This window comes from Sceloporus occidentalis, unplaced genomic scaffold (genome assembly GCF_023333645.1).
Source record: "Sceloporus occidentalis isolate IW3139 unplaced genomic scaffold, rSceOcc1.0.p SCAF_2, whole genome shotgun sequence".
NCBI lineage: Eukaryota > Metazoa > Chordata > Lepidosauria > Squamata > Phrynosomatidae > Sceloporus > Sceloporus occidentalis.
Window position 1 is genome coordinate 124,847,527 of NW_028316982.1, and position 1,100,845 is coordinate 125,948,371.

Sequence of the window (1,100,845 nt, forward strand, 5' to 3'; positions counted from 1 at the left end):
CCTTGATCATCATATCTGTCTTTTTTGTCAAAGAGCTCTGGTGTCACAATAAACTACAATTGCAAGGATTCCCTAGCACTGAGCTAGGGCAATTAAAGTGATCTCAAACTAGATTATTTTTGCAGTGTGTTTTGGACCACAGTCATGTCTAATTCTGATCCTGTCCTCTGGAAATCTGTCACTCCCCTATGTTTTGATGTTAATTAATTAAGTTAATTGAGGGCAGACAACTTTTATGCTGCCAACTCAGTGTGCAGCAAGTGAGGTACACAGGACAAAAATGGGAAGCATAGAATGAAACTTTAAAGCAATTGAAAGTGTGGGATGACAGAGGTGGGAATGCAAATGTTTGTGAGGATGTCTGTACCTGTGTTCATTCCTAGTTTGTAGCCAGGTGCAAGAATCCTTTTAAAACCAGAATACAGATCAAGGGTACAGCTGTATCTAGGCAGAAAGAAAATGTGTATACATGTGTGACAAGATTAATACATGCTCACATTATGGAACCTGTAAATGTACCCCCCCCACACACAGACACACAGTGTATATGGAGAGGGCCATCATGGTATTTTTTTTCTACTGGGCATTGTATAATATTGAACTCTTTTATATTGTATTATGCTGGTCACTGACCGTAATAAAATTTCATTTCATCATGGTATAGCAGTTTGAGTGTTGGACTGTGACTCTGGAGACCAGGGTTTGAACCCCAGCTCAGCCATGAAACCTACTGGTTGACCTTGGGCAAGTCACATTCTCTCAGCCTCAGAGGAAGACAATGACAAAGCTTTACTGAACAAGAAAATCCATGACAGGTTCATCTTAGGGTTGCCATAAGTTGGAAATGACTTGAAGTCAGAAAACAACAACAGCCAGAGCATACAGAGCATAACCTGCTTTGTCCTTAAGGAGCTGTCATAGGAAATTCTGAAGAGGATATTTTGTGTATGAGCCAATGCTGAGGGACAGAAGAAGACATGAAGGAGGGAAGAGACTGAGGAGAACACAGGGAGAGTGTATCAAGAAAAAGCCTAGGGACAGTGGAAAATAGAACTATGTCTAGTATCTCCAATGCAGCCTTCATCCAGCAGCAGCAATGAGGCCAGAGACTGGGCAAGGCTTAGAGCTACATCCCAACCCAGGCCTTTGTAGTCAGAGATGGCCTGAAACTGAAAATGGATATCTAATTTACTGACTGATTATTTTTATTATTGTTTATTATCAGAGCTATTTATATTGCTTACTTTCCCACTTTCTTTCTTTTTATTAAATAAATAAATAAATAAGCTATACAATTGAATTGCTTATAATTATAATTCCTCCAGTAAAATTTGTTATATTTCCAGAAGCTACCAGCCTCACATAGGTGGTACAGTCCACAAGGACTAAATGTCTCTCCATACAAAAATGTTCCATGCACATAGATAGCCTGGAAGATTCTAACATAGTCTGCTCACCATTGTTCTCATGTTGTATGCGACCTGTTCTCTGAAGCTGTAGGGCCAAGAGATGGATCTGATAATATCTATGAGAATTATGCCCCTATGTCCTGTTAAAAGGTTCAAGATGCAAAAATTCACAGAGGGTGCTTGATCATGTGAGCATCCTCTCATCTGCTCCCACTGTGTCTCTGACATCTAAAAAGCAAAGTAATCACTTCCACATCTTTTCTTTGAAAGATATGCTTCTGCTATCCTTTGTCCTCAAGGAGACTGTTTTTCCCCATGGAATGGGGCAATGGACAATGAATTAGACTGTTCAAGACTTTTAAAGTATCATTTGCCTTGTGCTAAAACAAAACAATTTGTGGACAAGCACACTGTTGCTCCCTCATTTCTAATCTATTTATGGTTCCTCTGTGGTACTACCTTCTGAATCAATGTACGTTTACGAACATTTTTCAGAGGCAGGCCACACAGAACATGTCACAGTAGTCTGGTCAATAACTTACCAAGCCATACATTGTGATAATTGTATGGATGGAGGAGAGCCATTAATGAAAAAAGAAACTGAAAAGAAAATCAGATCTGAGCCTAAACTCTGCAGATTTTCCATTAGGAAATGGTTTAATACAAAGCAATGTAAAATCCTGGACATTGCTCCAACCTCAATGTACTGGTTACCATCATGCTAAAATGCCTTTTGTTTATAAATTATCACTGCACTGTGGGACACATTCCTCTTTCCTTCAGAAACACCTAGTGACCTGTTATTTTCTTTCCATCCCCATCCAGTCCATTTGATCAAGGCTTTGGAAGCCATCTCAGGGAACATGGATGGCATTGGCAGAGGACAACTGAAGCAAAGGCTGTCTTCTGGCTCTCTTCCACCCACTGGTGGTTGATGGCTTCTGTGCTGGGGGAGCTGAGTCTGTTGCAGGTTTTAGCATCAGTTTTAAAGGTGCTATCCAATGTGCTGAATGCTACCCTCCAAATATGTACAGTGCCTTGGATCACATCTCATATGGAAGTCACATCTTATATGGAAGTCACCAGCCACCAGTGGAAGAGTCAGAAACTATCCTTCACATAAGCATGGTCAGGATCACTTTTCCACTGCTCCTCTCAGGCTTCAGCATGCCACAATGGGAAGGGGGGCCAATCTTCAATCCACAGACCCTATTTGGCATGGGGATGGGAGGGGGGGTATCAGGCACTGGCCCTTGCAAATTTGAATTTTTTTACTGTATTTCCTAAAATGTTTCTTTATCTATTCTTGCCAGTAAGGACGGTTCGACAGTGGAACACACTCCCTTGGTTGGATTGGCTGGCCTCTGGGGGTCCCTTCCAACTCTGGGATTCTGTGACTTAGGGAGCTGGGCATGTTCAGCCTGGAGAAGAGAAGGTTATGAGGTGATATGATAGCCCTGTTTAAATATTTGAAGGGATGTCATACTGAGGATGGAGCAAGCTTGTTTTCTGCTGTTCACAAGACTAGGACCTGGACTAGTGGATGCAACCTACAGGAAAAGAGATTCCACCTCAACATTACAAAGAACATCCTGACAGTAAGAGTTGTTCAACAGGAGATGATGCTGCATGGAAATGTTGTGTGGTGTCTTCCAATTCTTTGATGATGATAAACGGAGAATTGAGCCACATTATATGACAAGGCTGACTATTATCCTAGCTTCAAGTCACAGGGTAAATGTTCCTGACCTTAGGCAGACCAAAGAATGAAGCTTTATGTACCGTATGTCCTTCCAATCAGCATGCATAACAATGTGGATACACACACAATGTGCTTGTGATGGTGGAGAACTTTGACAGTGTAGCCACTATTTGCTGTTTGCCATACACCTTTATTTGTTGGTTGATAGTGGCTAGTTTGTAGTACCGTGATGTGCCAGTGTCTGCTATGAATTTCTGCTGTGATGTCTGTTATGAATGGCACAATAAAGCACCTGCTGTAACATGAGCAAATATTGCCTTTTCTCAGAAGGAAAGTTTTCATATTGGATCCAGAGTTCAAAAGGGATCCCAGTTCAAAGACTAGAAACAAGTCTAAAATTTGATTTACAGATCTCAAATACTCTCATGGTACTGTTCTATTTAAAACCTAACCCACAGTGTTTGGCTGCAACCTAAAGTGATCCTGCCTCTTCTTTCCCTCCCTCCATAGAAGCCAGCCCACAAGAGCCAATATCCTGGCAGTCTTCTCTTGCCATGCTGTCATCTGCAGTGAGGAAAGAGATCCTCCCCTGGGTGTAACTGTGCTCTCTGAAGAATAGAACTTACAGCTGCCTCCAACAATGGCCAGTGCCTCCATTCTGTAGCTGTCACCCAATGAATTGGTATAAAAGAGGCCACTGAGCAGAGCACAGAGCAAACTCATATTGCTCCTGTTGCTGACCTGCCTGCTTTGCACATCCTTTGTGCTCCTTTGAACAACGCATCCTCTGCTAGAAGACAAAAAATAAACATCTGCTTGGTATATAGTCATGAGCTCTTCACACCTAAGCAACAGAGCCGAAAGCCATTTCCAAGCTCAAGAAGAACATGAACTGGACACTCTGGGGAAGAATGCATGGGACAATCCTGTTTATAATGGTTCACCTTCCTCCTCCCTGAAAATCAGGGCTATCTACAACCCCAAATCAATCCTAGAAAACCCTTATGAGAATATTGAGAAACTGTCTGACTCTCTACCCTACCAAAAAGAAAGAAAGCAAGCTGAGGAAGTGAAGAAGGAGAAGAAGCCCTTCCCTGGATGCTGCTTCTATATCTTCAAGGGCATCCGAGGTAACTGGGTGGGGTGAGGCAAAGCAGAGTTTGGAAATTTAGAAGACAACCAGCAGTTTATGACAGCTTCATACCCAGACAGGAGGGAGCAAGAAAGTAATGTCTTTACACCAATTACTGTAGAATTATTTTGTTGTTTAGGAAAGTGGTTGTTGTCTAGGACTTGGTTGTTTGTTGTCAACTGAACTGTGTCATCAAAAGACAGAAAAGCAGGAATGGATTTGGGAAGGAGGAAGTTGATTTACCAGTAAACCAGCTCAGGGCCCAAAGAATCTACTACTCCTCTTTTCCAACTGAGGAGTCCAAGCTCAAAGCTGCAACCCTCAAACCATTTAAGGTGAACAAAGCCAATGTAATTTTCCTGAGCTTCAGAGAGATGTAAGGGAGCAATGTTATAGAAGCTCATTTCAGAGTAAATTCCAATGTGCTTAGTAAAGTTTGTGTCCATGGGCTTCATTAGCAAGTTCCTGGACTTAATTAGTTTGATTATCACATGTAGAAAAGATGTTGAAAATATCATACATACTTAGCCAATCCTGGCTGTCTGTACAAACTGAAAATGGAACACCTTTTGGATAGGTATGTGATGATTTAAGAATGAATTCTTTGTTATTGTGCCTTTTGGAATGATGCGGCTCAGACTGTGAGCTGAAAGAGGATGAGAGTGTTATGAAGACTTTAGTGATGAATTTAAAAACACGGGATAGGATGTTAGATGACTTGGGGCAGCTTTTTGAACATTAAATGGAGAAAGTTCAGTCCTGCTCAGGACCTGAGGCATTAAGGGATAAGACCTCTGGCTAGATCATCTAGACATTTGCCTTTGATTTTTGATTCATTGCTTGCTTTCTCCTTATATTGCTATACTCCCTTGCTTGAGCTATCTAGAGTGATTTATTCTGCTGACATCTTTTTACCTTTTTTATTCTTTTTTTGGGGGGTAGGTCACTACTCTATACATGTTATCCCATAGTTGCTGCCCTTATTGCTGAAATGTTGAACAGGCTCCAGTGTGCACCAATCCATGAACAGCAGAAACATATAAACCACATAAACATTCTGGAAGGAAATATGAGGGTATATGTAAAAACACTCTTTTGCACACTCTGCTGTTTCCTGACATATCTGCTTTTTTTGCTAGCTATATTGTCAGATAAATGGGACAGATAATAGAGGACAAGGGAACAGAATGCTGCGCAATTGCTAGGAAATTGTAAGACATACACTCCCTGGCTATGTCCTTTTTCACATTTACTGAACCTGGTAAAATGAGGTGTCACATGAACATAAGTTGGTGGGGACTGTCCCAGGACTTAGTTCTGTGTTATTCATTGCAGAATAATTACAGTTGGCCCTCCACTTTGCAGCTTTGATTTTTGTAGATTGGATTATTTGTGGGTTTGATTAATATGTTCTCTCTAGGAATCTCTAAGTCCTCCAGAGCAACTCTGCCAGAAGTTGACCATAGAGTTGTGCTGGAGAGCCTAGATGTTCCTAGGAAAAAAATTCTCTAGGCATCTGTAAGTCCCCCAACATGATTAACTTCTGACAAGTATTGACCACAGAGCTGCACTGGAGGACCTGGAGCTTTCTAGAGAGGTGGTGCTCAGGTAAACTGAATAGTATTTTTGTTTGTTTGTTTTCAATTTTCCCACATTCACTGGGGTCTTTCACCCCTAGCCCCAGCTAATGCACAGGGACCACTGTAATTACAATATACAGTGCACCTGCATCATATGTGGGCACACCATATGTGGCTTTCAGCTTACACTGAAGCCGCATGCTAGAAGTGGCAATGGTGCATGCGCTGCATGCATGAGCCCCATTGTTTTCAATGCCTTACACTGGGGGGGGGGGGTCTGGAACGGATCCCCCACATAAGGGAAAAGCCCACTGTATGTGTTTATAACAATTTACTTCCAAGCTCTGCATTTGAACATAGTTACCATATCTTATGTGTATGTTGCCAATTCCCCATCCTCACCCTCAAATGCCCTCAGCAGGAAGAGATGGTATTTCATAGTAGCAGAATCTTGCAGTTGGCTATAGGAAACCAAATACTTAATAAAGCTATTGGAGATTCAAGGCTGGAACCTTGCCCAATTATGGATAACCTAGACAGACAGAGGAAAATGTTTTTGCCAACAGTATAAACTAATTTGGTTCAGCAAATTCTAATTTTGAGTGCAAAGTTTTGAGTTTAACGTTTTAATTTGGATTCTGAACATGAAAACATTTTTGCACTTAAAAACTGGAGTGCTTCACATTACTTACTATTTTGCTATTAAAAATTAGTGAAAAAAAGTCAGTAACGAATCCACAGACTCCCCATGTAAAATATGTTAAGGGAAATTAGTTAATAATGGGCAGCTTGGAGTGGCCTCTGGCCATTCCAGCTGTGATCAGCCCCTAATCGGCTCGGCTGTAGCAACTGGATGATGCAGTCCAAAGCCAGATGCTGCTGTGGTCCTAAACAGGCCACCAGCAAGAAGCAGCTTTTTGCCATTCCTTTTCTGGCCAGCTGCAGGCCATCTTAGGCTGCCTAAGAGAAGCTTCCAGCTGCAGTGGAGGTGTGTGTCATCTGCATGCCATGCCTCCAAAGCAACCAGAAGCCGCACATTTTGGCCCGTCTATTCCAGGCCGTAGTTGTTTGTGTTGTATAGGAAGCCATTACATGCAGCAGGGACGTAGCCAAGGGGGGGAGGTTCTTAGGGTCCAGACCCCCCCTTCCATTAGAAAAATGAATGGTGTGTGCTGCTGCGCCGCTGCACCCAAGCCCTATTATAATGGTGGCACTTAGTCTGGACCCCCCCTTCCTAAAATCCTGGCTACGTCCCTGCATGCAGAACCCACAAAAAGTTTCTAATTAAAGGGTCAATAAACCTAAGATATTTTTGGGAGTCCATGGTAGTGATGCAGTGACCTGTTTATATTGGGAATAGTGAGTGTGGAGAAGGAATAATATTCAAATTGGAAAAAGATAGCAAGATTTAGTCACATGTCCAACCCATTATAAATCCCATTAATTCTTCTACTCTAAGGTCCAAAACATGCTGCAGAAATAATCCAGTTTGAGACTGCTTTAAATGCCTTGCCCCCATGTTAGTGAATTCTGGGAACTGTAGTTTTGTGAGACATTTAGCCTTCTCTGTCAGAGAGCTCTGGTGCCACAATTCCTAGGATTCCCTAGCACTAAACCAGGGCAGTTAAGGCAGTCTAAAACTGGATTATTTTGGCAGTGTTCTTTGGACCCGAGACTAAAAATTTGATTTATAGCAAAAGCAACCGTCAGCTCACAGTGAGGAAAAATATTAGAGGTAAAATGAAATCTCTTCCAAAAATCCATCTGAAAGATTTCTTTCATGAATGTTTATAAAGAATATTCACAACATTATAGACATACAATACTGTATGGTGTCTTTCTCATTCTTAACTATTTGATATTTATATTTGAAATTCAATGGCAGTTAAATTCCATAGTCAGCTTTTGAGAGCTTTTATTTAATAGTCAGCCTGCAAGCTTAGATTTAGTAAATGACAGTATAAAATAGCATGGCTTCTATCTGTATATCATCATCCCTTGTTAATCATATCCAGGTGATACCATTATCAATCATTACATGCCAGTATCTTCTGATCTATCAGGCAGCTTCACACATTACTTGAAAGGAAACACATATTTTGCAAAAGAGGGGACCAGGAGGCTTCTTCTTCATCATCATCACCATCTTCTTCTTCATCATCATCATCTTCTTCTTATCAGCCTGCCCTTCTCCCAGGACTGGGACTCAGGGCAGTTTACAACATTAAAAAAAACAATTCAATTTAAAACATACAAAAATAGTACATAAACACTATTCGTTCATTAGCACTAACATATGAACACTAATGTCTTATAATTCTATGGAATGGAAACAGGAACATGTCTCAGTGTGAATTTCTATAGTGCAACAAAGGCGCAAAACTAATTCATAGAATAGATGTCAGGATTACACCAAGCAAATGATATCTAAGCAGACCACTGGGGATAGGATTAAACCAGATCAAACAGCCACAATCCCAAACATATTTGGAAAATTTGTTCAATACTGTCACAGCGCTGAGAAAACCTCATAAGATTAAGCAGTGCAGACAGTATACATATTTCTGTTGCACACAGTATAAACTTGCCAAAATTATGCAATTATTGCTTTCAAAGAGAAATGTTTTAAACCTATAGGTCCAAGGTTTATTCAGATATGCCAGAAGGCGTTAAATCAACCTGTGGACCTCTTTTATGCGTGGAGGAACTAAATCAGAACCCAGGTCTGGCCCTCACAGAGAAGGCTATAGAAAAGGCTTTTTATATAATTAAAGCAATAACCAAGGGGCAGAACTAATGTGTTCCCTCACTCATGTGTAGATTTAAACTCATTTTGCATGCCTGAATAGAGCTCCAGTAGGCTTTCAATAATTTTGTCTAGCTGGTGGTCATAACTTGTGGGGGAAATTTTGGAAGAATGACATATTATTGTTACATTCTTATGAAATATTTTTTCTTATACAACACAGACTAGTGTGACAAGAATATGGGGGTGCATTTAGGGAGAAATAAACGATTGGTTGAACATGGCAATTTTTAATAATTACAGCCTGAAGAGTCAGGTTATAAAAGCTGAGACAGACTGTGGCTTGCTCTGAGATGGCCAACGTGTGCCTGGCCTGTACTACCTATAACTACTTGCCGAACTTGATGTGGTTGAATGTTCTTTCATGCATATCCTCCAACTGCACTGATTTGGCAAAGACAGTCCTGATTAATCCTCTGTCATCCCACTTTTTCAGCTCCTATAAGATGTCCCAGTTTCACTCTCCTCCTCCCATGTTCCTCTTTTGTCCTCAGCTTACTTCATTTACTGCAAATCAGGGGCATCACTAGGGATTGTGGGGGTGCAGGCCCTACCAGGTGAATGACTAAGAGGGGAGTGACACCACTGTTCCCCACACTTTGGCAGAAATGGCTTTTTGGCAGAAATGACCTGAGGCATTTGCCTGCATCCCTTTAAAACACTAAAGAGATGGTGTGAGACAGGCAAGCTTCATTGGGAAGAAAAATGAGAAGCCCCAGGGTTTTTTAAAAAAATAAATAAAGTGATTAATTTTTTTAAAAAAATAAAATATTAAAATTTTCTTTAAACATAATAATAATAACAACAATAATAATAATAACATTTATTTATATCCTGCCTCTCTACAAAATGCAATCGAGGCGGCTTACAAGATTAAAAATATACAATCCAAACCCTCAACCCACCCACCCCTTAAAATACAATTAAAGAATGTAGAATTTAAAACATAAAACATACTTTAAAACAATACAATAACTGGGGTGAAGTCAGAGGTCAGCAGTTATATTTTCCTTCTGATAGCCGGAGAACTATTCAGGAAAGGCCTGCCGGAAGAGATCCGTCTTTATAGCTTTTTAAAAGCTGTTTAGAGTGGTAATATGACGGATCTTGTCCGGCAGGCCATACCCCAATCTGGGAGCTACAGCTAAAAAGGTCCTCTGGGGGGTCATAAACAGCCTTGATTTTTCCCTGAGGATCTAAGTGTGCGGGGAGGATTATATGGAAGGAGGCGGTCCCGAAGATAGGTTGGACCCAAGCCCTTTAGGGCTTTAAAGGTAATAACCAACACCTTGTACTGGGCCTGGAAACTGATGGGCAGCCAGTGGAGTGATCTTAAGATCCGTGTTATATGGTCTCTTCTGGATGTACCAGAGACCAATCTGGCTGCCATGTTCTGAACTAATTGAAGTTTCCGGACCAAGCACGAGGGTAGCCCCGTGTAGAGTGCATTGCAGAAATCAAGGCGTGAGGTTACCAGGGCACGTACTACAGTCTCAAGGTCCCTGACTTCCAGGAAAGGGTGCTGCTGGCGTATCAGTCAAAGCTGATAACAGGCGCTCCTAACCGTCGCATTCACCTGATTTGTCATGTGAAGCGACAAATCTAGGAGCACCCCCAGACTGCGAACAGAGTCCTTTGAGGAGAGATTGACCCCTTCTAGGCTTTTGATCAAACAGTTAACTAATGGTAATTCAATTAATTAAAAAAATGATTCTCAAACTGGGGGGCAGGACCTCCAGGGAGCAGAGGAGTTGCTCAGTGGGAGTGCAAGACCTGGAGGCCCTGATCCCTCCTCCTATTCCCAAATTTTATCTGTTCTGTAGGGCAAGACAAAGCGAAGGAGGGAGCTTGGAGCCTCTGCCTGAAGGCAGAGGAAGAGGAGGAGGAGGAGGAGGAGGAGGAAGAGAGTTGTTGTTCTTTTCGTTGATTGTCCTTGTGTCAATCTTGACACATGGTGACACTGTGGATAAGCTATCTCCAAGACCCCTGTCCTCCACTGCTTTGCCCAACTCCTACAAATTCATACCCATGACCTCTTAATAGAGTCCATCCACTTAGCATGTGGTCTTCCTCTCTTTTTACTTCCCTCCATCTTTTCTGGCATTATTGTTTTCTCCAATGAGTCGTGCCTTCTAATGATGTGTCCGAAATATGACAGCCTCAGTTTTGTCATCGTTGCTTCCAGGGACATTTCTGGCTTGAGATCCAGAATCCATTTGTTTGTCTTTTTGGCTGTCCAGGGTATCTGCAGCACTCTCCTCCAGCACCACATCTCAAATGAATTGATTTTCCTCCTATCTTGTTTCTTAACTGTCCAGCTCTCACATCCATATATGATAATAGGGAATACAATGGCTTGTATGATTCTAACTTTTGTGCTGAGTTGTATATCTTTGCATTCTAGGATCTGTTCTAGTTCTTTCATAGCCACTCTCACCATTCTTAATCTTCTGATTTCCTGACTGCAGTCCCTATTTCTATCAGTGTTTGATGCCAGGTATGAGAACTCTTTTACTACTTTTATTTCTTCATTGTCTAGGTTGAATTTGGCTAGATTCTCCATTGTTATTTTTGTTTTCTTTATGTTCAACAGTAGTCCTGCCTTTGTACTCTCTTCCTTGATCTTCAGGTGTGGGAGATTTCTGTTAGTATTATGGTATCATTTGCATATCTTGGATTGTTGATATTCCTTCCTCCTATTTTCACTACTCCATTTTCTGTGTTCAGGCCTGCCTTTCTTACAATACATTCTGCATATAATGAGTTTATCACATGCGAGGCAAAGCACCTAAATCCCATGGATAAATGGAGTTTAAATCTCATAATTATCCAGCAAGAGTGGAATTGCTTTCAGACATGTTGGGGCACTTTGGAATTAACCCATCATTAACCCCTGCAAAACGCAACAAAAATCACACCACCTTTTAACTTCAGGATTTTCCCAAACTTAAAAAGTGGTGCTATTTTGTGGCTTTTTGCACGGGTTAATGTCAGGTTAATGCTGAAGTCACGCAACGTCATCTGAAAACAATCCTGCTCTTGTGGGATATTCACAGATTTAAACCCACTTTATCAACAGGATTTGAGCACTTCCCTTCTGTGTGATAAACTCCTAAACTGAACAGGTACGGTGGATAAAATACAGCCTTGTCTGACCCCTTTCCTAATTGGGAACCATTCTGTTTCTCCGTGTTCTGTTCTGACAGTGTCTTCTTGTCCTGAGTACAGATTTCTCATCAGGACTATCAGATGTGTTGTCACTCCCATTTCTTTAAAGGTATTCCATAGCCTTTCATGATCTATGCAGTGAAAAGCTTTGCTATAGTCTATAAAGCACATGCTGATTTTCTTTTGGAATTCCCTGGTGTGCTCCATTAGCCCTCATATGTTTGCAATGTGTCCCCTAGTGCCTCTCCCTTTACTCAGCCCTGCTTGAACCTCTGGGATTTCTCTCTCCATGTATGATTGGAGTCCATGGCCCTGTCCATATGGGCCCTTTGTGGCGTGTCCACGACGTGCTAGGGTTGCCTCAGGGCAGCGCATGCACACGCCCCACAGCCCTAGCATGTCATGCATGCCCGCAGTTGTGCAGCGCCATACATACGGCGCGCACAACAATTATGTTGCAGTTGTGCCACCTCTAAACGGCGCTGTGCAGCTGTGATGTAACCGCACCGTCTTTGGTGCTTTGCGGCGCCACAAACAGGAGCCGCCTTTGGGAGCTCCTTCTTTGCTGTGCAGCAGCGCCACACAATTTGTATGCTATGCTGCTCCTGCGCAGCAAAGAGAGGTGCCGAGGAGGCACCTCTTTTTGGCGGTCTGTACACCGCCTATGTTGCAGAATTTTAAGCATGATTTTGCTTGTGTGGAAGATTAATGCTTTCGTCCTATAATTGCTGCAGTCTTTTGTGTCTCCTTTTTTGTGGATGGGAATGTGTATTGATTATTTCCTATCTGTTGGCCATCATTTTGTTTTCCATATCTATTGACATATGTTGGCTAGCAGTAGAGTTCCTTATAAAATATTAAAATATGAATATACATGAATGTGTGATTTAAAATATGCACACTAAACAAGCAAAATATTTTTATTCATATACTATGTCAAGCACGAGGAGGAGGGTTGATGTCCACATGTAGATGTAAAGGAGGTCACAAGGGTAAAAAGTATGAGAATCACTGAATTAAATTATTCCAGTTATTAGGCTGTATGATAGGTCCAAAACTTACTGCAGAAATAATCAAGTTTTAGATCTTTATACTGCCCTGGCTCGGTGCTAGGGAATCCTGGGAATTGTAGTCTATTGTGGCACCAGAGTTCTCTGACAGAGAAGGCTAAATATCTCACAAAACTATAGTTCCCAGAATTCCCTAGCACTGAGCCAGGACAGTTCATACAATCAGAGAATCATAGAGTTGGAAGAGACCACAAGGGCCATCCAGTCCAATCCCCTGCCATGCAGCAACTCTCAGTCAAAGCATACCCAACAGTTAAAGCAATCTCAAACTGGGTTATTTCTGCAGTGTGTTGTGGACCTTAGTAAATTAATCTCACAGCCTCTAACATTTAACAATTTCAAATTGTTTCAAAATATTTTCCAAAACATATGATCTGAGCATTAAATCAACGAGTATTTCAGATTCTCAGTTATCTAACAATAGTGACAAGTAAAAGAGATTTGCGTGGAGCTTGTAAATTTACTTTTGAAAGTAATTATTTATGTAAGTTGTTACAGACCTTCCTCTAATGATTTACAACTGCAGTGGCTCAGCAGTTAAGACATTGACTCTGAAGATTACAAGATCAGCAGATTGGCAGTTCGAGACTCGAGTGCCGCATGACGGAGTGAGCTCCCGTCACTAGTCCCAGCCTCTGCCAACCTAGCAGATTGTAAAAGTGCAAGTAGATAAATAGTTACAACTTCAGTGGGAAGGAAACAGTGTTCTGTGCAGTCATGCTGGCCACATGACAATGGAATCATCTTTGACAACACTTGCTCCCTTGGCTTAATAACAGAGATGAGCATGCCTACAGTTGGCCACAACTTGACAACCTTGTCAAAGAGGAAACCTTTACCTTTTTAATGTTGTAATAAGAAAAGTGTATGAGACTTCATTCATTGCTTTTAACTTCCATTATGGGTGAAAAACTGTAAGCAAGTATGAACATTGTCTAAATTTTGAAAAAATAAATCCTCTCACAATGCCCATCAAAGTTGTTCTTTGCCCTGTGGGGGAAATTTGTTATCCTTTTGTTACCCACAAAACTAAAATGTTACAAAGAATGTTGCTACTTGTGATGTGTTACCTCTAGATTGTTTTTCTCCCCTAATATTAGATGTTTTTAGCTTGGTTCTGGTGCAAATCATAATTTCTTGGATTTACATTATGCTGACAAAGGGACATGCTCTTCCTTAATTCTTAGGCTATGTCTACTACATGAGTCACTGTTTTACATGTGGGAATACCTTTTGACTGGTCATTGGCACATTGGACACCTACTGTAATGGAATAGAGCAAGCAAATTGGTATATCTGTTGCAGTTTTCTAATAATTCTATCACTTTAAAAAGTGGGGAAATATGAAGTTTTTGAACCACACAGAAGAGCCAGAAAGAGCTGTATGGCACCACTGTGCATTAGTCAAGCTTTTAGCCCTCCTTATCACAGAAGATTCTGAGCTATTCCAATTTGAGTGCTTTCGATTAAAGGTGTGGAGCCATATCCACCTCTAAGCTTTAAATCTAGGAGTCCTTAGGGCTGAACCATTTGAGATGATATGAAAGGAACAGAAAACCCTTTGGGTATTGATTTGGGCACACCTACTCAGCTTTTAAGTGGAAATTCACATTTGAGTGAGAACAGCAGCAACAACAAGGCATAAGTACTGCTAAAACCCTTTTATTCTATTAGGTAGCTCATCAGCATTGAGCTGATCAAAGAAATGAACAACTTTCAAAAGGAACCCAATCCATGAAGTTCTTGGTCTCAGATTGAAACACTGAATCACAGAGTTAGAAGAGGCCTGATGGGTCCTCTGTTCAGTGCAGGATCCCCAGCTAGTGTCCCTGGCAGGTAGCCGTCCAGCCTCTTTTTCTAAAGACATCCAGACAAGGAAACCCCACAACCTGTCTATACTAAACTAGTGACCTGGTTGAAAAAAAGATGTAATATTAGGTAGGCAGGCTATGTTCTTGACAAACCCATGCTGTTTCCTACTGATCACTGCAATGTCATCAAGATACTTGCAGACAGACTCATGTATAACGCATTCTAGTATTTTTCTTGGTATTGATGTCAGGCTGACTGGCCTGTAGCTTCTGGGATCTTCTTTTTTGTCTTTTTTGAAGCGAGGGTCAACCTTTGCTTGTCTGTAGCTCTCTCGCAACTCACTCATTCTCCAAGATTTCTCATAATGATGACGAGCTGTTCAGAAAGGACACCAGCAAGTTCCATCAGTATTCTGACATGCATTTTGTTTGCTCCTGTACTTATGAACTCCTTTAGGCTAGCTTGGTGATTCCTCACTAATTCCTTATCAATCTTGATTTCCAATCCAATCCAATCTTCTTGCCAAGGTCTCTGCTGCTGCATACGTGGAAGCATATATTTGGGCCGAGGAGGGGGGGGGGGGCGCTGGAGCAAAATAGGCACTGAGCAATTCCACCTCTTCAGTATTTTACCATCCTCACTGAACCGTGGCCCCACTCTCTCTTCGGTCATTTCCTTGCCTCAAATGTATCAGAAGAACCCCTTTTTATTGCTCCTTGGCTTCATTCCCAATTGCTTTGTCATCTGAATCAGTAGATTAGTTCGGCAGTGGAGTGTGGTTCACACTACATTTGCCCCGATCACATTTTCTTGCTGTGAAATAAAATAAAATAAAATAACCCACTTGTGGTTCACACTGATGAATGAATTGATACAATTTAAACTGTTTCCTGCAGGAGTCTCTCAAAATAACCCCCTTGTAATTCACATTGGCAAATGAATCGGTTCAATTTGAGTGTTTTCAGCGGGATTTTTTTTCCTCTGTCTATCACTGCAATCCATTTACATACCTCCATATGAGGGTCAAAGGGTGGGCAGAGACTTGCTGTTCATTTCTGCTTCCCCACTTGGTGACTCTTCATCACGTCATAGTAAATCAATTCTGATCTCCATCTCGTTCACACTGAATCAATTCATGAATTCGATTCTTGAAACAAATTCTTGAAATTAATTTCAAACTACATCTGGTTCACACTTGCACTGAATCGATTTCTCAAAAAAGATGCAGAAAAAATCAGCATCAAAAATCAGCATCAGCATCGGTTTAAGTGTGAACCAGGGTCATTTAAACTGCTTCAAACTGATTTGCAAACCAGTTTAAAACATAGTGAGAATGAGGCCCTTGTTTGCCTAGCTAGTTTCAGCTTATTCTGAGCTTTAACTTTCTTCTTTATGTTCCTGCAAGCTTGGGCTACACATCTGTACTCTTCCTTGATGATGTATCCTTCCTTCCAGTCTTTACACATATATTCTTTTCTCCCCCCCCCCTTTTTTTTTGCCTCCTCCTTGAGTTTGTTGTGCAACCACATTGGCTTTTTCAGGTGTTTCCCTCCCCCCCCCCCTTATTCCATGCTATTGTTTGTGCTTGTACTTTTTGTAACTCCTTCTTCAAGAACTCCTACTCTTGCTGAGTGTATTTTTCCTTGAGCATCTCTAGCTATGGGATTCCACCCAGTATTTGACTTAACTTGTTAAAATAAGCTTTAAAATAAGCTTTCCTGAAACCCAGTGTCAGTGTTTGACCACTCTGGCTGTCCCACAGTTGCAAATTCTAACACTACATGGTCACTTCCTACTAAAGTATTTTGATTCAATTGATCAACTCCTTCCTATTGATTAGGATCAACTCACACCTATTTTGAAAGATCTTCACTGGCTGCCTATTTGCTTCCGAGCACAATACAAGGTGTTGGTTATTACCTATAAAGCCCTATATGGCTTGGGCCCGAGTTACTTGAGGGACTGCATCTCCCCATATAATCCATCCCGCACACTTAGAACATCTGGGAAGAACCTGTTGGAAATATCATCCTCCAAGTATGTTGCCACATCCCAGATGGCCTTTTCATTAGCAGCCCCGAGGATCTGGAATAGTCTTCCCAATGAGCTCCGTCTTATGACCCCTCTGGAATCATTTAAAAAGAGCCTTAAAACCTTTCTCTTTTGTCAAGCCTTCCCCCCTGAAGAATGAAGCTTGTATCTCTGATGCCATCGATTCTCTGCCTACCCTGGATATCTATGTTAAGTTTTTTGTACTATTGGATTTTATTTATGAGATGGTTTGTAATTATTTTTTAATAGTGTGTAACCCCGCTTCGATCCTATGGGAGAGGCGGGGAAACATAAATAAAATTTATTATTATTATTATTATTATTACTTACTTACTTACTTGGCATCATTGAAAACAATAGGGGGAAATTATTAGGGCCTTGATTTGCCATGGAGGACAGGATGGCTGATCCTAACTGGGTCACAACTGTTCACTATTCTGACCAGCTACTCATCATTCTCTATCTCCCCAGTATTTCCTGAGGGACTCACTGATACTTTTACCACACCTCACTCTACATTTCTCCCAACTGTTATTTGCATCTTAAGGTGACACAGTTACTAAAGTCATAGACAATGCTATCTAGAATAAATGCCCCATCTGTCTTGTGCATGGATCAACCCTGAAGTGCAGCTCAATTTAATGTCACAGCCACTGGGAGGATGTTTAATTTAATATTAATTGCTGTACAAAACTCTAAAAAGGCATAAACCCTATGCTTAACATGATGTATAGAAATAAAAATAAGCAAAATTCCTACTATTTTTTTTCTGTTTACAATCTGAATTTCTACAAAACTTACTAATATGCATGAAAGATAGATATGAAAAAGGAAATATTAAACAAAGGACATGGATAGGGGAATAGGACTGGAAGTAACAAAACAGGGGCCAGAGCTCATATAGAATATTGTTTGTCTAGTTTTAAACATATCTCAACACTCATTGGGGTTAGAAATTTGCTTTCTTAACAATTAAATTCCACAGTGAAGTATTCAATTCAGCCTCAGTGTAAGTAGGGGAAGGATTACAGCCTTATGTGCTCAAGCTTATAGGAAGTGGTCACGCTGCTGGTTTCCACAGATATCTTTGATCTGAACACATAGCCTTTGAAATGGACTGTCTAAAGCTCCATTTTTCTAGAATAATCCCATTTATTTCAGTGGGAACATGTTAGAGCAATTGAGTTGTTGATTCAATGACCACAACAGGAAACATATTAAGCATATTATTCACCACTTGTCCTTCTTATCTCTATCTTTCCAGGACTTTGGGGTACAACTCTGACTGAAAACACCGCTGAGAACCGAGAACTTTATGTAAAGACCACATTGCGTGAACTGTTGGTTTATATTGTATTCCTGGTGGATATCTGTTTGTGTGAGTAGTGTTGTTTCTCTGGTGCTGCTTCTGCTGTGACACTTTTTTCATGGTTGCTATCTTTTTGTATCTTACATGTTGTATGATCAGTTGTATGTTGAACCCAGACTATGCAAGATGCCTATTTTTTAGATAATTATTTTTTAACAATACAACAAATTCTTGAAGGACAGATCTATCAGTGGTTGTTAGCCAAAAGCCATCATAGTTAAATGGTGTGTATTTATAATGTGTCCCAGTCCTATTCACTAGAATGCTCTAAACAACTTCAATAAAAGTCTGGAAGACTGGGTCATTGTGTTCAGTGAGATTTCCTCTATCGTATGCTCTGCCAGTTTTAACTGTTTGTTTGTAAGGGTAGTGTTTAGATGTGGTAGTGGTTCTGTTTGTGAACTGGTGAATATTTTGCCCAAACATCTTCCTACCTGAACTAGCTAACACAGACTTAGAGCCTTATCACCTGACAGAAGAAAGCCAAGAGGCAGTGAGAAAGAAGCAGCTTTCTCTTTGCACCTCTGCAAGCTGTGGTACCACTTCTGTTCTCCTTCCAGAGGGAGACGGGCGTGCAAGCATGCTTTTTGCCAATTGATATTTCTAGAATGACAAAAGATGTGCTTTTATGACTGTTTCTCTCGGAAAGAGAATGGAAGTGCTTCAACAGTATGTGGAGAGGCAAGGTGAAACCCACTTCTCTCTCGCTGCCTCTCAGCTTTCTTTTATTATAAGGCTCTTAATACTGGTATTAAAATCCCAGTACTTTTAAAAATGGTTTTTATGAGACCACCTTGTTCAAACTTCATTGCCTGCATAACAACCATTGGGCTGTTCCTGCCAGGCCCCACACTATCAGCTGTACATACAAGATCTAATTTTCTCCACCAGACAAGATTGTGATGGTCTGAGTGTAAAGGATCTGTATGTATTCCTTTGTGTATTGCCTGGTGTAGCAAAAAGGGGCCATGGATGTGGCTGAAATCTACCCAGACATTTGCAGAGTACATGCCTATTCAACAAAAGTTTACAGAAGTAAATCTGATTCATCTAAATGACACTAGTGAAGAGGCAACCAGATATCCACTAGAAAGAAGTGCCACAATTGAGACACCAACACCAAGAAGGTCTCACCTTGTGCAGTTATCACACCCAGGGACACCACAAGCAAAGCCTCGTCAACTGATTTTTCAGTACTGGGGAAGCATTTCAGGTTTTTCAGTACTGGGGAAAGCAATCCTTCAGGTGATCCAGGGCTATTGCTAACTCATTGAATCATGTCCATTACTTCCTTGAAAACCAGTATAGTACTTTGAAACATCTGGGATAAGTTCATTCTCACTGTCCCTGTGTCAACATGTGCTACAGAATTCTGCATAAGTCCAACCTCTGGACTATCTAAGGCCTGTTACAGACTGCCAAAATAAAGCTGCTTTGGGTCTCTTTGGAGGTATGCTGTTTAAATTATGCATGCATCCTAAGAATCCGGAAGCTGCACCAAAGCTGCACTCCAGTGCTTAGGAATAGAGTGTGGCTTTGGCGCAACCTCCGGGCTCTTAGGACCCATGCATCATTTAAATAGCATACCTCCAAAGAGACCCGAAGCAGCTTTATTTTGGCAGTCTGTAACAGGCTTAAGAAAAAAATCCATGTATACACATTCCCATAATCACAGTGGAAAGTTATTAGACCATAGTCTATTGTTATTTGGTTTATTCAGCCCAGGAACATCTGCAGCTGGAAAATAGACTTCTTGTTGTTGTTGTTGTTGTTGTTAACTGCCCTTAAGTCGTCCCTGACTCATGGCAACCCTGTGGATGAGACATCCCCAACACACAGATATACAGATCCTCCACTATTAGGTCTTGTAGGTTCATGCTTATGACCCCTTGATTGAGTCTATCCATCTGGTATGTGGTCTCCCTCCTTTTCTACTGCCCTCCACCATCCCTAGCATTATTGTCTTTTCTAGTGAGTCATGCTTTCTCATGATGTAGCCCAAGCACAAGAGCCTTAATTTGGTCATCTTGGCTTCCAGGGAAATTTCTGGCTTTTTCTGCTCAAGAACCCACTTATTTGTCTTTGGGGCCACAGGCGAGGTGAGGACATGTGAGGTGGCCTTGGTGACTGCTCTCAGACTATGGAATTCCTTTTCATGGAAGACTAGGCTGACCCTTTCAGAACTTTTTTTGCTGGCAGATTATTATTAAAACAGGAATTTGGTGGTTAATACATTGTGCAGGAATTTTTATTCCACATTTTAATCATAATTATTATGTATTTTAAAAGCTTTATACTGCTTTAAATTATAAGTATTTTGCATGATAGCTAATTTAATTGTTTTTAAAACTTTTGTATCATCAGGTTTTTTAGTTTTAACTTTGTTGTAAGCCACCTTGAGTCCCGTATTGGGGAAAATGTAGGATATAAATTAAACAAAAGATAAAGTAAATAAATACAGTAGCAATATCTCACTGATTCCCTGAGTCTTGGCTAGAATCTACATCATCAGCAGTCCAAAATGTGAGCCAGTAACACCTGTGATACATTATCATTAGCACCACCAACACTACATCACATGATCACTTATCTACTGTTGTAGCCCTTGAAATGACCAAGGGGCTTCTGCCAGCTCATGAAAGTTTAGAAGCAATGTATCCAAGATTTAAGAAGTTGTGCCAATACAAGTGATTACATCTAAGGAAAATGGCGCACAGCATCATGGCGCAGCCCTGGGACTGCATCTAGATGATGCAGCACAAAAGGGTGTCACAAAGCTGCCTCACCGCAGCTGTGATGCCCTTTTTAGGGTGCAAAAGGAGCTCTTTTTTCTGGCTCCTTTTTGTGCTCCCTAGAAGCTGGATTGGGGCCATGGCATTTGGTTGCCATAGCACCAATCCAGCCAGTAATGGGGCGGCTGCAGACCACCCCTTAGTCTCAAAGGTGCAGCAAGATCTCTCTGCATGTTCACATGCCAGTTTGTTTTTGTAATGAAAAGAGGCATCCATTCTTAGTTCTTAGGAACATCAGCATTTTCCTTCAGCTTTTTGGAATTGAAGATAAATGCTAAACATTTCCACCTCAATCTGATGTTTCCCTTTTAAATCCCAACACAGGATGGGGTGGCCAGAATGATAACATGGATGGGTAGATTTAATGCAGCTCTGTCCAAAATACTAAAGCATTTTATGTGGGCATAACAATAGCTGTTTGTTTTAGGAAGATTCATTATTATCTCAAAGGAGCACCTGTGATGTCTCATAGGGCAACAGATTATATTTCATGCACTTTGCAATGGGGCAGGTACACCAGTCATACTTATCACTTGCAAACAGCAGCACAAAGCTCAATTCTTCTTCTTATGCAGTGCTGATGTTCTGATCCAAATGAAACAGAAGCTTTGAACATGTGTTTGTGCAGCATGCAGAACTGTTTTTCTTTCTTAAGAATTCATCTATTGAATTTAGTGAGTATTTACGTATCTGTACGCATGCATGCATGTGATAACTTTCCTTTGTGGGGTAAGCAGAAGATAGTTACTGAATGGATGGAACATTTATACTGGGGGTTAGGACTGCATGGGTCATAGACAACTTACACAGATTCACTGCCCCCACCACCACCAACTGTTCCTGTTTACTATGAAGAGTTAAGGAAATAAAACTTTCTCTTAAGAGAAATTGGGACAGTTGTTTTTAATGCAGTTCTTTCCCTGTGGGTTTTTTTTGGACAGTAGCCTTTTTACAAGAAGACTAGGCATGATCCCAGTAAAGTAACCTTTCCCTTAGTGGTGTTGATTGTGTGTCTTCTGATTTATGGTGATCCTAAGAGGAACCTATCATTGGTTGTTGGTTTTGGTTTTTGTTTTTGGCAGAATTTGTTCAAAGTGGGTTTGGTCTTGCCTTTCTCCAAGGCTGAGAGAGTGGGACCTGCCCAACGTCACACAGTGGGTTTCCATGGTTGAGTGGGGATTCGAACCCTCATCTCCAGAGTCCCTTGGTAACTTCCCCATTTACTGACATCACCTATGTCATTTTTGCATGGTTGGAACCACCAGAAAAAGATAAGAAAACAAATGATTTTTTGAAGTCTGTCAGAACGGGGGGGGGGGGGGGGGGACACTCCACAATAAACCATGTAAAGGTATAATCAGCTGCGCCTGAATTGTTGCCTGGGTCCATCCCAGATGCAGCCCGGGTCATCTAAGCCGCTTCGGCAGCCATTTTTAGAAGCCTTTTTCAACATGGAAGCTTCCGATTTCTAAAAATGGTTATGGAAGCAGCTTACAGGATTCAGGCTGCATCCAGGATGGATTCAGGTGGTGATTTGGTGGTGATTTATGTGTGATAGGACCCAGCTGCCTCCTGAATTAGTACTAAATTCAGGAAAGAATATAATAGCTGTTCTGTTGATTTCAAAGAATGCAAGATAGAAAATAGGCAAGGTGATATATTTCTATTGCTGTAGAACAGGTGTGGAAGACGGTCAAGGGGCAATTTTTTGCCTGTAAGATCCTCTGGCAGTGACGTCAATTACCAAAACAATAAAGGTAAAGGTATTCCCCTTTAACAAGGTTGTCAAGTCATATAACAATGCAAAAAATAAAACTTGAAGTAAGTAGAAGTCTACTTCTGGTAAATGTCTAATTAACAATTTGTAAGCCACTCTGATACCCGTTTGGCTGAAGAGCGGGGTATAAATAAATAAAGTAGTAGTAGTAGTAGTAGTAACTGGGGAAATGGATCTATTAAAAGGGGATGGCCAAAGATTTAGATCCTCTCAACGTTTGTTTACTAAAAAATCTGCCTATGTCCTTTGGGAGGAATAAAGGAATTTCCTCAGGTTTTAGGGCCCTGAACTTACTGAATGGAAATATGCCTCTCCTTTCCTAAAAAAAAGTATGGAGTGGGTGCATATGGGGAGGAGTGGTTCTGTTGTGCCCTCCTGTGTGAAAGCATACAGATGAACACTTCAGTCTATTTCAAGGGTGAATTGCCTCTCCTAGAGGCTTCCAAGAGAGGCAAGTCACCCTTATTTGTTTGAAAGGTATGAGGGAGAAAAGGTGATTGGGAATCACAAAACAACCTTGTATGGGCAGCCTGCACTTTGTCCACTGTTGCTATGGCTGTAGTGAAGATTTTGCCTTTCTATAAGGTGATTGTAGCACAGCAAAGTCCCGCCAGGATAGACGTGGGATCTAAAACTGATCCTATCACACTGCCCCATAGCTGGGCAGTAGGCAGCCCATATGCAACCTGGGCTTCTTGCACAGCTTTTCAAAAACAGGATTTTCCCATTTGTAAAATAAATCATTCAAGACTTCTGAGAAGTAATCTTGTTTTTTCTTATTATTATATAGTGACTTATGGGATGACAAGTTCAAACGCCTATTACTACACCAAAGTGATGTCTGAGCTTTTCTTGCAAACTCCTTCAGATAGTGTTGGATCCTTCGAGACTATTGGAAGCATGAGTGACTTTTGGAGCGTGAGTAACATCAAGACTTGGGTGCACTGTGTTTCCTGGTTCAGATTATATAGCAAAATGAAAAGTATTGGGTTAACTGCCAATAGCCAACTGGCTATTTTAAATTTGGCTGAATAGTGACTACCCAGGGCCTACAACCAAAAAATGATTTATTTTTCAGTTGCTGCAGTCTTTACCCTACTTTTCTTGATTGAATGAACATGTGGAGTATTATCACAAGTCAGTATATGTGCAATGGATTGTCTGGGGAAATGTATATAGTTCATGTAGTAGTGGTTTATTCACATGCTAGCTAATAACTAGTTCAGACCTCCACAACACACAAACAAGCCCTCTTTTTTGGTGACTGTAGCTGTTATATCCTCCCAACTCCCCCACATATCGAGAATTTAAGATGCTTTACTATCTTTCCTGCCCCTAAGGTACCTGTTATGCAAGGCCCTAACCATCTATGAAACTTGCATTGTATACCTCATATTTAACCATCTGAGAGAGACAGGTTTGTGTGTTCTACATAAATTCTGAGTAATATAACTGTCTTAAATAAGTGCTTCTGATGTAGAAGGATGCCTTTTCCCCCATCGTGCCAAGGACTCATCATATTTGTACCCATGAACTACAATTGTTTCCTTCCTGGAAACTCACCCAGGGCCAGCAGTTGGTGGCTCGCAGGCTGGCATCAGTTTAGGGTCATTACTCTGAATTATTCTGTCTTGAATCACATGTATATCTTCTCCCTTTCTGCCTGTCTCCATAGTATGCACAAGGCCCTTTATTGGACAGCCTGTATTGGACCAAGTGGTATAACAATAAATCCCTGGGCCAGAGCCCTCAATCCTATATCTACTACGAGAACCTGCTGCTTGGTGTGCCACGAATTCGCCAACTGAAGGTCCAGAACAACTCATGTGTGGTGCATGACGACTTTAAGGAAGACATCTTTGGCTGTTATGACGTATATAGTGAGGAGAAGGAGGATAGATCTCCCTTTGGACTCTTGAATGGAACAGCGTAAGTGGACCATAACATCTGTTTCTGTGAATTTACACAGGCTACAGTTCTGAAGATCCTCCCTGCTTTTGGAATGCAACTTTGCAGTCTGGCCCTTGTATGCTGGCAAGAGATTATTTTGTGTTATGGTTGGTTCATAAAGCTTTGTTATTAACTGCCCTTGAATTGACTCTGACTCATGGCAACCCTGTGGATGAGGCATCTCTAAGCCCTTCTGTCCTCCACTGCTCTGCTTAAGTCCTGCAGACTCAGGTCCATGAGCTCCCTGATTGAGTCCAGCCAACTGGTCTATAGTCTTCTTATGTAGGTTGACTTACAGTCAATAGGGCCGGCTCTAGGTATTTTGCCACCCTAGGCGAGAAATATTTTGGCACCCCTGTCGCCCGTCATAATTATTTTCACCCCTTGATTTCCGCTGTTTCATTTGTTAAAGGTAAACATGACATAAAACTTAGGTTCCAATCTCTTGTCATCTAGTATTGCGGATTAGTCAAAAAGCCAATTAGGTTTTTACAGGTTAAAGACTTTTTTTATTGCTGAGATATTTGGAATGGAGACTAATGCATCCATATTCCTTTTGCAAGCTGGAAGCATTATTCATTCTAATTATGTGGAAAAATCTGGATCCCATCCCCATGAATTTGTGGGGTAGTAGTGGTCCATATATGACCCCTAAAAACTAAAAATCTTCACCCAAGGGGCAGAAAAGGATGTCATAAGAAAGAGAAGAAAACCAGTAGGGTCACCAGGTGAGAGGACCAGGGCTGCTGCCACACTGCAGAATTAATGCAGTTTGACACCACGTTAGGTGCCCTTGGCTCCCACAGTAACCGGCTGTCCTAACTGCAAAGGAGGACAAGGCACTGCAAAATGTAGGTCTTTCAAGTAAAATGGAGGACATGACTAAGTAAAAGCTAAAACCCCTCATATAAATATAAATTCATGCATCTTAGTGATGCTCAAAAGGGAGGACATTTTTGGAATTCCTCCTGGACAGAAGACTGAAGTGTAAGGTATACCCCAGAAAAAGAGGACATCTGGTCATCTTGCTGGTTCCATGCTATGGAGCCCTGGGATTTGTAGTTTGTTGTGGCTCCGCTGCTCTTTGACTGAGAAGGCAAATTCTCCTCCAAAAATCCAAATCCCAGGATTCCATAGCATGGTGCCAGGGCAGTTAAAGCGATGTCAAATTGCATTATTTCTGCAGTGTAGATGCAGCCTATGAAACAAGGATGGGAGTGGCTTCAGGGCGAGAAAGAAAAGACACATAGTAGGCACACCATTTACAGCGCTTTAGAAATAAACTATAATAATAACACCACCAAGAGTGGGCAAGCCACACTCTCTCAGCCTCAGAGGAAGGCCATGGAAAAGCTTCTCTGAACTCATACTGCCAAGAAAACCCCATGGTAGGTTCGCCTCAGGGCAGGGCAGACCTCCTCCTCCTCTTCCAGGACATGTCCTCCATTCCAACCTTCTGTCCAGGAGGTATTCTAAAACATCCTCCATTTTGAGCATGACTAAGAAGCATGCATTTACATTTCTAGGAGTGTTTTGAGCTTTTCTTGAGCCCTGTCCTCCCTTTTTCTTGAATGTCTTCCATTTTGTGGTGCCTTTCTTTGTGGTGAAGACATCTGGGAAGAAGACCAAGCTTTTAAGGTGGATTGTTGAAGCCAGTGTGGGTAGTTGTTTGAGCATTGGACAATGACTCTGGGTTCAAATCCCAGCTCGGCCATGGAAACCCACTGGGTGGGGGCATCACACTTTCTCAGCCTCAGAGGAAGGCCATGGTGAGCCTCCTCTGAACAAACCTTGCCAAGGAAACCCCAAGAGAGGGTGGCCAGGAGGCAGAAAGGACTTGAGGACACACAGCAACAAACAACAACAGCAACAACAAGAGGGTCTAGGAATCAGAGAAAAGGGTCAGTGATGGAAGGGGGGCAAAGGTGGGTGGATAGGGAAGGAATAGGGCAAAAGTCTGGGAAGGAGAAGGAGTTAATGGGGGGGGGGTCATAGAAACCCACTGGGTGGCTTTGGGGGAGTCACACTCTCTCAGCCTCAGAGGAAGGCCATGGCAAGCCTTCCCTGAACAAGTCTCTCTCTTGGCAAGAGAGAGAGGGAGAGAGGAAGGAAGGAAGGAAGGAAGGAAGGAAGGAAGGAAGGGAAGAAGGAGGGAAGGGGGAAGGAAGGAAGGAAGAGGGAAGAAAGGGGGAAGGTAGGAAAGAAGGAAGGAAGGGAGGGGAGAGAGGGAGGGAGAGGAGGAAAGAAAGAGGGAAGGAAGGAAGGAAGGAAGGAAGGAAGGAAGGAAGGAAGGAAGGGGAAGGTAGGAAAGAAGGAAGGAAGGAAGGCAGGCAGGCAGGCAGGAAGGAAGGAAGGAAGGAAGGAAGATAGAGGGAAGGAAGGAAGAAGGAAGAAGGGAGGCACTCTGCACTTCACAACAAACTCCAACTCCCAGAATTCCATAGCCTTGAGCCAGAAAGAGTTAAAGCAGTGCCAAACTGTGTTAATTCTCCAGTGTGGATGCAGCCCAGGAGTTGCAGAGAGCAGCAAACTTTCAGCCTCAGCAAGCAGCTCTCTCTTCCTGCCACTCGGAGGCTGGCAGTGCTGCTGGCTGCTCTGCTTGCCTGATTCTATGATCCTCAGGCTAAAGCCACTCTCTCTCTTTCTCTCTCTGGCGCCCCCTAGAGGTTGGCGCCCTAGGCAGCTGCCTAGTTCGCCTATATGGACCAGCTGGCCCTGACAGTCAAGTATATACAGTAGTTAAAGATTTCCCATAGACCCACCACCTTTCCCAGCATTATTGTCTTTTCTAATGGGTCATGCCTTCTCATGATGTGGCCAAATTATGACAGCCTCAATTTCATCATCTTGGCTTATGGGGAGACTTCAGGTTTGATACTGTATGTTCAAGGACCCATTTGTTTGTCTTTTTGGCCATCCATGGTATTCTCAGCACTTTTCTCCAGCACCACATCTTAAATAAGTTGAGTTCTTCCTATCCACTTTCTTCACTGTTTCCCTCTCACATCCATACATGGTGATGAGGAATACAGTGGCTTGAATGAACCTGTAGTGCTCAGCTAGATCTTGTCTAGTTCTTTCATAGTTGCCCTTCCCATTCCTAGTCTTCCTCTGATTTCTTGACTGCAGTCTCCGTTCTGGTCAATATTTGATCTAAGCTATGGGAAATCTTTAACTGCTGTATATACTCGACTATAAGTCGACCTCATGTATGAGTCAAGGGCAAGTTTGGGGACTACAATTATGGATTTTTATATGACCCATGGATAGTTCAACTGTAAAACTTGGAAACTCCTTCAGCAGCAAGAGGAAAGCAGCAATCAATACAAGGCTTCAGTGTTTCAGCCTTCATTCCCAAGACAGTGAAGAGTGCAGGTGGGAGAGGAACTGTTAAACTTTAAAAAAACAGCAATCAATCAGTCACCAAGGACTCTGTCTGCTTGGCTCAGGACAGAAAGAAACTGCATGGGGAAATCTGAAAGAGCTGCTATCACATTACCTTACTGGCCCGTAAATAAGTTGATCTAGGATTTGTGGATCAATTTTGGGGCATACATTTTTTGGCTTATAGATGAGTATATATAGTATTTTGATTTCCTTGTTATCTAGGTTGAATTTATGTAGATCCTCTGGGGTCTTTATTTTTATTTTCTTTATGCTCAGCAGTAAGCCTGCCTTTGCACTTTCTTTTTTAACTTTCCTAATTGTCCCAAGTCTCTTATTTTTTTCCACTAGTGGTATTGTGTCATCACCATATCTTAGATTGTTGGTATTCCTTCCTCCTATCTTCACTCCTCCGTTCTTTCACAAAGTGCTGGAGAAGTCCAGATGAGGTACAGGATGCCATGATCAGGTGCGGGATGCCTCCAGCCTGGGCACGAAGGTGTGTTGTAAAATCCGTTCTTAAAAGTTTTCATCCCGCACCGAGGTCAGGAGGGAAGGTCAGAAAAGGGCAATGTGATAATCTCTTAATTTACCTGGTTCATACACAAGTATTTTCATTCCACCTTTCAAACTCCCAGCCAGTCAGCATTCACCTTCAATATTCTGTGCTCTGTGCTCTGATCCCTTCCAAACAGACCACTTGCTTCATGTATAATATGTACAAAATAACATATTTACATAAGTGTAGACTCTAGAACTTAACAACCCCCCCAGCAGCTTAATATAGATATTGTAAAACATAGGAATAGGATGGCTGACCAGAAAGCCCACAATGCCACTCCCTGGAACTGTAGATAGGTGCTGTGCCACTGTAACACAGTGTCTCCTACTTTCATCTTATAGAGTGGGCCCAATAAATGGTGTGATCAAAAGCCATTGAGAGATCCTGAAAGATAACACAATGGCATTCTCCATCTTGAGGATGGCATCTCATAGGGAAGCCTGTGGTTTGTCCAGTAACCTTCTCAGGCTCACTGGGTGTAGCTGCTCCCATCCTAGGAAGGTTAGGATTGCTCCCTCCTGCTGACAAGTAAAAATATTCCTATTCCATCAAGACTTTTAGGAATTGACTGTGATTAGCTTTTCATGGCATACTGTTTGTTGATTTTTATGTTGTCTAGCCTTCCTATGGCATATATTGAAATGTTTTTTATAAATTTTGTAAGCCGCCCTGATCATATCCATGGAAGGGCGGGGTAGAAATACATTTATATATATTATTATATATATCAAAACTTCACTCTCCCATCTCACCAGTGGTCCCACTTCTCAAGAGCTTGGTATGTGCCCTTCCCAAACTTGTTCTGCTCTACCCCATATCATATTTAATCAATGACTCTCTGTTCCAGGCACCATTCTTATTTTTGCCCCTGCTCCAGAAGATGAGATAATCAGGCAGAACCTGCTATAGTCAGGCCTGGATCTGTCCAGACCACTTTAAGTCTCAACTGAAAGCAAGCAGTCTTAACCTTTTCTAGCTTCATTTTAATCTCACTGTGCACTTTTACCAGTTGGATTGGTATATAAGATGAAAGCTAAATTGGAGGACCCATTTTCATCTTTGGGACATGTATTATTAATACATTTGATAATTTCACTTCAGACATTGCACTTCTGTGATACTACTATAACAGGAAATGGCAAGAAAATATTAAAGATTGCCTTTGTTATGTTATCCTATATTATCATTCTTAAAATATTCCCAAAAAACTACATTTAGTTAACTGATGACATACAAATTTATTTAACTATCAGTTGGCATTCTCCTTGATAGGAGCTCCTTCCATGTTAGTAGGATGGTGTATCTGCACCAGGCTTTAGCCCTCACTTTAAAGGAGACATCCAAACTATTGAACCCTGTCCTCCAAATAGATTTAGCTGCTTAGGAGATTTGAACTGAGCCTTCAAATTCAGACTAAAACCCAGAGTGGATTCAGCCACCAGCTACCACTGCTTGAGAGTCTCCTAGCTTTCCCCATGTCTCAGTTCACATTGCCATTTGGAGGCAATTGTCATATAGCCAGAATAAATGAGGAAGGAAAAAATTATTCTGTTGTAAAATATTCCAAGAAAAATATGATATAAATGCTGCTGGTTCTCAGTATACATCAGGACAGCGGGAAAGCTCTGTTTTTCCCCACATAGGGAATCTGTCTTCAATATGCACATACTATCTGGAACCTGAACTATTGTGTTTTATCTCCCCACTCATTACTACTGTCTTTCTCTGTAATGCTTTCCCTGAGCAGTTGGCAATATCACACAGAAGAAGAACTTGATGGCTCATCTCACTGGGGCAAGCTAACAACTTACAGTGGAGGGGGGTATTACATAGATCTCAAAATGACCCGGGAGGAAAGTGCTGAAGCTCTTCAAGTATTGAAAGAAAACCTGTGGCTAGATCGGGGAACTCGTGTGGTTTTTCTCGATTTCTCTGTGTACAATGCCAACATCAATCTTTTTTGTGTGCTCAGGTAAGTGACATTTCATCTTCTCTCTCCTTTTGTCCATTTCTGTGATCGAAACAGATCGAAAGAGATAGGCCTCCTATAATATCCCAAAAGTGGGGTCAACTGTTTCCATCCTTCCACAGATCCGGAACCAAGAACGTAGCACAAGGATTGCCAACCCTGACCTTACTAAAGACGATTATAACTGTCAAATACACGTCACTGTACTAGAACCATAGCCCTGTTCCATGAGAAAGACCAAGTAGTGTAATACTGAAAGGTGTGATGCAGGCCATCCCACCCCATATCCTTCCTCTTTGAGAAATGAAAAGCGCCTCCTCACTACATGCGGATGGGGCCGCTGAGCTAAGAACTCCCTGGCTGCGTTCCCACTATGATTTAAAGTGAATTGCTGATTGGGTTATATGACCATCGTTCCCATTTGAAACTGGTTTCGATACTACTGTGATCAGTTTCAGCCACGATGAAGCGAAACAAATGCAAAAAAAATCCGCTCTTTCCTGACACTAGTTCTTTGGTGATTCTTTTGGGAGGGAAATTGATTCTGAAGCATATTCAGCAAGTGGGAACGACAAATCTGAATTGCACCATTTTGGAGGGGAGGGACTAATGGCAGAGGGGTGTTTACCATCCCTCCTCAGTTTTGATGATTGACTAGTTTCACAAGGGCCAAACTGTTGATACAGAATACTAGTCTAACCTGCTGGGACATTGCCCAGATGGTTAATATTTTGAATGATGTTTCTTTTGTTGATGATTTAACACTATTTTAATCACAGCTTTTTGCATGTCTTGACCATATGTGTTTTTATTTGTATTTTTCTCTATTTTGGAAGCTGCCTTGAATCTTATCTTGGGGGAAAAGGTGGGGTATAAATAAAGTGATGGAAGGGTGAATGAATGCATGCAAAGAGGCATGGAGGCACAGAGAGGCTCAATGATAAATACTTCATGAACCATAAGCTCAGTTCATCTGTATTTTGATATTAGCAAATCCAACAGCAGGCTAGCAATACCCACAAAAAAGAAAAGAGTGTCCAGTATTGCCACTGCTGAACGGCTTCTGAAAATCTTTTTTAAGGCCTATGTCTCAAAGCTGAGTTTGCTTGTATGTCTCTACACTACAGCCAGGTGATGATGCAATCTGGTAATAGCAGTTGCTGAAAACTGCTAGATCAGAGTTCTGTACATATTAGGCCCCATACAGACAGGCCAAAATAAAGCTGCTTCAGGTCACTTTGGAGGTATGCTGTTTAAATGATACATGCATCCTAAGGTTCCGGAAGCCGCACCAAAGCCATGCTTTAGGCCTAAGGACTAGAGTGTGGCTTTGGCATGGTTTTCGGACTCTTGGGAGGCATACATCATTTTAACAGCGTACCTCCAAAGTGACCCAAAGCAGCTTTATTTTGGCCTGTCTATATGGGGCCCTAGAAAATAAAGTGTCTGACCAGCCAAACATCTGGAGCAAAATTGCTCATGAGAAACAGGTATCCAAGCAGATTGCAAATGCTGTCTCATTTTGTTTGTTTCATCATCAAGCCCTACTGCCAACTGCTTGTGCTTAAGTGATTTTCATATCTCTGCCCACAAAGATTTTAACATAGTTTGGCACAAAGCATAGTAGGACATGGAAGGAAGAGTGTCATATTAAAGATGGAACAAACTTGTTTTCTGCTGCTCCAGTGACTAAGGGCCGAGACAGCAACCAAACAGCGCAGTACCACTGCACAGCAAAAAAGCAGCCGCCTAGAGCGGCTCCTTTTTTGCACCATCATAAGGGCTGTGACGCAGACCTATGATGTTGCTTCCTCTAGAAGACATGTGGGCGCTCAGATGCCCACACGTCATACACATGCCCCCGTATGGGCAGTGCCGCACAATTATGGTGCTGCCTGCACGTAGTAGGGCTCGGGAGCGTGTGGTTGGTGTGCGCTCCCAAGGCCTACTATCACCTCCAAGATGTTGCTTCCTAGCAGTATGTACTGGGCCTAAGACATGGAGCAAAAAATTCAAACTACAGGAAAAGACATTCTGCCTAAACATTAGGAAGAACTTCCTGATAGTAAGAACTGTTTGACAGTGGAATATGCTGCCTCAGAATATGGTGGAGTGTCTTTTTTTATGGTTTTGAAACAGCAGCTGGATGGCCAGCTGTCAGGAATTCTTTGATTGTGTCTTTCTGCATGGCAGGAAGGTGGCCCTTGTGATCTCTTCCAACTTTATGATTCTACTTTTCTAAGGCAGGATCCTTGAAACGGTAGATTTTTACAGCCACGAGGAACATAGGAAATGACATCATACTGACTCAGAATTAGTCCATCTGGCTGTATGCTCGGTCCAGGGTACTGTACCACATGCTACTGTAGGCCACATACTTCTTTTATAAAAAAGCATGTGGTCTACTGTTTAATAATAGCTCTTCTCTAATAATTGCAGAATGATCCCAAAACTAATTTCCAGAATAGTCAAATTAATCTGTCTGTTATGTACATTGATACACATTTATTGATTTATAGCCTAACTGTGATTATGCATATCAAGAGAATATGCAGCAACAGCATTTATTCACACACTGTCTTCCCTCCTGCCTAGGTTGGTGGTTGAATTCCCAGCCACAGGTGGTGCCATCCCTTCCTGGCAGATAAGAACAGTAAAACTCCTCCGGTATGTCAGCACTTGGGATTTCTTCATTGTTGCTTGTGAGATTGTCTTCTGTGTCTTCATCTTCTACTACGTTGTGGAAGAGATCTTGGAGTTACATATTCACAGGCTTCAGTACTTCACCAGTATTTGGAATATCTTGGATATAGTCGTCATATTGGTGAGACTTCTTATAATTAGCATTAGAAAAATAAAAGAAATAAGTGGAGTGAGAGAAGAATAGGACAACAAAAACAAAAACTGAAGGCTCTATGCAAATGAATGAAATGCATTTGTTGTTGTTGTGTGTCTTCAAATCATTTCCTACTTATACTTTCCCCCTGTTTGGCTCTGTCACCACTTTCTTTCCTTTTTGTTTTCTCCATGTTGAGTTTGAAACTACAAGCTCCTTTGTTCCTATACTCCAGTGTAAGAGTTGCTCAAGGGGTAACCATGAGACTTGGAGGCTCAGATCCCCCCTCCTCCTCCTCTTCCTCCTCCTCCTCTTCCCAAACTTTTTATGTTAAAATTTACATATGCGTTGAATTAAATATTAAATTTACTTGAATAAAACTGTTTTCATGTGAACAATGTTATTTCTTTATAAAATATTACAATATAAATATACAAGAATGTGCAAATGAAAATATTCACACTAAATGACAAAATATTTTTATTTATATAGTATATTGAGTGGGGTATGTGTGTGACATCTGCATGTAAATGAGGATCCCTAGGGTAAAAATTTTGTGTAAAACAAACAGCTTCATTTATATACCACTTCATATTGAACCAGCAGTGTCTACGCGGTTTACAACTGTAAGCTAATTGCCCCCAACAAGCTGGGTACTCATTTTAGGGACCTCGGAAGGATGCAAGCCTGAGTCAAGCTTGAGCCCTTTTACTGGTATTGAACTCACAACACGTTGTGGTTTTAAGTGAGTAGCTGCAGTATAGGCATTTAACCACTGCGCCACCAGGACTCCTGTGTTGTTGTTGTTGTTGTTGTTAGCTGCCCTTGAGTCAGTTCCGACTCATGGTGACCCCGTGGATGAGACATCTCCAAGAATCCCTATCCTTCACTGCCCTGCTCAGATGCTGCAAGCCCTTGCCCATAACCCACCTCATTGAGTCTATTCATCTCTCAGAGAAGAGCCAACTTGGATGCCGGCTTTGAAACTGAGTCGTTAGGAGAGGTATCCAGTGTCTCCGCCTATATTGTTATTCTGGATCAATTTGAGTTTGTCAGTACCAAGGATGTGGACAAGCTTCTTGGTTGTGTGAAAAAGACGACTTGCTCTTTCGACCCTTGCCCGTCTTGGCTGGCCGTCCAGGGGAGTGATGCCATTAGGTTACTATTAAAGAACATAATCAACACATCCTTTAGGGAAGGCTATCTTCCATCTTGCCTTAAGCAGGCAGTGGTTAAACCACTTCTAAAGAAGCCTACCCTTGACCCCCTGCACAGAAATAATTATAGGCCTGTTTCATTGTTACCATTTTTGGGAAAGGTAATTGAAAGAACAGTTGCCATTCAACTCCAAGCAATCTTGAATGAAACAGATTATCTAGATCCATTTCAAACCGGTTTTAGGGCAGGCTATGAGACGGCCTTGGTCGCCTTAGTTGATGATCTCCTTCTGGGCACCGACAGAGGAAGTGTGACTCTGCTGGTGCTCTTGGACCTCTCAGCGGCCTTCGATACCATCGACCATGGTGTCCTTCTGGAACACCTGGGAGGGTGGTTCCGGTCCTACCTCTCAGGCAGATTCCAGATGGTGTCGCTTGGGGACAGTTATTCCGCCAAGAGGGTGCTCAGGTGGGGTATCCCTCAAGACGCGATTCTGTCCCCAATGCTGTTCAACATTTACATGAAGCCGCTGGGTGAGATCATCCAGAGACATGAGGTGGGGTGTTATCAGTATGCTGATGACACCCAAATATATTTCTCTATGTCTCAGACTGATGCAGTGACTATGGAAGGCATCTCTCCTCTGAATGCCTGTCTTGAATCGGTAATGGACTGGATGAGGGAAAACAAACTCAAGTTGAATCCAAGTAAGACGGAGGTACTAGTAATAGGGACTCCCAATGTGGGAATGGAGTTATGTCAGCCAGTTCTGGATGGGCTCACACTTCCCCTGAAAGACTCTGGCCGCAGTTTGCGGGTGCTCCTAGACTCGTCTCTCCATCTGACGGCTCAGGTGGATGTGACAGTCAGGAGCACTTGCTTTCAGCTTCGGCTGATATTCCAACTGCGCCCCTTCCTGGAGCGGGAAGACCTTGAAACAGTAGTACATGCTCTGGTAACCTCTCGGCTCAACTTTTGCAATGCGCTCTACATGGGGCTACCTCTGTGTCAAATTTGTAAACTTCAACTGGTACAGAATATGGCAGCCAGGCTGGTTACTGGCACATCTAGATTTGCCCACATTACACCAGTTTTAAAATCCCTTCACTGGCTGCCTGTTAGTTTCTGGGCAAGATACAAAGTGTTGGTTTTAACCTTTAAAGCCCTACATGGCTTGGGTCCTGACTTCTTGCGGGAACGCCTTCCATATCATCCTCCCCGCACTCTTCGTTCTGCTGGGAAGAATCTGCTTCAACCAAAGAGGACTCGAATTTCGGCAGTCACCCAGTGTTCCTTTTCAGCAGTTGCTCCTAGACTCTGGAACGACCTTCCGGATGAGATCCATCAGATTACCACCTTGGAAACCTTTAAGAAGGCTATTAAGACGGATCTCTTCCGGCAGGCCTTTCCAGACTAGGTCCACCTCTATTTTCCTGCCTCCCCCGCCCTCCACTCCCCTTTTCTCCATCCATTTTTCCATCCTATCTGGTCCCTGCTATACATTTCTTTTTTACAACTGTGATTTTATACTATTGTTTTAATATCTGTCTGGTTTAATCTCTTTTAGTATTACTTTGTTTTTATACTGGAGGGGAGGAATAGAGGTTTTAGAATTTTAATTGTATCCTCTTTTATTGTTGTAATCTGCTTGGATTCCAAGTGATTAAACGGAATACAAATAATAATTATTATTATAATTATTATTATTATCTGGTTTGTGGGCCTCATCTCTTTCTTCTGTCCTCTACCTTTCCTAGCATTGTTGTTTTTTTCTAGTGATCTGTGTTTTCTCATTATGTGGCCAAAGTACGATAGTCTCAACTTCGTCATCTTAGCTTCCAAGGAGAGCCCTGGCATGATCTGTTCAAGAACCAATTTGTTCGTTTTCTCGACTATCCATGATATCCTAAGCATTCTTCTCCAGCACCACATTTCAAGTGAGCTGATTTTCTTTCTGTCTGCTTCCTTTACTGTCCAGTTCTCACATCCGTACATAGTAATTGGGAATACAATGCCCTGAATGATTATGACTTTAGTGCTCAGTTGTATGTCTTTGTTCTTCAGTATCTTTTCCAGTTCTTTCATAGCTGCCCTTCCCATTCCTAGTCTTCTTCTTATTTCTTGACTGCAGTTTCCATTCTGGTCAATGTTTAATGGTTCCTATTTTGAGTTAAGATACAGCACTTGCATTGACCCATGGATAAGTCGACCCAGTTTTTTTGGGTCAACTGTTTTACTCTAATTTCTAGACTTATATATGAGTATATACAGTAATGTTAAAAACGTAAATGGATAATGTACTGTTAGTGGAAGCAAACATTCCTGCTTCTTAACAGTGAAATCCTATATGACAATGACATCACCTGCAGTCCAACCCCCTGCCATGCAGGAAATCTAAATCAAAGCATCCCCGACAGATGGCCATCCAGCCTCTGTTTAAAGACCTCTAAGGAAGGAGACTCTACTACACTCCGAGGGAGTGTTTTCCACTGTCGAACAGCCCTTACTGTCAGGACGTTCTTCCTAATGCTGAGGTGGTATCTCTTTTCCTGTAGATTGAATCCATTACGCTATTTTCAAGTGTCTAGAGCAGCAGAAAACAAACATGTTGAATTATTCAAATATTTAAACATGGCTATCATGTCAACTCTTACCCTTCTCTTCTCCAGCTCAATACACTGTTCCTCACAGGGCATAGGTTTTCAGACCTTTCACCATTTTTGTTTCCGGTCTCTGGACATGCTCTAGCTTGTCAATATCTCTCTTGAATTTTGGTGCCCAGAACTGAACTATTCCGGGTGATCAGAAGCAGAATAGAGTGGCACTATTCTTTCCCTCAGTGCCGACACTATACTCATATTGAAGCACCCTAGAACTGCATTGGTTTTTTAGCCGCCTCAGCACACTGTTGATTTCTGTTCAGCTTGTAGTCTCCTAAGACTCCTAAATCACTTTCACATGTACTGTTATCAGTCCATCCTATTTTGGTGCATTTCTTCTATATATATTTTTCTATCTAAGTGTAGTGCCTTGCATTTCTCCCTGTTGAAATTCATTTTGTTCCTTCTGGCCCAGCTCTCTAATCTGTTAAAGTTATTGGGAATTCTAATCCTGTCTTCCAGGGTGTTAGCAACCTCTCCTAATTTGGTGTCCTCTGCAAATTTGTTAAATATCCCCCCTATTCCATCATACAAGTCACTAATAAATATGTTGAATATCACTGGGTCCAGGACAGAACCCTGTGGCCTCCAGGATGAAGATGAGGCTATGGTAAACAACTTTTGGGATTTGAACTACAAATCCACCTGAAAGTTACATTGTGTAGTCCACATTTTACTAGTTTTTTTGCAAGGATCTTTGGCATGGGGACCTTGCCAAAAGCTTTATTGAAATCAGGGTACACCACAACCACAGCATTCCCCTCACCTACCAAGCTTGTAACTACAGTAGGATGGAGGGAAGCACGGCAGGGAAACCACAGCTGTGACTTCCTGCACCGATTCTGGAAACCGGTGCAAACATAGTGGGCACCACTGTGTTTGCTGAACACAGGAATTTGATTGCAGGAATCGAATCAAGAGGTAAGTGCGAATTAGGTCTAAGATACACTATTCTAAACAACTTTCACTTCATTAAATATCCTTATATTCTCACATTTGCACAAATCATGTGCATTTTAATTAACTAGCAGTGACACACCATGCTTTATTATCTTATTGTCACAGTTCTACTCTTTTTTTTCAGGTATCATGCAGTAATACAGTATCATTACAGTGTATGACTGGCTATATAACATTATTATAAATTCATGCCACAGGGCTTTTGGAAACATTGTGCCTCTTCTATGTAGAATGTCCTTTGAATTCTACTTCTTTTCCCAGCTTTCTATTGTAGCTATTGCATTCCACATCTTTCGCACCATTGAAGTCAATAGGTTGATGGGGCAGCTGTTGAGAAACCCCTGCATCTATGCAGATTTTGAGTTCCTGGCTTTCTGGCAAACCCAGTACAACAATATGAATGCTGTGAACCTATTCTTTGCCTGGATTAAGGTACTTCACTAATTCCTCTAAGCCTTTCTTTGCTGTCCAACTTGCTTATAAGTGTAAACATCATATCGGTGCTAAGTGATTTCCTTCCACTAAGGAGGACAGAGCTGTGGGAAGATGAAAAGCAGTAAAACCAGAATAAAGTATTAAATAAAAGGAGGGGGGGAGAAGAGATCTATAGAGCCAATGAAAGTAAAAAGGAAAAGGTGAAAGAGAGTGATAGTTTTAAAGGAGGAAACTGGTGTGCTGATGTCCAGTTAGAGCAGTGGTTCCCAAACATAGGCCCTCCAGATGTTTGTGACTTCAGTTCCCAGAATTCCTTTTGACTAAATTGGCTGGGGCTTCTGGGAGCTGAAATCCAAAACCCCTGGAGCACTAAAGTTTGGGAATCACTGAGTTAGAGGGAGTATCAAGGCTACCAGAACAGTCAGGCAAGTCTTTACTAGAATATCCCTTGTCATTTTCTCAGGGGTTTATCAGACAAGGGGAATTGGAAGTATAATCCGATGGCAATCTGAACACAGTCATGGGGTTTAACGTTATTGCGTGATAACCCACTACACACAAATTTGGGTAATGGGAAGTCAGTTCGAACGCAATCATGTGGTTTCACGTTGTTGCGTGATAGACTGCCCCACACAAATTTGGGCAATGGCATGCTATTTTCAGGCAATGGGGAGCCAGTTTGAATGCAATGCATATTCACGTAATTGCATGAAACTAGCGACTTTAAGTGAATGCGTTTTGGACCCACTATCTTTTCATTCGAATTTAAGAGAAATTCCTCCCGTTTGATAAAGGGCTCAGTCACTGCATGGGCCTCAGCAAGTGCTCTTCCTGCCTACTCAGCACCTCCCTTTTTGGATTACAGGGATAACAGTCACACTCCCATTTTGAGGAGTATAATCCTATGAATTACAAAAAGATAATATGTGAGAAACAATTTGAATACACAAATGGAATATGTACATTCTAACTACTGCAATAACAATGGGACAAACCACAGCCACAAGTATAGAGTAGATCTCAGAAAAAGTAAAAAAAAGTAAAATATGATACATACCAGGGGAACCACCAGACAGAATTACAGCCCACATTCCCCATCAACCATGCAGAATGTCCAGGAATCAGTGTGTATCTGGCCTCTAAACTTTGCACTATGCTTATGTCTCCAGATTGAGATGGTAACAGCCCCTCTGCCCTAAAGATTATTTGATTTGGCAAACAATAGTATTTCTAGTTGGTGTCCCTTAACTTTCACCTGTCTTTTCCTCCTGTTTTCCCAATCCAGATTTTTAAATACATTAGCTTTAACAAAACAATGACGCAGCTCTCCTCCACATTAGCCCGTTGTGCCAAGGACATCCTGGGCTTTGCTATCATGTTCTTCATTGTCTTCTTTGCATATGCACAATTGGGATATCTTCTTTTTGGGACTCAAGTGGAAAATTTCAGCACTTTTGTTAAATGCATGTGAGTATATTTCCCCTTACTTTCTTGTTTTGCTTCTCTTTTTAAAAGTTCTTAGAGTTGTGTCATCCATACATATGCCTAAGCATGTCATTATGGGATGCCACCCACCTGCTTACAATTGCAATTGTAATATTCTGGAGCTTCATTGTGCAGGTAAATGGGTGAGGGGTTTCAAGTAACCAGCTGAACACAAACTGGATTAAAAGACCTTATGCTTATCTTTATCATTACAATTCTGCATATGATTCTTGTTGCATTGAATCTGGATCTACAGAACTGTTAGTGCTGATTATTAAAAGACATGCACAAAAGAGAAAATGGTAGGCCTTATCAGTAGAAGTTGTCATTTTTCTTTGCTACCTAGATTTGTTTTATGGCTATTGTGCCCTTTACACTATCATTGCCATCAAATTTGTGTGTGCATACATTCACACATACACAGGGATCACTGCTTCTGCAGTAGTTATCCAAAAGCAGCATCTAGTCACTGGGACTGGGAAGAGGATAAAGTGTCCTTTGCTTTTGTCCTACCTGCCAGTTATTTGACTGCCTTCCCTTAACCTCTCCACACAACCTGTCCCTCCCCGCACCCTGTTCCTCCATCTTTTCAGGGGGCTAAAACTCTTGTAAGCTATAGAATCCATGATACTGTATTTTCATTTAAATTACAGTAATTAGTCTTAAAGTACCATCTATCTATCTATCTATCTATCTATCTATCTATCTATCTATAATTAGTGTGTGTGTGTGCACATTTATGCAAATTTATGTATGCGGGGAATGTATTAGCTGCTAGCCTGGGTTGCCTTAGATCTAAGCTTTTAAATGTACAGTGAGAGAATCATTCAGGGAAGAAAGCCATAAAGGGGGGGGGGGGCTTTTTCCTTTTTCCTCTTCTAAAACCTCTGCCATACCTGCTAGTCCGGAACAACATTATCAGCATCTGTTCTGGCTGGCAGGCACTCCCAAGAGGAAATTATATAAGTAGAAGGTGACAAAATTCTTGTGTTGGTTGTGTGTTCTGACTTGATTGTGGCCCTAATGTGCATTCTTTAACACAATGCTAATACACTAACAAGGAAAGTCTGAAAAGCTGGGTTGTCAGAAGAAAGATATTCTGTAAAACCTATTTATTTAATTAATTTTTATGCCACTTTTTTCCCAGAAAGGGAACCAAGGTGGCTCACAAATAAAAACCAGAATAACCAAGACTGAACAGAATGATCAAGACTATTGCAGACTGGGTGGAGGTCCTGAACAAAGGCCCTCTTCCTTTTAGGAGGTGGCAATGCAATACAATCCAGGGATCCACTTGTTCATCCTTACTTATCACTTGTAATCTTTGCTCTACCCTACAAGCCATCGAATTTTACTCCCTTTCTGTTGTCTAGCTTCACCCAGTTTCGAATCATCCTTGGTGATTTTGACTACAATGCAATTGACAATGCCAACAGGATCTTGGGGCCTATTTATTTTGTCACCTATGTCTTCTTTGTCTTCTTTGTGCTATTGGTAAGTTGTTTGGTTTTTTCTAAATTGTTCCCCATTTATAGAGACCAGTTAATATACTGTAACATCCTATGTGAGGTTCCTTGAATTGTTTCTTGAATTGGTTTGTCCTCCTAACCTTAAATTCTAAGAAGACAACAGAATGACTTGGATCACAGGGTATGCTAAAACTGTGGCTGCTGAGCATTTAAAGCTGAAACAAACAAACAAAAAATCAGAACAGAAACAAGGCTTGTTTGCCCCCTTTTTGCTCCCTATATTCTTCCTTTATATATTCTTCATATATATATTCATATATTCATTCTTCCTTTTATATATGAAGAACAGAGGTGAAGGTAGTGTCTAACCAGATGTCCTCCTTTATTCTTTCTTTTGCTCCCTATATTCTTCCCTTATCTGATTTTAGCCCTCTGACCATTCTGCTGCTAAGGTTATCCTTTTGGCCCATTATTTTGATCATAAATTCCCCACTTTTGACTATCTGTTAGCTGCCTATTTCTTTTATAATTCTGTACAGGCTTCTTGTTTTAATTACCTGCCCCCATCATTTTTAGTTGGCATTTCTTTTTTTACCAGCCTGCTCAGTGTTTTATTAAGGAACTACAGGCCCGTTACAGACGGGCATAAAAGTACGGACTGGGTCCGTACTAGGGTTAGGAAGGGGCATCACTTCTTGACGCCCCTAACCCTGGTACGGACCCAGTCCGTACCAAATGGCGGTGCCCGTTCCACACGGGGGCTGCCATTATGACGTCACCACCGCACCGCCTCCAAATGAGGCGGCGCGGTTGTGACGTCGTCGCGCCGCACAAGGGCACCTAGAGCGCCCTTTCCGTGGCGTGAGAAGGAGCTCCGAAATGGAGCTCCTTCTGGGGTTTTCGTCGCTGGGCGCAGCCTTTACATGGCTGCGCCAACGATGCAGAGGAGAAAGGGGCCAAGCGGCCCCTTTCTCCTCCTCCCCGCCGCCATCGGGTGTCCTCGGGGCTTGAAGCCCTGAGGACACCCCTTTCCAGGCCACGGGGAAGCGGCCTTTTGCAGCTTCCCCACAGCCTGGAAAGCGGTGGATCGGGGCCTCAGAGGCTGCCGTTGTGGCAGCTGAGGCCCCGATCCGGTGGGGAAAGGGCCGGTTACAGGCCGCCCCAAATGGGCGGTCTTAATGTGCCATAGTCAACTGAGGATTTCTTCTTCTTTGGCTCAGCTTTATCCTTTTTCACTCACTGTTCCATGCTCCTAGAATTGCCTTCCTGAACATCTGTAATGCTCCTTTCCTCGTTTTTGAAACCCAATTAAAAACTATTTTGTTCTGGAATTTAGTTTAATATTGCTTTATCATCTTGTATATTTTCATTTTATATATTTGTCAGTTTGCTTTGTATTATGGTGCACTGTTTTTTGTATTCTGTTTGGATAATTTGTTTTACAAATGTAGTACATCGCTTTATATTTATATTTATATTTGTATTACGTGTAGGTCAGTGGGTGGGTGCATTTTAGACTGTATTTTAGGCAGAGCTGGCTGGGATTTTTGTTTGTTTTGCTTTGTTCTTGCTTTACTTGTAAAGCACTGTGTACATTGGATTGCATTATATAAAATGATGATGGTGGTGGTTTGCAAAAAAGTAGCCATGTTAGTCTCTCGCAGCATAAAAAGGAAGAAAGGAGTGGGGAGGAGAAAGAAATGTGACACTACCTAACAGGTTTTTATTTTAGCATGAGCTTTTGTGGCTATAAAGCCATTTCTTCAGCTGCAGGTTCAAGTACTGCATCTGGAGAAGTGGTTTATATCCACAAAAGCGCATGCTAAAATAAAAACAAATTAGTCTTAAAGGTGGTGATGGTGGTGGTGGTGATCATCGCCGTGATTTAGCCTTCATATAAGCACTCTGAACTCTTGCATAGGCCTATAATTATCATTTCCGGGAGGATTACTGAGAACAGAGGAAGAACAGAGGTAAAGGTGGTGTCGGGTGACCAGATGTCCCTCTCTTCCTGAACATGTCCTACATTTTTAATGTAGGACAAGGTCTAGGATAGGAAGAATTACCAAATGTCCTCCATTTTGAGAGAGAGAAGAGGAGGCTCCACCAAGTGAACCCTTCCCCTGCCATTCATTTTTGCTGTGGCTCTTAGCCACTCAAGAGCCACCTCTCACAATGCAGCTGGTCCCAGAAGGAGAAGGAAAGGATGCAACAGGACAAAGGCAAGATGGCAGTGATGGCAAAGGCCCAGGTGGGCACCATGGGTGAGGGGGAGCTGCTGAGGTCACGGGGCAAGAAGCAGGAAGAGTGGTGGACTTAGCCAGGCTGGTTGGGGCAGGGGAAAGGAACCTATGTGTACCTCACACAAGCCAGAAGGCAGGGTGGACAGAGAATGAGAAAGGAAGGACCAGCTGAATGTCACCACCTCTGTAGCTTCCTCCTGCTGCCACTGCCACTGCTGTCCAGCAGAAGCAGGCCAGAATGCTGGTTGGGGCTGGAGATGGCATGGGCAGGGCAGCTTGGTCTGTGGATGCTGCCTGAGAGAAGGCTCCTCCTGCATTCTTTTCTTCTCCTCTTCGTGCTTGGGATGCTCCAGAGACAGCCAAAATGCACCTCAGGAAGGTCTGATGATAACAGGTAACTTGAAAGTACACATGCACACGCACACACAAAGAAACTTGGCATAGAAAAGGGTTTATAGGAAAAGGTTACTAATGCAATCCTCTATGAACTGATGATGGGACTCAATGTCTCAAAAGAACTTTCCTCTGAGTAGATGGACATAGGATTGCATAGCTCATTAACTCACAACTTATTTCCAAAGAATGTGAACGTTCAAGTAAAGGTAGGGTTGCCATAGCTGAGGACCTCCAAACCGGGACAAATGTAGGACAAGGTTTAAAAATGTAGGACCTTTTTTTTTTATAAAAGGTCCTACATTTTTAAACCTTGTCCTCCTCCTTCCCGGCTTGGGAGGAAGCCTCGGCCTGCTCCCAGGCCGGGAAGGAGCGTGGGGGCCGCCTGTCATCGCGGCAATCGCAGCGATGACAAGCGGCCTCCTCAGCCTCGCAGAGGCCTTGGAGGACCCTGTGGCCGGAGCTCCAACCACGGAGTCTTCCAAGGCCTCCCTGGGGCTTGGGAGACGATGTCTCCCAGGCAGCAGGGAAGCCTGGGAAGGGGCTCCGCAGCCGCAGAGCCTGCTCCAAGGCCTCCCTGGAGCTTGGGAGAGGATGTCTCCCAGGCAGCAGGGAAGCCTGGGAAGGGGGAGCAGGGCGCCATGATCACCGCGATCGCGGGCGGCCCCCACTCCCCTTCCCAGCCTCTGTGGAGGCTTGGGCCTCCATAGAGGCCGGGAAGCAGGGAGAAGGGCGCCTGCGCTCACCGTGATCATGGCGATCGCGGGCGGCTTCCACTCCTCTTCCCGGCCTCTGTGGAGGCTTGGGCCTCCATAGAGGCCGGGAAGCAGGGAGAAGGGCGCCTGCGCTCGCAGCGATCGCGGGCAGCCCCCACTCCCCTTCCCGGCCTCTATGGAGGTTTGGGCCTCCATAGAGGCCGGGAAGGAGGGAGCAGGGCGCCTGCGATCGCCGCCATCGCGGGCGGCCCCCACTCAGCAGGGAGCAGAGCCAGGCCGCCTCCCTCGCCGGCGGAGGAGGCGACAAGGCAGCGGAAAAGGGCCTCGCCGAGGTGAGACCCTTTCCTGCTGTCAGGCCGCTTCCCACGCCAGCGGAGGAGGCCAAGCAGGGAACGGAGGCAAGGCTCCTTTCCCTGCTTGGCGTCCGTCGTGGGGTGGGGGGTGTCCCGGGGGCGGGGCCAAACCGGGGCGGGACCGTGCGGACCCACCCCAAACCGGGAAAGTCCCGCCCCCCGGCGGGATATGGCAACCCTAAGTAAAGGGATTTAATTTTGAGCTCCACCATATTAACAGCCACTGAGATGGCATACCATACAAGATCTCAATAGAGAAACCTAGAATCATAAAATCATAGCGTTGGAAGAGTCCACGCCCCTTCTGCCATGCAGGAACTTTCAGTCAAAGCATCCCTGACAGATGGCCAGCCAGCCTCTGCTTAAAGACCTCCAAGAAAGGAGATGCCACAACACTCCGAGGAAGAGTGTTCCATTGTTGAACAGGAAGTTACTGTCAGAAAGTTCCTCCTAATGTGGAGGTGGAATCTCTTTCCTGGAGCTTGCACCCATTGTTCCGGGTCCTGTTCTCTGGAGCAGCAGAAAACAAGCTTGCTCCCTCCTCGATATGACATCCCTTCAAATATTTAAAAAGGGCTATCATATCACCTCTTAACCTTCTCTTCTCCAAGCTAAACATCCCCAGCTACCTAAGTGATTCCTCATAGGGCATGGTAAACCTAAATTTACTGAAGATTCTGCATTTATGTACACCAAGACCTTTTGCAATGTCTTAGAGAAAATCATAAATAAATGCAGGACTATCACTGCCATTATGAAAAATGAAAAAAAAATGCTTGGAGGATGTGTTTGAGAGTGCAGCATTAGCCCTCCTGGACACTTACACCGGCTGTCCTTTGACTTGGCTACACCCAGTCTTTTCCCACAGCTGTAATATAAAGGTAGATAAATCATATGAAATGAATGTATATTTATATGAGTGCTTTTAGCTTTTATTCTGTAATGTCCCTCATTTTTCTTGAATGTCCTACATTTTTAGTGCCTTGTCTACCTTTGTGGTTATGACATCTGGTCACCCTGGGATAACTAGATTCAGCGGGCTTCACCTGTAGTAGCAATTACTCCCCTCCAAGTGTCCACTAGGGGTGCTGACTCCACTTGGTATTAGCATGTACTGAGTCTGTTGTAAGATTCCACATTTTCTGAGGATGGGTTTTTTTTCAGTGTGGTCCCAGAATCTGGCAGACTCTGGGAGATGAGAACAAACAAAAGTTACTCCAAGGCCCCGTTCCCACTGGCTTATAAAGCAGTTCAAGACGCAGATTATGGGGCATCATTCCCATTTGAGCACACATTCGATCCCCATTGTACCAATTTCGTTCCCATTGGAATTTGGATCTGATCCTCATGTATTCAATTTTTCCTTGGAAAACCTGTATCAGTGGTGGATAAACCGGTTTAAAAAGGGTGCACATTTTTAGAGGTTTTTCCTGCACCTCTTGAGTCTGATTCGGGGCAAATGAATGGGAATGACAAGGGTGTCTGATTTGAGAACTTGGGGATAGGAGGAGCAATGCTCAAGAGGCTGGCCTGGGGGTGTCACCTGCTTGTTCTCTTTCCTGCATTACCAGCGCCATTTTCTCCCGTTCGCATAGCCTTTCCCCCGGTGGAGTGGGAAGCAGGGTAAGGCGATTGCATGTGTAGATAAATTTATTTATTTTTAATTAAGCTTTCAATCGCTTTGGCGCTCTGTCAGGTTTCCAAACATAGCAAATTGCTACATTGACCTCCAAATACGGTAAACACATTACGCCCCCCTGCTCCCCATTCATAGATCGATGTGTGAGGAGACCCATGGAACACCATTTTTAACTATTATTTTTTCTTTTTTTTTTACATGCCTGCTCGATCGCCCACCATACAGCCCAGGGAGCAATAGGGGAGGCAAAGGGACTTGGGGGGATAGAGGCTCCCTTTCTCATTTCCCAGAGGCACTCTGGGAAGACATAGGAGAGCCTGGGAGGCAAAGGGACATGGGGGGAATAGAGGCTTCTTCTCCCTTTCCCAGAGGAGAAAAGCACCTAAGCGATTGATTGGCTGTGACATCAAGCACTTAGGCGCCTGACTGACAGCTGCTTTTAAAAAAAGAGGTTCTGGAAGGGCAATGGGAATGGGGAGAAAAAAAGTCCGCTTCAAATTACAGTCGGTCCTCTTTATGCACGGATTTGACCATAGGCGCATGGCAAACCCGGAAGTTGTCCCCAATGGCGGCTCCCCTCCCCTCCCCTCCCCTCCTCCCCAACTCTTTCTTTCCCTGCCTCCCTCCTTCCCTCCCCCTCCTTCCCTTTTCCTCGCCGGTGCTGTGGAACTGTCTCTTCGCTGCCGCAGCCTGGGCCACAGCCAGGGGAAAGGCTGGGTGGGGGTTTTGGAGGCCAAGAAGCGAGAGGGCCGGGTGGAGGCCTGGAGGCTTCTTGGCCTCCAAGAGCAGCACCCGGCCTTTCCCGCGGTGGCGGCAGAGGAGGAGGCGAGGGTGCTGGGAGGCAGCGGCGTGGCGATGGAGAAGGTAAGCAGGTAGGGGAAGAGGGAGGGAGGGAGGAGGGGAGGAGAGGGACTTTTGTCCCCAATGGTGGCGCGCGTGCATGCGCGCCACCATTGGGGACAATGAGACGAGCATACATGGATTTTGGCATATGCGGGGGGGCGGGTCCAGAACGGATCCCCCACGTATACCAAGGGCCCACTGTACAACTGAGATAATTTCAATGGGAACGAGAACATGGGTCAAAAAAACCCGAGTCCGTTTGTCCCCTTTCGTAATGGGAACGAGGGAGCAGATTCGAATACGACTCGGGGGGAAAATCCGAGTCAGAATCGTAGCAATATAAGCTGCTTTTTGGGGGGCCCAAGAGGCATCAGGCTAATCACTTGAAAAGGAGAATTAAACCATGTGGGGCATTCTGCCTGTTCAGCTGCAATTTTACTTGTTATTGTCCTTTACTAATAAATACTGAAAACAGTTTTAACTTCTTGCAAATGAAATACATGAACAGAATGTTCTAAGCTCCACAGAGAATAAAACATTGCACGTGTCTTAATCACTTGGGTAGGTTTATTTGAACCTATGTTTTCTTTCCACAGAACATGTTCCTAGCTATCATCAATGACACTTATTCAGAAGTCAAAGAGGAGCTTTCAAACCAGAAAAATGAACTGCAACTGTCAGATATCCTGAAACAGGTTCTTTCACTCATTTCAAATATATTTCCCATGTTGTAGATTAAATTATGGAAGATTTGCTCATTGAATGAATTTGTTACTCAAAAATTAACAGGAAGGTTAATGGGGAAAGGGCATGATGACCTTGTCATACAAAGAATCTGGCAAAGGAAAAAAAACTGGATTTGGAGAAAGATCAGTAACTCTGGGAGATCAACTTTAGAGCTCAACACTTGATGCCCCAAGCCCTGACTTGCAAACAAGGTTACCTGTTTCCACAGAAGTAGGGAAATGGCTTATCTCTTTTTTTAATTAATATTTTTAAATTTTACAATACAAATTGTTACACTTTCTTCATTCAGATATATGCTTTAACACTTTACTTATTTTATACTAAATATCACTTCAGTGCACCCCTTCCCTGGAGCCATTCACATCCATATACTCCAACCAAAATTTTAATTCATCTCGTGAAGGTAATTTACCATCTTCTTTTCTTAATACTTTTTCAATAAATTTTTTCCATATTTCATCAAAATCATTTCTTTTCCATAATCCTTTCTTCTCTTTCAATTTAGCTGTTAATTTAGCATTAATCGCTATTTGCCAGACGTCTTTATACCAGTCCTCCAGTTTCACATTTATTTTCATTTCCCAACTTCTTGCTATAATTAATCTTGCTGCTGTAAGCAAATTTGTTACAAGATTTCTTTCTTCTTTTTTCCATTCTACATCATTATACAGTGATAAGAATACTATATTTGGTTTTCTATCTATTCTTATATCCATAATATTTTCTATTTCTAATGGGACGCGCCACCACTTGCGCCCCGCGTGTTCCTGTATGGATCTACACAGGTTTCAGCGTATGCCTGCGTATGATGTGGATGCACTGTATATGATCCTACTTCATTACATCCTCTCCAACAATATTTTGAATTATTATCTAGTATATTATGTATCTCATTGGTGTCAAGTACCATTTCTAGAACATCTTATACTTTTCCTTAATTCATACCAATACATTTTTCAAATGTCTTTGTTCCCAAATTTTATTCCATTCATTTTCACAAAATTTACATCCTAATTCTTCTTCCCATATCTCTTTCCAAATATTTTAGTTTATTTCTTTTCTTTAAAAAAAAAAAAAAGAAAGAAAGAAAGAAAGAAAGATGGCTTATCTCTGAGCCAGCTTGAACTTTCTTATCCTCTTCCACTAATCCTACCTCATAACCTCTCCTCTTCCTCTTAAAAGCTCTACTTGAGGAGCCAACAGCAGAACTCAGCATCTATGCAGAAAGGAGAGGTGCTTTCCTCTCTCCCTTTTCTCAAGTGCCTCAGATTCTGCATGCCCATACAGCAAGCCCCAGCGGTTCTTGGAAAATATAGTTGTTGAAGTTCTGAGTCTTGACGCATTTCTTTGCCTCTTGCCAGGAGCCAGGGAGAAGGGAAGACTTCCCTCCTTCCTCTGAGTACTGCTGGTACAAGTCGGTGGTGTCACTAGGGGGCTTCGGGGTGGTGGTGGTTCAGACCACACAAGGTGATACCCTAAGAGGGAGGGGGCACCACTACTCCTCAAACATATGCTTTTAGGCAGAAATGGGCTGTGGCATTTGCCTGTGTTCTATTAAAATGCTGAAGGAGATGGTGTGAGTGGAGTGAGGCTCAGTGGAGGAGAAATTAGAGATCCCAGTGTGATTTTTTAATTAAAATTAATTTTTTAATCTTTTTTACATTTTTTTTAATTTAAAATTTTATTCTTTTTAAATTTTCTCTAAAAAAAATCACATTTTACAAAAATTTCACTTAAATCACATGAGACTATGTATATGTAAATACACTAAGGCTGTTCATATGATATTGTAATTTAAAAGTGTAATTTTAATTTTGCTAGTTGTTTATGTCACTATTATTACCATGACATTCAGTGATATGCAGGAATTATGATTAATGATTAACATTAGAACAAAATACATGACTAATTCGGTTGTCAATCTTTTTTTCTTTTCTTTTGTGCCTGCTCACGGCAGCATCAAAAGTATTCTTCTTTGCATCCTTTCACTGTAGGGCTATAACAGAACACTATTCAAGCTGAAACTGAAAAAGGACCGTATCTCTGATGTACAGAAAGCTTTGCAGAAAGGAACCAAGGAGCTGGAATTCGAGGATTTCAAAAACAGCTTGAGAAAGTAAGTAGTTTCAGAGCAATACAATGGACTCTCTGAACTGTTCCTCACACTCCTGACTAGGATCTACCATCAAACTTTTTTTAAAGCAAGAGATCATCATATATCTTATGGGGGAGAGGGGGAGGATCAAATCATTTTGCCAGTTCTTTCATTTTTTCTTTAAAAAATTCAAATCATTTTAGATCACACTCACTCTCTTGTGCTTCCTTCCTTAGGCTTGGCCATGCTGAGCATGAAATCACAGCAACCTTTGCAAAGTTTGATAAAGATGGTAACCAGATTCTTGATGAAGAGGAGCAGAAGAAAATGCGAAATGACTTGGAGGAGAAAAGGGTAAGGTTGAAAGAGAAAGGATTTATTTAATATGCGCTGGTTAAATTGCTAAACTTAAGCGCTATTTAAATGGGTGCTATGTCCCATTTATGGGTGCCCCCGTCACATGCGAGGGGCAGCGCTTTCAAATGCCCCTCGCCCCTCGCACGTGACGGAGGCATAAAAATGGCGGCACCCTATACACATGGGCACTGCCATTTTGACGTGATGGATGCCTAGCGTCCGCACGTCTTGGCGCAGTTGTGATGCCGCAAGTGCACCATTGGCGCCTTGCGGTGTCACAACGGTGCCAGAAAAAGAAGCCGCTTTTTGCAACTTATTTTTGCTGTGCGAGGGAGCCGCGCGGTTTGTCCGCTGCGGCTCCCTCATGCAGCAAACTAGGGCGGCGGCAGACCGCCCTTTTGGGCAGTCTGTATCCTGCCTTAGATACTTTGAGGCCTTCTTGTAAGATCTCAGCCAGGCAGTGCCTTGAGATATGTGGGGTTTTTGTTGAGGAAACGTGAGGGCAAAGGGACAAAATGAGTAAATAAATCTGCTGGATTCAGGCTGTACAGGAGATACGGAATTGTGGATGGACAGATGGATGGATGGATGGATGGATGGATGGATGGATGGATGGATGGAGAGCAGCCTGGTGATCATTTTTTTCCCTGAAAAACACACACTTCAGCTGGAAGAACTAGGGAACTGGGAGACAAAGGTTGTTATCACACGATGGAAATTGGAAGTATAATCCAATGTCATCCCGAACACAATCATAGGTATTCACGTTATTGCGTGATGGGTTATCTCACGCTATCACTGGCAATGGGAACGCAATTCCACATCAATCCAAAATTAAGTAAATTCAGTGAACTAGCGAATTCACAAATCCTATTCCCAGGCTACTTTGCATTCAATTTGGTGTTGTTTGGTGTGATATGCATGTCTGTTGTGGCCCTGGTATTCCCCCCCCCCCGCCATATCAATTCCCATGATTCCCCGGCAGCCAGGAGGAAAAGCAGCTGTTTTTCACAGAGGACAGAGTGAAGGGGAGGAGGCTCTCCATTAGGCGCTCTGTCCAAAACAGTGGGCTTGGGGCTTGCCCTGCTCCTGGCCCCTTGTGCCCCTCAGGCAGGGCCAACTCATGCATATAGGGTGCCAAAATTTAGGGGGGCGACATGGCAAGGAGGCCAGAGAGAGCCAGAGAGAGGTCCTCCTCCATCCCACCCTTCCCTCCAAGAGCAATTGCCAAATGGAGGTCCAGGACACACTGCAGAAACAATCCAGTTTGAGACTGCTTTAACTGCCCTCAGTGCTAGGGAGTTCTAGGATTTGTAGTTTATTGTGACACCAGAACTCTATGATAGAGAAGGCTCAGTTCCCAGAATTCCCCAGTACTGAGCCAGGGCAGTTAAAGCAGTCTCAAACTGGATTCTTTCCGCAGTGCACTTTGGACCTTGGCTGCCTTCTCATATTGTGGTTGGTTTCTATCACTCAGAGGTTTTTGCAGTTCAGATCCGGGGTGACTCCTGGTTCAGCTATGCAAATTCATGTTATAATGCATATGTTTTATCACACCTGGTTGCTCTTCCGTTGTCCTTCCGAATTGAGGGGGAATTGAATCCAAGGCAATTCATGTGATGCGGATTCACACAAAGCGGAGTGAATGCAAACTGTATTACCACACCGGTTCATACCATGCGGATTCAACTATTCGAATTGGGACCCTTGTGCATGCTCAGTGGGGCTCAGGATGCATCGTGAACCTTTGCACTTCTGGGGTGAAGAAGGGAGCCATGTCCTGGTTCCATTTTCATGTGAATGCTAGCCTCACATGAAAGACTGCTTCATGTTTCTTCCTCCCTTTTATTTTCCCATCCCTGGCAGCCAAATCCAAATGGGTCCTCTGTGTCAGAGCCCCCATCCATTTCAGCCACATCTACATCTATCCTCCTGTCATTCTCCTGATCTATTTCATCTACATATACATCCTCCTGTCATTCTCCTCATCTATTTCAGCTACTGTATTTTCTGGCGTATAAGACTACTTTTTAACCCAGGAAAATCTTCTCAAAAGTCGGGGGTCGTCTTATACGCCGGGTGTCATATTATAGGGCAGGTGCTGAAACTTCTGAGCTGGACTGGAGAATCTGCGGTCACCGCATATGGTGGGGCGATCGTACGAAAGCAGCTACCGCTCTGATAGTCTTGGAGACAGGGAGCACTGGGCAGGCAGGGAGAACTGACCAATCCAAGCAGGCTTTGTATACAACAAGGTTTCCTACTAAGGACCTGCATGTCATAAGCATTTGAATTTAAATTATCATATTGTAATCAAATCTGATGTTTTTTTAATTTTTATTTGATGTGCGTTGGAAGAGAGGTAGTCTTATACGGTGAGTACATCCCAAACTCTATATTTTAACTGGAAAAGTTGGGGGTTGTCTTATATGCCCAGTCGTCTTATACACCGGAAAATACGGAACATCTACATCATCCTGTCATTTTCCTCATCTATTTCATCTACATCTACATCTATTCTCCTGTCATTCTCCTCATCTATTTCATCTACATCTACATCTATTCTCCTGTCATTCTCCTCATCTATTTCAGCTACATCTACATCTATCCTCCTGTCGTTCTCCTCATCCATTTCATCCACATCTACATCTATCCTCCATGTCAGAGCCCCAACCCTTTATTATTATTACTAAGGATTTATTATTATTATTATTATTATTATTATTATTATTATTATTTTCTTTCACTGCAAAATAATCAGTGTAGAAGCTGCAGGTTTACTTCAAGGTAAATCCTTTGGATCTGAAGGACACCCATTTTGGAGGATTGCAGAAATGATCCGGTTGCCCTTTTTCTCCATGCTCCCTAAAATACCACCTCCCTGAATCCAGTCCACTCTCCTTCCCTTTGTAACAGTTACCTTCTCTTAGGTTGCATCCGCACTGGGGAGATAATCCGGTTTAATTCCACTTTAACTGTCCTGGCTCAGTGCTATGGAATTCTGGGAACTGTAGTGTCCTGAGACATTGAGCCTTCTCTGCCAGAGAGCTCTGGTGCCTCAGCAAACTAAATTCTTCTTCTTATTATTATTATTATTATAAAAACAATTATTGGGGTTTTTAATTATAATTATTATAATTACTCTCCATGCTTCCTAAAGTACTACCTCCCTGAATCCAGTCCATTCTCCTTCCCTTTGTAACAGTTGCCTTCTCTTAGGTTGCATCAGCACTGGGTAAATAATCTGGTTTGACTCCACTTTCACTCTCCTGGCTCAGTGCTATGGAATCCTGGGAGTTGGAGTATGTTGTGGGGTCCTTGGCTAGAGGCTATGGAATTCTGGGAATAGGAGTTTGTTGCTCCCCCCAGCCTCCGATGGCCCCCTCCGTTGCTCCCATCTCTCCCCCCAGCCATCCCTGTCATCTACCCTTCTGAGCAATGGAAGCAATTGGGGCAAAATTGCAGTGCAGCATCATGGAAAATGTGGGACCTTGGAGGTTTGGGGGGGGGGGTGTACCAGGACAGAAGCAAAGTTGTATTCCACACCAGACCAATTCAGAGTGAAATTGAAGTGAGCTTAGAAGCAATTTCTGTGAATTCGCTTGTTACCGAATTCACCAAAATGAGGAGTCACTTTGAAATCACTGCCGAAGTGCCACGGAATGACTCCCCCATAGAAAGCAATCACGTGAGATAATACATCACGTTATCACATGAATTCGCATCGTTGGGCCCGCGGTCACGTCAGATCAGAGCTGCAAAAACCTCTGTGTGATAAACAGTGTTGTTTCTCTTCTGTGCCTCCAAGTCATTTCCAATTTATGGAAACCTCATCCTGGGGTTTTCTTATCAAGATTTCTTCAAATGGGGTTTACCCTTGCCATCCTCTGAGGCTGAGAGAGTGTGACTTGACCAAGGTCACCCAGTGGGTTTGCTTGGCTCAGCCAGAATTTGAACCCTGGTCTCAGAGACTGCTCCAATGCTCAGAATGCTCCAAGGCTTCCTTGCATGTGCTGTTGTTTTTCTCTCTCTTTTTCTGTCCCCAATGAATTAGTAGTTGTGAATTTGGGTCTTGGAGTTGTGCTGATAGGCATGTCAAAATGTCTTCCATTTTGAGCATGACTGAGAAACATGAATTTACATTGTATTTTATTTATGTTTTTGGCTTCTAGTTGGTCATGTCTTCCATTTTTCTTGAATGTCCTACAATTTGTCCTACATCATGCCCTACATTTTTCCTACACTTTGAGGGGCTACCGGAGGGGTGCCAAATTATTTATCACCTAAGGTGGCCAAATACCCTCAGGGACCTTTTTGCCTTCCTGCCTTCCTCCAGGGCCAGAGGGCTTCAAAAAGAGATAAAACTCCCCCCTTTCAATTACCCCCAAAGAGTAGTTCTTCTTCTCTCATTCCTCCTCCTTTGGGGGAGGATGGAGTGTTGCAGCTTGGGGAATGTGCGTATGTTTTCCTCCCCTCAGGGGCATCGCTCTGTGCCCACAACAAACTCCAACTCCCAGAATTCCATAGCCTTGAGCCACAAAGAGTTAAAGCGGTGCCAAACTGAATTATTTCTCCAGTGTGGATGTAGCCTTAGTCTCCAAGTCTGGTTCCTGCATGGCTTCCCTCCCCTTTTCCCCTCCTCCGACTCAGGCAGTGCCATTGCCTTCAAGGGGACTCCCAATGGACCAGGTCAGAACTAGAGAGAACCCAGGCCCGCCACAACCTCACTGTAGCAAAGTTCTCCCATATGGAAGGGACTCTTTCTCTCCCCCCCCCCTCCCCATAGCTGGAGACTTAAAGGCACAGACACAGTCTCTCTCTCTCTCTCTCTCTCTCTCTCACACACACACACACACACACACACAACCATCTGGAGACTCCTACCCTGCTTTTTGGATTTTCTTGGCAGGTTTATTCAGATGGGATTTGCCATTGCCATTTTCTGTGGAGGCTGAGAGAGTGTGACTTGCACCAGGTCACCCAGTGGCAGTTGATCCCTGCCTACTATAGTCAGAGTCCAATGCTCAAACCAAGTACAAGGTAGCTTTGGACTGGTTTTGAATTGATAAATTGCCTAAATAACATGAAATAAGGGGTAATGAATGTACAAATAATGTGAATTGCCTAAATAACATGAAATAAAGGGTAATGAATGGACAAATAACGTGAAACAAGGCAAAACCACAGGAACCGGAGGCAAGCCCCACCTGAAGTGTAAAAAGGTCACAATCTGATTCTGCCCTCACTGTGCGTGTGCAGGGATGCTAATTCAAATTCTAGACTACGAAGGGTACGTACTCATAAGATAATTTCTTTTGCATTCACAATGCTTTGGTTTTGGGATGGGTGCTGTGTTCTTCTGCGCATTTAATAACCATCCGCGTAATAGCATTAATTTTTGAATTGGTCCTGCTTTCTTTTCTTTTGAAATTGAGAGACATTCCTCCCATGTGATATCGTCCAAGTCCTAACAAAGTGGAGTCCTGATGTGGTAAAAAAAGAAGCATTAGATGGGATGGTTCATGGTTGAGAAGATCTCATTTCATTCAACAGCGTCATGATGTAATAGTGATGCTTACTAGAACAAAAAAGTGCCCAGGTTCCAGACAGCAAAGCAGAAAATTATAAAGAAAAAAGGGGAGATGACAAAAGAATTTCCAGAGTGGAATGGGAGACACCCGAATTGGGATACAGCCATAAATTCCAGTTTATTAACAGAAGATTGAACAGAAGTGATATCGTCTAAGGTGTTTATCACACTATACTCTTAAAGTGCTACTATTCCACTTTGACTCCTCTAGCTGCCTCCTGTTGCATTCTGGGATTTGCAGTTTTAAGGAGGGGTATTTAGAATTCTCAGGCAGAGAACTTCTCTGCCTGAGAATTCTAAATACCCCTCCTTAAAACTGCCAATACCAGAATGCAACAGGAGGCAGCTAGAGCAGTCAAAGTGGAATAGTAGCACTTTAAGAGTATAGTGTGATAAACATCTTAGAAATGCTGGTTTTCATTAGTTTTGTATTCAGTGTGAAATTGTCTTTTAAAAAGTCTCTGTATTCAAATGAACCAATTTTTCCAAAAGAGGCATCTTTTTGCTTTCACACTATAGAGACAATTAATGGCCTAGCAGCTTAGCCAGCCGATATATTAGTATACTCAGGCCAAGCTGTTATGCCAAACTAGCCCTTTCAAGGTTTATGACAGTGTTATAATTGTTTCTTTCTGTATCTCAGTACCACCTGTGACAGAACCATCTTAAAGACCTAGATTACTTTTGCCTTCCAACATCAGAAGTCCCCCTGTCACTAAAGCTTGCCCTGCTTTTACCAACTGAACACTATCCCTAAGCATATAAGGGCCCAAGTGTCTCCCTAAATTAGTTTCAATATTTTAGATAAAGTGTATGGTCTTCTTTACAGTTTATAGCTGTGATGGCGAACCTTTCTTGGTTAGCGTGCCGGGGCAGGGCTTCTTCCCCTGGGGACAGGGACCGTGTGCCAGGGGCGGGGCTTACACCCCGGGGGCAGGGACAGTGTGCCAGGGGGTGGGGCTTTCCGCTCTCCAGGGGCAGGGCTTCTCCCCCCATCCTTTCCCTGGCCTCCAGCTGGGGCCCCTTCTCCTTCCCTCCTCACCTTCCCAAACCATGGCAGCGCTGCAGTGGGTCTGGAAGGGCAAGCGGGGGGAGAAGCAGGCACGGGGCCATTTCTCCTTCCCTCCTCACCTTCCCAAACCCATGGCCGTGCAGCCGTGGGTCTGGAAGGGCGAGCGGGGGAACGAGAATCCGGCACGGGGCCGTTTCTCCTTCGCTCCTTGCCTTCCCAAACCCATGGCAACACAGCCGTGGGTCTGGGAGGGCGAGCGGGGGAAAGAGAAGCCGGCACGGGGCCGTTTCTCCTTCCCTCCTCACCTTCCCAAACCCATGGCAGCACTGCCGTGGGTCTGGAAGGGCGAGCGGGGGAAGGAGAAGCCGGCATGGGGCCGTTTCTACTTCCCTCCTCGCCTTCCCAAACCCATGGCCGTGCAACCGTGGGTCTGGGAGGGCGAGCGGGGGAAAGGAGAAGCTGGCACAGGGCCGTTTCTCCTTCCCTCCTCGCCTTCCCAAACCCATGGCAGCACAGCCGTGGGTCTGGAAGGGCGAACAGGGGAAGGAGAAGCCGAGGAGAAGGAGGCTGGGCACGCATCCCAGCCTCCTTCTCTTCAGCCCTTTCCTCTGCACGAAAGGGCTCCATGGAGCCCTTTCATGCGGAGGAAAGGGAAGCCGAGGAGAAGGAGGCTGGGCACGCATCCCAGCCCCCTTCTCTTCGGCCCTTTCCTCCGCATGAAAGGAAAGCCGGGAGGGACGATGGCTGGGAGGAGGAGCCAGATGCGCGCACCTGTCTCCTTCTCCCAGGCGCCATTTTCTGGCTTCCCGCTCTCTCAGAGAGACAGTGGGAGGCCCGAAAATGGCAAGGAGGAGGTGGAACGGGCACACGCCCGTTCCACCTTCTCCCTCACTCTGTGCCTGGCGAAATGGTGTCGCATGCCACCTGTGGCACACGTGCCATAGGTTCGCCATCATGGGTTTATAGTAATTACTTCAGTCAGAATCAACCACTGTAAAACAAACAATAACTTTTGTTGAAAAACATAGAAATAAAGCATCTTGTGTGAGTTAACTTCAAGCTTAGTATTGTTACATTAAAATCAAACACTTGGCAGGTTTTTAGGCACTCTTTAGCCTACTCTCACCAACCAAACCTGACTAGACTAGATCAGTTTGATGCTGCCCATCAAACACAGCTGGGTTGGGTATTACACCTCCTGGCAACCAGCCATCAATCTGCCCTTCACCCCAAACTAGCCAGCTTCTGGAGCAACAAAAAACAGGCTTTGTCCAGCTTCATCTATATGACATCTCTTTAGATATACTAGCATGTATTTGCATATCTCTTCATTTCACATCATGAACTCTTCCCCATTTGTATAAATGTTTGTCTAATGAGGCAGCATTCACAAACTGGTTAGCCATAAGGCTGCCACAAAACTTTATTTTTCTTTTCAGATTGAAACAGTCCATCACATCTCTTTCAAACCTATTTTAGAAGAATGGCATTTCTCTCTGGAATAACTCAGTGAAGAAGCATTCACTAAGAACTGAGCCATACTGGCCTGTCAATGTGATCTGTGTGTGTGTGTGTGTGTGTGTGAAAATGGGGGGAAATAACTGCCTACACTTTGTTTTCCAGGTTGCTCTAAATGAAGAAATAGAGAACTTGGGGAAATCCTTCAGGGACAACAGCTTGGAAGACACCCTTAGCTTTGGAGATACAAAAAATAATCTAGCAAACAAATCTAGCTTGGTGTCTGAAGAAGAATTCCAAAGGTTTCTACTTTTATTTTATGCTATTAATTATCAAAGGCCCCATACAGACTGCCAAAATAAAGCTGCTTCGGGTCACTTTGGAGATATGTTGTTTAAATTATGCATGTGTCCTAAGAGTCCAGAAGCTGCGCCAAAGCTGTGCTCCAGTCCTTAGGATTGGATCGTGGCTTTGGTGAGGCTTCCGTACTCTTAGGACATATGCATCATTTAAACAGCATACCTCCAAAGTGACCCAAAGCAGCTTAATTTTGGTCTGTCTGTATGGGGCCAAAGCTATATCAAAATACAGATATATATCTCCCAAATAACGTTGGTGTGTTACAGACCACCCAAAACAGGCGGTCTGCCGCCGCCACCATTTGCAGCGCAGAGGAGCCCCAGCGTCCAAACCGTGCGGGTCCTCCGCACTGCAAAAAGAAGATGCAAAATGGCACTTCTTGTTGCGGAGCGCTTATGACATCGCGAGGCGCCAATGGCATACTCGCAGCGTCATTTGCCCCGCGCAACGTGTGGAATGGGTGCCGCCATTTTGTGCACGCTCCACGCATATTAGAGTTCTAACCCTAGTATGCGTGGAGCGCGTACTATAGGCCCGTGCAGAATGGGCCTTTATTTCATAAAATTTATTTCCTGCCATATAATTTTAAATTGGACAGAGTCCTGCTGAAAAAGAAAAGTCTTTCATATGTGTCTTATAGTTCCAGTTCACATGGCTTTGATTGAAGGCTTTTCTTTCCCAGCTGGTCTTTATGTCTTGAAGCTCCTGTTTTTAAGGCCCCATTCACATTCACCTATTTGCGCTGGATGGAACTGGGCAGAATCGGGTCCCCCCCTCCTGAATCTGTCCGGAAGCAAGTGCCCACTATATATTTACCTTAATCGGGGTTATTTACCCCTGAATGCCCTTGCAGCTCTTTGCGGAGAGTTCACATTTGCGATACCGGTTCAAAAGAAGGCTCCTTTACTGTCAATCAAATTCTCTTCCACTTCCGTCAAAGGTGACATTTCCTAAAGCAATTGGCCAATGGAATGGGTGCTTTCCCCCCTCCTTTTTTAAAAAAAACTGGCAGCAGAGTGGCATATTCTGTCAAATTTAAAAATGTGTGTGTGTGTGTGTGTGTGTGTGTATGTGGTGTTGTTGTATGTAGCAAAAGCATTCACTCTTGTATCAATTTGCCAAATTGAAAGGGAAACATTTGCAACATTTGCATTGTAGTGTTCGCATATTAAAAATAATAATTTTAAAAAGCCTCTTAAGGTGCCATTCCAGGAGCAAGAGGAAATGAAAGGGAAATGTAGCACAAGCATTCGAATTGTAGCATTCGAATATTACAAATAATAATAATAAAAATAATAATAAAAAGCCCCCTGCAAAGTGAGGCTGCCATTCCAGGAGCAACAGAAAATGGAAGGGAAATGTAGCACAAGCACACACACATTCTATCTATATGTATCACCCAAAAATCATTCACATAGTCTGTCAAAAATAATAAAATAAAATAAAAAGAGAGAGAAAGCTGCCTGCATGAGCGGAGGTTTATTCCGTTCTCTGTTCTCCCTCTGACCTACCCTGAACTTGACCCTTTCTCTGGCTCCTTCCTTCTCCTCCTCCTGCTCCCCCATTACCCCCGATTCTGCCCTTGGCACCCCCAGCTCCATCCTCCTCCTCCTGCTGCTTTGTCTCCCGATTCTGCGCTTGGCACTCCCGGCTCCATCCTCCTCCTCCTCCTGCTCCGTCTCCCAGTTCTGCCTTTGGCACCCCTGGCTCCATCCTTCTCCTCCTCCTGCTCCCTCATGACTCTGATTCTGCCCTTGGCACCCCCAGCTCCATCTGTCACCCCAATTCTCTTGGCACCCTTCCTCTAGCTCCTTCCTTCTCCTCCTCTTCCTCTGTCACCCCGATGAAGGGGAGGCATGTTTGACCCTCTGCCCTCCCTCTGACCTAAATCCCTCCCCTGAACTTGACCCAATCATGATTGGGGACAATTTCATATTTGCCAGACCTGTTTTTTCCCCCCAAAAGATACAGCTTAAAGTCCGCTTTCAAAAGACTCATGCCAAGGGGCATTTGCCCCTGAATGGGTGTGGAAGCCTCAGATTCAATAGTGAAAGGATCGGGGCCAGTATGAACTTCCCGTGGTTAATCTGGGTTCTGATCTGGGAGAAAAGGTAGTCTGAATGGCTCCTAAATGTTATGCATTTTTATTTGACAGGAGACAGTTAGGAATTTGTAAGACTCACATTTTTCCACAGCTACCCTGAAACAAAAAGATAATGGGGGGTGCACATGAGAGGGACAGATCAGAAAGTTCCTAAAGAAAGATGGCTGTAAGGGGACTTGATCAGTTCAAGGGGGACTATTGGGAGGGAGAAAATTTGAAAGGAAGAAGTAAGAGGAAGAGGATTTGAGAAAGATGATTTGAGGCGGGCTGAGCAAAGAAGAAGGGAGAGGGCTTGAAAGGAATAAAAAGGGAGACAATCTAGCCAAGTATCAAGCTGCAGAAAGTAACAGGAGACAAACAACTCCTGAGCAGCAGGAGTAGTGGGGGGGGGGGGGGAGAGACACTGGTGGAAGATCTGATTTTACAGAGACAATAGCAGTGGCAACATAGCTAACGTATGTTAGTACTGTGCATTGGGCAACAAAGATAAACCACTGCATGAACTACTGTGGCTATAATACTAATACTACTACTAACAATAATAATAATAGGATTTATTTATATGCCGCCCAATCACTGGGAATCCAGGCAGCTTACAACAGAAGGGATAATACAAGGCAATAACAATTAACATGAATTAAAAAACAAATGTAACATAGCAATGCATTAAACAATTACAATAAAATAAGATAGCAATTAACAATAGCAATAAATAACAAAAAATACATAGCAATTATAGCAACAAAAATACATAGTAATTATAGCAACAATAAAATTAACAAAGCAAAATACATAACAATTAACAGAGCAAAACAAGTAAAAAGAAATTATATAATAATAGCAAATACAACTCTAATGGAATGCAATACAATAATACAATACAATGTAACTCTAATACAATATAACACAATACACATAATTTCCCCTCCCCCTTCAAATATACAACAAAAACTCCAAATATAACAATGACAAAATAAACCATTAAAACCATTAATCAAACTATCAAAGCAATCAACCTCCAGCTGAGTCCGCCATTGCCTTTTGAGGCTCTGGGATGATGGTGGGATTATCTTTGTTCAGGAAAGCCTGTAGCTGGCACACCAGTCTAAACTGGCACGAAGCATTCCAAATCAGGGAATCGAACTCTGATCTCTAGAGTCATGGACCAGCAGTCACACCACTACACTGTGCTGGCTCTTTCCTGAGAAATCTCAAGAAGACATTTTTCACTGATGCAGGACAGCAAAAGCATAAAATACACAAATGAAAGAGTAACTCGTTAGAATGCAAAGGGATCTTATAGCACCTTTGAGACTGAGAAAAAGATGTTGGTAGCACATAGATTAAGACTAGTTTATCAAATACAAGATGAAGTAGACTTAGGTCCAAAACATACTGCAGAAATAATCCATGCTGAGACCATTTTAACTGTCCTGTCCTAGGGAATTCTGGGAACTGTAGTTTGATGAGAGGTTTAGCCTTTGTCAGAGAGCTCTAGTGCCACAACAAACTACAATTCCCTACCACTGAGCCAGGGCAGTTAAAGCTGTCTTAAACTGGATTATTTCTGAACTGTGTTTTGGACCAAAGTCTACAAAAGTTTATGGTACCAACTTCTTTCTCTTAGTTATGACTGAAACACCTTGACCAAAATAAGTGGCTTCCGGCTGCTTTGGGGTGTGGCATTTAGATGATGCACACCTCCAAAGTGGCCAGAAGCCATGCTGAGGCTGTACTCCATTCCAAAGGACCAGATCAAAAAGGTGCTATTTTAATTTGGATCCTGTGGTGCGTGACTTGGGATCACAGGTGGTAGCCCACTTTGGGAGTGGGCCATGTGGTTGCCGCAGTCCTGGCCTGATTGCCAGAGGTCACTCCTTCCTGACCATTTGCTTTGTCTCATAGTCTTAAAGGTGCTACAAGATCCCTTTCCATACTGGACCCATTCTGATCCAGATCAACATGGCTGTGTCTTTGAATCCGTTAGTTAATATTCATTGAAGAAATCAGACTTTGAATATAAGTACCAGGATGTGAAACCATATATTGGTATGATGCTTAGGTTTTGGCACAGAACACTTTATGTGGCACATGCAGTCTGGATATCAGAACTGACAACTCAGAAGCAAAATTCAGAAGGTGGATTCCAGTTGCGTATGTTTTCATGTGTCTACTTTGTTGGACTGTTTGTTTAAAATTAAAATGCAATATTAACAAATTAAATAACTAACAATTAGTTACCCCTGTCAAGACACACTATTCTGCCACTTGATGAAGTCACCTCTCTCTTTGTAATTGTAGGGCCAGCCCTGTCCATGTGGATCACCTTATATGTGTGCATTAGCCCAATGGAAATTGATCAAATTCACTCAAAATGTAATGTTTTAGTAATTACTAGTCCAAATCTAGAAATTACTATGATAATCTCTATCTAGACTAGCTTGTATAGAGTGTATACCAAACTATAAATCAATGTAGACTACTGCTTTTACCAGACCCACATTAAAGGTATATAGAAGCAGAGAAGCTGACCCAGGGAATTTCCTTGCCAGCTGCAAATGTCATAACTTGAAGGAGTGTTTCTAAGATTTTTCTTGCATTCTTCCACAGACTCTTACAGCGGGTACTGCAGTTGGAGCATTCCATTGCCAACATCATATCCAAGACTGAAGCCTTGGTTGTGAAACTGGAGGGCATAGAGAGAAGCAAAGTAAGGAACAATGACCCAGGGGAGAAGCTATTTGATGCTAGATGGTAAAAGGGGGGTCACCTGCTGTAACTGCATTCTGTGCTACTGTTCTTACACAAAGGAGGAGTTTGAATTTGATAACCTCCAAGATCCATTCTAAATCTCTGATTCTCTAAGGGCCCATTCAGACTGACCTTTTTGCACTGGAAGGAACTAGGAAGCTTCGGTTTCTCCCTCCCCGAACCCCTCTGGAAGCAAGTGCTGACTACCAATCAGGGTATTTTAACCCTGAATACCCTCTTGGAGAAACTGGGTTAAAGTTGCTGTCAATCAAATTTAGTTCCATGATCGTCATAGGTGACGTTCTCTGCACTCATTGGCCCATCGGAAGTGTGCTTCCCCCCTCCTTTTTAAAAAAAATCCCAGGCACCAGTATTGCGCAGATGCTGTCAAATTAAAAACCTCCTCTGTGTGTGTGTGGTGTGTGTGTGTGTGAGTGTGTGTGTGTTGTGGGTATTTGGGTCAGTGCAGGTTATGATCTTCCCTTGGCCCAGTTTTCAACCCCAAAATGCAAGCTAATGCCATCTCTGCATCCTGCATCCTCCCTCCTTGCCACCCCAGAATGCCTCATGCACATGTTGTAGTAATAATAATAATAATAATAATAATAATAATAATAAATCACCTCGGAATGCCAGAAAAGGAAGCCATGCATCCATTGCTTTCCCTAGGCTACCCCTGAATTCCTTAGCGACAATAGCAAAAGCATTCTGTATCAATTTGCCAAATTGGAAAGAGAAGCGTTGTAACATTCGCATTGTAGCATTCGCATAGAAAAAAAGGCTTTTGCAAAGTGCCTTGCTGTTGGAAGCAAGGAAATGAAAGGAAAATTGAACAAGCAGCTAGCCACATTCTATCTAAATATATATCTACCTGAAGCAAAAACCATGCGCATAGACTGCCAAAAATAATTTTAAAAAATAAATTTTTAAAAAGGGAAAGCTGCCTGGTATGAGAGGGAGGCTTGCTCCGTCCTGTGGCCTCCCTCTGACTTGCCCTGAATTGAACCTTCATCCTGCTTATGTTCTCTCTATATATCTATCTACCTATTGCAAAAAACATGCACAATTTTTGTCAAAAATAATTTTTAAAAATGAAAAATAAAAAAGGGAAAGCTGCCTGGTGTGAGAGGGAGGCTTGCTCCGTCCTGTGGACTTCCTCTGACCTGCCCTGAACTGACCCTTCGTTCTGCTCCTTCTTTCTCCTCCTCCTGCTCCGTTATAGAATGCCCTCCATGGCCCCCTTCTTCCCCCGGCTCCTTCTTCCTCCGTCACTTTCTCCAGTTCCCCCCCCTCTGCCCTCCTTCTGACTGCCCTTTGCATCCCATGTCAGTCACCCCGATTCCCCTTTTGTGCCTCCTGTCACCCTTTGCCTCCTGTCACCCTGATTCCCCTTTTTTCCATCCTGCCTCCAGCTCCTTCCTCCTTTGCCCCGATGCAGGGGAGGGAATGCCCTGCCTACTGCCCTCCCTCCGACCTAAATTCCTCCCATGAACTTGCCCCGATCATGATCAGGGGCAAGTTCATATTCTCAGAACCCGTTTTTTTCTTCAAAAGAGATGGCTTTTCCCCCCAATTCCAAATGACATGCGCCAAGGGGCATTTGCCACGAAATGGTTGTGCATGCCTCGCATTCGATTGTGAGAGATTTGGGGGCAATATGAACTTCACATGCAAAGATTGATTCCTGATCCGGGGTAAATGGTAGCCTGAATGGCCTCTAAGCAGACTTTTTCATAGCCAAAGCAAAGTAGCTGGCCTTAGGACTAGACTGCAGTGATTTGTGGTAATAATAATAATTATTATAATAATAGAGTTTATTTGTATTTCCTGCCTCTCCAAAGATCGTAACCCCCATAAACCATGGATATCAAACAGCAAAAGGAGAGAAGCAAAGACTTCACTTCTGAATAATTTTTTTTCACACATTCAACAGTCATACCCTACAATTGTCCCAGTTCAGCAAGAGCAGTCCTGATTGATACTCAGTCATCACAGTATTTCAACTGCTTTTAAAATATCCCTGTTTCTTTCTCCACGTCCCACTTTCCCCTATTGTCCTCAGCTTATTTCAGTTGCTGCTGTCTGAGGGATTATTCAGACAGTAAAAATAATCTAGGGGGTCATTCACACATCATTTTTTGCAGCGGAACAAAGTGTATAACCTCACTCATGCATTCCAGGTTTGTTATTCACACTGTAGAATGGAATCAATCTGCATCACTTTGTGTTCGGAGCAAGAGCTGGCAGCTAAGGCAGGGTAAGGGGTCCCTCGTTGCTGGGCCTGTGCTCAGCCTCTGCAGTCTGGGGGGGGGGGGGGGCTGAAGATGTCGCTTTCCTCCTGGGAAGCCGCTGAGAGCCAGACCGTAACAACAGGTGTGCAGGGAAAGAGGAATAGCAAAAGCGCTTCCTCATAAAACCAGCCAGGATGAGCTTTGTCCCCCCACCCAAGGAGTTGACAATGTGAATGTATTCAAAATGCATTCAAGGTATGCTGAGTTTAATCTGAGTCTGTTCACATCATTATTCACACTGCCGATGATGCAATTTAAAAAAAAAACTTGGGAAAAGACCCAGTATCGATTATCCTGGGTAGCCCCACCCCCAAAAAACTTAACCACATGCATTCGGGGTGCATATGAACAACAGTGGAGATTATCAGATGGGGAGGAAAAGTAAAAGGCATACTCCTGACATAATCACACAATTGCGCTGAATATTTTTCAGACACATCATGTTCATCCAGGACTTATTACAAGAAGATCGAGGAATGCTTTCAGCAACAAACCATTCACAGGAAAGTCCCAGGAATGGTTTGTTGTTGTAGCATTCCTGGATGTTCATGGGATAAGTCCTGGATGAGTGTGATATTGTCTGAAAATCTTAAGCGCAATTGCATGATTATGCTGGGAGTATGCCTTTTACTCCCAGCTTTTCCCCCTGTCTGATCATCTCCAGTGATTCGACCTGAATTATTTTCACTGTGTGATTATTTTCACCGTGTGAATAAAACTCAGGTAGAATCTGGGTTGGATCTTTGTTGTTCACGTGCATTTCAAATGCATTTGATTAAGTTGGGGCGGGGGGGCTGCCAAAAAAACCATTTAACATGAGATAATCAATCTCGGGCATTTTTTCTGAGTTTTTCTAAATATTTTGCATCTTCAGCTGTGTGAATAACTGATGCAAATAGCCCCAGGAAGAATCAGGATAAAACTCTGAATTCCTTGAATGTGCTTCGAATGTATCTGCATCATCAACTCCACCTTTATTTGCATGTTGGGACACGTGAGCAACCAAACTTGCAGAGATGCACATAGGTGCAGTTCCATAGTGTGAACAACAAAACTGTGTGAGTGTGATCATGATTTTATCGCATCACTGTGCTTAAAAAAAAGTTCTGAATAATCCCTGAGTTCAAAGAGCAAAAGTAGCTGGCACTCAATTAATTCAGCTGGGGGGAAGGCAGAGAATGGTGCAGAATTTTGGCCTTCCCAGTAGGCTCATGCAAAAGAAAACTGCTACAGCCTCTACTAGCTTGTGTGTTCTTCCACATTAATGATTTTACCATCTTGATCATCCCCTGATGTTGCTTGGCCACATCTATCCTGGATTTCATCTGTGAAACGCTGGAGAGAATGCACAGTTGATCTGTGGAGTTTAGTCTTTAAATGGAGTAGTGACTAATTAGCATGCATCAATTCAAACAAGGGAGGAAAGCCATCTGGGCTCTGATCCAGGGAAAACTAGCACCTGCTTTGATGGAAAGTACCTGAAAACTAGAAATGTTTGAAAGCTGTAGGGAATTGAAATGAAACTGAAATGGCACTGAAATGCTATTGAGAAGAGGGCCGTTCAGTCAGGCACCGAATGTTATACTGGGCTTGTTCTGCATAGGCGGAAAGTATGTGCACAGCATGTACAAGGGTTAGAAAGGGGCATCCTTTCCGGACGCCCCTAACCCTAGTACGCAATGAGCGCCCACAAAATGGCGGCGCCCATTCTACATGGGTGCCACCATTTTGACGTAGCGGACACTCAGCGTCCGCACGTCTCGGCGCCATTATGACTCTGCAAGTGCGCCATTGGTGCCTTGCGGCATCATAAGGGTGCTGCAAGAAGCTGCATTTTTCAGCTTCTTTTTGTTGTGCAGAGGAGTCGCACGGTTTGGCCGCTGGGGCTCTTCCGCACAGCAAATGACGGCGCCGGCACACCACCCTTTTTGGGCAGTCTGTAAAGCGCCCTGAGCTCAGTATTGTGTTTCCAACAAAGGCCTGATCCAGATGCTTTTGAAAGCACTCGATACTCCCTCTCCATTTACTGGTGGCGCAGTGGTTAAATGCCTGTACTGCAGCCATTCACTCAAAACCACAAGGTTGCGAGTTCAAGACCAGCAAAAGGGCCCAAGCTCGACTCAGGCTTGCATCCTTCCGAGGTCGCTAAAATGAGTACCCAGACTGTTGGGGGCAAATTAGCTTACTTGCTAATTAGCTTACTTGCTGTTCACCGCTATGATCTTTGGAATAGCGGTATATAAATAAAACAAATTATTAAAAAATTATTATTACTGTGTAACTTACAATTTTAGGTATTAAGAATTGTCTGAGCACCAGATGTGGGAGGGGGAGGGGGAGAGGGAGGGGGAGGCCATCTCCAAACACTATTCCAAGCACAATTCTTTCTTAAAACAAGACACACTGCACATAGCTATCTTGTACTCAGTGAAGATTATCTTTTTCCCTGGTTGCAACCCATACAACCCACAAAAGTGGAATAACCTGAAGAAGGGAGAGCCTTGGATAGTAGCAGGTGGGAGGTTTCATGTTTCCCATTTATTACTGTTTCTAAAGAACAGCATAGGAAAACATGCTAGTCCCTTCTCCCATTTTCTTTTTTAAGGTTCTGAATGAATCTCACTCTCCCCTTGTCTGCAGGATGAACATGTCAATAACAAAAGTCAGGTCCCTCAGAAAATTGGAGGAGTCATCAAGAAAGAAGGTGGAGTGGAGGCAGCCTCTCGACAGGAGAACATCCAAATGAATTCTTTGGGTACCAGCAGTGCTATTTACCCCAACCTGTCCAAGACAGAGCTGATAGGCTCTCAGTTGCCCACAAATGTACAGCTACAACCTAATCTGAACATCTAAAATATTCTGCAAACTCCCAGTACTGATTACCATCCCTGCTATCTCACTATGGTTAGGCTAATAGGACATTAACTGTAGTTCTAAATCATAGGAATTGCTTGTCTTTCATCATCAAAAGCAGCTACAGATACTGATTTTTCTGCTGAACGCATACACAGAGAGAGAGAGAGAGAGAGAGAGAGAGACTAATTTTTGAGGACATGTCACTTTAAAAAAATGGAGCAAAAAAAAGGAAGAATGTTTAGTAGTAAAAGGGTACAGAGGGATGTAATGAACCCACACTCTTCCTAAATTTTGATTCTCATCTAGATTGTGTCAGCCCTCTGTCTACTTTTTGCAATGAATGAGACCTAGCCAGTCTCGTGGGTTTAAAAATCTTGATGTCGTGACAAATTTGAACCCCAAAAGAAAAAGGCAAATACCACAACCAAATTTACTCATTTGGCTATATGGGATCCTCTTGATAGAACAGGACAAATAAAGCCTTTAGGATTTGGGAGTGTTTTCAGTCTTGAAAACCAGTTTTACAGCTGGCTTCTGTATGTTTCAAACTGACCCCAGACCAGAAGCCTCAAGGTATAGAATTAGCACTTTACACAAAATGCATATATGTGTGGGCCTAAATTCAGTGTACGAAAAGCATGTCAATACTGTATATTACAACATATTAAGTGGACTGGAATGGAAGCTGTAAAAGTATCTGTCACAGACACTTCAAGAGACAGACCAAGGGACTGTTTGTAATAGACAAAAGAAACATACATGTAAGCCTGCATTTGAGGCAGGCAAGAGTTTCTCACCACATGTACACAAGTAAAAAAATAGGTACCTCGTTATATGTTATGTATTTTGTTACGTGTACATATAGTGGCAATCTGCTGCCCTACATGGAAGCTCAATATGCTTTCTTGTCTATTTTATATATTCTCCTTTTCTAGTCCTTGAAGCAGAAAAAGAAATTGTTTCACAGTGCACACAATACATTTTTTTGTTATGGGCCTTCAAACCAACTCCAATGTAAAGTGATCACAGGACTGTCTTGGCAAGATTTATTCAGAGGAGATTTGTCATTGCCTTCCTCAAAGGTGACTTTCCCATGGCCATCCAGTGGGCTTCCATGGGTGAGCGGGGATTCATATCATGTTCTCCCAGAGTCATACTCCAACACTCAAACTACTTCACCGTGCCAGCTCTGCCTCAGAATATCTGCCAGTCTATTATATTCATATAATGTAAGAACAGAATTGATTTTTTTATTTTGTTCAAGAATACAGACTCGTACTTTCTGAAGCTGTTTTACCTTCATACTGGGGATGATATATTTGGTCTTTGCACTCAGTAACTTAAAATTAGATTGGATTGCCTCCAAGTGATGTTCAACATCTTTATGCCCAGTTACTCCTACCAAGTTGATCACACAGACACCTGAGTTCCTATCACTTAACTTGCCCCTGAAGTCTTTAAGCTGCACCTTGTGTTTATAATTTGGGTTTCCTAAATTGTCTACAACACTGGACCAATGAATGTGTTCTATTGTGCATTCAAGTTTGTACAGTATATACATTACTGATTTCCTCATAAAATCCACAACTGAATGACACACAAACAGAAATATTAATGGTAACAAAAGATTCATTGAAAACAGGCTGTTTCAAAACATCAAAGATGTAAGATGGTTCTTTATGTATTTGTGTATGAACATTTTGTTTGTTCTTTAAACATTCCTTGAATTTTACCCTCACCTTAACTGCCCCCTTCTCCATCTCACCTATTTCTACCTGCCCCCATCCCTATATTTCATCTCTACCTGCTTCCATCTTTGTTTCTGTTGTTGCCTTTCTTACTTATGTCAACCCTAAAGTGACCCTGCCATGGGCTTTCTTGCCCCCTCTTCTTTATCTAATAGTTAAACAGCCCAGTCTCTATTTTTATGTTCTCCTACCTTAGCCCACTTTCACAGTATCACTTTCTGCTAGCCCTCAAAGCTATGGCAGGAGTGGGAACAGTCTTTAAATCAAAAAGCTTCAAGTGCATCATCCATGTTTATCTCATGGTAGATTAAGAACAGCATGGGTTGTAGGACATGTTGTGTACCTTCACGTCATTTCCAACTTTTGGCATCCCTAAGGTGAACCTATCATGGGTTTTCTTCACAAGTTGTTCAGAGGGGGGTTGCCTTTGCCTTCTTCGGAGCCTGAGAGAGAGTGACTTGCCTAAGGTTTCCATGGCCAAGCTGGGAATCAAATCCTGTCCTCCAGTGTCATAGTCCTATGCTCAAACCACACTAGCTCTCCAATAGGACTTACTATATCAAAAAGAATATTTCCTGCAGGCCTTGCAGTCTTATATATCTCATTGAGTAAAAATACCTAAGATGTACAGTAATTTACAGGATGTAGGTAAAACAACTGATATGTGCATTTGCTTCAGAAAGCACAATTCTGCATGCTTGCCCCCTTAAACCAACCAATGACAATGCATTTGTAATGCAAGAGAAGCTTTTCTTCTTTTATAATACTAGACATGTAGTCATCAACCCATGCTAAATTGTGGGAAATCCAATGGAGATAAAATGAAGGTCTTTTTTGTTTCCCAGTGGAGTCCAAAGTCAAATCCGAAGCTACGCACAGAAGCCTTTGCACCTGAGGGCTGGATTAGCCCCTGTTGGAATCCTAACATAAGATCTGTTCTCTGTTTGGGTATTTTGTTTGTGCATGCCCTTGGTCCTGCATAACGAGAAAGACAGGATATAAATAAAATAAATAAATGCCACTACCATCTTAAAGCACCTTGATAAGTTCTGTACATATGTTGTCTGTACTAATTCAATACAAGTCAATAGAGTAACATCTTGAAGTTAAGATGGCATGCACATGGACCAACAAGGTTGGTGAACAGTTCAGAAGTGATAATCTGCCATGCCCTTCTATCCCTGCAGTGGTTGATCTCATGTGATGTTTAATTGTCTCTAGTCCAATGCAGCAGTGATGTTAGGAGCTGTTTCTTCTGTGACTGTTGCTACACAGTGTGACCATCTGTTGTCTGTATTCCTGTAAGAATATTGTAACTCTAATTACAAGGCATAATGTAACTTGAAAGGACTAAAGTATTTTTCAATGAATAATGTGTGCATGGCCCTAGTAGTTTTTCTTCCTAACCTGAGCAAACAAACAAGGTTTTGTTTTACTAAAGAAAACATAATGCTAATCAAATAAATAATCTGAATGAGATGCAAGGAGACTGATTTAACTACTACATCCTATATTTGGAAGTCATAAAAACACTCTCCTGTAGTTGTGATACTTCACCTGGCAAGTGTAACATTTGTACAGTGATCCAAAAATGCATTCCCACTGTCCTAACAACACCATAGATCAAAACAGATGTGGAGAAGCTGCATATATATGAGCTGATGCAAAGGAGGAAATACTTTTTTGAAATATTGTTCATATCACATCAAATCCTGTGCTGGATGGGAAGTGGCTTTTCAGTAGCCTCCATATGAGTACTATAAGATTATGAGGTTACTAGACACTGCTCCCACCACTAGATGTCGCTAGTAAACATCATGCCTCCATCATTTTAAATTTGGCATATTTTACTCTTCATCAGGCCAACACAACTTTGCATGGGCTGTTCTTAACACAAGTTTTAACTATAATCTACCTCTTAGGTTTTCAAAAGGACAGAGCATGCTTTCATCTAGTTTTTGATTGGGACAAAATATTTGTGAGGGATGGACTTTTGTAAAAAAGCTGCCCTTGTAATCTTATTTTTCATATGCAGTCCATATGCAGTCTGAAAGCTGAGCCAAACCCATGCTCCAGTCCTTTGCATGGCTTCCGGACTCTTAGGATGCATGCATCATTTAAACAGCATGCCTCCAACGTGACCCGAAGCAGCTTTATTTTGGCCTGTCTGTATGGGGCCATAGTATGAGAAAAAGATGGAAGAACAGAAAACAAGGGAGGGTTACAATTGGAGGATAAGACCACATTAAGTAGCTCATAACATTCATTGAACAAGGCAGGGTGATGCTGTTGATAAAAACCTTTGTGCAACATAACCACCCCCCCCAAGACTTCATATATAGCATATCATTTTCAGGTTAGAGTCAGATAGAGGCCTGGCTGATAGCTCTCCCTGCCCTTGGCTACTCCATGCCCTTTCATAAAGTGGAGGCTTTTCACTGTTTATGGATAACGGCAGCAAGAGTGGCTGTTGAAGCCCTTTACAAATGTACCACAGATTTTGAAGGCTCCAGCTGGCTTAAAATGTGAGAAAACTTTAAAGCAGAAAGATCTCAAGTCCTGAGCCCAGTCCACTATAAATATCATCACTCCATCATATTGAGATGATAATAAAGAATCAGATAGCAGTTACAAAAAATATGATTAGGATTTAGGATCCATTTTCATATTACATTCAGCCCTCCACATTCACAGAGGTTAAAGGCACAGGACCCCTATGAAAATGGAAAAACTGTGAATATTTCTAAGTCTCAAAACAAGCATGCTACAGAGTCCTATTAACAGCACCAGCCCATCACTCCATTTCTCACCAACATGCCCTTTCCAGCTCATAGATCTCCTCACCATTCCAGTTTACCACCTCTCAATTTCTCCTGTCCTTCCAAAAGAACTGGCCACATTTTAAATCCCTTCCCAGCTGGTATATTTACTCACCCCACACCTGCTTGTCTCAATCCTTCACCTCTCAATTTCCCATCCTTCCAGAAGAGCTAGCCAGGTTTGAAACCTCTTTAAAGCATCCAAAGGTCTGTTTTCTGTTTGGGTATTTTGTTTGTGAATGCCTTTGGTTCTGCATAATGAGAAAGACAGGATATAAATAAAATAAATAAATGCCACTACCAGTTTAAAGCACCTTGATGAGTTCTGTAAATATGTTGAACATCCATGGATTTCGATATCCACAGGAGGTCCAGGAACCAAAGGGTCTACTGTATTATAAAACGGTTGAATGTATTATAAAAGCCCTGTCAAGAAAAACTCAGACATTTTCAATTTCTTCCTAACTGGATGAGTTGTCTCTCAAATAGCACACAAAATGCCCGTGCCTTTCCTGCTATGCACTAAATGCATACAGCAGAAGCTTCACAAAGAAGAAAGTACCGTATACTGATTTTTCCTCCCCATTTGAAGGGGACAGGAGCATATATGGTGATCTGTGAGAAAGTTGTATGGGGCCATAAATTCCTTGAAAAGGCATTTTGTATTTAACCAATTATTCAATAAATCTTTTCAGTTTAAAGAGGTGCTTTTCAAATAATAATATCAGATAACTCAGTGAATAAAAGGCTATTAGGGCTTCTGTATCTCTAATAACTGCAAAGGAAAGTAGTTTAAGAAGTGAGTAACCACTTTCCACATAATACATGCATTTCCACCCTCCTCAGATTTAGCCTGGTGCCCCCCTTCCTTCTAAACATTCTATAAATGGTTAAAGAATGTTTGCCAGCAGCACATCCTTTCTCCAGCTTGCAACAGGAAAGAACAACAACAGCTTTTTCCTCAGGAAGGAAGGGATGACGGGGGCAGCTCCCAGGCTGACACACAAATACACACACACACACATATATATATATATATCAAACTAAGTGGGTTTGTTACCTTTAAAAATGTTTACTCCCTGATCTTAAAGGATACAACAGAACACTGCTCAACATGAGGTTATATATTTGAAGCATAGATGCAGTATTCCCCCTACCTCCCTCTAGATATACTGGAAAAATAATCATGCCATATTTCCGTCAACCCTGCACTTTTCATTTTAAAACGTTCCTCACTCCCTAATTCTAATTCTTCATTATCATTTTGGAGATTCTTCTACCAGTTCCTCTCTGTGGACATAGAAGGCCTGCCAAATCGCATTACCTTGACCATATAGCCTTCCTCAGGCATTCACATGCTGCATTTCATAAATGCACAAGGTTCCTCCCTCACATACTGGTTTATCACCCCACATATACATATAGAGGCTGCCAGTCTGAAGTTCCTTTTATCTGTGAAGGTTTTCATATATATCCTTGTCACAAGCCCAAAGCAGCGGGTCTATAAGGGTGAAGTCAGAATGCTAGAATACCAATTGTGTGTATGGAAGTAAAGGTAGTCCCTTGATATGAATGTCTAGTTGTGTCCAAGTGTAAGGGGCGGTGCTCATCTCTGTTACTAAGTCGAAGAGCCAGCATTGTCCGAGGAAAACTCCAGTGGTCATGTGGCCAGCATGACTGCACCAAACACCGTTACCTTCCCACCAAAGTGGTACCTATTTATCTACTTGCATTTGCAAGCTTTCGAACTGCTAGGTTGGCAGAAGCTGGGACTAGTGACAGGAGCTCACCCCATCATGTGGCACTTGGGCCTCAAACTGCCAACCTTCCGATCTTCCAATCTTCAGAATTGTGTGTAAGGAACATGAGAGTTATTCCAGTCATTACTGCTGCCACCGTACCTTCCTGCACTATACTGATTGCCCTCTTCTCCCCTCTCCTTTATCTCACTTCACACTGTAATTCTTTGGCCCTTAGGCTTCATGCCACCTCACCATACCTCTCACATTCTCTTTTCTCCCCTTCCTTTCTCCTCCTCAGCACTACCTACCTAGCTAATTTGCCTTCCTCTGAGACTGAGAGAGTGTGACTTGCCCAAGGTTACTCAGGGGGTTTCCATGGCAGAACAAAGATTCCAACCCTGGTTTCCCAGTGTCCTAGTCCAAAGCTCAAACCACACCACCACACTCTCCTGCCTAATTTATATGGATATTATGTCACTCTTTCCTCACCAGCATTTCTTTTATCTTTAATTACAGTTCTGACAGAGTCCTAATGTGTGTGTGTGTTGTGTGCCTTTAAGCTGTTTCAAACTTATGGTGATCCTAAGGCAAACCTATCATGGGATCTTCTTGGCAAGATTTGGTCAGAGGTTTGCCATTGCCTTCCGCTGAAGCTGAGAGAGTGTGACTTGCCCAAGGTCACCCAGTGGGTTTCCATGGCCAAGCGAGTATTTGAACCCTGTTCTTGAGTGGCATTCCAACACTCAAAGCACTACTCCATGCTGGTTCATAACATAAGCTGTACAGGAACATAAGTATAGAAACATAAACTATTGTAATACCAAAATGAGCTATAATATGTAATATAAACTATTATAACTCCCAGGTAATTGAATATACAAGGTTATTAAAAAATACTAAGCTAAAATTCTAAAAACAATAGAAAACAAGTTTTTAATTCAGATTTAAAACAAGGAAGGTAGGAGCAATCTGCAAGTATTCAGGGAGGCAATTCCATGACTATGGAGCACTGAGTGAAAAAGAACAAAATTTTCAATCAGCAGGTAACCCTAATTTTCCTTCTCCTGGCCAGCTTCCCCTCTTTTGTTTTTCCCTCTTAGGCAAAGGGAAGCTCCCAAGTAGCCTAAGAGTAGCAACCTATATGGGATCTTGTAGCAGTGTTGAAACTGTGGGAAAGGAGTTGTAGCAGAAGCTTTTGTAGACTTCATCTACTTCCTCAGATGCAAGTCAACTAAAGTTTATGCTACAACCTCTTTCACACAATTATTCTCAAAGGTGCTACAAGATCTCTTGTATCTGATATTCCAGACTAAAAAAATGACTATGGTTGTCACACAGGAGCTCTGTGAGACTAAAGCTACATACCTCACAAAATTACAAACGCCAGATTTCCACAGCATCAAGCTATGGCAGTTAAAGCAGTGTCAAACTGCATTATTTCTGCAATGCAAATTAGACTAATGTCTCTGAATTCTAGCTGCTTGAAAGAGAACTTGGCAAACGTGGTTCCCCCTCCCCTTCTTTTCACTTTTATGGAGGGAAAAGGGGAGGGAGGAGCTCTCAAACAGCTGAGAGTAACAGGGACTCCCTCCTACTCTAGCAAGCATATGCAGGGGTAGCCTATACAGCAAAGTACAACAGCATCCAAAAGCCATAAAACGGTAATAACAGTGGTGCTGGCTAGACAGGCCCAATGGGGTGCCGTCATGACATGTGAGGGGCGGTGCTTTCAGACGCCCCTCACCCCTCGCACGTGACAAGGGCGTCAAAATGGTGGTGCCCTGTACATATGGGCACCGCCATTTTGACGTGACGGACGCCTAGTGTCTGCACATCTTGGCACCCTTGTGATGCCGCAAGTGCACCTTTGGCGCCTTGTGGCGTCACAACCACACCTAAGAACCTGCTTTTTGCGGGTTCATTTTGCTGCGCGAGGGTTTGTCCGCTGCAGCTCCCTCGCGCAGCAAACCAGGGTGGCAGGAGACTGCACTTTTTGGGCAGTCTGTATCCCGCCAGTGATACCTATCCTATGAAAATACCAGCCACAGATACAGGAAAAACGTCAAGAATAAATTCTTCCAGAACATGGCCACATAGCCCAAAACACCCACAAAAAACTATAGTGATGTGTTTATTTATCTTTATTTATTTATTTACCTTTATTAAATAAATCCTATTATTATTATTATTATTATTATTATTATTATTATTTATTGGCCAACCAAAATATACAAAATAGATGGTGCAAGGTTTTGAAGCTCCACTGGCTCCTTCATCAAGCAAAGGTGTTCAAAATCAAACAGGAAGAAGGTATCACTTTGCTGTTCTGATGCCGCATCAAACTACAGTTCCCAGAATTCCAAGCACTGAACCAGGGTAGTTAAAGTGGTGCCAAATGGGATTATTTCTGCAGGACGGATGCAGTTTAGAAACAGAAACTTCTGAACTGAATTTTATTTACAAATTCCAATCTGTTAACAGAGGATGGCAAAACACTAACAGGGGACAGAGAAAAGGCAGAATTACTCAACACCTTTTTTGCTTCAGTCTTCTCAGAAAAGGCAAAGGGTGCTCAACCTGAAGATAATGGAGCAGAGGACAGAAAAGAGGAATTTCAGTACAGAATAAGTAAAGAGATAGTACAGGAATACCTGGTTAATCTAAATGAATTCAAATCTCTAGGACCAGATGAACTACATTCAAGAGTATTAAAAGAACTGGCAAATGTAATATCGGAGCCATTGTCAATAATCTTTGAAAATTCCTGGAGAACAGGAGAAGTCCCAGCAGACTGGAGGAGGGAAAACGTTGTCCCCATCTTCAAAAAGTGTGAGTGAATAACTTAAAGAGATACAGACGTAGAGAGAAGGGTTGGGTAACAGCCCTCTTCTGCTGCCTAGATGTCTTTTGAAAGGTTATGTGTGAAGAAAATGAGGAAATCTGCCTAACAATTATTGTCCAGTTAGTCTGACATCTATACCGGAAAGATTGTGGAGAAGATCATTAAACAGAGAGTCTGTGAACATCTAGAAAGCAATGCCATAGTCACAAAAAGTCAACATGGGTTTCAGAGAAAGAAGTCATGCCAGACAAATCTAATCTCTTTCTTTGATAAAATTACTAGCTTGGTAGATGAAGGGAATGCTGTGGATATAGTATATCTTGATTTCAGTAAGGCTTTTGACAAGGTTTCCCATGACATTCTTGCAAACAAGCTTGTAAAATGTGGTCTAGTCAAGGTAACTGTTACATGGATTTGTAATTGGTTGACCGGCCGAACCCAAAGGGTGCTCAACAATGGCTCTTTTTCATTCTGGAGAGAAGTGACCAGTGGAGTCCCACAGGGCTCTGTCCTGGGCCCAGTACTGTTCAATATCTTTATCAATGACTTGGAGGAAAAAATTGGGGGAATACTTATCAAATTTGCAGATGACACCAAATTAGGAGGAATAGCTAATACTCCAGAGGACAGGATCAAAATTCAAAATAATCTGAATAGACTAGAAAGCTGGACCAAAGCTAACAAAATGAAATTCAACACGGAGAAATATAAGGTACTGCACTTAGGGTGAAAAAATGAAATGCACAGATATAGGATGAAGGACACCTTGCTGAAGGAGACTACGTGTGAAAGGGATCTAGGAGTCCAAGTAGACCACAAGCTGAACATGAGTTAACAGTGCGATGCGGCAGCTAACAAGGCCAATGCAATTTTAGGCTGCATCAATAGAAGTATAGTGTCTAGATCAAGGGACGTAACAGTGCCACTCTATTCTGCTCTGGTCAGGTCCCACCTGGAATACTGTGTCCAGATCTGGGCACCACAGTTCAAAAAGGATGTTGAGAAACTGAAGCGTGTCCAAAGGAAGGCGACTAAAATGGTGAAGGGTCTGGAAAGCATGCCCTATGAGGAACACCTTAGGGAGCCGGGGATGTTTAGCCTGGAGAAAAGAAGGTTAAGAGGTGATGTGATAGCCCTGTTTAATAACTCCTGACAGTAAGGGCTGTCCGACAGTGGAACAAAGTCCCTCGGAGTGTAGTGGAGTCTCCTTCTTTGGAGGTCTTAAAACAGAGGCTGGATGGACATCTGTTGGGGATGCTTTGATTGGGATTTCCTGCATGGCAGAATGGGGTTGGACTGGATGGCTCTTGTGGTCTCTTCCAACTCTACGATTCTATGAATAAAAATGATAATAGCTTCATGACACACTACACACACTAGTACCATGTTTTGAACCCCAGGAAATGGACGTTTGATAATCAGCTTTATTGCTTTGACTCATCAACCCTTACTGACCACTGTAAAACTCTGAAAGGTCCTAGACAGCCCTTTCAAAATACGTGATTTGCATCCTTCTGGATCCTATGACATTCCTCTCCCACAACTGTGCTAAACATACTTGACATGGAGGATTGGGGGGGGGGGGGTCTTGGGGACATCTCATCCACAGGGTCACCATAGAGTCCAGGGCAGCCAGGGTGACCAGAGGTCCTCATCAACGCAAAGGAGGACAAGGCCCTGTGAAATGGAGGGCAATGGAGGAAGAATGGAGGACATGGCTAAAGAAAAGCCAACTACACTACACTTGATCTTCGCCAAAAGCGATAAATAAAAGCTAACAACACTCATGGAAAGATCAATTCGTGCTTCTTGGTCATGCTCAAAATGGAGGACGTTTTGATAGTCCACACTGGAGAAATAACCCGGTTTGATACCGCTTTAACTTGTCTGGCTCAAGGCTATGGAATTCTGGGAGTTGAAGTTTGTTGTGGGGCCCAGAGCGGAGCAAAGCTCCGCTCTGGGCCCCACAACAAACTCCAACTCCCAGAATTCCATAGCCTTGAGCCACAGAAAAGAGTTAAAGCGGGACCAAACCGGGTTATTTTTCCAGTGCGGACGGAAAACGTCCTAGAAAAGGAACTTAAAACGCTGCGGGCGAAGTAACCAAATTCCCGCATGCGCAGTGGCCGTTGGGGGCGGGGCCGGGGAGATCCCTGGGACGTGATTGGTGGATGGGGAGGCTGTACCCGGAAGTCGCCCGTGTGTGTGTGTGTCGAGGGGGCAGCGTGTCATGGAGGCTCCTTCGGCCGCCCCCGAGGAAGGACGCCAACAATCCGCCAAGCGTAAGATGGCGGACAGAGAGGGGGCGGGAGAGGGAGGGGTCCCTGCCGCCCGGCTGCTTCTGTGCCTGAAAGGCAGGTGCCGCGGTGCCTTCTGGGACGCGGAGAACGAAGGCAGTGGCGACAGACAGCCCTTTTCCTGGGAAGTACTGACTGGGGCTTTGCTGAGGGGCCTTTCCTCCTCGCTCTTTCCGAGCGCCCTCGGGGTCCTCCTCCGCCGCATTCCGGCACTCGGGAGGAGCCTTCTCGCGCTCTTCCATTCCCACTGCCCTGGCTGCCTCCTCCTGCTGCATTGTGGGATTTGTAGTTGAGGGAGAGGCGCTTAGAATCCCCAGCCAGAGAGCTCTTAGGCCTCACTGGACTACAAGACCCAGAATGCAACAGGAGGAGGAGGAGGAGGCTATAACAGTATAGCGGGCAGCCTAGGAAATCCAGAAGGAGAGACGCCAAGCAGGGGCCGCCTGCATTCCTGGCTTCTGTCCAAGAGGAGTTCCCAAACGTTTTGAGCTGGACTAAGAAGCATGGATTCACACCTCTGTAGTCCAAAACACACGGCAGAAATAGCCCAGTCCAGACCGCTTTAACTGCCCTGGCTCAGTGCTAGGGCATGCTGGGAACTGTAGTTTTGTAAGACATTCAGCCTTCCCTGTCAGAGAGCTCTGGTGCCACAATAAACTACAATTCCCAGGATTCCCTAGCACTGAGCCAGGGCAATTAAAGCAGTCTCAAAGGGGGTTATTTCTGCAGTGTATTTTGGTCCTGTGAGGGCTTTTTAGCTTTTATTTCATAATGTTCTCCATTTAAAAAAAATATTAACGTATATTTTTCATTCATCCTGAAATCGTTATTGAATTGTTATTAATTTGAACATTTCCATATACGCTCATCCCTCCATATTTGTGGCTTTGATATTTGCGGATTGGATTAGTCATGGATTTGATTGATATGTTCTCTCTAGGAATCTCTAGGTCCTCCAGTGCAACTCTATGGTCAGCTTTAACTAAAGGTTGCACTGGAGGACCTAGACACTCCTAGAGAGAACACTTTACTAGGCCTTTGTAGCTACTCCAGTGCCATTCTATGGTCAGTGTCTGTTGGACGTTGACCACAGAGTTGCACTGGAGGACCTAGAGATTCCTAGAGAGAATACTCTACGAGACATTTGTAGCTACTCCAGTGCAGTCCTATGGTCAATGTCTCTCAGACGTTGACCACAGAGTTGCACTGGAGGACCTAGAGATTCCTAGAGAGAATACTCTATGAGACATTTGTAGCTACTCCAGTGCAGTCCTATGGTCAATGTCTCTCAGACGTTGACCACAGAGTTGCACTGGAGGACCTAGAGATTCCTAGAGAGGTGTCCTTCAGGTAAAAACATGGTGTTTTCCTTATTTGCGGATTTCCATATTCACTGGGGTCTTGTGCCCCTGACCCTAGGAAATATGGAGGGACAAGTGTATACATTTCCATTTATAACTGTTTTCACAGTTCATCTTCTGCATAGAATAATCTTACTGCTCTGGAAAAAAAAAGCCCCAATATTCGAATAGTATCATTTTCAAATTGCAGACTTAGGGCACTGGCTTCACTGATTGTAATATGCTCCTCTTCTTCTCCTGTCGCCTTGCCTACTACCTTGCCCATCATCCTTGTCTTTTCTAGTGAGTCATGTCTTTGTTCTCTTACTTTACTCACTTTGGCTTTTAGGCAGAGTTCAGGCTTGCTTTGGCCTAGGACTCATTTATTTGGCTTTTTAACAGTCCATGGTATCTGTAGAACTCTTCCTTATATGTGTTGGTTTTCTTTCTATGAACATTCTTCTCTGTCCAACTTCCACCACCATACATAGAAACTGGAAATACAATGACATGGACAGTCCTAACTTTACTATTCAATGATATATCGTTACACTTCAGGATCTTATCGGGTTCCATTATATCTGCGTTTCCAGGTCCTGATTTCTTCACTGCAGTCTCCATTCTGATTAACAAGTGGGCCAAAATATGCAAAATCTTGAATTATTTGAGTGTCCTCCCTATCTATTTTAAAGTTACGTAAACTATTTGTGGTAATTATTTTTGCACTTTCTTCCCTGAATCTCTTCAGTAGTCATTCCATAGAATCATAGAGTTGGAAGAGACTACAAGGGCCATCCAGTCCAACCCCCTGCCATGCAGGAAATCCAAATCAAAGCATCCCAGATAGATGGCCATCCAGCCTCTGCTTAAAGACCTCCAAGGAAGGAGACTCCACTACACTCCGAGGAAGGAGTGTGTTCCACTGTTGAACAGCCCTTACTGTCAGGAAGTTCTTCCTAATGTTGAGGTGGAATCTATTTTCCTGTAGCTTGCATCCATTGCTCCGGGTCCTAGGGTCCAGAGCAGCAGAAAACAAGCTTGCTCCCTCCTCAATATGACATCCCTTCAAATATTTAAACAGGGCTATCATGTCACCTCTTAATCTTCTCTTCTCCAAGCTAAACATCTCCAGCTCCCTAAGTTGTTCCTCATAGGACATGGGCCACTTACAGACTGCCAAATTAAAGCTGCTTCGGGTCTCTTTGGAGGTATGCTATTTAAATGATGCATGGGTCCTAAGAGTCCAGAGGTTGCGCCAAAGCCACACTCCATTCCTAAGCACTGGAGGGCAGCTTTGGTGCAGCTTCCGGATTCTTAGGGTGCATGCATCATTTAAACAGCATACCTCCAAAGAGACCCCAAGCAGCTTTATTTTGGCAGTCTGTAACAGGCCATAGTTTCCAGACCCCTCACCATTTTGGTCGTCCTCCTGTTTTCTGCTAATGGTGTCATATGCATATTTGAAATTTTGAATGTTCATTCCTCCAACGTTTACGCTTCCATCCTCTGAGTCTAATCCATCTTTACATATGATATTTTCAGTATACAAACTTAAACAGGATTATAAAATGAAGCTTTGCCTGATCCCCTTACCAATTGGAAACATTTCTATTTCTCCATATCATATTCAGGCAATGAACTCTTGTCCCGAGTATCGGGACAATCAAATGCGGTGGCAATCCATAGTTTTTCATGATCTACAGAACCAAAGGCTTTGGTACAATGTATAAAGTGCAGGCTGATTTTCTTTTTTTTTTTTTCTTTTTTTTTTTTTTATAAATTTTATTGAAACTTAAAACAGACAATCAAATATACAAACACCAAACATACACAATAACACACTTACATACTCGATGCATTAACCTACTTACAATGGGGATTCAAAAAGAGAAAATAGTAATAATGATATATTGAGAGATAACCCATCATTAAAATAATACGTTTTTATATAGGGAATATTGCTCTATGATCACTTTCTTTCCCCACTCCTATATTTCCCTTCTACATCTTTCCCTTCTCCTATTCCTTGCTTTACTTCTTAACCATCTCCTGCTTCTTTCCTTCTCATCTTAACTATCTTTGATCCTCCATTGTTTCCTTCTCTTTCCTTCAAATTCCTTCTAAAACCTCTTCCCCCTTATTACTACTTACTTTTCTTTTCCAGTTCCCCATTCCCTGCGATTACTACGCTTTCATCTTCACGCTTACAAATCTTCACTCTGTCACTTTCTCCTCTTCTTCTACCACTTACTCTCACCTTCCATCACTTACTTTACATTCTCTTAAACACTCTTCCTCCATCCTCTACCTTCATTCACTTCATTCTTCCCTGACTTCTCTCTCTAATCTTACTAGATATCTTTGTCTTTTCTACTTTGAGTGTCCCTTTTATTTCTTTATATTCATTTCTTTATTTGAGATCAATCCACAGCAGTAATATATATCTCTCTCTCTTTTTCTCCTTATCTTTGAACCTCAGATTATTTAGATTTTGTTACTCCCTATTTTTGATCCTCTACGTATCCCATTCTAATTTAATATTTCCTTTTTCTTTGCAATTCTTCAAATCCTACATTAGAGTATTTACTTTACTCTCTTAACTTTGTCATTAGATCAATCTTTCACACGTGCATGTTTCTATCTTCTAACTTATTATTATTGTATTTTAAATCCCACTGTTGCTATTTTTCCCCATTCCTTCTCTAGGTATTTCAAAACTATATTCCATTTGTCTTCTACTTCGTCCACTACATGATCTCTAAGTATTAATGTCATTTTGTCCATCTCGATTGCCTCGTATAGCCTACTTAACCAATCTCTCCTACTTGGAATTGTTTTCCCTTTCCACTTTTGTGTCAAAGCCAATCTTGCCGTCGAAATTAAATAATATAAGATCTTTCCATATTTCCTATCCACTTCCTCCTCCCACATATTTAGTAAAAAAGTTTCTGGTAAAAATTTTATATTAGTTTGAAAAATTGAATTAATCGTCTCGTGCACTTTTTTCCAGTATTCTTTAACCAATTTACATGTCCACAAACAATGATATAGGGTTCCAGGTTCTTTTTGACACTTCCAACATAGGTTACTTGTTGATTTGTAAATTTTGGATATTCTTTCAGGGGTCAGATACCATCGAAAAAATGTTTTGTAATAACTTTCTTTTAAGCTTTGGGATGCCGAATATTTTAATCTCTTTTTCCAAACCTTTTCCCATCTGTCCATATTTAAGGGATACCCGAAATTTTTCGCCCATTGAATCATATTTCCTTTTACTATTTCATCTTCTTGTTGCCAATTTAATAATAGTGTGTAAAATTCTTTTATCCATCTTGGGTTTTCTTTTTCTATTATCTTTCCGAATTCACTTTTTTTCTCCTCAAAACCTAATGTTTTGGAATCTAATTTAACTCTTTCTCTAATTTGCCAATAGCTAAACCAGTCTAGATTGATTCCTTCTTTGGCTAGTTCTTCTTGAGTTTTAAGTCCCAACCTTCCCATTTCATCTTTCTTCATTATTTTAGCATACGTTAACCACTTTGTAGTTTGCCTTGTTTCGCGTCTTTGAATTGCTTCTTGTGGGGAAAACCATGAGGGGAATTTTGTCATAATTCTATATTTGTATTTGTTCCAGGTTTTGAAAAGTGTTCTTCTTATACAGTGTAAATTAAAGTCTTTATTTGCTTTGATCTTATCATATCCCAGATAAGCGTGCCAGCCAAAGGGTAGGTTCTCTCCTTCTATTTCCAACAACTCTTCCTCTTTTAATAGTATCCATTCTTTTAGCCACATTAGACAGCATGCTTCAAAATATAGTTTTAAATTTGGTAACCCCAATCCTCCTCTTTCCGTCAAATCTTGCATAATTTTTAATCTAATTCTTGGTCTTTTCTTTTGCCATATAAAATTACTCAAATCCCTTTGCCATAATTTAAAAAAATTATCTTTGATTATAATTGGGAGAGTCTGGAATAGAAATAGAAGTTTGGGGAGAACCACCATTTTTATAGCTGCCACTTTCCCTAATAGGGACAGATTACATTTTTTCCATTTTTCCAATTTTGCTTTGATTTCTTTCCATACTTTTTTGTAGTTGTTATCAAATAGTTCACCCAAATTACTCGAAATTGTTATTCCTAAATATTTCGCTTTCCTCTCCACTTTTATTTCTAACATTTTCTGCAGTATTTTTTCTTTATTTATTGACATATTTTTTGTTAACATTGTAGATTTTTCTTTATTCAATTTACATCCTGATATTTCTCCAAACTTTTCTAATGTATCCAATAAGTCTTTTGCACTGTTACAGGGATCATTTAAGAAAACAACTAAGTCGTCAGCAAAGGCTCTGATTTTGTAGGTGTGTCTCTTTATTCTTACGCCTTGTATGGCATTGTTATTTTTGATCCTTTTAATCAGTCTCTCAATCATGATAATAAATAATAGGGGGGAAAGCGGGCAACCCTGTCTAGTTCCTCTGTTAATTTTAATAAAGTTTGTTTTTTCCCCATTTATTATAATTTTGGCTTTTTGCTCACTATAAATTTGTTTAATCCATCCTATGAAATTTGCACCCAATTTCATTTTTTCTAAAATTTCGAAGATTGTTTTCCAATTTACTGTATCAAATGCTTTTTCCAGGTCTAATAGAAGGAGGCCTAATTCTCTTTCATTATGTTTTTCATAGAATTCAATTACGTTCAAAACCAATCTTGTGTTGTCTCTTAATTGTCTTTGGGGTAGGAATCCTTTTTGATCTTTATCAATACAGTCCTTTAGAAAATTTTTTAATCTGGTTGCCAAAATAGCCGAAAAAATTTTATAATCTATATTAAGAAGTGAGATCGGTCTATAATTTTTAACTAAATTTGCATCTTTTCCTTCTTTCGGAATTAGTGTTATATCTGCCTCCTTCCATGTTTCAGGTACACCTTCTTTTATGATAGAATTTAACAATTTTTGCAGGGGTCCACTTAATTCTTCTTTGAATGTTTTGTAAAAAAGGGGAGTAAATCCATCAGGCCCTGGTGCTTTGCCATTTTTTAAGTTATCGATTGCAGTCCTAACTTCCATATTACTAATTGGTTTGTTTAAATCTTCTAATTGATTTTTACTTAATTTTATAAATTCATCTTTTTCATCATCTAAGTAGATTTGGATTTTATTAATATCTATTTCCTGTTCTTTATACAGTTCTGAAAAGAATTGAAGAAAAGCATTTTTTATATCCTCTTGTTTAGATACTATTTTACCTTCTACTTTTAATTCAGTTATTATTTTCTTATTTTGCTTCTTTCTTAGCATTTCTGCTAATCCCTTGCCTATTTTGTTAGCTTGATCAAAGCTTCTTTGTTTTAGAGTTTTTAGTTTTTTACTGATTTCAATTGTGTCTCTGCTTATTTTCTGTTTCTTTAATAGATTTATTTCCTCTAGTATTTTCGAATCCCCTAAATGCAATTCAAGTTCCTTTTCTTTAATAGCTAATAAGTTTGATATTCTCTGTTCTTTTTCTTTTTCTTATCAAATTCTTTGGAGCGTTCCATTACTCAACGTATGTTTGCAACAGAGCATCTTCCTTTTCTGAACCTACCTTGTATATCTGGCATTTTCTACTACATATATGATAAAAGTAATTGTTGTAACATTTTGGGGATCATTTGGCTTGTGTGGGAAATTAATGCAGCGGCCCAGTGGTTACTGCAATCCCCGTTGCCCCCTTCCTTAGGGATTGGAATGTATATGGAGCACTTCCAATCTGTGGGCCATTGTTCCATATTTGTTGGATTTTAGTTAGAATTTTAATAGATTCTGTCTCTGTAGCCTGAAACATCTCTTTTATTATGCCATCTTTTCCTTGTGATTTATATCTCTCAAGTGCAGCTTCTATTTTACTTTCTTACTGTGAGTTCATCTTCAAAATATTCTTCCTTGAATGAATCTGTCATCCTTTCAGCTTTTGTATAGTTCCTCAGTGTATTGTTTTCATTGGCCCCATACAGACTGCCAAAATAAAGCTGCTTCAGGTCACTTTGGAGGTATGCTGTTTAAATGATGCATGCGTCCTAAAAGTCTGAAAGCTTCACCAAAGCCACATTCCAATCCTTAGGACTGGAGCATGGCTTTGGCGTGGCTTCTGGACCCTTAGGACACATGCATCATTTAAACAGCATACCTCCAAAGTGACCCAAAGCAGCTTTATTTTGGCCTGTCTGTATGGGGCCATTGTCTTTTTTATTTCTTCTTGATCATGCAGTGTGTTTCCCTGATAATCATATAGCATCCCCACTTTTGCTTTAAATTGCTATTTGATTTCTCAGATCTTGTGGAAGAAATTTCTTGTTCTGTCTTTTTTGTTGCCATCTTCTCTGGGTCTCCATGATTTTTATAGCAGTTCTCTTTGTCTCTGTTCACAAGGCTTTAAACAGCTGCGACCAGGATTCTGATCCTATATCTGCCACCTTTTGCTTCATGTAATTGAAGAGTTTCATCTGTCATCCAATGAGGCTTTTCTTTACTTTTGGCTACAGATAATATCTTTTTGCATTCCTCCCTTATAATGTCCCTGGCTTCAGTCCAGAGTTCTTTTGGGTCCTGGTCAATTAGACTTAATAATACAAATGTATTTTTTTATATTATCTATAAATTCTACATGGATGTTCTTCAGGTTGTGTTTCATCACGATGATTGATTTCGTGTTCCTTAGTTTTACTCAGATGTTTGATATTAGCACAGTGGTTCCCAACCTGTGGGTCGGGACCCCTTTGGGGGTCAAATGATCCTTTTATGGGGGTCGCCTAAGACCATTGGAAAACACCTATTTAATTACAGTTATGAAGTAGCAACAAAAATAATTTCATGGGTTTGGGTCACCACAACATGAGGAACTGTATTAAAGGGTCGCAGCATTAGGAAGGTTGGGAACCACTGTATTAGCAGTTTATGGTCTGTGCTGCAATCTGCTTCCGGTCTTGTTTTTGCAAAGAGAATGGAGTGTCTCCATCTGCTGTTTCTAATTATTAAATTTATTTGATTTCCTTATAAACCATCAGGTGACATCTGTGTATACAGGTGTTTCTTTGGTCACCTGAAGACTGTGTTTGTGATTAAATTACTGTATTGAGTAATTAACAACATTTTAATTAGTTGCTTTTCTGCTTCATTTCCTGATTGTATGCCAAATTCTCCAGCAATTTTTGGTTTAACTCTTGTTTGCCACTTTTGAGTTCTGATTGCTTATGATTATCAACATTTCTTATTTCAGTATGTGCTCAATTTCCTGCTGGACACAAGCATAGAATCTTTGAATTTCTTGTTCTTCAACCTCTAGTTGGAGAATAAACTTAGATTATGGTTATACTGATGGGGTTTCCCTGATGTTTTATTCTTATTATTCGGTTAGACTTTGCATTATAATTCATTGACAGCTATTGGTACATCTCTTCTCACTATTAACGTCATCCATGTCTTCTTAGATTTTAATTTCTTGAGTAAAACACTACACAATTATTTGACACAAAATGTCCAGTTCCTGTCTACTTTAGCTTGCGCATGCCAAGTATTTATTTATTTATTTACTTATTTATTTATTTATTTAGGTATTTATATCCCGCCCTTCAGCCCTAATGGCTCTCAGGGCAGCTTACAATTATTATTTTTAATCAGATAGTTCCCTGCCTTCAGGCTTACAATCTAAAAGACACGAAACAAAAGGAGAAGGGAATGGTGGAGGCAAAGGGGATCAGGTCCAGTGGTTCTTCTCTCCCTCTGAGGCCTGGACCAAGGCAGATGGATTGGAGGGAAGGCTCTTCAGTATTGCAATGTTTATATGCTCCATTTCTTTTGTTATAATGTCTAACATTCCATGATTCATGCTTCTCGCATTCCATGTTCCTGTTATACGTTATGCAGTTTCAGGCATTCCTTCCCTTTAGTCTTTAACTGTATATATTTCTCAGTGATGATTTCCATCAGAACTAAAAATGGTATTTCTTTTGTTTTACAAAGATACCAGACTGTGTAATAATAGATAGAGCTTTTATTTTTTAAAACATTTACACCTTGACTTGTACTGGCAGCATCACTGAAATAATACATTGCACCTGTGTCTTGTTCAGGGGATCAATTCCAGACTCCCACCCCCACCCTACCCCCACGCAAGGCAAATTCTGTGTATGCTTGACCCCATTGAAAACAATGAGGCTCATGCACACAGTGTGGCGTGGCACGGGTAGTATTTCCTTTTCCATCATGCAGCTTTCAGTATAAGCTCGCATACAGGTGCACTGTACTTAATAGTAAGAAGCTACTTGGGAAATTAAGGCTTGAAGCAGACGAGGCAAAAGAAGCAGCTTCTGGCCACTTTGGGAGCATGGCATTCAGATTATACATACCCCTAGAGTGGCCAAAAATCTGCTTTGGGGCTGCCAAAGGAAGCCCGAAGCCATGAGAGAAAGGAGCTAAGAAAAACCACTGCTGCTGGCAATTGGCTCTGGGACCGTGCCATCGGCCTGCTTCGAGAGCGGACCGTGCAGTCCCAGGCCAATCACAGCCAGAGTAGTTCTGGCTGCTCCTTCATGGCCATCTGTTTCACCCCTAAGTTATTCTAAATTATTGTCCTTTGTTTCAAGGTAGATAAAAATCAATATTTTTTTTAAAAAAATGGATTTTTTAAAATTTTAAGATGTATACTTTTTAATCTTCTCTATCTTAGGCTTCCTGTGTTGCTGTGTTCAGATATCACTGAACATGAGTTGCTTGATTTCTGGCATTCTGGCATTATTTTTTGTGTCCTTTTATTGGGCAGCCAACAGTAATCACAAATAAAATTATTATTATTAACCTTTATTTATGAAGCGCTGTAAATTTACACAGCGCTGTACATGCAATCTTTTTAGCTAGACGGATCCCTGCCCTCGGGCTTACAATCTAAAAAGACATGACACAGAAGGAGAAGGGAGTGGTGGAGGGAAAGGGTAAGAGGTCCAGCAGTTCCTCTCTACCTCCGAGGCCTGGACCAAGGCAGATGGACTGGAGGGAGGGCTTGGTTTCATAATGGATGGTTAATCTTCCAGGGAAAATACATACTCTCAAGTAGGATAATGCATATACAGTACATAGCAATACAGGAAATGGTTTGATAAACAGGTAGTAAGCAACAATTATGCAATGCCTGGGAGGGCTTCTCTGAACAGGATGGTTTTCAACTCCGTTTTGAAGCTGGTTAAAGAAGTGATGGCTCTTGCTTGTGGGGGAAGAAGGTTCCAGGAGTGAGGGGCAGCAAGTGAAAAGGGGCGAATCCGGGATGGGGCAGAGGAAATCCTGGGTTGGGACAGCAGACCTTGACTACCAGAATGGAGGGCCCTGGTGGGAAGGTGAGGAGAAAGAAGGTCTGATAAGTAAGGAGGGGCCAGTCCATGGAGGGCTTTAAATGCCGACAGCAGGAGCTTATACTATGATCTATGGAAGGGCGGTATAAAAATAAAAATTTTATTATTATTATTATTTATTATACTGAATGTGGAAAGGGAGGGGGAGCCAGTGAAGGGATGCCAACACAGGAGAGATGTGGTCAGCGCGGTGGGTGGAAGTGATAATGTGTGCAGCTGAATGCTGAACAGAGATTAAAGGACGGAGGTGAGAAAGAGGAAGCCCAGCCAGGAGGACGTTACAGTAATCAAGTCGTGAGACCACTAGGGCATGGACCAGGATCTTGGCAGTAGAGGCAGAGTTATCCACCTTTGGATATGGCATATTGGCTATAAATGTTATGAGCAGAATTATTTTACTACAGTATTTTACTTTTTAAATTCCATGATTGCATTTCCCATTTCAAATAGTTTACGGTTCTTCCTACACATATGCAACTAAAAGATCTCCTAATTCTCAATGCATAATTGAATCCCATTACTTTTAAGTAGAATTGTATAGACATTGATTTTTAAAGACTTGATGGCTCTTGAGGTCTCTTCCAACTCAATGATTCTGTATTACATATGATTAAGTTAAGTTTCTGCATTAATCTGTACCTTACAGTTAAATGTGGATATAGGTAAAACAGCCAATGTGTAATTTTTTATATTTTCTTGTATATTTTTAAATCTTAATAGAGGATCCTGCTGTTGAAACAGCAGAAGAAGCTACAGAACCAGCCGAGGCAGATATCAATGAACTTTGTAAGGATATGTTTAGCAAAATGGCCATTTACCTGACAGGAGAATTGACTGGTAAGTTAACATTACGTTTTACACACACAACCTAACCCTGTGCATGTTTTCTCAGAAGTAAATCCCATTGTGTTCTCTGGGACTTTAATTCGAAGTAATTGTTGGAAGTAGTGCAGTCAAAATATCATTATGACTCTTTCCCTCAAACTAGGCCATCTCATACCAGGTCAGCTGTATGTCTTATCAGCATTTTCCCAATAATATCACTAGGTCACACAAAGCGTGCAGTTTCTCAACATGTTTTATCCATATTCACTTTTGATGGGCTGCTTCATGTGATGACAACATGGCTAGAAAACTCTCCAATTACATTCTTTTTTTCCTTTGGCATCCACCCAACATGCCTACATGGTAATGAAAGACCTCTGTTAAAGCTAATTTTTAGGACCAGTGGTTCAAATTCCACATTTGAAACATTTGAGCTAATAGCCGACATGAAAGAATAATGAGTATTTGGGGGTACTTCACTTAAAGGTAAGATTAAAATTGTGTAATTTTAATATATAAGTAATTACATTTTTAAAAGAAATAACATTTTTGTGTGTTTTCCCCTGCTCTCTTCAAGCCACAAGTGAAGATTACAAGCTGTTGGAAAATATGAACAAGTTGACTAGTTTGAAGTACCTTGAAATGAAAGATATTGCTATAAACATAAGTCGAAATCTAAAAGATTTGAATCAGAAATGTAAGTAGAGAGAGACATTCAAATCAAGATGGTGTTGTAATTCTGAATTGTTTGTACAGTCTATAAGAGGAGTCTTTAAAGGATTTTGCTAGCACAGTCTTCCTCAACTTAGTGCCCTCCAGACTGATTGCACATTCCAGTGGCATCACCCAACTTGGTGACACCCGGTGCAGGGAGTGGGGCTTATGGGGGGCAGGACCTCTGGCATGCATGCTCCAGAGCCTCGCGGTGGCCCGGATGCAGCACCCAAGGCCTTGCAGTGGCTGGACAGGGCACTCAAGGCCTTGCAGCGGCCCAGATGCATTGCCCAAGGCCTCACAGTGGCCAGGACAGGGCACCCAAGGCCCTTGGGGGGGCGGGGGACCAACTGTGTGTCAACCCCTTCTGGGGTATCACCTGGTGCAGTCCGCTCCCCCTGCATCCCCCCCTCCCCCCAGTGATGCAACTGGCACATCCTGTCATTTCCAGTCTGCATAGGCAATAATGGAAGTTGTAACCTAACACATCTGGAAGGTATCAGTTTTGTGAAGACTGTTCTAGCACCTTTAACAGACAAAGGCAAAAAAAAAAAAGAAAAAAGAAAATGCAATGGGAAAACCACTTTGTTGATGAGATGTATTGTGATTTTTTTAAATGGATGGGAAACTGGTGACCCTCCAGATGATGCTGGACTTCCCATGTGTCCTAGCCAGCTTAACTAGAGATAGAAGTGATAAAATTTTGTGTCCAAAAACATCTGGACACAATATGGAGGGCCACAGGTGCTCTTGGACATCTCAGCGGCTTTCAATACCATCAACCATGGTATCCTTCTGGAACGCCTGAGGGAGTTGGGTATTGGGGCACTGTGCTCCAGTGGTTCCGTTCCTACCTCTCAGGCAGATTCCAGATGGTGCAGTTGGGGGACACTTGTTCCTCTAAGAGGGAACTCACATCTGGTGTCCCTCAGGGAGCTATTTTGTCCCCCACCTTGTTTAACATTTACATGAAACCGCTGGGAGAGATCATCCGGAGACACGGGGCGCGGTGTTATCAGTACGCTGATGACACCCAAATATGTTTCTCTGTGTCCCCGACTGATTCAGTGACTAAGGATGGGGTCTCTCTTCTGACTGCCTGCCTGGAGTCGGTAATGAGCTGGATGAGGGAAAACAAACTCAGTTTGAATCCAGAGAAAACGGAAGTACTTGTGATAGGTTCCCCAGGCCCGGGGAAGGAAATTTATCCACCTGTCCTGAATGGGGTCACACTTCCCCTGAAGGATGAAGTTCACAGTTTAGGAGTACTTCTGGACTCATCTCTACAGTTGACATCTCAAGTGGATGAGACGTTCAGAAGTGCTTGCTATCAACTTCGGTTGATACGCCAACTGCGACCCTACCTGGGCCAAAGGGACCTTGAAACTGTGGTACATGCTCTGGTAACCTCTCCCTTAGATTTCTGTAATTTGTTCTACATGGGGCAACCCTTGTACCAAGCCCGGAAGCTTCAGCTAGTACAGAATATGGCAGCCAGATTGGTCACTGGTGTTTCCAGGTTTGACCATATAACACCTATTCCGAAAGATCTGCACTGGCTGCCTATTCGCTTCCAAGCACAATACAAGGCGTTGGTTATCACCTATAAAGCCCTACATGGCTTGGGCCCGCGTTACTTGAGGGACCGCATCTCCCCATATAATCCGCTCAGCACACTCAGAACAACCGGGAAGAACTTGCTGGAAATCCCACCTTCTAAATATGTTACAACATCCCAGATGGCCTTCTCAGTAGCGGCCCCACAAATCTGGAACAGTCTTCCCGAGGAGCTCCGCCTTATCACCCCCCGGAAACATTTAAAAAGAGGCTTAAAACCTTCCTCTTCTGTCAAGCCTTCCCCTCTGGAAAATGAAGTTGTGTATTTTGATCCCATCGACTCTCTGCCTCACCCTATTGAATGAATGTTTTAGATTTGTATAGTGTATATTGTGTTACTGGTTTTTATCTATTTTTATGATGTGTTTGTAACTGGTTTTAATTCTGTGTAAACCGCTTTGATCTTTTGGAAAAGCGGTATATAAATAAAATTTATTATTTATTATTATTATTAGAAGAAAGCTCTTGTCATTTGTGCGGTTTATTGCCTATATGTACATTTCATGTCATTAAATTGTTGCCTTTATAAATTGGGTACTCCCAAGTGGGTGCCTGTGATTTCCTCCACAATCAGTTCAGAACAAAATACTACATTTGCATGTCGTCTTCCTCTCTACCTAACATATCTCTTAGCTCAGTTGTATAGTAATAGATTGGTATTGTAGTGTGCAATTTAATCTCTGTGTTAGGTAGATTTTTCATATGAGTAGATTTTCATATGATTCTTGTAAAGGGTGCACATAGATCTGTGATTGAGAATCTCATGTTATATTATTTTAAAATAATCATTCAGTGTAGTAGGTCATTGCATGAGAACCACTAGTGTTGATTCAGGGTTTTCTTGTTACCTTGGAATTACTGTGGAACTTGTAAAAAATATTATATGTGTGTAACACAGGATTCATGTACTTTTGTGTCTAACATTTGGTAACTAAATGACATACCATAGGGTACTGGTGTTAGTACCAGAGCCCACACTTGCTTTTGAAAATAAGCATAAGTATTAATTTATTCAGAATGAAAAAATGTTCTTATATTAGTTGTGGTAAAGGGGATCTTTTTGTTAGTTTTATTCTTAAATTTTAATTCTGTAATGAGAAGGAGCCATAACCTTTCATGTTAGTCTTCCAGCTTTAATTTTCAGCATCACAAATTATAAGAATTTCAAGTAAAAGCTGGGTAGCATTGTCCATCAAAGCAAATGATATGGGCCAGTGCTGTAAGTTTATATAATGCAGGCTTATGGGTTTATGTCATTTTTTTTAGTGGTTTAAAGGACTTTAAAATACCGTATATACTCATGTATAAGTTGAGGGCAGTTTTTGAGGCCAAAATCATGGATTTTGATATGACCCGTGGATAAGTCAAGGGCATGTTACAAAAGATCTAAAGGGGGAAACAAAGCACCACTTCCCGCTCTACATCTCCTTCTCTGAACCTCTCTCAAGGGTCACAGTATCAGCATGGGGAAACAAGTCTGGGTGCATACATACCCCCACACACACACACCTCTTTGCATCAGCATTTCCAGACTCAAGGCTTGCAGGAGGAAAAAAGAAGACACCAGCCTTGCCTTTAACCCCAGCATTTCCAGACCCATGGCTTGCAGGGGGGAAAAAGGAGGACCCCAGCCTTGCCTTTAACCCCAGCATTTCCAGACCCATGGCTTGGAGGGGGAAAAAAGGAGGACCCCAGCCTTGCCTTTAACCCTAGCATTTCCAGACCCATGGCTTGCAGGGGGGAAAAGGAGGACCCCAGCCTTGCCTTTAACCCCAGCATTTCCAGACCCATGGCTTGGAGGGGGGAAAAGGAGGACCCCAGCCTTGCCTTTAACCCCAGCATTTCCAGACCCATGGCTTGCAGGGGAAAAAAGGAGGACCCCAGGCTTGCCTTTAACCCCAGCATTTCCAGACCCATGGCTTGGAGGGGGAAAAAAGGAGGACCCCAGCCTTGCCTTTAACCCTAGCATTTCCAGACCCATGGCTTGCAGGGGGGAAAAGGAGGACCCCAGCCTTGCCTTTAACCCCAGCATTTCCAGACCCATGGCTTGGAGGGGGGAAAAGGAGGACCCCAGCCTTGCCTTTAACCCCAGCATTTCCAGACCCATGGCTTGCAGGGGGGGAAAAGGAAGACCCCAGGCTTGCCTTTAACCCCAGCATTTCCAGATCCTTGGCTTGCAGGGGAGAAAAGGAGGACCCCAGGCTTGCCTTTAACCCCAGCATTTCCAGACCCATGGTTTGCAAAACGGGGTCCAAGCCTGGGCATGCTCCCTCTCTCTGCATCCTTCTCCCTTTCCTCAGTAGCTGCTTTTTAGCTCCAGCTGTGAGGGAGGGCTGAAGGATCACACACACACACGGAGAGAGGAGAGGCTGCCGGTACCGGGACTCAAATGGGGACTGTTTACTTGGCTACAGAGGAAGATGGGCACTTTTTTTTAATGAACTTTATCATCTGTAGTAACCTATTGACCCTTCCATAAGTCGATCCTTGATTTTGGAGTCCATTTTGGGGCATAAATTTCTCGACTTATAGTTGAGTATATACGGTATGTCATACCTTCTAGACATCTTATTTCACACCTAATGACCAGGTTTACCATCAGTTAGTCAATAACTAATTGTGTTGTTTTTCTACTCTACCCTTTCTTCAAGATGCTGGACTTCAACCATATCTGGAACAAATAAATCTAATTGAAGAGCAGGTAGCAGCTTTGGAACAGGCAGCATACAAGCTGGATGCATATTCAAAGAAACTTGGTAGCTATTTGTAATACTCCTAGAAAATTTTGTTTGGAAATTGTATAAAGCAGGACTCTTGTTTTGCTTCTTTCCACAACAGCCGGGGTGGGGGTTATCCCCTAATGAATACTGGCAAGCTTTTGACAATTTTCATGTACATATCATAGAGAATGGTGTTGTCACACCATCCCACTGAAGCTTCCAAAGGAAATACAATGCAGGACTAATATTACAGGATGGTAAAATTTAGCCAATATAATTAATTAATTAATTAATTAATCAATCAATCAATCAAATAAATAAATACTAGTGCTGCATCTGCCCAGTTAGGTTCAGTGATGTAATAGTATGGCCTACATATGAGAAATAATACTTATTTTTTTGTATTTTCTACACCACAACCTCACCTCCATTGACATAACACAAGAATTTACATTACTTGGAATATGTGATAGATGTCTTTGTATGTCATCACAACTATCAAAAGTCTTCTTAATATATTTTGGAAGCAATTTAGATCCTTAAGTTTGCAGATAGTAAATACATGTGAACATTGAGTCAATGATGTATATAGTGTTTAACAGAATAATATAATTAAAAGACAGGTCCTAGCCTCAGGAAACGTACAAGTTACATTTTAGTAGAGTTGGATATCACAAAAGGGAGGGAAAACAGAGGCAAGTGTAAGGAGGGAAAAAAGCTGTCAAGACGGATCTCTTCCGGCAGGCCTTTCCTGAATAAAATTATCCAGTCACAGAATGATCACCCTTCACATCATGTATTAGCCCAGCACTCTGTCCTCATTATATTTTTATTGTGTTATTAATAGATATTTTAATACCCAATTTTAATTGTATCAGGTTTAATCCTGTTTTAAGCGGGGGAACTTGGGACATAATGTTGAATGTGGATATTTTAATGTGTTGTGAGCTGCTTTGATTGTCTCATCACAGAAAAGCAGGATACAAATAAAAGTTTTATTATTATTATTTAAATATTTTGCTTGCACTAATGGTTCTGTGTTTTGTCTTCTGCAGAAGCAAAATACAAAAAACTGGAGAAACGATGAAAGGACATTATGCAATGAAAGTTTCATCTAGAACACATGGCTCTTTCTTGCAAGAAATACAATTATGCATCACTGACTTTTTGGATTTTATAGAACTTGCACTAAAATATCCTTGAATAGAGCTATGTGGGAACACCTAAGGGCTGTGGTGGCTTCCCTTGTATAAGGCTGAGATCTTTCTTCTGTAAAATCTATCTTTTCTTTTTCTTTTTTTACACTATTTTTCAAGCTCATTTTACAGGAGATGTACTAAGGCCACTGATAGCTGCTTCAGCAATCTGACTCAGTAACTTTTCCCATAACTAACAGTATGCACCTGCTTTTCTAGAGTACATAGGATGTATTTTGTGCTTTGCAGAGCCATTAATTTGTGAATATGTCAGCTACCACTGTGTTGTGATAGTCACTAAAATGATATGGCCTAACTATAAATCTGTTTTCTTTTGTTTTGTTTGAGAAATATACAATACTTGGAAAGTAAAATGAGCCTGTTTGTGGCAGAAGGATGGTCTTCAGCTTCATTCGGAGAGGTATCACAACAAAGTCTAGCAGAGACATCTGTCAATCCAGACTGCTTTCTCTGTGAGTCATGGTTAGGCAGAATATGCATAGAGCTGGCTGATCCTCTGTGTTAGCCCTGGTTCAGCAGTCACTGGGCATGCGGTAAGGATAGATGGTTTTAATCTTGCCACTGTGTGACAGGTTTATTTTAGTAGTGTTTAGATGGACATAACAAAGTTAGAACTTAATGTGCTTTAAAATTTAATTCAGAAACATTAAAGAAAGGCAACTCAAGAGACTGCCAGAATGGAAAATAGTACTGTAAGGCAGCTGCTATAGAAACACCGTTCCCACCCACACTTCCATTTTCACATACTAGCTTTACTTGCTTACATGGCTTTCCAAACAGTTTCTTGCTGGCAGGACTTGGAATTCTTACTTTTTTTTCTGTGAGGGAAGGGATGTTAGACATTTCTGTAACTTCTAGCATCCCACAGCTGATTGTTTTACCATTTCTGTTCAACTTAGTTAAACCATGTTCTCTCAGCCTGAATTTTGTTTGGAGATTTGATATCTCTGACCAACATGTATATATAATTTTGCAGTAACATGTACATGAAAATACTTGAGACAATTCTGAGTAGTTTAGAAAATAGTACCCAAGCATTGTTTCTCTGCACCAGGTACAGTTTTTAATATGGGCCCCTTGACCAATGCCTGGTACATTTTGAAAAATTGGCAAACCCTCTGTTTTGAAAAACTCAACTTCTTTAGTTCAGAAATGATTGGTGGGTGCCATCTAGTTCCCTTTAGCTCTCACTGTGACTGCCTGATTTGTAATTGCAGCCAGACATGGCACTATGACATATATGTGTATTAACTATGCAGAAATTTATTGACAAATGCATTGATATTGGGATCTATGTGCAGTTTTTTTTACAGCCTGTTTACTTGTATATGTTCCATGCCCTACCAATTTGGTAATCAAGTGGGCATCAGTGTTCCTTATACAAATCTTGTCGCTGCTGCAACATTTGTTGGCTCCCATTACTTTTAGAGGCCTTGTGCTGGCATTGTAAATATCTCTTTGAATTGTAAGCAGAACTTCCCAGCCGTTCTTGTGTACGCAGGGACACAAGATTTCAGATTTATGCTTTCAATATTTGTTTATCTCAATCCAAATTCTGTGGTAGAGGCACATAAAGGATATCAGTTGAGCACATCAACATTCATCATTATCAGTATTTGTGCCTGGTGTATCCTGTGTGTAGGTAAAGTTGGCTAACAATTATCCTTGTTTTTGAAGAGGATATCCATAATGCTATCAAAACAATGTGTCTGCGATAGAATCTGCTTACCCTATGCAGTAAATGTGATGGAAAGTTATGGTTAAAAAATATCCTAAGTTTGATGGGGTCTGCTAGCAAAAAGACCAAACTACACAAATTTTAATTATGTGAATCTTATCTGGGACACATGAAGGTATACTTTAATTGATTTACAAACTTCTGTAAGACTTCCACCTGCAATGTGTACTTCAAAGTGACTTTATTTGTTCTATCCTATTACTAAGTTGCTACACTAACAATCTTTTAATTTTGCATATCTGGACTATGGAGAAGAACATGAGCTGAGAGGATGAGCTGAATAAGTATCTTTTAACTTGCTCAGGTTGTGTGATGCAGAATTAGATCATTGTTCTATCTAACTCAGTGGCACCCAAACTTTGGTCCTCCAGATGTTTTGAACTTCAGTTCCTAAAAGACCCAGCCATCTTGGCCAATAGGAATTGGGAGCTGCAGTCCAAAATGTCTGGAGGACCAAAGTTTGGGAACCACTGGTCTAGTTCAGTATCTGCACTGGGCCTAGACAACTGTGACATCGTATGAACATCAGCTTCCATGATCCTCTGCTATTGCCTGTGCTGGATAGAGTTTGTGGGAGAAGTTGAAGAACATCTGTTGGGCTACAGTTGCCCAGCCATGTCCTAAGAAATTCTCCTCAGCTAAGCAGAAGACATCGAATAGAAGACATGTTTTTCTATTAGTGTTTGAGAAGAGTCTTCCTTACCCTTGTTGGAGATGCATGGGATTGAAGCTAGGACATTTTGTGTACAAAGTGTGTGTTCTGCAAGTGAGTTTCAGGCTCCTCTTAAACCTGGAGGGCTGAAATTATGTCTGATACACTCTACCTCAATCTAGCATGTCATGTTCACATTTCTGCATTACCATTTTTCAACAAGTGTTCAATTTAGTATATAGTATATAGCAAGAATTCCAGCTGTATGGTGATTTCATATATTTAAGTGAAATAATGCACAAGAATTTTTAATAAAACTTTCTCTTACAAGCCAAACTTTGCTGTCTTTAATATTGCCAATAAGTACAAAGATACAAACTTTTATATGAAGAGAAAGGGCATAAATGCTTAACAAAGTAATTTTTAAATGAAAACAAAATCATTTTTAAATGGTAGCAACTAAAATGAATCCTGGCAACCAAAGAATGTACATTTGCACACAGATTTCACCTGGATGTACTTTCTGATGTGAAATTGCACCTGTAACCTGGGCCATTGAACAATGCCTTTCTAGGGCATAAATTAGGTTAAATCTCCTAGTGGAAGCTACTGTTGACAGTTTTAAAAGACAGTGATGCGGTATAGATCGCCCAGAAAGGGTGGTCTGCCGGCGCCTACTTCCCCGCTGGCAGGAAGCCTCAGCGGACAAACCGTGCAGCTTCCCGCTGGTGGAAAAATAACCCACAAAAAGTGGGTTCTTTCTATGCTGTGGCTGCGGCGTAACCAGTGCACCACTGGTTATGCAAGCACCGAGCAGCACCATGTGGGCGCCACATGGTGCTTGCGCAAGAATGGTGGCGCCCATGTAAACAGGGCACCGCCATTGTTATGCCCTCGTCATGTGCGAGGGTTGCGAGGCGTGTGGGCACTCCGCCCCCAGGCAACCCTACCACGTCATGAGGACGTCACGTAAGGCCGGTATGTACCAGGCCATTGAAAGTCCCATTCATTGGCCTATGTTACTAATTTAAGAGCCCATACAGACAGGCCAAAATAAAGCTGTTTCAGGTCACTTTGGAGTTATGCTATTTAAATGATACATGTGTCCTAAGAGGCCAGAAGCCACACCAAAACCACGCTCCAATCCTAAGGACTGCAGTTCTATATTTGTGTAGTTCTCTGAAAGGGTGTGGGTGGGGTGAACTCAAGAAAAGCTACTCTTCTGTCTATAAAAAGAATAGAAGAACTATGTTGGCTCAGGTTAAAGGCCCATCTACTCCAGTATCCTGTTCTTGCAGTGGCCAAAGAATTGCCTATTGGAAGCCAAAACTAATAGCACCCATTCACTTTCTCCAGCAGCTCATACACAGATGTATCCTACGCCTGGTACAGAAAGTGAAAGATGTTTGAATGTTTATATCTTCTCCTAGATCTAAAGATTTGAGCATGGGGTACAGATAAGAAAATAACATTTTAAAATTAAATCAATTTTAAAAGCTTAAGCAATTCATCATGATAACATAATATACAGATGATATTCACAATCCCAAAGGTAAGAACCAAGCTGGGCCCTCAAAAGCATCCATACTTTTTCCAGCACTGAAACAACATTTTACAAGTGCAATAATGACCTGCTACCTTATATCTTTAGATCTGGGAGAGGATATAAATCTTTAGGGGTATATGCGTGTGGAGGGACACTCTTGAGGTGCAAAAAAATAAGGGTGCAACAATGGTTCATCATACCCATCACACACAAAGCACCAGAACAGGGAAAAAGTGATCTGCTGGAAGGAATGTTAGCTGGCCAGTAGACACAACCTGCCTCAAGGCAAGCCTCTCCCTCCTCTTGGAATTTCCTTGAGTAAGGCAGAATAGCTGTAGGAGTTCCAGCACTGGACTAGACTCCGGAAACCAGGATTTGAATCCCCACTCAGCTGGATGACCTTTGCCAATTCACATTCTCTGCCTCAGAAGAAGGCAAAAGCAAGCCCCCTCTGGACAAATCTTGCCAAGAAAACCCTGTGAGAGGGTCACCTTAAGCCAGAAGCTATTTGAAGGCATACAACACAAAGCAGAACAGGGAAGGTGCTAGGGGGTCAGGCAACAGTAGGCACTACTTCCTTTCCTCCCAAAGAAATAAACCAATCCTCCCCAAAGAAATAATTTGTTGCAGCAGAAGGTAAAAAGAATCTACCAGTCCTTTTAAAACTAGCTGTCTTATATTTATCATGAGCTCTTGTGGATATCAATCTACTTCCTTGGATGCCATTCCTGAACAAGTCGTTTGTTATCTTAGAATGTTCATGCTAAAATGTAAAACAGTCTTAAAGGGGCTGTAGATTCCCTTCTTCACTCCCTTTTTCCTTTTCATTTGTCCTCAAATGTGAGTTATAATTTCCCTCCTTCAGTATCTTTTCTTCCCTACAGAATGGTGAATCCAGTGGAGATTTAAAGCAGGGATTAAAAGCTCCCTAGGAAATGATTGGCCAGATTAAATACAGATTCTACGCATTGTACCCAGCACCTGTTAGGACCATTTACTGGCCTATATTCTAAGATTTCCTTTATTTCCTTTATTTTTAAAGGAAGTCCTAGCCCATCTGGAAGCAGAGATAGACTGCAGGAAAAAGGAGCTCTCTGGGAGAGGGAAGGGGGGCTTCCTTTTGTTATTCAAACTAAGTTAAAGTAAATTGTACCAGCCTAAAGACAACTGAACTAGCCAAAAAGCCAGTTCAGCCAGCACAAAAGGCTTTGGCTATTCTTATCCTCCTGCAACCGGCACACCTTTGAGTTAATATAGTACCAATACATTCCATATGCCAATGTAAGGAAAGCAAGGAAACAAAACAGCATCTATGAGTTGGACAGGAGTGTAGAACTGGAAACATTTATTTTAAAAAGTGGAAATAAAGTATGGGAGGATGGTATTAAAGGGGAAACAGGTCTGCCACATTAGATAGTTACTTGCTTTGAATCCCTCTGTGTGTGTGTGTGTGTGTGTGTGTGTGTGTGTGTGTGTGTGCGCGCGCGCGCCCTTACTGAAGAGAAAATAGACTTTTTAGGAACTTAGTTGTGTTAGCCTTTTGCAAGAAAAATGACAAAAGAATCTTGTGGTAGTTTAAAGATTAACACATTTTATTTTACATTATCTTTCATTTATGGTATTGTACCCAGCAGTACTAGTAGTTGATGTGGGAGTAGAGGTACTATGGCCACCAGATTCACCAGCCAGAGCACAAAACATTCCACAGAAACTAACCTTTTGTATCTGTTCCACACAAAACATCTAGAAAATGGCCAGGGATGCCAACTTTTCAGGAAGACGAGGACATTAATTATAGCAGATGCAGCAGAGTGATGCAAGGATCACAGACATTGTTCAGGAATCACTTCTTACTACCCATTGCAGGAAAAAATCTGTGTTTTGGGAAATAGCTCACAGCAGTAAGATTTTGGACAGCCATGCTTACCAAATTCACCAGTTATAGAAAAATAAATGAGAGTGATGCAACAGGCCAGAAAAATCATAATAGGCATTAGAGCAAAATCTCTATTCTAGAACATGGCCAAAAATACCAACTTTCTAGGAAACCATGTGTGAATGGGCACAAGGAGCAGTCTTGTGGGACTTCTGTGGCTGTTTGCATCACACCCATTTAAAGTTGTGTGTGCCTGTGAACTGGTAGGGTTTCCAGTTGGTAGGTCCCATCCTTTACAGAATACATATGTTGTATCTAAATTAAACTGATAAGGTAACAAAATGCAAAGTTTCCCTAAATTACAAATAAACGACAAATAATTAGAAGCAGAAGATAATGAGGCTCTATTCTTTCCACAAAAGTAAGACCAGAATTAAACTGTGGCACAGATCATAATGTCAAAAATTCCAGTAAAGATAATAATGCCAAAGAAGAACACCAAATCAATTGCCAGATGAAAATACAACCTGAAGAACATCCCTGTAAAATTTAAAGACCATGAACAGACAATTAAGAACAGACAAGAAAAAAAAAAAAAGGAAAAAGATGGCAGGAATAGGGTCAGAATCCTGAATGCAACTTTTCAGCAACTGGTGTGCGGAGACAAAGATAACTCCTGTCAGACCTTTGTATCCATGGGGGATCCATTCTGGACCCCCTAACATGAGGACAAAATAACATGGGACCTCAAGTCTTGTTGTTCCTAATGATGGCACGATGCGGCTGCTACTGCGGCCATGTGCACATGACACTATTGGGGACAATAGGGCTTGCTTTCCACAAGTCTTTATATCTGTGGATGGCAAACCTCTAGATAGCGAGGCCCCACTGTACTATACTAACCCATGCAGCATAATAGAAAATGACAATAAACAAGATAAAGTACCTTGTCTGCAGGATCTGAGAAATAAAAAGGGAAATTTAAACCAAGAGTGACTAGCAGGAATCTTACTACATGGTTAAGACGAATTAAAAAGATTATGGAAACAATAAATTGAAGAACTCTATATAAGAAGTGAATTGATGACAGATTACTAAAAGAAGAACCATTTGAAGATGAATCCACTTTCCTTTTAAGAAAGTGAAGTGTAAGCTGCACTATATTTGTGTGGACTGCTATCTTGTGTGTGTAATTGCATTTTGCTAAATAAAACCTTCTTAATTCACCCAAAACCTGGAGTCATCCCAGTGAGTACAGAAGGTTATCCAAGCCTTTCAGAAAGCTGATTTCCCCAACTTTCAAAGTATCACTGACAGCTGGTGGGGACCCCCAGTCCCCCAACCTGTTCTTTGGGTAACAGATATGATATCCATCTTTAAATATCTGAAATGATGTCATATCGGAGCAAGCTTGTTTCTTCAGAGACTAGAACACAAACCCACGAATTCATATTACAAGAAGAGAGAGTCCACTTTAATATTAGGAAGAACTTTACTGTAAAAGCTCTCTGACAGTGAAGCTGAGGGGCTCTTCAGACTACCTTTTAACCCGAATCCCAAACTAGATTAAAAGGGGGAAGTTCCCAATGGCGCCGGTTTTTACACATCAGGACTGGAGTTTTGCACACCAGATCTGGGGCAAATCCCCCTCAAAGTGGTTTTTCTGAAAGTAGAAGAGACAAGATGAGAACTTGTGCATCCATTTCTTTCAGCTTCCTGCCAAGAGTCTCGTAATCCTTTCTGATGTTCTGAAGGCTGTGTCTTGCAGTATCATTGGTTCCCACATGGACCAAAAGGAAGGGGTGTAGTTCATTAAGCTTGACCAGTCTTATCAGCCTGTCTTTGCTCCAGAGAAACAACACACCTCACAAGACATCTTGTCAGGCCTACAAATCACTGCTTCTGTACCCCTCAGCAAGGAGTTCCCCCACTATGACCACACACCTGCTCTGAGGCTTAGCAGCGATTGTTCCCTCTGGTGGAACTCTTAGGCTCCCCTGCTCTGTCCCTGAAGTCTGTCCATGCTGCTCTTCCTCATCCTCCTTGATAAGGGAAAAAGCTTCAAATCAATTCTCTAGCTGCAAGCTCCCAGGACAATCCCTTGTTGGCCTAGTTCTCTGTGTGACATTCCTCCAGCTGTCTGCTTTCTGTATATGTGAAGTGACTTCCTCTGCCCCAGCAACTTCCTCTGTGTGGTCCCCATCCAAGACCATTTGCTCCGTTCTGCCCAGGAAATCCTCTTGCACCCTAATATGCTGAAATGTAGCTACTCTGGACTCCAGCTGCTGGACTTTCTCCTTCAAGAGTGCTACCAACTTGCACTTGGTGCATGTGAAGTTCCCCACATCTGTAGGCAAGAAGGCAAATATCCCACAAGTGTTGCAGGTGACTGCATCAGTTCCGTCAGTGTCCATGCTGAGAAGTCTTAAGTAATTACTGAAACAGGACTGTGGGCTTTCTCCTCAAAAAATCCTCCAGTAAACAGCAACATTAAGGCCCCTGATGACCTGGCATTTTCACCAATCTCTGGCAGTGAGTTCAAGCAACTCAGCCTCTGCTGTAGTTCTCCTTGGATGAAAAAGGTGCACTGCTCTGGGAGGAGTTATATAGAGATAGTCTGCTAGCTCCGCTCTGCTAGATGTGACTCACAGAAGCTCCACCCCCTCAGCTACAAGCACACTCTCCTAAGTATTTAAAAAAATCAAACACTCACCACTCAAAATGACTGCCCAGCTACTTCTCCCCTTCTCCTCTCTGCGGCAGGAACTGCTCTGGAAAGGCTCTGGGAGGAGCTATATAGAGCTAGTTTGCTATCTCTGCCCCCTAGTGACTCACAGATGTGACTCATAGAAGCTCCACCCCCTCAGCAACAAGCACACTTTCCACTCAAAATGGCCACCCAGCTATTTCTCTCCTTCTCCTCTCTCTGGCAGGAACTTTCTCCATCTCTCAGGAGTGCTTTAATCGTACATTCCTGCATGGCAGGGGCTTGATTTAGATAGCCCTTGTAGTTCTTTCCAACTTTATGATTTTATTTATGGGTTTGCAGAAACGGCATAGCTTCTTTTTTAGCAGAGCTTGTTCCTCTATATTTTTTACTACATATTTTATTTTTAATAACTTTCTCCCAGAAGAGACATCAAACAAATGTCTAATTTCCTTTCTCAGATGAATATTAGCTGGACCTTGTATTTTGTTTATTTTGAATTTGTCAGCAAGATCTATAACGGGGTAGGCAATCTTTTTGAGCCGGGGCCCGGGTTGCTGTCCCTCAGACAACTGGGGGGCCGAAGCCAAAAAATAAATAATCAAATATTTTTTTAAAAAATTAAATATATAAATAAACCAGGACAAATGTAGGACAAAATTTTCAAATAGAAGACACTTCTTTTAAAAAAATGGAGGACACGTGAAAAAATTTGCTGATTTTTTAAAAAAATGTTAATATAAATGCATGTTTCTGAGGTTTCTATAGACAATTGCCCCCCAAAGACCCCGGCGGCAATTGGCGGCAGGACCGGGCTGGGGCCGGTCCCAAGGCCTCGCCGGGCCGCATCCAGCCCGCGGGCCGCAGGTTGCCTACCCCTGATCTATAACCTCATCCCTTCTCATGACTATCAGTTCCTCAGACTCCTTTCCTGAAAATAATACCTCAGTGTCTAACCTACATCTTCTGAAGATAAAAATGAAATAAAATAGTAAATGTTGCTCCTCTTCAGCTGTCCCTGGTACATGCATTTTCCACTTTAGCCCATGTTTTACAATATCATGGTTTATTGCCACCGCATCCCCATTTGGACAATTCAAGTATCTTCACCAACATCCCCTAGGGTCAATGCAAGCTAGATGTTTCTAATCTGCTCTTGACTTTCCTCCAGGGTTCAGTCTAAAAGCTACTGTGCCCCCTTTTTGTAGATTAATCACAGGCTTCTTTCTGGAGCCCATCCCTCTTGTACAGCCTTGGCTTTCTCTAAAATGTTCCATCATCTAAATCCCTCCTCTCTACACACCAGCACATCCATCACTAAGATACCTTAGCTTCATCTTTCTACTAGCCCTGTGCATGTAACATGCCACATTTCAAAGTAAATGACCTTGGAGGAATGGCTTTCAGCATTCTAGTTAGCAACTAAATTTGGTTTCTAGAACCTCAGAGCTACATTTCTTTGCTTCAACCACTGACTATAACCACTTTGCCAAGATTCTAGATTATATGTGATGCTGGTAGTCTTTACATGAGGCAGCCAATTCACCATGCAAAAAAGTCAATTGCCTGTCTCTTTAACAATTGATCTACCAATGCCACAAGCTGTTCTGGAGTCACCATTAGTTCACCAGCAAAAACTGATTATGCCCTTTTTCCATGAGAGCCTCATCTCTGTTATTGTAGAGGATCTGTCAATCTGAGAATGGGGCATCAAGTTCACATGTCTGAAGCTCTCAGCCACCCATCTGGCTTAGCTAGTCAGACATTTTGGTTTCAAAGCAATTAATTTGTTTCCTGAGGACCATGAACTTGCTGACATTACAGATACCCACAACATCTGTTGTATCATAGAATAGAATCACAGAGTCCATTCCCCTGCCATGCAGGAACTCTCAATCATAGCATCCCCGACAGACGGCCATCCAGCCTCTGTTTAAAGACCTCCAAAGAAGGAGACTCCACCACTTTCCGAGGCTGTGTGTTCCACTGTCGAACAGCTCTTACTGTCAATACGTTCCTCCTAATGTTGAGGTGGAATCTTTTTCCTGCAGTTTGCATTCATTGTTCCGTGTCCTATTCTCTACAGCAGCTGAAAACAAGCTTGCTCCATCATCAATATGACACCCCTTCAAATACCTTAACAGGGCTATCATATCACCTCTTAACCTTCTCTTCCCCAGGCTAAACATACCCACCTCCCTAAGTCTTTCCTGATAGGGCATGGTTTCTAAACCCTTCACCATTTTAGTGGTTCTCCTTTGGACACACTCTAGCTTCTCAACATCCTTTTTGAATTGTGGTGCCCAGAACTGGACACAGTATTCCAGGTGAGGCCTGACCAAAGCAAAATAGGATGGCACTATTACTTCCCTTGTAGAGGATACTAAAACATGGGAACATTGCATTGATAGCCTATAGAGAGCAGGAGATGTAGTTAAAGGAAGTTTAAAACATAAAAAGCTAGAGGCATAGCTGAAATGGGATATGGCCCTCCAGTGTCCTATGGGGAGCCAATATGTACCCCAACCTGCAGACCTCTGCTTTAAAGCTCCTCCCTAATGTAGTTGTGGCTTTCAGACATTTGGCATTCAAAACTTGGAAGCCTAGCCCGCAGGACCAATCGTAAAAATTGTGGGAGTTGTAGTCTACAACAGATAGAGAACAAAATGTTCCATCTTTGCACAAGTAAAATTCTCTTCACCATCTTTATTTTGGAACAATTGTCCATTTATTGCTGCTAAAAAAATTCAGAGTGAAGGTAGAAAGAAGCCACTTCAGTTACTCCTAAAAATGAATAATGAGTCCTAAAATATTAACGATGGCCCCTCGGCTATATTGCTTAAAATGATTGTCCTGAGAAAGCATTTGTGCATCTGATGAAGTGCAAAGGAGAATGATAAACTTGTTATAATGGTTCTTTTTCTTAATTTTTGATACAACTAGTACAATCTGCCCTCCTGCAACAGTTTTAAAAGTTGCTTAAGAAAGTAATGACTATTTACAGGTATAGTTATAGAGTAGATATGAGTGAAGGGGGGATTGTATCTTTTTACCAGATCACGTGCAATATTATAATTATTCCTTGCAGGTTTAGCACCATAGTCTTCATACATCAAACATCATCCTCTCTGAAACAAAAACACACAATAAAGCAAGATAATTAGTAGAGATATTTAGCTAGCATAATCAGAGTGAACTGAATTTTTTGACATATGATAAATAGACTTTGGGGAGTGAGGAGGACAGTATTTTTCATGGACAAAGACATTTTTAAAATCTTTTTGTCCACTGGAGGGGTGCCGCCTAACATGGAATGCATAGGTTTATACTCCCTTGTAACAATTTGGTCTTTTGTATAATGATAGAGCTCTAAACCAGTAAACATTTGGACTGAATGCCTCTCAAGTTATTCTCCATGAATCATTGCAGATATATAGGGGCTATACACACACAAACACTTACACACAAGGCACACCCCCATAAAACAAGATGGTGGCACTACTGGCAAGCAGAAACTGGCATTTTATAAATGGAAGGATCAACCCCCTTTTTAAAAAAAAACCTGACATCCTCAGCGGAGAAATTGCAGCTTCACTGTATTTTAATAAATTTAAAGAGCTGTACAACATGAGAAATTATTTGGGTACATTTCAGTCATATTTATCACTGAAGAAGCTGGTGTATTCTGAATTATATAAGCAGAGACTATGCTTCAAGACAAAGACGAGAAGCAATCAAAACCATAATTTCAAGAAACATTGCATCTGTTTATTTGATCACCTACTGCTTTTGCTCACAGCACCAATTTTTATCACCTCCAGCTTCATATTTGTTCCAGCTGTCCAAACAATAACAGATTGTCTAGCCTAATCCAGTTTTTCCAGCTGTGGAAGTTACCCTGAGGACTAATAAAGGTAATTTTCCAAAGGGGTAGGACTGGTTGTCTATCAAAACAAAAATAACAGAGTCCTGTGACACTTTAAAGATTAATAAAATTAACATTTTTATGGAATGTAACAAGGTTCATCAGATGCTATATATACATAGCAAGATTTTAGTAGCATTAGCTGCAGTTCTGAGTATGGCTCCCAGTTAATTGTCCCCTTCAGTAATCTTTTGCATTTAATTTTCCTCTGATTTCATTGTCTACAACCATGGGCACAACCTAACCATATATACCCGAAATTCTGAACAACATATCATGCATGTGAGGAAGTGTCTTATAGTTCATGAAAGATTGTGTTCATCTTTGAAGGTTTCACAGAATTGTTTGCTGATAAAGATCTTTGCTCCTGCAATCATATTTTCACTGAGTCTCAAGTTAAAGTGTTATTGTTGTTATATGCCTTCAAGTGCCTGACACATGGATGAGACCTCTGGCATCTCTAGAGGCAATTTTGCCAGGACTCACTCCAAAGCTGTTTTAGGCACAGGTGGGATGTCAGCTTCCATTTGTGTTTAGTTTATTTTATGTATTTGAGAGCCAGCAAGGTGTAGTGGTTTGAATGTTGGACTAGGATTCTGGGAGACTTGGATTCAAATATCCACTCAGCCACAGAAACCCACTGGGTGACCTTGGGCAGGTCCCATGTTCTCAGCCTAAAAGTGAGGCCATGTTAACCTCTTCCAAACAAATGTTGTTAAGAAACCCCCATGATAGCTTCTTTTATGAGTGATGCCTGAAAGCCGCACAACAACAACATTGGTTTTTATAGCAGGTGTGGATGACAGCATTCAGCACCACTCACAACACCTCCTTTCACCTTTATCAGGCTATTTGGATGCTGAGATTCCCCCCTCCAAGTCATGTGATTGCCTAGTTGTGATGGGAAGTGATCAGGTGTGCTCCAACAGGCAACTGCAGGAAGATAAATTCATTCTCCTGGAGATCCTCGAGAAATCCAGGGGGTTGACATCTTGCTGTGCCAGGTGCTGAAGCACAGCTAGATGGTGACTAGCCATTCCCCCAGCCTCCAAAAGGCTGAGGGAAGAGCCCTAGTACCAGTTAATGGTGTTTCACCAGAGCATCTAGCATCCTAGCCATTGTTACTAATCTTTCTTCCCAGAACACTGGAGCCATTCACCCATCACAGGTTTGGAAGACTGGCTGGAGATACTCAGCTGACACTGTTCCATTTAGAAAAAAAATTAGCCTGCGAGATTATCAGACATACCAGTGAAATGAAACTGCATTCCATATTTCTATTCCTTTCTCACTATTCTGTTTACTATATGATTCCTAGAGAATCTGTGATAAAAACAACAACAAAATATGTGAGCACTTCTTATCAGCTCAGAGGCACACTCTCTTAAAAAGCTGTTTTGTATCAGAGATGGAAAGTAGTTTGCATATCTCAAAAACACTGGTCCCAGCAGTCCAAGAAATGTGACTCCAGGGGGCTGTGAAAATATCTATTTCATCATGAGCCCTTCAAACTAAAGGGTGGTCAAAAGGCAGCAACCCACCTGTGCTTGATTTTTTCGCTGATTCCTCCTATTTCTGGAATAACAGAGAGGTCAGATATATTTCCACTCTGAATGAGTAGGCTGTGAGCCCTGCTCCACCCAGGAAAATAATTCTTCATTTCTTGGTATGAGTTGAGCAAAACACTGGCAGCACCACAGGAGCAATGCTGTATGAAATACTCCTACATCAGGTGAAAAAGGAGATATGCTTATGTCAAATGTGCAACTTGTAAGATATAACTGACGCTGCAGGCTATCACAAACAAATTGCTGGAATTCCATGACAAAGCTGGCCAGATTCATTTTCAAGACCCACTATAGGGTCTGCATAGTGTTATATAGAGGAAAGAACCATCCTTGAACTTGGAGACGTCGGTAGATATTAATATTTTCAGTGGCATTTCTACAACCATAATTTTAAACAGTATTATCTTGAAAAGCTATAGATACTCCCTAGAATCTGAATATTGTCCTATAGATCAGTTTTTGTGGAAAACCTTTTAGAATTACATGGTTGAGAAATCATTAATATTCTGTTCTTTTTTTAAATTTCAAACAGATTTCTGACTGATTTGTATTTGCTACATATATTGTTTTCTTTTCCCCAGACAAATTAACAGTAAAAATATTTGAACTGCAAGCACTGACAAGGCAAAATGTTTGGTTTGAGAACTACATATTGGTTGTGAAATAACTTCTAGAAGACCCAGTAACACCTTTTGGTCTGCATACTTGTTCTGCCAAAAACATGATTATACAATAAAGGAAAATGGAAGAAAGAGTGCCTCTCCAGCAGAATTAAGCAAAACTAATGAAGAAGAGATAAAAGCCTTTTGTAGATAATATGTTTTACAATAACAAATTCTTCTTTTTGATTTTTCCAACCCCAGTCCCCCTCCCCCTAGACATCAAAGCATATTGGGCTTATTCATGGTTTCTTGGAATTTTTCAGTCTTTGGAAATATGTGCTTGGTTCTTTCTGTACTGTGATTAATATTCACAACTAGGTGAAATATGTATAAATACATTTATACTAGGAACACTTTGTACAGGTACAGAATTTTGTTGTACAGTCAGCCCTCCACATTTGATTATTCACGGATTATATGCTACCATCTCTGCTTCTTTCCTAATGCCATTTTTAATAGGGATTGCATGCCTCACGAGATTTGAACATGTGTCAAGGCTTATAAGCCCCTATTAAAAATGGTGTAGTAACAGTAAAGGTGGCAGCATGCCCCACCAGCTTGCACACTTCTGCCCTGCGAAGGAACTGTGATGTTCCAAAGGCATCCACGGTGGGTTGAATCAGCAGATCATACTTTTTGTGTGTGTGAAATATGTCTTTGGAGGGCCTAGAGTTATTTGCGTTTTTTCCACTTTTGTAGGGGTCCTGTGCCCGTAACCCCAGTGAATGAGGAGGGCTTGACTGTACATTTGAACTAGGGAAGAGTTTGAGGAAATCAAGTTTAATTAGTAATACGTCCAAACATTATGAGCTGACCAAATTAATATCCCACATCAAGTAATTGTGAAGATTAACCTACAAAATGATTTATGTTCTCTGAAGAACAACCTTAAACAGTACTATGCCATTTGAAAGCTTGTAAGAATTGTGAGTAATGTGAGGTCTTTGTGGGAAGCACAGATGGAAATAACTGGATCAGCAGATTTTGAAGCTCAGTATGGGGAAGAAGAAGACTTGAGGGACAAAGAAAGAGTGGGCTCAGAAAAAAGCAATATAGATAATTTCATAGATGACTAGAAACACAACACTAAGAAACTAGATAAGAACACAATTTCTAGTCATTTAGCAGCTGCGTGAATATAAAAAAGGCATAACAGAGGAAGGAAATGACAGTTGGGTGGCAACTAAAAGGCTGGATTCTTTTCCCAACTTCAACATTGTCCTGCTTTATGACCTTGACAGAGTCATATCATTTTGTTTGTGCAAGCTAAGATATGGGGCCTGTCTCACAGGGGATCTTTCCTGTTTTCTGATTCTATAAAACATGTCAATTCAAATGAAAAATTAAACTGGTGTTTTAAAAACAGAACATCCTGTATAATGTCCCTATGTTTGTTAAGATTTCTCCACAGACCCAAATCACAGTCTTTTGCCAAGATTCATAAGATGGTTGAAATTGATGGGGGATTTTGGAACAGCTCCCATAATTAACACACTTTTGTTTGTGTATTTGCTCATAAGTGAGTCCACAAATGCCAAATTCCTGTACCATTGCAACTTTTTTTTCTGAAGGGGTAGTCATCTATCAAGTAGTTTAAGCATGGAAAATCAATTCCATCCTCCCCTACAACCAAGGCAACTATTCCAAGAAATGTCAGAAATGATCCTGGGATATAGCAAGACTGAGGAAGGGGAAACTCCATCATCCCAATTGGATGTTTATTCATCTTGCTGGCCAAGGAATGCAACTGAGACAGACTGCTCTTCAGGAAGAAAGACAGAGGAAACAAAATTGAGTAAATTTCTTGGGATAAACTTCCCACCCCTCCACTATAATGGGCTCTTGATATACACTAGAATTTGGTTCCAGTACATCCTGTGCATACCAAAATCCGTGGATGCTCAAGTCCCATTATATACACAGGCATAGTAAAATTGTTGTTCACTATCCTTGAATCAGCTTAGACTCATGGCAACCCTTTGTATGAGACCCCTTGTCCTCATCTTCTCTTCTCAGGTCCTGCAGGCCCAAGCCTATGTCAACCATGATTAAGTCAAACCTTTTGGCATGTGGTATTCCTCTCTATCTACTACCTTCCACCTTTCCTAGCAATAGAGAACCATTATAATTCTTCATATTCAGTTCTGACAGCAGACTCTTGTGAGTACAAGTTACGCATCAGGACAATCACATGTAGTGGCATCTCCATTTCTTTGAGAACATTCCATAGCTTTTTGTGGTGTATGCAATCAAAGCTGTTGCTGTAGTCAATAAAACATATGTAAATCTTCTTTTTGAATTATCTGGTGCACTCCATTATCTACTGTATGTTTGCAGTTTGATCCCAAGTGCCTCTTCCTTTTCTCTGGGATTTCTCACTCCATGAGCCCATTCCCACTATGGTTTAAACCGGATCATGTCGAATCCAGTTTAAACCACTATGGTTCCCACATGGGAATCGATTCCTGAGTGGGGGCCAGGGGTTTCTCCCATTTAATCCATGTCAAAAAGGAGCTGGGTTTTCCCGCTCCTTTTTGGGCAGAATCATTTTATTTTACAATAAATCGATTCAGTCCAGTGGGAACGCAGGGCTGATTTGAATCCGCCCTGGCAGCCCCTCTCTGCCCCGGCCATGCCTCCCACCCATACCTACTTACTTACTTACTTACTTACTTACTTACTTCCTCTCCTCCTCCTCCTTCCCTCTTGCTTAGGGGCCCTGGCGGTGGCGGCGGCAATGGGGGCTTTCAGGGCTCCCTTCGCTACCTGCTTTGGCTTCCTTGCCTCAGTCTGTTTTTCCCGCAGCAGCAGCCTTAGAGAAGGCTGCCAGCCTGGGCTCATTGGACATGCCTCTGTCTGGCGTGCCTCAGTCCATCCTCCAATGACGTCCAGGACAGTGACACGTCCAACGAGCCCTGGCCAGCAGCCTTCTCCATCCTCCAGGTTGCCAGGGCTCGTTGGACATGCCTCCGTCCTGGACATCGTTGGAAGATGGACTGAGGCATGCCAGACGGACACGCATCCAACGAGCCCTGGCCAGCAGCCTTCTCCACTGCCACCACCACCATTACCATGGGAAGGACGGACAAAGGCAAGTGGCAAAGAAAGATCCGGCCCCCGTCCTCCAGGCCTCTCTCCTTCCACCTCGTCCTCCTTCTAAGGTAGGCCTCCTGGGGCTGAGAAAGAGAAGGAGGCCAGACAGCGAGGAGGAGGAGGAAAACGAGAGGAGAGGACAAACAAGCCCTGACAGCCACCATTGCCAGGGGCCCCAGGCAGGAGGGAGGGAGAGAGGTATGGGAGGGAGGTATGGGAAGGAGGATGGAGGGAGGCATGGCAGGATTGGCTGGGGAAGCCTCTCCTGCCATGTCAAAAAGAAACCTGTTAAAACAGGCATGTCGGTTCCTGAAGGGAACCACTGTGTTTGCTGAACCGGTTTTAAGATTCGAATCGAATCTATAGCTAAGTGGGAATGGGCCCCATGTATGGTAAGAGTCTTTGCTGCAGAATTTTGAGCATGACCTTGTTTGCATGGGAAATTAGTGCAATGTTCCTGTAGTTGCTGCAGTCTTTTTGTGTCTCCTTTTTTGTGTATAGGAATGTATATTGATCGCCTCCAATCGTTGGGCCACTGCTGTGTTTTCCATATTTCTTGGCAGATTCTAATAAAAATGTAAATTGGTTCTGCCTCCGTGGCTTGAAGCAGTTCTATTGATATATCACATATTCCTGGCGATTCATTCTTTCCGATAGCTTTGAGAACAGCTTTCACTTTGCTTTCCAGAATTTGGAGTTCATCTTCGTAAGTTTCTCCCCATGTGTAAATCATCATTTCACATTTTTTTGTGTAGCTCTTCTGTGTATTGGCTCCATTTTTTTTTTGGTTTGGTCATTACAGCATGGTCATGTATTATATTCTCCTTCAGATCATAGATCGTCCGCATCTTTGGTTTAAGTTTCTCTTTGATTTCTCAGATCTTGTGGGAGAGGTCTCTTGTCCTTCCTTTATGTTGTCAGCTTCTATTTCTCTGCATTGATTGTTGTAGTAGTTCTCTTCATCCTTTTACAGTAATTGTTGGACAGTAGTATGCATGACTCTGTGTTTCTGTCTCCTTTTTCTTTTGCTTCTCATCTTTCTTTAACTACCTGAAGCATTTCATCTGATATTCATTGTTTCTTCTCCTTCTTTTTGGCAATAGATATCATTTTCCCGCATTCCTCTTTTAATATGTCCTTGAATTCTGTCAATAGTTTTTCTCATTCCCTGTTGACTGGACTTACTAATGCAAATCTGTTTCTCACACTTTCTTTAAATTCTATTGAGATGTTCTTTAGCTCATATTTTGGCATGGTGATTGATTTGGTATTTTTTTCTTCAGCTTTATTCTAATTCTGGATATTAGTAGTTCATGGTCTGTGCCCCCACAATGGAGTTTCTCCACCTTCTGTTTCCTGTTATTGTAAACTATTTGGTGTTTAAATTTACTATCTGGTGATGTCTACATGTACAATCTTCTCTCTGGATGCATGAATAAAGTATTTGTGATAAACAGATTGTTGGTCTCACAAATGGACTCTGTCATAGAAATTCTCAATTTCTTCTTTTTCTTCTTCTGCCTCTGTGGTTGGTGCATATACTTGAATTATGGCAATGTTTATTGGTTTTCCTTGAAGACTTATTGGCATGATTCATTTAGACTTTGCATTATAGTCTTTGCTTGATTTTGCTATGTCTTTCCTCACTATTAATGCTACTAAATTCTTTCTTCTTTTTTCATTTCCTGTGTAGTTATCTGACTCAAAATGTCCCTTTCCTGTTCATACAATTCACTGACTGCTAGTACAGCTATGTTTATGCGTTCCATTTGTTTCTTTCTTTTTTACTGTCTAGCTTCCCTTTTCTCATGCTTCTCATGTTCCATGTATCTATAACACGTGTGGCACTGGTCTGGACCTTCTCTTTCTTATTCTTTTTTATTATTGAATATATCTCTGCATGGTTTCCAATTTTGTTTAGTTCTATTATGTCCATATCTCTGTTTGTGCTTACCCTATGTTCTGCCTTTTTAGCTTACTGTTTGTGTCTTGTCCCTAACTCTTGTTCTGTTCTGTATTGCCTCATCCTGCAGTACTAACATGTGCTAGTTATGGTGTCACTGCTGGAGTGTAGGAAAGATCTTTTACCAGTGTCACCCACCATTACTGCTGCTGCCCAGAAGTTGTTTTTCACCCCCACAGGATTTGTTCCAGGTCTCCCTCTTTCTTTTCCCTTCAGATTCTTCCCTCTCACTATGATCTTCATATAAAGTATATAAAATGACAAAATTAAGGTTTGCTTTTTGGATGTTTAAAAATATATATTTTCAAGCCATGAATGGTTAAATTCTTGGATGCAGAATGTGTGGATGCAGGAGGCCAAGTGTATTTAAATAGCACAGGTGGCTGGGGGCCATAATGGCATATATTTCTAATGTACACAAGACACTGGAATAGCACCATTGTCTGTACCAGTCTGGAAGCAAGAGTCCCCTTTGGATGTCAAGCCTTCTTTACTCATTGAGAAAGTTACTTAATTGGGGGGGGGTGTTGAAATAAATATTTTAATTATATAGGTTTGAAAGGCTTGGAATTGAATAGGACTCAGTCTGCTGCTGTGTGGCACAGACAGAGGTACTGAGGGGTCAAGCTTGAATCTGACAGAGTTTCCAACTGGACCAAAGTGAGAGTGCCCAAGGCGGGTTACAGACCGCCGCTTTGCGGCGGTCTGCTGCCGCCGCCGCTTGCTACTATGAGGGAGCCATAGTAGCCACACCGCGCGGCTCCCGCGCGGAGCAAAAAAGGAGCTCCAAATGGCGCTCCTTCTTGAGGCGCCTCTATTATGTCACGAAGCGCCGCTGGCGCATTCACGACATCATAGGTGCCGCGACACGTCTGGACGCTATGCGTCCGATACGTAAACATGGCGGCCCCCATGTGGAAGGGGCACTGCCATGTTGTACGTATGGAATACGTACTAGGGTTAGGGGGGTGCGGAAGCACTGCCCCTTCCTAACCCTAATACGTATTCCATACGTATTTTTTGGCTGTCTGTAACCCACCCAAGTGAGCATATTTATGGAATGAACTATGTCTTGAGACAGTTTGAATGGATTTCCCAGGAATCCCAGAAACAATAGAATTCCTAACTGGTTGATGTTTTTAACTTCAGAGTTTGAAAAGGAATATTTTTGGTTGATGGCGGTGTTATTGATTTAATCAAGCAGGACAAACCCAGATAGTTTGTGGCAGTATTTCCATTGGGAAATACAATGGAGGCTAGCAGAGAAATTGGCTTATGGCTTTAGGCTGGCAGACTTGTTTGTCTTTGACCTTCAAGAGGAAATGCACATGGCAGGGAGTTGAGAAGAAGCACTACTTGCATGTCAGTGGAGCTTTGAAAGCTTGCAACATGTATATTGTGCATTTTGGTTAGCCCAATAAAGGTATCACTGTTTGCTAGATTTTTGATGTTATTAGATTTGCTATATGGCCAACACGGCTACCCCAGAGTGTTTTCTGGATTTCAAGATACTGCATTATAGCCGCCACAGGGGCATCCTAAAGAGAGAGTCAGTGGACTGGAGCCTTCCTATTCAAGGTTTCTGCCTCCAACAAAGGTAAAACATTTTTTTTTTCTAAAACTGGGACTGCATTGGCATGTTTTACCTCAACACTAGCTGGTGAAAAAACATGAAGACCTCTTGAGAAATTTAGTGTCCTCTGTCTAACAAAGGGACCTGTGACCTCACAAAGGATGGAGACATACTGGATTTGCAAAGGAAGTATTGTGTGTGTGTGTGTGTGTGTTGCAAATGGAAGTTAAATTTCCTGGACTTTGAGAATCTTCCAAGTGACCATATGGCCAGAAGAAGGTGCCAGCCTTGATACCCCTCCATATCATCTGAACTAAGAACAAAAACACCAAAATGCAGGTCTAGCACTAATATCTTCATTTCCCCCCCTCCTATATGGTTTTTAATATCTTGCCTGATGAAGAAGCCATTAGAGCCTCAAAAGCTTGCAAGATGTATATTGTGCATAAAGGTATCACTGTTTGATGAATTTTTGATGTTATTGGATTTGCACACATTAAGTTACATAGATCTTTTCCACATGCCCTCTGATGTTACGTGACCACTCATGAGAAGTTCACATAGCACAAACAAAATGCCCACTTCATAGTTTGCTGAATGGCGAGTAGAGGTTCCATTCTCTGCCTTGAGTTAAGAGCTTCATGTCCCAGAGCTAGTGCTGCACAATGGACCTTATCACACGTGGGGGGTTTGCAGCTCACATCTGCAGTCACTCCTGTTCTAGCAATGCAAAGTGTGATTTTTTTCACACCAGATCCAGAGTCACTCCTGTCTAGCAATGCGAATTAAGGTTAAAATGTGATGTTTTACCACACCGGGTTGCCTTTCTGTTGCCTTTCCGAAGTGAGGGGGAAGAGAAGTCAGTTTGATTCCAAGCAAGTCACGTGATGCAGATTCAAGCAAAGTGGAGTGAGGGCACATTGTATTACCACACCAGAGCATACTTTGAGGGTTCAACGATTCGAATCGGCCCCCTTGCATGTGCTCAGTGGGGCTCTGGATGCTGCCCTCCTTCTCTGCCCCTCCTTAGCTGTCATCCTTCGTGGGGTGAAGAACCAGTCGGGGGATGATGGGATAGGTTGCTGGGGTCAGGATTGGGAGGCAGGGGCAGTCGGGGGATGATGGGATAGGTTGCTGGGGTCAGGATTGGGAGGCAGGGGCAGTCAGAGGATGATGGGATAGGTTGCTGGGGCCAGGATCGGGAGGCAGGAGAAGGCAGGGGATGATGGGAATGATGGGTTGGGTTTCAGGGTGGCAGAGAGGGCGAGATGGAGGAGGAGGGGAATGATGGAGCAGGACGCAGAGGCCAGGGGGGTGACATCGCAGTGCTTTTCCACACCAGACCAATTCGCAATGCAATCGAAGAGAGCCTGGCAGCGAATTCTCTGAAGTCACTTTTTTTCTGGTTTTACCAAAATGAGGGGTCACTTTGGAATCACTGCTGAAGTGCCTCGCAAGGAGCTCCCATAGAAGTCAATGGTGTTTGATAACACAGTCACTTTACGATGTGAAACCGCATCGTTGGAAGTGCAGTCACATAGGAAATGTGCCGAAACTGGGCCAGAAAACCACCCCAAAGCTCCGTGTGATATACTCCGATGACAGACAAGACTGGGACAGAGAATAAAAGATGGGATGGTGTAAGTAAGAAGGAGAAAATAATAGAAGTTTGGTTAAGGTGGGGCATAGAAGATAGACTTTGTTACCTCCTTTAGTTGGCTTGTTCTCTGTTCCTTCTGTAAACCACAGATTTCTTTCTGTAATTTTAGATTGTGTTCTTGTAGCTGTCCAATTTTTTCAACAAGTTGGCAGATGTGCTCTAGGTAACCCAAGCCTGAACCATGTGCTTTGGTATTTCCTTGGGTTACCTACAATGAAAAAGAAAATAAAAGCCTATTGGATATTTTCAGTGAAAAGAGAAAATATTATTTCTGGCGGAATAAATTGTAGCTTATATTGAAAATTCCCTACACTGGCCATTTAAGGGCACATCCATCAAGAAATCTGCTCAAAACGATCTAAATGTGGCCAAATTAAGACTAGCACTTTGGAGTTGCCCCATTTAAGCAAACAGGTACTGCTTCAATTGATAAATTAAAACTACACAAAAGAACCTATCCACATAGGCCAAGAGTTTTGCCATGCACATAACATCTGGACTTGGATAGCTAAAGAAATGCAGGTAGGAAGAGAAACAACCAAAGCACTGCACATTTCCATACCATTGTCTACATAGATTCTATACTTCAGGAACTCACAACAACAGTGGTAAACATACAGTGATGACTAATTCTACACTACAGTACAACAGCCAATATCTTTAGTTCTGTAGGTAAGACCTCTGGGTACACAAAACACTTAGCAAGGAGGGGAATAGAATCATGGTGGATCTCCCCGTGGTACCAGCTCTTCTGAAGAAAGCACACAAAAGGTGTGAGCAAAACGCAACCCTTCAGATGTTAAACTGTAATTCTTATCTCAATCACTTTGAGTGTTTTGGCTGAGGCTGGGAGATGTAGTATAAGAAAATCTGGAGTTTCTTTCTCCACCTCATTCTAAGGTATAAACATACTGTGTATGGAGAAGGATTCCTAATCATGCAGATAGATCCTTGCACAGAAAACCTGAATACACTTTGGCTCTAGAAGAAGTGGATGTTAAGTCAGAGCTTCATACAACAACACTATCTTCCAGTTCTCCTCCTGTACACTATGGGCAAGCAGGGACATGACCAAGACTTTAACTGAATCAAATACAATAATTTGAGACAGTGTATAAAAAAATTAAATTATACAGACTGTGACATATTCTAAGGAATGTAACCTGAGTACTTGCATACATGTCTCATAATGTGCAGCATTTGTGGAAGGACGTATTCTTCCACAAATTTGCTAATCAAAATATCATGGGGGACTTTATGAAATGCTTTGTTGAAATCCAGATAAATGGCATCTACAGCATCATCACCATCTACTAAACTAGTGGCCCAATCAAAAAAAGATATAAGATTAGTTTGGCAGGATTTGTTCTTGACAAACCCATGCTGGCTGCTACTAATTACTGCATTGTCATCAAGATACCTGCAAACAGACTCTGCTTCTGATAGTGACTGTCCTGCAGGGTGTTTCTTCACTGTTACAGTCCTTTTATTTTTTTGCTGGCATTTTCTTCCTATTGGTTCTGTAGAATCAGTTCTCCCTGTGTTCTGTCCAGGGAGTCCTTGTGTTCTCTGGTGCATTGAGGGATCTCATTGCGTAGGTGTAGTATGCTGACCTTTTCTTCCAAGACTAGGGAGATTATCATACCCAGGAATCTAAAAGACGAAAATGGATGTTATTGCATTTACAACCGTGTCCAGGCTGTAGGCAGCCCGTATCCACTCGAGCAGCCTGTCTTCAACCTGGACTTCTCCAGCAGCTTTTTCAAGTACGGAAAAATCTTGTTCTTGAAAAAACAGTAGAAGAGGTCCAGGTTGCAGATGGGCTGCCTGAGCAGATACGGGCTGCCTACACTCGTAAATGTGATAACATCTATTTTTGTCTTTTATATCCCATGCCTCTCCCACCAGAATTCATGGGTGCAATTATCTCCAACCATCAATTTGTACTTGATACAGCCATATTCAACGAGTTTACCTAGGAAGAAGACAAACATTGCACATACAATACAGCAGACAACTATGGATCTTCATGCCTTCAACACTGCAGTTATTTTTCTCCCCTTTCTCTCTATAATATCTGTGTGGGACGTAACTGTACACCCCAAAACATTTGGCACTAGCTGTAAGGCTTGGTCCCTCTCCAAACCCAGTTCTTTCTTCACTCACAGCACCTTTAGCAAAGGCTACTGGGGAAAATATGCAGATGACCTGCTATTCTCCCAGAGCTTCACTTTCTAGACTGTCTTCATTGCTTGTTGCCCCTCCAAATCTAGCTTCCTTTTTGTTCATGGCATTTTTAGCAAAGGCTGCTAGGGAAATTATGCAGATGAGTGACTCTTATGTCTCCTTGATCTGTTAATCAGAAGTTGTTCTGGATAGTGAGCCTGATTGATCAGACTCACAGAAACCAGGAATGGGAACTTCCATTACTTATTGTAATAAATTTCCCAGACCTTTTGAGGAGAAAGTCACTGAATGTGACTCTATAGTTGTGACAACATCTGGGGAAGTGTCCTTTATTTCATCTAGTAGGATGCTGACAAATTGGACAAGATGTTTCAATCAGTCCATGTAAGTTTCATTCTTGCTGATACGATCTTGTAAAGATGGAGTGACTGGGTGGATATGAGGGTAGTAAATGCTTCATTATGTCAAGGTGAGATGCCTGCTGCTTTTAAAGTTGTTACAGTACACCATCTCTTGGAGAGGAAACCCTCTGAATCCAAAGGCATATATAAATCACCACCCCATAACCAAAGTGCTTGTCTGTGTGATGGCTGAGCAGTTTTGGAATATTTTTTGGAAGAAACATATTATCCAGAGTATGGTTTCAAGCAATGATCTTGTACTAAAAGAACCTTGGTTGCCCTGACTCCATACAAAAAACAGTATGTCGTTTTGCTGATCCATAGGGACCTGGATATGATTATCCTGGAAAAGGGGTGGTTAAGAGATATGATAACCCTGTTTAAGTATTTGAAGGAATGTCATATTGAGGATGGAGCAAGCTTGTTTTATGCTGCCCCAGAGACTAGAACACAGAACAATGGATGCAAGCTACAGGAAAAGAGATTCCACCTAAACGTTAAGAGGAACTTCCTGACAGTAAGAGCTGTTCGACAGTGGAGCTCACTCCCTTGGAGAGTGGTGGAGTCTCCTTCTTTGGAGGTTTTTAAACAGAGGCTGGATGGCCATCTGTCAAAGAGGATGCTTTAATTGTGAGTTCCTGCATGGCAGGAGCTTGGATAGGATGGCCCTTGGGGTCTCTTCCAGCTCTATGATTCTATGATTCCTCCTGCATTTCTTGGTAGTTTTTGATACCATTGATCATGGTATTCTAGATCACCTCTTTTGGGCTGGGAGTAGGAGGCATGGTGTCATGGACGTTCCACTCCTATCTATAGGGGCAGCTCCAGAGAGTGGCAGTTTGGGGAAACTAGTGTTCAGCTATCCTTCATGCTGTCCAGTACCTATACCTAGTGAGCTTGAGGGCTGGGTGCTATCATCATCTCAGAATCTAATAAATAAATAAATAAATAAATGTCATCAGAGTGACCTGGACCCGTATATACACTGAGCCTATGCCTGGATGTAGCACAGGGATGATTCTAAGTTGTTGTGGTTTTTCCCTCTGGAAAAATAAGCCAAAGGACTGGTATTAACAAAAATCTTTTCCCCAGTCTACCTGACACTACATGGTATATTGCATGACTTGGCTGGGCATCACAGAAAGTAACATAGGAGATTATCAAATGTTTAAACCAGAATTATAGTTGTAAAATAGCGCCTTTGGCAACACATGTGAACACGTGAACACCAGCCAGCCTGCCTCCTGAGAGGAACCTCTGCTGAATGCTGACCTTCCCTCCATCTTCCCACTGTTCTGGGACTCCTTGGAAGTAGCAGCAGCATCTCCAGCTCAGCAGAGAAAGAGGTGGGGCCTGCCTTTCCCCTTAAAAGGGCACTGTCTCAGCCTTCTCCTCCCTTGTGAACACCAGCCAGCCTGCTTCCTGAGAGGAACCTCTGCTGAATGCTGACCTTCCCTCCCTTTTCCCACTGTTCTGGGACTCCTTGGAAGTAGCAGCAACAGCTCCAGCTCAGCAGAGAGAGAGGCGGGGCAGTAACCCCTCAGACATCCGGAAGCTCCCACAGCTACCCTTCTCCTCCGTCAACTCCCTCATGTCTTGGGATCCTCACCCCATCCCTTCCAGCACTGTTGGACTGTATCTTTATTTTTCTGCTTTTCTCTTTTCTACATTTTCTCCTGCCATCTGTTTGTCACCCAAACCTCTCTTCTCCATGGCTCCTCGCACCTCTCCTTCTCCTTATCTCATCCCTATCCGCCCCCTCCCTATCTCCCAACTCCCATTCTCTTGCGCTCTCTGGAATTGCCGCTCCGCTGCCCCAAAAGCAGCGGCAATCCACGATCTTTTTCTATCTCAATCATTTAATCTTCTTGCCCTCACTGAAACCTGGCTTCCGGCCCACGATACCGCTACCTCTGCTGCCCTTTCTCTTGGCGGTCTCTCTTTTACCCACACTGGCCGCCCTGAGGGTCGCGGAGGAGGGGTCGGCATCTTATTATCAAAGTCCTGCCAGTTTCAGGTTCTCTCTCCTCCCCCCAGCTACTCCTTCTCCTCATTTGAATTACACTCCATTAGACTCTATTTTCCTCTGCAACTTCGGGTTGCCATCATCTATCGTCCTCCTGGTTCAGCGTCTCAGTTTTTCACAGATTTTGAATCTTGGTTGACATTTTTTCTTTCGGATACTGTCCCCTCCCTGATTTTAGGTGATTTTAACATCCACCTCAACGATCCCCAGAATTCCTCAACCTCTCGCTTCAGCTCTCTCTTAGCTTCCTTCGGTCTCCAACCCCATTCCAACTCTCCAACCCATTCCCTTGGTCACTGTCTCGACTTAGTTCTCCCCTCCAAGTGTGTCGTGTCTGACTACTTGGCTTCTGATTTCCCACTATCTGACCATCACCTACTTTCCTTTACTCTTACCTACATTCCTCCTCCCCATCATACCGTCCTCCGCCAGTTCCGTGATCTTCATTCTCTTAACCTTAACCATCTTATTCAGTCCTTGGATTCATCCTTCGCTTCTCTCAATCTTGGGGACTCTGCTGATTCAGCTATGTCTTTACTGAATTCTACTCTCTCCTCAACTCTTGACAGCTTTGCCCCAGTATCTACACGCGTGTCCTCCTCTTCCTCTACGACTAGGCCTCAGCCCTGGATCACTCCCATTGTTAGATTTCTCCGGTCCTGCTCCCGAGCAGCCGAACATCTCTGGAGAAAGTCCAGGGAGTGGGCTGACTTTATCCATTTTAAGTTCGTTCTTTTATCTTTTTCACGCGCCCTGTCGATGGCAAAACAAGACTACTTCAAATCATTGATCTGCGCCAACGAGAGGAGCCCGCAGCGCTTGTTCTCCTGTTTCAACACACTGTTAAAACCCTCTCTTCCCTCCGTCTCTCCACTATTTTCTCCCTCCGACTTCGCCAACTACTTCATTACAAAGATCACTACCATTCGTTCTGAGTTAACTCTTCTTGATTTGGCTCCCACCATTAATCTCCTCGCCCCTCCTACTAATAAACTCTCTGTGTTTCCTCCTGTTTCTTTGGAAGAACTCTCTTCGCTGCTGAACTCATCCAAACCTACCACCTGTTCTCTTGACCCACTTCCTTCTCGTCTTCTAATCTCTATAGCCCCTTCTTTGTTACCCTCCCTCCTCTATATCTTTAATCTCTCTCTCTCTTCGGGTTCCTTCCCCTCAGTCTTCAAACATGCCTTAGTTTCCCCTATCCTGAAAAAACCCTCTCTCGACCCCTCTTCCTTGGCTAGCTATCGTCCAATCTCTCTTCTTCCTTTTCTCTCCAAGGTGTTGGAACGAGTCGTCTATTCACGCTGTCTTGAGTTTCTTGAAACCAACTCCATTCTGGATCCCTTCCAGTCTGGTTTTCGCCCACGGCACTCCACAGAGACGGCCCTTACTAAGATCTCAAATGATCTTTTGCGGGCCAAGGCGAATGGCCTTTATTCTATCCTTGTCCTACTCGATCTGTCTGCGGCCTTCAACACCGTGGACCACTGTCTCCTAATAGATGTACTCTCTGACCTTGGTTTCTCGGGCCTTGTTCTCGATTGGTTCACATCTTACTTGTCAGATCGATCTTTTTCAGTGGTCTCGGGTGGTCAGACCTCGTCTTCTGTCCCCTTATCTGTTGGAGTTCCTCAGGGCTCTGTTTTGGGTCCCCTTCTGTTCTCTTTATACACACTCTCCCTTGGCAAACTTATCAGTTCTTTTGGTTTCTCTTACCATCTTTACGCCGATGATACCCAGCTTAGGGTTTCCATCCCTAATCTTTCACCAGAGCTAGAGCAGCAAGTGTCATCCTGTTTAACAGCTGTCTCCCACTGGATGCACCATCGGCGTCTGAAGCTCAATATGTCCAAGACTGAGCTTCTTGTTTTCCCTCCTAAGCCCACCCTTCACTATTCCTTTTCTATTTCCGTTAATAACATCTCGATCCAGCTGGTCCAGGAAGCCCGCAATCTCGGTTTCATCTTTGACTCCTCTTTGTCATTTATCCCACAGATCCAGACTACAGCCAAAGTCTGTAGATTTTTTCTCTATAATATCGCCAAAATCCGTCCATATCTCTCAACTTCTACCGCAAAGACACTGGTCCATGCCCTAGTGGTCTCACGATTAGACTACTGTAACCTCCTCCTGGCAGGGCTTCCTCTCTCTCACCTCCACCCATTAATTTCTGTTCAGCATTCAGCTGCACGCATTATTTCACTCGCTCGCCGTTATGATCATGTCTCCCCTCTGTTGTCTTCCCTTCACTGGCTCCCTCTTCCTTTCCGCATCAGGTACAAACTTTTGCTACTCACCTTTAAAGCCCTGCATGGGCTGGCCCCTCTTTATTTAACTGTTCTTCTCTCTCCCTACATCCCTACTCGCACTCTCCGCTCTGGTAGCCAAAATCTCCTCTCTCAACCCAGGATCTTCTCTGCCCCGTCCCGGATCCGTCCCTTCTCTCTAGCTGCCCCTCATTCCTGGAACCTTCTTCCTCTGCATGCACGGCTCATCACTTCCCTAACCAGCTTTAAAGCTGAGCTGAAAACCATATTGTTTAGGGAAGCGTTCTCAGGGAATTTGTGATTGTTATCTGGCTGTCTGACAATATTTGATGTGATGTGATTTGTTTGATATTTGATGTTTTTAATCTGTTTTTTTCCTTTCTATATGGTAATTTTATCTATTCCTCTTTTAATTGTTATTATCTTAGAATGTACGCCTTGGGCAGGCTTTTATTTACTCCTAACTTTACCGACTTTGTACAGCGCTGTGTATAATTACAGCGCTATAGAAATAAAGTTTAATAATTAATAATAATAATAACACATATTTATTATATATAAATACACACATACACACACATATCACACAATGTCACCTCCAACCCATAGCTTCCATTTCTGTGAAAAACAGTTGGGTGTCCTTTTTCACTGATAGAGGAAACCTGTCAATAAACTACCCACTGTACAGCCTTCTCATTAATCCTTTTGTGTGAAATGTCACTGCTGCAGCACTTCAATATTGACAGTCATGTTATGTCATAGTCTCCTCCTCTTTCCTTGTCCCCCTGCTCCACTGTTCCCAAGCAGCCTATTTTTTTTAAAAAAAATCTGTTTCTTTTCTTCCCCCCGCCCCCTTTTAAAACATATATCACATTAACAGAACTCTATAATTATGTTAAAAAGTGAAAATAAAAATGATTATTTTTCAAAAAAAATGAAAGGCATGCTGGGGGGGCATGGGGCAGGGAGTGGGGATCAGAGTGAATCCAGAAGGGAGCATGATGGCAGAAGCAGCCCCAATCAGGTGCTTGACAAGATGTGTGACAATGGCTGCTGACAAACCAGTACATATCCATTTTCTTTAACAAGAACTATTGTGGCAAGAATGAGGATCATGTGATAATGTCCAGAGGCAAACTGAAGATACATTGGCACTGTCCCTGAAGTGTGAAGCCATTGTGGGACAACCAGAATTAACAAAATGTATGCACTCATACATTAAGAGCTATTCCCAAACTCTGATGATGAAAAGCAGGAACTTTCTAGATGCCAGTGAAGCATACAGCACTGGTAAAATGGTGAATGCAGGAGTACTGGATGCAGCTGGCAAGGCCTGCAGCCTCACAATTGGATTCAAAACACTTTCATCATGTTTCCTCCTTGGTTGCAAATGGAGTAGTCAATTTTTTGTGTTTTTTTCGGGCTATGAGGCCACGTTCTAGAAGAGTTTATTCCTGACGTTTCACCAGCAGCAGTGGGTGGCATCTTCAGAGACTCAGTCACAGCTGCCGGCGAAACGTCAGGAATAAACTCTTCTAAAACACAGCCTCATAACCCGAAAAACTCACAAAAAACTATGGATGCCAGCTGTGAAAGCCTTCGAATTCACATTGGAGTAGTAAAATAATTGGTCTCAGTAATACAGAATCGATATAAATACATATAAAACTGGAGCATCCCTGAAAAAGCTATTTATCTATATCTGTCTATAATAATGTTAAAATTATGTGTATCCAAAAGAGATGTGAACAGCAAATGGCAATTTTCAAAGTAAGTTACTTCAGAAGCAACTCCTGTTGAAGTTCCCTCTTCTATGTTTATCCCAATACTCATTTAAGATGTCTAGGAAGGTTAACTTTAAAAGATAATACTCATAGGGGGATCTGAGTGACTTGTGGCACAAGTCCTTTCTAGCATTAAAATAAGACTTTCAAAAGCTCTATGCAATTGGGACTGCTCTCCTCACTATCACACCTAAGAGTGCTGTATAATGTGTGCCGTAATAAATAGGGATGGAAAAGGAGGAGGGGTGGTGGAGCAATGAACAAAGTTTTGTCTTCTCTGACCAGCCCCCAGTGTGTGTGTGTGTGTGTATATGTGAGTGTGCGTGTGGAGCAGTATTTGTTCTATAAAGGAAAAAAGTCTAAACATTTAGCAAACCGTTGCAGCCTCTCCTGCTTGCCGGTTCTTCCTCATTCCTAACTTTTGCCAACTTGACCACACACTGATGTTGCTTGACTGCATGTGTCTCCTGTGGTTATCATCTGGGAAATATTGGAGGGAACAGGATTGGAGAAGAAAGCACCTGAACTTTCCATTTCAATTTTTCCTTTGTAGAAACAGGGTTGGAGGAGAGAGCTTCTATTGGCAGACCAAATTGAAATTCCCGTTCCTTCTTTTTCTCCTTTGGAGGTGTTTCCCCATCCACAGCCCACCCATTGACCAGCTCTCACCACACCAAATCACCATACAAGCACTATTGAACTTTTGAATGGAAAATCATAGCACAACAGTGGCAGGAAAGAGGGTCATTAATAGAGTTTTGTGATATTAAAAAGGAACACATTTTAAAAGAGTAAGAATGGGAGAAGAACAGAGCAACAGCAATGTCATGCAGTAACCCTCTTCCAGGGGCACTATTCTCCTATTGTAATTCCATATTACAGTATTTGCACATGAGATGAGCCTCGTAGTCTTCACTAGCCAGTGACAGTAGATTTTCTCATTCAAAATGTACTTTGGGAGTTCCACTCTCCCACCTTACTCTCACTCTGAAACTATCTCTTCTAGAGAAAGCAGATAAACTCCCACTTCATTCAGGCAATCTGGTAGGCACTATGAGTCCTTACCTTACTCATCCTACAGCAGGCATCCATGTACTCATCCAAGCTGTCACTTGTGGGATACCTTCTTAAGGGATGAGCAGGTAATGCCACTTCTCCTAAGTGGTCATTTTTATAATCATCATGAAGACTCTTCTCATCTAAACGTGTAGAGGGGAGGAGAGAGGAACTGCCCTCTTCATAGGTTTTGTCCTGAAAACATTCTTCTTGGCTGCTACTCAAAAAAGACTGTTCAGTATGCTTTTTCTCTCGACAGTCAGCATCCTTATCTAAGGAAACTGCAGAAGTCTGCATCTGTTCAGCATAGTGTTCCACCGGCTTCTTGCAGTTTGAGATGCAAGGACAGGCATCCATAGTGTCTTTGTATGTTTTCATTAGTGTATGATCAGCTGCTGGAGAGGAAGAGGCACTCAAAACTCCAGAGTCACAAGAAGAATTTCTGCTGTGCAGCACAAAGTTCTTTTCAGAGTTGGCTCCATGATGCAATGTCACACCAGAATCTTCTGGTTCACATTTGTCTGACCTTGGAACCTGGCATTTCGGTGTCAAGGTGTTGAGACCAGAGAGTACAGCAAAATGTTCTGTTTTTCCTGGAGTATCACTTAGGAGTACTGAACTCGCCTGTTGCAGCACGCTTAATTCAGTAGATCCAGGTTTGTCTAAAGAGTCTGAAGCTGTAGGAAGACCTTGTCTTAGTCCTTGACATTTTTCACTTATTGTCTTCATGTTTGTCAAAATCACCTTGTTATCAGATGGTGGGTTATTTTTGCCTAACAAAATAATATAAATAAAGATTTAAGTCACTGAGAATTTTAATCACTGATAAAACATACATACCTAAAACTATGTGTCACAGTCCAACTACAGGACTCATTCTGTTTTTTGTAATTTATCAGAAGCCCTTCCTTTAATCCAATCTGTCTACCGCAGGGAAAGGCAAGGTGGAAGGGGTGGGGGGCAGTCTTCCCCAGTTTCAGTCCTGCAAGCAACTTTGTCACATTTTGACTAATTATTGGTTGCCCCCTCTTTTTTTTCTTTTTTGGTATTGAGGGTCTCGATGCCGGGGAGGTAAATCACCACATTTATGTCTAGGTTTGAGTGTTTTCTTTGTGAATTTTTAAAAAAAATGTTTGGCGGCTTGGGAGGCTTCTGGGGGAAGAGGTGCTTCATTTTGCCACATAGGCCACATTTTGTTCACCTCTGGTGTAGAGACTGGTTGTAAATAATCTGGGAAAAGAGAAATTTCATTGACATATACCTGAAGGCAACCTCTTCTCCAGACAGCCCAGAGGAAAACCAGCCCAATTAAGGCATAAAACACTCTTCCTGAAATTCCGTAACATGAGAGCAGAGAATCACAAGTATTAAATATTCTCCCATACTCAAACCCCTTTGATAGTGAAAAACCAGCATATTAGGGTAATCTTCTAGTGATGTTTGTTTCATACATATAGTTGGATGTGATGTACCAATGTTTCATTTGGCATAAATGAAGGTTAGATTTTATGCTTAAAATAAACTATTTAATGTGTGTGCTTTCAAGTTCTGTGTAAATTTACAGAACCATAGAATCATAGAGTTGTAAGAGATCCAGTCCGACATCTTGAAATGCAGAAAATCACAATCAAAGCATCCATGACAGATGGCCATCCAGCCTCTGCTTAAAGACCTCCAAGGAAGGAGATTCCACTACACTCCGAGGAAGGAGTGTGTTCCACTGTCAAACAGCCCTTACTGTCAAGAAGTTCCTCCTAATGTTGAGTCTTTTATTTATTTTCGTACAACTTTGTTTCAGTCTTGGAACCATTTTTATAGCAACTACTCTTCTGAGTGAATTAACAAAATAATGTTTGAAGTTTAAAGACTCGAAATTAGCAAGCCAAGTTCAAAACCCTGTTTGGTCATGAAATTTACCATGTGACCTTAAACTGTTACTATTTCTCATCAAATCTACCTTTCAGAGTTCTTGTGAAGACTAAAAGCTAGACAGGAAACATGTAGTGTACATTCCTAACATTCCTAATTCTCCTCCTCTTCCTCCTCCTCTTCCCATTCTGGACAGAATATTTGTATTCTGGAAAATAGCTTGCAACAGCAACTTTCCAGACAGCCATATGCATTAAATTTACCCACTGAACAACACAAGAGGGGAGAAATGCCACAATCCACAAGCATTTCCACAGGGAGTATTTTATACTAATCTATCTAAGTAAAACATCTATATTCCAGGAAAGAATCCACAATATCAGCTTTCCAAATAGCCCACCCTCTGTAATTCATCAGTTACATAAGAGCAGATGGGAGAGATGTAACAAATCACAAATATTCCACAGGAACCACCTTCTCAGGACATTCTGGGCAAAACAGCTGTATTTTGGGAAATAATCTTGAACACCCATTCTCCAGGTACATGCAGCTAGATGAGTGTGGTGCAAGAACCACAAAATTTTTATAGATACCACCTCCTTGAACCTATCCATATATTGTTTCCTGATAAGTTGGCATTCTAGGCCATGTTCTAGAATTTAGGAGTTTGGCCCATAGTATTAAGAAATGATTCCTATTAATTTTTTTCTGCCTTCTTGCTTCACTACCATCTGTTCAGAAGAACAGACAGAAGAGGGGCCCTCCCTCCATTCATCTGCCATGGCCAGGGCTCAAGGGGAGAGAAGAACAATTGAACTTGACCCCTTCCCTATTGAAATTCCCTTGTGCTTTTGTGTCATGTCTTTTTTTAGATTGTAAGCCTAAGGACAGTGAACTGTCTAACAATTTTGTAAGATGCTCTGAGAGTATTTCCAAAGAGTGGGGTATAACAATGGCCCTTATCACACGTGGGGGGGGGGGGGGGTTGCAGCTCAGATCCACAATTACTCCTGTTCTAGCAATGCAAAAAGTGATGTTTTTTCACATCAGATCCGGAGTCACTCCTGTCTAGCAATGCGAATTCACGCTAAAATGTGATGTTTTACCACACCTGGTTGCCTTTCCATTGCCCTTCCGAATTGAGCGGGAAGCGGAGTCAGTTTGATTCCAAGCAAGTCACGTGATGCAGATTCGAGCAAAGCAGGGTGAGAGCACATTGTATCACCACACTGGAGCATACTTTGAGGGTGGGGTTCTGGATGCTGTCATCCTTCCCCGCCCCCTCCTTAGCTGTCATCCTTCATCAGGATGAAGGAGCAGTAGGGGATGATGGGATAGGTGACAGGGTAGCAGAGGGGGAGAGATGGGGATGCAGGAGCAGCAGGGGATGATGGGATACGTGTTAGGTTGGCAGAGGGAGTGAGATGGGGATGCAGGGGCAGCAGGGGATGATGGGATAGGTGGCAGGGTGGCAGAGGGGGCGAGATGGGGATGCAGGAGGAGGAGGGGGATGATGGAGCAGGACACAGGGGGCCAAGGAGGGCGACATCGGAGTGGTTTTCCACACCAGACCAATTCGAAGTGAAATCGAAGTGAGCTTCAAAGCGAATTCTGTGAATTCCACTTTTTTTCCGATTTCACCAAAATGTGGAAGCCCCACGGAAGGAGCTCGCATAGAAAGGAATCGCGTCTGAAAACACATTCACGTTATGACATGAATCCGAATCGTTGGACCCACACTCACGTTGGAACTGAGCTGCAAGAGCTCTAAAAATCTCCATGTGATAAACTCTAGTAACAACAACAACAGCCATATTTTGCAACTGATGAGTTTGGTAAATGTAACTATGTGGAATGTTGACATTCTGGCCATCTTTCACAACACAAATGTGTTTTATTTATTTTATCTGGGATAAGTAATAGAAGGTGATTGATTACTAATTTCTTTGCCTTGTTCCATCACTTCCATCTTTTGCATCTGCTGGGCTTGTTCCCTTGGTTTCCTGAAATGCTGGCATTCCTGGCCACTTTCTGAAATGCAGATGTTTGGCCTGGAATGAAGTACAACAAGGTTTCTATGGAATGTCTGTGTATTTTGGCATCTTTCCCACCTGGTTTTGTGTGGTTGGTGCATTTGGTAGGCATCTACCTCATCTACCACATTAGGCAACAGGATAGCTTGGGCCAGTGCCACCAGTGAAAGATAATGTTGAATAAAATATGGTAGCTTAATATTTAAACAACTACAAGATTATTCTGTTATCTTTCCTGCAACAGACTAACATAACTAATTCCCTGAAAAGTTTGCTAGTTGTTCCTTTGTGTAAGAAAACACACACACACACACACACTTTCAAAGCAACAATCCAGTATGGCAGACCTCCATTTCTCCATTAACATCACCCTCCCTTATTTTATTTCTACTTTTTAAAATGCATGTCTCCAGTTTTATACTCTTGTCCACCCCATAGCTGCTCTTTTGTTCCCCTGCTAAAGTTTATACTTCAGGGAATGGGATGGTTTCCTAAGAAATACTAGTATATATTTCATATTTACTTTAAAAATGATTTACTTTCAAAATTCATATTTTTGTTCATGTGTCTAAGGAGATTATCAAACCAGCTCTTTTCATGGTATAGTCATGCAATTACAGTCAGCCCTGCACATTTGCAGCTTTGACACTCATGGTTTTGATTATTCGTAAGGTCAAGCCATGAGCACATGCACTCATCCTCCTCCTTTCTCCTGGGCTTTTCCCCTCAGGAAAAAAGCCCAGGAGGGAGAAGCCAGGAAGGGTGCATGCGCTAACTGTGTTTGTTTCCCAGCCGGCCAGGCAACAATCCAGAGGAGAAATAAATAAATAAATAAATAAATAAATAAATAAATAAATAAATAAATGAAGTCGAAGGCTTTCATGGCCGGCATCCATAGGTTTTTTTGTGGGTTTTTCGGGCTATCTGGCCATGTTCTAGCAGAGTTTCTTTCTGAGGTTTGGCCAGCATCTGTGGCTGGCATCTTCAGAGAATGCTTTGCCTGGAAAAATTGGTTGTATATATACTGTGTGAGCCTGGGAATGCAGGAGTGATTTGCATGTGTATTGTTCTGTGTTGATGGCTGGCCTCAGCCTGGGAGGCTAATGCAAACGAGGATTAATGTCTGCTAATTGGTGATCAGTTATCTGCTGGGAAAGCCCCTGACTCTGAATGGTTTCCTATTTGCATTTGCTGAGTCCTTATTTTGCTATTCTTCAGGACTGGTAGCCAAATTTTGTTCACTTTCAAAACACTGAAGGTCTCAGGGGATCACTGGAGCCAGGATCAGACTGAAGGAGCAGGCAGGGGATGATTGGATAGGTCGCAGGGGGTCACTGGAGCCAGGATTTGGCTGAAGAAGCAGGCAGGGGATGATGGGATAGGTCACAGGAGGTCACTGGAGCCAGAATCGGACTGAAAGAGCAGTCAGGGGATGATGGGATAGGTGACAGTTAGGACAAGATGGCATGAAGGAGGAGGAGGGGGATTAAGGAACAGGACGCAGGGGGCCAAGGGGGGGTGACATCAGAGTGATCTTCCACACCAGACCAATTCGAAGTGAAATCGAAGTGAGCCTGAAAGCAAATTCTGTGAATTCACTTTTTTTCTGATTTCACCAAAATGAGGAGTCACTTTGGATTCACTGAGGAAGCGCCATGGAAGAAGCGCCCATAGAAAGGAATCTCATCGGATAACACATTCACATTATGATGTGAATTCGCATCCTGGACCCCAGATCTGAGCTCCAAAAATCCCCAAAAACCTCAGTGTGATAAAAGCCTAGGTTTCCCTACTCCCAAATTGCAAATTTTACCTAGGCATCATGCTGTGATAACTAAGGCAATAACAAGCTATTTTCTCCCAAGACTTTTTGCAGCCTATCTCTGCTTCCACATGGGCTAGAGACATTTTTAAAACAAAAATGAAAGCTTATCATCTGGGCCAGCTAATGGTCCTAAAAGGTACTAGGCAGAATGCCTACAATCTCGCTTTAATCCAGCTATCATATGCCAACCCTAGAGGTGGGTAACCAATGGAAACAGTCTCTCTTGGTCTGAATATTATTGGTTGTGTAGCTGAGAATAAAGAAATGGCAGGTGTGTCATCTTCTGCAAGTAAATCTTGAAGGTACTAAACAACAACAACAACCATGTGCTGTGGAATTAAAATTGATACAATCATGTCCCTCCCAAACAAACAAGTGGAGAGAACAGGACAAAATTCAGCTAGTAGCTCCTGTTGAATCCAGTGCTGATTGTGTTTGAGAAGACCTTTTATATCAAGTGTTCATTGATTAAATAGATCTATCCCTGGTTGGGATTAGCAGTTGGCTTTGAGCTATGATGGGTTCGATTCCTCTCTTGGCCAGTGTTGCCAATTTCTGGGAAATTCCCTGGAATCTGGGAACTTTAATTACTTTCCGGGGATTTTGACTGAATAATAATAATAAATATTGGGGAATTCTGTGGATTTTGGTAAAACATTCAGGAGATATCTTCAAAGCTTGTTGGCAACACTGCTCTTGGCCATAAAACCCAATGGACGACCTTGGGCAAGTCTTATGCTCTCAGTCTCAGGAGAAGGCAATGGCAAATCTCCTCTGAACAAATCTTGAGAAGAAAACTCTATGATAGGAAAACTCCATGATAGCCTTAAGATCACTATAAGTTGGAAATGACTTGAAAGCACACAACAACATTTAATGGTAAGTAGGTGGAAGACTGAGGCAGGAAGGCCAAAATTAGTTTTAAAATATTTGTAAGAATAGTTAGCAGTTATGTAACGCTTCCAAAATAATGTTGACTTTTTAAAAAGAAGAAGAAATGGCTACTAACAGTCACCCTATTTTTTGGAACCAACATGAATAACTGACAAAACCTCTGCATCATTTGTGATACGAGACACTGGAGAAATTACAGAATCAAGTCCATGATCCACTGAAAAATAGTAGGGAAGGGGTCACTCATTCCCAGGCTTCTTATTTTCATTTCTTTCTCCATGCTTTAGTTATTTGTTCCCAGTTCTCTCCTTCCCAAAACAGTGGCCTTTCCTTTATGCCACACAGACACACACACACAGACACACACAACCTTTTCATATCACAAAGAGATCTTATTTTAAACAAATGATGACATCTGTGTTTTCTGCCATGTCCAAGAAACCAGTCATTTCCTTTCTGAAACAATGGACATTCTCCACTTCTCTGATGTGTGTGGGAAAAGGGATCTTGGTAATCAAACACCACTGTTGATGCTGCTCTGAAAAATGAAGAAGGAAGCTCTTTGGTTCTTCACAACTACAATCTACGAGCTGTATCTAGCTGATGCCAGCTTCTTAATACAATGTATAAAGGAGGCACAAATGCTGGGTACGTTCCCCCATACCCAGGCACCTATGCTGCACGTTCCATATAGAATCATAGAGTTGGAAGAGACCACAAGGGCCATCCAGTCCAACCCCATTCTGCCATGCAGGAAATCACAATCAAAGCATCCCCTATGACAGATGGCCATCCAGCCTCTGTTTAAAGACCTCCAAGGTAGGAGACTCCACCACTCTCCAAGGGAGTGTGTTTTACTGTCGGACAGCCCTTACTGTCAGGATGTTCCTCCTAATGTTGAGGTGGAATCTCTTTTCCTGTAGCTTGCGTGTATTGTTCCGGGTCCTGTTCTTTAGAGCAACAGAAAACAAACTTGCTCCCTCCTCAATATGATATCCCTTCAAATATTTAAACAGGGCTATCATATCACCTCTTAACCTTCTCTTCTCCAGGTTAAACATCCCCAGCTCCCTGAATCATACCTCATAGGACATGGTTTCCAGACCCTTCACAATTTCAGTCCCCCTCCTTTGGACACACTCCAGTTTCTCAACATCCTTTTTGAACTGTGGTGCCCAGAACTGGACACACTATTCCAGGTGGGGCCTCACTAAAGCAGAATAGAGTGGCACTATTACTTCCCTTGATCTAGACATTATACTTTTATTGATGCAGCCTAAAATTGCATTGGCCTTTTTTGCTGCCACATCGCACTGTTGACTCATGTTCAACCTGTGGTCTACTAGGACTCCTAGATCCCATTCACTCATAGTCTCAGGTGTCCCCCATCCTATATCTGTGCATTTTGTTTTTCTGTCCTAAGTGCAGTACCTTACATTTCTCCCTGTTAAAGTTCATTTTGTTAACTTTGACCCAGCTTTCTAGTCTATTCAGGTCATTTTGAATTTGGATCCTGTCCTCTGGGGTGTTAGCTATTCCTCCTAATTTGGTGTTATCTGCAAATTTGATGAGTATATAGGTGAACTCCTTGATTGGGTAAATGATCTGTGTCTAATAAGGTAATAGTCAACAGATTCACTAGGCAAGTAAGCAACCATGTTTCAGAATCAAATTTAACAATGTGATTTGTTAAATGTACATCGGCAGTCTAGGATTCCTTTTTACTCAAACAAAAGCATGTGTCTGGATTGGGATTGACACATGTGATTCAGATTATGAGTTTAACCTTTCCCCATCTAGTTTTTATTTAAACATTCATCCCAGCCACTAAGGAAAAAAAAATCTCCATTGATATCAACTGAGATGTTTCTTTTAAAAATAAATAAAATCCCTAAATCAGGAGGAGTAGCCATTTTAAATATTTTTTCTACCTCAGGGACAGAATCTGTGTGGCCTCCTAGGTGTGAATCAATTGTAACTCCCATCAACCCTACAATAATTATGAATGTCAAGAGTTGCATTTCAACAGTATCTCCAATTTTCATAAAGTTTAATGTCTCCTCGATCCATGCACAGTTGACCCAATCAAGATCAGTGCACTATGTGATTGCTTTAAGATCAGTGGTGGGCAACTATGGAAGACTAGGAGTCCACTTTAACCTTCAGGACAGATTGGCAGGACACAGCCCCACTGCACCAGCTCCCACAAAAAAAAAAAAATCATTTTGCTGGCAAATACTCCTCAAAACCCTATATTCCCATTGGGGCATTCCTGGGCCTGCAGAGGGCATTATGGAGCATTTTCAGGTATTCTGTGGCAAAACAAACCCAGGCGGAGGTGTCCAATGGGGTCCCAATCATGGCAGAAATGCCCACCACAGACCCTAGAGATCTTTTCTTTCTTTCTTTCTTTCTTTCTTTCTTTCTTTCTTTCTTTCTTCATTTACACTTTGGAGCAATTTTATTTTTTTGCAAAAAGAAATAGTGTCCTTGGGGGCTCCTGGATGCCCCAAAAATGGCCCTGGAGAGCAGCATGTGGCCCACAGGCCAAACTTTGCCCACCCTGCTCTAGAGTTTATACAGGGATACACAGGTGCATACTAAATGCGTAACATTTTGTATAGATTGATCCATACACTGCAGTCTCCCATCTGTAAAAATAGAGAAGTGGTAGTAGGGAAAATGTGGAAAGAATGTGTGTTCTTCCTGGTCTCTGTGCAGTCCCACATATGGATTCTGTGACAGATGTTTTTGTCAGATTGAAAAGTTGCTGTCACAGTGATGGCCTTCTCTGACCTGGCTACACCACCACGCTCCATGAGTCAAGGTGCCCTCAACATTCAGCATGGCTATTACTACTTTGGCATTGATGACATTGGCACCAATGCTGGCTTCAGAACTCATCATGGAGGCAGTTCCCTTTACATTGGCCCATCTTGACTGGTCCGTCAATCACTGAAACCCAAAGTGAAGCTTCTTCCTCTTCTATGGCTTCAATGAGAACCTTTAAAAAGGAATTAAAACAGAGATAAAGGAGGTAAGCATGGAACTTCCACTGGAAATACTTCCCACCCAGCCTATGACTGATGCTCAGGCTCCATTTTCCTCCATTTCCCTTCAGCCAGTTCTGGGAAAGATCATCTGGCATTCTGTCTTATATAGGCAATGTTACAGGACTCAGGTGAGATCCAAGTCATCAAGTCAACATCCAAAGGGCAGATCAAGGAACACATCCATCCCAGATAGAGTTCTTTCTCATCTTGTAATTCTGGCTTCTATAGGTGCTGATCATTTTTGGTAACATATCCCTGCAATCAAGAGTCTTCTCATGGGTTTTGTTTGTCTACAACCATTTCCCCCATCCAGTAAACAACATTGGGAACAGTACTTTTCATCTCTATCACTTCATTGGTATCATGGAATTCCAAGGCACAGGCTGTGGCCATATGGGTTTCATTTTCACAGGAGATGAGAACACTTGCTGCCATACTGCCATATATGTCTTCTTTTCTGAATCACAGAGGGTCTTTCAGATGTTACTAGAAAATAGCAATGGGCATTTTCTACCACTGGAGGGAGACTTCATGGTTGTAGCCTTATGGCCACAGGCCCCAACTCCCTTTTCTCTTCCTACTTCAGTCACCATCAGCCAGATGCAAACACTTCAGCCTCAGTCTTCCTATGACCACTGCTTTGGCATCTCTAGTGTTAGCCTCAGTCACAGTCTTGGTATTGACCCAGTAACATTCTTAGTCATCTGTACTGCAGATTCTTATGTGACTTGCTGCATTGGGGGGTATCTCCTTCCTTGGTCTTGGTTTTCATTAGGCAAACAAGTTGCTTTTTTATTGCGTGTACATGATTTCTTGTTGGACTTAAAGTCCTCTTCTCATAAGTTGCCTCCACTTCACCTGTCATGAGTGTGGGAAACCAAACTCTTCTATCATACATAGGTGCAGTACAGACCATCCAAAAAGGATGGCCTCCTGGCGCCTCGTTTTGCCCCCCAGGGAAGCCGCAGCTGTCAAAAAGTGCGGCTTTCCTGCATAGCGAAAAGAACTCGCTGCGCTTGTGATGCTCGAGTGCGCCAATGGCACAATCGTGACATCACAATGGCGGTGTGACGTGCAGACATCATTTAACAATGACGGTGCCCGTATACACAGGGCACCGCCATTGTTATGGCACCACGCCGTAGTAGGGTTAGGGCGTAGTACAGTTGCCACACAGTCCCTTAACCCTACTACACTGCCAGCACGGCGCAAAAGGCGTGTTTGTACCATGCCATGGAGAAGTTATATGGAGCAGCTGATCCATATGGTGAAAACTCTTGGCTTGGAAATCAAGCAGCCCCACCATCTGTGAAGGATTCCGTATTCTAGCTGGTTCATGCTGACACTAATACACACATTCCCACCTTCACATTTATCCACTTTGCTCAAAGTCATGAGAGAACAAACCCTCTTTCCTACCCCTTACACATGGAGAATTGTGTGCAGAACAGGATAATTTTCTTTGCAGGGATGCCTAAAGAGAAATCATGGCAAAAGGCGCACTCTGCCCTGGCAGAGAGTAGGAGAAACAAATTTTAAATCATGTAAAGAATTTTTTCTGAAAGTAGCAACTTATCAAGTTTCCATTCTAGAACCAACACCATTTAAGGGAGCAAGTGCAATTTTTTTCCCAGTTAACTGCCAGATGACAAGAGGAAGTTGGCATACAGTAAGTCTAACATGTAACCTCTTTCTAGGCTAAACAACATTATCTCCCAGCATCTGGCATTCTACATTACTGTGGGGCCTAACTAAAATTACCAGTTTTGCATCAAAGATCTACTGTTTGACAAAGATGGCCTCTACACAGAGCTAATTTTGACATTCTGGATGTTGAAGGATGCATTTGCAATGCAGAAATAATGCAGTTTGACACTGCTTTAACTGTCATGGCTCAGTGCTATGGAATCATGGGATCCGTAGTTTGTTGTGGAACTAGGCTCTCTGACAGAGAAGGCTAAATATCTCACAAAACTATAAACCTCAGAATTCCATAGCACTGAGCCATGGCAGTTAAAGCAGTGCTGCTGCAACCCTAGTGTCTGGTGGACAGGCAGCAAAGGTACTCCCCTGCCATCCTAAATTTTATTATTTTAGTGTGCAGCAAGAGATGCTCACTCATCTACTCAGCAAATGATGTTTGTGACTGTACCTCCTGATTATATGGCTGCCAGACTCAGACTTTCTCAGTACTAGTTGATGAGAGCTGGCCTGAACCAACAAGAAGCTCATGAATGCTGTTTATCTAATGCTGCTGTTTCTGCAAATGTTTACAATATCTGGACATCCTACAATTCTAATAATACTATAAATATGATGAGATATGTTGTCACAAATAAAATTATTTACAGCTTATATAGTAAAGGTATATTTATAAGGTCAGGGTGATGCAAGGGTCTGAGTGTTGGACTATGACTCTGAACACAAGGGTTTGAATCCCCATTCAGCCATGGAAACCCACTCAGTGACTTCTGGCAAGTCATATTCTCTCAGCCTCAAAGGAAGGCAAAGGCAAGCTCCCTCTCAATAAATCTTGCAAAGAAAACCCTGTGATAGGTTCACCTCAGGGTTGCCATAATGACTTGAAGGCACACAACAGCAACAGCAACAACAACAACAACAACAAGAAGGCTTGTAATAGCCTCCAGGAGTTCCTTACTGTACAATGTTCTCTCTTTTACAATCAATAAACAGCAAGAGACAGCTTGTAGTAGTATTCCATATGAAAAAATGTGCAATTTCAACAGTTCAAAATTCAAATAATACAAAGGTTTACTTAATGCTAACTGCTGTAAAAAATGGCTGGTAACAATGTGAAAAGGGCTAAATAACCTAATGACACCAGATCCCTTTTAATTGTGGAAGCTAAGCAGGATCAGCCCTGGTTAGTACTTGGATGGGAAACTGCCAACGAATACCAGATGCTGTAGGCTATGTTTCAGAGAAAGGGACAGCAAAACCACCTCTTACGAATTCTTACCTAAGAAAATCTTATGAAAGTTAACAGGTGCCTTGAAAGCGTGTGTATACACACAGAGAGAACAATGAGAAAATAAAGTCTGTTGTCAAATACAGACAGGTAGGATTTTCAAATTCTGACTGGCTGGGAGTCAAAGCAGATGCCGGGCAACTTGTATTACTAATTTATGATGACTAGCTGAGCAAAACTTCACAGCTGGGAACAACCTGGGTGAAGACTGCTGAAAGGAAGATAGTGCAACTAGTGATTGGGGTAGAGCATCTGGAGAAATTCTCTGCCATGAGAAAGACATTGGCATAGGGAATAGAGCTTCTTCACATGGGATTTCATCCCACAGGATGTTTTGCAAGGAGAAGGACAAAAGCGACATCCTTTTGTGTAAGCGTAACCTGCGTGCATAATGGGCAATACTACAACAAACCCTGCATTTTCTTTCTTTCTGTGCATGCCTTTTTTTTTATCCTTAGCACCACACCACTCTTCACATGGGATATTGTGATTCATTTCAGTGATTTCCCCTGAATGAACACAAAGTGCTTGACTGGTTGGATCATGCCCACTGTATATATTAAAATCTATTTGTCTATGTGCTTGGCAAATATTGAAAATAAATATTCTAGATGGTTTATAGCAGGAGTTCCCAACCTGGTCTGCCCACACCCCCAGGGGGTGCAAGCTGGAATTTCAGGGTATGTGACAAACAGAAGCTTGTGTCCTTGAGTGACAAATCATGGATATAACTTATTTTTTCTGAATAAATTAGAATCTAATTGCTCAATTTAGATTTGCATGTTATGCATGGAGTTAAACACTTTTTTTAAAGTTCAATTTGTTCATGTACAGTATTGTATGCGGTTTAATTTGTGCTTCAAAAATGAGAAAATAACTTCTTCATCTTCAAATGTGTTATTACTTTTGTAGGGGGGTGCAAACAACAAACATTTTCTAGGCATGTGAACATACAAAAAGTCTGGGAACAACTAGTTTATAGTACTGTATTGACAAGTGCACAGAAACCAAACCAAACCAAACTGCATAGGAAGAGGAATTAGTCTGCTAACTGTACAGCTACAACTGTGACATAATCCCTTATTATTAATCAAAGATGTCTTGTCTTTCCTCACCCACTTCAAATTCTCAAAATAACAAAGGAGAAGCCCTCTAATATAACTCCAAGTACACTTGCTTCTCTCCCACAAATACTGACTTGTTTCTATCCCCAACTCACATCTGGGTATTTTGTATTTTTGTTTGTTTTGGAGTTTGGGAGAAAACAACCATTTAAAATAATAGAGGGTGATATGTCAAGAGGAATTTATAAACTGAGAATTCTTTTCTTTCCCACATTAATGTTGCAGGGAAAACACAGATTTGGGAAACTTACATTTTCTTGGTTTTTAATTAGAGCTGTTATATAGTATCTAGAGTTTCTTTTCTTTTTCATTTTGTTTTCTTTCTAACCTCATTCTTTATCACCAATGAATTGTTTCTAAAATACAGCTCCATCTCAGATATGCAGTCTCTGTGATCAGAGTCCAACATTAAGCATGGTTCTATGGAAAGTTCTTAAACCTGAACTGTCCCCAAACAGCAGTGTTCATTGACCTTGTCTTTTGCTGCTGTGTGGTCAGAAAAGTCAGTGGCTAGAGAATGCATCTCTGAAGTGATAAGCAGACAATCCAACTTGGGCAAGCTGTGGGGAGGAATAAACTATCTAAACATTTCACTTGCCACAAAATTCTGTGAATCCATTATAAATGTTCAAAATGGTTGTTCTGAACTCATTTGCAAAAATGGGTGCCATAAAAATCTCAAAGGCACAGTGAAGTGCAGTTGAGACAATGCTTTTCATTCAGTGAGCTGTAGGGGTAGGGTATGCAGGCAAGGTTTTGAATTATAGTTGCCCCTTGGAACTCACGGAGGATCATGGAGATTTCTGATGCCCCCCCTGGTGCGTTCAAAATCGCACTCATATTCAAACCCCATAGGTTTGAATGGGGCGTATGTATGCAGAGCACATGGCACATAGAGGTTAATGGCGGTCACCCCTCCACGTATTTTCAAGTCTGTGGATTTCAAGTCCACAGACTTGGAGGGGCGACTGTACATTCAAGACAAATGTACCTGACCAACATAAGTCAACAAGTGACTTGAAGGTACACACAGAAACACATACAAGGTACCCCGGGGTAACAATAACTAAGTACGGCTATGAGAGCTCTTCTAGGTTTCCATGAAAAATAAGCTAATAATTATAGTTCTATGTCTCTCTGCATGATTTGCATCTCTGTCCTCTACTCCCAATCTGCTTTTAGTTCAAGGTAGAGAGTGGATATTCTGCCACATCTTGGCACCATGTATGGCATACAATCACTTCTTATGCAGACGTTTTATCTTAATGAAGAAACAAAACAAAGTTCAGAAGATGCCTGTTGCATTTCTTATAGAGTCATTGCTCCAGGCTTCCTTCCTTCCAGTATGTGTTTCTGTGGGGGGAACTACATTCACCGATCCCTGTGGAAACATCAAAGGTGGGCCAAATAAGGCAATAAATGTTTACCCTGACTGATAAAGAGAAATTCTTTCTCAATATAAGAGTACAAGTTTTTTCCAATTCTAATTCAGAACAAAAGTGTACCTGTATTGCTAAAAGTTTTAGAAATTTTGCTTCAAATTAGGAATATATATTAATCAGGCATAGATTGTACCATTTTGCCCTGATAAACATAGAAAATACCACTATTGCAATAGACTACAAACTGAATAAAGGAATCATTTTAGTCTTTACCAAAGAGCTTCAGATTTCCTGGGATTCAAGCTGGTCTAATCATAAAATTAGTGCCTCAAAACATTAGAAACAGTTCTTGGTGCCCTGAAATTTGTGCAATAGGGCTATGTCTGTTCCATTCTTAATTTGCAAACATACTATAACATCCTATAACATGCTATAACATTGCTTCAGTATCAAAGATACTGCCTGAAATGCTATATTATGTCTGCAACGGTCCTAACTTGCTAACAAAACCATCACAGATCTTCAAGAGCTGCATGAGATGTATGGGATGTTTCTATGTATTTCAGCCACTTACCTTTTTTCCATGGGACACTGATTGTGAATGACTGGTGCCAACTGAACATCCTGGATCGTCTAAACATCTGGCTGGTGGAAGAGCAGGCTTATGAATTAAAGTTCATCAGTGACATGTAGCAACGTCTTCAGAATCATGCTGCTAGAGGGAGCTCCTTGAGGATAAAGCACAGAGTGAAGTGGAATGGTCTTTAACATTCCCAAAGTTTCCCAGGTTTCCCAAAGACAATGGAAGAGAGAAGAAACTCACATGTTTTGTCTTCTCATCCAAGTTGCAAAGCAATGGAGACAGGTACCATGGCTCACAAAACTTAATGCTCATTGCAGAAGCTACTGCTGCCAGAGAGCTGTTCTTCTGGAGGCTGCAGAATTGCAACTAGGCAGGCAGCCAGCTGTGACTTTAAAAGGGAGCAGCCCTGTGGAATGCATCTCCCTTAGCTGATAAGTCAAGATGACTGGAGGGGTTTGGACTACCTTAATGCTCTCCTGTGAAAATAAGATACCAATGTGCTTGCATAATGTCAGGTTCTGTTTTTTTGCTTTTAGATTTCAGTAAGATTTACACAGGGAAGGAACAGGATGGAATGTTGTTTTTTCATTCTTGCTTTCCTGTTTCTGATTCCTGTTTCATTGTATGATCCTACTGTACAGCAAATGATTCAACAATAGGAACCTGCAACATTTACACCATTATCCTATACATATCTGCTGAAATCAGAAGTAAGCCCTATTGGCTTCAGTGGGACTTACTCTCAGGTAAATGGTTAGACAATTTAGTGATCAGACTGCAGCTTTACATAGTTAGATCTCTGCCTTACAATATATTTTTAAAAAGAGAATCAGGGTGGCTTGTAAAAAATAAAATCAAAGATATATCTCACTAAAGCAATCCATCTATAAATGCACGTAGGTCCCTTTCCTGCCTGAGCTCAACAGCAGAAAGGAAAGGCTGAGGATTTCTCACCCATCCTCTTCTCTTCTCTGTCCACATCAGAATAAAGACAGCAAGAGATGATGGTGAGGAACTCAGAGGTGCGGGAAATGAGGCTGGGAGGTCAAAAGCGGGGCCCTGTAGCATTCAAGATCCCCGTTAAAGTCAATTCAAAATATAATTATTTTAAAAAATGAACCTTTCACGCTGGAAGTTACAAAGTGGCAGCAAGAATCAGGCTAATACACACAGTGACTCATGCACATACCCCAATCCTATCACTTAAAGGAATATATTATATAATATTATCATAGAATCATAGAGTTGGAAGAGACCACAAGGACCATCCAGTCCAACCCCCTACCATGCAAGAACTGTCAATCAAAGCATCCCCGACAGATGGCCATTGAGCCTCTGTTTAAAGACCTCCAAGAAGGGAGACTCCACTACATTCCAAGGGAATGTGTTCTACTGTCGAACAGCCCTTACTGTCAGGAAGTTCCTCTGAATGTTCAGGTGGAATCTCTTTTCCTGGAGCTTGCATCATTGTTCCGAGTCCTAGTCTCTGGAGCAGCAGAAAACAAGCTAGCTTATATTATTCATCAGCTGGTTTGATTGATCATTGTGCCCACTCTACATTTAGAGAAGTGATGAAAGCATTACTAGGGTTGTGAAATGGATCAGTCTGTTAATGCATCCCCAAGAAAACCCCTTTGCTGAAAGTTTCAGATAGGTTTCAGCCTTTTGTGTCCAAAAATTGTTTAGAGGGACTTAATTTTTAGAAGGTGCTGGTGGCTTTGAGGGTCTTAGTGGAGACAAAAGGGCCACACCAAAGCCCCAAATAGCTGCAAGCAGCCTGCAGGTTGCACAATTGCTGTTCAAGGAACACATAAAACATACATAGGCCTGTTACAGATTGCCAAAATAAAGCTGCTTCGGGTCTCTTTGGAGGTATGCTGTTTAAATGATGCATGCACACTAAGAATCCAGAAGCTGCACCAAAGCTGCACTCCAGTGCTTAGGAATGGAGTGTGGCTTTGGCGCAACCTCCGGACTCTTAGGGCCCATGCCTCATTTAAATAGCATACCTCCAAAGAGACTCGAAGCAGCTTTATTTGGGCAGTCTGTAACAGGCCATACAGTGCAGAAAGCAGCACATTATTATATTTTCTAATTACTTATATTCAATTAAAAATATAAACATTTACTTATGTACATCTATATAATACGCAATAACAAAACAATGAAGTAGAGATGCTAATGGTGGTGGCAATGGCAGCAGCAGTGGCAGCGGCCAGGCTTGTTCATCCCCATTCTCTTTTGTAAGGCATTGGTGAGCGGAATCATAGAATAGAGTTGGAAGAGACCACAAGGGCCATCCAGTCCTACCTCCTGTCATGCAGGAAATTTCAATCAAAGCATCCCTGACAGATGGCCATTCAGCCTCTCCTTAAGACCTCCAAAGAAGGAGACTCCACCACTCTCTGAGGGAGTGCATTCCACTGTCAAACAGCCATTACTGTCAGGAAGTTCCTTCTAATGTTGAGGTGGAATCTCTTTTCCTGGAGCTTGCATCCATTGCTCCATGTCCTGTTCTCTGCAGTAGCAGAAAACAAACTTCCTCCAACCTCAATATGACATCCCTTCAATTACCCAAACAGGGCTATCATATCACCTTTTAACTGTCTCTTGTCCATGCTAAACATACCCAGCTCCCTAAGTCTTAAGGCATGGTTTCCAGACCTTTCACCATTTTAGTCACCCTCCTTTGGGCACACTCCAGTTTCTCCACATCCTTTTTAAATTGTGGTGCCCAGAACTGAACACAATATTCCAGGTGGGGCCTGACCAGAGCAGAATAGAGTGGCACTATTACTTCCCTTGATCTAGACACTATACTTCTATTGATGCAGCCTAAAATCGCATTGGCCTTTTTAGCTGCTGCATCACACTGTTGACTCATGTTCAATTTGTGGGCTACTTGGACTCTCAGATCCCTTTCAAATGTAGTCTCATTCAGCCAGGTGTCACCCATTCTTTATCTGTGCATTTCAATTTTTCTCCGATGGCAAGTGTAAATAGTAGCAAGGTTAAAATGCCATGGAGAGATTCGGGAAGAGAAAATGTAGTGGGAACACCAATCTGGTATTGCATCACCAAGGAGATCCGGCTCTCCTCAGTACAAAAAAGTAGGTGTGAATGCCCCCTAAGATGACATACTAAGACACAGGACCAGTATTTTCCTGCCCTGTTGACCATGATTCCCAAATCTCTTTTCTGGACCTCCGCTGCTTCTCCTGGGGCTGGCGCTTGCGGGGCTTCGGGCGCAGCACCAGGCAAGTGGAGGCAGCGCGGCAGCAACGCTGGAAGCCACACAAGCCCTGCCAGCCCTGGAAGAAGCGGCAGAGGCCCGGCAGCAGCACCGGAAGCCCCGCAAGTGCCACTGGCCCTGGGAGAAGTGGTGGAGGCCCGGCAGCAGCGCTGGAGGCCCCACCAGCCCTGGAGAAGCCACAGGGTCCGGGGGGGGGGTGTTAAATGTGGTTCATATGTCCACTGGGTATCAGGTTCATTTGAGAACATTCTGGAGCAAAACAAAATGAAAGAAATATCTGGAGGGGGGGGGAAGCTGAGACACAAAAATGGCCCTTGGAGACATGCTGTCCTTGGACCACACTTTGCTCACCCCTCCTGTAAGACATTAGTAAGAAGGACCTAGCAAAAGCCCTGTTGATTATTTTTTGCCAAGACTTGGTTTTCTATAGGTTTGAACATTTTTTCTTTAATAATGCTTCTCACTTTAATGATGCTTCTTCATTCTATCTTTATCTTTGCTTCTTACCTACTTCTCACCTACTTACATACTTACATACATACATATACTAAGATCCAAAACACACTGCAGAAATGATCCAGTTTGAGACTGCGTTAACTGCCCTGGCTCAGTGCTAGGGAATTGTAGTTTACTGTGGCACCACAGTTCTGTGACAGAGAATGCTAAATGTCTCAGAAAATTACCGTTCCCTGAATTTCCTCGCGTTGAGTTAAAGTGGTTTCAAACTGGATTATTTCTGCAGTGTGCTTTGGATCTAAGTTAAACAGACCTAATTTTTTAAGAACCCTTGGATGGATACCTTTCTAATATTATCTTAAGTCACCTCAGTTACAAGTGTTGTATCTACTGTAATTCCCTGTATATCCTGCAGGGGAAAATATTTAAAAGGTTTCAGGATTTTGAGCCTTGTGTAACAGCTAGAAATAACTCTGAATATGCGTTTGAATATCCAAATGTACGTGAGTAAGATAAAGAGAGGAATCTCCACTGTGTTACATTCTGAATCAGCCCAGAGCTATGCAGTTTTGACAGTGTCACAAAAACTATGTGTCTACTGCCTCCTCCTGGAAACAGTCCAAAGAACTACTGTTTATATTGGGCTCATTCACACTACCAAAACCTTCGAATCCTGATTAGAGCTTTAGGCTTCTCATTCCCACTGGAAATCAATTCTGACCCTCATTTGATCGATTCCAGTGGGAAAAACCCGGAGCAAATGCTAAAAGCTCGGGGTATTTAGGTAGTAGTTCTTTTGCGGTTCTTTTGCTAAAAATTGATCCCGACCCATGTCCAGTAAATGGGAACGCCAGATCGGGATCGATTCTTTCAGAGGGGATGGGAGGGGAAAATGGCAGAGGGGTGTGTATGAGCCATCCCCAGAGATGTCACACACATACCTACTGCTGCCATGTCCTTTTAAAAAACAAAACAAAATAAAACTAATCCCAGAATTGATAGATCAGCAGACCATTCTACCGATTTTGCGATTACTTTTTAAATGTTTTTTTTTAAAAAAAGAATCCCCCATCCTCCTTCTCCTCCTTGTCCTTCTCCTGGCTCCCTTCCTTCCTACCTTCCTGCTTTCCTTCCCGCTGCCAGCGCTGCTGCTGGACCTCCGCTGATTCTCCTGGGGCCAGCAGCGCTTCCAGCGCAGCACCGGGAAAGTGGAGGCAGCGCAGCAGCAACACCGGAAGCCCCGCAAGTGCCACTGGTCCTGGGAGAAGCGGTGGAGGCCAGGCAGCAGCGCTGGGGGCCCCGCTGGCCCCGGAGAAGCCACAGAGGCCTGGCAGCCCTGGCAGTGGGAAGGAAAGCAGGACGGTAGAAAGGAAGGGAGCTGGGAGGAGGACAAGGAGGAGAAGGAGGATGGGGGATCCTTTTTTTAATCAACCAAAAGAAAACTAATCGCAAAATCGGTAGTATGGTCTGCCAAACTATCGATTTTGCCATTAGTTTAATTTTGGGTTTTTTTAAAAAAAAGAAGGGTCCTAGATTTTTTGCCCTGGCTGGGACACATTAGAGAAGAGGATGGGGGAGAGAAAGAAGAGAGCGAAAGAGGGTCCAGTTGGGACCTCCCGAAGGGATGGGGGTGGGGAATGGCTGAAGGGCAGCTCCATCTTCCCAACAAGTGTGCCAGTTGGAAAAATCGATTCCAAACAGCCCCCCTTTTCATAGTGGGAACGAGGGGCCTTTTGGAAACGATTTGTTTGGTGAAGTAGAACTGAATCAGGATGCGGGTTATTTCTCCAGTGGAAATGAGCCCATTATCTGTACTATGGTAATATATTTGGTACAAAGCCAGCATGGCTAGTGGTTTGAGTGTTGGACTACAACTCTGGAGACCAGGGCTTGATTCCCTGTTCAGCCATGAAACCCACTGGGTGACCTTGGGCAAGTCACACTCTCTCAGTCTCAGGGGAAGGCAATGGCAAACTTCCTCTGAGTAAGTCTTGCCAAGAATACCATAGAGTTTATCAGACTAGTAAGAGCCCATGGGAAAATGGGATTTAAACGAGAGTTAAATTAGAGAAAATCTGGAAATGCGAAGGGAGAGAGCAGGACGTCGCTGTTAACATGAAATAACACAAAGTTAAACCAACGTTAAACCTGAGAAAAACGGAAGATTTTTACTTTCAGAAATTCCAAAAGTAAAAAGGTGGCATTTTTCTCTGCTTTAACTTTGGTTTAACTTCATGTCATTTCACTTTAGCAGCAATTCAGTGTGATAAACTTCCCAAATTTGCGGGTTCTGTTTAAATTCGAATTTAAGTCTCGTTTAAATCCTGTTTTCCCATGGGATCTTGCTAGTGTGATAAAGCTCAGGTTTGCCTTAGTGTTGCCATACATCGAAATGACTTGAAGGCATACAACAACTAAGTATCTTGAGTAGACCAAGCAACAACACAGAGAATTGTGTGCAAGCGGTTCTCAACCTGTGGGTCACGACTAATAATAATAACAACAATAATAAAATTTATTTATATCCCGCCTCTCTACAAAATGCAATCTAGGCGGCTTACAAGATTAAAAATATACAATCCAAACCCTCAACCCACCCACCCCCCTTAAAATACAATTAAACAATGTAGAATTTAAAACATAAAACATACTTTAAAACAATACAATAACTGTGGTGAAGTCAGAGGTCAGCAATTAGATATAGCCGGAGAACTATTCAAGAAAGGCCTGCCGGACGAGATCCGTCTTTATAGCTTTTTTTTTAAAGCTGTTTAGAGTCGTAATACGACGGATCTCGTCCGGCAGGCCATTCCCCAATCTGGGAGCTACAGGTGAAAAGGTCCTCTGGCAGGTCATAAACAGATTTTTCCCTGAGGATCTACGTGTGCGGGGAGGATTATATGGAAGGAGGTGGTCCCAAAGAAAGGTTGGACCCAAGCCATTTAGGGCTTTAAAACTAATAACCAACCCTTTGTACTGGGCCCAGAAACTGATGGGCAGCCAGTGGAGTGATCTTAAGATCGGTGTTATATGGTCTCTTCTGGATGTACCGGAGACCAATCTGGCTACCATGTTCTGAACTAATTGAAGTTTCTGGACCAAGCACGAGGGTAGCCCTATGTAGAGTGCATTGCAGAAATCAAGGCGTGAGGTTACCAGCACATGTACTACAGTCTCAAGGTCCCTGACTTCCAGGGAAGGGCGGAGCTGGCGTATCAGCCAAAGCTGGTAACAGGTGCTCCTAACCGTCACATTCACCTAATTTGTCATGTGAAGCGACAAGTCTAGGAGCACCCCCAGATTGTGAACACAGTCCTTTGAGGAGAGTGTGACCCCTTCTAGGACTGGAGGTTGCATCCCAATACCTGGGTTCGGAGCCGATTCTGTAAGTACCTCCGTTTTGTCTGGATTCAGCTTCAATTTGTTTTCCCTCATCCAATCCATTACTACCTTAAGACAGTCATTGAGAGGCAAGACGCCATCTGAAGTCAAAGCTGAAGACCGAGACGTGGAGAAGTATATCTGGGTGTCATCAGCGTACTGTTAACACCCCGCCCCCCATACCTCCGGATGATTTCTCCCGGCGGCTTCATGTAAGTGTTGAAAAGCATCGGGGACAGGATGGTGCCTTGTGGGATGCCACAATTAAGCTTCTTCCTTGCTGAGCAACTATCCCCGAGCACCACCCTCTGGAATCTGCCTGAGAGGAAGGAATGGAACCACTGGAGTGCAGTGTCTCCTATTCCTAACCCTCTCAGGCGATGCAAGAGGATGTCATGATCTATAGTGTCAAATGCCGCTGAGAGGTCTAGTAGCACCAGCAGGGTCACACTACCCCTGTCGATGCCCAGACGAAGGTCATCAGCTAAGGCGACCATGGCAGTCTGCACCCCAAATCCCGTCCTAAAGCCAGTTTGAAATGGATCAAGATAATCGGTTTCCTCCAGGACAGCTTGGAGTTGAAGAGCAACCGCCCTCTCGATCACCTTGCTCAAAAATGGTAGTAAAGAGACTGGCCTGTAGTTCTTCATATCCAGGGGGTCAAGGGAAGTTTATTTCAGGAGTGGCCGAACCGCCGCTTCCTTCAAACAGGATGGAACATGACCCTCCCTAAGGGATGCATTGATGATGTCCCTCTTAAGAACACCCTCAAGGCATCTCCCCACTGGATGGCCAGCCACAAAGAGCAAGGGTCGAGAGGGTAAGTTGTTTTCCTCACTCTACCAAGGAGCTTGTCCACGTCATCAGTACTTACAGACTGAAATTGATCCAGTATAACCACATCAGTGGAGTTGCTGGACACCTCATCAGTTGATTCCGTTATAACTCCGGCGTCCAAGTCGGCTCTTATCCGAGAGATTTTATCTGTGAAGTAGTTGTTAAAAGCATCACAGCAAGCCGGTGTCGGGTTAAGTAAAGGGTTCTGCACAGGTGGAACCTGTGCCAGTTCCTTCACCACCCTAAACAGTTCTGCTGGACGGGACTCTGCAAACGCAATACGTGCAGAGGAGAAGGCTCTCTGTGCTGCACGTATTGCCTCTCTATAGGTACGAAGGAAATTCCTATGACGAGTCCTGTCAGATAAGAGTTGAGTTTTTTGCCAGACGCGCTCTAGTCGACCTCCTTTGGGGGTTGAACAGGGTCGCCTAAGACCATTGGAAAACACATATTTCTGATGGTCTTAGCAACCGAGACACTGCAATTTTATGGCAGGGAGTACCACAACATGAGGAACTGTATTAAAGGGTTGCGGCATTAGGAAGGTTAAGACCCATTGCTTTAGATTTTATTAATCAAGCAAGGTGTTTCAGAAAGCAAGTAACACCTGTACAAGAAATACAGTGGGCCCTTGGGGTCTGCTGGGGTTTGGTTCCAGGACCCGCCCCCATGGATACCAAAATCCATGGATGCTCAAGTTCCATTAAATACAATGGCATAGTAAAATGGTGTCCCTTATATAAAATGGCCAACTCAAGGTTTGCTATATGGAATTTATACTTTTTTAAAAAATAATATTTTAAAGCTGTGAATGCTTGAATCCGTGGATAAAAAAAATTGTGGATAGGGAGGGCCAACCGTATTTAATTAATGAGACATCAATTGTATGCTGGGAACACCCTGGGTGGTTTTCATTTGCACTTGCTGGGTCTTGATTTTGGCATTTTTCAAACACCAAGCTTTGTTTATTTTAATGGTTTATTGTTTCCTGTTGAAGTTGTCTTTGTGGGTTTCAATGGCTTCCCTGTGCATTCTGACCTGATACTTGCTGGCATGGTCTACGACTCTCAGTGTGTTTTCCCTTCCCTTTTTCTATGCTCACTCCTCTTCTGTTTCATGCTTTTGGTGTTTTTAAAAAACCAAAATTCGTTTACTTTCAGGGTTTATTGTTTCCTGTTGAAGTTGTCCAGGTCTCTGTGGGTTTCAGTGGCTTCCCTGTGCATTCTGATCTGATATTTGCTGGCATGGTCTAAGAATGATGTAGCAGCTAAAAAAGCCAATGCGATTTTAGGCTGCATCAATACAAGTATAGTGTCTAGATCAAGGGAAGTAATAGTGCCACTGTATTCTGCTTTGGTCAAGCCCCACCTGGAATATTGTGTCTGGGCACCACAATTTAAAAAGGACATTGAGAAACTGGAGCGTGTCCAAAGGAGAGTGACTAAAATTGTGAAGGGTCTGGAAACCATGCCCTATGAGGAACGACTTAGGGAGCTGGGGATGTTTAACCTGGAGAAGAGAAGGTTAAGAGGTGATATGATAGCCCTGTTTAAATATTTGAAGGGGTGTCATATTGAGGAGGGAGCAAGCTTGTTTTTTGCTGCCCCAGAGAACAGGACCGGAAACAATGGATGCAAGCTGCAGGAAAAGAGATTCCACCTCAACATTAGGAGGAACCTCCTGACAGTAAGGGCTGTTCTGCAGTGGAACAAACTCCCTCAGAGTGTAGTGGAGTCTCCTTTTTTGGAGGTCTTTAAACAGAGGCTGGATGGCCATCTGTCAAAGGGCATGCTTTGATTGGGAGTTCCTGCATGGCACAATGGGGTCGGACTGGATGATCCTTGTAGTCTCCCCCAACTCTATAATTCTATGATTCTTCCCTTTCTCTATGCTCAGTTCTTCCATTTCCCCCAGTCCTTTCCGCGAGTGGCCAGAGGGGGCGCCGTTTGTTTACTTTCGCTAGGAGGAGCCTGAGGGAGGGAAGCGGGGAGGGAACAGTTTCCGCGCGAAAGAAGAAGCTCTCTCTCCTCCCATCGCCCCCAGCGCTGTCCTCGTGGCTGGAGAGAAGGGAGGAACTGGGAAGAAGGGAGGAGGACAGGATGCCTGTGGAGGAGGAGGAGGAGAGCGGCATTGAGGCCGGTGAGGGAGCAAAGAACTGCCAGCAACACTTTCTAAGAAGCTATAGGAGAGCAATGGAGGTTTGGGGGGGGGGGGGGTCCAAGGCTGCATCCGCACTGGAGAGATAACCCGGTTTGGTCCCGCTTTAACTCTTTCTGTGGCTCTTTGCTATGGAATTCTGGGAGTTGGAGTTTGTTGTGGGGCCCAGAGCGGAGCGGAGCTCCGCTCTGGGCCCCGCAACAAACTCCAACTCCCAGAATTCCATAGCAAAGAGCCAGATAGAGTCAAAGCACTGCCAAACCGGGTTATTCCTCCAGTGCGGATGCAGCCTTGGAAACCCCCCCCCCAAAAAAAAAAAACCTCCATGGGTGCCTCCATTTTGCCCAGCCCTTCTCCTTCTCCTTGTGTTCAGCTCATGGCCTCCCTTTTGTCTCTCCTCAGGGCTCCAGGGGTCCGAAATGGCGGAGGGAAGCCAGGAGGAGACGGCGGTGATCACGGCGGAGATGCTGGAGGAGGAGGAGCAGCTGGAGGCCGAAGGGAGAGAGCAGGAGAGGCAGATCATGGAGGAGGTGGGCTGCAGGGCAGGGCAGGGGGCCTCTGCTAGGATTCAGAGGTGCTTCATGCTCATCAGTGGCTTATAAACAGAGAGAAGGGTCATGGGGTTCCAGTGTCTGAGGAGGGCCTCTCTGAGGGCTTTTCTCTTTGGAGGTGGTATTATTATTATTATTATTATTATTATGATATTTATTTGTTTGTACCCATCTCTTTTCCCAGGAACTGAGGCGCAACGCAGCTCACAGTATTAAAACAATTGTGTTTTAATCCCTCCACAATTGCAGCTTTGGTTATTCATGGGTTTTGGTAATGTGTTCTCTCTAGGAATATCTAGGTCCTCCAGCGAAACTCTATGGTCAACTTTAACCAGAGGCCACACTGAAGGACCTAGAGGTTCCTAGAGAGAACGCTCTACTCGGCATTTGTAGCTCCTCCAGCGAAACTCTATGGTCAATGGTCTGGCAGATGTTGACCACAGAGTTGCATTGTAGGACCTAGAGATTCCTAGAGAGGTGTTTTTTCCACTTTCGCAGGGGTCCTGTGCCCCAAACCCCAGTAAATGTGGATGGACAAGTGTATTATTATTATTATTATATTTATTTATATATTTGTACCCCTCTCCTTCCTCACAACTGGGATCCAAAGCAGCTCAGAATATTAAAATAACAGTACAGTTAAAAACATACAAAAAAAGTACATTAAAACATAATTAAATTGTTACAATATTAAAATGAATTGCTAGTAAGAGAATAAAATCGTTTAAAAAGTTATTATTATTATTATTATGTTTATATCCACTCCTTTCCCCAAAACTGGGGCTAAGGGCAACTTACAATATTAAAAAACAACAAGAGTACAATTGAAAGCATACCAAAATGGTACGTTAAAATAGAATTAAATTATTACAATATTAAAACAAATTGGACATTAAATTATCAAATACAATCAGCCCTCCTTATCTATGGATTTTTTATCCATGAATTCAAGTATCCACAGCTTGAAAATACTTTAAAAAAATACAAATTCCCATAGGCAAACCCTGATTGTCCTTTTATATAAGGGATACCATTTTACTGTGCCATTATATTTAATAAGACTTGAACCTTTGCAGATTTCGGTATCCATTGGTGTTGGGGGGGGGGGGGGCTGGAGCCAAACCACAGGGGATGCCAAGGGCCCACTGTAACACTTTTAAAAGATTTAAAAATGCTTAGAAGACATTATAACAACTCAAGACGGTCCTTTAAAAACCTTCTGTTTTATGTATCTGAATAGGAAAATCTTAGCCTGTCTCCAGAAGGACAACAAAGAGGGGGGCCATTCTGGTCTCAGAGCCCAGGCCAGTTCATACAGGGAGATATGGGTGTTTATCACATGGTTTTTGGAGCTCAGATCTGGGGTGACTCCTGGTTCAGCTATGCAAATTCACGTCGTAACGTGACTGTTTTATCACACCTGGTTGCCCTTCTGTTGCCCTTCCGAATCGAGGGGGAATCAAATCCAAGGCAAGTCACGTGATGAGGATTCATGCAAAGTGGAGTGAGTGCAAATTATATTACCACACCGGTGCATGCCATGTGGATTCAACGATTCAAATTGGGACCCTTGCACATGCTCAGTGGGGCTCTGGATGCTGTCCTCCTTCCCTGCCCCCTCCTTAGCTGTCATCTTTCATTGGGCTGAAGGAGCAGTCAGGGGGTGATGGGATAGATTGCAGGGGGTCACGGGACTGGATCGTGATGAAGGAGCAGGCATGGGATGGTGGGATAGGTCTCAGGTGGCAGAGAGGACAAGATGGCATGAAGGAGCAGGAGGGGGGTGAAGGAGCAGGACGCATGGGGCCAAGGGGGCCACATTGGAGTGATCTTCTGATTTGAAGTGAAATCGAAGTGAGCTTGAAAGCGAATTCTGTGAATTCACTTTTTTCTGATTTCACCAAAATGAGGGGTCACTTTGGCATCACTGCGGAAGCGCCACTGAAGGAGCACCCATAGAAAGGAATCTCGTCAGATAACACATTCACGTTATGACATGAATCTGCATGGTTGGACCCGCAGTCACCCCGGATCTGAGCTGCAAAAAGCTCCCAAAAGCTCAGTGTGATAAACACCATGGTCTGCCAAATAGCCTGGACCTGAGCCACGTGGGGCTAGATAGCTAGAAAGCATACATCTTGCCTGGCATTGAAAGCCACCACTGACATTGTGATTCTGATCCAGCTGAAAACAAGTGATTTCTGTGTTTTCCCTTTAACTTGCGAATTGAAAGACCTTCTACAAACAGTGATGTGAGAATATTACAACTTGTTGCTGTTTTACTCTCACATGATCAAGAGTTGTGCTGGATCAGATGCTGGGCCTGTCTAGTCCATCATCCCCTTTCTCAGGAGTACACGAGATGGCTGTCAGAAGGCAACAGTTACAATATGAGGGCAGTAGGTCTAACAAAGCTGTGCCGTAGATATTCCTTGCTGGGTGGAGGTAAGGAGGTGTTAAGCATTTACACGTGTGGTTTTAAATGGTGAGCTTAAAAGTTTTAATTGTTAAATGATAGTGTTTTCAACTCTAGAGACAATTGGAAATAATAGGAATTTTCTTTTCAACAGATGGAAGTTGTTCAGTGGTCATTGGCTAGATTATACCAGTGGCTTTGAACAAGGTCCTTTCCATTTGTGATTGTGGTTTGTCTGCTTTGCACAGGCTGATGTATGAACTCTTACTTCCTTGCTTGCTTTTGACCCCACTCTGCCAGCTACAAAACCTTTTCTTATCATTTACCTTGGACTGAATGAGAATCATACTGTTTTTGCCTCAGCCTTTATGGTAGCAGTTCATGTAACAAATGTCAGGTGCTTCAGCCAGGCTGACCAGGGAAAATTCCCAACCCTTCATCACTTAGAATCATAGAATAATAGAGTTGGAAGAGACTGCAAGGGCCATCCAGTCCAACCCCCTGCCATGCAGAAAATCCAAATCAAAGCATCCCCAACAGATGGCCATCCAGCCTCTATTTGAAGACCTCCAAGGAGGGAGACTCCACTACACTCCGAGGGAGTGTGTTCCACTGTCGAACAGCCCTTGCTGGCAGGAAGTTCTTCCTAATGTTGAGGTGGAATATCTTTTCCTGTAGCTTGCATTCATTGTTCTGGGTCCTGTTCTCTGGAGCAGCAGAAAACAAGCTTGCTCCCTCCTCAATATGACATCCCTTCAAATATTTAAACAGGGCTATCATATCACCTCTTAACCTTCTCTTCTCCAGGCTAAACATCCCCAGCTCCCTAAGTCGTTCCTTGTAGGGCATGGCTTCCTGACCCTTCACTATTGTAGTCGCTCTCCTTTGGACACACTCCAGTTTCTCAATGTCCTTTTTAAATTGTGGTGCCCAGAACTGGACACAATATTCCAGGTGGGGCCTGACCAGAGCAGAATATAGTGGCACTATTCCCTTGATCTAGACACTATACTTTTATTGATGCAGTCAAAAATTGCATTGGCCTTTTTAGCTGCTGCGTCGCACTGTTGACTCATGTTCAACTTGTGGTCTACTTGGACTCCCAGATCCCTTTCACATGTAGTTTCATTCAGCCAGGTGTCGCCCATCCTATATCTGTGCATTTCGTTTTTCCACCCTAAGTGCAGTAACTTACATTCCTCTGTGTTGAATTTCATTTTGTTAGCTTTGGCCCAGCTTTCTAGTCTATTCAGGTCATCTTGAATTTAGATCCTGACCTCTGGGATATTAGCTATTCCCCCTAGTTTGGTGTCATCTGCAAATTTGATAAGTATGCCCCCAACTTGATGATGCACGATGAGGCAGAAAGGGTGTGTCGCTGTAGCCCAAATTAGGGCCCGTTATAGACGGGCGTAAAATACATCCTAGGGACGTACTAGGGTTAGGGAAAGTGCGTGCCTTACGCACGCACCTAACCCTAGTACGTCCCCAGGACGTACAAAATGGCGGCGCCCTATACACATAGGGGCTGCCGTTACGATGTCAAGAACGTGCCGCCTCCAAACGGGCTGGTGTGGACTTTGCACCGCGCGAGGGTGCACAGAGCGCCCTTTCCACGGCGCTAGAAGGAGCTCCGAAACGGAGCTCCTTCTGCGATTTGCGTTGCTGGTGCAGCCTTTAGATGGCTGTGCCAGCAACGCAAGGCGCAAGGGAGAAAGGGGCCAAGCGGCCCCTTTCTCCTCCTCTCCACCGCCATCGGGTGTCCTTGGGGCATGAAGCCCCAAGGACACCCCTTTCCAGGCTGCGGGGAAGCGGCCTGGAAAGCGGCGGATTGGGGCCTCGGAGGCTGCCGCTCTGGCAGCTGAGGCCCCGATCTGGTGAGGAAAGGAGCGCCTACAGGCTGCCCCAAAGGGGCGGTCTGTAACGCGCCAAGGTTTCCTGTCAGTGAGGACTAATCTCGAGTAGGCAAACTAGAACACTGAGCTCAGAGAAATTAGCTTAGTTTCTGTACCTGGAAGCCTATCAAGTAAAGAATGTAGATGCCATGCTGACAGAAACAATCCACCTGCCAGATGTGAGAATCTTCCTTTCCCCCTTCCTCATCCTGTTATTTCAGTCTAGTGGTGAGGCTGAGATTTAAGAAACGGTATTTACTAAGAAACAAAAGTGTGTAAAAAAGAGAATCGTGCTAAGAAGCGTAATATTCTGACTTTTAATATACTGTACCTTGTGGTTTCATACAAATGATCTTGAATGTTGAGAACTGCAACTCTTATGCCATTTTCCTCATTAAATGTTCCTTGAACAACTTCACACTATATAATTCTAGTGTTATGATTCCACTTTAAGTGTCTTGGGAACTGTCATGCCCTGTTTTCAGAACATTCACATGGACTCTGACTCAGAGACTGAAGCAGTGGACCTGCTAGGACCTGCTGCTGAACCAGAGCAAGAGGAGGTTTCAGAGCCACAACTCTCACAGACTAGAGCACAGTACCAGCTCTGGCAGAGTCCTGCCCATTCATATATAGTAGACCACTTACCTCTACCTACCTTCGCAAAGTGGAGACAACAAAGGGAAGACTTGAAGAGGTCTCAGAGGATTTATAGGAAACAGCAGCTGCATTGAGCTGCTGATCTATAAATTCCTAGCCCAGCCCTCCAGGAGTTGTTGGAGATTATGTGATGTACCTGGCTTCCCTTTGTTTTACTGAACTGTGTTTGTTGACTCTGGATGCCATGTGCCTACCCTGGACTGTATTTGTTGACAGGGTGCCACTTACCTGACTTGGACATTGCTGAACCCTGTCTGGGACTTAAGGCTTATACAGTTGGCACTTCTTGTCTTCTTCTTATCTTGTTAAGACTTAAACAGTTGGCTTGGCACCTGCAGATCGTAGCATTGGTGAATAGCCCTGCCCATTTCTCCTCAATGGTAGCACATGCATGCAGATTCTCCACACTTTTTCTAACCCTGATCTGAATCCTCAGAAGGCTGCTATCAATAAAGGTTTTTTTTCCCCTTTGGGAGACTGGGTTTCTCTGGTGGATGCTGTAGTCACTGCTGTAACTGAGGATATGTTTTTAAAATTTGGAGGATAAAAGGAATGAGTTTCTCCTATATATTCCAAGTACTGATTCAGATCTTTGAAGCTATTAATGGTTTTGAGATTAGGATGTGTGAAAAACCCATTCTCTTTTATCTGTCTACCTGACCTGTGTCAAAGGTTCTGCTTTGAACACTTCTACTCAGAGATTGTTGTGAACAAAAGGGTATTCTTGGTGGTAGCATCCCAGCTCTGGAACATTGTCCCCAAAGGGCTTTTACTTGTTGCTATGTTATTAATCTTTTTGGCACAAGGTGAATATGTAAAGTTCCTCAGAATGTGTAATTGTAGCTTTAATAGCCTGATGAGAAATTACACATTTCCTCTGGTTGCTTGTGGAAGGTCATAATAGCTGAATGGTTTAAATTTAATACCACTTTAACTTTGCAGTGAATAGATTTTTTTTTAAAAAATATATGAATGTAGTATCAATATCGAGATGCTGCTGAAATGACTAAGTGGTTGCTTCTCGTTTGTCTCATTAGGCTCGCATGTCCTGGGATAGAGACTCAAGTGAAATGCGCTACAAGAGGCTTCAACACTTGCTTGAAAAAAGTAACATCTACTCAAAATTCTTGCTGACCAAAATGGAACAGCAGCAACTGGAGGTAAGTGGAAAAATTAAAGAAAATTTAGAAATGTAATATTTTTGCAACTGTTTAAGCCATGAATAAAAAAGGGGAGGGTTGGAGGGGTTACTAGAAATCTTGGAGAAAATGGGGGGAAATGACATTAGCACCCTATATATATGGAAAATTAATTTGTTATTTTAGGAACATATAATATTGTACATATAATTTGAATTGGCTTAAAATTATTGTGTTTGGCTAGTAAAAATACAATTTATTCAGATAATTACAATTTGAATTTATTTTAAAAAACATTTGTATGAATGTATGGGCAGTCAAAAACACTAAAAACAGGAGAAACATTAATAATTAGTTAAAACAAAGACAATTTTGTTTTCAAGTCCATAGCGCTAAAGCACTCATTAAAAAAAAAGAACAGAGAAAAGCAAGCAAGACTAGGAATTCATTTTGGGGCCATCACATCTATAAATAAGTCACAGAAGTTAGATTTGCAAATTTGATACCTACCTGTTTCAAATAGCATTCCCCGATTAAGTCCCTATAGGCCCCCCCGCCGCACAGGCCGCACAGGCAATGGATGGCTAACCTGGGGGCTTCTGCTTTTGTTTTGTTTTTGTTTTGTTTTGATTTGTCTATTGTGTGTTTATGTAATTTTTGATATGGTTTTAACTTGAATATTGTATATTTTAACTGCTGTAAACCGCCCTGATCTTACGGAAGGGCGGTATACAAATAAAATGTTTATTATTTATTTATTATTAGCATTCCTAAGGAGCTTTATATATTGTTTTCATAAATTTGTTATAATTATTCATTATGTTTGAAAAATGTTAATGTTGGATAGTCTGTTGTGAATTCTAATATATTCTTTGAAGTCATAACAGAACTTCAAAGCAAAGTACAATAGTTGCAGATGAGTCCACTTAAGTGACAGTGTGCCACAAATTGTTGTTATTTAGCTATCCATATCTGCCAATATTAGTTGCCTATGCTTCTATAAATAAGATTTCTCTACTTATTCTTGGGGTGTTTTTACTACAAGAAAATAATATAGCAGTCAACTGTGTTTAATTTCTTCTTGCCTCACCGAGGAAAGGTTGTATGTCTTTCTCCTCTGTTTTCTATGGCCTTATTTCTTCAGTTTAAATCTCCCTTTTTTTTCTTTCTCAATCCTATACAGTGGGTCCTTGGTATCCACTGGGATTTGGTTTCAGGACCAAGATCTGTGGATGCTCACATCTCCTTATATTACAGTGGCAGAATTCAAAGATGTAGCCTAAGTCACATTGCTAGTCCCAACTGAAGTGCTCTCACTAACTTGATTAGAACTTCATACATCAATATTTATATCAGTTTCATGGACTCAAAGAATTATCTCAAGTTGGAACATAAATTATCTCTACGTCTGAACATAAAACATGGTTAAATCAGTATTTGGAGGTGTTTTCTGAACAAAACTGAAAACAACTATTGCATACTTTCAGTTGACTCAAAGTTTATACTGTGCACTTAAGCCTCTCTGTGCCATACTTTTTCTCCCAATTTTATGTGGTTAACAGCAGTTGTTTTACAGAAATGTGTGTTTTTCTTTTTGTAAAGGAGCAACGAAAGAAAGAAAAACTAGAAAAAAAGAAAGAGATTCTAAATACTTCAAAGGTAAAAACAAATCTTGAAGACTAGATAAAAGGGGGGGGGGGGTGAGCTTCACACATGGCCAGATTGTTGACTTTCTTTAAATATTTGATACCTGAGTTGTGTTTAGTGTAGTTGGGATTAAAATCCCCATCAATGAACAAATACTATGTTGACATTTTTAAAAAGTCTGAATTCTTTTCTCATCATCCCTGAGTATTTGAGTATGGAAGATCCCTGACCATTTAAGACATTTACATATGGAATAGTAGCAGAGTTGTTTATTGGTTTGTTTGTTTATGGCTGCCTACACTGTCTCAGAATAGGCCTTTAAGTAGGCCCAAGCCTGTGTTCTCAGCTTCTACCAACATCATTCTAGTCACAGGCTCGCTCATTTCATGGTATTTATTTATTTATTTATTTATTTATACATACATACCCCGCTCTTCAGCCAAGGCTATCAGAAGGGCTTACAGTTTGTTAATTAGACATTTCCCTGCCCTCAGGCTTACAATCTAAAAAAGACAAGACACAAAAGGAGAAGGGAATGACAGTAGGGAAGGGGGAAAGTCCGGCAGATCAACTCTTCCTCGGAAGCCTGTTGGAGCTGGCCTCTCCTTCAAGATGGTGGGTAGAGGGAAGGCTTTTCTTCTTCCAGGCTGGCCTGCCTTCCTCTCCCTCAAGATGGTGGATAGAAGGAGAGCTTTTCTTCTTCCAGGCAGGCCTGTTGGAGCTGGCCTGCCTTCCTCTCCCTCAAGATGGTGGATAGAAGATCCCTGGAATAGATCCCTGGAATACATGATAGCTGGTTGGAGTCCACTCCACAAGAAGGTTCAGCCCCCAGCTATTTCTCTGTTCCAGAGATCAAGGAGAGCCACAGCAAAATTACTTGCCAAGGTGACAGGAAAATCTCCAGGTGTTATCAAGAAATTTGGATCTAGCAGCCTGTTGGGGTGCATCATTTTAATTGGTCCTTCATCCCTGCAAAGGCTCTGAGTTTCAGAAAGCTTAACTCACATCATGATTACTGAGTAATGGAAAGTTTCTCTACTCTCAAAATCACCCTTATCTTGTCTAGCACAGAAAACAAGTTTTTTGTGTTTTTTTCGGGCTGTGTGGCCATGTTCTAGAAGAGTTTATTCCTGACATTTCGCCTGCATTTATGGCTCACATCTTCAGAAAAAACAAGTTTTGTTTGTATTAGTGGGACCAAGCACCACTTGGTACAAAACCACGGTTATCATGAGGGGCATGAAGTCCTGAGTCACTCCTGACAAGGCAGTTTCAGCATGGATGTTGAACTCCCCCAGCACAACAAGCCAAAAATATGCAAGCACTAGTCACGTTAGATGAGGATGGGAGAGTGTGGAGTTGAGTGATACAAAAAAAGTATTCCTATTGTTTCCTGCTCAGTCACTTTTTAATACATTAAAATCCAGCAAACCACAGGTTAGGACACCCGGTAACAAGATGGAGTCACAATAGATTTATTTCTTGCACTTACACCCCACTTTTCTCCCCAAATAGGATCCAAGGTGGTGAGGTCACTGCAACTCTTGTTCTCAAATGTTTTGGTAGCTGCTCTAAAGAGAAACCTGATACAAAAAATGCAGAGCTCAACACAGCCAAGTCTCTAGGATACAAACTGCATGCACATCAAGTCCTGGATAGCTCTTATATCTCCATTTACTGAACATGCATTTACCAACTTTTTTCACCCAGGGGACTACCACCCATACTATCCAAGCTAGTGGCACAACTTGAGGAAAACACAAGTAGTCCTCCCCGCCTCATATTTCCCTCACTGTTGTATAACTGCAGTGGACACTACTGCTGGGGTTCTACTGTCTCCCCTCTTCAAAATGTGTCCTTCTTGGTAGGCTAGTATATTAACAGATAGAAAGAGCATGTTTGTATTTTGGAATTTTGTGTTAAATGCAGGCAAGCCTCTCCTCTTTCAGTTAGGGGACAGGGCCTCACATCCTCCAAAATATCTCCCCTCCAAAGGGTTTAACCCCTTTGATGTCACCCCTTTGATGCTAACCTGGCTCCATAAAGATGCAGTCCTTATTTCTCAGCCCAAGCAGATGATGCCAATAGACATGGACTGATAGTTCTTTTGACTGGTGGTATAGGAGTCCCTATGTTGTAGGAGTCTCAGGGCTAAAGCACAGTGGTAGCAGGTAGCTAAAGCACAGAGTGGTAGCAGGTACTGCAGCTACACCTGGTTGTTGCTCTTTTTATCGCCTAGTTGTTTCTTGGGTCCTCTTCTATCTCTCCACAGAGGTGCTATATAGCGATAAGCCCTGAAAAAAATCCAGCCTTTACTTCCCAGCCTACACAGATGAGCATTGCTTTTTTTATTTATGGTCAGAGGGAGGCTTCAAAAGCTATTTCATCTTTGGAGAGATAGGTCAACCTATCTTTGGGATATGGACTAGTGCTATGATAATCTTGGTGTAGGACTTTGCTAGAAGACAAAGGTGCGTTACAGACGACCTAAAAGCGGCGGTCTGCCGGCACTGCTGGTTGCTCTGCGAGGGAGCCGCAGCAGCCAAACGTCACGTGCTACGGGTGAGGCCGGTGTGGACACTAGGTCCCCGGCCAACTCCTAGCACGTGATGGGGGCACCTCAAGAGCCTGTCTGTAACGGGCCAGAGAGTGGGGTCTTGGAGTTGTAATGGTGTTGGGTCTTGTTCTGCCAGCAGCTTTCAAAACTATTGATCATGGTATCTTTCTGGAAGCTGATACTACTGGGCTTTGCTGTGCTCCTAGATTTTCAGATAGTAGCTGTGTCCTGGACTCTTTTTTATCAGTTTGGCTAATATGCTATCTATATATAATTCTAAAAGATCAAGAACAAACTCTCCTCATTCATGCATTGGTGACTTCCGGATTAGATGACCATCCTCTCTATATGTGGCTCCCTTTTGAAGAAAATCTTGAAACTGCAGTTAGTGTAGAAACTGATAACCTGCTTCTTGGTAGTTGTGGTTTGATACTGCAGTTCTGAAGTACGTACATAAACTACCAATTTATTTCTGGGTTGATTCAAACTCATTTTTTATAACCCAAGCTTGGTCTGGTAATTTAAAATGAGCCTGTATCCTATCCCTAGCATTTCAGATTTTCTCATTTATGTTGCATGAAAGAACTTCAACTAGGAGCCTTGAAGGTGCAGTGGTTAAGTGCCAGTACTGCAGCCAGTATTGCAACCACATGGTTGTGAGTTCGATCTCAGGGCTCCAAGGTTGGCTCAGCCTTGCATTCTTCTGTAGGTTGCTAAAATGAGTACGCAGCTTGTTGGGAGCAATTAGCCTACATATTGTAAACTGCTTAGAGACTACTGAGTTCTGCATCAAGTGGTATAGAAATGTAAATGCTATTACTATTGCTAAGATATTGTTCCAATTATTTTGTTTTTATAGAATGAAAAACTAAGTGGTGAGAGAGAAGGTAAATCAGGTAAGTCTTATGAAACTCTAAAAACAACGGAAGTTTTCTGTTTTTATCTGGTAAATTCAGATGCTGAAACCTATGTAATATTTTTTTTACAGCTGCAAAAAAGAGAGCCAGAGAAGACAGAACATACAATATCTCTGATGTCATGTCAAAAGAGGTAAATTGCTAGGCTACAGATCCACTCCTCTTGGGCAGCAACAGTTTCAAAGCTGTTGAGAGCTTCATGGCCAAGTAGGAATTTAATCTCAGCTGATTATGGTGTACATTTAAGTGCATCATTTCAGCTCTGAATATTCAGATGAGATGATATGTTTACAGATCTTATTATTTTAGTCAAATGTACTGTGACTGGTATATTCTGAGCTGTTATATTCCTCTTAATGGATATTGTTTGTTCTTAAAATCCGGTATTACTAAGGATACCCTTGGGTCCAAAAGTGATGCTTATATCTGGAGGAGTCTAAAAAAGTCCTGTTTCCCCTCTTCTCAGGGGTATGCATGTCCATTCCAGTAGAGGGAAGTGCATAATTGGAAATACACCTCAGTATTTCTTTCCAGACTTCTGTTTGTATTGGAACTTATTCAGAGCATGAACAATTTGAATTAAACAAAGAATGCTTAATGAAGATATTGACATTTTTAATGGATATCTTCCTGTAGAAGGAAGACCCTGGAGAAAGTGGCTCCTCCAAATGAGTTTTTGGGGCTATATGTATTTCTAACATTCTTATCTCCTATAAAAATGAATTGGGGGATTCTCAGTTCTCATTCTGCCTTCACAAGCCTTCACATGGGCCAGATTTTGGCTGACTGAAGCAAAATGAACATACTGGATCAAGCAATGTTTTTCTAAAAGGTTATTATTTGTAGTAAACAAATATGTGTAAAATGTTGGATAAAGTCTGATGTTACGCAGCTATATTTACTGAATACGCACAAGCAAGCTGCTGACAAGTACAGATTTCACCTTGTGTACATGTCAGAGTTTCTTTGTCCTGAGGAGGGCAGTGAAAACAGTGATGGTCCTGAAAACTAAATCCTGTAAGAAAGGGTTGAAAAAATAAGATATATTTAGCCTGGAGATAGACAATGGAGGCAATATGGTAGTCTTCAAATAACTGAAGGGCTATCATGTAGATGTATAAGTACTTGAACATTAGGTGGAAAGCCTACCTAACAGTGTGACCTGTTTTGCAGGGAAGTACACTGACTTGGAATATCTTTGGTAAAAGGTTTTCAAAAGAGCCATCTGCCAGCAATGTTTTAGCAGTAAATCTGCTGTATTGGTAATGGATTGGAGTAAATGACCCTTGAAGTCTCTTCCAATTCTGGTTCCATGATTTTCATGGCATTTCAGAAAGTTGCATCCACGGCAAACATCTTATAAATTCAAAGATATACATTAAAGTTAATTAGCAAATGATAAAACTCCAGTCATTTTGGAATATTCCCGTTTTCACTGTTATTGTCAAATACTCTACAGTTCCTCATCAGTACTAGTGATATAATTGCAGTGGTACTCAAACATTTTACCCTTTGGACATCACATTACGTCTATGTGCAGACATCACGTACACACTACTCAACACATTATATGAAAAAAAAAATTTGTTTATTCAAAATACATATTTTCATTTGCACATGCATGTGGATTCATATTTTAACATTTTATAAGGAAATAATATTTAGATTTTTATTTAAGTAAATTAAATATTCAACTCAACACATGCGTAAATTTTACACATAGAAAAAAAGTTGAGGATTCCCATATCGGAAAGGCTGTAACATGTGGAAGGTTTAGATGATATCTTCCTGAAACAAATGACCAAATATTTTAAAAGGAAAAATATAGTAACGATGGGACACTTCAACCACCATGATATTTGTTGGAAGTCAAATTTGGGAACAAATGTAAGGTACAATAAATCAAATTTTGTTTTACAAAAGGTGGAGGAAACAACAGAGGGATCAGCTGTTTTGGATTTGATCTTAACCAACAGAGATGAAGTGGTCAATAGTGTAGAATTAGTGGGCCCCTTAGTCTTCTCCCAAAAAAAAAACTGCGGTGAAAGTAGAACACATGATCATACAGTAAGGTGACTGCAGCCCAGTACAGGTAGAGGGTGACCTTGTCTTTTTGAATATTTTTTTGTAGGGATGTTTTAAAAGATTTTAAAAAGACATGTATAAGAAATGGTAGAGGGGAGAATTCACAAAAGCAGAGGAAAACAAATAGCTTGTCAGGGGGAAGTCAGATAAGTTAAAGCTCAGGATGAGCTCAGGCTTGATCAAGAAGTCAGAATTTTAAACAAGATTTATTTGACTATTTGTAAATTAAGAGGGAGGATGAAGAATTGATAAGGCTACTACGTACAGAAGATGGTAAAATGGTAATAGGACAGAGAGCAGGACAAACAGTTCAGTACTTTCTTTGATTCAGTCTTTTCCCAAAAGGAAAACTGTGCTCTGGTGAAAGTAAGAACACATGATCATACAGTAAGAGGACTGCAGCCCAGTACAGGCAGAGAGGAAGTAAATTAATACCTAGCAACTGTAAATAAATTCAAGTCTCCAACATTGCATAAATTGTATCCAAGAGTGCTAAAGGAACTTGCATATTTAATCTCAGAGCCAGAGTCAATCCTCTTTGAGAATTCTTGGAGGACAGCAGCAGACAAAGAAGCCAAATGTTGTCCCACTCTTCAAAATGGGCACAAAAGAGGGCCTAAGGAAGTAACAACCAATCCATCTATGCACACTTAGAAGGAATTCTTAGATTACTAAGAGCCACCATAGGTTTCTCAGAAACAAGTCATGCCAAACTAATCTTATCTGTTTTTAGTTTTTTGTGGGTTTTTCGGGCTATGTGGCCATGTTGTAGCAGAGTTCCTTTCTGACGTTTCGCCAGCATCTGTGGCTGGCATCTTCAGAGAATGCTTTGCCTGGAAAAATTGGTTGTATATATACTGTGTGAGCCTGGGAATGCAGGAGTGATTTTCATGTGTATTGTTCTGTGTTGATGGCTGGCCTCAGCCTGGGAGACTAATGCGAACGAGGATTAATGTCTGCTGATTGGTGATCAGTTATCTGCTGGGAAAACCCCTGACTGAATGGTTTCCTATTTGCATTTGCTGAGTCCTTATTTTGCTATTCTTCAGGACTGGTAGCCAAATTTTGTTCACTTTCAAAATACTGTTTGAAAACACTGAAGTTCTGGACCATGCCAACCACTACCATGTCAGGATGCACAGGGAAGCCATTGAGATCCACAAACATCTGGATAATTTCAACCAGAAAGAAGAAACCCTTAAAGTGAACAAAATTTGGCTACCAGCCATATTTTTTGTGTGTTTTAGTAACTTAATATACTAGTATTCCCATGGAGGTAGATAGTTTAAATTGGTCCTATCCTGCTCATCCTGCTTAACATACTTGTATAGTGTCTGAACTGTATTCTTCATTATGTTAACAGGCAATTTAATATATTTGCTCCTTCTGTTAGCTTGTTGAGATACTTTTGTTTAAGCTTGTGAAATTTAATGTTGCTCAGTATCTTTAAAGTTCTAAACAGAACATTTCATTTTTCATGTTTTTTTCTTTTGTAGGAGATTTTATCAGCAGCCAAAAAAAGTAAAATTGAAGAGGATAAGGTATAGCAGCTTTGCTTCAATCCTGTTTGTAAATATTACTTGCCTGGGAAACATACATTTAAGACCATGGCATGCTGTTCTTGCATTTAATTCTCCATAACAGTCTTATTTCTGTTTCTATAATTTCCTTGAACTATTGTGAAGGTTTATTTTACATATTTTTAGTAATTTTTAAGTATACTTACACTGGGAAAAGGACGTGTGGCATCTGCCAAGAAAACTTGAGAACTTTGCTAGGTTCTGACTACAGTTGTGCATGTATTAGTTCACAGATGAGCACTCAAAGCACTAGGGTCACAGGTAAGCAATTTGTCCTTTAATATAAAGTATAACTGTCGCAAGAAATGCATGTTGTTGTTTTGAGTTCAGAACAGCTTTCTCCAGCGCTTTTTTAAAACAAAAATATTGACTTGGTGAGACCTAACTGTTAGTGGTAAAGCAGCTTGTCTTAATGAGTGATAGCATTTAAGTCTTCTCACGTGTGTTTGTGAAATAATTATCTATAAACTTCTTCCTTTAGCTTGAAACCTTTCCCCCAAAACTGTGTGTAGAAGAACTGCAGAGCAACGGGGACTCAAACAGCATTATTAAGGACAGGCTGTCACAGGCAGTGCGTCACAGTGCCAAGCACTTTTTTGACCCAGTACGAAAATTTAATGGACAGCCAGTACCTTTTCAGCAGCCAAAGCTTTTAACTGGAGGAGTAATGAGGTGGTACCAGGTTGAAGGCATGGAATGGCTTAGGGTATGTTTTTTAAGTGTGTATCTTAGTAGTTATGTGTTTTAAAAAATAGATATTGATGGTGCATATGTGTCCATTCACCTGGCTACTGCTTCCAGCTCTTGTTTTTACCAAGTACACATGGCACTTATTTCAAACAGGTATATTTAGATGCATGGTACAAGTATGGTCTAGCTATTTCTGCGTTTTAATACTCTTAAGCTATTTGCATGCCTGCCTCTGAATGATGTAAGTAATGTCGAGACATTATGCAAAATAATGTCTAAAAGAAGTTTAACTGTGGTCTGGTGTGATGCCCGAATCGTGTCTAGATGCAAGGAGGAATTAGATACAAGCAACTGATGGCTTGGTCCATATAAGACATGTCCAGCCTGTTCTGGAGCATGTTACCAGTTACTCTGAAGGACCTGATTCATACCTAGGGGATTTCCTGAACCCAGCAAGCATTCTGGAGACCTATTGGAAGGTGGATCTGGCCTCAGTGATCCATGTTGTGGATCTTGGTTAACTTGATTGATTTCTTGATTAGACAGCTGGCCTTGTAATGTGTTCAGAAACTGCAGCTTGCGCAACGTGTGATAACCAGTTGTCTGTAATGTGGTTTACAAGATCATTTGTAATAATATTGAATGAGAGCCAGTGGTTTGAGCATTAGACTACAACTCTGGAGTCCAGGGTTCGATTTCCAGCTCAGTCTGAATCCCATTGGGTGACATTGGACAGGCCCCATGCTCTTAGCTTCAGGGGAAGGCAAATCTCTGAAACAAACCAGAATAGAGTTGCCATAAGTTGAAAACAACTTGAAGGCACACAGTAACAATAAATATTGGATTTAGGTTTGTTTCTGAGTTCCATGCAGAGTGCTGTCTTTTGACATGTAAAGCCTTAAATGGTGCCAGGATAATTGAAATGCCACCTGCTCTCATTTAAGTCTCGCCAAAGACAGCAATTTTAATCAAAGGCACTGTTTTATATCCCCAGAGAGTATAAGTTAGTTCGCTTGTGACACATTGTTTTATTTTGTTTTAAAGTATAATGTTATTCCAGTTGTGGAGAGAGGCCATATTGGCTCCATCCCTATTGAAGTTTAGATATGCTGTAAAAACTACTCTTTCATCAGGTCTTTGATTGCCTCTGTTGAATTTCCATATTTTAAATACAGTGGTGCCTCGGGTTACGAAATTAATTCGTTCCGCTGTCAATTTCGTAACCCGAAAGGCTTTCGCAAGCCGAATCCCCATAGGCGCTAATGGGGAAAAGCCGCGATTTGGTGTGAAATCGCGCAGAAAAGCACCAAAAGTTTTTTCGTAACCCGAAAAAACTTTCTTAACCCGGAACAATAATTTCCTATGGGTTTTTTTCGTATCCTGAAAATTTCGTAACCTGGGTAATTCGTATCCCGAGGTACCACTGTAGTGTATTTTGTTTCACCTTAATTGTGTATTTTTAAAATTGAGAATTGCTTTGGGAGAAGGCACAGTGTCCACTAAAACCAATTGATTAGTACATATTTTTTCTCTGTACACAGATGCTCTGGGAGAATGGCATCAATGGTATTTTGGCTGATGAAATGGGCTTAGGAAAAACAATCCAGTGTATTGCAACAATAGCTTTGATGGTAGAAAGAGGCGTTCCTGGACCATTCCTAGTATGTGGTCCCCTATCTACACTTCCTAACTGGATGGCAGAATTTCAAAGATTTACTCCTAAGGTAATATGTCTTCAAAAATAATAAAACAAACTGGTTTTTGATTTATGATGACTTCCTGTGATAATGGCAGACTCCTGTCTGGTTTGGGAGGCATGGCAGTTCTAGAAATTTCCAGAATTTTGTTTTCTTTTGTGCTTAACAAAGTAATGGGGCTCTTGCTCCTCTCTTGAGGTACAAATAATCTTACAGCTCATCCCTGTGCCCTACTGGAATAAAAAAAACAGGCTTTTGTTTCTAAAGTAAAAAAATAAAATAAAATGATACCAAGTTCTAAAATGACAACACAATAGAGAAAGTATCAGAGGTATCAAAACCAAAAACAAGTGGGATTGGGTGACTATGCTGTGGATAGTATATCTTGATTTCAGTAAGGACTTTGACAAGGTTCCCCATGACATTCTTGCAAACAAACTTATAAAATATGGGCTAGACAAGGTAACTGTTACCTGGATTTGTAGTTGGTTAACCGGCTAAACCCAAAGTGTGCTCAACAATGGCTTCTTTTCATCCTGGAGAGAAGTGACCTGTGGGGTCCCACAGGGCTCTTTCCTGGGCCCAGTACTATTCAACATCTTTATCAATGACTTGGATGACAGAATTGGGGGCATACTTATCAAATTTGCAGATGACACCAAATTAGGGGGAGTAGCTAATGCCCAGAGGACAGGATCAAAATTCAAAATGACCTGAATAAACTAGAAAGCTGGGCCAAAGCTAACAAAATGAAATTCAACACAAAGAAATGTAAGGTACTGCACTTAGAGCAGAAAAATGAAATGCATAGATATAGGATGGGGGACACCTAGCGGAAAGAGACTACATGTGAATGGGATCTAGGAGTCCAAGTAGACCACAAGTTGAACATGAGTCAACAGTGTGATGCAGCAGTTAAAAAGGCCAATGCAATTTTAGGCTGCATCAATAAAAGTATAATGTCCAGATCAAGGGATGTAATAGTGCCACTGTATTCTGCTTTGGTCAGGCCCTTCCTGGAATATTGTGTCCAGTTCTGGGAACCACAATTCAAAAATGACATTGAGAAACTGGAACATGTCCAAAGGAGGGTGACTAAAATGGTGAAGGGTCTGGAAACCATGCCCTATGAGGAATGACTTAGGGAGCTGGGGATGTTTAGCCTGGAAAAGAGATGGTTAAGAGGTGATATGATAGCCCTGTTTAAATATTTGAAGGGATGTCATATTGAGGAGGGAGCAAGCTTGTTTTCTGCTACCCCAGAGAACAGGACTTGGAACAATAGACAGAAGCTACAGGAAAAGAGATTCCACCTCAACATTAAGAGGAACTTCCTGACAGTAAGGGCTGTTCGACAGTGGAAAACACTCCCTCGGAGCAGGGACGTAGCCAAGGGGGGGTTCTTGGGGTCCGCCCCCCCTTCCATTAGAAAAATGAATGGTGTGTGCTGCTGCGCCGCCGCACTCAAGCCCCATCATAATGGTGGCACTTAGTCTGGAACCCCCTCCCCCCCTTCCTAAAATCCTAGCTATGTCCTTGCTCGGAGTGTAGTGGAGTCTCCTTCCTTGGAGGTCTTTAAGCAGAGTCTGGATGGCCATCTGTCAGGGATGCTTTGATTGAGACTTCCTGCATGGCAGGGGGATTGGACTGAATGGCCCTTGTAGTCTCTTCCAACTCTTTGATTCTATGATTCTATTCAAAACATAATATACATCATATAGAGTACTATAATCAAAGTGTATATACAATACAGAATATATACAACATATAGAATAATATAATTAAAATATAATAACAAAAACCACCGAAGAAAATAGTTAAAATGTGTTTGTTTTAGTCCATGTACTGAAGTTGTATGGTTTTGCATGTATCGTTGTTTTTTAGAGGGCTTTCATGTGCTACCTGATATTCTATATTGACATTATAGTGTGTTGTAGCAGCTTTAATATTCATTGCTGCTATATTTTAATATTTGCAATTTTAAGGTTTTGATAATTTTAAAAGATTTATTGCTTTGGAGTTTGATTTACTAGATGTATATTGATAAGTTGAATTAAATGATTCAGGGGGGTTGATGTATTGCTGCGTTTGGTTAATGTAGTGCGGTGCTATGAATGAATGCTTGTTGTAGTGATGTTTTTAATCTGTATAGGTTTTGTATCACATTGGGTTATTTTTTTGTGTGTAAAATAATCATAGATTCCTATAATGCTCTACCATGGGAACCAAAAAGAACGGCGTGCAATGATTCCTAAAATTCGAAGAAGAGAAGGTTCATTAAATGTTCATCCAGTGGTCATTACTTCTTTTGAAATTGCCATGAGAGACAGAAATTTTCTTCAGGTGTGTATACAGGCTGTTCATCAGATTACTTTCTGCCCGTTATATTTATCCAATTAAAAAGTTGTATGCATACATGAATTAGACATACATACATACTGCTTGGGATATATTCTGTTATCTTGTGGTAACTGTGATTATATTGGTAACTGAGATCATATTTTTTAATTCCACTAATACATGATTCTTAGAAATATGCCATCTTTTAATATTTTTTACGAGTCTGCCATTCCTTTTCTAGAAGATTCTGGAACTTTCAGAAAATACAGTAGGGGGCTTGAGTGTTATGTCACATACATTGGTTCAAGACATGTGTCTCATACTTCAGACACTCAGAAGGCATTATGGAGATATTTTATCTTTCTTTTCATTAATATTTTTTTCTGTTAAGAAAAAAAGATGGAGGAAGTAGTGGAAAAACATTGGAGAACTGCAAATTGAAGGTGTTATCATTTGAAGCTTGCATAAAATCATGTGAGGGCTGCAGTTACACAAAAAAGGCTACATATGTAAGCACCATTAATCAACAGAATTTGTATGCTAAATCCTTTATTTGGAAGGTGTCTCTTAGGGGCAAAACAGACTGCCTCAAAAGGGCAGATTGCGGCTACCCCAGAACCATGGCACTCACATGCCGCACCCCGACGCCGACCCAAATAGGAGAATAAAAGAGCCACTCCTATTTGGGTGGATAAAGGCCACAACCCCTGGGTGGTTTCAAGCCGCTCTGGGGGGGGGGTGACATCAAAATGCCACACCCCCGGAACAGCTTGAAGTTACCCCGTCTGAACAGCTGGGTGGCTTCTGGGCATCTTAGGGGCATGCAGAGTCAAAACGCCACATTCCTAAGCTGCCTGGAAGCCAGCTTTTTTGGGCTGTCTGTTTGGCCCCTTAGACTGGCATACATTGTTTTATGTTGGAAATTTTTTAAGTGGCATTGTCACACATGGTGTAAGAAAATGTTATATTGAAAATTCTATTTCTGTTGCCTTGTGATTTGTGAAACTTACTTGCGTGCCAACTCAGAGGGGGGAACTGCATAAGCTTGCATTAAATATATATATATATGTATATATATATGTGGCTGCCAGAGAGTATGTCTCTATGCTGTTGTACTTGCCAATGTGTAAATAACCACATTAGCAGTCTGAGGTCTAGTATATTCAAGGAAGGTGCACATACTGTTAAACATTTCAGGATAATGTTTGTTTTTTCCTTCAGGTGAATAGACATTTGATAAATCTGAAAGATGTGTGAGATTATCTTTTTCCTTCTTTCTATCTTTCTGAAATAACTGGAGGCTATTTTTCTCTAGAACTTCAGCTGGAAATACTTAATTGTGGATGAAGGACATAGGATTAAAAATATGAATTGTCGTCTTATTCAGGAATTAAAACGGTTTAACACTGACAATAAACTTCTATTAACTGGAACTCCTTTGCAAAACAACTTAGCTGAGCTTTGGTCTCTGCTTAATTTCCTGCTTCCTGATGTGTTTGATGACCTGAAAAGGTAGGCTCTGATCCACCTGTATTGTGCCATGCTTTGTGTCATAAAAATAGGATAGATTTCAAATTTTACTGAATCTTATTCATATTTACATGTATTTTTCATTCCTAGACAAAATTAGGGGCGAAACGGACTGCCCCTTTGTGGTGGCTTCCAGGCAGCTTAGGGGCATGTTGTTCAAACAACGTGTGCCCCCAAGCTGGTAGGAAGCCACCGTGAAGCCGCCCAGCCACATGGCTTTGTGGTGCTCCGACGACGCAGTGTTCAGATGCCGCAAGCTGCATCACAAAGCTGCCACCGTGGCAGAAAAGCAAGTTTTTTGCAGGCTCACAAAGGAGGGGCTTTCTGCTGCTTCTTGTTGAGCTGCCAAAATCAGGTTGGGGGTATGGCATACCTGGCGTTCTAAGGGGTTGCATCAAGCCACCAGTTTAGGGCCATCTGTTTCAGCCCTTAGAAAATCTGAAAGTGTATAAAACTTCCTTCAGAGCAGGGTGTTCTTACATGGGTTGTGCCTCCCACTCTCTTTGGCAGGTAGAGCTATGCTAATAGGCTTCAGGCTTTTTTCTTTCTTTGTCTGAAAATTGCTAATTTTTTCTCCTAGCAGACATTCAGGAGAGTCATTATGTCCAATATATTTTCTGTTACTCAGTTTTCCTCTTCTGTACCTTTAGTTGCCACTGGTACAATAGACATGGGTGCTGATAATCATGTTTGTCCACCAGTACACACACTGCTGCAGCATTTCTGTAAAATCTTCTTCTGGGGGATAGATGCTCCAATATATCGTATATATTTGATCCCAGAGAACAGCTTCTACCACCATACCACTGTGAACACACCCATCTTATCTGATTTCAGAAACTGGCCAGGATTTGGCCTGGTTATTACTTTTTTTATTTAATTTTTTATAATATTTTCATAAACAAATATACCCCTATATTCTATTACATTCTATTACATTTTAACAAATTATTTTATATACCCCTCAGTGCCCTCCTTCCCCAGAGCCATTTCCATCCTTATATCCCATCCAAAATTTCAGTTCGTCTTCTGGAGGTAATCTTCCATGTTCTTTTCTCAGTACTTTCTCAACAAATTCTTTCCAAATCCCCTCAAAGTTATTTCTTTTTTAACTTTCAGTTTACGTGTCAATTTATCATTAATAGCTAATTTCCATACCTCTTTGTACCAATCCTCCACTTCTACATCTATTTTCGTTTTCCAACACCTTGCTATTATTAATCTTGCTGCTGTAAGCAAACTGGTTACCAAATCTTTTTTTCTTTTTTCCATTTCTCTGAGTTATATAACGATAACAAAACTATACTCAATCTTCTATCTATTTTTATATTCAGAACATTTTCTATTTCTAATAGCACTTTTTCCCAAAAATTTTGTACATATTTACATTGCCACCACATATGCATATATGACCCTACTTCTTGACAACCTCTCCAACAATTTTTTGAATTATTCTTATTAATATTATGTAATCTCACTGGAGTCAGGTACCATTTCCAAATGAACTTATAATAATTTTCTTTTATCCGAACTGATAAATTTTTCAGGTGTCTTTGTTCCCAAATTCTATCCCATTCCTTATCATTTATTTTACATCCTAATTCTTCTTCTCATAGTCCCTTTAAAGTATTTCCTTTTATTTTTCCTCCTTCATTCTCCATCAACATTTTATAAATTTTACTAGTAGTTCCTTTTATATTATCATTTTCTTCCATTTCTCTTCCTTTCTGAACTATTTGTTCAAATTGTGTATACTTTTTCTTTTCTACATTCCTTTTCCTCCAATTTTTAATCATCTGTTCTATTTGCATATAATGAAACCATGAAATTTTTATTCCCATAAATTTTTCTTTTATATTTCCTTTTTCTATTCTTAGATCTATCCAATCTTCTATTCTGTCTATTTTCCTTTCCTTTAACTCCTTATCTAACAATCCTCTCAAGTTCTTTGGGAATTTCTTTTCCATTATTATTGGTGTTATTATTGAATCTTCATTCATTAACTACTATTTATGTCTATACCATATTTCTATTATATTTTTTATAAGTGGGTTTCCAATAATTTTTATTTCTTTCCTAGTAAAGTTCTTAAAAAATATTCCATATTCTCATATCTACTTCCTCTATATCTTCTAACCATTCCAAATCTATCCCACCCAAAATGCCTTCTATAACATATCTCAGTTGATTAGCCTCATAATATCCTCTTATATTGGGAAGGCCTAACCCTCCCTCTCTTTGTGTTTTATACCAAAATTATTTATTTAATCTTGTTCTCTTCCCTCCATTACAGAATATATTTATTAGCTGTTGCCATTTATTCAGTTCGGTTTCTGACACTTTTAATGGTATCATTCAGAATAAAAAAATTAATTTTGGTAATATTTTCATTTTGATTAATTCAGTTGTTCCAAACCAAAATAACTGGATTTTTTTCATATTCTGCCAATTTTTCTCCACTTCTTTCTCAGTACTACCAAATTCTTATCTTCCATTTCCTTTAAATCTTTTGTTATATTTATTCCTAAATATTTTATATTACTTCTTAATCTTATCTCTAAATTTTTTTGTTTTATAAACTCAGATTCTTCTTTTTTTGTATAATTAAATATCATTTCTGATTTATTCCAATTAATCTGTAACCCTGTCATTTATCCAAATATCTTTAAATGTTCTTTTATTTTTCCCAATCTATCCAATAAATTGTTAATAGTTAATAATGTATCATCGGCAAATAAACTAATTTTATGTTTTTTTAAAGTCCTATTCCTTCTAAACTATTATCATTTCTTATAACATTTGCTAACAACTCTATAACCATTGCAAATAATATTGGTGATAGTGGACACCCTTGTCTTGTACCTCTTGTCACTCTTATTTCACTTGTTATCCCATCATTTACCATTACTTTTAATGAATTATTAAGATATAATTGGTTTATTAATCCTCTTATTCTATCCCCCATTCCAAATCTTTTCATAATTATATTTAATGTTGGCCATTCCACACAATCAAACGCTTTAAATATGTCTAATGCCAAAATCCCTGCCCTTATTTTTTTCTCCCCTATTACATGTATATTCATCACGCTTCCTGCTAAATTGGACATTTGTCTTCCTTTCACAAATCCACATTTATACATACATTTATTCAATCTATTTGATATTATTGCTGATAAAATCTTTGCATCTTGATTTATTAATGATATGGGTCTATATGATCCTGGGTCCGTTAAATCTTTATCTACCTTTGGTATCATTACTAATGATTGGTGCCATGATGCTGGTATCTTCTCCCCATTCATTATTCCATTATATAATTCTAACAATTTTGAGATTAATATCTTTTCAAACACTTTATAATATTCTGGTCCCAATCCATCCATCCCCGGAGCTTTCCCATTTTTCAATTTCTTTATTACCTCCACTGTCTCTACCTTCTCAATGGGTTGCTCCAGTAACAGTTTATCTTCTTCCTCTAATTTTTGCCCCCCCCCCCAATTTTCTTCCACATATTTCTCTATTTTATCCAAATGATTTTCTCCTGCCTGATATAATTCCTTATAAAATTCTTCAAAATTTTTAAATTTTTCTTTCATCAATCTACATATTTTACCAGATTTATCTCTAACCATATTTATCATACTTTCCATTTTCTTCTTTTGTGTGGACCTGGCCAACATTTTTGAATTTCTATTACTATGTTCAAAAATTCTCTTCTTAAATAGATCAGATTTTCTTGTGCTTCATTTATTTCCATCTTATCCAATTCTTCCCTTTTTGCCCTTAATTTTACATATATCTGTTTAGCTCTCCACATCACCTCTGCCCGGCCCATTTAGGGCCAGGGAATACCAGAGCCCTGCCTGACTCACTGTTGTCACTCAGAGCTGACAATACTGCCCTAAATGGACCAATGGTCTGACATAGGTCCAAAATGCATTGCAGAAATAATCCAGTTTGAAACTGCTTTAACTGCCCTGACTCCGAGCAAGGGAATCCTGAGAACTATAGTTTATTGTGGCACCAGAGTTCTCTGACAGAGAAGGCTAAATGTCTCACAAAACTAGTTTCCAGAATTCCCTAACATTGAACCAGGGCAGTTAAAGCGGTCTCAAACTGGATTATTTCTGCGTTTTAGAACTTAGTGTACAGTAACTTTCTCTATTCCTAAAACTTGACATAACAAAATTTTGGGAAATTGAAGCAGTGGGGGAAAGTGAGGGAGAATTATGTTTTTTAAGGGAAAAGCCAGAAATGTTTGGGGGGAAATACAATTTAGATTGCAAGTCACTTTATCGACTGAAAGTCACTTTGTTACTTTAGATACATAACATGTATTTTATATAATTTGGTTTGGCATAAAATAATTATGTATGATAAAATATAAGTACAGTCTGTCCTCGCCTTACGCGGAGGGATCCGTTCCGGATCCCTCCGCGTAAGGCGAATTCCGCCTATGCTTGAGCCCCATCGGAAACAATGGGGCTTGTGCGCAGCGGCGTGGGCGCGCACGCCCATTCAATTGAATGGGACACGCCGCCCCTTCCGCCCCGCGCGCGCCCCGCGGCTTGAGCACGTATGCTCAAGGCCGCGTATGGCGTGCCCGCGTATGGCACGGGCGCACTGTACAGTTTATTCGGAATGTATTTACAAATGGAACTTATTTTTTAAACAAAATTGTGACAAATGTAGCTGCAAGACATTTGACTATAAAAAATCTCCTTGGGTTCCCCAGTTCAAGGAGCAGCCCCTCCTAAAAACAGAAGAAAACATCAGTATTAGTAAAAAAGAATGATTTTGTTTCCTCTAGTTTTTTACTGTGACAGAGATAATGCACTCATTCACTTAAAAAGCACTGAAGAAAGGAAACCAAGACCAGGAATTGTAATGATCTGATACTTTGTATAATCTTACATAAATGTATTCCTCTTACATCCTTTCAGAAATAATTTTGGACAACTTGTCTTAAACATTTTATTTAGCATTCTGGTAGGAAATGCTACATAATCCTTTTTTTTTCTCCTGGAGAAAAGGCTTTCCCCTGAATTTTTCTGATTTCCCCTTGCCCTGGCCCTTCATATTTCTACCTAAGACTATTCATGCCTTGCATGCACATTCCTGCAGGTTCTGTCACACAGAGGTACTCTCATTCATCAGAGTAGGCAAGTATTTCTTATTACAACAATTTTCTTTCTTCTCTTTTTCTTTTTTTTTCGTGGATGAAATGTATTTTATTCCCCCAAATCTGGTTCTCTTTTTGCTAGGGAACAGTGAGGTGGGGAGGGGAGACAACTGCCTACCTTCCAAAGTCTTTAGTTTCTCCATTATTTAACTCTTTTGGGCTGTGTTAGTTGATGCAAAGAACTTCTTGGGTAGAAAAAGAAAGTCTGTTAGCATGGCCTTGCCTCAGTAGTAATCAATGCAAGAATATTGTCCATCTGAACAAAATGAATTAGCAAGATCATTCTTTCTCCCAGTATAGCATTCCAGTAAATGCTAGTTGCAGACTTTCAAGTGTTTGATAGTGTGTGGTTTTTTGCAGCCTACAAATACTTGTGCATATGCCTAGCATTTTGTTTGACATATGGGAGACACTTATCCTGAGAATGTGATTTCCTTTATTTAAAAAGAGAAAACTTCTAGATTTTACAACTCTGATGATAGACTTGGATATACAGTATGTATGCAATTTCAAACCTTTACAGGTCAGATAAAAAGATGTTGATCAGGCTGTGTAGTCAATTGGTCAAAATTTAATGTCCTGCATATTTCTTTTGACCATCCCTTCTAAGCAAAATAATTTAGTCAGAAACAAATGCCTGTAAATTGGGATAATCAATACTTTTTGTAGAACATAGCTTTCTTTGACACATAAGTGAGTCTGAATTTCATCTTTTTTTAAAAACAATCACTTTCTCAATCTGTTTTTCCTCCAGCTTTGAATCGTGGTTTGATATTACCAGTATTTCTGAAATTGCTGAAGATATTATTGCAAAGGAAAGAGAGCAGAACATCTTGCACATGCTGCACCAGGTTTAGTGTTTTAATTGTTTATAGTACATTCATATTTGCCCTGCTGAATTTACCTTTTCTTTGAAGTATTTTAGTATACAGCTTTATTATTCATTTATACACATTCTCCCTCCCCTCTAAATTTATGTTTGGATAAGTATATATCCACTCTTGCAAATAGCTCTCTTGCCTGTGCATAATGATCATGAATAGCATATTTGTTCAAAAACTGGGGAGGTACTGTTTGGGGTTTTTTATTACATCATTTTTGCAACCAATACCTGGGAGTCAGCCCTCTTTTCCTGGGGCTGCAGGGATAATAATTCAAAATGTTATTGCCAGTGCAGGTGGTTCTGGTTCTGCAAAAAAGGAAAATAATTTATGAGCTGAAATGGAAAGATTTTGCATTGCATATGTACAAATAACTTATAGCTATCTCTGTATTGTGCGTTTCTATAGTGAGTGAGTTATTAAGTGGAGTATTTTTAAACAGAGGCTGGATGGCTATCTGTTTGGGGGGGTGTGTGCTTTGATTGTGTATTCCTGCATGGCAGGGGGTTGGACTGGGTGGCCCTTGTGGTCTCTTCCAACTTTATGATTCTATGATTCAAATACCATGACAGTGGTATTTGATTTTAGAGAAACTTGGCAAATGAGTAATTTTACACCCATGATATATCTTCTTCCAAAAAAAATTACACCCATGATAGCTCTTCCAAAAGTGGAAATACCTTGTTTTATGAAGAATATTTTTGAGTATTCAGTGTTGAATATAAGCCATGTGTGCTATCAAAATGTTTCTAAGCAGAAAATAATTGGACAACCTAGGGAAAATATACTCAGTACCCCTACAATACTGTCTTGATACATAAACATTTTCCAGTAGATAAGACCCTCACATCCTGTAGTTTGGGTTATGCTCCTCCCACTCACTCCAATAGGCAGGAAGTAACAAAGAGAGACCTTCTGGTGACCCCACGTGGGTGGAGCTAACCCTAGAAGGCCAGTCTTGTCCTGCCTATCATTCCAGTAGGATGTGTTTGCTGTTGGTCTGCAACTTCTTCACTACAGCCACTCCAGTCCTTTTTCTTCTCTTCATTTCTCTTGCTGCCTTGGAAGCATGAAGAAAGACTTAATATGGCAAGGGCTCCCAGGATTGGAGAAAGGTCTTGGCTTTGCCCATGACTCTCCCTCTCCTCCAAAGCTGCCCCCCTTTCATGGTGGGAGCACAGGAGATTTCTGCAAACAGCATTGCATCACATGGGAGCCATGGGAACAGATGGTGAGGGGTGTCCCCTCCATGTCTTTGTTTCTCCACATCATCTCTGCTCAGCCCATTTAGGGCCAGGGATCAGTGAGGAAACTGGCCAGAAGTTATGGCAACTTCCCTTCTCAGCATCTCTGCCCAACCCATTTAGGGCCAGGGTTCAGAGGACAGGCCTGCCAAAAACCATGGCAAAGAGTTCGTCTGCATCACCTCTGCCCAGCCTGACGCACGGCCAAGGTCAGAGAGTCAAGCCAGCCAGAAGACACAGGATCCGAGTGGGTACCAGGGGCCCCCTCTCTCCAGCCACCAAGGAAACTTTGCCAGATCTAATGCCCTTGCTCAGGGCAGACATTGCCAGGAGGCTTCTGCCATTGCCACTGCAGGCACTATGCCTAGCATAAGGTTTGGGACTCTTCCAGGAGGGCAGATGGGGGCATAAACCCTTGGTCTCCCCCTTCTTTCCCATCTCTGGCCCCAGTGGCACCCAGGACTCCCAACAGTTTTGAGAGATCCTATTGCAGGCTGGGAAACACATGGTAGTGTTGCCAGGGCTCCTCACATTCCCTTTTGATTCTTATAATGAGATGGTGTGAAAGGAGGAAAGTGACTCCTCCTCAGGCATGCACAGTGGACATCTTGGCTGCATGGCTTTAAAGGAAACTAGACTGGGCCCAGCAAGGGCAGAAGCTTCCAACTCTAAAATTGTCTTTTTTGGCTGCCACAAAACATCCCACAAAAAGCATAAAATGGCTTCATGTCCTCGCCAGAGGGAGCATGACCTCTGCCACCCACTTCTAAACAGAGGCTGGAGGGCCATCTGTTAGATATGCTTTGATTGAGAGTCCCTGCATGGCAGAATGGGGTTGGACTGGATGGCCCTTGGACTGTCTTCCAACTCTGTGATTTTCTGAGAGAGCACAAGGATACAAATCCTCCTGCATTCCGTCCTCCAAAAAAAAAGGGGGGGTGGACACTTGTAGGAAGGATGGGGAGAGAGTACCCTACACCATCAGTGTGTTAGGCTGCCCCAAACTATGGAGCTCTTGAGGAGAGCAATTGGGGCCCTTGGCCTCCCTTTCCATCAGAGTTGATCCTTTCTCAGGATCTAGACATACAATATCTCAAGTAAATGGGGAGCCATGTCCCACAGCAGCCCCCGCTGCCCTTCCCAGCTACTATGCAAGTGGGAAGGAAGTTGAGGAACCAGTCAGCTTCTATAATGCAGCCAGGTTTCTATAAAGCCCTCCTGAGATTGAAAGGGCTAAGCTTCTAAACCCCAGCTTGAAGTTGGGGCTGTTTCAAACATAAATAAAACAGAACGCCCTGTGAATGTCAGGGCTACACTACAGGCCATATTCAGCTGTCTACCCATATTACGAATGGTCTTCAGTCACTGCTAACTTAAGAGCAGGCAGCCTCGCTTGATAGGCGAAATAAAGGAGGGGAGAGCCCCCACAGCAACAGGGCTGGGGGCTCACATTTACAAGAGATACTGCTTAACTTTTCTGGTGTTCATTTTATTACTGTTAGTCCATGTGTTTGGAGTCTGCACAATATCTTTTCCTCTTCAGGGTTGCCCTGTTTCTGGTGTCCCCCCCCCCCCCCCGCCAATTTTTACCAGGACAGAGGAGATGCCTAGAAACTAATTCAGTGGGGGGGAGGGAAGCCGCATGATGACTTTTCTTTCCTCCTCAGAGACCTCCATCCCTGCCTCCAGATCTGCTACTCCTGTTTAACTCCCATAAAACAATATAAACAATTGCTGTTTTCTCAGACCCAATAGCCTGGGAAACACTGTTCTATAACACGTTACAGTCGGTCCTCCTTATACGCGGATTTGCCATCCGCAGATTTGAGCATCCGCGGATGGCAAATCGGGAAATTGTCCCCAATGGCGGCGTGCGTGCACACGCGCCGCCATTGGGGACAATTTCCTTCTCCCTCCCCTGCCTTGCTTCCCTCCTCCCTTCCCTCCCTGCCTCCCTCCCTTCCCTTCCCCTTACTTACCTTTCGTCACAGTGGCTTGGCCTCCGCTGCCGCCGCTGCGAGAAAAGTCGGCCGCCGCCGTGAAAGGGTACGATGGCGGTGCTGGAGGCCTCTTGGCCCCCAACAGCACCGCCACCGGGCCTTTCCTGTGGCAGTGGGGAGGAAGCAGGGCTGCCGCGCTGGAGGCCTTCAAGGCCTCCCGCTCCGGCATCCGGCCTCCTCCGCCACGGAAGGGCCAGATACCGGTGCTGGAAGCCAAGAGCGCCCCAGCACCGACACCCGCCCCTTCCGCGGAGCTGAGGGGGCCGGGTGACGGTGCTGGAGGCCTTGAAGGCCTCTGGCGCTGCTTCCCTCCGCGCCTCCTCTTCGCTTTTCTTTGTGAAGAGGAGGCGCGGAGGGAAGCAGCGCCAGAGGCCTTCAAGGCCTCCAGCGCAAGCATCCGGCTTCTGCCGCTGTGGAAGGGCCGGATACCGGTGCTGGAGCCAAGAGGCCCCAGCAGTAATACCTGGCCCTTCCGTGGCCGCGGAGGCCGGGTGACGGTGCCGGAGGCCTTGAAGGCCTTTGGCGCTGCTTCCCTCCGCGCCTCCTCTTCGCAAAGAAAAGCGAAGAGGAGGCACGGAGGGAAGCAGCGCCAGAGGCCTTCAAGGCCTCCGGCACTGCCATCGTACCCTTTCACTGCGGCAGCGCTGGCGAGGAAGCCGAGGCTTGGCCTCCGCCGCCACCGCTGCCACCCGACTTCCCTCGCAGTGGCGGCGGCGGCGGAGGCCAAGCCGCTGCGACGAAAGGTTAGTAAGGGGAAGGGAAGGGAGGGAAGGGAGGAGGGAAGCGAGGCAGGGGAGGGAGAAGGAACTTTTGTTCCAATGGCGGTGCGCGTGCACGCGCGCCGCCATTGGAACAAATGGGACTTGAGCATACGCGGATTTTGCTATAAGCGGGGGGGGGGGCGGAATGGATCCCCCGCGTATAACAAGGATCCACTGTAGTTAGCATGGAGGTCCTTCAGGACTCCCTGAAACCCTCAGTCTTCTTATTGAAATTCTTCCAGGAGGACAGCCATAAACAGACTTCACTTATAACCTCACTGTTGTGACACAGGCAAGGGGCCAGGATGGGATAGTATCCCATCTCCATGGTCAGACTCCTCAGGTGACTTGTTGCTTGCCTTGCCTACACAACACAATTTCTCTTCTGGGATTTATACATGGTCCTGAGGGTGCTGACTTTCTTAGTTTCTAAGGGAGATTTTTCTCTAAACCATTTGCTTGGTTGGGGCCCCTCCTGATTCTGCCCCTTTGGCACATTTGGGAGGGTCAGGTCTAAGCCTGGGGTCCTGCTATCACACTAGCAGCTCAATGTTATTACAACTGACTCCATGGCAATTCAACCAGACCCAGACCCCACCCTTAGGGTGAACTCTAACCTCCTCAGAGGTCAAAATCATATCCTCCGAGCCTTCTCCTTCATTCTCCCACACATTGGAAAGAATTTAAATTATACACCATGCTGGAGACCAAGCCACCCATAGAGGAGAAATAGCTTTTGTTCTTCTGACAACCCTCTTTGTTTCCTTTTAGCCCTGTTCTATGGGCAAGAAGGCATCAGTCTCCATGCCTTGCAGGTGGGTCAGACCCAGCATTACTACCTGCCATAAATCCTTGAGAGGTTACCACCATAAACCAAGTCACCTATGCCAAAGACTACAGGTGCATGAGCACCTCTAGCCATCATAGCAAAGACCATCAGGTTGGCCATTTACAAGCCACCATACACACTTGTTAGACATTATCAGCTTGACAGCTTGGCTTGGCTGAGGCTGCTGTTGACAGCAGGGTCTTGCAGTGGGTGCTCAAACCTATGTCACTGAAGGGCCAGCACCGCCCACCCTGTTTAGATCGGCTTTGGTAAATCCCAAACTACAGGATGTGAGGGGGTCTTATCTACTGGGAAAAGAGACATTGGCTCTTACCTGTGATACGTCCATTTCCAGTAGATAAGAGCCCCACATCCTGGCCCACCCTCAGGGGTGCTGGCGTAGGCATGGTTCATATCCACATAGTGCTTCCCTATGGGGAGCAAGCTAGATTGCTCACTGCCTGTCTCGGTCACCGTCCAATTCTCTATAGTTTGATATCCAAATAAATTGTTTATGTTTTTTTCGGGAACATTCGGCTGTTGTATGACTGGCCTGCTAGGGTTAGCTCCACCCACGTGGGGTCACCAGAAGGTCTCTCTTTGTTACTTCCTGCTTATTGGAGTGAGTGGGAGGAGCATAACCCAAACTACAGGATTTGGGGCTCTTATCTACTGGAAATGGACATATCACAGGTAAGAGCCAATGTCCCTTTTCCTTTAAAATAAGTAGTGTTTTCTTATTTAAATGAGTTAGAAATAATAGCTTTTAAAATTTTCATTAATTTAATTAAACTGTAGATTTTGACCCCCTTCTTGTTAAGAAGACTGAAGTCGGATGTAGCTTTAGAAGTTCCTCCCAAGCGTGAAGTTGTGGTCTATGCACCTCTTGTAAAGAAACAAGAAACTTTCTACACTGCCATTGTAAACAAGACTATTCGAAAACTCCTAGGAAGCAACCAGGTATTTGCTCTTATGGCTGAAGCAGCCTTCATTTAGACCTTGAATTAGTGTCTTAATTGTCTGTAAGCTTAGCAGATAAGGACCACTTTTTGTTTCTTAAAGTAACTAATTGGTATGTATGTGACAACACTTCAGTGATTGTATGAGTATTTTGCTAAACAGAATTTGGGAGGTCTCTTGCTCCTTCTCCATAGGCATCTTTGTGCATACTTATATTAAACAAAATTTGTAGTTTAATACTATTTGAAAGTCCCAGCATCTCTTGGCAACTGAAAGAGTTAGAAACAACGTTGTTTGTTTCACTGACTCCTTGATAATTTGTGGAAGAGGTTAGCAGTGATGGCTGCTATTTCATTTTTATAGGAAGAAGCTGTTGAGCTCAGCTGCACAGGACGACCCAAACGCCGGAGTCGGAAAGTGGTTAGTTATTGTGAGCTTAATGAAGATCATTTTCCCGATGAACTGGAACAACTGATCAATAAAATGCAAGAGGAATTTGAAAAAGAGAGGTATCTATCTAAAATTAGCTTGTCTAGTTTACAGTGTATCATGTACAATGTGTCCAAACTTATAGTATTTAAAATTAACTTTGTAGAAGATGATGAACCCCTATCTTTTACAAGGTAAACTGTTTTTATTATAATTTGATCGTCTACAGCTAAAAGACTCTCAACCAGTACTAAAAGAGAGTAATTTTCAAAAGAGTGTCAGATTTTATTGTATGCTACCCTGAGAGAAATCTCTTGATAGCAGCCAGGATATATGGCAAATCTGAAAATGGAAGGGGGAACAGTTGTAAGGGTATGGAATGGAAACTTTGAGAGAAAATTTTAAAATATACCATACTTTTTTAAAAAACTATTTCTCATAGATTAATTTTGTCATTTTGTTACATAGCAATATATAATGTATTATGTTTAGCATAGTTTGCCCATAAAATTTGTAAATAGAGCTGTATTAAATCTAAAAAGCAGAATTTATTCAAGTAGTAGTTACAAATTCACTAGCTGAATAATTTTTTTAAAAGATTTCTGGTTTCATAACAAATGGAACTACTGCTAAACTGTAAGATATATCACATCTCTTAGTTTTTCTAGTTTATTAAAACTAGGCAAAACTTTAATACTGAAAGCAGAAAATCTATTAATATTATGGTAAAGCAAAGCAGAAAAAAACTATTAAATTATAGCAAAGCAAAAAAAGATACATATTCTGAACCTTTTCTCTTTCATTGTCAAGCAAGACAGAGAGCACAGGGTTTCAGAAAAACAGATGAGAAACAAAGAGGGGAAATCATGGGGTTTTCTTGGCAGGACTTTCCCATGGACATCCCATAGGTTTCCATGATTGGATGGGGATTTGGATCCTGGTCTCCCAGTTCCCTAGTCCAACATTCAAACTACTATCCCATGCTGGCTCTCACCCTTCATTTTTATGTATATCTAAAAAGATGTGTCAATTTATTTAGTGTGAATATTTCTAAACATAGACTGATTGCTTTTATATGCACAGAAGATGGATGAATCTGAATCAGAGACAATGGGGCTGTATAGACGGACATCTTTGCCCTGCATCATTGCCGCAGCAACCAAATGGCACGGCAGTGATGCACTCCCTCCCGGGAGCAAAAAGAAGCAGCCAAAAGCAGCTTCCTGGAAGGGGCACGATTGGCATGCTTGCATGCCCTGATCACTTTACTTCTGGCCAGCGCCGTTTGGGCGCTGCACCACGCTCGTGTCATCATGGCACCGCCCGTGTGGATAGCGGCAAGCCATGATGGTGGCGTCCTCGCGTACTAGGGCTGCTGGGCATATAAATACCCGGCCTCCTCTAGCTCTAGCTTGTGGTGAGGATGCCCCAAAGTGCCTGCTTATACTGGGCCTAAGTTATGCTTGGTAGCAACTTGCTATTATTATGTTGCAAGAGGGATTTGCTCTGCATCATCCCAGTTTTATTCCTGGGCTATATACTTGAAGATGTTCTTCATTTTTCATCATATGAAAGTTTCCATCTAAAATCAAGTCCTAAATGTTATTTAAAAATAATGTTTTTTGAAGATGTTAAAAAATATACTTGGGGACATGGTAGCGATCGGAAGGTTGGCAGTTTGAGGCCCAAGCACCTCGTGATGGAGTGAGCTCCCATCACTAGTCCCAGCTTCTGCCAACCTAGCAATTCGAAAGCATGTGAATGTATGTAGATAAATAAGTATCACTTTGGTGGGAAGATAACAGCATTGAGTGCAGTCCGGCTGGCCACATGACCACCAGAGTTGTCTTCAGATAATGCTGGCTCTTTGGCTTAGTAATGGAGATTAGCACCACCCCCTATAGTCAGTTGTCATTCATGTTAAGGAAAAACCTTTACCTTTGCCTTTTTAACTATTTAATACTTAGTTGTCATTCTAAAAATGTTTATAGTTAACATTTCTTAAATTCTGGCTATTCTACTCAATTCTGTACAAAAGAGTTGCTGGGGCGGAGGGAGTATTTTTCCATGGCCTTCCCCATGGCCATGTATTACACCTTTGTTTGAGATACAGTGGACCCTTGTTATATGCTGGGGTTTTGTTCCAAGATCCCCCATGTATAACAAAATCCATGTAATATAATGACATAGCAAAACAGTGTCCCTTATGAAAAATAGAAAATCAAGGTTTGAACTACAGTTTTATTCTGCCATGCTTATGAATTCATCTGTCATCTGCAAGGCCGGTGATAGAAATGAATATGCCTTTGGATTCAGAAGTCAACATAAAGTTGCAGAACATTATGATGCTACTGAGGAAATGTTGTAACCACCCATACCTTATTGAATATCCTCTGGACTCTGGAACACAGCAGTTTAAGGTAATACAGTGGTTTTATCTTGCAGTCCTTTGCCCACTTACCTGTGACTAAGGTTCATTAAACTCAGTGAAACTTGCTTCTGAGTAGAGAACTGGGACGTTCATCACTTTTAAGCTTTTCTGTTTTATTATGATTTTTCAATCTTGTAATGGAGCCAGTTTATCTACACAGAACAACTTTCCATGATCGTGTAGGTGAAGAGTAGTCTGAGACATTAGAGCAGGACTTTGAGGACAAAGTCTAGAATGTGTGATAGATCCTCTCGCTATTAAAGCTGATGTTAGACTATAGAAACTGTGCTAATACATACATAAATTCCAAGTTAATCCTCTACTAGAAAGCAAAAACACTTTTTATGGTTTCATGCAAACAATGTAGCCAATTGTGTGGGTGAAAAAAACCACAGCTGTATTTTTCTGCAGATAATTTGCCATTTTATAATGTGTGAAGTTTCATAAAATGAATTAATAACAATGTATGGGTGTAATGCCATTCAGATTGTGCTAAAGTAGAATATAGTCAAAATGTAAAATCAACCTTTCAGGTGCTGTTCTTTGGCTGATATGCATTTGTGTGGTTGTACTCAACTAAAATTGACCTACAAAGAAACTGGAATTTATTTGGATTACCTGTTCTCTATTCTAGAAAAACCTTCGGATGTTTTTCTACAATTTAATGAGTACCTATTACAGATAGACTTGGTAGAAAACAATTTCTACTAACCAGGAGAAAAGAAACAAAATTTTCTCTGATACATTTGTTTTTGTCTTTCCATGGAAGGAAGTGGAATCTTCCCATGTTCTGCCTCATTGAAAGAATGGGCTTACAACACAAATGGCATGGCTTCCCTATAGACCTATAGTCTCTACACTTCCTTTTTCTAAAGACAAAAGACTATCTTCACCTCCCTAACAAATATCTTCTCCACAATTAAAGAACATTAAATTAAAATAATAAAACTAATGATAAAATTACAATCTTTTAATCATCCTTCCAATATCAGAGCCCTCCCCTCCCTCCTTCCAACTATCATCTTCTGGCCTGGGAGGGAGCAAAAGGATAGGCCCAATGCCATCGGGCCCGGCCTCAATTAAGAGCCCTCGCTCCAGTCCATCTGCCTTGGTCCAGGCCTCAGAGGGAGAGAAGAAAGCTGGACCTGATCCCCTCCCCCCCTCACCATTCTCTTCTCCTTTTGTGTCATGTCTTTTTAGATTGTAAGCCTGAGGGCGGGGAACAGTCTATTATCCCCTCTGTTGTAAGCCACCTGGATTCCCAGTGATTGGGCGGCATATAAATAAATCCTATTATTATTATTATTATTATTATTATTATTATTATCAGTCTTTTTTGCCCCCTAGGTCTCATCTTATGTCTCTTTATTTTTTAAAAAATCAGGGCAACCTCTCAGCTGAAGTTCACTACAGGCTTCCCTTCTTTCTTTGCATTTACTTCCTTCATCTGTGTTTAAAGTTTTCTCTTCTGGGGACAATTGCCATTGGTGACAGAGGCAGCTTCTATTAAGCCAGAAATGCACCATGAGCAGAAGACTATCAAAGAAAAAATGTGTCTTGGAGAACCTGCACATACTTCCAGTGCACAGAGCAACAGGAAACAGCATGTATGTAGGGAAGAAATTAATGAAGTCATTAGTCTACACAAGTGGCAGGCAGGCCTAGTGAGTTGATAGAAGATGCTGTCCTAACAGTATATTTTACCAACTGTTAATAGATGAAATGCTGACAGAACCTTTACTGCTCTTTGTTAATAGTGATAATTTCAGGTGGTTACTAAATATATCACCAAAAAATATAAATACTTTACAGTTTATTAAGGGCAGTAATTTTTTTTCATTCATAATTCATAGTTTTCAAGGTATTGTTATGGAGTCAGTATGACTTCTTAACTAATCTTGGAGCCTGTGCTGCTTGAGATCCTCCAGATATGGTCCTGGTGGAAACTAAGGAAGATGGAAAGGGTCTGCATAATCTCCCAAAATGGAGGAGAAGAAACCAGTCAGGCAGCCTGTCACTCAGTCAAAGCCAATTGTCCTGCATACTCCCAATACCTATTGTCCAACTTTTAAGATAAGCCATTTTTTCAATTGGTCTTAAAAAAGCCTGCCTTATCCTGTTTGAGACCCCATATATGTTGTACTTGTGGATTTTTTTTGGGGGGGGGGGAGAGGTGGGAACTTCATCAGTGACCACTGAGTAGTGAAGATGGTACAGAAGGGGCTGCATCTTGATATTTCCAGTAGCTGGCAAGGGAGCTGGGTATATTTAGCCTGTGGAAGAGAAGGTTAAGAGGTGACATGATAGCCATGTTTAAATATTTGAAGGGATGTCATATTGAAGATGGAGCAAGCTTATTTTCTGTTGCCCCAGAGATGGACAAGGAGCAATGAATTCAAACTACAGGAAAAGGGATTCCACCTAAACAAGTAGGAGGAACTTCCTGACAGTAAGAGCTGGTTGACAGTGGAACACTTTGCCTCAAAGTATGACGGAGTCTGCTTCTTTGGAGGTTTTTAAACAGAAGCTGAATGGCAATCTGTTGGGGGTGCTTTGATTGTGAGTTCCTGTATGGCAGGGGGTTGGATTAGATGGCCCTTGTGGTCTGTTCCAATTTTATGGTTCTGTGATTCTATTGCTGGAAGATGTTTTGCATTCTCTTTCCTTACTTAGATATATTTTCCTGCATGCAAATCCTGCTGTCTTCCCCTCTTGCAAACGTCCTGTTTGCTACTACTGAATCACAGGGCAATAACTTTGCAAATTGGTTGACAAACCATGTGATTTAGGCCACTCCTCCTTTTGGGAAGCACACACACACACACACACACAAAAAGATTTTCTCCTGCCCTATTGGGTTCTTCATCTTCCATCTTTGGAAAGATGATGAGATAAATACTTCTTCTTAACCTGAACTATAATGCACCCATGCCAAGTGTGGGCTTGCCATCTGTGGTTTGAGCTGCGGACGGCAAGCCCTGGTTTTCTCAATGGGTGTGGGTGCATGTGGCTTCACAAGCGGGAGCACACACCCATTGAGAAGAAAGGACTTTAAGGTCCTATGTTTTATACTATCCCAGGGGGGATCCGGAACAGATCCCCCATGGATAGCAGGGGTGTACTGTATTTACTAGGTAGATTAGGATGTAACCTCTATGTATATATAGATTAAAGACATTAGTAAACTTTTGTTTGAACTTCAAACTACCTGTGTTGTTTTTGAGTCAGTCTCGGTTCTTAGGGAAGTATTAGTTAGACAAGGACATGTTTTCTGCTGCTCTGCTGATTTAAAGCTAGACCCTAACAGCTTGGCTTTGATATTTTTGATATTTAAATATTTTTGTTTCCTATCCAAAGGCTGAAGCCTTAGGAAACTCAAATTGCCCTACATCCATGAGTGCTTTGATTGTGGCTTCTTGCATGGCAGGGAGTTGGACTGGCTGGCCTTTGTGTTCTCTTCCAATTCTTTGATGGTGGAGAAGGAAAGCACCTTCCTACCACCAAAGGCATTCTTCAGAGTGAAGTAGAATATATGGGTGATGCAACAGGAAACTAACTTGTAGTGTGGACATAACTAGCTGTGCCACCCCCCCCCCCCAACCCACATCTATTGAAAGCTTTTTTCATCAATAAACTACCTCTTTAGGTATGATGGGACTCTTTCATGTTTTAGCAAGGCATTTACTGCGCCCTCTACCAGTCTTCATTTGGCTTTTTTAATAAGACAGAAAGGCTTGGGGCCTAACATATATGTGGTGTCTGTTAACTCTCCACCCACCCACCCATATTAGACTTATTTTGAAATCTGATGAATTGTTTCACTGCTTTTCTAGTCTTAATAACACTATGGTTTTGTGCATCTCAGTATGTTTATACCAGCTTTTCCCTAGTTTGTCTGTCTGTGTGTCTCTCTCTCTCTCTGTTTGTGTATGTGTGTATATATATTTAGAGAGAGGAGGGGGAGAATGAGAGAGAGCGAGGGAGCTTTTATTTGTGAGGACTAAAGTTCATGTCTTGGACTAAGAGCTGAAGAGAAATCTGTCCCCTTTGTTTTTGTTTATGCGGTATATAGCAATAGCAAGTACATTTCTATACCGCTTACCAGTGAACTAGCTCTCCTAAACAGTTTACAGTGTGTTAACCAATTGCCCACAACAAGCTGGGTATTCATGTTACTGACCTACGCAAGGATGGAAGGCTGAGTGAACCTTGGAGCCCTGCCTAAGATTGAACTCACAACCTTGTAGCTTAACCACCAGGGCTCCTTTATAAGACATACCTTGCCTGTCAACCAAAAGGATAAACTTTATAGGACTTAATACTGCCCTTCTATACAGACCTTAGGCTACATATATGATGAATTTGAATTGTACTTAGCTGACTGTTAATTGTTTGTCCTCAAAGTCCTGTTGATGGCTTAATGAAATGATTTAGAAGTAATGAGGGCATCATGTGTGATGAAAGCCAGTGTGCTACACCAATCAGTTGTAAACCAAATTTGATTTAATTCATGTCAAAAATTATATGCTTTTTTAAACCAAGGTTGATGAAGATCTAGTGAAAAGTTCAGGCAAATTTCTACTCTTGGATTGCATGCTGCCAGAGCTAAAAAAGCGAGGACACAAGGTATTCTTTTTAAGGCCATTTTTTTTTAATTTAAGCATTTCGGATAAGATTACTGAGGAATGTTTGCTCTATGCAGGTTCTGCTGTTCTCACAAATGACACAGATGTTGGATATTTTGATGGACTATTGCTATCTGAGGAATTACCAGTTCAGTCGCCTGGATGGAAGTATGTCCTATGCAGAGAGGGAAAAGAATGTAGGTAACTCTTTCTTTGGAGGCATACCAAGTATAAATGCTGCCTATTATTGTGTATTAATAGACGGTGTCTTAAGATGTATTGATCCCATAACTCTAAATGCATTGCAGGATACTTCAATACAAAACCACAGTGGGTTTTATCTTACATAACATTTACAAAAACCTTAATTGATTTTAGTTGTACAAATGTTTGTTGAGAGATATTTTGTCATGTATATTTATTGCATATTGGGCTAAAGCTATCCAAAGGAGAAAAATGATTCAATGATGCTTATTGTACATAAATATTGAGAGCAGGAGCATCACTAGGAGGGAGGTCTGTATCAGGTGACACTTTTTGGGGGTGACCCCACTGCTCCCCAACTATCTTGCTTTTGGCAGAAACAGAATGTAGTGTTCACCTGCATCCCTTTGAAACACTGGAGTTCAGCAGAAGAGATGTGTGAATGGAGGAGGAAGCTCAGTAGGAGGAGAAAAGAAAGGCCTCATTTTTGTTCTAAAAATTATATTTTAAATTTTAAAATGTTAATTTTCATTTTTAAAAAATATCTTTAAATTTTCCTTTAAAAAATCACATCATACCAAATTTTCACTTTAAACACCTGAAACTATATACATGTAAATACATTTAGGCTGTGCATATGGTATTGTAATTTACAAGTATAATTTTAATTTTGCTACTTCTGTTATTACTATTAGTCAGTTGCCGCAAAAACAACAAAGCGTTTAGTGGCATCTTTTGTTTAAATAACACCATTTATTTTGGTACCTTCTGGATATTTAGAATTACAACCACCATTGGTCATATTGGCTAGGGCTGGTGGAAGTTGCAGTCCAAAATATCTGGAAGCCTAGGTTGTGTGGTCCAGATATAGATCCTGTGATGTTTAATACAATAGCAGTAAATACAACTGGCCTTCTCTAGTAGATTACCTCCTCTGAAATGCAACCCATCTCACTTTCCTATGAGAGAAAATTACAGTCTGTATGGGTAGAGCATCCTTTTATTCTACATGATTTCTGTCTTTTACAGATGAATAACTTTAACACAGATCCAGAAGTTTTTATCTTTCTGGTGAGCACACGGGCTGGAGGTCTTGGCATTAATCTGACGGCAGCAGATACAGTAATCATTTATGATAGTGACTGGGTAGGTTTGCGTATTAACACACTTAAATTGATCCCAAAGGGCTGTATGCTAAGCTGTATGCACAGAATGAGACTTTAGTCCACTTGCAGTGGTAGTCCCTGGCACTGCCGAACAAGTCATCTGATTTAATTTCTTCAAGAATGATGGGTTGGTATATTACAAGAAAAATTACAGCCATATTCTCAGCTACTGGAAAAGGAGCCATCCAAGAAAGGGTTAAATCCAGTTGCCACCCAGGCAAAACAAGGGATCACATATTGTTTTGGAGCCCTGTGACACAGTGATTAAATGCCAGCCCTGCAACCACAACATTGTGAATTCAATTTTGGAGGGCTCCAAGGTCGATTCAGCCTTCCATCCTTTTATAGGTCAGTAAAATACCCAGCTTGTTGGGGGCAATTGGCTCATACATTGTAAATGGCTTAGGGAGTACTAGTTCACTAATAAGCAGTATAGAAATGTACTTGCTATTGCTGTTGTATTTCCTATTAGAGCCCTATCTCCACCTCAGTTCTTTTTCCTTTTCTCACCCAGGAAGAACAGAAGAACTCATTCATCTGATGAGGATCTTTCCCCACCTCCCAGGAGTAGAGTCTCTGTCCTGTCTAGAGATATTGATGCAGTCTCTCTGCATTCCATGTCTCAGAGACTCTGGACTCTGGGGAAGGAGAATGGTCAGATTCTGAGAATCTAGAGGACCCAGCCAGAAAGACATTTCGATCTAAATGATTCCATTCCTTTCCTATCTAAAGCTGTAAAACATTGGGTTTACAGGACTGCGAACTTGAGTCCTCCACTGCTCTAACCACTGAGAATTCCAGCTGGGGAAGTGGCTGTGTCACCAAAACTGAAAGCCTCCTTGCAAGTTGCTCCTTTTCCACCTGATTTTAAGGACAGCTGCACTAATTCGATGGATTAAGGCTTTCTTACCCTGTGAATCCCTTGGCCTGCCTAACTCTTAAAATGTAACTGGCTACTGATCTAGTTGAATAAGCAGTTTGTAAAGGTAGAAAGAGCAGCCCAAGTTGAAATCTCTTTCAAAGCACTAAAGATTGGACAATTTCCCCTCTGTTAGGACCTCCTTTGGCAGACAAATGCTCCAACAGATTTGCTTGCCACGATACCTCTCAGGGTCCATTTCAATTGGGGTATTTTTCTTTCTTGGATTGCTCCTTCTCCACTTGCTGGAAATGGCACATTGGGAACTTATCATGGTGGTCCCTTCTAGCCAAGGAGAAGGAGCCATCCAGCCCCATGCATGGGGGAATATTCTCTCTCCTTTCTTTTCTCAGCTGGGGAGTAAACTGAGGACGAGCTAGAGAGCTAATAGGAAATACACTCCAAAACAACACACCTTTACCTGGAATTAACCTTTTCTTGGATGACTCCTTTTTAGCTAGAAAGGACTTCACAGTAAGTTCCCAATATGTCATTTTCTTTCCCTGCAAACTGGGGTCTGCCATACAAAAAAAAAATCCGTCTGATTAGGGATATCATCTAAAAGCATCCCGGGTGCAGTACAGACTGCCCCAAAAGGTCTGTGACGCTCCTTTTATCTCCGGGTTGGGGGCAGGGCAGCATCACCAGCAGCTCTGCGGCTCCAATCCAGAGTTTTTCTGGGCCACAGAGAAGCAGCAAAATGCCCACCCCCTTTCTCCTTGGCATCATTCCCGCAGTGCTGCGGAAATGATGCAGTGTTCAAAAGGAGCTCCGTTTCAGAGCTCCTGCCCACGCTGCGCCCAGGCCGCCATAAGCGGCCTGGGGTGGCACGAAAATGTCACACACATGCTGTGCTGTTTGGACGTGGTGTGTGCGTGACGTCATCATGCTGACCCCCGTGTGGATGGGAGGCCGCCATGATGACACCACTGCCATGTACTAGGGTTGTGGGGCGTGTGGACGCTCCGCCCCCGCGCAAACCTAGTACGTGGCCAGGCCCCAGTTTATGAGAATAATTTGAAGTTCATTGTTGTTTTTCCAAAAAATTCAACATTCTCCTGAAGAATTCTGTTATATATTCCTGTCCTAACTTAGAGCTTTGGAACAAGTTGTAACAATTTATGTATTATGATTGTGTGATTTTAGGGACTGGTGTTTTCCCCATCCTGCTCTGTGGTCTTTTCTGCAGTCCTGATGGCCCAAAAGAGCCATAATTCATGTATCTAAGGCTCTGTCTGTTATTTCTCCAGGCTGTTTTAAAACTCACTCTGAGCTTGGACAACCCCATGCTTGGGATAGTTGCTGCTTACCATAGTAGGCAGTGCTATCTTGAGTGGACCAGTTGCCAAGTAAGATGGCTTGATATGTTCATAGGTTGGTTTACCAACAGGGGTTGAATCACCTAACACAGAGAAGAGAATTATTGAGCCTTCTGTATAATAATTGCCATATACTGTTGGACCTGTATTTTATCCATAGATTCAAGTATCCACAGCTTGAAAATATTTAAAAAGTGTATAAACTCAATATAGCAAACCCTGATTTTACTATGCCATTGTATTTAATGGGACTTGCGCATCCACAGATTTTGTTATTCACGTGGGGTCCTGGAACCAAACTACAGCAGATAACAAGGACCCACTGTACAGAAAGATCCACAACAATTGGTGATCTCTTTAGCAGGTTTGCTTGGTGACCATTTCTTTTTGTTCTTTGTTGTTCTTTGTTGAACAAGGAGCCAAAGCTCTTTTTTCTGAAACAAGATAAATTGTCTGGTAAAAAAGTAAAAAAAGTGCTTGCAGTCCATGATAAAACTATTGCAGTCCATTTCACATCTTCTCTTTCCTCAGAACCCACAGTCTGACCTTCAAGCTCAAGACCGATGTCATAGAATTGGTCAGACAAAGCCAGTGGTTGTGTATCGCTTTGTAACTGCAAATACTATTGATCAGAAGATTGTGGAGAGAGCTGCTGCCAAAAGAAAGTTAGAAAAGCTGATTATCCACAAAAGTTAGTAATAACTTTATTTTTATTGTAAATTCATGTTGGCAGTTTTTGTTTATTAGTGTTTGGCCATTAGGAGTAATTGTTGGGTTTTTAACATGTACAATTTTGCTAGTATATGATGTTGACCTTGTTTTAGAGTGATGGTCTGTTGCAACAAAAACAACAGAATTTCTGAAAATCATAAAACTTAACTGTTGTTGTTGTTATTGTTGTTGTCATTTATTTTCATGGACCACAGTGCACTTTGAGAGCCTGCATGATGTCTTAGTTTGAGTATTGGATGGTAGAGTATTACAGATCACGGTTTGGCCATGGAAACCCACTGGATGACCTTGTACAAGTCACACATTCTCAGTCCAGAAAAAAAAACTGTGATATGATTGCCATAAGTCAAAAACAACTTGAAGGCACCCAACAACAATATATTTTATCAAATGCATGCAGTGATTTCCTGTTATATATATATTATAGGAATGCAATCAGTGCCCCTTTGTTAAAGGTGATATTCTTTTCACTAGATGAAAGAGGTGGGAATATGAAGAAAACAGCTGAACTGATTGATCTAAGCCTGTAGTATAGAAGTAGCTGATTTGAAAAATCCACACTGATTTTGGGACAGAACATTCTCAAATGTCTTATTTCTAGATTTTAATGTTTGCTGAGAGACTTATGCTATAATAGGCATCACTGGAACCTAGTGGAATGAGTCTCGTGATTGGAAAGTACTAATAGAGGGGTATAGCCTATTTCAGAAAAATAGATCAAACACGAAGGGAGGAGAAGTAGCATTATATTTTTACACCTGTGAGGAGATCCATGACTTAAATCCTGGAAGCCAGGTTGAAACATATTGGTAAAAATTAAAGGGGAGGGAAACAGGAATGTCATTGTCAGCGGCACAGACACGGCAGCCAAACTAAGGACTTGGATGATGCCTTTCGGAACAGATGACCACAGAGAAATATAGAAGTAATGTGGGATTTCAGTTATCCTGATATTTGTTGGAAGTTAGAGTCTGCCAAAAATGTAAGTTTCTCTTGCTTTTGTTAATAGTTGCACTGTCCAGAAGGTGGAAGAGGCAACAAGGGGATCAGCTATTTTAAATCTGATCCTAACCAACAGTGATGAACAGATTAATGGGGAGGAAGTCTTAAGAGGGAATGAAATAATGTTTGTTATACAGCAGAAAGAAGAAGCTAAGCATAGTCAGACACACATTCTAGCCTTTAGGAAAGCTGCTTTTAGTAAATTTAGGTAAATATTGAATGTGATCAGGAATAGTAAGAGAGAAAAGAGTTCAGAATGGATGGGAGTACCTCAGAAGCAAAATATTGAAGGTGCAATTTCAAACAGTTCCAATGAGGAGGAAAAAAGGGAGTTGTCTCAAGAAGCCAGGATGGATGACCAAAGAACTTTCAACTGAGTTAAACAGTACGGGAAATACAGCACAGAATAAGTAAAGAGGTAGTAGAGGAATACCTGGTTAATCTAAACGAATTCAAGTCTCCAGGGCCAGGTGAATGACATCCAAGAACTGGCAGAAGTAATCTCAGAGCCATTAGCTATAATCTTTGAGAATTCCTGGAGAACAGGAGACTGGGAGAGGACAGATTTTGTCCCCAGTTTTAAAGAGAGGACCCAAACAATTACTACCCAGTTAGCCTGACATCAATACCAGGAAAGATTCTAGAGCAGCTCATTAAACAGAGTCTAAGCATTTAGAAAGGAATGCTTAATCGCAAAATGTCAACATGGGTTTCTGAGAAGAAACATGTTATGCCAGACTAATGGAACGCTGAGGATGAGCATATCTTGATTTCAGTAAGGCCTTTGAAAAGGTCCCCCACGATATTCTTGCAAACAAGCTAGCAAAATATGAGCTAGACAGTGCAATGTTAGGTGGATTTATAATTGGTTGAGCAGCCAAGCGCAAAGTGTGTTCAGTAGTGGCTTCTTTTCATCGTGGACAGAAGTGACCACAGGGTTGTGTCCTGGCCCCAGTGCTATTCAACATCTTTATCAAATGATCTTTATCAGTCACTTGAATGAAGGAATAGAGGTCATGCTTATCAAATTTGCAGATGACACCAAATTAAGAGTAGCTAATACCCCAGAGGAGAGAATCAAAATTCAAAATGATTTTAATAGATTATAAAGTTGGGCCAAAACTAACAAAATGAATTTCAACACAGAAATGTAAGATATTATACTTAAGGAGAAAAAAAAAAGAAATGCATAGATATAGCATGGGGGATACCTGGCTTGACAACAGTACATGTGAAAGGGATGTAGGAGAAAAAGCCATTGCGATGCTAGGCTGCACCAATAGATGTATACTGTTTAGATCAAGGGAAGTACTAGTACCACTCTATTCTGCTTTGGTCAGGCCTCACCTGGAATGATGGGCACCACAATTCAAAAAGGATGTTGACATGCTGTAGTGTGTGCAGAGAGGGCAACAAAAATGGTGAAAGGTCTAGAAACCATGTTGTATGAGGGGTGTCTTGGGGAGCTGGGTTTGTTTAGCTTAGAGAAGAGAAGGCTAAGAGGTGATATGGTAGCCCTGTTTAAAGATATGGGTGTTTGTTTGTTTTTTGATTTAATAAATAATTTCTTTATAAGTGTGTCATAGAATCATAGAGTTGGAAGAGACTGCAAGGGCCATCCAGTCCAACCCCCTGCCATGCAGGAAATCTAAATCAAAGCATCCCTGACAGATGGCCATCCAACCTCTGTTTAAAAACCTCTAAGGAAGGAGATTCCACTACACTCCAAGGGAGTTTGTTCCACTGTCGAACAGCCCTTACTGTCAGGAAGTTCCTCCTAATGTTGAGGTGGAATCTCTTTTCCTGTAGCTTAGCAGCAGAAAACAAGCTAGCTCCCTCCTCAATATGACATCCCGTCAAGTATTTAAACAGCTATCATATCACCTCTTAATCTTCTCTTCTCCAGGCTAAATATCCCCAGCTCCCTAAGTTGTTCCTCATAGGACATGGTTTCCAGACCCTTCACCATTTTGGTCACCCTCCTTTGGACATGCTCCAGTTTCTCAAAACTGTTTTAAATTGTGGTGTGCAGAACTGGACACAGTATTCCAGGTGGGGCCTGATCAGAGCAGAATAGAGTGGGACTATTACTTCCCTTGAACAATACAGCTGAGGGGATAGTCTCCCCTATAGGAAAATGGAATTATTAGAAGGGGGTATCACATCAGTGGGTGATGGCAGATCAGATAGATGGTCTCTCTCCTGTCCCATCTAGCTCAGCAGAAGCAGTAAGCTGAGGAAGCCCCAGGAGCCTTACAATAAGTTTTCAGCTTGGAATGATAAAACATCTATATTGATACTTTAATACACTGTTTTAAAGCTTTCATTGAAAAGGGTAGCTTTGTTGAATCCTGTGTTTTTCTATAAGTCCTAAGGGAAGAACTGCATGAGGATGGCCAGAAGCTGGGTTTCTACTGACTTTGCCAACATGCTCATAATGTTGTATGCGTTCCCCCACTCCATTTCAAACTTTTGTGTAATCCAAATTGCCACCAGTAATGGCTTTTCAAAACTGAGAATCTGCCACACAACTTCAGTTGTTTGAGGCTGAGATGCAGATGAATCCTTTTCTTCACACTTAGGACTTTAGCCATCTCCTTAGCTGGAAGGCTTCATGCCTATGAGAAGGTATTTGCATGCCTATGAAAAGAATTTTGCAGTAGTGTGCAACAGCTTAACTTTAACAACCATTGTTATGGACAACACTGGGAAGCACATCCTTGTAGCAGTGCCATGTACATTGTACCACTTGGCAAACAATACTCTGCCACTTTCAGAAGAGAGGTACAGACTGGGAATTTAGAAGATTGGGACTTTTAAATTCCTTACCATGACAGGAGAGAACTCATTGGTGGTCTCCTTGTGAAAGGTTATAAAGTTCAAATCTGTCATTTCAAATCACTCCCTTCAAATGGAGCAAAGGCTGCATGTAGAGCAGCACATCATCACTGGAGGAAAGAATAGCTATTGTCTGTCACATAATATTTTCCTGTGGACAACTAGACTTCATTTCAGTATAATGTAAATGTTCAGAGTACTGTGTGCTGGAAAGATAGCATCTTTAAAATATGATAGATAGATAGATAGATAGATAGATAGATAGATAGATAGATGTTGAAATTGTAGTGAAAGCAATTAGCTTTCATTCATAAATTAAGCAGGAGACAGAGTTGTCAAGAAAGGACAGGATGTCTTGCCATATGTTCTCTAAATATAATGGTGTCTCACTTTGTTCCAAGTCAGGGAGTAATGTACGTGGGGTGTCTTTCAGACTCCATCAGCTAAGTTTTGTGTTTTTAACAAGGATTTTATAAGAATTATAAAGGTAATCCTTTTCTTAGGAAAATTTGTCACTCACAAATTCGGTGATTCTGTGATGTGCAGCCATCATCAGATTGAATTTGGACCTTGATTCAGTTATCTACAAAACAGAACAATTTACTCTGGACAGATTCTGAGGCCAGTAAATTTGAATGCTGAATTGAAGATTTGAAAATGTGTGCCTCCTATTGACTGCCATAGAAATGATGGCAATAGTTTTTTCTCTCTCTCTCTCTCTTTGGTAGAACTGTATAATATATATAGACCTAATAACCCATTGTGAGGTGATTGCACCTGCCAAATTTTATTAAAATAGATGCACATGTTTTCATACCATGAGGTTTCATACCACACACCTTTACGTTTTGATGTTTTAAAAAGGGAACTGTTGATACCTTCCAATCTTTTGATGGAACTGGAAGACATTTGGAAAGGTAGTTGGTGCTTCTGAGGAATCTCGTTAAAGTGTCTGTTTTTGCAGGCACAAGAAAATTTGGATCCCTCTAAATCTAAATTACTGATTATACTAATTTAGGAAGATTTGAATTAAAAGCCCAATTTCCATTTGGACAGCTCCTCAGTCTCTCCAAATCAGTTTGCTTTGCTTCATGATTTGGTTGAATCCAAAGCTTATTCATAGGTTGGGTTTGGTTTGCATTATTTCTACATTACAGGGAAAGATGAATTGTAAATGTGAAGCTCAAAAGTGTGGTATTTCAGGTGTCTTCTGGCTAGTGCAGCATTGAATGCCTTTGTGTGTGGGGGGGGGGGAGGAATAAGATGACCTGTCTTGATCTTCTGTGTGTATTTGCATCAAGATGTTTCTAGATTGATGTCTTTATAAATTAAAAGGATTGAACCAGTGTTATAAGGCCAGTACTTTGTACTTTAAGACAAGTGTTGACAAAGTGTAAATGTTCTCACTACCATAAATATTTTTCTTAAATATCTTTAAGATCAGTTTAAAGGTGGAAGATATGGAGAAAACCAGGCAAAGAGCTGTTTAGACCCTAAGGAATTAATGGAGTTGCTACAATCCCGCGACTATGACAGGTATGATCCAGTCGTTGTGGAGGGAAAGTATTTAATATAAGAAAAGTGTAATGATTGAATAGTGTGGGAGAATTTTGTACGAGGGGGATCTTATGACTAAAGAAACCGAAAAGAGAATAAAGCTTTTTGGTCTCAGTGGGACAATCTGAGTTAATATGTTTAAGAATATGTTTTAAATTATCTGTTATTCCTTTTGCAGAGAGATAATGGGATCAAGAGAAAAAGTAATATCTGACAAAGATTTAGAGTTACTGTTAGACAGAACTGACCTTATCAGTAAGTAAAGATGATGGGTTTTTTTTCTTTGTCTTTTCTGTTTGCTTCAATTATGTTTCTTTAGTCATTGTCAACTCTGTGTGAAGACTAGTTTAAGCCAACAATTCTGCCTGTGACAAACAGTTGCTAGAGGAAAATTCCTCCCTCCAGTTCTGATTTGTAGAGGAGGTGCAGACCAAGCCTTAATTAAGGTTTTTGACTTGAAGGCACATAAACACACAAACACAAAAAGTAAGGATGAACGTTACCCAGGTTGTGGCAATTCTCAGCCAGTGAGAATTAAATTAAAATTCTTAAACTTCAACAGCATGAAATAGCATTCCAGTCACCATCATCATCATCATCATCATCATCATCATCATCATCATCATCATCATCGTATTTATTTATAGCCCACCCAATCACTAGGAATCCGGGCAGGTTAAAACAGTAAAAATGCATTAAAAATACAATAAAATACTAATTGATCCCTTCCCAAGCCCCTCTCCAGTAAAATATATAAGCCAAAGAGACTTTTATATATCATTAGTTCATAACACAAAACCATCATGTTTTAACTAGGATATTGAGAATATTATTCTGCTCAAAAGGAGAAACTGAGAAAATTGCTTAGGATGAGAGGTACAGGGCTGCTTATAAGTAATTGGCATGTCATAAATACACACTTAAAAACTCCACACTATATCTGTAGAACTTTCCTGCTTTTCTGTGACCAAAACATTCCTTCTTGAATCAAGAATTCAAGAGGATTTTATCACAAGGTAGCAGGAAAAAGTTGCAAGATAGGAAAACAACACATACTTGGTGTTGAGTTTCTCAAGAATCTCAGCTTGTGAATGAGTGTTTCACTCTAAAACACAGCGACTGTTTAACAACACAATTTAAATAATTTCATTCAGCCCTGGAGTGTTTGTACCATTATTTTTGACTTGTTGCTGTTTCCTCCCCCTTTTCATTGCATATCAAAGTGGAAGCCAGGCAGCTTGAGGAATGGAGCAATAGGCCATTTCTTCAAGTGTGGAAGAAAACATGAACTGGAATAGATTAGGTATATACTCTGCCCTTGACAGAGGTTAGGGGTGCAAGACCCTCGCAAATGTGAAAAAATTGTGAATATGGGAAAAAGTCCAGGACAGAGGAGGAGTGCTCACATGCTTCCAAACCTCTCTGGTCCTGGACTTGGTTCTTTCCCTCTCCTGCTGGGAGGGGGGAAAGCCCAGGACAGAAGGAGGATGGCGCATGCACATTTCTCCTTTCACACTGCTCTCATCCTGGGCTTCCCCCCTTTCACCCCTATTGAAATGACACCCCATTTCCGCTCTTCCCAATCCACCTCCTCTCAACCTCACATCCTTTCAAAACAGCCAGACTGTTTTATCTTCTTTCATCCTTAACATGTCTCTTAGGGGCATGGCAGTGTTTAATTGATGTCCCTAGTAACAGTGCCCTAAATCCAGTTGCTGACCCCAACTGGAGTTAAATCAATGAGATTTACACAATATTATTGTTGATTTACCAGTCAGTGCCAAAGGGAAAAACATTACCCTGTTATTGAAGACAAGGCATATGTCACTGTAGCCAAATCTGACTTTTCCAGGAATTGGGTGTTGCAGAGACACTGGTTTTGACTCAACAAGTGTACTTCTGATCACAACTGAAATCTGGGCCTCCAGACTCAGGGATGTGTCCAGGAGTACACCCAAGTTAGAAGCCTGAGATTTCAGGGTGAGCGTAACCATATCTAGCATAGCCCGATTCCCTGATTTGCCTTTTGACTAAACATGAGCACCTTTTTTTAATCTGACAGCAGGCACTAGTTTTTCCAGTACTTCCCTTTACTTTTTTTGAGGGAAAGAAACAGAAATAATAAAGAGAAAGTAATAAAACTTGAAAAATTCCTGTCAAAATATTTTTAAATACCCTTTAAAAGTAACCTTTGAAAGGATCTAGAAACCATTGCTCTTTGCACCAGTAAAGTGCTCTCAATTTTCCTTATTACTTTTGAAAGATGACTTTCTTGCTCTAACAGGCAAAGGAAGGTCGCTTTACTGTTTAATATACAGTAATTATGCATACCTTTTTCCTCCTTGGTGTACAGCAGTGGTTCTCAAACTCTCCCTCCATGTGCATGTCTGGGTGGGGGCTCCCACTTGCTTTGTTTTTTAGCAGGCCTATTTTTATTCACACATTTATGTATTTTTGTTGTTGGTGTGTGTCTTCAATTCTGACTTATTCATATTTTAACATTTTATAAGGAAATAATTAAGGAATTTATAAGGAAATGTTCAGATTAGAACTTTTTTATTTCAATAAAGCCAATACTGAACTCAACACAACGTTTATACTTGATGTAAGGTATGTGCCTTAGGAAAGAACAAAAGGAAAGGAAAGGGTTACTTTGTTCCTTCCGAAGATAGAACCCCCACCAGCTGTGGGATTTTGCCTTTGGAAAGAGCAAAAGGAAAGCTGAACCACCAGCAGGCAATGGATTTTCTCTTTGGAATAAGCAGAAGGAGAGGAAAGGGTTAACTTTACTCCTTCCAAAAGCTGAAACGCTATCAGCCAATGGATTTTCCCTTTGGAAAGAGCAAAGGAGAAGGAAGGTGGGGCAATGAATTTAGTTCCTACCCTGTCCCACCATTTGAGAACCGTGGGCATACAGTAATTACGTATATGCAGGGGTTGTTTGTTTTTTGCACCTGCCTTTTGTCAGAGGACCAATTAGACTTCTATTTCAAGTGTTTTCTCACTGACAAGTCTGAAAGTAGCCCAACCAGTTTGAAGTCTTAACATTTAAAATTATTCAGTTATGATTGAAACAATAGCTCCATGGAGGTGAAGCAAGGAGAGGAGTGTACTAGCCTTCCCCCTCTGTTGTTTAGATGAAAAATGATGCGCCAGAGGAAAAGGATTGGTCCTTCTGTGCATGGATGCTCTCCATGCTAGTTCATGTGGGTAGCCTCTGAAGCTTTCCTGTTGTAACTACTTTCCATGATGGCTTTCAGGTTTTTTTTTTCCCCAGCAGAGAAGGGGCTGAGCATCCTAACATTGGGTAGCTCCGCCTACAAGGCTCCTGTTAGGCAGGGAGAAAAAAACAAAGACCGGGGGCCTGACCCCACCTCTATGGGCAGAGCGACACGTAGTAACCTCAGTCTCCTTCCTGCCTAGCTCCTGGTAGGATGTGCCTTTGGTTGCTTTCAACCAAAACCTTCTTTCCACGCTTCGAACTCAGATTTAGCTCCCCAGACTTGCCTGGCTCCCTTTGTTTCCTCTCTCTTTATTTCCTTCCTTTAAAAAAAACCCCTCCTTCTTTTCTCTTCTACTCTTTCCCTTCCTTTTCATTCCTCCCCCCCCCCCCCACGGCGGGCGAGGAAAATGCCAAGTCAGTGGGCGAGCACGCTTCCACTCAGCCCGGGCCAGCCCAGGCTTTGCCGGATGCATGCCTTGAGCTTTAACCGCGCCAACCAGCCAGGGAGTGGAAGCACGGCCACAGCAGTCTGAGGGGGCTATCCTGCAGCCCGCTGCTGGGGCCAGGGCTTCCCAGCTGACCCAGTCAGGGTTGGAGAAGGGAGAGCTTACACCGCCGGCGCTGGAGACCGTCAGAGGGGAGGACGTGAGTAATCCCACCCCACCGAAGATAGTGCGCTGGTTCCGATCCTTCTTGGCCCAGGAAGCCCCGGGTCTTGCCAGGGCTTCCCAGGGAGAGGGTGATCTCGGCGGCCTGCGACCACTGGGACCCAGCAGTGTGGGGGGGGCGCTCCCTTTGCCTCCCTGTTTCCCCCCCTTTTCTGGGCTGGTCTGGCCTCTCATCAGACCCCACATCGGGGGGCTTGCCGCCCGGTCTCTCCAGCAACTGGGAAGGTGCTTACCCCTTCCAGTGGGGGGCCACTTGGGCGCCAAAGGCCTTGGCGGCAGGACCGGGCTAGGGCCGGTCCCAAGGCCTCGCCGGGCCGGATCCGGCCCACGGGCCTTAGGTTGCCTACCCCTGTCCCAGACAGTCTCAAGGGGTCGCACCATTTGGGTGACGGACTAGGGGCAGTGGAGAACAGTCCCACAATATCAACTGGCTAGAACTTTGAGCGATTCGCCTGGCTCTCCGGTCCTTCAGACAGCTGGTTCTCCACAACTGCCTTCATACGGACAGAAAACATTACCGCCAAGGCCCACATCAACCATCAGGGCGGGACAAGATCGCAGTCCCTAATGGTCAAGACTCAGACTCTTCTGACCTGGGCAGAAGCCAATCTGCTGTCCTTAGAGGCTGAACACCTACAAGGACAGCTAATATCCAAGGCCGATTGGCTAAGCTGGACCGACATAGACCATGGAGAATCCAACCTTCATTCCCAAGGTGAATTCGATCTTCCACTCGTCTCAAGATATCATCTTGCCCTCCTTCTGTCCGTGACCAACTAAAGATTTAGAAAAGATCTGGCACACTCTTGACGTGTGCAGAGCCATCAAAATTTACCTGAAGAGAACAGCGACTTTCAGGAAGTCAGAAGCTCTCTTCATCTCCTTCCAACCGAGATCCAAGGGCAAAAAGGTTTCGCTCTCCACACTCTCAAGATGGATCAGGAGAGTGCATCATCACCTGCTACAGAGCCCTGGACCTAGCCCCCCCTGAAGGCATCACTGCCCATTCCACCAGAAGCGCAGCTATTTCAGCAGCTTTGTCTACTAATGCACCTCTGGCTGAGATCTGCAGAGCAGCCACGTCCAAGTCCCTTTCCACGTTTGTCAAGCACTATAAGCTTGACATCTTTCAGTCAGCTGAGGCGGCTTTTGGCCATAGGGTTCTACAACAGATTGTCCCTGACTTGTCTTCTGCACCAGCAGGCCCTCCCTAAATTGGGGGGGTTGCTTTTGTAAATCCTATTGTTAGGATACTCGGTCCCTTCTCTGCTGGGAAATGGAACATTAGTACTTACCTGAGATACGTCCCTTTCCAGCAGAGAAGGTCTGAGCATCCTCCCTACCCTATCTGCCTGGTGATGTCGGTGGACAAGATTAGGGTGCTTTGCTTCAGTTTAAAATACTTTATTAATAAATCAAAAACCTATGGTCTCATGGATTGGTCAAGACTAGACATCAAAAATGATAGTGAGACCTAAATGGTTCTTGGCTGATCATTGACTGAGGTTACTAGGGGTCGCTCCACTCATAGAGGCGGAGTCAGGCCCGTGGTCTTTGTTTTTCTCTCCCTGCCTTGTAGCCGGAGCTACCCAATGTTAGGATGCTCCGACCTTCTCTGCTGGAAAGGGACATATCTCAGGTAAGTACTAACGTTCCGTTCTATGGCATGCTACCTGTTTTTAAGAAGAAGATAGTTGGTTAATGAAAACTGTAGATTTTTACTTTGGCTTTGAATTGTTTGTCCTTTCTTTGTTTCTTCTAGACCAAATGAAAAGCTCTGAGAGACTTAAAGAAAAAATGGGAATGTTCATCGTATTAGACAATACTGAAGATGGCAGTACAGAAGATGTGCTTTAAAATACAGCCAGTTTTCACTCTTGTGCCTCTAAATCTTTATGTCAACCCGGTCTTAGGAGTTACTTTTCCACAGACTTGAGAATATAAGATTACTAAATTTCCACATGGGAAAAAAAGAGGGCCTTTGGATCCACATATTGATAAATGATACTTTTTAGATCAATGTTTAAACTTCAATAGCTCATAGCTTGTACAGTTCTCTGTAGAGAGTCTAACAAATAACTTGAAAACAATTCCTCATCTTCATTACAGTTTTATATAGACAAATAGGAATGCCCAGCATACTTATTGACAAATCTAAATTGTGTTACTTGAGTTTTTGTCAACCTTATTAAATAAATTCTGTTTTTATTAGATTTGAAATATGTGTGCTTTTTCTCAACAGGAAAACCTGATGTGCTGCCTATAAGCACAGTTACAACCCCACAGATTAAGCTGTCTCCTTGGACTACTACAGAAAATTGTAGATCACAACTAGAAAGTGTGAATACCTCCATGCCATGAAACTTTTTCCAAAAATAATTTTTGGTTTCATCAGCAATAGCAGAGGAAGGAGACTGATAGTTTCTCATACACATGTGTTGAAAAGGACAAGGAGATTGATTAACTATCAGGGTCCTTTTGCTGTTTACTATATATATTCGTGTATAAGTCTACAAATTTTAGTCAAAAAATCAAGCCCAAAATCTGGGGTCTTATCTGACTTATTCATGGGTCAGTGTAACCTTAACTCTTATCAAAATAGGAACTCTCCCCTTCTGTGAGTAGAATGGTGAAAGGTGAAAGCTTGGTCCATCGTGGGAGAACCTAAAGTATGTACCTACTCTCTGCTGTGGCATTGCCTCTGGCCTTTTTGAGTACCTGGGTGGGCAAATAGTAGTGTTCTTTCGCATTGTTTCCCTTTGCTTTGTCCTTCACAGCCTTTGTTACATGCCCGTAAGTTTTACTCTCAACTTATCCATAAGTTATATCAAAATCCATAATTTTAGCCACAAAACCTGCCCTTGACTTTTACTTGAGGTCAACTTATACACTGGTATATATGGGATTTTAATTTTGGAAACTGACTCTTGGCAGGTCTGGAGAAAGATAGCTATGTACTTAACGTCTATGAGAAATAATAAAAGAAGCACTAAACATTATTTACTAGTTATTCACAAAACACATATTGAAGGATAGAGAAAAAAGGTGTGTTCACAGGCCCAAAAAGGGTTGTGCTCCAGAGAAAAGATAATACCTTTTCTGAAAACATGGAAGCCATTACATCCCAAGTAGAAACAGAAATTGGATGGATTTTTTTTAAAGTGCAGTATTTACTTCACTGATACAAAGTCACTTTGTTCACTTACAGACATAAAATGTGTCATGTATAACATGGTGTGCTTATAAAATTAGCATATTTGAATATATTAGATTTAAAATTAATTTATTTCTATACTAGGAAAGTTACTTGTTTAAAAAAAATAATAATTCCTATTATGAACCATGGTGTTTAGAACAATAGCTTTTGCATTACTCATGATATTGCTAGTTACTTTTTTGGTACTTTTCATTGCTTTTTTCTGTTTTTTAAGAAGCCATTAGGGCTAGTAATGAAATACTATAAGACTTTCTAAATCCCTGTCAAAAGGTCAAAATTAATGGTCATTTAAAGATACTGTTACTTAAACTGCAGGGATCCCAATAAGGCACCCACAAATTGTACTTGATGGAGAAATTGATTTAGCTGAATGGGAAGCAATGAGAAAACTGCAGTAATGGAAAGCCAGTGTCTCAGCCTTTGTATAACGATTCCAAACCCAGCAAACTCCAGAGGCAGTTTCAAGATACAAAAAAGGGGAATCCTCATTCATAAGCACACTCTCACTCAAACACACACAAGAATAACAATGCAAAGATACTACTGTATATACTCATGTATAAGTCTAGAAATTTTAATCAAAAAGTTGACCCCAAAAAACCTGAGTCGACTTATCCATGGGTTAATATATTTTCTATAGTTGAACTCTGATTTAAAAGGAACCAAAGTGTGCTGTCTAAATGACACATGCGTCCTAAGACGCCAGAAGACACGCCAAAGCCACACTCCAATCCTGGCCTCTTAATATGTGTGTGATTTAAACAGCATACTTCCAAAGTGACCCGAAGCAGCTTTATTTTGGCATTTCTGTTTGGGCCCTGAGTGGGTGGACTTAAGTGTCCCTAACTTCGCATGGTTGTGTTGGGGTTCGTGTTGCCTCCGGTGTTCTGTTCTAATGCTGTCAACTTTTCCATTCTGAGCATTTTTCCCCATTTTATGTAGGTTACTTAGGCCCGGTACACACCACCAGGAAGCAACGTCCTGGCAGCGATAGTAGGACTCAGGAGTGCACACTAACCACACGCTCCCGAGTCTTCCTACCTGTGGGCAGTGTCATAATTGTGCAGCACCACCCATATGGGGGAGTGTCTATGATGTGTAGGTGTCTGAGCACCCACACGTCTTCTAGAGGAACCCTCATCCTCTAGAAGGCTGCCTAACTTCGATCTGCATCGGTCCCTGACTCTCTGGAGTCAGACCGATTGGCTTATAGCCCAGCTTCAAGCCTCGTCGGTCCCTGACTCTGAGGTCAAACCATTTGGCTGGCTGCAACAACAACAATAATAATAATAGGATTTATTTATATGCTGCCCAATCACTGGGAATCCGGGCGGCTTACAACAGAGGGGATAATAGACGGTTCCCTGCCCTTAGGCTTACAATCTAAAAAGACACAATACAAAAGGAGACGGGAATGGTGAGAGGGGAAGGGGATCAGGTCCAGCATTCTTCTCTCACTCTGAGGCCTGGACCAAGGCAGATGGACTGGAGCGAGGGCTCTTCTTCTTCAGGCTAGCCCTGATGGAGCTGGGCCTGCCTGGTCAACTCCCTCATAGGCCAGAATATGACAGTTATGGAGGGAGGAGTCTCTTCTTTCAGGCTAGCCCTGATGGAGCTGGGCCTGCCTGGTCAACTCCCTCATAGGCCAGAAGATGACAGTTATGGAGGGAGGAGTCTCTTCTTCCAGGCTAGCCCTGATGGAGCTGGGCCTGCCTGGTCATCTCCCTCACAGGCCAGAAGATGACAGTTATGGAGGGAGGAGTCTCTTCTTCCAGGCTAGCCCTGATGGAGCTGGGCCTGCCTGGTCAACTCCCTCATAGTTGACTTGGATCTTCATCGATCCCTGACTCTTCGGGGTCAAACTGTTTGGCTGGCAGTCCAATATGGATCCTCGTTGGTCCCTGACTCTCTGAGGCCAAACTGCTTGGCTTGCAGCCTGACTTTGACCCTCGTTGGTGCCAGACTCTCTGGAGTCATACCGATTGACTTGTATCCTGAAGTCGATCCTCGTCGGTCCCTGACTCTCTGGGTCAACCTGATTGGCTGGCTGCCAGGCTTTGATCTTCATCGGTCCCTGATTTTCAGAACTAATACCGATTGGCTTGCTACTCAATTTCCACCCTCATCAGCCCCTGACTCTTCGGGGTCAAACCGATATAGGGTGTTAGCCATCATTGTATGGTTGCATTTCATCCTGACTCTCCTTTGAGAAGACAAATATTAAGAGCCCAACGTCAGTACCATTTTAAGCTGCACAAGAGGATTCGAATGCAGCTGGCTTTTCAGTTTCTGAGGGCCATTATTGATACCGTTGCATGCTCCTTGCTGCCACCGGGTTCATTTTGTGACCGTGATTAGCTGTTTCCAACAGCCAGTATGGATGATGCTGGTTTGGGTTCAAAGCCATAGCTGTTTCCTTTGTACCGAGGTTAACTATCAGCATGCGCTCTATCAATTTTGGGCCATGAGGTGCACCGCTGGCTCTTGTCTCCCTGATTCAGGTCCATAGTGTTTCCTTGGTACCGAGGGTCACTATCTGCGAGCACTTTGCCAAATTCAGGGCCATGTTGTCCCCCTCCTTCTCAAGGCCTTTATAGCTCCTACAGTTTGTCCCTCAAACCACCACCAGTGGTCACTTCTTTGCCTCCGAGCCAAAAATGGTCACCTTGACACATATTCTGGTCCCATTTCATTTGAAATTGAGACTTATTTCAGGTTGCTCCCTCGGTATCGAAGGATGCCAGCATCATTGGACAGTTATGCAGTGTAAATATTCCTTCTGTACCAAGACCTGGTATCATGGCTATCCCTATATAGCTGATTCGGGGGACGTGGTGCTCCCTCCATACTGAGGGAGGACATCACCATTCGCAAGTTACAATTTATGACAATGTCCTTCCTCTCTCAGGCTGGATGGCTAAATGTCACTTAATGCAAACATTCAAATCTGACTTCTGATTTGGCTCCTGTAAAATTTGGGAGCACAACCTATTCACTCTGGGTACAGGTAATCCTTCACCATATGGATGGCTTCAGGACTGTACAATCAAATCTCATAAATTGGTTCATTCCCTCCATACCTAGGGACACTACCATTATGCAAATGGTACCAGCTCAATTGTGATCATCTTGTTCCCCCCCCCCATGGGGGGCTTTGATACCATAGCACAGAGACCATCATTCATAGGGAAAGGTTTTGACACTTCCCGATGTGAGTGTCACCTAAGGCAGTTGATGCCTCTTATCAAGGGTCTCTGTATATGGTGAGAAATACATGTCTATTTCCCATACCCCTTCCAAAGGGTTTTTGTCAATGCTACTCTCTTCCTTGGAACAGGTGGCAAACAACTGCTGCAATTCCTTTCCATTTTTTGCTCTGGGCAGGAATGCCCTCTGGGGACATCCCTCGATTTCGAGCTGCCATTTAAAGATCTGTCCACCCCGTGGATACTTGGAGAACTCAAGATTTGCATACCTGTCCCCTCTCTCCTGGCCGACTGATGTCATACCATCCTATTTCTCCTGAACCTCTGGTCCAAGGCATCAATTTGGTGAGGTGGCGATATTTCAGACCTCCACCTGCAACCCTAACAAGGCTAACCATGCATTCTGCAAATTTCCTGGGGCTTCTCTCCCCTAAGGGAGTCCTGCGCTCTGCCTAATTGCTATGCCCTGTCACTGTACTTCATGCTTCATTACGCTCCATTACAATAAGGGGTTTTGAGCCACTGTTATATGGTCTCCAAGCCCTTCTACTCATACTGGCATGTTGCAGTAGATTAATGCTACAGCTTGAGTTGTTCCTCTTAAGCATTAGAGATAACATTATGATGATTTCTGTCATATTGCCTGGTGTTTTCCACGAGCTGGCTAGAATTGGACTTTGTGGTTCTTAAAGTCTATTCCAGCTCCACTGCTCTGAACATTTTTGTTCCCAGGGCCCATTCATGATGGATTGACACCAGGTCACTCCTGCTATACTCTTTGACCATAAGTTCTGGCTGTTCTTGCCATGTCTCGATATCGTTGATACAGCTTCTACAGGACATGTCATGGGATGCCATCCCCACAGGGACTTTTTTCAACCTGACAGTGTGGTATCCCTTCACTTTTACAATGCTGTGACTAGTCTTATTGGCATCATACCAGCCACTGTTGTTTTTCTTTCTTGTTTTCACCAAGATCTGCATGCTTCATGCTGATAGCCTGGAACATTATGCTCAGATACAGCGTGTCTTGTGTGGCACAACAATTGGATCTTGCGATCTTCTCTCTTTCTTGTCAGAAATTTGTTGTGACTTAATGAGGTAATATTCTTCCTCTCTGGTGTCCACCGTTGTTTCAGGAATCATTGCTGGAGCTCTTCTCCAGTTCAATGTCATTAGGCTCTCTCTCCATGGATGGACTTCTCAACCATCTCATTGTTGACCACAGGTTTCTTTTTCATACTCTTTAAAGAAGACATTTAGCACTAGACTACTTAGCATTCTAGTCTGTGTCTGTCACTGCCATAATCTCCAAATCATGGCTTTGAGAGGCTTTATCAGGCCACTGCCCGTTTCCTACTTTCAAGATTCTTTGAATGACATGCCTCAAGTTTGAGGGCTTTGTAAGCCCCTCTTTCCTGGATACCAACATCCCAGCCTGTGCAGCCTTGCATTGTTGGTGAGCCCTTTGCCCTTCATGTTGGATTCAATCCACCTTTTGGATTAGACAATGTCTGTATACCAGACCTTCATGCTTGGTATCTTCCAATAGCCGCTCACAGTAGTGAAATTCCTTATATTCCATGCCACTCGCCTATTTGGTGGCTTTGGCATAATCTCCATTACCAAAAAACCTGTGCTATCTAGGTCAGGGTTTTTCCCTGCCCTTAGTTTACACCTGCCATTTATTATGGACCATCAAAGTTTACCTACAGTCTGTGCAACATATGGTTTAGCTGGCAAGCCTGTTTTTCTACCAATGGGCACGTTTCACCTGCATTGGTGACTGTTCCACGACGTCTCAGTATTTCTACACGACTCTGTAGAGTTGTCATGTCAGTGGGACTGTTTGTCCCCATGTTTGCATGCCCTTGGGATTGGTTTCTCACCTCGTGATTCTATTTGGGGTCAATATGCCTTTCTTGTGTGGCATGGCACTCCCACCTCCACTGACCTAAGCTTGCTAGTCTAACCCATTTGTGTGATTCGCAGAGACCACGAAGAAGGGCAGGTTGCTTACCTGTAACGGTATTTCTTCTAGTGGTCATCTGCGAATTCACACAAATCCCGCCCATCCTCCCCACACAGTTGTGCCCTGCCTCTCCTTCAGTCCTGGATTGCTGCTACTCGGAGTCCATGGAACTGAGGGTTTAGGCGGGGAACCGACTAATAAAGACAGTTAGAGAGTGGGTGGGGCTACCACCAAAACGCCTTTAATATCTCCAAGAAGGTTCCGAAGCTAACTGTGCAGGCAGAATAACCCATTTGTGTGAATTTGCAGATGACCACTAGAAGAAATACCGTTACAGGTAAGAAACCTGTCCATATTCTATCATAAAAATTTCTTTAATTTCAGCTACAAGGGAAAATAGGGGGTATGGGGAATGAAGGAAAGAGGGATGTGACATATTTAAACCAAGAGGGGTTGAAAGGCAAAGGGTCTTTATTTACAAGGGGAGGTCGGAGAGAATAAAGAACAGTATTTATACTTTTTTGGGGGGGGTTATCGGGCTATGTGGCCATGTTCTAGAAGGATTTCTTCCTGACGTTTCACCAGCAACTATGGATGCTGGCCATGAAAGCTTTAGACTTCACATTGGACATCCCTATGGGGAGAAACTATTCCAAGACACCCAGAGACTGGAAAAACTCCAGACCAGGAAAGCACATCTATTCTGCTCACTAACTTTCCTGCTACGCTGCAGAGACACAGATACCATACCACAATTTCTCACAGCAAAAAGGAAATAGCAAGAAGACTCAACAAATGCAAATAAAAAATCTCCCAGGGTCAGGGGTTTCCCAGCAGACAATGAGCACGAATCAAGCAGACACTAATCCTCTTTTGCATACCCTCCCACCCTGAGGCCTGCCATTAGCAACAGAACAATACACATGCAAATCACTCCTTCCCAGGTCACACAGTATATATATACCCGACTACTTTCCAGGCAAGCATTCTCTGAAGATGCTAGCCACAGATGCTGGCAAAACGTCAAGAAGAAACTCTTCTAGAACATGGCCACATAGCCCGAAAAACCCACAAAAAACTATGGATGCCAGCCATGCAAGCTTTCGAACAGTATTTAGATGAGGCAGAGAACATGAGATGGAGAGGATAAAGAGATAATTTGCCTACTCTATTTTCCCTACATCCCTAATGGTGCATAATGCCAATGTCAATTCCTCTTCTTCCATTAAACTTCCTTTATTATTTAGATCACAGCTGAAGCAGATCATCACCTTCCAACTGTTCTGTTGCTCAATTTTGTCAGCATATGATTTCTGTTCAAGAAGTCCCAGGTTCAGTCTCAAGCATTCCCAGTTCATAAAAATATAATCAGGAAATGATTGAAAAGATTCACAGCTAGAGAAGGGCTCCCAGTCAGAATAGTGAATGTGGGTCTAGATGGACAAACAGAATGACCTGATGTGAGTTTGTTTCCTAAATCACTCCAAAGGAAGGAGGGGCTGCACGGGGACTATTTAGAAAGAAATTACCTTGAATGAAGCTGCTGCCCCACTGCATCTCTGACAGCAGCTGTTCTCACTTTCATTCTGATAGTTGAGTGGTAGATGAGTAGGAAGGGGTGACATATGTTGAATTAAGTATGGTGGGTTACAAACCACCAGGTTGCGGCGGCCTCCTGCCGCCGCCGCTTGCAGCGTCCGGGAGCCGCAGCTGCCACACCACGGGGCTCCCGGACGCTCTGAGGAAGGAGCGCGGAAATTGCGCTCCTTCCTGGGCCCCGGAAGTGGTGCCGCAAAGCGCAAGGCGCACTTTCGCAGCATCACTTCCACCACAACACATCTGGACGCTATGTGTCCAAGACGTCAAAATGGCGGCGGCCGTGTGGAACGGCCGCCACCATTTTGTGCGCGCGGAGCGCATACTAGGGTTAGGGGGGTGCAGAAGCACCGCCCCTTCCTAACCTTAGTACGCGCTCTGCATGTACTTTCTGGCGGTTTGTAACCCGCCTATGTATATCTTTTTAAAATAGACAGCATTGACCTGCAGCCTCTTCATAGTTTTTTAAAGTAACCATACATGGTCTTAAGTCTATACATTTCACACACATTTTCCAACTAGGGTAAAATAGCAGCTTGGGAAGTGGAAAACAGCATGTAAGTATCCATTTTCAACCCCATCTGCATTAACAAACTGTTTGTCAAATTTTAAATAAATGGGAGATCCTCTTATTAATTGGTTGTCCTGTCTATTTGGCCCCATCTGCTTATTCTACTGCAGTTTGGAAGGGAGAATACTGATTTTGTTGTTTTTTAAAGAAATCATGCATACCATCCAAACCCATGTGACACAATATCAAACAAGATAGGAAAACTCAAACAAAGCCCAACCCTTTTGCATGTATGTGTTCCATATTTCTGTCTTTAGAAATTGAGCATTTTTTGCTGGATAATGTGAACATTGCTATCTATTCCTACATCTATATGAGAGTAAATACCAGACAAGGCAAGAATTCAAACACAAATAGGAGAAATAGTGATTTGAATCCATCACTTTTATTAGAACAAGAAAAAGGCATATGATTTTGGCTGACAATTTATTTTCAGAAAGATAGAAAGCCCAACACTCCCCCAGATCTTGACTATTAAAATTGCTGATATCTGAGAAGTAGTGATATTTAGTGGTAGCCAACAGAAATGTCAGTTGCAAAAGGCTTGCTGTGCCTTTGTGAGTGCAAGGACAATTTGGAGGCAGTAGGCTGGCTCCTGGTAAACATCCATGCTGTCACATGAATTCATTTTGGAAAGACGGTGACCACTTCATATCCTTCGGGTGGAGTGACCCGTTCCCGTGCATGCTTCTCACAGTAGATGCAATTCTCCACAAAGAAGTGTCCTTTCTGTTTAAGGTTCATTCCACAGTCGCTGCACACATAGCACTCAGGATGGAGATGCTTATCCCGAAGCCTTACAAATACACCCCTGGGAAGAAAACAGGAAACATACACTCACATTCACAAATCCTTGCCTACATTTTTTTTTAAAAAGTAGAAAAACTAGCAAAATTTTTACCCATTCCCAGTCACTGTCTCATGTCAAAAAGGTACTCCAGCATAGCTATAACCAGTGCTACTTCTACGTCTGTACTTTATTATTTTAATCCTTTATATCACACCTTTTCCCCAGAACTGGAACTCAAGGCAGCTTATAGATATTAAAACAGATATACTGTATATACTCGACTATAAGTCGATCTCATGTATAAGTTGTGGGCAGGTTTTTAGGCCAAAATGATGGCTTTTAGTATGACCCATGGATAAGTCGAGAGTAAGATTTAGGGTTATATAACAACCTGAAGGATTAAGCAAAGAAAAGCAATGCCAAAGAATTTATAGAATGACAGGATGTATAACTGTTTGTGTTCACACTGAAGGATAGATGGATGAAAGAGCAGAGTGGGGCCCACTGCTTCCAGGACAGATTACACTCTTGCATTTCACCAGGGGATGGTTTCTATTTTTATGAGAATTAAAGTACAGTAAAGACCCCATGGATAAGTAGATTGATTTTTTTGGGTCAATTTTTTGACTAAAATGTCTAGAACTATACATGAGTATATACAGTAGTTAAAATCTAATTAAAATATCTGTAACAGTCTAAAAACATTTGTTGTTGTGTGCCTTCAAGTAATTTCTGGCTATTTATTTATTTACAGTCTGCCCTTCAGCCCTAAAGGCTCTCAGAGCACCTTATGGCAAACTCTACCATGGGGTTTTCTTGACAAGATTTGTTCAGAGGGGATTTTCAGTGGTGATTCAAACCCTGGTTCTCCCAGGTCCTGGTCCAGTGCTCAAACCACTACACCACACTGGATCCATTTAAAAATAATAAAAGCATTAGGACGTACACTACAAAAATCATTGACATGTAGTTCTGAAAAGGCAGTGGAATGTAAAGTTTTTACTTGCTGGCAGAAGGATAGTGAGGAGGTACCCAGTCTAGCTTTCTTAAGTAGGGAGTTCCATATCCTGAGGCTGTTCAGTAGAACTCTCTCCCACATGCACAACAAACGTTTTTAGACTGTTGCAGACATTTTAATTAGATTTTAACTATATCTGTTTTAATGTCTGTAAGCTGCCAGGAGTGTAAGGCCCAAGAAATTCAGAATGAATTTCAGGCTTACTAGAGAAGTTAAAAAACAACAACATTTTTTTAAAAAAACAGGGTGGGGTTGGGGGTTGGCAGTGTTCAAAGAATAAGGATTAACAAGGACATGGTAAAGCCACTGTATTCAGAAGATGGTGAAATGCAAATTCTGAAACTCCTGTTTAATAATGTCCTTGCCCCAATATTCCAAAAAGAAAGCAGTTGTAACCGGTGAGAATAGAATAAATCATGTAGTAAAGAATACGTAAAGAGATAATAAAGGAATACCCAGCTAATCTGAATGAATTCAAGTTTTCAAGGCTGAATGAACTACATACAAGAGTATTAACAAAACTGGCAGATGTAATCTCAACGTTTGAGAATGGAGGGCAGGAGAAGTTTCAGCAGATTGCTGGTGGACAAATCTTTTCCACATCTTCAGAAATGGCAAAAAAGGGGTCCTGAGCAATTACTGACCAATCAGCTTTACATCTAGAAAAGTTCATAGAAGCATAGAATCGTAGAGTTGGAAGAGACCACAAGGGCCATGCAGGAAATCTCAGTCAAAGAATACCCGACAGATGGTCTTCAGCCTCTGCTTAAAGACCTTCAAAGGAGGACACTGCAGCACACTCCGAGGGAGTGTGTTCCACTGTCAAACAGCCCTTACTGTCAGAAAGTGCCTCCTAATGTTGAGGTGGAAGGCTCTTTTCCTGTAGCTTGCATCCATTGTTCCGGGTCCTGTTCTCTGGAGCAGCAGAAAACAAGTTCTAGATAGTGGCATCACAGGGTTGTGAGTGTGTGTGTGTTTAACCTCTCTAGCAAGCCTGAGTTCATTCTGCGCTTTAGCTTTTCTGACTTTACCTCTACAAATGCCTACTATTTCTTTGAATTCCTTTTTTGTGATTTCTCCCTTTTTCCATTTCTTATACATGTTCCGTTTCAAACTTAACTCGGTTGAAAGTTCCTTAGTCATCCATCCTGGTTTCTTTCTCACTGGAACTGTCTGAAATTGTGCCTTCAGTATCTCCCTTTTGAGAAACTCCCATCCGTCCTGAACTCCCTTCCCTTTTAGTATTTCTGACCACGGGATCACCCTCAATACTTCTCTAAGTTTACTGAAATCTGCTCTCCTAAAGTCTAGAATGCGTGTTTGACTATGCCTGGTTTCTCCTTTCCATTGTATAACAAACATGGTTTACATAGGTCCTTCATGAGCTACTGTGTTATTTGTGTGCCTTCTGAATTCAACAGACAAAGTTTTGGTTCAGTCATTTTATTGTGGCTAATAAACAGAGTTTTATTTGAACCTTACTTTGGTGTCATGACACTCCCTCCACCACTGACCTAAGCTTGTCAGTCTAACCCATTTGTATGATTCGCAGAGACCATGAAGAAGGAGGACAGGTTGCTCATCTGTAACGGTATTTCTTCTTTGTGGTCTCTGCGAATCACACAAATGGGTTTATTCTGCGCCTGCGCAGCAATCCTCGGAAACTTCTAGAATCTCCAGGCAGAAAGCAATGTATCTTTCTGCAACTTTTTGGCGGTAGCCCCGCCCACCCATATATAAGGCCCCTGGTGGCCCGCTCCTCTTCAGTTCCTTCATTCCGCCGCGTTAAGCAGCTCGAGGAACTTCGCTTACATCTTGTTGCTCCTTTCACGATTGAATCTCTGGCATTTGACCTTCGGACTTTCTCTTGACCATTCTTCGGACTTTCCCTATCGGCTTGTCTTCTACGTGATCTTTCGGCTTGACCTCGGACCGGTAACGGACTCGATTACCATGGCCTCTTTCAAGCAGTGCACTAAGTGCGGTGTGAAAATCCCTAAGGCCGATGGCCATGAAAAATGTTTCCTTTGTTTGGGGGAGTCCCATATTCCTGGCAACTGCCCCCACTGTAAAGCTATGTCGGCCCAGGCCCTAAAGAACAGGGACCGGACACTCAAGGCTGCGCTCTACGAGAAGGTTTTGAGCCAGCCCAGTGGTTCTGGAGACGCGGACGCTCCCAGAGCCTCCAAGAAGAGAGGAGACAAACGCTCCGACCACGAGAAGAAACGGGCCCGCTCTTCATCTCCGCGAGCCAAGAGCCGTCGCAAGGGCCCTCCAAGTACGGTCTCAGTGCCTCCGCCTGAGTCGAGGCCAGCACCGTCTACATCCCCAGTGGCCGAACATGGGGATCCATCTGCCCGGCGACCAGAACGACCTTGCAGACCATCTCAGCAGGTCACCCTCCACTTGCCACGAGTGGAGACTGCATCCAGAGGTGGTGTCCCGACTCTTCAATCGCTGGGGAACCCCCCTCCTCGACCTGTTTGCCTCCCGGCTGAACGCCCACACTGCAAGATTTTGTTCACGGTACAGAGAGCCAAGATCGGAAGGGGACGCCTTCCAGCTCAAGTGGACTCAGGGCCTCCTGTATGCCTTCCCTCCGTTTCCTCTGATCACACGGGTCTTCTTGAAGATGTTGGCAGACCACACGGACGCAATCCTGATAACCCCGTGGTGGCCCAGGCAGCCTTGGTTTGCTCCGCTCCTACAACGAGTGCAAGACCATCTCCGCTTAGAGCACCGGCCCGACCTGCTATCTCTCCACGACGGACAAGTCCACCATCCCGAGATGCAATCTCTCCCATTGGTAGCATGGAGGATACGATCCTGAGGACACTTCCATCCGGTGTACAGGATATCATTAAGGCAGCACAAAGACCATCCACACAGAGGTCCTATGCCTACAAATGGGATAGGTTCTTAACCTTTCTACAAGCAAAGGACATTCCACCATCCCGTGTCTCCATCCCGATAGTCCTGGAATTCCTTATGACGTTAATAGGCGCAGGTCTCTCCTTGAGTTCTATCAAGTGCTACCTGTCAGCCATCTCATCTCACTACCTATTTCAGGACAAACCTTCCCTGTTTGGGGATCCTCTTATAAAGAGGTTCCTTAAGGGATTCAACAATTTACATCCACCGATTCTAGACCCTACACCGCAGTGGTGTCTAGACACCGTCCTGGCACATTTGGTATCCAAGCCCTTTGAGCCCTTAGCTACCACGGACCTGAGACTCCTGACTTGGAAGACGGCCTTTCTGGTAGCCATCACGTCAGCCCGTCGAGCTGGTGAACTGTGTGCCCTGAGGATGGACCAACCCTTCCTTCGTTTCCATAAGGACAAGGTGGTGCTCCGTACAGACATCACTTTCTTGCCTAAGGTGGTGTCTGCCTTTCACATCAACCAGGACATTGTTTTGCCGACTCTGGCTCCCAATCCGACCACAGACTCTGAGCGCCAACTCCATGCCCTGGATGTCCGCAGGGCGCTGGCGTTCTATCTGAACAGAACTGCTGCTTCCAGGCGTTCAGAGAGACTTTTTGTGTGTTACTCTGAAGCTAAGAAGGAGCTGCCGGTGTCACCGCAGAGGTTCTCCAAGTGGGTGGCCAACACCATCCACCTTTGCTACGAACTGGCAGGGAAGCCTCTACCAGGTCGGATTAGAGCCCATGCAACTAGGGCGGTAGCCGCATCCTCAGCTTTTTTGACCGGGATCCCCCTTGAGGATGTGTGTAAGGCAGCTGTCTGGTCCCAGCCATTGACATTCATTAGACACTATAGGCTGGACGCAAGGGCCAGGCATGATGCAGCCTTTGGGAGGGCAGTGTTACTGTCTGCCATGCACTAACCTGTCTACTGTAAATAAATCACTCAGGTATTAGTTTGCATATTTATTGTCATGTGACTATTTGATCTTGACACTCCCTCCTCCACAGACGACAGCTCGCTAGTCTAAACCCATTTGTGTGATTCGCAGAGACCACGAAGAAGAAGAACAGGTTGCTCACCTGTAACTGTGTTTCTTCGAGTGGTCATCTGCGAATTCACACAAACCCGCCCATCCATCCCCTCAGTGTCTGCTCATTTGACAACGCTTGTTGCCGCGCTGATTAGCGGCTCATTCGGAACTGAAGAGGAGCGGGCCACCAGGGGCCTTATATATGGGTGGGCGGGGCTACCGCCAAAAAGTTGCAGAAAGATACATTGCTTTCTGCCTGGAGATTCTAGAAGTTTCCGAGGATTGCTGCGCAGGCGCAGAATAAACCCATTTGTGTGAATTCGCAGATGACCACTCGAAGAAACACAGTTACAGGTGAGCAACCTGTTCTTCTTCGAGTGGTCATCTGCAAATACATACAAATCCCACCCGTCCTCCCCTCAATGTCCAGCTCTACCATTGGCTCATTCTCATGTCGTTTACATGGCATAAATTTCTGAACTGGGGAAAGAGCGGGAATGCAGGGGACTTATAAGGGATGGGCAGAGCTACTGCCAAGAAGTTGCAAAGTTAACTTTGCTCAGTGATTCCAGAAGTTTGCGAACAGCACTGCGCAGGCACAGTACAACCCATTTGTATGTATTCGCAGATGGCCACTTGAAAAAATACCGTTACAAGTGAGCAACCTGTCCTTCTTTCTAATGCTATTAATTGGATGATTTCTAAGTAATACAGTGAAAATTACCAAGAAAAACCAATCTCTGTACAGACCAGTTTAGTAGCTTCATACAGAATGGCTAAGTTTCTTATAAGAATTTCTTAGATCTGAAGTAAAGATTGGATTGTAAATAGTGGGTGTACAGACTGAATGTTTATAAGGTATATTTATGACCTATTTTTAACAAATAAACACAGTCCCATATTATCCTGCTTCGTGGGTTTCATAGGAACGGAATATATTTTTGCAGTCACTAGACAAGTCCTGCCTTGAGGACTGATTAGGGAAAGAGGGTCCCGTTACTGACATACATTCACACAAGAATGATTTACTGAAACTTATGCCTCTTTTCTCTAATCCTCTGCATTTGTTCCAAAGACTTTCTCCACTGTAGCAGTCAAGCCCCAGGCAGTTTTTACTTACTGGTGTAGGGGGGGAAAGGGAAGACATTCAGAGAAGGAAAGGAGCAGAATATACCTGAACAGAGCTCCATCCATCTATGAGTGCACTCTTATTTCTTCCCGCTCCAATCTGAATTGCTTCCCCTTCCTCCACTGCCCACACACAGAGCAGGGCATGGGCTTTTCCTGGGGCCTTGACAACTGCCAGGGCATGGAATGATCCAGAACTGGGTGGAGTGTTGCATTCTACCTGCTCAGTCTCAGTGATTTTCAGTGCAAATGCATATCAGCATGAATTGTCCTTAGACTAGTTGCTTGTTTGAGAACCTGAATGCACCTTGACATATAGGTATTTAGTTGGCATGCTACAGTGGTCCCTTCCCTTATGCGGGGATCCGTTCCAGAACCTGCCGCGTAAGGCAAGCTCTGCCTATGCTTGAGACCCATTGAGGATAATGGAGCTTGTGCACATGGCAGCATGGCGGTGTGAGTGCCGCACGTGCCATTCATTGAATGGCGCATGGCTTCCAGCATAAACTGGAAGCTGCGTAAAAAGCGCCCATGTATGACACGGGCGTACAGTATATAAATATATAATTGCACATTTCAATCACTTCCCTTTTTAACCATGTCTTTTCTAAGTTAAGGAGTCCTTAATCATTTTCTCCCCAATATGAAAAAAGTTCAATACCCCTAAGCAAATTACAGTTAGTGCATATACTAGTACTTACACAATCCCAGACCCACACTTATCACAAATGGGCAACTTCTGGGCATTTCCAATGGATGAAGCTACTTTGGTTGTTGGAGCTTTTACACTTCTAAATCCAGAAGGCTTGTCTCCTGTGAATATTTTAAAATATAAAAAATATATATTATTATCTGAAAAGATGCCTGGATCATGAAAGTTGAACTATAACTCAGTTCACTGTAAGCAAAATACTGCCGTATCATCCGATACTTCATCTATTAAACTCCTTTGTCAATGATGATGAGAGGTGTCCAAAATACATGTGTTTGAAAAGTGTGTGTGCGCGAAATATCTCTTAATACTGTGAAGAAAAGGCTTTTGTTATTTATTTATTTTAACTATTTCAGAACATAGTTTTTTTTGTGGGTTTTTCGGGCTATGTGGCCATGTTCTAGAAGAGTTTCTTCCTGACGTTTCGCCAGCATCTGTGGCTGGCATCTTCAGAGAATGCATTCTCTGAAGATGCCAGCCACAGATGCTGGCAAAACATCAGGAAGAAACTCTTCTAGAACATGGCCACATAACCCAAAAAAACCACAAAAAACTATGGATGCCAGCCATGAAAGCCTTCGACTTCGTATTTCAGAACAGATATATATTTTAGAATGGACATATGGGAAAAGAGATAGTTGTGTTTTATAACAGAGGCAGAGTGGAAAAACTTAAGAGAACTGTTAAACTGATTGGTAATTCTAAGTGTTACTAAACACATCAATAAGAGAGAAGTGGGAAGGGCTCCTGGATAGTATTACGAATATCACAGTTATACCAGCACTTAATACTTTGTTTAAAAATTTTTTAGAGTACTAGGGTAATACAGGAAAAAGAGAATCATAGTGATTGAAACTCAAACAAATATTTACCAAACAGTGATACCTTTAATGGCCAACCAAAATGCACAATATACTTGTTACAAGCTTTCAAAGCTCCACTGGCTTCTTCTTCAGGCAAGATGTTACAAACCAAACAGGAGAAAAATTAGAGATGTTAGTAAGATGCTTGCATTCTGTTGTTTCTGTCTTTAGTTAACATGGTTTGGGGAGAGTATTTTGCAGGCTGGCTCCTCCTCTTTCTGGCCATGTAGCAATTGGGAGATTGCCTACAAAGAGGCCTATGGCCTCAAAGGAATGGAAACCGACTGGACTGCAAGAGAGGAGTCCTTATTGAACCTCCCCATACCATCTTAACTAAGGACAGAAACAATAGAATGTAGGCATCTGACTAACATCTCTAATTTTTCTCCTGTCTGGTTTGTAACTTCATGCCTGATGAAGAAGCCAGTGGAGCTTTGAAAGCTTGCAACAAGAATTTTGTGCATTTCGGTTAGCCAACAAAGGTATCACTGTTTGGTGGATTTTTGTTTGAATTTACTAAATGGCCAATACAGTTACCCCTGCATGTTTTCTGAGGATTATCAGCACTGTGGATATTATATATCATGGCCAAACCTACCAAAAAACCTAAGATACTGAGCAGAAACATATGATTTATGTTCTAGGTCCTTAAAATTGATGTGCATGCAATACATCATTAAATGCCTGAGGATGCAGGCATCATTCAGTAGATGTCACAAGCCATTGCTATTATATGTGCTGATTCTGATTCTGAGGGATGGTGCAGAAGTTGCTACACAGACCTGGAAGAAATCAAGAAGAGCTGAACGTTTCTGAATGGTTATGATCTTCCCTCACATTTTCTGACAGAAAAGGCCATTACTCAGGTCATGGAACCAATAGTAAGGAATAGACATGGCAGTTAACAGAGACGAAATATATGAAATAACAATTTAAAATCAAGTTATCTTCAAGAGCAGATGTAAAAAGAGTGGATTAGGGTTAAGTGAGAAAATATTAAAGGACTAGTGGAGAGTCTGAAAAAGGATATGCTGCTGAAGTGGTAAGATAATTTTATATTAGCAACCATGGTGCCACTGCACTTGAGTACCTTATTGCCATAAAGAGTATATGTAGAAACACTGAAGGTGGAGAAGAGTACCTATAGAGGTTTCAGACTACCTGTCAGAAACTGGGAAAAGAAGGTATGACACTATACATTTTGAAAAGAAAAACATCTTCAGAGAATTTATGGTAAAGAAGACTAGAGTATCGGCAAGAGATTAAGATCGGTTGAGAACAATCATAGGCATGCTATTTGTTAGAGCTGAACATGGAAGACATGAGAGAGAACCCCTCACTATACTCTGATGGGGTGGGGGGAGAAGAAGGTATCAAGTAATCAAATAACACATTTTATAGTAAAGGTGTGGTAAGAAGATGATCCCTCTGGAAGGGACAATATGCAGAAAAGAAGTGGAAAACTTTTCACTCATGCTCCTAAAACACTGGCCTAGATCCAGTTGTTAGTTCCAACTACACAGGGCCCTGCGGATTTTAGCATCCATGGATTAAAAATGAAGATTAATTTTTTAAAAATATACCTGAGATTGAGGCATCCCAGAGTGAGAAGCAGTCTTGGGGCACTAATAGAGCCTGGGGCGGGAAGGCCCAGGTACCAAGAACACATTCGTTCTGCTTTTGCTGCTCAGAAGGGGCAACTGGCATACTCCCAGGAAGGAGGAAGAATGTAGGCATGATGCTCCTGCTTGCTCCCCCCTCCCTCTTAGTTGATTTGAACCTATCCTGGGAAGGAGTTAACAAGGCAATCAAAAACAGCATGTTCCTGGCCCTGGGGCTTTGGTTTTCAATGCTGCATGTGTGAGTTGAACTCATCCTGGGAACTGGGGTTGCAGTGTTGAGTGTCTGATTTGAAATTATGTTGGGAAAAGGAGCTTTAGCTTACAATACTGAGTGTCTGATTTGAACCTATCCTGGGGAAAAGCTAACAAGGCAGTCAGAAGCAACACGTAGCATTGCAAACCAAAGCCCATCAAGGGCATGGCCATACCCTCTGATGTCATCTGCCCCATAGGAGGAGGAAAATGCAACCTGTCCTCCCATTGTATTATCCATCCTTGACTTAGAATATGGGGCTAGATAAAAGCAGCCCTCCTGCTACAGGATTTTATAAAGGAGTTGACATAGGGAAATTTTCCTCCTGAGCCAGACAGTTGTTATAGGGGGCAGGCAGAATTTCCACCAGGACTCAGCATATATCCCTGAAGATTACTGCAACCTCATGATATCTGACATGCAGTTTGGTCCACAGAGCCCATCCAGATCAAAGGCTATAACCTCTTGTCACTTTTGTTATGTTTCCAGGCAAGTGTGTGTTCTTAATGATCTCATTTATATGCAGGAAGGCACTTACCTTTTTCTTCAGATTCTAAAATGTCCTGTAGCACCAAGAATGAGGCGGATTGTCGGGGTGGCTCATTTGAATCTTGGTTCTCCTGTAGCATCTTATAAACCTCAGAGTCTTTGTCAATCCTTATCGTAGTAGCGGGCTGGTTAAGTTGGTCCAAGCTGCACAAAATTAAGACAAAAACCTTCAATGAACATAGTATCAATCTGTGCTGTAATTTACAAGAAAACACACACAGTCAAGGTAACTAGTGGTGTAAAATGTATTACAATTAAACTGAAGTGAGATTAAATGTAGCACAGCTAAAATAAGCAGTTAAGATTTTCCTGGGTATTTTCTGTTTTTAGCTACTTTACATATATATTCACACTAGATCTATAACAGCAGAAAGCACTAATCAATTAACCAGAACTTCCAAAATATTTCTTGGCAGGATGCACACTGTGCTTAACACTTAGGCTGTAATACGTGTGCAGGTATTGTCGGTGGTAGAGGTATTCCATATTTTTAGCTCTATGGGAAAAGGTCAAGAGAACTGGGTGCGTCTGACCTGGAGCAGGTCTTGACTGCCATTTCCCAGATGATGTGTCATGAATTGCAAAGCTACAGCCTTCTTGTGGCTCACTCTTTCACTGTTGGGTCCTCTGCTTGCTGTGTTCCTTTAGCTGCCTTCAAGAGCCAAGGGATAATTTGGACAGTTTTGGTCTCCTCCATGGGTGCTCACCATATTTTTAAATGGAACAGTGGTGTTTTACAATAGTAAAATTATCTGTCTTGGCACCAACCAACATGGTAAAAAAGAAAAACAGCAACACCATGTTCTCCTTACAAAGACTCATTCATAAATGTGTACAAAGGATGAACTTGTGCAGTGACATTTTGAGCATCCGAAGCCACATCATTCTCTTTCCTGTACATCTTGAATGCAGACAGACAGTGGAGAACAACTGGAAAAGTATTTGCTACTATTTGGGTAAGAACGAAGACTGACCAATACAGTAAGAATACTGTTTTTCTTTTCAACCATTCTGCTAAAACATTCAAACTAGTATCAAGGAAAGAATCAGTTTTATTCCTTGATCTTTGACGTTATGTAAACTGGCATTATGTAATAAGGGGAATGTGTTTGGGTGCTGTCACTGTATACCAATCTAGTCCACATTCATGGAAAAGACTTTGTCAGGAGCTATGCAGTATAGTGACTGACTCTGGAGACAAGGGTTTGAATCCCTGTTCAACCATGGAAACCCACTAGGCAACCTTGGACACGTCGTAAATCTTGCAAAGAAAATCCTGTGATGGGTTCACCACATGATTACCCTAAGTTAGAAACAACTTGAAGACACACAACATTGGGGTATGGTATGATACACATGTCATCACAATAGTACAGGAAGTCATTTAAGCACTGCAAAAGATGAGAAAGAAGAAAAGTACACAGATGGGATGGTTTCCAAAGAAAAAAAATCTTGGAATACCCAGTGAAGACTCTGCTGCACAGCTCAAGGCTAGGAGAGAGGTTGTGGGTTATCCACAGACCAAGTCCAGAGTAAAACATTTTCAAAGTATGTGCTTAGGATACAGGGAGTGCACCAGCAATAAACATTATCTCCCCAAAAGAAAACATCTCTGCTACCCAGAGAGTGATGTGGCAGTGGTACCTGGTTTAATAAGCATGTCTAGTTGAAATATTTAAGGTACAGTGAAAAGCTTTCTGTTATCCCATAAGAACACATACAAATGAGAACTGTTTTTCCTCAGTCTGTGATTATTATAACTAGAAAATTACTCTAAAGAGCAAAACAGGATTTCTAGGCACTTTTTTCAAGTGGATATACACTAGTATATATTTGATACTAATATAAATACACTAGCATGCAACATACTAGCCTGCCTCCACGGAAAAAGGCTTTTGCATGCAGTACGTAATGAGGGAACTGCTGTTTTTACAAGTTGCAAAATCCCATCCAGCACTGCACAAGGAGTACATTCTGGGTACTGTATTGAGCTAGGCCTGAAGATGGCACCAGACTCAGCACTGATCCTTATGATTCAACGCACACTATCAAACCCTGTACAGGGTGTGCAGGTGTTCAGATCTTGCCTGTGAACAACCTGTCTCAGCAGGATTCTTTGGATCCCACTAAGAAAAATTTTATGGAAACATTCTTTATTAGAGGATTTTCACAATTCTTACTTTGCTTGAAGATGGACTTCTTTTTACAAGATTTAGAAACTTCACAATACTTTCTGTTACATTTCTATGTCGTTACATCTTCATAGAGACAAAGTTCTTTACAATGCAACCCATTAAACACTAAGAAAAAAGTGTGTGGTTGATTCAAAGTCATGACAAATACCAAGGGTATTCACACTGGAAATGAATCATTTTCAAAATTCAACATAGTGAAAATTATCTTTCCAGTTTGTATGAATAAAAGCAGTGACGACCAACTTGCATAATTCAGTGCCATATCATGCATGACAGAAAAAGAAAAGTATCAAAGGCTACTGAGACGAGCTTCATGCACCAAGAGCCAATGTCAACATAACATCTGCCTCCCTCCCTCGGCATACCTCTTTCACAGGTAGATTTGCACATTCAAATGTTCATCCATGTTTCCTGTCTCACCACCACCCAAGTCCCACATCTCCTTTTTTCTTTTCTTTACTCAATATATTTTATGTCCAGTTATCTACATATTTGTTTGCTCCCATATGATTTTGTAATAGATGGATAAGGTGATCCTAGGAACGTATGTGTCAAGGTTTGAAGTGAGCCCTTAAAATAAAATTTAAAAAGCACAGTGACATTCAGCAGACATTGAACAACACATTGTTTCAGAAGCAGCATGGACCTTAATTTGCAGTGACGGATTTATCACAATAATGTCAAGATATTTTGCAAAAAACACAAAGCAACAATTTAAAATCTAGTGCAATGGATAATACAAAAGCTGAGGAAAATGAATGTGCACAGGCCTTATGTCAATCGCATATTAAACAGGCAAAGTTACCTGGGGAAAGTGGGACTAATGCAACAGATCTGCCCCTGCAAAGAATCCAGGATGTTTTTCTGTGAATAGAGCTGTAAAGGAGAATTAAACTGTATGTGTCGTACTTTGAGTCCAGGCACCTCAACTTCCACAGGGCTACTGGGACAGATCTGAGCAACTTCCTTGAGTTGTTCCACACCAACTCTGATTTGATGTGGGATGGATGAGGTACTGTGCCTTCTTTGCAAAGGAGAGGCAGAAGCGGACTGAAGAGGGTTATACACAGATGCAAAAGGAGCCTTGAACCCACCACTGGGTGATAAAGGGCTAGTCAGGAGGAATGAGTTAAAAGGACAGAATTGGTTGATGATGATGATGATGATTTCCCATGAAGACAGGGAAGAAAGGAAGAAAGAAATTATTTAAGGAAAACTGCAACACTAGACCATCTACAGCACTAAACTATGTTCCAACATGCAAGGGGATGCACATTACTCAATAGTTCAATATACAATTAAATATACATCTTACTACAACACAAAATATGTAAATTAGATTATTTTTTATTCATATTAACTGATGCATACTGACTGCCGATTAACATAATGGATGGGAAGCACTAGGGTTTGTACTCACCTTACCCTGCCCCTTAGAATTTCAAGGCAAGAAAAAATCCATTAGGAGTGGGAGGGCAGAAGGGACTGTGAAGTTAAGAAAGTGCCAGGGTTCAACAACATAGTCTTCACCTGGGCAAAGTACTGCTGGATGTCTTCTGTAGGAGCTTTTTTTTCCAGCACACACTCATCTTCAAAGCACTTTTTCCCCATACAAAACTTAGGTGGGTTATGAACCTGCAAACTTGGGCTTTTGGGACCCCACAAATGGAAACAATTTCCAGAACAGGGTCCAAAAAATTCTATGGACAGCTCCTGTTAGTAAATTTAATAGATAGTCCTACCCCAGGGGAAAGGGTTGCAACTTGCGTGAGAGGGTACCGTAAGAGGTAGACAGGCAAACAGATGCAGGCAGGGGCTGATGTCGAGAAGGGCAGGATGCAGCACCATTTGGCCTTTGCTACACTCAACAAAACGTCCTGGACTGGAAAAATCCACCAGACCCTCTATAGTTAAGTAATTATTCCCAGAAAAGGGAACATTTTATCACAAACACCCTGCACTACCAGTTCAAATAACAAGATTCAGTTCTCTGTACTGTGAAAATATAAAGGCTGTTGTCTACCTGTGCTTCTCTGAGCTGTTACCTCTGTATTTATATACATAATGGATTCTGTACTACTAGGAGCTTCCTGTAATCAATTTCTTTGTCCAACAATAGAAGTGCAATTAATTGTCATTGTCATTATGACTGTACCTTAATGAAGAATAACTTTACTCATTTTATAGTTTATCTGTGACTTTTTAGATTGCTGTTTTTGTCATTATGGGAGTGTGATAGAAGAGGAATATCACACAAGTGAAACCTCATGCTTTGATTATGTAATTAGTTTTAGCGTTTATTTGGTTGATTTAATGTTTATTTAGTTGATCTAATTTTAATCATTTTTTGTTGATTTCTCTGACCAATATTCAAAAATAATCCGTGTTTTAATTTACTTGTAATTTGGACTGGAAATTTCTTTTTCCTTTTATCATTTACTTGATATATGTGTTCTTTTTTCCCATGTTTCTCATTTTTGCAGTTGGTGGAAAAGGGGTAGAGAAGATTGAGGTGGATATAAATTCCCCTTTTTGTTCTTTTTTCTTTTTTCCTTTTGTCTTTTTCCTGAGGTTCTCCCTACCCCTTCAGAAAAGGAAGAACTAGCTAAGAAAAACTTGGTTATGAAACTGTAAATAAAATAAGATATTTGACATTAACAATATCATTAAAAATCAACAATTATTTGAAATCCACTGTTTAAGGGTTTGGGATAGCATTTGTCAATGTTAGGAAAAGTATCTGTCATCAAAATTAGTATCTTGCCCAAAAATATTTATATATTTCAGACAGTCCGAATTATTTTTTTTAAGCGCTCCATACTCAAAATGACAGAAGGGTTCATCTAAATTTGTATGGCTAGAGAAAAAAGCAAGGGTTAAATGGAAAGTATTAATAGATGCCAAAGAGAGAGGAGGGTTAACAAATTTAAAAATTACTTTAAGGCAGTTTAACGTGGCTAAAATAATGGATTACACTCAAAAATAAAAGGGATTTAGCTTTGGAAGGTCATGAGTTGAAGATGGGATGGTATGGATACCTATGGTATGGGAAGGTTAAAATTAATGCAAGGTTTGAAAATCATGTTATAAGAAGATATTTATTAAGAGTTGGGGAAGATATAAGGATAGAATCTGGCCCAAAATATCTGGTTGACACTCTCTAAAAGAGTTTTTTTTGCCAATGTTAACTGAGAGAAAGTGGTTAACTTATTTTATTTTATTACCACCAAGAACTGAAGAAAGAAGGGATCAAATTACAATAGTTATTATACTACTAACTGAGAGAGAAGGTGAAAGAGGATATGAGGATCTGGCAATATGAGGATGAGAAGTCAGATTCTATAAAATTGTTATGTACGGATGATAGACAATTGATAAGCAAAATGAATAAGTTATTATTCAGTTGTAAAAGTAGTTATTCAGTCTGAAGATGAAGAAAAATAAGTTTAAAAGTATGTGATTAGTTGGGCCAAAAATGTGGGACACAATATACAAATGAATCAATGGATGATATTTGAATTAAGGGATCAAAATTTACTTGTTCTTACACACTCAAGGAAAATCTTTAGTCTTTACAAGGGTAGATTACCCCAGATAAACTGGCAACACTGTACAAAGAGAGTAATAGCTGCTGAAAATGTTTTCCATATATTGTGGAGTTGTAAAAAGTTTAAGAAATATTGGTTTAAAATAAGCAAATGGATACAGAGGATTTGGGGGTTTAAATTACTGTTGCAACCTGAATTGTATTTGTTAAATGTGGTAAATGTAGAAAATAAAAGAAAAATGAAGCATAGTAATGTAATTAGCTGTATGGTAACTGCAGCTAGAGTGGTATTTGTTAGACACTGGAAAACTAATAAATTACCAAATTGTGTGGATATATTGAGGTATAAATGTATAGTAGTATATACTGAAGTATAGATGGTCAAGTTTTTTCATTTGTTTGGTATAAAAGACATTGACCTGTTACAGACTGCCAAAATAAAGCTGCTTCGGGTCTCTTTGGAGGTATGCTATTTAAATGATGCATGGGTCCTAAGAGTCCGGAGGTCGCGCCAAAGCCACACTCCATTCTTAAGCACTGGAGTGCAGCTTTGGTGCAGCTTCCGGATTCTTAGGATGCATGCATTATTTAAACAGCATACCTCCAAAGAGACTCGAAGCAGCTTTATTTTGGCAGTCTGTAACAGGCCATTGTTTCTTGCAGGCAATATTAAAGAAGCTTATTAACGATTCACATTATAAAACACAGAGGGAAATCTAGGATAATTAGTTTAGAAACAATCCAAGGGAAACAGAAAGTATTTTTATCTATGGGAGATGGGGGGTAGACTTTGTTGTTTAAATTTTGTTTTTTAACAGTATGTTTCTGTGTTGTTTTCTTTCTTGTATGTTTTAACTTTATGTTTTAGAATTTCAATAAGTATCTTTTTTAAAAAATAAATAAATTATAAGTTTAATTACTTTTAAAGATATTTTCCCACCGCTGGTCAGAATATTTTAGAGCTGAAATGTATTAAAAATGCATGCCTAAAGTCCCACTGAGTTCCAATGGCCAACACACCAGCCAAGTATGAAAATGAGTGCAATACCATAAGGGTGTAAGGTTGGTTGTATGAATGCACAAATTGACATGTCTTTGCTGTGGTGGATGAGAAGGAAGTGAATGGTAAGACATGGGCCACATCCTGGTCATGTGTATGAAGGGCAGGATTGCAATTTGTGCTTCATGATTTTTCATTTCTAGAATGTTCTGAATGACATGCTGTACAAATACAGAACCCATATATGTAGTCTATTGAGACCATTAAGAACGCTATCTAACACAAAAAACCCATACAGCCAAAAACATGGGACATTTGTGTGGTTTTTGCAGGATGGAACACCATGTTCACTGGCAAGAGAACCAAAATAATAAAAACAATTTATTATGTCATAATAAAAGCAACTGGCACCTGCATGAGTGGGGAGACAATTTTAAAGGCTCGTATGTCATACTGAAAGCACGTTGAAATTTTGCAGGTAGCTGGTGAACAAAGAAAGGAACAATCATTAGTTTTACTTTGCCATCTTCAACAACTGGTGTGTACAAATCACACCAGCCGAGTGAACAACCTGAAAGAAAAAGACAATTTTGAGAAACATTATAACATACCTGCCACACGCACATACAGACAATAATTCCTCAGTGCCCGTGCTTGCACTGCTGTGTGTCGAGCAAAAAGATAATAAAACAGGAAGCCACTTACTTCTTATGGGACTCCAGGTCACCCATAGATTTGGACTCCACTGCATTGTTGAAGGTCTGTATGTTTTCTGAGGAGTACAGACTTGCTGGGCTATTGTACTGCGCACTGATGACTTTAGGTGAAGTGCTGGTAGCAGTGGTGGCAGTGAATGGCATAGCACTCCTGTTGTGTGCACTTCCTATATGCCTTACTTCCTGCATGCAAGGAAGCAGAGCCAAAATTCAGAAACATTTGACATGCAGGTGGAAAGCGGCAGACAAATGTACGAGGAATATGTGAAAAACACTGCTCGTTTACTTATGAAGTGCGGGGATGCAGGTAGAAGAAGGAAATCTATGGCCAAGACATTCATTATAGTTTCAAAACCAAATCAAAATCAACAGCAGCAGTCAGATTTTCACCCTGAACTTCTCTGGCGCCATGATATACACAAACCTTCTAAAACAAAGAGAAACCAAAGACAACCTTAAGATAACACAATGTTGTGCAAATGTCAGGGGCTGGAGAAGACAACTTACCTGTGTTTTCAAAAAAAATAATTTTGCTAATAATTAATTTTGCTAAAAATGATCCCTCCCCATGCTGTCTAGAGAACATAAGCAAGAATTCTGCCATGGTTTTGGCCAAAGTGGGCTGTTTTAGGTTCAGGAGAAACCTCTTTTTTAAAGAAGGAAATAAATTACAAGTCATATTTCAACACACTATGGCGGGTTACAGACCACCATTTAGGACGCGCTCTGCGCGTCCTAGGGTTAGGAAGGGGCGTGCTAGGGTTAGGAAGGGTTGCCCCTTCCTAACCGGTCCTGTTCCCAACACGCGTGGAGCGCGTCCTAAATGGCAGCGCCCATCCACATGGGCGCTGCCATTTTTATGTCGTGGACGCTGTGCTTCCAGACGTGGCGCAGTGGAAGTGACACCGCAAGTGCGCGCCTTGCGCGCCACTTCCGGAGGCCAAAAAGGAGCGCCATTTTGGTGCTCCTTTTTCGCTGTGGCCAGAAGCCTCGCGGTCTGGCCGCTGGGGCTTCCCGCCGCAGCTAATGGCAGTGGCGGGAGAACGGCCACTTGAGGGCGGTCTGTAACGTGCCTTACTTGTTTTTTAAAGATCTCCTTTCTCCATCCACAGGCTATCCTTTCTCCATCCTTTCTCTTGACTCCATCCACAGGCCAGCACAAAGTGCTGGTCTGTATCCCCCCTAAGTGCCTAACATATCTTTGTTCAAATGGCAATTGCCTATATTAAAATCTTCAGGCAACAACATGTTGACACACTCAGATCCTCCTTCTGTACCAAAGGCTATGCATTAAAAATCAACTAGCCAAGGAACAAATACTCTAGTTTCCCAAATTCCTACAAATACACTGGATTTGCAAGAGGGACATACAGAGCCATTTTGAAAATTTCACTCTTCACTAAACAGTGGCACTAAACTACTTTCTACTCATAAACTGCTTTCTACTCATTTAAGTCAGGGTATTAATTCTAACAAGTGCATGGTGCAATGGTACAGGACATAGGATATTTCAATAAATAGTTATACAGCAACATTACATATGCTGTATAATGTATGAAACTTCAGCTGAATTACTGGAAAACAGGCCTCTTATTAATTATACAACAGATAGCAATAGCAAGTACATTTACTGTATACTTAGCAAGTAAACAGCAAATACAGATACTTTACAGTTAACCAGAAAGTAGCACAAACATTGATTTTGTGATGATTCAATATCATCAAGCACGATGTTACAAACCAAGCATCTAGCCCCATGATGGTGAACCTATGGCACATGTGCCACAGGTGGCACATGACACCATTTCACCAGGCACGGGCCCAGAACAAGGAGGAACAGGCATGCGCATGCCCATTCCTCCTCCTCTCTGCTTTTTCCTGGCCTTAAGCTGTTTCTCTGACACAGCTGGAAGCCAGAAAATGGTACTAGGAAGAAGGAGCCAGAGGCGCCTTCAGCTGCCTATCCGAAAGAGCTGGAGGCTGGAAAAAGGGCTGGAGGAGGAGGAGGGACTGGCGTGTGCCAGTGGCTCCTCCCCAGGGACCTTTGCCAGCCTCCAGCTATCTCCGGAGAGACAGCTGGGGGCACGAAAAGGTCCGAGGGGAAGAGAGACAGGCCTGTGCCCAGTCCTCCTCTTCCCCGCTTGCCTTCCATGCCAATAGGCTCCGGAGAAACAGCTATGGGTCTAAAATGGCACGGTGAATGAAGGAGCGGCCGGCAAACTCCAGAGGGCAGCAACCAGAGCAGCCCGCCTCTGGCTGCCATCCTCCAAAGTCCATTTCCTGGCTTCCAACTGTTTGCTGGCCTCTGAGGGTCCCTAAGGGACAGTCAGGGCCGGCAAACTCCATGGGGAGGAGCCAGAGGCTCCTGCCTCTGGCCCCTACCCTCCAGACAGACGGAGGCCAGGAAAAGGTGGGTGGATGCCCTGCCCCCTGGATGGTGGAAACCCGACCCCTGAAGGACAGAAGCTCCACCCCCAGAGAGCAGAAGCCCCACCCTCAGCACCTGGTAGAACCCAGTGACATAAAAAAATTAGTTGGGGCACGCGGCTCCAAAAAGGTTCGCCATCACTGAAGCCTGATGAACAAGTCCATGGAGCTTCGAAAGCTTGTAACAAGAATATTGTGCATTTCGCCTGGCCAATAAAGGTATCACTGATTGATTTTTGTTTGTATTTGTTCAATGGCCAACACAGATACCCCTGAATGTTTTCTGTCTAGTTTGATGTAAATACTTTGGAGACTTAGAATTACTATCCAAAAGCTAAGCACCCTTTTGTATACCACTTTTGAGTGTCTGAATGTACTTCCCCTACATTAACTTTTAAACTTTACTTCTTAGTAAGTCATCAACACAATTTACATTTCAAATGAATCTGTCAACTGCCAGATAATTGAAAGCAGCTAATCTACAGCACAAATAAGATTTTCCTAAACAGTTGTGGTAAACAGCCAGACCTTTTAATACTCCCATATACAGTATTCAGAATCAAAAAGCGCAGAAATCATGAAATTCGTAAATAAAGGTTAAAAAAGACCACTTTCAAGATTTTAATTCTTCCTCTTGTAAAAAAAAAATGATGAGAAAAATGGCAGCATTTATTGCCTGTGTGCGCACATGCATATGTGCCTTCAAAATGCCTTTTTTTCTTAGGGAAGGAATTCTCAGAGGTGGTTTGGTCACTTCTTTCCTCTGAAATGTAGCCTTCAAGAACTAGTAGTGGCTGATGGTCTCCACTCCAAGTACTAACCAGAGCTGACCCTGCTTAGCTTTCAGGATCAGATGGAATCTGGTTCTTTTTAGGGTACTTGGGCATATACTGACAAAAATAAGTACTTTGAAATGTGAATGATAACAATTCGCTCCTTCTCCCTCCCTGGGTGGGCTATAAAAACAGTCCAAGCAGCTCCCTATCTCTTTCTTCCACATTCCTGAAGCATTTCATATCCATTAAAGCAACATCCAATAGAAACAATGAGTACAGTGGATCCTTGTTATACGCTGAGGTTTGGTTCCAAGATCCCCCGTGTATAACAAAATCTGTGTATGCTCAAGTCCCATTAAATATAATGACATGGTGTCCCTTATAAAAAATGGAAAATCAAGGTTTAATATTTGAAATTTATACTTTTTTGGAACATTTTCAAACCGTGTATGCTTGAATCCGTGTATAACAAATCTGTGTATAAGAAGGACTGACTGTAATATAAAGCCAATGAAGTTCACCAGACATCTCAGAATGGTGGCAGCTAACACTGTTTACTTCCTGCCTCATTGTTCTTGCCAGCTACTGCTTTCTTATCAAATGTCAACTGGCACACCCTGGTTCTATAACTTTCCATGCACACTCTCCCATGGAAACAGATACACAAAACAGCAACAATTACCTCATCCCTACAGGATGTGACACAGCAGACTTTAAAAGGAAAGCTTCAGGAAAGCCAATTCATGCAGTAGCCTGTTTTAAAACAACCATGGCAACAGTTGGGCAAAAACAAATCAAGTCTGGAAGGACAGCAAAAGTAATGCCATTCATTTATTTGCCCTGCACAGGCATGAGATTAGCTAACTGCACTCATGAATAACAGGTATACACTTACACAACACGCATATCACTGTACATAAGATCCAGGACAAAACCAAAACAAACTAGGCCATAGAATCATAGAGCTGGGCAAGAACACAAGGGCCATCCAGTCCAACCCAATGTCATGCAGGAATACACAATCATAGAATCATAGAGTTGGAAGAAACCTCAAGGGCCATCCAGTCCAACCCCCTGCCATGCAGAAAATCTCAAAGCATCCCTGACAGATGGCCATCAAGCCTCTGTTTAAAGACCTCCAGGGAAAGAGAGTCCACTACACTCCGAGCGAGTGTATTCCATTGTCGAACAGCCCTTACTGTCAGGAAGTTCCTCCTAATGTCAACACACTTGACACAATCAAAACACTTCTGACAGATGGCTACCCAGCCCTTGTGTAAAAACTTTCAAAGGAGGAGATTCCACCTCACTCAAAGGCAGCCTGTTCCACTGTTGAATAGCTGTTACCATCAGGACGTTCTTCCTAATATTTAGGTGGAATCTCTTTTCCTATAGTTTGAATCCATGGCTCTGGGTCCTACTCTCTGGAACAGTAGAAAAGAAGCTTGCTCCATCCTCAGTGTGATATTCCTTCAAATACTTAACAGGGCTATCATATCACTCCTTAACCATCTCTTCTCCTGGCCAAACACACCCAGCTCCCTAAGTCTTTCTTCATAACGCATGGTTTCCAGACCTTTCCCCATTCTGGTTGCCCTTCTCTGGACACACTCCAGCTTGTCAATATCCCTCTTGAATTGAAGTGCCCAGAACTGGACACAGTATTCCAGGTGAGGCTTGACCAAATTAGAATAGAGTAGCACTATTACTTCCCTTGAGCTAGACACTACATTTCTATTGATGCCACCTAGAATAGCACTGGCCTTTTTAGCTGCCACATTACACTGCTGACTCGTGTTCAGCTTATGGTCTACTAGGACTCCCTGATCACTTTTGCATGTACTATTGTCAAGTGGGGTGTCACCGATTCTATATCTGACCTTTCATATATTTTTTCTGCCTGTGTAGTACCTTCCATTTCTCCCAGCTGAAATTCACTTTGTTAGTTTTTGCCCAACTCTCCAATTTATTAAATCCATTTTGAATTCTGATCCTGTCCTCCAGGCTATTAGCTACCCCTCCTAATTTGATGTCATCTGCAAATTCCTGATATCAGTACCTAGGCTATATCCGTTCTGTAAGAGACACTACTTAGACAAAGAAAAAAGTTACAGCACAGACTTAATGAAAGAGTAAACATTTTCCTCAGGCTGTTCCATTCCATGAGGCTATAGGACAAAAGTGCTCTGAAATGACTAATTTACATAAGATCCTAGCCACCAATGACTTTTTTGCAGCAAGCCAACACTGGGATCAAGGCTTGATGAAAAACTAAAGAGAGTGGGGTGTTTGTGGTACTGTTTCATACATATATTTGCATATATGCAGTTGGAGATTAGCAAAAGTAGAATCATAGAGTTGGAATAGACCACAAGGGCCATCCAGTCCAACCCCCTGCCATGCAAGAACTCTCAGTCAAAGTAAAACCGATAGATGGCCATCCAACCTCTGTTTAAAGACTTCCAAGGAGGGAGACACCACCACACTCTGAGGGAGTGTGTTCCACTGTTGTAACAATTGAACAAAAAGTGGGTCCTTTTGCGCCATGGAAAGGGCACCCTAGCTGCAGCGGAGGCAACTTTTCGCCATTTCTTTGGAGCAGCACATGTAAACGCTGTACTGAAGATGCAGCGTGACACCACCTGCCGTCTGGTCAGGTGGGCGGTGTGGGGGCAGGTGGTGTGCGCACGCCCTGCCCCCACACCGGCGTATAATGCTGGTCTTTCAAGCCTCAAAATTGGCATCACTACATCTTGTGTAGCCTTCTTTCGCACTGGCATAATACCTTTATATATGAGCATTCCTCCACTACACCAAGAGAATAAACAGTCAGGTAGCCATGCTAAGCAAGCGGTTACTTAATCACATAATGTCTCAAATACTGAAGAACTTGCAGCTGAATCTGTGAAATGCTTGCTACAGAAGATTGCTGACGTGGTTATGTCAGGAGCTATACAGTTCTGACGGTTCTGTGATCTGTGATTACTGTTTCACTCATGCAAGTCTTGACTTGAGGTTGAAACACATGCATATGCGATCCCATTCTTTTACCACTAAAGTTTCTTACTACAGTTTATACATTTGATAGATTAATCATAACAATTTAGCTTGTTTCTTCTGAAACACAAGCCAAAGATAGAATGCCTTTCATTGTACACTTGTGCCTCGATATCCACTGACTGCTCCCCCCCCGGCACTGTGGCTGCCGGGGCCTGTAATCCATGTTGGCTGCATGGGGACTTGCTTTTCCAGCAGTGCTCGGGGCCCAGTGTGTGCATGCCCTGCTCCGCCCCCTCCACTGCAGCCAATGGACGTGCGAAACGTCAAATGGCTGTGGGGGAGGGGGACGGGCATGTACACGCCAGGCCCCAAGCGCTACTAAGAAAGCGAGTCCTCATGTGGCTAGTGTGGATTACAAGCCCCAGCAGCCCTGGTACTGGGGAGAAGAATGAGGGGGGGAGGAGTCTCATTGTCCCTAATGGTAGCCCACCATTGGAAACAATGGGACTTGAATATTTGCAAAATTTTGGATTCTGGGGGGGGGGGCAGGAACAGGAGGGACCACTGTATTCTTTATGGCTCTCTGGAGTCATAAACACCACGGGTAAATCTAAAACAGGTAGGCAATCTGCAAATACATTTAGGTAAATAAAATGATCTGTCAAAGAATGCTGGCTCTATGAGCAAAAAAAACAGTAATTACCAAGAGAGCAGAGTTATACAAACAAAGCAGAAGAGCACTTGGCAAACTTTATACTGATTACTAGTCTGAAATATGCCAAGTTCACATTCTAATTCAAGGCATGCTCCAGCATGCACCTTGTCCCTGCTCCCACCCAATATTCTGGGAATGTTTCTTGATTCAGACTAGAAATAGTATCACAAATATGTTTGCACAAGGATTGAATCTGAATGCCAAATGGAATGCTGCTCTCATACACAACAGTGCTAAGTTTAGCTTCCCTATCGCAACGTCTGTTTTTAAGAACAAGCTGTTTAACATCTATTTTTGGAACTTGTCTTTGGACCCAAAATGTATGGATGCAGTCACACAACCAATTTTTCATCTGACCAAGCTGATATGCACAGGTGTGCTAAACAAGAAGCATGATTCTACATTTAAAATGAAACCTGAGAAGCAGTTAAATAAAAGCAATTTGCAGTGCCTCCACAAGCCACCATATTTGTGAATACAGGGAACCAACTGGTGAAAAGGAACAGGTGGTCATTAATAGTACCTACCTGGGGTTCAGAAGCCAGATTCATCTTGTATGGATTTGTTTTCTCTTCCTCAGTAACCATTGGTGACCAAATTTTTGATTCACTTCTGCAAGAGGAACAGCCAATGGTCATCTTTGGTATTCTCTATATCGGTTTCAATAAATATGTATAGTACTTGTGGCTTGACAATTCCATAAACTTTAATTCCCCAGAATTCAGGGTTTGCCTGGGATGCTCACAGTATGTCAATCTCATCAGTTTGACCTCGTGTATAAACTGAGAGTATGTTTTAGGACCAAAATTATGGATTTTTATATGAACCATAGTCAAGGATAAAACCCAGGATCATGTAACAAAGAATATAAAGGATGAAGCAAAAGAAAATTATTCCAAAGAAAACTTAGAAAATTTTGGTAGGCATAAGTGTTTGTGCTCACCCTAAAGGCTGGATGGGTGTGGATGGAACTATGGTAAATGTTGGCTGTATGTTGTTTGGGGAAAGTAGCCAGGCATGAGTGGGGCTAAGAAAATGCACATATGTCTTGGCACTTCTTTGAAGGGACGCACCAAAGAGTCACCATTACCACCATTTTCCCATGCAGGCATTCAAAAAGGCCAGAAGTGGCACCATGGAAGGGGTTGGTGTATCCTTTAGATTCTTCCAGGATGGATGAAGCCTTTTGCTACTCTACTCAAAGAAGGAGATGATTCCTTTTTTAATAAGAGTTAAAGTTACAGTTCTTACATCCCAAGGATAAGTTGACCCAAGTTTTTATGTAAATTTTTCACTAAAATTTCTAGACTTATACATAAGCATATACATCATCTGCAATTGCTAATACAGTTCTACTTTACATACTGTCATCATCATCACCATGTCTTTAATGCAGTCAACAGACCATTAAAACATCATAGTAAAATATATATTTGAATAAAATCTGAGGACAGGGTTGCTATTAGTTGGGGTCAACTTGAGGGCAGTTAACAACAACAACAGTACATATTACCCATCTAAAACAGAAATTGCATTTAATTAAAAAAATACATTCAATATTTGCACAATCATAGAGAGGTGAGTTATATCAGTCAAATCTAAAAACTTAGTTACTTGCTGAGTAATTGACTTGTTAAAACCTTGGAACGAAATAGTCCAAGCGGCTCACAGGAACAGACTAGAAAAAGCTGTATCTTAGTAATTCCTTAGCCCTTTGTAATAACTACCGTGATGGAGTACAAGCAAGATAGACTCTGCTTTGATGTTATTACAGGTGCAACATCTATGGTTCAATGGTTTTTTTTTTATCTGTCATCTAATAAGTCAGAGACAACAACATTAAACCTTATTTTGATATATTTCCTTAAGAAATTCTGGAGCATGAGATAATTGCATTATAACCTCATAACAATCCTGCAGGGTGGGTTAGGCTACATGGATGGACCAAAAACTAACTGGTCTATCATCACCTAGAAAATGATTGAGTCTCTCATGCCAATCAAATATTGACTGTTCCACCACACTTGTTCTTCCCTAGGTTGGAATAACTTTACATGTAACTTTCTAAAAATAGTCACTCCAGAACTCCATCCTTAAGGAAACATCTAAGGAGAATGTGATATTCTTCTTCTTCTTCTTCATTGCTGCTTAAAATCCATCAAGACACAATGCATGAAAGGGTTGCTATGCATACCCTTGTTCAAGAAAATATAAAAACAATCTTGATCTGAACTTAGACAGAAATTTCACTACCACCTGCTTGTCACTAGTCTGCATCCCTAAACCAGTAATAATAATTGTAATAGTAATTTTCAATCCAAATATTGAAAATCAAGGTTTGATATTTGAAATTTATACTTTTTTTAACATTTTGAAACCGTGGATCCTTGAATCTGTGTATTAAAAAATTGTGTATAAGAAGGGCCGACTGTACACAGCCCTTGTTCTCGTGTGGGAAGTCCAGTGTTGGCACGTCTCATACCAGAACCAGGACATATCAGGGTTAAAATGTATCTGGTGCTATAGATCTTCTAGGAAGATTCAGAGCCCTCTGTTTCCACACCATGGCAGCTGTCTGCACAGGCATCTCATTGGGCCACCCAGCACATCTGCCACCATGGGTTATTCATTCTGACCCCAGAAACAACAGACCCATAGTAGCAGTGGATGTGTTAGGTGGCTCAGAAGGATGCCTGTGCAGACAGCTGTCATGGTGTGGAAACAGAGGCCAAGGTAACCAGGGCAGTTCAGGGCAACTGCAGGGCCAGGATACTCTGGGCTGTTCTGGAGGATTCTAGCCAAGGTAGACAAGGCCTAGGTCTCTTGTGTGAAAGTTCAACTCAGTTCTGGTACTCAAAATAAATTCCTGGTTTCAGGATTCTTTAATTGTACGCATATGCATTCTGCACTAGGCTCTTGCTAGGATGCTAGTAAAAACAAAGCAGACCCCACAAGCCTGACTTAGAGAATGGTATTTATTCAAACTGAAGGTATCCAAATCTGTCAAGACAGTATAACGCAACTAATGTTAAGAAGGAAGGAACGGGCAAAAAGTCTGCTGAATGTAAAAGCATGGTGCTTAAACACTAAGAGAGTGCAATATAACATCCACACCATCCCAGTAAAGTGTTTTGGGGGAGCTGGTCAGTTGTCCCAACTGTTGATTAATTTTATTTCTGGCATGCAAGGCTGCTAAGACAAAAGGAATTCTACTAAGCTAAGAATTAAGAATCCCAGGGTCTTTATTATGGCAGTGGAAGAGGAAAGAATTGTGAGCTCACATCTTCCATTTAAAGATCAGCATTCCAAACTTGCAGGCTAAAGTTAGCTTTCTAAAATATAAAACAGCTGCCTTTCAAAGAGAGCAAAACAGCTGCAGTTCCCAGCAACTTTGCAGGCACTAGTGAGTGCCCAACACCTTAATATTCCAGGTGTCTGAAACACTCTCCACTGAAAAGCAGAAAGAGATGTTTTAGAATTATTTTAGGTCAAATCCATATGACTGATATGGATGTCCTTACTAAAATGACATTCTAATTAGGTCATTGGTATTAAAGGTGCTTTAATTCAAAAGTTCCAAAGAAACCTAACATTTAAGAGACTGTTTTAGTCCTCATTGTGGGCAGGAAATATACAGCAAATAATATCCCTAGCTATTACAGGCTCATGACACAAATATGAACATGCTGATTTATATGTATATATAGAAATCTAGTGCAGTATAATCACTAGTGTGTTGGACAGGGGCATGGGAGGTCCAGATAACGAGCAATTACACTCATTGGGGGACCTTGGGCCAGTCAATTGGAGTGCATCCACACTACACAAATAAAGCAGTTTGACACCACTTTAACTGCCATGAGATATTTAGCCTTACCCATCACAGAGCTCTGGCATCCCACCAAACTGCAAATCCCAGAATACCATAGTATTGAGCCATGTAAGTTAAAGTGATGCCAAACTCTTTTATTTCACCAGTGTTGCAGTAGCTTTGGTCACCCTGACCTACCTCACAGGATTCTTATGAGGACAGACAGGGAAGGAGTGCCAAATATGTCACCTTGAATTCACTGGAGGAAAGGCACGACAGAAATGTAATGAAAATATAACGTTAAATATCATAAATGTAATCAAAGTAAGATAAATAAGGAGTGTATGTAAGCGAATACAGACACCTTTAGAGCTTCCACAGCTCTCCATACACAGAGTAATGGTATATCTCCCACATGAATCAAAACCTCTGCATTCTACTTCTGGAGATTAAACACTGAACATGCCTGCTGAAAGCAAACTATATGACCAGATCACATACACTCTGTTGCCCTTTACATGACAATACACCCTCATTGTTTTTCTTTCTCTAACAATTACTCATAAAAATTTGCTTTTTTTGTTCCTTAACAGCAACTTTGTATGGGTAAATTCCCTTTGTTTCCTCCTTCACCACTGCTTAATGTCCACCAAGGATTTAGCTACATACTCTCTTTTTCAAAACTGTTTTGAACAGGGAAGGGGAACCTTTGTCCCACGGGCCTAACAGGACCCACAAGTAGTCCTGACTGAGCCTACAAAGTGTGCAAAGGATATAACACTGCCCCCAAGCCCTGTTTCTTAAAATGTGTCAACCCCTGGGGACTCTTCACCGCCATCCCTGTTAATTCATACAACAAAAAACAGATAGGAAAGATTCCTTTTAACCTCTAGTCATAGGTGAAGGGAAGGGAAGCTACTGAGATACACTGCCTGAGGATGTATTTGTGCAATCAGCAAGGCAGGTGAAGCTTTCCACATCCAATCATCAGTTCCAAGAACACTTCTAGAAAACCTATCTGGCACTGCACCAGAGGTCTGGCAACATTAGGGAGCATGATCTATGGCTGAAGTCAATGGTATGACTACTGTGTACCTTTAGGCTTTCCAGGTGCCTTTCCTTTTCCACTGGAACTAGTATCCATGCAAACTAGTATCAGGCAAACTGGTTAAAAGCACAGGGAAAGGTGAATGGGGCTTGTGTGTGCTCTTCCCAGCTGCTGCCTCCCTTCTGGGCCTCCCCCCAGAGAAAAATCCTGGGAAGGAGGAGGAGGAAGAGCACATGCACAGAGACAAACTCACAAATACAGTGTGCCCGTGTCATCCACGGGCACATTATACGCTGCTTTCAGCATACGCTGAAAGAAGCAATGGAAGAAACGGCGCCACGTGGTGGAAGGAATAATGGTGCATGTGCCTGTGGCGTGCGCACACTGCCCTGCAAGCATGAGCCCCATTACTTCTAATGGGGCTCAAGCATATGCAGAATTTCTTTTACTTGGTGGGGGGGGGGTGGTGGAACGGATCCCCTGCATAAAAGAAGGGACCACTGTAATCAAATCTGCAAATGTTAAACCCACAAAAATGGAGGACCAACTATACTTACAAGGTGCAGTAAAAATGGATAAGATCAGGCTATAAATCTCCTACCATTAATAATGTACTGTAGGTTGCAGTGATATGCTAGGACTATTCTTAGGACTAAGAACTAGTGAACAGCCTTTCAGTTTACATACAGAACAGAATCTCTGCCACCACTACGTCCAGTTGTTGTTGTTGTTAGTAGCTTGTCTTTCCACTGCTGGATAACTGCAAGCGGCTTTTTTGTTTTGTTTTGTTTCTCTACATATATCTACTTTTTAAAAAGCAAAACTCAGACAATAACTGGTAAGCCCCACATACATACTGAAAAACAACTTCATCAGACATTGTTCAAGTAGCACTGTCTCAGAAGAGACAGAAAATGTACAAGTATAGGCATGATGTGAACAATACTGAAGTACAGTACCTACAGCTACAACAAGATCCACAGGAAAAGTTGGATATAGCAAACTAAACATAATGTTGGCCTGAGACAATCAGGCCAAAAGCGCCATCGTGCCGCCAAAACTAGGGTTCCAGAGCATGTGGCAAATGCACACTCTAGAACCCTAGTACATGTGGGCGGCAGCGTAATGGCGGCCTCCCGTCCAGATGGGGGCCGCCATCTTTACGTAAGCAATGTGCAGCGTCCGCACATAGCTGCACATCACTTACATGACGAGTGCGCCAGTGGTGCACTCATGACATAATCCAGGTGCCAAAAAAAGAACCTGGAAGAACCGGGTCCTTTTTACTCCAGAGGAACGTTACGCATTTTGGCGGTTGTGGCGTCCCTCTGAAGTTAAAACAGGTGCCTGCTGACTGCCATTTTCGGGTGGTCTGTACTATTAATCAAGCAACAGAAAATGGTCCCTTCTCTGTCTTGTGTCAGATACCTGGTCCAGATTATATGTGCAGAACTCTGCAGGAAGTAGTTAACAAAACTCTGCAGAAAATAGTTAGCAAGATCTGGACATGCAGCCTTAAAATTCTATGACAGAATGGGACTGTTGTCTCAAGACATGTAGCAGCAAAATCATCAAGCTAGGGAAGCAATCCCAAGAGCATAAGCAAAAAGCTTAGGATAAATTCTCTGAAATTTCCCATACACTAGGTTTGTGAGAAATACACAGCCAACAGCCATAAATTATAGTTGCACTTCCAGAAGCAGCCAGTCTGCCTGAATATCCATATATAGACAGACACAGAGATATGCATCATGCCAAACTGGGTTGTACAAAACAGACTTTGACCCCAGCCAGGGAATTCTCAGAAGAGTGAGGTAGATGCAGTGAGTCAACAGAATTCCATAGCACTCCTTAAGTATACATATTGTTCTGCTTCAAAGTTCCTTGTACTGAACTTGTTCAAGAAAAGCTGCAAAGCATTGTAAGTTGCCAATCAAGTACATGACTTAGGCTACTGCCACACCACAGAATTAATGCAGTTTGACACCACTTTAACTGTCATGACACCTCCTATGGAATCCTGGGATTTGTAGTTTGTTGTGGCACCAGATTTCTCTGACATAGAAGGCTAAATATCTCACAAAACTACAAACCCCAGAATGCCACAGAATTGAGCCATGGCAGTTAAAATGGTGTCAAGCTCCATCAATTCTGCAGTACACATGCAGCCTAAGTCTCCAGATAAAATACTTCTTTTACAAGAATAGCCTGCATGAGTTAGGGTTTTTTTTAAACTTTCATTCTGTGTCTGTGTTGGATATGGGGGTGGCTAAAGTCACAGCAGGTGGAGGGTTCTTCACAGACTGGAGCAGAGGGGAGCATGCCACTCAGTACCATAAGGGGCCTCAGTGGGCTTCCCTTCCACTACCTTAAAGGCTCATGAGAAGGGGAAGCAAAGGCCATTACAGGACTGCAGGTGGGACAAGAGGGTCCAGAAGGTCAAGGACAAGAGGGTCCAGTAAGGCCAGGACTTCCATTGACCCAAGCCAAGCACAAGTCCCAGAAGAGGGTGATAAAGGATTCCTTACTAGCCATGCAATGCCATGCCATGCCATATATGCCATGCCATCCATGCCTTCTTGCCTGTGAATCTGACCTAGATCTGGGAATTAAATTTTATTCTGACAATAATAATAATAATAATTTTTATTTGTATTTCCCGCTTCTCTGAAGATCGAAGCGGGATTACATCATATTAAAAATACAGTACAATACAAATATAAACTATAAAATACTAACACTGAATTAAACATTCCTATTAGTTCCTTAAAATATATAAGCAACTATTATAGTCCTATGAGGGTCATTGGGAGTGGAGCATTAATTATGGTTTTATATAGAATCAGGTGGATATGCCCACCGGAAGAGATCCGTCTTAAGTGCCTTCTTGAATAACCTCTTTGAGCAAGAATTCAAAGATATACCCATGTTAGTCTGTAGAATCAGTATGTAGAGAGATCTTGCAGCACCTCAGAGACTAACGGAAAGAAAGAAGTTGGCAGCATCAACTTTCCTAGTCTTAAGTTTACTTCCTCAAATGCATCTGAGGATCTGTCTACATACTCTTTGAGCTAGTCACTGATCCATCTCATCATTTGGCCTGAGAGGCCTGTTTGGGTATTCCCTCCCTCTACTTCTCTGGGGCTAAAGACGGTTATGCTGTATGCATAGGCAGGAGCCTTTTAACCACTGTAGCATTGTGCTTCCATTGTTTTGCAACACAAACCACAAAATAAAACACAATAGCAAGTAGGCAACAGAGACGTTTGTGAAGACATCCATATTCACAGTCACAGAATCATAGAGCTGGAAGAGACTACTACGCCATGCTGGCTCTCACTCCACTACATACATTCCTGATATTCCCATAGTGTTAAAAGGTTGTTGTTGTTTTTTAAAAAAGGAAGGAAATTAATACATAGTTGTAAATAAATTTAGATATATCACTAAATTGTATTAGCCTGCCCATTACCAAAAAATCCCTGAATATAAAAGGGAAAAAAATCCTTAAAATTCACATCAAAAATTGGTTAAAACACAATTGGTCAGGGACTGTATGCCCCCCTCCCCCCCACACACACACAGAGCTGTGGGCCTTCAAGTCATTTCCGACTTACTTCACCTATCACGGAGTTTTCTGGACTGAAAGTGTGTGACTCACTCAAGGGTCACCCAGTGGATTTTTTTTGCTAAGTGGGGACAGAACCCTAGTCCAACGCTCATCCACTGCACCACACTGGCTCAAATGTGTATACGGTATGTGCGTGCGCGTATGTGTGTGTACGGGAATTATTTTTATTTTTGGCTTTGTAGTTTTTGGCTAGAAAAGGGTGAGAATCATGCAGTTCTCCAGATGAGATGAAGAAGTTGACAGATATCTGGACTGAGCTTCAGGCCATCAAGAGAGTTTTGAAAAATTGAAGACTGCTGCACAAAATTTTCACCTACCATTTTCTCTGAAGAAAAAAGCACTACTTTTAAAGAATTTACCTATAAAATGGAATGCCGAAAGGTAGCCAAGCACATGATTCCTACATTGAATGTCAGTAGACCATACAAAAAATTCCTTAATTTTGTTAGTGACTGATACCACTTACCTGCACACTGTCAGAGTTATCTCATCTAGGCATGCCTTGATTTTGTTCTGTGCTTCTAGATGAGTCATGCTCTCTGTATTTTCCCCATCAATTGCAATGATAATGTCTCCAATGCATAAATTGGCTATTGCAGCTTTGCTACCAGGGGTTACCTGGAATGAAAGAGAGGCAAAAATGGTCACTGAAACAAACTTGAGATAGTCCCAGTTGCATAATGTTTCCCTTGTTTCATTGGGGAATGTAAAGCTGTAGGAAAGTAACAAGGATTTAGCTCCTGTGAGACTATCTCTGAACATTTCCACTGAATCCATAATCCCCAAATCCACCACTCATGAACTCAGCACCCAGAACAAATAATTCAGTACTGCATCCTAATTTTATCTGAAAAGAAATGTTATTGGTTCTTAATTAACATGGCATGTGGCAATAGTAACAATAACTAATAACTTTCTAAAAGAAAGTATATTATATTTGAGCAAAAGTGTGGCTTATGCTAGTATTCACTCTAGACGTAGGGTGTATCCGCACTGCAGCATGAAAGCTTTAACTACTGTGATTCTATCCTACAGAATCCTGGGATCTGTAGTTTAGTGAGGTATTCAGCCTGATCTGTCAGAACCCTGGTGCCTCACCAAACTACAAGTCCCAGGATTCTATAAAACTGAGTCATAGCAGTTAAAGTAGTGTCAAACTGCTTTAATTCTACAGACTATGGTGGGGTGGACAATTTCCAGGGGCTAGCAGTTGTACGTAGGTCTTTGGAGGGCTGTCACCCCTCACTGCCCTGCTGGGTTTTCTTGAACAACAATGAAGTGAAATGACCTCTATCTTGTCTTTACACAACAGAGGCATTCACTAGTGTTACTTTTGCCTTGCTATGGTAGTTTAATATTATTTAGTATTAAATTCTAAGAGTGACCATGGATGATATTTAAAATAGTCAGGTGAAACAATACTACTAGCAGAAAACATCACAGACCTGGAACAACTACTAAGGAAGATCAAGGAAGAAAATGCAAAAGCAGGCTTACTGCTGAACGTAAAGAAAACAAAAATGACGACCACAGTGAATCTACCTAAATTCTACCTAGACAATGAGGAAATTGAAATAGTTAAAGATTTACCATACCTGTGATCAGACATTGATCAGAATAGAGACTGCAGTCAAGAAATCAGAAGTTTAGGATTAGGAAGGGCAGCTATGAAAGAACTAGACAAAATCTTAAAGGGTAAAACATACAACTGAGCACTAAAGTTAGAATCATCCAATCCACTACATTCCACATCACCATGTACAGACTGGAAAGAGATCTTGTAGCACCTTTGAGGCCAACTGAATGATCTACAAGTACTACAAGGTCTCTTTGCATAATGATTTTACAGACTAACATGGGTATATCTTTGAGCTCTTCCACCATGTACAGGTAGAATTCAAAGATATAACCATGTTAGTCTGTGGAATCAGTATGTAGAGAGATCTTGTAGCATATTTGAGACTAACTGAAAGAAAGAAGGTGGCAGCAGCAGCTTTTGCAGACTTAAGTCTCTTTCCTTAGATGCAAATGCATCTGAAGAAGTAGACTGAAATCTACAAATGCTCATGCCAATTTATTTATTTCAGTTAGTATCAAAAGTGCTACAAGATCTCTGTGCAAAACATGTACAGATATGAGAGCTAGACACTTAAGAAAAGAAGATAGGAAGAAAATCCATTCATTTGAGAGGTGATGCTGGAGAAGAGTGCTGAGGATCCCATGGGCAGCCAAAAAGACAAACAAATGGGTCCTAGAACAGATCAAGCCTGAAATCTCCCTGGAAGCCAAGATGACAAAGCTGAGGCTGTCCTACTTTGGTCACATCATGAGAAGTCGCGACTCAATGGAAAAGAGAATTATGCTGGGAAAGTTGGGAGGTAATACAAGAAAGGCAGAACCGACACCAAATAGCTAGACTCAATCAGGAAGGTCAGGGGACTGAATCTGCTGGACCTCTGCAGAGCAGTAGAGGGCAGAGGGTCTTGGAGATGTCTCATCCATAGGGTTCACATTAGTCAGGGTCGACTCCAGAACAGTTAACACACATACACACCATGTGTGACCAATAAGGCACCATCAAGTAGGTCTTCTACAGTTCCTTCAATATCTACACCATTTCATGGGAGATTTCATAAGCTGTGAATTCAGGGCCCAAACAGACAGGCCAAAATAAAGCGGCTTTGGGTCACTTTGGAGGTATGCTGTTTAATTGACACAGGCATCTTAAGAGACCAGAAGCTGCGTCAAAGCTGCCCTCCAGTCCTTAGGACTGGAATGTGGCTTTAGGGCAGTTTCTGGCCTCTTAGGACACATGCATCAATTAAATAGCATACCTCCAAAGCAGCTTTATTTTGGCCTGTCTGTTAGGGCCCTCACTGAAGCCAAAGACAATTAAGAAAGAAAGCCAGTCCCATGTTGAAAGTCCATTTGTTTGGTATCAATATCAGCACTTTCTTCACGGACACAACATGGTTCTCCCCCCGCCCCGTCCCATAAAAGACATCTTAGGCCACTTTTTAATGTGGAGTAGGGCTAAATTAAGCTAAGAATTTATCCCATGCTGGGACTCCTTCTATATGTGCAATCAAACGATTTTGAATTTGAATTGACATTCTCACATATGTCTGTTCCTAATTTCCACTCCACTAAATGCATCTGAGGAAGTAAACTGAAGTCTAGGAAAGCTCATGCTGCCAAGTTCTTTCTTTCAGTGAGTCTCAAAGGTGCTACAAGATCATCATCATGTTTATAATTATTATATCCACCTGCATCTGAGGTCTCAAAGGTGCTACAGGAGCTCTCTCTACATTATTATTATTATTATTATCATTATTATTATATCCAACTGCATCTGAGCAAGTAGACTTTATTCTATGAAAGCTCATGTTGCCGTTCTTTCTTTCAGTGAGTCTCAAAGGTGACACAAGATCTCTCTAGAGACTCTCTCCAGAAGCTGTTGGACTGTGACTCCCATCAGCCTGAGCCAGCATAGCTAATGGTGAAAAGGGATACTATGGGCAATCCAATTTCATGGGGGTGGGTGGATTTACAGGTTGCTTTATTTCCACCTTGCTTTATTTGTGTTCCTGTGATGAGAACCTCTTAACATTGTATTAAACTTGAACATTAACCTTAATAATATTAATTAATTAATTAATTAATTAATTTATATACCGCTATTCCAAAGATCATAGCGGTGAATAGCAAGTAAGCTAATTATCAAGTAAGCTAATTTGCCCCCAACAGTCTGGGTACTCATTTTAGCGACCTCGGAAGGATGCAAGCCTGAGTCGAGCTTGGGCCCTTTGCTGGTCTTGAACTCGCAACCTTGTGGTTTCGAGTGAATGGCTGCAGTACACACAGACACAGAAAGCAAGCGGCTTACATGTGTGTGTGTGTGTGTGTGTGGCTTTTAAGGTTAACCTCCAAGTTTAATACACAATTAAGAGGTTCTCATCACAGGAACAGAAATAAAGCAAGGTGGGAAAGCAATCTGTAACACACACCCATGAAGTTGGATTGCCCTTAGTATCCCTTTTCACCACAGCTTTGCTGGCTCAGACTGATGGGAGTTGCAGTCCAACAGCTTCTGGAGAGAGATCTTGTGTCACCTTTGAGACTCAGTGAAAGAAAGAACTTGGCAGCATGAGCCTCTCCTTTATTCTGGCACTGAGGTGAACGGAGCTCCTTCAGCTCAACAGCCACTTTCCATTCCCATTGTGCCCTATGTTATCCTCCTCAGACCCACCCGTCCGCATGGCAGAACTGATCCGGTTTGACACAGCTTCAGCGGCCATGGCTGAATGCTATGGAATCCTGGGAAGCCTAGTTCATTGTGGCACCAGAGGAGGCCCCTTCTCCTGCTGCTGCTGCTGCTGGTGCCCGCCAGGGCTTTGGTGCCCTTACCCTGGAGATGGTGAGAGGCTGGTCGAAGTCCTTGCCCCCAACCAGGCGGAAGCCCCACGGCCCCGGGCCCTGGAGGGCGACGCGGTGGCTCCTGCTGCTGCTCATGCTGCAGGGCGGATGCACGCCTCCAGCCCTGGCCAGCCACCCCCAGACCCGGCTCTAGCCCTGGCCCTGCCCCCTCCGGGGAGGGGAGGAAGGCGGCGGCCTCCCTTGTCCCTTCAGGGCTGGGCCTCATTAAGGGGAAGGCCCTCTCTCTCCTCCTCGCAGAAGTGGAAGCCTTCTTGGCGCCTGTTTCCACAGCCCTCTCCTCCCCTCCCTGTCTGTCCCTGCCCCATCTCTGCAGTGTGGATGCAGCCATAGAAGAGCTGGAAGGGACCCCCAAGGGCCATCCAGTCCAACCCCATTCTGCCAGGCGGGAATACACCACCAAAGCCCCCCCCCCTCCTCTGACAAAGGCCCACCCAGCCTCTGTTTAAAGACACTCCACTTAGGGCCAAGACAGACGGCAGAAATAATCCGTCTTGAGACCGCTTTATCTGCCCTGGCTCAGTGCTAGGGGTTTAAGAGAACTGTAGTTTGTTGTGGTACCACAGCTCTCTGACAGAGAGGGCTCGATGCCTCACAAAACTACAGTTCCCAGAATTCCCTAGCATTGAGTCAGGGCAGTGAAAGCGGGCTCAAGGTGGATTATTTCTGCAGTCTTGTCTTGGCCCTCAATAACCCAAAACACACTGCAGAATAGTCCAGTCTGAAACCGCCTTTAAGTGCCAGGGCTCAATGTTAGGCGAATCTGGGAACTTAGGCCTGTTACATACTGCCAAAATAAAGCTGCTTGGGGTCTCTTTGGAGGTATGCTATTTAAATGATGCATGGGTCCTAAGAGTCTGGAGGTCGCGCCAAAGCCACACTCCATTCCTAAGCACTGGAGTGCAGCTTTGGTGCAGCTTCCAGATTCTTAGGACCCATGCATCATTTAAACAGCATACCTCCAAAGAGACCCCAAGCCGCTTTATTTTGGCTGTCTGTAACAGGCCTTAGTTTTGTAAGACATTCAGCCTTCTTTGTCGGAGAGCTCTGGTGCCACAATAAACTACAATTCCCAGGATTCCCTAGTACTGAGCCAGGGCAATTAAAGCGGTCTCAAACTGGATTATTTCTGCAGTGTGTTGTAGACCTCACTCACTATAGGAACACACAATGCAGCAGGCCTGTGTAACACATGGCCCAGGGGCCCCACATGTGGCCCACCAAAGGATTTTGGGTGACCTGCAAGGATGTGGAATGACTTCAAGGCTGAGGAGGAAGAGGAAGGGCAAACACTTCCCCCTCAAGGTTCCTCTGCTTCCTGGCTTTCTCCCAAAGGTGGCAGAGGAGGAGGAGGAGGAGGATAGGCCCTGCAAGGCTTCTCCACTGCTTGGAGGAAAAGGACAGGCAGCGGAGGAGGAGGAGGAGGGAATAAATATTAGTAATATTAATAATCAAAACTTATCTGTGCCCCAAATAAATTTAGTCCATTTTAATTCTGGCCCTAATGCCAAGTTGTGCAGGTCTGCAATACAGAGATAGCTAGAAGTTATTTGTGCATACACAATACAAAATTTTTCAACTCACAAACTACTGTATTTTCCTTTTTTAAAAAAAGAGAACCAGAACCACCTTGCACTGGCAATAACATTTTGAACTATTATCCCTACAGCCCCAGGAAAAGAGGGCTGACTCCTAGTTACTGATTTGTAAAAATGATGTAACAGAAAACCCAAAACAGTCCCTCCCCAGTTTTTCAGCAAATATGCTATTCATGATAGCTGTGTTGGCCATTTAAAAAATGCAAACAAAAATCTACCAATAAGTGATACCTTTATTGACCAACCAAAATGCACAATATAGAAGTTGCAAGCTTTCATTAGGAGGAATTTCTTGACAGTAAGGGCTGTTCGACTGTGGAACACACTTCTTCGAAGTGTAGTGGAGTCTCCTTCCTTAGAGGTCTTTGAACAGAGGCTGGATGGCCATCTGTCCTGCATGGCAGAGGGTTGGACTGGATGGGCCTTGTGACCTCTTCCAACTCTACGATTCTATGATTAAAAACAGATGAGGTATTAGAAAAAGTGGATGCCAGATTCTTGGAGAAATGTCTACATTACAGCGATTCATAAAGAAAATACAAATGGAACTTGTAGGTTCTCCAACACAATTCTATGGTCAACGTCTGGCAGAGTTGCGCTGGAGGATCTAGAGATCCTTAGAGAGAACATACTAATCAAAACAGCAAATACTCATGTCCGCAAATGTCAAAGGCATAGATTTGGAGGGCCAACTGTAAATAGCAGCAAAACAATTGAAATACAAAAGGGAACTAGAGAGGGCTGTCCTCTCTCATCTTTACTCTTCATTTTGTTGTTGGAAACCTTATTGAGAGATATCAGACAAGTTGCAGAACCTATGAGCTGAGAGTTTTAATAGTACAAGCTGAGAACTTAGGTGGATGATTTGATAATAATGATACAAACCCCAAGGGAATAAATGAAGGGAATCAATTGTGGGGGGAAAGTAAAGCATTTGGGACAAGTGCTTTGTACCAATTTGGGAAAAGTGACACTTAAACTATTTAAGTCAGTTAGCTCTTCTGGAACAACTCTTCGTCCAAATTGTGATTCTTTTGACTTTAAATCCAAGATCATAATTATGTTCTGTGACTTTTCAAAGCTCTGCTGGCAAATGTCCCTTCCCATTCAGTGAAGAGATGATGATACAAATACAAGTACTGTATTGTATTATATTGGTTTCTGGGGGGAAAGGAGGTGGTTAAGTTTACAGGGTAGAATGTCAGGATCATCATTCCTACCAACTTGCTAACTGTATATCCTGTATATACTTTGTAATACTGGATAATGGGATATGCTACAGCAGTGGTGATGCTGGGTAGAAAGATTGTTTTTCTTTCTTGGAGCTAGGTAATGAGCAGATGTGGAGGGAAGAAATCTGATCTTTGAATGTCAACACCAGTTCCATGGGAATACCTGATACCGAGAGGAAAGGCAGTTTATTATGTAGGTGTTTTTAATTAGTTTTTATTCCTATTAGGCATCTTGGGCAATTTGTATGGAACAGTAAGAAATATCTTTAATAAATAATGCGAGAGAATTTTACAAATGAATAAATAATTCTCATTTCCTATTGAGCTATAGCTTCACAGAGGAGTTCTTGGGAACAGCATTACATGACTGAAGTCATATGATACATGGCATTGATGGCAGGATAGAAAAAGACACATACTCTGCCCTGGGAGATCAAACGGGCCATCATAGCACACATTCCTTTTCTGTCTTCTGTGGCTCTTGCTGATTTTATTCCTGCTGCCCTTTTGTCATTTGGGAATGCCTCCGCTGACCAGGCCATCAAACTGTGGCCTTTATCTTGCATAGCAATTGTTTCCATTTTACTGGGATTGGCACCAGCTTTCCCCCCCCCCCTCTGAAATTCTTCTTTATCGAGCAATCAAATACAGTGCTACCTCGGGTTACGAAATTAATTCGTTCCGCGGCTCCGATCGTAACCGATACATTTCGCAACCCGAAAAGGCTTTCCGTTAGCGCTGGAAAGCCGCTAGCCGTGCTTCGCATTTGAATTTCGCGCCGAAACGCGCCGAAATGAATTTCGTAACCCGAAAAATAGTTCGTAACCCGGAACAGTTTTTTCCAATCTAACTTTTTCGTACCCCGGAAATTTCGTAACGCGATCAATTCGTATCCCGGGGTACCACTGTATGGCTATTCCTACTTCCTGTGGGTTGATTACTGTAACATTCAGTTTTTTTCTACATAGCTCTCATACAAAAAAAAAAAATTCTCCACACATATGCTTTGTTCTTCCAGTAGGACTTGAACCCCATTCCTCAAAACACCAGGAGTTCCTTATGTAAGAAGTGTTGTGGAGATGGCATTGGACTGGAATGGCATTCAATCACTATATGACTCCATATTTGTTCTTCTCCTGTCCATGTTTGGGCAGGCAAGAAAATTCAAACATCTGCTTGAGGAGAATGTTCAAGACAGTAAGGACAGGCCCAATGCCATCGGGCCTGAAGAGGAAGAGCCCTCCCCTCCCTCCTTCCAACTGTCATCTTCTGGCCTTAGAGGGAGTGAAATGACAGGCCCAATGCCATCCAGCCTGAAGAGGAAGAGCCCTTCCCTCCCTCCTTCCAACTGTCATCTTCTGGCCTTAGAGGGAGTGAAATGACAGGCCCAACGCCATCCAGCCTGAAGAGGAAGAGCCCTTCCCTCCCTCCTTCCAATTGTCATCTTCTGGCCTTAGAGGGAGTGAAAGGACAGGCCCAATGCCATCAGGCCTGAAGAGGAAGAGCCCTTCCCTCCCTCCTTCCAACTGTCATCTTCTGGCCTTAGAGGGAGTGAAAGGACAGGCCCAACGCCATTGGGCCTGGCCTTGATTAAGAAAAAGAGCCCTCCCTCCAGTCCATCTGCTTTGGTCCAGGCCTCAGAAGGAGAGAAGAACTGCTGGACCTGATCCCCTTCCCCACCACCATCCCCTTCTCCTTTTGTGTCATGTCTTTTTAGATTGTAAACCTGAGGGCAGGGAACCGTCTATTATCCCCTCTGTTGTAAGCCACCTGGATTCCCAGTGATTGGGTGGCATATAAATAAATCCTATTATTATTATTATTATTATTATTATTAGCACACATTGACACTTCCAGTTAAGGATTAGATGTACTAGGGGAAATACTACGAGCTCTTTATGAAGTCCAAAACATCTGGGAGCCACTAAATTGGCGAAGACAGCATTAATATCACTATTGGAAAGTCTATAATGCTATAGTAACTCTTTTCTACCACCTCTGTTGTGCTTTTGATATTCTTCCAGGACAACACAAGTAATCAACTACTTAACCTGGTTTATAGTGGCCACCAAATTATTGCCTATGTGTTAGTGTATATAGCAGCATAAGGGGGAAGCAGTGGAAAGTTCTGGGGCTAGGACAGAAGAAGAGTAAGAGGAGTAACAAACTTCATCTTAATCCTGTCCTGAAGGAAAAACTCCAGTCTTCCTGGCCAATGTACAGATAAAACACCAAAATACCCTGTTGCAAAAAATCCATAAAACAAAATTATATCCAGGAATAGAATGGCAAATACCAATAAAAGCAATTAATACAATCAAACAAACAAACAAAAATGGAGGCCAGACAATAGTAAAATCTAAAACTGAGTTGCAGCCAAAACCTATTGACAGTCTTAGGGAAGGGCCAGAAAAAAACAGGTTCAACCAGGTTTGTTCTCTCTAGTTAGGGCTGCAGAAAATATTTTGGCATGAATGGTAGGAAAAAAAATTGTAGACACTGTGGGGCCACTTGAAGCTGAATATCAACTAACTGTGAAGCCAATTGCAGAATGCCACCAGCATGTAAGGCATACCCAATAAATGTGCATCATAAATATGCATGGTATGTAGTTCTACCGTATCCTAAGAATTTAGAATACAGAAATAAGAATGCTGGCAGCAGTCATTTGGCACAGGGGAGATACACAGGGAACAAAGAGCCAAAAAGAACCACAAAAGCAGGATGAATAATAGAACCAAATACCAAACAGAGCTCTCTCTCACACAGCACACAACATTCTTTCAGCTATGGATATAAGGGCAAAGCAACCTACCCAGGATTAACATTTTAATTAAAGACAATCTCAACTCTGATGGGATAATGAGGAAGAATAGCCAGTAGATGGCAGGCTATACTCATGTAAATTGCTACCTGCAGTGGACCAAGGAAAAACTATCCCTTGAAAGAGCAATAGAAAGAGGGAACAGCCATCAGAGAGGAGATGCAGTGGCAGAAGGCTATAATGGCGGTGGTGGGAGAGGTTCAGACAGCATTCAGTTTAAGAATCTGAAGTAAGGTGAACAGCATTGTAGAAGCTAATATGCCATCCACAAAGTATAGGAGAGAGTAAAGACAAGAATCGTATGGTCTTTCTGATGTTGGACTGCAACTCCCATCAGCCCTAGCCACTAAGGCCAATGGTAAGGAATACTGGAAGATACAGTCCAACAGTATCCAGAGGGCTACATGACTGCCATGCCTACTTTAAAATAAAACAGTGGTCTTTAGATGGACGCTGTACATGTAATGCAGCATGTGGTTGCTCAGCCATTAGGGAGTGAAAAATAAGACTAAACTCAAGAAAGACTATTTCAGGAGGACCTGGTCTAGGCCATGTAAAAAAAGAAAACAATCACTGGAGTGGCAGATTACACACATACATGGACACACAAGTACGTGCTGAGGCCTGTGGGGCATGGAGGAGAAAGGACTTTAGAGTGTACAGATGATCCCTCCCTTTTCCTGTAATATCCTGTGAAAGGAGAGAAGGCTTGTAGCAGGCCAATTAATTCCTCCTATTTCTGACAACTGGACAACAGCAGTGGAATTAGAAAGGGGAGCTCTCATCATCAGGACTTGGCTCCAGTCAAATGGCCACAGATAACCAGAAAAGGGCCATGCTGGCTGACCTCTTGTTTCTCCAAGAGTTGGTAACTCTGTTTTTCTCTTCACCCTTGGCTTGTGCCTTTTTGGCCATGGAGTATAGCTCAGATCCAGGGTGACTCCTGGTTCAGCTATGCGAATTCATGTCGTAACATGAATGTTTTATCACACCTGGTTGCCCTTCTGTTGCCCTTCCGAATCGAGGGGGAATCGAATCCAAGGCAAGTCATGTGATTCGGACTCATGCAAAGTGGAGTGAGTGCAAATTGTATTACCATACCAGTGCATATCAAGCGGATTAAACAATTCGAATTGGGACCTTTGTGCATGCTCAGTAGGGGTCTGGACACTGTCCTCCTTCCCTGCCCCCTCCTTAGCTGTCATCCTTCATCAGACTGAAGGAGCAGTCAGGGGATGATGGGATAGGTTGCAGGGGATCACTGGAGCCAGGGTTCAGATGCAGGATAAGGCAGGAGATAATGGGATAGGTCACAGTGGGTCACTGGGGCCAGGATTCGGATGCAGGAGAAGGCAGGGGATGATGGGATAGGTCACAGGGGGTTACTGGGGCCAGGATTTGGATGCAGGAGAATAATAATAATAATAATAATAATAATAATAATAATACTTTTATTTATATACCGCTTTTCCTTCTGATCAAAGCGGTTCACATAGTATCAATTATATAAACATATATCACAATATAAAGCAATATAGTACAGAATACATTACAACAAGCAATACATTACATCAATCCTGGCTCAGGAGATAATGGGATAGGTCGCAGGGGGTCACTGGGGCCAGGATTCGGATGCAGGAGAAGGCAGGGGATGATGGTATAGGTCGCAGGGGGTCACTGAGCCAGGATTCGGATGCAGGAAAAGGCAGGGGATGATGGGATAGGTTGCAGGGTGGCAGAGAGGATGAGATGGCATGAAGGAGGAGGAGGGGGATGAAGGAGCTGGATGACATCGGAGTGATCTTCCACACCTGACCAATTCAAAGTGAAATCGAAGTGAGCTTGAAAGCGAATTCTGTGAATTCACTTTTTTCCCGATTTTACCCAAATGTGGAATCTCTGCGGAACCTCCACGGACGCCCATAGAAAGGAATCTCATCTGATAACACATTCACATTATAATGTGAATTCACACTGTGGACCCGCAGTCACCCCGGATCTGAGTTCCAAAAATCCTCAAAAAGCCCCGTGTGATATACTCCCATCTGCTCCCTCATACTTTCCACGCTATCCACACCTGTCATGTGGCTGCTTTTCTCTCCTTTCCTTAGCAGTCTTCTCTATTCAGTATGATGTCTAGGCCATCACAGTTACTTCATTGTCCTGCACACCAGATCCTTTTATCCTTGCCCTTCATTGCATCTGTAGCAGAAGCGCAGCATAGGGACTGCCCAGTTTCTCAGCATCTTGGTACTGGAAGATGCCAGGATATTTTATTTGAAATCCCTGCTTGGAGAATTATGAACTGTTAATTAGGCTGCACCTCCACTGCGGAAATAATACAATTTGACACCACTTTAACTGCCTTGGCTCAATGCTATGGAATCCTGGGATTTGTAGTTTGTTGTGGCACAGAGCTCTCTGACCATATATATCACCAAATTCCATAGCAATTTGCCAGAGCAATTAAAATGGTGTCAAACTGCATTAATTCTGCAGTGCAGATGAGACCTAACTTTCTAGGAGCCATAGTTTTTTCCACTCTGATAGTCCATCATTCTACAAGCAAGAATTTCAGATCTGGATAAATTGTTGTAAGATGTTTATAAAGTTGTCCCTCTTTATCCATGGATTTTTTATCCACAAATTCAAGCATCCATGGCTGGAAAATATTCAGGAAAAAAACATAAATTCTAAATAGCAAACCTTGATTTTCCATACCTTTGCACTGTAAGCAAATAAGGCTAAAGCCCTATGCAGACTTTCCTGAGACTAAGCTCACCTGAGCATAGTGGGACATTCTTCCAGGTAAACATGCAGAGATGTGCACTGTCAAGTTGCAATCTATTTATTCTTACTTGTGAGTAAGTAGCCTCATTAAACTATGAAGTAGGACTTACTTTCAGTACTTTTAAAGGGAGCCTATGATAGCAACCCTTTTAGCTTCTTTTTAAAACCCTGGTGTTGTCAGTGTCTGAAAAAAGTGAGTGAATAAGACACTGCTGTTTATGACACTGCTGTTTACTACAAAAATAGAGACTATGTGGAGATTTCCTCTTTTTCAAGAACCACAGGAGTCTAGCAACAATATGGATTTAGGCGGTAAACTCCTCTTCCTTATCTTCCCTCGAAGCCACCCTGAGTTATAAAGTTATAAAGATATAAAAACAATTAATAGCATGTTTAATAAAGCAAAACTCTCCCAAATCCTCCAGAGTATAATACAGTTGTCCCTCCATATTTGCTAAGGTTAGGGGAACAAGACCCCCATGAATATGGAAAAACCGCAAATAACAAAAACACTGTTTTTACCTGAGAGGACACCTCTCTAGGAATCTCTAGGTCCTCCAGTGCAACTCTGTGGTCAATGTCCAACATACACTGACCATAGAATGGCACTGGAGTAGCTACAAATGGTCTTTCAGTGCAACTTTTAGTTAAAATTGACCACAGAGTTGCACTGGAGGACCTAGACAGTCCTAGAGAGAACATATTAATGAAATCCGTGAATAATCAAATCCGGAAATATCAAAGCCACAAATATGGCGGGATGACTTGTACATCACTGATTCAGAATTAAAATCTAACAATGTTACATCAGTGAAATAATTCTTGAGAGAAAAGTAATAAGGTAGACATTGGGAAAGAAAAGCTTTCATCTAATTTTTGGCTAACTAGAAACAATCTGGACAAGAAGAAAAGTTAAGTTAGAATCCTCCTTCCTTTAATTTAGTAGAATGGTCCTTTGCAGATCAAAATAAAAATAAAAATCTATTGGCTTTTTAATTAAAAGTTGAGATAGGTATTCCTTTACTGTGCTGAATCACAGTGTGCAGCAGAATTTTCTCAGCTTTTTATAAGGTCAGTAGAGTTTTATTTTTATTTTGATCTGCTTAGGGCCGTTCCCTTATGACCAGATTCTTTTCCAATTTCTTTTCTTGGAGAGACTGTTTCTCTTCCTTGATGGCTCCAGCTAGGAAGATTTCTTTCTGCCCAGTCAAAAGCAAAATACCTTTAAAAACATCACCGTCAATAAAAGGCTAACAGAGGATCGTTAGGAATGTTAGGTAAATAAAAATACAATTTTGTATGTGAGCTTTGTGAAAACGTAGCTTTTCTGCGAATTACCGTTCTCTGCTTTGTAAATATGGATACAGAGCTCTTCCCAGTTTCTTGACACTAGGTCTTGTTGAGCAGTAGCAAGTGCATGACCAGAGAAGGAAAATGTTTTGGCTTTGGTACTCACAAATCACAATGCCTTTAAAGGGAAAGTAACAGTTCTATGACCTTTCATGGTGCTCTCTTGTCCAGTCTGGATTTCTATGCAGAATAGCCACATTCCTAGTCACAGTTTTCTCAGAGGTCCCAAATAGTGCAATGATGAAAACCACTGACCATTTTTTCAGCTTGTATTACAACTCCAAATCTGTTCAAATAATAAAGCCCAAAAGCTATGGGGACTTCAGCCCAGTAATTTAGTAGTTTACTAGGTAAAGACAGCATCATGTTTATACTGACTCAGATTCCATTCTCTCACCATCCCCAAGCCACTGCTTTGGGTCGGCTAAATATAATAAAAAAACAGTGACACATCTCTGCACATTCTGTTGCAGACTTAAGGTCACTGCTCCTACCTAAATGAATTCAAGAAGTGACTACAGCATGAAGCTTTCAAACTGGAACTGAGGGCCGGCACACACCACCAGGAAGCAGTGTCCTGGCAGCGATAGTAGGGTTCAGGAGCGTGCACCAACTGTATGCTCCCGAGCCCTATGACGTGCAGCACTGCCTACACAGGGGGCTTATAGATGGCACATGGGTGTCTGAGTGCCCACACATCTCTTGCAGGAGGCAGTATCATAAGGGTTGCAATGCAGCCCATATCATGCCAAAAAAAAGAGCCACACTAGGCAGCTCCTTTTTACTGCACAGCGTTGCCGCCTGATTTGGTTGCAGTAGCCACGCGGCGCAACAAAGAGGGGTGGCGTTTCCTTGCCTATGCGTACAGCCCCTTAGTTTCAAAAGAACTTGGGAACTTCTGCTTATTGTACTGAATCTTGTATTCATTTAATTGGTCTTAATGCTATTTATAACACACCTAATGCTATTTCTTACAGCACTTGGCTTCTGCTTTCATTGGTAGGGTCTAGAAGTAGAATAGTCTTTTTAAAAACTTCCAACAGAAAAGGGTATTTCTGCTTAGAAATTCTTGTGAAATTATGTTCCTTTCCTTTTCCATATTTTTTAAACTAATGCCTTTACAGGAAGAAAGCAGAGACAAGGGAGAGAAGAGATCTCTCTGTCTTCTGCAATTGTTAAATATTCAATACCTTTCCTTTAAAAAGAAAACTTAGGCCCGTTACACACTTCCTGATGCCCCTAACCCTAGCATGCACACAGCGTGTACAAAATGGCAGAGCCCTATACACATAGGTGCTGCCATGGCTATGTCACGACCGTGCCGCCTCCAAACGGGGCGGCATGGAAGTGATGTACTGGGGCTGCGCAAGGGTGCCTGGGGCGCGCTTTCTGCGGCCCCGGAAGGAGCTCCGTTTTGGAGCTCCTTCCACCTTTGCGTCACCGGGCGCAGCCTTTACATGGCTGCGCCAGCGACACAGAGAAGAAAGGGGCCAAATGGCCCCTTTCTCCTCCTCCCCACTGCCACCGGGTATCCTTGGGGCTTGAAGCCCCAAGGACACCCCTTTCCAGGCTGCGGGGAAGTGGCCTTTTGCCACTTCCCCACAGCCTGGAAAGTGGCAGATCGGGGCCTCAGAGGCTGCCGTTGTCTCAGCTGAGGCCCCAATCCGGCGGGGAAAGGGCCGGTTACAGGCCGCCCCAAATGGGCGGTCTGTAACGCGCCTTAGATTCTAATCTGATCTGTGAATCCACGTGTGAAAAATTAATTGCAGATAGGTGAACAGCAACAATCACCATCTCAACCATAAAGATTTGTGGTAAAAATGCTTTAAAATTTGTTGTAAAAATATCACATAAAAACAGCCTATGCTGCTCAATTCTGCATATGTGAATGGATGGATAAACCCTTTCCCCGGATGACACATTCTTTGCCACCCACCCTCATCTCAGATTAGCTGGGAGGTGACTGCAAAGAGTTTCACCTTCTCTTGCCAGCCTTTTGCATCCCTCCAATCAAATCCCAAAGAGAGTCCCATCTGCTCTTTTTCTGCTTCAGCTCTAAGTAACCTGAAGCTTCTTTTCCCCATACCTCCCATTCCCATTTAATGGGAATGGCACAGATGTTTAGCAGTTCCTCAACTTCAGTCAGACCTAAGTGGCCAGGTTCTTTTTCAGCATTTAAATTATATTAAATATAATGTAAAAAAGTAGATTTGCACTATAAGCCTAATTAACTGGGAACAAGAATTCTAGACTGAAGCCTGGGACACTGTCAGGGAGGAACAAAAAGGCATTACCTGCAGGTAAAAAGAAAGACAAGACTCAGTGGATAACAGATGAAACTCTTCAAGCAGTTAAGGACAGGTTAAAAGCAAATGTAAAAGGAACCAGATATACGGTCAGACCCCTGAATGCAACTGTTCAGCGACTTGTGCACAGGGACAAAGAATACTGCTAGAATAATCAATGCAAAAAAAATAATAAAAATTAAAATAGATGACAAGAAAAAGGGAAGAACAAGAGATCTCTGCCAAGAGATCGGAGAAGTCAGAGGGAAATTTAAACCAAGAGTAAAGTTGTTATACATGACCAAGAGCCTGAACAGACAGGCCAAAATAAATTGCTTTGGGCTACTTTGGAAGTGTGCTGTTTAAATGAAGCATGTGTCCTAAGAGGCCAGAAGCTACACCAAAGCCATGCTCCAGTCCTAAGAACTTTGGCACAGCTTCTGGCTTCTTAAGATGCATGTGTCAATTAAAAAGCATAAGTCCAAAGTGACTCAAAGCAGCTTTATTTTGGCCTGTCTGTTCGGGCCCCATATACAAATAAAAAGACAATGGAAACAAGAGATTAAAGGATTCATTCAATGAAGTCAAGGCAATTTACATCTTAACATTAAGGAGGTTAAATAATGACCACAGATGATTTACATAACTTTAAAAGAGATGATGAAGACATTGAAATAGTTCAGAATTTTCCTTACGCTGCACCTTACTAGCAGCATATGCACCTAGACAGGAACCCATTCTCACATATGTGCTTTTATTAGTTACAGTTGATAAAAAGTCCTTGGTTGTCTGCCGAGCCTACTGGTTACTGATTACTATACTGATCTATATAGTAATCTATGAGAGCCAGAATGGTGTAGTGGTTTGAGCATTGGACTGTGATTCTGAAGACCAAGGTTTGATTCTCAGCTTGGCCATGAAACCCACTGGGTGTCACATGCTCTCAACCTTCAGGGAAGGCAATGGCAAGCCTCTTCTGAACAAATGTTTCCAAGAAAACCTCATGATATGTTTGCCTTAGGGTCACCCCCCACAACAAAATAGTAATCTATACTGATTACTAATAATCCACACAAAGTATATACCACAACTCAGGTTTAGATCAACTTTGTTATTAAGCTAACAAAAATTAATGTGAGAAATCTTTGTATCCATTCAGCATTTTTATTAAAATACATGTGTGTAATTTTCCATAAATATGATATCAAAACTTAATCTATGGCGCGTTATAGACTGCCCAAAACGGGCGGCTTTGCGCCACTGCCGGTTGCTGCGTCCAGGAACTGCAGCAGCCAAACCACGCGGTTCCCGGGTGCAGCAACAAAGAAGCGCCAAAATGGTGCTTCTTCCTGCGCCCTGGAAGAGGCGCCACAAGGCGCGAGGCGCACACCACTTCCAGTGTGTGACGTCCGGACGCTGCGTGTCCGCATCATCAAAATGGCAGTGCCCATCTGTAGTCGTTACACGCGAGGGGCAAGGAAGTGCCGCCCCTCGCGCGTAACAACGGCACTCTATAGGGCCCGTCCGGAACGCACCTATGTAAACTAAAACAATAGCTCCTTACCAATATTTAAAATTTAAACAGTAGCTCCTTACCAGTATTCAAAATCCTAGCTGTTGTTATCAAAGACTGTTATCAAATAGTACAAAAAAAAGTCAAAAAAGGACTCAAGGAAGTTTAAAATGAGGCGGGTTACAGACCGCCATTTAGGACGTGCTCTGCGTGTCCTAGGGTTAGGAAGGGGCGTGCTAGGGTTAGGAAGAGTTGCCCCTTCCTAACCGGCCCCGTTCCCAACACACGCGGACAATGTCCTAAATGGCAGCGCCCATCCACATGGGCGCTGCCATTTTTACATCATGGATGTTGCGTGTCCAGATGTGGAGCGGCGGAAGTGACGCCACGAGTGTGCGCCTCACGTCTCGCAGCGCCACTTCCAGGGGCCAAAAAGGAGCGCCATTTCGGTGCTCCTTTTTCGCTGCGGCTAGAAGCCTCACGGTCTGGCTGCTGGGGCTTCCCGCCGCGGCAGCTAATGGCGGCGGCTGGAGAATGGCCGCTTGAGGGCGGTTTGTAACACACCCAGTCTAGAAGCAGAGTAGACGAGACGAAGTCTAACGGGGGTAAACTCCAAGCTCTTAACCAGCTCTGAGTAGGTTGTTTTGAGGTTTACATGTCTCTAGATTTAGATGGCATTAAAACAAGGTTATATACTTTCTACAATGCTACCTTATTTGAAAATTATCCACACTTCCATATAACTGAGCTGTTAACTTCAGATTCTAGCTAACTTTAAAAATACAGCCTTTCAGATCAGACAGGATTACTTTGAATTGTATCCCTGAGAAAACAACTGTACACTCTAAATTTATTACTTAAATAAAGTATTTAAATATTTCTTATCTATGTATCAGTGTTATTGTTAGCTGATAAACATTGCTCTTAAGCTTTAGCCTTAAGAAGCAAAGTGATAAAGTTCTACAAACCAACACCCTTAACAATAATATTTGGAGAAAAAACAAATATTATATTTTACATTTTTAATGTCCCAAATAACCCTTGCTCAACATTCTTATGAACTTTCACATGGAGGAATGCTGAGAGGGAACAAGGAGTGGAGCCACCTTTCAGCATGAGTAACAGGCACAGCTCCATTCCACCCATTAGTACTGTTAACTAAACACTCTTTTTTACTATAAGGAATCATAGCCTGGCCATATAGAAGAAAATGAAAATGAAAAAGCCCTACATGCACAAGAGCTCTGCTGCAACCTCCTAAAGAGGTAGGGTTAAGGTCAGAAATCTCTCCCGGGGACTACAACAAATGGATCCTAAATGAGGACAATAAAGGCAAATATATCATCTATTTATATAGTGGCATTAGTGTGTAAATGGTGCTTTAAAAGTAAAAGAACAACAAAACAAATGGGGAAGAGAAGCTGAGCCTAGGAAAATGAAAGAGCAGCTGGGTGGCTTTTCACCCTCCCTTTACTCATCTGGTCAAAAGGGCAATCAATTGCAGTTGCTGACAAATGCTAACTAATGCCTTTCCCTATCCTTCCACAGACAGCCTTCCAACAGGTGCAAAAAGGTGGATGCTCCCAGGTTCATGACCATGTAGACCACAAGTCCACACAAAAGCCTCCCAGTCAACATTAATTCCTTGTTGTAATATTTTATTGGAAGTGAGATCACTAAAAATAATCTCTCCCAGCTGCGAATGATATGCAGAATGTGTTGTTGTTGTTATATTTATTTATAGCCCAACTTATTCCGAACATAGGGACTCAAAGTGTATCTACATGCAAGCAAAATTATTCTCAAAATTCTACAACATAGATTCCAATCATACATGGATAGAGAAAATCCAGAGATGCAAATAGGGTTCAGGAAAGGAAGAGACACAAGAGACTACGCTGCAGACATAGGATGGCTAATGAGCATACCAAGGAATTCTAGAAAAAGATCAGCATGTACACTGGACCCTTGGTATCCACTGAGGTTTGGTTCCAGGACCCCCTATGGATACTAAAATCTGTGGATGCTCAAGTCCCATTAAATACAATGATATAGTAAAAGACACACTGAGACACACTTCTTTATTCAGCCAGGTTTTAGAACTGAAAGCTTTTGACAAAAGGATTGTAAGTACTGCATTGCTTGTAAATTGTATTGTTTAATTTTTTTAAAAAATCATCTTTGGAGTACATGTTCTTGATATGGTTAATAGTTTAAATAATGCTGACATCTTGTATGTTTTTGTTAACTTTTAAATGTGTGAGCCATCTGGAATCTCAATCTTGAGGGAAAGATGGGATACAAATGAAGTTTTTACAATAACAGCAAACTTACCCCTTTGAGAAGATGTCTATGTGTGGGAATATAGATTATACACACACAAAGGAGACACAGTCATTAAGTGTAGGAGGTGCATATCTGAAGACACTCTCAAAGTTGCTGCCTACATGCATCCATGTACTATTCCAAGGCTGCTGATGAGTAATAAAGTATTTTTTGCTTATTATTATTTTTTCCGGTTATTCTCCTGAAAAAATTTACAGAAGCTCTCAACAGAGAAATTGTCCACATTTGTGCTCAGTGTAAGCAGATGTGGAAAAAACATAGATCAGAAGATCTCTAGTTCCATGTTACTGTCCAACAAACATCAAAGCATAGTTTTCACTTTTATGTGTCTCATAAAGCACTCAGTGTTCTAGAAGAACTCTATTAATAGCACTAAAAAGAACATGTGTTTTATCTACCAATAAATAGAATTATATGCTGCTTAAATACAGCAGGAGAACTCTTCTGAAAGTGTTGCAGAAAACAAATGGATACTTCTGATACCTGTACACAATTCCTTGGGGAGCGTACATGTTGAAAATATCCATTACACCTGAGTGACTGGCATCTGTTTGATATGGGAGGCAAGTGTATGTGCTTAGTCCCTTCTCCACATTCAAATAACAAATAACATCTCTGTTTCTTGATACTTGTTGTATTCAGTTGGACTATGCTTCTTCTGGTTTCTTCTGGTTTCTTTTATATGTTCAGTCAAGGACAAAAATGACTACTACTACTACTACTACTACTACTACTAATAATAATAATAATAATAAATATTTATTTATATCCCGCCTCTTCCGTTTTGAGGATCGAGGCGGGTAACAGTAAAGTTTATAAAATATACAACAATAAAAACAACAAGCCCCACAAGACCTCAGCCCAACCCTCCTTCCCAAGTATTAAATTAAACAATAAAACATGGTTAAAAATACATAACAACATGGCAAAGTTACCTGACAAACCACAAACAAGAAAAATAATAAAAGGAGGGGGATTCAGTTGGTTCTGGACATTATCAATCGGGGAAGGCCTGCCGGAAGAGAAAGGTTTTTGTCACCTTTTCGAAAGCCTCAAGCGAGGATAATTGGTGAATCTCTTCCATCAGGTCATTCCAAGTTTTGGGAGCGGTGACAGAGAAGGACCTCCGGGAGGTCACCGCCAGCCTGGTCTTTCTTGATTGTAACTAACCTTCTACCTCAGCACTGTGTTCTCTTGGGTTCTCTACATAGGTTTCAGCCCATGTGAGATTCAGTCACATCGGCTTCCTGTGGGAATATTATCAGGAAATCATAGAATCATAAATAATGGAGTTGGAAGAGACTACTCTAGATCAATCCTCTGTCATGCAGGAATACACTACTAAAGCACTCCTGAAAGATGACTATCCAACTTCTGTTTAAAGACCTCCAAGGAAAGTGGGTCCACCACCCTATAAGGCAGTTCACACTACTGTTAAAGAGCTCTTACAGTCAAGAAATTCTTCCTAATGTTCAGGTGGAATCCTTTTTCTTGTAATTTGAATGCACTCATTAATGTTCTAGTATTTGGAGCACCAGAAAACGAAATCATTCCATCTTCGACATGGCATCCCTTCATATATTTAAAGATAGCTATTGTGTTACCTCTCAGTCTTCACTTCTACACTGCATCTGCACCAAAGTTTAGAGAGGTATAAGAAATTATAACAGGTCTGTATAACATGAAGACTGTGTGCAGCCTCACCTATTTTTGTGGCCCCTCAGATACCCACCCTAAACTTCCTGCCAAAATATGCTTTCCTCCAAAAATTGGGCCTTGCTTTGATGTGTGCATGTGTGAGAAGGAAGGAGGAAGAAGGGGGCCTTTTCCAGGGTGCCCACAACCTTAAATTAAAGTGAACTTCAGATTACTTCTGGTTTTTTTTAAAATTAAAAACACATTTTACTGTTCATTAAAACAGTGACAATTAACATAAATTAAAGAGAAAATTACTTGTACATCTATACAGGATACATAAACATGGCTCAATCATGGGTTGCGGATGTAGAACACCTACTGTATTCGAGTATCATGTGCATGCCTCACTTTAGAGCTGATTTTGAAGCCTTGTTCTGAAGATGAGAACATAAGACTTCAGAATCAGAAGAATGGTGCATCTATATACAGTCCTTCCCCCCACAATGGCCAACAAAATGTTACCTGGATGGCTCGTACTGAATGGCATACTATCTATGAATTCAATTAAAATGTCCATTGCAATGCTGGAAGAAAAAAGAAATACAGTGGGCCCTCGCCTTACGTGGGGATCCGTTCCGGATCCCTCTGCGTAAGGCCAATTCCGCCTATGCTCAAGCCCCATTGTAAACAATGGGGCTCGTGCACAGTGGTGCGGCGGTGTGGCGGTGCGCAATGGGCGCGTGCGCCCATGCAACTGAATGGGACGCCCCGCCCCTTCCGCCCCGCGGCTTGAGCGCTTATGCTCAAGCCGCGTAAAGCGTGCCCACGTATGGCACGGGCGCGCTGTATATTATGCTTTCCATTCCAGTTTATGACACTTCTTTAAACATTAGTGATCTACTTCAGCCTCAGATACTCATGACAGATGACACAAAATATGTCAGAAAACAGGGGAACAATGGGAATGGCTTCAGGTATAATGGAAGCAGATGTCATGACTGAATCCCACAGAAGACTGTAGAATCACTTTTCAGTTAATGGGGATCAAGGAGAGATCTGCCAGATACTGAAGAATATCTGATTCCAGAAGGCTTATGTTCTAGGAGCTCAAAATGGGGATAGAATTCTAATTTGTCTTCTGTCTACTGTGGAAGTAAGAGTGTTACTTCAAAATGTTCTTATTTTTCACAGAAATTCATACTGTGTAAGGGTAACCCCCCCCCACACACACACACAAACTGGGCACTCCCTCTGAATGGCGAGAAAGTTCATGACAAAGGGAATAGGCTCAGTAATGATTGTTTCTCCCTACTGCATACAGCAAGAACAAATTCAGCTGTTCCATCATGTTCCCAAGCATAAATGGGGATTGTAATTCATCCAAATGAGCCATTGTAGACAGAGTGCTTCATGTCAGAGATCTAGAGGGATTAGGAGCCTTGGCAACATACACGGACACAATAGTTGGGTTACATGGCCCCTAAATGCTTTCAATGGATGTGGATTAGATTAATGTTTAATATGCTTCAGAAGATACTAATGTCCAGTCCTACTGCTTAAATGAACACAACTTGTATTATTATTATTATTATTATTATTATTATTGGGAAATATAGTGATCAGTACTTTGCTTTCAGTTTAAACTATTCTTTTAAAATTTCATTTCCCTTTGGAAAGTCTTGGGAGTATTTTCTTGTGGTCTTTATTGTCAGAGGTACTCTGGATAGTCAATTTGTTATTATTACTAGCAAAATACCTTGCATTATGATGGCATTCAGAGTGAGGAGCAAGGCTTATCTCTTACCAGTTGTGTTCCAGATTTCAGACCATTTAGTCTGTTCCATTGAATGCAATGGGGAATGAGAACTCAAATCAGCGTGTGATTGTGTCTTGTGATCTGCTCATTATACAGTGTGCCTGCATCATACATGTGCACATTACATGCTGCTTTCAGCATATGCTGAAAGCAGTGTTGCTTCTTCCGGCGCAGTGCACCGGAAGAAACAATAGTGCACGCACCCATGGCACACGCACACCGCTGCCATGAGCACAAGCCCCATTACTTGCAATGGGGCTCAAGCATACACGGTTTTTGTTTTACATGGGTGTGTGTGTGTGGAACAGATCCCCCGCATAAAACAAAGGTGCACTGTACTAGATCAGTGCTGGCAATTCTGCAGCCCCTCAGATGTTGTTGAACTCCACTTCCTATTAGATACAGCCATCATGACCATTAATCCCCACCCATTATGGGATGCCAGGAACTGAGCAGGTGGGAGGATCCTGTAAACTTTATTTAGAGCTGTCAAGTTTAGGACCCTGCTTAAACTTTGTGAGCTTTGCCAGGAATTAGCTGACAGGTTGGAGCTGTGCTGTTCTTGCTTTCTTTCATTGGACAATCCAAGAGGAGTGGTAGCAGAAGAAATAATGTTGGGGTGGGGGGTACTTGAAGCTGTGCGGGGAAGGCATGTCTCTGGGGAAGGGGTTGATTCTTGGAAAGAAATCTCCTCTGAGCAGCTCCTGTAGTTGAAACTTCTCCCTTTCCCTGTTCTCACTAATCTCCAGTCCAGAGCATATGACCTCTGTAAACCCCCTACAGACACACCAGCTGCACCCATCTCTCTGCCTCAGTAATGGATTGTGTCTGCTTCCTCACTTGGGAGAAAAGTGGGAAGTGCCCCTCTCCACTCCAGTGAAAAAAGATTGTAAGTCCTTCCTTAGCAAGGAGATACTTCTCCCTTTGCATCTAGTCACCTTGGAGCAGCAGTTGAGCAGCTGGCTAAGCAGTGACCGAGAAGCCTTTCACCCATGCTGGTTTTGTGGCAAAGACTGGTGTGGGTGAAAGGCTTCTCAGTTGATGCTCAACCAGCTGCTCAGTTGCTCCCGGTCACCCTGGGAGCAGCAACTGTGCAGCTGGCTGACAAGTGGCCAAAGAGCCTCTTGGCCTTGCGACAAAGGCTGGCATGGGTGAGAGGCTTCTCAGTCACTGCTTGTTCAGCTAGTTGGTGGTTGCTCCCTTTGTATCTGGTCACCCTGGAAGCAGCAACTGAGCAGCCAGCCAGCTGGCCTTCCTTTTGCGGTAAGGATGGCATAGACAAGAGGGAGGAGCAGGCTTGGGCGATGGGTGCTGCTGCTGCTGCTGCTGTATTCACACATGAGAGGGTGAGACAGAGGTGGTAGTGGTGGTAACCTGGGCATAGATGAGGTAGACACAGATCAGCTAACCACTGAAGAAAACATAGATGCTGGCAGCAGTCAGGGGGCAGCCGCTCCATTCTCCTCATCCTGGGATAGGCATTGGGGGGGCACCAGGGTTGTTGCTGAAGGGGAAAGGGGGCATTAGTGCAAAAAGGCTTGGAGATCACTATATGAGATAGATAGAGGCGGATTACAGACCGCCCATTTGGGGCGGGCTGCACCCGCCCCTTTCCCCGGTGTATCGGGGCCTCAGTGGCTAGAACGGCAGCCGCTGAGGCCCCAATCCGCCGTTTTTCAAGCCCCAAGGACACCCCGCGGCGGCGGGGAGGAGGAGAAAGGGGCTGCTTGGCCCCTTTCTCCTTTGGTCCGCTGGGCGCAGCCGTCTGAAGGCTGCGCCCAGCGGACCAAACCAGGAAGTTCCTGCTCCACGCTAAGGGCGCACTAAGCGCCCTGGCACGGAGCGAGGACATCACGTCCGCGCAACCCCGTATAGAGGCGGCGCGGTTGTGACGTCCTCATGGCGGTGGCCGTGTGGAACGGCCACCGCCATTTTGTGCATGCGGAGCGCGCACTAGGGTTAGGGGGGTGCGGAAGTACCGCCCCTTTCTAACCCTAGTGCGCGCTCCGCACGCACAAAACGGCCCATGTGTAACGGGCCATTGACAGAAAAAGTTTGGGGGACCATATATGAGATAGATACAGACAGACAGATAGATCAGAACAAATATAGATTTCATGCACATACATACACACACAGAGACACACACACAAAACAAACCAACACAATATAAAATATAAAATAAAAAATCAGCAGGAAAAAAACTGTACGAAATCTGATAACATAATTAATAGAAAAGATACATGAAACAACTAATTATCTAAGTCCTCTTTAATGGAAGAGAGGTATCTTGGTAACAATCTCAGGAAAAGCAGATCCAGACATTTGGGCCACCACTCAAAAGGCTGTCCCTTAATTGCCACCAGCCCAATGCTTTCTAATGGCAGATGTGAAAGTAAGGGCTCTAAAGAGCCAGACAGGCTCCTATGGATGAAGGTAGTGCTCTGTATGGACTCATCCCAAACTGTTTAGGATTTTAAAGGCAAAAACTAGCACTTTACAATGAGCCCAGGAACATACTGACTAGGAATGTAATGATCATTCATTGCAGTTTGCTAAAAATATGGATTTTTTATATCTCTGTGTCTTTACATTTATATGTATGAATTGAGAAATTTTCTACCTGATCACCCAGATGTGAGAATTGTCAGATGGTTCATTTGCAAATGAAATAAATGGGTGGGAACTTCATTTGAAATTCAGTGTTCTGGATGTTTTTATTTCTTTATTGCTTCAGTGACATTAAACAGCAGGGGTGCAATTGAGTTTGTGATCTTCATGTTGGAAAGGTTTAGCAAGCAACATAGGAAACTGTTCTTGCCAATCAGATGGTGAAATTGTATGTTTTTGTTGTTTTTGCAAATGACTAGATTCAAATTTCTCACACCTACCTTAAATAGAAAATGTCACACAGCGGTAAAGTATAGTTTATGAGGAGGCTACAGTGAAGACAAGCTGGGATCAGTTCTCAATTTTCCAGTTGCATGCTGCAATCCAACCAAAATGGTCTGTTGAAGACATTCTCTGTGTAGCCCAGGAAAAACACACACATACACGGTGGAGTGATAATAGTCGTCAGAGCCAGGTGCCTGAAGAGGGTACAAATATTCATGCAGTTGTTTTGATCCACATCTGTTTGAGCTTAGAAACATTTTTTGGGGGGGACAACAGCTTTTTGTGAAGAATTACTGGAGTTATAGTCTAACACAATTTCTTTCTTTCTTTCTCCCCCTCTCCCCCATCTCTCTCCTGATGCCTAAATTCAATTGCATCCCCTCTGTTTAACGGCACTGAAACAACAAAGCAATAAAAACATCCAGAAGATTGAATCTGAAATGGAAGTTCCCACTCCTAACTGGAATGGGTAAACTTTGCTCTCGCTGAGGGATGAGAAATTTTTAATTATCTCACACTTCCCAGGGGGTCTATTTCCTGGCCTTCTTCAGTATTAAAAGAATTATGCAATCATTTTACATGACTATTGACAAGCACTGTAAGCTATATAGCACTGGTTTAGCATGGTCTAGCTCTGACCAATATTATCATGACTATATTTTATAAAAAATACTCAAATGTTTCCAAGTCATCTTCAGTGGCAGCACCACACAGTTTATTACAATACAGTACAATACTCTTGTCTGGATCTAACTTATAGATCTGTAACTAATGCTAGGCACCTTACTTTCTCCAGATAACACTGCAGATAAACCACCTGAAAATTTTTAAGATATTCCTGGCTAATGGCGCTACCTGCCCCTTCATAGACAGTACCATATCCAGTGAGCCCCCTCCCATATTTGGTTCTTTATTGTGAAGTGAGTTTTAGAGGGCGGTAGTATGGGATATAACTTCTGAGTCAAATGCAGACTCTGGCTTGCTTTAGTAGGTCCTACCCCTTTGGCTCCTGAAAAAGCAAGACCATCTTCCAATTTAAAGCAAGACATACTGGGAATACATTCCTTTCCTTTAAAAAAAAAAAAGCCAAATTATGCTCTAGAGAATATAGTTAGTCTTTAAAACAAATCAAAATAAGGGTGGAATCCTGTTGCTGCACTATGCTAATGTAATGGTCTGCTACACTCCTGTTAGAGGTGCACTTTCTTTTTACTTGCACAGGGAGCAGGTTGCAGAAACAGCCATAGGAAGAAGAGGCTGTTGGCTCTGAGTAGCCTCTTTCTAAATCCTTTGCTTCTAGGGAGTGGGATCGTTGATGCTATGAAAGGAATGGCTTAGAAAACTGCCTGTCCCATGGGTTTTAATTCTCAGCCCTTGCAAGCTCATTGGAAATAAGCTACTCAGAGAAACATTAGCTGTAGATATCCTCCATCTGCAGGAGGCTGAGTCTAGATTATCTTTAGGATTCCTTCCAGCTCTGGAGTTCTATAATGTCAATTCCATGCAACAGACTCCTAGGCTGCAAAACATGGTTTCGTATCATGCCAAGATTTCTGACAAAAACACCTTCTTATCACTGTTCCATGGTAACCGGAAGCAACAGAAGAGACTTGTGGACTGGACTGACTCAAGAGGGAAAGTGGGCTCAGACCATTCTACACAACCTCTGACATTTCATTTGGTCATGTCCAGTATTTTGGTGGGTGTCATCAGTTGTTACAAAATTTGCCACCAGAGTTTGGCTGAAAATATCCTTAAGTAATTTTTGTCCTGCTTGATCTCAGTTTGCAAATCCACAGGATTGTGAAAAGTAGCATAAAGGGATATGACATGTGTCTGTACTTTCTTTTTTGGTGCACTTCCAAAGCTGTTAAAAGGGTGTTTTTTTGTTTTTTTTACAGAAAGCATATTCAAGGATAGCGATATTGGCCATGCAGAAAAGTGCAAAATCCACACAGCAGTCATATCTTTATGCAGCCAACTCCAAAGAATAAAATCACGCTTTGGCTAAATAAAGGTATTACTGCATTGTGGATTTGTTTAATACAGTCACTCTTAAAATAATTCTAATGTGCTTATAGGGTTTCTATCTAAAATTTACAGAGCAACTATTGAAAAATCATATGGCTCAAATAAAGGCTCTAAAAAGTGTGGGAATCAGATCCAACAATGAATATATAGCAATAATAAATATGGAGATCTCTTCCCTATTATGCAGTATTACAAATGGCATTCCTATAATTAAAGCTGCAGAAGATCAATAAAATATATCTGAAAAATGATGGAGAAGTTATCAAGCACTAGGAACACTTGATAATATGTGCCTAATCTGTTCTAAAATAATCAAATTCTGGACAGAAATTACTGAATAATTAAACAAAATGGCAAATCAAATAATATAACTTAATGGATTCTTGCCAATGTCAGTTTTTAAATAATAATAATAATAATAATAATAATAATTATTATTATTATTATTTATAACCTGCCCCTCTACAATATGCAATCGGAGTGGCTTATAAAGATTAAAAAGCATATAAGCAAAGATTAAAAAGCAAATAAGAACAAAAATGTAAAGTATAAAGATCTACTATCTTTAAATAGATATATATTTGATTAAAATTTCAGTTCGAATGGTTGTGTGATTAGTCATTCTTTTTCATCTCTTTTTTTCCCTTCAAATTCCTCAGAAAATACCCTCCCAATTAAGTATTTACAATTTGGATTGTCTTTTGTTTAGATGTATCTGCAGTGTTTCTCTCTGCTTTTCTTTATTTTCTTTCTCTCTTTATTTTTTAAAAATCTTTCTTCTTTGTTCAAGAGGCTAGTTAAAGTTTTCACTCAACTGAAGTTGAGATTCTGGGGGCATTTTGGTATAAATCTTGGACATAATTGGAGAAAATTTTAAATTGCAAACTTCTCAGACTATCACTTTAATTAGACCTTAATAAGACATTTGCTATCTGGACCTAGCTCTGTTTTGTTTTTACACTTAGGATGCATGCGCACTGCAGAAACAATCCAATTTCATGCCACTTTAACTGCAGTGGTTAAATGCAGTAGCATCATTGGAGGGTGCAGGGGTACAGACCACACCTGGTGACACCTGAGTGGGGGTGACACCTGACTGCACCACCACCCTGCACTGCCCCTCCTTGTCACAGCCCAGTTTTCCTCAGAAGAGAACCAGGCCACAGCAAAGAGCCACGTCGAGTGTGCACACTTCCTTGCCATGACAAGCGGAAGGGGTGAGGCTTGTACAAGGAGAGGCTGAGAGGCTGGGCTCAGCCTTGCTGAGCATGCACATACCCCTCTGCCCCTTCCTGGCTTTCCTATGAGGAAAACCAAGCTGCAGCAAGGAGGGTCAGGGGCCACGCATCTGCACACACTGGGCAACACAGAGCCAAACCTCCACGCCACTCCTTGTGGAATCCCTGCCCCTTCTGCTTTGGAAGCCCCACCCCCCACACTGGGTGATATCAGAAGTAGGCATGCCACTGGTTGAATGCTTTGGAATTCTGGGATTTGTAGTTTTGTGACATTTAGTCATCTCTGTCAGAGAGCTCTGGTGCCACAACAAACTCCAGAATTCCATAGTATTGAGCCATGGCAGTTAAAGTGATGTGAAATGGGATTATTTCTACAGTGCGGATGCAGCCTTAGCTTTCAGCTTTTGTAGTAGTAGTAGAATCATTATTGCTACAAGCTATAAACCAGGGGTTCCCAACCTGGGGGTTGGGACCCTTTGGGGGTCGCTCGACCCTTTGGGGGTCACTCGACCCTTTGGGGGTTGCTCGATCCTTTGTCAGGGTTCGCCAGGTTGGGATTCCCCCCTGCCTCTCCCTCCTCCCCCTTCTCCTGCGGATGCTGAAGCTGGCGCTGGCACCGCAGGGAGAGGGGGATGAGGCCATGGCCGCCTCCTCCGCTTCCCCTTCTCTTTGCGGGTGCCTTCGAAAGCACCCACGGGGAGAAGGGGATGGGGACGCCTCCTCCGCTTCCCCTTCTCTTTGCGGGTGCCGGAGAAGGCACCCATGAGGGGACGGAGACAGGGCTGCCTCTTCTACTTTTCCCTGCGGGTGCCAGGCACCCACGGGTAGAAGGAGACGGGGATGGCCTTTGCGGCCGGAAATCCCGCCCTTTCTTTGCCAGTGGCCTCCCTGATTGGTTGGGAGGCCAGGAAGGGGCAGGACATCTGGCCACAAAGGCCGCACAGGGGCCTTTCGCCTGCAATGGGGGTCGCAACCCAACAAAGGTTTGGAATCTCTGCTATAAGCCATTACAATTCAAAATCATTAAAACAACTTAAAATGAATAAAATACCAAAAACAGGACAGAAAAAATATAATAGCCATACTTTTAAAAAATCACATTTCTAGTAACTAACATTAATAATTTAGGTTAAAATACCAGCTGTCTAGGTTAAAATAACTTGCCAAAATAGTTACAATTGGTTTTGGTACCTAGATGATAGCTTCCTAGCAACCAGGGCAAATTTTGCAGTCTTGACAGTGATGTAAAGATTATTATTGGATAATAAGGGGCTCGACAGATGGGCAGCTCTGTGGCGCCCGTTTTTGTCCCGAGTCAGTGCTGCAGCAGGCTCATGCTGCAGCACCGACACACTGCCAAAAAGAAGCTGCCTAGAGCGGCTTCTTTTGTTCAGCACCGCAAACAGGAAAGGGCGCCACCATGACATCTGAGGCTGCGCAGTGCTTGTATCATCATGGTGGCCGCCGTGTGGACCAGAGGCCACCATGATGATGCAAGCGCCGTGCGCTAGGGTTCGGGTGTATGTGGTTGCTGCATGCTCCTGAACTCTAATTTTGGCCTGATGATAAGATACAGATCTGCTCAAGGGGGGATTTTTACAGATGAGAGGAAGAATATGATTTAGGAATCTTTGTCTAGGGGATGTATATAGGAAACATTGTAGCAGATTAGGAAACATGTTCTACGGGACTGACATGTTGTAACTGGATTGAGTTACTTTTAGTTAATTTGAACTGGATTGGTTTTATAACAGTTGTTGCAGACTGACACATTGTGACTGAATTGAGTTAATTGTAGTTAATTTGAACTCCCAATTGGTTTTAGAATTAAAAGATACAGCTGTGTTAGTCAGTAGAATCAGTGTGTAGAGAGATCTTGTAGCACCTTTGAGACTAACTGAAATATAGAAGTTGGTAGCACAATTCCAGATAGTGGTAACCATTGTGTGTCCCTTTTGTGGGTTGTTTTTTTTTTTGGGGGGGGGGAGATGTGTTCAGAAGAAGTTTGTCCTTGCCTTCCCCTGAGGCTGAGAGAGTGTGACTTGCCCAAAGTCAGCCAGTGGGTTTCATGGCCAAACTGGGAATCACACCCTGGTCTCCGGAGTCCTAGTCCACTCAAACCACTACCACGCTGGATTCCAGGTGACTCTCCAGAAGAAGAGGAGGATGCATAGCAAACAGGGGTAGGTCCTGGGCACTGCATTGCCCTCCTGCCCTTTTGTTGCTTCTCCTCAGGAAGGGAAAAGAGAAGTGGGCCCAGCAGTGATGAGGGGGTACCAAAATGAGGATGAGTCGCCATAATGGAGGACATGACCAAACAGAATAACAGAGTCGGATGAGCCCTCAAGGGTCATCGAGTCCAACCGTATTCTGCCATGCAGGAATCCAAGCACCCCTGACAGAGGGCCATCCAGCCTTTGTTTAAAGACCTCCAAGGAGATTCCACTACAGTCCGAGGGAATGTGTTCCACTGTCAAAGAGCCCTTACTGTCAGAAGTTCCTCCTAATGTTGAAGTGGAATCTCTTTTCCTGGAGCTTCCATCCATTGTTCTGGGTCCTATTCTCAAGCTTGCTGCATCCTCAATAAAATATTCCTTCAAAATACTTAAAATCATATCACCCCTTAACAGTCTCCTCTCCAGGATAAACATCTCCAGCTGTCTAAGTTTTTCCTCATAAGGCATGGTTTCCAGGCCCTTCACCATTTTGGTGGCCCTCCTCTGGACACACTCCAATTTGTCAACATCCTTTTTGGATTATGGGGCCCAGAACTGGACACAAAAGAGGGCTTATAAAACAAGGTTGTCCTCGACCTCCCAGAGGACCTTCTCAGCTATCGCTCCCAGATTGTGGAATGGCCTGCCAGACAAGACCCATCATATTACCAACCTAAATAGCTTTAAAATAAGCTGTAAAGACAGATCTCTTCCAGCAGGCCTTTCCTGAATAGTTCCTTGGCCACTAGAAGGCAAATGTAACTGTTGAGCTCCAACCTCACTACAATCATGATTTATTGTTTATTATATTAATTTTAAGTATGTTTTAATACTTATCTTGTTTAATTGTATTTTAACAGGAGGGGGGATTGAGGAATTTGGATTGTATGTTTTTTAATCTTTGTAAACTGCCCCACTTGCATCTTGTAGAGGGGTGGGATACAAATAAATTTTATTACTATTATTATTATAATATTGTGTCACCTCTTAGAATCGTAGAATTATAGAGTTGGAAGAGACCACAAGGGCTATCCAGTCCAACCCCATTCTGCCATGCAGGAACTCTCAATCAAAGCATCCCCGACAGATGGCCATCCAGCCTCTGTTTAAAGACCTCTAAGGAAGGAGACTCTGAGGAAGAGTGTTCCAATGTTGAACAGCCCTTACTCAGGGACATAGCCAAGGGGGGGGGGAGTCTGGAGGCCCTGGACCCCCCCTTCTGTTAGATACAATGAATGGTGTGTGCTGCCGTGCCACCCCACCCAAGCCCATTATCATGGTGGCACTTAGTCTGGACCCCCCTTCCCAAAATCCTGGCTACGTCCCTGCCTTACTGTCAGGGAGTTCTTCCTAATGTTGAGGTGGAATCTCTTTTCCTGTAGCTTGCATCCATTGTTCCGGGTCCTGTTCTCTGGAGCAGCAGAAAACAAGCTTGTTCCCTCCTCAATATGACATCCCTTCAAATATTTAAACAGGGCTATCATATCACCTCTTTTCCAGGCTAAACATATCCAGCTCCCTCAGTCTTTCCTCATAGGGCATGGTTTCAGGCCCTTCACCACTTTGGTAGCCCTTCTCTAGACACCCTCAATTTGTCAACATCCTTTTTGGAGTGTGGGGCCAGCCCAGAACTGGACACAGAAGAGGGCTACCATGTCACCTCTTAGCCTTCTCCTCTCCAGGCTAAACATCCCCAGCAGTTTTCCTGGCAGGATCAGCAGAGCTCAGCGTCAATCCAGGCTGCAATGGAGGGGAGCCGGGAATTCCTGCTGGACAGAAGGCGGGAATGGAGGACAGGGCCAGGGAAAGGAGGGCCAGCTCTAGTGGTAGAGGGTCCTCCTCCTCCTTCCTCCCAGCTAGGGCTTCCCTCAGCAGCAGCAGCAGCAGCAGCAGCAGCATCCTCTCTCCTCCTCCTCCTCCTCCTCCGAGGCCTCTCTCTGCATGCGAGCGAGGGAGGGAGGCAGGGAGGCAGGGAGGGAGGCTGGCTTTCCTCTTTGGATTGGCCGCCCACTGGCGCCTCTGGGGTTGAAGGCCGGCCTTGTCCAGAGGCTGGAGGCCAAAGCAAAGAGAGCTGCGAAAAAGGCGCCTCCGGATAGGAAGAAGAGCTTGGGAGGCAGGGAGAAGGGAGAGAGAGCAGGCCCTGGCCGCCAGGTAAGAGAAGAGTAGGGGTCTTCGGGGGGGGGGGACCCGGGACCCTCTCCTCCTTCTTTCTGGCGCCTTTCTTTGGCTGGGGAAAAGCCAAGGCAGAGAGACCAGAGAGAGAGAGAAAGCAGCCAACGCCTTGAGCATTTCCTATGCGCCTTTTGCCAAAAGGCAAGAGGCAAGGTCCAGTTGTGCCTTGGGTGGCTCTTGGCATCTGCAACGGGGAGCATTGGCGCCCCAGAAGCCCTCCAGCAGCCCTTCTTGCTCCTCATTGCAGATGCCAAGAAGAGCCACCCAAGGCACAACTGGACCTTGCCACTTGCTTACAAAGACACCCCCCCCCCTTTTTTTTTAATGTGTGTGAGGAAAAGAAGGATGGCGACCTTGGGAAAAGGATGCAGAGGATGAAAGAGAAGAGCCAAGGGAGGGCCGCGGGCCTGGTTTCAGGGGAGATAACAGTGTCTCTGGGTTGCTAGGAGCCTCCTCTTCTTTGCCTGGAGCAGCTGTTCCTCCTTGGACTAGGATGCTTTCAAGGGCCCTGGTCTCCTAGGAAGCCCTGAGGGCAAGAGGGCAGGCGAGGGAAGCAGGGCCAGAGGGGGCTCTTCTCATAATAATTATCATTATTATTATTATTATTATTATGAACCATTTTGTAAGCCACCCTGAGAGCCTTTGTGGCTGAAGAGCAGGTGGTGACTGGGTGGGTACATACTCTATCATCATCATCATCATCATCATCATCATCATCATCATCATCATATCATAATTATATTTATGTTATTATTATATTTCTATTATACACACACACACATCAGCATGGCTTACAACATTAAAAAACACCATACTGTTTAAAACATACAAAAATAGTATTAATAATAATAATAATAATAATGATTCATTTATAGCCCGCCCAATCACGTAGCATCAGGGTGGGTTACAACAGTGGAAGCAGACAACACAAGTCTAATAAATATAAAAATTAAATACAAAGTATACTCCTATAATAATTAAAACAAAATAAATATTTAAAAAAGGCAACAAGAATAATCTAAATACAAATACAATGCAAAAATACAAAATCCAAGATACATAATTTATTAATAGTTAGGTATAACATGACGTATGAATCTAACTGACAATATCCAATTATTTTTAGTACTGTACCTTAAAATAGGATTAAATTACTACAGTAATTAAAACCGTTGCTTGTGACAATTCCTCGTTCAGCACCAGGTCTAGGAGAAGACGCAGAGCAAGTACAAGGAACAGCTTCATGGCGGGGGGGGGGGATATATATTCTATATAGTGCATTTGCAAAATAGGCTGCCGTTCCCCTCCTGCCTTCTGTTGACCAGTGGAAGGTCAGTGGCATTGCTTTGGTTGGTGGTTCACCAGTTTGTGCACAGAAATATAAATATCATGTCTGTTTTTTAGGTAGCGGCTGACATGAATTTAGTTTAGTCTTTCTCCAGGAGAGAAAACAAAGGGCTCAGCACCCATCCTTTCACTCAAAGTCAGCTCCTGTTGAGCAGAAAACAAAACAATTGTCTACAGGATTTATTTTCTGGGTGCCTCAGGAGTTTATTCTTGCCCTCCTGTGAGGAAGGCAGTTGTGGTTTGGATATTGAGGTAAAGGCACTCTGGGCCTGTTGTGTGTCGATCCCATTTTGGTCAAGGTGTCCACCTGGCTCAGGAAACCTTATGTATGCTTTTAGAAATGTTTGTGGCTTTGAACAAAAATGGGTTTGCAGAGAGAAGTGAATGTTTTTGTCTTTGCTTTTGTTGTGGGCGATGTAAACCCTAGTGCTTCAGAGTCTAGAGCTGTATCTACACTGCAGAATTAACCTGGTTGGACACCGCTTTAACTGCCATGGCTCCATGCTATGGAATTCTGGGAAGTGTAGTTTGTTGTGACACCAGAGCAGGCCTGTATATGAACATTCCTTTGGTGCCACAACAAACTACACCTCTCAGAATTCCATAGCATTCCATAGCATGGGGCCATGACAGTTAAAGCAGTGTCAAACTGGATTAATTCTGCAGTGTGGATTTACTTGGTTAGTCAGTTGCATTTCTGTCTCCTGCAGTTTATTCTGTTCATAGAGATCATTGCCTGAAAAGGAAATTCCTCTCTCTTCTTTTTTCTACTGCTCCTCCCCATGATGGTGAGATAGGGACCAGCAGGCTTTCCTGACGCTCATTGCAGCTTTTTGAATAAAATCTATTATGTGTGCCTTTCCTGGGTTTGTACAATTTTGGAATTGGTTAAAGGATTTAAATGCTGCATGTACTGACCATTGCTGTTTAGTGATAGATCTAAAGAAGAATGATATGAAATCTTGATACTTACCAGAACCTTTCAAAATGAACTAAGTACACTTGGGAAATGCCCAAATCTCACTCTCTTTTTCATGATTTGCCAGTAAAGATTATTTCCTGTATTGCAGATGTAACTACACTGAGCTTTCTGTCATTTTCCTGTGCCATTACATAAAATACTAAGAATTACAGTCACCAATTTCTGCTATGTACACTTTCTTGGGTTTTCTCTTCCTCACATCAAAATGGGGCTTCCACACTACCTAAAACCCTGGAATGTAGTTTGGGTTTTCTCTTTCTCACATGAAAATGGGGCTTCCACACTACCTAAAACCCTGGAATGTAGTTTGGGTTTTCTCTTTCTCACATGAAAATGGGGCTTCCACACTACCTAAAACCCTGGAATGTAGTTTGCATACCCCTTTCCAAATATGGAATATATGGGACTTTGATCTGTGGTCCATCTGAAATAGACCCAGGCAGGCAGTAAGCACATAGCCAGAAACATATTTATGGTTGAAGTATACAAGCTGTACTTATTTGTACATTCATATTTTGAAAAAACAACCCCAAAACAGTGCAATTTGTTCTTGCATTTGTTCTACATATTTGCGGAACTCATTTAAGAATCTGTATTGAAAGCAAAGCCAGCAAGACTTGGTCAAATATTTCAAGATAGAATCACATTTATTTATGTATTTTACCGATTAAAAAAACAAATCATTAGAATATTTGGCATGTTTTAAGGACTAGCAGTATATTGGATATCAAGATAAATTGTATAGAAAAATTGACATTTTAATCAGTATATAGTCTCTAGAAATATCTTTTGAAAGGAGATGTGAAAAGACCATGTATGGGAATGGTATGGTTGTTGATCTGCAGCTCCCAGAATTCTTCATCATTGGCTACGTTGGCTCAGGCTGTTGATGGTTTCAGTTCAGCACCTTCTGGGAAGCTGCACACTTGACATCCCAAAAGTAGACAATGTAGTAGGCAATGAATGGTCAGGTCAAGAAGACAGCAGACACTTTATTTAAATACCTCCAAATTAGATCATGGAGGTAAGAAGTAACAATTTACAATCAATTCATAAGCACTCCTCTCATGAAGATGACAGCACTTTATGGGTGCATTAGTATGTCGTGGATTATGTGCTGAACTTGTGTATATTGACACAAGGGGTGGGGACTTTTGGCTCTCCATCTAGTTTGTACTTCACCTTCCAGAAGCCTTAGATAGCATAGCAGGGTGTAAGAGATTATGGGAGTGGTAGTGTTGAAACATCCGAAGGGACTAAAGTTCTCTACTCCAGTCTAAAGTATACACAGGAATTATTATTCTCCAGTGGTCTTGAATTTAATGTGAGACCTACAACACATCTCAAAAAAGTAAAAAGTTGTTCTGTTCTTTCTCAAACACAAAATATAGGAGTTTCTCAGTGTTCCAAAATATTCACTTGTTCCACTTAAAAAAAGTTATCAGAGGCGCGTTACAGACCGCCTGAAAACGGTGGTCTGCTGGCACTGCCGGTTGCTGCGTCCAGGAACCGCAGCGGTCAAACCTGCAAAAAGCAGCTTCTTTTTGGGCCCTGGAAGTGGCGCTGCAAGTGTCCAATGGTGCACTCGCGACATCACTTCCGTTGCGGGACGTGCGGACGCTATGCGTCCACGACGTCAAGATGGCGGCGCCCGTGTAGAATGGGCGCCGCCATTTTGTACGTCCCCAGGACGTACTAGGGTTAGGGGCGTGCGTAAAGGACGCCCTTTCCTAACCCTGATACGTCCTGGGGACGTACTTTACGCCTGTGCAGAACGGGCCAGAGTTTTCCTGAATATCCCCCTCTCCCTCTAAGCCTTCACATTTCTACAAGCAGAGATACTGTGTGTTGTTGTTTAAATGCTTTGGACTTCAGAAAGTGATAGATAGGCAAAGCCTTTGCATTCCTTACAAGGACATCCTTAAATTTACAGCGATATCTGTGTTTCTTTGCAAACACTGGTAGCCTTGCAAGTGAAAACTTCCCATGAAAGCCATTAACAATTAAAAACACCCTTTCTGTCATCCTAAGTGCAAATAGAGATTTCCTTTTCTGTAGCAGTAAATTCTCTGAGATGTGAGCAACTGAGATAACAGGAAAAGCAACAGTAATATATACAGGTTGATGAATATGTACCAGATAATTCAATTGTGTCCTTCTAGGAACAAGAAATTTTTATAATAATTCCAAATCCTCCAAAGACTGCAAAGAACTAAACAGCCCTGTATAGCTTTGCCAATTTTTGTCCACTGTGGAAGTCTTTAATGTGTATACTATGAGGCAAATACCATTGTGGTTATTCAGCTGAGCAACCACATCTGAGCAGTTCTGGTCTCAGCTGTCTGGAGCCAGTCTAGTCAAACTAGAATAGGAGCCCAAAAAACATCTAGGGATATCAGTGTTGGCCATATAGCAAATCCTATAACATGTTCTAGGATAGGAGTGTGCATGTTTTGATAAAATTACCAGCTTGTTAGATGAAGGGAATGCTGTGGTTATAGTATATCTTGATATCAGTAAGGCAGGGGTAGGCAACCTGCGGCCCGCGGGCCGGATGCGGCCTGGTGAGGCCTTGGGACCGGCCCCAGCCTGGTCCTGCCGCCGATTGCCACCAGGGCCTTTGGCCTCTCGCACGCAGGGGCAAGGGGGGCAATTGTCTATAGACGCCTCAGAAACATGCATTTATATTAACATTTTTTAAAAAATCAGCAAATTTTTTGCGTGTCCTCCACTTTTTTTAAAAAAAAGTGTCCACCATTTGAAAATGTTGTCCTACATTTGTCCCGGTTTATTTATTTATTTAAATTTTAAAAAAATTATTTAATTATTAATTTTTTGGCTTCGGCCCCCCAGTTGTCTGAGGGACAGCAACCTGGCCTCTGGCTCAAAAAGGTTGCCTACCCCTGCAGTAAGGCCTTTGACAGAGTTCCCCATGACATTCTTGGCAAACAAGCTAGTGAAATGTGGGCTAAAGAAAGTAAATGTAAATGGATTTGTAATTGGTTGACTGGCTGAACCCAAAGGATGCTCAACAATGGCTCCTTTTCATCCTGGAGAGAAGTGACCAGTGGGGTCCCACAGGGCTCTGTCCTGGGCCCAGTGCTATTCAACATCTTTATCAATGACTTGGATGACAAAATTGGGGGCATACTTATCAAATTTGCAGATGACACCAAATTAGGAGGAGTAGCTAATACCCCAGAAGACAGGATCAAGATTCAAAATGACCTGAACAGACTAGAAACCTGGGCCAAAGCTAACAAAATGAAATTCAACAGGGAGAAATGTAAGGTACTGCACTTAGGGCGGAAAAATGAAATGCACAGATATAGGATGGGGGACACCTGGCTGAACAAGATTACATGTGAAAGGGATCTGGGAGTCCAAGTAGACCACAAGTTGAACATGAGTCAACAGTGCAATGCGGCAGCTAACAAGGCCAATACGATTTTAGGCTGCATCAATAGAAGTATAATGTCTTGATTAAGGGAGGTAATAGTTCCACTCTCTTCTGCCCTGGTCAGGCCCCATTGGAATATGATGTCCAGTTCTGGGCACCACAATTTAAAAAGGATGTGGAGAAACTGGAGCGTGTCCAAAGGAGGGTGACTAAAATGGTGAAAGGCCTGGAAACCATGCCCTATGAGGAACGACTTAGGGAGCTGGGGATGTTTAGCCTGGAGAAGAGAAGGCTAAGAGTGTAGTGGAGTCTCCTTCCTTGGAGGTCTTTAAACAGAGGCTGAATGGCCATCTGTCGGGGATGCTTTGATTGAGAGTTCCTGCATGGCTGAATGGGGCTGAACTGGATGGCCCTTGGGATCTCTTCCAACTCTATGATCCTATGATTCTTGGGAGGGATAGTCCCCTTGGTTGCTCTTGTGTGTGATTGAAAACTAGATTGTGAGAGGAAGGTAGTCTCACTCTCTTGACTTTCTCAGTAGCTTTTGATGTCATCATCACATTGTTCTTCTGAAGCATGGAATGGGCCTGAGGTCACAGTATTACAGTGACCTCAGTCCTTCCTAAAAGATGTTGCTTAGAAAGTGACATAGTTCAACTGCATTGTGTTTCAGGTATGGGTCCCATTAACATTCCATTCTGTCTTCTGTGCAGCTTAACCACTGTGAGAATTCCAGAGATTTGCGTTTCTCTGAAGATGCCAGCCACAGATGCTGGCGAGTCAGGAATAAATTCTTCTAGAACATGGCCCCATACACCAAAAAACCCACAAAAAACATTTGGGTTATGGCTTCAACTCTATGAAGACTATAGTCAATCCTACCTTCCTTTGAATTCTAAGTTCCTATAGTAGCTAGAGTTTTTGGAACAGGTGTCTAGAAATAGTTTTGAGGTGGCTAAGGGTGAACATGTAGAAGCGTAATCCAGATAAAACAAAGGTGAGGAAACCAATTGTTCTGCATGGAGAAATACAATTTGTCTTGGATGGTGTTGCTCTCCTCTAAAGGCTGCTGAACTTGGCACTGTCTGGAGAAGCTCAGGTTACATATTTGGCTAGCATTGCTTTTAGGCTGCTTTTGCTTCAAAAATCCACAGCTGTACCAACTCTGACAGATAAATATCCAACCTCTTCTTAAAAATCTGCAACAAAAGAGAGTCCACCACCTCTCACTATCTTCCATTCCACTGTCAAGCAGCTCAGCATCAGGAAATTCTTCCTAGGGTTTAGTCAAAATCTCCTTATGCATACTTTGAATTAATTTCATTTTATTTTATTATGATCAACTGATCAAACATCAACAAACAGCAGTCACATACAATAGTTAATAATTAAAATTTTACTTATAAAATTATATTAAAAAGACAAATAGGGGAAAGTAAAATAAAATAAAATAAGATAATTACAAATGCACGAAATCATTATAAAATTTTAACAGACTAATAAGTATTATAAAATTTTAAGAGACTATCTTACGTCTGCAGACCATTGCCGCTGCGCAAAAGCTGGCCACCCTTATTGTTATTGTTGGGCATTGGTCTGCAAGCAAATAAGATACATAAAATTTGTCAGTTATTCCAGGATACTGAATAAGAATCGGATAAATAAAAATATGACGATAGCCATTATAAAAAGGACAATACAACAATACATGACCAATGGTCTCCACTAAACCAGTTCCACATGGGCATATATATGTACTTCATAGGGAATTTTTTTTTTGTATCTCCCTTCCAATAAGGCTGAAGGTAGGACATTACATTTTGCTAAGGTAAATGCTATCCTTTATTTTGGAACAGTTAGAAGACTCAGATGATTGGCTAACGAAAATGCATTACCTTTGTCTCTAAAATCAGGGCATACAGAGGCTGCTTTAACATTGTAGCATCTTATTATCTATTATTTGTTGATGTATTTCCTGTTTTGCTTTATTATAGCCCATTGCCAAAATTCATTTGTTCAGGTCCAACTCTCTGGAAAAGCAGAAAACAAGCTTTCTCCGTCTTCCACCTGACTGCCCTTCAGAAATCTAAGGATGGCTATCATGTCACCTGTTAGTCTTTGCCACCGTATGCACACCCAGTCCCTCAAGTCTTTTTTATAAGACTCATTTCCCAAACTCAGACACATCTTACTTGTATCCTGTTTAATTGATTGTAGTATGTTCTACTTATGGCCTGTTTTTGAAAAATGTCTGGAAACTTTGGCTAGTTGAGAATAGTGTGGCCAGACCATTGACCAGGATGTTTTAAACAGAACATGTTATACCTTTGTTACAACAGCTCTACTAGCTACCAGACACTTTCTGGGCCTAATCCAAAGTGCTGGTTGAACTCCATAAACCCTTGGCTTACTTAGAAAGTTTTCTTGAAAGACTTTTTCTATACAAATTTTCCTGCATTTAAGGTCTTTGTGTGAACTCTCCTACATTTTGGCCTGCCAGCACTGGGACACAAAAGAGCTTTTTCTCTCCATCTCTGTTGTCCTTCTGCTTGCAGGTGAGTGCCTTTTAATACAGAAAGGCTTATGACATTTATACTTGTTTGCTGTTGAAGGGGGTCTTTATGGCCGGGTGCTGTGGTTTCTATTATTATTATTATTATTATTATTATTATTATTATTATTATTATTTAGTTTTTAATTGTATATCCAATCTGTTTTATGTTTTAGTTGTATTTGTTTTTATTTCTTTAACTAAATCTTATTATGGTTTGCTTGCCATGAGTAGCTGTTATTGGGCTTTTGTGTCTCCCCCCCCCCCCCAAAAAAATAGTGGAACATAATAAGCTCAATACGTATATTGCCAAATGCTCTTGAATATTTTATAATCAATATCGAATTACACTTACCAGCATTTGATACATATTGTGCTATTTAGTACTTGACGGCAAGGCTGGGGGGGAAACAGTTTAAAAACAAAGCAAAACAAGCCATTTTTAAAAAACTGGTATGAGGGTTTTTGTTTTGTTTTTTGGTGTGTGTGTGTATGTGGCTTAACCCAGGTTTTCCCCCCTGTAATGTTTTAATGGAAACATTTGAATCCTGTTTATTATGTTAATACTGTGAAACGTTTTATGTATTAGAAAGCCTGATCAACCATGTTTTAATTCTTTCTAATATTAACAATCCAAAATTATTAGACTTTGATATGATATATATATTTCAATAAAACTTTGGGAATTATATTGACAAGTTGGTATCCTATATATAAGAGTGTAGCAGTAGACCAATAACAGAACTCAAGACTTTATCACACCAGCCTTTCAATCTCCTATTAAAGCTAGAGAACAGCGCCTTTGGTAATACTCATTGCATGACGTCATAGCCATTTCGTTGCTCCTTCAATTCTTAGACTATCTGTTTTCATCTACAGGAAACAAGGTCCCAAACACGCTGCTGTAGTATTTCTCCTCAAGTGTGTTCTTTGTGTCCTCCCTCCAGCTTGCCAAAGAAGGAATTACTATTTCCTTGTAAGGAGACAGTCATTCCTTCTTTGGCAGGAGGGAAAGGGAAGATGCAGTGACAAAAGGGAGACAGGGTTCATGGGGTATGAGCGAGAAAGAGCGCAGGGACACTTGATGGTGCAGAAGGCCCTGTTGTGCTATTGAAGAAAGGCGTAGTATTAAAAGTTCCCAAAATCAGTATGTTTTTGTTTCTTTTTTTAATAAACAACAACAATGTGATTGCAACAAGACAGAGGCTCATGTGATGTCCTACTTTGAAAAATTATGTAGCAAAATGGAGTTTAGATGTTATGGCCACTAGCTTCAATAATAATTGTTCTTTAAAAAGAATGTTCTTTTAACACAAGTTGTTTTGGTTGAACTTACATTAATTGAAGAATTTGTTTCTGAATGGTATTTCTTGCACTATAAAATAAAGTGATTAAAAAGAAGCAATTGACATTTGATATTAGTCTAACAATAAACAACAGCTAATAAACCATTTAAGTTAAAATGTTTAAATTCAAGCAGCCATTGTTGTTCTAGTAAGATGGCTGGAAAATAGTAATAATAGCCAGATTATCTATCTATGAAAAATCAATTTTGAAAAAAAAGGAGTGCTTTTTTTAAAGTCATTTGCTTTATACCAAGGTTTAAACCAGCCAATCCTGCTTAGGATCTGATAGCTTGAAAGATTTCATATCGGTGCTTATCAAAGCAATTGATAAGCAACAAACGAAACAGATTTGCGACATAAAATTTCACATTCAGTGTATGGATATAAATCCCAGAGGGAGATCTACAGGAAAATTATAGTATTCACTGAAACCTGTTTCATGATGAGAATGATCGGGATGTCAACTACAATCAAAAAGTATCTTTGAGGAGGCAGTTTGAATTGCACTGGTTCCTGATAGAACAAAATATTGCAAAGTTTGAAAGTTAGAAACATCATACCAATATGGCATAGACTTTAGTCTACCAACTTCTTTCAGTTAGTCTCAAAGGTACTGCTACAAGATCTCTCTGCATACTGCCAGCTAGAAGGTTCTCCCCCCCTTCTGAAATTTGTGCACCCTACTTTCCACAAGAACAATATCCCTGGGGCAAAAGTCTGCCTAATTCTGTGGACCTCAAACATTTTGAGGCTGCTGCCCCCTTACTTCTTGGGTGACACTCCTAGCACCCTTGATATTAAGCCTGCTGTTCTGCTGCAAATTCAAAGCAACCAATCTAGCATTATACAAGTTAAACGAGGCTGTATCCACACTGTAGAAATAAACCAGGTTGACACGGCTTTAATTGCCATGGCTCAATGTGATGGAATTCTGGGAATTGTAGTTTTGTGAGACACTCTTCTCTATCAGAGTAAACCCTGGCGCTGCAACAAACTATAATTCTCAGAAGAAGAAAAAAACAAGCTTCATTTATATACCGCTTCATACCGCCTAAGAGGTTTACAACTGTAAGCTAATTTGCCCCCAACAATCTGGGTACTCATTTTAGCCACCTCGGAAGGATGCAAGCCTGAGTCAAGCTTGAGCCGTTTTGCTGGTCTTGAACTCACAACCTTGTGGTTTTGAGTGAGTGGCTGCAGTACAGGCATTTAACCACTGTGCCACCAGGGCTCCAAAATCCCATAGCACTGAGCCATGGCAACGAAAGTGCTGTCAACCTGGATTATTTCTACAGTGCAGATGACAGCATAGCATATATATTTCATAAATAAAACTTAACATTGCAATACAGTTTATTTTTTTACTAATTTGATTTTTTTTACATTTTATCTATAAATCATTGCCTTCATAATTTTAATGGGATGGATGTGCTTGGTGCAGGGATATTAATTTTTCAGAAGAAGTCTTAGGGTCCCCCATGTTTATTAAGTTTCAGACTATTTCTTTGTTTTTTTATTATTTTTTATTTATTTATAGTATTTATACCCCGCCCTTCAGCCCTAAAGGCTATCAGAGCAGCTCACAATTATTATTTTTGATTAGACGGTTCCCTGCCCTCAGGTTTACAATCTAAAAGATACGATACAAAAGGAGAAATGAAAGGTGGTGGGAAAGGGGATGAGGTCCAGTGGTTATTCTCTCCCTCTGAGGCCTGGACCAAGGCAGATGGACTAGAGGGAGGGCTCTTCTTCTTCAGGCTAGCCCTGGTGGAGCTGGGCTTGCCTGTTCACTCCCTTACAGGCCGAAGGATGACAGTTATCATGGAGGGAGGGCTCTCTATCTTCAGGCTAACCCTGTTCACTTGTTTGGAAAGAAGCTAGGCGACTGCACAGAAGCCACACTCTACTAAATATGATGTTGGGAAGACAATAAAGTACATCTTGACTTTGTTCCTCAGTTCAGGGTAGCAGGCAGAATATTTTTTTTTTGCAACCAAAAATCTTGAGATGATTTGTAAAAACAAAACAAAACCCTGATATTAATTCAGTCATTTTGCAGTGCAATCAGTTTTTCCTCCACTGTTCCTAATTCATAAATAGCATATATCCAGGAATGCATTGATCACCTGGTCTGGTATTTTAAGCAAAAAATATCTTGAAATCTGTCAGATGTGACTTTGTGCATCTCATTTAAGTGTTTATAATAAACTAAAAGGTCACTCTGTGTTATGCACTTAGAATAATATAAGTTTAGAGTTAGATGAGACCACAAGGGCCATACAGTCCAACCCCTGCCATGCCGGAATATACAATTCAAACACTTCCAACACTTCCATCCAGCCTCTGTTTAAAAACCTCCAAAGAAGGAGACTCCACCTAGGGTTGCCATAGGTCAGGACCTCCAAACTGGGACAAATGTAGGACAAATGTAGAACAAAATTTTCAAATGGAGGACACATTTTGAAAAAATGGAGGACGCTCAAAAATTGATTTTTTAAAAAAAAAATTCATATAAATGCATGTTTCTTAGGCATGATAAAAATGGAGGACATTTGGCATTATTCCTAGACAGATGGCAGAAATGTGCTTCCCTTTCTGGCCAAAAACCAGAAGAGGAGGAAGAGTGGAAGAAGCAGAGGAGGAGGAAGAGGAGAAGAAGAAAAGGAGGAACAAGAGGAGGAGGAGGAGGGGTAAAGGAGGAGGAGGAAGAAGAGGAAGAAAAAGGGGAGGAAGAGGGGAAGGATGAGGTGGAGAAGAAGAGGTGGAGAAGAAGAGGAGGAGGAGGAAGAAGAGGAAAAAGAGGAGGAAGAAGAGGAGGAGGAGAGGAGACAGAAGAAGAGGAGGAGGAGAAAGAAGAAGAAAGGCTCTTTCTCCTGCCTTGAAGCCTCCCTTGCAGGCGGAGGAAGCTTCAAGGCAGGGGGAAAAGGGTCTCCCCTCATGGAGAGACCCTTCCTCCCCGCCTTGAGGCTTCCCTGGCCAGCGGAGGAAGCTTCAAGGCAGGGAGAAAAGGGTCTCCCCTCACGGAGAGACCCTTCCTCCCCGCCTTGAAGCCTCCCTTGCAGGCGGAGGAAGCTTCAAGGCAGGGGGAAAAGGGTCTCCCCTCACGGAGAGACCCTTCCTCCCTGCCTTGAAGCCTCCCTGGCCGGCGGAGGAAGCTTCAAGGCAGGGAGAAAAGCTTCTCCCCGAGGCGAGACCCTTCGTCCCTGCCTTGAAGCCTCCATGGCCGGCGGGGAAAGCGGCAAGGGAGGGGAAAAGGGCCTTGCCGAGGCGAGACCCTTTCCCCTGGCCCTCACAGGCCGCCTCCCTGGCCGGCGGAGGAGGCCAAGCAGGGAACGAGCCTTGCTGAGGCGAGGCTCTTTTCCCTGCCTGGCATCGGTTGGGGGGGGGGGGTCCCGGGGGCGGGGCCAAACCGGGGCGGGACCGTGTGGCCACGCCCCAAACCGGGAAAGTCCCGCCCCCAGGCGGGATATGGCAACCCTAACTCCACCACACTCTCAGGCAGTATATTCCATTATAAGTTTTTCCTAACGTTTAGGTGGAATCTCTCCTTTGTAGTTTGAATCCATTGCTCCATTACAGACAGTGGAACAATTGAGTCAATAAGCTTGCTCCATCCTTTCAAATATTTAATCATGGCTATCATGTCACCTGTCAACCTTCTCTTCTCCTGGCTAAACTACCCAGCTTCCTAAGCTGCCCCATATAGGGCATGGTTTTAAGCCTTTTTACAATTGATTGATCTTCTCTGGACATGTTCCAGTTTGGCAATATCCTTCTTGAATTTTGGTGCCCAGAACTTTTCTTTCTCAAATTCAAAGAGATTCAAAAACGTGAAGCTGTCCAGTTCATTTCTGCATCCTTTTCTGCAGGATTTAAAGACAACCCTTTGTGTGTATATATGTGTGTGCCTTCAAGCTGCCGCTCAATTTATGGTGATCCCATGAATTTAATATGGTTTTCTTAGGCGGGGAATCCTCAGAAATGGTTTTGCCAGCTTCTTTTTCTAAAATATAGCCAACAGCACCTAGATTTCATTGGTGGTCTCCTATCCAAGTACTAACCCTGCTTAGTTTTCAAAATCAGAAAGTTTCTGGTGCCTTTTAGGGTATTTATGTTTTACTGATACTGACATAGAGATGGTGGATTGAGGAAAAACATTATTTTTAAGCATCCATGGCCTTTCAGGCAAGTGTGTTCTAGATCATGGAAGGCTGTGGATAATCACAATAATCACCCTGACTATTGTAATTGAAATATTAAAGCGAAATGTTTCTACTCCTAACTTCTTCAGAAACAGCTCAAGTTAGAAACTAAAACAAGTCCTTTGAAGACTTTATAACATTTCTGATTTTAGTAACCCTGACAAATAAGTATGCAGTATATAGATCTCCTTCTCTCTCTCACACACACACATGCTTACTAGCAAAGTAAACCACTATCACAGGGGTAGGAAACCTGCGGCCCGCGGGCCGGATGCGGCCCGGCGAGGCCTTGGGACCAGCCCCAGCCCGGTCCTGCTGCCGATTGCCGCCGGGGCCTTTGGCGTCTCGCACGAGGGGCATGGTGGGGCAATTGTCTATAGAAGCCTCAGAAACATGCATTTATCTTAATTTTTTTAAAAAAATCAGCAATTTTTTTCACGTGTCCTCCATTTTTATTTTAAAAAGTGCCCTCCATTTGAAAATTTTGCCCTACATTTGTCCCGGTTTATTTATTTATTTAATTTTTTAAAAATTATTTAATTATTTATTTTTTTGCTTTGGCCCCCCAGTTGTCTGAGGGACAGCAACCCGGCCCCCGGCTCAAAAGGGTTGCCTACCCCTGCACTATCAGAAACTGCCCAAAGCACTAAGTGAAAGCCTCTGTTCCTTGCCTCCTGAGGAGTAGCCAGTCCTACGGAGATTTCTGCAGAAGATACTGCTGCCATCTGTCAGCAATGGCGGAAAGCTACCATGAGGTGCTGGGAAATGGAGATACAGATGAGTTGGTGCCAAGTGCCATGAAGAGAGCCACCTTCCCTTTGCTGCCAATCAGCACCATGATCCCAAATTCAGCCAGGTGTCTCCTGACATGAAGGAGAGAGAGGTGGCAAGAGTGTTGAGGAGGGGCTAGGAAGGTGGTCCTGGAGGAGATGGCTGCCCAGTTTACAGCACTTTAATGAGCTGGCAACCTCCGCTGGTTCTTCGCATATGCACACTCCATCCCCCCCCTCTCCCCCTGCCCTATTGTCAACTTTTATCAATCTCTGCTTTCTCAATATCTCCTGGCTCCTCTGCTGGGGACAGCAGGGAAAGGATGTCTTTCTGAAACTGGAGTATTGAAAGCATCACTGCCACTAGAGAGTCAATGAAGTTTGTGTCAAAGTGAGGGGAGGGTGCAGCTCTCCATAGCCAGGCACTGCTGCGTCAATGCTCCCAACTTTCTGCCCTTCCCTGGTTGCCACCCATTTTTCCTCACCACTCTGGATGTTTCTATCACTCTCAGGGGGGCAGTACCATCCATTTTGGGAATCACTGATTTACTGTTGCATTTTGGCCCTGTTATAAAGCTAATCCTAAGGAGCCTTTTGAAATATGAAGCACAACAACAGTTGGGGAAATTACAAATCTCAATGAACTGCCCACCAAAAGCCAAACAAGAAGTATTTAAAAATCTTGCACCATTTCTGGAAGGCTTCCAATAGAGCTTGGCCAAAGTATAAATCAAAGATTGAGCGAATAACCTTGAGAGTCTCTGTTGTCCTTCACTGGTGAGTTTACCAGAGAGGAATAATATTGCTTTGGATTTAAATTCACTGCTATGCCACCCAAAGGCCTGAATATAAGTACTTATGCTTTGAAGTTGTTGTTGTTGGTGGTGTGCCTTCAAGTCATTTCCAACCTATGGCTACCCTAAGGCAAACCTATCACATGGTTTTCTTGGCAAGTTTCTGCAGGGATTTAATATTTGTTTTGGATCTTATTAGCATTCCTGGAAATGCTTGTTGACTTTAAGACAAGGTAGGTGCTTGCCACTTGCCTTGTTTTAAGTGAGAAATATTGGTTTTTTTCCATTAGATTTCAGTAATGCAGAGTGAATGTGCATATCAGTGTGTGCACATATCTGTGTGCATGTGCAGCAATGGTAGGTGGGAGGGCAGCAATGTGAGCTCCTGGAAGATGTCCACACCAGTTATACATGCTTCTGAACATGTCACTAATGGCTCTTCCTACTTTACTAAAAAATACAAGTTTCCGAGGAGCTGTTAAATGATATTGATACATATAGTCTTTGCACTGATAGAAAACCAGGTCATTTTAATACTGCATGAATGCTCAGCTGGTTCATTTGTTATTCATTAAGCTGTCTAACAATGCATAACGCAGCCATGAAATTCATGGCAGTGGCCTCCACAGAGGGCCTGTAAAATTGCTGTGTTCTGTCAACAGTAGGCTTTCTTTGACACAACATTCTTAGTTATTGAAATATTATGTACTTACAAATGTCCAGTTCATTTGGAAATAGTCAGTTTCACCTTGCAAAGATTAAGGCCTTTAGTCTTTTAACAATGGAGATAGAACCAAAGAGGATTTCTTATCTTTGCATAGACCTCATGTGTCAAGTCTCTTCATTTCCATTGGTTTTACATTTCACTGAATATACAACTAAACAGGACAGAGACTGCTGTTACTCTTGATTTTTATGTGAAATGAAATTTATCATTAAAAGGGATCCTGTAGCATTTTTGACACAGGAGAGGATACATCACATTAAAGAATGAGCAAGTGAAAGTACCTCTAATATCGAGAACAATGTGATTAGGTCCTGTGATGACATTTCCTGAGTAGATGTGTGGTCACATTCGGCATCTGGGTTTGTGAGAAGGTGATAAAATGTGATATATGCCATCTTCTGTCAACAATGCCCTTCAGCATTCTACATTGGGCAAACAGGCCAGTCTCTGCACCAGGGGATAAATGGACATAAATAAAAAATTAAGAATGGGAATACACACAAAAAAACCAAGAAAGTTGCAAAAAAGTTGCAGTCTTCCTGGGCATTCCATCTCAGACCTTGGAACAGCAGTCCTTGAACAAAACAAAACAAAACAAAATTACAAAGAAAGATTGGAAAGAGAAATCGCTGAATTGGAATACACCCTCAAACTACAGTCCATCAGCAGTAAGTTGAACAGAGATAATGGTTTCCTTGCACATTACACATATAACTGTATAACATTAGTTAATACCCCAGCCTCCTGAGGGGATCTCAGCCAGATGTTCACATCTCCTTTCTGGTTCCCAGAAAGTACCACATTACATTCCAATAACTGCCTTCACCATTCATATGCTTATCTACTCACCTTGGCTTTAGGCAACATCAGCCTTTGTCCCCCAATGACCATGGTTAAAATTGAACTTCTCATTTCATCACCATATTCATACATTTTCCATTTCTATTGCTATTCACACATACAGGCAGCTCATTCATAGCCATAAATGTCTGTTCCTAGGCACTTCATTTTACGCATCTGACAATCCACACAGATGGAATCAACTCTAGTGTTAACTAAAATATGTCAATAATTATGGAAAACAAAACAATGGTCAACAGACTGGAAACAATCACTATAGATCCCCATCCACAGAAAGGGGGACACAAAAGACTGCAGCAACTATAGGACCATAGCATTAATCTCCCATGCAAGCAAAATTATGGTCAGTATTCTGCAGCATAGACTCCAATCATACATCACAAGAGAAATCCCAGAGGTGCAAGAAGGGTTCAGAAAAGAAAGGGACCACATTGCAAACAGATGATAGTTAATGGAGCATACCGAGGAATTCCACAGAAGATCAGCAAAGCCTTTGGCTGCATAGATCCCAAGAAGCCATGAGAGTGCCACAACTTTTTTTTTTAGCACTGATGAGAAATCTGTAGTTAGGACAAGAGGCTACTGTTAGAACAGAATTTGGAGAAACAGAATGGCTCCCAATAGGAATAGGAGTCTGGCAAGGCCGTATTGTATCACCCTGCTTGCTCAACTTGTACACAGGAAATATCATATGAAAGCAGGTTAGCCTCAAAAGAAGGAGGAAGGAACACCAACAATCTAAAATATGTAGATGACACTATATACTAGCAACAACAACAACAGTGTTAATTGATTAGTCAGCTAACCATATCAACAATAAAATAAAATAAAATACAAATTACCAAAATGCCTACACAGATAAAACATAATCACTATCCTAAAACTCATATAAAAATTAACTAGATAATCTAAAACACATGCAACTTAAATACAGTCTGCCCCTGCCTTAAGCAGGGAGATCCGGAACTGATCCCCCGCATCGTTCTGGACCTTCCTGCTTAAGGCAAAAAGCATGTATGCTTGAGCCCCATTAGTTATAATGAGGCTCGTGCATCCCATGTGGCCATGCATGCGTATCATGGGTGCGCAACACCATTCTCCTGTTCTCTTGTTTTCCTGGAGGCTTCTGCGTTAGGTAAAAGTTCTTCATGAGCTGACTTCACTTTGCATTCCTGCAAAAGAGGCATGCTCAAAAGGTCAGCAATAAGTGCTTTCTGTGATGCGAGGCATTTGATGTGCTGTTAGTGTTGTGAATCTTATATTAAGGATTTTTCAGCCACAAAATAAAAAATACTGTTTCTACATGAAGGAAATATCTGTGTTTAAAATAAATAAATAAACAAGCTAGCTAGCTAGCTAGCTGAGTAGTGAAATTATGTTCGATTCATGCAGACATTCTAAGACAAGCCAAAAAGGAAAAGGACTGAGATCCATTGGCTCTAGACCCCTTGCTTCAAGAGATTATTCAAACCTATGTCCCTCCTTTAGGTTTGTTGGGATAAACCAAACAAAATTCTCCTGAATCTGGGGGCCAGTCCGCCCACGCCAAAGTTATACCCTATGACTCTGCCACATGCATATGAGGAAGTAGGGTTAAGTCCATGAAAGCTCAGGCTACCAACATTTCTCTTTCAGTTAGTCTCAAATGTTCTACAAGATCCCTTTGCATACTAAGGGCTTGAACAGACATGCCAAAAATAAAGCTGCTTCGAGTCACTTTGGAGGTATGCTGTTTAAATGATGCATGCGTCCTAAGAGATCGGAAGCCACACCAAAGCCATGCTCCAGTCCTAAGGACTGGAGTGCAGCTTTGGTGCAGCTTCTGGCCTCTTAAGATGTGTGTATCATTTAAACAGTATACCTCCAAAGTGACCCAAAGCAGCTTTATTTTGGCCTGTCTGTTTGGGCCCTTAGTCAGACAGAGTTGCATTCCAATACAGATAACTGCAAACCTATATCAGTGCCAATTTCTCTTTACCCTTTGAAACACTCATCTTTCTTCCTAACTTTTAGCTCTCTTGTCTGTCTGTGTTTTGCATTTGTGCATCTTGCTTTCCTTTTCTGAAAGCATGCAGTCCTACTTCCATGGTTATAGATGGTTCTTCATACAACCAGAACAACTTTTCACTTGCCTAGGATTATAGGAGAAAGACATTGTAAGTCAATATAAAGTAGTAAAACACTTCTGTTCAAGTAGATTTTAAATAGTGTTAATTCTATAGATTAATTGAATTTTAATATAACTTCTGTATACTGATGTTAATGTATGTATTTTGATCTATACTAGCTTTAATATTTCTAAGGTGCCTTGAGTATTTGGAATAGGGCATGATAATAACAACACTCCTCTAGATAAATGCCTTTAATGTATTTAGTTACTTTGTTAAATATGGTAATTTCATTTTAGGATGTGAGTACCTAAGTACTTCTGTGCTTTCCTAGATACCCATTAAAAGATTTAATTCAAAAACAGAGTGATATAGGAGTTGATGTTTAAATAAGATGTTGATGATCTAAGATGCTGAACCTGTTTTGAAAGGACGGCTTGGACAGTTCCTTCAAAATATGGAGTAAACCCCAGAGAAAGCTTGACTGTATCACTGAGAGTAGAATTTTGTCTGTCCCCTATATGGCACCATCCAAGAGGACTTCTCTATAGGAGCTCAAGATTCAACAGAATCTACAATACAAAAGGCAGCCTTTCAAATGTCCACATCCCATGTTTTTCAGGGCTTTATAAAATAACACAAAGCCAGAAAGCCCTGGCCCAGCAGAAAATAGGTAGCTAGTACAGTTCCTTCTTGGAGGTATAATGTTTGCTGCCTCTCTTGTTGTGTTAATGTCTACCAGTTTTCCTGTTCAATAAATATATTTTGAAAATTATGCCAGTGAAATATAGATTTTTGTTGAACATTATGGTTTAGCATAACCACATGTGTAACCACATATTAATCACTCTCCCCCATACCCGTTCCTCCAGAAGCAGAACTAGGGTGGAATGGCCTCCAGGCAAAAAGATGAAGATGATGCTCATAGAACAGAGCCATAGAGTTGGAAGAGACCTTGAGGCCTGTAGTCCTGTCCAACCCCTTGCCATGCAGGAAGACACATTCAAAATAGTCTTGACAAATGACCATCCAGCCTCTGTTTAAAAACTTTCAAAGAAGGGGAAAAAAACCACGCCCTATGAGGGGCAACTTAGGAAGCTGGGTATGTTTAGCCTGGAAAAGAAAAAGTTGTGATATGATAGCACTGTTTAAATATTTGAAGGAATGTCATACTTAGGATGGAGCAAACTTGTTTTCTGATTCTCCAGAGACTCGGACACGGAACAACGAATGCAAACTACAGTCGGCCCTTCTTATACACTGATTTTTTTATACATGGATTCAAGCATCCACAGTTTGAAAATATTTTTAAAAAGCATAAATTTCAAATACGAAACCTTGGATTTTCCATTTTTTTTAATAAGGGACACCATTTTGCTATGTCATTATATTTAATGAGACTTGAGCGTACAAAATTTTTGTTATCCACAAGGGATCTTGGAACCAAACCCCAGCGTATAACAAGTACAGGAAAAAAAGTTTCCACCTAAACCTCCTGAAGGTGAGAACTGTTTGACAGTGGAATACGCTGCTTCGGAGTGTGGTGGAGTCTTCTTGGGAGATTTTTAAACAGAGGCTGGATGACCATCTGTTGGGGATGATTTGATTGTGAATTCCTGTATAGTAGAGGGGTTGGACTGGATGGCCCTTGAAATATTCCTTCAAATATTTTCTATGGTTCTATGATTCCACCACTCTCCAAGGGAGTGTATTCCACTGTCAAAAAGCTCCTACCATCTGGAAGTTTTTCCTAATGTTTAGATGGAATCTCTTTTCCTGTAGTTTGAATCCATTGTTCCATGTCCCAGTCTCTGGAACAAGAGAAAACAAGCTTGCTCCATTCTCAATATGACATCCCTTTAAATATTTAAACAGGGGTGTATAGTCACCCGTTAACCTTCTTGTCTCAGGCAAAACGTATCCAGTTCCCTAAGATGCTCTTCATAGGTAATGGTTTCCAGACCTTTCACTATTTTGATTGTTCTCCTCTGGACATACCCCAGCTTGTCCACAGCCTTCTTGAATTTGGTGCCCAGAACTGGACACAGTATTCCAGGAGAGAACTGACCAAAGCAGAATAGATTGGTATTATTTCTTCTTGTGATCTAGACAGTATACTGCTATTGATGCAGGCAGAATTACAATTGTTTTGGTTTTTTTTTTGCTGATCTATCACATACTGATTCATGTTCAGCCTGTGGTCTACTAAGACTCCTAGATCTTTTTCACACGTACTGCTGTCAAACCAGGTGTCCCCCATCCTATACCTGTGCATTTCATTTTTACTGGCCAAGTGTAGTATCCTACATTTCTACTTATTGAAATTCATTATGTTAGTTTTGGCCCAGCTTTCTAATCTATTAAGGTTATTTTGAGTTCTGATCCTGTCCTCAGGAGTACAGTCAGCCCTTATTATACACAGATTTTTTATACACGGATTCAAGCACCCACGGTTTGAAAATGTTCAAAAAAAGTATAAATTTCAAATATCAAACCATGATTTTCCATTTTTTATAAGGGACACCATTTTGCTATGTCATTATACTTAATGTAATAGAAGGTATGTTGGATGTACCAGATTTTGATTGGTTAGAAATGGGGGGAAAAGAGATAGTTATGAAAATAGAGAAAATTTTCTTTAAAGAAATTAGTAGGAAAGAAATTAAAGAAATTGAAAACCCATCTATGAAAAATATATTAGAAATTTGGAATAAATATAAAAAAGGATTAATGAATGAAAACTCAATGATAACACCAATAATAATGGAAAAATCCTTCCCAAAAATTTAAAAGACTTATTAGATAAAGAATTAAAGGAAAGGAAAATAGATAAAATAGAAAATTGGATGGAATTAAAAATAGGAAAAGAAAATACAAAAGAAAAAATTTAGGGGAATAAATAAATAAGTACCTCAGATATTTTTAGTGGTATCATTCCGAATAAAAAAATTAATTTTGGTAAAATTTTCATTTTGACTAATGCTGTTCTTCCAAACCATGATAATTGAATTTTCTTATATTCTACTATTTTTTTCAACTTCTTTCCGTAATACTAAAAAAAATTTCCCTTCCATTTCTTTTAAGTCTTTCGTTATATTAATTCCTAAATATTTTACATTACTTTTTATTCTTATCCCTAACTCTTTTTGTTTCATAAACTCCAATTCTTCTTTTTTTGTATAATTAAATAACATCATTTCTGCTTTATTCCAATTAATTTGAAGTCCTGTTATCTCTCCAAATAGATTCAAATGTTCTTTAATTTTTCCTATTTTGTCCTTTAAATCTTTAATAGTTAAGAACATGTCGGCAAATAAACTGATTTTATGTTTTTTTCCCAATCCTATTCCTTCCAAACATCTTTCTTTCCTTATAACTTTTACTAACATTTCTATAACCATTGCGAATAATATTGGTGAAAGCGGGCATCCTTGTCTTGTACCTCTCGTTACTTTTATTTCCTTTGTAATTCCATCATTAACTGTTACTTTTATTGAATTATTACAATATAATTGATCTATTTATTTTTTCTCCCATTCCAAACATTTTCATAATTATTTTTAATGTTGGCCATTCCACACAGTCAAAAGCTTTAAATATATCTAATGCCAAAATTCCTGCTTTTAATCCCCCCCCCCCCACATTACATGTATTTTACTCAAAACTCTTCCTACTAAATTAGACATTTGTCTTCCTTTCACAAATCCACACTGATCTTTTCCTATATATTTGTACATACATTTATTCATTCTATTTGCTGTTATTGCCATTAATATCTTTGCATCCTGATTTATTAATGATATAGGTCTATATGACCCTGGATCAGTTGGATCTTTATCTGTTTGGAGTATTAATATTACTAATGATTGATACCATGATGCAGGAATTTTCTTTCCATGTATTATTCCATTATATAATTCTAACAACTTTGGGATTAATATCTTTTCAAACACTTTATAGTATTTAGGTCCCATACCATCCATTCCTGGAGTTTTTCCATTTTTTAATTTTCTAATTATCTCCATTATCTCTGCCTTTTCAATGGGTTGTTCCAGTAGTTCTTTATCTTCCTCCTTTATTGTTTGTCCCCAATTTTCTTGTACATAATTTTCTATTTTATCTAATGGTTTTTTTCTTGCTTGATATAAATCTTTATAAAATTCTTCAAAAATCTTTATTTTTTCTTTCATCAATCTACACATCATCCCAGATCTATCCTTCACTATGTTTATCATACTTTCCATTTTCTTTTTCTGTGTGGACCTGGCCAGCATTTTTGAGTTTTTATTACTATATTTGAAATATTCCCTTCTTAAATAAATCAAATTTTCTTGTACTTCATCTATTTCTATCTTTTGCAATTCTTCCCTTTTTGCCCTTAATTTCACATAAATCTGCTTATTTCTATTAACTATATATTTATTCTCTAATTGTTCTATATCTGTTTCTAATTTCTTTTTTATTTCTTCTTGTCTTTTTCGAAGGTTATGTAATTCTTTTATACATATTCCTCTTGTTACTGCCTTCATCGTATCCCATAACAAACCTATAGTCACAGCTTTATTATTTATATCCCATGTTTCTTACCATTCCTTTTCAATTTTATCTACTATATCTTTATAATTCAGTATCTTGGTATTTAACCTCCACCTCTTTATTTGTTCGTAATCTTTCTTAATAAGAATTTCTACATTCACCAAAGCATGGTCTGTTACCTTTATATTTGATATTTCTGTATTTAAAACTTTATTTATCATATTTTTGAAACAAAAATATAATCTATTCTAGTATATGTTTTATGTACAGGAGAATAAAATGTCTATTTCTTTTCATCCCCTTTTACGAGTCTCCACACATCTTTAAATTCTCTTTTCTTCATTATTTTATTTAAACTTGTTATATTTCTATATTTATCTTTTACTGAGGGGTTAGATTTATCTTTAATCTTATCCATTTGCATATTAAAATCTCCTGCCAAAATCACATATTATTCTTGCACATCATCCACTTTTTAAAATACTTTCTCATAAAATTCTTATTGTTTTTCATTTGGGGCATATATATTGACTAATACATACTTATCTTCACCTAATTCCCCCTGTATTTTATATATCTTCCTTCATCATCCCTTAATACATTTTTTATTACAAAATTACATTTTTTTGCAATTATTATTGCCTCTCCCTTTGATTTAGAGTTCCCAAATGCTTTTTCATAATGTTTTGCCCAATTCAATTTCAATTCATTCTGGCCCTCTTTCCATTTGATGTGTTTCCTGAAGAAAGATGATATCTGCTTTGTCCGCCCTCAAAAATGCTTCAATTCTTCTTCTTTTGATCACAGAACCAAGACCTTTGGTGTTTAAAGTTGAAATTTTTAGTTAATCTAACATAGTACAATTTTTCCCCTCTCCATTGGCTCCAATTTGTGCAACCCATATCCCCTCCCCTATTCCCCCCTTCCTTTCCCTTTCCCCCTCCCCCCATGTCCCATTTAACTTCACATTTCTTCTTGCTAGAGCAGTTTGCTCTAGCCACGGTTGCCGAAGCTAACCCTATGGGGAGGGGTGGCAAAAACATTCCAAGGCCCAAAAAAGACTCGGCCCACCCCCTGAGTGCTCATTAGTTTGATAAATTCAACTTTTTCATTTATTTGTAGTATCTCTTCTTTTTTTTCCCTCTAAGCAAATCCAAATGCTCCCAACAACTCTCCTTCTCCAGATGTTTCCGTCAAAGCTACTTCTCCAGATCTTCCAAACTGTCCAGTTGATTCTTCTTCTCTAAGTCCTTTAGATTCTCCAGCTGGTTTTCCTTCCTCTTTATATATTCCCAAATCTTTTAACAATTGCAGTCCTTGTTCCACAGATTCTATCCTGTATCTTCTTCCTGCCTTCTGGAATTTTAAAAATACTGGATATCCCCATGTATAATTAATCCCAGCTTTCAACAGCAATATTGTGCATGGCTTCAATGACATTCTCCATATTCTTGTTTAGGGACAGTAATCGTTATATATTTCCACTTTTACATCTCCAAATCTAAGTTTCTCTGGGTTTTTTCTCATAATATTAATCAATTCTTCTTTTTTGTTCAAATTAGTCACTCTCACAATTACATCACGTGGTGTAGTTCTGTTTTTTCCTAACGCTATTCGATGGACCTGTTCCAAGTCTAAATCGTTACATTTGAGTGATGGGGAGACTTTTTGCAACCATTTAAAAACTTCTGTTTTTAAATCAACTTTTCTGGTACCCAATTTCTGGTACATTCTTTGTAACAAAATTTGATCTTCTTTGGTAGTCTTGTAAATATATAAGCCTTTTGTCTATTTCAGAAAGCTTATTTTGGTTTATTTGAATTTCCTTCTGATATACCTCTTGTTTAGCTTTACATGCTTTATTATCCAACTGTAGTGTTTGGACATCCTGTTGAATATTTTTTATACATTCCAATATTTTCAAAAAGTTATCATCCAATTTTTCCACTTGCTGTTGAAAGCATTTTTTATGTGTTTCTAATTAAATTTTTAATGTTGACTGTAGATCTTGCTTATCTTTGTGCATTTTCTCCTCTAAACTCCATTTTTGCATCTCCAAAGATTTATTAAATTCCAGAAGCGTTTGGTCATGTTATTGTTTCATGATTTGTGTGAGACTGTTCATCATTTCTTTATAATCCATATTTTTTCCCCTCTTGCTCTTTCTCAGTGTCTCCACCATCTTTTTTTAAGATGGCTGCAGGAGGAATGCTCTGCGCCTGTTCACTTTGTGTCTTTGAGGAGAAGGGAGGAGGGGCTCATGGGGGACTTCTAAGAATTTCAGAATCCTGTGTTTTAACTAATCTCCCAAAGGAAAAATCTGATGGTTTGCCTTTACATTGCCAAACCTTTTCTGCTTCTATCTTTTTCTTCTCCTTTGGCATTTACAAAATTCCTCCCATCTGTTTCTCCTGAGCGTACGCTCAAGACCGCGTATGGCATGCCCGCGTATGGTGTGGGCGTGCTGTACATTATTTTTTTCCAAGCACCAGTGGAATCAGGGCAAACTCTACTCGGCCATTGGTTGGCTCCGCCTTCTGCTCCCCGTTCTCATTGCCTTTCGGAAACCTCTTTTTTTAAGCAGCTGTCAATCAAGCACCTAGGCGCTTGACGTCACAGTGACGTCAGTTGCTTCGATGCATTTTGCCGTGGGCTATTTTTGTTCCCCTTTCCCATTTGCATCTTTTAAACCTGTTTTTCTGTTTTGTTTTGTTTTTAAGCAGTCAATCAATCGCTTAGGCAGTTTTTCCCTTTGGGAAAAGGAGAAGGAGCCTCCATCCCCCCAAGACCCTTTGCCTCCCAAGCTGTCCTGTGTCTTCCCAGAGCCCCTCTGGGAAAGGGAGAAGGTGCCTCCATCCCCCCAAGTCCCTTTGCCTCCCCCATTGCTCCCTGGGCTGTCTGGGGGGCGATTGAACAGGCATGTTAAAAAAAAAAGAAAAAATAATAGTTAAAAATGGTGTTCAATGGTTCTCCTCCACATCGATCTATGAATGGGGAGCAGGGGGGAGGTTGCAGGGGTTGTAATGTGTTTACCGCATTTGGAGGTCAATGTAGCAATGTGCCTAGGCGATTGAAAGCTTAATTTTTTAAAAAATTGTCTACACATGCAATCGCCTTACCCTGCTTCCCACTCCATCCGGGGGAAAGACTATGCAAGCGGGGGGGGGGGGGGGAGAGAGGATGGCTCCGGTAATGTAGGAAAGAGAACAAAGCTGGTGACTCCCACAAGCCAGTCCCTTGAGCAATGCTCCTCCCATCTCCAAGTTACCGAATTGGACACTCTTGTCGTTCCCATCAATTTGCCCCAGATCAGACACGGGAGGTGCAAGAAAAACGTCCGGAAACATGCAGTCAAATTAACCTGGGTTCGACACCCCCCCCCCCCCCCGATTCAGGTTTCCCCTGGAAAAATCGATTACATGGGGATCAGATCTGAATTGCAATGGGAACGAAATTGGCATAATGAAGATCGAATGCACGCTCAAATGGGGACGATCCCCCATAATCTGCGTCTTGATCCACTTTATAAACCAGTGGGAATAGGACCCTGGTTTCTTTAGAAATGCCCTATTTTCCCTCCTCATTGGAATTTTTTTCTCCTATAGCTGGGTTATTGTGCTGTTTGGCTTGTTCTCTGTATAATACTTGAGCTAACAAGCTCATTTTTCATTCCCTTCTCCACAAAACTCAGTTCAAAGCCCTCCTGATCAGATCTTTCAGACTCTTAGCAAAAAACATTTTGCCCACTGCTGAAAGGTGCCTACCACCCCTTGCAAAAGTCCACCTCCATGAAACTGCTCAGCATGGTCCAGGAAGCCAAATTATTCCTGATGGAACCATTTGATCAGCCAGTTCATCTTCCTATCAAGAGCCTCATAACCCCTTGTGATATTTTGAAGGCTATGCCTCTTGTGGACCAAAATGAAGAAGAGACTGGCTTGATGCGTCTTGTCAGCCTCTCTGGTACATTGCGAATTTTTGCTCCAGGAAGCCAGCATATCTCTCGAAGCATCTTGTCAAGTTTGCAAACTACTGATTCTGAACCACTCAGAAGAGAGTCCCCCTACGACCATCACATGCCTCTTCCAAGGTTTGACAGAGGCCATTCTATGTGCTGAACCTTCCAAGGTTTCATGCACCTTCTTGAAGGAATGATACTGCTGCTCTTCTTATGTCCCCTTGTCATTACTGATAAGGGAAAGAGTTCCAAATGGATTATGCAGCTCCAAACTCACAGAATGATCCCTCCTCCTTCTACATCTGTGTGTCACATTCCTTCAACTGATTACCTGTTGTGTATGGGAAATGACGTCTTCCCCAGAAACATCCTCTATGTTTTCTTCAATCAGGACAGTCTGCTCTGCTCTGTCCAGGAAATCCTCATGCTCCCTAATATGCTGAAAAGTGGATAAACGGGCCTCAGATTACTGGACCTTCTCTTCCAACAGGGGAATCAACTTGAACCTGGTGTAGGTGAAGTTACTCACATCTTACGGCAAGAACACAAGCATACCACAGTTGTTTGAAGTGACTGCAGCATATTATCCAACATTCAGTAGTTTTAATTACTCACCGAAACAGAACTCAGGGTCTCACCTCCATCAAAACTCCCCCACCCATGGCAAACACCCCTGTTGGTCTCTCTTCTTAGCCGAGCTCTATTTGCTCCAGAGCTCCAGAGACTGAGGCATCAGCTACATACTCACTCACTCACTCACTCACTCACTCACACACACACACAACATTTCATCATGTAAAACACAGTCTACCTTGCCATTAGGCTACCATACCATTTTTTGGTCTTCAGTATATTTATAACTGTTAACTGATACAATATCATCTTTTCCAGTTTATGGATTAATTCTGAAATGCACACAAGTCTTTAGCTAGTGAATAGAGATGGTCAGAAAGGCTTCTGAGGGCCCAAACAGACAGGCCAAAATAAAGCTGCTTTGAGTCATTTTGCATCTTAAGAGGCCAGAAACTACGCCAAAGCTGCACTCCAGTTCTTAGGACTGGAGCGTGGCTTTGGCACAGCTTCCGACCTCTTGGGCACATGCATAATTTAAACAGCGTACCTCCAAAGTGACTCAAAGCAGCTTTACTTTGGCCTGTCTGTTCGGACTCTGAGTAAAACAGCACCAGATTGTGGCATGCTTCCCCCCTCGTCTCTTTATTGTTTTATTTGTTTATTAAAAATATTTATTTACTGCCTGTCAGTCCACTGGTCTCCCCAAGGCAGTGTATGAGTGGATAATCTATCTGCCAGAGTGATTCCCTCAAACATTGTTTACTCGTCTTCCAGCAACCACATCCCAATCCTACTGTCACAATTATTATTAAACAGTAATTTTGTGGTGCAATTTACATTATTTCTGTGCTTTGGTGCGTGGAAAATTGTTTTTTGCTTTAACTGCCCAAGATGACTGGGAGTTCTAATGTTCCTGTTAAGTTTGCTTTAAAACAAGAGTCCTTGGCCACTGAGCATCTGCACAGGGTCCAATATGCTGCTTTGAATCCACCCTCGTGGAAGAGCAATGCATTATCCATAAACTATTCTAAGACCTATGACTGACACATAAACCCAATTGCACAAAAAAGTAATAAATAGCAAAGTAATAAATAATAAATAACACACACATCACAGTTGATCTCAGAAATTAAAGTCTATGGGTTTTGCTGCTGGAATTCATTGTCTGTAATTTCTTAACCAAGAATATCTATGGATAATAGAGCAGACTCATGCTATAATGAAATAAGCAGACATCTGGCTGGAATTCATCTGGATTCAAATTGAGGATGTATGCAAAACTTTTGCCATCAGACATATGTTCTTAGTCTCAATGTAGAAATCTAGGTCTGTGGGCTGTCAAGTCTCATGATTATTTCTCTCTTTACTGCTGTGTCTGTGTGGTGGGAGAGCTATTTAGTGAATTATTAAGAAGGGATCCTAGTCATATGTTCCTCATCTTGGTCCCTAACTGTTCTCGTTCTATGCTGTGCACAACAGCAATTAATTTGTGAACTCAAATGTGAGTTCATTAGTGTAGCTTTCTCTGTAGCATCTCTCCTTGATAAAAGCTTCCTTTGTCTCCTGGCAGGAAGTGATCCATTTCCCCAGGAACTGATGGATGGTCTTAATCCATTGCATTTTTATCTTTAATGTGTTTGCTGATAGGTTTTTCTGTTCTGTTCCCATACTGGGTTTTAAAGGATAACAATTGCCCCAACTTAGTAATTATATTTTCAAAAGTTCATAAATATTAAGTATGAGGTCATCTGAACGCCTTTTCTTTCCTCCTCTTTCTCCTCTATGGATCTTAGTTCTCTGGAATGACCAGCTGGCCTTCTGTTGGAAATTCAGTTGCAGTTCCTCTTGGGAATGATAGGATGTAATGAAGTGCTGTCACTGTTCATGCCCCCATAGATTCAATGTATTTTTCTATACACTCTCCCCCTATGCAATCTCTATCATGTCCCATTGTTCCCAAGGGGAATTGCTGTTTTTTACTTTTGGCATTAGGAGCTGCTGAAGCAGAAACTGCTACAAATGATCAGCATTTGTGGAAAAGCAAAAGAAAACAAAGAAGGAAGCAAAAAAGAGAGTTGAAAGTTTACATGTAATTGTTCTGACAGGCCCCCACCAGATGGACAAGTTAAGCTGGGGTTGGGTGGGGTGCAGATCAGGTGTTCTTCTTTAGAATAGGAATTTACCAAATAGTTTTTTGTGGTTTTTTTGGGCTATGTGGCCATGTTCTAGCAGAGTTTCTTCCTGACGTTTCGCCAGCATCTGTGGCTGGCATCTTCAGAGAATGTTTGCCTGGAAAGGACTTGGCTATATATATTGTGAGTGATTTGCATGTGTATTGTTGATTGCTAATGGCAGTCCTCAGGGTGTGAGGGTCTGCACAAGAGGACTAATGTCTGCTTGATTAGTGTTCATTGTCTGCTGGGAAACCCCTGACCCTAGGAGATTTCTCATTTGCATTTGTCTTTATCTTTCTATCTTTCAGGACTGGTAGCCAAACCTTGTTTACTTTAAGGGATTCCTCTTTCCTGTTGAAATTGTCCATGTGTTGCAGAATGTGTGTCCAATCTCTAGGCTCTAGTGCACTGGTAGCTACCTAACAATTGCTGGAACTCCAGGCAGTCATTTAAGGAGGCTTTAAGCAACTTTATATTGTTTCTGAATTGTTTATATTGTATAATGACCTCTGTATGATGGGACACTCTTCTTTGTTCCAAGAGAGAATTAAATTTGCAGACTCTTCATTTGTTTCATCACATGGTTATTTATAGTAGTCATGAGTTAAGCATCTGATGCTTTCCAACAGCAAAGCAGAAAACATACAAAACAGATCTGAATTGTCCAAAAAGGATGCACTTAAACTGTATGCTACTGTAGCACTTTATGGCAGCCTTATCTTATGGCTGGCTTATCGTTCAGAATTAGTTCTGCAGAGGAACTGGAAGTTCAGCAGTCCAGATTTCTAGAGGAATGTGTTACATGGTGTTTCTCCAGGATTATTTATAGCAGAATGGCTTTTAAACTGATCAGAAGGACCATATATTTCCCAAAAAGCTAACCTAAAAAGGTAAGTAGGTTACTCAAAACACAAATTATTTTACAAAGTAATTACAAAAACAATGAATTCTCGGCATTCATAGGAAAACATTGGCAAGGGGTAGAACTTTGTATACAGCTATGGAATTGGCTGTTCCCTGTGCCAGCAGTGCACTGTTCTTGGCATCTTCTAGCATAATTCTTCCCAAGGGCAGAGGCCTGGGTACTTACAGCTGATTGTGGGTCCAAGAAGGTACATTTGGTTTCAGGTTGACCTTGTCTTTAAGGATCAAGCCTTTCTTCCCCCAACCCCACACTTTATTTCACAGTCAACTTTGAGTGGCATTTCTTGGAAAATAAATAAGTAAGCAAATAAATAGATTTCCCTAAAGCTTGGATTTTGTTATTAGAAATTGAAATTGGTGTGTGTGTGTGATATTTCAGCCTTTAATAAAATTACCTAATATATTGGGGGAGGAGAGTGGGAGATCAGTCTTAAACATGAAGGGAATAAAATTCAAAAGCCATGAATTGAATTGTAGATAAAAAGTTCTCTTTTAAGACTACTTATATATTCAATTATAAGTTGACCTCATGTATAGGTCGATGATAGGTTTGGGGGCCAAAATGATAGATTTTGATATAATCCATGTATAAGTCAAGGGTAAAACTGAGGGACATATAACAAAGGATGTAAAGGATGGAACAAACAAAATGATGCCAAAGCATGGTGCTGTTTTCCTGCCCAGGCATTCAAAAAGGCCAGATGTGGCACTACAGTGCAGAGTAGAGGTGGCTGGTGCTTCTTTTAGGTCCTTCTGGGATAGGCAAACCTCTCTCCTTTTACCACTCAACTTAGAGGAGATGGTTCCTGCTTTGATAAGAGTTACTTAACAATGTCAACCCAGGGTTTTTGGTTGATTTTTTGATATAATGACCAGATTTATAGATGAGTATATACAGTAATGTGTTACTAACCCAGATAAAACCTGCTTTGTCATTGGACAATTTCATTCAGATTAATTACTGGTAGCAGTAGCAGTTTTGAAGATGTTGCAAAATTGTGATGGAATTAGGCTTTATGATGGATAAGTAGAAAATAATGGTGTGTTAGTCATGGCCAGCCAGACTTTGTAGACTCCTGAATCCCATATAGATGGTCACTCCCAGGTGATTAGAATTATGTGAGGAGTATAGGAAAGATGCATTTGCTGGCCCAGTCTAATTCTGCTTCTCCATATGCATTGGTTGGCAATTAGGAGTTGAGAATTTGGGCTCTCCATGCAGTTCACAGCCTTGATTGCCCAGGGTGCTAAATTTTTCAGGGAGCCTACTTGTTACTGTTATTGTTGTTATTGTTATTTTATTCATTTACAGTGTATCCCACTTTTCTCCCAGTAGTGATACTCAAGATGGCTAACAATATTTTTTAAAAAAAAAATACAGATTAAAAATTATACAAAAAGTTTGTTAATGTATAATTATAAAAGTTAATAGATATACTTTGAAATAATATTTATTGTATATCATAAATCCTTATATGAAAAAATAAAGTGTAAAAAGTTATTTAAAAAGTAATTAAACAATTTATAAAGTCAATTCATTAACCATTAAAACATTAAAAAATCATTAAACTATTATACAAACCATAAAACTGTACAGTTCAGCATTAAAAGCCTACTCCATTCAGTTTCTAAATGCCGGTGACACAAAAATATTTACAGTTGCAATGGAAAGAGAGCAAGGAGGGAGCCATCCTGGCCCCTCCAGGGAAGGAATTCCAAAGGCTGGGAGCAGCCGTTGAGAAGACCATCTCCCTTGTCCCCACTAAAGGAGCCTGAGAAGGTAGTGGGACAGAGAGAAGGACCTCTCCAGATGATCTTGGTGCTCTAATTTGCTCGTAAAGTGTGTTATGAGCCTTTAGATAGCCTGAAACCAAGCAGTATAGGGCTTTATAGGTCATTACCACCACTTAGAATTTTGCCCAGAAATGGACCAGCAGCCAGTGAAATTGCTGCAGCAAGAGAGGTATGTGCTTACTGTAGCTAGCCCTGATTAACAATCTGGTTGTAGCTGTTTGGACCAATCAGCTCCAAGGTAGAGTGCATTCTAGTAATTCAATTGCGATGTAACCAAGGCATGTGTTACTGTGACTAGATCTGACTTCTCCAGGAACGGGTGCAGTTGCCACGCTAGCTTTATTTGTGGAAATGCACTCCTGGCCACTGCCGACACATGGATTTTCAGGCTCAGGGCTGATTGTAGGAGTACCTCCAAACTATGAACCTCTGTTTTCAGAGGATTGTAACACCATCTAACACAGGCTGAATCCTTATTCCTAGATCTATCTTTCAACTGACCAGCAACACCTCCGCCTTGCCTGGATTAGACATCAGTTTGTTTGCCATCACCCAGTCCATTACAGCTGCCAGGCACTGGTTTCACACAGGAACAGCTTCCTTGGAATTAGTTGGAAAGGACCAATAGGTCTGGATATCATCGCTGGTGACATCACCTAGAGGTCCAGCAGAGCCAATAGGGACACTCTCCCTGGCATAGGTCATCCACTAAAATGACCAAAGCTTGTTTCTGTCCCATAACCAGATCTAAAATCAGACTAAAATGGATCTAGATAACCCATCCCACAAAGGACTCTCTGCAGCTTGGAAGCCATCACACGTTTTAGTACCTTGGCCAAAAGTATGTTGGAAACTGACTTATAATTATCTGGTATAGTAGGATTCAGGCAAGATTTTTCAGAAGAAATCTTACAACAGCCTTACAACATGGCAGAGCACATGCCATGTGGAGGGGGGAAAGGGCATCCCAGAATGGTGTTCTCTAGAGGTGCTTTGGTATTTATAACTAGACAGATGTTTTCCACCATTGTCTTGAGAGTTCAGGTAGATTTTTTCACAAGATGAATCCAAATTGCAGACCAGGGCACTAAAATGTTAACAAAAGTGATGCAAAGTTGGTGTGATTTTCTCCTAGAGCTCTCTATCAGTCATGAAAGTATAAAAATTAGAGAATGGGGAAAAGACAAAAAGACCAATCTAGCCTGGTGGTTCAGCCACTGTGTGTATATCTCTGGTCCAAATCACACTGCAGAAATAATTTTGAGACTGCTTTAACTGCCCTGGCTCAATGGTAGGGAAGTCTAGGAACTGTAGTTTTGTGAGACATTTAGCCTTCTCAGTCAGAGAACTCTAGTGCCACAATTTACTACAGTTCCCAGAATCCCTTAGCATGGAGCCAGGACAGTTAAAGTGGTCTCAAACTGGATTGTTGCTGCAGTGTGTTTTGGACCACGGAAGCTTTTTAAACTCTTTCTGCCCATGTGGATAAGGGATGCAGTGATCTCCACAGAGCACACCTGGTCTAACGGTTAGACAGAATGAGACTGCCACCTCAGGCAGTAGATGGAGGGATCATGAAAAGGCAGTAGTATGTTACTTATTAATTTTATTGTTTTGCCAAAATGAATTGTTGGTTTTCGGAACTGCATAGTTTGAGGGAAAGGACACCAGTGGTTGCCTTACCTCAGGCACCAAAATGTCTTGGATTGGTCCTGGTTTAGAGTTGTAGATGAATGAGAAAATTGTTAGAAAATAGTTTATGGTTTTCATATGATTTTAACATTCATGAATCATCTTTCTAATCTGCGACTGTAAAAGCGAATTATAAAACATAAACAATGATAAATGATAGAAGCTATTAAGCAACAATAAATTTAAAAACAGTAGCAGAATAAAAGCCTAAATCAATATTAATTGCTTTGCTTAAACATACAATGAACTTTTCATGTCTTCTTAAAATTTAAAGGCAAGGCCTTGTGGCTTCTTGGAAAAAAAGGGAATGCTAGATCTCTGTGTTCATTTTGCTGGGGTGAGTTCTCAAACTTTTCAGATTGTGACCCATTTCTGTGGGTCACTGAGAGGAGGAGCTAGAAGCCTAATTCTACATAGCTCCTAGCAGAGGGGCACGCTTAATGGTGTGCGAATTTTCCTTCTATTTCTTATAGTCAAGGAGGTTTAAAAGTACAGAGAAGAAGGTGGCCTGGGAAGAGTGCTGGAGAGGGGCTACTTTAAATTTTCAATTTTCTTTAAACTTTTTCTTTAAGGGGCTTGTGGGGACTTGTTTTTAGAAGAAGTGTGTCAGAGACTTACCTCTGGAAGAAGCTAGTAACCAGAAGCTCTCTACATAACTATAGCCCCAATTGATTGAGCTGTTTAACAGAGTTTAGGGACAAAGGCCAAACCAGCAGGGATTATTTACACTGGTGTTTAGCAGGGGAAGCCTTGTTTTAGTGCCTTCTTAAGACTTCTCAGAATGAATACTGAAGGACCTGCTGCAGTCACCTGCAACACTTGTGGGATGGTTGTTTTCTTGCCCACAGATATGGGGAACTTCACCTGCACCAAGTGCAAGTTAGTAGTAGATGTTGTCTCCCTGGGGCAAAGATCCGTGATGTGACAGAGAGGCTGACAAGTCTTGTCAAGCCTACTGACTGCTACCCCTTTCTTTTGGTTCATGTGGGAACCAATGATACTGCAAGGCACACCCTTCAGAATATCATAAGGGATTATGAGGCTTTGGGTAGGAAGTTGAAAGAGATTGTCATCTCTTCTCCCAGTCAACACAGTGACACAGTTTGTCATCTCTTCTCCCAGTCATAGGGCATGGTCCAGGAAGGGAGAGGAAAATAGCAGAGGTGAATAACTGGCTCCGTAGATGGTGCCGCCAAGAATGATTTGGATTTTTGGCTCATGGTCTGAAGTTCCGTGAGGTGGGACTTCTGGCAAGGGATGGGTTGCATCTCACACCAGTTGGCAATAACGTTTTTGCCAATAGTCTCAAAAATTTAATCAGGAGAGCTTTAAACTGCATTATGTGGGGGAGGGAGACAGTATTCTGGAAGGCAAAAGGGCTGGAGAAAATAGTCAAACTGTCATGGAGGGAACAATAGCCCCGTGCTATTCAACATCTTTATCAATGACTTGGATGAAAGAATTGGGGGCATACTTATCAAATTTGCAGATGACACCAAACTAGGAGGAGTAGCTAATACCCCAGAGGACAGGATCAAAATTCAAAATGACCTTAATAGATTAGAAAGCTGGGCCAAAGCTAACAAAATGAATTTCAACACAGAGAAATGTAAGGTACTGCACTTAGGGCAGAAAAATGAAATGCACAGAATTAGAATGGGTGACACCTGGCTGAATGAGACTACGTGGGAAAGTTATCTGGGAGTCCTAGTTGACCACAAATTGAACATGAGTCAACAGTGAGATGCAGCAGCTAAAAAGGCCAATGCAATTTTAGGCTCCATCAATAGAAGTATAGTGTCTAGATCAAGGGAAGTAATAGAGCCACTCTATTCTGCTCTGGTCAGGCCCCACCTGGAATACTGTGTCCAGTTCAGGGCACCACAGTTCAAAAAGGATGTTGAGAAATTGGAGCGTGTCCAAAGGAGGGCGACTAAAATGGTGAAGGGCCTGGAAATCATGAGGAGCGACTGAGGGAGCTGGGGATATTTAGCCTGGAGAAGAGAAGGTTAAGAGGTGATATGTTAGCCCTGTTTAAATACTTGAAGGGATGTCACATTGAGGAGGGAGCAAGCTTGTTTTCTGCTGCTGCAGAGACTAGGACAATGGATGCAAGCTCCAGGAAAAGAGATTCCACTTCAACATTAGGAGGAACTTCTTGACAGTAAGGGCTGTTCAACAGTGGAACACACTCCCTCGGAGTGTAGTGGAGTCTCCTTCCTTAGAGGTCTTTAAAAAGAGGCTGGATGGCCATCTCTTGGGGATGCTTTGATTGAGATTTCCTGCATGGCAGGGGGTTGGACTGGATGGCCCTTGCGGTCTCTTCCAACTCTATGATTCTATGATCCTTACACCCGTAACTGAGTGGGCCTTGACTTCAACGTGATAGTATTTAAACACAAAAAATGTCATTGCCCAATTGAGCTGATATTAAAGCCAATGTGAAGGATCTGCATTATGGGGAAATGCCATGCCAGGGGAAAGTTCAATAACTGAGCAAGCAAATTAAGGACCTCAAGCCAATCCAAATTATGTGTGGTAATAATGTAATCTGACTTTCCTCATGTTTTGCATTAAGAAACTTTTCATAACATGCTCCAAGGTAATGATTGTGGGCATCCCACATACTCTACATCCCATTATCCCAACAGTCTGGGGGCAGGAGTGAAGTTCTGGACAACAGCATCCTCATGTGTCCCACAGAATGGTCCAGATTAGTGAGGAAATTATTAGGGCTCATACTCAATGAAAAAGGAAGCTTCATTTTACAAATGTACATGGGTCAGTTTCCCTATTATGGCAGAAGTGGAGGACATGTGGCCATTCAGTGCTGTTTGACTGTAGTTCCCATCAGCCCTGATCAGTATTACTAATAATGCTGTATTACTTGCAGTCCTGCAACTTCTGGAGGATCATCCTTGGCCTATCACCTAGTACACTTTGCCTATTGTAAACTGTGGCCCAGTACAGATGGGCCTTTTAGCACGTAACAAATACATGCTAGGGTTGCCTCGGGGCGTCACTTACAGACACCTCACAACCCTAGCATGTATTCCGTACATCAAAATGGCGGCGCCCTGTATAGATGGGCGCTGCCATTTTGACGCAACGGATGCTTAGCATCCACACATCACGATGCCATTGTGGCGTTGTGAGTGCACCATTTGTGCACTGCAGTGTCATAATGGTGCCGCAAAAAGAACCCACTTTTGCGGGTTCTTTTTGTGGCGCGAGGAAGCCGTGTGGTTTGTCCGTTGCAGCTTCCTCGTGCAGCAAAACAAGGCGCAGGCAGATCGCCCTTTTTGGGCAGTCTGTACCCCACCAATGGTTTATAAGTTGGGTCCCAGGCTGTGAAGCATATGTCACCCTCCTTTCTCCCATCTGAATTTCTACTGTGCAGATTCCCTTCTCCCTTCCCTTGTTTGTTTGTTTACTTGTTTATTTAATTTATGTTCCACCTTTCTCTCAACATGGGCCCCAGTGGGGCTTACAATATACATCAAAACAAAGCTAAAACGATACAAAGTACAAGAGCATTAAACAATCAATCCAATTAAAACATTAATTTAAAACAATTAAAATCATAACTATACATATTAACAAATGTCCCACTGAACATCCTTCTGCTCCAAGGCTTAAAGGGTTGTAGGCCAGCTTAAATAAAATCTTTCCCTGCTAGTGACAGAGAGGGGACTACCTAAGGCTCCTGTGAGAGAGAGAGATCCATAATTTAGGAGCAGCGACTGAGGAGACTCTCTTTTGTGGCCTCACCAGAGGAGCTTGTGGGGATGGTGGGATGGAGAGTAAGCCCTCCCTTAAAGACTTGGGTATGTACAAGAAAGAAGTCATATACTCTCTGTACCAGCCTTGGTCCAGCCTAGCCACAGAACGTTGTACCTGCTGAGGTTTCTGAACAGATGACAAAGACAATCCCATGTAGAGTGAGTTACAGTAAATAAAAATGAGCTACAGTGGACAAATTTGACATCTCCAGGAATGGGCAAACATAGTGTATTAGTCTTAATTGTGTAAAGATACTCATGGCCACTGACAAAACCTGAGCAGGCCCAGGGCTGAGCCCAAGGGGCCATTCAGACTACCTTTTACACCAGATCAGGAACCAAATTATGCACGTGAAGTTCATATTCGCCCCAAATCTCCCACAAGTGAATCCGAGGCTTCCACACCCCTATTGGGGCAAATACCCCCTAGTGCGGGTAATTTGGAATCAGGATAAAAGCTGTATCTTTTGGGGGGGAAACGGGTTCGGCAAATATGAACTTGCCCCCGATCATGATCGGGGCAAGTTAAGGGGAGGGGTTTAGGTTAGGGGGAGGGCAGAGGGCGGAACTGGAGAAAGAGTGGCAAGAGTGATGGAGGAGGAGGAGGAGGATGAAGGAGCCGGGAGGGGGGAAAAAGGGGGCCATGGAGGACAATTGGGGTAACGGAGCAGGAGGAGAAGGAAAGAGCTAAAGGGTGCCAAGAGAGTCGGTGACCAAGGAGGAGGATGAAGGAGCTGGGGGAAGAAGGGGGCCATGGAGAGCAATCGGGGTAATGGAGCAGGAGGAGGAGAAGGAAGGAGCAGGACGAAGGGTCAAGTTCAGGGTAGGTCAGAGGGAGGGCACAGGACAGAGCAAGCCTCCGCTCTTGCACCAGGCAGCTTTCTCTCTTTATTTTTTAAAAATTATTTTTGACAGATTATGGGCATATTTTTGCTACAGGTAGATAGATATTTAGATAGAATGTGTCTGCCTGCCTGTTCACTTTCCCTTTCATTCCCTTGCTACCAGCAGCAAGGCACTTTGCGGGAGGCTTTTTTTCTTTGCGAATGCTACAATACGAATGTTACAAACATTTCTCTTTCCAATTTGGCAAATTAATACAGAATGCTTTTGCTACTGTCTGTAAAGAATTCAGGGGTAGCTGAAGGAAAGCAAAGAATGCATGGCATCCTTTTCTGGCATTCTGAGGTGAGGAAATAATAATAATAATAATTATTATTATTATTATTATTATTATTATTATTATTACATGTCTATGAGGCACTCTGGGGTGGCAAGGAGGGAGGATGCAGGATTCAGAGATGGCATTAGATTGCATTTTGGGGTTGAAAACGGAGCCAAGGGAAGATCTACCTGCAGTGACCCAAATACCCACAACACACACACATAACACAGGAGGTTTTTTAAATTTGATAAAATATGTGCATACTGGCACCTGTTTTTTTTTAAAAAAGGAGGAGGGAAGCACACTTCTGATTGCCCAATGGGTGCAGGAAACATCACCTATGACGAAAGCGGAACTGAGTTTGCTTGACAGCAAAGGCGCCTTCATTTTAGTGTGTGTGTGTGTGTGTGGTGTATCTTCAGGTTGTTAACAATTTATGCCAACCCTAAGGTGAACCTATCATGGGGTTTTCTTGGCAAGGTTTCTTCAGAGGAGGTTTGCCATTGCTTTTACCTGAGGCTGAGAATGTGTGACTTGCCCAAGGACACTAGTGGGTTTCATGGCCAAGCTAAGAATTGAACCCTTGCCTCCAGTCATAGTCCAACACTCAAACTACTATACTATGCTGGCTCTCAAATGTTGCTTATGGGTTGCTCTAGTTCTCAGTTCACCGCTGTGATCCTTGGAATAGCGGTATATAAATAAATTATTATTATTATTATTATTATTATTATTATTATCATCAGTTTGTTTGTTTTTAAAAAATAACCAGACCATGTACCTGTTGTCCTGGACTGTCCAGTGGCAATTCCCAGCACCAGCAGCAACATTTTGCTTCCACCCAAAGAATGTTTTTTTAAAAAAATCCAAGCTCTCTCTCTCTCTCTCTCTCTCTCTCTCTCTCTCACACACACACACACACACACACAAAACCTCAAGAGATTTGTATACTTGCAGTTCGTACTGGGTTCCTTGGCCATCCCTCCTCCTCATTGCCATAGGTTGGGGGAATTGGAACATGGATGTCTCCTAAAGTTTACATAACAGATTTTTAAAACACTGTACATGTGTATGTACTTTGTTCTTAGAAGTACAAAGAGCTTCCAATTCATTGTAACTGATTTTTTAAGCCAGCCACTTCCCTATAGTCATGTAATTCCTTTATAAGCTCTGGAAGAGAGTCATATCAACAGCATAATAATATGCTTCCACTGACCAACTCTTAATTCATTGAATTTTAGGGTTTGCAGCATGGCGTAGTGGTTTGAGCATTGGACTAGTATTTGGGAGACCAGAGTTTGAATCTCCCCATAGCCATGGAAACCTACTGGGTGACCTTGGGGAAGTAAAACTCTCTCAGCCTCTGAGGAGGGCAAAGACAAACATGTTCTGAAGAAACCTGCCAAGAAGACCCTATGATATGAAAGCCTTAGGGTCACCATAAGTTGGAAATGACTTGAAGGCAAACAACAACAACAACATGAATGGCCTCAACAGATAGTTCTATTCAGTAGCAGAGTGAGAGAGAGAACAGCCATCCCTTATTACAATTCTAATCTGGTGTCAAAACATTTTACTTTACTTAGACACAATGGTCCTTTATCTGGACAGTGTAGCACAAATTTATTGTCCATCTGTTGTGGTTGTGAGTTTACGATTTATGGCGGCTCTAAGGTGACGCTGTAATGGAGGTTTCTTGGTAAGATTTGTTCGACGGCAGAGTTGGATTTGCCTTCCTCTGAAGTTGAGAGAATGTGACTTGCCCCACATCACCAAGTAGGTTTTCATGGCCTAATGGGGATTCAAACCCTGATCTCCAGAGTCAAACCACTATGCCATGCTGGTTCTGCTCATTTTGTACTGCCATAATTCAAAAAACAATTGGATGCTGAATGTGATCAATTGATGACAAATTGGGGTTTAGAAAGAAAAAAGATATAGTTATATGTCTTCCACAGTTTATATATATCTCCAAGCATGACCCATTGTACTGCACTTTTGTAAGATAGTCTTATGAGTTTTAAAAAGGAAGAAGGAGCGGGGAGAAAAAAAGAAGTGTGGCACCAAAGTATGACAGTCTCGATTTAGTAATCCTAGCTTCCAGGAAGAATTCCAGCTTGATGTGTTCTAGGATCCATTTGTTTATCATCTTGGACTTCCATGATATCTTCAGCACTCTTCTCCAGCACCACATCTCAAATGAGTTGATTTTTCTTCTATAGCTTTTACTGTCAGGAAGTTCCTCCTAATGTTAAGGTAGAATATCTTTTCTTGTAGCTTGCATCCATTGTTCCGTGTTCTACTTTCTGGAGCAGCAAAAAACAAGCTTCCTCCATCCTCAATGAGATACCCCTTCAAATACTTACACAGGGCTACCATATCACCACTTAACCATCTCTTTTCCAGGCTAAACATACCCAGCTCCCTAGGTCTTTCCTCATAAGGCATGGTTTCCAGGCCCTTCACCATTTTGGTGGCCCTCCTTTGGACACGCTCCAATTTGTCAACATCTCATATCTGTACATTGTGATGGGGGGAAAAAAGGACTTGGATTAACCTCACTTTAGTGTTCAGAGTTGTATCTTTAGGTTAAGGTCATCATGGACCAGAAATGACTCAAAGGCACACAACAATATAAACCTGTGCATATCTGTCTATCCAGAGATTCCAATGGTGCAGGAGCCCTACCTAGACAAGCAGGTGGACAATTGTATGGAGGAATGGCTAGGGGCATCTTCATCACTACTACTGGTAATTAGGATGGGCTTCACTCCTGTTTTGTGTGGTATCTTATGTGAAATGAATTCTGTACTGATGGAAGAGCATTTTGGAGACTACAAGGAAATAGAAACCATCAGGCAGAACACAGCAGCACATATGGTAAATATTGGTGAAAGACAGAGCAGAGAGAAGGGGGCAATTTGAATACTCATGCCTCACTTACCCACTACCCTGCCATTGAGAGAGATGGTCAATGCTCAGCTTTCCCCTAACAGATAGATAATGAGTTGGTAATCTTGGTATTCTACTTTCTGGGACTTTGGGATCTGGAGACCTGGCAATCCTACATTGGTATCTAGAATAGTATGTATCACTATGCCTTTTAACAGTTCCCCTTCATGCAAACTGGAAAGGCAGGATATTCCAAGCTTAATGCAGTATCTATATATATATATAAATCAAAGTTGCCACAAGAAACATGTACAGGAAAATACTGTCAGGTTGTTAATTAAAAATCTCCTGTGTCACTGGAACATTCAACTTGATTACCATAATAGGAAGCATTTTCTCTATGTTTGTCAGCCATAGTGGGAAGATTTATATTTGGTTCTGAGAAATTTATCTCTTTCACAGCTATTACAAGACAGCTCTGGCATCTAAACAATCCTTTGAAATATGTGGTGAAGGTTAAGTGGTACAACATGTTTTCTTCGTGATGTTGAGCAGATGTGGAAAGGCTAGCTTTGGAAGAAGTTTGCCTTACTCCTAGTAAGAACACAAAACAAGAAAAATCAGATTTGCCACTAATACATTTGTAAAAGCAGGTTTTGGGGGGAGGGAACATTACACATCACTGATTGAAAAACCCAATTGAAAAGGGGCAATCCTCCAATCCCCATAGAGCTGTGTTCCTGATCTAAAATATACTCTTCCAGCAGTTTTCTGTAGGTAAATTAAACATGTGCTAGGATGAAATGCTGTAGAAATTGGTCATGCCACTGCCATTTTTGTAATTTGCAACATTACCCTAATTGGTTGGTGTTCCTCAAATTGTCTATGTAGACTACTATTCAGCTTGTTTGGTTGGAAGGCCACATATGAGATTAAAACCTGAGCCTCATGTATGTGATGTATCTGCTGCCTCAGAGATCAAGGGCTCCACATATAATTCATTTGAGCAGATTAGTGAGCGTCGTGTGTCTGTCTCCTGCCTGTAACAGAATTAAGATCTAGATCTCTGTGACACGACTGATGTTCCCTTCGGCTCTTCCCTTCGGCCAAAAGGGCTCCAAGGGGCCCTTTGGGCCAAAGGGAAGGGCTTGGGCTCCGCCACGGCCCTTGCAGCCCCAGGCCTCTCTCTCCAGAGGGAGGCCTGGGACTGCATGGGCCAAGAAGGAGCCCACGGAAGCAGCCTGCCGCCTCCACGGGCTCCCCCATGGCCATTGCAGCCCCAGGTCTCTCTCTCCGGGCTCCTTCCTGGCCTCCACGGGGGCCGGGAAGGAGGGAGCAGGAGGCCCCCGCCGGCGGCCGCTCGGGCTCCTTCCCAGCTCCCACCTGCTGTCAATCAAGCAATCGTCATAGGTGACGTTTGCAGAGGCATCGGAAGTGTGCTTCCCCCCTCCTTTTTTTAAAGAGCAATGCACAAAATGCCCCAAAGTGCGCACATTTTGTCAATTTAAAATCTCGTGTGTGTGTGTGTGGGGGGGGGGCATTTGGGTCAGTGCAGGTTATGATCTGCCCTTGGCCCCATTTTCAACCCCAAAATGCAAGCTAATGCATCCTGTATCCCCAGCTCCTTGCCACCCCAGAATGTTATAATAATAATAATAATAATAATAATAATAATAATAATAACAACAACAACAATAAATTCCTCACCTCGGAAATGCCAGAAAAGGATGTGATTGTCATGCATTCTTTTTTGCTTTTAAAAGCAATTCAGGGGCTGCCCCTGAATTCCTTGCAAAAGCATATATCATTTTGCCAATTGCCTAATTGACAAAAGCAACAAATGTAACATTCGAATTATAGCATTGATTCCCAAAGGAAAAAAAGTCTAGCCCATTTGCAACATTTCCCCTTTGCTGGAAGCCAGCAAATGAAAGGGAAAGGGAACAAGCTGCCAGCCACCTTCTGTTTATCTATATATCTGCCTCAAGAAAAAGCAAAACAAAACATGCGCACATTTTGTCAAAATTAATTTTTAAAAAAAATTAAAAAGGGAGGAAAGTGCCTGATGGGAGTTCTGTTCGTGCCCTGCCTTTGACCTGACCTGAACTGACCCCTTTCCTCCTGCTTACACTTTCCCATTGCCTTCCACTGAGGCTGAGAGAGAGTGACCTGTCAGTTCCAACTAAAGTAGACCCATGGAATTAATTGGAAATAAAAGGGAAATGCAGCACAGACATTCTGACTGTAGCATCCGCATATAACACAAATAATAATAATAATAATAATAATAATAATAATAATCCAGGAGCAAGAGGAAATGAAAGTAGCACAGTAGCACAAGCAAGCACACAGACATGTCACCCAAAAAATCATGCGCATAAATTGTCAGAAATAAAAGAGGCTCCTTCTGCTGCAGCTGGATTTCCCTACATCCCCCGGCTTAGCCCCACAGCCCTATTTTCCTGGGCAATCCTCCTTCTCCTCTTTCCTTCCGACCCTCCCCTCCCAAGCTGCCCTGGCTCCTTCATCCTCCTCCTCCTGCTCTGTTAGAGAATGCCCTCCATGGCTCCCTTCTTCCCAGGGCTCCTCCCTCCTCCTCCTCCTCCTCCATCACTTTCTCCACTCCCCCTCCCTCTTACAGCCCTTTGCAGCCCAAAAGTCACCCTGATTTCCCCCCTTTCAGTGATTTCTAGTTTCAAGGCATCTACTAATGACATCTTAAGCTTATTTAATACAAATCTGTGAGAAGAAGTAAAATATTTTGCATGAGCAAAGCCAGACTTAGTGGCTGTTGCAGAATCCTCTACGGTGACAGCATCATTAAAAGTGTCTGTAAAAACATGCTGGATTCTGAAACGTTAGGATTTTGAAAGCTTTTGTTGCTTTGGCTGTGCTACTGGTGCTGTTGTGTGTTTAATATCTGACACCTCCCTAGCTTATCTTAGTGGTGCATGGAGATCCTCTGATGTAAAAGAAAGATTGTAGAGGGCTTAGAGTACTCATTATCATCATGTGCTAATAGTTCAACCTCCTTATCAGAAAACAGGACAGAGATATACAGACAGCTTAGAAGGAAAATCATGGTCTCTCTTTCTCTGAAGCTGTTTATTGTCCTTGCTGAGAGAGTTACCTTAAGCCTCTTTTAGCAAGATTTTACCTCAGAAATAGCCCGATACAATTTAAATTCACACATACAGTCAGCCGTAACAAACACATAAATTCCAAAAAGCAAAACTGGATTTTGCCATTTATATAAGGGACACCGTCTTAGTATGCCATTGTATTTAATGGGGCTTGAACACCCATGCATTTTGCTATCCATAGAATGTCCTGGAACCAAACCCCAATGGACATCAAGGACTTTATCATATGAGGGCAAATCCTTTTAAAAAGGCATTTTCCTGGAACATTCGACTTTTAAACCCCTGATTTTCCCTGTGTGATAAAGTCCCAAGTCACTGTACCTGTGACTTCTTCTTTGTGGTCTCTGTGCCTTACCCAATAGGGTTTGTGCCTGCGCAGAGACTCCATTCAGAAAGCTGAAAAACTGAGCAGATTGGCAAGAGGCCCTGCCCACTCCTGTGTACGGAGCATGTCCAACCCCGCCAATCTAGCTCCAGCTTCAGTTCTCTTTCGTCCACCACAAGAGAAACACTCCTTTCAGATTGCAGGCCTCAGGCCACTTTAGGATAAGGAGAAGCCTTTTTTCTTTCATTTTTCACCTCCTTTTGTTAAAAAGGTTTCCCCTGAGTCTAAAATGGGCCAGGAAGACCTTCATAGGCCCGAACTGATTAGCAGAGAGTCCTGTTTGATCAATTAGTTGTATACAAAAGATAGATTTCTGTGTTTTTATGGAATTAATGTTCGCAGTTAAATTAGAGTATATGTTTACAGCACAGATGGGAAAAATGTTGCCCTTTGGTATTGGATTGAAACTCCCAACATCCCATTTGGCTGTGATGGCTGGGGCTGCTGTCAGTTGTAGTCCCAGTTACATGAGGATGACCATATGCTTCCTGTGCCTGTTACCATATATTGTGTGGAAACTGATTTATTTTACTGGCAATATACAGTGTTGTCTCAATATGATATGTTTTATGTACAGGCAAGTCTTGATTTATGTTGGAGTTGTAAACTGAGGAATTCAAATTAAGATTCAGTTCACCTGTATATTCTTGGGTATTTAACATTGTGTTTTATAATGTTTTATTTTCTTGTTTTTAATTGCTAACATAAGCATATCTTTCAAAATGCACCAGACTAATAATTAAATATTTAACAGACACACAGAGCCTAATTTCTCCTTTAGTCATGTTTTATTTTGCTTTGTGTTCAATGCCTTCCTCCCTTAATGTGCTCTTATCTGAGGATGGGAACCTGGATCTTCTGAGGCCCAGACCAACACTTGAATCCCAAGCCAATGCTCGATTGGGCTATGCATCTGCCCTACATTCACATTCTAAGTGATATTAAAGATTTGTAGCCTCCTGACAGCTAAACAAAAACATTAGATCAAGAAAACAGAGTTCAAAGATCAGAGAACTTTAGTATCAAATATAGTATAAACAGAGCAAATCTATATTTGCACTTCTAGCTCAGCTTCCACTCTGTGGGAAAATATATAACTTATTGTCATTATACAATACCTTCTGAGGACAATTGTCTATGTGGAACCCATCTTTTAATAAAGACATAAATCCTGAGATGCATTTTATGACATTAGATTTGTTAATCCTTTGTTACTTCTGATTGACTGTGTGTTTTATTATCACCTGATGGAGTCACTAATAAGCACTGACATGTTCATCAAGCTAACAGCTGATATATTTTAGGGCTCTTTGGTTTTGTTGATATTTGTCAGTTTATGATTTTCTTATCTTCTTCTCTATAAGAGGCAGCAACAGTGTCAAATAAAACAGCAAAAGTTTTTTGTCCTTTTCTGACAAGTCTGATTCTAACTTGTTTTTGATATTCATATTGTACCTGGAGTGAAGAAGGATATTTAGCACCCTAAGTGCAGCAAATATACTTAGCGATCCTGCTTTCCCCACCCTTGACATACTCTCTGGGAGTCCAAAACATTGCAACTTAGCTGGCACTTGGTCTGCTGCAACACTGCAGAATTAATGCAGTTTGACAATGCTTTAACGGTTATGGCTCCACCCTATGGAATCCTGGGATTTGTAGGGTTTTTTGTATCACCAGAGTGCTCTGATAGAAAAACTTAACTCACAAAACTAAAAATTTCATAATTCCACAGCATTGTCAAACTGTATTAATTCTGCTATGCATATGCAGCTTTAGTCTGGGCAATAGTGTTGTAGATAGAGAAAAATATTTTGTTAAAAGAGAGAGAGAGAGAGAGAGAGAGAGAGAGAGCGACAGAGAGAGAGAGAGAGAGAGCATGCATTTAAAATGCAGCTACATTTATGGCATGAGTGTGCATAGACTTTAACCCTTTGTAACCATTAGGATGGATGAGAATCATGCAGCTCCTCTCCCCAGCATTTTGTCTTCAGTTCCTAGCATTTCTTACAATATAGCTACATTAACCATGATTCCTGGCACTTAGAGTCCAAAAATATCAGAATGTCTGCATCTACCTGGACTTCGTACATTAATATGTCAGCTGACTAAGTAATGGTTGAAGCTAACACGGTTCTTTGGTTTAGGATGAGTCAGAGGTCAACTTTATTCAAGCCATTGCTTTCATATGCCCTAGACCAGTGGTTCCCAACCTTCCTAATGCCGTGACCCTTTAATACAGTTCCTCATGTTGTGGTGACCCAAACCCATGAAATTATTTTCGTTGCTACTTCATAACTGTAATTAAATAGGTGTTTTCCAATGGTCTTAGGCAACCCCCATGAAAGGGTCATTCGACTCCCAAAGGGGTCCCTATCCACAGGTTGGGAACCACTGCCCTAGACTGACCTTGCTCTGTCTTGACAAAAAGGCTGAAACTGTATGGGTGTGTTTATGTGTGGGGTGTTTTCTGAGCGCTGTGGTTAACACAGATTTTCTTGGGGCTATAGCCTGGATTACTTTAGATTGGGATGATATTACAGGTGGGAAATTGATCTTAGAGACAGAGTAAAGTTAGCAGCATGTAGTTACCAGTGGTTTTCTCATTTTACAGCTGGGTACCAATGTATTTTCACAGGATTTCTTTATGTATTCACACCTGGATTTTACAAGGTTGCTTGCACAGATATGGTTTCTGGAGTACTTCACTCTTGCATACTGCATGGGGAAAAATAATAAAAATACTGTACATCTGCACAGAGTAATTTTGTATTCCTAGAATTTGCTTCTTACAATAGTTGCTGTTTGTGCCAGCTTCTAGCCAGCAGTGTTATTTAGAAAGAGCTCCACCTGACTCCTATTTATGTCAATTTTCATTGTTTAGACTCTTGTGACTGACTGTATCCATTCAGTTAGAATGTGGCTGGGGAGAATACAACAAACATCAGTTTTGAGAGGATGTGGTGAGGGATGGTCTTGATGTCACATTTGTAGTCCATGTGCCTTTTGTAGTGCTCTGTTTTGAAAAGGGAAAAAAAATGCTGAAACCAGTATTAGTTTAGTATTCACATACTATACTGTGCTTTTACAGATTCCAGCATCAGCACAGCTGAGGCAATTCAGATACAGTTTATAGCAGCCTTGATGTGCTGTGGACTCATAGCCAACAAGCTCAGAGCACTAACTTGCAAATGTCCCTGTGAATGAGAATGAGGAGAAAAATGCCTATTTGGGGGAAATCACATCCCTTCTTATAAAAGAACCAATATCCTCTGAAAGTGCAGAATCACAATTCTCTTGCATAAATTGGCATCATATGTTTCTCTGGTTACATAAGTAAAATGTTCTACTCTTCATGGCAACATAGTCAGCTTTAATGGTTTGCATATGTTGTGACCATTGACAAATAAAAGAATCAGAGGGAGAGGGATGCTGCTCATGAATATAAATGCATTTCTCACTATATTCCTTGTACATAGTTCTAAAACATAAGAAAAAACAGACTGGTTCCAGCCCCAAAGGTCTTTTCATTTAGCGTGAGATAATAGAGAAGAAAGAAAGGGTGGTTGTTCTGATATCTTTTTGCCATTCAGTTGATTGATTTTTCCATTTAGCCATAGAACTTGAGGTAGTTGTTTTGCTGCATTTACACAATTAAGCTGTTGCCTTGCCAGTATTGTGCTGCCCTGAGAGATATTAAGACCTAAAGGATGAACTTAAATTTCACCTCCTAATCCCCTTGAAGCTGTTATATTGCTGTTGTTTTGCAAGTGTTCTTGCTTATAGCCCAACCTACATTCCATCCTAGCGGAGTGGTGTCCTTTTCTGCTGGAACTCCTCTCCATACAGTTCCAGTCCTTGGGTTCCTGTGACTCACCTTTTACCCTTAAGAAGATGATCCCTATTAGAGATAAGTGGCTGGTTCAGTAGTATTTATTGGTTCATTTCCCGAAGTACCTCCACATTTGCGGCTTTGACTTTTATAGTTTTGATTATTCACAGATTTGATTGATATGTTCTTTCTAGGAATCTCTGGATGTTCCAGTGTGACTCTGCCAGAAGCTGACCATAGTCACACTGGAACACCTAGAGATTCCTAGAGAGAGCACTTCTCTAGGCATTTGTAGGCTCTCCAGGGCAATTCTGTGGTCAACGCCTACCAGATGTTGGTTATAGAGTTGAGAAAGACAGAGACTCCAAGTGTTTCCTTTTCCTTGAATAAATCCACAACATGGCTGCCTGCTGCCATTGCCAGGCTTTCACAACCCAGGCTTGCCACAATCATGCTTCCCATCTTAAATCACTCCTCTGGGAGAAGGCTCTTAGAGGGTCAACCTCATTTACTGAAAATGTGGCCCTCAACATGAGTTTGGCTTCGATTACAAAAACAAAAACCTCTCAGTAGTCCTTGGGTTCATCTGTATGGGTGGCTATCAGGCAATTGACTATCGAAGTGTCTCCTGCCTCCACATCTTTTCCCATGGCCAGACCCATACCATCAGTATCATACACCATCTTGGCACCATCTCTACATGTGGTAATGGTCTCCCAGTCCACTTCCATGTTTGCATTGGAACCTGTTGGGTGTCACACACTAGAAGCATAAGAAGAAGAAGTAAGCCAAACTGATCACCCCTTCATGGGATCTCTCTACATAACAGTCTCCCTCAGCCATGTTCTCCTCAGACAGACAAACCCATGGAACAAGAGGATCTTCCAATACTATCTCCAAAAGATCCTGGAACCATTTTGCACTTACATGGCATCAGAGGGCAAGGTAGTGGATTCACCCATTGGAATATCTACTCCACCTCTAGTAACCAACCCAGCAGTATTGCTCCCAGCCTCACTTGAATCTCTCTGCTGATCCTGGAAATGCAGTAGAGGCCGAACTCAATCCCATACTGCCTTTCTGGATTTGAAATGGCCTGCCCCTCAGTACCACAGACAACACAGTCCTTGATCCCTTCACTCTTCATATAGCAATCACTATTGCCACTCTTATTCTTCACAACTTTCAGAATATCTGAGTCATCACTACCACAGAGATCTCTACTATGACAGGGAGCAGTCTTATGACCTGGGATATCACTGGGAATACTGACAATACTCCCTATCCCCACACTGATACACCCATAAAGCATACACATACTTACCTTGGTTTCTCAGTTTCTCATGTCCTTTGACCCCCTTCTCAACTGTCAGATGAAATTCATCATAATTTCCTGTCCCAGCCAATGCTTCCTTAAATGGAAGATATGGGACAACTTACAGGCAGGCATGCCCTTCCTTCCCTGCCAGCCTTTGATGGTAATCACCACTGATGCCTCTCTTCAAGGCTGTGGAACCTATCTGGAAGAGACAACAGTGTGGGTCCATTGGTCCCAAGATGAATCCAGCTTCCACATACAGTTAAATGCCCTGGGAATGCTCACAGTCATCAAGACAATTTTGATCCTTTGAGGATTTCATCCAAGGAAAGTCCATCAAAGTGGCATCTGACTATACCAAAGTAGTCTATTTTATCAACAAACAGAACAGATAACCTCCTCTGTTGGCATATGAACTCTGGAACTGGTTTATCCTGAGATTCATTTTCCTTGCAGCAGTTCATTCCCTGTTGAAACAGCCGTAGTGACTGCCAGTTAGTTTCTGGGCACAATTCAAAGTGCTGGTTACACAGTCCTTTATGGTTATTTGACAAGCCATATCTCCCTGTATGAGCTGGCCTGGGTTCTGAGATATCAGAAAAGGCCTTTCTCTTAGTCCCACCACCATCACAAGGACATGAGAGAGGGCTTTCTCGGTGGCTGCCCCTAGACTCTGGAATTCCATTCCTAGGGAGGCCAGAATGGCCCCTTCCTTGTTGTCATTCTGGAGGTAGGCTAAGATCTTTTTGTTCAGACAGACTTTTAAAACAGAAAGTGGGGGTGCTTTGTAAGACGAATGTGTGAGTTCTGACTTAAACCCAGAGCTGAAGAACCAAAGAAGAACCAAACAAGATGGTTCCGCGCAAAGCATTGATGTGACGAAGGTATTTGGCAACCGAGGTGAGAAAAGTCTGAGGAATTTGGAAGCTGAAGCGGGGTGCCGTCCAGGTGTGACGAACCATGACCAGAAAGGTGCTTATCTCCTGAGTCACCATGAAGAGGAACTGGCAGGACAATGGAGGGCTTTGAACAGAACGAGTTGCTTTGAACACGGACTGATCTGAGCAACCTGTCTCTCCTCCCAAAAGAAGAAGTTGAGTAATGGGCTGCAATATTGCAAGACTTCAGCAGCCAAAAGCCAAAGAGAAGAAAAAGTATAAAGACCTTGGACGTTCATCTCCAGTTTGTTGGCATCACCCGCGGCAACGGTGTCATCCCCAACCTTCGAGAACACCTGATCAATGTTCGGCGGAAGGAAAGTGTGTGTGAGTATTGTATGAATGTGTGAGTGAAAGAGCTCTTGATTATCAAAGGCCTGTTACAGACTGCCAAAATAAAGCTGCTTTGGGTCTCTTTGGAGGTATGCTATTTAAATGATGCATGGGTCCTAAGAGTCCAGAGGTTGCGCCAAAGCCACACTCCATTCCTAAGCACTGGAGTGCAGCTTTGGTGCAGCTTCCGGATTCTTAGGATGCATGCATCATTTAAACAGCATACCTCCAAAGAGACCCGAAGCAGCTTTATTTTGGCAGTTTGTAACAGGCCAATGTTTGTGTTACTTCTGTGATTTAATAAATGTTACATGCATGGTGTTTAAAACCAAATTTGGTGTCTCAATGTCTTTGTCAGCCCTGCTCTGATTAAGTCCACCGAGTGAGAGGTTTTCATTACACGCTCTCAAGATAAACAGGTTGCCCTTACAAACTTGGGCATAACAGCTTCACTGTTTTAACTCTACCGTTTTAAATTGTTTTTATATTTTTAATTGGATTTTATTCTTTTAATGAGTGATGTGTTTTTAATACTGTAATCATTTAATTCTATTTTATTGCTCATTTTTGTATGTTTTTGTATGTTTTTGTATGTTCTTGTGAATTCCCTCACGCCACACAGACCTGCTCCACACTGTATTCTTAACATGAGCCACCAAATAAATCTGGTTTTGCTAGTTTCTCATTCCGTGTATTCATATTTCATCTGCCATTCATATAGCCTTATGAAAGCAGTTCTTTGGCATATTAATCAATCTAAGGAATATCCACCTACCTACCAACCCACACACCATGTGTAAGAACTACATGCAAGTGTTTATTCATCACAGCTTGGCAGTAATGAATCATAATCAGAGGTGGCTCCTGTGTCAGTGAAATTATAAATCCATTCCAGATTTTACTTGGAACTGTTCCTGCTACAGAGAGGAGGAGGAGAGAAGTAGCTGGGCAACCCTTTTGAGTGGTGACTGAATTTTTTTAAAACTCTAGGGAGAGTGTGCTTGCTGAGGGGGTGGAGCTTCAGTGACTAGCTCTATATCACTCCTCCAAGAGCCGTGCGCCTAATGGCGTGCAAATTCTTTTTCATCCAAGGAGAACTACAGCAGAGACTGAGTTGATGGGGCTCGCTGCCAGAAATTGGTGAAACATTAGGGGCTTTAGGGTTGGTGTTTTCTGGAGGATTTTTTTAGGAGGAAGCCCACAGTCCTGTTCCAGTAATTTCTTAAGACTTTTCAGTAGGGAAACTGACAAAACCGCTGCAGTCACCTGCAACACTTGTGTGATGTTTGCCTTCTTGCCTACAAATGTGGAGAACTCCACATGCACCAATTGCAAGTTGGTAGCACTCTTGGAGGAGAAAGTACAGCAGCTGGAGTCCAGAGTAGCTACACTTCAGCATATTAGGGAGCAAGAGGATTTCCTGGACAGGACAGAACTAACGATGTTGGATGAGTACCACACAGAGGAAGTTACTGGGGCAGAGGAGGTCACTTCACATACACAGGAGGCAGACAGCTGGAGGAATGATACACAGAGAAGTAGGCTAAGAAGGGATTGTTCTGGGAGCTTGCAGCTAGAGAATCGATTCAAAGCTCTTTCCCTTACCAAAGAGGACGAAGAAGAGCAGAATGGACAGACTTCATGGATAGAGCAGGGGAGCCTGAGAGTCCCACCAGAGGGAAAAGTCACTGCTAAGCCTCGGAAGAGGGGTGTGGTCATAGTGGGGGACTCCTTGCTGAGGGGTACAGAAGCAGTGATTTGTAGGCCTGACAAGATGTCTCGAGAGGTGTGTTGTCTCCCCAGAGCAAAGATCTGTGATGTGACAGAGAGGCTGACAAGACTGGTCAAGCCTACTGATCAATACCCCTTTCTTTTGGTCCATGTGGGAACCAATGATACTGCAAGACACAGCCTACAGAACATCAGAAGGAATTACGAGAAGCTTGATAGGAAGCTGAAAGAAATGGATGCACAAGTTGTCATCTTGTCTCTTCTCCCCGTTGAAGGGCACAGTCCACGAAGGGAGAGGAAAATAGCGGATGTGAACAACTGGCTCCGCAGAAGGTGCCGCCGAGAACGATTTGGATTCTTCGATCATGTGCTGCAGTTCCATGAGGAGGGACTTCTTGCAACGGATGGGTTGCATCTCACACCAGTTGGAAGAAATGTTTTTGCCAACAGTCTCAAGAATTTGATCAGGAGGGTTTTAAACTGAGTTTCGTGGGGGAGGGAGACAATATTAAGGAAGGCAAAAGGACCGGAGAAGATAGTCAAACTGTGACATAGAGGAAACAAGACAAATAGTGCAAGGACCCAACAGTGGGAGGCCAAAAATCTTTCACAGGCAACAAGTAAAGAGGACCCATGGTCTGCAATGTCTCTACATTAATGCACAGAGCATGGGAAATAAGCAAGATGAATTTGAACTCCTAGTACAACAAAGCAAATATGATATAATAGGCATCACTGAAACCTGGTGGGATGAGTCTCATAATTGGAATGTAGAAATAGAGGGGTATAACATTTTAAAGAGAAATAGGCCAAACAGGAAAGGAGAAGGAATATATGTCAGAGATATTTCAGAGATATTTACACAAGTGAAGAGATCCAGGACATCAATACTGGAATCTAGGTGGAGAGCGTCTGGATAAAAATTAAATGGAAAGAAACAACAAGGATGTTATGGTAAGAGTCTACTGCAGACCTCCCAGTCAGATGGAGGAATTGGATGACGCCTTTCTAGAACAGATGATTACACACTCAGAAAAGAGAGATGTAGTAGTGATGGGTGGCTTCAACTATCCTGATATTTGCTGGAATTCAAACTCAGCAAAATCCTCAAGGTCTAACAAATTCCTCACTTGCCTCGAAGACAATTTCATTGTCCAAAAGGTGGAAGAGGCAACAGGGTATTTTAGATCTGATCCTAACCAACAAGGATGACTTGGTTAATGGGGTGCAAATGGTGGGATCATTAGGTGGAAGTGACCATGTTCTCCTGGTGTCTGTTATACAATGGAAAGAAGAAGCCAGGCATGGTCAGAAACGCATTCTAGACTTTAGGAGAGCAAATTTTAGTAAACTTAGAAAAATTCTGGAGGTGATCCCATGGTCAGGAATACTAAAAGAGAAAGGAGTTCAAGATGGATGGGAGTTTCTCAAAAGGGAGATACTGAAGGCACAATTTCAAACAGTTCCAGTGAGAAAGAAAAACGGGAGATGTCTCAAGAAACCAAGATGGATGACTAAGGAACATTCAACTGAACTAAGTTTTAAACAGAACATGTATAAGAAGTGGAAAAACGGAGAAATCACCAAAGAGGAATTCAAACAAATAGCGAGCACATGTAAGGGTAAAGTCAGAAAAGCTAAAGTGCAGAATGAACTCAGGCTTGCTAGAGAGGTTAAGAACAATAAAAAGGGCTTTTTTGGATATGTCCGCAGCAAAAGGAAGAAGAAGGAAATGGTAGGGTCACTGCGTGGAGAAGATGGCAAAATGCTAACAGAAGACAGAGAAAAGGCAGAATTACTCAACACCTTCTTTGCCTTAGTCTTCTCAGAAAAGGCAAAGGGTGCTCAACCTGAGGATAATGGAGCAGAGGACAGAATAGGGGAATTTCAGTACAAAATAAGTAAAGAGATAGTAGAGGAATACCTTGTTAATCTAAATGAATTTAAGTCTCCAGGACCAGATGACCTACATCCAAGGGTATTAAAGAACTGGCAAATGTAATATAAGAGCCATTGGTTAAGAGGTGATATGATAGCCCTGTTTAAATATTTGAAGGGATGTCATATTGAGGAGGGAGCAAGCTTGTTTTCTGCTGCTCCAGAGAACAGTTCCCAGAACAATGGATGCATGCTAGAGGAAAAGAGATTTCACCTCAACATTAGGAAGAACTTCCTGACAGTAAAAACTGTTAGACTATGGAGCACGCTCCATAAAAATAAATTTTATTTTTACTTTTTAACATAATTCTGGAGTTACACTAATGCAATTTAAGTTACACGGCCTGTAATTGCTGCCTGCCATCTGGTCAGGTGGGTGGTGTGATGCTGGTTCAGGGGCACACCCCCACACCATCCTGAAGCTGGCTCTCTATGCCGGTCTGTTCAGCCCCAAAGAGTCTGAAGGTCAAGCAAATACAATTTTAAATTTCATTGGCAACACAAAAAGATGCTTCCTCAAAGATGCTTCCTGTCTTCAACAGATACCTTTTCAGAATAGAGAATGTGAATCTGGTGGGCCTTCAGCTTGACTGTGTTTGTTTATAAACTGAATGAAGGGAAACCACGTGTCTCAAAACATTTCTTCATCACTAGTGCCCTGTGGCTTGGTGTGTATTGTTCAGTTTCTCCAGTAAAGCGGTATTCCATTTTCTTGCCCGCCAGCTATGTATATATCTTAAAATCCTTTCGTTTTCATGAGATATCTGCATGGGTTGCTACAACAACCACAAGAATGAATTTCTTGTGCAACAGGTCCTCATTTTGCCCAGAGAAAATAGAGAATAATAAAACTTTGCACCAAAAATATATAGTTAGCTTTTTAATGAGTTATATTATTTCTAATACATGAACCAGTAATTGCACACATTTTTAGATTTAGATTATATCCATAAGTGAAGAAAGGTTCCCATCTCCCTGCAGCCTCTCCAGCATAGAAGGGGGATAGAACAGCTAATTCTATTAATCTTAATAGCTGTATAATGCTTTCTGTATAAAATTTTTAAAGAGCATTCTATAGTTGAGACTAATACAGATTTGTAGATCATTCCAGGTCTGTTATACTGGTGCTAAGGTCCTCTTTCAAAACTAATTTATTGCAGTTATGACTAGGGAATTTAGCATCCACAAACCATGAAGATCATTTGGCTGTAAGGCCCATAGATTAGACGTATCACACATCTGTTCAAATAGTGTGAAAGCCCTCAAATTAGTAGTGTCTGTTGCTAATGCTTTTGCCAGTGACGTCACTTGCTCCCTATGTAGCCACATGGGTGTAGATGTTGCTTTAGATTTTCTAACTGTACTCTACAGTTAGGGCCTGGTTAATTAGTTTAAACTGAATTGCTTCTAATTCAACAGAGACAACACACATTTTAAAAAATAAACCAAAAGGGGAAAACGTAACGTTACACTCATATTTAAGTAATAGAATAATACTGAAAGCATTACTTAACACAAAACACATAGGTGGATAGGGAGTTGGACAGAGATATGGCTATGAGAACTCTGGTTTTTGACACGTAGTACTGTATTTCTAGTACAAACGTGACTGGCTGTGTCATTTATTAAGTGGATATGACAAAATTCTAATATTTCCTCAAATAACCTTGACCAGATTTTTTGAGTTGTGTGTTGCTGGCTGGTACACCTTGATAAAAAAAAATCCAGAAATAAAAACTGATGTGTTATGTAATCCTGTGAAGTACATGAGTCATGTAGCTCACTGGATCCTTAGGTCAGACACTAACCCATTTCCCGGGGCTTTGAATAATTGAACTTTGTTCTTGGATAAAATTTGGGATATAGTCCCCATATTTAATACTTCTGATATTTAATCATTGTACTCAGTATTTCTAAAATGTCAGCTGGTATCCAAAAATTATACAACTGGCTGTAAGACCAATTCAATTCAAAAGGACTGCTGAGTTAACAGTGGAGAGAGGTAGTGATATAGGCTGCTGGTACACTACACAGACAGTGCAGAGTTTGGTGGGACATCAGAGCTCTCTGGCAGGGAAGGCTAAATATCTCACAAAATTACAAATCCCAGAATTCCATAACATTGAGTCATGGCAGTTAAAGTGGTGTCAAACAACTTTATTTTTGCAGTGTAGATACACCATAGATATATACATGTAAAACACACACACACACACATATTGTAGATCTCTAAAATCTGATTTACAGTCATCCCTCCATTTTTGTGGACTTGGAATCCGTGTCCCTTGCTCGTTTGCGGGCAGCAAATGGAGGGAGACAAAATGGGGTGTGCACCTGTGGGTGCCCACGATTTTCCGTTTTCTCAGGGGGCGGGGTCCAGAACAGATCCCCCACGAAAACAGAGGGGTGACTGAACTAGAGAAGTTTCCTCTCCTCTATCAGCTCAGGCATCAGGACCAACTTCTTCTTCAACACTACACACAAACATATGTACAAACAGCCTTACCACATGCCGATTAACCACATGTTAGGTACACTGCTTTGCCTCCAACATTTACCATTGACCTTGCTTTATCCTGCTTGTAACTCCTGCTTGTATTTGTTCTCCTCACACAAGGTTGAAACAGGGTTGAAAAAATAAACACACTGAAACTTTCTGTTCTTTCACCCACACCAAGATGGGATGGGATAGAATGGAATGTAGGATAAACACATTTTGTTTTTTCTCCTACTGCTGGACTTGGAAATGAAAAAGCAGAAGAAAAATCAGAATTATTATTTATTGTCCTCTTTCTTCTCACAGCTGCTACAACAACCCCTTATCTTACCCCTCCAAGCTAAGGGAAGGCAGAGCAGGAGTGCTCTTGCTGCTTTTTTTTTTAAAGGCACAAGGTATGTCTGTGTTGCTGAGATTTTTAATGACTATGCAGCACACAGCATGCAGAACTCCAGGTTTTCAAGGGCCAGACCTCTGGGGTGAAGAGGGGAAGTTTCTAGAGGGGTCCTTGCAGTTTGTGCTTTAAGACCCTATCAGTGGTTCTTCTGATTTATAAATGGTATCTACTAAAGATGGGTTACTAATCTGGCATATGCTTTTCAGGTTTCATATTATGCCTTGGATCCCATATTGGCAGAATGATGGGAAAGAAAAGAAAAGAAAGTGGAAATGTGAGGGGCCCTTTCAAAAGATTATTATGAAGAAGGAGGAGCATGTCACATACTGTACATACTCATGTATAAGTCTAAAAATTTTAGTCAAAAAATTGACCTCCAAAACTTAGGTCGGCTTATCCACAGGTCAATGGGAATACTATATTTTAACTCTTATTAAAAAGGGAACCATCCCCTAGTGGAATGCAAGACTGCAATTTGTCATGGAAGCACTGACCTCCCTTTATTCTCTCTTCCGTCCAGCCTTTTATGTGAACACAAACAATTAGCCCGCCATAATTTTGTAGGTTTTATGGCATTGTTTTCCTTTGCTTCATCATTAAGATCCTTTATTGCATGTCTCTAAGTCCCCCCCCGATTTATCCAAGGGTTTGTTAAAATCCATAATTTTACCTCTGAAACCTGCCCTCAACTTATAAATGAGGTCGACTTATAGTCGAGTATATACGGTATTCATGCCAGCAAGTGATCTCCATGGCTACTTCTCTTCCATCTGAATTCATTTAAGGTTTTTGAAAGGATGGAAGATTTAAAACTCCCGCCCCCCCCCCCACACACTGATTGGTTCCTACAATTCCACTCCCCTTATTCTATTATAGAATTTATCACCTTGTATTCTTATTCTGATTCAGTTCTCTGGGAGTGTCACTTAAATGGCCAAGCAGATTAAGGGAAAACACAAAAGTTTGAAGAAGTATTTAAAAAACCTTTTGAGGAGGAAAGCCCCCCAACTGATCCCAAAGCCCAATGTGGATTGAACATGTGCATTGGCTACAGAATGCTGACTGCTGAGAAGGTAAAATGGGAGGAGAGAAAGAGAAAAAAATGAGTTCTTTGAAAAGGTGGGCTGGAGAATATACATAGGTTGAAAAGTAAAGAGTACCTGAATAGGTCATCTCCTGATTCATGCTAAGAAGCTATTTTTAAACGTCCCCAAGGGTGAGAGTTACTCATTGAAATAAAAAGAAAATCCCAGAAAGCCAGGCCACTAGCTGCAGGCAAGTTAGGTATAAGATCATGAGGATAAAGGAAGGGGTTGTGGGATTATCTATGGCCACAGAAATAGTATTTATCATTTGCACAAGCAACCCATTGCATTGTTTTTGTTGTTAACTGCCATCAAGTTGACTTTGACTAATGGTGACTCCTATCTATGAGAGTAACTCTGTGAATGAGAAAATTCATTGCCCTAATTTTCCATGCAAGCAAAGTCATGCTCAAAAGTCTGCAGCAAAGACTCCTACCATATATGGATAGAGAAACCCCAAAGGTATAATCTGATTTCAGGAAAGGAAGAGGCACTAGGGATCATATTGCAAACATATGATAGCTGATGGAGCACACAAGGGAATTCTAAAAGAAAAATTGTAAATGCTTTATTGACTAGAAACAGACCTTTATAAGCAGGCTGTATGAATATCCATAAAAATGCAAAGCCTGTTGGTATGAAGATGAGATGACAAGTTCAGTTTTAACTATTTTTACTGAGGAACAAAGGTGAGAGGAAAGATGTTGTCTGAGTCCAGGGTGAGTGGATGGATCATACCATTAGTGGAGAAAGTTTTGAAATGTAATGTTATACTTTCTGGGAACCAGAAAGAAGATGTGATAAACTTGCCAAGAGCTCTCTCATGAGTCTGGGGTCTTATCCAGTGTTGTAATACAGTAGAGTCTCGATTATCCGTCCTTCGGTCATCCAACATTCCAGATTATCCTTGGGGCGTAGCTGTAGGCATTTCCGCACCTCCAAATATGTCCCGAAACAAAAAGATGTTGTTACTGCAACATTACAGCAACGTTATTTTTACTGTTACTGCAATAAAGCTTCAATATGTATGTAATTCATAGTGATTTCACGGCTTTTCCTGGACCCTCCGGATTATCCGACATTTTCGGCTATCTGACTATCAGCCCGCCCGTTTATGTCGGATAATTGAGACTCTACTGTATATGTAGTGTGCCAAGAAACCTTTGTCCCTGTTCAACCCACTGTTGATGAACTGGAATTTGTGGATATATTCCTGAGGTCAGCAATGAAATGCCCAAAAAGATTCAAGTGTATTGAAATGGTTTTTGTGTATTCCCATTCCTAATGACTGATTTATGTCTATTTACCCTCTGTCATAGAGTGGCCTGTTTGCCCAATGTAGAATGCTGAAATGCATTGTTGATGTAGGATGGCATATACTGTGAACCCTTGTTATACTCTGGGGTTTGGCTCCAATATCACCCATGGATAACAAAATCCCTGGATGCTCAAGTCCCATTAAATATAATGACATAGCAAAATGATGTCCCTTATAAAAATGAAAAATCAAGGTTTGATATTTGAAATTTATACTTTTTTGAACATTTTCAAACTGTGGATGCTTGAATCCGTGTATAAGAAATCCGTGTATAAGAAGGGCCGACTGTATCACATTAGAGGATGAATAAGCCAAAGTATCTCTAATATGTGTGTGTGTGTGACACACAAAACAAAACATAGCACATCAAATCACATATAAAACACATATACCAAGTTACATTCTAGTACTGACATTCACTCAGTCTTCCAATCCTAAATTCCTCAAATACATTGAATATATATCTTCTTTCACTCTGTCAGTTTTCTCCATCTCATTCCTCTATTTTATACACTCACACTTTATTCACTTTGTTATCTAGTCACACACTCTATTTTATACACTTTCTTTTATTACCACCTTTTTATTCCCATTCTTCACCTTCATTTTCTCTTCTTTCTCTCAACCTATTTCACTTACACATACCTTCTCACAAACTTGCTTAAACATTGAACCTGACTTCCTTCCTCTCGGTACTGGTCCAGTTTCAGTTATCTTAATGACTTTCTTTGTAGTGATACTTTTTTTGGTGTTATTCAGTATACTTTCTTTACTTACTTTGTTCATCCAAATTTATTCATTCCACAGCTTATATCCTTTGTATACCATCTCGTAGCAATAGCAAGCAATAGCAAGTACATTTCTATACCACTTTTTAGTGAACTTGCACTCTCTAAGCGGTTTACAGTGTGTAAGCTAATTGTCCCCAACAAGCTGGGTACTCATTTTAGTGGCCTATGAAAGGCTGGAAGGCTGAGTGGACCCTGGAGCCCTCTTCTAGGGTCAAACTTAGAACGTTGTGACTGCAGTACCAGCATTTTCACCACTGCACCACCAGAGCTCCCATTGCACCACCAGGGCTCCCAACATCCTAGAAAAAATACTCCATCCATCTAGAGACTTATTGTGGGAATGGCTCTGGCACCGCCCTGTACATCTCCACCACAATGTCCAGTTTCCATACTTGTAAACAAACAAAAGAGCTGGTACATGTGGAGTTGCTCAAAACCGAAACCAAAAGTTTTATCAACGGTCTTTAGCTAAACAAGCTAGGGAATTAATTGTTTCTTCACAGCATCATACATGAACTCAAAGCAGTTATTTGCACTCTTTGAGTGTGTGACTTTAAAGAGTCTTCTTTTCCAAAGGCACCCGATCAGCCTTCTCCCAGGCTCCTGGAGACTGTCCTGCAACCCACCGTCTTCCCCTAATATCCCACCACACCAGGAGGTATCCTCTATCAGCCTTTGGGAGCACTGCATTTACCACTGAGGAAGCCTTGAGCCAAGCCTTCAGAAATCCCTCTTCTACTGGGTCTCAGAAGCACCCTGGGCTCCAGCTTCCCCATCTAGGTCTGACCCCATGCCTCTGTAAGCTGGCTGGCCAGCCTTTCCGCTCTACCTTTAGTGTACCTTTGCTTTCCCTCATGATGACCACATCCTCCATCCTCTGTACAACACCGCCTTTCACAATCATTATTAAAATCTTTATTTATTTTATTTTTTCATATTATAGATAGGCATGTCAACCATATCTCAAATCCTCTCCCTCCAAGTTTAATCATCTTGCTTTTGAAGGTTATCCATTCTCTCAACTGTGTAAAGTAGCATGCTTCAAAATAAAATCCCAGATTAGGTATTTCCAGTCGCCTTCTTTCTCTTGCATCCTTTAAAGTCCTCAGTTTTATTCTTGGCTTTCCTCCCCTCCATATGAACTTTTAAATGTCTTTGTGTCAATTTCTAAAAGGACCATGTGAAGTAATTATAGGAATAATTTGGAACAAGAATATGATTCTTGGTAAAAAAATGATTTTTTTAATTCCTGAGATTCTGCCCTAAAGGCTAAAATATAATCTATTCCAATTTGTAAAATCCTTTAAAATCTTGCTGTACACTCTTTTATAATTATTTTCATAGTTCCAATGTTTTCTTTGTAATTAGTACTCCCAAATATTTGATTTTCTTTTCACTCTTAATTCCTGCTTTATTATGAAGATCATGTTCTTCTTTTCTTTTTAAAAGTTTTCATAATGATCACTGATTTTTCCTTATTAATTTTACATTCTGTTATTTCTCCAAATTTGTTCAACAGTCTTAATGATTATTTTGTTGGTTTCTGGTGGATTTGCTAAGGTGATAACTGAATCATCTGCGAATCCTCAAATTTTATAATTATATTTTTTAATTCTCATCCCCTATATATGTTCATCTTCTTTTATACTTTTAATTAACATTTCAAGTCTCAAAAGAAAAGGAATGGTGACAGTGGACATCCCTGTCTTGTACTTCTTTGAATTTGGAATGTTTTAGTTTTTTCTCCATTAATGAGAATTTGTGCTTTTTGATTCTTATAAATTTATTTTATCCAATTAAAGTTTTAACTGATATTCATTCTTCTTAATATTTCAAACATTGTTTGCCAATTTAACATATTGAAAGCATTTTCTAAGTCTAAGAACATTAAACCATTTTTTTTTAAATTGTGGCAATCGTGATATTCTAATCTAAGATATCCAAGATATATCTCTAATTCTCTCTCATCTGTCTGTGAGATAATAATAATAATAATAATAATAATAATAATGTTTATTTATATTTCCCCACCTCTCTCAGATGGATCGAGGCGGGATTACAGTTATAAATCATCTTTTGATCTTCATTGATCCAAGTCTGTAACCATTTCTTTAGTCTCTCTGCCAAGATTAGTGAGAAAATTTTATACTCTATATTTAAAATTTAAAAGTCTAAAATTATTGGGGTCCATTATATCTTTATTTTCTTTAGGGATCATTACAATGTCTGCCCCTTTCCACATTTCTGGCATCTTCTCTTCTCTGCTTCTGATCTGTGGATATCTTTTTTTGTGTAAACCCAAGCTTTTCATCTATGCCTTTTAATCTTTTCCCAGCAGGTCATTTCACAGTCTAGGGCAGTTGAAGAAAGTTTTATATATATATGTGTGTGTGTGTGTGTGTATATATATGTGTGTGTGTGTGTGTATATATATATATGTGTGTGTGTGTGTGTGTGTGTGTGCTGCCTTTCTCCCCAAAAAAGGGACCCAAGGCGGCTCATAATATAACAACTTAGTCCTGTCTGACTGAAGTAAATGACTGTCAGAGTGTACAGGGTGGATTATTTGGGGGGAGAGATGATCCTGTAGGTAACCTGGAACCAAACCATGTAGGGCTTTAAAAGTAATAACCAATGCTTTGTAACTGCCCAGAAAATTAATAGCAGCCAGTGGAGTGATTTTAACATTTGTGTAATATGATCACTCCTGGATGTCCCAGTAATCAATCTGGCTGCCATGTTTTGAACTAACTGGAATTTCTGAACTTGCTAGCCCAATGTACAGAGCATTGCAAAAGTCCAGCCTTGAGTTTAGCAATGTGTGCACACCATCTTTAGGTCTTCCAGCTCTAGGTAGGGATGCAGCTGGAGTAACAGCTGAGGCTGCTAGTAAGCACTCAGCTCTCTCTGAGCTGTCATTTGGAGCAACAGATACAGAAGCTCCATCAAACTGCAAACACAGTCTTTCCGTGGAAGTGTAACCCCATCTAGAACTGGTTGACACACCTCCAAACATGGGCTAGGACCCTTGACAGTAAGCACCCCTGTCTTGTTTGAATTCAACTTCAATTTGTTTCTCCTCATCCAGGCCATTACCTCCTCCAGGCATTCATTAATTCAGGGTAGACACAATATCCTTAGCAGAGGCTGTATTTAAAGGTATGGAGAAATATGTTTAGGTGTCATCAGCATATTGACATCACCCTGCCCTATATGATCTCTCCCAGTGGTTTCTTGTAGATGTTGAATACCATTGGGGATAGGGTGGTATCTTGCGGTCTGCCATATAACAGCTCCTGTTTTGAGGAACAGCTATCCTCAAGCACCACCATCTGGAACCTGCCTGAGAGGACCAGAATAACTGCAACATGATTCCCACCCATCCCAGGTGCTCCAGAAGGACACCATGGCTGATGGTAGCAAATGCTGCTGAGAGGTTCAAGAGCACCAGCAGAAATACACTTCCCCTCATAGTGTTCAGGCAAAGATCATCCACTAAGTCAATCATAGAATTATAGAATCAAAGAGTTGAAGAGACCACAAGGGCCATCCAGTTCAACCCCCTGCCATGCAGGAACTCACAGTCAAAGCACACTCAACAGATGACCATCCAGCCTCTGTTTAAAAACCTCCCAAGAAGGAAGCACCACCACACTTCGAGGGAGTATGTTCCACAGCAGTCTCAATTCTGTATCCAGCTCTGAAGCTGGTTTGAAATGAGTCTAACTAATTTGTATCATCTAGGACTGTCTGGAGCTGGGAGGCAACTGCTGTTGCGATCACCTTGCCCAAAAAATGGTATTAAATGTTGCATATACATGGTATTTCCTTTTGTGCAAAACATCAGTTGTTTCCACCTTGCTATAACAACCATTCAGGATCATAATGTATCACTAGCATCAGTCTATCTTTGTCCTCCACTGGCATACTGTATATACTCAGTATATACTCGTATAAGTCTAAAAATGTATGCCCAAAAATCGATCCCAAAATCCCAGGTTGACTTATTTACAGGTCAGTAAGGTAATGTGATAGCAGCTCTTTCAGATTTCCCCATGGAGAGAGAGTTTCTTTTTCTCTTGGGCCAAGAAGAAAGAGTCTTGGGTGGGTAACTGCTGTTAAACAAACAGAGTCCCACTCCTGCCTGCACTCTCAGTTGCTGTCTGGGGAATGAAGAGCAAAAGCAAAGTTGAAACGCTGAAGCAAAAAGCAAAAATTAGAATCTCTCTTGCTCTGTGCACACACTCATACACTGAAGGAGCCTCCAAGTTTTACCCTTGACTTATCCACAGGTCAGGGCAAAATCCATAATTTTGGCCCCAAAACCTGCCCTTGACTTATACATGAGGTTGACTTATAGTGGAGTATATATGGTAAATACATTTAAGAGTTATTCTGTCATTGTTCAGAGGATATAAATTGAAGATAGACTAACTTCCATAGTGAGCAGTCCTATATTCTGTATATAGTGGCAGGCTACTGACATCACTGCAGTTCTGGAGATTATCACATGGGAAGCAAGCATCCTTCTCATGTCATTAAACTGTGTTAATTGTATGACTGAGGGAAAGATTATCACACCTCCATGTGCTTCTCCTGTCTTTTTCCCATTTGTAAACAGTAATGGAAACTCCCGTTAATACCAAATGATGGGTCCATTACTGTTTATAGATGGGAGAAGAATGGGATAAGTACGCAGGGGTGTGATAATCTTCTACCTAATTGTGTGATTAATATGGTTTAACAACGGGAGAAGGATGCTTGCCTCCTGTATGTGATAATCTTCTGTCAAAACTCATTTTGTATCTGTAACTTGATGTAACCCAAGAGCCTAGAACCGTGCTTCTTAATCCTTTCTTTACCCGGAACCCTTTTTTTTGCCACGGATCCCTAATGCATAACTCAAAATTTAAAACAACAACAACAGTAGTAATACCACCGGTACACTGAATCATTAACAATTGTACCACCCATTAAACCTTCCCTCAGAAGCGCTGTGTGGAGGACTTTCCCCCTGCTTCTTCCCACCAGTTTGTGGGTGGAGTGGATTGAATGGCCAGCTTTTGCCTTGGCTGTTGTCACATGGCATGCTCTGCTGCAGCAGATGGGGGTGAGCGGTGGGAAGATGAACTAAGGAACCTTCAAGCTTTCGTGCCCCCGCCCCAAGGGGATCTGCAGACCACTGGCCAAGGGTGCATGCCTATTTTGTTTTTCATCAGTTTTGAATATACATTTGTAACATTTTCTGTCTTTTATTTCACAGAGAGAATCAGAATTTGAATGTTCAAAAGTTACTCAAAATTTAAAACAACAACAACAGTAGTAATACCACCGGGACGCTGAATCATTAACAATCGGACCATCCATTAAATCTTCCCTAAGAAGTGTTGTGTGGAGGACTTTCCCCCTGCTTCTTCCCACCAGTTTGCGGGTGGAGTGGATTGAACGGAGTGGATTGAATTTGAATGTTCAAAAGCTACTTTCCTCCAGTACAATGAGTTCAGGTAAGTTGGGTTTCTTCCTCTACTCACTGAAATATCGCTCAGCAGTATTTCAAGGAGAGTCTGTCAATACATTTATTTAACAAATTATTAGAAGCCCTTTCTTTTTTGCAGCTTTAGATTCAAGCTTATTTATAGTTTTTATAATTTGCCTTTCATCTAAGGAACTCATGTTACATTTGAATTTAATTTATATTTAAAGTATAAAGCATCCTTAAACTGTTCACTTTTATTTTGAGGGGGGAAAGCAGCCAACCAGTGTGTACTTTTGATCCACACCAGCTTTCTGTTGAAGTCCCCTCACTGCTGTAATTTTTCTGTGAAGATGATGTACAATGTAAACAGCAATTTTGGGAGTCAAATAATAGATCCATTTTCGGTATGAAACTGGACTAAATGCCTAATTTGTGTTAGGAGCATACCCCAGATCAAAGACCTGTAATTTTTTTTCACTTCTTCCCCAATTAATTAGTGGCCAATTCAGGGAAATATTTTAAAGAGTGTGAATTACATAACATGCAGTTTCATCCCTGCTGTGGTATATTTTTTAAAAAATGGTCAATTATCTTATTGCCCTGGAACTGAAAATGAAAGAGAGTGTATAAATATTTTATATAAATAAATACTATATTTAGTTATACTGTTTATTTATACTATTTATAAATGCTTTCATCCAAGGAGCTCACAGCAGTATATTTGGTTATTCCGTGTGAGAATTTATTTATGTTGTTAATGTGCCTTCAAGTCTGACTTACAGAGACTCTAAGATGAACCTGTCACAGGTGTTGGTTTTTTTTTTTTTTTTTTGGCAGAATTTGTGCAGAGAAGGTTTGTGAGGCTGAGAGAGTGTGACTCATCCTAGAGTTATCCAGTGGGTTTCCATGGCCGAGTGGTCTGGTCTCGCAGTGTTCTAATCCAACACTCAAACCACCACACCACACTGGCTCTGTTGGATAATGTACAAAGGTAATAAATAAATATATAAATATATATTTTATTTTGGGAGGGGGTATAATAAAAGCAGGATTTTATATTTATTTCTGACAATTTAATTTTGTTGGTTTTCATCTTGCGTGTCAGCCTGCCAATATCATTTTGGATCTTAATACTTTTATGGTGATAACAATCTCTCCTAAGTCTTGTGTCCTCTGCAAATCTGATGAATATCTTTTCTATGTTGTCATACAGGTTCTTTATAACAATGTTCAACAACACATAGCCAAGGACAGAGCACATGGCACTATATTTGAGACCTCCTTTCACTTTGACACTGTCATTAATGACTGCTCAGCCAGATCACTGTTGTGTCAGCTAACCCACATAAGGATATTTTTGTCAAATGCTTTTCAGAAATTAAAATATACTATTCCTGTGGAGTTCTCAGACTACTGATCTGATACACTGAAGTCATTAAAGTGGAATTGTCCTGTCCTTGCCCTTCATATAAATCAGAAACAACTTGAAGACTCACAACAAAATGTCTAAGCAACTTTCTTACTTATCAGAAAAACCTTTTCCTTGCATGCCCTCCAGACCAATGGAGGTACAGTTCAATTGATTAAAATGGATAGACATAGTTATGATATCATCTACTTCTGGGCTTCACAGAAGCACCAGAAGTAGAACTGAATGGCTCTTTTACTTCATAATGTGTAGCTCTGAAATAGAGATGTTGATGTTGTTAACTGCTCTTAAGTCAAATTTGACTCATGATGACCCTGTGGATGAAGCATCTCCAAGTCTCCCTGTCCTCAGCTTCTATACTCAGGTCCTGCACACCCAACCCTGTGTATTCCCTGATCAAATCTAACCATCTGGCATGTGATCTTCCTCTCATTCTACTGCCTTCCAACATTGCTAGCATCATTGTCTTTTCTAATGATTCATTTTTCCTCATGATCTAGCCAAAATACAACAGCCTCAATTTAGTTATCAGATAAAGTTCTGGCTGGATCTGTTCTAGAATCTCTTTATTTGTCTTCTTGGCTTTCCACAATATCCTCAGCACTTTTCTCCAGCACCACATCTCTATTGAGTTTATTTTTTTCCTGTCGGCTTTTTTCACTGTCCATCTTTCACATCCGTACATGGTGATGGAAAATACAATGATTTGAATTATCCCCACTTTAGTGTTCAGAGTTATGTCTTTATACTTTATGATCTTTTTTCCAGTTTTTTTCATAGCTGCCCTTCCCAATCCTAGTCTTATTCTTAATTCTTGACTGTAGTCTCTGTTCTGATCAATATTTAATCAAGGTATGTGAACTCTTTTACTATTTTAATTTTCTCATTTTTTTCCTAGGCTGAATTCTTGTAGATCTCCTGTGACTATTATTTTTGGTTTTTTAATGTTTAGTATTAATGTGACCTCGGCACTTTCCTCCTTAAACTTCTGAAGGAAATGTTCCAGGTCCAGGTATCAAAAATCGTTATATTCATTCCCTGCATATTTCTTAAATCACAATTGTTAGCAGCTGTCAACTGGTCTTTGACTTATGGTGATTCTATGAATGAGAGACCTCCAAGAGACTCTGTCATCAATAGCCCTGTTCAATTACTACAAGTTTAGGGCTGTGGCTCCCTTGCTTAAGTCTACCCATAATGCGACTTTCCTCATTTTCGACTGCCTCTGACTTTACTGAGCGTTATAGTATTTTCTGAGGCGTCATGTCATTTCATGCTATTGGCAAAATACAATAGCCTCAGTTTCATCTTTTTGGTTTCCAGTGAAAGTTCAAGCTAGAAAATATCTCATTTTACCTTTTTTGGTTCCTTCTAGTTCTTTGCATATATTGTTATAATAGTTCTCTTTCTCCTTACACATAAGTCACTGAACAGCTACATTCAGGATTTTGATCCTGTTTCTATCAGCATTTACTTTTGCCTCTTGCCTGCCCTTAATTATTCAGAGAGCTTCATCAGCCATCCAGTGAGGTTTTTCTTTCTTTTGACTATGTTTAGAATCTTTTTGCATCCTTCCATAAGTGTGACATTGTATGAAAATGTTTTCATGATTGTGAAAATGTCACAATGGAGATTATCAGACAGGGGACAGGATGCCCTTATCCTGTTCTTTTCCTGTCCTTATAGCACAGTCTTGAAAATATTTTCATACAATGTCACACTTATCCTGTCAGTGTCTCATCATTAAACTGCGATTGACTGCGATCGCACGAAAGACTTTCACATGACATCACACTTATCCTGTCATTGTTTTGTCATTGAAGTGGAATTGTCCTGTCCTTGCCCTTCATTTTGTATTAATGGAAGAATGCATTAATGCAATTCCATTTCACTGACAGATTAATGACAGGATCAGTGCAAATGTGTGAATATCTTTCACGCGATGGCAGTCACGGATGGGATAAGGATGAGCTTTGCTCTTGTCTCCTGTCTGATAATCTCCAATGTCCTTGGTTCTTGTTCTAGTCAACGTCCAGCATTCTTCTCTCCTGGCTAGTTAGGCTCAATAGCACAAATCTGTTTTTACATGATGTTTAAATTCTACAGTTATGTTCTTCAGATTTTATTTTGGCACAACAATTTAGTTAGCGTAAAGAAGTTAGAGTAAACTTCTTTAGGTTTACTCTAAATTGTGATATAATATGAAGTCAGCATGGTGTAGTGGTTTGAGTGTTGGACTATGACTCCTGGATAACAGGGTTTGAATCCCCGCTTGACCATGAAACCCGCTGGGTGACCCTGGGCAAATCACACTCTCTCAGCCTCAGAGGATGACAGTGGCAAACCGTCTTGAAGAAATTGGTTAAGAAAACCCCATGATAGGGTTGCCATAAGTTGGGAATGACTTGAAGGCACATAACAACAAATAAATATTCAAGACCAAACAGTTAATTTGGGGATTCAACTTAATCCATACAGTTTCAAACACTATGAAAACACTATAAAATCATTTGCTGAATATTTTGAATTTTTCATACAAACGATCCTAGTTCATGGTTTGGGGTCTGTTAGCCTGCATTTCAACCCCTTTTTGCAGAAACTTTGGATGTTCTGCTGGTGCATTACTTGTGATAATGGGCTCTCCCCATTAGTCTCCCCTCCAGATAAACAAAGGATTGATAAGATGTTGGGTTAAGGTACAATTATTGAGGTTCAACATCATGGAGAAGTCAGAGAGATCATGAAAGACAACTAGCCAATGAGAATGACCAGCAGCAAGCTTTGAGATTCTTCCCAGAAGAAGTTATAGAGCCCTAGGGGCACCAGAATCATAGAGTTGGAAGAGACCACAAGGACCATCCAGTCCAACCCCCTGCCATGCAGGAACTCTCAAGCAAAGCATTCCCGACAGATGGCCATCCAGCCTTTGTTTAAAACACCTCTAAGGAAGGAGCTTCCACTACACTCCGAGAGAGTTTGTTCGACTGTCGAATAGCCCCTACTGTCAGGAAGTTCCTCCTAATGTTGAGGTGGAATCTCTTTTCCTCTAGTTTGCATCCATTGCTCCGGGTCCTAGTCTCTGGAGCAGCAGAAAACAAGCTTGCTCCCTCCTCAATATGACATCCCTTCAAGTATTTAAACAGGGCTATCATATCACCTCTTAACCTTCTCTTCTCCAGGCTAAACATCCTCAGCTTCCTAAGTCGTTTCTCATAGGACATGGTTTCCAGACCCTTCACCGTTTTGGTCGCCCTCCTTTGGACACACTCCAGTTTCCCAACATCCTTTTTAAATTGAGGTGCCCAGAATGGACACAATATTCCAGGTGGGCCCTGACCAGAGCAGAATACAGTGGCACTATTACTTTCCTTGATCTAAACACTATACTTCTATTAATGCAGCCCAAAATCGCATTGGCCTTGTTAGCTGCCGCATTGCACTGTTGACTCATGTTCAACCTGTGGTCTGCTTGGACTCCCAGATCCCTTTCACACATAGTCTCATTCAGCCAGGTGTCACCCATCCTATATCTGTTCATTTCATTTTTGTGCCCTAAGTGCAGTCAGTACCTTACATTTCTCTGTGTTGAAATTCATTTTGTTAGCTTTGACCCAGCTTTCTAATCTATTAAGGTCAGAAAGATACTTGAGACTGAGGGCTATACAGATGGGTGGCTAAACGCCACCCCTGTATGTCCCAGATCAGTGCCGCAGCAGCTGCACGCTGCAGCACCAATCCACGCCCCAAAAGAAGCTGCTCTGAGCAGCTTCCTGGAAGGGGTGTCATTGGCGCGCTTGTGCGCCACAATGACAGCTCTTCCGGCCAGCGCCATTTGTGCGCTGCGTGCCATGGACGCCATCATGGTGCACGCCGTATGGACGAGTGCATGCTATCATAGTGGATGAGCAGTGTAACTAGGGCTGGGAGTGTGTGGATGCTCAACCCTACTTCAGCCCTACTCCGCAGTCAGGCTGACACAAAGTGTACTGCTCCATAGCTGCCTGCCACATTTAGGAGGTTCTGGTCTTAGGCTGCAGTTCAGAATCCCATTTCCCCCCATGGACATCCAAGGCCAGGACATATTTATCATAAGTAGGATATTAATGCCTTAGCTAGATCCATTAGGGAATTCTGGTTCTTTTAAAACCTCAGCTGAATATGACCTAGGCTGTTTTGTAACTTTTAAATAGCCTGTAAGTAGCTGCCTAATGGACAGTGCCTTAATGTAAAAAGATACCTTTTGCTAATGTAGACTGATTATTTAGAATAAAAGGCTTTCCTTTAAGAACTTCAGTCTTTCACACTCTTTCATGTGCCTTTTGCTCAGTGTGTGTGCTCCTTTGCGCAGGATTCTCATCAGAGGGAGACCCTCTGCCGAGTGAGGGAATGTAAAACACAAGTCAACTTTCCCTAGTAACCTCTCTTCTGTCTTCTATTACTTAAAAAAACATTTCCCAAATTACAGGAGGCTCCTCCTTCCTAGATTATAGGAAGCAACCCCCTTTGTAATTTTGACTTGAAACTGACCATTGCAACTTGGGTAACAACACTCTGAAATATCTACTACAGTATTCCAATGAGATGTCCTATTTTGCTTCTGAGAAATTCTATCCTTTGGAATTTTGACTTTCGGACTTGAAAATTCTACTTGGATAACTACCATAAGCACGTTTTTCTATTTTTGAGATGTCTGTCACAATTTTCTGATCCATTATGACTGGTTTTCCCTTTTGACTTGTAGCAAAACTCCTCCCCTCCCCTCAGTTAGGAATTTCAGCTTGAAATGTATCACTTCAATACAGACAACAGCCCCAAGCACTCAAACTGGGAGAATGTTCCAGTGAGTTATGGTTGCCAGAATATACATGCATGTGTGCAGCCATTCTCTTAATGTTTTAAAAGATATGCAAACATTAATAAAGAAACCAATCATTTTCTTGTATTCTCTTCCCCTACCTGCCCATTGCATAGATTCTTATTAGAGTTCTCCTTCTTCACTAATGTTATACTTCCTATGTTGGGCATAATTCCTTAAAAATTATTCCTATGGAGACATTCTGTCATCATCATACTGACAGTTTCTGTTAATCTTTCAGAACACAGAGAAGTTGATCTTGGAAACAATGTTGTGAATGGACTAGTGCCAACCACCAATGGGCAAAAGAAAGGTATGTTAAATCAAGATGTGATTTTCCCTGAGAGAATGATATTGCTTTTTTCTTTGTAATGTATAACAAAACAGAGTGATACAAAACAATATATGGATAAATTCAAGGAAAGAATTGAGTTGCAAGTTCTTCTAAAGGTAACAGAAAAAGTGTGAAAGTGAAATCAAAGTGTAGCATTATATAATACGTTGTTTTCCTGCTTTTATAAAACAGCCACTATTTTTATAAAACTGATGAGAACAGAAAAAACCATCCCTTAAGATGTGGTGGGCAACTGTGGAGCGGACAGTTTTCAACTTCTCCCCCTCAGCAGACTTCACAAATGTGCCAAAGCCCCCAAACCCTCTAAAATAATTTAAATTTAAAAAATGTAAACTACAGTGGACCCTCGGTATCCACTGGGGATCCGTTCCAGATCCCTCCGCAGATATCAAAAATCTGCATATGCTCAGGTCCCATAGAACTCAATGGTGGTGTGGCCACATGGCTGTGCCACCATTGAGGACAAAGGCACTTCCCCCCTCCCCCTCCCCAATGTCAGCATCGCCGTTTTCACTGTGACAGGCAGCAGGGGGGTACCTCGTCTTCCTTCTCTTCCCCATTTCTTCCCCCTCTTCCTCGCCTCCTCTTCTTCCCCCGTCACTGCTATCATGACTGTTTCTCCTCCTCCTTCTCTTTCTTGCCTCCTCCTTCCTCCTCCTCTTTCTGCCTCTGTTGCCTTGCTGCCACTTGCCCTCCTTTTCTTCTTCTTCTTTCTCCTCTTCCCCTCTTTTCATCCTCCTTTTTCCTCCTCCTCTTCCTCCTCTCCTCACTTCATCTGCACCTGCAGCTAAGGGGCAGCAGGCGCAGGGGGCTTCTTGAGGCCAGCAGAAGCTCAGGGACCAGGAAGGCAGGCAGCTCCTGCATGGTGAGGAGAAGTGGGCACACTTGGGAAGAACAAGTTTGTTCCATTGAATTAGATCATGCTGAATTTCTTTCCATGTATTCTGGTAATTATTAACAAATAACTCAACATTCTTATTAGATAACCAAAATACCTAAATATTTTACTTTCTTTCTCACTTTACAACCTGTTTGGGTTCTAAGTTGTCTTCTTCTTCTTCTTCTTCTTCTTCTTCTTTAATTTTTGGTAAGGAACCAAGTTTTGTCTTTATTTAGTTTGAATCCTGAGTGTTTGCCAAAGCTATTAATTTCATACATAGTTTGTTCTATACAGGTTTCCGGATTTTCTAAGATGATAACCACATCATCCGCATAGCCTTTTATTTTATGTATGTCGCCCTTGATTTTTGTTTCCGTAATTCTTTCATTGACTCTAACTGAACTCAATAAAAACTTCTAATATCAAGATAAATAGCAAGGGAGAATGTGGGCACCCTTGCCTCATTTCTTTGGTTATCTGCAAATTTCAAATATATTGTCTGGACATTTTATGTATTTTTCCCTATAGATGTGGATCCTTCTAAAGTTTGTACTGGAAAGGGGGCTGTTACCCTTTGGGCATCTCCAGCTCATGAGGAGAAACTGAATACCAGCCAAACAAATCCACAGGATGTACATCCCTCTGAAAGTGAGTGAGATATTAGCCATAAAACAGAAAATTAACCTGCATGTTGTTCTTTTGCTCCTTTAATTAAAGTAGTCAGACTCTAGTGTAAAAATAATTGCTTCCAAGTCAAATTGCATTTTAAAATTCACACTAGAATTTGCATCGTAGGCAAGGATTTTGAACTTCACTGTAGTGAATAATGTGACAGCTAGCTGGATGCTCAATCTTGGCTGAGAAGTGCAGTTGCAAATAGCAAGCATTTTAGTAAAATACAATGACATCATACAAATATATTGTTGTGGAATTGTTTCTCCCAGCCCCACCAGGAAAGATTGGCAGGTTATGCTAGTGAATCAAGGATCCAACTTTTTTGAAATTAAGAAATGCATTTTTGACTCCTGCTTTGACAGGCCAGAATCTAAACGAAACTGGAGCTCAGAGTCACAATTTCGTATATGTTAATATAGGCCCATTCCGCACGGGTGGAAAGTATGCGCAGAGTGCATACAAAATGGTGGTGACCGTTCTACATGGGTGCCGCCATCTTGATGTCGCGGATGCCTAGCATCCGCACGTCGCATGGCAGAAGTGACGCAGCAAGTGCATGACTAGCAACTTGTGGCGCCACTTCTGGGTTGCAAAAAGAAGCTGCTTTTTGCGACTTCTTTTTTGCTGCGCTGAGGAGTCGCGTGGTTTGGCTGCTGGGGCTCCTCGGCGCAGCAAATGACGGCACCGGCAGAGTGCCGTTTTTGGGCACTCTAATGCGCCATAGTTTGTCAAGGTTGCTAAATCACCACTGCAAAGCACATGTACTGGGAAAATTCCAACAAACTAACACATTTGACTGTAGAGTAGGCATCACCTGGTTTTGTATAGCCTTCTTTAGCCTACAGCATCCAGAGTTCCCTGGTGGTCTCTCATCCAAGTACTCCCAGCCAAGTACTAACCTGGCCCTGCTTAGCTTCTGAGATCAAACAAGATCAGGCATGTGTAGACACAGCCTTCTTTAGGATAAATATCTATTCAAGAATCTTTGTTAAGTAAACCATTCCCTATTCCTTTGGCATTATAGGGAATGAGATATACCATGTAACCTTCACAGTGCCCTTTTTTCTTTTGTGGGAAATTTCCTAGGACCAAGATACACAGTTAAAAAGAGAGGCAAGCATTTTTCTAGGTTAGTCCATGTGAAGCCATATTAGTTTCACCTTCACTATAAATCAGAACCTCAGTAGTAATTCAAAATCAATATTTTGGAGCTTTGAAATATATTACTTCAAATATAAGTTATGTGCCTATGTGGAAAATTTTGATTTGAAAAACAGCTCACTTTGTTTCATTTCTAGCTACAACCATAATTGGATTTATTTTAATTGCGCTTCTCGTTTTGGCAATGAAACATACAGTGCTTATAATTGGTTGTGCTTTCATTGCTGTGGCATAGCGTTGTGAATGGTATTCCCAAATTGATAGGTTTTGTTGCAAAACTTTTCCTTTCTTTAAAGAACAGACATGTAATTATGGTCATATCAGTAAGACCTCAGGGAAAACCAATAAACGTCACCATAATCAAATATATATGCCAATCACAAAGGCAGAGGGAGAAGAAATAGAGAGATTTTACGATGGAATCCAAGAAGAAATTGACAACACACTAAAACAGGATTGCTTGCTAATCATAGGTGATTGGGATGCTAAAGTAGGAAGCAAAGACAAATCCAAAACTGTAAGAAGATTAGGATCAAGGAAAGCAGCAGGAGAGCAATTAATAGAATTATCTGAGGCCAACAATCACTTCATCTGAAATGCCTTCTTTATACAACTATACAGAAGGATATCACATGGACATCACCAGATGGTCAGTACAAAAAAATGAGAGATTTTACAATTTTACAAAAAGCAGATAGACTACATAGTTGGAAGGAGAAAATGGAGAAGCTTTATTCGTGCAGCCTAAACTAGACCAGGTATTTACTGTGGCACAGTCATGAACTACTTATATCAAAGAGTAAAGCTGAAGAAGAATATGAAATCAGTCATCATATCAAAATGCAATGTAAAGAAAATCTCAACAGAATTTACAAACAATCTGAGAAATAGATTTGCTTTATTAAGCACAATCATCCAGAAGCCAGAAGAACTATGGTCAAGCCAGGGACATAATCAAGGAAGAATGGACTTCCGGCCAAGATGACGTTCCGGTAAGACGTGCTCCCTCCTAGTGCTTGTGAGAGCCGTCTAGCTAGGCGTGGGAATTGGCTGTTTTTTCCAACAAACTCTCATCCAAGCCCAGCGTAGCACCATTCCAACATATTTAAACAAAAAGACGAGATGCATCCTTGATAGAACAAGCTTATTATTTTGCAAAGACTGTTGGCTGTTACAAGGAGGTGGAGAGAAATACTTGGATAAAGATACTGCTTTTTTTCTTCATCTTTCTCTTCCATGGGATTAAAATCAATTTCGCTAAACAACATAAGCAGGAAAAGAAAGGAAAAGAGAAATAAGTACAATTTAATTATTTGGATTATCCTGGAGCCGGACGGGACCCTTACCTCTGAGAAGCACCACTGGAGCGCATGGGGAGAGGCGAGTAGTCGGCTGGAAGGGGAGGAGCTGCATAGAGACAACCTCCCGGGTGCAGTTGGCTGACACGCTATTTTGCTGGGGCATGACGGGAAGCTGAGTACTGCTTGGCATTCGTGGATGCCTCTTACTGCAATACTGAGTTTGAGGAAGAGCCAAAAAACAGAGAAAGGAGAGATGTATTGTATGACGCAGCATGATTTATTGGTGCAGTCTGTTTTCTCTCTTCTGCCTTTTCTAAGTTGCTCCTTAGTGAGTTATCAGAGGGAATACACCAAGAAGGCACTGCGCGAAAAAAACCACACAACATAAGTGGAAGGGAAAGCTAAACTGCCAGGAATGATTTAGAACATAAGGACAGTGTCTGATTAAGTCATAGAGTGGAAAAAGACATTGATTGGACAATTTGAACAGGGGGAAATCGATGAAGGCAAGAAGTGGAAAGTAAAGCTCACATTCTAATTGAATGAGAGAAGAATTGTGGCAAGAGAGACGAGCGAAAGATTTATGAAAGTGCACAGCAGAGAGAGACTGGAACTTACTGTGACTGTTATTGTGACGGTGGGGGTGGGATTGTTATTGTGAAGTGTACTTGAATAATAGAACATAGAGTGAGCCTGACTGAAGTGCTCCATTGACAGGAATTAAGAAAGGAATGGAAGGGAAAGGAAAAGGGAGCAAGAGGAAGAGAGGAAGGAGGGAAGAAAGGAAGGGCAAGGGAGGTAAAGAAGGGAGGGAAAAGAGGAAAGAAGGTAGAGGGGGTGGGAAGAGAAAGGGTAGGGAAGGAGGAAAGAAGGGAAGAGTGAGAAAGGGAAAGGGGAGTGGGGCAATAGCCCAACTAAGATTCAATGCCTTCTGGAAAGGTCACTAGGGTCACTCAATCTCAGGCCCAGACCCAAGTACAAGCACAGTTACAAGCTCAAGCACAATTAGATCGCAGACCCTCTCTGGACCAATCTAAGATAATGGATCCCAATGCTGCTTTTTTGCTAGATGAAATTAGGAAAATCAGGACAGATTTAAGTAAAGAAATTCAAGAGCTGAGAATGGAAATGGCTAATCTCAAGGTTGAGATTAAACAGGAATTACGAGAGGATTTCAAGGGTGTAAAGGTAGCGATAGATAAAGTTTCGGAGGAAATGAATGTAATCAAACATAAGATGGATAAAATTGAAGCTAAACATGAGAAATTTGAGGAAAACTTAAAGGAAATAAACCAAAAACAAAGAGACCTGATAGATGAGAATGCAATGAAAGAACTGCGGGCCATGGAGAGATCCCTTAAAATAAGGGGTATCCCGGAAGCGGAAGGTGAGAAGTTATTGCAAAAAGTGATCTCATTACTGGCAGATTACTTGGAAAAAGATCCAGATTGGTGTGAACTACAAATTGACAGTTTATACAGATTAAGCTCTTATGCAGCTACGCAGAAGCAGATGTCGCTAGATATTGTAATCTTTTTCGTGAGGAAACAATTTAGGAATGATGTGTTGATTAAACATAGAGATAAACCATTGTTGTTTGAAGGGCGAGAACTGCAAATATACAAGTACGTCCCCCCAACGATTATGAGGAAGGGACGGGAATATAATTTTTTAACAATATTACTTAGAGAGGGACAAATATCGTATAGATGGAGATTACCGGAAGGTCTAATTTTTTGGTTTTGCAATAAGAGAACAGAGTTAAGATCATTGCAAGAGGCTAGAGATTTTTGTAGATATTTTAAGAAAGAAAATAAGAAAGAGAAGGATCCAGCTAAAAAACTGAAAAAGAAGAAGGAATGTAATAATCTTGAACAGCAAAACGCAGAATTAGGAATTGGGGAATTGTTGATTCCACCTAAATCTCTGATCCCTTTAGGAGAAAAGAATGACCTTAGCAGAGAATCTGAAGAAGAAGTATTATCGGAAAATGAAGGGGCTGAGGATCCCATTGTTAGTAAATAGCCCCTATTACCTAGGTCCTCTTTAGATTTTTCTTAATAAAAAACAGAAATGATTAAGAAAATTAAAATAGTTTCACTGAACGTAAAAGGCCTAAATGGCAGGGAAAAGAGAGGTAAGATTTTCCATTACCTGCAAAAACAAAAACCTGAAATTACCTGTCTACAAGAAATTTGAATTAAAAAGGAGGACATTAGACTAGTAAAGAATAACAAATTAGGGAACGTGTTTGTTTCGACTGCTGTAAAGAAAAAGAAAGGTGTAGTACTCTATGTCAACTCGAAATATGGAGCGCATGAGGTATTGAATGATGCTAGAGGACATTATGTTGGAGTCCAAATTATTTTAGATGGGAAAACTGTTCTGCTCTTGGGAGTATATGGTCCCTTAGAGAACAAATAAATAAAATAATAATAATAAATAAAATTTTTATTTATACCCCGCCCTTCCGAATGATCAGGGCGGCTGACAAAATGCACCGAAGCGCAGACAGAATACAGAATTAAAAACAAGCACAATAATATTAATCAATAAAAACCCCCTTAGCCCATCCTCACGGCCACGAGAGAGGAGGGAGGCCCACAGGATGTTTTAGTCGGGGAATGCCTGATTAAATAGGAAGGTTTTTAGACCCTTCCTAAATTGGGCCAGGGTGGTGGATGAGCGGAGCTCCGTGGGCAGCGTGTTCCAGAGGGCTGGGGCAGCTGTGGAAAAAGATCTTCTGGCCGTAGCAGCCAACCTAGCCCCAGGCACCTTCAGGAGTTGCTGCCCGGATGTTCTGAGGGTGCGAGGCGGAATGTACGGGGAGAGGCGGTCCTTCAGGAATCCTGGACCCAAGCCATTTAGGGCTTTATAGGTAATAACCAACGCCTTATATTGTGCTCGGAAGCGAATGGGCAGCCAATGGAGATCTTTAAGCACGGGTGTTATATGGCTGGTCCTGGGAGCGCCAGTGACCAGCCGTGCTGCCATGTTCTGCACCAATTGCAGCTTCCGAGTTAGATATAAGGGTTGCCCCATGTAGAGTACATTACAGAAATCCAGTCTCGAAGTTACCAGAGCGTGTACAACAGTTTCAAGGTCCCTCTGGGCCAGGTATGGGCGCAGCTGGCGAATCAGCCGAAGCTGATAACAGGTGCTCTTGACTGTCGCATTCACCTGAGCAGTCAGGTGAAGGGAAGAGTCAAGAAGCACCCCCAGACTGCGCACGGAGTCCTTCACGGGGAGCGTGACCCCATTCAGGACAGGTGGAACCACCGTCATTCCTGGACCAGGGGAACCTATCACTAGTACCTCCGTCTTCTCTGGATTAAGTTTGAGTCGGTTTTCCCTCATCCAGCCCATTACTGACTCCAGACAGGCCACGAGGGGGGAGACGCCATCCCCGGTCACTGCATCAGTCGGAGACATAGAGAAAATAATTTGGGTGTCATCAGCGTACTGATAACCCCGCGCCCCATGTTTCCGGATGATCTCTCCCAGCGGTTTCATGTAAATGTTAAATAGCATGGGGGACAGAATGGCTCCTTGAGGGACCCCAGTTTTGAGGGCCCGCTCACTGGAGCACACGTCCCCCAGCTGCACCATCTGGGACCTCCCAGAGAGGTAGGAACGGAACCACTGGAGCGCAGTGCCCCCGATTCCCACCTCAGCCAGGCGCCCCAGAAGGATACCATGGTCTATGGTATCGAAAGCCGCTGAGATGTCCAAGAGCACCAACAGGGACACGCTTCCCCTGTCAATGCCCAGACGGAGATCATCGACCAAGGCGACCATGGCCGTCTCAACCCCGTAACCTGCCCGGAAGCCAGTTTGAAATGGGTCCAGATAATCCGTTTCATCCAAGACCGCCTGAAGCTGAATCGCAACCGCCCTCTCAATCACCTTCCCCAAGAATGGTAGCAGCGACACCGGCCGATAATTATTATGAACCAGGGGGTCAAGGGAGGGCTTTTTTAGGATCGGTCTTACTATGGCCAATTTAAGATCCGATGGAAATCGCCCATCCCTGAAAGATGTATTTATTATCCGGCGTAACAAGAGTGTCACCGCCGGTCCCCCCTGGGCCGCTAACCATGAGGGACAGGGATCAAGAGAGCAGGTTGTTTTCCGAACACTTCCGAGGATCTTGTCCACATCCTCGGTACTCACCGACTCGAACTGATCCAGAATAATACAGTCTACGGAGGCTCCGGACACTTCTACCCTAGGTTCTGCCATAATGTCGGCGTTCAGACCTTCGCTTATACGAGAAGTTTTATCCACGAAAAAGTCATTGAACAAGTCACAGCAGGCCTTAGAAGGTTCAAGGATCTGGTTCAGGGCAGGAGGGAGTTGAGTTAGCTCCCTGACCACCCTGAACAACTCTGCTGGACGTGACTCCGCGGACGCAATGCGAGCACCATAGAACGAATTCTTTGTTGCTCGTATTGCCTCTCCATAGTCCTCTAACAGTCGGTCTAGGAGAGTCTTGTCGCTTAAGCGAAGGTGTTTCCGCCAACGGTACTCTAGCCGTCGCAAGGGCCAATTTTATCTGTCTTTACTAAATAAACTGGAGAACTTAACTTTCGATTCCTGTATATTGATGGGGGACTGGAACAGGGTTTTGGAACCCCTAATTGAGAGGCAGTCTAAGAAAAGAATAAAGACAGGGCAAGGTAAATTACCAAAAGAATTTTTTGAATTCAGAGAATGGCTATTTATAAAAGATGTCTGGAGAGAGCTGTATGACTTAAAGAGAGAATTTACTTTCTTCTTGGAAAGCTATAATTCATGGGCTAGACTTGATATGTTTTTTGTCTCTCTGAATTTGATTCCAAGAATATTGGAAATAGAAGTTAAAATAAGGATGTTGTCTGACCATAGCATGATTACTCTGTCTATTAATTAGGCAGCAAGGAATTTAATTGGAAATTACAAAATAAGCTTTACAAAATAAATTACAAAATTACAAAATAAATTACAAAATAAAGAAAAAATTGTGAAAGAAGCATCCCAATGCTTGCAAGACTATTTTAGAGAAAATATGAATTGTGGCGTTTCCAAAAGTATTGTTTGGGAAGCGGCGAAAATGGTCTTGAGAGGGTTTTTCCTAAAAACAGAGAACACTCAATTAAAAAAAGAAAGGAATGCTAAACTTCAAGATCTACAGAATAAGCTTAAAGCAAAAGAAAATGACTTAAAAAACAATCCAGGTAAAAGAAGCTTAGTAGAGGAAGTAAAAAACTTACAGCACCAGATATCTATATTACTAACAGAAGAATTACAGAAGAGAATATTATATAGTAGGCAGAAAATATCTGAAGACGCTAATAAGCCTGGGAAATGGCTGGCCTATCAGATAAGAAAGGACCAATCCAAAAAACAGATTACTGGCTTAAGGTATAAGGGGCAGAGATACGTTGATCAAATCAAAATGAAGCAGATAGTACATGAGTTCTATGAGGCACTTTATATAAAAGATGAAATACAGGAAAGCTTAATTGACGAATATCTTACAAATTGTCAGCTAGTACCATTTGACGCTGAGCAAAAAGAGCTACTAAATAAGGAGATGACTGCGCAGGAAGTAATTGAGGCCATTAAAAGGACCAGGGCCAATAACACCCCACGCCCTGATGGTTTTACCACAGAGTTTTATAAAACCTTTGTACACCAGTTAGCACACCCAATGAGTTTGGTTATGAATGAGCTCATAGATGGAAATTTACCAACCACCTGGGCCCAAGCAAATATCACCCTCATGCATAAGGAAGGAAAGGATAACCTCGAAATAGCCAACTATAGACCGCTCTCATTGCTAAACAGTGATTGTAAAATTTTTGCATCGATCCTGGCTGAGAGATTTAAATTTTTTTAGCAGTATGGACTAAAAAGGATCAGAATGGTTTCTTACCTAATAGAAGAATTAAAGATAATACCAGGTTTGTTCTTGATGTGATTGAGCTATACCAAAGCAAAACTAATTCTAACTTGGCTATGTTTTTCATTGACTTTGAAAAAGCGTTTGATAAGGTTAACTGGTTGTTTTTGTTTAAGGTACTTGAGAAAATAGATGCAGGAAGGAATTTCATCAGCTGGATTAGAACGTTTTATTGTAAACAAGAGGCACGAGTTTTACTAAATGGGGAAAAACTGAAGCAATTGATATACAAAATGGAACTAGGCAGGGATGCCCCTTGTCACCCCTATTGTTCCTATTAGTGATGGAAGTACTTATGTCTGCTATTTGTGAAAACAAGATGATAAAGGGTCTCAATTATAAAAATACAAATGTAAGGCCTATGCCGATGATCTATTTATAACTCTCTTAGATGTGGATGAGAGCTTAGATTCCCTACTTAGTGTTTTGGAAGAATTTAACAAAGTCTCAGGATTGAGGATCAATAAAAGTAAGACCTCAGTGTTAACCTTGAATATGGCATGTGATGAAAAACAAAGAATAACGAAAGCCACTGGATTTCAGATAGTAAACAAAGTTAGGTATTTAGGTATAACTTTCACTGCAAAAAATATGGACTTAAAAATAATTATGAAGTGTTGTGGTCCACTATAAAAAAAGACCTAAAAACGTGGCAGAAGTTAAACCTTTCTCGGCCGGGAAAATTTCTCTGAAGATGCCAGCCACCGATGCTGGCAAAACATCAGGAAGAAAATCTTCTAGAACATGGCCACATAGCCCGAAAAACCCACAAAAAACTATGGATGCCGGCCATGAAAACCTTCGACTTCACAGTGTTTAGATCGACTGAGTATCACAGTATTCATCTTGGTCAGGCCTAACTTACACTGTGTCCAGTTCTGGGCACCACAGTTCAAACAGGATTATAACAAGCTCAGGTATGTCCAGAGGAGGTGAGCAAAACGATGAAAGATCTAGATAACATGCCCTATGAGGAGCAATTTAGGGAACTGGGTATGTTTAGCCTAGAGAATAAAACGTGAAGAGGCAATATGACAGCCCTCTTTAAATATTTGATGAGGTGTCATATTGATAATGAAGCAAGCTTGTTTTCTGCAACTCCAAAGAGTAATAAGCAGAGCAATGGATTCAAATTAGAGGAAAAGAGTTTATTTTACAATAAACTACTGCTGTGGACATCAGTGCAGGAAGCTTTTTTTGCTAAGTGGAATATGGATCCAAAGTGGCAGACATATAAGGATTTGACAAAATTAGGTGAAAATGGGCAATTGGAAATCAAACAAAGAGAAGAATTGTTAAAGAAAGGGATAAATTTAAATTGTTATACATATATCCAAATAAAGGAGAAATTTAAGCAAGAATTAAAGACAGGGGGATATAATCAGCAAACACCGACCTAGACGAACTTTGGTGGAAATCAGATAAAGGGAAAATCTCTAAACTCTACAAACTATTATTAAATAGAAATTTGGAAAATGAAACAATAAAAGAACACATGGTGCAGTGGGCTCAAGATATAGGCCACCCAATAACTTACGATGATTGGCAAAAGACCTAGAGGAAAACAAATAGCTTTACAGCAGCACAAGATTTAAAAGCAACTTTATGAAGATATCAAATAGATGGTATCTAACCCCAACAAAACTAAAATACATAGATAAGCTCCCAGATAAGAAATATTGGCGCTGTAACAAAGAACCCGGATCACCGTACCACATGTGGTGGTCCTACAAAAAGTTTGTAAAATTTTGGAGAAAAATTCGTGCAACTGTGTAAAAGATGTTTAAGGTGCAGATTACTATGTCACCAGAATTCTATTTGTTAAATATGACATATGTCTTCCAAAGTGAAATAGAAAGGAAGTACTGGAGAATTTTGCTTTATCTTGTGACGGCAGCGAGGCTAGTGATAGCAAGAAACTAGAAAAACAAAGACCCTCCAAACTGGGAAGAGTGGATCTGGAAATTGCAAGAAGTAAAAGAAACGGACAGATTAAAGTTTAAAATTAGAAATAACCCCAAAGACAAACTAGCAAAGGAATGGCTGCCAGTATTACAATATTAGGAGGATAACTTTGAAATCCAAAAGGATATAATGATTAAAAAAAAAAAGAGAAATGTCATTAAGCAATACACCTGGGTTTGTAGGAAACATATCTTAAATATTGTTCTCTTTTTTTTCTCTGTGAATGTTAAGGAGGTATGCCTTCCTTCTTTTCGTTGGGGCTGGTTCGCCTGTCTGTTTGACTTTCTGCTAGCCATAGATTTGTATGAAACATTATCTGTACAATGTAAACAGGTAATCTAGGGCAAAGTTAGAAGGATAGCATTTATATTAATGTATTATGTACATATTAAGCATATATTGTTGTATTTGAGTGATAAACAAACAAACAAACAAACAAACAAATAAATGACAGGAAAAGAGATTCCACCAGAACATTTTGAAGAAAGTCTGACAGTAAAAGCTGTTTGACAGTGGAACATGCCACCTTGGAGTGTGGTGGGTATCATTCTTTGAAGGTTTTTAAACACAAGTTGGATTACATCTGTCGGGTGTTTTGATTGTGTATACCTGCATTGGAGTGGATTGGGCCTGATGGCCCTTGAAGTCTCTTCCGTCTCTATGGTTCTATCAATCTATGATTCTAAGATAAGCCTTTTTGTATTGATAGTCATGACATTTATGCATTTATTATTTCAGTGCATACAGAATAGAATAAAATGTCTCTGTGATCTCTTCTGTGGTTTATATGCATGGGTTTCCCATGACTGCCCAGAGCTAAGTTCTGAAGCAAAATGCCACTCCTCTCTCCCACCCAGGGGCAGCTCCTGTTCTGTTTATTTTGAAAAATATTTAGTACTTTTCCTGGCCAAGACAGCTTCAGAGCAATGCAATCTGGTGAACAAACATGTTCGCTTTGTGCCCTTTTTTCATTTCTGTTTTTGCCCCTTCATTCCTTGGTTTTATCTGTATTTTCTCTGACTTAAAAGTTGTTTTTACTAACCTTGGTGAAGATACTAATGTCTGTCTTCTTCATATCTTGTAGCCTATATCAGGAAAAGATTCCATCTACTCTCATGTACAAGAACAGTTCAGTTCAAAAATCCAGGCTTCAGTAGTAAAAAAAATAAAAATAAACCAAGGCTTAAGTAGAAAAACAAAATCTTTATTCAGAAACTATAGATGCCTCCACAGACTTATTTTGTCAGGACTGAAAAGCCAGTATTAACAATGCATAATTAAAGCATTTGTCATTGTTTATTAACTGACTTCAAGGTAACCCTGATTCATGGCAACTCTGTGGATGAAATATCTCAAAAGACCCATGTCCTCCACTGCTCTGTTCAGTCCTGCATACAGAAATTCAAATTTTAAGCAGGCTACCATCTCAATTGCCCTTAAACCAAAACACACCCCTTTCTTCCCTTTCCCATGGGTATCCCTTCTTCAGATTTCATGCCATCCGTTCTCATGAGACTGACTTTGAAATTGCAGGCATACACCCGACTCCCTCCCATCTACTTGTTTACCACAAAAAATGTGTGCATCAGTCTTAACAATTAACACACTACTACATCTCCTACCATTCATACATAGTACGATACAATAACATTGCAAGCAAGCAAAGTTATGACAGGCAAATCAGGTTCTCTTTGTTTAAAGATGTATGAGGAAAAACAAGTTCTTTCAAGAACATATTTAATAACTTTGAAAAATAAAAAAACAATAAAACAGATGATCCCTTTGTAAGCCATTTCTTGGAGTATCATGATCATGCAATAGACCTCTGATTTTGGACTACAGAAAAGTGACTATTATGACTATTATTAAAAAGCAGAGTGGATTTTAAAATTAAACTCTTTGGTTCGTGGAGGACCAGGAGCTTGCTCTCCTTCCACTTCTGTAAATTTACTTAGAATGTTTTCCAGCCCAATTGCATTGATAAGTCACTCCCCCTTCTTCTTCTCCCCCGACTTTTTTTTCCTGACCATCTGCTAACATAAAAAACGCTGAGCATAGTTCATGTGTTTCTTTTCTGTCCAGGAAATGGAATGAGATCTTTGGCTCCCAGAATTTCTAATACAGTGGGCCCTCTCCTTATGCACGTTCCAGATCCCTCCATGTAAGGGGAAATCTGTGTATGCTGGAGCCCCATTAGAAGCAGCACGCGCACACCATGGGCACATGCCCCATTATTTCTTCCATGGCGTACCAGGGGCATATGCTGAAAACTGCATATGCCGCGCTCGCATAAAACGCAGGTGCACAGTGTGTGTGTGTGTGTGTGTGTGTGTATTCTATATTATATTATTTTAGTACAGATGATCTACAGTTGGCCCTTCTTGTACACAGATTTTTTTATACACAAGCATACATGGTTTGAAAATGTTCAAAAAAAGTATAAATTTCAAATATCAAACCTTGATTTTCCATTTTTTATGAGGGAGACCATTTTGCTATGTCATTATATTTAATGGGACTTGAGCATACACGGATTTTGTTATACACGGGGGATCTTGGAACCAAACCCCAGCCTATAACATGGGTCCACTGTACTTGATACTCACCATTAGAAACCAAAAAAAGGAAATAGAAAATATTAACATATTCAGATACATATATCTAAAACTACAAATAAAACTTAACTAAAATTAGACATCATGTCAAACTACATCATGCTGAACTACAACAATAGACACAGATTGACTAAATCCTACACACTACCTAAGTAACTAAGACTAAGGCAAGAGAACTGTGATTCCCCCATCCCAAACTGTAATGAAAACACCTTTAGAAATTTCTGCAGTTAGATTTCACAACAGAACCTACAAGCTTTAAGCAGTGTGATCAGCACCCAAGACACATCTTCCTGTTGTGATCTAAAGACTAGAAACAGACTCAGTGATTGCTTAAGACTTCTCAGTATGAGCACTGAGGGAACTGCTGCAGTCACCTGCAACACATGTGGGATGTTTACCTTCTTGCCTACAGATGTCGGGAACTTCACATGCACCAAGTGCAAGTTGGTAGCCCTCTTGGAGGAGAAAGTCCAGCAGCTGGAGTCCAGAGTAGCTACAGTTTAGCATATTAGGGAGCAAGAGGTTTTCCTGGACAGAACAATCTTGGACGGAGACCACACAGAGGAAGTAACTGGAGAGGAGAATGGCACTTCACATACACAGGAGGCAGACAGCTGGAGGAATGTCACGCAGAGAAGTAGTGAAACCAGGGATTGTTCTGGGAGCTTGCAGCTACAGAATTGATTTGAAGCTCTTTCCCTTGTCAAGGAGGATGAGGAAGAGCAGCATGGACAGATTTCAGGGACAGAGCAGGGGAGTTCCACCACAGGAAAAATTTGCTGCTAAGCCACAGAGGAGGCGTGTGGTGGTGGGAGGGGACTCCTTGCTGAGGGATACAGAAGCAGTGATTTGTGGGCATGACAAGATGTCTCAGGCGGTGTGTTGTTTCCCTGCGGCAAAGATCCATGATGTAACAGAAAGGCTGACAAGACTGGTCAAGCCTACTGACCAGTTCCCCTTACTTTTGGTCCATGTGGGAACCAGTGACACTGCAAGGCAGCCTTCAGAATATCAGAAGGGATTACAAGGCTAAGGATAGGAAGCTGAAAGAAATGGATGCACAGATTGTCATCTTGTCTCTTCTGCCAGTTGAAGGGCATCATCCAGGAAGGGAGAGGAAAATAGCTGATGTAAACAATTGGCTCTGCAGATGGTGCCACCAAGAACAATTTGGATTCTTTGATCAAGGGCTGCGGTTCCATGAGGGGGGATGTCTGTCAAGGGATGGGTTGCATCTCACACCAGTTAGCAGAAATGTTTTTGCCAACAGTCTCAAGAATTTGATCAGGAGGGCTTTAAACTGAATTATGTGGGGGAGGGAGACAGTATTCTGGAAGGCAAAAAGGCTGCAGAAAATAGCCAAACTGTCATAGAGGGAACAAGGCAAATAGTGCAAGGACCCAAAAGTGAGAGGCAAAAAAACTTGGACAGGCAGCAAGTAGGGACCCATGGTCTAAGATGTCTCTACACTAATGCACAGAGCATGAGAAATAAGCAAGATGAACTTGAACTCCTAGTACAACAAAGCAAATATGATATAAAAGGCATCATTGAAACCTGGTGGGATGAATCTCATGATTGGAATATAGAAATATAGAGGTATAACACATTCCCTTGGAGTGTTGTGGAGTCTCCTTCTTTGGAGATCTTTAAACAGAGGCTGGATGGCCATCTGTTGGGGGTGCTTTGATTGTGAGTTCCTGCATGGCATGGAGTTGGACTGGGTGGCCCTTGGGGTCTCTTCCATCTCTATGAGTCTGTGATTCTACTAAAATTCAAGAGAACTAAAACACAAGAGATCCAACCCAGCAGCCATTCTCCTCCTACAGAGGTGTCACATTTGGACATGGGGAAGGGGGGGGGGTGTTGCTAGTCACCAGTTATGTAACATGTGATCCATTGTTTTGAGTATTTACAATTTATTCATCCACATGAGCTTGAAGTTGGATAGCTCAAGATACAAATTATTCTACTAATTCACAAGAGCAGAATAGAGTGCTCCTCTTATGTTTAGGATTAAATATGTTGTAATTCTGTTATTAGCATTGACCACGGCTGGGTATGTTGCCATTGGGAAAAGGAATGATACATGCCATAGGTGATTTTATTTAGTCACCCACTATGGAAATGGCTCATTGCACTGAGACTGAATAGTCATTGCACAGTTAAGTCTTAGAAAGTGTATTACAGAGCCAGGAAAGTGTTGTTTCATATGGATCAGTAGAAAGGTTGGGCGGTGGGGCAAGGTGGGGAAATGTCATCAAAATCAGTGTCAGAAACATTTTGGAAGCAGCCAATTAATAGTTATGAACAAGCTTGAAATCTAACTGAGGACTTTGCTAAGCTGTGATAGCACAGTCTGTTCCCTACTGTTAAAAAGAGGATCTGTTTGTTTGTGGTTTGCATTATTAGGATCCCACAGCAACATAAGTGAGGCCAGCTTGTAAACAGGAGTACTTTTGTCTCACCTTGTGGCTAATCTCTACAAATATGGCACATGTTGTACCAGTGCATTGAAATGCATTTGATTCACTTGTCTGTTTGTGGCTCTCTCTCTACCATCTCTTCTGACAGGGTTAATAAAGGACAGATATATTTTTTTCCTTCAAGCCTATGTTACAGTTTATATACTGAGGTCTTGATTTGGAGCAGTGTGTGGCATTTGAGCTCCAAACTGAAAACCCTGGCTGCATTTCTGTCTCTGGAATAAAATGTCAATGAACAATTGTTTCTTCATCACTCTCAATGAATTGCCTTGTGTTTACAAAGGTCAGGAACTGCAAGCGAATCATGTTTCTTTGGGAATCAGGCAGGCTATGCTGAAAGTATTCAATGCACAGAATGAAGTAGACAATCTTTCTGATGTAACTGTTGATGTCCTTTCTGTTTCCTTCTTTTTGTTCACTCTTCCCTAACACTTCAGGTGCAGAGCCAGGAAAACCAGAAACAGGTATTTAATAATATATTTTTTCATATTTTTATTGATATATTTTCACGTGTGTGTTTTTTAAACAAAAAGAAACTATAGTACTTAAGAATTCTTCCCTTAATATAGTTTTACTTATTTGTTTTTCATTTTGCAGATGACTTATTGCCCAGTGTTGATTCTAATAGGGAAGCACAATCCTCTGTTCTGGCTGCCAAAGGGTACCGGAGTGTGCGCCCAAACTTCTTTGAGAGCAAGTCACATGTGAGTAGCCAGGTAAAACTTGTACATCTTTGAGTGAAAGCACTGAAAAGTGAAACAATTTGCTTTATCATCTTGTGGGAGCTTTTCTAATTCCTTGTAAATGATCTGTAACATGGTAATAATAATACCCACTTATCACTTATGTTTGTTATCACTATCTTGGAAGCACCACGGAAGAGCAAGGTGGTTTGGGTTTTGTTGTTGTTGTTTGCTGTTTAGCATTTTTAAAATTCTGCACTACACCAGTCGGTTTTTTTAAAAACTTAATGGCATCCTACAGTTTGGACCCTGTTTTGTTTATATGTTTATTTTAGCATACGTTCCTGTCTTTTTCTTCTGTCTCTCCTGAGGTAAGTCTGCACTATATAGATTTAGAGTTCATTTTCCCCATGGAACTTTAAGAATACTGTTCTCAGCCAGAGCAGGGGAAATCATGAACTTGGGATCTCTACAAAAGAATTCTTAGGTTATTGTCTAGAGTCTAATTAGCAGAATTTGAGGATAGGAGCCAGGATAATGATAAATACCTTATGTAAAAATGACATGCCTTCACTTCCTTGTTCTCATTTTCTCTTCCCATTCTCATCCATTAAAAATATATCATTAAACCACAAATGTGATCCATCTAGTCCTGTTGTAGATTTTTACTAATTTAGACACCTGGTATAGTAGAGTGAGTGCTGGATTTCAGCCTGAGATAATGATTGTGAAATCTACGTGAACTTGTTAGGGATGTGACTCAGCTTCAGTTTCTTACTTGTACTGTTAATGACCTTCTTATAGAGTACGGCAAATTAGTTAAGTTGAAAGTTGTTTCTGGCTTTCAAGTTGCTAACTATTCCAATCTACATTGATTTAAATAAGATATTTTAAGTGCTATAGCAATACCCGATAGAAAATCCTTAGATGTTTAAACTCCACAAGAACCTTCATGTCCTAAGATGTATTTATGGTTAATATACATCACAGACTATCCTGGTAACATGAGCCCTCAAGTATGAGGGATGCTGAAAAATTCTCAGCATGACCAAGAAGGGAATGACCTAGAGCTATGAAATTTTCATGGTTTTCCACATATTCACCCCAAAGTATTACACACTTGGTACATTGTTTTTCAAGTTTTTTTTAACCCTTACAAAGAAATTCTGATGCCTCCTCACTGAAATACTGCTCTGATGCTGCTATCACCTCAGAATCATTTGAAAATGTCCTTCCTTTCAAACTCATAAAGTTTGGAAACAAGAAATAGTCAGATGGAGCAGGATCTGTCTAGCAAGGTGGAAGCATTTGAACCCCAAATTCTTGAAAAGATTCATAATTTTGCCAGCTCTGTGAGCACACGCATTGTACTGCAAAAAGAGAACACCTTTCTGTAGCTTTCCACTTTTCCTTCCATGCCTCCTTTAATCGGCATAGCAAGTTCTAGAAGTAGACTGCATTAACTGTTTGGCTCTTCTGAAGATAATCAGGCAACAAAATATGGACATGACTTTTTCTGCTGGCCTTTAACTCTGAAATTCCTTTGGTCGGAGAATTTGTGTGCTGCCATAGAAAGGATTGTTGTTTGGTCTTTGGATCATAGTGGATATAACGATGTTTCATCAACAGTGATGAGTCATTCCAAAAAAATTACCGCTAGATTGCTCCAAATCCTGCAAAATTAGCTTGGAGGTATCAGCTTGATTTCATTTCTGCTCAGCATTCAAACATTTTGGCATCTATTTGCCTGACAGCTCTGCCTGCATAGTTCATGAATTATAAAACCAGAGCATCCCCAGGATATCACTAGTGATTAAGCAATTGTTTTAGCTGAGATTTGCCAATCTGCTAAAATCAGGTCAAGAACATGGTCAACAAATTTCAAGTGTTGACACTGTTGAAAGCCTCCCGGACCTTGATGCATCTTTGATCTCAAAAGCTCCATGCTAAAAGTTGGCACACCACTTCTTCACACTTGAGTATGATGGGCACTTTTCTCTCAATATTTGCATCATAAACTCATAGATTTCCTTTGGAGTTTTTTTCTTCAGGAACAGGCACTTCATGATAGCCTGGAGTTAAGCACTTGAAAAGTCGCACTTTCTGTTGACATGGTTCTATCAATAATCTTGGGGAGGAGGGGAGAGAAATTAGAGCTATGATCCTGCAAATGGGCAATTTACAATAAAAGAACACTCTGTCAAGCTACAGTGACAAAGTTACACCTAGATTTTTGATTTTTGATTTTTATTTTGACAAACATTATATAGCCAGGTATCTTTTACATTATTATTAACATCACTTACATTTTTCGTTCCCTCTCACCCCACCCCTCCTCCCCCTTCTATTCATCTCAGTATTTTATGTTACTGTTTCCTTATAACTTCCCTTGACACTATCTATTTAGTACGTGCAATCTTACATCTTTACCACTTCTCTTTATGAGGTTTTGTGTTGCTTCAAACTTCATCCTGCTTTTTTGTTTCGTTTTCTTAAGAGTTTTATCCTATTTTTAACAATTCCACACTCTACAATAGTCAAAAAAGATCTTCCATATTTTCCCATGTTCCTCTTGAGGTGTTCTCTGTATTGCATTTGTCAATTCATCAATTTCTATAGCTTCTAGCCTTTTTATCATCCATTCTTTTATTGAGGGGACTTCTTCTGTTTGCCATTTTTGAGCGAAAAGTATTCTTGCCAGAAATATCATATAAAGAATTATTTTCCAATATTTATTTCTTAGTGTTACCCGAATTTTATTGATCATGTTTAATAAATAAATTTCAGGAGCAAGTTCAAAAGATATTTTTAGTATTTTACAGATCACTGAATGAAGATATTTCCAAAAAGATTTTATTACCAGACATGTCCACCACATATGGAACTACAACACAATATGTGCCTGACATTTCCAACAAGTCGGCTGTTTGTAGAGATAGGGCTTCTTGGAGAGATACCCAGTGAGGTATTCCGCTATAAAAGTGTGCTTTTGTTTGAAGCCAACATTTTAGACTTGATTTTGTCAGAAAATGATGTTAGAATTCACGATGAATCTTAGCTTTATTGTACTACAACATTACACTCAGATTTTAGGAAGTGGGTTGGGCCAAGAATTTTTCATCACCCCCCTGTTTGTATCAAGTAGTATCCTCAGTCACTGAAACAATGGCCGTTCTTCATATTAGGACAGATCTTTCAGGTATGCTTGAATTTAGCATTCAAACTTATATACAATCTAGATCTTAAATTAATTAGGGCCACTGTTACTTCTTCAGAAATTACAAGAAAATGTTCTGTTAGAGAGTTTTATGTATTTATTCATTTAATTGTCTGTTATGCAATATTTTAAACAGGTTTTGTTGGAACATACATGCTATTTCAAAATATCTGCACTTAGAAAACATATGATGAGTAAAAATGTCACCCACTACATTTTTTAAAAAGTGTTGAAATGAAGGAACTGATTGTAATCCAAACAAGTAGTGTTTCCAGAGTTATTACCATCTTTTTTGTTGCCACATACATCAAAATGTGCACACATATAAATGCAACAATTTCTGTTTCCAGAACTGCTCACTCCAATTGAAGTTTTACAAGAGCTATCTGGCTAATTGCTATGAACTTCAACAATTAAACATGTTCATTTGCTTCTGACAGAATTAGAGTTTTGATAAAAGCTTGCTTTCCTATGAGGACAAATTGCAGTGAGTCTGATTGCATAGTAGATTTCCATTGCTATGGTATCACAGGGTATTTGTTTGTTTGTTTATTAGTGCCTTTCTCCCAAACAGTACTCAAATCCCAAATCTGACATAAGGGGTTGGCAACTACATTATACTTTCCCCAGTTCTTTTATTTATCGATCATTTGCCTTTACATAACCAAGTACTTTTAAAGGGCATCTTTGTTTAATGGGCACAGATACACCTCTGACTTTTGTACAGAACAGCTAGTAATGCTCTTACAGCCAATATTCTGTAAGAGCCTGAGCTGAAAATTCATTCTGCTGTCCAGATTGCCTAGGAGGAACCATGGGTTGCAATGTTTTTATATCTGAAATTCAAATCATGAAAAACATCTCATATCTGGTTTATTGACCAATTCTTATAAAGAGTTTATACTACTGATTTCAGTGTGAGGGAACTTGCAGATGATCTAAATCAGGACTTAACATTTTTACTATTTTTCTTCTTGCCGTAAAAAAATTATAGAAATATGCACACAGGACAAGAATTATTCTGGGTAAAAATGCATATTTGTTCTGAGAAAATGGCATTTCTGTGCAGAAAACTACATTTACTGTATATACAATAAACATTTATGTGAAGAAAATAGGTTTTCTTTCATTCCTTCTTCCTTTGGTGCTAGAAATTAGATTTCTGCACAGAAATATTATTTTTTACAGAGAACATGTTGTTTTCTGTGCAAGAAATATGCATTTTTCATGCAGAATAAGTCCTGAATTATGAACACTTTCACACAATCCTTGTCTAGATTTCCCAAAATTTAAGAAACCAATTTTTAAAATGTTTTAAAATCTTCTTTCTATCCCTAATGGCAAATTACAGTACATGCTCACAGTGCTCATTTGTAAAATTATTTTAGAAAACAATGAAACTAAACCGAGTGCTGAACTTTCAAATGCAATATTAAATGATAGTCTAATTACAAACTCATTTTTTTGTTTTTTGTTTTTCTTTCTCTGTTGTAACTTAATTTACTTGATTTACTAATTTTTCTCCTTCACTGGAAAGACTCCTTCTCTATCCAGTTCTTCTTTCCTAAAACAGGAGAGCTTGGCATGGTGTCCTCACGCAAACACCAAAGTAACCTTCCTGCAGCCCATTTCTAGCATGGACTGTCTCTACCTGAATGTGCCTAAACCATATACACACTATTCACCACCTAGCAAAAGTAGCAGGCAGTGTTTTTCCTCCTCACCTACAGCCTTCAGTGCTGCTCCTGTTGGTTTAATTGCTGCAAGCAAGGTGCATGTTGGGCAACCACTTTTGGGAAATAGCTCATTACCGAACACGTCATCTGAGCACCAAAACACACTAGGGGGGGCTGGAGCAGATCATAGTAGCAAAATTGGATTGAAATCCAACCATGAAACAAGAGGAGAGAAAAAGGTCAGCAGTCTATATGTAGCTTGTTTATCTAACAGCACTTGCTCAGCTGCATTTGAAAATTCCATTGCCTGTGCAGATGTCCAAACAGAAGGCACCCGTTTTGGAGCTGAGGTCACTGTGGCACCAGCCATCCACTGTGTTTCCACTGTAACAGATACTGGAAATTCTCTTCCTCCTCTATCCCCTCCTCCTCCCAGGCCATTCTTTAATATTGTTTCCAGTGGAAACTCAGTTAGTTATGGTGAGAACTGTGGCACCAGGAGTCCTCAGGCTGCCGACATCACAAAAACAGAGTCTCCACATACGGTTGGCAGTGAAAACAGAATGAGAAAAGAGCCAGATGTTACGCAGCAGCAGCAGCCGCAACAACATCCATGCAACAAAAAGGGATATGGCAGGGTACATAGTTTTTATCATAATCTTTTTCTTCTTTCCATCCGGCTGATATTTCTGTTGCCTTTCATCCAACACATTACGCTTTGGTTACTTCCTCCTAATGTTTTTGATTTACTTGTTTTCTAGGATATTGATTCCCTTTGTTTTAAATAATATTTTAAAGGTTTCTCTCCAAAGGTTTGTGCATGTTTTGGCTGGGTTTGGGTATATAGTACCAAGCTGAAAACAGTTATTCTGGAACTTGGAATCTCTAACATTAAGTGAAATATTTCTGTTTTAGACTAATATGAATGTAGCAGTTGGCACAGAGATGACAGATGACCAAAATGATTTAGGATTGCTTGATTTCTTGATGGCTGATAACAGTTTGATAGGGGAGGGGGTTGCCACAGTGATGTGAATACTATTGTATGGCACAGAGTCTGCTGCTAAGCACAACCTACTGCTTCTTGAAAAGTACATTTCATGCTATGTTGTATTGAGGGATTATCTATGCATGCCACTGCACATCTCCACTGTTATGCCAAAGTTTCCCCCATTGTTTAACATCACCTTATCCTCCACAGGGTGCCACTTATTCAGCCGCCACCACCCCACCTCAGACTGAGGTTATAGTAGTGCCATTCCAACAGGTTCACCTAGACAGCAAGCAAGAAGGCAGCTTGAGCACACCAGCACTGCCTCTCGTACCTTTTGGCCAAAGCTCAGAATTTCCTGACAACACCTCTGCGGGCTCACTCCTGACCTTCCCAACACTAGATGATTTCATTCCCCCTCACCTTCAGAAAGATTCCAACCATAATCTGCCATCCTCTTCATCAGAGACTGTTCACTTGAAACTGATTTCACTGTCACCACCACCTCCTCCACTGATCCCTCCAATCAGAGAGATCTCAAACTTGGAGTCTGAAAACACAGGAATGATTTTATACACAGTAAGCCTTGCCACATGCTATCCTGACAGCTTTGCTAAATTTGTGCTCCCAAATTAAAATGGCTCTTCTTATTAGCATACTAAAGTTTAAACCACATACTTCTAGCCAGCAGTGTGAGAACTGAAACCTTGTTTATGTTCTGTTATATTGCATGTGCATTTCTTGCCTCTTCTGGTTTGGAAACTTTCATTCTATAATATTCCTACCACTTCTGACTTGTTCTTCCCTATTTGAAAAAACTATCCATTTGGCTGTAACCAACATCATGTACAAGATAAGTCCTTTGAAGCAGAAGTTGACAACATGTGGTCTACTGCACCCCTATTTTGAAGCCCTCCTTCACCCTTACCCCCACAAGTTGCCATCACCATCCACACTCTCAAAATTGCAGCAGGTTTCTCCAGGTACTTCCCTTCCTGTCACTTAAGGAAAGTAGACTTTTGCTGCGCAGTCTTAATGGGCTTTTTGAGGCAGGTGCATGTGCATAATTTTATTTATTAGCGAAATTCAATGGCATTTTCATTGGTTGTGATAAAGCTGGTAGCCACAGGATCAGGTAATTAGAATATAGTACCTCCCACAGTTTGAGAGAGGATTTCTAGTATAATCCCTAGCCCTCAGGATATTTATCTTACCTGCCTTGTACCATGCTGATATATATCCTGCATATTTTGCTGCATTTCCCAGCACTGTATCATTTGGTATACAGTGGGCCCTCTATTGGCATGAGTTTGGTTCTGCCTCCCCATGTGAAAAAACCCCACAGACAATTGCATCCCATTTGATCAAATGGGGGTGACATTCACATCAGTGTGTGCACATTCACGTTGCCAGCACTGAGTAATGTGGGCTGTGGTGATCCACGAGTGATCAGAATCTGAGATGAGAAGCCCACCAATATGGTGGGCCCATTAGTACTTAGATATTTGCACTTCTACATTCATGTATTAATAATTACCTGCTTTATAATGTTATGTCAGTATTATTTTGGTCCTGTGCGGCCATTTTGTAGTGTAAGTTGGACATGCAGAATGTGAGAATCAGCCATAATCCTTGGAGTGAGAACATAAAGTATATACACAGCAGTATGTAACAGTTGAGTCTGAGTATAATACTTCCATACTACATGGATATGCAAAACTATGTTTTATATCCTACCAAGTACCACTTTCTAGTGTGGCAGGTGTGTGATCCAGAATATGTAATCTGATATCTAGAAAGATGGTTAACTGTCAGTGTTCTTAAGTACCAATGCCTTAACATGGTTTAAGTACCATTACCTTAAATCTAGAAAGATCTCTTCATTAAAAGTCGATTAGTGTATTATTATTTATTTATTAACAATCAACAGATCAGATACACAGATAAACATCAGACATACAGGAAAAACAAATCAAATAAAATTAGCATCCGATTATAAAAAGTGGATATTATTAATTGGAGATCAAAATACTAAATTTGCCCATCAAGAATTTAAAATTAAAATTTACAATTAAACGTTATAAAATTTTATAATACCATTTTATGCCAAAGAACTATTGCTGCTGCACAGAAGCTGACCATTTTAATTGTTACCAGTGGACACTAGATCAATGTATAGATTTCCCTGTATATTGATCCTCTCCTGTTTTAGCTACTCCTGATATTTAGGCCATACTTTTATGAGTATTTTGCTCTGAAATCATGCTAATATGAAAGATCCAGAGCTGATATGAAAGTTTCCTTTAGGAATCTTCCCTTTCTTGTGTTGTTTGATCCTTGGAAGTTGCTCCATGCTGATTCATTGATCATTGACTAGTCACTGGTCTGGTTAATGAATGTTATCCTTCTCCAGTTTGTTGTAGCTTGTATGTTCAGCAGGGATGGACTGGGGGGGGGGGGGGAGAAATCTAAACCAATAGTTTTCCATGTGTTGCTGATATTGGTCTTTGAGCTTCAGCATTTATTTGCTTCTTTATTCTTTTGTTTTATTTATTTCATGCTTAGACTGCTTAGACATTTCTTGAGATGGCTTTGTCATAAAACCAGAAAACATGAAAATGAATGAGTAAAATAGTATAAGACAATTAAAATGCTAGTGGAGCATTAAACACATTTAAACCATGAACTGGCAGGTGCAAAATACTGAAATACTAAAAACAGTAGCCAATTAAAAAGAAAAGGAAAAGGAAAACTGGCTAAAAGTCTGCAGGGGGAGCATTTATACTTGGTGCCTATCATTCAATATGAGTTAACAGATTTGCAGAAGGTTGAAAGGTGAGGTCTCAGTCTCTAGTGACCACCATACTGACCTCAAAAAGGACTCATAAAGTTTCTTCTGAGACTGTTTCAGAATACAGACAGGTACATGTAAAAACTTGAGTTCCTCAAGTGCTCTATAGTGTATGTGTGTGCCTTCAAGTCACCTGTTGACTTGTGGTGATCCCATGGATTTCACCAGGTTTCTTAGGCAAGAAATACACAGAGGTGGTTTTGCTTTGTTGATGGTCTCCCATCCAAGTACTAATCAGGACTGACCTTGCTTAGCTTCCAAATTCTGACAGGATCTGTGCCTTTAATTTAGCAAAAGGTAAAAGTAAAGGTTTCCCCTTTGACAAGGTTGTCAAATCATGTCCAAATGTAGGAGGCTGTGCTCATCTCTGTTACTAACCCAAAGAGCCAGCATTGTCAAAGACTACTCCATAGTCATGTGACCAGCACTCATGTGAATGGAACACTGTTACCTTCCCACCGAAGTGATACCTATTTATCTACTTGCACTTTTACATGCTTTTGGACTGCTAGGTTGGCAGAAGCTGGGACTAGTGACCGGAGCTCACTCCATCATGCGGCACTTGGGTCTTCAACTGCTGACCTGCTGATCTTGCAGTCCTTGAAGTCAGCGACTTAATCACTGAGCCATCACATAAATCAAATTGCACCCAGGAATTCAGAGAGAATCCATCAGCTTAATGGCTAATAGTTCAAAGCAACTGCAGTTTCCAAGGCTTGTAAAAATAGACATGTATAAATACAAACTGTGATAGAATGGGTCTGTTCAGGGGGGGCAACAAAGAGGCAAACTAGATTCAGCTGGTGAAAAGCATTTTTTGCCACCAACCTACCTGAACATAGAAATAACTTCTAGAAGGTTGCAGTATTAAACTGAGGCAAAAGAGAAAAACATCTTTTGGTAGATTAAAAAAACTAACAGATTCCTTGTGTCATCAACATTCATGGATTGCAGTTTACTTCACCAGATGCAAAGTGTTTTACTGAGTTATATGTACACACATAAATGGGGTTAAACAATTGTAAACCATTATGCCAGAGCTAAATGAAATCGCAAAAAGTATCAATAGTAATAATTATCTTATTAACAGCAACTGCCGAAAAGCAACAGATAACAGATATTTTTGCATTGATTAGCTAACACATGTAGTGTGATGTTTTTGAAAAGCCATTTGTTCTTGTTGAAGGACTTTATCACATTAGATTGTAAATAACAAATTTTGAAAGGATAAAAGCAACTTTGGCTGGTACTTATCACATGACATTGTGTCCATCCTGCTGCTGCCTTGCATTCCATTCGTTACTTTCGTGTACCTTTTCATTGACAGGCAAAATCTGTCAATAGACTTTCAATCTTGCTGCTATTCCATTACTGCCTTCGTGCAATAGGTCCCTTCTGCTGCAGTTCCATTTCTCAGACAGTCACATGGTGTGAATGGGCATGATTCTGCTCATCTCCCCCCTCATCCTTGCAGCAATCACAATAGTCAACACCTTTCCAAAGCCAGCTCCCGTGTGCACATTTACACAGCATCTGGCTTTGGGAGACGGTTGGCAGCTGCAATCGCTCATCCCAGCCTTCCCTGTGGAAGGCTGCATTTGGCAGTATGGAAAACAGATAATAATATGATAGTATTGCCAAAATACTATCATGGGGGAAACTATGATAAGAAATGATGCCAAACCAATATGCTTCCATTTTTAAACTAGTGTGATTGTAGCAGGATAGTCAGCTGGTGTGATAAAGTCCCAATGTACAGATTAAATACTCTGGCAAATTATAGTTCAGCTGTTTCATGTTTCAGTCTGTTCTGAAAGTTCTCTTGATTAAAAATGGTTATTTTAAGGTCAGTGGCAAAGTGTTCTAGGCATATCTGATGTCATATTTATGTCCATTTATTATTTTGCACAGAGACTTACCAAACAATACCATATTTCATATTGAAAGTTGAACAAATTTATGAACATCTGATATTTTAGATGACATCTTTAGTTTCCACAGTAGACTTGGAAAGAAGAGACATCTAGGTTTGTCACAGGATCTAGCTCCTTTATCAGTATCTCTGTTATTCAGACGGCTGCTAGTACAAAAAGCAGCCACAGACACAGGAACCAGACTCTGTGACAGACCCAGACACTGTCCCAATGTCTATTCTGGCAACACTATTAGAGGACCTTATGATGACGTGCTTAATGATGCTTCATCAAAGCATAGCTCATCTTTCAATGTAACCTTTCATCATTAGCTAGAAATGCCCAGTGGTTGAGAGCAAGAATGATGTAGTGGTTTGAATGCTGGATGAGGACACTGGGAGACCATGATTTGAATCCCCACTCAGCCAGGGAAACCCACTGGGTGACCTTTGGCAAGTCACACTTTCTCAGCCTCATGAAGACAAGGTCAACATCAATCTGAACAAATGCTGCCAAGAAAACATCATGATAGCCTCACTTTAAAGTTGCCATAAGCCAGAAATGAAGGCACACAGCAACATAACCCTATGGCAGTGATGTGCAACTTTTCCATCATGAGTAATCTGAGGGGCTGTATGCTCATGACAGGTGTGTCTTGAGCCTGTGGACAGCTGAACACAAACCAGAAGTGAGTAAGGCCACTGTATTCTCCCCTCCTTTTTGCTACCATACATAGAATCATAGAATCACAGAGTTGGAAGGGGACCCATAGGCTATCGATGCCAATCTGCAACTCAGTACAGGAACTCCAGCTAGAGCAGTGATTCCCAAACTTGGGCCTTCCATGTGTTTTGGAATTCGCTCACAGAATCCCAGAATATTAGCCATAATGGCTGAGGCTTCTGGGAGTTGAAGTCCAAAACACTTGGGGGAATAGAGTTTGGGAATCACTGAGCTAGAGTACTCATAGCAAGTAGTTGTCCAACATCTTCTTGGAGATGTCCAGAGAAAAAAGACTTTTCCCACCTCTCTAGGTAATTTATTTCACTATCAAACTGCTGTTATTGTCAAGAAACACATTAATTATATATATATATATATATCAAGAAAGACATTTTAATGTTCAATCAAAATCTACCCTCCTGCAATTTAAACCCATTAAACCCATTAGTTCTACCCTCTGGGGCAGCTGAGGACAAGCCTGCACTCTCCTTCTGACAGTTCTGTCTCCATGGTCTTTCTCTTGCTTCAAAAGTATCAGAAAAATCCTTTTTTCATTGTTCCCTGCTTGCCTAGCCAGTCTCAGCTCATTCTGAACTTTAGTTTTCCTTATACCATTCCTGCAAATGTGGGGTACATGTCTGTACCCTTAGTGATTGGCCCTTCTTTCTAAATTTTCTACATGCTCTTTTTATTTTCACTTTTTCCTTGAGTTTACTGAGCAGCCACATTGGCTTTTTCAGGTGTTTTCTTTTCTTCTTCCATGGAAAATGTTTATGATTGTGTTTTTAGCCATTCCTTCTTCATGAAATCCCACACTGCTGAGTTTCTTTTTCCTTTAGCATCTCTAGCCATGGAATTCTACCCAGTATCACCCTTGGCTTGATAAAACCATCTTTCCTGAAATCTGAGGTTTGTGTTTGACCATTTTCTCCTTTGACCTGTTCTGCAATCACAACATGGTCAGTATATCCTAAAGTACCAACTGCTTTGATTCCAGTGACTAACTCTTCCCTGTCGGTTAGGATTCAGTTCAGGACTGCTGATCCCCTTGTTCTTTCCTCCACCTTCTGAAAGAGGAAATTTATCTGCAAGGCACATCAGGAATTCATTGCACAGCCTATCGTCAGAGTTAGACTCTTAGTAGATATCAGGACATCTGGTATTCTCCATAGCTACCACTTTTGTATCATGGAAAGGTGAAGCAGACTAGTGGTTTGGAGTGGCCTCTGGCCACTCCAGCCCCAGCCAGGCCCTGATTGGCATGGGACCACAGCAACCAGATGGTCTGCTCTAAAAGCGGGTCACTGCCGCAGTCCTGAACAGGCCACCGGCAAAGAGCAGGCTTTCCCCGCTCTTTTCTGCCGGTGTCCTGAGGCCTCCTTGGGCAGCTTCAGAACAACTTCTGGTTGCTCCAGGGTTATGTGTCATCTGTACACTCCACCCAACCCCCAAATCAGCCAGAAGCTGAACTTTTTGACCCATCTGTTTTGGACCTGGGATACAGTAATTTTTGGCCCATCTGTTTCAGTCCTGAGATCTGTAGTAGACTTCTACCACGATCTTGCTTTTATTTCTTTCTCCATTTATTTTACCCAAATTCCCTCAAATGGTCCACTCTGATAATTCTCATGGATTTATGTACAAGTGGAATTGTCTTTGGCATATAATGCTACTCCACCTCCTTTTCTGCCACACCTATGCTCTTTGAATAGGTTATATTCTTCAGTTGTTATAGTCCAGTCATTGGAATTATCCCACCAAGTCTCCGTTTGTTTATTTCCCAAAATGTGTGCATTGCTGTATTGGCATCTGAAGGCTTGTTTATTTTTAGTGTAGTGTCAGTTTCACTGTGGATCCCATTCTTTCCCTCAGCTTTTCTTCTAGAATTCACATCTTTGTATTTTGAACTTGCTTTTGAACTAAGGTTTGAACTATCACCACCAAAGATTTAGTTTAATGCTCTCTTGATCAGACTTGCCATGCTACTACCAAAGACACTCTTCACAGTCTTTGTGAAGTGCAGCCCATCTATAGCCAATAGTCCTCTGTCTAAGGAGTGAAGACTATAGTTCCAGAAGGTAAATTTCTCCTGTCTACACCACCAGTACTTCACTTTTAGTGTCTTCCTGTCTCTGTGTAGTCTCCTCTATTCTTCACTGGCAGAATTGCCAAAAATGCCACATGCCTCAAAACCCTTCTTCTTCCTGCCCAGGGCTTCATAGTTCAAGGTGATCTGCTCAGAGATATTTTTAGATGTTTCATTGTGTGAATAAGGGAGAAATGGGTACTGATCTGAGTTCCTGATGAGTTTTGGCAAGTTGTCAGTGATATTCCAGATACAAGAGCCAGGAAGACAGCACACCTCCTGTTTTTCAGACTGGCACACAGGTGCTTCTGCACCCCCCAGTAATGAGTCCCCAACTACCAGCTCCTTTTTCTTGGCATGTAGCATGCCTTGTTGGAGGTCTCTTGTTTAAGCTTCTTCACTGCTTCTATTCTCATGAAGATGTAGGGAGGATTTTCTTACTAGGAGCAGTTTTGAATCCCTTCTGTATAGTCTGCTCCTGACAATTACTGGTGTCCAGGATGTTTCCTCACTGTTACAGGCCTCTTCAATTTCCTTGGTGATTTCTTCCAGTTGCTTCTGTAGGAACAATTCTTCCTGTGTCCTGTCCAGGAAGACTTTATGTTCTCTGATGTGTTGAAGGGGCTTTTTGACCTTCTTTTCCAAGAGACTACCAATCTAACACTTGCTGCAGATGTAGATGATGAGGTTTTCTAGCAAGAAGACAAACATTGCACATACATTGTGGCACACAACCATAAATCCTTCTGCCTTCATCACTATAGTAATTTCTCCTTCCTTGTTGTTCAGTCAGCCCTCTTTATACACCAATTTTTTATCCACGGATTCAAGCATCCATGGCTTGAAAATATTTTTTTTAAAAAAGTATAAATTCCAAATAACAAAACTTGATTTTCCATTTTTTTATAAGGGAAATCATTTTGCTCTGCCATTATATTTACTGGGACTTCAGCATTCACGGATTTTGTTATCCACGGGAGATCCTGGAACCAAACACCAGCAGATAACAAGGTCCCACTGTAATATCTACATGGGATATAAGAGGTCTCCTTCCTTGGAGGTCTTTAAACAGAGGCTGGATGGCCATCTGTCAGGGATGCTTTGATCTGGATTTCCTGCATGGCAGGGGGTTGGACTGGATGGCCCTAGTGGTCTCTTCCAACTCTACGATTCTATGATTCTAGGTTCATCTCACCATCCACTGGCTCAAAAGTTTGCTGCTGCTCTCAGCCCAGCTGCTTTTTTGCTCACAGCAATTTATGGAAAATCTAATGGGAAGAGGTATGCAGATGAGCTGCTACTCTCTTAGGGTGAAAGCTTGCTGCTCTCCCAACCTGGCTGATTTTCTGTTTACTCACAAAGACTTCAGCAAAACTGTATGGGGAAAAGATATGCAGATGAGTTGCTACTCTCCCAGTTTTGCCTTAACAAAAAGGCCTGTCTTAGTACTTGGATAGGAAGAGGAAGTCATTTGAATGTAATTGTTTGTTTTTTGTTTAGATGTTTATATGTCAGGCGTTGGGGTGTCCTATTGCTTTGTTTATATTTTGAAATATGTGTGTGGTTTCTCTGGCTTTACTTCGCGAACGAAGATTCAGGAAGGACTCATCCCGCGCTTTCTACAAGTGTGTTGATGACTAAAAAGGCCAATCCAAGATAAACAAGTCCGGTTGCAGAAAGCACAGCAGAAAGTCTCCTTGGGTGATGTTTCCGGGTTGTGGTTCTTTCTGCGTTGTCATTTCTCTTCGAGACTCGTTCGCCACGAGCTTTTGAAAAAGGCTGCAGCATCATGGATAGTGCGTCTCCATGCCTCGTGATGCGAGGCCAGGGCAGACCATTGTTGGTGATCAATTTGGCCAAGCCTGAGATGTTGTTTCAGGGAGTCCTTGTATCTCTTCTTTGGAGCGCCCCTCTTACGCTGACCTGTGGCAAGTTCACTGTAGAATACTATTTTTCGGAGGCGATGGTCCTTCATCCTAGAAATGTGTCCTGCCCAGCTCAGCTGTGTCCTCAACAGCATGGCCTCAATGCTGGTGATGCCTTCTTGCTCAAGGACAACAACATCTGTCACATAGTCAGTCCAGTGTATATTTAGAATTGTGCGTAAACAGTACTGATGTGTGTGGTAGTTATATGTTGAATAAAGATATTTATTTATTTATTTATTTATTTATTTATTTATTTATTTATTTATTTATTTATTTTAAAGGCCTGTCTTAGTTCTAATTGCCCCACAACTCTTAGAAGGTGTTTGGAAGCATTTTGAGGTGATTTATTTTATTGTATTTAATTTGGGGGGGGGGGACACAGTTTGAAACCAGGGGAGAAGGGGATGGGGACAACATAAACAGTACTGTAGCTACATGTGACCCACAGTTTGCTTGCATGTGTTATAAAGGCGAACATACCCAAGCCTGTAATCCATGTTGCAAAACACCATAACCTCTGTTTAAAATTAGAAAGTGCTTTACAAAGGCTAAAAACAAGATGAGCCATGTTCTAAATAAAAGGTTAGATTTAACTGCAATTCCAAAGATTTGGAACCTGCTCTCCATCCAGAGCAGGCTGAATAATGTCTTCTCAATCAAACAGACAATCTCTATGGACCATCTTACTAGCTTTCCTTCTCACTGATCCCTGACAGCTATTCAACATCATTTTATCTAACTCCATTAAAGATCTGAATGATAACAGAATACTAGTGATGCTTCACATCACCTCTGGAAAACCCAAGAACTCTGTGTGAAACCCACAGCACAAGTTCTGTAGTCCAGAGGAGTAATAACCCAGCACCACATCTTGAACTGACATTAGATTAAAGTGGATGCCAGTACCATCATTTCCCACCCCATTCACTTGTAAAGTCACCAGACCACAGGAGTCAAAACAATTGTAAATGTAGTAAGGCATCTGAGCCTCAGTCACCTGAGCATCATTTGAACCTGTAAGAGTTTAACCTTTCCTTGGAGGACTACTGCAGGTGTGGACAAGACTTTTATTGACAAAATTAAAATAGAAAATCCTCAAATATAAATATTTTGTTAAAATAAGCCCCTGCTTATCAGAGTGGAGATTGGTCAAGGAGTCCTACAATTCATATCAGATACAAATAAAAACAGTTACATTTAAACTTCCATGTACTTTTCTCTTTTCCTGTTCTACTATCTCTTCTATATAGTGCTGTTTTCACTGACATCCTACTGTCTAACTGCTTGGCAATGACAATGCTAAACAAATTTTCCTGATCTTCCTCAGCAAACCATCAGTAATCAGATTTCAGATTTCATTCAGGAATGCACGGATTCTGCATGCCTGATTACTGTGTGAAAGGAAGGCCTCTTTTTACCCACATGCAACTCTCTTTTCTGCCTGACTGTAGAGCAGAACACCTTATCTTACCACCAACTGTGTGCTATGCCTTTGATTACTCTGTTCAGTGGCACTTCTGGCTTGAGTAATGCCCAGTGCAAATGAATTTTGTTACTTAATCTTTCTTTTGTGTGTGCTAATTGCAGTAAGAAAATGTGCCAGAGCAACTTCTTATGCTTGTGCATTGTACTACATATTTCTCTGGTTTGTTTTAAATTGCAAAGAAACTATCTACCAATTGTAAAGATGTATCTACAGATACATCTTACTCCTACGTAATAATGACATCCACACTTATTTGTTTTAGGATCTCTGCCCTCAGCTTTATGAAGCACCCAGAACCAGCAGTGGCACTGAATGCTATGGCTCCTTAACAGTGGCCAGCAAGCCTTCCTCTGCTTACCCCTCCACCACAATCGTCAATCCCACCATTGTACTTTTGCAGCACAACAGAGGTAAGGATACAAACCTAAAATATTTCTTCTTTCAGGTTAACATTTTTTGCTATGTCCATTATATCTAACTAGGTAGTTGCCATGATGGGAATAAGATGAGTTGGAGAGAAAAAAACAACGATGATTACTGAGAGTAGCTCCATCATACAAGAAAAAGTGGTAAAGGTCTGTGTCTGCTCTGACTCGTGGCAATAGTGGACCTCAGTCTCTGCGGTGTCTCTTTCAGCAAGGCTACACTAAGAGGAAGAGGTCTCTTCTTTTCTTTACTTTAACAACCTTCAGTGATCATTTCAGCAGCATTGGAATCAGTAGACAGTGCTCTTTCTTCATGATCTAGGAGCTGTCTACAGTGTTGAAATACTCTTCATTCACCCCTGGCCAAGCATACAAAGTACAGTTTATTCTGGGGCAGCTGCAGTGGAATCTCTTTTCCTTTCTTGCATCCATTGTTCTGGGCCCTATTCTCTGAAGCAGCAGAAAACAAGCTTGCTTCCTCCTCAGTATGACACCCCCTTCAAATGCTTAAATGGAGCCATCATATCACTTCTTAACTTTCTCCTCTCCAGGCTAAACATACCCAACTCCCTAAATCTCTACTTATAGGGCAGAGACATAGGCAGGATACAGACCGCCCCTTTGGAGCGGCCTGCACTCGCCCCTTTCCCTGACGGATCAGGGCCTCAGTGGCTACAGCAGCAGCCTCGGAGGCCCCAATCCACCGGTTTTCCAGGCCTTGGGGAAGTGGCAAAACGCCACTTCCCTGCGGCCTGGAAAGGGGTGTCCTTGGGGCTTCATGCCCCAAGGACACCCTGACAGCGGCGGGGAGAGACAGAAAGGGGTCACTCAGCCCCTTTCCCTTCTGTATCACTGGCATGGCCATGTAAAGGCTGTGCCAGCGATATGCACAGCAGAAGGAGCTCTGTTTCGGAGCTCCTTTTGGCGCTGTTGAAAGGGCACCACAAGTGCCCTGTAGTGGTGCCAGCTCATAATGGCCGCGCCGCACCATTTGGACGCGGCTCAGCCATCACGCCATCTGTACAGGGTGCTGCCATTTTGACGTACAGAGTACGTGCTAGGGTTAGGGAGTGTCTGTAAAGGATGCTCTGAGGCAACCCTAACACATACTCAGTACATGCTAAAAGGTCCATCTGGACAGCGCCATAGTCCCTTAAGTATCTCCTCTTTTACAGACCCTTCACCATTTTGGTTGCCCTCCTTTGGACATGCTCCAGCTTGTCAACATCCTTTTTGAATTGTGGTTCCCAGAACTGGACACAGTATTCCAGGTGGGGCCTGATCAAAGCTGAATAGAGTGGCACTATTACTTCCCTTGACCTAGACTCTATATTTCTGTTGATGTAGCCCAGAATCCCGTTGGCCTTTTTAGCAGCCTCACCACACTGTTGACTCATGTTCAACTTGTGGTTTACTTGGACTTCTAGATCCCTTTCACATTTTTGCCAGGCCAGGTATGCCCCATGTATGTGTTTAGAGTTTGTTTGTTTTTGCCCTAAGAGCAGTACCTTACATTTCTCCCTGTTGAAATTAATTTTGTTATTTTTGGCCCAGATTTCCAATCTATTAAGGTCATGTTGAATTTTGCTCCTCTCCTCTGGGGTATTAGCTGCTTCTCCTAATTTGTCATCATCTGCAAATTCAACAAGCATGCCCTCTGTTCTTTCATCCAAGTCATTGATAAAGATGTTGAATAAGGCTGGGCCCAGGACAGAACCCTGTGGCACCCCACTGGTCACTTCTCTCCAAGATGAAGAGGAGCCATAGCTGAGCATCCTTTGGGTTCGGCTGGTCAATCAATTACTAATCCACCTAACAGTTGCATTGTCCAGCCCACATTTCACTAGCTTGTTTGCATAGGGGACCTTGTCAAAGGCCTTACTGAAATCAACATATGCTATGTCTTTCATCTAGCATTTCTTTCATCTAGCAAGATGGTAATTTTACCAAAAATGAGATCAGATTAGTCTGGCATAACTTGTTTTTAAGAAAGCCACATTGGCTTTTTGTGATTTTAGCATTTTCTTCTAAATGTTTGCAGACTCTATGTTTGATAAGCTGCTCTGGAATCTTTCCTGGTGCTGATGTCAGACTAACTGAGTGATAATTGTTGGGATCCTCCCCCCCCCTTTTTTTTTTTTTTTTTGAAGATGTGAATGATGTTTGCTCTCCTCCATTCTAATGGGACTTCTCCTGTTCTCCAGGAGTTCTCAAAGATTTTTGCCAGGCAGTAATTATTGCCAGGCAGTAACTTAATTTTGTCCTGCAGCTTTTGCACATGCTTCAGCAAATAATCATTCTAACTAGGCTGCCTAACACTCTCCCAGAGTGCCTAGAGCTCTCCTGACTCCTCCAGTATCCAATTTGGAAGGATTGCCTCTGGCCATCATCCTGCTCTTTGGAACAACATGTGCACAAACCTCTATGTCTGACCAAAATTCTGGATATGGGCTAAGTGCACCAATCCCAAACATTTGTCCAATTGTTGTTGTTGTTGTTTTGAAAAAAACAATAATTGCCACTGGAGAATCATCTATTGGCCCCCAAGGAAGGCAAGCAAAGCATGCAATGATCAACTGTCATCCATGAATATACTCCTTTCTAATAATTATAGTAATAATAACAATAATAATAATGTTATTTCCTTAAAATTCAGACACCACACTGCTGCAAAGCTGTTTACAAGGTAACTGTTCTTTAGTATTGTCAGTATTGCCTGGTTTCCCCTGCATCATCATAGTGCCCTTTGGGCAACAAATGTGCACAGATGCTTGTATCCTTATGATTCTGGTTCTGACCTAAGCTACCTGACAATCAATCCCATTTAAGATTGATTGTTTGAACACACACACACACCCCAAACAGTGACTACAAGAATTTTTGTTGTTGTTGTTGTTGTTGTTGATATTGCTTTCATTATTATTGAGGTTGCTGTTATTATTGTTATTATTATTAGTATCAATTATAAACCACACTCCTTTGTTATTGCCTTTGTCAGCAAACGTTTATTTCAGCAAACATTAGCCAAAAGAGCAACAATAAGCTTTATCTCCAAAACAATATATTTCACAGAAGAAATTTAACCCATGACATCCCTGTAGTCCAAAGGTGATTTTCAAGGGCTTTCGGCACTTGCTCCTCCTCCTCCTTTTTGTGATCCTTATTGTGCACCAAAGGAGCCCCCAAACTGTCAAGCATATGCTTCCTCACACGATGCGTTTGCCCTCCAGAAGGTTATCTCTACTTTCACAAATGTTGTGATGAATGACACTGGTTAAAATGACTGGGGACACATTCTCCTCAGCCACCTCTAATAAGGCGTTAGGTATCACCACCTTGCTTTCAGGCCACCAAATGCCCGCTCTACCATGTTTCTTGCTCTATTTAGGCATATATTTTTGGACATCAAGGGAACCCAAGTATAGCTTCATCAACCACCTCTGAATTAGGTAGGCACTGTCTGAAAGAAGTATTGGCCCAACTTGTTGGTCCCTAATTGTGATGATTTGGTTTCCCAGAACAAACACTCCAGCCTCCATTGACTCATAAATGGCAGAGGTCTGGATGATCCTCAAAACATGCTTATTGCATGTGTGCTCTTTTGTCAGCTGCTGCACCCAATCTGCATATCAATAAAGCGAGCAGTGTGGGTCAGTGTACTGGAGCAGAATGCCGCACATGTTTTTGTGATTGATAAACTCTCCTCCTTGTGCCACTGGTGATAATAAGCTGGCAGTGGCAGCCATCCATTGCCCCAGCCACTTGGGGAGAACCCAATTAATTGATGCCATCCATGCTCTGTTGACAGTAAAGTGGGAAAGGGGAACACAGAGAAAAGACCATCCATCCATTCATGCAAACAATTTCCAAACAAAATTTGTTTTAAAAAAAGAACACACATGCAGTTAACTTTTGGGGGGGTCATATATACACACCTAAGAAAGTGGTGCAAGGCAGGAGAATCAACTCCCTGGGCAGGATGACTTCTGTGACGATATCTGCCATGGTGGATCTTCCAACACTGAAGTGCTATGTAGTGAGTCCATAGAAGCATCTGTTTGTGAGCAGCCATAAAGCAATGGCTATTTGTTGCTCAGATAGAATAGCCCTCTTCATGCAGGTGTATCTCTTCTGGATCTCAGCATGGAGCACTTCCATCAACTTGAAGAAAATCCTTTAAGGCATCCTGAAGTTCCGCAGTCACTGCTCATAAGACCACACATTCAACATAAACCCATCCCACCACTCGATGCTGCTGGATGGGTACTGTAAGTATCCAACAGTATACCCACCAACAATGAGCCTGCTGCGGCCTATGAGGAATGCTCATGGCTGCTATGCTACCACAAAAGAAGGATTCACAAGCCGCTTATCAGAACAATGGCATGGGAATGGATTAACTCTCCCTTGTGCTCTGCTGCTCTCCATGCAGCTTCTTTTCTTCTTCACTCCTACCTGTCAAGCACATCACATGTAGCAACAGTGGTTTGCAGTAAACCAATAGTTGCCAGAAAACCTCCATGGCATTTTCCATAATGACAAAATCCCACAAATGTCAGTAAGAATTTGAATGTGGGGAATCAGACAACAGTTTTCCTGAGTGTTCCAGCCAACCAATGGGAGCACAGGATTGCATGATGGCAAAATCGGGAATACGCACCCTTGATGGACAGGGGAGAAATGTGTAGTGGCTGTGCAATTCAGTTAGTGTTTCTGGACTCCCTGCCCCTTCATTGCCTTTTTTCTTTTTTCTCTTTTTCAGCTCCATGGTTCTAGGTTTTGATGCTGTGTTTAGCAACATGTCCGAACATCTACAATTATGATATTGTTCTGCTCTTGTGTTCTTTGTGTGCTGTGTTTGACACAAATTGGAATAAAAACTATGGGGAAAATATGTCTCCTCTCACTACTGCACTCAACTTAAAGCACAACTGTGATTATCTAAATTGCTCCTGCTGTATGGGGGACATGCACATTAGAACCAGGCAGGGGGAAAAAAAACTCGAGAAGGCTGTATTTGATTATAAAACACTAGTCACTTAGTATGGTCCTGAAGAACAAAGTATTGACTTCAAATCCTATATTAATTCTGAGTGTCCTTTAGACATGAGCATGCATGAGTAACAGAAGTATCCAACATACTAATTCTAATTAGAATGAAAGTAAACTTTTAATAGCGGTTTATGTAGACCAGAGGTTCTTAACAATGCCTGTTCCACACAGGCATAAAGTACTAGGGTTAGAAAGGGGCATCTTTTCCGGATGCCCCTAACCCTAGTATGCACGGAGCGCGTACAAAATGGCGGCACCTGTTCTACACGGGTGCCGCCATCTTGACGTTGCAGACGCCTAGTGTCCGCACGTCACGCAACAGAAGTGATGCTGCGAGTGTGCCATTGGCCACTTGTGGCACCACTTCTGGGGCACTAAAAGAAGCCACTTTTTTCGGCTTCTTTTTTGCTGCGCCGAGGAGTTGCGCAGTTTGGCTGCTGGGGCTCCTCGGTGCAGCAAATGACGGCGCCGGCAGACTGCCTGTTTTGGGCTGTCTGTAACGTGACATAGTGTCTAATGGGTTTCAAGAGGTCTAAGGACCAAGTGTAAAAAATGTGTAATCCACCCTTTTGATTACTCTGAATATTTTCCTTAATGGTGAATTTTCAGGTAAACATCCAGGCTTTTCAAGTGTTCTTTGTAAGTTTATTCCAAGTTTGTTTATGTGAAAATAATCAATTTAATGCAGTATGATTCTATCATTCTAATAATTTAAGCTATATGAAAAATGTATATATATGGTGGGGTTTTTTAAAGAGAGAGTCTGCAATTTTTGTCAAATTCTTGAAGGGGCAGGGCTGAAAAATTGTTTATTTTGATGAAAAGATAGTGGTATAGGATCAGATGAGGATCTACAGTTATATTCAGCATGTATTCCTTTGTGCCTGTTGATATCACTGCAACAGGTGTGGGCCTTATTTCTCTATTGTTTTCTCCTTTCTCACAGAACAACAAAAAAGGCTTAGTAGCCTCACAGGTATGATGCCTAAAATATTGCCACACTTTTCCCTGCTACTGTTCCTCTTGCTGCATCCCTTTAAGAAAGGCACTGTTTGGTTATCAAGTAGAGTACCTTTAGTAAATCCACAACTGAAGAGCTACAACTGAAGAGGCAAAGAAATTACAGTCAATTTACTAACTATGAAGGATTCATGTAATCTTTCCTGAGAATGGAAGGGGGGGATATATATATATTCATTCATTCATTCATTAAGATTGCTTTGGGTGCATTGGACACAGAAAGGTGAACTTATACATTATAAGAATAAATAATTAGTAACAAATGTGTCTGATGTACCTAAGCACTAGAAAAAGTGTGCGATTTCCGGCATACCTGAGTTGGAGATCTACTGTACCCAAACAATTTACACATGCATTGTAGCATAGCTACCTGTAGCTGACATTGGCAGCTACACATACTAGGAAGGGCTCTTAAACTGCAGCAAAGCCGTGTGTTCAAGACCAACTTGATATCAAGGACAAAAAACTGAAGGAGTTTTCACCTGCAACTAAATTGGGCACACAGGGTGTCTACTTCCATGTATTGGTTCCTTTTTAAAGCCATCACTTTAAATTAGTATCTATTACATTATTTTACAGCTAACATTAAAAGTAGTAAATCATTTAAATTAAATACTGTGTGCCTGCTGTATTGGTAGGTTAGGTATCCACAGATTCAAGTGTTCACAGATTGCCATGCCCCATTTTATTAAATGGCGATGAATACACACTGAATACTCTGTCATGATTGTGTGCATGTCGCCATTATTGAATAAACTGGGGCTCAACCACCCGAGTTTCTTCTCATCTGTAGCAGTGGGGTGGAGGTGAACTGAACCCCTGCATATAAGAAGAGAATATTGTAATACGCTGCTGCGTGAACTACTTAATTTTGTTATAGTAAAAAAAAAGATGCAACTACATTTTCCAACTTACTGTTCTTACACAGTTATTAATTGCCAGCCAAGGCTGCCAATATATTCTTGTAGGGTTCCGGTACCCTAAAAATCTCAAGTAAAAAATTACATGTGAGCTTTTTACCTAAACTTTTGGCTTGTCATGCTATGTGAAAGGTCCTTCCAATGAGTTGGCTTGCTCTCAGTGAGCAGAAGTTGTCTTTATTTAGCCAATTCGCTGTACAGCTAGGGTTCCGCATATTTCCTTCCCTTATAAAAGGATCCTGCTGAATCATAGTAAAAGTTCATCTTCGCAGTATCTTGCTTCCAACAAGAAGTAACTAAATGCTTCCAGAAAGCCCATAAGCAGGCCTTGGAGGCAGCAACTGTCTCCCACTGCTACTCCGCAACAGTTTCCCCTTCAAAGCCATTTAACCTTTAAGCCATCACCATATCCTGTAGTGGCAAACACCATGATCACATAATGTATTGTATGTAGAAGTATTTTATTTATGGGATCATCCAAAGTGACTTGCATTCCTCCTGTTTGATTAGAAGGTAGGGGATTGTGTGACATTTGTACTATGCCCTCCTCTAGGATGCTCTCCTGACAATTTTTCCTTCGTAATTTACTTCTATATACATTATAGATGTAAATTATAACAGTGTTTTTTGTGGGTTTTTCGGGCTATGTGGCCATGTTCTAGCAGAGTTTCTTTCTGACGTTTCGCCAGCATCTGTGGCTGGCATCTTGATGCTAGCCACAGATGCTGGCGAAACGTCAGAAAGAAACTCTGCTAGAACATGGCCACATAGCCTGAAAAACCCACAAAAAACTATGGATGCCAGCCATGAAAGCCTTAGACTTTACAATTATAACAGTCTTTCCTGTTTCCTTTAGAGTTTATTTGGACTTCTTGTGAATCTTCTCCTTTTCTTTTCTTACCTTTGTCCTTCATTGGAAGTATCCAGACAGAGTAGACTTGTAGAGTTTATAAAGTTGAAAGGGCAAATACTATTGCTGGCTGTAGAATTTGTTGCTGTGGTTTTCAGGGTTCTGTTAAATAACCAGACAACATTTCTGTTGTCCTGGAGCATTCAGTGGCAATTCCCAGCACCAGTATTTTATACCCATTTATAAGGTGTCATGTGGACTCTATGCCCTGACTCCGCCCCCAAGTTGGCCTTTAAGGCCGGTCTGCACAGGGCCTATAGCCACCAAATAGATGCAAAAGCAGCATTAAGGGATGCCAACCAGTACTAAGTGAGAACTCACTACTTTGCAGTAGTCTGGAAAGACAGTACATCAGGGTCATGGGTCATAAGACAAAACAAACATCTAGTATTTTTGTGGCAAGCTTTCAACAGTCTGCCCTGTTGACAGAGTCTTCCCTGAGTCTTCCCAATGCTTGCATGCAAAAACTGATCATGATTTTGATTCTCCAGTCGCTTTGGAGCCTATCCACTTTTGCCCTCCAATTCAGCCAGCTCCCAAGGATTATCAAGCTCCCTCTACTTCAGCTAAAGGTGACTAGTTTGGGGCAAAAAACAGGAAACATCCATGTTCATACCCTGCCTTACTTTCAGCCACATTTTTGCTTATCCTACTATAGTGTGGCGTAGTGGTTTGAGTATTGGACTATGACTCTGGGGACCAGGGTTCAATTCCTAGCTTGGCCATGAAACCCACTGGGTGACCTTGGGCAAGTCACACTCTCTCAGCTTCAGGGGAAGGCAATGGCAAACTTCATCTGAACAAATCTTGTCAAGAAAAAAACATTATAGGTTTGCCTTAGGGTCGCCATAAGTCGTAAATTACTTGAAGGCACACAACAAAAAATGAGAATTGAAAGTTATCCCTCTTGTAGACCAGCAGAGGGTGGCAAAGAACACTGGATTCCACATTACTGAAATGGAGTTTGCAAAGGAACCATTTCCCTCCCCCCCCCAAAAAAAAAAATATGGTCACGTCCCCTTCCTCCACAAATGCTTCAGTCCCTGTATATCATAGGGATCATGTAAACACAACAACAAGTAAACCAGATATAAATGGCTCTGTGTCCAATATTTTTGCTGAATTTTTCTGGAGTAACCAGGAAAGTCCAGGAGGTGCCCAGGGCAGACAAAACAAAACAAAACACCCTCCTTCTCTTGACATGGGATGTAAAGCAGTTTGCAATATAGATTAAAACAAAGTACAGTGAAAAACTATTACAAACACTAATTACAAACAGTTCAAAGCACAATTGTGGGGTAACATGCAGTATATCGGCCACGGGGCTAATACCATAATTCTAGGCAGATGTGGTATAAGCTGAATGGGAATGTTTAGGAATAAATAGTTAGCATTAAAAGTGTTAATCTTAGTGGCTCTATACTGGATTTGCTCAAGGTATTCTATGATGAATGCTGGCTCCTTCTGCATGAGCCCTGCCCTGCACTATAATCTTCACTGAAGAAGCATATTGTTCTGATGGGCTTTGGTTATTATAACTGTGTGCATGGTTTTAGTAAGTGCCCCACTGTGCATGCTATGCTTTGATAGTAGTATTACTCCTACTTGGCAAATCTTTGATGAGGCAATTAGTAATACTCTGCATGGAACTCAATCCCAAAACCCTTCAGGAAAAATTTCAGAGGTGGAGATTAAAATATAGAACATTGTAGCACTATATTATGCATTATAACGTTAGAGTAGCTAACAAGCTGTGACTCTGTGTCTTGATTTGTAGGGTGCTTGGAGGTGCAGGGAAGCATAGACCTGTTTATAGATCAGTGATTACAATCAAATCTCAGACTTAAATGAAATACACATAAGCTGCTCGTCTAAAATTTCTTTTTTATCCAGTCATGTTGTAATTATCCTGTCTTGAAACACTAAGGCTCCTCATCTGTGTTTCGCCAAGATGTTTTGAATTGATTGGTGGTATTTTATAGTAATGTTAGGTGTGTCAAAAATAACACATTTTCTTCATTTACAGAGCCAGTGCAAGAGGCACCAGTTCTTGATAAAGTAGATTCCATACCTATGCAAGAAAAGGTTGGCCAATGGAAAAAACAAACAATAGAAGTTGGAACAGGAGTTACAAAGTGCATAGCTGATTCTTCACTGGATGATATAGGCATTCCATTAAGGGTAAGGAAATCATGAACAGTTTTGGGCTGCATCAGTTCAACTGTGTGTTGTTTTTTAATTTTGGTTGGTCAAGCACAGAAACTGCTTTAAATATCAATCCTGATACGGTGCTGTCATAGTGTTTTTCATATTGCAGTGAACCTTATGATAGCCAGATTGTGTAAATTATTGGGTATGTTCACCATCATAAAGAACTAAAGGAATCCTAGCATACTGGAAATGTGAAGCATGCTAATGAACACTGCCCAATTATTTCCCCTATTCTTCTTCTTCTTCTTCTTCTTCTTCTTCTTATTCTTATTCTTATTCTTATTCTTATTCTTATTCTTATTCTTATTCTTATTCTTATTCTTATTAAGCTTTATTTATATAGCACCGTAAATTTACATAGCACTGTACATACAATCTTTTTAATTAGATGGTTCCCTGCCATCAGGCTTACAATCTAAAAAGACACGGCACAAAAGGACAAGGGAAAGGTGGTGGGGAAGGGGCTGCTAAACAAACCATAGACCTTCAGTCTGATTTTATTTTATGTTTTTTACTGTGCAATCCAAACCCAGTTACAGCACCAGCTCTGGGTCCTGACAAGCCAGCAAATCTTCTTCTTCTTCTTCTTCTTCTTCTTCTTCTTCTTCTTCTTCTTCTTCTTCATCCAGGCAGGGCTTTTCCAGCTGTGAGTCAGTCCCAAACTAGACAGTTACAGAAACAATATAAGGCAGTTTGCAAAATTAAAATCATGCAAAAGTTTTTCTTAGGTGATATAAACACTGATAACAATGTGACAGGTATAGACCTGACTCCTCTAGAACCCTTCTCTGACCTTGATTAAGCTTACCTTCACCTTCCAAAGCAACCCTGCTAAAGGTATGCAGAGTTGCTATGCAGGCCCAGCCATCCACCTTCATCTGCCACTATTGGATTTGCTCAAAGGTGCATGCTGATGTGGTGTTTGGAAGTGCAGTGCTGTTGTTTATCCTTGATTGTCTTGACCCACCTCCATTAGTAAGCTAGCTAATCACCTGTTTGTAAGAGGTACGGAGACCACGAAGAAGGACACGTTGCTTACCTGTAACTAGTTCTTCCAGTGGTCATCTGTCCCTTTCACAAACATTCCTGCCTCTTTGGGTCTGGCATAGCCGGGGGGGGGGGGGGGGTCTCCACTAAAAGCTATTTAGCTCTGGAATATTTGGTGGATGGATCTGCAGATCCAAAGTTTCTGTTCACTTGAATGGGTTGGCTTTTAAGCCATAGTTCTGATTCCCTGTACTCTAGAACACAAAGGATACAGCTGTATTAAGGTTCTTCCTCTAGTTTCCCATAGTCTACTGAGTAATTACTATGCAAACAAAACATTAAACTAAAGAGGCCTTTAGTTTTCTAGTAGGAAAATGTAGGCATAGTTTTCTTACATTCTTATGTTGCTGTGTTTAAAAATTAGTCCAAAATAGCAGCCCATTAAAATTGTATGCAAATATTTTGTTCTGTTCCTTTTTTCAATTAGAATACGGACCGATCAAAGGACTGGTACAAGACAATGTTCAAACAAATCCACAGACTGACAAAAGGTACTGTTCTTACCTCCTTACTTTGTAAAATCCCTATACAGAGATCATTTGGTGTGGGTAATCTTAGTAGATATTCTGAGTTACCAGAATTTTAAGAGAAAATCCAGATAGAATAAGGACAATTTGCACTTTAAGTTAAGTGTGCAATTATTTAATGTGCTTATTTTTGTTCATTTGGTAGGAGTTGCAGGATGGGATCATCAGGACTGGGATGTAGCATGTGGGAGGAGGATTTTAAATCTTTCCCCACTTCACAGAAGTTGTTGTTACTTCTAAAAGAACGCAAGTTTCCATTGTAGAGCTAATAGCAGCTTTAAGAGGAACTATTTGCATGTGAATGTAAGGGATTGAGGTGGGTGATTAGAGTATATCTGGCCCTATCATGAGAAAGAGTGAAGATGGCAGGTGTGGAGTGTGCAATAATGTTGACCGATAGCCATTCCTCTTTGTTGGAGAAACTACCTGTGCATTTCAAGCAGGCTGTGTTGCAGTCCCCAGGTGTGGTCACCAGCATTGAAATAAGATGTAATTGCTAGTCTGGTTGACTTCTGTAGGTGGTCTTTGGTAAAGGGGGAGTCTTGTCTTTGGCCTGGGGGGGGAGATATCCCTTGATCTGGCCCCAAGTTAAAGAGGTGCCTCATGGCCTAATGTTAATCTGAGGTAGGGAAAGTACACTACATAGACCACATGCAACACCTAACCCCACTTTTGCAACCCATGAAGCCTCCCCAAATGGTCTCCCCAAGTTATATGAAAAAAGTATTGTGGCACAATGTTCAGACACAAAAATAGCCTCAAATTGTACCCCAAAGCTTGCAAATGCTGAAATCCTCCTCAACCCACCATATGGCCTCAGAACTCCCCATCCTCTATCAAATATCTTTTACCTCTGTTAATCTTTCAAAAAAGTGACAGGAAGTGACATGACAAAGAGAAAACAAGGTATTTTGACATTCTTGGGTTGGGGTGCTGCCCACTGGGGATGGAAAACTGTTCCCTGCTCCACACAGTTCTCCATCCTTTTTCTAATCCCTTGCTTGCAGCTGTGTTTCAGAGAATAAGAATAAAAAACCATGCATTATAATTGCTATGTGCATTTAATATCAGGTATAGTTTGGTTCATGGAGTTTGTATAATACGTGCCAGAGAATTTGTATACAAGCACTCCATTTGGATTCCCTAGTAGAGCTGTCACTCTGTGAAACAGGCATGTTTCCACACTGTGAGTTAATTAATTAATTTGTTTTATTTATATACCGCTATTCCAAAGATCATAGTGGTGAACAGCAAGTAAGCTAATTAGCAAGTAAGCTAATTTGCCCCCAACAGTCTCGGTACTCATTTTAGCGACCTCGGAAGGATGCAAGCCTGAGTCGAGCTTGGGCCCTTTTGCTGGTCTTGAACTCGCAACCTTGTGGTTTTGAGTGAATGGCTGCAGTACAGGCATTTAACCACTGCGCCACCAGGGACAATGTAGGGACAATCCCTGTTTCATAGCCCTGAGAAACACAATCATTGGATAAAGTGGTCATTTTCCCATGGGTACCAAGCTAGACCTTCTCAGTTCCATTTGTCTGAAATCCAAAGTTGTGGAAACATTCTGGAACTGGGCCACTTTTCCGAATTCCCCTCCGTTCTCCCACTTTGCATTCTTCCTTTGCCTGCATCTCAGCAGTCATGCAGTGGGATGTTAGATTAAATGGGTGATTAAGAGAAGAGAAGTTCTGTGAGATATACTACAGAATGAGAGTTAAGTGGAAGGCTAAAGAGTTAGTGCTTTGTGTATGATTCATCTAGATGGGCAACATAAGGCCAAATGTATGTTACCTGCACTTTGGGGAATGTCAGCTTAAATGCAGATTTCATCATCCATGTGTGAGGAGATACTTGCTGATTTTTCCATCTTTCCTTTCATATCTTTCCTGTCTGTTCTTTCCCCAAATGTGCTCTTTTTGCACAGACCCTCCTGAAGAAAACCCTTATTGCCCTACCTACAAATTCCCTGAACTTCCTGATAACCAGCCCCAAGCCAAAGGTACCATAAGCTTAGTCAGAGTATCTGTTGTTTTGTGTTTGATTTAACCATACTCTTTTTTACCACACTAGTGTTCTCTTGGTAGAATGCTTGACACTTTAGCATGTTTGGATAGTGAGTGTACCGTTTATGCCTCCTTGTATGATGTGAACAGAGACAGAATACTTCCTAACCCATTATTCTGTCTTAAGAGTACTACAAAAACATAATGGTGATAGAATATTGGGAAGTGATTTGCTTCCTCCACTTCATTGTGGCTCTTGTCAATCCCACTGTTCTGTCTCTGCTGCAGAGGAAAATCCTTATTCTCCTACATACCAGTTTCCTGTGTCTACTCCTAGTCCTAAATCTGAAGGTAAATAGTCAAGGTCAACTAACGTTTCCTTTTGCACAGATGCTTCTGCTTTCTCTTTAATCTTCCAACCAGAGTTTTCATAGTTGCCAGTTGCCTTTTGCTTCCTTCTAATGATCTGCTGCCGAGTAATGCCTTGACTGCTAGATTATTTTCCTGACTTTGCCTTGCTGTTTCAGCTTTCTAACAGACTTCTGGCTAGTAACATGGGACTTCAATCTGCTTGTCTTTGTGTGCTCTGTGCAAGCCATGTGTATGCAGTGGTTACTTAGCACATGGGCTCCCAATTCATTGAATGGAATAGGCAGTCCTTATTCCACAAGCCAGTATTCTTACAAGATGGGATGGATTATATTGACTGTGGGTTTTTGTGGGGTTTTTTGTTTGTTTGTTTTTGTTTTTTGTTTTGGGGTAAGGTTGTAATCCCAAGAAGCAAAACAGATGGCAGACTTGCAGCAATCTCACAGTTTTGTGTAATCACAATTTCTGCCTCTTACCTGGGGCATCTACATTTCCTACCATATAGCAGGATGAAGGGGGAAAACACTGAACATGATTTCTGTAGTCATCCACCTTTCTGCTACAGTGCATCTTAAGAAGTAGCATACTATCACATTTGGGCATAATATAATAAAATGTGACATTCCATGCTAGCAACATATAAACTGTGTGCATATGAATTGGCAACAGGAGGTTTGCACATCACAGTAACATTGAGGCTATAGGAAGTCATACACAAATCTCAGTGGGAGTCTCCTTTACAAGATGATATAGAATAACATATAGCACACACTTTGAGTGTTATTCACTGCTAAGCATTATGCTCCAAGCACTTGGCTGAATATAACACTTGTATAAAGACACACACAAACACCCTGGAGACTTAGTATATGATTTGCAGTGGCTGTAAGATTATTCCTATGTACATTTGTTATATTGGTGTCTGGGAGCCATGCTTGACCATGAGTCCAAACAAAGGACTGGGCCATTTGCAGTTGTATGCTGTCTCATAGAGGAAATTTTCTTAGAAGCCTGGGTGTATGGTTTCAAGCAGCCCAGAAGTGATTGTGGGGTGTATGCCACTAATTGCTTCTTCATTTCTGTATATATTTGATATTTTTGCCGGTGGCTGCAAAAGACATAATAATCTTTTGTCTAGATGGAGTGTTTGACTAGATGTACTGATGTGTCATCTCAATGAGGTCATTCCAGAAGAGGTTTAGATTTATAATTCTGGGTGGCTGAAAGCTGATTGTGTGGTGCATACTTCCAGTTACTTATTCATTTATCCACAGTTGGCTATTATTATCAGAAAGGGCCAAACCTGACACTTTGTTAAAGCCTAAAGGAAGCTAAGGTTTAAAAGCAACAATGTTACTTATATTTATCCTTCCCCTCTCTAATAATGAGGACTAGCATCATTACTTCTTTACATCTCAACATTGATAAAATATTTCATTCTTGCTGCAGTGAGTAATGTTTGCTCATTATTTCAGAAATTTTTGGCTGTTTTTACTATGGGAGCCAAATTGCCCCAATCCACTTCTGGAATCCAATGCAGGCTGAACTGGGTCACCATCTCCTGCCACCAACACATACACACCAGTAAAAAGATTGTAAGCAAGGTCCTTGAGTCATCTGCGTGTCTTCTTTCAGTGGAAATCCCTGCTTTGGGGTAATACTGAACTTCTTGAAGGTGTTTGTTCTATTCTGTCAGCAAGACTGGTTGCAACAGCACAGTCTAAAATTATTTCAAAATACATGCACATCTAAGAGCTCAGGTTTATTCACTTATATTGTAAGATGAAAAGGTGTGGGTGGGGCCTGGGCTCCGGCCTGCATCTCGCCTGGAAGTCCTCCCAAGTTGCAACACATGCGGTACAAACTTACGCAACTCCAAAGGGGAAAATGCACTCAAACTATACTCAGACTTAAACTGAACGTTAACATAAACTCCCTCAGGTTTCCTCGGCGTCCTTGCCCCTGCTCACACTCCGGTCTCCGCCTTACTTCTCCAGGAGTTCACGTTCAGCCTTCTCCCAGTCTGCAGGGGCCGGTGCTTGCTTCCAGCGCTCTCCTTTGGGGTCCCACCATTCCCTCTCCAGGGTGCCGCCTTCCTTCTCCCTCCACTCCCCCTCTTTGGGGTACCTGAAGTCTCCGTCTTCCTTGGGGTCCCGAAGTTGTACCTCCACATGCATTCCCAAAGCAAAGATAACTGCACAAGTTAGAACTGATGTACTGCCAGCTGTCATCATTACCATGGCAGAGACATGAGATGCCTCATGTAGGCCTGCCAGACTGAAGGAATTTCTGCCACCCATGCACAACTTTGAGTAGCACCAATGTTCTTTTATGATGCAAATGCTAATGATCCCAGGATTGTTATCACCCAGTGTGCCAGACATAAGAGGACAGTTCATGCTTCTGTCCATAACTTTGCATATTAACTGTTGAAGAAGCAGATTTCTAGTTTACTTTAAAGATCATGTCCATTTATTTTTGCTGGGTCTAAGACTTTGTGGATCAAAGTGGTGCCATTTTTTCAAGGAGGGTTTTTCACATGTTTGAATGTGCAGAGGCAAACTTTGTGAGGCACAACCTGTATCAGAACAAGGGACTTTGGCGGTGTAGCCAAGTGTCAACTTGTGGCATCATGGCAGCTTCTAAGCTGAGGTGCATTGTAGCCTGCAAGCTTCCTGTGGCACCCTGTTTCAGCCCAGTTGGAATCAGGTGCTATATAAACCGGCAAGGACCTGTGTAGTTCTTTAAACCTACTTGTTCTAACCTAGTTCCTTAAACCAAGCAATACGGTGAGCAAGATGCCCTTAGATTTATTCCCTCCTTGATTTGCCACTGAACTGGATCCTTGAATAAAAATCTGCTAACCTCTATACTGTCATACAAGGCTTGTCTTTTAAAGTTTAGATTGGTGTTCTTTTGCAAATTCCAGGCTAGCCTTTGAACTATTCTATACTATTAGAATTCTGTCATCAAGATATATCCTTACTGGAAGATTTATTTTGATACTACAGAGAGGGAGGGACGGAGGGAGAGCTGCTCAGTCCAACATAAAGCCCTTACCGCTATTAAAATCAGCTCCCATTCACTAGAACAGGAGATGGAGTTGTATCCTTGCAGTGTGAGAAGAAAATATAAATTTACTATTGCAATTAAGGATCTGTGGCTGTAAAGCAAATGTATTTTAAGAAATGGAAGTATTGCAATAATTTCCAAGAATTCTGGATTATCATGAACAAGCATGTTTGTGTGTGCATGCTGTTCAGTTGCTTCTGCTTGCTTTTCCTGACACTATGAGTGGCTAAACAAACTGTGAAAACCACGTTTGGTTTATCTGTCATCACATCTAACTCAGGATCTCTTGATCCTGCAACTTGACCATTTAGAGGAAGCCAGAATTTTTTTGTCAGTTCTGTCTTACCATGATGTTCAGGTGTAACTGTTGCCTAACCAGGCCTCACCGTAATCTTGTTGTGGTGTTAAAGTACCTGCCAAAGATTCCTGGTTCCTAACTTTGCCTCCCTTTCATCTGTGCTACAAGTTTTCAAACAAATGTTTGCTTGAACCAAGTAGGGAATGGAAAGAATTTTTGAAAATATTTGGAAAATGTTCAAGAGTAGGTTTCTCAAATATTAGAAACCATGAGGAGGAGAATCCTGGACTGATGAGTATCTTCATAGTTCAGGACTTGTTCTGTCCAAACTTTACACATAGCTCTTCTGAGCACAAAATAGCATTTTCAACATAGAGAATAATATTTCTGTGCAGGAAACAGAATTTTCACTGCATAAAATAGTATTTGTGCATAGCAATGTTTTCTGTGCAGAAATTACTGCTTCTTGCACCAAAAATAGTTTTCTGTGCAAAATAATATATTTTTTGGCCAGAATAAGTTTCCAATTGCTAACAATTGGGGACTTGGAAAACTGCAATTTTTGAAGACATTTTCACAGTGCAAAGAAAATAGCTAAAATTACTCATTGCTTCCTTCAAGAATGAAATTAACAAAGAATTACATTCCTACAACCAAGTGCAGTAAAATTTGCAGGTGGTGATGGGTGGGGAGTCCTATTTAGGCATTCAAATAATAATGGATATTGAGCACATATAGAAAGAATTTTGTGATTGTAGCATTTGCGCATAATGCTTAGTCCATAAAATATCTGCCTTTTCCATGATTAGAATAGGATGCTTCAACTCTCTCAGCATACTATCTCCTTGTGGTACCATCTTGAAAATGGATAAAACTACTGCAAATGGTATCAGGATTCACACTAAGAGTCATATAAGAATAGAAGGAAAAGTCCTCAGTTATAATATTATATAGTAATGATAGCAAATTATACTTCTTTTCCAGATGAAGACTCTGATTCCTATTTTCCTCAATACTCCTTTTACAAAGATAGTAAGTATCTGATATTTAAATATTCAAAATGAACATATAAACACTGACAATTATAAATGGTGCAAAATGGAGATAGGATTGATGAACTAGTAATTACAGCTGAGTAAACATTGTGTTTCCAAATTGCAAAATCCCAGTGATATAAAATGATTAAAATAAATTGGAAATCTTGTAATAAAAGAGACAATGTGCTAACATTTAGCTTTCAATGAAACATTGAAGGTGTAATTTCAGCAAAATTATACTTAATTTCCTTAAGATTTAACCTACTTATGTTAAATGAGAGAATATGCTAAAGAACCAATTGAATTTACATTTCTCAACCCTCTCCAATTATTTATCTTGGGTTTTTGCAAAACTACTTTTTTTGGGGGGGAGGGGTGTAGGTTTTTTTTAGTGTTGGACAATTACAGTGTTAAGAACACAAAAGCCAAATACTTAATCAAGAATAACTCTAGTGGGGTGAATTGTGTGAAGAGCTTTTGAAGTTGGCAACCTCAATAAGTGAGGTTCCCCACACCCACTCCTTTTCTAAAAGCAGTAAAGGATCCACATTACTGAAATGAGATATTTCTCATAACTGTGATATTTGGAGAATTTAGAAGGTTGCAGAAACATTTGAAATTCATGTGAAGTAAGGACCAAAAGAAAAACTCTTAAAATATAATTCAGATATCTTTTTCCTATACGACACAAAATACTGTATGCTTAAATTCCCTAGCTAGTTACAACGCGACCTCATTGAATCAATTACTGAATGATAAGATAAAACACATGTAAATTCTATTGATTCGATGGATTTCCTCTAGTTGGGACTAGTAATTGTATATATGCCATAATCTTAAAGATGCATGTATCCAAATATTCTGAGCCACTAAAATTCAGTTCCACAAATACAAGAATACAGTAAGGGAGTGAGAACAGTGTTACAGACTGAACACTGATTTGGGTTTAAATTGCTAAATTTAAGCCATGAAAATGTAAAAAATGGGGTTGAAAAATATATATAAAATATAAATTCTGAAATAGAAATCAGAATTTGTGTGTGTGTCTGTGTGTGTCTGTTACTGAGAGCCTAGATACCATCTAGTGCCAGGCAGAATGCCTGCTCAGTTGTAAACAAAGATTTATCCCGATACTGTAGGAGAGACAGGATAAAAATAAAAATTTATTATTATTATTATTATTATTATTATTAGAGCAGAATTGACTGATAATAAACCCATAGCAGGTGCTGCAATGGCTAATCTGTGATGGCAACTGTTTGATGTAAACTGTTTGATGTAAAGCACCCAAAAGCAAAGATTTTACTATACCTCGTTTGTTTATGCTATCTCCAAAAACATAATGGGAGGGGATTGATTGCTGACATAAATGGAGATTCATTAAAGATCTCCTATCTCATTGGATCAGATAGAACAGTTAATAGGCTGCATGGATACTGGGGAGAGTATAAAATAATCAAACTGCTTTGACAGTCAGCAACATATGAAGAAGTTTGATAATAACAGCTGCACTGTTTTGAGCAGTGATAAGAGAGAACAATTCCAGTAGGAGAAACACCTAGGCTATCTTAAATAGATATATTTTACCCTAAATATAATACAGTAGTAAATATCCCCATTGAATATAAATGTATCTAAATTATGGTTTAAAGCTTCCCCCCCCCCCCCGATATTAGTTAATCCTTTTCTACTAATTTTCATATCTCTGCAAAATCCCCTAACATTTTAGATTGTTGGCCCTATTATTTTCCTTCCCAACTTAACATATCTTTTTAAATCACCATTCGAAGCAAGATCAGTTCCCCGTTCCAAGAGTGAGAATGATACAATCACTACAGAGAAGGTCGTGAAGAGATCTGCCACTCTGCCACTGCCAACTCGTTCCTCATCTCTGAAACCAAGCTCTGAGAGGTAACACATGTTCAAAATCATTAAGGTCTGTCTTGGACAAAGGATGTGTAACACAATGTGACTAATTTAACAAAGTGAGGGCAATTTAAGAGCCATTACAAGAGCTGTTCTTTTTTATATAATGTTTTGTCAGTCACTGAATCTAAAGGCACTAATTTACTACCTCCCATTGATTCAAACTGAATTAAATCCAAGTAAGCATATTTAGTATTGCAGTCTTAATGTACACATTGCACCACAGTCTCCCACCACCACCACCGCCATGATATCATCTGTAAAATGTATGACAGGTGCTGATCATTTAGGTTTAAGGACATGACAGTATCTTGAAATAAACTTGAAATCTAAAAGTTAGTGCAGCTGATACAAAACAAGTTGTATGTTTATGCTGTTCCACTGCCATCTGCAGACTTAAAATACTCTGCTAGCTGAGGGTTTAAACACTTTTGAAATGTTGTCCCACTTGGAACAAGTTTGATGTTATGAATAACATGAATGATAGTTGCTAAGTTTCCCACTACCAAGAAGGAAACTAGAGATGGACTATGTAAACAACAACACGCAACACTGCCACCAGATGAATATACAGTTGCAAAACATGATGTAGGAGTACATTGAACTTTTGGTTAACTCTGGAATGTTTGATATGACCCAGTCCACTTATTGGTATCAGCCTGTTACTTTCTATCATGTCTTAAATAGATTTATATAATACTATAACACAAGATTCTGAAAGTTCAAGCTTCCTTTCTTGTTTGGCATTTGTAATGTGAGTTTACATCCTTGGTATTTCACTGAAAAATTGTCACTTTGTTCCACCTTTATTTTAGAGTTGTTAAAAGAACTGGTGTAGCATTCTAAAACACAGATTATTCTTTATGTAGGATATTCCCTTTTAGCATTTTAACAGTGCAATCCTGTCAATACTTACTCATAAGTAAGTCACACTGTTTCCAGGTAAGTGTTTATAGGATCACAGCAGTAACTGAAGGCATCTTTCTTAGAATCATAAGGTTGGGAAAGACCTCAAAGACCATCTAGTCCAACTGTGCCATGCAGGACTACACAAATTAAGCACTCCGGAAAGATGGCCATCTAACCTAGAATCATAGAATCATAGAATTGGAAGACACCACAAGGACCATCCAGCCCAACCCCCTGCCATGCAGGAACTCTCAGTCAAAGCATCCCCAACAGATTGCCATCCAGCCTCTGTTTAAAGACGTCCAGGGAAGGAGACTCCACTACACGCCAAGGGGGTGTGTTCCACTGCAGAACAGCCCTTACTGTCAGGAAATTCCTCCTAATGTTGAGGTGGAATCTCTTATCTTGTAGCTTGCATCCATCGGTCCGGGTCCTGTTCTCTGGAGCAGGAGAAAACAAGGTTGATCCTTCCTCAATATGACATCCCTTCAAATACTTAAACAGGGCTATCATATCACCTCTTAACCTTCTCTTCTCCAGGCTAAACATCCCCAGCTCCTTAAGTCATTCCTCATAGGACATGGTTTCCAGATCTTCACCATTTTAGTCGCCCTCCTTTGGACACGTTCCAGTTTTTCAACATCCTTTTTAAATTGTGGCGCCCAGAACTGGACACAATATTCCAGGTGGGGCCTGACCAAAGCAGAATAGAGTGGCACTATTACTTCCCTTAATCTAAATACTATACTTTTACTGATGCAGTTTAAAAACGCATTGGCCTTGTTAGCTGCCGCATCGCACTGTTGACTCATGTTCAACTTGTGGTCTACTTGGACTCCCAGATCCCTTTCACATGTAGTCTCATTCAGCCAGGTGTCCCCCATCCTATATCTGTGCATTTCATTTTTTCGCCCTAAGTGCAGTACCTTACATTTCTCCCTGTTGAAGTTCATTTTGTTAGCTGTGGCCCAACTTTCTAGTTTATTCAGGTCATTTTGAATTTTTATCCTGTCCTCTGGGGTGTTAACTACTACTCCTAATTTGGTGTCATCTGCAAATTTGATAAGTGTGCTTCCAATTTTGTCATCCAAGTCATTGATAAAGATGTTGAATAGCACTGGGCCCAGGACACAGCCCTGTGGGACCCCACAGGTCACTTCTCTCTAGGATGAAAAAGAGCCATTGATGAGCACCCACTGGGTTCAGCCAGTCAACTGATTACAAATCCATGTAACCATTACTTTGTCTAGCCCACATTTCACTAGCTTGTTTGCAAGAATGTCGTGGGGAACCCTGTGAAAAGCCTTACTGAAATCAAGATATACAATATCCACAGCATTCCCTTCATCTACCAAGCTGGTAATTTTATCAAAGAAAGAGATCAGGTTTGTCTGGCATGACTTGTTTCTCTGAAACCCATGTTGACTTTTTGTGATTATAGCATTGCTTTCTAGATGTTCACAGACTCTCTGTTTAATGATCTGCTCCAAAATCTTTCCTGGTATCAATGTCAGACTAACTGGACGATAATTGTTGGGATCCTCTTTTCCTCCCCTTTTGAAGACTACAACTCGGAGACTAGGGTTCAAATCCCCACTCAGCCATGGAAACCCACTGGCCGACCTTGGGCAAGTCACATGTTCTCAGCCTCGGAGGAAGGCAAAGGCAAACCCCCTGTGAACAAATCTTGCCAAGAAAACCCTGTGATAGTTTGCCTTATGGCTACCATAAGTTGGAAATTACTTGAAGGCTCACAACAAGAACAGTTTACTTAAGGATGCCAGAGGATTTTTGACAAGTGGGATTATATTTTAGCAAATCAGTGATGAGGAATTCATTGAAACCCTCCACACTCCTTCAGAATAATGTGAACTAGATAGTACACAAAAAGAGCATGAGATGAATCATTCTACTCTGTTGCTGCATCAAACTAGGATTAATTTTTCAAAGAAAATGTAATTTCTGACATATTGGTTGTTTTTTCCCCAGGACTGACTGGGAACCTCCAGACAAAAAGGTGGACACAAGAAAATACTATGCTGAACCTAAAAGCATATATGAATATCAGCCAGGGAAGTCCTCAGTTCTGGCCAATGAAAATTTGGTAATGTTGATTTCATCCTATGTTTTTATATGCATTTTACTATTGCACTAGGTTTTTAGATGTCCATTTCAAATATATTTAACATCTCAATATCCTGAGTAGTGTAAAGACAACTGGCTAGTTGGATGAAGCATGCTGAATTCCTTGGAAGATTTTTGCCTTCAGTGTAGTTCACTTGCTACACATGCAATCCAGTTTTGACGTCACAAACATTCATACAGAGCACCTGATGTTTACTGCCTTCTTTTTTAGCTATCCAATGTAGATACAGTATTGAGCAACTGTAAAATTTAAATTGGCTCATTAGGCACATTTTGGCAACATTTCAAAATTAAACTAGGATAATTTTTAGGTTCTGTTTGTTGTTCTTATTTGACTCCCAGCTCTGTGGTCAGCATTTTGTAAATTCATTCACTTAGTCAACAGTGAACAGCAGAGGAGGGAATGTAAATTTTCACTAGTTTCAAGAGCAAATAATTTTTAAGAAAATCTCTTTACTAGGTAAGATTCTGAGTTTTTCTACATTTTGGGTATTGTTTTACATTTAGGGAATTTTGGTGAATACTTCATTTGTACAAAAAACATTGAGTTTTACAGAAGAAAAAATGTATGTAGTTTTTTGTGGGTTTTTCGAGCTATGAGGCCATGTTCTAGAAGAATTTATTCCTGATGTTTCACCAGCAGCTGTGGCTGGCATCTTCAGAGAATGCTGGCATGGAAGAGAGTGGGGTATATGTACTGTTGGTTGAGAGGCAGTGATTTAGATGTTTGTCTGTGTGTTGTTGAATGGCAAGGCCTCATGATATCTGTTTAATTAGTGAACCATTGTCTGCTGAGAAATGCCAGGAATAAACTAGAACATGGCCTCATAGCCCCCAAAACCACAAAAAACTATGGATACCAGCTGTAAAAAGCTTCGACTTCAGAAAAATGTGTGTATTAAACAGGATATTTACTATTTCTGCACAAAGCTTTTTTGCATACATGTAATTTTCACAAAAAGTCCTTAAAGTTAAGTTTAACTTTAAAAAAAGAAAGAAACATGTTGTCTTTACACCTTTACAGGAAGAATCAGCAAATTGACATTTGACATTAATAAAGTTTGAGATGAAATGGAACAGAATTACATTTTTCTGGGCAACTTAACCAATGCAAACCTGTCCTACCTTCAGTGTGTAACATCTCTTTACTTTACGATCTGAGTGATTACTCCTGAGATCTATGTAATTACTTCTTTTTGGTTTGATGTGTTACAATGTCTTAATTTGTATTGGAAAAAATCTTTGATACTTCTAGATGCACATTTTGTTTTATATTACATTCCTCTGCTGTGGAATTTAAATTAGGGTTAAAGTTTTTAGATCTTGCATGTTTTTACTGTTGCAAAAAGACATTTGCTGTGCCAATAATCTGATGTCATAAAAGAATATGAGAAAGCTGTGTATGGTATGGGAGATGAGAGGACCTGATGTCTTTGTATCTGCATTGCATTGGAGGAAACACACCTCTGAGAAGGAATGTGTGGTTTGCATGCCAAAGGCTCCAATTCAATCAGTGGCAGAGCCAGCTAAAAAAAGACTCTCAAGTTTGCATGCTATGTTAAATTAGCAATATGCACTAAATATCATTTTTTTAAAATAAATAAGACCATCCTCCATAAGACCCACTGTGTACAGGCAGGTGAGATGTAAACCTCCCTGCAATTGTTTTTAGAACTACCTGTGTGTGTGCTTCCAAAAAAAAGCAAAAAAACTCCTTTGTTGTCACTGAGGGGTGTTTTTTTCCTTTTTCCTTTTTAAAGCTCCTGCTCAAAGAGGGAGCTGAAAAATGGATGGAGGGGAGATTTAAACCTCTCACACCTGCCTATGGGTCTACTTCAGTATTAGATCCTGCAAAGTAATTGTGAATAAAAAAAGAAAATAACTGACAACTGCATTTAACGTAGCATGCAGTTGAGATCTCAAATAACAGGTCTGAGAAAAATCTTTGATTAAGCAGAGAGAGTTGTGGGCTAGCTGTGCAAGTGATTTGATTCTTTATAAAACCTTACAGAGTTAAAATATTTCTCTCATTGAGAAGGAAATTTGTGTCAGAACTTAGAAAATTTAATATTCTGGACTACAGCTCCTATACAACATTTCCACATGCTACCTTGGAAGTCTGGGAGTTGCAGTCTAAAAGAATAAGGCATCACATACAAGGGTAAATCCAACTTACACCTGTGCGGCTCTTCATTATGGTATAGGTTGGATTTACACCAGACTATTCTGCACAAGCACTGAAACTCATTTGTGCGGCCCTCTGTGGCCACAGCTGGGGGAGAGCAAGGAATGGCAGAGGAGCTTTTGTCTTCTGTGGCTATAACCAGACACAAAATGGTGAATTCATCTTCTAGAGTATCCCAAGAGTTCTCCAGAGGTACTGGAAAATCATGTTGTCACCATCCATCTGGCTATAGTGACATATCCAAATGTTTTCCAGCTGCCCACAGCTCTCTGCATAGTTTTGGAAGGAAAAAGCCAAGGAAGAAAGTGAGACTTTGGGGAGAGATGTTTTATAGTATTGGCATAGCACAAATTTACAATATATCTCCAAACACAGAATGATAGCCTATTTTTTCCAAGTTCTGGTCTGATATATATAGAAACAGGATGAGTGAGAGAGAGAGAGAGAGAGAGAGAGAGAGTAACTGGCTTAGTGATTATTTTAAACAAGCTGTGAACTTAAACTTTTCCCACCCCCTTTTCTCATTTTTAATTGAATGTTTATTGTAAATATATGATATCATTATGAGCTCAGCATGCTGATCATATAATCAATAATATCGTATATAATATTCTGATTTGTGCATAATCCCGTGTATAAACTATATAAATTGCCTTCCTTTTCATTCTGAGAGGGAATGGAGTTGGGTGATTGTGTTAGATATGTACATAGGTAGATTTTAAGTACTATGTAATGATTTGCTGGTGGACCATATGTAGTAGTACTTTTGATGGTGTGCTGGGGATCAGCCAATATCTTGCCATGATTTTGCTTTAAACATGATGTGTTCCTTGTGTTCCAGACAAATACAAGTGCAGAACAGTACATCAGGATATTGTTGGGTTCACACCCAAATTTTCATTTCTTGAAGTGATCTACTTGTTTGCAAGTTGCCTTTGTTTCAGTGTGAGACTTTGTTTTATTTCCATTTTTAATAACAGACAGCGTGCTGCAGCATTGGCAAATTGCTTTTGCTCATTGTTCTAGTTGCTTCAATCTCTGGTGAACCATTGGTTTCAATTCTAGGGGCCTATGCCCTGCCATCCTTAATGGGCACCATGGAGGAAAGTATTTAATATTTTCTCACTGAAAAACCATACACACCATAGCAGTACCTCAGGCAAATAGCAGCTGGAGGACACTTTGCCAAAGAAAGTGGAGTTCAAAGGGAGAGGCTGTCCTCTTTTTATGCCATACTGATCTGGAATGGGGGAGACTATGTCCACTTTTCAATCAAAAAGAAAAATGGGGGGAGGGGGACATGGGGAAACTTCAAGCCCAGGAGTCAGGCACATTTAATCTCACTTGTTGTAACACTCACTTTAATACTTGGTGTTGTGCTGAAGGTGAGAAAGGCACTGTATTTGGTGCTGCACACTAATTGGAAGCCCTATTGAAGTGCTGTGTGGAATGTTGGATTAGAAATGATTTTAAAATGTAAGAAAACCTACAAAGAGTTCTGACAGCATTCAAAACAATTTGTTTACTTACATTTTGTTGTGCTTTATACTATAATTGGATTTCCCCCCTTTATATTGGGGTCTAACCATTTTAAATTATGCTGCCCAGAATTTTGGTTATGGGCCAGTATGAAAATACCATGAATGAGTAAATGAACAAATGAATGCTTGGCATGAATATCTTTTAGCCACCAATACAGTAAAATAAAAAGCCTTCCATTCTTTCAGCACCTTTGGAATGCATCTCTGCAATTAAATATTTAAATAAGCTTGAATCGGTTTATTCAGTGAATAATGTTTGCAACATTCACGGTTCCTTTTTGCCTTAAATTAGTCTGTGGGCTCAAAAGGGGGTGCCTTTCCTAGCCATCAGTCTGTTCTTTTTCTCACTAATTTCTCCTCTTTAGTAGTTTTGTCTGACTTTTTAACATTTATTCATGTTATAAATGTTGGTGATCCAACACAACAGTCTGTCTATCCATTACGCTTAGGAATTTACCAATAACATACTCTCTCTTACTGTATCCTTTTTAATTTCAAATTCCATCCTTCGGGTCTGTTTGCCAGTTATGACAAAGACTTTCCCACAAAGACTTTCTCACATATCAATATACTGTTAAAATGCCATGTTCTGCAAAGATAAAGAGCAGGTGAAACAGCTCAAGCAAAATTGTAACTTACATTTGGAGAATATTCATCAGCTAGAAAGCTAGGAGTCTTGAAAGTTCCATTTTGCTCTAGACAGAGTACCGTATATCTTAAAGGCACCAGATCTCATCTAATCTTGAAAGCTGAGCAGGATAAGCTCTGGTTAGTACTTGGATGGGAGAATGTCAAAAAGTGCTGTAGGCTATATTTCAGAGGAAAGAATGGGTAAAATCACCTCTGTGACCTCAGTGTATTCGTTGCCTAAGAAAAACCTATGAAATTCATGAGATTGCTATAAATTGACAGGTGATATGAAAGCACATATACACCCACATTAAGCTTCATTCACATGTCTTTAGCGCAATATGATGTTATCTATCTCTATATGATACCCACCCTACTATTGCTGACGATGAGGCAAAGCAGACAGGTATGAAGGAGCAGCCTCTGGCTGCTCCACCTGTGATCAGCCCACAAGTGGCTGGGGACTGCAGTGATTGCACAGCCCGCTCTCACAGTGGGCCACCACCACAGTCCCAGATGGGCTGCCAGCTAGGAGCGGATTTTCACTACTCCTATTTGGGGCCTTAGTGTTCCATTTTTCATGGCAATCCATGGATAATTTTCTGGCATGAACTTCAGAAGTACTTCAGAAACTCTCTCTTTAGATAAGCTCAGGCAAGACAGTCTTGTTCACCCTTTGTCAAGAGCAAGACAATGCCTTCTTTCCTCACGCACCCAATCCATCTGTTTCACTTGCAAGCATATTATTTCAATAGAATAATAACTTTATTACAGCCATTTGGCCAGCACAATTACAAAACTCCAATTTAAAACATAACTGAGTTTTATACCATAGGTTCATGTACAGGCAGATTGGAGAGTATAAGCAAACGATAGTTTATAAAAAGTAAGGATAAAAGGTAAGGATAGGATTGCATGATCAGGTAAACACACAACAATGAGTAGGCTGCCATCACCTCGCAAACAACTCTATCATATTGTGTAATAGAGCACCACATTCAAGACATATTCGTTCAAAACCACAATCATATCCCCTGTCCAAGCAAGAGTTAAACTACAAAGTGTCATTAATCAGATGCAACTGTTTGGGGTAACTTCATTAGACTTTAGTCCCCAACTAGGTTAGTTTGATGGTATGGTAAAATACGGCCATACCTCCTCATTTACAAATTTTACCGTTAAATCAAGCCATCTATATAGATTTTGAGATTATATTATAACATATTACATCTGTTTAACAAACTTTTTATGATTTGCAATGGCAGCTGCAAAGAATTGTGCAACTGCTTGCATTATACCTTCCTTCTGATCTGCAAGTAGAAAATTTGTATAAAATTTCTCTTGTCTGCCTGGAAACTGCAACATAATTGGATATTTCAATAGAATGTATAGAGAGATAAGTTACCATGCTAGGTGAGGAGCACCTTCAGCCCTCTTCTCACCCCATTTTTGCCCAATCAATGTACAGCTTTCTTTCATTAAAAAATTATTATTAATAATAATAATAATCGAGGTGGGTGCTTATCATGTGGATCATGTAATGTCATAAAGTGAACCATGTTGTTTTGTTTTGCTTTGCCTAGAATGAATGACATTAACTGGAAATTAGGCAAAGAATATTATTTATTTATTTTAAAATGTTGGGGTATATAATGACGGCATACATCATAATCTGCTTTGAGTCCCAATGTCAGGAAAAACGTGGGATAATAACAACAACAACAACAATAATACATGCAGGTTTTTGTAAAACTTTTTGTTATAAAATTAAATACAATAATGCAACTGACAATCTAGACATAAAGAGTAAAATTAGTATACGTAAAACTGTCAAATAATATGTTTAGAAGTATGAAATATTAAAACTTTTCTTTTAAGAAAGAATACCCTTAAAGATTTTAATCTTGCATTAAAAACAGTACGGTGATGGAAAAGTCATAGAGTTGGAAAAGACCACAGGGGCCATCCAGACTAACCCCTCCCATAGAAAGATGCAATCAAAGCACTCCAGGCTCTGCTTAAAAATCTCCAAAGAGGAGTCTCCACCATACTCGAGGTAGCATGTTCCGTTGTTGAACAGCTGTTCCTGTCAGGAGATTTTTCCTGATGTTTAGGTGAAATTTCTTTCCTAGAGTTTGAATCCATTACTCTGTGTCCTAGACTCTGGAGGAACAGAAAACAAGTTTGCTCCATCCTCAATATGGCATTCTTTAAAATATGACCAGAACTGTACATATTATTCAAAGTAAGGTCTGATCAAAGCATAATAAAGTGGTACTATTACTTCCCTTGATCTAGACACTATACTCCTATTGATGCAGCCTAGGATTGCATTGGTCTTTTCAGCCTGCTGTGTCAAACTGCTGACTGATGTTCAGACTCTTAGATTCCTTGACATGACCAAGGCAAAGAAGATATTGAGTAGTTCTGCCTTTCCTATGTCACCCGCTATCAATTGGCCATCTTCTCCCTGCAATGGCCCTACCTTTTGCTACTGACATAACTAAAACAGCCTTTTTTAAAAATTGTTTTGAACCTGTCCAGCAAGACTGTACTTTAGCTTTTCTTAATTTCTCACTACACGTTGGCTATTTGTTTGAATTTGATGACCCCCCCCCCTTTTCCCCCCATTTCTTTTACATGTCACTTTAGAGTCTTTGCTCAGTTGAAAGTTCTTTAGACATCCATTCTGATTTCTTTAGGAACGTTCCAATTTTTCCACATCATTGGAACTGTTTGAAATGGTGGCTTTAATATTGATTTCACTTTTACAAAACTCCCATTTATTACAAACTCCATTCTCTTACAGTATTCCTGGCCATGGACTCACACCTAGCATTTCCCTAAATTTACTGAAATCAGCTTTCTTAAAGTCTAAAAAGCATGCCTTATTATGCTTAGCTTCCCCTTTCTGCTGTATAGCAAACTCCAGGAGAACATGGTCATTGCCACCTAGGGAGCCATCACTTCAACCCCATTAACCAGGTCATCACTGTTAGCTAGGATCAGATCTAAAATAGCTGATCCCATAGTTGCCTCTTCCACTTCTTGGACAATGAAATTGTCTGCCACCAACTGAGAAATTTGCTGGACTTCAAATTTTTGGCAGAGTTTGACTTCCAACAAATATCAGGATAGTTGAAATTCCCCATTACTGTTACTACATTCTGTATCGGGTCCTAATATCACCTTCTGAACTCCAGACAGGCAGAGTTAACATCAACGTTCCACTTAAACATTCTTAAGTATTGGAATTTCAGAATATTTATCTGGAAGAATGAGCAGGACCAGGCTCTCCTGTAATCATTTAGACTATCTGTTATATGCAAGCACAGATATATAAACATATGCAATCCCCCCAGGGAACACCCCCCCCCCCATTTATCTATGGGCCCAAACAGACAGGCCAAAATTTGCTAAATTCAACTGTCCAGGGATTTCCAATTCTTCCTCTTATCAAAAACTACTCTCATCCTTCAGAGAGAAAAATGAAATAACTCCAAAGAATCATCTGTTCCAAACTAAGGAACAGATGGAATAATACAAACTTTAAATCTGGTAACCCCAAATCTTCCCCTTTTCTTGTCTTGCAACAATTTCAGTCTTCCTCTTGGTTTCTTGTCCTGCCAGATAAATTTAGATGAGTCTTTCTGCCACAGAGTTAAATCATTAATTAATACAGGGAATGTTTGAAATGAAAATAACATTTTAGACAGGATGTTCCTTTTAACCATTGGAATTTGTCCCATCAATTATAACTTTAATTTGATATTTTCTTCTTCTTTTTCCATCACAAATTTGTCATTAGTACCTAAACAACCTGTAGAACTTGGGCAGGCAGGGAGAGGAAGGTTGAAGAATTTGCCTTTTTCAGGCTAGTTCACATAGGCATTGAAGCAAGAGAATCACTTCAGCCTTTTGCTCTGGGCAAGCATCTTGCTTGCTCTTCCCAAAGGTCTGTTTTTTGTGTAAAATTCAGTACGCAGAGACCCAAACTGTACAGCACTTATTCAGGATATTGATCATTCTGTTCAGGGCTATGCATGTTTAATTTTTACAAGTGTGTCCTGTTCAAATGCTTAGTGTGTCAGTATCTAATGCAGTGGTTCTCAACCTTTGGTCTTCCAGATTTGTACATTGGCTTCTAGAAACTGTCATCACTGGTCACACTGGTGGGGGCTTCTGGAAGCTGAAATACAAAACAGCTGGCTGATTAAAGGGCGAGAACCTCTGAGCTAGTGTCCATAGTGTGGATAGGGAGGAATGTCCAATTCATATGCAGTAGTCCCTTCCTTTCCGGACCTCCACCCTGCATAAGAGAAATTCCGCGTAACCTCAAGCCCCATTAAAGCCAATGGGGCTCATGCTTACAGCGACATGGCAGCGCACGCATGCCATGGACACACACACCATTCTTTCTGGTGCATGGCGCCATTTCTTGCAGCACAGCTTCCAGCATATGCTGGAAGCCGTGTAAGGCGCACCCACATATAACACAGGCGCACTGTACTGGATTCTTCGCGTTATATGAACTTCATATGAAAGGGCTTGTGCATTGAAGGCAAAGCTGCAAGGATACCCGTGGAATACAAAACTACAGATTAATACACAACCAAAGTTCATACAACTTTGTTCTTTTCTAAAACAATACATACCTTATCTCAGAGATTCCTTATACTTCTGTTTATTCTGAAAAAAAAAACATCTTAGAAATATGTTTCCCCATCTACAGTGTGGAAACATGTTTTCTGTTGTAGCTGTCAGTGTAATCCTATGCATGTCTACTCAGAAGTAGGCATTATATTCAGTGGAACCTATTCCCAGGGAAGTGCATATGCTGTAGAATTAAGAAGGGGGTGCAGACAGCCAGGTGAATATCCAATAAACTATTGAAAAAAGTGCAGAATGTGGCATCTTTAACAGTTCTTTCCTATGTATTCTCTGCATAATGTTGTACTTCTTTCTTCCATTCCTATATCACCAAATCCTTTAGACTCGGGATATAAGCCCAGAAGAGATAGATTTAAAGAATGAGCCTTGGTATAAATTCTTTTCGGAATTGGAGTTTGGAAAACCGGTAAGTTTGATAGACACAATCAATAAACCTGCCTTACATGACACTTACACAAACACATCGCTCCCATTCTCATTATATAGGTATGATTGTAAGACAAGAAAAAGCAACCCTGTCATATTAGCAGATATTTGTCATGAAATCATAGCAGTATAGCTGTTGCTATATATATTCATTCATGTCAGTAATAGTGATAGTCAGATGCCAGAGTTCAGTTTAATATTGTAATTTAAGAGGAACCCCGTAACTACTGCATAATATACATTTTTAGTGGCGTCTCTGAATTAGCAAAACCAAAAAGGCTACTTTGAACTTCAACTTTAAATGCTCTTGCCATTTCTTGTCTTCAGTCTTTGAATAACTACTATTGATTGTTTACTGCTTAATTTCATATGGTATCAGTAATTTGCTCTGCCCTCCTGTCCTTGTTCTCTGTGTGCTACTAGTCTTCTCCCAGGTGTAATCTTCTGAGGAAGTTGCCGTCATGGCAAAGTTCCAGAAGTATCCTTAATGTCAGACTTTAAGGACAATCATTCCCATGCTATTTTAGGTGGGTTTCAGGTACAGGAATTTCATAATATGGAAGTGATGTCCCATGCTAAAAGCCTGCGGTGTAAGATACAACCTTATGTACCTGGTACAATCAGTAGAATAAAAGGGTTGATTCGATTTAAGTTTTATGTTTTACTTATTGCTGAGGTTTTATTAATATTAAATTATTGTGACAAACTGATTAACATTTTTGAAATATTAATATTTTTGACCAAGAGCCTATAGAGGCAGAATAATGTTTATTCACATAGTTTACAGTGATAGCTTATGAAATGCATTCTAGACCTTTAAGATGACTGACAGAGACAATTTGGATCAGTTCCCTCCTGAAGACCCTGCATAGGGTCTGCACAGGACTCTTGCTGAGGCCTGTGACCTCAGTGGTTCATATAATTTTTAGATTTTTTTTCTCTCTCCTGCCATTACGAATCCTCAGTCCTCACTCTTAGAACCATATAGATGGAAAGAGTTGCAAGAGCCAACCCCCTGCTATGCAGGAATATACACCTAAGACTGTCTTGAGAGTCAATCACCTTCTGAGGCAATCCATTCCACAACAGCTATTACTCATTTAATTAACATTTAGCTTTAGTCTAGGTTTTCTCAGCCTCCCATCCACACAGGGGCCGCCATGATGGCGCAAGCGCGGCACAGTGTCCTCACATAGCAGTGCCGCGCTCATGTCATTGACGTGCGCCAATGACACCTTTGCAGCTCCTTTTTGGGGCGGATCATTGTCACGGCTGTACGGTTGCCATGGCATTGATCCGAGACAGAAAGGGGCAGCATCTCACCATCCCTTCCTGCCTGTCTGTACCGGGCCTAAGTCAGCAGTGTTGACTTCAAGAAAATTAATGCAGGTCCTGAGAACCTCATGGCACTGAGCACATAGCCATAATATCTGCCCAGCAGGCAGATAATCCTATAGAAACATAGTGCTATAGCAGTCTCAAATCCTTTATTTATTTTATTAATATTATTTAGTAGTAGGAGTAATGAGGGAAGGGTGAATGCCCTGGCCTGTTTATTCTGTTGCTACACTTAACAGATACTTAATGTTGGTGTATTTCACTTAGTGCTTTTATCATTAGGCATAGAATTTTAGGAGATTATTGCATGCGCTTTATCCCATCGTTTTCCTGACGGGATACATGCACATTTAACTTCAAAGATAGGCCTTACTGCATTCCTCTGTTGGTAGCCCATATGCAACCTGGGCTTATTCCAAAGCTTTTCAAGGATTGGAAAATCCTGTCCAACAGGTGCCAATGGGAGAATGTGGTAAGGCCCATCTTTGAAGTTGAATACACGTGTATCCCATTGGGAAAATGATGGGATAAAGTGTGTGTGATAACCTCCATAGAGTTGGAATGGTCCTAATGGGCCATTGAGTCCAAGCCCCTGCTCAATACAAGATCTCATTAAAGCATTTTCAGCAGGTCCTGCTTCTTTTTGAAGGTGTCCATAGAAAGAGAGCCCATCACCTGTTTAGGTGATTGGTTTCATTGCCAAACTGCTCTCACTGTCAAGATGTTCCTTCTAATGTTAATTGAAATCTACCCTCCTCTAATATGAAGTCATTAAACCTGGTCTTACCCTCTGGAGAAGCAGACAACAAATCTGCCCCATAATCTCTTTGACAGTCCTTGAGGTATTTAAATAATACAGTTATGTCACCCCTCAGTCTTCTCTTCACCAAAGCTGAGCATGCCCAGTTCCTTCAACCTTTCTTCATATGGTTTGTTCTCCATACCTGTTCATCCTTGTTGCCCTTCTCTGAACCTGCTGCAGCTTATCTATGTCCTTCTTAAAATGAGGCACCCATAAATGAATGCATTGCTTCAGATGAGGCCTGATGAGTGCAGAATATAGTGGGACTATTACTTCTCTCAGCTCGGAAACCTGCTTCTTCTAATGCAGGCTAAAATAGCATTTACCTTCTTTCCTGCAGCATTACACTGCTGGCTCCTATTCAACTTATGATCAATACTCCTAAGGTCCTTTTCACATGTAGTACTGCTGAACCATGTATTCCCCCATCCTGTACCTGTGTGTTTGTTTTTTGTTGCCTAAATTTGGAATTTTGCATTTGTCTCTATTGAATCAAATTTGACAGAATCATAAACCTTATCACACTAGATGAATCATCCAGCCTGTGTTTAAAACATCTGAAGAAGGAGATTCCGCCACACTATAGGCACTATCAAACAGTTCTCACCATTAGGAAGTTCCTCCTAAGGAAGGTGGGATTTTTATTAATTTCTGCCCAATTTTTTAATTTATCAAGGTCCTTTTGAATTCTGTTCTTTCTTGTAATGTGTAAGCCACCCCTCCCAATATTGTATCATCTGTAAACCTGATAGGGATTTCTTCCACCCTGTCATTTAAGACACTGATAAAAATGTTGAAGAGTAATGGCCCTAGGATAGAACCTTAAGTGGACAGAACCCACTCAAGACTTCTTTCCAGTTTCAAACGAAGCCATTGATCACAACACTTTGAGAAAGATTTACCAACCAATTACAGCTCTGACAGTGCATCCATCTATTCCATGTTTAATCAGTTTGGTAATCAGAATATTATAGGGGACCTTATCAAATTCTTTGCTGAAATCTACAGAAATGACATCCACCACATTCCCACCACCTACTAAACTAGTGACCTGAATTTTTAAAATGATATCAGATGAATTTGACAGGATTTGTTGTTGACCCATGCCAGCTCCTACTGATCACTGTATTGTCATCAAGATACTTGCAGATAGCTGTTGTTGTTGTTGTTTCCTTCAAGTTGTTTCTTACTTATGGTGACCCAAAGGTAAACCTATCACAGGGTTTTCTGGGGCTGAGAATGTTTGACTTGCTCAAGGTGGGTTTCCATGGCCAAGCAGGGAATTAAACTCTCAACTACAGAGTTGTAATACAAACCTCAAATCCCTATACCATGCTGACTCTCCCTATTTGTCAAAAAAGTAATTTAGTATAGGTAACTATCGTTATTGTAACTTATTATTCCAAATGCTTTGAGATACTGGAGACAAGAGCAACCAGTGCAAAATAATTTGCACTGCCTCAGCTTTTTCATTCTGCTGCCGCTTTCAGAACTTGTACTGCTCCAGGTTTCCACATCCAGATCTCTTGGGATCTAGTGAAAACTGATTTTTTCCTATGTTTCTTTAATTTCATTCCACTTTTAAAAGACTAATAACTAATTCCAAATGACAAAATCCACAAAATAGTGATACTTTTATTGGCCAACAAAAATGTACAAAATGCATCATTCAAGCTTCACTGGCTTCTTCATCAGGCAGATATTTTAAATCATACAGGAGATGAAAAGCAATTATGTAACAGTCACAGGGCTACATTTTGCCTCAAATGTTAGTCTTATGTCAGTTAGGATGGTGTGGTGGGATCTCAAAGCAGGCAGAGGCCATTCCCCTTTATGGGGAACAGTGGCATCCCCATTACTGGTGTCATCTGGTGTGGGGGCCGGGGCTCTGGGGAGTGGTGCGCTTGGCCTCCATCAGGCCACTCCATCCTTCTCTTCCAGAGCAAAAGGACAGGACAGCAAGGAAGGGGGGAATAACTGGGTGTCATCCTAGTTCTGAGGTGCCACCCAGTGCAGGCTGCATCCCCCAGAGACACCACTGGTGGGGAGCAGGTAAAAAGGGCAATAAAAGATAAGTAATAACATTTTAACTCTATTAGCAAAAGAAAAGTAACTCCCCTGATATGTACAAATCTCACGGCCCTTTTCTAAGGCAGAGACCGATGAACTTCTCAAGAAGTTGCTGTACTATTAAATCTGGAAAAACCTTTAGCAACAGCAATTATTAGGAAAATAAAAGAGCAATAGCAAGTACATTTCTATACCACATCAGTGAACTAACACTCCCTAAAGTGGTTTATAATGTGTAAGCCAGTTTCCCACAACAAGCTGGATACTCATTTTACTGACCTACAAAAGGATGGAGGGCTGAGTGGGCCTTGGAGCCCTGCCTGGGATCAAACTCACAACCTTGTGACTGTGAATGGCTGCAGTGCTGGCATTAACCACCAGGTGCTATATAGTAAAAATGTGCCAACTGAAGTCAAAATGTGAGAGTTTTATTGTTGTTGGAGGTAAAAACCTCCAAGAATTATGCCCCTGTCATTAGCTCCCCCTTGTTAAAGTTTCCACTGTTGTGTCAAAATTTGATTGTCTTCAAATCCAAGATTGTCTTCAAATCATGGGTTGGCAGCAAAATACAATAAAATACACAAAACAATGGCATTTTTATTGGCCAACCAAAATGCACAAAATACATAATGCAAGCTTTTGAAGCTTCTTTAGCTTCTTTGCCAGGCAAAGATGTTTAAAAAACAAAACATACAGGGGAATAAAAGTGACGATGTTAGTCTCGGGCCCCATTCCCACTGGCTTATAAAGTGGATCAAGACTCGAATTATGGGGGCATCGTTCCCATTTGAGCGCGCATTCGATCCTCATTACGCCAATTTCGTTCCCATTGGAATTCGGATCCCCATGTAATCGAGTTTTCCTTGAAAAACCCAAATCAGTGGTGGATAAACCGGATTAATTTGACTGCACTTTTTCAGAGCTTTTTCCTGCAGCTCCTGAGTCTGATTCGGGGCAAATGAATGGGAACGACAAGGGTGTCTGATTCAGGAATTTGGGGATGGGAGGAGCAGTGCTCAAGGGGCTGGCCTGGGGTTGTCACCTGCTTGTTCTATTTCCTGCATTACTGGCTCCATTTCCCCCCATTCGCATAGCCTTTGCCCCGGTGGGGTAGGAAGCAGGGTAAGGTGATCGGGTGTGTAGACAAGTTTATTTTTTAAAAAATTAAGCTTTTGATTGCTTAGGCGCTCTGTCAGGTTTCCAAACATAGCAAATTGCTACATTGACCTCCAAATGCAGTAAACACATTACGCCCCCCTGCAACCTCCCCCCTGCTCCCCATTCATAGATCGTCATGTGAGGAGATCCATGGAACACCATTTTTAACTATTCTTTTTTCTTTTTTTTTACATGCCTGCTCAATCGCCCCCCAATTAGCCCAGGGAGCAATGGGGGAGGCAGAGGGACTTGGGGGGATGGAGGCTCCCTTTCCCCTTTCCCAGAGGCGCTCTGGGAAGACACAGGGGAGCCTGGGAGGCAAAGGGACATGGGGGGAATAGAGGCTCCCTTTCCCCTTTCCCAGAAGCACTCTGGGAAGACACAGGAGAGCCTGGGAGGCAAAGGGACTTGGGGGAATAGAGGCCCCTTCTGCCATTCTCAGAGGGGGAAAGCGCCTAAGCGATTGATTGGTTGTGACGTCAAGCACTTAGGTGCTTGATTGACAGCTGCTTTCAAAATAAAGAGGTTCTGGAAGGGCAATAGGAACAGGGAGCAAAAAAGTCAGCTTCAAATTACAATCAAGAAAATTTCAATGGGAACGAGAACAGGGTTCAAAAAAACCCGAGTCCGTTTGCACCCTTTCGTAATGGGAACGAGGGACCAGATTCTAATACAACTTGGAAAAAAGATCTGAGTCAGAATAGCAGCGAAATACATTGCTTTATATGCCCAGTGGGAATGGGGCCTTAGATGTTACTTCTGTTGTCAGTTAAGATGGTCTGGGGAAAATCAGTTCAAGTAGAGGACACTCCCCTTCTTGACTGTGTGGGAACCAAGAACAAAGGGCAAACAGTTCCAAAGCTTGACATGAATAAATCTGCATTTTCATTGCCCCATACTGCCAACTCTGGAAACACAGCTATTTATTAACTTGATATGTATTTGAGTCCTGAGGATTTAATTAAAAATAAAACTGCCATTTACTTTATTAAAACCCCTTATTGTACTTTTTTTTCTTTTCAGAAACAAAATGAGCAATTTTAATACATGTAGCCTGTTTTAGTTTCTTTAGCAAATCATGTCTTGAATGCTTTTACCACCATGTTTTCCTGCAAAAGCAGCAGGATCCTGAAAACAAACAGAGTGTTGTCAAGTAAAATATCAACCAAGCCTTGTTTTACGGTGCATGTTTCCTCCGTTCTTCTCCCATAGTCTGTGTTTGTGATGTAGCAGGTTTACTTCCTCCTTCTTTCCATTCTATCTTCTATTTTGTTTCTAGTGCTGATAGTTTCCCCCAGCGTACTCCCTCTATTCTAATTGAGTTTCCATTTTCTCTGTGATGTCTTTCCTTATCTTCATTTCCTCATTTCCTATTCTGCTTCCCATCAGCCTCCAAAAAAGATATGGGATTATACTCCTGGAGAGTGCTCTATCCTTACTAGAGAGGATAGAAAGGTAATTCAAACATACATTGTGCTATGGTATGGTTTGTTTGTATGCGTGGCTTTAGCTTTCAGTCGCTGACAGTGTTTAGATTTTCTGTGAGTGCAAGTGGTGATTTGGATTTAATTGACTTGAACTTGTTACACAATGTCATAGGCTGTAAATAATCTTACAAACCATTTATTGTAATTTTCATTAGATCACAGCATTTTTTTCCTTTTTTGTAATCTGTAGTGATAATTGTACTAATCATTGTTCTGCATTAATGATACAATATGAATGCATTTTATAGTGATTTTAAGATAAATTTTAATGTCTTAACACTAGATCTTTACAAATTCAGCAGTGAACATAAGGCAATGGTATAGTTCAGTATTAAGAAGGCATTGAATTTTTGTCTTGTACATATTTCTTTGTGAAACAATTTGTTTTTCAGAATTACCTTTTTTTCTTTTTCTTTTTGCCTAATTCAAGTATTGGCTTCCTCTTCCTTTTTCTTCCATTCCTAACTAGACTGATCCAGATAAAGACCTCTATCTTTATCAGACTGAGTTAGAGGCTGACATTGAGAAGATGGAGAAGCTTTATAAAGCAGCAGATAAAAAGCAATTGAAGGTATTTCCTTTTCATTGCATGATAGTAGTCATTACACCTAAACAGGGGGTGAACAAAATGTTGGTGAACTTCACTTGTTGGATTGCAAAAAAAGAAAGAAAGAAAGAAAGAAAGAAAGAAGAGCCACTCTAGGGGGCCCAGGCTTAAATTGCTTTCACTGCTTCATGTGGCACAGCTTCGCCAGTCCTTCCCCAACTGGCCTCTCTTTATGGAGGTCTCTTCCCCAAGAGCAATTTTGCTGTGCAGTTCAGGGACCAATTGAAACCAGAGTGAGCAACTTCAGCAGGCCTGGATCCAATTCTCTGTCTTTGGGACCTGTCCAGGGACTGTGTGGATAGCTAAAACTGCTTGTTTTTTTTTTCTCTTTTAAACAAATCTGTTTTTGAAAAATGTTTAATTTTTTATGTCAGACATTACACAGGACTCCACAATCTATTTAAAAGGTGAATTGACACTCCAGTAGGCCTGCCATATCCCGCCTGGGGGCGGGACTTTCCCGGTTTGGGGTGGGTCCGCACAGTCCCGCCCCAGTTTGGCCCCACCCCCAGGATTCCCCCCCCCAGCGAGGCCCTGGAGGCGGCTCCGCAATCGCGGAGTCCTCCAACTTCGCTGGGGCTTGGGAGATGCTGTCTCCCAGGCCCCAGGGAGGCCTTGGACAAGGTTTTAAAATGTAGGACCTTTTTTTTTTTAATTTCCTGGCAAGGAATTTTTTTTTAAAAAAAGGTCCTACATTTTAAAACCTTGTCCTACATTTTTCCCGGTTTGGAGGTCCTCGGGGATGGCAACCCTACACTCCAGGAGGGTTTCAGGGGAGTAAGTTCACCATTTTTGTCATTGAAAAGTACATTTAGAGGAATTTGGAGGGCTTGCAATTGCTGCTCTCAAACATCTGTATTGTACTCCCTAAAGAGAAAGAACCAACTTCATAATGTTTCTCTTCTCATGGCAATCTGGCAGAGGCATAATTAACTCTGATGCATGTGCTATGAATATGTTGAACAGATCATTAGTTGGCTTGCCTAAGCTTTTGTTAATATGGGACAGGAATTGTTTGTCTCTCCAGATGTTGTTAAGCTGCAGCTCCCAGTATTCCTCTCTGTGGGCTGTGTCCTAAGGCTATTAGGAGCTGCCTTTCAACAACATTAGGGAGGCTGTATAATTCCTATCCCTGTTTTAAGAGAGGATATTTATAAACATAAGGATAGTTCTTATGCTCACCTTGGCTGCATCTGCACTGCAGAAATAATCCAGTTTCATACCACTTTAACTGTCATGGCTCGATGCTGTGGAATTCTGGGATTTGTAGTTTGTTCTGGCACCAGAGCCCTCTGACAGAGAAGCCTAAATGCCTACCAAAAGCTACAGTTCCCAGAATTCCGTAGCTTTGAGTCATGGCAGTTAAAGTAGTATCAAACTGAATTCTTTCTGAAGTGTGGATGCTGCCATTATGAAATTATTTATTTTATTTTATCTTAGTCCTTCCTTTCTCCCAAACAAGGACTCAAGCAGCTGTCAGGACAGGTGCATACCAAAGTGAAGAACTTCAACAATTAATAGTAAAATACTCAAGCAAGTCTTTGTTTTTGTTTTTTGGTCTGAACAGAAGTGTGTGTGTATTCGTGTTGTGTGTCTTCAAGCCATTTCTGACTTAAAGCAACACTAAGGTGAACCTTTTACAGGATTTTCTGGGTCTGAAGGTGTGAACTCACCCAAGGTCACTCAGTGAGTGGGTTTCCAAGGCTGAGTAGGGAGCAGGGAGTTGAACTTGGGTTTTAGGGTTGTAGCCCAATGCTCAAACCACTATACCACACTGCTTTCTCTCACTCAAATATATATATATATATATGGTAGATAGATCAGTGACGTTGTTTGGATTTTTTTCAGGGTACAACAGACTCTTCTTCACTGGAAACTTTCACAGACCATTTGACTCAGTAAGCTTGGAAATCTGTTCTTAAATGTTTATATTAATATTTTGAAGTATTTACTCTGAAAAATTATGTCTTCAGATTTTTCCTCAATGGTATTCCTTTAAGAGCACACAGTGGCTGTGTGTCTAAGCTGGATTCATGGGATATTCTCTGTCATTTGAGATTAATTTAGTCAACATGCTTCTGGTGAAAGAGACTTCTTCAGAATGGAGCACTTTCCCCATCTTCTTTAGCTCATAGAGCTAAAAAGGTGAAGAGGTGAATGGAGTTGCAGTCTAACAATATCTGCAGGGCCACACATTCTCTACCCCTAAACCATAACAAAGGTCTAAAAGAACATTTCTAAATTAAAGATTTTAAATCATAATGCATTCAGTTTATTCAGATTTTTCTTATGTCTGAAAACTTTTTTCTCTTTTTAACAGTAGATTTAGGCTTACTTTTTCTGTCATGAAACTCATGGAATCATATTTTAGGTTATCAATTTTAAAAAGCAAAAGAAAAGTAGCTGATGGTCTATATAAGTATGATTTAAGGACAAAACACAGTTTTATAATCTGTTTCTTATACTGGAGACAAATGCAAAAAATAAGAGATGGACATCCCCCCCGTCCCACTCAGAACAGAATAGCATGGAAATTAAATTTCTGAAATGGAAATTTCTGATATTGACTAGAAGGGACTAAAAGTGTTAGGGAACCAGTCAGAAGATTTGTACAGTAAGAATGCACAATGTTTTAATGTTTTAAATTTTAAATCAATTCAGTCTAATGAAAATTGGAGTCTGAAAATTCACAGCAAAATAAACCAAACTTATTTTAATTCTGCAATAGTTCAGTAGTAATGTATTGAACATACCAGAGGGGAAAAGGAGTATTCTGAATTTATTATTTTAAAAGGCACACACCACCGTACTGTGAATTTGCTTTGTATTTTGTGATGAAAACTAGCAATTAGGTTTAAGCCAGAAAGTCCCAGATTTAAAGGCGCGTTACAGACCGCCCCTTTGGGGCGGCCTGTAGGCACGCCTTTCCCCGGTGTATCGGGGCCTCAGTGGCCAGAACGGCAGCTGCTGAGGCCCCGATCCGCCACTTTCCGGGCCGCGGGGAAGTGGCAAAAGGCCCCTTCCCCGCAGCCTGGAAAGGGGTGTCCTTGGGGCTTCAAGTCCCAAGGGCACCCCAACGGCAGTGGGGACTCCCAGAAAGGGGCTACTCTGTCCCTTTCTGATTTGCATCGCTGGTGCAGTCTTCACACGGCTGCACCAGCTACGCAAACCAGGAAGGAGCTCCGTTTTGGAGCTCCTTCCTGCTCCGCCGAAAGGGCACATTAAGCGCCCTCATGCGGAGCGATGGCGTCACATCCGCGCCGCCTCGTTTGGAGGCGGCGTGTTCGTGATGCCATCATGGCGGCGGCCGTGTGGAACGGCCGCCACCATTTTGTGCGCACGGAGCGCGTGCTAGGGTTAGGAGAGTGCGGAAGCACCGCCCCTTCCTAACCCTAGTACGCACTCCGGGCGTACTTTAATGGCGGTCTGTAACCCGCCAAAGAGTTGCACAGATCAGCCACAGCTCTCCAAAAAGGCAAGGGCCTGCCAATGTGGAGCAAGAAGCAGCAAATTTGCCCTGCCCTGCCACCTCAGACTTTTGCTTCTCCAAGGCTAATAGTGGAGTTGGTCCTGAAGTGGGTCCACCAGGAGCCCTGGTGGCACAGTAGTTAAAAGCCTGTTGTGAGATCTGGGGTCAGAACTAAGTTTCAAAAATAAAAAGTCCTTTGCTTGAACAGAATGTTTATTGAGAAACTCAGGCAGAAGCATCCATTAACACATTTAAGCAGTCTCTGAAGAATCAAAATCTTTCCCCCAGTTAACTATTCACTCCTCCCCTTTCTCTCCCCTTCAGCCATCCCAGTTGCCCCCAGTTGCCAAGGTTCTCGTTGCCTTCTTCATACACCCCTCCCCCTGGGGCATGTCTGCAACTCTGAGTTCACATTCCAGTCAGATAATAACCTCCATAACTGCTTCCCTTCCCCCCCAACCGTTCTAGAAACTACAACCCTTACCATCCACTTTGAACTACCAACATTTTTAACTATTTACCAACCCAATTACCATTCTGGATGAACCACGGAAGCTGGTTCTGACACTTGTACTGTAGCCACTCACTCCCAAATCATAAGGTTGTGAGTTCAATACCAGCCAGGGCCTCAGGGTCGACTCAGCCTGGCATCCTACTGAGGTTGCTAAAATGAGTACCAAGCTTGTTGGGGCAATTAGCTTACATATTGTAAACTGCTTAGGGAGTGCTTAAGTGCACTGATAATCATATAGAAATGTACTTGCTATTGCTATGTTGTGATCTGATACATTGTGTTGGAAGTACTTATCAAGCACTATAACAATCTTTGCAATGTGGTAATAAATATGGTTTCCTTCAGAAATGCTAGAAATGTTCATGTTCTTAGAAATTTGCATTTGTCGATTGATCTACTAGCAGTGTGGTCTAGCACCTTTTCATGACTCTTTTTTAATTGTTAAGAAAATTAATTCCTCATTCTCTTATATACTTTTAGCTCACCATATTCACCTAACTCCTACTTAATAAAAAAAGAGTTGGAGGACACCATAGGAGATTCTACTGGACTGGAGAATGAACGGCAAATTTACAAAAGTGTTTTGGAAGGAGGTGATATCCCGCTGCAAGGGTTGAGTGGTCTCAAGCGACCCTCCAGTTCAGCTTCCACTAAAGGTAGATCAGCAAATCAACCACCATAGTGTTTTTTCACCTACTAATTATTGGTAGTAGAACTTTGAGATTGGGTTAGATTGTTTTGTGTTACTATTTACATGTACAGCGGGCCCTTACCTTATGTGAGGGATCCATTTTGGACCACCATCACCCCCGCTTAAGGCAAAAATCACATATGCTCGAGTCCCATTGACTACAGTGGGGCTTGGGCTCGTGATGCACACACCATTCATTGTATTGCAGCACGGGTTTAGCGTAAGCTGAAAGCCACGTATGGTTTGACGATGTATGGCACAGGCGCACTGTATTTGAAACAACAGTAGTAATGTCTTTAAAACATCAACTTCACTTGATACTGCGTCTGATGGGTATCATTTTTAATGCTTCCTCATATTATTTTCAGATAAAATATTAGCACTTTGGAGGAAGGTTTTCTATTTGCAGGCTTTTTAAAAGAAAAATAGTAAATGCAGTAAATGTAGTAACTGACAGTGGGAAAAGATATCACTTATTTTATTATCTCTTGAGTTTTTCACATTCTGCTGCATGCATAGATCAGGCTAGAATACGTCTGGAAATCCAGAAATCCCATAATGTTTGGTTTCATGGTCAGGAGTTGTATAAATCCAATAATAAGAAAATACACACAGTTACTAGACAACACACAGTTGTCTACTCTGTTTTTCAAAATTTAAGACCAAATACACAAATACAACTGCACAAGAAAATATATTAATCCACTGTTATCTGTTCTTTTCAGGATTTAAGACCAAATTTTGAACCCAAACACCAAGGAAGCATGTCTTACCATTAATGTTTGGGGTGAGGAGGAAGGGGGAGGTATCAAAGTTGTCACTAGCTGAGTATTTGTCCAAGCTTTAGGGGGTGTTGTCTGCCATTCTTCTAAACTTTTTAATTGCCTTATTTCCTCCTCTTTCCAAATATAGACTGATTATGCTTCCTTTGACTCTTGCTCATGGTTGCCTCATCACATCATTTTCTTTTCTTCTCATTTCCTAACATTCTTGCAACAGCGTATTCTTTTCCAGTAGTCAGCTCACTTCAGCTCATCATCCTGCTGGTCTATAGTTTCCTAAACTGGAAACTTGGAATTGTTCTGTCTGCTGAATTGCATTCTTTATGGTTGTCTATGTTGATATAATCAAATTAGATGCCAATAATAATATTAGTTGCATTTTTAAAAAAGTAGTAGCAGTTGCATAATGACATACAGAATAATAAAATAGTGAAATATATCATATGATACAGCATAAATCTGACTAATATAAATGTTTTGTTTACATGAAATTGATATAGCAATTGTTAAGACTGTTGTTATGTGCCTTCAAGTCATTTCCAACTTACAGTGACTCTAAAGTGACCTGTCACATGGTTTTCTGGGGCTGAGTGTGTGTGACTCTCCTAAGGTCACCTAGTTGGTTTTCATGGCCAAGCAAGGAATCAAACCCTGATCTCCAGAGTTATAATCCAATGCTCAAACCATGTTTGATCATCCACCATGTTGATTACTCACTAAAAAATTTACATCTTTCAGTAAAGAATTAAGGACATGCGGATCAAGCATATCCATAAACTGCTTATTGTAGTAGGACGTATTGCACACTACTTATGGATTTTTTTGAGCTGTTGCTTTCAATAGTAAAACATTAGAACTGAAATATAACTTAGCACTGAAGTTGAACACAATTATTTGGATGTTTGACAACTTGCTTCTGTTCTTTTTACCTTTTTGCTATTACTTTCCAAACTTAACCGAATAAAATAGCATTTATTTATTTATTTATTTATTTATTTATTTATTTATTTATTTATTTAAAAGTGAAAACCTCTACAGTTCTGTTCACAGATAATTTTTGCTGAATTCAAAGGAATTTATGAGGTTGCATATTTTGTAGAGTGGAAGTAACAGCCTGCAGGTTCACAAGTAACATTTCATTAGGGAGGAGGGAAAGGCAGCTGATTTTCAGTTTTCTGAAGTGGAGTTACTTTTAGAATGTTATTGCAGATAGTATCTAATTGCAAAGTCTGTTAACTTTAAATATGAATAATGTGTTGACTTCTGTATTGAGCCAGGATATCCTGGTACTGAGCCATGATATCTTGATCTGTTCCTGCTAACTTTTGCATTTGACAAGGTTGGGAATTTTGCTTACTAGCCAATTGTTTAAAATGTAATGTACAAAACTCTTTGGGAAACTGAGAGCCTAACAAGTCTTATTTGAACAGAAGTATTCAACCATGCAGATAGCAAGATTTTCTTCTTCATTATCCATTTTTAAAGTTTAGAAGCCTTAATTTTAAATATGTAAAATCTCTGAAGCTGTCCCTTGCAAATACATGGATTGTCTGAACCTGAAGTTATGTCACTTTTGAGTGACTGAAATTGTATTCTCTTATGCTACTTTTTCTTTCATTGGAAAAGAAATAAAACCTTAACGAGAAAGTTTGCATGCTCTTACATGTAACAACAGTTAATACAGTGTTCCTATTCATGTACAAGAGTGTTGCATGAAAGGTAAACCAGATCAGATTACAAGCTTCTGCTGATTATCACATGAGCCCTTAATAATCCTAATCTATTTCAGATTTCTGAAATAGTATGCCTGTATTAGCACCTGCCCATCAAAAAGCTGAGTCAACCTGACCTTTTCCTTTTTATCTAGAAGCTCCTCTGATGTTGTGGCATCTGCCTTCTTCCTTAACATTAGCTGTTCCGTGCACTTCAACAGCACGGCCCGGCTACTTCATCGCTTTCTTGCATTCCTTTTTGAATCTTGGCTTTCTCAGGATTGTGTTGTGTGAAACCAGCATGTCATTTTTCACCCACCCCCATTTATCAACAGCTTTGCCACACTTGAGCTAACAGGTTTTGTTTATTTTATTCTGCATGCTTTCCAGTGGATCGTAAAGGTGGGAATGCTCATACGATTGCATCCTCTTCAGTTAATAGCCGAACCGTTAACTCTAGTAATGCCGGTCAACTAGGTCAGTTGTGTAAATATAAGAAACCATTGTCTGCTGCAAAAGTCTGCATTGCTGAAATTCTTCCCTCTAAATTCAAACCCAAGCTTGTTACTCCACGTATTCCTAGGCAAGACAAAAAAGATCTTTTACCTCATGAAAAAACACAAAGCTGTGAAAATCTCCATAGCTCATTTGGCTTTTTTGGGAACAAGAAAGACTCCATCGTAGATGTAGACACAAATTTTGAGAATATCCTAATGAAATCTAAGCAGCAGTTGGCTGCAAAATCCACCAGCACCCAGAGTCTGAAAGAATGTGGCTTGTCCAGCTTCAGGAAAGGATATATGCTTGGTTCTCAGAAGAATGGGATGGAGTTTACCATGCTGTATAAAGACATGCACCATATCAATCGCTCTGGAATCCAGTTGGGCATTGTTTCATCCTGCAGTGTGAAGGAAATTGCATCCCATTTTGAGAGTGAATTTAAGGACAAGAGAGAACCCAGCTCCAGCCCCAGCCCTAGCCAAGAAAACTTGGAGCAGATTCCCAAGCACACTGTCTCTTCCCGCATCACTGCCTTTGAGCTACTCATCCAGAGATCTTTGTCAATGCCTGCTCTCAATTTCTCCAGTTCCCATATCAAATCTCCAACTCCTAGTCTCTCAAACAGCTGCTTAAGTTCAGTGTATTCAGCTGAATACCAGTTGGATTTGTCCAAGCCAATTCAGGAAGAAAAGAAAATTGCTAACCTAGCTGATACACCATCCCATTCTTGTAGCAATATAGAGGATACATCATCAGAGTTTAGTGACATGCCCCCAATGGAGACACTATTGGCTTCCTCAGATGAGATAGATCTCATGTCTAATAGATCCAATGACAGTGGTGGTTATAGTAGCAACATCCCTCAGAAATACAAAGTAAACAAGTGCAAAGGATCATGCCCAGCTTCCTACACAAGGTTTACAACTATTCGGAGACATGAACAGCAGCAGCCTGCCCGAGGGGATGTTGAAGGAGAAAAACATCTACTCCCCAGAAATGTCTACCTTATGAGCCCTCTTCCCTTCAGGTTGAAAAGGCCCTTGCAAAGCACTTCCAGAAAGACTCCTCCTCTGCCTGGACTAGAAGCCCTGCTGGCATCCAGCTGTGAAACCCAGAATAATCTTGCTTCATCAAGGGGAAGCCACAGGGATAACCCATTCTTCTATGAGTTGCGTGTCCAGCAGAAGCCTCCAGCCCCAAAGCGCCTCTCTTCCTATGACATTGTCAAAAGGTTAAGCCACTTCTTGGAACTGGAAACTTGGCAAAATAGTTATGTTCCCCCATTGGACTTTCCAGATGTGCTTAATAGTGGGAATGTACTTTACAAGTTGGACACAAACAACAATCCACAAAGAGAACTCAGGACATACCCTGGAGGTGGCATTTTTGTGTACTTTACTAGTGTTATTTCATCTGTCTCTCTCTTTGCTATCCTTTCATTTTTTACCCCTTGCCTCACATTTCATTTCCAGTATGTCTCTTATGCATTCTGTTTGCATTTCAGGACTTGACTGAACTTTTCAGTAGTAATTTCTGCTGCATTTCTAATCACCAGTTGAAACAGGTTGATTTAAAAAGGCACTATTTAGGATGTGAATTATTTATGGAAAACAACATAAATCCATGTGATTTGCATTTCCAAGGAACTAAATTAATAAACGCAGTTTACTGGTAGAGCAGTCATTCAGGTTCTTGGTGTGTGTCTTTGCATGTGTGTGCATATGTGTGCGTGCGTGCAAATGTGCATGTTCACATATGTGCATCTTTATCTTTGCATGCAGTTATGCAACTTTCCTCAGTGGCACCACATTAAATCATATTTGGCAACCAACAAATACGTTCATTAAATCATTTGGTTGCTTTCATGGGCTTGGATTTTGTGTTGTTACTTACTTCAGCATTATTATCTGCTTCAGCCTTTAAATCCAGAAGAAAAAAAAAGTTACCAATAGTTGATTACAAATTGATTGGTAGCACTGAAGCTTTTTTCTATTTCTTTCCTCGTTTTCTTGTTCTTCTGGTCAAATCAGTTTGTTTTTAAATGACTTTGTATTGTTTTAAAGTAGATTCAGAATCACCAAGACATTTTCCACCACTTGATTACATGGAGAGTCCTGAAGATATTTTCCACAGACGCCACAGTGATAAAGAGGTAATCTGTCCTAGAACAATCAGTAATATTTCTTCAGAGAATTAATGCAATGGTTGGAATAGAGTTTGAACCAAGATTATCTTTTGAATTGGAATCTAGTTAATGACCTTGGTAGTTTTTAGTGGGTGCTGGCAAAAGGAAGGAGTATAGATCTCTACAATAATTATGTTAATACTTTAAAACATTATTTCACTTTTAACCATTCAGTTTGGTAATTTGGTACCAATCAATTTGAGATTAAGGTGTGTTTTTTAATTGAATTAATTTTAATTTTTAATTAAATTAGAACAGTGCAAGAGAAAAAAAATACAAACAGCTTTGATTCATGGGCTTAACAATTATGGATGGTCCTACTAGCCAAGCCAAGAATGTTGTCTATATGGGTCTTTTTTCTCCCTTTTATTTCAATCTTCAATGGCATGTCTGTTATGTACTTACCTACGAATAACCTTCATTTAACACAGTTGGACTCAGCTCAGGCCTTGTCTGCATCGGCCAAAAGGCCCATTTCCTCCTTGTTTTGGGATTGTCCTTTTGGATGATACATCATGGCCCAAACCCTGGCTCTAGTGTGGGCAGTTTGGACAATGTCCGGCATGTCCCACACCAGAACCGGACATAATAGGGTTAAAACAAATTAAAATAACTTACCTGTTCCTCTGGATCCTCCTAAAAGATTCAGAGTCCTCTGTTTCTGTGCTGCAGCAGCTGTCTACAATGGCATCACACTGGGCAACACAGAATATGTGCTGTCTCCATGGGTCACTCATTCTGAGGTCAGTATGTGACTGTCATTGGGTATTTCATTCTGGCTCCAGGTGTGAGTGACCCATGGTGGCAGCAGACATGCCAGGAGGCCCAGAAGAATGCCTGTGCATACAGCCACCATGGCACAAAAACAGAGGCCAAGGTAATGGGGGCAGAACAGGGCAGCTGTGGGGCCAGGATACTCCAGGCTGCCCTTAGAGTATTTGACCAATGCAGACAAGGCCTTAGTCACAAGTAGCCACACATAGGTTTGGGTTTGTGGTTCCTCCCCTTCCCTAGCTCTAAATTTGGAGTTGCAAGTCAGGAGCGTAAGTGGTAGAATTAAGGGTCCAGCTCGTCTTTCTTGCTTTGCAATGGTGGGATGTGAGTGGAATTGTTGAATTCTGTTGGTCACTGATATGAAGACCACTTTGGGAGAGAATGTTTAAAAAGACTGGGAACATTGTGTTATCTAATGGTGAAACCTGACTTGTTTGCACGTTTAACTGCAAAAAATTTATATCAAGGTAGAAACAATAGTTCCCCTCCCCCCTCTTCTTTTATGCTGGTTTCCTGTACCATAAATGTTCTCGCTTACTCATTTGTGAAAAGCAGCAGGTAAACCACTATATCATTATGTTTGTGAATGTCGTTGTTTTGGAAAAATGGGCCAATGAAGCAGCAGGGAGTCTATACACAAGGATAAATGTAAATGCCTCTTTAGTATTTGCTGCATCCTTTGAAACGTTTTGAGGAAAATAAAGAAAAAGAATCTATTTCTCTTTGCACTTGTTACTTTGTTTTTGATAATCCCCACCCTTACCCCCATGGCTTGGTTATATGATTGCATAATGCAGTCTTTGGGTTGGGTTAAACAGTGAGATAAATGAGAGTTGAAGTGTGCTATTAAAAAGACTGGCATGGCTGTTGATTTTTGTAGTGTCTGAGTAAAAGTATAAAACCAGAAATGTTACCTTGCTCCTGCTTGAGATTGAAGGTTTATTGAACTCAACATTTTTTTTTCAAATATAGCTATCCAGATACCTCTGAGACACACATAAGTAGGGCTTGCAGACAACAGCCTTCTTCTATCAAGGCCCTAGTGTGTGGTGTACAGAGGTATATTATCTATAAACACAAAGGTTATATTTATTTCTCTCAATTCTCCACATTGCAACTTGTTGCACAGAAAAATAATTTCAGGGTCCTAGCCTGTCATGTGCCCTTCCAGGCTTCCTTTTCCAAGGCTTCCTTGCTTTTTTGGCAAGCCCTTTACATTATCACTCCTTTCCCAGCAAGTGACTCATGCCTTTGCAAGATGAGCACACTGTCTGGTGTTTTACTGTTTGAAGGCACACTGAGCACCTTTTTTTCTAGCTGTAACCAAGACTTTCTGCCAAGAAGTCTTGGACTGAGTAATATACCTGGAAACTGCCCCAAGAGACTTCCATGCCCAACATTATCCCTCCCCCACCCCGCCCTCTGGTTTTTCTGTGGTAGGGACCAGCTCAGAGTGACCAGATGCCCTCCTTTTCCAGGACATGGCCTACATTTCAGCCTTCTGTCCAGGATTCTATGATCCTTTGATTCTAGGAATTCCACAATGCTTCATTTTGATCCTAAGAAGCATGAATTTATATTTATATGAGTGTTGTGAGCTTTTATTTGGTAATGTTCTACAGTTTTCTTGAATGTCCTACATGTTGAGGTGCTTTGTCCTCCTTTGGGGTTATGACATCTGGTCACTCTGGGGCAGCGAGGAGAGAGATTGGTTGGCTCCAACCCTCGCCAATCTGCCAGAGGTTTGGGTTTTGTCAGTTTTGCTCTGGATGGTCCCAGTCTTTCCAGGCCAGACAACACCCAGCCCTCCTCCCTGCTTTGAGGCTGGGGAGATGGACTGTGAAGAAGCTGCAACTTCAAAATCTCTTCCCTTCCCCACCACCATTAGTCATCATTCTTTACCCACTGAACATGTTCAGTCCTCACTGAGTAGTTTTTGGCAGATTCTCCCCTTACATACCCGCCTCCCAGAAACCTTGGCACTTCCCCAGTGCCTCCCTCTTGTAGTGCTGCTTTGGCTTCATAAGCAACATCACTCATATATATCCTGGACACTGGAAATACAGGAAATAACAAGGATAATCATCATTTTTAAAAAATCACCTAGGTTTGTGATCATCCCTATAAAAGATTATATTTTGCCATGTCTTTATTCTGCAGAATTCTTGGAAGAGTAGTCAGTCTGTCTTAGCATACAATAATTAATAATGTGCTCTTTTCTTAACTTTCTCTGATACACTGGAAATCGGTGTGGGGTGGGTCTAGTTGTGGTGAGGTTTTTTGTTTGTTTGTTTGCTAATAATCTGTTGGCAATTTTCAAGTGCCATAAACTAGATTATTTATTGCCGATTTTATGCAATTTTATGGCAGAAACTTTTAGAGGACCAGAGACGGCTTAAACGTGAGCAAGAAGAGGCTGATATTGCAGCTAGAAGGCACACAGGGGTCATTCCTACGCATCATCAATTTATCACTAATGAGCGGTTTGGGGATCTTCTAATTGTAGACGATACAGCAAAAAGGAAATCTGGGTCAGAGGTCTGTTGTGGTTGCCTCAATCTGCTGCTTGACCCAATTCATATTTGCCTCTCATAGTGTTGTGCTTTTAGGCCACCATTAGCTATTCAAGGTGTTGATTTTTATTTTCCCTCATTCTCGCTTGACCTAGAAACTGCTTTTGATGTTGTTAAAATGAATTAATAACTCTATCCAAAAAAAAAAGCATGCCTGCTGAGGATTGCTAGTGCACCACTCTGATGCATGCCTTTAAAGTATCTGTTATTTTTACAACAAATCAGAAGACATTTGCTTCATCTTTCTCAGTACTTAATGCTTCATTCTCTCCTTGTAATGTGACTTCTGCTTTAAAACGTTATCGTCTTTATTGCCTGACTATGTGATTCTCTTATAGTGGATTGAACCCTAGATGGTTTACTTCTCTCTTTGCTTTCTTTTTGTCTACATGTCAGATGAAAAAAATAATGTTATTTCTGCATATGTAATTTAGTTTAAAAAAAAAGAAAAGGCAAAAGAGACAAAAGGTGGGAGAGGTCCCCCCCAGAGGTCATATTTCTCAAGAATATGAATCCTTGTTGAAGCCTTTCCACCTACCCCTCCCAGTAACTGTTGCTGTTACCATGAGATCAGTTCCTCCCTTCTTTCTTTATATGCTGTGAGGCTTTTTAATGCTCAGCGTTATTTTAAGACAGGAGTAGGACTCATGAACTACAACTTCCAGCAGCCCTTATGAGCAGAATCAAGTATATGAAATGCTGCAGTCCAACATCATGTGGCAGGCCACATATTTCATACGATTGCTTTAAAATACATCTTTCTTGGGAATAGACTTGCTGACTGTGCAGTGTTCATTGCTGTCTCCAGTTTCTAGAAAAAAATTATGAGAAATACCCCTGGAATATTTTTATTAGCCTCAAAAAAAAAAAAAGCCTTGAAAGTTGTTACCTGTTGAGCAAAATGATGTTGAGCAGGTAACAACTTTTGGGGCCCATTCGCACTGCACAGTTATAGCACTATTATTCCACTTTAACTGCTATGGAATCCTGGGACTCTTGGTTGGCTGCAACACTAGAGCTCTCTGGCTGAGAATTCTAAATGCCTCTCTCTAACTTCAAATCCCAGGATTCCATAGGGCAGAACCATAGTGGTTAAAGTGCAATAATAGCATTATAATACTAAAGTATGAATGGGCCCCAGGTCTATTTCATTGGCTAATAAGAATTTTTCATACATTTACTCAATAGATACTAGCAATGGTGGTACCACTGTGAAGGTTGAGAACATATGTGTCTGGTTTTGTTTTGTTTTGGAGACAGCCCATGATGCAGTCTAAAAATGCCAGTATCCATCTCTCTTTTATCCGGGCTAAAATATTCTTTATTCTTTCCTCAGAACTATACAAGGCCTTTGAATGTTATCATTCTTTTCCCTCCTCCATTTTGTCTCTATTTTGCCAATCAGTAAAACAAAATTGATCATTCCAATCTGTTTAGGTGTGTAGCTTGCTTTGAGTGAGTGCTTCCACAGCCGTAAAAGTTTCAGTGCTGTACTAGAATGGACTACGTGTTGTCTAAGTCTAAGACACAATCATACACATATCAGTGGTGATTTCACTCTACATGCTATGGATTACTGGAGTGGTGTCACTGGAGTTATTCTAATTTATTTTCAGAAGCAATCTTTTGCTATAAAGCATGGATTGCAGCCTCTCTATCAGCAAACCCAACAAATCTGCGCTTTTAAAATAAGCTAAAAACATTTTTTTCACTTGTGTCCTTTCCCTAACCCAACTTATCACTGGTAAGGGCCTTACATCCTGTGAGGACTCTCCAGTTATTTAAGAGTGCAGATTATCTGAAGCAATAGTTTGCAACATGTTTAGCCCCCTCCACCATCTATGTAGCTGGGATTTCCCTACCAGTTCTGATCATGTGCTAAGGACTTGGTCATTGTTTTAAATGTACTGTTTTCAACTTCTAGATGAGAGCTGCCAGAGCAAAGTTTGACTTTAAAGCCCAGACGCTAAAGTGAGTATACATGGTCAATTGCTTTTCTTCTCATGGGTCCCATACAGACAGGCCAAAATAAAGCTGCTTTGGGACACTTTGGAGGTATGCTATTTATATGATGCATGCATCCTAAGAGTCCGGAAGCCACACCAAATCCACGATCTAGTCCTAAGGACTAGAGTGCAGCTTTAGGACTCTTAGGATGCATGCATCATTTAAACAGCATACCTCCAAAGTGTCCCAAAGCAGTTTTATTTTGGCCTGTCTGTATGGAGCTATGGAAAGGACCCTGCCTTATGTTCCACTAACCGAGTTTCTCGGATTCAGATCAGAGCCCTTGATGGAGAAAAGTTTTTTACATAAATCATAAACTGTTGAGGGTTTCATAGTCAAAACGTCTAATTTCTAATGGAATTGGTAATAAAACATTTTAAAATTATAGTACTTAGTACTTAGATGGGCAAATTGTGGTGCTCCAGATGTAGTTGAACTGCAACCACTGTAAATCCCAGGTGGCATAGCTAATGATGAGGAATGCTGGGAAATGTAGTGCAGAAATATCTGGAGGGTGACACGTTGCCCACTCATACCTCAGAAATTAGGAATATGCATATTTCTGTGTTTTCTTACTTATATTTAACATAAACATACAATTGTTGCAAATAATTAACACACAGTTTATATGTTGTGAACAGAGAACTGCCACTACAGAAAGGAGATATTGTTTACATTTGTAAGCAGATTGATCAGAATTGGTATGAAGGAGAACACCATGGCAGAGTGGGCATCTTTCCACAATCATATGTGGAGGTACTTGTTTTGTTCTTACCTTTAGCCAATGCTCCAAGTCTTCCTTGCATTCTTATAACTGCCTTTTGTTTTTGTTTTTGTTTATAGCTACTTCCTCCCAGAGAAAAACCTCAACCTAAGAAAACCTCACAATTGCATGTCTTGGAATATGGAGATGCAGTTGCCAAGTTCAGTTTCAATGGTGACACTCAAGTGGAGATGTCCTTCAAAAAGGTACAGATGATGTAGTCTGTGAATCAAGATTTTATTTGCTTAAAAAAAAAAAAGCTTCCTGGATGGTGGGTAATGAAAGTAATGCAAGTCAGATTTTGCAGGATTGTATTGTTCTTAAAGAATTCTTAAGGAAAAACTTCCCTTCCTGGGCCTATCGCTTGTACCTCTATTTTCTCTAGATTCAGTCTGAGTTTGTTTTCCCTCATCCAGCCCATTACCAACTCAAGGCAGTCATTCAGAGGAGAGATGCTATCTTTGGTCACTGCAAGAGTCGGAAGCATAGAGAAACATATTTGGGTGTCATCAGCGTACTGATAACACTGCTCCCCATGCCTCCGGATGATCTCTCCCAGCGGCTTCATGTAAATATTAAATAGCATGGGGACAGAATGGCGCCCTGAGGGATGCTGTCTCCCAGCCTCACCATCTGGAATCTACCCGAGAGGTAGGAACGGAACCACTGGAGCACAGTGCCCCCGATACCTAACTCTCTCAGGCATTCCAGAAGAATACCATGGTCTATGGCATCAAATGCTGCTGAGATGTCCAAGAGCACCAGCAGGGTCACACTTCCCCTGTCATTGCCCAGACGGAGATCATTGACCAAAGCGACCATGGCAGTCTCAACTCTGTATCCCACCCTGAAGCCGGTTTGAAATGGGTCTAGATAATAGGTTTCATCCAAGACGTCTTGAAGTTGGAAAGCAACTGCCCTCTCAATCACCTTGCCCAACAATGGTCTGTAGTTATTTCTTATCAAAGGGTCCAGGGAGAGTTTTTTCAAAAGTGGTTTAACCACGGCTTGTTTGAGTTTAGATGGAAATTTCCCCTCCCTAAGGGATGCATTGATTATAGCCTGAAGTAATGTTGTTACTGCATCCCCTCCTTGAGCAGTCAACCAGGATGGGCAAGGATCAAGAGGGCATGTTGTCTTCCTAACACAACCAAGAAGCTTGTCCACTTCATCAGTATTTACAAACTCAGTGATCCAGTCAAACATAGTCCATGGAGTCACTGGACATCTTTCTCATAGTTTCTGTTGTAATACTGGCATCAAGATCATCTCTTATCCGAGAGATTTTATTTGCAAAGAAGTCATTGAATAGGTCACAGCAGGCTTTTGTTAATTCTAGAAGAGGGTTCAGGGTGGGAGGCAGTTGGGTTAGCTCTTTAACCACCCTGAACAGCAATCCTGGACCTGTCTCCACTGATGCAATATGAGCAGCATAAACGAGTTCTTTGCTGTGTCAACTGCACTCCATAGGAGTCAAGGAGAGCCCTATGGCGTGTCTTGTCGGATAAGCTGTGATGTTTCCACCAGTAGCACTCTAGTCGTCGCACGGCTCACTTCATTTTCTGAAGATCTTGAGTGTACCATTGTTTCTTCTTAGAAGCGAGCCGGAAAGGACGCTCGAGAGTGATAATGTCTATAGCCCTGGTAAGATCGTTATTCCAGGTATCAACCAAGGTTTCGACAGAATCGCCGTCGTTCCCAGCCATAGAACCCTCTAGGGTTTGGGTTCCATCAGCCTTCGAGTGTGGACCATTCTAATAGGTCCTCCACCCCCAAGAGCAGCATGAATAATGACCTTCAGTCCTACCTTGACCAGAAAATGGTCCTTCCCTGACAGGGCAGAGGTTAGCGTTACCTGATCCGTACTAAAGACCACATCAAGTGTATTACCCACACAATGTGTTGGACCCGAGATCAATTGAGACAGGCCCATGGCTGTCATGGAGTCCATGAACAGCTGAGCTGCACCTGATAGATGTGATGAGCTGGCCTCAAAGGGGATGTTGAGGTCCGCAGGAGAAGAAGCCTGGGGGATTCCAGCACCAGCTCCGAAACCAGCTGTGTCAACTCGGCCAGGGAGTCTGTTAGGCTAGGGGGTGGATGGTAGACCAACAGAATCCCCAGACTGTCTCTAGCCTTCAAGGTCAAGTAAATACACTCGATGTGATCTGTTTTCCGGACAGGTTTCCTGGTCAAGGCGATGGTGCTTTTATGGACCAAAGCAACTCCTCTTCCTCACCCACTTTCCCTAACCTGCTTCTTAACGGTATACCCAGCTGGGAGGGCCTTAGCCCAGGTCACACTACTATCGTCTCCCAGCCAGATTTCCATAAAGCATGCCAGGTTGGGATTTTCATCCTCTAGAAGATTTATTTATGCATGGGATTTATTTTTATCCGACCTGGCATTAGAAAGGAACAGTGTGAGCGTCTGTGGTATGGTTGGGTCGACCCTCAGTTCTTTTGGGCTAACGGGGTGAATGGAAAGCGAGATAGATATCAAGCATGGATCTCGTCTTCCCTTATATTTCATCTTCGCCCTGTTAATGCTATATCTCCCATTGCTCCACACTGTTTCAATTAGCATACCGCTATTAGAATATGTTATATTATAATTTCCCCCTTCTATAATTCTAGCTCTTTTCCCTTTCCCACCTTCCCCCAGCCCAAGATATAACAACAAGAATACTATCAATATAAGAGAAATCAGAGTTAGTAGATGGTGTCTAGTCTGATTTCTGGTTCTCAGTGGATCATTTCAAGAATGTAAGCAAAGATTTTTGCTTATAAACAACTCTTATTATCATATGTGGTTGGAGTGTATTGATGCGTCTCAATTCTGGAATCTTATTCATGCCAAAATTCAGGATATTATGCAAATCAAATTTGAATTAAACCCTAAACTATTTTTACTAAATCTTACAGAAGATATAAAAGGAAAACTAAACCAAGTAGAAGAATGTGTTATTTTGTATTTGGTTATGGCAGCTCGCCTGATATTTGCTAGATATTGAAAGATAATAAGCATGGATTTATTTGAAGAATGGATTATGAAAGTATATGATTTATCTATAATGGACAAGTTGACAACGGTGATAAATGGGAAAACTGAGCAACAATTTCTGAGGAAAAGGTTACCATATATACTCGACTATAAGTCGAAAAATTTACACCTCAAAATGAGCTTCAAAATCCCAGGGTAGACGTATATAAGGGTCAGTACGGTAATCCCCATCGCAGCCGCCAGGAGGAAGCGCAGAGAGATGCTGCTGGCTGCTGCAAGGGGCTGGCCTGGGCTGGAAGAGAAAAGATGGCTGGCGGAGGCCCATGGCGCTGCCACTCTTCTGGCCTCACTGCAGCCCGACAAGGATGTGCCCTTTAAGGAGGAGGAAAGGGAGAGGAGAGGAGAGCCCCTTGGGGAGGGAGATGGCCTCTCTTGAAGCCAAGCTCCAGTAACCCCTTCCTTTGTTGTTGTTGTTGTGTGCCTTCAAGTCCTTTTGGACCTGGGGTTTTCTTGGTCCTTCTATCCTCCTCTTCTTCCCCTCCTCCTTTCTCCTTCGCCTTCCTCCTGCTGCTGCTCCCCTTCTCCTTCTTTCTCCTCCTTTCCCCATTTCTCCTTCTTTTTCTCCTTCTATTCTTCTTCCTCCTCCTCCTCCTCCCTCTCCTCCAGGGTGTGTGTGTGTGTGTGTGTGTGTGTGTGTGTGTGCTGGAGCGTGGAGGGCTTTCTGGGGCTTGCCTTGGGTGGGTGCCATCGGGCCCTGGCTACAGGAGGCCCAGAGCCCTCCCTTCTGTTGGGACCCTGCTCTTCTCCCCCCCCCCCAATTTGCTCCAAGGTGGCTCCCTCCAACAAGACCCCTAGGGAGGCTCTTCCCAGGGGTTGGGCACCTCCTGTGTTGTGGGCTACAAACTTTGTTCAAAAGGGGGTTGCCATTGCCTTCCTCTGAGGCTGAGACAGTGTGACTTCAGGGGGTGTGTGTGCCTACAAGGGGATTTCTTGGGAACTTTGTTCAGAGAGGGTTTACCTCTCTGCCTTCTTCTGAGGCTGAGAGTGTATGACTTTCCCAAAGGTTTTTTTGGAAGATTTGTTCAGAGTGGGTTGACTAGCCCAGTGGGGGTTTTTAATGCCCAAGCAAGGGATTGAGGCCCACTGCCTCCTGCTGCACTTCCTGACATGCATTTAACCTCAGAGATCTCCATGTCTTTCAATTCAATTCAGTTATTATTATTATTATTATTATTATTATTATTTGAAAGAAAGAAGTTGTCAGCATGAGCTTTTCAAAAGCCTCTTTCATCAGATGCATTTAGTCTCAGAGGTGCTCCAAAATCTACATGTCCCTTAAGTCTATTATTATTATTATTATTATTATTATTAACTGAAAGAGTCTGCTTCCTCAGATGCATTTAGTCTCAGAGGTGCAACAAGATCTCTATAACAAGGATTTATATTAATGTTTTTTTTTTAAAAAAATGTTAATGTTTTTAGCTTTTAGTTGGCTATGGCCTCCATTTTTCTCAAATGCCCCACATTTTGGGGTAAATTTTGTCCAACATTTGTTCTACATTTTGGTCTAAATTTTGTCCTACAAATTTTGGGTTGGGGATTGTGGTTTTATGATTTTCGTTTGATGTAACTGTTATGGATTTTTATGGAACCCATCTCAATCCATAAGAGAGAGGTGGGCTAAAAATAATTATTATTATAATTAGTATATTTTTTCTACATTTCCCCCGGTTTGGTGGTAGAGAATTATGGCAACCCTACCCCAAAGGAGCTGCATGAGCCACATCATTGACATGCGCCCCATGTAAACAGTGGTGCGCCAAGATGGCACCCGCAGTGCGCAGTAAGGCTCAGGACATTAAAAAACATAGGGCCCCAAATGTACTTTCTGCCCCAGGGCCCCTAAAGGCCTAGCTACGGGCCTGGCTGGGATTGCCAAAGCTGGAAGAAAAAGAGAGAGTCCAAACCTCCTTTGCAAAGCTGGGTTCGGGAGGAAGGCAAGAGAGAAAGAAAGAGAAATGGAGGGAAACATAGAGTTGGAAGAGTCCACAAGGCCATCCAGTCCAACCCCCTGCCATGCAGGAACTCCCAATCAAAGCATACCCTACGGATAGCCATCCAGCCTCTGTTTAAAAACCTCCAAAGAAGGAGGCTCCACCACACTTTGATGGAGTGTGTTCCATATCTAACAGCTTTTACTGTCAGGAAGTTTCCCCTAAAGTTGAGGTGGAATCTCTTTTCCTGTAGCTGTCATGTAGAGGTATGGAAGTACTCAGGATATTTGGAAACTACACTCAGTATTTCATTTCAGCTAGTATCACTGATCTCTTAAACTCACCAGATCAACCTTCTATCCCAAACCTCCTTTGCAAGGCTTTTTTTTCTGGCAAAAGCCGAAGGAATGGCAAGAGAAACAGAGCGGTGATAGGGGTTTGTTTAGTAGTTTTCTGCGTTAAAATCAGGCAAAGTTATAGTTTAAAAAAGAGTACTGAAAAGCTTCCTGGAAACTTATGAACAATAGCCTTGGGGATTGCCTATTCACCTCTTTTGTGATTGCAGTCCTTGTGGTGATTTCAGCAGGGTCAACCAGTGTGCAAACTTTAAAACTGTAATAACCCATTGAAGCATGTTATTGGTTTCATTAAAATATACTTCTGGTTAAAAACGTATTCAGAAGATGTTGTAGCATGACCCAACTATGTACATTCCATTCTTTATCAAACTGTTCGTTTCAGTTCAATGTAAAGACAATTCTTATGTTAAACAGGATATTATGATGTTGCTTTGCAATGAATCTTTTTTTTAATGTGAAGTTGGTGCTTTACTACATGATCAAACTTGCACTCAAAAGAGTTGTAAAATATAAAATTTATGGAAAGTTATAAAGTTACAGAAATTAATCACTGCTAGTTCTCTGGCACTTTTTTTTTTTTTTTGCTTCATCTTTTAGATCCTTTGTTACACATCCCTAAGTTTTACCCTCGACTTATCTAAGGGTCATATCAAAATCCAAACTTTTGGCCCCAAAACATGCCCTCGACTTATACATGAGGTCAACTTATACATGAGTATATACGGTAATAAGTTATGGGACTGAAAGCCCTCAGATTTAAGATAGAATGTTATATCTCATGCCTTTACTTTTCAATTAATAATGGAATATATTAATGGCAATATAGGTGAACTGCAAAATTTGAGAACTTATAAAGAAAAGATGTTTCTGTATATAATTTATTGTGATATACTGCTGCTCACAATGTAATTATAACCAATTTTATAAATATTTTTTAAAAAGAGTGACATTTGGGCATTTATTTTCCAGCAAGAATTTTACATAAAAAAGGGTCTGATCTTCCATTCATCTTTCTTAATAATGGATAGATTTTGGCTTGTTGGATCTGATTGTAAAGACTATAGTGCAGTAAAATATGTTGCATAGACTCTACTTCCAAGTTATTATATGGGCATCTTTTTTCAGCATAAGGAACATCAGCAGGCAAGGTAACTTAGTAATGAATAGTACAACCATCATACCAAGCAGGGCGGGACAAGACCAACATTCTCCTCCATCTTACTGTCCAACGCTGGGGCTGGTGCATCTATAGATCCATCACCATCATGATGATACTCTTGCCAGGAGAGGAAATATCCTCATGAACGCATTCAATAGAGCACCCCAATGGGGCTTCCTGATAGTTGACCTCTTCATGATGTCCTTCAATGTCCACTGTCAGCTCTTTTGCTCCAGAGCTTTCTCTACCACTTAGGGGACTAATAGTCTATGCCTTTCATCCATATTGTTTCGGAGGGAGGGTGAACTTTGCATCCTCAGGGTAGACCCTCCGTATCTGCAATTTCACTGCCATAAGATGGTCCTCAGATCTGGCATTTCTTTCTTACCTAAGGTTTTCTCAGCCTTCCACCTGAATGAAGACATTGTACTTCCACCTTGAAGCAAACTCCCTCCATTGACCTTGAGAGAACCCTACACTTCCTCAATGTCAGGCACACCTTGGCATTTTATGTTGATGGGGCATTTTATGTTGAAGAGTGGAAAGGCCTTTCCACACTTTCCAATACCTCTGTCTACTGTTTGTCCCTGAGGAAAGGACTTCTGGTTTCATCTCAGTGCATTTCAAAATGGGTGTCCTCCACCATTTCTCTTTCCTAAATCTGGCAAGGAAGAACACTCCAGCTCAAATCTTCAGCCATTCCACTAGAGCCATGGCTGTATCCTCTGCCTTTCTACAGGAAATTCCATTGGAGGATGTTTGCAGAGCAGTTGCCTATTCCATGCCCTTGACCTTGTCTCACACTATAGCATTGACACACAATCCCAGGCTGATACTGCCTTTGGAGGGCTGTCCTGCTCTCTTCTTTGACCTATGATCCCGCCATTTTAGTTGCCTTTAACATGACACTCCATCCTCCTTTGGTAAATAAGCTTGCTAATCTCCCATTTGTGTGAATCACAGAGACCACAAAGGACAGGTTGCTAACCTGTAACATGTAACTGTAACTGTCTTTGAGTGATCATCTGTGAATTCACATAATCCTACTCGTCCTCTCTTTGTAGTGTCCTGCCTGACCTTGGTTCTGTGGGTGCTACAACAGTGGTGTCTCTGGAACTGAGTGGGTTTGAGCAACAATGAAGCATTAGGGCTGCCCAGAGGTGAGCAGCCAGGGCCACAGCCAAAGGCTTCTATCTGTAGCTCTAGAAGGCTCCAAATGAAGCACTGCAAAGACGCAGATATCCCATTTGTTCATAGATGATAAAGAATTACCAGTAGACGTAAGGAAGCAAGTTACAGATATAATTAAGCAAGAAGAACTACAGTTACAGGTAAGCAACCTGTCTTTCTGTTATACTGAAACCACAGAGAGACTTGTTGCATCTTGTAGACATGTCAGTATTGGTGATAACTATTGATGTATCTGGTGAGCTAAGAAATTATGAAGAAGATTATGATCCACAAAAACTCATGGTATAAAAATAGGTTAGTCTTAAAGATGCCACATGACTCTTTATTGTTTCAAGAAGGCCTATCTTGTGAAAGCTGCTCCATGTTCAGAGGCAGGATTCTGACACATCTACACTACAGAACTAGTAATCCTAATGAAATTTATATATCCTAATTTGGAAATACAATTTTAGGTGGCTCATAATGATCCTCTCCAATGCAAGGCAAGCATTATAGCTGAAGTATGACCTCTTCCCACCCACTTATTCTTGCTGCTCTTGGGCCCTGTCATGTTTGCTTGCCATATATTTTGTATATGCTTTGTAATACTGCATGATAGGTTATGTAGTACTGATGGTGATATTGGGCAGAGAAATTGTTTAACTTTTGGGAATCTGACTAATGAGCAGATGGGAGGGAAGAGAAAAGTGTGTTTTGAATTGTCAAGTAGATAGGAACTCTTGGAATGGGATAAAAAGAAGGGGCAGTCGTGGGAAGAAGATTGTTTTGGTTGAGGGATTAATGGGGTGCAAGAACACAAAACTATTTAAATTGCTATTTGCTTTTAACATACTCTGTAACCAAAACTGCTTGAGTCCTGACAGTATTATTAATGCTGTGAACACCTTTAATTTCTGAATAAAGTTTTCTGAACCTTCCTGAAATTTATGTTTCTGAACTGAAGACTGTCAGTATGTGCCAAGAAGGAGCATTGGGAAAGTAGCTTTCTCTCAGCAGTTCAAGACAAAGTACATTTTTCCAGTGTCTGGTTCATAACTATAGCCTAGTGCCAGAAGACTGGAAGGAACAAAGAGACTTATCTCCTGCTGCTGCTCATGGCAGGAAGACAGAGAGAGTGTGGGTTGAGAGGGGTTTGAAACTTTAGAAGGGACTATTCAGAGGGGCTTATGTAGTGGGATAAGACTACATTTTATTCTTGATGACATTAGAAGCATGCATTGTTGTTGTGGGTGTTCAAGTTGTTTCCTAAGGCAAACCTATCACAGGATTTTCTTGACAAGATTTGTTCAGGTCTTTATCTTCCTCTGAGGCTGAGAGAATGTGACTTGACCAGTCACACAGCCGGTTTCCATGGCTAAGGAGGAATTCAAACCCTGGTCTCCAGAGTCAATACTCCAGTGCTGAAACCACTACACTATGGCAGCCCAGAGGAGAATTCATGGGCTCAAACTATTTTCCAAGTTTGCATGGAATGCCTGGAGTACATCTGTTTTCTGACCCCAACTGGGGCAGTTTTTCCTTTCATTGAATGAATCTATTTCAACAGTCCATCTCTTTCCCAAGAGACCCACTGGAACTTTAGGTCTGTGATGAGGGCTAGGTAAAACATTTAGTACAAATCCTTACATTGGGCAGCTTTCATCAAGCACTGCCCTGTTCTCTGAAAACAAACCAGGTAGTTTGCCACTTGTTTAAAAAGGGATAGTATATCAAGTCCATTTCAGTACATTGAGATGGCTGTTGAAATAGACAGAACATACAAAAACAGCCTCTGTATATTAGTAGCTTAAAGTAATATATCTGTTTTATCCAAATATATTTATTTCCAGGGTGAGAGGATCACACTGATCCGGCAAGTAGATGAGAACTGGTATGAAGGAAAAATCCTTGGCACCAGTCGTCAAGGTATCTTTCCTGTCACGTATGTGGACATACTTAAGCATCCTGTCCTGAAGAACATGGAGGACCATGTCAGTCTGCCATATTCCCACTTGATGAACCGCAGCCAGTCAACTTCCCCACAGGTACCTATTATGAATTGATTCTAGCAAAACTGTCAGGTGTTGATATTCTTCACAGAGACTATGTTTTTCCTCAGCTAATGATTAAGACTTGGTAAGGAAAAGATATATACTGGCCATAAATTCAAATGATATATCATTGTATTACCCAGTCCTTCATTTCTGACTGCTATCTCAAGTCAGCTGGAGACAGTTCGAGTAGTAAATATGGAAGGTGTTAACAGTGATATCCCCATTTAGGAGGGTTCATATGACATAATTCTGGTCAATAATCACAATTTCAAACCTGTTCATAAGAAAATGTGCCTGCTTCTACAGGTATTGCAAAAGCTGTTATATAGAAAAACCAAAAATTCCTGGAATTTTCAAATGAGCAAGTACTATTACAGTGTCACTTCTATTACAGAGTGAAAAACAGCAGCAGTGATCATGACAGAGGTCCCCAGTTACCCTCTGACATGGAGGCATATATTTGGGCATTCCAAGGACCATAGATGGCATTTTGGGACATTTTGAGGGACTTTTCTTCAACTTACAATTTTTGTTCTGGGGGCCACATGGTTTGTGTCCACCCCTGTTCTAGAGTATAAGAGGCTTTAGAATTGATATGGCCCTGCTCTAGTAAATTTTGTGTGTGTGTTTTTAAACATTAGTCACATGATAAGCATCTTCTCACAAAGTATATTTAAGCACATAGGCCACTATCTTGCATCAAGCACAATGCTGTATCTATGCTTAAATACCCTGTTCAAACCTCAAACCTACATTAAAATCCAGTCAGTCATCCAGAGCAAAAGAAGTTTGTCTGAGTGTTAAGATCAGCAGGGGAGGGCTTTTCCTCAGTCCCACCACCTTCACAGGTGCAGTTGGTAAGGAGTTGGGAGAGAGCTTCTCCATGGCCACTCCCAGACAATAGAAACCCCTTCCATGGGAGGTCAGGTCAGCTCCCTCCCTGCTGTGTTTTTGCTGGCAGCTGAAGACATTCTTATTTAGGCTTTTGGTATGTGAATTTTACTTATGCAGTGTAAGTATGTAATTGGTGTGCTATTTTAATGCTTTGATGTTTTTAATTTTTTTTCTAAATAGATTTACCTATGCTGTGTTTTTAACTTATGTTTTAATACTAGTATTATATTATTATTATTTAATTTTTTGTAGTTAATATTTTAGTTGTATCCTTTTTAAATTATTGTATGATGTCTTGAATCCTGTTTTGGGAGAAAGATTGGATATAAATCAAATAAATAAATAACATTCAACAAAGGGCTGAATTTATTTTTCAAAACTGAATGGGGGAAGTTTAGCCCCACCCCCAAACCCCATTAGGTACATGCTTACTTAGGAATTATAAGAAAGGCACCACAGCCTTCCCTTCTTCTCCCTATTCCATTTTCCCAGCTTTGCTTCTTTTCTCTTCCTTCCCCATCTCTCTTTGAGTTCCTTTTCTGTCCCCTTAGTCTGGAATTCAACAGCAATTTACATCTCAGCCTTCTGATGTTTTTTCTTGTGCTGCTTGTCTCCAGCAAGGAGAAACAATTTGGCAGCAGGGCAACAGGCAACGTATGAGCTAGGACTGGGCTGCATAATAGCCTCCTCTTTTCACCTTCCCTCTTCCACCATTAATCAGCAAACATAATGTTAATGAATCAAAACTTGTCACCATTATGCCTCTCTTCACTTCATTACCATGTTGCTTGGCATAGTTAAACTGTTGAAAAATGTAAGACAAATTAAAAGTACATAATGATAATGCATTGGCTCCCCCCCCCCCATCTCTGCTTTTGATCATAGAAAGACCATAGAAGGATGTAAGTTTTAGATTTAGATTTTAAGAGGTGCTTCCTGAGATGCTACATTAAACTTAAACGTAGCTTGGCAGTGATTCAAGTAGTAAAGCATCTTGTGTGAGAAGAGGAAGACTTTTATCCTTTTGAACAAAGCCCTGCATACAGTTTGTGTGGCTTAATATCATTAACATTAATTAGTTTTGTGCAACCTACTTATAGATTGTACACCATGAAATTAGAAACTGTTGATCACAACAAAGGGTCCATTGATTTCATTGGGCTTAGAATATTTCTCATTTTCAAAAGCACATTTCTTCAGCATCTTCTTCTTCTTCATAATGTGTACAAAGCATATCCTACTGGATATGGGCCACAGGCAATTTTTGACAGGCCCCACCACTACTTACTTTGTGTCATATTTGTAATGGTGAAGGCTGTCAATTTGCTGGTTTGGTTATTTTGTATGTTCATTCAGTTTCTTCACATTTGAAGCAATATCTACATATGCAGATACAACATCAAAAAAAGAATAAATGAAAAACAGATGGCCCTGTAGGAGCAGCCTCAGGCCACAGTCATTCTGGGACCACAGTGACCACATGTCCAAAGCAGGCTGCTGCCACATGTCCCAAACCACGTCGCCAAGAGCGGATTATTTCAGCTCCTTTTTGCTCTGGTGCTTTAGGCCAGAGCACGGCATCAAAGCAGCTTTCAGCCACATTGGGAGCATGCATTATTTGAACACCATTCAAATAACACATTGTAACAGCTGTATTTATTATAGAATTCCTTGGCTGTTAGAGAAGCAATGTCTCTGGCTCCAGAGTGATGACAACCTGATGCATATGTCTATTGGAACAATGGTTGGTTAACAGAATTTGTTCTGGTGGCCACACTGAACTTTGAGGTTGTATATGATTGGTGGCCATTGATAGACCTATCTGCCATTAAGTTGTCTAATGTTTTTTTATATTAAGCTTAAAACGGGGGGGGGGGGGGGGGACACACACTTAATTTATGTAAGAACATCCATAGATAATCATCAAACTATAAAAAAGAAAAAGAAAACATACCAAAAAAGCTGCACAAATAAACTCTCACAATTTATCTCCCAGCTCATTCCTCACCTCCATCATCATATATGTAAACTTAAAATCACTCTTCATTTAGGTTGAAAAAGAATAATAATAATAAATAATAAAAAAAAATTATTTATATACCACCCTTCCATTGATCAGGGCGGTGAAAAACATGATAAAAACAGTACATACATTATACATATTAAAAACAACTTAAAAACCCCGGTCAGCCATCCATCTTGCCGACAACATAGGGAGGGAGGCCATCTAGGACTTCACTCGGGGAATGCAGTTCGAAATAGAAGGGTTTTTAAGTCCCTTCTAAACTGAGCCAAGGAGGTGGCCGAGCGGAGCTCTGTGGGCAGCGTGTTCCAAAGGGTCGGGGCAACGATGGAGTACGTCCTCCTCGTTATAGAGGAGAGTTTGGCCCCTGGAACCCTAAGAAAAATGTGAAAGCAAGCAATGCACCAAAAGGAACACCTCCAACTTTATAGAAACATACATTTTGAGTCCAATATAATTGAAATAGAATTCCTTAATCAGGAAACTTCTATGATGTGACAGTCCCCCCCCCCCAAATGCAATGAAAACAAAACTTGAGGAGACATCTTTCAGAGGAACACATGAGGAAGCTGCCAGTATATTGAGTATAATGTCCATTTGAGCTTACTGAAAACACCCATATGCAGTTGTCACTAGCATTGCCCTGAGGCAGTTTTGTGATACACCATGCTTCCTAACTATTCAATCTTTTAAAAACAATAATCCCATTAGAAAACATCTCATATATAATATAGTATCTGAAGTATGACCAGTTTTTATGCTCACTTGTGCAGCAGGGATGCAATTGGTGGAATGACTGTTGATCAGGAGTCCTATCACATCCAAGCATAGGATCCTCTTTTTTCCCACTGGGATTGGCTTTAGATATCACTTTAGCAGTTGATAAAGTGGCATCCAGAGCAATTTCAGTTGGAAACATGTTAATATGAGAACACTTTAAACTTGCTCAAATCGGGTTCCATATTTTCTTTTATAGTCATCCATAATAAATTTTTATGCAAACTTTTCTCTCTTTGCAGATTCTTGGCATGCATTCTATGACCTTGGAAAACTGGAATCAGCATTCTATTATACATGCCTAAATTTCAAGTAATTCTAAAAGCAAGGAATATTGTGCAATCCTAATAATAAGAAACAAGAAAATATTTACAGTACCTGTGATATAAATGCCAATTAGGTAGTGGTTAATTCTGAGCAGTAAAGAAAAAAGATTAGGTTGTCATGCAAAGATTACAACTAAAGCTGATCAAGGTTCTCTGATTTCTGTCTCAAAATTTGTTCTGACTTTAATCCAATGCAAGACACAGGAATTTGCCTGTCTCCTTCCTTAGAGGTTTTTAAACAGAGGCTGGATGGCCATCTGATGGGGATGCTTTGATTGGGAGTTCCTGCATGGCAGGCGGTTGGACTGGATGGCCCTTGCGGTCTCTTCCAACTGTGTGATTCTATGAATTGCAGCCCAATGGATCCATTTCTTAATCTGGCCTTGTGTGTGTAGAACACATCTCTTATAAAGGAGTTAGGAAATGGTAAAATTTAAAATACTGAACCTTCCCTTGCCTGCACCTGTCTTGTTCCTATATAATCAGTATGTTACCAATTTTTCTCATGTTAGAGCTCATGCGGTAGAAATACCGCCCCCCCCCAAAAAAAAACACCCCAGAATCCTCTAAAATCTGCACATTAAAGGGGCATGTGCCAGGATAATATGCAGTGATGTTTTCTTATTGCAATTCCCAGTATGTTTTAGCATATAAGTATTATAAGTCCATCTTTAGGGTTAGACGGGGTGCTTTACAGGTTAAAGAAACCAGTCTTCAAAAATATCTGATACAACCACTTCTGTCAGAAACTGTTGTATCAGAAATTTGTGCAGACTGAAGCCAAAAGCCTCTTAATCTCTTATGTTGGTGAAACTAGGGGTTATACTAGCACCATTACCTTTTAGGACACTATGCAAAGAAGCATCCAGTACCGCTTTGTGCAACAGTTATCTCCCAGGTTGCACATCTCAAAGTGATCATTAATTGATTACAGTTCATTATTCCTGTTTCTCTCTCCCAGATCTCCTGCAAAATTACACTGACATCCAGCATTAAATAGAATGTCAGCCTGTTTGCTTAATCCAAATATTAACATTGAAATATGTCAAATATTTTAATTATAAAACATTGCTCAGTGTTTTAAAGATGCCTTTGCTGTACATGAGCAATAACCATCACCAAAAGAAACAAATCTAAACAAATACAGTTACCAATATTGATAGAAAAGTACCATCAGAGAGAAGATTCAGCCATCTTCTTGTCTAACCATACTCCAGTTTGCATACCCACCCCCTGCAATTTATAGAGGATTTTCAGGAGCCAGATTGTGTCCTGCTATTGTTATGTTTAGTTGTTATCCTTAGTGAACGGGCAGAGCATACATTTAGATTGCTTGTTTCACTTGCTGTATTTCTGAGCTCATGGCAGACCAAACCTGATGATTTTTCTATATTCAGTTACACCTTTTTTTTCCAATTTTCTCCTCATTCTCCTGCTGTATATCCCTTGTCTGAGTTCTTTTTTTAAATAACTTTTTCTTTTCTTTTCTCCCCCTTCTTTTTCTTGGAAGTCTCACAGTTCTGAGCTGCTTTTCACACCAACTCCCCCACCATTGCCCTTCATGCGCCCGGCCTTGTCTCCTGAATTGCAGGCCATCACCTCGGAATGGATTTCCCTGACTTTGGGAGCAACCTGTACCCAAACTCCAAATGTCACCCCTCCTTTACCACCTCTTCCTGATGCTTCTCTCTGTAACACTGGTTATCTCAGTCCTTCATCAGTGGCCAGTCCCTCACCTTCCATTAGCCTTCACCATTCTAACATCTCCAATTCCTCAACTCCCACATCTGTTATCTCCCCACTGCCTTCCTTCTGTGAGCCTCAGTCATCCGCTCAGGACATGAGTTTGATGAATCTGCAAAGTGAAGAAAGGTTTGCTAGCTCCCCTTCTTATCACACAAGCAACAATAATTTGCCTTACTCTGTAGTTGGCAGTCCTGATAGCTACCTCTCAGAGCTCAGTGATGTCACTGGCCACCATGACAAGTCACAGAAGATCAGAAGAGTCAGAGGAAGCATTGACAGGGAGGAATGTCTTACAGCCAACAAAGACCGCAGTGGCATTCCTGAGATAAGTAGAGTAAGGCGCCTTTCAGAGATGGAGAAGGGTGTTAGCCCTCAAAAGAAATCTCTTCATACCTTTGAAAAGAGGGAGCATTATCAAGAGCAGGGAGATGGCTCCAAGACAAGGGAGATGAACAGTTATAAAGATATTGAACAGAGGGAGAGTCAAAACAGGGCTACGAAGGTACTTTTTCTGCATGCATGTTTTGTTTTCCTGCAATTTACACTTTTGCATTTGTCAAGGAGAGTGCCACATATTATTGGTCTTTCTTATAACTTTGCTTCTTGTTTAATATTAAAGTCAATTGGTTTGGAAAAAATCCATGGAAATATATTGATGGTTATTTTGTTTGAATCCCAATATAGAGATTTCCTACAAAGGACTCCCATACCTAGTCTGTCACACAAGGTTATTATATGATAGGGAGCTAATTATACAAAATGGCTGTAGATAGCTTTTAAGAAGATGGAATTTGGAGATGGGAATTTAGTGAAACAATTGGTGCCATAGGGCACTGACAATAAAACACTGAAGTTTTAAACTGTTTTTCCCCAGGACCCCAGAGGGAAGGTTATATATATAATAGGAGAACTAGCCTCCAGTGTCCAGATTTAAGTCCCCACTCAGCTATTAAATGTACCATTTACTTTCATTAAGCCTAAGCATAGAGTGAATAGAGAGATAAAATGAGGAGAAAAACCATGTATACCACCTTGAGTTCATTAGAGAAAATCTCTAAATGCAATTTAAGTCGTCATTAATACCATATTTTTGTGATCTGCTTATAGTCCAGTGTTTAAAAATGACATACAGCTAACTAGAGTCCCAAGAGAAAGTCTTTTAGTACCATAATATGGCACAAACTTTTGTAAACTGCACCAACTTTATCATATGCATAGTCTTACTTGGGTAAGGATGCCTTCAGATGGATAAAATATAAGAATGCAAGCACCTTTCAGACTAACTGGATTTTATTTTAGCATGAGCTTTTGTAACTATAAATCCTGTTCTTTAGATGCAGTGAAGAGTATACTTAAAGCCTCAAGAATAAAGTACATTTATAGTTACTGCCACATTCCTATTATTTTCCCCCTCCCTTCCTCCTTTTTATGCTGCAAAAGACTAACCCAGCTACTTCTTTGAAAAGCATTTCCAGTTGTTTTTGTAACTGTGTGTTTGTGGGTTTGCATCCCATTCTCCTTGAAGTATCTTGGTATCTTTTCCTTCTTACCTGATCATTTGTTGTTATTATTCAGGAGTTATAATCAAAATGTTAAAGTGCTTTAGCAGTAGCACTAGTTAAGCATTTAGATAATTTTGTTTTAGTGCTAACAATCTTTCCATTACTTGATCTCTGTCCTGAAAACAGTAGCTGTGTTTATTTGGTGATGGACATCTTTCTAAACAGTAGAATTACATAGCAAATACAGATATATTGTACTTTGGAGAATACTGGGTTGATATAAACTGACCTGGGGAATGGAAATGAAAAGCCTTTGGTAAATGCCAGGAGCTCCCAGAAAATACTTTGAAATGACAAAATCATCTTGTGGATCTCCAGTATAAAATTGCTCTCTACAGGAATAAAACCTATGATTTCCAGAAACTTTTTCCTTATCTGGAGGCATCCTGAGTTAGAAAATTATCTTAATGGTGGTTGGGTAACAAGAAGACATGTGGCAATGACAAGAATATTCTACCAAAGATAAGCAGATTCATTTGCTTATGGTGATAAAAATGTCACTGTGTACATTAATCAGCCCATCTGTTCAGAGACACTTGTATTATTAACCATTGTCTTTAATTATCAACAAAAGAAAGACAGAAAGAGAAAAAGAAGTAAAATTGCCACCACAGTTTGTCCCAGCCTCCCCCGTCCTCACTAGACCTCTTAGGTCTTCCCAGCCAACAACTACTGCTGACCTCGACACAATGCAGAAGTCCTCTGCAAATATTATTTGTCTTCTAGCAACTGCTTCTTTTGATGTCTTTATGGTCTTCTTTAACATGAAGTCCAAGGAAAAGAACAATCATGCAGAAGCCTAGACTCATTCCCACACTCGTATTTGTTCCGGCTCTGCCCAAATTGCAAGCAAAATTAACTAGGCCTGTGACAAAAAGAGTCTCAGTGCTCTAGGAAAGAAAATAGCAATTCATTTGCTGCTCCTATGACCAGTTGTAAGCCTCCACATGAAATGAATAAAATAAAATAAGAGTTGGTCTTCAAGGCAGCTTCCTTTCTGTCTGCGTCTGTTAATATCACTGTAAAATAAAGTAGATGCTTTTTCTACAGTAGAAAGACTCTTGAAAGCATCAGTGTAAAATTGAATGTAAAACAGCAGTCTGCCCAGCATGACATGCACTAGCTTCCTGGCATCATTTCTTCCTGGGTCAATTCTTCTGTAAGGATCCATTGACCAGTACACTCCGTTTTTTTTTTCCCTCGTCTCCTGTGCCTTGTCCTTCCTTCTTGCTTTTTAAAGTGCATTTAAGAGACGAAATATTCTGAGTGCCTGTTAATCTTTGGAGTGACAGACTTTCTGCTGAAGACTGGGAGATTCACTAAGGAAGAGATAAATAGCCAATGCCACCCTGGGACCTGATTCTTTGATGAGGCTGGCACGAGTGAGCCAGTTCAGGTCAGAGTTGCAGGGGAGCCTTTGAGAGGGCAGTGGCTCCATTTGCCCTCATGGAACAGCCTCTACTGGATCCTTAGGGTCCCCCTGAATCCTGTGCTTCTGTGCCCTCTGGCTACTTACAAATTTGATTTTTAATTTTCTTTTTGCTTTTTTCTGGGCCCCTAGAAGCAGAAAATAAACCTGACACCCACCCACAGTCTTGAGGGCACACACTAACCTTGCACACAGGCTGGATAAAAACTTTTAAATGCCATATATATTTGAACCATGTTATTGTTGAAGGGATGGATATCCATGACACACCCAAATGACCACTGTTAAAAGAGTTAAAATAAAATGTTCAACCATTTTTCATTTCTATTCCTGTGCATCCCCCTCTCACCTTAGCATGTAAATAAATATTTGGCTTTGCATTGCATGCACTACAGACTCTTTATGTGATGATGTTGACTGGCCTCCATGAATGGACAAGTCTTTGTGGCCAAAAAAACTTCTTGGTTATTCAACAAACTAGCCTAGTGACCTCCTAATTTTTTTTAAAATCCATTATGAGTAATCAGACTATTTATTGCATGGCTTGAGAACTTTAAATGGTTTATTCTGTATTCTCACCTATCCTTCAAGGGTTACCCTTCCTTTACTTCCAGCAGGCATTGTTAAGTTTCACCTGATCTGCAAGGTACCCCTCTTTTCCGTGGGAGCCTTGAGATTCAGGAGAACAACCTGATAGAAAGTAAGTGGCTAGCTAATACCTGGGGAATGGGAGTTCTGCTCAGACTAGAAAGTTGAGGGAGGAGAGCTTTTAAATAGCTTATTTAAGACCCAGCACTTAACTAAATGTTAATGTACCAGTGAGAGAGAATCCTGGGAGGGCTAAATTCCTAATCAACACTCACTCTTGTCTGTATGTATTTATGGAACGCCTACGAATGACCTAACTTTAATTCAAAATGCATGAATGAAATCTTGCAAAGCTAACATGGGACAGAAAATCTGAAAAGTACTTTAGATCTTGCACTGGCTTATTTGCCCCAGGTTCAGAGTATATTTCTTGTTTAAAGAGCATAATTACTGTGATAATGTTGTTAACAGGGCACTGCTCTTCACTGACCAACTTTTCTTTCCTTTTAAAAGTCTGCAAATGCAAAAGCATTCTATCCATCTACTCTTCTGTCTCCTTCTGCAATTTCTTCTTTTGCTGTTAGAACACAACTACCTCCCAGACTCACATGTAGAGTCAACATACCACAGGTAACTGAATGGGGCAGGGAGGGATGAAAACCTGATATTTTATTTTTTCATGTAATTTTATGTAACTTAAAACTTGTATGGCCAATGGTCAGGTGCCCTTTTGGATTTATTGGGATAGGGAACATCTAGTTGTTCTTGAAGAACCTTTTGGGCAATAATCATTGTTGGACAACATTGGCATTGTTGTGCTGGTTCTTATGGCTATGTTATCTGGAGCTCATGAGATTGGAGACATCTGGAGAGGCACAGGTTCCACCATATATCTCTAAGTAAATACAGGTAAATGGACATGCACACCACATATGTACATGTAAAGTGGTAGTACTGTCTCTGATAATTCATTCATTTACACACATAGAAATATATAGAAATGCATAGGAATATACAGCCATTAGCTATTATAGGGAGTTAGACATTTTTTCCAATACACAAAGTACACAAAGAAGCAAGTGGCAAAACCTTAATATAGTTTTGGAAGATAAAACAGCAATAGCAAGTACATTTCTATACCACTTATCAGTGTTTAGTACGCATTAACAGTACAATAATCATGTGTAATAATAATAATAATAATAATAATAATAATAATAATAGGATTTATTTATATACTGCCCAATCACTGGGAATCTGGGCGGCTTACAACAGAGGGGATAATAGACGGTTCCCTGCCCTCAGGCTTACAATCTAAAAAGAAACAACACAAAAGGAGAAGGGAATGGTGAGGGGGGGGATCAGGTGCAGCATTCTTCTCTCCCTCTGAGGCCTGGACCAAGGCAGATGGACTGAGGGAGGGCTCTTCTTCTTCAGGCTAGCCCTGATGGAGCTGGGCCTGCCTGGTCAACTCCCTCATAGGCCAGAAGATGACAGTTATGGAGGGAGGAGTCTCTTCTTCCAGGCTAGCCCTAATGGAGCTGGGCCTGCCTGGTCAACTCCCTCATAGGCCAGAAGATGACAGTTATGGAGGGAGGAGTCTCTTCTTCCAGGCTAGCCCTGATGGAGCTGGGCCTGCCTGGTCAACTCCCTCACAGGAGTCAGTTAGCCATAACAAAAACAATAAGTTTCATAGACCCTGCACCCATGACTATGCACAATTACCATGTTTTGCAACTGTATGCCAGGAATTACAAGTGCACCTTCCCTGCCATAAAACATTGGGAAGTTGTTGTGATGAGTTACACAGGTTGTTGTTGTTGTGTTCCTTCAAGTCATTTCCAGCTTATGGTGACCTTAAGGTGAACCTATCATGGAGTTTTCTTGACAAGATTTATTCAGAGTAGGCTTACTATTGCCTTCCCATGAGGCTGACAGCATGTGAATCAACCAAGGTCACGCAGTCAGTTTCATAACAAAGCTGGGAATCAAACAGTGGTCCAGAGGCATAGTCCAACACTCAGACTACCACACCACACTGGCTTTCAGTTATACAGTAGAAACAAATAATGCAGAAGCATGGTGATCTCAGACACAGGGAGTGAGATGATACTAGAAGGGAGGCAGGCATGAAATCAAGTCTATTCAAAGTGATTAATATGAAAAGGATCTAGCTGTAACAATACCAAAGGGGTGGTATGGGAACAAGAGGAACAATTGTGTTTATTAATTATAATGAATTTGAAATGTTGCATAGTTGTTTTTTTTAAGGCAATGTTAATACTTGCTGTTTAGTTCTAACAATGAACGTCTCTGAACTAGATCTATAGTTACTAAATAAAGGTTTACTGAGTTTTAACTACTGAAGGCTAAACTTCTGAATTTGATGTCCTGCTGGACTTGACACTGTGTACAAACTTGAAGCACAAAATTTGTGTCAGTTTCTGTTCTGTTTCTCCTGTATACAGCAATGAAAAGCAAAAAGCAGAGCCTCTGACAATTCTGCTACAGCTTCAACGTATGCAAAATAATCAGTCACACAGCACAACATCAGTACAGTCAGCCGTCCTTATTTGCAAGGGTTCCGTTGCGGAACACCCTCCACCATGCAGATACTAAAAAGTGCAGGACCTCAAGTCCATTATCGTCAGTAGATGCATAACAGGTGCATGCCTGCATTGGCATGGCAGCGTGCACACACCGCCATTGACAATAATGGGTCAGGATCATCCACGGATGCTCCAATCCACAGATGGCTAGCGGGCTAATACAGAGGGCTAACTACAATACAGTACATTACTAACATTGCTGAGTAGATTAAAATCAATGATTCTGTAGCAGAAATATTGCATAGTGAAATCGCATCGTAGAATAGCTGAATTACAACTAATTAAGAAGCTTGATTCTATTCATTTGGATTCTATTCATTTCATATTTAGGTTTGAATAAATCATAGAATCGTAGAGTTGGAAGACACCACTAGGGCCATCCAGTCCAAACCCCTGCCATGCAAGAAATCTAAATCAAAGCATCCCCAACAGATGCCCATCCAGCCTTTGTTTAAAGACCTCTAAGGAAGGAAACTCCACTCCGAGGCAGTTTGTTCCACTGTCGAACAGCCCTTATTGTCAGGACGTTCTTCCTAATGTTGAAGTGGAATCTCTTTTCCTGTAGCTTGCATCTATTGTTCCACGTTCTAGTCTCTGGAGCAGCAGAAAACAAGCTTGCTCCCTCCTCAACATGACATCCCTTCAAATATTTAAACAGGGCTATCATATCACCTCTTAACCATCTCTTCTCCAGGTTAAACATCCCCAGCTCCCTAAATCTTTCCTCATAGGGCATGGTTTCCAGACCCTTCACCATTTTAGTTGCCCTCCTTTGGACACGCTCCAGTTTCTCAATGTCATTTTTGAATTGTGGTGCCCAGAACTGGACACAATATTCCAGGTGGGCCCTGACCAGAGCAGAATAGAGTGGCACTATAACTACCCTTGATCTAGACCAGTGATGGTGAACCTTTTATAGGCCAAGTGCCCAAACTGCAACCCAGACCCCACTTATTTATTGCAAAGTGCCACGTCCCTCTGGCTTTCTAGTAAGAGACTCCGGCAAACTCTGTGCTAGGACGACAGCATGTGTGCCCACAGAGAGGGCTCTGAGTGCCACCTCTGGCACGCGTGCCATAGGTTCGCCATCACTGATCTAGACACTATACTTCTCTTGATGCACCCTAGAATCACATTGGCCTTGTTAGCTGCCACAATGCACGGTTGACTCATGTTCAACTTGTGGTCTACTTGGACTCCTAGATTCCTTTCACACATAGTTTCATTTAGCCAGGTGTCCCTCATCCTATATCTGTGCATTTGATTTTTCTGCCCTAAGTGCAGTATCTTACATTTCTCCCTGTTGAATTTCATTTTGTTAGCTTTGGCCCAGTTTTCTAGTCTGTTCAGGTCATTTTGAATCCTGATCCTGTCCTCTGGGGTATTAGCTACTCCTCCTAATTTGATGTCATCTGCTAATTTGATAAGTATGCCCCTAATTTTGTCCTCCAAGTCATTGATAAAGATGTTGAATAGCACTGGGCCCAGGACCGAGCCCTGTGAGACCCCACTGGTCACTTCTCTCCAGGATGAAAAGGAGCCATTGTTGAACATCCTTTGGGTTTGGCCAGTCAACCGATTACAAATCCATGTAACATTTACCTTTTCTAGCCCACATTTTACAAGCTTGTTTGCAAGAATATCATGGGGAACTTTGTCAAAAGCTTTACTGAAATCAAGATATACTATATCCACAGCATTCCCTTCATCTAACAAGCTGGTAATTTTATCAAAAAAAGAGATGTACTGAGAAGTCTTAAGGAGGCACTGAAACAAGACTGTGGGCTTCCCCTGCTAAACTTGGCCTTTGTCCCCAAGCTCTGTCACTGAGTTCAAGTCACTGGGCCAATAGTTATGTAGAGTTCCTGGCTACTAGCTCCTTCCAGTGGCAAGTCTCTGACTCACTTCCCTGGAAAAGTCCCCACTAGCCCCTTGAGGAAAAAGGGAAAAGAAAAGTGAAAAATTTAAAGAGCCCCACTCCAACAATGTTTTCAGGTCAGCTTCTCCTCTAGTCTCCAAAACCTCTTTGACTATATAAAAAAAATAAAATTAGTGTGCCGTTAGGTGCGTGCCTCTGGCAGCCTTCTGTAGAATTAAGGTTGAGACTCCTCACAGCAGTGACTCCCAGAATGCCATGGCTCAAAGTCTAAGTTTAGATCTCACCCCAAGCACATGCTATAATCTTGTTGGTAGAGTCTGCTAATAGTTGCACTTTTTCCAAGGTTACACAGGAGGGTTGAGGGAAAACAGACAAAATCTGATGTTTCTGAGCAGTCCTTTTCCAGTGCTTTAATTCTTTCATGGTCTCTGTGCCTGTGCAGCCTTTTTTTTCTCTATTGTCACCACCTATACCATTGTAACTATAACACTGTAATCTTATGCTTTGGCATGCCCTTTAATTGGAGGTAGTGAAGTAAACACATTCGTACTGATTAAAGAAAAATAAAATTCTCCCCCTTCAAATAGCAAGGAGATAGTTTAGCTGCCAGCTATAGTGATGACTGTCTGTTTTAATCAGAGAAGGGTTCGGCTGGGATCTTGCATTGGGAGATGTATTGTAAAGTTCCATCTAAAGTTCCATGAAATGTTTCCCCCACCCCTCCTCCCAAACTCTCCTTCCTTTAGCACTCACTGCCCCAGAGAATGGGATGTGGCTAAGAAGTCTTTGGCTATGTGACCTGAAGGTAATGACTTGTTCCAGGACCTCTTGTGGGTCCTCTGGAGGTCCTGAAAGATGATATCATTATTGTGCATCTGGCTGTATTCATATAGGCAGGAGCTTTTCACCCATCCCATGTTTTGGCCACTATATGGCCATGGAGCAGGGGGAGGTGCAAGTGGAAGGTGGATTGTCAGGGGTTTTTGGTTGTTGTGCAAAGAAGGGAGAGAATTCCAACCTTCACAGTGACAAAATAATTGTACTGTACTTTTACCTGTGTATGTCACTAACCGGGCATCAGCCTTCGCAGGTCAGTGGGGTCCTCTGACCAAGCCTCTCCCCAATCAGGCTCGCTCCACAAGAGAAAACCCAGCTGGGGCGACGCGTTCACCCCTCGGAGCCTTCTCTCCAGCTGGCCTCCCTCCTCCTGAGAAGGGAAGCCAGCTAGAGAGAAGGCAGGGAAGGGTGTGCCTTCGCCCCTCGGAGCCTTCTCTCCAGCCGGCCTCCCTCCTCCTCAGAAGGGAAGCCGGCGAGAGAGAAGGCTGGGAAGGGTGTGCATTTGCCCCTCATAGCCTCCTCTCCAGCTGGCCTCCCTCCTCCTGAGAAGGGAGGCCGGCTAGAGAGAGGATGATCGTCCTGGAGCCTCTCCCCAGCTGGGCTGCCCCTTAAGACTGACCCTCGACTTATCCATGGGACATATAAAAATCCCCATTTCTGATCCCAAAAGTTGACCTCGACTTATACATGAGGTCAACTTATACACAAGTATATACGATGTATATACTGTATGAGCCTGGGAATGCAGGAGTGATTTCCATGTATATTGTTCTGTGCTGATGGCAGGCCTCAGGCTGGGAGGCTAATGCAAAAGAGGATTAGTGTCTGCTAATTGGTGATCATTATCTGTTGGGAAAGCCTCTGACTCTGAGTGGTTTCTCATTTGCATTTGCTGAGTCCTTATTTTGGTATTTCTCAGGACTGGTAGCCAAATTTTGTTCACTTTAAGGGTTTCTTCTTTCCGGTTGGAATTGTCCAGGTGTTTGTGGATTTCAGTGGCTTCCCTGTGCATCCTGACATGGTAGTGGTTGGCATGGTCCAGAATTTCCGTGTTTTCAAACAGTATTTTATGCCCAAGATGGTTTGTGGCATGTTCTGCTACTGCTGATTTTTCTGGATGGCCCAGTCTGCAGTGTCTCTCGTGTTCCTTGATTCTTGTTTGCACACTGCGTTTGGTGGTCCCTATGTAGACTTGTCTGCAGCTGCATGGTACACGGTAAACTCCTGCGGCTGTGAGAGGGTCTCTCTGGTCCTTGGCTGAGCGAAGCATTTGCTGATTTTCTTCATCGGTTTGTAAAACCATTTGCAGGTTGTGCTTCCTCTTATATACTACTTTGTATATTCTATTTGTAACTCCTTTGATGTATGGTAAAAATACTTTCCCTTTGAGTGGCTGCTTGTCTTCACTCCTCTGGGTTTTCCTGGGCCTGACAGCTCTTCTGATGTCTGAGCTGGAATAACCAATGGCCTGTAGAGCCCGGTCCAAGTGCTTCAGTTCATCTTCCAAGAAGAGGGGTTCACAGATGCATTTTGCTTGGTCTACCAGTGTTTTGATTGTGCTTCTTTTTTGTCCTGGGTGATGGTTGGAGTACTTGTGCAGGTATCGGTCTGTGTGTGTGGGTGGGTTTTCTGTATACTGTGTGACCCAAACGTTGGTTCAGTTTGTGGATGACTAGGACATCCAAGAATGGCAGTGTTCCTTCCTTTTCTTTTTCCATAGTGAATTGGATGTTGGGGTGGATGTTGTTCAGATGGTTCAGGAACACAGCCAAGTCTTTTTCTCTATGGCTCCAAATGGTGAAAGTGTCATCCACGTATCGGAACCATGTTTTGGGCTTTTTCGGTGCTGTTTCCAGGGCTTGCTTTTCAAAGTGTTCCATGTAAAAGATTGTCAGGTATTTGAAGGGTTAAAACACAGCACACAGGGAAATGCTTAATGTGTGTGTGTTTGGCCATGAGCATTCAGCAGAGTGGCAAGGCTGATCAGCACAGCTGAAGCTCATTGGCTCAAGGACACTTCAGTGCCCAAGTGCACGTAGCCATGGATGATGAAACCATGTGTCTAGATTGCACAGGAGACACATGACATGGCTACACACCTGAACTCACTGGGTTTGACAGACCACATGGTCTGGAGGCTATATAAGCCCAGGGGTTGCAAGGGTGTGGTGTGGGTTTGAAGTAGGAGTTGGATTGGTATGTTTTGGAGTTTTAGAGATCTAGTATTGTATAATAGCACTGTGAATAAAGAGCACTTTGGGAGACTTAGTTTCTCTGGTGGTTTATCAGAAGAAGCTATAGCATCGGTTTGCTGTGTGTCCCCAGAGGTTCCTGCATTGCTGCAGTTCCTGGAAGACATCCAGTTGCTGTCATCCCAACTTGGACTTTGGAGCCATGCTTCTGCTTCTGGAAATTTGCCAGCTCTGCTCCAAGGGTCTGATTTAACCCCAGGACTCGTTTGAGTTGCTGATAGTGGTTGTTGGACCCCAGCAGTTGCGCTGAAAAAGTTTGCTGTCACAGGGCTTAGAGGGCTTCCCATTGCTACCCCATCTCTCTGTTCGTAGAATCCATTGTCCCACTGGAAATAGCTTGTGGTGAGGCAATGTTCGAACAGGGCTGTGATGTCTTCTGGAAAAATCTGTTGGATGAGTATCATGGTGTCCATTATGAGTACTTTGGTGAACAGGGAGACCACATCAAAGCTGATTAATATGTCTCCAAGTTTTAGTTCAAGGTTATTGATTTTTCTTATAAAGTGAGCTGAGTCCTTGATGTGGTGGGGGGTCTGCCCTATATGGGTTTGTAATTGTGTGGCCAGAAACTTGGCCAAGTCGTATGTGGGGGATCCAATAGCACTCACTATGGGTTGGAGTGGAATGGAATCCTTGTGGAGAAAGCTAGAACATGTTTAGAGAAGGGCTGCTGGAAATTAAGCCTTATGAGGAAACAATGAAGGCCTGAAAAAGACAGGCAAAAAAGGCACCTTCCGCACAATTTGGGGGCATGATGATTAGTTGATGCATGCCCTTAAACGATGCAGAAGCTATGCTGGGGCACGCTGGGACCACCTAAGGCAACCCAAATCTGGCTGCAAAAGGAATTTATTTTATCTGCTTCTTGCTGCAGCCCATTTGGGATCCAGCAGCAGCTGGCCTCTGCCGCGCGGTCCCACAGTGATTGGGACCCCATCTGCTCAAGGCCTTAGGGAACTGGATATGTTTGGCTTTGAGAAGAGGAGACTGAGAGGTGACATAATAGCTATCTTTAAATATCTGAAGGGATATCATGCAGAAGCTGGAGTGATCTTGTTTTCTGCTGCTCCAGAGACTAGAGCATGAATCAGTGGATTCAAATTACAAGAAAAGAGGTTTTACATAAACATTAGGAAGAACTTTTTTACAGTGGTTCAGTAGATTGCCCCAGAGGTTGCTGTACTTTCCATCTTTGGAGAACTTTAAATAGAGGTTGGATGGCCATCTTTCAGGAGTGCTTTAGTTGCATATTCTTACATGGCATTGGGTTTCACTGGATGGCCCTTCCAACTCTAAGATTCGGTGATTCTGTGCTATAAGGTTAGGCCATTGCTGGCCCATTATCTAAGTAGGGGGATCTAATCCCGTACACCTTGGACCACCATTAGTTTAGGGATAGCATTCATATAGAAAATAGAACTTCCTTAGTCATCCTTATTCATCAGTTTTGGGATTTCTTTACCCTCAGTCCAGTATCCCCTATCAAATGTACAGCGCTGTGTAAATTTACAGCGCTTCATAAATAAAGGTTAATAATAATAATAATAAATGGCATCATAAAGGAGTGTTTTGGCACTTACAAAACTGTGGGTTAGTCTGCTCAGTTGGCATTGGATAGTGTCATACACAGAAGTTATGGATCTATCATGACAAGAAATATGAGGGGATATAGTGGTATAGTAATATGTTGATATAGTAAAATAGAAGTAATTTGAGATGGTGAAATAGTATTATTATTATTAACCTATATTAATAAAGCGCTGTAAATTTACACAGTGCTGTACATACAGTTTTTTAAATTAGACGATTCCCTGCCCTCAGGCTTACACTATGGTTAACTAGAGAGAAGTGCAAAGGGAGGGAGGCAAGAAACAGAGGGGAAATATGCTTGGGAGAAATTGGAAATGGGGGGTGTAATCCAAATGAAATGCAAAATGGGGACAGATGGACAATGGCAGGGGAAGTTATAGTTTATGGCCCTGTTTGTTTCCTGAGGGAAGACTTTGTTGGTAAACAAGACAATATCTTGCTTCCTGGGAGAGATGAAGTGATATGGGAGATGGGAGAGTTGGAGGAAAAGTGGCAAGTTTAAAGAACTCTTTGATATATTTGAAAGTGCATGGACTGTGGGTGGGGAAAGGGAACACTTAAAGGTTGGCTGATTTGGAGACAATTCATATTTGATGCTACTACATCTGTGGTGAACTGCTATCTTGGATTCTGGAATAAAACATTAGTTAATTTACACTAATATGCTGTCCTGGCTTTTTAAGTTTGGGTCTGCTGATAATGACAGATAGGCAAGATTTTTTTTAAATCATGGATGCAGACTGTACATTTTAGATTGACATAGGCCAGTTACAGATGGGCACCCTAGCACGGACTCAGTCTTCCAGACGCCCCTAACCCTACTACGGACTGAGTCCGTACGAAATGGCGGCGGCCGTTCCACACGGCCACCGCCATCTTGACGTAGCGGATGCGCTGCGTCTGCGCATCGCACCCCAGAAATGATGCCGCGAGTGCACGCTTCAGCACTTGTAGCGTCTCTTCCAGGTCACAGAAAAGAGCGCAATTTTCGCGCTCCTTCTGTGCAGCATCCAGGAACCGCGTCATTTGGCTGCTGCTGTTCCCGGATGCTGCAACTGGCGGCGGCAACAGACCGCCGCTTTTTGGCGGTGTGTAACCCGCCATAGACTACCAGAGGTATAGATTATTTAGGTCAGGGCTAGGGAGCATGTGGCTTTTTAGATGAAGTTGAACTACTGATCCAATAATTATAGTTATTCTAGCATAGTCAATGGGGATCATAGGAATTTCAGTTCAACATCTGAAGGGACACCCCCCCATTACTTTCTGAGATTTCTCCCTCCCTCCCACTCTGCTCCTCCTCCTTCATCTACTTCATCTCCTACATCTACACTCTATATGGGGCAGAAGAAGGACTTACTCCTAAAAAGCAAAGGAAAAATGCAGGGCACAGCTTTGACTGGGTATTATGGCACATCCTCTTGTCCCTATAAGAAGCAGCTGTTCTCTGTCTTTGACATTTGTGTAAATCCAGATGTCTTTCTCCAGATAATGAGATGAGTTGCATCATCATCATCATCATCATCATCATCATCATCATCATCATCATCATCATCTTGTCTGTGTGGCATAGAGTCTATGCCTGTAGGTCCTGGTCTTAAATAGCCACACTGCTTAATCCCTATTCAGTTGTCTGTCACTTCTGTCTCACTCTGTGGATGTTCTCCATTTGTGTTGGAGCTCTGGAAAATCTGTGTCTTTACTTTAAACCAATGTCCTGTGACAGAACCAGAGGAGAAGGAGGCTGAATTAGTACACGTCCTCAGTATAAAGAAATGTGAAAAAAAGAAACATTTCCTAATCTTGATGTGACCATATTTGCTTTCAAACATACAGCTTGCAGATTTTTTTTTATTTGAGGGATGGAACAGTCATATACATAACAGTACCATGTTCTGTGCCTTCACGTTATTTCCAACTTATGATGACCCTGAGGCAAAGATTTGTTCAGCAGGCCTTTGCCTTCCTCTGAGGTTGAGAGAGCATGACTTGTCCAAAGTCTCCATAAGTTTCCATAATTAAGCAAGGAGTGAAAGCCTAGTTTCAGAGTCATAGCCCAATGCTCAAACCACTACACTATGCTGGCTTTCTAGTACCAAAATATAAACATAAACTAGCAATTGAGAGCTGCTATGTTTGTAAATATAAGTTTGTAAATTAAAAGGAAACTAATCTAATACTCACAGATTCCAAAAATGAATCTTCTTACTCAAAGCATAGCTCATGTACTTTCTACAAATATAGTTGTCCCTCCACATTTGCGGCTTTGACTTTTGCAGATTTGATTATTCACGGATTTGATTGATATGTTCTGTCTAGGAAACTCTAGATCTTCCAGTGTGACCCTGCTAGAAGTTGACCATAGAGCCACACTGGAGCACCTAGAGATTCCTAGAGAGAGAGAGCACTTCTCTAGGCATTTGTAGGTCCTCCAGGTCAATTCTGTGGTCAACATCTACTAGATATTGACCATAGAGTTGCAGTGGAGGACCTAGAGATTCCTGGAGAGGCATTCTCTCGGGTAAAAAAAGTGTAGGGTTTTTTTTTATTTGCGGGTTTTCCATTCTCACAGGAGTCCTGTGCCCCTAACCCCAGTGAATGTGGAGGGACCACAGTATTTATCTCCAGAGGTGGTACTGCTTTACAGGAATTGCCTCAAAATTGTTGATTATCAATCTCTGTTCTCCTGATCCATCATTTAAGCTCCCTGTCTTTAATCCTCTTTCCCATAGTCTCAATGAAGTACAGTGGACTCTTGTTATACGCTGGGGTTTGGTTCCAAGATCTCCCATGTATAACAAAATCCGTGTATGCTCAAGTCCCATTACATATAATGACATAGCAAAATGGTGTCCCTTATAAAAAATGGAACATCAAGGTAAATCTATACTTTTTTGTAACATTTTCAAACCGTGTATACTTAAATCCGTGTATAAAAAATCCGTGTATAAGAAGGGCTGACTGTATACAGATAAATTGTTAATAATTCAAGTTGCCTGAATGCAGTGGTAGATATCATTTGTGTTGATTTCTCCCTCTCTCCATTTTTGTTGGTTTGTTCATAAGATTTGAATCTGACTTAGTAGTGTCTGTGCTAAAATGTCTTCCTTATCATGTACTTTGGTGATCATGCAGCCTTCTCATCATTCATTGAGGCCAGGACCAGATCTCACAGAATCAGAAAAGAGCTATGTGGTAAGATTGCGTGAGATTAATACCTGCAGCCTTTCTTTAGCACAATACATAACAGCATAAACCATTTATCACCTGCTTTCTAGCACAATGGTCTGTAGCAACCAGCAGTACTAAAAACAATATTACTATATTGCTGTAACAGCCAGCAATTGATAAAAACATCCCCATAAAATCCAGTGCCACAGCTGGCCAGCACAGGTTTCAATTTTTTTATATCAACATGGTATTATGGTACCATCCATCCAATTTTTCTGTTTTGTCACCCTTGTCACAAAGTACATAAGAGAAAGAAAGGCTCTTCAGGGCTAGTTAAGACAGATGTCATTACAAAACCCTGTCTTCCAGTAAGCAATCCCCACCATCCTGTCATTTGATGGCTCAGTCCCTTTAGTATACAGTGTTTCTCACAGATCTGAAAAGTAGCCCTGCTCACCTTTCTGGAGCAGCAGCACTGTTGCCCTTATAACTGAAAGACACTCTGCTCTGGGTAAAGAAAATAGAGTAGTTGAAGACACATATCATTGTCGGTGAGCTTCAGTTGCATGTGTGAGCTGTGTTTTTACAAGTCATACTCAAAACTTGTGATTCTGAATATGAGGCCTTTACTGACTAATTACAGTCTCTTTTGTTGTTAATACTAATCAGCAAATCTTTCTGTTATCTTGCCTCTATTTTTCCATGCTTACAACCTGGATTTCTTCTACACTTCACTACCTGGAATCTCTACCTGGACCTATCTACCACTCTGTTATGTGCTGCCTCTGGATTGTTCCATTTCTTACTGACTACCCCTCTCCCTTTCCTTGTTTACTGTCATTTGGGTCCTCCCCCCCCTCCCCGGATTAAATACTGTACATACCACCCAGGAAACTGTTTGCAATGAGATCTTAAACATTGCTGAAAAGTCCGTTCATTATTGCAGCACACTTTCTCAGCCTCTTGTCTCTTGTCACAAGGGGCCCTTTAGTGACAGTAAATCATCTCTCATCATTTCTCAGCAACCACAAGACCCACTGCTGGAATCAACTCTTGAAAGGAATCATATCCCACAAGATATGTAAGTTGGTCTGGATTGGTACACTTGATGTAGTATCTAGTTTAGTACAGTAATGTTTTTTTTCTTCTTAGAACCCAAAGTCTAGGAGCTATGAGATTATATGCATTTTAGAGGAGGAAGAGGCCACCCCAGGAAGAGCTACACCACCTTCCTGCTTGCTTTGCTGCTGTTTGCTGCAGGCCACCTTTCCTGGAGGACTGCTGCGTTCTCAGAGACTGCTTCCTCCAGGCTCCAGGCATCTAGCCAATTCCTGGCTAAACAGCCAGGCAGGACCACCTTTCCCCCTCACAAAGGGATAAATGCTGGGTGTCTGCTAGGTCTGAGGAGGGTCAGCACATGGAAGAAGGAAGAGGCCACCCCACCCCATGAAGAGCTACACTGCTTGCTTGCCTGCCTGCTTGCTTTGCTGCTGCTGGTGCTTGCTGCTTCAGGTGGAAGCGAGGGCGAGGGCCAGTCCCTCTGGTTTGTTGGGAGGGGTTATTGGGTTGAATTGTCAACCTCAAACAACTGGCCTGCCAGCAGTACAATATGTGCTGCAAGGAGGGTAAGGGAGAAGAAACAGTCCAGGAAGCAGCCATTACAAACAGTAATAGGCAGAGGAGAGAATACGGTAAGGGAAGTCAGTTCTATCATTCTGGTAGAAGTGAGATACAAAATATACTGGTTACTCCCAAACTTATCCCTAATTCAAATAGCCTGGATATCCTTGGCAGCAGGCCCCCTGCACTGAAAATGCTGCTGTTCAAATGCCAGGTCGGTAAATGGTAAAACACCACTGACCTCTTGAGTGTTTCTCCCATGCCTGACTGCAACTGCTTGAAAATTAGTGAAAGGTCCTCATTTCCTTAAGGGAATCTTGTAGACACCCATGCCCTCAGGGTATACACAAGGTCAATGAATGCAATTTTATGGAGATAGAACTACAGGGCCTTTCCTTGTCATCTGATCTGGTCTTGTCTCAACATTTACTGAATAAGGCATGATATAGAGCAGAGCACAAGTGATAGTGGATAAAGTCTGAGCAGGATATGGGCAATTTAGAATCTTTGGATCTTAGGCTCTGCATCTGAGCAAGGCAAATTGGCAGAGATTATTGTTTCAGAAAGCTGAATGGCTTGAGTTCATTACATCATCTTGTTTCTATTTTGTGCATTTTCAGACTTAGCTACCAGGCACTCTACAGCTATATTCCACAAAATGATGATGAGCTGGAGTTAAAAGATGGCGACATCATAGATGTCATGGAGAAGTGTGATGACGGCTGGTTTGTTGGTGAGCAGCTAATCTGTTAATCAAATGACGAGGGTTTGTTTGGCCACAGTATGCAATATAAGTGTATATGACAGTTCATAGTGACTGTGCCTGGGAGTTCACAACATAAATATTACCAATAAAAAGGCAAATGATGAAGAGAACAACAAAGGATTAATGTGACCAACTGCTGTTATATACATGTAGGCTTCAGGATGAAATTAAACTGAATTTTACAGAAGAGATGCAGGACAAGAGAAAGATATGAGCTGTTCTGGGCTTCAAGAGAATGGAGCATCAGAAATCCTTTCAGGACATAACAGGACCAAGCTCTGGAACACCTTGGCCAGCATGTGTTTTGGTCCTGCTGAGGGCAGAATAGGAAGCTACCTTACACTGAATTAGACCATTCATCCATCTCATTCAGATTTGTCTACACCAGGGTGAGAAAATTGACTCATCCTCACTGTGGCCAAAATCCTGTTGGGGAATTATGAATGCTTAAGCCCTGTAGTTACAGCACTGTGTAGTGAATCCTGTCCTGATCCTCCTAGTCCCCATTTACCAAGCAGCAGCCAATGGAGGGTCTCTTCCCCTCTTGATCAGGAAGCAGCTGGCTGATGCTTCCACCCCCTCTTGTGAGCAATCTCCATTGCAGCAAAAGGAGTAGGAACCCTGTCACACTTCCTATTCACTCTGGAGATTGTACGCTGGAGGTAGAGGGAAATGACAGTTAGCTGCTTCCCAATCAACAGGGGAACAGACCTCTTGACCACAGTGGCTGCTGACCAGTAAGTAGAGATTAGGGAATTTTCATGCTCCCTATATATTCCCTAAACTAGGGGCTACATAGGGATCATGAATACAAAACAGCCACGAGTGTGTAGGTTGTTGTTGTGTGCCTTCAGGTTGTTTATGACTTAGGGCAACCCTAAGGTGAATTTATATGCAGTTTTCCTAGCAAGCTTGTTAAAAAGAGGTTCAGCCTTGCCCAAGGTCACCTAGTGGGTTCCCATGGCTGAGCAGGGATTCAAACCCTGACCTCCACTAACTCTAGGTTATGCGTTCATAACTGCCCAAATGGATTCCAGCTCCCATTTCTAATTTTTGAGGGGAAAAATTACTTGTACTGGCTAACTGCAGTTCAGAAACACAAGCTTCAGCAAAGTCAGAAACTTTCTTCAGGAAACCGAGTTGATCACAACATAGCAATGTGTTCAAAACAGAAGCACTTTTCTGTAACAGTATATTAAAAGCACATAGCAATTCAAACATTTTTGTGGAATATGTTTGTCTTCAGATCATTTCCCAAGACTGTCCCCCACCTTTCCACACTAAGTGTTGCCACGGAACTGACCTTGATACTCACAGCTTGTGTTTCCTCCCTCCACATCTGCTCATTACCCAGCTCCAAAGAAGATAAACCATCTTTCCACTCAGCATCACCAACAGTGTACCCATTACCCACCATTACAAAGCACATGCAGAATATATGATTAGCAAACATGGCAGGATCTCTCATCCTGACATCTGCACCCTGTAGGAGCTGTGCAGGGGCATTTTGGCACTTGTGGGAAAGGTGACGTGCCTTTTTAGGCCAAGGTATACCTTTTTCTAAAACTGGATGTGACTTCACCAGTTTGGGCATATTGGGTAAAGGTAATCATCTTGAAGGACTGTTGTAACTGTGATCCATCTTTCATGTGCTTGTGCTTGTTTTTTTTCTCAATAGGCACATCCAGGAGAACACAACAGTTTGGTACTTTCCCAGGCAACTATGTGAAACTTGTATCCCTTTAAAAGCCATTCCTTGTCTCTTTCTTCTACCAAGAAAGAGAGAGACTGTATGAGAGAGAGAGATGGAGACTAGCGTGAAAAAGAGGAACATGGAAGTGGATTTGAATTTTTTTAAAAAACTTTCAGAAAAGAGAATTTCATGAATATAGCAGGACAGAGATGAGAAGTGGATGTGGGATGTGGTAAGGTATTGGACTGACACAAAGCTCCCTTTTCCTTTGGAAAGGTTCACTGGGGGCAATGGAAACATAAAAATCAAGCCTTCTCCAATGGTGTGTATTTATCTGGTTTTTTATTTTCCAGTGGATGATGTGATGAGGGTTAGCTTTTATTCAGTACCCATGTATTACTCTTCACAGTGACACTGAGCAAAAGCATCAGAATGGAGTGAAACAGTGTTGGTAGTTGTGGTCAGGAAAAAATGAGAACAGCTGGTGATTTATTTTATTAGTTAAAATTATCTTGACAGTATTTTGGCTGGAAGACTTTGAAGCTAGGATTTTATTGTACCTAAATTTCATGGAGATCTTGTTCCCTTCCTTTGGAATTTACGCCTTTACCATAAAAAGGATGCAAGTGTCCAGAGACCTGTTTTGAATGGAAGAACACATTCTCAGGTTTGATATTAATCCTTGACACTGCATATAAACTCATTCCCAATATTCCCCTAGATGTACAGAACTGGGTATCTGAGGCTGCATCCAAACTACAGAAATAATCAGGTTTGATAATGCTTTAATTGGCCTGGCTCATTGCTTTGGAATTCTGGAAATTGTGATTTGTGGTGGCCCCAGAGCAGAGCTCTATTGTCTTCTGCTCTGGGGCCACCGCAAACTACAATTTCCAGAATTCCATAGCATTGAACCAGGCCAGAGATTATTTCTGCAGTGTGGATGCAGTCTCAGAGAGTCTCACACCCAAACCACTCTGCCTTTCCGCTTCAGAAGATTTCCAGTCCTTATGAAAATATGTACAGGCTTAATGGGATTTTTGAAGCAATTGAGCAGGCTTCCAGAAGTCAAGCTTCCATTTTTCAGCAACTTCCCCCTCACAGTTATTTCTCCAGGGTCCATCTCTTGATCTTGACTTCTCTTCAAAATAGGTCAAGGATGAAGAATATGGGGCCTTACAGATTGTGTCCAGCCTACATGCCCCATTATTATGTGTGATGAAAATTGTCCAGTCTAGCTTTCCATTCTTACCTAAAACATAATATTACAAGTCAGGTATATTACCAACATGCCCCTTTTCAAAATTACCCATTAGAGTTGGAGGAAATTATTATTTTTTTAATCAGCCATACTACTGTCAATTTTATCAGCCTTTCGTTAATAGGCAATAGCCTTGCTTCGACTAAAACATACTAAAAGTTGTAGTGTATTTTACATAACAATACAGATTGTGGAAAAACTTGGAGGAGTGATAGCCAGACCCAGAAAATAAGACAGGCACACTGAGGACAACACTGGATGGGGAACAAAATGATGCTGAAGCTTTTACTTTGGAGTTGCCAAACAATAAAATTATTTTTATAGGCAATGTAACCCAGCTTACCTGTGGAAACCCTGCATGTTTAGGGCCAAATCCAGTCAGAATGGCACCTGTACAAGCTCTCCAAAGCAAATAGCTTACATCTTGGGCAAGACTCATTCTCAGTTATGTGTGCCTTTATAAAAACCTAGTGCATTCTTCTGTGTTGGCTTTAAATAAGTCCTGCATAGAAAAAAAATTGAACATAATTGTTGTCATGTTGTTTTTTCTTATTCTCTGAACTGGTTGCCGGAGTTTTGTAGGGCTTGGGGATATTGGTTGCATTGATGCCTTGTACACGCTGTTTTACTTCTTTGATTCTCATTTTTCCAAGTGTATTAGCAAGGTAAGCAAAGCTGGCCCACTGGCCTTACTAAGGAAGCATTCAACCACCCCCTGCTCCCAGACAACTCCTCCTTATTGCTCTTCCCTTTCCCCTTCTGCAGTTTTTCTCAAACTTTTGGTTTAGCATCAAATCATACAACCTCTCATACAAGGCTCTGTCATAGGTTCTGTCATAGCAGCTTTCTCACTTTTAGATAAATACTGTCAAAATATTTCTAGACGTGCCTTTTTAAAAAAAAAAATGGGTGCAAATGGGATTGTAGGCTCCCTCTTCAAAGGAACCAAAAGCAACAATCTGTTATTTTGATTTCCAAAGCTATTTGCATTTTCTCCTCCTTGAATTAATGTAAATTTTCCCCTGCTGATGCTTTTATACAATTTCATTGACAGTAAAGGAAATTAATTCACTGACTGGATGATTGCAATTCCTTTTGAAGTATTTATTAGCCATGGTCCAAAATAGCAGGATTTCTCTTTTGCTGACTCTCCCCTCCCCATTCCAGAGCAGCCAAAAAAAACAACAACCCCAACAACTGAAGTGCTTTAATAATATGAATGTAAATATGTACATTTTGCCTTTGTATAGACTTAAAAATCTTATATTGAGAAAAAAAAGATTGAAAGCTTTTTTTAAGGGCAGGAAGGATGACATTCCCATTTTTATTTATATCAAAGAGTTATTCAATTTACTGTCACTTTAATTAACAGGACTTAGCAAGACCTAAATTAATGGTAACTAAGCCACAGAATGTTGTTTTTTATCATGGTGGAGAGTTACAGTTTCATAATTAAGGATAGCACAATGTGTAAAAGTCACTGAAATTATTTGTAGCTCCCTACAGTCCTTGTGGATGGGAGAGAGTCCCACTGAGTGAGATCCTAGCATGGGCCTTTTAAATGCTTTTGATTTGCACTCTTATTACCCATAGCAGTGTTAACTGAATTTAGGCCTAGCATTGCAGTTATAGGATTGGACTATACTAAATTAACCTATCAGTAAAAGGAAAAAAAAGCTTAACAGTATTGGCAGTATGTACATGGATTTTTTAGTTAATACACATTTGTGTTCATGCTCTCACACTTCATAACGGAACTTACTCTTGTGTTTTGTTATTTCATTGCAGTGGATTATTATTTGGCAATTAATAAATAAAAATACTGAATTGAAAGCATGTTCTTTTATGTAAGTGATTTAATAAATATTAGCCCAAGCTGATGTGACTGTGGCTCTATTTCATTGTTTGGTAATACTTGTGGAACGTAGCACCAGGGCAGTGTGAATGCGAAAATGTGAAGTATGATTATCCATTTCCCCAGTCATAGACCAATACACCTATGTGTGGGGTTGGAGACCCCTGCCACCCTTTCAGGGAATTTTTCCACAGTAAAAATGTAGGAGGGACAATTTTGTAAAGTTTTTTGAAGCGCCCTGGCTGTTTTAGAGGCCTTTTCTAAAATAGGAAGTATATCATAAATTGACTAGCAGCAGTAAGGCCTACTACAATAACTCCAGGCTTCTCCAAACAAAGTTTATCTTTTAGGACATCATAGAAAAATACATATTTAGATGGAAAGGCAGTGGGAAGCACAGCCTTGGTTCCACAGAAAAAATAAAAGTATCACAGGGAGACTTATCTGTGTGCCCACCCATGGCATGCCCCACTTTGATCCCCTAGCCTCATGACAGGGTGATGAATCCCTTTGTGGGGTGCACACTACCTTCTTGAGATTGATGCCAAGTCAGCCTTTGTTGTTGTTTTTTTACCCCCAACAGACTGCTACCCATTTTCCTAAACTTGTTTGTTATGCTTGCACAACACCAGCAGTAAGGGGCTAATCTACCTTCTGTAATCCTTTCTACAGAGGTGATTCACAATTGGGTCTTTATACTTTTTATTTCCTATTCACATGATATATTGCTTTCATTTCTTGTTTCCATTATGGTAGAATTCAGAGACATAGCTGTGTTACTCTGAAATGTCAGTATGCAAAGAGATTTTGCAACACCTTTGAGACTGTGTGAAAGTTGTTGTAGCACGAGCTTTTGTCAACTTGGTCTACTTCTTGAGATGCATGGACGATTGTATGATTTGACTGTATGAATGCCCATAACATTTGCAGGTATGGTGATGCGGTGGCAGGTTCAGGTTTAACAGCGGTCATTGAGGGACAAAGTTAGGGGTAAATTTGTTGGCTAAGGCCAGGGTGGGTGGGTGCCCCTATGAATGATGGAGTTTTGGAAGGTGGTGTGTGCAGGTTGGAAACCAGAAAGGAGATATGAGACTGGGCTAAGAAGGTCCAGTTTTATGTGCAGTATGTTATTTTGTGCGTAGAAACCCATTGGCCTGTTACAGACAGCCAAAATAAAGCTGCTTCGAGTCACAGTGGAGATATGGTGTTTCAATGATGCATGCGTCCTAAGAGTCCAGAAGTCGCACCAAAGCCACACTCTAGCCCTAAGGACTGGAGCGTGGCTTTGGTGTAGCTTCTGGACTCTTAGGACGCATGCATGATTGAAACACCATACCTCCACTGTGACTCGAAGCAGCTTTATTTTGGCTGTCTGTAACAGGCCATTGTCTTTCTTCAACCTTCTGTTGATGGATTGATCTACTCAGGAAATGTTATCACAGGACCTAATCACATAACCCACAATATAGAGGTACTTTCATGTACTCATCCTCTAATATGCCATTCTCTGTCAGCCATGCCCTTCGGCCCTCTACATTGGGCAAACAGGCCAGTCTCTGCACCAGATGGACATGAAGGAATGGAAATACACAAAAGCCTGTGTCAGAACACTTCAGTTTTCCTAGGTATTCCATCTGTGATATGAGGGCAGTGGTCCTTGAATGAAAAAAATACAAAGGAAGATTGGAAAGAGAATCAGCTGAATTAGGATATATTCACAAATTCCAGTCCATAAAACTGGACCCTCTTAGCCTAGTAACATATCTCCTTTCTGGTTTCTAACCTGCACACACCACCTTCCAAAATTCCCTCCACTATTCATAGGTCATCCACCCACCCTGGCCTTAGCCAACATTTTTTTTGTACATGATACATTGATTAGGGAGCTGGGAATGTTTAGCCTGGAGAAAAGAAGGTTAAGAGGTGATATGATAGCCCTGTTTAAATATTTGAAAGGATGTCATATTGAGGAGGGAGCAAGCTTGTTTTCTGCTGCTCCAGAGAGCAGGACCCGGAACAATGGATGCAAGCTACAGGAAACAGATTCCACCTCAACATTAGGAGGAAGTTCCTGACAGTAAGGACTGTTCAACAGTGAAACACGCTCCCTCAGAGTGTATTGGCGTCTCCTTCCTTGGAGTTCTTTAAACAGAGGCTGGCTGGCCATCTGTCAGGGATGCATGGATTGAGAGTTCCTGCACGGCAGGAGGTTGGACTGGATGGCCCTTGTGGTCTCTTCCAACTCTACGATTCTATGATTCTGATTGGTATAGCTGCTATATCCTGCAGGCTTCAAACATCATCCTTTGGCACTTCTAATCTCCACAGAAACACTGCAAAGGTGGAAGAGAAGGACACAGCAGAGGCTGCATTGTTGAAAAGATAAGCAACAGTAAACCCAAAGCTCCATACCACTGTCCGCTTTCTGAATGTAGGCTGGTCTGCCAGCTATTTGCTGGTGGCTTTAATTGTTTTGTTGGCTCTCCCATTAAGCTTCTGTGGTTTTTGCTACTCTAATTGCTTCCATTCATTACTCCTTTAAAATAAAAGGGTTAGCATTAGAAGAATAAAAGAAAGATTCAATCAGGACATGAAGCTGAACGGAATTGGAAAGGTGAATTAGAATTTGAAAGGATCATCATACAGGAAGGAACTCAGGAAATTGCCAAAATCTATAAATTATTGCTAAAACAAGAATTGGAACAAGAAAAAATAAAGAATTGTATGATCAAATGGGCACAGGATCTTGGACAGAGTATACAGCTTATACAATGGGAGAAGAATTGGACAAGAAGAATGAAAATTTCCAAAAACTGCGCCATACAAGAAAACTTAGTGAAAATACAATCTAACGCCTGAAATAATAGCAAAAATGACAAAGAACTGTCAAAATAAATGCTGGAAATGTAAAAAAGAAACTGGAACCATGATCCACTGCTGGTGGAATTGCAAAAATTCTGGTCTGAGATACATCAAAAGATACAGACGATTCTTAGGTCAAATATTATCAAAGATCCAAAAATGTATCTATTAAATATGATTGAAGATAATGATCTGGAAAAGAAACACGGGAAGTTGATATTTTACATGATTTGTGCAGCCAGAATCCTTTTGGCCTCAATGTGGAAGACAGTTCAGATACCAGACTTAGATAGATGGAAATTGAAAGTGTACGAATACATGGAGGTAGACAAATTAACTTGCTGGATTAATAAAAGATCAACAAGTGAATTTTAAAAAGATTGGGAACCATGGCTAAATTTCATGAAAGATGAAGAAGGACCATACTCTACTATTTTATATAATTAAAATAATTTGTTACTAGAGTAAGAAAACAGCACGTCACTTGTTAATAGTGATTAAAAATGTATAAATAATATAAGATAATGATGGTTACAATTAACATAGCAAAGAAGGAAAAGGAGATGTGAATTTAGAGAATTATACATATAAAGAACAATGAGATTCTGCAAGTAGAAGGATGTATAGAAAGTGACAATGTATTATATGCTAAAACCCCAAGCTTGATAGAGAGTAGAGGAAGTTAAATATTTAACACTTGTAAGTATGCAATGTATCAGACGTATTATAATGTATTTTCATATGTGAAATTTAATTATATATATATATATATATATATATATATATATATATAATATAAAAGGGTTAGCACAACCTCCTCTCTCAGATTTTCAGTGAATGTATGGAGGTGTGGAGGCTGCACTTGTGTTACTGTATTTTTAAGAGCAGGAACAGTACAGCTATTCCACAAAAAGAGCTGGTGTCACTGAGATAATGTTGTATTCCCCTCCCTTCGTTGTAAATAAGTCATGCAAGGAAGACAGGCAATAACTTCCATACTCTTCTGTCTATAATCACTGAACTGTCTCCATCTCTACTTTGATATTAAACAATGTCATGGTTTATAACTTCCCCAACTTCCTTTTAACCCTATTTCTGCTATCCTGAAGACTTCTCTCATATAAATACACAAATTGTGGGGAATATTGGTAGGGGATATATTGCACTCTTTGCAAGACTCCTGGAATGAATTCTTCTCTTTCAGGACTGATGATTAGTGTGGAAGGTTAGACCATGGTAGAGAATATATAAACAAACTTGTGGAGGAGGACACCATTTGGTTTACCATAGGCAAGATGGTATACTCCCATCAAATCCTACTACTGATTGATACATTTGCAAATTTAGGTTGTAGTGAAGGAGTCGTCATCATGAACTGGAGTTGGGTGTCTATCATTTTCCTTTTCTTGTAGCATCTTTTCAAAGCAAGAGATAGTAAAAAGAACAGGGTGCTTACCAATAACTGGTTCTTCAAGTATTCATCTGTAAAAGCATTCATCAATGGGATATTCTGCACCTACTCAGCCTCATTGTGGGAAACTTTTAGAACTAAGCCGCCCTTCTTGCAGGAGCCCTATCCCCTCCACAGTAAATGCCCATGTGCCCCTCCCTTATCTTAGCTGCAGTCTGCTGCACTGGCAAACCTGAAAGAACCATAGGTGTGGTACACACCGGCCTTTTGTGCTGTAACTAGGGTTAGGGACCGCGCGGCAACCACACGGTTCCTAACCCTAGCACGGCGCAGCGGCGTAACAATGGAGGTGCCCTGTGTACACAGGTGCCACCATTGTTATGTAAGAGTTGTGCAACATCTGCACAGTGCCATGTGGCACTTACATCGCGAGTGCAGCATTGGTTCACTAGTGACGTCATTGCGGCACCAGAAAAAGAACCGGGAAAAGATACAGGAAAAGATATTCCACCTCAACATTAGGAGGAACTTCCTGACAGTAAGGGCTGTTCGACAGTTTAATAAACTCCCTCAGGGTGTAGTGAAGTCTCCTTCCTTGGAGATCTTCAAACAGAGGCTGGATGGCCATCTGTCAGGTATGCTTTGATTTAGATTTCCTGCATGGCAGGGGGTTGGACTGGATGGCCCTTGTGGTCTCTTCCAACTCTATGATTCTATTATATTTAAACATATGTAAGACATGTAAAGTCCTAACTTGGATGCACGAAGAGAAAGTTGCTATGTATACTTTCAGAGAGAAAGCCCCTACAGTTGAGACACAAAGGTAAAGACATGAGTTCACTGTACCTGTGAAGGCGAAATGTTCTTGGCAACTATAAAACAAACCTTCTCTTTCATCATGTAACGATGTGGTATAGACGGTTCCTCACTGCCAGGGGGAATTGCTCACCTGTCTAGGTAGTGACTGGATGTTTGAATCCTCCAGGCTGTTTACCACATATTCTCAGCATCTGGATTTCTCACTTTGGTGTTCTGTTGGGTGATCAGGTAAGGTACAAATTATAGCCTATAAAAATTACTTCTGCATGCTTTCAATAGGGATGTGACAAAGGCTTGTCATAGTTCTTTAAACATTCAGGATTTTGCTTTCTTGATGCTTGAATCAAGTATTTTATGAGCTGTGAAATTTGGCACCTGCTCAATCAAGATGTTAGAATTTTCAATTCACATTCTCTCAGTCTCAGAAAAAGGCAGAGGCAATCCTGCTCTGAACTAATCTTGCCATGAAAAAACCCATTTGAAAGACCAATTAGTCCAGGGGTCAGGTTCTAAATATTTGTATTGCAATCATGCGAATAGGATATACTCCATGTCTTCGTGAAAAATAAAGTGGGAGAGACTGACATATTCATTATTTTGTTCAGCCAGTCTCCATAGTACAAACCAGGTTGGCATGGTCATCCAGGACTAGGTCCTAGATCACAGATGTTTTTCCATTCACTGAACTGGCATTGAACAGCAGCATTTTTAGCTCAGGCAGCCTGTTGCTAAGGCCATCCAGACTATCTGAAATGGAAGACATCTTGGGAGTAACCAAAAGAACTGGCAGACGTAATCTCAGAGCCACTGGCAATAATCTTTGAGAATTCCTGGAGAAGTCCCAGTAGATTTGAGGAGGGCAAATGTTGCCTTCATCTTAAAAAGGAGGAAAAAGAGGGCCCAAACAATTATAATAAAATAAAATAAAATGTTTATTTCTATCCTGCTTTTTGCCAGACAATCAAAACGGCGTACAACAAGTTAAAATACATACACACACACACACACACACATAAAATCCCCCCCTTAAAACAAGATTAACAGTATAAGATTAAAACCTACATATTAAAAACCAACTAATCCAATCAATGGCTCACCCCACTGGATGACCAGCCATGATGGGCAGGGATCAAGAGGGCATGTTGTCTTTTTTACCTTTCCAAGGATCTTATCCACGTCATCAGTACTCATTAGCTCAAACTGATCTAGTTTAATCTCATAAACGGGTTTACTGGACACCTCATTAGTTGATTTTGCTTCAACATTGGCGTCCAAGTGGGCTCTTATCTGAGAGATTTTGTCTGCAAAGTAGTTGTTAAAAGCGTTGCAGCAGGCCGTTGTTGGGTTAAGTAGAGGGTTCTGGGTAGATGGCATCACCGTCAGTTCCCTCACCACCCTAAAGAGCTCTGCCGGACAAAACTTTGCAGACGCAATACAAGCAGACGAGGAGGATCTCTTAGCTGCTTTAATTGCCTCTCCATAAGAAAAAAGGAATTTCTTATGGAGAGTTCTGTCAGATAAGAGTCCAGATTTCCGCCAATCGCGCTCTAGTCGTTGTCCTACCCACTTCATATTCTTCAGCTCTTTGGTGTACCAGGGCTTACGATTTGAGGTGGGTTGGAAAGGACGCTCAGGAGCTATTGTGTTGATGGCCTTAGTAAGATTGATGTCCCACATACTGTATTCACCAAGGCTTCAACAGAATCACCGGCATTATCAGCCATCAAACCCTCTAGAGCTTTCTGGAATCCAATCGGTACCATTAGCTTTTGAGGTTGGACCATTCTAATGGGTCCTCCACCCCCGGTGGGACAGACAGTGGCTCTTAGTTCTGCCCTGACCAGGAAATGATCCATCCATGACAATACAGAGGTATTAACTACCTCCACCCACAGATATTCCTGCTCCATTCTAAAGACTGCATCGAGAGTATGACCCGCACAATGTGTGGGCCCGATGACCAATTGGAAAAGGCCCATGGTTGTCATGGATTCCATTAACTCCCGAGCCGCACCTGTTAGACTGGTCTCGAGTGGGATGTTGAGGTCGCCCAGGACTAAGAGTCTGGGCAACTCCAACAGCAATTCCGAGACCAGCTGTGTCAGCTTGGATAGGGAGTCTGTTAAGCAACGGGGTGGACGGTATACCGCCCAGTTAGCCTGACATCAATACCAAGAAAGATTCTAGAGTAGCTCATTAAACAGAGTCTGTAAGCATTTAGAAAGGAATGCTATAATCACAAAAAGTCAACAAGGGTTTCTCAGAAACAAGTCATGCAACTAATCTTTTTTTTTTTAATAAATTTACTAGCTTGGTAGATGAAGGTAATGCTGTGTATGTAACATAGCTTGATTTCAGTAAGGCCTTTGACATGGTCTCCCATGATATTTTTGCAAACAAGCTAGTAAAATGTGAGCTAGACAATGCAGGTTAGGTGGATTTGTAATTGGTTGACCCAAAGGGTGCTCTGCAATGGCTCCTTTTCATCCTGGAGAGAAATTACCAGTGGGGTGTCACAGGGTTCTATCCTGGGCTCAGTGCTATTCAACATCTTTATCAAAGACTTGGATGAAGGAATAGAAGGCATGCTTATCAAATTTCCATATGTCACCAAATTAGGAGGATTAGCTAATACCCCAAAGGACAGGATCAAAATTCAAAATAACTGTAATAGATTAAAAAGATGGGCAAAGCTAACAAAATGAATTTCAACAGGGATAAATGTAAGGTACTACACTTAGGCAGAAAAAATGAAATACACAGATATCGGATGAGGGACATGTATCTGGCTTGACAAAAGTACATGTGAAAGAGATCTAGGAGTCCTAGTAGACCACACATTGAACATGGGTCAACAGTGTGATTGTTGGAATCCTGGTTGTATTCTACCAGATGTATGTTATATGTGTGTGGGGATGATGGGGGCTGGGATGCTTTTGCTATAGCTAGCTTAGATGTAGTATGTAGGAGTGGTACCAGGTGGCTGTTATCTAGTGTCCTTGAAGGCCTCTCTCAGAGGCTTGGAATGCAAGCTTTGAGCATAGAGGGATAGAAGCTATGGGGGAGCGATGGAGGATAAGTAACGGTGAGAAAGAGGTGAGGATTTTGCTGCGTGGGCTTTTGGCTGGGGGTGGAGTAGGCAAACCTGGGGTTTTATGTATTGCTTTTGCTGGGAGGGGTTAGTCTCAGCTTAAACGTTGAATTGCTGATCTTGGAGCTATCAATAAAGTCCTGTTTATTCTTCATAAAGCTGACTGGTTGATTGTCCTGGATTCTGGTTCCACATTCTGACAGTAAGCTGAGACTCACTCTACCTCCTCTGGGACGATGCAAGAGCCAAAGACCTCAGAGGACCCCACTACTGTAACGGCTGAGGCCGTGGAAGAAACCGAGACACAGGAGTCGGGGGCTGGAGTGCTCTCAAAGGACAGCAGACCACCCATGGTCCAGACACCTGTGGTTGGTGGGCCTTGGTTTGGACATCCCACTATGCCACTTTGCACACGAGAAAGGTGGAGGGCAATGCAGTGGTCGGACTGGGACACTGGGCTGACCCAGCCTCTCTGGGTGAAACTGGTGGAGGGCGAGGACTTAGAGGAACAAGAGGACTTGCAGGAGCAAATATGAAAGGAACTGGAGGGAGTACAGGGGACCCAGGCAGAGATGATGGGCATCCTGAAGGGCCTGACCGTCAGAGGCGGAGATGGGAGTGGAGTGGGAGCAGCAGCTGAGCTGGCTGACCCAGCCCCAGGACCCGCTAGACCAGCACTGGGATGGCTGCAGGAACCACAAGCCTGGAAATTGGGAGTTAAGTATGATGGGGACCCTCAGACGTTGCCATACTTCCTATCCCAAGTTGCAGACCATATGGAGGAGTGGGGGCCCACTTTCCCTAACAAGACAGCCAAGGTGCGGTGTGTGGCTAGACACCTGCAAGGGGAGGCTGCAAACTGGCTGGTACAACTGTATGATTGCCAAAAGGCTGAGTTACGAAGCCTACACGATTTCATAGAATCATAGAATCATGGAAGATACCGCAAGGGCCATCCAGTCCAGCCCCCCTGCCATGCAGGAACTCTCAGTCAAAGCATCCCCGACAGATGGCAATCCAGCCTCTGTTTAAAGACCTCCAAGGAAGGAGACTCCAATACTCTCCAGTACTGTTCAACATCTTTATCAATGACTTGAAGGAAAAAATTGGGGGAATACTTATCAAATTTGCAGATGACACCAAGTTAGGAGGAATAGCTAATACTCCAGAGGACAGGATCAAAATTCAAAATGACCTGAATAGACTAGAAAGCTGGGCCACACATAACAAAATGAACTTCAACAGAGAGAAATGTAAGGTATTGCACTTAGGGCAAAAAAATGAAATGCACAGATATAGGATGAGAGACACCTGGCTTAAGGAGACAACATGTGAAAGGGATCTAGGAGTCCATGTGGCTGGGGGTGGAGTAGACAAACCTGGGGTTTTAAGTATTGCTTCTGCTGGGAGAGGTTAGTCTCAGCTTAAACGCTGAATGGAGTTGAATTGCTGATCTTGGGGCTATCAATAAAGTCCTGTTTATGTCCTGGATTCTGGTTCCACATTCTGACAGTGATGCTGCAACTAAAAAAGCCAATGCAATTCTAGGCTACATCACTAGATATGTAGTGTCTAGTTCAAGTGATGTATTCTGTTTTGGTCAGACCTCACCAGGAATATTGCATCCAGTTCTGGGCACCACAACTCACAAGTGCTACCCAAAATGCTGGGGTCCTGGAAAGACCCCACAAATTAATCAAAGATTCCTAGAGTTGGAGACCATAAGGGCCATCCAGTCCAACCTCCTGCCATTGCAGGAACTCTCAGTCAAAGCATCCCCGACAGATGGCAATCCAGCCTCTGTTTAAAGACCTCCAAGGAAGGAGACTCCAATACTCTCCGAGGAAGTGTGTTCCACTGTCGAACAGCCCTTACTGCCAGGTAGCTCCTCCTAATGTTGAAGTGGAATCTCTTTTCCTGTAGCTTGCATCCATTGCTCTGGGTTTCTGGAGCAGGAGAAAACAAGCTTGCTCCCTCCTCAATATGACATCCCTTGAAATATTTAAACAGGGCTATCATATCACCTCTCAACCTTCTCTTCTCCAGGCTAAACATCCCCAGCTACCTAAGTTGTTCCTCATAGGGCATGATTTCAAGACCCTTCACTATTTTAGTCACCCTCCTTTGGACACACTCTAGTTTCTCAACGTCCTTTTTGAATTGTGGTGCCCAGAACTGGACATAGTAATCCAGGTGGGGCCTGACCAAAGCAGAATAGAATGGCATTATTACTTCCCTTGATCTAGACCAGGGGTCGGCAACCTCCGGCCCGTGGGCCGGATGCGGCCCGCGGAGGCCTGGTGACCGGCCCCTGGCTGCTGTTGCTGCTGCTGCCGCCGCTGCAGCAGCCGCCCGTCACGGCTTTTCGCCGCTCTGGGCACCGCCATTTTGGGCGGCAAAATGGCGGCGAAGTCTCGGGCGACCTTCCCCGAGGTCGCGTGAGACTTCGCCACCATTTTGGGTGAAAAAATGGCGGTGCCCATAGCGGCCTCTGGGGCTATGGGCGCCGCCATTTTGCCGCCCAAAATGGCAGCGCCCAGAGCGGCGAAAAGCTGCAATGGGCGGCTGCGGCGGCAGCAGCGGTGGGCCTCTAGGAGGCCCGCTGCCGTCTCCAGGGCCCTCCAGGAGGGCTCCGAGGGCTGCAGGGGGCCTCTGGGGGGCCCGGTGCCGTCGCCGGGGCCCTCCAAGAGGGCTCCGAGGGCGGCAGGGGGCCTCTGGGAGGCCCGGTGCCGTTGCCGGGGCCCTCCAGGGGGCCCTCCAGCGCTGGCAGCCCCCCCAGCTTTTTTGCCGGTCTCTGACGGGGCCTGGGGCCCCGTCAGGGGCCAGCAAAGATGGTGAGGCCTCACCCCCAGAGGGTGGAAGCTCCGCCCCCGGCATGCGGCTCCGCCCCTGGAGGGTGGAAGCTCCACCCCCTGGCACACGGCCCCGCCCCGGAGGGTGGAAGCTCCACCCCCGGCATGCGGCCCCGCCCCGGAGGGTGGAAGCTCCACCCCCGGCTTCGGCCCCCCAGTCGCCTGAGGGACAGCAACCCGGCCCCCGGCTCAAAAAGGTTGCCTACCCCTGATCTAGACACTATACTTCTGTTGATGCAGCCTAAAATTACATTGGCCTTTTTAGCTGCCGCATGGCACTGTTGACTCATGTTCAACTTGTGGTCTACTTGGACGCCCAGATCCCTTTCACACGTAGTCTCGTTCAGTCAGGTGTCCCCCATCCTATATCTGTTCATTGCATTTTCCGCCCTAAGTGCAGTACCTTACATTTCTCCGTGCGCTGTCCACACATGCCATTCTTTGTATTGTTGCCTGGCTTCAGCGTAAGTTGAAAGCTGCCGATAGTGCAGCTGTCTATGGTGCTGACGCACTGTATATTAATATGTTCATAATATTAAGTTGATATCAAACATGAGATTGCCTTATACACACGGGCGCAGCCATTTTTACGTGCCAGACGCTTAGCGTCCGCACGTCCCCCTTTCCTTGTGATGTCATGAGTGCGCCATTTGCACACTTGTGCGTCTCAAGCGTGGCGCGAAAAGAAGCCGCTTTTTGCGGCTTTTCTGCCACCAAGAAGCCTCCTCGTTTGGAGGCTGCAGCTTCCTGGCAGTGGAAATGGAGGCGGCGGCAGACCGCGCTTTCAGGCGGTCTGTAACGCGCCAGAGGCTTGGCTGGGGGAAGAACTAGCAGTCAGTAGTTTTTCCATATAGCAGCAGTCTCAGGCTCTAGAACTTGGCAAAGAGACTTGGAAAAGAAGAGTGTTTATTTAGAAAGGAATGCCATAATCCCAAAATGTTCCTGAGAGTGTGGTAGAGTCTCTGGAGGTTTTTAAACAGAGGCTGGATGCTATCTGTCAGGGGTGCTTTGATTGTGTCTTCCTCCATGGCAGGAGATTGGGCTGGATGGCCCTTGAGGTCTCCTCCAACTCTATGATTCTATCTGACACAACAATGCTGGGGGGAAATATCTGCATCTGACTCATAAAATATTCATTTCTTTTCATAGAATCATAGAGTTGGAAGAGACCGCAAGGGCCATCTAGTCCAACCCCCTGCCATGCAGGAATCCAAATCAAATCATCTCCGACAGATGGCCATCTAACCTCTGTTTAAAGACCTCTAAGGAAGTAGACTCCACTACACTCCGAGGGAGTGTGCTCCACTGTCGGACAGCCCTTAGTGTCAGGAAGTTCTTCCTAATGTTGAGGTGGAATCTCTTTTCTTGTAGCATGCATCCATTGCTCCGGGTCCTAGTCTCAGGAGCAAGTGAAAACAAGTCAGCTCCCTCCTCAGTATGGCATCCCTTCAAGTATTTAAACAGGGCTATCATATCACCTCTTAACCTTCTCTTCTCCAGGCTAAACATCCCCAGCTCCTTAAGTCGTTCCTCATAGGACATGGTTTCTAGACCTTTCACCATTTTACTTGCCCTCCTTTGGACACGTTCGTTTTTCAACATCCTTTTTGAATTGTGGCACCCAGAACTGGACACAATATTCCAGGTAGGGCCTGACCAAAGCAGAATAGAGTGGCACTATTACTTCCCTTGATCTAGATACGATACTTTTACTGATGCAGCCTAAAATTGCATTGGCCTTTTAGCTGCCGTATCACACTGTTGACTCATGTTCAGCTTGTGGTCTACTTGGACTCCCAGATCCCTTTCACACGTAGTCTCGTTCAGCCATGTGTCTCCCATCCTATATCTGTGCATTTTATTTGTCCGCCCTAAGTGCAGTACCTTGCATTTCTCCCTGTTGAAGTTCATTTTGTTAGCTGTGGCCCAACTTTCTAGTTTATTCAGGTCATTTTGAATTTTTATCCTGTCCTCTGGGGTGTTAACTACTACTCCTAATTTGGTGTCATCTACAAATTTGATAAGTGTGCTCCCAATTTTGTCCTCCAAGTCATTGATAAAGATGTTGAATAGCACTGGGCCCAGGACACAGCCCTGTGGGACCCCACTGGTCACTTCTCTCCAGGATGAAAAGGAGCCATTGTTGAGCACCCTTTGCGTTCGGTCAGTCAACCAATTACAAATCCATGTAACGGTTGCCTTGTCCATCCCACATTTTATAAGCTTGTTAACAAGAATGTCATGGGGAACCCTGTCAAAAGCCTTACTGAAATCAAGATATATGATATCCACAGCATTCCCTTCATCTACCAAGCTAGTAATTTTATCAAAGAAAGAGATTAGATTTGTCTGGCATGACTTCTTTCTCTGAAACCCGTGTTGACTTTTTGTGATTATGGCATTGCTTTCTAGATGTTCACAGACTCTCTTTTTAATGATCTGCTCTAGAATCTTTCCTGGTATTGATGTCAGACTAACTGGTCGATAATTGTTTGGAGCCTCTATTTTCCCCTTTTTGAAGATGGGGACAACGTTTGCCCTCCTCCAGTCTGCTGGCACTTCTCCTGTTCTACAGGAGTTCTCAAAGATTATTGCCAATGGCTCTGATTTTACTTTTGCCAGTTCTTTTAATACCCTTGGATGTAGTATTAAAAGAAACTACCAATGAAACAGCCGATGAAACTACCCCAAAGTATGAAAAGAAAGCTTTTATTTAAAAGAGAGAAAAGAAACCAAACAAGAACATTGGTAAAAATCCTTAAATAATCCAGTTTTGAACTATGTACATTGTCTGTATCATAAACACTTTAAATTTACCAACTTTACATAAACTGACAATTAGGAAGAAGACAGTTCATGTGCACCCCCAGAATTCTGTTTTAGAAATAAAAAGATGTAATAACCAGGTTTCAGCTTAGAGAAGAAAAATAATTAAAATGCATTTTATCTTCATGCAACAAACAATTCACAATACATTATCTTAACAACATAAAAGAAATAATTTCCCCATTATTGGCCATTTTGCCAAATGGCAAAAAAGCTGGCAGGCTGCTTGTGGCAACTTTAAGTGCATTACTACATAGAAAAAAAGATTCAGTTTATTGAATAAGAAAAGAAAATGTTTAGTGGCATTTCTGACACTTTCTCAAAATATTTTAGCTCACTAACTTTAGATGTCTTCCTCAAAGTGTTAGTAGGTGTCAGCTAATATATTAGATGTTAAGACATTTTTATATCTACCACTGGTGCTGTTTTCTTTCCTTCTTTGTGTGGGTGTTAACCGTATGCCATTATTTTGTCATTCCAAGAACACAACTACATAAAATAAGCCAAAACCATAAAGTTACCTTATGCAAGAAGGCACAGTCGGAGAAAAATACCTCTTTGGGACAAACAACAACTTAAGAGCCAAAAAAGAATCTAACAAAACAATCTTGGGCTCTTTTCTAGACAAGGAGCATTGCTATACAGGATGGCGTATACCAATAGAATAATCCATCAGACCCACTATCTTTGGCAAAGCTATTTGGACCCCCAAATGATACAAAAAGGTATCTTTCTTTAAAACCAAGTTTTAAAGGAGCTTATTTTGTATTTTCATACAGTGAAAATTCATATTTGGGAGGCATTTCCATGCAGACTGTAATATGTGATGATTTGGAATGTGTGATAACTTGAATGAATTGTGGTGTGAAGGGAAGTCACCATAAATTTTGGCTTCCCAGTACACAATGTTTGGCTTCATGCTATGTCTTATCAATGAAATATAGGAAAGAATATCCTCTTAGTATTGATATTTGGAAATACCCCAAACTCTTGCAATTGATTAAGAGTTTGCAGTTAATGATGGGATCTCTGCACATACTATGCTCATATTCTGTGCTCATATTATAGCAACCAAATTCCTTCCCAGCATTTGAGAATGTGTGAATGTCAGCAGTCATGAACAGTGAAATAAATTATTAAAGAAAACATCAAAGAAACTATGGAAGATTTACAAATATGAAATCAGCAAGGTAGCATGTTATTTTTGCATTTTGCCTAATGCTTTGCCACACACGTAATGACAATAAAGCTGAATATGAGAAATATTACATCAGAGTTAATGTACTGGAGGTGAAGGGGCAACTCTTCCCTAAACACAGCTTCACCACTCATTGTTTGTGATGACTTATTTGCACATGTAAATATACCCTCTAGCAGATATTATTGAAATATTGTGGGAAACACTGTATGTGCACAAGTTGGAGTGGGCTTGACATATATGAATGCTTTCTACTCAAGAGTGTTAAATTGCTGCTTCTTTTCAACACATTCCTTTAAAAAGAATATAGTCACTGTACACAAAAATGGACGAAGATTGGGACAGCAGGTTGTAATTACTAGCAAGAATTTCTGCTTAGGATAGATGCTGGCAATAAGAGCTGATGCTTGTACTGAATCTTTAGCAGTGCTTCTTCTTTTCAAATAAAATAAAAGCTGTTAAACTGGTCATTTTGTTCTGGGACAAGTGATGTTAGAACAGATGGATGAAGTTAAAAGCAGCAAGATGGCACAGCAAGTCTTGTTGTCTTCAAATAAATGGTCTATGGTAGACGCACATTTCGGAGGCCCCTCAAAATTATGCTACTGGGCTACTTTGATACAGACAACAGGAGGTTTACCTGAAAGACACAATGTTTGTTTCAGAGGTTGTTTTTAGTCTCCAAATAGGTTCCATGAATACAATCACACTGCTGGGAGACTTCAACTGTACCTGCAAGATTCTGTGCTACTAGTCTCCTTACTGTATCTGACCTGCTCCTGACCTTCTTAGTGGTCATTCCCACCCTGTTGAATTCTCCTTGCTCTGAGAATGCACTGACCCACCTGAATCCCATTTTGGGAGAAAAGAAGAATAAATCCAATAAATAAATAAATAAAGATGGATTTTTTGTTTTGATGCCACCAGGCAAAAACTGTTAAGGACTAATGGATTTCAAGGAGCTTTCTTATGGGGTTGGGTGGGGGAATGTAGTCCTAAATTTTGTGTGTTTTTAAATGTTTCTATATTGTTTAATGCATGGTTTTAAAAATGGTGTTACTTCAACTGGGTTTTTTAATTTTTTATTATAGTGGGCCCTCCCCCTTATGCAGGGATCCATTCTGGATCCCTCTGCGTAAGTGGAAATCAGCATATGTTGGAGCTCCATAAGAAGTAATGGGGCCCGCGCCTGTGGTAGCACAGCACCACACATGCGCCATGGGTGCACGCCCCATTAGTTCTTCCAGGGCGCACGAGGGGCTCTTCTGGTGCGGCTTTCAGCATATGCTGAAAGCTGCATATGGCACGCCCGTGTAAAACGCAAGCACACTGTACTATGCTTTTAACTACTTTTACAGTTGACCCATCTTCCGGCCTGAAAGGGAGTGATCAGGCACACCCAGCTCCACCAGGGATAGCCTGAAGAAAGAGGCTCCTGCCTCCTTAACTGTCATCTTCCAGCCTCCTATTCCTCTCCAGCTATGCTCTGACTGTGTGGGGGAGAGGCTTGCATACCCTAATGAAATTGTGAGCTATGCTGGTGGTGGTATAATAGCCACCGGTAGGGCCTCCCATGCCAGACAGGTCACAACTGAAGGGTCTGACCAAGAGCGCCAAAGGGCAGGATGGGCTCTCTAGCCTTATGGCAACCATCCTAGGAGAAGGAAAACTCTAATCCCAAACCTGGGCAGATGGTGCTCATCTAACCCTGTAAGGTCAACCATCTAAGAGAAGGAAACTCTAATCAAACCTACAACCCGAGGACCTCGCTGCCATTGTCCATGCTTGTCAAGGCCTCAGCAGTCGAACCTCTGGTTTAAAGGGTGAGACCAGTTCTGTGCACTCTGCACTCAACCAGAAAAATCCAATGCACAGGCTCGAAGGATACATCCAATGTCATCAACACGCTTGTAGAAAGCACGGATGAATCCTTCGTGAATCTTCATTCGCGAAGTAAAGCCAAGAAGACAGTTGGCCCTTCCCTTACACAGGGGATCCGTTCCACACCCTGCCGCGTAAGGGAAATACCAAGTAAACTGAAGCCCCATTAGAAACAATGGAGCTCGTTCCCAGGGCACGCGCCCCGTTGTTTCTTCTGGGGCATGGGAGAAACCCTTCCGGCACGGCTTCCAGTGTATGCGCGCCTGCATATGACGCAGGTGCAGGGTATTTGTGAGCTGCTTTGGGTCTCACACAGAGAGAAAGACTGCATAAAATGCAAAAAATAAATGCATGAAAAGTAAGAAATATACTTCCTGTCTCCATCTAATCAGTCAGTCAATCAATTTCTTTTATGGTTTCCCTCTGGTGAACTAATTCTGCTAAGCATAGGCTCACCAACAAATTCCTGATGTTCATTGCAGATAATTTCCTCTTTCAAAAGCTAGAGAAAGGAACATGGGGATCAGCAATCCTGGACTTGATCCTAATCAGTAGATCGATTGCTACAATCAAAGTAAGGCCTTTGACAAGGTCCCCCACGATATTCTGGCAAACAAGCTAGTAAAATGTGGACTAGACAAGGCAAGTGTTAGCTGGTTTTGTAATTGGTTGACTGGCTGAACCCAAATGGTGCTCAGCAATGGCTCCTCTAATCTTCTTCCATTCTCACAATCCGTTCTGTATCCCTTCCTCTGAGTCTTGTATTGGCTATCTCTTCTTTCAAGTTCTAATACTATTTCCCCCATTTTAGCCCTCAGTCTTGCTCTTTCTCACTTCTTGCCCTTAATCTGTTTATCTCCTGGCCTCTTTCTTTTTCTCTCTAACTTTTCCTCTCCCCCCACCCTCCCCCCAACTCACACAGGACCTTCCTGAGTAGGGGCTCACCAATAACAATGGGAGGAACAGTGCCAAGTGGGACTAAAAAGGAGAGGGTGGGTAAACATGCAACAGATGAGTAGAAATATACAGGGAACTTTTGATAAAAGATCTTTACCTATATACATAATTAAATCATATAAAACTTCTCTCTCCATCCAATGCTGTATCTCCAGCTTGTCTGACTGATATTTGTTGCAGATGAGCATGGCAAAATATCCCCCTGTTCCCATGCTCTCTAATGTGTTTTAATACTGGTTTTAATTATTGTATGGTATCAATTATTTTAAATAGTATTATGTTGATACTGTTTGTTGAGGGAAAGGGAGGGAGGGGATGTAGAGGCTGTATTGTATGTATTACCATGGTTGTAAGCTGCCTAGATCCAGACAGAAAGGCGAGGTAAAAATAATTTATTATTATTATTTATTATTATTAAGTAAAACAAATTTTGGCAAATGTGTAGCCCCTGGCAAGGAATATAATAAAGGAGATAAAATCTAGACTTTCTATGCTAAATGGGGGAATCTTGAAAGGGGCATCAGGCAGAAAGAGGATCACACTTAATACTAATAAACACAGGTTTAAACACAGGTAGCGCATCTAGGTGGCCACCAGAAATTAGAAAAGAAAGCAGGGGATGGAGTGAAGAGGGGCAACCACAGATACATTACAATCACATACATAGCCAAACATCTTGGCCAGCAGTGCAAGACAGCAGGTGGAAGGTGTATAACATCCAAAAGGTATTGTCCTGCACTAAATCAATTGCTGGATTATTTCCCATGTGGAAAAAAACCTGGATGAGAACGGGAAATAATGTGGACACCTTGGGAGAATATGTGCACATGACTGGTAACATAGATCCTCAGGGGAAGGGTTTCTCTTGGTCCTGCCATTATCACAGGATCACTTGGTGGGAGGCTAGACTAGCCCCCTCCCTGTTTTCCTTTTACTGCTAAGCAAAAATGTTTTTATTCGGGCAGGCGTTTAATATATAATCATGACAGGGTGGCTTATATATGGGATGTGCATTTTAGTTTTTTTAAAAAAATATGTAATTTTATACTGTTTTTACTTCAATAATAATAATAATTAATAATTTGTTTTATTTATATACCGCTGTTCCAAAGATCATAGCGGTGAACAGCAAGTAAGCTAATTAGCAAGTAAGCTAATTTGCCCCCAACAGTCTGGGTACTCATTTTAGCGACCTCGGAAGGATGCAAGCCTGAGTCGAGCTTGGGCCCTTTTGCTGGTCTTGAACTCGCAACCTTGTGGTTTTGAGTGAATGGCTGCAGTACAGGCATTTAACCACTGCGCCACCAGGGCTCCATGCTTTTACTGTTTTAAAATTTTTATTGTTAACTTTCAAAAATGTTTTTATTTGTGAGCCACCCTAGGTCCCCTTCTGGAAGAAAGGTGGCATAAAAATGATACTACAACTACTACTACCACCACCAACAACAACCTTCTCCTCCACTGCTCCCAGATTATGGAATGGCCTGTCAGAGGAAATTCCTCATATTGCCAGTTTAGACAGCTTCAAAAAGGCTGTCAAGACGGATCTCTTTCAGCAGACCTTTCCTGAACAGTCAACCTGGCCATACACTGAACACGACTTCCTCTTTGAATACTTTGTACCCAATTGCATGCTGTCTATTTTAATTGGAGTACTTTTAATGTTTAACTGTTTAATTCTTGTTTTAGGGGAGAGAGGAAAATGTTGATACTGGGGATATTGAGGAAAATGGGGATATTGAGTTTTTGTATGAAGTTTTAATCTATAAGCCACCCCAATTGTCCTGGACAGAGGGACAGGGTATAAATAAAGTATTGTTATTGTCATCATTATCATCATGTCAAAGCCAACATGGTTTGTGTGACCAAGTATTAGTAACTTCCACTGGCTTAAATTGTGACTGCCTTTAAATGCAAAGTAAGTTCAACAGGTAGACTTCCTTTCAACTGAAAAACAAAAGTTGGTACTTACCCATGATACGTTCATTTCCAGCAGATGAGGGTCCTAACATCCTGTATTCTGGGTTAGCTCTTCCCACTTTGCTCCTGTAGGCAGGGACAATAGAACAAAGACCAGCCCCAATATAGGGAGGAGCTAGCCTCCCTGGGCCTCAGTCAATAACAAGCCAAGCGACTAGTAAGGTAAAATCAAGGAACTGATCTTTAGTAACATCAGCTAAGGGTTAACTAGAACACCTTAGAAAAACTAGTCAAAGAACAAACAAGAACTCAGAAAACCAATCCAGCAACAAGAAGAACAAGGCAGGTTCACCAACAGTCAGGGTCGGAGGCCACAGGCAGCACCAGGTGGGCAGGATGTTAGGACCCTCATCTGCTGGAAATGAACGTATCACGGGTAAGTACCAACGTTCGTTTTCCCAGCAGACAGGGTTCCAACCTCCTGTATTCTGGGATTTACAAAAGCCCTCTCGAACTGGGAGGGAAGTGCTGCTAGGAGACTGTGGCCCCCGACACAATCTGTTGGAGGACCCTCCTTCCAAATGACGCCTCAGCGGACTGAGACACATCCAGTTTGTAATGTCTTATGAAGGTTGAAGGCGACTTCCATGTGTCTGCCTTGCAAATTTCTGATGCTAGCCGTCAGGGCCGCAGAAGTAGATGCACTCCTGGTTGAGTGCACCATCACCCCCTCAGGTGGAGTGAGATCAAGAGTTCGTTAGCTCTCTTGAATACAAGACCTGATCCACCTAGTCAGAGTCAAGACCGATACCTAGTGCCTCAAAGAGCCCGGGCGAAAGGAAATGAACAACGCCTCGGATGACCTGAAGGTTGTAGTCCTCTTGATGTAGTGCCAGGTCTTTTCCAAGTCCTTCGTAGGATTGGGGCAGAATGAAGGCAGGAGAATGTCCTGTAAAACGTGAAAGGCTGAGTTGACCTTAGGCACGAAGGTAGGGTCTGGACAAAGGCACACTGAGTCTGGCCTAAAAATACACAAGTCTTTACGTACCGACATTACAAACTGGCGGAGGTAATGGCCATGAGGAAGATGGCCTTGAGGGAGAGGTGTTTGAGGGAGGCCTCCATCCCGAAGGGACTCGAACGGCCCAACCATCAGCGCCTTTAAGACCGTGTTCACGTCCCAAGTTGGAAAACGATGTCTGGTGGGCTGGGCCCTGTTGGAAACTCCCCTCAATAGCCTCTTAATGTGAGGATGGCTGCCATTCTAGCAGCTCTCTTATGGAGCAGAACTGACGTGATGGCAGACACCTGCCTTCTAACCGTGTTGGGTCTGAGTCCCTCTTTAATGCCATCTTGGATGGACTGTAGCAGGTCAGCCACTGAAAACCTGAAGAAGTCGAGAACTTGTCTAAAAGGTGGATTATGGTGGATTATGTGATCAATCAGAATAGAACCTGATCTAATCTGGACCTATGGCAGCTTCCACCCTATCACTGATCACCTTGTCAACTGGTTATAGCAATGAAGGTGATATTAAGGTGATTTAACTTGTAGCAATGAAGACTTACCACTCTGAAAAAGGAATGTTAATGTCTGACCACCAACTAATATTTCAAAACAATGAGCAGTTCTTTATTGGAACATCTGTGTACCTGTGTAAAATAAGACTAATTTCATGGTTAGGCAAGGGAGACACTGGATTAACCTTTATCTCGCAGAGATTGGTGAGTGCATGCAGAAGCATGGATGCACTCTGTGTTTACAGGGCCTGTTGTCAGAATTAAGTGATTTCATCAGAGGATGAACTTGTCTAGAGGCTTCAAAACTCACCCAACTCCATGTAGCAGACTATCATGGAGAGAGGCCTGGCCTGGAAGACAAAGAGCCCTCCTCCAACCACCATCTTGAGGGGGAGAGAGGCCAGGCCTGGAAGACAAAGAGCCCTCCTTCCGACCACCATCTTGAGGGGGAGAGAGGCCTGGCCTGGAAGACAAAGAGCCCTCCTCCAACCACCATCTTGAGGGGGAGAGAGGCCTGGCCTGGAAGACAAAGAGCCCTCCTCCAACCACCATCTTGAGGGGGAGAGAGGCCTGGCCTGGAAGACAAAGAGCCCTCCTCCAACCACCATCTTGAGGGGGAGAGAGGCCAGGCCTGGAAGAAAAAGAGCCCTCCTCCAACCACCATCTTGAGGGGGAGAGAGGCCAGGCCTGGAAGAAAAAGAGCCCTCCTCCAACCACCATCTTGAGGGGGAGAGAGGCCTTGCAATTTTTTTGTATTGTATTGCAATTTTACTGTACACCGCTATGATCATTGCGGAATAGCGATCTATAAATAAAAATTATCATCATCATCATCATCATCATCATCATCATCATCATCATCATCATCATCATCATCATCATCCTATATGAAGGCTGAGGAGTCTCCTGGCTGAATGAACTGCTGATTAAGGAATCATGAAACGGTAACAGAGGGCATGGATAACCCTCTGGTATCTAATTTCGAGGAGAGAACTTTCTAAACAAAAAAGATCTGTCACAGGAAAACAAACCTAAATCTTAAATAGTATAGTGGGCCCTCGATATGCACTGGAGTTGGTTTAATGCCTTTGCATGAATGAATGTGGGCATATAGATGGCGAGCGTAAATCCCTATATGGGGCTGTATGGTATGTTAAATCTGAGCACATGTGCTAGCAGAAAACAAGGTATAGGCACTAGGAAGTCCATTTTTCCAGCCTCAGAAGGGCAGTGGACAATGGTGTTTGGACCAGACATTGCCATGAAAAACCCAGTCAGGGATAAGACACTCACCCACACAGCAGCTAACCTTATAACAATAAAATCACAGAACCATGGAGTTGGATGAGACCACAAGGGCCATCAAGACCAACCCCCTTGACATGCAGGAAATCACAATCAAAGCATGCCCAACAGTATGCAGAGGAATCTTGTAGCACCCTGAGACCACTAAAAGAAAGAGATTGGCAGCATGAACCTTCATGGCCTTGAGCCCAATTCATCATATGCATGATAGACCTTGTCACAACCAAGCCAGGGAGTAGTTGAATGGCATGCCCATCAGCAGGCATTCTTATTTAAAATGTAACTATCTAGACAAGGTAAGAAGCAATTGTGCTCGTTTTGGCGAATTCCCTCAGGGCTCTGCAGGATCTCTGTATGGGATTTGAAGCAACCCCTTAGTAGAAAAACCTGATTTTATGTTTTAAAACACTCATGGGGGAAAGGAGGGTTTCTCCTGGGATGGAGAGGAGGCTGTTTGTCTATTTGTTTATGATTAAGAATTTTTCTTAACCTCCCGTATTAGTGCGAAACCATCTCATGGAAGAAACTGTATTTTTTAGTTTCTTCCCTTTAACAGACATCTCTCTTGTGAAAGAAGGGAAGGAGAGGGGAGCCGGCTCTCCTGAGGCTAGCTGACTAAGGTTCCCTGTGTTTTCTAACAGGGACTTAACCCTTTTGCCACTAAAGTGGAACTTGGTTTGTCATCTTAATCCAATATATCTATCACCTCATATGAGATGATTTATCAAAGGTCTTCAATGCCTGTAAGCATCAGAGATCTGCTGAGTGACCAGAGGAGCGAAGTATCTTTCTCCTTGCTTGAGACACCCTGTTTATTAGCATTTAAGTGAATCTGTATTGTTAAAGCTTATGCTCTTAATGAGAAGTGCTATGGCTGATACCAGTTTGCACAAGGGAGGCAGAACCATGTGCTCATCTTATGTCTTAGGCTGTTCCAGCTAAGGCACAAAGGCTCTGGCCCTAATGGAGGCAGGGATGGAGGCCCATGAGGAGGGAAGAAAAGTCATCATGTGGCTTTTATGGCTAGCCCTCTCCCTAGATGTCTTAGTTCCCAGGCATCTTCTCTGGCCTGGTAAAAAAGGAGAGGGGGTGAGCAGAAACAGCACAACTCAAAACATCATGGGCTAACAGTAATAAAATGAACACCAGAAAAAGTTAACCAGTGTCTCTTGTAAATCTGAGCCCCCAGCCCTGTTGCTGTGGGGGCTCTCCCCTCCTTAATTTGCCCCATCAAGGGAGACTGCCTGGGCAGTAGCTTCTTCCAGGCAGTGAGAAAACTGCTCTTAAGTTAGCAGTGACTAAAGACCATTGCTAATTATGGGTAGATAGCTGCATATGGCCTGTAGCGTAGTCCTGATATTCAGAGGGCACTTTATTTTATTTATGTTTGAGACAGCCCCAACTTCAAGCTGGGGTTCAGAAGCTTAGCCCTTTTAATCTCAGGCAGGCTTTATAGTAACCTGGATGCATTATAGATGCTGGCTTGGTCCTCAACTCTCTTCCCACTTGCATAGGTAGCTGTTGTGGGACATGGCTCCCCATTTATCTAAGGTATATCTGGATCTTGAGAAAGGATAATCTCTGATGGAAAGGAGAGGCCAAGCACTCCAACTGCTCTCTTTAGAGTGCCATAGTTTGGGGGAGCCAAACACAATAGGGGGTGAAGGGAACTCTCCACCCATGATATACACAAGTGGTTTCCACCCCATTTTGTTTGTTTGTTATTTTTGAGGAGGGAACACAGGAGGATTTGTATCCATGTGCTCTCTCAGAAAATCATAGAATCATAGGGTTGGAAGAAACACCAGGGGCCATCCAGTCCAACCCCATTCTGCCATGCAGGAACTCTCAATCAAAGCATAACCAATAGATGGCCCTCCAGCCTCTGTTTAGAAGTGGGTGGCAGAGGCCATGCTCTCTCTGGGGAGGACATGTTGGATGCTCCGTGGCAGCCAAAAAAGATCATTTTAGAGTTGGAAGCTTCAGCTCCTGCTGGGCCCTGTATAGCTTCCTTTACAGCCATGCAGCCAAGATGGCGGCTGTAGAACGCAAAGGAGGAGTCCTCTGCCTCCTTACACACCATCTCATTATAAGAATTCAAAAGGAATGTGCAGGAGCCCTGGCAACACCACCATGTGTTTCCCAGTCTGCAATAGGATCTCCCACACCTGTTGGGGTCCTGGGTGCCATTGGGGCCAGAGATGGGAAGGAAGGGGGAGACCAAGAGTTTATGTCCCCATCTGCCCTCCTGGCAGAGTCCCAAACCTTTTGTAGGCATAGTGCCTGCAATGGCAATGGCAGAGGCCTCATGGCAATGCCTGCCCCGAGCGAGGGCCTCAGATCTGGCAAAGGTTCCTTGCTGGCTGCAGAGAGAGGGCCCCTGGTACTCACCCCTTTTCCTGTGTCTTCTGGCTGGCTTACCTCTCTGACCTTGGCCATTTCAGGCTGGGCAAAAGTGATGCAGAGAAACTTTGCCATGGCTTTTGGCTGGCCTGTCCTCTGAACCCAGGCCCTAAACAGGCTGGGCAGAGATGATGAGAAGGGAAGTTTCAATGACTTCTGTCCAGTTTCCTCACTGATCCCTGGCCCTAAACGGGCTGGGCAGAGGTGATGTGGAGAAACAGAGACATAGAGGGGATATCCCTCACTAACTGTTCCCACGGCTCCCATGTGCTGCAAAGCTGCTTGCAGAAATCTCCTGTGCTCCCACCATGAAAGGGGGGTAGCTTTGGAGGAGAGGGTGAGTCATTGGCAAAGCCAAGAACTTTCTCCAATCCTGGGAGCCCTTGCCATATTAAGTCTTTCTTCATGTTTCCAAGGCAGCAAGAGAAAACGAAGAGAAGAAAAGGACTGGAGTGGCTGTAGTGAAGAAGTTGCAGAGCAACAGCAAACACCTCCTACTGGATCTCCCTCTGAAGCCAGCTCTCTCTGTTGAGCCGGCAGACCCTGAGCGAGGGAAGCCTGAGCTGAGGATGGCCCTTCACCCATGCTCTTGGGGTCCTCTGCCATAGCCACCACCAAGGAAGGGGGGAAAGGCAGGAAAGAGAAGAAGCGAAGGCCAAGAAAACTCTCAAACCGCTTTCGGTGAAAGGAAAAACTTCGCTGGTTCGAAGAGACACATCCTGCTAGGAGCATAGGCAGGAACAAGACTGACGCCCAGGGGGGCTAGCTCCTCCCTATACTGGGGCCGGTCTTTGTTCTATTGTCCCTGCCTACAGGAGCAAATTGAGAAGAGCTAACCCAGAATACAGGAGGTTAGGACCCTGTCTGCTGGGAAATCAGTGTATTTGACTGAGATTTGAAACAAAATAGACAGAGCATAGTTTTTACAACACAGAATGATTAGCATCTTAAAATATTATAGAATCATAGAATCTTATATACCTGTTCCATTGAAGGGCAAGCTATGATCTGGAGATCTTCATTACTGTATTCTTCTTTCAAAAGAGCATGCAGCTTCTGGAACACTTGCTGAATATTGTTCTTATGAAGGAAAGAAAATTTTTCCTTAAGCTCCCCTCAAAAACAGCATTCAATCATGAATACATAACTACTAACCTGGCTCTTGACTACATGTTTTACTGCCATTTAAATCAACAGGTCTGAAATGTGACTAACTTAAACTGATTAATTAGATTAAGGTGAAATTGAGCAAAGGAACAGAGAGTGCAGATTAGCACTGCCCCCTCTGTTCTCACTCTCTACATGTGGAGAATTAGAGCAACCTCTTCATGTGATCAGAAACTTTTGAGTCTTCTTTGGATTTCATGGAGAACTTTAAAATGTAGCAGAGACTCCCCTTTCAGCTTCTCATTCTCTAAAACCCCTCTCCTCTTGAGACATATCATTTTCCTCAGAAGGAAAGCAAAAATAGAGAGTATCAGGTTTAAGTGCACCCTTGCTCCTGTGTTTAGGAAAGTATGGTAATGCATACCATAGTCTTAAGCAAAATAGAAATCTTTTGAATCCAAAGAGAATGAATGTAACTGATGACTAAATTAAGTCTGTATTTTAAAATAATACACACACACACACACACCATAATATGAACTTATTTCTCAAATGGATAAAGAATGCTACAAAAATGCTTACCCTTACTGGCTTGAACAAAATGAATTCTGTGTCTTTATTGGATAAATACAGGGACATACTCTGTAGAGTTGATGGGAGTTTTGTTTTTATTGTCTTGTATGTTGAAGACACCAAGTCACTGACCTTTGCTGGAAATAAATTTGAAATGAATAATAATGTCAGGGAATCTGAAATTCTGAAGTAAAATTATCAGGCAGTACTTGCCTCTTGCTTGTTTGCCAAGTAAAGACAAGCCAGATTAACCTGATTACTGACTTCATCGTAATATACCTTTCTCTTCTAATTATCCAAAACATTGGGAGATAATTTTTCAATGCCATTATCCATAATTACAAAATACTACCTGGCAAAGGTTGGAAAAACACTAAAACAAGAAACACACAAATTAAACCTGTTTAGATTCACAAAGTGGCTGCAACAAGTACTTTTGGACAATAACGTAAGAAGAAAAAATGAGTTTATTTGCTGCTGGACAAAAATAAATTCAGTAACATAGCTTGGAAAGATAATAGAGTGCTTGTCAATAACAACCATCTCACAGTGGTGAGATAAGACCTCCTGGGTTAGCAATTTAAAAAATACTGAGCAGATACTTAGTGAGCAGATAGCCAGTCAAGGAGATCAAACAAAGGAAGAAGATTCACTATATGTTTGTTTTATCAACTGCCTTCAAATTCACTTCAAGTAATAATGACCTTATGAATGAGACATCTTTAATACACCCTGTCCTCAGTTGCTCTACTCCGGTCCTTTCTAATGAGTCATATCTTTTCATGATGTGGCCAATTTAATCATCTTGGCTTCCAGGGAGACTTCATTGGATCAATTTGTCTGGTTGTCCACAGTATCTTCAGCACTCTTCTTCAGTACCACATCTCACCACATGCAGCTTAACACATCCTCAAAATATATAATACATCAGCAGCATGGCTCAAAGGAACACCCACTCACTCACCCACCCACCACGCCAAACCACATATCCCACTTCTTAAAAATGTGCTGTTATTTTCTGTATCAATCTGCAGCGCTTCCCATTCAACCTTACTGATTTTCAACTTGACAGTTTTGGTATAGCATTCCAGTATATTAATACTGGCAAAGATCCTTCGTGGGAGATTAACTATGAAGGTGTAGCTACACTCCATCTCTTGATGTGACTCACAAAACATACCTTAAAAGCTAGGCAGCTGTACCAATTGAAGGAGTTCTGAAGCATTGATGAGTGGGTCTCTTTCACTTGGTTGCAGATACCTGGTTTTTGAGTGGGTTTTGGAAGTCATTTGCAGTTGTGGCAATGGTGCCATGACTGTAAATGTCAAGTGCAAAATTAATGAGTTTGTGATGTAGTGTACTAATTTGAGCACTGAACTCTAGAGACCAGGGTTCGAATCCCTGCTTGGCCATGGAAACCCACTGGCTGTTCTTGAGCGAGTCACACCCTTTCAACCTCAAAAAACAAACAAACAAACAAAAAAACCCAAAAAAAACACCTGCAAAAGCTTCACCTTAAGGTTGCCATAACTCAGGAACAACTTGAGGGCACACAAGAACATCAATAACAGTAACAACAACATACAACATCGTAGATACTGAACAGGATGCCAGACATAGTTTTGAATCTTTCTTTCTTTCTTTCCTGTCATGTCATCTGCAAATATGATAAGAATTCCTTCTACGCCCTCATCCAGATCCTTTATACTAATGTTGAACAGAAAAAGTCCTACATAGACATGAAGCACTCCACTGGATATTTACATCCAGGATGACACAGAGCCATTAATGAGCATTTCTTGGGTCTGATTATTCAGTCAAGTGCAGTATCCAGGCCCATAGAGGACTTTTGCTCAGTATTCTGAGACATATGTTGTGGGAACTCTGAAAAACTCGCTTTTTCCTTATCCCTACTTTAAACCTGGTTTGACAATATTGGTTAGTATGGGTGTTAAACTGGTTGCTCTGTATTTTTTCGCAATTCATTCTTCCTCCTTCCTTTGAAGATTTAGGAAAATGTTTCTCCATTTTTAGTCTTCATCAACCATTCTCTAAGAATTCTCAAAGGTTAAGATAGTGGATCAGATAGCAAGCACTATCTAGAATTTTCACTTTACTGATGCAAGCAAATAAATATGTGTTTAAAAGAGGGGCAAGACATCCTATGGCCCTCAACTTCCTCTTCAAAGACCCTGGCTAGTGACCAGTTCAGACCACTGGCTAGAGCTGTCCAGTTAGGCAGAGAACAAGACTAGGTTGGGAAAATGGCAGTCCCAGAAAGAGAGAGATAAATCCAAAGGAGGAGGGACATGGGGAAGAGAGACAGAGAGGACAGTTAGAACAGCATGGTGCTATATAATCTGACTATTAATTCTCCCCATGACTGATTTTGACCACTGCTCACAGATTATCTTCAATGGCCTGCAGTATGACCAAAGAAAGGTCAACTTGCCTTGGATTTAAAAGTCTACAATGAGAAAACCCATTATCCAGGATCTAGTTAAATGTTGTGGACACATTAAACATTTAAAACTGGCTGTACAAAATACCTGGCTGTGCCCATGGTTGCAGCAAAAGGTTGTACTTTGGACCCCTTTGAGTAGCCATTGTTTTCAAAGCAGAAACCTAAAATAATAAGATTGAAAATAGTGAATATATGGAATGAACCTTAAAATTTATATAATACTTATGCTATGTTGTGTTTTGAAGCATTCATAGAATCTTTGAATAATAGAGTTATAAAAATGTTGTGTTTTTATTTGGGTAGGACTAGATCGGCTATCTAGTCTAACTCCTGACCACGCATAATAAACAGCTAAAGCACTCCTGAAATACAGCCATGCACCCTCTGATTAAAGAACCACCATACAACAACAACCACCAGTTTCCATGTCGCCTTCACACTGCTGAACAGCCCTTACAGTTTCTAATGTTTACATGTAATTTTTTTTTCCAATTTGAATCCACTGATTCATCTCCTAGTCTCTGGAGCAGCAGAAAACAACCTTGCTCCATTCTACGTAACATCTCTTCAGATTTTTAAAGATGGCTAACATCATCTTCCATCATCTCTTTTACAAGCTAAACATAGTATGGTCTAAGCCATTCCGATAGGTTTGGCTTTCAGACCTCTACATTTTTGGTCACCCTTGTCTGAACACATTCCTAATTGTCAATCTCCATCTTTGATTTGAGGTGCCCACAGTTATTCCAGGTGAGAATAGAACAAAACAGAACAGTGTATTACTTTTATTTCTTTCAATCTAGGCACTTTACATCTGCTGACAGAGCCTAGAATTGCACTGTTGACTCCTTCGTAACTTACGTTCTACTAAAACTCTTTATTGTCAAGTCAGGTATCATCCAGCCTTTTCTGTGCTGAAAGTCATTTTGCTAGTCTTGGCTCATCTTTCCAATCTGTTAGGATAATTTGGACACCAGATTCTGTACTATGAGGTATTAGCTATTAGATGATTGGTGTTATTAACAAATTTGATAAGCTTGCTCTCTGTTCTGATATCCAAGCTGTTTATAAAGATATAGAACAAAATAGCTGTTTGTGCTCACACTAAAGGCTGGACAGATGAGAGCAGAGGGGACTTAGTGTTTCCAGAACATATTACATTAGGGATGGTTCCTTTTTAAATAAGAGTTAAAGTACAGTACTTAAATTGGCCAGTGGATAAGTTGATTCAGTTTTTTGGGTCCATTTTTAACTAATTTTTTGGGGAATATACATGAATATATACAACAGATCAAGAGAAGTAATAGTACTACTCTATTCTGCTTTGATCAGGCCTCAGCTGGAATACTGTGCCCAGTTCTGGGCACCACAATTAAAAAAAATGTTGACAAGCTGGAACCTGTCCAGAGGAAAGCAACTAAAATGGTGAAACAACTGGAAACCATGCCTTATGAGGACAATGGAATATGCTGCCTCAGAGTACGTTGGAGTCTCCTTTGGAGGTTTTTAAACAGAGGCTGGATGGCCATTAGTCAGGGGTGCTTTGATTGTGAATTCCTGCAAGGCAGGGGGCTGGACATAATGGCCCTTGAAGACTCTTCCAACTCTATGATTCTATGAATTAAAACTTCACGTAACAGTAGGACTGTCTAGCTTGCATATAGGAATATCATGGGAAAACCTTGTTAAAAGCATTGCTGAAATCAAGGTATATACCAGCACTACCCCGACCTATCAAGTATGTGCCTCTTTCAAAAAAAAGATAAGATTAGTCTAATGTGATTTATCTGTATAGTTATTTATCTTCTCCATATTTTTCTGCAATATTTTGGCCTCTTTATATAGATTATTATAATAATTGGCAAAAAATTAATGATTTTTTGATCTGTTAGGTAGGCTCATATTTCAGATAGTCTGCAACAGTTTGCTCCTTTGATATCTCACCTTTAAGAAACTCCTAGCCATCATGAATTCCCCTTCCTTTGAGCATTTTGGATCAAACGACCTCATACGTTTCCTTAAACTCTGACATGTGGCTTCCCTTTCCTCTCTGTAACAAATTCCAGATGTGCTTTTCCTAAATGGGAATACTTAAGCTGTTGCTGGAGAGCTCATGGATACTATACTTAGAAAGTGAGCCTTATAATGTCCTTACTTTTTTCCTTTATCAAAACAAACATAAAACTTGGTTGTTTGAGATATCACTGGCAATCTATAGAATCTTAGTACCTTTGCGAGGAATTCCTCCAGAGGTTCTACAAGTTGCTTGGTTTGCTGCTGAATGAACTGCTCACAGGCAAACTTGAGGTGCCGATCCACATCCTTTTTAGAGTCAATATAATGTTCTCTGATTTCTGGAGTACCCTGGAATGCAGAAAAAATATTTATCCCTTTCTTTCAATCTACAGAAATATTGATATTTCAAAAGCAGAATATTCCAGTTCATTAAACAAATGAACATTACCTCCAGTAAAAACTGTATCAGTGCATTGTTGCTACTCAGTCTAAAAAAATGTGCAACTGTCATTGGATTCAGGATTTTAAATGCAGCATCTGTAAAAACAGAACCATTTTAATGAATATCCCTGCATGAATATTCACTTTTATTTCTTTTTTTCTATTTTTCTTCACCCCTACAATAGGCAAATTAAAATGGAGTATCTATGAATTCTCAACTAAGTTTCATGCCAAAAAAAAAAAAAAAAAACCTTTCACATGTATAGAAAGCGAACTCTGAACAGGTAAATAGGGGTTCGGGCAGTTTTCCAGTGAAAGATCACCCAAAATTGGCCTGGAAATATTAAATGAGAAGGGGTCTGGAAACTTTGGGGGCTCCAGAGGCCAAACTCTGCCTAATCCTGATGTATAAGAAACTATCACAGGATTATCAGATCTATTCAAGGCAAGTTCATAAGAAGAAGATAGACCATCCGTTAGATAGTGAGGCCCCTCTCTGTTCAGGGTTTTCTTTCTTTTTCTTTTCTTTTCTTTTCTTTCTTTCTTTCTTTTTTTTTTTTTTTTTTTGGTTTAAAATATTTATTATGATTTTTTCCAAATACAGTAAAAATTACAAATATTTAGAAGTAAAAAAAAAAAAAAAAGAATAAATAGAACCAGGAAAAAAGTGCAAGTAAGATATAAAGAACATATAAATAAATAGAAAAATGGCTTCTGACTTTTCTTTTAGAGAAATTAGATGCAATATAATCATAACTCTTTATCTAAAACTACATCATACGCTTCTTCCAGTAAGCAACTATTAATTCTCAATTCTCAGTTATCAAGCTCAATGTCTTTTTTTCCACAAGAAGTTGATGAGGGGGTTTCAAATCCTTTTAAAAAGTCTCTAACGATTTTTCTCTAATCAAAGCAGATGGATCTGAAAGCTCACTCCATTTCAACAACCATTCCTCCTTTGTAGGTGGTACTGAATTTTTCTCCCTTTGTGCATATAGTAGTCTTGCTGCTCTGATCATATACTGTAGTAGTTTTTCACGGCTCTTTTCCAGCTGTTCATTCATTAGTCTCCCTAAAAGATGTTCTGGTTTTAATTTAATGGTGACCTTTAAAATCCTCTGTATCGAGATATGTACCTGGATGCAGAAAATTTTAGACTTTTCATATGTTCACCACATATTATAAAATGTCCTTTCCTGTTCACATTTCCAACATACAATTGAAATACCCCTATACATGCTTGACAATGTCTCTGGCATCATATATCAAAGTACATCATTTTTATAAAAAATATTTTCGAAGATCATAATATCAACTGCAGCATGTCCAAAGGAGGGTGACCAAAATGGAAAAGGGTCTAGAAACCTTGCCCTATGAAGAGCAACTTAGGGAGCTGGGGATGTTTAGCCTGGAGAAGAGAAGGTTGAGAGGTGATATGATAGCCCTGTTTAAATATTTGAAGGGATGCCATATTGAGGATCGAGCAAGCTTGTTTTCTGCTGCTCCAGAGAATAGGAACCAGAACAATAATAAAAATTAATAATAAAATGTATTTATATACTGCTTTTCCAAAACTGATCAATGGATGCAAGCTACAGGAAAAGAGATTCCACCTCAACATTAGGAGAAACTTCCTGACAGTAAAAGCTGTTAGACAGTGGGACGAGGGTGGTGGAGTTCCCTTCCTTAGAGGTCTTTAAACAGAGGCTGGATGGCCATCTGTCAGGGATGATTATGAGTTCCTGAATGGCAGGGGGTTGGACTGGATGGCCCTTGTCCCTTTCAACTCTATGATTCTATATAATGTAAATCTCAGCAACTCTGATGACATCCTTATCCAAAATTCTTAGCTCATTCTAACATACAATTTTTCATTTGTTCTTCTTGCGTGCCAAATTTTTAATAAAATGTATACATTTTACCAATCATATACTAGCTGTGCATAAAAGCAATTCAAACTCTGATTTGCTTTGCTCAAAACCACAGCTGTTTTTCTCCATCTTAACACTTTAAAGTAACTATAAACAAGTATACTGCTGAAAACTATCTCTCTCTACAAATAATTGTGCATTCAATTTAATCTTGCATTCTCCTTGACAATTCTCCAAAAGATCTTGGTAGGTTAACCATCTTTCTGTGTCTGTTGTTTCTCTTCTATAATAAGCTTCTCGGGCTGAGATACATAAAGGCATAGACACAGCCTTGGTTTTTATCTATTCCATATTCTTAATAAGGCATGTCTCATTGTAGTGGGAATTTTCCTGTTATAATAAAAAGCTATAGAAAGATGGAGTCACTTTGGTTAAAAGAAAAATAGTTTTTAAAATGAGGCTTGAAAGCTAGAGAAGAACTAGGGCCAGGTAATAAAAGTGCATCATGACCCATAAGAAGTTGGCACCAGCAAAGAAGACATAACATACACAATTTGAGATAATGGAGACATTTGTTGATGTTCAAAAGGAAGGTTACTGAAAGCTACTGAATGCCTGAAGGAGGGGTAAGGAGCGATGATGCAGTTATTAATATATGCATAATTCTCTGTCTTGATTGTAAGAATTCTGTGTGTTTAAATTGTAATTAGCCAATGAGATGTGAAGAAGGAGCTTCTTTGTGTAATTGACTATAAAATTAGGCCATCTTGTCTTGTTTGAGGCCTCAGCTTTTTGGAACTGGAATTCCACTGAGTTCATGTTTCCTTTGTCGACAATTGGAAATAAACTTATGGAGTTTTCAAATTACTAGGTCCTCTTGCTAATTCTTTGCTCTGCCAAGCCTAAAACTTTATGTCTCCTGAAATTTCTGTTACATCATAAAATAGCTATTAAAATCTATATTCACTTTGACTATATGATATCATCAATATTCATGCCACCTAAACCTCAGGTTGTGCCCTTCCAATTACAATAATCCTTTATTTCTCAGCACCATCTATTATTTCAAACAAACCAAACAGGCAGCAAAATACAATTTCAAATCTGATAAATCCACTTTGCTTTGTATCTTTAAAAAGAAAACACTTTATTCAATTAAAAAATGACATTAACAAACAGAACAAAACAGAAACAAAACCACTCACAGTAAGACCTTTACTAAACAAATAGAACATTGAACACATTTAAAAATTACTTCCAATGTACTGTATTTTGTTGCATCGTTTATTCTACTGGAATGTATGATATATAGTATATAGCCAGACAAATTTAATAATGGAAAATATAATGTATGGAGACATTTGTAAAAGCAAAGTATACTGCATATATTGTGAATGATATTTCTAAAATAATAATAATAATAATTTTTAAAAAAAAAAAGAAAGCGATTGAGAAAAAGATTTGGATAAAGTGTACATGATCAAATGGACACAAGATATGGCCACACAATAGCTTTAGATAACTGGGAAAACCTATGGGGGAAAAATTTTTTAACAGCCTCACAAGATTTAAAGGAAAAGAGAAGAGAAGCAAACATTTCATTAATTTTAAAACCCGAAAAAGACCCACAAGAAATTAAAAATTACAGACCGATTTCATTACTAAATACTGGTTAAAAATTTTTTATGGCCACTTTAGAGAAGAGATTAAAAAAAGTTATGCAAAATTGGATAGGAGAAGAACAAAATGGTTTTTTATCTCAAAGACATTTAAGAAAAAATAAAAGAATGATGACAGATTTAATTGAATTGTTTAAGGATAAAAAAAGATAGGGGATTGGCTATAATACTGATAGATATGGAAAAAGCATTTGGCAAGGTAAATTGGAATATAGTATTTGAAATTTTTTAAAAAGTAGGAATCAAGGGTAGATTTTTAAATTGGATAAAAGCTATCTATAAATATCAAGAAGCGTCTTTAATCATAAATGGAGAAAAAACAAAACCAGTAAACATTAATCGAGGCACAAGACAAGGATGTCCTTTATCTCCTTTATTATTTATTAGAAATATTAATTAGGAAAATAGAACAAAACAAATAAATTCAAGGAGTTAACAATAAAGTAGCTGAAATTAAAACTTTAGCATTTGCCGATGACCTAGCTTTCTTCTTGGAAGATCCCCTATTAAGTATAAAAGAATTACAAAACGAACTTAAGAAATTTGAAAAAATATCAGGACTGAAAGTTAATGAGAGCAAAACATATATGTTAACTAAAAATTTAAGGAAAACTGAGGAAAGAGAGTTAATAGAAATTTCAGGCTATAATATTACAAAAAAAGCAAGATATTTAGGAACTGACATAACTACAAACAATATAGACTTATTTAAGAATAATTATAATAAGTTATGGAATCAGATTAAAAGAGACATAGAAAATTGGAAATCCTTAAAATTATCATTGTTAGGAAGAATAGCATGTATTAAAATGAATATTTTACCAAAATTATTGTTTTTATACCAAACAATCCCAGTTATACCAAAATATAAACTTATTCAAGTATGGCAAAAAGATTTAACAAAATTTATATGGATGGGGAAAAAACCTAGAGTGCAAATGAAAATATTGCAAGATGCTAGAGAGAGGGGTGGATTGGCCGTTCCAGATTTAAAAATCTACTTTCATGCTACATGTCTAGTATGGGTCAAAGAATGGTTAGAGTTGAAAGATAAAAAAATGTTGAGATTGGAAGGGGAAGGACTGACTTTTGGATGGCGTGCATACCTGTACTATAATAAAGAAAAAACTGACAAAGAATTTAATAATCATTGTATACAGAAACCACTATTATGGATTTGGAAAAGAGTTAGGAAAAAAATTGGTGAAAAAATTACATTAGAAACTTCCCCCCAAGAAGCATTTCTCTGGAGAGAAAAAGGAATGACAAGGAATTGGCTAAGATATACAGATCTATTACTTAAAGAAATTAATGACTATAGATTTAAATCAGAAGAAGAGCTAATAAACCAAAACTACAAAATACATTGGTATTTAAGATGGCAATTAAAGGAAAGATTTAAAACAGATCAAAAGGAAAATTTAATTGTGAAAGAGGAAATAGAATTAGAGAAATTATTAAAATCTGACAATAAAGGTCTATTATCAAATATATAAATATTTATTAAAAATTGAATTAGAAAAGGAAACTATTAAAAGTAATATGATAATTTGGGCCCAGAACATCGGACATAATATTGAACTTTACCTGGAATAAGATATTAAAATATACACGAAGTAAAACATTAGGGAAAATTATTACAAAATGTTCTACAGATGGTACATAACACTGGAAAAATTAGCAAAAATGTATGGCTTAAACACTGAATGTTGGAAATGTTAAAAAGAGAGAGGAACTTTTTTTCATAGCTGGTGGTCGTGCAAAAAATTAAAAAATATTGGCAAGAAATCCATTAAAAAAATCAGTAAGATATTGAAAATAAAAATGTAATTTAAACCCGAAATTTATTTGTTGAATATAACAGGCAAAGAATTAGAAAAAAAGTATGGTAGAATAATATTTTATTTAATCACTGCAGCAAGAATAATTTTGGCACGTAAGTGGAAGGAAGAAAATACACCAGAACTAAAGGAATGGATTGAAAAAATATACGAATTGGCTGAAATAGATAAATTGACACGGCTATTGAAGGATGAAAATCTGGAAGATTTTTATAAATAATAATAATAATAATAATAATACGTTTTATTTATAGACCGCTATTCCGCAATGATCATAGCGGTGTACAGTGAAAATTGTAATACAATACAAAACTTAAACAGTTAAAGGAGGGAGAAGTCTCGTCCTTCAGGCAGTCCCTGATGTTGCTGGTCTGCCTGATGGCTCCCTCTGAGGCCAAGATGACAGTTGAGGAGGGAGGGGCCTCTTCCTTCAGGCAGTCCCCGATGTTGCTGGGTCTGCCTGATGGCTCCCTCTGAGGCCGAGATGACAGTTGAGGAGGGAGGGGCCTCTTCCTTCAGGCAGTCCTTGATGTTGCTGGGTCTGCCTGATGGCTCCCTCTGAGGCCAAGGTGACAGTTGAAGAGGGAGGGGCCTCTTCCTTCAGGCAGTCCTCGATGTTGCTGGGTCTGCCTGATGGCTCCCTCTGAGGCCGAGATGACAGTTGAAGAGGGAGGGGCCTCTTCCTTCAGGCAGTCCTCGATGTTGCTGGGTCTGCCTGATGGCTCCCTCTGAGGCCGAGATGACAGTTGAAGAGGGAGGGGCCTCTTCCTTCAGGCAGTCCTCGATGTTGCTGGGTCTGCCTGATGGCTCCCTCTGAGGCCGAGATGACAGTTGAAGAGGGAGGGGCCTCTTCCTTCAGGCAGTCCAAGATGTTGCTGGGTCTGCCTGATGGCTCCCTCTGAGGCCGAGATGACAGTTGAAGAGGGAGGGGCCTCTTCCTTCAGGCAGTCCTCGATGTTGCTGGGTCTGCCTGATGGCTCCCTCTGAGGCCGAGATGACAGTTGAAGAGGGAGGGGCCTCTTCCTTCAGGCAGTCCTCGATGTTGCTGGGTCTGCCTGATGGCTCCCTCTGAGGCCGAGATGACAGTTGAAGAGGGAGGGGCCTCTTCCTTCAGGCAGTCCTCGATGTTGCTGGGTCTGCCTGATGGCTCCCTCTGAGGCCGAGATGACAGTTGAAGAGGGAGGGGCCTCTTCCTTCAGGCAGTCCTCGATGTTGCTGGGTCTGCCTGATGGCTCCCTCTGAGGCCGAGATGACAGTTGAAGAGGGAGGGGCCTCTTCCTTCAGGCAGTCCAAGATGTTGCTGGGTCTGCCTGATGGCTCCCTCTGAGGCCAAGATGACAGTTCAGGAGGGAGGGGCCTCTTCCTTCAGGCAGTCCAAGATGTTGCTGGGTCTGCCTGATGGCTCCCTCTGAGGCCAAGGTGACAGTTGAAGAGGGAGGGGCCTCTTCCTTCAGGCAGACCTCGATGTTGCTGGGTCTGCCTGATCGCTCCCTCTGAGGCCGAGATGACAGTTGAGGAGGGAGGGGCCTCTTCCTTCAGGCAGTCCTCGATGTTGCTGGGTCTGCCTGATGGCTCCCTCTGAGGCCGAGATGACAGTTGAAGAGGGAGGGGCCTCTTCCTTCAGGCAGTCCTCGATGTTGCTGGGTCTGCCTGATGGCTCCCTCTGAGGCCGAGATGATAAAGACTGGGATGACGTGATAATGTACTTACAACAAGGAGAAGAAATATTTACAGAAGGTTTCAAAGATTAATGAATTGAAAACATTTATGTGTGTGTGTGTGTGTGTGTGTATGTATACACACACACACACACACACATTGGAATGATGAATGTAACAAAATATAGATAAAAGAATGTTTAGATAAAGCAGCCGCAAAATCTGAAAAAATTTAGAGTCTTTTTAGAAAATAGATATAGTTAAGATGTAGCAAACAAAATATTGAATCTAAGAAAGAAAATAATAAGGATCACAAATGAAGTTATAAGTATTGTCCTCGTGCACAAGATAGGAAGAATTGTTTTTAGTTAAATGTTGTATAAGGGATTTAGGTAGTCATTAGTTGTTAGAAGCATAGAGTGAAAGAAGATGTTATATGTTAGTGTGAGTGTTTTAGGTGTTGTAAAGTCGAGTAGATTAAGTTAGAGATGTTATTAGATTTATTTTTGTTTATGTCATTGTGTTGTATTGTATTGTCTAATATCTTCAATAAAATTTATTAAAATAAAAAAATGATATATCTAATGATAGCAGCAAGTCTAATCTTAGCAAAGAGATGGAAAATTGAGGAACCTCCAACAATAGATGATTGGAGAGGTAAGGTCAGAGACATGGAAGAAATGAATGAAATAATATTCTTATTAAATAAACTGAAAAACAAAAAAGAAAAAGACTGGTCCTGATTTGAATAATATTGGCTAAACTGCTAATAGAAGAACATACAATTTCTTATATTTAGCTTCTATCAAAAAAAAAAAATGAAAAAAAAATTACATTATTGAGAATAACATGGAAAAAATAGAATAAAAATTATTAATATCCATGGATATTTTATCTATGGATTCAAGTATCCACGGCTTGAAAATATTTTAAAAATACATACATTCCAAAAAGCAAATCTTGATTTTGCCATTTCATATAACAGACACCATTTCACTATGCCATTGTATTTAATGGGACTTCATCATCCATAGATTTTGGTATCCGTGGGGGATCCTGGAACCGAACCCCAGTGGATAACAAGGACCCACTGTATATGATTTTCATGAACAATGACAAAACTAATAGCAAACACAATTAATCAAGAAAAAAAACAAGAAAAGAGAAGGAAGGGGGAAAAATGAAAATAAACATGAACAGTTTGTTTTAAGGAAGGAGTAACAAAGATAGGTTCTATACATAAATTGGTATATCACTAATTGTAATCATGGAAAATATTTGAGACAAGGAACCAAGTGGCAAACAATAAAAATCAATCTCATTTAGGGTGATGAACTGTATGGAAGTTTCTATGGTGAAAAAATTTATTAAATATGTATGATAACCGTAATGGATTTTTTTGTTTATGACAATTTTTTTAAAATTAAAGTTTAAAATGACTCCTCAAATTGGGGTTGGAAACTAACTGGCCCTCAGGGGTCACATATTGTACTGCCAAAAGGTCCTAAAAATTTGTCAAGGTTAGACAAATGTTACCCCACTCCTGCTCTGTACATTTGCCTCCAACTGCATAGCTGGACTAATTCATCAGTCAGAATAATTCAATACCTCTAGTCTTCTTAAGATCCAAAGAAATTTCTTTTATCGTGAATTCGGTGTGGAAAGGAGCAATTTGTTCACGAAGAATCAAAAGGTGTTTTATTAAGAAAAGCTGTCCATCTATCGGAGTCTACATTATAAAAAAGAATTCATGTGAAAAGAAAGGAAGACCATCAGTTTGTACTCTTACAATTTCATCTGTTTTTAGGCTAGTCTAAATAAATCTTCCATTTCCCATTAAACCATCTGTGCATCTTTAGCTAACATCACACTAGAGATGAAACAACTGATATTCATAATATATAACCAATGTGCACAAGAAGGCAGAGACACCTGCAAAAGTAGATGCTTATCCTGTAATCTCTAACTGCATTCATTACACCTGTTTGGAGACTTTTACCACTGAACTATTTGCTTTCTGAACAATTCAAATTACAATATGCATTTATATTTAGAGTGTTCTTCAGCTGATATAGACTACTGAATCATGAAGTCACAATCTTCTCGACAAGCTTCATCTTTAATTCCTCCCACCAATTTTCAAAATGCTCCAATTATTCAATTTCTTTCTTCCAAGGGGTGAAACACATGGGCAAAATAAAGTGGCTTCCAACCACTTTGAAGGTGGGGCATTTAGACAATGTAGGTGGCAAAGTGAGAAGCAAGTGGAACAAAGACATGCTCTGGGGCTAAAAACCAGAGCAAAAAGAAGCCCCAATACGCTTACATAACGTGGAAAATGCTCTTCTTCATGCCTGCATATAAACAGCATGGGGTTGTGGCAAAGCAAAAAAGTCAAAGTGCAACAACTCCAATGGATGTAATGAAAACATACACAAATAGACAGGGGAGCATGGGGTGAAGGGAGGGAAGCCAGCTATAGCACTGGGGGGCGGGGGGGGGGGAGGAAGAAGAGTGCATGTGCATGTCCCTTCTGCTTTCCCCTGAGCTTTAGTCATATGCATGCCCCTCCCACCCTTCCCCACTGATTTACAGTTTTTCCACTTTTCCAGGAATCTTGCACCCCAATCCCCGCAAAAGTGGAGCGACGACTCTCTCTCTCTCTCTCTGTGTTTGTGTGTGTGTGTGTGTTACAGATACCTTACAGAGAAAAATGGAGGAGCATTAACTGTAAATAATAATTATATCTAGTCTCAAAAGTGGCACTGCAAACTCCTATACAGACTGTTTATAGTAATTAAAGTAGTTATTGCATTAGTCTAACTGTATCAAACCATTATGCAACCATTATATAAAACATCTACTGAATACCTCCTATTCAAAGTAACATTATCTAACCTTATTTTTAGCAATGGACTCTGCAGCTGCTAACAATGACTGAATGCAGGCAGATAAGGCCTCCTGTGACAATCCTTGGAAGACTGCTCTCTAGGGAGAGGAAAAAGAAGAAAACATGCTTTCATAAAGCTTACTTTCTCCTCCCTCAACACAACAGAGCAGGAGTGGATCAAGTAGGAGCCACACATCACATATAGCCTCAATACCATTTTGTGGACTAAACCCCCTCTCTTCAGTCCCTGAGTCTCTTCCACAAAATGTCTTAAAAATCCTCTCCACAATGTTTTTTTCCCACCAGAGGATTCTAGAATATGAAAACTGGCCCCCAGACATTCCAAAGTTACTAATATCTGCTCTAGAGCAATCACACAGCTTGCATCTTCAGTTTGCAAAAGCAAACATTTAACTTTATTTTGCTTCACAATTTCTCAGATACTACATGTGGAAGAGAAAAAAATAGGGTTGAATTCAGAATAAATAAGATGAACTTAAGTTTCACTGAATCATCCAATTAATCATGATTTATTTATTTTATTTATTTTAAACTGTAACTGAATTCAACTAACTTAACTTGAATGTAACAGTGTGTATCAGTTATGATTTATGTAGAACAAGGTTAACCTTTGTGAAGGCCCTCTTATTATTTATTTTCAAGTCACAAAATTATTGTATGGTACTTTCACCTCTTTCTCTAATGGTAGTGTAATGGTAAGTGTAGATAATCAGGGGGAGTTAAGAATTTAATGTCTACTTTGTGCACCCCATTCTAAAATTACTTCCAAGAATAGAATATGCATCTATAGTAAATAGGCAATTCACTTTTTTAGTATGGAAACTTTGACCCACCAAATGTTTTGGAGGGTCCCACCACCCAGCCAACTGTTAAAAGCAGACTTAGGCGGGTTACAGACCGCCCATTTGGGGCGGGCTGCACCCGCCCCTTTCCCCAGGGTATTGGGGCCTCAGTGTCCAGAGCGGCAGCCACTGAGGCCCCGATCCGCCACTTTTCAGGCTGCGGGGAAGCAGCAAAAGGTTCCTTCCCCGCAGCCAGGAAAGGGGTGTCCTTGGGGCTTCAAGCCCCAAGGACACCCCGTGGTGGCGGGGAGGAGGAGAAAGGGGCCGCTTGGCCCCTCTCCTTTGGTCCGCTGGGCGCAGCCATGTGAAGGCTGCGCCCAGCGGACCAAACCAGGAAGGAGCTCTGAAACGGAGCTCCTTCCTGCTCCGCGCTAAGGGCGCACTAAGCGCCCTGGCACGGAGCGAGGACGTCATGTCCGCACCGCCCCGTATAGAGGCGGCACGGTCGTGACGTCCTCATGGCGGCAGCCGTGTGGAACGGCCGCTGCCATTTTGTGCGCGCGGAAGCATCGCCCCTTTCTAACCCTAGTACATGCTCTGCGCATACTTTCTGGCCCGTTTGTAACGGGCCATAGCATTACAGCTATGATAAAAGTGTATGCATACATCAATACATCTGTAAAGCTTGGAAAGACACACAAGTGTCCTTCTGACAGTAGGATACCACATTCCATGGAGATCTGCAGGTGAAACTGTAGTCTGAAGTCTAAGGTTACTGGATTCCAATGTATCTAAAAAACAGAAGGGACATATTGTTTACCACTGCCTCACATTTAAGAATATTCACATTCTTTATGATAACCAATTATATATGCTACTTTGAAACCCATTATGATTGTTCTGAAAGCCAACATGATTTGTATATTGACCCATAGATGTCAGCCTTGGATGATAGCCTTGGTTTCTTATACCACAAACAATTGGCTGTAAAGTGTCTCAACTGAATTTGTGCCTAAGTAAGCTACCACTGAAAGAAATATTCTACACCAGTGGTTTTCACACCTTGGGGTGAGAACCCTGGTATGTGTGTGGTACAGTGTTGCTCAAGGCGAGTGAGGAGGACCTGATTCTTCCTCCTCCTTCCCTTCCCAAGCTTTTTTTATGTGTAAAATGTACATATGCTTTGACTTAAATATTGAATTTGCTTAAATAAAATTATTCTAATTTGAACAGCTCCCACAACAAGTGTGAAACCTCCAACATTGTCTGGTTCTTGCTTTGACTTAAGTGCCAGTTGCAGATGTGCAGAGGCTAAGAAACTAGCTTGGTTAAGGCTCAGATGCATCAAAGCTAGGTTCCTGGCCAAGGAACTGGCCCCATGAGTGCTGGTGAAGATGACATCTCAAATGTTGTTTACTTTCCCTGCAGGGAGGATGTAGGATGGGCAAAGTGGGAATTCTTGTTGTTAATTCCATCAGTTAATGAAGATAACAATGAGATTTCTCAATGTAGCAGAAAGGTGTAGATTTCCTCTACACTCTATACAGGCCAAATTAGGTCCAGGGCCAAAAAACTGCAGAGGAAGGTAGCATATGGTGTCTCAGAAATATTCTATTAGCTAGGCATATTTTATAATCCATAAACCCGTAGACACTTTGAGTCAGATACTGCAAAATGTTGCCAATGGAATATGTGGGCTGTTGCTGTGGCCCTTAGGAATCCAGAAAGCTTTTTCTGAAAAAAAAAATTGTTTTGCCCCTAAATGACCTACAGCGGGAATTATTGCTACATTTTTGCCTATCCAAACCATTTTAAGCCTGTGTGTATATGCCTTCATGTTGCCTGGCAACCTCACAAATTCCATAGTTTTCTTAGACAAGGAATACTCACTAAGATGTGAGTTTGCCAGTTCCTTTCTCTGAAATATAGCCTACAAACACCTGGTATTAGTTGGTGGTCTCCCATCCGAGATGACCCTATATAGCTTCCAAGACCAGACAAGATCTAGTGCATTTAGGTTAATTAAGCTGAAGTAATATTCAAAGATTGCTGCCATAGTTTGTGTATGAGCAGTGGCAGAACCTTGTTGCCTACTAAACAGCTCAGCAGAAATCACTTGGTGAGGTCTCTAAATGTCAATGAAAAGGAGGTGCTTTCTGGTTTTAGTTCCACAAAGGGATTACCCCATCCCTTTACTGCAGAGATGGGCAACTGCCAGGGCTGAGCAATTGTGTTGGCTCCCTATGGAACACTGGCATGCTGCAGCTACTGGCATCCCTTATCTCCTTCAAAACAGGCTTCTGGAAATATAGAGCCCTTCCTTCATCTTATACAGGTCTCTTTAGGCATAAAAAAGGTGACTTCCCCACCATGCATGTATAGAATGATGAAATGGTCAAAAGATCAGTCAGAGGCTTTGGGCTACTGGTTATCAAAGAAAAGCAAAATCCTCCCCAATTTGGAGGGGGGTTTGGTGTGGCAACTCTGGGAGGAGGGGGTATACAAAAACAGCCTTCAGCCAAGAGGCCATATTTGGTCACACCTTTTTTAGTGACTATCTCACCCTGGAACTACTAGGAAGTGCCTTTAGAATTGAAATGCCAGACAATCATTAGCTGAGACAAGAACTTTGTGCTGTGAAGCCTCTGCAATATATGTTATGTTAAAAAAATCTTTATGAATAGAACAGTCAAACAATTTTTCCAGGTTCTCAAGGATGTTAGGTTATCTAAAAATGTCAATATGCCAATCCCAATTGAAAATATTCAATACTTGTAATATTATTACAAATACTGAATACCCTCTTTGGTTCTCTCTGGAATGTTCTTCAAATACCGAAAAGCCATAGGCAAATACTGCTATTATTTGCAAGATTTCAGAAGTATAAATTACTTTGTACAAATTAAACAAACACAGAAAAACAAGCATACCAAGTTTTACCACACTGTAGCTTTTTGGATCATCCAGTTTTGTAGCCGACAGTGCTGTATCTGCAGGCAACTTTTTCGCTTCATCTTTTAAGCTCTGTGAAATTTGCTAGCAGAAAAAACACAATTATTTAAAATAATTGTTTCTACTGCAGAAACTACCATTGATCTGCATAGGAACAAAACTCAAACCACCACATTTCACAGTACAAAAAATGAAAACATATTGAAGATATACATGACATAACACTGATAATTCAGGGATTTAAAATCACAGGAAAGCCGACAAAGGAGCACAATTTCTGTTTCAATTACATAGATCTATTGTCTTATTTTTTGTTTGTTTGTTTTTATGAGTCATTCCTGGATATTCCTCACGTGCTTTTTATTTATTTTTTAAAATATTTTTAATTTTATTAAATTATCTTAACATATATACAAACAGTGTTTCATATGCCCCAATCCCCCCTCCCCCCTCCCATATGGCTTGAAAGAGTTTATACACTATTTACCATTAGTAACTTATATTCAATATGTGAGATAAGGATTTAATTACATTGTTGATTTCACTGTACTCCGTATTCCCTTTAATCTTCTCAAGCAGGTTTCCCAACCCAAGTTCCAAGCTTCTACCTTCTCTAACAATATCAAACAGTAAGTCCAGTAATACCTTTGACTTTATTTAGCATCTTTTTGATGATCATCTCCAATGGTGTTTTATTATTTTCCTTCATATTCTTAACTATATCCTTTAATAGTTTATTTCAGCTGCATGGACCCAATACTTCCTTCCACATAGTTTACCCTCTTCATCAGGTAGGTCACCCACCTATAACTCTGATACCTTCATTTTTTATTTTCTTTAGTGCTGTCCCTAAGTCATCATTATTGCTTGTATTCAAACGTTCTATAGGAAACCATTTAAAATTTCCATTTACCGTTATATTTTGCTATTTTACCCAAATTTGTTTATTTACACTCAAGGGGACGATCAAATTACCTTTATGTTTCTGTCCACTCAGTCTAATTACTGAACTGTATTCCATTTTTATTTATTGATCTTTCTAACCTTACTCATTTCTTCTCCCTTTCATATTCAAATTCGAAGACTCTTTTCCTTTGGGTTGCTTCAAAATATACCTCATGTGCTATCTAAGGCCTGAAACAGACAGACCAAAATGAGCAGCTTCCAGCCACTTTGGGGATGTGGTGTGCAGATGATGCATACCCTCAGAGTGGCTGGAAGCTACTCTGAGGCCGCCTAAAGTGGTTCGAAGACATTGGCAAAAGAAGTTGTAAAAAATTGTTCCTGTTGGCAGCTCCTTTGAGACCACCACCATGGCCCACTGCATTCTACCAAGGTAAACTTTCAGGGCTCTTTTAATATCTAGACAATGTCATTTTCTCTCTGGAATATCTAGGTTCAGGGCAGAAGATGGGGGATATGAGTTCTTCATTGCATCAGAAATAGCTTCAGAGTTGAAGGATAATTCTGATTGAAGTATAACCATATCTTCTTGAATAGAACAGGGTTAGCAGAAAACCAAGCAATGTTTCTTGTGAGAAACATTGTCCGCAAGAAAAAAATAGTTTTAACTAAAGATAGAAGTAACATTTTTCACTGGGGTTAAAGGTGATACTCACATATTGAAATCCAAAGCAGAAAAATACTACAGAACTTTTCTAATATATCTTTCATTACAACAGTCACCCTGCCATCTGCTCCATTACCACATCTAATTTAAAGCCCTAGTTTTAAGCAGGTCACTCTATTTCTATCTGGCTGTTAGATTAGTTACTTCTAAGCATGATGCATTATAGACAGGGATGTTCACTCATACAAAATCAAACAAATGCTAAGATCAAGTGGAATATGATGCACCAGATTGTGGTGGAGTCTTCCTCTTTGGAGGTTTTTAAGCAGAGACTGCATGGCCATATGTCAGAAGTGCTTTGACTGTGTGTTCCTGTATGGCAGGGGGTTGGAATGGCCATAGTGGTCTCTTCTTCTATGATACTTACCTCCATCATTTCCAACTTAGCAGGATAAGCAAGGTCACCTGGGGCAGGTTTGTAACCAGCAATGTCAGTCTGAATATAAATATATGTTCTGTACACCAGGCGCTCTTGAACATCCTCCAACATCTGCTTAACTCCAGCAGCAAAAGCAGCCAGCTGTTCCACTATTAGAAAGATGCCATTTTAAAATCTGTTCTCATCAAATACCAGCTATCATAAAGCTGTAACATATATTATTTCTATTTCTGTTTATGTTATTATGAACATACAGTTTTACAACATATAACAATGAAAATGTAAATGCTTTTGATTTTAGCTGCTGCAATTCTAACCCTATAATAATCTACATATCAACTGAGATAACATGCTGAACTTTAGATTGAAGAAACTGACTCTCCAGATATTGTTGTACTCCATTTCCCATCATACCGAGCTAATGTTCAGGGATAATGTGAGCAGTAGTTTATCAACATCTGGCAACATTTCCCAAGCCCTGCTGTACTTGCTGAATAAGAAACCATAAACAAAGTATATGAAAATGGTAATTCCAAAAATATTCATTGGGCATAGAGTGATCATCTGCTTATGAAAAAATGAGCAACCTGCTGAGAACATCTCTTTAATTATTGAACAATCCATAAACAACTAAAAGAGCTGGTGGTGGTAATGGAGAACAGCTTAATAGCAGAAAGAATGGGGAAAAGAAAGAAAGAAAGCTCTTAGTCAAAACCATCATCGATGGTCGTAGGAAAGGATATCCATGTGAAATGAACACACATTATTATTTGCATGACTTCAAAAAACAATTTTCCTGGAATAATAATGACCCCACCAAAACCACTGCGAAACCATTCTTACTGTCAAGAAGTTTCCTTTTACATTCTATTGAAATCTACCCTCCTATAACTTCAAAACATTAGACCTGGACCTACCCTCTGGACCAGTAGAAAACAGATCTGTCCCCTCCTCTGTGTGACAGCCCTTGAGGTATTTAGAGTACAATCATGTTACCCCCCAGCCTTCTCTTCACCAAGTGGAGCATGCCCAGCTCCTTCAACCTCTTTATCATCCTTGTTGTCCTTCTCTGAACCCACTTCAACTTGCTTTTTGTTGTTGTTGTGTGCGCTTTCAAGTTGTTTCCAACATATGGTGATCCTAAGGTGAACCTATCACAGGGTATATCCTTCTTAATATAAGGCACCCAGAGCTGAATACAGTACTCCACATGAGACCTGACCAGCACAGAATATAGTGGGACTATTACTTCCCTCTCCTTGGAAACTCTGCTTCTCTTAATGCAGGCTAAAATAGCATTTGCCTTTACTGCTCGCATCAACAATAATCCCAAGACCCTTTTCACATGTAGTACTGCTGAGCAATGCATCCCCCTCCTATACCTGGTTCCTGTATTTGGTTTCTGGGTCCTAAATGTAGAATTTTGCCTTTGTTTCTATTGAATACTTCTAAGTGTTGCATAATACATTCTCCTTTCGTCAAACAGTAATGTTTGACAGAACAAGTCAAATGATGACTTAAAAGAAGTTGGCAATTTTAAAATTAGAAAGAATTAGAATAAAAATATTCATATTTTAAAAATAATATTGTATTATTATTATTTTGAAATACACAGAGACATCCAAAAAAAGATACATTATTAGTAATTGTTAAATGTATACAGTAAAATGACTTCCTCTTCCATGTAAGTCGTATACAGCTTTTTTACTATTATCAATATCCTTAATACTCCACCCTTACCCCTTATTTTCCTTCAATTACAGATTAAGTTTATTCTGACCTCTTGAAAAACAAATATATCTATCTTGTCCTTTATTATCCTGTCAAAAGAAAAAAAGAAAGAAAGAAAAAGAGAAAAAATTGATTGATTCTTTATTTATTCTCTATATTGGTTCTTCCTCCTTTCCTCCGTTTTCTGTTTCTTAATTTCTTAATAATTCAATAGGTCACTCTTGATTGCAAATATGTCATGCCACCATTGAAGAATTGGAGACCATTCTTCTTCTAATCTAATTTTGGATTTGTTGTTAATCAAGTATGTTAATCTATCCATCTCCCTTAGCTCTTGTACTTTTATTGCCCATTCTTCTATAGGCGGGACATCTTTATTTTTCCAATTTTTAGCTATCATTATTCTGGCTGCTGTTTTGAGATATAAGATTACCTTCCAATGTTTCCTTTCGTCCTTTTCTTTCATAATTGATGTTATATTTAACAGGTATAACTCGGGAACCATTTTAAAGATATTCTGAATTTGCCTATGTATCTCCATCCAGTATTTTTTACTTTTTGCACACGATCACCACATGTGGTACATGGAGCCTGCCTCACTGTCACAGCACCAACAATTTTGGTCTTGTAATTTATAAATTCTTTTTAGTTTTATAGGTGTTAAGTGCCATCTGTTGGATATTTTATTATTTTCATGTAATTTTCTTTGAGGTCTTGTGAAGCTGTGAAATTATTTGTTCTTTCCCATGCATTCTGCCAATCTGCATATGGTATTACATGGCCACTATCTCTTGCCCATTTTATCAAGTTTTCCTTAATCGTTTCCTTTTCCATAGTTCTAGTCAATAATATTTTGTATATTTTCGATATTTTTTTCTTGTCAGACTTCCACCATAATTCATCTAGTTCATTTGCATTCTTTTCTATCCCTTCCTCCCTTATATCTTCTATATATTTCCTCTTAATTTGTGTATATGTAAACCAATGTATTGTTTTGCCTTCCTTTATTAGTTGTTCTCTTTGTTTTATTTGGATCTTAACATTTTTATCTAGTTTCGTTAACTTTTATAGGTCAACCACTTAAAGTTTCCCTTCCATCTGTCAAAAAGAGCCTCTTGCGTTGAAATCCAGAGGGGTACTTTATTGTAGATTTTTTCTTTTATTTTTAACCATATCTTCAAAAGATCTTTCCTGATAGTATGTTTATAGAACTCCTTATCTGTTGATTGTTTATTATACCAGAGGTATGCATGCCAGCCATGTCTCATTCCCACCCCTTCTAGGTCTAGTAGTTCAGTATTTTCTAATTTAATCCATTCCTGTATCCAGATGAGACTACATGCCCATGAATATAGTTTTAGGTCTGGCAAAGCATATCCTCCTTTTTCCTTTCTATCCTGTAAGATTTCATGTTTTATTCTTGGCTTCTTGCCTTTCCATATGAGTTTTTTTATTTCATTAGTCCATTCTTTCGTTATTGTTCCTTTTATTAAAATTGGTAGGTTATTAAATAAGAAAATTATTTTGGGCTGTAAGGCCATCTTCACCACTGATATCCTCCCGAGAATTGATAAATTTAATTTATTCCAATTTATTAAATTTTGTTGTATATCCTTCCAGGTTTTTTTATAAGTGTTTTCAAAAATATCTATATTTTTGTTAGTTAACCAAATACCCAGATATTTGATTTTCCTCGCTATTTTACATCCTGATTTTTGAATTAGTATTCCTTCTTCTTTTGGTGTCATGTTTTTTGTTAATATCCAAGTTTTTTCTTTATTCATTTTGAAGCCTGAGTATTTCCCAAAATCTTTCAATTCTTTCATTAAATCTTCTATACCTGTAATCAGCTCTTCCATTATTACTGCCATATCATCTGCAAAGGCTAGTACCTTTTTTTCATGTCCTTTTATTTTGTTTCCTTTAATTTTTTTTTTTGTTAGATCTTATTGCATTATTTAATACTTCCAGTACCATAATGAAGAGTAATGGGGACAGGGGATACCCCTGTCTTGTACCTTTGTAAATTCTGAATTCTTCTGATTTACTGCCATTAATTCTCAATTGAGCTGCTTGATGATTGTATATGGTTTTAATATTTTCCATAAATTTTCCACCTATATTCATCCTCTCCATTTCCTTAAACATGAATTCCCACCTGACATTGTCAAACGCTTTTTCGGTGTTGATAAACATCAATGCTAGTTTTTTCCCCTTGTTCATATTGTAGTATTCTATATTATTCACAATTGTCCTAATATGGTTCCTTAATTGTCTGTCAGGCAGGAATCCATTTTGGTCTTCTTTTATTATGTTAGTTAGAATGTTTTTTAACCTTCTAGCTAAAATCGTTATATAGATTTTATAATCAGTATTTAGAAGGGAGATTGACCTATAATTAGCCACCACTAAGTGGTCTTTGTCTTCCTTTGGTATAAGTACTATAGTAGCTTTTTCCCATGATGGTGGTTTCCCTTGTTCTGCAATCAAGTTTATAGTTTTACACAACTGTTCTGTTATTTCATTTTTGAAAATCTTGTAATATTTAGCTGTATAGCCATCAGGACCGGGAGCTTTTCTTTCTTTTAGTGCTTGAATAGATTGTATAACTTCTTCCTTGGTAAATGGAACATCCAGTAGCTGTCTCTGTTCCGATGTTATTTTCTCATTTGTAGCTCTATCTAAAAATTTCCGTAAGTTTTCCCTGAAATTATATGTAATAGGCTCCTCTTTATATAACTCCTTGTAATATTCTTTAAATGCTTTTTAACTCTACTTGTTTATTAATTATTACACCTTTATATTTTATTTCGCTAATTGTCTTATATTTTTTCCTTCTTTATTTTATTGGCCAACCACTGCCCAATCCTGTTGACGTTTTCAAACTGTTGTTGTTTAGTCTTTTTTAGCTCCCATGCTATTTCTTCTGTCATATCGTTTTGTAATTGCTTTTGTAAAAGTTTGAGTTCATTAGAGATTTTAGTATTGTTTGGATTCCATTTTATATCCTCTTCCTTCTTTTTAATTTCGTTTATTATCTTTTCTTGCTTTTTCTTTTTAATCTTCTTGATTTCTGCTGCTCTTTGGGGGGTGGCAGCAACCAGGGAGATAGCGCAGCAGCAGAAACACCAGCGTGGCTGAGCACACCTGAGGCGGCACCGGAGCTACGAGGAGGAGGAGGCCATAAGAATAAACATCAATGCTAGTTTCCCCCCCTTTCCCTTCCCCCCCCTTTCCCCCCAGAGTGGCGGTTGCAGCAACCAGGGAGGTAGCGCAGTAGCAGCAACAACACCAGTGCAGCTAAGCACACCTGAGGCGGCACCGGAGCTACGAGGAGGAGGAGGCCATAAGAACGCCTCCCTTTCCCCCCAGAGCGGCGGTTGCAGCGACCAGGGAGGTAGCGCAGCAGCAGCAACACCAGCAGCGTGGCTGAGCACACCTGAGGCGGCACTGGAGCTTTGAGACACAGCAATTCACAAGAAAGAGGCTGCAATAGTAAAGGTAGCAAAAGGACAGTAAGAATAATATTTATGCAGCAGTGTACTAATGAAAATAAGAGGAAATCAAGACAATAGTACAATAGTTGCAACCCCTTATTGACTTCTGGTCGGGGAGGCAAGACGTGGGATTGTGGGAGGTGGTTATCCCACACCCCATTTCCAACACTTCCAATACTGAGACCTGTGGGTCTCGGTAGGGATACTCAAACTGGTGAAGTGTGAGAGTTGGGGGCTCGTAGAAGGCTCAACAAGGCTTCTTCCTTTATTGGTCCACCTCCTATGGTGGTGGAACAATAGAGGGAAGCAGTGAGTCGCAGAGCAGCCAAGTAGTGATTGGACACTTTCTTTAAGAACTTGACTTGTCAACGACTAATTTTAGAGTTGTGATAGAGAAAGAGAATTGTGGTGTTATACAGTTATAAGAGAACCTTAAAGCAGAAGATCTCTAATGGAAAACAAATTAATGCAAGAGAAAGGAATCAGGAATATGGAAAGGGAATAAGAAGTGTCAAAGCTACAGATAAAAGGAAGTATGGTACTAAACTGAGAGACAGAAAATGCAAACTAGATATAAAACATTATCTCAGACACAAACAATGGCAAACCCCAGAAGAGAATTAATGGACTCATCCAATAACCAGACAGATGTCAGTGCAATTATATTACAGGAATTGAGGGAATTCATGAAAAATTTTAAGAAAGAAATAAGAGAGGAACTTAAGGACATAAGGAGTGAATTACAACAAGATATGCACAAATAAATAAGTATAATAGCGGAAAAAATTGATAAAATAAACAAAGAGATAGAAATGGTTAAAACAAATGTAGAGGGAACAGTAATAAAGACAAAGAGATTAGAAAACAAAACAGATATGCTAGAATCAAGATTGAGACAAAATGAACAAAATATTCTAACACAAGAAACTAGATATAGGGGAAAATGCATTAAGTTGAAAGGAGTTCCGGAAGCAGTAAACGAAAAACTTTTTGAAAAGATTGTCCCACCCTTAGCAAAACATATAGACACTGCAGAAGATTACTTGGACTCACAAATAGAAAAAATGTTCAGAATAAACTCAAAGATAGCAAGGGAAAGGAAGTTACACAGGGACATTGCCATTTGCTTTATCAATGTAAGAATAAAAGAAGAAATACTGCAGCAGAACTATAAAGAAAAATTAATTATAGAAGACAATACAATTCAAGTATATAAAGATCTTCCTTTCCAAGTACTAAAGAATAGACAAGAATACAAATTCTTGACTAGTGTATTACAAAGGAGAGGGATAAACTATAGATGGGAAAAAACCGAAGGCATTTCTCTAACATATAAGCAAAAGAGGTACAATATTAATACAATTGAGGAAGCAAGAGATTTCTACAAGGAAGTGAATGTGGATGTGAAAACAGGAGACAGAGGAAATTACCCCAAAACAGACCCTCCAGACAGAGAAAAAGAAAGCTCAAATAGAAGAAACCCGACAGAAACGAACCTCAGTGAATCAGAGGGGGAAGTAGACAACAACTAAAAATAATTTAAAAGGGGTACAAGAAAGGATGTCTATCAAAATATGGTCTTGGAATGTGAGGGGATCTAAACTCAGAACAAAAGAGAAAACAATTTTTTCATTATTTGGGGAAAAATACTTTTGATATAATTTGTCTGCAGGAGACTAAAATCAGAGAAAATAATATAAAATATATGAGGAACTCCCATTTAGGGAATTTATTTTATGCCAGTGCAAAAAAGAAAAAAAGAGGGATGGCAATTTTTGTTAATAAAGGATGTGACGGTAGATTAATAAATAAAGACACTGAAGGAAGATTTGTAGCAATAGGAGTAAACTTGCAAGAGGAAAAAAAATTATAGCCAATATATATCCCTTGGAGAAGAACGAGGATTTTTTCCAATACTTAAATCAAGAGCTGTAGTAAAAACAAAATAATTTTAACAGAGGACTTTAGTGGAGTAATCAAGCCAACAAAAGACAGGAAATAAAAAAAGAAGATTAAAAGAAATCAAGGCAGGCTACCAGCTAAATGTCTAGAAATGTTTGAGGAACAAGATTTAATTGATGTGTGGACAAAATTATATGGGAACAAAACGGGTTTCACTTATTTTTCAGAAAGCCATCAATCGTTATCCAGAATAGATTTATTTTTAGTGTCGAGAGAGTTAAGTACAAGAACTCAAAAAATGGAAATTGAACCCAGAACATATTCTGACCATAATTTGATAATTATATATTGAAAGACTTAATACAGACGGGTATCATCGGAAATTAAAGGACAATTACTAAGTGATGAGTGTTTTGTAAATAAAGTGAAAAAAGAATTTAAAAAAATTTTTTTAATGAAAACTGCACTCCAGATTCATTAATGAAAATAGTATGGAATACTAGCAAAGTTGTGATGAGAGGTTTATTTCTACAAAAAATAATATTTTTAATATATATTGTAATATTCATACACAATTGTATGTTGAAAAAGAAACAGATATTATGAACATATTTCATTACATTTACAAATTATGTTACAAATCTTAATCAATGTTTTGATATTTTTTCAAAATTACACTTACCATTGTTTTGCACATGATCTTCAAGCATTTCATTTTTGAGAATCCCACAGAGTTCAGACAGTGTTTCTAGGTGAATTACATGGATGATCAATGGCCTGAAGACATCATATAATGACAGGCATAATTTCTCCAAAAGTTCACTGTAAGAAAGAAAAGAAGGCATGATATTGCCGGATTAGCTCTGGTTTCCTTTATGACAGTAGTGTCTCTTATGTGCTGCTTACGTATTATTCTGGATATTATTTTTGTTTTCAGTTTTCCACTGCAGTGCAGAGGGGGCAGAACATTAAACATGATCTACCAGTGCGCTAGTTTCTTTTCTTCAGGCCTCACCTTCTGCCCTTTCTGTTGAACAGGGTCAGATTTCATCTGCAGGAGCAGTGTGGAAGGGTGAGACTTCTAGGAAAGGAAAATGGCAGAAAACAGGGTAAGAATAGAAAAGGAGGTGAGAAGGTGGGGATGATCTTGCAGGGACAATTCTGTAACATCTTCTTCATGTTCTTTTTAAGTATCAGTAACCACTAATCGCCCCTACAGAAGAGTGGTGCAGTAAGTAACTTAATTTGCAGACACAACTGGTTAACTTATAGTGTCTGAGGTAAGCATGGTAATGTGTTTAGTTACCCAACTGTGTCTGCATAGTTATGTGGGAGTATACCCACTGAACACTGTGAAACTTGTCACTAGATAAGCATGCAAAGAACTGGGCAGTTAGATTATTCCAGAAGGTGATTTATAAAATACAAGATGCAAACAAGCTGGACCATAATAATAAATAATAAAAATTTTATTTATATACCGCCCTTCCATAAGATCAGGGCGGTTTACAACAGTTAAAATACACAATAATCATTAAAAACCATACAAAAATTACACAAACCATACAACAAAAACAAGAACAAAAGGCCCCCAGGTTAGCCAATCCCATTGCCTGTGCGGCGGGGGGGGCCTATGGGACTTTATTCAGGGAATGCTATCTGAAACAGGTAGGTCTTCAAATCCCGTCTGAATTGGGCCAGGGAGGTAGCTGAGCGGAGCTCTATGGGCAGCGTATTCCAAAGGGCCGGGGCGGTGATGGAAAAAGTCCTCCTGGAAGTGGAGACCAATCTCGCCCCGGAAACCCTAAGTAGTTGCTGCCCAGATGTTCTGAGGGTGCGGGGCGGAATGTACGGGGAGAGGCGGTCCTTCAGGTATCCTGGGCCCAGGCCATACAATGGTCCAGCATTAAATTAAACTGAGAAGGCCTTTGAACTGTGCTGAAAAGGCAACATTCATGAATGTGATAAAATGGGGAGGGGGGGGGGACACAGAAACTCCTCATTCAGCTCAGCCTCTTATCCTAATTTAATTCGTCCACTCCTCTCCAAATATTAGTTCTACACAGCTAATTCCTTTTCCCAATGCAAAACAAGCTGGCAAAAGTAAATACTTTTTTGAAGTTTTGGTCAAAAAAACATAAAAATATACAGGTTGTTAGAGAACACACTATGAGCTCAAAGTGTTGTGAGCTGTGTAATCACTTCTCTCCCAAGTTGATAATCTGTGTGTGGACAGTTACAATCAAGATTTATTGCAATAAAAGATGACACATGCCACCTACTCTAGTTTTGGTGTTGGTTTTGTGAAGAACTCGTCATACAGTTGATGCTCATCCTGGCACACATGAACCATAAAGGCACAGCCACTTCGCACCTGAAATTTATAAAGGAATATATTGATAGTTAGCAAGCAGCTGTTAACATGTTCTTTAAAAAAAGGTGCAATTGATATCTAGCTATAGGCAGTGAATATTCTGTTGCCAGCTTCTCAGCCTGTTCATATAATTTTAAGACAGAATTTAACAGAATGATAGCCAATACAGGAAGTTAGCTCTGTGTGTGTGTGTGTGTGTGAGAGAGAGAGAGAGAGAGAAACTCTGGGAACATTGGCTGCAGAAGAAAGAACTAACATAAGGAAAATGGCATCCAGGAATTCTGGCATCCAGATAGTGATGATTGTTTACCTAGTTGAAGAATACTGTTTTTAGGTTTTTATAAAAGGGGAGAAGAAAATCAAGGATGAACAAAAGATGACAAGTAAAAGAATTGCCTGCTCGTACGCCCTCTGCAACCTCCCCCCGCTCCACATTCATAGACTGATGTGTGAGGAGACCCATTGAACACCATTTTTAACACTATTATTTTTTCTTTTTTTGCCTCTGATTGAGCACCTGAGCAGCAGATCGGCTTTGCATTACATGCCTGCTTGATCGCCCTCCAAACAGCCCAGGGAGCAATGGGGGAGGCAAAGGGATTTGGGGCAAATAGAGGCTCCTCTTCTCTCTTTCCCAGAGGGAGTCTGGGGAGACACAGAAGAGCCTGGACGCAAAGGAATTTGGGGCAAATAGAGGCTCCCTTTTCCCTTTCCTAGAGGGGAAAAGCGCCTATGCGACTGATTGGCTGTGATGTCAAGCGCTTAGGCGCTTGATTGACAGCTGCTTTAAAAGAAAGAGGTTCCGGAAGAGCAATGGAAATGGGGAGCAAAATAACCCGCTTCAAATTATCACAGGGAAAATACCAATGGGAACGAAAACAGGGGTAAAAAAACCCAGGTCTGTTTGTACCCGTTTTTAATAGGAATGATGGGTCAGATTCGATTACAACTTGGAAAAAAATCCAAGTCAGAATCGCAGCGAAATAAGCCGCTTTTTTTGCCCAGTGGGAATGGGGCCATGATTTACTTCATTATAAAGCGACAGATTCAGTGCCATACAAATATATATGTTACAGTCAAGAAGTTTCTTCTTACACTGAACTGAAAACTACACTCCTGAAACTTCAAAACATTAGACCCGGTCCTACCTTCTGGAGCAGCAGAGAACAGATCTGCCCCCTCCTCTCTGTGACCGCCCTTGAGATATTTAAAGAATGCAATCATGTCACCTCTCAGTTTTCTCTTCACCAAGTTGAACATGCTGAGGTCCTTCAACCTTTCCTCATATGTTTTTGTGGGTTTTTCAGGCTATGTGGCCATGTTCTAGAAGAGTTTATTTCTGATGTTTCACCAGCATCTGTGGCTGGCATCTTAAGAGATGCTGGCGAAAAGTCAGGAGTAAACTCTTCTAGAACATGGCCACATACCCCAAAAAACCCACAAAAAACTACTGATGCCAGCCATGAAAGCCTTTTATTTCCTCATATGTTTTCTTCTTCATACCTCTTATCATCCTTGTTGCTATTCTTTGAACTTGCTCCAACTTGTCTATATCCTTCTTAAAACGAGTCACCCAGAAATGAACACTATACTCAGATCAGGTCTGACCAGCACAAAATACAGTGGGACTATTACTGCCCTTGACTGAAAAACTATGTAGAGTTTTGCATTTTGATTTCATTTTATTAACTTCTAATTTATCAAGCTCCTTTTGAATTCTGCAACCATTCATGATGACTTTTTGTACATGGTTTTCCAACCAATTATGGCTCAATCTGACCGTGTTTATTCCATATTTAATCCATTTACTAATCAAAATATTATGGGAGACCTTATCAAAGGCTTTGATGTTATCTGTATAGCGCGCCCACGCCATACGCAGACATGCCATACGCGGCTTTAACCTTACACAGAAGGTTAAGCTTCCGGGGCATGAAATGGCCCGTGTGCCCGTGGTGCGTTTGCATCGCACTAAATGCAGAAGCGCCCCCCCCATTGCAACCAATGGGGTTTGAGCTTACGCGTTTTCCCCCATATGCGTCCAGAATGTATCTCCACATATGGAGAGGGCAAATTTCTACTATCTACTAAACTAGTGATCTCACTGAAAAAAATATATAAGATTAGTTTTTTGTGGGTTTTTTCGGGCTATGTGCCCATGTTCTAGAAGAGTTTATTCCTGATGTTTCACCAGCATCTGTGGTTGGCATCTTCAGAGAATGCTGACATGGAAGAGAGTTGGGAATATATATACTGTGTGACCCTGGGTGGGGAGGAGTGATTTCCATGTTCATCTGTGTATTGTTCTGTCGTTGATGGCAAGGTCTCAGGGTGGGAGGCTATGCAAAGAGAATTAGTGTCTGCTTATAAGACTAGTTTGGCAGGATTTGATCTTGACAAACCCCATGCTGGCTCCTACTGATTACTGCATAGTTATCAAGATATTTGCAATCAGACTCCTGTATAATTCATTCTGAGATCCTCCTGGTATAGAGGTCAGGCTGACTGGCCTGTAGTTTCTTGGATCTTTTTTGAGAAGGATATTTGATTATCTCTAGCCCTCTGCCACCTCACCCATTCTCCAAGATGTCTCAAAAATGATAGTAAGTGGTTCTGTGAGTATGTAAGCCAGTTCCTTCAATACTCTAGGAGGCAGTTCATTTGGTTTTGCAGATGTGAACTTGTTTAGGTTAACTGGGTGATTCCTGACTAACTCCTTATCAATCTTGATTTGCAATCCAGATTCCTTGCCAAGGTCCCTGCTGATGGATGGAAGCACAAAGAACCTCTTTGCGGGGGGGGGGGGGGATGTAGCCAAATAGGTGTCCAGCAGTTCTGCCTTTTTGTTGTGTAAAATGTGTTAGCATTTTAGCATCCTTTTCTGAGCAGTGGTCCCACCATTTCCTTGCTTTGAACATATCTGAAAAACTCCTTCTTGTTACTTCCTGCTTTCTTTGTCAGTCTTAGCTCATTCTGACTTTGACCTTTTCTTATTCTGTTCTAATGGTAGGCTCTTATTCTGTATACAGGTTGCATATCAGGATGATCAAATGTAATGATACATCCATTACTTTAAGAGCCAATCATATCTTTTCATGGCCTATATAATTAAAGGTTTTGGTGTGGTCTACCCAAAGGACATGGTGATACTTTTTTGAAATGCTCTAGTGGATGCCATTATGCAGCATGTTACCCTTCTATAACTCTGGACAATATGTCCCCTACCACCAGTGCCTTTCTTTTCTTCTGCCTGAAGTTAATGGTTAAGCTGACTCCTTTCTTCGCTTGCAATGTCTCTTGCTGCTTGTCTGTCCTTGGGCATCTTCACCACTGTTGTAGGAAAATGTAGGAAATGATTGCTTAGGTGGAATGATTCCGAATCCCCTGTAAATGGTCTGCTCCTGACAGTGACTATCTCCCAGGATGCTTCCTCATGGATATCACAGAATCATAGAGTTGAAAGAGATCACATGCAGCCTTTGTTTAAAAGCTCCAAAGAAGGAGACTCCACTACTGCCCAAGGCAGTGTGTTGCACTGTCAAACAGCTGTTACTGTCAGGAAGGTTCTTCCTAATGTTTAGGTGGAAGCACATACAAAGTAAATATCTGTGCAATCTGCTCTGCTCTGTCCAAGAAAACTTCCTGCTTGCTAAAAGTGGATAAATGGGCCTCAAGTTGCTGAACCTTCTCTTCCAACAAGATAAAACAACTTATACCTGATGAAATGTAGCCACAACCATCGGCAAGAACGCAAACATCACATAGAATTGCGTCTCTCTCACTTGGTATACTGGGTACCATATATACTTGCGTATAAGTCTACCTCATGTATAAGTCAAGGGCAGTTTTTGGAGTGAAAATCATGGATTTTGATATGACCTGTGGATAAGTCAAGGGTCAAACAGTGGGGCATGTTACAAAAGATGTAAAGGGGGAAACAAAGCACCACGTCCCTCCCTATGTCTTCCTCACTAGACCTCTCTCAAGGGTCACAGTCTCAGCATGGAAAAAGGGAAACAAACGTCAGCACATGCACGCACATACACACACACTCTTCGCATTCCCAAGGCTTATGGCTTTCAAAAGGGGGGTAGAAACCCCCTCTCTCTGCCCTTCACCCTAGGATACTCAGGGGTTATGGCTTGCAAAAGGGGGGGGGGCAGACCTCTCTTCTCTCTTTCTTCTCTTCATCCAGGATTCCCAAGGTTTACAGCTTGCAAAAGGGGGGTAGAACCCCCCCTCTCTTCTCTTTACCCAGGATTCGCAAGGGTTATGGCTTGCAAAAGGGGGACAGAAACCCCCCTCTCTCTCCTCTTTACCCAGGATTCCCAAGGGTTATGGCTTGCAAAAGGGGGGACAAACCTCTCTCTCTCTCTCTCTCTCCTTCTTCTCTTCAGCCAGGATTTCCAGGCTCAAGGCTTGGAAAACGGGGTCCAAGCCCGGGCATACTGTCTCTCTTCCTTGACTCAGCAGCTGCTTGTTAGCTCTGGCTGCAGGGGAAGGCTGAGGGATAACACACACACACACACACACACACACACACATAGAGGGAGATTGGAGAGTGCACCAGGGACTCAAACAGGGAGCTGTTACAAAATCCCTGGCTACAGAGGAAGGTGGGCACTTTTTTCAGGAAATTTATAAACAGCATTAACATTGCCCCATATATAAATCTACCCATGATTTTGGAGTCCATTTTGGGGCATAAATTTCTTGACTTATAGTCGAGTATGTATGGTAATCTGAGTAGTCACTAGAACAGAGCTCCAGCCCTTCCTCAAAACTCCAGCTAAACAGCTATGTCAAACACCTCTGTTGGCCTCTTGCTGTTAGCCTCACATGAGGGACTGGGGCTGCAGCTATAGAGAGAGAGCTAGTGGCTGCCAGCTCCTCCCTCTGTCTCTGACCTGCTTCCTTTCAGCAGTCTCTGCCTCACTTCCTCATTGAGGACTTCCTCTATGTCCTCTTCCGTTTTCCTGGCAATTTCTTCCTGTCGGTTCTGTAAAATTAGTTCTCTGTCCTCTGTTCCCTTATCTGTTGGAGTGCCCCAGGGCTCTGTTCTGGGTCCCCTTCTGTTTTCTCTCTACACACTGTCCTTAGGTAAACTCATTAGCTCTTTTGGTTTTTCCTACCATCTGTACGCCGATGACACCCAGTTGTATCTTTCCACCCCTGACCTTTCTCCAAGGCTTGAACAGCAAGTTTTGTCTTGTCTCACAGCTGTCTCGCAGTGGATGCGCCATCGGTGTTTGAAGCTCAACATGTCCAAGACAGAGCTTCTTGTCTTTCCTCCTAAGTCCACCCACACTCCTTTTCTGTCTCTGTGAACAACATTTCTATTCAACCAGTCCAGCAAGCCCGCAGTCTTGGTTTTATCTTTGATTCTTCTCTGTCGTGTACCCCTCAGATCCAGACCACAGCCAAGGCTTGTAGATTCCTTTTGTACAATATTGCTAAAATCCGACCATTTCTCTCCGCCTCTACTACCAAGATCCTCGTCCATGCCTTAGTGATCTCACGACTTGATTACTGTAACATCCTTCTGGCAGGGCTTCCTCTTTCTCACCTCCGTCCTTTAATTTCTGTCCAGCATTCAGCTGCACGCATTATCACATCCGCCCACCGCTCTGACCATATCTCTCCTTTGCTGGCATCCCTTCACTGGCTCCCTCTCCCTTTCCGCATTCGGTATAAGCTCCTGCTGTCCACGTTTAAAGCCCTCCATGGGTTGGCCCCTCCTTACTTATCAGACCTTCTTTCTCCTCACCTTCCCACTTGGGCCCTCTGTTCTGGTAGTCAAGGTCTGCTGTCCCAGCCCAGGATTTCCTCTGCCCCATCTCGGATTCGCCCCTTTTCACTCGATGCCTCTCTCTCCTGGAACCTTCTTCCCCCGCGAACAAGAGCCATCACTTCTTTAACCAGCTTCAAAACGGAGTTGAAGACCATCCTGTTCAGAGAAGCGTTCCCAGGCCTTGCATAATTCTCGCTTGCCTCCCTGGATGAAGATTAACCATCCATTATGAAGCCAAGCCCTCCCTCCAGTCCATCTGCCTTGGTCCAGGCCTTGGAGGTAGAGAGGAACTGCTGGTTTTCATCCCCTTCCCCACCACTACTCCCTTCTCCTTTTGTGTGGTATCTTTTTAGATTGTAAGTCTGAAGGCAGGGAACCGTCTAATTAAAAAGACTGTATGTACAGCCCTGTGTAAATTTACAGCACTTTATAAATAAAGATTAATAATAATAATAATAATAATCTGTTCTATCCAGGAAGTTCTCATTTGCTCTCATGCACTGAAGAGTGGCAAAAGGTTGCTGAAGTGTGCTGACCTTCTCTTCTGAAAGAGTCACCAATTTGCACTTGCTGCAAGTGTAGTCAGAGAGGTTTCCACTAAGAAAACAAATATAGCACACACATAGCAGCAGATGACTATGGATCTGTCGGCCTCCATCCCTGGAGTCAATTTTTCTTCCCTTTTAGACTGCAGTAATTCTCTGCAATGTCCTTTAATAAGGACTAGATTCTTTGGTTCAATCTTTATGGAGGTCCCTGTGAAACTGTAATGGGACCCCAGACAAACTACAGAATTAGCTGACAAGAAACAAGAACCCTCAATCCTTTAGTTTAAGAGAGAGGGCTGGGGACCTACACTTGTTTCAACCTCCTCTTCAAGTTTTAGCCAAGAGTATTTGTTTATCTGGAGTGTTCAAAAGTCATTTGCTCAGCTGTAATCACACAAGCTGGACATGTAAAATCAAAGTTCCTTCAGCAATTCTGATTTATTTTGGAAAGTTTCAAAAGAATCTACATGACGGTGCGGATGGAGTACAAATTCTAGCAAGACTCTTTTCCTTCCTGTAAGTTAAGAAAAAAAATCCAATAGAACATACTGAAAGCTAAAAAACAGTAACACTATTAATGATTTGGCAAAGCCAGCTCTTCCAAGAATTCAAAGGGAACCCATATTATGAAAAGAAAACGTAAGACAACAATAGCAAGGATCATCTTACCAGAGCACAATGATCTCTGTTGTTGCGATTAGTTAATTCCATTACAGTACTAGTAATGCTGGGGCTCAGTAAGTGTTCCCGCTGATCAAGGTAACATTGATGGATTTCATTTAACAGTTGCTGGTACCTAGATGAAGAAAAGAATAAGAAGCAATCAGATGTATAAATGAATTAAATGCATGGGCCTGGTATCCACAAAGGTGGATAATTGTCTGAAGGAAGTGGTAGTGTGAATTTTGAAAAAAAAATGTTTCAATGTCTATCTTGCCATTTTTGCCTAGAGTAACCGGATACATTTTTAAATTATTTATATCCCACCTTCCCCCCCTACAGGGACTCAAGATACATGGGAGGCTAGAGCTTTTCCCACCTTTAACAAAGAAATGGGCAACTTTGTAGTTTCAGAGGCAGGATTTTCTGCATAGCACAGTACAGTTTACCCCCCGCTCCAAAAAAAGGCACAAAAACTGGATTGGTTGGAAGTCCACTTCTGGTTTTGAAAAAAATGCTATTTCTTGATGTTGAAAAAGCAACAAGGTAGGGCTGGGTATCTCCTCCAGTAATCCAACAATGACCTCTTGTTTTTTGGGTGTTTGAAATGATCTACCTACATATGGGATGTACCCAAGCCTCAAACTATACAGACAAGAGTGGCTGCTGTTCTCCCACAGCTTATATTACGGTACAGTACATCCAAAAAGGCCCTATCCAGTTGCCTGTACTGTATTTATCTATTGTATAATGTCTTATACATGTGGAAAGCTCTTTCCAGTCTGCCCCCTTGCACACTTCATCTAAAAACTTTCATATGTGAAATGCTGTTGATGTCATCATTAACTTTATGGATTATACCAATACATTTTACAGCCTCAGCATATGACAGCAATCAACTCTGTTGCCCTTTGCCTGCTGGGAGGAGTCTCAATCCTAATTCTACAGTAGGTTGGCAGAGGGAATCTAGTTCATTTCCTTCAGGGAGGAAAAGGCTAGTTTTCTTCTCCATGTGCTTGGGGTGAGATCTAAAGTTAGACTTTGAGCTTTTGCATTCTGGGAGTCACTGCTGGGAGGAGTCTCAACCCTAATTCTACAGAAGGCTGCCAGAGGCGCGCACTGTTAATTTTTCTTATATAGTGAAGGTTTTGGAGACTAGAAGAGAAGCTGACCTGAAAACATTGTTGGAGGGGGCTCTATAAATTTTTCACTTTTCCCTTTTTCCCCCTCAAGGGGCTAGTGGGGACTTTTCTTCAGAGGAAGTGAGTCAGAGACTTGCCTCTGGAAGGAGCTAGCAGCCAGGAGCTCTCTACATAACTATATAGGCCCAGTGACTTGAACTCAGTGACAAAGCTTGGGGACAAAGGCCAAGTTTAGCAGGGGAAGCCCACAGTCTTATTTCAGTGCCTCCTTAAGACTTCTCAGTATGGACACTGAAGGCCCTGCTGCAGTCATCTGCAACACTTGTGGGATGTTTGTCTTCTTGCCTACAGATATGGGGAACTTCACCTGCACCAAGTGCAAGTTGGTAGCCCTCTTAGAAGAGAAAATACAGCAGCTGGAGGCCCAGGTAGCTATACTTCAGCATCATAGTGATCAAGAAGTTTTCCTGACCAGAACAGACCAGACGGCCTTGGACGGGAAACACACAGAGAAAGTTGCTGGGGAGAAAGAAGTCACTTCACATACAACAGAATTAGATAGTTAGAGGAATGTCACACGCAGAAGTAGAGAAACCAAGCAAAGTTCTCTAAGCTTGCAGCTAGAGAACAGATTTCAATCTCTCTCTCTATTATCAAGGATGATGAGGAACAGCAGCAGGGACAGACTTCAGGGACAGAGCAGAGGACCCAGAGAGTTCCACCAAAGGGAACAGTTGTTACTAAGCCTCGGAGGAGGCGTCTGGTGGTGGTGGGGGACTCCTTGCTGAGGGGTACAGAAGCAGTGGTTTGTGGGCCTGACAAGATGTCTCGGGAGGTGCGTTGTCTCCCTGGGCAAAGATCCGTGATGTGAAAGAGAGGCTGACAAGACTTGTCAAGCCTACTAACCATTACCCCTTTCTTTTGGTTCATGTGGGAACCAATGATACTGCAAGACACAGTCTTCAGAATATCATAAGGGATTATGAGGCTTTGGGTAGGAAGTTGAAAGAGATGGATGCACAGGTTGTCATCTCATCTCTTCCCCCAGTTGAAGGGCATGGTCCAGGAGGGTATTAAAAGAACTGGCAAATATAATATCCAAACCACTGGCAATAATCTTTGAGAATTCCTGGACAACAGAAGTCCCAACAGAATGGAGAAGGGAAAACGTCCCCATCTTCGAAAAGGGGAAAAAAGAGGATTCAAACAATTATCAACCAGTTAGTCTGAAATTTATAACAGGAAAGATTCTAGAGCAGATCATTAAACAGAGAGTCTGTGAACATCTAGATGGCAATTCCACAATCACAAGAAGTCAACATGGGTTTCAGAGAAACAAGTCATGCCAAACAAACCTGAGCTCTTTTTTTTCATAAAATTACCAGCTTGGTAGATGAAGGGAATGCTATGGATATAGTATATCTTGATTTCAGTAAGGCCTTTGACAAAGTTCCCCATGATATTCTTGCAAACAAGCTTGTAGAATATGGGCTAGACAAGGCAACTGTTACATGGATTTGTAACTGGCTGACTGGTTGAACCCAAAGGATGCTCAACAATGGCTCCTTTTCATCCTGAAGAGAAGTGACCAGTGGGGTCCCACACAGGGCCCAGTGCTATTCAACATCTTTATCAATGACTTGGAGGACAAAATTGGGGGCATACTCATCAAATTTGCAGATGACACCAAATTAGAAGGAATAGCTAATACCCCAGAGGGCAGGATCAAGATTCAAAGTGACCTGAACGGACTGGAAAGTTGGGCCAAGGCTAACAAAATGAAATTCAGCATGGAGAAATGTAAGGTACTGCACTTAGGGTGGAAAAATGAAATGCACAGATATAGGATGGGGAACACCTGGCTGAACAAGACTACATGTGAAAGGGATCTAGGAGTCCAAGTAGACCTCAAGTTGAACATGAGTCAACAGTGTGATGCAGCAGCTAACAAGGCCAATGCGATTTTAGGCTGCATCAATAGAAGTATAGTATCTAGATCAAGGGAAGTAATAGTGGCGCTCTATTCTGCTTTGGTCAGGCCTCACCTGGAATACTGTGTCCAGTTCTGGGCACCACAATTCAAACAGGATGTGGAGAAACTGGAGCGTGTCCAAAGGAAGGCAACTAAAATGGTGAAAGGTCTGGAAACCATGCCCTATAAGGAACGCCTTAGGGGAGCTGGGTAAGTTCAGCCTGAAGAAGAGAAGGTTAAGAGGTAATATGATAGCCCTGTTCGAATATTTGAAGGGATGTCATATTGAGAAGGGAGCAAGCTTGTTTTGTGCTGCTCCAGAGACTAGAACGCAGAACATCGGATGCAAACTGCAGGAAAAGAGATTCCATCTCAACATTAGGAGGAACTTCCTGACAGTAAGGGCTGTTCAATAGTGGAACAAACTCTCTCGGAGTGCGGTGGAGTCTTCTTCCTTAGAGGTCTTCAAACAGAGGCTGGATGGCCATCTGTCGGAGATGATTTGATTTAGAGTTCCTGCATGGCAGGGGGTTGGACTGGATGGCCCTTGTGGTCTCTTCCAACTCTATGATTCTATGATTGTTTTTTTAAATGAAAAAAATAAATACCATTTCTGTACAATGAATCAGCACAGTCCTTTTCAAGTAAATTTAATCATCCTCCATATATTTCCCCTCCAAATGGTATTAAAGATTAGTGCAAAATGTAAATGAGTGAATTGTTTGACTCATGTATTTAAGTATCAACTTTTGGGAACAAATGTGGGATCTAAAGTTAACAATCCGTCTTCTTCTATCCTGCATAAATCTGGATTTACTGACAATGAAATGCCTGTAAAGTGCAGCTCATGGGCTGCATGTGGCCCCCAGGACCCCGTGGGTCCAAAATATTTTTGCCCCAAAATGTCATCTAGGGGATATGGATGGTATTTCCACCCAGTATGGAGCTCCTCTGGACCTTTTTTTAATGTGCTTAATCTTAGCCTTGCATTAAAAGGTAAGGTGTCTCTGGCAAATATTGAGGTGTTTCAACATGTTTATCAGCACAGCACACAATGGTCTGTGTGGCTAGTGAGGCATGATTAGGACCATAGGCCTTCAATGCATGTATATTAAAACTTTCATCAAAATTGGCAATTGCAAAAATGCACTGTGACTTTCTACACCAATAATTCCATTTACTGAAAGATACTTTATTTTGAAATTCTTGCAAGATGTGAACAGGTCATTAAACAGAGAGTTTGTGAACATCTATGATTCTATAACTTGGCATTTCCATTGCAATTCTTCAAGGTACAGAACACTTCTTGATTTAATGGGCACTCTCCCTGATGAATTCTGTGTTTGCTCAAAACTGAGGGCCTAAACAACTACTGACCAGTCAGTTTTATGTGAACACTAGAAAAAAAAATCACAGAACAGATTATTAAACAGTCTGCACAAACTTGGAAAGGAATGCTGTGATTATCCAGAATGGGTTTCTCAAAAACAACTCATGCCAAATATTATCTTTTTTTAATAGAACTGCAAGCCTGTTAGGTCAGGGGAGTGTTATGGAGGTAGTATGTTTTGATTTCAGTAAAACATTTGACTTTACGTCCTTCCTAATAGCATTAAAGAATTTATAGCAATCTTTGGTATGTGTCTCCTGAGTGAAAGTTGCTTAAGTGTAGTGAAATTGGAAAATGATCACTTTCAACCCTGAGCATAACTTCTAGGTCCTTGGCATAGGGCAGAAGGTCCCTAGAAATGATTATCTACTCAATAGAGCAAATTCTGGATGCCAAGAAATAAGTGAATTCAGCTGGACAGTCAATTGTCAGAGAACCATTCAGGATACAAAGATTTAGTCTGGAGACTGAGCCACACATAGGCCAGCAAAATTTGATTTCTTATCTTTTGAACATCAGGTGAGTTCCATCATCCTCAAATTTAGGAGGAGGGCATTTGTGCTGGGTGTATAGGGTATAGTCATTGGGGCCCAATATAGCATTCAAATCTCCCTCCAGGACTACAAATGTATTTGGGTTCCGAAATATGAGATTAGCAGTGTATGATTCCAGTTCAGGCCATAGGTTTCTAATTTGTGATTTCTTCTCCACTGTAGGCATGTAGTCATTTATTATCACCAGAGTGCAGCGATTAAACTGGATCAGCGATGCTATGGCATATGTTTTAAGTGGGGGAAGAGGATTTGTTATAGCACAAAGAGTGATGGAAACCAGGATTCCCAGACCTCCCTGGCTCTGCTGCAACCAAAAATGAGTGAAAACCATTCAACAGCAGATACTTCATAGTCCATGGTACCTGGATCAGTCAAATATCATATTACAAAACCTATAAAAATTAAAATTTAAAAAATTAAAAAAGGAAAAAGAAAAAAAGAAGGAAGAAACCTGAACTGGTTGGCAAGGAAGGAAATTAAATACTGGCGAGGAAGAGAGAAGTCAACATATGAAATGGAAAAGAACTTTGGACTTCTGCCTCAATCTCCTGGCATGAGGGATTGTGTGGATTGTTCCTCAAACCATTCAGAGAATATCACCCTCTCTATGTTGTCACTTTGGGGGGGAACGGGAAAAAACCCATACATGAAAGAAAAAGCTACCTTGAGTTAGGCCCTGCTGAAGACTAACAGACTAATATTTTTCAGTACAAGACACAATCTTTGAAATTGATTTAAGTTTCTGCATACTCACTCTGGCATTTTCTCAGATCGCTGCTCTATCTGCTCAATAAGTGCCTAAGGAAAAATGGAGAAAAGAGTTAAAACAGTACTCTCCTGTGCCCATCCAAAAGTACATCAAATGTTACATGCATCTAGGCAGATAATATATTGTTGCTCTTAGCTCTAGCGAAGTTGTTAATATTCCTAGAAGATCCCCTGAGCACCTTGACTTACTTTTTTCAGTTCTGAGCAGCTGTAAACATGCACCATTAATAAAAACTGAAACTGGGTGAAGAAACTGAAAAGCTTTGCAATCTATTGTACATGAAGATCAAGCAAGGGTTTTACCTGAGAGATATTTGAGAGATGATACCAGATGTTAAAGTATGGAATGAAGTAAAAAATGACTTGCAGAAATGGAAAAGGCTAAGTTAGGTAAAGGTTCCCCTTTTGAAAAGTTTGTCTAGTCATGTCTGATTGTAGCGGGTAGTGCTAATCTCCATTACTAAGCCAAAGAGCCAGTATTGTTAAAGACAACTCTGTGATCATGGGGGCAGCACGATTGCACAGAAAACGTTGCTACCTTCCCACCAAAGTGGTACCTATTTACATGCTTTTGAACTGCTAGGTTGGCAGAAGCTGGGACTAGTGATGGGAGCTCACACCTTCACCTGAACTGCTGACTTTGCAGTCGCCAGAATCAACGTCTTAACCACTAAGTATTGGGTAGGATATCTACAATCAAGATTAATGTTTTGCCTAAAATGTTGGTTTTATTTCAATCTGTTATTATATTAAATTATGTGCATGTTAACAATGGCAGAAAAATGTGTCATCTTTGAGAGGGCAGTCGCCTTTCAACTCCATGCTGTCTTGGATGAAACCGATTATCTGGACCCATTTCAAACTGGCTTCAGGGTGGGATACGGAGTTGAGACTGCCATGGTCGCCTTAGTTGATGATCTTCGTCTGGGTATCGACAGGGGAAGTGTGACCCTGTTGGTGCTCTTGGACATCTCTGCGGCCTTCAATACCATCGACCATGGTATCCTTCTGGAACGCCGGAAAGTTAGGCATTGGGGGCACTGCGCTCCAGTGGCTCTGGTCCTACCTCTTGGGAAGGTTCCAGATGGTGAGGCTGGGGGGTTGTTGCTCTCGTAAAAGAGAGCTGACATTTGGTGTCCCTCAGGGCGCCATTCTGTCCCCCATGCTATTTAATATTTACATGAAGCCGCTGGGACAGATCATCCGGAAACATGGAGCACGGTGTTATCAGTACGCTGACGACACCCAGATCTATCTCTCCATGTCTCCGACTGATACAGTGACAAAGGATGGCATCTCTCCTCTGGATGCCTGTCTGGAGACAGTAACGGGCTAGATGAGGGAAAACAAACTCAAGCTGAATCCAGAGAAAACAGAGGTACTCGTGATAGGTACCCCAAGTCCAGACAGTGGAATTTGTGATCCAGTCCTGGACGAGGTCACACTTCCCCTAAAGGACAGAGTTCGCAGTTTGGGAGTACTCCTGGACTCATCCCTACAGCTATCATCGCAAGTGGATGCGATGGCCAGGAGCGCTTGGTACCAGCTTTGGCTGATACACCAACTGCGTCCCTGCCTGGACCGAAAGGACCTTGAAACAGTAGTACACGCGCTGGTAACCTCTTGGTTAGATTTCTGTAATGCGCTCTACATGGGGCTACCTTTGTACCAGGTTCGGAAGCTTCAGCTAGTTCAAAACGCTGCAGTGGTTATTACTTATAAAGCCCTACATGGCTTGGGCCCGAGTTACTTGAGGGAACGCCTCTCCCCACACAATCCGCCCCGCACTCTCAGAACAACATGGAAGCTCTTACTCAAGTACCCCAGGGTGAGACTAGCAGCAACTCACCAGAGAGCATTCACAGCGACAGCTCCTCTACATTGGTATAAACTCCTGGAAGAAATTCGACTTAGTTCTACCTTGGATGCCTTTAAGAAGGCGTTGAAAACTCATCTCTTCTGGCTAGCATACCCTCCTGACTCCTTATAAAGAAATTATTCCCTAATAGAAGTTTACCTCAAGATGTTTAATTATGACAGATAGAGTTTATGACTGTTTTATATGCTGTTTTTAAAATCTTTTATTGGAATTTGTATCTGTAATTGCTATTATATTGTGGTATGATGTGATACATTTATATTTTGATTGAATCTGTAAACCGCTTTGATCTTGCTGGAAAAGCGGTATATAAATAAAGTTATTATTATTATTATTATTATTATCTTTTATCTGGCAAGGGAGAGATTTAAGCTATTACAAGATGAAAAAATAAGAGGCGGTCTAGGTTAGCTCTCAGAGCATATTATTCGATGTGTAGTTTGGGATAACAAATGAAAAGTTAAATTCAAAGTTGTAGCTGTATTAGTCTGGGAAATCAATATGCAAAGGGACCTTGTAGCACCTTTGAGACTGAAAGAAACCAACAGCATGAGCTTTTGAGCCTACTTCTTCAGATGCACAGAAGTAGGATGAAATATATGAAAGCTCATGCTACCAGCTTTTTTCTTTCAGGTCCAAAATACGCTGCAGAAATAATCCAGTTTGAGCAGTTTGAGACTAATTTAACTGCCCTGGTTCAATGCTAGGGAATTGTAGTTTTGTGAGACATTTAGCCTTCTCTGTCAGAGGGCACTGGTGTCACAATAAATGCCATAACAAACGTGTTTGCTCATGCTGGTGCCTACTATTATATCAAACTATAGGTGGATTAATAACTATATTAGAAGATGTTCCGATATTTATCACTATTTGGGACAGACAGACTGAGGTGAGGCATTAGAGCATGTGGTAGTGGATGAGAAACCCCTGCAAAAAGGAGCTGTCACATCTGGGGCCCTGCTTAAGCTTTGTGAACTTTGCTGGGACTTGGCTGGCAGGTTGGAGGTGTGCTGCTGCCCCTACTTTCTTTCACTGGAACAGTTGAGAGAAGAGGTAGCAAGAGAAACAATGTTTGTGTGTATCTGGGGTGGAGGGATGATCTGAACCTATGTGGGGAGGGCATGTCTCTGCAGGGGAGGGGGAAGTATCCAGGCTCAGTTTTTCAAGAGTCCTTTGCCTCTCTCAGACTGAGCATCCCTCCTCACTTGGGAGAAATGTGGGAAGTGGGCTTTGGCACTCTTCAGCCCAGCAAATGAGAGTCCTTCCTCATCATGGAGAAACTTCTCCCTTTATACCTGGTTATTTTGGGAACAGCAACTGAGAAACCTCTCGTCTGCAACAGTTTTTGGTGCAAGGCTGGCATGGGTAAGAGGGTTCTCAGTTGCTGCTCTCTTTGGACCTTGTTACCCTGGGAGCAGCTAGCCAGCTGGCCTTCCCTTTACTGAAAGGCTGGTGCAGATGAGAGGGAGGAGTAGGCCTGGACAACCGCTGCTGCTGTATTCAGATGATATTATTTCTGAAATACATATTTGTGAAACAAGTATGCTTGTTTAACTTTATAGTGCTAGATTGGTTGCTCTGAATTTGCAGTAGTAGAACTAATATGAAGAAACAGGTGTTGGAGGGTGCTAAATATTGTTTGCTTTTGTTGTTTAGTATTGTTCAGAGTTTTGTTGTTGCTTGCATATGTGTATTTCAAACATATAGATAAAATATGTTTGTAATTGAGGTTTTTACGTCTAATAAGAAATTATTTTAAACACAGCTGTAGTTAATTCCTACTTTAAACTTTACTCATGGTATTTTTCAGGAGAAAGGGGGATACATGATTACTAAAGAAATGAATAATTCAAATCAGAAACACATAATCATTTTATTAATAAAAATTCACATCAAACTTGACCAGGACTTTCAAAATACAAGCAAAGTCAATAAGGACTATACTCATTTCTTCTGCCCTCTCTGCAGAGACAAGGAAAGAAAATGCCTCCTTTTCAGCAAAAGCACACAGGGGGTGACCACTGTGTACATCCAGAAAATACTTTGGGTTGACCTTTACATTTTTATTAAGTTAAGTTCAGGACTTAGTTGGGGGCACAGCTAAAAGCCACAAACTCTAAAGAGCTGCTGTCTCAGTCTTTAGAGCTCAGTCTATGAAAGAAAAGAAAGTGAGCTTATATTTGGTGTGTGTGTGTGTGTGTGTGTGTGTGTGTGTGTCAGAACTCATTGTTTCCCTGAACTCTTCGGAGGCTTGTGTGCATGACTGTTTTTGGCAGTGTGCTCTCCTTGAATGCATGCTCTAAAAGGGTAGGACTTCTGCTGAGTCACTGACCTGGTCGTGGGGCAGAGCAAGCAGCCACTACTTCGTTATAGCTGTTGCCTTCGGAGCTCAGAAAACAGGAAGAGAATACTAGCCATTTTTGTGGGCATTTCATGGATGTCTACAAGGGTAAGCCTGGACAGCTGTATTGCTACATATATAGGATAGTGACAGAATTGTGTTTGTCTGATGTTTACTCAACATCCTTGGTCTCAAAGTAGTACATGCAACTGCAACAGAAAAATGTTTCTCTTGTGCTGTGCATGTAGTGAAGCCTTTCCCTGGAAAGCACCCAGATTCCAAATTGATCTACCATTTCATATTTAAATACTAAGGTTTTATTAGAAATAAGCCTCCAGTCTAATGACAATTTCAGATGCACAAATTTGAGAAAGTTTACTGATATCAAGAGTATACACATGCCTATGATGATGTCTTTGCTCTGTCTTGTGAAAGGAGACTGAGCTTGGCAAGATTCTTGAAAGAAATATGTTAAATTTATTGTTAACCACTTATCCAATCATACTTACTCTGACTTTGGGAGCAGCTGCTCTGAACTTTACATAAAATAAAGTGAAGGCATTATCTGAATTTGGTGCAACAGAAGGATCCTAGAAGAAAGAGACAAATATAGTATTTCTCTAAAATTGCTCATGATACGAACTGAATGTAAATGTTAAGCAACACCAGAAACTTTTGAGATAATGCTGATATAGTGCAACATATATCAGGCTGCTTTATTCACTAGGGCATGCCTCCTCTACAAACAGAGGTTGTAAGAAAAAGGGACATGCTCCTTTTGCAGTTGATTTCCACTCACCACCATATATTTACAAGGATAATAGAAATATATATGTATAATAGAAACAATTTAATTTTTAAGAAATGTGTTTCATAGATGTTTTATGTGTTGTCTCAATTATCACATACATAGTAGATGTTGCTCCCCCCCCCTATTTTATAACAGCCCCCAAAGAAGCCTATTGGTGAGAAGGCCAAAGTACAGTGCACCCTTTGTATATGCAGGGGATCCCTTCCAGACCCTCCATATATGGGGAAAATACAGTGGGATCTCAAAACCCGTTGATTTCAATGGCGACATGCTCCTGTACATGCAGGAGTGCACACCATTTTGTCCCTCTGGGCTTGCCGTCCACATGAGCTCAAGTCTGCAAACAGCAAGCCCGCATATGGGCAGGTGGACTGTACATGGGCTTTTTAAGAAATAAAAGGTTTTGGACCATCACATTGTTTGTGGGATTTTGCCTTCTTTCATTCTTCCACTGCTTTTTCAGTTGGCCAAATAAGGTATTTTTGCAGAATCACAGATGGGCATCATGGACCACTGAGTCCAAGTCCTGCTCAATGAAGGCACTCCAATTAAAGTATCCCGAGCAGGTAGGTCCCCAGACTCTTATTCAAGATATCCAGAGGACATCCCACTAGCTGTATGTTTCCCTGCTGAGCCACTTACTGTCAACTGGTTTCCCTGCTGAACCACTTACTGTCAAGACCTTCCTTTTAATGTTGAATCAAAGACTATCCTTTGGTTTGAAGTTTCAAACCATTAGACCTGGTCCTACCCCCTGGGGCAGCACAAAACAGGCCTGCCCCTTCTTCTCTGTGACAGCTCTTGAGGTAGAGTGTCACCCCACAGTCTTCTCTTCGCCTAGCTGAACATGCCCAGCTCCTCATAGGTTTGCTCTCCATACTTTTTATCATCCTTGTTATCCTTCTTGGGATTCGCTCCAACTTGCCTACATCCTTCTTAAAATCTTCTCCTGCAACTGTATTTACAGGGCTTAGTTAGAGATACATGTCCAATTCATAGAAAACAAAGGACAAAAAGGGCTGCAAAGATCCCCATGTGTACTTTGTCTGCCTTGAAATATGAGCACTGAACCTATGTAACAGTCCTTTTGTGTTGTGTCTTTTAAGATTGTAAGCCTGAGGGCAGGGAACTGTCTAATTAAAAATAATAATAATTGTAAGCCGCTCTGAGAGCCTTTAGGGCTGAAATACCATAAATAATAATAATAATAATAATCCAAATGGGACTGTCAAGAGTGTCCAAATTATTCAAACAAATAAGCTACATGTCAGAGAAGTGCTCATCCTGGCAAGAGTATTAATTGCTGAGCTCACTCAAAAGCAGCCTTAGATGCACAATAATTATTTAATATGACACTAAAATATTATTCAAGAATCACAGTCAAGAAAACGAACGTTTGTACTTATCCGTGATACATTAATTTCCAGCAGACGAGGGTCTTAACATCCTGTATTCTTGGTTAAGCTCCTCCTATTCGCTCCTGTAGGCAGGGACAATAAACAAAAAACCGGCCCCGTATATAGGGAGGTGCTAGCCCCCCTGGGCCTCAGTCAATAACAAGCCAAGAGAGTAGTAAGGTAAATCAAGGAACTGAATTTTAGTAACATCAGATAAGGGTTAACTAGAACACCTTAGAAAAACTAATGAAAAATTACTAAAGCTAGAAAGTACTGATATGAAGTTCGGATGGCACGGTTATTTATTTTATAACAAATTAAGTGTAAATAGAAATTTTAATAATCATTACATCCGAGCTTCGATTATGTCTATTTGGAAGAAATACAAGAATAGAATATCTCCTAAATGTCCAATGTGGCTCTCACCACATAAGGCCCTATACAATGTAGATCCTAAAAGAGAAACAGTCTGGATAAAATACAGAGATTTAATTGATGAAAAAGGTGAAATTAATCGTATGAGAGGATGAAGGAAGAAAATTGGAATATAGGATGGTTTCTATATAGACAATTATATCAGAGATATTATTTAGACAAAAACAATGTGGATTTGCAAGTTCCAACATGGAAATGGAGGAAATTATTTGTCAATCAGAACAGAAAACATTATCAAAAATATATAATAAGCTGTTAGAATGGCATACTGAGGATGAAGTAATTAAAGAAGCCATGGTTAAATGGGCGCAGAATTGTGGTAGAGTAACTGAGCTAGACCAATGGGAGAGAGCAGGCTGTTCCAGCTAAGGCAAAAAGGCTCTGGCCCTAATGGAGGCAGGGATGGAGATCCATGAGGATGGAAGAAAAGCCATCATGTGGCTTTTATGGCTAGCCCTCACCCTAGATGACTTAGTTCCCAGGCATCTTCTCTGGCCTGGTAAAAAAAGGAGAGGGGGGGGGGGGTGAGCAGAAACAGCTCACCTCAAACTCATGGGCTAACAGTAATAAAATGAACACCAGAAAGAGTTAACCAGTATCTCTTGAAATCTGAGCCCCCAGACCTGTTGCTGTGGAGGCTCTCCCCTCCTTAATTTGCCCCATCAATGGAGGCTTCCTGGGCAGTAGCTTCTTCCAGGCACTGAGGAAACTGCTCTTAAGTTAGCAGTGACTGAAGACCATTTGTAACCATGGGTAGATAGCTGCATATGGCCTGATATTCACAGGGCATTTTGTTTTATTTATGTTTGAAACAGCCCCAACTTCAAGCTGGGCTTTAAATGCTTAGCCCTTTCAATCTCAGGCAGGCTTTTCAGTAACCTGGTTGCATTACAGAAGCTGGCTTGGTCCTCAACTTCCTTCCCACTTGCATAGGTAGCTGGGAAGGGCAGAAGGGCTGCTGTGGGACATGGCTCCCCATTTACCTGAGGTATGTCAGTATCCTGAGAAAGGATAATCTCTGATGGAAATGAGAGGCCAAGCGCTCAAGCTGGTCTCTCAAGAGTGCCACAGTTTGGGGCAGCCAAACACAATTGGGGATGAAGGGAACTCTCCACCCATGATATCGACAAGTGGTTTCCCCCTTTTTTGTTGTTGTAATTTTTGAGGAGGGAACACAGGAGGATTTGTATCTGTGTGCTCTCAAAGAATCCTTGGGTTGGAAGAGACCCCAAGGGCCATCCAGTGCAACCCCATTCTGCCATGCAGGAACTCTCAATCAAAGCATAACTGATAGATGGCCCTCCAGCCTCTGTTTAGAAGTGGGTGGCAGAGGCCATGCTCTCTCTGCGGAGGACATGAAGCCATTTTGTGCTTTTTTGTGGGATGCTCTGTGGCAGCCAAAAAAGACCATTTTAGAGTCAGAAGCTTCAGCTCCTGCTGGGCCAAGTCTAGCTTCCTTTACAGCCATGCGGCTGTACAACACAGAGGAGGAGTCCTCTGCCTCCTTACACACCATCTCATTATAAGAATTCAAAAGGAATGTGCAGGAGCCCTGGCAACACCACCATGTGTTTCCCAGTCTGCAATAGGATCCCCCACATCTGTTGGGGTCCTGGGTGCCGTTGGGGCCAGAGATGGGAAAGAAGGGAGAGACCAAGGGTTTATGCCCCCATCTGCCCTCCTGGCAGAGTCCCAAACTAGGCATAGTGCCTGCAATGGCCATGGCAGAGGCCTCATGGCAATGCCTGCCCTGAGTGAGGGCATTAGATCTGGCAAAGGTCTTTGGTGGCTGGAGAGAGAGGGCCCCTGGTACTCACCTTTCTCCTGTGTCTTCTGGCTGGCTTGCCTCTCTGACCTTGGCCCTGTTTCAGGATGGGCAGAGGTGATGCATAGAAATCCTTTGCCATGGCTTTTGGCTGGCCTGTCCTCTGAACCCTGACCCTAATGGGCTGGGCAGAGATGATGAGAAGAGACGTTTCCATAACTTCTGGCCAGTTTCCTCACTGATCCCTGGCCCTAAATAGGCTGGGCAGAGGTGATGTGGAGAAACAGAGACATGGAGGGGATACCCCTCATCATCTGTTCCCATGGCTCCCATGTGATGCAATGCTGTTTGCAGAAATCTCCTGTGCTCCCACCATGAAAGGGGGGCAGCTTTGGAGGAGAGGGAGAGTCATGGGCAAAGCCAAGACCTTTCTCCAGTCCTGGGAGCCCTTGCCATATTAAGTCTTTCTTCATGCTTCCAAGGCAGCAAGAGAAAACGAAGAGAAGAAAAGGACTCGAGTGGCTGTAGTGAAGAAGTTGCAGAGCAACAGCAAACACCTCCTACTGGATCTCCCTCTGAAGCCAGCTCCCTCTGTTGAGCCAGCAGACCCTGAGCTAGGGAAGTCTGAGCTAAGGATGACCCTTAACCAGTGCTCTTGGGGTCCTCTGCCATAGCCACCACCAAGGAAGTGGGGAAAGGCAGGAGAGAGGAGAAGAAGGGAAGGCCAACAAAACTCTCAAACCGCTTTCGGAGAAAGGAAAAACTTTGCTGGCTTGAAGAGACACATCCTGCTAGGAGCGTAGGCAGGAACAAGACTGGGGCCCGGGGGGGCTAGCTCCTCCCTATATAGGGGGCCGTTTTTTGTTTATTGTCCCTGCCTACAGGAGCGAATAGGAGGAGCTTAACCCAGAATACAGGAGGTTGGGACCCTGTCTGCTGGGAAAACACCTGTTCATAAGATACTCAGAGTTTTAGATTTCAATACAAGTTTATTATCCATTTTACACAAATTAATGCCATCCTTGTTGCTCCAACTTACCCTTTTAATTAATTGGTTTGTCAGGTTCTGCAGTGTATGCACAGTGTATGTTTTCATGAGGTGCACTGCTTTAGAAAGGCAATGTTTAAACTTTGCTAAATATACAGGATAGTCCCTAAAGTCTGGCTGAAAGAAAAGATAAAGGTGTTTTAAACAAGAGCTAAGAACAAAAAACAAAGGACACAATGAACATTTATGCTTCAAATGTGTGTTCTTCCTTAGCAAAAATCATCAAAAAATCTCAACGAATAGCAAGTGCTGTAGGGTATATTTAAGAGGAAGGAAGTGGCAATATTGCCTCTAAGTATTCATATCCTAATATGAAATTAATGGGGTGACCATATGTTGACAGGTGATCTGAAGGCACAATATACATACACAAGCAAAATTCTAGCTAAAAAAGAAAATAATTCAGTTCAGTCCGCTGCAACTAAGTGGGGGCACATGCCCAACAATTTAACTATCCAACTTCTCCTATGTGAGATCCATATAGTTCAGGTTACAGTATGCCCTCAGCATGTGGTTGTAATTCTCACTCATTTTATTTTATTATTAAAGCAGAGTTTCAGAAGAATTAAATCTAGAAAATAACCATTTTATGAGACTTGAGAATCATGATCGGTTTTACAACATTTGTGAAGTGTCTAAAGGCAGTGTCTATTCCTGACATAAGGTGTAAGGAATAATCAAGATAGTTCAGAATGGGTTTTTTTTGGGGGGAGGGGATGAGAGGGCACAAACCATCAGCACTCCTACATATATCCTTTCCAAAATTGATTATTCCTGACACCTTATGTCTAACCAGTCAAAGCTCTATGCCAGGGGTAGGCAATCTTTTTGAGCCGGGGGCTGGGTTGCTGTCCCTCAGACAACTGGGGGGCCGAAGCCAAAAAATAAATAATTAAATATTTTTTTAAAAAATTAAATATATAAATAAACCAGGACAAATGTAGGACAAAAATTTCAAATGGAAGACACTTTTTTTAAAAAAATGGAGGACACGCGAAAAAATTTGCTGATTTTTAAAAAAATGTTAATATAAATGCATGTTTCTGAGGCTTCTATTGACAATTGCCCCCCAAAGGCCCCGGCGGCAATCGGCGGCAGGACTGGGCTGGGGCCGGTCCCAAGGCCTCGCCGGGCCGCATCCGGCCCGCGGGCCGCAGGTTGCCTACCCCTGCTCTATGCCCTTATTTTTGAAAATCTTTGTCTTTACAAAACATATTTTAAAAATTAATAAACTGTAAATTTACCTTTTCTGAATAAAAGTTTTAAAAGGGATATCATGAAAAATAAATGCATTTCTTAAAATATCCTCCGTTTTCTTACACTTTTTGTTAAATAGCAAGAGATACTGAAAGAACATAGCAGCTGACAGATACTCTGTTCTACTATCACCCGATTTCCTCAAGATAGAAATCAATGAAATACAAGATTATGTATCATAAATAGCATAAACAAGGACGTAAGTGAGCAGGACTTACATGTGATGTAATATAAGCAATACAGTCATCAAGCTTAGCAAGCATAGGGATGAAACCATCACTATTTACAGACAGCGTAGGGGAAGTCAGTTTCTGAAACAGAGAGAGAGAATGATGTTATAAAATGTCAACAAAAACAAACAAAAAAGATAATACATTCAGTATTATTAATCACACAACATGTCTTCCAGTTATTAGAATAGAGAAAATCAAATGTTGGCAGATTATTTTGTTTTTATACAGCTTCTATGGAGATAACTAGACCACTCAACTTACTCACCTGTTACAAAAATGCTAAAACAATCAAAGAAACAAGATGTTGGTAACTCTTCCCCTACAAGTAGGCCTGGGATGATCCTTGGATGAATCTTAAATGAGACTTTAATGAGACTAAAGCCAAAATGCTCTGACCCTAGCACAGGAGGGAGAGCTGCAATGCCATAGTCAAGAAGGGCCATGGGAGAAGCCATTTCCAGTGCTATATCTTCAATTATTCCCATCTGGTTAATATTGGATGCTGCCTCACACAGAAGGAATTACACTCTATTACAAATGTAGAGAGGCTATGAGTACTCTGGAGATACTGCAGATCAAAAAGGCCACATGCACCAGTTTGCTCAAGAAATATGAAGATAATTAAGAATATGTTATCAGTTCCCATTGTATTGGCCTAAATCAAAGGTGGGGAAACTACAGCCAGCAGGCCACATGCACCCCTCAGGGCCATTTTTGTTGTTGTTCCAAAATGCTGAAAATGACTTCTTGGGGTTGTGAAGGACATTTCCACCATATCTGGAGCCCCTCTGAACCCCAAGTAGTCAAAACGATATTTTGCAATTTTGTGCAAACAAAACTTTTGCATCAAAATGCCCTGTAGTGGCCTAGGAAGGCTCCAAAATACATTTCCATGCCCCTAGAGGGCTGTCAGAACCAGTGTATAGGGGTTCTGTCATAAAGGTTAAAAAAGGAGTTCATAGTATGTACTGTAGAATGATAGATTATAAAATAGAGAATTATGGGGGATTTTGGAAAGGCAGATTGAATGGCTTTCAGAATAAGTAGTGTGTATGGAGAGGGTGATGGGATTGCAGCTGTGAAATGGTTATCCAAGGGTTGATATGTTGGGGGAGAGTGGAGCTTGGGAATAGAGTTCCTTGAGGTTGTACTATCAGGGAGAAAGGAAAGTGAAGAATAAACAACCCTGGTATCTATGGCAACCCCCGCTTGTTAGTTTAGCTTGGGAATTGGGGCTGGCTCGGGGAGGGGTTTGAGAGGGTTAAGAAGAGGAAAAGTTCCTTTGTGCTTCAGACTTTGCAAAAACGTGTTAATAGATGTTTCTGCCTGAATTCATCAATAAAGCTTCTTTTGTTTCAACTGAGTTTTATTTTTTGAGCATAGGACTGACTCCAGATCTCACAAGGGCATCTGGGGCAGAGGCAGGTGTGCGGAGTGGAGTCGTCCAAGATCTCCTGAAGGGATAATGCAGCCCCCTAGTATCACACCCCGGTCTAAACAGGTAAAATTTTTCCACATTTCTGTTTATTCCACCCAAAGATGCCACTAATATTCTGCTTTCTGTGATATTATTTGCAGTTGAAATCTTACTTTCTTCCATCATTTATATGGTTGAGTGATAAGGCAACACATTCAGTTAGTGAAGTCTCCTTCCCCATCAACTGGAGACATTGTTTGAACTAGAACCACTGAGGTTTGGGTGGTGATGCAGTTGATGAACATGCAGAATATCTGCAGATACTGCTCCCATCCAACTCTAGGCAGAATTGCACCTATTGAATGTCTTTCTACCATGCTGTAGTTGAAGCCCTGACCCCTCTGCCCTCCCTTACTTAGTAGCCCCTTCCCTTTATAAGATACAACAGCTGGAGAGTGGTAAAATCAAACATTTAATGTGCTGTAAGTTTAAAGTAAAATAAACAACAATTAAGATGCTGGTGTCTGATCTTGAAAGCTAAGCAGGGTCAGCCCTGGTTAGCACCTATGAATAATAGGGGCTGTAGACTAAATTTCAGAACCACCTCTGAATATTCCTTACCCAAGAAAACCCAATGAAATTAATAATGTCACCATCATTCAACAAGCAACTTGAAGGTACAGACATACACACACTCGGAACAGAGAAGCAGTCATACTACTTCCATTAAGGTATCAATCTGTACTGGTCCAGTCAATCAGAGATATGAGATAAAGTGCATGGTTCTCTTTCACTTTCAAGATACTTCTCCCATCCATTCAAGTGTGTGCTCACAACTCTTATCACCCCGACAGAAGCTCTTCTCTGCTGTTATCAGGGCCAAAAGTGAAGGTGAGTAGCTACTTTCTCCTTTTTTACTCTCCTTTTCTCCTTTGGGCATCTGAACTCTTTTTCATAGGGAGAGACAAATGAAATATTTCCCCCCTAAGACGGCAACAGTTTGGAGAAAGGTATAGTCAAAAGACAGCCAATAGTTACAAGAACAGAACTGTGACAAAATAAAGAGAAGGGGAGAGAGAAAAGGAAAAAAATGTTTTGTTTGTACAGAGGGGCTGAGATGTTTAAAAACTTCAGTCTCTCTCCTCTCTCACTTGCATAGCTGTTGCATTGTAACAAACCAAGCTACTCAAAAGTTCTAAAGAGATGGAGGTACAGAGGCTGGCATAGGTTGGCAAATGGCAAACTCCCTTTCGTTTTTATTTTGCAGGTGATGCAGCACAGCCCCCTATGACTCACAGTCATCTGGCCTGCAACCAGTCCTTAAGACAAACAATTATGAGAACTGTATCATCCACAGTCTCACTTGTACACATTATTCACCATGTTCAAGAAGTGTCACTGCTTATGCAACCAAAATGGCATCTACATTCCAAAGGGGAGAACTGGCAGAGTTCAGGTAATCCTGAGACTTGGAGAAGAAAATTAGAAAAAGCCTAAATTGGTTAAGAACCGAATAGCTTAATGCAGAGTGAGCATAATTGTTATATAACAATAACAACAACAACAACAGGATTTATTTATATGCCGCCCAATCACTGGGAATCTGGGCGGCTTACAACAGAGGGGATAATAGACGGTTCCCTGCCCTCAGGCTTACAATCTAAAAGACACGACACAAAAGGAGAAGGGAATGGTGAGGGGGGAGGGGATCAGGTCCAGCATTCTTCTCTCCCTCTGAGGCCTAGACCAAGGCAGGTAGACTGGAGGGAGGGCTCTTCTTCTTCAGGCTAGCCCTGATAGAGCTGGGCTAGCCTATTCTCTCCCTCACAGGCCAAGGACAACAGCCATGGAGGGAGGAGCCTCTTTCTTCAGGCTACCCTCATGGAGCTGGGCCAGCCTACTCTCCCCCTCATAGGCTGAAGGATGACAGTTATGGAGGGAGGAGCCTCTTTCAGGCTAGCCCTGATGGAGCTGGGCCAGCCCACTCTCTCCCCCATAGACCGAAAGATGACAGCTAAGCAGGGCAGAGCCTCCCCCAGACCAGCCCCGACAGAGCTGGACCCGCCCAGTGACTCCCTCACAGACCAAAGGACGACAGCCATGGAGGGAGGAGCCTCCCTCCCCAGGCCAGTCCCGATGGAGCTGGGCCAGCCCTCTCTCTCACTCACAGGCCAAAGGATGACAGTTATGGAGGGAGGAGCCTCTTTCTTCAGGCTAGCCCTGATGGAGCTGGGCCAGCCTATTCTCTCCCTCACAGGCCGAAGGATGACAGTTATGGAGGGAGGAGCCTCTTTCTTCAGGCTAGCCCTGATGGAGCTGGGCCAGCCTATTATCTCCCTCACAGGCCAAAGGATGACAGTTATGGATGGAGGAGCCTCTTTCTTCAGGCTAGCCCTGATGGAGCTGAGCCAGCCTATTCTCTCCCTCATAGGCCGAAAGATAACACTTAAGGAATATCTAGTAAACAATTAAAACTTTTTGAATTTAGTCATGTAAGCAGCTTGGAAAGTCTGTAAGATTTTATGTATTTAGCATGCTTGTACCACATCTTTTCTCCAAAGAGCTCAAAGCATCATATCTATTTTTCTTTTAATTTTTATCATCACAAAATCCTATGAGGTAAGCCAGCCTGCAAAGTTCACCCATGAACTTCATGGGAAGTGATTAGTATGTAATTATTCAAATACCCAAGTGTCTTCATTGGAAAGTGCTCGCCCTAGAAAGCCACGTTTCCAGTATCTCAGAAGTTTTTCCCTTTATTTTTGAATATAAAATGATTGTTTCCCCAATCATTTTAATTTGAACACATGCTCCATTGCATTTGCACATATATTTAACTTCCAACTGTCTCCGCACTGCAGCTTTAGAAATCCAGTTAAATGGATAATCCAAACCTTTATGAGGATTTCTGGAACTTCATTCATCTTAAGTGAAAGACAGCTGTTGATCTTTTTTGGTGTCAAAAATACTTACTGTATTAATATTTTCCAGTTCATTGAAATATGACAATTTCTGATGGATGTCTTCTGTCAGTTCCACAAGCTCTGACTATTTAAAAAAAAAGACAATTAGCAGAAAATAACACATTGGAGAATATACCAAGAAAAAGGAGCCATCCAGGAAAGGGTTAATTCCAGTCACTGCCCAGGCAAGACAGGGGATCACAGTGTTATTTTTGAAGAGCATTTCCAGTTGAATCCCTAGCTCTTCCTCAGTTTATTCCCGAGATGAGAAAAAGTAAGAAAGAACAGAAATCCTCTTAAAAAAGGAAAAATTGTCTTCCCACCAATTTGGGGGGGTGCGTGCGCTGCGGAGCCTTTTCCTTGGTTAGAATGGACCTTCACAGTAAGTTCCCCCATGTGCCATTCTCAGACTGCAGAGAAGGAGCCATCTGAGTAGGTAAACACCCTAACATAAACTTCTCCTGGAAGAGAAGGTGGCAAGAAATTCAATTAGTCCAAGACTTTCTGGAGCACTCTTCTGCCAATGGATGCTCTAGCAGAGGAAAATTTGTCTGGCATGTCATGTTTTGGAAGAGGTAGCCCAAGATGTAATTCTGCAAACCCTCCTCCAGGAAAGCATTAGCTGAGAAGACTGCCGAAGTGGCCACTGACCTAGTAGAGTGTGCTGTCAAACTGTGTGGTTTAGGTGGACCAAGGGATTCATATACTAGGCAGACATATGCCTTGATTCATCAAGTTAGTGTAGATGTTGAGACCTCCTTGCCTAGAGGTGGACAAAAAAGAGATGAAAAGCACTTCCATTTCCCTAAATGGCCTAGTGCACCTGACATACACTTTCAGGGACCTCTTTATATCCAGTTTATGCCACTGCCTCTCTTAAGTTGTGGACTGGGCAAGGGCAGAAGAATGGTAAGACAATGTTCTGAGTGATAAAAAGTAATTAAAGCTAGCAGATTGGAGAACCAAGACCTGCAGGGGCCAATGTGGAGTTCTCTGCTATGAGAATTATGTTGCCTTTTCCTGCCTGGTCTTCCTGAGTACTCTGGAGACTAGGGCCAGGGAGAAGGAAAAGCATACAGTAGGCCTCAGGGCTAGTTCATCTGGAAGGAAACCTGGGCTTCTGCTCTGAGGGAATGGAACCTGGTGAAATACCTGGAGAGTTTGTAGTTGATGTCTGATGCAATAAAATTGACCTTCAGACTTCTGTGTTTGATTTGTAACTTTGTACCTGTGTTTGATGAAATACTAACGTGTCCAGGATCCATTCTCCTGGGTTTGGTGAATTTGCTTCCTTGTTCATGATACCCTGAATGTGCTGTGCTGCAAGAGAGAGCATATTCCCTTCTGCCCAGGAGAAGAGCTGACAGGCCTCATTGTTTAGGGAGAGAAAGAGAAAACTCCTCCCTGCCTGATTGGGTAAGATTTTCTGGCTGAGTTGTCAATTCAGATTAAACAAGCAACCACAAGCTCCTGAACTGCAATGGCGGTTCTGGAGGAGGCAGACACTGTGGGGATGGGGGTGTTAAGGGCAAGTGTGCATCTTTACAGCCCTCATGAAGTTATATGACCCTTCCTGGACATGTTAAGGGGGAAAATTGAAGAGGAACTGAAGAGGGATCCAATAGGAAATACAGTGGGCCCTTTGTATTCACAGGGGTTTGTTTCCAGCACCACCAGCACCACCCCCCCCTGCAGATACAAAAATCCATAGATGTTGAACTCCCATTAAATACAATGGCATAGTAAAACAGTGTCCCTTATATAAAATAGGAAAATCAAGATTTGCTTTTTAGATATATATATATATATATATATATATATATATATATATATATATATTATTTTCAAGCTATGGATGCTTGAATCCATGGATAATTTGCTTTTTTTAGAATTATATATTTTTGAGTATTTTCAAGCCATGGATACTTGAATCCATGGGTAAACAATCCGCGGATACAGAGGGCCAACTGTGTTATCTAAAAATAACCCATGATCCCTTGTTTCGCCTAGACAGCAACTGCAATTAAACCTTTCATGGATGGCTCTTTGTCCACTGACTGGGAACTAAGAACATATTAACAATTCATGGTATCCCAAGCTGCCACAAAAAGTCACTGAAGATAGAATCATAGAATTGAAAGAGACCGCAAGGGCCATCCAATCCAACCTCCTGCCATGCAGGAAATCTAAATCAAAGCATCCCCAACAGATGGCCATCCAGCCTCTGTTTAAAGACCTCTAAGAAAGGAGGCTTCACTACACTCCGAGGGACTTTGTTCCAATGTCAAACAGCCCTTACTGTCAGGAAGTTCCTCCTAATGTTCAGGTGGAATCTCTTTTCCTGTAGCTTGCATCCATTGCTCTGGGTCCTAGTCTCTGGAGTAGCAGAAAACAAGTTAGCTCCCTCCTCAACATGACATCCCTTCAAGTAATTAAACAGGGCTATCATATCACCCCTTAACTTTCTCTTCTCCAGGCTAAACATACCCAGCTCCCTAAGGCGTTCCTCATAGGGCATGGTTTCCAGACCCTTCACCATTTTAGTCGCCCTCCTTTGGACACACTCCAGTTTCTCAATGTCATTTTTGAATTGTGGTGCCCAGAACTGGACACACTATTCCAAGTGGGGCCTAACCAAAGCAGAATAGAGTGGCACTATTACTTCCCTTGATTTAGACACTATACTTCTATTGATGAGCCTAAAATCTCATTGGCCTTGTTAGCTGCCACATCACACTGTTGATTCATGTTCAATTTGTGGTCTATTTGGACTCCCAGATATCTTTCACACATAGTCTTGTTTAGCCAGGTGTCACCCATCCTATATCTGTTCATTTCAATATTCCGCCCTAAGGGCAGTAGCTTACATTTCCTTGGGTTGAAATTCATTTTGTTAGCTTTGGCCCAGCTTTCTAATCTATTAAGGTCATTCTGAAGTTTGATCCTGTCCTCAGGGGTATTAGCTACTCCTCCTAATTTGGTGTCATCTGTGGTTACAGAGGTTTAGTTGAACTATTTATTTCCTAGGCAAATTGTTACCTGCTCTTTCAACAGCTGTTCACAGGCTTCATGGAGGGTTCCTGTTTTGGTTGACACAAAGAAATATTGCTTCTGTAATGATTCCAAGTGCTGAAGAGCGCTGGTCACATCATGCAATATAGCATCACACTGCTCTTCAAATCCAGACAAATAAACCCTTGTTTGCCTAGAGCAATAAAAGACAGTTAAATGCAGGGAAGCATGTTATTTGTACTGATTGACTGATTTAGTAAAACTGCAGAGGAACCTGTATAACTGGGAACCATCAATTAGGATGGATGGGGAAGGTGGTGAATGAGAAAGCTATAAACAGGAAAATTCAGTAAACAAGAAACTTATAATTAACTTGTAAGTAACTTATAATATACCTAAACATATTTTTATTTTGTTAAAGTGTATCAAATTGCCACACCAGGAAGGATCAGGATATAGGCATATATCAAAAGGATTCATGAAGAAATGAAATACTGCACCTTTGTTATATTTTACAGATGTATTCTTTTACTAACCATGCATTACAATAACCAAATAAATAAATAAATTCTCTATATTGCAGATCAACAAGAGATGAAATTTGGCAAATCTAAAGGGCCGAGACTGGTCTGGGAGTCAAATTTGATTATACAAACATTGGAAAAACAATGAGATTCAATATGGAAAATGCCATCTTGTAAATCAATATTTCATCAGTGCAGAAAAAATGAATTAAACATTTAAAAATGGTATTATCATCCACTCAAACTTCATAAGGATAATTATGAAGTTTCAAAATTATGTTGGACAGGCTGTGGAAAAGTAACTGGGAACATAAATGGTTAACTTGTTGAAAAGTATTTCAATAAGTTCTGGGAAGAAGTATTAGAATGAATAAGCCAAATCTCAGGTTAAAACTTCATTTTAAAGAAGCATTATTACACATTTCCCTTTTTAAAGGTGTTATTGAAAATCTGCCAAATAAGGCTCTTACAGCACTTATGTTAAGTGCCACAAGATTAGAAATTGTGAAGACATGGAAGACCTCTCAGTGCAAAAGTGGCTAAACTGAATATAGTCCACTTTAAAAAAATAAACATACAAACTGAAAGCAGCAAGAAGGGAAATAATATATTTGAAATCATCTGGAAGTCATGTGTTGTTTACACAACTCGGGTTAATACTGAATTTAAACCACTTTCTCTTTTGGAAAAACTGTTAAAATTATTAAAAATTAAAATTATAAAAATATTGTTGAAAGTTATAATTATAGATGAACAACATGTAACTATTTAGAAGCTAATTTACATCTATACTGGTTAACGGGGAACAGGGTTATTAATTCAAGATGTGGAGATGGGAGAGTAAAAAGGAGGGAGGGACAGAGAGAGGAGCACATCAGAAGTATGATAGGTTGACAGGCAATTACTATATATTTTGTGATCATTATTCCTAGTTACTGTCATTAATGCACGTTAAAAATAAAATTAAAATATAAGAGCAACATTTCAGACAAGTCAACATTATTTATTTATCTTTATTTCTTTCTCTTTTGCTTCTCCCCCCTACCAATGTGTTTATATTTGATATCACAGTGCCCTCACTATGTCTTTATTTTCTATAAGCTTATTGTACAAAATGTAAATAGATATACAAGTATAACTTTGGTATTCATTCTATTTTTTTAAAAAAAGAAACACCTGAAAATGCTCCAGGAACCATGGTGGCAGTGGGGGGGGGGGATTCTTCAATATTTTCATCCTCCTGGGTTGTTTTAGATACAAGAGAGACCATTCTTAAATCAAAAAAGTAAACCAGAAGTCATTTCTGATTTCAACAAAAAGTCCTCCTTTGTACTTGAAAATATCCAAGAAGGGCCAAAAACATGCCTCCATATCTCCTACAAGGGTCAATGAACATGTTGAGTAAAAAACAAGGCTTCACTTACCCCACTGGCAAAATATTATCAGAAGCCAACATTTATCTGAAGGTTTAAATCATCCTGATTTTAATGTTTTTAAATCACAATGTGATTTGGAGACAAAAATAATTCAGAAATCCTAAATTCTTGAAAAGCATTTAAAGGGTAAATAAAACTTGGCAACATCTTATTTTGCTAGAATGTAACATGAACCAATAATGAAATACAGTATATATCAAATTAAGCCCAAGATAGTACCAGAAGATGAGACTCCCAAGCTGAATGGCGCTCGATGAGCTACAGGTTGAGTCTCCCTTATCCAGAAATCCAAAATCCAAAACATTCCAAAAAACAAAACCTTTTTCATGGGTGGCTAAGATACTGACAGCTTTTCTTTTTGAAGAAACTTTGTTTTAAGCACATTATTTTTAAAATATTGTATAAAATTACAATATTGTATAAAATTCAGGCTATGTGCATAAACTGGATATGAAACATAAATGAATTTTGTTTAGACTTAGGTCTCATCGGAAAGATATCTCATTATATACATGTATGCAAATACACATATTCCAAAATTTTAAAAAATATACAAAATTACAAGCACCTCTGTTCCCAAGTTTTTCATATAAGGAGACTCAACTTGTTCTGGGGCAGAGCAAAAGACAACAAGTAGTGCTGGGCTAATGATACAACTGGACTCAAAATGAAAGGATGTTCATTTGATGACAGTAAGGGCTGTTCGACAGTGGAACAAACTCCCTCAGACTGTAATGAAGCCTCCTTTCTTAGAGGTCTTTAAACAGAGGCTGGATGGCCAGCTATCGGGTATGCTTTGATTTAGATTTCCTGCATAGCAGGGGGCTGGATTGGATGGCCCTTGCGGTCTCTTCCAATTCTAAGATTCTATGATGTCTTTAGAGGTGAAATGAAAGTCTGAAGCTGCACAACACATTATGGGAGCATGGAATGTGAGAACACTGAATCAAGGAAAGCTAGACACAGGGGAAAGCTACACACAGTAAAACAATAATGGAACACATAAACATTGCAATACTTGAGATGAGCAGCTAAAGTGGTCAGGAATGGGATGTTCTGAGTCAGATAATTACACAATGTTTTAATATCAGAAAAGAAAGATGGGGGTCTGAGGCTGGTTACAGATGTGCATTAATGACAATTAAAAGTTATGGATTTTGGGGGCTAAATGGCATTTAGGGAGCCCTGGTGACGTAGTGTACTGCAGCCACAGGGTATGTGATTTCAATCCCAAAGTATAGGTTACGCATCAAGATAAGTTGTTGTGGCATGCCATTTTTTTTAGAGTGAACCTTAAACCATAAGAAAAGATATAAATATTTAAATATTGCAGAAATTAGAACACACAGTTTATTTTTAAATGCAACATCTTATTTTTTATCTCCTTTATCTAGGAGCTGTTTGACAGTGAAATTATTACACCAGAAACTGTTAGACTCTTCTTTATGGAAGATACAGAGGTCAGATGACCATCTGTCAGGGAAATATTTGATGCCAATTCCTGCACTAGCAGAGAGCTGTACTACGTGAACCTTTGGGCCCTTTTAAACTCTGTTTCTATTATTTTTCATGAATCAATCAAAATTGTAAACATGGAATGGACTATGCCTTTACTTGAATTCTCTCATTCACAACAGACTAGTTGGTCTAAAATTACTGAACAGAGAAAAAGCGCACTCATCACCTTAATACACTGTAAATTTAAATTCTCCACATATTCAATCTGAGGTGTTAAAATGTTGTTGATGCATCTCATGCATAAACAATTTCATCTAGCCAAAATTGGAAATGTGCACAGTTTGATACAAGGTCGAAAGGGAAAGATTCAAAATGACCCAGTTAACAAGTGAAAGATACAACAGAATGAGAACAAAATACACTTGTCCCTCCATATTTGCTAGGGTTAGGGGAACAAGACCCCCGTGAATATGGAAAAACTGCAAATAACAAAAACACCACGTTTTTCCGTGAGAGGACACCTCTAGGAATCTCTAGGTCCTCCAGACAATGTCCAACATACACTGACCACAGAATGGCACTGGAATAGCTACAAATGCCTAGTAGAGTATTCTCTCTAGGAATCTCTTGGTCTTTCAGTGCAACTTTTAGTTAAAATTGACCACAGAGTTGCACTGGAGGACCTAGACAGTCCTAGAGAGAACATATTAATGAAATCCGTGAATAATCAAATCCGCAAATATCAAAGCGGCAAATATGGAGGGATGACTGTATAATATATAGATCAAAGTACATAAACAGAAACAGCTATCATCACTGCTAGATTCTCACTTGATAATCAAAATACTACTAAAAGAGGTAAAACAAAATACCTGTATTTAGCCCCTTCATTTTGATCCATCTGGGTACCAAGCTGATCAAACCAAGAGAAGAACTACAGCAAAGAAGAAAGAAATTGACCACAATTATTATAAATAAAATAATAAATAAACTTTATTCTTATACCCTGCCTTTCTGCTGCAGCAATCAACGTGGCTTACATGACTAGAATACTGTATTTTCTGGCATATAAGCATACTTTTTAACCCAGGAAAATCTTCTCAAAAGTCCAATCCAAGCAGGCTTTGTACACAAGGTTTCCTGCTAAGTACCTGCATGTCATAAGCATTTGAATTTAAATTACCATATTGAAATCAAATCTGATTTTTTAAAAATTTTATTTGATGTGCGTTGGAAGAGGGGTAGTCTTATACGGTGAGTACATCCCAAACTATATTTTAACTGGAAAAGTTGAGGGTCATCTTATATGCCCAATCGTCTTATACGCCGGAAAATATGGTATATTGGAATAATACATACTATCAATACATTTATTTATTATTTATGGTATTTATACCCCGCCCTTCAGCCCTAAAGGCTATCAATAAATAAATTGACCCACCCTTTAAAACAGGATTACATACCACACAGTTTAAAAATTCAACTTGTTAAAATGACAGCAATTTTCTAGTAGAGGCAGTGGTTACATAAAGTAGGGTGAGTACAGAAATTAGATTGAATTATTCTGGGAAGGGCTGCTGGAAGAGATCTGTCTTGCCAGCTTTTTTGAAGTTGTCTAGGCTGGTTATTTGACGGATAATAGTAATACCACAGACAGAAAAAGAGGAATAGTTTTAAAGAATACAGTATCTGATTACCTGGAACAGTTGGATAAAAAATCATGATAGTGAATAATGGTAGAGTCCCTCAGTATAGAGGGAGCAAACCAATTGATGAGTTTTGATTCTATAATCCTGAAGGCCCTTCATATGATGAAGGATTAGAATTGAATGTCCGCATTAAGTGACATTTAGCCTTCCAGTTGTGGAGGACAATTTAAACTATCAAGGGTATCTGTATATTATAACATGCAGCCTGAGAGAAGGGACGTCCTCATAAAATTTGTAACATGTGAATCGTGATGTCCTCCTTCAGTATAGAGGGAGCAGCATGTCCCCCGAACCAGCTTTATAGGATAGCAGCGATATCGGGTCTCAGTACAGAAGGATTATAACACTGTATGGCTGTCCAATGACAATGACATCACTCGATACCAAGGGAATAACCTGAAATACATCTTGGTTTCTAATGGAAGAGAGGTGGTCAAGAAATGTGCAAAGGTAAAGTTTGGCACAGAGACAACAACCATAGCCTCGAATGGCAGAGTGATCATGGTTTAGAGCAACAAGTGATCACTGGTAACAGTTTTAGAGAAACAAGCATGGCCCTGGATTAGGCAGAGTACTCGCAAGTAGTGGTCCTCGTTATCAAGGAAACACTATGGTCACGAATCAGGGAAGCACCTCGATATCTAGAGGGGGAAATCATGGCTCCAAATCGGCAGAGCACTCGCTGGTAGTTGACTTCGGTACAGAGAAAGCAACTATGGCCTCAAACCTGAACCAGCATCAACCACATTGGCTCTTGAGAACAATCAATCACATCAACAAAATCAACAAAGTGGAGGTGACGAGCGTGGGGCGGTACCAATAACGGCCCCCAGAAACTGAAAGGCCAGCTGCATTCGAATCCTCTTGTGCAGCTTAAAACGGTCACAACATTGTTCTCCCAAAGGAGTGTTGAGACAGAATGCAGCCATACTATGATGGCAACCTGGCTACCATCCGATATTTGGGGAGGTGCCAAGTCAGACCACCTGTGGGCCAATCTGGGACATCCCAGAGAGTCAGGGGCCAACGAGCATCAAAGTAGGGATGCGGGGCAATAGGTTTGACCCTGGAAAGTCAGGGACCGATGAGGGCAGAGGTAGAAGTGACCCTAGAGCATTGAGGAACATCTTAGCGTGGCTGTGAGCCAATTGATTTGACCCCGGAGAGTCAGGGACCGAGGAGGGTCGAAGTTGGACTGCAAGGCAATTGGTATGACTCCTGAAAGTCATGGACCGATGAAGTTCGAAGCCGGATAGCCAGCCAATCAGTTTGACCCTGGAGAGTCAGGGACCAATGAGAGTCGAAGTTGGGCAGTCATCCAATTGGTATGACTCTGGAAAGTCAGGGATTGATGAAGAGCTCAGTTGGGCAGCCATCCAATCAGTTTGACCTCGGAGAGTCAGGAACTGATGAGGCTCGAAGTCTGGCTACAAGCCAATCACTATGACTCCGGAGAGTCAGGGACCAATGATGATTGGTGTCAGGCTGCCATTCAGTTGGTATGACTCCGGATTGTCAGGGACCAACGAGGGACAAAGCCAGGCTGCAAGCCAGTCGGTATGACCCTGGGAATCAGGAACTGATGAGGATCCACATTGGGCTACCAGCAAATCAGTTTGACCCTGAAGAGTTAGGAACTGATGTAGATCCAAGTCATGCAGCCAGCCAATCAGTTTGACCTAGGAGAGTCAGGGACCAACAAGGATCCATATCGGGCTGCCATCCAGTCGGTATGACTCCAGAGAGTCAGGGACTGATGTAGATCGAAGTCGAGTAGCCATCCAATCAGTTTGACCCGAACAGTCAGGGACCGACAAGGGTTGAAGTCAGGCTGGAAGCCAATTGGTATGACCCCGAAGAGTCAAAGACCGATGAAGATCGACATCGGGCAGCAATAAATTAATAAAGTTTATTTTCCAAGAGCTTTATGCACTCTTTATTTTTGTACCCCTTAAACTGAAATATAGGAAGAGCTACTAAATATTTTCTAAGCGATGGAGATACCTACTTTTCCCACTGTTTGGGCAAAGCAGGCAGCTCCTCAACCCCTTATGTTTTAAGAAATAAATAAAAGTGCAGTCACATAGAATTCTAACCATCCAATTCTTATCCAAAACAAAACTGCAGAGAAAAAAGTACTTGCCACAAATAATTAGGAATATAGCTTAAGGAAACCCAACATGGTGCAATGGTTTGTGCACTGAACTAGGGTTCTGGAGACCAGAGTTTGAATCCCCATCAACCATGGAATACCACTTGGTGACCTTGGGCAAGTCACACTCTCTCAGTCTCAGAGGAAGGTACAGGCAAGCCCTCTGTGAACAAATCTTGCCAAGAAATCCTAGGTTCACTATAGGGTTACCATAAGTTGAAAATGACCTGAAGGCACACACACAACAACACAAACAGTAACCACCACCACTAGTAACATTAAGTCAAATTCCTGTTTCCTTAAACTCAGTAGAGGTCACTCCTTACTTTGAGACTTAACAGGCTCAGCAACATAGATCAGAAAGCAGCACCACAAGGCAAGCAAGTGCCAGCTCAGCTACAGTGGGGGGGGGGGGGGGGGGAGGCAGTAAAGATATTTTGTAACCTCTACAATAATGAAAGTTCACTTAGGTGACAAAGAGGAGTCTGGACATAGAAACATCTTACTGTAGAAAATGTACAGCTGATTCAAGGCAAAATCTCTATCTCAAAGACTCTGCACTTTTCATAACCCTGGGGGATGGGGACCAAGACTAACCAGTAAATTTCTGAAGAATATGAGAGAGTAATCTAGTTGTCCTAACTACTGCTGATCCGCCTCTAGGTTTTTTCCCAGATTATCTATAGACCATGAAACTATAGACCTCTGTATCAGAAGGCAGGTTAGGATTTTTAGTATGTCGCCAACTGTGGTAGACTAGGGGGCTGCATTAGCCCTCCAGGACATTCTGAAAGGCCACATCTGCTCCTGCAAAAAAAATATTATTAATGTTTTTAATTCATAAAATTTCATTTTGACCCTAGGAAGTCAAAGAACACTCCAATGTGAAAATGCTTTACACCCTCTAAAAATCATTTTTGGACATTCTAGAGCTAAAAATAAACAAACAAACAAAATACTGTTGATCCCATACACTCCAGAAAAATGTCCCAGGGGGCTGCATGTAGCCTGCCGACCACACTTTGGCCACCCCATCCTACAGAAATGTCTCTTAAAAACTGAATCAAGATATCAAACTAAGGACGAAAACACTTCCCACAAACCAGAGACTAAAGGTAAATTAAAGGATTCTTGTTATGTCCTAGAGATGCTTTTTCCACCTATATGGAGATGGAAACAAGTTGTTGGCCAACTAAGGATGCAAACAGCCTGGCGTCAGCACAGGTTACACAGGAAGAAGTGACCCCTCCACTGTCATCCTGGCATCATTATCCAATTATGGCCCCGCAACTCAGGAGAGCCCAGTTCCCACCCTAGGGAACTGGTAAAACATGAGAGATGGGAGGAGGCCAAGGAATCATAGAATCGTAAAGTTGGAAGAGACCACAAGGGCCATCCAGTCCAACCCCCTGCCATGCAGGAAATCCAAATCAAAGCATACCTGACAGATGGCCATCTAGCCTCTGCTTAATGGCCTCCAAAGAAGGAGATTGCACCACATTCCAAGGGAGTGTGTTCCACTGTTGAACAGCCCTTACTGTCAGGAAATTCTTCCTAATGTTGAGGTGGAATCTATTTTCCTGTAGCTTGCATCCATTGTTCCGGGTCCTGCTCTCTGGAGCAGCAGAAAAAAAGCTTGCTCCCTCCTCAATATGACATCCCTTCAAATATTTAAACAGGACTATCATATCACCTCTTAACCTTCTCCAGGCTAAACATCCCTAGCTCCATAAGTCGTTCCTCATAGGGCATGGTTTCAAGACCCTTCACCATTTTAGTCACCCTCCTTTGGAAACACTCCAGTTTCTCAATGTCCTTTTTGAATTGTGGAGCCCAGAACTGGACACAATATTCCAGGTGGGGCCTGACCAAAGCAGGTCAAAGCACTACTACTTCTCTTCATCTAGACACTATACTTTTATTGATGCAGCCTAAAATCGCATTGGCTTTTTTGCTGCTGCATCACACTGTTGACTCATGTTCAACTTGTGGTCTACTTCAACTCCTAGATCCCTTTCACAGGTAGTCTCCTTCAGCCAGGTGTCACCCATCCTATATCTGTTCATTTCATTTTTCCACCCTAAGTGCAGTACCTTACATTTCTCTATGTTGAATTTCATTTTGTTAGTTTTGGCCCAGCTTTCTAGTCTATTCAGGTCATTTTGAATTTTGATCCTGTCCTCTGGAGTATTAGCTAGTCCTCCTAATTTGGTGTCATCTGCTAATTTGATGAGTATGCCGCCAATTTTGTCATCCAACATAAAGATGTTGAACAACACTGGCCCCAGGACAGAGCCCTGTGGGACCCCATTGGTCACTTCTCTCCAGGATGAAAAGGAGTCATTGTTGAGCTCCCTTTGAGTTCGGCCGGTCAACCAGTTACAAATCCATGTAACAGTTACCTTGTCTAGCCCACATTTTACAAGCTTGTTTGCAAGAATGTCAAGAGAAACCTTGTCAAAGGCCTTAGTGAAATCAAGATATACTATATCCACAGCATTCCCTTCATCTACCAAGCTGCTAATTTTATCAAAGAAAGAGATCAGATTTGTCTGGCATGACTTGTTTCTCTGAAACCCATGTTGACTTTTTGTGATTATGGAATTGCCATCTAGATGTTCACAGACTCTCTGTTTAATGATCTGCTCTAGAATCTTTCCTGGTATTGATGTCAGACTGACTGGATGATAATTGTTGGGATCCTCTTTTTTTCCCTTTTTGAAGATGGGGACAAAATGTGCCCTCTTCCAGTCTGCTGGCACTTCTGTTCTCCAGGAATTTTCAAAGATTATTGTCAATGGCTCCGATATTACATTTGCCAGTTCTTTTAGTACCCTTGGATGTAGTTCATCTGGTCCTGGAGATTTAAATTCATTTAGATTAACCAGATATTCCTGTACTATCCCTTTACTTATTCTGTGCTGAAATACCTCTATTCTGTCCTCTGCTCCATTATCCTCAGGTTGAGCACCCTTTGCCTTTTCTGAGAACATTGGGGCAAAGAAGGTGTTGAGTAATTCTGCCTTTTCTCTGTCCCCTGCTAGCATTTTGCCATCTTTTCCACGCAGTGGCCCTACCATTTCCTTCTTCTTCCTTTTGCTGTGGATATATCCAAAAAAGTCCTTTTTATTGTTTTTAACCTCTCTAGCAAGCCTGAATTCATTCTGCGCTTTAGCTTTTCTGACTACACATGCTTGCTGTTTCTTTGAATTCCTTTTTCGTGATTTCCCTCTTTTTCCATTTATTATACATGTTCCGTTTAAAACCTAGCTCAGTTGAATGTTCCTTAGTCATCCATCCTGGTTTCTTGAGACAGCTCCTTAATATTGTCTCCATCCCCCACGAAACTCAGTTTAAAACCCTCCTGATCAAATTCTTGAGACTGTTGGCAAAAACATTTCTTCCAACTGGTGTGAGATGCAACCCATCCGTTGCAAGAAATCCCTCCTCATGGAACTGCAGCACATGATCGAAGAATCCAAATCCTTCTCGGCGGCACCTTCTTGTTCACATCCGCTATTTTCCTCTCCCTTCGTGGACCGTGCCCTTCAACTGGCAGAAGAGACAAGATGACAACTTGTGCATCCATTTCTTTCAGCTTCCTACCAAGCGCCTCGTAATTCCTTCTGATGTGTCTTGCAGTATCATTGGTTCCCACATGGACCAAAAGAAAGGGGTATTGATCAGTAGGCTTGACCAGTCTTGTCAGCCTCTCTGTCACATCACAGATCTTTGCTCCAGGGAGACAACACACCTCTCGAGACATCTTGTCAGGCCTACAAATCACTGCTTCTGTACCCCTCAGCAAGGAGTCCCCCACTATGACCACACGCCTCCTCCAAGGCTTAGCAACGACTGTTCCCTCTGCTGGCACTCCCAGGCTCCCCTGCTCTGTCCCTGAAGTCTGTCCATGCTGCTCTTCTTCGTCCTCCTTGGTAAGGGAAAGCGCTTCAAATTTATTCTCCAGCTGGAAGCTTCCAGAACAATCCCTTCTTAGCCTACTTCTCTGTGTGACATTCCTCCAGCTGTCTGCCTCCTATGTATGTGAAGTGACCTCCTCCGCCCCAGCAACTTCCTCTGTGTGGTACTCGTCCAAGATCGTTAGTTCTGTTCTGTCCAGGAAATCCTCTTGCTTCCTAATATGCTGAAGTGTAGCTACTCTGGATTCCAGTTGCTGTACTTTCTCCTCCAAGAGTGCTACCAACTTGCAATTGTTGCATGTGAAGTTCTCCACATTTGTAGGCAAGAAGGCAAACATCGCACAAGTGTTGCAGGTGACTGCAGGGGTTTCGTCAGTGTCCATACTGAAAAGTCTTAAGAAATTACTGCAACAGGACTGTGGGCTTCCTCCTAAAATAATCCAACCCTAAAGCCTCTGATGTTTCGCCAATTTCTGGCAGTGAGCTCAATCAACTCTGCCTCTGCTGTAGTTCGTCCTGGGTGCACAGCACTGGGAGGAGTGATATAGAGCTAGTCTGCTAGCTCCACCCCCTAGTGACTCACAGATGTGACTCACTGAAGCTCCAGGTAAAACGCATAGCAAATTTTCACAAGACAAAGACATTCAGCTGACTTGAAAAAGCGTCCTACTAGGAGCATAGGCTTCCTAAGGGAGGATAGCCCCTCCCACAGGGGGGTACGTGTGGGTTTTGTGTTTTTTCCTGCTTACTTAGGAGCAAATGGGAGGACCTTGTCTGCTGGGGAAATGGCCAATATGCCACTTCAAGTGCAGTATGGCCTTGTTTGTCATGTGCCTCAACCCGATGGTCTCAGATGAGGAACAAGCCTAACCTTGCCTGCATGAAAGGGAAGAGATAATAATGTAATTCGTGGCTCTGAACCTAGCCTTGTTCTTAGCTCATGTTTTTCACCCATTCTCTTTACAACATTCCTGACTTTCTGGTAGTTGATGTGGCTTTCTGTAAGCACTGTTTCTGCATCTCTGACTCTGACCAAATGAGCTCTACTATACTGGAATGATATTTAAAAGTCAGAGCAGGTTACTTATCTGGTGCCACTGGCATTGAATGACTTGAACAACTTGCAAGTGTTTATGATGAGTTTGCGGGCCCAATTCAAGGACCCATTCTTGCAGAAGGCATATACATGCTTGATGACCCTGTGGCAGGGTGCACAGTCAGTAAGCAAATATGATGAAGAGTTCTGGTGACTGGCAGTAAATACTTCCTAACTTGTCCAAGAACACCAAGATCCAGTATTCCCAAAACAGGATACACCTGGACATCTTGGAGTGGATACTCTCAAAAGACAACCCTGGCACCCTAATGGAATGAGTCATCTTGAAGGAGAGATGGTCAAGGCTTGACAGTGAAGGCTTGACAGTGAAACCTGTAGTTAAGTGAGGCCACCCAAAAACAACCTGCCAAAATGTGTAGAAAGCAACTGAGAGGGCACAAGAGCAGTACCTATAACTAGGGCTGTACCTGCAATGTGGTAAGAAGGGTCATATCTGGAGAAGGATATGCAGAGAAAGAAAGCATTGGCATCAGGAGGAGCTGCTAAGAAATGTAGCAGCGATGTGAAGACACCAACAGCAGTGTTGGCAACAGCACATCAACCAAAGGATTCAGAGACACCCATGGAGAGTTTGGGAAGCGATCCAGAGTGGGCAGGAAATGATGAGAGCCTGCATTAGATAGCACCAAAAAGTGAACTGGGGATAGTAGATACACTACACTCATAGTGAGTTGTGGACCACCCCCAACCTTCTTTCCAGTCAAACTGAGAAATCATAATAGACTTGGAGGCTGTTTTGTATTCGGGGAGTAGGCAATGCCTCGTCAACCCAGTGGTGACCTCACTGTTAGGGTTGGTGCCTCACCCTAACATTTTGGATAGCCGGATCAATTTTGTCCAAATGCATGGCAATGACATGAGGGAAGGGAGTGTTAAGCACTCAATGGTTTTCCTAGGTGTGGGAAACCTCTGGGAAACCATTCAATTTGTGCTGGCTCCCACCTCTGACTGCTAAAACTGAACTGGCTGAAATTCTCAATCCTTGGGTGCAGTGGAAAAGGAGGAAAATAAGTTTCCTAAATCTTGTCACCTTCCTAAAAAGGGAGTGTTAGCTAAGCGTGGGGAAGCTAACAAGGTGTTGGAGACAATGGGAGAACATAAGAAAAGGGGGACTTGAACATTCATCCTGAAAATGCTGACCTTTTTGCACCTCTACACACACACACACCCTGACTGTGCAAATGAACTTGAACTGTGGAGTCAAACTTCCTAAATCCCAATTGTACTGAATGACCCCCAAGGAAATTGTATCCCTTACGGATTTCACTGACAAAAATTTGACAGTCTCACTAACAGCAACTACAGTGTTTTTCTGTGAAAAGAAAGAGGTTACAATTTGTCATTGACTTTAGAGACTTGAATGCCTTTCCTCAGATTTCCCATTCCCCTCAGGAAAGATCTGTTCCTGGCAACAGGAAGAGTGTTCATCAAACTAGACTTGAGAATGAGAATATTAGAGAGGGGGTGAGTTTAAAGCTGTTTTTAACTGCCCTTTGGGAGCATTTGAGTACCTTTGTATATGTTCAAGTGTCAGTCCTGACAAAAAGTGAACATTTTTGATTTCTGAATAAAGTTTTTGTGTTTATACAAATTAAGCTTGAATTTCTGTACCGAAGTAATCTTGTATATGAGCAGACAGGCGGCACTTAGTAGCCCACTTTGTGTAGGATTGGACTCTGGAGACTTTGAGAAAGTAGAGGAATTTATAATTAGTACAATACTCTGTTCATAATTTTTTATTCTAAAAATGCACTAGACATCTAAATTATACATATCTGAGATATTTTTTGTTTGTTGTTTTTTTTTTTTGCAGTTGTCTAATACCAACTGTACTTAAGAATGGAAGGAGAAAATAACTTTCTGGATTACCTTCTAGGCCTGGAACTAATTCATGGCAGCCACTAGGGGTTGGATGGCTTTTTTTTATCCCACTGCCTCCTATCTGCATTTCTCCAGCCAAGCCAATGGCAGAGAAAATACTGGACCACACTCAGGTAGGGATGATTTGAGGATTTAGTACAATGAACTGGCATTTAGTGAACATACTAGCCTGCCAAAGATGTTCTTCTCTGCTGGTCAATAGATACTTTTCTCTCATCAGAGAGAGAAAGAAGTTTTCTGCTCATTAATAGCCTATTTTGTTATAGCCTTTATAGGGTATGGATCTGCGTACAAGGACACATGTAGGTATTACCTGTTGTGCAGTTTCAATTATTTCCTTTTCCAAGCCCAAAGCAGAGAACCCTTTGAAGATGATATCCTCTGTGGATTCTGGTACTGTGGCTGTTAGTGTTACAGTTAATGATGGCTGCCCAAGGCTGATTAAATCTTCAATGGGAAGCTGTTCAAAGAAATCAAGAATTTAATTATGGTTAAACTGAGTTAAAATTCAAGAAACCAGTTCCTCATCTATTTACCCACATTCATAGAAATGACCCAAGTTATCACTTACTTAAAACCTCTTCTGAGTCACAATTGTTTACTACATAACAAAAAAGAATACCAAAAAATGATCTTTAAATACAAAACAGTTAGAGCTACATTACTTAAGAAAATCTGTTGTGCTTAGTTACAAGTTTTCCCATTTAACTTACTGTTCCAGAGCAACACAGAGTGCACTGATGTTTAAACTCATTTGCAGACAGGTGAGAAGATAATGTTTAGAATGCTTGCCTAACAGATGAACAAATGGTACTAGACACTCAGCTATTATTTTTGAAAGGCATGGACAGTAAAAATGTATGAATAATTATTCCCAAACTGCCTTCATTATAACACTTATACACTACCAATATCAAACAGACAATTAGTTCTTTTTTTTATTCCAACATACATTAATATCCCACCTCACTCTCAATATGGGATCCAAAGCAATTCATAATATAGTCTCAAACTATAGCCGAAACCAATAATAACATTAAAGTTTTAAAAGTATTAAATAAAATCTACTAAAAACAGCACTAATTTAAAGAAACTGGATGGATTTGTGTACACGACCTGTCTGCAATAACCAAGCTTGTCAAAATAAAAAAGATCAGTCAACAGGTCAGCCTCACTCTCTATGGGAGGGAGTACACAGGCAAAAAGGATTAGCCAAAAAGGACCTCTCACATGCCCTTATCAAGCACACTTGTGAATGGGACCAAGATAAAGCCTTCCCCCAAGGATCTCAAAACTCAGGGAAGTATATATGGTTATATTAATCTTTCCTAAAATGGAAGACATATTTCATGTCTTCACCAAATAGCTTCTTTAACTGTTTGTTACACAACAAGATTAAATTCACAAATCTAAGTTATGTTACATCTCAACACCTTGGATAATTTGGCTCTAATGAGCCAGTTGAAATACAAAGGAGTATGTAATTCTTTATTTGTCTTATATTATTATTATTATTATTATTAAACTTTATTTCTAAAGCGCTGTAATTATACACATATAATAATTAATAAAGGCATATAAAAAAGAAATACAAAGGAGTCAGGAAAGATGCATAAATGATTTAAGCGGCTGGTGTAGCCACAGGTGCCACAATGACGGGCTGTATTGTTAAGAGGTGATATGATAGCCCTGTTTAAATATTTGAAGGGATGTCATATTGAGGAGGGAGCAAGCTTGTTTTCTGCAGCTCCAGAGAACAGGACCCAGAACAATGGATGCAAGTTGCAGTAATGAATCCGTTGCTTTATCCAGAATACATTGGCCTGGTACATACCTGTAAAATGGTCCAGAGCAGCAGCGGCTTTTTTTCCTCCACAGGGAAGCCGCAGCCGCCAAACCACACGGCTTTTTTATGTCGTGGTTGCGGCAGAACAAGTGCACCAATGGCACACTGGTTACACAAGCACCGCATGGCACCCTGCAGATACCGTGTGGTGATTGCGTAACAATGGTGGTGCCCATGTGTACAGGGTGCCACCGTTGTGACACCCTTGTCGTGTGCTAGGGTTGAGGGGCGTGTGGGCAGAGCGCCCTGAGGCAACCCTGGCACGTGATGAGGACATGGCAAAGGGCCAGTCTGTACCGGCCCATTATTCACTCAACCATCTCAACATTAGGAGGAACTCCCTGACAGTAAGAGCTGTTCCACAGTGGAATATATGCTGCCTTGGAGTGTGGTGCCATCTCCTTCTTTGGAGGTTTCTAAACAGGGGCTGGATGGCCATCTGTCGAAGGGGGTGCTTTGATTGTGAGTCCCTGCATGGCAGAAGGGGGTTGGACTGGATGGCCCTTGCGGTCTCTTCCAATCTATGCTCTCTGGGGGCCAACAGGAAATGGAGAAACGAGGGAGGGGCATCTGCTACTGGGGCAGGGAGCGTGAAAGCTCCCGAGTGCAGCCAGTCAGGAAAGGATCAGTTGGTCAGGGATTGGGAAGGAGGAGCAGGAGGTGGCAACAGACATTCATCACTGCTTCTGGTAGTATTCCTCCCTTCCCACTTGTGGCATCCTGGGATCTGCAGTTTAGGAGGGGCACTTAGACTTCTCAGCCAGAGCTCTTAGGCCTAAATGAACTACAAACCCCAGAATGCAACAAGAGGCAGACAGAGCAGTTAAAGTGGAAGAGAAGCACTATCAGAAGGAAGTGCAGTAATCTCCTATAATAGCTCCATGTCATGGAATTCTGAAAGGTTTGGAGCTGCAACAAACTACACTTCCCAGAATTCCATAGCACAGCTAGAAATTAGGAAAAAACAAACCATTTGGGTCTCTGTTTTTCCTGAATCGTGATGAAATAAACTATTCCATGACTGACTTTCTTCTCCCCCCCTTTCCCCCCATAAGAGCGTCCTGTGGTGATCTATTATGGCTCCATCTTAAAGAATTCTGAAAGCGCTGGAGCCACAGCAAACTACAATTCCCAGAATTCCATAGTATGTAGCCGTGGCAGCTAAAGCGGTGTCAAACCGGGTTATCTCTGCAGTGTGGGTGCAGCCAGTCCTGCTCCAAACGGAGATGCACTTGCATGATGGAGAAGGAGGAGGCTGAAATGCATGGCGTGTCCTGGAAAAGGGGGGCGACAGAGAGGGCGGCTGGCTACCTCCGGAGGGGCGGGCAGGCAGGGCAGGGCTTCGCGCAGCTCCGCCACCGAGTCCCGCTGCCGCTCGCTGAGGGGAGCCAGGGGCAGAGCGGGATGCTCCCACAGCGCCAGGCGCTCCCCCGCTTCGCCGGACAGCGCCGCCATCCCTCCGCCGCGCAGAAGGTAATCCTCCTCTACCCAAGCCTGGCCCCAGCAGTGACGACACTTCCGTTCCCTCCCACCGGAAGTGGCGGGTCTTGGAAACAGAACGTTGAGGCTGGAGAGGCCACGCCCCCGACGGTGACGCCACTTCCGTTCTCCCCTACCGGAAGTAGCGAGCCTGACCGTGGGGAGGCTTGGGAAGCCAAGCAGGGTGGGCCTTGGCGAGTTCCCGGGAGGGAGACGGCTAACGGAGGCCGGCCGCTGCAAGCTGACACCCAATGTCCCGCTTTTGTCTCAAGGAAGTATGGTCAGCCTACAGAGGCTGCATCCGCACTGAAGAAATAACCCGGCTTGACACCACTTTAGCTTCCACGGCTCAATGTTGTGGGATTCTGGGTAGTGTGGTTTGTTGAGGCCCCTGAGCAGTGGCTCAACAAGCAACATTACCCAGAATTCCATACCATTGAGCCATGGCAGCAAAAGTGGTGTCAAACCGGATTATTTCTTCAGAGCAGATGCAGCCCTAGTCCAACGCTCAAGCTGGCTCAAGACTTAACAGAATCCTTCTACTGCTGGGACGTTTCCTGAGCTGTGGCTGCTGGCACTTCCTGCTCATGGACTTATTGTCTTTGAGGATGGCTGTTTTCTTATCTCAATAAATAACCTGTTTGAGTATCAAGAGACGCTTCTTCGGCTTTTTACATTTGTTTTTTGATGTTGATGTTTTTCCAAACGTAGACTTGCTTCTTATTAATTAGGGTTGTAAAACAACAGGACTATATTTCAGAGCTTTCTCTCTCTATCCACTCTTATCACAAGCCCACCCCTAACCCTTACCCTTTCAAGACCCAGACCTGTCTTCACAGAGACAGCTGTGGTTCTGGAATGGCCTGGGATGCCCAGAAAGAGCCCTGTGCTGCCTTTCCCCCCATTGTCCCTTCAAAATCAATAGATATCTCCTCAGACCCAGACCCTAACCAAGCCCTAGCCCTAACCCTAGCGCTAACCCTGACCCTAACCATAATCCTGTCCCTAACCTTAGCTCTAGCCCTAGCCCTTACCCAAACTCTAACCCTACCCTGACCCTATCCCTAAACCCTAATCCTAACCCTACCCTAGCCCTGTCCTCAACCCTAACCCTGACGCTAACCCTTATCCTACCCTAAACCTAACCCTCACTCTAGTCCTAACCCTAACCTGAACCCCTAGCCCTAACTGTAACCCAAATCCTAAGCTATGGGTCTGGAACAGCCTCGTGATGGCATCTTAGCCCCCCACCAGTCCTTCGAGACCCATACCTGTCTTCTCAGACACAGCTGTGGGTCTGGAACGGCCCGGAATGCAAATAAACAGCCCTATGCCAGCTATTCACCCCGCCATACCTTCAAGTTCCAAAGATGGCTCCTTAGACCCTAACCCTAGCTCTAACCTTAATTCCCCTCACTGGCCCTTCAAGACCCCTACCTGTCTCTTCAGAGACAGCTATTTGGTCTGGAATGGGCCAGGATCCAGAGAAACAGCCCTGTGCCGGCTGTTCCCCCCACTGTCCCTTCAAAATCTATAGATATCTCCTCAGACCCAAACCCAAGCCCTAAACTGAACCCAAGCCATAAACTGAACTCAACGCCTAACCATAGCCCTAACCCCAGCCAAAGCCCTAACCCTAACCCTAGACATAACTAATCTTAACTCTAGCCCTACACCTAACCCATAAACAAAATGCTAGCTGTAATCCTAGCCCTACCACTAACCCTAACTCTAGCACTAACCCTAGACCTAACCATAACCCTAAACCTACACCTAACACTAGCCCAAGCCCTAAGCCTAACCTTAACCCTAAACCTAACCCTAATCCTAAACCAAGCCCTGTTCCTAACCAGAACCTGAACCCTAGCCCAAGCCCTAACCCTTACCCTAGACCTAACCCTAAACCAAGCCCTGTCCCTAACCAGATGATTTGTATCATCCAGGGAGATTATCGCACACGACCTATCTCGTCCCCCTACCCCTGAAATAGGTGGAACAAACTACAGGTGTTACAAGATCCCTATGCATACCAGGTGCCAGTTCTCTTTTCAAAGATGTTCCTGTGGTTGTCCCTTGCTTTTGGTGAGCCTGTCAAAGCCCTGGCTGATTTCTGGAATGAAAAAAGGATTAAGGTGGTGGACACAATTGTCTCTGAGTGTCCCCTCCCATCAATTGAAGCCAAGTGGCCTCCCTGGTTAATTAGCGAGTTGGTGGTGATGGAAGGAAGATATAATACAGTCACCCCTCAGTGTTTGCTGCTTTGACACTCACTGTTTCGATTATTCACGAGGTCAAGGCCACTGCCTGCACACTCATCCTCCCTCCCTCCCAGGCATTTCCCCTGGGGAGGGAAAAAGCCCAAGAGAGAAAGGCTGGGATGGGTGTGTGCACCAATCCTGCTCTTTTCCAGGATGGAGAGCTGCCTCTTTCCCCAAACAGCTGTCTGCTTTGGGAAAGAGTTTGGGGAAAGTGAGCACACACCCCTTCCTCCCATTCCAAGGGTTCAGAGAGCTCTCTGTAGCTCCAAAGGGAAGGAGGGAGCCACAAATGCATGCTCCCCCACCCTTCTAGTGCCTGAGAGAGCTTGCTAGAGCTGTTTGACGCTTCAGAAGGGAGATGAGGGGAGCATGCACTGTATATGGGTTTTATATTTTATATTCCGACTGTATCGTTGCATATCATTATGTTTCTGCTATCGCTCCCCACTTTACACATGAATTTTGACTTTCATGTGCCCCTAACCCCTGTGAATGTCAAGGGTCAACTGTAATTTTAAATATTTTAAAAACTTTATCACTGTTTTCCTGAATCAACAACAGAACTTTATTAGGTCTTACACCACAGGAGAGAGATAATTTCCTAAAAGTAGTTAGCCTATGCAGCCTACCCAATCGACCTGTAACTATTCAGGTTTCAGCAATTATCAGGCTTCTTCATTCAGTATTCTCTGACTCCTGCATGAAAGCAAAGGAGTTAAGCTCCTCTTGCAGCAAGCCCATCTGAGCAATAATTTTACTGAGAGCACCTTTGATGGCCTTTTGTTGGAGTTTAAGTGTATTGTTCTCCTCCCAAAGTATTTTGTTCCCTCCTTGAACAGTCTGAAGGGCCTGCTTTTCTTCCATAAGTACATGGTTCTCTCTCAGGAGAAACAGTACAGTTTGGTTCAGTTTCTGCACAGCTTCAAGTATTTCATTCTCATCTAATAATGAGGAAGTTTGTTGTCTTTCCTTTCCTGTCATGGCACTGTTCTCTTCTTGGATTTCCTGTACAATTCTCACAGCATCAGCTGATGCAGGCTTATTATTGGCTTCCTGGACTATAATCTTTTTAGTTTCCTGGTCTAGGGAGTCTTCTTTCTTAAGGACTGGGGTGAGTTTTCTCTCCTGAGAGAAGACCTTCAGTGGCAAATTCTTTTCCAGAAAGAGTTGAAGGGCTTTTTTCTCTCCTTGGATAAGTTGAATGGCTTTGTTTTCCTTACTGTTCTGGAGTCCTTCTATGAGTGGAAGAGCTACTAAAGGCTTATTTTCCTGCTGGAGGATTTGTTGGAGACTTTCATCATAGATAACCTGAATGCCTTTGTTCTCCATCCTTAGGTACTGGAGTGCCTTATTCTCTTCCCGAAGTGCCCTGTTTTCCACCCGAAGGGCCTTGTTTTCTTCCCAGAGGGCTTTGTTTTCTTCCCAGAGGGTCCAGTCATTATGCATCTTCTTGTTAACATGTTTCTTTTGAGCTTCTGCTGAGGAAGGAAATGCTGATTGAATGCATGTTTCGTTCACCCACTTGCCATCCAGGAAGATAAAGGTGTCATCACTGAGTTTGACCCTTGGTGGGATGCAATCCATCTTTACCTTCCAGTAGATGCATGTGTTGGTTCACAAGAAAGTCTGAAGAGCTGGATTACTGCATGAAAGTGAAGAAATACACATTAAATAATATTCTTTAATAGTTCAATAGCAATATTAGTTATACTAATGCTGAACTCTGAAATCATTGCTATTAAAATAATAGACTGTGAAATACATTAAATCGGTTTTAAAGCATATAAGGAATTGTTTGAAATAATATGAGGATATAAAGCCATTCTCAGGTTGCTATCAGGTAGTATGGATTTAACTACAGTGCGCCTATGCCTTTACTTCCTTTTCCTGAATCCCTTGGATAGTTTTAGTTCTTAGTGAAATAGATTGTGCCTGTGCATAAAATCTGCAGAGCTTCCACATGATCTGAGCTGCTCATTTTGATATCTCACTATCCTCTGAACTTGGGGTCATAGATGGAGGCTGCATTTGGGAGTGCTGTGCTTTTCTCCTGTATGGCATGACACTCTATCCTCCTATGGTTAGTATGAATGCTGGTCAGAAATTAAAGGATGGAGGTGAGAAAGGAAGCCCTGCCAGAAGGATGTTACAGAAATCAAATTGCGAGACCACTAGAGCATTGGCCAGACTCTTGATAGTAGAGGCAGAGAGAAATGGTCAGATTTTGGCAATAAAAAGAATCTACATGCCTTAGCTGTGGTCTGGATCTGGGGGATACATGACACAAACAGGAAAATCGCGGTAGAAAAGACCAGTGCAATAATCTCCACAGACAGGACAAAGGACAGGTTGTTTACCTGTAAGTGTAGATCTTGAAGTGGTCATCTGTGAAATCACACAACCCTGGCCCCTCATCATGTCCTACCTCTCCTTACATCCTGGGCTGCTGCTCTGGTGTCCATGTAACTGAGGGCTTAGGTAGGAAGCAAATTAGTAGGTTGCTCAGAGAGTGAGTGGGGCTGCAGCCAAAAAAATATATATAGTAGTTCTAGAAGTTTTGAAAGGTGCACTCTGCAGGCACAGGAAAACCCATTTGTGTGATTTCATAGAGCTTCTTTTCTTTTGTTCTGTAAGGTAGGACCTGAACCAATAGATTCAAATTACAGGATAGCAGAATTGATGTAAAAGATGTTTGACAGTGCAACAGACTCCCTTGGGAAATGAAGGACTTCTCCTTTATTTGAGGTTCTTAAACAGAAGTTGGATGACCACTTCTCAGGATGTTCTAATGGTGTGGATGAGCAGATAAAATATCTTTTTATAAATGAATCAGATAAATCCATGAATTACTGTCAGCCTTGAGTCTTAACAACTAAGGGTGGTTGTATGTATCTTGAAGCTGATCATTGTCCTACTGCCATCTTGCTCTTTTTTTCCGATAGGCACAATTGGCTATTATCAGTCAGAACTGAACTTGGATGACTTATGAGTATGGTCAAGCTTAGGAAATTCTTAAACTCTTAAATGAAATCTAGTTCATCTAAACTTTATCTAGTTATAGCCTCACCTGGTTTGGCTGCAGCTCAGTGTAGAGTGCTTCTGTTGTTTGGCTAGAGAATGGAGGAAGCTGACATGCCTAGGAAAGGGAATTCAGCTAGCACAACTCAAGGAAATGCTACAAGGGTAGATTAGGGAGCTGTACTTAAAGTATGTAACTAAAATTGGCTGAATTATTGTACTTACTTGCTTTCTCTTTAAAAATTGGTTTGGATAGTTGTCTGATTCTCCTTATGCTTTCAAACACTGAGCTGACATCTGCAAAAGCATGGAACTGGAAGGAAAAGCTGCCACCATTTGTTCTTCCTTCAAGCTGGTTTCTAGTACTGCTTGCTACTACAGAAACACACAGTTCAGAGCCATGCAACAAAAGGATGCCGTGTCAGACCCATTGTGACACTGAAAAAAACAACTTAAGCACAGCCAGAACACAACCAAGGACTTCCCTGAAGGAGAGAGGTATAGTATATTTTAAAATTTGCTTTAATTAAAGATGGATTCGGAATCAAGAGTTTTCCAACAATAGATTCTGAAGGTCATTGTGACATACAGTAGGAATGAGGTTAGAATCTTGGCACCAACAGATCCATGAATTTTTATTTATATATGATTATGTATATTTGTATGTATGTATGTATTGACACACACACATATACATATATAGAAAGAAATTCATTTGAGGTGTAGTGCTGCAGAAGAGTGCTGAGGATAATGTGGACAGACAAAAAGACAAACATATAGATCCCAGAACAGATCAAGCCTGAACTCTCCCTGGAAGCCAAGATGATGAAACCGAAGCTGTCATACTTCGGCCACATCATGAGAAGGCTTGAATCGTTAGAAAAGACAATAATGCTAGGAAAGGTAGAGGGCAGTAGAAAGAGAAGAAGGTTGCATAACAGATGGCTGGACTCAATCAGGGAGCTCATGGGCCTGAGCCTGAAGTACAGGATAGGGGATCTTGGACATATCTCATCCACAGGGTCACCATGAGTCAAGGTCAGCTCAAAGGCAGTTAATAACAACAATGTATGTATGTGTGTCTTGAGAATCTATCAATTACACAGGATTTGTTATTTCTTTTAATAATGGCCTGCTTGACGTCTTCCTCAAATATATCCTGTTCTACTTGCCCCTTGTGCTTATGCTCAATTATATTTTATGAACACAACTTAGATATTGCTCAGTGTCCTAATGACACTGAGTTGAACCTGTAGAGATAGGAGTTGAATATTTTAAATTCTTCACATATGTTTTATGTCTTTCATGATTTTTCTTCTTGTATTCTAAATTGAGGTTATCCCATGAAACCTATTAGTAGTCTCAACTAGAATAGACCCCTTTAATAAATGGAATTTACCCATGTGTTCAAGCGCTAATTCAATGAGTTTACACTTCTTGGACCTAACCAACAAAATTCAGATCCATATGTTTCTTTGCTGCTTTTTTTCCTCAAGCAATTCACTAATCATTCTAAATTTTATTTCTTAATTTGAAATACAGTGCACCTGTGTCATAGGCAGACGCTGAAAGCCGCTAGGGAGCCCACGGGGCACAAGGAGTGGCATGTACCATTAAAAATAATAGGACACGCACCCATGGTACGCGTGAGCCGCCGCACCACCACGCCATGCACAAGCCCCATTATTTTCAATGGGACTCGCTCTTACGCGGGTTTTTTTATGCAGGGGGGCAGAACGGATCCCCCACATAAAAAAGGGCGCACTGTAATTTCATGAAAACTCAGATGCTTTTAAACGTACTACTGTGTTCCTTCTTTATTCTTCTCCCATCTTTTCCTCCTTTTTAATGTTTTAAGTAAAATAAACTAGAGAAAATTGTGTTTATTGTATCCAGCGCTTTTGAAGGAGTGCTCTGTATGCTCTCTTACTGTCAGTGAATTTGTGTTGCTTTTGTAGATCAGATTCAACAAGTAATCAAGAGTGACCTCCTTTTTCTGGACATGTACTACATTTCAAGTTTATGTCCAGGGAGAGGGGTCAAGGAGGAATTCCAAAATCTCATCTCTTCTCCCAGTCGAAGGGCATGGTCCAGGAAGGGAGAGGAAAATAGCAGTCTCTTCCAATTCTATGATTCTATGATTCCTCTATTTTAAACCATAAAAATGTCCTTGTGTCATCCGGTGCCTTAGGAGGCAAGCAACAGGTAGCCCAACAGATTTATTACTGCCACTTCTGCTGCAAAAGGCTTGTTAATTTTCACCAAGCAATAAAAGGCAAAGGTTTGCCCTTTGTCAAGATTGTCTCATCGTGCCCAACTGTAAGGTGTGGTGCTCATCTCTGTTACTAAACCAAGGGAGCCAGTGATGTCAAAGGCAACTCCATGGTCATGTGACCAGCATGTCTAAATGCCTAAGTGCACAGAATGCTGTTACTTTCCCCCCAAAGTGGTACCTATTTGTCTACTTGCACTTTTGCATGCTTTCGAACTGCTAGGTTGGCAGAAGCTGGGGCTAGTGACGAAAGCTCATTCTGTCATATGGCACTTGTGTCTCAAACTGCCAATCTGCTGACCCTACAATCGTCAGAGTCAGCTTCTTAACCGCTAAGTCACCATGCCCCTTGCAATAAATATGACCAAAATGTTTGGCCTGCAATCATACACCCTGATAACTACAGAAAAAACTGTTGAGCATCATTATCTCAGTGTATGGAGGGGAAGTGGTGAGAAGACTGTTGCTGACCATGTAGTGGTTTTGTTATGTGTGTGTTTTTCCCCCCGATGGAGGTGTGGAAAGGAAAGGAGGCTCCGGGTTGTTGAAGCAGATCAGTGGTACCAAGAGAAGGGGGGTGAAAGTGTGCAATTTGGGTTGAGGAAGAAGCAGGAGGGATGAGAGAACAACTGGGAAAACTACAAATGAAAGTATTAATTTAAATGTAGATTCTGTCAAGTGTTTGTTGCTAGTAAAGTATAATGTTAAGCATTTGTTTGGTTCAGAGTTCTATAAGTATATTGCAAGCCAACAAGGTATTTTAATGAAGATAATTTCATCAGAAAACTATGACTGAGTACGCAATAAAATATAGCATATATACCATAATATCTCCCCCTGCCTTTTGGGGCATTAGGCATTTCACTAAGGTAGATCCCTGAGTCACTACTTTAATCATATCACAAATTAATGCATGGAATATATTCAAGGAGTAAAATGGGATTCCATTTTGTTCTGACTGCATGGTGCTGTCAATGGAAAAACAGCAAGCCTAATAATCAGATTAGTAAGAGAGACAAACACAAAATTTTAAATTTAGGTGACAAAAACCAAATTCACAGATACAGTATGGAGGGGCGGTTAAAAGCAGTACATATGTGAAAAAGATGTTGTGATTACTGAAAGAAGGAAGTTTGCAACATGAGCTTTCGTAGACTTATCTGGGGAAGTAGACTTAAGTCTGTGAAAGCTTATGCTGCTAACTTTTTTCTTTCAGTTAGTCTCAGAGGTGCTACAAGATCTCTCTACATACTGATCCCACAGACTAACGTGGCTATATCTTTGAATTCTACCACCTGTGATTACTGTTTATCATAAATTGAACATGGCTGGACAGAGTGACACTGTAAGAAAGAAGGCATTTGTAGCCTACATGAACATAAGTACAGTCGTCCCTTCCCTTACGTGGGGGATCCATTCCATAAGGGAAATTCCTTAATTCCACATATGCTTGAGCCCCATTTAAACTAATGGGACTTGTGCCCGTGGCAGTGTGGTGGCGGCATGTGCCATAGGTGCACGCGCCATTACTCCTTCTGGCACACATGATACAGACGCACTGTAATTAACATTAATTTAACAAGATAAGGGAAGGAAGTAATAGTCTCACTATATTCTGCACTTGATCCAGCTGAAGTTTTAGTAATTCAAGGACATTTCAACTTTGCCCTCCTCCTTTCTGGAGTCTTTTTGTTTCTGCCAGCAGGGTGGTGCTTTGTTTTGTTTTTAAAACTATTTTCTAGGCTTTCTTCTTTTTATTCTCTTTACACCTCTTTTCTGGATGCTTTAAGTTGAATCCGTAGTTCTCTTTCTGTTTCTGCATGTGTGTACAGACACACCTACATATGCCTACACAAGGGAAAGAGAGAGAAAAAGGGAAGAGGCAGTCCACCTCTCCCTATTGCTTTGCAAAACTGATGAGGAAGGAGGGGAGAAGCAGTGGAGAGAGGAGAAGGGAATGGGGGAAGAGATGGTCAGTGTTCTTGCTTTATTTTAAGTGGTCAGACAGAAGACTCCCTTGTGGGGGGAAAGACAGCTGATCTCATTCAGCACAATAGAATCACAGAGTTGGAGGAGAACACAAGGGCCATCTAGTCAAACCCCCTGTCATGCAAGAACTCACAAAGCATCCTGAACAGATGACCATCCAGCCTCTGCTTAAAGACTTCCAAACAAGGAGACTCTGTTACACTCTGAGAGAGTGTGTTCCACTGTCGAACAGCTCTCACTGTCAGGAAGTTCCTCCTAAAGTTAAGGTAGAATCTCTTTTCCTGTAGTTTGAATCTATTGTTCTAGTCTCTGGAGCAACAGAAAACAAGCTTGCTCCATCCTCAATGTGATATCCCTTCAAATACTTAAACAGAGCTATCATATTACCCAAGACTAAACATACCCAGCTCCCTAAGTCTTTCTTCATGAGGCATGGTTTCCAGACCCATCACCATTTTGATGGTCCTCCACCTTGTCAACATCTTTTTTGAATTGTGGTGCCTATTTCTTTTGATGCAATCTAAAATAGCATTGGCCTTTTCAGCTGCCGCATCACACTGTTGACTCATGTTCAACTTGTGGTGTACTTAGACTCCTAGATCCCTTTCACATGTAGACTCCTTAAGCCAGGTGTCCCCCATCCTATTTCTATGCATTTAATTTTTTCTACCTAAGTGCTGTATTTTTCCATGTTGAAATTCATTTTGTTAGTTTTCTAATCTATTCAATTCCAACTTTCTAATCTATTCAAGTCATTTTGAATTTTGATCCTCTCCTCTGTGGTGTTAGCTACTCCTTCTAATTTGGTGTCATCTGCAAATTTGATAAATATGCCCTCTTCAATGACTTCATCCAAGTCATTGATAAAGATGTTGAATAGCACTGGGCCCACGACAGAACCCTGTGGTACCCCACTGGTCACTTCTTTCCAGGATGAAGAGGAGCTATTGCTGAGCACCCTTTGGGTTCAGCAGGTCAACCAATTATAGTAGCTGATCCCCTTGTTGCCTCTTCCACCTTTTGGACAATGAAATTGTCTTTGAGGCAAATGAGGAATTTGCTAGACTTAAATAAGGAATAATTAATAAGAATAATTAATAATTAAAAATTAATTAAATAGTAAATTATTAATAAATAATTAAATAATAAAAATAAAAAATAATAATAAGAAGGAAGAATGTTGTTGTTGTTGTGTGTCTCCAAGTCATTTTTTACTTATGGCAACTCTAAAGTGACCATATCAAGGGGTTTTCTTCACAAGTTATAAAATAATATTTCTTCTCTTTTTCTTATTTCAGAGCTCAGTCTTCTCTATGTATTGGTAATATGTCTAATGGAGAGAACGTTTCAAGGTCTGGTAGCAAAGACCAGTCCCAACCAGAAATAACTGATGCTCCTTCTGTATCTGAGTCAGTGCATCTCAAATGTTCTGGCTTCCTTCTCACTGTGGAAAATGTTAAAAAACTTCAGGAAGAATATCCCGCTACTAAATCCATCCTTACTCGACAGTCAATAGAAGCATATATTAACCAAAGTAATCTGTTTCTGAATGAGAATGAAACTAGTACAGAAGAAAATGAAACCATTTCAATAGATTATCATGGAGAAGATACCTGTGATGATCACAGAGAAAACATTGAAGAAACTTTGAAGAAAGGTAGCTGCAGATTTATGTACCCATTTTTCATTTGGTTCTCTGAGGGCCCATTCCCATTGGTGGCATGCTAGGGTTGCCATATCCTGCCTGTGGGTGGGACTTTCCCGGTTTTGGGCGGGTCCACACGGTCCCGCCCCGGTTTGCCCCCGCCCCCGGGATTTCCCCCACCCCCGGGCTTTGTTGCAAAGTCTGCAACAGTGTGGCGGGGGAAAGAGAGAGGCCTGTGTAGGCTTCTCTCCTTTGGCGGGGGGGGGGCTTCCCTCCGAGGGAGGTAAAGAAGCCTCGCCGAGGCCAGACTTCTTTCCCCGCCTGGGCTCCACCGCCGAAAACGGAGCCCAGGCGGGGAAAGAAAGCCTCCCCTCAGCGAGGATTCTTTCCCCGCCTGGGCTCCGCTGGCAGGGGTGGAGCCCAGGCGGGGAAAGAAAGCCTCCCTGAGGGGAGGATTCCTTCCTCCCCTGGGCTCCGCTGCTGAGAACGGAGCCCAGGCAGGGGAAAAAGCCTTTCCTCTTCTTTCTCCTCATCTTCATCTTCCTCATCTTCTTCCTCCTCTTCTCCTCTTCCTCCCCTTCTTCTTCATCTTCTTCCTCCTCTTCTTCTCCTCCTCCTCTTCTTCCCCTCTTCCTCCCCTTCTTCTTCCTCTTTACTTCCTCTTCTTCTCCTCCTCCTCCCCTTCTTCCCCTCTTCCTCCCCTTCTTCTTCCTCTCTACTTCCTCTTCTTCCTCCTCCTCTTTTTCCCCTCTTCCTCCTCCTCTTCTTCTTCTCCTCTACTTCTTCTCCTCCTCCTCTTCCTCCTCCTCTGCTTCTTCTGCTCTTCCTCCTCCTCTGCTTCTTCCACTCTTCCTCCTCTTCTTCCCCTTCTCCTCCTCTTATTTTTATCTTATTTTTCCTATTCTTTCTCCTTCATTTCTTCTTTCTCCTTCTCCTTCATTTTTCTTCTCCCCCCTTCTTCCTCCTCTTTTGTTGTTGCTGCTGTTCTGTGTGCCTTCAACTCCTTCCCATCTTATGGCAACCTTGGTTATGGAATAAGCAACTGAAATATGTAATAACCTATGTTAAATAGATAACCATGTTAAATGTTAAACCCAAAGGGATTGGTTATGCAATAAGCCTCTGAAATATGCAAGAAGCCATGTCAAATGCCCAGATGTGCTGTTGTGTGTGTTTTGGAATTGGGGGGGGGTGGCCAAAAAGGGAAGTACATTTCTGCCATCTGTCTAGGAATAATGCCAAAATGTCCTCCATTTTGATCATGCCTAAGAAACATGCATTTGTAGTAACATTTTATAAAAAAGCATCGAATTTTTTCGCGTGTCCTCCATTTTAAAAATGTGTCCTACATTTGAAAATGTTGTCCTAAATTTGTCCCAGTTTGGAGGTCCTGACTTATGGCAACCCTAGGCCACATTGGATCCCGGGTCTGCCACAGGGAAAACCCCTTTCCATTTCACACTATGAAAAGGGGGCCTGTTTGGAATCGGGGTTTTCCCTTGGCATGCTTGTCGTTCCCATTGGGGAAGACAAGCAGCCATCCCTTTCCTTCTCCTTCCAGAGATCCAGGGTGGCAGAGGCCGTCCCTCTCCACTGCCACCCTAGGATCACTGCCTCCTCCTCCTCCTTCCCTCCCTTCCTCTCCCGGCCTCCCTGCCTACCTGGTTGCTGGTGGTTGGGGTTTGGCAGCGGCAGCGGCAGCAACAGCAGCCCTCTCCTCTGGTCCTCCTCTTCTTCTTCCTCCTCCTCCATGCTGCTGCCTGGCCTCCTTCTGCTTCTCTGCCCCGGCAGGCCTCTGTACTCGCTTCCTCCATCCTGCGTCCTCCAGGCCAGCTGCCTCTCTCCTTCTGCCTCGGCCTCCTTCTAATGTAGGCCTGCTGTTGCAGGGGCCATTACAGCTTCCCCTGCCATTTCCCTGTCACCGGTGGCAGATGCGAATCCGCCTGTGGTTTCTATTAGGATGGATTGATTTATTTTACAATACATTTATTCATCTCAAAAAACAGTACTTTGGAAGTACTGTCAGGAAACCATGAGGTTTTTGGGTTTGACCCGCGTTTTCCTCTTTGAAATCAATCTGATAAGGATCAGAATCAATTACAAATGGGAACGAGGGTCATTTACCTCATATCCTTCTGTGATGTTTTTCATAGTGGGAATGGGGCCTGAGAGTTTTTGTAGTCTAACTGTCAGAGTATATGATATCTGAAAGATGTGCAAGGGAATCCCCTAATACCTTTTTTAAAGTTCAAAAGTAGTTGGGTGAGAGGGATCAAACCTGGAAGATCTGATTAGAAATCCCATATAACTTTCTCTCAGGAGTATATCACACGGAGCTTTTGGGTGGTTTTCTGACCCAGTTCCAGCACATTTCCAACATGACTGCACTTCCAACGATGCGGTTTCACGTTGTAAAGTGAATGTATTATCAGACGCCATTGATTTCTATGGGAGCGCCTTGTGAGGCACTTCAGCAGTGTTTCCGAAGTGACCCCTCATTTTGGTAAAACCGGTCAAAAAGGGGCTTCACAGAATTCGCTTCCAAGCTCACTTCGATTGCACTTCGAATTGGTCTGATGTGGAAAAGCACTCCGATGCCACCCCGCTTGGCCCCTGCATCCTGCTCCGTCATTCCCCTCCTCCTCCTTCATGCCATCTCGCCCTCTCTGCCACCCTGCAACCCATCCCATCATTCCCATCATCCCCTGCCTTCCCCTGCCTCCCAATCCTGGCCCCAGCGACCTATTCCATCATCCTCTGACTGCCCCTGCCTCCCGATCCTGGCCCCAGTGACCTATTCCACATCCTCTGACTTCCCCTGCCTCCCAATCCTGGCCCCAGAGACCTATTCCATCATCCTCTGACTGCCCCTGCCTCCCAATCCTGACCCCAGCAACGTATCCCATCATCCTCTGACTTCCCCTGCCTCTCAATACTGGCCCCAGCGACCTATTCCATCATCCTCTGACTGCCCCTGCCTCCCAATCCTGGCCCCAGCGACCTATCCCATCATCCTCTGACTGCCCCTGCCTCCCAGTCCTGGCCCCAGCAACCTATCCCATCATCCTCTGACTGCCCCTGCCTCCCAATCCTGACCCCAGCGATCTATCCCATCATCCTCTGACTGCCCCTGCCTCCCAATCCCGGCCCCAGTGACTTATCCCATCATCCCCCGACTGGTTCCTCACCCCACAAAGGATGACAGCTAAGGAGGAGGCAGGGAAGGAGGACAGCATCCAGAGCCCCACTGGGCACATGCAAGGGGCCGATACGAATCGTTGAACCCTCAAAGTATACTCTGGTGTGGTAATACAATGTGCGCACACTCCACTTTGCTTGAATCCGCATCACGTGACTTGCTTGCATGTGACTCCCCATCTCGCCCCCTCTGCCACCTAACCCATCATCCCCTGACTGCTCCTGCATCCCCATCTCGCCCCCTCTACCACCTAACCCATCATCCCCTGACTGCTCCTGCATCCCCATCTCGCCCCCTCTGCCACCTAACCCACCATCCCCTGACTGCTCCTGCATCCCCATCTCGCCCCCTCTACCACCTAACCCATCATCCCCTGACTGCTCCTGCATCCCCATCTCGCCCCCTCTGCCACCTAACCCACCATCCCCTGACTGCTCCTGCATCCCCATCTTGCCCCCTCTACCACCTAACCCATCATCCCCTGCTGCTCCTGCATCCCCATCTCGCCCCCTCTGCCACCTAACCAACCATCCCCTGACTGCTCCTGCATCCCTATCTCGCCCCCTCTGCCACCTAACCCATCATCCCCTGCTGCTCCTGCATCCCCATCTCGCCCCCCTCTGCCACCTAACCCACCATCCCCTGATTGCTCCTGCATCCCCATCTCCATCAGGAGTGACTGCGGATCTGAGCTGCAACCCCCCATGTGTGATAAGGTCCTGAGAGAAAGATGTTGGAAGCATAAGCTTTTGTAAACTTAAGGCTACCAAAGTTTATGCTACCAATTCCTTTCAGTTCTACATAATCACTTTCCATACCAATCCAGACTAAGACAGCTGTACCTATTAATTCTGATTGTTACATTTCCAATACTATTTCTCAAGGGGAAATTTGCAGGTGCATTGTATTTTTTAAAAGCAAAATAAAAGTGACATGAGAGAGACCTTGTTTCCTACAGGTGCATACCTTGCTTTTTTCTAGGCAAAGTGATGCAACACTCCAGGCAGCATTTTTTTAACATCATGAAGGGAGAACAAATTATTAACTGTTAGCTATTTCTGTATGCCCTTGTGTGCATGCTTGTTGGGCAGTATCACAAAGACTTTTAGAAGTGCATATACTTACAGAAAATCCTGGGAATCTGACAATACAAATGTAACACTGTATTCAGCCTTTGTATGATAAGCATAATGAACTCCAATCAAGCTTCATTTCAAATAAGATTAAGAACTAAAAGGGGAAAACAGATATCTAAATAGAGTACTGCAGTCTTAGAAATGAGACATTTTCTAGTATCACCATTCTTATAACTTTGACAATTTCATATGACTTCTTCAGATCAGAGCATCCATGTTCTAGAATGATTTTCTTCATTGTCAAAACCTTGATCAACAGTGAAGCCTGCAGGGCCTTTTGGGAAGTGGGAGGAGAAGTGAGTACAGTGGCTCAGGAGCTAGGGCTCTTGAAAAGTCTGGAGTGCTCATTTTAACACTATTGTCAGACACATTACACAAACTAACATTATACACATTTTGTATTGGTTGCATTTTGAATTGCACAAATGTTATTTTGCTGTTGTGTATTTTGTAGTTTGTAGGTCTTGATATTATAATATAACAGGTCTGACATTTCTGGTAAAGTTGATGACTGAGCAGTGGCAAGACCTGGACCAAAGAAGTAGACCTGAACACTGAAATTTTTATACTAGGTTTGTTGTTATTGTTATGTGCCTCCATAACATTTTTTTTTACTTATGGTAACCCTAAGGCGACCCTATCATAGGATTTTCTTGGCAAGTTTCTTCAGAGTTATTTGCTATTGCCATCCTCTGAGTCTGAGAGAGTGTGACTTGACCAAAGTCAACCAGTTTCCATGGCTGAGTGAGGATTCAAACCCTGGTCTCCAGAACTGTGGTACAATGTTGAAACCAGCACACTTCTCTGGCCCTCTTACTCCTGTTACTTTCAGTGTATTGATCTGGTATGTGGACAGTATATTTCCATATGGCGCTACTTCTCTGAGGACTACAGAACTGACTTTGTCCACACCAACTTAGCCTAACTTGACTCTCCTGCGTTTGGTTTTTCCTCCAGTGTTGGGCCTAAAGTTTTCTTCCTCAGTGACTCTCATGGTGTTTGAACTGGCTTCCAGCATTCCTATGAATGAATCAGACTGGGTTTCATTGTTCTTGCCAGCAGCATTAATATTTTCTCCTGACAGCTTTGTTGGAGATGCATCTGTTAGAGCAGAGGTAGGCAAAGAATGGCCTGTGCACTGTATATAGGGTTGCCATATTCCACTCTCTATTATCTGGGCATCTAATTGCATATTATGCAAATTATTATAATTATGCATATTATTAATTTGCATTCTGATTGTGTAAATTCAACACATTAATCAAGAAAGAAAAAAAATCAATCAATTTTATTAATGCTTAAGCCAAAGGCCATTCACATGATTAAAACGTAAAACCGATGACAGAAATTCAGAATTATAAAATGCTCCATCAAATAACTAACATCCAAATTTTATACATTAAACATAATAAAATTCCAGACAATTAAATAAAACAACATTAAAAACAACTTCAAAGTTTAGATAAGATCATCCCCATGACAATCAACTGCAATGTCCGCTATTACCCTTGCCCGAATTTTGATTGCTGCTGAGGCAAACAGTGAAACCTTATAAGTTACCTTAGAATCAATATCAGACAAAGGATAAAAAATCTTTTCAGAAATGGTATTAGACTGTAAATTGGACAGAATAGATCCCATAAATTTAGTTCTTGGGTCAGTATATAGTGAGCAAAAAAGCAGATAATAATTTCTGGAGCTCCACAAATACATAAACGGGAATCCTTAGGTGTGTGTGAATATCTGCCATTGATCATGGCTGAAGGCATTGTTTGAAAACAAAGAGCTGTAAAAGCCTGCCTAAGCTTTGGGAATGTAAGCTTCCCTAGGTAAACAGCCATCTGATGGTCCAATTTATATAATCTAAACCATTTGGAAAATTTCGAATTGTTAATAGCCAGTCTATCCAGATACACATCATGGTTAAAAATGTATTAATCACTGCTATTTCTCTCCCCAGCTGGCTTGAAGAGAGGGAGGCTTCCAAGCAGTCCAAGAGAGTCCTTTATTCTTTCTCAAGGCTGTCTGGAAACCAAGTTTTATCATGTTTCCTAACCCTAAGTTCAAGCCGCTGACATAATCACCACACAACACAAGACCATCTCTGCTTGCCTCCTTTCCTTTCCCACCTTCTGGGCCTGTCAGGGGAAGCGGGAAGGAAGAATATGATGGCTATGCTATGCCTGTACACTAACAACTGGAGCCTGCAGGGTGGTATGAGGCTCCTGCCAGTCTTCTTGCATGGTTTTTCTTGCTCCATTGCCACAAACACATTTTAGCCTACCCATTGGGTTGTGATGAAGGAGAAATCTGGGATTTACTGTTTCAACTGGGTGAGACATTTTTTAGTCCCTTCAACCCACTATTTCCAGGTTTTTCAGGACAAATGGCAACCCTAGCCTCTGGGACCCCATCCACCCAAACCCCTCAAACCCAGAAGATCCTGTCCCTCAATATAAATTATTTCGCTAATTCTGTGGTGGTTTGCTGTTAAAATTTGCCCAAATTTCCCACAACCTCATAAAAACACAAAAGTTTGCTTTCCTAACTCCACCCAACCCAAACCTCCCCAAAACAAAGAAAAAAATCAACTCAAATGACAGCCAAAAGTGACATCATCTTACTTCAGGTGCACTAAAATGTGCTACTGCCACTGGCCATGCGCAGGAAGGGAAAATGCCCCTGTCCTGGTTGTAGTTGTTCGCTCTAGGTTAGCGAATATCTACCAGGTCAATTTCTAGGATAGGAAACACCTTAAGACTAGAAATAAAACAAACACTGCATCCTGTCAACGATTTTGTTTTGAAGTTGGTACATACAGATTAGTCTATTCCAGTGTTATTCCAGTGCTCCTAACATTGTTTCATGGTGTGGAGTTCTTTCAGTTAAACCATCAACATCTCAACATCCATTTCATTGACATAGAAACTTGTAGATAATATGTTCCGTGTCCAAAGAAGCAGACTGAATTTCATTTTCATGGAATTCATCCCCAACTCAGTTAGAATTAGAATCTAGCTTGACAACACTACATGTGAAAGGGATCTAGGAATAATAGTAAACCACAAACTGAACATGAGTCAAAAGTGTGATGCAGAATCTAAAAAAACATTATGATTCCAAGGGCCCATACAGACAGGCCAAAATAAAGCTGCTTTAGGTCACTTTGGAGGTATGCTATTTAAATGACACACACTTCTTAGAGGCCAGAAACAGTGTCAAAGCTGTGCTCCAGTCCTTAGGACTGGAGCATGGCTTTGGTGCAGCTTCTGGCCTCTCATTTAAACAGCATACCTCCAAAATGACCCAAAGCTGCTTTATTTTGTCCTGTCTGTACAGGCCCTATGTTTCGCCAACAGAGGTATAGTGTCTAGGTAGAGGGAAATAATGGTACCACTCTATTATGACTTGGTCAGGCCTCATCTGGAATAGTGCGTCTAGTTCTGGGCACCACAATTCAAAAAGGATGTTGAGAAGCTGGAGCATGTCCAGAGGAGGGGACCAAAATAGTGAAAGTCTGGAAACCATGCCCTATGAGGAGCAACTTGTGGAGCTGGACATGTTTAGCCTGAAGAAGAGATGGTTAAAAGACAATGTGACAGCCCTGTTTGAATATTTGAAGAGCTATCTTATTGAGGATGGTGCAAGTTTGTTTTCTGCAGCTCTAGGGAATACGACCCAGAGCAATGGATGCAAACACAGGAAAAGAGATATCACCTCAACATTAGGAAGAACTTTCTGACAGTAAGATCTGTTCAACAGTGGTAGATGCTCCCTTGGTTGGTGGTGGGGTCTCCTTCTTTGGAAATGTTTAAACAGAGACCAGATGGCCACCTGTCAGGAATGCTTTGACTGTATATTCTTGCATGGCAGAGGGTTGGACTTGATGTCCCTTGTGGTTCTAACTGTATGATGCTATATTTCCCATACACAGAACTATATAAAAAGTGTGAAAGGTTGAATGAACCATGGACGGAAGACATCTACATAGATGAATCCCAAATTTTGGAAAGTGAAGTGAAAGCTGAACTCAAAGCAATTGGGAAAAATAAATCATGAGGAACAGATGACATATTCATAGAATTACTACAATCCACAGAGCCAGAATCAAGTAGAGTTCTAACTATAATATGCCAACAAATATAGAAAACAAAGCAGTGGCCTTAGACTGGAAGCAATTAATATACATTTTCATCCACAAAAAAAGAGACACAAAAGATTACAGTAACTATGGCGCGGTACAGACAGCCACTAAGCGCTGTCCTGGCAGCGATACTATGGTTAGGGACCGTGCACCAACTGCATGGTCCCTAACTCTAGCATGGGACTGTGCTGGCCTCATAGTGGCCTCCCATCCACATGGAGAGAGCCTTTAGGGCGTAGGGTGGGGTATAAATACTGCAAATAAATAAATAAATATGTTGTGCACAAGAAGTGGCATCATAAATGTGCCACTTCCTGATTGCGGCCCCACAAAGAAGGAGCTGCTCTAGGCAGCTCCTTTTGGGTGTGTGCATTTTTCCCGCGACAACCATATGGCCGCAGGAACAATGCCGAGGAGAAAGGTCAGGCGGCCCCTTTATCCCATGGCTGTAGATTCAGCTAAAGATCCACCTAACAGTAGAATTATTCCTAAACTAATCTGGTTCTTTGAATTAGCATCGTGCAGTAGTTTGAGTGTTGGACTTTGACTCTGGAGACCAGGATTCAAATCCTTGTTTAGCCATGGAAATCCACTGGGTGACCTTGGACAAGTTACACTCTCAGCCTCAGAGGAAGAGAAGGGCAACCCCCTATGAACAAATATTGCCAAGAAAAACCTGTAATAGGGTTGCCTTAGGGTTACCATAAATCAGAAATGACCGGACATATGAATATATATAAAATCCAGAGTCGTACACCTAAATGGATTTAACAGTACACTAAATATATGGGTATAACAAAGATAATTGACTATCTACTATCAAAATATTTCCGGAAGAAGTTATATGATATCACACTTTATATTTAGTATGTATATTAAACATGACACAATTTATATCATGTGAGAAGTGATTGCCCTACAGGTTGGGGGGCTGATTTGTTCATGTAAATCGACAGTTGGTTGAATTATATAATATAAAATCATTTTATACAAACTTAATGGTTATAGTAACAACAATTGCCGAGGACAATTCTTATATAAAATTTGCATGTATTTTAGAAAGTTTTTACGGCAAATAATAGCAGCTGCAAAAAATTTAGCGACTTTAGTAGTTACATATTCACTGCAGTCCGCAAGAAAATAATCTACATAAAATTTCTCTTGCCTGCTGGGAAACTGTTGAATAATCGGGGTTATAACCAAAGCACGAGATTTGGCACACAGTTTTTCAGTTTTTTCTTTTCTTGCCTTTGTTTCTAGTGGGAGGAAGGGATGTCTTCTGTGTGCAGAAAGAAGTAAGTTGAGTAGACATGTACAGTCTACTCATTCCAGAACACACACCCCTGCTTAAGGGAAATACAGTGGACCCTTGTTATAGGCTGGGGTTTGGTTCCAAGATCCCCCGTGTATAACAAAATCCATGTATGCTCAAGTCCCATTAAATATAACGACATAGCAAAATGGTGTCCCTTATAAAAAATGGAAAATCAAGATTTGATATTTGAAATGTATACTTTTTTGAACATTTTCAAACTGTGCATGCTTGAATCCATGTATAAAAAATCAGTGTATAAGAAGGGCCGCATATGGTGGACTCCCATTGAAAACAATGGGGCTCGTGCCTGCACTGCAGTGCGGTGCATGTGGTGTGGGCAGCTGCGCCATTGCCTCTTCCGGCACGTGGCTTTCAGCACAAGCTGAAAGCTGCATATGGCGTGCCCACGTATGACGCGTGCACATTGTATTAACTGTGTCCCAAGAAGCATTAAAATGAGATTGAGAAAAGACAACATTTTTTTTACTACCCCAAAGCACAAATTCTTTCTGCAATTCCCCCCCTCCTTGTGGCTCAGCTTTGTTCCCTTGCTTCCCACCTCTACACTCACCAAAATTGCAATCCCTTAATCGCAATCATGGATGGATTTTCATGGGAGTAAATCAATAAGGTTTACTTCTGATAGACACATATTGGATTAGACAGTATTAAGTTAAAATAAGCAGTTAAAATGAAATGGAAGTACCTTTTTGTTCTAAATAAGACACATTATACAGCAATAGCAAGTACATCTCTATACTGTTTATCAGTGCACTTAAGCACTCCCTAAGCAGTTTATAGTGTAAGGTAATCGCCACCAACAAGCTGGGTACTCATTTAGCAACCTCAGAAGGATGCCAGGCTGAGTCAACACTGAGCCCCTGGCTGGAATTGAAGAGTATAAGCATCTAACCACTGCACCACTGGGGCTCCTTATATCAGACTAGTAAGACAGCTTGGACATAATGAGAGTTTGGGCAGAGAAACAATGTCAATAGTGGCACACTTATGAGTCATCACATAGAATTATTCATGCCACTAACCACTCCCACTTTGAGAGAACCAAAACAATTCAGAAATCATTCAAACAGCTTGTGAGAAATTAAAGGCTACTGTTGGACTGGACAAACACTGCATTCAGAAATGTAGGCTTCATTGGTGAAAAATTCAGAAAACCTTTATTCAATATCTAAAGATGTGCTCCAGGGACACTCACTGGTAGAACTAACCCACAAGTGTTAACCATGTACAGTTGGCCCTTATATCCACAGATTTTTTATCCACAGATTCAGCCATCTATGGCTTGAAAATATTCAAAAATAATATAAATTCCAAAAGCAAACCTTGTTTTTTGCCATTTTATATAAAGGACACAATTTCACTATGTCATTGTATATAATGGGATGAGCATCCACAGATTTTGATTTCCACAGGGTGCCCTGGAAACAAACCCCAGTGAATACCAAGGACCCACTGTATATTTAAAACATAAACATTTCAAATAATTGGCGGGCTCAATTTCTATTCGCCCTTTACACAAAATATTCCCTCTTTCACTTGTTCCCGACACATCTGTTTTCCCAGCTGCTGGCACAAAGTTTACCAAAATAATGACCTTGGATCTGTTCAAGATAAACTCACTCCCTCTCCCTATTGTATCTTAATGCCAAAGGCATGCAGCAACAATCTGTTTCCAGTCCCACTGCACGTACCATCCTTATCCAAAATAAAAATCAAAATTGCCACATACCAGCATATAACAAGCAAAGCAAAATGTGGAGATTAAACTTATATGGCAAGTGTATATTTAATGCTACTCCTGAAAGGAACTCTTCCACAAAATAAATTGCTACAACAGTTTTAAAATTAAACTGGGCAGCACATTTTGAAAAGGAACAAGAGAGGGGTAAATCCGCATGTTTATTTGCCCCATGAATCCTGCCTAACTTATTTTAACAGGAAAATGATAGAGAAGAGAAATTTTAAAGCACTTAAGAAACTTAAATATAAACAGCTGGTTCTAAAAATAGTGCCTCAGTTCATCTGCAAACAAATGCTGCCAATGAAATAGCATAAAAATTCTATTTCCCTTTTAGTCAATCAATTTTTCTTTCTACAGATTTGCAGACAAGATCTCTGCCATCTTCTGTTCATGAATATCAGTCATCAAAGTAAGGAGAGTGATTGTCTACTTCAGTAACTTTCACTGTAAAAGATGTTGGGTACATGCCACGCCTAAACTGCTGTTTTCAGTAAATTAGACTAAGAACTAAGGCAAACAGTGCTGACAGAAATAAATTTTTAGGCATTATTCATAACACAGGGTTTTCTAGGGTTTGCTGAAAATAAAAATTAATAAATCAGTGATTCTGAATGGTACCCTCCTTTCAAATGAGCAATTGCTGATTTTCTACCAAAATGTAGAAGATGTACCAATGTAATTTTTTCCTGTATTGGTTTCTGTACTGGAAAAGTGTAAAAGAAAACTGATTTTCAAAGAGATGTCTGGGGTGGAGGGCTAAAATTATAGAGTGGCTTCCCTAACATCAGTTCCCTGTCAATTGGCAAGAGGCTATTAGTGTCAGAATCTATATACATGATTCTGTCAAGTTGGCATGATGATATGATTATATTAGGAGATGAAGATCAGAGGGCACAGTGATATGATGATCTAATGCTGTAATAGTATGTTGGCTATTGAGAAGGGGATATTAATTATGTTAAATCCAAGCCTGGGAAACAAATGGGACAGATGCCTAGCGGTGGAAAGGAGTTGTAGTTTTATGACCCCAGTCTTCCTGCCATGGACATTGATAAACTGGAGCGTGTCCAAAGGAGGGCGACTAAAATGGTGAAGGGTTTTGAAACCATGCCCGATGAGGAACGTCTTAGGAAGCTGAGGATGTTTAGTCTGGAGAAGAGAAGGTTAAGAGGTGGTATGATAGCCCTGTTTAAATATTTGAAGGGATGTCATATTGAGGAGGGAGCAAGAGGGAACAGGAGCAATGGATGCCAACTGCAGGAAAAGAGATTCCACCTCAACATTAGGAAGAACTTCCTGACAGTAAGGGCTTTTCGACAGTGGAACACACTTCCTCGGAGTGTAGTGGAGTCTCATTCCCTGGAGGTCTTCCAACAAAGGCTGGATGGTCATCTGTCGGGGATGCTTTGATTTGGATTTCCTGCATGGCAGGGGGTTGGACTGGATGGCCCTTGCGGTCTCTTCCAACTCTATGATTCTATGATTCTATGATTCCTTTGGAGAGTGGTGGAGTCTCCCTCCTTGGAGGTCTTTAAACAGAGGCTGGATGGCCATCTGTCAGGTATGCTTTGACTGAGAGTTCCTGCATGGCAGAATGGGGTTGGACTAGATGGCCCTTGTGATTTCTTCCAACTCTGTGATTCTCTGATTCTATTGTACTATGGATCTGAGCTGTGAAACCTAGATGATCTTCTTCTTGAAGGGAAATGAAATGATAACACAGGAGGAGAAGGAGGGAAACATGAAGAGCCTTTTAATCTGGATCAAAGGGGAGTGATCAGGTTTGGAAAGGTGGGATGGAGGATGGGAATGTATTTGTGATAGTCCAAGGGAGAACGTTTTCAGTTCTGACACTAAACCCGGGACACGGAACTTTCTGTGTTGATATGCAGAATACATCTTTAGTTTCTACTACACTACGATGCTGTTTTGGTTTTTGGGAACTGTGTCCTCTGATCCTGACAATTAGTAAATTAAAACAGAACAAGAAGATAATAGATTGGCAAGGCTTCCTGAAAAACTAGGAATAAACTAGTGGGCCCTGGAACAATATTTTGTAGTGAGTTTGAATCCGGAAGCTATGTTCTGCTTCATGGCATTCAATTGAGCTCCATTCTTGCTCTTATCTGATTTTCCATTCTTCCCTCAACAATAAGCAATACTATAAGAAATCTGCAATGAGTAGTAAACTCAATGAGCTTAGTAAACCCTATAACTAATAATATAAATGAATTACCTTTTAAAAATAGAAGTAAAATCTTCCAGACTCTGTGCTGAAGCAGGAAATGTTGTGCAATACTTGTTAGGCAGGAATCTGGGACATGTTGCAGAAGTGAATATAACAAGAAGATAATAAGAAATTATATTTGCATATTAGTGGTCTATCTGACCTTACTGATCATTTGTTCTCTGGTCAATATGGTGTCTTGTTTTTAATAAGCTATAAGCCATCTTGAGTCCCATTATTGGGGAAAATGCAGGATATACATTAATAATATGGAATGAAATGAAAAACTATCGTAGATATTTACTATATTTTACTTTCTTTTACAACTTAATAAAAACAAGACAGATTAAAAACTGAAAAAACAGGGGGGGAAAAGTTTAGCCCTATGTTGCTTCCTCCAACTTTCAAAAACAGGGCAAGTGAGGAATTTGTTAGATGTTCTTGATAGAGTTTGACTTGTGACAGATATCAGGGTAGTTGAAATTTCCCATTACTACTACATCTCCCTTTTAATATTTGATAACATACTTCTCCCATTAGATTGTGTAATAACACTGTTTAGTAATAGTTCTAAAACCATTCTTATCAGTACTTTTTGTTGTATAGATAGGTAATTTGCAAATACATATATCTATTTTGCTTATGAGAACTATACAACTTATACGAAAAATCCTTTTTGGTGGGGATGTAAGATCTCTTTTATTGAAACTTTGCTTTTCTGTGGCAGAAAACATGAAGTTGCAGATCTGGAGACTCAGACAGAATGGAGTTACTCAGACAGATCTGTGGATTCCAGTGAACAAAGTAAGTTCATAGTGGTGTTGTCCCAGACGTAATCCAACAGAGCTAGTTTCAAAGTGTGGAATGTTATTGCCAATTAGGTAGCTGTATATTTGAACTGAAAATTTGTATAACTGGTGGAGTACATCGTTTATTTGTATTTCAGATGCTTTGGCTTCATCTGCCAGATGGTATTTGTTCTGTAAGCAGATCTTCCTTACACTGTGCTACTTTAAATTGAATCACTTCAGCATTAACACTAAATGTTTATGGTGCCTGGGAAAGCATCCCGAGGACACAAGAAAGATTTGACCCTTCCTTTTGAGGTCAGAGAGCATATCCTCCCTCCTTAATTTTACAATGTTAGCTCCAAACTTTGGAGTTCCCCAGGGCTCTTTCTTGGGTCCCCTTTTGTTCTCTCTATACACACTGTTCCTAGGTAAACTCATCAGTTCTTTTGGTTTCTCCTGACATCTGTATGCCGATGACACTCAGCTGTATCTCTCCACCCCTGGCCTTTCAACGGGGCTTGAACAGCCAGTTTCTTCTTGTCTGGCTGCCATCTCTCAGTGGATGCAGCTTCGGCGCTTGAAGCTCAACATGTCTAAGACTGAGCTTCTTGTCTTTCCACCTTAACCCACCCTTCAGTTTTCCTTTTCTGTTTCTATCAATGACACTTCTGTTCAACCGGTTCATCAAGCCCACAGTCTTGGCTTCATTTTTTACTCTTCTCTGTTGTTTATTCCCCAGATCCAGGCCACTGCCAAGGCCTGTAGATTCTTTCTCCACAACATTGCCAAGACCCATCCATTTGTCTCAGCCTCTACTGCCAAGACTCTGGTCCATGCCCTAGTGGTATCGCAACTAGATTATTGTAACCTTCTTCTGACAGGGCTTCCTCTCTCTCACCTCCATCCTTTAATCTTTGTCCAGCATTCAGCTGCACGTATTATCACATCCACTACTGCTTTGACCATGTTTCTCCTCTTTTCTCCTCCCTTCATTGGCTCCCCTTCCCCTTTCACATCCAGTACAAGCTTTTGTTGTTGACTTTCAAAGCCCTCCATGGACTGGCCCCTCCTTACTTATCTGAACTTCTTTCTCCTTACATTCATACTTGTACCCTCTGCTCTGGTAGTCAAGGTCTCCTGTCCCAGCGTAGGATTGCCACTGCCCCCTCCCAGATTCACTTTGGTTATTTGTTGCAAAGACACACGCGAGAACAATTACCAACACCATCCACCACCTACAAACCCCACAAACTGTACAAATGGACATCTGGGCTTATATACACATTTGCCATGTGGCCACCTTGTCCTGCCCCTTCATGTACAAGTTCCTGTGCATCTTGGAATATCTTCCCCCTTGCAAAGATGACACAGTATATTTACACATTGCTATGTGCTCTCTGGCACACACTGTGACCTTGGACATCACCTGCTGTTTGAGTCCCAGCTGCAGCCAATTCCAGGCTTCTGCAAAGTGAATAACCATTTCCATTATGTTACATCTAAACACTTTCATACACTCTATACTTTAACATCATTATCTTCTAGTGCAGGGGTAGGCAACCTGCGGCCCGCGGGCCGGATGCGGCCGGCAAGGCCTTGGGACCGGCCCCAGCCCGGTCCTGCCACCGATTGCTGCCGGAGACTTTGGCCTCTCTCGTGAGGGCGTGGGGTCTTTGGCCTATCAGGAGGAGGCGGGCAAGGGGGGGCAAGCGGCAGGCAAGGGGGTGCAAGCAGTGGGCAAGGGGGGCAATTGTCTATAGAAGCCTCCGAAACATGCATTTATATTAACATTTTTTAAAAAATCAGCAATTTTTTGCGTGTCCTCCATTTTTTTTTTAAAAAGTGCCCTCCATTTGAAAATTTTGTCCTACATTTGTCCCGGCTTATTTATTCAATTAATTTTTTAAAAAATTATTTAATTATTTATTTTTTGGCTTCAGCCCCCCCAGTTGTCTGAGGGACAGCAACCCGGCCCCCTGCTCAAAAAGGTTGCCTACCCCTGTTGTGTAAGCCCACTTTGTTCCTTATCGACCTTAAATCTTTCTTTTAGCTGCCAGTATGTTAACCAGTGGTTCCCACTTTGTAGATTTGGTATTTCGTTAATATCCTTAATACCAATTTCCTCTGTTTCTTTCTTTTGTTTTAGTAACAAAGTTAGTATCTTAGCCGGTTGTCTGCGGGAAATCAGGATTTAAACAGCTGATTATCCCATGCAAATTGCAATATCAACAAAGGTGATTTCTTGCTCTTTATTGCCTCTTTAATAGCGTGCCTGAAATGTGAGATGTACTTGAAAATCTTAAATGTGATATCATGTTTTGCACAGGATAATCAGCTGTTTAAACGTCTGATTTTCCCCATGTGATAAAGTCCCTAGTCTCTGGAGCAGCAGAAAACAAGCTTGCTCCATCTTTGGTATGACATCTCCTCAAATATTTTAACAGGGCTATCACATCATCTCTTCTCCGGGCTAAACATCCCCAGCTCCCTAAGTCGCTCCCCATACGGCATGGTTTCCAGAACAATCACAATTTTGGCTGCCCTCCTCAGGACACACTCTACATTTTTGAACTGTGGTGCCCAGAACTGGACACAGTATTCTGAGTGGGGCCTGACCAAAGTGGAATAGAGTAGAACTATTGCGACCATTGATCTAGACATTATACTCCTATTAATGCAGCCTAGAACTGCATTGACTTTTTTAGTTGCCACATCACACTGTTGACTCAAGTTGAAACTTGTGCTCTACTAGAACTCCTAGATCCCTTTCACATGTAGTCTCATTAAGCAGTTGTCTCCCATCCTATGTCTGTGCGTTTCATTTTTTCTGCCCAAGTGTAGTATCTTACATTTCGTCCTGTTGAAATTCATGTTGTTAGTTTTGGTCCCAGTTTTCTAATCTGTTAATATCATTATAATTAGATGTACTTAAAGTATTTGATAGACTAGAATAGCTTTCATAGAATCATAGAGTTGGAAGAGACCACAAGGGCCATCCAGTCCAACCCCCTGCCATGCAGCAAATCCAAATAAAAGCATCCCTGACAGATGGCTATTCAGCCTCTGCTTAAAGTCCTCCAAAGAAGGAGACTCCACTACACTCTGAGAGAATTTGCTCCACTGTCGAGATGCCCTTACTGTCAGGAAGTTCTTCCTAATGTTGAGGTGGAATCTCTTTTCCTGTAGCTTGCATCCATTGATCTGGGTCCTGCTCTCTGGAGCAGCAGAAAACAAGCTTGCTCCCTCCTCAATATGACATCCCTTCAAATATTTAAACAAGGCTATCATATCACCTCTTAATCTTCTTTTCTTCAGGCTAAACATCCCCAGCTCCCTAAGTCGTTCCTCATAGGACATGGTTTCCAGACCTTTCACCATTTTAGTCGCCCTCATTTGGACACACTCCAGTTTCTCAACATCCTTTTTAAATTGTGGTGCCCAGAACTGGACACAATATTCCAGGTGGGGCCTGACCAAAGCAGAATAGAGTGGCACTATTACTTCTCTTCATCTAGACACTATACCTCTATTGATGCAACCTAAAATTGCATTGGCCTTTTTAGCTGCCGCATCACACTGTTGACTCACATTCAACTTGTGGTCTAGTTGGACTACCAGATCCCTTTCACACGTAGTCTCCTTCAGCCAGGTGTCCCCCATCCTATATCTGTGCATTTTATTTTTCTGCCCTAAATGCAGTACCTTACATTTCTCCGTGTTGAATTTCATTTTGTTAGCTTTCGCCCAGCTTTCAAGTCTATTCAGGTCATTTTGAATTTTGATCCTGTCCTCTGGGGTATTAGCTATTCCTTCTAATTTGGTGTCATCTGCAAATTTGATAAGTATGCTCCCAATTCTGTCATCCAGATCATTAATAAAGATGTTGACTAACACTGGCCCCAGGACAGAGCCCTGTGGGACCCCACTGATCACTTCTCTCCAGGATAAAAAGGTGCCATTGTTGAGCTCCCTTTGAGTTCGGCCGGTCAACCAGTTACAAATCCATGTAACAGTTACTTTGTCTAGCCCACATTTTACAAGCTTGTTTGCAAGAATGTCATGGGAAACTTTGACAAAGGCCTTACTGAAATCAAGATATACTATATCCACAGCATTCCCTTCATCTACCAAGCTGCTAATTTTATCAAAGAAAGAGATTAGATTTGTCTGGCATGACTTCTTTCTCTGAAACCCGTGTTGACTTTTTGTGATTATGGCATTGCTTTCTAGATGTTCACAGACTCTGTTTAATGATCTGCTCTAGAATCTTTCCTGGTATTGATGTCAGACTAACTGGATGATATTTGCTGAGATACTCCTTTTTTCCCCATTTTTGAAGATGGGGACAATGTTTGCCCTCCTCCAGTCTGCTGGGATTTCTCCTGTTTTTCAGGAATTTTCAAAGATTATTGCCAATGGCTCCGATATTACATTTGCCAGTTCTTTTAATACCCTTGGATGTAGTTCATCTGGTCCTAGAGATTTAAATTCATTTAGATTAACCAGGTATTCCTGTACTATCTCTCTAATTATTCTGTACTGAAATTCCCCTAATCTGTCTTCTGCTCCATTATCCTCAGGTTGAGCACCCTTTGCCTTTTGGGGCAAAGAAGGTGTTGAGTAATTCTACCTTTTCTCTGTCCCCTGTTAGCATTTTGCTATCTTCTGCATGCAGTGGCCCTACCGTTTCCTTTTTCTTCCCTTTGCTACGGACATATCCAAAAAAGCCCTTTTTATTGTTTTTAACCTCTCTTGCAAGCCTGAGTTCATTCTGCGCTTTAGCTTTTCTGACTTTACCCCTTCACGTGCCTGCTATTTCTTTGAATTCCTTTTTTGTGATTTCCCCCCTTTTCCATTTCTTATACATGGTCCACCCTGGCCTCGCATCGGGAGGCATGGAGACGCTCTATCCACAATGCTGTAGCCTTCTTTGAAAGCTCACACCAAACAAGTCTTGAAGAGAAATGACAACGCAGAAAGAACCACATCCCGGAAACATCAGCCAAGGAGACTTTCTGCTGTGCTTTCTGCAGCTGGACCTGTTTATCTCGGATTGGCCTTTTAGTTATCAACGCGCTTGTAGAAAGTGCAGGATGAGTCCTTCCTGAATCTTCGTTCGCGAAGTAAAGCCAGAGAGAGACATGTTCTGTTTAAAACCTAGCTCAGTTGAAAGTTCCTTAGTCATCCATCGTGGTTTCTTGAGACACCTCCCGTTTTTCTTTCTCACTGGAACTGTTTGAAATTGTGCCTTCAGTATCTCCCTTTTGAGAAACTCCCATCCGTCCTGAACTCCTTCCTCTTTTGGTATTTCTGACCACGGGATCACCCTCAATACTTCTCTAAGTTTACTAAAATCTGCTCTCCTAAAGTTTAGAATGCGTGTCTGACTATGCCTGGCTTCTCATTTCCATTGTATAACAAACTCCAGGAGAACATGGTCACTTCCACCTAAGGATCCCACCACTTGCACCCCATTAACCAAGGCATCCCTGTTGGTTAGTATCAGATCCAAAATAGCTGATCCCCATTTTGCCTCTTCCACCTTTTGGACAATGAAATTGTCTTCCAGGCAAGTGAGGAATTTAGCTGAGTTTGACTTCCAGCAAATATCAGTATAGTTGAAGTCGCCCATCACTACTACATCTCCCCTTTCTGAGTGTGTGATCATTGGTTCTAGAAAGGCATCATCCAATTCCTCCATCTGACTTGGGGGTCTGTAGTAGACTCCCAAAATAACATCCTTGTTGTTTCCCTCCCCTTTAATTTTTATCCGGATGCTCTCCACCTGGCTGCCAGTATTGATGTCCTGGATCTCTTCACTGGTGTAAATATCTCTGACATATATAGTGCTATTCCTCCTCCTTTCCTGTTTGGCCTATTTCTCTATTTCCACATTCCAATTATGAGACTCATCCCACCAGGTTTCAGTGATGCCTATTATACCATATTTGCTTTGCTGTACTAAGAGTTTGAGTTCATCTTGCTTATTTCCCATGCTCTGTGCATTAGTGTAGAGACATTGAAGACCATGTGTCCCTTTGACTTGCTGTCTGTGGAAGTTTTTTTTTTGCCTCCCACTGTTGGGTCCTTGCACTTTTTTTCTTGTTCCTCTATGTCAGTTTGACTATTTCCGCCATCCCTTTTGCCTTCCTTAATATTGTCTCCCTCCCCCACGAAACTCAGTTTAAAGCCCTCCTGATCAAGTTCTTGAAACTGTTGGCAAAAACATTTCTTCCAACTTGCGTGTTATTTGTGTTACTGAAAAATATGGCAAAGGATTCATTTCATTGATACAAAGAATTGTGTTATGGTTCTCATGCATGTGTCCTGACAAGATAGACATACATTCAATATTATTAAGCAGAAGCACTTAACAGGAGTATCTTCAGTTGGCCCTGGACATTGCAATTACAGTTGAGCTTTTAGTACAAACAAGGGGAAAATGTAGCCTCATGATGCCATTCAGGGTCCTCCCATTTTTACCTCATTTTTAAAACCAGATTTGCTTTACCTAAAATCACACTTTCCCATATTGTAGAAGGTGGGTGAGGCAATTTTCCAATGCTTTGGTTCCTCTGGGCTGTTTTAGACTGAGGAGATGCCTATATATAACAAGAGAGTGAAAACAAAATTGATTTTTAAGTTATGTAATTTGAATAGCATTAACAAAAAAAAATAAATTCTGTTAAGAGGTACAGCAGAAATGGGGGGACATTGTGTTTATGGAGGGATGTGGCCCCAAGGTCCTGGAAGAGTCCGGTGCAACCCTCAATTCATAGCAGTTGCTCACTCCACCTTTAGTAGAAGAAATACAATCTTCACCTGGAATTAGCAGTAATTGCATAAAGAGCACAGAGAGGACTGTATATTGATAACATTTTTGTTTGTTTCTGCAGAATCCAAACAGGCCTCATACAGATCTAAAGGTAATGCTTGGCTATTTTGAATCTTATTTGGATTTAAGTGCAATTCTGATGATCATGTGGTTGGAAGGTTGTCAGTTCAAGGCCCAAGCACCACATGATGGGCTCCTGTCACTAGTCCCAGCTTCTGCCAACCTAGCAGTTTGAAAGCATGTAAAATTGCAATAGGTACCACTTTGGTGGAAGGGTAACAATGTTCTATGCAGTCATGCTGGCTACATGATCACAGTGTCATCTTTGACAACACTTACTTCAATTGCTATAAACTGAGTTCAAAATGCAAAGTAGTTTGTTAAGCCAGCAGGAAGGAGAGGCGAGGAGGAAGTCTTGCCCTTATCAGTAGGCTTAGGATGTGTTTACTCAGGCCAGTTAATCTAGAGCCAGTGTGGACCATTAATCCCCAGACCGGCCCCAGACCAACGGTGACTGCAACTGCAACTGGGCTGAATCTAGTGCAACATTGCATTGTTGTACACACAGGCCAGCCAACCTAATGCTGCATTCCCCCGACTGGCCCATCGCCCTTGGTGCTGCTGATGCCACCGCCACTTCGTCACAGACCGGAGCTCCCTGTGAGAGCCTGCCTAGCATGACATCACTTTTACTGACATATGATCAACAAGTAGGGTGTTGCTCTAACCCCTCTTTTTTGATTGCATGGGCACCCCATTCTGACCTCAGCAGAAGAGATGGTGCACTGGGTAGGCATTTACAGGGAGCTGCTCAGCCAGCGAGGAAGTGGTGACAGGGGTCCATCTCCTTCTATGTGCTGCTCAGCATAGGGTATGGTAAGCGGAATGGTATGGTTCCTGACATGTGGTCAACTGGATTGGCTGAATCAACCCTGATCCAACTATCCACATGGCCAAAAGAACTGGAGGCACTCTAGGGTTTCCTGGAAACCCTGGGGTTTTCTTTGACTTGCTTACCTTGGAGCATAGTCTGGTTAAGGGCTGAAAACCACAGATCTTCCCCAGAAGTAGTTGTTCATCAGAGAGACTGCCAGTACCAGCTTCAGAGTGAGTCTGGCATTTTTCATTGGTACAGACAAGCCACTAGCCTTTCCTATACTTGGTACATAAATTCCAGGGTTTCCCTTCTTAAAGCAGTAGTTTTATGGGTTCTTCTTCATTAATAACTTTTGTCTTCTTGTTGCCTGGCCACACCCTTTGGACCATACTCTGATGTTGGTTGGCCACACTTGTCCCACTTTTCATCTGTGAAATGTTGGAGGGTATGCAATTAAAGTAGATGTTGGTTGGATTTATATTTATGTTGGATTACTCAATCCTATTCAGATCAGTGAGTCTAGTCTAGTTGGGAATTAGATTTAGCACGTATTAATCTTCTCTAATCCGGACAAACTGTCCATCATGTGCAATGCATGAGAGAAAAGCATACATCTGCCAGGAGTGGTATGTGTGGAGTTAGAAAAAAGAGACAGACTGATCAGTGATCAAATGTAATTAAAAGGTTGTTAGCTATCTTACTTTAAGACAAACTTTTCCCAACCTGGCTGATTCCAGATGTATTGTAGTATACCATAATTGAAAATTGAATTTAGCAGTTTTTTGCATCTGGGAACTGCCAGGTTGGGGAAGGCAATTTAAAAGGTTTTTTAAAGGAGATAATTTAAGAATATACAAGAAATTAGCAAACTCTTGAGGGCAATCTAACATATGCCATCTTTTAGGATTTATTTAACAACAAACTAAAAACTTCACTTTTAAAAAATGCATTTAATTTTCCCCCATTAATAACACATAAGCCAAATTAAGGTTTGGGACTTTCTAACTAAAATCTTAATGAAATAGGCTTATTGTTCTAATGTTACAAGCTATGCCTCTGCTCACAGAAGGAACTAGAGAGAAACTGTGGAGAATAACATTATGCAATGTTGGGCCAAACTATAGTACCTGTACACTGTGCCTTATCAGCAAAATAATCAGCTTCCAGGGAAGGGGATTTTTACCATATCAACAGTATATTGAGTGGGTACACACTCTACTGCCAGTGCTGTCCTCTTAGGTCCAAAACACACTGCAGAAATAATCCAGTTTGAGACTTCTTTAATTGCCCTGACACAGTGCTAGGGAATTCTGGGAACTGTAGTTTATTATGGCATCAGAGCTGTCTGACAGAGAAGGCTAAATGTCGCACAAAACTACAGTTCCTATAATTCCCTGGTATTGAGCCAAGGCAGTTAAAGCAGTCTCAAACTGGATTATTTCTGCAGTGTGTTTTGGACTTTAGTTTTCTCTGCAGCTGCTGTTAAATGTGTATTAAAATCTAGCAGGATCACAGCCTTTCTGATGTCATTATAGCTGTATTCCCAGAAGGCTCTGACTGAGTACAGCTATCCATGTCAGAAGTGGCTAATAACTGAAGCCTACGTTTTGCTGTACTTCGGGTGTCATTGGCTTGTTTTTGTATTATATATAGAAGCTTATTATAATATGAATAAATAATGGTATTTGCCAATATTTCTCATACAGCAAGAAAGAAGCAAGATCAGAGAAGTTTGACTATAAAGGAGAAATATGAAGGTGTAGAAAGTGATGGTGAGTTCAAGTGACTGGCATTCAATAGCTATTATCATAACTGTCTCTACTTGTGATCCAGTCCCATTCAAGCACCAGAATACAGTAGTGCCATGGTATCTGCTTGGGTTTGGTTCTAGACCCCCCCCCCCCCGCATGAATACCAAAATATGTGGGTGCTCAATTCCCATTATATACAGTGGTGTATTAAAATGGTGCCACTTATTCCCTCCCAATGCCTCCAATGGACAAAGGCTAGATTTGGTTGGGCTGCCGTGGAAGGATCCCCGAACCATGAGTGGAGGGGGGGAGGCAAGGGAGAGGGAGAGAAAGGGGCACAGACTTCTGGGTATGGTGGTGCTGAAGGAGGATGCAGATATGGTTAGCTTGTAGCCTTGACCTCTACAGTGATGGTTCTTGGGGAAACAGGGACTATATCAATCTATCCATAACTCCTCTGTTATGAGGAGTTAACTGAATTGTCGGGATTTTTTTGCGGAGGGGAGAGCGGTCATAGTATGGGGTTTTACCAGTCACTTGACAGCAAGACCAGCATGACCAAAGAGCCAGAGCCTCGCATCACTGTTCTCATCAGCTAGGTGAGGTAGAAGACGCCCAGCAGACTGGAGGAGGGCAAATGTTGTCCCCATCTACAAAAAGGGGAAAAAAGAGGATTCAAACAATTATTGTCCAGTTAGTCTGACATCAATACCAGGAAAGATTCTGGAGCAGATCATTAAACAGAGAGTTTGTGAACATCTAGAAGTCAATTCCATAATCACTAAAAGTCAACATGGGTTTCAGAGAAACAAGTCATGCCAGACAAATCTTATCTCTTTCTTTGATAAAAGTACCAGCTTGTTAGATGAAGGGAATGCTGTGGATATAGAATATTTGATTTCAGTAAGGCCTTTCCCCATGCCATTCTTGCAAACAAGTTTGTAAAATTTGGGCTAGATAAGGCAACTGTTACATGCAGGGACGTAGCCAAGGGGGGGGGGTTCTTGGGGTCCGGACCCCCCCTTCCATTAGAAAAATGAATGGTGTGTGCTGCTGCGCTGCCACACCCAAGCCCCATTATAATGGTGGCACTTAGTCTGGACACCCCCTTACTAAAATCCTAGCTATGTCCCTGTTACATGGATTTGTAATTGGTTGTCCAGCCGAACCAAAGGGTGCTCAACAATGGCTCCTTTTCATCCTGGAGAGAAGTGACCAGTAGAGTCCCACAGGGCTCTGTCCTGGGCCCAGTGCTATTCAACGTCTTATCAATGACTTGAATGACACCGAATTAGGAGGAGTAGGTAATACCCTAGAGGACAGGATGAAATTACAAAATGACCAGAATAGACTACAAAGCTGGGCCAAAGCTAACAAAATGAACTTCAATAGGGAGAAATGTAAGGTACTACACTTAGGGCAGAAAAATGAAATGCACATCCTATCTATAGGATGGGGAACACCTGGCTGACTGAAACTATGTGTGAAAGGCATCTAGGAGTCCAAGTAGACCACAATTTGTGTTGGAATGTGCTGAGTGCGCAGCCTGCGTGGACTTACACAGAAGCTTCTTGCCAGAAGAACTACCAAGCAGACTGTCACGGAGCTGTGTGACTGATCTGTAATCTCCTCCTTCCCTCCAGATGCTGAGAAAGCACATTGAAACAAGTGTCTCTTCAAAGAGGCTGTTTAATCTTCCAGTTGCTATACAGAGAAACCAAAAACCAAAGCTACACATCCACCACTGACAACCAACAAACCCACACTGTACATTGAGGGTTGGGCTTAATATACACTTTTGCCATGTGGCCCCTAAGTCCAGACTCTTCCTGCTGTGTCACCTTAATTGTTGTCTCCCAGCCAAGATGACCAAGCATATTTACATTAGTTTTTCAACACTTCACAGTGCTTTCCGGCACATGATGACCTTGCAGATACATCACATGTCCTGTACCAGCTGTAACCAATTTCTTGGTTATCAGGCTGCAAGTGACCCATAGTTACCTTTGTCATTTTCTCCACATCTGGACATTTTATTTCAGGCTTTATTCTCTAACAATTTGAACATGAGTTAACAGTGCGTTGCGGCAGCTAAAAAGGCCAATGCAATTTTAGGCTGCATCAATAAAAGTATAGTGTCTAGATCAAGGAGGTAATAGTGTCACTCTATTCTGCTTTGGTCAGACCCCACCTGGAATACTGTGTCCAGTTCTGGGCACCACAATTCAAAAAAGATGTTGAGAAACTGAAGCGTGTCCAAAGGAGGACAACTAAAATGGTGAAGGTCCTGGAAATCATGCCCTATGAGGAACGACTTAGGGAGCTGGGGATGTTTAGCCTGGGGAAGAGAAGGTTAAGAGGTGATATGATAGCCTTGTTTAAATATTTGAAGGGATGTCATATTGAGGAGAGAACAAGCTTGTTTTCTGCTGCTCCAGAGAACAGAACAATGCATGCAGCAAGCTACAGGAAAATAATAATAATTATGTAATCCAGATCAAGGCGGGGCTACAACCTGATAAAAACATACAATTACAATCAATAAAATCCATTAAAATACATCAACAATAATAATATCCGTTAAGACTAGTTTGTCACGATACAGGAGTTTTATAACAGTGGAATTACACAGAATCATCATTAGGGCTAAAGGGTCGGATGTATAGGCCCACCAGAAGAGCTCAGTCTTGACTGCCTTCTTAAAAGTATCCAAGGTGGTAAGGAGATGGATCTGTTCCAGCAGGCCATTCCATAATTTAGGGCAGCAGTTGTAAAGGTTCTTTGGGAAGTCATAGACAATCTAGTCGTTTGTATTTCTAGAAGATTCTTTCCGAACGTTCTAAAGAGATTCCACCTCAACATTAGGAAGAACTTCCTGACAGTAAGGGTTTCCCGTTTTTTCCCGGTTTAACTTCAGTTTAACTTCGTGTTATTTCACGTTAACAGTAATGTTGTGTGTTAAACTTCAAGCATTTCCATGTTTTCTCTAATTTAACTTCCATTTTCCCACGGGATCTCGCTAGTATGGCTGCCTTTGGAAATTGTTTGGAAGATTCAGCAGGTCCAGCATGCTGCAGCCAGAATGCTGACTGGGGGAAGTTATACAGAGCATATAACTCCCTTGTTAAAATAGCTCTCTGGCTATTGGTTCATTACCAGGCACAATTTCAAGTGCTGGTCCTTACCTATAAAGCTGCGTATGGCTTCAGACTATCCGAAAAAGTACAAAGCTGCCAGAGGCCTAAGATCTATAGCACAAGACTTTCTCTCAGTCCTGCCACTATCACAGGCTCACCTGTTGAGGACAAAGGGGGAAGAACCTTTTCATTGGCTGTTCCCACTCTCTAGAACTCCCATCCATGGCATCAAATCCTGGTCTCCAGAGTCATAGATGAACATTCAAACCATCATGTCACATTTGCTCTCAGTGTGCCATAAGCTCACTTTTTGTCTGAAGTTGTCTGGCCATCCTGCACTGATATAACTTAGAAAATAATTTTCACTTAGAGGTTCCACAGACTGATTTAAACTGAAACTTACTTCCAGAACAGTGTATGTTTAAGCTTACAACCTTTATTCCTTTTTTTCTATAGGGAAAATAATTGGTAGCATGAGAGAAAGAGGAAGAGGTGAAATTAGTCTGGACTATAAAGGTATGACCTGCTGACATATCAGGCAACGAGAATGAGAAAAACTTCTGTGAGCCTCTGTCTGTTGGAATAGATAGCACGGGTTAAACAGACCAGTGGTTTCAACCAGCATGACAGTTGGATACATCCATTTGTTATTATTGCTTTTAACCACCTTCATGTCGATCCTGACTCATGGAGACCCTGTGGATGAGACATCTCCAAGATTCCCTATCCTCCATTGCTCTGCTTAGGTCCTGCAAATTTATACCTGTGACTTCCCTGAGTGACTCTGTCTATCTGGCATGCAATCTTCCTCTCTTTCTACATCCCTCCACCTTTCCTAGCATTATTGTATTTTCTAATTATTCATGCCTTCTCATGATGTGGCCAAAGCACAACAGCCTCTGTTTGATTATCTTGGCTTCCAGGGAGATTTTAGGCTTGATCTCGTCAAGGACCCACTTGTTTGTCTTTTTTGCTGTCCACAGTATCCTCAGCACTATTCTCCAGCACCACATCTCAAATGAGTTGTTTTTTGTTTCGTCAACTTTCTTCACTGTCCATCTGTCACATCCATACATGGTGATGGGGAATACTGAAAGCCTTACTTATGACGCTTGCACCATAGTCTTTTTACTCTTTTTAGTCCAACAGTTTCAGCAGGTGGCTTGTCTACAACTACAAGTGTAGTTAAAACTCTACATGGTTTGGGTGCAGGTTACCTAGAGGATCGCTTCCTCCCATATAATCCACCCTGTACAGTCAGGACCTCTGGCAGATGTTTACACCAGTCAGTCAGGACTAGGCAACTATGGCCCTGGACAAACAGGCCCCGTAGCATGTCCTGGCGACGTGGTAGGGTTGCCTCGGGGCGCCGTTTCTAGATGCCCCACAACCCTAGGATGTCACCAGGATGTCACAACTGTGTGGCACTGTATACACAGGGTGCACAGCTGTGACATCAGTGCTGCCAGGCATGCTTTACCTAAAATCAGGCAGTTTGTGGCGGTGCGAAAAGGAGCCACTTTTTAGTGGTCCTTTTGCTTCCGCGTAGCCGCGTCGAGCAATTTGGATGCTGCGGTGCTGTTATGCTGAAAAGAGAGCTGGCCGCCGGTCGCCTCTTTCTGGCAGTCTGTACCCCGCCTATAAACCAGAGGACTTTTTCTCCAGCTGCCCCTAGATTGTGGAATGGCCTGCCAGAAGAGGTTCAACAGCTGAATACACTATCTGAATTTAAGACAGTATTAAAGACCAGTCTCTTCTGGCAGGCTTATCCAGATGATTTTAAATTGTAAATTTCAAATGCTGAATTGTTTTAATATGTGTACATCTTATTTGTCCTTTTAAATTGATATGTGTCTTTTTAACTGATGTAGTTTATCTGTTAATTGTTGTTGTTTCCTGCCTCAAATAAAGTCATTATTTTGTAGAACCATTATAAAGCCTGCCCCTGTTAAAATTGGTAATTATGACACAGAGAATATTTTGGAACCTAACTGGGAGAAATGACATTCCTATTAGAAGACTTTCTTAATCCAGGTTTTAGTTGAGTGATACTCAAGACAGTTTATAATACATACCGATGATGCACACAGATATAATAATATTTATTTGTATTCCACTTTTTCTTTCTCTTTTTCCAAAATTTTTATTTAAACAAAATTTAACAAGACAATACCTTACATACACCACACAGATACAATACAATACAAATACAATACAGTAATATGGTAGATCACATATGATACATATGGCCTAAATTGTGACAAATAGTATTGGGTTACATGTATCTTATCTCCTTGCTTTGTTCCCCTTCCTGGGCGGTGTTTAGACTTCTATCCTTTCCTATTTGTTTGATTTCCCATCTAGGTCCTTTTTTCCCCTGACTCTAAGCTTTATAGTTGTATTTCTATCATCCATAATCATTATATTACAACAGATCAAATGTCAAGAGATATATTTATTTCTTTTCCCAAGAGATATATATTTCCCTCATAATTTCTTATCCTTCTCCTTTATTTCTTCACTCCCTCCTCTCTCTCCTCCTTCCTCATTTTTCCCTTTCAAGCTTATATATATACATACATATACATATCCACACTCCTTAATATTTATGTCTATAAATATATAAGTATACATACGTACTAATATATATGTGTGCACTCGTACATATATATACGCATGTAGGAAAGGTAATCATTGTCTCTCTCTTGTTTAACCTGGTTTGTTTTCTACTGATCTTTATTTTGCTTTGCTTTATTTTGTACTATTTTGATTTTGATTGGAATTAGGTTATTTCTTTTATTAGCTTCTTCTCAATGTACTTTTTAACACCATTCCATTCTTTTTCGTTGAACTTATCTTTAGTATTCTTTCCTTTGTTTTCTTTCATAAGATTAGTTAACATATCCATTTCTATAGCCTCATATAATTTGTTAAGCCATTCAATCACTGTTGGTGTGGTTGGCCTTTTCCAATGCTTAGCGAATATGATTCTCGCACTTGTTACCATGTATAGTATTATTCGTTTTTTATCCTGGTCTATTTTGATTTCCAGAGCAGCTGCCATGTTTAGGAGAAATAGGAGTGGGTCCCACGGTATCGGAATTTGTAGAGATTCTGCCATTACTTGACGTATTTGTTGCCAAAATTTCTCTGCTTCCTTGCATTTCCACCATATATGTATGTAGTTTGCATTAATCTTATGACACTTCCAGCAAGCACTCGATCCAGTCTTATATATAAAATTCAATTTATTAGGTGATATATGCCAATGATGGAGCATCTTGAAAAAGTTTTCCCTATAGTTTTGACATAGAGTGAATTTGTAACTGTCATTCATGTTTTTTTCCCATTCCTCAAGCTTAATTGTTCTTCCTGTCTCTGAGGCCCATTTCAGCATGGTGTCTTTTATTGTATCTTGTTACAGATCTCTGTCTATCAAAATTTCATAATATTTGGAAATATGTCTTGATTTTTTGTCAGATATAATAGTGTCCAGCTGTGTCTCTTGATTACTGATTCTTTCATTTTTTACATCTAATCTATATTTTTCTGCCAGTTGTCTATATAGGTACCAGTCATTTAAGTTGATTTCATCCCTCAATTGGTCGCTTGTTTTAAGTTCTCCTTCTTTATTTAAAATGTCCCTATATGTTATCAAATTAGTCATCTTGTAATATTTGGTTCTTTTAAAGAGAGCTTCTTGTGGGGAAACCCACAAGGGTAGTTTGTAGTAGAACATTGTTTTAATTTTATTTCATGCTTTCAGTAAGGCATTCCTTACAAAATGGTGGGAGCAGGCTTTGTTTACTGTGAGCTTGTTATACCACAGAAAGGCGTGGAATCCATAATTTAACTGGATGCTTTCCAAAGTCAAAAGTCTTTCATTATTCAGATTGAACCAATCTTCTAGCCAACTTAAACAGGCTGCCAGATAATACATTTTGAGATTGGGAAGCGCACAGCCTCCTAGGCATTTTTTATCTGTTAATATTTTTGTTTTATTAATGCCACCTTCCCAAAGAAGGATAGGTTCAATCTTGACCATTTTTCCAGATCCATCTTGATTTCCTTAAAGATTGTGTTGTAGTTATTATGGTATAGGTCAATATTTCTCCCTGTTATAACTACTCCTAGGTATTTAGCTTTTTTTCCATCTGTAACCCGACTTTTCTTGCAATATTTTTTCTTCTTTTTTCGTCATGTTTTTAGTTATTATTACCATTTTTTCTTGATTTATTCTGAACCCTGAGTGTAATCCATATTCTTGTAGTATGTTATTTAGATGATTTATGCTGCCGATTGGGTCTTCTAAGTATAAAATAATATCATCCGCAAATGCTCAAATTTTAAAACTGTGTTCTTGAATCTGAACTCCCTTTATTGTTCTATCCATCCTTATTTGATTATTTAATATTTCTAGTAATAAAATAAATAAAAGGGGTGACAGAGGGCACCCTTGCCTTGTTCCCCTCTCTATTTTTACGGTTTCAGATCTTTCTTCATTTATTATCTGTGCATACTGCTCCGTATAAATACTTTTGATCCAGTTCTCAAAGATAGTGCCCATATCTATTTTTTTAATTGTGTCTAATAAAAAAGACCACTTGACCCAATCAAAGGCCTTTTCTGCATCTAGCAGGATCATAGCTAATTTTCTATCATTGTGGTGTTCAAAGTATTTGATTACATCCAGTGTTATTCGCATGTTGTCTCTCATTTGCCTTCTTGACAGAAAGCCACATTGGCCTTCGTGTATTGTACGGTTCAAGATTTTTTTCAGTCTCTGCCAAGATTGTAGTGAAGATCTTGTAGTCATTATTGAGTAATGATATGGGTCTGAAGTTCTTCGGGTCATCTTTTTCTTTATTCTCTTTGGGTAGCAGAATGTTTTCCTGGAGTCTGGGATTCCAAAATTTCTTATATCATTGAACGTTTCTTTTAATGGGTGGATCAACACTTCTTCGAAATGTTTGTAGTAGGCGGCTGAAAGTCCATCTGGACCAGGAGCCTTGTTGGATCTAAGTTTTTTAATTGCCTCAGATATTTCTTGTACTGTAATATTTTTTATTTAAGTCCTCTTTTTCTATTTCATTTAGTTGTATTAATTTTTCTTTGTCTAAATAATACCAAGTTTCTTCTTTTTTATTGGTTCCTTTTTCCTCATTTGCGTATAGCTCTTGGTAGTATTCCTTGAAGATCTCCTTTATTCTATTATTGTCCGTCGTTCTTTCACCTTTATATTTTAATTCCATAATTATTTTTTTCTTCAAGTCTTCTTAGTTTAAAGGCTAAGAATTTCCCACATTTATTTCCAGATTCAAAGTGTATTTGCTTTGTCTTCTTCAGCTTCTTTTCTATCTCTTTTGTTGCTAATAGTCTCAATTGGTGTTGCAAATCCTCTACTTCATATTTCAGTTTTTTGTTGCATGTCTTTATCCATTCTTCCTCCTTCGCTTTCAGTCTATCTGATATTATTTTTTCTCTTTGCATCTCTTTCTTCTTTTCCTCCGATTGCAACTTGATAAAGAGCCTTCTTACGACAGCTTTACTGGCATCCCATAATATATTGTTTGATATCTTATCTGTTTTATTCTCTTTGAAGTACAAGTTTAGTTCCTTAGATATATACTTCTTGTTTTCTTCTTTGTCTAATAGTGAATTCTGTAATCTCCAATTAAATTATCTCTTTTTTTCCTGTATATCTAATATGATTGGGTTGTGGTCTGAAACCTTTTCGGATAGTATGTCCATGTTATTTACCACATTTGCTAGTTTATTTGAAACAAGAAATAGATCAATCCTTGAGAAGGAATCTTGTGTTTCTGAATAAAAGGTATATCCGCTCGCTCCCTTGTATTTATGACTCCATACATCAATCAAATTATGATCTTCTTGTTTGGACAATTAAACAAAAGCAAACAACAACAGATTGTTGTTCCTTTTTTCTTAGATCGTACGAAACAGACCACCACATCTCGTGGAATATTTTTTTCTCTTGCCTGTACTGAGTTCACACAGAAGGTTCTATCCACCTCTATTTCCATTGTCTCTTCTGTTAGGCCTAGGAATTTAGCTAGGTCTGGTAGTATTCTTTCTGTGAGATCCTCATTGGTTTCCTCTGGTAGGCCTCTGATCTTGATGCATCTGTCCCTGTATCTCAATTCACTGTTCAATTCTGTGATATACTGTGTCCTTTGTTTGCTCTGTAGTTCTTTAGATATGTGTTCTAGATCTCTAGTTCTTTCCCTCACCTCTAAAATTTCCTTCTGGGTATTTTTTAGTTCTGAAGCTATTTTTTCAATTCTTTTTCCATGGCTGTCCATTTCCTTTTTAAAGGCTTTTCTCATCTCAATTCTAGCCTCTTTTATTTCCTCTCTGATCTCTTGAATTGATTCCTTCAAGTCATCTTTCATTTCCTGTCGAAGGTCTTTCATTTCTTGTCTCATTTTCCGTATCTCTTCTAAAATGTGTAATGATGGATCAGTTATTTTAATAGAATCTTCCATTGAGCCTCTTCTCTGTTGTAGCTGGTTTGCACTTGGTGTCTTTTTGTTAGCTGCCATTTTCCTTAAATTGTCCTCTCCCTCAAACTTTTGGATTGCAGTTCAGAAAGAACAGAGATACAAATTATGAGAAGAGGGGGGAAACAATATCCAGAGGGAGAGAGGGAAAAACCAAAGAGAGAGAGAATAACAGCAACAGTTGAGCGAAAACAAATGGATATTGTAACAGCACCAGTGTAATCCTTCTTGTTAACCCTTGTTTCTGGATAGGTACTTTCAAGCTAAATTTTTCCTCTAAGAGGAAAGGGAGAAGTTTTGATATTTAGCTTGATGCTACCAATGAAGTTTTAACCTTTCTCCCCTCTCCCCCCCCCCCCCCCCAGATATGAGTTTTTGTGTTTATATTAAGTGTACAGGAAAATCTTTAAATATTCCCACTAAATTGAACAGAACACAGTGATGTATATGTTTCACATAGGGAATTATACATAAAGCCACCCTCCAGTAACTTATTTCATATTCACATAAAATTGTTTCTTCCTTTTTCCTTTCTTAATCGAGCGCTTCTTGTTTCCATCCACTTTTTTTGATGCTTCCCTCTATGCCTTTATTTCTTAAATCTTATATATAATGTCCTTCTAGTCTCTCAATGGGGTTACGCACAATTTCCAGAGTCTTTGTTGCCTTTTCACATCAGTCTTTCCCCTTTTCCAGTAATTCCTCCAGTATGTTGAGTGACCCCAAAAATTGTCTCCTTCCCTCAATCGAGCAGGGAGAGGGTAGGGAATAAAAAAGAGAAAGAAAAAAAGGGGGGGGGGAGAAAACGTGTATATAAGATTCTCAGTTCCCACCATCTCAATGCAAATGTAAGGCAGTGGCTCCTGTCTACTGTAAAAGAAGAAAAAAGGAAGGAGAAGAAAGAGCCTTGTGCACCTCCCGTCCTCTCTTTCTGTTTGAGTCCACTCAATGCTCTCTTTAACTTTGTGTATCTCCTCTTCTCTCCTTCTCCCCTCTATCTGTCTCTTTTCTCCTCTAATAATGACGTTTCTGAAACTCACGTCTTTTCATTTCTTGATCTCAGTGTCTGTCTTTTAAGTTATGGCTCCAGGCTCTGTCTTTTATTTGCCACCAAACCACCGTTTGTCCAAGGCTCTGTTGTCTCGCAGTCTCATTTCATTATTCTCTAGCTCACTCACATGAAGAAGGGAAGACGAAGATAGCGCGGAGAGGCAAGGGGAAAAAAGGGGAAAAGAATATATATATATATATTGGTCTTCCAGACACGCTTAAAAAGCTACACACCGTGTCCAAGTTTTCTGTTATCTGTTATCTCCTTTTCCAGCCTCTTCCTTTTAAAGCATGGAGTTCCTCCGGCAGCACGATCCCTGGGGCTTGGGCTGTACACAGAAGTTATCTGAGCTAATTAGTCGCCGCAGCTGGGGAGATTAATTTTTAAAGGCACCACGCAACTGTAAAGCAGTGACTCTCTCCACTGAAATAAATTTCCAAAAGTGGAAACTCTTAGTCAGGTTGAAGAATAAACAACCGTCCTCACAGGCTTCTTTTCTATTTATTGTCCATGTATCTTAATAAGGCAAGGACTCACCGCTTTCCTCATCGAAGTGAGAGACAGGAGTGGGTGGCTTCAGTTCTTCGGTTTCCCGTACGTCTTGGGAGTCAGGGTCTAAAAACAAGCCCATACGCCCCTGCGTTTGGGGAAACCCACTTTGAACTGGGGAGTTAAACCCCCTTATTGGAGGGGTTATGGATGGGTCGTTGGCATCCCCGTTCCTCCAAGAACCACTCCTGTGGGAGAACCAGGTAGCGGAGCTCAAACACCTGCGTCCTCCTTCGGCTCCATCTTGCCTCTCCTATCCCTGGATTCCGCTTTTTCACAGAGGAATCAAAGCGAATTCCAACAGTATAAATAAAACATCAAACAATTAAAAATTGCAATTAAAAAATCCCCTAACCCCAACCCTCCCCCAATCATAGAAAGAGTGATCAACCCATAAAAAGAGATTAAACATCAAAAACTTTAAAACTGTCCAATAGGAATACAGTCGATCCTTCTTATACATGGATTCAAGCATACACGGTTTGAAAATGTTCAAAAAAAAGTATAAATTTCAAATATCAAACCTTGATTTTCCATTTTTTATAAGGGACACCATTTTGCTGTCATTATATTTAATGGGACTTGAGCATACACGGATTTTGTTATACACGGGGGATCTTGGAACCAAATCCCAGCGTATAACAAGGGTCCACTGTACACTAAAATTTCAGGCAGATTGGTGCAAGAAATGAATTTTCCTCTAGAGGAGAGGGGACGGGGTCAATGGTATCAATCAATTTTGATATCAGTATCAATAGAGGGGGAGGCAAGTCTAATGGATCTAATGGATCTAATCTAGTCTGGAAAGGCCTGCTGGAAGAGCTTCCAAGGTGGTAATATGGTGAATCTGGGAGCAGCTGATGAGAAGGTACTCTGGCTCACCACAGAGAGTCTGGTCTTCTTAGGTTGTAGCAGATTCTTCCCAGAGGACGGAAGTTTGTGGGGAGGATTATATGGAAGTAGGCGCTCCCACAGGTCGCCAGAACCCAAGTCATGTAGGGCTTTAAAGGTTAGAACCAACACCTTGTACATTGCCCGGAAACTGATAGGCAGCCAGCGGAGAAATTTTAGAACTGGTGTAATATGGACAGTTCTGGATGTGCCCGTGATCAGCTTGGCTGCCATATTTTGTACCAATTGAAGTTTCCGAACTTGGCACAAGGGTAGCCCCATGTAGAGCGTGTTACAGAAGTCAAGTCAAGTGGTTACCAGCACATGTACTACTGTTTTAAGTTCTCCCAGCTCCAGGAAGGGCCGCAGCTGACATATCAGCCGAAGCTGATAGCAAGTGCTTCTGACCATCGCATCTACCTGAGCCATCAGTTGAAGCGATGAGTCCAGGAGCACCCCCAAGCTGCCGACAGAGTAATTCAGGGGAAGTGTGACCCCATCCAGAACTGGCTGGCATAATTCCATTCCTGGATTAGGGGTCCCTATTACAAGTACCTCCATCTTACCTGGATTCAATTTGAGTTTGTTTTCCCTCATATCCTTCTGCCTTTTGTGGAAAAGAGATTCCACCACAACATTAGAAGGAACTTCCTGACAGTAAGAGCTGTTCAACAGTGGAACACACTTCCTTGGAATGTGGTGGAATCTCCTTCTTTGGAGGTCTTTAAGCAGAGGCTGTATGCCATCTGTCGGGGATGCTTTGATTGTGAGTTCCTGTACGGCAGGGGGTTGGACTGGATGGCCCTTGCGGTCTCTTACAACTCTATGATTCTATTTGACTGATGGCACAGGTCATAATATACTTCCTTTCTGTGTCCTGCAGTCTGAAGACAGCTCCTTTGCTACTGTTTCAGCTGAGCCTCAAAACCTGGCAGTTGTTTAAATATGAATGAAATGGTATATGTTATCCCCTCCCAGCTTTGGCAGAAGATCACTGCTCTGTCTGCAGTGATCAAATGTGTACGTTAGATCTGCACAAGTCCAAGGTCAAGTCATGTGCTATATTTGCCTCTCTTATTTTGCATATAAAGTTACCTGACCTTGGTTATAGAGTTTAATCCACCCCATACACAAACATTTTGAACAATTATCTATTGCAAACCTTTGACACCCTATCAACAACAAATCATATCATATTTGCTTATGTATGTATGTCTTTGTTTAAAGAACAATAACATATGTACTTTGAGATATGAACTTCAAACTCTCTGGAGTTTGTTGATGTCATATCATTTCTCGAACTTTGTTTTTCATATGCTTAAAACTGAAGCTCAGCTGGGAAAGTTGGTTCTTTATCTAAAACATACAGCGGAACCTTGATATCCACAGATTCAAGCATCTGCAGAGGGTAAACCCATGTTGTCCCCAATGGCTGTGCCGCCATTAAGGACAGCCCCCGTTGTCCCTAATGGTGGTGCAGCCTCATGCATGCACTGCCATTAGGGACAATGGAGGCTTACCTGAAGTCCTGTGTTCCTCATGACGGCACATGCTGCCATTGGAGAAAATGGAACCTTACCTGAAGTCCCGTTGTCCCTCATGACGGCACATGCTGCCATTGGAGAAAATGGAACCTTACGTGAAGTCCCGTTGTCCCTAATGGTGGCATGGCTGCATACACACGCTGCCATTGGGAGAAATGGGACTTGAGCATCCATAGATTTTGGTGTCTGTGGGGGGATCCAGAACAGATCCTCAACCAATACTGAGGTCCCGCTGTACTTACGTATGTATGAGTCCTGTTCTGATATGGGCTTACTCTTGTGCCTGGTCTGCACAAAAAGTTAAACTGAAAAGTTTGTAGCTTATTAATTTGCTTTCATATATAAATAACCAAAATATCTCAAATGCATTTTATTTGTAAATATCAAAGAGGGCTCGTTTGCTGATGAAGAGGTCGCTGTGGCAGAAAAGACTCTGTTCATACATGAGGTGAGATCCTAAAGTTTGGACTTAAGGCTTTCAGGCCCATCTCTTCCCCTAAGGCAGTATGACCTACATAGTTGCTCCTCATATGCTGGAAATATCAATTTATTTGCTCTGAAATGTTTTAACAAAGATTTCTAAAATGAAAGCTTAAAGGTTACCACAGGCAGTATTCTAATGTGCAGCTAGACAGATTTTGTACAATAGGTTTTTTACAGAAGGCAGTAGGGTCTTTATTCAAGAATAAGGCTATAAGATGTCAAATACTTAAAAAACAATAAATTGGCAGAAATATTTACAACAACAAATGAGAAAGTTAAAAAGAAAGGGGTAGCGATATGTTAGCAAAAGAATAGTAGCTAAAGAGATTTTCAAAGACTGTGAGGGTCAATATATTACAGAAGAGCTACAACTTCAGGGGACAAAACCCTCGTGGTTGGTATATATGTGCCAATAGAAAATAAATCTAATTTTTGTATGAAATTATTAGAGGAAATAACAATATATGACTATGAAAAGAAAATCAACATGGGAGATTGGAATGTAGACCCCAATCTTGATAGAACATCTAAAAGTAAAAGTAAAAAACAAACCAAGGTAAACTGCCCCAAACAGCAAAAGAATTAATAGGGAATTTAGATCTATTAGATGTTTGGAGATTTAAATATGGGGAGGAGAAGCATTATACATTCTTTTCTGATATGCCTAGAATCAACATGTTCTTGATATCTAGACTAATGAACAGGGAGATTCAGAAAATGGAAACACTCCCAGGGAGATTCTCAGACTATAATCCTATTTTATTAATGTTAAAAATAAAGAAATGAGAATATATATGGAAATTAAAAGTTTCTTTATTGAAGAACAAAGATATAGGCCCGGTACATACCGGCCCTATGTGGCGTCATGGTGACGTGCTAGGGTTGCCTTGGGGCAGCGCTTCTACATGCCCCTTAGCCCTAGCATGTGACGAGGGTGTCAAAATGGTGGCGCATGTACATATGGGCGCCGCCATTGTTACGCAAGCGCCACGCGGCATGCACACGGTGCTAATGTAATGAGTGTGCCAGTGGCGCACTGTGGTGCACTTGTTACTCCGCAGGGAAGCCACGTGGTTTGGTGGCTGTGGCTTCCCTGTGGAGGGAAAACAGGCGCCAGCAGGCTGCCCTTTTTGGGTGGTATGTACCGTGCCATAGTAAAGAAAATAAAAACTGAACTTAAACTATACTTCCAAGAAAACATGGACAAAGGTACACCGATGGATGTAATCTGGCAGGCAGGAAATAGAGTAGCAAAAGGACTGCTAATTCAACAAGAACTATTGATGAAAAAGAATAGAAGAGAAAAATAGAGAAAATAACAACAGGATTAAGGAAGAAAGAACAGAAATTTAAGAAAAACCAAATAAGAAAACATTGAAAAATGAGATTCTGATTTTACAAAAACAATTATCTCATGAAACAGTACAAGAAATATCAACCAAGCTACCAATTTGCAAAATAGATATTTCTTTTTTTAGATAATCTTTATTATTTTCTGAATCATAAAAATAGAAAAAACTGATACAACCGATACAAACACAAGTATCCATAACTTCACTGTCACAACTCTTTCTGTTTTCTTGGACCCACTTTCTGCTTACCCTGTCTTCTTGGCCTTTCAGAGAGTTCACTTTCATAATATTGGCGGTTTACAGACCGCCCTTTTGGGGCGGCCTGTTCCCGCCCCTTTCCCCGTCAGATCAGGGCCTCAGCTGCCACAACGGTAGCCTCTGACGCCCCGATCTGACACTTTCCAGGCCGCGGGGAAGCAGCAAAAGGCGGGGATGAAGAGAAAGGGGATGAAGAGAAAGGGGCCACTTGGCCCCTTTCTCTTTTTGTGTCGCTAGTGCAGCCGTTTAAAGGCTGCACCCAGCAACACAAACCTGCAAGTAGCACCGTTTCGGAGCTTCTTCCGTTGCCTTAGAAAGGGCGCTCTGGGCGCCCTTGCGCGGCGCCCGAACGTCACTTCCGCACTGCTGCGTTTGGGAAGGAGAGATTCAAAGACTGAAATCAAGCAAAGAGCTAGAGAAAGACGGGTATGTATGCCATTGGTTCACATATTGTCAACTCAATGAAAGACTTAAAATGGACTCCAAACTAGAAGGTATTAGTAAAAGAAGAACAGAATTAGATGAGATCCTGTTAGAACCCCAGAAGTCTATCTAAAATGTATAAACTCTTATTGAAAATAGAATTAGAATCCGAAACAGTTAAAGAATGTACTATTAAATGGGCAAAAAAATCAGTCACTCTATCTAAATGGAAAGTTGGGAAACAGCATGTAGCCAAGACTTGAAATTCACAGTTGTTATGGATTTGAAGGAAAACTTCTATAAGATGGTACACAGATGGTACCTAACTCCAAACAAGCTGGCAAAAATCTGTCCATATGAAAAAGGCAAATGTTGGAAATGTGGAATGAAGGAACATTATACCATGTCTGGTGGACATGTGCAGTAGCAGTTAAATTCTAGAAAGAAATCCATAACACATTACAAGTAATACTTCAATTACCAATTAAAATGACTCCAGAAAGTTTTTTTTAAATATTGTGGAAGGAAGAGAAGAAAAGAAGCATCTAAAATACATTTTCTACTACCTTAAAACTGCTAGACTGATATATGCCCAAAAACTGAAAGAGAACGAAATACCTACAGTAGACGATTGGCTCAGAAAATGCTTAGACGTGATGGAAATAGATAGGATGACAATGTTACTAAATGACACACGCCCCGCCGCCAAAAAAAGAAAAAAGATGGGAAAAAGACTGGGAGTAACTACTAAACTACTGTGAAGCAAAATGGTCTACTTAATATATTTTAATCCTACTTGCTTACTGAATGGGCGATTGACTATTATAAAACTATATAAGGTATACATATGAAACCAATATTGTGTACAACAAATAAATAAGATAGAGACAATAGGATCAAAACAGCTAGCAAATATAAGAAAGGTAGATATGTTTTACTATACTAGGAAAGCTTGTAATTAAGACAGTTTTAATGATACACAGACATATGAAGGCTAAAAATAATAAAAGGGAAATTGAACTTGGAAACATGTTGATTTGATGAAGAATAATATTTTCTAAGCTATGCTTTAGTAGATACCAAACCGGATAAATAATTTATAAATTGGGGGGGGGGTATTAAGAAAAGGAAAGGAAAAAGGAAAACAATGCTAAATATAGTATTACAGATACATAATCAATGTATAGAACTGAATGTAAAATCTTCATGTATTATGTATCTTTCAAGGTTTCTTCTTTTTTTTTTAATAAAAAGAAAAATATATAATTGTCTTGGAAGTACTAACCAGGAAAATTTGGAATGATGCAATAATTAAAAGCCCAGAAATACAAGGATATTCATACAAATTAAGAACCTTTGTAGATGACTTGGTGGTATTTTTGGATGCTCCAAATCATAGCATCAAGAAATAAATAGAGACTTTGGAAGAATTTGGAGACCTGTCAGGGTATAAAGTAAACAAAATTAAAAGTAACATCCTCACAAAAGCTTATATAAAAAGAAGAACCAAAATTAAGAGAAAAATCAGATTTTAAAATAGAAAATAAAGTATTTGGGTTTAAGCATCTCAAAGAAAAACTTCAAACTATGCAACAATAATTATAACAAGAAATGGGATGCAATTAAAAATGAACTGAAAAAATGGTCTAATCTGAACCTATCTATGTTAGGCAGGATATCTGCAATTCAAATGAATATCCTCCCAAAACTATTCCAGAATCTTCTGATTATCACCAATGATAAACAATTTAAGCAATAGGAGAGGGAGACATCTAATTTTATATGGCAAGGTAAAAACAACAACACAGAATTAAAATGAAATTCCTACAGGATAGGAAAGAAAGAAGAGGTTTAGGGTTACATAATTTGAAGATTGGATTACACTGGAAAATAAGAGATTGTTAATTTAAGATGAGTTCAATATATACTTTGGATGGCACACATTTCTATGTTACAACAAATTAAAATCTAGCAAAGAGTTCAGAAATGAGTATGGAGAAAACAGACGGACATAATAAACCCATGTTCAGGTGGCTTAGTGATCACATGATGTATGCTCTGAAGCTGCCCCAAAGCTGCCCCAACCTGGAAAAGCTGCTCTGAAAAAGAGTGGTAAAAAACGCTTCTTTTCAGAGTGCCATCTGGGACCATGGTGGCAAGGTGGATTGGGGCCACATGTGCCTGTTTGCTGTGACTCCAGGGCAAGCAGCTCTGGGGCAGCCCCAATCCACCCTTTTTGGGCAGTCCGTTTCACCCCTGTGTGAGGAAATCTTTGTTGAAAATATGGTCTAAATATAGAAAACGTCTATGCCCAAAAATCCCATTGTGGACTTCGCTATGTGAAGCTTTTCCCAAAAGAGAAAATTTACATAAAAACAAATGGCTCATATATAAAGAAAAATTAAAGTTGAAAGATGATGGATATCAAATGAAACCACAAGAAGAATTAAAACAAAAAGGAATAATTTGCCATTGGTTTTTGTACTGCCAATTTACAGAAGATTTCAAAAGAGATACCAAATTAGAAGAAATTGAAAACAGAAAAACAGAATTAGATTCATTGCTCCATACTGAGAATAAGCAAATGATAACAAAATTCTACAAACTGTTGATGAATTAGGAGACAGAAGAAGAAACATTCAAAACCAATACAGTTAGTTGGTCACAAAATATTGGACATATAACACCCTGGAATAATGGTCAAAGGTATGGAACAAGAATCTCAAATTCACCAAATGTAATGATCTGAAGGAAAATCACTACAATTTATTTTATAGTTGGTTCGTAACACTGGTCAAAATAGCAAAAATTGTGGGGGAAAAGAGAAATAACTGCTGGAAATGTGGAGAAGAGAATAGTACCTTCTATCATATGTGGTGTCAAAATGAAAAGGCTAAAACAATACCTAAAGTGATAACAGATACATTAAAAATCAATATTCCGTTAACACCAGAATTTTATCTATTAAATATGCTGACTGAGATAGATGCTCAAACAGAAACAGAATTTGAGAAAATTCTATTTTATATGTGACAACTGCAAGAATCATCTATGCCAAAAGATGGAAAAATCAAAGATTACCAAACAAGAATGAATGGGTTCTAAAAATGATGGATATGTCAATAATGGGTGTTAAGCCTCAATAATAAAACAACAAAGAACTATGAAGAAAATTTGAAAAACATATCCAATATATGGGAGAGAAAAAGAGGAAATTAAAAGCAAAAAAAGAGAAGATATCAAAATTAATAAATAAAAAAGAAGTGGAAAGAAACCTAAGTGTATGAGGAACTTTGTGAATCATGAAAAAATAATAATTGAAATGACTGTAGATCTCTTTTCTTTATTTATACGTTCTAAGGTTCAGTATCTAGTAACAGGATTAGAAAACAAAGACAGTACAATGAAAAGAAATATAAACAATTCAACTAGGAAAAATTAGGAAGTCAAGTATATATGTAAGGTGTGAATGTTTGGATGAATTTGTTTGTTTTAAAATAAGATGAGAATGCACAAAAGACAAAGGCCCAAAACAGATAGGGAAAGAGAGTGGCTTTTGGCTGCTTCAGTGGTGTGGCATTTATAGGATGCATGCCCCCCAAAGCGGCCAGAAGCTGCTCAAGAGCTGGCGCAGAAAGGAGTGGAAAAAATGGCCCATTCAGGACCGTAGTGGTGGCCGCTTCAGGAGTGGGATGTCTGATTGCTGTGGTCCCAGGCCAATCAGGGCTAGAAGCAGACAGAAGCTGCTCCTTCCAGGCCATCTGCTTTGGCCCAAAAATAAAAATGTTACTGAGATTTAGGTGGGGATGAAATTTTATTACTTGTAGTAACTCAGGGTAATATATATTTATTTTCATTCTTTTATTTTTTGTAGTGATTTTAGGCTATTTCCTAAAAAAATATAGGGGGATTATCACACAGATGCACTTATCATCTGTAAAGCATGGGCAAAAGGTTCCTGAAGTGTGAAGGTGTGATAGCACGTTGCACTTCAAAAACGTCATTGAGGCATCCTGCTTCTCTCCCATTGTCAAAGCATTTGTGGAGAAGTCATTTTTTAATAACAGGCTTTTCTGTTATTAAAAAAATGGCTTCTTGGCAAACGCTTTCACAACGGGAGAGAAGCGAGATGCCTCAATGACATTTTAGAAGCATGATGCGCTTCACGCTTCACACCTTCACACTTCAGAAACACTTCAGGAACGTTTTGCCCATGGTAAGGCTCTCTGTGATAAGGTCCATATAATAGTAAATTAAAATGACTACTCATACCTTTCAGTCTTCATAAACTTATATTACTAATTCAGAGCCTTGCTAATTATTATGCAAAGGGATCTTGTGGCACCTTTGAGACTAATTAATTAGTGAAAAAAGTTGTAAAATAAGCTTTCATAGACTGAGGAAGTAGACTAATGTATGAAAGCTAATACTACAACTTCTTTCACTCAGTCTTAAAGGTGCTACAAGATCCCTTTGTATACTTATATTATTAGTATATTATTGGGACCAACTACGTGCCTGCCCTATTTGTCACCAAGAAGGAAACACAGATGAAGGTGTGTCTGGCTGCTTTGGATACAGCTTTGATGCTGCAGGCATTGTCAGCTGTATCTTTTGCAGCACCACTACAGGGACCAGTGGCACTTAGAAAGTGGTTTCTTGGCACTGGTCTCTTAATAGTAATAATAATAATACAGTTTATTTATAGACCGCATTTCCAAAATAGATCAAAGCTGTGTACAACAGAACAAAACAAATCAATTCAAAATAATTGAATTATTGGAATTAGAAAACAAAGACAGTACAATTTGAATCTATTTGGAGAGATAACAGGACTTCAAATTAATTGGAATAAATCAGAAATGATGTTACTTAATTATACAAAAAAAGAAGAATTGGAGTTTATGAAACAAAAAGAGTTAGGGATAAGAATAAAAAGTAATATAAAATATTTAGGAATTAATATAATGAAAGACTTAAAGGAAATGGAAGGGAAACATTTTTTAGTATTACGGAAAGAAGTTGAAAAAAAATTAGTAGAATATAAGAAAATTCATTTATCATGGTTTGGATGAATAGCATTAGTCAAAATGAAAATTTTACCAAAATTAATTTTTTTATTCAGAATGATACCACTAAAAATATCAGAGGTAGAATTAAGTAAATGGCAACAGTTATTAAATGTATATTGTAATGGAGGAAAAAGAAGTAGATTAAATAAACAATTTTGGTACGAGTCTCAGAAAAAGGGAGGGTTAGGCCTCCGTAATATAAAAGGATATTATGAAGCCAACCACTTAAGATATGTAATAGAAGGTATGCTGGATGTACCAGATTTTGATTGGTTAGAAATGGGGGGAAAAGAGATAGCTATGAAAATAGAGAAAATTTTCTTTAAAGAAATTAGTAGGAAAGAAATTAAAGAAATTGAAAACCCATCTATGAAAAATAAATTAGAAATTTGGAATAAATATAAAAAAGGATTAATGAATGAAAACTCAATGATAACACCAATAATAATGGAAAAATCCTTCCCAAAAATTTAAAAGACTTATTAGATAAAGAATTAAAGGAAAGGAAAATAGATAAAATGGAAAATTGGATGAAATTAAAAATAGGTAAAGAAAATATAAAAGAAAAACTTAGGGGAGTAAATATGTCCTGGTTACATTTTATGCAAATAGAACAATGGTTTAAAAATTGGAAGAAAAAATATAGAAAAAGGAAAATATACACAATTTGAACAAATAGTTCAGAAAGGAAAAGAAATGGAGGAAAATGAAAATAAAAGGTATAACTAGCAATATTTATAAAATATTAATGGAGAATAAGAGGAAAAATTAAATCAAACTATTTTAAAAGAAATATGGGAAGATGAATTAGGATGTAAAATTTGTGATAATGAATGGAATAAGATTTGGGAACAAAGACATTTGAAAAATTTATCGGTGCGAATTAAGGAAAATTATTATAAACTGATTTGGAAATGGTATTTGACACCAGTGAGACTACATAATATAAACAAAGATCATTCAAAATATTGTTGGAGAGGTTGTCAGAAAGTAGGATCACATCTACATATGTGGTGGCAATGTAAATATGTACAAAAATTTTGGGAAATAGTAATAGTAGAGATAGAAAATGTTATGAATATAAAGATAGATAGAAAACCAAATATAGTATTGTTATCAATATACAATGAAGTAGAATGGAAAGAAGAAAAAACTTGTAACAAATTTGTTTACTGCTGCGCGATTAATCATAGCAAGAAATTGGAAAACAAAAATAAATGTGAAATTGGAGGATTGGTATAAAGAAGTTTGGAAGTTAGCAATTGATGACAAATTAACATGTAAATTGAAAGTAAAAAAAGGATTATGGAAAAGAAATGATTTTGATGAAATATGGAAAAAAATTATTGAAAATGTACTAAGAAAAGAAGATGGGAAATTACCTCCACAAGAGGAATTAAAATTTTGGATGGAGTACAAAGACGGGAATGGCTAAAGACAGGAGTGGGGTGCACTGAGGGGATATTTAGGGGTTTTTGTAAAAAAAAATGACTAAGATATAAAAGTATATATATGTATGGAAAGTAGATCTGTTTTGTTTTGTAAAATCTCAAAAATACTAAATAAATTTTAAAAAGAAGTTACAGGAGGGTATTTTTCAACTGACATTACAAGAAACTTCTTGACCGTATTTGGCAATGGAACCAATTGCCTAGAGAAATGGTAGAGGTCCTGCACAGAGCAAGGGATTGCATTTGATGGCCCATGAGACCCATTCCAACTCTATGATTCTGTTATTCTAACATAACTTCAAGGTAGATTTTCAGTGGAGGCCCTGTTCTTGGTAAATGAAACCATAAATTTTCAAGCATTCAAACTGAGTCTCATTATATTATATTATATTATATTATATTATATTATATTATATTATATTAGTGGTTAAAATATTAGTTCCCAGAATAGCCCTTCTCATTAAATGATAAATTTGACTGTGAAACCAACAAACATCAGTTATAACTTATATATGTTCTTATGTAAATGGCTACTTTCAGAAGTATTTTTTTAAAACTCTGCTTTTTTCTTTCTCCCTTTGAGGATCATTCTGTTACAGACCTTTGCCATCTTGGTTGCTGTGAGTTTTGTACTACTATCCTAAGGCCTTTACCAACAGTAGAAGAACTGGAAGAGAAGCCAGAAAAAATGGAAAAGGTGTGTATTATGCTTATAAACAATTATAACAATCGATATAAAGAATTTTTCCCCAGAAAACTGTTCCAGTTTTAGAATTTATATTACTTGAGAAGGAATGCAGTCATGCCAGCTTAATATCCCTCTTCTATACCCACTGTAGTCTGAATGTCATCAAGAGGAAAGACTGCATTCATTTTAACATTTCACCTGGGCCTTCACAGCATGGGTAGAGCTAAAGCAATTTTTATACCCAGACACTGGCTGCAGGAGCATTTCTTCATCTGGCACTTTGCACACTCCACATTTCTCCTGCTGTTTTCTTGAAATCCTGATGAGAGATATGGCTAAGGTAGTACTCTGCTCAGCCACCCCAATAATAAATGTGTCTGTGTTGGGGAAAATTCCCTTGTCATATACAATTAGAAATAACTGGAGTTCATCCATTACACCTCTTACATTCCAGTCAGAAAAGTTGATGAATCCTACATTTCCCTAGATTGTAGTTTTTTGTGGGTTTTTTGGGCTATGTGGCCATGTTCTAGCAGAGTTTCTTTCTGACATTTCACCAGCATCTCTGGCTGGCATCTGAAGATGCTGGTGAAACGTCAGAAAGAAACTCTGCTAGAACATGGCCACATAGCCTGAAAAACCCACAAAAAACTATGGATGCTGGCCATGAAAGCCTTCGACCTTACATTTCCCTAGATCCTCCATAAGTCAGATGGGAAACTGGATTAAGCCTGCAAGGCGAGAGATTCTCCTTCCAAGGACTAGTAAAATTACCAAATCTTGGGACCTGGCTTCTCCTTTTTTTTTTTTTTTTTTTTTACCAAAGGGCCAGAGTAGGCATCTCAAAGTGAGAGGCTAATTTCTCATGGATGCATGCACCTTTGAAACAATAATTGTACAGTGGGCCCTCCCCTTATGGGGAGATCCATTCCAGACCCCCCCGCGCGCGTTAGGAAAAATCCACTTATGCTCGTGCCCCAAAGGAAACAATGAAGTGTGTGTACATGTGCATGCGGTGTCAGAGTGGCACATGCGGACCATTGTTTTTTTCATCTCGTGCCTTCCACTTAAGCAGGAAGCCGTGTGTAATGTATATTATCTAGGATGTCTGTCTGACCAGTTCTTTCTTATAGAATCATAGAATCTTAGAGTTGGAAGAGATCACAAGGGCCATCCAGTCCAACCCCCTGCTATGCAGAAACTCTCAATCAAAGCATTCCCAATAGCTTTCCAAACCATGCCCAGCATCAGGGCTCATTGAAGGAGTTCAGTATGGAGCAATACTGAGATGTTTCAGTATTTGCTTCCTCAGGAATCACTGAATACAGGATTTCTGCTTTGTGGTTTTTCTCATTTTATTGTTATTTTCCTAATTATGTCAGCTAAATGATTGAAGTGACTGTACTGTTTCCCTTCATGGTTTACAGTGCCTATAGGTTGTACCACTCAAATACATAGACATGTTAGTCTGGAATAGTATGCAAAGGGATTTTCTAGTACCTTTGAAACTAACTGAAAGTAAGAGGTTGGTAGCATAAGCTTTTATGAACTTAAGTTTATTTCATCAGATGTACAGAGTGCATCTCTTCACTCCATGCAGTGGATTGGACTGGTGGTGCTTGTGTTCTCTTCCAACTCTATGATTCTATGAAATAACATATCTTAATGGGGGCGGGTTATAGACCACCCATTTGGGGTGGTCTGGACCCGCCCCTTTCCCTGGAGTATTGGGGCTTCAGCGGCTACACCCGCAGCCGCTGAGGCCCCGATCCGCCGCTTTTTGGGCTGCGGGGAAGCAGCAAAACGCCGCTTCCCCGCAGCCAGAAAAGGGGTGTCCTTGGGGCTTCAAGCCCCAAGGACACCCTGCGGCGGCGGGGAGGGGGAGAAAGGGGCCGCTTGGCCCCTTTCTCCCTTGCTTCGCTGGGCGCAGCCGTCTGAAGGCTGCGCCCAGCAAAGCAAAGCGGCGCCGCGGACCAGGAAGGAGCTCCGAAACGGAGCTCCTTCCTGGTCCGCAGAAAGGGCGCCCTAGGCGCCCTGCCGTGGATTGAGGACATCACGTCCGCGCCGCCCCGTCTAGAGGCGGCGCAGCCGTGACGACCTCACGGCGGCGGCCATATGGAAGGGCCGCCGCCATTTAGTGCATGACGGGCACGCACTAGGGTTAGGGCGGTGCAGAAGCACCGCCCTTTTGTAATCCTAGTGCGTGCTCGTCACGCACCAAAGTGCCGGTGTGTAACCGGCCTAAACAACTAAAATGAATCTGAAAATAATTTCAAGGAATGTAGATGGACAGAATTCACACCAGAAAAGGAAAGGGAATATTAACAATCCTAAATATGAAATAATTTGTTTTCAAAAAACTCATAAGAAAAAGAGACTGTAGATTTTTGCCGAATAAAAATATGAGTCTACAGTTTGTGTCTGCAAATAAGAATAAAGAAATGGAGTGGTCTTCTATATAAATCAAACATTACAACCTAAATTTAAAATAAACAAGGTAGATGTGTAATTGTGGAAATCAACTGGAATGGTTCGACAGTGTATTAATTGGTGTTTTATGGAAAACTGTTAAGATAGACATGTGAACTAGACCTACAAAATCCATTTTGCATGGGTGATTGAAATGGCAATGTTCATCCTAATAAAGATAAATGTTCCAGCAAATGTATTAAGAAAGATAACAGGAAACTACATTGAACCTTTTTTTAAAAAAAAATACATAATATTTGGATTAATAGACAGTTGGAGAAGTTTACAGCCAAGCTCTAGTGACTATGCTTTTTTCCCTAGAGCACAATGAATCCTTTACTAAAATAATGCATTCTGGATTTTAAAGAATATGGCTAACTTAGTAAAGAGTATGGCCCTTCTAGAAAAACAAAATTCAGACCATAATCCCACCATGATGTGCTTAAAACAGAGCAAACTCAGATTAGATGGAGAGTTAATGAATGTTTATTTCTGAAGATGGAAGTATTACAACAATTTAAATCAGACTTGAGGAAAGCCTACAATAGTTTGAGATGAAAGGAAAGCTTATATAAGAGGATAATTTGGAAAATATGGTTCTAAACTGAAAAAAGAAAAAAAAGTAAAAAGAGGGAGTTGATAGAAGAAATACAGAATTTGGAAGAAAATCAGAAAAAAATGATAAAGAAACTCAACAAAAAATTAAGTTGCTCCAACAATTCTCACCATTTACAGTGCAGTAAATAAATTTGTTGTTGTTGTTAACTGCCTTCAAATTGACTTTGACTGATGGCAACTACATGAGAGAGACACCTCCAAGCCCCCTGCCCCAGTTGCTTTGCTCAGGTATTGCAGGCTAAGGGCCATGGTCTCCTTGATTGAATCTATCCATCTAATATGTGGCCTTCTTCTCTTTCTGCTACTCTCCACCTTTCCTAGCACTGTTGTCTTTTCCAGTAAGTCATGATTTCTCATTATGTGGCCAAAGTACAACAGCTTGTTTGGTCATCTTGGATTCCAGGGATTGCTCGGGCCTGATCTGCTACAGTACCCATTTGTTTGACTGTCTGTCTGTCCATGGTATTCTCAGCACTCCTCTCCAGTACCACATCTAAAATGAATTGTTTTCTTTCTATCTGCTTTCTTCACTGTTCAGCTCTTGCATTTGTACATGGTGATGGGGAAAATAATCCTTGGACAATCATTCCTTAGTGTTCAGTTTTATGTCTTTATACTTTAGAATTTTATCTAATTCTTTCACTGGCGGAGTACAGACCACCAGAAAGAGGCACCTCCCCAGGGTCTCTCTTTGCTCCGCAGGAGCACCACAGCAACCAAATTGTGCTGCGCTGCTGCGGAGCAAAAAAGGAGTGCCCGGAGGCGGCTCCTTTTTGTGGCACCACTGCAATGCCGCAAAGCACCAGATCCGGCGCAGTGATGTCACAGCTGCGGCACCTCGTCTGGAAGCGGCGCAGCTGTGATGTCACCATTACGTGCCCGGTCTGGTGGGTGCGCTGCAGCTGCAGCACCCTCATCACGTGTAAGGGTTGCCAGGCATGTGGGCGCTCCGCCCACCAGGCAACCCTCACACGTGACGAGGGCACCTCAAAGGCCCATCTGGCCTTCTTAGTCCTAAACTACATCTCATTTTTGACTGCAATCTCCATTCTGGTAAATGATGGATCCAAGGTATGAGAAATTTTTGACTAGTGCATTTTATTTCTTCATGGTCTGTGTTGAATATATATAAATCCTCTGTGTTAATTATTTTTGTTCTCTTAATGTTCAGAATTGTGCCTGCCTTTGTACTTTCTTCTTTAATTTTCCTTATTATTGTTCCAAGTCTTTGTTGTTAGTATTATGGTGTCATCTGCATATTTTGGATTGTTGATATTCCTTCCTCCAATGTTCACTACTCCTTCTAAATCTAAACCTGTGCTTTGTTTGATGTTTTCTGCATACAAGTTGAATAAATATGGTGATATAATGCAGCCTTGTACATTGCATGGCGCCAAGATCAGGAAGGGAGATCAGTTTGTAATGGATACACTGAACATATTAAAAGCCTTTGAGAAATACTACACAGCAAGGGGCAATACTACATATGCAAGGGACAATGAGAAAACGTTTAATATGAAAGACTACAAGATTCCACATCAACATTAGAGAGAACTTCCTGGTGGTGAGAGCAGTTCAACAGTGGAATACACTTCCTTAAAGTGTGATGGAGTCTCCTTCTTTGGGAGACTCCAGGAATGCTTTGATTGGGTCTTCCTGCATGGCAGGGATTGAGGCTCTTGTAGTCTCTTCCATCTCTATGATTTTAGGATCAGAATTCAAATAGCCTTAATAGAGTAGAAAGCTGGGCGTAAACTAAGAAAATGGATTTCAACAGGGATAAATGTAAGGTAGTACACTTTGGCAGTAAAAATGAAATACAGATATAGGATGGATGACATCTGGCTTAACATGAGTGCTTGTGAAAGGGATGTAAATGTCTTAGTAGACCACAAGCTGAATATGAGTCAACAGTGTCATGTAGCAGCTTTAAAAATTCTAGGTGGCATCAATAGAGGTATAGTGTCTAGGGGCCAGAGCAGACAGGCAAAAATAGTGACTTGATCCTGCTTTTTCTCCCTGACACTAAGGGCAACAGTGGAACAGAGTGTGGTGGAGTCTCCTTCCTTGGATGTCTTTAAGCAGAGGCTGGATGGCCATCTGTCAGGGATGCTTTGATTTGGAATTCCTGCATGGAAGGGGGTTGGACTGGATGGCCCTTACGGTCTCTTCCAACTCTATGATTCTATGATTCTATGTTTATTTATATCCCGCCTTCCTCCCAGTACAGGGACTCAAGGCAGCTAACAGATCTAAAACAATATTTTATTTATTTATTTATGTATTTATTTATATCCCACTCTTTTCTCAGGACAGGAACTCAGAGCGGCTTCACAGCATTAAAAAATAGTACAATTAAAAACATTTTTTAAAAAAAACATACATTAAAAAAAAATTTAAACTGGTCCAGCATCCCAGCCTATCCTTATAGCAATTCCTTAAATGCCTGTGTGAACAGGTAGGTTTTCACCTGCCAGTGGAAGGCCATCAAGGAGGGAGCCATTCTGATCTCCCTGGGCAGGGAGTTCCAGAGTCTAGGGGCAGCCACTGAGAAGACCCTTCTCATGTCCCCACCAATGCAAGTTAAAACACTATGAAACATGCAGAATACAAGTTTAAAAAACAATTAAACAATTAAAACAATTAAAAACATTACATTGTTAAAATTTAAAGTTTAAAACTCTTAAAAACAAAAACAAAACAGCATCCATGTCATGCAAAAGCCTGGTGGCATAAAAACATCTTTACCAGCTGCCAAAAGGACAGCACGGTTGGAGCTATCCTGGACTCCCTAGGGAGGGAGATCCAGAGCAGCAGCCACTGAAATCGCACTTTCTCTTGTTCCCACCAAACGCACCTGAGGGGGTAGTGGGACAGAGAGAAAGGCCTCTCTCAATGACCTCAATATTCTAGGGGCCTTGTACAGGGAGATATGGTCCTTCAAATAGCTGGGACCCAAACTGTATTATAGGGCTTTATAGATCAAAACCAGCACTTTGAATTGTGCCCAGAAATGAAGCTGTGGCAGCAAGGAAGTTGTTTGCATGTCCTCGTGACTAGCAGCAATCACATTAATTTGGGGGCTATATCTCTGGGCTCTCCATGCCCTGAGCCTCCAGAGCTGCAACAGGGCATACCTTCAGTGTCAGACGAAGTTCAAGGCACTGAAGGCTATGTTCTTTGAGGCCCGTGAGGAGATCCCGGTGAGGAGACAGCTGCCCTTCTGGGTGAGGGCATGCTAGCTGAGTTGGTGCGATCGTTATCCACCAAGTGCATGCCGGGTCCATGCCATGTGGCCAGTGCTGATTGCAACCATGACCCTGCACCCACCACTCCCTATCCTCTATCCTCCCCCCCCCCCCGCCACATGGTGTGTCTCATGGTGTTCTTTAGGTCCTCCACCACAGGGATGGGTTGGCAGCAGCTAGGGTTGCCATAAGTCAGGACCTCCAAACCGGGACAAATGTAGGACAACATTTTAAAATGTAGGACTTTTTAAAGGAAAAATGCAGGACACCCCCCCCCCCCACGCTCCTTCCCGGCCTCTGAGGGGGCCAAGGCCGGGAAGGAGCCCGCGGGGCCGCCCGCAAACGGCCTCTTCCTCCTTCCCGGCCTCTGAGGACTGGAGGCCAAGAAGGAGTCCGCGGGGGCGCGTGCAGGCGGCCTCCTCCTCCTTCCCAGCCTCTGAGCAATCAAATATTGCTTTCCAGATTGCAAAGAATCAACAAATTGCTGTGTGAATAATATTTCAAGTTATTAAATAGTGAAAACTCAGTTTTAAATCTGAGTAAGTCTTACCCTGCAACATTTCATAGATGAACACTGACACACATGTTGCCAAGCAACATCAGTGCATAGTCAAGGTGGCAAAAATTATGAATGCGGAACAACACACAAGATAGAAGCTGTAGCAGGTTGCTTTTCCCTGACCCTACAATGAAGGGCAAGATTCAGCCCGCCTCCTCTCTTCTCCCCTTGGCAAATCATTTTTTGCATTTTGAACTCTATAGCAGCTGAAGAAAGAATGAAAGTGGAATAATAATAATAATAATAATAATAATAATAATAATATTTATTTGTATTCTGCTTTTTCACAAAGGAATCAAAGCAGATTCTAATGGTATAGAGTATAAAAAGAGATTAAACATCAAAAATTTTTAAATTGTCCAATAGGAATACACTAAAATTTCAGGCAGATTAGCACAGGAAATGAGTCTTCCTCTATAGGAGAAAGGGATGGGGGCGATGGTATCAATCAATTTTGATAATAGAGGGGGAAGCAAGTCTAATGGATCTAACCTAGTCTAGAAAGGCCTGCCGGACGAGATCCACCATATTACCAACTTGGAAGCCTTTTAAAAAGCCTGGCTGCCATATTTTGTACCAATTTAAGTTTCTGAGCTTGGCATGAGGGTAGCTCCATGTAGAGCGCGTTGCAGAAGTCAAGTTGAGAGGTTACTAGCGCATGTACTACTGTTTCTAAGTCTCCCTGCTCCAGAAAGGGGCACAGCTGGCATATCAGCCAAAGCTGATAGCAAGTGTTCCTGACTGTCGCATCCACCTGAGCTGTCAGTTGGAGCGACGAGTCTAGGAACACCCCCAAGCTGCAGACAGAGTCCTTCAGGGGAAGTGTGACCCCATCCAGAACTGGCTGGCATAACTCCATTTCCAGATTAGGGGGTCCCTGTTACAAGTACCTCCGTCTTACCTGGATTCAATTTGAGTTTGTTTTCCCTCATCCAGTCCATTACCACATTAAGACAGGCATTCAGAGGAGAGACACCATCCTTAGTCACTGCATCAGTCTGAGACATAGAGAAATATATTTGGGTGTCATCAGCGTACTGATAACACCCCGCCCCATGTCTCTGGATGATCTCACCCAGCGGCTTCATGTAAATGTTAAATAGCATTGGGGACAGAATCACGCCTTGAGGGACGCCAGACTTGAGCTCCCTCTTGGCCGAACAACTGCCCACAAGCGATAACATCTGGAATCTGTCTGAGAGGTAGGACTGGAACCACTGCAAAGCAGTGCCACCGATACCCAACTCTCCCAGGTGTTACAGAAGGATACCGTAGTCAATGCTATCGAAGGCCGCTGAGAGGTCCAGGAGCACCAGCAGGGTCACACTTCCCCCATCAATGCCCAGACTCAGATTATTGACTAAGGTGATCATGGTGGTCTCAACGCCGAATATGGTGAGACAAACTAGAACAATAAAAAATCATGACTGTCCCTGTCAAATCAGGACAGTTTAGTATGGTGGGTAGGCTATTGGCTATCCTCCCAAGTGAGACATTCTCTTTTGTAGTTTCTTTGTTGCAGGACTTACAAGGACATTTTCCAGTGTGTAATTCAGGAGCTCACAGAAAGCAACTCCCTAGAAAGTGAGATAGATATCACTCCTCATCGTCATCTTTCACAAACAGTGATGGAAAGCAAGACTAGAAAGATACTGAAAGAAGTGTGAGTGGAAATTATCCCTTATATTCCCCAAAACTACCCAAGCACCTTCTCGTGAGGTTCTCACAAGCTCCTCATGTTCTGTTCTGACACTACCCATGCACTTTCTCACTAGTTTCCCAACTGTTAAATTACCAAAGACTTTAAAAATGGAAGCTGCTAGCAATATTGAATTGATTAAAAAGAATAAACAACCAGAAACTAACTGCCATGCCAGACTTGTGTTTGTAATCCAAAAAATCTTCCTACATTTTCTTTTTTTTTAAGTTACCACTTTAAACACAATAACACATTGACTTCTGTAAACTGATTCAGTTGGTTCCATTTTAAATTTGTTACAAATTATCCCCCCCCCCAATATTACAAACATATACAGATAACAATCATCTAGTTTATCAACTATTGTTTCCACTGTTTCTTCTATTTCATTGAATAAATCATTAAATCAATACATTCCTTAGAAGGACAGGTTGCTCACTTGTAATGGTATTTCTTCAAGTGGTCATCTGCGAATACATACAAATGCATGGAAAACTTCTAGAATCACTGGGCAAAGTTAACTTTGCAACTTTTTGGTGGTAGCTCTGCCCATCCTTTAAAAGTCCCCTGTCTTCTCGCTCTTTCCCCAGTTCAGAAATTTACACCACGTAAGTGACATGAGAATGAGCCAATGTAGAGCAGGACACTGAGGGGAGGACGGGCGGGATTTGTATGTATTCGCAGATGACCACGTGAAGAAATACCGTTAAAGGTGAACAACCTGTCCTTCTTCTTTGTGGTCTCTGCAAATCATACAAGACCAGTGGCAGAGGGAGTGTCATGACACCAAAGTAGGTTCAAACAAAGCTGTGTTTATTAAACCACACAATAAAGATTTTTGAACCAAACTATGTTTGATATGTTCAGTACTTGAAAAACAGTACCTTAACATGTTCAAGTCAAAGGCACATTTGCAATACGTTAGGTCATGAAGGACCTATGTAAACCATGTCAAACCTTGTGAACCATGCCAATTGGCAGTAAAGACATTCATTGTCAAATCTTGTAACAAATGGAAATGCAGTGCAAATCAATGTGAACCTGAAACGAACACTGCCCTCCCAAAAGCTGTGTCCCGTTTGGCCCTGGTGTCCAGCCTATAATGCTTGATGAAAGTTAAGGGCTTGGACCAAACAGCAGCTTTACAGACATCCTCCAAGGGGACCCCAGTCAAGAATGCGGAGGATGTCGCTACCGCCCTAGTTATATGGGACCGAACCCTGGCTGGGAGAGGTCTGACCGACAGTTCACAGCAGAGGTGGATGGTACCAGCCACCCATTTGGAAAGTCTCTGCACAGTTACAGGCAGTCCCTTTTTCAGTTCTGAGTAGCACTGGAACAGTCTCTCGTAACGGCTCGAACCCGCAGTTCTGTTCAAATAGAAGGCCAAAGCCCTCTGAATGTCCAAGGTGTACAAGCGGCATTCAGTGTCAGTGGTCGGGTTTGAGGCCTGGGTCAGTAAAACAATGTCGTGACACATGTGGAAAGAAAACACCACCTTAGGCAAGAAGGTGATGTCAGTACGGAGGACAACCTTATCCTTGTGGAACCTAAGTCAACAGCCTCAAATCAGAAGTGGCCATAGTTTCAAAGTGCTTGGATTGCAAACAAGACAGCACAGCGTCCAGACTCCAAGCAGGTGTCGGTACCATGACAGGAGGGTGGAGGTTGTTGCAAACCTTCAGGAAACTCTTCACCAGAGGGTTCCTGAAAAAAGAAGGTTTGCCATCAAACTGGAAATGAGAACAGATGGTAGAAAGTTAACACTTGATGGAGGTGAGGCACAGCTCCGAATCCAAAAGTGTCATCAGGAACTTCAACACCATCGGTGTCGACACCCGGGATGGAGAAAGGTCTCTCGCAGAGAGAAATTCAACAAATTTCTTCCTTTTGGAAGCGTAGGATTTCTTAGTAGCTGGCTTCTGGGCAGCCAAGATCACTGTCCGTACCGAGGGAGGTAACGAGCCTAGGGACAGAGCCTGCACACCACCATTGGCAGATTCTCGATGTCTGGATGCCGGACCCGGCCATCCTGGAGAGTGAGGAGATCCGGACGGAACTTGGGGCAGAGAAAGTCCCTCTGGGAGAGGTGGAGCAGGGATGGAAACCACGGTTGTCTAGGCCACCACGGCATGATCAGGATGACATCCGAGTGGTCTCTTGTCATCTTGGACAGCACCCTGATGATCAGTGGAAGAGGAGGGAAGGCATACAGCATCTCTCCTGACCAAACAAAGATGAACATGTCTCCGAGGGAGTTGTGCGCTCAGGAACAGAACTGGGGACAGTGGCTGTTGAGAGCGGTCACGAAAAGGTCGATCTGTGGGGTTCCCCACTGACTGAAGAGGTTGTCAACCATCTCGGGATGGAGTCTCCACTCGTGGCAAACTGTGGAAGACCTGCTGAGCTGGTCGGCCAAGTCGTTTTCTTCTCCTGGCAAATGGATTGCCTGGAGCAGAATCCCTCTCGGGATGCATCATTCCCAGATGCGGAGGGTGATGTCGAGCAAGGTCTGTGACCTGGTGCCTCCTTGTTTGTTGAGGTAGTACATCACTGTGGTATTGTCCATCAGGAGGAGTACTACCTTGTTGGAGAGGTTTGTTTCGAAGGCCCTCAAGGCCTTTTTCACTGCAAGCATCTCGAAGGCATTGATGTGAAGGGCTTGCTCATGCAGGGACCATTTGTCCTTGATGAAGAGGCCTGACGTGTGGGCCCCCCAACCTTCCATGGAAGCATCTGTGGTCAGGGTGACCTGAGGTTGAGGAGGAGTAAAAGGCATGCTGACGCAAACGTTCCGGGAGTTGAGCCACCAGCAGAGCGAGTCCGTTACTGCATTGGATGAGTCCGTTACTGTATTGAAGGTCGACAGGAACCATGACTGGAGGAGCTGAAACCGTAGCCTTGCCCATGGAATCATGAAGGTTGTGGAGGCCATGTGTCCCAGGGCTATTTGGACATCGCTGGCCCTCACTTGCCTGTGGGCAAGTCCTGACCGCAGTGCAGAGAGTGTGGAAACGGTCCTGAGGGAGATAGGCGACGCAGTCTTCGGAGTCGAGGATGATGCCAATGAACTTGATCTGTTTGGATGGGGTGAGATGGGACTTCTCCAAGTTTACCACAAGCCCGAGGGATGAAAGGAGCGACAAAGTGAAGTCGACGTCTCTCCGCAATTCGTCCACGGAGAGTGCCGCGAGGAGCCAGTCATCCAGGTACAGGAAGACTCTGGAGCCTCAGTGCAGATAAGCCACAATTGGAGCCATGTAGTTGGTTAAAAACCCTCGGAGCTGTGGAGAGGCCGAATGGTACATGTTGAGACCAACGGCAAAGGACAGGAACCTCCAGTGGCTCTCTCGAATGCGTGGAAGCACGTGTTCTTCAGGTCGATCATCGCGAACCACATAAGGGCAAAATAGAGGCAAGAGTTACCATACGGCATCGATGGTTGACCAAATATGAGTTGACGAGTCTCAAGTCTAAGATTGGTCTTATGCCACCATTGGTCTTGGGGATCGTAAAGTATCTGGAGAAAACAATCTAGGGCCTTGTGAGGGATCAACAGGCAAGATTGCGCCCTATGCCAAAAGAAAGCGTACTTCGTCAAAAAGGGTGTCTGGGGTGGTGGTGGAAATAACAGCTCCAGTTGGAGGGAGCTCTTTGAACTCGAGAACATAACCCCTACAGATGATGTCAAGGACCCAGGAGTCAGAAGTCACATAGGCCCAGGGTGTGAAGGGTGTCAAGATGTCAAGGAAGGAGGAGTTGGTGGAGACGACAGAGCACACAGCCACCCTTCAGGACCTCTTCTTGTCTTGATCGGTATCCTGTTTCTGTTTGTGGAAATTTTTAGGTACCAAGCAAGGGGCTGGTGGCGGCCAGAAGAAGAAGAGGACTGGGACGGGTAGCGCTGCTTCTGGTGCTCCTGTTGCTGGTATGGCTGGTCTTGCTGGAAAGGCAGCTGGCCCTGGCCATACCACTGACGCTGACCTCCAAACCGTCTTTGGGAAGAGGGCTGTGAAGGCATGGACATACTATGCTTCTTGGTTGCCGCCTTCATCCGGTACTTGAAATTCAGGCGCTCATCTGTCTCCTGGTTGAACAGGCTGGCCTCGTTGAACGGCATGTCCTCGATGGTGGCCTTCGCATTCAGGTTCAAATCCAAAGGCCGAAACCACACATGCCTCCTCAAGGCGATTGCTGCTGCTATGGATTTGGCTGAACAGTCCATGGAATAGCAGGCAGATGTGATTAGCCAGCTCCCGATGAAATGAGCCTCATCCCTGATCTCAGTCAGGTCGCCCTGACATTCATCTGGGATGTCCGGGATGAGGGTGGAGATCCTCTCCATCAAGCACTGTATGTATGCTCCCATACAGGCATTGTAGTTGGCTACCTTGAGTCCAAGAACGGAAGAGGCATAGGCCTTCTTCGCCAGGCCATCAATTTTCTTTGCTTCGCGGTCCGCCAGCGAGGTGGGTCTTTGGGGTGAAGGACTGTTGGGACAATAGCAGAATTCAACAATAGCAGAATTCTGCATGGGATGAGCAAAGACCCAAGAAGATCGAGGCAGAGATCCTGTATAACGACTCAATCTTCCTGGTCATTGGGGCTACAGAAGCTGGTGTGTCCCAAGAGCATTTGGAAATTCTCTCTAGGGATGGCAACAATGGGATGGATGCTGGCATAGGGACTTTGCCATGAACCCTCCTTTCGATGGGGGTGGCAACATCGTCTCCTGTGTGAGTGATTTGGAGGTCCAAAGCATTCCTCATCTTGAAAATGTGTTCAGCAAAGGTACGGACATCATCCGTGGGAGACGAAGCACCGGGTTGGAAGAGCTCCTGAGGAGATTGGTGACCAGCCTCATCTGAAGATCCCGAGTCAACATGAGAGGCACGGGGGTAGTCATGTTGGGAACTGTCAGGGTCAGACAGTTACCACCCACAAGCACTGAGTGCAAAACTGAGGGCAGGGTCTGGGTAGCAGCAACCACAGCAGCACGGGATGTTGATACCGAGGTGGGAGAGGGGACTGAAGCCATTGGTGGTAAGGCAGATTTCACCATTGGTGTGGGCCTTGGCATTGAAGAAATGGTGGAAGTATGACCCAGGTGACGACAGACAGAATCACGACTGAGAGCGACATAATACTAGTCCGTCTCACTGTCACAAAAAAGGCCCAAGTCCTCCTGCTCCAGGAGATGAGGAGGCTGGTGAATCTCTGCATGGTGAACCTGGACCCGAGGAACCAGTGTGGGGGACCGACGATCCTGAGAGGAACCTCTGTGGGATGACATAGCTGGCAGAATGATGGGTTCCAGCTCTTCATCCGAGACGCAATGAAAGGCCAACGTCGCCAGTGAGGAGGAGACCGAAGCCGAGACCGGTGTACAATGGGACTGAAGAGATTCGGAGCCGACCAGTACCGACATGTCCCATCTAGGTACTGAAGAGGCGGCATGGTCTTTGGAGGCCGAGCGAGAGCGCTTCGGAGTCTTGGTGTGCGCCTTTTTAGAATGAGAAGAGCCATGAGGAGAACCTACTCCCAAATCCAGAAGCCTCTTCTTAGTAGAGGATTTGGAGCTCGAATACTTCAGGGAGCTCAAATCCTTATCATGGGCCGAAACTTTTTTGGAGCTCGAGTCCTTGTGTTTAGCCTTGTCCTTCTTGGAGGACTTGGCCTTTTGATGTGCTCCTTCGGACCTAGCGTCCCTTTCCAGCACAGTGACACTTGGCTCAGTAGTGGAGCTCTGGGCCACAGAAGCCGAAGTCGCAGGTACTGACTCCGATGCAGCAGGTGCAGAAGTGGAGCGGGAGGCTGACGGAGGCAAAAGAGCCTGTTGATACAGGGCAGCCTTAAGTCACGAGTCACGGTTCTTCCTCGCCTGCGGAGTCAACGACTTGCAGAGAGCACAAGTCTTGGGGTTGTGAGCCTCCCCGAGGCAGAGAAGACAAGAAGAATGTGGATCCTGTCCGGGGATCTTACCCCCGTAGATGTCGCACTTCTTGAAAGGAGACATCGTAGCCAAAACAACAGTCCAAATCGGAGTCATTTAAGAGCTTAGAGAATGGTCAGCAATGATTATTATTATTATTATTATTAACCTTTATTTATAAAGCGCTGTAAATTTACACAGCGCTGTACATACAATCTTTATAATTGGACAGTTCCCTGCCCTATGGCTTACAATCTAAAAAGACACGGCACAAAAAGAGAAGGGAGTGGTGGTGGGGAAGGGGCCTCTCCAGTAGGATAATACATATAAAATACATAGCAATACAGGAAATGATTCAGTAAAACAGACAACAAAAGAACATCAAATAGCAAGTGACAGTTATGCAATGCCTGGGAACGCTTCTCTGAACAGGATGGTCTTTAACTCCGTTTTGAAGCTGGTTAAAGACGTGATGGCTCTTGCTCGCAGGGGAAGAAGGTTTCAGGAGAGGCAGCGAGTGAAAAGGGGCGAATCTGAGATGGGGCAGAGGAAATCCTGGGCTGTGACAGCAGACCTTGACTACCAGAGCGGAGGGCCCAAGTGGGAAGGTGAGGAGAAACAAGGTCTGATAAGTAAGGAGGGGCCAGCCCATGGAGGGCTTTAAACGTCGACAGCAGGAGCTTATACTGAATGCGGAAAGGGAGGGGGAGCCAGTGAAGGGATGCCAACACAGGAGAGATGTGGTCAGAGCGGTGGGTGGAAGTGATAATGCGTGCAGCTGAATGCTGGACAGAGATTAAAGGATGGAGGTGAGAAAGAGGAAGCCCAGCCAGGAGGACGTTACAGTAATCAAGTCGTGATACCACTAGGGCATGGACCAAAATCTTGGCAGTAGAAGCAGAGAGATATGGTCGCAAAACACAAGGGGGTCAGATCGAGAATGATCAAACAGTCTGCGGTCAAGATTCCAGTGATAACAAGCAGATAGTAGAAGTGAAGTTCCTAAAGTAGCTAACGTGGCGGAAAGAAGGAATTGGGGTAAGAGTGGGAAGACAGGGGACTTATAAAGGATGGGCGGAGCTACCGCCAAAAAGTTACAAAGTTAACTTTGCCAGTGATTCTAGAAATTTTCCGTGCAGCACTGTGCAGGCGCAGTACAACCCATTTGTATGATTCACAGAGACCACGAAGAAGAAAGTAAATTACCTCTTCCCCCTTTTTATATGAATTCTGTTCTTTCACTCTTCTTTCACTATATACTAAACAATCATATATTAATTTTGCTTACATTTGTATTCCTTACCCATTTACCACACAATTTGCATTAAGTAGGTGATTAGCATCAGTTACCATTTTGAGGACTTCAATGTAGAATAAGTACTTCACTCTCAACAGACAGAAATATACTTGTGTACAGTATTACTTGTGTATACACTCATGTACAAGTTGACCTCATGTACAAGTCAAAGGAAGGTTTTAGGGTCAAAATTATGGATTTTGAAATGACCCAAGGGTAAAACTTAGGGGAGAAGAAGGTTTTAACATTGGATGAGAAGGAAAGAACTGGGGGGAAATGTAGTGCTTGGAGGGGAGGGATGATCCAGAGAGGGGGGGGGGGGGAGGATGAGGATGACAGAAGTGTTTAACATTGGACTAAGAAGGAAAAAACAGAGAAAGGGGGATGTGGTGATTCCTGGGCAGGGATAATCCAGAGAGAGAAGGGAGGACAGAAGAGAAGGGTTTTCTATTGGACTGAGAAATGAATCACCTCACACAAGAAAACACACAAACTCACACTCCTGCCTGGTAGCTCTTTTAGAAATCACTGCCAAGGCAGTGGGAGTGGGGAACTGGGGCGGTGCTTCTTTTAGGATCTTTCTGAGCTATATTGCCATATTGACCCGTATATAGGTTGACCCAGGAATTTAGGGTCAGTTTCATGGCATAAATTTCTTGAGTTATAGTCAAGTATATATGTCAGAATCTGGAACATGTTTGGGTTGTAATGTTTTGTATGTTATTTGGTGGGGAACGGTTCATTTACACTGGGCAGGATCGGAATGGTTGGAGTTGGGAGTGGCTGGGGAAGATGGTTGATCAGGGGTTAATGTCTTTGTAAATACCATTATATTCTGTTGAAGGGGGTGTGGCCTGTTAGATTTTACCTAAACACATTATTGATTACTTTTGTTCCCTGTTGTCAGCAATAAAAGGCATTTGTTCTTACTACAGCAAGACTGTTTGGCTATCCAGTGGGGGAAGAGTTATTGGTTACTGACAATATATGGTAGTTGGAAGGAACTGTTGTAATCTGTTCTTTTCCCAACCTGTTTAATCACTGAAACAAGTCCAAAGTAGTTGAATGTTGATGTTAACATTTAAGTCCTAGAAATGTAAAGCCAAGGGAGAATCAGATACTTGCTGGCCCTCAAATATGGCTTTTTGAGCAGGCAGTGAAATCAGTTGTGTGTAGTATCCTGAACCAATTTCTTATTCTAGGGATCTGCTTTTTCATTCCACTTGGGGAAAGGGAAGACAGGGAAGAACAATTCTAAGAATTAGAGGGCTTTGGATGCATGTCATCTATCTATTCCAGTGCATACCTTCTTCTAGCTCCTTTTTCCATCTTAGCACTGTTTGTTTGTATGGATACAAACAGAAGACTGACATTTGTGAAGTAATATTTATAAACATTTTAGCTTTAAACATTTATTTTGACTTTTTCCCTTAGGCTACAAGAACGAGATTTTGAGAAGTACAAAGAATTATTTGAACAATACATGAAATTTGGCACATGTGAGTATTAACCTGGGATTGATTTTAAAATTCAGTTTGTCCAGTGTTACTGTGAGCTTCTAAAGTTCTTGCTGAAGAGCTGCAGCTCTCCCGAAATCCATAGAACAATTCCTGTCACATTCTCACTACTGAAATACCTCCCAGTTTACTATTTCCTCCAACATTCACTTCAAAAAGGAAGAACAAATCAGCCCTTCCTGGGGATGCAGATGAAATGAATAAGGACTGTAGTATATGTTGCTATGGCACTCTGGTGTAGTTTAGTTTCTCTCTTTCATCCATTTCAGTTTTGAAAGAAATAAGGAATTCCTTACTATGGATGTTACTTACTGAAATTCCATATTGCTTGAATAATCTTCCAAAATTATTTCAGGTACCAAAATTAAATTCAAATTATCAGACTACCTACCAAAACCCAAAATAACCCTTAAAAAGCATCGTCCATCCCCCAAAGAACTACTGAAGATAGACTTGGAGTTCAAAGCAGAGCACTTAAAGGTGAGTATATTTATTACAGTATAATTGAATTTATTGTGAAGCACATAAGTATTGTGATTCCCAGTGAGTGTCCAGGGATACTTAGGTAGCTGTGCAGCAGATGCACTACGATGAAGTCTTATCTAGAAGGTAGGCTTGGATCCATTGTACTGCTCTTGCACCTAGCCATTATCCCTTCTCAAAACAGAAAACTTCAGTGTCCCATGCATTTCTGACACAGCTGTCAGCTACATCCCTCTAATTCAGAGGTAGGCAACAAAAAACTGAAGACTCAATGTCAAAAGTCCATGGCTTTTGAAATGACTTCAGACTTCTGGCAATAGTAACCTGTTCCTTCTCAGCCAGCTTTCTTGCTAATGGCAGTTAGGAAGAGAAAACACAGGGCATGGCCTTATCTGCTTTTAGTTCTGACTTCACTCAGTGCAGGCATGCAGCCTTGGATGTATTCAAGGTAATGCAACCTTCACCAGAAAAAGCTCTAGTCAAGTCCCACATCCAGCCCTGATCTCAGTGAATGTAAAGAAAGCAAAGTCAGAGAAGAGATGCCAGTTCTGTCAGTATAGGAATCGTTAGAAAGAAGGGACATAAGTGAAGGAGACAGAATGTCAAAAGAAATATAATTGTCTCATTCAATCTATTCCAATGACAATTCGTATTTCCAAAGGTCACATGATCTCCATGAGCACTGCAAATTCTGCTGCTGTTTTACATTACATTATTAACATGATCGGCTCAGCCTTATTTTCCCTTCTGCCTGTGCAATGTTTTCCCTTAATGGGGAAAATCTCTGTTTTTGGAGTGGAAAGAGAGTCCTATAATGTCGCTGTTATGTTTCAGTAGTTAGAGCTAACATAATGTTTTGGCTTTTGTTTGGAGGAGTTGCTGAAACTACATGGCTTCCTACATCAGGGTGCATGCATTGCTATCACATTTGCCCTCTTCCTCATTCAGTCAAATGCACAGAAAGTCTGTTTCATAATTCCAATTGCAGCTTATATCAGGAAAGCAATGATTCAAGTAGTAACAGGTGCTCTGTGTCTGGGGAAAAAACTGGAATGGTTGGAAGTTTACCCAGCAATTGGGAATACAAAAGACATTCTAGGCACTGCTACCATCTATGCTTCCACAGATAGTGTCAGGTCTGGAAGAATTCCAAATAGCAACCCTTCAGGAGAAGTGAAACCTCACGCAGAACTCACCAAATACTTAATCTCTTACTTTACCCACAATAGTTCCATCCTGGATTAAGTTTTAGCTTGTTTATTGAAAAATCCAGACCAGAAACTTCTTCAAAAGTATAATACGTAGAGGTATGAGCAGATGGAAATAAGAGGTAGAGCTACATATGTGTCATCTCAATAGTGATGATGCTTTAGCACAGTATTTCTTAAGCCATCTGATATGGGGACCAGCAGGGTTTTCCATCACCCCAATGTGTTAGGGACCAGCGTTATATTTATGTTAATTGGCTGCAACTGCTTTTTGCTTTCCTGGAAACTTGTTACAGAATGGAAGCCAATAACTCATGGATTGGCACCAGTCTATGTACCTTGAATAGTGCTGCTTTAGCCTATTATTCTGGCTAACTTCCTTCACTTACTAAAAAAGAATAGAAAACCAACAGGAATGTTGTGGAGTCCGAAAGGCCAAAACTCATGGAATGAAACAAAGGTTCTCTTGCATCACCCTTAGTTCCCCCTGCCAAAAAGAACTGAACCCCTATAAAGCTATACCTGCCATATTCCACTTGCCCTGAAGACCTTCTTCCAAAATGAATGAATTTCTCACCAAAAACCAACAGGAAATAATCATGGAATCATAGAGCTGGAAGAGACCACAAGGACCATCCAGTCCATAGAATTATGGAATCATAGAGCTGGAAGAGACCACAAGGACCATCCAGTCCATAGAATTATGGAATCATAGAGCTGGAAGAGACCACAAGGACCATCCAGTCTATAGAATTATAGAATCATAGAGCTGGAAGAGACCACAAGGACCATCCAGTCCATAGAATTATAGAATCATAGAGCTGGAAGAGACCACAAGGACCATCCAAATTCTTGCCATGCAAGAACTCTCTATCAAAGGATACCCAACAGATGGCCATTTAGCTTTTGTTTAAAGACCTCCAAGGAAGGAAACTCCACCACTCTCCGAGGGAGTGTGTTCCACTGATGAACAGCCCTTACTTTCAGGAAGTTCTTCCTAATGTTGAGGTGGAATCTCTTTTCCTGTAGCTTGCATCCATTGTTCTGGGTCCTGTTCTCTGGAGCAGCAGAAAACAAGCTTGCTCCCTCCTCAATATGACATCCTTTCAAATATTTAAACAGAGCTATATCATATCACCTCTGAACTTTTTCTTCTCCAGGCTAAAGATCCTCAGCTCCCTAAGTAGTTCCTCATAAACCATGATTTCCAGACCCTTCACCATTTTAGTCACCCTTCTTTGACATGCTCCAGTTTCTCAGCATCCTTTTGCATTATCCTTTCCTTTCATAATTCATTTTTCCTCCCTTCTTTTTCTGCATGGTTTACACTTACCTACCTACTTCCTCACAACTCCTTTATGTGTGTGTGTGTGTGTGTGTGTGTGTGTGTGTATATATATATATATATATATATATATATATATATTCTTACTGCCTTCTATCCTTCTCATTCTCTGTTATTTAAAAACACCCTTCTTTGTTTTTCCCTCCAATATTATACTTCTTTCTCTTTCTCTGTTCTCTTTTGATAGATGGCTTTAGCATTGTAACTAAAAGCTTGACAGCAAAAATACTATTATTCTTAGAATCTAAAGATAAGACAAAGAAAAGTACAGTTGCTTGTTTATCTGGGAAAGGAACTCTGCATATGATTCATTGCCCTGTCCACCCAAGCAAAGTTTTTCCCTAGCATTAAGCCAGGGCAGTTAAAGCAGTCTCAGACTGGATTATTTCTGCAGTGTGTTTTGGACCACAGAATCATAGAGTTATAAGAGACTACAAGAACCATCCAGTCCCAACCCCATTCAGTGTAGGAAGACACAATCAAAGCACTCCAACAGATGGCCATCCAACCTCTTTTTGAAAACCTCCAAAGAAGGAGATTCCACCATTCTCCAAGGCAGCATGTTCCGCTATCAAACAGCTCTTACCATCAAGGAGTTCTTTCTAACATTGAAGTGGATTTTTCCCTTGTAGTTTGAATCCATTACTCTGTGTCCTGGTCTCTGGAGCAGGAGAATACGAGCTTGTTCCATCTTCAATATGACATCATTTCAAATATTTAAACATGGCTATTATGTCACCTCTTAACTGTCTCTTCTCCAAGCTAAACATAATCAGCTCCTTAAGCCATTCTTCATAGAGCATGGTTTCCAGACCTTTCACTATTTTGGTCACTCTCCTGTGGACATGCTCTAGCATGTCAACATCCTTCTTGAATTGTGGTACCCAGAACTGGACACAATATTCCAGGTCAGGTCTAACCAAAAGGTTAGTACCCAACAGGGTACTATATTACTTCCCTTGAATAAGACACTATACTCCTATTGATTATTGATGCAGCCTAGAATTGTATTGGTTTTCTTAGCTGCCACATCACATTGTGGATTCATATTCATCCTGTGGTCCAATAAGACTCCTAGATCCATTTTGTATGTAATGTCATCAAGCTAGGTGTCATCCATCCCATATCTGTGGACACAATAGTCCAGGTGAACTAGACACAGTATTCCAAGTGAGGTCTAACCAAAGAATAGAGTGGTAGTATTACTTCCCTTGATCTAGACACTATATTCCTATTGATGCAGCCTAGAATTGCATTGGCTTTCCAAACTGCCTGCATCACATTGATGACTCATGTACATTCTTTTGGTCGACTGGGAATTCCAGATCTCTTTTGTATGTATATCCATCAAGCCAGATGCCATATGAGCATTTAATTTTTCTGCCCAAGTGAAGTATCCTACATTTCTGTCTGTTGAATTAATTTTCTTAGTTGTGGCCTAGCTTTCTAATCTATTAAAGTCATTTTGATGTCAGATCCCATCCTTTGGGGTATAAGCAACCTCTCCTAATTTAGTGTCATCTGCAAATTTCATAAGCATGCCCTCTATTCTTTCATCTAAGTCACTGTCAAAGATGTTGAATAGCACTGGCCCCAGGAGAGAACACTGTGGCAGCCTGCTAATCCCATCTCTCCAGGATGAGGAGGAGCCATTGTTGAGTAACAAATCCACCTAACAGTCACATTGTATAACTCACATTTTACTAGCTTTGTTTCAAGAATCATCATGAGGGAGCTTCTCAAAGGTCTCACTGAAATCAAGGCGGGATACAGACCGCCCAAAAAGGGCGGTCTGCTGCCGCTGCCTTTTCCACCAGTGGGAAACCGCAGCGGATAAACCGTGCGGTTTCCCGCAGGCAGAAAAAGAACCCGCAAAAAGTGGGTTCATTTTCTGTCGCACTTGCAACACCCGAGTGCTAAGCGCCTGTCGCGTCAAAATGGTGGTGCCCATGTGTACAGGGCGCCGTCATTTTGACGTACGGAGCACATACTAGGGTTAGGGAGCGTCTGAATGGTGCACGCTCCCTAACCCTAGTACCGCCGCCACCACACCACATTTTGCCCGTCTGTAACGGGCCCAAGATACTCTATTTCCACCACATTTCCTTCATTTGCCAAGCTTGTGACTCTAAAGAAAAGAAAAGAAAAGAAAAGAAATAAGATTATTCTTTTTTGAGAAACCCATGTTGACTTTTTGTGATTATGGCATTCCTTTCTAAATATTTACAGACTTTCTGTTTAACGATATGCTTTAGAATCTTTGCTAGTATTGATAAGGGAGGGAATTGTTTGGGTCCTCTTTTTCCCCCTTTTTGAAGATGAGGACAATATTTGCCCCCCTCCAGTCTGCTGGGGCTTCTCTTGCTCTCCAGGAATTCTCAAACATTATTGCCAGTGGCTCTGGGATTCCTTCTGGCAGTTCTTTTAAAACCCTTGGATTTTGTTCATCTGGTCCTGGAGACTTGGATTAATTTAGATTAACCTTAGCTCAGTTTAGGTGAGTTTTAGCTCAGTTGAAAGTTCTTTAGATATCCATCCTAGTTTCTTTAGAAACATCTTTCTTCCTGATTGGAACTGTTTGAAATTGTGCTTTCAGTATCTCACTTTAAAGAAACTCCCATCCTTCATTAAACCTATTCTTTATAGTACTCCTGTTCATGGGATCACCACCAGTATTTCCCTACATTTACTGAAATCAGTTTTCTTAAAGTCTAGAATGCATGCCTGACTATGCTTGGCTTCCCCTTTCCACTAACAAACTGCAGGAGAATATGGTCAGTCCCATCTAAGGATCCCACCACTTCTACCCATTCAACCAGATCCTCACCATTGGTTAGGATCAGATCTAAAATAGCTGATCCCCTAGTTGCCTCTTTCACCTTCTGAACAATGCAAGATAAGTGAGGAATTTGTTGGACCTAAGATTTTTGGCTGAGTTTGACTTCTAACAAATATCAGGATAGCTGAAATCCCCCAATCTCCTTTCTGAATGTGTAGTCAACTGTTCCACAAAGTCCCCGTCCTCAGTTTGACTTGGAAGTCTGTAGTAGATCCCAACCACCACACCCCTGTTGTTTTTCTCCCCCTTAATTTTTGCCCAGATGCTCTCAACTTGGCTTCCAGGATTTAAGTCACAGATCTCTTCACAGGTGTACACATCCCTAATGTATAATGCTACTCCACCTCTCTTCCTGTTGGTCTATTTCTCTGAAATAGGTTATATCCATCTGTTACTACATTCCAATCGTGAGTTCCATCCCATCCCATCAGATTTCAGTGATGCCTATTATATTCTATTAGCTTTCCTGTGCTAAGAGTTCAAGTTCATCTTGTTTATTTCCCATGTTCTGTGCATTAGTACAGAGACATCTAATACCATGGGCCATTCCCCCATCAGCCTTTTAAGTTTTTCCCTCCAACTGTTGAATTCTTGTGCTATTTGCCTTGTTTTCTGTATAACATTTGGGCTATTATCTTGATGAACTCCAACCTGCAAGAATACTGTCTCCCTCCCACACATCACTCACTTTAAAGCCCTCCTGATTAGATCTTTTAGATACTTAGCAAAAACATTGCTGCTAACTGCAAGGTGCAACCCATCTGTTGCCTCCATGAAATTATGTGCCATGGTCCAGGAAACCAGTGGCTCCATTCACCTACCCAGTTGTTCACCTCCATTATTTTTCTCTCCTTTCCTGTCCCAAGCCTTTCCACTTGATGGACAGATGAAATAATGACCTATGCATCCAGATCCTTCAGCTTCCTATTTCAGCCTCATAATCCCTTGTGATATTCTGAAGGCTGTGCATTGAAGTATCATTTATTCCCACATGGACCAAAAGAAAGGGATAACTGTCAGTGGGCTTGATGAGTCTTGTCAGCCTTTCCATTACATCATGGATTTTTGCCACAGCAAGACAGCACACTACTTGAAACATCTTGTCAGTCCCACAAACTACTGATTCTGGACCACCACGTGCCTCCTCTGCAGTTTGGCAAGGGCCATTCCATGTTCCAAACCTTCCAAGTTCTCATGCTCATTCTGTGAGGAATAACACTGCTGCTCTTCTTGCTTCCCCTCATTATTACTGATAAGGGAGAGAACTTCAAATAGACTCTGCAGCTCCAAATTCATAGAATGATCCCTGGCCTTTCTCCTACATGCCACATGCCTCCAGCTGTCCTTCCCAGTGCATGGGAACTGACCTCCACCCCAGATATGTCCCCTGTGTGTTTCTCAACTAAGATAGTCTTCTCCACTCTGTCCAAGAAATGCTCATGCTCACTAAAATCCTGCAGAGTGGATAAACGGGCCTCAAATTCCTGGATCCTTTCTTTCAACAGGAGAACCAACTTGCATTTGGTACAGATGAAGTTACCCACATCATTCGGCAAAAACACAAACATACCCCAGCTGTTGCAGGTGATTGCAGCAGCCCCCTCACTGTCTACATTCAGAGAAAGAGAAAAAGCAGAACTGGAATTCATCTACAAACTATAGTCCCTCAGCAATAGATTGAGCAAAGACAATGGTTTCCTGACACACTACAACACTATCTGACCCCATCCTCATGGAGGTGCCCTACATTCGTCTATTCCCCTCACCACAGGCTAGTCCCATTGGAAAACTGGATCTGCAAGTTCATCTCCATGCACAAAGGATTTGTAATTTGAACTGACATCCTCACATACCAATGGCATGTCTGTACCTGGCTTCCACTCCACCAAATGCATCTGAGGAAGTAGATTGAAGTCTACAAAAGCTCATGCTGCCAATTTCTTAGGCCTGGTATAGATTGGTGCTTGGCGCCAGCCTGGGCCCAATTGTAGGGCTTGGGTGAACGGAGCACCCACATGCTCCCGAGCCCTACCACGCTGTCAGGGCGCCATCATGACTCAGCGCCATCCACACGAGGGCCGCCATGATGATGTACGTGTAGCGGCATGGCCAAATGGCACTGTGCCGCGTGTATGTCTACGGTGCACATGAGGGTGCCAATGGGACCCCGGACGCGTCCCAGAAAGAACCCAGGTTTTTTTTACTCCTCACGGAGGCTGCGACATTTGGTTGGTGTGGCCTCCATCCAGGGTAAAAAGGGTTTGTTCAGCCCCTTACTTCCATTTATTAGGTTTGTTAGTTTGCCCACTTCCATTAAATCCAGCAATTTGTTGATTCATTCTTTTATAAATGGTACCTTCCTGTTTCCAATATTTTGTGTAGATCCATCTTGCTGCTGTAACTATATAACAAATTAAAGTATTGTTCTCTCTTTCAATTTTATTTTCTAAATCTATCATGTTCAGAAGAAAGAGTTCTATACTATGAATACTATATTTGGTTTTAAAATCTTTTGCATCATCCCATTAATTGTTAGCTAATATTTCCTTGCCTTTCTACATGTCTACCAAAGACAATAGAAGAAACCCACCTGTTTTCTACATTTCCAAGATTTATTGTTTAGATTTTTAATATATTTTAACCAATTAGGCTAAATGATGTAGAGATGTATACCATCCATACTTCATTTTGAATATTTTTTTCTCAGATCATAGCAGCTGCTGACCTTTAGGAATGAGGATTAAATTACAATTATAATTAAAACTTGAAATGATAACCAGGATATTTTGAAATAAAAACATCATCTTGGGTATAATCATCATTTTAAGTACAGATATTCTTCCTAATGGGGATAAGTTCATTAATTTCAATTTTTCCAAATTATTTTTTTTATTTTCTATCCATGTTTTTTCATAATTATTTTCAAAAAGTTCTGAATTCTTCTTTGTGATATTTATTCCCAAATGCTTTATTTTCTTTTCACTTTTAAATCAATTTTCTCTAATAATTCCTGTTCTTCTTGTGCATTCATATTTTTGGTTAGCACTGCTGTTTTGTCCTTATTTATTTTAAAACCTCCATATGATCGAAATTCCTCTACAGCCTCCACAATCTTTGATACACTTTTTATCAAATTTCCAGGGGGGGAAAACAGATCATCAGCATATGCTTTAACTTTATAGTTTTGTCCTTTAACTCTAACTCCATATATTTCTTTTTCATTTCTTATTTTCCTGTTTAAAATCTCTATTATATTTAAAATAATAAAGGTGATAGGGAACAATGCTGTCTAGTCCCCTTTTGTATCACAATAAATATTGTTTTTCTTGATTGACTGTCACTTGAACTGTTCGTTTTTCATATATTTCTCTTATTCAGGATGTAAAGTTTTCACCACAGTTCTTTTTTTTTTTAAATAGCATTTCAAATAAAAAGTGCCAGTTGACTCTGTCAAGATTCTTTTTGCATTGATAAATATCATAGTCAATTTTTAGCCTATTTGTTTCCCAAAATAGTCAATCATATTTAAGACAATATTCCCATGTAGTTGTAGTTCTCATATCCCCATGTATTTGCGTCCCTGGTTTAAAAAAACCCTTAGCCTGGTCCTTATTAATTATGTCCTTTAGAATTTTCTTAAGTCTTTGTGCCAGTGTTGCCACAAAGATTTTATAGTCTGCATTCATCAGGGAAATCAGTTTGTAATTACCAGGTTCTTTGGGATCTTTCCCTACTTTATGGATCAGTGCTATATTTGCTCCATTCCAGGTGTCAGGTTCTCACCTGATCACTAACCCAGTATCCAGCTGGGAGGGCCTGTACCCATGTTGGGCCACTGTCATCCTCCAGCCAGGTTTCTGTGAAGCATGCCAGGTCAGCTGCCTCATCCTTGAGGAAATCGTGGATTGTGTGTGCTTTATTTTTAACTGACCTAGCATTATAGAGGTGCAAGGTGAGCTTTTGTGGGTGGTTTGGTTCACTCTCTAGGCTCCTGAGGATGGCAGGGTGACTGAAAGGTAAGACAGGTGTTAAGAATCTCTCTCACCTTCCCCTGTAACAATATGCCACCCTACCCTCACCATATCTCCTTCTGCAAGGACAATTCAAATTGCCATTTCCTTCATACATTACACTTTAAAATAGAAAATAAAAACTATAACAATTAAAAAACATTAAAACAGCTCTAAAAACTACTAGAAAATGGTTCCCAGTCTGTATATATATAGTTAGTAGAACTAAGTAGTTGGCTAGTCCAGCATAGTCCTACTCTCACTAAGATGATGCCTTATAGCCAACTAGATGGTACCAGGCTATGCTTCCACCACTACCTAGTCTTACAGCTGCCAATCACACTGCCAGCTGGTTCATTAGTATTATAAAAATACTATCAACTCATATGTACCCGATATAAAATATTTCTAATGTACAAATGGGGATTCCAACATGCAACACAACACAACACAGGACACGATCTAAAACTCTCAACTAGCCATTCCCATCACTTAGTCCTTCCAGCTTTGCAGCTACCATAAAATACTGTCCAGGCACCAAACAAGTGATGCCCCTTCAGGCGCTGCCTTGGGCTTCTGCTGCTGATATAGCCTGAAGGCCATGAACCCTGCAAGCAGTTGGTGTTTCCTCTAAGTAAGGTGTCTGGTCTCAGAGGTAAGGCTGGTGTAGTTCTTTTTAGCACCACCAACATGCTGTCTTGAGCTTCTGCTGCTGCTACAGTTTGCAGGCTATGCAGCTTAGCTCCATGTCATCCATCTCTGTCATCATTACTCTAATTAGGCAGATAACCATGGACACTGGACCCTTGAAGTGGGACTCTTTAGGGACCCCCTAGCTCCAGTTTCCCTATCCCTGGTGAGAAGGGTGATTCTTTTTGCCAGCAGCCACCTCCATTCCTGTTTGGGGGTCTTAGAGGATCCCCAAACCATCCTTGCTCATTCTGTCCCAAACCAGAAGTCTCATTGTTTGATGCCTTTGTGTAGATACCAATATTCCATTTTCCATATGATTATCTTGGAATGAATATATATGATGTTTAAGAGCCTTATCGCATGACAAAAGAAAGCCAAGATGGAGCAGCAGAGATCTGGCTTTCTCTTTGTCTTTCCACATGCTGTTGCAGCACTTTTGTTCTCCTTCCGTAGGGAGATGATTCTAAAGGTGTGCCTTTTGCCAAATGGATTTTGCCAAACAGAGAGGCATGGAGAAAGCCACTTTTCTGCTGCTCCATCTTGGCTTTCTTTTGTTAGGCGATAAAGCTCTACATCGAGGGAAAGATAGCTATTTTTAAACACACACATAATTCAAACAGCCTCTTCCCTATGCTGTATTATTTCTTTCAGCATATTTCCACAATGAACATTTTACAAAGTGCTTGACTGTTAATGGACATTTTTTCCTCTGCTTTCTTATGCTTTATCCTCAGATTTGCCATACTGTTACGCCTGTGAAGAAATACTATCCTGATGGAAAGATATTCCTTCTTTTCTTTCCAGATGGAACAGGCCAGGTTTAATATCCAAAGAAAAAAGTACTGAATAGCATGCAACAGAATCCACAAGGAAAAAAAGGAGATAAGTTTGTTTATTGGTCCAGCAATTTATCTTTTCATCAGTCCAACAAACAGAGAGTTTCAGCTTCAGATTTTCTGCTGCTGATTTCTATATATTGCCCCTGAAGGCCAGTGAAATAGCTACATAGGCCAAAACAAATTGGACTTCTTTCAAAATAAAATAAAGACCATCTACAGGGCCTTTGAAGACTTATCATCCCCACCCCACCATGAAACAAGTATAATATCCTGCAATAACTAGGATTTTAGACAGAATAATTAATAATTTGGAAGGGTGCATCCAGAATGATTAATAAAAACCAGACAGTCCTATAACCTGGCACTTTTCAATCAGTCTGGATGTTCCCAATGCTTTAGCACAATTTTTTTTCCTCACTGAGAAATCAACTGCTTGTTACTTTGCTATCCATCATTAATGAACCATTGCCACAAAACTACAAGAAAAGAGCAATAAATCCCAAGTAGATAGTGATGGGAGATACAGTGACATTCCCTCTATCATATCCAACTATTTTTTTCTGGGCTAACATATTTGTAAGAGAGTTCTGGTCACTGTATAATTGAAGCTGGTGACAGGTTTCCATCTTATTTATCCAACAGAAAAAAATGGTCAATATGGTCTCCCCCTCCTTTTAAGTTTACAGTCTTATTTACTGCTGTTATTTATTGAAGCTACATCTTTATGTCTTAATTCTACTACTTCCTGAAAGCCTGAAGTCTCTTCTTGTGCCATTTACCATTGTAGACACTGTAGAGTGGCAATTATGGGGTAAAATTTATATATTTGTTTTATAAAGGTTGGAAAGGTTCTTTTCATTGTCCAGATTATTTGAGAGACAGTATCACTCCATGTGAACTTGTTAGAGCCCTAAGAACTTCAGGAGGTGGCTTTTCCTTGGTCCCACCACCATCGCAGGCTTGCTTGGTAAGGACATGAGAGAGAGTCTCCTCAGTGGTTCCTTGCACCTTCTGGGACTCCCTTCTAAGGGAGGGGAGGCTGGCCCCCTTCCTCTTTGCCTTTTGATGGCAAGTAAAAACATTTTTATTCATGAATGCATTGTTAAAATCACGACAGGGTGGTTTTTATATTGGGTAGGTGTTTTAGATTATGTATTTTAACTTTGGATGTTTTCAATTTTAATTTTATACTGTTATTTTAATTGGTTTTTTAAAAATGTTTTAAAGTGTTTTTATTTTGTGAGCCGCCTTGGATCTCTATTTGGGAGAAAGGCAGCATAAAAATGAAACAAATAATAATAAATAAATTGTTTAAACTTGTTCCAGAAAAAATGTTACATATTTTTATTTTTAATAAATAACATTTAATTTTAAGAAAGAAAATCTTTGATCTTGATGCAGTGGATCTCATTGTTAACCCTCTATGAACAGAAAATATCTAATTCCATTTAAACCAAGGAGTGTGAAAGTAATTTCTAGATTTGATATAAACCGGCAGGGGCTTGGACTGTATGGCCCTTGTGGTCTATAATTCTATGATTTTATACTAAATAAATAATAAATAAATAAAAAGTTTATTTATATACCGCCTTTCCAGTAAGATCAAAGCGGTTTACAGAATTACAAAAAATACATAACACATAAATGATTAACATAAACAAATAAATAAATTACCTAAATAGTACATAATGTATACAAACTAAAATTCCACCCCTGATCCCTTAACTAAAATACACCCATCATTAAACATTAAACAAAATTACACAAACAAAGCAATATTAAATAAACTCAAGTAACAAACATAACATAGTACCAAGATAAAAAAGAAAAAAAATTAATAATACAAAATATAATACAAAGCATAACAACATATAACCAATTAACAATCATCAAATCTACACTAGGGAGATAAAAAGTTAAGTACATAAAATACATAAACAATTTACATAAACACATGGATAATAATACAAACTAAAATTCCATCCCTCATCCTTTACAATGCTCTCATTTATATACTTATAATAGGAATCTAGTAAAAAGATTTTTGTTGTTGCCATTGTTGGGTGCTTTCAAGTCTTTTCTGACTTACGGTGACCTTAAAACAAACCTACCAAAATTTATTCAGAGGAGTTTGTTGTTGTCTTAAATAAAATAAATAGCCTCCTTCTGAGGCTGAGAGCATGTGACTTGCCCAAGGTCACACAATTGGATTCATGGACAAGCTGGGAATCGAACTCTGGTCTCCAATGCTCAAGCCACTATGCCACACTAGTCTCTTTTCATCCTATATTTCAGAGATTTTATAAAATCTTACATGTTAATACTCTTGTAAGAAAATAGTTTTTTGTGGCACAGAATCCTTGTTTAATTTTGCAAAAAACAACAAACAGGAAAAAAATTAGTGTCTTGCAAGATAAGAGACAGCATTCCCTCCAGCCCTTATGACTAAAGTAATATGTGAAAAGCAATCAACAGATTATTGTTTAAAATTTTCTAATAAGGATTAACAGAACAAGTTAAACATTCCAATAATGCTAGTGCTAATGTAATTAGTTAATAAGTGGTCAATTTTAGCTCTGTATCTGTAAAGAATATTACAAAATTAAGATGAAACACAGCTCTTAAGATGTTTTATTTTCCTTAGCTCTTAATCAGCTATCCATCAGGTAATGTTGCTATCCTCATAACATATGTAAAGGACAGTCAGTTCACATACATAATCCTACGTGACAGCAGTTCCCATGAAGTTCAGGCATTCTTTACAAATCAGGGCTATGCAGCATGTTACCATCAAAAAGGAACTATATGGTAAGTAGTAACACAGCCTTCAAGAGCTCCTTCCAAATGAAATCGCAGTAATAAGTTTTTGTAAAAGAATTGTAATAGCTTGACTGATTTTTATATCATTTTTTAAACCTGAGATGTAAAATTTCATATTTCTAGACATAAAGATGTTCAAATCTTATTTCAATTGCTCAGAACTAGGTGAATTATTATCATGTCTCTCTTTCTCTTTCATACATATACACGCACACACAGATGTAAAGAATATTAGCAATTTTCTCATCCTCAGGTAGAAAGTGTGTTTCAAGGCACCCATCATCCACGAGTTCTTTCATTCCTACATTTTTGTATTGAAATCTTTTGGATTTGTAGACATACATGTTTTTTTAAAATTACATCCCTGAATTTAACTGATGACCAATGCGGTTAAATCTTGCATGCTGTTGTTGTTGCTAAGAGACTTATACTCCAAGACTGGAAAGATAAACATCTATTTTTCAATAGTCAGAAGATCTTACTGCTTCAGCGCTCAGGAAGATGTGCTTTATAAACATCATAATCTGGAAAATGTATTTTTGGAAATACAATCAGCACTTTTTTGGGGGTTAGGGATGCAAGACCCCTGCGAAAATGGGGGGGAAACCCGTGAATTAGTGGAGGAAGGCAGGAAGGGCATGTGCATGCTCCTCTTCCCCCTCCTATGTGTGCATGCTTCTCCTGCCCTTCCTTGTGCTTTAGCTGGCTTCCCTGAGTCAGCCATCAATTTTCAGGGGTTTGATATTCATGATCTGAGTATTCAAATACTGAAATATTTGCTCATATCCCCCTCCCCATGTTTTAGCCTGCTCAGGCAAGCCAACAAAAGCATGGAAGAAGGCACACCCTTCTGGACTGCTCCTTCTCTCCTGGGCTTTATTCCCTGAGGGTAAAAGCCTAGGAGGGAGGATGAGGAGGAGCGCATGCATGGACAAACTTGTGAATACTCAGATCCGTGAATGTTAAACCCGTGAAAGTCAAGGACCAACTGTTTCTGATTTATACTATGTAAGACTCTAGATGCAATTAAAATACTGAATGTATGTCAATGTCCGTAAACCCTGAACAGATGAAATATGAGTTATGATCCCTTAATATAGTATAAGTTTATTTTTTACCACTGCGATGTACCACAGATACCATGTGCCTTATAAGAATACAGGCTATTCTTTGTAAGTGATAATATGCAGAATGAGCTTAAGACTGTGTAATGTGTATGAAAGAAAATGTGACTAGGCTAAAAATGTCTATCTGATGTGGAGTGGGGGCGTAGGAGTGTGTACCTGTGTAACTGTGTTATTTTATTTACTAAATATGAAAGCTTAAGAGATTCTTAAAGGGATTGTTGATGTTGATTTGCCTACTAGACAGTATTGTTGTTTACACCTTTGGGAGATTCGGGGACCAAAATGAAGGGTTGCAGGGATGTGAATGAATTTCATAGATGGTTTTTAGGCAGGGAGTTAGTTTGCCATTGCTTTCTTAGAATATAGCCTACAGTACTTGGTGTCCTGGGTGACAGCCCTTGAGGTATTTAGAGTTTAATTTAGAATTCCCATGCAAGTGTCAATGAAGCTTTGCTTTATAGATCTGAGTGGATCTGGTGACTTCAAGAAAGATGCTTGTTTAAAGCTCCTTGAACTATGGTTTAAGAGCCATAGAATCATAGAGTTGGAAGGGGTTTCATGGGCCATAGTCAAATCCCCTGCTCAGTGTAGGATTTCTAGTTAAAACAGCCCCGGCAGGAAGTTGTCCAGCTCATTTTTCAAGATGTTCAGAGAAAAAGAAGCCCCCTCCCAATTTTTCTAGGCAATTAGTTCCATTGCTAAACACTATCAAGAAGCTGCTTCTATTGTTCAATTGAAATCTACTCTCCTGTAACATCAAACCATTAGACCTAGTCCTAACCTCAGGAGGAGCAGGGGGACAGAAAAGAAATGCCTGCCCACTCCTCTCTGTGACAGCTCTTGAGGTATTTAGAGTTCAGTCATGCTATCCCTCAGTCTTCTCTTCACCAAACTGAACATGGTTAGTTCCTTCAACCACTCCTTCTATGTTTTGTCTCTATACCTCTTAACAGTCTTGTTGCCATTCTCTGAACCTTTTCCAACCTTTCTATGTCCTTCTTAAAATTAGGCACCCAGTAGGATAGAGTCCTCCAGGTGAGGTATGATCAAAGGAGAAAAGAATGGGACTATTAGACAACTCTCCTTCATTGGTTTAAAAAAAACAACACAAAAAACAACAGAGATTGGGTGGCCACTTCTCCGGGAATTTTTGGCTGTGGATTTCTCATACTAGATGATCTTTGGGGTTAATAATAATAATATAATTTATTTATATTCCACCTTTTCCCAGAGGAATCAAGGCAGATTACAACAGAAATGAAATAAAGCAATCATCAATATTACAACATAGAATAAAAATACAAAGTACAAACAATAGTCACATTATACTGTCCCCTTACAACCCCCACCTTTATATAATAATAAAACACAATAACAGTTAAATTAGTTACACCATTAAAACAATTTAAACATGCAAAATGAAGTAGGACAACTGAGGGTGGACAAGTCTGTCCTTCTTTATCATCTTCCTCTCACCCAATCATTGCCAAGATGCCATATGTCCCCTCTGAGTCCCACATGGCTTAATGGAGGAAAGGCTCAGTGTGGAGGGAACGGCAGGCTCAGTATCCTTGGGGCTAGCAGCCAGCTGTAGCTTTTGCTTGATGGTCAGGGGATAAGAGAGAAGGCACAGTTTTTAAAGTCCAAGCCTCTCTCCCTATGCATTCAGCCCAGCTGTAGCTTTTGCCCAATGGGTTAATTCTAATTGTGTGATTGTATGAGTCTATGTTACTTTGCCTTTGTACAAATCATTTATAATGTTGAACAACACTGAGACATAACTCCACTGCACCCCACTTGCTACTTCCCTCTAGGATGCCAGAACCACGGGTGAGCATTCTTTGGGTTTAATCTATAAATCCACCTAACAGTTAAATTATAAAGCCTGTATTTCCCCCCCTGCTTATCTGGAAGAACATCATGGGGGACCTTATCAAAATCCTTAATGAAATCCACCCATCCATCAATTTATCTATATTCCACTTTTCTCCCAGGCTGGGACTCAAGGCAGATTATAAAAAGACAGAATACAATAAAACATACAAAAACATCAACTGCATTAAAAACAATTAAAATCTTACTTTAAAACAGATTACAAACACCACAAAGGGTTTTTTGTTGTTGTTGTTGTTCTTACAATCAGTTCCCAAAAGCTTGCTGGAAAAGAAAGACCACTGAAAGGAAAACAAAGAAGCCATCCTAAATTTCCTAGAGATGGAGTTCCAAAATGTGGGAGCAGCCACAAAGAACTCCTTCTCCTGTGTTCCTGCTAACTGTGGCTGTGGGATACAGCCAGGTGTCACCCCTCCAAATCTTAGATCTCCAACAGGCTTAAAGGTAAATACAGTGTGCCCACATCATATGCAGGCATGCCATATAAGCCCCATTGTTTTCAATAGGGCTCCACCATATATATATGGTATTTTCCTTACGTGGGGGGTCCAGAACAGATCCCCGCGTAAGGGAAAGCTGCACTGTATATGGTCTTTCAAATAACTTGAACTGTGTCCAGATACACTACATCTAAAATATGACTCTAAACTACCAAGACAACAGCAGTTGGTGCAGTCATGCTGGACACATGACCATCAGAGTAGTCCTCAAACAACACTGGCTCTTCAGTTTAGTAACAGAGATTAGCAATGCCTCCTACAGTTGGTTATGACTACACATTCATGTCAAGGGACTATCTTTACCTTTAACTACCAAGACTAATGTTTGTGTACATGTGTGTTTGTGTCTGGGGAAGGAGGTGTCAGACTTGGACAAACTCAGAATCAATATGCATCAAAGAGTCCAGTGTTTTGAAACAGCAAAAAACTTTATTGAATACATATAGTCAGAAATTCACCAGTCAGTGTTTAAGCCAGAACTGCCCCCAACAGCCAAGCAAAACATTAAAACCACAGAAGTCCAAACTTCACCCCATCTCCATTTGGTGCCAAAACTAGCATCCACCTCCATTTCCAATAGCTTAGTCCCCGCTACCAGCCAGCCCCCCTTCTAAACCTTCTCACCAACCCTATGTCTTTCAGACTCAGACAATTTCACCATCCACCCCCCTTGTTACTACCGGACACCAACCTGACGCAGCCTGCATCTCACACATTCCAAACATACCACTCTCAAAACTATCCAAACCAGCTGCACACATCCCATCCCCCCTATGCCAACCAGGTATCTACTTAGCCATAAGCCATAGCAACTATTAGCCTACCCATCAGTCCCAAGAAAGCAAGCATATAACATATCATTTAAAAAGAAAACATCTCCACTACATATTCAGAACTCTATTAACGTAAACATCCACCACAAATTCAGAACTCTGACAGAATCCATTCATGCATGATTCTGACGGAGGGAGGGAAGGTAGGATGGCATGACTTACTTTTAAGAAACTCATGCTGGCTTAGTAATCACTATTGAGAGGTAGTCCCATGGTCACCATGTGATCTTAATAATAATAATAATAATAATAATAATAATAATAATAATAAATTTATAGCCCGCCCAATCACAAGGAATCCGGGCAGGTTACAACAATAAAAATAAAGAGAAAAAAATAAAATACAAAAAATAAATAAAATACAATAGAATTAAAGAGAGCGAAGTGGGTACATTCACAGTTAGGCCTGATGGAAATCGGGCCTCTCTTTTTCACTCCCTCCCAGGTCTGATGATGACGGAATGGAGGGAGGGCTCTTCTTCTTGAGGCATGGATTTTATTTTAATTAATTTTAATTCTTCTCATTAAATTTAAGAGAAGAATTGGTGGACAGAGTGACGTAAGTCACAGTAAATGGGGAGTGGAACTAGGTAGGGAAGGCTTGCCAGAACAGATCCGTCTTAAGAGCTGTAAGAGTAGAAATGTTGCGGATCTCCTTCGGCAGGTCATTCCATAGCTTCGGAGCTGCAATGGAAAAGGCCCTCTGGGTGACTGAAGTTAGCCTAGATTTTATTGACTGAAGTAGATTCTTCCCCGAGGATCTAAGAGTGTGGGACGGACAGTATGGAAGTAGGTGATCCCTTAAGTATTCTGGACCCAAGCCATGTAGGGCTTTGAAGGTAATCACCAACACCTTGTACCTTGCCCGGAAACTAATTGGCAGCCAGTGAAGGGATTTCATGACTGAAGGAGGGTATAAACATCTGTCTTTCTAGTCTGACATTCTAACCAATAGGATATATTGGTTCCCAATATGCAACCAATTGTTTACACACACTACCAAAGTAGTTAAGTCTGCAAAAAGAAAAGCTGGCATTCTGCTCAGACATAAAGAAAGTAGGACACACTAAGTGCTTAAACTGAAGCATTTTGTTCAGGGACAAATATACACTGCACCTGTTACTTAGGTATACTGGAGAGTTTGAGTTTACTTTACATTAATTAATGTGTTTATCTTGATGCCTCTTGTAAATTGTGAAATAATCCTCTTGCAGAGTTAATAGTGGACAGGCAAAAAATATTTCTACTTTTATCTAGCCAAAAGCCATTTCTATTTTATTTATTTTTCTCTTTTGTCTTCTGTCATTGGATCCCTCTGCCAAAGAACATGTCACAGTCTGCCCAGTCATGGAGGATGCCCCTGAGCTTGTAGCCCAGCTTTGGGGCTTGTAATGTAAACTGTAAGCTATATTGGACTAAGTCCCCTTGAGGGACTGATGTATTTTGAGGTAGGTATAGCTGGGGAATTTGCTGCTATATTTGCTCTTCTCGCATCAGAAACACAACAGCTGCTTTCAATCTGCATTAATCTGGTTAATTTGAACAGGGTGAATCTGGACCTTTGCAATGGATCCTACTTTGATGAGAAAGAAATCAGACAGAAGCACTGGAATTGGTGGGACACCAACCATCATGTTCATGCACCTCCTTTCCAGCCCATTAGCATTCAACTGAACGCTTACATCCAGGTTAAAATTAAAGCCCAGGATCAACTCTTCCTAACATTTACTAACCTTCATCAAAGCCTGAAACTAAATGTTGGTGCAAGGCTAAAGGTAAGTACCTATGATAACGTTGTTTTCAGCTACACTGCCTTTTTTGGAAGGATGTGGGAGGCAACAGAATTTTGGCATTTGCTAAAATAAGAAGTTGCTTACAAATGGAAATCCAAAGAATTTAGGGGCACTGGCAGAAACCCAGCCTTGGGTGCCTGTTGAATTTCTTACCTTAGTAACACAGTATCTGCAGCTGGCTGGATAGTAACCCTCCCCACCTTCCATTATCCCAGGAGATTGAAAACTCCAAAGATCCAATTATATATTGAGCAGAATTGCATGGTAGTGGCCTTCAATAGAGATGGGGGGGGGGGAGTATCTTAGTGTTTAATTATCTAAAAACTGTGTGTGAGGAAAAAGTGGATGTTTTGGCCTTATTTCATTTCCGTAGGAGATACATAGGAAATTGTAAAAACTGCTTTTATACATTAGGACAGGCTTTCTGAACAATTCTCCAAGTCAGAAAGGCTTCATTCTTTCCCAAAGATTGGGAAAAAAACAGGAATCTTCCAATGCTCACACATTTTTTTTTAAAAAATCTAATGTCCTCTTGTAATGTTTTAAATTAATGTGCATTAATTAAACAAGGAGGCCAAGGTCCTGCATGGAAGATATAATTAAAATCTGTCTCCCAATCCACTCTCCCCAAAACCCACCTAAAAACTCTTACAGCCAAAGCAGTTCTATAGCATGGACAAATAGGGTGCTGAAGGTTTGCTGGTGAGAAGGGGTTGGCAGCAACACACTTTGGTGCACTACTCACAAGCATAGCAGTTGGTGTGGCTGCCTGGCTTTCAGCATGGGTTTTAAGGGGCATTTGCAGTTGTAGCAGTGATGCTAAAACCATCAATGTGAATAGCAAGATTTACAAGGTCGCAAGTATAGCTTATGATATCAAAATACTGAATAGCATGCTAGCAATAGGATGATAAAATGCAGACTTGCTTAATTCCCTTGCCAAACAGATGCCATTCTGCTATTACAAATTGTGTCCTGACATTGCTTTGATCTGGATTTCCTGCATAGCAGGGGGTTGGACTGGATGGCCCTTGCGGTCTCTTCCAACTCTATGATTCTATGATTCTTGTACAGAGCTAAGGATACACATGAGGACAATGAAATGCTATTTCACAGCCATTTCTTTTAATGAGATTCATATTTTTAATCATCTAAATAATCAAATGAGTTGCTATAATCTATAAAGCACAGGCTGATTTCCTGCTGAAATTTTTGCCATACGTTTGTAATATGATCTCTAGTGCCTCTTCCTTTTCTGAACCAGCGTGGACATCTGGCATATATGGTAGCAGTTGTTGTGAAATCCTGAGCATAACTTTGTTGCAAAGGAGATTAATGCAACAGTATTATGGGTACTACAATCCTGGTGTAGTCATCCTTTCTTGGGGGATTGGAATGTACAGTATATTAGTGTTTCCAAACTGTGGGCCATTGTTTTGTTTTCCCATATCTGTTGCCAGATTTGAGTTAGAACAAGAATAGATTCTGTCTCTCTAGCTTGAAGCAGTTCTTTTGGTATGCCATCTGTTCCTAGTGATTTATTTCTCCCAAGTGCTTTGAGTGCAGCTTCAACTTCACTTTTAAAATTGTGGGTTTATCTTCCAATAGTACTTCCTTGAAATAATCTGTTATCCTTCCATCTCTTTTATATAGTTCCTCAATGCATTGTTACTATTGTCTTTTTATTTCTTCTTAACCATGTAGTGTTCTGTGTTTTGAATGTGGGCAAAAATTAGGAAGATATATTACTTCTGGAATCATCCGACATGAAGGGCATTTTGGCAGAAATGTCAGAGCCGTAGTTAGTACCAATCTGTTGTGCTCTATTTTACAGTAATTGGAATTCATTGACAATGCTACTAATTCTGACACTTGCTATGCTGATGTAATAATCACCAGAAATGCAACTTTTAATGTCACCTCCATATGCCTAATTGCTAGAAGCCTAATTGCAAAGCAGGCTGGGAGAGGAATTCTAGTTCATTTTTCCAAGGAGGAAAGGCTGGTCTTCTTTGTCCTTGTGCTTCGTGAGATCTAAACTTTTAAACTTGGGCTGCTGCTGAATTTTTAATTTTTCTTGTATAGTCAAGGAGGTTTTGGAGAACAGAAGAAAAGCTGACCTGAGAACATTGTTGGAGGCAGGGCTCCTTTAATTTTCCACATTTTCTTTCCCCTTTTTTCCTTAAGGGGCTTGTGGGAACTGTACATAACTAGAGTCCCAGTTGATTGAGCTCTTTAACAGAGGCCCACAGGGGTTATTTACACTGGATTTTAGCAGGAGAAGCCCACAGTCTTGTTCAGTGCCTTCTTAAGACTTTTCAGTATGGACACTGAAGGCCCTGCTGAAGTAACCTGCAAGACTTGTGGGATGTTTGTATTCTTGCCTAGAGATGTGGGGAACTTCACCTGCACTAAGTGCAAGTTGGTGGCCCTCTTAGAAGTGAAAGTACAGCAGCTGGAGGCCCAGGTAGCTACACTTCAGCATCATAGGGAGCAAGAGGTTTTCCTGACCAGAACGGACCAGATGTTTCTGAATGGGAAACACACAGAGGAGGTTGGTGGGGAGGAGGAGGTCACTTCACATACTATAGAAGTAGATGGTTGAAGGAAAGTCACACACAGAACTAGGAAAACCAGGGAACGTTCTGGGAGATTGCAGCTACAGAATCAATTTGAATCTCTGTCTGTTATCAGAGATGATGAGGAAGAGCAGCAGGGACAGAGCAGGGGACCCTGGGAGTACCACCAGAGGGAACAGTCACTGCTAAGCCTTGGAGGAGGCATGTGGTGGTCGTGGGGGATTCCTTGCTGAGAGGCACTGAACCAGTGGTTTGCAGGCCTGACAAGATGTCTTGGGAGGTGTGTTGTCTCCCAGGGGCAAAGATCCGTGATGTGACAGAGAGGCAGACAAGGCTTGTCAGGCCCACTGACCATTATCCCTTGCTTTTGGTTCATGTGGGAACCAATGATACTGCAAGGCACAGCGTTCAGAATATCATAAGGAATTATGAGGCTTTGAGTAGGAAGTTGAAAGAGGTGAATGCACAGGTTGTCATCTCATCTCTTCGCCCAGTCGAAGGGCTTGGTCCAGGAAGGGAGAAGAAAATAGCGGATTTAAACAACTGGCTCCGTAGATGGTGCCACCAAGAATGGTTTGGATTCTTGGATCATGGACTGAGGTTCCATGAGGAAGGACTTCTGGCAAGGGATGGGTTGCATCTCACGCCAGTTGACAGAAATGTTTTTGCCAATAGTCTCAAGAATTTGATCAGGAGGGCTTTAAACTGAGTTATGTGGGGGAGGGAGACAGCAAGGATGGAGAAAATAGCCAAACTGACATAGAGAGAACAAGACAAACACTGCAAGGACCCAACAGTGGGGGGAAAATGTTTGCACAGGCAGCAAGTAAATGGAACACATGGTCTTAAATGTATTATTATTAACCTTTATTTATGAAGTGCTGTGTATCTACACTAATGCACAGAGTATGGGAAATAAGCAAGCTGAACTTGAATTCCTAGTATAACAAAGTAAATATGATATAATAGGCATCACTGAAACCTGGTGGGATGAGTCTCATGGTTGGAATGTAGGAATAGAGGGGTATAACCTTTTCACGAGAAATAGGCCAAACAGGAAAGGAGGAGGAATAGCCTTATATGTCAGGGACATTTACACCAGTGAAGAGATCCAGGACATTGATCCTGGAAGCCAGGTGGAGAGCATCTGAATAAAAATTAAAGGGGAGGGAAACAACAAGGATGTTATTGTGGGAGTCTACTACACACCCCTGAGTCAGATGGAGGAATTGGATAATGCCTTTCTAGAACAGATGACCACACATTCAGAAAAGAGAGATGTAGTAGGGATGGGTGACTTCAACTATCCTGATATTTGCTGGAATTCAAACTCAGCCGAACCCTCAAGGTATAGCAAATTCCTCACTTGCCTTGAAGATAATTTCATTGTCCAAAAGGTGGAAGAGGCAACAAAGGGGCCAGCTATTTTGCTTCTGATCCTAACCAACAGTGAATGGAGTGCAAGGGGTGGGACCATGTTCTCCTGAAGTTTGTTATACAATGGAAAGGAGAAGCCAGGCATAGTCAGACATGCATTCTAGATTTTAGGAGAGCGGATTTTAGTAAACTTAGAGAAATACTGGAGGTGATCCCATGGTCAGGAATACTAAAAGATAAGGGAGTTCAAGATGGATGGGACTTTCTCAAAAGGGAGATACTGAAGGCACAATTTGAAACAGTTCCAATGAGGAAGAAAAATGGGAGGTGTCTCAAGAAACCAGGATGGATAACTAAGGAACTTTCAACTGAGCTAAGTTTTAAACAGAGCATGTATAAGAAATGAAAAAAGAGGGAAATCACCAAAAAGGAATTCAAACAAATAGCAAGCACCTGTAGGGGTAAAATCAGAAAAGCTAAAGCACAGAATGAACTCAGGCTTGCTAGAGAGGTTAAAAACATTCAAAAGAGGAGCCCTGGTGGCGAAGTGGTTAAATGCCTGTACTGCAGCCATTCACTCAAAACCACAAGGTTGCGAGTTCAAGACCAGCAAAAGGGCCCAAGCTCAACTCAGGCTTGCATCCTTTTGAGGTGGCTAAAATGAGTACCCAGACTGTTGGGGGCAAATTAGCTTACTTGCTAATTAGCTTACTTGCTGTTCACCGCTATGATCTTTGGAATAGCGGTATATAAATAAAACAAATTATTATTATTATTATTATTATTATTATTAAAAGGGCTTTTTTGGATATGTCTGCAGCAAAAGGAAGAAGAAGGAAACGGTAGGGCCACTGCGTGCAGAAGATGGCAAAATGCTAACAGAAGATAGAGAAAAGGCAGAATTACTCAACACCTTCTTTGCCTCAGTCTTCTCAGAAAAGGCAAAGGGTGCTCAACCTGAGGATAATGGAGCAGAGGACAGAATAGGGGAATTTCAGCACAAAATAAGTAAAGAGATAGTACAGGAATACCTGTTTAACCTAAATGAATTTAAGTCTCCAGGACCAGATGAACTCCATCCAAGGGTATTAAAAGAACTGGCAAATGTAATATCGGAGCCATTGGCAATATGAGAACTCCTGGAGAATAGAAGTCCCAGCAGACTGGAGGAGGGCAAATATTGTCCCCATTTTCAAAAAGGGAAAAAAAGAGGATCCCAACAATTATCGTCCAGTTAGTCTGACATCAATACCAGGAAAGATTCTAGAGCAGATCATTAAACAAAGAGTCTGTGAACATCTAGAAAGCAATGCCATAATCACAAAAAGTCAACATGGGTTTCAGAGAAACAATTCATGCCAGACAAACCTGATCTCTTTTTTTGATAAAATTACCAGGGAATGCTGTGGATATAGTATATCTTGATTTCAGTAAGGCCTTTGACAAAGTTCCCCATGACATTCTTGCAATCAAGCTTGTAAACTGTGGGCTAGACAAGGCAACTGTTACATGGATTTGTAATTGGTTGACCAGTCAAACACAAAGGATGCTCAACAATGGCTCCTTTTCATCCTGGAGAGAAGTGACCAGAATAGCTCTGTCCTGGGCCCAGTGCTATTCAACATCTTTATCAATGACTTGGAGGACAAAATTGGCGGCATACTTATCAAATTTGCAGATGACACCACACTAAGGGGAGTAGCTAATACCCCAGAGGACAGGATCAAAATTCAAAATGACCTGAATAGACTAGAAACCTGGGCCAAAGCTAACAAAATGAAATTCAACAGGGAGAAATGTAAGGTATTGCACTTAGGGCAGAAAAATGAAATGCACAGATATAGGATGGGCTTCACCTGGCTGAATGAAACTACGTGTGAAAGGGATCTGGGAGTCCAAGTAGACCACAAGTTGAACATGAGTCAACAGTGCGATGTGGCAGCTAAAAAGGCCAATGCAATTTTAGGCTGCATCAATAAAAGTATAGTGTCTAGAACAAGGGAAGTAATAGTGCCACTGTATTCTGCTCTGGTCAGGCCCCACCTGGAATATTGTGTCCAGTTCTGGGCGCCACAATTTAAAAAGGATCTGGAGAAACTGGAGCATGTCCAAAGGAGAGCGACTAAAATGGTGAAGGGTCTGGAAGCCATGTCCTACGAGGTACGACTTAGGGAGCTGGGGATGTTTAGCCTGGAGAAGAGAAGATTAAGAGGTGATATGATAGCCATGTTTAAATATTTGAAGGGATGCCATATTGAGCAGGGAGCAAGCTTGTTTTCTGCTGCTCCAGAGTCTAGGACCCGGAACAATGGATGCAAGCTACAGGAAAAGAGATTCCACCTCAACATTAGGAAGAACTTCCTGACAGTAAGGGCTGTCCGACAGTGGAACACACTCCCTTGGAGTGTAGTGGAATCTCCCTCCTTGGAGGTCTTTAAACAGAGGTTGGATGGCCATCTGTCAGGGATGCTTTGATTTGGATTTCCTGCATGACAGGGGTTTGGACTGGATGGCTCTTGTGGTCTCTTCCAACTCTACAATTCTATGATTCTATGCAAGGTTGAGACTCTTAATGGCTCAAATGGTGTATTAGTCAATCTGTTAAGCACCAAATTTAGATCCCGGGTTGGAAATCTGTGTTGTGTTGGGAAAGACTTTATGGTTGTTTCCCTCAGGAATCTCTTAATGTGTGGATATCCTGAAAGCAGAACTCCTTCCAAGTCTAAGGTGACTGACAAAACTGATAAAGATAACAGAAAGCTAAATATTGCATTTTAGATCAATTGTTAATATTCACTGAGTTTCAAAATTAAGGCTATGTAGTTGGAAGAGAATAATACAGAGATGAGTGGAATCTTTGAATACAAATAATGAAAAAGAGGGCATTTATATGTATTTTTGGGGGATCACAGTTGGGTATGGGTATTTTGGTAATTTAGTTACTTGTATAAAGAATTAACTTGACGAGTAGCATGATAAAACATTAACTTTTCCTAACTGGGACTTTTGCAGTTGAAAGATCCAAACATGCTTCTGTTTCTTCTACATCCTGAAATGGATGGACAGCTAACCAATCACTCCAGGATTCTGCAGATCAGAAGGCTCTTAACAAACTTACAGAAACTACTGAAAACAGTATGCGCTATTCCTGCTGAACAAACTGATGACCTCTATCACATCATAGGAGAACTGTGTGACCAAATGCAGCAGCGATATAGAAGGTCAAATAAATCTATAAGAATCTGAGAAACACGTGTAATCAAGAAAAGATTATAACTTGCCCCAAGTCCTGTGCATAGTCTAGCCAATTGTTTGTGTGAAACAACTCCTACCACCTTTCAGTGTGCTCAATGAATGAAATCACAATCCTGCTTGACATCTAGGAAGAAGATAAACAGTCACTACAAATGTTTTTGGTTCAAAGAAATCCAATTTTTGTTTCTTCACTGCAGAACAGCAATTATTTTGCCTAGAAAACAATGGAAGAATCCATAATGTTAACGTAGCAGTGAACAGACAGCAGCAGCAGTAGTAGCATCTTTAGCACAAGTTTAATAACAGAAGTTCACAGGAGATGTTGCTAAAGTTTCATTTCATGCCATATTCCTCCTACCATTGTATATATATTGTGTGAGGGACTGGTTTAAATGTGGATTATGTCCAACCAGGAAAATAGTTCACTGTTGTCAAAGCCATGCTGCTGGAAAGAGTGATGTTTAGATATCCCTGAAGTATAGTCTCATTCTGCTGCTGTTTTGTTTTAAAAAAAGAAAAGGGAGTGGGTATTGTGAAGTCAATGGCTAACAATTCAAAGGAAGGTTAAGGGAGGAATGACAGATAGTTGCAATTCTAAGCCATTTACCAGACAGTAAGTACACAATAAGGTATTTTTTTTTAAGCAGACATAAAACTGTTGGAAGTCTACACTCCTTCACAGCAGGGTGGGAACTGTCTGAATCTCCAGACATGGCTGAACTACAGCTTCCCACATTCCTCTATAATTACTTGGCAGTCCAATCATATCTGGAGGACCACATGCATCCCATCCTTGGTATAATCACTGACACTGATATACTGTAGGCCCCATTAAACTTGGTATACCACTGCATCATTAATAACGTTTCTTGGAGTTGAGGCATCCTGAAGAGACATTACAGATGTACCAAATGAAAAGGGAGATGTATTTTTTAATATTGGAAAAATATTACCATATATACAGGAGTAAATGATTATACACAATGAAGCACTGTTTCACACATTAGGGGGACTTTTAATTTTCAAAAAGAAAAAAATGTAAACCCACTACCAAGATAGAAAGAGCCTCCTGTATTATGGCCCACTCACCCCATAGAAAGAAGCCACGAGAAGTTACCACTTCAAGAAAGTGTTAGCAACTGTCAGGGGTTGCACTGTCCCCCATGAAACCTTGGAGGGTTACACCCAAATTGAGGACATAACCTTTACATTTTTTAAAAAAGTGTTTTTTAATAAATAAATAAATAAATAAATAAATAAATAAATAAATAAATAAATAAAAGCCTTCCTAGGGGCCATGGGATTAGTTTCACCTCTTCTAAACAAAGCTAAAATAACTCAGAGGCTCAACAGACCACCCCTGCAGCTTCCCCTTTCCTAGCCGGATCAGGGCTGCGGCAACCTCACGCTGCAGCCCAGCCTTTCAAAGGCTCCATTTTGCACCCTCAAAAGGGCGTCATAGCGATGTGTCATCTGGACGCAGTGCTGGAGGCGTACCATGACACTGTATGCCATGTGGAGCGGTGCGCAGTGTCAGAACCCCTTCATTCATTTATTCATTTGGGGTTCTGTCATGATGATGTAAAGAGTTTAGATTAAGTCATCTAAGTTAGTAATTAGTTACATGCACACTGATGATATGTACATACAACCTTCACCTTGTTGTATGATGTGTTGGAATGTTTGAAGGCAGGCTGTTTAAAGCTGCTGATCATATTTAGTAGTGAATATATACACATACACACACACACACACACACACACATATATATATTCTCATATATAAATATAAATCTTAGAGTGTGTTAGCCATATATATATGTATTAAATCAGGGGTAGGCAACCTTTTTGAGTCGGGGGCCGGGTTGCTGTCCCTCAGACAACTGGGGGGCCAAAGCCGGAGGGTGGAGCTTCCACCCTCCGGGGGCGGAGCTGCACATGGGGGCGGAGCTTCCACCCTCTGGGGCGGAGCCACATGCCAGGGCGGAGCTTTCACTATCCGGGGGCGGAGGCACATGCCAGGGGCGGAGTTTCCACCCTCCGGGGCGGAGCCGCATAATATTTGCAAGAAGCTACTAGGGCCGGCAATGCCATAACACAGGAAAAATGCATGCACACTGTCTCAACCCACAAAAGAGCAAGCAAGTCCATGTGGGGGGATTTTACAAAGAGAATACCAAAGGAGAACAACAACAATAATAAGAGCAATATTTGCAAGAATGGAAGCGACTGGGCAAGGCCACAAAACAGCAAAAAATGCATGCCACTGTCTCAACCCACAAAAGAGCAAGCAAGTCCATGTGGAGGGATTTTGCAAAGAGAATACCAAAGGAGAACAACAACAATAATAAGAGCAATATTTGCAAGAATGGAAGCAACTAGGCAAGGCCACAAAACAGCAAAAAATGCATGCCACTGTCTCAACCCACTTTCTTTCTCTCCCTTCCTCCCTCCCTATCACTCCCACCTTCTCACCTTTTCTCTCTCTCTCTTCTCCTCTCCCTCCCTCCCTCTCCTCTCCCTCTCGCCTTTTCTCTCTCTCTTCTCCCCTCCCTCGCATCCTCTCCCTCCCACCCACCCACCCTTTCTCTCTCTCTCTCTCTCCTCCCCTCCCTCCCTCCCTCTCTTTCCTCTCCCTCCCACCCTTTCTCTCTCCCTCTCTTTCCTCTCCCTCCCTCCCTCTCTTTCCTCTCCCTCCCACCCTTTCTCTCTCTCTCTCCTCCTCCCCTCCCTCCCTCTCTCTCTCTGCCTCCTCCTCCTTCCCCCCCGCCCCTCCATTTGTAGGAGGGAGGAGGGCGGGGCCAGGAGGGAGGTGGGTGGGGCCAGGAGGGAGGTGGGCGGGGCCCATTTGAAGGCCCGGTGCGGCTCCTGGAGCCCCGATTCAGGGCTCCAGAGGCCGCATCGGGCCTCCCAGGGGCCCGGTGAGGCTGCTGAAGCCCCGTTTCAGGGCTTCGGCTGCCGCATCGGGCCTCCCAGAGGCCCGGTGCGGCTCCTGGAGCCCCGATTCAGGGCTCCAGAGGCCGCATCAGGCCTCCCAGGGGCCCGGTGAGGCTGCTGAAGCCCCGTTTCAGGGCTTCGGCTGCTGCATCGGGCCTCCCAGAGGCCCGGTGCGGCTCCTGGAGCCCCGATTCAGGGCTCCAGAGGCCGCATCAGGCCTCCCAGGGGCCCGGTGAGGCTGCTGAAGCCCTGTTTCAGGGCTTCGGCTGCCGCATCGGGCCTCCCAGAGGCCCGGTGCGGCTCCTGGAGCCCCGTTTCAGGGCTCCAGAGGCCGCATCGGGCCTCCCAATGGGCGCCGCCATTTTGCCCTTCAAAATGGCGAGTCTCGCGCGGCCTTTATGGTCGCGCGAGACTTTGCCGCCATTTTGAAAGGCAAAATGGCGGCCAGAGCGGCCGAAATCAGCGGCGATTTCGGCGGCAGGAGGGAGCGGGGGCCGGCAGAAAGGCGCCCGCGGGCCGCATCCGGCCCGCGGGCCGGAGGGTGCCAACCCCTGTATTAAATAAAGGCATGTATCTGTAGGACTCAATTGAAAAAGCATTATGGGAAATGCCCATCTGCGGCCATGATTTGTAATCAAATGTGTCACGTAAGCAAAACATAGGCTAACAGGTCAAAGAATCCTTCACACCCTGAAAAAGATTTATGACTGAGAGAGGTTCCACAGATACAAGTCATCAATTAAGGCATCAATAGCTTTCCCAAGACAGAGAATGTCCAGAGACCAAATGATGCCCGCATTGGGTTGCTTTGATGTAGGGCTCCAACCTCCGCTGGGGGGGGGGGGGGGGGTGGTGAATTGGAGAAACCATCTGAGAGGGAAAGGAAAAAAAGGGTGGGGATCACTGGTCGGTTTAAATTAAGGCTTCCCCTTTGTGTGCCTCAGATTCTGCAATGACGTGATCCAGGGTGCTTCTACATTATCTTTTACAATAAACTTCTTGTTTTACATTAGTTTGTTGTGGATTTTTGGTCAGAGCAATCCCAAGTCTCACACGCAGCATCAGGGTGCCCTGGGGAGGGTAGAGTTGGGTGTGCGTTGTGAGGACGCTACACCCCGACTCTGCCCCCATGCTGGCCTTTCAGGCTGGTGTGTATAGGGTCTAAGCATTGGGGCATAGAGAGACGAGCTGTATCCTTTACGACCACACACAGAGTTGATGCACGTAGGCAGGATGCCTAGAAGAAGGTCTGTGAAGAGCGAAGGTTCTGCAAAACCTCTGAGCTGAACAGCAAATTTCCTCCAACACACAGGCTGCCGCTTTGATCTCCCAGCCTGAGGAACTGAATCTCCAGACAGCACGACTTCACTTAACACAAGGGCTTTTAATCTTTGTTGCTAACTATTTACAAAGATTACACTGAGTATCAGACAGCCATCTTGAATACTCACTATCATACAATCCAACAAAGTGATTTGCAAGCCACCGACCACAACAACCCAACAACGGAAATAATCACCTTCTCCCTTATATAGGTGGTCTTCTTGGAAGCCATGTGACAGTCATGCCGCCAATGAAACCTGGCTGGTTTCATACCCAGTACCTGTTGCATCAGAATATCATCCATGATGCACTGCTGGCTGACTTCACCTACTGTGCATGTTGCATCAGACTTCCCAGGATGCACAGCTCACAGGGCCGGCTCTACCCTATAGGCTACCTAGGCAGCGGCCTAGTGCGCCAAAATTTAGGGGGATGGCATGGCGAGGACGCCAGGGAGAGCCAGAGAGAAGTCCCAGAAGCCCCGTCCTCTTCCCGCAATAGGCTCAAGTTGCGGCGGCGCGAGATTTAATTTTTTCAGGAGGAGGAGGAGGAGGAGGAGGAGGAAAGAAGCAAAAACAAGGACTAGCCTCCTTCTCTTCTTCCTGCTTTTGACCATGGAAGGCAGGGGAGGCACTGAGGAGGAGGGGAGCCCAGGCAGAAAGGTATCTGCCTCCCTCCCTGCATCCAAGGGAGCCTTTATAGCAGAGCTGAAGCACTGCCTGAGGGCCCTTAGCCCAGCCGAGAAGGGCAGAGGCAGTAGGGGCTGCTAGCAGGCCAGGTGGGGCCCCTTTTCCAGGAGGCATCCTCCTCCTCCATCCCACCGGGAATAATTTCCAAATGGAGGTCCAGGACACACTGCAGAAATAAATCTACTTTGAGACCCCTTTTAACTGCCCTGGCTCAATGCTGGGGAACTGGGTTTTAGGAGACATTGAGCCTTCTCTGTCAGAAGTAGCTCTGGGGCCACAAGAAACTACAATTCCCAGGAACTACAATTCTGGGGATGGTAGTTTCTTGTTCTCAACGTTATTTTTGCTGTTGTTGTTCTAATTTCTTTAAATGAACCAGGGCTGTTAAAGTGGTCTCCAACTGGATTATTTCTGCACTGTGTTTTGGACCTAAGAAACATGAGAAGTGTGTTTATACTCTGTGTGTATGTTTGTGTATGTGTGTGTATGCACACACACATACACACACATACTATATATATATGTGTATATATACACTGAATCCCAGCAGCAAGGAGTTCAGACTCCTATACCACATAAAGCCAGGGTCCAAAACACACTCCAGAAACAATCCAGTTTCAGACTGCTTTAACTGCCCTCAGTGCTAGGAAGTTCTAAGATTTTTAGTTTATTGTGGCACCAGAACTCTCTGACAGAGAAGGCTCATTGTCTCACAGAACTACAGTTCCCAGAATTCCCCAGCAGTGAGCCAGGGCAGTTAAAACAATCTGGATTCTTTCTGCAGTGCACTTTGGACTTTGGCTACCTTCTCATGTTGTGGTTGTTGCTCTTGTGTGTCTCTAAGTCATTTTCAACTTATAGCAACCTCAAACTCGAGTTTTCTTGTCAAGATTTCTTCAGAGGGGGTTTGCCCTTGCCATCTTCTGAGGCTGAGAGAGTGTGACTTGATTCGAACTCTGGTCTCAGAGAATGCTCAGAATGCTCCAAGGCTTCCTTGCATGTGCTGTTGTTTTTCTCTCTCTTTTTCTGTCCCCAATGAATTAGTTGTGAATTTGGGTCTTGGAGTTGTGCTGATAGGCATGTCAAAATGTCCTCCATTTTGAGCATGACTGAGAAACATGAATTTATATTGTTTTTTATTAATGTTTTTGGCTTTTAGTTGGTCATGTCCTCCATTTTTCTTGAACATCCTACAATTTGTCCTACATTTTCCCTACACTTTGAGGGGCTACCGGGGTTGAGGGTGCCAAAACATTTCTCGCCTAGGGTAGCCAAATACCTAGAGCCAGCCTTGACAGCTCACCAAATGCTGACTCATGCACCAGCCACTTGAACTGTAGTAACTTCTGCTCCAGTTACTCCTAAGTGGCCACATCCATGTCATTTTCAGACCAGTGTTGTACATGGTCCTGACACTAAGTTACCATGTATATTTGTCCAAACAAAAATCCGTCAGTGATACCTTTATTGACCATCCGAAATGTACAATTTGTTGCATGTTTTTGAAGCTCCATGGGCTTCTTCATCAGGAAAGATGTTACAAACAAAGCAGGAAAAAAAACTATTGGAGATGTTAGTCAGATGCCTGCATATTGTTTCAGTCCTTAGTGAAGATGGTAAAAACTTGACACATGAAACCTGGGTTGACTTATTCATGGGTCAATCCAGAGGAAAGGAGTGTTTGGGGAGGGGAGAGGGACCATGATTGGGACAGCCTGGTGAGTACCTCATAGGGAGCCATTCTCTTTTTGGGTGTGGATTGGATACACATATGCCACATTTCACAGACCTAGGAGTTGACCTTGTTCCCAAGACTCAGGCCTTGAACAGTAGAATAACTACAGGGTGCCCTCAACATGTGCAGAATGCCCCCTGGTTTCTCCTCTTTGCCCTCCTCCCAGCCTATCCTCTCTGCAGTGAATTGCTGCTGGAGCATGTGCAGTGTTTCTCTGGAACTGGTCTGAGGCAGCAGCAAATTATGCACGTGCAATTAAAATAGGTTTCTCCCCATCCCACCCCAGCTACCTCTCCCTGTTCACGATTCTGGCTGGCTTGCCCCTTAGGCTGCTTGTCACTCACTCTTATTGGACAGCAACCAGAATCTCCCCTTGCCTGCTTCTACCTTGCTAAGGAATGATCACAAGCACTACTGAGGAGGCCCATGAAGTACTAGCAGCCACAGTACATGTTACCAATCCTTTCACTCTGCAAGGACAAGTTCCATCCCAACCTCAGTCTGCCTCTCCCCCCAACATCCTTTTCTTCCACAAAAGGCTTGGTGGTGGCATACCCCAGCTGCCAGTTCTTTGTTTAGTATTTTATGCCCAGAAAGTATATTAGGAAAACCTGTTGTGCATATGTCATGTATGTGAGGGCAAGTTCTTTATCCACCTGAGTCACATGTTCTTCTGTATACATAAGGAAGTCCACAACAGCAAGACTTCAATTTTCCACTTGCCTGGAAGGGACCAGGGACATTCTCCTAACTTCTAAAAGAAAAGAGCCAACAAACCCATCGTGGACTCAGCTTATTTTATTTAAACTACTCCTTTTATTTACAATTATTACCCACCCTATTTAGGATAAGGTTAGACAACAACCATTTTCAAGTATAAAAATTAATACATTTAAAATAGGATAGTATATAACAAAAATATCCCCATTATGTTTAAAGAAAGAGACCACCAATTATCAGCTGAAGAGCTAGAAGAGATATGGGGGAAAGTCCATGATAAAACATGTAGAAAACTGTTTATTTTTAAATTGTCCTTCAAATAACTGTTTTGCTTATTTTTATAATACAGTGCTTATTTTAGTACATTTCATTATATTGCATTTTATGCCCTATGACAGGGATAGCACACTTCTTAGTGTAAGAAGCAGGGCCAAGCCACTTTCCAAGACCGATTTCAAAGCCTGGAAAGGTTCCCCTTTAGTTAGAAAGCAAATAGTTGTTTTGGCTGAACACAGAATAGCAATCAGCGCCTTACAAAATGGTGTACAATGTGACTGACCTTAAAGCAGCTGCAACACTCTGATATTAGAAAGCTGAGTTCAGTGAAATTTGGAAGAATGAGTTCAGTAGGCATGTTTGAAATGCCCCACCCCAGCCCAAACTGTAAGACTCTCAGACAGTACCAGATGGTCAGTTCAGGATGGAACAAATGCACACACAGAACCCATGAGCAATTTCTGGATGTACTCTTTGTATACTCAGCTAATTTATCCAACTCCAATCAATACTCTATAAAACAAATAAAACAGAACAACAATCAGTTAGGCTCTTTGATTTGCTACAGATTAGTAAGTACAGTTGGCCCTTCTTATACACAGGTTTTTTATACATGGATTCAAGCATCCACAGTTTGAAAATGTTTAAAAAAAGTATAAATTTCAAATATCAAACCTTGATTTTCCAATTTTTATAAGGGACACCATTTTGCTATGTCATTATATTTAATGGGACTTGAGCATCCATGGATTTTGTTATCCATGAGGATCTTGGAATCAAACCCCAGCGTATAACAAGAGTCCACTGTATAAACAAGAAATAAGCAAGTACAGAAAAATAAGTTATTTCTAAGCTATTTCTGATTTTTCCTAAAAATGTTGACTGTACACTAAATCTTTTCCATTGCTAGTGACTTTGGGATCATCTAAAATAGTAGAATAGAATAGAAATTTTATTTTTACCCCGCCTCTCCCATAGGATCGAGAGGGCTTACAACACATTAAAATGTAACGGTAAAATACAGCCATAACATAAAATACAATAAAATACCACAATTATGAAATAAAACCCATAATCCTTCCCACCAACCACACCTATAAATCACAAAACAATAAGAAAATAAAATCTAAATTAATTAAAACAAACAGTCAAACAACAAAAATATAAGCATCCTGACCAGCTTGAGGTTCGTTGTATGATAGTTGAGGGTCTCCGTATGACTGTTCATTCTCTGAGTAACCGTTGCCAATAGTGCTACTCAAGTGGTACTCCCTGCACAAGTGATGGTCCATGAGCCATCAGTTCTTAGTCCTTAGCGAATTTCCAGCAAAGGAAAAAACCAACAACAACTACTGAACATTGGGAAAAAGTAATTACCCATCTCCCATATCAGATAGCTTGAAATGTATTGATTTAAAGTATCTGCAGCCTCCTGTCCAAGCCAAGAGGACAGGTTACATACTTGTAGCTGTAATTCTTTGAGTGGTCATCTGTGAACTCACACAAATGGGCTATCCTGTGTCTGCACTGTATTAATATTTTCAGGAGATTGATGTGAAAAGACTTTCCTCCAAAGATCACCAATTCTGCACAGAGAAATCATTAAGGTGGACTCTGCACCCCTTCATCAAATATATATTGTGACAGTGCTTGAGGTTGAGAAGGAAAGAAGGAAGCAACAAGTAACCAGTTGCCTAGGTAAGGGCAAAAGAAACACTGTTCTATTGCAGGAAGGCCACCACCTCTCCTGTAATCTTTGTGAAGACACAGGGAGCAGTGCCAAGAACAAAGAGACAGAAATGGTAGGCATGCTTCCCTATGGTGAAGCAGAGAACCGTCAGTAGGAGGACCGGACTGAAATGCGGAAGTAGGCATCCTTCAAATCCAGAATGGCATACCAACTGCCCTCTTGTATCAAAGGTAGGATGGTGTTGGGTGTCACCATTCTGAAGAGTCACGGACAGATGTAGTAATTGCTGCATTGCAGGTCAAGGATAGGATGCAAACCCCAGTCCTTCTTGTAATGGGAAAAGAAACTCTGACAATATAGTGAGGAAGGCAGCAGCAGTCACTCGCAGACCACCGGGTGACACCCAGTCAACCCCCTCATCATTCCCCCCTGCTCTGTACCCCCCCATGTGCTCCATCACCTGTGTGTGCCCCATGCACAGAGGGCCCACATGGGGAGAGGGAGTGCATGCCACTCCGGGAAGCCCTGCTCCCTGAAGCCCTGGCCTCCTCACCGGGTGACACTGGGGCGGGAATGCTGCTAGAGGGAGATATGGATTTGATGGCCCCTTTTCACAAGAGAGTGCTCACCTCCTGAAGCAGTATAGTCAAGGGAGGTGTGGAACAAAGAATGCTGAAGGGAAGATAATTCCAGATTTCTATGGCATTTCCCATGTGTTCAGTATTCAAGATGGTTCTAACAGCCCCATCCAAGAAAACCTCATGATCCCTAATTATTTGAACTTTAGAAACATGGTCCTCCAGCTGCTGTGCCTTGTCTTCCATAGATGCCATCATCACAGTGGGAGTGGAAGGATCTACACCAGTGGTCCCCAAACTTTTTTGGGCTACTGCCCCCTTTCCTTTTAGGTGGCAACCCTAGTGTCCTTCTCCCCACACATATTTTTGATATTAGGTCTACTGTCCTCCATGTAGTCATGTTGGCGACATGATCACAGAATTGTGTCTGACAATACTGGCTCCCCCGGCTTAATAATGGAGATGAGCACCACTCCCTATAGTCAGATATGACTAGACATTCTTGTCAAGGGAAAACCTTTACATTTATCTTTTCTACTGCAAATTCAACACAACCAATCTTGGTTACACCCTTTGCACCCAGGCATCTTGGGAGCAGCAACCAAGTAGCTGGCTGAGCAGCGACTAAGAAGCTTCTTGCTTGCACCAGTTTTGCTTCTTGGTTGTTGTTTGACTGGCTGCTCAGTCACTGCTCCCTTTGTGTCCTGTCATCCTGGCAGCAGCAACTGAGCCGCTGGCTGAACAGCGACTGAGAAGCCTCTCACCCGTGCCAGCCTTGCAGCAAAGACATTGCGGACAAGAGGCCTCTTGGTTGCTGCTCAGCCTGCTTCCAGGGTGACCAAGTGCAAGGAAGAAGCTTCTTTCTTGAGAAGAGGGACTCTGAATCCTTCTCTGGGGCCAAGAAAGGAGCAGCCGGTTTATGTGTAGAGAGTTTACAGAGGCCACATGCTCTGGACTGGAAACGTATGGGCCAGGAAAGGGAGAGATTTTAACTGCAGGAGCCACTCTAAGACAAAAGGACTCTTTCCAAGAATCAAGCCCAGAGACATGTGTTGCCCACACAGCTTCAAGTGTCCACTCTCCTACAAAAAATTAGATGGTATAGATATCAACTCTGTCCATGAATGTTTGCCAGTGGGGTGAAAACCAGATGACAGGACTAAGGCTGAGATCAAGACTGACTTCAGTGTTGATGTTCTCTCTGCCAGTTCCATACTGACCGATCCTGATGATAGAGTAGATAGTATTTGAGGCCTGAGGGCCCATTCATATAAGATCACTTTTAGACACAATTTTCTATTTCCTCTGGCCCCAGGCGTAAAGGGAGTACAGAAAACACAGGAAGTAGCCACATCAGCTTCAACAACACAGATAAGACAGATCAGGTGTCCATCCCATTCCAGAAGAGATGAACTTTATCAAAGACACCAGTGGAAGGAATAGGATGAAGGTGAGTGTGACTTTAAATGCCAGGGTCAATAACAACCATCAAAGACAAGACCAATTTTGTTCAATTCAGTCATCTCGGACTGAGATCCCCTCGACTGTCTGGATTCTTTCTCATTTTCGTTATCAGATTTTTTTTTTGTTTCTTTTTACATTGTAGCCCTTCAGGTATGATCTTCTTTCTCTTAATCATCCTTTCCTCTATTTCACTACCACTCGACTCAAATATCTTTCTTAGATCCTTCATTCTTATTTCCCAATTCTCTCTAACTATCTCTAGATTTAACCTCGTATCTCATAAGGAGAAGGGTTGCCTCCAACTGGATGGTATGGCAAGTAAATAAAAACTGAGGGAAAAGGGCATTACGAGTCTTAACGGAACAAATTTAACTGTTTAGAATTCTGACTCCTGCCTCATGGATGGTGCATAGGGATAAACCTAGGGAGAGACCTAGGGATTGAGAAACCTAGGGATTGATCCTCCTCCTGCCATCCCAAGAATCTGATGAATGTCATTCCTAATTATGCTGTGGCAGTGGTGGACAAAAAAGAACTGGTGGTTTCAGCAGGAAGCCTTGTATATAGTCATATCAGAGGAGGATGGGGCTAATGCTAAAAAGCTTATGTAATGAGAAGGTTCTAAATTATGCACTACGCAGGCACAGAATAACTCATTTATGTGAGTCACAATGACCACAGAAAAGAAGTAGAGCTTTCTCATACAATTATGTTTATACAGTGAGTCCTTGTTATCTGCTGGGGTTTGGTTCCAGGATCCCCCATGGATAACAAAATCCATGGATGCTCAAATCCCATTTTATATAATGACAGAGCAAAATTGTGTCCCTTATATAAAATGGAAAATCAAGCTTTGCTATTTGGAATTTATACATTTTTGGAATATTTTCAAGCCGTGGATGCTTGAATCGGTGGTTTAAAAAATCAGTGGATAAGGAGGGTCAACTGTAGTACAAAAAAGTCCACCTCTTCCAAGATTTTTCTTCAAGTAAGTACTTTTGTTTTTGAGAAGCCCCAAACTGGAGGAATTCCTATCTGTTGTAAGATACTGCTCCAATCAAACATACTTGTCACACCCATTTGCCTATTTGAGCAAAGGGGGCTTTAGACAGTATAGGCTTTCTGCATGCCTATTCTATTCACATTATCTCTCAGACTTTCTCCATTTGCTTTACTATAGTCTGAAAGGACATCAATACTCAATACTCAGTCTAGGCAACCAGGTGTCTGTGGTCACACAGAGACTCTTATCTCTCTTCCTTTTCCTTCTGTCTTTTCCTCTCTATCAATGTAGTGAAACAGAATTCCTGAGTAACTTTTCCAAATGAAATTTTATTTTAAGGCAGGACTCAGACAATCTATATGTATTTATTTAGAAGTTATGTTTCAATAAAACTAGTAACTCTTTAGTTATATAATTTGATTATTACCTGTTTGCCTTGTTTTCTCAGAGGGACATGTGAGGGATTCAATGGATTTCTCTGCAAACTCTACTAAAGGATACTTAATTGAGCTGATAGGACTAACACACAGGGAAACTAGCCCTAATCCAACAATATCATTGCCTAGAAGTGCAATTTCCCCAGATAGCAGTGACGTTGTGATTTGACATCCAGTCTGAAATGTGATTCTACAAGTGTCTATGATGTGTAACACAGAAACAATTACACCATGTTTCCCAAGTACAGTGGACCCTTGCCTTACGCGGGGGATCCATTACGGATCCCCCCCCCCCCGCATAAGGCTAATTCAGTGTGTGCTTGAGCCCCATTCATTTGAATGGAACGCACCACCCTGCACACACCCCACGGCTTGAGCGCATACGCTCAAGTCCGCATATAGCACGGCCGCATATAACGCAGGCGCACTGTATAAAGAAATAATTAACACAGAATCCAAAACTAACTTATTTCAAGATAAACAAGTATTCCCTCTCACTCCACTCCAAATTAGTGGGAGCCTTCAGACTTCAAGCAAACAGTGACAAACAGACTTACCATTAGGCTGGTATTCTGATCATGTCTTGCTTCTTGTATAATAGTGCTAAAACTGTCGAGGTAGCTTAGATTTTCTTCTATTAAATGTGCAAGAGGCACCCTGTCAGGGAGAAGCAAAGAACAGCAGCTTTTATTTCCATCAATCTTGCTGATACAGTGCCTAAATAATGAAGAAAATGAACACTGCTTTATATGTATCTGAACATGAACATCAAATTGTATTAAAAGGTGTTTATTGATTTTCTGTTGATTATGAATAGAATAATGTCCATATTCTTCTATTTCTAACATTCACAGAACCATATTACAGAATTTATTTTGGGGGCTAGGTTACAAGTTAGTATTTTGTGTTTTAAAGGACCCCCCCTCTGTGTGTGTGTGTGTGTGTGCGTGCGCGCGTGTGTGTAAGCAGGCCATCCATTCAGTTCCAATCTATGTTAAGCCATCTTCAGGAACAATTCAACTGAAACATGGAAAAAAATCTTCCAGATGAATAAGTTTCAAAAACTGTCAATATAGCCCTATACAGTAGGACCTCGGGTTACGAAATTAATTCGTTCCGCGGCGCCGTTCGTAACCCGATACATTTCGCAACCCGAAAAGGCGCTGGAAAGCCGCTAGCCGCGCTTCCGATTTGAATTTCGCGCCGAAACGCGCCGAAATTAATTTCGTAACCCGAAAAATCCTTCGTAACCCGGAACAGTTTTTTTAAATCTAACTTTTTCGTACCCCGGAAATTTCGTAACGCGGTCAATTCGTATCCCGGGGTACCACTGTATTAAGAGTAGGACTCTGCATTCTCTCTGGCCTTCACATATTTAACTTAGCCTGTTAAAGTACAGTAAAGAAGAAGATATAACATTCCTTTAAGCTTACAGATTTCTAGAGGCTTCCATGGAAGAAAGAGGTTGAAGAACATTTCCTGGTGGGGTTTGTGACAGCCAGGCTGGCACTGAAGATGTACCCGTGCCTTCTCCATTAGAACTAACGGGAGATTTAGCAGAACTCTGTGTCTATAGGGAAAACATTTCTCAGATCCAGGGGGAAAGAATTACAGTTTCATCCATCAATTACTAGCTTTAAGCAAAGTATTCATACCCTTAGAAGCAACTGCACTTTGACATAAGAGTAATCAGTATGTCATGGTATGGCAATCCACAGAAGCAACAAACACTTCAAACCTTATGACATAATTAAATAATAATAATAATAATAATAATAATAATAATAATGTATTTATTTATATCCTGCCTCTTCCCTTTTGGGGATCGAGGCAGGTAACAACAGAGGTTAATACAATACAAAATAATCAAACAAAACAAACCCCCAAATCCCCCCAACCCTCACCCTCCCTCCCTGAATAAAATTACCCAATAAAACCATATATAAATATAGATCACAATAACAAGTGAAATCAATTAACACATGGCAACAGTGGTGAGATTCAATCAGAGAATCAGATTAAATCCAGGCAAAAGTCAGTCTGGAAAGGCCCGCCGCAAAAGAATTTTTTTTATTGCCTTTTTGAAAGCCTCAAGGGAGGTTATTTGGAGAGTCTCTTCCGGCAGGTCATTCCAGATTTTTGGCAATGGAGAAAATCATCTGGGAAATCATCACCAGTCTGGTTTTCTTCGACTGCAGTAAATTCTTCTCAGAGGACCCAAGTGTGTGGGAAGATTATATGGGAGGAGGCGTTCCTTCAAATAAGCTGGACCCAAGCCATGTAAGGCTTTACAGGTAATAACTAACACCTTGTTGTAGTGAGGGGGAGGAGTGGAGGGTTGGTTGGGCAGAGACAGAACCCGTGGGAAGGGAGGACCTAGGGGAAGAGAAGAAGGAGGAAGTGGGGTCAGGAGGCCAAGATATAAAAGGGAAGGGCGAGGAGAGCGCGGGGTGGAGGAAATGACGCGGAAGACTGGGACACGGAGAGGCGGTTGGCATAGGGAGAGGCAGTGTGACCAGGAACCCGAGGAGAGAGGGGTGCCCAGTCAGGGTAGGCATGGACTAATAAGAGTGGGACCTCACGTGGAGATAAAGCTAAGAAGCCCCAGAGAGGAAGGGGATTTCAAGTACCCCCACGAAGGGGAGTGGAGGCAAAAGGAAGGAGGTGACTTGGAGGGAGTGTGGTGGGACCCAAAGGGAGAAGGCTGGAAGCAGGCCCCAATTCCCACAGAGCATGACAAGTCGGAACTGGAGGTGCAGGAAAAGTGCCGAGGCCAGAGGCCGACAGAGGGCGAAGAGGACCCGTGAAGTAACGGACTCTAAAGTAAATGGTGGAGGTGGCTGGGATTTTTGTGTTGCTGTTTGTGCACTTGTTGGCGTTAGTACAAGTTTCACTGCATCCATTTCCGGCCTCTGTGAGTTTGTTTGGTGCACCTGGGAGCAATATGCTGTGGGAGGATTAAGATGTCGCAGGGTCCGCTAGCCCCGACCACACTTCTATTGTGCCCAGAAGCAATAATAATATTGAAATATCACAATGATATTTAACATATACATGAATCTGCTGGGAGAGGTTGTCCAGAGTTTTGGGATTCAATGTCACAATTGTACTGATGGCACCCAATCTTTTTCTCTCCTTCCCATCTGATTTCAAAGAAGCTATCTCCAAAATGAACCAACGTCTGTTGTCAGTAATGGATTGAATGAAGGCAAACAAACTGAAACTTAATCCAGAAAAGACTGGTCAGTCAAAAGGAAGATCAGGGACTGACTGTGCTGGATCCCCTACACACCCCTGAAATCTCCAGCTCACAGCTTGGTTATTCTCCTCAACTCAACTCAGAGCCTCGCTGCCCAGGTTTCAACAGTGGGCAGGAGTATATTTGTGCAGGTAAGACTAGTGCACTAGCTGTCTCTGTTCCTTGGGATGTCAGATCTGGCTCCGGTGACACAAGCCTTGATTACATCCTGACTACTGTAATGCACTCTATGTGGGGCTACCTTTGGAAACTGTTTTGAAACTTCGGGGGCTCAGAACACTGCCCAGGGCCAGTTATATAAAGTGTATAACTCCCTTGTTAAAACAGCATCACCATCACTGGATACTGTTTCATTTCTGGGCACAATTCAAAGTACTGGTCATAACCTATAAAGCCCTATACAGCTTAGGTTCAGACAGTTTGAAAGACTGTATCTCATATATTATATGAACTTATATATTATATATTATATGAACTCCCCAGAATTTTAAGTTTTTCAGAGGAAAGCATTGTCTTGGTTGCAATACCATCACAGGCTTATTTGGTGAGTATACGAGACAGCCTTCTCAGTGACGGCTCCCATCCCTTTGTAACTTCCTTCCACAGGAGGCTGGGCAGACCCCCTCCCTGTTCTCCTTTTGCCAGCAGGAAAAAAAAATTTTCCAGCATGTTTTCAATATACAGCGATCCCTCCCCTTACATGGGGGATCCATTTCGGATCCCTCCACAAAAGGAGAAATCCACATACGTATGCTTGTGCCCCATTGGAAACAATGGGGCACATGCTTGCGGCTCAGGGCGGCACGTGCACCATTGCTTTAATTGCAGCACAGCTTCCGCGTAAGCTGGAAGCCACGTATATTGCACTCGCGTATTGCGTGGGCACACTGTATAATTGTGCTAAGGGAGGTTTCTTATTGGGGTGTATATTTTGTTGCATTTTAATGGTTTTATATTTTTGACCAGTATTTTTTTTAATTACATTTTATATTAAGGTGTTGTTTTAATTGTGTTTTAAAATTGTATTGTTTTATTGCCACTGTTTCTAAGGCTTTTTTGAGAGCTACCTTGGTTTCAACTGGGGAAAAAGCCAGCATACAAAATAAATAAACAATGCTAAAATGTTTGAGGGCCTGTCAGGTGGGGGCAGCTTTGGGCAATATATCATATAAGGAAAGTGCAAACAGATGCCTGCATCTAAATTTTTCCACATTGTAATGTCTGAAATTCCATGCCAAGCATACAATGTAGCTATGAAATATACACCCCCCTACTAAGGAGAAAGCCTTATAAAAGTTTCAGCTTGCCAGCAAAAATCCTACTGTTTTCCATACACTTAAAAGTGAGATGTACACTTCCATAGTAAAGTCGTTTGAAATAAATTCTGTTTAAATTTTATTATATTCAATGTAATACATTGTAATACAATGTAATACATTCTAGACATATATATCTATCAATAACATTTATCTGTTTTAGAATGCTTAGTTTCTACTGCACATACTCAATAATGTCTTTTTATTGCTACTGAAATCACAGAACAAACACTTACACAAGCAATTTTCAGCAAATGCCAGATTTCTTTCTGCCTTTTCCCTTGCATTTGCATCACTGAGTTGTCAGCCTCCTTGATGTTATTTACAGCAACTTCAATCTTTGGCAGTAAATCAATAATCTTCTGTTTACAATCCAACAATTTGCTATGATCCAAAAACAAAATGGCTTCATAAGGCATCTGCTTTCTTGCATCTGAACAATGAGGTGCGCATATATATATATGCATATTCCCTGTAAATTATGTGTGCAAGCACCCTCTGGTTCGAAACTTTGGAAGCAATCCTGTCAGTGCAGAAGTGAACAGCTAAATTCTTTTTAACTATTAAATTTTAACATATGAATGGCCAGAAGAACAAAATGGTAGATTTTACATGTGCTTTTGTAAACTATGGGGCAACTGAATCATCTTCAGGATTTAATACAACAATGGAAAGTACATATCTGCTTGGCAGTTCCTGTTTTCTATCCTATCAATAACACACAGCTTCCCTTTTTCCCTTCATCCTGCTTAAGTTTTTCATTATACATTCTCCTTAGGGTCTGCTTTCCTTTAGAATGATTGCCACTTTTCTCCTTTTGTACAGGTCTCTGTTTCTATTCATTTTCCTCTGAAACTTATGAATTTTCTGCTATTTCATCACCTTTTCCTTCATAATGCCATTCAGTATTGTTTTTACACATCTCATTTTGCCCTCAGCAACATAAAAGGCTTCCACTCTTTCTCCAAGGCTTTATATGAAATATTTTTTCATCCAAATTATTCCACTAAATTTATCAACCATCAGTTGCAAATAATTTATTCCTTGGCAGATAAAATGTTTGTGACAATTTCCTCACTTGTAGATATCTACATGATATATACATGAAACCTGAACACTCACTTTGCAGGAGTGGGAGGAGAAGAGGCAACTAGCCCAAAGGCCCCCTCCCCAAATGGGCACCTCCGTCTCAAACTACAGTTATTTTTTTCTACACAAGCATTCCATTGCAATCCAGTGCTCTTAGATGTTTGGATCATATCCATTCCAATCCATCCTACAATTTCTCAATGACTCTGATGTGACTTGACTGACCCAGATCTTACATATTTGAAAAGACTGCCTATTCTGCATTGATAAGAGTATATAAAACATTTTTCCTCACCACAAATATCAGCACATTTTAGGAAGCATTTTAAAAAAATGTAAGGCTTTTTGTGACTAGTAATAGATGTCAAATAGCATGTGCCATGCATTTAGTAATTTTTTAAAATAGATATAAATTACAGCAACATTAAAGGACAGAGATAAGTATTATACCCATGAGACAGTGCAGCATACAAAACAGGCACAATATCTTAAAACTTGTCTGGAACAGGCTATAGATGTTCATAGCTTAGACTAATGTTGATGTGAAATGAGGCTGTGTGTATTTACAGAAAGAAAATGTACCTAAGATGTCTGAAGAGTTCCTTGAGCACCCAGTCCTGACTCTGAACTGTCTGGACAATGATCTTCACCATCTCTGTGCTGTCACTGTAGGAATGATCTGAAAGGGATACCTGTCATGTGATCAGAACAGTGCTCCTCTTAAAGAGAATTGGGAGTCAAGTTAACTATATGCAGGTTTCTTTTAAAAAACAGATGAATACTGAAATAAACATTTGCAAAAAGAAAAACTGATTTAAACAGTTTAATAAATAACAGACAGCAGGAACAATTTCAATTGTACACTTGATAAACTATGCTAGAATATCTTGTGTTAATCAAAGAAGCTTGCACGCAATGCTAATTATTGCGTCATCCTATTGTTCCTCTTTTGCTTTCATGGAGGCCACACATGCAGGCCTCACAGTCATGAAAACATGCTTAGCTGATCTGAAGCCATGTTGGAATAGGCCCAGTGTGTTGGGAGGGGTGAGCAGTAGCCAGGATCTATTTGTGGGATCCAAGGTCATTTAGCTGCCTGTGTGGGAATTTAGGCCGTTGGGAGGGGGAGTGCTTGCAGACAGTTCTAAAAAGTGAAATTTATGCTGTAGTCTCAGATCTGGCAATAAGCATGCTATTGTGACGAAAATAATCTTCAATAAATCTTCCTGGATTCACCCATGAAGCCTGTTCTTTGAGTTAGATACAGAGAGGCCATCACATAAGCACTGTGTTTCAAAGACTACTCTAAACACCACTTAAAAAGTATAAAAGCAAAGTACTAGCTGCACAAAAGATGGGCTGTAGAATTCCTGTTTTTGCAATAAGAGGAAACAAACATGGCACAGGTTTTAAATGTTTACTCTTGGATGGGATAAATGAGAAATGGCTATATATTTTATAAAACCAAGGACAATAATATAAAATAGATAATGTGCATATGAGTCTACTGTTATTTGTAATCATTTAGTCAACTAAACCTGGTACGTAGCCATTTATTTCTCATTTACTATCCATTCCAAAATTTCCCATTTAACACTCACAGTGTTTTGGACTGTAGACAGATTAGAAAAGCATATTCCATACCTGGGGGTCTTCGTTTTAGTTGCTTGTAGAGTTCTATAGCTCTTTGTTCTCTGTAAACAGATAATAAAATTGAAAACACAATTTAATCTTGTTTTATTTTCCCCATTAGGTATTGGAAAATGCAGAAGCAAAAGGGGCTCCTCCCTCCTTAACTGTCATCTTCTGGACTGTGAGGGGGGAGTGAATAGGCTGGCACAGCTCCATCAGGGGTAGCCTGAAGAAAGTGGCTCCTCCCTCCTTAACTGTCATCTTTTGGCCTATGAAGGAGAGAATAGGCTATCCCAGCTCCATCAGGGCTAGCCTGAAGAAAGAGGCTCCTCCCTCCTTAACTGTCATCTTCCGGCCTGTGAGGGAGTGAATAGGCTGGCCCAGCTCCATCAGGGCTAGCCTGAAGAAAGAGGCTCCTCCCTCCTTAACTGTCATCTTTTGGCCTATGAGGGAGTGAATAGGCTGGCCCAGCTCCATCAGGGCTAGCCTGAAGAAAGAGGTTCCTCCCTCCTTAACTGTCATCTTTTGGCCTATGAGGGAGTGAATAGGCTGGCCCAGCTCCATCAGGGCTAGCCTGAAGAAAGAGGCTCCTCCCTCCTTAACTGTCATCTTCCGGCCTATGAGGGAAAGAATAGGCTGGCCCAGCTCCATCACGGCTAGCCTGAAGATAGAGCGTCCTCCCTCCATCGGCACTATCAGTTCAAGACTGTGGCTCCTCCCTCCTTAACTATCATCTTCCGGCCTGTGAGGGAGAGAATAGGCTGGCCCAGCTCCACCAGGGCTAGCCTGAAGAAGAAGAGCCCTCCCTCCGGTCCATCTGCCTTGGTCCAGGCCTCAGAGGGAGATAAGAACTGTTGGACCTGATCCCCTCCCCCCCTCACCATTCCCTTCTCCTTTTGTGTCGTGTCTTTTAGATTGTAAGCCTGAGGGCAGGGAACCGTCTATTATCCCCCCTGTTGTAAGCCGCCTGAATTCCCAGTGGTTGGGCGGCATATAAATAAATCCTCTTATTATTATTATTATTATTATTATTATTACTGTGGTACAGTTTTTGGAGTGCTGGACTACATCGCTGGAAAGCAGAGTTCAAATATCCACTTGGCCATGGCATTCCACTGGATGACCCTGGGCAAGTCACACTCTTTCAGCCTCAGACAATGGCAAATTCCCTTTGAGCAAATCTTGCAAAGGAAACCCCATGATAGGTTTGCCTTAGGGCAGTGATGGTGAACCTATGGCACGCGTGCCAGAGGTGGCACTCAGAGCCCTCTCTGTGGGCACATGTGCCATCGCCCCAACATAGAGTTTGCCACAGTTTGTTACTAGAAAGCCAGAGGGACATGGCACTTTGCAATAAATAAGTGGCTTTTGGGTTGCAGTTTGGGCACTCGGCCTCTAAAAGGTTCACCATCACTGCCTTAGGGAAATTATATGTCAGGAATTACTTGTAGGCAAACACCAAAAATTAGTAGATGCATAAATTACACATCAGTTAACCAAACAGTACATATGTTTTTGAATTTTAAGTAAAAAAAATAATCTGATAGAGTATAAAGATAGCTAGTGCTAAACAAAGTAATACTACTACTCTGACTCAAGAAACCAAGCTTTTATCTGTATAAAGATACATCTGTGAGAAGAACTACTCTTGTCCTGTATTTATATGCTGAGTGGCAGCTTGGTTGTTCAAATGTTGTTACTTGGGACTCTCATCCTTTCATCTTTTTAAAAAAGGACTGCCATGTCCTTCACCAGCCATGTACTGTTGAGTACCTGGAAGATCACAACCTACTTCCCTTTTTAAAAACAAAATCCTACAGGACATCACTATATCAGGCTCTTTGCATGTCCATGGGTTTCCATTTACAGAAACTAAACATGTGGGTTTTTAAAATTTGTTTTGTTTTAAAGAAAATACAGATATGATACAGAAAACTTATCAAGTGGAATCAATAGTACTACTAAACACAGCCTTCAATGTATTGCAAGTGACTATGAAGCCCTGGGTAGGAAGATCTGAGTGGAAAGAATTATCCTGGAAGGTGCTGAAGGTTCTGAAGGTTCAGAAGATGTTTTTAAGCAGAGTTTAGAAGGCCATCTATCAGGGTTGCTTTACATGTGGATTTCCACTGACCTGGAATTAGACTAGACAGCACTGTGGATTCCTTGTACTCCACTTCTAAGCCTCTGTAATTCTATTTTTTTTTTTTTGGGGGGGGGGGGGACAATTCTCCAAAGTTTTCTGACAGATGTCTCTTTTTCACATAAACAAGAATATTTCCATGATGTTAGAATTTATTAAATATGTATGTTATTAACTATATAATATCTTGAGTGAGCAGATAACACAAAAAAACAAAACACACTAATAAAATGCCAACCAGATAAGCTATCCACATACAATGAAAGCCTTAATTCTGTTGCATTGCAAAAGCACCATATGAATATTCTCTTACAGATTTTCCATGAGATCACCTTGACGCCGTGCATGGGGACTCCTCTGCAATTCTACAATCTCAGTGTGCAAAGCCATAATTTGTTCATCTAGATAGCCAATATCTCCAGCCTGGAAAAGAGAGGCAATTATATATAAGCCAAACTAAAAAAAGAATGTGTCATTATTATAATTATCACTGTGATGAACAGATTCATTAGGATTAATGCTTTAATTTAAACAGCTTTTGAAGCCAAAACTCCCATACAGCTTAATAATAATTTTAGATTTGGGAACGTGTGTGTATGTTAATATGTAAAGACCTGCCACCCCAGCACTTTAAGAGGGAAATATCATTGTGCAGGTGTGCTGTAGGTCATTGAAATTATGTTCGAGTGGCTTTAGGTGGTAAATGTAGGTAACCACCAGGGGTGTTTTACTAACTGGGGTGTATATGTTCTGCCCTTCATTACTCTTGCATCTGAAGCTTTCTTTCCCACTTTGATAAGCAGATATTGTCCTCTTAGAAATATGTAGTTTATATTTATTACATCATGATAAATATATTCGTTTTTAACGAGCATAATTTTTGTCTCTCATACCTGTTCACATTGTGAGGCCTTATCCTTCATTTCTTTCCAGGCTTTCAGCATTTTTTCTGAGGCTTAAATAAAGATATTATAGTTAATTTAAAATGTTGTAGTATGTACTAAAAATAAGCAGCATTTGGAAGCATATGAAAGCAGTGAAAATAACATTTTTGGAAAATTGGAATGCCAACAAATATTGAAATTTGGAACCAAACTACAGTAGAGGCCTGATTATCCGACATAAACGGGCCGGTTTATAGTCGGATAACCGAATATGTCAGATAATCCAGATTGTCCCCAATGATGGCACGCACGTGCGCACAACTATTGGGGACAAATGTCCCTCGCCTCCCTTCCCCTCCTCCCTTCCTCCTTCCCTCTTCGGCTTGGTTCTCCTCAGCAAGCAGGGAGTGCATGCACTCCCCGCTGGCTGAGGAGAAAGAAGCCAGGAAGGGGAGGGAGTACTAAACCCAGCCCTCACCTCCTCGGCTTGGATCTCCGCAGCAAGCAGGGAGTGTGCGCACTCCCCACTGGCTGAGGAGAAAGAAGCCGGGAAGGGGAGGTCAGAGCCCAGCCCTCGCCTCCTCAGCTTGGATCTCCTCCACAAGCAGGAATTGCACACACTCCCTGCTCGCTGAAGAGAACCAAGCCGGGAAGGGGAGGACTGAGCCTAGCCCTCGCCTCCTCGGCTTGAATCTCCTCAGCAAGCAGGGAGTGTGCGTACTCCCCGCTGGCTGAGGAGAAAGAAGCCAGGAAGGGGAGGACTGAGCCCAGCCCTCGCCTCCTGGCTTGGATCTCCTCGGCAAGTAGGGAGTGTGTGCACTCCCTGCTGGCTGAGGAAACCCAATCCTCGGAGGAGGGGACTGGGCCATAGCCACACCCCCAATTTATCCGAGACTCAGATAATACGGAATGTCGGATAGCCGAATGTCAGATAACCGAGACTCTACTGTATTTTGAAAATCTTAGCTCCATCATGAAGAACACCCCAAGTTAGAATCTGTCTCAAACGGTTCATTGCTAGCCAGTCCTAAAAGGATAGCAATAGCAATGGTGGTGCAGTGGCTAAATGCCAGTACTGCAGCCACTCACAGCCACAAGGTTATGAGTTCAGTTCTAGGTAGGGCTCCAGGGCCACTCATCCTTCCATCCATTTGTAAGCCAGTACAATGAATACCCAGTTTGTTGGGTGAAATTGGCTTACACGTTGTAAACCACTTAGGAAGTGCTTAAGTGCACTGATAAGTGGTATAAAATATATCTGCTATTGCTTTCCTGAAACAATGAATACAATAGGCCTTATTTCTGAGACCAGGATTTGAATCCCTGCTTGGATGAAAACCCATTGAGTAATCTTGGGCAATTCATCCTCTCTCAGCCTCAGAGGAAGGCAAAGGCCTTATGAACAAATTTTGCCAAGAAAATTCCATGATTATCAATGATTTGAGTGAAAGAATTGGGGGCATGCTTATTAAACTATCAAATTCACTATGGAAAAAGAAAAGGAAGGAAAACTGCCATTCTTGGATGTCCTAGTCATCTGCAAACCGAACCAACGTTTGGGTCACACAGTATACAGAAAACTCACACATACAGACCAATACCTGCACAAGAACTCCAACCATCACCCAGGACAAAAAAGAAGCACAATCAAAACACTGGTAGACCGAGCAAAATGCATCTGCGAACCCCACTTCTTGGAAAATGAACTGAAGCACTTGGACCGGGCTCTACAGGCTAATGGTTATTCCAGCTCAGACATCAGAAGGGCTGTCAGGCCCAGGAAAACCCAGAGGAATGAAGAAGACAAGCAGCCACCCAAAGGGAAGGTATTTTTACCATACATCAAAGGAGTCACAGACAGAATAGGCAAAGTGGTGAGGAAGCACAACCTGCAAATGGTTTACAAACTGACGAAGAAAATCCAGCAAATGCTTTGCTCAGCCAAGGACCAGAGAGACCTTCTGACAGCTGCAGGAGTTTACTGCACACCATGCTGCTGTGGACAAGTCTACATAGGGACCACCAAACGCAGTGTGCAAACCAGAATCAAGGAACACGAGAGACAATGCAGACTGGGCCATCCAGAAAAATCAGCAGTAGCAGAACATGCCACAAACCATCCTGGGCATAAAATACTGTTTGGAAACACGGAAATTCTGGACCATGCCAACCACTACCATGTCAGGATGCACAGGGAAGCCACTGAAATCCACAAACATCTGGATAATTTCAACCAGAAAGAAGAAACCCTTAAAGTGAACAAAATTTGGCTACCAGTCCTGAGGAATAGCAAAATAAGGACTCAGCAAATGTAAATGGGAAACCACTCAGAGTCAGGGGCTTTCCCAGCAGATAATGATCACCAATTAGCAAACACTAATCCACTTTTGCATTAGCCTCCCAGCCTAAGACCTGCCATCAGCACAGAACAATACACATGCAAATCACTCCTGCATTCCCAAGCTCACACAGTATACACACACACACACACACACACAAACACTTTTTCCAGGCAAGCATTTTCTGAAGGTGCCAGCCACAAATGCTGACGAAACGTCAGGAAGAAAATCTTCTAGAACATGGCAACATAGCCCGAAAAACCCACAAAAAACTATGGATGCCAGCCATGAAAGCCTTCGACTTGACTTACTGTATTTTCCGGCGTATAAGATGACTTTTTAACCCATAAAAATCTTCTTCAAAGTTAGGGGTCGTCTAATATGCCGGGAAGCAGCGCCGCGGCAGGCGCGAGGGCTGCTGGCCTTCCTCTCCTTCCAGACCTCCTAAGAGGCCGGGAAGCAGCACCGCGGCAGGTGCGAGGGCCGCTGGCCTTCCCCTCCTTCCAGACCTCATCGGAGGCCGGGAAGGAGCTCTGCAGCCGGCATGAGAGCCGCTGACCTTCCCCTCCTTCCAAACCTCCTTGGAGGCCAGGAAGGAGCGTCATGGCTGGCGCGAGGGCTGCTGGCCTTCCCCTCCTTCCAGACCTCCTCGGAGGCCGGGAAGGAGCGCCGCGGCCGGCGCGAGGGCCCCTGGCCTTCCTCTCCTTCCAGACCTCCTCAGAGGCCGGGAAGGAGTGCCGCGGCCGGCGCGAGGGCTCCTGGCCTTCCTCTCCTTCCAGACCTCTTTGGAGGCCGGGAAGGAGAGCTGAGGCCAGTGCGAGCAAACGCCGGCCTGCTCCCTCCTTGAATTTGGAGGAGGGGTCTTATACAGCAAATATAGCTCAAAATCTAAATTTTAATAAGAAAAGTTGGGGGTCGTCTTATACGCCCCATCGTCTTATACGCTGGAAAATACGGTAATTCACATTTGCCAGATAATATGTGGATTAAAACAGTTGTCCTTCCACACTTCCAATTTTTTAAAGGTGAGAACACCTTGGTTGTCTTGGCCAGAGGGACGGAACTACAACCACCAATGCATGGTCTGCCCTGATCTCCTTTAAAATTGAAGTGAAAGAACTGTGTGGAGGAACTAGGAATCTAATGAAAAATGTCTGTTGAAACCATGCGATCTATTGCCTAATCTGAGCAACAGAAGAGATCAACCCAGTGGCTCTCAAACTGTGGGGTAGGAGCCCTGGAGGGTACATGAGTTGCTCAAGTAGGCTGTGAGACTTGGAGAACTTGATCCCCCCCCCCACTCTTCCCCAATGTTTTCTGTCCTGGAAGGGAAAAGAAAGACAAGGAGAGCATTTGGACCCTGGGGGAATGGGAGCAAGAGTAGGAACAGAGCAGGGAAGCTTGCTGGATCATGGCCTCTAGTGGGGCCCATCTTGACTACCCTTCTTCTTTCTCCACTCTCCCATCACTGGCCCAGTTCTCAGGACAAGATGCTGCTGCAGTCTTAACCAGCACATCCGCTCAACCCAGTGCACCCTAGGCAAATGGCGGCCAAAGGAGAACAAGCATCCTTGATGGCCCTAGTAGCAGCGTAGCTGTCCGCGTGGAGCTGCTGCTGTCACCTGGCTCTGATTGGGCGCCCTCAGAGGCAGAGGAGAAGGCACCTCGGTGGCTCTGGTCCTGCACAAATAACATGTCAGATCCACTTGCAGGAGAAGTGATGTAATTGTGCACTACTTCCTGTGAGCCGCTGAAGCAGTGTGTGTGCCTCACTCACTGCTTCCCTGCGCTGCCACCTCCACCCTCCTGGCTGGCCAACCAGGGACTCCTGACAAGCTCCTCCTCTGGTCCACTGAGGTGGCAGCCGGGAACCCAAGGAGAGGAGAAACAATTACATCATTATCTTTCAGAAAGGACATTGTCTCAGATTCTCATATGTATTATTATTAATGCCTGAGAGACTAGCTAAAATGCATAAATATGGAACCAATATCTGTTGGAAGTATGGAGGAAAAGGGTTTTTTTGTTGTATGTGATGGTAGTGTAAGATAAGAGAGCAAAGATATTCTGGGTTGTACTGATTTTGAAGTATTTATATGAGCTGCTTGGGTTCAGTTTAGGAGAAAGGTGGCACATCAAATAAATAAATAAGGAATAACAACAACATGTGAGAATGGCTGCAAGAATCTTATTCGCCTAGAAATGGAAGGACAAAACCACCATTCAAGAAGACTGCCTGCTAAAACTCCTGGACTTTGGAGAAACTGACAGATTAATGACACTAAACCAGTGGTTCCCAACCTGCACTAAACAAATGAAGATCAATGTTCACTGTTTAAAAAGACTGGTACAACGTGACTGTCGTTTGGAGAGAGATGGGGAGATATGCCAGTGTTAAAATCTGATGAATAATTATAACCCTTTTGTAAGTGATAGAATGATAAGAAATAGGAATATAAAATATAAGAATACAATAACTCCAAATAGATTAAAAAACATACTATCTTATAGCACATTAAAATTATAAGAGAATTGTAAATATAACTATAAGAAGTTTAGAGATAAAATAACGTTGCAGTAGAGCAGTGAAAAGATAGATGAGCAAAAGGTGAAATAAATATATATTATAACTCAGCAAGTGCTAGGAAGGAAGAAAAACAAATTTTGTAATAAAGATGACATATAAAATTATATTATACTGGGGACATTTGAATATATACTCTGTGCATTTTGAACATTGAGAATAATGCATAAATTGAAGGAAACAGTCTTATGGCTGAATATTTAAAACTGGGACGGCTCAGACAGAGGCCAATTCATACATCTCTAGCACAATTCAGAGCTGTAATTCTTACAAATACTTACATATTCCATATGTCATCTGGTCCCTATACCTTTCCAGGTCAAGGTGGATGCTCTGCTGAAAGAACTTCAACTTTGCTTTCAGTTGCTGTGATGCTGATACCATGTTGTTTTTCATTTTTGTTAAATTGGCATTGTACCTAAGAAGACTCAGCCTGGACATTTGAGACAAACAGATATTATAATTTAGTTCACACTGTGCACAGTAATGTGTTATGTCTGCACAGACTAATTAATGAGAACTCAGTTTCCTCTGTGTTCCATATGCTTTTTATTATTTGAAAATGTCACAATTAATTTTAAAATAATTAAAATAGATTTTGAATTGGCTATATTTTTGTCCAGTCAAAATCAAAACGGAGTGATTTCCCCCTTCTATTTTGCACACTAGTAGTGGGGGGGGGGGGTAATTTAATGATATAAAATTTATCTGTACATGAGCTTTGCTTTACACTGCTACAGTTCTACCATAACTGCTCTGGGATTCCTTCCTTCTTTCTCTCTTTACAGTTACAATACACATGCACTTCAAGTTTAAGTATCTTTTCTCCTTCTTTATTTCATTGCAACCTTTAAACTGGCTATTACAATAATGAGCAACCATTTTATTTCAGGGATGAAGTTAGCACTGAATGTTTGATGTTGGGAGCAGACAACATAACATTTTTGGACATGTACAGGATACCTTTTCTTGAAGTAAATATACAATTTAGGTATTCATTTCACAGCTATGCTTTCTCTTAACTTGCTTTTCAGACCATTCAACTTGGTTTTTGGCTGGCTGAACTTGTGTAGTTGATAAGAGCTCAAGAAAGAACCCTATCAATCCCTGAGAGCCATGAAACTTAGTGAAGTGTGAGCACTAGGAAAATCCTGCTTCTTCATAAACATTAGAAGTGACAACAATATCTTTGGCATAAGGAAAAAACATTTTAAAAATATATAAGGTTGTTGTGCTTTCAAGCCACTTGTGACTTATGGGAACTTTAAGGTAAACCAGTCTCAGGTTTTTCCTGGCAAAATGTGTTTATAGGGGGTTTGCCCAGACTGTTAGCCTTCCATATCCACAGATTTTTTTATCCACAGATTCAGTTATTCACAGTTTGAAAATATATATTCCAATAATCTAATCTTGATTTTCCCATTTTACATAAGAGACACCATTTTACTATGCCACTGTATTTAATCGGACTTCAGCATCCATGGATTTTGGTATCCACAGAGGATTCTGGAAGAAAACCCTAGTGGATACCAAGGGCCTACTTTCCTCTGAGGCTGTGAAGGCGTAACGTGCCCATACTCTCAATGGTTGAATGGAGATTCAAACACTGGTCTCCCAATGTCTTTATCCAACACTCAAACCACTACACTATGCTGGCTCTCACTGTATATGGTATAGAATTATAAATCCATGTATGAATAGCAACTTGTGATCATACTCTGCACTGAGAACTGGAAATTATTTGTTTGTTTGTTTATAAAAGTAACAACAGGTGGAGGACAATGGCTAATATCAGGAACTTCATGAATGTCCATTCCCACAGGACTACATTCAACTGCTGAGGAAATGACCACTATATTATCAGTCCTTACTATTCACATCTATGAGGGATACTAAGTGGAAGATGAACTACCGTATATACTCATGTATAAGTCGACCCCATGTATAAGTCGAGGGTAGATTTTGGGGACAAAATTTTAGATTTTGATATGACCCGTGGACAAGTCGAGGGTACAACTTAGGGGCATGTAACAGAGGATGTAAATGACAAAGCCCCCCTCATGCACACATGCTCTCCTTGCAAAATACTATCAGGGCAGTTTCCCTCCTCCCTGGGAAAGAGAGAGACATACACACACACTCTCTTCTTGTAAAAAAAAAGCAATCAGGGCTCTTTCCCTCCTTTCCCAGGAAGCAGGGGAACAGCCCCAATTGCTTTTTGTGAGGCATGTGCATGTGTGTAATGCCTTCCTCTTTACCAGGGAGCAGGGAAAGAACCCTGATTGATTGCTTTTTGCAAGGAGAGTGTTATATATATGAAATAATAATAATAATAATAATAATAATAATAATAATAATATATGCCTTCCTCTCTTTACCAGGGAGCATGGAAAGAACCCTGATTGCTTTTTGCAAGGCCTGCGTGTCTCCCTCTTACTCCTTTTCCAGAGAGGAGGGGGGGGGGAGCAATGGGGCTCTTTCCCTGCTCCATGGGGAAAAGGGAGACATGTATAAAGGGAGACATGCATACACCCCTTGCAAAAAGCAATGGGGACTCTTTCCCTCCCCGGGAAAAAGAGACACACACACACACACACACACACACACACACACACACACCCTTTGCAAAAAGCAACGGGGACTCTTTCTCTCCCTGGGAAAAAGGGACACACACACACAACCCTTGCAAAAAGCAATGGGGACTCTTTCTCTCCCTGGGAAAAAGGGACACACACACACACACCCCTTGCAAAAAGCAATGGGGACTCTTTCTCTCCCTGGGAAAAAGGGACACACACACACACACACACACACACACCTCTTGCAAAAAGCAATGGGGGCTCTTTCTCTCCCTGGGAAAAAGGGACACACACACACACACACACACACACACACACACCTTGCAAAAAGCAATGGGGACTCTTTCTCTCCCTGGGAAAAAGGGACACACACACACACCTCTTGCAAAAAGCAATGGGGGCTCTTTCTCTCCCTGGGAAAAAGGGACACACACACACACACACACACACACACACACCCCTTGCAAAAAGCAATGGGGACTCTTTCTCTCCCTGGGAAAAAGGGACACACACACACACACACACACCTCTTGCAAAAAGCAATGGGGACTCTTTCTCTCCCTGGGAAAAAGGGACACACACACACACACACACACACACCCCTTGCAAAAAGCAATGGGGACTCTTTCTCTCCCTGGGAAAAAGGGACACACACACACACACACACACCTCTTGCAAAAAGCAATGGGGGCTCTTTCTCTCCCTGGGAAAAAGGGACACACACACACACACACCCCTTGCAAAAAGCAATGGGGACTCTTTCTCTCCCTGGGAAAAAGGGACACACACACACACACACACACACACACACACACACCTCTTGCAAAAAGCAATGGGGGCTCTTTCTCTCCCTGGGAAAAAGGGACACACACACACACACACACACACACACCTCTTGCAAAAAGCAATGGGGGCTCTTTCTCTCCCTGGGAAAAAGGGACACACACACACACACACACCCCTTGCAAAAAGCAATGGGGACTCTTTCTCTCCCTGGGAAAAAGGGGCACACACACACACAACCCTTGCAAAAAGCAGTGGGGACTCTTTCTCTCCCTGGGAAAAAGGGGCACACACACACAACCCTTGCAAAAAGCAGTGGGGACTCTTTCTCTCCCTGGGAAAAAGGGACGGACACACACACACACACACACACACACCTCTTGCAAAAAGCAATGGGGGCTCTTTCTCTCCCTGGGAAAAAGGGACACACACACACACACACACACACACCCCTTGCAAAAAGCAATGGGGACTCTTTCTCTCCCTGGGAAAAAGGGACACACACACACACCTTGCAAAAAGCAATGGGGACTCTTTCTCTCCCTGGGAAAAAGGGGCACACACACACCTTGCAAAGAGCAATGGGGACTCTTTCCCTTTCTGGGAAAAAGGGAGACACACATACATTCCTTGCATTGGGGCTTTTTCCCTGCTCAGACAAGAAGAGTTTGTGAGTTCCTCCTTTGCTTTTGCAAAGCACTCATGTGTGTGTGTTGTTTCCCTCTAGAGGGAAACAACACGCACACATGAGCGCTTTGCAAAAGCAAAGGAGGAACTCACAAACTCTTCTTGTCTGAGCAGCAGCAGGGGAGGTAAGGCAAAGTGTGTTGGGCGGAACTTTCTCAGCACTATTACCGTATTGACCCTTGTATAAGCCGAGTCAGAATTCTAGGCTCAGGTTTTTAGCATAAATTTTTCGACTTATAGTCGAGTATATACGGTACTTCAGCTATGCTAATGTGTTGCCTGCAGTCATCTTAGAGAAGCGTCTCAATGAATGTAAGAGCACTTTTCCCAGTTATTTGACATCAAATTTTAAAGAACTGTGTATCATTTCAGTTTTGCTCAACATCCTCACTTGGGAGGCTGCCATTGACAAAGATCATGGAAGAAAAGGAAGAAATAGCATGCTTTTATGCCAGTTGTTTTCTAATCAGCACAGGAAAAGGGCCTTCAAAGAATGATAAAATTAACATACAGATTCTAGGGAGTGTTTTATTTTTTTGAGCAGGGGAGAAGAAGCAATTGCAGAAGATGTTATGGCTTGCACACAAGGACATAAACTGGCTGCAGAATAACTGTGGGCCTGACACACCAATCCAAAAAAATCTGTAGAAAAATAAGGGCTGTGTCATATTTCTAGACTCAGTGGTCTATGTGACACTGATCCTCAAAGCGGCATTTACAAGATAAAAAGAAATACAATTGACCCTTCTTATCGGTAGAGCTAGCCATCTGCTGATTGGAGAATCTGTGGATGGCCCGGTCCTATTATCATCAATGGCAGTGCGTGCGTGCATCTGTGTCAATGCTGCCATGTTTGCATCAGCATCCATTAAAAGTAATGGGACCTGAGGTCTCATGTTTTTTAGCATCCGTTGTGTGTGTATCTGGAACTAAATCCCTACTCCCACAGAGCACCAACTGTACAAGTAAAAGCACACATAACTAAACTATACTAGAAGGTATTAATAAAACAGTATTAAATTGTCTACAGAACTTAAATCATTTAAAACATTTTGATTTGAAAGCAAAGGATCAAAGTGATACAGCATACTGAACAAAATCTTCTTTGTATAAACAAAATTGATTACCAAAAGATTAAAATAAATCTCTATTGACAAAAGGACAGAAAAAGAAGAAAACAGCAGCCTAGTCTCCCTAGGAAGAGAGTCCCATGGTTCTGGCTTGCATGAGTCTACCACCAATATTACTAGGAACTGGGATTTTTAAGGATCAGCAATGGTGTGTTCATGGCTCACTACATGCTGTAGGGCCTCAGTAGGTTTCAAACAGTACTCCTAAGTAAGGAATTGATTCACAGTACTCTTTAACTAACCAGTGCCTTCTGACTTTAGACCTTCCACTTCCTCATAATAGAAAGCTGTTGACAAAAAAAGTGGAGAGTACAAATGTCTCCCACCTCTGTTAAAACTTGAGATTTTTTCATTCTGCAGACTGAATATGCAAAATGTGTGTGCAGACACATTTTTTTAAAAAAAATCCATTTGGGTAACCTTTAGGTTTGGATATATTTCACACAAACATCGTTTTTCAACATTAGCTTTGTAATCTAAAGGGATGACTTACATTGCAGCTCTCTGTCCTTGAAAAAGCCGGCTGTAATCCTCTTTTAGCCCAATAACATAATGCACAGCCTCAGCCCATATCTTACGAAGCTGCAATATAGGCAACTGAATTTTGCTGTCCTGTACTGTGCGAAAGAAGAAGGAAAATAACAGTCATCAGATTAAAGTAAGCAACATTATACGCAACCACTACTGCAAATTTCTTAGACAGATTAGTAGTGTTTTGCATTTTTACTCTTTCTAAACCAGATGAAATGCATAAACAGCTGCATCAGAGGTTATTTTAAAACTGCATTTAAAATGTGGTTCCAACTATGATATTCCAACTCTTCATACTTACTTTTTAAATTTAAAACTTACCAGGAAAAACAGGGAACGTAAATAAATAAATACATTATTATTATTATTATTATTATTATTATTATTAGTTTTTGAGGGTTTTAAGACTATGTTGTTGTTGTTGTTGTTATTATTATTATTATTATTATTATGTATTTATTTGTATCCCACCTCTCCCTTTTGAGGATCGAGGTGGGTAACAGCAAAATCAAATACAATACAAAAGCAATAACAAAGGCATTCCCTTATTCCTCCATCCTCCTTACCCTCCCTCCTACAAATATAAAACTATAACAATAAAAACCATATAAATAAAAACATGATCAATTAAATCCGATTAAGGCACAAGAGGCAATACAGAGGGGGCTGATTAAGGAAGCAGAAATTCTATCCTGATCAGAGGTTAGTTTGGGAAGGCCCGCTGGAGGAGGATTGTTTTAATTGCCTCTTTGAAGGCGTCAAGAGATGTTACCTGGTGGGCCTCCTCCAGCAGATCATTCCAAATTTTTGGAGCGGCAATTGAAAAGGTCCTTTGGGAAGTTGTCACCAATATGGATTTTCTTGTCTGTAGTAGGTTCTTCCCAGAGGACATGAGTGTGCGGGAAGGATTATATGGGAGGAGGTATTCTGTCAAGTAAGCTGGACCCAAACCAAATAACCAACAACTTGTACTGTGCCTGGAAGCTGATAGGCAGCCAATACAACGATTTCAGGATAGGTATAATATGGTCAAACCTAAATTTACCTGCGACCAATCTGGCTGCCATATTTTGAACCAGTTAACAGTTTAGATGGCAACTAACAACAAAAATGTTCATCCAGCAGTGGAATAAACTAAGTAGATGAACAATTTCTTGCTTCTCCTTAAATTCTCCCATGTATCCCTTAAATTAGTTTCAGAGAGTTGGGGAACCCCCCAAAGCAGCACTGAGGAAAGCAGATGTTGCAACTGTGCTCACATAATATATCCACAATAAACCTATGAAAACTGAAATTATTACTCATTAACTTTTACAAAGTTTATTAGAATGAATGCATAATATTAATTTATTGTATATACTCACATACAAGTTGACCTCATGTATAAGTTGAAGAAAGGTTTCAGGGTAAAAATCATGGATTTTGATATGACCCATGGATAGGGTTGCCATAATTCTTTACTATAAACCGGGATAAAATGTAGGATAAAATTTAGACCAAAATGTAGGACAACTGTAGGATAAAATTTGCCCCAAAATGTAGGACATTTAAGAAAAATGGAGGACCTTAAATGTCCTACATTTTGGTCTAAATTTTATCCTACAATTGTCCTACATTTTGGTCTAAATTTTGTCCCACATTTTGTCCCGGTTTATAGTAGAGAATTATGGTAACCCTACCCATGGATAAGATGAGGGTAAAACCTAGGGGGCTATAACAAAGGATGAAAAAGGGAAAACACCACTTCCTCCTCCTTCTTTTCTGGACCTCTTGCAACCACCTGACACCACTTCCCAGGTGCTGGAGGAGAGTTTGAAAATTGGATTGGGGAGGAAAGGAAGTTGAGTATATACAGTAACTTCCAATGGGCTTAATATTTCCTCTTCTCTCTGATGTGCACCTTAATGTGATGAGTAGGTTTGAGAGTGACAGAGAAGCTGAGAGTAACACCATCTAAACTCTATCAAGAGTATGGACTCCTGATAGGGCCACCCAAAGTGAAATGGTCAAAGTGGAGACAACAGACTAAGGTGAATTCATCCTCTTCAGGTTAAGAGCCACACCAGCAGAAGAGACATTATCATTCCACTGGTGGTGGTGGGCTAGAAAAGCTCTAGAAAGGAAGCTACTGGGCAGCAGCATTCATGGGAGGTGACACTAATAAAAACAGTAGGGATAAACAATGGTAGAAAATGTGTTAGTACTGCAGAGAAGGAGGCACTGGTAAACCACTTCTGAATGTCTTTTATCTTGTAAAACCTTATAATAAGAATCTAAAGTGAAGCAAGATATACATTAGGAAGAACATCCTGACGGTAAAAGCTGTTCAACAGTGGATCATGCTGCTTTGGAGAGTGGTGGCATCTCTTTTTAAACAGAGGCTGGATGGCCATCTGTTGGGGGTGCTTTGATTGTGTGTTCCTGCATGGCATAGGGCTGCACTGGATGCCCCTTGTGGTCTCTTCCAACTTTATGATTCTATGCTGCAGAAAGATAACCCCCTCCGCCTCCCCCCAAGTGAGAAAGCACTCTTGGTTACCTACTGTGGAGGAGCAAAGAACAGTTACAATCAAATCTCTGGTATTTGAAGTTGAGAGAGATATTTCGCTTTCTCAGCCAGAGAGCTCTAGTACTAGTAACCAAACTACACACCCCATGATTCCATTTAAATTAAGTTGGAATCTTTATTGAAATCTTGTATTTAAATACGAATCCTTGTGTTAATATGATAGTATTGTGTTTCCTGATATTACTATCAGGCTGACTAGGTGGTAAATATTTGGGTCCTTGTTTTTCTTCTTTTTCTTTTAAAGATGGAAACAACATTTCTCCTCTTATAGTCCCATCTCTCGTTCTCCAGGAATTTTCAAAGGTCATTGGCAGAGGTTCTGTGCATTAACCATTTGAAATTGTCCCTTCAATATCTCACTTTTAAGAAACTTCCAAACCTCATGAACCACATTTTCTATTAGTATTCCTGATTTTGGGATCGTCCCCCCACCCCAATATTTCCCTAAGCTTACTGACACAGTATTTCCCTATGTTTACTGAAATCAGATTTCTTAAAGTCTGGAATACATCTCTGACTATGCTTGGTTTTTCCATTCTGTTGTATAACAAAACACCAGGAGAACACAGTCACTCCCACTTAAGGACCCTGCCACTTCCACCCATTTAACCAGATCATCACTGTTGGTTAGGATCTAAAGCAGGGTAAAAGATGGGGTATAAATATGATGATGATGTGTTTATTATATACCTTTGTGGTAACTGTTGTATATTGGGTCATAAACAACTTATCTCTGATCTCTGCTTACAGCACTAGCATCATGAAATATTATTAAAACTGTTACTATAGCAGATACAAAACATTATTTATTAGAAGTAATGTTTTAGCACTATTACTCTGAAGGTTTGTCTTGTTTTTGTAATAATCAAATGTAAACAGCATCATACTTACCAATATAATTTACACAGTCAGACAGACTCCTAGAAGCAAAAGGACCTTCATATATCGTTTTGCTTTTATCAAATAGATAAACCATGTAGCTATCCCAGCCTCTCTGGTAAACAAAGAGAAGAGATTAAAATGGAAGTGATTCATTGAAATGAAAGTAAAGTACCAATAAATTAGAAAGGAACAGTTACTACCTGTAACTGTAGTTCTTCCCAGTGGTCAATTGTGCACTCATACACATGGGTTAGTCTGACCCTGGGCACACCACTGTTCAGAACCTTCTAAAATATTGTAGAAATATTCTTGCAGTAGACCTGCCCACCTCCAGCAACCTTATGTACAGTATGGGGCTTCCTGCTGAAACCATCAGTTCCATGGACACCTGTGATAAATGGGAGTTCCTCCACTTATCTGAGCATTCTCCCCTGATAACACAGGGTTAAATGTTGGGGCAGTTACATTTTTAATGAGGGTTACATAACAAGAGATAATGGCAATTGTCCAATGAGATGGGGGAGTTAGGAGAGAAGCCCAAACTATTGAGAGTCTGAGAGAAAGACTTAAACAAGCTGGATGCAATACGAGGCTTTTGTCTTGAGTCTGCCTTTTGGGGTCTGGCTATGTAGGTCTGCCTGCCTGTCAGCTGGCAGAAACAGGTGGAGCTGGAGAATGGAGTCCAGGCTCCCATCTGTCTAGAAACATCAAGGACTACAAATCCCATCTGAGCTCTACATAAAATTAGTGACATTAAGATTTTAGTTTGGTTTACTGGCTTGGCTGAAATGACTTTATTCTGTAACTTACATTTTTCTTAGAATCATATAATCCTAGAGTTAGAAGAGACCATAAGGGCCATCCAGTCCAAGCCCCTGCCATGAAGTAACTCTTAATCAAAGCATACCTGACAGATGGCCATCCAGCCTCTGTTTAAAGACCTCCAAGGAGAAGACTCCACCACTCTCTGAGGAAGTCTGTTTCACTGTTGGCCAGCCCTCTTTGTGTCATGTGGTACTGCATGTAGATCACTACCCTTTGCTCTAGAACTCTTTAATTACAATAAAGCTTTTCTTTAAAGTACTCTGCCTCTTGCACTCCTTTCCACGTGCCTTTAGCTCAGCTAGTCCTTTCCTAGTTGGCAAGGGAAAGTCCTGATGTGTTGCTAAGGGGGAGTTGGGGGTAATTTATCAGATGGTGGCAGCAACAAGGTTTATCTTGGAAAAGGTGGTTTCAAGGGGTCCAGTCCAGTTCAGCAGAAGTGGAGGGGTCCCAGAGAATCTTCACAATACTGATGCAGTCATCCATGATGCAGGACACAATAATGGGAAGATGGGCAGGACACAGATGACCACTTGAAAAACAGCAGTTACAGGTATGCAACTTGTCTTTCTCTTTTGTGATCTCCATGAATCACACAAATAGGAAACTAGCAAGCTACACACAGGGAAGCAGAAATTCACTGCATATGTCAAAACGTTACTGAACTTTAAGTGAAATGCAGAACATCAAACTTGAAACATGAACGTCATGCCCACTGCCATACAGAATAAAAGGTATCAAAACAATTTCAGGAAACTCTCCTGAAACATATAAGTACAGTACAGAATTCTAAGGGCAAAAGAACATGTAAGGCAAACTGGAATGCAGAACAGCTCTCCCAAAGTCAGTGCCAGTCCTACTCAGTAGTAAGTAATGAAGGTCAAAGACTGAACAGGTAGCAGCTCGACAAAACTCCTCAAGTGGCATACCTGCCAGGAAGGCAGAATATGTGGCCATGGCCCATGTGGAGTGGATTCGAATTTGAGCAGGAGAGTCCTTTTGAATCAGTTTGTATGTTGGTAGACTGTCAACACCGGTCACTTTGCAAAGTGCTGCAACAAGACAGTCAAGTCCTTTCTTCAAGCAAGAACAGCATACAGTCTTTGCAACACCTAAAAAGCCACAGTCCAATCCATTTAGAAAGCCAGAGTCTCTCAGACTCTGAGGTAGGATTCAGTAGAAAGGCAAGCAAAATAATGTCCTAGTTCAAATGGAAGGCCAGCACCACCTTCTGCAGAAAAGAGATGTCCCGTCTGCAGAGGACAGGACAGAGGAGGCCAGCCACCAATGGAGAGATCATAGAATCATAGAGTTGGAAGAGACCACAAAGGCCATCCAGTCCAACCCCCTGCCAAGCAGGAACTCTCAATCAAAGCATACCCGACAGATGGCCATCCAGCCTCTGTTTAAAGACCTCCAAGGAGGGAGACTCCATCACTCTCTGAGGAAGTGTGTTCCACTGTCAAACAACCCTTACTGTCAGGAAGTTCCTCCTAATGTTGAGCTGGAATCTCTTTCCTGCAGTTTGCATCCATTGGTCTGGGTCCTGTTCTCTGGAGCAGCAGAAAACAAGCTTGCTCCTTCCTCAATATGACAGCCCTTCACGTATTTAAACAGGGCTATGATATCACCTCTTAACCATCTCTTCTCCAGACTAAACATCCCCAGCTCCCTAATGCATTCCTCATAGGGCATGCTTTCCAGACCTTTCACCATTTTAGTCACCCTCCTTTGGACATGCTCGTTTCTCCACATCCTTTTTGAATTGTGGTGTCCAGAACTGGACACAATATTCCCGGTGGGGCCTGACCAAAGCAGAATAGAGTGGCACTATTACTTCCCTTGATCTAGACATTATACTTTTATTGATGCAGCCTAAAATTGCATTGGCCTTTTTAGCTGCCGCATTGCACTGTTGACTCATGTTCAACTTGTGGTCTACTTGGACTCCCAGATCTCTTTCACATGTAGTTTCATTCAGCCAGGTGTCGCCCATCCTATATCTGTGCATTTCATTTTTCCGCCCTAAGTGCAGTACCTTACATTTCTCTGTATTGAATTTCATTTGGCCCAGCTTTCTTGTCTATTCAGGTCATTTTGAATTTTGATTCTGTCCTCTGGGGTATTAGCTACTCCTCCTAATTTGGTGTCATCTGCAAATTTGATAAGTACGCTGCCAGTTTCTGGACCATTCTCGGTCAGCCATTTCATCAGAGAGCCATTTCATCGGAGTGTTGAAGTTGGCAATAAACCATGACAGGAGAGTCATACCATGTTGATACCATATGTCTTGGTCTGGAGGTCACCTAGACAAGAGGATTGAAGGCCCACCTTTTGACCACTAACTTCATGTTTTGAATGTGTTCCATCTTAGAATCTGTTTTGGTGTTCAAGAGTCCACCATCATCAAATGGCAAGTCCCTAATCACCAACTGAGTCTGCTTGGAAAGCTCTGAGCAATGTAACCACACATGCCTACAGAACACCACTGTCTCAGTCATTGCTTTGGTGCTTCAATCTGCAATGTGCCTGGAAGCCATTATTTGGTGGCCAGCCAGCTAGTGTGCCTGACAAGAGATATGGATGCCATTTTCCTGTCTTCATACTTCAGTTTGTCAGTGATGGAGAAATGGTTTTCCCGCAACAACTAATGATAAACACATAGGCAGGCTAGATAATTCAAAACCTTACAAAGCAAGATGGAGGAAGAGTAGCATTTCCTGCCCATTGAATCAAGCTTCTTCTCTTCCTTGTCAGTAAAAATTGAGACGCTGAGAGGCCTGAGACTGAGCAGTGTCAACAATTATAGAATTGGACTTTGTATGTTGCTTGAATATCTGAGTCCTGAACTCTTTAGAGGTTTTCTGTTTTAGTTGAGAAAGCAGGAATGGAGGATGGTGTTGACCAATACTTGCAAATCACACAGGGAATATAAGGCAACCTTGGCAGGGTAGCAGGAAAGTTGGCTTGGCATTGAACCTGATGGAACTAGGGATAGTATAGCTAAGATTCTGGCTGAGCCAGACAAAAGAAAGTAGAAAGTCCAACAAATGTGCAACAGTAGCTAAAGCTGCATCAACTGACCGTGGAAGTAGGAAAAAAGCAAACTTCTTCTACTTATAGTCATAGGACTGTCTGGTAAAGGTCAATAAGCAGCATTGATAACCTCTCTCACCACAACCGGTAATTCATCTAGGGCAGGATCCTCCATGCTGACTGGTAAAGATTATCGAGATCAGGGTGTCTGACCTGGCTGTCATACATGGTATGGAAATCTGGTCTCTGAGGTAACTGAACATACTATTTCTTGGGATAGATGCATGAACCATGGCTACTTTGGACATTAGGGGGTGATCAAGATACACCTCACTTGATCGCAACAGTTTGGCAATGACTCTGGTCAGAAGAGGGAATGGAGGGAAGGCATACAGCATGAGGCTGTACCAACTGAGGAGGAAGGCATCTCCTTATGATCTGAAACAGAAATATGTACGCTGGGTGTTTTGAGCTGAAGCAAAAAGCACTAGCTTAGGAACACCCCTTTGTTGAAAAATGGGCTTCAGCATCTTGGAATGGTGTCTCCATTCATGGCGAGAATGCATCTTTTGACTCAGAAGATCTGCAATGACATTTTCTTCTCCATGAAGATGGATTAACGAAAATTGATAGGTCTCTCTGAATGCACCAATCTCAGAGTCCAACTGTGAGATGAAGGAGGGTGTAAAATTAGGTACCACTTTGCTTGTTTGGGTAATTCATGACCATGGTGTTGTTGGTCAACACCCACACCACCTTGCATCTCAATAGAATCACAGAATCATTGCCTCCCCGGCCGCCTAAAGCCTACATAGCCTTCCTCTCCTCCTCCTCCAAGTCCTCGTCCTCATCCTGGGGATACCCAAGGCTCGCGGTTCCCGTCACCCCCATCAGGCCTGGATGAGCTCCCCTGACTGCCCCATTAGTTACATGCTGCAGGGAGGGATTGATGGAGTCAGAGGGGCTCATCCAGGCCTGACAGGGGCAGTGGGAACTGAGAGCATTGGGTGTCCCAAGGGTGAAGATGAGGAGCTGGAGGAGGAAGAAGAGAGGAAGGCTAGGTAGGCTCCATGCGGCTGGGGAGGCAATGTGTCATTGTCCCCAATGGTGGCATAATCACGTGGCCGAACCACCACTGAGGTCAATGGACCCTGAGCATCCGCTAGGTAGGCTTCGGGTAGCTGGGGAGGAGCCCCTACTCCAGCTTAGATGTCCCTCAGGCAGCCTCCTCCTCCTCTTCCCTGCCACTACTGCTTCTTCATACTCTTCCTTCTTCCTCCTCCTCTGCCACCCCCCCCCCCCCCCGGCCATGGGCTTGCCATCTGCAAATGCTGGAATCCATGAATGACAAGTGCACAGATATGGAGGGCCTACTGTACTTCTTCTATGCTCAACAGATCCAGAGCATTATTTGAAGACTTTTTTCTTCCAACGACCAAAAACCTCTCCCAATGAGTGTGCTAGATGGACACTTCATTCCAGCATGGATGCATATGTTGTGACAAGAGCCTGAGGTCTTGGGATAGAGAAGTGCATGCTGAACTGAATGCTGGATGGATCCAACCACCACTGGAGGGACTTCTGTTCCGACCTCAGAACCATGAACCACTTTCTCAGAGATTGAATGAAGCAATGAACCAAGCCTGGAAAGGACACATCTGAAGGCAGGCATTCAGGGACACCAATGTAGTCCACACCAAGTAGCCCAGAGTGATTGGAACCTATCAAGTCTTGAGATGTATGTACTGAAGGCAACTCCTTGCACAGATTGTTGAAATGGTTGAGAGGTAGGAAAGTGGTTGGACTGTGGAGTCTAAGATTGCTCTAGTCAATTGAATTCAACTCATCAGTTGAAGATTGGGCTTTTCCTTGTTGAGGCAAAGTCCCAGTTTGTCTAAAGGAGCCAACATATTCTGTATACACTGTAGCAATGGGCTTCTAGAGGAGTGATGACTAACCAGTTATTTATGTACAGGTACAGGATGACACCTTGCTGCTAAAGAAGTCATCACAGCAGCCTTCACCCCTGTAAATACCTGAGGAACTGTGCTGAGGCTGGACAGGAGAACTTGAAACCTATATGCTTTTCTCTCTACAGAAAAGCACAAGAAATGTCTGTGACAAGGCTGAATTGAAATATGGAAGTAAGTGTCTTTAGGTCTAAAGTGGTGTACCAATCCTCTTGCATCAATGCCAGGATGGACAATATAGTCACCATCCTGAAGCACTGAGGTTAAATATACAGCTTTACATCCCTCAGATCCAGAATCAGCTTCAGACCATCCTTTTTGGTGATGATAAAGTACCAGAAGAAAAGCCTCCAACGAACTTCGGATTGGGGTACAGATTCAACAGCTACTTTCTGCAAAAGTGTCTACTTCCTAGAGTAGAACAGTGAAGGAGACATGGGTCAGAAGAGTGCTTTGAATTTGATGGTGGAGTATTTCCTTAAGATGTCAAGTACCCACGAACCTGTGGTGATGGAGTTCTCCATCTCATAGAAATTTTGGAGCCTATCATGAAATAGAAGAGAAGGAATTGGCGGAAAAGTGTTTAGATGATCCAAGACCTTCAGCATGGAGAGAAGTCTGGAAGATGGAGGCATTGATGCTCTGGTGGAAAAAGGTTCTGGGCTGTTTAGGTTATAGAGAGTGGCACAAAGTGTGGAAACTCAGCTGTCAGAGTATTATCGGAATGAAAGTTAAAATTACTGGGCTTCTTCTTCATCTGGCCAGACGCAGTGGCTTTTTGGGTATATGACTTATTTGATTGGTAACTGCATCAATTTCTATGGCCTGTATGACTGTTTCTGTCATGGACTGCCCTGGGCCTGACTTAAAGACACAGTCAGAAGACTCAGACTCTGAAGAAATGGAGGAGAAGAGGCAGGGGCAAATCTGGGGCTGCCTGGTTCAGCAGTCTCAGAGGAGGCTCAGAAATCAATTGCTCAGGAAGTTGCCGAGGGAGAAACAGTCTCCACAGCAGTGATGTCCAAACTCTGGTCCTCTAGGTGTTTTGGATTTCAGCTTCCAGAAGCTCAGCCACCTTGGCCAATGGTCTGGGATGCTGGGAGCTGAAGTCCAAAACGCCTGGAGGGCCAGAGTTTGGACATCACTACTCTATGGACTGCAGGTGCTAGGACCTGTGAAGAGAAGACAGGTCAAGGAGTCTGTGAGGCCATCTTCCAGGCTAGAAGAGAGTGAATAGGTTTCAGCTGAGAGAAGCTGAGGCTTTTTAAAAGACCTCCAGCTGCAGACATTATTTGCAGTCAACAACCAGTCTTGCAGCCTTGTTGTTCCTGTATTCCTTGCTCTTGGATCTCTGGAATGCCTTATGACTACACTCTTGCACTGCCCTTTGCTGTGACTGACTGACTGGTATTGTGTGACCCTTGGACTGGACTCTGGACTACTCCTTTGCATATTTCCCTGCTGTGCTGCCCGCAGTAAAGGTAAGCAGGAAAGTTTCAAATACTGTTCATACTTGTGACTTCCATGACTCCAAACCTCCGCACAGCAGACCACATCTCGTGAATGTGTTCCAGTCTGGAGTCAGTCTCCAAATTGAACAGGCCACCATCATCTAACAGAAGATCCTCTATGAACGCCCAAGCTTGCTCAGAAAGACCTGATGATCAAAGCCAAGCATGGTGACAGAGAGCTACTGATCCCTTGCCCTTGCATTACCTTGCCCCCACAATCACCAATGTGATGATCCGCTAGCTTCTGTGCCTCAGACTGCAGGAGATAAGTCACTCTGTGATCTTTGTTCCAGAGCTTGTTGAAGAACACTGTCATCTTATGATAAAAGAGCTGGTTGAAAGTCCCCATGCAAGTAGTTAGAGAACTTGAAGATGAGAACAGATAAAGAGTAGAATTTCCTCCCTACAGCATCAAGCTTCTTGCCCTCTTTGTATGCAGGTGCAGATGGTATGATGCTCTCAACTGGACAGCACTGACAATGATGGATGATGCTGCCCTAGAGGAGGAATGGCTGAATCATTTACCCTGTAGGGTGTCTCTAGCTTGCTGGAAGTTGATGGGATGGATGACAGTGTCAGCCAAGACTTCTGAATGACCTGAACGAGAAATGGAAGCACCAGTAAAGCTGCAGGAATATTTGCTTTAATCTGCTGGAAAACTGGATCCTCAATCAGAGTTGTTGCTGGGTTTTAATGTCAAGAAACTTAGCCATGTGGAACTTCTCACCAACAAATGCCTTTATATCATCAGTCAGATAGGAGGGTTCCAAGCAACTTTTCTAGTAGGTATGATCACAGAATCAGATCCAGACATCGTAGACTTGTAACAGCAACAGTGGAGGTAGAAGAAGCCAACATATCCTTTGCACCAGATGTAGTAACCTGGGCTTGAGCTGGCTGAGATATGGCCTGATCTTGAGATGCATCACACTTAATAGGATTTTGGTCAACTTATGCTCAACCATGTTGAACAGAGGCTAAGGCAGTAGAATGCATTTGATTGGAATAGCATCTTCTGCATCATGAGTGTTGCATCAAAGAAGCCTTGCTCCTAGAGTGGCAAGTATAATGCCCTGAACAGTTATCTCTGGTGGAAGAGCTGATCTCAGAATAGCAGGTTTCCCAAGAAGGGGATCTGTGTCTGTAGTAGCCATGGTATCACCAGCCATGGACAATTCATGGATGAGACTGATCATGCACATCTTAAAAGAAGGCAGAAGTACCAAGAAAGCTCCAACATATAGAATGGCTTGAAGCCCATGTCAACCATCAATCCTCCCAACAATTCTTTCAATCTGAGCTTGTGAACACTGTTCCTGATGAAGCAGCTGCAGCAGCAGACAAAAAGGAACTGACTTCCTTATAGAATCATAGAGTCTGTTGAGTTTCAGCAGGAGCCCCTTATATAGAATTGGTAGAGGTGAGTGGGTCTACCACTCAAACTCTTCAAAATTCTATAGAATTCTCCCAAAGGGGCACTGTGCAGGAAAAGGATAACCTAGCTGTGTGCGTCACAGAGAAAAATAAATCTTTGACTATTTCAATGTCTTCATCATCTATTTTAAATTTCTGAAAGTCATCGTGGCCATTATTTTTGTTCTCCTAATGTGCATCTGTAAGTCTGTCTTTGAACTTTCTTCCTTGATATTCTTCAACAGTCATCCCAAGTCTTTGCTATTCTCTGATAGTAATATGGTGTCATCTACATATCTTAAATTGTTAAATTTTACAGCCTCCTTCCTCTGAGCCTAATCAAGCTTTACATATGATACATTCAGCGTACAAGTTGAATACATTCAGTGTACAAGTTGAGGGGAATAAAATGCAAACGTGCCTCAGTGTACTAGCTGAACACATAGGGCAATAAAATGCAGCCTTGCCTCACCACCATGTCAGTTTGAACCATTATGTTTCTCTATGTTCTTTTATCCAGAGTCTAGGTTTTGCACCAGGAAAATCAAATGTTGTAGCAAATACATTTCTTTAAGAGTCATCCTTAGTTTTTTATGATCTACACCAAACTGTGGTCCCCAAACTGTGCTCTTTAAGGGATTTTGGACTTCAGCTCCCAGAATTCGAGACTACTGGCCAACATGTCTGAGGCTTCTGGGATGTCCAAAATCTCTTAAAGAGGACAGCTGGGGGACCACTGATCTACACAATCAAAAGATTTGCTATCATCTATAAAGAACAGGCTGACTTTTTTTCCTGAAATTCTTTGGTCTGCTCCATTATTAAATGCATGTTTGCAATATGATCCTTAGTATCACTTAGTACATTTCTGAAAATCTGGCATTATTCAACTCTCTCTATAGTAAAAGCTATGTTATAAAGCTATGAGTATCACTTTACCTGCATGGGAGAGTAATGTAATGGTCTGGTGGTTAGTGTAATCCCTGGTATCCCCTTTCTAGGGGACTGGAATCTATATTGAGTATTTCCAAACTTTAGTCCATTGTTCTGTTTTTTTATATTGATTAGCTGATTTTAATTAGAATTTGTGTGGATTCTGTCTTGAAGTAGTTCTACTGGCATGCCATATGCGCCTGGTGATTCATTCCTCTCAAGTGCTTTTTTTGCAGCCTCCACTTCAATTTCTAAACTTGTGGGTCCGTCTCAAAATGTTTTCTCCTTGAATTCATCTTTTCAACTCTTTATATAATTCTTTAGCATACTGTTTTCATTATCTTCCAACAAACTGCTGGCCTTACAAAATTCAATCAGCTGCACTGCTGCTACTTTTCTTGATTCTAGGCCAAATTCTACAACAATATTTAGTTCTGCTCTGTTTCCTACTTTTTGTATTTCAATCACCTTGATTATCTTTGGAGCGTTACAGACCGCCACTTTGCGGTGGTCTGCCGGCGCTCCTGTTTGCTCTGCGAGGGAGCCGCAGCAGCCAAACCGCGCAACTCCCTCGCGGAGCTTCTTCCTGCGGCGCACTCGCGACATCATAAGCGCTGCGCGACATGCGGACGCACAGCGTCTGCTATGTCAATATGGCGGCGGCCGTGTGGAACGGCCGCCGCCATATTATACATATTGACAACGTACTAGGGTTAGGGGGTTGTGGAAGCACCGCCCCTTCCTAACTCTAATACGTAGTCAATACGTATTTTATGGCGGTTTGTAACCCGCCTTTATGTCCTATTTAGGGTTGTGTTCAATTTCCTCTCAGACTCTGGCACAGGATGTTTCAATTTCTTCCTCTTCTGTCTCTAGCTTGGGTCATAAACTTGGATTACGGTTATATTGATGGCTTTCCCCTAAAGTCTTATTGATATTATTCTGTCAGACTTTGCATTAGATCCCTTACTGCTTTTGCTACATCTCCCCTCATTATGAATGCCATCCAGGAAGATTAAGATTAGCTATTAAAATAAAAAGATCAGATTTGATTCCTAGGACAGATTTCCCACTTATCATAATTAAATAGGAAATCTTACTATGCCATCAATAACACATTGAGAAGCTGGCTTCCGAGGATCCAGACAAATTCCCATCTCAAGGAGAAGGTCTTGGTTGCCTGTGCTTATTCCGGTCTCAGTCTCAATACGGGACTGTAGCGAATGAAGACTTTCCTCAGGATGCAATGAAAAAGACAAAATCTTGGCAGAAGTCATATTTAAGACGTGAACTATCTGCAGCAAAACACACACAATGCCAAATCAACAATCATTTCATGAGACAGCAAATTTATCTTAAAGGCAAATCATATTTCTAAAAAAATGTGTTGGAAGCTGACTCTATATATAGACATATGCACATCTAAACTGATGGAATCAATGGAAGAGAACACACTGGTGTGTTGCTATCAGAAAGTGTCAAAGAGTTGATTTCTATCAACAATTTCTGACATCACCTGAGGCTTTAAGAAATTAAATAGGTTTTTTTTAAAAAAAATCTAAGCAAAAAAACTGTTTAGGGCTGAAGTTTATCTTCCGGTAATAGTTCTTCTCTCCACCATATGAAACAGTTGGCTGTCTCACTATTATTGTGAAAAATGCATTCAGCAAGAAAATGGAATAAATTATCTTTCATTTTGACACAGGAGAATCCTTTGTCATGGCACTTTAAAGTGTAGACATTAGATTTCAGAGACATAAATCAATTTAGTTTACACCCTAATAAAAGAGTTGTGCTTTTCAACTACTCTTTTTAATCCAAGTATACCATATTATAATTTACCTTTAAGCTCAACATATAATCCATCTGTTGGAAACACCTGAAGTTTCCAGTTTCTGGGTCTGTACCACCTCCTCTCTGCTGTGGATCCCAATTTAGCATCAGTTGGAGCCAACTCTCCATTAGTTCTACAATCATGCTAGGAAAAACCAAACAAAAATTAAGGGACTTTCACTTTTAAAAGCAGAATGGATAACAATAAAATTAAATGTAAGGTCAACTACCATTCTAACGTGCAATATATATTAATAAATGCACAACAGATTTCTTTGAACACAATCATACCAATGTTGACAAACAGTTCAAATAATTATTACATTTACATATAATGTCAATGGCAGGTTTTATTATGGTGATAGTTTGCTCATGTAGCCATTAATTATTTTGCAGATGACAAAAAAAGCCACAGCAACTTTCATCTACTTTTCATTTGTTTTCTAACAAATCTGCAGCCATGTTCCAGGTACCTCCCTGATATTTCCAACATTTTTGAGGTACTGTAGCACTATGTGGCTTCACTATGTCAACTGCTCACTTTCCAGTGGTCTGCTGCTGGAAAGGTTAGGTTTTGGGGTTGTTGTTTTTTAACTATAACACCCAGGAACTCCAAGCAAGCTTGTTCCAAAACCATGGTGTCTGAGGAATTCTTGAAGTTCAAGTTCTAAAGTTCTAGTTCAAAAAATGTAGCTTGGTCATGCTCTGGTCTATTGGACAGGGAAACAGAAAACATAAATTCCCTTGCTGCTCTTTAGCCATACTCGGCACGCCACAACCCAAACTAGTTTCCCTCCAATCCCCATTTCCAAGACAATCTAATTTTTTTGTTTTTCCCCCAGAAATTGCCAACTGGATTTACACTGAATTTTACATGAAATACACGGGCATTCCTTGTGTAAATTATCAAACGAATCTATGTGCCAATTATACCATTGCCATACAGGAATTAAGTCCTAGGGATTTCATCCTTGTTAATGGCAGTACTTCAAAGCCTCCAAAAATCCAAAACAACACAGAAGAGATTTTACCCAATTATTACCCATACAGTGCTCAAAGTTCAAACCAATATATTATAAATAAAGTGTTTTATAAGTACCTTACTCTTCGCCAGTAGCTCCTAGTCAGAGACAAAGGAAACCTATGAATCCTCCTGCATTTCTCTGTGTTCAGCACAGATGTTTGCTATGCAAACACCCCTTGAGCCATTCTATATTAACTTTACCCTAGTACATGAAACCAATCATAAAAAAAAAATCTTTGTGCTCACACAAATGGGTTATCCTGCACCTGCACAAAGCACTGTTTGGAACTTTCTAGAAACTAATAGAAGCTTCCTTCAACAACCCTATATAAGGGGCATCTTGCTGAAACCACCAGTTCCTTGGACACCAATGCCATCCATAGGGACCAGCAGATAATGTAAGGAAGACATGCAGGGTTGTGTAAGTTCAGATGGCCACTCAAAGAGCAACAGTTACATGTATGCAACCTGTCCTTTGTGGTCTCTGTGCTTCACACAAATGGGAAACTAGCAAGCTACACAGAAGTAGACCAATTTGTGGTCTACCAGAGTGATGCTGATATCTCAGAAGACACTCTGCTCTGCATATCTTTTATGCTTGCTGTGGGTAGTGGCACTGCTTTGAGTATGTTTGGGGGTGAGGGTGTTCGCAGTCAGTAATCCTTACTTCCACAACAAGAACTGATTCACATCTTCTGTGTTTAGGCATGAAACACTTACTGTCACCAATTAATGTCTTTTCTTTTAAAATCTAATGTCTGGGGTGTGGGCTGATTAGCTATAGGTCAGTAGAGAGAAGAAGAGAGAAGAATTTGGTCCCACCCACTTTTGGCTCTGCCCTATCCTTAGCTGACATGTGGCCCCTTAGCAGTATTCCCCTGACGTGGATAATTGTGGCCATCCAGATGCCAATTCTCTTGAAGTTCCATAATCTGTCACCAGTGGCTAAGGCCTATGGACAATGGCATCTCACCTGTAGTACATGAACATCTATAGGAACATAGCTGCCTGCTCCTACCATAAGGAGAAAGCAGTTCTTGGAAAAAATGTTATTCGTGCCCACATGTGGGTATTGGATTTGAAGGCCCATGAAGCCACTTCCAAGTCTATGATTCCACGATTTTATAATTATCTATGCCAATAAAAGCAGCAAAAAATCTTCTTGTAGGGAGGTGAGAAAGGAAAAAAAGCTAAGATATATTTGGGTCTTTGGAACTACCTTAATAAACTATTACACCCTAACACAGAGGTAAATTACTTCAACAGGTCTGGAGATCAATTTGCCACCTCAATCCTGGAACCTACCACAGACTGCAAACTGCTATGCTGCTGAAATTCAGTGGCAAACCAGAAATACTCTATTAATACAAGCAGGTAAGGGCTGTTCGACAGTGAAACACACTCCCTCAGAGTGTGGTGGAGTCTCCCTCCTTGGAGGTCTTTAAGCAGAGGCTGGATGGCCATCTGTCAGGGATGCTTTGATTTAGATTTCCTGCATGGCAGCGTGTTGGACTGGATGGTCCTTGTGGTCTCTTCCAACTCTATGATTCTAAAGGGCTATCTATATTTCCCTACCAAAATTCATGACACTGATTTAGGGAGTATGGAATCCACATGGAACATGTGTATTACCCACCTCCGCCTTGGGACCTCAGTGTGGCATACTACTGATAAAGAAGAGCTATTGAAGAAATACCCCAGTACACAGATTTGTTTTACACATTTCTAGCAAATTAGTGAAAGAAGAGATAGAATGTTACCTGCATAAGCTGTTGGGATTTGGCAAATGAGCACTAAATCTAATTTCCCCAGTCATTTCTTCCCATGCAAAGATGAATTTTGGATCTTTCTTCTTGATTTTGTCATGCCTATAAGAAAAGATTTTTTTTAAAAAAATTGATAATCTAAATCCCACTAAGCCACTGTAGAAAATGGCATTCTATATCTAAGAGAATATACTGTAAATACTCAACTATAAGTCGAGAAATTTATGCCCCCAAATGGACTCCAAAATCATGGGTTGACTTATATATGGGGCAATAAGTTAATACTGCTTATAAAGTTCTTAAAAGAAGTGCCCACCCTTCCTTCATAGCCAGGGATTTTTAAACAGCCCCCCGTTTGAGTCCCTGTGTGCTCTCTCTCTCTCTCTCTCTCTCTCTCTCTGTGTCTTATCCCTCAGCCTTCTCTCACAGCCAGAGCTAACAAACAGCTGGTGAGACGGGGGGGGGGGGGGGGAGAGTTTGCCTCCCTGTTTGAATCTACACATGCTCTCCTCTGTGTGTGTGTTATCCCACAGCCTTCCTTCATAGCCAGAGTTAACAAACAGCTGCTGAGACAAGGCAGAGAGGGAGAGTTTGCCTCCCAGTTTGAGTCTCCGCACACTCTGCTGTCTCTCTATGCCTTACTCCTCAGCCTTCCTTTGTAGCCAGAGCTAACGAACAGCTGGTGAGGCAAGGGAGAGAGAGAGAGAATGCCAAGGCTTGTACCCTGTTTCACAAGCCATGAGCCCTGGAAATCCTGGGGGTGAAGGGAAGAGAGGGTTGTACCCTGTTTTGCAAGCCATGAGCCTTAGAAATCCTGGGGGTGAAGGGAGGGGGAGTGTGTGCGCGCCAAAGTTTGTTTCTCCATTTTCCATGCCAAGACAGTGACCCTTGGAAGAGGTCCAGAGAGGGAAGTGGTGCTTTGTTTTACCCTTTAGATCTTTTGTAACATGCCCCAGTGTTTGACCCTAAACTCACGCACAGGTCATATCAAAACCTATGATTTCGGCCCCCAAAACTGCCCTTGACTTATACATGAGGTCAGCTTATACATAAGTATATACGGTATGCTGTTTCTTTGTCAAGCTTCCTCACTGAAACTATCTAAAGAGAGGCTATTACATTATCTTCCTAGGCTGATTCTTTCACTGGAGAACTGCCCCTGCAGCTAGAATATGCATGCTACCATCTAACTTAAATCCAAATTCCTCTCCATAGTCAAACCATGCCAAGTCTTCAGTCAAACAGCAAACTGTTTCTCTCAGCCTGGGATTCTTTGCAGGAATACTCTTAATAATAGTTTCTTTATGTATAGCCAACTCCTTCAGACAATTGCCTTCTGATTACAATCAACCCTCCACATTTGCAGATTTCAGATTCACGGTTTTGACTATCTGCGATTTTGTAACTGATGCTTAGCAAGGTCAACGTCTTCACACACACACACCACTCTTCCTTCCAGCAATGAAAAACAAAGCTGTAAATTTCTCGTCTTTGCATCCTTCACATTTCCAAAGTCCTTCCCTTTGAATCCCGTCATTTAGAGCCAGCCCCAATGAGGAGCCAAGTACTCTCCACTCCTCCGCCTCTCTCCTGGCCAGACAAAAGCAACAGCATGCCTTCTCTTTGTGGTGATGGCTGCAAATATCGTATTCAAAGTGGACTTTGGAAACGAGGAGAATGCAAAGTTTGTAAAAGTAGAGAGGATAAGGTGTTGCTTTTGTCAGGCCGGGAAGGAGGGGGAGGAGAGAAGGTGAATTCTCTGCAGCAGTGGCTGCCAACATCAGATTGAAAATGGAAGCACTTTGGAAATATGGAGGAAGCTATGCGGTGCAAAGTTGCAAAGAGAGTTACAGGTGATGCTCTTGGAGAAAGAGGGCTGTTTATCATTTATGTTGGGGGAGGGCTAACATATTCATGGTTTTTCCATTTTCGTGAGGATCCTTAGTCCCTAAGCCCCACAGATATGGAGGAGTAATTGTATACAACTCTCATCATTGATTTGGTTTGGCTTGCCTTCATAGTTTTCCAACTGCAGCCCTATAAATAGATACATTAGTCTTGAAAACACCCAGAAAATATTGTTCCAGCTTGTCTGCCTAACACATATCTAGGTGTAAAGAAGTGGGAAAGGGATTTTCTGGTTGCCTGAAGGTGATTTTCAAACTATACAGTGACCATCAGGGAAATGGCTATTTTTGAACTTGGACTATCATATTCTAAGTGAGATTAAACAGGAAACTACAAATAAGGAACTATGAACCAACTTCATATTGATAACATAAAGATCTTTCAGATGACAGAGATTGGTGGAAATTAATTTGTAGCGCAATGTTACTGGTTATACTCATCCCAATATAATGTGAGACCTATGTTATATGTACATATGTAACCTTGTATCAGGATGGCTATCCTTCCTGTCACATTTCATCTGGGGGGAAAGTGCTTCTATAATCATAGAATTGCAGAGTTGGATAAAGGAATAGTTCAGGAAAAAACAAAGCAGTTTGTTGTACCTTATGTCCTCTTTTGAGTGGTGGAATGTGAGCATTCACAAGAGTCAATTTTCTCCTTCTCACTGGACAGGAGGAGCAAGGTCAGGATTATTAATCAAGAAAAAGGTGAAGATGAAAGTGTCTTTTTTGGGTAGATTTCTTCTTGTATTCAAGTTCATCACAATCTCCCCCAGCCTGGCATCATCCTGTATGGACAATGTAGGCCAACGATGCAGGCCGGGGTCAGGCAGATCCGATGCTTAAATGGCTCTTTAGTACGTTCTTTTTTAACTGGCTGTTTGCTGGCAGACTGCAAGACTGTGTGCCCCTTACCTGCCACTGCTTCCGCATTCCCTCTGAAGGTGACTGGCCATGTGGCTGGAGCCAGCCAAACCATTTCTGCCCTTATAGGCCATGGCAGGGGCTTTCAGTGGGAACGCAGCAGTGGTGGCAGGTATGGGGTTGCACAGAGACAGCAGCAGGAAGGAAAGTGAATATTCATGCCATTGCCATGCTGGCCCAGGGGCAGGAATAGGCCATAACCACAGGCAGGATTCCATGGGGTTGCCCTGTAGAATCCTGCCCATGCCTATGGGTACTAAGAGAAAATAAGAGTAAACTAGAGATACAAGAGATGTTTGAGCAGCATATAGGAGTGTTTTAAAAAAGAGTAAGAGGTTGTAGGAAAAGTGTTATCTCCTCAATGGGGCAAGGACTGGTGTAGAACTAGGGGACAATTCCTTGTCTTATTAATCATAAGACCATGCCATTCTTCAGCTGTAAGAAATGGGACATCCCACTCTTCCCGATGTCTCCTGAACACCACCAAGAAAATAAAGCAAAATGATAACATATACTTGAATACTCATTAATTGGCTGGATACTGCTGGTAACAGGGATCTGGTAGCATAGCTGAGGTTCAGGATTTCTCTTGTTTTTTTAAGGACTCTATGTAAGGCATGGATCAGAACAAAGAAAGAAATGAAAACTTTTGAAAGCAGGAAAGGGGAAGCTATCATCCCTCCACAGGCTGTTCAAATACAATATCCATCATGACGGATCACTGGTCATGTTTCCCAGAGCTGAGGATACATGGAATCCAGGAACATCTGGAGTGGGTGTGGGTTCCTTGCTCTTGCTAAAAGGAGTTCAAATTCATACACCCATGTGCATTTATGTGCCTTCATGTTGTCTGTACAGGGCCCAAAACTGTAGTTAAGAATGTTTCCGAAGACTGACTCAGCACATTCCATTTTCCAAGCAACAATATTTTATCCTCTGACTGCAACATCATGCTGTAGTGATGCACAAGGTGGACCACACACATCTGGATACTGCTAACTGTGTATTTATAATGTGTTAAAATCACAGGTAAGGTCCATTACTTTGTGGATACTTTATGCCCAAATGAAAAACATCTGTGGAAGAAAAAAATTAAAAGGAAAAGTCTATTTTCCTTTCCTTCTCAATTTTACTACCCTGCTGTTTTAATATGTATCAACAGAACCATAATCTTAAGAAATGTTGGCTGCTGGTTTGTGCCAAGAAGAGAGTGACTTCCTGAGCTTTAGATAATACTTTCAATGCAACAGTTTAGTAACTCTGAGTATGTTTTTTTTTAAAAAAAATAAAGGTTTGGACATGTATAATAGGTCTAATTCAGTTTCAGAAATAAATCTCTTACCAGGTAAAAGGCTGCTGATTATGTAAAAACGGTCTAAATCCTGTAATGCACTCGAAGACCACAGTGCCAAAGCTCCAGAAGTCTACAGAAGCTGTATAGGTTTTATTATCAAAGAGTTCTGGTGCCTTAAACAAAACAGTAATAAAAGCAGTAAGAACCAGGAAGCAATGGAGAAGACCATAGGTTTTCCTTTACAAATGTGGACACAACAAGTAAGAGCTTGGGGACTTTCTGCCACAATACACTGTAACTCGTATCTTTAAAAATCTTACCAAATACTGTAAGGTTCCAACAAAAGATGTACATAAACTTCCTTGATCCAGGTCCTTGGCGTATCCCAGGTCTATTATTTTGTGAACTATCTGGAAATAAAATCAAGAGTATTGTTTGTTTATGCTACTTGTCACTTCTACTGCTTTCAGTACTAGTCAGTGTTCAATGTTTAAGAAGCTGATATTTTTGCTCATTTAAAATTTACTTTACTTAACAAAATTTCTATGCTACTTTTCAGTTTCTGCAGTACTTTTCAAGCTATGTGAAGCCCTCCAATTTTCTCCCAATGTGACAGGAACCATTAACCATTATTTGTGCCCATTGGCACAATTTGTGCCCATAGTTCTTCTTCTTCTTTTCTTTCTTTCAATCTTTCCTGGAAACTCACTGGACAGCACCAACTGATGGTTGTGCCATTGTTATACAGAGTTTTTCCCCCACTGCCTATAAATGTTCTTTAACAGGAATATTTGCCTCTGCCTACAATTATCCCTAGTCAAATCCTCCTCTCTTTCATTACCTCTCTGTCTTGGACTTCTCTTCCTCTTTCCCTGCTTTGATGAACTAGTAGGCCAAATCTTACTCTTACTTCCAATTTTGCCAGGTGCCTTTTGGCAGCTAAGCATCATCTGAAGCTCTATGTTGAAATTACAACTCCCACTCATCCCCCGTTCCACTGTATCAGTTACTCCTTTAGCATGGTGTATAAAGTTCATTCTTACTTCCATTAGCTTCTCATTATTAAAAATTATAACTCATTACTGTACATTTATTCTTTCTTACCTGCCCATAGCAGAGAAAACCTTGATATCTGCATTTTAAATGGTTCTCAATGAAATAACCACTTACCTTACTTTGACTGTTGTAATCTTTTCACCACATTCCCCCATCTCAAATTCAAAGGTCTAACAGAATCTAACATCTCATTACAGTGCGCCCACGCCATGCGTGGACGTATTTTACGCAGCTTCCAGCATACATGGAAGCTGCTTGAGGAGCTCCGCCACTTGCACACACCCCATTATTTCCTATGGGGCTCGAGCATAGGCAAATTTTCCCTTATGCAGGGGGATCCGGAACGGATCCCCTGCGTAAGGAGAGGGCCCACTGTAGTTGCTTTAGCTTTGACCACCTAAACCAAACTAACAATAACTGTACTAGAGTACTTTTATTATCTGCCACAGAATCTCATTCACTTAGAATCAAGACCAGAATTTGTACCCCTTAAAGAGTGAAAAGGCTGTAACGTGGTGCATACATCTTCTTTTTCTCCCTCTTCTGAAAGCATTATAATAATTATACAATAATAATAATTTTATTTATATTTTCCTGCCTCTCCCAGATGGATCAAGGTGGGATTGCAGCCAATAAAAACACATACAAAACACATCAATAAAATACAATAACAATAATAATCCCATTACAATTTAACTCATCGTCAATTAACAATAGCAATAAAATTATGCAATGGTCAGAGAAGTGGAGTGGTATCTCCTACACAAAGTCAGGTGGGTAAGCTAGCCGGAAGAGATCCATCTCAAGTGCCTTCCTAAATGCTTCCAAGGAGGTAATAAGGCAGATCTCTTCCGGAAGACTATTCCACAATTTCGGAGCAGCTACAGTAAAAGCTCTTTGGGAAGTCGATATAAGTCTGGTTGATTAATATTCTAGCAGATTCTTCCCAGTTGTGCGGGGCGGATTATGTAGAGAGTACATAGTAACTCGGGCCCAAGCCATGTAGGGCTTTAAAGGTAATAATCAACACGTTGTACTGCGCCTGGAAGCAAATCGGCAGTCAGTGGAGAGACTTCAAAACAGGTGTTATATGGTCAGACCTGGAAGAACGAATTACCAGTCTGGCTGCCGCATTTTGCGGAGCTGGAGCTTCTGATCTAGATACAAGGGTAGCCCCATGCAGAGTGCATTACAGAAATCAAGACAAGAGATTACCAGTGCATAGTCCATAGTCAACACTGAAACAATCTTAATTTTCTGCCATACAAGGGAGTGTGTAACTCCATCAAGTAGCTCAGGCTATCTGATGTGGAGGACTACCAATCCTAGAAACACATACCAGTCCATGAGAAAACAATTAAAAGTGGCACTGCTACAAATAAGTGCTTGTTATACTATCAAATGTGATGAACGAGATTTCCCACCCACCCAATGTACCATATTTATGCCTGTTACCTACAACTCTTTTTGCAGAGGTACAAACCACAGCTGCCTAGGCCACTGTGGTATGACCAAATGTTTCCTTGCTTGTCTCTCTGGTACTTCAGTATCACCCTGGTGATGAGGGGGAACAGCAAGAAAGCATACATGACAGGACCTCCCCAGTGAAACAGGAAAGAATTGCTGCATTACTTTGCTTGATGAATCCAGGAGCAAGAATGTCTTGCAATTGTTCTTGGGAGAGGCAAAGAGATTCACCCTCCGCTGTATTCCACTCTCAGAAGACCAGCTAGACTGCATCAGTATGGAGCACCCATTTGTGGCATAAGTCTGACATTCTGCTCAGAGCATCTGCTAAGATGTCTTCTTCTTCTGGAAGATGGATTGCAGAGATGGAGATACTTCTGATGCTCCACTTTCACAGTCTAAGCGTGAGATGGCACAGGGTCCTGGATTTCATTCCACTTTGTTTGTCCACATTACTATGGAGATGCTGCTAACAACCTAAACCACCTTGCCTCACAGAAGTGTCTTGAAAGTTCAAAATGTTTCCTCCACTGCTAACATCTTGAGGACATTCACTCTCCTCCTCAGTCCTTGATATATTTACTGAGAGCCGTGCTGCATAAGGTCCCCAGCCGTCCAAGGATGCATTGGTTGCGACTGTAATTTCAGGATGTAGAGGGGGAAAAGACACCCCAGCCTGGACATTGTTTGGATGGAGCCACCACGCTAGTGATTGATTAACACTCTTTGGTGTGATGAGATGACGATGAGGGTAGCCCGTCAAGGGACCAAAGCAAGTCAGGAACCAAGCTTACATGGATGCATCCTGACCTGTGATAACAGTTACTAATGCCATAGAAGGCATGAACCCAAGAAGCACTTGGAAAGGCTTCATACACACCCTGCAATTGCTTTGATACTTCATGGCAATGTTTAAGAGGGCTTGTTACTGTACAGCCTGCGTACGTTCAAGAATGCAGAATGGTCCCGATAAATCGCACTGTCTGAGAGGGAGTCAAATGCGATTTTTTTGAAGATGATCAGGCACAAGTGCAGAAGAAAGAAGGTTGATGTAATCAAGAAGCTTGTCTTGCAAATTTGCAAGGAGCCAGTCTTTGATGTAAGGGAAGACAACAAGCCCTTGTGGCATGAGCAACTACTGCACCATGCATTTTGTGAAAACTCGAGGGCAGCGAACAGTCCAAAAATGAGCATGCAAAACCAACCGACCCTTCTTCCTACAGCAAAACAGAGGAACCCCCTGTACAATGGTCAGATCACAACATGAAAGTATGTGTCTTTCAAATACAACACTGCAAACCAATCTTCTTCTTGCAACAGAAGAAGAATGGAACCAAGAGTGAACATCCTAAACTGTTTGGGCAGGATATAGGAACTGACATCCCAAAGGTCCAGAATCGGGTGGAGACCACAGTCTTTTTGGACAGGAGGACCTTAGCAAAAGAATCCCAGCAGAATGGATGGTACAGGGATGGCTTCAACAGCACCTTTCAGAAGCAGTGTTGCTACTTTGTAGACAAGAGTATCAGAGGGATAAATAACACGGATTAACCATGTAGCAGGATGTCAAAAGAGGGAGAAGTGATGGGAAAGGGAATAATCATTGAGTGAAGGGGACAGCTTCCCTTGGTCCTCAGACTTCCTGATACTGGTCTTGGTCTTGAGACTGCTGATACTTCAGACTGGTGATTGCCTTTAAAACAGCATTAGACAAATCACTTCCGGCAGGCCTACCCGGCCAATTTTAAATCATGACTTTTTAATTGTATATAAGTGTATTTTAATGATTTGATAGTGTTGTATTTTAACTATGGGTCTATGTGTTTTTATTGTGTTTTGTATTTTAATATGTTATACCTCACTTCAAGCCTTGAGGAGAGACAGAAAATAAATAGCATTTATATATATATATATTATTATTATTATTATTATTATTATTATTATTAGGCAGATGTAGAGGACTTATGTGAAGAGGAAGATATGAAAGCTTGAATACAAGGCCAGCGGTACCCTGAATGGCTGAAGGACCACCTTTGAATTGACAATTGCTTGGATGAGTTATTCCACAATAAGGATAGCTGCCCCCAGTTTGAAAGGGCTTTTGTAAATCTCAGAATACAGGCGGTTAGGACCCTGTCTGCTGGGAAAACAAATGTTAGTACTTACCCGTGATACATTCATTTCCAGCAGATGAGGGTCCTAACATCCTGCCCACCCGGGTGCTGCCGGCGGCCTCCGACCTGCCTGTTGGTGGACCTGCCTTGTTCTTCTTATTGCTGAATTGGTGTTTCTGAGTTCATGTTTGTTCTTTGACTAGTTTTTCTAAGGTGTTCTAGTTAACCCTTAGCTGATGTTAATAAAGTCCTTGATTTTACCTTACTAGTCGCTTGGTTTGTTACTGACTGAGGCCCAGAGGGGCTAGCTCCTCCCTATATAGGGGCCAGTCTTTGTTTTATTGTCCCTGCCTACAGGAGCAAATTGGGAAGAGCTAACCCAGAATACAGGATGTTAGGACCCTTGTCTGCTGAAAATGAATGTATCATGGGTAAATACCAACGTTCATTTCTCCTTTTGTGTCGTGTCTTTTAGATTGTAAGCCTGAGGGCAGGGAACCATCTAATTGAAAATAATAATTGTAAGCTGCTCTGATAGTCTTTAGGGCTGAAGGGTGGGGTATAAATACCATAAATAAATAAATAAAAAATAAATAAATAAGGACAAGGACAAAAGGCCCAGGTGATAATAAATGGTGAAATAACAAAAGGCCGTGAAATTCAGAAAGGTACGCCTCAAGGGTGCCCAATGTCCGCTTTATTATTTATCTTATCTTTAGAAATATTATTTAATGTCATTAGAGAAAATAAAATGATTAGAGGAATAAAAGTTAAAAATTAAGAAAGTAAATTAAGGGCCTATGCAGATTATACAGTTCTGTATTTATCTGAGCCATTAGAAAGCATACAGAATCTACTAAAACATAGTTTTTTGTGGGTTTTTTGGGCTATGCAGCCATGTTCTAGAAGAGTTTATTCCTGACGTTTCACCTGCATCTGTGGCAGGCATCTTCAGAAAATGCTGACATGGAAGAGAGTTGGCTAAAACAAATAAAGGAATATGGGCTTGTAGCCAGGTGGATGAAGAGTTGGTGAGGGTTGATAGGGCAAGGCAAGAAGCAGGGGGAATGGAGGACCCAGGAGAGATTTGGCCAGGAGAGACCCTGCCCAGGGGGAAGGGGTTAAAAGGCGAGGGACAGGTTGACGAGAGGAGGGGCCAGGAACCCGGAAGACTGGGACGTGCGGAGGCGGTCATGCAAGGGAGAGGCAGTCTGGTAAGGAGCCCAAAACGGGTAGGCTGCCTGGTCACCTTGCAAGGGCCGCACAGTTTGCTGAGAGCTGGGCCCCGGACGGAGGTAGTACTGCCAGACCCCAAGTTGGAGGGAGACTTTAGATACCCCCATGAGGGAGACTGGCGAAGACACACCACAGGACCCGTCGGGGGACTGCTGGGACCCCAAGGGAGAGCAGTGGGAGCAGAGGCCAGGGCCAGAGTTGATGGAGAAGGTTGACGCTGAACCCTCTGAGAAGTGCCGGGGAGGTGGACACGTGGAGACGATGGACCAGGAAGCGAGAGTGTGAAAGACTTTGGGGTGGAGGGCCATGATGAAGTAACCAAGCCTGAACCCAAGTGTATTTATGTTGTGGAAGTTTATTAAGTTCTGTTTGAGTAAAGTTTGAAGCATTGCAAATTAACAAAGAGGTAGAAGCTATGTTGGAGTTAGGGGGTCATTGAACCGTCCAGGAGCCCTTGGCAGAGCCAGCCAGTGTTAGTTCCAAAACCAGATGGATCAGTATGTTTTTGTGTTGATTTCAGACAACTGAATAAGATATAGAAGTTTGATGCATAACCCATGCCAGGAACAATAAATCTTCTTGAAAAATTAGGACAGGCTCAGTTTTTATCCTCCTCAGATTTGACAAAGGGATACTGGCAAATAGTTGAGACCTGAGAAAAAGGAAAAAAACAGCTTTTGCTACCCCTAAAGGGTTGTTTCAGTTTACCAGAATGCCCTTTGGGCTGCATGGAGCAGCTGCTACGTTTCAGAGATTAGTGGACAATTTGTTGAGGGATCTAGCCTTTTGTGCAGCTGCTTATATTGATGACATTATCATTTTCAGTAACATGTGGGAAGAACATCTTAAGCATTTAAGGGCGATGCTGGAAGCTCTTTGAGCAGCTGGTTTGACAGCTAATTCAAAAAAATGTGCCGCGGCTTGCCGTACAGTTAAATATTTAGGACATGCGGTTGGCAATGGAGAAATAAATCCTTTGGTGGACAAAATCCTGGAAGTGCAGGACTGGGTGGAACCTAAGACAAAAAAACAAGTATGATGATTCTTGGGCCTGGCGGGATACTATCGGCAGTTCATACCCCAGTTTGCCCATATTGCGACCCCCTTGACCAATTTGATAAAAAAATGTAAGCCGCGTAGAGTAGCGTGGGATACTGAAAAGCAAAAGGCCTTTGATACCATCAAGGCTTATTTAAATAGCTACCCCATTCTTCGGTCCCCAGATTTAAACAAACCATTCTTATTTCAAACAGACGCTTCGGAGTTGGGATTGGGAGCGGTGTTGACTCAAATTTGGGAGGATGGGGAACATCCAATATTATACCTCAGTAAAAAATTGAAGCCTGCCGAACAGAAATATGCAGCCATTGAGAGGGAAGCATTGGCCATTAAATGGGCCATTACCACACTGCGGTATATGCAGTTACAACCATATGCGTTTACTGTACAACATCGTCAAGGATTGCTACACACTAATGCTGATTTCTTTTCTCACCAGGCGGCCTGGACCTCGACACACACATCAACCCTCTTGGTGGGAGGGTTAGGTAGCCAGATGGATGAAGAGTTGGTGAGGGTTGATAGGGCAAGGTGGAAAGCAGGGCCCCGGACGGAGGTAGTACTGCCAGACCCCAAGCTGGAAGGTACTTTAGATACCCCCAGGAGGGAGACTGGTGAAGACAGACCACAGGACCCGTCAGGGGAGTGCTGGGACCCCAAGGGAGAGCAGTGGGAGCAGAGGCCAGGGCCAGAGTTGACGGAGAAGTGCCCGGGAGATGGACACGTGGAGATGAGGGACCAGGAAGCATGAGTGTGAAAGACTTTGGGGTGGAGGGCCACAGTGAAGTAACCAAGCCTGAACCCAAGTGTGTTTATGTTGTGGAAGTTTATTAAGTTCTGTTTGAGTAAAGTTTGAAGCATTGCAAATGCCTACTGAGCATCCTTTACTTCGGGTAATTGAAACCAAAGGGAACTCACATGTGGTGCCAGGATGTCCCAAGGAGTAAACGTCCCGCCCACAGGACTCTATTCAGGTTTCAGAGTCAATAAAGAAAAAAACAAAGGTCTTGACAATGAATATGATACAAAAAGACAGAGAAATATTGGCTCTGAAATCTGGATACAAAATAAAAAAGAAAGTTAGATATTTGGGGGTGACAGTTACAACAAAAAATTGGACTTTTAAAAAACAATTATGAGAAAATATAGAAAAAATTAGAGAAAATCTGAAAAAAATTGGAAAAGTTACAGTTATCACTATTAGGATGTATATCTATGATAAAAATGAACGTATTGCCAAAAATGTTATTTTCCCCCCAAGTTTATTGATTCATTCATATAATATTGAATGAAGTGCCATTTAAGGATTGGCAGAAAGATACAGTATAACAGATTTTATTTGGATAGACAGAAAAGCTAGAATTATGTTTAAAATACTTCAAGATGAAGTGACAGGAGGGGGATTAGGATTACCAAACCTAAAATTATATTATTTTGCTAATGGTTTGGAATGGTTGAAGGAACAGTTATGCTAAGATGACAGGAATCTGTTATCTCTGGAAGGTATTGATAATTGGTATGGGTGGCATGCTTATGATAAAGTAAAAGTAAACAATGACTTTAAAAATCATTACATAAGAAAAGCATTATGGAGGATTTGGGGAAAAATACAAACCAGGATAAATAGAAGAATTTCAAGAATGCTATCTCCGAAACAAGCTTTTCATTGATGAGATGAAGAAAGGCAAATGGTTGACATATGAGGACCTACTAACAGAAAAGAAAACTACGATTGAAAACTAGAAAAGAATTAAAAGATGAAGACCATAACTATTTAATATATATTTAATATACCTTTTTTATTGTACTGTTTTTAATTATTTCCAGTCCTGGGAAAAGAGTGAGATACAAATAAATATCGTAAATAAATATAAATATAAATATTAAGTGTAACTGGTTCGTATATACACAAATAAAAGAAAGATATAGCAAAAATCATAATTCAGTAGATACAGTGTTTGAAGAAATGGAAATAGAAAAAATAATATTAAAAGAAACAGAACATGTCTTATCAAAGATACATAAGGTATTATTCCAATGGGAAATGGAGGATGAACAAGTTAAAGAGTATAGGTTTAGCTGGGCCCAGGATTTAGGCAGCCCAATCCAATTTGAGGAATGGGAGGAAATTTGAGAAATGGGAAAAAGAAACTAAAACACACTCTAAATTTTTGCATGAAATAAAGCTACAGTTTAGGTAGTATCTAACACCAGAAAGACTATCCAAAATAAATAAATAAATAAAAAGATAACAATGTGTTGGAAATGTAGAAAAGACAAGGGCTCTTTAATTCATATGTGGTAACAGTGTGAAATTGTGAAAAACATTTGGTCCCAAATCCATGCAGAACTACAGAAAATATTATGAATACAAATTAAAAAAGAACCAAAATTATTTATTTTAGGTATAACTTATGAAGAAATTGGGATGTGGTGGCTCAAGTGGTTAAGACGCTGACTCTGTTGACTGTAAGATCAGCAGGTTGGCAGTGTGAGGCAGAAGTGCCGCATGATGGGGTGAGCTCCCATCACTAGTCTCAGCTTCTGCCAATCTATAAGTTTGAAAGCGTGCAAATGTGAGTAGATAAATAGGTGCCACTTTGGTGGGAAAGTAAGTGGTGTTCTGTGCAACCATGCTGGCCATATGATCACAGAGTTGTCTCTGACAATACTGGCTCTTTGGCTTAGTAACGGAGATGAACACCAGTCCCTATGGTTAGACACGACATGACAATCTTGTCAACAAGGAATACTTTTACCTAATAAAGAAATAGATAGAAAGTATGAAGAAAAGCTCTATTATATGTTAACAGCTACACAAGTAATGTATGCAAGAAGTTGGGGAAAAAAGAAATCAGTTACAGAGTGGTATTGGAAATTACTGGACCATATTGCAATGGACAAGTCTAATCAGAAATAAAACAACAGAAAGATTTAATGGTGAATGGTCTTTAATAATAAAAGAAATATAACATAGGCGGGTTACAGACCGCCATTTAGTACGTATTCTATACGTACTAGGGTTAGGAAGGGGCGGTGCTTCCGCAACCCCCTAAGCCTAGTACGTATAGAATACGTACAAGATGGCAGCGCCCTGTTCATACGGGCGCCGCCATCTTTACGTATCGGACACTGTGCGTCCGAACATGTCGCGGCGCCTCGCGACGTCACAGAGGCGCCGCAGAAAGAAGCTCCATTTTGGAGCTTCTTTTTTGCTCCGCAAGGGAGCCGCACAGTGTGGCTGTGACAGCTCCCTTACGGAGCAAACGGCGGCGGCGGCAGGCCACCTCAAAGCGGCGGTCTATAACCCGCCTTAGACTAGAAAAAATTAGTTAACATATAAAGATGAGACTAATAAAGGTAGAAAATAAATGTAAGAACACAGAACAAGAATAAAGGATAAAAAGAAATAAAAGTGGATTAAAGAAACAAAGACTAGATAAAGGAAGGAAATATAAGAAAAGAAAATAAAACAAATATAATAATAATAATAATAATAATAAAATATTTATTTCTATACCGCTTTTCCTGGGAGATCAAAGCGGTTTACAAGTTCAAAGGGAATATACATTTTAAACATGTTACATATATGAATATATATATATAATATGAAAATATTATATATATATGAAAATATTACAAATTTAATTAGATAGATAGATAGATAGATAGATAGATAGATAGACAGACAGATAATTGATAATCATGTTATATTCATGGAAAATTAAAAGTCAGTTTAAATAGTTAGAAATATTTCAAGAAATATTCTTTTAAAATATGACACAGAAGATGAAACCTTCAAAAATCAAATGATCAAATGGGCTAATAGTACTGGACATCCTATTCAAATGTCTCAATGGGAAAAAGTCTGGAAGAATGGAATCACACCGTCTCCCAAAACTTGAGGGAAAACTTCTTCAAAATGCTCTGTCAATGGTATCTCTCACCAGAAAAAATCGCAAGGATTCATAAAACAAAGAACAATACTTGCTGGAAGTGCAAAAAGGAAATAGGCACTTTTTACCACCGTTGGTGGACTTGTAAATGGGATAAATGTTATTGGACAACGATTAACGATCTCATTGGTAACATTTTGAAAGTAAAATTGAAGCTAAAACCAGAATTTTATTTATTAATGATATTTGGAGATGAATTGTTGTTAAAGATAAACACAAAAAGATTGTATTTTATATAGTTTCTCTTGCACGAGTGTGTTTTGCTCAAAAATGGAAATGTGAAGACATCCCAACAAAATAAGAATGGTTGTTGAAATTATACGATAGGATGGAGATTTACAAATTGACGCAGGCATTAAGAGATAGAACCCAAGAACAATTTGCTGAAGAATGGGGAAAAGTAATTGAATTTCTTGAAGAAAATTGGGAGAAAACAGCGACTATAAATTTGTATTAAATTCAATCAGAGATATGACCCTGTTGGTGCTCAATGGTCTGACAAGACACTCCATGAGAACTTATTGGATTCTTACAGGGTGGCAATAGATGCAGCAAAGAATTCCTTCTATGCTGCACTTATTGCATCTGCAGAGTCTTGTCCAGTAGAGATATTCAGGGTTGTTAAAGACTTAACCCAACTGTCTCCCACCCTGAACTTCTTATTGGAACCAACTAAAGTCTACTGTGATGCTTTTAATGACGTTTTTGTGGATAAAATCTCTCAGATAAGAGTCGATCTGAATGCGGGCATTATAACAGAAACAGAAAGAGAGGTGTCCAGTGACTCTGTGGACTATATTAGACTGGATCATTTTGAGTCTGTAAATACCAATGAAGTGGACAAGATTCTTGGAAGTGTAAGGAGGACAACGTGCCCCCTCGATCTTTGCCCATCATGGTTGACCGTCCAGGGAGGGGATACAATGAAAACATTATTACAACTCATAATCAATGCATCCTTTAGGGAGGGAATATTTCCATCTAAACTTAAACAAGCAATAGGAAGACCATTTCTAAAAAAACCCTCCCTGGATCCCTTGGGGAGGACCAATTATAGACCAGTCTCTGGGCAAGTTGATCGAGAGGGCAGTTGCCTTCCAGCTCCAGCTTGTCTTGGATGAAGCCGATTAGGTGGACCCATTTTAGAAGTCCGCCGCCACCGCTGCTGACCACCACCACCCAGGATACTCCGCTCCTCCAGCGGCTTCACAAGTCCACCGCTTGATGTAAACATAGACCCATGAGCAGTGTCTGGACTTGATGTAAACATATTAGGTGAAGATATGTAAGGCTGTGATAACTAATTACAGTTAACTACTTTTGGAGGGAGGGAGGGTGTATTGTTGTTTTATGTGTTTAAAATCTAAATTAAAAAAAAAGTAATTTAAAAAACAGATCCCATTCATATGTACCCAAACTGCTAAGGAATATGCTTTACAAACATAGGGGGCAAAGTTGCTTATAAGAAGCAACAATACAGTGGGCCCTTGGTATCTGCTGGGGTTTCATTCCAGAATCCCCCAGGGATATCAAAATCCATGGATGCTTGAGTCCCATTATATACAATGGCATAGTAAAATGGTGTCCCTTATATAAAATGGCAAAATCAAGATTTGCTTTTTACAACATTTTAGATATGTTCAAGCCATGGATGGCTGAATCTGCGGATGCAGAATCTACGGATACAAAATGTATTCATTTTTACATTTTGGGATCACATCCAAGGAAAATACCTTTCACAATGCTCCTTGACCATATATACACCTGCATCAGCCTTTTTGTAGGAAACTTATGAAGAATTTGACCAGGGCATAGCTAGTGCCCTCTAAATTCTGAGCAATCCTCCCAACTCCATCTTTTCTGTTTACACCATTATCCAGCAGCATTTCTTCTCAACAGTGCTAATTACATTATTTCACCCCATTTTACGGAAGATGGCCAGAAAAGAGTTGGTATAGTGGTCTTGAAATCATCAACGTTTTGTTCTCTCTCACCAGCTGGTTTTAAGTCCTGTCCACTAAATATATACAGCAGTTCTTAAACAGACCCATGTCAAAGCTGTGTATGTTCTCCATCACTCCACTGGCTGCCTATTCGTTTCCAGGCACAGTACAAGGTGTTGGTCATTACCTTTAAAGCCCTCCATGGCTTGGGCCCAACCTACTTAAGGGATCGCTTCCTTCCATACAATCCGCCCCGTGCACTCAGATCCTCTGGGAGGAATTTGTTGCAGTCCATAAAGACCAGATTGACGGCGACCTCCCAAAGGACTTTTTCCGCGATCACTCCCACTTTATGGAATGGCCTGCCAGACGAGATCCGTCAAATTACCAACCTAGAGAGCTTCAAGAAAACTGTCAAGATGGATCTCTTCCGGCAGGCCTTCCCAGAATAGAACCCAGCCACGTAACACTCCCCCAACAGACATATATAAGTGAAGTCTCTGCGCACCATTATTTTATTATTGTATTACTGTTTTTAGATTTTATTGCCTGTAATTTTAATGGATAGGATTGTTTAATCCTTTTTTAAGGGGGGGGGGGGGGAATTGTATATATTGTAGTTTTAAAGGTTGTACACCGCTTTGATTGTGGTAACAAAAAGCGGGATATAAATTGAAGTTTTATTTATTTTATTATTTATTTATCCCTTCTAACATGGGCATGCTTGTAGAATACCAATAAAAACATTCAATTTAGACTATAGGTCAATGATTACCAAATGTTGGACCTCCAACTATTTTGGAGTTCAAATCTCAGAAGCCCCAGCCAACCTGACAAACAGTCAGGAATTCTGGGAGCTTAAGTCCAAAACATCTGGAGGACTAAATTTTGGGAATTACTGCAGGTGATAATCCACAAATTCTTGTTCTATCCAGCCAAAGTAAAATTAAGGAAATTTACAGATGTGCTATTTGAGTTATGCACTATACTTCACTTACCTTCCCACCTTCATCCTGAAGAACTATATTTTCAGGTTTTAGATCTCTATGTATTATTCTGTTTTCATGTAAGTAGTGGATACCAGACCCTGTAGATCATATATTTTTGAAAAAGACATTTTGAGAGGGGGAAAAACAAGTTTAGCATAAATCTAGCCCAATCTACAACATATCTAAGCAGCAATTGATAAGGAAGAATGAAATTAGTATTGTAATTACTCTTGTGCAATTTTTCAGTTCTTGTATAATAGTCAGTCTGCATTCCATTATCAATATTTTTTAAAACAGCCTTGTTTAGATAAAAAACAAAATAATTTCCCAGCTGTCGCCCAATATTATGTCTAGAACTCAGTTTTTGAAACATGGTGGGTTTAGCATCCCTCTCCTAGGAAATGCCACAAGCTGTTACTCTGGAGTGAGACAAAGGTCATCATATCCCCAAAGGTCTCATCCACCAATCTGCAGGCCTCTCTCAGCTCAGCACTACTTTAAAGGAATGAAACTATTTCTTCAGAACCAAGAGGTCACTACGCTGCACTCTAGGAGCAGAGAGGCCAGCTGGCTTTCCTCTCCATTTTGTTCTTGTCCTTTCCTTACCCCTCTTAATAGCTCCTAAGTTTCTACCCTTTGGGAGGCCACCTCCAACTTTTTATACTCATTCATTCTAACTCATAGCAAATATATTCTCAATCTGGTGAATTCAAACTAATTTTAAATTCACATACTACCATCAGAACCAATTATACAAATTAAGAAGTAAGACTATCATAAACATCTTGTAAAATTAAAATAATAAGTATTTAGAATGTATCCAGTCTTTCCAGAATTTAAAAACACAAGCTTTGAGACAAAATGAACTGAGAATCTCGTGGGGGTGGTGGGGTTGTTATAAAAACAAATAGACCACAACTGACATACCAATGTCACTAAGAAGGGAAAGTATCTGGCTTTCCTTAAGACCACAACAATTTTCAGGTAAGTTCAACAGCTAAAAAGAAAGAACAAACAATATTTGAATTAGAAAAGGGAAATATTATTAAATGCTCAGTAATCAGTACAAATACTTCAAAGAAGCAAACATTTTATAAGCAAGCAGTTGTTCATGAATGCAATAGATAAACAGAAGGAGGACTCTGACAATCCAAGATAAGCACCTCTTCAAGTAATCAACTGTAAGTGCAACTTAAGAGTGTCTCAGCTGTTAAACCTATTCAGCTTAAAACAGAGAGGCACCAGCAAGCATAAAAGCTATTACTCATCCTTCCATTCATCCACTATGCCAGTACTTAAACCTTTTTTCCCTTGGGACTCCTCTTTACATCTACATGCAGACGCTGTGCTCCCCCACACAAAATGTAGCAGATAAATAAAAATATTGTATTTATTTAGTATGTGTATTTTCATTCGCACATTCATGTATATCCATATTTTAACATTTTATAAGGAAATAAAATCTTACTATTTAAAATAGTTTTATTTATGTAAATTCAATATTCAACTTAACATATTTGTAAATTTTACACATAAAAAAGGTTGAGAAGAAAAGGAAGAGAAGGAGGGATCACAGCCTCTAAGTCTCATGTTTGAGAACCACTGCACTATGGCCTTTTGCTTGACAATAGACACAGATGGCTTCAGGATTCTTCAGTCCCAGGCATTAGTATCAGTGGACATCATCTGGCACTGCCCATTGACATTATAACTTCCTCCTCTAGCCATACCTAATCCCACCCTAAAATAAACATAACTCTTTTCCAGCATGACAACCCCCTGCTATGTTTAAATATAACATTGTGTGTGTGTGTGTGTGAGAGAGAGAGAGAGAGAGTGTGTGTGTGTATGTGTGTTAAAAACAGGAGTGGAAAGCACACACTGAAACCAGCAAGCCTAGCAGGGCCCACAAAGGGACAACCAATGATCAAGCAAAATTTATCTTTGGCTGAGGAAGGCTGGCTGTATTAATTCCCTGGATAAGTCCCATAAAGCTGCCACTAATGGGTCTGCTAATTCAACTTGATCTGAGAAGTGTGTAGCGCCATTTATTACCTAGTGAACTCCACAGAGACGTCATAGTGGTCAGGCATGGAGGACACTAATTTGAATTCACATGAGAATAATAATAATAATAATAATAATAATAATAATAATAAATCTATTTATATCCCGCCTCTTCCGCTTTGAGGATCGAGGCGGGTAACAGTAGAGTTTATACAATATAAAACAATAAAAACAACAAGCCCCACAAGTATAAAATTAAACAATAAAACATGGTTAAAAATACATAACAATATGGCAAAATTAATAAACAAACAACAAATAAGAAAAATAATAAAAGGAGGGGATTCAGTTGGTTCTGGACATTATCAATCGGGGAAGGCCTGCCGGAAGAGAAAGGTTTTTGTCGCCTTTTTAAAAGCCTCGAGTGAGGATAATTGGCGAATCTCTTCCATCAGGTCATTCCAAGTTTTTGGAGCGGTGACAGAGGAGGACCTCCGGGAGGTCACCGCCAGCCTGGTCTTTCTAGATCAGGGGTAGGCAACCTGCGGCCCGCGGGCCGGATCCGGCCCGCCAAGGCCTTCCAAGCGGCCCCCGAGCAGTCCTGCCGCCGATTGTCGCCGATTCCCCCCTGTTTTTCGCCGCTCCGGGCGCCATTTTGTTTTTCAAAATGGCGGCCGAAGTCTCGCGTGACCTCAGGATGTCAAAGGTCACACGATATTTCGGCCGCCATTTTGAAAAACAAAATGGTGGCGCCCATGTAGGAGGCCTGGTGCAGCCCCTGGAGCACTCCAACAGGGCTCCAGGAGCTGCAGTAGGCCTGCAGCAGGCTCCACCTCGCTCTCTGCCCTCCTCCTCCTCCTCCCTAAGAGCAGGGAAAGGAGGAGGAGGAAGCAGAAGGAGTGCAGAGCCAGGGAGAAAGGGAGCCAGAGCGGCAGCTGCAGCCACAGCGAGGCCAGAGGTCGGTTCACTGGGGGAGGGGGTTAGCTGGGTGTTCTTTCTGCAAATTTCCCTCTCAGCATCCTGTGGCTTTTCTGGGTTGAAATTGTGTGCATGCTTGCTGCAGTTTATTTTCAGTTGCATTGTAGTAATTTCCTTGCTTGTAAGTTTATTAGTATTATTATTATTATTATTATTAGTACTACTACTTGCCCTGGGTGTTCTTTCTGCAAAATCCCCTCTGAGCACCTTGTGGCTTTTCTGGGTTGAAATTGTGTGCATGCTTGCTGCAGTTTATTTTCAGTTGCATTGTAGTAATTTTCTTGCTTGTAAGTTTATTAGTATTATTATTAGTAGTAGTACTTGCCCTGGGTGTTCTTTGTGCAAAATCCCCTCTCAATGAGAAAGAGCAGGAGGAGGAGAAAGAGGAGGAGGAGTGTGACTTTCCAAAGTGCATTTCTGTGTATTTTTGGTGCATTTATTGCTGAAAGGTCTGCTGTAACAATGATAGTAGTGGAGGTGGTGATAATGATGATGATGCTTCGGTGGAAGCTCCGCCCCATAGGGTGGAAGCTCCACCCCTGGCATGTGGCTCCACCCCTGGAGGGTGGAACCTCCACCCCCAGCATGCGGCTCCGCCCCTGGAGGGTGGAAGCCCCACCCCCGGCATGCGGCTCCACCCCCGGAGGGTGAAGCTCCACCCCCCAGCTTCGGCCCCCCAGTTGTCTGAGGGACAGCAACCTGGCCCCCGGCTCAAAAAGGTTGCCTACCCCTGTTCTAGATTGTAAGAGGTTTTTTCCTGGAGGATCAGAGAGTATGGGAAGGATTGTATGGGAGGAGGCGTTCCTTCAAGTAGACTGGACCCAGGCCATGTAGGGCTTTATAGGTGATAACCAACACCTTGTACTGTGCCCGGAGGCTAATAGGCAGCCAATGTAGTGATTTTAAAATAGATGTAATATGGTCAAACTTGGATTTTCCTGCAACCAGTCTGGCTGCCATATTTTATATCAATTGGAGCTTCTGGACGTGGCACAAAGGTTGCCCCATGTAGAGCACATTGCAGAAATCAAGACAAGAGGTTACTAGAGCATGTATGACCGTTTCTAGCTTCCGCTGCTCCAGGTACGGGCGCAACTGGCGTATCAGCCGAAGCTGATAACAGGCACTCCTGGCTGTCGCATCAATCCAAGAAGACAGTTGAAGCGGCAAATCCAGGAGCACTCCTAAGCTGCGGACGCAGTCTTTCAGGGGAAGTGTGACCCCATCTAGAACTGGCGAACTTATCCTCATACCCGGATTGGGGTTACCTATCACGAGTACCTCCGTGTTATTTGGATTCAGTTTAAGTCTATTTTCCCTCATCCAATCCATTACTGGCTTCAGGCAGTCATTCAGGGGGGAGATGCCCTCCTTGGTCACTAAAACAGTCCAAGACATAGAGAAATAAATTTGGATGTCATCAGTGTACTAACACCCCGCCCCATGTCTCCAGATGATCTCACCCAGCGACTTCATGTAAATGTTAAACAGCATGGAGGACAGAATGGCACCTTGAGGGACGCCAGATGTCAGCTCTCTCATAGAGGAGCAGCTGTCCCCCAGCATCACCATCTGGAATCTGCCCAAGAGGTAGGAACATAGCCACTGCAAAGCAGAGCCAGCGATTCCCAACTCTCTCAGGCGTTCCAGAAGGATACCATGGTCTATGGTATTGAAGGCCTCTGAGATGTCCAAGAGCACCAAAAGGGCCACACTTTCCCTGTCAATGCACAAAGCAGAAGTATCTTAGCAAAACTTTGCACTGGTCTGATAAATAATAATTCAGATCAGAGATCACGATTCCTTCCTATGGGAGGACCATCTGAAAGGCCAAGTTTCCTTTAGCTTCCAGCCTCAGAAGGCCCCCTGTCACTAACGCTTGCCCTGCGTTTACCCTTTTAACACTAGCCCTAAGTGTATATGGCCCGAAGTGTCACCCTAAACTACACTCAATATTTTAGGTAAGTCTGTTCTTCTTTACTGTTGATGATAATCACTTCAAGTCAGAGTCAAGCACTGTAAAAGTAAACAGTAACTTTTATTGAGAAACAGAAATAAAGTGTCTTGTGTGCATTAGCTTCAAGCTTAGTATGGTTACATTAGCATTAAACACTTGGCAGGCTTTTAGACACTCTTTAGAATCACAGAATCATAGAGTTGGAAGAGACCGCAATGTTCATCCAATCCAACCCCCTGCCATGCAGGAAATCTAAATCAAAGCATCCCCAACAGATGGCCATCCAGCCTCTTTTTAAAGACCTCTAAGGAAGGAGACTCCACTACACTCCGAGGGAGTTTGTTCCACTGTCGAACAGCCCTTGCTGGCAGGAGGTTCTTCCTAATGTTGAGGTGGAATCTCTTTTCTTGTAGCTTGCATCCATTGCTCCGGGTCCTAGTCTCTGGAGCAGCAGAAAACAAGCTTTCTCCCTCCTCAATATGACATCTCTTCAAATATTTAAACAGGGCTATCATATCACCGCTTAACCTTCTCTTCTCCAGACTAAACATCCCCAGCTCCTTAAGTAGTTCCTCATAGGACACCCTCCTTTGGACACGTTCCAGTTTTTCAACATCCTTTTTAAATTGTGGCGCCCAGAACTGGACACAATATTCCAGGTGGGGCCTGACCAAAGCAGAATAGAGTGGCACTATTACTTCCCTTGATCTAGATACTATACTTTTACTGATGCAGCCTAAAATTGCATTGGTGTTGTTAGCTGCTGCATCGCACTGTTGACTCTTGTTCAACTTGTGGTCTACTTGGACTCCCAGATCCCTTTCACACGTAGTCTCGTTTATTTATTGTACTCTCTTTCCCTAAGTATAGCCACCATCCAGGCCAAAATAACTGAACCAAACCAGAGTTAACTGCCACAACTGACTTTGTGTTTTTAAAAATTTCCCCTCTTGTCAGGAGGCTCCTTCCATCAAAACAGCTGGGCTGGATTTCACTCCTTTGTTCTCTGTTGCCTGGCAACTGGCGATCAAGCTTCCCTTCACCCCCCCAAACTAGCCAGCTTTAAAGCACTCCATCACAATTCCCATCTGGGTTTCCCATTGCAAGCCCTGAATCAGTAGTAAAAGCAGATGAATCAAACAACTCTCAAAGGATAGTAAAAATCACTTTGGCATCCATCAGCATACAGTACCCCCAGGCATTGTCTAAATACTCTAAAGAGTAGAGAATTTACAAGTTACTTTCCCCACAGCTGTCAGACGCAGACAAAAGTGGGTGGGGAGAAATAACAGTCTAGAAAGAAAAACAAGTTGTCTGTAAGCAAAACATGGAGAAAGAAAGGAAGGGATAAAATGGCTAAGAGAAAATAGAAACGAAGGAAAGTTAAGGCGAAGAACATCTGACTTGTCCTGAGACCTAAGGAAGAGCTGGTGGATGATCTAAGGATTCAGTAGATTTCTATGGTTTGATAATGATTTAACCTTACCCCCTCACCATTTAGGATTGCTGTTTCCTTGCCTCTGCTAGCAGCAGAACAATTCAATGCAGATATACATGGTGTGCATGGATGACCTGCCTCCAGCACCCTGTACCCCAGGACAATTCATTTCTGGTCAGGCCAATGAACAGATGATGTCTGGGTAGCAGCCCAATTATGTGTTCAAATTGAGTGTATTAGGATGTCATACTCATGTGCCACTTGTAAGCCCAATTAGATTCCGAACAATTCACTAAACAAATATTTGTAAACAGAGCATACACATAAGAGATTACTGCACTACACTTTCATAGTGCTGCTATTCCACTTTTATGGCTCTGGCTGTCTCCTGTTGCATTCTGGGGTTTGTAGTTCTATAAGGCTTAAGAGCTCTCTAGCTGAGAATCTGAAATGCTTTTCCCTCAACTGCAAATCCCAGAATGCCACAGGAAGCAGCCAAAGTGGAATTGCAGCACTATAAGAGTGTAGTGTGGTAATCTACAGAGACATCTTGTTTGTCCTGTTTGCAAGCAGAATTTGATTTATGTATCCTAAGTAGCACTGTCACGGGAAAGGAAACTAACAGGGCAAAACACCTCCAAAACATCTACAGCTCGTTGGTTGTATGTCATCTTTGGAGGCCTTAGCCTTGGGCTTTCCCCCATTCCACATACTTTGGGCGCTGTATACCAAATTCCAACAGAAAGCTGTCAGGAAAGTTAACTGCATGGAAAGAGTAAGGAATACATCAGCTTTGTACAACAAACTGAAAGCCAAGCTACAGTCACGTAGTTAGAGATAAGTCTTACCTTCCTGAGATCTCCCTTGGAGCAATATTCCATTGCCAATAGTGGAACATCATTAACAAGGAAATTCATTTCTTCAGGCACTTCACAGGCTTTTACAATATTGGGGTGGTTCAGCCTAAAGAAGTGGGAGAAATAAATACTATGTATTCAGAAAATACTCAATCTACGTACAGTGATTTCCTTATGGGTAGCTGGAAATTTCACAATATCAACATTTTGTGTTGAAACTGGAATAAATGAAATCATAGAATCATAGTTTGAAGAGACTTCAATGGCCATCCAGTCCAACCCCATTCTGCCATGCTGAAACTCACAAGCAAAGCACCCCGGACAGATGGCCATCCAGCCTCTGTTTAAAGACTTCCAAAGAAGGAGGCTCCACCACTCTCAGAGGTGGAGATTCTGTCTCAAAATTAGGAAGAATATCCTGACAGTAAGAGCTCTGGTTGAAAAAGCTCTAACTGTCAGGACATTCTTCATTTTTTTATTTTAAAATGTTTTATTTAATATGAAAAACAATTACAATACATAATACCAAATAACACAGTACCTACAAACAATTCATATACACAGACACTATGCACGATCTGTTAACAAAAACAAATAAAAAGCAAGTCATAGTGTTCTTATAAACAGATTGCTTCCTGATTAGTCATACCAAACTTGATCAAATAGATAATTCCGCTACTTCTTTTTTATTATATAACATAATCATAATAGTGGTCTCTGGTATCATCTCTAATTAGCTTTGAATTAGCTTCAAGATAATGACATGAGAGAAGTTTTACTATATCTATGTCAGCATTATTTCCCAACATCAGCTATCAAGAGAACTTAAAGTACTTGCAAGCTAATACATTATATATGGTACACTTATGTACTCATACCACATACCACTATTATACTACGAAATGTCCAAACTAAGGCGGGTTACAGACTGCCACTTACGACACGCTCTGCGCGTGCTAGGGTTAGGAAGGGGCGTGGTAGGGCTAGGAAGAGTTGCCCCTTCCTAACTGGCCCTGGTCCCAACACGTGCGGAGTGTGTTGTAAATGGCGGTGCGGAAGTGATGCCGCGAGGGCGCGCTTTGCCCCTCGCAGCACCACTTCCGCGTTTTGAAAAGGAGCGCCATTTCGGCGCTCCTTTTTCGCTGCGCCGGGAAGCCTCGCGGTCTGGCCACTGGGGCTTCCCTCCGCAGCGAATGGCGGCGGCAGACCGCCCCCTTGAAGGCAGTCTGTAACTCACCTAAGTTTTCCTTGAGGTTTTAAATAATAATTCTCTTATACTGTAACGTTTCCTAGAGGGTATATTAGCTTATAATCATAGTTACAACAATCTAGTTTCTTAGTCAATATTATAATAATTGAATTTATAATTCTTCCTGATTTTGAGACAGAATCTCTTTTCCTGTAGCTTGCATCCATTGTTCCATGAAAGTATGAAGTATGAAATTCTTTATTATGGCCAAAGACCAGCATCAATATAAAATATAACATAGAAAAATAAATAATACACATAAAAAGATTGCTTGGGATAAAAATCTGTCAACTAGAAATGTAAATAATTAATTTCTGTTACATTTAAGATAGCTTCATTTAAAATAAAATAAAAAAAATAAAAATAAACCTTTATGGATTTCCGCCCTTAAGCTAGAAATAATAAAGGTAGATTAGCAATATCAGATTTTAACCAGACATGCAGTACCAGACATGACACAATATTACGTGTTTAACTTTGATCAGTTGTTCTTTTCCTACAAGTGATTGCTAGTGCAGAAAATTGTGCAACTTTATATGTTATATGTGAGTTCCAGTCTGATAATAGATAACTTAAATAAAAAACTTCAGATCTCCCAGGTACATTCAAAAGTATAGGAGTGATCAAATCTCTGCGAGCATTGTCATAAAAAGGGCAATGAAACAATACGTGTCCAACATTTTCTGTATCTCCTGAGTTACAGGGGCATGTTCGCTCATGAACAGGAGTCTTACTAAATTTACCCTCCAGTAATGCTGATGGAAGAACATTTAATCTAGCCACTGTGAAAGCTAGTCTATCCATAGAAAGTCTCTGAAGATGCCAATCACAGATGCAGGCAAAATGTCAGGAATAAACTCTTCTAGAACATGGCCACATAGCCTGAAAAAACCCATAAAAAACTATGTCTAACAACTGTTTGATCAGCCCATATGCTTCTTAACTAAACATCTCTACCATGTGGGCATCAGTCAGCTAGGTCAAGGCAGTAAATGCCTTACAAAGAGAGGTAATAGTCCCAGGCATCTTTAAAAAGAGGCAGTTGTGAGATTGCTCCTAAAGAACGTATTCAGGGGTATCCATACTGACCATACAGCAAAATACAACAAAATCCCAAATCTACATAAGGTCAAGATCTTTACTGGCGAACCATAATGCACAAAATACATAACGTAAGCTTTCAAAGCTTCACTGGCTCCTTCATCAGGCAAGAGATATTTAAAACTCATAGAGGAGAAGAAAAGTGATGATGGTAGAGTCACAGGCCTACATTTTGTAACAAATGTTGTTTCTCTTGTAATTCAGTTGTTTTGGAGGGATCTCAATGCAGGCAAAGGGCACTCTTCTCCTTGACAATTTGGGGACAAGAGACAAAAGGCAATATAAGACAGGTAATTACAGCACTGTGTAAATTTACAGCACTTTATAAATAAAGGTTAATATTAATAATAATAATGATGCCTAATAAGCACTTGTTGAATATGGTTGTTTAACCACTTCTGGATCTGCCTAAAATATACCTGAATATACTTGACTGTAAGTTGACCTCATGTATAAGCCGAGGGCAGGTTTTGGGGCCAAAATTATGAATTTTTATATGATCCCTGTATAAGTTGAGGGTAAAACTTAGAGGCATACAGCAAAGGATGTAAAAGATGAAGGAAAGGAAAATTATGCCAAAGAATGCTGCTATTTACCTGTCCAAGCATTCAAATGGGCCAGAAGCAGCACCACAGTTGAGAGAATAGAGGTGGGCTGGTGCTTCTTTTACTACTAATAATAATAATTTTTATTTCTATCTTCCCACTTCTCCCAATGGATCGAAGCGGGATCACAACAAGGTTAAAATTACAATTACAATACTGCAGCATTAGTTACTGCACCATTAAAACCACAGTTAAAAGAATAAAAGCATAAGAACACAAAAACATAAAAACCTGAAAACTTTAACAACAATCAATCACAGGGGCAGCTGGTCTTGTTCCATGCTAGTGATCTTCATAGGCGGTCAGGAGGATAAGTGCGGTGAAAGAGCTCTGCCTTTACCACCTTCTTGAAGGTTTGTAAGGATGTAACAAGGCCGGTCTCCTCTGGGAGTCCATTCCAAAGTCTAGGGGCAGCTATACTGAATGCCTTTAGGGAAGTAGAAACATGTTTGGATGCTGGTATCTCCAACAAATTCTTCCCACTTGTTCTAACAGTGCGGGGCGGATTGTATAGGTAGATGTGATCCCGTAAGTAACCCGGACCCAAGCCATGTAGGACTTTAAAGGTGATGACCAACACCTTGTATTGTGCCTGGAAGCTAACTGGGAGCCAGTGTAGATCTTTCAAGATAAGTGTTATATGGTCAAGTCTCAAAGAACTAGTGACCAACCTGGCTGTCGTATTTTGCACTAGTTGAAGCTTCCGAACTTGATAAAGGGGTAGCCCCATGTAGAGCGCATTGAAGAAGTCAAGACGAGAGATTACCAGAGCATGCACTACAGCTTCAAGGTCCTTTCGGTTGAGGGAGGGTCGCAGTTGGCGTATCAACCGAAGTTGGTACCAAGCACTTCTGCCCGTCGCATCCAGTTGAGATGACAAATGTAGAGACGGATACAGAAGTACTCCCAAACTGCGAACTCCATCCTTCAGGGGAACTGTGACCCCATCAAGGAGTGGTGGACAAATTTCCCTCCCTGGACCTAAGGAACCTATGGCAAGTACCTCCGTTTTCTCTGGATTCAGCTGGAGTTTGTTTTTCCTCATCCAGCCCATTACTGACTCAAGGCAGGGATTCAGAGGGGAGAAGTCATCGATAGTCACTGTAACAGTCGGGGACATAGAGAAACATATTTGGGTGTCATCAGCGTACTGATAACCCCGCGCCCCATGTCTCTGGATGATCTCTCCCAGTGGTTTCATGTAAATGTTAAATAGCATGGGGGACAGAATGGCGCCTCGAGGGATGCCAGATGTTAGCTCTTTTCTGGAAGAGCAACTGTCCCCCAGGCTCACCATCTGGAACCAGCCCGAGAGGTAGGATCAGAGCCAATGGAGCGCAGTGCCCCTATACCCAACTCTCTCAGGCGCTCCAGAAGGATACCATGGTTAATGGTATAGAAAGCCACTGAGATGTCCAAGAGCACTAACAGGGTCACACTTCCCCCATCTGTGCCCAGACGGAGGTCATCGATTAAGGCGACCATGGCTGTCTCCACTCCATATCCCGCCCTGGAGCTGGTTTGAAATGGGTCCAGATAATCGGTTTCATCCAAGACAGCCTGGAGTTGGAGGGCGACTGCTCTCTCGATCACCTTGCCCAAGAATGGTAATAGGGAGACCGGTCTATAGTTGTTTCTCTCCAGGGGATCTAGGAAGGGCTTTTTTAAAAGCGGTTTAACCACTGCCAATTTTAGTTGTGATGGAAATTTGCCCTCCCTAAAGGATGCATTAATTATTGATTGTAATAATGTAGTCATAGCATCCCCTCCTTGGATGGTCATCCACCATGGGCAAGGATCGAGGGCGCACGTCGTCCTCCTTACACTTTCAAGGAGCTTGTTCACTTCATCAGTACTCACAAACTCAAGGTGATCCAGTCTAAGAGTCTCTGGACACCTCTCTTACTGATTCTGTGAAAAAGCTGGCATCAAGATCAGCCCTTATCTGAGAGATTTTATCTGTAAAAAAGTCACTGAAAGCATCACAGCAGGCTAGAGTTGGTTGAAGCAAGGGGTTCAGGGTGGTAGGCGGTTGCGTCAGCTCTCTAACCGCTCTGAACAGCTCTGCTGGGCAGGACTCTGCAGACGCGATACATGCAGCATAGGAAGATACAATAAGTTCTCAAGGAGTGTCTTGTCGGATAAGTGCTGATGTTTCCACCAGCGGCACTCTAGTCGTTGCAAGATTTTTTATTCGAAGCGGGTCAAAAAGGACGCTCGGGAGTGATACTGTCTATAGCCTTGGTAATGTCATTGTTCCAGGTATCGACCAAGGCTTCGACAGAGTTGTTGTCAGTCCCAATCATAAGTCTCTCTAAAGCTTCTTGGAACCTTTTGGGTTCCATCAGCTTTCGAGGGCAGACCATCTTAATAGGTCCTCCACCCCCGGGGGGGGATCTGGGTCCCACCTTGACCAGAAAATGGTCCGTCCACGACAGAGCAGAGATTTCAGTTACCTCTGCCCACGGCTGCTCCTGCTCCGTAGCAAAAACCACATTGAGTGTATTACCAGCACAATGTGTCAGACCCAAGACTAATTGGGACAGGCCCATGGCTGTCATGGAAGCCATGAACTCCCGAGCTGCACCTGTTAGATCTGTTAAGCCGGCCTCAAAGGGGACGTTGAGGTCCCCCAGAACAAGTAGTCTGGGGGACTCCAGCGCCAGCTCAGAGACCAGCTGTGTCAGCTCGGCCAGGGAGTCTGTTAGGCCACGGGGTGGACGGTAGACCAACAGAATCCCCAGACTGTCCTTAGCCTTCAGTGTCAGGTAAATACACTCGATGTGGCTCATTTTCCGGACAGGTTTTCTAGTTAGGGCGTAGATATTCTTATGGACTAAGGCAATCGCTCCCCCTCACCCACTTTCCCTAACCTGCTCCTTTACAGTGTAACCAGCTGGAAGGGCCTGGGTCCAAAATGCATTACTCTCATCACCCAACCAAGTTTCTGTGATACAAGCCAGGTCAGCCTTTTCATCTTCCAAGAGATCATAGATTATGTGGGCTTTATTCCTAACCAACCTGGCATTACATAGGAGCAGAGAAAGAATTTGTGGTATGGTTGGGACGACTCTCAGTTCTCTAGGGTTAACAAGGAGGGAGGAAGGTGAGATAGATATTAGGCATCGATCTCGTCTTCCTTTATAGCTCATACCCACCCTGTTACCGCTATATCTCCCCTTGCCCCGCACTACTGTGATAGCAGCTCCCAAACCTGTGTCAGAATATAGCAGAGTATAACTGACAATTTCGGAAATGTGTTCACAGCCCTCAGTGAAGATGACAGCAGATGGATGTCTTCCAGGAATGAAGGAATGCAGCAACCGTCGGGAACTCTCCAGCACCACTGTAGGCTTCTGCTGATTAACGACCAGACAAGCCAGGCTCTCGAAAGTGCTTATCTTTATTTACAGAGTGCAAATAATAATAATAATAATAATAATTTGTTTTATTTATATACCGCTATTCCAAAGATCATAGCGGTGAACAGCAAGTAAGCTAATTAGCAAGTAAGCCAAACAAACCAAACAACCAACGCAGAACTACACAACCAACTTCTATTTCTCAACCCACACTACTCATCGGAAGTCCCTGAGTTTATATACACACAATGTCATGCGGTCCCACAAACTCACCCCCTTCCTGTGTCACATTGAAACTTGTCCCTTTGTTTAAACAGACACATGTTCATTTCCAGGCTTGCTGCACGTAGGCAGTAGAATGGCCTTGTACCTATGAGCAACAGCTTTAGCTCATTTGCTTTTGTCCTCCAAAGGCTGATTGCTCATGGTCACACACATCTAAACATTTCAGTGCTAGTCTGGCTTTTAACCCTTGACAACTTGAATCAATGCTGTTACAATCACAGTTACCTGCCATACAACAAGAGTTCAACAGCCTCCCCTCTCAGAACGCTGGTGGACTTGCGCAGGTGCACAGGTGCACAACACCGCAGGTCCCAGGCACGGCATCTTCTGAGAGGGCCGGCAGGCTGGCTTATGAGGCGCTGCTCCCACCGGCGCCTCCCCTCTCGGAACGCTGCTCAGGTGCTGGTGGAGTTGCACTAGACTGGTTCTCCCGGGATGGACTAAGCTTTTACCTTTTGCCACTCTACTCAAAGAGGGGGATGGTTCCTGTTTTTTAAGGTACAGCACTTGCATTGACCCATAGATTTGACCCAGGTTTTCAGGGTCAGTTTTTAGCTCAAATTTCTAGAATTATACATGAGTATATACAGTATTTCTTGACAAGATGGTTAAATGTAGTTTGTATATCACAGGGAACCATATCAAATACATTGCAGAAGTAAAGATATATGTATGTCTACAATGTAATCTCCATTCTCTAGTCATCTGGTTCTGCCATCCTACCCGCACTTGACAGTTGGGGGTTTGTTCACCCACAAAGAGTATCTTTGTAGCATTGTCATCTGACAGTACAGTGCGCCCGCGTGGGGTGTAAGTCCAGTCAAAGTTTGAACTGTTATATGCTTTAATTATATTATGTAATTGCTTATACTTCACACCTGATAACCTACATCTGCTGGGAACAGTTTTAGTTTCTGAAAAAGGTTTTCCAAGTTTACTACAGCAGGCTCTTCTTATTTGTGGACTTGCCATCTGCGGATCTGAGCTTCCCATAGACAGCAACCCACAGTGTTTTAAATGCACATGGTCACACCAGCAACTGCACGCATGTTGTGCAGCCACAGTAAATGAGGGGACTTGATACCCCATGGTTTTTTGTTATCCAGGGAGGGACTGGAACAGATCCCCCGTGGATAAGAAGGGATGACTGTAATGAAGCTAAGATGTCTGAACACAATGATGGGTACCAATAGTTGAAAGGAATATGCTTTTCCAATCTGTCAGACAATTCCCAACTGGTTGAGGTTAAAATAAGACAACTTCAAGAAGTGATGTTCCACTCAAAACAGGATACTAGAATGGATATTTTGTGGCTGACAAACTGGTTGCCCAACCAGAAATGGTTAGAACAACTTTTTCTTGGTGTAGTTATGGTAACTGGATATTAGTAGGCCTATACATGCAATGCTTGTTGATGTGTACTCCCCCTTGCAAAGCCTGTGCAAATAATAGCAAGATGATGATTCTTCAGACAGACAGATGAAAGAATTTTAAAAAGATATGAGTATGTTGAATTTTTCCCGTCACTGACAGAACAGAGAAAATATGGGATTTATGATACAGATATGTAGCATCCTTATATCAGGTCCCAAAGGAAGGAATGCTGGACTGATCAGTGTATGATGGGACACACAGTACAGTCGACCCTTCCCATGCGCAGGGATTTGGTTCTGCCTCCCCCCAGGGAAGAAAATGCAGACCACTGCACTCCATATTATCCAATGACAGCAGCATGTTTGTGAGTGCAGCACTCCATCTAGGCCTACTACAGAAGTTACCCCATCTCTTTGAGGTCAGCTCGACACAGCCCAAGCCCCCCATCCCTGCTGTCTCCGATGCTGGGAGGCAGGAAGATAGGCAGGACAAAAGGGGGAGGACCTCACCTCTAGGGAAGGTGAGGGGCTCCCATTTCTCTTTCACCTTGGCAGTAGTGGCAGTTTCTTTCTCTCCTCTGGGGGCAGGGGGTATCATCCCTTCTCATGGTGTACCTGGCTTAAATGAAACTAACCAATAGGATGCCAGCCACATATATATATAGACAAAATACATGTCTTGAAAAATACAAAGAAAGGAACTTACTTCTTCATAATCTCAATTTCATGGCACCACCGATCTTTGTTTTTCACACTTAGTTCCAGGCGACAAGACTTGATTGCTAACTTTGTACCCAAATCCTGTCATGTAGAGAAAAGCATTTTATCAGTTGACCACAGTGGCAAATGCATGTTCTGCAGCAGGAAGGAACTGTCCATGGCCTATTTGAGGGCATCTCAGAGCCTTACCTGCAGGAAATCCTGGCTGTCTTGTGGGGTATTTCAGACTTTTGCCTAAGGTCCAAAACACACTGCAGAAATAACCCAGTTTGAGTCTGCCCTGGCTCATTGCTGGGGAATTCTGGGAACAGGGAGTTTTGTGAGACATTTAGCCTTCTGTCAGAGAGCTCTGGTGCCACAATAAACTGCTATTCCAAAGATGCCCTATCACTGAGCCAGGGGCAGTTAAAGCGGTCTCAAACTGGATTATTTCTGCAGTGTGTTTTGGACCTAGGTTGTTAGTTTTCTTCAGAACGTGTATTAGTAGATAAATAAGGTGATAATATAATAAGGACCAGGCTAAATCAGAGGATTACCTAGTCCGCTATCCTGTATTGAATCCCACATTGGGTGAATGGCAGAATATACAATAAACATAATATAATATATTAAATAAATGAATGAATGGTACAGCAGGCCGTCCACAAGACACAGGGAGCCAGTGGTGGTGCCAGACGGCAAAAGGATTGAGCTCACCTTCTTAGGTCACATGTGGGGAAATTGGGATTTTAAAATGTGATTAACTTGAGAAAATTGTGCTATTACATTAAAACATGATTAAAGTGAGATTAACACAAGAGCTATTATCTTGTGAATAACTAGACAATAAACAGCAAAACGTCATTCACAGGAAAATCCTGTGAATGATTTGCTGTTGTTTCTTGCCTGGTTGTTCACGGGTTAATGCACTTTTAATCAGCTTTCACCTTGATGTTGTGTGAAAACTAATAGCGTAATTGTGGGATTGTAACGTGTTAATCACTGTTGATGCTCCCAATTGCCCCCCTTGTGATAAAATCCATTGACTCATAGAATCAGTTGGAAGAGACCGCAAAGGCCCTCCAGCCCAACCCCTTCTGCCATGCAGGAACTCTCCATCAAAGCACCCCCTTTGACAGATGGCCATCCAGCCTCTGCTTAAAGACCTCCAAGGAAGGAGACGCCACTACACTCCTAGGAAATGTGTTCCACTGTTGAACAGCCCTGACTCTCAGGAAGTTCCTCCTAATGTTGAAGTGGGATCTCTTTTCCTGGAGTGTCTATCTACTGTTCCATGTCCTGTTCTCTGGAGCAGCAGAAAACAAGCTCTCTCCCTCCTCAATGTGACATCCCTCCAAGTATTTAAAAAGGGCTGCCATGTCGCCTCCTTTTCTCCAGGATAAACATAATTAGCTCCCCCAGTCTCTCCTCATAAGGCATGGTTTCCAGACCATTTTGTTGTCCCTTCTCTGGACGTGCTCCAGGGCAGTCTCTGCAAGAGGCAAAAGGCTCCCGTCTTCCTGGCCTCTCCGGCTCCCCTCGCCTCCCCTTGAGCCACCCCTGCCCTCAAAGGCCCCCTGGGACCCGGCCTCCACGCCCCTCGCCGTCTCTTGCTCCTTCTTTACTGCCTGCCTCGGAGGAAGAAATGGGGAGGGCGGGGAGAGAGGCACCCTTTCCTCCCCTCACCGCCTGCGGGGAGCAGGAGCGCTCAGGCCGCCCGGGGCAACCCGCGACCAGGGCCGTCCTCAGGCAGGGAGCTTCTCCCGGGGCTTAGGAGGACACCATTTCTGGAACGCAGTCCCGGAGGGGAGACCCACCCGGTGCTGGTAGAGGGAGACGTTGCCGAAGCCGCCGGTGCCCAGCCTTTCCCGCATCTCCCACGGATCGCAGGCGGCGAACCCCGGCGGCCCTCCGCGCCCGGCCCCGGCGGCGACGCTGCTGCTGCTGCTGCTGGCCAGCCTCTCCATCGCGCCCCGCTTGGGCCCCACAGCACCGGAACAGCGCTCGCGAGACCCCGGAAGACAGCCACCAGGACTTCCGGTGTTCGGCACCGCCGCTTCCGGGACTAGGGCCAGGGGCGGAAGTGATGGTGGAACAGGGCAAACAAAGCGGGAGACTAGCGACACTGACTTCCGGTTACTGCTGCCAGTTCCGCTGAGGTGTTTTTTCTTTATGTCCCGTCTGCCTGGCCATCTTTAGACCCAGGACCTTGAATTAGGATAACGGTCCCCAAACTGTTCCCTTTAAGAGATTTTGGACTCCATCTCCCAGAAGCCTCGGCTATGTCGGCCAATAGCCTGGGATTCTGGGAGCTGGAGTCCGACATCCCTTAAAGGGACAGTTTGGGGACCACTCTGAGTTAGTAGCCCCGAAATGGGACCTGGCCTCAATCCTTTACAAGATGAAGAGGTCTTTTGAACTGAGCGAGGAAGCTTTGGAGGCTCTCCGTCGAGGGACTGTCGGGCTCTGACGCTTTAGGCCCTAATGTCCCACAAACCTCACCCATCGCACATAGAGGACTTTGGGAAATCAGCCATATTACCGCACTGCCCTCTTAAAGCACTGCTATTCTGCTTTGGCTGCTCTAGCTGCCTCCTGTTGCATTCTGGGGTTTGTAGTCCAGAGAGGCCTAAGGGCTCTCTGGCTGAGGATTCTCTAAAGGCCCCTCCTTAAACTACAAACCCCAGAATGCAACAGGAGGCAGCCAGCCAGCCAGCCATCCATCCATCCATCCACTCCAAACCATTTCTCTTCATTACTCCAGGGAGGTTTATGCACTTGGAGACACCTCATCCACAAGGTTGCCTCAGAGACAGCTCACAGCAACAACAAGAATAAACAGGCCTTTGTTTTGGGACTGCCAAGATAAGCGTCCCCTCGCTCTGCCTCGCTTTCCCCTCACCATCCATCTACTCAGAAGAACCACCATCCTTCCTTACACCGGAGAAGTTTATGCTCCACTAAAAAAGGACACAGATATGTGCAAAATATTGCCTGTTTCAGATTGCTCTTACTGAGAGAGAGGGTCCAGATAGTTAAATATTGTCAGCAGTAAGGGATGGTGGATGGACCACCAAGACCTGGGTTCAAATCCTTGTTCAATCAGAAATTTTACAGATGGGCTAGGACCAGTCACTTCTGTCAGCCTAACTTATATAGCAATAACAAGTACATTTTTATACTGCTTCATACAAAACTCAGCACTCAATCTTAAGTGGTTACCAATGTGTAAGCCAGTTGCCACCAATGAGCTGGGTACTCATTGGAAAGCTGAGTAGACCCTGCAGTCCTGGGTTGAGCCCACATGTGGCTGCAGTACCAGCATATAACCACTACACCACCAGTAAAGATGCAGCTTGAACAGAAGTGAAATGTATATTGCGTTGAGAATTCCCTGACCAAAAAGTGAGATTAAAATATGATTGAAAGCAATAAGTAACCCTATCTCACATCCCACCCAAACTCACCTTGTTTAAATGCATATCCTTTGCTATGGTGTTGTGTGATGCATTCTGCAAAATGTACTGTGGTACAGCTTGAAGGCACATGACAACAAAAAACAAGGTAATCTTATTGGATTTCATAAAATTACAGAGTTGGAATAGATGACAGGGCCATCCAGTCCAACCCCCTTCTGCCATGCAGGGACTCACAATCAAAGCACCCCCTTCGACAGATGGCCATCCAGCCTCTGTTTAGAAACCTCCAAAGAAGGAGATGGCACCACACTCCAAGGCAGCATATATTCCACTGTGGAACAGCTCTTACTGTCAGGAAGTTCCTCCTAATGCTTAGGTGGAGTCTCTTTTCCTGTAGTTTGAATCCATTGCTCCGGGTCCTATTCTCTGGAACAGCAGAAAACAAGTTTCCTCCATCCTCAATATGGCACTCCTTGAAATGCTTAAACAGGAGTATCATTCTTAACCATCTCTTCTCCAGGTTAAACATACCCAGCTCCCTATGTCTATCCTCATAAGGCATGGTTTCCAAGCCCTTCACCATTTTGGTTGCCTCCTTTGCACATGCTCTAGCTTCTCAAAATCTTTTTTGAATTGTTGGCCTGTTACAGACTGCCAAAATAAAGCTGCTTCAGGTCTCTTTGGAGGTATGCTATTTAAATGATGCATGGGTCCTAAGAGTCTGGAGGTCGCACCAAAGCCACACTCCATTCCTAAGCACTGGAGTGCGGCTTTGGTGCAGCTTCCGGATTCTTAGGGTGCATGCATCATTTAAACAGCATACCTCCAAAGAGACCCCAAGCAGCTTTATTTTGGCAGTCTGTAACAGGCTGTAGTGCCCAGAACTGGACATAGTCTACCAGGTGAGGCCTGACCAAAGCAGAATACAGTAGACCCTTGCTATACGCTGGGGATTGGTTCCAAGATCCCCCGTGGATAACAAAATCCGTGTATGCTCAAGTCCCATTAAATATAATGACATAGCAAAATGGTATTCCTTATTAAAAAAATGGAAAATCAAGGTTTGATATTTGAAATTTATACTTTTTTTGAACATTTTCAAACCGTGTATGCTTGAATCTCTGTATAAAAAATTCGTGTATAAGAAGGGCTGACTGTACAGTGGCACTATTATTTCCCTTGATCTAGACACCATACAGCCCTATGATCATATTGGCTTTTTTAGCTGATGCATCACACTGTTGACTCGTGTTCAGCTTGTGGTCTACTAGGACTCCTAGATCCCATTTACAGATACTGTTGTCAAGCCAGGTGTCATCTCCTATATCTCAGCCTTTGATTCTTTCTGCTGTCAGTGTAGTACCTTACATTTGTCCGTGCTGAAATTGATTTTGTTAGTTTTGGCCTAGTTCTTTACTCTGTTAAGATTTTGAATTCTGATCCTATCCTCTGGGGTATTAGCTACCTAATTTGGTGTAATTTGCAAACTGATAAGCAGGCTCTCTATGCCTTCATTCACATCATTGATAAAGATGCTGATTAGCACTGGGCCCAGGGAATCCTGTGGCACATTGCTAGTCACTACTACCCAGGATGAAAATGTATATATTTTAGCATGTTGTACCTGTCACGATTCCCCACCACCTCACAATCCTTTCTTTCTTTTGACCCAATACCCCTTTGGGTTTTGAAGGCCAGTAGCGTGGATGAATGTTAAAACACAGGCCAAGTGGATAGTTAAACAAGAATAAAAGTTTATTTTTAACACAGAATAGGCAAAGATAACTTGATCATGAGGTTGTTACTATGTCTTCTTTTGTTACATATATACAGGTCTGGTTTTAACTCTATATTATTATCTCTGCCACACAGGCTATACCAGTACTTCTCAAATAGTGGGGCAGGCCCCCCGGGGGGGGGCGCGAGGCTCCATAAAGGGGGGCACGAGGCTCTGTTATGCAGAGGTGTACTTATAAAAATTTTATAGACAAATTATACTATTTACAGTCGCGCGGAGGGCGCGAAATGTTTTCTTCTTCCTAGGGGGGCATGACAGAAAAGAATTGAGAAGCACTGGGCTATACTATCACTCAAGAAATTATGTAACCCAAAACCCTTGTCCTGAGTCTGGCTACACTGAGTCTCTCTTCTCTAGACTCTCCAGAACTACTACTGTCTGTCCCTCTCTGGACCTAATAGTTTCCTCACTAACTATTCCCTCGGGAATTATCGGAACCCAGCCCTCTCTTGGACTCTACAGTTCCCTCCCTCTAATCTTAACTATCTCCCCACTGAACTCCAGCTTCATCCCTCAGGATTCCAAACCCTAACTGACTCAACCCAATTGCCACTGGAATCTTCACTCCTCAGCCAGCACCTGATTGGCTTAGGATCTCTGGCTTCTGATTGGCTGGTTTATAAGTCAGTTCGTCACAGTGCCCTGCGCTGAAACTGGAATAAGTTTGGAAAGGAAGAAATTTATGTTAAATCTCACTTGGTTGGAATTCAGGAAGTTACCTTTTTTGCGGTTTTTGTTAGGATGAATGTTGTATATGTTTAGTAGATATGTATGGTGTTAGGTTTGTGGATGTATGACCTTTATTGTTGTATTGTGATATATGTATTTGTAATTATATGTGTTGATTTATTTGTTTTTCTTCTCTTTTTTGTGTATGCTTTTTTGCTTTATTGTTATAGGTTTTTAATGCAATAAATAAAAAAATAAAAAGAAGTTAAGGAGAGGCAAGAAATAAATAAAAATTATTATCGAGATCATCAATGGCTGCACTTCAAACTGGAAAAAGGTCTCAAGTGGAGTGGCACACGGTTCTGTCCTGGGGCCAACACTCTTCAATATTTTTATCAATGAGTTAGATGACAGAGTAGAGGGAATCCTTATCAGGTTTGTGGGTGGCACAAAACTGGGAGAGACAGTTAGCACATTAGAAGATAGGAACAGAATTCAAAGGACCTTGATAAACTAGAAAACTAATAGAATTCAATTCTACAAAGGCAAAGGCAAAATTCTAGTTTTAGGCCACAAAACTCAAATGCACACTTACAGGATGGGGTACTTGTGAAAAGGACCTTGGGATTATTGATCGTTAGCGGAACATGACCTAGCAATGTTGATGATGCAGCATATAAGGCAAATAATATTTTAGCCTACATTAATGGTTTCCAAGACAGGGGAAATAAAAGTCCCTCTATACCCTACACTACTGAGGCCTCATCAGGAGTACCACATTCAGTTCTGGGCACCTCATTTTAAGTATGAGATGAAGCAGGTTCAGAGAAGGGCAACAAGGATAATATATGTATGGAAAACAGAACATGATGAAGAGTTGAAGAGGTTGGGCATATACAGCCCCATGAAGAGAAGACTGAACAGTGACATGATTGCATGTTTTAAGCACCTCAAGGGCTGTCAGAGAGAGGAGGGGGCAGGTTTGTTTTTCTGCTGCTCCAGAAGGTAGGTCCAGGTCTAATAGTTTGAAATTATGGGAAGATAGATCTCAACTGAACATTGGCAGGATTATCTTGCTGGTAAGAGACATTTGACAATGAAACCAATTACCTAGAGTATTGGTGGGTCCTCTTTCTCTGGACATCTTCAAAAAGACGCCAGACAGTTTCCTCCTGGTGATGCTCTAACTGGATTTCCGCATTGAGCATGGGGCCTCTCTCAACTTTGTGCATCCATTACTAATTTGCCCCATCTTTCTTTGAAGTAGGCAGTCTACCAAGGCTATTTCTTTCCCAAAAGAATGATATGGGTATGTGCTTTGAGTCTCATAAGCCAGTTCAGGAGGGCTTTAAACTGAGTTATTTGGGGAAGGGAGACTATTCTGGGGGGGGGGGGGCACACAGCTTCAATAATAGAGAGGGGATGTGGCCAATGGTACAAGAACCCAATAATAGGCAGAAAAAATAAAAGGGACTTGGCGAGAGAGAATGACCCGCGGTCTTTGATGTCTCTGCACCAGTTATTCCCAAAGTGGGAATGTCATGCCCTGTGAGGAGGTGGGGGGGTGGAAAGATCCAGGGGGGCAGGGAGGAGGAAAAGGGGTACCAGGGGGTGGGGTGAGGGCAGTCAGAGAGGGCGAGGCAAAGGGGGTGGCAAGGGGGGCTTCAGTCAAAGTATTGGTGCACAAGAAAATATATAAATTCTGAAAAGCAAATCTTGATTTGGTCATTTTATATAAGGGACACCATCTTATTAGGCTATTGCATTTCATGGGGCTTGAGCATCCATGCATTTTGGTACCTGTGGTGTGTGTGTGTCCTGGAACCAAACCTCAGCGTAGAGCAAGGGCCCACTGTATATTAAATATACTAAGAGAGCCAGCCTGGTGTAGTGGTTTGAGTGTTGGACTATGACTGTAGAGACCAGCCATGGAAAGGCCATTTGGGGTGAGTCACACACTCTCAGCCCCAGGAAACACACCAACTGACAGGCCAGCCATGGGGTTGTCCTAAGTCGGAAAGGGCTTGAAGGCCCACAACAGCAAACAATTAAATACTTAGCCTACTAATATATAGAGAGATCTTGTAGCACCTTTGACACTAAGTGAAAGAAATAGGCAACAGGAGCTTTCCTAGACTATACTCCACTTCCTCAGCTGCATTAAGGCTCATATGGCCAAGGAGGGCCACCGAAATAGTGAAGGGTGTGGCAACCATGTCTTATGAGGAGCAACTGAGGGAGTTGGGTATGTTTAGTCTGGAGAAGAGAAGGTTAAGAGGAGATATGATAGCCCTGTTTAAATATTTGAAGGGATGTCAAATTGAGGAGGGAGCAAGCTTGTTTTCTGCTGCTCCAGAGAACAGGACCCGGAACAATGGATCCAAGCTCCAGGAAAAGAGATTCCTAACAGTGAGGGCTGTTTGACAGTGGAAGACACTCCTTCCTCGGAGTGTAGTGGAGTCTCTCCTTGGAGGTTTTTAAACAGAGGCTGGATGGCCATCTGTCTGGGATGCTTTGACTGTGATTTCCTGCATGGCAGAATGGGGTCGGACTGGATGGCCCTTGGGGTCTCTTCCAACTCTGTGATTCTGTGACCAAACTCTGGGGAACACTCTGGCCCTTGTGGTGTTTTCCTATGATTCTGTTTATGCCCCACTCTCTTCCATGCCAGCCTCTTCAGAGAGTACGCTCTTGCAGAGCAGGGAAACCCCACCAAGTGACTAGAGCAACCCTCCTCCCTTGAGGCGGCGGAGCTTCCTAGGGCGCCTGCCTTCCTCGGGAGGGGAGAGGAGGGGTCCCCGGCGTCACGCTCCCCCCCCCCGCCCTGCTTCTGGCCCGCAGCCGCCCGGCAGCCTCCTCCTCCTCCTCTCCGCATTGCGCTCGGAGCGCCGCTGGCAGGTGAGTCCCAGGGAGCGGCGCCCGGCCCCGGAGGAGCAGGAGCAGGAGCAGGAGCAGGAGGAGGAGGGCGCCTGGGCCCACGGCTCCAGTCCCGGCGCTGCTGGCCTCTCAGCCGCCGCCAGGGAGGGAGGCAGGAGGCCAGCTGCAGCCCTGCGGTTGCGGAGGCGGCCCCCTCCTGGCCTGGGATTGGGGAACGAGGAGGGCAGCCCTGGAGAGGGAGGCAGGCAGGGAGGGAGGGAGGCGCGGAGAGGCAGCCAGCCCCGGCTCAGCGGCTGAGGAGGTGCCCTTCTGGTGAGTGGCAGCCACGGGCAGCCGGAGGCCAGGTGCCGCCTGTGGGCCAGCCCTGCTCCGGCCCCAGACGCCCAGGGGCAGCAGCAGCAGAGACTGAGGGAAGCGCCACTGAGAAAGGCCTGCTGCTGCCCACCGGGGCCCCGAGCAGTCAGGCTCTGGCCGCGCCGGCCCTTCTTCGGCTCAGAAGCACCGCTCCTGCAGCCGGTGGCGAGGAGACGGCCTCCATCGCAAGGGCTGCCTCCTTCGCCCTCAGCTGCAGCCGCTCCGCGGAAGAGCAGAAGGCCCCGCGGGACATGGCCAAGCCCCCCGCAGCCTCCTCCTCCCTGAGCCAAGGAAGGGTCTCCCCTCCCAGCAGCCTGAGGAGGAGGAGGAGGAGGGTCGCAAGGGAGCGGAGATGCCGGCCGCAGCCTTCTCTGCTGAGGGTCGGGGCTTTGGGTCTTGGCTGCTGCCCGGGAGGCAGTGAGGAGGGAAAGAGCAGCGCCACGGTCTTTCCCCAAACACTCCTCAGACCCTCCTGGAGCTGAACGGCGGCTGCGAGGAAGGAAGCAGCCTCGGGCAAGGTCTGCCCTGAAGGGCCTGCGGCCACCTCCCTTTTCTCCAGATCAGGGCCAACCCCGACCTGGCCTTCACTGGGCACAAAAGAGCCACAAAAGTGTCTCCTTTTTGCGCCCTGCGAAGGGTGCAATAGCCATGGCTCCACGACTGTAAGGCGCCCCTTTGGTGCTGCATCATGTGGAGGCATGGCAGCAGAGCAGTGGAAGGGCGCATGGCATCAGGCTGCCCTGGGGGCGTCATGTGGGCACCATGCGCCAAGCCGGCCTTCAAAGCCAGTCTGCCCAAGGCCAAGGTCTTTTTATGCCCTCCCCCCTTGGTCCTCCATCTGGCTACAATTTTATTGCAACCTCAGAAATGGGAGGAAGGGGGTGGGCTGGAGAAAGACAGATAAATACAGGTAAAGAGTGCGATAAAAGCTTCTGGTGTGAAAGAAGGGGGTTCTTCCCGGGTGACCCTACTCTAGCTGAGGGTGCCTCTGTGTCATTGGCAAACTAAGAGAGAAAAGGGGAAAGCAGGTAAGCCTCTTTCACCAGCTGCTGCTAGTTTTGTTTTTCAAATCCATCCGTCTGTGAATAGAGCCACCAAAATGGAAATCACAAGAACGGTGGAGGCTGGTGAAAGGAAAAATCACATCTAGCTCTGTTTTGGAAGAATACAGATAGAAGGCTCTAGAAGATCTAAATTTTTTTTAAATCTAAGGCTTATCTGGTCTGGTGGTTTGATTTCATATGTACTATATATTGTTAGGTTTCTTTTGTGTTTTGAAATATATTGAACATCTGTCTCCTCTTTATTATTATGTACAAATAAATTCATCTTATTTTTGTTTCTAGCACCAGATTTTCTGCTAAAGAAGTAATTCCCATGAACATGTCTATTTCATTAACCGAGGTTTACCTCTATTGAGAAAAATAGCACCAGTTTGATCATATTGAAACACACAATAGGCAGAGAAGTAGTACAGGAACACCTCACTCCTCTTCAGGTCACCAGACCCAGATGACCTACATCCAAGAACATTAAAAGAACTGACAGAAGTAATTTCAGAAGCCATGTAGAACCAGAGAAATCCCCACAGATTGGAGGAGGGCAAACATTGTCCCCATCTTCAAAAAGGGGGGAAAGTGGATCCAAATAATTATTGCTCAGTTAGTCTGAAATCAAAACCAGGGAAGATTCTAGAGCAGATCATTTAATAGATGATTTGTAATTACTTTAAAAACAATGCTGTCATCAGTAAGAGTCAACACAGGTTTTTCAAAAACAATTCATGCCAGATTAATCTGATCTCTTTTTTTTTATAAGAGTCACAGGCTTGATAGATAAAGAGAATGCTGTGGATGTAGCATATCTTGATTTCAGTAAGGCTTTTGACATAGTTCCTCATGATATTCTTGTAAACAAGCTAGTAAAATGTGACATAGACAGTGTTAGAATCATAGAATCGTAGAGTTGGAAGAGACCACTAGGGCCATCCAGTCCAACCCCCTGCCATGCAGGAAATCACAATCAAAGCATCCCTGACAGATGGCCATCCAGCCTCTGTTTAAAGACCTCCAAGGAAGGAGACTCTATCACCCTCCGAGGGAGTGCATTCCACTGCCGAACAGCCTTTACTGTCAGGAAGTTCCTCCTAATGTTCAGGTGGAATCTCTTTTCCTGTAGCTTGCATCCATTGTTCCGGATCCTGTTCTCTGGAGCATCAGAAACCAGGCTTGCTCCCTCCTCAATATGACATCCTTTCAAATATTTAAACAGGGCTATCATATCACCTCTTAACCTTCTTTTCTCCAGGCTAAACATCCCCAGCTCCCTAAGTCGTTCCTCATAGGGCATGGTCTCCAGACCCTTCACCATTTTTGTCGCCCTCCTTTGGACACGCTCCAGTTTCTCAATGTCCTTTTTGAATTGTGGCTCCCAGAACTGGACACAATATTCTAGGTGGGGCCTGACCAAAGCAGAATACAGTGGCACTATTACTTCTCTTGATCTAGACACTATACTTCTATTGATGCAGCCTAAAATAGCATTGGCCTTTTTAGCTGCCGCATCACACTGTTCACTCATGTTCAATTTGTGGTCTACTTGGACTCCTAGATCCCTTTCACACGTAGTTTCATTCAGCCAGGTGTCACCCATCTGTTACTGTTAGGTGACTAATTGCCTGACTAATCGAACCCAAAGGGTGCTCGCCAATGATTTCTTTTCATCCTGGGGAGAGTGCCACAGGGATCTGTACTGGGCCATGTGCTATTCGACATCTTTATCAATGACTTCTGTAAAGGAATAGAGAGCACACTGATTAAATTTGCAGATGATGCCAAACTGGGAAGGGTTCCCCAGAGCACAGGATTAAAATTCAAAGTGACCTTGACAAATTAGAGGGCTGGGCTAAAGCTAACAAGATGTATTTCAACAGGGAGAAATGTAAGGTCCTACACCTAGGCAATAAAAATGAAATGCACAGATACAGGATGGGAGACACCTGGCTAGAAAACAGTTCATGTGAAAGGGATCTAGGAGTTTTAGTAGACCACAAGCTGAACATGCATCAGAAATGTGATGCAGCAGCCAAGAAAGCCAATGCAATTCTTTGTTGCATCAACAGGAGCATAGAGTCTAGATCAGGGAAGTAATAGTGTCACTCCATTCTGCTTTGGTCAGGCTTCACATGGAATAATGTGTCCAGTTTTGGACACCTCTGTTCAAGAAAGATGTTGAGAATGTCTGGGGGGGTGACCAAATGGTGGAAGGTCTGGAAGAAGCAGCTTGGGGAGGTGGGAATGTTTAGCCTGATGAAACCATTAAGAGGGGACACAATGGTCATATTTTAATATTTGATGGGATGTCACACTGAAGAGGGAACAGATTTGTTTTCCACATCTCCAGACTAGGACCCAGGGCAATGGATTCAAAATACAGCAAAGGAGATTCCTCCAAAGCCTCAAGATGAACTTCCTGATGGCAGTGGCATCGCTTGGGGGATGTGGACCGCACCAGGTGACACCCTAAAAAGGGGAGGGTGACACCACTGCCCCTCAAACGCCTATCTTTTGGTAGAAAGGGGCCGTGGCATTCACCTGCTTCCTTTTAAAAGTCTTCAAGAGATGGTGGGAGTGGGGTTAAGCCTAGTGGGAGGAGAAAAGAGAGGCCCCAGATTTTTTAAAAATTAAAATTCCAGATTTCAAAATTTTAAATGAAATTCTAAAATGAAATTTAATTTTTTTAAATCCTTTTAAAATTTTCTTTTAAAAATCACACTTGAACCAGATCTTCATTATGTATTTGTAAATACATTTAAGATTTGTGTATGATATTGTAATTTGAAGGTATAATTTTAATTTTGCTAGTTGTTTATGTCATAATTATTTGCATGACATTGAGTGGTATATGGGAATTATGATTTACCAGTTACGTTAGTGCAAAAAAGCATTACTTAGGATCCTGTATGGGTGCAATATGGGAGGTGGTCAATGGGTGTGTGTGTGTGTGTGTGACACGATGAGTTACTGCAGCAGGTGACACCAACCCTTGTGATGCCACTGCCTAATAGTCAGAGCTGTTTGACAATGGAATACTGTCAGAATGTGGAACCAGAATGCAGGACAATCAACCAGTCAGCTTTATGAAGAATAAACAGGACTTTATTGATAGTTCCAAGATCAGTAATTCAACTCCATTCAGCATTTAAGCTGAGACTAACCCCTCCCAGCAAAAGCAATACATAAATAATAATAATAATAATAATAATAATAATAAAAGTTTATTTTTATCCCGCTTTTCCAACTTTGATCAAAGCGGCATACAGAATTTAGATAAAAAATACACCAAGATAAAAACATTTAAAACAACATTTAAAAACAGTCACAATACAACACAGGGCCAGCTGAGTGGGGGAAATCCATAAACATTACAAGGTTGTCAACAGGGGGTGAAACATAAAATGACATCTCATGGGGGGAAGGCTTTAGAGAAGAAGAAGGTCTTAAGGTTCTTCTTAAAAGTATCTAAAGATGTGGTGGAGCGGAGCTCGTCCGGGAGATTATTCCATATTCTTGGGGTCGAGATAGAGAGGGCCCGTTGCGAGGTCCTCGCATAACATGCAATTGGGACCTCCAGCAGATTCTTCCCTGCCGACCTGAGTGTGCAGGCCGGATTACATGGGGAGAGGCGGTCCTTCAAGTACCCTGGGCCCAAGCCTACTCCACTCCCAGCCAAAAGCCCACGCAGCAAAATCCCCACCTCTTTCTCACTATTACTCATCCCCCATAGCTTCTATCCCTCTATGCTCTAAGCTTGCATTCCAAGCCTTTGAGAGAGGCCTTCAAGGACACTAGATAACAGCCACCTGGTACCACTCCTACATACTACATCTAAGCTAGCCATAGCAAAAGCATCCCAGCCCCCATCATCCCCACACACATATAACATGTATCAGGTAGAATACAACCAGGATTCTAACAGTCTGCCCCCCCCCCCAAATAAAATCTATGTCACAACAGAAAAAATAAAATCAAACACTGGACAATACCTGGATTTTAAAATCCCATTTCTACATGGGATTTTACCAATTCACTCTCTGTGTGATAAACCTTGATATCATCACTTTGAGTCCCTACACTGGGAGAAAGGCAGGATATAATAAAATAATAATAATATTGCCTTCAGTTCTTTCACAAAGGCTTGTCGTATATAACTGAAAGCATAGCCATATGTGTTTAACAAGGATTGCTTGCAAGGATTGTTATTTGTTATAATGAAGATTTTCAGACCTGGCTCAAACGTTGCTGAAAGGAGCCAGGAACATCCTTAAAAGGGCCAGGAAGGGTTTGTGTTTGAAAGCCAGAAGCGCTTCTCCCATAGCCATGGAAACATTTCTTCCTCTTAGCATTTCTGAATCGTTCCAGGGGAGTGAGTTTTCTATGAACACATAAGCTGCATCTATAGAAAACTCACTCCCCTGGAACGATTCAGAAACGCTAGCAGGGAGAAGCGTTTCCATGGTGATGGGAGAAGCTTTCAAACACAAACCCTTTGTTAGGAAGGATCGAATTAGGGGAATTTAATTAGCTCAAATTTACAAGAGGCGTGTCTTAACAACACACGCAGCAGATCCTGTCCCTATGTGTATACCAGAGGTCATCTAGTCCAACCCCAAGAAACAGAGACTCCAATGCCAATGAGCTGCAATAAAAATATAAACATTTATTAAATTCACACAGCAAAAGGGATCACACACGCACACACACATTCAATACTAAAGCAAGGGAGGGGGAGAGTTTGGGGGTAAAAGAGAAAGGATAGAGGCACTGTTGAAATATTTACCTTAGGAGTCTTCTCCAAAGCGACAGATGTGAGGGATGGGGGACGGCTGGGAGAACGGGGAAAGCAAGCGGCGACCGCGGTGGCTAGGAGCTGAGTTCCAGCGGGCAAAGCTAACTTAGAGGCCCGGGAGAGACAGTGAGCATTGGCTTAGCTCGAGTGATTTCAGCGGAGCCCAAGGCTCAGAGAACTCAAGCCTGGAGCGGCAGCTCGGCAAGCAAGGTTTTGAGGTTTGGAACTGCAGCTCAACAAGCCCAATGAGGGTAGAAATCTCGGTCCTATTTATACTTCGAAACGTATCCTCAGGCTATGGCTATCGGATGAACACAGGTCTTGATGGCTATCTTTTGTCTAAGTCTAAAGTTAAACAATGGATACACAAAGAGGAGGTCTGACACCTTTCAGGGGAGACAAATACCTAAATGGCAGAATTGTTTAAGAGAATCACTTGCTCAATAGGAGAGAGGCTATCTCTTTGTCCTCTTCTCTTTGGGCCACCTGCGAAACTTGTGGGGCAACTCCCAGAACTGGTTTCTTAAGGTTTAAATCTTCCTTTTCCTATGACCAAGTCCAGCAAGGCTGGCTGGCTACGTGGTCAGCTCACTTTTAGGGTAATGTTGGCTTGCGATGGGGTCAGTCAGGGGTCATGGTTTTTGATCGCTTGGTGCCCAAAATTTATATAAAACCAAACTCGGTAACACCTTCCTGGCCCTTTTAAGGACGTTCCTGGTTCCTTTCAGCAACGTTTGAGCCAGGTCTGAAAATCCTCAATGATATGTAGCAATGTTGTTTGTAGTATTTCAAATAGTTAATGTATTTCACAAACCTTAATTTTTAAAAAAATGTTTGTCAGGAAAGGAAAAGACGGACTTTACACACAAACTAGACACACAGAAAGAAGTCTACAATGAAAATCATAAGAAGAGTCAGTGTTCTGTTTGCACAATAGCCAGTCAGTTAATTACCTAGAGGAAGTTCACCATGGGGACTCTACCCTCCATCTTCTACTTTTTGTGAATAAGCTTTTGGCAGCAATGAGCAAGAACAATGCATTTTGGCTTGTAATGGCCAGGGCTGTAATTCATTAGTTTTCAGTGTAACATAGGAAGGTTTGTGTGTACAGTGGACCCTTGTTATACAATGGGGTTTGGTTCCAATATCCCCCGTGGATAAAAAAATCTGTGGATGCTCAAGTTCCATTCAATATAATGACATAGCAAAAAATGGAAAATCAAGGTTTGGTATTTGAAATTTATACTTTTTTTGAACATTTTCAAACTCTGGATGCTTGAATCTGTGTATAAGAAATCCGTGTATAAGAAGTGCTGACTGTATTATTTATTAGTGGCGTTTTCTGATTTAGTCTAAGCAATGGCAGGGGGAGGATCATGTGGATGGCTGCCTTGTGCTGTCTCTTTGTGAGGTGTCATAAAGCTACTGATGAGCAGAGAATGCAACAACATGAGCTGTACTAGAGACTCACATTAACTGCTTAAAAAAGAAATTGTAATATTATACTGTCTTTTCTGTTTTCCTTCAATCTGCCTAAATGAGGCAGATTGCTGCTCTTGCAAGAAAGGCAAAAAGGATGAGTGAGGCGGCAGGGGAAAAAGGATGCCTTCAAAGCATGGCTGCTCTGAAAGTGACACAGGGCACATACATGTACTGTGTTGGCGTGAGCTGTAAATGTTTAGAGAGAGGTGTATTTATCTGCCTGCCTAGGGCAGATTTAGGCATGAGATTTCAGATAAATTATTTGGAAGGAAAGGATGTGGGGAACAGGGAATGAGTGAGTGACTACATCTGCATGCCCACTGAAAGCATTTGTGTGCTTTAGTTTGCTAACGGTGTGCTTGTATGGGTGAATGGGGGGAGTCCAGACAAAGTAGTCCATTAAGAGGAATCTCTGTATATGTATGCAAATCTAAGGGTGTTTGCGGTGTCATAAAGGATACTATACAATCCAATAACAACCTTCCCACTCTATTTGCTTGGGAGAGATTCATGTCTCAGATAACTAGGCACATGCTTATTTAAAATACAGTGCTATCCCCCTGAACTTGTACTGTATTTTGTTGCAGAAAATGGCCATTCCTCCCTCTAGTCCACTGCATTGGCTAGCCTCTGCTCCCCAGCTTAGCCCCCCTTCCCTTCCTTTTCACCTCAATTTACTAATTTCTCCTCCAATCTTCTCAGTTCATCTTATACTGTACAGAGAAATGGAAAATGTGGCTCTCCAGATACTGGACTGTAGTTTTTACAATCCCACACTATGGGCCGTGCTGGCTAGAGCTGAATGAAGTTGCAATAACATCTGGAGGGCAAACTTCCATATGGCCATTTTGTACAGGTTTTTAGGGGATGGGCTGCCACAGACAGTTATACTCATCCATCAGGCCACTATAATACTGTCTCTACAGAAAAAGGATAGCTACAAAATGCACCATGAAGCAGTTGATGTTTGATCAGTCTTGACTAGAAAGCATGGAGCTTCTGTGTCTTTGAACATTAACTAGAGACACCCAGGCAGGATCAGAATAATTTCTTTGCTGAAAACATAGTGGCAAACATGTAAAGACTCTTATGGTACCCATATATGCCTCTTTCCATTTAATTGCAGGCCGGATCCACTTTGTTGTGATGATGAAATGGAGTACTGCTGTCTGCTGGACTCTTATTTTACTGGCTGCCATTTTCTTTGAAGACATTAATGGCAAAGGAGGACGGGGTGGTGCAAGAGGAGCAGCACGGGGTAGTGCCCGGGGCACTACAAGGCGGTCAAAGTCTTCACCTCGCTATGGCTCATCTGGCACAGCATTATGGGTGGCAGCTGCAGCAGCAGGGGGTGCAGCCGCAGGAGCATCGGCAGCTATGGCTGCTGGCAGGGTGAGATCAGGTGGGGAGAGCAGCCCAGAAAACCCAGACACACCCTCTGGAAATGGCACAGCTGAGGGCAGTTACAACTATTGGGCATGGACATCAGGCACCCAGCCCTGGCACCCAGTCTATCTGTCCACTTGTCTCCTCTGTGTTGCTAGTTCCTTTTCACTCTAAGAAGGCAACTTGCTTCAAAGGGCATATTTCTTAAATCACTGCCCTAGTGTTTTGTTTTGGTTTCTTATTTACTTGTAGAACTGTTCCATGTTGCCCCTTTCCCTAATATGGATTTGAACGTGGACATTGACTGTTCCTATAAGGAAATCTGGAAACCTTTGGGTGCTGTCAGATACCAAAACATAAAAGTCCATCTCACTTCTGGTGCCATCAACTGCATGGCAATGATTTGCTCAGCATCACGTGGAAAGCCATATTAGCTGCTAAATCACTCAGGTTTAGCTGGGTCCCTGCCCTGAGCCTAAGTGCTACAGTGCTCAAGTCAAACGCCATTCCTACCACTGTCAGAATTTACATTATGCCATGATATTAATGGTATTGTGCTTCATTTTGAAGAGGAGAGGATGGATGTATTTGTCCACCATTGCCTTTGTGGGAATCCAGTCATCATATTAATCGATACTTGATTGCAGGTTCATTCTAGCTACTACTACTGTGGCACTTCAATCAAAGGGAGTTTTGTTTGTGAGAAATGTATTATAGGTTGAGTCTCCCTTATCCAGAATTCCAAAATACCATACTCCCAAAATATTTTCATCGGTGGCTGAGATAGTGCTACTATTGTTTTCTGGGGGTTCAGCATACACAAACTTTTGTTTCTTGCACAAAAAATATTGGAAAATAGTTATGTATAAAATTACATCCAGGCTGTGTGTATAAGGTGTATATGAAACACAAATTAATGCTGTTTTTAGATTTGATCCCACCTCCAAGATATCTCATTAAGTGTATGCAAACATTCCAGAATCCAGAAAAAAAATTAAAATCTAAAACAATTCTGATCCCAAGCATTTCAACTAAGGGAGACTCACCCTGTATTACTATCGAAGAAGCACTTAGATAATGAAGTATATTCAAGTGTGAAAAACCTAGAGTTGAGACAACATGGTAAGAAAAAGGAGGTAAATAAAATAGTAGTTTTCATTGTACAGTTATATAAATCTGTATTTCAGTAGTCAGATGTGGTTTTACAGTAATGTGAATAGGAAATGCATGTGTTTCCTAATTGATCCTATGACCCTGTTTCCTATTCTGGATGTGGAAGCTGTACTCATATAAGGACTTTGTGTACCAGAGAATATGTTAAAGAACTATTTGTGCATCAAACAGGAACTAGAAATTACTTGTTTGCACTTCATATTTCTGTTGCTTATCCTTTCAACTGAAGTCATTTTGTTAGCCCTGTATTAATATAGAGAGGGCTCACAGAACTAAGACTTTAATATTCATGCTAATCTCATGCATCCATACATGAAAAATTCTAAGCAGTACCTGCCCATAATTCCTCCAGTTGAAAGGATCTCACTTACAAGATGCAGAAAAATACTTTTCCTTGAGACCTTAAGAGTAGAGATGAGGAACATGTGGTGCATCAGATACTGGGCTGCGATCTCATCATTCCTTGGCTGTGCTGGCTAGGAAGATGGTCAACTGTTTTATTTCTTTAAAAAAAAAAGCATTTCAGCCTGTATGAACATGGCTTCTTCAGGAGCTAAAAGCATGCACAAATATTATAGGAATACAGTACAGTATTTTTTCATATCAGAAACATATATAACCTTCAGCAGAAATCGCTGGAATTGTGAACATTCTTCTGATTCTAACACCTATCATTGGTGCTTACTTTTCAATTACTATCTGGAATATGTGTATATAACAAAATACTGTAGACTCTGTTATTTTAATACTCAATGATCCTGTGTTGACAACTCTAGTAATTTCTGTGGAAGGGTATATATATTTCTGATATGAAACATATTGTATTTCAATGTGGTTTAGTGGGATATAGTTTATTTAGTGTTGTCTTGCCTTTTTAATATCTATATTTGTATTTGTGCTTGTTTTTAATCCCTGAAGAAGTCCCTTTCTCATATGGGCCAAATCATGCTGTGTTATTTTAAAAGGAATAAACAGATGGCTATTTTAGCATATGGAGCTTGTCTCCTGTTTTGTGCTTCCTAGGTGCCATAGAAACTGCAGTGAAATATTTGGAGGGCCATATAGTAGCATAGTAGCATTACACTACTGACCAAAACAGATAATTGATCTGACTCAGTACAAAAGGCAGCTACACCTATATGTAATACAACCAAGAACTTGAAAAAGTAACTTTTGGATAATACAAGTGCAAGCTGCCTGGGGTAATTCTAGGTGCTATAGTCCAAACATAGTTAACTTCAAGATCTGGATTTGCACTGTACACATCCACGCAAACTACCTTCACTAGCTGCATAGCAAGCACCCTATTTTATATTAAACTGATAAATGAAACCAGTGCAACTGATCACTTTAGTGTCATTAAATCATTAGGTTCAGATTTAACAATTCAAAGTGAAACGCTCTTCCATGAAAGCATGATTAGAGTTGAAGCCTTAAAGCCCGACCTTAGGGGCCAATATAAGCTGCAGCAGAGCCACTTGCCGCTTGTGCCTGGGAAGAAGGCAAGAGCAGCTGCCCAACACTGCCCTGCCAAGTCCTCTGTTGTCCATTACAACAACTGCCAGTGCTCAGCAATCACTGCCAACTCTTCCACCAAGCCAATCTTCATACTAATTGTCTTATTTTTAGATGTTGATGTTTATCAAAGTTATTTTCAAAGATAACAAAAGCTGGCAATTAAATGTGAAATGTGAAGTCTGCTGCTCATTTTCATATTCTGATCTGCTGTACCAACCCACTTCTAACTCTTGGGACCACATTTTACATGAATTTAGAAAAACGCCATTAAGACTAACAAATTTTTAGCACGAGCTTTAACTGATTACAGTCCTTCCTCAGATACACAGTAGAGAACAATATACAAACTTCATGTATATATGCACACTGATACGGTTGTGGGAGTGTGATCAGAGTGAAATAGGATTCAGAAAGGCAGAAATTTATTAACACTAATCATAAACCTTTAATAAGTTTAAATTTTGCCTGGCTATCCTTTTGCTGTATTTTTGTATTGAGTAAAATGTGAAGTCCTTCAGTATGAACTTAATACATTCTGTATGAACTCTGGAACTCAAGAACACATATGCTGTGTATTTCTCTTCTGCAATGGGGGAGGGGGATTGCTTCACCTAAGGGGAATTTCACAAGCTATTTTCATGTGAATAGCCTGTTTACAAAATTACCATCTCTCCTAAACAAAACTTAGAAAATTGGGGAGGCTTGTTTTGTGACAGTTTACAATTCTATTTTCTTGTAATGTTTTAAAAGTGATGTGAAAAATTTAAACAATCTGTGTTCATGTTAGTTTCAAAATCACAGGTATTTTAATAGCAACAAAGTAAATCAGTTTACGATAATTTAGACTATGCTACTCAAATAAAGTGTAAATGGACCTTGCCTAATTTATTCTTAAAGACTGCTCACAGAAAAGTTTTTTGCAGGTTGATTAACCTTTGGACTGCTTTTAGGCAACCCTTGGATGTAAAAAGGTCATCTCTTTCTATTGACTCCAATGGGGAGATTAACAGTTGTAATGTATGCACTTTTTGTTTGGCATCTTTAAAATTAAAAGAAGAGAACCGTTCTTGCCAATTCTTTTATTCCTCCCACTCCCAGAAGCTGCCTTGGGGATAATGTGAGTTTTGCCATGTTTTGGCTTCATCCTTACTAGAATGGATTTTTATTTATAATATCCTGCTTGTCCCCAAAACTGAGACTTGAAGTAGCATATAGAAATTAACAAACACAGAGAAAAACATACGTATTAAATACAAACATTGAAAAATTCCTTGTTAAAATGTGAACAAGACTTTATTAAATTTTGAGTGTACACTAATGTAGTGGCTTTGTCCATTGTAACACAGTGTACGTGCATTTCCAAAGCAAACACTTTACTATTATGGTGCAGTTCAGTGAGGGCAACACTGGACTTCTACTTTGAAAAATAACTCCCTCAGATGTCTGCCATGACGACTGTTGGATTAACACTGACATTGACCAATTAGCAAACTCTAGGAGCATGGCTGGGCCAGATATTCATCTGAGAAAGATGCAATGTACTTATTTATCATCACATAGCCACATCACAATTGTTTACTTTTCCTATCACAGAGGCATCTTTCAAAAGGCAATTTCTGATGTCTTATAATGCAATAATGAACCAATATGTTCCCCAAAGCTGTTTGCCCTGATTGCAAACTGTAAGACATGTGCAATAGTCCTTCCCCAGTTCAATAATATTGTCCTCCAAGTTTTACTTTCCATCATATCCTAGCTCATTCATGTACCAACAGAGTAGTGTCTGACCTAATGGAGCAGGGGTGGACAACTGTGCATGGGGACAAATTATCAGGCCCACGGATTGCACTGGCACGTACCATGAATTCTAGTGTGCCGTGTTTTTGGAGGGTTTTTTGTTTTTGCAGGGTTTGAAGGACTGCATTTAATAGATTATTAAATGCACTAAGCAGCTGCATTTGTGGATAGTTTGGGAACAAAAATTCATCTGACAAATCACCCCATTTTTTTAAATGGAAGAATTGTGGAGGGTTCATGGGGGTCTGCAAATGGGATTTGGGATCCACATGCAATGTATGAGTGACACATTCCCCACACCTGAATTTCATTACTGTACAGTGTGAATTTTAGCAATGCTGTCCACTGGTACTAGATCTACATATCTCCTTGTTCAAGGGAGAGATCAACAAAAATGCAGCAAGAAGTAACAGGAGAGCAGATAAGGAGGCCACAGATATGAACTCCCCATATTAAATGAAGGTGGGTAGTTAACCAGTATAGTCACCTTCAAATTACAGCCCTTTTTATGTCTTAAAGGTGCGATACAGACCGCCAAAAAGTGGTGTACCAGCACGTAACATATACACGCTCCCTAACTCTAATACTTGCCGCCGGCAGCATAATGGCGGTGCCCTGTGTATACGGGCGCCGCCATTATGACATCACGGCCACGCCACATTCAAATAGCGCAGCGCAGGCATGATGTGTTGGCACTGCCCCAGGCCGCTTGTGGCAGCCTAACAGTGGTGCTAGAAGGAGCTCCTTCTGAAGGGCACCTCGTTCTTGCAACCGCAAAATGGCTGCAGGAACAACACCAGGGGGAAAAGGGCCGAGCGGTCCTTTTCTCCTCTGGATGCGGCTCTCGGGGTGTCCAGGGGCATGAAGCCCCAAGGACACCCCTTTTCCAGGCCACGGGGAAGCGGCATTTTGCCACTTCCTCATGGCCTGGAAAAGCGCCAGGTTGGAGCTGCAGAAGCCTCCAACCTGGCAAAAAAGGGATGGGTACCCTGCCAAAGTTTTGTTTGTGCTTTTGCAACTTATCTGCACTTACAACATGCTGCCAGTCACATGACGTTTTAATTCATGAGTAAAATATTACAGACTAGCAGGAGACAACAGAATTGGAGCATATCCCTTGAACAGAACAAGGTGAAAAAGGAAGAAATAGGTGCACCTGTAACTGGAACCATTAATTTTATTACTGAAAGTATTTCTTAGCCATTTTTCTAAGGCAGCTTGAATTAACATTTCAAGATAAAATTCAATACCATATGTCTTCATGATTGTATATATGGAAGCAAGTGACAGAAGTCTCCTGTTAGAATGGAAAAGTCAGCAGGAAACGCTTGAATGTGTGCTATGAAACTGGCTTAAGAAAGGTACCATTAAATCAAGAGCTCAGTTCATATGCGTTAGGCATTTTGTGGATCCACTGTTCTAAGAATTTACAGAGTTACATATATCTTATGATAATTTTGCCTAAGCTACCTAGTTTCTGGAGAAAGCTTTCCATCTCTCAGAACAGATATTGCTGCAACATGGAGAAGGAATAGCTGAGGTGGAAAAAGAGAGAGGACATTCAGAAAATAGTGTGCCTACTCAATCTCTATCCTCACGATTCTACAAAAACTGTTTGCAAACAGCAGGTGGAAATTGTCAACAGATGAAAATAGTCCAGGCTTCTTGCCATGAAGCAAAGTCCCCAAGGTCTTGTTCAGCTGCATGGTGATGCTTTCTGCTCCAGACAGAATTATCCAGTGGAAGCCTTCAGACCAATTAGTCAAGCATTACCTTCCCTAGAAGTCCCTTACGGAAAGAATGGATGAATTCACATGCTGCTGCATTGTAGTTGGGTGATGTTACTATCACATCTCCTGCCAAAAGGAAAAGGAAAAGATTTGGCCACCATACTATGCCCCCCACCATTATATGACTGACAGCATTCCAAAACCAACTTGAGACACACACACACACACACACACACACACCACAACCTTCAGAAGTAAAGGAAGATAATTTATGAGCACATAATTATTTTTAATATCTTTGACTACTATAGGGACACTAAATGGATTTTTCTTTCTGTGATAATATCACTGAATTGTTTGTTGTTACTTGCCAAATGACTTTCTGAATGAGAGACCCCTAAGATGACCAGCAAATGCCCTGCTTAGGCATTGCAAACTCAGAGCCATGGTTTCCTTTATTAAATCAATTCATATGTAATGAGATCTCTCTCTTTTCCTACTGCCTTCGACTTTCCCCAGCATTATAATCTTTCCCAATATGTCATGCTGTATCATGATATGTCCAAGTAGGATGACCTCAGTTTAGTCATTTTGACTTCTAGTTGAAAGTTCAGGCTTGATATACTGTAGGACCCACTATTTGCCTTTATGGCAGTCATGGCATGCACATAACTCTCCTTCAATACATTTCAATGGATTCTCTTCCTTTCAGCATTCTTCACTTCCTTCCAACTCAGAAATACTATGGATTGGCTGATACTGACTTTGGTACTTAATCTGGAGCAAGTGTGACATAATGGTTTGAATGTCAGATTACGACTCTGGAGACAAGAGTTTTATTCCCAGCTCAGCCATGAAATTCACTGGGTGGCAAGTCACATACTCTCAGCCTCAGGAGAAGGCAATAAAAAAACTCTGTACAAATCTTGCCAAGAAAACCCTATGATAGGTTCACTTTGGGGATGCTATAAGTTAGAAACAACTTGAAGGCACACAACATCAACAAACTTAGCTCTTTCATAGCTGCGTTTTCAAAGTCTGTCTTCTTCTGATTTCTTGACTATAGTCTACATGTTGATTAATAACTGAAGTATTGAAAATCTATACCTATTTCTGTTTTCATCTCTACTTGTTATGGAAATCATCTGTAGTTATGATTTTTGTTTTTGTAATAGCCATCTGTAGACCTGCTTTTGTGGTTTCTTCTGTAACTTTCATTAGTACCCATTCCAAGTCTTTGCTATTTTCTGTTAGTAGCATGGTGTCATCTGCATATCTTAAACAGTTGATGTTCCTTTCCCCAATTTTCAAGCTGCCTTCCTCTGAGTCTAATCCCACTTTTCATACAACATAGTCCGGGTACACATTAAACAGATAGCCAGCATGGTGCAGTGGTTTGAGTGGTTCAAATCCCCACTCAGCTATGGAAACCCACTGGGTGATCTTGGATAAGACACACTTTCTCAACCTCAAAGGAAGGCAAAGGCAAACCCCTCAGAACAAATCGTGCCAAGAAAACCCCGTGAAATGTTCACCTTAGGGTCACTGTATGCTGAAAATGATTTGAAAGTGCATGAAAAGTTAAGCAGATAGGATAATAATATGTGGCCTTATGTGATCCTTTTGACAACTGTAAACCATTTCTGTTTCTCCACATTCTGCCCTAATAGTTGCCTCTTATCCAGAAAGGACAAAAATCACTGAATTTTTACTCCATTATTCTGCCCCTTTCCACTCTGACCTACAGAATTTCCAGGCACATGTATGAACAGAGGACAACAGAGCTCCTGAAGAACAGCCTAAAAGCACTGTAACAGCGAGCATGCCCACTAATAATGGGAACGAACAGAACTTACCCGTGCCCGTCAACACTTTGACTCGACGGGTTTTGCCGAGGTGTAATGCAATACTCTTGAGTACTATCTCCACATTATCAATGGGATTGGGCAGTCTATAGCGTTCTACATAACTGCATAGGAAGGTATAAATGGGTAGTAGGAGTTTTTAAAAATCAACGGCATTTCCCACTTGAGACACAGAATCTAACCCCAACCCCCACGTCAGTATCTCACCTGAATTGCTGATGATGATTCAGTGTGTAAAGCAAATAATTAGCAATAACTTCCTCACCTACCAAATGATCCTTAATTGCTCCTGGGTGAAAAAATTGTCATACTGTTAGGAGCAGGCAAAATATAAAGCTATGTCCTCCTTCCTGACTTAGCAAAATGGCTACAGGTGGGCTTATCTGTGCTAAAAAATCTCCAATGTGCTCTAACCATAAAACAATCACAAGTAGTCTGTAAGCCATCTCTTATACAAAGACTGAGCCAAATAGTGATTTAGGAAAGACCCATAGCAGTGCCAAAATACCAAATGTAGGACTCACTACAAACATGTACTGTATAATATTGCCTCTTCAGTACGTTTCCCATTGGCAAAGGTCAGAACACAGAGAACAATATGCAGAACTCCAAGGAAGGAATTCATATAGGAAGGTAGAGTTACAGAGCCCAGGACCATTGGGTTAAAGACAGCTGCATGTTTGCCAATTTTTCTGTTTCACTGGTAACAGATCCATTTACTTTCTGTGGTCTTCCTGCTCAGTCAACAAAGTTGCTTTGATTCTGCAAATCCCCAGATGAGTACACTGCCAGTAGCATATATTTACAGAGTCCTCTCACCACAAAGTGCCAATTTCAGCCCAGTCTCCACACACCCAATTTGAGGCGATAGTACCCCAGGTGTATCCAGTAAGAACATGAGGGGTCGTTCACACACCTGAAACGAAGAGTTCGGAATCAGTTTTTATAATCTCCAGAAATGACACACAGTGTTATGGGAAGAGGTGTTCTAAATTCATTATCATTTAAAAAGGAAGTGACCAGCTAACTTAAACAGTTCAAGAACTAAGTTTCTAGTGAACAGTGTTACACTTCAAGCAAAATTAGGGTTCAAATTCTTGCCTGTCCATAAAGGAATAAAATAAGAGAAACTGAATGGATTCAGCTTTGTGATTCAGTAAAAAAAAAAGTTAACAAAAAGGAGGAGTAAAAAGATGCAAGACATCTTGTGTGTCATGATCATTATGTTCAGAAATCCAGGCTTCACTGGAAAACTTCAGAAAATCTTTATTCAGTAACTAGAAATGTACATCATGGAGTCTGTTGTCAGAACAAACAGCAGGTGTTAGCAAATAAAACACATTTCAAATATTTGGCAGGCTAATTTCTCATGCACTACCTAAATAAAACATTCTTGTTCTGCCTTGTTCCCAGGATGCCCCTTTCTCTCCCCCTTTACCAGCTTTCCCAGGAAAGTGACCTTAGACCTTCCAGAGACAGATTCACTCCCTCTCTATCTGCTCATTAACTCTAAAGGAACATGATCAACATTTTTACTAACTTACACCCCAGTATATGTATCATCATTGCCCACAATGCAGAATAACATATTAACATCAGTAAATAACAAGGAAATGATCTTGGTAGGCAAGCATTATAATGTGGCTCCTGACACTGTGGCTATTGACTTAGGGAAATGTGCTAAGAAGAGAGATAGAAGAGAGATTTCTTACATGAAGGGGTTAGAGTTTTCAGGGAACAAGCAGTTAAACAATTAAGTTTTACCATTTGAAGCAAAACAAAAGATAGCTACAGGAAAGCCCAATAGCTCAGCAGCAGAATATAAGGGTTCTGCTGAATTAGCAAGGCAGAAAGAACTCTTCCATTTTTGCTGCCTAGCAGCAGGTATTATCCCAGAACCCTGACAGTTACATATTATCATCATGACCATCAGCCATTGATCAATTTATTTTCATGAATTTGTCTAACTTGACTTTATATGTCATGATAGTTAATGTTATAAATTAATGATTGGTTGAGAATATTATTTCCTTTTGTCTGTTGTGAATCTGTTGTCAATCAGTTTAACTAGAATGACCTTAAGCTGCAATAGTATGAGGGAGGGACAAAAACAACTATCCATTACACTTTTTCCTTCCCAAAAAAAAAGGGGGGGGGGAACTATGGATGTAGGATTTCCCCCCCCCCCCCCAATAGGAAATGCGTTTCATCTCTCCCCCCAATTATTTTATTTGCTCTTCTTCAGCTTCCTAATATACATTTTCTGATTGGACAACCAGGATTGCATACTAAGCATGAGCACACCACAGAATGTATACGGTAATTATAATACTGGCAATTTATTTTCAATTACTTCCCCCAATAATCCTTAGCACAAAACCAATTTATTCAGTGCTGTCACACAGAGTCAGTTACTTCACGGAGACATCTCTGATGAGCCCAGTCCTCTTTTCTGGTTACAAGAAGGTATACCTGGCCTCTGTGTTTAATACAGGGAGGGTTCTCAGGGGATGTAAGGGGCCAGACGAAATAATGTTTCCAGACTCTATTCAAGCATTATTTCACATGATTGAAAACAGATAAACACACAAGGAGTGCACTGGCTAGGCACACTGCCTCCATCTTGTCACTCTACACATTTCTACAGCCTTCCACCCTCAGAGTTCTAAATCACATAGGGAGCCTACACATCTAGTAGGTTCGTCACTGTAGCACTTTGCCCCTAATGTGTAGGGTAGGGTAGGAATTCATGCAACTCCTTAAAGGCTTTCTGTGCAATCCTGCCACATTAGAAAGATCCTCAAAACTGGAGAATGGCAGACCTTGAAGCCATTCAAGGAAGTGTGTATGTGTGTGTGTGTGTGTGTGTGTACAATTCTGGTCTAAAACAAACTGCAAACCCTGCTCTCTTGCTCACATACACACACACATATTATTTTCAAACAAAAATCATTTTTGGAAAACCATTCTCCCCAAAGGGGTGAATACAGCCCTTGGAGGGGTTAGGGATGAGTGGAACGTTGGATGCTTGTGGCCCTCAGGTCCTCCATGGTTATCCATGGTAAAGAGGGTTTGGCGATAAGCACAGTAATGTAATAAAAGGACAGGGGTAGGCCCTTGCTCTCTTCACATGTATAAGGAAAACACCTGAATAGCAGCTTGAAATGGTCACTCGGGCCACTATCTGTCAGTCTTGCCTACCTCAAAAACTACTGTGGAGATACAACTTCATGTAGTTTACCATGAACCTCCTGGAGGACAGGACACTGATGTGCTAGCTAACCAAACATAGCCTGAGACATTGTTTTAGACACTGCATTTCATAAATCATGTGGCATCCTTCCTGAAAACAGGCACAAGAAAAGTAGTAGTTTGCTTAATCAGCTCAGGTCCTAGTAATCTCACTTTGTTTGTTTTCTGTTATTCAGTCAGTCAGGATTATAATACATTTAATACAGTTACTCAGGATTTTAATACATCTGTGATTTTAGTACAGCTTCACATGGCTTACATTTCAGTAGGTATGTATTTTTCTAAGGACTGTAAAAGATTATGGAAATAGGGCGTCAATGATTTCTTAAATAAATATCAGCATTATTTTCCATGTTCTTTCTTGTGTCTGCAGAGGAATGCATAATACTGACCTGTGCTTATTGCACTTTTGAGAAGGCATAGATAGCCATGACTAAGGAAAATGTTTCCCAAAAATTTAGTTTACTTATGAGTGGACAATGCATTTACCAAATAACTTTATAGTATCTCTGTGTGGAAGAGAGAATTGTTTTGGATTTTTAAAAATGCTTTATTTCCTGGACTTTTTATCTTTTGCAATCTGCCTTACTTCTGAATAGCAATGAAATCATAAGAATAGATTTCTTTTAAAATGCCATTGCATTTTGGAAAAGCTCTTGAAAGAGACACATTTCAGCAAAGTGCCAAGAGCAAAGCAGGCATTTGCCAATTTTTGAGGAGCTTTATTGATTCCCAGTTTTACTGAGCATAGTTCAAGGTAGTGTTGGTTTCTCATTTGTATAAAACCCATTAACTGACTGTCCCAGAGCTAAGCTTCCACACAAGTCCCGTATTGTGGGTTTGAGAAACATAGTTTTGCATTTTGTGTATGATCCACCACATTACCTGGATTTTGGTGAGCACAGCTCTGGTAATACCTGGTGTCCCACCAACTATGGAAGCCTTTCCTTTGTGATGGAGAGAGGGAGAGAAAAGTTACATACAATCAACAGCTAATCTTAACAAGTTTTCTGGACAGTATTATTTCAGGTCAGAAATGAGCCCCATAAAAAGTTTTTTCTCAAGTGATACTGAACTCAAGACACATTCCTGTCTTTTCCAGCAACACTGAGCAAATATGCTCAAAGGACTGCTAATTGCAAAGCAACCTATTCCCTGTTGGCAATCAATAGATCTGGGCACAACTGAATATGACATTGGTATGGCCAGTAAGCTAGGAATGACTTTTCAAAGCTTTGGTTGGTGTACCTTTATTGTTAACTGCCTTTGATTCATCGCTGACCCATGGCTACCGTGTGGAAAGAAATACCTCTAAGACTCCCTGTCCTCCACTGCTCTGCTTAGATCCTATAACTTCATGTCCATGTCTTCCTTAACTGAGTCCATCCATCTAGCATGCAGTCTACCTCCCTTTCTACTTCCCTCCACCTTTCCTAGCATTATTGTTTTTTCTAATGAGGGATGTCTTCTTATAGGGATGTGGTGGCTTAGTGGTTAAGTACCACACCATAGTTATTTTGCAAGTCTGGTTTAGCTATACCCCAGGACAAAGCCCACAAAGCCCATATCTGGAACTCCCTCCCTGGGGGACTTCTGATAGGAATGGCATCATGCTGGGTGCACCACAATCTGTGGCATTTGCCATGTTATATTTGGACTGGCAGAAATGGTCTCCTTGTCTTTGAGAACTCAGAGGGAGCTTGCAGGGATCTATTGGCTGTCCTTAGTGTCTAGCTGGGAAGAAACCTAGCAGGAAATTTTGGGTTTCATGGTTATTGTTGGTGTGATAAAGCTAAGGTTAACTCAACTTTCAATAATCATTATGTGAGACAATCATTAGTACTTATGTGGACAGATACAAAGCCAGATTCTATTCAAGCTTATTTCTATGGTGTTCACTAACTGAAGTGTTTTTAAACAGAGAATTGTATACAAAAGTTAACTGGATGAGATGTAAGGATTTGTTGGTAACAGAAAACAGTCAATACAGATTGGAATCAAGAGAAGAATTAGAGACTGGACATGTTTTAAATTGGCTTTTTATACACAGTTATTTGAAAGATTTAAAATAGATTTTAAAAATCCAAGGGTTCGCAACAATCAAATTTGAGTTTAAAATTCAGTTATGTACTGATGATGAACATGACTGCTAAAATGTATAAACTGTTGCTGAAGTTTGAAACGGAAGGGGAACAGGTAAAGGATTTTATGGTAATGGGTTCAAAATATTGGTTGTGCAATTTTAATGGAACGATGGGAAAGGATGTGAAGAAAGAGTTTGAAATGTACTTTTGAGTTATAATTTAAGGGAAAATTTCTATAAGATAATGGTATTCAACATGAGAAAGGTTATAAAAAATGTTTAAAAAGTTCAAATAAATGTTGGACATGTAAACAGAAAACAGGTATCTTTTACCATATGTGGTGGGCAGGAAGGCTCAGCTCCATCAGGGCTAGCCTGAAGAAGAAGAGCTCTCCCTCCATGATAACTGTCATCCTTCGGCCTGTTAGGGAGTGAACAGGCAGGCCCAGCTCCATCAGGGCTAGCCTGAAGAAGAAGAGCTCTCCCTCCAGTCCATCTGCCTTGGTCCAGGCCTCAGAGGGAGAGAATAACCACTGGACCTCACCCCCTTTCCCACTACCATTCCCTTCTCCTTTTGTGTCGTGTCTTTTAGACTGTAAGCCTGAGGGCAGGGAACCATCTAATTAAAAATAATAATTGTAAGCCGCTCTGATAGCCATTAGGGCTGAAGGGCGGGGTATAAATACCATAAATAAATAATAAATATGTTGAAGCACAGAATTATTGGAATCAAATATATCTAATGTTAGAGGACATTTTTTTAAAAAGGTTGTATTGACTAAAAAACGGAGGACATTTTTAACGTTAAAATACAGTTGAAATGAGAAACTACTGCAGCAAGTATAGTTTATTCCCAGAAATGGAAGTATGCATTACAAAGAAAGAAGATTAGCTGGTGATAATTGAACTTGATGAAATGTACAAACTGACAGTGTTGATTAAAGAGAAATCCTTGAATATTTAAAAGACATGTTTGGAATTGTTTATTACTTTTTTACAGTCTCATTGGGGTCATATATCAGTTTTAAGTTTTGTAAATTAAGAGTTTAATGATGTAAAAGCATAAATAGATTATCATTTAAAGGAAGTATAGTACAAAGGGGAATATATTCATCAGTAAAGGAATGGGAAGTCAGTAGTGTTAGGTTTTGTTTTGTTGTTTAGTAGTGTAACAGTTTTGTTGTGGTTTATGTATGTAAGTTTTAGATATATGAATAAAATACATGTGTGTTTGGTTTCTATGTTTAATAAAAATATTTTTTTAAAAAAAGGAGTTCCCTCCCTGGTGAACCTAGGATGATTTCCCCCCTCAGCCTCTTTTGGCAATAGATTAAGACCTTTCCTTTGCAGCAAGCTTTTGGAAATTGTGAAGTTGATTTCACGACCGGCATCCATAGTTTTTTGTGGGTTTTTCAGGCTACATGGCCATGTTCTGGAAGAGTTTATTCCTGACATTTCTATGAAAATGCCAGCCAGAGATGCTGGCAAGATGTCAGGAATAAACTCTTCCAGAACACAACCACACAGCCTGAAAAACCCACATAAACCTTTTGGAAACTGATTTGACAAAAATTGCTTTTATGGTGCTGTACATTAAGAAATCTTTTTAAAGTAAGATTTTAATTGGTTTTAATCCTGTTGTTAATCTTGATTTTGTATGTTTTGAAACTACCATATGTACTTGAGCATAAGTCGATGTTGTGTATAAGCGGAGGGCAGGTTTTGGGGCCAAAATTAGGGATTTTTATATTACCCAAGGATAAGTTGAGCGTATCCCTTCCTCCCTCTCTGCAGTGCGGCTTTCCCTTCAGAGAACATCCGGAGGACAGTCGGGCTGAAGGAGGGGAAGCAAACGTTTCCCTCCCAAGCCCTTCCTCAGCCCGCCTCTCCCTTCAAGAGGCAGACAGGTTGCAGAAGACGCTCAAGGGGCAAGCCTTATTACCATATTGCCCCGTGTATATGTTGACCCAGATTTCTTGGGTCACTATTGGGGCATAAATTTGTCGAGTTATAGTTGAGTATATACAGTACATGTGTTTTATTGTATTTTTTGTCTTTCTGTAAGCCACCTTGAACTCTAGCCTGGGAGAAAGGCAGGATACAAATAAAGTAAATGGATTGATATGACAGAACACCTGAACTGCAGGTGTTTTTATGTAGTCAAATAATACTATAAACTCAGGTTTTGATCCAGACTATAACCCAAGTAGCACAAAATACCTTTTCTTAGGTGCAGTCTTCTCAATGAATTGATAAGTGATGATTTTCCTACATTTGGCACACCAATTACCATGATGCAACTCTCCACATTCTAGAACGAAACAGAGAGAGATCATCTTCATGCTAAAATACCAAAGAGTATTAGGCAACATCGTAAGACTCCTCTGTCTCATATCCAGAAGCAGCTATAACTAACCTCAGACCTTTGGTAGCGCTGACTGTTGCTAATCAGTTCTGTGACAAGGGGAACAATCTGCAAGGATATATAAGAATAGGTTCAGTGGGAAAACAGCGTGGACTATTCTTGCCATTAAATGAAACAAAACAACAAACTTGCTGGTCTGCTCTTTTCCAACAGATGTGACCGCAAGCTAACTGTGCAACTAAGGCAAGAACTATGCACCAGATCCCACTGTTTCAGCTACTTACAAGATATATGCAGGAAACTTGGATCTGGGATATAAAGCTAACATGCTTTGCAAGAAAAAATTGTGGTCTAAGAATGTAGTTAGTACCTTCTTGACATTTTCATCTCTCAGGCAATCTGTGAAATGGACGTGTCTAAAACCTTGTTGTTCCAAATGTTTTAGAACCCGCTGAAAGCATATCAAAGAGAGATTTATGAAATCAGAGAAAATAAAGGCATTTTGGTAACTTATATTATTTTTGATTTCAAAAATCCTTATCTCCATATTCTATTTTGTTCTGACATGCAGACACAAGGCTGTTCATCACAAGATCTTGCATACAACAACCTTCCACAACCTGGTGTTCTCCAAATGTGGTGTGCTCCAAATCCCATATGCAGCAGTCATGCTAGCTGAGAATGATGGGAGAACAGCAAGTTGGAGAACACTGAACAGGAATAAAACTATTTTAATTGTAGTAAAGGATCCCATAAATAACTAGATTTTACATAGCAGTGACCAAGTTTGACTTTGCCAGGAAAGGATAGTTAGTAACAGACACTGGCCCCTGCTCTTACCAGTATCTCTATGTGCACAAAACATTCCAGAAGTACTACCCTCTAAATGTAAACCTCATACCTTGGTAGAAGCACAAGTCCAATGAAAACACCACACCCACAATCAACAGAACCTCAAGGAGTAATACTGTGTCTAGGTTGGTTTTCAGCTTGTTCATTAGCAGTAATGTAGAGTGCCACTCTATTCTGTTTTGGCCAGACCTCACCTGGAACACTGTGTCCAGTTCTGGGCACCACAGTTCAAGAATATCAAGATGGCACATGCGCAGAGAAGGGAAACCAAGGTTATCAGGAGTCTGGAAACCTTTATGAGGAATGCATTAGGGAGAGGGATATGTTTAGTTTGGAGAGAAGCCAGAGAATGCATCTAAAAGGTAGAAATAATGCAGTTTGATACCATTTTAAGAGCTGTAGCTCCATCCTATGCAATCCTGGTATTTATAGTTTTCAAAGTCTCTAGCCTTGTCTGCCAAAGTACTGGGTCGTTACAAAACTACAAATCCCAGGATTCTGTAGGATGGAGACATAGCAGTTAAAGTGGTGTCAAACTGCATTATTTCTAAAGTGTAGATGCACCTTGAGAGGTGAAATATTAGCCATTTTTAAAATCTGAAGGGATGTCATGTAGAAAATGGAGCAAGTTTGTTTTTTGCTACTAGAGACTAGAACAGAAACATTTTCGTGTCGACAGGCTTTTTCAAATTAACAAGGGTTGGGCTTGTAAATGCTGTACAATTCAGATGTCAAGCAGTTTTTAATACATTTTAATTTTTTATGTGTAATATGTTTAACTTTTTAAATTATATAATTGTTTTTTTAAAACTTTATATCTACATTGCAATGCTTTTGTATGGTTTTTAACCTGTACTGTTTTAAATTTGTTGTTGTCCCTCTATTGAGAGAAAGGTGGGATAGAAATAAATCAACAACAATAATATGGACCAATAGATTCAAATTACAAGAAAAGAAATCTACCTAAACATTGGGAAGAATTTGAAGGCTTTCATGGTCAGCATCCATAGTTTTTTGTGGGTTTTTTGGGCTATGTGGTCATGTTCTAGAAGAGTTTTTTCCTGACATTTCACCAGCATCTGTGGCTGGCGTCTTCAGAGAATGCTTACCTGGAAAGGAGTTGGGTATATATATTGTGTGACCTGGAAAGGCAGGAGTGATCTGCATGTGTAGCAACAGAACAATACACATACTGTTCAATAGTGGAATAGTGTTATTGCTTACTGTTTAAAAATGGAATTTATCCTAGATAACGACAAAATTGAAATACTGAGAGTTCCAATGCATCAAACATTGATCAGAATGCAGATTGCAGTCAAGAAATTAGAAGAAGTCTGGGATTGAGTAGGGCAGCTATGAGAGAGCTGGACAAGATCTTGCTAGAGTCCATCCATCTAGCATGTAGCCTTTCTGTCTTTCTACTTCCCTCCATTATTGTTTTTTCCCAATGAATTGTGCCTTCTATGATACAACAGCCTCAGTTTTATCTGCTTCACTTCCAGGGAGATTTCTGGTTTATCTGCTCTAGGACCCGCTTGTTTGACTTTTGGGCTGTCTGGGGTATCCTCAGCACTGTTCTTCAGCACATCTCTGTGCTGGCCAAACCCAAAGGGTGCTCAACAATGGCTCCTTTTCATCCTGGAAAGAAGTGACCAGTGAGGTGTCACAGGGGTCTGTCCTGGGCCCAGTGCTATTCAACATCTTTATCAATGACTTGGATGACAGAATTGGGGGCATACTTATCAAATTTGCAGATGACACCAAATTAGATGGGGTAGCTAATATTCCAGAGGACAGGATCAAATTTCAAAATGACCTGAATAGACTAGAAAGCGGGCCCAAAGCTAACAAAATGAAATTAATATGAAGAAATGTAAGGTATTGCGTTTAGGGCGGAAAAATGAAGTGCATAGACATAGAATGGGGGACATCTGGCTGAATGAGACTACATCAAGGGATATAATAGTGCCACTGTATTCTGCTTTGGTCGGGCCCCACCTGGAATGCTGTGTCCAGTGCTGGGCACCACAATTCAAATTGAGAAACTGGAGTGTGTCCAAAGGAGGGCAACTAAAATGGTGAAGGGTCTTGAAACCATGCTCTATGAGGAACGACTTAGGGAGCTGGGGATGTTTAGTCTGGAGAAGAGATGGTTAAGAGGTGATGTGATAGCCCTGTTTAAATACTTAAAGGAATGCCATATTGAGGAGGGAGCAAGCTTGTTTTCTGCTGCTCCAGAGAGCAGAACCCAGATCAATGGATGCAAACTGCAGGAAAAGAGATTCCAGCTCAACATTAGGAAGAACTTCCTGACATTAAGGGCTATTAGACAGTAGAACACTCTCCCTTGGAGAGTGGTGGAGTCTCCCTCCTTGGAGATCTTTAAACAGAGGCTGGATAGCCATCTGTCGGGTATGCTTTGATTGAGAGTTCTTGCATGGCAGGAGGTTGGACTGGATGGCCCTTGTGGTCTCTTCCAAATCTGTGATTCTGTCTTGAGCATATTGATTTCCCTCCCATCTTCTTTCTTAACTGTCCAGCTCTCACATCCATTCATGGTAATAGGGAAAACAACGGCTTGTACAATTCTAACTTTTGTGTTCAGTTGTGTATTATTGTATTTTAGATTTATTTCAAGTTCTTTCATGGCCATTCTCCCCATTCTTAATCTTCTTCTGATTTCCTGACTGCAGTCCCCATTTCTATCAATGTTTGATTCCAGGTATGAGAATTCTTTTACTACTTCTATTTCTTCATTGATTAGGTTTATTTTGTCTAGCTTCTGTGTTGTCATTATTTTTGTTTTATGTTCAAGAGTAGTTCTACCTTTACACTTTCATAATGTTGAACACTGAAGAGGATTGTCTAAGCCATAGTATTCTCCAGCACCATGTATAGATGTGAGAGCTGGACAGTGAAGAAAGCCGACAGAATGAAAATAAATTCATTTGAGATGTGGTGATGGAGAAGAGTGCTGAGGAAACTGTGGATGGTTGAAAAGACAAATCAGTTCTAGAACAGATCAAGCCTGAAATCTTGCTGGAAACCTAGAGGCTGTGCAGACTGCCCCAAGGGGTGGCCTGCAGCCACTTCCAGCTGCGTGGGATCGGGGCTGCAGCAACTGCACGCTATGGCCCCGATCTGGCCTTTCCAGGGGGTAAAAAGGAGCTTCTTTGGTGCTGCATTGTGTGGACACAGTGCCAGAGGAGCGCTGTGATGCCATGTGTCATGTGAATTGGTGCACGGCATTACGCCACCCTGGGGGCACAGTTGGGCATGCATCATGTGGACACCATGCTCTGATTCTGCCCCCAGGCTGGCCCCCGACTAAATTGAGGCTGTTATACTTTGGTTACATCATGAGAAGGCATCAATTAGTAAAAAAAGAGAATAAAACCAGAAAAGGCATTCAATCAGAGAGCCCACAGGCCTGGGCTTGCAGGTCCTGAGCAGAGCAGTGGAGGACAGGGGGTCTTGGATAAATCCCATTGACAAGGTCACCATGAGTTGAGATCAACTGGGGCAGTTAACAACAAAGTGGAATAGATGGCCTTGGAGGGTGATGGACTCTCTTTGGAGGTCATTACACAGAGCATAGGGTTTGATTAGGTGACCCTTCCAATCTCTTTCAACTCTATGAACTATTATCCAAGATCTATAGGAAAACTATTTAAAACCAGGGAGTGGGGAACTGCTTCGGTCCCAGGGTCTAGACTCCTTTACTCTAGACCAATCTGGCAGGTTGAATGACATTATAGCTATGGCTCTGCTCCCTTCTGGGCCCCCGAATGTACTTTTAATGTAGTTTCTCTGTGCATCATTCTGCAAGGAGTTTCCCTCACATTTCCCTTGCCATCCAGATGGGCTGCTCCGCATTGTGATAATCCCCATATGTTCAGTCCCTGACCAGAAGCAGCAGCATAGTTCCTCCCTTCCTAGACAGGGCTCCTTTCCCAAAAGGTAAGGGTCTCCTCTGGATTGTTCACTGGCTAGCTCAGACCCCTTAACCAGAAGTTCCTCTCTTGTTTTAAATAATATAGGCTTACCTGTGGTGTTCTGAAGAAACCAAATTGGCAGAAATTAGCAGCCAGGCTCTTAAACCAGAGCCCCTTAAGTAGCTAAGCCAATTTCACATGGCAGTTACTTTCTCTTTAGGAAGCTTGAAAATGTTTTCAGGGGTTGCACCATTTATATGAAGCTAAGAAATCAAGTAGTTTAAACTAGAGCTTTGAAAGAATCTTAACGGTTATTTTATCCCACCATTCAGGAAATCCAATCAGAAAGAATAACAAGGTGGCAAGATTTTTGTTTGTTTTCTCCCAATATCTGCACTACACTGAAGCATTTAGGGAAACTATTCTGCACAAAACTACATTTTATTTTTTTGTAGAAACATTCAGATTGTGGGGGAGCTTCTGTTTATTTTTGCAAAACACACACACTTGGACTAAATGCAGTTTCCAGATAATCAGGGGTGGGTTTGTATGTGTGTGTGTGTGTGTGCGCGCGTGCAAAACTGCTGGGGTTTACACAAAACCCACATAGCTATCTGGAAACAACACAAAAACCAGCAACTCTGCCCAAAACACCTAGCTGTTGAAAGTGTTTTTTGCAAGAAAAAAAAATTTATGTACAAAAAGCCACAATTTTTGTGGAAAGAAACTTATGCTTATTTCTTTACTGAATAATTTCACAAAACATTTCAGGAGTACCAGGCAAGAATGGTGAATACGTGTTTTTTTTTCCTGGAGCAGAAATGCAAATATAGGATGGAGGGCACCTGGCTTGACAACAGTACATGTGAAAGGGATCTAGGAGTTCTGATAGACCACAAGTTGAACATGAGTTAACAGTGCAATGCGGCAGCTAAAAAGGCCAATGCAATTTTAGACTGCATCAATAAAAGTATAGTATTTAGATCAAGGGAAATAATAGTGCCACTGTTTTCTGCTTTGGTCAGGCCTCACCTGGAATACTGTGCCCAGTTCTGGGCACCACAATTCAAAAAGGATGTGGAGAAACGAGCAGGTCCAAAGGAGGGCGACTAAAATGGTGAAGGCTCTGGAAACCTTAGCTGGGTATGTTTAACCTGGAGAAGAGGTTAAGAGATGGCCCTGTATAAGTATTTGAAGGGGCGTCATATTGAAAATGAAGCAAGCTTGTTTGCTGCTGCTCCAGAGAATAGGGCACAGAACAATGGATGCAAGCTACAGGAAAAGATTCCACCTGAACATTAGAAGGAACTTCCTGACAGTAAGGCTGTTCAACAGAAGAAGACACTCCCTCAGAGAGTGGTGGAGTTTTCTTCTTTGAATGTCTTTAAACAGAGGCTGTTTATTTTTCTGCATAGCAGATTAGGATTGCACTGAATGGCCCTTGTGGTCTCTTCCAAATCTGTGATTCTATGAGAAAGAAAAATATGAAAATTATTTGTCCTCACTTTTGAAGGTAGAATTTCAGAATACTCATTTGATAAAATTGGGGACTAAAAATAAAAATACTGTAAGGGCAGCCAATAAACTCAAGAGGCCATTAGAAGTATGAAACATTTAAGATTTAGTTTAATAAAATGTAAGTACTCTTAAATGCATGTGTGGGATATAGTTCTCACTGTTTCTTATTGCCAATGCATCCACAGCTTGGCACAACTAATAGGGATTCTTTGCCATTTCCTAAATTGGTCTTTAAAAATTAACCAGAGTACTCCTTCATGTTTTGATGAGTTATATTGGATTTTTAAAAATACCCAAAATATATTATGTTCTAAGTATTATGATCTCTGAACATGTTGACAGGGAAAATCCATAACCTTTATTTGGATTCAGCCATACATGGCTTGAAAATATTCCTTCCCCCCACAAAAAAAAAATCACAAAGCAAACCTTGATTTTGTGCCATTGTATATAATGAGACTTGGGAGTTTAAAGATTTTGGGTCATGGGAGGGAGCTGCAACCGAACTACAGCAAAGGTCCACTGTATTGTGAGAACATAAGTAAAGCAGTGCACTGTCTTCTTGGAACTGACACACCCTGGCCATTCCATTTTTATCTTCTAGAGGAGAAAAGGTGAAACATTGTACCATGGATTTCTCAGCCTGTGGATTAGTTTGTAAACTGCTGAAGTGGTAAATATGGCGAGATAAATTTAGTTCTTACTGGTTTGTGGGTTAGATCTGCCAGGTCCATTTTGTTCAGCACCAACAAATGTGGACGAATACCCAGAGCTTCCTGCAACAGAGGGTTCCTGCCAGATAACGGGATGTATATGTGCTAAGGAGGCAAAGAAGAGCCAAGAATAACAGCAGCAACCTGGCATATATTTAGAGGAGCTGCGGGGAACAAACATTTTCATCCTGCAGCAACAAGATAGAATTTTAATTTGGATGGGGAACCTAAACGCTATCAATATCCAACACAATTTTAGAGAGAGCAGGCTGTCCAGATTTTTACAGATGAAAACAGAAACAATATTGTGTGCCTGTATACAAGTAGTTTCTATCTGGATCCCTTATCTGAAAATCCAAAATATTTCAAAATCTGAAACTTTGTGAGTGCTGATATGATGCCACTAGTTCAATGCACACAATCTTTATATCATGCACACAATTATTAAAAATATTGTATAAAATTACCTTCAGGCTATTTATATGAGGTGTATAGGAAACATAAGTGCATTTCATGTTCCTTGTCTGAGATATAATAATAATAATAATAATAATAATAATAATAATATCTCACTATGAGTACATGATATTCCAAAATCTGAAATCCAAAACATTTCTGGTCCACTTCAGATAAGGGATCCTCAACATTTATTACAGAGCAATAGCCTGTTTTGCACTGGCTTCTAAAATAGAAAGCTAGCTGTGCAAAGTTGAATAGTATGAATGCAAATTAATATTTAGCAGAATGTCTAATTCCACAATGAATCCAGATGTATTTCTGCAGAGATCTATGTCAAAACCACCACGGTGTAACAGTGAGTGGGCTGGACTAGGACAATAAAGGCTGTCATCCCCATTTAGCCAGGAAGCTCACCTTGAGCTCAGAAGTATCCTCCCTCTGCCTGACATATCTTGCAAGGCAGTTAGGAAGATAAAGATGGGGAAGAGAAGGGAGACTTTGCTGGAAGTGCATGATGAGCTGCTTCAAGTGAAACTGGGACACAAATGTAATACATTTCTCTGGGACGTAAGTGTCATAAAACCCTCCAGTTATGAAAATGAGACAGAAGCAGTGAGAGTTAAGTGTCCCAATGCCTTTATTTGCATGCTTCCCAAAGTATGGTAAACATTTTAATATACAATGAAAAGACAACCCTTCCCTCTGCCTCTAAAAGGAAAGGAGGCACAGAATGGGTGGAGGAGGGTTATAGAGACCTATTTGCCCCATGGAGGAGTGGTGCGGGGCTTCTTCAGAAGACATGGCCCAGTCTGGGGCCTGCCTTGGCTCAGCGCTGGGGAATCCTGGGGAGTGTATTCACTGTGGCCCCAGAGAGAGAAGGCTGGATGCCTCAGAGGACTACAGTTCCCAGGATTCCCTAGCACTGGGCGGGGCAGTTAACGCGGTCTCAGAGGGGGCTGCTTGGAGGAGCTGCTGACAAAAGGATATGCGGGCGTCGTGCACCTCCAGCAGGGCATCCACGGCACGCAGGCGCCTCTTCATGTCCTTTAGCCCTGAGGAAGGAAAACAAACAGAGCCAGTGGGCGGAGGAGCCCCGCAGGAGCAAGGCGCTGCTGCCCCTGCAGCGGGCGGAGCCAGGGGCCACTCCGGGCCCTCACAGCCGCTACGTGCCTTTGGCCATGTGTCCGGGGAACCAGCGGGCCACCTCCAGGCCACCCCCGGCCCCGGCCCCCAGCTGCTCCCGCCAGCCCAGGCCCCGCGAGGCCCACGCCGCCCGCATTGCAGCCCCCAGGGACGCCGAGGCTGCCTCCGACGGACGGCGCGTTTCTATGACGTCATTTCCGGGCGCTTCTCCCACTGAAGGGCTGCTTCCGACGGGTCACGGGTGACTAGGCGAGCTCTGCGGAAGAAGGCGGGGCTGGTCCAGACCCTGCGGAGTGGATGGGAGGTCTCCAAGGCCCCCGTCCAGTCCAAGCCCCTTCTGCCGGGCAGGAGCTCTCCATCAAGGCCCTCCAGCCTCTGCTTAAAGTCCTCCAGGGAAGGAGGCCCCATGCACTCCCAGGAAGGACTGTGTCCCACTCGCCAACAGCCCCGACTGTCAGCAGGTTCCTCCTGATGTTGAGGTGGAAGCTCTTTTCCTGCAGCTTGCATCCATTGTTTCCGGTCCTGTTCTCTGGGGCAGCAGAAAACAAGCTTGCTCACTCCTCAATATGACATCCCTTCAAATATGATAGCCCTGTTTAAATATCTTAACCTTCTCTTCTCCAGGCCAAACATCCCCAGCTCCCTAAGGCGTTCCTCATAGGGCATGGTTTCCAGACCCTTCACCATTTTGGTCTCCCTCCTTTGGACACGCTCCAGTTTCTCCACATCCTCCGCTACTCTGCTTAATTCCTGCAACCTCATAAAACCCACTGTCACCTCCTTCATAGAGTCCCCCCATCTGGCAAGTGGCATTCATCCCTCCCTCCACCTTTCCCAGCATTATTGTCTTTTCCAATGAGTCCTTCCTTCTCAAGATGTGTCCAAAGTACAACAGCCTCAGTTTGGTCATTTTGGCTTCCAGGGAACGTTCCAGCTTGATTTGCTCTAGGACCCATGTGTTTGTCCTTTTGGCTGTCCATGGTATTGAGGTAGACCGGTTAAAATTAAGAATTTTAATATGCTCAGAAGTTAAAAACTATAGGGCAAGAGTTCTTATGGGAGGTCATGTCAAATCTTTTGTTTTGGAACGTAAACAACTCTGAATGGCTCCAGACTTGAGTTCCTAGCAACAGGAAATACAGTTGTCCCTCCATATTCACTAGGGTTAGGGGCACAAGACCCTCATGAACATGGAAAAACCACAAATAACAAAAACACCATGTTTTTACCTGAGAGGACACCTCTAGGCATCTCCAGGTCCTCCAGGGAAACTCTGTGGTCAGTAGGGTTTTTGCTTTGTTTTTTGGTGGGTTCTGAAGAAGCCAGATGCCACAGATGCTGGCAAAACCTCAGGAAGAAACTCTGCTAGAACATGGCCACATAGCCCAAAAAACCCACAAAGAACTATGGATGCCAGCCATGAAAGCCTTTGACTTCTGCTTAAGACACTGACCATAGACCTGCACTGGAGGAGCTACAAATGCCTAGTAGAGTATTCTCTCTAGGAATCACTAGGTCTTTCAGTGCAACCTTTAGTTAAAGTTGACCACAGAGTTGCACTGGAGGACCTAGAGATTCTTAGAGAGAACATATCAATCAAATCCATGAATAATCAAATCCACAAATATCAAAGCCACAAATATGGAAGGATGAGGGTACTTCAAAAGACTGTTTTCAGGAACATATAGATAATAGTTTGATGGGTACCCCACAAGGGATAGTGACATATGTTGGGTGTAATATGTGAATATCCAATGAAAATACAGGGGTGTAAATGTTTAATTCAGTGTAACCCATGAAAATGTGATTTGTAGTGTCCTTTGTTCAAAGTACTGTAAGAACTTGGTTCACTTTGAAATTAGGGTCCCAGTAATTTGGATGTAATTCCTACTGGGAACAGCTGCAGCAAAATAAACTATGTTTTCCTTTCCAGTCGGCTCCTGGGTCTCCCTGGTTCTGGTTTTAAATTAAATTCTAAAAGAATTCTACTTCAGTATCCTCAGCACTCTTTTCTAGCATCACATCTCAAATGAATTGATTTTCGTCCTGTCCACTTTCTTTACTGTCCAGCTCTCACATCCATACATAGTAATGAGGAATACAATGGCTTTTGTGCTGAGTTGTATATTTTGCATTTTAGGATCTTTTCTAGTTCTTTCATAGCCACCCTCCCCATTCTTAATCTTCTTCTGATCTTCTGACTGCAGTCCCCATTTTTATGTTTAATCCCAGGTATGGGAATTTTTTTTTACTATTTCTATTTCTTCGTTGTCTAGGTTGAATTTGTGAAAGTCCTCGGTGGCCATTACAGTGCGCCCAAGTTTTACAGCATACACTGAAAGCCACACCAGAAGAGCCTGTCATGTGCTCCGGAAGAAGTAATGGGGCGTGCGCCCATGGTGTGCGTGTGCTGCAGTGCCAGTGTATGGAAGTAATGGGGCTCCAGCACACGCGCAATTCTCCTTACGCAGAGGGATCCGGAATGTATCCCCACGTAAGGGGAGGGTGCATTGTATTTTTGTTTATGTTCAACATTAAGCCTGCATTTGCACTTCTTTCTTAGTAGTTGTTCCAGATCTGTGAGGTTTTCTGCTAGTATTCTGGTGTCAACTACACATCTCAGATTGTGGATATTGCTTCTTCCTAATTTCACTCCTCCTTCTTCTGTGTCCTGGCCTGCTTTTTTATATGTTCTGCAAACAAGTTGAAATGATGAAAGGATACAGCCTTTGCCAATTGGAAACCATTCTGTTTCTCCACGTCTTGTTCTGTACTTGTGCTAAGTACAGATTCCTCATCAGGACGTGTTGGCACTCCCATGTCTTTAAGGGTGTCCCATAGCCTTTCATGATCTATGCAGTCAAAGGCTGTGCTATATAGTCTATAAAGCACATGCTTTATAGACTATATAAATGTAGTTTGTTGAACAAACTACATTTCCTACAATTCCATCACCTAGAGCCATGGCAATTGAACAAGTGCCAAACTGGATTATTGCTGCAGTGCACACCCAGCCTTGGTTTTCTTCCTCGGATGCATGGAGTGAATGGGTCCCCTGGAAGGGCTTTTATATAGGATAGCCAGGTGTCCTCCTTTTCTAGGATGCATCTTAAAATTCAGCCTCCTGTCAGGAGGAATTCAAAAATGTCCTCCATTTTGAGCAGGACCAAGAAGTTCATTGAGTAGCACCATCTTTGCTCCTCCCATAATACAGTGTATGTAATATAACTGTAAATAAACTTGTGTGAAATCAATTTATATTTATATTTGTGTTTTTAGATTTTGTTTTGTAATGTACTACATTTTGGAGGGCCTTGTTCCTCCTTTGCGGTTATGACATCTGGCCACACTGCCTTTATAGACTGTATGAATGCTCATGGAAGTGCCAAATTTGTGGGTTTGGAGATGAGTTGACAAGTTCACTTTTTATTATTGTCATTAGGGACAAAGGAGTAAAGATATTGGCTAAGGCCAGGGTAGGTAGATGACCCTATGAATGATGGAAGGAGGGGTGTGCAGGTTGGAAACCAGAAATGAGATATGTTACTGGTCTGAGGATCCAGTTTTATGTTTACTATGTCAGGAATTAATTGTCTTTCTTCAACCCATTGCTGATGGAATGGAATTTGTGAATATATCCTAATTCAGTTGTTACTCTTTCCAATCTTCCTTTTTAGGAAGTACACCAAGTCCATGAAAGCTTATGCTACAAGTTATCTTGCACAGTTAGTCTCAATGGTGCCACAAGATCCCTTTGCATACTCCTTTCCCAGACTAGCATGGCTAAGTCTCTGAATCGTATAAATATTTTACTTAATTTAGGCCCGTTCCGGATGGGCATAAAGTACATGCTGAGCACGTACTAGGGTTAGGAAGGGGCCCCTAGCCCTAGTACGTGCTTGGCGCCTACAAAATGGCGGTGCCCGTTCTATACGGGTGCTGCCATCTTGATGTCGCGGACGCCTAGTGTCCGCACGTTGCACGGCAGAAGTGACGCTGTGAGTGCACGACTAGCGACTCGCAGCACCACTTCTGGGGCACAAAAAGAAGCCGCTTTTTGCAGCTTCTTTTTGTTGCATCCGGGAACCGCGTGGTTTGTCCACTGCGGTTCCCAGACACAGCAACCAGCGGTGCCGGCAGACCGCCATTTTCAGGCAGTCTGTAATGCACCCTTGTTTACTTAATTGGGCAGCAGTATGGATGTGCATGCTCTGGTTTGTAATTTGTTGCTGTGTGCCTTCACCTCATTATTTGATATATGGTGAACCCATCACAAGGTTTTCTTGGCACAATTATTCAGAGGGAGTTTGCCATTGTCTTTCTCTGAGGCTGAGAGAGGCTGCCCTGTTCAAGGTCACCCATGATCAAATAGGAATTCAAACTCTGGTCTTCAGAAGTTGTAGTCTAACACCCACTACCTACGTCACACTTATTGTCAAGACCATGGTCCACATTGGCCTGTGAAAATGACATGGATGTGGTCACTAGGAGGAACTGGAGCAGAGGTTACTACAGTTCAAGTGCTAGGTGCATGAGTCAACACTTGGTGAGCTGTGCATCACGGGAAGTCTGATGCAACATGCACAGGTGAAGTCAGCAGTGCATCATGGGCAATATTCATGGGTATGAAACAAGCAAGGTTTCATTGCTGACATGCCTTCCAAGAAGACCATCTATATAAGGGAGAAAGTGACTATCTCCATTGTTGGGCTGTTGTGGTCGGTGGTTGGCGAAGCACTTTGTTAGTTTGTTTGCGGAGAGTATCTAAGACGACTGGTCTGATATTCTGTATAATCTTTGTATATAGTTTGAAACAAAGATTAAAACCCTTGTGTCGAATGAACCCTGTTGTCCAAGGTTTGTTCCTTCAAGCCGGGAGCTCAAGGCTGAAGCCTGTGTGGGAGGAAATTATTCCTTGCAGCTTGAAGCCTTTGCAGACTTCTCACAGAGAACTTCTGCTGGGCGTCCTGCCTAAGTGAATCAACTCTGCATGTGGTCGTAGTAGACACAGCTTGTCTCTCTATACCCCCAACACTTATAGCATGTGAAAAACATTTTAAACAACAAACACCACCATATAATGAAAAAGTAAACATAGTACAGTGGGCCCTTGGTATCCACTGGGGTTTGATTCCAGGACGTCTTGTGAATCCCATAATCTATGGATGCTCATTAAATACAATGGCATAGTAGCATGGTGTCCTTTCTATAAAAAGATGCAAATGGGCCTGGGAGGGAGTGAAAAGGTCGGCCTATCTCCATCAGAGCTAGCCTCAAGAAGAAAAGTGTATTTTTATTTTTTATGTATTTTATATTTATGTATTTTTATTGCTGTAACCTGCCTGGATTCCTTGTGATGGGGTGAACTATAAATTAATAAATTATTATTATTATTATTATTATTATTATTATTATTATTATTAAATGGCAAAGTCAGGCTTTGCTTTAACTTCTTTTAGCCAATTTTGCTTAGTTTATGTAGCAAGAATTTAATTTATATATTTTAAAAATAATTTCAAGCTATGGATACAGTACTTGAATCTATGGATAAAGATTTCATGGACACGGAAGGCCAACTGTAATAATGATTTCCACATGCCAAGTAAAAACATTGTTGTAGCCAAGAATGGTTCACAACAAACCTTAATGTAGTCTGCTGGAACAGATATTTAGAACTGTGGCTGAGTGTAGAGTAGTTCAGAGTTGTTACACTCAAATTGTATCTTCTAAGTAGAAAGTCTGAGAGTAGCATATGACAACCCTGAAGGGTATTTTAACTTTGATCAGTATCACACTACATGATTATAATACTATTATTCCACTTTAATGGCTCTGGCTACCTCCTGTGGAATTCTAGGGTTTGTATTTTAATGAGGTCTAAGAGCCTTCTGGTAAAGAATTTAAATTCCCCCATCTGCAGATCCCAGGAATCCACAGGAGGCAGACATAGCAGTTACAGTGAGTGGACCCTTCACATTTGCTGGAGTTAGGGGCACAAGACCCCCATGAAAGTGGGAAAACTGCCAATAACACGATTTTTTTTTTTTTACCTGAGAGAACAACTCTCTAGGAATCTCTAGGTCATCCAGGGCAATTCTGTGGTCAAGATCTGCAAGATTTTGACCACGAAATTGCACTGGAGGACCTACAAATGCCAAGAGAAGTGTTCTCTCTAAGAATTTCTAGGTTTTCCAGTGTGACCTCTGGCAGAAGTTGACAATAGAGTCATGCTGGAGGACCTAGAGATTCTTAGAACACATTCATCAAATCTATGAATAATCAGATGCTCAAAACTCAAAGCTGCAAATGTGGAGTGCCAACTGTACATCTATCTGGCTGTATGCTTATCTATGTCAACACATTTGGGAGAAAGTACACTTATAGAAACAAGGCAAATCTTGTTTTATAATTTAAGTATCTGGAAGTCCACCAGATGATTCAGTGATTTGCTGATGTGTGCCATTTTCTCTATCCCAAATTATAACATGTAGGGCAGGATGTGGAAATTGCATGTCCCAGCGCATAGGGGAAAATCCCCCTCAAACCGGTAAACTTAAACTCCTGCATGCCATGCAACTCCCCTGTCTCCTCCCCCAAATTGGAAAAAATGGCTGAAAAAAGGGAAATGAAAATTGGATGCTACTTGTAGTTTACTTTTCAGTTGATTTTTGGGTTGTATGAGGTACAAAAATTCTCATTTGTAGCTATGTCCTCTGCTGTAGGGCTTCAGGTATGAAAACAGTCCTGCCACACTACAGTGCATCTGCGCCAACTGCAGACTTGCCATCCGCAGAGCTGAGCTTCTGCAGATGATAAGCGCCGTCTTTTTCAATGGGTGTATATGTATGCGGCTGTGTGCAAGCATGCACACGCACCCATTGAAAAGAATGGCACCTAAGGTCCTGCGTTTTTTGCTATCCATGGGGATGAGGCTGGAATGGATCCCCCCAGTGGATAACAGCGGACTACTGTATTTTGGTGACTTCCCTGTCTGAAGCAGAGTAGAACTGAAATACCAAAGGAATATCTGTGTGCATTGAGGTTAGGTTGTAAGCAGGCACACGGCATGACAATGTGTTTACTACTGGTATAGCATTGTGGTTTTGATCGTAAGTCATATCTATACATCTTGATGCATTAATTAAGATGCTTCTAAATTAACTTTTTATTAAACAAAAGGCTTTTTGATACAATAATTTTATTTGAATTTAAAAAGAAAATATAAGGATTGATTGACGAGGGGTAGGAAAGCAACAAAAAGCTAATTTTCACTTTATGTATATACTGTATATACTCGACTATAAGTTGACCTCATATAGAAGTCAAGGGCAGGTTTTGGGGCCAAAATCATGGATTTTGCCATGACATGATGATAAGATGAGGATAAAACTTGGAGCCTCCTTCAGTATGTGTATGTCGAGGGTAAAACATGGAGGCTCCTCCAGTGTGTGTATGTGTGTGTACAGCAAGAGAGACTCTAATTGAAGCTGTTTGTTTCAACATTTGTTTCAGCTAGCCAGCATGGGCAGGAGAGAGTCTCTGTTTATTTAAAAGCAACTAATCACTCAAGACTCTTCCTGCTTGGCGCAAGACAAAAAGAAACTACCTCGGGTCTCTGTTTGTCTAACAGCAATTAATCACTCAGGACTCTTTCTCCTTGGCTCAAGAGGAAAAAAAATATCTTCCACCGCATGGGGAAATATGAAAGAGCTGCTATCACATTATCATACTGACCCGTAAATAAGTCAACCTGGGATTTTGGGGTCAATTTTTGGGCATACATTTTTAGACTTATAGAGGAGTGTATACGGTAGTATGCAAAGAGATCTTGTAGCACCTTAGAGTATCCCTTTGCATACTGATATTCCAGACTAATATGGTTATTCTCTGTATCTATAGTAGTTATTAGATGTACTAGGTTTTTTAAAATTTGATTTGTACCCTACCATTCTTTCCTCAAAAATGACAGTCAATGAATTTTTTTACTTATCTCAGTAATTTTCATTTTAAATTTGAATTCAATAATTACCCCTGCTTTTTAAAATTATCATCACAACAAATGAAACCACATTTTACGTATACACTGTAGTAGATTGTAACAATATTGCTGCTGGGACAATGGAAACTGAAGATGAGACAGAGCAGTTTATAACAACCATAGAATGTTGCTATGTTAGGACAGAAATGAAGTTAGTCCGCAGGAGACTTCAAAAGACATATAGAGGCAACTCTATGAAGTGATACAAAATTAAAACCAAAATTAGGATTATATACTTGATCATACACGAAACATTGACAGATTTTAGAGGCAGGAAAAAACCACAAAGAAAAATGAGTTAATATTATGAGTTAACAGTGTTTTCCATTGGCTCTGAAGGTGCTATTAAACATTCAGTTTGTTTCAGGACATTTTCCCATACCTCTTCATCTGTTCCAAGCCCAAGCAGGCTTATTTCAAGGCTAATACTCTAGGATGTGGTCTCAGAAGGCTTATCTTCTGTATGCTGACAGCTAGAGCATTTCTCAGGAGACATTCTAGGATCTAGTTTTAGAGGGCCTGTTGTTTGGTTCTAGAATTCACAAACACAGTGAAATGACCAGCAGGACAAGCTGTATACCCTCTCTATAACAGAATCAGTTTCCTGCAAGGTCCTAGAACTTCTTAAATTTTTTTGAGATTAATATGCTGTAGCATAATCTTTTGTAGACTTGGTCTCCTTCCTCAGAAGGACCTTTGTAATAAGATAATAATAATAATAATAATAATAATAATAATAATAATAATAATAGGCTTAGAAATGTAAAACTTGTGGATATGGTGATGAGGTGACAAGTTCAGTTTTAACTATAGTTGTTGAGGGACAAGGGCAGTTGGAAAGATATTGCCTAAGGTTAGGGTGGATGGATTACCTTATGAATGGTGGGGGGAGTTTTGAAATGTGGTGTGTGCAGGCTGGGAACCAGAATGGAGATATAATAAACTGGCTAAGAGTGTGATGCTGGGGTGTTAGCCAGTATTATATTATGTGCAGTGTGCCAGGAAGCCATTGCCTCTGTTCAACCCACTGTTGATGGACTGGAGTTTGTGGAGATATCATAATTAGCTGATTCTCTTTGCAATCTTCCCACCCTGGCCTTGGGTAACATATTTCTTCTTCCTGCCTTTGTCCTTCAACGACCATAATTGAAAGCAAACCTGTGATACCCATAAGATTTTCAATTCTCTGGCTATTCATATAGTCTGATTATAAAGGTTCTTCCTGCACACCAATTTATTCAACGCATTTGAGGAAATCTACCAAATTATGAAAGCTTTTGCACTTTTAGTGTAAAATGTGCTGTAAGATACTTTGCATACTGATATTCCAAACTAACACAGCTACTGTATATCTCTGAATTCTTCTCCAATTGCTGTAATTTAGATTTTGTGTGTTTTTGCAGCAGGGGTACAGTGATTTACCATTTCTACTGATTACTTAGGAGGTAATCATCAGCAAAAGAGAACTACTTTTAGCTGTTTACAGCATAGCATGTAAGGATTCAGACTTGTCATAGATGTGGATAAGGCGATTTGCTTCTCTCCAGCCAGACAACAAGGCCCCATGAGTTGTTGAATAGAATGTGCGATGTGTGGCCTCTCCTGCAAAAAGAACCTCAGGTAGCTGCAACAAGAAAGAGCAACATTAGCTTAGTCCTGGGTGGATGGACAATTAAGTTACCCCATGGGAGAAGGAGTAGGAAAAATATACATTTTCTGTCTTGGGAACTTTGATGAAACCAGCCAGTGCTCAGCTGATATACAGCTGCAGAGTGTGCACAGCAACTTCTGGAAATTCACAGATCATAAGACATTCACAAATTTACAAGACAAGCTCCAATGCAGCCAAGAACACAACATAATTACCTTGGAATTACAGGCTTCCTCAGGAAGGGGTTGAGCAAGTATATCAATGTCATCTCCACAGCTGTCAACACTCACGTAACTATATGACCCTTTGGTATAAGGTTCACTGTGCCATTTAGATCTCAGAATACTCCGTGGAGTAAGATGTGGATTTCCTGATCCAAACACATAGAGAATAGGTGAACATTTCTTCTGCTACTATCCCCAGGACAGAGGGAAATGTAGGGTAGTAATCACCAGATCTCTAAATGAAAGTACATTTGTGAAGCCTAAAATCTATCCCCTGGGAAAACTGCTAAGTCTGCTTCCACAAATGTTCTGATAGAAGTCTAGAGAATGTTGACAATTTTTAAAAAGGCTCTGATAACTATTTAGAGGATCCTTTTACAACCCAGGGAATTGTATCTGACTTGGCCTGACAGTTTTCTGAGTAAAAATAATCTAAGCTTGATTTTATGGGGTATCAATGGTGGTACATCATGCCCATGTATAACAGGATTATTTAGCCTACTGGCCAGCTTTTTGCAATGGTGACCAATTCTCTTCTTTGTGTCAAATTTAAATGTCTTTTCCTCTAGCCCTGCATACTTAGTAGAAAATAATAACTTGTCTTTAATAAATTCCTTGTTTTCAAGAAAAGAAGATATTGAATATTCTCTGAATATATTACTGTTGTGTGTCTTCAAGTAACTTCCGACTTATGGCAGTGCTAATGTGCACCTAACACAGGGTTTCACATGATTTCTACAGAGGGGATTAGTTTTTGCCTTTCTCTGAGGCTGATAGAATGTGACTTGACCAAGATCACCTAGCGGGTTTCCATGGTCAAGAGGGGTTTCAAACCTTGTTCTCCAGAACTGTAGTCAACAGTTCTAATTAGATGGCTCAAACCACTAGACCACACTAGTATACATACACCAGAACAATTACACGTTTAAGAAAATTTGGGCCAGTGTTCTTACTACATGAACTCTTGTATACAACATTCACTCCTTTCAAGCTGACCAACCTATAAGAGACACCTACCTGTTGCTCTACGAAATACTTGTGTTAAGGTTGTGAAAATTTCAGTGTCTGTAAGAGTTTCCATGAATTCAGATTCTTTCCCAGCAATGAAGCCACAGAGGATATGTCCATACCTGCAAGGGGAAAGAACAAATGAATATTTCTTTGCAGGGTGCACGCCCCATTCATTTGAATGGGACGTGCCGCCCCTTGCACCCCGCGTGCTCTCCGTGGCTTGAGTGCGTACACTCAAATCTGTGTATAGCACACCCGCATATAACGCGGGCGCACTGTATTTAAGATACTGACAGATACATGCCAACTAGCTTCAGTATGTTCATTCATAACCTCAATTCTTACACAATGGACCCTTCCCATCCATGGTGCTACAGTTCCATCCCCACCCCTCAAAGAGGGCAGAAAGTACAGACAGGCACCCCCCATTGAATAATGGCAATGATGTCCACACTGAGTTGTCAGCACATCAACATGAACATGCTAACATTGAATAATATAGGATGTAGCAATCTGTGGGTCCATGGATTTACAGCCCCCTGATAGGAAGGATCCAATATATATTCTAACAACTTTATTCTTAATTATTTTTAGCAATTTACAAAGGAGGAGAGAATAAGGCCAAATGAGCTATAGGCCCGTTCCGCACGGGCGTAAAGTGCGTCCTGGGGACGTACTAGGGTTAGGGAAAGTGTGTGCCTTACGCACACACCTAACCCTAGTACGTCCCCAGGATGTACAAAATGGTGGTGCCCTATACACATGGGCGCCGCTGTGACTATGTCACGACCGCGCCGCCTCCAAACAGGGTGGTGCAGAAGTGACATAGTGGGGCCGCGCGAGGGCGCCCTTTCTGCAGCCCTGGAAGGAGCTCCGAAATGGAGCTCCTTCCACTATTTGCGTCGCTGGTGCAGCCTCTACACAGCTGCGCCAGCGACGCAAAATGAGAAAGGGGCCAAGCGGCCCCTTTCTTTTTGTCCCCGCCACAGTCGGGTGTCCTTGGGGCATGAAGCCCGAAGGACACCCCTTTCCAGGCCGCGGGGAAGCAGCCTTTTGCCGCTTCCCCGCGGCCTGAAAAGCAGCGGATCGGGGCCTCAGAGGCTGCCGCTGTGGCAGCTGAGGCCCTGATCCGGCGGGGAAAGGGCCAGTCACAGGCCGCCCCAAACGGTCGGTCTGTAACGCACCATAGTTTCCTGTTTAGTATTTAAAATATTAGTATTGCACTATTTTCCGATAAAATATTCCACTAAAATGCAATGTGATTTTAATGGTATAGATTTTGCCTAACAGTTCTGAATGTTAAGTGTTACTATTTTGTTAGATTTTTAACCTTACTCCACCATTTGTCACCTCTGACACAGTTCTTCTAAATTTGAAATAATGGTTCAGATGTAAATATCATGCAATGCTCCCTTTGTTCAGCTTAAATGTAAGGAATTTTTGTGGTATGTCTGACATTTCTCAGCAACGTTGTGTACTTAGGGGTTCTAGCCAGAAGAGTGCAAAAAGCGGCTCCTTTTTGTGCCCTGGAAAGAGTGTGATAGCAGCTGTGCCATGGCTATATGGTGCTGTGTCATACGGACACAGCACTGGAGAAGTGTCATGACACTGAACGCCATGTGGAGTGGCACATGGTGTTACGGTGCCCTGGGATGCAGAGTCGGGGCTTGCATCATGAGGATACGGCGCCCCAACTCCACGCCCAGGCCGGCCTTAATAAAGAGCCCCTTAGTCAACTAAAATATGCTGTTTAACCATGTCAGTATCTTTGAGGCTGTTTTGCATAGCACACCAAAGGTTAGTTTCATCAACATTTCCCACAAAATAAGTGGAAACCAATTCCTCCTTCACTTGGTTAAATACAAGTTACTTGCCCCAACCCTGAGAATCAGTTTTTGGACAGTGTCTCATTGAAAACCAAATATCTACAACAATGATAAAATATATGCACACAAGCCATGTTCGGAACGTTAAGAAATTTTATCTGCAGATAGTAGGACTCATATCATCTCAATCCTCTGAGTTCCTCATTTTAAGAAATGAAATACATACTAAAAATTTAAGCTGGGTTTACAAAGGACAACAATTATGTTGGCAAGTTGGCATTTGTGTACTTTGCTTTCCTGCTTGTTTACTTAGAGCAATAGCTCTGATGCTCCCACTGTCCTGGATCTATTACATCTAACAGCTCTTTTGCTAACACCAAGTGCTTTGTCCAGGAAAGTCAGCCATTTATCAGTTGAACTACGCAGGACAAAGAGCAACAAAAGAAAAATTGCACAAAGTCTGCTACAGTTGCAGAGCAATTTAAAACAAGCTGAACATGATCACATGATCCTTTGTTCAGTTATTGTTATCTTGTTTGTATACCTTTCTGGTGGGTGGAGAACAATGAAACCAGCAATTTTTTGATACCAGGTAGCCTTTAAATCACTGGGTGGTTCAGCCAGAGGTGATTCATCCAGCCATACTACCTCAACAAATTCACAATCTGGCCTCCAGAAAGGCTGCTCAAATTCCAAAAATATTTTATTGTTTGTTCCAAATCCCAGCTTTCCTATTGCTGCCATCTTCTGGGATGGAAGTGGAGGACTGAAAAATGTATTTTGGTGTTCTTTGAGGAAACCTAGAGAAAAGGAAGGGACACAACACAGCACAGCAAATTATAAGACCACAATTTCAGCAAATGCCTTATGTACAAACACTTCAGTACACACTGTAAAATAGTATAATCCCTTAAGACTCAAAAAAGAAGAGGTCTAGAGTGGGATGGAATGATACTGTGTACTACAAATGCCCTAATTCAACATCTGCTGCTCCTGTGTGTCTGTCTAAGGCTACAAGTAGCTGCTCGTCTCCTTCCCTTCACATCAGTGCCTTGAAAAGCCAAGTGGCAAGGGAAAGAGGATGAAAGGAAGGAAGGGGGAGCATTAATGTTAAATTAATAATGCAGCCCAGAACACTGTCACTGAGTCTTTCTCATATTTAATAAATCTCGTAGATTACATGTCAGTGGGGTGGGTTTTACAATGAACTTTAAATGTTAAAGTATTTGGTTTCTTGAATAGGTCTGTCATGCTAAAACTCAGAGCAGATTCTAACAAGGAAGTCACCAACTCCTTGAAGTCCCAAGCCAACTTTCAATGGCCAGGCAGGAAAAAAAGCCATTTTTATGCAGGAAAACAAAGCATATACAGACCATTCACCTTGTCTTGAAGGTGGCATCTGATTTCAGAGATACAGCAGGAAAAACTGCCACATTTTCAATCAGGTAAAGATGTGTTGAGACTGTGCACTGTGATTATGAAAGACTACAATGTAGAAGAAGCAACAAGAGGACCAACTACTTTAGATCTGATACTACCCAACACTGATGAACTGGAGTTGTTACACAGAGGAAAGGAGAAGCCAAGTGTAGTCAGACATGCATTGCCGACCTGAAGAAAGCTGGTTTCAGTAAACTTAGGGAAATAATGGGTGTGTTACTATGGCCAGGAATACAAAAAAAGAAAGGGGTTCATGAGGAATGGGAGTTTCTTAAAAGTCAGATATTGAAGGCACAATTTCAAACAGTTCTAATGAGGAGGAAAGATAAAGAAACCAAGATGGATGCCTTAAAAACTTGCAACTGAACTAAGATTTAAAAGGGACATGGAAAAAGAAAAATTCAAACAAATACCCAGCTCATGTAAGAAGAAAGTCAGAAAAGCTAAAGTGATTGCTAGAGAAGTTAAAAACAATTAAAATGTGTGTTTGGTTATGTCCATTGTAAAAGGAAGAATAAGGAAATGCCTTGGTCTTCTCACAAAAGGAAAACAGTGGTCAAAGTGAGAAAAATGGAGTGGATGATGTAATAGGGGAATAGGTAAATAGATAGTACCTCTAAACGAATTCACGTCTCCAGACCAAATGAACTACACTCAAGAGCATTAAAAGAACTGGCAAAAGTAATCTCAGAACCACTGTAAATAATCTTGGCAAATTCCTGGAGAACAGGAGAGGTCTCAGCAGACTGGGAGGGCAAATGTTGTTTGCACCATAAAAATAAAGAGGGAGAGGGCCCAAATACTGTAATTATCACCCAGTCATCCTGACTTCAATACCAAGAAAGATTCTAGAGCAGATAATTAAACAGTCTATAAGCATTTAGAAGGGAATGGCATGATCACTAAAAGTCAGCATGGTTTCTCAAAAACAAATCATGCCCTATTAATCTGATGCCTTTCTTTGATGGAGTCACAAAATTGATAGATGAAGGAATGCTGTGGAAATAGCATATCTTGATTTCAGTAAACCTTTGACAATTATATTCTTCCAAAAAAGCTAGTAAAATGTGGGCTAGAGAATGCAACTATCAGGCAAATTTGTAATTGGTTGACTGACTGAATCCAAATGATACTCAACAATGGCTCCTCCTCATTCTGGAGAGTAGTGGGCCCAGTGCTATTCAACAAAATTATCAGTGATTTGGATAATGGAATAAAGAGCATGATTATCAAATATGCAAATGATACCAAATTAGGATGTGTAGCTGATAGAGAACAGGATCAGAATTCAAAATAACCTTAACAGATTAGAGAGCTGGGCCAAAACTAACAAAATGAATTTCAACAACGAGATCTGAAGGTACTACACTAGGGACCCTATTACATGGGGTTAAAAGAGTAGCTTACCTTTCCTGAATACAGTGCTAATTTGGGAGGCAATCTCTGCCGAATTGCTGCCCGGGTTCATCTGGATGCAGCCTGGGTTGTCTAAGCTGCTTATGCGGCCATTTTTAGAAGTTTTAGAAATTTTAGAAGTTGGAAGCTTCTAAAAGCTTTAGAAGTCGGTGATGAAAATGGCTGCAGAAGTGGCTTAGACAATCCAGGCTGCATCCGGGTCTGACGCAGGTGGCGATTCAGCAGTGATTTATGTGTGATAGGAACTGGCTGCCTCCTGAATTAGCATGGATAGGGTCCTTAGGCAGAAAAAAAATGAAATGCACAGGTAGTAGATGGATGATACCTAGCTTGATAACAGTACATGGAAAAGGAGTCTAGGAGTCTTAATAGACCACAAGCTAAATATGAGTCAAGAGTGCAATGTAGCATCTAAAAAAGACAGTATAATCCTAGGTTGCATCAATAGGACTGTAGTGTTTAGACTGAGGGAAGTAATACTATTACTCTATTCCAACTTCATCTGGAATACTGTGTCCCATTCAGGGCACCACAATACAAGAGGCATATTGCCAAGCTGGAGTGTGTCCAGAGGAGGATGGCCAAAATCATGAAAGGTCTGGAAATCATGCCCTAAGAGGAGTGACTTAGGGAGCTGGGTATGTTTACTCTGGGGATAAAAAGGTTAAAAGGTGCAGTGAAAGCTATGTTTAAATATTTGAAGGGATGTCATACTGAGGATGGAGCAAGTTTGTTTTCTGCTGTTCCACAGAGCCATGAATTCAAACTACAGAAAAGGAGATTTCATCTAAACATTAGGAGGAACCTCCTGACAGCGAGAGCTGTTCAACAGTTGAATATGCTGCCTCAGAGTGTGTTTGAGTCTCTCTCTTTGGAGGTTTTTAAACATCTGCCAGGAATGCATTGATTGTGTCTTCCTGGATGTCAGGGGCTTGATGGCCCTTGTGATTTCTTCCCAAACTGATTTTTAGGTTTACAGGAATGTTATTCCCCCTTAAAAACAAGGTGGGTGATCCCTACTTAATTTTTAGTCAGTGCTGCTAGCCAGCTTGCTAACCCTGCCTGTGCAAACCAGTCACCACTCCATCCATGGCATGTGTATGGGGCTATTCTCTTGTAATTGCACTCTGCCCTGCAGCCTCTTCCCCCATTTGCTGTTATCAGTTCCCAAGAGGGGCTGCTGCTTCTTATACAAGGGAAGTGAGCACTGGATAAAGGAGGCAATTGGCACCATTAACATATGGTAGCAGCTTTGGGCTTCTGGGGGGAAAAAAGTAAGGTGCATTTGGTTTGTCAGCACACACATGACTCCTCCCTACCACATCCCAAGTGGAGTCAAGCTTCTGCATTATGGTCGAATTTGCCTCCCCCTCCCCACGTAAGCCCCAGGCTCTATTTGAGCTTGATAGTTGGGGGAGGGAGGGAAGACAGAGAATTGTACAAATGGGGGATATTGGCTGAAGTAAGACTAGCAAAGACAAATCTGCTGTACTACAAAAGGGAAAAATGCTTGTCACACCAGCCGGTTAGGTCAGAAGAAAATAAAAAAGCTTGTAAGGTTTCACCTAGAGGCACTGTGATGATGACATGATCAGCTAAGAATTTCTCGCCATCTTCACATTCTACTTGAACTCCAAAGAAGCGGCCTGTGGACTCTTCCAAGTAGGAGCTTCCCCAGTGAACTGTCTTCACTGGTTTATTAAATAGCACAGTCCCTTTGGGCAAAGTTGACATTATGCAGTCTGTGAGTCCTTCATAACCACTAAAAAGGGGGAGACACACAATTAGGTAGACTGTTCTTGGATCTACAGCATGGATTCAGTCCCAAATCAGAAGATTCACTCTCAAATCATTAATCCAAGTTATCTTCTAGATGGAAAGGAGAAGGAGATAGGAAATGACAAGGAGAAACTCACTACACCAGAGGGCAAAGAAACATAAAATCCATATGAGCAATTATAAAGAACTTGCAGTGGGGCAAATGGGATGCAGCACACCCAATGACAATAGTGAAATACATATGGCTAGTAAAATCTTCCAAATGGAAAAGAATACAGACCTATTGTTTCCTCAAACCCACTGCAGATATATCTAAAACCCAGGAGAAGGGGATCACAGAAACCATATGTGATAGGCAAGCTAATGATTATCAATAACATCTAAGATAGTTCACTCACTTGGGAAAGGTGCAGTCCAGTCCTGGCAGCATTGCGTACTCTCCAAAGGGCCCCAAGCCCACCAGGTCCATGCTATGAGTTCCACTCACACAGCACTCCCACTTGAAATACATGTTGAGGATCGCCAGCTTCAAGGACTTTGTCTTATCATCATCAGCCCATTCCTTCATCCTCTGAACTATTGTATCTTTTATGTATTCGCCCACACTAGGTACAGGCACTTTGTCTGCATGCAGGAACTTGCGTGATTCTTCTAAGAGAGTAAAAAAAAGGAGACCCATGGAGTTCATTATGTCAGAGTTCAGCACATGGCCCTGGCTGGAATAGCTTTCTGATGGCCCCACAGGATGTCCCCCTGCTTCCACTTGTTGGTTCTCCTGAGACATAGCATCCTCATCTAGTAATCCATGCTCTGAAGCAAGCTGGAACACAGGATTCTCCCTTGAAGGCCCATGGATCCAGTGGGCACCAATCTCAACTACCTTATCTCCTAGAAAAAAGGAAAGGAAGAAAAGCCATTTTTACCAGGGTTGCTTTTTAGCGTCTTCATATTGGGGAGCCTTAGCAGAATCACTCCTTGGAGCTTTTAATTCTAGGTGCCAAATGGATGCTCCCAACACCTAATTTGGATGGAAAAGAGCCACTGCTGTCCCATATTCTTGCCTCCTTGCCTCCCACCCAGAGTTGACCCATCCATTAGGCAGAATCAGGTGATCATAGTAGAATGCTTTCTTCTGGCTTGCTTGCCTTGCTTCTTGTCACTCTGTCTCTCTTGTCACTCATGTACTGCTCAACTCTCATATCACTTTCCTCCTCAAGGTCCCATTCTTCTAGCAGCCCTTTGTAAAGCAGTGTTGATGGCACAAAGCAACTCATGATGCTTCAAAGGGCAGGCTGTGGTCTTAGTCTCACTACCATGAGGTGGCAAACAGGGGGACAAAGTGACATGTGCTGGAGAGGCAAGGCTGGGTGGTGAGTGGGAAGCAGCGGACAATAATGCCAGAGACACTGATTCTTTTCTTCCTACCTCAGGTAAGGGGACTGGCCAGGCTTTTCTTGGTCCCCCAGGACTTTACCTCATGTTGATAAGGACACTGCTTCCTTGACCTGCCTGCCTTCTGCACCCAAAGTAGTTGATACTGCTTTGCAGTGATGCAAGCTGGTAGTGATGCAAGCTGAAGCACCAAGAGAGGAAGGAAAGAAAGTGGGAGACAGGTGAGATGCAAGGAAACAGGTGACACCCTACCTAAGGTGACACCACTACTCCCCAAACAACGGCCTTTGAGCAGAGCTGGGCTCTGGTATTGGCCTGCATCCCTTTAAAAGGCTGGACTGGGGCAAGGCTCAGTGGGAGGAGAAAAAGAGAGGCCTTGAGTTTTATTTTTATTAAATTAAACTTTTAATGTTTATATTTAAAATTTATATTTTTAAAATCCTTTTAATTTTTTTTCTTTAAAAACATCAAATCTTACCAAATTTTCACTTTAACTTCATGAAACTATGTACATGTAAATACATATATTGTAATTTTAAAAGTATCATTTTAATTTTATGTCGCAGCTACTGTCATTCCACATTCGCTGGGGTTAGGGGCACAGGACCCTCGTGAATGTGAAAAAAACGCAGGTAACAAACATGTTTTTACTGAAGAGAACACCTCTCTAGAAATCTCCAGGTTGTCCAGTACAACTCTGCAGTTTATCACACGAAGGAGATAGGGAGTTCATCCTGTGGATATCCCGGGAAAATTGTGTAATCATGCGAAACTATTTCATATGACATCGCACAAAACCCGCCATTAAAGTGGCCACAAAGAAGCATTAACATGGATCTTTTGACTTTCGGCATTTCAGTAACAATGCATTTCCGATATCACTTTATTTGTGCAATTGTATGTGATAATCATTTGTGCAATTACTTGCAATCTTTGCTTTATTTGCAGGATGCTTTAAATGTGCTTTAATCTCTCTTTAATGCTGAAATTAGCCCCAGTGTGATAAACTCCTCTGTGGCCAAGGTCTGCCAGACACTGAGCACAGAACTGCGCTGGAGGAGCCACAAATGCCCAGCGGAGTGTCCTCTCTAGGAACCTCTGGTTTCTTCAGTGCGGCTTCTGCTTAAAGTTGACCATAGAGTTGTGCCGGAGGACCTAGATATTCCTAGAGAGAACATACTGACAGTAACATCTGTGAATAATCAAACCTGCAAAAGTCAAAGCAGCAAATGTGGGGGACATGATATTCAGTGATATGTGAGAATTAACATGAATAGGGGAAGCATTCCTAAGGGCTGTGCATGAGGTGGTTCTGGGAGGAGGCCAATGGGGGAGCCTGGCCCCTGCTGCAAGAAAAGGAGGGAATGGCGGAGAAGGAAGGAAGGGGCCTCCAGAAGAGGGAAGCCCCAGGAGGCAGCTCTGAAAGGAGGCCGACAACGAGAATGTCGAAAGCGAGGAGTTGTTATTCCCAAGTCATTAGAGAAATGGAGGGCTGCATCCGCGCTGCAGCAATAACCCGCTTTGAGACCGCAGTCTGTAACTGCCACGGCTCAGTGCTGTGGAACTCTGGGAACTGTCGTTTGTTGAGCCCGGGCAGTTAAAGCGGCCTCAAACCGGGCTACTCCCGCAGGGCCAAGCGACTTCCCGGGGGCGCCTCTGGGAGCTCCCCTCCGGCCTTACGCAGCTTCCCGGTACGGATGCGGCCTCCCGCTCGGCCGGAGGCTTCCAGCAGGCGCACCTCGAAGAAGGGCCGGCGCCGCCGCCGCCGCAGGGAGCCCGAGAGGAGGCGCTGGGCCGCCCCGAGCCCCGCTACACCGGCGCCCACGATCAGGACGCGAGGAGGAGGAGGAGGAGGAGGAGGAGGCCCCGAGCAGCAGGACGAGGCCTCCATGGCCGCGCCTCGCCCACAGGCCTCAGCCCTTCTCTTCTCTTCTCTCCCGGAAGGAAGGAAGGAAGGAAGGAAGGAAGGAAGGAAGGAAGGAAGGAAGGAAGGAACGAAGGAAGGAAGGAAGCGTTAGCGCTGCCCTCCTGGCTCCGTGCTACAGAATTCTGGGAACTGTAGTTTTGTGGGGCATTGAGCCTTCTCCCTCAGAGAGAGCTCTGGTGGTGGCCACAAACTACAACTCCCAGCTTCCCTAGCACTAAGTTAAAGCGGAGTCAAACTACATTAATTTTGCAGTGTGGCAGCAGCCCAAGTCAGAACGGAGGGGGAGGGTCCGGATTTATACGAACGATACACCGCAGCACGATAGAAACACCCCCATGGAGAAAAGGACATACAGTGGCTGCATCCACACTGGAGAAACAACCCGCTTTAACTTTTTGTCTGCCTCTTTCCTATGGAATTCTGGGAGTTGAAGTTTGTTGTGGGGCTCAGAGCAGCCCAGAATTCCATAGCAAAGAGCCAGTCGAAGTTAAAGTGAGTTGTTTCTCCAGTGTGGATGCTGCCACTGGCACCCTTCCCACCTCCTTCCCCATCAGAGGGAAAACTGGTTTTAAATAAAGTGTCATAGTATCATAGAGTTGGAAGGGACCCCAAGGGCCATCCCTCTTCTTTTTCCCTCTTCTTTTTCTCCCCCTCCTCTTTTTCTTCCCCTCTTCTGCTTTCTCCTCCTCCTCCTCCTCCTCCCCTCTTCTTCTTCTTCTTCTTCCTCCTCCTCCTTTTCTTCTTTCTCCTTCTCCTTTTTCTCCTCCCCTCCTCTTCTTCCTCTGTTGCTGCTGTTGCTGCTGTTGTTGTTGTGTGCCTTCAGCTCCTTTCTGACTTATGGTGCAGAATTGCCTTGGCAAATTTCATCAGGGGTGCAGGGTGCCCTTTACCTTCCCCTGAGAGGCTGAGGGAGTGTGGCTTGTTGCCCAAAGTCACCCAGCGGGTTTGTATGGCCGAGTTGGGACTTGAACCCGGGTCACCCATTGTCCTAGGCCACTACACCATGCTGGATCCTCCACTGCACTTAAAGGTACAGTACATTTGTTATTGTGTACCTCCAAGTTGTTTCCCACCTTATGAAGACCTTAAAGCAAACCTATCCTGGGGTTTGCTTGGCAAGATTTGTTCAGAGGACGTTTGCCATGGCTTTCTGCTGAGGAGGCTGAGAGAGTGTGACTTGCTTGAGATCACCCAATAGGCAGGGAATCGAATCCTGGACTCCCAAGTCCTAGTCCAACACACAAAGCTACATCCCAAACTTCTATCCAGGAAGAATGTCAAAATGTCCTCCCTTTTGAGCATGATTGAGAAGCATGAATTTATACTGTTTTTATTAATGTTTTGTCCTCCATTTTTCTTGAACATCCTACAATTTATCCTACATTTTGTGCTACATCATGTCCTACATTTTGTCCTGGTTTTGTGGAAGGGAATTATGGCAACCTTATTCGTGATGGCCCTGTCCTAGGCAGGTTTTAGTTCAGCTGTAAATCCAACTGGCAACCCCATGGGTTAACAAAGTGCATGTCTCATGGCAACATGAATGGGAATGATGTGTTTCAGTGCAATCAACTATTATGCAGGACGTTTTGCTTGTCCCTTGTGAATAAGAACGCCTCTGAAAGAAGCAACAAAGAAGTGGTTGGGGATTCTCCATCAACTGGCAGCCACTCAGTGGCACTCATACTGCAGCCAAACTCTCTATTGAGACATCTCTTCTATGAGCCCCCTCCCCCCATGCTCTCTTGAATGAGAGTCAGTGCCTCTACTGGATACCTCATTTTCAGGCTCCTGCTTCTGTTAACCAAGCTATCTTTGTGGCATCCAGTCATTTAGTAAATTCCTTAAAGGTCCAGCGACTGGAGTATGCCCTTATTGGCCCAATTCACTTTTCCACATAGAATCCCATCTGTCAGACCAGCCCCTGTTCTCCCTTCCACCCCTCTCACTGTTAACACTCCTACAGAGGCAGCCTAAACCAGCCAGGTCAGTTTTTACCCTCTCTGTGGTGAAAGTCATGCAGCCCTCCAAATGTTGTTGCACTGTAACTCCCAGCAGCCTTAGCCAGCAAAGTCACTGGTGAGGAATGTTACAAGTTGCTGTCCAATATGTGAATTCATGCTGTTGGCCACGAAAGCTTTGCAGTTAGGCTTAATGCTACTCCTTATGACTTTCAGTAATGATGAAGGGAACTGAAAAGTAGCCATAGCAGATCATCCTGGGTGACAGGTAGACTCACAAGCAGATAGTCAGGTATGAACTATCGTTTTAGAACCTGTGCCTTTTGCAGCAACAGTGAAGAAGAGGAACGAGGTAACTACAGTGTGTTGGAGAGGAATGAGGTAACCACAGTGGTGATGGCAAATGGAAAGTAAGGACTGTGACAAGGTGTCCAGATCACAGGTAAAAGCCTTGTGCCTTGAGTGGTCCCCTATTCTGATGGAAGCATATCCATTATTGTGAGCAAACTATTAGGAAGGCTTGAACATGTTCTTCTTATCTTTCACTCCACTAGCAAGACTTGTGCCATGTTGATGGCGGAGAGTTTTCCTGGAGCAATCATCAGATTCAAATGTGAAAGCTAGATCTGGCCCTCTCAATATGAAAAGGAAGCAACAGTCTGCACATGGAAAGAGGAAAATGAAATAGCTCTGACAGCTAAGGAGTGAGGCACACTATAGTTGTGGGTGCTTGCTTTTTGTTAAGAATGCCCCAAAATTTCCAGATTTCTTCATAAACAAAAAAGAGAAGGGTATAACGGAGCCTAAATTCCCAAACCCGGGCTTCTCCCCGTACCAAGAAGGTTGCCACAATGAGAAATCTGATTTCTTCTGAGAACCTGTCTAAGGGGCTGAAGGAAGCATTTCTGTTTGTGTGACCCTTCATGGGTGCTTCCAGATGGGAGTTTTCATCCTGCTATTGTGCTGCCTCAAACAGAATATTTGGGGTGAAGTTCAACAAATATTTCTGAACATACGTGTTTTCCATTGATAACTCTCCCATGTATTTCTACCATTTCTTTCTCATTTTTTAAAAACCCTTACCAGTAGCATGCTCTGGATATCACTGTATTCTGTATTCTGCTAGCAATGGGGTGATAATCCTTGCACACTTTGTGAATTCCCCAGAATAATTAGTAACCACAGCAACTCACCCTCTTAAAAAAAACGACCTTAGAAAAGCCTTAAATTTCTGATTCCAACCCATGACAACTAATCTGTACCATTGCATGCTCTGTAGCTGCAAGAACTTTGCAAGCTGTTGATATTTTTGTCCCAAACTAAAATGGAGCAAGTAAAAAGAAGCCCTTGGGCACTGACTGTATCCATTCTGCTTGGTAATTATTAATCGTTCCACTATGTGATGGAGGATAATGGCAGCACAAGAAGGGTGGCCAAAGCCCTTCAGAAGCAGAGCTAACTAGTTCAGGGTGTGAAAAGGGTGTGTTATATGGTATTGATTATTATTCCATAACATTGGGATGAAGGGCCTTTGGAAAGGACATGGATCTTTTAGTATGAGGCTCACCTCCAATGCATAGCCCAAGTGCTATTCTGAACTCAAGAATTCTTAAAGATCAGAGGTTTGCTAGAATGAGACAAATGGCTTTTTGGAATGTACTGGAATACCTTTGCCGGTTCCTGGGGATGGCTACTGGAACAGGTGAGAGCCCTTCTTTGGTGCAATTGTTTTCCTTGCATTTCTCAGATTGATGCTATGTTTTCCTCCTGTTTTAGAATAATCTTTTACTGGGGTTTTCAGTTATATTGGTTTAAGAAAGGGTAATGTGAGTAATGTGAGATTTTGCCTCAAGTGAAGGAATAAAGACGATGAACTAGAATACTGTAGCTGGTGTTTTTATTTTTACATCAATGCACTCAAGAGTTCAGGGTTCTCCTACCTGCTTTGTTTAATATTCTGTCTTTAAGATCCAAGGGAACATTGTTGTTAACTGCCTTCAAGTCAATCTTGACTCAACATACCATATAACATCATCATCACCACCGCCACCACCATCATGATCATTTCTTACCCACCTGTCTGTCCCCATGGATTGAGATGGGGGGCAACAACAATTAACAAAAAACATCAGTTAAAACACACATCAATTTGAAAGGACAGATAAAATGTACACATATTAAAACAATCCACATCTAAAATATATTTGTGTATAAATCAACCTCATGTATAAGTTGAGGACAGGTTTTGGGGCCAAAATTATGGATTTTGATATGCTTACTTGTTTATGCTTACTCCAGCTCCCAGAATGCCAGACCATTGGCCAACGTGGCTGAGGCTTCTGGGAGCTGAAGTCCAAAATCTCTCTTTTTTATTTTATTTTTATTAAAAGTACAACATTCATATAATATTCAAAGTTTCCTCTTTCTTCGTCACTGAAAACTCAAATATCAACTTATAGATGTTAGCATAGAAGAGCTATTTTACATTTAACAAAAAGATATAAACAACTATACCAGAGGTTTATTTCAGCTTCCCATTCAGAGCCTCCCCATCTTTGGATTTGTTACTTATGTATTTGTTATTTACATATTTTTTTCTCTTTTAGAAATTTATATATTCTTGTTTGTACAATATAAGTACATCATTGTTTCATGTATATCTCTAACTTTTATCTCAATCTTATATACCTTCCTACTAATATTGCTAATCATTATACATGATTATATGGGGCTCTTTGCCCTTTTTAGGCTGAGGCCCAGACTTTGTTAAATTTTCCCCCGTTTCCTTTGAAATTGTTGCTCCGATTTATCATTGATCATCCTTGTTAATTTATCCATTATCATCAAATCATTTATCCAGTCTTCTAACATGTAGGGGTTTCCTCCTTTCCAGTACTTTGCTAAGATTAAATGGGCTGTTGTGATCATGTATAGCATAACTGTTAAAATGCTTTTGATGTTGCGCAGCACGTGAGGCAACACATCAACGTTTGGCACCATATTTTCCACCTTCGTGACTGTAGTCAGCAGCTTGTGAGCTGGAGAAACACCTCTCCCTTTCTTAATGAGCAAAGAGACACTGTAATCATCTCTCAGATGAGGCTTTTATTCTTAGACGTTCCACTGTGTAAAACAATATATACATCAACATCATCACCATCCGCACTAGTAACAACCCACTCTGAGGTAAAATGCTCGTCAGTACTCTAGCAAAGGCTCTGTGAGGCCTACTAGGCTTTGCCTCTTCCTCTGGGGTCACAAAGGATCCAGCCACCCTCCTGAGTGACTTTTCAGAATGGCAGCATTTTACAGTACTTTACAGCACTTGTTGACTATCCTTTTGATATCACTTCCTTTTTAAATGCCTAATCATTATGGCTCACAGTAAACCTTTAATGCCTGGTTACTATTAAAACCCACATTGTACATTTTCCTTGTGACTCTATATCCCAACAATAACCCCTATTTGGTCTTGGTTCAGTTTTCCTTCCAATTAGGGTTGCCATAGTGCCGGACCTCCAAACCAGGAAAAATGTAGGATAAATTTTTCAAATGTAGGACACACAAAAATGTGTCCTACATTTGAAATTTTTGTCCTTCATTTTCCCTCGCGATCGCGGCGGGGAGCAGAGGCCAAGCGGCGAGGGAAAGCCTCCACTTAAGGAGGCTTTCCTTCCCCGCCTGGGCCCCGGGCCTCGCCGCGATCGGAGGCCAGGATCGGGGCCTCGCCTCGTTCCTGGCCCCTGCAGGGACCAGGAAGGAGGCCAGGAGAGCGCCGGCGATGGCTGGGGCTTCGCCTCCTTCTTGGCCCCCGCGGAGACCAGGAAGGAGGCGAGGAGAGCGCCGGCCATCGTCGGGGCTTCGCCTCCTTCCTGGCCCCCGCAGGGACCAGGAAGGAGGCGAGGAGAGCGCCGGTGATGGCTGGGGCTTCGCCTCCTTCTTGGCCCCCGCAGAGACCAGGAAGGAGGCGGGGAGAGCGCCGGCGATGGCCCGGGCTTCGCCTCCTTCTTGGCCCCCGCGGAGACCAAGAAGGAGTCGAGGAGGCTGCAGGGAGGCGGGGAGGTTGGCGCGGCTGCGCCCAAGAGGCGCCGCCTCCCTGCAGCCTCCTCCGCCCCAGGCCTCTCTGCCCTCCTTTTCCTCTGCGCGGCCATGCGCGGTGGAGGAGGAGGAGGGCAGCTAGGCCCCGAGGGTTGCCTAGCAACCCCGCTGCAACCGGGCTTTTCCCGGTTTTTGGCTGCACCCGTGCCGTGACCGGGAAAAACCCGGTTGCAGCCGGGTTATGGCAACCCTACTTCCAATTGTTCTGTGATATTTAATAAAGATAATTTAGGATTTCTTTCGAAGTTTAGTTGAAAGGTATACTGAATTTGTGTGTGTATTGCTTTCAAAAACTCATTTGCATTCTTGCATGTCCACCACATATGAAAGTAATTGGCATCTCTTTCCCCACATCTCCACTTCTAGTAAATTTCAATTTTTTTTCAAAACTTTCTCCCAGGTATTGAGGGGTATTTGTTCCCCTATATCCTTCATCCATTTTATCATACAGTCCTTTATCGATTCTTCATTTAGTTCGATATTTATTAGAATCTTATAGATTCTTGATACCATATGTTTTTTGCCCTTAGATAATTTTTTTTCTATATCTTTTGTTTCTCTTTCATTTCCCATCTGTTTCATATCTTTTTTGAATCTTTCTGTTAACTGGCAGAATGGTAGCCACTGTATCTCTATTTCTTCCTTCTGATGCATTCCCAAAGTTTTTAGTTCAACTCCTTTCATTTTGTATAATATATCTTTATATGTGATCCATTTGCCTTTTGATGTTCCTCGAGTTTTATGGAAGGCTTCCTGGGAGGAAGTCCAACTTGGAATTTTCAAATAAAATGAACTCATATATTTATACCATATTTTTAGTAGAGGTCTTCTAAATACATGTTTGTTGAAATCTTTTAGCTCCACCTCTTCTCCATAGCATAGAAATGCCTGCCAACCTTTATCCAAATTCACACCTTCCAGTTCAAGCAGTTTCTCATTTTTCAAATTAATCCATTCCTTTAGCCACGTGAAGGCACATGCATTATGATAAATTTGCAAATTCAGTAGGCCGAGTCCTCCTTTTCTTTTACTGTCCTGCAAAATGGATGTTTTTATTCTGGCTTTTTGCCTAGCCAGATGAATTCTCTTATGTCTTTTGTCCATTTCTTGAAGAGTTTATCAGATGTAATGATGGGAACAGTTTGGAAGAAAAACATCATCTTAGGCAGTACATACATTTGAACCAGAGCTACCCTTCCCATTAATGAAAGTTGCAATGCCTTCCACTTTTTCAGATCTTCCTGAATTCTATTCCATGCTTTAATATAGTTATTTTCCAACAGATCTGAATTTTGATTTGTGATGGTAATCCCCAGATATTTTGTTTTCTGTATTATTTTTAACTCTTTTTCTAACAAAGATTTCTCCTCTGCTTTTGAGAAGTTGTTTGTCAATATGCTGCTTTTTTGCTTGTTTATTTTAAATCCTGCCATGTCTCAGGCAATAAGTTGAGGGTAAAATTTAAGAGCATGTGAAAAAGGATGTAAAGGATGAGGCAAAGAAAAACAGTGCCAAAGAACTAACAAAATTTCAACAGGCATGACTGTTGTGCTCACTTTTTGTGATGAATGAAGCAGGAACTGTGGTAAATGGTGTTTGTGTGATGTGTGGCAGAGGTGACCAGGTGCAGGCAGGCTGACAATGCATACATGTCAAACACGATGTAAAGGCAAGAGTTAAGGTACAGTGTTAACTCTTATCAAAAAAAGGAACCATCCCCTTCTTTGAATAGAGTGGTGAAAGGCTGGAGCTTAGTCCTGGGAGAATCAAAGAGAATCATCAATCCCCTCTACTCTCTAATACCACCAATTATTCATCTAGACATTCAAAAAGGTTAAATGTGGCACCACAGTGGAGACAGTAGAGGAGGTTGGCGCTTCTTTTAGATTCTCCTGGGACTGTCTAAGCTCTCATCTTTCACCACTCTACTCAGAGAAAGCGATGGTTCATTTTTAAATAGGAATGAACATACAGTACCAATGGATAAGTCAACCCAAGTTTTTTTGAGTTGATTTTTTAACTAAAATTTCTAGACTTATACATGAGTATACAGAATATGTTTGCAATATGATCCCTGCTGACTCTTCTTTTCCTGAACCCAGCTGGCACCTTTGGAATTTCTTACTCCATGTATGGTAGGAATCTCCCTAGAAATGTATACTATTCTGTGGGCCCCTGTTTTGTTTTCCATATTTGCTGGCAGGTTTTAGTTAGAAATAAAGTCAAATTTGACTCTGTAGACTGCAGCAGTTCTACTGGTATGTCATCTGTTTCTGGTGATTTATTCTTCTCAATTGCTCTGAGTGCAGTTTTCATTCCACTTTCCAAAATTTGGGATTCATCTTTTTATGATTCTTCTTTCCGTGTGTAATTCATTCTTTCCTGTCTTTTATATAGCTCTTCAGTGTATTGCTACCATCATCTTTTTATTTTATCCAGACCCATTTGAAACCCTGTGTTACAAATTTTGCACTCAATGCAAGAAGAGATGGATTTTCGATTCCTCCTAAGATGTCATGGCAGCTTGAGGATTTTGGATGGAACTAAGTGATTCCTGGAGCACCATCCAGGAACTCCATAGCATGGCCAAAAAAACAGGTCAAAGAATTGGACTGGTTGAGGCCTCAGAATAATGCCCTACTTGCCAATAAATTAGCATTCTCATCAGTAGTGCAGTAATCCTGCTCTAAATTTAAAGAATGGGGACAGGTGCTACAAATTATATTAACAGAACTAAAGGAGGACTATATAAAAGGGCAGGTGCTGCTCAGTACCTGGCTAGCCAGGTAAAATCACATCATGTGCAAGTCAGTCATGAGGCTTGTAATAAGAAAAGTAGCTCAATCAGTACAGTGGCTGAGGACAAGGAAGCCCTAATTTCCATGGTCTGCCCCAAGATAGTCCCTGAAATTTTTCCCTTGTTCCTAGTGCACACTCAAAATGAGCCCTTACCTTTGGATGTGACCCAAAGATGCCCCTTAAAACACCATTTGGGAAGAAAAACCTGCACCACTGTACCCCCTTTGAAGCAAGACAGTTGCCTGGACCCTGACTGAGAGGCAGGACATTGCAGAAAGGATCACCTGGCCTGTGACAGAGACCAAAGCCATTGCAGACCAATTAGGTCCCCTGAACAAAATGACTACAATTGTGTGGAGGTTTTCATAGCCTGGAAAAAGCTACTAATAATTTTGGCCAGAAAAGTACAGTACGTGCAAGCGAGAGGTATATATGACTTTGGCAATGATGAGTTTAAGATGCTTCTTTCCAGCGGTCTTATTTCACAGACAAAGATGGCATCAGGCCCAATCAAATCTCACTTTCAAAAATTAAGGACAGTTACAGACCTCTTTGGAGCCCTCAAAATCATAGGGAAACCACCACAGAGCAATGCCGATTCCAAGTCTTGGGAACTCATCGAACTGGCCCTCTATAACAACCATGGGCCCCCCACACAAAGCAGAAACTCCAACAATTAGATCCTATAAGACAGTTGCTCAGTAATCAGTCTGACAATCAGCATTCCATCAGATCACTACTGATAAATTGGGAAGTGCTAATGGAGAAAAACTCCCTTCTGCTATCATGTAAAATGCAGTCACTGCAGCAAACTGTCTCACTGGCCCTAGCAGGCACTTAAATTCAAACAATCAGTTTAATGACAATTAGAGATTTAATTTGACATACTCGTGAGGGGAACATCCCCAAGGAAATTTGGAAATTAATAAAATCTGATCTTAAAAAGAAAAAAAATGCTCTGGAAGCTTGGTGGGTTCTTTTAAATACCACATATATACCTCACAAACCAATTGCTGCTTTTTATTGCCACTGTCACAGCAGATGTTGCACTCCTCATACACCCTGTTCCCCCCTTAGGATTGCAAACTGCATCTGGTGGCATATTGTACTCTTGAGATCATTGGACCACAATATCTGGTCCCAGTAAGAAAGCTATCAGTTTGGAGGGCTGCCAGCACACAGAAAATTTGGGCTTCATTTGCAAAAGCCATGCATTAGAAGCCCATCATCCTTGCCTAATACCCAGAAGAACAGCCTTGGCTGAAGCTCATGTGACACTGAATGGGAAAATGGGACACCACTAGTTTATACTGGAAAAGAGTCCATGTGCATGTACATTGAATGCCTCCCCCCCCATCACTTTAAATGGCTTTCAACTGCTTTCTGTAGTATATTCATTAAACAGGGCTGTGATTTCAACTACAACATTCCCATTTGGACCAATCGTGAAATGGCTCTTTCCCCACAGTTGTATAGCTCTGTGACTCTGGTATTTTTAGGTTGAGGACTGGAGTTGCTGCTCAAACTCCTCAGACACTTAGAACTAAAGGAACAGTTATTGAAAATTGGGGCTCTGTCCTGGGCCCAGTGCTATTCAACATCTTTATCAATGACTTGGAGGACAAAATTGGGGACATACTTATCAAATTTGCAGATGACACCAAACTAGGGGGAGTAGCTAATACCCCAGAGGACAGGATCAAAATTCAAGATGACCTGAATAGACTAGAAAGGTGGGCCAAAGTTAACAAAATGAAATTCAGCACGGAGAAATGTAAGGTTTGGGCGGAAAAATGAAATGAACAGATATAGGATGGGCGACACCTGGCTGAAGGGAACTACATGTGAAAGGGATCTGGGAGTCCAAGTAGACCACAAGTTGAACATGAGTCAACAGTGCGACGCAGCAGCTAAAAAGGCCAATGCAATTCAGAGGACAGCTTCCTTTTTCAGAAGCCATATCTCTTTTGCCAAGACAGTCTCTTAAACCTCCAGCCTTCTTAAACTACAGCTTCGGTTTCATTTTTGCCTGAGTGAGGCACGTATGCACTTATGCCAAGGCCAAAAATGCAATTGCGTGGTCACATGAGTGTCGGGGGGGGGGGGGGGGCAGAATGTTATGCAACCCTGCATACCCTGCACTACATTTGGGGGTCCTCATATTTTGATATCTCATATTTGGAGATAGCATGTTTTTGAAAGACTGATGACCTTTCAGTAACACTAAATGTCAGATTCCTAGGAAAAAAGGAATCACTTCTTCCAGGAGTGTGTACATCCAAGTAAACAACACCTTAAAAACTACTGTCAGGTGGATTTGTAATTGGTTGACTGACCGAACTCAAAGAGTTGTTACCAAGACTGCATTTTTCTAAAATTTTGGTGCGTGTGAAATTCCACATGACCCCAGATGTACCCTGTAAATGACCCCAGTACCACCTGGGCAATGACAGGCAGGTCATGTCAAGGCCACCTGGAAAATCCCATCCCAAGGCAGGAAGGTAGTTTGGGAGTTGCAAATGGATTCACCATCACCTCCATAATCAGAGGAAGGTGCAATGATTGTCTTAAGATCTCTCACTTGATGAGTCAGCTATCAGCTTAACTCTTTCCCATCTCCCTTGATTAATGACAAACCGGATTGTCTCACCCAAGCAATCAGACACCTTTGTCCAAAGCAATTAAGCACCTTTTGCCAAGGGCTAGTTTTCGCCCTTAAAAACCCCTGGGAATCTCCCTTCAGTGTGCTAGTTGGAGGCAGGGGGACACTCTGTCACTCTGCTCTCTCAATTAGTTCTGGACTGGTCATTCACTCCATGACTGAGTTTCATGCCATCCCCATCATATTCCTGTTGGACTCCAGAAGCAAGCCTACTCCGGAAGGACCCCTGGTGGCGCAGTGGTTAAATGCCTGTACTGCAGCCATTCACTCAAAACCATAAGGTTGCGAGTTTGAGACCAGAAAAAGGGCTCAAGCTCGACTCAGGCTTGCATCCTTCCGAGGTCGCTAAAATTAGTAACCAGATTGTTGGGGGTAATTAGCTTACAGTTGTAAACCGCTTAGACACTGCTTAGGCGGTATGAAGCGGTATATAAATGAGGCTTGTTTGTTTGTTACTCTAGAATAAGTATCTCTGTTAGTACTGCCTCGAATCTAACCCAAGCTAATCCCTGATTTACCTGAGACTTGAATGAGTGTGTGTGCTAGTAAACTGTATGTGATTCCCCCCCCCTTTAATAAATATAAAACTTTAATTAGAGAAGCCTGTCTCTGCTTCATTTCTTAGAATTCCCCAGTCTGTCAGTATACAAATAAGAAGTGATTCTGCTGGGTCCTTGTAGCCGGTTCCCTCTCGAGTTTGAGCTAATTAAAAATTCCCCTAATTAGAATTTTGTCTACAGAGTGCTCAGCAGTGGCTCCTCTTCATCTTGGAGAGAAGCGACCAGTGGTCCTGAGCCCAGTGCTATTCAACATTTTCATCATTGACTTGGATAAAGGAATTTGCAGATTACACCAAATTAGGAAGCATAACGAATACCCCAGAGGACAGGATTAAAATTCAAAATGACCTTAGTAGATTAGAAAATTGGGCCAAATCTAACAAAATGAATTTCAATAGCGAGAAATCTAGGTTACTACACTTAAAAATGAAATACATAGATATAGGATGGGTGATACCTGGCTTGACAACAATACATGTGAAAGGGATTGAGGAGTCCTAGTCCACAAGCTGAATATGAGTCAACAGTGTGATGCATCAGTTAAAAAAGCCAATTCGATTCTAGACTGCATCAACAGAAGTATAGTGTCTAGAATAGATCGAGGGAAGTAATAGTACCTCTCTATTCTGCGTTGGTCAGGCCTCACCTGGAATACCGTATCCAATTTTGGGCACCACAATTCAAAGAGGATGTTGAGAAGCTCGAGTGTGTCCAGGAGGTGGGAGACCAAAATGGTGGAGGATCTAGAAACTATGCCCTATGGGGAGAGGGAGTTGGCTCTGTTTAGTTAGGAGAAGAGAAGGTTAAGAGATGATATGATAGCCCTGTTTAAATACTTGAAAAAATGTCATATTGAGGATGGCGCAAATTTGTTTTCTGCAGCTCCAGAGATCAGGATTTGGGGCAATGGATTCAAATTACAGGAAAGAGATTCCATCTCATCATTAGGAAGAACTTCCTGACAGCAAGAGCTATTCAACTGTGGAAAATTCTGCTTTAGAATGTTGTGGAGTCTCCTTCTTTGAAGGTTTTTAAATAGAGGCTTAGTCTGTTGGGAGTGCTTTGTGCATTCCTGTATGGCAAGGGATTGAACTAGATGGCCCTTGAGGTCTCTTCCAACTCTATGATTCTATGAGTGTGTGTGTGTGTGTGTGTTGTTTGCCTTCATAGAATTATGGAGTTGGAAAAGACCTCACGGGCCATCCAGGCCAAACCATTGCCATACAGAAACACGGAATCAAAGCACTCCTAACAGATGGCCATCTAGGCTCTGTTTAACAACCTCCACAGAAGGAGACTCCACCACACTCCAAGGGAGTGTGTTCCATAGTCAAACTGCTCTTGCTGTCAGGACATTCTTCCTAATGTTGAGGTGGAATCCCTTTTCCTGTAGTATGAATCCATTACTCCAGGTCCTACTTTCTGGAGCAGTAGAAAGTTGTTCAAGTTATTTCCAACATATGGCAACCCTAAGGCAAAATTATCATGGTGTTTTCTTGGAAAATTTCTTCTGAGGTTTTTTTTCCATTGCTATCCTCTGAGGGTGAGAGAATGTGACTTGCTCAAGGTCACCCAGCGGGTTTCCAAGGCCAAACCAGGATGTGAATTCTGCTCTCCAGAGTCATAGCCCCACACTTAAACCACTTTGTCACATTGGCTCACAGTTCTATGATTCCATGATTAGCCTCTGTTTATTTTTATTGCTGATTATGAGTGGAATGAATTATCTTAATTGGTAGGTACTATAGTTGCAAAGCATGTGGTAATGTTTCATTGTACAAACAGCTGAGAACAGTCTTTCTGAAGGGATTAAATCTTGAACGGAACAGGGAGAAGAATGGAATGTTCCAGACATCACAACCCAAGCATATTGGAAGAGCTAATACTTTCATTCTGAGTCACGTGCGTGCTGGCAAAGCTCATTACAATGCCTAATCCCTCGCTTTCTCCTCTGCAGATTTTTGGGTATTACAGTGTTACAGTATTGCTAGGGCTATTCATTACTGCATTAGTGCTATTCATTAACTTGATTTGCTCTCTCTCAGTTGCACACACACAACAACCCCTTCTCTCTCCCTGCATGATGGTTTCACATACGGAGATGTTAAATATAGCCATGAACAATTCAAACTTCCCAAAACTTTAATATGATAGAGATCTCTTTTTTTTTTTAGCAAACTCTGACAGATCCTCTTACAATGTCATAGTTACACAGTCAATGCAGAACTTGAAATGTAAAGGCTTGAAAGGTAATTCTATAACGTTAACTGTTAGAAACTATGAGATTAATTAATTGCCACTAATACTAATAATTGAAATACTGAATTGGTTAAATGATTGTTAGCTAATGAGACACTTAAAATGATAGCTTTGAAATAGAATGTGGGATTTACAAAGAAAGGAAATTGTCACCATTAATTCCTATGGGCACATTTTGTTATTGGTACCTTCAAAAATGTTATTTCTGCTTTAAAGTTGCCTTCCCAATATCTGTTTCCTCCCCTCAAATGGACTACAAATAATATACTGATACTCAGGAACTGAAGGAATCCAATATGTTTAAGCCCTCAGGGTTGGAAAGGCAGTCTTAAAACATGGGATTTCATTTTACTAACTGTTCAATTAACTGTTTCAGAGATCTCTTATTTCTGTCACCTTTCACCCTTGACAATAGGTATACTAGTCATTTATTGTTCAAATTCCTTTTTAAATAAAAGGTTAATAAAGAGCAATGTTAAGGGATAGTATGATTTACTTATTTTAGCTAGATTCATTGAAAGTGCAGCAATAAATTGTTGGCTACAAATATCAGTTAATGAATCAAAGGTGAAGGACTTTTGAGTAGAGTACCTCTGAGCACATTTATAACATTTTCTTCACACGTGAATAACTGTATCCACTGACTCTTCCATCTCAATCATGAATTTTTATGGTCTATCTGGTAAAAAAGTGCTGGAAACAAGGGTAAGCACAAAGGATTGCCATGCTATGTTAATCAATAATTTAAAGTAATTTTTGACACTTGGAAGGTGCTGCTCTAGCTTCCACTAAATAAACATTTATTCAGATTTATTTCTTGTTTCAGTACTCATTGTTGTGGGCACAGAAACGCTTCTGCAGGGGCAGTTTAGGAGCCTGGCTGTCTACCTGCTGTAAGTATACCTGTTAGATTTAGAGAAAGAAGAATGAATTTGGAACTTCCTTGACTATTAGGTGCATACATGCAGATGTGCATGCATGCATGCACGTACACATACCACACACATATCAATTCATGTTTTGCTGGTTGATACTTTTATAGCCTTGGGCCTGAATTTACACAAACATGTAGTTGCCATATTCCAGTTTCCAAATCTCGGCATCTTAATTTACATATTATAAACATCCATATGTTATCTAAATATATTATGCAAATTACTCACAATTTTCCTACACCTATGTTTCATCCTTAACATCATATTTATAGTATGCATTGATCTGAGAGAGCCAGTATAGTTTAACAGTAGAGAGATGGAAAAAGATAGAGAAGAATCTAAAATCCACTGAAAGAGGGGATCTCTGTATCTTGCTGCACAACTTGAGTGAAAATACTCACTTGTGGTGGCTTTGAAATCAGTTTGAAAATTGTAACAAACAACATGTGGCTGACAAGAAAGAGAAGCGGGAAACTGGGATCCTTTAAACAGGGTCAGACCTGGTTAATTCTTGGAAGTGAGACCACCCACGAATAGCAGGAGCTGTAGTTTATAATCAGAAAAAGGCAATGTCAAACCACCGCTGAGTGACCTGAATGCTACTACTAAGACTAGCAAGAATCCAGGAAAGCAGAGAATTAATTTTAGCACCTCAAGCTGACCCATGGCTATCAAAGGCTATGAACAGGAGTTTCTGGTCCCTCCACACTGAGAGGATTCTGCTGCTGCTGCTCCTGCCTCAACTCAGCCCCTTCCCAGCTCAGCCCACCTCATATTGCTGTGATGTCTGCCTGATGTTACAGACATACTATCAAGAGTCCAGGTATGAACTCATATGTGTTCTGAGCATACCCTTTCGTACGGAATCTTGTGCCCTTGCCCATAGTGCATCTTAGGCAGATTGGAGTCAATAATCTGCACTCAGAAAAAGCTATTGAAATGGGGATTTTCTTACATGCTTTGTAAAATTTTGTAAAACTAATATTGTCCTGATTTCCTTCTCAATTTTTGCTATTGCACTTGATTGCTCCCATGCTGCTCTGTCTTGTGAGACCAGTGGAGACAGCAAATTCTCCTTGTATTATGCTTCTACAGAGTCTAGAACACTGTTCACACTCAGTAAATCATTCAGTTGTGGTGGCAGTAATGGCAATAAATTCTCCATAGATACTGATGCTCTCTTCCAGTTCTGTTTATTAGAGCTGTGGGAATTGTTTTTGCTACCTATTTCTCATCTCTTAATGAGTTTTCATTCTTCAGTATTTCAGGAATAGCTGTTCTGGTGTGTGAAGCAGCATACTTTGTCAGTCTGCTCTTGGCCATCAGTTCCATGTGAGTTCCAGTTGCCACCCCACTCCTTTCATGAAAACATTTTCAGATTGAACATAGTATTGAATTCTGATAGTGAATTCACCTTAAAGTTGGGTGGGTGGTTGAAGAGGAAGCACTACACAATTTGTTGTAACCACTTCTAGTATCAATCTACAACTTTCACTACAGCCCCAAAATAGGATCGATGAAGTACATTTGCTGGAAGCAAGCCAGACGTCGTGGAGCCTACCAGAAGTTCCTGGCATATGTGCTGCTTTCATTAGCCTGCTTCTTGCACCCTGTGATTGTCTGGCATGTTACTATTCCAGGTAAGAGGGGCATGGAGGGTCATTCTCAAGAGAATGCACATAGTCCTCTGCTGTCTGTGTGCTGAAATCCCTCTTTGAAAAATTTCACTGCCCAACAAATGGGCACAGACTCACCATGTGCAGCAGTTTAAAACTATTTCAAAGTACATCAGAACTATTTTGCTGTTGTTTTCCCATTCATAAACCTGGCATTCAGTCACTGCAGCAGCATCACCATCACCATCACCATCACCACAACATTCAATCCAGGAATCCTGTTATCAAGGTTATCTTGGCTGTTTGAAGTGGGTCAAAATGCTATTTCTCTCCCACAGTGACAGAACTGACTCCTCATGCCATATCTTTGAACTATACAATTCCAGTGATCTGTTCCTTGTTTCTTTTTACTATTCAGATATTCAGGCACATCAATAAGCCCTCACTCTTGTGCCCCACCATGTGACTTCATGTTCTATTCTAGTACTGGGTATATTTCTGAGCCTCTCCAGGACTTCATTTGGTGGTAAATGATGCAGCAGATGGCACACAGCAAAGAAACATTCTAGTCATCATCCTCTCACAGCCAATTGTAGAACTGAGCCCCTAAGCGATTAATTCTACCCAGTGGCTAAAAACAAATCATCAACAAAAGTCAAAGTATAGCTTGAATGACCATCTGGTATATAGGCATTGGTCTGCTTCTCCTTGCTTAAAGCATATTTACTTCATCTAGTTTCTCATTCCAGGCTCTGGCAGTCTGTTTAAGTACAAAAAGTTTTCTTGTTGAGTTCACAAAAAAGATGCGGCAGTTTCTGGTCTACAAAGCCGGAGGGGTGGGGGTGGGGGGTAGGCACTGCATGTATAACTCATCTGTTATTATTCCATGTAGAAAAGCAGTTTCATATCAAAGTGTATGACATCCATCTGTTTGGAAGCAGCCATGCCAAGGAGGAGTCTTATGTGTTTGACAACAGGTGCAAATGCCTATTTAAAATCAAGTCCAAATTTCTGTGAGAAACTTTTGAGCAATTAGTCTTTGCTTTCCACTTTGCTTTCTTGCCTCTTTCCATTAATATAACCTCTTATTCCTCTGGAAAATCAAGCACTTTCCCTCTCTTTATCAACTGCATTTCATTCAGGAAATAGAACTCTATACCCTTTTCTCTAGTCTATTGTGCTCTGGCATCTAACTGGTATCATCTTTCTTTGAGTGTGTGTGTGTGTGTGTGTGTGTGTGTGTGTGTGTGTGAGTGTGTATGCAGTGCTCCCAAAGGCTCTAATGTGCTGCATATCAGGCTGTTACCCTAATTGCTGGGGTCTGGAGAGGACTACCGCAATTAATATAGTGTTAGGGTAATTATAGTATAACAGGCTGGAACAGGCTCTGTTACGGGAGAGAATATACACCACCCGCAAAGAACTGGACCACATAGACAAGGAACTGCTTCCACTCCACCTCAGTATCAGCCAAAATAGGTTTTGTATTTTTATTAAGAGGGATAATCACAACATGCACACATATTGCATACACTCACACACAAAAAAAAGTTAGGGAAGCAATGGTGGGAGAGGTGAACAGATTTGAGGCCTTGCTAATGGTGATACTTACCACATGGATCTTGATTCCTATTGCATAAGGTCCGTAACGGTGGAGACTCAATAGCCACTGCAGCAAGGGGGGTTAGGCAGCATATTGCGGTGCCTAGTCAAGTCAAACTGATAGAATGCTTTCCTGCTTTGCAAACTAGACCAAAGCCTAGCTGTTTTGCTGGCTGTATATACAGTGAGCCCACACCATACGCAGGCTTCACTTCCATGGCTTTCAGCATGACCTGAAGCCACAGGACAATCTAATTAATGCTGTGCTGCGTGCACCCGGTAGAGTTGCCATAATTGTCCACTAAAACCTGGGACAAAATGTAGGAGAAAATCTAGACCAAACTGTAGGACAATTGCAGGACAAAACTCAGCCCAAAATGTAGGACATTTAAGAAAAATGAAGGACCTTAAATGTCCTACATTTGGGGCTGAGTTTTGTCCTGCAGTTGTCCTACAGTTTGGTCTAGATTTTCTCCTACATTTTGTCCCAGGTTTTAGTGGACAATTATGGCAACCCTACACGGTGCACGTGCCCTATTACACGCACATATGTGATTTTCCCCTTATATGTGTGTGGGGAGGTCTGGAACAGATCCCGTGTAAGGGAAGGGAGCACTGTATAACCCGAATTGTCTCTTGAGGGCAGAAACCAAGGCTTGAAAGAATTAGGAGTACTGGTAAAAGGTTTCCCAGGGAGGGAAGAATAGTTCAAACTAGAAGGAGATGGTTGGGTGATTGCTGTAAATGCATTAGACAAAAGGGATTTGCCTTGTCTTGGGTAGTTTCAAGCAATTACTTCTGGCCATGATCCTCTCACTGCCCTCTGTAGACAAAAGAGATTATGTGGGAGCCTCAGGGAATCCCATCATGGTGGATGCCTTCTAGCTCTAACTGGTTTTTCCATGTGTGTGTGATGATCAGGTATCCACAGCAGGGTCATGCCTAGGCCACTCCCTAGATTCCTTTTTAATATAAAATTAATATGAAATATGAGGGGTAACTGGAGGCCTGGTTCCGGGATAACAAGGCATTCTACCATGCTACATCTGAAATGATGTTTGTGTGGTGCCTGTGTCTAGCGATCTATTGTGGAGATATGTTGCAGTCATGAGAGCATCACCCCACAGTCTGCTGGGAAGACTGGTTATCTCCAGAAGTGATCTCAGCTCCCTTATCAGCAATTCCAATTGTGTTCAGGAGTATGACTGATACATCTCCTGTGCAAAAGCCATGCTGTTCCAAGAAAGCTTATGTGCAATTTGAGAGGTACTCGCCACCACAATCCCTTTGAATAACCTTTGGTGTCCTTTTGAATTTCGTGTTCACCATTGCAGTGTTCTTTAGCATCATATCCTAAGCTTGACTCTTCTCTTTTAGAAAAATAATTCACAAAAATATTTTTGAAAAATAATTCACAAAAATTAAAATGTATCAATTTCTGCTAAGAAATGGCACATCATCAGACCCCCAGGGACGTAGCCAGGGGGGGGTTTCTTTGGGTCCAGACCCCCCCCTTCCATTACAAAAATGAATGGTGCGTGCTGCTGCGCCGCCGTGCCCAAGCCCCATTATAATGGTGGCACTTAGTCTGGACCCCCCCCTTCCTAAAATCCTGGTTACGTCCCTGAGACCCCTTTTGTTATTGTGTGTCCTTGACTGAAATGAGGATCAACAGAAGTTACACAATTGTTAGTGCTCTCATTGTCTTATGGGTTTACCTTGACACCGTGTCAAAATTCTGCTTCTATAGTTGAAGAATCACCTTTGGATTTTGATGCCCAAGATTCTATGCCATATATAAAGGCTGTTTCCATCCACCTCTGCATGAGTCATATATGCTTATTGTGCTGAAAGGCTTAGTTAATATACACAATTATTTTCAAATGCCTGAGCTAACAAACATCATTTTTAGTAATTGTGCACTGCCCTTCTCTAAAGATAATTTAAAATCCTTTTTTTATCTAAAGCAGACACACTCAGCTTGTTGCAGGAATAAGCAACATATTTATCTGCTGCATTCTGGGCATTTTCATTAGGTAATTTGCAATTTAGAGTACTGCTTTCTGATACAAGAATTTGTATATATTCCCCATTAGCAACCTGGATCTTTCCTTTAACGTTTTTGTCAATTTCATCCAAGAAAGCATCAGAAAATGTGTTGTAACTGGTACAGCCAGAATTCATAATCAAGAAATTTGATTTCTCTTTGTAAGCATCAACTGCCAGAAACTTTTCTCTTAAAAGGAAATTACTTCCTCATGTCTGTGATCTGTGAGTAATGTTGCTAAAATCAGTTGAGCCATGGTGCCTTTGTCTTGTACTTGGAGAGCTACTATTGACCTGCACCTTTATAGGAAGGGTGCAGGGTTTTTTTTTTGCAATGTGACCATTTTATAACAATTATAGCAGTGAAACTCTGATTGGCTTTTTGGGTTCACTTTGGATTCACTAATTTGATTCACTTGGAATTAGGAATATGAGGGAGCCTGGAGGCAACACATTCCCTTCTGAGGCATGAAAGACATTCTTAAAATTAAAATTAATAGCATGTAAACCTGGGCACAGAGATAAAGGAAATAAACCTATCTCACAAAGTTCCAGTCAAAAATTGAATGTTTTGCTAATCATTAAATTGAAAACCATTTAAATGCAGCTCATCAAAAATTATGGTTGATATGACAATATGTGCTTTGCAGTCTTTCTTAGAATCAAGCCTTATAAGATCCATTTCAGTTTAGGACAGGATATGGAGTTGAGACTGCCGTGGTCACCTTAATCAATGATCTCCGTCTGGGCATCGAGAGGGAAAGTGTGACCCTCTTGGTGCTCTTGGACCTCTCAGCAGCCTTCGATACCATTGACCATTGTATCCTTCTGGAACGCATAGGAGAGTTGGGAATCGGGGGCACTGCATTGCAGTGGTTTCGTTCCTGTCTCTCAGGCAGGTTCCAGATGGTGATGCTGGGAGACAGTTTCTCTTCTAAAAGAGAGCTCCCATGCTTTTCAACATTTACATGAAGCCGCTGGGTCAGATCATCCAAAGACATGTGGTAGGGTATTATTAGTACACTGATGACACCCAGATATGTTTCTTTATGTCTCAGACTGTTGCAGTGACTAAGGATGGCATCTCTCCTCTGAATGAATGTCTTAAGGTGGTAATGGACTGGATGAAGGAAAACAGACTCAAACTGAATCTGGACTTGCTATAGGGGCCCCTAACCCAAGAATGAAAACATGTCAACCAGTTCTGAATGGGGTCACATTTCCCCTGAAGGACTGTGTTCACAGATTGGGGATACTCTTGGACTCATCCCTTCAGCTGACAGCTCAGATAGACATGACGGTCAGGAGTGCCTGTTATCAATTTCGGGTGATAGGCCAGCTGCAACCCTTCCTGGATCCAAGCAATCTAGAAAGAGTGGTACATGCGCTGGTAACCTCTCAACTTGACTTCTGCAACGCTCTCTACATGGGCCAACTTTGGAAACTTCAATTGGTGCAAAATATGGCAGCCAGGTTGGTCGCAGGTACATCTGGAACTGATCATATAAGACCTGTTTTGAAATCTCTTCATTGGCTGTCAATTAGTTTCTGGGCACAGTACAAGGTTATAACCTTCAAAGCCCTACATGGCCTGCGTCCAGACTACTTGTGGGTTCTTTCTATGCCATGGTGACTGTGTAATGAGTGTGCCACAGTGCACCACTGGTGCACTCGTTACGCAAGTGCTGCATGGTGCCATGCAGATGCTACACGGTGCTTGCATAACAATGGCGGTGCCCGTGTCTACAGGGCGCCGCCATTTTGACACCCTCATCACGTGCTAGGGTTGAGGGGCGTGTGGAAGCACCACCCCGAGGCAACCCTAGCACATGACAAGGGCATCTTAAATAATAATAATTAATTAATAATTTGTTTTATTTATATACCGCTATTCCAAAGATCATAGCGGTGAACAGCAAGTAAGCTAATTAGCAAGTAAGCTAATTTGCCCCCAACAGTCTGGGTACTCATTTTAGCAACCTCGGAAGGATGCAAGCCTGAGTCGAGCTTGGACCCTTTTGCTGGTCTCGAACTCGCAACCTTGTGGTTTCGAGTGAATGGCTGCAGTACAGGCATTTAACCACTGTGCCACCAGGGCCAGTATGTACCAGGCCAAGATTTTATTGTTATATCTGTTCTGTAATTCAGCTTGATTCCCTTGGGAAAAGGCAGAATATAAATTATTATTATTATTATTATTATTATTATTATTATCTAACCCAAATTGTCTGGAATTTTACAGAAGTGTATCCAAAAAGTTCTGTGAAGTTTATCTCATATTTCTTTGACTGTAGTAGAGCCTGTGACAAAAATATCTGAGTACTCTCCAAGAAATTATATAATAATAATAATAATAATAATAATTTGTTTTATTTATATACCGCTATTCCAAAGATCATAGCGGTGAACAGCAAGTAAGCTAATTAGCAAGTAAGCTAATTTGCCCCCAACAGTCTGGGTACTCATTTTAGCGACCTTGGAAGGATGCAAGCCTGAGTCAAGCTTGGGCCCTTTTGCTGGTCTTGAACTCGCAACCTTGTGGTTTTGAGTGAATGGCTGCAGTACAGGCATTAACCACTGCACCACCAGGGCAGGACATGCATCCTATCTCTTTCAAGTAGGCTGACCTTCTTCTGGTTTTGGCTTCTCAGTAATTTCTCAAGCATTTTGTACTTTCAAAAGAGATCTCTGTCTCCATTGGCTGTAGTAATCACTTGAAAGCATTATTAATTATGGGGTTGAACAGATGACTATTTTACGCCACTGTCTGGGTGGTTTCAGGGCACAGCATTTTGACGCCTCATGTCTGGAAGCCAACCTGAAGGCGCCCCAGCCATTTATACATGGGTGGCTTCATGACACCCCAGCAGTGCAGTGTTTACACACCGCATGCCACTAGAGCGCCATGAAGCTGACTTTGGGCTTCAGTGGGGCTGGAAAAGCTAAAAATGGGGTAGATCTATGCTCTTCCTTTTTTGGCCAGCTTCAAGGCAGATTGGGACCACAACATGTAGTTGCCGTGGCCCCAATCCATCTTTAGAAGGGGTGGCTTCAAACCGCTCCTTCAGCGCTGTCTGTTCCGGCCCATAGTCAGATTTTTTTCTCTTGGTAAAGACATTTTGCTTGGTTAGCAATTCAGAAAAGTGAGCAAAATCAGCTGCTTTTTTACTTGTGGGATTTTTCCAAAAATAAAAAGTGGCCAATTTTGCCCACTTTCTGTTAATGTCAGGTTAATGCTCCATTAGCGCGATGGGTCTGAAAACAATCCTGCTTTTGTGGGATTTCCCTGAATTTATTTAGTTATTTATTTTTACTCCACCTTTCTCCCAAAATGGGACCTAAGGCAGCAAACATATATAAACATAACAGTTAAAATTGTACAATTAAAATCATAAAAATATAAAAATTACAAATATAAAATTTTAAAACATACAGAGTTAAAATTAAACAGTCCAAGTCCACAGGATTTGGCTACTTCCCTACTATGTGATAAACTCCTATGACATCCTTTCAAATATTTAACCATGATTATCATGTCACATTTTATTTTCTCTTCTCCAGGCTAAACATACCCAGTTCCCTAAGCCATTCTTCATAGGGCATGACTTCCAGACCTTTTGCCATTTTCATCATCTTTCTATGGACATGTTCTAGCTTGTCAATATTCTTCTTGGGTTGTGGCTCCTCGAACTGGATACAACATTCTATGTGACATCTGATCAAAGCAGATCAGTACTATTACATCCCTCGAGCTAGACATTATACTCCTATTGATGCAGCCTAGAATTGCATTAGTTTTTTAAAATGCCATATCACATTGTTGATACATGTTCTGTTTGTGGTCTAGTAAGACTCCTAGATCCTTTCCCATGTACTGTTGTCAAGCTAGGTGTCACCTATCCTATATCTGTGCATTTTGTTTTTCCTTCCTTTAACATAGTACATTACATTTCTCCCTATTGAAATTCATTTTGTTAGTCTTGGCCAACCTCTCCAATCTGTTAAGGTCATTTTGAATTCTGATCCTGTTCTCTGGGGTATCAGCTACCCCATCTTAATTTGGTGTCATTTGCAAATTTGATAAGCATGCCTTTTATTCCTTCATCAAGTCATTGATGAAGATGTTGATCCTGATCAATTTTTTGAGACTACTGGCAAAAATGTTTCTGCCAACTGGTATGAGATTTAGCCCATCCCCTGTCATAAGTCCTCTTTCCTAAAACTGCAGGCCATGGTCAAAGAATCCAAATAGTTCTTGGTGACACCATCTGTGGAGCCAGTTGTTCACTACACTCACTTCACTACTTCCTCTCCTTTCTTGGAATATGCCCTTCAACTGGGAAAAGACATGAGAAAAGGGTGCTCAACACCCATATCATCCTGGCGAGAAGTGACCAGTGGGGTCCCACAGGCTCTGTCCTGGGCCCAGTGCTATTCAACATCTTTATCAATGACTTGGATGACAGAATTGGGGGTATACTTATCAAATTTGCAGATGACACCAAATTTGGAGGAGTAGCTAATACCCCAGAGGACAGGATCAAATTCAAAATGACCTTAATAGATAAGAAAGCTGGGCCAAAGCTAACAAAATGAATTTCAACATGGAGAAGTGCAAAGTACTGCACTTAGGGCAGAAAAAATGAAATGCACAGATATAGGATGGGTGACACCTGGCTGAACGAGACTACGTGTGAAAGGGATCTGGGAGTCCAAGTAGACCACAAATTGAACATAAATCAACAGTGCGATGCAGCATCTAACAAGGCCAATGTGATTTTAGGCTGCATCAATAGAAGTATAATGTCTAGATCAAGGGAAGTAATAGAGCCACTCTATTCTGCTCTGGTCAGGCCCCACCTGGAATACTGTGTCCAGTTCTGGGCACCACAATTTTAAAAGGGCAACTGAAATGGTGAAGGGTCTTGAAACCATGCCCTATGAGGAATGCCTTAGGAAGCTGGGGATGTTTAGCCTGGAGAAGAGATAGTTATGATAGCCCTGTTTAAATACTTGAAGGGATTCATACTGAGGAGGGAGCTAACTTGTTTTCTGCTGCTCCAGAGACTAGGACCTACAGGAAGCTACAGGAAAAGAGATTCCACATCAACATTAGGAGGAACTTCCTGACAGTAAGGGCTGTTCAACAGTGGAACAGGTCTCCTTCCTTAGAGGTCTTGAAACAGAGGCAGGATGGCCATCTGTTGGGGATGCTTTGATTTAGATTTCCTGCATGGCAGGGGGTTGGACTGGATAATAATAATAAATAAAAATAAAAACTTTATTTATATACCGCCTTCCCAGAGTGATCAAAGTGGATGGCCCTTGCAGTCTCTTCCAATTCTATGATTCTATGGTGGGTTACAGACCGCCCATTTGGGGCAGGCTGTACCCGCCCCTTTCCCCGGTGTATCGGGGCCTCAGCTGTTAGAACAGCAGCTGCTGAGGCCCCGATCCGCCGCTTTTCAGGCTGTGGGGAAGCGGCAAAATGCCACTTCCCAGCAGCCTGAAAAGGGGTGTCCTTGGGGCTTCAAGCCCCAAAGACACCCCGCGGCGGCGGGGAGGAGAAGAAAGGGGCCCCCTTTCTCCCTTGCTTCACTGGGCGCAGCCGTCTGAAGGCTGCGCCCAGTGACGCAAAGTAGCGACGCAAACCAGGAAGGAGCTCCGAAACGGAGCTCCTTCCTGGTCCGTGCTAAGGGTGCACTAGGCGCCCTGGCGCGGAGCGAGGACGTCACGTCCACGCCGCCCCGTATAGAGGCAGTGCGGCCGTGACGTCTTCATGGCGGCAGCCGTCTGGAATGGCCGCCATAATTTTTTACGCGCAGAGCATGTATTAGGGTTAGGGAGGTGCGGAAGCACCGCACCTCCCTAACCCTAGTACACGCTCCGCGCGTACTTTAATGGCGGTGTGTAACCCGCCTATGATTCTATAACAACCTGTGCATCCAGCCCTTTTAGCTTCCTATCCAGAGCCTCATAATCACTTGTGATATTTTGAAGGCTGTACCTTTCAGTGTCATTGGTTTCCACATGGACCAAAAGGAAGGGGTAACAGTCAATAGACTTCTCTTGTCATCTTCACTGTCACATCATGTCACAAAGTTTTGCTCTAGGGAGACAACACCCCTCCCGAGACATCTTGTCAGGCCCACTGTTCCTATATCCCTCAGAAAGGAGTCCCCCACATCCACTGTCGATCACTGTCACCTACTTGATATACTTTCTAATCTCGGGTCCTCAGACTCTGTTCTCGACTGGTTTAAATCTTATTTGTTAGACAGATGTTTTGCAGTGGTCATGGGTGGTCAGACTTCATCCTCTGTTCCCTTATCTGTTGGAGTTCCTCAGGACTCTATTTTGGGCCCCCTTTTGTTTTCTCTATACAAATTGTCACTAGGTAAATTTATCAGTTTTTTTGGTTTTTCCTGTCATCTGTATACCAATCACACTCAGCTGTATCTTTCTACTCTTGACCTTTCGCTGGGACTTGAACAGCAAGTTTCATCTTGTCTGATTGCTATCTCTCAGTGGATGCGGCAGCGGTGCTTGAAGCTCAACATGTCCAAGATGGAGCGTCTTGTCTTTCCACCAAAGTCCTTCCTTCAATATTCCTTTTCTGTTTCTGTTGACGACATCTCTATTCAACTGGTTCAGGAAGCCCGCAGTCTTGGTTTCATCTTTGATTCTTCTCTGTCATTTATCCCCCAGATCCAGGCCACGGTCAAGGCCTGTAGATTCTTTCTTTACAGCATTGCTAAAATCTGTCAGTTTCTTTCAGCCTCTGCTGCCAAGACTCTGGTCTATGCCCTAGTGGTTTTGCGACTTGATTATTGTAATCTTCTTCTGACAGTTCTTCCTCTCTCTCACCTTCATCCTTTAATTTCTGTCCAGCATTCAGCTGCACGTACTTTGACCATGTTTCTCCTCTATTATCTTCCCTCCATTGGCTCCCCTTCCCCTTCCGCATTCAGTATAAGCTTTTGTTGTTGACATTTAAAGCCCTGCATGGGTTCACTCCACCTTATCTATCTGAATTTCTCTTGCCTTACATTTCTAATTGTTCCCTCCATTCTGGTAGTCAGGGTCTCCTTTCCCAGCCTAGGATTTCCACTGCCCTGTCCTGGATTCGTCCCTTCTCATTTGCTGCCCCTCATTCCTGGAACCTTCTTCCCCCACGAGTGCAGCTCATCACTTCTCTAACCAGTTTTAAAACTGAGTTAAAGTCTATATTGTTCAGGGAAGCATTTCCAGGTACAGTAGAGTCTTGATTATCCAACATAAATGGTCCGACTGATAGTCGGATAGCCTAAAATGTCGGATAATCTGAGGCTCAGTGTCCCCAATGGTGGTGTGCAAGTACCCGCACTGTCATTGGGAACAAAAGTCCCTCCCCTCCCCTCCTTCCTTCCCTCCCTCCTCCCTCCCTCCCTGCTTACCTTAGTCCTATCCGTGGAGGAAGAGGCCTGGGTGCCAGGCCCTGGCTTGTCCTCCGTGGCCGCAGAGGACAAGCCAGGCTGAGGATGCAGCCTCGGTATGGGCCCAGACCTCTCTTTCCCAGGCCTTTCCTCTCCTCAATGGGCTCCCTGGAGTCCTTTGGGGGAGAGGAAAGGGAGGCAGGGAAGAAGAAGCCTGAGCACCCGGCTGGTCCTCCTCTTCCCGGACCTCCAAAGGGCTCTGAATGGGTGTGAAAGCCTCGTTTTCGCTTGTGAAAGGATCGGGGACAGTATGAACTTCCTGTGGTTAATCTGGGTTCTGACCTGGGGTAAAAGGTAATCTGAATGGCCCCTGAGTTTCCAGAAACTGGAACTAAGGGTGTTCTATGGACCTACCACCTCAAAGGTCTTGGACTCAAGAACCACCAATCCACAGAGCCTACATTTTATTCTGTTTGTTGGTTCCAAGCCAGCTCATTACAGTAGTAGGACAGTATTGATCCAACATCAGCATCTGCCGGCTCCAAACAACAAGGAGAGGTATTGCTGAGGCTTATCAACATGCTGATGGGAACCAGCAGGATCATTGATATTGAACAATATGAGATACAAGATGGAACTCTGTAGCACCATACATCTTAATGGTTAAGGGGCTGACCTGGAGTCTTCTGCTGCCACTCGCTGGGACTGGGGTTGCTGATAGGAGTGGAACCACCATAACACAATACCTCCTACTCTCATCCAGTGTGACAGGTCGAGTATACCATAAGAAGGTCAACAGAGTAGCATTCCACCTGGCATTTATCCAGAGGATGCTGACATTCAGGGCAATCAAGGCTGTTTCAGTACCATGTCTTTGCCTGAAACTAGACTGAAGTGGATACAAATAATCTGTTTCCTCCTGGAATATTTGAAGTTGCCCTGCCACCACATGCTCCTTTTATTGTGTATTTCAGTAGACAATCTGTACTTTATAGCCCTTGGTGGAAGAAAAATATGGTTCTGGAAGATTATTTTTTGAGATACTTTGGTTGTCATGGGCAGCCAGGCTGAAGACTCAGAGGACTCAGAGGAGGAAGCTGAGCCAGGCCCTAGCTATGTGATGCCAACTCCAGCAGAGTCAGTAGATCCAGGCTCTAGCTCTGTTCTGCCAGCTCCAGCACAGCCTATGACTCAGTAGCCCAGCCTTCCCCAGCAGAGATTTCAGGCTTGGGAGACATAGAGGAGCAGGACCTCTATGTCTCCCAAGCCTACCTTCAGCCAGGGAAGGACAGAAAGGGTGTGCCTCCATTGATCTAGGAGGTTATATGAGAAATGCTCAGCAATCACTAAACAGTTGTGATTAGGATATATTGCAGCAGTATAAACAGCTGCAAGACACCGAGCTTTTTTGTCAGACCTTATCTGTGTTCCCTGGTGTTCCCTGGTATTGCTCTGACTCCCTTGGACTTTGTTGTCTGAAACCTTGCCTCCTGAATTACGGATTGTCCTGGAACCCTTGACCCTGGACTTGACTTGCTGGAATTCTGGATCATTGGCTTGCCTTTGCCTCTGCTCTATTGGACATTGGATTGGTTCTGTGATACTGGACTTGGTTCCTTGCTGCTGCAAAGCCTTGTATTTGTTTGTTTGTAAAGTTGGCCTCAGCCTTTATCAGCAGTTTGTTGTCTGCTTTCCCTGATGTTGGATCTCTTTCATGCTTTAGGGTTTATCGTTTCATTATTTTGTTTTGTTGGTAAAATGGTTATTTTCAGTTTAATCAAGTTCAAAATTTCAAAAAGAATGTAAGATAATGTTAATAAACATTTATTTATCTAGATTAAAATTATTTAGAATATTCTGGCTTTGCTAACCATTTTTAATTATTGTAGTGTACAATAATTAAATCATATTTAATTATTGTAATGCCACTTTACAAGGAAAAAAATGCTATCATGATGCCAGCACATGAGGTGAACACAAGACGTTTGAAACTCAATGCAGTATTAACAATAGTGATAGCAATGTAACATTTGGTATATAGTATTGGTGGAAACATGTACAAAGCAATTTAGGGCAGCATGAATACAGGAAGAAAATATTGACTGAGGAAATGTGATTCTGTTTCATAATCTTGAAAACAAAAAGAGCAGCATAAGAAAACCACGAGATAGCAGAGACATGTCTAAGTTTGTGCACTTATTAATTGTTCTCAGTGATAAAATCCTGAGAAGATGAAAATAATCTGTTATTCCTATCATGAACTATGCCTTATTTTGCGATAGAGAAGAATCATGCTCCTATTTTTCATATTGTTATGAAATTCACTATGAATAAAAATATTTATAGTAAAGGTGGAAAAGTAGAAAACATAGAAGACGAAGACTTTTTTTTGTGGGTTTTTTTGGGCTGTGTGGCCATGTTCTAGAAGGGTTTATTCCTGACGTTTTGCCATCTTCAGAAGATGCCAGACACAGATGCTAATGAAATGCCAGGAATAAACTCTTCTAGAGCATGGCCACATAGCCTGAAAAACCCACAAAAAACAGAAGAGTTCTGCTCCCTTTGTGCAATCATTGGTGGTCTGGGAAAGAAAACCTCTTACTCCCTAATGAGCTGAAATGTACATAACTGAGCCTCCAGTATGTGGTGGAGTAGGGGGCAAATTGGGCTGGCAGTGGCAGTGATTTAGTTACTGGCAATGCACCACCATGATATAGTTGGAGAGGGCAGGTGAGGAGGGGCTCTATACACATGGCAATAGACACATTATACCTGCATGCAGTTGTATTTTGAACTATAGCCTTTCATTATCTAAAAGAAGTTTCTGTTTCTCTTCCTCACCTTTCCAGGTACAATGCTGGTAGTCACGGGTTTGGTCTATTATTTGCTCAGTAAGCAAAAGAAAAAACCCACAGAAAATGGACAAGAGCAATGTAGTGATCCTTATGATGGAGTTGTGGTGACAGCAGATACAGATGACATTGGGCGAACATATACATTCTGCAGGGAGGTACGCAAAGGGAAACACAGCTTCGCAGTTCAGGATTTGAAGAACATCTTCAAAGGCTACAAGAAGGAAGAGATTGTCACAACAGACTCTTCAACTATATTGTTTACAAAGAGGCAAACACCATTAGAGGAGAAGGTTGTGAATATCATCCTGTCTGTTGGAGAAAATTCAGAAGAGCCAGAAAAACTGGCTGATGAAATTACATCTGACACAGCCCTCATCCTTAATTCCCAGCTGTGATACCCCAGCAAAAGCAGTTAATAGCTAAAATAAACTCTTTCTGGTACCTGCAGTTATTATGACAATTATGTGCTTGCCTGTGATTCCAGTGTCTGCCTCACAGATATCCTGATTCTACTCACAGGAGATTATCACACGGGGTAAAGGATGGCTCCCTCACATTCTTATTGCATGATTGAGTGAAGTTTATCAGATGACATCTGTCCTTATCCTGTCCTTCAGTTGTCCTTATCATGTGATCGTGATAAAATTATCTGATGTTGTCACTCTTATCTTGTACTTCTCTCACTGATGTGGCATGGCCATGTCACTGTGTATTAACAGAAACTCCTGTTAATACAATGGCAGGGCCATTGACAGGAGGAGGATAGAATAAGTGCGAATGCGGTGAGGATGGGAATGATGCCTTTTTACCCCATGTGATAATCTCCACAGAAAAAAACTTACCACTTTGGACTAGTGATAGGGCCAAAGATTCCCATTATTGTTGGTGAACAGGGATAAATTTCCAAGAGAACCATGTCCTGCTTCCTGAAGTTCATGACACTTTTCTTATTGATGAAGCAATTCGTCTGCTTTTTCTTCCTTGTTTAGTTATTCATTTACTGTTATTGCAATGGACAGTGCTGACAGCAATTGTGAAAGACCACTGTGCCCAGTCTCAGGAACAACACTGAGACTATATTGCAGAGCAGATGTCTGCTTGAAAATAGGTGTTATAGGGACTGCAGAGGGATGAAATCTGTTAGCAGTTCACTTTGTGTGTCTATTGGTACTCCGCACAGATTGCAGGAAACATATTCAGGGGTTGGTATGTTGTCATGCAGCAAAATACAACAAAATCCAAAATCCACAAAAGAGTGATACCTTTATTAGCCAACCAAAATGCACAAATTATATCATGAAAACTTTCAAAGCTCCATTGGCTTCTTCATCAGGCAAAAGATGTTAAAAATCATACTGTGGAAGAAAGGTGACAATGTTAGTCACAGCCCTACATTTTCTTTCAGATATTACTTCTGTTGTCAGTTTAGATGGTAATGAGGGATCTCAGTGCAGGTAGAGGCCACTTCCCTTCTTGGTCATGTCCACCAACCCTACATCCCTGCAAATTGGGAATCACTATCTTGTGATTTTAGAGTATGTTGATGTATTATTAACTGTCATTGTTAATTTTGTTACCTGTATTTATTGGTAGTTTTTTTTTTTTTAGGTTTAGATAGTTGTACTTTATTATTTTTAAATATAGAAACAAACCACCATAATTCATATATACAATACATACAACAATAGATCACATATTACTTCCAGTGCTGAAGTAGATGACGTGTTATCTAAATACTGTTCCACAAACTCTTATTATATCCTTTTGTTACCATCTGAAAAGATTCTCAATCTGTCTTAGAATTTTATAACTGTATACAAAAACCTAAAAATGTTTGAAAAAACCTCAAAAGACATATAGTTCTTCTAGAACTGTATATCCACCTACAGATTCTATTCTTCTTATTAATATACATATTCTCTTATCACCACTATCCATCAATAGTTTTTGTGATTGTTTTATATTAGTTCTTTACTCTTCTCCCCCTTAATTACACTTATTTTCCCTCCTTTTGTAACAATATAAGTTTCTTAATGATTCATATTTAACCTTCATTTTACAAGTTCTGACATAAACAAAACCATTTCCCCAGCTTTTTTTTTAACTACTCTGTTAATGCAATCCACCTGTTTTCTATTCCCTCTGATTTTATATATGCAACCCAAGGCTCTCATTCTTTATAAAAATTCTACAAAGATTTTTTTTTTGTTATACAGCATAGTTTTTCCATCTCAAAAAAAACCCACATATAATTTTAATTTCCAGTCTTCAACTGTAGGTATTTCTTTTTGTTTCCAAAATTTGGCATATGTCATTCTAGCCGCTATAATTGTCAAAAAAGATAACTTTTCTCCCTTTTATTTCTAGTTTTGGGTCATCAATAATATTTAGTAGATACATTTTTGGGTTCACACAGTCCTTGAAGTCAAACATCTTTTTCATTTCTTTATGAATCATCTTCCAATATTTTTTCGCTATTTGACAGTTCCACCAAATACGTAAATAAGTCCTGAGTTCTGTTTGGCATTTCCAGCAGTTACTATTTGTACCTTTAAACATTTTTGATATTCTATATGGGCTCAGATAGCACCTGTACATTGATTTATATAAGTTTTCTTTAATTTCTATATTACCCGTATATTTTATTTTAACTTTCCAAATTTTTTCCCACTGTTCCAGTTCTATTGTTTGATTTAAGTCTTTAGCCCATTTAATCATACATTCTTTAATTATTTCTTCTTCTAACTCCCATTTTAATATCAAATTGTAAAATTTAGAACTTCTTTTTTCTTCTCCTTTTTTAATTATATTCTCAAATTCTTGCTCACATGGCCCAATTCCTATTAATTTATTATCCATTTTTAATCTTTCCACTAACTAATAAGCAAACCAATTACAATTTATACCTTCTTTTATCAGTTCTTCATGTGATTTCAAAGTTGTTTTATTTTGAACTTTTTTGGTTATGTTCGAATAACTAATCATTTGTTTTTATTATATTCTTCCCTTCTAAATAATGCCTCTGCCAGCGAGACCCAGAGTGGTGTTTTAGGGCACCATTTTGCTTTATATTTCGTCCAAATTCTGTATAGCGATTTACAAATAAAATGATTATTAAAATTCCTATCTATTTTAATTTTTCCATAAAAGAGGTATCCATGAAACCTGTATCTTAAATCAATTCCTTCTAATATTAATAATCTTTTATTTTCTAATTTAAACCAATCACAAATTCAATCAAATGCACAAGCAAAAAAATATCATTTCAGGTTTGGTAATGCTAACCCACCTCTCTCTGTTTTATCTTGAAGAATTCTTAATTGTACTCTTGCTTTTTTTTCCTTCCAGATTAATCTCATAATGTCTTTATTCTACTTATTAAAAGCGATATTATTCATAATAATAGGTAAATTTTGAAAAAGAAAAATCATTTTTGGGAGTACAGCCATTTTTATTGTTGCTATCCTGCCTAACCACGAAATATTTAATTTATCCCACTGATTTAAATCTATTTTAATATCCTTCCATATTTTGTCATAATTATTATGAAATAATTCTGTATTTCTTGTCATTAAGGTTATACCCAAATATTTAACCGATTTCTTTTTTATACCCAATAATTTTTCCATAATATTCAAGACTAAGATAGCAGAGGCAAATGTTCAGCACTTTCATTTGCTTCTGCTATCGTCAACACCAGGTCATCCACATAGGCTCTTAATTTTACTTCTTTTCCAATTTTAACTCCCTCAATTTGTTGATCTTTTCTAATTATATTCAAGAGAATCTCCAATGATAAAATAAATAGGAGTGGAGTAAAGTGTCATACTCCTTTATTGATTGAGAATTTGTCTGTATTCTCTCCATTAATCAGTAGTCTAGCTTCCTGAGATGAATAAATTTTTTTTATCTAGATCAAAACATTTCCCCCCACCCCCATTTTTTCCAATACACTAAACATGAAGTCCCATCTGATATTATTGAATGCCTTCTCTACATCTAGAAAAACCATCGCCAATATTTTTGAATTTTTTTTCATGAATTTCAACTATATTAATTAAATTTCTAATGTTATCTTTAATTTTTCTACCTGGAAGAAAGCCATTTTGATCTGAATGAATCCAATTTAATAATATATATTTTTAATCTTTCTGCCAAAATAGCTGCCAATAATTTATAGTCTAAATTTAATAATGCAATAGGTCTATAATTGTTTGGGTCTGATGAATCTTTATTTTCTTTTGGTATTAAGATTATATTGGCTTGTCTCCATGTTTGGGGGATTTTCCCCATAATAATCTAATTCATAGTTTTTATTAGTGGGGATTCCAATTGTTCCACAAATATTTTATAATATTCATTAGAGAAACCATCCAGACCTGGAGATTTACCTGTTTTACTCTTCTTAATAGCTAGTAAGAGTTCATCCCTAAAGATTGGTTCATTCAAGAGTTTTCTCTGTTCTGCTGTTAATTTTTGAAGTTCTTGTCAATCTAAATACTCCTCAATTTTAGTCTTTTTATAACTTATTTCTTTAAAGAGTTCAGTGAAGTGTCTTAAAAAAAATTCTTTTTATTCCTTCCATTTCCCCCCCCCCCAATTTCCTTTCCCCCCCAATTTCTTTCTTAATCTCAACCACTATTTTTTCATCTTTCAGGATGTTTAGATTTATAGACCAATTATATTATCTTTTCCCAAATTCCAACTCTAAAATTACAGGATTATGATCTGACCAAACTCTTGGTAATGTTTTTACTTTAATGATCTTTGAAGTAATATGTGTTGAAATCCAAATCATGTCTAACCTCAACCATGATTTATGTCTGTTAGAGAAAAAGGTAAATTCTTTAGTAGTACCATATTTAACTCTCCATATGTCTTGTAATAACAATAAATCCAACATCTCAAAAAAATCCTTTGGAAGTTTTTCTAGATCCCCCCCCCCATTATTTTATCTGAAAATCTATTCATCTTTATATCAACTACCCCGTTCCAATCTCCAAGCATAATATTCCATATCAATCAATCTCTCTCACACGTTTTGTAAAATTTGCCTTTATTTTCATGTGGGCCATATATACCAACTAGTAATATTTTTTGTGCATTAAAAATCAACTCAACTGCCAGAAAATGCCCCTCGGAATCATCATATATTTTTTTGGCTTCATATTTAGGGTTCACATAAATTGCTACTTCCTTTTTCTTGAATTTGGATGCCAAAATAAATTCTTGTCCTAGTTTAATACAACATAAATATTTTGTGTCTTTTTCTTTAATTCTAGTTTCCTGTAAACAGCAAATGTCTAAGTTCATTTTAATAAGTAATGAAATATTTTTTCCTCTTTTCCGAAGTATACATCCCTTGTACGTTCCAAACACAAAATTTCAATAGATTGTGTGAACCCATTATGCATCAACAAAATTAAATTAAATTAAATATTTTTCCAAATCTGTATTTAATCAGTCCTAATTATCAAAATACTCCTCTGATTGTATCTCCCCCTCTTCTTCTGTTTCTGGCTTTCCTGGTTGTATATCTTCTGGGAAATTTGCTTGGCATTCCAATTCTCTTGTTCTTCTGGAACAAGTCTCAATTCTTCAATCCTATCTTCATCCACTCCCTCATCAGATGATTCCTCATCTTCTCCTCATCGTCTTATGATTAGTCTTCCTGCCACGGCTCCTCTTTCACTTCTTTTTTCATCTTCTTGGAGGTCTAGGTTATTATTTGTGTTACTGTCTTCTGTTTCTCTTTCTTTCTCTTTCCATCTTCTCAGAAATGTTCTTGCTTGTTCTGGTGTGTGTATTTTAACTCTCTTTTTTCCCCACCAAAAAGTTACACCTTCAGGGACTTCCCATGGATACTGTATTCTTTCTTTCCTCAAAAAAGTTGTTAAATTTGTATACTCCCTTCTCTTCCGAAGCAGTCTTGCTGGGGTGTCCTTCAAAACTTTAACTTCCTGTCCTTCATATTCAAAGGGTGTCTCATTGTGCTTATTTTAAAAAGCGTCCTGAGTCTGTTTTCTAACAAAATGAAGTGCTATGTCTCTCAGCACGCCTTTCTGCTTTGCTACTTAAGAGTTCACACGATATAATTTATCAGTTTCTAATTCAAGATTTGAAATTTCTTTATCTAGGAATTGTGCTATTTTCGGGATTAATTTTTCCATCAAATTCTCATTTTTTCCTTCTACAATACCTCTTATTTTTAGAGATTTTTCTCTCAATCTTTGTTCCCAGATTGCCTTTTCATCTAATTCTTCTCCTCTTTTTGTTTCTATTTTGGCCAATTCCATTTCACATTTATCACTTCTGAATTCCAATAAATCTAATTTTTTTTTTGGTCAGTTGCATTTCCATCATTAATTTGTCCACTGATTGATTAATTTCTTTCAGATCCACCCTTATTTCTTGTTTTATTTCTTTTTAATAATAATAATAATAATAATAATAATACTGTTTATTTATAGCCCACTTTTCCAAAAAATGATCAAAGTGGGGTACAGCATAAATGTAAGCAATATACAATATAAAAACATACAGTATAAAAACATACAGTATAAAAACATCATAAAAATATCCCAATAATAAAGCACAGTAAAATTCACAAGAGTAAACCAAAGAAACAAACTAGCTGGATAAGCAACTGTATGACGGGGAGAATAACAAATGTCAAGGCACATAGGGGAATGCTTGTTGGAAGAGATAGGTCTTAAGTTTCTTCCTGAACAGGTCAAGGGAGGTGACAGAGCGGAGCTCGTCAGGAAGGGAGTTCCAGGACTGCGGGGCGGAAACAGAGAATGCCCTTTGGGAAGACGAGGTGTATCTCATCTTGGGAACCCTTAAGAATTGCTTCCCGACTGATCTGAGAGTGCAGGGCAGATTATATGGGGAGAGGCGGTCCTCCAAGTACCCTGGGCCCAAGCCATTAAGGACTTTATAGGTGATAACCAACACCTTGTATTGTGCCCAGAAGCAGACAGGCAGCCAATGAAGATCTTGTAGAATCGGTGTTATGTGGCTAGTCCTGGAACATCCAGTGACCAACCTAGCTGCCATGTTTTGTACTAATTGAAGCTTCTGGGTTTGGTACAAGGGTTGCCCCATGTAGAGCGCATTACAGAAATCCAACCAAGAGGTTACCAGAGCATGTACCACCATTTCAAGGTCGCCCCGGCCTAGGTAGGGTCGCAGATGGCGTATCAGCCAAAGATGGTAACAGGTACTCCTGACCGTCGCATCCACCTGAGACGTCAGGTGGAGCGACGAGTCCAGAAGCACCCCCAGACTGCAAACTGAGTCCTTCAAGGGGAGCGTGACCCCGTTCAGGACAGGTGGACAAATTTCCTTTCCCGGGCCAGGAGAACCTATCACGAGTACTTCCATTTTCTCTGGATTCAGACTGAGTCTGTTTTCCCTCATCCAGCCCATTACCGACTCCAAGGAGGCATTTAGAGGAGAGATCCCTAGTCACTGCGTCAGTTGGAGACACAGAGAAACATATTTGGGTGTCATCAGCGTACTGATAACACCGCGCCCCGTGTTTTAAAATTTATTCATCTCCTAGGCAAGATTCAAGGACAAACCTTCAATTTTTTCCAAAATTAATTGATTAATATCTACATTTTTTGGTTTTTCTGATGATTGTCGCTTTGGATTCTGGTTTTGTAAATTTGCTCTTGTTTGACTTTAGAATTCATTTTTGTTTTCTACCCTATCTAATATATTCTATTACATTTTCCAAATTAATCCCCTCCTGTATTTACCCACCCTTCACTCTAGAAATACAAACAAAACCACAGGCCCTTCTCTTCCTTTCCCCCCCTCTAGCAACCCTCTTATCTCTATTAACCTCCAATAGCATTGGGGATAAAATTGCACCTTGTGGTATGCCATATAACAGCTCTTTTTTTGAGAAGCAACTATCCCCAAGCACCACTATCTGGAACCTGTCTGAGAAGAAGGACTGGAACCACTGAAGCACAGTACCTTGGATTCCCAACCCCCCCTCCCAGGTGTTCCAGAAGGATAATGGTAAGGTCAATAGTATTGAATACTTTTGACAGGCTCAAGAGCACCAGCAAGGACATGTTGGTGTTAAGATGGAGATCATCCACTAAGTCACCATAGCAGTCTCAAATCTGTATCCTGCTCTGAAGCTGGTTTGAAAGGGGTTGAAGAAGTGTGTGTCATCCTAGACGGCCTGGAGTTGGAAGGCAATTGTCTTCTTGATCACCTTGCCTCAAAAAAGAAAGATCTGATACTTGTCTGTAATTATTAAGGTCCAGACGATCCAGGGCGGGCTTTTTCAGCAGTGGTCTAACCACTGCCCCTTTCAGACAAGATGGAAAGTTCCCCTCCCTGAGAGATGCATTAATGATATGTTGCATTTGAAGCCTAATTTCATCTCCTCCTTGGATGACCAGTCAAGAGTGACAGGGATCAAGAAAATGAGTTGTCTTCCTTACTTGCTCCAACAGCTTGTCCACATTAATATATTCACCAATTGAAACTTATCCATTGTAATCCCAGTCATAGAGTTACCAAACATTTCATTATTGACTCCCACTTCAATTATGGCATTTAAATTGGCTCTTATGTGAGAGATTTTATCTGTAAAATGATTATTAAAAATGTCACAGTGATTTACTGAATGATCTAAAGTTGGGTTCAGGGGGAGGATGCTTTAGCTAGACTTCTCACCTCCTGAATGGATCAGCTGAACAAAAATGTGCAAATGCAATACATGCAGAAAATAAAGCTTTCTTTGTTACAAATATTGCCACTTTCTAGGAACAAAGATGCTCTCTATATCTGTCTTGTCACATAAAAGTTGAGTTTTCTGCCATCTGTGCTTTGGTCATCATCCTTCCTGTTTTAGCTCCCTGAGGGTCTCTGTATATTAAGGAGCTTGTCTGTGTATATTAAGGAGAGGATGTTTGGTGGTGTCCATGTCAATACCTCTGGTTAGATTTTGGTTCTATTTATCAAACCAGAATTTCAACAGGTTCGTCAGTGATGCCAGTCCAAGGCCTCCTGGAATCTCAAAGGATCCGTCAGCCTTCGAGGGTGGAGCATTTTAATAGGTTCTACATCCATGGAAGGGTCAGTTGTAACTGTGATGACTGATGAGAAAATGATCTGTTCATGACAACTCAGAAGTATTAGTAACCTCCACCCACAGATCCATGTGTTATGAGCTGAAAACTGAATCAAGGGTGTGACGGAACTCCCTGAGACCAATTAGGATAGGCTCATGTTTTTCATGGATACAATGAATTCCCAAGTTGCACCTGACAAACTGGCCTCCAACAGTATGTTGAAGTCACCCAGAAGCAAAAGTCTAGGGGACTCCAACAACTGAGACTAGTTCAGTGAGCTCAGCCAAGGAGTCTGTTAGGTAGTGGGATGGACAGTACACTAATGGAATCCCTAGTCTGTCCCTCTTTTTCAGGCTTAGGTATACACACTCAATGTGACTCAGTTCTTTGATAGGTACTCTGGTCAGGTTAAGATGATCTTTGTAGACCACAGCTACCCCATCCCACCTACTTTCCATCACATGCTCACTAACACAGTACCCAGCTAGGAGGGCCTGTGTCCATGTTGGACCACTGTCAGCTCCAAGCCAGATCTCTGTAAAGCATGATGGGTCAGCTCTCCCTCGTCCTTGAGAAGGTCATGGGCGACGTGTGCTTTATTTTTAACTGACCTGGCATTAAATAAAGTGAGGTTCTGCGGGTGGCCTGGCAGTTGGCAAATCTCCCAGGAAATGGCAACAGGGATGTAAATGCTGCCTCCTCTGGGTATACTGCTGTGCTGGTGATCACACTTAGGAAAATAAAAGAGTTACATAATATATTTTAACTAATTGAACATAAATTAATAATAAAGGAAATAGGATGTGCTGGGAAAGGGGAAGGCAAGTGAAGATAAGGTTAGAGGCAGTGATAAGAATGTAGGAAGGGAAAAGATGTATTGAAAGGAGTGGCAATTAATTGAGGACTATAAGACAAAACAGAAAATAATATATATTTAACAATATATATATATATATATATATATATATTTGTTAAATTATATTTAACAAAAGTGAAATTTAAGTGGGAAAGGGAACATAGCATTTGAGGTTTGGACAGCTATTTGTTCCAGTCCATAAAGTGACTGGGAGTGGTGATAAAGTCAAGGTCAAATTTAACAAAGGGGGTGGGGAATAAGCAGCTGTTTATAATTAACTTTTCACTAAAGTGCATCTGTTCAAGAGTGGAAAATAACTGGAGATGAGAGTTAAACAATACCACCATCTAGTGGAACATGTTCAATCAGTTCTGACTCATCTCCAAGATCCCCTATCCTGGGATTTTATTGCACTCCATTTCCTCCAGCGCTAGAGACAGGATGTAAACTTAAATAGCTGGATTTTATTGCATACGCCTGTCCCTGGGCAGTAGGCATCCTGGAGCTGATCCTGACTTCTCCTGCACCTTTTAATGAATGGGATCATTTTATATTTGGAGGAAGAAGGAATACTCTGTAATTGGCTTCTTTGTTTTTTTAAAAAAAAACTGCTAGCAAGATTCAAAATGGATCTGAAATTAGAAGATTTTGAAAGTGATAAGATAGAAACTGAAGATCTACTTTTGGAAAATTACAGACACAAAATAGCACATTATACAAAATTAAACTTGAATAAGAATTGGAAGATGAAATTATTAATAATTCTATGATAAAATAGGCACAAAATATTGGCCATGCTTTAGAATTAGACCATTGGGAGAAGTCTTGGAATAAAACTCACCAGTTCACATTATGTCAAAATCTAAAAGAAAATTACATTAAGATGTACCATTAGAGGTATCTAACACCAGAAAAGCTAGACAAAATGTCTAAAACTGGGGATAGCAAATGCTAGATATGTTAAAGAAGCTGATCGTTCTATAGTGGTGGAGTTGCCTCATAGAATATATGTTTTGGTCAGAAATCCACATCTTGATTATAACAATTCAGAATTGTATCTGCTGAACATGACAAACATACTAAAAGAAGATTCTGGAACAAAATGTTGGAGGGTGATGTTATATATGATCACTGCAGTGAAAATTCTGTTTGTACAGATATAGAAAGTTCAGGAAATACCAACAGTAGAAGAATAGCTAAATAGTGATAAACCACTGAAAAAATTGAATGAGACTGGAAATCAATTGTAAAGTACTGGAAACAAAAGTGGATAAGCTTATCCAGCATTGTAGGTTTTGTAGGCACAAAAACAAATTAGAAGAAGAAATTTGAATAATGGCTGAATTACTTTCTATATAATTCTTATATTAATATTTAACTAATAGAAAGTAATTCCTGTGCACTGGATGTACTATATTTTTGTTGACAAAATCCTTAGATAACTGACTCCTGAATTCATTCTTGAGACACTGACAGATGAACTGGACATTTTATTTAGATTTAATTGATCTTCTTTAGACATATTAATAGTTAATATGTTTGATTTATCATAATTTTTAAAGTCCTGTATATATTTTAACCTTATTTAAAATGGATAACAGCTGCCTTAAGCATTGTTTTTAATTAGATGGAAATAAAAAAATACCTCCAAATAAATTTACTTTATGCTCAATATTCATATTTTTTTTACTTTGAATTTGAACATTTCTCTTTATTAATTTTGCTAGTGAGTCTATTGCTACAACAAAAAGAATAGGAGAAAGTGGGCACCCTTGCTGCATTCCTCTGGATATCAGAAATTGTTTGGGATCTATACCCTTTACACTTACCATTGCTTTTGCATTTTCATATAACTGTTTCATAATTGCTACAAACCTATCTCCCATATTCATTTCCTTTAGAAGCTCTATCAAGTAACTGTGCTCAATATGATTAAAAGCTTTCATCACATTCAATCATATTGGACTCTGGACTTGGAAAGCAGCCTTCCCCCCACCATAGCTGCTGAGTCTACTCTGGACTTGTAAGGAAGGCTTCTCCCCCACCATGCCTTCCAAGTCCTCAGTCTTCTCCCCCACCATGCCTCTGAAGTCCAGACTGGACTTGGAAGGCAGCTGGGAGCTTTCTCCCTGGAGAGGAAGACCTGGATAAAGCTGCCTACAAGGAAGTGCATGTGCCCTTCCTGCCCCAAAGGGGGAGGGGCAGGTAGGATGTCACACCCCATTCTGGGCGTCACCTGGTATGGTCTGAATCCTCTGCACCATCCAGTGATGCCACCTTACTGCATCGTTATTATTTCCTCTTGCATGCAAAACACATGCATACATGCGCATAGGTGTGTGGCCAGCAGCCACCAGTTGCCTCCTGTGTCCCACTCATCTGACAGCCCATTTGACATTTGTGATGACCCTGTCAGTAACTTAATAACCAGGTTTCATGGATAAACCAGAAAGGATTTATTGAACAGTTTAGCATGGCAGACAAGCATTTGCCAGAACTGGCTTCAAAGGCCTGGTCACAAGCATATTACCCTCTTTACATCTAACTCCCCATGCTTCCCATTCCCATTCCCCCTCCTTCTCATTCCTTTTTCAAGATAGTTTCCTATGAAACAGAGATTGCCAAATTAGTAATGTTGATGTTTGTTCTGCAGTGAGAGTAAAGAATGTATATACCTCAGATATTATAATGGAAGGGCCCTGCTTTGATCTCTGGCAGTTTCATGCAATAGAGCTCCAATAATGGGCCCATTCACACTACACTTTACCCCGGTGCAGGATTTGATCCTTCCATGTGAAGTTCATATTGGCCCCGATTCTGTCACAATCCGTTTCGAGGCAGGCACAAGCAAATGCCCTTTAGCGCGGGGCATCCAAGTTCGGGGCAAAAGCCATCTTTTTTTAAAAGACCTGGGTTCCACGAAATCTGAACTTGCCCTCAGGGCAAATTCAGGGAGGGATTAAGCTCAGAGGGCGGACAGAGGGCAGGGCATTCCCTCCCCTCTCCTGCCAGCTTTTTGCAAGCTGCTTTCCCCCTCTTTGTTGTTGTTGTTGTATGGAAGATTATGTGCATCCTGTGGCTCTTCCTTCTTCTTCCCTGCCTCCCCCCCTCCTCTTACTCCTCCTCTCCCCCTCCTGTCGCTGATTGCCCTCTTCTTTCTCTTCTCTGCTCTTCCTCATTCTCCTTCTCCCTCCTCCTCCTCTTCCTCTGCCAACGCCACCCTCCATGGGCTCTTTCTCCTTTTCCTCCTCCTGACCTCCTTTTCCTCCTGCTCTTCTTCCTTCTCTTCCTTTTCCTGTTCCTCTTCTTCCTCCTCTCTCCGCTTCCTCCGCACCTGCAGCTGAGGAAGAGGAAGAGCAGAGTAGAGGAGGAGGAGGAGGAATGCACAGGAGGTGGGGTGGGCTGGGAGAGACCCCCAGGAGCCAAGGACCCTTGGTCCCCAAGGCAGGCAAGCAGGCAGACAGGCAGGCAGGCAGGCAGGCAGGCAGGCGAGCGTCTGCAGTGAGGGAAGGAGTGTGTGTGTGAGAGAGAGAGGGGGGGGAAAGAAGGAGGGAAGGAAGGTGGGACAAGGAAGAGAAGAGGAAAGGAGGGAGAGAAAGAGAAAGGGAAGGAGAACACGGAAAGAGGGAGAGAGAAGGAAGGAGGGAGGAATAAGCAGCAAGAAAGGGAGTGAAGGAGGAGGGCAAAACAGAGGGAAAAGAGAGAAGGAAGGGAAGGAGGGGACCAGGGCAGAGAGCAAAAGGGAGAGGGTCTGGCTGCTTCTGCCGGGGCCTCTGGTGTCATGTCCAACGGGGCTCTTGTGCCATCAGCGCACAGGAGGCAAGGATGCCAGGGATGCCCAGGACCTTCTTCTCCTTCTCTCCAGGAGGGAACCCACAAAAGCTCCTCCGTTTGGACCATCACACAAAAGCAAGCAAACAACTCCCAGAATTCCATAGCAAAGAGCCAGACAAAGAGTTAAAGCAGGGAGGGAAGCTCACAACCTGAAGGCACACAATACATGCACACACACAGGAGGCAAAGGGTGACAAGCTGCAAAAAAGAGGAATTGGGGTGACAGGAGGCTACAATGCCTGAGATTTCCCTTTCATTTCCTCTTGCTCCTGGAATAATTTGTTTAAAATGCAAATGCTACAATGCCAGTGTTACAAATGTTTCCCTTTCAATTTGGCAAATTGATACTAATTGAATGCTTTTGCTTTTGCTACACACAAGACACACACCAGAGGTTTTTAAATTTGATAGCATCTGCGCACCTTGCCTGCCAGATTTAAAAAAAAGGAGGGGAGAAGCCCCCATCTGCTTAGCCAATGGCTGCAAGAAACATCACCTTTTATGAAAGCAGAACTAATTTGATTTTAAACCGGTTTAAAGAACTGCAATGGCTTCCAGGGCTAAATACCCTGACTGAGGCACTTGCTTCCGGAGGCATTCGGGAGGGGGGGGGCAGAAACCGAATCTTCCCAGTTCCTTACAGGGCAAACCTGCCAGTGAGAATAGGGCCAAAGTTAGCCTTCTGTCAGTGCAATTTTTTGCTAGTATATTCAGCAATAAGTACTGTGTGTTTAAGAAATACATGAGGTTTGAGCACTGCAACAAAAATCCCTTTGGACATAGCTCTGTAGAAGAATAACTTTTTGCACCTGCATTCATCTACAAGTAAAGATGACTTGTTTACAGTTTAAAGCTTGGGGGGGGGGCAATTTTACTGCTACCTCCCTATATATCAGATGTAGGTAAAGACACCTGGTTTTAGCATTCAGTTTAGAGGGATCATTTCCTTACAGGAGAAGAATCAAAGGTGCCCCAGTTTAACTGCCCCCAGTTACGATCTGTTTGCTATCATGTATAGTACATTCAAGAGAGGTAAATTCTGTTGGAACTTTCAAGCTGTAAATCACTTAAACAAAGAGCTTCCTGTGGCATTTATAGCTGCACCAAAGGCATTCTTCATGTGTGCTGAAAATGCAGTACAAACAAATCCTGGCAATATCAAGGTATACTGAAGGTATAGCCATTTTGTAGGGACATGCCAGGAGAAAGGGGAAAGCATGTGGAACCAAAATATAAGCTTGTTTTTGATAGCGAGAAAACCCATCTTCTGGCTGGTTGTCTAGGAAAACAATTCCCAGAGAATGAGAGAGCAAGCATGGTGCTTGATCAGTTAACATGCCACAACTCAGATACAATATATAGGAGTCACAGGCACTCCATGATCCACATCAGATGTGGAGCATGTCTCACATAGGGTTGCCATAACTGTTAACCTCCAAACCGGGACAAATGTAAAAAAATGTAGGATAAATGTAGGACAAAATTTAGGCTCAAATGTAGGACATATTTTTTAAATGGAGGACACGCGAAAAAAATAATAATTTAAAAAAGCATTAATATAAACATGCATGCTCAAAATGGAGAACATTTTGGCATTATTCCTAGACAGATGGCATAAATGTACTTCCCTTTCTGGCCAAACACCCCCCTCCATTCCAAAACATACACGACACACATTTGGGCATTGAACATGGCTTTATTGAACATAACAATCTCTTGCATATTTCAGAGGCTTATTCCATAACCAAACCCTTTGGGTTTAACACTTAACATGGGTTAATATGGCTATGCATATTGAACATGTCAAGGTGGTTTAACAAGACGTTGATTTGCCCTCGGTTTCAGATTTCTCAGAAGTGTGTACTCGATCAAGGTACTTTGATTTTTCTTCACTGCTCATGAGTTTGTAAAAATCAGCGCAACTTACATTGGCCATGGCTCAGAGGCTTGCTGATATCGATATCATCATCATCATCACCATCATTGTCACAACAAGGCAGACTTATTAACATTAAAAGCACAAAAATGCAAAAAAAACCAAACCCACTTTGGAAGGTCACACTCTCTCGCCTTCAGAAAGAGTGGGCCCATGCCTCAGAAGCTGACTGATATCAATATGATCATCATCACTATCATTGTCAAAACAAGCAGACTTGTTAGCATTAAAAGCACAAAAAATACACCAATCTGGATTAAATATCATTCATTGGAAATAAAAGTTCACAGAACATTAGCACTGAACCAAAAGCAGTCTTTTGTGCCGGCAAACTACATGTCCCACTCCCAAGTACGCTTAGCATTTGAAACAGAACAGGCAGTCTCTTGTGCCAGCAAACTACATGTCCCACTTCTAAGTACACTTAGCATTTGAAACAGAACAGGCAGTCTCTTGTGCCGGCAAACTACATGTGCCACTTCCAAGTATGCTAGCATTTGAAACAGAACAGGCAGTCTCTTGGGCCGGCAAACTACATGTCATATTTCCAAGTACGCTTAGCATTTGAAACAGAACAGGCAGTCTCTTGGGCCGGCAAACTACATGTGCCACTTCCAAGTATGCTAGCATTTGAAACAGAACAGGCAGTCTCTTGGGCCGGCAAACTACATGTCATATTTCCAAGTACGCTTAGCATTTGAAACAGAACAGGCAGTCTCTTGGGCCGGCAAACTACATGTGCCACTTCCAAGTATGCTAGCATTTGAAACAGAACAGGCAGTCTCTTGGGCCGGCAAACTACATGTCATATTTCCAAGTACGCTTAGCATTTGAAACAGAACAGGCAGTCTCTTGGGCCGGCAAACTACATGTCACATTCCCAAGCCTTCTTAGCAATTTCCCCCCTTCCTTCTTCTCCTTGCCCCCTGCCACCACCCCCAAAAACCCCCACCCCTTCTTTTCCCCCAGGTATGTTTCAACTTACTGTAAGTAAGGGGGGATTTGTGGGTCAGATCTCTGGCAAAGTCTTTTTCTTGTCTTTTGCATGGGGCAAAGCCCTGAGAAGCTCTGGATCCCTGAGAAGAAGAGGAGGGCGGGGGCTGAGAGAGGGGGGTAAATAAAGGGTTAGATAGAAGAGGGGTTAAATAAGGGTGTTAGAGAAAGGGGGCTAGATAGACCAGGTATGGCCTTTTCTAGCATTCAGTCCTGATCTGCTGGAATTTCTCAAAAGTAGCCTCTTCCACAGGATTGCAATAAGTCAGAAATTCTGACATACTCCAGCTCCCAGAATTCCATAGCCTTGAGCCAGAAAAGAGTCAGGCCTTGAGTTCTGGTCCCCACAACATACTCCAACTCCCAGAATTCCATAGCCTTGAGCCAGAAAAGAGTCAGGCCTTGAGCTCTGGTCTCCACAATACACTCCAACTCCCAGAATTCCATAGCCTTGAGTCAGAAAAGAGTTAAAGTATTGCCAGCCAAACTGGTTTATTTCTCCAGTGTGGATGCAGCCTGATGGCACCACTCCCATCCCTCCCACCCTCCTGGGCTGCCTTTTGCCTGGTGCCTCCCCCTCAGCCCCCCCCCCCATGGCCCCCACGAGTCCTGACTTCGTTCTTGTTGGGAAATGCAGGCCTGGCCAAGGAAGGAAGAAGACTGAGGCGTTTGCGAAGGGAGGGAGGGTGGTGCAGGGGCCCCTTTGGCTGGGGGCCCCTGGGCACTGCCCCGCTTGCCCTATGCTAGCTACAGGCCAGGTCAAAATGGAGTTGGGCACACACAACAACAACAGCAGCAGCAGAGGAGGAAGGGGGGAGGAGGAGAAAAAAGAAAGGAAGGAGAAAGAAGGAAAGGAGGAAAAAGAAGAAGAATGGGAAAAAAGATAAAAAGAGGAGGAGGAGGGGGAAAGAGGAAGAGAAGAAGAAAAAGAATAGGAGGAGGAGGAAGAGAAAGAACAAGATAAAGAGGGGAAAATGAAGAGGAGGAGGAGGAAAAGAAAGAAGAAGATAAAGAGGGGAAAAAGGAAGAGGAAAAGGAGGAAAAGAAAGAAGAAGAGAAAGAGGGGGGAAAGAAGAGGAAAAGGAGGAAAAGAAAGAAGAAGAGAAAGAGAAGGAAAAGAAGAGGAAAAGGAGGAAAAGAAAGAAGAAGAGAAAGAGGGGGAAAAAGAAGAGGAAGCACCTTGTTGGCAAAGCCCTCTCCATGCTGCTCAACCAGGCGTGTGCGGGGACCAAAGAGGAGAAGCTCCTCCTCTTGAGTCTGGCTGGCCAATGGAAGAGTGGAGCTGGAACAGCCCCACCCCCTGCTAGCAGTCACAGGCTCCGGCAGCAGGGGTGGGCTGTCCAGCCATTGGCCAGCCAGCCTGAAGAACAGGAGCTGCACGTGCCCATGCAAGAGTGCGCAGGGCAGCCCAGGGAGCAAAATGGAAGCGCCGGCGGGCGGCAAAGGCCGCAGGGGCGATGCAAGGGCAGCTGCAAGAGCGGCCACGTCAGTAGCGGCAGTGATAGCTGCAGAGCGGCTGCGGCTGAGGCTGCTGCTGCAGAGGTAGCAACTGCAGCGGCAGTGGCGGTGGGGGCCAAGTCAACCCGGGGCAAACCCGGGCAAGGAGCAAAAACAGGACGGGACCTTCCCAGGGGGCAAAAAAAAGGAATGTCCCACCCCAGGTGGGATATGGCATCCCTAGTCTCACAACAGTCATGTATGTGGTTGCAAACCAGTTACACTCTTAGAACTGGCAAAAACCACAAGGACCATCCAGTCCAACACTCTGCCATGCAAGAATAAACAGAGAGTCTGTGAACATCTAGAAGACAATGCCATAATCACAAAAAGTCAACATGGGTTTCATAGAAACAAGTCATGATAGACAAACCTGATCTCTTTTTTTGGTAAAATTACCAGCTTGTTAGATGAAGGGAATGCTGTGGATATAGTATATCTTGATTTCAGTAAGGCCTTTGACAAAGCTTCCCATGACATTCTTGCAAACAAGCTAGTGAAATGTGGGCTAGACAAGGGAACTGTTACATGGATTTGTAATTGGTTGACCAGCCGAACCCAAAGGGTGCTCAACAATGGCACCTTTTCATCCTGGAGAGAAGTGACCAGTGGGGTCCCACAGGGCTCTGTACTGGGCTCAGTGCTATTCAACATCTTTATCAATGACTTGAAGGATAAAATTGGGGGCATACTTATCAAATTTGCAGATGACACCAAATTAGGGGGAGTAGCTAATACTCCAGAGGACAGGATCAAAATTCAAAATGATATGAATAGACTAGAAAGCTGGGCCAAAGATAACAAAATGAAATTCAACACAGAGAAATGTAAGGTACTGCACTTAGGGCGGAAAAATGAAATGCACAGATATAGGATGGGGGACACCTGGCTGAACGAGACTACATGTGAAATGGATCTAGGAGTCCAAGTAGACCACAAGTTGAACATGAGTCAACAGTGCGATGCAGCAGCTAACAAGGCTAATGTGATTTTAGGCTGCATCAATAGAAGTATAGTGTCTAGATCAAGGGAAGTAATAGTGCCACTCCATTTTGCTTTGGTCAGGCCTCACCAGGAATATTGTGTCCAGTTCTGGGCACCACAATTCAAAAGGAATGTGGAGAAACTGGAGCGTGTCCAAAGGAGGGCGACTAAAATGGTGAAGGATCTGGAAACCATGTCCTATGAGGAACGCCTTAGGGAGCTGGGGATGTTTAGCCTGGAGAAGAGAAGGTTAAGAGGTAATATGATAGCCCTGTTTAAAGTTTGAAGGGATATCATATTGATGAGGGAGCAAGCTTGTTTTCTGCTGCTCCAGAGACTAGAATGCGGAACAATGGATGCAAACTGCAGGAAAAGAGATTCCACCTCAAGAACTTCTTGACAGTAAGGGCTGTTCGACAGTGGAACAAACTCCCTTGGAGTGTAGTGGAGTCTCCCTCCTTAGAGGTCTTTAAGGGGAGGCTAGATTGTCATCTGTCACAGGTGATGTGATTTCCTGCATGACAGAGGGTTGGACTGGATGGCCCTGGTGGTCTCTTCCAACTCTACGATTCTGTGGCCAGAAACTCCCTCAGAGTGTAGTAGAATCTCCTTCCTTAGAGGTCTTCAAACAGAGGCTGGATGGCCATCTGTCGGGGATGCTTTGATTTAGATTTCCTGCATGGCAGGGGTTTGGACTGATGGCCCTAGCGGTCTCTTCCAACTCTACGATTCTATGATTCTATGAAAGCACGTCTGACAAATCAACATGACCAGATCTCCTCTTTTTTGAGGATATGTCCATTTCAATCTTCTATCTTGGAGGAATTCCATAATGTCCTCCATTTTGAAAAAAGTTCTTTTTTTCCAAGGAACAGCAACAGGCATGACTTGTCCCCATAGCTCAGGGTGCATTGGTTTCTTGGAGGGGAAAAGGACAGCAAACATGTTTGGCAATGGGCTGCTTGAGGACACAATGCAAATGTTGAGAGGGTTTCCCCCACTTAATTTCAGCACAATGGGCAAATGAAAAGAATAATTTAAATGTAGAGTTAGTCATGGGTCTTGGTGCTAGTGTTTCTCAGAGTTCTATAAGCATGTACGTGTCTCTTTTAAATCTCAGCTCATCCAAAAGTTCTTTGTACAGCCACTCTAGTTTCTGTGGATATCTCCCACTTTTCTTACTCACTGGAATTGTTTGCAATTTCACCTGCAATATGTCATCTTAAAAAATCTCATCCATATAAGCTCTCTTCATTTGAGCATTTTTGACAGCAGGATCTCATCCCAAAAGGGTACAAAAATCAGCTTTCTTGATCTCCAGAGTGCATGTCTAACTATCTGGCAAAACAGGCAAAATACATCGCCTTAGGGGGTGGCATAGGGGCATGGCATTTAGATGAGGCATACCTCGACACTGCCCCAAGCTGATGTCACATCGTCTGCCCACCCACCCAGATGGCGGGCAAAATTGCACTACTCCAGTGGTGCAACGTTTATATGCCGTACACCGCAGGAACACTGAAAAGGCAGTGCTGCAGCAGAAAAGCCACCCCTTTTCCACCCAAAAAATGCAAGACCGAGTCCGTGGCCTGTGGTCGCTACAGCCCCTTTAGGGCCATCTGTTCCAGCCCTATGTTTGGTTTTCCCTTTCCTCTATAGAACAAATTTTGGGAGAACATAGTCATTAGCATCAGTACTCTGGTTCTGGAGGCGGGTCCTCTGGGGCTTGCGGCAGGGCCTCTTCTGCAGCATCACCTAGAAAAACAAACCAAAACAATGCAAACATGCGTAATGCATACCTATCTATCTTATCTCTCTCTCTCTCTCTCTCTCTCTCTCTCTATATATATATATATATATATATATATATATATATGTAGTTATATAGGTGTGTGTGTATATATATATATATACACACATACATTCAAATATATATATATATATATACACACACACACACACACACACACACACATACATTCAAATATATACACACACACACATATACACACATCACACACACACATACACACACATATATCCACACATATATCCACATATGCCTCTCTGCTGACTATGTGTGTGGATAGATAGATAGATAGATAGATAGATAGATAGATAGATAGATACAGATGAACAAACACACATACACACATACATCTGTTCTTGTGCATGTATATATGTGGAGGCATCTCTATCTAAGTGCACTCAAACTTATACCTTTATGAGCATACTTATACATATATGGAATGTTTCAAGTCCGTACACATAGATCTTGCATAGAACACATCTTTGCATACATACCCATTGATATCTGTATATATGTATGTATATATATTATATATGTATATATAATTATTTTCTCTCTCTCTCTCTCTCTCTCTCTCTCTATATATATATATATATATATATGTTTACACACACACACACACATATAGATATATATATCTGTAAACACATACCTTGAAGGTGATGTGGTGGACTACCCTCGTCTTCCTCCTCCTGGCGAGGTGGACTGGGCATGGGCGCCCTGGGATGCCTCCCCCAGTGTGCTGTGTGGAGGAAAGAGGAAGACGAGAAACAAATGCAGAAATGAGCTACTGTGCCTGAAGACAACTACTCATAGCACTCCAGTACAGGTAATGTGAACAAGCTACACTCACCTGCAGCGGCATGCTGGTCCAGTGCTGGACCACCAGCAAGTATCCAGAGATGCCACATCTCATCAAAATGATGAGGTTTGTGGTGTGGGGCGGGGCTGTCACCATGCTTGTGCATGGCACGGTAAAAGGCGGTTCTCATAACCTTAACCTTGGAGGTCACCTGCTTGTGTGACCTCTCAAAGCCCTGCCTTTTCAGCTTTCTGGCAATCCTTGCATAGATTGCCCTGTTTGGGTGGGATGTGGACCCCATGATCACATCTAGGGCCACATTCTGCTCCAGGCAGTGGAAGAGGTACTGGACCTCCCCATCTGTCCAGAGATTCCACCCTCTGGGCATTCTGGACAGCAGAGCAAGACAGCAGAGAGGAGTCTTTGACAGGCACCAAACCACAAACCACACACAGCCTAAGGCCCCAAAACTCACGTGATAAATTTGGGCCTTACCACTCTAACTTTTTGCTGTCTAGCAGATGGTGCTCTAGGAGGTTTTTGCGCATGTGCGAAAAACTGCTGGCTTGCTGGCTTCCTATGGAATTTCCCAATTTTAGCTTTTTCTCTTGGGCTCTGCCTGGGCCAGGTGAGCTGCCTACATGGTCTCTCCGCTTTCAGGTTAATGGCGGGTCCTCCATGGGGTCAGTCAGGGGTCATAGCACAGACCGCATGTACCCAAAATTTTATATAAATCCAAACTTGGTAACAAGCGGAGGTTGATTGACAGGTTGATAGATCCATTGAAAGATGGCAAAGAGATAGATGACAGATTGAGTGACTTGACAGAGCTTGCTAGGTCAGTGAATAGATAGATAGAAATATAGATGGCTATGCGATAATGATGCCAGAGAGAGAGAGATGAAAGGTCTTATGAAAGATATAGACCAGTGATGGTGAACCTTTCACAGATCGAGTGCCCAAACTGCAACCCAGACCACATTTGTTTATTGCAAAGTGCCACATCCCTCTGGCTTTCTAGTAAGAAACTCTGCAAACTCTGTGCTAGGGTGACAGCACGTGTGCCCACAGAGAGGGCTCTGAGTGCCACGTCTGGCACGTGTGCCATAGGTTCGCCATCACTGATATAGACAGATAGATGCCAGGAGGATATTGGTAAATGAGGTAGATCAGTAAGTGGATAGATAGATAGATGGATGAAAGAAAGATCAAAGATACAGATAGATAACAGAGTTTGTTAGGTACATGGATAGACATATAACTATCCACTGTTAAATATATATACTGTATATATATAAATAGGGTTTTTTGGCATCACATATAAATGCATGTATGGAACTGTGCATTCATCCTCCAGCGTGTATACCTGTAGGAGCAGAAACTGTATATGATACTCATGTTTCCACCTGAGGAGGGAAGGATCACTCATGTGGAGGGCCAAGTAAAAACCCTGCAGGCCCTGGTTGCAAACCTGCAGTCCCAGGTTGCAAATATGCAGGGCGAACTCTGGGAAGGTAAGCCAAGTTCAACAGCACTAACCTTGGGAATAGGTATGGTTGTAGTACAATGAGCAAATACCTAATCACTCCTATATCCTTTTACAGCTTTGGATGGATGTCACCAGGTCAACATGGATGCTGCCGTAGAGCAGCACTCCATGTGGATCGATCACTCTCGCATGTGGCACTCCCCCCATGACTGTGCTTGAGAGTGTGTGTTTGTGCGGCAGCATCCAACCCAACCCAACTCTTCCCAGTGTGCCTGAACCCGCAAGGTGTGCATGAACCCCTGATGGGACTATTTCTGTTTATTTCCACTTAGTGGAAGTGAATGTGTGAGAGTGTGTGAGTGTGTGTGTTTGCGTGTGCATGTTGACATGTGTGCCTGTGGACCCCACAAGCTTCGCATATGAGTGTGTGTGTATGTGTTCGTCTGTTGTCTTCCCCTCCCCCGTTAGTTGTGCTGGAACAGGTAACGGGTGTATTTATTTTATCTGGTTTTCATCCCTTTCTGTCAATGTGCATGTGTGTGTGTGTGCGCGTGCGCGCATATGTGCATAGATGTGTTCTTGTTTGAGTGAGTTCATCTGTGTACCCCCCCCCCCTCCCCATTAGCTGTGCTGGAACATATATTTTATGTTTTTATTGTCTCTCTCTCTGGCTTTACTTTGTGAATGAAGATTCAGGAAGGACTCATCCCGCGCTTTCTACAAGGGCGTTGATAACTAAAAAGGCCAATCCGAGATAAACAAGTCCGGTTGCAGAAAGCACAGCAGGAAGTCTCCTTGGGCGATGTTTCCAGGTTGCGGTTCTTTCTGCGTTGTTGTTTCTCTTCGAGACTCGTTCGGCGTGAGCTTTCAAAGAAGGCTGCAGCATCGGGGATATTGCGTCTCCATGCCTCCCGATGTGAGGCCAGGGCAGACCATTGTTGGTGATCAATTTGGCCGAGCCTGAGATGTTGTTTCAGGGAGTCCTTGTATCTCTTCTTTGGAGAGCCCCTCTTACGCTGACCCGTGGCAAGTTCACCGTAGAATACTATTTTTGGGAGGCGATGGTCCTTCGTCCTAGAAATGTGTCCTGCCCAGCGCAGCTGTGTCCTCAACAGCATGGCCTCAATGCTGGTGATCCCTGCTTGCTCAAGGACAGCAACATTTGTCACATAGTCAGTCCAGTGTATACTTAGAATTGTGTGTAAACAGTGCTGATGAAAGTGTTTGAGGAGTTGTAGGTGTTGGCGATAGGTGACCCATGTTTCAGACCCATAAAGGAGAATAGACAGTACAATGGCTCTATACACATTTATTCTGGTGCTTCGCCTCAAGTGTTTGTGTCTCCAGACTCTTTTATGAAGCCTTCAGAATCCACTATAAGCCTTTGCTAATCTGTGATCGATCTCTTTATCAATCTTGGCATCTGAGGAGATGATGCTTCCCAGGTAGGTGAACTGCTGAACGAACCTAAGCACAGATTTGCCTACAGTGATGTGGGGATGGTAGTGTTCTTCCTGTGGTGCCGGCTGGTAGGGAACTTCCATTTTCTTCAGACTGACTTCCAGCCCAAAGAGCTCTGCAGCTGTAGCAAAGCAAGATGTCAGGCGCTGCAGAGCTGCTTCCGTATGGGCAACAAGGGCAGCATCATCATCAAAAAGCAGCTCACGGACTAGATAGTTTAGAGTCTTAGTGCGAGCCCTGAGACTGCTTAAATTAAACAGGCTACCATCAGTATGGTAGCGTATATAAATGCCGTCTTCTTCTTCGAAATCTGCCGTAGCACTTTGGAGCATCATGCTGAAGAAGATTGTAAATAAAGTTGGAGCGAGAACACAACCTTGTTCCTCACCATTAGTTATTAGAAAGGGCTCCGAGAGAGCGTCGCCATATCTGACTTGACCTTGCTGGCCTTCATGTAGCAGGGTAATCATTTTGAGGAATTTTGGGGGGGCATCCTAGTTGTTCCAGGATCTGCCACAGACCTTTTCTACTCACAGTGTCGAAGGCTTTGGTGAGGTCGACAAATGTTACATAGAGTCCTTTGTTCCGCTCTCTACATTTCTCTTGCAGTTGTCTAAGGGCAAATACCATATCTGTAGTGCTCCTATTAGCTCTAAAGCCGCATTGGCTTTCAGGTAGAAGGTCTTCTGCAATAGCAGGAACTAATCTGTTCAGGAGTATTCTTGCAAGGATTTTTCCAGAGATGGAGAGCAGTGTTATACCTCGATAGTTTGAGCAATTGGATTTTGCTCCTTTTTTCTTATACAGGGTGATGATGACTGCGTCTCGGAGATCTGATGGCAGTTCACCTTTCTCCCAGCAACTCACAAGGAGCTCGTGGAGTTTAGCATGGAGTACATGACCTCCGTGTTTCCAAGCTTCAGGTGGAATTCCATCAATTCCAGCTGCCTTGCCATTTTTCATCTGTTGTATGGCCTTAATGGTCTCTTCCAAAGTGGAAGCTATGTCCAATTCATTTTTCATTGGTTGTTGTGTCATATGTTGAATAGCCGAGCCTTGGACTACTCGGTTGACACTCAAGAGACTTTGAAAGTGTTTAGCCCATCGGTTCAGAATTGAAGCTTTATCTGTGATTAGTGTTTGACCATCTGTACTGTATAGGGAGCTTTGGACCTAATATATAGGTCCAAACACTGCTTTGAGAGCTTCGTAAAATCCTCTGGAATCACCCAGATCTGCACAATGTTGTGTCTTTTCTGCTAAGTTGATCCACCACTTGTTCTGGATATCTCGGAGTTTTTGTTGGAGTTGACTACATGTGAGGCGAAAGGCTGCTTTTTTTACATGGCAAGACGGCTGGGCGAGGTATGCCTGGTGAGCAGTTGTCTTCTTTGCCAACAGCTCCTGGATCTCTTGGTTGTTTTCATCAAACCAGTCTTGGTTTTTCTTGAGGGAGAATCCTAAGGATTCTTCCACAGATTGCAGGATGCTGTTTTTGATATGTTGCCAAAGCGCTGTAGGAGAAGAGTCTACAGGATGGTCTTCAAGTTTTGTTTGCAAATTTGCCTGGAAGTTGTCTCTCATGGCAACTTGTTGAAGATTGTTGACTTGGAGTCTCCTCTTTAGGATGCCACCCCTCTTAGGTTTAAACTTAAAATGAAGATTTAGTTTACATCTTAGGAGGCGATGATCTGTTTGACATTCTGCACTGGGCATCACTCGGGTATGACAGACATTGCAAATATTTTTCTGGCGCACTAGAATATAGTCAATGAGGTGCCAGTGTTTGGATCGGGGATGCATCCAGGTTGTTTTCAAGCTATCTTTCTGCTGAAAGATAGTGTTTGTAATAGTCAGCTGCAGTTCTGCACAAAACTCTAGCAGGAGGTGTCCGTTAATCATTACAGTTTCCAACACCATGCTTGCCTAAAACACCTTTCCAGGCTTCAAAGTTCTTTCCTACTCTGGCATTGAAGTCACCAAGGATAATGATTTTGTCTTCTGCAGGGACTTTTTGTATAAGGTGGGGTAGGTCTGAGTAGAATTTGTCTTTCTCCACAGTGTCAGCTTGCATAGTTGGGGCATATATACTGAAGAGAACAACATGTGGGAGGCATAAGGAGATGATGCGATCAGAGTGTCCTGTTGGCAAGGTTTTGAGTTTAGAAGCAATGGAGTTTTTGATCATGAAGGCTATACCTGAAAGATGTTTTTCAGTTTTGGGTTTGTCAGACCAGTAGAGTGTGTAGCCGGCACCATGTTCTTTAAGGCTGCCTTCTTCGTGGAGACGAACTTCACTAAGATCAGCGATGTCAATGTTAAGTCGTGACAGTTAATGGGCTATTAGAGCAGAACGACGCTCAGGACATCCACTGTCTGCAGAATCTTGCATGGTTCTGATGGTCCAGCATGCAAGCGTTAGTCTATTTGCACCTTTGGAGGCTGGTGTGTGCCTTTGTTTCTTTGTCTTTGTTTGACCACATCACAAGATGCCCGTTGGCCGCAGCTAGACAACTGGGTAAATGGGGATGAGCTTTCTTTAGGCCACCTTTTCTAGGCCCCTCTCCATATGGAGCAAGCAGTGCTCTCCTTAAAAAAGGCTGCTTGGTCATTCAGGATGCTGCTGAACAAGACTGTCATCCCCGGGTCACTCTCAAGCGACCAAAGTCCTGAACTGCCTGCATGCAGGGTTGGGTCTGTGGCTTCCAGTGCATCTTTACACCTGCCGTTTCGTCCCTCGCTTATCGCTACAGGGCTTTTCTGGAAGTTGGATGTATCCTTCAAGCCTGTGCAATGGATTTTTCTGGTGGAGCGCAGCATGCACAGAACTGGTCTCACCCTTTAAACCAGAGGTTCGTCTGCTGAGGCCTTGACAAGCATGGACAGTGGCAGCGAGGTCCTTGGGTCGTAGGGTTGATTAGAGTTTCCTTCTCTTAGATGGTTGACCTTACAGGGTTAGACGAGCACCATCTGCCCGGGCTTGGGATTAGAGTTTTCCTTCTCCTAGGATGGTTGCCATAAGGCTAGAGAGCCCATCCTGCCCTTTGGCACTCTTGGTCAGACCCTTTAGTTGTGACCTGTCTGGCATGGGAGGCCCTACCGGTGGCCATTATACCACCGCCAGCATGGCTCACAATTTCATTAGGGTACGCAAGCCTCTCCCCCATGACAAGGGGGCATCAATGGAGAGGTTTTTATTATAAATACAATAAAAATGTTTTATAACATTAAAACCTCTGCAGTGTGGTGTTTGTTTGTTGGTTGTCTGCTTTGTGTGGGGCGGGGGGTAGTGGGGGCTGGAAGACATGGCTGGGGCCATGGAAGGGATGGAGTGGAAAGGGGGAGTAAGGCTGAGGCGCATAATTGCACATCCAGCCCTGGAAGTTGCGATTAATGCAGTGAAGGGAGACCAGCTAAGCAGTATGCAGATCGCATCACGGTCCTTGCTGCGAGATTTTCTGGAGCCGTCGTAAAGTGGAGTGTCCAATTCAGTGTAAAGTCCAAAGTACACAAACCTAAACAAAAGAAAGCTGTAACGGGAAACATCAAGCATACATGCTGCATTATACTTCAAATACACCAAAAGAAAATAGGTCCATTTATTATTTTTGAAAAACAGGAAACATCCTGGGAAGTGGGATGCATCCACAAAGAAAATGAGACAAGGAACATACATTGGGCTGAGCAACACTCCTCAGAGTTGCTGCTGAAATAGCCTGGTTAAAGCTTCTTGCAGTTCTTCTCCCTCCTTCTTGCACCGAGCATCTTGCCGCCATTGGTCAACATCCTGTGTTGGAAGGAGAACTAAGTGCCCTCTGTTATCGCCATCACTCTCATGCAAGCAGGCCCCCTAGTCTCACATATGTTGTACAGCACCTCACAGGCACTCACAAGAGTCGCAAAGTGCTTCTCCCCCATCGTGAGCTGCCCAGACAGACATCCCCATCTACTTTTCATTCTTCCAAACGCTCTCTCGACCATTGAATGCGAACAGGACAAAGTCGCGTTGAATTTCTGCTGGGCGGCAGTTGTTGAGCCTCCTCCGTAAGTCTTCATCAGCCACTTACGGATGGGGTATGCCCCATCAGCTATTATCAAGGGCAGCACCTTAACTCTATGTACAGTGATGCACAGATTGTCAGGCACAAACACCTCTGCCTCCATCACGTGAAAGATGCCCGAGTTTCGAAAGATGAAGGTGTCATGATTCCTGCCAGTGTACCCGGCCTCTATGTTCATAAATCTCCCCTTGTGGTCTGTTGTCGCTTGCATCACTATGGAGTACCCATACTTCCTGTTGTAGTATTATTCGACCCTTGCTCGTGGTGGCCATATGGGGATATCGGTACCACCCACAGCTCCCATACATTTAGGAAATCCTAACTGCTCGAATCCATCCATGATCTGTAGGAAAGGTAATGGAAGCAATTAACATTTTGGAATCTACATAATATATATCTGTATATAGCACACACACACACATCCACCCACATATATTTATATATATCATATAAAAAGAATCTACCATATATATAAATGTTTTGTGCATATATATCACAATACATTTATGTACACACAAATATAACTACATATAGATCCATGTATATGTCTACATTTAAAAATATATATACTTCGTCATACAAATATTTACATGCATACAAATAGTATGCCTGCAGACAAATATATACATACGTGTACATATCAGAACATTTCAGAGGTGAGGTGATAGATAGACATTCACACTTGGAAGCCTTTAAATGGTCAGGTGTATGCATAAGCATATCTGTGTACATAGGTGAATATGTATATGCATACATCCATATGGTATTCCATACATACATAAATTTCCTATATAAATGCTGAGGTGCGAGGCCTTGGAATAGCTATATATATGTACCTGACACAGGGAGAGGAGAGGAGAGGAGAGGAGAGGGGGGGGAGAGAGAGAGAGAGAGAGAGAGATATAGTTTAATATGTGTATTTATGTACGTGTGTGTGTGTGTGTGTATAAACCTGACACATAAACACACATAGATAAATGTATTCACAGATATATACACAGTTATATATATGAACATGACACACACAAAAACAGACAATCACACACACAATGAGAGGGATAGAAATACATTAACATGTGCGCGCATATATATATATATATATATATATATATATATATATATATATATTCACATGTGTGTATATACGTGTGAGTGTCTATATAGGTATAACACAAATATGCATATCCCCATACGACTCCCCCTACATACATTCATACCAAAGTGGAAGCCCTAGCAATGTGTGTATATATATATATATCAGAGACACACACACACACACAGAGTTAGAAAAATATATGCACGAGACACACACACACACACACACGGAGAGAATGACAGAGAGTGTGTATACATATATATGTGTGTCTGTGTGTGTGTGTATGCGTGTGTGTGTATATATGTACCATACAAACACACACACACACACACACACACACACCCCCCTAAGCACAGAGAGAGAGAGAGAGAGAGAGAGAGAGAGAGAGAGAGAGAGGGAGACAAATTTGTATATGTGTACACCTATATATATATATATATATATATATATATATATAGGAGTGAACATGACACACACACACACACAGGTATAGATATAGAGTAATATGTGCATTTATATACATATTATACACACACACACACCAGAGGGATAGACATAGATTCATATATGCATTTATATACATATGAATATACATACGTGCACGCACACACACACACACATATAAATATATAACCACATATACACACACACACATATATATATATACATAAATGTACACACACACAGACACACATATATATATGCACATATACATATATATAGATGTGTCATGTGCATATATATGTGTGTGTGTGTGTGTGTGTGTGTATGATTGCTACTGATAGATCAATATTTGTATATACATACATGTCTATATATATATATGGACATGAATGGAACACACACACACATACACAAAAAAAAATGTCGGCCTATATGTGTGTGTGTGTGTGTGTGTGTGTGTGTGTATACACACACAAAGTATATGTGCCCTGTGTAGATATATGTTTGCATATATATATATATTTATATGAGCACACACACACACAAAATATCTATACACACACACACATATATATGTACACATAACTTGTAGATAGAGATAGATTTATATATGTGCATAAATGTACACATAGACATTGAGTAACAAATACGATCACAAACACACACATGTGTGCATATATGAGAAGGTGCTTCTCAATGGCCTGGCACACCTGGATACATATTACAGCTGCCGTGGAGACCCCAATCTGGAACTGCCAGGCCACCTTCTGATACATCAGCTGGCTGGTAAGCCACCAAATGGTGATGGCGACCCTCTCCTCCACTGTGATGGCCCTCCTCATCACGGTGTCTGTTGCAGTGATATGGGGCTGTAGGTGTCAGAAATCCCCTTCATTCAGTTATTCATTCGGGATTCTGTCATGAGGGTATAAGTTAGTGGTGGTAAGTTAGTGATTGATTCCATGCACATTAATCATATGCCTTGTTGATTATATGATATGATGTTAGATGACTTTAAGTAGCCTTTAATATGTTGTTATGAATGGCTGGAATGCTGGAGTGACTAAAGGATCAGAGGGAGGATGGCAGAAGTTAAGATCCTGTATAGTAGTGAACTTATCCAGTTGATCAAGATCTCATAGATAGATAGATAGATAGATAGATAGATAGATAGATAGATAGATATGATGTGATCTTATGTTAGCAACATCTGTAATTAGGACTCAAAGGGAAAGGTATTCTGGGAGGTGCCCCTCTGCTGCCATGATCTGGAAGCGGAGAGATCACGTAGACAGGAAACCTCAGCTAAGAGCAGCAACCAGACGGATCCCTTCACACCTGTAAGACAGATTTATGACTGGGTGATGTTTCACAGATACCAGCCTTTCTGGTCTCAGTAGGTTTACCATGGCAGAGGAAGCCATGGACCAAGTGATGCATACTTTTGAGTCTGCTTTGATGTAGGACCACAACCTCCGTGGCGAGGGGGGTGAGTTGGGGGAACCATCTGGGAGGGACAGGAAAAAAAGGTGGGGGCTGGTCATTTAAAGTGAGGCTTCTCTTTGGTGTTCTTCAGATTCTGCAAAGACGTGTACCAGGGGACTTCTACAATGTTCTTACAATAAACTTTCTTGTTTTGCAATAAGTTGCTGTGGATCATTGGTCATAGTACTCCAAGTCTCACAGTAGGACATCTGCCAACTCAAAGAGGGTCCGTCTGGACATCCTAAAGTGGCTCATCTACATGTTGTCATCCCACATGTGGAGCAACTCCTCATTCCACCAGCACCTCACTATCTGCAGCCGGATCCAGTAGCATCGGGGTTCAGACCCCCACTGAGAATGTGCAAGGGTGCCGATTCAAATCATTGAAACCTCATGGTATGCACTGGTGTGGTAATACAATTTGCACTTACTCCACTTTACATGAATCTGCATCACGTGAATTGCCTTAGATTCGAACTGACTCCCCTTCCCCCTCGATACAGAAGGGCAAGCAATGGGATAAAACATTCATGTTATAACATTAATTCGCATTGTTGGAGTCACAATCACGCCAGATCTGACCTGCAAAAACCTCCGTGTGATATATTCCACTGTCTCAGTTCTTCCTGTATCATTGAGGTTGTTGTCCTTAGTAGCTGGTATGCCTGGCCCACTAGAATACTGTCTCCCTCCCTCACTTTAAAGTCCACTTGATCTGGTTTGTGAGGCTCCTAGCAAACATCAAATTCTTCCTAATGTTTAGTCAAATTTTCTTTCCCCAGTCAAGCATTTTGTATTTAGTGCTTTAGTTCCTACCCTCTGAGATAGAGACATTTTATCTACTTCTTTCTATTTATCTGGTATATTTCCAGGACAACTTTCCTTAACTCCTTCCAAATTAATTTACAGAAAAAAAAGCAAAGCACACGTATAATATTTAAACCTGAAACAATCCAGCAATTGTAATTGTAATGTGCCATGCATGAAGAGTTGGACCTTGGGCCCAGGTCACTGCTGCCTAGGGCATCCCCATATGACCATCCAGAGAGCAACAGATGATAGAAGCAGCCAGGGACAGGCAGTCATGCCTCAGAACCCCGGCTAGCAAGGGCAATCCAAGACTAGTGCTGCTTACTGGTGCTGTTCTTCCTCCCTTTCTCCCTATTTTTAAAACTATATTAAAACCAAGGAACAGATAGGTGTGCATATATAGGGTGTTTATGGTCTCCTTTTATTGTTTTTTATTTTTAAATATGATACTTTTCTATTGGGATTTTCTCTCAGGACATATTCATTGTTAGGACCCTAGAAGTAAATTTTCATTTATTCCTTTAATTGTGATAACATTATGGTTTAAACATCTGGGCTAGCAAGGACATTTAGGGCTTGTTCTGGTGACTGCATCATCATAATCTTCCTTCTTCCCTTCTGTTCATATATATGTATATACACACACACACGAAGCGGTAGTTAGTCACTGCAAAACAGCTTTGCAAAACCACTGTCCTCTTGTATGTTCAGTACCCAGACAGCACAAGACCCTCCAGCTTTTAAGAAAATGCCATACCCATCTCTCATAGTGCCAGCTCTGGCTTACCTTGGCAGCTCACCTGGACAGATACCAAAAATGGAGACCCACCTTTCTAGACTGTAGCAACCACTGGTGCTTTCCCCATCCATGATTTAGGGTGACTGGCTTGTACCTTCCACTGTACCAGCTGTTCAAGCTACAGAAAGGAAAGGAAAGGAAAGGAAGGAAAGAACAAAGGAAGATGATGATGATGATGATGCAGTGAGCAGAACAAGCCCTGAATGTCCTTGATAGCCCAGATGCTGAAATCATAACATCATCACAAGTAAAGGAATAAATTAAAATTGACTGCAAAGCCACTAGGGGGAGTGTGGGTACCTGAAGACAGTAGACAATATCCTAGAATGCTGGGGGAACTTGATGTGTTGAGAGACATACTAGGATTACCCTTTCTTGTGTTCTATACAGTAGCAATTGTATCATTCCTTAAGTAGTAGTGAATACTTGTCTCATGTTAGCCAGTATCATGACTTGCTTATGCTTTGGTGTGGCGTGTTATTCTTGATCAGTATCTCATGTGCATTCTCTCTCTCATACACATGCATATGTTCATCTATATTTTTTAAGACCTTAACAACCAAAAACTTTCATTTCTACATGCTCCAAGTTCTGTACGTTTCTGTAAAAATGTAGGTGGTAACAACATGCAGTAAGGGAGGGGCTAGATGGTTAAGAGCAACAGTGAGCAATGTGTTTAATTTTATGTGCATCTCAGCCTTAAGTGCACCTCAACCTTATGTATTTCTGTTAGGCTTCAGGGGAGAGCTTGTGTTCGGAGTGCCACCAAACCAGGACCACAATCATCAGAAGCAAACACGCCTTGTGGTATCTCAGTGTATCTCAGTTGGAGAATGCTTTCCAAATGGGAGAGGTTGGAGAAGGCTTGTTTAATGCGTGAAGTTGAAGAATGCTTTCCCAATGGGAGAGGCTGGAGAATGCTTGCTTAATGCATGAAGTTGGAGAATGCTTTCTGAATGGGAGAGGTTGGAGAATGCATGCTTAATGGGTGATGTTGCTGAATGCTTTCCCAGTGGGAGAGGATGGAGAATGCTTGTTTAATGCACGAAGTTGGAGAATGCTTCCTCAATGGGAGAGGTTGGAGAATGCTTGCTTAATGCGGGAAGTTGGAGAATGCTTTCCCAAGGGGAGAGGTTGGATAATGCTTCCTTAATGGGTGACGTTGGAGAATGCTTTCCCAATGGGAGAGGTTGGAGAATGCTTGCTTATTGCGTGAAGTTGGAGAATGGTTTCCCAATGGCAGAGGCTGGAGAATGCATACTTAATGGTGACGTTGGAGAATGCTTTCCCAATGGAACACCTTGGAGAATGTTTGTTTAATGCGTGAAATTGGAGAATGCTTTCCCAATGGGAGAGATTGGAGAATGCTTGCTTAATGGGTGACGTTGGAGAATACTTTCCCAAAGGGAGAAGTTGGAAAATTCTTGCTTAATGGGTGACGTTGGAGAATGCTTTCCCAATGGGAGAAGTTGCAGATTGCATGCTTAATAGGAGACGTTGGAAAATGCTTTCCAAATGGGAGAGGTTGGAGAATACATACTTAATTGGTGAAGTTGGAGAATGCTTTACCAATGGGAGAGGTTGGAGAATGCATGCTTAATCGTGACGCTGGAGAATGCTTTCCCAATGGGAGAGGTTGTAGAATGCTTGCTTAATGGGTGACGTTGGAGAATGCTTTCCCAATGGGAAATGTTGGAGAATGCATGCCTAATAGTTGACGTTGGAGAATGCTTTCCCAATGGGAGAGGTTGGAGAATCCTTTCCCAATGGGAGAGAATTGAGAATGCATGCTTAATGGGGATGTTGGAAAATGCTTTCCCAATGGGAGAGGTTGAAGAATGTATGCTTAATGGATGACATTGGAGAATGCTTTCTCAATGGGAGAGGTTGGAGAATGCATGCTTAGTGGGTGCCGTAGGAGAATGCTTTCCCAATGGCAGAGGTTCAAGAAAGCTTGGTTAATGGGTGACATTGCAGAATGCTTTCCGAATGCGAGAGGTTGTAGAATGCTTGCTTAATGGGTGACGTTGGAGAATGCTTTCACAATGGGAGAGGTTGCAGAATGCAAGCTTAATAGGAGATGTTGGAGAATGCTTTCCAAATGTGAGAGGTTGGAGAATGCATGCTTAATTGGTGACGTTGGAGAATGCTTTCCCAACAGGAGACGTTGGAGAATGGTGGCTTAATGCGTGAAGTTGGAGAATGCTTTCCCAATGGGCGACGCTGGAGAATGCATGCTTAATGGGTGACGTTGAAGGGTGCTTTCCTCCTAATTTGGTGTCATCTGCAAATTTGATAAGTATGCCCCCAATTCGGTCATCCAAGTCATTGATAAAGATGTTGAATAGCACTGGGTCCAGGACAGAGCCCTGTGCGACCCCACTGGTCACTTCTTTCCAGGATGAAAACAAGCCATTGTTGAGCACCCTTTGGGTTTGGCCAGTCAACCAATTACAAATCCATGTAATAGTTACGTTGCCTAGCCCACATTTCACTAGTTTGGTTGCAAAAATGTCATGGGAAACCTTGTCAATGGCCTTATTGAAATCAATATATACTATATCCACAGCATTCCCGTCATCTACCAAGCTGGTAATTTTATCAAAGAAAGAGATAAGATTTGTCTGGCATGGCTTGTTTCTCTGAAACCCATGTTGACTCTTTGTGATTATGGAATTGCCTTCTAAATGTTCACAGACTCTGTTTAATGATCTGCTCTAGTATCTTTCCTGGTATTGATGTCAGAGTAACTGGACGATAATTGTTGGGATCCTCTTTTTTTCCCATTTTGAAAATGGGGACAACGTTTGCCCTCCTCCAGTCTACAGGGACTTCTCCTGTTCTCCAGGAGTTTTCAAAGATTATTGCTAATGGCTCCGATTTGCCAGTTCTTTTAATACTCTTGGATGTAGTTCATCTGGTCCTGGGGACTTATATTCATTTAGATTAACAAGGTATCCCTGTACTATCTCTTTGCTTATTCTATGCTGAAATTCCCCCATTCCATCTTCTCTTCCATTATCCTCACATTGAGCACCCTTTGTCTTTTCTGAGAACACAGAGGCAAAGAAGGTGTTGTGTAATTCTGCCTTTTCTCTGTCTTCTGTTAGCATTTTGTCAGCTTCTCAACGCAGTGGCCCAACCATTTCCCTTTTCTTCCTTTTGCTGTGGACATATAAAAAAAATCCCTTTTTATTTTTCTTAACCTCTCTAGCAAGCCTGACTGCATTCTGTGATTTAGCTTTTCTGACTTTACCTCTTCACAGGCTAGCTATTTGTTTTAATTCCCCTTTGGTGATTTCCCCATTTTTCCATTTCTTATACATGTTCCGTTTAAAAGTTAGCTCAGTTGAAAGTTCCTTAGTCATTCATCCTGGTTTCTTGAGACACCTCCCATTTTTCTTCCTCGCTGGAACTGTTTCAAATTTTGCCTTCAATATCTCCCTTTTGAGAAACTCCCATCCATCCTCCCTTCTCTTTTAGTATTCCTGACCATGGATGGGATCACCCCCAGTATTTCTTTAGGTTTACTAAAATCAGCTCTCCTAAAGTCTAGAATGCGTGTCTGACTATGCCTGGCTTCTCCTTTCTATTGCGTAACAAACTCCAGGAGTACATGATCACTTCCACCTAATGATCCCTCCACTTGCACCCCATTAACCAAGTCATCCTTGTTGGTTAGGATCAGATCTAAAATAGCTGACCCCCTTGTTGCCTCTTCCACTTTTTGGACAATGAAATTGTCTTCAAGGCAAGTGAGGAATTTGCTGGACCTTGAGGATTTGGCTGAGTTTGAATTCCAGCAAATATCAGGATAGTTGAAGTCACTCATCACTACTACATCTCTCCTTTCTGAGTGTGTAGTCATCTGTTCTAGAAAGGCGTCATCAAATTCCTCCATCTGACTGGGGGGTCTGTAGACTCCCACCATAACATTCCTGTTGTTTCCCTCCCCTTTAATTTTTATCCAGATGCTCTCCACCTTGCTTCCAGTATTGATGTCCTGGATCTCTTCACTGGTGTAAATATTTCTGCCATATAGTTCTATCCCTCCTCCTTTCCTAGTTGGCCTATTTCTCTTAAAAAGGTTAGAATTATAGGGCTGTTTCTCATCTACCATTTTTGAGCAAGGTGATCAAGAGGGCAGTTGCTCTTCAGCTCCAAGTGGTCTTGGATGAAGCCGATTTTCTTGATTATTTCAAACGGGCATCAGGACTGGGTGTGGGGTGGAGACTGCCATGGTCCCTCTAACTGATGACCTTCGTCTAGGCATTGACAGAGGGAGCTGTTGGTGCTTCTAGACCTTTCAGCGGCATTCAATACAATAGATTATGGCATCCTCTTGGAGCACCTGAGAGAGCTAGTAATTGGAGGCACTGCTTTGCAGTGGTTCCACTCCTTCCTCTCAGGCAGATTCCAGAGAGTGATGCTCAGGGACAGTTGCTCTTCAAAAACCGAGCTTAATTGTGGTGTCCCTCAAGGCGCCATCCTGACCCCGATGCTATTTAACATTCATATGAAACCGCTGGGAGAAATCATCCATGGATATGGGGCCGGGTGTTATCAGTTACGTTGATGACACCCAAATATATTTCTCCATGTCCCAGTCATCAGCAACAATGACAGATGGCATCTCTCCCCTCAACCAGTGTCTTCAGGCAGTAATGGATTGGATGAGGGAAAACAAGCTCAAGTTGGATCCAGATAAAATGGAGGTACTTATGGTAGGGCCCCCCAAAACAGGTATTGGGCTGCAACCTCCAGTCCTAGAGGGGCTCATGCTCTCCTCGAAGGACTGTGTTCGCAGTCTGGACGTGCTTCTTGACCCGTTGCTTCAGATGAGGAATCAGGTGAATGTGACGGTCAAGAGTGCCTGTCATCATCTTCGGCTGATACGCCAGCTGCACCCTTTCCTGGAATGGGGTGACCTCAAAACTGTAGTACATGTGCTGGTAACCTCAAGACTTGATTTTTGCAACGCACTCTACATAGGGCTACCCTTGTGCCTAGTCCAGAAACTCCATTTGGTACAGAATATGGCAGCCAGGTTGGTCACAGGAACAGCAAGGAGTGACCAGATAACACCAATATTGAAGTCACTCCACTGGCTGCCTATCAGTTTCCAGGCACAGTACAAGGTGTTGGTTATCACCTTGAACGCCCTACATGGCTTGGGCCCAACCTATCTAAGGGATCGCCTCCTTCCATATAATCTGCCCCATTCACTCAGGTTCTCTGGGAGGAACTTATTACAGCCCTTAAAGACCAGATTGACAATGACCTCCCAGAGGACATTTTCTGCAGCTGCTCCCAATTTATGGAATGGCCTGCTGGACGAGATCCATCAAATTACCAATCTAGATAGCTTCAAAAAGCCATTAAGACAGATCTCTTCCGGCAGGCCTTCCCAGAATAAAATACTCGGCCACAAATAAGATTTCCCTATTTATCGAACTCTGCCCATAGTTACTGTCTGGATTTTAAAATGTTAGTTTTAGTTTCATACTGTTTAATCTTGTTTTAAGGGGTGGTGGGTACTGTGTATATATGGATGTATTTTAGTCTGTTGTACACCGTTTTGATTGCTTGGCAAAAAGTGGGATACAAATAAAAAATATTTTATTTTTTATACCTCTCTATTTCTACATTCCAATTATGAGACTCATCCCACCAGGTTTCAGTGATGCCTATTATATCATATTTGCTTTGTTGTACTAGGAGTTCAAGTTCATCTTACTTATTTCCCATGCTCTGTGCATTAGTGTAGAGCCATCACAGACCATGGATACTCTTTACTTGCTGCCTGTGCAAGGTTTTTTGCCTCCCACTGTTAGGTCCTTGCACTATTTGTCTTGTTTCCTCTATGTCAGTTTGACTATTTTCACCTTCCCTTTTGCCTTACATAACATTGTCTTCCTCCCCCACATAACTCAGTTGATGTGTGCTTTCTCATGCAGGAATGTGTCCTTGAATCAAGCTCCACGACTGGTCATGGAAGTGTTGAAGTCATCCAGTTCGGCTGCCCTCATGCTGTACATGTCAACCAACCACTATCCGGCCTCTCCTTCCACATGTGCCAACACATAGTGTACTATGGCAGTCTCAGACCAGAAAGTGTACTTCCTCCCATGCATGAAGTGTTTAAGCCTCAGTTTGTGTATGGGAACAGCTCAATGGGACCAAGAGTAGCCAATGTTGGGTGGCCTCTCTTCACCCTTCAGTCATCAGCTCTCTTGTCACCTGAAATCTTTGTTTTGTCTCCCATGGTCCCTCTATTGTTGGAGGTTTCCTCCTTCTGTCCTACCAGCACTGTTGTTGCCAGCTTCTCCTGCATTGACAGCTGGGCAATGATCTTTTGAAGACAGCCTTTGAGCTCTTCCATCTCAACACGCATGCTCTGTAGTTTTGCTTCCAGCTCCTGTAGCTGGCCTCCTGCAAATGGAATGAACTGAAGACCTCACTCAGCCTGACATCCTATTGCTCAGAGCAGCAATCCATGTGCCTTTCATGACTCTCCACACCTAGAACCAATGGCCATTTGTTGCTGGTCACCCCAGCCTGGAGAATTAGGCTGGTTGCAGACAACTCTCCTTCCTGGACCACCTCCAGCCATGTTAAAGCCCTTCTCCTTTGGTTTGGCCCCTGAGTCTTGGGATCTGGATCTGTGATCTCAGTAACTAAGTTTTCTTCAGGTTCATTTTCTGGAGACATTGGTGTTTATCACACGGAGATTTTTGGAGCTTTTTGCAGCTCAGTTCTGACATGACTGCGGGTCCAACAATGTGAATTCACGCTAAAACGTGATGTATTATCTCACATGATTGCTTTCTATGGGGGGTTCTTAGGAGGTACTTCCACATTCAGGCTGCACTGACTCCTAATTTTGGTGAATTCGGAAACAACCAAATTCACCAATCTGCTACTAAGCTCACTTTGATTTCACTTTGAATTGGTCTGTTGTGGAAGATCACTCCAATGTCACCCCCCTTGGCCCCCTGCGTCCTGCTCCTTCATCCCCCTCCTCCTCCTGCATCCCCATCTCATCCTCTCTGCCACCCTGCCGCCTATCCCATCATCCCCTGCCTGCTCCTGCATCTCCATCTCATCCTCTCTGCCACCCATCCCATCATTCCCTGCCTGCTCCTTCACCCCTATCCAGTCCCGTGACCCCCTGCAACCTATCCCATCATCCCCTGACTGTTCCTTCACCCCAATGAAGGGTGGCAGCTAAGGAGGGGGCAAGGAAGGAGGACAGTGTCTACAGCCCCATTGAGCATGTGCAAGGGTGCCGATTCGTTGAACCCTTAAAGTATGTTCCAGTGTGGTAATACAATGTGCACTCACCATGCTTTGCTTGAATCCGCATCACGTGACTTGTCTGGAATCGAACTGACTCCGCTTCCCCCTCGATTCGGAAGGGCAACGGAAAGGCAATCAGGTGTGGTAAAACATCACTTTTTAACGTGAATTCACATTGCTAGACAGGAGTGACTCCGGATCTGAGCTGCAAACCCCCCACGTGTGAGAAGGCCCATTTTTAGTCCAGGAAAGGCCTTATGCTATTTTCAGATCTGGCAGTCTGTAAGGCCCTGTCTCTATCTAGCTCAATGAACACACTTTGTGGATGAAACCAAAAGGAGCTTATTGAAAAAGATGAACACCAATCTCAGTTAACAAGCTAAGTTTCACTTCTGTATGCCCTCTAGATCCACTTCCCTCCTCCCTCTTCCTATTCCATTCCCATGGAGAACTAGGAGCAATGCAACCTTGGTTCACACACAGCAATTATCTGCAGTAGCTGTAAATAATCTTTCTTCCCCTCACCCTTAGACTCCCAACATGCAGAGGCATCATCAGGGGAGTGTGAGCTGTGTGACACCATAAGTGGATGACAGCAGTGCTCCCCAAAGTCTGCCTTTTTGCAGAAATGAGTTGTGGTGTTGGCTTGTGTCCCTTTTAAAATGGTGAAGAGATGGTGCGAATAGGATGAGGCTCAATGGAAGAGCAAGGAGAGATCCCAGATTTTTAAAATTAAATTTTAAATTTTAAAATTTTATTTTATTTTTTAAAATAAATACTTATATTCTTTTTAAATTTTCTTATAAAACATCACATCTTATCAAATTTTCACTTTAACCACATGAAACTATGTACATGTGAATACATTTAGGTTGTGTATGTGTATTGTAATGAAATTGTAATTTAAGGTATAATTTTAATTTTGCTAGTTGTTTATGATTATTACCATTACATTCAGTGATATATAGGAATTACAATTTATGAATAACATTAGTACAAAAACATTACTAAGGATTCTATATGCTGTGGTATGGGAGAAGATTAATATGTGTGTGAGAGAGAGAGAGACCGTGAGTTATGACACTGAGTGACACCAATCCTAGTGATGCCACTGCCAACATGGTTACAACATGGGTAAGCAGACCTAACTTTAACACGACAGAGGAAGCTTTGAGGGGCAACTCTGACATCCCTCCAATAATTTTTCTGGTTGTAACTACCCCAAAGGTGAACTTCTACTTATGCCCAGTTGAGTAAGATAGGTTGAATCACTGGCTGCTGAACAGGATTTCAACATATTTTACTAAATTTAGATATATATTAAAAAAAGAAGGAAAATGATTTCCAGAATCCAGCTCTGTCATTAGAACAATTAAGCAGATGCTTTGGTGAACAGATGCTTGAGGCTGGAGAGCTATGTCTTGAAGAACAAGGCTGTTATTCATGTGGCTGTGCAGTGGATGATGCACCCATCTTCAAGTAAGATTCAACTGCCAGTCTGATGGGCTTCTGTACATGGAATGAGGGTGGGAAGGTACCTTTTTGTCCTTCACCTTGGCCAGCACAGTGTCCAGGGCAAGCCTTGGAACTTGATTTTGAGCGCTTGGGTCCAGAAATAGAAGCAAATGTATTTTCTGAATCTGGTATTTTAGAGCCAGGTTTCTGCTTTCTGCAGTGGTGAGCTGCTCCAGCTGGTTTGAGCAATCCAAGCAAAGTGGTTCCTCATGAATCTGAGACAACAAAGGAAGAGCAGGTTTGAACAGGTGTAGCTGTGCTTCAGTTTGAGTGGGATCAATTTCTGCTTCATCTTCTGAAGGATTCCATTACACTAGTTTGGTTCACAAGCAATTGCAACTATGCTGGCAGTGACCATGCTCACCCTTCTCTCTCACCCACTTATTTGGGAGAGCCAGAGAAGGGAACTGGGCCGCCCAGACCTAGTTACTGCAGACCTCTGATCTGGAATTGGCACCGATGGTGAAGTCAAGAGTGCAAGCTGGTTTCCTGCTGGTAACTGTAGTCCATTTTGCCAGAATAATCCCACCTACAGCCTCCTGGTTTAAACAGACAGGAAAAAATAACAACTGTTTGCACGCGGGAAATAAAGAAAGTAGAGACTGGGCTTCCTTAAAGTCATGCAAGCTATCAATGAACAACAGATAAACAAGGAACAGATCCTAAATTAGCTTACACATTGTAAACCGCTCAGGGAGTGCTTAAGTGCACTGATAAGTGGTATAGAAATGTAATTGCTATTGCTAAAAGAGATTTATCTAAAGTTATTATTGGACAAGTCACACTCTTCTTCAACCTCAGAGGAAGGCAAATGAAAAGTTTATGGGGGCGCGTTACAGACCGCTGAGAAGCCTTTAAACGGCGTGGCTCCCGGACTCTGCAGAGAAGGAGCGCAAAAATCACGCTCCTTCTCAGGCCCCAGAAGAGGCGCTGTGAGTGCCAAAGGGTGCACTTGCGGCGTCACTTCTGGTGCGCCACGTATGAACAGGGCGCCGCCATTTTGTAAGGACTGAGTCCGTGATAGGGTAAGGGGCGTCTAGAAGAGAAGCCGCTTTTTCAAACTGGCGGTTTGTAACTTGCCTAAGAAAAACCCATGGTATGTTTGCCTTAGGGTTGCCATAAGTTGCAAACAACTTGAAGGCCTATAGCAAGAACAAATGTCTTTGAGGCAATACAAGCAGAACATTGCAAGGGATTTCATACCACCTTGTGTCTTTATATCACATCCTGTGGAGTGTTTTTCAGTCAAGACAACAGACCCCAGGAATAGGAAATGAAATGGTTTATGTCACTCTTTCTCTTTTATCCTTGCAGCCACAGAGATAGAAACACTTTCTCTGTCTGTCCTTTTTCTTAAATGTTTATTTTGATGTTAGGCTATAGCATAAAGGTTAGTGAAGAAGCAATGTATTAACAGTGATGATAATACGTAAAATAGAGCCGGGGTACAGAGGCACCTGTTAAGCTGGAAGAGCAACAAGGCCCCCCTTCTGTCCCCCAAAGGGCCCCAGCCCTGTCTCCCTTCTCTTCTCCCAGGGGTTGTCCCTTGGGTCTGAGGCTGGCCCTTTGGCCCCTGAGGCTCTTCAGGCCCAGGGCTTCTCCCTTCCAACTGAAGCCTTGCCATTTCATCCCTTTCTCCAACTCCCCTGCCCCCCTTGCTCCTTTTCCACTCTGGTCACTTTCTTATCAGATGGGAGAGTTGGCTTTCAACTCAAAGTAAAGGCTGCTGTGGAAGCTCCAGGCTGGAGGACCCAGAGAAACTGCCAAGTCGAAGGCTTTCACGGCCGACATCCATAGTTTTTTGTGGGGGTTTTGGGGTCTGTGGCCATGTTCTAGAAGAGTTTATTCCTGACGTTTCGCCAGCAGCTATGGCTGGCATCTTCAGCTGGTAAACATTAGGAATAAACTCTTCTAGAAGAGGTGATATGATAGCCCTGATTAAATATTTGAAGGGATGTCATATTGAGGAGGGAGCAAGCTTGTTTTCTGCTGCTCCAGAGAACAGGACTCGGAAGAATGGATGCAAGCTACAGGAAAAGAGATTCCACCTGAGCATTACGAGGAACTTACTGACAGTAAGGGCTGTTCGGCAGTGGAATGCACTTCCTTGGAAGGTGATAGAGTCTCCTTCCTTGGAGGTCTTTAAACAGAGGCTGGATGGCCATCTGTCAGGGATGCTTTGATTTGGATTTCCTGCATGGCAGGGGGTTGGACTGGATGGCCCTTGCGGTCTCTTCCAACTCTTATGGTTTTATGGCCACATAGCCTGAAAACCCCACAAAAAACCCAAATAAACTGCCTGTCTCCTGGCTATCACACTTCCCTGTTCTCGCTTTATTATTTCGGTGGCTGAGGCACATTTCGACTCGGCGGCGGGAGCCCTTTCCTGGCCGGTGGAGGGGCTGCTCCCCCGACGGCGCCTGCCTTGTCCTGAGGAGGAGGAGGGGACCAAGCAAGGCGAGGGCCAAGAAGGGGCCGCAGGAGGCAAAGCCCTGTCCCCGTCCCTCCGGACTTGGGAGGCTGGCCGTGACCTCCGGGGGACGCCTGAGAGCCAAAGGCAGCCTTTGCAAGGCGGAGAGGGCGGGGGGGACTTGGTTGGGGGGGAAGAGCCCCCAGCCCTCGGAGGGAAGTCCCTCCCGCCGCCGGGAGGGGTGCATCGGATGCCGCCGGAGGGGAGCGGGGCGCCTGGCCTCCTGCCATCCCTGGGCCGAAGGAGGGCCGGGAGGATAACAGACTCTCTCTCTCTGCCTGTCTGCTTCCTCCCTCCCTCCCTCCCTGCGGAGCAGAGCCCCCCTTCCCCCGCGGGGACTCTATAGAGGGAGCGAGAGGGGCCTCCCCGCCAGAGCCCCGGCCGCCGCGCCAACCATGGACGCTGCCCGAGCCCTGAGAGTCCTGCTCCTCCTGGCCCTCCTCGGCCTCGGCAGCCTCCCCGCCACCGAGGGTGAGTCCCCTGGCTCCTTCCCGGGGCTCCCTCCTCGCCCAGGGGCCCCGACGGAGGAGGAGGGAGGGAAGCCTATCCGGCCGGGGAAGGGAAATGCTTGGGACGGCGAGGGAGGCTCTCTTCGGGCGGGGAGGGGAGGCTGGAAGAAAGGCGCCCCGCGCCATTCGGGGCTCGGCTGGGAGGCCGATGGACGGGCCACCAAAGTCCCCCCGAGGCATCGGACTCGGCCCTGGCCCCTCGGAGGGCCGATGGAGGAGGCCCTGCGCCGGGACCCCGAGGGCACCGTTTTGGTCCTCCAACGTGAAGGCGCCTTTGGGGGCAGCCCTTTCCCTCAGGGGCGGCTGCTCTGGCCGGGTCCCGAAGCGGGGAGTCCCTCCCGGGGCGCCCCGAGGTTGCAGAGTCGGGGAGAGGCGCTTCGGGGCTCTTTGGCCGAAGGGAGAGAGGGAGGGACGGGGAGAGCGGGACTCCGCTGCCCAAGAGTCTCTCGCCTTTCCCGCCTCGTCGGGGCCCCTGAGGAGGGCATCCTCTCGCTCCTCGACGGTGGGTGGGAGCGAGCCTCTGGCCAAAGCAGAAGCCCAGCCACAGCCCCCCCCTCCGGGATCCCAGGCTTTTCCCAGCGGGTAGGGAAGGGGCTAGCCTCTAGTTCCCATCATTCCCGGGCTGGCTGGCTCGGGATCCCCCCCTTCCTTCCTTCCTTCCTTCCTGGATGGCAACCAGAGCATCGACACAGGTCCACTTTGCCAGCCAGGCGCTGCCACTCAGCTCTAATCCCCTTCAAAGATTCAAAGACATAGCCGTGTCAGTCTGTGGAATCAATCTGTAGAGAGCTCTTGCAGCCGCTTTGAGACTCACTGAAAGGAAGAAGTTGGCAGCAGGAGCTTTCCCAGGCTTCAGCCTACTTCCTCGGATGCTTTTCAAAGCTGCCCCTCCATCCTCTGTTTGCAGACCTCCGCAGCCGAAGAGTCCATCCTCCTCGGAGAAAGTGTTTAGCCCATTGACTGCCGGCTCCGACCGTAGAATCATAGAATCATAGAGTTGGAAGTAATAGAGTTGTTTCCAATGTTTAGGTGGTATCTCTTTGCTTGCAATTGTAAACTTAATCCTAAATGTGTCATATTTGTAGTGGTCTCTTCAGTTTCTGAGTAACAGCTGTGCTTACACTTCTACCATTTTTAGTCTCCAACTTTATCCCCAAAGTATTCTAAAATGGAAAATGAAAGAGAGGTTGGAGGGGCCTCTTTGAAAAGCATCTGAGGAAGTAGCCTGAAGTCTAGGAAAGCGCCTGCTGCCAACTTCGTTCGTTGCAAATGGGGAGAAATAATTTCCGCACTCTTCTTCTCCCAGCTGCAGAAAAGAAAGAAAGAAAGGAAAAGAAAATGTCTGGACCATTCCTGCCTGGGACTTTTACATCCTGAACTATTTCAGGAAATTGTTCTGCTTTCTTTTCCGAAAATACTTTCAACAGCTAGGTGTTTTTGAGAAAGATGGCTGCTTTTTGTGTTGTTTACAGATAAACGGGTTTTGTGTAAACCTCAGCAGTCTCGCACAAAAACAACACCGACACACTTGATCATTTGGAAACCGTTTAGTCCAAATGTGTGTGTTTTGCAAAAACCAAACCAAACCATGTTTCTACAAAGAATCAAAATGTAGTTTTGTGCAGTGTGTGCAAATGCTGGGAGAAAACTACACAGTCTTGCTACATTGCTATCATTTCTGACTGGATTTCCTAAGTGGTGGGAGCAAGTAACGGTTAATATTCTTTCCATCCCTAATTTAAACTAATTTCTTCTTGCTGTTATTGTGTGCCTTCAAGTCATTTCTGACTTATGGCAACCCTATGTTGGGGTTTTCCAGGCAAGATTGGTTCAGAAGAGCTTTGCCATTGCCTTCCCCTGGGGCTGAGAGTATGTGACTTGCCCAAGGTCACCCAGTGAGTTTCATGGGCAAGCAGAGCCATACTTAATTTCCTCATTAATATTTAATTAATTAAGTATTCATTTAAAATTAAATACTTGATTTCTTAGCTTTACATAAATAGTGCCAAACACTGAAAACATTTTCACTCTGCCTGAAGAGAAAGCAACTGCCATTTAAAATTGGCTTAGCAACTTAAGGGACTCTGGTTTAAGAGCCTAGCTACTAGTTTCTGCAAATTTGGTTTCTTCAGCATGCCTTTATTATTTAAAACAGAGGAACTTCTGGTCAAGGGAACTGATCTAGCTGGGAACAGTCCAGAGGAGGCCCTTACCTTTGGGGAAAAGGATCCCTGTTTGATCTACTTTCTGAATGAGGAGGATGAGCTGAGGAGGGAGAAACTATGCTGCTGCTTCTGGTGGGAGACCCAATATATCATGAGGATTCTCACACTGCGCTCCTTGCAGCCAAAAAACTCAATGCAGAATGATGCTCAGAGAAACTGTACATTAATGTACATTGCATTCAGGGCCCCAAAAGGGAGCAAAGCTGTAGCTATAATTTCATTCAACCTGCCAGATTGGTTTTGGGTGAAGGAGTCCAGAAACTGGGACCAAAGCAGTTCCCCACCCCTGGTTTTAAATAGTTTTCCTCTAGCTCTTGAATAATAGATCATAAGAGTTGGAAGAGATTGCAGCAGCCACCTAGTCCAACCCTCTGCCATGAAGGACTTAAACAGCTTAACACTCCTGAAAGATGCCTGTGCAACCTCTGTGTAGAGACCTCCAAAGGCGAGGGTCCAACACGCTCCAAGGCTGTTTATCCCACTATTGAATAGTAAAGAAATTTTTCCCAATGTTTAGGTGGGGTTTTTTTCTTGTAATTTGAATCCATTGGTTTGTCTCTGAAGCAGCAAAAACAACCTTGACATCCCTTCAGATATGTAATGATGGCTATCATGTCACTGCTCAGTCTTCCTAATTTGCTCCTTCCTCTCTCAGTTCTACTAAAGGTGGCTGTGGAAGGGGCAATTGGCGGGGGGGGGGGGATGGAGGAGTTGTCCTTGTTCAAAACACATTTTCATTTACTGAAAAAAGCCACCTTGCATGCTTCCAGAACAAACATTTCTACTGCTTATTTGCTGCACTTCAAGGAGGTCCAGGTGGTCCTCTCTTCCACTTCCAATCCACCTATGTTTTCCTTCATCAATTCTCATTCTTTTTATGACAAAGTCTGATTCCAGAGGAGGCTTTTATTGTGAAATTGCCTTCCTTCGTTCACAGAATTTCCCAAAAGGGTCCAGATGCTGTTTCCCATTTGTAGTTCCTCCCCCATGTTTTTGCACTGTTGCTTCCAACTTTTTTCTTACCATCCAGCCCAAGGCGGGGAGGGGGATCCATTACACAGGGGAAGTAGTTGTGCAATGCCATGTGACTGGTAATGCCAGAAGCCCTTGGTTTGAAAGGGTCAAGGAAGTGTGCTCTCCTCAACAGCAGCCTTCCTTTCGTAAAGCTGCTTGTAGCTACCCTGTGGCATAGCATTCCTCTCCAAGTACAATGAATTCTTGCACTAGTAACTTTAAACTGATTTCCCTTGTTAATTGTGGGGAGCAGATTCACATTTTAAACATGCAACCCAATCCATTCAGTGCTTACTCAGAAATACTTCCCACCAATTTCAGCTGGATTTACTCCCAAATCAGTCTGCAACAGACTCAGGAATATACTATAGTTTCTTCCTCATTCTTTGCTTTAGACTGCTGTCTGCCTTGCAGTTAGGATTAACTTTTTTGAAGTTGAGGGAGATCTTTGTTTGGTTCTTCAGCTGTTATTACCTCAGGGCTTATCAAGAGCAGTTTGCCAAAATTGCCTTCTAGGGATTGGTTTCCATCATTCCAAGGTTGTGACAATGAGGCCCATCATAGATTCACAAAAAGTAGAAGCCATGTTGATCTGTGGGTAGGTGGGAATTCAAGTCTCACAGATAAGCAAGGCCATTATTAGGACAATTCAACTTTTATTGTAAAGGTGTTGCCCAGTCAATGAGTTTGAATCTTAGATCCAGCCTTTGCACTTCTGAGAAGAAGAAGAAGGGGGGGGGAAAAGGGGGGGAACCGAACACTTTCTTCCTTTGGCCACAGCAGAAGGACTCTTGTTTTGCAGTGTCAGCTGTGAGAAAGAGAGGCACTCTTTGTTGCAATCAGTCATTTTTAGCCAAGCTTATCAGGCATTTAGGCAGAGAAATATATCTGAACAAGAGAAGCAAAATACTCATTATCTAAGATGAAAATTGTCTTGGCTTCTCTATCATACAAATCATTTTGAAAAACGGGGGCACAAAACAACACCCTGAATTAACTGAGATTTATTTTGTTATTGTTTCAGTGTAAACCTGGGTCTGAACTCTATGAATTTCAGACTGCAAATGGGGGCTTAACACGAGGAACCATTTTTCTATATTTTTAAAAATTCCTATATTCTCTATTTTTTTAAATCCCTTCATTCCTGCTATGTGTACATGATGCAATGAAAGACAACTGTAAATGGATCTTCTGAGGTCTTTTTCCTTTTGTTACAGACAGCTGCAAAGGCTGGTACTTTTCTCTCTCTGATTTCTGAATTAACCTGCACTGCCCTAATGGATCCCATGAGTCCTGGACAGCATAGCTAAGTGCTGAAGAATATTAATTTATAAACACATTAGGAACATTGCAGACTAGTTTGTTCACCACAGTGCATATTCAAAATGATAGAAATTTTATCTCTTATCTGGAACACTGCATCCCATTCCCACAGGGACATTTTTCTTCCAAGACTTCCTGGATTTTTGTAACCCTGTGCATAAGAAAAAGTACAATATAGTTTCTGTCTGACATGCATTATATAACAGCTCTATAAACTGATGTACGTAGGCAAGACCATTTAAAAAAATAGGTAGAGGAATGTGTAAGTGGAACATTTTTCCATATATATATATATAATAAATAAATTTGCAGACTTAGGGCCTGAACAGATAGGCCAAAATAAAGCTGCTTCGGGTCACTTTGGAGGTATGTTGTTTAAATGATGATAAGGACTGGAGTGCAGCTTTGGTGCAGCTTCTGGCCTCTTAAGATGTGCATGTCATTTAAACAGCATACCTCCCAAGTGACCCGAAGCAGCTTTATTTTGGCCTGTCTGTTTGGGCCCATAGTCTTTGAGGTATTACAAGTAAATAAATGACTAAATGAAAAAGTATGAATAAGAAAAGAGACTTCCAAGACAGAAACCCCGCATGGTTATATGGAAGTTTGGAATTGTTTTTCTTGTCAAAGAGACAATATGATCACTATTATGTTACCTGGGAGAATGACACCCCTGTATACTTTTTTCAACATAATCTTTTGAACAGAATTCTTGGAGGTATAGCACCCTTTAATAATTTTTTCAAGCACTGCATAATTGGAAATAGCATAAGGCTATAGCTGAGTGGAAGTTCTAAAGGACTTTGTAAGGACATTATTATGGCATGAGCAGAGGTGGGAAATGAATTTCCACTGATTTGTTCTGTTCTCCCGTGTTCTTCCAGAAGGTCCCTTTAACCTCTGCAGCAGATTATGCCAAATGTATGAGGGGCTGCGGGGAAGAAGCAAAATTGTCTCGCACTCTAGGAGTAGAGCTCTAAATCACGATCATTACTAAGAGGAATTTTGTATTTATTAGTCAGTATCTTTAAAATATTGAAGAATTATTATCACCTTCTGTTTCATTGTTTTTAATGTAAAAATAGCAACATGTAGCACATTCTACTACTGCAACTGATATACAGTAACAAAAAACATGAAATCAGAAACTTTTAGAAAAGTTTTTGATTTCACTTTTTGGTTAATGTATGTATGTTATTTTTTAATAAATTATGATAAATGTATATTTTCATAATGCATATTAAAACATGTAGCAGAAATTACATGAGATGCTAAAATATCTTAACTTTTTATTTTACAAAAAATCTCTTATAGCTGCCCCAAGAAAAACTACCTGATTGAAATTCATTTGTGCCATTTTGATCAGTTCATAAGATTTATTTCAGTGTCTTAAGTGGATTGCCTTTCCTTTTTGTGTTGCTATTTTGAGGTATTATTCCATACTTTTTCCTGCTTTGGAAGAAGGTTAGTCAGAAACCCAGAATATCATGACCCAGATCCAGTTATCCTCCCCCTGCTTTTAGCAAAGGAAAAAGACACCAGGTGTCTTATTCACAGATCTCAAACATACATAGTTTTGCTTTCAGAGAATTAGTGTGCCAGGAAGGGTATTGTGTGTAGCATAGTCTGTTCCTTGACATGTTAGTGGAAGAACAGATTTTTCTTGTTTCATTTTGCATCAAGGAAGATGCCATCTGAGCTCCCACAAGTTTTTGGAAGTGGTGGAGACCTACAAAAGTCTTCCATAAGAAACAGACCTCTGCAAAAAGGATGGGACTGCAGTTCCCATGAGTCCTGGGCAGCATAGCTAAGTGGTGAAGAATATTGGGAGTTGCAGCTCAGTAAGAGCTGGAGGACCACATTGTTTGGGGGTTGTCTATTGGGGAGGATCAAGGAACCCTTCATTTCAGCTTAAATTGTGCCATGGTGACACATCAGTTATGTGTAGGATAGGGGTGAGAAACTGCTGTTACAGCTTGATGTCTCTGGGACTTTATGGGTCCCATCCCAAGTGACCTTCAACCAAATGCCTAAAAAAGAAGCTAGACACCCACATTTGGTTTTAAAAAGTGGGTATTATTTGAAGTACCAGGAGGTCCTGCAACCTATCTGAAAGATGAAGTACCATAGGTTTCCAAGAAAGAAAAATCACTTCTTTTGAGGGCCAGAAAGGGGCAATTCAGCTCACCGACTGGAGAAATAAAGGGCCACAAAAAGAGCCTTTGAGTGCCACATGTGGCCCTAGAGGGGCATGCTGCCCATTCCTCCTGTACCGGTATCATTAACAATAGAAGTTAGTGGTTCCAAAATTTTGGGACTCAAGAAACTGTTCTGTTCAGCACTGCTGGAAAGGCAAGAAAGCATGCATTGATCACTTCAGTCAGTTTAGAGTCAATAACAACAGAACCGCTATACCTGAAGCAGAAGCTGAATGCCCAAAGGCCCTAATAGCTTCTCTCTCCATAATGCTGAGGAGGAACTTGTTTGGCTTTGCATAACTAAGGGCTTGCTTTCTTCTCTTGTTTGCCTTTTGATTTGGCCTCAGGTCAAATCGCTGGGTGGGATTAACATTGAGGAGGTCAGGCACCTTTCTGTTTTAGCCCATTGTCTTGCTCAGTTGTCCCTGTTCACTTGGGACAATCAGCTGGCTGCTGCTGTTGCTTTTTTTTTTTAAGTCACATCTCAGTTTCTTAGCTCTGGTTTCTTACCTCATTTCTGTCTCTCCAAACACAAGGATTAAAGGCTGAAATCATTTAAATTGTAGAGTGTTCATAGTAAAGGGTCAGGGATCTGAATCCTTTTGTTTGTGTTGCCTTCTAGAGAAGCCCATCAGTTTGACTTACCGCTGTCCCTGCAGATATGTTGAGAACAGTGTGGCTAAATCTCACATTAAGCACCTGAAGATCCTGACTGTCCCTGGCTGTTCACTCCAGATTATGTAAGTGTACATACATTTTTCTAATGCATTTTGTGTCTAGCAGAGGCTGCAACCATTGCCAGAGCATGATAATAAAGGAATATGTTCTGCATCATCCAGAACATATTCTCAGAATATTTGGAAGCGATTAGAATAAATAGTAGTTTTGCCAGTACTGTGATTAAAGATATAGGCTAACATGTATTTGAGAGAATGTGTCCTAAGTACTGATGTGATTTTTTTTTTAAAAAATTACAAGTTTCCTCCCCAAATACATTGAAGTGGGGCATATTCCACTCATTTTATCTAGGAGGTTTTTTTAAAAACAAATGAAGCCATGCTTCTGCAACTCTTTGGTTCATTGTCAAGCTGCAGACAAAAACAAACACAAACAAACAAAACTGGCTTAACAAAGTTCTGTCTTTATGAATTGACTCAATTACCCTATCTATATTGTGTAGAGGAGACACTGAGAATGCCAAATGTAATGGGGTAACCATGGGGAAAAGAAGAGAAATTTGGAATAACCTCAACATACTATTTTCAAAGAAATAATCCAATATGGCTCCATACTAAATAGGAGGAGGATAATGCCTCTGTATTTGTGGCAAGACATGTTACTTCAGTGAAGGAGCTTTCCCATTGCACAGGGTGTAGGTGGGAATTGGCAGACAGGAAGGGGGAACTTAAACCTTGGCATCATGACAGAATCATTGGCTTTGTTTGCCTTTCCATGCAAACAAAAAGCTATGAATATAAAATCAACAGAACTTTTATTTTTCTGATCATTTAAATGGGAACTATGTTTATAATTTACTCAGAGAATTGGTTGGAAAGACCTTTATGAGCCAGAGACTTGGAATAATCACTGCCATTGAAAAACCAATGGGTCATGAGGCTGAATGGACTAGTAGTCTGAGTCTGCATGAAGTAGCTTAAATTGTTTGATGAGATGCTGGGGAGGGCAGGACATTAGAGATATAATGTTTCTGAAAATATTGAAGTCATGGAGGACGTTTGAGGGACACTGGTTGTTCCTGTTTTTTCAGAAATGGAAAGTGGAGGAGAAATAGAAAAATGTGCAACATTTGCTTTTTGATCAGTTCTACATTTTTTGCTTTCTTAAGAATATAATATGCAATATGTATGACAATACACAAAATTGTATTATTTGTTTATACTTACAAAAATCTAATACATAAAATGCCTTAACTTTATTCAGACAACAACTGTGAATGTACCCAGAACTGAAGAAGTAGTAGTTAAGCATAACATTAGAAAGTGGCAGAAGTAATTTCTCTATGCAGAAAGGTTTCAACAACAGAGCCTAAATCCTCAAGATATTTTAAAAGAGAAATCCCGCAAGTGTAGCTTTACCTGCCCCCCACCTGCTACTCCTTTCAACCTATTGTCCTGCTGATGGTGAAGAGTATCTGGGTTTGATGGTACAGGTGACTGGACTACTCCCCCTCTCAAAAAGATGCACACAGTTCATATAGGGATTTGGCCTGAAATAATGTACAGTTGTCCCTTTCCTTATGCAGGGGAGCCATTCCGGATTCCCCCCCCCCCCGCATAAGGGAAAAAATGTGGGTACATTCAAATGAATGGGGCTCATGCCCACAGCGGTGTGGCAGTGGCATGAAGGGGGCATGCGACAGGAGCGTGTGCCATTGTTTTCTTCCAGCGCGTGGCTCCCTTCCTTCTGGCAGGGCTTCCAGTATATGATGCGGGTGCACTATACACACTCACCTAGGAGTATGCATAATTGACCAGATTTCTGAGTAAATGAGCAAAAAAGTTTAAGTGTTTACAAGAATGAAATTACTATGAAAGACAATGCTAAAATATTATGACCCACCAATACACTGAAAAAGTGCACTTGAATAAAAACATGTAAAAGATTACAACATAAAATATTTATCGGGGATGAAGGTAAGTACTGTACTGTAAATCATATGGTTTCAATGAAAGCAGACAGTCATCATAGTGTACTGATTGATTATATAACTAGGACTCCAGATGACAAGGATTTGAATCTGTGTTAGGCCATGAAAATCAACTGGGTGACCTTGGGTAAAATGCATTCTCTCAGCCTCAGAGGAAGGCAAAGGCAAACCCCTTCTGAACAAATTTGGCAAGAAAACCCCTTTACATGGTAGTCTTGTGTCACTGTAAGTCAGAAATGATTTGAAGGTATACAATGAATCATTAAAAGCAAGTGATGCGAAGACTTTTAAAGATGAATTAAAATCACGAACATGTTGGTTTGACATAAACTAGGAGTGCATCAGGCCAAGACCATTTCTAACTGCATGATTCTGCTAGTGAGATATGTTTTATGTTAAATGATGATCTTTTAAAATGTTTTGATCAAAGTGCACTTTTTAAATTTTGCTTTTAGTTATATTAGTAATACTAGTAATGACATTTTAGCATCATTTAGCATCATCTTTCATAATAGATTGTGATCAATTTTACTCTTGTATAGTCCTCAGCTTTTTTTGCCCATTATTTGTTAAGGAGATTAACCTGTCTATAGTTCACTTTCTTACCGCTTTTTTGAGTGAACATGCTTAGAATTCAATTAATCTTACAATGAGAGACACAGGTCACCCAGTCACCTCCACTTTTTATCATGGACTTTGACATAAATCTTGTAGCACAAAACATTAATTTGGACTGTAAAACCAGGGAGGTTGGCTGTTCCTGCTAGCGTCCATGCTGCTCAGGTCAGGCAGTACAGGGAATAACCCCCCTTCCCTCCAGATTTTTCAAAAACACAGCTCCTGCTCCTGGACTCAATTAATGATTTGCAATTTGAAGAGAGAGGCTGGAGAGGGAGTAAGCCCATACCGCTGCACTGTTGAGTCTCAGAAGGCAAACGTACTCCCTCCTAAAGGAACAGGAAATAGCTATTATGCATGCCAAGGAGGGTGGCGGGTGGGGGAGACATTTTTTTTTAACCCCCCCCCCCATAGTTGCCTGTGGGTTTCAAGCTTCCCAACCATTTTTTTCCTTTCATGAGTCACTAGGTCGCTGGGGCAAGGGGTCAGACTTCTTGTCATTTAGTGCAACCAGACAAGATGGTATGTGGGGGGAAATCTTGCCTTGCTGCTTGCCCAGTACCTCCTCCTCTGCAAATTTTTGTAAATCTTCAGCCGTCTTAGCTGCAAGCAGTCTCTTTGAGAGGCAAGACACTGCAGTGCTAACGGAAAATGTCCTCCACTTCCCTTTTTACTTGTGAGGGGACTTTAACATGGGTGGATGTGGGCAGGGGTTGTGCCAAGCTACCCCTGAGCTTCACCCAGTTAAATTTATAACAAAAGATTTTAGGCTCCTGTTTGAAACTTTATTTGTTTGGCCATCTGATGGCACTGAAAAAGGGATTTGGGAATAGGGAATAAGTTGCTGAAAGGTTAGTATGAAAAGCGGCAGGTAAAGGATTCTGAATTACACTGAAGCCTATAAAGTACAAATTACCTTCTATTCTACACTATTTGTTAAAAAACAAAACAATAGGGCTTTTTGTGCAACCCTGTACTTAGCTTAGTTATCTGGAGAATATTTTATATTTTTAAGTTTTATATATACATAAGAATGGTAACTTTCCAGCTTTAATTGTATACATCCAATTGTCCAGATTCAATGTAGAATTAATGCAGTTGATCAAGAGATCAAGCATACTTAAAAACATAACTTGTAACTGTGAAGTCGAAGGCTTTCATGGCCGGCATCCATAGTTTTTTGTGGGTTTTTCAGGCTATGTGGCCATGTTCTAGAAGAGTTTATTCCTGATGTTTCGCCAGCATCTGTGGCTGGCATCTTCAGAAGATGCCAGCCACAGATGCTGCCAAAACATCAGGAATAAACTCTTCTAAAACATGGCCACATAGCCTGAAAAAAACCCCAAAACTATAACTTGTGACTATTTCATTTGACAGGAAAAACTATGGAACTTTATAACACTAAAGAATAGTGTCAGAAATGAATGTAGTTCTTGCAGCACAAAACTGGAATCTACTCCTGGATTTGGTTTGAACTTTTAAGGAACTATCCAAGATGTTAAACCCTACCCTCAAAAAAGGTTCTGGAAATTAAGATGGATCCTCTAAAGTTTAGACTGAGGGTGCATCTGCATTGTGGAAATAATGCAGTTGGAGACAATTTTAACTGGCATGAGTCCATCCTACAGAATCCTGGGATTTGTAGTTTTCTGAGGCACCAGCACAATTTGGAAGAGAAGGCTAAAGACCTTGTGAAATTACAAATCCCAGGATTCCATAGGCTAGAACTACAGCACTTAAAGTAATGTCAAATTGCATTATTTCTGCAGTGTCGGTGCCACTTAGACCTAGAGCAGATGCATTTGCCCTACTGACCAGGCTGCCACAGTGTATGGTTTAAATACACAAATGCTAGTCACATTGAATCAAGGGAACCTATGTCAGCATATGCTGATTCAATGGATATGATCTAAGTGGACTGGATTAATTGGATTTAGCCAAATTGAATTTAGCCAGATGTTTTTTGGCTGATTGGATAGTATCTTGGGCCTTGTCTGCACTAGCCAGGATGCTCTAAAGGCAGCCCACAGTATCCTGGCTCAGCATCTCCCACCATTACTTTGGCCTCCATCCCTGTGCTGCAGTTACTGTCTGGACAGGTGTCCTGCTGATCTCTGCCATGGGTCACTTGCTTCTGAGGTCAGAATGAAGTGCCCAGAGATGACCTCATGCTGGGCACCTCATTCTGACCTCAGAATGGGCAACCTGTAGTGGCAGTAAATGTGTTGGGCAGCACAGTGGGATGACCATATAGACAGTAGCTCTGTCATGGGAATGGAGAGTAAGATTTTAAACTCTGTTGTAACCTTGTTATGCCCTGGTTCAGATGCAGGACATGCTGGAACCATAGGTTGGGTCATGTGATGTCTGAACAGGACGATGCCAGAATGGATGGGAGCAATGGCCATTTGGCTCATGCAAATATACATTTGATCTGAGTGCCAAATTACATATGATGTTGTTTTTTGCATGTTTGGGATGACAGGAATTCCAGTTCAAATATATACAGTACAAATATCAGTTGGTTTGCAAAATAGATCTGTAACAATCTTGTTGTGCCTAATATTTAGAAGAACCTCATTCATAGTTTGTCGTAAGTAAATGTACATTCCTCATAAGTGTGATTAATAATAATTTATAAGTGTGATTGATAAATGGCTTTAAAAGCCTAGTTGAAATATCACAGTATAATATAAAAAGAAGGAAGCACAGTTAGAAACCATATGGGCTCAAGCTCCACTCAGACTTGCATCCTTCCAAGATCACTAAAATGAATATCCAGCTTGTTGGGGGCAATTAGCTTACAGTTGTAAACCTCTTAGAGACTGCTTAGATGGTATGAAGTGGTATATAAATGAAGCTGCTATTGCTATTGTTATTGCTATTGCTTGACAGAAACTAGCAAGAGAGAGTGAAGCCTTTGCTCTGCAAGGAAGAATTACATCCCAGTCCCATTTGGGACTCAGAAACAGTGCTTCCAGGCTTTATTGAGAATTCCTAGTTTTACTTTCCTTTGCTGTTCCACTGGCAGAGAAAACCAAGCAGTGTTGCCAGTTTCTGGGAAATTCCCTGGTTTCCAGGTAATAGAAAGCCTTTCAGGGTAATTTCCAGGTATAAAAAATTTATGGGGAATTTCCGGGGAATTCCTGTTGGGTAATTAAAAGCCTTTCTGTTTATGGGGAATTATTTCACTTCCCCCCTCCCCATGGCTGAAAATGCCTTTCCTGCCCCCAAAATGGCCGACCCGGAAGCCCCTGTCCCCCCCAAAATGGCCGACCCTGAAGTCCTCACCCCCTTTTGCCTTCTCATAGTGCTTTGCGGCCCCTTGACCCAGATGTCCCGCCCCTGACCCAGATGCCCTGAGGAATTTGGCGGCGTTTTGGGGATTTTCAGGGGGGGTTTCCTTCAAAGGTGATTGGCAACACTAAAACCAAGGTGAGGAAAGCCCTCTTGGCTGGACAAGTAAGTTATTGTCATGGCCAGCCAAGAGCAGGTCTCGGAGGATGAGGAGGAGGATGGGGCTCCTCCAGAGCAAGAGGTAATTGAGGCTACACCAGGAGCTAATCCTGCTCTGCCAGAATCCAGCCCTGATCTCCCAGCCCCAAAGGAGGAGGCTCAGCCAGGTCCTAGTGCTGATGGGATTCCTCTGGTGGCACAGCAGCCTAGTGGTGACTCTGGGGTGGAACCAAGCCTGGAGGTTCCCTCCTTTAAACAATGCAGGGCTGAGAGTGCTGGCAGATGCAGGTCCAGGAGGATTGCTGAGAGACAATTGGCAAACAAGCCTCAGCTGGCACCGAGGAAAGAATCTCCTACTAAAGAAGCAATTCAATGCCAGAGATTATTGCATGATCCTTTGGTGTGATTGCTGGCTGCACTGGCTCCCTGTATCTTGACTCCTTGTTGCCTTGACTCTTGACCTTGGAATGGACTGGACCTTGCTACTTCTGGCTGCCCAGACCCTGGACTGGACTGACTACTCTGGCCTCTGTTTTCCTGACTTCGGCTCTGGCTTTCAGCTTGCTCCTTAACTATCACTCCTTGCAGGTTTGTGGACTGTTCCCAGTTGCTTGCTAATTACCTAGCTGAGCCATCCTTATCGGCGTTGTTTGTGTGTGCTGGCCGCAGTCCAGGACAGTTATGTGGCTGCTTGTAATTCTGCTAAGAGTGCTTTGCTGAGTACCTGCTTCCTCACCCCACTTGCCATTCTAAGGCAAGAAAAACAGAACAATTACCTGTTTAGTTACAGGAGACTGCAAGAAGACACCCAGTGGAGTGAAGGACAAACAGATGGGGGATTTGGGAAGGGGAAAGGCTCAAGAGTGGCATCCAGATAACTTCATGTACTGAAAGCTGTAGGTTTATCTCCTCTGGTTTATAATATCTTTTTAGCAAGCATTCAGGAGTGGCTTCTCTGAGTCAGGATTTTATTCTATATTATGAAATTCTTATCTTTTCTCTTCTTTTACAGTGCAAGATTGAAAAATAGCAGTAAACAGATCTGCATTGATCCCAAGCTAAAGTGGATTCAGGAGTATCTGGAGAAATATCTACACAAGTAAGCCAAGGGGGAAAAAAATAAAGGACTAACAGCTAAAGCACACTGGATGATTCCCCCCCCAGAGAAAACAGACCTTGTTCTCACTTCAGGTCTTTGGGATTTTTCTTCCTGTTTTTCTAACAGGAAAGATTGGGCCTTTCTGTCAGAAACCATCATTTTCAATATTCAGGGTCAGGGAGATAAAGACCAGCTGAACCCTGGTAACATGAGCCTATTCGGGTACTCTGTGAGCAGTTTTCATAAAAGAACATAAATGATGGAACTCTACCCTCTGTACCCAGAATTCAAGCAGTATTCAGACAGAAATATTCAGTATTCAAATAGTGAAAGCACCCTGCACATTAGGCAAACACTGACATGAAGCTGAGCTCTGGGCCAAAAGCTGTACAGAGATGCCTGTCATGGTATTGATGTCTGCAGAGGCAACACTGGACTCTGAAATAGATCATAGTCACTGTAGATAAACCCTATAGATCATAGTTGTCACTGTAGACAAATGCACTATAGATAAATAAAGGAATTTAAGTTTCTGGAAAGGGGTTTCTTTAATGTTTAGTAATATCTAGTGTGAAAAGTTTGGAACAGAAATTTCAGGTTAGGATACCCAGAATCCTCTCCAGTTTTCACCTTTGTTATAAGGCTACATTATTTCAATCATATTCATGAATCTGTAGGACTCAGCTTGACATTTATTTCCACTTTTGCTGTATTTGTTTCCTCTCTCCCTTGGATTAAATCTGGACAGTGCAGAGAAATGGAGTTTGGAAACTGAGGGGCGAAGCAGATAGGCAGGAAGGAATGGCCAGAAGCCGCTGCTAGTCCTATTGTCCCAGAGCTGCAGCCATGATCCCGAGGGTGCCTCCTCCCATGGCCCCAAAGAGGAATGGAAAAGATGTGCTCCTTTTGGGGTCAGTTAGGTGGCCCTGAGGTGGCTTCAAGGCACATAGAAAGGATTCTGTGTTGTGTAAACGCCATGTCCCCAGAGTGGCCGGAAGTGGCCCTCCCATTTGCTCATCTGTTTCGGGCCTGAGTCCCTATGGAGGGATGGAGGCAGGGAAGGGGCTCTTAGGATAGGTTGATGCACTGCCAGTGTAGCTTTTCATCTATAGATCAGGAATATACTTACTGGGGGATGTTTTTACATTTACTAGAATTTGGAAAAGAGATTGCTACTCTAAGGCCCCATTCCCACTGGGCAAAAAAAGCGGCCGATATTGCTGCAATTCTGATTTGGATTTTTCCCCCGAGTCGTATTCGAATCTGCTCCCTCACTCCCATTATGAAAGGCGACAAACGGACTCGGGTTTTTTGACCCATGTTCTGGTTCCCATTGAAATTATCTCGGTTGTAATTTGAAGTGGACTTTTTTGCTCCCTGTTCCTATTGCCCTTCCAGAACCTCTTTTTTTAAAAGCAGCTGTCAATCAAGTGCCTAAGCTTGATGTCTTCCCAGAGTGCCTCTGGGAAAGGGAGCCTCCATCCCCCCAAGTCCCTTTGCCTCCCCCATTGCTCCCTGGGCTGTTTGGGGGGTGATGGAGCAGGCATGTAAAAAAAAAGAAAAAATAATAGTTAAAAATGGTGTTCAATGGGTCTCCTCACATGTTGATCTATGCATATGGAGCAGGGGGGAGGTTGCAGGGGGGCATAATGTGTTTACCATATTTGGAGGTCAATATAGCAATTTGCTATATTTGACACCTGACAGAGCACCTAAGCAATCAAAAGCTTGAATTTAAAAAAAAATAAATTTGTCTACACATGCAATCGCCTTACCATGCTTCCCATTCCACCGGGGGAAAGGCTATGCGAACGGGAGAAAATGGCGCTGGTAATGCAGGAAAGAGAACAAGCAGGTGACAACCCCAGGCCAGCCCCTTGAGCACTGCTCCCTCCCATCCCCAAGTTCCCGAATCAGACACCCTTGTCGTTCCCATTCATTTGCCCCAAATCGGACTCAGGAAGCGCAGGAAAAACCTCTGAAAATGTGCACCCTTTTTAAACCAGTTTATCCACCACTGATTTGGGTTTTCCAAGGAAAAATCAAATACATGAGGATCAGATCCGAATTCCAATGGGAACGAAATCGGTACAATGGAGATCGAATGCGCGCTCAAATGGGAACAATGCCCCATAATCCATGTCTTGAACTGCTTTATAAGTCAGTGGGAATGGGGCCTAATAAGTGCTTCAGCCATCAATTAAAAGCATCATGGCTTCAGTGCTTAGAAACCTCATAAAAACTTTCTAGAGCCTGTTCTGTATTCTTTTCAAGCTGTTCCAGGACCAAACATGAAAACTCTTCCTGACCTTTTTGGGATTATGTTGGCTATCCCTCTGATCACTCAGTTTGTGATTTAATAGAACTCTTGCAGATTTACATGGTGAGGGAAATTGTCCCAAATGTGTCAAACCTAGTATGCCTACTCCAATTACAGCTGGCACAAGTCTCAGCAACAGTGCCCCTAAAATAAATTTCCCTGCAAGAATGTTTCCTGTTGGAAACGCTGAATATAGTCCACTAATAATCTCTGCAGAAAGTCAGTTTCTAAAGGACTTGCACAACATATGTCCCTGGTGGATTTGTGTCTATCTGAACCCTGTTTCAAGCATACCTAAGGGCTGTTTTTCCTATCTGCATAGTGCTGAATTTCTACCCAGTTCCAAAGAATTTTCTTTGAGAGCGCATTTTCTATATGTTAGTTAAGTGTATCTCTAAATTACTGTCCTGTGCCTATTGATAGCTTACTGGCTGCTTTCCCTATAAATGATTGTATTTACAGTTTTAATAATGTAGCCTTCAATATCGTCAGTCTTTCACTTGTATTAAGATTGTATTACATTACATTACATTATATTATATTATATTATACACATATAGATGTGTGCGTACACACACACACACACACACAGAGAGAGAGAGTTAGAGAGAGAGAGAGATTGATCATATGCTAGCAATAATGCTGACTATTTTTAATATGATAAAATCTGAACTGTATATGCAAATTTATTTTTCTGAAATAAAATGAATGCTTTTTTTAGATGGCTCTTGTAAATCGTTTCATGTTATCAGGCTGCCTTAGAGACCCTGCTTTCTAGGCTGGAATATAGCTGGGATGCACTTGTGTGTACTTATGTGTGTAGGCTCAAGGTTTATTTTCATGGTGGAAGGAAAACTTTTTGACTAGTAATAAACTTGTTGCTCACTAACTCTATTTTCTTACTGTTCTCCCATGCAGCTATTATAAGTGAAATGCATAAATGACAATGACTCTGCAAAGCAGATGGCATGATTACCTCTCAAGTGTGTACCTCTCAACATTTCCCCAGTGTTTTTGGGGCAACACTGAGCAAAGTTAAGCTATGGTAGCAATGGAAACCTGGGATTTTCAGCTTAAGATTTGCCTCATTCTTTCATGTTAAAATTGCCTGAGCTGCAACTCTTAACACTGTTTTAATTGAGAGGCTTTGTGTCTGGCTGAATCTGCATCATTAAGACCCGAGCCTAGTCACAATTCTTCCTTATCCTGTTCGTCTTGACCGCCTTCCATGTACATACCCAGTCTCAGATAAAATTAATATCAGTTTCATGATATTAAAAAAATCAGCTAATTTCAGCTCTGCTAACAGCAACTACACTATTAATAATACTGATACTGCTTTACAGCAAGAACGAGATTATTGCAAAATTTGTCATTTAAATTCCAAGAATTGGTGAGAAAAAGGGAAGACACCAGAGATTGCTTTCTGTATGATTGGGGGCCAAACTGCTTCACTAAAATGGTGAGGTTTTAGAGAGAATTAAAAGGAAGAAAGAATGGAGGTACCACTGAAGTGCACAGTGGTCCATTAGGACAAATCTGTTGTGGCAGATATTATCTAGGTTTGTATTAACAGAGCACTATATGCTTCCAGTTCAAATGCAGTCTTGGCATGCAGCTTTGTCAGAAGGTGATTTACTGTGAACCACTTTGTGACTGATAAACAAGATGCAAAATGAGAAATCTATAAACTGTCTTGCAACTTAAAAAAATATAAATGCAAACTATAGGTGACAGAGAGGGGAAGAGGAATGCTTAATACTTTACTCATGGGCCATTTCCTCAATCAAAATAATTTTCTTCCATTTCCTCACTTATTTCTGAAATAAAATTTCAAGTATAAAATACATTTCAAAAATTAAATAATTTAAAACAAACAAACAAATAATTTTACAGTCCCTGTGGTTGCAATGATTTGTTAAAAGCAGCCCAAAATGTCAGATACTACTTCTGCATTACAGCTGTTTTGCTACTGTGATTACATATTTTGAGTTTGTAGTAAAAAAAGATGGCATAATGACTGCTGTAGGCAAACATGAAGCAGGATTTAAGTACAGTGGACCCTTGGTATCTGCTGGGGTTTGGTAATAGGACCCATCATGGATACCAAAATCTGTGGATGTTCAAGTATCATTATATACAATGGTATAATAAAATGGTGTCCTTTATATAAAATAGCAAAATCAAGTTTTGCTTTTTGGAACATATATTTCTGGAATATTTTCAAGCTGTGGACAGTTGAATCCATGGATCAAGAATCTGTGGATATGAATGGCCTATTGTATGATACCGGTTGAGAAGACCCTCCTACTTTTAATAAAAGTGTACAAAACCATTAAAGGGGAAGGAACAGGGTGCAAATGACAATTTTATGTAAGGGATTTCACACCCAGTTTTGGAGGAACTCTAAAGATTCGTTGACTGAGGTTACCCATCTCATCTTGCCTCTTACTGGATAATACAGAAGAGACTGGAGAAGGGACTGGAGATCAGCATTCTCCCAGAAGCTCGTGTCACTTTGCTGCACAGGGTACTACACTTTTCCTTATTGAAAGCCATGCTTAAAGAACCCAGGTGAGTCACAAAAACCGTTTTGACACTTCACTGCATTGAGAGGGAATGACAGATGAGTTTTCTACAACTGGAACTGTTTGCCTGCTTTATTTTTTTCTGGAACTTGGGTCTCAGAATTATTCTCTGTCCTAAATTCCAGAATGTATCAGCAGACATTTGTTCTTCAAGGAAGCCTACAGATCTTCTACACAGTGGCATGCATGCAGTCTGCTTCTGTTGAGTGTCAGGATCATACATGTAACTTTTGGTGCAAAGGTTCCATCAACATTACCCTAAGCCTGGACTGGTTATAATAATCCTATATATAGTATTGGTTATTGTATTGATTGCTGAAGGAAGCGGGGGTAATGATTGTATTGATTGCTGAAGGAAGCAGTGGTTGAGGTGGTGGTGGTAGATGTTAAGAGGCAGAGTTTCAAGTCCTGCTGTGCTTGCTGGCTATATATTTTTGTATGCTTTGTAATACTAGATGATGGGTTATGCTATACAACAGGTGGTGCTTGGTGGAATGATTGTTTATCTTTAATCTTTAGTTTTCTGAATCAACTAACTAATAAAACTAACTATTAAAACTAACATCTTTAGTTTCCTAAATGAAGCTTTCTGAAATGGCAAAGCTTGTGTTTCTGGACCTAAGTTAGCCAGTACAACACACAATAGTTTATCAGGACTCCTTTGTGGGCCTGAATCACTGCAAGAATGCAGTTGGAAAGGCCCTCTAACCAATGAATTGGAAATGGAGAAGTGGTGGACAGTCACTGTCTCAGTTGAGCACTGGGCTGGGCACAGTTCCTTGGAGGGAGGATTTGAGATCTGAAATTGGGCAGCTGTCTCAATTGACTTCTGGATCTTGGAGCCCACACCATTGAGATGTCATGGCCAGCCAAGAGCAGGACTCGGAAGATGAGGAGGAGGATGTGGCTCCTCTAGTGCAGGGGGAAATGGAGGCTCCACCAGGTCCTAATCCTACCCTGCCAGATCCCAGCTCTGACATCCCAGCCCCAGAGGAGGAAGCTCAGCCAGGTCCTAGCACTGGGGGGATTCCTCCTGAGGCTCAACAGCCTACTGGTGACTGGGCCAAGAGCCAAGGCTGGAGGTGCCTTCCTTTAGGCAACAGAGGGCTGAGAGTGCTTGCGTGCGTAGGTCTAGGAGAATTGCTGAGAGGCAATTGGCAAACAAGCCTCAGCTGGCACCAGGAAGAGCATCTAATATTTAACCACCTGGGAGATGCTAACTCGGTACCAGAGTTTATTCTGTCCTGGACTACGGCCAGCATAAGTCCAAACAAACACTGATAAGGGTGTTTCAGCAAGAAAGGAGCTGCAAGACAGTCTACAGACCTTTCTGTTAGTCCACAAGAAGCACACCAGAAACAAAGCCAAGGTCAGGATGCTGGAGTCCACAGAAGTCAGTTCGGTCCAAGGTCAGGGCAGCCAGAAGGTAACAAGAGTCCAATCCATTCCAAAATTGAGGGTCCGAGGCAAACAGGGATTCAGGGAAGCAAGAAGCCAGTGCTGACAGTAATCACCCAGAAGGAAGTTGCAATAAACTCTAGCACCGAGTTAGCGTCTCCCAGGTGGTTAAATAGGAGACGTTCTTCCCGGTGCCAGCTGAGGCTTGTTTGCCAATTGTCTCTCAGCAATTCTCCTGGACCTATGCATGCAAGCACTCTCAGCCCTCCGTTGCCTAAAGGAAGGCACCTCCAGGCTTGCAGTTGATGACTTGAGTATGCTGAGTTTTGGCAGTTGACAGTGAGGGTGCCAGACTGGTTAAAAGTTATCAAAATCTAGTATTTCCAAGCTGTGCTGCATCCAGTTATCCTGGAGTGGGTCCTGTCAAGAGACAGTCCTGGCACCCTTATTGGATGGGTGCTTTTTGCCAGCAAAGGGGAATTGTTCAAAGAGATGGTGAAATTTGCCAAACAGTGGCAAGGGCTGACAGTGAGGGTGGCAGGTAAATGGAGAAAACTCCACACCATGATATAGAGAGAGTGACCAAGTTGGAGAGAGAGAACAGTCCCTCTGTCTGGAGCTGTGCCTATGTTGCAGCAAGGAGGGTCACTTAGCGGCTAGCTATCTGGAGAAAGGGACATCTCTGTGGTCTGTGCAGGGATGAGGAGGGCAACAGCAAGAGGTGAAGCTGAGAAGAAGAGCAGAGACTGCAAGGCAACAGCAACAGCACTGGTGGGGGGACACTACAAACCAGCTGACAACTCTCTGACGAGGACTTGATGGAGGGCTCAATGAGCAATACAGACCTGGCAAGTAACACAGGGAGCCTGTCTTAGAAAATACTGAAGGGCAAACTAAGCAACTATCTCTTTGTGCAAGTTAATCTGGGAAATACCAATGGGGGGGGGGAGTATGGATTGGTGGCAGTGTTAGACATGGAGTGCACTTGACGGTTTATGACTCCTGCAGGGTTGGGATTACAGCCCAGGGTTGGGATTACAGCCCATGGCCTTGGACACTCATTGACTTTGTTCAAATAAATGGTTGTGATGTGTGGAGAGGTCCTGTCGAGTATCAGACACTGATGGTCCAACAGAGAGTGGAGAGCCATTGGGAGGCCATTCAGTTTGTGTTGGCCTCCGCCTCTGTCCACTGGTGCTGAACTGGCTCATGTTCCACACACTGAGCATTCCACATCCTGAACATTCAGTGAAAGACTGAGGAAGTGAACCTAGACTGCTTGGTTCACACATGTGCCAACCGTCATGTGCTCAAGAAAAGTGTGGTAGCTGAGAATGCAATGGTGAAAGTGGGAAAGGAGGTCCTGGGGGACCCCAGGAAAAAGGGGAAACTGCAATCCCTAGGGAGTAGATTAGAAGGTTGTTGTTGTTTTGCTGAAAAGGAAAGTGATGCCCCTCCCCACAAATTGGACTATGTAACTGAGCTTGAACCCAGGGCCAAACTACCTAAATCCAAACTTTATTCAATGACTCCCTAAGAGATGCCAGCCCTTTGGTTGTGTACTGACAAGGACTAGGTGTAATGTTTTATAAACCCCGCTGTGTTGCACATGGTGGCACTGGGGTTTTTCCAAGAAAAGAAAAATGAGACTACAAGGCTCGTCACAGACTTTATAGAGTTTGAATGCTATTTGCATCCCAAATAAGTACCCTACCCATGAATGAAAGACCTCCTGGCCCAGTTGGCAACAGGAAAAGTGCACACTAACTTGGATTTACAAGACACTTATTTCTGTGTAAGACTAAGGGAAGGGGACAAATTCAAAACTCCTTTTAATTGTCCTCTTGGGCAGGCCATTTGGTTAGGCCATTTGGGCTAGCAGTAATGCTGGGAGTGTTCATACACCTGATTAATGAAGGACTTAAAGAATTCTTGTATAAGGTGATGCTGGATAATTTGGGTGATGTTTTGATTTACTTACATATACCTGATTAACGAAGGATGTCAAGAATTCCTGTATAAGGTGATGCTGGATAATTTGGGTGACAAGTCTTGAAGTCACATGTGAAGTTGGTGAGGAAAGTGTTGAAAAAATAGACAGTCAGGTGTATGTGAAACTATCCAAATGTGAATTTCCCAAGGACAAATTAGTTGGGATATGGTATTTCCATAAGTGTCATTGAAATGGACCCTGAAAAATTCACAGATGTAAAGTGAGCTGCTGTTTTTTTTTGTTTTTTGTTTTTTAGTTTGCCAGTTTCTATAGACTCTTTATCCCTAACTTCACACAAGTGGAATACAACTGACTGACTTGCTGAAGACCAAAAAGAAAGACAAGGGAAGTGTCCAGCTAAACTTAAGAGCAGTACCAAAGTGAAGTGGGGTTCTGAATGCCAAAAGGTTTTTGAGGAACATAAATGGTTGTTTTGTTCAGAGCCTGTACTTAAGTACCCTGGTTCCACTAAACCTTTTGTGATGCAGGTGAATACTAGTGATGCTCTGTTGGAAGAAGTTTTGCTGCAAAAAGATGATCAGGGGTTATTGAGCCATGTGCCTAGCTATAAAAACAGTTCTCTGGACCAGAAATTGGCTGGTATGGGAAAATGAACAGTTTCAAAATGCTCAGTATAGATCCTCGTCCACAAAAAAGGAGACTCAAAAGACTGCAGCAACTACAGAACCATAGCACTAATCTCCCACACAAGTGAAATCATGCTCAAAATTCTGAAACATAGAACCATACATGGAGAGAGAAATTCTAGAAGTCCAAGTGGGGTTAAAGAAAGGAAGAGGCACTAGGGACCACACTGAAAACATATGATGGCTAATGGAGTGTGCCAAAGAATTCCAAAAGAAAATCAGCATGTGCTTTATAGACTATAGCAAAGCCTTTCACTGCATAGATCATGAAAGGCTATGGAACACCCTTGAAGACATGGAAGTGCCAACACATCTGATAGTCCTGATGAGAAATCTGTACTTAGGACAAGAGGCCATTGTCAGAACAGAACATGGAGAAACAAAATTGTTCCTAATTGGCAAAGGGGTCAGACAAGGCTGCATCTTATCACCCTACCTGTTTAACTTATATGCAGAACATATTGCAAGGAAAGCAGGCTTGGATGCAGAAGAAGGAGGAGTGAAAATAGGAGGGAGGAATATCAACAAACTAAGATATGCAAATGACACTATAATACTAGTAGAAAACCTCCCAGACCTGGAACAGCAACTAAGGAAGATCAAGGAAGAAAGTGCAAAATCAGGCTTACTGTTGAACATAAAAACCCCCAACAATAATGGCAATGGAGAATCTACACAAATTCAACCTAGACAATGAAGAAATAAAAGTGATAAAAGAGTTCTCATACCTGGAACCAAACATTGATAGAAACAGGGACTGCAGCGGGAAATCAGAAGAAGATTAAAAATGGGGAAGGTGGCTATGAAAGAATTAGAAAACAGCCTAAAATACAAAGACACACAACTCAGCACAAAAGTCAGAATCATACAAGCCATTGTATTCTCCATTACCATGTATGGATGTGAGAGCTGGACAGTTAAGAAAGCGGATAGGATGAAAATCAATTTATTTGAAATGTGGTGCTGGCATCATCATCATCATCATCATCATCATCATCATCATCACTATCCTCTTCCTCCTCCTCCTCCTCCTCTTCTTCCTCCTGGTCTTTCCTCCTTCCTCCCTCCTTCCTTCCTCCCTCCTCCTCCCTTCCTTCCTCCCTCCTCCTCCTTCCTTCCTTCCTTCCTCCCTCCTCCCTCCTTCTCCTCTGCCTCCCAGGCCCAAGCGAAGGAGGAGGTGGGTGGCTGCCTTGGCGCGCTCCCCCCCGCACGCACCAAGGCAGCAGGCAGGCAGCCACCCACCTCCGCCTCAGCCTCCTCCTCTGCCTCCGCCTCCCGGGCCCAAGGAAGTGCCCAGCGCGAGGCGGAGGAGGTGGTGGGTGGCTGCCTGCCTGCTGCCTTGGCACGCACACGGGTGGGGAGTGCCAAGCCAGGCAGGCACCTCTGCCTCCTCCTCTGCTTGGTGCGGCCTGGAACGGAGGAGGAGGAGGAGGAGAAGGAGGTGCACCTCCTGCATGTGCCCGCACCCCCCTCCCTGCGGCTGCGCCACCCACCTCCTCCTTCGTTCCAGGCCGCGTGCAGGAGGCGCACCACCTCCTCCTTTGCTTCCTCCATGCGGCCGCATGACCTGGAACGGAGGAGGAGGAGGAGGTGGGTGGCGCGGCCGTGCGGGGAGGCAGGGGAAGGTGGGTTGGTGCTGCGTGGGCCCCGAACTGGGGGCGGGGGGCCAAACCGGACCGGGACCTGGAGGGGGCCCCCAAAAGTGGATTTGTCCTGGGGGCCACTGGGATATAGCATCCCTATGCGCGTGTCACCCCAAATGGCTACGTGTGTCAGCAATGACACGCGTGTCATAGGTTCGCCATCACTGGTTTAGAAGAACGAAAAGACTGGTGTATAGCCCTAGACCTTTTCTTATCATCTGGTCTGCGACACCCCGGTAGAGACTTCTTTTTATCCCTATCCTCAACAAGGACCTCGTCAAGAGACTCCCCGAATAGTTTTGTTCCCAGGAAGGGTGTAAAGGCTAGATTGTGCTTTTACTTGGAGTCAATGTTCCAATTTTTAAGCCAGAGTTGGCAGCGTACTGTGATTGCTGCGGCCTGGGCCCTAGCACATAACTGGACTGCATCTAGCGTCCCATCGGCTGTATAGGCTAGCTTGTTGAGGCCCTGTTTGAGGCAGGAGTTTTGGGATGGTATCTCCTGCAGGAGGTCCCTCGTCCGCTGAAGGGAAGCTCTAGTTACAATGGAAGCTGCTGATGCGGCCCTGATGGCCACCGAAATGGCCTTGTGGGCCTTCTTTAGGGCCGCTTCAGCCTTCTTATCTTCTGGGATCTTAAGCGAGTCCTCGCTGTCCTTGCAGAAGACAGTAGAGAACACTAAGGCTGACACAAGGGCATCAACCACTGGGACCTGAAATCTCTCCATGACTGATTTGGGGAAGTTGTAGAGCCTCTTTACTGAGCTGTGGCAGGAGCCAGGCTTGCTCCACTCTGTCTTTATAACTTCCATAAGGTTAGCAGGACAGGGAATCTCGGCCAGAGCTGGTGCTGGCACATGAAACATCTCCTCTCCTATCCTGGGCAATTCGCAGTCCTGATGAGGCTTAGGGTCGCTGGGTAGTGAGATGCCAAGGGCCTTAGTGGTCTTTTTTAGTAGCCTGGGAAAATCCTCTACTTTAAATAAGCACGCAGAGGGAGCAGGGGAATCTGCCTCCTCTACCTCATCTTCCCCAGACAGCTCACCCTCTTCCAGGCCTTCCTGGGCGCCTGCCGAGGTCGCCTCTAGCTGACCCTCAAAAATCGGAGGGGGGGAGTCAGCTAGGCCCCTCACCCGGCTTGCTTGTTTGGGTCTCTTGGGGGGGTCGATCCAGGCCATCTCGGCCTCGGAGTCCGACAGGCAGACCTCACCATCCTCCCTGGCTCACTTTTCGCCCGCTGTCCCCAACTGACTGCAGGACCTAGCGGCACTCTCTGTGGCCCCCTGTTGTGCTGCGGATCCGCCTCGGGCCGACAAGCATTGGCGCTTGTAAAATGGCAGCCCCCGTGGTCCTCCTCAAGATGGCTCCCCCCCATGGTCCTCCTCAAGATGGCGCCCGCCATCCCGGCTTCTAAGATGGCGCCTGCCGTTGACTGGTGTGTCTGGGACGCTGCCGGGCGGCACCGCGGCTCGGGAAGAGCCCTCCCCTACCACGTCAAAACCATGAGGTTCCTCTCGGGAGAGGGGAAGGGGTGCTAGTCCATGTGGCTGAGGCATCCAGCCACCTCCGAGCCTGGCTAACCAGGCCTGTGGCCAAACTCCCACACTGGCAGAGGGAGGCAGGTAAGAGGCAAGCGGCGAGAGCGCTCCTGGGTCCCTGTATGCACGGGCACCCTCCTCAGCGGGGGAAGCTCCGTCGAGGACCCTGGCCTGCAGGGACTCGACAGGGGGGAAGGCTGCAGAGACCCCGCTAGCAGGGAGCTGAGAAAAAGCTTCCCTGAGGCCTCTGGAGGGCCTAGGGATGTCTCCCACTCCCAGAAAGCTAGCCGCCTCTCGGGCAAAGATAGACCGAACGAAGTCCGTGAGCTCACGGACTGCACCTACCTCGGTGGTTCCAGCTGGTAAAGTGGGCTCCTTACTGCCCTCTGTCCCTGAACGGGACTGGCGGAGGGTCTGGGCTTGGTCAGCAGCTCGGAGGGTAAACCCCTCCCCTGGCTGAACCTCAGCATCTCCCTCTAGAAGCGGCTCCCTTTGCCTCACTTGGAGGTCTTGAGCTGGGGAAGCTTGTTCTTGGGAGGGCTGAGTCGTGGCCTCGGAGGCCTCTGCCATACCCACCACCACAGAGGCGGAAAGGCAGGGAGGGAGAGAGAAAGGGAGGCCAAGGGAAGGCTCTCAGACCTTTTTTCAGTGGCAAGGAAATTCGCTGGCTTGAAGGGAATGTCCTTCAAGGAGTGTAGGCAGGAACAAGACTGGGGCCCAGGAGGGCTAGCTCCTCCCTATATAGGGGCCGGTCTTTTGTTTCTATTGTCCCTGCGTACAGGAGCGAATTAGTAAGAGCTTACCAGGAATACAGGATTTTAGGACTCTCTCTGCTGGGAAATGTCTCATGTACTGGGTCGCCACAGGTCAAAATTGACTTGAGGGCAGTTAATAACAACAAACTCTTAATTGTATGGAGAGAGGCAAAGTAACACAAACCCTCTCTCCACTGCCATGGATGCATTCCATGCCAGCCAATCCATTGCACTCCATGCCAGCACTATAAATATATTGAGGGAAGTTGGAGGTCTGAGAAAGGGAGGTTTGTAGAGTGTGCTTAAATTTTCCCCATGAGCAGAAACCCCCAGGCTGTTCCTCTTCAGAGCTCACTTGAAAACAGACACTGTGTGGGAAGGGCCAGGGTAGGATGTGGTGTTGGGGATGGTCTGAACATGCTCATTCTCACTATGCCTTGAGTGATACTATGTGGAGACCTGAGTAAGGGTATACTTCTTAAACCCACCCAGCTAGAGATGTAGGCAGGAAAAAGAAATATTGTTGTATTAAAAAATGGTGCTGTGTATGGTTTTATGGTTAGAACAGTAGCTGTTGTGACTGATGACAGAGTTCTTATTCTAGGGCCTTTCCTGTGCAGAACTTCACACCTTCTTCAAGAGAGCTATTCAATCATCCTCTTCTTGTTATGAAACATCTCAAAGTCCAGCTCTACATCAAGTTGTCCACTTTGCTTTCCTTGGTTCAGTTTTACTTAAAATATCAAGATCAGTTTTATATACTCTCCAGAACACTCAACAGTCAGCTTTTATTGTTTTGGTCATGAGTTGGATTCCTATGTTCTACTATTTCCAGAAATAATCTTTTTTTGTATGCCTCACAGAGTGCCTAGTTTCTTTCTTACAGGCATTACTGTCCATTCCTTAACAGAATCTTACTCTGTTCTTTACCAACAGGAAATTCAAGACATAAGAGGCAAGCACTGTCGCTGTCTACAGGATGCCCCTATATAGAAGCCAGAGAGCAGATATCCTTCTTTAGGGAATGATGTGTACATCTCTTTTGTTACACGGCAACAAAGCAAAACAATGCTCCATGTACTTCTGAAGTCATATATTTGCACAAAAATGTCTTGCCTTTGCCAGTACTATTTGGCCTAGTAGAAATCTTTGACACAGCTTGACATTATGTGGCACTAATGCCAGGAAGTCATATTAAGCAGCATTTTTATGCTTTTTGCTGTGCAGAATCCTGGCATTTTCTCCTTACAGCAGGAATTTCTCTATAGGCTAAGTATTAGATGCAATGCATTTGTCTGGAATAGAAGGGGATGGATGGGTTTCTGACATCTGTAAATAAGGTCTCTCTCCCTACCTTAAAAACAAACAAACCTAGAACTATGTTTGAAGATAAGACAGGTTTTGGCCAGAGTTCGTGTAGTAAATCGCTACTGTTTGTCAGCACTTTCATGGAATAAAATGGTTGTTCACAAAGGAGGAAGGACATTGGGGATAGCAGGCCCCAATAAAGAGATAGGCAGAGATCGCATTTCTGTCCATCTGTCCTTTGAATTACTGTTGACTGCCATCTTCTGAAGGAGATGATTTACTTTATGAACTCCTATAATGCAAGAACTGCAAAAGCTTGGAGATTTCAGCTGTGACAGCTTCTGCATTTTAGGGTAAACGTTTTGGAGTAAGTATGATTATGAAAGTTAACAAAGTTAAATTCTGTGTGCTTTTGGCCCACATACTGAACAAAATAGCAGAACACTCCTGTGACTTACTATGTAATGGTCAGACTACATCTTGCTTTAGAGACTTTGGCCTGAGTCCTTGTTGGCAGTCTGAACTAGAACAAACCCATTGATTGAATGAGATTTACAGAGAAGTTGACTTACTGTTGAACAATTGATTCAGTGGGTCTAAAGGTAGTTGTTTTAATGTAATGAAATGTAATTAGATGAGGCACGGATCCAGATTGAGATTATAGTAAGTAGGAAGAAAACGTTCTATTTGTTATTGTACTATAATCTTTTTAAAAAACTCTCTCAATGCCAAATAGTGATAGTAAAAAATGATCTCATGGAGATACTTATATTCTACCCATGCCAAAGAGAGAGAAAAGTATAGTTTCTTGCTTTTATGGATATAGAATTATATTGTTCTCTCTCCCCAGTTTCTAACAAAAGCTCAGCTTTCCCTCCATTTTGTCTTCTGTTTGTGACTTTTCCCCTACAACCTTAATTTAAGAATATTACATACTATGTTTACATGGCTTTATTGATCTGAACATTATGTAGCCAGGGGTCTGATTAGGGGAATTTTAATATTAGCTCAATATTGCAAGAGGGGGGCCTGCTACAATGGCCCTGCAGAATCGCCTTCTGTCATGTATACTGAGAGACCAGAGAATCCAATAAATAGAGCTGAGACAGGCTTCTACAATTAATAACCAATTTATTTATAAGGGGAAAAACACATACAATTCATTAACATACACACACTCATACAAGGCTCAGGAAATCAAGAATGGAAATAGGGAATAGTTCAAGGCAGTACTGGGGCTATACTTACTTCAGTAGGCTTCTTCAGGAGTCCAAATGGAATATGATGGGGATGGCATGAGGCTCAGTTACAGAATGACTAGGCCAGGAACCAGGAGTCAAGAGCCAGGTCAAGGTTCAAAGGGACAGAGCTTCCCCCTGAAATCCAGACTGGTCCAGTGAACAGGCAAATCTGATGATACTTATAGGCAAAATCTTGCTTCTGGCAAAGGTGCTTGATGGTGAGAACAAAAGGTATTGGGTTGGTTGGCCATTGTAAACAAAGACTTTGCATTATCTTGTTGAGGCAAAGTGGTCTGATAACAATGGGGGGGGGGAGATGGTAGATGAGTTAAGTTAATCACTGGCTCATCAAGTAAAACAAATATTTTACTCTTTGAGGGGATGGTTTTCCCTTTTGCAACTCCCAAACCTTTCTTTAGGGAAATTCCAAAGTGTTGCTTTTCAGGGGTCTTGTGGGTATGACTCATCTGCCTACCTGACCCACTACTTTCAGGATTATGGCTGCTAGCCTGGCAGGTCAGTTTGAGGTCATGAAGGAACTCCACACACACTCCAAAATTTATTAAAATCCATATGTGGTAACAATTAGGCCTATTTTAGTGTAGAATTAATCATTCCATGTAGGAGCGCTTATCTGACTTTTAAGTTCACTTTTTACCAAAGAAGCTCATCTGTAAACCCAGAACAGTTGTTCACCTGACCATGTGCAGGTCCAAAGAATACAGATATGGCACTGAAATCATCCTACACAAGGCAAAACATATTGGCTATTTTCAAAGATCTTTTGTTTCAGTGACTAATAGAGGCCTTAGCACTATGTGTGTATTATGTGTATAAAAGACTGTGGAAATATATGAATGGTAAGTTTTCTTTTCTTCACTTAATTGTTGACTAAAATAAAATTCAGGTGGAAAAGAGAGTGGCTTGCAACAGAAACCAAAACACTGGCTACTTAGAATGTGAAAAAGAATAGCACTGAAATACCTAATGTCTGATAAATGTGAAAAAACCCCATAAGAAAATCTTTTAAACAGAGTTATAGCTAATAGTTTAATAAACCAGAATGGGGAGTGGAATTCACTTAGATTGTCCTGCCCACAGAACAACTTTCTTCAACAGAATGACTGTTTTTGATTCCCTAGTGGCCGCTCACTACAGAAGTTCAGAAGTATGCTGGTCTGATTCAGAGAACTATGAGACAATTTGGAGGTCTTGGGAGGAAGCAGGAAGTAAAAGAGAAATTGTTTGCACATTGTTTGATTTCCCCATTGTATATTATAGAACCATGGAAAAGCAAAGTCTATGATTCCTTTTAAACAACTTTACCCATTGGTAGACTATTTCTTCTTTTTCTCCTTAATGAGGTTTTTCTTGAATGAAAACATTCAAGCAGATGGAAGAAATACAAACACATGACTTCACTATATGTACTTCCTGTAAAACTTTGAGAAATAGGTAGTATGGTTGCATAAAAACTACCTCAGGTGGAGATGTCTTCTGGCAAATTTGCATATATACAAGCTGGATAGTTTGTCTACAATGGGAGTGGGGAAGCTTTGGTCTTCTAGATGTTTTGGGCTGTGACTCCCATCCCTTGGGCTGGTATTTTGAGATCTGAAGTCTAAACGGCTGTAGGGTCAAATGTCTCTCATCCCTGCTCTAACTTACATCCAGTAAGTAATTTGGGTTGCAAGCCTTGAAACACTTTCTTGAGAGAAAGTATCACTGAACTCAGTGGTGCCTCCTTTATAGTACAGTGTGCCCACGTTATAGGCGGGCACGCTTTACGCGGACTTGAGCATATGCACTCAAGCTGCGGGGAGTGCGCGTGGCGCAAGGGGTGGCGTGTCCCATTCCAATGAATGGGGCACACGTCTGTGGCGCCCCGCGCATTCCCGCACCGCCGCACCATCGCACACGAGCCCTATTCAAATGAATGGGGCTCTAGCATAGGCGGAATTCGCCTTACGCGGGGGAGGGGGAGTCCAGAACGGATCCCCCGCGTAAGGCAAGGGCCCACTGTAGATATTTCCAAACTTCAGTTCTGTACTTCCCTGGAAGTGAGTATCGTTCAGCTCAGTAGGACTGTTTCCATGGTTCTGGGTAGATATGTATAGGATTGTGCTATTAATAATAGCAATTTCTGGATAACAAATCCAGATGGCGGTGGAAATTATTGGGTGCACTAATTTACACTCCTTGCTCTTACTGATCATATGCATTTATGAAGGCAGAAATTCAGCATTCAAAATCTGCACATTTCTTCAGAGTTGGAGACTAAATAGTCCAAAACGATTAGGAACAGACAGTGGGACATGGGAACAGACTGTGGAAAAGGGTTCATATTTAATGCTGGGGAACCCTGTAGCCATTGCCATTTGATTATCAACATCAGTATTCATGCTCATTCATGGAAAATACCATAGATGCCAGCCTTTGGAAGTAAAGATAAAAATATCAACTACAGTAAATGGTTGGGGAGGGAGTTAGGGGCTGATTGAGGGTGGTGGAACACCCAAACCAGCTCCACTTCTACTGCATGGACAGTCAAGAGTAGTGGCCTAAAAATATGAAGAATTAAAAACATAACCATTTCCAAATGTGGGCTTGTCTACATATACATAGTACAGTGTACCCTTGCCTTATGCAAGGGATCAGTTCTGGACACCTCCCCCCCCCCCAATGTAAGCAAATACCACATTGTTTTCAATGGGGCTTGTGCATACAGTACGGTGCACATGCCATGAGAGTGCATCTGCCATTTCCTGTTCCATTGTACGGCTTTCATCATAAGCTGAAAACCGTGTATAGCGTGTCCATATTTGATGCAGATGCACTGTAGTTATTGCCAGAATATGTGTGAAATCTTCTGCAACCTGCCAAGGGTAGAGGGCGAGGTAGTTGTCAGCAGAGATTCAGAGATTCTTGTTAGGCAAGTGACTGTGGGCAGATTTCCCGAAGGTAGAAATTTGAAAAACATTCAGTTAGAGTAGCCATTCAATTCAGAGTTGGCAACCTGAAACCTGAAAGTAGCCCTATTTGTACTCATGGCACCCTTTGCTTCTTCATGTCACTGAACTGACAGATAGACAGATGCACACCCAACCAAAGATTACATCACCTAGACAGAAAATAATACTGATTTTTTTTTATCACTGAGAGATGCCACCCCTTTTTGCCCCGGATGAAGCAAAAGCAGCTTCTTCTTGATCCCTGGATCAGCATGGCTGCTGACACGCCATGAAGATGTCCCTTCTGTGCTGCACCATTTGGTCACTGTGCCAGAAGTGAATCATCATGGCGTGCACTGTGTAGACTGGCACGCACCACAGTAATGCCCTACCACTGGCAGTAGGGCTTCAAGCGTACCAACTGCCCACAGGCCGGTGCTTTTTGCCAGTCTGTACAGGCCCATAGTGACTGCTTTGTATCACAAGGAAATCACTGCTATTGTGCTAGGTGTGTGAATGTCAGTGTACCTTTTAAAATCTTTATGTGGTTTGTACTGATGTAAAAACTAGAGGGTCTGTATAATGAATGCCTGTGCATGACTACTTTGTTACAGAGAGCAGCTGCAATGCAGTCCAATTGAAAGCAGCCCCTGTGCAGCATTATATTTTCAGGTTGATTAGAATGTAATTAATACTGATATCCTGTGTCTGGGATTGCAGACGTGCCCATGCATATTCCAAAACATGTGGGGAAATGTGTTTTCTTGAAAAGCAGCTTTGTAAGAGTTTTCTTTCTGTGCACTAAAAGTATAAAGTATATATACATTTATAATTTTCATAATAAAATCTGTATTCAAATTCTAGTTTTCCCAGTATGTTTTTCTCTGTTCAGTTCAAGTATATACACTACTGAAGGTTTTCTTATCTCATGTTGCTGGTCAGTCTGTTCTCAGGTTTGTATTGGTGACATGTTTCGTAGGAGCCTGGGTGAGTTGCTAAATCTCCTCAGAATGGGAGCTGTAAGCATTTAGCAGTCTGTCATGTATCTGGATTACTCTTCTGTGGTGAATGATCTATTTTGCTTTGATTAATTAAGTGGAATTTTAAGAAAACTGGCTTTCTTCACAACCATATTATAGCCATGCAACTTGGATTTGGGATACTTCTACACTGGTGGTAATAATCGGCATCATCTTGCATTTTCCTGGTCTGCAGGGATCCTGCAGTGATTGTGTTAAGTCCACACATACAAAGCACTTTGAAACAACACCAACACAGCCAGTCACACATTTTCCCCTGGCAAGCCCATGGTTTCACTCCTTCCCAGCATGAATCAACCCAGCAGCATCTGCGGAAATAGGCTCATTTCTAGGAAAGCTCATGCTACCAGCTTTTTTCATTCAATTAGTCTTAAAGGTGCTACAAGATCCCTTTGCATACTGATTTTCTAGACTAAGGGCCCATTCAGACTGACCTTTTTGCACTGGAAGGAACTGGGAAGATTCGGTTTCTGCCCCCCCCCCCCCCCGCCCGAATATCTCGGGAATCAAGTGCTGACTACCAATCAGGGTATTTTAACCCTGAATGCCCACTCGGAGAAATCGGGTTAAAGTTGCTGTTAATCAAATTTAGTTTCACGATCATCATAGGTGACATTTTCTGCACTCATTGGCCCATCGGAAGTGTGCTTCCCCCCCTTTTTTTAAAAACAAACAAACCAGATGCTGTCAAATTAAAAAACCTCTCTCTCTCTCTCTCTCTCTGTGTGTGTGTGTGTGTGTGTGTGTGTGTGCGTGCGTGCTGTGGGGGGGGGGGTTGGGTCACTGCAGGTTACGGATTTTCTCTTGGCCCCGTTTTCAACCACAAAATGCAAGGTAATGCCATCTCTGCATCTGTATCCTCCCTTCTTGACACCCCAGAATGCCTCATACACATGTATTAATTAATTAATTAATTAATTCATCACCTCGGGGTGCCAAAAAAGGAAGCCATGCATTCTTTGCTTTCTAGGCTACCCCTGAATTACTTAGAAACAGTAGCAAAAGCATTCTGTATCAATTTGCCAAATTTAAAGAAAAACGTTGTAACATTCGAATTGTAACATTTGCAAAGGAAAAAAGCCTCTTGCAAAGTGCTTTTTGCAGCATTTCCTTATTGCCAAAAACATGTGCATAGTTTGTCAAAAATATTTTTTTAAAAAACAAGAGAGAGAGAGCTGCCTGGTGTGAGAGGGAGGCTTGCTCAGTACTGTGCCCTCCCTCTGGCCTGCCCTGAATTGACCCTTCGTCCTGCTCCTTCCTTCTCCGGAGAAGGAGGAGGAGGAGGCAGGAGCTGGGGGAGAGAAGGGGTCCATGGAGGGCAGCATTGGAAGGAGGAGGAGAAGGCAGGAGCCGGGGAGAGAACGGGGCCATGGAGGGCAGCATCGGAAGGAGGAGGAGGAAGGAGCAAAGGAAGGATGCAAAAAAAGGAAATCGGGGGGAAGTAGGGGGGCATGGAGGGCAATCTGTAACGGAGCAGGAGGATGAATCTTCCCAGTTCCTTCCATTGCAAAAAGGTCAGTCTGAATGGACCCAAAAGAGACGGCTTTTGCCCCGATTCTAAATGACCCGCGCTAAGGGGCATTTGCCACGAAACGGGTGTGAAAGCCTCTGAATTGCTAGTGAAAGTTTTGGGGTGAATATGAACTTCACGTGGATAATTCGGGTCCTGATCTGGGGTAAAATGTAGTCTGAATGGCCCCTAATACGCTATGCCTTTCGATATGCCTCTTATGGTTTGCCTGTCTATCTAATGATCACCATGCACTCTGATTGGATGCATCTCCATCCAATCCTTTTACTCCCTTTGCTGCCCAGGTGAGGGTGGGAGGGAATTGTAAATATACACATATGAGGCAGAGAAAGAACAAATAGTGCATGTTATTTGTCTTTCATTTATGAAACTGCACAGCCATGGAAGCAATGGTGATGGCTTAGGCTACCCCCCCTTCCTCCCTCATGCCCAAGTGTCATGTTTGTTTTACTGTTTGTACTCTTCTCTCCTCAACTGCCTCCTCCCACCTGATCAGCACTAGGTCATCTTTGTTTTCACTTCAGTGACTGGAGTGTGTGCATTCCTCCTCCTTCCCATCATTCACTCTCTGGCTTGTTTTATCACACTCCCTTCTTCCCCATTGCAGATAAATAAATAAATAAAGATCTCTAGGTGTGTGAATGATGGGGGATTCAGGGTAGGGAATGCATGAAATTGTATGACTGAATGATAGAGATGGGAGTGCATGGAATGGCACAAGTGAGTGAGTGAATGATTGGGTGGGTGGGTAGGTGGCAGTCAGGTAATGCATGTGGTCCAGTCACTGAAGTGAAAACAAAGACAACACAACATTGATCAGGTGGGAAAGGGAAGGATGCGGGAGAACAGTACAAACAATTTAACAAATGGACAGGAGGAAGAAGAGGGAGGGGATAAACTGATCTAACCCTTCACTGTTACTCTTATGGCTGGACAGACATGGATGGAGAAAAACACTTGCCAGACCAAACCAGTCCTGTCCAGCATACACTCCTTTCACTCCCAGCCCCACACCAATATCATTATAGAGTGCAGACCACAGATATACAAATAACCATGTTTTTCCCCAGATTAAAGCCCTGAAGTGCTCAAAAGGTCTGGATTTGGCCAGAATCCTCCCATATATCATCTGGAATGATTGTAGTGAAAATATGGTGAGAGTGTTTGGTCCATGTGGACAAACCCTTGGGTTCCATGACACGCCAGATGACAGCAAGAGATCTTGCTGCTATATCATGCTGGCTATAAATCTAGATTTGGGGGCCTCAGGCAGAGATAAACTCTAGCTGGCCAGTCCAAGCTCTGTCCCATGCTGACTGTATAATAAACTCCAGGATAACATGTTCACTTCCACCTAAGGATCCCGCCACTTGCACCCCACTTACCAGGTCATCCTATTAGATAAACAATACACACACACACACACACATATACACATAATTTTTTTTCTAATGGTAGAGCAAGAACTATTCCCAAAAATGGATGAAGAGAGTGATGGAGCAAGAAAGAACACAATTCCTGTATCAATGAAAAATAATCTTCACTGACATAAGAATAATCTAAGATTGCCTTCTAAAGCTTTGTGGTGGAAAAAAGACTGCACATGCTTCAGAGTCCCATTTCTTGATGAGACTACAAGAGCATTGTTTGTGAGTAATTGGCTTAATGTCAGTTGTTCCAATTATGGGAAAATCCCCCCCCCCATCGACTCCTTTTCTTCTTTTAATAATACATTGCATTATTACAAAAAATGTCCTATTGATCTTACACTGAAGCCTCCTTACTTCCTTGTTTGGAGGGGAAGAGCTGTCTCCCTTTGCTCCTTGCACAATCCATACCATTTACTTGTACTTGAAACTCTTCCCACTTCTTAGGGCAGAGCAGATGATGTCCTTCCCAAATGCTTTTCAGCAGCATTTAAATAGGAAGCCTATTAAAACAATGGGACTGACTGCCAACCAAATTGATTTCCATCTGTATAACCCCTCTCCTTCATTTGCATAATGTACCTAATCTGCTTTTCTAGAGGGCAGCTGCTCACAAAAGTGCCCTGAAATTTAATAACTTCTTCACTTTGTTTGCCACTGGATGGCAGTAGCCCTTCCCTCATTTGTCAGCTTGAATGTCCCCCAAACCATTGTTCAGAACCCTCAAAAACAAGTGATAGCCATCTCAAAAAAGGAGTTTATCACACGGGGGAAATCCGTGCAAAAACGGCATTTAAAAGGTAGGAAAAATCTGCAAAAGTGGGTTGATTTTCACACCTGTTGTTAAACTTGTATTAACCAGAATAGAAAGTAAACAAAAGCCTCTTCTTTTTTACTTTTGGGATTTTCCAGAAGTAAAAAGGAGCGGCTTTTGTCTACTTTCTCTCCACTTTCCGTTCAGGTTAACATTAGTTTAACAATGACGTCATGTGAAAATCAACCTGTTTTTCCCAATTTAAACCCCTATTTTTGCATGGGATTTTCCCAAGGTGATAAAATTCTAAGTGCACTCTAATATGAAGTCAAAGGCTTTCATGGCCGGCATCCATAGTTTTTTATGGTTTTTTCAGGCTATGTGGCCATGTTCTAGAAGAGTTTATTCCTGACGTTTCACCAGTATCTGTGGCTGGCATCTTCAGATGCTAGCAAAACATCAGGAATAAACTCTTCTAGAACATGGCCACATAGCCCGAAAAACCCACAAAAAACTATGGATGCCGGCCATGAAAGCCTTCGACTTCACATTCTCTGAAGATGCCAGCCACAAATGGCCATGAAAGCCTTTGACTCCACATATGTTTATTTTATTCAGTATTCTTCCTATTTGACATTTGTCTTCCTTGCACAAACTCACATTGATCATTTTGAAGATATTTATATACAAACTTGTTCATTCTTTTTGCCATTATTGCTGTTAGTATTTTAGCATCTTGATTTGTAAGGGATATAGGTCTGTATGATCTTAACAGACTCCGTATCTGAGCTGACGCAACTGGTCTCAGAGTTGCTGTTGGAGTCGCCCAGACTTGAACATCCCACTTGAGACCAGTTTAACAGGTGCAGCTCTGGAGTTCATGGAATCCATGACAACCATGGGCCTTTCCCAATTGGTCAACGAGCCAACACATCGTGTGGGTCATACTCTCAATGTGGTCTTTTGTACAGAGCAGGAATATCCGTGGGGGAGGTGGTTAATGCCCCCGCATTGTCATGGATGGATCATTTCCTGGTCAGGGCAGAACTAAGAGCCACTGTCTGCTCCCTTGGCGGTGGAGGACCCATTAGGATGGTCCGCCCTCGAAAGCTAATGGAACCGACTGGATTCCAGAAAGCTCTAGAGGGTTTGATGGTTAATAATGCCAGTGATTCTGTTGAAGCCTTGGTGAACATGTGGAACACTGATCTTACTAAGGCTATCGACACAATTGCTCCCGAGTGTCCGTTCCAACCCACTTCAAATGGGAAGCCCTAGTATACCGGAGAGCTGAAGAATATGAAGCGGGTGGGACAATGACTAGAGCGTGATTGGCGGAAATCTGGAATCTTATCTGACAGAACTCATCATAAGAAATTTCTTTGTTCTTACGGAGAGGCAATTAAAGCAGCGAAGAAATCCTCCTCGTCTGCTCATATTGCGTCTGCAAAGTCTTGTCCGGCAGAACTGTTTAGGGTGGTGAGGGAACTGATGGTAATGCCATTTACCCAGGACCCTCTACTTAACCCAACAACGGCCTGCCATGACGCTTTTAACAACTACTTTGCATACAAAATCTCTCAAATAAGAGCCCATTTGGACGCCAATGTTGAAGCAAAATCAACTAATGAGGTGTCCAGTAAACCCGCTTATGAGATTAAACGATCAATTTGAGCTAGTGAGTACTGATGACGTGGACAAGATCCTTGGAAAGGTAAAAAAGACAACAGCCCATCATGGCTGGCCATCCAGGAGGGTGAGGCATTGATGACACTTCTTAGATATCAATGCTTCCCTTGGGGAGGGCTGTATACCATCTTCCTTGAAAGAAGCGATCATTACACCGCTCTTGAAAAAACCCTCCCTTGACTCCCAGGACATGAAAAATTATAGGCCTGTTTCTCATCTACCATTTTTGAGCAAGGTGGTCAAGAGGGCGGTTGCCCTTCAGCTCCAAGTGGTCTTGGATGAAGCTGATTTTCTTGATCCATTTCAAACGGGCTTCAGGACTGGGTGTGGGGTGGAGACTGCCATGGTCACTCTAACTGATGACTTTCATCTAGGCATTGACAGAGGGAGCTCTTGGTGCTTCTAGACCTTTCAGCGGCATTCGATACAATAGATTATGGCATCCTCTTGGAGCACCTGAGAGAGCTAGCAATTGGAGGCACTGCTTTGCAGTGGTTCCGCTCCTTCCTCTCAGGCAGATTCTAGAGAGTGATGCTTGGGGACAGTTGTCTTCAAAAACCGAGCTTAATTGTGGTGTCCCTCAAGGCACCATCCTGACCCTGATGCTATCTAACATGTATATGAAGCCGCTGGGAGAAATCATCCATGGATATGGGGCTAGGTGTTATCAGTTATGCTGATGACACCCAAATATATTTCTCCATGTCCCGGTTATCAGCGACAATGACAGATACCATCTCTCCCCTCAACCGGTGTCTTTCAGGAAGTAATGGACTGGATAAGGAAAAACAAGCTCAAGTTGAATCCAGACAAAATGGAGGTAATTATGATAGGGGCCCCCAAACCAGGTATTGGGCTGCAACCTCCAGTCCTAGAGGGGTTCACACTCTCCTTGAAGGACTGTGCTCGCAGTCTGGATGTGCTTCTTGACCTGTCGCTTCAGCTGAGGAATCAGATGAATGCGACGGTCAGGAGAGCCTGTCATCAGCTATGGCTGATACGCCAGCTGCACCCTTTCATGGAATGGGGTGACCTCGTAACCATAGTATGTGCACTGGTAACCTCAAGACTTGATTTTTGCAATGCACTCTACATGGGACTACCCTTGTGCCTAGTCCGGAAACTCCAGTTGGTACAGAATATAGCAGCCAGGTTGGTCACAGGAAGAGCAAGGAGTGACCGTATAACACCAATATTGAAGTCTTTCAACTGGCTGCCTATCAGTATCCGGGCACAGTACAAGGTGTTGGTTATCACCTTTAAAGCGCTACATGGGTCGGGCCCAACCTATCTAAGGGATTGCCTCCTTCCATATAATCTGCTCTGTACACTCAAGTCCTCTGGGAAGAACTTACTACAGCCCTTAAAGACCAGATTGATGGAGACCTCCCAGAGGACATTTTCTGCAACTGCTCCCAATTTATGGAATTGCCTGCTGGACGAGATCCATCAAATTACCAATCTAGAGAGCTTTAAAAAAGCCACTAAACCAGATCTTTTCTGGCAGGCCTTCCCAGAATAAAATACTTGGCCACAAATAAGATTTCCCTATTTATGGATCTCTGCCCGTGGTTACCGTCTGGATTTTAAAATGTTACTTTTAGTTTTATACTATTTAATTTTGTTTTAAGGGGGGTGGTACTGTGTATATATGGATGTATTTTAGTCTGTTGTACGCCGCTTTGATTGCTTGGCAAAAAAAGGCATAAAAATAAAAAAAATGATCTATTATCCCAGGTCTGTCAAATTTTTAGTCATCAACTGCAAGTCATCAACTGCAAAATGTGGTTCAGCATCGAAAGCGACATGCAAGCCATTCAGTAGGGGTGCTGCTTCATAGTATAGAAGCACCAGCCACTCTGCTACCTCTCTTTCAATGTGGGTGGTAATTCATCTCACCTGCCTCAGAAAGGAAAGTGTGCTCCCACTTGGCATTAAATTCTGCTACTTGGGTCAGGAAAAACAGTGGTCTTTAAGTGCTTCCATCAAATGTGACTCCCTGAATCACAGAATTATAGTTGGAAGAGACCACAAGGGCCTTCCAATCTAACCCTCTGCCATGCAGGAAATCGCAATCAAAGCATCCCTGACAGATGACAAACATTAGTTGCTGTGCAGCTGTGGGCCCACTGTCAGAGGCTACTGTCCACAATCCAGAACCATCAGGAGTGATTGGTGGAACCATTCCACCAGTTGCCTGGCTATCATCTGCCCCTGCTGTTGGCTCTCTCTATCTCACTGTCCATCATCTCTCCACTGTAACAAGAGGATCTACACAAGGCCATGCCTTCAACTCCTCCCAGAATTATTGCAACTCAACCTCCCATTCCTCAATTTCCAGACCTCTTGAACAAAACACTTCCTTGCCATGCAAATCCCAATCCGATGGCCATCTGGCTCTTTGATGCTCTCTTAGAATGTGCTGGTGCCATCCTGTACCAACATTCTCAGCCATCCCTCAATGGTGTGGGCTCCAGGGTCCAGAAGTCAATAGAGGCAGCTGCCCAATTTTAAATCTCAAATCCTCCCTCCAAGGAACTGTGCCCAGGTCCAACTCCTCAGCCCCATGCTCAACTGAGGCAATGGCTTTGGACACTTTGTGTCCACCATTTCTCCATTTTCAATTGATTGGTTAGAGGGCCTTTTTCCAACTGCATTCCTGCAGTGATTCAGGCCCACAAAGGAGTCCTGATAAACTATCATGTACTGTACTGGCTAACTTAGGTTCAGAAACATAAGCTTTGCTACTTCAGAAAGCTTCATTCAGGAAACTAAAGATTTTAGTTTTATTAGTTGGTTTTATTAGTTAGTTGATTCAGAAAACTAAAGATTAAAGATAAACAATGTTTGCACCCAGCACCACCTCTTGTATAGCATAACCCATCATCCATTATTACAAAGCATACAAAAATATATGGCCAGCAAGCACAGCAGGACTTGAAACTCTGCCCCTTAACATCTACCACCACCACCTCAACTACCGCTTCCTTCAGCAATCAATACAATCATTACCCCCGCTTCCTTCAGCAATCAATACAATAACCAATACTATATATAGGATTATTATAACCAGTGCAGGCTTAGGGTAATGTTGATGGAACCTTTGCACCAAAAGATACATGTATGATCCTGACATTCAACATAAGCAGACTGCATGCATGTCACTGTGTACAAGATATGTGTTGAAATTCATTTAGTTATATTTGGCCCAGCTTTCTAATCTATTCAGGTCATTTTAAATTTTGATCCTCTCCTCTATGATATTTGAATCCTGGTCAGCTGGAAGGAAGGAGTGCAGCAGGAGGGTAGCTTGGTAGAATTCAGAGAAATTAAGAATAGATAAAATTATTGCATTATGAATATAGTGAGCCTGCCTAGAACTGTTTATATAGAAAATGAGGTCTGTAAATAAAACTTTTTTGTTTGGCATTTAACCACTGTCTGAGCCTGTTTTTGTTTAGGAGATTTATTGGATGCCAGCCATGCACACATGCCTGTCTATTTGTAGAGTTATTCTATTTCCTTTAAGATAATCTTAAGTGGGCCTTGGGAGAAGAAATAAAGTATTAGGACTCTGGAGACCAGGGATTGAATCCCTGCTCAGCCATGGAAATCCACTAGCTTTCCAGTGCAACCAAGACTGTTCTCAGACAAGGGCAAAGCAAATCCCTTCTGAACAAATCTTGCCAAGAAAACCCCGTGAGACAGCATTTGGAAGCCACTATCATTAGTTGTCACATGGACCAAAACGAAGGAGTAATGGTCAGTAGGCTTTACAGTTCTTGTCAGCCTCACTGTCACATCAGAGATTTTTGCCCCAGGGAGACAACACCCCTCCTGAGACATCTTGTCAGGCCCACAAACCACTGCTTCTGTACCCCTCAGCAAGGAATCATAGAATAGTAGAGTTGGACGAGACCACAAGGGCCATCCAGTCCATAGAATCACAGAATAATAGAGTTGGAAGAGACCACAAGGGCCATCCAGTCCAACCCCCTGCCATGCAGGAAATCTCAATCAAAGCATCCCCGACAGATGACCATCCAGCTTCTGTTTAAAGACCTCCAATGAAGGAGACTCCACTACACTCCAGGCATTGTTGTTGTGGGGTTTTCTGAAGGTTTTTTCTGCAGTCTGCCTTTTCTTTTCTTCTCCTCCTCTTACTCTCTCCATGACAGCCATTTTTCCTCTCCCCCTCTCAAGTGTGAATGACAAGGGGGAGTAAATTACCCTAGAGAGATTCGATCACAAACTAACCCAGTTTCCACACTGGGTTATTTTATAGTGGGAATGAGCCCTTTGTTGTGCTGATTCTGGTGTGTGTTATTTTGTTGTATTTGTTATCGTGTTTCTTCATTGTGTATGAACCAAGTATTTCCATTTAAATATTTGGAACAGTGGTACTGTATATATATATATTAATGGAAGCAGTTTCTTAGGACTGAGTCTGGGTGCAGCCAGACAGATTGAAAAGTCCCAGATTTCCCCCCCTGTTCTTTCCAATTTTATAGTGCATTTAAAATAAACCAGCCTGGGAACTTATCAGACTGGAGGCTGACAGAAAATATTCTGGGATGAAGAAAACATGTACAGATCTGAAAAATAAAATAGGAAAGATTAGGAACAAAATCTGGAACTTTCTGGGTTTTTTTAACCAGTCTGAATGCATCTTCAGTTACTCAGACTCAGCTTGAACACATGGGTGGTTGTGCATCATGCAGGGGCACATTGTAAAAGTTTTCCCTTGCCAAAATGTATAGCTGTGCCACAGCTGTGACAATAACTGCCCATAAACAGAGGATTGCATCCAATACATGTTTTGCTGCAGGGATGCTTCTTCTCATTAGGATTCAGTCCAGGAATCAAACTGAGCCCAGGTGGAGAACAAATGTGATCCTTGTATAGAAGGAGAATAGAGAAGCAGCAGGAAACTGCCTGATCAGCCTAGCCTCTTTTGCACTTCATATATATATATAAAAAAAGACTAGGCATGATCGGCCTTACTCAGAGATCTTATCAGTTGCCTGTCTGTGCAAGGTGTCCATGTGTAAAAATGCAATTCTATCAGGAGCCATGGTGGTCCACTAATATATTGAAAGAAAAAAGCTGGTATCATGAGCTTTCATAGACTTGATCCTACTTCTTCAGATGCATAGAGTGAAGAGTTCAGTGAAGAGTTCAGAGACAGACCTATATAAGCTAGTTAAGTGTGAGAATGTCAATTGAAATTCACAACCGTGTGTATGGAAATGAGGTGGCAAGTTCAGTTTTAACAATGGTCATTGGAGGACAAATAATAATAATAATAATAATAATAATAATAATAATAATAATTTATTTATAGCCTGACCATTCACGGAGAATCAGGGCGGGTTATAGCAGTAAAAGAATACATCACAAATCAAACAATATAAAAAATTAATCCCTTCCCAACCCCCCATCCTAATCCTAAAACTAAAACAATATAAAATAGATTGCAATATAAAAACATTATCACTATAAAATCAGCTAAAAACTGGGGAGGAATTTGATGGAAGAAGGAGGTGCAACCAATGTTGGGGAGAGGAGATTAGGTTGGGAAAGCCTGCTGGAAACAATCCGTCTTGATAGCCTTTTAAAAGGCTGTTAGGGTGGAAATGTGGCAGATCTCCTCTGGCAGGTCATTCCATAACTTTGGAGCAGCGATGGAATAGGTCCTCTGGGTAACTGTGGCCAGCCTGGATTTCTTAGGCTGAAGTAACTTCTTCCCAGAGGACCGTAATGTGTGGGATGGACAGTACGGAAGTAGGCAAGAGGAAGGATGTTGTAGATTACCATATGAATTAGTATTGGAATGTATTAGAAACAGTGAAGAGATGTGATGGGCACTCTCATGAAGATGGGGTGTTAGATGGTGTTGAAATGTGTGTAGTGTGCCAGGAAATCATTATCTCTTCAACCCATTGCTGATGGACTGGAGTCTCTGGATACATTCCATTTCTGCTATTTCTCTTTCCAATCTTCCTTTGTAGTTCTTTTGTTCAAGGACCAGTGTTCTGAGATCTGAGATAGAATGTCCAGGAAGACTAAAGTGTTCTGCTACTGGTTTTTAAATATTTCTATTCCTAGGATACACAATACACAGTACACAAAATCTAGCTGCAAAAGACTTTCTGGTCATTCTAATTCAGATCAGTTCAACACATCTCCACTCTGACTGTCAAAGGTGCTACTAGATCCCTTTGCATACTGACTTTGCATACCAATTTTCCAGACTACCACTAATATTTTAATAGAGGTCTGTGTGAGGAGATGCAAAGAGGAAAGTGGCAGAATGGACTAACTGGTTCAGACCACAGATGAATACAAAATTATAGTCGTCCCTCTTGATTAACGGGGAATCCATTCCGCACCCCCCGTGAATCCGGAAAAATGCCAGTATTGCAGTTGCCATTGTTTTAATGGCAGTGCACTCCTTGACCACATACACCATTTTGTTCCTGCCTGCTTGCCATCCGTGAATAGGCAAGACCGTGGACTCCAAGTCCATGAATCTGGAGGGACGATATATATCTGTATCAACTATATTGAGATGAGAATCAAATGACCTCTGAGCCCTATTCCCAGAATTCACCCCATCCCCAAATGTTAAATAAAAAAAGAGAAAGAGGGATCCATGAACCCCTTTAAAACACTTTACAGCTCAGTTTCTAATATGACAGGTGGAGCACGGCTGGGAATCTGCACAGCATGGGATTTGGGTGGAGGCATTACAAATTCAGAGAGGAACTGATTGCATTGCTTAAAGCTAACTGCACCCCAAAGAAACACCCCTGCAAATAATACTTTTTCTGTAACAGAAGCAATGGTAGTACTGAATTAAGTACAGCAACTAAAATTACTGATAGTGGACTGAAGGTAGTGCTCATAAGAATAGGGTTCTTTGGATAGGATCTAACACAAAAGCAACAGAAAAACATTTTGATTCAAGCTGGCTGTTAAACTATGTTTTAGGTGAATCATGCCTAAATTATGGGTACTGTCTATTTCTCATTTCTTTTTTAAAGCAGATGTATTTTACAGAGTTTTTAACCAACTATTTAGAATATTATACATTATCTACATTTCATTATTGTTAGCTGCCTTGAGTACTAGTTCAGAGTGAATGTGGGATGCCTTTTAAACAAACACAAGATTAAATATATTGATGGAGTCAAATTCAGCTAGACAAAGCTAGAGCTCATTAAGCTTCCGAATGACAAATGAAATCACTCCAATAATGTCAGAATGTGTTCATTCTTAAATCCTTTTTAAGGAAAACATTTTGGTTTAATATTTAGTATGTAGCATACTTTCCAACTCACTCAGAATTTGACTTGTAGCATATCCCACAGAAATGAGATTGTTTCTACTTTAGTTTCTTGTTTGTGTGTTAGGCATGTGTTCACTGGAGTTTTCTCATTAATCTTTAAATTGGTAAAGTATAGTATTCTTCTATGCACCTGTCCTTAACTTATAGTTTTCTCCTTTTCCTTGAGACATCAGGCAAGAAAGTGCCAGATCCACTCTTGTGGTACAGTTGTGGTACAGTCTCTGCAATACCACTGGAAGAGCTGTGGTTGCATTGTTTCCCCTATGGTTGCCAGATTGGAACTAACTCCTGGCTTTCTTTGCAAAAATGTGTGTCAAGGGGAGACCAAACTCTCTGTCCCTCAGGCTGCACTGGAATCTCCCAGAAAAAAAATCACATCCGAAGAATTACCTGCTCAGAGATTCTGAATCCTAAACATAGACCCCATTCCCACTCACCCATTTGCTCTGGATAGAACTGGGCAGATCCAGGTCCCTCCCCCTCCCCCCCCCCCCCCGAATCTGCTCAGAAACAAGTGCCCACTATCTTTTACCTCAATCGGGGTAATTTACCCCTCTGAAGTTCACATTTGCGGTACCAGTTTAAAATGAAGCCTCCTTTGCTGTCAATCAAATTCACTTCCGCTTAAGGTGATGTATCCTACAGCCATTGGCCAACGGAATTGGTGCTTTTCCCCCTCCTTTTTTTTAAAAAAAAACACAAACTGGCGGCTGTTTGTGCATATTCTGTCAACTTGTGTGTGTTTGTGCATGTGTTGTGTGCCTCCAGGTCGTTCAGATTCCCTCCCCTTTGGATCCTTTGCTTTCCCTTCATTTCCCAGAATGCAATCCCTTCTCCTCTCCCATTCGCATTCTGATCATCTAAGTCCAGTTGTCTCTTTTGGACACACACACACATCCCCCCCCCCAGAACAACAACCCAACAGTTGTCTCTCCTGGACTAACAAATGTTACACCCCCCCTAACAACAACAGCAACAGTTGTCTCTCCTAATAACACACAAACGCCACATCCCCACATCCCTGATCATCCACAGCCCAGTTGTCTCTTTTAGGCATCCACACACACAGGCCACATCCCCACACAACAACAACCACCACCCAACACTTTCCTGGACAGACAACAACCCTACACCCCTTAATCCCCCCACTATTCTCTCTTCTGTACACACATCCCCACACAACAAAACCTCACAATCCTACACACACACACTCCCACACAACCCCTAAAAACCCTCTCAATGCCTTACCCAGGAGAACCCAAAACCATGTTGAATCCCATTGAGCTCAACCTCGGGGTCTGGGTGCCTTCAGAGAGAGACACACACACAAACACACAAACACACTGCTCATGCATGTTGCCGCTGCTGCTGTGCCCCCTCTTTCACACGCCTTCTGTCCACAGTACATTCATCCCGGGGCCTACAATGTGGCGGCGGCGGAGGAGGATGTGGGGCAGAAGGCATCATACAGGAGGCATCAGCTGGGCCAGGCCCGGTCGGAAGGAGCCACACAACAGGCCACCTTGGCACATTCCTCGGGGAGATATATATGTGTGTGTGTGTGTGTGTGTGTGGTGTGTGTGTGGAAGACACCCCACACACAAAGAGAGGGAGAGACAGGAGTTGTGGGTCTGAGAGAGGGCCTTCCTCTTTGACCGCCTCAGAGACACACACACACACACACACACACAAGCCAGCAGCAAACAAAATGCACACACATACACACAAGCACACACATTCTATCCATGTGCATCCATCATTCGCATAATCTGTCAAAGATAAAATAACAAAAAAGGGGAAAAGCTGCTTGCAAAGCGACTGGCGAGAGGGGAGGCATGATCTTCCCACTGTCCGCCCTCTGACCTAAATCCCTCCCTGAACTTGACCCAATCATGATAACATTTGCCACCAGCAGGGAAGAGCCGTTTTTTTCAAAAATAAAGCGTCAATAGTCTGCTTTGAGAAGAACTGCACCAAGGGGGATTTGCCTTGGATCTGTTGTGTAAGCCCTTGATTGAGTAGTGTAAAATTCAGCGTGAGTGAGAACTTCCAACTTTTAAACCGGGTTGGGAACCTGGAAGAAGAGCCATATTGAGAAAACTTGGAGAAAAGAGTAATGGTGCCCTGCTTTTGGTTTCTAATAACATAAGGAGCACTTACCCCATCTATTTTTGAACATACACTGTAGCCCAACAGCCTCTATATCTATTCTGTTCATTTAGTCACTGTCAGCAAATAGCTCTGCAGTTTTGATCCTGCTGCGCTACCTAGGAAAACACCTTTTATTTTAATCCAATCTTCTTCCCAGAATTAGAACTCAAGGATTGTTAATAACAGAATCTCTTTCAGATCTCTCATTCATAGGGTCCCTAAATGTCAAAGGAACAAATTGATAAAAGGGGGTACAAATAAAACAGATGGGAAAAGTTACAATCTTCCCATATGAACCTGCAAGAGCTCTAAGATCTGCAGGAGAAGGCTTTCTCTCAGTCCCATCAAGGTCACAGGCTCACCTGGTGAGGACACGAGAGAGAGCCTTCTCGGTGGCTGCTCCCACCCACTGGAATGCCTTTCCTCAGGAGGCTAGGCTGGCCCCCTCCCTGCTGGCTTTTTGCTGGCAAATAGAAACATTTTCATGCCAGTAGGCTTTCTCTATATAATGCATCGCAAGGTGCTTTTATGGAGCAAGTGGGGTTTTAAGTCTGTTTTTAACTTGTGTATACTTTATGTGATCTTATATTATATTTTATATTGTGTATATTTTATGTGATTTTATATGTGATTTTATATATAGACATTGTAATTGTTTGAATTTTATTGCAATTTTAAAGGTTTTATCTGTGAGCTGCCTTGGGTCCCTCTGGGAAGAAAGGTGGGATATAAATGGCATAAATAAAAAATAGAAAAATGTTAAACTGAACAAATTGTAACTTTTAAAATACAGCAATAAAAAGTACCTCATCAATCCTTTAATAGTAACTTCTTCAGCAGCCAGTCAACTTCAAAACCTTGTCTTAATAAAAAAAAGTATCAGCCTAGAAGGAAAACCGGAAGAGGAGCTAGAGTCCTACTCTCTGAGAGACACCACATATTGAGTATAGCATGTGAAAACAACAGCACAAAGCAGATTTTTTTCTAAACACGTAAATGGTTATTGTTATGTTTCTTTCAAAAAGTCCAGGTCAGAAAAAAGTTTAACTGCATTAAATGCAACTACACATAAAGAACTATGACAATAATGTCCTTTTTATAGTCTTTTTACAATTGCCCAGCCCCATTTTCTTCCTTGTCCTCTTTTTTAGTAGCATCAGCATTGGGAAGATGGTGAAGGAGGGCTGACTAAAAAGAAACTTTTAGTATTAAATTGCAGGAGTATTATTGCAATAAAAATAAACAATGCAATACAGCTTGAGCTGGGTAAGAACAGTGTCTACTCCAGCTGATTGTACTGTAGCTGTATGTGCCTGCCTATAAAAAATAGACAAGGTAAACACGATGATCAAAGCGGCATACGGATTAAAATTTCAACATAAAAATACATACATATCGATAAAAACAATGTAAAAAAATGTGGAAAATTGATGTGGAAAATTGGCCAGAGAATGTCCACCTTTTCTACCTTTGCTGTGATGACAGATTTTATGGTATGTTAAAATGTATAGTAATTACATAGTTAAACACATGACAAATAACACAATTGGTTTACCACCAGCTGGTTGTGGCAGAATACTGAATAAGCTCTAATGTAGTGGTTCTTCATTTCCTTCCCACCATACAATATACATAGTGATTTGGTATCTAGGACCATTTAAAATAATAATGAACAGGAATAACTTTGTTAAAACCATTCAGACATCAGGCAATTTTCATAGCTGTTTGTAGAAAGAATACTTTGCAAAATTTCTCGGGTGGGTCTTTATATACCCTGCTAGTGCTGAACATTCCCAGTTTGTTCTTTGTCCATGTGAAAAAGGCAGCAATTTTGTCATAAACCTCTAGACATTTTAATTTCATAGTTATGTCCCACAGAGAGAGGACCATAAAATGCACACACATGCAGCACAGAAACACTTGTATAAACAGAATCTTATTTGATGAAATTGAAAGCACACTGTGATTTACTGTTAGAAAAGCAAACACTAGGCAAGAGTTCTAGGCTGATTAATCTGAAAACTATGAAAACAGCTACATAGTGAAGTTGTTCAGTTTCATTTGTGCAATCAATAACAGGAAGCTAATTGCTGCTGTTTTGTCTTCTAATTTCAGGCATGGCTAGAATTGTTCCACTGTTATCTTGTATCTCAAGACCATTTTTTTATTTCATAGGCAGAGAGAAAGAGAGTGCAAAATATATGAGAAAGTGATTGTGTGACCTGGGACAGCCACTTGTATGTTTTATATTACAAGTGCAAAATAAAATAAAATAAAATCATGGAGTGGTAGGAGATGTTTCCCTCACCCTTATAGGTACATTTGGTGGGAATGTGGGAGAAGGTTTTGTGGTTGCTGCTCCCCTGTTCTAGAACTCCTTTCCTAGACAGGTTAGATTGGCTATTTTTTCATAGATGGATGATCAAGGCCTTTTTGTTTCAGCAGATCTTTGAGGGCTGAGTGCTCAGGGGGAAGGCTTTTTGTGTGCTGTGTTGTTTATATTTGTTGCTCTTTTAATAGTTATGCTTTTAACTGCTTTTAATTTTATTGATAGGTTATATTTTTAACTTTTGTATAATATAAAGTTTCTAGCTGGCACCACGATTCAAAAAGGATGTTGAGAAACTGGAGCGTGTCCAAAGGAGGGCAACTAAAATGGTGAAGAGCCTGGAAACCATGCCCTATGTGGAAAGACTTAGGGAGCTGGGGATGTTTAGCCTGGAGAAGAGAAGGTTAAGAGGTGATATGATAGCCCTGTTTAAATATTTGAATGGATGTCATATTGAGGAGGGAGCAAGCTTGTTTTCTTCTGCTCATAGAACAGGACCCAGAACAATGGATGCAAACTGCAGGAAAAGAGATTCCACCTCAACATTAGGAAGACCTTCCTGACAGTAAGGGCTGTTTGACAGTGGAACGAACTCCCTCGGAATGTAGTGGAGTCTCCTTCTTTGGAGGTCTTTAAGTAGAGGCTGGATGGCCATCTGTCGGGGATGCTTTGATTGAGATTTCTTGCATGGCAGGGAGTTGGACTGGATGGTCCTTGTTGTCTCTTCCAATGATTCTATGGCCAGCCATGACAGGCGGAGCAAGTCGTCTTTTTCATACTACCAAGGAGCTTGTCCACATTCTCGGTACTTACCAACTCAAATTGATAACAGAATTGGCAGAGGCGCTGGATACTTCTCTTATCACTTATGTCATAAGGCTAGTATCAAAGTTGGCTCTTATCTAAGAAATTTTATATGCAAAGTATTTATTTTAAGCATCACAGCAGGGTTGAGATGGCTCTAATAAGCAGTTCTGGGTGGGGGGCATTTAAGTTAAATCCCTCACCACCCTGAACAGCTCTGCCGGATGAGACTTTGCAAACGCAATTGATGCAGAGTAGAAAGACTTCTTCGCTGCATCTATTGCCACTCCATAGGATTTTATATAGTTATACAACAGATCTGTCAGGCAGTCTAGGAGAATGAGAACTTACCCGTAAAATGTTTTATTGAAACAAGATGAACAAGATGACAGCAAAGTCATGTTGCTGGGCTTGAGTATAAATTGTCACTGATCTCATCTGATATCCTTTCCTGAAAATTCAGTTTTTATGACAAAATTACTGAGCTGTAACCCTGGTTAGTATTTCTCCCCCTTCATTTATAGTTAAAAGAGTCACTTCTTTCAAGATATCGTTCTTGTCTGTCCTTTTAATGCCAAAATACCCTTTCTAAACAGTATACTCTAAACGCACCAGATCCTGTCTGATTTTGGAAGCTAAGCAGGGTCAGGCCTAGGTGGAAGACCACCAATGAATAGCAGGTGCTGAAGGCTATATTTCAAAGAAAGGAACTGTTAAAACTACCTCTGAGTATTCCTTTCCTAAGAAAACCCTATGAAATTCATAGGGTCACCATAAGTCAACAGGTGAGTTGAAGTCGCATGCGTACACACACACACACACACACACACACACACGCAATTACATCTTACGCACAGGTATGTTTTGTCATAAAGACTGTGAACACATGCTTGTCAATGTAAGTAACATCACATTTTGCTATCGGCAAACCAATCCAAATTAAATCACAGAGTCATAGAATCATATAACTGGAAGAGAGCATTAGGGTCATCCAGTTCAACTCCCTGCCATGCAAGAATACACAATTAAAGCACTTCTAATAGTTGGCCATCCAGCCCCTGTTTAATAACCTCCAAAGATGTAGATTCCATCACAAAGTCTATAAATGGTATATAAAATGCCCCCATCTCAGACAGAGGAAGAATATTTGTCTAGTTGCAATAAGGGCCAGAGTGGTATAGTGGTTTGAGTGTTGAACTAGGACTCTGGAGAATAGGGTTTGAATCCCCACTCAGCCAAGGTTGACCTTGGGCAAATCACATTCTTTTGGCCTCAGAGGAAGGCAGAGGCAAACCCTCTCTGAACAAATCTTACCAAGAAAACTGTGTGATAGGGTCACTGTAAATATGAAAAGACTTGAAAACTCACAACACCAGATGTTGCAATACTAATCCCTGATCATCTGTCCTGACCACAAAAAAAAAAAAAAAAAAAAAAAAAAAAAAAAAAAAAAAAAAAAAAGTTTGTTATTCCTCCAGATTTTCCTTCTTCAGCCAACTTGATAATTTTTCTAAAAACTGACTAGCATATTGCTTACTGATAATAGGTACAATTAATTGGTCTATAGCCATCACTTTAAAATTTGGGGATAATAATTGTAAGCCACCAGTCCAGTGGAATGTGTGCAGTCCAATCAATATGTGTAAATACAGCAGCTAGTAGCAAGACCCGTCACTCCATATTGGATTTAAGAAACTCAGGCAGTGTATAAATTCTGGGGCTTTATCCAGCTTAATATCTAGAGATTAATTTATGAATGTCATCTGATGAAACACTTTGGAAGACCATAAAGATCTGTTAGTGTTAAGGATACCCAGGTTGTTCCATTAAACGCAAACCAATAAAAACTTTCATATCTTTACAGATATGGAAGTCTAATTCATCTAAATTGTTTTGACAGTCTCTGGACTAACATGAACTATTTTCCAGAAGACCATGTTACAGCAATTACGCTGATTCTTTTAGAAGGATAAATCCAATAGTAGCCATTTTGGCCATATAGCAAAGTGCAATAACAAAAAATCCACATAACAGTGATACCTTTATTGAGCCAATCAAAATATATAAATGTGAAGTCAAAGGCTTTCATAGCCGGCATCCATAGTTTTTTGTGGGTTTTTCGGGCTATGGCCACATAGCCCGAAAAATACACAAAAATATATAAACATAAAATATATGTTACAAGCTTTTGATGCTCCACTGACTTCTTCATCAGGCAGAGGTGTTAAAAATAATACAGGAGAAAAGAAATTGATGATGTTAATCACAGGCCTGAATTTATCAAGATGTTGTTGTTGTTCAAATGATAGCTGAAGATCTGTGTAGGTGAGCGACTCTGCTCTTAGAAGAGTAGTTACTATAAAAATAGTGTCAAGGTTGAAATATAGTGGTAGAAAAAAGTGAACTATTAATGTGCTGAATTTGCATAATTGGAATGCAAATTAATATTATCATAGAATTATAGAAACATAGAGTTAGAAGACACCACAAAAGCCATCCACTCCATGCCCCTACCATTCAGGAATACACAGTCAAAGCACTCCCTCTGACAGATGACTATCCACCCTCGGTTTTAAAACCTCAAAAGAAGGAGATTCCCTCATTCTCCAAGGCAGCATGACCCACTGTCAAGCAGCTCTTACTGTCCGTAAGTTCTTCCTCGGACTGCTGCAGTGACTAAGGAAGGCATCTCTTCTCTGAATGACTGTCTTAGGTTGGTAATGGACTGGATGAGGAAAAACAGACTCAAACTGAATCCTGGGAAAATGGAGGTACTTGCTATAGGAACCCCAAATTTGGGGATGGAGATTTGCTAACCAGTCCTGGACAGGGTCACACTTCCCCTAAAGGACTGTGTTTGCAGCTAGGGAGTGCTCCTGGACTCGTTCGTCCATTCAGTTGTCACCTCAAATAGATGCGACGGTCAGGAGTGCTTGCTATCAACTTCACTTGATATGCCAGCTGTGACCCTACCTAGACCAGGGCAACCTAGAAGCAGTGGTACATGTGCTGGTAACCTCTCATCTTGATTTCTGCAATGCACTCTACATGGAGCTACCCTTGTGCTATGTTCGGAAGCTTCAGTTAGTTCAAAACATGGCAGTCAGACTGGTCGCTGGGAAATCTAGGTTTGACCATATAACACCTGTTTAAAAATCTCTGCACTGGCTGCCATTTAGCTTCTGGGCACAGTATAAGGTGTTGGTTATTACCTTTAAAGCCCTACATGGCTTGGGTCCAGGTTACTTGCGAGAGCTGCTCTCCCTAAATAATCCATCCCACACTCTCAGATCCTCTGGGAAGAATTTATTGCAGCCCCAGAAGACCAGATTGGCTGCAACTTCCCAGAAGTCTTTCTTCTCTGCTGCTCTGAAACTGTGAATGACCTTATCACCACCTTAGATGCCATTAAAAAGGCTGTCAAGATGGATCTTTTCCAGTGAGCCTTCCCAGACTGACCTCCTAAAGAAAGAAAGAAAGATAGCCCCATCCGCCTTCAATCTGCCAACTCCACCCTGTTTATTTTAGGTTATCTTATTGATTTAATGTTTAACTGTTATTAGATTTTACTATTTGTAATGGTGGGAGGACTAGGGGGTTAATGAATATTTTTAATGCTTTTTCGTATTTTTTAAATCTCTGTTGTAATCCCACCTCGATCCGCAGGGAGAGGTGGGAAATATACATTATTATTATTATTATTATTATTATTATTATTATTGATAAGGTGGAAACTCTTTTCCTGTAGCTTAAATCCATTCCCCTATGTCCTAGTCTCAGGGGAAACAGAAAATAAGCTTGCTCCATCTCCAATATGACATCCCTTGAAATACTTAAACATGGCTATCATGTCATCTCTTAACCTTCTCTTCTCCAGGCTAAACATACCCAGCTCACTAAGCAGCTTTTCATAAGGCATGGTTTCCAGACCTTTCACCATTTTGGTTACCTTCCTCTGGACATAGTCCAGCTTGTTCACTCCTTCTTGAATGATGGTGACCAAAACTGGACACAGTATTCCAGGTGATATCTGACCAAAAGAGAATAGAGTGGTACTATTATTTCTCTCGATCTAGACACTATATTCCTATTGATGCAGCCTAGAATTGCACTGGATATCTTAGCTGCATCACATGTTCAGACTGTGGTCCACTAAGACTCCTAAATCTGTTTTCAGTGTACTGCTATCAAGCCAAGTGTCATCCATCCTATATCTGTGCCAGATATTCAGAGGAAGGTGACCAAAATGGTGAAAGGTCTATGATTCTGTGATTCTATGATTCTAAAAATTTAAATCTGGAAAATTAAACCTGAGCTCAAAAACAAAATAATTACATCTTCTTAAGTAAAAATGGAGTAGTAAAGGCACTTATATTAATTTCCAGAATTGAATATTAATTTTATGAAGATATAATAACTTCATCTAGGACCAAATGAACTACATCCAAGAGTATTAAAAGAACTGGCAAATGTAATATCGGAGCCATTGACAATAATCTTTGAAAACTCCTGGAGAACAGGAGAAGTCCCAGCAGACTGGAGGAGGGCAAACGTTGTCATCATCTTCAAAAAGGGGGAAAAAGAGGATCCCAACAATTATTGTCCAGTTAGTTTGACATCAATACCAGGAAAGATTCTGGAGCAGATCATTAAACAGAGAGTCTGTGAACATTTAGAAGGCAATTCCATAATCACAAAAAGTCAACATGGGTTTCAGAGAAACAAGTCATGCCAGACAAATCTTATCTCTTTCTTTGATAAAATTATCAGCTTGGTATACTGTGAATATAGTATATCTTGATTTCAGTAAGGCCTTTGACAAAGTTTCCCATGACATTCTTGAAAACAAGCTACTGAAATGTGGGCTAGACAAGGCAACTGTTACATGGTTTTGTAATTGGTTGACTGGCCGAACCCAAAGGGTGCTCAACAATGGCACCTTTTCATCCTGGAGAGAAGTGACCAGTGGGGTCCCACAAGGCTCTGTCCTGGGCCCAGTGCTGTTCAACATCTTTATCAATGACTTGGATGACAGAATTGGGGGCATACTCATCAAATTTGCAGATGACACCAAATTAGAAGGAATAGCTAATACTCCAAAGGACAGGATCAAAATTCAAAATAACCTGAATAGACTAGAAAGCTGGGCCAAAGCTAACAAAATGAAATTCAACACAGAGAAATGTAAAGTACTGCACTTAGGGCAGAAAAATGAAATGCACAGATATAGGATCAGGGACACCTGGCTGAACGAGACTACATGAGAAAGGGATCTAGGAATCCAAGTAGACCACAAATTGAACATGAGTCAACAGTGCAATGCAGCAGCTAAAAAGGCCAATGCAATTTTAGGTTGCATCAATAAAAGTATAGTGTCTAGATCAAGAGAAGTAATAGTGCCACTATATTCTGCTCTGGTCAGGCCCCACCTGGAATATTGTGTCCAGTTCTGGGCACCACAATTTAAAAAGGATGTGGAGAAACTGGAGCGTGTCCAAAGGAGGGCTACTAAAATGGTGAAGGGTCTGGAAACCATGTCCTATGAGGAATTACTTAGAGAGCCGGGGATGTTTAGCCTGGAGAAGAGAAGGTTAAGAGGTGATATGATAGCCCTGTTTAAATATTTGAAGGGATGTCATATTGAGGAGGGAGTGAGCTTGTTTTTTGCAGCTCCAGAGAACAGGACCCAGAGCAATGGATGCAAGCTGCAGTAAAAGAGATTCCACCTCAACATTAGGAGGAACTTCCTGACAGTAAGGGCTCTTTGACAGTGGAACACACTCCCTCGGATAGTGGTGGAGTCTCCCACCTTGGAGGTCTTTAAGCAGAGGCTGGATGGCCATCTGTCGGGTATGCTTTGGTTGAGAGTTCCTGCATGGCAGGGGGTTGGACTGGATGGCCATTGTGGTCTCTTTCAACCCTATGATTCTATGATTCTATGATTCTATGATAATATCAGTGGTAAAACATAATCTTAAGTATATTAACCTTAACCCAAATACTAAATATAAAAAGAACACATTACCCAGATCTATGGGGAATATGCGATTCAGTTCAGAAGAGATTATGGCATTCAGTGTCAATCTTTCAATATGCTTTGTGGGTTTTTAAAAACTGTTTTACTCCTATCAGCTTCTCAAGACATTGTATTTCCCTTCCATGCTCTTTCATTTTACACATTGTAGACCCGATTTATACAGGCCTTTGTGAGGCCCCGTCACGTGCTAGGGGTTGGCCGAGGACGCACTGTCCATATTGGCCTCACCCCTAGCACATGACTGATGCTTAGCGTCCACACATCCTGGCGCCTTTGTGATGCCGCAAGTGTGCCATTGGCGCCTTGCGGCATCACAAAGGCACCACAAGAAGAACCCGCTTTTTGTGGGTTCTTTTTGTTCCGTGATGGAGCTGTGCGGTTTGTCCACTGTGGCTCCCGCGCGGAGCAAACCTGGGTGGTCTGTATCCCACTGTAGTTTCCTGAATGCCAATACAGGCACTTTAAATGTTTGCTGCAGGGAGAAAGTTCAGTCACAGACAATCAAAATCTACTGTCCTGTCATAATTCCATTGGCTTCTGATGGGGACATTTTACAGAAAGAATTAAAATTAAGAAGCATTCTAGACTTAGTATTGTGATAGGCACCATGCCAGAAAACACAGATTGCAACAGATGTTTCTTAAGAATGAATAATTCTTTCCATTGCCCTTTCCTCCCCAAAGGCTTTATTAACTACTGTGTTACATGTGAATTTGAAGATGAGTCTGAGAGCTATATTCCAGAGAAAGGACCTGGTGAAACTACCTCTGAATATGCCTTGCCTATGAAATTTATGGGATTGCCACAGGTTGGCAGACAACCTGAAGGCATGGGTGCACACACACACACACCTAGGAAAGTTAGATGTGGGACCTATGGATGAGTCAATAGAAGATGTAGAGATTCTATAATGGTTTTCAGGGAATTTTGTCTCATGTTTTCCCTCATGAGATATGTGCACTGTACAGAAATGTCAATGGAAGAATTCTCCACCTTCATCTCACAGTATAGCCAAGACTGATATTCTGTTAAAGTGAACTGCATGGTACAACAGACAAGGCAGACTGATGATAAATGCCCCTTATTTAACAATTTCAGCCTTTAAAAAAATTATTGACATTCTCATTATGGTACATTTGAGGAAAGTTTCCACTTCCAATTTACATATATTTTTGATCTAAGATCATTGGATATGGGACAGGATATACATATTTTAATAAAATAGATAAATAAATAAAATATTCTTTTAACATAAATTCTTCTTAAATTTGCCTCAGACTAGTCTCTGTTTCCTTGTGCAAAAAGCCTATGCAAAAATCTCCTCATGAGGTCTGTCCTGCTTCTGTCAAGATAGCCATGATCACAACCCTGTTCCAGTGTAAAACTCACATTACCATTCTTCCAGTTTTAAAGACACATCAGTGTTGCTATCTTTTCTTTTCATATTAATATACATAGGCTTATGCCAGCACAAACATTTGCCTTTATAAGTTGCTATAAACCTTGATATTCTTTATAGTGTGGAGATTCAGTTATAACTGTGATTATTAACTTTACACGGAGAATGACCCACTAGCCTGATGGACCCTCCTCCTCATGTCCCAGTGCACCTATGGGATGACCAGACTGATCAGCATGTGAACCAGTCTAAGACCAGGTTAAATTTATCTTTCCTCCAGTTTTTACAAAGAATTTAATAAATATATTCTTAGTCACTCCATATTTGTTATTTTTTTATCAGTGGAATTCATGCTTAGTTTAGCTGGTGTTATGAAATGGCATGATAGGGATTTTCATTTTAAGACAGATTCAGTTCATTCACCTTCTAATGGAAAGTTCTATCACAATCCATCTTCTCCCATAAGAATAGTCAAGTTGATGAGACTGCATATTCCCCATATAAACATGTGCTTTTTATATTTAGTATTTGGGTTAACCTTCTCTGGAGGTTTTTAAACAAGCTAGATGGCTATCCTGCTTTCATTGTGAGTTCCTGCATGGCAGGAGGTTGGATTGGATAGCCCTTGTGGTCTTTTCTAACTCTATGATTCTATCATTCTAGATTTAAATTTGAGTTTCATATGAGGAAAATTCATGTTTGGGGTGTGAGGCTGCCCTACAGCTTTCTAGAAAGAAGCAAGTCAGTTCTGCTAAATGGTCCATAGAACAGAGCCATCCAATTAAAGTGGTGTTAAACTGGATTATTTCTACAGTGGAGATTCAGCCTAGGACACAGAGCAACAGATTCCTTTACAGGAAAAGAGCTTCCACCTGAACATTAGGAGGAACTTGCTGATGGTAAGAGCTGTTCAACAGTGAAATACACTACCTCGGAGTGTCATGGAGTCTCCCTTGGAGGTTTTTACGCAGAGGCTGGATGGTCATCTGTTGGGAATGCAAGAGGATGGACTGGATGGTCTTGTGGTCTCTTCCAAGTCTATGATATTAAGGCCCAGAACAGATGGACCAAATGAAGTGGCTTCTAGCCACTTTGGAGCTTTGGACCAAAGCAAAACAGAGCCTGATGGTGTGGGTTGGGCTCTGCATCCACGGCCCACTTTGGGAGCAGGCCATAAGGTCATGTTATGAGAGGGGGATTGAGTATATAGGGTAATATAATGTTTATTGGCAGATCAATGTTAGATTGTTTTACAGAGTTTATGAAATGGATTACTGCGTCAGTTAAGCCAATCTGACAGTTAACCCAGGGCAGGGTAAAATCCTGGGAAAGGGGGATTATTTGTGAGAGAGCAGGTGGAGTGCTATCACTGTGAGAAGAGAGACATGTTTATGGTTCCAGCCATCTGGAGGCTATCCTGTCTCAGAGGGTTGGAAAAAGGGGAAACAGTCTATGTGAAAGAATGTGATGTTTGGGATTTATAGTACAAACAATGTGGTGGCGCGAATGTTAGAACATATAGATTTATTAAATTTTGGAGTGTGTGTGGACTTCACTCTGACCTCAAACTGGCCTCCCTAGGGGCACTGCCTTTTCTCCAAAGTGAGGAGGTTAGGTAGATAGCTTGCAAAGCAAGGAGTAAGAGCCCTAGAAGATAATAAACTGAAAAATCCCCACAGAAAGTTTGTGACTTGCTAAATGGAAAAGCCAACACCTCCAAAACCAACACAATGCTGACTGTTTGTTTTCAGCCTTACACTTGATGGACCAGTGATCAAATCAGTGACCCACCCATATATCTGTTTGTTGTCCTCGATTATGTCAAGACCCAAGTGCATTGACTAGTCTTCACCTTGGCTTAACAAAACCCAGGTCCTTACACCCTTTGTCTCGGCTTTGGCCAAACCATTAAGCTCATCACTAGAGGTTAGATTTCGCCTATAAATACCTTTAGATTTGTCCACCCAAGGTGCTACTTTCAGAATACAGCTTGGTTCCACGTCAGACTGGACCCTGATTTTAGCTCCCTTGGACACTTCCCCCCACATTCCAGTGGCCATGTCTCTTCCATCATCCACATTTGTATTGGATTCCCAGAGAAGCCTTCAGAAGTAAGTATTTCCCATAGTTTTGCCTCTCTCAACTTTCTCTCGAATTTCCCTACTTTGCTTTCATTGAGTATTGACTGTGTATGTGTGTGTGTCCTTTGCTGTGTGTTTGTTTCCCTTTTAATAAATATTTGAACATTAATTGAACTTTAATTGAAGCAGTCTGTCTCCGCGTCATCTCTTACAGGATCATTTGGCCTTCTGGTAGACACAGGGGCGGGTTACAAACCGCCAGAAAGTACGCGCAGAGCACGTACTAGGGTTAGGAAGGGGCGGTGCTTCCGCACCCCCCTAAACCTAGTACGCGCTCCGTGCACACAACATTCCACACGGCCGCCGCCATTTTGACGTCTTGGACGCATAGCGTCCAGACGTGTTGCGGCAGAAGTGACGCCATGAAAGCGCGCCTTGCGCTTTGCGGCGCCACTTCTGGGGCCCAGGAAGGAGCGCGATTTCCGCGCTCCTTCCTCGGAGTGTCCGGGAGCCCCACGGTGTGGCAGCTGCGGCTCCCGGACGCTGCAAGCGGCGGCACTGGGCGACCGCCACAACCTGGCAGTTTGTAACCCGCCTAAGGGACAAAATCTCACAAGGGCATTGTTAACACTCCCTCTCAGCAATTTGAGCTAAATTAAGAAATTCCCCTAATTAGAAACTTTCTAACAGTAAGGTGGTGGAAAGTTACCTTGGCAGGAACTTCTGAATTAAACTGACCAATGATATATGTTGTTGGACTGTAGGGGTGCCCCCCCCCCATAAGAACTATATAAAGATGTACTGACAGACTTCAATTAAGAAAACAGAAGCTTCAAGAAAACAGAAAGCTTTATTCAAGAAACTAAAGTTGTAAACAGCATAGCGCTATTCTCAGGACTGAGGCACTTTCAGTTACAGTCATTTGGTTTAAAGCCATTAGTAATTCATATGTTTGTATGTGTTCATCATCCATTCATCTTTAACTAAAACGTCTGTTTCTCTCTCTACCAAGCATTCCCATCAAATTGACCTTGACAGTTCAAAGTGCATTATTCTATCCCTCACATATTTAGTCAGCTTCAAGAAAGATAACCCATCAGCAAAACCCATCATCCAGTATTACAAACAAAGCATATACATAATATATAGACAGTAATCATGGCTGGACCTATGATCCCATCATTGACTTGTCTTTCATTACTTACATTTACAGTACATGTATAGCACCAGGTCCCTTTATTTAAATCCAGAATCTCCTCATTCATAGGCACTTTGATTTAATGAGCACAACAGGAATTTATTATTTTTTATTTACAGTATTTATAACCCGCTCTTCAGCCAAAAGGCTATCAGGAATGCAAATGTTCACAACCTTTAATTTTGATTGTGAATGACATGAATTCAAAATAGAGGCTTTCTGCTCTCTTGTGGATGTTGAAACACACAACCTAGATGCATAGGATGAGACAGGTTACATTGCCAATCAGTGTTATCAGGAGAAGTGATCTTGCCCACATATTATATATAGGAGTTTGCTTAAAACTTTTGCAGGAAGTGTGTGTGTGTGTGTGTGTGTGTTTTTACGTCGTCTGCTGACTTATGATGAACCTATGCATTTCACAGGTTTTTCTTAGGACATACATGTAATAGCAGTGTGCTTTGCTTCAAGCATGTGATTTGATCACAAAGAGAGGGAGGGTTAGGCCTTCCCAATATAAGAGGATTATGAGGCTAACCAATTCAGTTATGTGATAGAAGGTATGTTGAGTGTGACAGATTTAGAATGGTTAGAATTAGATATAGAGGAAGTAGATATGAGAATATGGAATATTTTTAAGGAATTTACTAGGAAAGAAATTAAGATAATTGGAAACCTATTGATTAAAAATATATTAGAAATATGGAGTAAATATAAAAAAGAGTTAATGAATGAAGATTCAGTAATAACACCAATAATAATGGAAAAGAAATTACCAAAAGATTTGAGAGAATTCTTAGATAAGGAATTAAAGGAAAGGAAAATAGACAGAATAGAAAATTGGATAGATGTAAGAGTAGAGAAAGGAAATATAAAAGAAAAACTTATGGGGATAAAAATTTCCTGGTTTCATTATAAGCAAATAGAACAATGGTTTAAAAATTGGAGGAAAAAAAACTGTAGAAAGGAAAAAGTACTCACAATTTGAATAAATAATTCAGAAAAGAAGAGAAATGGAAGAAAACGAGAAAATAAAAGGAATGACTAGTAAAATTTATAAAATGTTGATGGAAGGAGGGAGGGAGGGGAAATAAAAGAAAATATTTTGAAGGGAATATGGGAAGAAGAATTAGGATGTAAAATAAATTATAAGGAATGGGATAGAATTTGGGAACAAAGACATTTGAAAAATTTATCGGTATAGATTAAAGAAAATTATTATAAATTGATTTGGAAATGGTATTTGACTCCAGTGAGACTATATAATATCAATAAGAATAATTCAAAAAAGTGTTGGCGAGGTTGTTAAGAAGTAGGGTCATACATACATCTGTGGTGGCAATGTAAATATGTAAAAAAATTGGGGAAAAGTGATATTAGAAATAGAAAATGTTATGATTATAAAAACAGATAGAAGACTGAGTATAGTTTTATTATCATTATATAACTTAGAGAAATGGTAAAAAGAAGAAATAGATTTGGTAACAAATTTGCTTACAGCAGCGAGATTAATTATAGGAAGATGTTGGAAAATTAAAATAAATGTAGAAGTGGAGGATTGGTATAAAGAGGTATGGAAATTAGTGATTAATGATAAAGTGAAAGTGAAAAAAGGACTATGGCAAAGAAATGATTTTGATGGGATTTGGAAAGAATTTATTGAGAAGTTATTGAGAAAAGAAGACGGAAGATGACCTCCACAAACTGAACTGAAATATTGGATGGAATATAAGGATGAAAATGGCTCCAGGGAAGGGGAGCACTGATGTGAAATATAAAATAACTTTTTAAAATGTATTAGAAAGTAATAGAATGTAGGAATATATTTATATATAGAAATATGACATAAATAAATAAATAAATAAATAAATAAATAAATAAATAAATAAAACTTTTATTTTTATCTCACTTTCCTGTGATGAGACAACACATTAAAATATCCACATCCAACATTATGTCCCAAATCCCCCCCTTAAAACAAGATTAAACATAATACAATTAAAATTGGAGATTAAAATATCTATTAATAACACAATAGAATTATAACAAGGACAGAGCGGTGGGCTAATACATGATGTGAGGGGCGATCATTCTGTGGCTGAACACTTTTATTCAGGAAAGGCCTGCCTGAACAGATCTGTCTTGACAGCTTTTTTTAAAGCTGTCTAAGCTGGCCATTTGATAGATCTCATCCGGCAGTCTGTTCCATAGTCTGGGAGGAGTTGCAGAGAAGGCCTTCTGGAAGGTAGCAATTAGTCTGGTTTTTAAAGGCTGTAATAAATTAATAATAATAATAAATAATAAATTTTTATTTATATACCGCCCTGTGGCGAACTAATCCGGGCGGTTTACAGCATTAAAATAACATACAGCATAAAAACAGTTTATTTCCCTCCCCCCTTAAAAAGTAATTAAAAAACATATCTAATTTAAAACCACAATAACTAGTTAAAATAACAATAAATTAAACAAAATAATACCAACCAATAAACCACTGCAACTTCAGTTCTAAAGAAAAGGGGGCTTTGGAGACATTACTGAGGAGGGGGAAATCCTAAGATCCTGAGGCCGGGATATTTCAGTCTGGGAAGGCCTGCCTGAAGAGATCCGTCTTGACAGCCTTTTTGAAGCTGTCCAAAGATGTTAATTGACGGATCTCATCCGGCAGGCCGTTCCAGAGCCTAGGGGCGACAACAGAGAAAGCCCTCCGGGAGGTCGCCGCAAGCCTCGATTTTTGAGGCTGCAACAAGTTCCTCCCAGAGGACCGGAGAGCGCGGGGAGGATTGTATGGGAAGAGGCGGTCTCTGAGATAGCTTGGACCCAAGCCATTTAGGGCTTTAAATTCCTCCCAGATGACCTGGGTGTGTGGAGTAGATTATATGGGAGTAGGCGATCCCTCAAATAGGTTGGACCCAAGCCATGTAGGGCTTTAAAGGTTATAGCCAACACCTTGTACTGTGCCCGGAAACTAATAGGCAGCCAATGAAGAGATTTTAGAACAAGTGTTATTCGGTCACTCCTAGTTTTTCTGGCAACCAGCCTGGCTGCCATATTTTGCACTAGTTAAAGTTTCCAGACTAGGCACAAGGGTAGCCCCATGTAGAGCAAAATCAAGTCATGAAGTTACCAGTGAATGTACTACAGTTTCTAGGTCCTTTACTTCCAGGAAAGCCGGAGCTGATAACAGGCACTCCTGATCATCGCATTCACTTGGTTCGTCATGTGAAGCGACGGATCTAGGAGCACCTCCAGACTGCGAACACAGTCCCTTGTGGAGAGCGTGACCCCATCTAGGACTGGAGGTAGCAACCCTATACCTGGTTTGGGGGCCCCTACTGTAAGTACCTCCATTTGGTCTGGATTCAGCTTGAGTTTGTTTTTTGTCATCCAGCCCATTACCGTCTCAAGACACGGATTGAGGGGAGAAATGTTGTCTGTCGTCATAGCTGCTGATTGAGACATGGAGAAGTATATTTGGGTGTCATCAGCATACTGATAACACCCTGCCCCATGTCTGCAAATGATTTCTCCCAGAGGCTTCATGTAAATGTTGAATAGATCCCCTTAAATGTGCAGTCCACATTTAAGCTCAATTTTCGAGGAGTGACTGTCCCCGGGCATCACCCTCTGGAATCTACCCAAGAGAAAGGACTGGAACTACTGGAGTGCAGTGCCACCGATTCCTAACTTTCCCAGGCATTCCAAGAGCATATCATGATCTATTGTATCGATGGCTGCTGAGAGGTCTAGAAGCACTAGACGAAGATCGTCAGCCAGAGCATATTGTATTGTATATTTTAAGAATATTAATTAATATTTTTTTAAAAAAAGAATGTGCTTTGATCAGGTCCACCATCACCCCTGCAATCTACCCCAAGCTCAAAGTTATATAAAAGCAGTAATTTCTAAAGTTATCCAGTTGGATGAGTCTATAGTTCTATCAAGGCATCTTGCCTTCATGGATGCTTTGCAGATTAGGGTAAGAAATAGTTTATACCTGAACTAGCACACAGTCAAACAGGTACTATTTATATATGTGTGTGCCAAACATGTCTTTTCAAGTATGCCATTCCTGTGCTGACAGAATTAAAAAAAAAACTCACTGCACAATAACCGGGGAAGGTACAAAAATGGAGGCCATGGGGAAAGACAACAAAATGAGCTGATTGTTAAACCTTACAATTTAGAGAGCTCATATTGCAAACCACCATCAGGATTCAGGAGAGCTTTTTATAAACTCTGGAGGCCATGAAGCAAGGACAGAGATGCAATCATCTTCCTGTATTGAAACAAAGGTCTGGCAAGCAAGATGCTTTTTAAGAAGAGTTGAGACAATGTGGAGGGAATGATCTAAAGGCTCTAGAATGTGGCTTTGCAACACACATCTTTCCATTTCTACCCTATTTGTAACAGCATCAGGTTACAATGCAGGTCTGTATTCCCTAGGGAGCTGTTATTATAGAGAACATTTCAAATGCAATATTGGACAATACTGTAAGCCCATAATTACCCATTCTTAGCATTTTAGAATGTAAACATTTCTGCAGTTCACAGAAAGTTTGAAAGAATAGTACATAAAGCTGCAGCAGAGTTACAGTCAGTAGTGGCTGGTATATATCACTACTAGTAGGACAGCATGGTCAAAGGAAACTACAGCCAACAGTAGGCAGAGAGTCAACTAGTTCTGTTTTTGTCCCCTTCCTTCTATCTTGCAATGGTACTGCAGAATAATCCCTTAACATTTAGTATAGCTTTGTCAGACTATTGGTCATCTAGATGTTTTGGACTGTGACTTTCATAATCATGCTTACTTTTAGAAGTCCGAGAGATGACAGTTTTAAATATTGAGCCTTGCCATAGGCTATGCTCCTTAGGCGCTAAACAGACCAGCTTGAAGCGCTGACGTGGGGGTGGTGTGGAGGTGTGGCATTTTGCCGCCATGTGCCCTGATGCTGATGTCAAGCCATGCACTCAGCTGCACAACATGGGGTGTTATGGTGCATTTTATGGTGCATCTTCTTTAGTTTTTTCATAGCTGTCCTTCCCATTCTTAATCTGATTTCATGTCTGCAATCTCCATTTCTATCAATGTTTGAGCCCAGGTATGAGAATTCTTTTACTATTTCTATTTCTTTGTTGTCTAATTCAAATTTTTATAGGTTCTCTATGATCATTATTTTTGTTTTATGCAAGCATATTTCCCTGTGTCTACATGGTGCCCAGATTTTGTAAGACATACGAAGATGGCAATGGCAACCTCCAGTGAAGAAACCTGTCAAGAATACCCTGTGATAGAGTCACCTTAGAGTCACCATAAGTTGGAAATAATAATAATAATAATAATAATAATAATAATAATACTATTTATTTATAACCCGCCTCTCCCTGTGTGTTGGATCAAGGTGGGTAACAGCATATAAAAGAGAAAACACTAAAATCAAAGGCACAGAAACGGTAGATAAAAGTGCACTAGACTCCAGATTCCCCCCCCCCCCTAAAATTAACATTAAAAGCAATTCCCAAACAATGGGCAATAAAATCAGTCAAGAACGAGTCAGTCTGAAGAGAACAATTTAAGCAAGTGGAGAGTGAGATTACGGGATCAATTTGGGAAGGCCCGCTGGAAGAGATCCGTTTTAATTGCCTTCTTAAAGGCCTCCAAAGATGTAATAAGGTGGATCTCATCCGGCAGATCATTCCAGATTTTTGGAGCAGCAACAGAAAACGTCCTCTGGGAAGTAGTTACCAGTCTAGTTCTCTCTAACTGCAGTAGGTTGTTCCCAGAGGACCTGAGAGTGCGGGAAGGATTATATGGGAGGAGGCGTTACCTCAGGTAAGCTGGACCCAGGCCATGTAGGGCTTTATAGGTAATAACCAACACCTTATACTGTGCCCGGAAGCTAATAGGTAGCCAGTGAAGGGATTTTAGAATGGGTGTGATAGAATCAAACTTAGAACTCCCAGTCACCAATCTGGCTGCCATGTTTTGGACCAGTTGCAACTTCGGAACTTGGCATAAGGGTTGCCCCATGTAGAGCGCATTGCAGAAATCGAGACGAGAGGTTACCAGGGAGTGTATAACTGTTTCAAGGTTTTCCTGTTCCAGGAAGGGTCGTAGCTAGCGAATCAGCTGGAGCTGATAGCGGGCACTCCTGGCTGTCGCATCCACCTGGGACAACAGGTGAAGCCACAAGTCGAGGAGTACCCCCAAGCTATGAACAGAGTCCTTTAGGGGAAGTGTGACCCTGTCCAGAACTGGGAATCTTATCACCATACCCGGATTGGGACTGCTTATTCCAAGTACCTCCATTTTATTTGGATTCAATTTAAGTCTATTTTCCCTCATCCAATTCTTCAGACAGTCATTCAGAGGAGAGATGCCATCCTTGGTCACTGAAGCAGTCCCAGACATGGAGAAGCAAATTTGGGTGTCATCAGCGTACTGATAACACCCCGCCCCATGTCTCCAGATGATCTCACCCAGCAGCTTTGTTTAAATGTTGAATAGCATTGGTGACAGTATCGCGCCTTGAGGGACACCCGATCTGAGCTCCCTCTTGGCCGAACAGCTGTCACCAAGCAACACCATCTGGAATCTGCCTGAGAGATAGGATCGGAACCACTGCAGAGCAGTGCCTCCGATTCCCAATTCCCACGGGTGCTCCAGAAGGATACCATGGTCTAGGGTATCGAAGGCTGTTGAGAGGTCTAAGAGCACCAACAGGGCCACACTTCCCCTGTCTATGCACAGACGGAGATCATCAACCAAGGTGACCATGGCAGTCTCCACTCCGTATCCTGACCTGAAACCAGTTTGAAATAGATCAAGATAATCAGTGTCATGCTAGAATGTTTGGAGTTGGTTGGCAACTGCCCTCTCAATCACCTTACCCAAAAACAGTAGAAGTGATACCGGCTGATAATTGGATCTCTCTAGGTCCGTGATGGCGAACCTATGGCACATGTGCCACGGATGGCACGCGTCGCCATTTTGCCAGGCACGGGGCGAGGGGAAAGTTGGAACGGGCACATGCGTGCCCGTTCCGCCTCCCCCTTGCCATTTTCGGGCCTCCCGCTGTCTCCCTGACAGCGGGAAGCCAGAAAATGGCGCCTGGGAGAAGGAAACAGGTGCGCGCATCTGGCTCCTCCTCCTAGCCCTCTTCCCTTCTGGCTTCCCATCCCTCCACATGAAAGGGCTCCATGGAGCCCTTTCGCGCGGAGGGAAGGGCCGAAGGGAAAGGGGCTGGGACACGTGCCCAGCCCCTCTCCCCTCGGCCTCCCTTCGCTCTGTGCGAAAGGGCTCCGTGGAGCCCTTTGGCACAGAGCGAAGGGCCGAGGAAGAAAGGGCGGGCGGCCTCCTCCTTCTCCCCACAGGACACCCGCGGCCTGAGAAAGCCCCGAGGATGGGAGCAGGGGCCAGCAGCTTCATCCTCCTCCTCCCCGTGGAGCTAGGATCCCTTTCTCCCTCTCTGGATGATGGAAGATTTGATTCATTGATTTTGCAACTACTTGCCTCACTGAGCTGCCAATCACCCAGTTTGCTGCCTGAGTAGTTGCAAGTAGCTGGAAACTCAATAAATTGAATCTTCTATCTTTTTTTTAAAACATCATACGCCTATAGGTCACACCGCAAGCACAAAGGCAGCACTGAGAGGGGGGAAATGGTGGATCTACCAAAAACTGAGGAGCGATGGTAAACACTCCTCTGCCATTAGTCCCTCTCCTCCAGAATGATGAGATTCAGATCTGTCATTCCGACTTGTTGAATACGCCTCAGAATCTTTTTTTTTAACCCGCCAAAGAACTAGTGTCAGGAAAGAGCTGGTTTTTTGCGTTTGCCTCACTTCATCGCAATTGAAACTGATCACAGTAGGATCAGAACTATTTTTAAATGGGAATGATGGTCATATAACTTGATCAGCAATTCGCTTTAATTCATAATGGGAACACAACCTTGGAGACAGACTCCTGTATAATCCATTCTAAGATTTTTCTGGGTATTGAGGTTAGGCTGACTGGTCACTAGTTTCTTGGATATTTTAAGGTTTTCTTAGAAAAGAAGAACAATGTTTGCCCTTCTCCAGTCCTTTGTCACATCACCTGTTCTCCAAGACTGTTTTTTTTTTAAATTGACAATTAGTTCAGAGAGTACATCAAAGAGTACACTCAGTACTCCAGGATGCAGTTAATCTGGCTCAGTAGATTTTAACTTATTCATTGAGGTGATTCCTGACTAATTGTCAATTTTGATTTGGAATCCAGATCCCTTGGCAAAGTCTCTTCAGCTGCATGAAAGTATACAGTTCACTTTTGGGGGGGAAACTGAAACAAAACACAATGGCATTGCTAGGGTTGGTGTGTGCCCATTAAGAAAATTCATATTTTTACCCTAAGTCTTAACTAAGGCAAGCAGGCAGGCAGTCCTCAATTCTGGTAATTGGAAACCAGGGTGGAGAACAGAGTCTGGTCTTGATTGCCTTTCCCCACCACAGAACAAAAACAACATTGGGACAGGGGCTGAACTGGGCCCTCTTGGAGAACAGGTTTCCCTTGGCCCTGCAGAAGGCAGAAGGGAGGCGCACAGAACAGGAGGAGGATGACAACAAGAATGAGGGAAAATATTCTGCAATGTTTATGTTTGTAAAAAGGGAACACAGCCTTTCCCCTGATGACACAGCATGTGCCCCCCCCCCCATTCTTGATCCATAAGCCATATTTGACATAGAAATCTTTAATTCTGAGATCTTTGCTCATACATTCAGCAGTCTAAGGATAAATATGGAATCCCATTTGGTGCTAAATCTTTGGTTACAATGAGAGATAGATAAAAGGTAAAGGTATTGACAAGGTTGTCAAGTCATGTCTGACCATAGAATCATAGAATCATAGAGTTGGAAGAGACCGCAAGGGCCATCCAGTCCAACCCCCTGCCATGCAGGAAATCCAGATCAAAGCATCCCCGACAGATGGCCATCCAGCCTCCGTGTGAAGACCTCCAAGGAGGGAGACTCCACTACACTCCAAGAAAGTGGTTCCACTGCCAAACAGCCCTTACTGTCAGGAGGTTCCTCCTAATGTTGAGATGGAATCTCTTCTGTAGCTTGCATCCATTGCTCCGGGTCCTAGTCTCTGGAGCAGCAGAAAACAAGCTTGCTTCCTCCTCAATATGACATCCCTTCAAATATTTAAACAGGGCTATCATATCACCTCTTAACCTTCTTTTCTCCAGGCTAAACATACCCAGCTCCCTAAGGCGTTCCTCATAGGGCTTGGTTTCCAGACCCTTCACCATTTTAGTCGCCCTCCTTTGGACACGCTCCAGTTTCTCAATGTCCTTTTTGAATTGTGGCGCCCAGAACTGGACACAATATTCCAGGTGGGGCCTGACCAGACCAGAATATAGTGGCACTATTACTTCCCTTCATCTAGACACTATACGTCTATTGATGCAGCCTAAAATCGCATTGGCCTTGTTAGCTGCCGCATCGCAGTGTTGACTCATGTTCAACTTGTGGTCTACTTGGACTCCTAGATCCCTTTCACATGTTGTCTCCTTAAGCCAGGTGTCCCCCATCCTATATCCGTGCATTTCATTTTTTCACCCTAAGTGCAGTACCTTACATTTCTCCCTGTTGAAGTTCATTTTGTTAGCTGTGGCCCAGCTTTCTAGTCTATTCAGGTCATTTTGAATTTTGATCCTGTCCTCTGGAGTATTAGCTATTCCTCCTAATTTGGTGTCATCTGCAAATTTGATAAGTATTCCCCCAATTTTTTCCTCCAAGTCATTGATAAAGATATTGAACAGTACTGGGCCCAGGACAGAGCCTTGTGGGACCCCACTGGTTACTTCTCTCCAGGATGAACAGGAGCCATTGTTGAGCACCGTTTGGGTTCGTCCGGTCAACCAATTATAAATCCACGTAACAGTTGCCTTGTCTAGCCCACATTTTACAAGCTTGTTTGCAAGAATGTCATGGGCAACCTTGTCAAAGGCCTTACTGAAATCAAAATATGCTATATCCACAGCATTCCCTTCATCTACCAAGCTGGTAATTTTATATAAAAAAAAAGAGATCAGGTTTGTCTGGCATGACTTGTTTCTCTGAAATCCATGTTGACTTTTTGTGATTATGGCATTGCCTTCTAGATGTTCACAGACTCTCTGTTTAATGATCTGCTCTAGAATCTTTCCTGGTATTGATGTCAAACTAACTGGACGATAATTGTTGGGATCCTCTTTCTTCCCCTTTTTGAAGATAGGGACAACGTTTGCCCTCCTCCAGTCTGCTGGGACTTCTCCTGTTCTCCAGGAGTTTTCAAAGATTATTGCCAATGGCTCCAATATTACATTTGCCAGTTCTTTTAATACCCTTGGATGTAGTTCATCTGGTCCTGGAGACTTATATTTGTTTAGGTTAAACAGGTATTCCTGTACTCTTTACTTATTTTGTGCTGAAATTCCCCTATTCTGTCCTCTGCTCCATTATCCTCAGGTTGAGCATCCTTTTCCTTTTCTGAGAAGACTGAGGCAAAGAAAGTGTTGAGTAATTCTTCCTTTTCTCTGTCTTCTGTTAGCATTTTGCCATCTTCTCCATGCAGGGGCCCTCCCATTTCCTTCTTCTTCCTTTTGCTGCGGACATATCCAAAAAAGCCCTTTTTGTTGTTCTTAACCTCTCTAGCATGGGGATGGTGCTCATCTCCGTTACTGAGCAGAAAAGCCAGTGTTGTCAGAGACTACTATGTGATCATGTGGCCAGCATGATTGCACAGAATGCTCTTTGCCTTCCCACTGAAGTGGTAACTATTTATCTACTTGTATTTACATGCTTTCGAACTGCTAGGTTGGCAGAAGCTGGGACTAGTGACAGGAGCTCAGCTGGCACCTGGGCCTCGAACTGCCAACCTGCCGATCTTGCAATCAACAGAGTCAGCATCTTAGCCACTTGAGCCATTGCGTCCCATACGATGGGAGATACTTTCTCTGAAAAACTCTGCAAAGAAGTATCTATGCACCTGAAAGGAGACAATAGTTCACCATAGTTGCTGAGTCAAAAGGCTTTTTTGGAAGGGAGGTTAGGCTACACAGCTTTTTTTTCCCAATGCAGTGCTTCAGCATCCCTTCAAGTAATTCATAAGCACAATTGTCAAAATGCTGACTCCCAATTATATCTTCAGTTTATATCATTGTTTATTCCAGTAGATGTACTTGTGTTGAGAGTCCAAATAAATTATATCATTTTCAACTTTTAAAATGGCTTTTTTAAAGATATAAAATTTCCAGAAATTTTGAAGCCATGGAAAAAGCCCTCCCCACCCCCCAGAAAAAACTGAAAATTTCAGAAAAATGGGGAAAATGCAACATTAGCACTTTTTACAGATTGAAAGCCACTCTGTTACTTTAGGAACAAGAAATAACTATGTACAATTTGATTTGGCACAAAATTATCACAACTGGTATACTAAAATGGATTTCATTCAAACAATTATTATGAATGGAATTTCCTCTGAATTTTAAAAAAATTGTAAGAAGTGGAGTAATAATCTCTTGAATGTTGGAGCAGGCAAAAAACAAAACAAAACAAAACAAAAAAAACCAAACCAAAACCAAAAGACATCTTCAACAGTAGTAACAAAGAAAATTATTAATATTTTCTCTCCACAGTATTAAATAGACATAAAGCACCAATTCCTATAAAAAGAATTGAGGTGGGGGGAAGTGTGTGGAAAGGAGAAGGGACCAAGATTCAATTAATAGGCATGAAATTTAATCAGACTCATTTTCTGAGATCTGGGTTGCATCCGCACTGCAGAAATATTCTAGTTTGACATTTTAACTGTCATGGCTCAATACCAGAAAATTCTGGGAATTGTAGTTTGTTGTGGCACCAGAACTCTCTTACAGAGAAAGCTAAATGTCTCAAAAAACTACAGTTACCAGAATTCCATGGCACTGAGCCATGGCAGTTAAAGTGATGTCAAACTTCATTATTTCTGCAGTGTAGATGCAGTGCTGGTTATCAATTTCAGTCTCTGCTTCTCTTCATTATGTTTGTCATAATCACAATTATTATGGACTTCTAAAAACTGAAGGTTTGCCTGGATTGAAACAAGCTTCTCTATGCTTTCACATGTCAGTTTATTTCTTGATTTAGTGTGTTTCCAAATATGGACCAGATTATTTCAGTGCCCTGTAAAGGAACAAATGCATCTTGCTCTTCCATTGGAGAATTCAGTTTATAACATAGGACTTGCGCACAGAAATTAGAATAATCGTATACGCTACATAATTTTTAGAAATTACTTAGATAATATATGAACACCTTGTCTTAAATATTTTATTCATCATGCTAAAGTAAAACATTCCATAAATGATTTTCTTCCTGTTTTCAATTTTTCAAATCTTTCATAAAACAAAAACAGAAATGCCTTCAGTGAAATGTTTTTCCCCCTTAATTTTTCCATTTTTTTCTGGGTCTTTCCATTTCTACTTTTTACCACCCTTACAACCATTATGAGTCCAGTAGGAATAATGTAAAGTACCGCTTAGACATTGGGTGAGATTTGGATTGCAGTTTGGAGACTGTTTCCCAAGAAGGCTCTTTTATAAAAAAAAAAGTCATTTCATTACATAATACTAAAAATAATAATGAACATTAATAGAGAGTTGTATCTTAAATCATTAATAGTATACTCTTATTTATCAACAATTTTACTCTCATCCCTTCACCACATGTCCCCCTGCAATTATTTCATATGATATCCTTTCGGAGTCACACAAGATGCATTTCTCTTCTGCCAGGCCTTCCCAGACTAGGTTAGATCCATTAGATCCATTAGACTTGGCTCCCCCCTCTGTTGACACCTCTATTGCTACAGATACCAAAATTGTTTGATACCATCACCGCCCTCCCACCCCTCCTCTACAGGAAGATTAATTTCTTCCACTAATCTGCCCAAAATTTTAATGCATTCCTAATTGATAGTTTTAAATTTTTTGATGTTTAATCTCTTTTTATAGGTTGATCACTGTTTTTATGATGGGGTTTTTTGGGGTTTTTAAATTGTAATTTTTAATTGTTTGATGTTTTATTTATACTGTTGGAATCCGCTTTGATTCCTTTGTGAAAAAGCAGAATACAAATAATAATAATAATAATAATAATAATAATTTAAATAAGCATCACATTTTTTTTTTAATGGATGATGTTTTAATATTGTGCAAATTTAATTCTGCTTTAGTGTGCACTTTTGTATGTTTTTAATTGTATTGTTTTAATTTGTAACTTGCTTTGTGTCCTATTTTGGGTGGAAAGTGGGATTTAAATAATAATAATAATAATAATAATAATAATAATAATAATTTAAATAAGAATCACATGTGGAGGTATATAGGAAAACTTGGGTGATGATGGGAGGAAAATCAATAATTTAAATAAGAATCACATGTGGAGGTATTATTATTATTATTATTATTATTACTTATTTATATCCCACTTTAGACCCAAAATAGGACACAAAGCAAATTACAAATTAAAACAATACAATTAAAAACATACAAAAGTGCACACAAAAGCAGAATTAAATTCGCACAATATTAAAACATCGTCCATTAAAAAAAATAAAATGTAGTCAATAGGTAAAGGCTTATTTCTTTTCATTTATGACTTGTCTTCATCTATTTACAATGTGTTATTGGTGCTATTGAAAAAATATATAATATTCTTCACTCCCCATATAATAGGTATAGTCATAATGGAAATATTAGGATACAAATATCCGTTCTTTCATTGCATGGATAAAGCTAAGTCAAGTTTCATTTCATGGATAAATCTAAGTCAAGTGCCTTGCTTCATTCTGTTAAGAGATACCTAAATAATTTTGTTATTAAGTGTTCCCATCCCAAATACAAACTAGGGTTAACACATAGAAGGGTTGAGTGAGTGAAAGTAGATCTGTTTTATATGAAAAGAGCAGCACAAGCATTTTTATAAATCCAGAAGTGCATTTAAGCACTAGGCTCAAAAAACACTCTTAAGATACTATGTTAAGACAGTGCTTCTAAGTTAATACTATACTAAGAAAGACTTTCAACATTAGAACAGATACCAAATAATGTACTGCTCATGAATGATAAATTTGTAGTCAAAGCAACTGAGTTCCAAAATGTGTTTCTTATTAGAGGTCTCTCCTGACCTCAAGAGGGATCATGGTGTATTTTTCTTACATATATGCTGCACAACAGACCTCGCTCATTTGGTTCATTTGAGAAACTGGCAATGTCAGTAGTAATAGTAGTTATGAACATACTCCTTATTTATTGCTCCTCCTATCTTGCCAGATACATTGGGGTTAAATAATAATATACTTTATTGTATTTGAAAGACAAAAATAGAGCTATTTGGCAAGATCTCTGAAACAACAATGGAAAGACCCTCATCAGAGCAAGCCAAGTAAGACGGCTTTCCCACAAGTATGAGGACTGAACTAAAAGTAAGTCAGCCAGAACTCTTGCTCCCCCAGAGCAGTGGGATACTATTCCCATTGTGCAACTTTGTGGGTTGTCGCTTTCATTGTTATTGTTGAAATTTTTCAATTACTTTATCATTTATTCACTAAAAGAAAAACACGTTCTCTTACAACACATCAACTATGCTTTCTTCTGCCCCATACTGAAGTGTTTTGAAAGTCACTATAACATTTGAGGTCAGGCAAAACAATGTTTCCTATTGGTTTGGTCAAGAACTGACCAAGAACTGAAGGCCGTATCCACTCAGCTGACTAGTGCTGATAAAAGCAGAGAGTTATGGTCAGAAATTTGTAGGATCATGTCATTTCCAACTTAGTTATCCCCCCCAGATATAGAGATATTGTCCCCTCATTGTCTATTCTTACCCACCTATGTTTCTGCCTTTTTAAAAATGCTTTTAAAGTTTTTTATACTATTATTGTTTAATTCTGTTTTAGTACTGGGTATGGGGGGGGCAGTAGGTCTAGGGTTTGATTTTTAACTCTATTGTAATTGATGTATTTTATTGTTGTAACCCGCCCGGATTCTTTGTGATTGGGCGGGCTATAAATAAATCTTTATTATATTATTATTATTATTTTCAGAGAATAAGCTCAGAAGAAATGGGTTCTTCCTGTTTTCAGCAGATGCCAGCTGTTAGTTGACTCTTGTGATTAATATGAATCTATTTTTCTACAATCTGCTGGAAGCAATGTTTCAGATTAAAAAAGAGGTATTAGAGAAGAGTACAGATAACATTTAGCAGCTTAAATAATAGATACGTCCCTGTGTAATACATATAATATAGTTAAAAACCAGAAGTATTAATCATCATAGTATCTTACAATATTTTGTTAAACATATTCAAATTCCAACCATCCAAGGCCAATAGCAAACTAAGCATTGCTGGGGAACTACTGAGGGCTCATGGATTCTGTTGGCCACAGAATAATGTCTGTTGGGCTGGTGTGGGATGGGCCTCCTAGGTAAATGTTTGCTGTAGCCTGTCTTACTGACAGATTTCAAATCTGCTCCATTTTCAATAACTACATTGCTCAATTGCTTTATCCCCCCATCATGACAGTGATAGTTGATTTGAACAATAGATATTGCATCCTTCTTTAGGCTCCCTATGATTGACAGCTGGTTTTCCTCTTTCTAGCTAATCAGCCATCATCAGGGTATGGGAAGCTCACTATTCCAGCACTCTTTTTGACAACAGCAGCACAATGACTTTCATAGGGTTGGTTGGGGAGTGTAAGAGTGTAGGAATATTTGATATCTATATCAAGCAGAGTGCAGCAGAGTCAGTGCAATATGAGCTTGAGATAGACATAGGAGCAATTACTCATAGAATCATAGAATCATAGAATCGTAGAGTTGGAAGAGACCACTAGGGCCATCCAGTCCAACCCCCTGCCATGCAGGAAATCCAAATCAAAGCATCCCTGACAGATGGCCATCCAGCCTCTGTTTAAAGACCTCCAAGGAAGGAGACTCTATCACCTTCCGAGGAAGTGCATTCCACTGTCGAACAGCCCTTACTGTCAGGAAGTTCCTCCTAATGTTCAGGTGGAATCTCTTTTCCTGTAGCTTGCATCCATTGTTCCGGGTCCTGTTCTCTGGAGCAGCAGAAAACAAGCTTGCTCCCTCTTCAACATGACATCCCTTCAAATATTTAAACAGGGCTATCATATCACCTCTTAACCTTCTTTTCTCCAGGCTAAACATACCCAGCTCCCATAGGGCTTGTTTTCCAGACCCTTCACCATTTTAGTCGCCCTCCTTTGGACACGCTCCAGTTTCTCAATGTCCTTTTTGAATTGTGGCGCCCAGAACTGGACACAATATTCCAGGTGGGGCCTGACCAGACCAGAATATAGTGGCACTATTATTTCCCTTGATCTAGACACTATACTTCTATTGATGCAGCCTAAAATCGCATTGGCCTTGTTAGCTGCCGCATCGTAGTGTTGACTCATGTTCAAGTTGTGGTCTACTTGGACTCCTAGATCCCTTTCACATGTTGTCTCCTTAAGCCAGGTGTCCCCCATCCTATATCCGTGCATTTCATTTTTCCGTCCTAAGCGCAGTACCTTACATTTCTCTGTGTTGAATTTCTTTTTGATAGCTGTGACCCAGCTTTCTAGTCTATTCAGGTCATTTTGAATTTTGATCCTGTCCTCTGGAGTATTAGCTATTCCTCCTAATTTGGTGTCATCTACAAATTTGATAAGTATTCCCCCAATTTTTTCCCTCCAAGTCATTGATAAAGATGTTGAACAGTACTGGCCCCAGGACAGAGCCCTCTGGAACACCACTGGTTACTTCTCTCCAGTATGAAAAGGAGCCATTGTTGAGCACCCTTTGGGTTCGGCCGGTCAACCAGTTACAAATCCACGTAACAGTTGCCTTGTTTAGCCCACATTTTACAAGCTTGTTTGCAAGAATGTCATGGGGAACTTTGTCAAAGGCCTTACTGAAATCAAGATATACTATATCCACAGCATTCCCTTCATCTACCAAGCTGGTAATTTTATCAAAAAAAAGAGATCAGGTTTGTCTGGCATGACTTGTACCTTTGGTTGGCGCTTATCTCATGATGCTGTCTCTCTTCTGCTGTTCTCCTAAGTCTGAGGTGGCATCTCTTTTCTTATAAAAATAATAAAAATTAATAATAAAATGTATTTTTATCCCACCCCATCAGCACTCAGGCAATCAAGGTGGCTTACAAGATTAAAAATTAAACAAATCATATCCCCCAACCCTCCCTCCCTTAAAATAGAATTAAACACTTTACAATTAAAACATGTTTAAAAAGATCAATAACCGTTAAAACAATAAATAAATAAAAACAAACAAACAACTATGGACAGGTAAACAGCAACAGGATTGTAGCTTGCATCCATTGTTCCCAGTCCTATTCCCTGGAGCCGCAGAAAACAAGTTTGATCCACCCTCAATATGACACGCCTTCAAAGCAGGGTTATCATATCACCTCTCCAAACAAGGCTATCATATCACAACTATCATATAATTCCAAATTCTTTTTGGTAATTGTCAGACCTAGATATTTCACTTTTTTTCTATTTTAAAGTCAGTCTTTCCCAAAAGTTCTTTTTATATAATTTTTTAATTTTATTAGAGAAGATTAAAAACACGCAATACAGGACTGTGATGATGCCAAAATTAGCCATATACAATAAACAGAGTCCTTCATTAGCCCCCTCCCCACCCGTTCCCCTATATATTGTATTTATTTCATATTATTTACAAAGCTACTATTTAATATCCCTCCTCTCTTTACTATTACAGCTCCCTCATCTCACACTTTAAAGCAATGCTTATATCTTCCATCAGAGAATATGTAATAATATTCAAGAAATGTCAAATATTTACATGTATGTTTTGTCTCCAAAAAAATAATACTTAACTCTTAATATGTAATACTACTTATATACCACTACTAGTCGTTCTTAAGCAAATTAGTGAATAAAAGGGAATAAAAAGGAAAGCTTATTTTATACATATCATTTCCATCTCTAAATATAAAATTCTATCAACAGATCCCATATTTGCTCTTCTCTCTTGTCTCTTTCTCTCATTAATGTTGTTAATTTATCTATTTCAATAATATCAAGAGCCTTGAACAGATTTTCCCAAGAGTTCTAACTCATCTTTTGTAGTGAGATTCTTTGTAAATATAACTGTTTGCTATTTGTTAACTTGGAACCCCACCAGTTCTCCAAATTCCTCTAAAATGTCTAATAATCTTCCTATATTGGGATAATTGGGATAATCCAAGAATATAAAATAATAATAATAATAATAATAATAATAATAGGATTTATTTATATACCGCCCAATCACTGGGAATGTGGGCAGTTTACAACAGAGGGGATAATAGATGGTTCCCTGCCCTCAGGCTTACAATCTAAAAGGCACGACACAAAAGGAGAAGGGAATGGCGAGGGGGGAGAGATCAGGTCCAGCATTCTTCTCTCCCTCTGAGGCCTGGACCAAGGCAGATGGACTGGAGCGAGGGCTCTTCTTCTTCAGGCTAGCCCTGATGGAGTTGGGCTGGCATGGTCAACTCCCTCATAGGCCGGAGGATGACAGTTATGGAGGGAGGAGCCTCTTTCTTCAGGCGAGCCCTGATGGAACTGAGCCTGCCTGATCAACTCCCTCACAGGCCGGAAGATGACAGTTGGATCTGGAAATCTGCAAAGGACCTCAATTTATACAATTAACCTTGAATCTCCAAACTTTTAACCAATGGGTATGTTCTTATCTTCCTATTTAATACCTCCAGAACAATCCAAAAGAGCAGAGGAAAGAGCAGGCATCCTTATCATGGTCCTTTATTTAAAGTTTGGCTTTTTCTCTGTTTACTAGAATTTGGGCTCTTCAGTCATCATAAATGTTGCATATGCAATTTAAATAATTATCCCCTATATTTATCTTTTTCAATACCTCCTTCATGAACTTCCAGTTAACATTACTGAATGTTTTTTCAGCATCTAGGAATATCATCCCTAATTTTCTCTCATTGTGCCTCTTGTAAAAGTGATAATGTTAAGGATTGTTCTTGTGTTTTCTTTTGTCTACTTGGCAGGAAGCCTGATTGGTTTTCATGGATCCATTCTGTTAAAACTATAGTCCAAAACACAGTGCAGAAATAATTCGGTTTGAGACTGCTTTAACTTCCTTGGCTCAGTGATAGGGAATCCTGGGAACTGTAGTTTATTGTGGCACCAGAACTCTCTGACAGAAAGGATAACTGTCTCACCAAACTACAGTTCCCAGAATTCCCTATCATTGAGCCAGGGCAATTAAAGTGGACTCAAGCTGGATTATTTCTGCAGTGTCTTTTCTATAAATGAGAGAGATGACAAACAAGATTAACAGCTTTCTAAGGTTTGGGAAGGGAAGCCAGAAGAGCCAGTAGAGATTATAGAAAACAGAAACACACACAAAAAAATTAAAAATTCAAAGATATAATATCTAATGGATATATCAGACTGTTAAGAAATAAATAACTTGATAAACAATATAAAAATCAGGTTACAAAGCAAAAAGCCAAGTAAAAAGTGGAAAGAACAAAGGGACTTCAAGGAGACAACATGGCCCACAGAGGGACAAAGCAGGAGATGACTGTGATGGGTAAGAAGACAGCATAGAGGTGTGACTTGTGGTTTCAAGATGGGGAAGCAAAGGAAGATGACTGACACAAGCAGTACATTTTTAAAAACTATTGAAAGTAGAAATAAAATGCCTGAAATTAGAGAACCCGTGAAATAAAAAAAAAAACAGTTTAAAGGAGAAAGGTGCAGAAAAATAAAGGAGAATGCAGACTGCGTAGGATCAGAGGGTATAAACCAATGGAGGAATACTGAGTGAAAGAGTAAAGAAGCGAGAGAGAAGAAGGATATTGAACAATCTGTGGAATCATAATACAACCTGTTAACACAGGTCAGAGAAACAGCTATAGTAAAAAAAAGTCTTCTTCACTCTTATCATGAATCCCATTTTGGGAGAAAGGTGGGATATAAATCCCATACATAAATATTTTCTTTTCCCACACATTGTCCAAAACTGAGAAGTATTAAATCTGGGAGTGTATTGGGATACAGAAGGGAAAGGAAGAAGATTCACTCACACACACAGACAGACATTTGTTTGTCAACATTGAATAATTAATGAATATAGTGTAGGCAATGTTAATTGGTGGTATAAATCTTTTATAATTATTAGCATCTTTAATTATTAGTTAGATAATTGTAACTTAAAACAGACTGCTGAACAATTATTGTTAATGTAATAAGTTTTTCTAAACGTTGATGGCATATGTTCTTAGTAGTTTAGAAAGTGAAACAACTGTATAGAAGAGTGGCTATTGCAAGCACCCAGGCTATTTTCAAGACTGCCAAGGTTAAAGCAAATCAGAATAAATAAGGGAAGGGGAAAACTATATTAATAAATATAAATGTAAGATTGGGGTAAGATTGCCATCTACTGGTAAACAAAGAACCCTTTCTCTCTTTAAATTTCTACTTGCTGATTAAACTTCATTCTGTAGCATATTAAATTTTATTAGCTACATATTATATCATGGGTAGTTTGGGAAATAAATTTTGGATATTTAAAACTTGATAAATTGATTCTTAATAGAGTTGTGCTATTATATTTAAAGTAACAGAATTAAGAAATCAGAATTGATTAATGCATTAAATAATATTTGCTATTCTGTTTGAATTAATTGAAGACATTAAGATTCATATGCAATACAGAAATCTCTATTTAGTGAATTTGTTAACTAATCTAGATAACAGAAAAATAAGTCAAGCCCCTGGTGGATGTCAATTAATTATTAAGTACTTCAGGATAATTATCATAAATTAGTTACATGTTTTTCAGAAAAATTTTATTAATCAACAACTGAGAGAAAAAGAAAAGAGGAGACGATATGGCATCTGGAACAAGAAGAGCTGTAGCTCAAATACAACTACAAACACAAAGCCAAGGAAGACTCACACTGGAAACTATAAAACTACAGATCCTAATTACTACTACTACTACTACTACTTATTATTATTATTATTATGCATATTTATAGCCCACTGTTCAGCCATAAAGGCTCTCTGAGCAGCTTACACATTGTTTACAATTGCTTACAATCTAAACAAGACATGATACATAAGGAAAAGGTAATGACAGTCGGGAAGAGAATAAAGTCCAGCAGATATGGTTCTTTTCTCCCCAGGGCAGCTGGGATGGCAGGAGGGCCTTTCATCTGTTTTTGCTTTTGAAACTAGTCTTTTTAACTAGAAAACCTCCTGCTCCACTTTTCTGCTGAGGGTGATAATCCTTGCATTTTAATTTACAATTAGTACTCTCATCTATTCTTGCTACAGTGGGCATGTCTTATAGCTGTGCCCTTAGTAGCCTGCTTTCCTGATTTATTTATGGACTCCTGTCTGCTACTTTTCTAGCCACCTAGAAGCATTTTAAAGTGGCATCTGTACTACCTCTTCACTGGTAGATAGAGAGCCAGTTAGCTGCCCTGCCTCTCCTAGGACGATATCACACAACGGGTTTTGCAGCTCCAATCCGAAGTCACTCCTGGTCCAACCATGCAAATTCACGTTAAAACGTGATAGATTATCACTCGTGATAATTCTATGGGGAGAACTTCTGAGCCAGATCCAAAGTCAATCCAAAGTGACTCCTGATTTTTGTGAATTCAGTTACAAACGAATTCACAAAAATTGTTTCCAAGCCCACTTTGATTTCAATCCAAATTGGTCTGATGTGGAATGCAACTTTGCTTCGGTCCTGGTACACTCCCCCAAACCTCCAAGGTGACAAATTTCCCATGATGCAGTGCTGCAATTTTGCTCCATTTGCTTCTGGTACTCTTTTATAATATTTAATAATAATAATTTCTTTCCTGCCTCTCCTCAAGGCTTGAGGCAGGGTACCCAAAGGAGAACAAGGCACTGCAAAATAATAATAATAATAATAATAATAATAATAATAATTTATTAGTTTGCTGAGGCACCAGAGCTCTCTGGCAGAGAAGGCTCAATGACGCACAACACTACAATTCCCAGAATTCCATAGCACTGAGCCAGGACAGTTAAAGTAGAGTCAAACCAGATTATTTCCCCAGTGTGGATGCAACCTAAGAGAAGGCAACTGTTACAAAGGGAAGGAGAGTGGATTGGATTAAGGGAGGTGGTACTTCAGGGAGCATGGAGAATAAGGGAAACCAATCATTTCTGCACTCCTCCAAAATGGGCCTCCTTCAGATCCAAAGGATTTACTTCCAAGTAAAGCTGAGGCTTCTACACTGATTATTTTGGAGTAAAAGAATTATTTTAATAATAATAATAATAATTCCTTAATAATAATAATTATAATTTCTTTTCTGTCTCTTCTCAAGGCTCGAGGCAGGGTACCCAAAGGCACTGCATAATAATAATCATCATAATATATTATTATTATTATTATTATTATTATTATTATTATTATTTTGCAGTGCCTTGTTCTCCTTTGGGTACCCTGCCTTGAGCCTTAAGGAGAAGCAGGAGGATAGATGTAGATGTAGCTGAAATGGATGGGGGCTCTGACACAGAGGATAGATGTAGATGTGGCTGAAATAGATGGGGGCTCTGACATGGAGGATTGATGTAGTGTTGTAGAAACTGCTTCACCCCCCTTCTGGTCCTTGACGGAGATGTCTCCCTGTCATAAGTTACGTCTCTCAGCTCAGCAACAGGCACCAGAACTCCAAGGTCATCCACTTAAGGTCAGCCTGTGCACTCTGTGCCTCTGCTCTAATCCCTGTTTACATTCCTGGGGGCCTCAACTCCAAATGCTTCCACATGTGTACCTCTTACATCTATATATGCATGCTAAATATTAATTTTTAAAAACCTTCTACCTCAGTAGATGTGACTGAAATGGATGGGGCTCTGACACGGAGGATTGATGTAGATGTGGCTCAAATGGATGAGGAAAATGACAGGAGGATAGATGTAGATGTGGCTGAAATGGTTGGGGGCTCTGACAGGGAGGATAGATGTAGATGTGACTGAAATGGATGAGGAGAATGAGAGGAGGGTAGATGTAAATGTGTCTGAAATAAATGGGGGCTCTGACATGGAAGACCCATTTGGATTTGGCTGCCAGGGATGGGAAATTAGAATATATATATATATATATATATATATATATATATATAGAGAGAGAGAGAGAGAGAGAGAAGATTTGATTCATTGGTTTTGCAACTACTTTTGCCTCACTATGAGCTGCCATCTGATTGCCCAGGTAATTGCAAATAGTTGCAAAACCAATGAATTGAATCTTCTGTCATTTTTTTAAAATTGATATAAGATTTGATTCCTTGGTTTTGCAACTACTTGCCTCACTAATTGCAAGTAGTTGCAAAATCAATTAATCACATCTTCTATCAATTTTATTTTATTTATTTTTTTAAAAAATCATGCACCCATTGGTCATCCCACAAGCAGAAAGGCAGCGCTGGGCAGGATGGTGGCTCTATCAAAAAATGAGGAGGGATGGTAAACACCCCTCTGCCATTAGTCCCTCCCCTCCAGAATGATGCAATTCAGATCCATTGTTCCCACTTGTTGAACACACTTTAGAACTGATTCTTTTCAAAAGAACCGCTAGGGAACTTATGTCTGGAAAAACTGGGTTTTTTGTGTTTGCTTTTCTTTATCATGACAGAAATTGATCAAAGTAGAACTGGAACTGGTTTCAAATGGGAACAATGGTCATATAACCCAATCAGCAATTTGCTTTAAATCTTAGTGGGAACATGCGTGAGGAGTCTCTAGCCTGTAGGCCAGATACAGCCATGTGAATTCCCTACCCAGCTTACTGAGGCTTGCCCACTCCATTTTAGCTGTGACCCTTTGCCCCCTAGAATGTTAAAATAAGACATAAAATCAAGAATTAATTGCCTAAGAAAAGAAGGGGGCATACAGTTGGCATCTAAATGCTGCTAGGGAGGATACCAGATGTATCTCTCTCAGGAGAGTGTGTTAAAGACCGAAGATTGCTATTGACAGCATTTTTTCCATGGCAGCCATAAGTTGCACCACTGTGGGCAGCAGCACTCAGAGAATACCTTCTAAGAAAGGAACATGTGGGAGTAGCTGCCAATTAATTAAAATGGCTGCTCCTTGAGATATATTGGTCTCATGTTGTTTAACATTTTCAAATGGGCTGCAGAACTAACTGGTAATTATTGTAGTTGAAGAAGCACTGGAGTGATATGTTTGAAATCACCATCCCATTGAGCAGCCTTGTTTCTTTATTTTGTACTTAGTTTCCACACAAAAACAAGTCCTAAAGTCCAACTAAAATTCACCCTGATCATCCAAAACTGGCAATGCTCTTAGGATGGCTGTGTGCCTCCTATGCGTTTAAAGGACGACAAGATGGTGGTATTCTGTTTATATGGCTCACAGCTCACTCATTTAGCTGCACAATCATAGTGAATGCAGCTTTCGATTTTTCATTGTAATTAGCTATTTCACAGGCAGGATCTAAATATCTTAGCACCTCCTGTGGGAAAATCTTGTTATCTTCCTCTTTTACTGTTTTCAGTTAAGCCTTCAGGCACTCTTTCAGTGACTCTGGGCTGTATTTGTACAAGGAGAAGCCAACCATTGTTTTATGCAGATGTTAAAGCCTCCAAACCAAATTAATGGTTTTGTAATGCGCTACAATGGTATAATGTGCACACACATATACAATACACTTACACCTAGTGTGTCATTTCTCCTTTCACAATGTAAAAGATCTCTGCCTGTATTTAATTTGTGAAGTATTAATGAACACATTATCTCAATAAGAATATTGAACATCCTGTGCATTATGAGGCCCCTTCAGCAATTATTCTCTTTTCCAAACAGTTAAATTAATTAAGGTACTTGGCTGTGCAGTGAGGTTCCCATGCTAACAGTCAAGAATTTAAAACCAGAGGCCTGTGGGGGCTTTGTACTGTTCTGCTTAAAATAAAGGGGTCTTGAACTGCACTTCCATGGCCTCTAATATTTCATTTCATTTCCTTATTTGCACCTGAGGCCCAGCAGAGAATTCCAACATTCATTAGACAACAGTCAGCCATTTTGACAGCAAATATGTAGGGCATACCTAATAAGGACCGTTGGAACAAATTATATTTCTTAGATGACCATGCAGAGTGTGCTACAGTAAGCAATGTGCCTTTGCACTCAAATTGTGCACATTATTTTCATAGGGTGCTGGGACACACTAGTTTTACTAGTTTGGGGAAACTGGGAAGTGTTTGTTCTGGGCTGAAATTGAATGACTGCAGGAATCATCTGGATTGTTCTGTGTGCAGCAAGATAAAGTTAAAGGCTTTTCCTGTTGCCGAGAAAAGCAAATGCACCACCCAGAGACCTTTCCAAATGGTGCATGCTGATCTGTCCGGTTCCTCCACTAAATCTGTGGGTAATAGTAGATATCTGATGGTCATTGTCGATAGGCACACCAGGTATTCCTATGCTTACACACTCAGGGAAAAGAATCAGGCTGCTACCACATTCAAGAACTGGGTGGAGATGGTGGAAAGGGAATTTGAATACAAGGTTGGTACTCTGGTGACAGATAGGGGTGGTGAGTTTTTGTCCTAAAGCTTGAACAATTGGATGAAACAGAAGGGCATCCACCATAACACCACTAATGCTGCCACTCCGCAGGAAGATGGTTTGGTGGAAAGAAAGATTGGGGTGTTAAACAGATAAAGAATTGCATGCTGTGTGATGCAGGGGCCACAGAAGGACTTTGGAGGGAAGCAATCCTAAATGCCTGCCACATCACTAACTGGGCTTGGAATTCTGCTGTGAAACAGCCTACTTCATCTTATTTGGGAGGACACCCTGCCTAAGCTACCTAAGGGTGTTTGGGCAGTATGCCAATGTATTGGTTCCCCAAAATTTCAGAAAGAAAGGTGACCCCAAGTGGCAGAGATTGATGTTTGTAAGGTGTCAGGTTTTACCTGGGAAATGGCCGCGTCCTGTTGTCCAGGAGTACAAATTTTGAAAAACACTCTGGGTGAGAGAAGATGCACATGAACCAGGAGGTGTTTGTGAGAATGAGACAACAAGGAGTCAGTAATGGAACAGGGGGGGGGGGGTAAGAACACCAGAGGTTAAGCCAGATGGCCAGCCTAGCACCTCCAAGGAACCCACAGGTACACAGACCTACCCATCACTACTAGAAAATTAGTGAAAGTGCCATCTGCAGATGCAGAGGTGCAGACAAATAGTGACAGTGAGGACGATAGGGGGCGGCGTACAGAGATAATAATCCCCAGGAGGACTCACAGAGTCAGAAGGCCACCTGATCATTTTGTGGTGCGGAATGTCAAAGTGTGTACTGTTGTGGCTGATGAGCCAGAGAGCTACCAGGAGCTTCTTACCTATCCCAGGGAAGAGCAGGAGAGATGATTTGAGGTCATGGAGTGTGAGTTCTCATCCTTGGTGAATAGGGAGGTATTTGAAGTGCCAGGAGACCGGAAGGTTGTAGTTTGTGTCCCCTGGACACAGACAGATACAAGAATTTTCAAAAGAAATCCAATTTCAACCCCAATATTGATGATCCATCAAGGTCTTTCGAGATAAGGTGTTAAGGGACATACAGGACATCTTTACCTCCCAATCCAAACAGTTGGCACAATCTATCTAAACTACGTAGAACCAAGTTGGAAAAAAGACAAGATATAATAATTAAACCAGACGATAAGGGAGGTGCTATAGTTATATGGGGGAGGAAAGATTATGAAATAGAGGCATATAGCCAATTGGCAAATGTAAAACACTATAAGGAATGTATGAAAGACTCTACAGAAGATATATTGAAATATATAAAAATCACTCTGGAAGAGGCATTAAATATGGGATATATAAAAACCAACGTTTATGAATATTTATTGAATTCCCCGGGTAGGATCCCTTTATTTTACTTATTACCTAAGATACATAAGGATAAGATTCCAGTTCCGGGTAGACCTATTGTGTCTGGCTGTGGTTCTATTTTGGAACCATTGGCTATATATATTTCATCTTTCCTGAAACCTTTGATTCCTGATATACCTTCTTATATAAAGGACACCAAGGAGTTTGTTAAAGATATAGAACAACTTAAACCACCTGTAGAAGAATTCTTTTTGGTGACATTGGATGTCATATCACTTTACACCAACATTCCTCAAGATGAGGCCTTGGAGATTTTAGAAGCAGTTTTGCTGTCTAGACCTATGGGACTCCCCCCTATTCATTTTCTGTTACACCTCATAGAAATAACTCTGACCAAAAATTACTTTAAATTCGGTAACCAATTCTACTGGCAAACCTCTGGGGTAGCAATGGGTTGTAAGTTTGCCCCAGAATTGGCAAACTTATACATGGACCATTTTGAACGCTCCTATGTATTAAGCAATGAACTATTCTCCCCCATATAAATACGTGGAAGAGATTTTTAGATGATATTTTTTGCATATGGGTGGGATCTGAGACTTCGCTTAAGGAATTTTTGGGTTTTCTTAATAGTATCCATGAAAGCATCAAATTTGATATGATATACAGTTCCTGTACAGTGAATTTTCATACAGCAAGGGGCTCATTTGAAATGAACTTATACAGAAAACCAAAGGATGTTAATTCTTTTTAAAGATATGACAGCTATCATCCAATACCTCTTAAAAACAACCTTCTATATTCACAATTCTTACGTATCAGACGAAATTGCAAAACACTGGAAGGGTACGAAAGGGAATCGAATATTACATGCCTCCAGTTTTTGGAGAAAGGGTATCCCTTCAATGTCATTAAAGAGGCACAGGACAAAGTTTGTAGATTAGACTGAAAGAAACTTCTGTTTGAGTCCAAACCCAAGAGGGTACCCGATAGGGTGGTTATACCACTTACTTTCAATACACATTCACAGAGGGTCAAAGAAAGCATTATGAAACATTTGCACCTGCTGGAAAATATACCAGGATATAAAAACAAACTGATGTTTACCTATAAACGTACTCAAAATATCAAGAACATATTAGTACGGGCAGACTTTGCTTTTCCGGGTATACAAAAGTGTTTGACTGTCAAGGGACATCACATCTGTGGACATTGTTTAGTATGTAGACATAGTAGCAATTTGAAATGTTTTGTGAACACTGCAAAAGTTATGAAATATACAAAAATTTTAACATGTGCAAGTAAAAATGTTATATACATAATTGAATGCCCTTGTAAACTACTTTATGTGGCTATGACCAGCAGGGAGATAAGAACACGAATTATTGAACACAGGAGTTGTATCAAAAACCATAAAATAGAAGCTCTATTGGTAAAACATTTTTAGAGGACATCATACTTTTGATTCATTCAAATTTTGGTGCATAGATGGGATTTCCAATATTAAAAACATAAAACAATTACAAATTTTGGAACTTAAATGGATTCATCGTTTGAAATCTGAAACCCCGTTGGGTCTACATGAAAATGTGAATTGGTTAGTTTGAGTTTTCTTATGTCTTTCCATACCCTATTTCTTCCCTTAGTTTTTCTGTTTTTGAGTTTTGGCAGAATGGTTCCCACTACCAGTTTGGCTGGCCATATAAGAGACTCTTTAAATAGGAGAAGAATTCCATTAAAGTTTGGGTGCATGGATGGGATATTTAATACTAAGAACACATAACAACCATAAAAATTGGAACCCAAATGGATTCATCACTGGAGATTTGAATGGGCTCAAGTGTGAGTTGGTTATTTGAGCTTTTCATTGCTCTTTTACGCCCAAAGTTTTCCCTAGCATCTTTTCCTGAGTCTTGGCAGGATTGTTCCTATTACCATATTAGCTGTTTATATGAGCAGCACAAGACCATTGCTGCTTTTGAATTGAGCACAGACACATTGTGGGAGCTGATGGGCAGATATATTATATTTTAAATGGTTGCAGGCCACTGAGGAAGACTGGTTTCGAAACACATCTGGCCTTTAGTGTTTTATATCATTTTATGATTTTATTTTTTGCATTTGCATAACTCTTAGTGGGGTATTGTTACCCTTTTAGAAATTTTACTGGCTTTCTTGCTCCAGGTTTCGATTACTCTGGATTTGAGTTTGAATATTTTTGCTAATTTTTCAGTGGGGTACTTATATCCTTTTAGAAATTGTACTGGTTTCTTTACTCCAGGGTTTATTTAATCCCTTATTTCTTCACAGTAGTGTCTTTTGGTAATTGGAAGTGGGATATAATTTATTTAGTTATGTTTTGCACACATAGATTTTCTTTGGCAGAACCTTTTAGTTTTGTTTTTTGTTCTTACATCTTGGGTTTTTTGGCATTAGGGACTGTTGTTGGTTTGACCCACAAGTATAAGGCCAGGTTGGTGGCTAGAGGATTCTCTCAGCAGCGTTTTGAGAGTTTTGACAAGACATTCCCTCCAACTGTGAAGCCAAAAAGTCTCAAATTAGTGCTAGCATTGGCTGCAAGGAAGTGCTGGATAGTTAAGCATTTTGATTTTGAGACAGCTTACCTGAACGCACAGCTGGATGAGGAAGTGTACATGGAGCAAGCACCAGGGTTTGATGATGCCAAGGAAGGCAAGGTGTACAAGCTCAGAAAAGCTCTTTATGGGCTTAAGCAGATTGCATGTTGTTGGAACCTCTGTATCCATGAGGAGCTGGTGAGGCTGGGATACAAGCGTAGTGTTACAGATGCTTGTGTGTACACGAAAGGAGGGGTGATTTATGTAGATGACCTATGTGTGGCTGCTCAGGCTGAGCAGGAAGTTAAGGCTGTGCAGAAGGAGATGACGAAGAAGTTTGTGTTGAAGGACCTGGAAAACCTCAAGGCCTATCTTGGGATTGAGGTGGAGAGGACTAAGGATGGCAGGATCTTGTTGAGTCAGACCAAAAAGATAGAGAGGCTGGTGGAAATGTGCGGTTTAGAGAGTGCCAAGGTAGTTAAGAGCCCAATGACCCCTGGTTATACCAGTAGTGAGTCTGATAAAGTGTTTGAACATCCAGATCTGTATAGATCTGTAATAGGAAGTTTGCTTTTTGTTACCAATAACACCAGGCCAGACATTTCCTTTGCTGTAGGTCAACCTTGAGCAGGAGAGTCAGCAGTCCAAAAGTGAAGGACTGGATAGCAATAAAAAGGCTGCTGAGATACTTGAAAGGGAGCTAGTGCTGCAGGGATCTGAAGCACAGCTGGAGGTTTTGTGGACAGTTCTTTTGCCTCAGAGCTGCATGACAGAAAGTCGGTGACTGGTTTGTTGGTCAAGTTTGCAGATAATCCAGTGGTTTGGAGGAGCAGAAAGCAGAGTTGCATGGCACTGAGTACCACAGAAGCTGAGTTTGCTGCACTATCTGAGATGGCAGGAGATGTGCAGTGGGTGAGGCAGCTGCTGGAAGACTTGGGTGAGAAGTGTACAGGTCCAACTGCTGTACATGAGGACTCACAGTCTTGTATTGCCATGTCTGAAGCAGAAAACCTAAAGAATAGGACAAAATATATAGGTGTGAGGTACCAGAATGTGAAGGAGTTAGTGCAAAACGGTGTATTGAGTCTTGTCTATATTAGTTTGGAGGACAATATTGCAGACATCCTCACAAAGGCCCTACAGGTAGATGGACACGAGATGTTGTCAGTGCAGTTGGGCATGGCACCACGAGGGGAAGCTTAAAGCCTGAGGTACTGTGTGGACCAGGAAGGTTCATGGAAACACACATTGTTCATTTTTGGAGGGGATTGTTGGGATATAGAGTCACAAGTAAAATGTACAATGTGGGTTTTAATAGTAACCAGGCATAAAAGGGTTACTGTGAGCCATAATGATTAGGCATTTAAATAGGAAGTGACATCAAAAAGATAGTCAACAAGTGCTGTAAAGTACTGTAGAATGCTGCCAGTCTGAGAAGTCACTCAGGAGGGTGGCTGGATCCTTTGTGACCCCAGAGGAAGAGGCAAACCCATTTCAAATGGAAACTTAATAATGAACTTTTAGAAGATGAGAAAATAGTTAAAAATATTAAGACAACCATTACTAATTTCTTTAAAGAAAATTTGAACAAAGGAACAGAGCTAGATATCATATGGGATGTAGCAAAAGCTGTGCTTAGAGGTTTCTTAATTCAACAAAACTCAATCATTTGGAAAGAAAGAAATCAAAAATTAAACCAATTAAATAAGAAACTTAAAGGAAAAAAAACTAATCTTAGTAAAAACCCTGGTAAACAATAAATTAAATAAAGAAATTAAAGTTTTGAAAGATCAAATCTCTTTGGAATTGGTTAACGAGTTGGGGGGGGGATGAAGAAAATTAAACAAGATAACTTTGATAATGCTAATAAACCAGGGAAATGGCTATCATATAGATTGAAGAAAAAGAATGAATCGAGACTTTTTAACATAGGTTAAAAAGAATGGGGAAATAATCACTAAACAAGATCATATTTTAGAAACTTTTCAGGATTATTACAACAAACTATATGCGAGAAGAGAGGGACAAGAGCTCAAATTTAGGGACTTTCTAGAAAATATATATATATATATTTTTATATCTGAATGAAACTCAAAAGATGGAATTGGAAACCGAAATCACAAGAGAACAAATAGAAGAAGCTATAGCTAGTAATAAAAACGGTAAATCACCAGATCCAGATGGTTTCTCAGTGGAATTCTATAAGATATTCAAAGATGAACTAAAGGAACCATTATATTTGGTCATGAATAATATTTTGAAGGGGAAACTACCAGGGACTTGGAAAGAAGCTAATATTATTACCAAAAGAAAACAAAGATAAATTGGACCCAACAAATTATAGACCAAATCTTTACTTAACACAGATTATAAAATATTTGCAACATTATTGGCCAAAAGACTTTAAAAATATTTAGAGACTTTAATTGACATGGACCTCCCTAAAAGGCATATGAAAAACAACTTAAGATACATACATAATATGCTAGAATTCCATGAAAGACATAATGAGAAAAGGGCAGGGTTAATTTTGCGTGGATATGGAGAAAGTATTTCATTCGGTTAACTGGATTACATTATTGGAAATTATGGAAAATATGAATATAGGCCCAAATTATAGGAGATGGATATCACAAATTTATGAGAACAAGGATCAATATTAATGGGGATCTATCAAAACCAATTTTGGTTGAAAGAGGAACTAGGCAAGGTTGCCCATTGTCCCCTTTACTTTTTTATTTATTTATTATGGAATTATTAATAAGTAAGATTAAAAGTAATGAAGCAATAAAAGGGGTAAAGATTAAGCAATTCAAATACAAAACAGCGGCATTTGCCGATGATATTGCAATAATTTTAGAGAATCCATACGATGATATCCAAAATGTAATGAATACAGTAGACAAATTTGGTGAGTATACAGGATGTAAAATTAATAAAAAGAAATTGGTGATAATAACAAAAAATACAGTCCGTCCTCGCCATACACGGGGGATCCGTTCCGGATCCCTCTGCGTAAGGTGAATTCCACCTATGCTCGAGCCCCATTGGAAACAATGGGGCTCGTGCGCGGCGGCATGGCAGCAACAGGCGCGTGCGCCCATTCAATTGAATGGGACGCGCCGCCCCTTCTGCCCCGCGCGCGCCCCGCGGCTTGAGCGCGAATGCTCAAGGCCGCGTATGGTGCGCCCGCGTATGGAGCGGGCGCACTGTATGAGATTGGAAGAAGAAATCCAACTACAAGATAGAGCGGGGATTGCAATTCAAAAGAAGGTAAGATATTTGGGGATATGGCTATCGAAGAAAACAAATGAACTTTTTGAGAATACTTATCAGAGGCTCCGGGACAAAATTAAAAATGATTTTTAAAAATGGGTAAATATTCACTTATCACTTGCAACAATTAAAATATCTGTTTGGCCAAAGATGCTTTTTTATTTCAATTAATTCCAATCATAACTTCCAGTAAACCATTTAAAATTTGGGAAAAAGATATACCACAATTTACATGGCAAAACAAAAGGCCAAGAATTAGATTCAAATTACCCTATGACACACAAACAAGAGGGGTTTGGTGCTGCTGAATTTACACATATATTTTGAACATTGCAGTCTCATGTGGATTAGAGACTGGATGCTTTTAGAACAAAGAAGACTGTTAGAACTGGAGGGTGAGTGTTTAAGTTTTGCTTTACACACTTATTTAGTCTATGGGAAAGACAAAGATAACAAAATAGTCAACAATCATTGTATTAGGAGAAATTTATTATATGTGTGGAATAAACATAAGGGTAACATCATACATAAATTTCCTATGTGGCTGTCTCCACAAGATGTTCTATACAAGAAAGAAATGAGGAGAAAGAAAAAATGATTTAAATATAGCAAATTAACTAAGAAAATGATGGGGAAAATTAAAATCAAAACACAAGTGGAATTGGAACAAATAGATTTTGATCATGGATGGTTTCCCTACAGACACATATATGAAAGAGCAAAGAAGGATTTGAGAGAATTTGGTGAGGAAGAAAATAATTCAGAGTTAGAAAAACGTTTATGTGGAGAAAATGAAAAATTGATAGGAAAATTGTACAGGAAATTATTAGAATTGGAGATGGAAGACGAAATTGGACACCATGGTAAAATGGGCAAAATATATAGGATATAATATTCAAATGGACCAATGGGAATCGGTATAGATTAAAGGACTAAAATACACAGCATCCCAAAACTATAAAAGAAAACTGGTTCAAAATGTTTTATCACTGGTACCTAACTCAGGACAAATTAGCAATAGTTTATAAAAATAAAAACAACAAATGTTGGAAATGTGGTATGGGAAAAGGAATTTTTATGCACTGCTGGTGGTAGTGCAAGCAAGTGGAAAAGTACTGGAAAGAGATTAGAGCAATAATTTGTAAAGGTATCACCACACACAGAGGGCTGATGATGGACTGCCTTGCCCCCACCCCTCCCCAGCCATTGTGTAGCTCTGACAGTCGGCTAGGGTTGCCATAATTGTCCACTAAAACCCAGGACAAAATGTAGGACAAATTCTAGACCAAACTGTAGGACAACTGCAGGACAAAACTCAGCCCAAAATGTAGGACATTTAAGGTCCTCCATTTTTCTTAAATGTCCTACATTTTGGGCTGAGTTTTGTCCTGCAGTTGTCCTACAGTTTGGTCTAGATTTTGTTCCACACTTTGTCCCAGGTTATAGTGAACAATTATGGCAACCCTACTAACCAGGCAAGTAAGAAAGCCGAAGAGGACAGAAGGAATGTGTTCCTCCTGCTACTCCATCACTGGGCTTCTTCTCCAAAGAAAAAGCCTGGGGACAGGACAGCTGGGAAGAGCATGATTAGGCCCTCCTGCTGCTCCATTGCTGGGCTTCCTTCTTGGGGAGAAAGCCTGTGGACAGAGCAGCCAAGAAGGGTGTGTGTTCTTCCCTCCTTCACTGAATGGGGAGGATGGTCCAATCAGGTATCACCCTTCTTCTGCGGTGTCACCCAATGTGGTTTGCACCCACCCACCCACACCTCCAGAGATGCCACTGATTTTAGTATTCAGATGTATGTTTACATTTTAGGTTTTTGTCCATTTTATGCTTGCCCTTCACATTCCTAGTCTTATTCCTTGACTGCAGACTTTGTTTGGATCAATGTTTGATCCAAGATATGGGAAACATTTAACTATTTCAATTTTCTCATCATCTAGGTTCATAGAATCAAAGAATCATAGAAAAATAGAGTTGAAAGAGACCACTAGGGCTATCCGTTTCAACCCCCTGCCATGCAAAGCAGTCTAGAATCTCATTGGCCTTTTTAGCTACTACATCACACTGTTGACTCATGTTCAACTCGTGGTCTACTAGGACTTCTAAATCCCTTTCACATATAGTCTCATTAAGCCAGGTGTCCCCCATCCTATGCATTTCATTCATTCAAGAAGTTTACTTCAAGATATTCAACCTGCAATTAATAGATTCTATGATAGTTTTATATGCTGCTTTTAAACGTTTTATTGCAATTGTATTTGTAACTTGTATTGTGGTACAATATGTTTTTGATCAAACCTGTAAACCGCTTTGATCTTGTTGGAAAATCGGTATATAAATAAAGTATTATTATTCCTAAATGCAGTACCTTGCATTTCTCTGTGCTGAAATCCATTTTGTTAGCTTTGGCCCAGTTTTCTAATCTATTAAGGTCATTTTAAATTTTGATCCTGTCCTCTGAGGTAATAGCTACTCCTCCTAATTTTGTGTCAACTTCAAATTTGATAAGCATGCCCCCTATTCTTTTATCCAAGTCATTAATAAGGATGTTGAATACCACTGGGTCCAGGACAGAACGCTGTGGCACCTACTTGTCACTTCTCTCCAGGATGAAGAGGAACCATTGCTGAGCACTGTTTGGGTTTGGCCCATCAATCAATTACAAATACATTTAACAGTTGCATTGTCTAGCCCACATTTTATCAGCTTGTTTGCAAGAATGTCATGGGGAACCTTGTCAAAGGCCTTACTGAAATCAAGATATATTATATCCACAGGATAGATAGAATTTATGTAGATTTCCCATGGTCATTATTTTTGTTTACTTAATGTTCAGCTGTATGCCTGCCTTTTAAGGAGCCCTGGTGGCGAAGTGGTCAAATGCTGGTACTGGGGCCACAACATTGTAAGTCCAATCCTAGAGGAGGAGTCCAAGGTCCACTCAGCCTTCCATCTTTTCGTATGTCGGTAAATGAGTACCCAGCTTGATGGGGACAATTGGCTTACACACTGTAAACCACTTAGTCCACTGATAAGCTGTATAGAAATGTATTTACTATTGCTATTGCTTTGCTCTTTCTTCTTTAAAATTCTTTAGTAACTGTTCCAAGCCTTTGTTGTTTTCTGCTAATAGTATGGTGCCATCTACATATCTTAGATTGTTAATGTTCCTTTGATGTTCATGTCTCCTTTTTCCAAATCTAAACCTATTTTTGTATGATATTTTCTGCATACAAGTTTAATAAATAGGGTAATAGAATGTAGCTTGTTTGACTCCCTTTCCAATTGCAAATCACTCTGTTTATCCATATTCTGTTCTGACAGTAGCCCCCTTTCTTGAGTACAAATTACACATTAGAACAATCAAGTGTAATGATTCACCCGTATCTTTAAAACAATTCATAGTTTTTCATGATCTGTGTAGCCAAAGGCTTTGCTATAGTCTATAAAGCACATGCTGATATTCTTCTGGAATTCCTGGATGCATTGCATTATCCATTGTAAGTTTGTAATGTGATCCCTAGTCTCTTTCCTGAACCCAGCTTGTATCTCTGGAATTTCTCCCTTCATATATAGTAGGAGTCTCTGCTACAGACTTTGCTTACATTGGAAATAAATGCAATGGTCCTGTAACTTCTGCCCTCTTTTGTGTCTCATTTTTGGTGAATGGGAATGTATATTGGTTTTTTTCCCCTAATCTGTGGGCCATTGTTTTGTTTTCTGTATTTGTTGACAGATTTTAGTTAGAACTTAAGTCAGTTATGTCTGTAGATTTAAGCAGTTCTCTTGTTTTAGTACTGCAGTATTGATTGTTAATTTAGTCAGTATTTCAGTCCTGACCATTATTTTATTAATAAGGGAAGGATTGGAGGCTGAATGAGCCTTTCAGAATGTGCCTGTCTGACTTGACTGAGAAGGCCTTGCTTAAATGATGCTAAGACAGTTGGGGGGAAGAGCTCAGTATATTAATGAGGAAGGAGGAAAAAGAGGCCCTTACTGGCCCATGAAAAAACCCTCAAAAGGATTCAAAGACAGAAGCTATATTCACTTGAAAAATGATGAAGATCATGTAGCTTAAAAAAAAAGTTGGGGGCTTTAACAAGAATTGCAACATTTACTATTTAGTAAAATGTCTCTGCAATTAGCGACCTTTGACAGACAACACTGAAAAGGGAAGATAGGGGCTGAACAGATTGGCAGATAGGGGTGGCGAGATGCCTCCTCTTTCTGCCCCAGAAGCAGGCCGAGGCAATCACCTGCTTCTTTTTGTGCCACAGAATGGGCACCATAACTGCTGCAGCATGGCGTTATGACACCTTCCATGCGCCGTGCCATTTGGGTGCTGCGCATGGTGGATGTCATCATTACATGCCCCATGTTAACAGGGGCATGCCAAGATGGCATCTGCGGCACACGGTAGGATTTGGGAACATGTGAATGCTCCACCCTACCACAGCCCTAGTTTCGGCCAAGGCTGGCACAAAGTGCTGGTCTGTCCAAGCTCATAGTCAGATTTTTTAGGAAATGGCTTAACTATTTCTACATTAGGTGTTTGTCCTTGAAATACCACAGTTTTTCCTCTCAGTTTTTAGAAGGCATCTGCATAATAACTTCATCAAGTTATAGTACTTCTGTGCATTCAGTCTAATTTTTCGATTGTTTCCTTTTCAGACCATAGGATTTTTATACTTGTAAAGAAATTATTGTTTGTATACTTGTAAACGAATTCTTATTTTCTCATAAAACAAAATAGCAATGCCAGACTATCTAGTGAATATAGATGAAGAGTAAATGATATCTGCCAGGTAGTATCTCTTTAACTAGAGGCTTTCCTACCAGCGTGTCTGGCACCTTAGTAATGTCTTTGATAGTGGAGAGAACAGGAATAATTCCACTCCCATTTTTTGCATGCCTTCATTTTACTTATTTATAGATCAAACCATGGGGTAAGGGAGGAAAAATCCATGATAAATGAATTTCCCCCTCTTATGCTCTTGTGGAGTCATGACAGCAGGACACAGTGTGTGCTTCTGTGTCGAGGAAAGTATCCACTGAGGTTTGGTTCCAGGACACCGCCATGGATTCCAAAATCTGTGGATGCTCAAGTCCCACTAAATACAATGGCACAGTAAAATGGTCTCCCTTATATAAAATGGCAAAATCAAGGTTTATTTTTGGAATTTATAGATATATATTTAATTTTTTCAAGCCATGGATAGTTGAATCTGTGGATAAAATATCAGTGGATATGGAGGGCCAATTGTACTCTGCCCCAGATATACACACTGCAGACACATGTCAAGGGAAAGACAGATCCTCCAACCTACCCTTGAAATGTCTCCCCTGTGCCCTTCTGCCTTTGGAGCACCAATAATAAAGAACAAAGGACTGAATGTTCTGCCAGTGTTATGGGGAAATATTCATGGGTGGCTATCTTGGGGACTACAGAATTTCAGGCATTTAGTATGTTTTTATCTATTTTTTAAACCACTTTTAAAAACATGGTCATAAACAAATCACTATTTAACTTTTTAATTCTCTCTTGGAGATTGCCACATTTAAGGAAAATGAACATTGCAAGACCAGGGCTCCCTGAGCCAAGATTGTGGTTGTGGCTTCTCTCACTCAGTTCATTGGCTTTGTTAGATCCCTGTCTCTTTTCCTCCCTGTGTCTCTTCCTTCTTCAGGATATAGAAGCTATGCTGTAGAACACATTGTACTGCCTTAGTCTTCTCTTCTTCTTTTAGAACTTACTGAATTTTGTCCTATGTTACTGAATGATCCATTTGTTTCTTCATGTTGAAAGATGTCATTGTGGCCAACTGAGGGTGGCTGGCAGCTAGCTATGGTGTGGTTTCTGATTCAACATAACTGCCTGCTCAATACACTTTAATTATTATTTAATTCTGAGTTCTTCAGACCCAGAGTGGACTTTGACATAAGCCACAATGAAAAAGGATAGGAGTTAAAGCACATTTCAGTTTTCCTCACATCAGTACATTCTCCTTGAAAACTACCCCCCTATTCAAAGTTTTTGTCCTTAAGGAAATATTTACAAACAGTACAAAGATTAGGACAATAAATGAAGTCAGAATTTTGGGGCCAGGAAACAATAAAACAATGCCTGATTGTTTTGTGAGCACATTTGGCATTGTATTCCGGCACTTGCAGCAGACTAAGTGGAGGCTTTCCAATTTCTCCAAGCAGAAAATACCTCTGGGAAGAGATGGAATTCTTGCTGTAAGCTAACTGGAAGATGGTTTATGAAGCACCTTGACTGAAGACCTAGACTCCTGATAACAGATTACCCTCACTCACAGAGTATAATAACCATTGTACTTTACAAAGGTGACTTCAGTTGCATAGATTTCTTTAGCAAGAAACTATATTTACATTGTGCATTCAATGAATTAATTTCACAATTAGATTCCAGGAAGAATTCTTCCTAAACAGGAAGGAAATTATAAATATTGCCTTCAGAATTAAAAGTAGATACAGTACTTTAATTTAAATGACTCTGACAAATGAATGAGAATTCTGTTTTAACATGGTGTAGTCAATATTTAAAAAGTATTGAGAAACTAAATATAACTGATGCTTCTTGACCTCTCGCTTCAGATGACAAATCAGGTGAATGCGACAGTCAAGAGCGCCTGTTATCCCCTTTGGCTGATACTCCAACTGCACCATTTACTGGAACTGGGAGACCTGGAAACTGTAGTACACGCACTGGTAACCTCAAGACTCAATTTTTGAAATGTGCTCTACATGGGGCTACCCTTGTGCCTAGTCCGGAAACTACAATTGGTGCAGAATATGGCAGCCAGATTGGTCACCGGAACAACTAGGAGTGACCATATAACACCAATATTGAAGTCACTCCACTGGCTGCCTATTGGTTTCCGGGCGCAGTACAAGGTGTTGGTTATCACCTTTAAAGCCCTACATGGCCTGGGTCCAACTTATTTAAGGAATCTCCTACTTCCATACAATCCGCCTCATACACTCAGGTCCTCTGGGAGGAACTTATTCCAGCCCAAAAAGACCAGAGGACTTTTTCCATAACCGCTCCCAACCTGTGGAATGGCCTGCCAGACGAGATCCATCAAACTACCAACCTAGACAGCTTCAAGAAAGCTGTCAAGATGGATCTCTTCTGACAGGCCTTTCCAAATTAAAGTACTCGGCCATACAATGATCTCTCCCATATATGTTATGATTCTGCCCACCGTTATTAGATTTAATGTTTTTATGTAATTTTAATTTGATTGTTTAATTCTTTTTAAGGGGGGATATGGTGTATATGTTTGTATGATTTTAAATGTTTGATTGTTTTCACAAAAAGCGAGATATAAATAAAAGTTTTATTATTTTTATTATGCAGCATTCTGTGCAATCATGCTGGCCACATGATCACAGAGTAGTCTGACAACGCTGGCTCTTCGGCTTAGTAATGGAGATGAGCACCACCCCCTGTGGTCAGACATGACTTGACAACCTTGTCAACAGGGAATACCTTTACCTTTATGAATATATTACAATGAATAGTAACTCTGGCATTCTGTCCAGTCTTTGAATTTGCTTCCTCTGCATTTAATAATAGTCTATAAATCTTAAATTCTGACTCAGGATTGCACTGAGCAAGGCAGTACAAATGACAATTGGGAATTTTTTCTCAAATTAGCTGGCACAAATCAAATGGAATCCCATATGTAAGATGCAGTGTGGAGTTTGTATCTGTTTTATTGATCCATGTTGAATGAATCACATGAATCAATGCACATGATTAAATCATAGAATCATAGAGTTGGAAGAGACCACAAGGGCCATCCAGTCCAACCCCCTGCCATGCAGGAACTCAATCAAAGCATCCCCAACAGATGACCATCCAGCCTCTGCTTACAGAGCTCCAAAGAAGGAGAACTTGCCCACTATTGAAGTGGGCAAGTTCAGAGTGTACTGTGATGCCTACATACATAGTCAAACTCAATGATTTCAGTATTTGAATGTCTAGACATTTTATACCTTTAATAAGAAATTATTTGGAAGCTCATGGACTTTTACATTTTTACAATTAATGCCTTCCTTAAACCAATAAGGACTGTCTTACATTACCCTTAATGATCCTGCCATGTCATATAGTTAAAGTAGTTGTGTAGCAAGTCATTTTTCACTAGGGGAGCTGTGATAAACATTAAAAAGACATGAATATGAAGGGTAGGTTATGAACCATAAACTGCTCAATTAAATATGAATGACACAATAACATATAAAAAAAGGTTGGTACATAACCTGAATGACATATCGATATGAAAGATTGTGGCAGTGACACACAATTACACCAACCAACGAGCAGCAGGCTTACACTTAGACAAACTGAACAAAAAGGGAACAACAAGAGATATCTATAATGACTAGGCTATTTCTATTCACAAGATATATATATCAAGATACATAATTACAAGAAACATCAATAATAGCCAATATATATCTGAAGAGTGAAGTGGTAACAGTCCAAGTACACAATGTTGCTGATTTTAGCAGTGAAAGAGGTTCTACTGCTGCAACATAATATTAAAGTCCAAAATCTAAAAAGCAATGATGATAGATGATGCTTGGAACAAATCAACATGAAGTTGGAACTAATAATATTGGCTGGTAGCAGGGTCCTTATAAGTTGAATTCAGATGGGACGGCTACCTCCGGAGTCCTGTGTGGCCGTTTCGACTCACCAAGGTCTTCATCAGCATATTAATTTCATAACCGGAATAATATAATGCATTGTGTGTTCCATACTTCTAAATACACAAGGTTGACAATCAAAGATATATTAATTACTATCAGCAACATAATACAAAATATAATATAATTAACAAACGAAATTGAATCATTATATCTTACCCACAATATTAAACAGCTTGGCTTGACTGATAAAAAGGATGCTGGTACAAGTTCACAGGAATAGTAACTCATAATATACTTTGCCTCAGCAATAGGCTGCAGGTGATAGAGTGATGCATTGAATTCTCTTAAAGGTATATCCTCTAGAGACATACTACATGTCCCATAAAGTAAGCCCAAACCATAGCTGAATGCATAATAACACTTATAATAATTGAAAGGTACCTAACAACTCCGACTCATTCTCAATACATTATGAGCATAATATAGCTCTATGTAATCTGCCTGGCCTCCTTCCCAGATCCATATCTGTCTCTGATTTGTACAATATTAACCAATGTATACAATTTCATAAAAAAGAACTTAAATCCAACCGATCATTTAAACCCTTGGGTATGTTTGATGACAACTTATGAATCCAAAATGATTCTCTTTGTAGGAGTTTAGTGTGTTTGTTGCCACTATAAAAAGTACCAAACTTGACTTGTTCAATTACAAAGAATTTTAAGGATTCTGGAGAGTGATGTAATTGTGACCAATGTGTGACAAGTGAAGTATCTAAACTTTTATTTCGAATGGTACTTTTATGTTCAGATATTCTAATTCTTAGAGGTCTTGAAGTTTGTCCCACATACATCTTCCGACAAGGGCATAAAATCACATAAATAACATTCAGGGAGTTGCAATTAGTGAATGAGTTTAATTCATAACATTCCTTTGATATGGGATGGATAAAGGATTTTATATTTAAAGATTGTTTGCAACAGCTGCAATGACCACATCTGTGATGTCCTCTTACATGAGACAGCTCCTGAGTATGTTCATAAAAATCTGTATGCACTAAAGAGTCCTTGAGATTTCTAGTTCTCCGAAAAGTTATAATGGGTGCCTGTGTACAGCCTGGAATGTTCTGAACTATATGCCAATGTTTTTGTATAATATGTTTAATATGATGCGCAGCATGAGTGAAGGTGAAGGATCCTATAATCCTGTTCTCAGTTGTACTATTTGAAGGAAGAAATAGTGTGGAGCGATCTTTAAGGGAAGCTCTGTATCTAGCATGTTGGACTATATGAGGAGGAAAAGCTCTATCCTGTAATTCTAATTGATACTGATCAGCTGCCCTTTCATAATGAGTGTTAATGGAAGAATTTCTTTTTAATCTTAGGAATTGTGAATATGGTAGGTTTTTTTTCAGATGATAAGGGTGACAACTAGAAAAATGTAGCATGGAATTACGGTCCGTAGGCTTGTGAAAATTACGGACTCCAATCTTATGATTATGAATATAAACTTCTACATCTAGAAAAGAAATATGCTGGGTGTTTGACTGGCATGAAAATTTGATATGTTGGCTTACAGAATTCATCCAGGTGAAAAAGTTCTCAACTCTAGATCTGTCAGAAAATATGACAAAAATGTCATCAATATATCTTCCATAGTATTGTAAATATTTATGAAAAGGATTCTTATCTGGATTAGTAATATATGTAGATTCTAAATGAGCCATATATAAATTGGCAATACTTGGAGCTGCTGGGCTACCCATCGCTACCCCTTTAATTTGAAGGAAAAATTGAGTGTTAAACCTGAAATAGTTCTTTTCTAAAATAATATCCAGAATATCCAATAAGAAATGAATGGGAGGTTTTTTCACATTTTTAGAGTGCAGATAAAGTTCTACAACATCTCTGGCTTCAGCATGGGGAATGGAAGTGTATAAAGAATTTACATCCAAGGTGACCAAACATCCCTCAGGATTAATCTCTGTGCTCTCTATACTTTGTATGAAATGACGAGTATCTTTAATATAAGAAGGTGCTTCAATTACTAATGGTGCCAGGAATGAATCCAAATATTGGGATAAAGGTTCCAAAAGGGACCCTGACCCTGAAATGATAGGTCTACCTGGTGGAGGAAAACCTTCCTTATGAATTTTAGGTAATACATAGAAAATAGGAATACGGGGATATTCCTGTATCAAAAATGATGCTGTAGTGGAATCTATGTATCCCAACAATTCTGCTTCTTGTATTAAAATTTTAATTACAAATTTAATAGAGCTAGTGGGGTCTTTGTCCAAAGCTTGGTAACTGATGTGATCATTAAGTTGACGAAGTACTTCTTGTAAGTAATCCTTTTTGTCCAAGAGTACTATGGCTCCCCCTTTGTCAGCTGGCTTGATTACTATCTCCTGTTTCGAGGCTAACTTTTGTAAGGTGCAATGTTCCTGATAACTTAAATTGTACCATGGTTTCCTTAAAGAAGCCTCTAATTTTTCAACATCTCTTAATACTACCTCCTCAAAGGTAGCTATATTGTGATTGCACACAGGGGGAATGAACTTGGAGGGGCGTCAGAAAGTATGTTGGACATTTTGGGAAGAATCCCCAAAGAAAAATCGCAACTTGAGTTGTCTTATAAGTTTAAAGATATCTATTCTGGTTAGAAAAGAATTATAATTAGGGGTGGGTACAAATGAAAGTCCTTTATTTAACAACAAGTGCCCCTCCAAGTTCATTCCCCCTGTGTGCAATCACAATATAGCTACCTTTGAGGAGGTAGTATTAAGAGATGTTGAAAAATTAGAGGCTTCTTTAAGGAAACCATGGTACAATTTAAGTTATCAGGAACATTGCACCTTACAAAAGTTAGCCTCGAAACAGGAGATAGTAATCAAGCCAGCTGACAAAGGGGGAGCCATAGTACTCTTGGACAAAAAGGATTACTTACAAGAAGTACTTCGTCAACTTAATGATCACATCAGTTACCAAGCTTTGGACAAAGACCCCACTAGCTCTATTAAATTTGTAATTAAAATTTTAATACAAGAAGCAGAATTGTTGGGATACATAGATTCCACTACAGCATCATTTTTGATACAGGAATATCCCCGTATTCCTATTTTCTATGTATTACCTAAAATTCATAAGGAAGGTTTTCCTCCACCAGGTAGACCTATCATTTCAGGGTCAGGGTCCCTTTTGGAACCTTTATCCCAATATTTGGATTCATTCCTGGCACCATTAGTAATTGAAGCACCTTCTTATATTAAAGATACTCGTCATTTCATACAAAGTATAGAGAGCACAGAGATTAATCCTGAGGGATGTTTGGTCACCTTGGATGTAAATTCTTTATACACTTCCATTCCCCATGCTGAAGCCAGAGATGTTGTAGAACTTTATCTGCACTCTAAAAATGTGAAAAAACCTCCCATTCATTTCTTATTGGATATTCTGGATATTATTTTAGAAAAGAACTATTTCAGGTTTAACACTCAATTTTTCCTTCAAATTAAAGGGGTAGCGATGGGTAGCCCAGCAGCTCCAAGTATTGCCAATTTATATATGGCTCATTTAGAATCTACATATATTACTAATCCAGATAAGAATCCTTTTCATAAATATTTACAATACTATGGAAGATATATTGATGACATTTTTGTCATATTTTCTGACAGATCTAGAGTTGAGAACTTTTTCACCTGGATGAATTCTGTAAGCCAACATATCAAATTTTCATGCCAGTCAAACACCCAGCATATTTCTTTTCTAGATGTAGAAGTTTATATTCATAATCATAAGATTGGAGTCCGTAATTTTCACAAGCCTACGGACCGTAATTCCATGCTACATTTTTCTAGTTGTCACCCTTATCATCTGAAAAAAAACCTACCATATTCACAATTCCTAAGATTAAAAAGAAATTCTTCCATTAACACTCATTATGAAAGGGCAGCTGATCAGTATCAATTAGAATTACAGGATAGAGCTTTTCCTCCTCATATAGTCCAACATGCTAGATACAGAGCTTCCCTTAAAGATCGCTCCACACTATTTCTTCCTTCAAATAGTACAACTGAGTACAGGATTATAGGATCCTTCACCTTCACTCATGCTGCGCATCATATTAAACATATTATACAAAAACATTGGCATATAGTTCAGAACATTCCAGGCTGTACACAGGCACCCATTATAACTTTTCGGAGAACTAGAAATCTCAAGGACTCTTTAGTGCATACAGATTTTTATGAACATACTCAGGAGCTGTCTCATGTAAGAGGACATCACAGATGTGGTCATTGCAGCTGTTGCAAACAATCTTTAAATATAAAATCCTTTATCCATCCCATATCAAAGGAATGTTATGAATTAAACTCATTCACTAATTGCAACTCCCTGAATGTTATTTATGTGATTTGATGCCCTTGTCGGAAGATGTATGTGGGACAAACTTCAAGACCTCTAAGAATTAGAATATCTGAACATAAAAGTACCATTCGAAATAAAAGTTTAGATACTTCACTTGTCACACATTGGTCACAATTACATCACTCTCCAGAATCCTTAAAATTCTTTGTAATTGAACAAGTCAAGTTTGGTACTTTTTATAGTGGCAACAAACACACTAAACTCCTACAAAGAGAATCATTTTGGATTCATAAGTTGTCATCAAACATACCCAAGGGTTTAAATGATCGGTTGGATTTAAGTTCTTTTTTATGAAATTGTATACATTGGTTAATATTGTACAAATCAGAGACAGATATGGATCTGGGAAGGAGGCCAGGCAGATTACATAGAGCTATATTATGCTCATAATGTATTGAGAATGAGTCGGAGTTGTTAGGTACCTTTCAATTATTATAAGTGTTATTATGCATTCAGCTATGGTTTGGGCTTACTTTATGGGACATGTAGTATGTCTCTAGAGGATATACCTTTAAGAGAATTCAATGCATCACTCTATCACCTGCAGCCTATTGCTGAGGCAAAGTATATTATGAGTTACTATTCCTGTGAACTTGTACCAGCATCCTTTTTATCAGTCAAGCCAAGCTGTTTAATATTGTGGGTAAGATATAATGATTCAATTTCGTTTGTTAATTATATTATATTTTGTATTATGTTGCTGATAGTAATTAATATATCTTTGATTGTCAACCTTGTGTATTTAGAAGTATGGAACACACAATGCATTATATTATTCCGGTTATGAAATTAATATGCTGATGAAGACCTTGGTGAGTCGAAACGGCCACACAGGACTCCGGAGGTAGCCGTCCCATCTGAATTCAACTTATAAGGACCCTGCTACCAGCCAATATTATTAGTTCCAACTTCATGTTGATTTGTTCCAAGCATCATCTATCATCATTGCTTTTTAGATTTTGGACTTTAATATTATGTTGCAGCAGTAGAACCTCTTTCACTGCTAAAATCAGCAACATTGTGTACTTGGACTGTTACCACTTCACTCTTCAGATATATATTGGCTATTATTGATGTTTCTTGTAATTATGTATCTTGATATATATATCTTGTGAATAGAAATAGCCTAGTCATTATAGATATCTCTTGTTGTTCCCTTTTTGTTCAGTGACACACAATTGCCCAACTCTTTTCCTCTTGCGGCAGCACAATGGGATTTGTTCTTCCACCACTGCCACCTACTTGTGACAAGCACTTGCACTTTTTAAAATCTTTTCCTTATTTGTGACGCTACCACCTATGTGTGATGATCACTTTATTTTATTGGTGTACACCAACTTATATGTGAAACTAATTTCCTTATTTGTAAATATCAGTGCGTGATTACTTATTCAAGTCCCAGACAAGCCTGTATGCGAACAATAATAAAACTTTATTTGAAAGATGGTTTGAACAATGTTTCACTTGTTGAGATATTTTATGTACTTGTTACTTCTAATTCTTACTTTCTTAGTTCCACTTTGTTGCAATTACAGTTTACTTCACAACACTCTCTCCAGAGAATAATAGTTACTTTTCAGAACTGTTCAAAAGCGTTCCTGAAAATCGCCTCCACTGGGACAGATCAGGAACACAATGGGAACTTCTGGCAGCATCGGCAGTGTTCTGGCGTGCAATGAGATGGGTCACAGCACCCATTCTGTTCCCATCTCGCTCCCTTCTGTCACACCCCACTCCCATCCCTGGGGGCTGTGCAGTAAGGCCCTTATTTCCGTACCAGGCACCAAGGCTAATGATATCCCACTGGATATTACACCACATCAATTAGCCCTCTCACAGATTTCTGTATGTCCCTTGAGTCTTTCACTTCAGGACTCTAACCCTAACTATCCCTATCTGACTCTAACTGTCACTACAGACCTAATTATCATCTGCAGCCTTCAATTTGATTGTCTGGCTGTAGCTCTCCCGCCATTGGTTGTTGCTAGCCTGGCCAAACTCTGCCTTCTATCCACAAAGATGGTTTTTGAACTGGTCTTGTCATTAGGCAGAGTGAGATAGCCATCTCTAATTTGCAATCAAAATAATAATACAACCAAAAATAAAGAAATAGAAGAATGAAAAAGCAAAGAAGAAAAAAGGAAAGTAGGAAAAAGAAGGGGGGAAAGAAACACATCTAAGAAACAGTAAGGCTCAGACCCCATCAATCCTGAAGGTAGTGAAAATAAAAAAGAGAAAAAATATTATCCTACCATTACAAATCCAACTAAATAATCCCACTAAAATTTCTAATAACCACAGCCACAAAATCCATAAATGTTTTCCAATCTTTCAACAACAACAAAAAAGTGTCATCCACTTGTTTTAACTTGTTGAAGTATCGTTTCTGAAGAGCAGAGCTTCTTCTGCATATGGAGCCTCTCTGTACAGGCCAGAATCTGGATCCTCTGAGGTTCTGGCTCACACAGAGACCCTCTACACACAGAAGAGACACTGCTCTTCAGAACTGTCATTTTTTTACATGATCACAGTGACCACTACTGCTATGGAGGCAGGTTGTGAGAGAAAGTTGTTGTTGGGTGCCTTCAAGACATTTCTGACCTATGGTGACCCTAAGAAAAATCTGGCATGGTGGTTTCTTAACAGATTTGTTCAGTGGAGGTTTGCCTTTGCCTTCCTCTGAGGCTGAGACTTGTGCAAGGTGGGATTCCATGGCTGAGCCTGTTGTCCAGAGTCATATCCTAACTTCCAAACCACTATACCATGCTGGTGGGAAGACAGATGGAGACCCAAAAGACTAGAGAATGTCCACAAATAGTCTGTTTATATTAGATATAGGGAAAGAATCTCTTCCCAGCACAGCACTGCATTGCCCTCCAGATTTAGGATTTTAAGAATCCTTCTCATTGAAGTACAGTAATATTCAAAATCCACAAAACAGTGATAACTTTATTAGCCCAACAAAAATGCACAAAATACATGATGCATTAGGAAAATGCTATGAATTGTTTTGGTAAAACATGCTAAATGTATCCCAAATGTAAAAAGAAAATGTTTACCTTTGTTGGAGGTAGAAATCTCAAATAGTAATAGTCCATTGGCTCTCTCTTTAGGATTCTTCTATAGTGGCTAAAATGTGGTTTCTTCACATCAAAGAAACATGTTCAGGAGCACTCGTATTGGCCCCATAGCAAAATACAATAACATCCAAAATTCACAAATGATACCTCCTTTGTTAGGCAGAGAACACTGAACATCTCAAGAAAAGCCTCCAAGTTTTGCATTAGGAAAGTTTTAGGTGTTGTTTTGATGAACCATAACAACAACAACAATAATAATAATTTATAGCCCACCCAATCACAAGGAATCCAAGCGGGTTACAACAATAAAAAATATAGAGAATATAATAAAAAAATGCAAAAAATAAAATAAAATAAAATAAAAGAGAGCGACGTTAGTAATTCACAGTTAGGCCTGATGGAAATTGGGCCTGTCTTTTTCACTCCCTTCCAGGTCTGATGATGACAGTTGTGACAGAGGGAGGGCTTTTCTTCTTGAGGCAAGAATGTAATTTTTATTAATTTTAATTTAATTCTTCTCATTAATTTAAGAGAAGAATTGGTGGACAGAGTGACGTAAGTCACAGTAAATGGGGAGTGGAACTAGGTAGGGAAGGCCTGCCGGAAGAGATCCGTCTTAAGAGCTGTAAGAGTAGAAATGTTGCGGATCTCCTTCGGCAGGTCATTCCATAGCTTCGGAGCTGTGATGGTAAAAGCCCTCTGGGTGACTAGATTTTATTGGCTGAAGTAGATTCTTCCCTGAGGACCTTAGACGGACAGTATGGAAGTAGGTGATCCCTTAAGTATTCTGGACCCAAGCCATGTAGGGCTTTGAAGGTAATCACCAAAACCTTGTACCTTTCCTGGAAACTAAACCATGCCAAATATATACCCCAAATTAGTTACTGCTCCCTGCATCATTTCTTATGCTACTATTATAATGGGCTAAATCAAGTTGTTGCTTTCAAGGGTTGAATGAACTGAATGAGTCTTGTCCATGAGGGACAAGGAATTAGATTTAAGCCTTAGATTTTAAAACTATTAAAAAAATAAAAATAAAACCCTAATTCCAGAAACCTCTCATAATTTACTTCCAAGATCTGTAAAAATCAGCTTTCAATTGAGTTTGATGCTTAAGCATCACACACCAGTCTCAGAAATGTGAGAGGAGATTTTGCTGGGGCAAATTCATTTAGGTTCTTAGTCTGTGGCCATTTGGTTTTGGATATTTTTTTTTGTAAACCTTCTCCCACATATCTGCTCTTAAATTAATTTGTGTAAGTGTGACAAGCAAGCTTCACATCAGAAAGATGATGAGTTTCCAGCTTTCCTCCATTCTCACTTATCAAGATCTTTATTGTTATGTATACTTCCAAAGGTTACGGAGGGAAAATCCATAAGAGGAAAATCACCAGCAGACGTGATGTCTGGACGATGCTGAATTGTTTTTGGTGGAAAATAAGGATAAACACAATGGGTGGGTCTTTTGGCCTAATCATACAATCTGATTTACTACTGAAACCTTTGTTAGTCTCCCCCACACTTCCTGCCATAGTATTAATCACTGGCTCTTTTCCATACTGAAATTAAGGCGGTTTCACTGACATTGCGTTGTAAATAATTCTTTGTTTGTGGAATGCACTGAATAAAAATGATGGCTCTCATTTTGGACCTTGCCCAAATATTGTTGAGTCTTATTTTTATGCAGTGGAAGCCCAGTCATTGCTGTCTAATCCCACGGAATTTCCTTTGTTTCAAACAACAAACACTAACACACCTGCGGCTCAACAAGCCGGACACAAAATGTGCTCACATGAATATTTGCACCATTTAATTTGTTGACTTGATTTTAAAAATATTCAACAACTGCTCTTTATGTAAAATCATAGAATCACAGAATCATAGAATGATAGAGTTGCAAGAGATCTTAAGGGCTATGAAGTCCAAGCCCTGCTATGCAGGCATACACAATCAAAGCATCCCGACAGATGGCCATCCAGCCTCTGTTTAAAAACCTCCAAAGAAGGAGATTTCACCACACTCTGAGGGAGCATCTTCCACTGTCAAACAGTTCTTACTGTCAGGAGGTTCTTCCTAACATTGAGGTGGAATCTCTTTTCCTGTAGCTTGAATCCATTACTCCAGGTCATATTCTCTGGAACGGCAGCAAACTTGCTGTATCTTCATTATGACATCCCTGCTAATATTTAAAAAGGGCTATCATACCTTGGGCAAGTTACACTTTCTCAGCCTCAGACGATGGCAGTGGCAAACCCCCTCTGAAGAAATCTGCCAAGAAAATCTCATTATAAATTTGTTTTAAGCTTGCCATAAGTCAGAAAGGATTTGAACACACACAACAACAAAAAGAAATCATGGGGGATCTTGTCAAAGGTCTTAATGAAATCAAGGTACACTATATACCCAGCATTCCTTTCATTTACCAAGTTGGTAATTTTTATAGATAGACAGACAGGCAGGCAGATCAGGATCAGATTAGATTAATCTGGTGTGACTTGTTTTTGAGAAACCCATGCTGACTTTTACTAATCACAACATTCCTTTCTAAGTGCTTACATACTGTCAGTTTAATGGTCTGCTTTAGAATCTGTCCTGGGATTGATGTCAGGCTGACTGGGTTGTAATTATTTGGGTCTTCTTTTTCTCTTTTCTGAGCCAAAAATTATTTTCCTATATCAAAATATACCAGTTATAACAAATACTATGTCATTGAAAATGTGGCATAAGAGCCAGTATGGTATAGTAGTTTGCGTGTTCAATTCCCAGCTTGTCCATAAAATCCACTGGGTGACTATGGGTAAGTCATAGTCTTTCAGCCCCAGGGGAAAGCAAGGATAAACCTCTTCTAAACAAATCTTGCCAAATAAACCTCATAATAGGTTCACCTTGGGATTGTTGTAAATCCTTGGTGACCAACCATCCTCCTTTTTCAGGACATGTCCTACATTTCAACCTTTACTCCAGGAAGAATTCCAAAATTTCCTCCATTTTGAGCATGACTAAGTAGCCCATTGAGTAATTCCATGTTTAGAGTTCTTCTTCAATAAATAATACACTATATGTAATATAGCTGTAAATACACCATATAAAATTAATTTATATTTATATTAGTGTTTCTGTGTTTCAATAACTATTGTATTAGGAGATTATTGATGGTTACATGGAAAAAATACAAAGCCAGAATAATAAATAAAATATCAGGCTGGATTTTGTCACAAGAGGCATTCCAAAGAAGAGAAATGGTTCAGAAAGATAACTGGATTACATACAAAAACTATTAAAATGAAATCTCAAGAACAACTAGTAAAAGAAGGTAACGAAATAAATTGGTTCCCATATAGACAGATTTTGGAGCAGTATAAAATGGACAAGACCATTTTTGGTTTTGAAGATAAAAATAAAGAATCTGAAATTTGTAAAATTATTATCCAAGAATCAAAAGGTCTAATTGGAAAGTTATATAATATTTTACTGAAAATGAAATTGGAGGATGAAATAATCAAGGAGGCGATAGTTAAATGGGCAATAAATATTGGACACCCATTGGAATTAGATAGTTAGGAAAAAACATGGGAAAAGATAAATATACAGTATCACAAAGGTTAAGAGAGAACTACTACAAAATCTATTTTTGTTGGTATTTAACCCCAGACAAGATTTCAAAAATATACAAAAATAAAATCAACCAACATTGGCAATGCAGAGAAGAACCAGGAACCTTTTACCACTACTGGTGTTCATGTAAAAAAGGTAGCAGGATATTGGGATATGGTTAACAAAACATTATGTGAAATGTTAGATATAAAGATGCAACACCAACTAGAATTCTACCTCTTAAATATGTTCAGTGACAAATTAGAGAATGAATATGGTAAAATCTTGTTTTACATGACCACAATAGCAATGTTAACTTTGGTTCAAAAATGGAAATTGAAAGATATCCCAAGTAAAAAAGAATGGCTGATAAAACTATATGACGCTATAGAAATTGATAAACTGACACTATTGCTAAGGGGAGAAACAATTGATAAGGTTAACAAGGATTGGACAAAAGTAATAAACTATTTAAAAGGGACATGGGAGATACAGTAAGAGAGAATATATGATACACTCCCCCCCGGAATATTTTTGAATGTTGGCTGGTTGATTATCAAGGAGAAGATAGTTGCAAATAAACTATACAAAAAGTTAAAATGGGCAAACAGAGAGAATGGAGTTTCAGAGAATAAAGAATGTTGAAAGTCCAGATAAGAGTAGCAAAGCAATCGGTGATTGATAGAAAGGAAGGAATGTAGGAAAGGTAGTAAGAAAGAAGGAAAGAAGGTGAGAAGAAGGTTAGTGTATCTGAGGAAGGTATGAGGATGTATAGAATGAAGGAGGAGGAAGATGATAAAAGGAAGGGTGGCTATAGAAGAAAGTAAGGAGAAGATGAGAGGTACATGGAAAAAGAGAGGATAAGGAGAGATTAAGAAGAATAAGAGGAGAGAAGGGAAGGGAAGAATAGGTATAGAAAAGATTAAAAAAAGGATAATGGAAAGAAGGAAAGTAGGACGTAAAGGGAGATAAGTAAAGGAAGAGAGTAAAGGAAAGGTAGAAGGTTGGGATATTGAAAAGAGAAAGGGGACAAGAACTGGAATTAGATGATAGAATCAACAATGAATGTGTAAGGACTGTTTTGACACTGGATAAATAAATAAATAAATAAATAAATAAATAAATAAATAAATAAATAAAACTTTTATTTTTATCCCACTTTTCTGTGATGAGACAAATCAAAGCGGCTCACAACATATTAAAATATCCACACTTACAAAATTATGGATAGACTTTCTCAATAGGTGTGGGCCTGTAGTTGGAGGTCTTTGAACAGAGATTGGTTGGCCATTTCCAGGAATGTTTAGTTGTGTATTACAAGTAGTTAAACTGGATGTCCCTTGCAGTCCTTTGCAATTCTATGATTCTATGATCAATAGTGCCTTTTATTTAATGAAACACTGACCAATAGACAGAACTTGATCATTTTTGAAAAATAAAATTCTGGATGGAGAAAAACATCAGCATGAAAGCTTTAAGAATGTTGTATTCTATAAAAAAAAGTTTAAGCGGATTTATTTTGTGCTGAAGTGTGGCATTTAGCAGCAAGTACACTAGAATCTTGCACCATTTCCCAAAATATTTCTGTGGGAAAAGTTTGGCCTCTTACCCTTGATGGTTTGATTTTTCCAAACCACATGTGGGGTTCTTTTTCACTTTCCTTCTTTTCCCCCTTGCTGTGGGGCAGCTGCTATTTGTTAGATAAATGTGATGGTTGTTCCAGGGTAACATATTTCACAAACGACCTCAACAGGCACCAAAATATAAACAACTGTAACAATAAAAGTGTTTATTTTTACTTTTTGCAGGGGCTCACATGAAAATCAGACCCAGGAGACAACTTATATTTCATTCTATCATCACAGTCTGCTAACTTAAACACAAGTGGGAGCCACTGAGAAAAAATATATTGTTAAGCATACCCCAGTAGTCTAAATGGTGAAAGGTCCCAGCATATACTCTTGGTTTGGTTTCCATTGAATAAGACCACTGGAGATTTATAGCATAGGTGAATATGGTGAATATGGGTAGCATTAACCCCAAATAATGCACTAAGATATTTAACAGTGCCATGTAAGTCCCTGATTTGCTATCTATCTTGGTTTCATCTTTAAAAAACAAAACAGGTTTACATTTGTACATGTTCCCATGTGTGGGGACACACACACACACACACACACAGAGTATGGTTTGTTATGCTGGGTGAAGGAGAAGTTCAATATGTAACATTCCCTTGTAGGAGGGCATAGGAGAATTTTGATTATGTTTAAATTAGATACAGGAGTTGGAGCCATTTAGTATATTCTTTAAAACATAAGGCAAGAAGGTGATAACTAAGAGAATGTAATGGCTTATGGCAGGGTAAGAATTACAACCATTGGGGACCATTGTGTTTGAATGTTACACTTCAAAATGGGTAGCTAAATTATTGGTTTATTAAACAATTAGCTCAGTAATTCCATTACTAGGCAGACCAGCTTGTGAGATGTTGGATTTAGTTCATCCAATTGATAACATACAAACAGTTGAATATCTAAACACAGGGGGGGGAAACTGTTTAGCTTGTATCTGGAGATATTTCAACACCTAGGTGAATTTCAAGGTCATCATCTCAATACATATTATTCAGGGATGTCAGAGAGTGTTTTTTGCAATATATGATAGATTAAAGAATACTTTGGCGCGTTACAGACCGCTGGAAAGCGGCGGTCTGCCTGCGCCATCATTAGCGGCTGTGAGAAGCCCCAGCGGCCAAACCACAAGGCTTCCTGTCGCCGCTAATAAGAAGTGCCAAAATGGCACTTCTTCTTGCGCCGCGGAAATGACGCAGCAAAGAGCCAATGGCGCACTCGCCACGTCATTTCCATGGCACAACGTCCAGATGCTACGCGTCCGCGACATCAACATGGCGCCCCCCCCCCCCGTCTGTATAGGGCGCTGCCATTTTGTACGCGCAGAGCACGTACTAGGGTTAGGGGCATGAAGAAGTCACACCCCTTCCTAATCCTAGTACGTGCTCCGTGCGTACTATATGCCCGTCTGTAACAGGCCTTTGTGTCAAATGAAAAATGAATTATATCTAAGATTGTAGACTCTACAGGCTGGGTGAGCAGTCTTATCATTATGGGAGTGGGTTTTCATGTGTATGTATTGATCCATTAATAAAGTAGTTCAGAGACAGCATTGTACCATTCATACAGTAGAGGAAGTTTTGAGTCACTTAACTGGAAAGAATATCTTTACAATTACAGATGTGAAAAATGATTATTGGCAGATGAGACGGTAAAACTTCATCAAGACTATATACATTCAATACACCTTGAGGAAGGTATTGTTTTAGTCACCTACTGTAAGTCCTCAAGTGAAGTTATTCAACAAAAACCCTTAGGAAACGGCTGAGCTACATGATGAACTTTTACATCAGGTTATGGAAACAGGAGGTGCTAAGTATATCAAATTTAATAAAGAAAAGATTCAGTTTAAGGTTTACTCTGTAAAGTATATGGGTAACATAGTGAGTACTGAAGGAGCCTGACCAGATAATGAGAATGTTTAGGCTATTCAGGAAATAGATCCTCCTCAGTATAGATAAAGTATGCTCACATTTTTAAAATCAGTACAAAATCAGGCAAAGTATATTTCTCAGCAGGCAGAGGTGGCAGTACCATTAAGAAACTTGTTGAAAAAGAATGTAGTCTTTCTGTGGATGGCAGAACATGAGAAAACTTTTGACATTATCAAATAACAGTTATATTATGCACCCATACATCAATATGTTGCAAGCTGATGCATCAAAAGATTTAGGAGTATGCTTGTATACTTTCAAGCTATGTAAGTCATCAGTGGCAATTTTTTTCAATTGAATTAATTTTCTTTCTGTCAGTTTTCTTCACTATCCAGCTCTCATATATGTACCTGTGATGGGAAATACTATAGTTTGGATGGTCCTGTCAGAATAAGGATGTGTGCTAGGATAAGACGCGTATGAGCAGAGTTTACTGTATGCAGACAAGATGCATTATTGAAAGCCTTCTATGCATCTACAAAAATTAAAGAGATTTTTCTATCAATATTAGCATCGTAGTACTCTACCAGATCCAAAATTGTTCTTACATTGTTATGAATATATCTTTTTTATTAAATATAAGTTTTATTGATTAAAACAGAAAACACAATACAATTTACAACATACAGCATACAAAAAAAAAATCATACCTAAACATACACCTATATATACACCTATATATTCACACATCTTTCTACATTTTTCATTCATTCTCCTTCATTTATTCTTTTTCCTTCCTTCTTTACTCTTCATTCTTTCTTCAACACAATCTACCATTCGTACAAAGTGACTTCCTACCTACCAACTCTCCTCATTAATGATAATTTTTGGCTATCCAATTCCACTACCTTACCATATTGTAATATAAGAAGAAGTAGTTAATATAATACCTATATTTTTCCTACCGACCCTTGTTGAGTGAGGCATACAGAGAGTCTAGGTCATTCTTTTAGATTGATTACTGCAATCTTCCCCCATTCTGCTTCATAATAATCTATGACTCTTTCCCATTCATCTATAACATTTTTATCATACTCATTTCTTATAGCGAATGTTAAAATATCCATTGCCATACCATCATATAATTTTAGTAACCAATCTTCTTTAGTTGGGATTTGTTCAGCTTTCCACATCTGAGCATAACATATCCGTGCAAGGGATACCATATAGAAAACAATTCTTTCCTCCTCTTTCTTTATGTCCTTATTCATTAAACCTAAGAGGTAAAGCTCTGGATTTAAACTAAGATTTGTACCCAAGATGGTATTAACTGAATCATTTATTGTTTTCCAATAATTTTTTGCTCTCTTACAACTCCTCCAACAGTGAGAAAAAGTTCCTTTTTCCTTTTTGCATTTCCAACATTGTTCTTTTTTAGTTTTTTTATATTTTCGCCAATTTATATGGAGAATGGTACCAGAAATAGAATATTTTATGAAAGTTTTCCCTTATATTTTGTGAAGTTGTCAATCTATACACATCCCTCCAGACCTTTTCCCATTGTGATAATTGTATGGGATGGCCAAAACATTTAGCCCACTTTATCATTTGTTCTTTATCTCCTCGTCTTAATAATAATAATAATAATAATAATAATAATACAGTTTATTTATAGACCACTTTTCCAAAATAGATCAAAGCGGTCTTTCATTTCTATTTCCAAGAGTACCGCATAGAATTTTCTAATTAATTTTTCTTTGTCTTTAATCAAAATCTTACTTAGGTCAGATCTCTCTCCCTCCAATTCAAAGTCATATGTTTTAACATCAATCCTAAATCTCTCAAACATCTATCTATATGTAAACCAATTTATCTCCCACCCCTCTTTATTTAGTTTTTCTCTTGTTTTTAATACAACACCTCTCTCTCTGATTTCCCATAAATCCTCGTATTTAAACCATTTAGTGTCCCCACTCATTTCTTTCCTGAAAAAACTTCATAGGGCAAGACCCAGCCACTCATCTTTGGGAGAATATATCTTTTATACCTATTCCATACCCTGATTAGAAATTTCCTCACACAATGAATATTGAAAGATTTACTTTGTTTAGCCTTCCCATAAGCAAGGTAAGCATGCCAATCTAAGTTGAGTCCGTCCCCCTCTAAATCTAATAAATTTCTGTTTTCTAAAGTAATCCATTCCTTCAACCATGTTAAACAACAAGCCTCAAAGTATAACTTTAAATTGGGTAGACTTAGACCCCCTCTACCTTTTGAATCTTGCAGAACTTTCAGTTTAATTCTTGATTTCCTCCCCCTCCATACAAAATTAATTATATCTTTATTCCAATCTTTAAATATCTTATCCGTAGTTATAATGGGAATTGTTTGAAAAAGAAATATCCTTGGCAACACGTTCATTTTAATTGTTGAGATTCTGCCTGTAAGTGATAAATGTAAATTATTCCATTGAATTAAGTCGTCATTAATTTTACTCCAGACTTTCTTATAATTATTTTCAAATAGATCTGTTGTTTTCTTTGTAATTTGAATCCCTAGGTAATTAATTTTTTTGCAATGTTAATACCTGTAATATTTTTTTAAACTATCTCTTCCTCTTTCTTTAAGTTTTTTGTCAAAATATTCTATTTTTTAATTTATTTTACATCCTGTTATTACGCCAAATAACTATCTCATCTAGAATTCTATTAATACATACCACCGGATCATCTGCTATTATATCATCAGCGAATGCTCTAATTTTAAAATGTGTTTTCCTTATTTTTATTCCCTGGATTAAAGTGTCCATTTTTATCTTCTTGATTAATAATTCAATAATTAATAAAAACAAGAGAGGGGATAATGGACAACTTTGACGTGTGCCTCTCCAAATTTGTATAAAATTGGAATTTTCACCATTAATTCTAATCTGGGCTTTTTGGTTGTTGTATATTTTGTTCATCCAATTTAAGAAGTTTTGGCCTATGTTAATTTTTTGTAGTAACGTTAATAATGTTTTCCAATTCACCAAATCAAAGGCCCTTTCGAAATCCAAAAATAATAATCCCAATTTCTTCTCATTGTGCCTTTCATAAAATTTTAAAGTGTCTAATATTACTCTTATATTATCCCTTACATGTCTGTTTGGCATAAATCCCCATTGATCCTCTCCAATTAGTTCTAGCAAACATTTTTTAATTGTTTAGACATAATAGCTGCAAAGATTTTATAGTCGTTATTAAGCAACGAGATCAGTCTATAATTGGATGGGTCTCGCGGATCTTTTCCTTCCTTATGAATTACAATTATTTCTGCTTGTTTCCAAGATTCTGGGATATCTCCTGTTATGGCCTCATTTATTACTTGTTGAAGAGGGGTTGCTAGTTCTTCTATAAATATTTTATATAAAGACACTGGCAGGCCATCGTTTCCTGGTGCTTTTCTGGATTTAGCCTGACAAATTGCTTCCCAGACCTCCATTTTTGTTACCGGTTGGTTGAGTTGTTGTCTCAATTCTTCTGATATGGTATCTATCTGAATCTCATTTATATATTTACCAATCAGCTCCTCCTCCACTACTTTTTCTGCATATAATTTCTCATAGAAAAGTTCAAATTCTTTTTTAATGTCTTCTTGTTTAGTAAGTAGCATATCATCTCTTTTTATTTTATTAATTGCCTTCTTTTCTCTATCTTTTCTTAATTTATTGGCCAACAATTTTCCAGTTTTATTAGCATGTTCGAAATTTTTTTGTTTAGCTAATTTTAGTCTTTTTTCTAATTCTAAGGTTGCCTCTAGTTCTAACTGGTTTTGGATTAATTTTATATCCTTTTGAATTGTTTTGTTTTTAGGATGTCTCTTTAATTGTTCATCTTTATCTTTTAATAAGTTATTTAAAGTAGTTCTAGCTTGTTTCTGTTTCTGCCAAATTATATTTTATTGTGTGAGAAAACCTCTAATCGTGGCTTTTCCTGCATCCCAAACCATGGCTGTTTTTACTTCTCCATTCAGATTTTTTTCAAAAAAGAACTTAATCAAGTTCTTCCCTTTGCTTACAATTTTTTATCCTTTAGAAGCTCTTCATTTAGGTACCACCTAAAATTTTTTTTTGATTCTTTAAAAGCCAATTTAATTGGATTGTGGTCAGATATTTCTCTGTTTAAAGTTTCCATACCTTCTACTTCTCTTATTAGGGAGTTTGATACCAAGCAAAGATCAATTCTAGAGAGAGAACCATGTCTTGGTGAAAAGAAAGTAAAACAACTTTCATTGTTATACAAATGTCTCCATACTTCTATTAATGATAAATTATTTGCTAAATCAAAAAAATTCTGAGGTAATTTCCCTTGATTATCTTTTATTCTCGTCTGATTTCCTGTCTAATTTAGGATGTATAACTCCATTAAAACCTCCAATCATGATAATATGTTCATATTCATAGTCCATTATTTTGTTCTGAAGTTTTTTATAGAAAGATCCTTTGTTTTCTTGTGGACTATATAGTCCTACTAGTAAAATTTTCTTCCCATTCCAAAAAATCTCTACCCCATATAGTGTCCATCCGAATCGCTAAATATACATTTAGATTCAATGTGGCTTTTAACATAAATGATAACACCTCTCTTGCTTTTCCCTATGGAAGAAAAATATTCCTTCCCCATTTTTTGGTTTTGAATCAATCCTTGGATTTTATGTGCGACTCCTGAAGACATACTATGTCTGTATAATTTCTTTCCAAGTATAGAAAAAAAATTCCTTTTTTGTGGGGAGTTCATTCTCTTTACATTCCATGAGAGGATTTTCATCTCGTGACTGAAAGATATTGGAGGGGAGGAGGGGGAAAAAGGAATGTCCTTGAGAGGCTTCTGTTTTGTTAAGAGAAAAAGTTTATTAAAGAATCAACTAACAAATTAAAAAAGGGAATTCAAACTAACAACTCTGAATTGATAGAAATACCGAAAAAGTAGAAAAAAGACAAGGGAGAAAAGAAACTTTTACTGATTACTACACGTCTCCCTCTGCTTCCTTCCCTCTCCCACCCTCTCCCTCCTCTCTGTCACTCTTTTTTTCGAGATCTTTCTTCAGCCCAATCAGGAAAAGTCTTGCTTTTTCAATTGTGTTCAGTCTATCCTTCTTTTGGTTCCATGTTACAATCAGTCTTTCAGTCTCCTCCCATTTAAACGGTATCTTGTGGGATTTAAGAACATCTGTGAGAAAGTTGTGTTCTTTAAGTTTTTTCAATATTTTTCCTGGTATGTCTTTCAGGATAGTGATCTCTTTGTCGTCAATTGTCAGCTTCATTGTATAACTTCGATTAAGTACTAGAATGATCCTTTGTTTGCTTCCGAACAAAATAAATCACTATATCTCTTCGGAGACCTTTCAGTTTGGCTATTCGAGAATTAATTCTGTACACGCAGTCTGTTTCCCACGGGAATTGTTCTTCCGGCTCCTCCACAAACTTTGCAAGTATAGGACATAAGAGAGTATATAGATTTTCATTCACATTCTCTGGAAGGCCTCTTAATTTTAAACAATTCTCCCTTTGTTTCACCAAAATTCTCGAGAATGTATCTTGTTCTTCCACATGTTCACGTTCCAGAGTTTCTACTTTAGATTCCAACTTTCTCGTTTCAGATTCTAAATTTTTCACCTTACCGTTAATTGCGCTCAAATCACTTTCAATTTGTCTAATCTTATTTCTCCCACTTCTGACCTTATTTCTTGCTTGACATCTTCTCTGGAAGACATAATCTCACGATTTGTCTCCTGTTGAAGTCTGCACATTTCATCCAGAAGTGACACATTTAGAGGACATCTCCAAGGACGGACTTGTCGCAGCTCCCGTTGTGGATTGGTAAGCGTACTTCCCTGTTATCATCTTTGAAAAAATTAGGAAAGAGCACAGGGATACAGCACCAATATAAGAGTGAGGAACTATTTAAATCCGAAAAAAACACCACAACCCCAAATATAATTATATCAGGGATTTGTTAAGTTTGTTAAATTTGTATATACCCAAATTAGAACAAAAGTCTAAGCGGCACTCTTTCCAAAAAATTTTGTCCTAGTTTTAATGACACCAGAGCACAATTACCAGGGGAAGATATTAATAAAGAAAAAGGAGAAAAAATTCTGCAAATCTCTATATTGTATCTATAAATCCCACGTAAATTAACCTGATTGTATGTCCATTAAATCAAGATAAAAAGACTTACTCAGAATACTTGAGTAGTTAATTGGGCTCACTAACACACTGTGACTACTTCAGCAAACTGGAAAATGGACATGGGGGAGAGAGGGCTAGAAATTCCCAGTACTCCCAATGCTTCCAATGTCTTAGCTTTTCTTCTCTGCCGGGCAACAACCCACTTTGATCTTCATAGGTTATTGTGGACAACACTTTCTTCAGTCTATCAGCAAGAATAAATGCAAAGATTTTGTAGTCATTGTTTAAAAGGGATATGGATCTGAAATTTGATGCATCTGTGCTATCTTTCCCTTCTTTTGGGATCAAGATGATCTCTGCATTGTTCCAGGTTAGGGGTATCCCTTCCAGATATATTTTGTTGATTGTTTCGTACAATCGATCTATTAGTTCTGATTGAAAAGTCATAGAAAAAGCCTCTGTAAAGCCATCAGGGACTGGAGATTTATTGGTTTTTAGATTCTGTATGGTGTTTAGGATTTCTTTCTTGGTTAATTTAACATTTCTTTTTGTTCAGATGTGATTTTTGGAAATTGTTTCTTATCTAAATATTCTTTCATCCTGGTTTTGTGTTCTCTTAATTTTATTTTCTCATTGAATAATTCCTGGTAAATTTATGGAGAATCTTTTTAATCTCAGCATAATCCGTAATTGTTTCCTCTTTATGTTTTAGTTCTGTAATCATCTTTTTCTCAGTCTCTTTTTTCAGTCTGTAAGCCAACCATCTGCCTACTTTATTGGTCTGTTCAAAGTTCCTTTGTATTAACTTTTTTAGTTTTTTTGCTATTTCTTCTGTCAGCTGTTTCTGTTGTTTCTGAAGAGATTTGATTTCTTTGTAAATAAGTTTGTTCGAAGGATCTATCTTCAGTTCATCTTCTTTACGTTTTAGTTGCTGATTTAATATGTCTTTTCCTTCTAAGTTAGCCTGTTATATTTCAAATGACCTCTTCAGTAATGCGTCTTGTACTATCAATTTACAAATGTCCCAGATCGTTCTCATGGGCATCTCTGGTGTTTTGTTTATCTGAAATAAAAAATTAATTTCTGATTTCAGTTTATTTGTAAAGTACTCATCTTGTAAGGTATCATCATTCATTCTCCAATAAAAATTCTTTTTTCTGAAAAAATAAGTTCAGTGCTAAAGCCAGCTGGACATTTTTTGCAATATTAGGTACAGTGGATTCTTTCTCACAGCCGCCTTGTCTAACAGCCTACTTTTGTCCTGAAACTCTGGGGAAGAGTGGAAGCAAGAGGGCATGTTGCTTTTAATATGGCATTACAGTGGCTCTGTGAATACCTGCTTAGTTCTGGGGGGTCTGTTCTACTAATAAAAGGCAAACAAATCTGCTCAAGCTAGATCTCAGTTTGGTTTCCAGGTTACCTGTCCAAGGTCCTGAATTTTTACCATGGGTCAGCATGGGAACCCTTTTTCAGTTCCAGAGGGCCAGCTTCCCAGGAACGAGTTTTACAGACCCTCACTGTTTTCAGAGTTGAACCTTTTTCCTTTGCAGACTTTCCCCACTGACCAAACTATTGCTTGTACCTACGTGCCAATCAACCTGCTTTAGCACTGAACGGTTTCAAGGTCCCCCCGGCCCAGGAAGGAACGCAGCTGGCGTATCAGCCGAAGCTGATAACAAGTGCTCCTGACCGCCACATCCACCTGAGATGTTAGGTGGAGTGACGAGTCCAGAAGCACCCCCAGACTGTGAGCAGAGTCCTTCATGGGGAGTATGACCCCATTCAGGACAGGTGGAAAAATTTCCTTACCTGGGCCAGATTTATGGGGGAAATAAGTTTAAAAAGATATACAAGTTTATTATTGTTAATAAAGAAAAGGTTTTAGTTAAGTAAATTGAGTAAACAGTTAAATATGTTGCACACAAGATAAGAAAACATGTAATATATACTGACAATTTAATTCTATAGAATATGGTTAACACCCGAGTTGCAAGATACAGAGAAGATGACAAAGATACCTGAACTTACAGGAATAACAAGGAAGTCATGTAACACCTGGATAATCTAAATGTCAACAACTGTAAACTACAATACAGTTTTATATATATGTTGTATTTTTAAAATTCAATAAACTTTATTTTTTAAAAAAAGCTCAAAGCATGCTTTTGGTAACTTCCCTCGGTTTTTCTCAATTTTCTTTTTAGATGATCTATCTCTACAAGGCACCAATACTCTATTAAAGTCTCCAGCCAGAATTATATTATTTGATTGAATCTTTGTTAAATCATTATTGAGTTGTTGAAAAAAGTTATCTTTATTTTCTAATGGGTCATAAACATTGACTATTACCAGATTTATTCCCCAAAGTTGAATTTCAACTGCTAAATATCTTCCATCGTTATCTTTAAATAATTCTCTAGGTGATTTTTTTTTGTTAATGTAAGTCACAACTCCTCTTTTCTTTTTGTCCATGTCAGAGAAAAATAAATTACCTAAATTAGAATTTTGGATGGATTTGAATTCTCTACTCCTAATTTTTGGTTTCTTGCAGGCACAAAATATCGTAATTAAATTTTTCTACTATATGAAAAATCTGTCTTCTTTTATGTCCATTATTCAGACCTCTTATGTTCCAGGAACCAATTTTACACGACATCCTTCCAGTTATTTTTTATTATTATTATTTTATGTTTCCTTTTTTTTCTTTTTTCTTTCCTTAATTTTATGTTTCCTCTAAGTCTTGATCAGCTTCTTCACCATATGAGTCTTCTTGTTCCTCTTGATTGCTTTGGGTGTTACCTTCTTCTTCTAATGGAGTCTGTTCTTCTTCCTCTTTCTCTTCTTCTAGATCTGAAGTTGTTGGTGACTTATTTCTCTTGGATTCTGCTTGATCAGTTGATGCAGTTTCATCCCGGTGTGACCTCTCCCTGGTGAAATTGGTACAAAATCAGGATGAAGTCCTGTTTTGAGGCTAAACACCAGAGCAAAATAATCCCATTTGCTCTGATTCAAGCCAAAAAGTGTGCACTATTACACCAGTGTACAGACTGTGCATAACCAGTGTGGGGATCATTAAAACCTGTTGTGCACACAGCATTGCACGCCCACTCCATATTGTGGAATGAAGACCTTAAAACCTTTAAAAAACCTTAAAAATGTACAAAAATCTAAAAATATTATTATCTGCAAAGGAACTGGACAAGGGTGTCACCTCTCATCCCTACATTTTATAATAGCTTTTCAGATCTTACTCCAAAACATAAGAGCAAATAATAATATTAATGGGATAAAAATAAAAGGAATCTAGTATAAGATCAAAGCCTTTGCAGATGACTTAATGGTGTCCTTATCTAATCCCATTCAGGATGGATTAGAATTAATGAATAAATTAATGAAATATAAAAAGATATCCCGATTAAAAATAAATAGCATCAATGTTAACAAAAAAATTAAATTCAAATAATATACAAACATTGTAAGAGTTGATTGGGATGAAAGTAAAGAAAAAGGTTACATATCTGGGCATAATGATCTCTGATAAAAACACCAAGTTGTATGGGAATAATTATAAACCAATGTGGATTAATATAAAGAAAAACGTACAAAAGTGGAAAAATTTAGATTTCACATCAAAATGAATGTACTTCCAAGGATTCCCTTTTTATTTTATACTATGAGTTGCCTTTTAAAGAATGGCAGAGAGAGATTACCAATTATACATGGAACACAAAAAAACCTAGAATAAAAATAAATATTTGCAAGATGCAAACAAAAGAGGGGGAACTGGCTTTACCCGATCTTGAGTTATATTATGACGCGTCTGTTTAGTTTGGTTAAAAGATTGGATTCATTTATCTGATTGTTAAAGCTAGAGGAGGCAGATCTGTGATTCCATTGGGGCAGATGTGAGATTCCATTGGCACGCCTATTTATTTTACAATAAAGAAAAAGCCAATCAAGCCTTCAAAAATCATTATGTACATAATTCATTAATAAGAATTTGGCATGAATATAGGAAAAGAATTGAGGCTCTATATAGTGGCAGTCAAAAAGTTGGAGAAGATTGACTAAAATAAAAGGATATTATACCTTTCAGGGGAAATACAAAATATGAAAACTTTAGAAGAGCTTAGAGAACAGGGCTTGAATTGCACCTGGTTTTTCTACAAGCAATTAAAAGAAAGATATTTTATGGATAAAAAACATGTTGGAATTGGGAATAGTGAGAAAAAGCTTGAATTGGAATTATTATCTAAAAAGGGACGCCCCTTACCTAGGTTGGAAATCTCATTGGAAGAAGAGATCATAAAAGAGAACATGGTAAAATAGTCTCAGAATTTTGGTTATAATTTAGAATTATGTCAATGGGAACTGACTTGGAATAAAAGGTTAAGTTATACCAAATACCAGAATTTAAAAGAAAGCTACTATAAAAACAGATGGTACTTCACACCAAAAAAACTATGTACAGTGCACCCTCCCCTTATGTGGGGATCCATTCCAGATCCCTCTGCATAAGGGGAAATCAGCATATGCTGAAGCCCCGTAGTAAGTAATGGGGCTCATGTCCACGGTGCACAACAGCACAGCAGTGCACACACGCCATAGGCACACGCCCCATTAGTTCTTCTGGGGGGCGCAATGGGCTCTTCCGGTGAAAGCTGCATAATAATAATAATAATAATAATAATCTAGCTCAAGGCACCAAAGGAGGAACAAAGGAATGAATCCTAGAGAGCACTCATTTATGTTTAGAGAGCATGGAATGAAGGAAATGCTGTGGATGTAATGTATCTTGATCTCAAGAAAGCATCAACAATGGGCTGAAGCAGCTGGCATGGAAGGAGTGGCCAGTCAGGCTGGGCCCATGTTAACTGTATGGACCCACATCTGAATCAGGTGACCACTGCAGTCCCAAGGTGGAAGCTGGCAGGAGCAGATTAAATCCGCTTCTAGAAGGGCTGGCTCTTGCAGGCTTAGCGAGGCCTCGGCATGGCTTCCAGCCACTTTGGGGGCATAGGTCATCTAAATGCCATGCCCCCAAAGCAGGCACAATCTATTTTATTTGGCCTGTCTGTTTCAGGCCAACACCCTCCATTATATGCTTGCAAAAAAGCCAGTAAAATGTGGGTTAGACCATGCTACTATTAGGTGGATTTGTAATTGTTTGACTGGTTGAATCCAAAGCATGCCACAGGGTTCTCTCAAGAACCAGTGCTATTAACATTTTTATCAATGACAGATGATGGAATAGAGAGCATGTTTCCCAAATTTTAAAATGATACCAACTTCGGAGATGTAGCCAATACCCCCAGAGGACAGGATCAGAATTAAAAATCACTGTAATAGATTGGAATAGATTGATAGGGAATGTTCTGTGAGCTCGAATCGATTTGAAGCTCTTTCTGTTATCAAGGAGGACGAGGAAGAGCAGCATGGACAGACTTCAGGGACAGAGCAGGGGAGCCTGAGAGTTCCACTAGAGGGAACAGTCACTGCTAAGCCTTGGAGGAGGCGTGTGGTCGTAATGGGGGACTCCTTGCTAAGGGGTACAGAAGCAGTCATTTGTAGGCCTGACAAGATGTCTTGAGAGGTGTGTTGTCTCCCCGGGGCAAAGATCCATGATGTGACAGAGAGGCTGACAAGACTGGTCAAGCCTACTGACCAATACCCCTTCCTTTTGGTCCATGTGGGAACCAATGACACTGCAAGACACAGCCTTAAGAACATCAGAAGGGATTATGAGGCTCTTGGTAGGAAGCTGAAAGAAATGGATGCACAAGTTGTCATCTCGTCTCTTCTGCCAGTTGAAGGGCATGGTCCAGGAAGGGAGAGGAAAATAGCGGATGTGAACAACTGGCTCCACAGATGATGCCGCCGAGAACTATTTGGATTCTTTGATCATGGGCTGCGGTTCCATGAGGAGGGACTTCTTGCAACAGATGGGTTGCATCTCACACCAGTTGGAAGAAATGTTTTTGCCAACAGTCTCAAGAATTTGATCAGGAGGGCTTTAAACTGAGTTTCATGGGGGAGGGAGACAATATTAAGGAAGGTGAAAGGGCTGGAAAAAATAGCCAAACTGACACAGAGGAAACAAGACAAATAGTGCAAGGACCCAACAGTGGGAGGCAAAACAACTTGCACAGGCAGCAAGTAAAGGGGACCCTTGGTTTGCGATGTCTCTACACTAATGCACAGAGCATGGGAAATAAGCAAGATGAACTCGAACTCCTAGTACAACAAAGCAAATATGATATAATAGGCATCACTGAAACCTGGTGGGATGAGTCTCATAAATGGAATGTAGAAATAGAGGGGTAATACCATTTTAAGAGAAATAGGCCAAACAGGAAAGGAGGAGGAAAAGCACTGTATATCAGAGATATTTACACCAGGGAAGAGATCCAAGACATCAGTACTGGCTGCCAGGTGGAGAGCGTCTGGATAAAAATGAAAGGGGAGAGAAACAACGAGGATGTTATGGTGGGAGTCTCCTACAGAAGCCCCAGTAAGATGGAGGAATTGGATGATGCTTTCTACAACAGATGACTACACACTCAGAAAGGAGAGATGTAGTAGTGATGGGTGATTTCAACTATCCTGATATTTGCTGGAATTCAAACTCAGCAAAATTCTCAAGGTCTAGCAAATTCCTCACTTGCCTCGAAGACAATTTCATTGTCCAAAAGCGGGAAGAGGCAACAAGGCGGTCAGCAAATATCAGAATAGTTGAAGTTACCCATCACTACTACAACTCTCCTTTCTTAGTGTGTAGTCATCTGTTGTAGAAAGGCATCATCCACTTCCTCCATCTTACTGGGGCTTCTGTAGTAGGCTCTCCAGCTGGCTGCCAGATGCTCTCCACCTGGCTGCCAGTATTGATGTCCTGGATCTCTTCACTGGTGTAAATATCTCTGACATATCTCCCACGGGGCTCTGTCCTGGGCCCAGTGTTATTCAACATCTTTATCAATGACTTGGGTGGAGTACAGATCGCCCCTTTGGGGCGGCCTGCACCCGCCCCTTTCCCTGACAGATGGGGGCCTCAGCTGCTACAGCAGCAGCCCTGGAGGCCCCAATCCGCCAGTTTTCCTGGCCTCGGGCAAGCGGCAAAACACCACTTCCCCACAGCCTGGAAAGGGGTGTCCTTGGGGCTTCATGCCCAAAGGACACCCCAACAGCGGCAGGGAAAGGGAGAAAGGGGCCGCTCGGCTCCTTTCTCCCAGTATTGCTTACTGGGAGGCCGTGCCAGAGATACATGCGGCTGAAGGAGCTCCGAAACGGAGCTCCTTCTGGCGCCGCTGTTTGGCTGCAGTGCAGTCGTGACGTCGTAATGGCGGCGGCCATGTAGAAAGGGCGACGTCATTACAATGTTCTAGGACGCCCCGAGTCAACCCTATCACGTATCCAGGCTGGCACTTTGCACAAGTCTGGATACCGCCTTGCATGACAGAATTGGGGGCATACTCATCAAATTTGCAGATGACACCAAATTAGGAGGAATAGCTAATACCCCTGAGGACAAGATCAAAATTCAGAACGACCTGAATAGAAAGCTGGGCCAAAGCTAACAAAATGAAATTCAACATGGAGAAATGTAAGGTACTGCACTTAGGGCGGAAAAATGAAATGCACAGATATAGGATGGGGGACACCTGGCTGAACGAGACTACATGTGAAATGGATCTAGGAGTCCAAGTAGACCACAAATTGAACATGAGTCAACAGTGTGATGTGGCAACCAAAAAGGCCAATGCAATTTTAGGCTGCATCAATAAAAGTATAGTGTCTAGATCAAGAGAAGTAATAGTGACATTGAGAAACTGGAGGGTGTCCAAAGGAGGGAGACTAAAATGGTGAAGGGTCTGGAAACCATGTCCTATGAGGAACGACTTAGAGAGCTGGGGATGTTTAGTCTGGAGAAGAGAAGGTTAAGAGGTGATATGATAGCCCTTTTTAAATATTTGAATGGATGTCATATTGAGGAGGGAGCAAGCTTGTTTTCTGCTGCTCCAGAGAACGGGACCCAGAGCAATGGAGGCAAGCTGCAGGAAAAGAGATTCCACCTAAACATTAGGAGGAACTTCCTGAATCCTGACAGTAAGGGCTGTTCAACAGTGGAACACACTCCCTCGGAGAGTGGTGGAGTCTCCTTCTTTGGAGGTCTTTAAGCAGAGGCTGGATGGCCATCTGTCAGGGATGCTTTGATGGAGAGTTCATGTATGGCAGGGGGTTGGACTGGATGGCCCTTGTGGGCTCTTCCGACTCTACGATTCTATGATTCTATGAAAAGCTGGCCCAAAACTAATTAAGTGAATATTAACAGGGAGAAATGTAAGGTACTACACTTGGTCAGTAAAAATGAAATGCACAAATATAGGATGGATGACACCTGGTTTGACAGCAGTGAATGCAAAAGGGATCTAGGAGTTTTAGTGGGCCTCAGTTTGAACATGAGTCAGCATCGTCATGCAGCAGCCAGAAGAGCCAATGCAATTCTAGGCTGAATCAACAGGTGTAGTGTGTCTAGATCAAGGGAAGTAATAGTGCCACTTCATTGTGCTTTGATTAGACCTCACCTGGAATACTGTAAAGCCCTATGCAGCTTTATCAGGGTATTTTGATATAAGCCTGTCAAGGTTTTAACATTTGTAGGAGACCTTTTCTCAGTCCTACTACTTTCAGAGGTAGATTTGATGTGACATGAGAGAAGGCCTTCTCAGTTGCTGCTATCAGACTGTGGAATGTCCTTCTCAGTGAGATTTGGCTCTCCCTCTTCCCTCTTGTCAAAGATCTTGACAAGGATCTTTTTATTCAGGAAGGCCTTCAAAACTAAATGGAAACGGTGGGTCTGAAGTATTAAAGTATTAAAAACTAGGTCTAAATGAAGATGCTGTTAGTTTCAAATTTTGATTAATATTGTATTTTAAAGTGGTGCACTGAAATGTTTTAATAAATGTATAATTTAATATTTATAATACACTGTTTTATTGAGATGATTTTAATATGTTGTGAGCTGCCTTGTGTCTCAATCTTATGTGAAAGTCAAGACATAAATAAATAACTTTAAAAAGTAAAATAAGATAACATTCACTGAAGATATGCCCTGCACATAGGTGCAAAAATCTAAGTATATGATGGGAGTCTTTGGCTAAAATGGTCTTGCTATTTTCCATGGGTTGTAGGCTGAATATGAGGCAACAGTGCCATGCAGCTGCTAAAACAAGGTAATGCAATCTCAGTTGTTCAAGGAGAACAGAAGGATTGTATAAGAACTCTAGCCTATATGAGAAAGCTGCCCTGGCTGCCACCCTCTCAGCCCTATACCACTAAAAAAGGAGTACTACAAATACTTATTAGCACCTATTTTATTTACTCTGTAGTTAAAATGTACAAAAGGCCTCCAGATGGGTAAAATTCTCAGGAAGATTCAAGACTTCCCAGTGGTTTTTGTATTTGCATATGGATAGGTTTGCATGCAGTCTCTTTCTTGAAATATCATGAGGATCTTTCTCTCCCTTGCTCTCTTTTTCCTTCTAATTACCAGTCACACCCAGTCTCATGTAATATTTTACAATCTGATTTTCACAAATTTCCACAGTGTCTTTTAAAAAAGAAATCCAGGAGTTGTAGTCTTTAGCATTATTACACTAGTTAAACGTTAGGATCCTGTGAGAGAGTGAACAGGCAGGCCCAGCTCCATCAGGGCTAGCCTGAAGAAAGAGAGCCCTCCCTCCAGTCCATTTGCCTTGGTCCAGGCCTCAGAGGGAGAGGATAACCACTGGACCTCATCCCCTTTCCTACCACCATTCCCTTCTCCTTTTGTGTTGTGTCTTTTAGATTGTAAGCCTGAGGGCAGGGAACTGTCTAATGAAAAATAATAATTGTAAGCCACTCTGATAGCCTTTAGGGCTGAAGGGCGGGGTATAAATACCATAAATAAATAAATAAATAAATAAATAAATAAATAAGTAAGTAAGTAAGTAAGTTTTAGTGCCAATCTTCCTTTGTCCCTGATTTGATCCCTGTGGAATCTGTATTTTGGAAACAATAGTTACATTTATGTGGCAAAAAGCCATCTTTACTGGTTCCTGAAAGAATATAAACATACAGGCAAGTTCAGCGACATTTCATTTTGAAATGTACTGGATTAATTTATACCAACCTGGGCAGGGGGAATAAGAAGCCCTTAGTAATTCTGGCAGCTCACAGCATGTCATTTAAACACAAGCATACACATGAACACACAGAACATTTTTCCCCCAAATTAAGACAGAAATCTTAGCTAAAGGGTCTGTTTCCAGATCAAGGGAAAATGAGATTATTCCTTCTTCCTTGTTTAGGGAGATGTGATAAGAAACATTTAATCTAGCCAACATGCTTATACCCAAAAGGTGAATGCAGAGCAGAATAGAGCTGCCAGGATTCTGCCAGATCCTGCCATAAATAGAGGTTTGCTGCTGTTTTGATTGCTGTTTTTCCCCTATTGGTAATGTATACAATCTATAAAAATGTATTTAGGTAATAACAACTGTGCCTGATATATAAATGAAACTTGGTAGTTTCACTGATGGGAGTTGTAGTGTTTGTTCTGGGGAAAAATAATTGCCTGGCTAGAGAATGCACACATGTGTGTGGGAAGATACTGGTACTGGATTCCATCAAAGTCAGTCTCCTGAAAGAGGTTAAAGTGAAAGTATAAGAGAGAGGTGGATAAACCAGGATGGATACAAGAGTGTTTTGGTTTAATGTACAAATCAAGGTAAAGCCTGATAATTTATGGAGGGGGATTGTTTATTCTGTGCTTATATTTGGGAATTATGTTACTTCTGTCTACAGAAGTCATACTGTTAACTTCTTAAATTACTGAAATAAAGTTTTGCAGTTGAAATACAGATGACTGATTTACTGAATTCAAAGAAGTGGGTGATTCTGAAAAGAGTGAGCCTTGGTGCCACAATGACTGGAACTGAAGGAAGAAGCTAACAATGTAAATAGGTGGATTATCTGGATACTCTTTACAAGTTGCAGCAACAAATCAATTAAGCCTTACCAACTGTAGCAAATTACTGAGTTAGAGAAATGCATAGTCCTTTTGACTGGAGCTGAGCTCATCCAAACTGGAGCTTTTGTTCCCACCTGGAGATAACCCCTGAAAATTGGAGACTCAGGTCCAGGACCTGAGATCTGGCAGTCCAAAATGTCAATATAGAATCAGAGCTGGAAAGGGCCAAAGCTGGATCCAAAAATGCACTTCAAAGTGCAAAGTGCAAAAACAAGAATACAGATGTATAGTAAGAAAACAAATATAATGCCTACAGATCACCTACATAACTTTAAAGCCAGGTATTTATAGAAATGGAGGCTACAGTCTCTATAGAAATCATCAGAAGACTAAGAGGCTGTATAGACTGGCGATAAATGCTGGCATTGGGGCAGAGTGGGAGCATGGTGACTGCACACCACATGTCCTGCCTCTGCCCCCATGCTGGCATGACTCCCACCACATGGGAAAAGGCATCATGGTACTCCCTTGGCGCAGCATGTACATGCGCTGCACTAAACAAGAACTGAATAGCTGCTGTGCCGGCAGCTATGGCACCCTTTCCACAGCTCCTTTATGCGCCACGGAAAGGCCAGATTGGAGCCACAGTATGCGGGTGCCACGGGCCTGATCTGGTTAGGAAAGAGCAGCATCCCGCCACCCCTTAGGGGCTGTCTGTACAGCGCCTAAGGCTTGGAAAGGCATCTGTGCAGGAATGAGATAAGATCCTCAAGTATAAAAATGTATCATTAAATACCAAAGTTAGGATCATCCATGCAATAGTATTTCTAATTTTTATGCATGAAAGGAGAAGATGGAAAGCGATGAAAGCTGACAGGAAGACAATTTGAAATGTGGTGCTAGTTTTACAGATACAATCTGTAAATCTAAAAATCAAGTGTGGCTCGAGAGCAAATGAAATCTCAACTCTCACCAGATTCCAAATTTACTGAGAGTGTATTATGATCTTCTGACATGTCTCATTGAAAGAGACAAAAACATCCAGTAAAATGGAAGGTAGCAGGAAAGTGGGAAGACCACAACACAGATAGATTAACTCAATGAAGCCACAGACCCAGACCCAAGTATGCAGGAAGTGTGCAGGCCAGTGATGGCAAGGTTCTGTGGAAATCTCCAATTCATAGGGATACCATAAGAAGTCAGTGTAAGAAGTCATTAAAGATTAAGGTTTTCCCTTGACATGAATGTCAAGTTGTAGAAGGCAGTACTCATCTCCTTTACTAAGCCGAAGAGCCAGCACTGTCCAAAGATGACTGCACCGAATGCTGTTACCTTCCCACTGAAATGGTACCTATTTATCTACCGTATATACTCGTCTATAAGTCGAAAAATTTATGCCAAAAATGGATCCCAAAATCCTGGGTTGACGTATACACGGGTCTGTATGGTAATGTGGCTCAGAAAAATGGCGACTGCGGCTCTTTCCAGGGAGTGGGGGTTGAGTGGCATGTCCTTTAGTCCAGGGAGACTGCCCTTAAAAGAAACGCTGCCTTCCCTCCCTCCCTCAGTCCCCCACCGGTCTCCTTGCCTCTCCAGGGACAGAGTTGCAAGCTTCCCTGCTTCTCATCCCTTTTCCTCTCCCTTCCCTTCAGCCAGGATTAGGGAATAGTTTATTTCAAACATGAGCTGCCTTTCCCTGAGAGAGGAATGCTCACAGAGCGGCTGGGAGATTTCACCAGATCAGATTCTTCAGGAAAGGAGAGGGCCTTTAAAGGAGCAGAAACACTTACTCACTGGAGCCACTCAGGAAAAGAAAAAGGAGCTGGAAAGAAGGTCTCTTTCTTTGGTGAAATCTCCCAGCTGCTGCTTGAGCAGCTAGCATGCAAACCAGGCTTTCTCAGTGAAAGGGGAAGAGAGCTCTCCTCATCTTTTCAAAGGGGAAGAAACTAATCCCTAACCCTGGCTCCTCATCCTGCAGAGTCCTAAGGGAGAGGAAAAGGGACAAGGAGCCAGCAAGGGAAGAAAGGACAAAGGAGAGAAGTAGGGATGGCTCCACAGTTGCAGCAGAGTGGCGTGGGATCGAGGCAGGGAGGGAAGGGCAGTCTCCCTGGACAAAAGGAAGAGAGGGCTGTTAATTTCCTCACTTTTTAAAGGGGGAAAAACCCTAACACTGGCCATAGCTATGGCTGGGAGAAGCCAGCTTGCCTGATTTCACCAGCATCAGGAAAAAGAAAAAGGGGAGAGCTCTTTTTAGCTCAGTGGTTCCCAAACTCTGACCTTCCAGGGCTTTCAGACTTCAGCTCCTAGAATCTCAGGCCATTAGCTAAAAGGGCTGAATCTTCTGGGAGTTGAAGTCCAAAAACCTGGAGGAGCAAATTTGGGAACCACTGGTTAGCTGCTCTGTTCTTAAAGGGGCAGAAACCTAACACTCGCTGGAGTCCAAACTGAAAGGGAGGGGGGAAAGAAGCCTCTCTTTAACTCTTTCCTCTCCAAAATATACAAAGGAACAAACAAATCTGAGCAGCCTTTTGAGTTAGAGAGCCCCAAGGGAGAAGCATAGGAGAGAGGGAGCACTGAGGATGGCAGGAGAGATGGCTCTTTGGAGCTTGCCCTCACAGAGCACCAAAAGGCAAGCAGAGCAGCAGGGATGGCTCAGGGGCAGCAGCCACTGAAAGGAGCACCAAGAGGCAAGTGGAGCAGAGGGACAGTGACTGCACTCTCGACTTATCCACGGGTCATATTAAAATCCATAATGTTGGCCCCCAAACCCCACCTCGACTTATACATGAGGTTGACTGATACATGAGTATATATGGTACTTGCATTTGCATGCTTTCAAACTGCTAGGTTGGCAGAAGCTGGGACTAGTGAAGAGAACTCACCCCATCACGCAGCACTTGGGCCTCAAACTGCCAACTTTCTGACCTTACCATCATCAGAATTGGTGTCTAACAACAAATTATTTGCTAACTTCTACAGAATGGCAATCTTTTCTGTTAGAACACTATTAGCACGTATGTGTGAGCATACATCTTTGAGTGCCTCAGTGTCTCCTCTGCTGTTGGAAAGATTAATCGAGTCTATGCCCAACAATATTTGTTAATAAGTAAATGTCATTCGATATAAATATGCCATTCTAAGTTTGAGGAATAAATGGAAGAATGAACTTTATGATGAGTTACAGCTTTGGCCTACATAGCTGATATATCTGTGGATTTTAAACTCTTATATAGCAAACTTCATGTATATTCAACAATACCACATTTTCTAAGGTAAAGGTTTGATACATCTACCAAATGCTGTAATTCTTCATATGTATCTTTAAATATGTCATCCAGTTTTGATCAGTGGTAGTTTCTCGTTGGAAAAAGGCTGTCAGTTAAATTAATTTTTTAATCTTTGAATTTTGTGGACTTACATATTTGTTTGCATCTTGAAAATTATTTTTTAGTTGATGGAAATGGATTCTCTGTGCCCCTCAGTGGTTAAAATATTTTTATTACTAAGTTGGGAAGAAAAAACATGATGATCCTCACTGGATGGATGTAGGAATTCATAACCCTTTCAGTATTTGGATTGAGCATATAGAACATATGCAACTTGGCATTGAGATGTATCTGGTAATCCTTTCTGTTTGTACATAAATGGCTTCTCATTTATTCATTTGCAGTTTATTTCTTGCTTGCTTATTCTTTGATTCAGTTGGTTGCACTGTTTTTTTAAATTTTTCCTTTTATGTCTTCCTTGCTTTTCTTGTTTCACCTTAATATTATTGCTTCAAAAGAAAAAAAGAAAAAAAAGAGTACCCAAAATGGCTAAACATCGTCCAAAAGGAAGTAAACAGTGTTTGTAACATTAAAAATGTAACATTGTTATCTGTGTTTACATTACTTTTTAAACAGTAATAATGTTCTTCCCTTGTTGCACCACCAGAGGCAGTTTTGTTACAACTAGCATTGGCCCTGAACAAACGGGCACCCAAGTACGTACTCTGTACCTACTAGGGTTGTCTAGGGGCGTCTCTTTTAGATGCCCGCAACCCTAGTAGGTACAGAGTACACACAAAATGGCGGCACCCTGTTCACATGGGCGCCGCCATTTTGACGTAACGGACGCCTAGTGTCCGCATGTCACAGCGCCCAGGTGACGTCGTGAGTGCGCCAATGGCGTACTGCAGCATCACTTGTGTGCCGCAAAAGGAAGACGCTTTTTGCGGCTTCTTTTTCCACCGCCAGGAAACCTCACCGTTTGGAGGCTGAGGCTTCCCGCCGGTGGAAATGGAGGTGGCAGCAGCCCACCCTTTTTGGGCAGTCTGTACACCGCCAGCATTACTTTTAATGTGTTACCTCCAAACTCACGATTCCCTTGTCGTTCCTATCACTTCCTTGAAGATTAAATTGTCAGCAAGGCATATTATATCTTTCATTTTTAGCAAACCTTGGCTTCCAGATTTGGGGTGTTCAATGAATACCATCCACATATTTGGGAGCTACTTGGAAAACCTTTAAAAAGTGACTTTTCTTAAATTTAACTGAAATCTATTTTAAACTATGATTAGGTGTACAATTGGGAGGAGACCACCCCCTAGTGGCAATGACAAGTTATGCATGTATACAACATGTTTACTTTTAGGATGTTCTTTATTTTTACAAAATAATTATGTAAAGATGCAGCCTGGACTGGAAGCATATGAGAAGAGCTTCCTATTCCGCCAGGCTTTTCCCCATGTGCCTTAATGCTATCTGTTATCTCCCCTTGATGATGTATACTGTTCAATCCAGCTATTTGTTATGGTTTTAATGTTTTATATGATAATTGGTTTTAGATGTTGTATAGTTTTTAATTGGTATGGGTGGTTGGTTTGCACATAGTGGGGGATATATGTTGTTTATAATTGTTGTTTGTTGTATTTTTTTTTTTTGTTGGAAACCGCTATGATCTACACAGGAATAGCGGTATGTAAATAAATATTATTATTATTATAACCATAAGTCTCAAGTTGCATCCTCTTACCTGTGCAAGTAATATTTGTTATTTTTTCATCTGTGGAGCAAATGTAACTTGGGAGGGAAGTTACTAAATAAAGGCTCTTCAGAGAAAGAAGTACACCCCACCACACACCTTCTTGAACAAATTTCCAAACCAGATTGCAATGTCCTACTGCTACTTCAAATAAAATAAAAACAAATAAATGAGGTGTGAAGATGAAGAAACAGCCATTCAACAAATGTCATCATCCCTTCAACTCTCCAAGTGAGGAAGGGACAGTGCTCATTAATCCTCTGTTGTCTTACTTTTTCATCTGTTTTCAAAATGTTCAGGTTTTCCTCTCCTCCTCCCCTTTTGACCAGGGCAAACTGAATTATAGAATCATAGGCTTGGGATAGACTGCCTGAAAAGGGCGGCCTGTTGGTGGCCTACTTTCCTGCAGAGGGAAGTCGCAGGCATAAGTGCAGTGCAGCAACACACAGACATCGTGCAGCCCTTACGTAACAATGGTGGCACCCGTGTACACAGGGCACTGCCATTGTTACACCACCCGTATGTTCAAGGGTTAGGGACCGTGCGGTTGCCGCACGGTCCCTAACCCTAGAATTGGCGCTGGTAGGCTGCTTTATGGTGGTATGTACCACGCCATAGAATATTAGAGTTGGAAGAGACCACAAGGGCCATCCAGTCCAACCCCCTGCCATGCTGGAAGTCTCAATCAAAGCATACACAACAGATGGCCATCTAGCCTCTGTTTAAAGACTTTGAAGGAGGGAGACTCCACCACTCGCTGAGGGAGTGTGTTGCACTGTCAAACAGCCCTTACTGTCAGAAAGTTCCTCCTAATGTTGAGGTGGAGTCTCTTTTCCTGTAGCTTGCATCCATTGCTCCGGCTCCTGTTCCATGGAGCAGCAGAAAACAAGCTTGCTCCCTCCTCAGTATGACATCCCTTCAAATATTTAAACAAGGCTATCGTATCACCTCTTAACAGTCTCTTCTCCAGGCTAAACATCTCCAGATCTCTAAGTCATTCCTTCACCATTTTAGTCGACCTCCTTGTAGTCTCGTTCAGCCAGGTGTCCCCCATCCTATATCTGTGCATTTCATTTTTCTGCCTTAAGTGCATTACCGTTCATTTCTGCGTGTTGAATTTCATTTTGTTAGCTTTGGCCCAGCTTTCTGGTCTATTCAGGTCATTTTGAATCTTGATCCTGCCCTCTGGGGTATTAGCTACTCCTCCTAATTTGGTGTCATCTGCAAATTTGATAAGTATGCCCCAATTCTGTCATCCAAGTCATTGATAAAGATGTTGAATAACACTGGGCCCAGGACAGAGCCCTGTGGGACCCCACTGGTCACTTCTCTCCAGGATGTTGACTTTTTGTGATTATAGAACTGCCTTCTACATGTTCACAGACTCTCTGTTTAATGATCTGCTTTAGATTCTTTCCTGGTATTGATGTCGGACTAACTGGACAATAACTGTTGGGATCCTCTTTTTCTCTCTTTTTGAAGATGGGGACGTTTGTCCTCCTCCCGTCTGCTGGAACTTCTCCTGGTCTCCAGGAAAGATTATTGCCAATGGCTCCGATATTACATTTGCCAGTTCTTTTAATACTCTTGGTTGTAATTCATCTGGTCCTGGAGACTTATATTCATTTAGATTAACAAGGTTTCTTTACTTATTCTCTGCTGAATTTCCCCTACTTTGTCCCATTTTCCTCAGGTTGAGCACCCTTTGCCTTTTCTGAGAACATTGAGGCAACTAAGGTATTGAGTAATTCTGCCTTTTCTCTGTCCCTTGTTAGCATTTTGCCATCTTCTCCACACAAGTGGCCCTACCATTTCCTTCTTCTTCCTTTTGCTGCTGACATACCCCCAAAGCCCTTTTTATTGTTCTTAACCTCTCTAGCAAGCCTGAGTTCATTCTGCGCTTTAGCTTTTCTGACTTTGCCTCTACACGTGCTAGCTATTTCTTTGAATTCCTTTTTGGTGATTGCCCCCTTTTTTCCATTTCTTATACATGTCCCATTTAAACCGTAGCTCAGTTGGAAATTCTTTAGACATCCATCTTGGTTTCTTGAGACACCTCCCATTTTTCCTCATCATTGGAACTTTTTTAAAATTGTGCCTTTAGTATCTCCATTTTGAGATGCTCCCATCTGTCCTGAACTCCCTTCTCTTTTAGTCTTCCTGACCACAGGATCACCCCCAGTCCTAGGCTTTGTTGTTTAAAAAAAGGCATGACTGTGAGATCTGGTGTCAGTCCTGTGCTCAAAAAATAAAACTCATTTGAATCAAAAGAAGCTTTATTGATGAACTCATGCAGAATGCATCCATGTTTTTGCAAAGTATGAAACGAAAAGGAACTATTCCAACTACTTACCTCTCCCAAGCCCCTCCCAACCAACCCCAATTCCCAAGCTAAAGCAACTAAAAGCTGAAGTTGCCATAGATACCATTTCTGTTTATACTCCCCTTCTTTTCCCCAGAGAGTCTAACCTTGAAGAACTCTTTTCCCAGGCTTCACTCTCAGCCACACATACCAAAAGCTTAAATAATACTGATAACAAGGCTACAGCTGTAAATCCCTTCCCCCTCTCAGCATCCACTATCTATGCTAAATACAATTTCCCACAATTAAAATTACTCAATCTACCTTACTAAATCTCCTACAATACTATATATTACTATACTACACAAATATGCTATACTACACAAATGCCCCTTTTTTTATTCAGATGTCCCCTTTCCCACCTTTATGGCAGAACCTCATTATATTGATTCTAACAATGTCTGACTATGCTTGTCTTCCCCTTTCCAATGTATAACAAACTGGAGGAGAACATGATCACTCCCACCTAAGGATCCAACCACAATTAACCAGGCTATCCCTGTTGGTTAGGATCAGAGCTAAAGTAGTTGATTCCCTTGTGGTCTCTTCCATCTTTTGGGCAATGCAATTGTCTTTGAGGCAAGTGAGGAATTTGCTAGACCTTAAAGTTTTGGCTTCCAGCAAAAACCAGGATACCTGACATCAACCATTACTACTACATCTCTCCTTTCTGAGAGTGTGGTCATCTGTTCTAGAAAGGCTTCATGCAATACTTTAGTCTGACTTGGAGGGCCTGTAGTACACTTCCACAATAACATCCTTGTTGTTTCCCACTGTCCTGGTTCACCAAACACCCACACAGTCTTGCTCGGAGGAAACCTCCAACTGATAATGCAGCAGAGACAGCTAATCACAAGCAGAAAGAAAGTGTCCTTGCTTGTGAGAGTCGGTTAAGAGAAAAGTGTGGGTCAAGCAGTCTATGTCAAGGGCAGCAACATGAATCTAGTCCAAAGGTCAAAGAAGCGAGGAAGACTGAAGTAGGAATGCAGTCTAGAAACAGGTAACAAGAATGCTGACGAGGAAACAGATGAGTTGCATCCAGTAACTCCTTAGGCCAGTGATGTCCAAACTCTGGCCCTACAGGTGTTTTGGACATCAGCTCCCAGAAGCCTCAGCCATCTTGGCTAATGGTCTGGGGAGCTGAAGTCCAAAACACCTGGAGGACCAGAGTCTGGAATCACTACCTTAGGCAAACTCAGTTCTTAAATAGCCTGACACCAGCTGGTTCTAATCAGATCTTGATTGCTTGATGCTTAATCTGCAGCCTTGTTGAGTGTCTTAGCTCTATCTTTTGTTGGATCCTTTTGATCCGCCTCCTTGATTGAGCACTTAAGACCCCAGCTGTGTCCTCTGTCTCATCAGCCGGTAAGTTTTGCCCTTGTCCTGCTGCCTGAGGCTGCAATTCCATACGATGAGCTGGCTGCAGCTCTATTGATGCCAGACTAACTGGGTGACAATTGCTGAGATCCTCTTTCCCCTGCTTTTTGAAGATGTGGACAATGTTTGCCATCCTCCAGTCTGCTGAGACTACTCATGTTCTCCAGGAGTTCTCAAAGGCCCTTATCACATGTGAGACTGGAACTCCAACCCAGAGCCAATTCGAAGTGAAGGGGAAGCAGAGTCAATTCGAATCCAAGGCAATTCATTTGATGAATTATCACATGTGAAGAATGAAATTGTGATGATTCCTGAGTCAAAGCGGAGCAAGTGCACATTAAATTATCACACCAGTACATATCATGTGGATTCAGTGAGTTGAATTGGCACCCTTGTGCATGCTCAGTGCAGGTCTGAACGCATCATGAACCTTTGCACTTCCGAGGTGAAGAAGGGGGCCACTTCCTGGTTCCAGTTTCATGTGAATGCTAGCCTCACATGAATGATAGAGAATGCCACCTATCCCTACTTGCCCTCTGCTTCATCCAAATGTATCACCGGAAATATTATTATTATTATTATTATTATTATTATTATTATTATTTTGCAGTGAAATAATTTTTATTAATAATAATAATACATTTCTTTCACTGCAAAATAATCAGTGTAGAAGCTGCAGGTTTACTTGGAAGTAAATCCTTTGGATCTGAAGGAGACCCATTTTGGAGGAGTGCAGAAATGATCCGGTTTCCCTTATTCTCCATGTTCCCTAAAGTACCACCTCCCTGAATCCAATCCACTCTCGTTCCCTTTGTAACAGTTGCCTTCTCTTAGGTTGCATCCGCACTGGGGAAATAATCCAGTTTGACTTAACTTTAACGGTCCTGGCTCAGTGCTATGGAATTCTGAGAACTGTAATGTCATGAAACATTCAGCCTTCTCTGCCAGAGAGCTCTGGTACCTCAGCAAACTAATAACTGATTATTATTATTATTTTAAAAATAAATTATTATTATTATTATTATTATTATTATTATTATTATTAAGGAAATACCATATTTTCCGGCATACAAGACAACTTTTTGACCTAATTTTATTCGTTCAAAAGTCGGGGGTCGTCTTGTACGCCAGGTTGAGCCCGACAGCCACGTGGCCGGGTGCGCAGGCTCTCGGGGCCGCCAGCCTCTCAGGCCTCCGGAGGCCTGGGAGGCTGGCGGCCTCACGCCGGCTTCTAAGGGGCCTTCGGAGGCCCTTTAGAAGCCGGTGCGTGTGCTCTCGGCGCTGCCAGCTTGTCAGGCCTCCAGAGGCCTGGGAAGCCAGCAGCACCGCACTGCGGCCTCCTCCATCCTCCCCAGCCTCTGAGGAGGCTGAGGCCTCCGCAGAGGCCAGGAAGGAGTGCGGGGCCGGCGCGATCGCAGTAATCACGGGCGGCCTCCTCCCTCCTCCCTGGCCTCTGAGGAGGCCGAGGCCTCCGCAGAGGCCAGGAAGGAGCGCGGGGCCGGCACGATCGCCGCGATCGTGGGCGCCCTCCTCTCTCCTCCCCGGCCTCTGAGGAGGCCAAGGCCTCTGCAGAGGTCGTGAGGGAGCGGCTGGTGCAAGCACCACTGGCCTGCTCCCTCCTTGGATTTGGAAGAGGGGTGGTCTTACACAGCGAGTATATGCCAAACTCTATATTTTGACATGAAAAGTTGGGGGTCGTCTTATACACCCAGTCGTCTTATATGCCAGAAAATACGGTATTATGCAGCCTCTATTCTTGAAGAAATACCGGAAGCAAATGGAGCAATATTGCAGCACCGCATCATGGGAAATTTGCCACCTTGGATGTTTGGGGGGGGGGGTGTACCAGGGCCAAAGCAAAGTTGCATTCCACACCAGAACAATTCAGATTGAAAACAAAGTGTGCTTGGAAACAATTTTTGTGAATTCACTTGTTTCGAAATAGAAAGCAATCACGTGTGATAATACATCACGTTTTCATGTGAATTTGCATGGTTGAACCAGGAGTGACTTCGGATTGGAGCTGCAAAACCCGTCGTGTGATATTGTCCAGTGAGAAACAGATTTGAAAGTGGTCTATAGTTGATGAAATCCAAGAGCCCAGAGACAGCTTTTTTAGAAGTGGTTCTACCACTGCTTCTTTTAAACATCTCCCTCACCAGCAGATACATTAATAACATATTGTAGTCGAAGTCTAATTGCATCCCCTTCCTGGACAACAAGCCAGGAAGGTCTGAATCAAGAGAACAAGTTGTTTTCCATACTTGCCCCAGCAGCTTGTTCACACCAGTAGTATTCACCAATTGGATCTAATCCAGTGTGATCTTGCTCACAGAATCATAGAATCTTAGAAACATAGAATCATAGAGTTGGAAGAGACCACAAGGGTCATCCAGTCCAACCCCATTGTGCCATGCAGGAACTCACAATCAAATCACTCCTGACAGATGGTCATCCACCTTCTGTTTAAAGATCTCCAATAAAAGGAGACTCCACCACATTCCAAGGGAGTGTGTTCCACTGCCGAACAGTTCTTACTATGAGGAAGTTCCTCCTAATGTTGAGGTGGAATCTCTTTTCTTGTAGCTTGCACCCATTGTTCGGGTCCTATTCTCTGAAGCAGCAGAAAACAAGCTTGCTCCATCCACAATATAACATCCCTTCAAATAGTTAAGGCTATCATATCACCTGTTAACCTTCTTTTCTCCAGGCTAAACATACCGCTCCTCATAGGGCATGGTTTCCAGACCATTTTGGTTACTCTTCTCGGGACACATTCTCTGGTCTCATTAAGCCAGGTGTCCCCCATCCTATATCTATGCATTTCTTTTCTTTTCTTTTCTTTTCTTTTCTTTTCTTTTCTTTTCTTTTTTTCCTTTTTTCCCCTTTTTTTCCTTTTTTTTTGTTTTGCCCTAAATGCCCATTTCACTGTTGAAATTCATTTTGTATTTTGGCCCAGCTTTCTAATCTATTTAATTCATTTTGTATTTTGATCCTGTGGGATATTAGCTATTCCTCTTAATTTGGTGTCATCTGCAGATTTGATAAGGTTGTTCCCTATTCTTTCATCTAAGTCATTGATAAAAAATATTGAATAATACTGGGCCCAGAAGAGAACTCTGTGGCATCGCACTGGTCACTTCTCTTCAGAATGAAGAAGAGCCATTGCTGAGCACCCTTTGGGTTCAATCAGTCACACAAATACAAATCTGTTTAACAGTTGCATTGTCTAACCCACATTTTACAAGCTTCTTTGCAAGAGTGTCATGGGGAACCTTGTTAAAGGCTTTACTGAAATGAAGATATGCAATATTCACAGCATTCCCTTCATCTATCAAACTGGTAATTTTATCAAGAGAGAGAGAGAGAGAGAGAGAGATATTAGATTAATCTGACATGACTTGTTTTTCAGAAACCCATGTTTATTTTTTTGTGATTATGGCATTCCCTTCTAGATGTTTACAGACTCTCTGTTTAATAATCTGCTGTAGAATCTTTTTAGTATTAATGTCAGACTAACGAGAATAATTGTTAGGATCCTCTTCCCCCCCCCCCCCCCCTTTGAAGATGGGTACAACATTTGCCCTCCTCCAGTCTGCTGGGACTTCCCTTGTTCTCCAGGTCTCTTAATCTTCTCTTCTCCAGGCTGAACATACCCAGCTTCCTAAGTCTCTCCTCATAAGGAATCAATAGCCTTGTTTTTTTATTTTGCTTATTGACAAAGGCCCGGTACAGACTGCCACTTTGCGGCAGCCTGGGGCTGAAATTAGGGCTGGGAAGCATGGAGTGTCCACATGCTTTATGCTCCCTGGCGCCAATTTGGGCACACACACATCCAAATGCCACGCACACTGATGACGTGTCTTGTGTGCCACGTCCAAACAGGGAGGTGCACAAAAGACATCACCACACTGCTCCAGAGCGCTAATGGTGCCTTGGCAGTGGTGCGGAAAGGAGCTGCTTTTTGCAGTTCCTTTTTGGGGCAGATTGTTGCTGCACCTGTGTGGTTGGCGCCGTAACAATCCAGGGCAGAAAGGGATGGCAACTCACCGTCCTTTCCTGCCTGTGCGTACCGGGCCCATGACGTCAACAGAATGATTGGTGATGTGAGCCATAAAACCTTCTACAGCCTCCTGGAACCTTAAGGAATCCATTAGCCTTTCAGGGTGGACCATTTTAATGGGTCCTCCACCACTGCAGGGACAGGTGGCATGGACAAACACTGGCAAATGGAATGTTCAGAGTAGCCAATCAGGAACAAATTGGAAAAAAGATGGGGGTCTGCCTGATGAGCAGATATAAAAAGATGGAGGGGCCATTAAGAGGTGGATGAGTGTGTCAAGCCTGCTGAGGCACAAGGGTGTCTGAGAACTGCAAAAAGTGCAGTTGGGAATAAAGGTTCACCCTGATGGAATTCAGATTCCCATATCAGGAAAAAGAATTTTAAAAGGACAAGGGAAGTACAGTGTTATTAAAGGAGTGTGTTCTGTGTAGGAACAAATCAGTGAGGGAACTTGAACATAGTAAATTTATAACAACCCTGACTCTGGATACAGACTCACGAATGTCTCGGACAGATTTACAAGGGGCAAGAGCGGTGACTCTGGCTGAACTGCCTTTACAGGGAGGGGTCCTCCTTTCCATTCCTTGAGCTGGGAGGAGTGAAAGTACTTTAACCGGGTGACCTGGCGGCTTGGAATGCGGACCTGATATACTGCTGGGGAAATTCTTTCTGTGACCTCGACTGGTCCTAGCCATTTCGCGGCCAAATTGTGCTTGTGCCTAAAGAAATTCCTGTACATCACCAATTGTGGGTCCCACTGTTGGGGGTTTCTAACCCATCCCAATCATCTATCCATGGCCTGCATGTTCTGGCCTAGCTTGTCTGCTACTAACCGGTGCATCTGCTGAATGTCCTGGAGAAGGGTTTTGATCCATTCGTGGTTTAGGACCACGGGTTCCAAATCTGAGGGGAGAGCTGTGTTGAGCCAAAATGCTTCTGGCATGATCATTTTGTGTCCAGTCATGACTTGGTGCGGCATGGAGCCGTGGAAAGTTCCTCTAAGGGCCATTAAAATGATGGGAAGTTTTGCATCCCAATCCTTTCTGGAGGCCTTGACTACCTTTCTTATGGCCTCTTTTAGGGTCCGGTTGGATCATTTTATAAAACCTGAGCTAGCGGGGTGGAAGGGAACATGGAATTCCTGCCTGATGCCTAGAGCCTTGCAGAGAGTCTGCATGACTTCTCCGGTGAAGTGGCTACCTGAATCATGGTCTATGGTGAACGACTTGGGCATTCCCCAACAGCTAAATACTTGATCAAACAACACCCTTGCGGTGGTGGCTGCTGTGTTGTCATGGGTGGGAAAAGCTTCAATCCATTTGCTGAATGGGTCGATTACTGTTAGGCAGTATTTGTTGTGGCGTGGGGTGACTGGTAGGGGTCCTATGAAGTCTATTTGGAGTTTGGACCATGGTCTGTCTATACGCTGGTGGCGGATGGGGTTTTTAGGGCCACTGGGGTCTGCGTTGACCATAGCACAGGAGAGGCAGTTGTCTACCCACTGGTCTATGTCTTCCTTCATGCGGGGCCACCATCCTGTCTCTTTTACTCTCTCTAATGTTGGTGACTTGCCTCTGTGTCCAGTGTTGTGGACAAACTGAATTAGGTCTCTGTGGACCTCTAAGGGGACAATCCAGTGATGGACTCCTTCTGCGTCTATGGCCCACCAGGTTCCTTCCTTCTGAGCTATGCTGTACCTTCCAGTGGGGTCTTTCCCTATTGTGGCCAATGCCTTGATCTCGCTGTCTCCCTTCTGGAGCTGGGCTAAGTCTAGGGTCTCTGGCAGTGTGGGTTCCTTGGGTCTCACATTAATGGGGACCATGGGGATCTGGGCTGCTTCTTTGGCTAGGGTGTCTGCTCTATTGTTCCATCAGGCTTCTTACCGGTGCCTTTCTGGTGGCCTTTAACATAGGACACCCATGTGGGGGCTGTCCATTTCTGAATTAGGAGGGCTGCTTCCTGCCATTTGTCAGCATGCATGATGGGCTTGTTATCATTTGTTTTCCATTCTCAGGACATCCAAACTGGGAGCCAATCTATTGCTGCATTCACAGTCCATTGGGAGTCAGTGAATATGGCTGAGGGGGAGTTGGGATTCTCAAAGTCTAGGAAAGCGCGGAGGGCTTCTACCTTGGCTGCCTGGCTAGAGTGGAGTCTGACAGGGCCTTGCAGGATGTGTTGGTCGTTGACGCGGATAGCTCCATACCCGGTTAAGCGGGCCCCTTCAGGGCAGGAGGAAGAGCCATCACAGAACCAACAGTTGAAGCCTTCTCTTAATGCTTCTTCTAGGGTTTGCCTGCTTTCACGGGCCAATTGCTCTGGAAGGGAAGGGGAAGAGGACACTCGTGGGCGGTACCGGTGACTACCAGTCCGTAGGGGGCACTAGGTTTGCTAGCTAGGCGGTGGTACTCAGTACCATGTTTCAATAACTCTAGGGTCCATTTTGCTATCCTGGCACTGTGTACTTGTCCGTCCTGAACTTTCCCTGACAGAATGAACTTGAGTGGGGTGTGTGGGGTCTGTACAATGACGCGGGCTCCTCCAATGATGAATTCCCACCTGGTCAATGCCCAAACTAATGCTAAGTAGTTTTTCTCCCACAGACTAAACCTTATTTCTGTGGAAGAGAGGTTTCTGGATGCATATGCTACTACTCAGTGTACATTGTTCCTTAGCTGTGTGAGGACTGCTCCTATATGACTGTCTGCAATTGCTAGCTGAATGTAGAATGGCTGGGTGAACCAATGCTGGGGCTTTGGATAAGTCTATCTTTAGGGTGGCAAATGCTTGCTGCTGTTCTGGTCCCCAATTCCAAATTGCTCCTTTCTTTAACAGGGAGCATAGAGGCTTTGCCTTTACTTCCGACCACCATCTTGGGGGGAGAGAGAGGCAGGCAAGCTCCAACTGCCTGCCTGAAAGAGGACAATCCCTCCCTTCAGCCACCATCTTGGGGGGAGAGAGAGGCAGGCAAGCTCCAACTGCCTGCCTGAAAGAAGACAAGCCCTCCCTTCAGCCACCATCTTGGGGGGAGAGAGAGGCAGGCAAGCTCCAACTGCCTGCCTGAAAGAAGACAAGCCCTCCCTTCAGCCACCATCTTGGGGGGGAGAGAGGCAGGCAAGCTCCAACTGCCTGCCTGAAAGAAGACAAGCCCTCCCTTCAGCCACCATCTTGGGGGGAGAGAGAGGCAGGCAAGCTCCAACCGCCTGCCTGAAAGAAGAAAAAGCCCTCCTTCTGACCACCATCTTGAGGGGGAGAGAGGCCTGTTATGTTTTATTTTGACTATGTATTGTACTTGCTGTTGTACACCGCTTTGATCTAATTTGGAAAAGCGGTATATAAATAAACATTATTATTATTATTATTATTATTATTATTATTATTATTATTATAAATGTTAAGGAAAAAGCAACATGGGATATACAGTGAATGAAATAAAACATGTATGTGAGAGTCAGGATGACTCAGCAGAGGCAATTAAGAGCCACACAGGTGTAGAAGGTAATGGAATTAAAAAGTCCTGAATGCCAAGGACAGAAATGTAAAGTGGATAATTGAACACACCTGAGAATTGTTAAGTGGTCAAGGTTGAGATGATGAAATCATTAATTGTGGGTTGAACCAAGAGAACCAATGAAAGTGGATGTACACGCCCACTGGGTGGAAACAGACAACAGTGGGTGGTATTTTCCAATGACTATAATAATGGCTATGAATCCCAATGTATTTTGTGGGTAGTAGTTGTGGAGTATTGTTGTATTGGAGTTGTGTTGGATAGTTTTGGAGCTGTATATAGTAGAATAAAGTAGATCTTTTATATAAGACTACTGAGTTGTCTGGTGTCTTGGATGAAGATACAAGAGCCAGCTGGATCCTGAAGAAGTGGGAAGACTTCTGTGGAAGCAAGAGTGAGAAGGCTTGGAGAGTTTGTCAGGGTCTTCAGCCTATTCTCTGTAACTCTGCTGCTTTAGAGCAAAGCTTTAACCACTGGCCAAAACTGGTCAGCGCCGGTGCGTAACAAGGTGGTGAGTTCGAGCCAGAGGTGAAGAGCTACATCATCCCTGACAATAAATTCCCGGAAGAAGTGCAGGGTGCCTAGGAGTGCTCTGAGGGAAGGTACATCCGTGGGAGTGGGGATTTTTCCTACTGTCTCTACTCTAAGTCTGGGGTTCTGCAATCTTTCTGAAGGTTTAAACCGAGGTATTTGTCCTGGGTCTGCACTAGCTGAGCCTTCTCCCTGTTGGCCTTGAAGCCTGTGTCCTGGATGATTTCTAACACCTCTTGGGTGATGTCTGCTGTCTTTTCCTGGGAGTGTGAGTGGACCAGAATGTCGTCTACATAGGACAAAACGTGGGGGCGCAACGTGGGGCGCAGCTTGGTCCACTACATGGGCATGGCAAATGCTGGGACTGGAATGGAAACTTTGCGATATGCGGGTGAAACACATCTGATTGCCTCTGAATTCGAAAGCGAACTTGTAGTAACAGCTCTCGTGGAGTGGGATGGAGTGGAAGGCATTAGCGAGGTCAATCACACTGTAGTATCTGGCTCTGGTGGCAATGGCGGCCAGGATCTCGTTGTATTTGGTGACTACTGGGGCTACTGGTGGAGTGACTGCATTGAGGGCTCTAAAGTCGACAGTCATTCTCTAGGTGACTCCATCTGCTTTCAATACCAGCCATAGGGGCAAATTGCAGATGGATTGCATGGGCAAAATTACATCCCATTTCAGTAGGCCTTCTATGTTCTTGGCTATTCCTTCTTCCCATCGTCCTCACAATAATAATAATAATAATAATAATAATAATAGGATTTATTTATTTATATGCCGCCCAATCACTGGGAATCCGGGCGGCTTACAACAGAGGGGAGAATAGACGGTTCCCTGCCCTCAGGCTTACAATCTAAAAAGACACGACACGAAAGGAGAAGGGAATGGTGAGGGAGGGAGGGAGGGGATGAGGTCCAGCATTCTTCTCTCCCTCTGAGGCCTGGACCAAGGCAGATGGACCAGAGGGAGGGCTCTTCTTCTTCAGCCTAGCCCTGATGGAGCTGGGCCAGCCTATTCTCTCCCTCACAGGCCAAAGGATGACAGTAATGGAGAGAGGGCGCTCTATCTTCAGGCTAGTCCTGATGGTGCTGGGCCAACCTATTCTCTCTCTCACAGGCCAAAAGATGACAGTTATGGAGGGAGGAGCCTCTTTCTTCAGGCTAGCCCTGATGGAGCTGGGCCAGCCTATTCTCTCCCTCACCGGCCGAAGGATGACAGTTAAGGAGGGAGGAGCCTCTTTCTTCAGGCTAGCCCTGATGGAGCTGGGCCAGCCTATTCTCTCCCTCACAGACCGAAAGATGACAGTTATGGAGGGAGGAGCCTCTTTCTTCAGGCTAGCCCTGATGGAGCTGAGCCAGCCTATACTCACATGCCTTGATCAAATCAAAGACAGGTCCTAACTGCAGGGCAATATCTGACCAGATTGCGGCTTGGTGTTTTCCTTTCCCAAATCCTACTCATTTCATGTTGTCTGAGGTTTTGTGTCCTATAGCGGCTAACTTGGGGTTCATGGTGTTGACTGCGGCACCTGAGTCTACTAGCATTTGGGCTGGCTTGGGTTTGGCTGGGGGACCGACTTTTACATTTACGGTGGGGCAGCCCTTCCTGTCTGGCTTTAGAGTTGCCACTATCTGTTGGCAAGGCGGCTTGAGTGTGGGTTCTGGATGGGGGGGTACTCTGGGGGAGAACTGCAAAAACTGGGTGTGGGGTGGCCTTAATGGGTCTGGTTCTGGGAGCTCTCTGGGAAGAGGGGCTCTCTTTTCGGGCAGTGGGGGTTGCGGCCCAAGGAATCCTGTGGTCTGCCCACGCTCTCTGCGAGTGAAGGGATCCCGGGCGTCCCTAACCCGAGTGTGCTGCATTCTGGGGGTCTGGGGAAGCCATGGCCAGTGCCGAGCTGGGTCCTTCTGGGTGGAGGCCTCCTGTCTCCTCTGCCAACTTCATGAGTTCTAAAATGGGTTTGCCATGGATCTTCTCTTTGGGGAAGCCGTGCTCTCTAAGCTGTCTCCAAACTGCATTTCTGAATTCCTGAAAGATGCCTGCCTTCTCTGGGGGTCCGTTGCGGCCATTCCTCCGAAAGGGGTTGTTAATCCCAAAACGTCTGGGTTCTCTAGGGGCGGGTTGTGAATGCGGCCCATTGTTCCGGTATGTAACCGTGTGAACCGGGTCACTGTCTGCCTTTTTGCCTGTGTGTCTGGAGCTGCAGCCCGAAGTGGCGGCAAGCAAATTCGTAGCCATGTCTTTCTGTGCTTCCTTTGTCCAAAATATCTGTGAGGCTGTGCAGATGTGGTTTAGGAAATCTTTCCAGGGGAGGGTGTGGAGTTTTTGTGCAACTGGCCCTAAGTAAATCTTGGCTGTCTCGTTCAGTCCTTGGTATACCTCTTGTATGAATGTTGTGTCATCCAGGAGGGGCTGCCCTTCGGTATTTAAGCCCACTTCTCCCGCTAAAATTGGTAACACTTTCTTCCTGGCTACATATGTGTCTGGGGCTTCCTCAGGGAGTTGTATCTCGTTCTGGTACTTGGCTCTCATGGTGGTCCCTGGCCACAAAACTTTTACCATTACTGAGACCCATTCCTTTAAGTCTAAGGTTGCTAGTGAGCAGTTGGAAACTGTTGCCTCAAATGGTCCTGCGTACACTGGATCTATGCACAATCTAGCTATCTGTGTGAGATCTTGACCCTTGGCTTTGGGGTATGAGTGGATGACTGTGGACATCCAGTGGACACCGGTCTGGGGATTCAGCTTTCCTAGCTGGTCTGCAATGGCCTTGATTTCCGACAGAGTCCAAGAAACAGTTTCTACAACCGTCTTGGTGACTGTGCCGCCCTCGGCAGTTTCCTTCGTTTCTACCATGCTGTGGGTCTTAACAGGGTGTAGGGGAATTCCTGGAAGACTCCCCTCCGTGGGTTCATTCCCTTCTGGAGGTTTCCAATGGGGGTTATAGGGAGGGGGAGTCCATGCTTCTTGTAGCATGGCTCTTTCCCTAATAACATTTGCCTGTACAGCCATTTCCAATATTCCTGGCTGCACAGTGGCCACAATGGCGCTTCTCAAATTAATTTGGCTCTCCAATTCCTGAATTTTTGCCTCGCACGTGGTGTGGTCGGCATGGGCTGCTTCCACAGTCCTTTGGGACAAGATGAAGTCTGCCGCCTGTTTTGCCTGTGCCAATTTGTGTTCGAGCTCTCTCACCTGAATTTTGAGCTCTCTGTTCTCGTCCTCAGCCCTATCGGCTCTTTGTCCAGCCTCATGTGCTGTCCATTTTAGGAGGGTGTTTTCACTGACCTTTTCTCGAATTTGGGTGACCATTTCACCTACTTGTCCCTTGGACACCTCTGCCTCCAATTTGTGCTTCTTATATGCCTCTACTGCATCGTGGGCTAACACCCAAAGACCCCACAAAGCTAACCTATCCTTCTCAGCCTGGGGAACGCTCTTTAGTCCCTTCCTCACTGTCTTCAGGTTGTAGGCCTCCAGGAGGGTTGTGAAGGGATCGTCAGTAAGGAAACCACCGGCAAGCCATGGATTGGGTCCCTTTTTGACTATCCACTTCTTCAGCCTGTTCTACACGTTCTCCTCTCTCCACAAACTTGCTATCTCCATTTCTCCTCTGTCTAAACTCTACAAAACTAAAACTTGGTACCATCTCGCCCCTGTAGCCAACCTGTGGAAACCAACTGCCAATTAGCTACTTCTATTTTCGGCCTGTGGGAACCAACCTCCCGCCGATGCCTGACCTATGGGAACCAACCGCCCGTCAGTGCTATTTGGGACCAACTGCCCATTTTTGGGACCAACCGCCCGTTAACTCATGGGTCGGAGCCGGTACCTCCACCGTTCACTATCACGACAAGTACCGGGTCGTTACTGCAGATAGCGCCACGTGTCAAATGCCGCTAGACCCAGGCCCAAGGATCAAGTTAGTTCCTCCTCCTAACCTTGTCACTGGGAAGTTCAAGTGTGGCCGTCCTATCAGGTTGACCTCCCTCGATAGTATCCTTAGCAGACACTATTCCTTTTGACCCCAGCTAGATCTTTGCCTTGAGTTTTTAATTTTCCTTCGGGAACCAACCGCCCGGTATGTGGGACCAACCGCCCTGCTGGATTAAATGGGAACCAACCGCCCTCCAGCGTACCCTCCTTGCACCTTGGATTTACAGCCTCCGGAGGGACGTCTCCCTGCCTCTGCCAACCTCAGCCTAAACAAGGGGTCTCTATGACTGCCTGTGATGTGTTGTGAAGGGGGGAAAGGGCTGCCTCTGTCTCCAAACCCAAGATAGCAGAAACAAAGAATGAAAGTGGATCCCACCCACAATAGATGCCCTGATGGCCAAACAGACAAGAAAACACACACTCTCCTACTGCCTCTGAGTCTCTGGGGTGGATTGGTGGTTCCTCCTACATTCCGAGATCTAGTCCGTCCAGGTGATCAGTCTGGAAAGTCTAGATTCCTGGGGACCGAATTACTGCCCAAGCTTTCTCCACCAAAATGTTAGGAAGGATCGAATTAGGGCAATTTTAATTAGCTCAAATACGAGAGGCGTGTCCTAACAACGCACACACAGGATCGTGTCCCTATGTGTATACCAGAGGTCGCCTAGTCCACCCCCCAAGAGAAAGAGACTCGATTGCCAATGAGTTGCAATTAAACTATGAACATTTATTAAAGCCACACAACAAAAGGAATCACACACACACACACATTCAATGCTATAGCAAGGGAGGGGTGAGTTCGGGGAATAAAGGAAGGAATAGAGAGGCACCATTGGGAATATTTACCTTAGACATCTTCTCCAAGGAACCAGATGAGATGTAGGATGGATAGTGGATCATGGCTGCAGGAACGGGGAAAAGAAAGAGCAGCCACGGTGGCTTAAGAGCTGAGTTCCGGCGGGCAAAACTAACTTAGAGGCCTGATGACAGTGAGCTTGGCTTTGCTCAAGTGATTTCAGCAGAGCAAGATGCTCTTGGAATCTCAGGCTCGGAATGCTCAACAAGCCCAAAGAAGGGCTGAAAACCTGGCCCTCAGGCGATGGCTGCCTGCAAGACAAAGGCTTGATTGCTTGGGCTTTGTCTAAGCCGAAAGCTACACAGTAGTTGCACAATGCAAGAGGTCTGACACTTTTGAGGAGAGCAGATACCTTGATGGCTGAGCCGTTAAGTTAATCACTGGCTCAGTTAAGAAGGAAGCCACATCTATTGTCTTCCTTGTGCTGGTCCCTGTGAATCTGGTTTTGCAACTCCCAAAGACTTCCTCTGAAAGGTTTAATTGTACCTTTTTCCTGAGACCTGGCCTTGTCAAGGCAGCTGGCTACGTGGTCTTCTCGCTCTTAGGTTAATGGCGGCTTGCTCTGGGGTCAGTCAGGGGTCATAGCTTCAGACCGCGTGGCACCCAAAATTTTATATAAATCCATACAAAACAATACTAAGAAAGATTCTAGAGCAGATCATTAAACAGAGAGTCTGAACAATTAGAAGGGAATGCCATAATCACAAAAAAGGCAACATGGATTTCTCAGAAACAAGTCAATCCATACTAATATGATTTTTTTTTTTGACAAAATTACCAGTTTGGTAATGCTGTGGATAATGCATATCTTGATAACACTAAGGCTTTTGACATGGTCCCCCATGATATTTTTGCAAACAAGCTAGTAATATGTGGGTTAAAAAAGTCAACTTCTTTATCAATGACATGGATGAAAGAATAGAGGGCATGCTTATTAAAATTTGTAGATTGGCAATAATCCTGGAGAACTCCTGGAAAACAGGAGAAATTCTAGAAGACTGGAGCAGGGCAAATGTTGTCCCTATCTTCAAAAAGGGGAAAAAGAGGTTCCCAACAATTATCATCCAGTTAGTCTGACATCAATATGAGGAAAGGTTCTAGAGCAGATCATTAAACAGAGAGTCTGTAAACATGTAGATGCAATTCCATAATCACAAAAGTCAACATGGGTTTCTGAGAAACAAATCATGGCAGACTAATCTGATCTCTTTTTTAAATAAATTTACCAGCTTGGTAGATGAAGGGAACGCTGTGGCTATTGCATATCTTGATTTCAGTATAGCAAGGTTTTCCATGACATTCTTGCAAACAAGCTTGTAAAATGTGGGCTAGACAAGGCAACTGTTACATGGATTTGTAATTGGTTGACTGGCTGAACCCAAAGGGTGCTCAACAATGGCTCCTTTTCATCCTGGAGAGAAGTGACCAGTGGGGTCCCACAGGGCTCTGTCCTGGGGCCAGTGTTATTCAACATCTTTATCAATGACTTGGATGACAGAAATGGGGGCATACTTATCAAATTTGCAGATGACACCAAATTAAGAGGAGTAGCTAATACCCCCAGAGGATAGGAACAAAATTCAAAATGATATGAATAAACTAGAAAGCTGGGCCAAAGCTAACAAAATGAAATTCAACACGGAGAAATGTAAAGTACTGCATTTAGGGCAGAAAACTGAAATTCATGGATATAGGATGGGCGACACCTGACTGAATGAGACTACATGTGAAAGGGATCTAGGAGTCCAAATAGACCACAAGTTGAACATGAGTCAACAGTGTGATGCGGCAGCTAAAAAAGCCAATGTAATTTTAGGCTGCATCAATAAAAGTAGTATGATGGCCTGTTACAGACTGCCAAAATAAAGCTGCTTCAGGTCTCTTTGGAGGTATGCTGTTTAAATGATGCATGCATCCTAAGAATCCGGAAGCTGCACCAAAGCTGCGCTCCAGTGCTTAGGAATGGAGTGTGGCTTTGGCACGACCTCCGAACTCTTAGGACCCATGCATCATTTAAATAGCATACCTCCAAAGAGACCCGAAGCAGGTTTATTTTGGCAGTCTGTAACAGGCCATAGTATATCTTGGTTTCAGTAAGCCCTTTGACAAGGTTCCCCATGGCATTCTTACAAACAAGATGGTAAAATGTGGGCTATACAGAGTAACTGTTAACCGGCCGAACCCAAAGGGTGTTCAACAATGGCTCCTTTTCATCCTGGAGAGAAGTGACCAGTGAGATGCCACAGGGTTCTGTCCTGGGCCCAGTGCTATTCAGCTACAGTCTATCAGGCAAAAGTTGTAGGCATGAGAGTGATGCTTACTGCAAGTATGCAGCATAGTGATTTTTTACCTCAGGCTTTTGAGAAGTCCCCAAATAGGGGACCAGATTAAAGAAACACAGTGTTTTCCTGCTAAAAATAATCTACTTCCTTAGTGTACAGATGTCCACCTGGAGTGCTTAGGTTCAAGGGAGACCCACACATTTTTGTGCTAGTCATGCAGCTGCACAAATTCAACCTGTACGAACTTGTGTATTCTAGAGTTTTTAATGTAAAAAGTGACTCATGATAGATGTCAGTTTAACAGATTAATCTTACTTACACATATGTCTTATTTTCCCCTTAAGGTATACCAAGAGCATTTATTTCTGCTACACTAGGAACAAAATCACAGCCTAGCCTCTTGTGCATTACTTACTGCAGACTGCATCTCTTTTCCCCCTGCATTAATTTCCTTCAAATGATACCAAGGGACCTATATGTTATATTTACCCTCTCAGTTTGACAAAGTTTTGGCTTTTATTTATAATCATTTGTGTAGAAAGCATCAGTTTTGGTTTGCTTATACCTTTTGTGAAGGGAATTGCTTTATCACAGATCACTTAAAAATGGTTTTTGCTTTTATACTTGCTGAGGTTTCTGTTTTATTACAAGCAAATTGTAACTGATTTATTCAGAATACAAATCTCTTATGTATAGGATGGAATAAGATGGAAAAGGAAAAGAAAGCTGATGTAATCTTTGTACAGATATGAATGTAGCAGGCTCGTAGTAAAACACCATTATTCTCATATACAAATACTGATGAGTACTTAGGGCCAACTTTGTGCTACAATTACTCCAAGTGGGTTCTATTGCAAAAGATGTTATGAGTACAACTGGCATCTACTCTTTTTCTTCTCAGATCTCAGTCACGTGGTATGTGAGGCAGGCCTGACTCAAGGCTCATGAGAGTAGGACATTTTGCAAGAGTTCTGGGATCTTGCAATGTCTCTAATATTGTAGGAACCTGAAATTCTCATAAGAGGTTTCATTTCATGAGTCTTGAGTGGAATAAGGGCTTGCCTCTTATATACCAAACAATTGAGCTTGTTTGGCAAGAGAGATGGTTTTCCTGCTAAGGTAGGGTTGCCATATCCCGGGGGGGGACATTCCTGCTTTTGGACTGTTTTGCACGGTCCCTGGTCCGGTTTTGGGTCTGTCCCAGCACCCCCCCCCCCGGGTTTTGTTAGGGCGCCGTGGTGGCGGCGCCTTTAGCCGCTCTTACTTGCGGCTGCTCTTCCTTGCCGCCGCCACCGGCACCAATGTGGCTGTTCCATCGGCCCCTCTTGCGGCCCCTCTTGCTGCCGCCGCCACCGCCGCGGTGTTCGCCGCAAGCCCGGGAGCCCAAAGACTTCTGCGTGGGCGCGCGCAGGGCTTGGTGGGAGCCTGGAGCTCCTCTGGTTGGCTGGCTGGCTGGCTGGGTTGGCCAATAGGGGAACAGCCCACCCCCTGCTTCAGGAGTCTGTGACTCCTGGCAGGGGGCGGGGCTGTTCCAGCTCTCTGCCCCCATTGGCCAGCCATCTTAAAGAGGAGGAGCTCTCCTCTGTTTACTCCCTGCGGGCCGGGGGTCAGAGGGCAGCGGCGAGCAACCGGGGGCAGGGGACGTCAAGCGGAGGCAAGCGGCGAGGAAGCAGGGGCATGGGGGGGCAAGCGGGGGAGTCAGTTTGCAAATGCCCAAATGTGCTTTGTGTGTGTTTTGGAATAGGGGAGGGGGGGTTGGCCAGAAAAGGAAGAACATTTCTGTCATCTGTCTAGGAATAATGCCAAAATGTCCTCCATTTTGATCATGCCTAAGAAACATGCATTTATAGTAACATCTTTTTAAAATCATCAATTTTTTCGCGTGTCCTCCGTTTTTTAAAAGTGTGTCCTACATTTTAAAATGCTGTACTACATTTGTCCCGTTTTGGAGGTCCGGACTTATGGCAACCCTATGCTAAGGGATATAATTCTTCACTAAGGACCTTATCCCATGAGGGCAGTAAATTAGCAGGATAACAGAATAATAGCATAGCATGTTTGATTCCCCCCTCTTGCATGATGTCAGTGCTGTTATGTCAGTATAACATAAGAGACCATTGTAAAAGCGGTTCTTTTGACTTACAGAAAGAATCTAAGAATGGCCTCTTTTAACAGTTCTGTCACATATGATTTTCAGTGTGAAAGTTCAATAGCACTTTTTGGCAGAGTTTGATCGGTCAGTGGGAATAGTTTGGGTGGAAATGGTACTGATCAGGAGAGATCCAGCCCCTCTCTGGAATCTCTGCTTATCAGTTGCTGCAATGGTACTATAGAGCTCTCCCTCTCTCTCTCTCTCTCACACACACACATCTCCCTTTTCCAGTAGTACCAGAGCCCCATTCTCACTAATTTGGGTGAAGGCTGAGTGAAACCATTTCTGCTTTTTCCCTTCCTCCTCCCCTTTTCTGCATTCTTCCCAGAGCTTCTCTCCTCTTGCCCACTCTTCACAAACCACATTCCTGACCACGTAGGACTTATTCAGCACTAAACTCACACGGTTTGCAGAGGAAATAGTATTTTATTCTATGTAGAAATATTTTCTGTGCAGGAAATGCTGTTTTCTATGCAAATCAACTATGTGCAATTTTTGCATAGAATAAACCTAGAGTATTTTCTGTTCCAGAAATAATATTTCTGCCTAGAAAATATTATTTTCTGTGGCTGTGAAGTTCAGTACAGCATTGTTCTTGTCAGGATTTCTCAACACTTGAAAGACATGTTTGTCAACCATTTTGTGACTATTTTGTCCTCCTTTGGAAGTCTTTAACCCTTGTGGTCTCTTCCAACTCTATGATTCTATGATTTTTTTTAAAAAAAATATTATTTCCATTCCTAGTGCTGTACTGATTTTCAGTAAAGCTGGCAACCCTAAGTGGTACTCGCTATTTGGCTACACAGTTTTGACTCAGGAAGGAAGTCTCAGGAGTAAGGTCCATAGTGTAAGCAACATTCAAGTTCAGTCAAGGAAATCTAAGAGACGGTTGTGACAGTCTGAGTTCAAATTTAAAGGATTTAGCCAGTGATCAGTAAAGTCAGACAAGGGCAATCCCAAGGCAGAGTTTACCTTCCATACTTTCAACAGAAGAGTATACAATCGAGTTCCCATAGTCAGACCCTGGCTTCAGCTACAGGTATTTGCTAGAGATGCTCTTCGTGAGGAGAATGTTAACTTCTGAGGAGTTATTCCATCAACTATTCACCGACCTTCTTTGTGATTTCAAGTATTGGAACTCTTAGGACAGGGGTAGGCAACCTTTTTGAGTCGGGGGCCGGGTTGCTGTCCCTCAGACAACTGGGGGGCCGAAGCCGGAGGGTGGAGCTTCCACCCTCCGGGGGCGGAGCCTCCACCCTCCAGGGGCAGAGCCGCACATGGGGGTGGAGCTTCCACCCTCTGGGGCGGAGCCACATGCCAGGGCGGAGCTTCCACTATCTGGGGGCGGAGCCACATGTCAGGGGCGGAGTTTCCACCATCCAGGGGCGGAGCCGCATAATATTTGCAAGAAGCTACTAGGGCCGGCAATGCCATAACACAGGAAAAATGCATGCCACTGTCTCAACCCACAAAAGAGCAAGCAAGTCCATGTGGGGGGATTTTACAAAGAGAATACCAAAGGAGAACAACAACAATAATAAGAGCAATATTTGCAAGAATGGAAGCGACTAGGCAAGGCCACAAAACAGCAAAAAATGCATGCCACTGTCTCAACCCACAAAAGAGCAAGCAAGTCCATGTGGGGGGATTTTACAAAGAGAATACCAAAGGAGAACAACAACAATAATAAGAGCAATATTTGCAAGAATGGAAGCAACTAGGCAAGGCCACAAAACAGCAAAAAATGCATGCCACTGTCTCAACCCACTTTCTTTCTCTCCCTTCCTCCCTCCCTATCACTCCCACCTTCTCACCTTTTCTCTCTCTCTCTTCTCCTCTCCCTCCCTCCCTCTCCTCTCCCTCTCACCTTTTCTCTCTCTCTTCTCCCCTCCCTCACACCCTCTCCCTCCCACCCACCCACCCTTTCTCTCTCTCTCTCCTCCCCTCCCTCCCTCTCTTTCCTCTCCCTCCCACCCTTTCTCTCTCTCTCTCTCCTCCCCTCCCTCCCTCTCTCTTCTCTCCCTCCCACTCTCTCTCTCTCTCCTCCTCCCCTCCCTCCCTCTCTCTTCTCTTCCTCCCTCTCTCTCTCTCTGCCTCCTCCTCCTTCCCCCCCACCCCTCCATTTATAGGAGGGAGGAGGGCGGGGCCAGGAGGGAGGTGGGCGGGGCCCATTTGAAGGCCCGGTGCGGCTCCTGGAGCCCCGATTCAGGGCTCCAGATGCCGCATCGGGCCTCCCAGGGGCCCGCTGAGGCTGCTGAAGCCCCGTTTCAGGGCTTCGGCTGCCGCATCGGGCCTCCCAGAGGCCCGGTGCGGCTCCTGGAGCCCCGATTCAGGGTTCCAGATGCCGCATCGGGCCTCCCAGAGGCCCGGTGCAGCTCCTGGAGCCCCGTTTCAGGGCTCCAGATGCCGCATCGGGCCTCCCAGGGGCCCGGTGAGGCTGCTGAAGCCCCGTTTCAGGGCTTCGGCTGCCGCATCGGGCCTCCCAGAGGCCCGGTGCGGCTCCTGGGGCCCCGATTCAGGGCTCCAGATGCCGCATCGGGCCTCCCAATGGGCGCCGCCATTTTGAAAGGCAAAATGGCGGCCGGAGCGGCCGAAATCGGCGGCGATTTCGGCAGCAGGAGGGAGCGGGGGCCAGCAGAAAGGTGCCCGCGGGCCGCATCCGGCCCGCGGGCCGGAGGTTGCCGACCCCTGTCTTAGGAGATGGCTGAGTGATGGCCCTGACTCTTCCTTCAACTCTTATGGGGGTCCAGGATCTGCAGGGGTATCCTGTTCCTAGGTATCATCCATCCCAAGAGGCTCTGGTTCCACCTCAGAAGAAGATTCTTCTGGGGAAGGAGAGATAAAGTACATTCAGCCCTCCATATCAATGGAAGCTGAATCCATGGATTCAACCAACCACAGTCCAAAAATGTTCGCATATAACAATTCAAAAAGCAAACCTTGATTTTGCCATTTTAAAATAAGGGAGGCCATTTTACTATGACATTGTATATAATGGGTCTTGAGCATCAACACATTTGGTACTAAATCCCACTGTGCTTGAACATAGAGAATTGAATTGGAATTTAACTAGGAATTGAATTGGAATTTAACATTTATTATCATTTATTTATTTATTTATGGTATTTATGCCCCGCCCTTCAGCCCATTTAACAAAATAAAATAAAAAAATAATAATAAATAAGGACCTGCAATATAATGTTGCAGAATGGAGAGCTTCATGGCTCCACCTATTCCATTATGTTCTTTATTCACATATCTATCAATCAGCCTACTCAGTCATGCTCACTGGACTTCTCCTTTCTCCTGTGGGCCATTTATAAATAAATAAATAAATTTATTTAAAAAACAACAACATAATGCCTAGCTATTTATATCTAGTTAGTCAGTTTGTTTACATAAAACAATACACACCCTTGGAAGCCTTCGTCTCTTCTTTCGCAGGGTTTTACCTCCCTGTTTTTCTTCTTAAAAATGAACATTCTTACCCAGTATTTGTACATGAGCACTGTTCATTAGGAACATGTCTTGTATTAAGAAAAACAAGACTCATTGAGAAAAGAAAGAAATACACTCTTATACATTTGCAGGCATGGGATTTGTGCAGAAAATGTTCCCACTGGAGTTTTATGCTATGTCTCTGTATGAACCCTCAAGCTGTGCTGGAAGTGAGAGGGATTTTCCCCCCTCTCAGTTCTGACATTTCTAAGACATTGCCTGTTCTGTGACACTTTAATTATTGAGAGCATCAGGGTTCTGCCAGTGAAACATGCTGATTATTCTCTGTTCACTCATTCATTAGTTTTAATTAAACCCTTTAATTTTATTTATGCTGTCACAGACTGATTAACAATTTGCCAGAAACAACCGGGAAGTCTTAAACACCACCCTGAGAAATCTTTCTTGCTCTATACAGGAATTCACTATAATAAAGTACAGATCTGCAGGGTCCCACAAACAACCCATCATTAGTTTCCACTACAAATTAAGTTTTAACTGTTTCAGGAAAAGTGTTGAAGACCTTTGGTCTGCAATTCTCTATGCACAAAACTAGAGAGGTGGTGGCATCTTTTCTCAATGAGTGTCGTTTTTCTTAATACAAGACATGTTCCTAATGAACAGTGCTCAAGAAACCAGGATGGATGACTAAGGAACTTTCAACTGAGCTAAGTTTTAAACGGAACATGTATAAGAAATGGAAAAAGGGGGAAATCACCAAAGAGGAATTCAAAGAAATAGTAAGCATGTGTAGGGGTAAAGTCAGAAAAGCTAAAGCACAGAATGAACACAGGCTTGCTAGAGAGGTTAAGAACAATAAAAAGGGCTTTTTTGGATATGTCTGCAGCAAAAGGAAGAAGAAGGAAATGGTAGGGCCGCTACATGGAGAAGATGGCAAAATGCTAACGGAAGGCAGAGAAAAGGCAGAATTACTCAACACCTTCATTGCCTCAGTCTTCTCAGAAAAGGAAAAGGGTGTTCAACCTGAGGATAATGGAGCAGAGGACAGAATAGGGGAATTTCAGTGCAAAATAAGTAAAGAGATAGTAGAGGAATATCTGGTTAATCTAAATGAATATAAGTCTCCAGGACCAGATGAACTACATCCAAGGGTATTAAAAGAACCGGCAAATGTAATATTGGAGCCATTGGCAATAATCTTTGAAAACTCCTGTAAAACAGGAGAAGTCCCAGCAGAATGGAGGAGGGCAAATGTTGTCCCCATCTTCAAAAAGGGGAAAAAAGAGGATCCCAACAATTATCGTCCAGTTAGTCCTACATCAATACCAGGAAAGATTCTAGAGCAGATCATTAAACAGAGAGTCTGTGAACAAAAAGTCAACATGGGTTTCAGAGAAACAAGTCATGCCCGACAAATCTGATCTCTTTCTTTGATAAAATTACCAGCTTGGTAGGTGAAGGGAATGCGGTGGATATAGTTTATCTTGATTTCAGTAAGGCCTATGACAAGGTTTCCCATGACATTCTTGCAAACAAGCTTGCAAAATGTGAACTAGACAAGGTAAATGTTACATGGATTTGTAATTGGTTGACTAGACCAGGGGTAGGCAACCTGCGGCCCGCGGGCCGGATGTGGCCCGGCGAGGCCTTGGGACCGGCCCCAGCCCGGTCTTGCCGCCGATTGCCGCCGGGGCCTTCGGCGTCTCGCACAAGGGGCATGGTGGGGCAATTGTCTATAGAAGCCTCAGAAACATGCATTTATCTTAACATTTTTTTAAAAATCAGCAAATTTTTTTTGCGTGTCCTCCATTTTTATGTAAAAAGTGCCCTCCATTTCAGAATTTTGTCCTACATTTGTCCCGGTTTATTTAATTATTTATTTTTAAAAAATTCATTTAATTATTTATTTTTTGGCTTCGGCCCCCCAGTTGTCTGAGGGACAGCAACCCGGCCCCCGGCTCAAAAGGGTTGCCTACCCCTGGACTAGACGAACCCAAAGGGTGCTCAACAATGGCTCCTTTTCATCCTGGAGAGAAGTGACCAGTGGGGTCCCACAGGGCTCTGTCCTGGAACCAGTGCTATTCAACATCTTTATCAATGACTTAGAGGACAAATTTGGGGGCATACTTATCAAATTTGCAGATGACACCAAATTAGGAGGAGTAGCTAATACCCCAGAGGACAGGATCAAAATTCAAAATGACCTGAACAGACTAGAAAACTGGGCCAAAGCTAACAAAATGAAATTCAACAGGGAGAAATGTATGGTACTGCACTTAGGGTGGAAAAATGAAATAGATATAGCATGGGGGACACCTGGCTGAATGAAACTACGTGTGAAAGGGATCTAGGAGTCCAAGTAGACTATAAGTTGAACATGAGTCAACAGTGCAATGCGGCAGCTAAAAAGGCCAATGCAATTTTAGGCTGCATCAATAAAAGTATAGTGTCTAGGTCAAGAGAAGTAATAGTGCCATTATATTCTGCTTTGGTCAGGCCCCACCTGGAATATTGTGTCCAGTTCTGGGCACCACAATTTAAGAAGGATATTGAAAAACTGGAGCATGTCCAAAGGAGGGCGACCAAAATGGTGAAGCGTCTAGAAACCATGTCCTATGAGGAACACCTTAGGGAGCTGGGTATGTTTAGCCTGGAGAAGAGAAGGTTAAGAGGTGATATGATAGCCCTGTTTAAATATTTGAATGGATGTCATATTGAGGAGGGAGCAAGCTTGTTTTCTTCTGCTCCAGAGACTAGGACCCAGAACAATGGGTGTAAGTTACAGGAAAAGAGATTCCACCTCAACATTAGGAGAAAGTTCCTGACAGTAAGGGCTGTTCGACAGTGGAACAAACTTCCTCAGAGTGTAGTGGAGTCTCCTTCCTTTGAGGTCTTTAAACAAAGGCTGGATGGCCATCTGTCGGGGATGCTTTAAGACTTCCTGCATGGCAAGGGGTTGGACTGAATGGCCCTTGTGGTCTCTTCCAAATCTACGATTCTATGATTCTATGATTCTATGGATGTCTTCAGAAAGAGGCTAGACAGTTACCTGCTAGGGATGCTTTAGCTGGAGATCCTGCATTTAGCAGAGGATTGGCCTTGATGACCGCATGGCTTCATCCAACTCTATGATTCCATGATTCTAATATATATCACAAAAAAACCTAAAGTACAAATCTTTGCTTTGAAGAAGAATGGAAGTACTGTTCTGGGATACTACTGGGGTACAGCAAGGCCAGGTGGTAATAACAACAACAACAACAACAACAATAATATAATAATATCAGGAGTGGGCAACAACCTGAGGTCCAAGAGCCACAGAGATTCCTCACTATATCTTGGAGTGATATACATACCCCCAGGTCCCCATCCCCCTTTTCTCCCCTTTTTATAGAAATATAGAGTATTGAGGCCATTTAGGTTTTTTTAAAAAAACACCCACCATGCAGGAATACACAATTAAAGCACTGCTGAAAGAGGCTCATTGAACTCCTCATTGATCTCCTCCTCCTCCTTGAAGAAAGTAAATCTACCACCCTCTCAGGGAGTCCATTCCACTATCAAACAGCTCTTAAAATCAAGAAGTTCTATCTAATGTTTAGGTAGAATCTCTTTAAATGTAGTTTAAGTACTGGTATATCACTTTGTGCTCTAGTCTCGGGAGGAGCAAAAGCCAAGCTCGATCCATCTTCTGTGTGACATCCCTCCAGATATCAAATATAATTATATTTCTTCTCAGTTTATGTTTTTCCAAGCTAAGCTAAACATATCCAGGTACCTAAACTGTTCCCATAGGGATTAATTCTCTTGGTTGCACTCAACTGGACCCAGCTTGTTAATATCCTTCCCTTGATCTAGACAGTACACTGTTGATGTAGTCTAGAAAAAACTTGTCCTCACTAACAGTCTGGCTGCAGCTCTTTGGGCCAGATGAAGGCGGGTTACAAACCGCCATTTTGTACATATTCACTACATATTAGGGTTAGGAAGGGGCGGTGCTTCCGCACCCCCCTAACCCTAGTACATAGTGAATACGTACAATATGGTGGCGGGCGTTCCACACAGCCGCCGCCATATTGACGTAGCGGACGCTGTACGTCTGCACGTCGCGCGGCACTTATGACGTCGCGAGTGCGCCATTGGCGCCTCCGGCATCATAACTGCGCCACAGGTAGAAGCTCCATTTTGGAGCTTCTTTTTTGCTCCGCGTGGGAGTTGCGAAGTTTGGCTCCTGCGGCTCTCTCACGGAGCAAACAGCAGCGGCGGTCTGTAACACACCTATATTTCTGAACACTGTGAAGTCGAAGGCTTTCACGGCTGGCATCCATAGTTTTTTGTGGGTTTTTCGGGCTATGTGACCATGTTCTAAAAGATTTTCTTTCTGATGTTTCGCCAGCATCTGTGGCTGGCATCTTCAGAAAATGCTTGCCTGGAAAAAGTGGGTATATATATACTGTGTGAGCCTGGGAATGCAGGAGTGATTTGCATGTGTATTTTTCTGTGCTCATGATAGGCCTCAGGCTGGGAGGCTAATGCAAAAGAGGATAAGTGTTTGCTAATTGGTGATCATTATCTGCTGGGAAAGCCCCTGCTTGACTCTGAATGGTTTCTCATTTGCATTTGCCGAGTCCTTATTTTGCTATTCCTCACGACTGGTAGCCAAATTTTGTTCACTTTAAGGGTTTCTTCTTTCCGGTTGAAATTATCCAAATGTTTGTGGATTTCAGTGGCTTCCCTGTGCATCCAGGCATGGTAGTGGTTGGCATGGTCCAGAATTTCCATGTTTTCAGATAGCATTTTATGCCCAGGATGGTTTGTGGCATGTTCTGCCACTGCTGATTTTTCTGGATGGCCCAGTCTGCAGTGCCTCTCGTGTTCCTTGATTCTTGTTTGCACACTGCGTTTGGTGGTCCCTATGTAGACTTGTCCACAGCTGCAGGGTATGCAGTAAACTCCTGTGGCTGTGAGAAGGTCTTTCTGGTCCTTGGCTGAGCAAAGCATTTGCTGGATTTTCTTTGTCAGTTTGTAAACCATTTGCAGATTGTGCTTCCTCACCATTTTGCCTATTCTGTCTGTGACTCCTTTAATGTATGGTAAAAATACCTTCCCTTTGGGTGGCTGCTTGTCTTCACTTCTCTGGGTTTTCCTGGGCCTGGCAGCCCTTCTGATGTCTGAACTGGAATAACCATTAGCCTGTAAAGCCCGGTCCAAGTGCTTCAGTTCCTCTTCCAAGAAGTGTTGTTCGCAGATGTGTTTTGCTTGGTCTACTGGTGTTTTGATTGTGTATTTTTCTTGCTCCATATACAGTGCGCCCGTGCCATACGCAGGTGCGCCATACGCGGCCTTGAGCATATGCGCTCAAGCCACGGCGTGCGCGCGGGGCAGAAGGGGCGGCGCGTCCCATTCAATTGAATGGGCGCGTGCGTCCGTTGCACCCGCCGTGCCGCCACACACGATCCCCATTGTTTCCAATGGGGCTCGAGCATAGGCGGAATTTGCCTTACGCGGAGGGATCCGGAACGGATCCCCCGTGTAAGGCGAGGACGCACTGTATGATAAACATCTTTCTTACAATATCTTGAGCATTACTTTGCTCTCACGGAGATCATTGTGATAGTCCAAACCCTGGTGTCCCCTTTCTTGGGGACTGGAATGCATATTGAATGTTTCCAGTCTCTTTCTCCCCTCCCTCCCTCATATTTGCTGGCAGGTTTTTCTTAGAATATTATTATTTATTTCTCCCAATTCCTTTGACAGCCTCTTCAACTTAACTTTCTAAAATTATGGGTTCATCTTCAAATTGTTTTTCCTCAAAAAAAAAAATCTGTCATCATTTCATCTAATATACCTCCTCAATGTATTGCTTCCATTAACTTTTTATTGCACTCTGATTGCATATGTCCCCCTTGTGAGCACATAACATCCCTATTCTTGGTTTGAATTGCCCTTTAATTTCTCATATCCTGTGGAAGAGGACTCTACTTTTTAGTGTGTATTTTGGTTTCTTTGCATTGATTATTATAATAATTCTTTTTGTCCCCATGTACAGTTGCCAAACAGTTTTCTCGGGATTCTGAACCTGTTTCTGCTGCTTTTTACTTTTCCTTCTCATCTGTTCATAACTTCTGGAAGAGTTTAATCTGTTATCTAATGCAACTTGTCTTTCATTTTGGCTACAAATTGTGTCTTTTTGCATTCCTTTCTAATAATGTATTTAATTTTGATTCAGAGTTCTTCTGGTTCACTGTATGTTAGGCTTAGTAGCACAAATTCTTCACATGCTCTTTAAATTTTACAGGAATACTCTTTAGGTTATATTTTGGCACACTAATAAACTGAGCATAGTATTTAGATTAAGGGATGTAATAGTGCCATTCCATTCTGTTTGGTCAGGCCCCACCAGGAATACTGTGTCCAGTTCTGGGCACCACAATTCAAAAAGGATGTGGAGAAACTGGAGTGTGTCCAAACAAAGGAGACTAAAATAGTGAAGGGTCTGGAAACCATGCCCTATGAGGAACGACTGAGGGAGCAGAGGATGTTTAGCCTGGAGAAGAGAAGATTAAGAGGTGATATGATAGCCCTGTTTAAA

At 41.7% G+C, this 1,100,845-nt stretch overlaps 15 protein-coding genes and 1 long non-coding RNA gene across 39 annotated transcripts; 8 read left to right on the top strand and 8 right to left on the bottom strand.

Moving 5' to 3' along the window:
• Positions 1–3,940: 3,940 nt before the first annotated feature.
• PKD2L1 (polycystin 2 like 1, transient receptor potential cation channel) lies at positions 3,941–69,427 on the top strand. Its single transcript, XM_089507940.1, has 15 exons — positions 3,941–4,241; positions 17,996–18,109; positions 23,460–23,587; positions 24,345–24,598; positions 30,313–30,537; positions 33,130–33,358; positions 38,410–38,580; positions 39,869–40,050; positions 41,442–41,562; positions 48,321–48,419; positions 50,466–50,587; positions 50,803–50,920; positions 59,149–59,285; positions 64,058–64,157; positions 69,130–69,427. Exons 1-15 carry the CDS (start codon positions 3,941–3,943, stop codon positions 69,340–69,342), a joined length of 2,514 nt encoding a protein of 837 aa, XP_089364066.1. The 3' UTR covers positions 69,343–69,427.
• An 11,224-nt stretch (positions 69,428–80,651) lies between these two features.
• On the top strand, positions 80,652–101,328 carry BLOC1S2 (biogenesis of lysosomal organelles complex 1 subunit 2). Its single transcript, XM_089510857.1, has 5 exons — positions 80,652–80,778; positions 92,240–92,356; positions 92,922–93,041; positions 97,327–97,431; positions 98,451–101,328. The coding sequence occupies exons 1-5, from the start codon at positions 80,727–80,729 to the stop codon at positions 98,480–98,482; spliced, it is 426 nt and encodes a 141-aa protein (XP_089366983.1). The 5' UTR covers positions 80,652–80,726; the 3' UTR covers positions 98,483–101,328.
• An 8,456-nt stretch (positions 101,329–109,784) lies between these two features.
• Positions 109,785–147,459, bottom strand: LOC149318981 (uncharacterized). 3 transcript variants are annotated; one of them, XM_089510859.1, is made up of 6 exons: positions 147,289–147,459; positions 147,040–147,193; positions 131,306–132,069; positions 121,622–121,783; positions 112,598–112,779; positions 109,785–110,259 (listed from the first exon to the last, which is right to left on the bottom strand). In XM_089510859.1, the coding sequence occupies exons 2-6, from the start codon at positions 147,104–147,106 to the stop codon at positions 110,244–110,246; spliced, it is 1,191 nt and encodes a 396-aa protein (XP_089366985.1). In that variant the 5' UTR covers positions 147,107–147,193; positions 147,289–147,459; the 3' UTR covers positions 109,785–110,243. The 3 variants fall into 3 exon arrangements, with proteins under 3 accessions (XP_089366985.1, XP_089366984.1, XP_089366986.1); XM_089510858.1 differs by lacking the exon at positions 147,289–147,459 and adding an exon at positions 140,246–140,921 and having other exon boundaries at positions 147,040–147,091; XM_089510860.1 differs by lacking the exon at positions 147,289–147,459 and having other exon boundaries at positions 147,040–147,256.
• A 9,508-nt stretch (positions 147,460–156,967) lies between these two features.
• On the top strand, positions 156,968–213,972 carry HELLS (helicase, lymphoid specific). Of its 3 annotated transcripts, XM_089510861.1 has the most exons (22): positions 156,968–157,114; positions 157,535–157,662; positions 163,692–163,814; positions 165,396–165,452; positions 168,857–168,893; positions 168,986–169,047; positions 172,496–172,540; positions 173,061–173,285; positions 174,811–174,993; positions 177,166–177,309; positions 178,622–178,818; positions 184,775–184,871; positions 190,534–190,695; positions 191,059–191,204; positions 193,406–193,544; positions 198,098–198,181; positions 198,258–198,377; positions 199,414–199,530; positions 202,320–202,479; positions 207,800–207,896; positions 208,096–208,172; positions 213,571–213,972. In XM_089510861.1, the coding sequence occupies exons 1-22, from the start codon at positions 157,075–157,077 to the stop codon at positions 213,663–213,665; spliced, it is 2,535 nt and encodes an 844-aa protein (XP_089366987.1). In that variant the 5' UTR covers positions 156,968–157,074; the 3' UTR covers positions 213,666–213,972. The 3 variants fall into 3 exon arrangements, with proteins under 3 accessions (XP_089366987.1, XP_089366988.1, XP_089366989.1); XM_089510862.1 differs by lacking the exons at positions 207,800–207,896; positions 208,096–208,172; positions 213,571–213,972 and adding an exon at positions 202,055–202,152; XM_089510863.1 differs by lacking the exons at positions 199,414–199,530; positions 207,800–207,896; positions 208,096–208,172; positions 213,571–213,972 and adding an exon at positions 202,055–202,152 and having other exon boundaries at positions 198,258–198,381; positions 202,320–202,403.
• Positions 213,973–222,736: 8,764 nt separating this feature from the next.
• On the bottom strand, positions 222,737–260,722 carry LOC149318983 (PDZ and LIM domain protein 1-like). 3 transcript variants are annotated; one of them, XM_089510864.1, is made up of 8 exons: positions 260,539–260,722; positions 256,598–256,749; positions 248,169–248,253; positions 240,713–240,906; positions 236,266–236,571; positions 233,255–233,409; positions 229,968–230,079; positions 222,737–223,181 (listed from the first exon to the last, which is right to left on the bottom strand). In XM_089510864.1, the coding sequence occupies exons 1-8, from the start codon at positions 260,641–260,643 to the stop codon at positions 222,995–222,997; spliced, it is 1,296 nt and encodes a 431-aa protein (XP_089366990.1). In that variant the 5' UTR covers positions 260,644–260,722; the 3' UTR covers positions 222,737–222,994. The 3 variants fall into 3 exon arrangements, with proteins under 3 accessions (XP_089366990.1, XP_089366991.1, XP_089366992.1); XM_089510865.1 differs by lacking the exon at positions 240,713–240,906 and adding an exon at positions 240,419–240,489 and having other exon boundaries at positions 260,539–260,720; XM_089510866.1 differs by lacking the exon at positions 236,266–236,571 and having other exon boundaries at positions 260,539–260,719.
• A 1,720-nt stretch (positions 260,723–262,442) lies between these two features.
• On the bottom strand, positions 262,443–290,229 carry LOC149318984 (uncharacterized). Its single transcript, XR_016279839.1, has 3 exons — positions 289,998–290,229; positions 282,849–283,046; positions 262,443–262,613 (listed from the first exon to the last, which is right to left on the bottom strand). It is a non-coding gene; the product is annotated as an uncharacterized LOC149318984 (long non-coding RNA).
• Positions 290,230–290,308: 79 nt separating this feature from the next.
• Positions 290,309–494,888, top strand: LOC149318985 (sorbin and SH3 domain-containing protein 1-like). Of its 2 annotated transcripts, none has more exons than XM_089510869.1 (35): positions 290,309–290,488; positions 358,054–358,294; positions 359,104–359,257; positions 364,792–364,863; positions 366,314–366,433; positions 382,373–382,399; positions 382,533–382,639; positions 388,713–389,081; positions 399,752–399,899; positions 405,913–405,942; positions 409,843–409,997; positions 411,502–411,565; positions 413,526–413,600; positions 413,893–413,955; positions 418,328–418,375; positions 420,171–420,291; positions 423,205–423,319; positions 432,710–432,793; positions 439,571–439,636; positions 440,138–440,239; positions 442,124–442,173; positions 444,739–444,914; positions 447,834–449,321; positions 450,008–450,096; positions 453,274–453,441; positions 455,401–455,447; positions 456,125–456,239; positions 456,327–456,452; positions 465,782–465,976; positions 471,516–472,253; positions 475,844–475,960; positions 487,633–487,692; positions 488,559–488,749; positions 489,909–490,021; positions 491,733–494,888. In XM_089510869.1, the coding sequence occupies exons 3-35, from the start codon at positions 359,248–359,250 to the stop codon at positions 491,798–491,800; spliced, it is 5,517 nt and encodes a 1,838-aa protein (XP_089366995.1). In that variant the 5' UTR covers positions 290,309–290,488; positions 358,054–358,294; positions 359,104–359,247; the 3' UTR covers positions 491,801–494,888. The 2 variants fall into 2 exon arrangements, with proteins under 2 accessions (XP_089366995.1, XP_089366994.1); XM_089510868.1 differs by lacking the exon at positions 359,104–359,257 and adding an exon at positions 402,571–402,600.
• Positions 494,889–508,591: 13,703 nt separating this feature from the next.
• LOC149318986 (conserved oligomeric Golgi complex subunit 3-like) lies at positions 508,592–600,658 on the bottom strand. Of its 3 annotated transcripts, XM_089510870.1 has the most exons (23): positions 600,454–600,658; positions 597,610–597,756; positions 587,390–587,451; positions 583,127–583,292; positions 580,098–580,172; positions 575,693–575,785; positions 574,209–574,334; positions 569,271–569,351; positions 564,528–564,571; positions 558,725–558,851; positions 551,625–551,716; positions 550,025–550,164; positions 542,201–542,361; positions 540,182–540,287; positions 537,918–538,042; positions 536,457–536,546; positions 535,167–535,287; positions 526,517–526,605; positions 526,282–526,416; positions 524,138–524,213; positions 521,598–521,725; positions 520,890–520,988; positions 508,592–510,562 (listed from the first exon to the last, which is right to left on the bottom strand). In XM_089510870.1, the coding sequence occupies exons 1-23, from the start codon at positions 600,595–600,597 to the stop codon at positions 510,533–510,535; spliced, it is 2,457 nt and encodes an 818-aa protein (XP_089366996.1). In that variant the 5' UTR covers positions 600,598–600,658; the 3' UTR covers positions 508,592–510,532. The 3 variants fall into 3 exon arrangements, with proteins under 3 accessions (XP_089366996.1, XP_089366997.1, XP_089366998.1); XM_089510871.1 differs by lacking the exon at positions 520,890–520,988; XM_089510872.1 differs by lacking the exon at positions 600,454–600,658 and having other exon boundaries at positions 583,127–583,167; positions 597,610–597,695.
• A 2,779-nt stretch (positions 600,659–603,437) lies between these two features.
• On the bottom strand, positions 603,438–613,483 carry CBY2 (chibby family member 2). Of its 3 annotated transcripts, none has more exons than XM_089510873.1 (3): positions 613,465–613,483; positions 606,123–606,272; positions 603,438–604,521 (listed from the first exon to the last, which is right to left on the bottom strand). In XM_089510873.1, exon 3 carries the CDS (start codon positions 604,461–604,463, stop codon positions 603,555–603,557), a length of 909 nt encoding a protein of 302 aa, XP_089366999.1. In that variant the 5' UTR covers positions 604,464–604,521; positions 606,123–606,272; positions 613,465–613,483; the 3' UTR covers positions 603,438–603,554. The 3 variants fall into 3 exon arrangements, with proteins under 3 accessions (XP_089366999.1, XP_089367001.1, XP_089367000.1); XM_089510875.1 differs by lacking the exon at positions 613,465–613,483 and adding an exon at positions 611,772–611,797; XM_089510874.1 differs by lacking the exon at positions 613,465–613,483 and having other exon boundaries at positions 606,123–606,369.
• LOC149318988 (uncharacterized) lies at positions 611,485–676,583 on the top strand. Its single transcript, XM_089508366.1, has 9 exons — positions 611,485–611,815; positions 623,717–623,768; positions 626,314–626,390; positions 633,274–633,303; positions 635,796–635,861; positions 639,434–639,493; positions 649,923–649,981; positions 659,156–659,269; positions 676,517–676,583. Exons 1-9 carry the CDS (start codon positions 611,485–611,487, stop codon positions 676,535–676,537), a joined length of 810 nt encoding a protein of 269 aa, XP_089364492.1. The 3' UTR covers positions 676,538–676,583.
• Positions 676,566–704,184, top strand: ERICH6B (glutamate rich 6B). The gene is made up of 5 exons (XM_089508367.1): positions 676,566–676,581; positions 676,955–677,079; positions 690,661–690,824; positions 696,736–696,964; positions 703,951–704,184. Exons 1-5 carry the CDS (start codon positions 676,566–676,568, stop codon positions 704,182–704,184), a joined length of 768 nt encoding a protein of 255 aa, XP_089364493.1.
• Positions 704,185–711,669: 7,485 nt separating this feature from the next.
• On the bottom strand, positions 711,670–791,588 carry LOC149318990 (inhibitor of nuclear factor kappa-B kinase subunit alpha-like). 6 transcript variants are annotated; one of them, XM_089510876.1, is made up of 21 exons: positions 791,436–791,579; positions 789,626–789,720; positions 780,936–781,050; positions 774,635–774,704; positions 773,717–773,805; positions 760,208–760,297; positions 759,936–760,060; positions 755,754–755,861; positions 752,979–753,114; positions 752,237–752,431; positions 741,461–741,563; positions 737,963–738,086; positions 732,572–732,723; positions 727,377–727,438; positions 726,797–726,906; positions 724,353–724,402; positions 723,291–723,387; positions 721,856–722,003; positions 718,478–718,614; positions 717,602–717,701; positions 711,670–712,385 (listed from the first exon to the last, which is right to left on the bottom strand). In XM_089510876.1, the coding sequence occupies exons 1-21, from the start codon at positions 791,490–791,492 to the stop codon at positions 712,359–712,361; spliced, it is 2,190 nt and encodes a 729-aa protein (XP_089367002.1). In that variant the 5' UTR covers positions 791,493–791,579; the 3' UTR covers positions 711,670–712,358. The 6 variants fall into 6 exon arrangements, with proteins under 6 accessions (XP_089367002.1, XP_089367004.1, XP_089367003.1 ...); XM_089510877.1 differs by lacking the exon at positions 711,670–712,385 and adding an exon at positions 712,396–713,183 and having other exon boundaries at positions 791,436–791,581; XM_089510878.1 differs by lacking the exon at positions 718,478–718,614 and having other exon boundaries at positions 791,436–791,584.
• Positions 791,589–811,408: 19,820 nt separating this feature from the next.
• MTG1 (mitochondrial ribosome associated GTPase 1) lies at positions 811,409–832,112 on the bottom strand. 5 transcript variants are annotated; one of them, XM_089510887.1, is made up of 11 exons: positions 831,881–832,105; positions 831,713–831,762; positions 830,243–830,356; positions 823,604–823,684; positions 823,285–823,341; positions 823,089–823,179; positions 819,671–819,732; positions 816,353–816,449; positions 815,741–815,822; positions 815,525–815,637; positions 811,409–813,794 (listed from the first exon to the last, which is right to left on the bottom strand). In XM_089510887.1, the coding sequence occupies exons 1-11, from the start codon at positions 831,987–831,989 to the stop codon at positions 813,697–813,699; spliced, it is 954 nt and encodes a 317-aa protein (XP_089367013.1). In that variant the 5' UTR covers positions 831,990–832,105; the 3' UTR covers positions 811,409–813,696. The 5 variants fall into 5 exon arrangements, with proteins under 5 accessions (XP_089367013.1, XP_089367012.1, XP_089367015.1 ...); XM_089510886.1 differs by having other exon boundaries at positions 830,243–830,345; positions 831,696–831,762; XM_089510889.1 differs by lacking the exons at positions 831,713–831,762; positions 831,881–832,105 and adding an exon at positions 831,125–831,596.
• Positions 832,113–832,378: 266 nt separating this feature from the next.
• On the bottom strand, positions 832,379–852,560 carry PAOX (polyamine oxidase). Of its 3 annotated transcripts, none has more exons than XM_089510884.1 (7): positions 852,311–852,560; positions 849,637–850,126; positions 849,025–849,221; positions 845,148–845,403; positions 842,784–842,896; positions 841,758–841,912; positions 832,379–834,546 (listed from the first exon to the last, which is right to left on the bottom strand). In XM_089510884.1, the coding sequence occupies exons 1-7, from the start codon at positions 852,519–852,521 to the stop codon at positions 834,538–834,540; spliced, it is 1,431 nt and encodes a 476-aa protein (XP_089367010.1). In that variant the 5' UTR covers positions 852,522–852,560; the 3' UTR covers positions 832,379–834,537. The 3 variants fall into 3 exon arrangements, with proteins under 3 accessions (XP_089367010.1, XP_089367009.1, XP_089367011.1); XM_089510883.1 differs by lacking the exon at positions 832,379–834,546 and adding an exon at positions 838,716–841,515; XM_089510885.1 differs by lacking the exons at positions 832,379–834,546; positions 841,758–841,912 and adding an exon at positions 841,437–841,515.
• Positions 852,561–857,078: 4,518 nt separating this feature from the next.
• On the top strand, positions 857,079–885,033 carry TMEM72 (transmembrane protein 72). The gene is made up of 6 exons (XM_089510892.1): positions 857,079–857,090; positions 866,812–866,886; positions 867,723–867,789; positions 869,092–869,163; positions 869,332–869,471; positions 883,360–885,033. The coding sequence occupies exons 2-6, from the start codon at positions 866,856–866,858 to the stop codon at positions 883,758–883,760; spliced, it is 711 nt and encodes a 236-aa protein (XP_089367018.1). The 5' UTR covers positions 857,079–857,090; positions 866,812–866,855; the 3' UTR covers positions 883,761–885,033.
• A 43,420-nt stretch (positions 885,034–928,453) lies between these two features.
• On the top strand, positions 928,454–957,644 carry LOC149318994 (stromal cell-derived factor 1-like). Of its 2 annotated transcripts, XM_089510893.1 has the most exons (4): positions 928,454–928,578; positions 935,999–936,116; positions 943,131–943,217; positions 957,034–957,644. In XM_089510893.1, exons 1-4 carry the CDS (start codon positions 928,503–928,505, stop codon positions 957,047–957,049), a joined length of 297 nt encoding a protein of 98 aa, XP_089367019.1. In that variant the 5' UTR covers positions 928,454–928,502; the 3' UTR covers positions 957,050–957,644. The 2 variants fall into 2 exon arrangements, with proteins under 2 accessions (XP_089367019.1, XP_089367020.1); XM_089510894.1 differs by lacking the exon at positions 957,034–957,644 and having other exon boundaries at positions 943,131–946,257.
• Positions 957,645–1,100,845: the final 143,201 nt, after the last annotated feature.

Bases quoted from the DNA above. Each gene is read 5' to 3' on its own strand.
- PKD2L1 (XM_089507940.1), top strand. From the start codon at position 3,941: ATGAGCTCTTCACACCTAAGCAACAGAGCCGAAAGCCATTTCCAAGCT. The intron at 38,581-39,868 runs GTACTTCACTAA...TTCCCAATCCAG, and splicing joins TATTCTTTGCCTGGATTAAG to ATTTTTAAATACATTAGCTT. The intron at 40,051-41,441 runs GTGAGTATATTT...TCTGTTGTCTAG, and splicing joins AGCACTTTTGTTAAATGCAT to CTTCACCCAGTTTCGAATCA.
- BLOC1S2 (XM_089510857.1), top strand. From the start codon at position 80,727: ATGGAGGCTCCTTCGGCCGCCCCCGAGGAAGGACGCCAACAATCCGCC. The intron at 80,779-92,239 runs GTAAGATGGCGG...AAATCTTAATAG, and splicing joins ACGCCAACAATCCGCCAAGC to AGGATCCTGCTGTTGAAACA. The intron at 92,357-92,921 runs GTAAGTTAACAT...GCTCTCTTCAAG, and splicing joins CCTGACAGGAGAATTGACTG to CCACAAGTGAAGATTACAAG.
- LOC149318981 (XM_089510858.1), bottom strand. From the start codon at position 140,360: ATGAAGAAAGAAAGAAAGAAAGAAAGAAAGAAAGAAAGAAAGAAAGAA. The intron at 132,070-140,245 runs GTTTGTTTTGCC...TTATTTTGTTAG, and splicing joins CATTGGACACCTCCGCCTGG to GCAAAAATAACCCACCATCT. The intron at 121,784-131,305 runs GTAAGGACTCAT...TTTTCATTGTAG, and splicing joins CCTGCTGTAGGATGAGTAAG to GTAACCCAAGGAAATACCAA.
- HELLS (XM_089510861.1), top strand. From the start codon at position 157,075: ATGCCTGTGGAGGAGGAGGAGGAGAGCGGCATTGAGGCCG. The intron at 191,205-193,405 runs GTATCTATCTAA...GTCATCTGCAAG, and splicing joins GAGGAATTTGAAAAAGAGAG to GCCGGTGATAGAAATGAATA. The intron at 193,545-198,097 runs GTAATACAGTGG...TTTTAAACCAAG, and splicing joins CTGGAACACAGCAGTTTAAG to GTTGATGAAGATCTAGTGAA.
- LOC149318983 (XM_089510864.1), bottom strand. From the start codon at position 260,643: ATGAGCAGCAGCAGGAGCCACCGCGTCGCCCTCCAGGGCCCGGGGCCG. The intron at 256,750-260,538 runs GTAAGGGCACCA...CTTTCATTCCAG, and splicing joins AGCCTCTCACCATCTCCAGG to GTAACCCCTGGTAGCAAAGC. The intron at 223,182-229,967 runs GTAAGTACTAGT...TTTTCTTCCCAG, and splicing joins AAGTGTGGGTCTGGGATTGT to GGGTGTATTTGTAAGGCTTC.
- LOC149318985 (XM_089510868.1), top strand. The intron at 389,082-399,751 runs GTAAGCCTTGCC...TATTTGTTTTAG, and splicing joins CAGGAATGATTTTATACACA to GATCTCTGCCCTCAGCTTTA. The intron at 488,750-489,908 runs GTAAGTTGGTCT...GTGCATTTTCAG, and splicing joins AATCATATCCCACAAGATAT to ACTTAGCTACCAGGCACTCT.
- LOC149318986 (XM_089510870.1), bottom strand. From the start codon at position 600,597: ATGGCGGCGCTGTCCGGCGAAGCGGGGGAGCGCCTGGCGCTGTGGGAG. The intron at 575,786-580,097 runs GTAAGTATTTTT...TCTCTGTTTCAG, and splicing joins AACTGGAAAATATTAATACA to AAACTGACTTCCCCTACGCT. The intron at 564,572-569,270 runs GTAAGTATGATT...ATTTTTCCTTAG, and splicing joins CAGCTGCTCCCAAAGTCAGA to GCACTTATTGAGCAGATAGA.
- CBY2 (XM_089510873.1), bottom strand. From the start codon at position 604,463: ATGGATTGCATCCCACCAAGGGTCAAACTCAGTGATGACACCTTTATC.
- LOC149318988 (XM_089508366.1), top strand. From the start codon at position 611,485: ATGTCTAATGGAGAGAACGTTTCAAGGTCTGGTAGCAAAGACCAGTCC. The intron at 611,816-623,716 runs GTAGCTGCAGAT...TTCTTTCTACAG, and splicing joins TGAAGAAACTTTGAAGAAAG to ATTTGCAGACAAGATCTCTG. The intron at 639,494-649,922 runs GTATGACCTGCT...TAAATATCAAAG, and splicing joins AATTAGTCTGGACTATAAAG to AGGGCTCGTTTGCTGATGAA.
- ERICH6B (XM_089508367.1), top strand. The intron at 677,080-690,660 runs GTGAGTATATTT...TATTTTCCTTAG, and splicing joins TCAAAGCAGAGCACTTAAAG to CTCTTAATCAGCTATCCATC. The intron at 696,965-703,950 runs GTAAGTACCTAT...GGACTTTTGCAG, and splicing joins ATGTTGGTGCAAGGCTAAAG to TTGAAAGATCCAAACATGCT.
- LOC149318990 (XM_089510876.1), bottom strand. From the start codon at position 791,492: ATGCGGGAAAGGCTGGGCACCGGCGGCTTCGGCAACGTCTCCCTCTAC. The intron at 760,061-760,207 runs GTAAGATTTTTA...GTTTTGTTTAAG, and splicing joins TTGGAACCTTACAGTATTTG to GCACCAGAACTCTTTGATAA. The intron at 724,403-726,796 runs GTAAGAGAATAT...ATCTGTTTACAG, and splicing joins GGTGATCTCATGGAAAATCT to AGAACAAAGAGCTATAGAAC.
- MTG1 (XM_089510886.1), bottom strand. From the start codon at position 831,989: ATGCGGGCGGCGTGGGCCTCGCGGGGCCTGGGCTGGCGGGAGCAGCTG. The intron at 823,685-830,242 runs GTAAGAACTAAA...ATATGCTTTCAG, and splicing joins CAGATCTAACCCACAAACCA to CGGGTTCTAAAACATTTGGA. The intron at 813,795-815,524 runs GTAAGTTCTGTT...TCCTTTTGGCAG, and splicing joins CAAAGTGTTGACGGGCACGG to GAGATGTGATAGTAACATCA.
- PAOX (XM_089510883.1), bottom strand. From the start codon at position 852,521: ATGGAGGCCTCGTCCTGCTGCTCGGGGCCTCCTCCTCCTCCTCCTCCT. The intron at 849,222-849,636 runs GTGAGTGAACTA...CCCCCTTTTTAG, and splicing joins CTGGACTGCACCTTTCCCAA to TGGTTATGAAGGACTCACAG. The intron at 841,516-841,757 runs GTAATTATGTTG...TTCTTGTTGCAG, and splicing joins AGGAAGCCTGTAATTCCAAG to CTACCTGAGGTTCTTTTTGC.
- TMEM72 (XM_089510892.1), top strand. From the start codon at position 866,856: ATGCAGAACTTGAAATGTAAAGGCTTGAAAG. The intron at 866,887-867,722 runs GTAATTCTATAA...TTCTTGTTTCAG, and splicing joins GAAATGTAAAGGCTTGAAAG to TACTCATTGTTGTGGGCACA. The intron at 867,790-869,091 runs GTAAGTATACCT...TTCATTCTTCAG, and splicing joins AGCCTGGCTGTCTACCTGCT to TATTTCAGGAATAGCTGTTC.
- LOC149318994 (XM_089510893.1), top strand. From the start codon at position 928,503: ATGGACGCTGCCCGAGCCCTGAGAGTCCTGCTCCTCCTGGCCCTCCTC. The intron at 928,579-935,998 runs GTGAGTCCCCTG...GTTGCCTTCTAG, and splicing joins CAGCCTCCCCGCCACCGAGG to AGAAGCCCATCAGTTTGACT. The intron at 936,117-943,130 runs GTAAGTGTACAT...CTTCTTTTACAG, and splicing joins GGCTGTTCACTCCAGATTAT to TGCAAGATTGAAAAATAGCA.